General features: G+C 44.2%; 8 protein-coding genes and 1 long non-coding RNA gene across 25 annotated transcripts in view; 4 read left to right on the top strand and 5 right to left on the bottom strand.

The window, feature by feature from the left end:
- Positions 1–80,945, bottom strand: part of ATXN7 (ataxin 7) — an 84,136-nt gene extending 3,191 nt beyond the window's left edge. The window contains exons 1-13 of one of the 6 annotated variants that reach the window (XM_064519130.1): positions 80,827–80,945; positions 72,067–72,604; positions 62,362–62,661; positions 61,868–61,936; positions 39,006–39,110; positions 9,477–9,729; positions 8,494–8,756; positions 7,532–7,614; positions 5,436–5,701; positions 4,823–5,021; positions 3,609–3,730; positions 2,372–3,326; positions 1–1,116 (exon numbers count right to left, since the gene is read on the bottom strand). The exon at positions 1–1,116 is cut by the window's left edge and continues 3,191 nt beyond it. In XM_064519130.1, the coding sequence (XP_064375200.1) occupies positions 1,099–1,116; positions 2,372–3,326; positions 3,609–3,730; positions 4,823–5,021; positions 5,436–5,701; positions 7,532–7,614; positions 8,494–8,756; positions 9,477–9,729; positions 39,006–39,110; positions 61,868–61,936; positions 62,362–62,650 (2,622 nt within the window). In that variant the 5' untranslated portion in view covers positions 62,651–62,661; positions 72,067–72,604; positions 80,827–80,945 and the 3' untranslated portion in view covers positions 1–1,098. Of the gene's footprint in view, positions 1,117–2,371; positions 3,327–3,608; positions 3,731–4,822; positions 5,022–5,435; positions 5,702–7,531; positions 7,615–8,493; positions 8,757–9,476; positions 9,730–39,005; positions 39,111–41,122; positions 41,162–61,867; positions 61,937–62,361; positions 62,662–62,756; positions 63,011–72,066; positions 78,839–80,826 lie in introns of those variants that run through there. The other 5 variants (XM_064519129.1, XM_064519128.1, XM_064519131.1 and 2 more) reach the window with 5 other exon arrangements.
- A 9,952-nt stretch (positions 80,946–90,897) lies between these two features.
- THOC7 (THO complex subunit 7) lies at positions 90,898–100,389 on the top strand. Its single transcript, XM_064519127.1, has 8 exons — positions 90,898–91,211; positions 91,573–91,690; positions 92,559–92,686; positions 93,024–93,110; positions 94,894–94,951; positions 98,317–98,383; positions 98,502–98,571; positions 99,989–100,389. The coding sequence occupies exons 1-8, from the start codon at positions 91,193–91,195 to the stop codon at positions 100,054–100,056; spliced, it is 615 nt and encodes a 204-aa protein (XP_064375197.1). The 5' UTR covers positions 90,898–91,192; the 3' UTR covers positions 100,057–100,389.
- A 39,421-nt stretch (positions 100,390–139,810) lies between these two features.
- Positions 139,811–142,344, bottom strand: SNTN (sentan, cilia apical structure protein). 2 transcript variants are annotated; one of them, XM_064518525.1, is made up of 4 exons: positions 142,211–142,344; positions 141,599–141,633; positions 140,992–141,131; positions 139,811–140,107 (listed from the first exon to the last, which is right to left on the bottom strand). In XM_064518525.1, the coding sequence occupies exons 1-4, from the start codon at positions 142,318–142,320 to the stop codon at positions 139,949–139,951; spliced, it is 444 nt and encodes a 147-aa protein (XP_064374595.1). In that variant the 5' UTR covers positions 142,321–142,344; the 3' UTR covers positions 139,811–139,948. The 2 variants fall into 2 exon arrangements, with proteins under 2 accessions (XP_064374595.1, XP_025966720.2); XM_026110935.2 differs by lacking the exon at positions 142,211–142,344 and having other exon boundaries at positions 141,599–141,927.
- Positions 142,345–148,297: 5,953 nt separating this feature from the next.
- On the bottom strand, positions 148,298–257,445 carry SYNPR (synaptoporin). 2 transcript variants are annotated; one of them, XM_064519126.1, is made up of 6 exons: positions 257,364–257,445; positions 257,206–257,271; positions 177,112–177,236; positions 159,651–159,849; positions 151,357–151,548; positions 148,298–150,045 (listed from the first exon to the last, which is right to left on the bottom strand). In XM_064519126.1, exons 1-6 carry the CDS (start codon positions 257,379–257,381, stop codon positions 149,779–149,781), a joined length of 867 nt encoding a protein of 288 aa, XP_064375196.1. In that variant the 5' UTR covers positions 257,382–257,445; the 3' UTR covers positions 148,298–149,778. The 2 variants fall into 2 exon arrangements, with proteins under 2 accessions (XP_064375196.1, XP_025966897.1); XM_026111112.2 differs by lacking the exons at positions 257,206–257,271; positions 257,364–257,445 and adding an exon at positions 193,393–193,537.
- Positions 257,446–372,897: 115,452 nt separating this feature from the next.
- On the top strand, positions 372,898–617,457 carry CADPS (calcium dependent secretion activator). 7 transcript variants are annotated; one of them, XM_064519117.1, is made up of 30 exons: positions 372,898–373,361; positions 423,333–423,446; positions 428,592–428,924; positions 468,905–468,985; positions 474,196–474,432; positions 476,992–477,113; positions 498,621–498,732; positions 503,702–503,841; positions 506,848–506,914; positions 515,411–515,519; positions 516,414–516,626; positions 527,945–528,081; positions 533,409–533,596; positions 543,676–543,777; positions 544,731–544,794; positions 545,462–545,585; positions 547,953–548,021; positions 548,883–548,900; positions 557,974–558,080; positions 563,631–563,787; positions 564,810–564,951; positions 571,715–571,861; positions 575,345–575,500; positions 578,646–578,793; positions 585,641–585,715; positions 586,816–586,899; positions 591,113–591,145; positions 594,490–594,597; positions 614,195–614,299; positions 616,137–617,457. In XM_064519117.1, exons 1-30 carry the CDS (start codon positions 372,993–372,995, stop codon positions 616,314–616,316), a joined length of 4,041 nt encoding a protein of 1,346 aa, XP_064375187.1. In that variant the 5' UTR covers positions 372,898–372,992; the 3' UTR covers positions 616,317–617,457. The 7 variants fall into 7 exon arrangements, with proteins under 7 accessions (XP_064375187.1, XP_064375189.1, XP_064375188.1 ...); XM_064519119.1 differs by lacking the exon at positions 547,953–548,021; XM_064519118.1 differs by lacking the exon at positions 548,883–548,900.
- CEP15 (centrosomal protein 15) lies at positions 604,836–653,335 on the bottom strand. Of its 4 annotated transcripts, none has more exons than XM_064519125.1 (5): positions 653,220–653,335; positions 651,707–651,786; positions 650,848–650,971; positions 646,125–646,199; positions 604,836–608,289 (listed from the first exon to the last, which is right to left on the bottom strand). In XM_064519125.1, exons 1-5 carry the CDS (start codon positions 653,301–653,303, stop codon positions 608,242–608,244), a joined length of 411 nt encoding a protein of 136 aa, XP_064375195.1. In that variant the 5' UTR covers positions 653,304–653,335; the 3' UTR covers positions 604,836–608,241. The 4 variants fall into 4 exon arrangements, with proteins under 4 accessions (XP_064375195.1, XP_025965731.2, XP_025965739.1 ...); XM_026109946.2 differs by lacking the exon at positions 604,836–608,289 and adding an exon at positions 638,932–643,403; XM_026109954.2 differs by lacking the exons at positions 604,836–608,289; positions 653,220–653,335 and adding exons at positions 638,932–643,403; positions 652,730–653,094.
- FEZF2 (FEZ family zinc finger 2) lies at positions 628,386–631,602 on the top strand. The gene is made up of 5 exons (XM_064519116.1): positions 628,386–628,950; positions 629,298–630,142; positions 630,245–630,379; positions 630,485–630,617; positions 631,039–631,602. Exons 2-5 carry the CDS (start codon positions 629,354–629,356, stop codon positions 631,299–631,301), a joined length of 1,320 nt encoding a protein of 439 aa, XP_064375186.1. The 5' UTR covers positions 628,386–628,950; positions 629,298–629,353; the 3' UTR covers positions 631,302–631,602.
- A 20,928-nt stretch (positions 653,336–674,263) lies between the features above and the next one.
- PTPRG (protein tyrosine phosphatase receptor type G) lies at positions 674,264–1,084,702 on the bottom strand. Its single transcript, XM_064519114.1, has 30 exons — positions 1,084,653–1,084,702; positions 1,083,879–1,083,995; positions 993,165–993,269; positions 865,184–865,363; positions 860,386–860,534; positions 816,875–816,970; positions 790,869–790,935; positions 779,793–779,950; positions 774,716–774,908; positions 761,027–761,211; positions 758,930–759,038; positions 756,992–757,041; positions 753,911–754,706; positions 746,306–746,438; positions 719,861–719,952; positions 707,259–707,350; positions 696,576–696,672; positions 694,772–694,854; positions 694,410–694,544; positions 694,020–694,154; positions 693,440–693,612; positions 692,035–692,170; positions 691,535–691,681; positions 689,643–689,736; positions 688,263–688,339; positions 687,706–687,834; positions 685,230–685,376; positions 684,272–684,414; positions 681,076–681,211; positions 674,264–679,481 (listed from the first exon to the last, which is right to left on the bottom strand). The coding sequence occupies exons 2-30, from the start codon at positions 1,083,961–1,083,963 to the stop codon at positions 679,335–679,337; spliced, it is 4,269 nt and encodes a 1,422-aa protein (XP_064375184.1). The 5' UTR covers positions 1,083,964–1,083,995; positions 1,084,653–1,084,702; the 3' UTR covers positions 674,264–679,334.
- Positions 828,470–833,601, top strand: LOC135329706 (uncharacterized). The gene is made up of 4 exons (XR_010391287.1): positions 828,470–828,907; positions 829,272–829,379; positions 831,376–831,530; positions 832,761–833,601. It is a non-coding gene; the product is annotated as an uncharacterized LOC135329706 (long non-coding RNA).
- Positions 1,084,703–1,090,800: the final 6,098 nt, after the last annotated feature.

Here is a 1,090,800-nt window from a genome sequence, read left to right as displayed (position 1 = left end):
TACTGAGAGTGGTTGAAAGCATAACACATTAATGATTTAGTTATACAAACAAGGCATAAAATAATTGATTTTTATTTATTTTTTTTTAGAAAATATTTAAATACTTTAAATACTCAGTTTTAAAAGGGCTATTTTTACAGGCTGGAAGGCAAATCCAGCCTAATTTAACCAATACAGTTATAATTCTTTTTAAATAACAAAGGCTTGTGGTATACAGTATAGGTCAAGAAATATGTTCTTTGGGCATAGAGTTTTAGAGGTTATTTGCCTTTGTCTGTTTGATATTTTTGGATTTTTTAAAACAAAATTAACTAACTTTTACTTTCTTCTGCAATCAAATCTTATTCAAAATAATAGAAAATAATTTCTGTATCATGCAAATACAACATTATTTTTATACTTGTTTTCTGAGCAATGGCCTCAAACAAGTCTTTTTGTTTTTTGTGTATTTTTTTTTTAAGTTTTTTGAAACTCCTGATAGCTTCTTATCCCAAATTACTTGCAAAAGGCTGGGCAAAACACAGACTATTTTTTTTAATTGTGCTATTTTTATATTCCATTAAAGGAACATTGCTATAAAAACACTAAAGCCATATTCCCTTCTTGAGGGCTTCTTTCCATTGTGCCTCACACATTTCCCCCCCGCATTGAGGGGTCCTCTCTATTGACAGTGTCTCTCTGGTAGCTATCACCTACAAAAGACACCATCAGTATAAAAATAAGTCCACAGTAATGTTTTTTTTCCCCCCAAAAAAACATTCTTTTGCCCAGCCAATCTATGTCAAATAGTGGCAAGATGATGTACTCCTGTAAGTAAAATCTCACAGATTTGTAGCAAACAGTCCAGACCACTGTTAACACTGATAAGAGCAAGTATGTGGCTGAACTTCATCCAGTGTCCATTTCTAGTATATTCACTGCTACAGACATGGCTTCAGGGAAATTCCTTGTTTGAGTGACAGTCCAGTAGATTTCCACACCTGAGGACCATGGGAAGCTGGGATAACTCAAGGCATCTTGGAGTCCAGAATTCCAGATGGAGGTTTTGCTTGTAGTGAAAACTGTCCAGTTCTTTCCTCACCATGGTATATTCAGCTATCAGGGACGTGCCTTTGGCTTTCGACCAAACAGACAAAACAGAAAGATGAGTAAGCAAGGCTACTAGAACGGACTTCCTTAAGAGATGTTTTCTGGACACCGAGAGCATATTTGGGGGAGTAGCAGGCACCACGTGTCACCATTAGTATGCAGTTGGCTTGTCTGCATTCCCAGGTCTCGAGCTAGTGCTCTTTAAAGTTACAATGGTTTTAGACATGATTTCCTTCCTAAATTCATTCAAATTATTTTTTCCTTTACTTATACTGCACAGTTGAAATAAAAACTATCAAGTGCCAAATTGGGTTCAGTCATATGAATGCTTTTTTTTGTTACAGCAAGCACGTTCATCACACAAAACCAGCGAGAGTCTTGCTCTATGGCTGAAACTGAAAGTTCAGAAACCAGTCTGAAAAAGATCTTTCTGACCTCCTACCTCTCCAGTTACAAAGACTTCAAGGTTTTAGTAGCAGAGGAAACAAAACATTTCTCAGTTTTTCAGTGTGGAAAACACACCTCAAAAACAAGTCCCAAAATACTCATGGAGTTGGAGCTGGATGACCCGCGAATCTGTTACAAAGCTACTCCTTAAAATTTCCCTCGTCTGTGCTCTCTTCAAACTATATCAAATAATTTTTGTTCCTCCAAGTGATCTTCCAAATCAATTTGAATATTTTTGTTTAGAATTCTGAAATACAAGTTTCTAAATTATTTCTCATTCTAATTTCTCTAGAACTTTCTGACAACACACTAGTTCTCCAATGTTTTTTTTTGTTTTTTTTTGTTTTTTTTTGTTTTTTTTTTTTTTTTAAGAACATCCCCCCCACCCCCTCCCGAAAATTAACTAAAAACAAGATTGGACAAATTCATGAGATCTGCTTTCTCTGTAGTAAATCTGTTTGTTTTACAGACTAAAAAGTTTTCTATCTTATTTATAACATTTAATCTCATTATTACTAAGAAGTCAGTCAATGACACCTTGGGATAACAGGCTTATTTTATCACAGTTCTTTATAATCAGTATCATTATATTCCACTTTTTTTTTTTTTGAACAACCACCACACTTTATGAGAGAAAGGTGTTCATAAAAATCCTCTGAAGTGCATTCAGTACAAAAACACTCAAAATGAGTAATCGGCAAGTAGAAGAAGGGGCAACTATTTTTTACTAGAATTGCACGTGAAATTGGCTAGCTGACCGTTAACACAACACCATCAGTATAAGTGTGTGAAGAGAGACAGTCTCACCAGCTGCCTTCAAGACAAAATTTCATACCTGATGAAGAAGAGAACTGTTCATCAGTCCTTGCGTCCCTGGGATTGCACCAGTGTGTTTTGCATGAACATTATTCACCGATGGCAATTTGGCAACTTTGTTGGACTTGCTGCTGCTGCTGCTGTTTATGCCACTCGAACCGGGTGAGCACTTCCTTTTCTTTCCTATTAATTTATCTAGGGAAGTATGTGAATGTGAAAAACTGCTGTGTGAATTTACAGTCAGCTCACTGGACTGATGAACGAATGGCCCTAAGGAGAGAGTGGAGTCACTACTGTTCATCATCACACTCATTCTTTTTATCGATTCTGCAGGGCTTCCGGTAGGAGGACCCCTCCCTGATTGGTCATGCTTGAGGCTAACAGAGTTAGCTTTACTAGTCATACAGTTGAGGCCAACGCTGTGGGACGAAGACGTCACCGACGGATGATAGGAGGTCCCAGAGTTTCCAGAGTTAACCACACAGTTTTTTCTAAAGGACTCTGTGGAATGAGAAGGTGCTAGCAGTGCGGAACTGTTTTTACGCTTCTTTCCTGAGCCGCCGCTGCTACTGGCGCTGCCGGTGCTGTTACAGGTGCCACTGCCAGCAGAAGATTCCTTAGGTTTAAAAGATTTGCTGGATTTCAATTTCTGAGGTTTGCTGGGCATAGGTGAAGGTACTGAGGAAAGCACTGTAGGTGTTGAAGGGGATGAAGACACTTGTCTTGATTGCATACTGCAGACAGGATCCACTGCACCCAAAGTAGCAGGATTGGCATTTAGTGTAGTTCCATGTGATGGTACCGATTTACTATTCAGAGACACGCAGGAAGGAGATACCAACGCTGGCGATGACATAACCGTGGTGGGTAAAAGGAAACCTGTCGCACTGACACCGTACTGCGAAGTAGGCATTGAGTTTGTCCGATGTGGTGCACGAACAGATGTCGTGTTACTAGATGCTGGAGGAATTTTCCTGCAGGTAAACAGAAGAAAAATAAAAACCTAGGTAGCTACCATTCTTGGGAATAGGACCCAGCTTAATAGAACTATGTTATGGTAATGCTATTTTGAGTTTGATTAATGCCACTAAAATATTCTGCTGAATTAATTGTTAATTGTTGCGTAAAAGTGTCAAGCACAGAATACCAACCTTTGATTTAATATGAACACAAGATTACTTTTCTATAACTAAAACTACAGGCTTTATGTATTTCTACAAATACCAGCAAGATAAAGAACTTCCATTTTTACTCACTTCCACATCTGTGAATTAAGATGCTTCTCCACCATGAAGTTAAGTGCACATCGAATATGGTTCCACCGCTTATCAAAGACGTAATAACCTCTTCCAATTTGCCGACTACCAAATGTGCAAAACTGAAAAGACAGGTTTTTACTGGTGTTTTCTATTTTCAGTAACAACTCTCTGAATAATAACACACTTGCTTATAAACAAATATTGCTAAGTGAATTTGCTTTTAGATGTTTAAAACAAGGGTAAAAAAAAAAAAGGGACGTTAGAATTTTTATTTCCATGCTATAACAACTATGTTAAATTTTTGGCCCTACTGCATTGGGATCAGTTTCTTCCCATCTGATACTCCCGTATTTCTAATCAACGGCAGCAGTCAAATTTGAATCTCTCTGATTAAACAGGGAAGGACAGCAGTACAACATTTACTTCTGAGATGTTGTCAGCTTATCTGCTCATAGCCGGTTTAAAAAAAAAGAGAGAGACTGTGATATTCAGAAATTCAGAAATTCAAGGGGAAGGCTCGTCTACTGCTGAGGTTGCACCTTCTGGTTCAACTCCTTTTTTCCAATTAAATAGCCTTTTAACATTTAGTTGAAAGCAATAATAATAACCAATCTCATATGAAAGATTTAATGTTAGCACACTAAGAAACAACTCACAATCATTTAGAATACGCTAACTAGAGAAATCCAGGAGTTGTATCAAATGCAGAAAAATTCCAATGCTTTGCGTTTGAAAAAATAAGTATACCATATGTGCTAACTTTCGTCAAGATTCAAATATTAAAAAACATGTTACTGTTCCCTTTACTTGGATGGCTGGCACCTTGGAGTAAAAATGTCAAAAAAGAAAATCTAATAATGAAATCTCACTAAAAAAAGCATTGTTTGCATGTCCTTATTCCACGCCGATGATTTCCTGGAAATCCCACCTGCCCTCCTACCCCAAATCCACAGCCCTTTACAGCAATTACAATTCCTTCAGTATTTTGGCAGTTTGATTTCTTTTGTATTGCAAAAGTGAGGTCCACAACATACTTTCATGGTACCTTTACTTTGCAAGTACAATTAAACCTTCACTGTTGATTGGCAACGGAATTATTTTCTTAAAATATAAACATATACCACAGAAAACACCCTTCAAACCCCCAAGATCATTTGTACACAAATTCGGAACCAGTCAGAGACAAAAGTTAAAGGTAACTCAAAACATACAGCGGCTGGTTGAGGATGATGACCTGAATAATGACAATCCAGTTTTTCAACAGGCTCTTCTTTTTCATCACATTCTCCCTCATCACTGGATAACCGAGATGCTGGCTCAGCTGCAGGCAAGGGAGGGTGCGGGGATTCGTGGACAGAAGGAGAATCGCTAGGGGCATTTCCACTGTGCTGGGCTGGACAGCCTGGAGGCCTGGGCAAGGTAAGCAGTGCAGGTGTTAGTGAACAAAGGCTAGTTTAGCAAGCATTTAAGCTCAGAATTTTTAATACCTACAAAAGGGACTTCACATTAACAGATTTCCCATGTTTTCTCTAGTCTCAACACATCTCCTGAGAGGAAGGAGGTGTTGTACCCATGGAAGAGCAGTATTGCTTAACTGTTGCAGAACTGCTTTCACTGATGCAAGTCACCTTTTATTAATTCAAGCATCAGACCCTCTCTGCTATGAGATGTGGCTCAGCATGGAAGTGCTAAGGGCAGCCGGTCACCAGGCCCAGATCAGAAATACCACCCTCATCCAACAGATCCATCTCTCTCTTTCAAAACCCACGTCATGAAGCTATCAGTATTCATTTCGTACATACTGGATATGCAGATTTTCCTTACCTTGGAAGACTGGGGGGGTGAGGTTTGGGTTTATTAGGTAATAAAGGCTTTGATTCTGTAAGAGTAACTCCATGAGAATTTTGGTGCAGCTCCTGGGAAGTTTTAGTAGGTGAGGGATGTGGTTCCCTGAGAGGGGGCATCTGCTGATGATGATCCGAATGTCGAAGAAACTCCTTTTCCCTGGTTTTGCTTTTGTGCTCGGCTAACAACACATCAAATCGTTTTCTTCGACCCTGTACAGCCCTCCGCTGGGTTAAGGAATGTGTCTACAAATCCATGAATAAATCATTAATCCCAGGCTATTAGATTTGTGGAAATTAAACACTCAAACACATGTCTAGAATTCTAGAACAAAGAAAATCATCACATTTGTGGTTTAGTAAATAAACAGACAAATGGCTTGTAAAAGAAATTTTAAAATTGCTTAGTGGGTGATTATGTCCCTATAAGATTAAAAGAAAAAGAAAAAAAAAGGAAAGCCAGCAATTGCTTTAAAAATTTCTTTTAAAGTTCTTTCAAACTTCTTTTTAAAACAAGCTGCCAAAGCTCTTAAAAGACTAGAGTTTCAAATCTTTTTCATATCTGTATTTTAATTGCCAGTAATAAAATGGTATCTAAAACCATTTATCTTACCCTATAGTGCAAAAAATACTAAATATTTACTTTCACCCATAAAATATTTAACACAAATTTAAAAAACAGACTTCTAATGTGAAACACTAAAAATATTCAAAACACCTTTATCTGCTTTCTTCTAATATACTAAGATATTCTTTGAAAGCTAATGTAATGAAATACATATTCAACATAAAATACAGCAGAATCCAGAGTCAGACAGAACTCAAAGTCCTTTGAACATCATGAATGCTATATGGGCATCTATGTGGCACAATTTCTAGGTAATGCAAAACAGATGGAAGTTATTTTTTTGATTGTTAAAATTATATACAATATCTTATTTTCATATGGCATAGAAGGCTTGCTTGGGTTCATTTCATGCAATTTGGACATGGATGACAATTCAGAGAAATATTTTATGGGTCAGTGTAATATAAGGAGTTGCTGAGAAATGGTTTTTCTTTCTTTCTCTTCTAAACTTTTGGTTTGTCTGGTTCTCTTGTAAGAGACTTGGTATTCTTCCCTTCTCTACCAGCAAAACCATTCCCCCTGCCATTCCAGAAGGGCAGCAAGCACGTTCAAGTTCAGTTCCTTTGGGTCATTAGTACCAGCTTCCTTTCACCTTTGTTCTGCAGGTGGTTTATTTACCAGCTGCTTCCCCTGCTGACAGTTTAGCTGCTTGGCAGGAAAGTAGCTAAGTATTACACAATTGCACAGGATTTGGAGTTTTGGTTCCTCGGGGCTAAGTGATACCTCCCCCCTGACACACACACACACACACACACACACACACACACACACACACACGAGTTCTGAGCCAGAATACACTTTTCATCAAATTGAAAGTGTTTTAAAGATGGTTTAATTCAGAGTTTGACCTCTAGGCATACTCTGTGGCTTCTTCAGATTACTCATTTCCAGGTAAGCTGAAGTCCTGCATCAAGCAGCACTAGCATTTACACAAATACTCCTCAGTATGTACCACAGACCTTGGGTTTTTTTCTTGGGGGTGGGAGGGAGGAGGAAGAGCTTGTTTATCTAAAACTTGCATAAACAACTAATACTTTTAATGCTTATGATGAACTTTTAAAAATTCTCCAGGCTCTCTCCAAAAAGAACAGCAACATGCTGGTCTCATACTATCTACATGTGGAATAACATTATAATCATTCCAATGGCAACACTCTGTTTAAAGAGTTTGTAAAAAACAAAAAATAAAAAACCCTTCGGGTTACTTTAAGGAATACATATTTTTTAACAAACAAGTTGATCGAATTTCAAAAACAGTTCCTTCTTCATTTTTGGCATGTTTTTCAAACATGCCAAATTCATGTTTTCAGACATTACCAAGACATGTTACCATTAACAGTGGTAAATATTGACAATAAAAATTAGTAGTTTTCAGTTTTCTGTCACGTTACTCAGTAAATAAAATTTAAACTTTTCATCACAATCTTATTCTGATTAAGATATCCTACCTTGCACGTCAAAGACCTAGTACAGGGCTTCTTGGTTTCCACATCGATGACACCACAGTATATATCAGGATCAAATTCTCTCTCTGTTAAAGGTACATAAATATCCCATCATTGAAAACAAACGGATGTCATAAAGACACTTTGAAATACTAAGATTTATTTCCATCATAGAACTTAACCAAACCAAAAGCTATTTTTAACTGTAACACATGCAAATGTACAAATAAAATCACTGAATTAAAACCAAACGTGTTCTACTCTCACAGTGTGCCATGCTGAAACGCAGATCTCAGTTCTGCAAACAGAACGGAGAAACTTACAGCTGTAAAAGATCCCAGAGGAGAAGTAGAACCTGCATGCGAGAATGTTTTCTTTTTTTAAATGTAAACATGATCTTGCAAAACCAAGAATGGATTTAAGAGGTCACCATCAATATGAATAGTCATAACTAATGTTTGTTGCTGTTGTTGAAGAACTTTTCTACCATTCTACTAGGATTATTATTGAGTTATTGTGTTTCAAGTTTAAAGAGCAGACTTTTTTTTGTTTTCTAGGTTATGCTGTGCCAGCTGTTCAGTTTACTACATACCTGTATACCTTTCATATAGAAAGAAGGAAAATCTTTTACTATCTAATTCTACTATCTTTTAAGATAGAAGAGTGTAATTTTAAAGCTGTAGGAACTGGCAGGCCTCTGAGGCCTGGATGGTTTCTGAAAGCAACAGCAACATTTCAAGTTATCTGCCTGCCTCTAAGAACATGTCAAGATAAACGGTTAAATTCTAATATTTAAAGAGGTACCACATTAAAGTTTAATTTAAAATCTTATGAAAGTTAATATTTAGTTTACTTCTAAGGCTTATTTTTTGCAAACATTTATGTAAAAGCTTATACTTGACTATGCTTATTTCTATATAGGCTACTATGAGCAATATAGCAAATAATATTTAAAAAAAAATTACCTGACAATCTTTTATGTAAAAATTTCCTATTATTTGTATTTTCTTCAGGTTTCTTTTCCAAAAATGGAGGCACAGAGAGAAGACCTTTACCATTCAGTATCTGTCCAGGGGAAGGCAAGGGTGGCTTTGGTATTGAGGGACAATTAAGGCCAGTCTTTATTGAGGAACTCACAGTAGTAGAACAAGTTGGACCAACAGCAGCTTTCAGTTGGGCACCATCTATCTTTGGATGAATCTTTTCCACTTTGACAGATGGAGTCATGCTATTATTTATGGAAAAAATGGAAAAAGAATTGCAGGCAATTGTAATATCACAGAGTCATAAATTATCAAAACTATGTAAAATGTATTTTATTACTTAATAATACTCTGGTCTATTCACAATATCAATTTACTTAGTTGGCCTGCCTCCTCTATTCCCCATTCTCTTATTTTAAATTTTTTCATATCTATTTTCACATTTTTTGAAGATGTCCACAATCTCTTCTGTCCTCTTTTCCCCACTTCCTCATACGTATTTCAAGGAGTCACCAAGGACTTCAGAATCTGCAATTTGAATTTGCAGATACAGCATATGACAAAAGCAGCTGGAATGGTCCTGTTATATCCCAGGGAGCAAGGCCTTTTCTGCAACAGCAAATTATGTTATTCATTTTGAAATCCATGAAGTGTGCAGGTCAAAAAACACCTGAATCAGGGCTAAAACTCACTTACGATCAAAGTATACAGATTTGATCAGAGATCTGAGTCCCCCTAGTAAAATGATCTTTATACTGATTCAAGATACACCTTTGCAAGACTTCTCATCCAACAATGCCATCCGTGTACCCATAATCTTAAATTTGGCTGCTAGAAAAGATCCAGGGGAGTTTAAAAATGGCATCTGTTAAACAAAAACCCTGTGAAACCAAAAGAAATGCTACTGATGCAGCAATTTCTATGCAACTAATAAAACTTAATTCTTTGTCAAAATGCATACTCACATTTTATCATGGGGAACTTTGCTGTGCTGTACCGGATGCATTAGCCTATTGTTTCCACTGATCTGCAGCTTGTCTTTGGGTGATTTCAACAACTTGGAATTGGATGATGATGCACTAGTACCTCCACTGGATGAACGATTGCTCCCACTTCCACCGCTACCTTTGTTTTTTGAAGGGAAAGATGAAATGAGGGAAAATACTGAAGAGGAGGGAGGAGTCAAAGGCGGCTTGCTAGAGGAGCTGTGTCTTCTTTCTGAAAAGAAAAAGAGAAGGAAAAAAAAAAAAGGGGGGGTCAGATTCCCAGAGCCCATACAGAAACAATTCTTAAATACTTCATGTTGTCATTTACTCTATTAACATTTTTTTCTTTATTGGCCTGGGAGGTCCCCTACCACACACACAGCCTAGAGGATTCAAGCCCCACTGTAATCCATGAAGCTCCATTCATTGCTGGTCCCCAGCTGGTTACGGGAGCCTCTTAACTTCGTGAGTGACATTCTTCAGCCACTAAAGCTTAGCTTTTAATAAACACTCCCCACTCTCTCTCCATCTTAAAGAACAAGAAAGTGAGAATCAAACCCAGACCTCAGACACACAAAGCAGAGAGAGACCTATCCTCGGGCCAGGCAAGCCCTGAGTATCAGATTGCCTCAAAGAATAACAATTATCTCTTCCTATGCCTCCGAACGGTCAGAACAATGACGGAATAAGCATTTTAACTTTTATTTCATGACAATCTTTTGGTATGGTCTGCCAGACCTTCAGTGTGCAACGCCCCTGGGAATAGAGACTCAAGCATTGATTTACACTGTAATTTTTCCTATTACTAATTTTATTCCTCATTTCATAATATGACCAGTTTACGGAAGAATTCTCTTTTAGGAACAGTAGTACCAAAAGGAGCAATACCAACTGCAATAAAGGGTTACAGACACTTGCTGTGAAAACACATTTCTCAGCATTTGAATAAAGAGAGGTCAGATTCCATCAGTGAATCTGCTGGAAAAGAAATGCCATAATCGATAAAGCTTAGGAAAGGACAGTAGTACTATTAACACGAACATATTTCTTGCTCTTGCGTACGCTTTAAAGATAGCTCTTTGGAACAATGAATTCTCAGTCACAATATACTTGACAGCTTCATGGGGCGCCCAGCTCTGCCTACACACGGACATGGTAATTGACTGGTCAACTGATATTTGGACACCTGTGATTCCTAGATGATATATGTTATCAACAACTGCTTATAGACCTGTCTCTGGCAATCAAATACATGCAAACCATGGATCTAGGAGAGAGAACCAAGAATTAACAGGTCCGTGTATGGAGTGGAAAGGCACCTTATTCTTGCCAGTAATAATCTCAACCAGTAATCTCAACCAGTACTGTTAATAGCACCTAAATCCACCATCTGGCTATCCCAATTGCAGGAGCAACGTACAGATTTTGACGTTAATTAAGCTAACTCATCAAGGCAGCAGGCTACTCGTGAAGTTATAATAATGATAGTCAACTCTTTTGCCTGCAAGAAAGTGAAAGTCCTGTCCAGTGCAACCAGTCCAGAAATCTGTAACCCTCTAGAGAATGCAAAATAATACACTGATGTTTTGCTTATGTGATCCAGATTCCCCCCCCAATCCTAACTACAGAAATCACATGCCACTCAGGTGACAGCCAGTCAGGACTCCATTCATAGCAGGAAGCTGTCAAACAAGAAATCACCAGCCCTGAACCCATCTGGTCAGGCACACCACCGCTGCCCTACTTCTGCAAGCAAGACTAGCAGGAGGCAGTAGCAAGGGAGAAAGCAAGCAATGCAACAGGAAGACACAGGTATCTAGGACCCGGCAAACTAAATTCTTACAGATGTGGGGAGCTAGAATTTTAAGTATGTTCATTAGCTCATGAAAGATTTATATGTAAAAGCACAGAGTTCTGTCTAGGAAATTCCAGTCAAGACATGGTCTTTTGAGACTGAACCAAGTGCTCCATATTTCTCTGTTTGTCTAGCTGCAAAATGGGTATAAATTACCTAAGAACCTTCATCAAAAGAATCAGTCACTTCTTGATTAATATTTACAAAAAAAGCTCTGAGATCTCAGTGAAATGCCCAACAGAAATACAGAACAAACGCAGTGATTTATCATCCCACCTGAAGAAATAACAGCTTTAAAATCATTCGTATTTAGAATGACAGGCTAACTAATCACCTGTGACGTTCAATATTATCTACTTACTTTAGTCTTACAGAACCAGATGCCATAGAAGAGTTCAAGTGAAGTATGTTAGCATATTTATATTCTAGTAAATGGCTGTGCTTCTTATATGACATACTGCTTATTGCCAAATGTCTTTTTATAGCAATGGCAAGAATCCCTGAGCAGCTTTGATAAGTTACTATTTGAGGGCCATTAGTTCAGCGATGCTAGACCCATATATGAATGACAGCAGAATTACTCTGAAATAATGAGAAAAATTCCCCAATATTCTTCCACTTTCTGTATATTTAACAAATTCAAAGTCCAAGTAATTATCACAGTTAAAAATAATCCAGTGGATCACCAGTGCAATCTTTGGGACTTTATTCTGTGTGTGTAGTGGTTGTTTTTTTTTTTTTTTTTTTATTTTTTTTTTTTGGAAAGAAGAGAAGGGTGTTACTTCATTGGAAAGAACTTGGTGGAGGGTGGAGAGAAAGGGACTAGAATAATAACCAAGACCAAGACCATCATGCCTTCCATCATTAGCAACAAACTGTGCAAAATATTAATCTGAACTATTGATCCAAACAACACAGGCACTTCACTTCTCTTCTGGCAAATTTAACTGGCACTGTTCAATTAGCTCTAGACTGAGATGTTACCGGCTACTATTTACATGAATGTTTCATAGCACCAGTCTCAAAATAAATGAGTTTATAAAAAAGGAAGCCTTTTTAACCAGCAACAGTTAAAAAAAATAGACCTCAGAGAACTGGGACTGATGCTAATCAGTCATCCAGATTACAGTCTATCTATCAAACAGAATGGAAATAAGCACAGACAAACAATTTGGCATGAAAAAAAAGCCAAATGAGCATTTTCTATATTTCAATAACCCTTCCTTAACGTGAAGGTGAATTTAATCCTTCATTAAAAAAAAAGATAAATTTCTGGTTTTATGATTGCAGAACCCATAAAGTTGGCTGGCACGATTCTAGTAAGCCTCACTCTTACTTCCAGGACAACAGGAACAAAAGCAAGCAAGGAAATCCTTGAGATGTAACCAAACCTATTCCATGACATGACAGTATGATTCAAACAATTATCTGCTCCTTACCACTAGGGAAACTGTTCTTACTGAAGTCCCAAACTCTGCAGAGAGCAGTTTGCTACCTGTTACAGGAATCTTAACATCAGCTGGCATTGCTTATGCTTCATGGGTGGCTATAGGGAGGACAGAGCCAAACAGTTCTGGGACTAGATCATCTCCAGAGGTTTCTTCCAAGGTGGCCCTGGACCTTCGCACTGGACTCTTCCAATTTGCCCTATCTTGCCTGTCAGACCAGGGATTCAAAACTTAACCCGTTGGCTATTCCCTTGCTAGTGCCGCCCACCATGCAGCTGTACTGGTATCAGGGGAGGTGACCACAGTGCTCCTTATGAGAGGCTCTAACATTTGTTGTAATATATCAAAATAATAATAGAGATACTATTCTTTTACAGAACTGTGAAACTCGCTCCTTTTTCTGCATGCAACCATGACTCGTGTAGCTGATCAAAGTACCAAGACTTCTCAGCTGTTTCTGAGCATTCTCTAATTTTTGGTAACCTGCTTGGACCTGTCCAGTGTTGACTAAGAGGCAGGGCTGCTATTATGGCTGGCTGACTGCGAGAAGATCATGGGAATTTACAGCAGTCCTGTTCAGAGCCCGGTCCTCTACCAAAGATTTACTCATCACATTCAATGCTTCCGTGTTCTTATAAAATTCATGTTTTTAAGTGAGGCCTGTTTAAGCACTGTTTTGTGAAACTTCTGAAGTCTAGCTTTCTCTCACAAGAAGAAACGTTAGTAGTATCACTTTCCATATGACATATTTTAAGCAAGGCATACTTATTTAGTGAATGTATTTATTGTCAGGATGATACAGTCTTTTAATTGAAAAATTACTACACAAGCTGTCACTGAATAATCAAGACGACTGTGCATATTATGCTAAACATTATTATAATGATGAATTCTACTAATCATCTGCCAGTCTATTATAGTTCCCGTTTATCATTAACTCTGACTCAGCCTGAAAATATTTAAAAATATAATTATCTCCAGGTGTTCAGTTTTCAAATTCTAGAAGTTAACATCCCTGTCCCTTCCCTTCCCTTCACATAACTCTCTCAAAAGCAAAACAAATTTTTTATGACAGGATTTCTTTTACAGCACCTCAAAGTGATATTACAAATAGTACACCTGTGTAAGACGGTTCTAATCTTTAAAATCTGGTTTTTTTCTTTCTTTCTTTCCTTTTTTAAATTTTATTTATTTTATTACCAGAAAGATGTAGTCTAGGCTTTGGAGAAATAACCGAAAATTTTCCTCCATCACTTTCAGGCTCGTAATAGACATGTGACAGACCCAAAAATGTATTAAAGGAAGAAAACTGAATCACATTATTTTGTCCCCAACGTAACTGGTGATAAGCTGAGTACTCTCAATACACAGCGTTTCACAGTATCTGACCTAAAACCAAAGCTTGCATTCTACACTAAACCTTAGCAGATAAACTCCTCCCTAAAAATCCTTGCATTTATATAACGCCTTTGTTGATATAAGAAGAAGAGCTGTATAGAGAGTTAGAAAGCTGTGAAAAGAGATTGTATTCCAGCAAAGCGTCTGCACTCAGTGACTACAGCATGCACTGAACTAACAGTCTGGAAAAGTACAGTGACAGTTTGTGTGCAACTGGACTTACGATTGAGCAAGAAATACATAAGCAGACTGCCAAAGCGCACAGAATATCATCACAAAAAGGGTCCTGATAAGTTGAAATCTTTTCAAGAGTTTTAGAAACATTAAATAGACTCACTAGGCCACTAGTCTGGCTGGCAATTTCTGTGGCTTTAAAATCGTATTTTCCATTATATATTTATTTTCACTAATCAAATGCAATGTGAAAGCTCCAAACTATACTATAGGGAGACTACATAAGACAACCATGAAAAATAACCATACACCAATTTCTGACAAAATAGAAAAAAGAAGGGGGGGAGGTGTTAGAAGAAGAAAAAGGAAAAGAAAAGGCTTCTCACCACTTCTGGTTACCACTTCTTCTTGTTCCATCAGTGAGTGAACACTTGGACTTATTGTGATTTATAACCTTATTTTTATATTAAAGTAACACAAGATATCCTTTTATAGAAAAAAAAGAGATTGTTTTTCATAAAATATGCCTTTCTTTGCTATATGCTTAACAAAAAAAAAATTTAAGAGTAACAACACCCTTAATTTTCAGCGTGCTTTTCTCAGGCCTACATTTGGTTCCTAAGCTTTAGGAAACATTTAGTGCTGTTCACTGTCCCTGTGCATCAATTAATAGCTTTGGGCAGCAAATACAAGACGTACAGATCAAGTTTCAGAAACCCATTTTTTATACTGCCTCCTTATGTAAGTACTGGGCAAAAAGTCAAACTGACCTGTGTCAGTGCTAGCCGAACCATCATTAAAAATGCAGCACGCCCATTCAAACACACACACAAGCTCAGCTCAATAAAGTGTGTTGCAACTGCAGCTAACATTCAGAAAACCAGTTTTAACACAGGTTAATTTAGGTGCAAGAATTTAATCCAGACTATGGAATTAAATGTGTGCATTGATACAAAGCATAAAAGCAAGTTTACGCTTATGCTGCTATTAATATATCTGTTTTATCTAAAGTATAAGCATGATAAGAGCGCCACTTAGGACAAACTTTTCTTTTTTTTTGTCATACCTGAGCTACTACTTGGCTTGTTTTGCTGTCAGTGGTGTGGTGTGGCGTGGCGTGGCGTGCCGTGCCAACAGTATCACTACTGTGTTTAGGGAAATCACTTCCTAGGCACACCCATTCAAGGAAGACATTCCTCAGAAAGAACTAATACTCCTGCCAGCAAAATTTTAAATCGTACACACAGGCCGGAAGGACATTTATAGAAATGTATAGACAGCTATGCTGAATACGAACATCTGATTTAATATCTATTAATGGGTTTAAGTCAAAAGAGAGAACTCTTCCAGCGCCATGGGAGTGCAGAGAAGCCAGCCCAGCTCTAGCATGTCTGAAGAATAAGGGGAGGAGGGTTTCAGTGGGTCAGAAGAAATTAAAAACCCAAAGATTAAAATTCAGTAGCTGCTGAACAGTGTTAATTCCATTTGAGAAATCCCATAAACTAAGGTATTTTCCAAATTGGGAGCCCTCTTCCCCCCCATTATTTTCTTCTTCTTTCAGTGAGATGGCTAAACCTCTTTTGAAAAACTGCTCAGCATCTCCCTGTTGTCTTCTGTGGTTAAATCTAGCAGCGAGTCAAGTGTAAGATGCCAGAGTGTGCCCGACTATGTGCCAGTTCAACAGGCAAATACCCCTGTGCTTGGAGGGAGATGTAAGTTCTCTTAAAAAATATGCAGTGATAATTAAACAACAGAAGTTTAGGAAAGTCTGGTCTGGATCATGAAGGAAGTCTAGGGAAAGTTTAAGAGAAACGGAGTCAAGCATCAGCTAGCATCCGATTTAAATTAATCCAATTAATTATTTTGTCTTCTTTTAAACAATCTTAGTCTGCAGAATTAGGTAAATATTTTCAACCTCTCATATCCAATATTGTTTTGGTTTTTTTTAAACAGGCATTTAAATTCTACAGAAATCAGTGGCTAAACTCTCCCCAGCCTAGACTACATTTCCTGCTCACCAGGAAGGGAGAGCAGATACCTACTGAACGTTAAAAAAGGTGCGTTCATTATTAGCGAGCCTGGCACCCTGCTCATACGGCATCGTAGCGCTCGGATGACGTAACTGGGCTCCAGGTGCTCAGGGGACTGTTTCCATCTAAACAAACTAAACTGAGTGGCGCTGTGAAAAATATAAGATTCTTGAAATAAAAGATTCTCTCTATGTTAAGTGAATTCACAGTATTTGAGAAGTGAGTTAAATACAGCTGTACTAAAACATATACCTTTTACCTGAGGGTAAAATTTGTTTGATGCCATGATGAATATTAGTCTTCCAGAGAAACTGGGGTGAAATAATTTCCCCGAGGTTCTAATTTCTCCAGAAGGATCAGACCCATGACATGAATTAAGTACACAGCTCCAGAAGAGCATCTGGAGCAGTAAATCTGGATCTGACCAGAGGTGCCAGAAGTCCTCTGTGCTTAAAAAAAGGGGTAGTTTTTAGGACATATCCCTCCCCTGCGTTTTGGGTTGACCAGCTTAGGTCCTCAGCCAGGGTAGTCTGTCGGTGCTCCTGGAGAACACCTCATCACAGCTACAGATTTTACCGAAATCCCTTTCAGGGCTCTAACCCCACACTGGCAGCGTGCAGCTGGCTGGGAGCAATCGCCCACGAGGGATCTTGATCTACTGCTCACTCGCTTCTTGCTGCTTCATTATCCCGCTCTAATCAGGGGGCCTAGATACCAAGGACTCTGCCTTAATCTTCCACTGATGTCCCTTTAATCATCTCATCGGTTTTGTGTGCAGCCTAAGTCACGGCGAGGTCACTCCATCTTCAGCTGTGTCGCATGGAAACTTGCACTTTTAGCAGAGCAGACAGCACCTACACAAAGTTGTATTTTTCACTCCAGCAAGAAAGCTGCAGTAAAGAATATTCACAGAGCAAAAGCTATTAATATGATAGATTACCCAGGTTGGTTTGGCATGAGTACAACCTGTCATGTCACCGGAGAGAATTCATATTACTATTTCATTAAAAAAAAAAAAGACACTGCTTGCAACTAGCAGTTGCTACTATTGTTTATCATCCAGGGTTAGTCAAACCAGAGAGAATCTGCCTGCTGCTCATGTATGCTGCTGGCACCGCATTCAGGGAAAAACAACACTGCAGCGGGAAAGAAAAAAAAAAAGGTTACGGAAGTAGGCTATTTATATTGCAGCACACCAAATGCCGCTTCGGGTGGCACATACAGCTTGCGCGATGTTGTTTCATGTATTGACATCGCTTACCACAAAAGTCTTCCTTATCTTGACCAGAGTTATTTGATATTATAAATAAATAGTAATAGGCATAAACTATTTACCTAAGAAACAGGTTTGTAAAACGTGCTTTACGCATACCACGCTAGCAATACTGATGCAACCTAATGGCCTGCACTTCCTCGCTTTAAAAACATTCAGCACATTTGGAGTACAGAGGAGTTTCTATCGCCTGCGATTCATATCGTCACTTACAGAGGCAATTAAGCTACAAGGACAAAACTTCACGGAAAACATGCCTCTTCTGGGTGTTTTCTAAAAGCCATTAAAATGCAATACCTAACTAGTTTCAAAGAGTATATTTTAAAACCCTAGGCTTCACCTCCACAACTCGGTACGTTAACATGTTTGCTTTGCCTAGCGAAGATCTAAAAGGTAGGGATTTATGTTTTTACAATACACTTCCACCACATACGTGCTACAGCATTGTTCAGACAAAGACAGCCTTATATTTATTTAAGCCGAGCTGGTAATAACCAAGAAGATACATCCACCTTCCTTGGGGCAAAAGACTGACTTTCATTTAAGTTCAGGTCATACATTATAGAGCAAAAAACAACTACAGAGATGAACAATTTTTTAAATTCCCTTTAAAATGTTCTTTCAAGTTAAAGCAATTCTGGGAGGCTTCAACTCGGCGAATTTCAGTGAAATATTTACAGTCTCCCACAGTGAGAACTCGGAAAATTATTTTCCTCTCAAAAAATCTTTTGTCAAAGCCAAATAAACCAGATACATCAAGACCTTTCTAATTGCTGACTGAATATGCTCCAAAAATATCTGTCAGCTCCTAGTACATTTTTACTTCTCAAATGAGGACTATATCAACATGTAGTTTTAAATGTCATCCGTTTTCTGCATCTTTGTTTAAAATAAGTGGGTGTCACTTGCTGCTCTACTGTCCAGCGGTCCCAATCTGCACTTAGGTCTCCTTGTTCCAGACAGGAATTCCCAAAATATGCCCCTGTCAATCATCTCCAAAACACGTACCACAAATCTCCCTAAAGAGCATATAAAAGCTGCCTACACTTTAAATTAATCAGGGTACACTGAATTTATGATGAAAATTCATGATTACAGAGAACAAAGGTTTTTTACGATACGCTTTGGTTACAAAATGCACAAATGCAAACGCACAAGTTCTCATGTGTACAGGTATTTGGTTTTCAGGGTATCATTCCAATTCTGAAATCCCTCTGTATTAATTCACATTGATTTAAAACATATAAACAAAACATACATGCATATTCATAATGATGGTCCAAGCACACTTAATTATGCCTCTTCATGAAATCCAAACTTCAATGTAATCAAAAGCCATTGATTATTTTGAATGATTTATTTGTAAGAATAACTATGTGTAATTAAAAGTTTCATGTAACCCATTTCCTATGAGTACAGGACTCCTAGACTGACAAAGGTTTCAATTCAGGTTCTACTTTGGTTTGTTTTTAAAAGCTGCTTTACCAGAGCACTTAATAGAGGAAATGAGAGCAAAGCTGGGAATCCGAATACATCCTCTGAGAAGTGCTCTGGCTTTCCTCTTCCCCAGCCTCGCTGCATGGCACTGGGTGTGCTACTTCATCGTTCTGAAGGTCTCCCAAATTTTAATTTAATATTTGCAAATTATTTACTCAACTCCAAGAGGTGTTACGATGGCTAGTTAGTTAACCACATCCCTTTCAGCAGGACCTATTAGCTATAGTATTAATTTGTTCGTTTCATTAAAGCAAGTGCTGAGAAGTACTGGCTGCTTTTAAAACTATAAAAATCAATTGCTCTGTGCTTGATTTATAAATACATATGTTTATAATTTTCGGAGGGATTTACTTTCCAGAACTGAAATCCACCCACAAGTGACCACTATGCAAAATATTTTAGATAAAGGAGTACGAAATTCTGTGCAAGCATGCTTACATTTTTGTTGCTGTGGTTAAAGAAAACAGAGGGAGCAGAGGAAAAAGGGACCGTTCTCATTATTCAGATTCCGAATGCTAATTTCAGGACTTTAAAGGTGTATTTCTAATAGGAGACAATTCTGTAACCATAATTTAAGATATTTAAATGATGTATTTTAAATGATATAACTACAGCACAGCTGGAATAGTGCTATTATTCTCTAATACTGCAGTACGAACGCAGCAGGAACGGCCACCTCCGCTACGAGGACGGCGGCGACCCTCCCCGTCCCAACAGGCAGCGATGGCCACCCGAGAACGCAGAGCCCCCAGCAGACTGCAAACCGCCTTACTGAGGATGCAGCAAAAGTTAGCAGCACTGAAATCTATTTAAATGAATAGCCTTCAAGTAGATCCGCTCTTCCACTGTTTCCTTTCCACAACTCCCTACACACTACTAATGCTAGTTTTTCCAGTTTTTCCACATCCAATTTTTCCCGGGTGGGGAGCAGGGAAACTCCTGCGAGCAACATGGGAAAATTCAGAGAGGCAGGACATGAAATTGCATCCTTTGCTCAGGCAAACCCAAATGCAAAGGACATAATGTCTCAACAAGACTCGGGCGTAATATCCATGAACAACCTTCTGGTATCCCTTCCTGAGCAACTTGACAAGAAGTAGGGGGGGAAAAATAGATTTCTTGCCAAGGAATTGGCCCTAGACCTTTTGGTTGGTAGCCGCCTCGTAAATCTGTCGAGCACTGGAATATAAATATTGCAAAGTTATTATGGACAGACAGTTGAGTGTCTCAGATGGTAACCGGGCCATGGAGAGATTATAATATCCACATCAGAGTACATGAGCACTAATCTCCGTGTAGCCTATTGATGACATGACAATACCTGCACTGTCCGATTAAAAAAAAAAAGGCATTGAATAAACCATATTTTTGCTATTTAAAAAATTATTTGGCATAAATTTAGGAGTATTCACCATGATAATAAAAAAAAAGCATCAAACAAAAGTAGCCTGTGCAGATCAGCAGCGTACCAAGACACAGTAAGGGTCAAATTCCTCAAAAAATATAGTTGCAAAACTGTTGTGAAAAATCTCATTTATGTTTAATCTGAATGACATTAAAGAAACACTTCCATTCTTCAAAATAAGCAAAAAGCAAATTAAGAATACAACCATTATATCAAAGTTAGATAAAATGACTAGTTAACAGAAGTTTAATAAAAACAGTGTGTTGAAAGCATGAAAATGAAGAATTAAGGTAAGAAGAATCTGATTTTTGATTTTCCACCTCTGCTGTTTTTCTACTCAGAAATTGGGTTTACAACTACTCCACCATGTTTTTCCCCTTCAGCATCAACACTACTACTTACAACACCTTATCACATAATAATAATATAATACTGGTGTATTATATTCATATGACTTCACATGTTCAAATGCCTGTCTAACTTTCATCTTGCTAATTTTAATGTTTTCCCTGTAGCTATTTCCTTACATGTATCAAACTTTAATCCTTATATGTTGATTGTCAGACTCAGCTCTACTACAAGGAACCTGCTGAGGTTGAGAACTTTTTAAAAGCTGTTAGTGAACCAAAATACAAAGGGGCTAATGGCCTTGCTGGTAACGCTCTAGGGATGGGTATAACGAGAAGACCTTGAAATAGTAAGATCTCCATAAAAAAAGAGAACAAAAGGAATGAATCTCCTTAACAGAGGAGTAAATATTACAGGATATACAAAAATAGTAGGGTCAGGTAAGTAAATCAGATTCTTTGATATTGTCATTAAGAAACTACAAGATAAAAAGACCATGCAAATATTTTTCTTGTGCACTACAGGAATAACCAGTCAAATCCACTGCCACACTATATTAAAGCTTTGTGAGATTTAAAAAAAAAAAAAAAAGAGATAAACATGCATATGGGTACTTAGCACGAGTCACAATACCAAATATGACAGTACCTTTTGCCGCAAAGCAATTGCTTTTCATGTTGAAGATGAAGAAATACTGCCTGACAGGGCTGAGAAAGAACCTCCCCTTGCTACCTGCAATCCCTCACCACCCTCCTGCATCCTTCTCGGCACAGCTGGCCCTGGGCACGCATCCTGCACGCATCCTGCACGCAGCGGCCAAGGAGGGCCAGCGTGGCAAACGGGGCAACAGCGCTAGCAAGCCTGCACAACTGCCTGCACTATCAGCACGCAGAAGCGGCACCTGGAGAAATCAAAACGGTGCGAGGGATGCAGGATCGCTCCGGCCAACGGGCTCATTCTGCATCTCTCCGAGCTTTTCAACAAAAGACAAATTTTTAATTTAAAAACATAACTTTACAGAAAGAAACAAAAGTCAGCCTGTGGTAAGGTGAATCACAGTCCTCCTTTAAAGATGTTTCAGTGTTAAGCACCTTTTCAAAATTGAAATCTCTTGGAATATAAATACTCAAGCCGCAACATCAATGGGCAACAGAAAGTCACTACTTTGTTTTCTTGTTTTGAGTCAGCTCCTTAAATTATTTGACACTGATCTAATGTTTTTAGGCACTAATCATTTTTCAATCACAAAAAGAATCATTACAGCTTATTTCATTAACACTAGTCAAATGTAATTGGCCTCAAATAATTGTTTTAGCATTTAAAGAACACCTTAGATATTTTCTATATATTAATTAAAGCTTTACAACAGCATTAGCACAGCAAAGTCTCACAAAAATTGCTAATATAGTTAAATGAGGGCACGAACTTACTATGCTTGCACAATAATGTTTTTTTAAAAGGTCGAGTTATTTAATTTGAACTTTGCTTTAAAAGAATGTAGCAATGCTGTGATTAGGATGCGTTAACCGAAATTTTTTTTGGAAGTTTAGCATATTAAATAAACATACCAGTGCACTTGATATGTTCAGGCTGTCACCGTATTTGCGATTTCCTCCCAAACTGAAATATAACATCAAAGACCATCCTACACACAGTAAATTATCAGCGCAGATCTGCAACAGAATTTACCCTCTGATTTATAAATTGCATGGAGTGCACGCAGAAAACAAGTTAAAATAAGCAAGTTGCTAATAGTTTGTTTCTTGAATTAATACCTTGATTAAAAGCCACCAATTTATCCAGAGGACTGACAACATTGCAATCTATCATCTACAGTTTTAGTGCTGTCTTCCCCTTCAGCTTTCCCCATTAAACTGCCTCTTCAGATCACTCTTTTTTTGGTTTTTTTTTTTTTGGACTTCCAGTGTCTGTAGGGAAACAGCTTCAAAACACATTACATGGCCTTCTCAGCACTTCCTGTGCCATCAAACCACAGCTACCGCAAATAAGATACACCCCCCACGACAGTTCAAAAAAAAAAAAAAAAAAAAAAAGATGTTAGCTACGGATTTAGGCGGCAGCAAGGTGAGTGCCCGCGCTGCTCCCCGGCCCAGTTTGCAGAGCGCAGCTCCGTCCCGAGCCCGGGGTGCAAACCCCGGCGCCGTGCGCCAGCCGAGAGCAAACTCCGCTCCCAGCTGCTCTTGAACTTTGGCCAAACGGCTCCGATGACATTTCGGGACGGCGCAGGCGGGCCGCTTGCAGCACTTAATCCCTCATTTTGAGATTATCCGCTCGGGCCGGCCAGCCCTGCCGCGGCCGCTGACGCCCCTGGTAGCACCGCGGCCGCGCCGTGCCCACCGCCGGGGCTGCCCCGCGCTGCTGCAGCAGATCGGTGCTTTAAAGCTGTCGGAAGAGGCTGCTCTGCCTGGAGATCCTGCCAGCTGCCCAGCAAGCAGCGAGGTGAACGCCTGGCCTGCAGAAGAAAACAGCAAACTTGCCCACTGTCCACACAGATTACCTAAACACGCAGCGGCGCCTATTAAAAACCGATTTTTCTGCAAGTAACAGCTCACCCGGCCGTTCCTACCTCGGCGCTCCAGCCGGGCTTCCCCCTCGGCAAGTCCAGGGCGCCGCTGTCTCGGCGCTGGGATCCGATTCCCACAGAGACTGATCATCTAGAGATACTACAATCTGACTCTTACCAAGTCACTAATTTCTGGGCAATAGCCCAAGTAATCGCTTGTAAAAAAATTATAGTGTATTTGCTGACAAACGAGAACAGAAAAAAAACAGTGTGGCTTTTGCTCTTGTTTTAAATTGCCATCATCGAAGCTGAGATTTCTGGCCTTTCCTCACTTATCAAATGATGTTCAAAATCATTTTTAAAACCCAGCAATCACTTCTTCACTAAAATAAACGATTTGCCAAGAGGACAGGCATCGGGCTTGTCCAAATGCCTGTATATTGTTGGTGTGTTTTTGTTTCCTTTTCGTAAAGAAAGGTTAAACAGAAGCAGGGAGCCATTTCAATATTATTATTATTTTTTTTAAAAGGAACATATAGTAACCTAGAGACTACTATTCCAGTTCACAAGCTTAGAAACAACTACCAAATCTATTTATCACATCTTACATGTTTAGAGCACTAGACAGCAAGCAGTTCCTCTTTTGCTCTGAGTTTCAAGAAAAGCTGACAGCTCACGTCACCTATCCATTAACTGTTAAGGTCAACTCAGGAATACACAGACATTTCCTTGGATTATGCTGTTTTTAAAACACATCTCCTTCCATTTTTAAAACTACTACCAGAAGTATGAACGTTTCTGGAGGACTTGTTTCTTCTGCATACTACCCTATCTGACACCTATGATTAAAACTGGGTACGTCTCCAACAGATTTTAGTGGTCCACAAAATTCCTGACTTTAAACTACTATGTGGGAAACCAGCACTGATGTCTCTGTCTTCTTACCAACCAGAATTTGTTTTTCCTTAGTCTTTGATTTAGTCTGTTCTCATTTTGGGAGCAAGAGCGTAACTGCTATTTTGTTGCTTGTTCCACAAATAACCTGACCGAGATCAGGCACTTTAACGTGGAACAACGCAGAAAGCTGTCCTTCTCCCAAGTCAGGAGTGGGGACGGAGAGCCCAACTGCTGAGACGCCCCCGCAGCCCACGCCACAGCAGGAGCCCGGGAAGGGAAGAAGCACGACGGCACGCTGGCGCAGGGACAAGGCCGGGACCGGCCGCGGGAAGGCCACGCGACCGCCGAGGGAGAACGCAACGAGATTTTACGCTTCCTTGTATTATAGTAGCAATATATATGCCAACTATCTCAATCTCTGCTGTTGTTTCTATTTATTATTTTCTGCTGTTCCTATAAAGCTGATGACTAAAGGCTTCTGGGCAACTTTATACAGTAAACGTTCATGAGATTTCACCTTAAAACAGACAAATGTATGTGCCACAGCTCAAAGACATTCTGAAAGTATATGCTAACAAACACAGAAGTAATTTTACTTCTGTAAATGTACTTAAAAAAATTAAATAAGCCAATGAAATTAATTTCCTGATACTAAATCTCTTAAGAAGTTTTATGTCTTATTTTCTAGAAACCCAAGAACAACAACAACAACATTATATTCAATATAAACACCCACTGTCACCCGGTCCAATGTACAAGTGCACCTATTGCTACCCACTCCGCTGGCTTGCTCGGTTCTAGGGAACCGGACTGGGGAAACGCCAACACTCCTGCTCTAAGCATCAGGCCTGCCCAGAAGCGTAAAGTTGGCAAGCAGGGAGGAAGGGGAGAGAAATGGTTTGATACATATCACTGCAGAGCACCTGATCTCCAGATCCTTGCTCCTGCAAGACCATCTAGCGGAAGGACAATTCGAACTGCACTGAAACTATTGCAACGGAAGAAAGGTTGCTACCTACGAATCGGGACAACGTAAAGAACAGTACCAATCCCCTCCCTTCTTCCCTGCTTCCTTGCTGAACACACATAACAACACAAAAAGATATTTATGTTGCGTATGACGCTATCGCTATGTACACATGTACAATAGCTCCCTATTATGAGTGAGCAGAATGCTAATAAATGCCAAAAAAAAAAAAATCAGTCTACAACCTAAAATATTCTGCATATTTTGTATTGCGAAGAAAATTCTCTTTTGGATTGGCTAGAGGATTTTAAATCTTTTATTTACACTGTATTTGCTCACCTGGTTTTGTAAGGAAATGAGGCAAACGACACCCTGCTGTCTCTCTTTGCACTTACCCGCATTTTATGTTCCTTTCTGTGTTTTGAAATGATATGTTATTTTAATAAAATCTGAGAGCTGGACTGGAGGTGTCACACCTTTCCTCCCCCCTCCAACATGAGGTTCTAAAGATGGTGGTTTTTATTGCTAGCATTAAAATCAGCTCCTGGGCTGTGAAGGTAGGACCTCTCAGTGCCCTTACTGAAGGCAGATCTGCACTGGCCGGTCCCCACGGGCACACGCCAGGCCGGCTGCAGCACGCAGGGCTCTCGTTAGACTGCTAGGCTAAAAAAAATAAAAATAAAAAGGGAGGTGGGGGGCAAGAGCATGCCATGAAACCTGTGCACAGGGCAGGAGGTGTTACAAAGGGAGCAAGAGTGATGGCAAACCACACAGCACGAAGCCACAGACGACTAGGCTTCGTCATCTCCGCCACACGTGAAACAGCCCATTTGTTCTTTCTGAAAATGCAGCAGTCTCAGGCAGCAATTTCACAATCACTTGAGGCTGGCTGGCGTCAGCCAGTGCTGCCGCGGTGAGAAGCGCTGCTGCCCTCTCCCCCCGTCCTGCCGCTCGGCTCCAGCCTTCACCCTCTCTGCTCCCCCCGGAGCAAAGAGCAAACGGAGCAGCTTCAAAGACGGGACGCTATTGCGAACCGCAAGTCTTATCATGCCAAAGCTGGCGATCAACACAGCGAGGACGACCAAGTATTAAAAGGCACCTGACCACAAGGAAAGGGGTAGAGGCCTAAGCAACCTTCAAACAACTGGGGATGACGAAGAACTGGTTTGTGAGCTATGGTAATGACTATTTTGACTAAATCGTAGAAGTTTTGAGGGGCATATAAGAAATTTAGACATCCAAGGAATTTCATCCGATGGTATCAACACCGCACAAGCTAGACTTGCTTACGCTGCGGCCTGCTTAGGTTTACGTTCAGTGCTTGCTGAAATGATTTTGCTGTAAATATTTTGCTTTAAACGGATTGCTTGATTACTGGTTACTATTCTTATTCTTCCTGGAAGGAACAGAATGACAGGCCTTGAGCCAACACCAAATAACTTAAAGTTGATCAATTGGGAACTCCAGTGCGGCTACTCGGAAAACAGTCTTTGCCCCCATGGGGGATGCACTGAAAGGACCTTGCCAGGCGTCAGAGCTGGACTTCTCCTGGCATCACATTGCTGCCTGACGCCACGAAATCAACCTTAGTAAACAGGGCAGCAGGATCACACCAAAACCACTGCTAATGACTTGTCTTTAAGGTCTAGTATGTCCTTTTTCCAAAGCCAGAAAAAGTACTCCAGCACCATCGTGAATGAACTCCTAGCTTTTCCGAACCACGGGACAACGGATTTTGAAATCAGTGGATTTTTATCTTGAACAGCTGCCATTTTGAGAGCGTTTCATGCACTACAGAAAACACAAATACATCTGGCAAGATTTTGGATGTTTTCTTTTCCAGATGGGAGCACCTCAAAGCTCCTCAAGTTTTGGAAAAACAGAGAGCTCACCAAAAAGTGGATTACTGAGCACAGAGGAACACCACGACAGTCTTGTCGGTGCACACTCAAGCAACAGCGTTCTCTGCCTACATATCAGCTCCGCTTCCATAATGTGCTTGGCTATACCAAAATACAAAACATAAGTGTTACCCATACAGCACACGTGCATACACACACATGCAGGTAGAGCAATGACTGAAAATGCCTTAAATAGACACTTAGGCTATTTCCACAGGTTAAAAATATAGACAGAGTACATTAGATTTCAAGTTTGCAGCCGTAGCTATTGTGGAACGCTGCCACTTGGACAACTGGCGCAGGGCAGAGAAAATCGCAAGCGGCTCAGGAGCTAGTCAGCGCTTTCAGCACGTTCAAAGCAGCAGCCAAGCCTCCAGCTTCGCCACGTATGTTCCCGTGACTACAGAAAAAGGGCAACAGACACGGTGCAAAAGATCAGCATCTATGAACACTGACTGATCTTATGGAAAGCACGGTGGACACAGAAAGGATCTGCCCACCACCAAAATTAAGTGATACTAACTGTTATGCTCAATCTGTGACAACTGAGATGGGAGTACCAAGCCTTACCAAGCTTTGCAGTATTATGCATGCATATAAACTCATACTATTTCTATGACTATCAAAGCAGACATGGTTTTTTTTAGAAGCTGGCTCATTGATGGCTTCATGACCCACATGATGACCTTTGGTCAAAGAGTACATGGCACTATGATGAGTAGGAGAGTAAGTAGTGGTGGTTTAAAACCTTTCCCCTGATCTTAGATGCCAGGAGAGGGCCAATATGGTGTGCTTCCAGGCATAAATATGGGTAAGTGAGGTTTGTCATAGCCTGGCAGCCAAAAAGAAACGAAGGAAAGTGAGCAGCAGCCAGTCCCACATTAATGATGGGAAGGACCAGAGTGGTACTGCGAGGCTTCTCATAATGATCTAGAAATGTAAGAGAAATGAAAACAATTACATCGCCACCTCTCCCTAGTTAAGCTGACAGTTACAAGAACATCAAAACGTTTAGCCTACTAACTCAAATGAAGACTTCTGCCATGTAGTGACAACAGAGATAGAGCCAATCCTACTCTTAGCAAGGAGGAAAATCATAAATTCCAAGCAAGTAACTATAAACACTAATGAACAGCTTTTAAAACTATAAAAGCATATCATACAAAACTTCTCATCAGCTCAAAACCAGATCTACAAATGATACGCATCATTTGGAAAGTTTCAGACTTAACGGTGCAAGGCCGCGCTGAAAGGGGGCACACCTTCTGCCTAATCCAGGGAATTCGCTGCAGCACACCACAGAAACCGGGGCTGCTTCTGACAGCCAAACATGACAAAGTGGGTCCTGTGCAACCTGTGGGGTCACATGTGGAGGGCAGAGGGCAATATACCTTCTGCCTGGAGGAGGAAGAAAATCCTATACGGTAAAAACATATCAAGATGATCTGTCTAAAAGAGAAGACTTCCTTGCAACTTTAAAAACCAGTGAAAATGGTGAGAGTTTCATATCAACACAGGCAACTCATTATTTGGGGAAGAGAGAAGAGAAAAGAAAGCAAGAATTTCTTGATGATGCTTCTTTCTTTTTCTGCTCTAATACAACCTGGGAAAACAAGTTAAAATATAGGTGCAGTCTTTGTGAGCAGCAGTGCTCTCAGAGATTGCAGAACTTGTATGATGCAGCAGCAGTAGGCAAAACTTTTAAGGAGTTTATATATTAGACACATTGATGTTTTCTCCTCCCCACCTCATTTTGCTGCTGTTCAAAAGATTAACCTGTTGTCCTACTGCACAACAACTGGAGGAACATCTGTACCCACAAAATCTACATAAATTACAGGGTAAAAATCTGGATTTTCTATGTAAGAACTGCATTATAATTTTGTTTATCAAAAGCAAATAGAGTTTGGAAGTATATGGACTGTTACTGCCTCAGATAGTTAATGATGGTCTACTATTCAACAGGAATAGCACCACAGACTTGTATCAAATTCCATATTTATCTATTTCTGTTTGCTATTTTCCACATCTTGAAAAGATGTTTATAATTATTCTTAAGTTTCACAAAATGCACTGCTTTAGGTAGTTTTATTTTGCAATCTTTTATCAAGTGGCATGCTGTCTGGACTTTTACAGAACTGGATACTTAAACAGCTAATCTAACACTGCTATTAAAAACTGTTTGAATCTTTGTTACAGGCAGACACAACACAACATTACGGAATCTGAATGGACTTCAAGGCCACTTACATTGCTCAGATACAGTATTTCAGTGCTAAACAGAATTGAACCTAACGAGAAGCTTAAAAAGTTGGCATAAATTTTGCTTGTTTTGAAAGTGAATTTCAGCCTGCAATTCACACATTTTTTTAAAGTTATTATGTAAATCATGTGGTTATTGATTGCTATTTATCAATAAGCTTAGGGGCTTCATTGTATTCGAAGTGTTATACACTCCCTCTTCTGGTAATACCTTAAAAACACAGTTTCTAGACTTTATTTCCATCAAACGTTAGATTTTCTAAGTGTATCATATTTCCCCCCCAAAAAAAAGTCAGACTGTGCTATTGCCATAGGTGAGGATATAGCTCTCAAACTGTCTACTTCTCCTCAGACAGCAGGTGAAGTAAGTTCCTACAAAACACTTCTTATGTAGGTCCAGCACAGATAACTTTCTTCCATCCAGTACACTACCTGGTTTCCTCTCCACTTGTAGGACGCTGGTGGACATTCCTCTTCTTGCTCTACTGCAAAAGTTGTGCAAAAGCTACATGCACTTCCTACATACCTCTAACTCTCTAAAAAACTTACAATATAGCAAATGAGAATTTCTTAAATATACTTAAGAAATTCAGCAAAAGGCAATAAAAAGGATGCACAGGAAAACAAGTATAAGGAGACATATTAGTAAGTGCGCACACACTTGCATATATCCGTATCCGTGATAGTCACTGCCCGATAAAGCTTGGAGAGGCATCCGAAGCAGGACACCGCTGGTTTCCCCCCACCAATATGTGGAAAAATCAGAGAATGCCATTACATTGCATAAATCACAAATCCATACTGCTACTGAAACATTAAGAGAGAAAAAATTAGACTTTTGTTTGTTTTGTCTTGCTAAATCCCTCTTCCTTTCTGCTCCTATGTTCCCCCCCCCCCCCCCCCCCCCAGTACATAGTACTATAACGAGCAGCTCATTTATTTCATTCTCCCTTCCATGAGGTCATTTTCTCCTACCTTCCTTATTTAGCTTCCTTATTGTAGTCACCTCTTTCTTGTTATATATATTTTACTAAAGTTCTTTGTTTCACATTTCCCTTTGCAGCTATTCCCCTGTGTTCTTTCTTTCCCCTCCTCTCCTCCACAGACAGATACACACACACACACACACACACACACACACACACACACACACACACACACACACACACACACACACACACACACACTGCAAACCACTTAATTCCAGCTCTACTGAACAGTTCTGGCAAAGACCCGATCGTCCTGCTAGTGCCGTGAGCTGCGCACTGTGCTGTCCTTTCCCTTTCACAACCCCAGCACAGCTCCTATCCCTCTTCCCAGTAAGTGCTGTACACTGGCAGGAATGGGCTCTTGGCAAAAAATTAAGTAATTGATGGTCACTGCCGAGATTTCCTATCCCTAACCGTAGCTGTGCTCACAGAGGAAAAGACAGTATCTGCAAAGCTGCTCTCTTCCAAACGTGGCCATTGCTTGGGAGATGGCCAACGGGATGAGCAGATACAATCTGTGCAAGTTGAAACTACATACCTCCACGAAAATAACTTTTTCTTTTTGACAGTTCAATATTCAACATTGTTTTCAGATCTTCCCAGAATATTTCTCCCTGGAATTATCAAGTGCTGTGGCCACCATCTGAGATCTGCAGTTCTTGGAATAATTCACGCAGTTCATGAGAACACATACTTCCCCCCAAAAAACAAACCAGGAAGTCCTTATAAATATCTAATTGATTTGCATGTGTTTAAGTTTTGAAATTAAACTACTTGATGGCACCCCTCTAACACCACATCCACACACTGAAGGCTGTAATCTACACTTTCCCACCTCTCCTTCATGACAGCAAGAATCCCGCCTTCTTTCTTTTCTTCTTTCTTTTTTTTTTTTTTTTCGTTTGGACTCTGAATCAGGCTTCTTCCACCTCCCTAGCTCTTAAACAGGTTGCAGCTTCATTCTTCCGTACTCAGTTTTGGGTTCTTTGCCAAAGGCTTCGTGCCCATGGCCTGCCCTCTCGATGCATGCCACCTCCGCTGGCAGAGGGCCAGCTTGAAGGAGTGGTTAGGAGCTAGAAAGAGACCTTTTAGCTGGGAAGGAAACCTTTCTAGGATGGGCAGCATGTAAACTGGTGCAGAACAGCCTTTTCTTAATCTACAAAAAATCTGAAATGAGAATTCTGAGAACTGCGTCCTGCTCCATGTCCTAATTTAATTTTGAATGTTTAAACTTAAGACTGACTTTTAGATCTATTAACTATATTATTGTGGGTCATTTTAAATCATAAACCTTATGAGATTATTCCAGCTGGCTTCTTCCAAAGTGAAATTGTAGTCAAATATACTCAACAGCTAGTTTTTATTAGAACTGTTTTTTTCTTTTCAGATCTTACTCAATTCTATTGATCACCATACTAACCTTCTCTCTCTTGCTGAACAAGTATTTTTGTAAATGATAGCAAACATGGCACTGTTTCCTCTTTTCCCACAAAGATAAGCATCTTGGTTTTCTTTCTTCTCACTTATCCCCCCCCCCCCCCCCCCAATTGATATTTGTCTTGAAAAAGGACCTGTCTGCATACAGCCTCCAGTCTTTGGATGCCTGGCAAGGAGATTGTTATGTAGGAGCAGGATTTTCATACAACACTTGTATAATTTTACACATTAGTTTGTTTGGAAATACTTCAGCCTTTCAGTGAGAATGTAATAAAAAAAATTCTCTGTCCACAGACCAATAAAACACAAGGGTTTCTGCATATAGGCCTTCTGTTACAAGCAGAATAGCATGAAATTTGATTATTGCTCATCAAGGGTAAAAAGAGTCAAAAGCACACCAAAGCGTTTTAAAATTTGTAATATTTTAGCACACAAAACACTGTAGGGAGAGTAACATGAGTTACAAGGTGAGCAGCAAACTGAGCAATGAATTTCCTTACTTTTTAAAATCTGAAGCTGAACATCACCTTGTTTTGTTACCTGATACTTAAAATTGTTCTGTATCTTCAACGAGAGCGTGACAACTTCTTAACCTCCCTAAGTTTTCATGTAATACGCAAAGACCACAGTTATTATGCTTACTAAAGTAACCTTCTACATATGAACTGTTAGTGATGTTATAGTTAAACACAGTGTATAACTTCATTGTTCCTTAAAACTGTGTGGCAGGACTGTCTGTTGTTTTTAACCCCAATGTGCACATTTGCTATTCAGCTAACAGCTTTGGGGTACACATTTCAAGCCCCAAATATAGCTCTAGTTTATTTACACAGTTTCTTTCCAGGCAGTTATACTTTCTTATTTAATGATGCATTATTCAAACATAAGTAAAAAGTTAGTTGAAGCAGTTTTCTGAAATGAATCCTGTGCTGACCTCTGAGCCCATTTCCTTCTGGGAATACGCCAAGATGATTCTTGCAAAAGCTACAGAATTTCACATCTCTCTGCCAAGAAGAAATTAAACTATTTGTTGCTGGAACCCAGAGACTAAAATCCAACTGCTGGAATCCAGACTGTGCGAACTACTGCAGGAGGACTGTGTGCTTAAATAGAACCTGCTGAAGCTGCAAATAATAGTTTGTTAAATCATATATACTACCGTGGGCCATAATATGCCAAATGCCACCTGTGCACGTTTGACACTATGCTTGGCAGACTACCCTGACACACTGTGACACATCAGATAATACAGAAGTTTTATTTTGGTTATTAGACTACTATAGAAGATTACTGATACCAAATGAAATTGCTATGATTTATATAAAACATTTTCATACTGCTTAAGAAAGTCATTAGTGAACAGCAGACACTTAATTACGGAAACAAACTGCTCGCTGCCAAAAGGATGCAGGCCGTAACGATGGCTTACTCCTCCAAAACACGAATGAGCTCATGCAACCTCCTAAAAACCCCACGAAACAACCCACCAAAAAACAACCCCCCAGTCCTCAGGTCCAAGGCTTTGGAACAAGACTCACCACATTCCTTTCTTTTCCTGTCTGCTTCAAATGCTGCCTTGTACAGATGCTTTATCTTTGACTTTGTAATGCTTTCTAAACACCCTCTCTATTCTAAACAAGCAATTCTGCAGAACCTCAAACAATAAAATTCTTTAAAATATTAAATGCTAATTTCAGATTTTCAGAAAAATTAGCCGCCGCTAAATCCTATGTATTAGAAAGAGGATAAGACAAATTTATGTTCAATTCACAGTGCGTCAAAAGAAATCAAATACAATATGTTATGCTGCAGGGACTGTAATACTTAAATTATATGCAATATAATATCCAAAAAAAGAACCGTGTATCATCAGGGATAGTTAATGGATCATTTATCCTAATCACAATCACAATGAATATCAGCTCTGCAAACACTGGGTACTCTCAAAATTCAAGCACTTAACACCAACAAAAACCGAAGACTAGCCAAAGTAGTAAATCCACTAAGGAGAGGTGGGTGCCAGAACAGGTTGAGGGGGGGGGAAGAGTGAGGCTAGACTGTCACATGGAGGTGACACTGGAGAGACTGGTCTCGAGTCCATGCACGAAGTCAGCCCAAGTGACCAACATGATCATGCAGGTTTCCCTACTGGCACGTCTGCGCTCTCCATCCCTCAGGGCTGTGCCTAAGATCCCGTGACGATCTCTTCTGTTCCACCTCCAGACTCAGAACCTCCTAGGAGCCATTAGGGTGTGTAAATCCACGTGTACTACGCTTCCTTTTCTGAACCCTATACTTTAGGTTTAAAAGAACAGCGAGCGGAAACTGAAATGCTTAAGAGATTCCCCACTGGCTCGGAGAACAGCAGACACGAAGCTCAACGGAGCAGCTATTTGCCTTTGTCACCACATGCCAAACCTACGAAAGGCAATCAAAACACTGGACATATCTTTTTAATGACTCAACAGCCTGATACTGTATCATTCTCTCTTTCCAACATGTGTTCTATAAATGGTGTCCATAATCACTACATGACTTACAGACACTATTGGTGCAAGTTATACAGGTAAACTTGATAATGCTTTTATATCGATTGCTGAGAATTATAACCCCACTTTATATTTATGGAAACCATGGCACAAAGAAAAGAAGTCACTTTGGAGGGGGAAAAAAAAAAAAAAAGGCCAAGGGGGGGGGGGGGGGGGGAAAAAGCAGAGAGAAGAAAACCCACATCTCTAAACCAACAGTACTTTACTTCCACACTATTGAGCTACATCCTCCCTCCTTTGCTGCAAACCAGCCCAGGTGGTGAAGAGAAGCAGCTCTCCCCAGAGAGGAGGACGATGACCAGGGGAGACAGGATAAATCGGTGGAAGGGCTGAAGTATGGCCGACAGGTCGCGTTTCCATGAGCAAGCTGAAAGAACTGTAACCATGGCTTGCACAAAGACCAACCCTTTGCTGCGGTACAGGAACCACGTATAGCATGTTTTTCACGGGAAAAAGAGAGGGGAGGTAAGAGGAACAAGCATCAATCCTAACGCAGACACATCCTGCTAGCTGTCAAGGATGTAGTCCCAAGCAGTGTGATGGTTAGCAATTTGACAGAAAGCTAAGCAATTTTTATTACAAGAGTTAACGGAGTAAGAGGAATCTGCAGGGCCTTAAGAAATACACCCAGCTAAAATGTAGAGTATATATGGCAAGGAAGTTGGAGAGGCAGGCGCAGGATTATCAGGACTGTCAACTGGAGAAAAACACTGTTTTTTCAGAATAGATCACCACGATAAGAGATCTCAGGTGCTTCTCAGGTGAGACTGCAGGCCTGAACATCACACCTTCTTTCCATCCTTCATCTTTGATTGAACTTGAGTCATGCAAGGAAGATGCTAATGCCATGAAAACGTAACCGTTCAGAAAGAGGCAGCAAGGATGCTCCAGAGGACTTCAACCAGCTGCCCAGTCTTGCAGATGAAATGCAAGGATGATCTGCTCTGAAAAGCCAGCACCTCCTCAGCTCGCCATCCTGCTCCTGCCTCTCCAGCTCTGCTATATTAGCACTACCCTCTGCCAAGAGAGTAAAATAATTTGAATATACTGACAATTAGCTGTTAGACTAGAGGAAATCAAGCTGGACATACTTTAAAAAGAGACTGTACTAAGTTTATTCTGTAGACTACAAAATTTTGTAATGCTCTGGATAGAAGAAATATCACAAGCGGTCCCCATATATCTCTTTGTATTAGAGAGCTTTAAAAAAATGCTGATATATTTTAAAGCTTCTCACATGGTGTTATGCATACCAAATGTGTCACTGAATTTTACAAATCAGTTTCAATGGCCAAATTTGGAACAATATAGTATAGAATAAATGATTAAAATAGCAATCAATATCCCTAAATGCATGCTTAGTTTGCCTCCAAATTAGAATGTAATTTTGATTTATGATTAATATCTCTTCTAGTCACATAAAAATGTGAAATACAGAAGTATCAGTTAGAAACAAATCAAATAACAGATTTCTGTAAAAATAAAATATTTTAGCAAAAAGACTAAATATTCTGATGAATAAGATTACATTCAAATTATTCCTGACTGCACATGGCCTGAGGAAAAAAGCTAGCATGTGTTTTGCAACGCACTTGCAGCCTATCTACTTAAGCAGTTCATCACAAATATGCTCTGGAAGAAATTAATTAGCTCATTAGGTATAGTTAATAGTTTCGTCAAAGTAAAGCTAAACAAAGTGACATTTTAAAAGCACATATTCTGCTTCAGAAAACAAAATCCCACATGACCAATTTCAGAGAACACCAAGTACAAGCAACACACACACCAAAAGTTGTATAATATTTTAAGACATTACCATTTCTCTGGTAATATTTAAAAATAACTTTAAAAGGCTCTGAGAACATTACAAAAAGGCACGGCTTTATTGATGCACTGCAGTTTTTCAGAACTTGTTCAGATAATCTCTCTTTTCTAAATCCCTGAAATAAAGCCACAAATAAAGGACCTAATTCAGGGAAAACTGACTGACAAATCCAAGGAATTTTTAATTGTATTTTTATCATGAGAATGTACTTTCTGTTTTAAAAGAACTGTGTGTTTTCAGGACTTCAGCAATTTCCTTCGCTTAGAGTACACTGGGTACAAATGTATACTGCTGATTGGTAATCAATCATCTGTTTGTAATATTTATCAGCTTTCACATATAATTTGCTAAAATGAAGAAAAAACTGCATAAGGGTTTCAAGAATGCAAAGACTGATTAAGAAAAAAAAAAAAAAAAGGGGAGATAGCTAGCTTTATGCAGAATCATAAAGCCAGCCCTCTTACCTTTGTGAGGCTATTAGTTTGGCAAACTAAAACCTTTTAATAATTTACACTCCACCCAACCCTGTTTTTCTCATCAGAACGACTCCGCCTGTTTCCTCTCCCAGCTTCTAGGCACTTGTTTAGCGTCTTTATTGTTCATAAGAGGCTTAAGAAATACTAAGAATAACCTTGTCATTTCCATCCCTTCCCTCTACATTTCTCTCAAAGCATCAATCTATCGCTGATAGCTTTACGTTACAGAGAAGCATTTTTAATATTTTGAAAGGGTACTTCAGAGATCATGCTCCTATAATGTGTGTGGGATACAGAATGAGAATATTAAACCACTATTTCTTCTTTAATCTTTTCAAAATATTTCCCATACCTTCATTTTGTAATTCCTTCTTTGCTCTGTTCCTTTCAAACTGCAAGTAATGCTCATCGAAGGGTCTGAATTAACAGCCTTGGAATAAAATAAATTTCTCATAACAAGCTTAATACTGATAAAAGTAGCATCATGACAGCCAATGCTTTCAATTCCTGTGGTCAAGAAGCAACGTTGCGCCTACTCAATAGTTGAACTGTTTCTTTGGTCCGCCAACACGGCTGTCAGGCCAACAACTATGATACTGGTTCCTATAACATGGATACCTGTTTGTGGGAAATTAGCTGGAGACCACCAACTGATTTTCAGAAAGACGCCCCAAACGATCTGCAGATACTAAGAGCTCTCCACCACCACCAACCTGAGCCAGTTCCCTATTCGTGACCTTGAGACAGAAGATTCAATATGCCAACAGCTCCGAACTGGGTACCGTCCAGGCCTCCCCCATAAATTTATTTTTAACTGTCAGAATCAATTTAATATGATACTTTAGAAGGACTTATTGGACATCCCAAGCTGATATTCAGTGACAGGTGAGGAATCACACTGGCAAGGGGTGGACTCGCTCTCGGTTGATACAAAGGCTCATAGCGACCAGAGGAAGAGAAGCGTATGCCCTTCTGGCCTCCTGACAGCTCGGGAGACTTAAGAATTTTTATTATTATTATCGTCACTGCCATCCACAGAGTAACAAGGAAACTAGTGCGAATTATGTCATAAAACCTATCAGACTCTTCTGTGAGTCACTCTGTGCAACACAGTCCAAGAAATCCAGCAGCAAGGGTAGGAACACAATCCATAAGGCATAACCACATAGAAAAGCAGGAAGGGAGAGGTGGAAAAGGGTAAAAAGCGCAGCCTCTGCACAGCACGGGAAGACCCTTTCCCACCTCCAGCAAGCAGCAGAAGCGAGTATGTCTTTTCTTGCCAAGAGGCGGGAGCGTTTAAGATACAGGAAAAAATATTCCAACGCAAGAAGAGGCTCCCCACCCACATCCAGCACTTTCTACCCTTTTAAACACCGAGGCAAGCAGTAGGGGTACTGGGCTACGAGAAAGCAAAATCATACAAATACGCACGCGCAGAGGGAGAAAGTAGTAGCTCAAAAGACACTTTGCTCATCTTTTGCATTAGTGCTTGGTTAGAAACCATCTCCTGAATTTCCCAAGAAACAAAGTTGAACACCAAAAACCTCCTATCCCAACCCTGATAGGAAATTGTCCGAGATTAATTTCCAGTCATAAGAGGAGTAAGGAAAAGCAGAACCGCCTACCTCCGTCAGATACGCTTTATAGGAAGTAGCAGAGCACTTGAACTTGTATAGCACTTCACATTTTCTCAGTCCTCTATAAACACTGGCTAACGCTAACCAACACAACAAGAGCTTCCTAGCATAGTTTATATACAAAATCATCTGACCATTAAAACAAATACAAACTGATACTTCTCAAAATAAATAAGCTTACTGCTCCTTTCTAAGCGTACTATGTTTGAAGACTGTTTGCTCTTTTACAACAAAATCTGTAAGTTCAGCCTTTAGCTCAAGTTCGCAGCCCACACTGCAACAGAGCCTTCCATAAAAACAATCAGTATAAATATAAAATGAGAAAAGGCACACAAACACACTACACAAACTGTCTGTGAAATACACTACATACATGCCAGTTTGAAATGGAATTGTACTGATGCAGTATTTCTGTAAGATATTAAAAAAAATGCAAAGAAACAAGATCTTTGCATAAATGCATTACAATATATATAAAATGATTAAACACAGGTTATGTTCTTTGACATTATTTGCAATATAATGTTCTATACACCATCAATTAAAGAAAAAAAATTGCCAGGCTTAATCCTGATTTAACCTCACCCTTAATTATTAAAAATAGTTAAGCACTTACCGTAATGTGATTGAAATGCCTGTGGTTTTACGACCTGATTACAGTGGTTACACATCACCAAATAGAAATCATCATGAGCCGGGCAAAGACCAAATATTGGCATATCTAAAAACAAAAAGACAAAATGGCATATCTCTCAGCTGCTTACAGTTATTAAAAACAGTTTAATTAAAGAGCCATGATACTCATGTTGAATCATAATTTTAATACATATGTATAAAATTTGAAAATGAGAAAAAAAATGAGCATATAATGCAACAGATAATTTTTTGCTGGAATATTACAAAAGCAAAGATCTTCCTTCAAAGACAAATGTAAAATAAGTGATTATTTGTAGAAGACATCTATTAGAAATCTGATTTAGGACTCATTACCCTATGCTAGATTCAAGAATGTAATAAAAAAGTGATTAACTTCAAATTACAAACACAACATAAGAGATGCTTTATGTAGTCTGAAAGGGGTTTGTATTTTATTCCACTCTCATTAAATGAATTCTAAAATGAAGTTTATTTTCTATTTAAATTTTTTAAACCATTTTAAACGCACAGTCATTTACCAAGCAATATTATACACCTAATGGTTTTATTTGTTTAACAGTGCATTATATTCCAGCCATCTGCTGCCAAAGATCTGTGTAACAGCTATATAAGAGAGAGAGAGAGAGAGATAACAGTATGTCAGAGCATGTGTGGATTTCAGAGATAACACACATACTTGCAGACTTAGTAAAAAAAAAAAAATAAGTTTCTGCAATGTTGTTTTTTAGAAAACCAGTTTTTAAGAGTACAGTATAACAGTTAAAATGCTCGAGGAGTCAATGGATGCAGTAAATACAACATTTACTACACATCTTAAAGTTATATTGCATAATATAACTGAAAATGTTGCTCAATCACTAAAAAATAAAAAACAGGAAACTGAAAACATAGAATAGTTTATAAATTCATTATTGCCAAACCGTGAGGCTAAGGTATCTACAACACTATTTAAAGGTTTCAAACTGATATAAGAAAACTTTTTTACTTAAAAGAATGCTCAAGTAATAGATTTCTATGTTAACAATAACTTAGATATTAAGTTAAATATATTTACCTCTGTATTAGAATTGACCCAAGTTTTGTTTTATGGTTCTTAATTTGTCGATATGGTTGATATGTACGTTTTCAATAAACAACACGCTACATTTTACTTGAAACATAATTTCTGCTCGTTAATAGAGTATCAATTATGTATAAAATAATTTTTAAATAAATTGAGTAGGCTGTATCTTAGGAATGAATGTGACATAATCCAAGATTAGCGATGGCACTGCATCTCTGTCATCGCTGAGAAACAAAGTCAAGCCAGTAGGCTTCTACCAGAACAGAGAACGTACCCACGCAGAACAGCTTCCAGGACGGAGAGCTCCCTTTTATAACAAATATTTTCCTCAAAAAAAAAAAATTTACTTTTATTTTAAAAATAAGCTCTATCCCAAGTTTTCAAAAAACCTTATTATGCTACATTAATATTAAATACCATATCCATAATAATGGCTGCAACTAGATTCTCTTGTGTAGACCCAAATATGACGACCAAGGACATCAGATGGGGCTGTGACAGATTAGAGCTATTACTTAAATTGATGTGATAGATACTTATCTAAATCAGAGACACCTTTTTAAGCAATTGATTTTACAGTAAATGAATAAATTTTAAACTGATTTGCACTTTATTAAGTAGTGAGTCTCGCTTTTGTACTTACATTTTCAAAAGAGGTATTTTAAGACCTCAAACAAACGCAACTTGCTGTAAACCAGGCAAAACCAAGCAGATATACCTTAGGATAAAACAGCTAGGAAAAATAAATATTTATTTTTCAATATCCACTTTCTGTGATTTAATAAGCTGTTTCAGAGGAAAAAAAAAAAGTATAAACTGATATATCATTGGCTAAGACTGCGTTCTTTGGATATGCCTACAAAACAAAGTTTCCGTACGGCAAGCAAACGCCCCGTGGTTGCTCCCACCCGACTGCTAACGCAGCAGGGTGAAGGACAGGAGCAGGGCGCAGGGCTTCCGACCGACCGCCGACAGCGCACGCACGGGCGGCTGCTGCACAACACACGACCAACCTCATCCCGCCGCGACCACAGCCGGGAACCCCTTCGCGTGCCCATGCCTTTCGGGAGTGCGCAGAACCCAGACTTTTAACCACTTTGTACAGAATGCTGGGGAAAAAAAAAAATCTCTAACACAAGACAAGCATTGCCTGCTTCTACTTATCTCGCAAGATAAAGCACTCCTTGACATTAATTTGAGACATCACGTTCGCTCTAAGTACTCTCTTATGAATATTTGCTGGAAATAGAGCGGTGTTTTTAAACTACAAGCGAAACAAATTCACAGAAATTGATGTAAACAAAAATGTTTTCCTATTTACGTTCCTAAGAAATCTGAGTTTACCGAAGTCCTTTACACTGCGAAACAAATCTTTAGAATTTTAAAATCAAAACTGTAAGCGACAGAAAGCAATGCCAAAACACTCCAAGAAATAAACTCATGAAGAACCACTCTGACTAAAAGTAAAACCAATTGATGCAGAAAAAAAGGATTTGCTGCACACACGAATTCACAACCGTGATCTCAAAGGAAGTCACACACAAGAGCCCAGCCAGATCACGCAAATCAGCTAAAATGATCTTCTGCCCCGGGTACATCTGAACGTAACTAGGCAGTGAGCAGTGAAAGGTTAGAGTCCTAAACGTATCTCCTTTGTTTTCTTATAGGTACTACAGGAAACGCTATTTTTCTTTTATCAAAACACTTATTTAGAATAGATGCAATCAAATCCTTTCGTCACAGAGAGATGGCAGGTCCCAAAGGAGCCTGGAGCCTCCCTGCGCTGAGCACTGCAGGAGCAAGGACAGCACCGGAGGGTACTGCACTAGGTGTGAGGGGGCAAAAAGCAGTATTAATACTACTACAGAAATCTGAATCTTAACTCTTGAAATGGGTTTGAAACTTCAAAGATTGAGATCCAGTTGAGATCAGTAAAGATGACTGGAAAAGAGCTCAGACCCGAACACCCATTTCCCAAATCAGGAGTCATACTCCCAGGCAAGTAAACTCCCACGCATCTAATATGCTTCACTCTATTCAGAAGCAGGTTTTGGGGAAATCTTATTTTTATTTCCATGTTCTATTGGGGCAAATTCCTGTGTGGAACTTATGAAAATGACACAGATTATACCAGGTAAATATCAGAGAACATACTACATAATTTAACAAAATTTACATATGAAATATGTTCCAGAAGTGTAGGATAGAGATGCCTAATTTTTCTATTCCCCCCCACATACACTTGTGGAAGTTCAGAAGTCTTGCAGTTGATATTCTAAAGTCTAATACTTTATACCTATTTCATTTAATGACATGCAAATTCTCTATTTAAAAGTCTAATGAAGTTTCTAGTATTTCACCAGTGTCATTTCAAATACACTGTTCCTCCGAGTTTAAAGATTTCCTTTTGAAATACTTAACTGTAAATGTAAAGCCCATGCCTCCCAAGGAAGAGCCTAGCAACCGTGATTCATATGTTCCTCTTTTCAAAGCTGGGCTAATTTAACTCCCTCCATCTGGGAATGTTTTTCAAGGTCAAACTAAAAATTTAAACCAAGACCGCCAATTTTCTATTTATTTTTTTCATACACACAGTATTATCTGATATCAATATACAAATGCTGTTATAGGAGCTGCTAGTTATATTAATTCTATTAACATAACCATAAAGAAAAATAGACTTCATTTACCTCCATAATATTAAACGTTTGAAAACTCTGACTTCAAGAATTCACTTCTCCTTTCAGAAGTAACTTAGCTACATTGTATAAAAAAAGAAAGTCAACTTTAAGTGATATATTCCTGTACTCTTCATCAAGAAGAGAATGAGTACACATCACAGATAATTCAGAGGTATTTTAGCTGTATTGTTGATTAAATACGTAATAAGTACATTGTAAGGCAAATGCTTCATACCTGGGAAAGGCTCATACAACACATTTTCTAATGAAAAAGAAAAAAAAATAAGGGACAATCTGACACAGCGTACATCAAGTAACATGGAGTTGAGCACGTCTACTCAAAAACTTTCACGAACTGAGCTGCCATCTCCTTTTCCAAGGGATGGAGAGGTGTATAAATCTTCCAGTAATTTCTTAGTATTTTTGCATTCTCTTTCAGCACAGTTACGCCACAGAAAATCAGGCTTGTGGGCATTAAAAGCAATTGTCTGTGTACTCTTGATTCTATGACTTAACATTACAGACAAAAGAACAGATAAAACAGGCTGAAAATAGGCAGTTAGATAAAAGGTTAGCTGTTTGCACCTTACTGAGTCACTAGATTCTGTGATTACCTCAGCTGCACTACATTTTCCATTGGCAACTTTTTTGCCCCACAAATTTAATCCAATTTCCTATGAATCTAGATGTTCCTTTATAGACTGGGAACCATGGTACAGTGCATCTGTCCTAGCATCTCGTAAGGTAAACATCTCTTCTAGAATTGCTATGGATGAAGTATCAGAAGAAAAGTAACGTTAAAATCGTGTGCTAAATTACAAACTACCAGAAGACAGGAAAATGAGCCCTAATTCTGGCTGTTTTCAGAAACCAGAATGCAAGTTTCCTATTTTGCAGAAGTCTGCTTATCACAATCGAAAAAAAAAGATGAGAATGAAAAGTGAAAGAGAGGAAGAGAAAGCAAAAGCTAAAAGGGAAAGAAGCTAAAAGGCAAAGAACAAACTCTATCAGAGGCATGGAAGAACAGAAAACTCGAGGAAAAAAAATGTGAGAAGAATACATAGAAGTACTGCATAAATATTTCTCAGAGGGTATATACCTGATACTCAGTTCTTCCCTATCCATTCCCAGGGTAAACATTTGCTTATTAGGAGTATTTTTAAAAGTCTGAGTCCAATTTATCATAAATATATATGTATTAGTTGCAATTTAGTATAATTTGGCAATGGACATTTTGCATGCTAATACTCGACGTGAACAGTAAGTGTTTCGACTACCCAGGCCCCCTACAGCATAGCACAAAATGCCTCAAGCACAACACCAACCTGATCATACTTTGGTAATATTTTTAATCAAGTATAGCCAATAGTAGCTGTGTCACCATTAAAATGGGATGCACTAGACTATTAACTTTACACTCTCAACAGACATAATGCCCTATTATACTTGCAACTCCCTCAAAACAAAATTTATTTATCTTTTCACTGAGGCCTGATCTAAATCCGCCCTGAAGTAAGTGGACCAACTTTCACTGATTTACTAGGCTTTCCAGTAAGCCATCAGGGAATTGTTTTGGCGGTATTACACACAGAAATTTTAAATATGCACCATTACTTTGACATGTTGCCAAATCTGAATGGCCTGAACTATTTACTTCACAGACCAGAACTTTCAAGTTTAAATAGTGTGCACAAAAGCGATCCTGAATACATTTCCTCCATACTAGTTTTGCTTTCTCTTCTTATTAGAACAGAATTGGCCTTCACCATGCTAAGGTAAAAATTATGTTAGTACATCCTGTTTTAACTTGACTTAAATGGTAGACCTCTTCCTCTTAAAGGAAAAAAATCTAATAAAAGCATGCCTTAAGATAACATAGCTCTACTAACATCTGAAAGAATGTCAAAGAGAGGAGAAAAACCTGATAGTAAAATAACAACTTGTGGCAGCACAGCTCAGACACAGGTGCAATAACTTAAAAATATTTGACATCTTGAAGGAAAAAAGTTACGGTGCCAGCTCCTGCGCTTTGCCACAAGGCTTATGACACTTGCCCTAGCTGCTGTCAGATCCTGTTAAAGCACAGAAGTACTTCTATCGTTGTATGTTTTATGGTTGTGGAGAACACAAGCCTCAGTTTTCTAATATCTCAAAGCAAATAAGAACTCCCAAATTACTGTTTTTAAAAGCTCATGATTTGGGGGAGAGAGGCACGAGAGAGGAGAAGAAAGGAGACTAACTCAACATTTAGGAGTATAAGAAAGAGCCTACACTGAGCAAGAGCAGATTTCAAATAAAGTTGTGCTCAGTTACAGCTAGACTAACAGAGTTATAGCCAGTCCAAGAAGGCAAAAGTCTGCCAAGAAATCCGTACAACAGGAGTCCAGCCAGATCTGTTGCTGACATCAGTTCTCAAAACCCAGTCATTTTCAGATGCAGAGGTGATCCAAGATGTAAACCTTCTGGGGCAGCGAGATTTCCACACAAGCAGTAGTACAAGAGACCTAGCTCTGGATTATACTGCATGCACACAAATAAACTGTAACTGCACAGTAAGTTATCTTAATTAAAGGTCCCATCACTTTTAAATCAGATATTCCCTTTTTATAATTGATAAGACTGCTGAGTTCACTTTTTTTTTAAACATCCCAAAACTTACTTTTCATATACATGTACATAATTTTCCACAACTAAAATGTTATTTTCTAAACAATATTTTTCCAAACTATTTTCCAGAAGCAGACCCAGCTGCTTATCATTCATGAACACGCATGTGTTTTTGTGTACTTATCAAAATGAAATTAAACTACTGGAAATTTTTTTACCATGTACTATACTAGATGATAATAATAAAAAAAAAATACTTCTAAACAGATACCTCGAACAAAATAAGTAACTAAAAATTGTATAATCTTCAGAGGGCTTAATAACTAGTTCACACAAGTTTTAAACCAAAACAAAAGATTCTAGTAAAATATACACACTTGAGTTTTGCTTGCAAATATCCAAGTAAAGAACACTTACACATTAGTAGAACACAAATATTTATGATCCACATGTGCAAACACAAATTTGAGCTTGCAGAGTATGTCCATAATCAAGCTGAACATAAAACTATCAAATTTACATGCATGAACTTTTTTTAAAACTCTACCCTACAAGGTTTGTACTCATGGTGACTCAGATTTGAAAGAAATTTACTTTTGAAACAAAATAAGGGAAAACAAATGGACATTCTCAGCCTCTATATTGCCAAAGTTAAAACCCAAAGTTGTTTCATTTAGGCTCGAAGGGAAGAACTGCTATCAGAGTATTTTCTGCAAGCTTACCATCTTTGAGAGTCCTTGCTAACTTCTCTGTACATTCTCACGTAACCTATATTTTTTGCCCATACGGCTTTTAAAAGCCCAGCTAGCTGAGGAGCCATGTGAAAGGCGTAGCTCTGCCTGGGTTAAAAAATACAAGCGTACTATGTTTCACAGGGCTGTTGCTGACTGATGGTTAGATTTCGCAAGATGAAGGAAGAAACAGCTGAAGTCTTGATTAAATGTTTTACTGCATTTTCGGCTATGACAAATATAGCAATTACACATCATTTTATTAAAATCCTAAGAACGCCCAGAACTCAAAGCTCTTAGCTCACAGAAATGCCTTCCAAGTCAAGACCAAAAACCACAATCCAGTTTAACTATGCACAGTAGTTGGATTACCAGATTTGATCGGTGTCACAGATCTTTATCAATGTTACAATGCTTTATCACTAAAAGCGCAGTCCTCTCCCTTCAGCCTGCTTTTGGAAGTGGAGACAGTCTATTCTTTCCCTGGAATACAAGCTATAGCTCTGTGAGGATCAATTAATGTGAAAGTTTTTATTTTGCTTTCCCAAATTTAAGACAGAATTTTGCACAGCAAAAGTTGAAAGGGTAAAAGACCACCTACCTTACAACACCCATCTTTTCCGTGTATTCAATCACATTGCATTGCCAAAACTCCATCACCCAGACTATCCCCTCCAACATCACCTCCAGCAAAAAGGTTTGCCACATGCTGCGGGAAGTAAAACTCCTCTGTGGATACCGAATAGCAAATCCAAGCACCAGTCCTTCTCCAAGGTTATGAGCACACGATGGCTGCAATCCTCCCTGCAGGTCCCCCCCCGCCCCAAGGATGCAGAATGCAACACTGACAATTGTTACATCTCTTGTTCTCCAAAACTGAACAGTCTTGGGAAATTTCTACATCCTGCCTGCTGACAAAAACAGAGCAGCAGATACCAAAGAGAAGTGTGTCACACACACGTGCACCTGCAGCCCAGAGCGCAGCTGCGAGTTCTAATTTTAGGCTCCCAAGATTTGAATGTTCCTGTAATTATACATAAAAAACATAATATAGCAGACATCTACTAGGTATTTAGTTAAATTCTTTGCATGTGAATTCAGCTACACACAATTAATCTTGTAACAATTCTAACAGAAAACACGCGCCAAATTGTTCATTCAAAACTTCAAAACTAATAAACAGTTTTTCTAAGTGCGTTATATGGAATAATAGAAAATTTGCGTGAGCAAGTTTACAAAAGCTTGTCTTTAGAAAGGCTGATTAGTAAATGTCTTAGTAAAGCGCAACTAGCATATTTAAAGCTTTTCAGCAGATGAAAAAGTCTCCCCCCACCCACTGTATTGTTGCATTAGGTTTTTCATCAGCAATTTGAATGCAGTCGGTCAGCTGCAAAAACTATTCCCATTTACTCACTAATTAGTTTTCAGAGTTGAAGATATTTTAAATTTCTCCAGCCAATTTGTATGATTAATATTATAGAAATGCTAATTAATATTACATAAGTGCTGAATACATGATTTGTCATCACTCTTCATGTAACAAATCTTCATTCCCACTTGTATATGATTTTTAGGTAACATGCGTAAGGTACGTTTAGGTAACATACACAACTTTTAGGCATCATGTCATCGCTATATTTCAGGAAAGTTGACAAATTTCTATTTATAATTTTGTCATTAAAAAAGTTACGTACTTAAACCTAAAATAACTAAGAAGCACAACTGTAACAAAAATTAAACAGAATTCATGAAATAGAAGACTTCAGGTTTACATGGTAATACTAACATCAGGGCTAATTTTATATGAAAGGGCACAAAGAAACAGTTCGGTTATTACACAGGAAAACATCATCTATTACATGGGGAAAAAGTTCTGGTCAGGCAGTTAATCACAAACCTAGCCCCAGTTAAAGAGCATATTTTAAACTGTATCTTAAATGGCATACCTCAAAGAATGCTACTATTATTAATTGTTGTAACATCAACAGTTATTGTGCTTCTCTCCTTTCTTTATATACAGTACATGTGTACTTTGTAGCAGCTGCACTTTGGTAGTAGGAAAAAGGAAATTTGTTTTATTTAAATCTAAACTTAGAGTTTACATAAAACTGCTCACTGCCACAGAAGCATTTTGATACATTCTCACTACGAATTGTGAACGTGTTTCAAGCTCATCACCCTCTCTCCTCTCTCTTATCTGGGCACGCTTTGCAGGGAAAAGTTTTGGCATGTGTGTTTCAATACAAGTATTTGCAATCTTCCCCTGTGTAACTTTTCACATTACATCAAAGCAATGTAATTATGTGCTGGCTGTATCTTGGCACTTAGTAACCCAGAAAGTAGAGCAGTAATAATTATTCACTTCCAGCTTCATAGGTTTTCTTACTAACTGAGCACTGAAGGAATACAAAGTAACCATGATTGTATCTTTTGTGAGGGGAAAACAACAACAAGAAGTGTAGTAATATCAAAAAATGTAAACAAAAAAAGTGAAATAGCAGGGTCAATTTAATCTTTAACAATATAAACTTTTTCAAAACAGTAAAAATAAGGACTAGAGGTAGTCATGCATCTTTTGCATGACAGCATTATTGCAACCTTTGTATTAAAAAAAGATCATCAATTAACACATTCTTTCCCCTGCTACACAGTGCACGCATAAAGCCAGACTTTGTACCTAACTGTTCAAGGCTGCGCCCCTGCTGCACAGGGCCCCAACTCTCGTGTGACAGCACCAGGCCATTACTCTTTAATTGTGCAAAGACAATGCATCTTCGTACAAAGAGTACTGTGCATACATTTTACATCATGCACCTGACACCTGAGGCAGCAAATACAAAAAAAAAAAGTATTAAGGAAAATGCTATAGATGACCAGTCAACTGAATTCCATTTAAGTATTTTCTTTTATTAGGCAATCTCATTGCCTAAAACTACCCCACCTCTGCCACTCCTACTCTCCATATACTTGAACATCCACTTCAAAAATAAAACAAGACTGTTTCAATTACATCTGACATGGCTGTAAGGAAACTGACACTTGTTAATTTTCAAATATCAACTTATATGTCTGCATCCTTCTTAACCTGGCAAGCACTATTAGGTTTTCCGTTAAAATTCCTTTTGCTTTACACATTTACCGACAGTTAATTTGATACAGTAAGATATAAAAAAATGCAAGTTGCACAGCAACAGGCATGTAGATGTCCTTTAGCCAAAACTGCAACAGTACTGTGATATTTAGTAAGATTAAAAGAAACAGTGAAAAAAATAAAATAATATTTTTGCTGCCATAATAGATTAAGAGTTTACCCACTCCTTTTATATTTCAACACCCATGTAGTGACACTTAATTTTAATTTCAGCATTTAAAAAGGATTTTAAAAGTAGAAATTGCATACCTCTAGACAAATGAAGATGACTGAATATTTCAATAATCTAGTTAAGGAACTGGTAAGCCACAAATCTTTCTTCATAAAACTAATATATTTCAGCACATATAGAGCTACAGTCGTCAGAACTTCCTTTCCAAGAGGGAATCTCTCCATTTAGAAGTGTTAAGCTTTAAATTAGCACTAATTGTCCTTTGACACACAGTTGTGTTTTCCAAACATCAACTAAATAGGTAAATATTGCAGCAAATCAAGCTACCTGTTCACAGTACAAGGTCGATAATTATAGTGCAGATTGTTTGTGATCTAACACTAACGCAGTTCAGCCTACAAGCTCTTTATCCAAGTGAAAATTGTTATGGAATTTCAAATTTTCTAAGAAGGAAATTTAGCTTTCGCCTCTACATGTCTTCTACCTCTTACAACGAGCCCCTCAGTATCCTCACTTCAATATCTATTTCTTCACTGCTTAGAGTGTTCCTACTTATTTTAGGGGACCAACTTCACAAAATTTTCAGAATTGCATCTCCAAAGGCTATGCATAGAATACATGGTACCTATTACAGAAGAAAAAAAAAAAGACTTTGAAAAGACTGGGTGAGCACATCTGCACCAGGTACCATCTTTCCATTGTTGGCACTAGTTCTCTGCTACTGAAATCAGCCATTTCATTCTTAAATGGGAAAAGGCTGGAAGGATTGCAACTTCTAATATTTTTAGATTTACATGCATTCAGAAATAAAAATGACTTAGATTGTATTGTAATTGCAGAAGATCTGAAGGGAGTGACACGTTTCAAAGTAGTTTTTCTGCTCTTTCTTGGTCTGAGCCTCTACACAAAATCAGAACATTAGCCCACTTGCGATGTGCATAGATAGTAATACCTACAACAAAACAAAAGGAAAGGAAAGAAGAATTTATTCAGACTACACAAAATACTGATTTTGTTGGTTTGGTCTAACTCACGCCTTTGACAGATACTTCCAAGAATACTTCTCCCCTCTGGTCCCACTGCAGCTAACAGATGAGTAAGCTTCCTCACTAGTACTCTAGTTACACCTGGAAAGGTATATGGATACATAGGAATGTATCCAAATACATAAGGAAAAAAAAAGTTTCCCTTTTGTAGTTCAGCTTTAAGAGCAAGCAAAATGCTCTACTATTGTAAAAATGCACTGAACTGGGCACAAAAATCTACATTTTTAGATATCTCACATGAAAAAAAGACATAAGAATAAACCTGATTACACAAGCAGCAAGACTGAGCAAGACATCTTTACGCGGATATAAGCAGATTAGCCACATTGGGTACAGGACTCTGCAGTAAGATACAGGCGAGCGGAGCCCTGCACCCCGCGGAGAAGCCCACAGAGTTCAAGCAGTGGCCCAGGCACATCGTGGCCCCCACCTGTAACAGGGACGTTGCAGATGACGTGGAGTAGTTATTTAAAGAAAGAACAGGAAAAATACTTAAGAGTACTGGTTAACAGCCCCTAGATTACACGGTACAATAACAGTAAATAAGATTTAGAATATAGCGTGAAATTGAAAGGTAAACAGGATTCTTGGGTATTATAGCAAACGCGTAGAGTTTACCACCCTTCAGCGCATCGAAAACAAACAACACACGCACTGTGCGACAGAAGACACAAGATAACTACTGCAAACATATCTCGGATAACAAAACCTTGGTTTACAACCGAAGCGGGTTCTCTGCCAGCCGCAGCAGCCGCACGCACCCGAGCCTGGGGAGCGAGGCCGAGGTCTCCAGCTCGCGCCCGCCCGCAGGCTCCGCGGTGCCTCCTCTCCGGGCAGGCAGGGAGCCAACGCCAGTGCTGCCGAACCCGTTCGGCCAGTCTTCCCAACGCTGCTCGCTCTTTGGAAAGCACTCAGAAGCTTTTGCTTCCAGCAACGGCGCGGAGCACTCGGGGGAAGATGCCGAAGGAGGCCGGGAAAGCGTAGCGGCTGGACGCCCCAAAACGCTCCTCTCGAAGGCAGCGCTGCCAGCCTGAACCGCTGCGGTGACGAGCGGCACAGCGCTTCCCCCGGGTCCCGTCTCCCAACACCACCCACAGCAGCGCAAGAAAAATCTTAGGGCAATTTAAGAACACCTTTAAACGATAAATAAAACTTGCGATCGTGCATCTTACCACCGCGTCTCCACGTTTCACTGTGAGGAGCACCGTCTACCCTGACGAGGGTTTTGGCCCGCTTTCCGGCACGCGGGCCCCTGCGCAACGCCAATTACCTGCCACCCTCTCGGCGGTGTCAGGGGGTGGCAGAGGACCGCACCGCTGCGGGGAGAGCGCCTCTGCATCCCGAGCAGCTGTAAACAAGCCTCAGATGAGACACACTGACAATGTACTGCGAAGATTTTACTCTCTCCTCCTGCGCTCTACCTACTCCGTGGATAAAAATAGCACTCTTATCTCCAAGGCTATCAAGCCAACACTTCAGATCATTAGATTCAGACCGTAAGAGCAACTGAAGAGACTTGCAAAGGACACAGCGGTCTGTGCCCCTACGTTTTGGGACATCGAGTGATACTCATGTACAATCGGAAGGAAATATCCCAGCCAGAGCCCTGTGCGTTTCAGGCTTCTCTTTCTCCAAATGCCCCTTTCAAGCAGCGGCGTTGAACTAGCCAGACCAAGCAGGCTACACTCAGTTGGCTACCAAGGCCCTTTCTGCAGAAGGAACGCCAGATAAGCAGAGGCCTCTACCTAGCCTGTGTACAAGACATTATCAAAACGGTAGCAGGTAGTTTAGATATCAACATTTCCCCCACAGTCCCGTAACACAATTGGTAATAAGTTCCTCCTCAATAATTTAGCCACAAAAAAAAAAGTATTCTGGACAAAAATTTGCAGTGTATTATATAAGCATGGATTACACTAAGTTTGGTAGGCAAGACAGACATACTGAATTTGGCTCAAAACTTCTCTATAAATTATGAGCTCTCCTATGGAATAGAAGCTCCTCAACAAGGATGATATCTGGACAGGCTGCTCTGGGTAAGCACAACTTACACAAAAATGAAAAATGAAATTGCTTTCTGAAATTCACCTTGAAAGTACTTTCATGAAGTAAACACAACCTATCAGGAAATTCATTTAAGCCCTTGCTCTCAAATATTTCCATTTAGTACCAGTGAGAACAGGATGACTTCAATCTCTCTCAACAGAGCAGAACATATGCTTTCAAATACAGATTGTACATTTTAAAAAACAAATTAGCTGAAGGAAACATCTGAAAAAATGCCAAAATTATATCCCTTATACAGAATTCATTGCAATATATTATTTCTTGGATCATGATGCAACACATGAAAGCCCAGCCCAGCCTTCTAGTTGCAAGAGGCAAGCAAACTGCTTTAATGCATTTCAAGAGTCATCTTAACTGAGCAGGAATGAAACAGACAAATTTAACATTTTCCTTTTGGTATCATTTGCAACAGCCCTGCTATAAAAGATAAATACAAATGATACTATGACCCTTCCTCAACAGGGTAAGCTAGATTCAAATGGTAGTCTCTCCAATTGAGAAAGTTACTGTGAACTGCCTAGGGAATTTCAGTCAAAGAAACTTTATTTCTATTAGCTAGTTTTCTATTTTTCTATTTCTAATAGATACAGCATGAATTACTGCAAATAGAAAAATAATACTGGGCAATACTTTAAATAATGCAAACTAATGTTTCCGTGCTGTTTAGTTTGCACAATATATTTATAAATTACAACCGATCCTGATTTGTATTAGAGTTACTTACTGATATAACACCTCTCACACTCTTAAAGATAACAAAGATACAAGATCTTCTATAGTGTAAAATCACGCAGGTGGTCATGGAAAATCAGATTAGATTCACTCTGAAAAGATACGTAATCAAGTACGGCCTAGTGAATTCTAGGAGTCCCAAACAAAATTCCTGCTGGAAAATTTGAATTTTTCTTTAAACCATTATCAACCTGTTTCAGAAAACAGCTTTAAAGTTGCAGTGCAACCATTATTTCACAAACGCTTCATTCAGCAGAGATGGAGGGACTGCCATTGCTAGGGAGAAGTAAAAAAAAAAGCTCATGGAACCACACCCTAAGCGTATATTGATATAGATTTTGTTACTGTATTTTAGCCTGAAACAATAGCTCGAGGGTGTCATTTAGGCTACAAACACCTTGACAAAGCAACGGCCAGAATATCTAGGGATTGACAGTTAAGATGTTTGCATAGCCAAGTATTTCTCTGCTGGGTGTTTGATCACAGAGTTCTGCTGAACGTGGCTGTCGCACGAACCCCAACTGTCCTGCTTGTGGAGCCCAGGTACTTGCTCAAGCTACAAGCAACACTCTCGTTGACTTTGGTGGCTCACGACAAGACCTCACATCCCCAGATACCACTTCATAAACTGGCGGAACTCCAATTTTCCCACTGACAACATCTACAACGTAGATTATGCAGTCGCTAAACACACATACGCGTCAAACTGAATCTACAAAGGGCAAAATAAAATGTTAAAGAAAGACGTAGGATTTCCTGTGTATTAAGCGTATTATTTACTTTTCAAATTTAACTCATTAAAGCCTCTGACCTTCATTTTAATGAAGGCTGACACAGGGTTCCTAGTCAACCACACCAGAGTGAAGGAGTCCAACAAATTTTCTTACATACGAAACCGTGTGAGCTCTAGATTTAAGGGGAAAAAAGCACACAACATGGACTCAGAACATCAGACACACTGGATTTTTGCACTGTGCTGTTTTGTGTACATTTTTTAGAGGGCCCTTCAAGGAAATTTGCATTTCCTATTACAATACGCTAATTCAGTTACAACACAGACATAGCTGGTGAAAAGCGCAAGTAAAGTCCTGCTTATCCACAGAAAAGCAGATGAGGAGCACTGCTTAAGTTTTCTGACTCCCTTTCCACCAGAAGAGGAGGGAGGCACAATGAATTCTCCTTTTCACCTTTTATCATCCGTGGAGTTTGCCTAAGGGCCATGCTGAAGCTATCGAGAACTGAAACCAGGGCGGGGGAGAGGGAGTCTTTTAAAAGCGCTTAAATAAATGATCTTCCTCGTGAGAAAACAGGTTACCACAAAACAGCTTACTCCACAAGGGCCGACAAGCAGAATTTACACACAAATAACAGCGTTTCTAATCCACTTGAGCCAATAACCCAAAATGCTTCCATCAAAGCGACCGTTCCACAGCCACCGATCACAGCTCTAAGCGATGGTGGGGCAGGCGTGTGACCTGCTTGCCCAAAAGCCAACAAGGTCATGCCCGGTAGCACCTGGGGTCACCTGGCTTACAATGAGAAACAGTTTGAGAACCACCACACTAAACAACACTGCCAATCCTGGCTCACAATACAACATAACCTGCACCAGCACAGGTAACTTTGGACTGTACCAAGCCTTAAACAACAGGCACATGGATTACAATAACTTCCATTGCCTCCCATGCCAACTGCTTTCACATTAACGCTGCTGTTCTCCACTATACTTTGAATTCCCTTCTCCAGACTCTTCATTAAAAGGGAAGAGAAGTAATTTTTAGCATCTCAGACTATTTAGAACATGAAATTACAAATCAAATGTTGTCACAATTTGTAAAAGATGACATCTTTTCTGCCTAATGAGTCATAGGAGCTCACGTGTAACCCCAGCCGGCATTCAGCCGCTATAGCCATAGGGCAGGCATGGTCAGAAAAGGTATGAGAAAACGACTCTGGGCATCTGCCTTTCTAGATCCACCGCGAAGAAAGAAACCGCTTTTAAAATAGTTACCTTACAGAACGTAATCGACATCCTCTTAACCCAATTTAAAAGTACCCTTCACTAAGCCTTTTTTTCTTTTCCTGCTCTACTTAGGTATTATTAACCGCTGTGTGAAAACCATATTTCAATATAATACTCATTGTATCGTTCTTCTCTTGCTGTATACAACAGAAACTATAGAAAAGAAAATAAACATTTATCAAGCATCATTTAGACATCACCTCTTCTGCATAGGAATAACCTAGCTAATCATACATACCACTTTAAGAACTGTTAAACACTGAATTCTTGGCTGTTATGAATGTGTACAGACAAGTATTTTAAAGGGCTTTTTTTTTATTCTTGTTTTCTCACATATTATCAGCTAGGTTGAGGTAGCTCTGTAGCTGCAATTGCAGTGTAAGTCCTCAGTGCCTTGCAGTATCAGACTAATACTGTGGTAATATCCAAAACCTGCAAAGTATCTTTAAAACATAAAAGATGACACAGTTCTAACTTGCAGTCTAACATCACAATATTCTATTTATAACATGTGACTCATCTTGCCAGAAATAATTAAATATTGTAAACAGAACTTGGATTTAAGTGAAAAATAACATGAAGAAAAAAAAAACAAGTGCCAGTCACTGCAAATAATCTCAAAAGTAGCATTCTTTCAAATTCCATGTTTTTCAAATTATTTCATAAAATCTCTACAATTTTCTTAAGAAATTTAATGCACTTTCAAAATCTCCTTGTAACTGTTTTATGATAACCAGTCCACAAATCCTTAAAACATTTTGTGTAAATAGCCAATTAATATGCAATGAAAGGGTGAGGAGTTTTATCTAATTATATTCTGAGAACAGCTATGCAGAGTGTCAAAAAGAGAAGTGTGGCACTTCATGTTGCTACTTTAAAATATTTATTTCAATCTATTAAAAATTCTTACAGTGTATTTGCAGGCAGTCAAGGACTATAGAGCCCTCTAAGCCTCTTAGACATGATTTAACACAACAAAAATCAACTCAGTTGAGCACCTCCACAGGCTGAATAAAAACAAATTTAAATTTGAAATAAGATGCTGTCTCTTACTTGTAAGTACAACTTAATATTGCAACAAAAGTTTCACCAATGCTTTAATTATTTATTGAACCTGCTACTAGGAAAATTCTAGACCTTTGTGTCTATGTGAAGATGGTTGTTGTGAGGCTTCCTGGTCCTGGAAACCGGTGCTCAACCCTTTCTAGCATGGGCTCTAACAAGCGCAGAGTTCATTGCATGGCACAGCACTGGCAGCTTCCATTAATAAAAATATACTTTGATATAATCAAATCTCAAAGATTCTGCTGAGTGCCTTAGAGGTTCAAGGAGGGGTTTTTTTGCTTTGTTTTGTTTTTCAGGACATATTAACTGTCTAAGACCAGAAGTTTAACTGCTACTGGGTGACAAGATACTGAGGAGAATTTGTTCCTATCTGCTCATACGATAGATTCCTCAGATAAGAAAGTCTTCAAGAGTGCTTTCTGAAGCTGCCTAATACGCAGCTGAAGATAAGATCTAGCAAAAAATGGCTATTTGCTTTTGGGAAAAAAAAAAAAAAAGAAATCAACGCTTGCTTTATTAAGAACACTATAATCTAAACACTGCAACGCTGTCCCCATGCTGCAAGACCATGCAGCCAGCATCAGTTCTGACCTGTAATACCCCCAAGCATATCAAGTGCATCAGGAAACACTGCTGAACTAACCTCAACCTAAGACAAAGCAATTGTCTCCTCTGCATCTCCCTAAACAAGTGCTGAGTGGACCTTCTCAACCAAAATAGCTCAGTTGCATATGCAGAGAAATCAGAAATTTCCTTGGGTTTCTGGTAAGCACTGAGTGCAAACAGCTAAAACAAACCCACAGGCAAGGCTTCACAGATGCTATAAAGGTGGCAAAGACCTCTTCTTAGCCATGACGTCAGACTTCAACAACGCTTTAATGACACAATTCAGCTCAAGACCCGGGTTACAAATGCTCCATCCTTCCTTTATACTTAGTTGCCAGTCATCTATAAACCGAGATGACCAATAAATGAAGAAGGCGGCACCAAAGGATCCCCCTCTCAAAGGGCATAAAAAGAATAGGGTCATATATGTGTAACCGAAGGGGGAGGATGCTCAAGTGTTGGTAAAGGTATCCCAAGCTTTCAGCATGCCCTGAATATGTTATCAAAAACACAAACACGCAAACGATTTTAAATTGTCTAAACTAAATCACTCCTCTCTTCCCCAGTTTTATTTTCTATTCCAAGATGCTATAGTTTCCTTAGCTTTTTTAAAAAATCATTGCACATATTTGAGAATTATTTTACAAGTCTATATAATAATCTAACAGACTTTTCCCCCCAGCTACTTTAATAGGGTTTCACATATTAACAAGTATTACTGCAAAGGTAATGACAACATCTCTGCTAGGAGCAAATATGTTATTTCTTTCTCTCTCTTTCTCTCTCCAATACAGTTTTGTGGGGATTTGGGGACTTAAAACAATATACAGAATAGCTGGTGGCAACAAGAAATTTAGCATGGGGAACATTGGTTTGGAGTTTCTTGGGGATGCGGGACAGCTAAGTCCCCAGTGCTGGTAACTAGCCTTAGGCCTCTTATTATTTCTACTCAAAGCTTCTCTAAACCTTTGTAGATTGAAATAAGCCAGCCTGTCATCAGATTTTGCAAGACACAAGTTCATTCTGTTGAAGCCTGTCAAAGTTAGCAGGATTGAACTCTATGCTTATAAACACAGTTCTGCTTACAGATCATCTTCACAAATATAATGGGCTAGAAACAAATTTTTTAAAGCAAACTGGAATTCTAGAGAAGTTGATGAGAATCTCCTGAAAACCATCTTGTCTGCAAAAGGTAACAAAGTTTTAAAGCACCGATTATAACAAAGTTTGACCTTAAGAATAATTTACTTTGAACAAAAAAAAAAAAAATCACATACTACAGACTCATCAACCTCCTTTTGAGATCTACTGCATCTGTAAGATGAACTGAGTATACGTGAATACATGGCCTGTACTTTATGTGACATGTTCCTGACACACAGACAAGTTTGAAAGATGCACTAAAGCAAAGTTTCATTTTAAAATATTAGAAAAATGAATGAAGGGGACCACGCTACAGTTTCTTCATCATAGAAAAAAACTACATTGCAGCAGAATCAAACCTTTTGTCAATTCATAAATAGTAGGTAATTAAATGACTGGATGAACTAGAACAGACTCTATCATATGAACAACATATGAAAATAACTCAAGTACAATTGCTTCTAACATGCTCTTCCATTCACAGCACTCTTTGACACAAAAAGACACTTCAGTGTTTAAAGACAAAGTACACTTTAAATTAAAATTTTCCCACGTTGAAGGATGTCCATTTCTCATTCCCATATGCCAGGGATTTTTCACACTTTGTAACACTTTGGAAGCACGGTAAGAATCTCAGGCCCATACCATTTTCCTGAAGTTCGAACTTCTACACCAAAGCTCAGCACAGACCATTAGTGACTTAAAAAGCAACACACAGGAAAGCATCCACTGAGTTTCTCACTTTGGTGAAGGTCTTCGGGAATCTCAGCAGGAATGGATATATTGTGGATTAGTACAGTAGAAAACACAGCAGGGCAGTGAAAAACAAACAGGGAAGTACGACAGGAGACAAATGCTGGGAGTCCAAGAAGCCCAAATTCAATGTCTATTTCTTACTTCAGTGTGAGCTTGGGTACATCAGGTAGAATTAGATACAGAAAAAACATTTGCAAGTACAAACTAATTTTAGTTTCTTGATCCCTTCATGGAACTAGCATCTCTGACTTAGGCCTCATCAGGGTCCACAACAACCTGGGTGCCAAGACAGGAGCTGCCTGGTTCGCAAATAGGAAATGCCAGTTACAAAGGCGTGTCTGAAATGCTGCCTCTCCTCCAAGCTTACAAACATTCTCCTGGAATTACTTATTAGGCCCTTTTTTCCTTTAAGAAGACCACCAGGTCTTCTTTTCCTTTAAAATATAACAAAAGGAGAGGCTGGTAATGATAACCCTCTTTTTAATACAGTGCTATCAGAGGGAGAACAGTCACTCTAAATTCAGTAGATGCAGACTCTAATACCATAAAGGCTGAAATTCATCTTTCACCATCAGGCAGACTGATGCTGAAGCTATTTCCATGAGAAGACTTGGAGCACAGAAAGAATGTGTGGAAAAGGAAGCACCTATAACCTAATGGGTACATGGGCTGGTGGGAGCCTGATCTAAAAGGTATCAACAGTTAAATAAAAAGAACAATTCCTGGACTCAACCCAGTTCTCACAAGTGGACTGTAATGCTACGTTCACTACTTCTCCCCCTCTCCAGGCCATGAATATTTAATTCTTTTATGCAAACTGGAAGAGTTGAAATACAAGGTTAACTTAGCCCAAATAACCTTGAAATCCTTTCGTGAAGTTTGGGAGTTGAGTTAGAGAGGTCCAGCTGTAGAGGGAGAGCTTTCTTACACAATGAGCTGGGTAGTTCACCATATTTAAAATACTGTATGGTATTACAACAAAAATCTTGAGAGTAGAATTGATTTGGCAGAGTTTATATTTTTGTTCCCTATTCCCTGTATTAAGAACCCCTGTCTATAAGAGTGCAATTATTCATTAAATGTTTGTTCCTCAGTTTTGAATGCAAAATTCTTCCTGGACTAAAGGATCAGTTACAGTGCTCTCTAAGTCTTATTTGATAACATTATATACGCACCTACATACATGCACATACGTTTATACATATGCTGGTATGTTTTTTCTGCTCACCTAGTTTAAGTGCAAACTTTATTAGGACTACGTTTTCCTTTGCCTTTATTTTGCACTCAGTAGTTCCTTATAGACTGACTACAGATGTATGTTAAATTAGCGTCCGATTCAAATGTTGTATTGCAACCAAAATAAACAGACTTCTGGAACCCTGACAGAGCTACTAGCTTTCAGTTTTAATTCTCAAAGTGTTTAATGAATTTCTTTCAGATAGGTCCTAATCCTACAAATCATTCACATGGCTGGAGTCAGTAGAGAAAAGCAGTGTCTCAGTGGTCAGTCCGTGCAGAAACAGTTTCCTGATTTGTCTCCAGTGAAAAAAAGATTATTCTTCACCCTGCCAGCTAATCTTTAAAATCTAGAAACCTTAGAGAGTTGCAGTTTAAGAGTTAGGAATAAGACAGAACATGTTTGAAAATCCTTATTAGCAAAATCTTTACCAGGATAACTCCTGTACTTTCTGATGTCTCCATAGCACAACAGTTTTCTCACTGTTATAAATGCTGTTCTAACATTTGAATGACTTGTCTATTTAGAAAAAATAAATAAAATATCTAACACAAATATTAGATTTAGACTAGACAATAACACTAATAAAGTGATTTTTAAAATGCCTAAGAACCTGTATATACACTCAGAACACAGCAAAATGGCACAAGCCTTTCTGACCACCACAGCACAGTATCTACATCTCTCTTACAGGTCAGTGACCACTGATTCTGGTCCTAGAAACTGTTTTTTTTTAAATAGTCTAGCAATATTAGTAATCCTACAATAAATATACCTTTTGATTCAGCCTCAAAATAGATCAGTGCTTCCCAGTCTTACTAGTCCATGTCAACTTGCTTTAATTTGCATTTGCTGTTTCTAGCTCACAAGTAGAGAAGTGCTGAATCAGATCATCTCCTAAGGTCCCTGGCAAGCCCTGTTTTTTGCGATCGTAAACAAAGTTTATGAACTCTGTCTTCCGTTTCTAACAGTACCATATAAATGATTCTGATCTAACTGATCGAGTATTTAAACCTACAACGACTATTCTACGGTATACTTCTCAGTAAGTCTCATAGAGCTGAACTGATAGCAATGCTATTAAGAAAGTTTCAGAACATTTCTCTGCTATAAAATAGCCATTAAATTGGAAGGAGAGAGGGAAAAAAAAGAAAATCCAAACCAGACTCATTACTGTTTTCTCCACTCTGTATTACAAAGTTACCAATAATTGGTAGGTTTCATCTATTGTTTGGCTACAACTTCACGTAGCATTTTTGCTTTTGGAAAAGAACAGGGCTATCTTAAGGTGCTTTTGCTGGTCACAGGTGAAAGGCCGCTCTCATTTAGCGGTACCCTAAGAAATAAACGCAACACACTGACATGACAGAGAAACAGAGATCAGTGTTGAAATACTGATGCAGATCACATTAGGAACCAAACTATTCGAGTTCAAGAGAAGATATCGTCGGTGCTGGTCGCACTGACAGCTTCCTTCAGACTATTCAGGGCCAATGAGCTATCCAACTAGAAACATCGTAAAGACAGTTCAGTAAATAACCCAAGTTTAATACTGTAGTTTTGATTAGATATTAATTTAATAACAATGCTAATAACATCACTCACTGACAGGCCGTAAGTCCCAAATCCAAAATGACGGGGTCAAAGGCAAGTTTCTCTTTCCCGTAAGTGTCCTCTAGCAACTAATTACAAGCAGGAAAACTTCTCCACGCACTTTTCTCCGAGAACGAATCGCACTCACCTTCTCGGCAGAGTCGCATCGCTTCTCGGTTCTTCCCGTATTCCTTGAAACTTTCTTCTAATGCTGTTCCTACATAACAAATGGCGAAAGAAAGCAAGATCTCAGCCCGTGCAGGAGCCACACTGCCGCGCAGACCCCCACCCGGTGCCGACCCGCTCCCCGCTCAGCCCCGCGCGCCCGCAGCGGCGCACTTCGGACGGGGCGGCCGCCCGCACCTGCGGCCCCGCGGGCGGCTGTCACCGGCGGGCGGCGCCTCACCTGCGGCCGAAACTTCCCCGCCCGCCTCCGCGCCGCAGCCCCGCGGCCGCGGGGGGCTCGGCGGGGCCGCGCGCGCAGCACCGCGGGCGCCGGCGCCGCCTCGCTCCGCCCGGCCGCTGGCGGCGGTGCCCCGCGGGCGCGGAGGCGGTGCGCCCGGGCGCTTCCGGAGCGGCGCGGCCGCGCCTGGGGCGCCGCCGCGGGGCCGGGGGGCGGCGGGGGCCGCCGCGGGCGCTCACCGTCGTTCCCGTGAAGTTTAGCAGCATCGACCCAGTGGCTCCAGGGCTGCCCCAGCATCGCCTCCGGGCTGGGCAGGGACCGGCGCTCCCCGACGGCCGCCATTGCCGCTGCGGTGGCGGAGGGGCCGGCGCCGCTGCCTCCTCCCCCGCCTCCGCCCCCGCCTCCGCCTCCTCCGCCGCCGCCTCCGCCCTCGCCGTGCCGGGGCCGGGGCCGCCGCTGCCGCTGCCTGGCCGCCGCCGCCGCTCTGCGCTGCTCCCCTCTGACGTCACCCGCGGCCCGCGCCGACATTCTTTCCGCTGCTACAATGTAACGAGAAAAGTCAGCGGCCGCTTAAGGTGGCGCCGCGCTTAAGGAGGCGCCGCGCCGCCCGCCCGCCCGCCCGCCGCCGACTCACCTCCGCGGGGGCGCCGGGGGCGCGGGCCGGGCGCCCATCGTGCGCGGCAGCGCGCCCCCTCCCCCGCCCCGCCGCCTCCGCGCTCGCCGCGCTACGCCGCCGGCCGCGCGCCGCCGGGCTCCATAGGCCGAAGCTGCGCGGGCCGCAGCGCCGCGGCCGGGGACCCTACCGCCGCCGCGGCCGCAGCGCGCCCCGCCGCCTCGCAGGGGCGGGCGCGGCGGAAGGAAGTGGGCGACGGCTGCGAGGCCGCGCAGCGCCGCCGCTGCCCCCCGCCGGCCCGGCTGCGCCGCGGGGGCGGCCCCACGGCCAGCGCTGCGCCCCGCTCCGCGCCCGCGCCCCGCTCCGGGCTGGGGGCTAGAACCGCCCCCGCGGGCTGCGGCGCTGCCTCGTCCTGGAGCAGCGACCCGCGGCCGCTCGCTGCGCCCCGGCGCACCAGCACCAGCGCCGCGGGGCCGGGAACAACCCTGCGGAACAGCGAGCAGCGCTCACTCCCGCGCCCCGCTCCGCGAGCGGCTTTTGCGTCGTGCGTGACTCCCGCTGCACAGGCCGAAGAATTTGACTAAGTCCGTTTCACTTTGTTTCCACCACTTTTATTTTCGGAGAGCCCCCCCCCCCCCACACACACACACACCCCTTCTTACAGTCATACCCCGATTTTCATATCTCTCGTGGTTGTAATTCCACATTTCCTTTCAGGCAGCATCAGCGGTTGCCTACACTTAGGGATGACACTGAGCAGTATTAAAAGGCATAAATGTTGGTAAAAACACTTCTGTGCCCGAAAACTGTTAATAACAAAGTTACTAAGTTTTGCAAAATCAAGTTTTGTACCTAAACTAACTCCAAAACCAGACTTCTTAATTACGGGATTTTCTCTCCAGTGTTCAAGTAGCAATGCCAAATTAAACCCACAGGCCCTGATCTGCAAAGATTTCTGTCCATACCTAATGCCCCTGTCAGTTATATTACCCTCAATGAACAACTGAAGATGTAAATCGGTCTGGTCCCCTGTCTCCTCTGTGGGCAGTTACATGAGCACAGCCTTTGCACAAGCTTAAGAGCACAGACTCAAGCCTTCAGCAGAACTACTCAGAGCAGGTTACAGGTCACACACGCACATTTGCAAAACTAGATGGCAAAAATCAAAATAGCAGACAAGTTTGTCCAGACTGCCCCATCCAATCCTGCAAAGGTGGGCAGGCAGGCTTAGGCACCACTGTACTGCCATAGGAATAGAACCTGGAACATATGGAATCCGTCACCACATCGATATTCCTTTCCAAAATTGTGCATATAAAAGATTTTAAAATACAAGCGTGTTAGACAGTAGTCAGATGGGATAGGATAGGCTATAATTATGAAAATTGTTTCAGTCTACCACCCAGCTGATATATTTACATTATAATCAGAATGTATCTTGTACAACTACGAACCTAACACAGAATACTGAGTGGTATTTTTTCCTCACTTGATTACCGTAAGTCTAATTTAACTCCTTAAAAAAATAAAAAGGCAAACAACGTGAGCCTTAGATAAAGATAGAAATTACGACTTCTACTGTAGACATTTGTAGTAGGATTAACGAAGGCTATCAACTTCTGAGCTTGGCCCTAATCTTTCAGCTATACATGTTCTTAACTATACTGTAGTTTCCTGAAACAGTGGAATGGCTCTTCATCTCAGATCTGAGCATGAGTAGAAAGTGTTTACAGGACCAGAGTCTAAAGATAAATGATGAATGGAGGACATTATTTTATGATGCGTTGTTTAATAGCAGTACTTTATAGTATAAAAAACTACTTAAAAACATCACTGGAAAAGATGTCAGTCAGGGGACAATCAATCTTAAGCTTCCGAAGAGAATCTAAGCTATTTTGTGGTACAGATAAGTGAAAATTTTATTACTGGTTTCTTTCAACAAACAATTCAACTAGTTCCACAAATGCAGTCTAATGTAACATCTGCAGTTCAACTCGGACTCCAGCCGTAGCATAAGACCAGTTACAGATAGAATTATATTCTCTATGTCAAATACTCTGGTTTATATTACAAACTTTTCTTTGTTTGTACCGCGCTCCTCTGTTCTGGGGAACGCTGTCACCACAACAATTTGAAAAAGAATTCTCCACTGTCTATGAGACTCACAAAAAATTTCACTATTTTACATAGATCAAAAAGCAAGTGTAGTGGTGGGTGTCCATACGGCACCCTAAAACTTCAATGCTCACCTTTAAATAGCAGCAGATTTTACCATGACATACCTATTTAACATGTATATATCATGTGATTCTTTTCTTTACTCGTTACTGATGCATATACGTTAAATTACATAAAAGTAAATTTGGCAAAAGTACATTGATTAGCTAATTATTCTAACAAGCCAATATACTATCAACTTTTCAGTTTCTAAGGTTGACACTCATCAAGCTACTCAAAAGTGGTTATTGCTTTAAAAGTGCCAGCCAAATGGGTAAAGCATACACCACCTTTATCTCCATACATCTTCGATTACTACCTTCCTTGCTGTTTTTTGCTCTTTCAAGCTTGTTGGGTTTTTTTCCCTCCCTCTTTCACCTTTTCTTTTTTTCCTATAAATTCCCACTCAAAACCTTAATTCTGCAGTCTGGCCTCAGGCTGTCTTTTAGTAAACTATCCTTCCTCCAGCAAAACATTTTCTCATGGTGTCGTGAATACGTCAGTACTCCAGTAGAGGGAGGAAAGTGGCAGCAGAAAGATCAGTTCATCAGTTCAGTGCACAAAACTGACTGACGAGTCAGAGTAGGAATCAAGGCAGATGAAGCACTGATATTACAAGTACTGGAGGTGGAGAGACAGTTGTCTGTTTTATGAACTCACTATGCTGAATGTGTGTGTGCTGGTTTTCTTTAACTTAAGTACGCAAGTCCAGTTCTCTTAAACTGTTCCGAAAGTGCTATACAGGGATGCGTTGATTATTTAGGAGAAAAAAAACCTGTGAACACCTCAGAAAAGCCTGAAAATCCATCATGTTAGAAGGAGGTAAGAACTGAAAATGTGTACAAGCTGTAGCCTTTGAACAGAGGGAACAAGGATTCACCCCATCTACTACCACGAATCTGAGACAGCAGGTTAAGAGTCTGGTCATCCAAAGCTCCCTTGGCCATCACTGGAGACCCAGGGATGTCTTGGAGTTTGATTCAGCCCAGTCTGGTCCAAAGCACTCTTTGAAGACGCCCATCTCTTCCCACTGACCACAGAAAAAGTCAAGGATAATTATGTATGTAAATTGGGCACCTGTGTTAGGCACCTAGAATTTAAGACGAATGAACCTGGTCAAGGGCAGGCAGAACAGTGAGGCGTGGAAAATCCTGCCTCGAAGCCAGGACTCCTACGAGAACAAAACAGGGACCAGAAGCACTAGCAATTCAAAAGGTTTAACTGAGGAAGTAAAAAAATAGCACAAGGAGTATCATTAGGATCAAGGCTGCGTGAACGGCTCTGCTCGTGTGTCTGAAGGAGACAGAATGAGAACAGGTGTTCAGAAAACGGAGAGAGAAAACATGGAGGGATAAATTCAGCTCAAAGAAAGACAGAAAGAGAAACCAGAGAAGGAAAAATGTGAGAAGGAAAATACAGTAGAAAACAGCATATGATGTAGAGAAAACAACCAAATAACAGACTGAAGAAAAATCATTAAACCCCCCCCACAACCTGCAACAGGAAAGAAAGAATGAGTCAAGAAGAGGAAACAAAACACAAAAGAAAAGACGGAAAACTGAAGTTTTAAAGCTCGCTAAATAAATTTAACAACATATTGAATGTGGTTTGCAATAATATGATTAAATATATGCATACAGGCAGTATCCAGCTAGTTAAAACTGCAGGGGATGTTTGTGTGCATGACACTGCAGGCATTTTTTCACCGCTACTGGCAGGTTTCCTTCTTTTGCTACATGGTCCTGGAAAGATGTTCAAAGGGGAACACCTAACTCAGGTGTTCAATTAGTATCTGCATGACAATCTCCATATAAGACCTGAGATAGCATAACTCTTAACTGGAATGAAAAAGGAAGGATAAATCTGAAGCTGAATTATTTCAAGAACAGAAGTATAATGATAAGATTCACTGAAGATTTTCCACAATGAACGCTAAAGGATGCACGAATTAAAGTGGGAAGGGTGAGACAATCTACGAGGGTGTCACTACTACAGAAGAAAGAAAAATCATGAATTCACAAAAAAAATTGTCAAGGAAAAGACCCAAAGAGCATTACAGCACAACAGAAAACCAAGTAAGTTAATTCTAGCCAAAAGGTGTGAAGCGATCAAGAAAGGCTTAAAAACTAGGAACAAATATTAGCACTGAAGACTTGTTGGTAGATGAGATTCAGGATGAAATAACAACTCAAGCAGCTGATACACCGAGGTGAAATCCTGACCCTCATGTCAGCTCCTGTTGACAGCAGTGGAACTGGGAGTATTTCTTGTGCATTTTAAAATACGTCTCAAGTATGAGAAGTACAAGAATATAATTTGACAAGTTGGCAAGCAAGAGATAAAAAGTTCATATAAATCAGAGTGTCCAGATAATGAGAGAACTATCCAAACATAATAAAGCAGACCATTTCATTTAAGCCCTTACTATAGATAAACATTAATACATCAAGAAAACACATTATGGTACTCTGCAGTTCACTCTCACTTCCAGTGAAATCAAGTGATTTCTCCCTTTATTATCACACACAGGACCGAGATCTCAAGGAGTAATCATCACGAGCAACACGCAACAGATACTTAAACAATAAACCGGGCCAGTCTATTATCCTTTTTCCACAGACCCTGGAAACACGTAGATATGTTTAATTTATATATGAGGAACACTTCAATAGGGGAGCTGAAGCTGCTCAGAAGTTTTGAAATTCAGCCACTCCATAAATACAGGAATATGAAATTATCATGGATACTTACTATAAACCACCTGGACCAGAGAAAAGAACAATACCGGTAGGATGAGAAGCCTAACTTTCCTTCTTTGGGGAGAGGGAATGGAGGCTAATAACTGTAAGTAAATCTGAGAAGCCGCCTGCATTAGGATAAGAATGCAATAGATACCCCAGTATGTTTATCCAAACTTCACAATGACTAAGCTGAAGATAATGTAACATTTTTATACCCATATTATAAACATATGTCATTGCTATGTGTTATAAAATATATAGTATCTAACAAAACATTGCAACCACTTTCTTTTTCACTTAACAATCAAATATGTCTTAAATGCCGGTCATACTTCTTCAAAAACTGATGACATAGCAGAAAAAGGAGCATAAGTAATACAGAAACACAGATCCTTGCCCTGCTTAGATGTAACTAATACTGTCAGTTCTTACAGAGAATTTTACAAAGAAAACACTGAATAGTGATACAAAATTTTCAATTTTTAAAGGTAACTAGGTATGATTACACAAAGTACATTCGGTTAATGATTTGGAAATCAAACTAATCTTCATTTATTTTAGGTAAGGTGCTGAAATCACCTTCTGAATTTGCCAATGTTAAAACAATTTCAGCAACCTAACTAGGCAGATGAATCATTCTAAGGAATTAGAATAGGTATGATCTTTTGAATTCTCATTTATACACAGAGAATATAATATTACAATTTAGAGTGATTCATACATACAGCTATTCCGAACAATTCTAACAAAACATTTGTGCTGAATTTCCATTTGTTGAAATCCAAGCACTTAACGTGAACACTTTGATATCAATGATCTTCTGATGGGACCTAACTAGCACACAAGGTTTTACAATGTGCCTGGTTTCTTGTCAGTTTTTTACATGGCTCTATGGCAGTCCACTGAGGCAGGAGACTCCAGGCCTGAGCACACAATCCCTTGAGACCACAATGGTACCTACCTGTGATGTGAAACTGCTTGAGTCCTCATAGCCTCAGCAGTTTGACATGCTGATTACCATCAAATCAAGGATCCTGAAAATCTTCGCACCGCAAAATTTAAATTTATACCATTCTTTCCTTCTCTCTCTCTTTTTTTTTTTTTTTGCTGCTCATTGGTGCTATCTACACTGACTACACTCTTGCCAAGTTCGCAACAAAACAGCATACAAGTCAGAAATACAGAAGTCTATCGGACTTGACGAGATGCCTCCAAGCGTGCTAAGAGTGTTGACTGATACAAAGCCATGCCCTATCATCTTTGAAAAGTCGCATATGTGGACTGGATAGATGGACCATAAGATGGGTGGCAAACCAGCAAAACTGCTGTGCTCCAAAAGTGGTAGTTAATGGCTCAAAGTCAAACTGGCAACCAGTCACAAGCAGAGTTCCTCAGGTTCAATACGGGGTCCAATCCTATTCGGTATCTTTATAAATGATCTGGATGATGGGATTGAATACACCCTCAACACATTTTCAGATGACACAAAACTTGGAGGAGGGGTAAAAGGAAGTAACTATACAGAGAGACCTTGACAGGCTGGAAGCCTGGGCCAGCAAGAACTGCATTAGGTTTAACAAATATAAATGTAAAGTCCTGCCTGTAGTATGGAATAAGCTGAAGCACCAAGACAGGCTGGGGCCTGACTAGTTGAGGTGTAGCTCTGCTGGAAAGGACCTAGGGTCCTGGTGGACATCAAGCTGAACATAAGTCAGCAGAGCAACCTGGCAGCAATGAAGAGAAGCAAGAGCTAAGGGATCAAGGGATGCAATTATTGTACTGTACTTGGCACTTATTAGGCCACACCTGGAATACTGTGTCCAGTTTTGGTGCCCCCCCCCTCCCCCGCCAGTTCAAGAGACATTGAAAAACTAGATAGGGTCCAGCAAAGCCTACCAAGATGATTAGACGGTTGGAGAACTTAACATATGACAAAATATGCAGGAATTTGGTTTGTTCAGCCTAGAAAAGAGAAGGCTTATGTGGAATCTAATCAGTCTTCCCATACGTAGAAGGTAGTTATACAGAAGATGGAGGTACTCTCTTCACAAGAGACACACAGACAGGGCAAGAAGCAAGGGGCACAAGTTGCTTCAGAGGAAGTTCTGTCTAGGTGTAAGAAAAAAAAAATCTTCATTTTGAGAACAATTAAATTTTGGAACAGGTTGCCCAGAGAATTGGTGGAATCTCCCCTGCTAGAAATATTCAGGACTCATCTTGACAGGCCCTTGGACAACCCTCTTTCAACAGAAGATTGGACCATTTGATCTTCAGAGGTCTCTTCCAACCCAGACTTTTCTATGATTGTATGAAAGTCTCATAGATGATGAGGCCCTGTTTGGTGAGGAGAAGTAGGAAAGTAGACAAGAACAGACATTCTCAGTCTGCTGGAAAACCCAGGGGAAGCATTTTGTTTTAGAAACTTCATATACTGGAGTTTCCAATGTAGGAATTCAAGTCTACAGGGAAAAAAAAGCTTTTTTTTTTTTTTTTTTTTTATTATTATTAACCCTCACATTAGGAACATTTTCAAAGGAGAGGTAAACATTTGGTGCTACTAAACTGGAGTGACAACACTAAAACTAATTTTCTTTGATGATGCGCTTAGTATGAACTTGTATGTTTGTTCACAGATAAAGGAAAAAAAGTAAAAGATTGAATGCCTGATTCTGTATCATTATGTAGACATTCATGGGAATGTAAAGGAAGTGTGAAACATCACGATCTGAGTTAACAGCACTTGCATTAATTTTGGTCTGATGTAATAAGCACCTGGAGTATATGTCTAATGTTTCCACACTAGACTTAACTGAATTCTTCAGTTATCTGTATTTTTAAATTCTTATAATATTCAATGACAGATAAATCAAATGGGAAACAGATGAGTTCATTTTCTGTTGGTTCTATTGTAAATTTTCTATATAAAAACCTGTAATTCTGGAATACTCCAATATCCTATTGTGACTATAATGACTCAATACTTTCCAGTAAACACTAGAACATGTTTAGCTTGAAAACTAGTATTGCCAAAACCCTATACAGTCTTCACTGTGCAACACACAGGACAAGATTCAGTATGTGTAACTGCTGCATCTAAGTTTTGCCAACTAGTACACCAAGTCTCAGCTTCCACACTCTGAATCAGAAGCCTTTAGCTGCTGAGCTACAAACCTGCCCCTCCAACTCCGTATGCCAGAAATTGTAAAACTTTGCAAAGAGAACCCACAGATAACAGTTTTACAAAGTTTCTTCTCCTGAAAGAGCACCTGCCTTCATAGAAACTTTCCAAAGAAAAAGCTTCAAATGGAAAGTAGAGAGGGGAAAGAAAGAGTTTTAGCTGAGCTGTTCAAGAGAAGACAGCACTTTGAGAGTCACAACATGACAAACATTCCCTGCTCTTCTTGAGCCCAGATTAACTCTGCCACTTATTTAAGTTCTGCAGCCCAGCTCCATGCTAACTATAATGGCACCTTCTGCTACAATCTATTTTAAAAGACACTGAAAGATGATTTCACAGCAAATACTAGCCAGGCTGTAACAGACTGGATTCTTCAAGTCCGTGCATAGGAAAAAATGAAAACTTAAAGAATGGATTTTTTTCTTTCATGGTATCAAGCAAAAACATGCAAAATGCTAAAATGCATGTGATGATTTAAGAGTAGAGATAAATGTAAGGGAAACAGAGAAAGAAATAGATACTGCCTCAAGGAATTAGCAATACCTGATAAAATAACCTTCAACATGAGCTTTTTATCCAAAAATTCAATTTATTATCGTCATTCCCTCTCTTTTACCTAGTGTTCTGCCAAGGACACAAGTCATGGAGAGGAAATCCACTGTGTTACGCAACTGTACAGTTCCTGCCTGAGTTTACTTTTCTACTTTCTGAACACGTATGACAATATTGATGCAGTTATAGCAGGCCATGATATACATCAGCAGCGTAACTGCCCTCAAATGCTTTAAAGTAACAAGGAAATGTGGAAATAGGTAAAAATAATTATTCAGAAAAAGAGTTTACATCTTCTGAAATATAATAAATAAATAAAAAGTATTCCCTGTATACCAAACCTTACTCATCCAAATTACTTCACCTATATGATTGAGATATATAATCCAACCTACTTTTATCTTTTTAAGATTTGACTGCTGCATGCATTGAGCTCCCTTCAGGCTGACTGTAAGGTCATTTTACTTCCCACTAAAACATATATTAAACACCTGCATTTTTCAAAAAATTCCCCACACTGCATCTGGTAACACTTCGGACTTGCTTTGCAATTCTGTTAATATCCTATTCTCCATGCTTCCCCCATCTAAAGTATGTGAATATTACGCTTAAGGAAAATATTTTGGTAAGCATGTCACAGTACCTTGAAAGTATGGTGAATCACTGGGTTGATTTATCAATTGATCTTCATCTGTTTAGATTTCAGAAGCTTTCTCTAACTTATATCTGATTAATTCTGAAACAAAACAAGAAGAGTGCAACAATAAGACATTTGAAACTTCATCTCAGTTTCACAGCAATAATTTTCTATCTCAAAAACTAATATGAAGTATGTTATCAGTTTTACAAATACAGCTTTTGCAATGCATTTAAAATTGAAAGGTAAGCAGGGAGTTGTTATGTACTCTCATGTGCAGAGCAGGTCTTTAAATGGCAGTCTGACATTACCAGAAAGGTATGCATTGGTTGAAATCTCAATCTTCAGCCCAGTACTGCATTTATATAGACTATTACTGACCAGATTTCCAAGTAGACGGTTGTGTCGGTATCACAAGCTGGTAACGACACTGCGCTGGATTTTCTGCACAAGATTTTTCCAGAATACAGCATGACTCCAACAACAAGAGCTCTTGGTACGCAGCCATTGACATTTTCACCACCATGTCATGTAACTCAGATGGCTAAAAACGATCACGCGTGTAATAGTCAGTAATGACTATTATTGTATCGCTGATGAAGAATTTAACAAAAATTAGAAAGTTACACACATTGAGACCTTTCCCACATAAGGAACTTATATCATCTCAAGCAAGATTTTTAAAAATCCTTTCATTTAAGATTTATAAACTTTTTGTTTATATAAAATAAACTGAAGTACGGTTTATTCTGGTTTAGCCTAAATCAATGCTCAATTGGTTAAAGCTAACCCAAAGCCCTGTTAAAACTTCAAAGAGCATTTTCAACCATCCTTGTGCACGGGTTACACTAAAGATCAAATAACTTACTTTCATAAGTATTTTGCAATTAAACTAGTGGTTTTTTTCATCTAATAAGAAGTCACAAAGATAGATTTACACAAGCCAATCTTGTGCTGGGAGTGGATGACACTTCAGAGAAAACTATTTTCTTCCTCTCAAAGGATCAAAGTCCAGACATGAGGAATGCAGTCCAAGAGGGCATCCAAGCCATCCTTTTAGGCTCTTCCGCCCTAGTGGAAGGTGCAGAATGAAGCCTTTCCTGGCTTCTGTTACTTCTCTGGGAAGCTGCCTGCAAACTGAGCTCATGTTTTTAAATACTCCTTATCCAGTGAAGATAAAACCCACTTTTTTTCATTTTAAAGTGCAGCTGACACTGTCTTGACTGGGATCACCTACAAACATATTTACTATTTCTAAGCTTTACTAAGCTTTACTCCGCTCAGTGATGCACTTGATCCTAAGAAGCGCGTCAGAGCTTAATTATATTCTGATTATTCTTCAAAATCCCCAATTTTGTCATCTTCAGTGCACAGTACTTGGAAGCAAGCACTGCGTTATTTTCTCTCTCGCCTCTGCAGTCACTGTTCTGCTTTATAGCTCATAAGACTTGAGGCAACTGATCATGAACAAATTGCTGCATGAGTAAGAGCCTCTGAACGCACTTTATCTCATAGTTACACACAGAAATCTCACCGAGTACTATAAAATAAACCCTTCTCTGCAGCTCTTACTGGTGTTTCCTGGGAAAGGAAATGCAGTCTTTGTCAAAAATCCTTTTTCACCTTTGTCTGTCCGGGGCAGGAAGACTCCAAATTCATACGGACCATCCCATTCGCAGATCACTCAACGCTTCGCCCCAGTCTCAACCCCCTCATGCAGATGACCTTGCTGCCGTGAAGGTAACCCACTTTCTCCCGTCCCCAATTTCTTCAGTGGACATGGGAGCTCTAAGTGCAAAATACCCTTTATTTTACCCTTATTTGAAACATTCCTAACTTTCGAAAGTATCAAAACTGATGCCTCAAAAAACCAACCTCGTTTAACTCTGACCCATCAGATACCTTTTCTTTGCAGCTGGAATGTAAGAAATACGCAAAGAACACATCTAAAACCTGGAACAGCCTTTCTCCTTCATCAGCCAGTAAATATCCTAATTTAAGATAAAATGTAATGCCTACATTTATGTAAATAAAGATTTGGATGTAAGTAAGGAACAATCGCCCTGACACTGTGCTTCATTTTAGACCTTTTAGGATTACGGGTAAACCTAATGAGGTCTTATTCTGCTAAAAATGGAGATGCCTGTTGAATGAACAAGAGATGGCCAGCACAAGGCTATGGGCTGCTGTTGCGGCTAGCTAGTAGCTCCAGAGTAAAACAAAGCAATTGCCAGGCTAACCTAACCTGTGCTGGGGACAGATTCAGGACCTGCCACCTCCAGAACAGCAGTGGGCCAAAGATGGTATAAGAAATAAAAATTGTACCAGTTTTACAATTGGTCCTCCTATTCCCTTTAGGGGACACAATGCTTTGAATCTTTACAGATTCAAAAATAAGTACTAGTTATATATTTCAAATAGAGAAAATATACCAAACCTCTGCAAATTCCAATTACAAAGTTGCAGCCTCTCAAGATTTCACATAATTCCACTGTACACAAATGTAAAATGCTTCTCGCAAGTACTTAAATATTTACTACATATTTGCACAAACAAAAATGCAGCAAAATTCCCAGTGCATGATAAAAGAATGATAGAAGTTATTCTAAAACTATTTCAAAGATATATATGAATCTTCATTGATAATGAGAAGGGTCAGACTTAAACAACTACTATCTAAGTGTCGGTGGAGAAGCTGTGAGGCCTTTCATATACTTCTAAACAAATTGATAAAAAATTCCCAAACAACGTGCACAGTAAGGTGCACTTGAGGGGCTCTAACACTGATTACTGCCATTCTCCTTTGCCTAATTGCAACATAAATACATTTGCATTCATTATTTTGCTGAATAAATCATGTTATCACTAACTTCGGTTTTATCTTGCAACAATTTTTCATGTAACTTTGAAATCTTCCTTAGCAGAAAGATTAACAAAGTCATAAGAAGCTTTTGCATATTGCTGCTTAAATAGCTTCAGCTGTTTAAATACAACCACACAAGGCATAGAACAGACAGGCCAGAAAAATGCTTGGTTTCAGAAATAACGAATCATATTCTATACACTTGTATCTTGTCTTATACTTCAAAATACCTGCATCTTGCAACATGATTAACATGACCATTCGAAAGTTCAATCCATAAAACACATTAGCTTGCTGCAACAAACTAAAACATGTGAGGACAGTCAAAATTATATTTATACCTTTAAGAATTGTATCTGTGTACAATTGTAGAGAAGAAAAAGACATGTTCTGTATGTGATGCTATAGGAATATTTCATTCTGATTACAACTCGTATTATAACAGAAACAAAAAACAAAAGACTGGTAAGCAAGCAATAAAGATACTGAACATGAGGATTTTCCACCTTTTAAAAATAAATAAAATCCTGACTGGTCCATTTAAAAGAATGCATGAAGTGAAACAATAATTTTAAAATAATATACAAATGTATAGTATAAACACACACATACTTTTCAAGACAGAAAGCCACAGCTAATCAAGACAATGCAGAGTACATGATTAACACGATTTGCAAAATTTATTATTGAGCTTCTCTGTTAAAGGTAACATTATTCAAACTAACAGTTATGGTTACTGCAGATTATTGCAGATTAAAGATTTCAAATTAGTTCCTCACGTATATCATTATTGTGAGTGGTTGCATTTTATCTGTTTAATTTTAAACTACTGCAGGCAGATGAAAATCATCTTAAAATCTGACTCAATTTAGGTACACTAACCTTACAACCTTATAACACTAACCTTAACAGAGCTGTTGGTTCTTAAACAGGTACAACACTATTCTCAATGTAAACAAAGGACACTGGCATGCACCCCGGGCTAAGGATGTCAGCATTTTTCAAACACCTTTCTGACTGTTCCATTTTATGGTGATGCAATATGACCTACATTTTCAATGGCCAAAGAGAGACAGAGATAGAAAGGGAGGAGAGAGAGAAAAGAAAGACAGACAGACCTTTTCTGTCCTTATCCTCCATTAACTAAAGCTTTAACTACCCCTCAGGAGGATGGCAATGGGCAAGAATAAAAGCAGACGATCCTCACAGTAAATTCTGAATGAAAAGCTGAAAGATAGCCTAGCATAAGAAATAGTAAGATTTTTCTATAAGCCTGTGCACAAGTACATAGTAATATTCTCAACAGGAAAGAACACTAGAATCAATAATGCTATAATCAGTTGCCAGTACTGAGCTATCTGAAATACAGATGCTTATTTTACCACCTTGTATTTCCCATCATGTTCATACCACCTCATTTCTAAATATTCCCTTTAGATCTCAAAAAGAAACACAAAAGAACCCACATCATTATCACCATTTTTACAAACACGGAAATTGAGAAAGAATCTGATTTCCCAACAGTTACCTAACGGGCCCAAGGCAGGGTTGGGAACAGAAGGCATCACTCTTCATTATCACCGTACTGTGCCATCTATTAGGGACTGGGATGCCTGACATACTAATACATAATCTTGACATAATTCCAAAATTATCTCTATCTTGCCTTTCTTGCATATGAACTTCACACAGAAACCTGTACTAGATTATTGCTAACTCTTAGAAAGGTTTCCCTCTCAAACAAAGGGCTGTATTTCTCAAGCTGGTTCTGGAAATGCACTTGACTGTGAATTGTAAAACTTGATATAAATACCAATGGCATTTTTCACTACAAACATGTAAAAATAAAGGGTTAATTCAAGCTTTAATTGCTTTCTCATTCTTTTGCAACTAAAGCATCTTTCCTTTCAAAAATCAGTATTTTTTTGCAGCTAAACTAGTATGTAAAAATTAAAATTAAAATTAAAGGCTTGCTCCTATGATTATGTTAAACAAAAATGAAGATCTTTCTATTTTCAGTTACTGATATTTTAGCACAAGGGCTGTCTTCTTGCAGAATATTTGCAAAGCGCTTATGGCATCAAAACCCTTTTAGTAATGCTAGCAGTTAATACAACACACAATATAACAACAAATCATTTCCTTATTATTGAAACCGAAGGCCAAAATTTGATCTTAAGTATACCTTTGTAAATCCAGAAAGACTCCAGTGCTTTCCAAAGAGTTTCTTGGGATTTGCACTTACGTAAACAGCACTGTAATTTGGCACTGAGTTTGAAACCAGAGATCAATGTAATGTATAGATTAATTCCTGGTTTTCAACTGTATTTATTATAACAATAGCTTTCTTCTCAAGCAGTAGCCGTCTCCTGAAATGCAATCATCCCTGCACAGCAAGTACTGAGGAACTGTCCTTCCTGTGCCGGGATGCTGCTGCCTTTTACGACTGCAACGTTACATCAAGCTGCCTGGTGGTGACTAGTCTTGGGAGGCAAACAGCACTCAATGGGAGGAGCGGAGAGCGAAAAATTGAAGTGTATCCTGCTTTTAACTGCAGAGACAGAGCAGAAAGTCAAGATAGCGTGATAACCAGAACGAATGGAATGAATTACCTGTAAAACGATCAGAGGGAATACAGAAATTAAGAGAGTATGGACACTGTAGAAGGAGATCCTTGCATACCAGGGAGGGGGCAATGTCCGAAGAAAACAGAGAAGTACTTCTCACGCTAATTAACCACACGTGCCCAGGAGACTGTGAGGATTTCCCATTCTCTTTAAAATGGGATTAAAATCACACATTCCTCCGCTCCTATTATCCCTGCTTGCACCTTGTTCAATCCACTTTACTCTTTGAAAATGAACTCAGTGGGAGACTCTGGTATTTCCCATACTATAAACAAAAACTCATTTCTGTTAGTTCAGAAGAACAGCTCAAGACAGACTCCTTCTTAACTATTTTCACCATTATCAAAACTGTCTTTTGTGAATGTTTCACAGCAATATTTTCTGAGTTTCTCATACTTTTCTCTTTTTTTCTTTCTTGCTGCACAGTATCTCTCTTTCAGATCAGAAGGGAGAGAAGCTGAGGTGACATTTTTATTGCTGTCCAACACCATAAAAATTCCAGCTGGAGAAGCCAACCAGCGCAGGGACTTGCAGGGTCCCAGCCAAATAACCCTTCCGCTCTAACAGTGACTGCCATCTAGAGTCAGCGAACACCGGCTCGCATGAAACACACTATTGTTACGGAGAAAAACACGGGAGCAATGAGAGCAATGTTAATCCCAACCATTCAAGCACCAAGAACTCACATTCTAAAAAGTTACAACTACCTTGAACAATTTAAACTATTTGGAGTTGTCTTCTTTACAGGCCTTCTGGCTAATGAGCACTTAGCCCACATCTCCCAGCTTCTCCCTGAAAACTGAAAAGCCACTTGCATTTCGTTATAAACGCCTAAGCTGTACATGTAGGAAAAATAATTAAAATAACACTATACTGCTTTTCAAGTAAATCCTCTGCTCCAGATAGTTTGATTTTGGAATGAGTTTAAAGTCTGCTCTGGAACACTCTCGTTTTGCCTGCCTTAAGAGACCACAAAAAATAACACAAACCCCCTTTCCTGACACGTTCTGGACAGATACATACACGTCACGCTCAGAACCAAAAGCCAAGTTCCACCATCAGCTGAAGATGCGACAGCCAATGTACATACATTTAAAAGACTACCTGTGTAAAAATGCTGACGGAAGCTTTAACATTAACTCTAGTAATACTTATGAGATTAAAAAATGTCTTTCTAGCAACATGAATCTTAATTTAAAACCCTTAATATTTTCATTTTAAGAAATACATTCATACTGACCCCAATATACTAATGGCTTAAATGTCTACACAAATCCACTTAAGCCAAGAAGACTTCTTACATAATGTAAATTTGACACGTTTATATAATGTCTTGACTCAGGGCTGTTTATTATACCATATAAAAATCGTATCTTTTTTTCTTACTACTACCGTAAAACCTATGTAGCTATTAATAGGGTAGCATATAGTCAAGCATCAATCAAACAACAACTGGATACTCATTAACTGAATAAAAGGAAGGACATTTTGGTTATTATTTACTTGGAAAAATATAATAATTTGCATTTGAACATATTCCCTGCAGCATTTACCTTTTCTGCAAACCATACACATATCGAGCCATGACGGTGTAAGTATCTGTTAGCACATACTGTATTATTAAAATAATTCACTAATCATAGCTTTTAATGTCTTGTGAAGAAATCAGTTCTCCAGTTTCCTCATTCCTCTTCTGTTCATGACCAGAAACACCGCTAATGAAGCATTAAAAAAAGCACAGGATTTCTTCTTAGCTTTATCACTGTTGCAACAGATACACAAACTCCAGGTCACTCAGTGTACCTCCCACTTAGTGCCAGTCCCATTGAGAAACGGATTTGTTCTAAGTGGGCATAAATTCACAGATAAGATGAAATTAAATGTGATTACAAAACTCGCTGTCAAACATGGCTACCTGCTTATGTACCAAATGTCAAGCTGTAGTTTTCTGAAAACAGCCGTTTCTACCCCTTGCACACATGCAGCCACCACAGTAACTGTTCGCTCAGATCCATGCATAAGCCACCGTTCTTCCCCACAAAGCCCTTGCATGAATCCTCTTAAGTTTCTCAAGTAGAATAACAATTCCGCAGCTGGCCTGGCTGTAACGTTACAACAAAGAATAATACCTAAACAGGAGGACAGGTACTCACAGTACGGTACAGTCTTAGAAGATGACATGCCAAAAAAAAAAAAAAAAAAAAAGAAAAAAAAGAAAAAAACCCCAACGACGCTAGAGAAACACACCCCTTACTTGGTATATGCTTGACAGCTACCATAGCCTTCCTTACAGATGTAAACTCCAGTTGAAAAAGAACTGCTGAACAGGTCACACAAAGTGGAAAATTAGTTTCAATGTATATCAGTCTCATACTCTAACTCTGTAAAAACCTGTGCAGTGTGCAGTTAGAGATCTGTTAACCAAAACAGGGATGGAAGGAGCCTCCAAAGGTTGGACAGTCCATCCTGCAGCCCCAAGGCATGGTAACTACAGTATCTGTCAGGAACAATATAGGTAGTCCAACCTGTTCTTAGAGGCTTCAAGCAATGGAAACACCGTCCCCTCAGGTGATTTTTCCCATGTTTTAATACATCCACTAGAAAATTGTGTTCGTCCATGCTGAACCTTCTTTGCTGCAATTTAACCTGTTACCATGGTCCTATCTGCCATAAGCCCCCTCTTTGCAAAGCTCTTTAGCAGATTTGTCCTCTCGCTCTCACAGTCCCCTCTTTCTTCAGCTGAGGAATCCCATTCAGCTAAGGAATCCCATTCTTTTGGCACTTCCTTCTGCGTCACGTTTTCCAGATTTTTAAGCAACTTCACTGCTGTCTCCGCACTTCCTCTTTTCTAATTTCAGTCAATAGAGACCCTGTTGTCCTGTATGCCTGCAGTTAACCAACACCTTATTTCAAAACTAGAGGAGACGGAATAGTCTGAACAGGAAAGTATGAACAAGACATTTTAAGGTGTTCTTCCACTGTTATTTCCTTTCATGTTGCATAATTTTTCAGCTAATCGCCATTAAGAAGAAAAAAATTTGGAAGTACTTAATCTCTCAGATTTACTAGAAGCCACCGCTCTTCATAAACTCAGGATCCTTAATGATGTATATTTTTATGTCTAACAAAGTTTAGGAATCTTGACTTGAACACAACAGGCACGCCTTCCCAATGCAGTGTTTTGTATTTACACATAAACCAACCAAAAGTAAATGTGATACTCCTATCACTTTAAAAATTCGATTCATGTTCCTGAAATAATAAAATTGTCATTACCATGGTGTGAGCACAAATATAAAAAGGAGGTTGGTCCCCTTGTTCTGCAGCAGAACTATGCACATTCCTGTTGACATCCCAGATGGTGCACAAAGAAGAGCTGGCAAAGCACTGGAAACACAGAAAAACTGCTTGCCAAAATGGGAAGAAAAATAAAAAGTTAAAAATTAATCTGAAAGCTTCAAAGCAGATCCTTGCAAAATGCAATCACAAAAGAGTATTCGATTTTTTTCTTTTATAAATCTTCCAACATTATATTTATGTGCCCAAACTCTCAATAATTGCATTTTCTATTTCTTTAAAGTAAATTTTACTCTTAAGCTTTAAATTCCCTGGTAACAATAAACAACTATATCAAAGTCTCAAAATTCCTCACGATAAAAAAATTTGTCTGGAATGATCTTTGACTTGACATTGGATGATTTTTGGCAAAACTGAAGACAGAATTTCAAACAACTCTTTCCTTCATTATTAACTAAGAGGATAATGGAGCCTAGCAAAGTCTGGGCCCTGTTAACAGCTGGGCTAGGAGAACACATAGTTAAGGTAATGTTCTTTTCCTGCCTCTGTAGCTTTGTCAAAAAAACCCACACACTTTGAAATGAATTACTGTAATATTTTTCTCAACCACAACAAAGAGTCCTGTATCTCACCCATACCTACTACAAGCTCTCCTGCAATAAGGCTGCTCATGACTATTTTTTTCCAGGCAAAGACATTTATTCTAGGACAGTCTTGCAGCTGCTTACAAGATACCACCTGCACAGGAGTGCACTTGCTGAATAACTTCAAGAAATCTCCGTAGGAAGTAACGCGTTCCCATCACATCCATCTCCGCAGCAGAGCAACAACAACAGCAAGCAGGGCCAGAAAAAAGATGCAGAAAATCAGTTATACTCACAAGCAGAAAGAGAAGAAAATGCAGGTTGCAAAATGGCTGTCTTAGAGTTGTAACTCTCTGTGCCAAATTTAGTAGACCAGTCCTAGAAAGACATGATGGGGAAGAGACTCTATAAAGAGGCAATTACAAATTAAAAAGAATAAGCCAGTCATTAAGAAACTCATGACCTGTATTATCACGATATTACAAGTCTATGCCAGCATATGAGATAGTTCGTCTCAGAAGTGTGCTCGTCCAAAATACGTAACTATTATGCTTTACTTGTATCAGTTTAGAGTAAAAATCAATCAGGCTTCTGACATACTTGGAACCAGAGATTATATACAGCATATACATTTCATTGCTGAAACTTGTAAAAATAAAAATCTACTCTGAAAGGTTGTTTGATTCCCAAAACAGCACACAGCCCCACATAGACATAATATTAACCTGACTCCGTTTTAAATTCTAAAACGTAAAATAAAGCTCACAGCCTCAATAATTTGTCCAACAGAAGAACACAACCTTAGCCATTAAAATTCTCTGTGATTTTTTTAAAAATTAAACTCACTGCAGAAGTAGTGTTTGAAGTGCTCTTCATAAAACCAATCATTCATCCTCAGCAGTGTGCGAAGCCCCCCTGAAATCACTTCAATCTCTTTCACTAGCAAAGTTCAAAATATGTTCAAGTGCTTGCAAGATCAGGACAGTCGATTTCTCTAACATAAACATTTCAAAATAGCAGCTCTTGGGCTATTTCCTTCCATTTGTTTGATGACATTTTATCTACAGTTACAGTGAGTTGCTCCTGTTTGTGCATTACGAAAGACGGAAAGAAAAGTTTTATTAGGAAAACTGACTGTAAATACCCTCCTACTCCAACCCTGGCAAAGTGGCTGCAGCTCAAGTACAATCTAGGTATTTTTAATTAAATTTCAAATTCATGACATCACTTAAAATAAGTCCTACACATTTTATGTTTAATATACATGTGCACTATTTTAATTCATGTTATTTTATTGTTCAACATTATTCTAACTTTACATATGCTTTTGACACACTAGAAAACACAAGCAGATCTCAAAAACGAAAAAAAAAATAAACAAACATAAATGCCAAAGCTACACTGCAATGAAACTGAAGGGAAAATATTTACAATGAACCACAAAATCACAGGTGCGTACTTGCAGTTATTATTAGCATAGTTTGTTTTACTCTCATCTCTTACAAGCTAATCTGTTTCACTTAAGTAATAAAATCAAATTTATCTGACTTTTTCTTTTTTATTAGTTCAATTCTATCCATGTATAATCAACATTTAAATTTTGTTAAAACAAAGAAATAAGGTGGAGGGACAAAAACAACTGCCTATACAGCTGGTTGTCAATCATGCTGCACCATAATTTTGACAAACAAAAAAACAAAAAAACCAAAATGCTTGTTTATACCAAGACTCCACTAAAACATTATCATAATTCAAGGTAACTTGAACTTCTCATAAACCCTACTAAGAGGAATTACATTTTGGGCTTCATATTCTGAGACTGCTGTCATATGAATTGGCTCTAGCTTGTATATGGTTACTTTGACAGCCACACATGCAACCACTTTCATCTATCAATTGAAAATTAGTATATATATTACTTTCTATATGAGATATTTTATGTCTAATTCCTCCTTTGCTAACAAGTTTGAAAGTAATTATTTACCTTTTGCATCCCTCCCAAAGTCATTTATAAGCAAACAGAAAAAACAAGTTGTGGAATAAAATAGTTTGCTTTATACTTTTCAAATCCAAATTTTACTCCCGCTTGCACACACAAAACGCAGAGATTACCAAGCAGGAAAATATGCATTTTTGAGCAGAATCTGATCTTCGATGAGAAAGCGATCTCTGTCATGCTTGCATGTTTTTCTCTCGTACTTCTGAAAGGACTAACTTGCTTTTACGGATTATTTTCTTAAATGCGCTGCTGCATTAGTCCTCAGTCATCTAGTACCTAAGCACTGGCCTACAGCCGCGTTCATTCGCTCTTTCTGACGGCAACACCACCTTCTACTAGTCGAGAGCCTGGTGATTACAGAATTTGCTCTGATGGAAAGAATTACGGGCTTTAATCCCCTTAGGAAGAAGGAGACTCGGGTTCACGTCTCCCACACGTGTGGCGAGCGCTCTAGCGGATAACAACTCCGCTAATGAAGAAAAGCGAACCAGAACCATTACCACCTCCTGGGCTTCGAAAGCAAAGATTGACCTTTGCTCCCTTTTCGAAAGAAAGAGCTTATGATCCTAATTTCAAGAGAGCGTGAATCCAAAATGCTCCCTAGAGGAAGGTGCTTAGCCCTGGATATAGGCAGGATTTAAGGCACGTTCCTCCTTTAGCTACTGTGTAGAAAACGTGCAGATTCATCATCTCCTTCAAGCTGTTCCAGCTGGTACAATCCTTACGAAATACCAGCAAATATTAAAGCCTTGCCCCTCCCCTCCACCTTCCCAGAAACACCACCCATCTGGCCACAGCTGGGCCGAACCTTCCCGGTGACACAGCAGCTAGCGGAGAGTAAGGAAATGGCACAACTTGCGTCTCCCCCACCTGCACGTGAGACTCTGCAGAAGAAGACCACAACACACCTCTTGAAATATTTGTTTAAGCCATTTGCTTTCACGCCAACTGAAGCAATAGTGTAGAAGCCATGTTTGGCCCAAAAATAAGAAAGAAAACAAAAGAACGAGGAGAGCATGCTTTCTTTCTAAAAAGGCCATAACTTCTACGTGGGATTCACGCTGCTGCCAATCGCTGTTGTTTCTGACCATTGTTCCCTTATCAGCAATGCAGTGTTTTCATTCAACATATGACACAGTAAAACATAAAACAAGCATGCATCACCAGCGCACGTGGCCAGGCCGCAGATTACTTCTGTTTCACTGCTCAGGCTTGTACTTCACTCAGAAATTAAAGCATGAGCACACGCTCCACTCTATCACGTTTTACGGAAACTGTAAACTGTAGTTGTTTTTAAATATTACCCACTGAGATAGTCATCCCATTAAGAGAAAATAAACTATAAAAATTTCCAAAGCAAAATACAAAGCCAATTTTAAACCAGAAACATGTGTTTATCAGTACAGACTTGCTACTGTCCTCCACCTTCTGAGACCGAAGCGTGTCTCCCCGCCTCTGCCCATGCCACGGGGGCTGCCTTTGCCACGCTCAGGGGCTTGTGAAACCTCTAGGTGTGCCTTCCCAGATTTGAACTGCTTTAAAAAAGAAACAAACCACACCGAAAGAAAAAAAAAGGAACAACCCATCAACTTCCACAAAACTTTGAAAAGCTGACTCAGAGGCTGCGCAATGGTCTGATTCAGCTTTCTCAGACGCAGTCAAAGAATCTGGTCACGTGAGCCACCAAACGCCACCCCGAAGACAGGCACGAGCTGCTTGCCAGAGGAGGAAATGCCTGGTCTTCCTCGTAATCCTTCTGCAAAATCTCCGCAGTAGCACTAGCAGCTATTTATTTAAATATCAGATTATTCAATATCATATTCACAACTCTCTTGTTGTTCATCCAACGCTTAATGCCACAACTAAGCACAAACATTTCCCACTTGGCTCAATGCCAAAAAAACAAATTCTTCTTCTTAGGCAGTGTTAAAAGCTCATTCAGTGCCCACCTCTTCCTCTGAAAGCTCGGGAACACTGCTAATGATCTTCAGGACACAGTGTAAACGCTATCAAATCCATGAACTGGCAAATTAGGAAAGGAAAAATACATTCTTATATATAAAAAATAAAGTAAAAGCAAGAAGGCCACACTGAAGACATCCTGCCAACAAACTGACAGGCTACTAGATAACTGACCAGTCCTGCCCCCCAAATTCCAGAAGAATAAATGGCTGTTTCCTTACAGCATACGTGAAACGTGAAGTCTTATCCTAAAAATCAACTGCTAGTCATTTTAAATCATGGAGCGCAGGCCCAGCGTGGGATCGCCTACGTGAGATCTCGCAGCAGTCTCATGACACTGCGTTTCAGGAGACATCTGCTAAAACACCTTGACCTTCTCACCAAGTAGGAACCTACTAAGCTACGGATAATAGGTATCACAAACCAGTGCACCATTTCTAACTTTCGATCCTTCTGCTTTTTCAATTAAAGCATCTTTCGAGACGCGCGCAAGGCATGCTTTCACTAGCTGAGGGCATCCCTCAGCTGCGAGCCCAGTTCACTACACTGAATACTTCAACTTCCAGCATCATATAATTTCAACTTTAGTCTGACAAACTTTAATGAAGTAGTGACGGATCACCTTAAAATGCATAATAATTGATCTTAAAACATCATAAATATTCAGCAGGATCCAGATAGGATATGCTGAAAGCTGTTATATAATTCCTGTGAAGATATCTGAAAAAGGGCAATATCCAAATGCCATCCATATAATCTAGATTAATCAAGAGAAAGGGTCCTTACTTAAGAAAAAGTTATTTAAAAACACCATACGGCACTATTTTTTCAAAAATATACTAAGATAAGCTTTTGTTTCCCTGAATAAGCCTTCATGAGAAAAGAAGTAGTAGTAATGAAATATCTTCCTAACAAAAAGTGAAACAAAACAGAACACTTCCAGGACTTCAATTTTGCAAAGTGCTTCAGTCAAAAAAATACAGTATTTTACAGGCATCTTTCAGTAACCAATTGAAAAATAAGAAATAAAAAACACTCCTGCAGTCCACAATTTGTGGTTACATCATTATCTGATAGAAGACTGGCTTTTAAAGTACAGTATTAAGAATACATGTAATCAGTCTTGGTAACACAGGCAGTAGACAGCAAAATCGATTACTGTTTGGATAATAAAGTGTGGGCTTTTTTAAATTATTATTATTGTCTCTACAGTCACAGCCAGTATTTTCACTCTCCCTTCCCTTGTTATGTTCTAATTCTATGAAAATGTGCTAGCTCTGCAGAAACACAAGGGTCCATGTCAGGAAAGCTTTTTACAAGACTAAGAACCACACTGCTAGTATGTATTTAAAAAAATGGGGGGGGGGGGGGGGGGAAGAAAAGCAGCCCTACTACTTTTTCTTCCAATTTCAGTTATATCTGCCCAAAGTGAGCCCTCTAAAATCTGCAGAACTAGACAGCCTGTGCCTAACAATTTTAGTAGAACTAGCTGACAAGCTCTTGAAACACTGAGGCTGGTTTCTAGTAAATACTGAGGCTGAGGAGGCTACACACTCTGACGTTATTTAAAATGAGAAAACACCAACTGATTAGCCTGACATCAACCTTCGGCAAAATGAGGGAAAACAATCAACAAAGAAATACAGGACAGTGATAAAAAGTTATGCTTAACATAGGTCTACAGAAAATAGGTCCCGCTAAATATATTTGGTATGGTTTTCTGACAAGAATATAGGTTGGACTGGATAAAAATATCCTGTAGTTTGTGACCTACTATACTTACACCTCTGTAAGATTTAGTGCCACACAACAGTCTGATTTAGAAGTTACTCAACACGAAGAAAACCTGGAATCTAAAACCACCTCATAAATTATTAGGGTGGCTTAGGAAAAATATTTTAAATCCACCTCATCAATAGTTAAAGTTGTTTTCTTAGCTCTAAAAATCATAGCTTGTTATAGCTGTGAAAACTATAAAAAGCTTCTTCCCCTTTAACTTTTTCTGCCTTTGGAAAAAAATAAGGATATATGTATCTAGTTAAAGAAAAGGGGAGAAGGTATAAAGTTAAATTAACTTTAAAAATTATTTCACAGATTTTTTTCATGAAAGAAAACTTCAACATTAACACATTTCCTCATTAAAAAAAATCTGGTATACGTAAAAGCCATTTTCCAGTAAAAAAGGGCACTGATGAAAAGTCTGAACCAGTTGCACACACATGTAACATCTTGCAGTACTAAACTTACCTAGCTTATACTTCTTATACCCAGAGTCACCTGGGAACATTGCAGAGCATCATTTCACACTTCTGACAAGGACAGGTGTGTAATAAATTATTACGTATAAGCTGTTTCCGGATTTTACCATATGGCATCCACAAGGGAATTTGAGGCAAGAGGGAAAACTACTTCACATTTAACTTGGTTGAAAGCCTGTACACACAGGTACTTTTTCCAAAAGAGCTGGCACGGAGAAAGGTGCTATACCCAGTGTAAGACGTTTTATCCTATCGCATGAATCTCAGCTGACTTCTGCATACCGATTCCTTAAGGATGGCCCAGTGCTACTTAGTATCTTTGTCAGCTAACTGAAGTCTATATAAGAGTGTAGCTCACAGAATCTGTACAAAAAACAAGAACTGGTGATGGATAAATAAACAAGTCAACCCACCCTGCTCCAGTGATCTACATTATATATTAAGCTGAATTTGTGGAAGAAACACGCTTGTATACTTCCCAGTATAATACATGTTCCATACACACAGAATAAAGAGTATTTCATAGTTACACAACGAGGAACTCTACTTTGAGAAGGAGCAAATCTAAAGAAGACTCCAAAGACATAGTGAATACTCAAGTGAATACAGAAATCCTGCAAGCTAGAACTGGCTTCCTAGGCAAAACACCCCCAGGATGTTTAAAACAGCAAAATAAAGCAGGAAAGAGAACAGAATATTACAGCAATATGTAGCATTAGTGAGATTCTTGATGGTGTATTCACCGAGTTCTAGTTCCCATTCTAAAATTAAAAAAGAGTTACTGAACACTCATGACGCCTAGAAACCCTGTCTTAAAACAGAAAAACAATGAATTTGTTCTCTAAATTGCCATTACGAGCCTAGGACCCAGAACGCAGAAAGAATGTTCTTGAATTAGCAAGAATTTTGTAATCAATGACACACAAGAAGACGAGACTGGCATAAAAGTCAGTAAAAATTATTAACTAATCATATGGACTGCTGTATTCTGAATTAATCACTCAAGAAATATCTATTTGTCATTGTGGAGAGTTTCATAAGGCTATCTGACCAACATTAGAATTATGAACAACAAAGTAAAAAAGATTATGTTGGATTAAATGACAGAACATAATACAAAAAGATTAGAATGTGATGATATAAATAATTGCGGATCTTCACCTATTATAGCCTTCAATTTTCATCAGCTCACCTCTAGAGTAGAAATGGAAACAGCTCAGAGAAGGGCAACAAAAATATTACATCTAATGGCTGTGATGTTTCAAGACGCTTAAGATACCAGTTCAGAGAGACAGTCAATGTAATAATAAAGAGGGAACGACAGCAACAAACCACATTGTATAAAATACATGTAGAGAAATTGAGTTAGGCCTCCTTCTTATCCTCTGTCAGAATACCAGGGCTATATCATAGCGAACAATGTGTTAGGAAAAGCAAAAAATTTTGTCAAACCAACTATATTAAAAGGCAAGAAATTCAGAATTCACAAAAAAAGATGTTTTTATAACACATACACAGCTCATGAATTTGTGGCTTCAGAGTAATCTTGGGCCTGAACTTTGTTTAACTAAGTGGAAAGTCAGATTGTCACATAAAATTAGATCACTCACAAATCACATAACAATACATGAAAATTTCAAGAGCAGAAATTACTTATACAGATTTTCTATATTGGAAATTCCTTATTCGCTAACCTTCAGGTGGTGTTTTAATGACGACTGCAACAGCACTGTAATGCTTTCTCAATAGCACCTTGCAAAGAATCTGACAGTTGTCAGGACTGAAGACAAAGTACTGGCTTGAAACAACCTAGCAGTATGTAAATACCTGTTAAATGCCACTATCCAGAACAAAAAGAACCTTGTAATCACTCACAACCTTAAACCAGGAAACTACAGATTATAGTGCACACAGACTTTGTCCTTTTCTTACACTGATTTTCCAAACATCCCTAAAACTGTCAAAGCAAAGCACTGACCGAGGCAGGGAAATAAATGTGTGGAGCAGAACAAGTCAATACGCTATTTAGCGTCCAAGCCAAAATGAAGAGGGAGTACCACGGTGTCAGGCTCTGGACATATGTCTCACGTATCATTACTGTAGTATGACATTTATTACAGTAATGCTGCCAACTTTAGCACTGCCTAGGCGTCAAAGTCTGTGGTTCAAAAAGCTAAAACTCAACATTTGATATCAATAACACCTTAGTATCTCTTTTCTCCAGACACCCGTCCTTTTTTCCTGTGCCAGCTTGGGTTAATTTTTCAGGGTAGGAAGAAACAACCCTTGCTACTACTTGCTGTTAAAAACCTACCTCCCCAGTAAACCACTAAGGCAATTAGGATGACGATTTTTGCCAGTTTTGTCAGGAAACAAACGTCTGTCGGGGAGCAGGCAGCACCTCACGCTGGCGCGCTCCCTTCCCTCCCGGCGGGGTGTCCTGGCACACAGCGGACCAGCTCTGGCAGGGCACACGGGGCCGCGCTCGGCCGGGCCACAGCTCGTCGTGGGCATCAGCGCTGGGGCACTGCCTCCGCTCTGTGGAAGTGCCCGGCCACCGCCAGCGTGGCTGCTGTCCTGTCCCTGCTGTCCCTGTCCCCAGTGACGCCCTCAGGGTGCCGAGACCAGGCACGGCTGCTGTCCTTATCCCAAGTGACACCCTCAGGAGGCCAAGGCCGAGCATGGCTGCTGTTCCCGTCCCCAATGACACCCTTGAGAGGCCAAGGCTGAGCACGGCTGCTGTGCCCGTCCCTAACGTCATCCTCAAGGGGCCAAGGCCGATCATGGCTGCTGTCCCCGTCCCCAATGAGACCCTCAACAGGCCAAGGCCGAGCAGGGCTGTTGTCCCCATCCCCAACACCACCGTCAAGAGGCTGAGGCCAAGCGTGGCTGCTGTCCTCATCCCCAGTGACACCCTCAGGGGGCCGAGGCCAAGCACGGCTGCTGTCCCCCTCCCCACTGCCACCCTCGGGGGGCCAAGGCTGAGTATGGCCGCTGCGCCCATCCCCGGTGACACCCTCAGGGGCTGCGACCAGGCGCGGCCGCTGCCCCCGGGCCCCGTGACACCCGCGGGGGGCCGAGGCCGGACACGGCCGCCATCCCCCCGCCCGGTGCCTCTCTCCGGGGCCGGGGCCGCCGCGGCGCGAGGGCGGCGGCGAGGCCGCCTCGAGGGCGAGCATGTGCCGGGGGCATGGCGCGGCGGGCCGCGCGGGGGGCGGCGGGGCCGGGGGCGCGGAGGCGGGGAGGAGGAGCCTGGCTGCGAGCGCGGGGACCGCCGCCGCCCTCCCCCGTCGGCCCCTCACCTGGCGGGGCCGCCCCTCGCCAGGGGGCCGCTGCCGCGCGGCGCGCGGGCCTCGCCCGCCGGCCCTGCCCGTCGCCGCCGCCGCCGCCGCCGGGCCGCGCGTCCGCCGCCAGCCGGCTCAGGCCCCAGCCGCCGCCGCCGCCGCCGCCTCCCCCTCCATGGCCGCCGCTCTCGCCGGCTGCATTGTGGGAAGCTGACCTCACTCGCTGCCGCCGCCCCGCCGGCTCCGCCGCTCGCCGCCATGGGGGCCGTGACCGACGGTGAGACCTCCCTCCCGCCCCGCGCCCGGGCCCGCCGCGCCGCGCCGCTCCCCCGGCCCCGGCCCCGGCCCCCGCAGCGCGGCCCGCGCCTCCGCCGCCGCCCCTCGCCGCGGCCCCGGCCCCTCGCGCCGCCGCCCGGGCCTCCGCGCCAGGCCGCCCCGGGCTCCCCGCGCCGCGCCGTCCCCTCTCCCCCGCAGGCCCCGCTGCCCGCAGGCGCCCTGCTTTTAAATAACCCCCCGGTCCTGGTTGAGCTGCGGGAAACGCGCCCGCGGCCTAGGCCGCGCTGAAAGCCGCTGCTCGGAGCCTCCCCCGGGACCCGCAAAGCGTTTAAAAACGGTCTTATTTTTTCCTCCCCCCGCAGACGAAGTGATCCGCAAACGGCTCCTCATCGACGGCGACGGCGCGGGGGACGACAGGCGCATCAACCTGCTGGTGAAGAGCTTCATCAAGTGGTGCAACTCGGGCTCTCAGGAGGAAGGGTACTGCTGCTCTCCCTCGGGGGGAGCTGCCGTGGGCTTGCGCTTGGCTGGAAATTTAGATTAATTTGGATTTTGGGGGGGTGAAAAAAAAAAAAGAAGTCACTTATGTCATATCCACCTGCCACTTATGTTATATACGTCTGTATACATCTGCTTTCCCGTATGGCTCTCCAATACAAACACTGAGCGCTATGGTAGTGGAGAAGTAACTTCTGAAGCGTCTCCAGCCCTCAGCGCTACAGACCGTATCGTGCGGTCGAACAGCGCTGGCAGTGCCCTCAAGATTGGCATGATGCTTCGTGATCTGGGTCCAAGAGCCCCATTATTATAACAGGATCGTGACTTGGATGTTTTAGTTGGCAGTTCTGCATTTGTCCTCTTGGATAAGGGCTATAGTATTGGTCTTTCTGCTGCTGCCGTTCTTTTTTTTAAAAAAAAAGAAGCCAAAATTGTAAAACATGACCAACAATGTGATATTCTCTTGTGGGGTCTCTACTGTTGGATGTAAATTCCAGGAAGACAGTTGTATATGCAGAGAAGCGCTACAGTATTAAAATACTAATCCCAGTGAACATAGAGCCTGCCCTAGTTGGGAAGTTTATAATCCCTGGATCAATCTGCCCGTTGCTTTAATACTCACTTTGCACCTTTAAGGGCAGGATGATAGCGCAATGATGATTAGTTGGCGCAATGTTTCTAATTGCACTTTCAAAAATTATACGTTGAGTCTTTGGAATGTTTTATTTCTTTAATAATTGCTGTTATTTAGTCGTTGCTTAAATTACTAATGTAGACTTTGGTTTCTTGCCGTATAAAGGTAGGTGATTATTTTATGCTGTTTAGGAATAACTATCTTGTCTGCTTTCAGTTACAGCCAGTACCAACGAATGCTGAGTACTTTATCACAGTGTGAATTTTCAATGGGAAAAACTCTTCTCGTGTATGATATGAATCTGAGAGAAATGGAGAATTATGAAAAAATCTACAAAGATATAGGTAAAGAGGAAAAATACTACTGTTTTCTGTTGGATTATTTCTCTAATATGAGGAAGTTTGAGCCAGTGTTGGTGAATCTAATACATGCATATGATAAATGATTTTATTTTTAAATATAGCACTGATACAGAAGCTCTAAAGCATCTTGTCAGTATCTAAAACACATGCAAATAAACGGTTTTTTTAAACCTTTTGAAGTATGTGCAGTTTTGAAGCTGATGGAGCTAGGAAGCCACCATGTCATGAACAGCTCTCTATCTTTTTATAGTGCAGCAGATTGGTTTGTTGACATGTATTGTTTGATTTCGGTATAATTCTGTATATCTTTTTGTTAAAGAAAATAGTATAGCTGCAGCACACGAGAAGATTTCTGAATGCAAAAAGCAAATCCTGCAAGCAAAAAGGATTCGAAAAAATCGCCAGGGTAAGGAGCAAAATCTGTATTTTTGCTGAGCAGTTTGATGATTTTGTTACCTTTTAAAATATATTGTATTAGGAAATAGTTTCCAAATCTTTGAGTGTACAAGGGAAAATACTGGTTTTGTGAATATTATATTTGTTCTGGTGGTTTTCACATGCACTCAGTGAATTCCAATATCCAGTAATAGATCAGCGTGTATGTATATCACCATCATCATTTCGCTTTGGAAACCTATGCTTTTGAAGAATTCTTCTTCCTACATTTATTTCAGAAACTCTACTTTCAGGGCAAAAATGTGGTGGCCTTCCTTGCAGAAACCCTTACATTATAAGTCAAGTGATTTAATACCTAATTGTTATTGTAAAGGCACATAATGCTCAGGTACATTATCTTCATTTAAAACCACTGAAGTTAAACTACTGAACGTTTTTGGTGGATGAGGCAGGCAAGATTGAACCAGTAGATCTCAATGACATACAACGTCAGGAAAATCTAAGCAGTAGTTCAAGATAATATTTTCAGGCCAAGGAAAAACCCAACGAGCCTTGTATGACAATGCAGGTGACTTTAGAACCAAAGCACACTATAACAGCAAGACAGAAGAATGAAGCAGGCTTAGTCCCAGCACTGAGAATAATTCAAGTATATTCCTTCAGCTTTTAATGGAAGGTGGAGTCTTGGCATACACATATACAAAGATGGCCATGTCAGTTACACACCCACCAAATCCATGTGTATTCTTACAAAATACCTCTAAACCAGTTATGAAAGGTGTATTTAAGAGACAGGAGTCTCTTAAAAGTATGTGCTGATAATTTTAATTGAAACTGAAAGTGTTTTCCCTGTAATACGGTCTTATCAAAAGATTAGGAATGAAGGACAAACAGGAATTTGGGGTTTTTTATAAATGAAATGCAAAAAAGTTTTTTTTTTTTTTTGAAAAAAAAGAAAAGGTAAAACAGATAAAACGTTTAAATACAACTGTTTGATCAGTAAACTTTTTGTGGACGTTTTTGGGCTTAACTGGAGATGAAAAGAACCTTAGCAGGAATGGAGAATACTTAACTCTTAGTAGGTGTAGGCCTGAAGTTTTTGCTTTTGATAAGTTCTGTCCAGCCTGCTGCACAAATTTTTCCATCTGAGTGAGGTGGCTGACAGATGTACAGTCTTACTGTCAGGAAATGGCTATATTAGTTGCCCACATAAACATAACATGGTTCTCTACATGCAGTACAGTTACAAAATCGTGCTGTTTCTTCCACAATATTATTACACTTTTCTCTGCAAATCTTAAATGTTTGTGTGTAAAGCATCTTACCAGCACCATTTTCTATACATATACATTAGACTGTATCTGAAACCAGTGCATATGAATCATGCACAAAAGAAAGTGTTCAGCATTACAGAGCTATCTAAAGATCATGCTTTCTGGCTCAATACCTTACAAATAACTAGTACTAGGTAAGTTTGAGTGAGTAGGTAAGGGCTTACAGTCATATCAGAGTTTCTTTTTTAAATCTGTTTTGATGTGAACATCTACTTTAAGACTGAACATCTACTTTAAAATTGAAATATTATGGTATAAATTATATATTACATTTTTATATGTGTGTGTTTGTATATATGTTCATTTTATTTACATACAAATTTGAAAACGTTAAACAGTTTTTCAAGAAGTGATTAAGAATTGAAACTATTATATGATACGTGATTTTTGTTCCTGAGTCTATGCTTTCAGAATTATTTAGACTAACAATGCTCAAAAAAAATTTTTTTTTCCTTTCAGAATATGACGCATTGGCCAAAGTCATACAGCACCATCCAGACAGGCATGAAACACTGAAGTAAGTATGAGATAGCATTAAATTATAATAAGCCGGCAAGTCAGAAGTCACCAGATTTGACATTTCCTTGGTTTCAGTTTGATCTTTTCTCACTTTTAAATAATTTAACAAAGAAAAATTTGGATTTCATTGTAAAACTGTGTTCTTATCAACTATACTGTAATTAATGTCCATCTGTTTGGGTTCAGAAGCATTGCTAATAACTTTGCATCTTAAAATTTTCCATTGTTAAGGTGAATGTGTGAAACTCAGACTTAAATGCATGTCTTATGTCAATTTAACAGTGACAAGTTGATCAGAAAAGAAAGTGGGAAAGTGCTGTAAACTGCACTAGTGAGAGATTCAGTAGTCATGAAAAATATATAACACAAGCAAATAAGATGGAACGCGAGAAAGCAGGAGAAAGCTCTTAGGTTTGTTTTGTGTTTTTCCTTGTAGTTGTTCTTCCTGCGTGCCTGTTTATAAATTACTAGCTTGTATACCCCAATCTAGCCTGCCATGGCACGCAGGTTAGACCTACCTGTTGTCCAACTCGTCCTGCATGTACAGTATTGCTTGTGTCCTTGTTCGATTTGGATTGCTATCTATGCTTTTGGGTCTTTTTGGACAGTTCAGGGAAGATAATATTTTTGAACTTTATCAAACCACAGAAATATTCCAGGACTCATTGCATCTATGATTTTGTTCTTCTTAACCTGATTAAGATGTAGCATGGGATTGCTGTTCTCATTTAAATGCAGCTCGCGTCTGTCCTGTTGCTCACTTTCAGTGAAATTGCAGAGGGAGGTTGTATTTTCATATTCCATGGTCTTTGGTAGTCATTACCACAACTTTAATTATTACGGTCAACTCTTCAGCAACTTTGATACTTCTTACTTTACTAGTTAGTGTGTGCTATTTATCAGCTGAAAATTCATGATAAAGAATTACCAGAAGTGCCTGTTTTTTCCAGATAAGTCAGTTGATTAAGATTGGAAACAAGTAAATAATAATGCATTTTTTAGAAGATATGAGGTAGTTTATATTTCTTGGGTTTTCTTTTTTAATTTTGCATAACACTGCTAAGCATAAGTCTCCTAAGCAAAGCTAGAAATGGCAACACGAAATATCTGGTAAATTTGGCATTTTGTCCTTCCATATACTTCACTTTTCTTCTCTTTATCTTCTCTTTAGAAGAGTATATTGCAGTTAGGAATACCAGTGTGTTAGTGCACTGTAAGAATGTCTACAATGTATGCCCTTTTCTTCTTAGTCCTTCATATCCTTAGTCAGAGAGACAGATTTGAATTTTAGCAGAGCATGATTCTCCATTTTACAGATACGGAAATAGAGTATAGTAACAGAATGGAAAATTTTTAAAAGGAGTTTGATTCATAAGTATTTTAGCTTTAACTGACCTCTCCAAGTGAATATATTCTAAATATAGGCATGAGACGAAGTTTTCCTCCAAAACTTTAATTACAAGCTCTCCCTGCCCTCCAGTTTGAGAGAAGTGTACAGAAAGTTGGTTACTGTGAATCAAGAAAGACCACCCTTAAATAAGAATGGAGAAAGCCTCAGGAACAACATCACGTTGTGCATGGAACTCTTAATCACTAAAACACCAGAGAAAACTTCTAGTCAGGAGAAATGTCACAGTTTATTGCAAGAGTTACATTTATAGCTTTTGCAGGTCATATGGCACAAGAGGATAAAGTTCGGAGAAATACTTCTTTTGCGCTTCTAAGGGACTATTTCTTGGAACAACGAGTCCTAGAGCACAAAAGAAGGGAAGCTCTTATCAACTTAGTCACAAGTAATGCACAGGAGCCAATTCAGAAAGTGACAGGAGCTGAACCACTAAGCAGCAGAGCCCACAGTGTAATTGGCTGCAGTATCAGAAGAGCCATTAGAACACCATGAAATGACACTGAATCTTAGAAAAGAAGATAGGAAAATGAGAAGTCAGAGATTCTCTAGAGCTGAAAGTAAAAGTAGTAAAATTCCAGATGTAGCTTAGATGTTACTGGGAAAAATAGCAGACCGTGACAAGATACACATTTTTCTGACAGCATGGCATAAACTGCAAGATTTGAGAGACTAATCTGGGTAAATAGAAGTCTTTCAGAATCTAGAAATGAAGTGCTAGTGAAATCATTGTACGAGCCTATAAGCTGTTAGCCTATTTCCATTGTAGGAAGATTTAAATGCCACACCCAACCCTCTTTCAGGCATTCCCCTCAAGGTACCAGTGTACTGCCTCAAAAAAAAAAAAGACAACACCCTCAGGTAACACTAAAACAGAACTTTTTCACAAGCATTCACACAGGGCTGGAAGCCTTTTTGTGGTTCCCTGCCCAGACTAGCTCTCAGTGCTTCAGAAAGAGCCCTTTATTCCCTTGCTGACCCCCATGTGGCTCTGCCTGATTATTAATCCGAGATGGCCAGGCTCGATCAATCTAACCTTTAAAGGGACAGATTGTTCTCATTACAGGGAGCATAAATTATAGTAGGCATTAGAGGAAAAACTAGAAGGGCTCAATTGGAGGTGGGAGCACACTTATGTGAGAGCTGATGCTCCATCCTCCTTTGAAAGCTATATGACGGTACCTGTTATTTCTTGCCTTACCTCAAAAAGGATTGTGATGGACTGTGGTGGGTCCAAGTGAGAACAGAGAACAAATTTTTTGAGGAGATACTAAACATTGTGTGCTGAAGCATAAGCTGTCTCATGTAGTTTCATCCAAAATGTGGATTATTCCACACGTGCCTACTGTAAAGTGTATATATCATCCACTGCTATGTCTGGTCTGGCCATCATTAGCGCTAAGATAGGGCTATATATTTGGTCAAGTCTGGCAATTGTGCTTGTATGCTGGGTATGTAGGTTTATCAGATATATTCTTCCATGCTAATGCTATGTTTTTATTTAATCTACTCCTGTCAACATAAAAAAAATCTATAAAGTAGTGAACCTTATAAAAGGGTGTTTAATGTAACCTGCTTCTTTCATTTTCATTGTATGATCAAGTAAAAGACCATGTGCGTGTGGCAGGATTGAATTGTTATGGACCCAATGTCAAAGACCATGTGCATGTTGCAGGATTGAATTGTTATGGACCCAATGTCCAATATACAATTGCATTTCAGCTTGTCAGCCTTGTTTTCTATAAGTCCTGAAATGATAAGTTTATGACATAAAAGGTTAAACTATTATGTGAAGCAGCTTTACATAAATGTTATTTTCATTTATTATGCTTTGTATAGCTTTGCAGTGTTGTTACTTATGCTGTTTATTTAATGGTTCTTTTTCCTCAACTTTGTTCAAATTCGTTTTTCAAAAACTTCACAGAAGTTTTAAAAATACTATGACAATTTCTTTTCAGGCAGCTAGAAGCTTTGGGGAAAGAACTTCAACATCTTTCTCACATTAAAGAAAATGTTGAAGATAAGGTAGGTTTTTCATAGATATTGTTGTATTTAAGAGGAACATAATTAATGAAGAATTTGCTATGAGTTGTTTGGCTGTGTGTGCACTCTGTTTTCTAAAATATATATTTTGTCATTCCAGTTGGAGCTGAGAAGAAAACAGTTTCATGTTCTTCTAAGCACCATCCATGAACTTCAGCAAACCCTGGAAAGTAAGTGGTGTTATATATGGGTATTATGTATAATTGGGTGGGATTTAGGGAATGGCCTGTGCCAGCAGATCAGAAGGAATGATGCTTCCAGCAGCAGCATAGCAATGTGCAGTAGGGGGTGGTGACCTCTTGCATAGGCAGTATTTTTTCCAGTGCTTGTCCAGAGCCTGAGTCTGCTCAGACTTTGTTTTTACAAGCTAGCCACCATGTCATCTCCTGATTAGCATCAGACTGATCTATAGGCAACAGGCTTCTTTAAAATGTGGAAATTAAGAATGACATTTTGAGTATCATCTCTTTTTTACAGCCCATACAGAAAAGTATTCTTGTGCATAGTTTCCAAACTATTCCTATTTCAATAGTACTGAACATGTCATTGCCATCATGGTATCATTTGAGGTTTTACTAAAAAGTAGTTGCAATGTAGAGAAGCTAAATGACTTACCTACTCACACAGGAAGTCTGCCGTAGAGCAGGGCCTAAAACTGTCATGTGCAAGAGCTAAATTCAGGAGTTAAATCAATAAATTCATCTTTTATCATACAAATACTTAATACTTTCAAATCAGTGCCTACTTTTCATGCTCTAATATGCAAAATATTGCTTTAAATATTATGTATTGGATATTTGCCCTGTCTTCCAAAGACAGAATAATTGGTATAGTCTGTGTGCATGACCTGATTAACATACATAGACAGCTATAAGAGCAAACTTTCATTCTCTGAGGCCCTCTAGACCTTGTTAAGCAGAATGAACTGTTAATCCCTAGGTTCACTCTGGCAGAAGGTTATTGTTATTAAGTGTTACTAGTGTTACTAATACTTGCTTAAGTCTCTAAAATACCCTTCCATAAGAATATGCAATTTACCTTTTAGCTTCTAGAATTTTGTGAAGGAGTAACAGTTTTTTGGAAAGCACAACTTCAGTTTGAAAGGCTTGGTTTATATCCTCTGTGTCACCACTCTCTGATTACATGACCTTGGGAGAATCTCATTATCTTTGTGCCTTAGTTTTCTGAATAGTAAAATGGAAAGAATAATCACGTTCTTTTGTATAGTGTTTTGAGGCCTGCAAACATAGCATTATTAGTACTATTATGATATCATTTTTATAATTCATAAAAGGTCAGTCGAATAAACCACCAATAAGCAAATATTAGGTGCATAATTTAAAGCAATCTCCCATGTTTGCTTGAACTGATGAAATAGAATTCACTCCCTATTTCCTGTAATAGCTATTACAGATATCAGCCTTACTTTAAGGATTTTTTAGTCTGAACTTAGCATTTTGTATAATGAGATATTCAATTACAGATTTAAGGCAATCAATGCAAAATATTTAAGTGGGACACAGCTCAGTAATATAGCTTGTAAATGTAATCTCAACATGTTTGACTAACAGTAATGTTCAATTTTAGACGATGAAAAACTTTCAGAAGCGGAAGAATCTCAAGAAACTCAGATGGAAACAGAGACCAAACAGTAGATACACCTTACGCTCACTGAAGATTGTCCAGATGTCTTTGTGTTGAAACCAGCAGTAAAAGCAGGCACTGAGAAACAAATTTTCCACTGTTTCTGTCAATTTGACCAGTGTAGGAATTCTACTTAATATTTTTATACAAAAATGCTTGTTTTGCTTGTGCTCTAGGGGCAAAAAAGTTCCATATCTGTGCAGGTAGGTACTTTGTGTTAATCCACAAACTTTGTAATACATGACAAGAAAGATGTTCTTGGTTTACAAAGGGTGAATCTTCTGTACAGTTCTTGTAAACTAAGGTGTTTGCAAAACATTGTCAATAAAAGGTGTTTACAGACAGTTTCCTATTTTTTAGTAGATATTGAGCCTTACTAGTAACGGCTCCTTTCCTTACTTGAAGTTGCACTGATAGCAGTACTTTGCTGGAGTTCCAGCTTCCACACCCTAGTCCAGATGTTACCTGAAACTGAACAAAGTAGAGACTAAAGTTTTCAAAGTAGCTGTCCTCCTAGTCATTTTAGGACTTAGTTATGACATTTACTAGTCTAATTCTGTGCAAGCAATTTATTTTATATGAATGTTTTTCAAGGTCTCTAAACTAACAAAAATCATGCTGTACTATCTTTATCTTTTTCCTTAAGATGATGCAAAGAACTACAGAAAATGATCTGTGCTGTACTGTGTACAACCACATCTAAAGTCACCTTTTTAAACTACACATTTAAAACTGCAATTTAAAAGCTTTGTTCTTGTAGAATCAGGAATCTAATAGTGATACCATTGACGATCTGTTTCTGGATTGTGTCCGTCAATTGACTGTTATGAAATAGTCATAGTTCCTGAAACAGATGGTGAAACCCTTTCTTTTTTATGGTGACAGTGCTGACCAGTAGAGGTACAGTTGTAATGTCAACAAATCTCAGATTCTTTTATTAGTAGGGAGGTTGGAATAAGTCTACTCGAACCATTCTGCAGTCTGCTGCTGAGCACCCTGCTGGGAGGTAGGAGAGAGGGGGTTCAACCTTCCCAACAAGCAAGTGTGTGCTGTAAGCTTTTGTAAGGCGGTGGGGAAGGGGGGAAAAAGGGCAGTGGTAGGTCATGTCAGTACCTGTTAAACATGTTCTCAGAACACCTGTTAAATCAACCCTGCAGTGGTTTGGGTAAAAGAACATCACATTTTGGATCTCATTCAGGCTGAGTCATAAGCATAAGTGGTTGAAGTAGCAATATTATATAGAATGGAGCCTCACCCTCAGACTCGGTGACAGCTGAGGGGGATTCCAGGATTGCAGCGTTGGACTTCTGTGGACTAAATGCTGTATAATTCCCACTCTCAGTGACTGTGGATCTCTGTGCTCTGGGCTGAGCAGACATATCCGAGCTTATTTTGCTTGCATTCCAAGTTTGCTAAAGGCAAGCCAGCTGAACTAGAAGCCATACAACTGCAGTAGCACAGTGCAGCCCTGCACTAATAAGCTGTCAAAAATCTAGTTCACAGCTGGGCAACTCAGAGCACAGAGGAAGCTCAGGTTTGCTTGACAGAGCCTGTGTAGACATGTAGTCCTTCCCGTGCACTTACCGAATTTTGCAGCTGGGGATGGGAGCTGGGTGGGAGTGGGAATAAGTAAACAAAAAGGATTTCATATGAAAAATACACTGTCAAGAAGTATTTACTGTTCTGCTTTTTTTTCCTTCCTAACAACAGTGACCAGTAAAATACTTTGTAAAGCAGCAATGCTAAATTATTGCTAAATCAGGGAGGAGTCACTTTCATGAACGTATGAATTAGGAGGATTATAAATGGCAAAGTCTCAAGATAGATAGTCTTGAAGCCTGTTAAGGGTTTTTTTTGTGTGGCTGAAAGGCCCTCTGTGCGGCTGCCTGGATCCTTTATTGCTACAGAGGTGGGTGAGATTTACCAGCTAAAACTGGTCTCAATAACAGCATGGGAATAGACAACACGCATTTTCCATTTGTTATTTTACGTAGTTCTCGAGAAATTGCTCAGATGAGTGAAGTATCTTGCCTAGGAATTTATACTGCTCTGTATAGAACCTGACCAGAAACATGCCGATTTGTCAGTCTGTCCATCTTGCAAGGAATACGTGTATGGAATAAGAAAGTGTGCAGAAGAAGCAGTACAAATGGATGGCTAAGTAAGGAGTATATTCTAGTCTGAACTACAGTGATGCAATCCTGAAAAGATTATTGCCTTAGAAAATCAACTTGCCCTAGTGCAATGTGGCAGCAAGAGGGTGGTGTCACCATACTGCCTTGAAAAGTAACCAGAAGAATATGACATCAGTTCATTGCAAATGCAGTGTCAGTGCAACATTAGAAGTCTTTGCTCCTATTTTTTTTCAGTGTTTGTATCTCTAACCTCCTGAGCATTAGATTTGTACCAAAAGAGAAACAGTGTTCCACTATGCTTGGCTCAGATCTTTCCCAGAAGAAACTCTAATGCTGGGCAAGATTTAACCTGCTCCGTTATTAAACCACACATTCCAGGTTCTAATCTGCCCTGCATCTTCTCAAAATAGATACTTGCGTCTCCTTTATTCTTCTGTTGAAATTTTCTTTGTGTCATATTTTCAAGCACAGATGACTGTCACTGTTTCATCCCTGGCTGGAAGCCTGTCCTGCTGTGGTGTTGCTTACCTGCATGACTACATGAACACACACAAACATCTGTACACACGTAAACTGAGCATCTCAATAACCATGCTATTTAAATACAACATCTTTCCTATTGTTATGGTCTGCCTTATGTGTCCCAAGCTGAAGGATTAGCTTAATGCCATCGCCATGTGGATGTAAAATTTCAAGCAGAATGAGAGTTGCTTAAGTGGTGAGCTGACGTTTTCTATGCTGGGAGTTGTTTTTCTGTCCTCTCCAAAAAAACAGAGGTAAAAGGAGACTAGAACATTTGACAGAATTGGTAGCTTGGGCAGAATCTTTTAGATAAAGAGATTTAGTGAGCTCCACATAAGGAGGAGAGAAGGGGGAGAAAGAAGGTCACAGTGACACATTGCCAAGTGATAGGATATCTCTGAAACCATGGTAATTTGAAGATTGCTGCTGCCAGCAAAGAACATGGGAAAAAAGTAGCCCAAAGAATTGAGAGACAGAAATTACTAATTATTTTAGATATTTGTGGTATAGGTTTTCCAGCTGTCACAATTGAATGTTACCATCCCTTCCCCTCTTCTCAAGCCTCAGATGTTTGTCCTTTCCCAGGAATTAAAAAAAAAAAATAGGAAAGGAAAGAAATAAAGAGGTACAGACAAGTACTGTTAGTTTTGCTCTGGGAGCCCAAGATAAAAGTGATTGTTTTATACAATACAGGCCTCAAGGAAATACTATACTAGTACATGAACTGCTGAAAACAAATAAACAACAGCACTCAGAGAAAACAAGTGAGAAACAGAAGTGTTCCAACTTGCAGGCCTCTCCCTGATCGACAGGTCTGTGTTCTTGGGTTACCTCAGCCTTCATTTCCCAAGTTGTTTCCACAAACGTCATATTGCCTGTGCTGCAGCAGCCCCTAGAAGCTCCACGCAGCCCAGGACCCACATGCTGCTGGGCTCTGCGCAACGCCAGTACAAAAAAGGCTGTTTCTGCCCTGCTCCAGCGACAGTGCCGCACAGCCGGGAGGCAAGAACAGGCTTGATGCCGAGGATCCTGAGCGGAGAGCATGATGCCGCCTACCTGCAAAGCACTCTGATGTTTACCCTGATCCGTGTCATTCACCTGCCTGCCAACGCTGAACGGGAGCCAAACGGTAGCTAGCTCCACATTTCTAAATCAGGCTGCTCAGTTACATCCCTAAAGCACTTGGGGAACGAGACTGGCGCTGTGGCCCTACCTGCTAGAGCCAGCACATCCCAGTGGATGGGATCACCAGCGAGAGCCTCAGGCGGAAAAGGATGTGTCATTTGCGGGCAATCCTAAATTAAGGGACTCAGCCCGATGCTGGTCTTTGCCAGATTAGCAGCCGTCTGAAGAGAAGCACAAGGAGCCCTCGACCCCTGTCAGGGAGCGGAGGAGGTTGTGGAGGGCTTGTTTCGTGGCTGGAGGAGCTCTCCGTCGGATCTCACCAGCAGCAGAGAGCGAGCTGTGCAGGGCAACCTCTGCTGGTGTTCCTGGCTAAGCGGCGGGAGCAGATGCTGACTGAGGAACTCATGGCAAAGGAAAGCTGAAGCAAATCCATTTTTTTTAGATTTAGAGTTCGTGTTTCATGTAGCTTTTGGGGGGGGGGGGGGGGCAGGTGTTAAGAGTATACAAGTTACTGCAGCTCCCGGGAGCTGGGCGAGCTCAAGCTGCTTAGCGAGGTGGCACCACTGACTTGCACCACCCGAGTCAGGCCCCACGGTTTCACTGACAGCCTCTGAAACTCAGACCCGCAGTGAGTCATCGCTGCGCAGGCAAGCGTGTCCTGAAGTATGGGAGAGGAAGGACGAGTTAAAGAGTATTTGGTTTCTGCCCAATTAGTGCAAAACTAATTCCAAATTTCCTGATTTCCACCAGCACCAAACTCATTCTAAAGACTCCAGCCTGTCATTTAATATACCTTTTTCTGTCCCCTCCATGTCAAATACACCACTTTCTCGCAGCAAAGACACAGATCTCCCTCCTCCCAAACAACAAAGCAGCAAGAGGAAAGGAGAACTTGGCCCAGAAGCGAGGAAGGTCTGCGCGGAGCTGCCGCCCGCCTCGGCTCTGTCGGCACTGGCAGAATAGCAGCGCCCGAGTGTGGCTCGCGGCTCGCACCACGCAGACGGGCTGCTCCTCGGGGTGCCTGGTTTGAACTCGCCTCTCTGGGTACTGAGGCCCAAGCTCTGCCCAGCTGTCCCAGGTTGTCCCCGCTCCGGGTCCCAGCGCCGCCGGGCATCCCGGCCCAGGCAGCCGGTGCGGCGCCGGACGCGCACGGGGCCGGCGGCAGCGGCAGGTGGCAGCAGACGCCAGCCTTGACGGCGACAGCCCGCAGCCCCGCCGGCCCTCTCCCCCCGCACGAGGCGGGTCACGCCGAGCACTCGGTCCCATCTCCTAGAAGCCACATGCTCCTCCGAATTTCCCACCCCAGTCACGCTACAGTCCGAGGAGTTCCTGCAACGCCGCGTTTCTTTATCTTCCTCCAAGGAGAGCAGACAGAGCAAGCGTCTGTTTTGACTCAAAATACGAGCAAAGGAGAGGAGGAGTTAAGCTCCTTAATATTTATATTTCCATTAGTTCTCAACTTTGCAAATCCGTTTTAAACTATAGTTCCTCCTTTAGGTCTCAGTTTTCCATACGTGGATGGTCCCACCAGTGTTTGCAGCTGTAAAAACCACACAGGCTCTTTGCTGCACAGTCACAGCACTTCCCCTCTCCCCCCCCACCTAAAATACCCAAATTTTCAAATCCTCACCTAAAACACCCAAACATAAAATGCTGCAAGGGAGCAAAAAGAGCAGTGTTAAAACCTCTGCTGTTTGCTATGACCCCTAGCACGAGCCGAGCACGTTATAAACAATAAATAATTTTTCTGCTGATGTTGATGAGCAGATGGATCCCGGCTTCCCGAAGCCGCCTCCGGCGCAAGGGCAGGAGGAGCCGAGCCCGGAGCACGGCACCAGTGGCTGATGCCCAGGCACACGGACACGCGAGCATGCGGGAGCCCCTGCATCCAGCCCAGCGGGCAAACGCTGCTGCAAGCGCTAAAATGCAGGAGAATTCTTAAAACAGCAGCCGAGACTGTATAGCGAGCTGATTTTTAAATTGTTCTTATATTAAAGGGAAAAAAGGCCAGCCCCCAAAACAGCTAAACAACCTTTTGCTTTGTCAATTTGCTTGTAATGAAAAAGTCACCACTGAGAGAATTTAACATGATAGTTAATCTCCAAGGAGAAAAGGATCCTGCTCTTCTCAGCAAAAAACTGTTTCATGGTGAGGACACGGTGGAAGTACCAGAGTGTACTTTATGTAACAAACAGGCCCCGTCAGGAACTCTTTTGGAACAAATACAGTGTGTAATTTATGAGTTAGCAGGGCAAGTCGTCTGCAGCCACCCTGCCAACGACTCTGAAGTAAAACGTTACTCGACTTAAATCTCCTTCTACGAACCAAAGTGAAATTTAGCTATAAATTGACCCTGCTGCACTCAAGTCCACCTGCACTCGCTCGTATTCCACCCCAGCTGTTCTCCCTGAAGCAGCGTATTTTTGCCGGAAAAACTCCCACAGGACAGCGAGCTTTGCAGCCGAAGCAAGAAGCCTGCGTTGGCTCCGCAGGCGCAGGAGACCCGCTTAGACGCAGCACTCAGGAGCCACCAACCAACGCTGTCCAGAACAACTTCTCCTAGCAACATTCGCGAAACTTTCACAGCTTGGTGGAAAGTCAAAGGTGGAGACATTTTAACTAACTTGATGGGAAATTTGCCAAGAAAAAAAATTAACGTGTTGATTCCTTCCTGCTCTGAGGGTCGTGGCTCACCAGGGCTGCCAAAACCCACCTTGCCATCACCCGGGTCACTGGCGTCTCCAGTATCTCACAAGGCACAAAACCATGGTGGAAACATCTCCCGTGGTTGGAGCATCTGTTGTGGGACTAATGCCTGCAAATGCTCGGGTGTTGAGAGCAGCTTTTCCCTAGCGTGGCCACCTATACGTGCCAGTTACCTTTTCAAAGCCTGCAGAGCTGTGCGAGATCTCTGCCCTTTTGACATAACAGCTTGACATTTCATTGAGGTGAGCTGAAAAGCTGTTGAAGGCAAACGGATGGACAGTGAGCACAGAAACCTTGTGACCTGTACCTTGGGCAAATAAAATACGAACATCACAAATTATCTGCTGGTGCGAAACAGCCATGCAGGTAACAGCATGGTTCGCTGAAAGAACAAAATAACTTCTGCACTTCTGGACTGATCCTGTCAGGAGGCAGATACTCGCTTAGCTTGTTGTGTATAAAAGCCGGTTCTTCAGCCCCCCTTGTGCTCCTTGGCAGAGGGATGGGGAGAGCAAAACCTCTGGGACCAACGTTTCCAGCCCTGATAAAACCCAAAGAAGCCAAGGGAAGATTTCTTCCCATACGTTCAGTGGGCTCTGGCTACCTCCATCGGTCTCCTCGCTTTATGAATGCCACCCAAACCTGCTACTGGATATATACGTATATGCTTAAGATTTACATATATATATATATATATTACTACCTAATGCATCAGGTCTACCAGCTGCTTGACTAAATGCCCAGAGCAACAACAGAGGATCTCAGGCACATGAAACACCTTTGTGTAATCATGTAGTTCCCATACAGCAAATATCCAGCATATTTACTAACTATGAATGGATATAGAAAGGGGATTCATGTTCCGCTGCCACGTCTCTGAGTACCAAGGCACGGCGTTAAACCACTGCATCGCCCGCAGGGAGCGGCTATGCAAGAGGTCTGAGTTGGCAGGTTTGTTTCCTTGGAAATGCTGAAGAAAAAGCAGCAAGAAGCCAAAAAGAAAGGAAAAGCCGAGAGAATTATCTATGAGCTGATCGTCCCCCCCTTATCCCCATCCTCCAGGAAGGAAGGTTTAGCCTCCATATACATGCGCGCGCACGCACATCCCTCCGGTGGCTCAACACCAGGCACACAAGCGCTCCTGGAAACTTTGCTCCATTAAACCAACACACAGATCTCAGATTTTTTCACACCGTGGCTCAAAGCCTCATGTGCATCGTTGCAGCATCTTGTCCTCGCCAGCAAGTCGCTGGCCAGCCCCATGCACCTCCGCCCCAGACCCCGCTCCGCTCCCGTGCCTCCACCAACAGCCCAAAGCCAGAGCGGCGGCGGAGCAGTAAATACACCATCGGTATCCGTCCTGACGCCTGGGGAAGCGTTGGGAAGTTGGCCTACCTTGCTATTTGGCATTAGCCTGTTATTACCCGTTGTCGAACATCCCTCACTTAACTTGGCAATTATTCATCCGCCGGGGGAGCGGTGGGGGCCGAGACGGGGCGCTCTGCACGGAGAGTAGCAATTTCCCACAGAAATAGCAGTAACCGACCCAAATGAACTGATTACATGGACACATCAGGGAAAAGGAGACAACAGATATTTCAGCTGTGTGATCCTCAAATTGCCGCCCGCCGGTGCCGTGCCGGTGGCCGGCCGCACCAGCTGCTCCGGGGGCAGAGGGACGGGGCCGGCTTCATGGCCGCTTCTGCTCCCGTCGCTTCAGTGCGACGGCGACTCGCATCGAGCCCAGCCCGAGCAGCCCGTGTGTGTTGCTCCAGGTTGCAAACCTCAAGCTGGAAAGGCGTTAAGTTGCTCCTAAGTTTCTGTCCCTGTGACTCAACACCGTACTGGCTCCCTGGCGCACAGGTGATGGAGCTGGCACTTTTGGGGAGCGTCGCATGGCCATGGTACCTCCCTTCTCCCCGCCCCGCGTGCTAGGTGACCTGCTCCTCCTTTTCTTAGCTGGCAGGTGAAGGCAAGGAGCCGGACTTGGCCTGGCTTGCGGGACCATGGAACGATCTAGGCTGCAAAGGATCTCTGGAGGTCTCCAGGCCATCTCCAGCTCCGAGCAGGGCCACCTGCAAGTTCAGACCTGGCTGCTCGGAGCCTGCTCCCGCATATCTGCACGTCTCCGGGGCAGAGCTCCCACAGCCTCTCTGGGCGCCCGTTCTTAACCCTCCTCACTGGGAAAACTTCCATTTCTGTATATCCAACTGGAGTTTCCTTTGCTGCCTGCTGCTTCTTGTCCTTACAGCCCCCAAATTAGCCAGGCTCTGTCCGAGCAGGACACAGGCATCCGGACATGGCCTCCCTGGCAGCCCCATCCCTCAGCCCTCCCTGCATGCTCATGGGCCAGGAGCTGGCCCCTGAAGTTAGGATATAATCTGCAACTAATAATTTAGGCATTAAGTGTTGGAAAGATTAAAGAAAGTCCCTGCACCAGTGGGTCTCCAATAAAGATGAAGGGATAAGACTTTGCATAAAAACCAGGAATGGAGCACCTATACTGACGTTGTTAACTCCACTGGTGTCACTGAGGTTATCCTCACGGATAACGTTCAGCACGTCAGGTCCTACCCAGCTTCAGCTGGGGCGGCTGCAAGTCTCACCCTGAAACTTCTCCCTCTGAAAAGCAAGAAGTTACCCAAGTTACCTGCTGAGCGCTCAGGCCGTGCCCTGCATCGAGCCCCGTATATCTCCCCCGTGGGTAGATTGACAGGGAAATGAAATGACGACTGTATTCTTTCCAATAATATTTTACTTGAAGAGCCTAAATAAAAATACTCGTGCTCCCCATTAGAAAGCTAAACAATTGCACGGTGATGACTGACGCTGTAGCAGTGCCTATAATTAAGAAACTGCTAGCGTTTTAATTATAAACTAATATCTTCAGTGCCTGACACAGCAGACACATTAAAAACAAGTTTATCAATTCCACAGTTGTAGACCTGCAATTAAAGTTTTCAGGACTTTTTTGTGCTGCTTGCTTGTTAAGATGTGTTGCTTGCTTATTAAAAGCCTTGGGAAAATTTCAGTTAAGTTATTATGTCAGTGTTAACTTTCAATGATCCCTTTGAAATTCTGAATGTCCAGTTACAACAGGCTTGTACAAGTTACAAAATTGCAAAAGTGTGTTATTGTTTAAAACTACATCATTAAAAGCTCTGAAAGAGCCTGAAAATCTGCCCTGCCATTGCAGGCTGGCCTTTGCTCTGCTTTGCACCTTGGCTCACCATAACACGTCCGACTTTTCCCACCGCTGCCGCAAAGCTGTCAGCGAGGCGCAGGGTCCCGGCGCAGGGTAGGATAGTCTGCAAGACACACCGAGGCCGGGAATTGCCTCGCCAGGGCCCCCATCACGCTAAAGCAGATGCAGCACTTCTTTAACATTTCACACCTGCAAAGCACTGTGCCGGCGATTGCTTGCTACCAGCGAGCAGCTCTGCTGAGCTCTGTTTAGGGGCCCAAAGCACCAAGGGGGCCTCGCAGAGCTCAGCACAAGCAGCACCTGGGAAAAACCTGCTGCGCGAGATGCGCCGTGCCTTAATTACATGGAGCCGGCATCCCCAGGCATCACCGATGCCTGCGCTTGGCGATCAGACGCGGTGCCCCGCAGCCCTTCGTGCGGGCGCCCGGCGAGCTCGGAGCCCCGGGAGAGGAGACATCCCTGCACCAAGCAGTGCCTGCAGCAGCTCGGGGGGCACCCCACCGAAAGCGTGCCGGACAGCCCTTTACAACACCAGCTATCACTGCCTGGCCTCGTGTGACTTTTTAAATCCTGCAAATACATTTATTTGCCTCCATTATTTACATTTTGTGCATCCGCCTTCCCAAACCTTAGATTATTAGCCAGGATTTTCTGAGTGGGAAACACAAGCACCTAAACACGCTGGGGTACGTCACAGCACTAATAACCACGCAAACACCCCGGTTTAATCCTGATGCAACCGAACAACTGCTGCTGCCCTGAGCACAGGTTGCACACACACGTGTGGACGCGCCGGACGTGTGCAATCAGCTGGGGCGCGTGGACACAGCTGCCAGATGCAGCCCGTGGAAGCCCAGCTCCCTCCTGCAGAAGGCTGCGGACCCCAAATGCATTGCAGTTGCAAGCTCCTAACATGCTTGAGTGAGAACTGAGCTACGAAAAAAGTACTTTTGTTTCCTACTTAAACGTTATGAACCACAGTTTGGCACCTTTTCCATAAGCCGAGCTGGCGCTCGCGAGGAGCTGCAGTGAAGGGAGGATCGGCCGCGGGGCAGGGCACGCGCAAGGACAGGAACTGCGGCTCGCTCATCGCTCAGAGACCATCACTTCTCATTCCAGGGCGAGTTATGCGAGATGCTAATTTGAACTGGCAGCAGATTTTGCATTAAGCTGTCTCAGAACACCGGTCAGCCCCAACGTTTGTCATGGAATTCAGTTTTCGTACTATTAAACCATCATAATGAAGTTTTCCAGTGCAGACTTCACTTCCAGCTTTGCTGCAGTGACACCCAATGCTCCTAGGGAACCCACACTCTCCAAGGGCAACTGGTGGGACGTTATTATTATTAACTATCCTGTGCTTGGCCTTAACTTCTTCACAGTATAGGACACTAAACAATGTTGCGGTGATGTCCCTACCTTGGAAGATTTGGGGCATCTTCCCTTTCCATTTAAGTTGCAGGACTATCTAGAGCTTTTACCAAGGAGCAAAGTGTTTATTGTTGATGATAATACCACCATACCTGTGACGTCCCTTCGCAGTCTGGCAGGGAAGTATTTATTTTATTTTTAGCTGAAAGTGTTAAGGCTAGCTCTCTTTTTGTAAAAATAGTTCCATCAAAGTGAGTATCATTCTTGATAAAACCTTCTCTGAACAGGCTGCATTTCCCTTCTAAAACCACAGACAACTCTAAAAACAGCATCTTTCCAGTTTCTTTTTTTTTCTTTTTTTTTTTTTTTAATTAGAAAAGAGCCCTCCTGAAACCTTGAGGTTTTATCTTTAGAAGACTAATGACAAACCTGAATTCATTCACTTGTTCTGCACATATGGATCTTCAGGTGTCACATGATTCTTGTCTACTTCCACCTTTTTGTTCAAGCCTCCTATTTCGTATTTTCAAACTAAAAATAGTGGCTTTGTTTCCTAATCAAGAAACAAACCTTGTGAAAGGATTTAATTTCCCCTCTGCTTGCGTCTCTGCTGTTTGCATTTGGATGCCTTGCAAACAGCATTTTCCTCTGCCCTTTGCCACCTACCCTCTACTTATATCTCAGCCCAAGTTTTGGAGCAGAGCTCTTAAATGTCATTGCTTCGCAGCCGGGAGGGGGAGATCCTACGCTGGCTCACGTCTAGCAGGTTCCTGTGCTTGCTGGAAAGTGACCCACAACCCTGAATGTGAAAGAGGAGCAAAAAAACGGGAGAAAAAGATTGCTGGTCTTTGTTTGCATTGCTTAATTGTAATTGCTATTTTTACACACGAAAGCGAAATGCTAATGTCAGGGAAGCACATTTCTGTCCTGTATCTTCCTGTACTTATTCTCCACACTTCTTAGGACATATGAGAGAGCAACTCCTACATGCAATTTATATATATCTGTATAGGTATGTGAGAGTTTTTAATAAAAAGAGGCTGTCAGTTGCTAAAGGAAGGTACATGCATATGTGTATTCATATGGATATGTGCATGCAGACACACATTAAAAAGGCCATATTCTTTGAAACAACAGTAAGTTTTATCAATAACTCTCTTGCAGGAAATGCTTTTAGAGAAGGGCGATGCCTCTCTGGTAGTTCTTGCTCAAACCAAGCAGTCAGAGGCAGAGACCAGGGTGACCCTACCCACCAGCCCTTCTCCTGGGCTCTGATCTAAGAGGACATGTCATTTTGTGACCTAGGGCGCATGAATAAATTGTCTTCATTAAGCTGTGGCATAGCCACTCTAGTGTCTGCCTGCACACAGATGTTCACCCTACAGTTAAAGCAAGGTACCATATACAAGTGGTAACTACCTCATATGAGCATCTTTATTTTCTAGCTTCAGCATTTTCTAGAGGAAGGCAAGGTGGAGTTTCATTTCTACTCATTTCTACCAAGATCCAGTCACTGACAAAATGCATTAAGACCTTCAAGTTTTTGTTTTTCTCATAAACTGTTAGAATTGCTAAGTAAACCATCCATTTAATGTAATGCTTCAATCAGTCTGGCCCTGGGAAGACGTTAAGTAATAACAATTCTGTGCAAGCTGCAGACTAGTGTCTTTATTAAAAACCTACATCAAAGCCCACACCTAGTCCTGTCTATTCATGCTGCTGCTCTCATTTTAAACATAATCATATACTGAAGAATCCTGATGGATTGGAGCCGTAGGAGGTAAACCAGCAGACCGAAGAGGTTAAATGTATTTCTTTACTAATGGGACTGATGCTGTTCAAAGCTTCCATAAAAATTCAGCATGAAGAACTCCATAAGCTCCTGGGCTTTATAGCCTTCATGATCATTCAGCCTTTAAGCAGATACAAAGAAAATTTTTCTCTGCCTCTCTCTGAATAGATCTGTCTCCTCAGGAGGAAGTGAAAGACTTTTATAGAAAACTTGACAAAATTCCTGAGACAGCTCATTAATTCTAGTCACTTCAGCAGTGACTTCCCTATCACTTGTATCACTCAAAGAGGTTATAGATTGCCTTAATAAGAATGAATCCTATTCATTAGCCATTTCCCTGCACTTGCATATTAATATTGTCTGGCCTTGTTAAATATAGAAACCTATTCTCTTTTAATCCTTTTTTAACAGGAGTTTTTTTTCCTAGGGGTAGTGAAGAAATAATTGATAACGAGTTATCCCACCTCCTGAAAGTTTGTGCAACTTCCCAGACTGCTTCCTGTTGCTCCTGGGGAGCAAGCAGGGTAGCTTAGCGAGCTTTATGGATATCGGGCTTTCACCCCCATTACTTTGAGGGCAGATTTAGAAACTTTTGCACTGAGGTCCTTCTGCTCGCTCGACTTTGTGGAGGCAGAATTAAATCAGACAGCAGAATTTTCATCGTTGCTTCACCTGAGCTTAAAAACAAGGCCTGTGATGAGAACAAGAAATAATAAGCAGTGCAAGCAATAGATGTGTGAACTGCGATGCCAAAATATCCTCTCTCTGCTCAGCTTCCCATCAGATAGCACAACCCAGCAAGCACCACCAATGCTGCACAGTAACAGAAACCAGCAGAAAGAGCCGGCAGCAGCAAGTAACTCGCTAGCACACAAATCTCTGTTCTTCAGGGTAAAGAGAGTTCTGGTAATTCCCAGGACTAAAACGAGAGCTGGTTGAAATCTCTCAGCTATGTTTTATTGAATAAGGTTTTCCACTAAACCCAAAATTTTGAAGCACCTTGGAGAATGGTGGGAAGAGGAGGTGTATTGAAAAAAAAGTTGCTCTCTTGACAACTGAAAACTTAAAAGTTTGGAGGCTTCCATGAAAACGAGGCCTCGTGTATCATTAATTCCACAAGGAACAGTGTTATACTCTGAAATAGAAAATGCGATTTTCTGTCTTTTTGATCAGCTTCCAAGATTAATAGCTTTACAAGAATCTAATCCTTCAAAAAAACCCAGCACAAATATTTCCCTCTTCCATCTTACTATAGCAAACTATTCAAAGCGGATACATAAAAAATTAGCAACTTAGATGAGCTAATTTGGTCATTCTGATGAGGCTGCAGGGAAAGAAACCGAGACCAGGAGGAATCGCAGGGGAGCTCTCACATACTCAGCGCTGGGCAAAAACTGCCCCTGGCACTAACAACTCACCATAAATCAAGACCAGTTCAAATCCACAACTGCCCCTGGGCTCCTGGTTGCTAGCGTGGCAGCATTTTCAATATACATGATAGCGGGGAGTTTCTGGTGAGCTTTTGGTGCTGTTTATAGCACAAGACCAGGTATAGCTCATGCTCCAAGAATAACTTTGGCAAAAATTCAATGTCTGTTACAGCTTTTGGACAGCTTATGATTATGCTTGGAGCAGCAGCTGAGTAATTTCAGAGAGGTGACAAAGTAATTTCCCAGAGTTATCTACTGGGGCAGCATCCTCGCCATCTGAGCGCCCGTGGAGAAGAGAGTTCCCAGTGCTCAAGTTCCTGCAGAGCATGTGCATGAGGGGAAAATAGAGGGCTTTTTTCCTCTAAGAAAAAATAACTGCATTCTTCCATCCCTCTCAGACTCCAGCAATTCTACGTGAGGTAATAACACACGGAAAATCCCAGCTCTCAAGTATTGTTTCTGCACAGCCACTATTCCGACTATGAAACCTGGATTTCCCTGTGTGCCCACTGCTGGACACCTGCGCCCTCATGGTGAGCGCTGCTCTTTGGCATTTAATTCTGCACTACGGGTGACCTCCACCATTTTAGGCTGATTTGATACACAAGCTCGACACACAACACAACCTTGGAAAAAGCCCCTTTTCCTGCTCTTGGAGAGATCGACTTGCTTCTCAACCCCAGTAGATGTGCTGGCTGGTTGGCTCACTTCAGAGACAGTTCAAAGGCTGTCAACAGTGGCCGGTTCTCTGCTTTTTCATGAGCCTGTCCCCATCAGGGGCTTTGGGACGGAGGAGCTAGATTCAGCATCTGTTAAATCAATGCTGACTTCAGCGCAGTTAGAGCTGAGCCTACCCCCTACAAATCTCACGGCTACATTGATGCAAGTCTGACATAAATGAGATCAGAAAAGTGATTCGTCACTTTTAGGAGCCACTTTGCCGTGTTTTTAAAGAATCATGACACTCTCTCAGCTGAATTTTACCAAGAAAATCGATTATCTACCAGCTATTACATTTATCAAAACAGGTCTCCAGCTGCGTAAATCATCATCACCTTGCTGAAGTGAGTAGCACCCAGCCCATCTGCATCAGCCAAGTAACTAGCCCATCTCCTATTAGAATAGATGGCAATATATGAAACTTGTATAGCTGACAGACATTTATGGAGGATAATTATGGAGACTGCTAGAATATCCATTACTTTGACATGTTAATGGTTTCTTTTTAATTAGATACGCAGGCACAGAGATGATTGCAAATAATTCAGTTGTTGCTGAGCTGACGTGTCTTAACCAGGACAGGTCCCCAGGTGTACTTCATTACGCACCAGAGCAGTCTAGTGAGCACGAGGAAACTCTTCCAGCAAGACCAGGGCTGGGAACACCATCTGGGTGAGTTACAACCACGTCCAGGTGCCTCGCTTGTCACAAGCTGACCTGCTCATGGTGTCGTCCCAGCATGAGCCGTCTGAGCCAGGCCTGAAGCCAGCCCTCATGGGAGGCAGGGTGGACACGGCATGCAGCGGCTGGGGGCTTGCAGGATAAGGGCTGCAGTGTGGAAAGGAGGAGAGATGCTCTGGAGGTGGTGGGCTCCTGGGAGACCACCATCAGCCCATTAACCTCCACACACGGGATGCAATGGTATGGCTGCGGATGGCATGCTGCGGGTCTGGGAGCTGCCATAGTCATGTCTTTAATTATTTAAACCAGGATAAACAGAGAAACGCTTTGATTTTATGAATGCTGGGGGATACCTGTCAGCGTTCGGCAGGGCTGGATGAGCCTGTGCGTCACAGCTGACGGTGGAGAGCTGCCAGGTCCACAGAGCTGCTCCCCACGGACCAGCCTCACCTCCCGGAGGAGAGGGCTCCCGGCCCCGGGAAGCAGGGCTGCTCTGCGGCAGGAGACTCTGGAGGTCGCCTAGTCCGGCCCCCTGCCAGCTTGCATGTTAGACCCAAGCTGAGGTCATGCCGCCGGGCACTACCCGGAGCGATGGCACTTCACGCCACAGGTGGCTGCAAAGCCACGTAACGCAGCCTTGCAGCCCCTGAGACCTGCCTTGCCTTCCTCAGAGTCCAGGCTGGGTCCCATCAGACTGGATGTTGTTCAGACACGCAAGTGACAGCTGGCACAAGTGACACCGAAACCCTGTAAATAGTTTGAGAAGTCCTCTGGACTACTCAGGATGAAAGTGGCTTCGAATTGGATATTACTGCCTCTTACATACTATTTTCAGAATGCAATTAGAAAAATAAGTAGATAAATACTCTCTTACTTTTGACCTCAGATAGGAATATCATAGAATTATCTTGTCATTACCTGGAATTTATGATTTCAGCCACACATTTTTAATAACCATCTAGCGTTAGCAACAAGGCTTGCTTTGTCAAGCTTTCAAGGCCACTGAGGAGTTAGAGCACGAGGATCCAGCTTAAGTGGCAGGTGGCAATATATTTGAAATGACAGGGTCTATGTATGGCAACCCAAGGCTTTTACATACAAGACTATTTTTAATGTTAATTTCTTCATTTCAAATCCTCTCTGCAAATCCGTCTTGTTTTCATATCCTGTAAGCCATATTTCACATAAAGTTCAACTCATTTCCCGTAAAATTGGCCAGCAAAGCAGATTTCACTTATCTCTATAGACACTACAGCTGTGATACCACGACAGACCATATTTTACCATATTTCATTTATCCAGGAATTTGAACAATAGCTTAGGGAGGGATGTGGCACATTCCTTAGGGGTAAAACAGCACACAGACACATTTGGCCTCTGATCCCATTACTCGAGATGAACTGTGTTTCTCTAGGATTTAAGGAAATAAAAGTCAACTCCTCTCCCTGCCAGTCCACAGCAGTCTCCACAAGAAAGGGAGCCGCTTTCGTAGCATTAGCATTCTTGTTCAGAAAGAGAGTCTTCTTTCATAAACACATACAATTACTTCATGTGGCATCTATTAAAAACAATGTAATTTTTAGCAATTTATAGCGTTAAATATTGAAAGTAATTTTCTCTGATGGAGTTTGACAACTTTGTCCAAAAAATTAAATTTCCTTAAGCTGCAAATAGTCTTTAACGAAAGCAGATTTAAATACAAACTAAAGTTCACTCACATTGTGCTGTAAATCACAAGGGAAACATAATTCATTTGCAGTAGTTTTCAACAAGAAAACTTGGCAGTCTTTCAGCAAGTTTCATAATTGCTCTATTTTAAACTTCAGCTTGAAAATGCTCAAGATAGCTTTTAGTTTTATTGAAAGGTTAATTTCACACCTACAGAAAAAAAATCAGCTCTCCATTAGATCTAACGGAGTGTTAAATGTGAAAATTACAGTCCCTTCATATAAATGTGCAAAGTTTGTTGCATTTTTAACCTGTATTGCTTTTTCATCCTTTCACAGCAGAGCCGAGGCACAATAGGGAATCGCGCTGCCTTCGCTGGCATGCCACGCACGAAGCTGGTATTCTGCAAAGACAGTATTTTTGCGTGCTTTCGTATTATTCCTTGGTGAGAGCCGCAAGACAATGCCAGTCACAATAATTAGGGTGCTAACTACGCAGCGTGGCGGTCCTCAGCAACCTACGTGCGAGGAGCATTCGGCATGGAGCCATACTCATTTGAGGGCAAACAGGGACATATCTCTGGGCCTAGTTTTGAGCAAAAAATACTATTTCACGACAGAGTTAGGCCAAGGTGCCTCAAATCACCATAGCATCTCCGGGTTTGGTTTATCGCTACAGCAAAGTGCAGAAGGGGCAAGTGACCAAGAAGCTTGCTTGTCTACTTTCCCATCCCAGACACTGACTTTTCTACTGGGGCAAAACAGGGAGATGTGCCATATGGGATCAGCCTGCTCCTACGAATATTGAACAAACTGCTATTCAAAACCAGCTCTTCCACAGCAAACAGCAATGCTGCGCTCTTGTAGATCAACTGGTAAGCCAGGACCTATTAAATTAGAAATGAAAACTAAAGCAAACAAAACATATCTCCAAATCAGTGCTGGTAGAACATTGCTCCCTTACAGTCCTGTAACTGCCACTGATGGGGACTACCCCCCAAACTGCGTCACCTGCAGATGGGAGCCCAGAGGCTGATCCAACGCGCTGGGCGGCCTCCATGGCTCGTCCGGCACCGCCAAGACCCAGCCAGCCCGCAAAGCCCTCCGGCAGCACAAGCCAACGGCTGAGGCTCTGGACCTCACTTGCCCACACGTAGCTGACACTGGGGCAAAGAGCTCAACTTTACTATTCTGCCTTGCATGACAGAAAAACAGCAGCTTCTTCACCTATTTCAGTCAGAAGGCCATGGCTAATCTGAGTTTCAGGGAGAGGGCTGAAAACAGAAAGCTTGCTCATTTGGGGGTTCTTTGCAGGAAAATCCAACCGAAAGTGTGACAGGCCAGGTCCAGAGGGAAGGAGGGTGAGGTGTCTGTCCTGTGGCATCAGGTGGAAAAGGTTACCTTCCTTATGAAACATTACAGTGTGGTGACAGATCACGAGTCCCTTTGTGTGTTATGTTGCGTATGGTAACGGTAGGGTGTGTTTTGGACTGTCTCGTGGCTTTATGAATTGGCAAATATTCTCCCGGGTTGCCCAGACTACTCCCAGATGACTCTACTATAAAGCTTGTAAAGGTGGTGTCAACCTGCGTATGAAGTGCAGACAAGGCAGGTTCAAATTAGAAGAAATATTTTGTGGTCACAAACACAGAACACCTTTTTAAAAAGCCAAGGAGTAAGAGTTGTAGAAGCACGAACACTGCAGCATAGGAGCTGGTATTGCTGAGGGACTGCAATTGAATTGAATATGGATTGGTGAAAATCTTGGCATAATTTATTTGCCAAGTTTTTCTGGATATTCAGGAGCAACATCAGCACTTGCACTTCAAATTAACTGTCCCAGTCTAGAAATACATTGTTTTATAGTAAATCACACTTGCCTACAAGGTCCCTTCAGGAGCACAGAAAGCCAACACCAGAGAAGCGAGCGCCAAACCCAAGCTATGACGACAGCTCTCGTTCTTTCCAGAGGAAATTACTACTCTGGTTAGAACAATAATAATTTGATCCAGAATAGCTGCGGAGGCACCAAAAGAGAGCAGATGTGCTGGGGAACGGCTGCAAGGGAACCATAGGAGAGCAGATGGGCTAGCTGAGGACAATAGATCATTTAGCTCCTCTCCAACAAGGACATAAGTTGTCACCCAAGGAGGACATCTCTCCTGTCACCACACAAGAATATTCCCTTTCACACAGGAGGGGTCAAATGAGGTGCAAAACTTGGAAAAAACAATCAAATCTATTGGTGAGTTGTGCATTTGGGTACAACATCTAATCTCACTGAGATGGGCAGAGCTGGTCCCTCATTCAGGACATGCACCCTGCTTATCTTTGCCCTATTTCATCCCCTCTCCTCCTACCTCCAGCAAACACCTTGCAGTTGTTATTTATCCTCTGAGTACATAGATCAACGCTCAACCCCCGTTTCATGGACACACCATGACTTGCATGGCAATACCTGCGACACTCAGCCGCAAGGCTACCCCGAAGACCGGGCTCTCTCTCTCTCCATACCATGAGCCTGCAAGAGCGTCCCTCCGGCACAGCACTTCATCTTCTACCTGCCACGGTGCTGAGAGCCAAGACACGCTGGGTGACCCCCGCACCCTCACAGCTGGGAGACAGGAGAGATGCCGAGCATGTCCTGCCTAGAGCCACTCCTGGGTCCAACAGAGAACTGCTGGAGGAACCCCACGAGGAGAATTCTAAGGATCTAGGGTTAAATGTCTTGCTAGAATTATTTTGTGAAACAGCTGAACTTAGGCCTTCCTTTCCCTAAGCAGGATTTGAGAAAGTCTCTGCAAGCATGACTCCAGGTCTGCTTTTTGTACAGCCTTCACTTCCCCCAAACTGGCATTCCCCCCACTTCTCAGCTCAGTGCTTCCACTCAATCTTCCCGGCAATCAAATGCAGATAACATTAGTAGAGGTAGTTATCAGTTATCCCTGACTGACACAGACACTTCATGACTCCTGAAGCCATAATTCCTCCAAGCAACAAACGTGTGCGTGAGAGTGAGCGTGCACGCATACATACTGAGGGGGTGGGGGGAGATATATATAAAGGAGAGAGTTCATGTAGTCATATGTACACAGAATGCCGTTAGGAAAAACTACAGTTCTTACCTTCCAGAAAATTTTGATTCTGTCACTATTTTATGAAAAGAAAAAAAAAAGTCACACTGAATTTTATCTAGGTATTTCAGGTTCACTCTCACCAGAAACTTTTTGCCGGCGGTGAGGGGACTATTAACCCCAGTGAATCCCAGTGCTACGGCTCTGTGCAGGATGTATTTGCAAGCGCAGGGTGCTCTCTCAGGACTGAAACGTGACCCTGTAATTGCCAGGTGCTCCTGGCTCAGGAAGGAGCTGGATCCGGGCACGGGGGACCTCCGCGGCCTCCCCACCTGTTAGGAACCTGTTAGGAGGCAACAGGCGCTGCAGCACGTGGAGCAGCCCATCGCCTCTGGTCTCCCAGGGCCAGAGTAAGAGCAGGGCGGGGGGGACGAGTCACCGCCGGTGCTCGGAGACACGGCGTGCGGCTGCCGGCACGTCAGGGGTGCCGGGAGCCGATCTGCAGCTCAGCTGGGATTTCGGAACATGCGTGGGCTGTTGCATCCCAGGTTCCCGGGAACATTTTAATTGCTACTTGCAGACAAAGGATTCATGCAACAAAAGAAACAGGTTTATTGATTATGAGTTACAACCCCTGCGCGTGTGCTCGTCAGTGCCAGCGCAGGGCCACGCAGCAGGGAGGCAGAGGGGGCAGAGCCCAGATGCAAGCTTCAAAGCCACCTTCTCCTCCAAAGCACACAGTTTCCAGCTCATTTAGGAAAGGTTTTTCAGCAGTTTTGGTAATTAGTGGCAATTTCTGTTTCAAGCTGTAGACCCACAGCCCCCAAGGAGAAACCAGGGACATCTCACAGTCCTGAGTGCTGGCCCTGACATTGGTCAAATGTCCATTAGCTCTGCAGGAGCAGGACCAGGGCCCTCCTCCCTGCAATAGCAAGAGAGATCTTGTGCACAGCAGAGACCTGGGAACAGCAGAGGCCTGGGAACAGCTTGATCCGGAATCCCCACCAGCCAGGGAGATTTGGAAAATGTTTTAAAGACGCAGCCTTCAACTGGTTTGCTAGACTGGGAGAAGTCAGTGCAGAAGCAGGACTTCCTAAGCTGTGCTCCAGGCAAGGTGGCACCTTGCCTTTTTAAGGCTGGCACATCTCAGAAGCGAGGCACAGCTTTGCTAAAGGTCTGCCAGAGCAGGTATCAGTAAAATAACTGGCTTGCTTTAGCTGCTTTCCTTTTTAAATAAGTGTCTACTGTTTCTCCCCATAATTACAAAAATAAAATAACTTGGATGCCTCAGATCCTCTTGTCTAGAAACAGCAGGAAAATGCATTTTATGAAAGCAGCTGCCGTCTTTGTAAAAACAAACTTCCTTTAATCATTTCCAGGTTATCAGTGTTGCAAAGCTCCTGGCAGCGGGTGAGCCATTCTGCAGGAGATGGATGGCCGATTGCTGAACAAAGGCTTGTGCAATTTGGCGGAGTTAGTGGAAAGTAGCAAAAAAAAGAAAAAATTAGTCATCAATGTGAGCACTCCAGGCATCCCTCTAAATGCCCCAGGTGAGCACCATCACTCATCCATGAGGCAGATAACCTTTATGTTCCTATCTGGCATTCATTCCCTGGCCTTTAAAATCAGCGCTCTTCTCATATTCACAATGTAAATCATCACACTTCCCCTTTTTATGATATTCTAATTAAGAAAACTGTGATAACAGTAACTAATTATGTCCATAACACATTTTAAAGAGATCTCTCTGCCTGTCAACACCCAGTGCTGGAGTCTAAACTTTGGCAAGGGTCCCAGAGCCAAAAAGGGGTATGGAGCAAGATGCCACTAACCTCCTGTCATTAATCTTAGATAAAGAAGTTCCTATGAACGACCAGAGATTGATTTGCCACTTGGGTCACCTCCTGCCCTGTATAACTTTTCTGATAAAGCTCACTTACACTCTTCTACTAGTTCTCTCTCAAGCACGTAGTCACTGTAGCTTTACTGTCCCATTTTCCCGAATAAACGGTACCCACTTGGAAATGAGCATAAAGATTAGGTATTAGAATGCATTGCAAACAGTACTTTGCCTTTCAGGTGGTGCTGAACTACATCAGTCCATTAAAGAAAAAATACACAATATGATTATAAAGCTTCCCAAAATACACACAAAATTGAAGTTTTGCAGCTGAAACATCAAGGCAACATCTCCCTTCCAGCTAGCAGAGCCAGTCACTAGCATAGCGTATCACACCAGAGAGCATGGTTCGGGGAGCTGTTCGTGTTTCAGTCAGAGAAGAGAGCTCCCCAGAGCTCGGTACGAGTGAAGACGTGGCAATTTCCAAGTCTGAGGGAATATAGTGCTGTCAAGAACAGCAAAGTCAATAGCTGCCATCTGCACGCCACCACCCTCCACCGCCAGGTCCCCACCCTGGCACCTCGGCCAGCTGGAGCCCTGCAGGCATCTGTGAACCTCTGTGCTGGGGATTTCCATACTTAAAGATGGAAAACTGACTCCCGACTTTGCCAATTTGCAAAGCAAATGGGGGGTTCATGTGCCCATACTTCTCATACTCAGATATAGCATCTTCCCCTGCTTTAATTTCCCTTGGCTTAATTTTTTCCCCTGATTTAACTTCTGAGAAAATTATCTAACACACTGGATTTCATATTGAGAAATGGCACGTGAACTGTTTGAATGCCATGGCCCTGCGCTGTACCAGCAGTGTCAAAGGAAACCCATCATCCTGAAGAATAAAGGATGAAATCAGCAGGTATCTGCCCATCTCGATGGTAGGGAGTGCATCTCGAGGAAGTTTCAATCTTTTAGCTGTCAGGCCCATGAGTTACAGCTTTTTGCAGTGAGTAAATTGATTATGTAGATTCATGTGGTCTACAGAATGTGTGCAGTGCACGAAAGGTGGCATAAATATATATTACAGCATAAACAGCTTGTTTTATTTCAATCCCTGACAGGTTACAACTGACACCGAAGAGCAGAGCAATGAACAGCTGCTTTGCAAGCCCTCTCTGTGTAAGGCAATCATATCTGACAGTGTTACCGGTGGGACAAACTTCAACAGTTTTTGGCTAACCTGTTGTGATAGGGACTCGAGCAGCTCTGCAATGCAGTTTCAGATGGTATCTGGCGATGTGCTTTGTATTCTCCTGAGCTCGCTGCAATTAGAGATGAGTGATTGGTCATTTCTTTTGGAAGAACTCACACCATGTCTGTTTTGCATAGTAGAGTCCTTCTTGCCATTTAGAAAGCAACATGTATTAAAAGGACTAGATAATGAGCCTATTAGCAGTGCTAATTGCACTTATATTAGCAGGTTAAAAAAAGTGCGTGGCTGTTGCCAAACCCATGGCTGCAATTCCATTCCTTAGAAACAGTGAAGGTGACAACAAAACGACAGTGTTTGGGTTGCGGATCAGGACATTCCAGGCAGGTAATTCAAGACATATCTTTCACAACATGCTTTCAGAAGAAACAAAAAACCGCACTTCTGTGATGCTGAGAGGTCTTCCATGCTGACAGGCCTGAGCTGACACATCCCCAGGGACAATCCACCATGAAAACACAGACCCCAGAACAGCCTAGCTGCGTTTTTATCGATGTTGCAGCCAAGTCTACCACATCACGGCTGTAGGCAAAATCAGCTAATCCAGGCTTTGCAACTGGCCTGTCATGCCTAGTGCTGTTCTGTGCCTACGCATGGCTATCTCTGCCTGGTGGGCTGTAACACTTATAACACTGTGAACAAACCAGGCTACATCTCTCCTTAACAACCCAACTTCAAAGCAACAGTGGTGGTGCCGGCCATTCCCAGGGGGGACGTCAGATCTGAAGACTAAACCGTGTTCAGGCTCACAGGACGTGGTTTGTCTGGAGAAGTAGGCTGCAACGGTTGATCTGTTACAACATAATCTCAAGGGGGTTCACATTCTGATTTTGGGCTATAAGAACAGACATTTTGACTGCAATCTGGTTTGGAGGCCCAACACACCAAAGCCAACTGCAAGAAACCGTTTAACCTTGGTATTGCCTGATGGTGAGTGTCATTGCTAAGGGCTTGCACAACACTGGCATTTCCCAGCCCAGACCGGGACCTCGGCTACAGCACCTGAGTGCCCAGAGCCAGCCCCGGCCACCCCATGTCCCAAGGGACGTGCTGGCAGTGCCTCGCAGGGGCACGGTGAGCTCCTGGCCTCCCAACCAAGTACAAAAAAGTAGAGAGAAAGAGGAATATTTTACATTGGTAATTAGCAGAAGTTAGAAGAGAGGGAAAAATGTTGACTGGCTAAACACACTTCTTCCTCTGAATGACTGTGTGAATATCTCACAGGGCAATTAAAGCCATTTTGAATTAAAATGCATGATAACTATTGCAATAGTGTTTCCCATGTCAACGGGGACCCAAATTCTCGGATCTTGTGGGGAGGGAGTAGTTTATTTACTCTTGAATCCCAGTTCTGCCCTATTTAGCTGTACTAGAACAGAGTGGTTAGACTACACCTAACCTCAGCTTATAGCAAAGAAACAGCTTGTGAATCATACAAACAAGGAAGAAAGGAGACGGCAGATGTTGTGGCAACCGCATCCTGGAGGGTTTCAAAACTTGACCTGAGCAACCTGATCTAGCTTGGGAGCTGGCTGTGCTGAGATGACCGCCAGAAGACCCTTCCAACTGAAACCTTTCTGATTCTAATAATAAATACAGAAGTTGTGCAAAAAGTAGCTCATTTCTGCCCCTCACCCTCCCCATCATCTTCCAAAACATCTGGTTGACTTTTCTTCCATGTCTAGGCTACACTTACAGAAGACAACAACTAAAGCATTAGCTACACTGAAATTTTACAGGTTTTTGTACAGTATGTATCATGAATAATTCCCTCAGGCATATTTTATTCAGTAAAACACTTCTCCCCCACCCAAGAACACACTGTTTAAAAAGCAGCAGCTGAAATGTTCCATTGAGAAAAACACTTTACGCCAACTGCAAGGAAAAGGACTGAACATCGTATATTCCTCCACCAACACATGAGTCTTACTGATTGTATATCAGCATACCGGGGATAGTGGTATACCCCCTTCATGCTCACTTTGAGGGCAGTTTTCACAGCTAGATTATTTACTTGGGGATGACATGTGATGTAGAAATACATAGACTTCAGAGAAGCAGGCCTGAAAGTGGAGAATAAGGCACCAGAAGGCAAGAAGAGTAAGTATTTAAATTGATGTGTGTGTTAATCTACTAAGTTCTGAATAAATTGACTTATGTCAAGATATCACTACATGCACGGACATACACACACACACACACACACACACACACACAGAGTAGGGTTAGTGGTTAGAGTGGAATGGAATGAGAAAGGAAAAGTTAGAAGAAAAAAAGTGTAATTGAAATTTATTTAAAGGAAGTTAAGGGAAAAATTAATTTTTCCCTCAAAAAAACTGAAGTCTAAACATTTTCATTTCACAGCCAGGAAGTTTCAGCTGAGAACTGAATACTTTCAGCTGTCTTTGAAGAGCTTGAAATTTGTGGAATAAAACAATTCTGGAAGTATCATTTAGTGGAAAAGCCAAGCTTTTGCTGGGAAGCCGTTTCAGGAAGTTTTAACCATGCAATGGTCTACAACTCAGCATCTGCTCCTTTGGCAAACTCCTTCTAGCCTCACATTTGTTTGGGGACATCAGCAGCTTATTCATTATTAAGGATTTTTCACGTGCCAAAGACAGACTGGCATTTCTGGGAGACGCTCACAAATTTTCCATGACTTTTAGCATGTGACTCCTTATCCAAAGTTTACACCAGAAATATGGCATTCATCATTCTCTTCTCCTTAACATTTCTCTCGTTCATCAGCTGATGGTTTAGATCAAAACCGGAGGGCAGAAACAATTCCATTTAACACTGAGCAATCTGTTGTCTGAAAGACTCACATCCATAAATGATGAGCTGCTGATCACACATAGACCAAAAAAAAAAAGCTTTGTAAATGAATTGCTTGTTGAGAAAGAGAGCTAATTTACAGCTTATCTCCTGTGTCAGCTCCCATCGATTGCTGCGTACTGTTTTACCGAAGGACAGCACTTTTCCTTTCGGCCATGGCACCACATTAATGATCCCGTTCCCACCAGGGTCCAACATGTCCATACGCTGCACGAGCCCCCCAGCAGCTTTGCATAAGTTTGAGCAACACATGGGCTAAAAGACTATCAAGTCACAGATAAAAATCAAAGTGATCCTGGTCCGTGATGAACCATACACTAAGTACCAGCATTTCTGAGCACAGAAGCCCTTGGATCAATCCGTCAAACTTGAAAGAAAGGCCAGCTCCTCTGCACAACAGTTAACCTTGAATGCGATAACCTATTGTATAACACCAAACTGATTTGGGAAAGGAAAGGGGAGAGCCTCCATGAGAAAAACACGGGGCCAACCCCTTTTGGAGAGGGTCCCCCAAGGTCTCATCTGCAATAGCCCCATACCAAGAAGCCCTTTGAAGCCACAATTTCAAGGATCTTTTTAAGTTGTATATTTGAATATTATTCATGTACATAAAGGTCTGCTTTACTGTCCTTTTAGGATAAGCAGTTAAACTGGCAGGTTTTACAGGTGGAGGTTATCTCTGGAGTGCAGCAGGCATTAGGGCACAGGAGGCAGCAGCAGCAGGGCGCATCCACCCAACTTCAAGCACAAGCCAAAAGCCTATGTTTGTAATCCTAAATGCTTGTGCACATACACACCTAGCTTCATTATCAGTGGAAACAGCTTATTTGGGAACAGATGCAGTAACTGCAGGCTGCTCCCCACCCCTGTTCCCGTTGCAGAGCGGCCGCAGCTCCCGGCTCAGCAAACTGAGCTAGCTCACGTCGGCTGTGCTGTAACGTGCTCATCTGCAAGCAGCAGTGGCTCTGCAGCTGCTTTACAGCTGATTGAGATGTCTCTGCCTCTGACAGGAGGAGGAAAAAAAAAAATGACTAAGCCACCCTTCTTTGTGAGTGAGAGCCTAAGTATCATACTCCAAGTTAATTCATTTCAGCCACAGGGCAGACAAGGGCAGTCTTCACTCCTGGCACAAGTATAACCCTTTCTCCCTCTGCCTATAAGGATGCTCTGTTTGCATGCCCTCATCCCCAAGATGTGCATTTTATTTGATACCACCATTTATCGAGCACGGCATGCTTGCTTTCTCATTTGACCGGCTACGGAGGTAGTGCTTATAGGTTGTCATGGGTTTGGATACCTCAAAGATCTTTCTGTTACTATACACAGAACCGGAATAACCACATCCATTTCAAATTTGGCACACAGCCAGCTGGAGCATGGTGTTTTCATCAGTTCATCTTAAAATCTGTGTTAAACCCTGCAAACAGCACTGCCAAGAACTGAGACCCACGGCAGGAGCCAGCTGCAGCGTAAAAGAGATTTTATATTTGCCACGTACTCCCCACATTGATGACCATCTACTGACTTCACTTACCAGTTATTTAGATAAGGCAAAGGTGTGTTTATACCGGGAGGGCTCATTTACGGAGCAGTCCTATGAGACTTGCACATACGCTTTGTTCAGACAGTTACTACAGTGCTGTGATAAAGGCAAAAGCTGCATGACACATCAAGGGGTGCCAGCCCCGACTAAAGATGCCCTGCTATAAATCCCAAAGTAACTCCAATTTTGCCTGGGTGGACTGAGACCTGATGATCCAAAGCATCAGGTCTAAAGCCACAGAGTGTTCATCACAGTCCTGTGTTTTCTAGTAGATCTCTGAATAAGTGTTGCTTGGAGATACAACACAACAAAGTCCAGATTATTCATGTTTATATTAGGAATCATTTACCCTTTGGAAGTCATCATATTACAGAGAGGGAAGGAAATACACATTCATATATGGGGTGGGTGCAGTGCGTGTAGAATCTGTTGTGCGTGGGACTCAGATTTCTGCAATGATTTGCCTGGGTAAAGGTTATTTAATTTACTGAGGTAGGCTGTACTCAAGTGTTTAAATTAGAAACCTGCTCCGAGCTGAGGATCTTTGATTAGACAAAGAGGAGAACAGTAATCACTTGGAGCACTGCACCTGAGGAGCAAGCAGCCACGCAGAATCCCTAATTTGTAACTTATTTATGCACTGCAAAACCGCACACCTTAATGTTCTATATATTCTGCTTTACACCAAATGACTAAATTGTCCTTACGTGAGCAGGCAGCCATTTGCAGTCACATCATTTATCTTTCAAGATAGCAACGGAGCAATCTTGTCCTCCTAGGCTGAAGCTTCTCCAGGCAGTCATGTTTAGGTGGTTACATTTCCGTATGCATCGTCTGAGAACACTCTATGGGCAAGTTCAAGCAGACAGCAAAGTTGTCAAGAAGGCTTCTCAAACACCAGCATGACCATTACTGTACAGGTGTACCAACACCCCACCACTTGCAGTGACCACGGCAGAGCTACTTTTAGGAACACAATAGAACACAAGTTCTCACTAGCCCAGAGACAGATGTCTATGTATCCAGATTTCATGTGAAACACCTCAGCCAATAAGCTAGCCATTCAAATGTGCCAACACCAACGTACCATCCCTCCTGGACACTTCAACCTTGGCCCTTCCACTCGCCGTTATGCAGAAGCTGGTGCCCCTTGGCCATCCTAACAGGATGACTGGGCTGCCTGACTTGGTCTTCAAATACAGATCCTTGCCCGGAGTCAGTGGGATGTGGTTCTAGCCTGAACTGCAGATGTAGGACCTGGGAGCTCCCTTCCTGGAGGTCTGGCGAGTTACAGCTCCCTGCAGTGGGGCAGGGCCCTCGGCAATGTGGGCAAATGCTCTCGTAGAGTAACCAGCACAGCAGGATCACGGCAACAAGCTGCGCGGCAGGGCTTGCCCGCCACACCATTAGCAGAAACCTGCCCGGAGGGGAACAGTGTCACCGCCGAGGATTGATAATGCACTGGTAAAATCCAACCAGATCAAAACACACAGATGGAACAAAATTACTCTGTGTCCATCCCCTCTGGCCTAACACTGGCTCCAAGACGGACCCAGAGCTGTTCTCAGCCTCTTTTTGCTACACTTGATAAAATGCACTGCAACATCCCTATTGCATTCAGCTGCAGACACACACAAGCCCGCCACGACCTCTGGGGGAATGGAAGACCCTGCAACAAGCCAGAGACCCCGGCAGCCTCTCTTGCTGGACCTGCTGGTAGGACGCAGGCCTGTCCTGTGCGTTTGGGAGCAGACTCCCATCAGCCTGCTCCTGTCACATGGAGATGATTGCTCACAGTCCTCTCACAGGGGAAAGGGAAACAAAAGCCATTAGTGCTGTCCTCAGAGGCAAGCACAGGTACTGCTGTTATTTTTATGGCACTTTTTAGTGGCATCAGCATGCACCAGGCTCAACAGTGCAGTTGAAATCTGTTTTGTCTGGGACAAGCAGACAGATCTTTGCCTGCTGTCTTTGCTGGTACATTAGCATGTCTTGCATTAATTCATCAAATCAAGAGCCCTGCAGTAGAGCAGAGACAACTTGTCGAAATAAGCTGGTTAAATATTCCATGCAGCTTTATTTTGGATACTTTGACCAATAGTGTCTGCACCCCGGGGCCTAGCAGGAATGCATCCGAGTCCCAGGGCCAAAGCCAGGCTGGGGGAAGCCAGCAAGGCATCCCTAGTGCAATGGCTTCAGCAGCCAGGAATAGGGCGCTCTGGTCCTAAAGCCTATAAGAGGAGAAGCCTTAGTACAGTGGCTTCAGGAGATATGAAAATACACTTCATATAGGACACTTGTTCCAAATGGTGGGTGTCAAGGAACAGTTTTGCAGCTTTGCACTGCTAATAGGGCACACGCTTATGAGCGGTGAACTGGAAGCCAGGATTTGGCTGGGCTAACACACATTTAAGAGGGGAGGTTGGTATTGTGCTATGCATCTCAATGTATGACACCAAATACCCCAACCCACGTCCCATTCATTGCCAGTCCATCTTGCAGAGCTGCACTGGAAACACAGGTCCCAGCAGAGTGCAAATGAAGGATTGCTAACTTTGGGCTGTCACCTAGCAAACCTTGACTGCAAAACCATCTTTTTGCCTGGGAATCTGTCCCCAGCAAGGGCAGGAGAGCCACAGCCATGGAGGAGATGTCAGCTGCAAGCAGGAAAACCCTGAGCCTTCCTGCCCAGGAGTTGCAGCTATAAATGTCACCATCCCTGATGTGTGTGAGTCAGAGGCTGTCGATCATCCCTCCTTGAAACCAGCCCACACGGCACACCTCCAGCCCCCCTTACTGGAAAAAATATAAAGCCCTCATATTTTTGGTCCTGCATTTCTAGACAGGCTCCCAAGTCCCAGCCTTCATTACATCCCTGAGGAACCATTAACTAATGACTAATTGAGAGACCTGGTTTTGGAGCAGCGTCTCAGCGCTCGCTGGAGTCCACGTCACGTGGGACCGAGCATTTGGCTCACACCGTGCACACCTGCTAAAGGTGGTCTCCTGAGAGCATGCCAATGATTTTTCTGTGGTAATTACCTTCATCGAGACGCAGTTACAATGTGGCAGTTTATTACAGACAAAATGACAAAACAGCAAGCCACCGCTGTCTTCATTGCCCCCTTCCTCTGTTATCTCCCTATAAATTAATTGGCTATACTAAAGTGGAGGAGTTTGAGGATAATCAGATTCAAACAAAAAGGGAGGACTATTTTAGGAAAAAAAACCCAAACCTTCAAAAGATATTTGGCACCTTCTGGATTCTGACTAGTAGGGAAAGAGAAAGCAAAGAAAAGAGATTAAGTTATGAACACAGGCTGCTTTTGTATTCTTTAGTCTTACCACCAACGAACAAGTCCTCAGCTCACCCCCAAAAAAAAAAAAAAAAAGTATTTTTCAAAGATCTTCAGCCAGAGGTGAAGGCTAAAGACCGTAAGTGAGAAGTACCTGAAAAACTGGCTGTGGTGGATAACACCGCAGGTGAAGAAGACCTGTTAACTTCAGTACCTGGCAAACTGGGTGGAATTTGGTCAAGAACATCACGGGTAACAAGGAGAGAATGGCACTGCTGGAGGAGGAGGAGGAGGAGGAGGAGGAGGCACAACACGTCTCACCCGCACACAGGCGCCTCGGGGGAACTGGTGCCCAGAGAGACGATTGCCTACTTCATTTAGCAGCGCTTTAATTCCAAAGGGCTTTTGACAAAGCACCTCTCCAAAGCACTTAAAGCTGCCAGGATGTCGCAGGAAAAGAGGGAGGATCTTTTAATGCCTTAATGGCTAAAGGGAGAAGAAGCAGAGGGTAGGAGTAAGCACGGGCTGTCACGGCGGCAGGGATCCGCACTGCTCGCTGCAGTCGGAAGCGATCTGGCAAGCTGTTTGGCAGCAAGGCAGCAAAGTTTGTGGGTGAGACAAGTCACAACAGCCAAAGCTGGAGGATATGTGCACATATACGTGTGTGTGTACACAGGCAGCGAGCCGCGGAGCCACACAAGCAGCTTCCAGAAGGGCCCATAAGGGCAGCATATGTTTTGAATGAGTCATCACAGACACCTGAGATGTTGCAACAATTGCTACAACGGAGTTTAAAAATTAAACTATTTCAGTTTACTTACTATTTTAGCAAACCGATTGGGAATTTCAGTTCATCTTACAGTACCTCCTGGCCCCTCCGAGCTCAGGACACAGACTCGGAGTCGGGAATCTCTCTATAAAATCACGCCAACAGCAAAACGCTCCCTGCTCCCGGCAGAGCACGGACAGCTCACGGGCTGCCAGCACGGGGCAGCAAACCCAGCTTTTCTGAAAGCTCTCAGCGCTCAGGGAAAGAGGAGCAAGGCTAGACCAGCCCCTCCTAAAGCTGCCTGGGACTTGTCTGTATTCCAGACAGCTCCACAACGGCGTTAGGTCAAGGCCACCAACAAACCTTCTGCTCCGACTGATACCAGCTTTTGTTTTCATGGGTATTAGTTAATCTCTGTTGCAAGGAGAGTTGTCACATACCTGCAAGGGGGTACAAAGCGGAGCACTCCCGTCTGCTCAGCCCGAGACACCCTGCATGCCTCACCGCTCCCAAGGACCCTGCAGGAGAAAGGCATTTTGCTTTCGTCAAAATTTCTGAGCCGATCAGAAACACTTAGCAGGCAAGAGCTCCCAGTTAAAACACTAAAAGAAGAGCTACCAGGTATTTCTGGATTACAGCCATCATTCAGGAGCCTTACGAAGACAGTAATACTCCTCCACCGGGGCTGCATCCCAAGGTCTTTTCCGCAGGCTCGATGTGGCCCAGGATTTGCTGGATGAATTTGGCCACATGTGAAGGAGCTTTTCTTTTACCCAGCTCTGCTGCAGGGGTGATTTGAGCAGGGACAATTTTTGCTATGCTATAACAAGGGCAATGAAGTCCCCAGTTCTCCTGCAGTCTCAACAGCTATAATAATTGCTTGAGGAGAATTAAGTGTTGCTCTTTTATTTGATATGCTTACCTACTCCTTCCCTCACGTATCCTTGAGCACTCCCAGCATTGCTTCTCCTCAGGATCCGTTCACCAGAAAGCTTTAGGTGCTCGTTAATTAACACCTAATTTGTGTGGGCCTCTGCTTGCAATTCTTATGCAAATTGCTCTCAATTTGTGTTCTGTTTTCTGCTGTGCTGCTTCCAAGCTCTTAAAAAAAACAGAATACAAAAGACAAATTGGGGAGTCTATGTATAGGTAATAAAGCTTTTCTCTTCCTCAGAGATTTTTGCAGTAACCTTTGGTAATGTGCAGTACAAGCATAAATTTAGAGAAAAGATTAAGAGCATCGTAACGTCTGAGTATTACAGAACATGCGAGTTAAGATCTGTTGTTGGAAAGAAAGTATTGATAAACACTCACTGATGTGTTGGTTATTAATGTGATGTTTTAATATAAACTGTTCTTCCTTTAGGAATATGATAGGTTTTTACCAACGGAGAAAAGAAAAGCTTCCTCGTATCACTGTGTACATAGCACAGTGTTAATACAGCATTTGACAAAGCCACATCTAATATGATCTGGTTTTAATTTGTGCTCTTTATTACAGTTTGTTGTAGCTACCTAATTAAAGTTTGTCAGGGAAGTAATCAACCTTATTTCCATAGCAAGATCAGTTTAATAAGAAGATAATTTTGCAATTTGTTTTCTTTAGTTAATTAGGCTAAACCCTATGAAATCCACATTGCAGGGTATGAACCCAGGGAAGCTGTCACGGCAGCCAGGGCATCCAAGGAAAGGGGCTATTTTACCTGCTGATGGTCTCCCTCCAGTGTGGTGTTCATGCTTGCCAAACACGATGGCATTTCCAGTTCTGTAGATACAAACCCTGCCACATAACGCTTGCCCTGGATGTCTCCCTTTGTGCATGTTGTCTCCAAACAAAAGACCATCACGTGGAGATGGAGGCTGGATCTAATTACAGAACAACTAGATTGAGAAAAAGCCACCAGCAGATGTGGGAAATGGGTCAACATTTATACACAGGCTTCCTCAGACAGCCACAGGTGTCAGAGTAAACCCCACTGCGAAAGTATTCGGCCCATTTCCAGTTCTAGCCAACTTTGTTTCCAGCCAAAGCAGAGACCCAGCATACAACCATTTATGCAGACAAAAAGTTGTCCTAGCCTTGTCTGCCTTTCCAGAGAGCTCAGATGTTTCTTCGTAACATTGACTAATTACTTAACCAGCCATGCAGTAATCATTTGCAGTAGGGCAAGACTTTCACCAAAGATCATTTACTGTGACACTTGTTCCCTTTTGCTCCGGTGACAGTAGGGTGTCCCGAGGCTGAATCGTTGCTGCTTGTTGTTGGGGAGTTGCGAGGGTGGAAGGGTTTCACACATCCTGTACGTCATTTATTGATCAGCTCAGGACAGACGGGGGCTTGATTCAGCAGGCTGATGAACTTCTCCATCTATCTGGGCTGCCAGTTTTACTTCAGGGTTAGAGGGAAAAAAAGCCTTTTGGAGGAGAGACCTCCTTCCACCTGAGAGGTCCTGGCCTCTCACCGACTTCAGCAGCTGCTGCACAGAAATGTATACTGCAGCCCCTTGTATTTCTCTAGACACCAAGATCAAGCACATAGTGACTGAGAAAGTCAGATCATGGGTAAAGAAATAAATAAGGAGGAGGAAACAAGCTAAAATCTGTCCCTTGGCTACAAGGAGAGCACCATGGGCATTAAAAGCATGAAGGTGCCACCCCTCCTGAACAATTCCCCCCTTTCATGGGGCACTGCTGAACAGGGGTGACTCTGTGCAGGACCAGCCCCGTGAGGTTACCCTGCTGCTCCCACCCACCCTGAGGAGCTAAATCTTTCCTGGGGTGAAGGGTTGCTGCTCCAGCATTGTATGAGGAGCCCATCACCTTGGAGCAGCTCAGCAAGCCGGGGTCCCCACGTGCCCATGAATCCTCTCTACTCCCAGCCCTGTATGAGGCTCACTGGCTCTTTGACAAGCCATTACACGCTCATTCACTATAAAATCCAATTTGCTTTTTGGCCCAGTGGAAAGGAGGACCGCTTTTGGTCTGCTGTGCAGGAGAGCCTTTACAATGCAGCCTTTTTAGGTGCTTCGAACAGGAGGAACAACGAACGAGGCACTGAACTGGCTGTGCACAACCAGCCTCAGACTCCGGCTGAACTCGTGAGATTGTTGGTGCTCAGCTTGAGCAAATGGGAATGATGGTTTCGCCTCCTCTATTTGTGTTGGAGGCTGGGACTGGCTCGCTTTATGGATATGCATGGCATAAATTCACTCCTACAATAACAATGAATAAAAGATAAGTCCCATGGCTCGGAATCTATCTAAGTCTAATGGCTGATGTGTGCGGTTGGGGATTAGAGAGACAGCCTGATATATCTGGCTGCTGAACATCATTTGCTGTTTACCTTTGCTGAGGGAGGACTCAGAACTAGGGCTGTAAACACTGCAGAGCAAGGGAGCAGCAGATGAACAAAGCAAGGAGAGAAGGTGCTTATAGCTTCACTGGAAACCTTGCAAACCAATGACTGCGATAAAAGTCAATGCAGGAATTAAAAGCTGTCAGTTCGGAAAGCCATAAAATACACCATTTCTTCTTTATCTACCTTCCCTGACTGAGCTTGAAACAAACAGATTTTCTTTTTTCCAGAAGCATTTCAGAGTGCTCCTTTGCGGCTAACAAACTATAACACTTTGGAGAGAACATAATTCTGGGACAAAGCTTTTCATCCGCTCTGAAGTGAACTCCTAAGGGAACGCACCACGTAACATCTCTCTGACTCATTCCAACACTCCTGAAGAGGGTTTTTCTATGGTGTAGCTGCAATTTAACTGCTGCTGAGTGGTGGGCTAAGGTGAAGACTTGTATCCCTCTCTGCAAGGTGACCTGGTGCAACCAGTGCCTGAGTGCACGCTGCGAACAGCTGCCCAAGAAGCTCTCACAGGCCAAGACACATGGAAGTACTGAGGTGGGTGTGCGCATCACACACCTGCTTGGAAAGCGTGTGCAGCCCAGGTAATTCTTCTTTGATGTGAAAAAGTAACACAAGACTTACTTTGGAGGAGGAGGAGATAGAGCAGGCAAAATGTCTATATCCGATGCAAGGTTTCCCTAGTAACCAGGGCCCCAGCGCCCCAGACAGGAGGTTTTATTGAAGGTGCAATAACAACGAGCCAGCTGGGGAGCACATTTCTCTTGGAGAAAAAATACAGGCAAAATTGGACGCACGGTGCACATGGCCTCATGCTCCTGGCAGAAAGCTCAACATGCAAAACCCTGCCGTGACTCACCCACTGAGCATCAGCTAGCTGCGATGTGAGGACTCCTCTACCACCTGGGAGGACACCTTAGAGATTAGACTAAAGCCAGATTTTCAAAACCTTGCAAGTCCAGCAGGCCATAGAGTTAAGGCAAGATCTGAAGCAAAAAGTTGTGGGGAGAAGCTGTATCTCTAGGTGTGCCAATTAAAATATGAGGATGAACTTGCCTTCCTGAGCTGATATTTGGAAATGGAAGCTGAAGACTTGAAGCTGAAGGTTTTAGTGCAGCTCTCCCTGACCCCCACTTCTCCTCTGATAGTCATTTCAAAGCTCACATAACCGCAGGGATGACTCAGGCTTTTCAAAACAGAACTTAAAAATCAGATCCAGAGTCCGCAGAGCCTCCCAGGGTGGCTATTTGCACCTGAACACTGCAGCTGCAAAGATCTCAACCCAGCCCCAGCCCACACAGGTCAGATTTTGACTAGCTGCTCTTAATGCCATCTTCACTTCCAGGAGGAATGATACACTGATAGGATATTTGCACTTGCCGAGGCAGAAGAGCCTGTGGATTTCCTCAGTTTAGCTGCCTGCTCAACTCCTTAGCACTTGCGTGGGCTGTGCTGTGTGAAATCAATGATGAACTCCCATCGTTTCCAATAGGAGCAAGCTAGGAATGAAATAAAGCACAACAGTAGCCTTTTAAGCTAGCTTTTAGCCAGCTCCCCAGGGACGCAGCCAGACATGCTGTCTATGCCAGATCAGCTTCAAAGCCGTTAGCTGAGAGTGCCCAGGGCAGCCACAAATAGTCTGAGCTAATAAAAGAGCATCTTCCACAGCTGAGTTGCAAACTTCTGCCTACATCTAGCTATAAGAAGATGCTGCGGCTCTTCCAAGTGCATACTACTGATTTTGAGCCTCAGGCAGGATCTTGAAGGACTGCTGCAGATCACGCCTTGCATATCCCATTCACTTTGCTCAGAAACTCTTGCAGAAACCATCACTGCCCCTTTGGAAAGCCATGGTCTGCCATCCAGGCCTTTGCGAGAAGTCCAAGATAGCTCGGCTCCTACTTCCAGCTCTGCCACAGGTGTTGAGCCAGGCACTTGATTTCTCTGCACCTTTGGTTGCTTTCCTACCATGTGAGTATCTTGCCTATCGAATCGTTCAGGAATTACCTCTAACTTTGGATTTGTGCTGCACTTAGCGCAAGAGGCTTTTGATTGAAGCCCAGGGCTCTAGATGCCAGCACACAACACATACTGCATTAGAACAAGAAGAGCTTGCATATGATGAGCTGACAGAGTGAACTGAGCTGATAAAAGGCTCTTAAGTTATTAATTCAAGTCACGCAAGATGAAGAAACATTTCAGCAATAACAGAAGTTGTGTTAGGGCCTTAGCAATTTCAAAGAACTCATTTTTAACTGGATTCACAATATTGTTCCTTTCCGCTTTTTGTTGTAACGGAGATGTATTATGAAATTCATGCTTTTAAAGTTATCAGTGGCTCCCAAACAAGCTTTTCTAGGGCTATGCAGTGTTTACGTTAGTAATGGGAAAAGCCTACTAGGGACTTTCACATTCAATCCATATTTTTACCTGGAGAAGGAGCATCAGCTGATTGTTTTAAGCTTTCACAGATCTTCTGCCTAGCCCAAAAATACGGGCATGAGGGGAAGAGTGTGAGAAACATGGGGATAAATTATTGAAGTTGCATTCATCTCATAAAAACATCCATCCCATAAAAACATGATACCTGCATGGATTGTGCTGCCACATTAGGTTCTCACTTTGAACTGGGGATGCTTGGCCAAGGTCTACTTCAGAGGACGGCCAGCCCGGAGGGGTCAGTCACTAAGAGAGGATGCTCATCTGTCCCACCCCTGCACCTGCCTGATGCTGTCTCTGGGAGCACTGGCACTCGCCCCACAGAGGCAGTTGGCCGGGGGAGCTGGACCTCACAGCACGGTGCCGCAGACCCACTGGTGCCTCAGTGGGACCTGTGCAGGACGGGTATCTCCATGGGCAAGCAAATAGCCAGAAACCACTGCTTGCTGGTTTTCTCACTATTTCTTGCTGGGGCTTTGGTAGTGCCTATTCTGGAACTCCACCATCAGAGCTAAGGATATAGCTAAACCCAGTTTTTATTTGTAGGAGGAACATTTATGAATGTTCAGCCTCTAGGTCAGCTCATGACACCAGGCACCGGCCCAGGGACAAATGCCACAGAGCAGCACCTTACCTGTTGAGCTTCATTTCGAAATCCACCACATCCATTCATGTTCCTTCTTTCAACTCCATCCCACATTGCACAAACGCCTCCTGATACTGTGCAAAGACACAGATCTTCCTCTTGCAAAACAACTAATTTGCAAGCCTCCTACTGCAACATGTCTTTCCCTTGCATCGACATCCACTACAAAACATCCTCTTAGCTTCTGGAAGCAGAGACGCTTTTTAAGTCAATGAGTTAAATCTGGCTACTCAGATAGTGTTGATTTAAAGAGCAATGAATGTGCTAATTTTTGATCCCTTCTGCTTAAAAAACACATACACCAAAACTAAATCATTCTCATCTCTCTCTTTTCAGACAAGGAAGAAGAGAAAAGTAAAGAAGTTGCACTGTTTCGTTGGCTCCGTCATCTTCACTGCCTTGTTAGAGGTGGTTAAATTCTTACAGAGGACATTCTGTTACTGAGGTGTAGGACTGTTTTTTTGTACCTTAAAAGATATTACCGCAGGCTAAATATTGGTTGTGAGATGACCTTATAGGTAGGAATAGAAGCAAAGACTAGGATCAGGAACATTTACTATTGAGGATCTGGCCCTGCCCAAGCCCATGCCTGGGCAGCCAGCATCACTCAGTTCCACTACTTATGCTTTATTAGCTGTCCTTTTCCCACCATCCGTAGTCCTGACCATCTCTTAGCTTTTCTGGTTTCTCTTCACAGTTTCTCAAAGCAATGGACTTAGCCGACTGCATGATTAATTAACTCAGCCCTGTGGTCATACAACTGCTCCACTACCAAAGACACTTTGCAAGCATTGGGCTCAATTTCCTCAATAGTGATCACTTGATAAACATTACAACAGGTCAACTGGAAAAAAGAAAAGAAGACCTGTTGCTTTCAGAAGGGCTAATAGTGGGGCAGAAACCATGTGGATTAAACTCAACATTTATCAAAAGCTGCAACAGATTTCCCTTTTGCTGCCAATTTTTGTTAAGTGATGACTCTTATGGGTAAGGCCCAAGGCTCAAGTACCCCAGGGCTAAGAGAACCGTGGGGAGCTGGCTGACCACGGCGTGCCAGCAGCCCCGTCTCAGCCCGGGACAGAAGCGTGGTCCAAACGCCCCCATGGACCGCACTTGGGCTCAGAGATCATGGACTGCGGTCCTTTGGGATGAAGCAGAGGTGGAGGAGGTGCGCCAGCCACCCACGGCTGCTCAGCTCTGGGGACCAGCCCCGAGGTGGTCCAAAGTGCACCCTCACGATGCCTGAGGTCCTCGGCACCACTGTGTCACTCCACAGACCTGCTCCTGCTGGGATGTAGCCTACGATTTATTTATCTGCACAGAAGTGAATTCACCCAGGTTTCAAAAAGACTTTATTCCATTTAAAAGGAAATAGCATAAGGTATTCAGACATTTAGTGGTCTCTGTGTGCTTCACTGTACAAAGCTCTCCTCATAACGTGCATAGCTCTTTCTGCTTTTATAGCATTGATGATCACTTTGTGGTTTTCACATTTCTGATCTCCCGCAGCAGGTCAGACATTAGAGCGAGACTGACTAACAAGATCATGAAGTCTTCAAAATCAATTTTGTTCTCCGACTCCTCATCCAGGGCAGAAATTATTTCCTGGTATTTTGGTTTGCTTTCTTGGCCCTATGGAGAATTTTAATGAAAGATAGTTAGCATAAACCTCCTTTCTTCCCACTCAGGTTTTTATGTCCACATTCATATTGGTTTTCCTGAAGGTATCCCAAGAAATTCAACTAGAAATATTACTGCAATCAGACAGTTGAACAACCAGTCCCCAGTTTCTGCCCGAATCCAGGATATGTCTTTTAAGAGAGACCTATTCTTCACTGAGAGCCTGGCAGTGATGAGTGTAGCTGGGAACTGCAGTAGTGTGTCAGTGGCTCCAGAGGACACTGCTGGGAGAAGTGGAGCCCTTTCCGTGTTGATCTGACTGGGGAGAGGAAACGAACACAAACCCACCTGGCCTTCATGTTCGAGACAGGTATTTGAACACATGCCATGAAGTTTGCAGAAACTGTTGAGTTTAAAATGCATAAGTTTAGTAGCTGCTACTTCATGTCCGCCCTGGTGTTTGGTGGCAAACTAAACTCTGGCAAACTAAGAACTCCTAATTAAATGCATTGGGTTTCTTCTCCCCACAAATGCATAGTCCTTTCTCATCATGTGATATATTTCTTTTTATTTTTTTTTTTTACAGTTGTGCTATTTCTTAATGAAGATGCAGACAGGCATGTCAACAGTGGTTTATTGCTGTCCCCCTCCTCCTTCAGCCCTGTGTTGCACACAGGCTCAAAACACAGCAACTGGTTCATCAGAGACGTATTTACCTAATCACCAAAGTCTCACTTGCGATTGCCCCGCGGAGGGGTGCACGCGCGGCTGCGGGACGGTGCCCAGATGCCTTCCCCGCACCCGAAACTCCTCGCTGCTGCACGAGGAGGGCTGGCGGAGAAGCCCGTCCTGCTGAGCCCCGCGCCGCCGGCTCAGCGCCCCTGCAACCCCCTCACCTGTATGAAACTCAAAAACTGGGCTTGCAGCAGGCTTTTGGCTTCCCCCTTGCTGAGTTTGCCCTCGGGGCTGGCAGAGTTGCTGTACACCAAAGCCATGGTAGCAAAAGCTTTTTCAAGGTCTGAGCCTTTCCGAAGAGCTAGGGGCAGAGAAAGCGATACAGGCTGGCGTTTCGGATATAATTGAAAGGAATCTGTCAGAAACATCCTGAGTGGGTGGAAATCAGTGTAGTTTCATTAAAGTTAATGAGCCTGCAATTGTTTATAGCCACAGAGGGCCTGGCCTACATTTTATTTGGAGTGGGCCAGCAACACACCTTGCATCCCAGAGATGCCACGCGTCCCCGCGGGAGGCTTTCGAGCCCGGCGAGGGGGGTTACGTGCCGGGGACCTGCCGTGCCATGAGGACCAGCCACCCAGGTGCGTTTGGGCTCCCGGGGCACGTTGCACAGGGATGGCGTCCGCACGAGACCCCCTCTTCTCGCACAGGCTCGGGGTCTGCGGGGCCTCCAGCGGCTCTGCTAAGTCACCCCCGTTTACTGCTGCATCCTTGGGCTGCATCCTTTAAAATCCAGCCCCCCACGGCTCAGTGACGGGGTCGCCTTACCTTTTATCGAGGCCAGCTGCTTGGACACAGGTATGCTGGTAGCGAGAGAGGAGAGAGGCACAGTTACCACCTGATGGATCGCACGTGTATGCAGTTCCTCCATAAAGGAGCTTGCTCGTTTCTGCCCATGTTGGTTAATTCCCCAAAAGAAGAGCAGCTTTCCTTTACAACTGAAAGACCGATATCCTCTGCGAGCAGTGAGCAACATCCCACAACTCCTGACTCTGCACCAAAGCAATGACCCTGGAGTTTTTAAACAGCCCGACTGCCACAGAGGGGCAGTTCAACACGTTCATAAGTCATTTCTCCAGCACGTGAAAGAGCCCCAGGAGGTTTCCAGGTTTTCAGCCCGTCCCCGGAGAGGCGCAGTGCGATCTGCCGCTGGCCGCTCGCCAGCACTCCCGCGCTCCCGCTCCCTCCGCGAGAAGGGGCTCCCTGCTGCTGTCGAAACTTCAAGCCTGGGTACTTTTGCTAACGCGCTGGAAACTAATCACAGAGCAGCCAACACACGGTGGAAGAGATTGCTTTTGGTAGAGAGAGCTACACCCAGAGAGCAAATTTCAAGACGACTGCTAGATTACTAAAGACGCAAGGGACAAAGCGGTTGCTCACCGTCTGGGCATGTCTCCGGCTGCGGACGGGCTCTTTCCGGGCGAAGCGGGAGCGGGCTGGTTCCCGGAGCACTGCGCAGCGCCGGGCACGCTGGCCCTGCAGCCACACATGTCCCCAGGCCCCGGTGTTTGCGATCTCCAAGCAACTCGAGTAACAGCAAACAGGCGAGCGCAAGCTCTGCCCTGCGAGCACAGCCTGCCTGCGGCCATGCCCCGTCGGCAACACAGTGCCATCCTACGTACCTCCATCTCCAGCAGCCCCTGCGCGGCAGTGCTGGGCGCTGCCAAGGAGAGCGGCTGCTTATTTCATGTGAGAATATAAGAGACGCAACCCAAATTCAAATGGGGCCTGAGCCCACTTAGGTCTGCACAGATACAGCTTTGAATCAGGAAAAGTTAAGACACCGGACCCATCCAGCTGCACACATTACCCTTTTAATGGGAAACCTTCCTAGCGTGGGCTAACGTAACCTGCTCCAGGCTAGCGAGTGAGCTGCTGCTATAGGCAGAAACCAAAGCGTTACCCAGATCCCGACCCAGCGTCTGCTCTAGGTGAGCACGCGCCTGCTCCGGTACCTATTCCCCCACCACGGCACAGAGCAGAGCTGCTCTGCCTCAGACCTACCAGCGAACCAGCATCCAACGCGGCGCTTCACTTTCATTTTTTACCCAAATGGATATTGCCTGCTTCCAAAAGCAGCGCCGAGCCATATGGCAGAGCAGGCGCACGTCAGGGGAACTGGAAGGGCTCCGATGAACTTTGTTATTTATTGGCACGAATATCGCTATTAGAAAACACACAGCTTGTCGTGCGCGAGCTCTCTGTGCGTCTTCTCCTTGCTGCAGATCCTTTGCCTAGAAGTGGCCGGACAGGATAACTCCGACCTGGGAGACCGCGCGGCTGTTTTAACTCCAGGGTGGTCTGCTAAAAGTTGGTGACTTTGGGTATCTTGTCCGGCCCATCACTGCCGGGGAAGAAAACAATCCCGATGTCAAAAGTACCCAGAAAGAGACTTTATGTAACAGGACACTCAAAGGAGACTGCAACAGATGGCCTAGAGAATTAAAATGTTTTCCTCATTTAGTAGAAGCTAAATTACTGAAGGCTAATGAATAAGGATGTTCACCACCTTACTGTTCCTGGATTTTAATTATCTTAAAAAGCCTGGGAAAAGAGAACCTTTAATTTTCCATCTAAGAGTGTCATTACTCAAACAATTCGGAGCCTTTTTCTGAGAGGTTTAAGTTGTCTTAGATCTCTAGTGCGTTCTTTAGGACTGGCTCATGAATAAAACAGAGCCCGTAATTGCAGTGACGCAGCCAAAACACATATAATCAATGCTCATTATCCCATCAATTAACACACTAAAATTAAACAAGAATTCAGGCTTAGTAATCTGTCATCAGCCAAAAAAAAAAAAAAAAGAGAGAGAGCGTCTGGATACCATGTTGAAGTGATAATTCCCTTTTACATCTGCTGAACCCCACCACACGGCGTGAGCAGCCTTGTGTCCTGGTTAGTCTCCCCAGTCCCCGCTGATGCTTGGTCTGAGCATCCAAGGAAAAAAATGGGAGTGGGAAACGGACCCTGTCACCCGCTGCGGACCCAGTGCGGATCAGGTTTCAGCTCGCCTTTTATTTTTTTTATCGAACAGACTTCTTGGCTCTGGGACAGGTCATCCGCTTTGCCGGGACATTAGCAAGTTCGGGCAAGTTCATGCGACGTTATCTCCCTAGGATGTATTAATAAAGCACACGCAGGAGCGTCGGCGCACAGCAGCTAACGAGTAGCACGAGGCGATGCTCGCCTCTGCTCTGAAGACAGGGAGATTTTGGTTCTGCGTGCTGACACAGTAATCTGGCCAGCCCTCAAACGTGGCAAGGTGCACCGGGGGGAGGCCATCTGCTCTGTAGCTATTTCAATACAATCTATTTATGTTGGAAATACCCAGGTGCTCTTATCCGTCAATTTTTAGCACGCTTCACTCGTTAAGAATATTGTCTGCACAAAACAACGCAACTTCACGCTTACAACTGCAAAACCTTTCCAGGCAGTCGCTTTGCAAAAAGCCTCCGTCGCCACCCCCCTTTTCGGTATGGTCCCAGCGTCACTCCACTCCTTTGACCTCCTCCTTACGTGACCTCTGCAGCTCGAGGAGACTCACGTTCCTAAAGCACCTGGTGGGCGATGGAGCCCTGGCTCCCCTCGAGATGCCCCCACACCACCGAGGAGAGGCAGGAGCGGGCAAGCCCGCACCTTTATGCTATTTTCCTCCTGCTCCATCCCTTTGAAGTCATTCCTTAATGGGGGGAAAGCTAGCTGAAGCAGGAGGTCTAAGTGTGTGCTCAACCTACCAACACCTGTGGAGCCTTCACCACCGTCCATCCTCCTCCTCCTCCCCTTGGCAGCGAAGGAGATGCCGCTGGGTGCAGGGCCTTTTCCTCCTTTTCCGGACGTTGGCATGCACCCAGGATGCGCCAGGCGGTTCAGTTTAACGGGCGCGAGGGATGGGCATCCGCGCTGCTGGAACGAGCAGTGTGTTTTGCACAGCGTGATTTCGCTGACGGCCGTTGCACCCCGCTAGTCGCAGAACCAAAGTCCTCCCGTGGCCGCCGCTCACCGGCAGCTGGTGCATCCGGCTAGGAAACACGGGAGCAGCCGGTGGCCGGGCTCAGCCCAGCCCAGCGAACCGCGACAGCGAACCTCTCGAGGTCTTTCCCTGGGGATTTAGCTCCGGGGTCATTAATGGTTAAAATATTAATGAATCCCACCGCTGAGCTGGAGCAGGTAAAACGTCATTTAAGGAAAAGTTATTAGAACTGGGCTGTCTGTGGGGGAAACGTTGTGTGTCACCTCATGTCTAGGCGCTTTTCTGAACGCGGCGCTTCAGCCACGTCTTGCTCAGCGCAGCCTCGAGGGTGCCAGGGAGCACGACGGCTGCAGGGATCCTCAGCACCCGGCTCCCCTCGGGTGCATCAAAGATGTTACTCATAGGGGACGATCCCAACGTGTTTGGTACGTGATTCATTTTCAGATGCAACTCAGAAAACACTACAACAAAATAATTTTTCCTCTGAGAAACATTTTGCTATAGGAAAGTTAGACTTAAAAAAAAAAAAAAGCATCTGTACTCATCAAAGACTACAGTCTTATTAAAGAAAGACACAAGAGTGAAAAATGTAAGGAAGGAAACGAGTAGCTAAATGCAACAGTAGGAATACCTCTCCTGCTCAGCCACTAAAATTTCATACCAAAATGCTAAGATCGTCTTGGAAGGGTGTATGGCATTGATGAATGAGGAAAAGCAGCACACGATTTTAATACTGAAGTATAGATTATTGCTGCTGTTAGAAAATTCCAGGAGAAAAAGCTCTAGGTTTTAATAGAAGGAAAGAATAAAAAGTAATCCTGAAAAAGAGAAGTTAAGTCAGCCAGAGCGTAAGCTAAGTAGCCCATCAGTTCAGCTGTATAAAGATTTTGACTCAAATCTGGCTTAAAACTAGTAGTCAGGGAACTAAATACTTATAATATGATGTGGCACAATATGAGATGAATTTTTTTCTGGAAAGGATGAAATAACATGGCAGTTCTTATTCAGGGTGTTTTTTTTAAATCTGTCTGTAATATTAAATGTGAAACTCTGGAGAAAGATTGTCAGGAGCAGACTATAGACAGATGCAATGAATGTTGCATGCGGCTGCCTCTTTCATCAGCACATCAGAGATTCGGCCAGAAATAATTCAGGGCTGGAGCTCTATTTGCTCAAAATCAGAGCACATGCAAATTGGAAATAAATTGGAAATAATTAACCTAGTCAGGTCAGACAATCACAATACAAATTCATGCAACAAGCTCTCTGAGTCCTGGTCATCACCAAGGCTCTGTTACGGGCACCTTGATGGCCATGGAGAAGGAGATATGGTCAGTCATTGGGAAAGTATTGCACACTAAAAAAATATGCAGTCAAGCAGGAGCACAGTCCTATGGGCTGCATAAACTCATCCTCATGTCCTTGATGTGCTGGACAGGGAGAAAAGCAGTGCCACCAGGTACACCAACAACCATGCTCCTTGCCTTCTCCATGGAAAGCATTAGGCTACAGCTCAAGGGCAACGCCAAGAAGCTCCTCATGCTCCTTGACTTCAGACCCAGAGCTGGGAAACCTTAAGACAGCTTCCGACCACACATCTCCTCTTGGCTGGGGACTGAAATGTCTGCACAGTGCTCATGTGCATAGCAGAGGCACCAGCTTGCTCCGCATGCGTGGGGTTGTCAGTAGTATCACCCCTTACACATGCTGTGGATAAGTCTGAGGAGGCATCTGGGCAAATTCCTCTCCTCTCCTGGAGGAAAGGGAGGCCTGAGAGAGCAAGTCCTGTGCTCCCATCTCCCCCGCCATGCTCAGAGGTGTCTGCCTCTCCTCCACAGCTACACACTTGGCAATGCAAATGTGCTCCCATCCAGGCTAGCTGAGAAGTGGGCTATAAAGAGAAACACATGGGAAAACAGGAGGGCCAGCACAGAAGATCAAGGAACATGTTTTTTTCCCAGGCTGACCTAGTTATTTAGCTAACTGGCAGAGATACTCACTAATGATGAAGTAGGAAAGCAATCAGTCTGCCAGTAGCAGTTTCACAGAGGATGCTAGTTTATTTAGCTATTTGTCTTAAAACTGGGAAACATCAAATACGGTCTTTTTTGTATTGTTGCTTAACATTTTGCTACATAGTCACTATTCCCACTTCAAATAAGCTTCCAATTTCTCAGCGATTACAAAAGGACATGATAAGACTTGAATGTGGAGGAACACAGAGGAAATATTCAGATATATTCCCTTATGTAACCCAGGCAAGCACACATACCATTTTTGTTTTCACTTTTGTTCCTGCCATATTATATTAATCAGAGATGCTATAGATGAAGAGATTTTTCATCCCTCCTAACTCACAGTGAAGACTATTGTGCCCGAAGGATATATCAGATAGCGATCAGCTCGTCTGCACTGTGCAGCGGTGAGGAGATAGCGTACCTATTGAAGGCCTTCCTACTGAATAAAGCAAAGCGCAATTCTTCTCTGAAAAATGTGTCTTTTTCACTGCTTTTGTAAACTTTTCCAGCAGCTCTGTCCTTTACGAGAAAATGTGTGCTTCGTCTTGAAGTTACACAAATAGCACTCAAAATAAGTCATCTTCCTAATTCAGACCCCAATCTTGTATCTCTCTCCAGGGAGGTCAACTCTTGAAGCCTAAAAAGCTGCAGTTCTTGTGCTCCTGTGACTACACAAGAATTTCAGCTTGTTTGAAATATAGGAAGGAACCTAGGCAAAACTGAAGTTTTTAACCTTCATCATTGCATAGAAAAGTTTGGAAATGTGACCCTGCTGATCTAGAGGCAAAAGTTGCTTAAAAGAAAGCCAGATCACACAAAAAAACTTCTCCACGTGCTTCTAATGGAGAGGCCTAAGGGAGACAACCTGGGATATCGCTGATCAACTAACACAAAGCAAACTTCTTTCAAAGAAAAAGGATGTGTGGGGAAGTGGGACTAAGTGGGCCTGGGGGCATGAAGAGCATACTTCCCATCTCCTTTCTTGCTCCATTTACACAGATTTCATTTTCTTCTGGCTTGCCTATATTTAGCATTTTCCAAACTTAAAAACCACGGAACAAAAGAATTTAAAAACCATTTTTTCATTGACCTGGGTTTTGCTCCAGTTTGGAATACAAGGACATTTAGATATTCAGGTTTGTCCTTTCTACAGCACTAGAGATGGCTTTCCAGCAATCCCTGGCACTGGGCTAGTTAGTGCAGTGCTGGGCTAATTCTATTGACAGGTGGAGAAAGAGATGATGAAGCAGACAGACACTAAATTACAAACATTTAAATGATTTTTTTAACTTATGATACTGACCTTTAATAAGAAGCGTCTGCAGATGTGTCGTACTTCATCGTACATTAAACAATCCTCATAAAAATGTTGGAAAACAGTAAGATTATGACTGACAAGGTCAAGCACATGGATAATATTCTATCCATCTTTTTGGTTATTTTACACTGACATTTTAATACTACCATACTCTTAAAATATGAATTGTATGCAATAACTTTATTAGGGTCAAATAGATATCACAATATAGATTCATCCACCAAGTAGCCATAAATTGGTTACAACAATCATAGAAGAGACTAAGCTGTCTTAAGCTAAGATGCTTTCAACATTACAGCTCATACAATAAGATTATATACTGATACACTTTTATTTAGAAATGCAGATGATCAGTTTTCATTAGTATATTGTGCTTCAGGCTTTAAATCGTGTTAGAAAAGATGGCGCTGCAATGGTTCCCATGTGCTGCTGTAAGGGAGGGCTCAGTTCTCCTGGGAGAAACCTGAACGGGCTACAAGTCTGGCCCCGGCTGTTTTAAGGTGAATTCCTTTGAACCCGGGCTATTTGGTCAATCTGGTTACATTCTCTGGTAGTACCAAGCTAGCGCTCAGAGCAGCAATGGGACAGGGGGGTATCTGACAATTCTTAAACAGCATGGATAGAAAGACTTTTTTTTATTATTATTACAGGAGGGCATAAAGGAATATTAACAACAATACATGCATTTTTCCTGTTTTGCTGCATTAAGCAACGGGGCATTTTCACACGGTTTTGTGTACTGATATCTGCACCTCTGTTATCTTAGTTAAATAAATACCTTTGTAAACATATAACACAGTTACTTGGTCCTTAATTCTTCACAGCTCACATTAAAAGATTCACAAAACATCCATAGAAATAGTGATTTATAGAATGAATACTTAGCTTAGTTAAATGGAATAAACATTGTTCAGGTACCATATATACTACTGAATGCCATTTCAAGGAAAAACATTTTAGTTACAAAGCATTCAGAACCTGGGTAAGCCATATATTCAACTCTGCAAAATATATAAAAGATGCATACTTCTTTTAAGCATACATTTAACAAAATGTAGTGGCAGAAGTGGAGAAGTTCCATTTACACAGTCCAAACATTTGGTAGTATGAAACTGCTTATCCATGCACTAAATTACAGATGACTTGGTTAATTGAAATAATAGTAAAATCTTCAGAAACAAAAGATATAATCAAAACGAATGCTCTGAAGAGTCACAGACAGGCAGTTTTGAAAATTTAGGAGCAACGTTACATGCATGGATATACAGATAATCTGTAGAAATAATAGCAAAACACTGTTGTTTTTCACCAAAATGCAGAAGGAAATCCAATTATCCTATGCATATTAAATACTACAGACTTCAGGCTACAAAATGCTTCTACCATCGTAACACGTACAAAACTACCATAAGGTTATCGCTACGGTACATACTACAACACTGACTCCGGGTCACCACCCGTGACGAGCACGTCCGCCGCGCCGGGCTAGGCGGGGACGAAATGCCACCTCCGGCACGCCGGCCACCTCCCGCCACCAGATCTTCGGCTGACATGAAACACCGCGTTGTAGTATTGATTTAGACTCCCCCAAAACCTGGCGCCACTGAAACTGAGACCTGCGACACTCTAGGTGAGGGCTGTGCTAGATTTGGTTGGCGAAGGAGGTCGGCGCGCTCTGGCCGTAGCCCTGCTGCTGGCCGTACTCACCCACCTGGCCGTAGGTGCCGGGCTGGTTGTAGCCACCCGCGGGCCCGTAGCTGTCCTGGTTGTAGCCGCCCTGGCTGTAGCTGCTGGACTGCTTCTCCATGGTGTCTGCGGGGTGCCTCTGGCCCGACGAATGCCAGCCCGTCTCCTTAAAGACGAACCAAATGTTGCCTGCCCAGAGGATAAAGTTCAAGAATCCGAAGACCTGGATGAGACAAAAAGCAGCGCGTCACCGAAGGGCCGTGGTGCCGCAGCCCGGCCGAGCCTGCCGGGCCCCGCGGGTGCTGGGGACACTCCTGATGCCCGGGGCTGCTGGAGAAAACTCCCAAAGCCCCCTCATGTAGCTGCACCTGCCAAGTGAAACATCTGTGTGCTGCGCTAGCTGGTTGGGTTGTCACCATCAAAGCAAGGAGACTGGTGACTCCAGAGGGTGAGCAACCACCTGCAGAGCTGTGGCTCAGGGAGGTGGGTTGAGTCGGGCCCGGGAGGTAAAAATCCTCCTCAGCTGACCACAGCAAAAGCCAAGATGAGGGCTGAAGTTAGGCAGGACTTGCAATGACCATGGGCCATGAATGGTGAAGCACATCTCAGAGGAGAAAAACGCTTGATGGAGAAAAGTCACTCAAGTTTTACCACCCTGGGAGTGCAACCGCATACGCCCACCAAAAACATCTGCAAAAATCCCCTAGGCAACATTTCAAAATTTATTAGGTGACTGGATACCCAAAGGGACATCAAGCTGCACAGCAACGGAGGGGCGTAGGCTGCCGAGTGAACAAGTCTTTTTAATCTTTTTTCCTTCTTTAAGGGGAGAAATGTCACTGCTTCCCCCCCCCCCCAACACTGGGCAATTTTTGCTACTGTTTTTCCTGTTGCAAAGCACTGATTGGCAAAACTGCACTTTTCAAAATAAATGCTAATTATTGACAAACTTTCTGCTCAGGAATAAAAAAAGAAACAGCACTGAAATTAACAAAATACTTTCTTTTTTATTTGTAAAAAAGCGTCACTTTTTAGGTCACAATAACTTTTTGTCTGAAAACATAATTTAAAGAAAGATAAAATTGAAAGAAAATATGTAAAAAGAGCTGAATGGATTGCTTAGCTGGCCAGAAGTCATTATTTTGGTTTTTTTTCAAATGCTCTGAAGACCAAATTTTTGTTGTTCTTTTTGAGGATTTTTGAAGAAATGCGTGCAACACAAAATCTTTTCTCCCTTAAGGAGAACACAGAATCCTTCTCAAAGGCTCTGTGGTGTAAATTAAAAGTAAACAGGCCAATCAGTACACTTGAAAAGATACTTTGCTTTCTCCTGATTGCAACCCATCCTGCTTCTGCATCTGGCTAGACAGTTGCTGTGACCCAGGCTCTACCCTTCCCTGCAGCAATATTGCAGGTAATTCCAATTAAAACATATCAGTTGGCTGGTTTATACCAGCTGATTTAGGTCAATACACAGGTCCAAGGAGATGAAAATACATTTGCAATGTGGAAAGTAGCAATCAAATTCACTTACAACCGAAGTGTTTAGGCTCGACATAACAGGACTGCGGACAGGCAAGCATTTGTTGGACTGCTGTTTGCAGGCTGACATCAGTAATAGCACTTCATCGGGATCCGTCGCAATCTTTACATCCGACAGTCCCTTGGCCCAAGCAGATGAGCCCACTAGCCACAAGAAGGAGAAGACCACTGTCACAATGAAATCCTAAAAGACAAATTAGTTAGGAGTATTATACTGCAGTGTCCACTGGGAAGATAAACATTAAAAAATCACCAGAAAACTGACATCTTGCATCAGAGAAGAGAAAAAACAAGAGCTCGTTATTTCCTGACAGGTCGTGGTTACTGTCATAGCCTGCAATGATAGCTTGCAGAAGGGCTAAACATGCCCAAACGGGCAGAGCCTGCAGTGCCCATTTGGACCTCTGGCCCTGAGACCAGACGGGACCAAGTGCTGAGCTGCCTTGAAATCTGGCCATCCACGGTGCCTGGCTACTGCATGTGAGCAATTTTAGATGTTGTTTAGATGCCTGGGAAGGTGATGAGCCCTCCTGAAGGTCGACCCTCGCCTGGGGAGCTCCTACCCGCAGCCAGCACGGGTTTCTGCTAGAAAGCGCTTCCATCAGCGGCAGCATCTCTGGTAGAGCCCAAAACTGGCTAATCCCCAGCTACCAGATGAGAAGTTTTCTCACAAGCTGCAGGTAAGGTCAAATGTCCCCACTGCATGAACCACGCAACCACTAATTATCAGGAGCCAACAAATAAACAGAAAGACTTGCCAAGCCCAGAGACTCTTCAGCTCCTTTCTGTCCCCGGTAATTCATTTCTAGCTCCCATCCACGTGAAACCTGGGGAGAACGCGTGGCACTACCTCGAGGATCTAACAGCTCTGAGTATCTCTACTCTGAACCACTCTGCTCACTTTTCCTTTGAAAGACTGTCAGGAGCACGCACATGCAGAAACTTCTCCTTGTCTCGGCCAGAACAAGTGGCCAAATGACACCGTTGTTGTGTGGGTTTGGGGGGAAAGGAGGGAGGAAGTGTGATTTTTCAAGCTTTCTTGTGTCTTGCTAAAACAGAAGAGCCTTTCTACTGTCATATTTCATCCCATCTGTCAGCCCACAACAGATGGCAGAGGTGCCAAAGTCTAACATACCACTAACTGCATCACTGTGTCTTGATATCCCATCTCCCATGGAGGCTGCTTCCTCTCGCTCGCCCTCTCCCCTTACAAATAAAGGTGTATGTAAAAGGAAGAGAAAACGTTTGTGAAGATGATGGTGCGCTGGGGTGCCAGCCAAAGAAATAAGTGGTCCCTGGGACACCCGATTCTCATCTATAAACACACCTGATGCTCGGGGAAGGAGCCTGCGCAGCATCGCACACGCGAGGCCACGTGACTTTTCTGCCACAAAAGACGCAAGTCAACGAAACAGCCTCACTGCGAGGGGTGAACAAAGGATTTCTCCGCTCACAGAGATGGGATTAAATTAACCACGCTTGGACACTATTCCGAAAAATAGCTCCTTCCCTTTGAACGGTGCCACCATTTATTTTCTGCAGGCTTGTGTCTGCCATTGGGCTTTGATTTACCCCGACCTCACTTCACGCTACCCAAATGGGCTCTCTTGAAGGGTGTCCTACAAAGTCCAGGAACTGACAACTATCTTAACATCCAAAGAGACTCACTGCAGGCAGAGGCATATAGCCCAGGGTACATCATCTTTTCAGGGAGATTTCCAGCAAAAGAAATTATCGTATGTTAATACTTCCAGCAGTAACTGAATGAGAAATAAACTCCTAGAGGCAACAGTTTAATAGTAAATATTTTCCTAGAAATTCCAGCTGGTAGAAATGTCAGATACTCTCTAAATTGAGGATTATGATGATACTGAGGATTAGGATGATACATGCCTCTTATTTGCTAAGAGGCTTGGGACCTGAGCACCAAGCTCACATGTAGGTTTCCATTGATGCTGAGACTGGGACACACCAGAGGTTTGTGGAACATGTTTTGAAGATCATTGAGACTTTCTCAATGGAGCCAGACTGCAACACTTTGCAAGCTAAATCAAGCTGTGGAGTCAACGCCTCTGACAATAACAGCAAAATAAGTAAGTGACAGCAGGTAGAAATTTGAGGCAGACAGGCAAATTGAGCAAAACTAACACAATACAGGAGACTAAACTCACCAGAAAAGGAAAAACTTAAAAGTGAGCAAAGTTCATGAAGCAGGTGACAACAACAGAGGATTTTGAGACCTGCTATCGAGCTCACAACCCACCCAGCAGCAGGCTAAACCCTGCCTTTCCTCAAGCATCATTTGTGAGCAGTTACCAGCATCTCCAGGCAGCATGCACTGACCTCAGTGCTGCCACTAGAAGAATTTGTGTTGGAGTCCAAAAATTGCAGGCTCATGTTGTCGTCAGCCACGTTGGAGCAAACACACACCTTTCTGCTTTAAGCTGGTGAAGGCAAATCTCTTTGCTGGAGCAAATTCACTTGAAATGACTCTAGAACAGGCAGGGAGTGACCCTAGGACCTAGGTATTGGAGTGCAAATGAAGAAACCCTAGCTGATTTCAACATGCTTGGTAATGTAGTTCCTGATCCATCTTAGTGAGGAATTTGCCTAACTTCTGGCACAAATTACTGCAACCTGCATGAGTCCCTCACTCTAATTGCTGCCAGCTCACGTCCTGGGCTACAAAGTGCTACTAGAGCTATCTAGTAATACTATGCAGCTGAGGGGATGGTCCTTTAAAGGGACTACATACTTCAGACATGCTGTTTCTCAAGTCTGTCTCCTCTACCCCACCCTATCCCATATGGGACACAGCTGACTTGCTCTCCTCCCCTGCACCAGTGCGTCCATGCAAGCCCGACCACACAGCACTCCGCCTCTTTGTCACTAATTCTCCTATTTGAGAGGAGATCTGAGTCTCAAGGAAACCCACGGAAAGGTCCCACCTACTGCAGGGGGCCCTGCAGCCCTTTCATCACACAGGAGCTCCTGGAGACCCTAATTCTGGGGACAAAGTCTAGCTGGGTGCAGGAGACAGCTCACCAGCGTGGAAATATCAGACAGAGGGACTCAGAAGAGAAACCATTCACCCTTTCCAAAAGCCAGAGGACACAACCACTCCCAAAAAGAAGTTACAAGGCCGACAGCTTGTCAAAAAGATTGGACCAAAAGGCTACTGAAACATAAGGATTTTTTCAGCAGGTACCTTCATCAAGGTTACAGGCCTGAATCCAAGCTCTTCAAGGATTTTTTCTATCTCCTTCTTTCCCAAGAAGGGAATGGCGCTATGCACAGAGCAAAATGTATGACTAGAGCAAACTTGCGTCTTCCCGTTTATTTTGAATCTTTGCTAACCCTCAAGCTTTGGCTGGAACTTGAACCTTTCTTGTTTTCAAGTGGGTTTGGATTTCTGGCTGAACATTTTCACAGCTCTGGGTGGAACAGAGTTACAAGATAATGACATGCTGAAAATAAAAGTGAATTTCAAGCTAAGCTGTTCTGTGGCTTAATGTCTATCCGGGGAATTTCTCCTTGGTAATTAAAGCCAGAGTGTCTGCATACTAAAACAAATCTTGCATTTGAATGTTTAATATCCCCATAGCATGTTTTTTTTCCTCCTTTGGAACAAAGTAATTTTTGTAGTTGCTCTCTTGAAATGATGTCTACAGATCTCTTCAGTGTGTATTGTTGTATGGTTACACTGCACTCCTAATTGCAAAGTTTCTCTTTCAGATCTCAGTTGAGATACTTTGGTCTGCTTACAGGTGCCTTTGGGAAGGAGGCAAAGCAGCAACACGTAAGAGAAAGCAGAAACCAAGATTTAAAATATACTGAATATCCAAGACAAGAGTTTTGAGAGCTTGGTAAAGTATGCATAGCGAAAAAAAAAATTCTTGCTGCCTTTTTCAAGTTGAAACTTGGTGTTACTGAGTCTGCCAAAAATGTCTAATTGGAAGAATTTCACATATTACATGTTTTAGGATGGAACTGTGACTGCTCCCTTTCCTCTCATGATAACTGAAGCATTTCTCTTTGCTATCAAACCACTAGCTTTTGCTAAATTCCTGCCTTTGCTGGGGCAGTTCAGTGCGGCCCCTTCAGTCCCCCGAGAGCAGTTTTGGGTGCCCCACCACCCAACGCAATCTCAGTCAGCCAAAAGGGCCCGGAGGCAGCGCACGCTTCATCTGATCAGAGCTCATCAGTACCACGAATGTCTTCTCAGGTGCCCTGGGCTTCACCTGGGCACTGGAAAACATGCACAATTTCAGTGGGACACCACTCCGGCCTCGACAGCCCTGCCATGCTCATTGCACGCTTTCCCTCGCCTAACAGGAGCCGCTGGCCTGTTATCTCGTTTCCAGCAGCAGCTTTCAGTGCCTCTCCACAAACATTTCCAGCCATTAACGCTCACACTACAAAGCCCTTTGGTTCGCCAGACTCTCCCTCTTCGTACTTACAGCATGCAAAGGAGCAGCTCCTCAAACGCCAAATCCTACAAACCCTCCCAGCACGAGCCCCTCTAACCCGGCCGCGTTGCTAAAGGCTTGGCTCACAGCACGCAGCGGTTCAGGGATAGGGGAGCTTTCCTTTCCCAAGCAGGGGCAAAGCACGGAAAGGAATCGCTTTCACCATCGCAGCCAGCTTAGGAAGACCAGCAGCACCGCACCGACGGGGCCCGCGAGGGTCCGCAGCCCCTGGAAAGCAGCCAGCGGCAGGGCGCTGCAGGCAGCCAATGCCCTCCCGCAGTGACATTTTCACTCTTCTTCAGCAGCGAGACAGGTGTCGTCTTTCCAAATGTCACCTGTGCCTCTCGCAAGCGGGGCCACCGACCCCACAGGAGAGGGTGTCCCCCCCGGGGGCAGGGAAGCAGGCACCTCGGGCACTGCACTCGCCTCGGGTTTTGAGCAAGGTCCCAGCCCAGACTTCCTGCAGGATGAAGCTTTGGAAGAACTGCACACTTGCAGCAGCGGTTTACGGCCTTGCAAGCTTGTTTTGTTTCTGGCAGACGCGCACAGAGCCCGTTGGGAGGCACCGGCGTGAACAGCAAGGTCACCGTGGCTTCAAAAAGGAGACGACACAAGTGGCTCGAAATAGCTCTTTGAAATGCAAAGAGGTTTTCAGGTTATCCAAAGTTTGGTTTTTTTAAAACTGAAAAAGATGCAGGCTTTGCTTTATGGTCTTAGACAGCTTTTTACCCCTTTCCTCTACATTTGTGGGAATCTTGTGTTATTTTCTAGACAGTAAGACAGAGGGGAGGAAATAAGATATGTAAAACCAAAGACACCTCCAAAGAGGAAACAAGACATTTACTTTAATTCACTTGGTACACAGCATATGTAAAGTACCAAATGCCTTTCTGCTTAATGTAATTATGCACAGGACTCCAGATGCAAAGTAACGATCTCATCTTCTTACACGTAAGCATCTTTATACAGTGTAATAATCAGATTATCAAGTAATCACTATAAAAATGAAATACATCTTTGCAGGGTTATGTCAGTCACTTTTACTGGCTAAATCATTTTAGCTATCTATATTAAAGCATAAGCTTAAAGCTTATTTTTTATTAAACAATCTTTGTTAATTTGTGCTTTTCTATTAAATGATTGAAATAATATATATATTATATATAATTATATACATATAATAAAAACATGAATGTATGTGTTTTCATAGACAATCTACAGCTCTCCAAAGACAACTCACTGCCAGAGGGTGCCTTCTAATTGGAGCCCATATATAGAAATTACAAAGACAGAAGTAAGAAGTCCAAGTGACAGGTACTGGTACAGACTGAATATTGCCTTTCATATTTCCCCATTCCAGAGATAAATGGAAACACCTTTCCCAGACCCCCTCATATTTAAGCACAGAACTAACCGGGCCTGACTACTCCCTGCTTGCAAGCACCTGAGAATATATAGATCCAAAATAGGTAAGGGCAGATGAGTTTGGGGGTCTCGAGTGCTAATCCCCAAAACCTGGCATGCAACTTCAGCAAGACATTGCTCACTGAATAAAACATGCCTGTGACACCAGAAGAGCTGCAGAAGAGTTAATGGCTTCTCTTACTGGAAATATTTCCTTGCCTTTATGTCTTATTCAGCACTGAACCTTAAAATACTGTTTCACAGTAAAAATGCTGTTTAGCTAAGATCAACACAAACAAATGGGTTTCTCTATACTTGTAGAAACAATGTAAACTTGAATCATTTTTGGCTGAAATTTTCTCTGCAAGTTTCTTGTGATCAAGTGCTTATTAAATTCTTTATAATCATACATTCTTCATTCAGTCAGGTCTGCTGTAATTTGATATGCATTGGCACTCCCTTTACTGCCTGGACAACTTTTTCTTTTTCCTTTTTTTTTAAACTTGAAATGTCTTTTTTTCCCAAAAAAGACAGAGCTGGCAGGTGGGGCTGCCCTCCTGGCAGGCTTAAACCTAGCACAACCCTAAGCCACCTCCCAGCACACTGGCAGGAGCTGCTTTGCTCTAGGACAGACAGAAGCGTCTTTATATTCAAAACAAATAAGGTAATTTAGCCTTGGTTTAAAGATTGGGAAATTGCAAACAACGGCTTTAGTAACAGACACCCATTAAATTTAACCTGTAGATTCAATTACAGTCCATTACACAGAACAAATTAAATTAATGCCACATTGCTGCTGTAACGGATTGCAGCGTGCATCCTATAACAAACAGGACTGCAGCAGTATGATCAGGAGAGTCCTGGATAATTGCAAACATTCACATCATAACCTGACATATTAGTATTATTTTTCCTCTTTTTCCCCCCTCTATTATTTTGCAGGATAACATGGTCAGGAAGAGAATTATTTTAAACAAGAAAATTAAAATGGCAGATCTCTGCAACAAATCCTTTAATAAGACAGTTTGAAATGAGTTATTACTTGATGCCAACTGAATCACGCAGAAGCAAGGCATTTCATTTATTTATTGCTCCTGCAGGGACCCCTTTATCTCGCTTATTCTACCACTCCTTTTTCTGTGAAGATCTCCTCTCCCTTCCCCATCATTTTCCAGGGAGAGAAGATAGATCCCCAAAACCCCCAAATGCTGAAGCTTTATTTCCTTTAATGTGAAACAAAATTTTTTACTTCTGTATTAATTTATCAGTTTCTGAATGATGCAAATTTAAATAAAAGAACTCACATCTCCTTGCACCAGGAAAATCTTTCCTTCAAAACCTGGTACTGCTAAGATTACTTTCCTACTTTTTTTTTCTTTCACATACTGTTACTGTAGCTATTTCTTTTAACAGGTACAGACCTTCTGCACTGGTGATTTATTTTCCTTTCTAATATGTTTTTCTGCTGTTATTTATTGGTGGCTTTCAGTTATTTACAGTACAGGTCTCAGCCAGACGCCCGGTTTGTCTCTCCTAAACTTTAGATTTTCTGAAATCCAGAACTAACATTTTTCCTTAGGTCAGTCCTCACTAACCTTCCCCCCTTTGAATTGCTCTCTTCACAGCAATACTTCAAAGTAATATTTCCTTTACTCTAGTGTAACCTTATTCTCGTAGGAGCGGAGAGTTTACCATGGAAGGGAGAACGTGATGCAAACCTGAATATTTGGAGACCTAACTGAACTTAAATGTACCTGAGGTTCACCATGCTGCCCTTATCTAGGGCAAGACCAAGGGGTGTATCATGATTCATGATGCTCTAGCAGTTAGTGGAAAAATAGAACAAATAACTGACAGGTTTTACAGCCTTGATTTATAAGAAAATGCGTATAACAGGAGTTGCTTTTTATCATGAACTTTTAGAAATCAATAAAAAGAAAAGGAAAGGCACAAGCAGCCTGAGGGCTGCATATCATGACAACCAGAAGGTGAGGAAGTTCATGGACCAACGTGGAGACGCAGATGGGCTGGGAGCTCAGGACAAGTCTAGAAGAGCTGCCATGCAATTCTCCATGGCAACCTTTCCAAACCACAGGAGCAAAACTGTTCGGCTAACCCCAGCATTGATTAGCAACACACAGCCTCCCTTGGGTCAGAGGCATCATTTCACTCACCTGCAAGGCAAATGCCTCCCCCGTTCCTGCCCACTGCCATGGACTCGGGGCTCCGGCCCCAAACCTGCTGGCCCCCAGCTGCACTTGCAGGAACGTTACCCCACAGCTGGCAGCGGCAGGCAAGCAGGGAGCTCCACATTAGATGGGAGCTAAACTCTACCTTCAGGGACCATATAGGCTCCACCACTATTGATGCTGGAAGCTTAAGTCACTGTTAAGCATAGAAAAGGCACACTTACAATTAGAGGCCCTCTGTTGTTTTCACGGTACTTGTTCTGGAAGAAGATATAAACTACAGTGGCAGCCAGCGAGTAGAGGAAAGCGAAGACTGCGATGGTGACGAAGAACTCCGCCGAGGAGGAGAAGTCCCCTATTAAGGAGAGCTTTTCTCGGCGCTTGCCTTCGCAAGTGGGAGCATCGAAATTCACCTGGTGCAACCTGGAAAACGTCCCAAAGAGGAGAAGCTGAAGCATAGCAATAGGAAACCATTACCTAAATATAGAGTTACATTTGTTCTGTTGTCCCATCTCATTCCTAAAGCACATTCATCTCCTGCACAGAAAACAGGCCCTATAAGCAGTCCTGTGGGTTGCACTCTTCAGAGCTGCTCATGCACACGAGGTTACTTTTGTGTGAGTCTAGGTGAGAACTGAGAGCCTAATTACATCTTTTAATCACTCCTTTAATCAATCTCAGGGAAAAGTTGATGTGCCAGTGGTTTGGCACAATTCCTCTCCTCTCTGGGGTTTTGCCATGGCAACAGCTGAAAAAGGGTAACACAAAATATGATCTGATTCTTAAAGTCTTACAATCAAGAAGGCAGAAAACAGGTCGTATCCTTATTAAAGCCATGGGATACATGTGTTTGGAAGTTCAAAACTGACTTCTTTGTGTAAACCTGCTTAGCGCACAGCTACCTGCTGACATTAGTCCGTGGTGCTGTGAGCTGTATAGTGCTCCTACAGCAAAGGCTTTAAGACGGAGCTGTAGCAGAAATACACCAGCTGGGTCAAAGAGACAGTTTTGCACGCCTTGGTTTAAACAGTCACAAACTATTAACCTCACGCTCACACACTGCTTGCAATCAGCCACCAAGCTAATAGATTTGTGGTTCTGCCTGGCAGCTCCTGCCAGACCCTTTTTCACCCTAATAATTGTAAGTTCTGCCTGAGAAAGAGGCTCCCTGGTGGGGTCCTTTGGCTGGTCTTGCTGCATGGTCCAGGTGAACCTCCGTGGGGACAAGAGGCAGGCAGGGGCTGTTAAGGGACCACATTACTCTGCTCTGCACAGAGTGTGGAGAGGACAAAACCAGCAGAAAGTTAACAGCAGCAATTAAAAAAAAATATGATCTGGTGCTGAGAAAGGACAAGGCCTTCTGGGAGACATTCCTCTGCTCGAGGGTAATTAATGCGTGGAACAGCAAGTCAATGGAGGCAGCAGCCGTGAATATATGACTAAATAAAAAGTTGGGTCCCTAGAGGAAAACAAAGTACCCGCAGTAGAAATCACATAAGATGGATTAATGGACATTGGAAGATTGCTTGACTTTTTGCTTTTCCTGGTCCAAACTAAACGTATCTGAGTGTGTAGGCAGAACCTTTTCATCAGTGGCTGATGCATAACCTCAGCTATTGGCCTTAGGCACTTTCTTCTCTGAGCTTCTGCCGCTATAGCATTGGTGGGATTAAAACACGAAACGTGTCTGTCTGGATTGCAGCGTTTGGGAGATGAGCAGCGGCTGACTCATCTCTCCTACATGACCACAGGAAAGTCTGATGAAAACTGAACACACAAGAGAGACTCTAATGCTTCTGAACATAATCAGACAGTTTCCTGACTTGGTTTCAAAGCTTCCTGGCATCATTGCACAAACACTTATCATCAGGGCTTATTGGCCTTTCCTAAAAGAGAAGGGAAAAAAAAAAAAAAAAAAAAAAAAAAGGATTTCCTAGCACCTGTCCTTCTAGTTCTGCAGCTTGGAGAATGCATCCAGAGGGATTCAGCGAGTCCCATGCACTTGCAGACCCAGGGCCCATCCATCAGCCCAGACTTAACAACTCAATGGAAACGTGTCCAGGGTTGAACCTTTCCCCCCCCCCCCAAATCACCAAATACCTAAGCAGCATTTTCTGGATCTTAAATAATAGCCATATTTGTGTTTGACATGCCACACTCTGGTACCACAGTTACTTTCTCATGGCTTCACCGTGGGGTGCAGGATCTGCTTTTCCAGTAAAGAGGAGCAAGAATGCTCTGTCCTCTCGTGGGAAAGCCATGGTTTGCTGTGATGGGAGCTGCACAGTTTTATGTTACCCTCTCTCACACTGCAAACAGACTTTACAAAATTGTTCTGGTCCTCACATTACTTTTGCAAGCACTGTGGAACCAAGTGAGCTACATTAAAGATAATACAGTGGCTTTGGGAAAGAGCAAGGCAATTCTGCCTGTATTTTATCACATAAAACAGGTCTTTAAGCTTTTATTTTCCCCCTCCCACAGTCCTGAAATAGCCCACAGGGCAATGCATCGTGTTGCAAGCATCTCCTCAAACTCCTGCACATGCCAAAGGTGAAATAACTCAATGAATATTTAAGTTTAAGACCAGGCACTACTGCCCACCCCTCCCACCTCAGACTGGTGTCAGTCACCATAACTCCATCCAATCTAATCGCCAGCATGCGAGGTGCTGTCAGTCTTCTCAAAACACCGCAAAGTAACCAAGGCCACTTTCCTTTTCCATCCCTTATTCTCCTGACTGCATCTCAGTTCTGCATCCCAATGAGCCAGAAAAAATATCAATACATTATATTAACATCTAACTCATGCATCCTCCCAGCAGTGCTTTTCTGGCCAAGCATCTTTCAGGGATACCAGATACATTATGATCACACAAGCCTTCTTCCATCACATTATTTTTATTCACCACCTTTTCTTTTTAGGTTTCTCTAGCCTTTATGAGGACCTAGCAGTAACTGGTGCCTCTTGTGGCCACCTCACCTTTGCCCAAGCAGCTGAGATCTCAGTCACGCAAAGGGCCCTGAAATAGGCAGCAACTCAGACCCAGGAAGAGCAGAAAAGGGCAGGGAAGAGGTGAGCCAAGCCCTGGGATGGTTCGAATGTTGACTTTGTGAGAAGCATTCAAAAAGTTTCTTTAAAGTAGGGCAGGAATAGTGAAGGAAAGTCCAGCTTTACTAATCAAAACCATCCCTCTTTGATTTGTAATGGCACCTCAGAGAAAGCTCTGATTCTTCCACAAATCTGTTGCTGACTCAGCCCTTCTGGGGGCAGGATTGCTTGGGGATGACTCACAAAAATCACTTCCTCTACCTCCGCCTCCCACTTTCGATGTAATTCTACCTGGCTTTCATCTTATTTCCTCTCACCTCTTTCATCTTCTCTTATCTCCCATTCTTTACATCCCACCTTTTTCTTCAAGTCATCTTTGACCAACATCATCCTTCTGCTGCTTTCCTATCTCTAGCATCACTCCCTGGATCTCATCTCTGCCTCTCCATCTCCTAAATAAAATCAGGATCCCTGAGAATGACTCCTTGCAATCATGCCCTCTGCACTTTGTCAACATATGAGCAATACTGTTGGGCTGTATTGCCAGAAGTGATTTTAACCCATTGATTGACAATGCAAATAAGGATCACTTCAGCAATGAATTTAACCAATTAGGGGGGAAAAAAGTCATTAAAAACATCCCGTCTCTCACCAAGCATACACAACTGCTCCTCAAGAAATGAAGCGTGACAGTGCTTTTTGCCTTGTGCACTGCTAAGTGCTGTTATTAACTCAGAAATAAAATTGATTACCCCAGAATACGACCTCACACACCACCCTCCGTGCAGCAGCGTTACGGTCAGCCTCGCTGCTCATCACTAGCGACTCCATGCCCTGGGCCTGCTGGGGCACTTCATTAAGAGCAGCAGCCACTGCTGGACTTTCCAGTTCTGAATTCCCTCAAATTTGTACAAATCTGAAGCGAGTCCAAAGGCAGTCGCGTTACACTGATGAAGTCACAGCAATTAAAGGCTTGTGAGATTTCTTCTACGACTTGGCAAGCTTTCTGCTGCTGTGGGAAATACGATGACAAGACAGCTGTATTGTCTAGCTTGACAAGATCAAAAGAGGGCAGGAATGTTTCAAAGGAAAAAAGGACTCTTGCATTGTTCTGCAATTGCAAAGAACAGTTTCGTTTTCAGACACTAATTGCCCATACTCTGCAAACAATACACAAGGCCAGGCACGCTGAACAAAGGCTACAGCTGCTGCAGCTACTTGGGGAGCAGAAGTTGTGCTCTCTCCATGTACCTTGCCTTTAACTCCTGGTGTTCCTTATTACAATATTCAAAACACGATTTGCTTTTAATTATGGCCCTTCTCCTTTTGACTGGCACAGTCCCCCCAATGACCCAGACGCACAGAAACAGTCAGGGCCGAGCGCACCAAGGGCCTGTCTTGTCCCATGTCCCATCTCCGCCAGCAGACACAGAACAGAGAACCAGGAGGAGAGCACGTACACAGCAATCCTCTCCGTGTCCCACCACCCCAGGCACAGCACTCACGGATTTACAGACTCACAAACATTGTGTTAAATAGCCACCGTGAAACTGTCCCCCATTAATTCATCTAATCTCTTTTGATTCAGGAAATATTCTCCTCTAGCAATGCACACAAGCACTGTTAACCGTATGGTCCTTTGGTTTCAAGGCTAAGCACGTAAGTGTATGCACAGGTATTACTGAACAGACTCAGATTTCCCCTTCTGGGCTTTGATCAGTACCTGGATTAATAAATCAAAGACAAATTTTGCCTCAAATTTCTGAATGGGGGTTAGTATTTCTCCACTCGCTTAGTAGGACACAGTGAACAAACAGGCAAAAAACCTGTTTTGGCAGGTTGTCCTATTTTCTGAAAATAGCATCTTGTAATCTACCCCCCCCCCCCATCTATGACATCCTCGAACATAATCTGCAACACCCACACACGTGCTTGTGAGAATTCAAAGACCCATTATCCTCCCATTCGAGCTTTATTTCCCCCTCATTTATTTCTGGTACTCAAGACTGTCAATTGTATTTACCATCTGCAAAGCAATCGGAGAAAGTCAGCGCTGGAAATTTGTTACTGCAGGTAGCGCCCGTGGAAGAATTTGTTGTGAAATGTTTATCTTGGCTGGTAATCTTCAAAATGAGGGATAAATGTTATTTCACAATACAGTAGTGAAATGCTGAAATGAGCAGAAATAAGGGCCCCTTAGCTAGTCAAACGGCTCCGGTGAGACACGAGAATGTGACAGCTTTTCTGCCTTTCCTTCTCTGGGATTCAAAGTAAAGGCATTTCTTTTAGTTCCTCCTGGAAGCACTGCAGCTCCCCATGCTTTGGAGGACTGTGCTGAAGTGCCTTCGCACCAGCACCTCCAGCCAGCTGGTCTCTGGGCAAATACACCCTCCGGAGGTGCCGAGCACGGCTTTTCCATAGGCTTAGTGTGAGAACACTAACAAATAGGAGCCTTTCCGCTTGCGGAGGTCTTTATTCCTGCAAGACCTCCCTAGAGACAGGCATCCACGCTGCTCAGTGCTAAACCCCAGCTATCCGAAAGGCTGCCCACGCAGCCATGAACAGGTTTCCTTACAGCCTTCCGGAGGTCAGGCAGGTCTGATCTCTGTGGCTCTCTCTCCTCCATCCAGACCCCTGAAGGTGGAGGACCCTGCAGAAACGAAGCCACCTAGGAGCTCTCGTACATGACATGAACTCCGGGGGAAGGAGCCACCACCAGTCCATGTTTTTGCCAGTTATAACCATCATCCAGGGACTCCCTTCAGATCTGAACAGTTGCACCCAGGCATGCTGGAGCTGTTGAAGGAGAACTGTCCTTTGGAGGAAGCCAGCCTGCTGATACCTCATTTGATGTGCTTGAAGTCATTAAAGCTGAAGTTCTCTTCAGCCCTTCAAAGACAAATATCTGAAATGTTAATGTAGCTCTGGACAGCTGCGGGGGATGTGATGGGCTTAGACCAGCCGTGGGATAACAGGCGCCATGAAGCCATGATGGTCCTTTTGCACCTGGAATATTCTGGCAAAAACAGTTTCTCACCTCCTTGGTAACAACGACAAGAGGGTTTCTCCCTCCAAACCTGTTCTCCAACAGCTCTTCTTCTCTTCAGGAAAGGAAATTACCATTTGCTTGAGCCTTCCTGCCCCTCACCTTTCCCAAGCGCCTTCAGTGCCCTTCTCCCTGCTTCCCCCAAGGCAGCAGAACGGGGCCTCGGCACATCAGCCGCTACCACACATCTATCACTGCTAAATCAGCCCATTTTAATCTGGCAATAGGAAAAAAAAGATAAAGTACTCCAGCTGACCCAGCAATCCAAGTCTGGTCTTTCGTTTCTCTGCTTTTCCAGAAAAAGCAAAGATATTGTTTGCTGATGAAAGTGTATTCAGTTCGCTGATCAAAGAGCATTTTGTTTGAAATTTGTCTTAGTGAAATCTCAGTTTCTTCCCCAAAATAGCCCAGAGCTCTCTAGAACTACCTCAACATTACACACTTCAAACTTAAATACACATCTGAACTTGCAAATATTCATTCCTAACTTCTGTGCAAGACATTTGAACATCCTAAGGATCTGCCCTGTCTCAGAGCATCACCCAAAGCAACATAAGATGCTGCACAGAACTGCCCAGGAAAGCCATAGCAATCTATCTTCTCTCCCTATTTATGTCCAATAAAAATATTTTTCCCCCTCATGCTTTCAATTTCTTAACTTGTCAGGTTCCCAGCACTCACTCGCACATAGCTGTTGTGCAAACATTTGGCCAGTACTATTTTGCTACAGTAAGGTTTTTAATAGGACAAGCTGTCAGCCACAGTTGCTGTCTCAGCCCCCCACACTGCGCACGCCATGGCGATTCCCCCGCACCGGCAGCGCGGGCGAGCTGCAACACTGACCAAGAATGACACGACACACATGCCTCCCCTGCTCCATCCCGTCTTTCAGTCCCTGTTCCCCATCCTGCATCTCCTCTCCCATTAGTGTAGTGAGCTGGAGACCCCCCAAGCCAGTCTCCGGGAAGCAAAGCACCAAAACCTTTTTGAAGATTGGGTCTAAACTCTCTGGAGCAAGGGATAGCTGCAGCACAGAGCGCATTGCCCGGCAGCACAGGGGAGACCGCAGCGGTACCATGCCTGCAACCTGCAGTCCTCTCCCTATAAACACATTTGCAAAGCTCATGGAAAACAGCTTTTTCACACACTTCGGGTTGGAGAATCATCCCGGACACTTGCCAACCATTGCAATGAACCTCCCCAGACTGTGCACGTATGCCGTAATTCAAAATCTAGTACCTCATCGTAACACCAGAAAGAAAATAAAAAGGCTCATTATGGAGTAAGTGCTGCAACGAGCGCTTCAAAAGCTGAGTGGGTGATCCCAACCCAAATTTCCAAGCCTACATCCAGATCCAAATTTATCTCCCATGATATTTTGACAGCTCTCCTCACAAATGAGTGCTCTTCCTTACTGTGCAAGCAGAGGGTAGTACTCAAAGATGAGCTCCATTGCTCTTTACAAACCCGTATACCTTCCACAAAGCAAATTAGGAGGCCTGGAAATCCCAGAGGGGCATATTTGCCTTGTCAGACAGCAGTTATCAAATGCTACAGTCGCACAGGAAGAGCCCACCTGAACCTGTAGCTGCACCCCAGCCTGCTCCCCGTCCTCCTCCAGACGGACACGGGACTGGTCCCAAACTAGCAAACCTGTCAGACGAGAACGAAAGCTGCCATTTGGAGCTAAGACCTACCAAGATCAAACACTTAAAAATGTATGAGAAGCAGCACAAAGCAAAGGCATAAGTAGTGGTGACTGATTCTAACAGTGTATCTGGGGAGGGGAGGGTATCAGCCCTGGGCACCGCATTTGCTCGCGGCAGTCTGGGAACGCTGAGCCCCACCGCCCGCACCCAGCTGATGTGCTCGGTTGCTGCTTCGATTCGTGATATTTGTGCTGCTTCCAATTCGCCTTGCATTCCAGAATCACATGGGCAAAATCCATGCAAAAAAATCAATCCAGGTGCTTGAGTATCACCCAATTCTCAGAACTACCAAGAATAAATCCTTTGCCCTGCAAGAAAGCAGAGTTCACATACAGTTGAATCTAGGTCTATAAACCCTGAGAACAGACGTTTCAGTCCCAGCTGAGATAAATACAAGAACAATTACAGAAGATACAGCAAAAATCCTTCCTTTGCATTGTATTTTAACATTAACATTGTACTTTAACTATAGTTTTCCCCAAATATATTGTCCTAAGGGACTTAAAGTAATTAAATTCAGGCCTCTGCAGACATTTAAGGCGTGACTCCAATAAAAACTCCAATAAGGATATTTTCATTCTAAGCATGCTTCGGTACCTTTCCTCAGCAAGCCCGTGGGCTTGCACGTAGGCTGAGCAGCAGCCAGGCAGGAGCCACGGCAGACCCGCAGGTCTGCTGCCCAGCCTGCAGACAACTGCTGTCAGCTTCACACTAACATGCAAAGTGCCATTTCTGGAAATTCAGAAAGCATGAAAACAGGTACTTCACCGAGAGGGGCTATGGTAGCTGGGGTCAGACACCCGTCCTCTCTGGAGTCTACTGAACAAGGAGAAATATTGCATTAAGCTCTTGGCAAATAAATTCATGTAGAAGCCATGTGCAGGAGCACACCAAAGAGGTCCCTTGTGTTGAATTCCCTACAGTCCTGGAGAAACATTCAGGGCCCTCTGCACAGGGCATGCAGATTTGGGAGCAGGGGAAAGACACGTGTTTGCTTGCTGCCTAGCTGGGTCACCACATCCCTTTAGGGGTACGGAATCAAAAGCCAAACAAAGCAAAGCAGAAGGGCTTCTGTGTTGCCTGCGTTCATACTGGCAGCATGAAAATGTGCAAAAAGAAATCCGCAAGGAAAGTTGTAAGAAGTCTGCCTTTTAAAAAAAGGCCTTTGTGGCAGGCACAGATAAAACACCATTACTTGCACAACACTGCAGAGACCCTTCATGAATATATATTAAAAATTCAAATTGGGAAAAAGCTGCATATATTAATAAAAGAGTGACTTCCACTTTAAGAACCAATTCTGTCTGAAGCATTAATGAAGAATCTTGCTTACACCAAAACACTGTTAAACATAAAATACTGCACCTACAATGCAAGAATAAGTCAGTCTGGATCAATATCATTCAAATTCATCAAAAATCCAATTGCTTTGGGTGCCAAAAGAAAAGCTTCTACAATTTAATGAAGACTCAGGAAGCAGCACACTCCCTCCGCTGCAGCAAACACCATGTCCAGAAGGTTGCTACCACTTCTTTCCCCGAGTACTTCCCTGGCAGCGGGAGCTCTCCTGCCCATGCCCTGCATTCATGCAAGGCTTGTGCATGAACGCTTGTGACAGGATACGACGGCTGTCCAGTCGGAAGAGCTGCAAAGCAGAAGTCTCCAGCGGGGCCCCAGTTCAGCACTCCAGGACACCGACGCTTCCAGGGATTCAAGTCTACAAAGTAAATATTGGAAAACACGGAGGGAAGTAGCAGCTGAAGACTCCTATTTCTGGAAAAGTCACCCCATCGGCCGAGCTGCAGCCTCCCCACCACATCTGTTCATGGGAGTGAGCAGCCTGCGATTTTACAAATACCGGTATAAGTGCCAGTCAGACCTCCTTCTCTGACCGAGCCGAGCAGAGCACGTCGTCCAGCACATCAGCAGCATGAATGAGCGAAAACTCTGCACTTGCATAGCGACCCTTAGGCTGTGGCTTCTTGGCTGAGAACGAAACAGTTTGGCACAAAAGCGAAGCCATTCAAACCAACCAGCAAATTGCAGAAGCAGCAGATGATCTTCACACCACAGGGGATCAGAGGTGTGGAGGAGAGCATGCCCAGGGTCAGCGGCAAAGAGAAGGTAAAGATGCGCCTGTATCAGACGTCTGACGGTTTCATATAGCTCTTACGCACGAGCAAAGTGTCAAGTGGCTGGAAGCACCTCCCAGACCCCTTCCCATACTGCTGGGAGAAGGACACTTGCCTCTATGCATGGTTCAAACAAGTGACAAGTAGCAGTAATAACCACTCTTTGGTCACGTTGCCAATCTTGACAATTCCTAAAAAACTGCATTTGGAGACTAATTGGGGCAAGGAAAAGGCACTGATGAGTACAAAACCAGAAAAGCCACAAAGTTGCCGTTACTTTACCTGCTTTAATCAGACAAGCAGTGATTTCATGAAACTCTCAGAAGACAGGAATTGCAGTATACACTGTGCTAATGGACAGTCTGCACTTAGGCTGGATATCTAAGTGCAGTTGGTGGCTTTAGCCTTTTAACTGGACAAATAATTGCATTTGACACCCTTACAATACACTAGTTTCTTAAATTGTTTCTCCTTTTTTTAAATGTGATTATTGATATATAAGTACAGACATTTTCTTCAATTCTACCATCCTCTTGGTCCCAAAAATGAGTCCCATGGGACATGTGTGAGCACAGAGAAAAAAAAAAGCTGTTCCCAGAGCCCGCAGGGTTCCTTGGAGACCCATGGAGACTGGAGAACGCCAATTTGCACAAGCTAAGAATTTGTCCTAAAAAACCCTACAATTATTTGAGTAGCCTGTAGCCATACACAAACAAACAAACAAAATCTGACCAGGGCTCTAAATTACAGCATTCACTCTCTAATAATAACTAGAGCTGGTTACAAAAAGGTGAAATATTTTTCCATTAAAAACAATGTTCATCCAAAGCTGAAAAACATATTTGTTGAGCAGACCTGAATCACCTTTTCCCAGGCCCAGGAGACAATGTAAGAGCAAACAACTTTAACAAAGTCAATAGTTCATCGATTAGAGCACTCAGCTTGGCTACATAAGCTCCACATTCAAGTCTCTTATGGACTCATTTCAGTACAGAGACTTGACTGAGATCTCCAATGCCTTCACTGCCAGGAAATCCAGGTGCCAGGGCTGTGCTTTAAATAGTTTAGAAAGTTCTTGTTTTTATGCCACTGTGGAATAAAGTCTTTTAACTGGGTTTTCACTGGAAAAAAAAAAGATTTTTGTGGAGGAAAAAAAAGCCTCAGTTTTCTGCCCAGCCCTATAAATTACCCGAATGTATGAATCACAAATAAAAAGTTAATGTCTGCATTTCCTAGTTAGAAAATAGATCTTAAGCCTTTGGTCTGCTTTGCATCATTAGGTCACATTAAATGTGAAGAGACTTCTGTGAAAGTGTCACAATTAGAGGATTCTGTATCCTGAAGGATTCATCTCCTGAACTTTACTCAGCAGGATGCAACATTAGGCTCTTCACTCACATCATTTCCAGTTTCCACTAACAGTAGTTAAAAGCTAGAAGTCCTTGTTAGGCAAATCTATTCTCAAAAGGCCAAAATTAGGCATTAAAGGAACCACAGAAATCAGGGTTTGAAACTCTGTTGTGGAAGAAGATAATTAAAGCTGTGACCCAGCCCTTAATGCCTGCCCTAAAGGGCCAGTTTATGTAAGAGTATTGCTTAAAACCTCCAGCTTCACTGATGTATTATTGAACACGTTTCCTTGACAATTCAGATGTTAACCCCAGCTCTGCAGTGCTGGAGGAGGTGGTCAGTCTGGCAAGAAAAGGGGCTAGAGTAATACAGCTTTTGTGGGCTAACTGACTGTAAAGCCATAAGGGACCACCGTAATCATGAAAACAGGCTCTTAGCCACCAAACTTCACTTGACAATCCCTGCAACTGCCGCTTCTGCAAGAGCATGGCTTTCCAAAAGGCATCAAGGTCTAATCTAAAGACTCTAAAGATGAAGATTTCTCCCTGAAGTTGTTTTATGGTTAAAGAGACTTGTATCTAACCTGAACTTATCATCCAGATCAGACCAGGGGTATCTTCAACGATGCAATGCAAAACCCTCATGTAGGCACGTAGCATCTGGTCTGTCATTTTTTGTCATTATTTTAAAACACAGGCAGCCAGCTGAATCATGGCCCACTGCGTGGCCTCTCACTTCTCCGGCTCTTCAGCACTGCCGCAGGAAAGCCCACTGCGGGCAACTCAGGGTACCCAGAAAGGAACAGATCATATAGAGCTTAACCGACTCCTCTCACCTCCTTGAGATCTCTGCCAAATCTTCCTGATGAACAAGGGCATTTATGTTTTGGCACCTATCAGAGTACACCATAGCAGGTTACAGCATCCCCAAGCCTTACACTCATGCAGGAGGGGCACCTTTTTATGGCAAACACCTGCAAAATAAAATATGAAACCAAGGGAACTAAAACTAGATGGCTTTCTTCTTATCCTCTGCCCCGAACTGGTATTGCAATCTCTGAAAGACCAAGCACACTAATGACCACGATGCCTGAGCTGCCAGACAGGCATGAACATCTTCTCCAAACGTGTCTCAGGTGGCAAGAGTTGCCATTTATGGCTTCACTTGCCCTGCTGGCTGCACACCTCCTGCACAGATGCTTCGTGTTCAATGCAATGCCTCTGACACGGTTCTACAAGGACGCTTTAGTAATTTCTGCAGTGGTCGCCCCTCCAGAGACAGTGTCCACCAAGGTGCATGGGGAAACAGATCTGTTTTTAAAAAAATACTAAAAAAATTAAGATGCCCAACATCAAGGCAGCTGTGGAAGTATCCCATGTGTCTGCAAGTCAGCAGCACATGTGACCACCTAGTACCCAAAGAGTTAAAAGACTATGCACTAACAAGCCTATGCATCAGCAACTCCTGCTCTCCCACCATAATGGATGTTTACACTGTTTTTGCCAAAACAATGTTTTCTACTGAATTCTGAAACAAGATTTACTACAAGTTAAAAAGCAAAAAAAAAAACTAGTACATTTTAGCACAGAAATGTGCTAATATTAATATAGACTTTTTCCAAAGAAAGATTGTTGTGAAGCATAGCAAGTTAGCTACTTTCTCCTTAATTATCATCTGTAGCTTATAAGTAGGTAATTTAGGCCTGGCTGTCATATTTCAAATGAAAGAGTAGCCTATCCAGTGCATGTAGATGAGGCACACTTTAAAGGGTGCTCAACAGGAACATCTTTATTCAAACGCAATACTTAGTGAATGAAAAGCTCCCATCAAATACAATTTCCTTGCCTTTTCCTTCAGACACAAGGCTTACTCCAGGAGAGTTATACTAGCACACTGGAAAGATACTAATTGTGATGTAAAATAAAACAAAAATCAGTATTCAGCTTGCTTACTGCTGTGATGCAAAGAAGAACACAGATATATTAGTGCCACCAGGCAATTAAGTTCTCTGTCCCACTAGAAAATACTGCTCAACTCTCCCAATACATACTTACATATGCACATATCTAACCTACCTTAACCACTTAGGCGAGACTCCTGTGTTTAAAATTTAATCATACACTCCTCTGGGCCAGTATTTAAGTAGCTTGAAGGATGAAGATCACAAGAAAAGGTAACAGATACCCTACATGAGTTCTTATGCAGCATTTAACTTGAGGATACCCTGGGTATGTACAGCAGGCTAGAGCACTTCCCAAGCCAAAGGTAAAGTTTTGGATCAGCATCTACCTCAAGACTTAGCAGACAGCATGCTTATGGGATGGTGCTGAAATGCTCCCTCTCTTCTAACTGGAGAGATATAGCTCATTACCTACTTTATTATATCCCTCTCCTTCCTTGCCTTTCTGCCTGCTCACAAAACAGTGACTCCTCCTCATTAGGAGCTGTTTCGATCCCTGAAAAGCCTTGTCAGCCCCAGTTGCCCGGAGCAAGACAGAACTGCGGTCACACAAGTGGGAGCAGAGGGAGGCAGCTAAAGCCATTGGTGGGGTTTTGCTTCCCTGGCCAGGCTTTCTGCACGTTAGGCACTGGCAGAAGAGATGCTGCCATGCCTCCGTCCCTCCTGGCTTCCAGCACTCGCCCAGGCGGGCTGCGCATAGCATCAAGCTACCGCCGCGGTATTTGATCAAGTCATTTCTCCCTTGGCCAGGAGCAGGGATTTGCAGAAATGAGGCAGTGGGTTATGATATTAGATATTTCTGCTTGGCTGTGTACTCTCTCTATACAGCACCGCATTATCAGAGTGTTGCTGCTATACAAAGTTTCATTTAAGTCAGCAGCTAAAGCAGACAGAAGTTAAGAGAAAATACAGGGGAAAATTAGAAATGGTCTTAAGATCAATTAGGACATGGAATAGTCTAGCAGTATATATGGAAAAGTGTGCCAGAGCTCCAGAAGACACTGCCAGTGGGTTTTAAGGTTTGGACCACAGTGGTTCTCCCCCGCCCCCCCCATTACAGGACAGCTAGAGGAAGCTTAAGTAAATCAGTGTAGCTGCATCCAGAAAAAGCATCCATCTCATTTCCTGTTACAGGAGGGAGATGGTAGGTGTGGGTTCAATTACCCAGCAGCAACCTGAGCGCGGCTCCTCGGTGACTTGCCCAGCACAAGCCCCAAGGGCGAGCCCAGGCATGAGGTCCCTCCCCTTGGGCAGGGACAGGCTCTCCCCGCAGCCGGTGCCACGCACAGCCCTGGGGTGCTGCCAAAGGGATGGCATGTCCTAGTGGCACACACGCAGGGCGTGAACTGAGCACCGCTTCACCGCATGGCCCTCGGGTGTCCTCCTGGAAAATCTCAGTAACAGGGTGCAAAGACGTTCCTTGGTGCCCAGGCTGCTCTGGAGCTACCTGCTACACAGTGCAATGCTCTTTTTTCAGTAAGTGTGGGACAGCCTGAGGCTATTGAAATGTGGCCTTGAAACCAGCTCGGAAACTAATACACTTCAGTCACAGGCCCCTGGACTCTGTTAGTGCTGGTTCTGCCCTCCTGCATCCTCCCTCTAAGGGCATGGGCCTCAGAAGCAAAAAAGATGCCCACCTTTGGGTCTGGAAAAACTCCTTCTCAGATCTAAATTTGCTTTAACAGGAACATTTTTCAGGCTCCTAAATCACTTCAGTCTCACTGCCAAAGCACCAAAGTCCTTTTGCCCAGCTGAGCTGTCCTGTTGCACCCCACAGTTTTGCTTACTTGCTTGATATTCTTGGCACTTGCTCAGATAGCCAAGGTCTAGCTGGGCTACTTCTAGGTGGAAATAAATATCCTCATGCTTACAACAATGAGAACAAGAGCAACTGCTAGCACAGCTGGAGGTTTTCCATCATTTTAAGTCATTCTGGAAGCTGCAGCTCAAAAAGCAGCACTCACATATTCAACTGCTTCAGTGCCACCACTGCTGAGAGCCGTGACAGCAACCAGTGTCATCAGATGCTCAGCAGCCTCTCCTGCCACCCACACCTCCTCCAGTTGTCAGCCAATAATCAAAACGCTGAAAGCATTTGAAAAGAAGTTGCCATGTGACTATGGACTTATTCAGACCTGGATGCATGAGAACAACTGGGGGGAACTCATCCCACCCGTGCAAAGCCCACATGCCCACGCAGGCAGCAGGACGCAGGTCTGAAGCGAGCTGCGCCCCACAGAGCCTGCTAAAATCTGCTCTGCACAAGCCCAAGGAAAGGAAGGAAGTGCCACAGGAATAAAGAGAGCTTAGAAAGCAGATGCACCGCCACTGCTGTGCAAGTCACTTCAGCTGCCTTCTGAGTCTGTAACTATGGCTCTTCCACTGGGGAAGCACTGTCTGTATTAGACCAGGTGAAGTCTTTAAAAAATGATAAGCTTCAGGATCAGTCTTGATGAGGGAGCCTGAGCTTAAAGTTTGTCTGCTTTTCCCAGGAGTATCAACTGTTCTGAGATATCAGCTTTCCCCCCCCCCAAAACTCAGTTCTCTTCTGTTTGAGAGCATCCCCTCTCCATGCTCTAGAAGGAACACAGGAGAAAAATGGAAACAACAAACTCATGAGTAAGGCAAATGAATACTTAGGTGAAACTTAATTAAATGCAGCCAAGTTCCACAGGCAGCCCTGGACCAGATTTCCCAAGACAGATTTCCAAGGACCATTTTCCAAGCACACAGCTTCTACCTAATGCAGTCTGTACACTTCTGGACACTTTCTGCATGTCCATCCCTCAGGTTTGCTCACATAGTTCAGAACTGCACAAGTTCTGAATAGGGAGTATCTTCGTGCCTCTCCCAAGAAATCAGTTGGCTAAGTGTTATCTCCCTTCTCAGCTGCAAATTATATATTCACATCATATATGTTTTTACACATTTGCAGATATATTTACATCATGTGGCCAGCCGTGTTCATATGAGGAAGAGTCTGCACTGACTTCCCACACCACCCAGGGGCTGCTCAGCTGTAGCTGGGAGTCGCACATGAACAGTTCAAGGACCATCTATAGCTTCAGTCCCAACTGGACCCTTTCTGTGAATAAACCCTATTTTGCATCGTCTTTCCAGCCTGCTGGAATGTTGTAATTACTCAGCAATGTTTCCAGTTTCCTAATAAGCAAAACTGTAGGAAATTGCAGATCTGGTGACGTTCCCCTAAAACAAATTGTCTACATGGCTCATTAAAACACCAGGAGATACTTGCTGACTATTTTGCTCAGTTTTATTAACTTTTTACATAAAGTAATATTTTATAATCATGCAAATTAAGAGCACTTTACTGTAGGGTGTATTCTGTAATGAATGCTGGAAAAATGACCTATTTGGAAGTGAATCACATCACAAATTCATATAACTCAATTTTCAGAATTCATCTCATGCATACTAAACAGAAGCGAACGAAAGAACAAGTTCAAGAAAAAAAGAAACATTTGTAATAGCAGGAAATCTGACTCTTCAGAGTAATAAATATATGCCAAACAGCAACAATTCAAGAAACCAACTTTAGTTTCGACTGTTAGGAAGATGCTGTATTTTCGAACATGCTAAAACAGTAAATACTATTATGCCTGGTCTATGCATAAAGTAGTCATAAGCAAAACAGCATGCAATTTCCCAAAGCAGCATAATAATTTCACAGTCATGGCATACTGGGTTTGAGATTGGATTATACACTCTTTTCTTAATCATCTCAATTCCTTAAAGGAAACACTTGTACAGAAATGAAATACAGGTTTCTACTGCAGACTTGAGATATCTTCAAAAGTGTAAGACCTCTGGATGTTTTGAAGCAGGATCCTTAATAGCAGGAACATTTTTAGTGTTTCCTTACACTGTAGCTTTCAAGAACACTTAAATAACAGAAATCTGTTTTCCTAAGTCACTAGTGGTCAGACATTTAAAGTATTTAGTTACCTAAGAGATGCAGACAGGCATTAAACAGAATTTAAGAGCACTTCAAAATTATGGTTAAAACTTATTTTCTTTTGCTTCCACATCTTTGTGGAGTGGCTCTTCCAGGTCCTTCCAACTTGGATGGTTTTGGGGAAACCTCATTTCCAGCTTAACATCTACTACAATAAAGTTAAAGGCTACTTTATCCCCATTTGTTCTTGTGCCAAAAATATCTCTTTTCTTTTTCCTTGACTGCTGTTTTCCACCCTCTATGGCTTCCCCTAGGTCCTGTCCATGCCTGGTCTAACCAAATCCATCCTTCCTGCACACCCAGCTCCTAGACATTACTGCGAAGAGCTTGGGTGCCCCAGACTGGTGCTTAATCACAGGCCTGCTGCAAGTGACTGCAATCCCCACGGAAAACAGGCTTCGCATCAGCCCCCCGCCACCTGCCTCCCTGCAGATGAACCGCCACGAACCAAAACGGGTTACCTGAAAGGGTAGGCAAAGGCTATGTCAATGTTGAGGTCACTCTCTGACTTGTTCGCACAGTCCACACTGAGCCGCAGTCCTCCAGAGTACCCACCGCATGTTGCAAATGCAAAGATTGCAAAAAGCTGTCAAAAACAAACAACATTTACTTTATTGCAGCAACCCACCACAAAATGTACCCGCACAGCAGCAGCTTTCAGAGTGGCATGCAGCAGCAGCACCATCCCCCTTAGGTTAGACTATTTGTCACACTGTGCATTCAAAGCATCACCATATATTTACCTATGGCACCCTTCTTGGAAGCCAATACAAAGAGCTACAAGAGTTGAAGCTCTCTTGCTCAGGAACTATGTCTGTGCCGACTATCTCAGCCCTTCCTCCAGTCTCAAAGCCCACTTGGGACTCACAACCTGGACAGCTTATTTAAATCATCCAGCTGACAGATGAATTTGGACCAGAACAGGCCAAATATTAACTGAGCACAAGGAGTCAGTCCCAAGACATAAAACACTGGCAGAAGTATTTATAAGGAGCAGCCAAGAGTAGCAAGAGGAGACCTTTCAGCCACATGAACTGTGACCATCTTCCCACTGCAGGGCAAAACAGACTCATGCTGTCCCTCATCCATTTCCATGAAGCCATGCATGACTTTGAACAAAATTTCTAGTTTTCTTAAGTTCCTGTCTTAACCCAAACGTACACAGGGATGCAATAAACTGACACTCGGCAAAATAGAAAAAAAGAGGTTGTAAGAAGCTTGGGCAAATCAAACATGAGCAAAAAGTTAGGTTCCGATTCAATACCCCATTGCATCTTAATCTTCCAGGAGAAAAAGCTGAAAGACAAAGCATGCTGGCCATAGATGCATCACCATTTACATTTTTTGCAATGCATCAAGGGCTTGAACACAGGAAGAGGCAACAGGAATAAGTATCTTAAAGCTTCATTGATGTAGGTTGCCTTGGAAGACCCAGAAGTGGAGACAGATCATTTATGCAGTTGTAATTTACATGAGAAGCCAGATTTTGTTCTGATTTAACTGTAGACCTGAAGTAACACCATCAGCTGTAACAGAGTTCCTCTAAGATCTACAGTGGTGCAAACATGGGAAGTGACAGAAACTCCCGGATCACAGTCACAATCAAAAACTGAAAGGCAGCTGAGTAGAAGAAACAAATGCGGAGCATCTGCCTGGAAAAGAAAATCTGCATTTGGACGTATGCTTGCTGTATTTTTTCTGCAAAGGCAAAATAAAGGAGAGTGTTGTGCTAAAGACAATATGGATAGATACCATAAAACAGAGACATATCCAGCTGCTGCACAAGGCTCTGCTGAAACACGCTGTTAATCTGAGCTCTCCCAACTCCAGCATGAGCAAAGCTGGGAGCATCAGCATCCTCCTTGGACTTCAGCTTTGCACGCGTATGATTTCCCCAAAGGTTGCCAGGTTTTGGGGCAACCCCTGAGCATTTAGGGCAGGGACAGCTGCCCTGGCTGCAGGGTGATCTGCTGAGTGTGACGGAGCAGAGCAACACAGCAGGGGCTGCGCAGGAGATGAGGGGAAGATGCACAGAAGAGCAGAGCTGAACCGCAGCTCCAGGAAGGGTCAAAAAGCTCAGCCTAGCACAAGGAGCAATCACCAGGGAAAAGGCCTGAACATGAATTTCTCTAGCAGCTGGTCTCAGACCTTCGCCACGCAGCAGTGAGGGCAAAATCACTGCTCGTTATCAGCTCTGCAGAGCCTGCTGTGCTAGAAGCCCAAGCCCATCCCTCCTCTCCTCCTAGCAAGCAGGCTAAAAATAAAGACCATCGGTCTCCCAGATGGGTTTTACTGGCAGGCAAAATTTGTAACGCCGCTGTCCATGTCTGTGGCATTTCCCACATCTCACCTCAGCTGCACATGCATCCACCCTTGCAGCCATCCGAGCAGGCTCCTGCACTCCACACACACAGGGACCAAGTGGATGCACCACACAGCCTTTCCCCTGCTGCTCAGCTGTATGCTTTAAATACTGCCCATCCCACCTGCTTCACCTACCTCAGCCCTAAAACAGCTTGGCTTTGAGCAGGAAAATCTGAGAGGTGTGATGCTGACAAATAGCTTCTCAAATACACCATGAAGAAAATTGTGTGGGGCAATTTTTGCCTTGCAGAGAAGCAAGGAGCAGAAAAAAAGAAAAGAAAAGAAAAAAACCACAGCAAAACCCCTTTAGTTCCCACATTTAAGTTGGTAACAGCCACACCGCAACACACAGAGCCATGCCATTGCACAGCCAGGGAAACGAGACATCACCCATGGTACCTCCATCTCTGCAGCGCGATGGATCACCCTCCAGCGCCAAGAAGTGATTTGCTTAAAAATCGTGATACCTAACAAAGGTCAGCACAGAGCAGACCACATGTTGGGAAAGAACAAGAAAGGAGGGTGGCCGAGAACAGGGCACAGCTTCACGTGCTAGCCTGGCATTTGGGATAATAACACAAGCTCCCATCCTGCCACCCACTTCCAGTGCAACCAGGGTACATTGCTTGGGAACAGATTTGCAAAGGTGTTGAGGCACCAATGATATGGAAAGATACGAAAATATTAGTTGAATCACTTTCTTATGCCAGCCTTGCTGGCAAAATGAGCAGGTAAAAGGAAAGCTGAGGTTTGCTATAAATTAGCTTGTTAAGTATTTGCCCTGACATAAGTGTTCCTCCTGTAATTTGAACTGTGTTCCTTCATCCTAAGTGAGCCTTAATCATTTCCTCTGTAAATACAAGGAGCTGTTCTGCCCTTATATGGACAACAGCACCGAAAATTGGTATTAATCATCACAGTTTAATTTGTGAGGCAATGCCAGACAACAATATATTAAGGAGAACAAGAGAGATTGGCACTGACCTGCTTTCTGGCCTAATTAATGGAGTTGCAAATGCAAGCATTTTGCAGAGGCATAGGGAGTCACAAAGATTAATACATTGCAATAAATAAAGCAGGCGCTGAAGGGTGCAGTGCAAGAGAGAGCTGCCACAAACCAACAGCCATACCTTCTGTCACCCATCAGCCACAGCACTCAGCATGGGCACAAGCAAAGGAAAGGGACACCTCTCAAATGCAGCTTTCCTAATGAAGTAGGAAATGCGAGGATAAATATGTGCCCCTTAAGCCCAAGGGGCCACCATTGGGCAAGGACTCCAGCACCCTCATCAACACAGTTGAGACTGCTACTCCACAGGAAGGATATCCTCCAGAGCTTGCAGCTTTTCCTCTCCTCTTTCGACAGCAGACTCAGGCAGCTGAAATCGCAGCTCCTCAGGCAGCTTAGATCAAGCCTTTCCTTACCCCTGAGCCTCACACCCAGCTTGGACCCAAAGGCTTTTCAGAGGCTTCCACTTCCTCAGCAATCCCTCAGCCTCCTCCCTCTCCAGCCACAACCACCAAGGCTGGCCACCAGTTTTGAGCCTCACCACATGCTCCACCACAAGCACCCAGACAACATCCACAAGACAAGTGGGAAGAAGATAGGAGACAGCTGGAGACTTTTATACCTAACCTCAGCGGGGGCTCGGCCAGCCCAGGCTTGGCTCTCGGCTGCGGGTGGATCAGATATTGCTAACGACTGCAATTGCACAGCTGCTAATAACGCCTGGCCGGCTCCCACAGCTGCTGTGGGGAAGCCCACACAACACCTTTATGGCAGCATATTTACATTTTGCATTGCAGGAGAGAGGAGCAGGGGCTATAAACTTCTAGTATTTCCCTGGGGTTTCTTGGCAAAGCAGCAGGCATAATTCTCCTCTTGCCCAAGCAACCTTCTCCCTCCTAGCTCTGCTTTTTTTTTTTTTTAAGTTCTCTGCTTTATGTTGTCAATTGAACGCCTGGTGCATTAAGCCAAGATTTACTCGTTAGGTTTCGTGCGTGCCGTAATTCTGTGGCAGTTGCAAGAATGTTGTAAACACCACTGTATTTTATTATAGCAGGATTTGTGTAAATGGCAGTTGTAAACTCCATAATAGGAGCTTTATGGGCCAGATTCAATAAAACCTCTGTCTGCAAGATAATTTTATTGAATCTGGCCTCTCTGAAATTGAAAAGTTTATGGAAAAAGAGAAAGCGTTTCCCTATGTTCCTATTTACTTCTTGCCTATAAATCCACACTCAGCGCTAGTCCCATCTGCACTGTGCATGCGTATCTCTCTTCCCCGCCGTATTAGGTAAATCTTCCCAGCAGCTAGTTACCTCCAGCCATTATACGGTGGCTGCCGCCCTAAGGCTCAGCGCCGTGCCTGCTTTCCCTGGAGAAATCACAGCTCGGAGAAACACGGTGCCCGCAAGCCAGCACCTGCCTGCAGCCGTGGCCGTGCCGGCAGCAAGGGCAGAGCTGCTTCTGATGGGAACCTCATGTGGTCCCCATCCTCCCACGGGAGGACGGGGCACCAGGCACCCACCCGCAGGAGGTTCCCCCTCATCCCTGCCCCGCAGAAACCGCCTGCCCGCAGCCTGGGTCGATGCTCCTCCCTGCCATCGGCGTCGGATGAACAGCCCCCGCAGCATCCAGCTTGGTGAGTCCCAGCGCAGCCCTTGGCTGGAAGATGACCTGTCTTCCATAAGGTGTCCAACACATCTTTAACAAGGCTGCACATCTCTGAAGATAGCCATGCCTTCCTGTACGGTGATTAAAACCCTATCCCCTGCTTATGCCATGGTGATACTCCCTCTACGAGCTTCTAGCCTTGGCTAACACTGTTGCTATGCTTTCATAAGCAAGTCAGGCAGGTCTAACTTAACTGATAGAAGTGATATTTATTATGGTCCTGTATAATAATAAACAGTCTTCACTGTAGAATAGGACTAGCGTGTTATAAAGATCAAATATGCTACTTAGCACTTTGAGAAAAAATAATATAATTTCCCACAGAGCACATGCTTCCCATGCCACTTCAGGGGAGACAAGGATTCATCGCTCGATTTATCGGTTCACTTGGAAGCCCTGCTTCTTCTCTAATGCCAGGCTTCAACGCAGTGACAACATATTCTCCAATTTTGTATTCGGGAGCTGTTATTTACCCAGGGATGGTGTTCACACATACAGCAATCAGGCGGGGAGGTCTGATTTTTGCACTCATGCATCAAGTCGGCTCTCTGCTCCCCTTCATTTCAGCTGCCTGTTGAACCAGGCTCCCGATTCAAGGCTGGTCCCTTTATTTCACAATTTGCTCCTCAGCAAAAGGGCGCCGGTGGAGACAGAGCCCTGAAGAAGTTCAAGTCCCAGCTGTTTATTAGAGAGTTGGCAGTATCTTTGCGCATAACCCCAGACATCACTCATCCCACCACGTAAGTGAAAAATGGGACGATTTCCTATCGCTTCTCTGCGTTTGGCTTTCAGACAATTTCCCTCAGTGCCTACGGAGCAACAAGTTTGGTTTACGAACCAGTAGAAGGCAGAACGGTTTCTGACAAGTCGAGCTAAAAGGCTTATGTAGAGCATGTTACAGCTAAAACATCCTGTTAGGAAGATAACACTGTCATTTAAAATTGATGAAACTTTTATATAAGCTGCAAGTATTTCCCATGAGCACATCTCCCTCATGCAACCATCTTCCAGGTCCAATGATCCTGCGAAGATTAGGTGGGGCCGGCCTGGGAACGGACCCCAAATCCCCAGGCAGAAAGGTGAGATCCCACCTTGCCTGCTCCTCTTGATGACTCTGTGTCTATTCCTCCAAAACGGCTAGATCTTAAAAAGCAATCACGATAGCCTTGCCTAGAGCCGTGAGAGCAAACGCAGGCTGTGAAGGGCCTGCAGGTCAGTGAGCACGCTGGTCTTCGACACTTTTGCTTTGGGCTGAGAGAGGCAAATTGGAATTAATCTCCTGAACACTTTCCAAGGAAGGTTTCACCCTCTCCCACCCCCATTCCTTCTTTAATACTCAAAAGCCAACGGGAACGTCTGACATTTTTAAAGAGCAACACGAAGCATTTGAAATATTTAATCATTTTTATTAGTTGTTTTACACATTTACAATGTTTTACAGATATACATTTTTCTGGCACAATGTTTGCATAAAAGATTTCCCTTTCTTAATGAAGAGACGGCGAACATTTGCCAAATGCGATATTGCTTTACACCTTCCCCCACTCGCCGAGGCCAGCTCGAGGCACGAGCACGGGGCAGGACGCGCTGGGCTGGGGACTGCTCCGAGCACCTTGGAGACATCACCCTGCAGCCAGCATCCCTCAGCGAGCCGAGCGTCTCATTAAACTTAGATTATTTATTTTTAGAGCAGAACCAGTGACTGAACATTATTATTAAGACTGTAAAGGGAGATTCAAAGACACTAAATGACTGTACGGGAAAACATTTACTGCCGAGCCAATGGCCTCACATATGTTAGCAGTGAAAGATTAGGAAGCACTCTCTCCTCCAGTTCTCTGCCGGTTTCTTTTTTAAAACCTGGCATTTTTCCCGTGCAAATCCAAGCTGCAGACTTCCTGGAATCACTTCTCCTACATGCAGGCCTTTGTGCACAGGAGATTATCAGATTATTGACTTTGGGATTCCTAATTATATCAACTTGACTGGTTGATAAATCGGAGCTGGGCAGCACCGCAGCAGAAGCAGTGCGGAGGGGGAGCCGGGGATGGCTAGCAGGAGCCATGTCCTTCCAACAGCCACCCAGAGAGCAAGCTGAAATACCTTCTCCTCCTGCCGAGAAATAAAGCGTAGAGCAATTGCTGGGATTTATCATGTCCCCTTAGAAGTAAGCAGCAGCCTTACAAAGAGCAATCCTGCACCTGCCCAGATCTGCTCGGCACGGACAGGAAAGCGTAGGGGCGAGGGACGATGATGAACACCTCGGAGTTGGGGCTTGAAGGAGCACGTAGTCCCCATTTGGGGACTGAAGGAGCACATAGTCCCCATCAACCCAGCAGGACGAACGTTTCAGCATGGACCACTCGAGCAAGTGTCCAGCACCCAACAGAGACCATCCTGAGCAGGGACACACACGTCCTTGGCTCAGCGGTGACCCTGGCCAGCAAAAATGCAATTTCTGGCCTAGACTGGTGTCAGCTCAGTAGGGTGGATGGGAAAACAGCTCTTATGCCGGGACGCTTTCATCTCACCCCACTGCCCACAGCTTCACACCACAGGTTAGTCCAGCAGCAGCAAACCTCTATTTTGCCTGTTATGGCTCCCCAGCACGGAGAGCTGCCCTAAATGGTGCTGCCGGCCTGGAAAGACCGGACCCCGGCAAGGAAAGTGCTACTAGTTGCAGCTCCCCGTGGCGAGCAGGAGTCCTGCAAGACCATCTGTTTAAAGCACAGCATTTCATTTAATGCTTCACATTTTTTTTAAATGAAAAAAAAAATACTTAATTTGATTCTTAATGGAAAGATTTATGGAAATGAAATTGGGGTATTTTTAGTGAGTAAAGATCATGTTATAATAATTTGTTTCTACAATACTTTAATTCCAAGGAGACAATTTTCTCTCTTTTTCTTTGAAGAAAATCTTTATCTTCTTTATTCATCTTTCATTGATTATTCTAAAAACCCATTTAGCTCCACCACATAATGGTATGGTAGTCTTTTCTCATTATATTTTAATAGAATAAAACCCAACTGTATATGGGCGGATTAGATAGCCATTCTTTGAGGTAAAGAACATTGTTCCTCCAGATGGCCAGACAGAATCTGTGTAATGCTTTCCCTATTTATTAAGTTCAAAACGTAATGTAAGCTGATGAGATGTATTTCATCCAGTATTTAATGGGTCAGCCATAAAGTTGAAAGCTAATGCTAAGGTTGGCAGGATGCACAGAAGAGTTAACGTGCGGAAAATAAAGACATATTTAGGGCATCTTCTTGGAGTTAGTGAAATGAGAGGTTGTCACAGAACAAAGCCACTTACATGATATGGGCAGAGATGCTAAGCTGTTCCAGCCCTCCGCGAACCATTTGTCAAAGGTTTGAGTTACTTGAAGACATTTACAAGGACCTGAGAATTTTTTTGTGTGTGTACAAATTGCTTTCTGCACACGGACTTTGACAGCTCGGCAACGAGTCTTCCATGAAACAAAATACACTGATTCTTGCTGCGGACAGATTTATGAGTACCTGAGATAATTACTGTGTATATACTACTTCATTCGGGATGTATTGGTAGTTTCACTGTGTTTAAAGACTGCAGCTCTTTTTTCCCCCCCCCAAGCATAGAGTAGCCTGGAAGTCACCGCTCTTCCCCTGCAGTCATCGTAACTCCATATTTGCACCCTCTTCTGTTAAGGAGGTGGGAGCAAAAGTTAGACAGATTTGGTTAGATTTGTCCATACGATCCCTGAATATCTCATGTTGTGACATCTATCACTTCAGCACAGACATGCATTCCTTCTTGGGCCTGACAAATTTTCCAGTTTGAGACTACTGGCAAAAAACAAACCCGCAGCTCTCTGTGGGGGCAGATGTTAGGATGGTGCCCAAAGCCCCAAAGCTGGCCCAGGAGAGCAGCCACTGCCTGCGCCCAGGACAGCCGTTCCCACGAGCCCATGCCACCTTTGGTGTTGGTCATGCACAAACATCGGAGGCAATAAGGAATGAAGCCATATTCATGTAAAGGAGATCTTTTCTAAAAGGTGACGTTAATTCTTATATTATTAACAGGTAAGGTTAGGTGGTCTGACAGACCTCCAGGTTCATGCATAAATGCAATTCTGCTACTGCTCCCTCCCGAAAACACAGGTTTCATGAAGGCTTTAGAGACTGATTATATGGGATTTATTGTGTAATGAGTGTAAACATTTAATTATAAAATTAAAAAGGTTGGATGGTTGCTCGTTTGCTTGCTTGCTCGGTGGGTTTAAAAAACTCCTCTGGCTCCTTGTTGCAGAAGGGCAGAGGCGAAGGGTGGGAAGGGTCTGTGGAGGTCTCTTGCCCACCTCCTGCATGGAGCACACCGGCACCGGGCCACCTGTGGCTTTGCCAAGGCAGGGCCTGAAAACCCTGCCACAACCCTGGAGGGACAGAGTTTGTCCTAACGTCCAGCCCGGGCTGCCGCTTCCCTCGTGGGCAAGCAGGGCTGGGGGTGAGGACAGCCAGGCTGAGACGCTGCTTTCTAAGGGCTGGCTTGCTTCCTCTGGCTCACAATATCCCCTAAATGCAGATACCGTGTGATCCAAGTTCCTACTAAGCAGGATTTACTCCCTCTAATAAACATGGGGATCTCCATTACGGCTGAACTGAGCCCACGTGTGCGAAGCACTCTGAGAAGGGAAAGTGCCTCAGGACTTAATGCCACCCTGATCCCTCATGGTTAATACAGCTTCATGGCTGATGAAAATCAAGAATATACCATACTTTCCTGCCTCGAAGCTGGAGCACTGGATGGCAGGGGAACACAAAACAGCTTGTAAAGGCCAGCGTTGCACATATTAGAGAGGGCGTCCCCCCTGCACCAGGCTGGGGCTGGGGGCAAGGCATCTTTCCCAGCCCGGGAGCCCAGCCCTGGCAGCAAGCACTTCCAGCAGGGCCAGCAGGCACCACCAGGCAGGCAGAGTCCCCTGGCAGCAGCGTCTGGTGGCTGCTGTAATTGCTTTGTTATCTAATTTGCGCCTTTGTTCTTTCCATTAGCTCCATCTCCTCTTCCCCAGCATCACCTGGTAGACCTGGGCTCTGGCAGAGCACTTCCCTGCTCTGATTACCGCGCGCCCAGCGCACGCAGCAGCAGCGATCGGTGCGAGCGCTCCTTCGACCAGAAAATGCACTGACAACCAGCTTCCCCGCAGAGGCGGCACAGCATGGGGACTGGAACAAAAACCCTCCCTGGGCCGGTACTGCCTAAAAATTATCATTACAGGAAAGGCTCCTGTGCTTCAATCACGCTGTATTATTTATGACCTAATGATTGCCCATTGACTAGCAGGGATTACACATTTGCTAAGATGTTTCTGGGTGAATGAAAGGGCATTAACCTCATTACTATCATGTCTGTGCTCATCAGAGACCATTAGGAGCTTCCTCTCAGCTCTCGGGACCGCTGTGTAGCTACTTGGTGTGTCATCTGCTCCCTCTCCACCCACCCTCTCCCCACAAACATGCACGCGCACACTCGACTCTGCCTCATTTCTCAAGCAGACTTAAGGAAATGGGGGGAAATTATCTAGACTGTGAAGGAATCCAGAGTAAGATTAAAGCAGAGAACCCTTGGGATTAATAATTTGGTGCAGCAGGCCTGCCCGGGAGGATTTGAGGGTGCTTTCAGATTGCTAAGCAATGAGGCCTCCAACTCCTTTCTACAGATGGAGCAGTACTCTCTGGCAGGCAATGGACCAGCATCACCAAGGCTGACCATTTTTTCCTTCTTGCCATCTCACAACACCTGAATGTTTTCCTGAAAGTCCTGGAGGTCTATATGAGCAGGATCAAGGGGAATCAAGGCTCTTCCTCCGCTGCTCGTGCTCAAGACTTCTTTCTTGGCCCCAACCCAACCTCCCTGAGGCACCTTTAATGATCAGGAAGGCTTGATTCCTCCACACCTGAGCTTTGCCCAGGTGTCCTGAACTGCAGGACCCGTTGGCTCACCTCAAACCAGTTTTGATGGAAAATTCCTTTGCTGGCTCAGACTTGCGCACTCAGCCCTGTGCAGGGTGCTGAAAGAGGAATTTGCTCCTGGCTAGCTATCAGCATACACAGTAAAAATAATTTCTTTCCTAATAATTAAAATGATGGGCTATAAATGAAAGTTTGCTTTGCTGACCTCTGGGAATTCACTGGGAACATTTTGAGCAAGGAACGTTTTCAAGATTAAAACCTCTCTTTCCTCTTCTGTTCCTCAACTTCTCTCATATTCTGGCCCCAGAGATGGCATTGCTCTGCTTCCCCACAGCTAATTATAAAGATCAACATCTAAACACACTCATTTTTAAGGAAATGATAATAACAGTGTCCTTAAACTGAAGAAATATTCCTTATCTTGCTAGACACACTTCATTGGGACAATTTAAGCTGTCCCTGTTTCCTCTACATCCTCATCCTCACTGTGCTCCTCCACACATATCTTGCCTGTCTCTTATTCTTTTCACACCCTTTCACTCATGTTTCCTGAAATCTGCAGCTGTACCTGGTTCTGGAGACACAAAACAGGCAACAAAAAAACCTGGAAAAAAACCTTGCCTGAGTTCTCCCCCTTTCCTTTGTGTTTCAAAAAACTTGCAATTCTGAAATAATCAGGCTTCCTTTTCTTTCTCTCAACTGCTAGCAGCTGTCGTGTATCTTCTGTGTCACTTCCCAAAGTACTTCAAATCCTACCAGACCCAGGAAAAAGCAGGCACTTGTTCAAAACCACTAATGCATCAATATGCGCTTGGCTGTTGCAATCTTCATACCTGCACTGCTGGAGATGATTACCTAGCTTTTATATCTGCAGATTCAAACTTGGGGAATAAAACCAGGCCCAATAAAATAGGGAAGCAAATAAAGCATAAGCAGAACGAAAAAAGCAATGGAACATGCTATAAATCCAGGATCAGGTAAAAGCTAATTATGGTCATGCTCACTAAAAAGAAGAGGACACAGCAAGGAAGATAGACTTATTAATTATTTGTGTTATGGTAGCACTTAGAAGCCCCAATCCTTTATCTGGCACTAGCTGTGCTATACATGGCAAACACTCAAATATATCTTTGGGTAATTGCACACATTTTTAAGGAAAATGTGCAAGTGCTCTGTTCTTTCACCTTCAGCTGTTTCTGGTTTGTTGATGCTGCTAAAGAAGACCAAGTTACCCATCAATCTCATTTCGAGCAGCTCGCTGGATGCTCATGGGTCAAAGAACAAATAGTTCAGCATGAAGGCATCCTCCACCCACAGCCCGAGTGGGCAAACGACGGCAGAGCCCCCGACGTGGGCATGAAACGTATGTCGACACGGCATGAATGTATACGTCAACCCATCCTGGCCCAGGGGGGCAAAACTCTCCCTGTTGCCCACAGGGATATTTCATCCTCACTGACTCCATGCAAGTTTGATTGCTTTTCTAATTAAGATACATTTTATGGTAATCTACCAAGCCCCTTAGACTAAATCACTCAGTTAATCTGTTGTTAGTGCCCATATGTTTACAGTTTTTGAGGCTGCTGCGGCATATTTGCTTTGCCAGGGTGCCGGGGAAGTTCAGTGACAGATGAGCTGCTGCACAGCGATTCAGGTGGTGCACACCCCTTCCCCCCGGAAAGCCGACACCCTGCCAAAGACAGACATCTTTGACACTCAACATTTTGGGAAGAAAATGAAAGGCACAGCACTGCAGATAAAGCACCCCATACTGATCACCTGTCTCTTCCCTTGTCTGTACAGTAGGGTTCAGCACATATTTTTCATTTTCCTTTCTTTTCTTTTTTTTTTCCCCTTCCAAAATAATAGGTTGTACATGACAGGAGAGGAAAGCTAAAGAGTTTCACAGTATCCTCACGTCTCTGGCCCCGAAGCTTGCCTACCAAAGCAAAGAGGAGGTTTTTTGCAGGTTCAAGGGCGCTGAACATCCCCCTGGGCAAAGAGCAATGATCATAATTTGCAAATAAAGGACAAGCGAAGTCAGAACCTGTATCTGCACTGGATACAGAATAAGATAAAAACTAAGCAAGAGCTGTACGGTTCTGCTCCCACTGACCCGAAGCGCCTAGGCAGGAGTGTGTGGACCAAACCCAATGCTCACCTACAGTCCCGACACATCGATGGGTCTCTTCCAGCTTCTCAAGGGTTGGTGCTGTTCCACCACATGCCCTGGTGAGGAAGTAAATCAGCCCTGTGGGCCTGCCTGGGCTCTCCCGAAACTGTGCGTCTTGCATATGGACCCGCATGCGGTGGGCTGGCAGGCAGCAGCTTCATCGCTGTATATCCACGATGGCTGCATCTTGCCAAGGGTGACACAGGCAGAGGTGACTGATGCTGGGGACTGCACATACAGGGACACGCAGAGCCTCAGCTGCACACGATATTTGCTGTTACATGAGGCTGCCCGCGTTGGCTCTAGTCCGGGAGCGGGGCTCTGCTGTCCTGGTTGCCGAATGGAGACATGGCACTTGCCAGTCCCTCATTCAAGGCTCTCCTCACCCCATCTCCCAGGCCTGCCCCCCTGGCGGTACCCGCACAAGCAGAGCCCAGTAAGTGACCCTGGGGATCCTCAGATCTGCTCAAACCAGCTGGACTGAGAGCCCCAATCCGTCATATACATATATATGTGTTGAATCTTCAAGGGTGTACAACACTATTAGTTGAAGCAACTTGCACTCAGCTAGCTGAGGAAAAGAGCCCAAAGGCAAAATCAGGGAAGACCAACCTCTAGGTCAGGTTGCCATCTGCCATCCTATGTGCAGGGAAATAGTCCCTGCAAAAACTGGTCATATAACTGTACAGGAACTCCTAATCAAAAATGACATGAAAAATAAAACACCACCTGCCATCACCAGCAGTGACAGGCAGCTGCTATCCAATATCAGCACGAATACCATTTTCCCTGTAGAGTGCCTATTGATTTGAACAGGATTAACAGAGGTGAGGAAAGTATTTATTAAGTGTTCCAAGGACTTGGCTAAAAAAAGAATATCTGGCATTCAGGAGGAGCCAGATATTTAGGAAATCAATCTTTCAAGAGTGCAAGGAATTTCTCTAGGAACCGTTTGTGCTTCTTCAGGCTTTGCTAGGTGCTACACAGCCAACGAGACCAGTCTCAAAGGAAAAGAAGGTCCCCAGGCTCTAGGAACTGCTAAAACAATGTTTCAAATGCTTTTCAAATCCTAATGCAGCTGGTAGACAGAGACCACGACTCTTCCAACGCACTGGCATGAAGCTCACATTTTCAATGCTGGCGGCTCATGAAGCATCACACTGTGAATCTGCCCCACCAAGCCCTGATGTGCACAGCAGCCCGAGGTCATTTTGGAGAAGAGGATGGCACGCTCTCCAAAAGCTGGTGGAGGCTGCTCTGAAAGGTGAGCAGTGAGTGTGGGGCGATGGGATCGAGGAGAAGCTGCCCTCAGACCTGCTAACACCGAGTAGCTAGAGATGGAGGAGCATCACACATTGCAACATTAGCAGGGGCAGTGCTGGAGCAAACACACATAAGAAAGGCTGCGTGATGACCCTTCCGACCAGGCTGCTGTCCGACAGGAGGTCTGAGAGTGTCCACGCACACACAGGTGCCCGCATGTCACCCCATGCGGATGTCCTCTCCCCCGTGCCTCCTGGGCACGTGGTGAGCACACTGCTCACCTTGTGCCTGATGCTTCCTTGGGCACCAGCGACCTGCCTCCCCCGGGCAGGGCAACAACCTCCCTGGCCTTCAGTCAAACCAAGCAGTCCTGGCCACTCTTCCTGCTGAAAATCTATAAAGATGAGCTGAACTGGCTTCCTACTAAACCGCAGCACGTGCAGCTTTCTGGGAAGTCTGGCCCCCCTGCTATGATGAGCTACACGGCACAGAAACCCCTCAGCTCGGCAAGGCTCAAAGCGGGAGCCGCGTCCCTCGCTTCGTCTTGCCCAGCCCCTTCCACTTGGGTGTCACCTGGATGGGTGCCCTGAGCATCGTCCGTCTGCTCCCCCGGAGGATGCTGCGCCGAGCCACATACCACGGCTTGGCAAAGCTGGGAACGACCACTGTTGTCCTCAGGCCAGCAGGACTATGCTTAGAAAGTGTGTGAGATCTGCACTGCTCGGACACCTACGCCCTCCACGCCGGAGGGATTAAATGACTGTGCAAAAGCCAGTTCCTCTTATGTGTATCTTGTTCCCTAACACTGTGCCAAACACATGCATTCAGGGAAAGTTACACAGCAGGTTAAAAACACATACTGTATTTCTGAAACAGCAAGCACGTAAAAATCGAGAAGCCACTGAACTTGGTACACATCAGTTATGTTTTCGGAAAGGGAGCAGAGCTGACGCCCTGCGCCCCGGCCGGCTGCGCGCAGGTTGCTGCGCGCCCACTTTCAGCAACCCATACCCACACGCCAGCAGATCTGCGGAGCCGCACACCTCAAAACATTCCTCCCAGCTGCTTTTCACACAGGTGGGAAGGAGAGTGTAACTATCGCATTTTGAAAAATTTGGAACAATTAAACTGTTCCAAAAGCAGCTTAAAATGACTAAGCAGTTACTGCCAATCTGAAATTTCTCTCTAAAAAGCGTTCAGCTTAGTCTGCCAGACTCCACAGCCTTATCTTCTCTTACGGGTATAATAAACCCAGTTACATCCTTCTAACACCTTATTAAAGTACACTTCATATATCTATTAGCATGCCGTGGTATCATGAGAGTAGGTAGATTATACCTGGTCCAATATGTTGATTTTCCAAGGAGTTATATACTCTGGCATGTTCTCACAGCAGCTCCAGCTTGTACTCCAGCTGGAGTTTTTAAAGACTTCTGAAACACTGGAGATAACTCCCATGGATGTGATTCAAGTACGAAAGAATCAAAGTGCCAATAAAATGAATATAATGCTGCAAAATCAAATATTTATTATGCAACCTGAAAGCGTTACAGTTTTACATCTTATTTTGCTCAGCTGTGCTATTACAATCGCTGCCTTGCGCTGCCTGGAAAGCACCGCAGGAGCTGTGATGGTGCGCGATAAATAACCGCATCTCACTGTTATTTACAGGTAACAAAGAGGCTCCAAGTTCGCCAAGAACGCGGAGGAACGAGGCTGCCGAGCTGGGCAGAGCCCCGAAAGGCAAAGCAACAGTGTGCTGACCTGTCGTAACGATTTTACACTCTGAAAAGAAAGCTATTTTGTTAATTACCACAAAGATTTTCTTTATTTCATTTATACATTTCTGTGAGGAGCATGTTACTGCCCACCTGCCACACTTCAGATTGATCTTTCTCGGGTAATATGCAGTCAGATATTCATACTTTAGTTTGATCAATATCAAACAGCTCTTACTGAAATTTTTGCTATTAAACATTGCTGTGTTATTTCTCTGGAGCCTTTGATTAAAAATGCCAGAAGAAACATGATAAATCAGAATTCCTTTCCCCTTAATCCTCACTCTCCACATCACTGCTGTAGAAATGAAGCGCAAAACAAGTTTTCAAAGCAGGCACCCCCCTCTGCAAAGCAAAATAAAACACAAAAATATTTCGGTGTACATAAAAAACACAGAACAGCTGGGCACAGCATGAGCGTACAAAGAAACCAAACCTAAAAACAACTTGGTGGGCTTCATGGTTACTGTAAACCCCTACTTCTCCCCCAAACAATACAGTTACACAAATAAATATATATGCATATAACTTACCGGAGCAAATATCACCATACACATTTACAAAAGGATTTATAATCCAACTTGTATCTCCTGAAATAAAGCAAGGTTTGTCTCATACTAAAAATAAAGGCTCCCAAAAGCTCCTCACAGGAGAGGGAGAGAGAGAGAGAGCGAGCGCGCGAGAGAGAGCACCAGCTCCTTGTCTCTCTTTTTACGAAGCAAATAAGGAGAGCAAGAAAATCAATGCCGAGAGAAAGTGAGATGATATACCAATCAGGCAGCAGCCTCAGCCTTATTTGCAGAGGGATGGCAAAATGGTCATATTATTAGACAATGACTACACACAGCCTAAGTAGAGGAATTGAACACTTTCCCCTCGGCGAGGAGCTGATTGCTTTGTTGTGGTGCAGGTACCACCACCGCATGCTGTGAGATGCAGCCCATTCCTCACTGTTGCCAACACAGAAGCGCTTTATTTTATACAAACGCTCTGTAAGAAAAGAAACACTTCACAGTTCTGGGCTAAACTTGCATGAGGGTTAAGCATCCTCCAAATCTGTGACACTTACAAGCTGTCATGGGGGCAGAATTCCTTGGTTGTTGGTTTTGGGGGCTTCCCGGGCTATTTATTACATTTTGACAGATCTCCACTGTATGCCTTTCACTGGATCTCATAGATCTGTGCAGCAGCTACAGCAAAGAGCCCATCCAGAGAGGGGAAAAGAGCCTTCAGATCCCATTTATTTAGATGTGCCCTGAAGTTCTCACAGGGCTGGACCTCAAAAGCATCTTCCTGGGACTTGAACTTTTTCCTCTTTTTGTGTATCAAGGCAAACCTATGGGATACCCATGGGTTCCTCTGCGAGAAGGGTAAGTTCTGTTCAGCTAATTTACCAAACAAAACCTTTGCTGTGTGCCTCTGTGCTGGAAGGGGGCGGGGGGGGATGAGAACGTACAGGACGGGATGCTCATCATCACGGACGTACAGGCTTGTGAGCGTGATACACAGGTGGCAAAGACATGCCAGTTCTTTGGAAAGATCTTCTCCAGAACTGGAGAAAATTAGTCCCTCCCTATTACTTGATACTCCTTTGCCTCCCTGGAAACACCTCACACTTGCCCCTCCTGGGCAGCTGCACAAAGTCGCAAGCCCCTGTCCCTGTCACTGCACGACCTCCTCTTGAGAAGGGTTTTAGGTTGGTCCTGTGTCTCTGCTCCACGTTCAGGATTTCAGCACGTTAAGAGCACAAAATGAATGCATGGATCCTTCTCTTTTCCGCAAAGAGCCTGACTCACGGTTTAGGCTGTGGGGCTCGCCCGCTACCCACGTAGAGACGTCAGCCCGAGCCCGTCGCCCCGACGGCGCGTGACGTAACGGAGACCGTGAATCACCCCGTATCCTATTTTATCATCCCTCGGTTTATCAGCATTTCACCCTTTTTTCCACATGCTACAAGAAATATATGCAAATACTTGCGACTTAACAGATAAAACACAAGGTGAATTCAGTAGAACTTTCTCTTTGATTTGCAGACAGACGTTGCATGCTGGTGTACAGAAACACCTGCTGGATAACAACAGTTCTCTACACAGCAAAATTTGAGCACATTCACTTTTCTCTGGCTGCCTTGGGATTTGCATGGTGAGATGAGAGCTGGAATTAATAGGGAACATCCTGAAGACAAAGCAAAGGAGACTGAATTCATCTGATAATTCAATTTGTCTGTTCTGGGCTGTGGCACTTGTGGATGCAAACACAGCACAAGCACAGAGGATATTCAGAAAACCTTCTTGCGAGGGTGAGAGTTGTAGCCCTGGGCCTCTACCCCAAAAACGCAAGTCCCATTGCCATGCTGAAAGATGTCACTTGTGACAAAGTGGCCCTGCATTTCCAACAGACACAGCAAAACGCTGGCCCGTGCCATGATCAGGTGACACTGTTGGGCTGATGGAGTTGTCCAGGGACATGTTGAAGCACTGCTCTGTGGTGCCTTTAAAGATAAGTGAAAGCATCTGACTGCTGACATGCATGTTGGTTATTTGAGTACCACTCCGGGTGGTTAAACAACTAACTCTCTGCCTTTGGGCTGCAGAGCTGGGGAGCATTTCTCCCATCGCACCGTGAGCAGCCCTTTGATCCGGGACCCTCTCTTACGTATGCAATAACTGCACTTGGCAGTCGTGCTCCTGTACTACAAGCTGCAGTCGTGACTTGCTCAGCCAGACGTGGCCTGGTCAGTGCTGGTCACCAAGCTTCCTTCCCGGAGCGCAGGGCTCACACGTTGCACTCCCTCTTCCTTGCCATCTCTAGGAAAGACAGGGGAGCCCAGAGAGGAGGTTTTGGAGGAACTTCCAGTTCATTTGTAATGGCACAGCTACACTGAGGCATCTGTGGCAACACAATTAACAGGGCCACGAAACACCAGGCTTTCAATAAACACCCACCACTGAGGGTGTGCCATGCCACGCGGCCAGCAGAATAGCCGAGTACAACACAGACCCCAACAGCAACATGACCTGAAAGCTAGCCACATGCAAAGGCGACCAAGGGCCACACCAAACTTACCGCCCGCTGCGCCTGCCCAGGCGACCTAGGTGACCCAGCTTCTCCCAAGTCCCTCAGAGCTGCTCTCCTCCCTCCAGGTGCCCCATGTTATCCTCCCACGCATTTGCTGAAGGTGGCCAGCAGATGCTCAGCCTGCTGAAGCTCCCTGGCTGGGATGTCCCATTGCTCTGTGGTCCTTCTCACTGCGCTCGGAAACAGCTCAGGTTTCCAGCCGGCACCGAAGCTTGCTGCACCACACAATGACCAGCCTTTTGCTGCAAGGTGTGATGGTAAGCGAAACACAAGCACACTTCTTGCCTTCATTTTCTAGTGAGATTGTTTTATTTTTCCTTCCCATTCCATCACCAGATTACCAACAGCTCCTCAATTGCTATTACTTAAAAGCCCACTGAAGTCCTCTGAAAACTTTGAAAAACACCCATTAAAGTAATTTTGAAGACATGCCCTGGGTGCTATCACCTTTGAGCCCTCCAGAAGGTGTGCCCACTTTGGCACCTGCATGGGATGTGGTGGAAGATGTGGTTTAGCCAGAGCATGATGGGCTGCAGCAGGCAGTGACCCGTCTTGTTGCACAGCTTCTCCAAGCAATGCTGTTACACGGACTCCATGATGTAAGGAGACCAGAGTCTGATTTTTTCCAAACTGGTGACACCCTGTAAATGGATCAAGCCTAACATTGCTGAAGATGGATGTGTTGGTGTCTGGTGACAAGGCAAAATGCTTGTGCCACGCTGCAGCAGTGGATCCTGCAGCATTTCAGGCTGGTGCTTTCTTCTGCTTTATTAGATTCTTTTGCAAAAAATCATCTGAAATATTGGACATGGCACTCAACATCCCCAAGCGTCCCCATAAAAACAGCCTCTACCAATGCCAGCATTGTTTTGATATGTCTCTCTCAATACTGTATCAGAGCTTTCTACTTTTGGTTTTTAAGTTGGGCGTTTCAAAGCAGACTAGAAAGCTTCATGTGATTTGGGCTGCAAACTCCTTTAGATACTGCTGCAAAGCTCTACACATCCAGCAGATTTCTGCCAGCTTTGCTACATCACTCAAGGGCCTGAAGAGACTTAATCCCTGCCTGCAGGAGGTTCATGGCCAACATAGCTAATAGGGACGCACTTACACCAAAACCAGGTCTGCAGCCTGGTGGGAACGCTTCGACTCTCCCAGGACAGCAGCGTTCGCAGGAGGTATCTGTGCGAGGATAGCACGAGACAGGGCGCCCAGCTCCCAGCTCCCCACCGCACTTTGTCTTTGCTGCCTCGGAGGCACCCACCGATGTGCACCCACCGCCCACCTGGCAGGAGGGAAGGCCAGGGCATGGAGGAAAACCAAAAGCATTAGTTAACTTACGCTGTATTGCACGGACACCTTACTGCTGGCGTATTTGCTTACATTACCATTGCCCCCGGGAGCCCTGTTAGTGCTTGCACACGTACCTTCAGCTTTAGAGACGCCTATAAAATCATGAACAGCATGGCGCGAATGAACAGGGAACGACTGCTTTATTGGTCTCACCGCGGAGGACCTGAGCTGGACTTCTTCAGCGCGTGGCACAGCAGCCCACAGCTTCATTGCAATCACACTCAGCCCGGTGCTCTAGAGAAAATACATTTCAGGGCAGTGCCCTTTGTCTGAGCAGGCTGGAGGCTGGCAGAGGGGCCGGGGCTGCCATCCTGGCCTCGGCCAGCAGCAGCGTGGGAGCAGCTATTTAATCAACGCGGAACGGCTGCCGCAAATAACTCGGCAGCCCAGGATGTACTAAAACAGGCTGCTTGGTTGCCAGCAGAGATTTTCACGTTTCCCTCTCAATCTTTATTCAAATTTGGGAAGACACAAAATTAACGAAGACCAAGATATAACTGGAAACCATTTGTTTTTCTCATGGAAATGGAACGTTTCCTAATGAAGCTCCCCTCCCCCTGTGCCGCTCGATTCGGGATGCAAATATTGCCGAGAGTTTATCAATCTGCGGCTTGTTTCACGCACTTTGCAATGCTAATGAGTAAACCAATTTTGACATATTATGTAAGCCAGTTTCTGAAACAGAGATTCTTGGCAGGCCAAATGTAAACACAGACACCCTCTCGCATCCAATTTAAATGAGCATGTTGCTGAAAGCACTAAGGGCTTGATTCTGTTGACTTATTCCCGATTTACTCCAGTGCAAAAAAAAAAAAAAAAAAAAAAAAAAAAAAAAAAAAAACACCACCCAAAAAAACCCAACCTTCAATTCACTTGCTAGTGCAGGAGCAATTTGCAAATGGATCTAATTTTATAACACGGAAATATGTTGGAATAAGCTAATGCAGGGTAGTGACTCTGGCACTGGGGAGAGGCTGTACAAGCATTATCCCAGTTTATGATGTGGAGCACACACGCTGTCCCAGACGGAGCTAATGCGGGAGACGACAGCTTCCCTCTCCTCGCCATAAAGCCAAATTTAGGTGCAACCAGTGGCCCATGGGGTGGACCAAACCCAGAGGGTGACTCCCTCCTCTTGACTGGCCCTGCAGAAGGGCAATGCCTGCCTGGGGAGCAGGTAAAGCCCAAAAGCAGCACCGGCATTGCAAGCCACAGGCTGCCCCTGCCATAGTTACGCTGGGGCCACAGGAACGGAGGGCGCGAAGGGATATCTTTCTCGGCCATGCACAAAGCCCAGCAGCTGCAAGCTTGCACCACACTGGCGTGCGGCCGGGTGCTGAGACCCCATGAGCCGCTACCTTGCCCACCCGCCCCACCACGAGGCCCCAAAACTGGCACCTGGCCCCAGTACGGAGACAGGTGGACATCCGGCATGAGTGGATTTCCTCCAAGTTCTATAGACAACGGTCTGAGCACCAGGACGACGTGCTGGAAGGCACGTGCACTGGATGGCAGATGACTGCAATGACCGGCACTGCTCTTTCCAGCTGCACAGGGACAAACCAAAGGTTGTCAGCTCAAGGTGTGGAGTCAGGGGTAGGAGAAAAGAGGAGCGATGCATTTTAAAAGCCCCTTGGGAAAGGATTTGCTGCGGAGCTGAACGGGATTTATTAAAGTGAGGACGGGCTGGACTCAAATCTCTCATTTGCACTTTTCCTCAGTACCATCTGGAGCATTTGCATCTGCCAAAAGCATGGTGTATTTCTGTCAACAAGCGGAAGCAAATGGTGTAGCAGCGTACCTGGAGGTAGCCTTTGCCCTGCTAATGGCTCTGGGCATCTCCAGAGTGTTTTAAACCTAAAACACAAGCGTGAAGCTGAACTGTGATGCTCCTGCAGAGGAAAAGAAATAAAAAGTGTGCTCTGCTGTGAGGCTGGGCGTGCTGCCGCAGAGGAGAACATTTACTGCCTGTGTCAGAGATCCCACGAGGCATTAGCAGAGCTGCAAAATGCAACCTCGCACTCGATCCCCTGTGTCTCTTCATCATGGTATCAGGACCGAGATCTCATTTATCACACCTGGCTCTTTTGCATTGCAAAACAAAGGAGAACAAGGGGAAAAACACTTCTAGCCTCCAACCAAACATCCCATCCCAAGCTTTCAAGGATGAGAGCAAACCTGCGAGCTCTTCCCTTCATGCCGCGTAGTGCTTTCACGCTATGATCACAAGCTGCTGAAGTGCCACACATCTGCTGGCTCATCAAGTTCTGCTCTGCAAGTTTGGAAATACACACTTGCTACAGTGATTCAATTTTATGGCACAAGAGAAAACTTAAAGCTGTCTACACATGAAAAAGAAAGGATGGGGCTTGGAAGGAGGGTAGCTGACAACTAAGTATCACTTGGGATGCCAACCACAGGGAGAAGGACAGCACTAGCCTGCCTACGCACTGGGGCACACCGCAGCGTGGGGGCTGCGGGGAGCGGTGACACTTGGGTAGAGAAGCGGCCCTGCAGACCTGCAGGTACCACCCAAATTCTTGTCCAAATAAGCGCAAGTCCAGCTCTCTGCCAGCTGACAAATACCTTCCAGCATGGATGCTACCGCCCCCGCACAGCCCTTCAGGCAGGAGCGAGGCCCAAAAAGTCATCACTACACAGCAGCTCAAACCCCATCGTATGATGGAGAGACCTTCCCTTCTTCCCACGAGTTTATTCATGCATGGTGCATTATAGTAAAGGGTAGGCAAAAGAATGCTCAATTTCTAACGTCAACTCATTTTTATTGTAATCTTAAATGATTTGGAATAACTCCTGTGGCACAGTTGCTGGCCGTTAATTAGGGCGAGTCAACTTGGAAAGCCCTCGTGGACCATCCAAACATCCTCTGGACTTCTGAGGCTCGGACTAGTGTTTCTGGCACCCCTTTATTCTTGTTGCCATGCTTGTTTTCCATCTTAAGTCCTGTTTCTGCATATCTTAAATACCAGACACTAAAAATATATATATAATAATAATCTGAAGGCCAAATGGACACAGACCGGATGATGGAAACAGCATAGCATAAGAGTGAATCAGGTGAATTTCCATTGTAATTTTTGTAACTATTTAACAGAAAGAAAGAAAAAACGTAATTACTGTCAACTATAAGTTTTCAGCTACCCAGCCAGCAGAACACTGTTATTAAACTACTGTATAATTGCCTCTTTTAGTCCACTTCCCACAGAAGTTGTGTTATTTCACTCATAGTTAAATTCATAATATTGCCTTCATGACTAATCCTGTCAATCGAAATCCCCAGGCTGGTGCAAGGATAAAAATAGCCAGGAGTTGTTTCACTCCCCAGCTTCCTCTCAAAGCACATTTCTGCAAATACCAGGCTTGCAGCTCAGGGAGGCCACAGTCCATTGCACCTATCACCAGCCATCTAAAAATCACTTCTTCGGCTAAAGCAAACCACACAGGGGAGAGGCAGACATGTTCGGCAGGTGACTCTGCCCATCTGCATCGCATATCTGTCTTAGGATGGGATAAATCCCATCTGTCCCTCTCTCTTGCAGCAGCAAGGTCAGGTAAGATGTTTAATGCTGCAGAGATGAACCCCACCTCTAAGCCCAAATCTTCCTGGCTGTACAGGAACTTTACGCCAACACTTGAAGTTTAGCTGGCACTTGCTACGTCTGCTCATGCATGAAAGTTATGGGCACTTTTTGCCCCCAAATCAAAGTGCTAGAGTGCTATCTCACATACCAAACCATGGCTAGCCACCCAAGTCCATATTCAGACACCAAAGAAATTCACCGAGATGAGCAGGATTCGTCTGTGCATTTACTTGGGAGACTGCATAAAGCACCAGCCTTTTACCGTCTTCTTTTTTTTGGAAGTTGAGGGTCTGTCTGAACTCCTACTTGCTCCTCACGCTTTTGACCACTCCTCCTGCTCTGCTAGTCTGCAGACCATCATCCTCCCAGGAGACAAGGTGGGCTGGCTGCAGAAGAGCCAGGCGGACCCTCCCCTCCCTGGCCCTCCATGTCCCCCTCTGCATGCAGCGCAGCTCAGCACCAGCCAGACGTGTGCAGAGCAGCTGCGGCCCAGCCCCGTGGTCCCCAGGGTACCCTGCTGCCCGCATCGCGCCCGGGACGTGGCAGGATGAAAGCCACTACCGGCGTGGGTTTGGGCCGGGTGCTACAGCGCATTGTAGGCTGGTGTGAAATGCTCACTGCCATAGCCAAGACGATGGGGCTGGAAGGGATGAGGGGAGACAGACTTGGTCTCAGACCCAGACTGACACCAGGCGAGAAGTCCCTGTCTCGCCAGAGGCACCAACCCTGTGCTGGGGTTGCTCTCTGGTGGGCACGCACAGAAACTGCTGAGAGATGAGCAAGGAAGAGATGAAAAACCAAGGCATCTTCCAAAGCCGTGTCCCCACGTGAGGGTCCAGAGGCCCTGCGTGGGAAGGGAGCCAGGAGCGACAGAGGTGGTGCACTGCTGGCAGATGCTTTCCTGGTGCGCCCAGGGCTCTGGGCTCTCCCACTAGCACATCACCTCCCTGGGATTTCTGCATGCATCCGAGTCGGCTCTTACACGTCCCAGAGGAGGCAGAAGAGAGTGCTGCCGCTGCTGCCCTCAAGGGCGGGCAGGAGCCGAGCAGGCAGGAGCAACCACCCAGCATCTCCATACATCAGGGAGCTTGTGGGACAGGGACGAGCAGACCCTCGCCAGTCCCTGAGGGAGGTACGGAGTGCTTCAGGCAGCAGGGTTTGAGGAAAACATCCCAAATGCAGCCCAGAGGCACTACAGCTGCCCTTTTCCCGGCTCAGCCCCTGCTGAAGGGCCCCTTGCACAACCCCACAGTACAAAACGTGCTAACGACAACCCCATGCTGGCTGCACCACCAGTCCATTGGGAACCATGGGGAGATGATTTCTACCACGCTACCTCTTACAGCCGCTGGCAGGTGACATTGCAAACTCCTTCACTCACGGTCCAGATGCTCAGTCCACATGCTGGGAGCACCAGGAGCCATCCCTGTGGAGGAAGGCAGCACTTTACATCAATCCATGCGTGACAAAAGCAGGGAGGCAGTTTTAGAAGCTGTGCAAAGTGCTCTTGCCCTACACCATCCTGGAGCAAGGAGGCACCAGCATCCCAACAGCACCAGCGCAGCGGGACATTTTCACAGCTGCACAGAAGCCGTCACTTCTCAAGCAAGCCTGAGACATCCTCACTGGCACTCAAGAGGGATCTCGGGGCAAAAAAGGCTGTTCACACTGCCTTGTATGCACTGGGAGAGCAGGAGTGCGCTCAGCACAACTCTCTACAGAAACACAGCAATTCCTGAGCTACATTACTTCTTCCTCCCTCCCTCGCTTTATGGTTTTGAGACAAAAGATGACAGAAAATCATTCACACCACTGCAAGGGGCTGGCAAGCAGCCCTGGGGTGCTCTCAGGCAAAGCAGGAGAATTCCCAAGAATTGCAGCCTGGAGAGCCCTGGCAGCACAAGGCGCAAGGTGCTCTGTGGAGATTTCCCCAGGAGTCTTGGCACCGCACGTGGCTGCCTCTGAGGAGCTGGGCATCACGATTTCCAGACAGCGAGACTACGAAGAGGACACCCTGGAGCCAGCAAGGCCTGTGGGGCTGTCAGGCCTGGAAATAGCTCTCAGCATGGCCTTAGAAATGTTGCCTGAAGCAGCACTGATTTTCTCATTGATGGTGTTTCCGCAAAGGAACCTGCAGGTCTAAGTACCTCCTTGCCCAGAAAGCTGCAGAGCCCAACAGAAACTTAGTGCCTACCTTGGAAAAACTTGCACCTGCTCTCTCCCCACGCCTGCCCATCCTCAGCCTTTCTGGGGTCTGAGACACCTTCGGAGCAGGTGGCTCTGCTCCTTAAGCTGCACAGCCCTGTATGGGCTTTGAGGCAGGGAAATCAGTGCTTTATCCCTCCTTTACACAGCTAATGAAGTTAACACGACTAAAGGAGGTTAAAAGCCAGTTACCTCTGCAGGTGGATCTCTTGCTAAACTGCCAGTCCCTGACCTATTTGTCAGTACATAGAGCCCCCAGCTCAGCTCTGGAAGAGGAAAGGATGAAGGAGAGAAGTGCCGAGATTCCAGGGCTGAAGCAAACCCAACATCATGACACGATGACTTTCCCTGGATGTATCTCTAACACTGCGCCCAAGTACAGGGCGAAAAGAGAAGAGTAAAGGGCAGGATAAGAAAACTGAAGCAACCAGATACCTGGGCAGCAAAAAAAACAAACAAAAAAAACCCCAAAACACACAACATGCATGGATGACTTAGAACAGATTTGGTGGCAGAGGCCAGCCTGCCTCTGAAGGAGGGTGGCTGTGCATAACTCCTCTCTGGATCCCCAACCAAGTCCTGAAGATGAGCACAGCAAAGCAATCACTCTTGTAAACCTTGGCCTTCATATCTAAGTGTACATCCCTTGGGATGGATTCTTCAAAGTCTCAGATGCTGCCAAGGGCTTCTGATCTTCCATTTCCCACAGACTCTGGTGCACACGTCCATTTAGATTCATCCTCTCATCCTTTAAGGATGAAGAGCTGACAAGAGTCCCAGGCTATCCTGTGCTCCTCCTGACATGGCACAGTGCATTTCAGCAACTTCCCACCAATCAGCAGCAGATCCATGAGGAAGAAATCTGAAAGAGGAGAGCATGGGCTGCATGAGCACTGGGGAACTCAAGGCCAGCCCAGCTTTCAGATTCACAGTGTTTTGAGCATGCATGAAAACATGCACGGTCTGACTATTCCCAGAATTAAAGTACTGAAGATAAAAGGGTGAAAATGTATTTCAACTGACTAGTTTGGGGGGGGGGGGGCAGGAAGAAAGCTTCAATAACATCTAATCAGCTGTGGGATTTCAGACGCAGAAGCAAAGCATTCATCTTGCCACCTACTTCCCATTTAACCCTGCTCAATCAAGGAGACCATCAGCCTTCCCAGATACAAGTAATTAAGGAACGTAAGGACCGTTGTGCTTGCAGTTGAGAGAGAAGCCTTTACTCTGGCACACCTTGTGCCCAAAAATGAGTCCAAAGGCCACATCCAACTATTTTAGCCAACTGCTAGCCCAGTGCTTGTTCCCAGCTGTGGGGCTCACCACCACTCCAGCAGTTAACTCTTCCCTGCTCCAGCTGCCTAAGCTCCTGCAGTCCTTCCCTGGCCATGCAACTATGTCCATGATGGGAACAAAATGCAGCTACTTCTGATGAGTGCACATGTGACAGACACGGCCCTGGGTGCAGGAGACAGGAGCTCGGTTCATGTGCCCATCTCATGATACAGGACATTAGTACTTTGGTCCTGTGATGGATGCACTTCTAGCCACATAGATACCACACCACCCAGAAATACTCCCAAAGGAGTTAGTTGTCTTGTGTGACAAGATCAGGGTCCACTGAAGAAACTCCACATGGAGAAAGAGAAGCTGGAGAAAGGTAATGGGTTGGCCATCTGGTGACAGATTAAGCCTCTCCAAATGATGCCCAGGCAGACAGGACAGTGCAAGACCCAAGAAGGTGGATATGGCATGGTGCTGGACATCTGCTTAATTCTGTCTGAGACTTGCAACCTCTGATAAGGGTACCCTGTACAGTCCCAATGCTCAGTAAAACCATCCAGGCCCCTGACAGCAAGCAATATAGCCAATGCAAAAAAGAGGTAATATCTTGCCTGAATCAGCAACAGCAGGAGTCTTCCAAGCATCAAATTCAGGAGGGTCAAGTGTCGAAATACTGTATTTCCCTTGTGAATGAAGGGAATGGTGCATTTTTCCTGCTTCAAGTTAGGGAGTTGTACATGTTCTTTAAGTGGAACTTTCCCACAGATCACAGAGGGGTTGTCCTCATCCAACCATCAGCAAGTTTCTGTGTAAATCAGCTCATTCTCCTTGGGCTTTTGGACATTTTGTACATATAAAATTCAAGTGTTTATTATTATTTCTTGATATGCAGTACCCCCAGGAGCACTTATTCGGTTTGCATGGAAAACAACACTGGAACACAGCGCACGAAAGCTCTCCTGCGTATTAGATCTCAGCCTCTCATTTCCAGTAGGGTAAAAACATTCCACAAGATTCTGAGCATCTAGCACATGCTTGCTGGGAATTTATGCAAATTTATTCTTCAAATAATCTTGACAAATAATGCTCAGAGTGAAGATAACCTGAGATTGTTTCACTGAGGTTGAAGGTGTTGGTTAGGTTATCAGACACAGCAGTTGCCATGGCAATGAGTTTACTTCTTAACCAGTGAGCATGAGTGAGAGGTTTTATCTACAACTGAAAGGTGACTAAGAAAAAGTGAATTTAGAGCACACCAGCTCTTCTTGAAGAGATGTACACGTGGACACTTGTTTTACTGAAATGCCTATATAAATATCCATGGAGCAACTGGTGCAGAGTAGTCCTGTGTATGGAGACAAGCCTGTAGAATTAGGTTTCTGGTCTGAATTTCAAAATTGACTATTTGCAATAAATCAGGTAATAGTATCTTATAAAAATCACCAAGTCCATGATTTTTTTCTGGCATTGCCTTTATCTGTGTAATGAGAGGGGAATAAGCATCAAACAGACCTGAAAGCAAGCAAAATAAACTCAGGGTATTTTCAAGAGGAGTGCTGGTCTCATAGGTAAGAAAATGCCCCAGGACTTGGAAGAATGGGTGTAGGTCCCATCTCTACCATGGTCCATTAATGACATTTGTTAACTCAGTTCATTTTTAAGTAGGTCAGTTCACAGCCTAGAAACAAGAGATAATTACCCCCAACTTCTGCTTTGTCTGTGGCGCTGCCTGTCCTTAGACAGGGACAATCTGGACAGGAGCAGGACTGAGGCCTCAGCTCACTGCAAGATGCTGCCAGGTGCCACTGCTAGTGCCAGCTCCCAGAAGGCAAGGGAGGAGTTTGTTCCTGACATGACTGATGGCCAAGCATCGGATTGACGTTCAGATCTGACAAGGCTGGAAATCAGAAGATGCCCCTTTTCCTTGAGGCCAGATGTGGTCTGTAAGCCTGGAGAACCTACGGTTAGGGACCTGCTTTTTTTTACGGCCAATATTCAAAGTTTAAAAGACTTTGTTTCTGCCCAATGTCCGAGTTTGAGACATTTGCTGGAGTCAGCAATGCAGAGAAGCATGACGTATTGCACTAGACAAAGCATTTTCTCTTACGTCATCTGATCCTTACTTTCCTGCAATTGAGCAATTACATCAAGCCATTGTTGCAGTTCTTTGTATTCTACTGTAGCTTTCTTTTACTGTAATTTTTGTTGTAGAAGAGTATGTCCCTTCCTCCTTGAAGCAATTAGAATGTCATTCACGTCGCACTTTGGATGTGAATTGAGCTGTTCCCAACAGCTACTCAAAAAAAAATACATAATCACCATAATTACTGGTGGCATTTAATTAACATTCAACTTCCTTTCCACAGCAACTACAGCTGGACAACCCATTTATTTCATGCTAAAACTAATGCTCTCCTAATTATTTTCTGTCACACTAAGCAGCCCACCTGTGTCCATCTTAGCTGCAGTTTGCTGTTTTGATTGCTGTGCCAAAAGGAAAGAGAGGCAAGCTAACCCTCTCCATGCATTACAAGTGCTCGAGCTGCAACAGGTCCTGTAACAAATGCACTGTGTGAACATGGCTGTGAACAGTTGTACAGCTGCTTGCTTTATGAGCTTCCTTGACCAGGCTTCCCCCCCACAAAAAAAGGAAAAAAGGCAGTGGAGGTGTACTGGGTTTGAATTACTTGCTGTCTACTTCAAATGTCAGATCCAGCAGATTGTAAAATAACCCCTTCTTGGCATCACTGCTGGGCCAGAAGGCTGCAGATGGGTAAGAAGTCAGCCTGGCATGGCTGCCTACGAAGGGGAAAGCTCCCTGCTGGGCCTGGCAGGGCTGCCCGAGGGAGGAGAGCTCCCGCAGTGCAGCCGATCTCTCCATGTTTCCAATGTATTTGTGTAGCAGGGCAAGGGGCAGCAATGCCTCCAGCCACGCAGAGGCACCACTGCAGAGCTGCGCTGGAAAAGACACGGCAGTCTGGGTTTGACCTCACAAGAGAGAGCAGAGGATAAGCACTTCCATAAAATGCATGTACTACTTTTGTTCCCAAGGATGCTGGGCATGATTTGCCCGTTTCCAGGTCTGTGGTCCATCCTGACCACCTGTTTTGCTGGGGTACAGCAGGCGAACAGGAGGGCTCTGGCTACGCATGCACTGGCTTCAGTTTGGGCTCCCACCAAGGCCATTTCTCAGTCCACCACCCACCACAGCCTACTCATGTGAGCCAGGAGGTGATGGGGATCAGGGTCAGGGGAGGCACATCATTCATTTGTGTGCCAACAGCCACAAACCCTGGCAAGGCTTGGTCCTGGTCTTCAGGCTGGGGCAAACCTTCTGCCGTCGCCTGTCCCATTGCCCAAGCAGTAATTCCCCACCTCTGCAGCCCCAGGTGCACCCCCAAGCCCCTTCTCCAAGGGCAGGAGCAGAAGTTAGCCCATATGGATGGCTGTCTAGCTGTCAGGGACTTTTCTCGCTCTCCCTTCACCTTTTGTTGTCAAAGGCTTTTGACCACAGGCTTCGGCTGCAGGGCGAGGGGGAGCCCGGGGACGCTGGCATGCCTGGGCTGCAGCACGAGCAAGGACAGGAGTTGAACAGGCAGCTCATGACAACAGGCGATGCCCTCACACGGGGCTAGCTGATGCTTCCCGGCCTGGTGGGTACAACAGCAGCTGCTGAGCACCCTTCGCAATGAAAAAGTAATGCCTGCTCCTGCTACCTAGAAAAGCTCCACCTCACTAGCTCTCCATTTCATTCCAAAACTTGGCTGAAAACTTATTTTCTTTCTTTTGCCTGTGCCTCTCAATTTACCTCTTTGCTGTTATCTAATTATATTATTTCACCTTGTAATGAATGCAGTGTTTGCAGGAATGATGCTCTGTGAAACTACCTTGTATTTGCATTTACATTTGAGTTTTCTTTATTATACAGAATAGCTATTTAAAGGCGAGTGAGAAAGGAACTGACAGATACCAGAAGGAAGCGCTGGCTGAACTTTTCCCAGCTTGGGAATTACTAATGCCTCTTACTTCTTCTCCCCCGCTTCCATTTATCATCCTTGGTGTGGACCTCTGCAGCAGCCTTTCCCTCTCTAGGGGCACTAACAGGTCTCTGTGCTCAACCCAGCCACCTACGGTCACCAAGCCTGCAGAGACTCAGCATCCACCCCAGTGAGATTGGGTTAAAGCAGGCTAACAAGTTCAGAAGTAACAAGGAGGAGGAGGGAGCTCACAGGCAGCATAATAACATGCACTTCGTTTGCTCAGGAAATGAAACTAGAAAAAATATGGTAGATCAAAAGTTGCCATAAGAAGCCTGGGTTTCAGAAAAAAATAAAATGGGTGCACACAGATTGGTAAGACAGTCTGCAAAAACAGCCCCACGCCTGGGCTATTTATGCAAAAGTCAAGTAGCAATGCAAACAAGAGAACCGCAAGCCCCAATTAAGCTAGAACTTCAGTACCTTTAAACTCTGCATGAAATTCTTCCTCACTACCACCAGCTGAGCAGTAAAGTACCTCTGAATTGAATCATCCAGCCTCCCAGACAAACTTCCAGCTCCACAAAGGATCAGCTCATCTCAGGAACTGATTCGTGAAACACTTCAGTCAAGACCGTGAGCAGATGATCTAACTTGATGAAAATGCCCTAGCTCTTATCAGGTCAAATCAAGCTAAGAAAGATCAGAGAAATGAAATATCAGCATTTCATAAATCAAACAGCTGGCTGCATGCTCCCGCTGACTGTCCAGGAGCACTTGTCTTTGAAGGACTAATTGGTAAGCCTTGCTATTTTTCAGAGAAGAAATTAATAGAATTGTCACAAAGATACTACTTTCCAGCCCTCAAAAGCTACCTTTCCAACATGCACATTTCAGCTGCAGTTTGCAAACACCTAGGCTTTGGGCAACCAACACGGGAGCCCTGCTCAGCACACCTGGTCCCTGGGGCTCCTGACAGGGACCGAGCTAAAAATCTCCCTCTTCATGTGGGTTTCCTTGGGAAAGACACCTGAGAGCACTGGTGGGGAAGGAGCCCTCAGCTCCACAACCATACAGGAGTAGGGCTGAAGGTGTGCAGCACAGCACCACCGCCTCGCAGCTCAAACATGCGGCACGGGGCAAAACCAGGCTGCCACCTCTCACGTTTAGCAGCTTTTGCTCCTTTGTGCACGCTCCCACGGCCAAAGTGGAGACACGGCCTGTGACCATGGTTATCGGTTGTTGCCATTAGGCCACGTGCAATTTGTTGCTCAAAGCAGCAGGCAGGCATGTTTTCGAAGGCGGGAGCTAGCAGTGCTAAGAAATTGGGGAAACGCATCAAAACAAAGCAAGAGCACGAAGCATAAGTTGCCAGCCCCTGGCCAGCACTGGCAGCTCTGCATTTCAGCCAATTAGATGCAGGTCTGCAGGGCTCCCCCAGTGAGCTCCACCAGTGCACACCAGCTCTCACCCCTTCACACACCCATTTTTATTGCCAATGAAGACGACACCAGCTCTTCCCCTTCCTCTCGCGTCACCCCAGCCACAGCACACGCCATGACGCAGCGCGCTGCTACCAAATTCTCACTTTTCTGGATGCAGTGACCTGTTTGTGAGCACTGGGACTAACAAAGCCTTACAGATCTGCCTTTTCAGTGCTCTTCATTGGGGATTCTCTGGTGCCCAAAAACATTGTGCTTACACCCCCTCAGTAAGCTCTCTGCAGTAGGTGCAGTGTGGCAATTCTCATCCATTTTTACAAAAAACTCACAGAAATGCATGCTTCAAAAACCCACCACTCTGCCTAACTGAGTTGAAGCTGGCCAGCAGGTTCAGAATATATTTCTGCACACATCAGGTGCCCACAACCAAGGGCTCACCTGCATCTGCAGTGCAGTGAGACAGGCTCCAAGACGAGGGGAGCCAGTTACCATGCTATTCAAGTCACAGCTAACTTATTTTGGCTGACGCGTAAAGACAATATGACTTACGGACAATAAAACAAACATCCCACTAGAACAAATCACCTTTTCCAAAAGCCAAGTAGGTAGCAACCCATCACTTCAAACCTCAGCTGGCTCATGCCTGGATCCCTAAATGACTCTTGTCTCTTCTTGAGGCTGTTGACACCAAACTCACCCTCTGACACCTTCACACTCCAGAGAGCTGTTCCCGTTTTACTCGCATTGGACTCTGCATTTGCACGTCAAGCTTCTGTGCTCTTAATCACTTTCTTCTGCAAGGCTTCACGTGTGTTTGTGTCGAGGCGGGCATTTTCTCACCCCAAAGGATTCATTATTTATGGGGCTGAAAGAACGAAGCTACTGAAATAGTTGTTCATCATTTTAGCCCTTCCACATACCTTTCGAAGGCATAACAAACATATTAAGAAAGCAAACAGCAGACTTGATGAGCAAAAGCGCAAAAACTAACTTGAGGCTTGGAGGGTCTGTCAGTGTGTGCCACGCTTCCCCATCTGGCATGAAGCCGAAACCCTCCTACCTGGAAATTCCCACATTCTTATTGCACAGCTGCCAGGACAGAGTTTTCCTACCCCGACGACAAATGTATCCCAACATACCCTGCCACTGGGACCCACCGCACCAGCCAACACCGTCCAAGGTAACTCCAGCAGAGGGAAGCAGTAGGGAGCTGCTTTCACGTACCCTGGTAGGACATTCAATGAGGTGTTTGGAGAAGAACAAAGAGAAAGAGGCCAACGCAATCCTAGAGCAACTAAAGATTAAAAGCTGTTTCTTAGTAACTTGGCAGCTTCAACACACTCAAGCTACAGATGCAAAAATGTGAGACATTCACATTGCTTTTCTTTAGCACACCTGTATTCACGAGGACACAGGGCAGCTCAAACCTGGGGCATTCAGGGGCCACCGGCAGTGGCGATTTGTCTCTGCAGCAAGGAGGACAGCAGGCACTGCCCAGCAGCAGCCACCCCCTGCGCCTGGTGCAGTGACAAACACGTCCACTAATGAGCCAGCTAAGACTCTGCATTTCCTCACTTTGACCACCTTCCTTATTAAAACTGGAAGACCTCCAGGGCTGGGAGTGCCTCTTGTTAACCCAGCAGTCCTGCCAGATTACTAACTACGCTGATACTCAGCTGCCTACACTTGCTGCTAAGCATCCTACAAGATGAAAAGAGGCTTCCAAACACACAAGAAGTCCCAGGCTTTATTTAGCTTTGATTTTAAGCAGACGGCCATCAGCCTATGCGACTGTTTAAGGGCATTCCCATCCCGCCTGTGATGGCATCTACATTCAAGAGAACAACTCCACCAGCTCCTGCCGCAGCTGCCAGATCTCAGCTTGCTGAGAAGAAGTAGGAGGGACCATAATTCACAGACTGACAAACTTTCACTGTGTTACATGCAAAGGCCTGGCTTACTGACATTGCACACTCGCTAACTCTTTCACTGCACTTGGCTAAAGCGCTCCTGGTGCCAACTGCCTCTGGCCTGGCTGCTCGGGGCAGACCTGCAGCCGACATCCCTCGGCAGTGCACCAGGGAAGGAGCGTTGCCAGCTTCCTTGGACAAGGACACAGGCCCTGAGAATCCTACTCAGGATCACAAATCCTTTTTTTATTATTTCCCCAGTGCACACAGTGTGCTTTTCTCTATTATTATTATAATCAGTCATCCTGCAGGTCTGCGTACCGTCAAGAAGGAAAGCAAAGAAGTCTGACATCGCAAAGTCACTGTTTGTTCCCGAACCCGAGAAACTCATTTATAAAGTACCATATTGCATTGTGCAGGAGCACCTGGCTCCACTTCGGATAATGGTACTTGGTAAGAAAGTCTCTTCCGAGACGGGGAGGAAAATGACTGCAAAACATAGCTCAGAGCAGCACACATTAACGGCTTGGGCTATAGTGTAGAATAATGGACTTCAATGCTGACTATCTTGATAGCACGAGGAAAAAAAAAAAATCTATTACTAACACTTAAAGAGAATGAAGGAAGTGATAATTATATTGGTTTCAGGTCTCAGTCATGTTTTGCCCCTTGCCAGAGCTACTTTATTCCACATCCCCTCCTCCTGGGTGCATCCTATGTCTCCTTCCTTACAGGAGAAAGGCAATGCACAAAACCAAATCAACGTAAAATTTGCTTTTAATATCACAGCAAGAAGGCTGGAAGGTGCCTCCAAGAGGTGGCCAGGCAGCCCATCCCATCCCCCTGCCTGCAGCAGGGGCAGCCACATCCCATCTGGCAGATGTTCATCTAACTTCTGACCTCCAGTGACTGGGACTCCACAGCTTTCCAGGGCAAAACTATACCAGTGCTTCTTCATCCTCATCTTAAAGTTACATTTCCCTTAATACCATTTCTTCTTGCCCCAGCCACCGTAGACAACAGGGAACTGCCGGTTCCCCTCCTTTCTGCAGCAGCCCTGGGAGAACTAAGACACCGTGACCTCATCTCCTCCCAGTTTTCTCCTCTTGCGACTGAAGGGCCTCAGTCCTACAACTTTTTTTTTCCCCTCCTCTTTTTCATCTCCTTTCCACAGCCTCTCTTCCCAGACCATTTTTGCTGTGCCTTTCTGGACCCTGCTCCACCTGATAACCTCTTCCTTGGAGAGTGAAGCCCAACATGGGGCTTCCCCATGCTCTAACCAGCACAGAGTAAAGTAGGAAGGACCGCAAGACCTTCCTGTTAGGCAGCCCTCCCTGTTTGCTCTGTCCCCATGCCTATTTAGCTGTTTTTCTATAGCACATGTTACTTTGACTCAGTCTACAAAGCACCGTGTCACAGCCAGAGCCTTTCCTCATGACTGTGCTCTGCAGTCACACCCCACGCTGAGTTTGCAAAGCTGTGCCCACACCTCCCCAACTGACACATACAGAAAATCAGATATCCAGGTATTTTCCTTAACATCTGAGTAACTCCTTAAGTTACCTTAGGAAGCAACCTATCTCTTTCCATTGGCTACATAAAGAGCTCAAACTATATGGCACAATTTAATTATTCTAAGATCACCCAATCTCTTTACTCACCAGCCATTTTGGCATATCCTACGCACTCTTTCCATCCCACGCTGCGTATCTCTGCACAGAAGCAGCTTGCTCACATGCCACAAAGGGACCAGACGCAAGGAGCAAACACAGGGCCAACTTACACAAATGCATCTCCTCTTCAGTTTGCATCTGCATAGACCACTTGCTCACGTCAGCCCCTTCTGCTCTGTCTTCCTCCCTTAAAAGCAACAGCTGAGCAAGACTCTGGAGGTTTAGTTAACAACGGTCTCTTAAACTTTCAGTTGGCTGACCTGAGCTCACCTGCACTGACTTAGGCTTTCAGGGTTCGGTGAGTTTTTTTTCACTCTCACAAATCCCCAAACTCCCCAGCAACCTGTGCTCCCAGCCACAGGTGTGACCGGTTCCTCCCGAGCTCATCAATCACCGCTCGCCCACTCGACACTCGGTGTATCCTCGCCAAGTGGGTTTGTGCAGAGCTTGAGCAAGGTTTAGATTTGCAGCTGAACTTCCATCACCCCTTACTGTGTATTAAACAATTCGGCATGCAGTTATCTTCTTGAAGTGGAGCTGGGTAGAACATTAAGATTTATGCTGCCCCTATTCCCCAAATAATTATTATGAAATTACTGCTGGAAAGGAGTATATTAGTTACATTGCTTTTACCACCTGCGTGGTCATCACTCTAACTGTGGCAACAGTGACTGTGGTTATCATGTACGGTGGTGTTGGATCGCTGTGCTGGACTCATTTAACTCACATATTATCTCTAGGTCTGCTAGACTGTTTCAAAAAAATTTCATTTCTTCATTGAGGCTGACTCTGGAATACATATCACTCAGAAAAACAAGGTTATGACAAGCAAAATTCATAAACCATGTAGACATATGATTAATAAATTCAAATGCAATCCAAAAGGATGAGCTTCCTGCCCAAGGAGAACACATAATACCAGCACCCCTGCAAAATATGAAATTAAACCACACAAGGTTTAAGCAGCATTGCAAAGATAACATCCCTCTGATGTTCATGACCAAGACTGCGCCTGATTCAAACCACCCTACAGGTTTTAGCATATAGCAGTTCTCAACTCCAGCCCAAATATAACCTGCCAAACCTGCTTTTATGCATTTGTAGCAACACATGTGGCGGTTGTGCAATGCAATATCTGATTTGCTCATACAAATTCTCATGAAAATCATAAATGCAGAATTAGCTTAGAAAATTTTTGAGTGCATGCTCAGAAACTGTGTCTGACAAGTTAATCATCCTAAGAGTAAAGCATCCTTTTTATTAGTGCAAAACTGTGGCCAGTTACAGAGTTATAAATAAAACACACAGAAATTGCTGTCCATCTGACGGGTAGGGAGCATCCAAGCCAAAGAACACCAGGGCCTGGATGGATTTAAAAACCCGGCAATGCTAGCATGAACCAGTAGCTGTAAAATAGAGCCCTCAAACCTTGTAACACACACATCTGTGTGTGTGTACGTGTGCATTTGGTTATATATAGCATCACATTAAATATGACCTGCATAATGTATGTAATATGTAATATTTAGGTATAACCGACCATTCACAAGGAGCTGCCGAGGGAGCGTGCCAATGCCATTGCAGGCGGCCAGTTTTCGGAGCAGACAGCTCCATCCTTGCCCACGCGCCGCTTTCCCCTCCCGGAGCCCGAGGGTGCAGCCGGAGGCGGGCAGCCAGGCTGGGGTGGGCAGCCGGAGCTCCCGCGCAGCCCCCGGAGCCCACCTGCGGGCATCGGACACGCTCGCCCCATGCCCGGGACTCGCTGGCTTTGTGGTCTCTCAACCTAGCACCTGCAGCTCACAGCTTCTTCCTCAGTCTGTTGCTCCTGTCAATTTTTTTTTAAAGACTGAGCTCATCGGGTGAAAAAAAAAAATCATTAAAGAATATCAGATGTGACATTTAAGGAACAAGAATCACCTTGTAGCTGCAAATCCACATAATTAACATACCATTTTCACCTCTTCCATCCTGCAAGTATTTTAAATCTAGGAATACCAATTTTAATAAAAACATGCTCCATAAGCATGAAAAAAAGCCATTTATTTGTAATACAACTGTTTGATTCTCTTCTAAAATATTTGCATACTTTCATTTAATTTCACAGAAAACCAAAATGGAGGCTGAGATCAAAGCGAGTGACTTCATTAGAGCTGATAGGTTTCATAGAGCTCTGCAAAGTTCTACCGTTGCCTGAAGACTTTTTAATGTGGGCAGGATCTTTACATTTCCAGCCTGCCAGTTGCAGTTAAAACTAATAATTACAGTCGCAAATGGACTTCTGGTTCTTACCTGAAACATGATTTTAACACCCAGATTGGAGGCAACATCTTCCTGTTAGTACTGGGAAATTCAGGGCACAATTAGAAACGTTTGTACTAACCAGGTCACTTAGAGCAGATGACACCCAGGCCCATATTTTAGATTAGCCGAAACTGCAAATACCTCTCTGTACCTTGAGATGGACCAAGCGGGAAATAAGCAAAAAAATCTCTGAAGCCCTGTGCTTATTTCAGCAAGTCACATAGTTTAACATTATTTTCTTAAAATTTTCTTTTCATTGTTTCTAACCAGAGATTATTGACCCATCCATAACAGGACTGTAAGTAACACAGTTTGATACTGCTCTGAAGTGCCTAACTCGGACACGCACAGGCTTAAATGTGGCTCGGGAGGCAGCGTTACTAAGGGTGTTAAAATGAGTGCATTCACCTGGCTTTGGGGGAACTGATACTCTTTGCGACTAAAACTAGTTGCATCAAAATCAAATAGCAGTCAGCCTCTGCCCTTACTTTTACATCCAGTAAGTGCTGGAAGGTGATGGGGGAACAGATCATTATTTGTGTAACACACGGCATCGACCAGCCCACTGACATACCCAAGGCACTGCAAAATTAATTACGGATTATTTCTTATTTAAACCATCACCAAAAAAAAACCCCCTAAAAACTGAGTGTAACGTTTACTAAGCCCACGGGTCAAGCTCTCTGGTTACAGCAAGTTCGCCACCAGCACTGGAGAGGGAAAAACAGCTCCTGCAGCAGATGCTGCACATGGAGAAACCCCAAACCCCATCCAGCTCCGGGCAATGTACTAACACACCACAAGAAATCTCACTATTCTGCAGATTTTTCCCTTGTTTCTCTGGGGAAAGGGTGAACTTCAGCTAGCATCCACTCCGCACTGGGATGGCTGTAACGGCTGCACGGATTCTTCACGATTTTGGCTAACTAAAAAAAAAAAAAAAAAAAAAAAAGTTGCTCTCTCAAGTTTTGGACCCCCGAAAGGAAAAGCAGCTTTGAAAGCTGATTCCTTCTGAGCAAGTTTTTGCTGCCCATTGCGTTTACTGTGGTGACAGCTTGCTCCTGTGCTTGCTCATTAACCCCATTTCCAATTGGGTGTTTATGAAGATAGTATCAGACCAGATGCTATCTGGTCCCCCCAAAGGGATGTCAGGTCCTTCCAGCAACCAGAGACATCACCTAACCTGCATTTTTAAACTACCTCCATGGTACTATTATCACTTTTGTGATAAATGCAGCAGATAAGGCTTTTCTCAGTGCCTGTGCTATTTCAAGGCCGAAGTCCTGTTTACAGCAGTGTACTAAGAAATGATAACGGCATGCTGGGAGCCACTCCAAATCAAAGATGCTTTGAAGCCTAAGACACTTTTGAAAGCAAAGCTCTGAGGCTACAGAAAATGCTGTGAAAGGTTGAAAGTCAGCCATGAGTAGAGGGTTGCATGAAGTCTCTGTACTCCCTAATGCACACAGAAGCTTTGAGAATAAAGCACGAGCGATTCCTGGGCTATGAAACCACAGAAATATTTGGAGTGAAGGAAGTGCTGCAAGAAGAGCGGAGATACAATATCATAAAATGAGCTGAATGGGTAAACCACAGCCTGGAGATGAACCACCCCAGCGTGGCAGCCCAGGTAGGCAGCCACGGGGCCGGGCTCCCCTCCAGGGAGCATGGCACTGCTCCGACTGTGCTCGCTGCACACCTGGGCATCTTGGAAACGCAACGGGGAGGGTGGACGTGTCACCGCGGGCACAAGCTGCGACGCTTTGGAGGTGACGGTATGCAAGAGAAAGAGCAAGGCCTGTTTCTTCCACAGAGCTTACAGAAATTAATAACATAATTCAGGTATTTAGCGATCTCGCTGTCGCTATAATCCAGGCAGAGTCACGGCTGAGTCTGTATGGTGCTTTGATTTTCCAGCCCAAGCCTTCTAAACAAGCTGGCTGAACTAAGGGCACGGGTAAAGGCAGTGGGAGCTGCTGCTGCTGCTGCTGCAGAGGGCAAAAGACAGCTTGTCTTGTGCAAAACTCATCACAACGGCAGGCCTCCATTTAAGCTCTTCCTTTCCAAAATTCTGGAATTTGGATTTTACTTCTCCTTGCACTCGACACAAAAGCAGACGTTACGTTTGGGTTAATAAGCACCAGAAGTAAAACCAATTAAAATTTCACTGTTGCTGAAGACGTAATCAGCTGGGTGTAACTCAGCCTTCACTGAGTCGATTTTCATTGATGCCGCAACGAAACACAAATATTTATGAACCCAACGCTGCCTCCACCATCAGTCAAAGCGTCCTCTCTGTGCTGCGCCAGCCAGTCGGGATTACAGCAGAGGAGGCTCATAACAGATAAGCTCTTCACCTCGCTCCTCCCTGAAAGGCTAACAACGGGGGCTGTATTTTATCACGGCGTGTATCTCTTCTGCATCACAGCGTTAGGCAAAGGCAAATGAGGACGTGAGGTGGGATAAGGTTGCTCAATAAAGAAAGGATGAAGAACCTGGAGATAACTTGGAAGTGGTGAATCAAACTACCCCACAGAAATATGCAATTTAAAGCCTTATTTGTATCATGGCAATGAGGCTGGTGTATTCTTAAGAGAAACAGCCTGGAGCTCCAGCGAGAAGAAAAGGCAATCCCCTCGCTTACAGGCGAGGCACAAGAAGAAACTGCTTGCCCAGCATCTCGCAGAAAGCTGCACCTCCGCCAAGAAGTTAACCCACCTTCGCTCAGTGTCAGTCCAGAATCATGAAAACACCCTTCCTATCAAAGCAAAACCAGTGCAAGGCCTGAAAGACCAAGAAAAATGCCCTGCAGTGGAAATCTGTACATGAAAACTAAACTGACCTCCAGCCACTGCACCAGTTGCTCCACAGCACAGTCCATGGAGCAAACAGGAATGGCCATATCGGGTCAGCCCAAAGGCCCATCCAGCTCCACGTCCTCCCTTGACGTGTTCCCCAAGCAATGACCAATTCCAGCTAATACTTAGAAAAAGAGAAAAAGAAACAGGACACGCACAGCCTGATTCTCACTTCCCCAGCTGGTAACAATGAAAAGGTCAAAGACTTGCTGAGATGAAATCATCTTACTAAATTGCCGCTGTTTTCCCATCTTCCTTTCACCTGCCTATTAGTTTTTCCTTTTTACTTCCACATCATTATCAGGCAATGATTTCTACAACTTCACTTAAGTTCCCTCAAATAAAGAATCATTTATTTATTTAGCACTCAGCTTTCTAGAGCACTACTGTTGTCTGCTATTACATATCCAGTTATGTCCAAGTCACACATTTGTATTTAGAAACTGAAGTGGTCGTTTCCTGCATAATTTGAAAACTTCTATATTGCAGCCTATAGCAACAGGCGCAGTAATACTGTTATGTAGTGGTTGTAACTGAATAATTTTATATGTACTCTATTATGCTTTTTTAATGTGCAATATAAAATGCTATTCAGCTTAGTTTATGCGAAAGCACACTATCCAAAAACTGACAGTCTTCTGCATCAAACTTCTAACTTCTTTATAGCATGTTGTCACTATGAATTACATGGAAATAAACAGTTGGGGGGAATGAAGCACTGAAATATTTTGTTTTTAGGGAGGTTATGGATTCTCCATCATGGGACATCTTGGGAATAGCTCATATAAATCCCTGTCAGGAATAGTTTAGGCTGATCCTGTCTTGAGGCAGGAGGATGGACTAAAGGAACTCTTGAGATCTAAGAGGATGAGAAATAGCTGAATCACATGGAAAAATTATTACTCATTTGATGGAAAAAATGAAGTAAGTTCTTGATTATCTCTGTATTTCTCTAAACAAGAAGAGACCGTGTAAAACCAAGCGCTGTCACACTGCTGTGGAAAGAATTGCTCATATCAAGCACCCTATTCCCAAATTCATTGTCTGAGTAATGCATCTCTTGTGCAAGGCTCACAGGGAAAGAGCAGTTACAAATCTATTAGGAAAACGACTCATTTAGTAGCTATCATAATATGATCCGCAATGCATCCCCAGAAGGCTATGGAAGAATCTAGCAGCCAGAAAGCAGAAATGTGCCAGTTATTAAATTCAAGCGACATGTTAATTAGAAGAGAAAAAAAAAATCCCAAACCCTTCGGGAAGGGAAGGGAAGGGAAGGGAAGGGAAGGAAGGAAGGAAGGAAAAGCACTGCCCCCACGTGTCACGCAGTGTTCAAGTGTCCAACAGTGGGAAATATTCTGAAACGGGAGTGAGTGCTGCATTCCTGCTCGGGGTGGTGAGACGGAGGCAGAGCTTTTCCTTCCTGTCCAGGTCATCCCCTTCTCCATACGGAAGAAGCAGGGGAAACTGCAACCTGTAGAAAACATAAGCAAGAAATCTCATCTTAAACCAACAGAGGTAGATCCCAGCTTAACCTGAAGGAAAGAGCTGAAGATCCATCGAGATGCTGAACCAAAAATCCTCACGATCTTAGTACTGCTTTTGCCAATTTGTGTTTGCAATTTTGGCAACATTCATAAAGATAAATTTGCTATCAAACATACTATTTTACATGCTTATATGAGTGATATATGAGTACAGAGGCTAAAGCATGTCACAGAGGCACAATTCAGCTATGGGGGGCTACTCAGCTCAATACTAACCCCCAGGTCACGTCACCCCCAGACGGTAACGGCACGAGCCTCCTTGGAAGGGCCAGGGCAAGTTCAGGGGGGCAGCACTCAGGAAAGGGATGGGATTTTCCGATGATCAGCAATGAGAAGGGGAGTTTTGAGACACACAACAGGACAGCAGGGAGCCACCTGAAAGGCCAGAGATTGTCACGGTTATAGAAACAAGCACACAAGAAATAAACATTTTGCTTTAAATTATACTATAAGGAAGCAGCATTTGTGTGTCCATGGAAAAAAACAAGACGGAGACTACTGAAATGAAATGGTGCTGTATGATGTCAAAACCTAGGGGGCCCAGAAAAGATATCTTCACTTCATATTCCTCTAATCTGATACAAATAAGGCTTTAAATTGCATATTTCTGTGGGGTAGTTTGATTCACCACTTCCAAGTTATCTCCAGGTTCTTCATCCTTTCTTTATTGAGCAACCTTATCCCACCTCACGTCCTCATTTGCCTTTGCCTAACGCTGTGATGCAGAAGAGATACACGCCGTGATAAAATACAGCCCCCGTTGTTAGCCTTTCAGGGAGGAGCGAGGTGAAGAGCTTATCTGTTATGAGCCTCCTCTGCTGTAATCCCGACTGGCTGGCGCAGCACAGAGAGGACGCTTTGACTGATGGTGGAGGCAGCGTTGGGTTCATAAATATTTGTGTTTCGTTGCGGCATCAATGAAAATTGACTCAGTGAAGGCTGAGTTACACCCAGCTGATTACGTCTTCAGCGACAGTGAAATTTTAATTGGTTTTACTTCTGGTGCTTATTAACCCAAACGTAACGTCTGCTTTTGTGTCGAGTGCAAGGAGAAGTAAAATCCAAATTCCAGAATTTTGGAAAGGAAGAGCTTAAATGGAGGCCTGCCCTTGTGATGAGTTTTGCACAAGACAAGCTGTCTTCTGCCCTCTGCAGCAGCAGCAGCTCCCACCGCCTTTACCCGCACCCTTAGTTCAGCCAGCTTGTTTACAAGGCTTGAGCTGGAAAAATCAAAGCACCATAAGGACTCAGCCGTGACTCTGCCTGGATTACAGTGACAGTGAGATTGCTAAATACCTGAATTATGTTATTTGCATAAGCTCTGTGGAAGAAACAGGCCTTGCTCTTTCTCTTGCATACCGTCACCTCCTAGTAGAGGTTGTTTCAACCTGGCTTAACTCCAGGCCTGCCTTAAGTTAGCTAAAGTTAAGCCAGAGCTAAACTTAAGCCAGGCCCCAGGGAGAGGGGCTCGGGCAGGACCTGGCCCGCAAAGCCACAAAGCGCCACAGCCCCCGTCCAACATCACGCACATCCCTTTCTCAGCCTACCTTTTTAACTAAATCCTGTAACTCTTTTTTCACCTTTACCAGCTCTCCAGATGCCCTCCAAGTGAGGTGCTTGCAGCACGCAGGCGCAGAGCAAACACACTGCCGTGAGGATAGTCTGCGTGCTCTGCAAGGGATCATTTGCTACACCCAGCAGTGCCGCAGAGTACCGTCCAGAGGTGTTCGCCCCTCGAAGAGGCAGCCTTCTTTGCATCATCCCTCTAGAGCTGCCTCGTAAGAAGTGGATTTGTAGACAACTGGGTAATTCAATAACTCAGAGCACCAAGAAGCCCCGAAAGTAAATCTATTAAACCCAGAGGAAGACTCCTAAGCGAGTTATAGTGCCACTGCACCGCCAGGGAAAGCTGCAGTCACCCCAGTCCCCACGAAGGAGAGCCGGTGGAGTTCGTTAAGGAGGTCTCAGCAAACACCTCTTGCGTCGGCCCAATGCTAGTGTTATCCCCCAGTCTCCACCCACGCTGGCTCTCTCCTTGGTTTTGTTAGGGATGTTTGAGAGAACATAGCTCTCCAGACAAAGTGTCACCTCTTGATTCTGCCCAGGAGAATGGAGAGGCCCAGGATGTCCAGCACATTCAACGCTGAGACTTGTGCACACGGGAAAGCACCCAGTCAGATCTCCTCTAACCTGTTGCTGCTTCAAAGTCAGCAGCAACCAATTCAGCAAATGATCCTGGTCTGTAGGCAATTTTCTGAGAACGGAGTATTTCGGATCTGGGCAGCATCGGTGAAACGTGTTGGCTCTTTTTGCATTCTCCTTCCACGAACAGAGTCTTCTCCAGGCCAGGCTTCAGGTGTGACCACTCCAAATATACGTGCATGCTCTTGCCAGGGAACGGCAGGCCACGATCCTACCTTTTACACAGAGTCGCTTATTTGTTCTCAGTCCTGGCTGCTAGAGGAGGCCAGGCTACCTCCTTGCTCACTGTGAGCTTTCTGCATTGGGCCCCATGCAACAAGCATCCTTGTGCTTGCCCCAATGGTAGGGTGGTTGAGGTTCCTCAGAAAAGCATAGCTTCTCCTCCTACAGAATTATCCCTTACGGCACAGTTTCAGTTGTGATAGGAGCAAGAGGGTCTAAATGCAGCTAGGAGCTGTATCCATGTGATATAAAGCAGAGCCTTCAATCTGTCCTATATTTCTCCTTTTGTTTTTTGCCATATCCTTTCCTCATAGACAGCATGTGTACTGGGGATGCGGAGATACACTGTGGCAGCAGGTGAACAGGCAGCAGAGCAGGGATTGAGTGATCTCTCTCATTTGGGATGACTCAGGAGAAGAGCACAGGAAACCGTGTTTCTAAAATCCTTACAACCCTGCGACCACTGCCAAGCACAGCAGCTCGACTGCAGCATGAGGAATAGGAGCCCATCATAGAGGAGACACAGCCTGCACACAACCTCCACAATCAACATCACTGCAGTAACACACGCTCATTCCACACCAGCTAAAAAAACAGTAAAATGCCATCCTTACCACACTGTACACACAAATATCCACTAACCAGCATGCCAGAATAACTGCAGCTATCTCAGATACCAAAGGTATAACCAATGGCACAGCAAAGATGACATGTGATGGGGACCATTGCTCTTCACACCATAGACTTTTTCCTGTATTCAGGTTCATCACAAATAGGTTCTTATATGCTAAACTTATGCAAACAAATGCTATTTTGGCGACTTCCTTTGTCAGCACTTTCATGACAATAGATACATACATAATGCAGTGAATCTATCCCATTGAAGAAAAAGGCAAGCATTTCTGAGGACATTAGAAAGATTTAGAGGGGAAAAAAAATCTGGTTAGGAATGACAGTCGATATCTTCAAAAATTATTCATTGGTGCCTTCACTGGTGAAATTTATTGCAAATGAAGGAAAAGCAAACAGGACGTAAGAGGAGCAGGTAAGCCTCCTAAAGGCGAGCCTCTGCAAAACACCCCTCCAATTACGCCTCGGAGCTGGCTTCCCATTTACACCACGGCGAAACACGCAGCGCTGACAGAGCTGGTTCCAGCCTGAGCTTGTATCACACGACTGTATCAGCAGCAAAGGCTCCCTCTTTGGGAGCTCTCCCAGGCCCTGATTCACCACCACAAACATCTGCAGCACATTATGCTGTGCATTTGTCATCTATAAGCTGTGAAAATAATGTCCTCTATCTGACTAAATAAATCACATTACTGCTTCAAGAGACATCACAGTAAATACTCGATACCCAGGCAGATCGTGTTAGCGGAGCTCACTAGCCCGGCACCCTCAGAAGAGAGTAATCCATTTAGTCAAGCCTCAAAAGACCATGCTGCCAGCAAAGTGCCGAGTGCTGCCACCTGGAACCTGTCTGGGGCAGAGATTTCGGGATGCTGCAGGAGCAGAGCATCCTTCCCTGCAGCTCGAATCACAGCGGTGGTCCCTAGCGCCAGCCAGTTTCCTGAACTGCAACTGCGGGCAGACGTGCGGGCTTCAGGACGCTCCCTCTCTATTTCTGATGAGGATGCAGAGCGGTTTGTTGCACAGAAAAAGCCAGATATCTGGTATGTTCAAATACCAGATGGCCTACTGATAAGTGTAATGCAGATTACAGACTCTGTGTATGTTTTAAAAAGGCTCCTTACCTGATCCAAAGGTCAGCATCACAAGGCTGTCCCAGGGCACAGGGAAGTAGGCAAAATCTTTGCTTAAAAATTTAACAAGGTACTTAAAATTAGCGACCGTCTTCAAGCTGGTGATGCTGCACTAGGTGTTCAAGCTGAGAGATGTTACCTCCAAAATATGTGCTGTATTTGGGGTTTGAAACAGCGGCTGCTGGGGTGCTCCAACTACATGGCATAGCCCCAGTGTCACAGCATTTTGAACCTGGAAAAGGACATGGATATGTCTTTTTGTTGTGCTTTTAACAACATTTTACAAGAATCAACATAAATATACCCATAGGTGCAAAACGACGAGACTACAGTTAAAAATGAACTTGATTGCTAAGATGACCCAGCTGCAATCAAACAATAAAATACAAACCCCCAGCCAGAGAAGGGAACATCAATTTTCCCTGTACTCCACTTTCCTGGCATGTGCACCTGAAAGGACATCCTCCAGACCACAAGAGAAGATGGACAATGATCAGTTATACACGGGCTTTTGTGTAATAGTGTATATGTAAATACAATATATAATATATAAAAATCATGCTGGACTTCATAAAACAAGTTTATTTGACTGTGTGCTTCCCCCCAGCCTCTGCACCAATAAAACTCCCAAGTAAGGTGTTGTACACTTAACAAACACAGTTATACTGCTGTATAGACAACAGCAGTGTATGCAAAAATGCACATAAATCTATTTTTGGCCTACCACAATAAACAAAAAGGTCTACTGAGAATGTGGATAGACTGATTTTGATATTATTGTGCCTAGGAAATCAGGGAGATAATGAGCTGTCACAGCAAGTAACAGCTCAACACCAGCGATGGGGCTCCGAACGGTCGCAGCTACCAAACAATAATGTTTACTTCAGCGTTTCTGTCGAGATCAACTTGATGCCTCAGGCAGTATTAAAAAGAACCATTTAGTCAACATACAAAATCCAAATTCAACTGGAGAAAACTAATTACACTGAGAGTATAAAAAACTTGCAAAGCATTAAATCATGTCTGAAAAGACACCTTAGTACAACTGACTGAGTGGAATTAGGGAAAGTCTCTGTTTCTCTGGTCTTAAAACGCTTGGGCTTTTTATTGTGACCAAGAAATATATTTGATAGTTAATCTCTTGCAATAAAACCATCACTGGAGAAGTACATGTGCAGCAGTGTATTCTCAGTGATCCTTTTACGTCACTTGGACGATATAATGACGCTATACTTGCTTTTATCAACTAGAAGGTATGATTATAGGGGAGGGAAAAAAACAGTTTCAAGAAGTCTTCATAAATATTTGGATTGGTTTTCATTATACACTGTTTTAGGACTGGAACTGCTTTATTTCTTGAGACACCTCGAGGATGCAGACCGCACCCAGCATCGCCATCCCTGCTCCCCGGGACGCCTTGCGCCCTGCGACCCCGCGTGTCCCAAAGATGCATTTCCCAACTTGCCCTGGCTGCCTGCAATAGCTCAGAGAGAAATAACAGCTGAGCAGGAGCAGCTGCGAGCATCCAGGGGAACGCCTTGTCTCCTCTTTCAACTATTTAAAGAAAAAGCTTGCTGAGACTGTCCCTTTGGCTCCGCAGTTTTCCCATGGAAAACAAATATGTGCAAAGGTTTGAATAAGCCAGCAAATATTCATCAGACAAATGCTTTACCTATGCATGTACTTTACATAAGTACAAAGTGTTGAGAAAGGATTTTGCACGTTGAATACCCTTAGCCATGCAGCGCAGAGCCACCGCGCGCCCCGCGACTGCCCGAGCGCCCTCCAAACCCGCAGAGTGTCCCGGCGAGGAAGCCCCATTCTGCAGTTTAATAAGCATGTCGAACACAGTGTTACCCACGCCTTGGAAATGGCGGGACTCACAAGGGACCCCTATCTTTTGGCAGCATTGAAGAAGCTCAGCCAGCCCCATGCAATGCGTGCAGATGGTCCTGCATTCGTTCAGAGGTTGCACCAGGTCTCCTGGAAAAAATTTTAGTGGGTGAATTTTTACTGGTAAAAGCGCATTAGCTTCCAGGAATACAGATTATACAAAATATATATCGTTCCGTCTCTAAATATTTTGTGGTGCCCCGTATGGCAGTGCCTGTGAGCCACACTCGGCGCGTGACAGCGGGCAGGTTTGGGGAAGACGGTGCGTGCGGCACGGAGAGTGAAAGGACGGCGAGGAGACACCAGCCTTCCAGGAAATTGTTTGCTGCCATCTAATGTCATTTCCACATGTTGTATTGGCAAAGTTTTGCTGTCTCTGCCCCGATCGTACCTGAGGACAAGTAGCAGAGCAAAAGAGGAAAAAATCTCAGTCCTTTTACAAAACCTGCTGGCCCATTCCTCCTAGACAGCAGATAGTGCCATGCCACGTGTCCTCCTGGCTTCACCACGGGTCACGTTCCCCCAAACTCCCCCAGCCAGACAGAAGCACTCTGCCAAGCTAGACACTGTTAAGTTTAGCAGGCATGGATAAATTTAAACATGTTGTTATCTTCTATTTAACTGATTCCCTCGTGACTCTATTACAGGAGCCAGATACTCACAAGCGATGCAAGACTTATGCACCCTGATAAGTAAAAATGACTTTCAGTTACTCCCATGTGTACAGGATAAAAAGTCAGCTGAGGTTAGCCTCTGCTACAGCCTATTCCTCTCCAATTTCCTCATTTTTTTTTTCAGAAAATATACTCCATGTGATTGGAGACGAGGGGATCAGCTCAGTTCAGGCAGCTAGAAAAGGCAGGACGGTCTGAGGGACGTAATCCTTCCTGTGCGCCCAGCAACCACGGCAGGGTCAGTGTGCTCTGTGCTGCACACAATTACCTACCAGGCTTTATGTCTGCAAAATCCTGAGAAACAGTAACTCTAATTCCCAGCATTTCGCCCTTGTCAGTAAACAACAGCAAATTCTGCAGAAGCACGTTTAAAGGGCAATTGTTGAATCTGGGTCAGCTAGAAAAACGCCTGTTTTTCCGATGGTTTCCCAGGCAGAGGGAGCCTGCCACCAGGTGTCACTAACTTCTCGATTAACGCAGATCAGATCCCAAAATGCTCCTTTATCTGCTGTTTCTCAGGGCTTGATATTCGCATGTACCAATCATAACCAAGGGAAGATGGCCACTTTCTCCTCCAATATCGGCAGTCATCTGTCCCTGCTCTTTCACAAAAGCTTTCATTAAATTTGCCTCTGGATAATTATTTTGTTTGCTTCGTTGGCAGTCATTACTACAGCCTGCTGCCTTTTGGAAAAAGAAAACATAACCCCACCACTGAGTTCAATTCTTGTCCCTGCGAAGGATGCTTGGGGGGTGCTGGCTCTACGCAAGGCAGGTAGAAGCCTGCCCTAAATTATGAGGAAATGAAGTATTGCTGCTTTTGCCTTACTGTGCAAAACTAACCCAAGAGAAGTTATGTCCCGATTTCCCTGAGGGGAGCTCCTTTGGGACAATTCCACAACTCTACCTGAGGGGCAGTTAGTCCACAACTCTGTAAAGCAAGGTATAAAAACACAGAGTTAAAGAGTACCTTGGAAAAAGCTCTCTGTAAGCGATAACCGCAAAAGGCACAGTTAAGTGTCCTGAAGTCTGGAGCAAAAAACGTACTGTATCAATCAGAAATAACTCAAAAGTGGGAGGCACTAAAAGAAAGAGAAGCAGCCGCGATAAGGGAAATCACCTTTCCAAATACTTTTGTGTGTTAGTGGACATGCACGGCATTCCTAAAATCAGCTCAAAGTAAGAACTAGAGAGAAAACATGAGTTACTAATTCCTTTGTATGAGTTACGAAAGTACTTAAAAAAAAAAAAGAAGAAAAAAGAAAAAAAAAGTATCCCAGGAGATGACGTACCACAGGCCCCCGGTGCAGGGTTGCACAGGGAGAGGATGGAGGAAGGGTACCCAGAAGAGGCTCCCAGCACTAAGTCTGGCACTGCTGCCCCAGTACGCAGTGCTGACAGACACTGCCACGCTTTGAAGACCATCAGTGGGGAAATATTCCTGCAGCATCTTGGCACTGCCTTGTCACATGAAAGACAAACCCGGAGGGACTCAAAACTCTCTTTTTATTCTGATCCGAGCTGCCATGGATGCAGATTTCTTTAACTGGGAACAGACCTTCCCCACTGGTCAATAGGCCCCAGGTCCTTTGGTTGAAGCAAGCAAACTCTTGCAGAATGACAAGACTTAACAGCAGACTTGAAACCTCCAGAGTCTTCTAAAGATTAAGACTTTCTTCTCTTTTTCCTCTCTCTCTCCCTGACTATCCTTGCTAGCGCTGGAGCCTTGTCAAACACCCCAAAAACTAAGGCATTCATCTGGCTGGTCCTCGTTTCACCATATTCTTGGAGGCTGCCCCTATAATGCCCACTGAAAACATCATTCCTGGTGAGCAGATCTGTTAGGTTCAGGGATGATGCTGCCCACATTTTCATGGAAGACAGTCCCTGGACTCTGAATTTTTTGCAGATGCTTTGTTAAGCCATGCTGATGCTGAATTTGAGAGACAGATGCAAGACCAGAAAGGAGGTTTTTTCCTTTCTTTTTTAAAGGCATTACTTTATATGTCATCTACCACAGGACTATTTCCACTTTGGATGGTCAAAGCTTAAACTACATCAAGCTTAAACTATGATCGTCAAGCCAAAGCTAAAAAAAAACTGCAAGAATGTCACCTGTATTTAAAAATCTTAAAGTCTTCAATTCAGTGCAATGCTGCAAGTAAAATTCCCCCAATTTGTATTGATTTTAAACATGCCATGCAAAATTTGCAGCCCAACCTTGCCTGCTAGCATTGCAAAATCTCACGGGTATTGTATGAGACATCAAAAAGAAGCTGTAATCTTGAGTAGCAAACCGCAGACTTGGCAGTTTGAACACCAAAAGTGATAACTTTTGCAGTTTCAGGACAGGCATATTAGCTGAACTGCTCTGCTAAGATCTTCAGTAGTGATCTCAGTGAGCTCAGTAAATTCATCACAATGAATTATGTATTTTGCACCTCTTTCTGGTTCTCCACAGAGCCAGAAAGACACTGTGTTTCCACAGGGAATTGCACATTATGCCTTTGAGTCCATGGCACATTTCACACTGCATATTCTGCTGCAAAAAAAAAACAGCACTGTGGCAATGCATAGTGAGTGACACAGAAACATCCCAGGTTTGGCCTTGTCCTGCAGCTGGATCAGGGCAGCACCTTCCCCACACCCAGGATCAGGTCCGTTGCATGAACGGCGCTCACAAATAAATGGCTGAGCAATCTGCCCAGTGAAAGTCTCTTCCCTACCCACAGAACCTGGCTCAAGCGAGCCGCGAGGGCTCGTGTTCTGCTTGCATTTGGCATCTCGTTATCCCACTCTCCACAACGAGCAGATGTGAGGAGGCTTTTCACTTTTTGGAGCATTGCTGGATCCAGACTAGGTGGAAAATGCTGCACAACACCAGACAACTGCCCAAATACATCCAAGTGCTGTATCCTCTTATCCCTTAACCTCCTGGTTAATCTAGAAGTAATTCCAGACTTTCTCCTTTATTAAATTCTTAGGAATAATTACTGTTTTTATTGCTGTCTAAAGATGCCCAGTTTCACCAGCAATGTGAGCAGGGGAAGAAGATTGTCCCGTCACTAAATCGATGACTGGGACTCAGGAGCCCTGGATTCACTTCCCAGCTCAGACACGGATTCCCTGCATGAGCAAACACCAGTCTCTTCTCCCCTTGCCTCCCTGGGTATTGAAGAGCGGTGGTGACACTTTGTTTCTCCATCTTTCTTGCCTATAAAAGCAGGGAGGATGTGTTGCGGCACTTACTACAAGCAACATTTCAGTACAGCATTCAAGGCAATGCAAAGGGCGAAGTGAATGACTAAACCCTACTGAAGGGTTTTAATTGTGTTTTCATCAATGGTGAGTCATTTCAAGTCAAGAGCCGTGACAATATACCCTAAATCATACAGGATTACTACATTGTGTCAAACACACACATAATTAAGCAGCTTTAATATGTTAACAGTTTGGAATCAGATTAGTGCTGTATTAGGCTAATAGAGTTGGTCCCCATTAATCCAGATCAATTTCTCAGCTCTGTTAGTTTACTTAGATTTTTCAGAAATTTAAAAACATAAATCTAACTCTCAGCACAACGGGCACATGCTGTAGGGCAGGACGGATTCATCAAGATATTTGGGCACGTGGATAACCCAAGTGCAGCTTAGCCAGTGCAACTGCACGATGCGAAACTAAACCCTCTAATCCCCTGCGATGAGATTTTCGTGCTGCATGAACACAGAGGGTACCACGAGAAGCGACGATGCAGCTGGGCAGCAATGTCCTGAAGGACCTTTCCACGTGTGAAAACGCTACTGATCCCTCTGTGGCTTCATGCATCCCGACAGGCAGTGTTAGAGCCCAGCATCACCTCCTGTGACGGACACAGGTAACTGAGGGAGTGCTGCTTTTGGGGACAAAAACGCAGACATGCAAGGTGCAGATGCACACAAAAGCTGCTGCCTGGCTTCCCAACGCTGATCAAGCTTTAAATATGGGGCTTTATGGATCGCACACATCAAGAGGGTGGTACTGGGATGTCTGTGCTTGTCCATCTGTGAACGAACCCAGACACAGGGTTGGTACCACAGCCGTTTCTCCGCGCCAGCTGAGAAAGTCTTTGCTCTCCATCCACAGAGCACTCTTAAGGACGATCATATAGACACATCCAACTGAAAGAAACTGTGAATACTGGAGTGAGAAAGGAGACCAAAGGAAATGCCCATACATACTGTAGTGACCTGTACAGCACAGGTGAGTTTTAATACAGCCTGCACAAAGCAACTGCCAAACTACTCCTGCCACATCAGACAAAGTGCAGCAGAGCGACGCGTTTGCCCAGCAAGGTTTGGCACAGGTTTCAAACTGGAAGCTGATGCTTCAAACCCTGATTGCTACAGCCACCCATGCACTCACTCGCCACTTTCTTTCCATATATTTGCATGTGTTTGTGTATGTACACATACATATTCATACCCACATACAGACATATGTGTGTTCTCCATACATATATATTTTTCTTCTGCATTCCATACATATATACACACATTCTATATCGTGGCAGTTAAATGGCAAAGTTTTACTGCTTTAGTTAAGCTGGCTAGGACAAAATCACACATTATGGATGCACTCTCTTTTAAGTCAGTTTTGTGTTGCTTTATACTTTCAAAAAACAGAGCAAGTTTAAGCAAAACCTATGTATTTTTCTATACCAGTTGAAATAATTCATTTTAGAAGTTAACTTAAGCTTATAAACTTATAACTGCAGTTCTAAAGAGACAATGTCTGAACTTACCGTCTGCATTCAAGGTAGCATTCAACCAGCTGGAAATATATTTGATTTACATTATGTGGTACAAGTGAGTCACCCAAGCACCCATAAAGCAGGCTATACGTGTATAAGAAGGTGCCAAAGAGCTAATTCATCACACTCTTTCTGAGACAAATTTAGCAGTTCTGAAGGCAGGATGCCGCAGTCACCTGACATTTTGTCACAGAGATTTTATTCATGGTGAAATGTTATTCTCAGTACAGAGTGCTAGGCCTTGAGTCACAAACATAAATCCTGGTCCACAGTGTTTATGCTACTGGGGACAAAAAGCCTGCTTGGAAATATTGCAGGGAAAATGTCACACAACGAGCTCTCCATGATGGACTGACATGGAGATGTCATGTATCTGGCTTTTTTTTTTTTATAAGGGCAGTCAGATATTTTTGTTTGCGATCAAGCACTTACCGATGCGTAGCTTGCTACGACGAAAATACTCCAGAGCAAAGACAAGAGGAAGAGAAGCTCAAGCAGCAGCGAGCATCCTTGCATGAGAAGGACACAACACTGTGCAGAAGCAATACGCTATAAATACTTCTCTTCATTTATATTGGCATTTACAATGCTCAGCAGGAAACGATACATAAAAAAGATGGCCATGGACACTTACCTTCAAGGGTAGCTTCAGTGACATGCTGTTAACACATATTTGTTGACCATTTTGAAACCAAGTAGGGAACAGTGTTGGATCAAAGCCTCCCTGGGCTCTCCACGCGTTTCAGCAGGCTTCTGCTAACCAGGGCAGATGTGGGAGATGATTTCCTAAGAGCTCTTGTGAGTGCAGTCAGGACACCAGGAGGTCCACCCTCCTCCTCCATCGACAACAAGGGACTGGCTGACTGGCGGATTCTCAAAAAAGAATTGCCGTTATTTCCCATAATACGCTATGGGTCCCTATTAGCTGTTTTCTTTTCCATTAAAATTGAAACAATGTGTTGCATAATGCAGCCGGAATTTCCCGAAGATTTTTTCTGGTGTGTTTCCCCCTTTAAAAATGTTGACTTGTCAAAAAAAATAAAAAAAAAAAGAAAGAAATTCACAGGAAGGATGACATGTTTTGCACAGATTTTTTTTTTTTTTCTCATCATAGCAGTGCTTTTTTGCACCTTTCCTTGCTATCACAAGGTGATTTAAAAACAAACACCAGAAAGGAAACCTGTCCTCAGCCAGCTCTTCTGCAACACATAGATGTGGTCCAACTGTAAACACGCAGAACCAGGGATCTTGGGTCCCATCCCCAGGCCCACCTCTTCCCTTCAGCGCCTCCATGCATATTTTAGGGATAATGAGGTTTTATATCTTTGCTTTCAGGATTTTGACACTTATTTTGGCATATCAGATAGGGCACGGTTTGCTTTTTACATTTGGGAAGGGAGGAGGTACGGCCTAAACACACAAAAAACAAAATATGATGGAATAAAACATTTACTTTTCAGTACTGGAAGCTCAGATTATCATTTTTATCTGTGTTTATATACAGTGACTATATTCAGGTGAGACTAATGACAGTACTAAGTGTCACGAGTCAAAAAGTACCATTTTCTAGGTAACAGCGCATTTATGAAGACAAATTTGTGTCACAATTTCACTCACTCAAATCTGAAGGAATGAGCTGGCATAATTGACAACTCAATCTTTTTGACATATTTTTAATTCACTTTAAAAATAAATGAAAACACAAAGTAAAAATGTTCAGTTTAGAGGATAAAGAAACACGCAGTCAACGTCTCCCACTACCCTCAGCTGGAGGTGACACTTTCCCTCAAATACAATATTTATCTTCATCTTTCCAAATTATTCGCTGTTATTACTATTTTTTCCTCAAGACATGCCAAGATATTACTTTCCAAATTACTGGTTTCTATTCTTAGTTACCTGCAATTTTCACCTCCCACTGCATGTTAGCGAAAGTCAGGGACTTTCAGTCACTTGGAGCTAGAGGCAGGAAGCCCACGGGACTATTTGCATTAAATCGGCGCCTTGGCGTTGAGCCCACGGTTGGGGTGCCACAGCTCCAGGAATCCTCCAAAAATATCCTGTGAGAGCTGCAGCCCTCAGCAAAGGGGTCAGCGTCAGAGGGAGGAGAAGGGAAACCGAGTCACAGGGCAGTCGTTTGCCGGGGATCACCAGTCCACCGGAAAACTCAACCCACGCATCAGGCAGCCCCAGCACTAACCCGTGCCCGCTTTCCAGCGCCCCTCCATGCCGGCTACCAGCCTGACCGATGCCCGCTTGCAGATCCTTCTCCCAGTCACCTTCCAGAATAGATTATATTTTGAATAAATTAGCCCGCATATGGCTAGGGCCTCTGCAGAACATATTGCTTAAACAAGTGCCAATTGTTTGGCACTTGCAACAGATTTGGCCAAACCACACGAGAAGATCCTGTTCAGAGTCGTGTTTGCATGTCAGTCTCTTGCTACGGTATTTTTAGAGCTATCCGCGAGCTCTCGTGTTTCTTCCGAGCACCGGCCCTTTCAGGTCTGGAAAACCACCTGTGTTGGCCAAGATGGGAGCGGGTCAAGGAGAAGCAGTGGTCTAAAGTACTATGGTGTTGTGTGCACTTAAGGATCACCGGTTCCCTTTCTCCGTAAGGGGCAGAGGGAGCAGAGAGCTGGAGCATTTGGATCCAGAGCTGCTTTCTTTAGGTACTACCTTTTAATACTTTGTGACAGCTAAAAGCAGCACAAGGATTCCACATTCAGTTCTGAACTTCTCTGTAACCTTTGTGGTGGCATTAGCATAAGGCAAGGAGACATATTTTGACTCCCATCTGTGCAAATCCTCCCTGTGCTGCAGAATCAACATTCTGTCAACCAATTATTTTATGCTGTATCACAGCACGGGGGGGGGGGGGGGGGGGGGAATCATCACACCTACAATCAAAAGAGCAAGGTTTTGCAACATAGCATGTACTAAAGATGTCTGTCTTAAGTCAAACTAGCAGCCATATTTTATTCAAGAAGCATGTAAACAAATCTGGCACATTCATTATAAAAAAAAAAAATTTGTGTACCTAGCATGTTCATCACATTTCAGCTATTCCATTTCTCCCTCCCCACCGAGCTCCATGGAGACAAGTCAATCACAGTTAACCATCTGGTAATCCTTAGCCCAGGCTGTGCAGCTGCTACCTACCATTTTTAATCAGGGCTATGTCTTCCATTCATGCTAAATAGGAGGCATGAACAGCTGCTTGGCCAACACTTTCAAGCAAGCTCGTGCTCGCTCTCTCTCTCTTTAGTATTCCTGGCTTCTCTTCCTTTCAGATCTACATTTTGCCCATGTTTAACAAGCTTTCACTTAAAAAGAAGAATAGCAGCGAAACAAGAGGAAAATGCTTCTGATAATTAAAACCTTTAGAGCTCTGAACAAGTTCTTGGGGACAAGGACTGCAAGCGCAGCGTCTATCTTCAGAAAGCAAAAATCAGGGTGCCTAGGGAAATACGTTGTGTTCCTACCTACAGTGCTCTGCAGGATGCCTGCCCATTGCACATTTCAGGCAGTGAAGGTTTCAGGCATATCCGAGGTTAAAATGAATTCAAATTATTAATACGGGAATTCATTTTTAAAAATAGGCACAGTAATGCCACTCCAACATGCAATGAGACTTTCCTGCAGGCTTTGCTGCATCCCAGCATCCATGCAGAAGCCAGGAGCTCACTTCCAGCTGATGACGGTCAAGGTTTATATACCAATGGCTTGTTATCACCCCGCAACACCAAACCTGGCTGTCTGGATGCTCTGCTTGCATGGAGAGAAGCAGCTTCCCCACAAACCATGCCTTAGTTTCTCCCATCTTCTAAACAACTTTGAGCTTATTTCTGCTAGGAGGTCCAACTTCTCTAGCAGCTACCTCTCCTTCCCCAGAGATGTCCATATGGATCTTGCAGACGCCGGCACAGGCCCGCGCTGGGCACATGTGCCAAGTCCTTGCTCCCTCCCCTCCCCACACAAAGACTGCAAACACCACGTTACAGCTCACCACAGCACGAGGAAGTCCACTGCTATCCAACGTGATACAACGTGCAGTCAAGACGACAGCCATGGCAATTTACAGTAACGTCATCTAGTAGAAATTTCTCAAAAAAAGAAAAAAAAAGCTACTCGCTGCATGATTTCCACCAGGATTTTGCCAATGCACACACTGAGGTATTATTTTAGCCTACTTTTTTAGGCGAGCTCCTACATCATAGGCTTCTTGTGAAAACTTTCTTTGCAATTGTTTTTTCCCCAAAACCTCCTTCAGCCGAGAGATGTGTTACTCTCAGCAGAGTGGTATCTTGGAATAAGGAATTCACCAGATCCATCACCTCTACCTCCTATGTAGCAACGAAAGTCACAACTTACACCCAACCCCCCAAAGCAGTGTTATAACATGGCAGGACATTGTTATCTGTTCAACCTAACAACAAATAAAATCAACATGAAGAGCAGTCTGAAAATAAAGAGAGACAGGATGGTATAGCCATTATAAAACACTATCTCTTCTAATGACATGGCATAGGGAGGTAAAATCTTGTATGGGCAAATCAATGTTTCCCCTAACAGAAAATGAACAAAGGACATTTTCTGTGCAAAACAGTGACATGAAGGTTAATAATCATGCATTCCTTCTGCTCCACCAGGAATTCATCATTTAACTTCTCAGAGTTTACCACAAGTAAGACAAAATTGATGACAGGTTAGTGTTTCATCTAATACAGGAAAATTACTCCAAAACGCACAATATGTCAGATCAGATATTAAGAGAAAATAAAAATGGTCTAGAAATGCGGTAGAAAGACCCTGGGAAATAAGCAGCTCCAAGATAATCAGTGCCATCAAAACGATAGAGTTTATTTCTCTTATGTATTATGCATTCACACACATAAAACTGTAACAAACATTCTGCTTTAATAGCATTTTAGTATTTTATAGGGGCTAAAGTTTTCATTGCCATATCCAAATGTGCAGATTTACTTCAATTTTTGCATGTTAGCATGGACTGGAGAATCCTTGTTTCTCTGTTACAAATTAAAGAATAACATATGAGCTCTATATTAGCCCTTTCTGGAGGTCTTGTTTGAACCACAGAAATCTTCACCTTGAGAGACGGACAAATGCCCGTACATCTCCAGGCAATATGCAGCCTGCTAGCAGTGAAAGCAGGGCGAAAGGAAAGAGTGCAAGGAATTAAAATGGATCGTGAAAAGCACAAGTATGGACAATTCTTTGGGGAAAAATGCCTAATACAACGGAACGGTTTTCCGCCTGCAAATTAACCAAACTGGAATTACATGCTGCTCATATCAAGCTCGCCCTTTCTGGAGGCCGTCTTCTGCGTGTAGGTCACTATTACAGTCTGCAAATATTTTGTGCGAGTGTTGTTTGATGACACCCTTTCCCTTGCGTGTCCCCCTGTGTTACAGGACCAAACGGCCTCTCCTTGTACGTTCAGGATACAAAACACAGCAAAAGCCAAACAAAAGATACATATGCCAAGAACAGGCAGCACCAAAAATTATCAGTATTAGGTGCACCATGAGAACCAACAGATTTTGTGGTTGTCGCCCTGATTGTGGCAGCTACTCTACCCACTCGACAGAAAACACTGAAACCATCGATGCTTTTCCAAAGGTGATAATCTCATAGAAACTCTGGTTCAGACACAGTCTGAATGACTTGGAGTAAAACTACTACATGCCAAACAAGCGCAGAAAACATCATGTGTGACTGATGCTAAGAGCAAGAGGTTTCCTCAGTCATCGTAATGCTAAAAAGCTAAGCCTTTTAGCCAGAATACTCTTACAGCTTATCCTAAGAAGCAATGACCACGTTGTCAGTGGCTGCTGTTTCTGGCAGAAAAGCTCATTCTTTGATGACACTACTGTCACACCAAAAGGGACCGTCTCTTCAGATAACAAAATGTTTCCCCGAGCCTTCAACTGCTTTGATTGAGTTAAGTGATGTTATCCCTTCCCTCAGTTAGAAGATGCTGTTATAATCAGGAAAAACTTGTGGCACCTAAAACACTTGATAGCCAGGTGAAATCAGTGACATACCGTTAATCCACAGAGCAATTAAGGCAGTGTGGAGCTAGACCTAAAAAGACACACGTCCACCGCAGAAAAGACTCAGAAGTGGCTAGATGCTTCTGTGCTGGCATAAAATGTGCAGCTCTACCTCAGATTAAAAAAAAGATCCAGTGTGAAAATATCAGATGTGCTGGGATGCTGAGCACAGAATCTATGCAATGAAGAGTTTGAAAGAATAATTTCTTTTAATAATTTTTGTCATAAAATAACACATTCCGTTTGGGCAAAATTCCACCTTTACACAATTTGACCTCAACAAAAGAATGTATTCTTCCTTATATTTACTCCTGAATAAAAAACAACTTAGCATCTCTGTTGGCTTTGAGGCATAAACAAATCGAAACCTGCCAGATGTAAATCATAACAATGGTAGTGGGGTTTTTTTTACCCCAAATATACTAGTTACGAAATATAACAGACTGAAAGGACTGAAAAAGAATGGTAACATCTTTAATAAAGAAAACAGAATGAACTGGAAATCTTGAAAAATAACTTGTGGCTAACATGCAGATTTTATCAGCTTGTGGATCAGAAGCCACACTTTCCTGGAGGTTGTATCCTTTCTGCTAATTTTCTGAGATGGAAAAGGCACTTGTCTTCTTTCTATAACTGGATGCTTTGCCTCCACGCTTTTTACAGCATATGCTCAAGTTTGCAGTTGCTATTGATAGAATGGGAAAGAATAAAAATTCTTAAGATTTTTTTTTATTCTGTTTAAGATCAAATGTTGCGGAATTGAAATTATAACTCAGACATGCACACTAAAACATCAGTGCTAGGACCTTCCCTTGCAAAGTGACTACCACAGATGGAATTTCATGTAAATAAAGACAGCAGTCATGCAGATATGATGCAAAAAGTGCATGAGGTAATACATATGGGTGCAGCCTTGACTGTGCACACAGGTGCTGTGTTTCTGCAATAAGGGTACTTCTGATCTCAAGCCCGGACAAGGCCACTATTCTCTGCAACCACGCAATAGGAGATGAGACATACACACTGCATACGCAGGTAGGGGTATTACACTGCCCACTTTCGTGTATCCTCCCTCTGCTCTGATTTCAAAATTTTGCAAGACTGCTCAGTCAGGAACAGCTAAATAGGCCATACCTGGACCATTATCAGTGTACCAAAGTATATCACTCTAAACAGGAAAACCGACTCCCCTGGGACTAGGCATGCCATAAATTAAAGACACCAAAAATAAGCGTTCCTAAAGCCAGACCTTTCCCATATTAAACTTAACGACAATGGCTAGGAATTAGATCTGGAAACAAAATTTCCATTTCCTAAACATTTTTCAAAAAACAGGGTCATATATATGAGATACAGATACAGATATACAAGCACACACAATCTCTGAGGTGAACTGACTATAGCTAGCATGAACAGGTAAGAAACATGATACTTAGTTAACAACAGGGCACTTCTCAGAGAAAGTAACACAGAAAATGTATTCCTAAGGAGTGTGAAAATATATTAACTCCTTGATGCTCTTCACAATCCATCATCAGCTACAGAAGGCCAGCCATCAAATCCAAAACCCAGGCATCAAGGATTAAAGACATGATACATAACCATAATCAATTTTAATTACATTGTTTCATCTGCAATCACTCTGTAAACAGGTTGGGAGCTAATTGGATCAATAACTGAACTCCTGTCAAGTGGAACGAGCTGCACATTCAGCAGGATAAAAGTCATCTCTGCCTATGGCTAGAGGAAAATAATTCATTCTCAGCATTATCAGGACACGATCACTCTTAAATTGGCTGAAACTGTGGATCACAGCATCACTAGTGGCTGCTTCCCAAAGACTCGTTACAAAGGGCAAGGCTTTCAGCGTGGCTGTACACAGCTTACGTACCCACCGCAGTGGCCTTCATTATATTCCATACTTGAAGCATAAAACATTGAACAACGGGATTTTTTAACTCCTAAAACCAGCCAATTACGTTTGCTGAATTAGACTGCGCAACTGAGTTGGTAAGCGCAATGAAGGAGTAGCAGTGAAACAAAAGCCCTGTTTAAAATAGGTCGCTCCTTTAGAAAATTTTATAATTACACACAGCAAATGCATTTGCATGTTCAATGAGTAATACATGTTTCTTGCGAGGAAAAAGGCTGGAAAAGCTTAATCAAAGCCTATCTTATCACAGCAAAGGCTAATTGGCTTCCATAGTGCACCATCCAGCAGAATCTAGCATTAGTGCAAGCTTCACCAACCATTAGTTTGCAGAAAATCCCAATTTATTTTGATAACAGAGGTCTTACCTCCAGGGGGTTTCCATGACCACATAATCAGGTGGTGCATCAGTAGCCCATCCCATGCCCTCCAGTCAGCATCACCACAGTTAATCAGCTCGACAGCCAAGAGAGATGGGATCCAACCATGATTCAAAGAGTAATTTGGGAATGGAGAAAGGTGCTGGGTGATACATAATGAACGGAGATCTTTTTCTTATAAGAGAGAGTGAAAAATGCAAACTAATTAATAAACTGCCATGAGTAACGCAATCCAAAAATGAAAAATAATTGATGGAATGAAGAATGTTTCCCTACAGCGAGCTGTCATCTTGGTTTGTGAACTGTAAGGCTGATTTCCCCAATGTTATGCAAAGAAATGGCCTTTTTTTAATCCAGACTTCATATCCTAGCTACTGAGTCTCCTTTACATGGAGGTGGGTTTCTAGGCAAAGAATAAACCTAACGCTTCTCTTCCCAAATTGATCTGCATGTGCAAGAATGGGGTAATACTTCAGAGACATACATCTTAGTAGCTACAGACCTAGATTTTTTCCAGGAGGACAAACTGCAAAATCTAAAGGAAATCATACTTTTTTTTTTTTTAAAAGGTAAACACATTTTGTATAATGATATATTTATTCATTTAACTTTCAATTTGAAACCCTCTTACGTCTGTGTTACAGCTTCAAGTTATTCTAGTCAACCTAATAGAAAACATTAGGAAAGTTGTTGGCTTGGTGCAAGTCAACAACAAGGAGCTGGAGCCAAAATTTACTAAACCTGAAATGTACTTTTGTCATTTCAATTCAGTAACCAATTCAAGGATGAAGAACCAACATCCCATCAGGATCACCCATAAGCATCTCATCATGGCTATTCGCATCTAGGGCGCAGCAAAATGTATCTTCTCCGAGTCTCCTATAGCTATCACAGAAGCGTGCACTGCACAGAGCGGAGGTAAAAGGGAGAGCTCACCAGCACAGCACTTCAGCACTGAGACACTGAGCTCCGTAGCAATGCCCCAGCGACAGGGTTACTTCCCGGATCCAACCCATGCCCTCCACGTGGCACTGCCTGGTGGCCAGCAGGTCCCCCAGCTCCCCCGAAGCCGACAGAGGCATCGCTGGGTTACGTGTTGTACACGCACCACTAGCCTTCGTCACTCAGCAAATCATCCAGCTACAAAACTCCAACTAAAACGTTTAAACATAAGCAAAACAATCTAATTTTGTGCTTCAGAAGACCAGCTAAGTAAGAGTCCCCTCACTGCCTGAAAATCCGAGTGCCAGGCCTGGGCGATTAGGACCGTGTGTTTCCTAGGTGATAAGCCTTTCATTTTTCTGGAAGACATCTGAAATAGAGCATAGGAAGATTAATCCTCCCCAGAGAAGGGAGAGTTCACTGGCTAATTTCTCTTGCATTTAGATGTAATAATTAGGCGTATTGATTCTTCTGCTTTGTTTCTTACCATTATAATGAAATAATTAAGAGAACTTCAAGGAAATATTTGAAAGCTCGTTTCATATCGTCTCTTCAAACATGGGCCACCTAACACTTGCGTGCACGCTCAAAGGGAAAAGCAAAGGCAGGCTCTCGCCTTATCTCAGTAACTCATCAGGCACCAACTTCAGGCAACAAAGTGCTGCCTCTGGCTCCACTCCACTTGCTGCCTATCGCGACTCCAAACAGCAACACAAATGAGACCCATCTCGTGGGACCAGGACACTCAGTTGCAAGCCCACAGCGGCTTGCTATCAAGGGGGACTGCAGAGAGGCTGATCCCCTTCCGTAATAGCTGTGAGGAACAACAAGGCAATATCTGTAACACTGTAATATTTGTAATTCACCTTGCAGAGCCCTGCGGTGGCACTCCTGCAAAATATTATGCAAATGTTACTTCTAGTTCAAATCTTTAAATTTAAAACTCTTGGAAGATACTCCTGGAAGTGCCTATACTGATTTATCGTGGAAGAGTACTCAACATCTCCATTCTCTCAGACTGCAGCACAACCAGGTTTTTGAAGTACAAGTGTGATATTATCCATGAAGAGCTCAGTCTTTGCACTGCATCCACAGGAGGAAAACATCCCTGAGAGGAGTCCCGGTGGAGGCCCCGACATTCCCCAAAGACACGCAGCTTGGGCTGCAGGGGCGAGGGTCCACACCGCGTGCACTGTGCACACCTGGACATATACACAGAGAGAGCCAAACTGTAACAACCTGAGAAGGAGGAATAAAGATACTCAAGGTGTAAGAACTTCTCAGAAAAGCCTGTCAGTCATTTAAAGTGAAGAATCCTTGCTCATGTGATTTGAGTAATTCAACAGTTTATAAGAATTCTCTGATCTCTGCTGCATGCCTCGGATTTAAATAATTCTCAGCATTTTTGTACTGAATAGCCTTTAAAATATTAATCTCTTAAAAACACAGGAAAATGCACATGCATTTTAACGCATGCTTGCTTCGAAATACATGTAGATGTTAACCCCTGAGCCTCTCCAATACAAAAGCAGTTTCCAAGTGCTGAGGGGCAAAGGGAACAAGGACTGAAAAGAAAGCAGCACCATGCTATAAGCCCACTTCCCCGAAGGCACGCAGACATGCCACCCTCCTCAGCACCAGCAGCTGAAAGATCGAGTGTAGCACCAGGTGTGTTAGGCACAGACGAGCACTTGGGTCCAAAGCAAGGACGAAGCTCTCTGAAAGTCAAGTATTTACTGCTGACTGCAATCACTGGAGCATCTTGACCCAAGTTGCAGCCTTCTCTGCTTTTTCCCATTGTACAGAGGTCAGCCAGACCCTCATGACTGCTTTAGCTCCAGCAGGGTATTAACCATTAACATTTAATAGGCATCTCCTATATGTAGTGGTCTATCTGACAACAGGGGACCGACATTTATGATTAAACACTTCAGACATCTTAGATGCTGCTACCTCTCAGGAGGAGAAAACATCTGAAGAATGTATTTTGCCGATATTTGTATTCCCTTGGGAATGAAGGGTGTTTTCTGTATGACTCACATTCATGTTTTTCACTTGTGATATTTTTAAACTCTGAGATTCAGCACCGATCAGAGTGCAAGAAGTGCAACTTCCCTCCATCCTACCCTAAGGTGCCTTTCAACCAGGTACAGGTGACAGAGGAGGGACTGGGAATGGGCCGCCTCTGCGTTTGCTACTGGGACAGGAAAGCAGCCCAGAAGAAACAGCATCAGGATTTACGAACATCAGTCACATGTGAAAGCTAAAACTTGGCAGGTTAAGCTAAAAAAAAGTACACAGCTCCATCTCCTAAGGGAACACAACGCATGCCTGAAACACAAACAAACCAACCCCAGAACCAGGGCTCCCTTCTCTCCCCTCCACCCAGGAGGATCTTCACAATCTAGATCAGAGCTAAATAAAACAATGCAATTAATTGAATAACCCATTCAACAGTTGTATTCTCATGATGTATGACAGCAACGCAGACTGTTACCCTGCATTTCCTCCCACAGCACATCCTTTCTCCAATTCACCAAGCTCACACGAGGGCATCACAGAGAAAGCTGTGCCTGCCGTGCACTACGCTGTTATCCAGCAGGCAAGGATGTCCAGGTCTGAAAGCACAAGTCTTACTGCCTGCCCCAAAGAGCCAAAAGGCCCAGAAAAGAAATATTTCAAAGTGCTTCAGAGCTTTGAAACTGCTCCCTGGAGTCCAGCTTCTCCTTCAGCTTGGAAAGGGCTGAATGCTTCTATACCAGAGCAAGGCTCACCAGGAAATCATGTTGGCTGGGCTAAATCTCTTTAACATCAGGCAAATGTAAGCATTGCTTTTCTTTAAAGGCAATTTAGTTCCTTTACAGCGTCACTGAACAGATATAAATGCAAGCCTCAAGCTCAGACAGGCACGACAAGCTGTCCAAAGGAAAAAAAAATCCCAGACAAGATTTTGCTTCTGGGGGCAGGATTTTGCTAGTGGTTTTGTGAACACGCTTCTTTCCGCAAGAGCCAGAAAGCACAGGAAGGTTGAGGTTGGAGGCAGAATAAAGATGCAACCAGTCAAAAGAATAATAAAACCTGGAAACTTGAGGAAGGGTAGGAGAGGGCTACCTGGCCAGATGGCAAGGAGAAGCGGCCGTGAATGCTGACAGGTCCCTCGCAGGGGTCAGGAGCGCACAAGGCTCTGTACTGCCCATGTGAACAATTAATTACAAGTGCATCACCAAAACATCTGAACCAACCTCTCCACTTAAAGGAGACAACCTGCAAGGCTCTCAAAATCTGGCTTAAAATTCAGACCAGAAAGGGTACCATTATCACAGAAACCCGTTTGGTCCATACAAAAACGTCTCCAGCTCTTCAAGCGAGAGGGAAATACGCCCTGTTTTCTTTGCAGTAACGCAGAACTGCGCAAGATGCAGAATTAAAATCCATTTCCATTCAGATAACTTATCTCTATCCCTCCCCACCAGCAGCTTTCAAAGGAAGCGTCTTGAACTTACAGCACTGGAGGGTTTTTTTCCTCTCAGATTTTTAATTCACTGGCATCACCAAGACCTTTGGCAACCGACAGTGTGAAGAGCCCTTCCTCTCCACGTGGCCCTGCTTTGAGCCGGTCTGTGCACTAAGGTTACTCCATCGCATTACAGGGGGGGAAGGCAGCAGCCTCTCGGACTCACTTGGTCACTGATGGACTAACAAAGCAGCGTCTTGGCCGCAGACCCCAGGGGTTTTGATTCTCTTCACACACATTTAAAGCAAAGTGCTCCCACTGCTCCCCACCCAACTCCTGACTGTGGCTTCCACGAGTCGCCCCTTTCGCCCAGGCCTTTCCCATCCCCACGTGCTACACGCTGGTTTTACACATCGCAAACCGCACAGGCTGGCTCCACCGCAGGAGACAAAACCCAAAGAGGTCCCAAGGAACGTACCTCTCTCTTCGGGGGCACCTGCACTTTCTTGGTAACACCCGGAGCTGATAAAAGGCCAGGCGGCCGGTGCACCGCGAACACAACGGCGCTATACGTGGCACTGCGAATCCAGCTTCGCCACGTACCGCCATATGGGACGGAATCGCAGCGGCATCAAACGTTTACCTAAACGCCATTAATGTCTTCTCCTAGCCAATATTTATAGCATACACACCAGTAGCTGCTGTCAGAGTGTGTATAAATGTTAAACTGAACTGTTAAAGAAACATAATGACAGATGTAGAGATGCTGAAGAGTGCAATCTATTCTAATTTATGATAATTTATTGCCATCATCTGGAGCTCTATTCAGCAGAGAAAGCTGAATGCATCCCAAAGCACGTCACAGGGTGGAGTGTAAAAATCCCCAGAAAAACTCTTTTAAACCGAGCAAGAGCACTTTCATCCTAACACACAAGGCAGGCTTGATGGTGCTTGCGTGGCAATCTCTGTGCAGGCGTAACAGAGCAGCGGGGGTGCTCAGAGCCCTGCCTCCAGCCTGCCCAGCGACACACAGCTTTTATTGTCAGCTGGGGAGAGCTGGGAACCGCTTGTCCCATGACACGGGTTTGATCATTGCTGAGTCGCTACTTTTGGGGGCCCGAGCTGCCCAAAAAGTACTTACGAGCTCTGCTAGGGCCTTTTTGGTTGCATTAACAACCGACACTACCTCCACAGGTGGCCAGTGCTAATGAGCACGTAAACAAGAAGATGGAAAACTATTTTTAGGAATGACTGAACTATTGCCAAGAGGGGGGGGAAAAAAAAAAAAAAAAGCAAAGATAGATGCTGCAAGCAGGGGGGTGCGTGTTCAGCACATGACCAAGCACAGCCGCCTTTGAGATGGACCCAGTACCAGCAGAAGACCTTCTCTATTCCACCGTATACCAACGCAAGCTGGGCTAGGTCGGCTCGGCCACGCGAGCTGAACCTCTTCTCGCCTTCTGCTTTTCTGCCACGTGGCAAGCCGAGCTTCCCCCGCATATGTCGGCCTGCCGCGACGCCAGCGTCTGGTGCCTTCCCGGGCCGCGGCAATCTGGCCGGGCAGGGATTTTGGCCGGAACGGGCACCCTCGCTGCGGAGCCGACTGCCACGAGCGACAGGCTGCCGCGGGAGCGCAGGGAGGCCAAAGAGCCAGCGCAGCAGGACGAGCCGGGCTTATTGAAGCGTTAACCGGGCTGCGCCACCTCGGAGAAACTCCCCACTTGACCAAAAAAAGCGCGTGCCCAGACCACTGTTTCCAGCAAAAATTGTAGTTTCCAGCAAAAATATTTTTTCATTCACCATTTCACTAGAATGACAATGTTTCCGGTGGGCATTTAGATAAAAATGAGTTTTCCTCCGCGAAATAAAATTCCGTTTTCCAGTCAGCTCTACCACCAACTCCCTTAACGCAGCAGTGATGGCTGCTTCCCCGAGATCTGTGCACAGCCCAACTCACACAGCACAAATATACCACATACTCCGTTCCCTCTTTCCCAAATCAGTCACCTGCCCCAAGCTATCGAGCGTGTTTGAACACCTTTCTTTGCACGCTTCTAGCTTGCTTACCTACGCCTGTCGTCAAAGGACCAGGACCAGCAGGGCAGAGGGAAGGACATATAACCATGTCTGTATTTGAAGACTTCTCCATGCATTTACAAATCAGCTACGGTGGGACTGTTTGGCTAAGCGCCGCTCGGTCCCTGGTACACACATTTTGCATTTCTGTATAGAGAAAAAGCAGGCTGCCAAACACTCTCAAACTGTGCAGTTGGCTGGGAATAATCAATAAATGTGCCCTGTGCCCAGGCAAAGCTGGCCAGTGCCGCTTCTGCGCTCTGATTGAGGGATCAAATGTTACTAATTGTCCCACTTGAAAACGATCCCGTTCCACCATAAACCAAACTCAGCTCCAGGCCTGAAACTTTTCAATGATAATTCTACAAATGAAACTTTTCTTGCAGTACCATTCACAGAAGCGGATTAAAAGAAAGGGAGAGAATACGTGCAAAAAGCAGCTCTAGCGAGACATCGCTAAAATATTCATGAATAATCTCTCTGTCCGCATGTCTCTGGTCACCAGTTCGTGATGCACTCAGTACTTGACAGCGCACATCTTCTGCACTTTGATTCATACTCTAATACATCCCTGCATCTGTGTGCAAGATTAAAGGCAAATACTGTTACAACCCAACAAAAGACACTATGCATATCAGCTCGCTGAGATGAAAGGCATGCAGCAGCAAATAATTTAATTAAAATGTTAAAATTAAACAGAAGGCTATCCATTGTTTAATTTTTTTGGCAGGCGTGTTCTTGCAAACTGGGACCTAATTCCACTCCAGCACGCTTGCTGCCCTTGTCGATGGCAACCGGGAGAGCTCTGCTGGATTTATCAGCTGCAGCATTTGGCAGCGGGGGGAATCCCACACTTGCTTTGGTTTGAGAGGGAGAGGTTTTGAAGCACAGTCTCTAAAGGGAAAAAAAATCCCACAGTGCTTGGAAAAACTGCTCAGTTCTAATGGAAAACAACATATGCACGCTGCGATAATAAGCCAATCTCCAGGATCAAACTGAACCCCGCTGGGCTGGGCAGGCTACAAATACACAGGCGTAACTCCCCCTTGCAGTCCCAAGCAGAGAGCTGCGACCTTGCCACGTCCGAACGCTCCCAGCCACCGCTCCCCTCGGACCGGTCCCTCCATGCGATGGATGCAGCAAATGGGGAACAACTGACGCACAGCAGGGCCTCTCCGTGCAACGCGGGGAGCCCCCCACATCCAGCGAGCCCCCGGCGCTGGGCTTGTCACCTCCATGCAACCGTCACTGGGGTCGGAGCTACGGCTGCCTGCAAATCCCCCTCCCCAAGGCACCCCTGAAGGCCGTGCCATCTCCTCCAGAGGAGCTCCCCTGAAAGGGGAAAATCGTCCCCTGGGCTTTGGGGAGCTGGCTAGGAAGATTTTGCTACTTCAGTAATGGTACTTGGGGTGCCACGGAGGATTTATGCCCTGCACGTGCTGCTCCGTCAAACACAGGGCCCCGATGCGGGCATCCAAGATGCAAGCGCCGAAAGATTTTGAACTGAATCCTATCATTTCAAGTCCAAGATGCTTCAAGTTTGCATCACTTGAGAAATTTTAGAGTAGGGAAGAGCATCAAGATCAGGAGAAATGACATTTCTAAGGACAGATTGAGTAAAGTCATTTTTTTCTTCTTTTTGAAATCCAAAGAGCTACTGAAGAGCTGCAACTATAGATCACCTTCTGATGTACTTGAAGATGCTCCTGAGGATGTTAGACAGTGCTTTTCTCTTTGATAGATTTTTTGGGCAGAATTTCACCTTCAGTACTTCAGGTTTTCGTGTACTTCTAAGTGAATATTCAGTCAGGCTGTTGGCAGCAGACTCCAGTATTTCTCATGGAATGAAGATCAAATTGACAGGCTGGGATCTCTGCAAGACCATCAAATCAGATTTATTTCTAACAGTGGGCCTGGGACTATACATCTCCCATCTTCTGAAAACTCACCGAGAAGCTAGCAAAATCTTCATGCTCCACAGTTTTTCTCCTGCTTCCTAGCTTAATATAGAGAAATGCCGTGCCTGCTTGGACTTCGCTCCATCTCCTCGCAACCAAATGGTCCCTCTGAATGTGACCTACAGGAGTACTCACCTCACTGGACATTTGAGCTTAGGTCTGAGCAATTTGCAAATGCATATGGCTTGTACATGCACAAGTCTTCTGGCCTGTTCGCTCACGGACGTGCATGCATGGATGCGCACAGGCTGCTAATGAGGCAACACTTAATATTGTTTGTTTATATAAAAGGTTCTTAGACAATACTTCCTTAGTTGACTGAATCCTATTATCAAACCCTATTAATGCCATAATTTGTATCACAATTATGATCACTGGAAAAAAAATTGATCTTATGCAATTTAAGCATTTCCTTAAGTACCAGGAGCTTTAAGCTGAGACAGTGAAGTATCCTGAACATGAAAACACTGCTTCTGAAAATAAACCTGAAGTTTCCACAACGGCCAGAAGATAAAACTGTGCAAACTAAACAAGGCAAAAGCTCACAGTTTGTCTATATTCGGTATTCTTTTGCTTTTGCCAAAAAGAAAGCAAGCTGTCACCTTAGCAACTATGTCACACTTTGCAGTACATACGCCACTTTGAACAAACACCTTAAAAGCAGCACCTCCACACTGTATGTTCTTTTTTTCAGTGTTCTTTAGAGCACTTTGCAGATCCCCCCTGAGAGTAAAAGCTATTAAGACCCTCCTGGCCAGTTGCCTGGCTGGACAGACAGACAGATGGCCAAGAGCTGGTTTCTGCACCGCACCCCAGGACCATAACACTACTTAACCGCCTCTACTCCGTGCCAAAGGGGAAAGCTGCACTTGCACAGGTGTGACACAGAGCGCAGCACTACCGCTCGCTGCATCACCTTTTTCCTTGCTGGAGCAGGAGGCTCCTTTTCTTTGTAGCAGAGGGCAGATTTCAATCACTGCTCAGGACTCCTGGGCCCTTCGGGATCACACACAGTACCACGATGCCCAGCTAACTCAGGAACTGCAGGTTCCACATTATAAAAGCATTTTATCACGAGCACCTCCAAGCCAGTCCTCCCCCTAACTGCAACATCTGAATCTAGACATGTCAACACGCAGGGCTTTAACCCACGGCTCAAATTATGCAGATCCTGATTTACAGGAGTGATGACTGAAACATCTCCCTCATAAAAATTGGCAAGAAGACTTTAACTGCGTATGTCTAATGGCACAGCCCTCTATCACCGTGCGTCTTCTTGCTAGTTTGAAAGTCAGATCATTTTTGTTCTCCCTTTCATAGAAACCTGGTTTGCATATATAATCAAATTTAGCATTAATGAGTCTCTCTCCTCATCTTCCATTCCTAATGCTTAGAACAGTCACATTCTGATAACGCCAGCTGATTCTCCCATCGAGAGGGTGGCTTAGCAGATTTTACCAGTTTCATTCAGGAATTTCTACAGAAGCAGCATATAACTCAAAAAGACTGCCACTTCATGGAGCACAGTTTCTTGATCACATGTGGCAATCTTACATAATTCTTTTATACCCAGTCCCACTCATCTCCGGGCTCAACCTGCCTGAGAATCATCAAGATGTGAATTAACGGTTAGCTGACCTTTTAAAATGAACGCTTTTACAATTACAACATGAGCCTATGCAAACATAAGCACATTTCAGATGAAAGATGCTTTTATTTGTAACGTGGGCAGCCATTATTGACAGCACTATTGCAGATTATTTGACTACTTCTGTTTCTCAGTGCTCCAAAAGTTAGTTACTGAAAGCAATGCTGCTTGCTGGCTATGATACATTTAAGATGCAAAGTTCAGCATTCATAAAGGCTGATCTTCTCTGATCGTGTGGCAGAACAGCTCCAGAGGGTGCTTCTGCAGACCTTAATAGCACACACAAAAAAGCAACATGCAAGTAGTCTCCGTCCATCTTTCACCAGCCTGCTGATCCTCACTTCTTCATCAAAAGCTGATGGACTTGTTCGCTTTTCTGTTGTGATCCAAACCAAACTGGCTTCCCAAGTTTCTACAGAGCAAGAAGAACAGACAACCAGTCCACCCGCCAAACTGCTTTCAGCTCCCATTTCAAGGGAAGATGCGTGCGCGCACATCCATACGCACCCCAGTTCGACAAAGGGAACTGAACCGACGTAGATTTTCCAATTTCCTCAGGAGAATGAAATCAATCCTGATCCACAGCTTCTTTTTTTTTTCTTCACACAAAACACATACCAACATTCAAACTACAATGCAGCTAAACTTGTGCTACTCAACTGGCTGAATTTCCAACCACTGAGAAAGTATTAGAAAACAATAAACCTTTTCTCCTTCCCTCCTTGCCAGCATTTGTACCAGTTTAACAGTTCTTTTCAGATGGGCCAAGATTAGGAAAATTCTCAGTTCCCCACAAGACATGCACACAGATAAACACACACGTGAACAGCAAGAAGAACGACCAGCTCTAAGCAGTCTGCATACAAACAGGAGAGCAGAAAACAGATCTGCTGCTCTTTCATTTGTCTTTTGGGTTTTCAGTCTTTAGGGCTTCCAACTTTCTTCTGCTACCATGGTCTAAAAGCACAGGCTCATCAAAGCGAAAGGTTTCAGAATCACAAGGCTCCCAGAAGCCGAGACTTTAAGGACGCAACCCAGTATCACAAGGGTAGGAAACAACATGGGCACTGTTACTGCTTCTGCTGCCTTTATCCCATGCCACTGACAGAGTCACCTACGGCTTTCACATCCATCTTCAATGTGACCATAAAAACTTTTGGGAGCTTTCCTATATGTGTACAAAAGAGCATGCATGACAGAGCCCCTCTTCTAATGGCAACATCCACCCCCCAGTTTTTCATAAAAACTTGTCCGACACAGTTTCTCGCCTGCAGATTACCCATGCCTTGATCCTCACTCACAGTCATACGGCCAGTGACGGGGACTGATAAAGCCTGCTCTTTGGGCTCAGTTCTGCACACGATGGCACAAAATCCTGTGCGCCATTCAAACCCAGTGAGGTTCACAGGGCTCAGTGGAGCACACTGGGCTTCTGCAAAAGGACCGCCGCTTCGGTCTCGTTTCTCCAGCCACTGAGGATATCACAGAGAAAATGTCACCAGTCAAAGCAGGTCAGAACAAGCTAGTTCAGCCCCAGCTCTGCCAACAAGTCCCCGTGTGGCCTCGTGACACTGCTCCGTGGTCACATACTGTTGTTTTGCAGAGGCAATTTTGGTCTGTTCAGAACTGAGGTGTATTTTGCATGCATTATGCTAAGCTGCCTATAAGAAATCATCCAATTAATGATGGCTTATGGAGAAGGGTTACTTACATGATAATTACCTTTCTAATATTAAAATACCATAGATATGGATTTACATTTATTGATTAAACAGCACGTTTTGTTGACCTGACCCTGCACATGTACGATCTTTGAGGCAGCAACCAGCGTGAGGTTTTCAAAAACACTTAGGTACCTAGATCCCAAGGAACACACACACACAAAAAAAAATCAACCTCACATTTTAATTGTGTTTGCGTATCCTACACATCAAGATGGGCCAAACACACAACACAGCATCCGATATTGGCGTTGCATACGCAACATCAGTAGGCTGAAAAAATATTACTTTTTTTAAGGCTTTTCTCTCAATATGAGGGTGGAGAAGATCAGACAGCCAGTCTTCCAGCCCTGCATCCATGTGGGGGACTAGGCTTCAGCAAGATTATCCCGCTCCACCCCCAGAGGAGCTCCTTCAGGTCGTGCTGTGCCCATCACAGCAGGCACCTGCCTTCTGAGCAGCCAAAACCAAGCAAGCACAAACAAACGTAAGGAAGAGGTTCAAGCCCTTTGCAGCATCTCAAGCCTATGTAGAGCAAACTGCTGATCACAAATGCTTCATGCAAGAGCTACCTTTTTTTTTTTTTTTAATTGTTATCATCTCAAGATATCTAGGCTTTTCTAGGACACACTTGGAAGCACTCAGCTACTTATGTCCATTCATATGCATGCAAATATAATCCAACAAAAGCACTCCATGGCCAGATGAGCAATCAGCATTAGGACAAAAAGACGAGACTTATTATCAGTCTTTCAAGATTCAGATTCCCTTTGCCTTACAAAAATACATCTGTTTGCAAGGCAAGGGGTGCTAACCCTTCCAGAGACTATACAATCAAAGCAAGCTCGACTCTTGCCAGACCGGTAACAGCCTGCCCTTCTTCCTGGCTCACATCAAACGATCATGTGAAGGCAAGGAAGCCAGGCGAGAGGGTTAGCTTGGCTCACATGCACACACGAAGCATATCCAGACACGCACACAACTTCTGAAACTGCTTTGGCAATTCAGTTGTCTAATTTCCATCAGAGATGAATGGAGATTTGTTGTCCAAATGCCCTGGACTGCTTTGGAAATCTTTGGCACGTCCCAAAAAGATGCTCATGTGCAGTGATTATCTGCAGTCATGCAAGGCCTGGAATGTAATTTTTTGCACAAAGGCAAAGAATTAAAGCAACTCTTCAGACGCATTCGGGTTCATTAAGCATCCTAATGTCCGCATCCAAATTGTCCTATCAAGAAAAGCCCCAGCAGTGTTTCTTAGACTGCCACACTACTGGCAGATCAAAACCACAGCTATAAAACCACTCCCAGACACATACATGGCAACATGAAAGCAAATCAGCAGCAGCACAGCCCTGTAAGCAGCAAGAACAGGGGGTGCACACCACTCACTTCTGTAAACGTATCCATAAGATTTGTCATGCAACATATAAGACTTGCATCTGTCCTCATACAAGCAGCACTAACAGAGCTATTCACATGGGTTTTGTGTCCAAAGCGTGCGCACACCGGCCTAGACAGGGTCCAGGCTGGCACACGGCTGTCAGCTTCTGCCCAGGGCAGGGAGTATTTTAAAACACAACCAGTCGCACATCATCACCAGCACAGTCACACTGCCTCTGAGCTCACAAAACAGCGGAGTTCCTGCATGTCTGCTCTCTGTCGAGGGTTACCGGGAACGTGTTATGGGGGGCACTGCAGCTCCTGCTATTTTACACAGGAGCCGGACAAGTGCGAGGATGTTTTGCACTGGCAGGAAAAATGTTGCTTGTGGCGAATCACTGTGAGGAAAGACCAGAAGTCCTTAAAAACCTCAGCCTAACCACAGAAATCCTCCATATTTACAAAAAGATTTTTGCAGGTCAGTGCTTGGCTATGTATACAGTATTTCACATACATGTCACACTGTATCTATACATCCTGGTTTTCAGCTGATTTCCTTCTATAGGTCTCTAGACAGGCAAAGGCTCTGTGCAACACATGCAAGACAACCAACAAACTTGCTTTTCTTAGTTTCTTTCCACGGACCCCCACAGAAGCAGTCTGAACACATCCAGAGAGCCACAGGACTGAAATTAATCCAGGCAGACAAATGACCATATTTCTTTTCCTTCTTCCTTCCTTATCCATTACTGTCAGGCACAGGTATAGGACAGTCACTTCTCAAGTGAAGCTGCAGTAGTGTTTGTGACGCTGCAACTGGTTGCGAAGGACTGTACTGCCACAGCACCTTAGCATGAGAAATGAGCCTCAGAAGTGTATCGTCTTCTCATGCAAAGATCTCGAGAAAAACAGCCAAGGGAATTAAGGGGGAAAAGGACAAAAACGGCTTTTAAACAGCCTTCCCCACCCCTCACCACTTGCCATGAAGCAGGAGTGACTCAAAACGGGAAACACCCCAGACCTATCTTGTACACTTGTGTGCAATTTTCCAAACGCAGAACTCTGACACGTATATTGTAAGTGCACAGTATTACCACGGCAGAACTCCGAATTTCCTGGAAACATAACTCTGTTGCTTAATTGTTACAAGTTTGTCCATTTTTTTAAAACATTTCCTGTGCCTGAACCAATGTTGTCTCTTAACCATTTCTAAATCCAATTACTTCGCTGAAAATAAGATTACAAAGCACATAAGAACCATAAATAAAAGCATATTACAGTTTCATGAATATTCAGAAGAAGCAGTGCTATTTCAGCATCTTCTCTCTGCGTGTTGGGTGGTCATCAAAATAAAAGACTGAAAAAGGCCGGACAAAGTCCCTGCTCTTCAAGATGTAGGTCTGTGTCTGAAGCTGGAATTTGCACACCTACGGATTGCTTCTGCAGCAGATTTATAGTTTCACACCTGAAAATCCCACAGCTATTCCAGCTGCGTCCAGACATGCGAGTATTTGCACTTGGTTCTACAATGGTACTGCTAAAATTAGGGTATAATAGGTTTACTAATAAAGGCACATTGACCCCTAAGTTGCTTTCTCTGTGGGCCTACCCAAATCGCCTGAAAGTCGAGAGTGCAAATCCAAGGCTGGACTGCCCGGAGTAGCCGAGGACATTTTCCGTCTCCTCCTTTGACTCAGAGGATGTCCCTCAGCCTGCAGGAGCTCACCACGCTCGCTGAGCGGTTCGATCCCGTGGATCACCCATCCGGCGGGATCCCAAACCATCACCACCATCGACGGCGCAAGGCCGCACGCCCGAGGGGCCCCAGGCGCAGCCGCCGCCGAGACGACGCGCGGGAGCCGCCGAAGGCACCGAAGCGGCGCGGCACCACCGGGGCCAGCAGCTCCACTTCCCCGCAGATGCCAGCCGGGATTCAAGTGGGAGGTGTTAAGAGGTGACATGAGCAGCATATGGGCTATAGTACACACACGACGAAGGGGAGAAATGTCTGCTCTCCCCTTTTCTGGGTTATACGCAAAGGGCTTTCCCCACCCCTGTGTCCTACCTCCTTGCTCCTCACACTAGAAATCCAAAACTTGGCTTTCTGGGACTCAGGCACAAAAAAGCGTAAATTTTCCAAATGCAAAAGTTAACACCTCCCTTGTGGACCACAAATAAGCCCAAAGAAGGCAATATTAAGTTTATTTGCACTCGCTTTCCCAAATCCTAAAAATCTACATAAAAGGGCCAATTTCTGTGTTATGATTCAGCTCTCACGTCTTTAACACAACACCGGTCGCACCTTCTGATAGGTTATTACTGTAAAGCTCTGAAAAAACTCATCAGCACTAACAAGAGCGGCTTTAATAAATTCCACTGTCATCAGCACTTTTTGCATAGAAAACCCGCACTCACACATCATTTAACACCCGAAACGAAACAGCTGTAAATCCAGCAATTAGCGGCGTAATTTGACTGTTCTGATCAAGTGCACCAAAGGCTGCGAGGCTGCTGCACAATTTGAAAGCTGCCGGATCTGCTGGAGCATTTGGCCTTTTTTAAAGTTTAAAACGATCGTTAGGGCTGAACAAATGGGTCCGAGGGAGAGACGGACGCTTATTTGAGACCAGAGAGGGCAGGCAGAGAAAGACAGCGGGCAGCAGACATGGTGAGAGGAGGCAGAAGACTGGAGCAACAAGACGAAGTGAGGAGAGGTGGCATTCGGGTAATCCAAAAAGCTTTTCGAGCCTGAGAAAGTGAGTCTGAGACACTCCGACCGAGGTATGACACATTAGATAGTGTTTGATCCTGCGCACACAAGCATTTAGAAAAGGGGAAGAATAACTTCCCAAGCCATCTTAAATGGTAACGTACCATGCATCCACCTTCCTCATTCCCTTACTGCAAAGGGCCCTTGGATACACCTCAGTAGCGTCAGAAGAGCTCAGTTTACATATATACACACGTATATACATACACACACACGGTGTGCGGACAAAACAGCCAGGGCAGCTCCACATGTGGCTTGCAACCACGACAAAAGCAGCTTTCACATTTGGTGGCTGGAAAAAGTTGCAGAAGTAGAAGCTCGTGAGGAGAACAGGGCCGGGCGGCGGGTCGCAGGCCGGAGCCTTGCCGGGGGGAACGCGCTCCCCACACGCCGCGCGGCGCCGCCTCGGCGGGCAGATGTTTAGGAGCCCGTGATCCCATGGATAGTCACTGCAGAAGCAGCTTTGCTACGTGTTCTTCTGCCTCGCAGCTACCGACAGCTCATGAAGGAAGCCAAAGCGGCGTGAGCCCTGGGCAAGCAGCACCGGGGAGGCTCGGCCGCCCGGCCTGGCCCCCGCCGCGCGGCAGCCGCCTGGACCACCCAGGCCATCCCAAACCTGCTTTGGTGGGACACCGTCCCCACCATCTTCGGGGCGTTCGGGCACCCCGGGACGAGGCAGGCACAGAGCAGGAGAAACACCCCTTGCAAAACCCATCCCGGCACGGGGAAATGGTGGCACTCCCCGGGCGGGCGAGCGGGTGCCGCCGCGCTCCCCGAAACACCCGGCTTACGTAACTCCCCGGCCGCTCGGCGCTCGGGGAACGTGATTAATCCTGCCTGACGTGTGCTGAACTTTCCGTTCGGAGCGGCTCTCTCCTCCCGCGGACCTACTGGCGATGGATGTCATTTGACCTGCAGACTTCGCTACGGATGAGCATCACGGCAACCGGCGGGGACACCGCCGCGCGCCCCTCACCGCCGCCCGCCCCACGGACAACTTTGCTGAACCGGGGGGATTTTCTTGAATAAACGCGATTAGGTCCAGAACGAGGATATGGGGGGGGCACAGCGCGCTCCCCCGCGCAGCCCCCTTCCCCGCGCACTTTGGGGCAAGCCTCCGCGGAAGAGGGAGGCAGGGACCCCACCACCCCACCCCCCAAAAAACCCCAAACCCTCCGCGGTGCGAGGCGCTGCCCCCCCCCGCGCCGCGCGGAGCGGCTGCGCGGCGACTCACCCACTCGAGCACCCTGAGGAAGGCCAGCGGCTCCTTCACCACGCGGAACGCGCCCGCGGAGGCCAGCTGCGGGCAGAGAGAGAGAGAGAGACACGGGCAGACACCGGCGGACGCCCCGCGCCGCTCCGCGCCCCCGCCCCGCGCCGCCCCCCGCGTACCTGGTCCACCGCCTCCATGGCGCCCCAGCCGCGCGGAGCCGCGCGCAGCCGCCCCGCGCCCTGCCCGAGCCGCCGCCGATGCGCGGCGCTGCCCCCGCGCGCGCGACGGGCGGAGCGGGGCGGAGGGGGGGGATGGGGGGGGGGGAGGCAGCGCGGCACCGCCCGCCGCCGCCGGGGCAGCGCACCGCTCCGCGCCCCCCCCCCCGCCCCCGCCCCCGCCCCGCGCAACCCCCCTCCCGGCCCGGCGGCTGCTGCGGGGCGCGGGAATTATCCACCCGCTGTTTTTCCCACCGCTCCGCCACTTCTTTTTTTTTTTTTTTTTTACTATTTTTATTTTTTTATTTCAGGGGCAACAGGGAAAAAAAAATAGCAATACAGGAGCCCCCCTGCCTCCCCCCCCACCTGCAAAGCAGCTGTTGTCAATATTTATTTCGAAGCAACAGGGACCTCCCCCCCTCCCTGATTACCCCAATTGCTCCCTCTTCCCCCCGCTGCCTCTTGGGGACCGACTCCCCCCGTGCACCGGGGACGGGGTCTCCCAGCGGCCTCCCCAGGCCTGCGTGCGGGTCTGTAATGTCACTCTACCACTTCCACAAGCATTCGCGGGTGTTTCTGTAGCATTTCCTTGACAGCAGGGCTTTTTTTTTTTTCTTTTTTATTTCTTTTTTTGCATTGACGTTGTCCTGGCATCATTTCCCAACACATCCTCAATAGCACATCGTGGTGGCCGCAGTCTTCCATGGGGAGCGTTTCCCCTTGTCCTTCCTCACACGCATCGTCCTCGCGCTGACGGTTTCCAGTCCCTCCTGGCGCCGGACCAGCACAACAAGAACTTTGCGACGGAGCTGCGTCCTGCCCCGGCAAAGGGCTGGGGGCACAAAGCCACGGCGGCATGTAATGGCACACATTCAGCAACTGGATTTCAGCCCCAGTTCTGCAAACGTTTCTGTATTCGTTTACCTACCACGCTGACAACCAGTCGTGCCACCGAAAGGGCCCCGGTGCTCAAACTAGCTGATTCCTGCACAGGCTTCGGGCCCTAAGTAGGTCAGAGACTGCGATACCTGCCTGGAAAATACCTCAAGCTTTTAGTCCCCGTAAGGAGCCAACCATCTGCAAAAGTTTAGTAAGTCACTTAATTAGGCTTGTTCAGAAGAAAGCTATATTGAAAAAAATTCCGAATGCGTCCTTGGAGCAAATAAGAGGCATGGGGGGTGAATTTCTGGAAGATTCATTGGAGCTTGCCGTAGAGGTTTTCAACTCAACGTCATGGATCTGCAATAAGCCCAGCCACGGTCCGCAGTAGCAATGCAACTGGACCCAACTTTTTTTTCGTTTGCTTATAATCTTTTTCCTCCTCTCATCAGATAACAGCTTGGGGGTCAGAGTTGCAACTTGTTCATTTTTTCAGTGAAAAATTCAGCTGTTGCATTGCATTGCCCTCCTTTCTTTCTGCCCTAGGGGGAAAAGGAGGAAAGTTAAGAACAGGAACTTCTCTTTATAAAACATTGTTAAGGACATTTTTCTCAGTAGCAACAGCCTCTGGGAAATATAAAGCATTTCTCATCGGTTCTACTGACCGCCCGGCGGTGGCCTAGCGCCGTGGGGAGCCAGGGCCCTTCACGCAGGCAGGACCCGGCAGGGCACCTCCGAGTCTTCGAGAGCAGGCAAGGAGGTGCGAGTTGCCTCCTCCCTTTAGCCACTGTTCCCACACCAGCAGAGCTCCAGCAAGCCACCCAGCTTTGGTCTCCTACAGGCAGCCTTTGCACCCAAAGAAGAAATTGGTGGAGTGCCCCACGCAGCAGGGCAACCACACTCCTTCCTGCAGAGACTTCCAGGTTGGGTCTCTCATGTGTCACCTGCAGGTCATTTGCACCCACACAAGCAAGTGCTAAAATTGCAGAAACCTGCTGCAGAAGGTTTCATTGCTTGCTATTCACCACAACTCTCATGTGCCCTTTCCTTTAATAGCTATCTTTCATATTAGAGCAGACTTTCAGCTGTGGATGTACTGAAACAGCTCAGAAAGACTCCCAAAAGATTCAAAAAAATTCCAGAACATTTTTGTAGAGGCATAACTAAACGGTAGATTAAACACCAGGGAAAATGTGGGGAGCTTTTTTTTTTTTTTTTAATTTTATTAGTAAGTACATTTGGGAAGGAACAAATGCCCAGTCTCCCTTGACCACTATGGAGAACTGGAGACTTATTTCACTCAGCCTTTTATTAATTATCATTTAGTATAACCCTGAGATTTTTAGTAGCACCAGAATTTCAGTTTTCAGAAATTGTCAGACACAAAAACAAAAGCACATATTATTGAAAATTAATATTTTGAGTGTTATTGAAAGCCCCACATTTGCAGGTTGGGCGCTCTTGCAGACTGGCATGGTTTTCCCTGCTCGCTTCACACGCCTGAGCTCTGCACAAGTTTTCCACTGCGGTTTTCACTCCCTTCCCACCGTCCCAGGTGGGTTTTCAGTACCCAGCCATCCCCATCTCAGCTCTCTTTGGTTTGAAATCCTTGCAGAATCGTGGCATCAACCCGATTTTACAGTCAGCACTTGGTGCCTCTTCTAGCCTTTATTAAGTCTTCCAGATGGCTATTAGCATTTGTACTTCAATATAGCAGAATGTGCCTTTTTGGCTTTCACAGCTGCTCTCTTTACACACAGTCCCTGCTAGCTGAGAAGCGAGAGCATCTCCTGGCTACTTCCGAGCCTCCCTGAGGTAGCACAAACCTTGCTCTACAAATGACATGGTAGGGATCCAAGCATTTTTGATACTATGCAATAAAAAACACTCCCAAACATATGTTCAAACTAGCAGGCATGACAGATCTGCAGTTACTGGAGACAGCAAGAAGGTACACACTAAAATTAAGTTTTATACTAAATTATAGTCATTGCTTTCACACCTGGATGATGCCTGTGCTTGGCATACATCAATCAAAAAATGCCAGAGGTGCAATGCCACGATGCTGAAACGATGAATAGACTGGAGGGGACCAGGAGTGTTTTATAGGGACAGGACCTCACATCCCCAGCACACACCTCCTGGAGACGGCATTCGCAGCAGGAGACTTCTGCACCATCCTTTAACCGATGAAGCAACAACAGCGCAGTAAAAGCAGCAGCCTAAGTCTCCCACAGGACACTGTCGCATCAGAAAAATAAATTTAATGGGCACAAATCCTCATACAACAAGTTTAAAAGCTCAGAAACTTTTGGAATCGGCACCTTTTAGCTAGGCAAACCTTCCCCATTTCTGGGAATCATGCAGCCTGGTTTTGTTTGGCACACCGAAGGTGGAAAGCTCCCTCATTAATGGCTGGTATTGAATAATTGCTTCTGTTAGAAGTCATATTGGTGGAAAAAGCACCATGAGGTGCCTGCCTCTCTTCCCATGGAGAGGTTTTCTCCCAGGGCTTTACCAAGAGGTACCTGCTAGACCTCCTAACTCCCTCCTCCTGACCTGCCCAAAGGCATAGTCTGGCAAATCCCTTCCGATGGCCCCCCAAGCTCCAGGCCAGCTAAGTTAGGCATTTTGCCCCATACACGTATGGACCACAGAGTGCAGCTGGGCTGGAAAGTGTTCCTCAGGATGGACACAAGTGCATCTAGACCAGACATTAAATGTAGGCCAGATACATATACATACATACCCAAATCTATATACACACATACACCCACTGTAAAAGCATTAAATAGTTGAAAATGTGTTTCTCCTTATATCTAAGAGAACACAAAGTTTGTGACCAACGGGCCCCATCCGGGCTGCTGCAACCAAGGCCAGACGGTGGGGTAGCCGGGTTCAAAGCGCGTTTAAGGCAACTGGTGATAACACCAGTGCTATTTTTTCGTGAGCAGTTGGGTGTGGAAAGGAGGTCTCGCACACGCTCTAGGAGGACCATATGGCGCTTCGCACACCAGATTTCCCAGCTACAGCCAGGCCTCAGTCTCACACCCTACCTGTCACTCTTCGAGACGCGCGCTGCCGAGGGTCATTTCATCCTCTCAGGGGCTCCATCAAATTTGTTCACAGTACATTATCTCCCGAAAGGGAGAGCTTAGTGTCATGTCTTGGAGCTTTCTGCTGTTTTTAAAGCTACCAGTCTTTTCGATGGGGTTACAATATCTTTCTCCACAGCGGTATTCTGCACCAGGGATCTTTGAACCTTTTCCTAGCACTGGGGAGTTTGCCCTCCCATCCTAATGCCAATTGCCAGTCATTGCATGGCTTTGATTCATTTGTTTGATGTCTTCACTCAAATTTTAACAGATAAACAGTAAAATGAGGCCATGGGACAGCCAAGAATTCCCTCTCAAGTAACTAAAACCCATGCATGGGGGGGTCTGTGGGAGCTCCAGAGGCCTCAGCCGGCTCCATGCATCCCATTTTCCAGTATCCATGGGCCTCCCTCCTCATTCTGTTTCTGAATTTTAAGCCCACACCTCTTCATATAAATAATTCTTGATTAAAAGCAGCTTGTTTTGCAGTAGAGTGCTTTCTGTCCCTAGGACAGGGCCAGCTGGGAACATCCCCCTGCATGTTAAAGTCAGTGAACTCAAAGACCCCAGTATTGTAGAATATTCCACCCTCAGAAGCTGAAAGAAGTTTGAACACAGAAAACCTTGTATGTGCTCATTTCAGAGCAGAATAATTTGGAGGAGGGAAAAAAGCAGGCCTTAGTATGTTCCCGGGTACATAAGTTTTTTTTGAATTCAAAGGAGTTGAATTACAATTGTTTCAGAAGTCAGAAGGAAAATGTCTTCATCTGTATTTATAGTTCTGGAATGCCTTGCACATTTTAACATTTTATTTTCCTAGCTGCACTGAGTAGTTTTTTTCCCCTGGTCGTTTTGCAGCACCGTTAGCTTTTATCAGGTTATGTCATTAGTCTGCTTCAAGGTATAAATTCAAAGAAATGTGAATATTACAGAATATCGAGGGATGCCCAAAGCTTTTTAAGATTAGGTAGAGGCCATTGCTCACTATTAAGCTAAAAGTACAGGAGTAATTTGTTTTAAAAGGAGCTTTGTTGAATCAGTAATTGTTTTTCAAGTAACATGCAGTTTCTTTAAACAAGTAGCAGGATCATTTTCAGTGTGGTATGAAAATAATTATGGACCACTTTCTAAAAGTTCAGTGATTAAGGCAAGCAACCTTGGCTGCATGTTTGGCTGCATGGGTGATGACCAAAAGGTGTTATGCATAGAAGTCAAACTATCTTAATGAAATTTCTAGTTTTCATGCAAGACTTACCATTATTTCTCTCCTGATATTTAAGAACAGCTGTAGAAATCCTCTTTCGGGTCTCTTTTTAAAACTCAGTAATGTGCAAGTGAAATGAAATTGAAAGTCATTGTTGAAAGTCAAGTTTTTCCCGAGTCCAAAAAACTTGCCTGACTTCACGGAAATCTTTGTTCGGTGTACAAAGAGTGATACCGTTTTGATTTAAAAAATTAATCAGTCATTTTTCTTTTCCTTCTTAATCCTTCACTGACATCAAGTCTTGTTGCTTTTGATTCTAGCTTCTAGAGCTGACTTTAATCAAAAGCCTTCTGTAATTAGGTTCCAGCTAATTCAGCTTAGACTATTTAAAAGCAAAAAATAACTCTGCTTCTAGCAAAACCCAACTAAAGTTTCAAAAGAGATATACAGGGGTAGTTTCATTTCATAAATAAAATATATTGCTAGCAACAAAATCCTTTCCTTGAAAGCGTGGGAATGTATTTTGGCCCAGGCGTACTCTGGGTGGTTTCGTAGCGATGAACGCGAGAACCACCGCTGCAGTCAGATCCTGTCTCTCTCTGCAAACCTGGCACTGGCACTCTAACAGGGATGCTGTCAGGGCTGAGATCCTTCAAATACGACCTACTTTTCTATTTCATCCTTTACAAAAGCAAATGTTTAAATGCTATGTGTATATTTTTTTTCCTTAAAGGAAGAGGCAAATGTCAGTGCACAGGCTCCTAGGTACAACTCCAGAAACCGGAGCTGCTTTTGGGTCCCTATAGAGGCGACCACCTCTGCCTGGCCCCGTGCAGGGATGATGCCCTGGGCTGCCTGGCACTGTGACACATGGCCACATGTCCCTGCCAGGCACCAGCCTGGCCTGCCATCCCCAACTACAGAGCCCCAGCAGGAGCTGAGGAGCCCTGAGCCCACCTTGCAGCTTTTTAAGGTGAGAAAAGCTCTTTTCAGGGTAAGGGATTTGAGGGTGAGGGCTGGCCCAGTGGCTGAGGGGTTTCAACTTGCCATTTCCAGGACTGGTGCTCAAATAAGAAATATCACCATTGCAATCTTTGCCCCCAGGCCCCAGTAAAGGGCACACACGCCTGCTGGAGTGTTAGCAAGGGGATGAGGTACCTGTGCAGTGTGCATCTCTCCATATCCCAGGGTGTATTTCCCACATACTTCCCTTGCTAAGGCAGCATCTGTTTGCCTCCCTCAGCCTGTGATTTTAAACCCTGCAATCTGGCAGCACAGTAGGTGCAAATTTCCCAAAACAAGCAGAAAAATGAAAAAAAGAAACCAAACTCACCAAATTTCCCAGCACAAAGCCAGCTAATTCACAGCAGCACAGCCCCACCAGCTCCCCTGCGCTTCTCTGCCTGCAAAGAAGAGATCAAACAGCTCAGTGCCCAGGGGCTGTCCTGCAAGGTGAGATGCGAGACCCCAGATGAATTTTCACTCCAGCCTATAGCTGCAAAAGGGTGTCAACATTTTGGCACTGAGCTGGCGCCTGGCCCCAGAGCAGGGCCCCCGGCACTGGGGGAGGCACCTCTTCTCCCAGCCATGCCCGGGAGCATGGGCATGGCCAGAGAGGACTTTTCACAGCCAGCTAAGATAGATAATCCAAAATGCAAAGAACAGAAAACATCGAGGCCAGGAGGAGGGATGAAGCAGGGATTGCAGTGGAGCCAGCTGCTCCAAGCCACACAGCCCTGGCAAGGCCACAGCAGCAAGAGGGACACCCCCAAATAAGCCTGAAGTACCAGCAGGGTTTCACTGGTGAAAGCCTGGCCATGCTAGGCACAGACTGATACACTTGGATTTTCTAGTAAAAGGAGTCATATTAGTACTTGGTGGGTAGATAGAAGAGCTTAGCATGATGCTGCTTCCCATAACATGCAGTAGAATATCAAGAAGCTCCCGGGAAAAGAGCTCTGTACATTCAGCTCTTCGGGGTCAGACCTGGAAAAATGGAGTGGACCAGGAAGAGTGTGAATTTTGGGGACGCAAGAACCTGGAAGCAACAAGAGTGTCAGCAATATCCATTCCTCTTGTGATCCTTGCAGCCAGCAACGCACACGTTACCTTCGCCTTTCTCATACTGACTGACATTTTCCAGCAGCCTTCTCAAGCTTCAGTGTTTAGCAAGTAGCACAGTGCTGTAAACCTTTGGGTTTTAGTAAGCAGCTTAGCTGGATTTAATCTGAAATGTTGTTAACAATATCAATAATTTGTTAGCACACCCCAAGGGGGCAGATTATCAGTAGTACCTCAGAACAGAAGATTTATTGCCTGCCATAAGAGTTATTTAAAACAATAGGTAACTATTAAAAGAATACTTTGAGAGATGGTCCTTTCCCTAACAATTAACATCCATTCCTCATGCAAAACTTTACCTGAATTTCCTTCAGATCTGCAAAGGATAAAGCTGTTACAAGCACAGCACTTCCCATTCTCCCACCAGCATTTGCCAACACCTACCTGAATCCAGCCTGGCTTCAGCAGGGTTCATCACCTTTGGGCTGCAGCCCAGCTGGTATCACTGAAAGCCACACATGCTTTCCTGATTGCATCGAAGAAGTTTGTTTCTTGCTTTTGGGAAAGGAAGGAAATAACACACATGGCAAGACAGGGCAAAGGCAGCTGCCGAGCCTCAAGGATGGACACAAAGGTGGAACCAAACCTGGATTCCCATACCAAGACACAGCTCCTACCATTAGGTTCCCCTTTGCAGCAGGAGCAGGGTGAAAGGAGAAAATCCTTCCTTCGAAGTTGTTTCTGGAGCCCAAAGCTCAAGGAACCTAATTAATGCTTCCAAAATTATTACTTAGCCACTATAAACCAAAGAGCACCAACCAGCACATTACCCCCTAGCTACAAAGCAGCATCCAGTTTTCATTTACCAGATTAGCCAGGCAGTTATTGAGTAGTTAACATGAGTTCACAGAGCTGTCATACAAAGTTTTTCTAGACACTCAGTAAGTTGAGCCATCCCCCTATACAGCCCAAGCCAGCTGCTGAAATGCTATCTGCCACTGAAATGACTCATCAGATACAGTTAGCTTTCTAAACTAGTTAAATATTCTCTTAGAATTGTCTGAACACTCCCTATCCATGACATTCCAGAGAAAAGGGTCACCTTTCTTTCTGAAAAACCATGAACATCCCCACATCCCACCCCTGATGTGGGAAATACCAGGAGACATAGCAGGACAGAGACCGCTAACACAACAGCCGCAGCAAAGAGGTACACAAGAAAAAGCACAAAAGCCAAAGTAATAAAGGCAAAGGAAGAGCTAAAACAGACCTAAAAATATAGATCTGAAAGAGCAACCAGGAGGAGGAAAGACAGAGCTCAGAAAAGGCAATACCCCAGGTAGCTGCCATTAAGAAACACCTAGGGCTTTGCTGGAGGGTGGGATTATATTGAATTAGCTCCTCCCAGAGGCATCGTTAAGTTAATTAGCAATGGCTGGGGAAGGCTATGTATAGCCTTTGGGAGTAGCTCTGCTTGGTCTTTTTGAGGGAGAAGAGGAGAAAGGGGTGTGCAAGGCTTTGCACTAGGATAAAGTACAGCAAAGAGTAGTGTACTGGGCTGGATCTGCAAAGTGTCTGTTGTTTTAATTTTTTTTTATAGCTATATCTGCCCTTAGCATCTTCTTTTTCTTGCTGAAGATCATTTTCTTAGAAATGAGAGAGACTTTGAGCATTTATACCTTAAAAGAAGATAATAACACAACTAGAAGGCAATTCTGTAACATCTTTCTTTCTTCCTCCCTGAATTTTATCACCTCCCTTTCTCTGGCTTTGGCTCTTGGCTCTGCTTCCTGCCCTAGTGCTCAGAAGCTCTTGCAGCCCTGAAAGGACGTCTCTTCAGGTGCAGGAGGAGCTGGGGGCTATGGCAGCTCTCACAGAATCAGGCTGGGAGACAGAAAACAGAGGTTTGAGTCTCTGTAATAACTTACTGGGGAGAAATGATAAGAGTAGACTGTCCAAGAGCATTTGATAGGCCTGAGGAAGGATGGGAGGATGGAGAACAAAATAAGGCTTCTTTCCCCAGGCTGTTGTCAGCAGAAGGCAACAGAGTGACATTGCACTGCTTTGCTCAAAATCTGCCATGGCAGAAACAACTTCTAGAGTAGCCTGATTTTATAAAGTCCATATAGTTTATTCCAGTTACCAGCGTGCACCAAAGCTTCCCTGTGAGCATGGTGATCTATAGAGACGCCCAGTGTATATATTCATACCTTACTGGTTGATTGTCCCTGCAGTTCTAAGGGAGTAGTAACATCATTGGCAACATGTGCCCACAGAAACACAAGCTATAGGGACATGCATGCAAGCAAAGGACCAAATCCAGCCATTTTGGCCTTAAATGAGGAGCTCAGTGAGTGTAAATGAGAAGGAAGGGTTTAGGTACTCAGGGGTCAGGGATGCCTATGAGTCACAGGTATGATGCAGCCATGGAAAACGCAAACACAACTGTAGACCCTCTTGGGGGAGGTATTTCCAATGGAGATGGAGGAGTGTGTACCACTGTGCAATTTGGGATATTGTGTGGCATTTTGGTTGAGGAGAAGAAAGGTGAAATCACAGGGAAAGGTGCAAAGAGGAGAGTAAAAGAGCTTAGCTTCTTATTCTAGCAAAATGATAGCAGAAAGGGAAGGGCTTTGCTCTTTAAATGTATCACGTGAGCAAACATCACTGGAGGCTTGAGTCTCAAACTTGCTTTCCCTTGCAAGGAGAAGTTGTTTCCAAGTGCCTATTACTGGCCCCTGGGGCGAGACTCTCAGAAGTAGTCCTTGCCGCGTAGGATAGTACCAGGGATGGTAGCCTAGGGACTACGACGTGGGAACTGTTGTCCTAGGAAGCAATGGGGTTTCAGCAGGCAAATCTCGGTGCTTCCCAGCCTGGGAGTTCACGATGCCTCGCTTCACTTCTCCACCAGCTTTCTCCCAGGCTGGCCATCACGGGTGCAGGAGTGAGCCCTGCAAAACACCAGTCGAACTGTGAGAATTTGCCACCGGGGTTTCAGCACTGACTTTTTCAAACTCGAAGCTCCGTCTGGCCGTAAGCAGTTTCTGTCAGACAGGTGCCTTGGGGGCGATTTGGGGGTTTTTGTTAAAATTCTCCGTTGAAGCTTAGGCTGTTGCATGGTTTCTCTCTGTGGGCAGATCTGACAGCAGCACGCAGCACTGTTAGTGTTTAGACTGAAAACTCGATTGTGTTTTGACAGCCTCTCTTCCACGCACGGTAGAGAGAAGCGCATCCCAAAATCTGGTTTGCCCAGGCCGACGTCTCAGTGGTACTTAATAGTCTAGATTTTGATGCTATATAAATAAAGCAAAAGGCTCCACTAGGCAAAGTCTCCCCCCTCTCCTCCTGAATTTAACAGAGGTCACCTGAAAACCTGAGCTCCTAATGTGTGTGAGAAGACACAAGTGTTGCACCGGGAGCTCTGTGCTCCATGTCCCACCGCTGCCCTGCAGGAGAGCTGGGGCTCGGCCGGGGACAGCGGGGACCGACGTGGCCGGGCTCGTTCTGTATTCATCACGGGAGCGAAGTGGAAATCAGCCTAAAACCTGAACAATATTTTGTTAAATCAATGCATTTTTAATCCTAACGTATTATAGAGGTCTTAGGCAAAGAAGCGGATGTGTATGGATAAGTACGTGACCTGGCACAGGGAAAAGATTTAAAAGAGAAATCCATCCAGGGCAGGGAGCGGATCCCAGGAGCAAGGGAAGGACTCACCCAGGCGAGGTCCTGCTCTCCCACGCATTCACTATTCACCACCCAAGCCATCAGGCCTAGACCCACAGGGGCTGCTTCACCTCAGGAGTACAAAAAATCATGGCAAATGATGTGAAAATGTTGAGATTAAATACCTTCTTATTGGGATTTATTGATTTAAAAGAAAGACAATATCCAAGATCAGAAGAGAGCCTTTACAGTATCTGTATTAAACTTTCTATCAATTTAAACAATTGGATTCATTTAGAAAGATACAGTTCAGGCAATTAAAATGCTTTTGAAAAATGATTTCAAAACATGTTCCTTTCCTTTGATGTGAAAAACAACGACAGCTTGTTTTGTTTTAAAACAAAATCTCTATTGCCACGGACAACCATGTCACTAAAAGAAGAAAGCAATTGAGCCACTGAGGGAACAAAAATAGAACAATGTTCTTTGTGTTGTTAAAGGAGACATTATTTCTTTGATACAACTCCTACCAATAATGAAAATTGCGTGCATATAACAAGAAGTAAATTCCTAGGAGAATTTTCACTACTCTCGGGCAGGACATCTAGTGCAAATCCTGCCCCGTGCTGCTCAGTGCAAATATGAATGCAGCAGGGTTTGGGGTTGTTTAATTGTCTTTCCTCTACTTCTTTTAGAGCAACTGAGTTAATTATGAGGAAATCCATGTTCTTGCTTTTTTTTTTTTTTTTTTTTTTTTTTTTTTTTTAATCAAAAAAGCACATGGATCACGGAAAAAGGCGTTAATTGGGGAATACTGATAATCTATAAACATTTCAGTAATGAAGTTTAGTATTAGAGATCATAGGATTTGTATTTTCATGTGTCACTTCTCCAGTATTTGAGCTATTTTTTCTACCCTTCATAATCTGGATGAAGTATAATCCTGTTTCACCGATCAACAGTCCGTTCCCAACCCTCATCTGTACAAAAGGCTTTTTACACCTCTCTGGTAACCAAGAAGGGCCTAAAAATAGGAATAATTTGCCTGCACAGCATAGAGACTTCAGCTTGAATAAGAATCAGACCCCTTTCCTCAAACCTGGCAGAAAATAACTACTTGTATCCAATGATGACAGGAATAATTTTTGCAAATAAATGCCTGATTATATGCATATTTACATGTTAATCTGAGCTTGCAAAAAAAAAATCTGATGTTCAAAGTGAAAATCAGAGAAGCCTAAAAATTTTATAAATATTAATTTGGTGGGTTTTTTTTTTTTTTTTTTTTTTGAAATTCTACAGTTTGTCACGGTGGGTATTTTTAGTCAGACTTCCTCTACATTGACATCATACTGCCTTGACGTGCCTGGCAACACGGAGTAATTACCATGTCCGTTTCTCTGCAGCACGGTGACACCCAGCAGGGCTGGAGGACTGGATTTTTCACCTCTAGGTTCGAAATTCTTAGTGAGGTTGGGATGGCGGCACTTGCAAATAAAAGCAAATGAGAAGACCAGTGTCCAGATGCCGATGGAGGGATTGGGGCAAGGAAGACGCTTTGCAGCAGTGATGGCAGCTCCAGAAAAATGATTTTCAAACTGCTGCTCTTAAATTGAGCGCTGAGATTGAGCGATTAATTCATCACCTTTCCCACAGGCTGTTTTGGGGCTCGTCACTGCCGGAGGACTGGGACATGTGTCAAACAGTTGGAGCCAGCCAAATTTCTGCCCAGGGACGGGGGTGCCTTGTTTAACCACCAGAAAGTCCTTTCCTGGCCGCATCTGTTTAAATGCAGTGTAACGCACCAAAGGTGGCCAACTCCATCAGGTTCCCACGGTGCCTCAGAGGAACTTCGGACCAGTCTGATTTGTTGCATATTTACTAAATATGACCCTTCCCACGTGCTCCCACCATGCCAAGCACAGAGCCACCCCGGTTTCGGTTTGATACCTCTAAGGACGCAGTCTCGCTCTGATCCCGCGTGATGCTAAATCTGGAGCAAGTCCTTGGAGATCCATGGCGAAACCCTTGTACGCGAGGGCGGATTATCGCAGGCCAGATGTCGTTCTGCGTAGCCGCTGACGGCTCCCGCGCGGCGGGGATGTGACTGCCTGCGCCTTCACTCAGCGTTTTACTGGGCTCTTGCACTTAGCTTCGGAGAGAGGACCTGGGACGGTTTGCTGTCTTTTCTTGTTCTTCTCTCTCATTTTCCAGGATCTCCGTTTCATCAAATTCAAAACCATAGGTCAGGCACCTTAATGGTTTGCTAAAATGAAGTTGGCATTATTTACAGACACACAGGGATCAATGCTTTTGACAGACTTGAGGGCTGGAAACTTTTGTTTCACCCAACAAAAGCCTGAAATTGTTCCTCGAGCCACCACTGCTCTAGGAAAATCCTCAAGTATTGCAAGACTTGTGATAAAATCATGACATCTGTCAGCGCTGCAGCACACAAAGCTCGTCCCCCAGTCTTTGAGACATACACGGGTATTGCAGTTAAGAATAATTCAGCTCTCATAGCTAGCTCTGGCACTGGCCACTGTCTAGCCGCAGCAGCACACGGTGGTTTTCGCCCATTGAATGGCCCCTCCGGCTGCAGCAGCCCCCTGCGAGGTTGGGACTCTCTCCCCAAGAGCTGCTCTGGGTGAGGGAGGAGAGGCCACGCTCAGACATTCAGCCCTTCACACAGCGCAGCCCTTCCTCTTCCCCTCTTCTCTAATTCTTACTCTTTTTAACCCAGGAAATGCTAGCGAGAAATAGCAGTGGAGAGAATATCCAGACGACTCCTCTTTCCTTCCCGAATAAAGCAAAATCTTGCCTGGCTCTGCATGGGGATATGAGTTTCAAAGCTGGCTCTGTTTAACTCCGAGTGGAACAATGGTGGGATTTATTACTTGTGTTGGAGCAGTAATTCGCAGCTCTGGTCATGGACGAAGAGCTGTAGAAATGCCTTAAAGCCTTTGCCAAGAAAATCAAGTAGATACTGGACGTTTAGCAGATTTGGTATTAGATTTTCTGCAGTTATGTTTGCCATATGTAATTGTGTAGTTGCTGAGACCAACAAAAATGGTTCTGCAGGAACTTCTGGCACAAATCAGCATCCACTCCTTTGTGAACGTGTCCTTGAATTTGCACAGATAAAAGCTTCTTGCTAAACATCTGTGCAGTCAAACCCCGTCACACATTTTTGTGAAAAAAGCGAGAGAGAAGGTGATCCAAACATGGCTAGATACCATCAAGATTCAGAGATTACAAACATATTTGCATGTCATTTCCACACTCCTGGTCCCTCTCTAATCAGCAATGTAACATCTGGACCTGTATTCTTTGGAGGCTCTGAAGAGCAAAGCACTTGTTTTTCAAATGAACTTCCCCTTTTGCTTCAGTTTCAGACATAGAAAGATAGCAAAAAAACACCATGGTTAATACACGGCTAAAGTATATGTTATTTTTCATTGTATAGACTCTCTAATCCTACTATGCATATGCTTTCTCTGAAACATTTTGTAGCTATGACCCTGATATATTTTACAGCTATGACCTGAAAGCCTCTCTTTAGAGCTGTTTTATGTAGCTAGAGTTTGATTTTGAGAGGAGAGAACTGGAGCAGAGGTCTGTGCTCTGTTACATAGCTAGAGTTTAATTTTGGGGAGAAAAAACAGAGGTCTAAGCAATGGATTTTCCCTAAAAGTTCATACTCACTGGTGCCAGCTGAGAGGCAGGCAACCTTTACCCATTTTCCTTCAATCTTCAGTGCTGTATCTTGGCCATCTCTAACCTCAAGGGGAAAGGAGTAGGAGTACCTGATATTCTTCTAGGGCACATATCATATTTCACAACATGAGTTTAATGCCTAGCCATAATATTTTTCTATAACCCAGCATGTGAGTCTAAATTCCTAGTGCTTTCAATTACTGGAAACCTGAGTGGAGAAAATGCTGCTGATAGGATTAACCACCGTGCAGGGTAAGTGGCCGGCTGCGACCCGTGGAGGACCCCGGAGCAACCCCAGGAGCTAAATCCTGAAGCAGGAGGCAGGACCATGTGGTCGGTGCCGATGGTCCTGCCCATCACACCAAAACGAACGGGGCGGTTTCCCTTGCCGAATCCCGCAGCAGCGTGGGAAAGGCAAGCGCTGGTTCTGGGAACCGCAGCGCGTCCCCATATGTAAGTAAGCAGCTCCATCACAGAGCATAAGTGTCAGGCGGTGACAGTCGTAGCTTTCCTGAGGAGTGATTTGGTATGCCGCGGTATGGGTGTACAAACAACACCCAATTATCAGTCAGCCAAGATAAATGGCATGATTGCAGCGATCATGGGTAACGCACAGGAGCTATCGAAGGGCTGCACGTAACATGGCAAACACGGGTCGGGCTCACCGGCTTCACTGCTTGGGTTCTTGTTGGGGTGGGGAGTTACCTACGTGTAACCATGCACGGGGCACTGTAAAAAGATCTTTCAGGTGGGCTGATACCTTTGTACACTGGATTTAAGAAAGAGGACTCATAGTGCAAATGAATATACCCCTGAAACATTTCTGTCCCAAGGAGAACAGCTTGTCAATACTCCCCTGAGGCATAAAGGAAGACGGGATTGCTACCAGCCACCTCCATGGGGGAGATCTCTACCAGTCACCTCATGCTCTTTGAGGCTGTGGATAATCTACCAGGTATCAGACCCAAGAACAGCTTCTTGTGCCAACTTGTAGGCCAGGAATATTTGAGCATGTCTTTAATGCAGAATGTATATGATACCTGGCACAGTGGGTTCACAAGGGGGGTCCAGTGAAGGCTCCAGTGTGGGGTATGTGCGGGAGGGAGAGAAGGGGAGCTGCAAACCACCTACTTCATCTTTCCGGGTGTGTAAATGGCAGAGGTTAAACCAGCAGAGATGAGAAGCCTCCGCAACCCAGTCCTTTTTTAGTCAGAAAGACTCAAAAAGAAGTCAAAATACCATAGGAAATTTAAAAAAAGTATTAACTTGACAGGTGAAACACAATAACTGGAATCCAACTGATAACCTCACCTGTTACAGAGTTTTCAACTATCACCATCAAACAAAACCAGCAGATATCACAAGCACCTGACCAATAATTACCTTTTAGTAGCTGCTTGTGCTGAGGGCAGAGCCCAGCCATGCCAGCCCAGAGCAGGCTGTGTCCCATGCGCAGAGACAGCAAAACTGCCCAGCATCAGCATCTTCTTGCCAAAACTCCTTAGTGCATGTAAAACTACTTGCTTAACTTGTTGATCAGCCACACCTTTAGGTCTTTAAATGCTTTTAGGGGTTAAATTGTGATGACTCGTCTAAAAGCTGTGCTCAGTAAAGCTGTGCATATACTAAGTCTGTAAACCTTCCTAATTCCTTAGCCCTGCATTAGGCTGTATCAAGCAGCTTGCGTGGCATGTTACATTTACAGGCATTCCCAGGCTGCTTTTCAAGGCTTCTTTTGCACTTTTTATTTCAATTTTTCTCCTGCAAAATATAAACTTTTCATGAGTAACAGTCTGAGGCACAGTAATTCACATTTGTTTCATTGCAGGATAGTCTGTGCTTATAACTTCGTATCAGGGAGAGCTGTAGCCTGGTGTTTAATACGTGGGACATTATACGAGTCCTTGATACAAGTCGATGGGCAGAAGTATCCTTTCAGAAGCAAAATTTGTATTCCTTTGCAACAATATTCAGCAATCAAGAGTTTGACTGTAGCTCTTAATGTTTCCAAAATGGCTGGTATAATTAAGTGATTTAAAGCCTGCTCTAATCAGGAGTGCACAGTCAATGAATATTCAAGCTGTTCTCATTGTTAGGGATGATAAAGAGACGTCTTCTCTTTAGGTGGGTTATTTTTTATTGTCTGAGGAGTCATCCAGAAGATGGTGCCACAGTTCTGCCTGTAAAATGAATAACGGACCATAAGACAGTGCTTGCACAGAAAATAATACATAACAGAAATTTAAGAGTAAACTTATATTCAAGGGCAGTCCAGAGCTCAGAAAACTGACATTTAGTCTGTGTTAAGGCTCTTACTGAAAACTAGGGCAATGTATCCTTATTGCTTTTGCTCTGTGTCACTCCAGGCAAGGTCAGCCAGCATGACAAGGAAGAAAAAAATCCCACCCCGTCTTTGCATTCCCTTCTGAAAAACAGACAAATCTTTGGGTATTTGTTATGCTACTCTTTCTGGGTAGCAGAAAGCCATCAAAAACAATAAGCAAGATGAGCACAAAACAAACCTCCCTCTCGACGCTTTGCGAGGCTGCAGTGGATGTGGGAAGTGCAGTCTGGAGTGTCTAGCTGTTTCCTTTGGTTAAGGCGGGGAGGCATTTCTAAGGTTTTGTGTCACTGAAGAAAACGACAGTGTCGTGCCTGTAGATCCTTGTAATCAGATTAAATAATCTGATTTCCTTTTCACAAGTCTTTGCACTAACACAGAGAGAAAAAATGAAAATTGAGATAGCTACAAAACAAAATCTTTGCTTCTACCAAAACCATGTCTTTAATTTTTTCTTCCATTACAATTTTCTGTTGTCTGAGGTCTCTTCTCTGTAGCTCAAGCAATTTGTCATCCGATTAGTCTGATGAAGCATAGAGAAGTCATTTGAACTGTAAATTTTCTGCAGGCAAAATAAAATGCAAACAAGAAGAGCTTCCTGTGCCTGCCAAAGTGATGATACTCAGAATACAAATAAGAAAAAGCCATGCTGACAGCATAAGCTATTTTTATATTCTGTCACTGGCTCCCGGGCATGACAGTTTGAACAGGACTGCATCTGTATTCCCAAACCCAAATAAACCATGTAGTCTTAAGTGAAGTTCATGTCTTACAGAATAGCTGTTTAATCACAGTGAAAGGATACATTTCAGGAAAGATGAATCATGATGTCGATTCACACTCCAGCTATACGTTTACTGCTCGGATCAACCCGGACAGAAAAGCTCAAGAGAGGAGGGTTTCCAGCCGTTGCATGGGGAGTGCTCCCACCACGCAGGAGCAGCCAGCGGGGAGTTTCTCCGTGGCTGCCGAGCTGAGGGCACTTCGGCATCAGCCCTGGGGCTTTCCGAAACCCAAGCCCAGTCCCTCTGCATCCTGGCCGTTGGGCACTGTCACTTAGCCGTGTTTGGGATACAGCCTTCAACGTCCTAAATGCCCCAGGGCAGCTGATTTCATCGCCTAAAAGTCATTTGCAGAGAATAAGCTGGGTCTTTCACTTGGTCCTCACTGCATGACAGGCTTTACTTCGGCGGTCTAAATGTAAAGGGTGTTAAATGACTTCAGATGAATGAGGATACAAAACTAACAGATCTGCCTGGTCCTGCAGCTTTAGCATCTCTCAGCCTCCTTCTCACATGGCTCCTTAGCAAAAAGGCAGCTGTGCTTCATTCACTTCTTAAAACCTAAGGCTGTTAGAAAATGGAAACTCTTTTTCAATGCTCTTAAGCTGCTGAATTATTTTACAGATAAGTGTTGTTCCTGTACTTGTTACCTGCCAGGACGTGCCTGACAAGTTTGGCTAATCCCCATAACATCTCGCTTTTCCACGCGGTTTGCCATCGCTGGATCTCAAAGCCTGTCAGAGGTCAGCAGCATTAGCCACAGGCAAGGTTTCCTGCCGAAGCAGAGCCGACAGCAGCACTGCTAGGACTGCGCCTAGCAAACAGACCAAGCGATCACATGGAGGCCTTGATCCTGCAAGATGTTCCAAAAGAACCCTTGGAAAATGTTATTGGGGCAACATTTATTATTGGGGAAATAGGAGACTTTTGTGCTACAAAGGAGCTGCTGCACATGGATTTCTGGGAAGTAATTCTTCCCCTAGATGAGTGCAAGGAGGGGAGCTGCGGCAAGCCAGGAAGCGTTTTACTATCCAGGCGCTCTTAATTTACCACTATGTAATATTATTTAACTAATGCCATTAATTCTCACCTCCTGAATTAGAGGAAGAGGCTGATCTCTACAACAAATCCCTTTGAAAAGCCATGACCTTGCCTGCTTTTGCACATACAGTCATACTGGAAGCACTTCAAGAAATGTTTCTCTGTCGCAGCAGCTCAGCTCCCAGCTGCTGGGGGGGCTTCCAGGTTGGTCCGAATCCGGTTTAACACCTCGCCTTCAAGGAGTGGTGCTCCGATCCAAGGGGTGCAACGCTGCCCGCCGGACACGCCACAAGCCTTGTTCCCAGAGACCACTGCCGGCCCCAGGGAAACCCCCGGAAACGGGGCTGTGCATCGGTGTCACCGGTTTGGTGTGGGCCCTGGCCCTGCAGGGACCATGGGCAACCTGGGAAGCGTCTCCCAGGATGAAGCACGGCTCAACAGGGATCCAACCAGGTTGAAGCCTTCTAGTCAATTAAACTGGGGACAACAACTGAGCCTAACATCAAATTAAAATTCAGTCCTTCCCTTAATCAGTGCTATATGGAAAGGTGGCTGAAGGCTTTGGCCTTCCACCCCGCCGTCCCCGCCGTTGGCTTGGCCGACTGCTCCGCGTCTGCTTGGCCATGTGGTGCCCTGGCAGGCGCAGGACGCTCAGCCAAGCAGCGCCTGGAGTGGCACCACCAGCCACGTCGCGAAGGGATGATTGATAACCTGATCAGACGCCACCGCTTTGTTCCCACCCACACTCGCTGCCAGACCCTTTCAAGACGAGACGCTCTGCTTTGCTTTTGATGAGCAAATACAGCAAAACACGCAGCAAGAGAAGTCCTTCGGGCTGTTTACGGCTTTGGACAAGCCTGACCCCTATTTTACCCCATTTTTGCTTCTGAAGAGTGTGGATGCACTCAGCTCATCACAGAGCCACAAATTCTCCCCCGTGAGACCTGGAGCATATGTGCTGCGGGGCTGGAGCACCCCGGACACGGTTTTGCTGTGCCTCAGCTGCCCCTTTGCTCTTGCAGCCACCACTGGCCTTCCCGTCCCCTCCTCTAAGCATGGGGAAGGGAGATGCGGGCTGGATGCCCAGGTCTATCAATCTGAATGTAAAAGACTGACATTCAAATCTTGGCTCTGCCAGGATGGGAAAGGGGCAGGCTGTGTGTCCTATGCCCCAGGTGAGCACTGCAAACTGGGGACCTCTGAAATGAGTGCTCTCCCAGCCCCGAGAAACCTTGTAAACGGTAACCAAAGTGGATTATTCCCATAAAATCCTTCCATTTTGAGCAACTCGGTAGAAAAGATATTAATCCATTGATTTTATTATTATTATTATTATTATTATTTTTACCAGCCATTTCTCTGTGGGAGGAGGTGAGAAGTTGGGAGTTAGGCAGAACCTCGCTGAAGCTGGGAACTGGGAAGACCTTGAAGTTAGAAGATGCCAATGTCTTCATGATTTAGCCAGCAGCCTTAAATAACATGAGTGCAGGAGAGCTCTGAACTATAAATCCATTCTTGCTGAAATTCACCTCACTCAGGTTTGAAAGAAAGGAGGCGAAAAATAATGCCCAGATTATTAGCAGTGACTTTTGCCTTTTTCATTAGGACGTTACCCTGCAGGAGAAAAGAGAGAAGGCAGAACTAACGTCATGGATAAAATTGAAGCCCAAACCTGATTTTCATGCTCTATTTATTACAGTAGATCAGAGGTCTTGTCTGAGATCCTTGGGAATGTAAAGAATAACAGGGAGTATGTTAGAGCAAAGAAGCAGTTGCACATTTTCTCCTGCCTCAACACAAAACTCAGTGTTTTTTTCCAAACTGAAATGGTTACTTGTTCAAAAACTGACCTCAGGTGTGAAGACCCTTGATGCTGGCTGACAATCTGACCCAAAACAGCTTACAGGCGTACCGTCTGCTCCAGCTGCGCTGGGAGAGCATCTCCTTCCCCCCAGCTGGAGGATGCACCACCAGCGAGTGCTGCAAGAGGCAGCAGACTTGGGTGCTGGGTGTCGGGTGGTGTTGGTGCCAGTGCTCAGCTTCCAGGATGCTGGGGTATGGCCTAGGTCACCAGAGGACCCCCATCACAGCGATGACGCCTCTGGCTATTTGGGCTGCAGGAGGACCTCGCTGCACTGGAGAGATCGCCCACCGCAGTGCAGGACTGCGCAGAAATATCCCCTCCGGCACCCTCTGTGCCGCAGGGTGCCAGCAATGCTGGAAGTGCTGCGAAAGGTGGCTTTCACACGGATAAGTCTGTGCGTCTCACAGGATCCCCCAGGCAGCGAGGCAATTTTACAGTTCCTCGGGGCTGCAAACCCAGACACTGCACCACGGCCGTGACCTGCTAGGAGAGCGCGAAACCGAGATGGGCCTGGCGGGAGGCAGGAGGATGCAGGCAGCGTGGGCGCGAGGAAGGGATGAGTTTGGTGGCAGCATCCTCTGACCACCTTCCCCTTTCTTTCCCCAAATGTGCCCAGAAACACAGTCTCCATTTTTGCTGTTCAGACAATTGATTTCTCCAGTGATGCTCATGTTTTTTTGGCTGCTATTTCAGACAAGTGGCAACTTACTGGCCCGGCGGCAAGGCCTACGCATCCATTGGTTTTCTCTTTCCAGGATCCAGCTGGGTTGCCTTGGGGGAGTTAGAAATTGTCTATCAGGAAATTAAACCCAAAATCCCAGCTCACAGTGAGAGGGCTGCTTCTAGCCCAAGCTCTGTCTTTCAGGGAAAATGGCCTCGCTTAGCAAGTCAGCTGTGAGAGCGCGTGGGCTGCCTGCCAGTAATGCTATCATCTTGCTATCGGCTGCACGCTGAATTACTCACTCTTTTGTGACCTTTTAACAGATTATTGGAAGTATATTGAATTTCACTGGGGGGATGCTGCTCTTCCTGCCTCCGTTTCCTCTCCAAGCTAGACAGAGCCTGCTGCTGGGGTCAAGACATCCCGAAATGTGCTTATAGCTGGGCGACTTGCATCACGGTCTCATTTGGTGAATTCCCTTGTGTGTGATCCATCATTAAAGTTGTGCCCTGAATCCAAAAACTCCAGGACCCTCACTGTCGAAATTCAACACATGTGAGATTTTTACTTTTCGGTAGTCAAGCTGCATTTTTTTCCTCGGGGAATGCCTCGTGCTGAGGTGGAGGCAAATCAGCTGATCTTTTCTTTAGGTGTCCGCATTCATTTGCATAGAAGAAGTAGTTTTTAGATTGGTTTTTCCTTAAATGAACATAACAGAAGGTGAGGAGGAGAGAAAATAATTAACAGATTCAATCACAGAATTGCTTTCAAAGCTCTTCGCAGGTACTTGACAAGGAAAGCACCTAACTGGTGGGAAGATTTTGATTGTGCTGGTATTAATCGCAAATAATCTCGGGTTGGCTCAGCCTAAACACCTGTCATGATGTCATTCTTTTTCGCAATATGTTAAATTGCATCACTACCAAACAGAGTATTCCTACTCCTGGAAGGAGAAAAGTCCTTGCAAAGAGGGAAGTGCCACTAAAACCTCCAGTGGTTTTGGTCCCTGAGGGGCAGAGGTGGCAGGCTCAGCCCATGGGAAGGGAAGCTCCTCAGATGATGGTTTCCCTCATCTGAGCTGCAGCTCCGAGTGGCCTCAGAAACGGGAAGAGCTGGATGTTTCCTTCTTCTCTTCTTGCCTCAGAAAGGCCGGGACTACGGTGTCCCACCACTGCAGGGCTCATGCAGGTTCAGGCGAGGAACCCCTAGAGGAGGTCAGCGCCTGGGGGCTCACTGGCCAAGGAAGAAGCCACTTTCCCAGCTGGAGGGGAAAAAAAAATCTCTCCTTCTACCACGCCAAGGAGCCTTTTCATTGCGTGTTGACACACTGGCACATGGAGGAAGGAGAAGGGCTTGTGAGCCACAGAAAGACCTTCTGGAAAATTTTCTCCTGTGCAAGAGTCTCATAGACTCTTGAGTTTCTGGTGGATGAGGATTTCTAGGTGTACTTGAATACAGCTGAGCTGGGAGGCAAGGGCTTGCTAACCTCAGAGCCGTTCCCTGCTCTTCCCTACCTGTGTAGGCAGCATTATAAATCAGGACATCAAGGACCTCAACTGTTTGTTGATTCATTACAAGCTGTATTATTCATAACCCTGGCCGACACTTCAAAGCTAGGAACAGAACCATTTCATACTGATTTACTGCAGTGACAGTGTTAAAGTGCTGAAATATGCACGCGGGGTTTCTAGGCTTGTAGTTCGTGCTATGGGTACTGCATCTCGTAATCAGCAATTCATTCTGGACCAAGCTCCCAATAGCAGTAAACTGTGTTTGCAAGGTTAGGCTTGCACGCCCGCCTGGAGCCCTCCCCAGGTCGTGCTGGGACGGGCATCTGCAGACAGCAGCCGTGGGGCCCAGCGAATGCGGCACTTTGCACCCTGAGCTGGAGCTAAAACCAACCATTGCATGTTATGTGGCCTTTTATCAAAACTGTATCATTCATAACCCACTTAGGCTGCATGCTGCAGTGTGTGAGCCGCAGACACGTACTCTGATCTTAGCCAAATTTCTAGGCTAAATAAATTAATAAATAAAAAAACTAAATAATTGCACATATATTATACTAGAACCTTACGAGCCTGACAGCAGTGCTTACACTTTCGGTGCAGAACAGTTGTTATGAATAGTGCTACTCGGACAAGCCAATTTAGTCCTTTTTAAATTAATTGAGTTTAATGTTGCAAAGAAAATTAACATTTCTAAGCTTCACCCTTAGCAAGCCATACATTTAAAACTGTGCTGTGAAAAATGGCCATCATGCTTTTTGTTTGCAAAAGAGCGCAACACTAGTCACTCTCTGATTGTTGCAATGCCATAGGCTTGGGAAAATGAAATGCGTAAATATCTAAACTTGCTCCTAAAGTACAGTTAAATTAGTTGTGTTTTGCTGCAATTCACTGAGCGGCCACTTGATGGGGCCGAATGTCTCCTTTTGCAAGAGCCGTTTCTGCCGTTTTCCCACGCCGGGGTGCCAGGGAGGCAAAGCAGTGCAGTGCAGGGGATCTGGCTTTCCCTGGAAGACAGTATTTCAGAGGCGATATTTCATCCGCCCTCTGTTCTTTTGAATCCCTCGCTGTATTCTGGGTCTGTGATTCCTTTCTGATCCCTGATGTACTTTCTTTGTTTCTTCCCACACTAATTCATGGCTGCATACAAAATTGCTCTCTAAACCCCTTTGCTGTGCCTGAGGAAAAAGGCAGTGGTACCACTGAGGCAACTAATGATGAAGGGCTGGTTCCAAACATCTAGCTCTCTTGGATGGGTCACAGGGCTTCCCAAAATGCACGTACATGGAGCTGACTTCCCCGAAGAAGCCAGGGGAATTTGTTTTCCTAACTTTGCTTACTAAGCTGTGGCTAAGTATGTGTTTAAAAGTGTGGATGAAAGAACGGCCAGCACATCAAGAGAAGTTACCTCCTCCTTCCCCTTAGGGCACCTGGAGGACATTATTCAGTTTTAGGTCCCCCAGTTCAAGAGGGGTGTGGAAAAAGTGGAGAGGGCCCACTGGAGAGCTACAATGATGGGCAGGAGCCTGGGGCACCTGGCTAGGGAGAGAGGTGAAGGGCACTGGGCTGGTGTGCTCTGGGGAGGCGAGGGGAAGGGAGGCTCTGCTAGCTCCTAAAGCTGTTGAAGGAGGATGGCAAATGGTGAAGCCAAACGCTTCTGGGTAGTGGCAGATGGTAAAATGTACAGCAGCCACAAGCTGCAGCTTGGGATTTCAAAAAGACCATCAAGGAGAAACTTCTTCTCCAGGAGGATAGCACAGCACTGGGACAGGTCACCTGGGAGGCAGTGAAACCTCTCTCCAGGGAGGGTGTGGAGACTCAGCTGGACCAAGATGCGGCTGGCCTGGCCCAGTGCTGGCAATAGTCCTGCTGCAGGCAGGAGGTTGGATGAGAGATCTCCAGAGACAGCCCTCACCAAAGGGACTTGTGATTCTACAACATTACGAGTAAGGGTTTGGTAAACCACCAACGCAGCAACTGTATTGGAAAATCGTAACTTGTAAACACCTCCCTTGGGGCTGCCACCAAAAGGAGCCGTTGTGCTCTCCTCCCCCTCTCGTCAGATCGAAGGGCTGTGAGGCCTCAAGATATCAACCGATCTGACCAAAAGCCACCCATATTTTTATGGCCTTTCTGCCAGATCAGCAAGCTGAACTGCCTCACCATGCAGGCCGTATGCTTGCTAGACCTAACGCAAAGAAAGCTAGAGTGGAAAGCAGCAGAGCAGAGCAACCTCAGGCCTTGTACTCTGGGAGACCCAAAAAAGACACATATTTGGAGAATGCTGCTCCCACTTTGCTCTGACTGCTCCCAGAGGTGCTGCAGCTTCCTCACCTTCATTCAGCATTTGAAATTGTCCCCTTGGAGGCTGAACTCCTGCCCCTTGCCCAGCTGCAGGCTGAGACCTGGTGGCTAACCAAGTCGCGGGCTGCAGTTTCCCATCCCTGCCTGTCCGATTACTTCCCCTCGAAAGTTGTTCATTTGACTTTGAAATCTGCTTCCTGTGAGCATTTGTGCCAGTGAAAGGCAGCCGTGCAGGCGCTCGCTCATTAGCGTGTTTATAAGGCTGCCAGTCGCAGCAGGCCCTTCCATTACAACCTCTCAGTGCTGGTATCAAGGGGGCTGGGCAGAGGGATATTTTCTCAATTCAGAAGCAGCTTGAATTCTTTCAGTCCTGTGTTTTCTGCTGAAGGAGACAAACCGAATGGAGAAAAGGTGTAAAAGCGCTGGGGAATAACTCTGAGCTGGTGGCCGGGTCTCTGAGGCTCAAGCATACTCAGTAAAAAACTAGTATCTCATTACTCTACCCTATTATCTTCCTGGATGAACTGGCAAGTTATGAAAATCATATGATGCATTAATGAAGGCTAACCACATGAGGACCTCGTGGAAAAAATGGCATTAAACAAGTATCTGCGGGCAAGTGGGTGTATATAGACTTTGGGAGAGGGATTTTGCAGTCTATTCCAGCATTTCCATGGTCCTGAATTTTGAAGCTTTGCAACGTTCACGGTCTGGTTGAGGGTGAGGTCTTGAAACTTCCCGTTTATTACTTGGAGTTGCTCTTGGAACGCGCCACCCAACAGGGCCAACACTGCAATCTTAATAGTTTGCTGTCTGTAAAGAAACTCCCTTAAATTGTGCAAACATTCCTTATGCTGGCAGGCAAAGAAGTGGTGCTAAATAGCATCAACTCCGAATATGAGCTTAAACATATAGATCTTTTTATAACATCAGAACCATCTTCATATGATGAATATGGGGAGCGTAGCTCATTACCAGCCGATGGGAGGAACGAGGCAGGAAGGCAAATACACCAGAGCATGAGCACCCTTGGGCCAGGGAGTGGGACTAAACGTAAGCTTTTTCCTCCCTTATGTGATCACTACTACTTGCAGCGAACCGCTTCTAATTGCTTCCATCCAAGTCTATTACCTTGAACTGCTTAACAGTGAATTGCACTGAAATCTCCAAGGAACAGGGAAAAAGAGGTATTATTGAGGTTGTCATTTTTGTCAGTCAAACACATTAGCTGATTTGTGAACAAAGAGAATTATGGCAGGTTTAACAGGCTTGGACATCAGCAAATCACTTGCTGTGGTGTCCCGAAGGGAAATCACTAGTTATGACAGCTAAGAAAAGAATCATGTGAAAACTGGGAGGTGATTTTAAAAAATTGGATAAAGGCAAGAAATCAGCACCTTTTCAGCATAACATCAGGCCAAAGTGATATTAAAAGGGGATTTCCTTGAGGACCGGTTGAGGATTGAACTTATTTCATGTATTCGTTAACTGCCCTTGCAAATGGTGTGTGCTAATCAAGTTTACCAAGGAAACAAAGCTGGAGGTATTATCGCCACAGGGAAGAATCTGACGACTGGAGAATATATCTGAGATGTAATTTAATAGAATCGGAGCGCAAGGTAACGCATTTAACAAGCACTTCTGCAGTAAGATGAGGGCTCATTATTTGGAAACGATTGCTCTCAATGTATCAGTTGCTAACAGAGTGAGTGACGTGAAGTATGGACGGGGAAATGTGATCCAAGGATGTATTAGAAGAGAGAGCTTCTTCTGACATTAACGTTGATCTAAATGCACACTGGTGAGCCCTCATCTGAAACACTAGCTACACATATGAAAATATTAGCCCGATGGATGTTGAAAAAGAGGAGCCAAATGGGAAATATTAGGGTACTGAGGGAATATGAGAGACAGACTTGCTGGTGGCACAGTGTCTTGTGTTGTCCCGTGGTGGCTCAGTAACTCAGCTGGTGCAGGTAGGACCTGCGATCTGAAGGCTTCGCTGGCCAAGGGACTTAGTGTCCAAAAAGGAGTTTCCTGACAGCTTTCCAGCACTAGGGAGGGAAATTAGACTAATTGGCCAAAATAAGTATTTATAGAGTTAGTACAGAAGAACAAGATTAGGTTGATTAGCTTTCTGGGGCAGTGAGAGTGAGTGCCTCTGCCAGGCCTCTCGATCCATCCCAGGCTGCAGGAAGGTGCCGTCGGGCCACCCAACTGCTCCACATCGGACAGGCCGGGTCACATCGCGGGGGAAGCCCATGTCAGTCCCCCACAGCGAGGGAGGACCACCACGCAAGGTGGCCTCCCAGGGGGGTTTGTTCAAGTAGAGGTGGCGTATCCCCGGTTGCACCCTGGGCACCTCTCCCGGCCCGTGTCCCACATGCTGAGGAGGGAAATCAGCTGATCAGGAGTGAGTCTCCTGAGCCAAGATGGTCAGGAGAGGTTGAAAAGAGAATGAAAGGAGGAAAATCCAAGGAGTGCAGACAGGCTGAAGGGAGAAACCAAGGAAGCACAAGAAAATAATGGAAAAGGGGATGGAAAATGCATAATGCAGACCCGAAGGAGTGATGTCCCTCCGGTCGTGGTCTGAGGCAGAACATCCTCTCAGACAGCCTTGGTTTGCTCCAGCACTCTTAAACCTAATCTGTATCTGCAGCAGAGACATCTGCTTTGTTCTGCTGGTCCCTGTCTGCACCTCGGCGCTGCAGCCGGCTCTGGCAGCCTGGGCAGGGATGTCCCCGAGACAAGTGGCTCAGGCGGTTTGGGCTAAAACTGAGGGGACCCCCTCAGCCCCCTTCAAACCGTGGGTCTTAGAGGAAAGTCACCACTAAGCACAGTTGTGGTTATATTGTGTATTTGCATCTACCCTGTAAAAGTAGCGCATGTGGGACTCAGAAGATGAAGCCCCCCGCAATGCTGCTGCTGGGTCTGCTCCTTCCTCCTCACCCTCCTCCTCACACCACGGGGTGGCTTTCGTCTGATGGCTGCTGGCTCGGGGAACAGGAGGGGTGCAGGGAGCCAAGAGTGAGGACGGACGGCTCTGCCAGCAGCACTGGAGATGCTCTTATCAGCACAGCACAGCACAGCACCCATCCATCCATATTCATTTCAGCCCCAATCATTTCAATTTTCTCTAAGTTTGAGAGAGCTAGCAAAGGGCTCCTCCTCATAAAGAAAGCCTTAATCATTTTTTCTATTTCCTCATCTGAAATTGCTTCAGAAACAAGGGATTTTCTTAGATGTTTTGGTATCCATATAGATTTTCTTGGCACCATTTTCCAGCCTGGCATGGCAATTAAGCTATTTTGAAAGGTAAATGTTCTTAACAACATTATTCTAGGGAATGGCAGCTGGATGCCTGGTGCCTGAATGGGCCTTAGGTCTCTGAATGGTTTATAATGCTTTGCAGGCAGCATGTCCAGATTAGGGGGGCGTCTGTAGGGGAAGACTTTAATAAGAACAAATCTCAGCCTCCTCTGTAGTGCCTGCCATCAGAGGAACTCAGGGGGATTGAGAGTATTTAACAAAAGAGGTTAATATTATCACCCCTATCTTAATTATATACATGTAGAAGCCTGGAAAAAAAATTATGTAACATTTCGAAGAAGTGTCTGTGAGCCTCCCGACCACCGACTCCTGCCGTGTTGGTGGGCTCCCTTATTTGCCTGCAAACTCTTCTCCTCCAAAACATGCCTAAAAGGCCCATCAGTCACTATGTCCACAGAAAGATCAAGAAATTTCAGACCAAATCACTGTATAGCAAGATTGGAAAGCAAAAGAGAAGAGCACTAAGCTTCACTATTTCTCCCAATGTCTCAGTAGAGGTCAGCTCTCGGGATAGTCTCTGTCCTCCTTATCACTGCAGACCGATGTTCAGCTGGAGAAGACCACTCTTGCAAATGGGAAGGGCATACCATTTTGTTGGGTGCTTTGTAGGGACAGAAAATGACAGCGCAAGATGGCATAATCCCCAAGTGCCTGGCGTTGTGTGTAACTTGGCTTTGAAAGACTTGGCGCTGCGCTCAAGGAGATATTAATTATGGTCAGTGTTGCTAGAGCATGCACCACCTGCACCAAGCGATGGGCAGGGCGCCACGCCAAATGTTGCTGAGTGACACGGTATGGCTGATGACAATTTTGGGATTATCGTCAGCTTGACCTGGGGCTCTTCTTTGGGTGTGCCCATGCTAATTGTTTGAATATTAAAGCCTATGTTTTAGGGTGCATTTACCATAATGTAGCTGTTGGGTATTTGTTAAGTACCCGGCTGCATACAGTCCTACCGCATCATTTTCAACAGCAATTGAGCACAGATTAACACTTAAAATCAGTGAAATATTTTTAGAACTTTCAATATAAATATTATGCAAATATTTGATATGTCCAACTATTTGTAGTGATGTCGTGCTGCATTTTAATAAAACAGTAGGTTAATGCACTAAATGTACTAGTAGTATGCACAGACTTTCCCAGCCCAAAACTTGGAGCTGTGGACCAGGGAAGTTGCTTCAGACTCTTCTTGGCCATGCTTCATGGCTTTAAGAGTTTCATAAGGGCATGCCTTTTTTTTTTTCCTGACTGTTTTAATGAATCATCACTAAAAAGTCAAGGAAATATAAGCACATACCTAGTTTCAACACTGAGTTTGTAGGTTAAACAATATTATGCTTACAGAAATAGAAGCAGCATGCCTTTTTTCCTTACTCCTCTGTTTTGTGTTTCTTTGTGCTCCCTCATCTGCCAGGATCCATTTCTTGACAATTGTCAGCTCTTTGGAGTAGGGACTTGTTTGCTATGTATGTTTGTGAGCACAGTTCAGTGAGATCCTACTTGTGCTGAGAGAGCAAAAATGCTCTTTTTGCATAGAAAATTGTAAAAATTTCATGGAAAACACTCTTATCCAGTCCAGGTTCAAGCCTTCACTCAGGGAAGGCAGCTTAATTTCAAGACTGTTTGTTAAATTTGCACCTCTTGAGTGCAGTAACCAGCTCATGCTCTTGTGCCACAGATGCCAAGAGCAAGTTTGCTGCACAGATCAGCTGCAGCAGGCCCTTAATTTTGCAGTTATTTCAATTTACCAGCAGTCTTTTGAAATCCCTTGGTGGGCAGCAGGTCAGTAGGTGGGAAATGCCCAGTTCAGTGTAAACAGCTGCCGAGCCTGGGAACGTTGCTTAGACCTGGTGACTCCGGAGCAGCCACAGCTGTGCCAGGCTGGGGAGAAGCCCTCCAGCCCGGGAACGCTGCTGAGGATGTGGGAACAGCTCGGTGTCCCAGCACCGTGAGAGGTTTGCCTGAGCCATGCATTCAGGGAAGTCCCTTCTCCGCGCCTGAGCATTTCATGTAAGGCTGCTGCCTTTAGGAGAACCTTGTGGCCAGACAGCTTCTCTTTGCCTGAAACAGGCTGAAATCACCTTAAAAGACCTCTCAGTTACAGAGATTTGAGGAACACTGGACTTGTGGGAGGTTGTTGTGATGCCTCTCTCTCTGAAGCTGAGCAAATCATGAAACTAAAGGGTAAGTTTTTTGACTGCAAGAAAACTGCATTCATTTTAAATACACTCATCTGTTAGTAAGAAATAGAAAGAGTCTGATGCTGGGAGGTGAGGGAGTCTCTCTATCTTATGTCTGGGAACTAATTATTTTTTTTTTCCTTATCAAAAAGAGGATGCAACAGGAAGGCAACAGGAAATGTGGATTTGGTTCAGTTATGCCCTCTGCTGCTACAGGGCTGAAACAGGGTCCAGCATAATTTCGAGTAACAGCATGCGGTATGTGATTTGAAAGCTCTCCTTTGGCTCAGAAGCTTGGAGAGCTAATTAAAATCCTTTTTGCTTAGAAGATTTTTCTGGCTCTCTTCCTCTCTCCGCTCCCCATCTAAAAAGTAATGATCCTTCATTAGGCCAACATTATGCAAGAGGTATCATTTGACTACCTTGCACAGCCTGAGAGTGATTGCTGCTGCCATCAATATTGGCAGAGAGACTAATCCAAGCCATGATGTATTAGTGAAGGACCAACAGAAAAATCTTTGAGTGATTTATTTGAAAAAGTGCAGGAGGGCAGTTGGGGAGAAGAGGAAAAGAGGAGAGGAAGAGGCAAAAAAACGAAGCAGCCAAGACCTGGTCATGGAGGTGTCTTTATCTGAAAGTGGTCCTCCTTTGCCCTGCGTGGCAAGTGAAGGAATGACTCTGCTTCGAGCTGGGATTTCTGTGGCCCTTTCTTTGACTTGTCGTATCCTACAGGCTCTCCAGACTTTTGGCTCTTCATGTGCCGTCATCGCTCTCTTGTTTGCTTGAAGTTGTTTAACTTGTCTCTCTCCCTTCGTGGATCTCAATGACAGCAAATTTCCTTATGAAATTTTGCTGTGCAAAAAAGAGGTAAGTCAGCAGTAATGAAATACCACCCCTAAAAACTGCAGGGATTTAAGAGGATGGGTAGGGACTGTACACGGCCGTACAATGAACCCCAGCCGTATGAGGTGTGACATGTGAAAGAGAACTGACAGGAAAATCGGGGAGATGCATTAAAAATACACCAAAAATGAAGACTTTCAAGATAGTGAAAGTCTCTTGGGAAGGAAAAGGTGAGTATCTAAGGTAAATTTGATAATGGAAAGCAGAGGAGGATAGTCAGAAGCTGTCTGCAGCTGGCACCTCTGTGGCGTTAGACACCGAGACACGTTCTCCGAGCGTGTGCGAGGCTCGGGCGTGCTGCGCGGTTACGAGATGACGATCGAGGGTGCATATCAGGGCAGAACTTTATATAATGCAGGAGCACGCAGCCTAGATTTTCCAACCTAAGGGCAGTTTTGTAGCCTGGCTTTAGTGTCTAGGAGAAACGGTCCCCTTTGACTGGGTGACTGCATTTAACATGACGTGGATGAGACAGCTTCATGTGTGGAACAGCATAGGCTTAGCTGAATCTTTGAAAGGCTAATGCAGCGAGTGTGGTTCGGATCATAGCTGAGCAGCAAAGCAGAAAAGACTATTGTGTCATTAAGTCGTCTCAGTATTTCACACTTAGCAAACATCTCAAAAGGTTCCTGCTTTTAGAAGTTCTCAGTTCACCTGGAGGAAATGTCATGAGGGGAAGGACAGATCAAATATGACTATAGCTTTCTCTGGTGATGATTTATCACTGTGAAAAGCCTCTTGCAGACTGGATGTGTTAAGAGATGCAGAGGGAGGTACCCTTGCTCATGACGATGCCCACAAGAAGCCCTGTGTACACGGATGCACCACACAGGCATCACCCCTGGAGCGAACATAGGGGCACACGGGTCACGCAGGTGGCAGTGGCTGCTCAGCAGGGTGGTGAGAGGCAGCGAGCATCCATCACTTGGTGTTCATCATCAGCTGAGGAGCTGTGTGTTATAAAAAGTACTCAAATTTCCTTTAGTAGTTTTTTTCTTGCATTACTGTGCTTTTTTCCCTAAAGTACATCCTTTCATACTTAACACTCCTGGAAGTTCTAATGGGTGGACAGCTGCTATTTGGTGAATAGATAGTTTTGTTGAATTACTTAAAAAAATTGCTTAGGTTCATGGTATTTGAAGAATTCTGCTGTTATATCAGGCATTTTAAAATGCACAGGCCTCTCCTCAGACTCGCTCTGTTTCCCATGGTCTACAAAAGAGCAAAGTCAGTCTGCAGCATCTCTAGAAAGGTGGTGTAGCCCCTTTGAACGTCTGCAGGTGAAAGGGCGCAGATTGCATCTGAAAGCCTGCGAGTCCGGGAGCGGCCACGGCCCTGGCAGCTGGGCATTGCTAATGGATGCATTACCCTCATTCGCAAACAACGATATCCAATGTTAGCAGCGTCTCAGAAAACCAGAATACAGCAGATGCCTCATAATCTGCAGGAGAAGACGAACACTCTTCCAGACACTGATTTTCTTCCCTCCAAGTCTGCATCTTCCTGGGAATCTGCATCTCCCCGGCTGCTGCCGCTGCTGCCCAAGAGTACTCTTCCGGGATGCTTATCAGCTCTGCCTTAAACACTCTGTGACATTAGTGACATTAGTAATATCCATTAGCCCAGATGTCTCCCAGCCGCTACCCCCGCTCCCAAAGCCTGGCTATACTGGGTGTGATCTTACGGAGAGAGGGAACAAGCCGTTTTACACAGCAAACGCCCAGGCTGGAGGCTGCTGAAGCCCATGCAAACGCGGGTCTGACTGGCAGTAATCTTTGGCTGGGGCTGTAAGTGCAGTAATTACTGAAAAATGGAGATTCAGCTCCAGAACCAGCACACTGTGCGTGTAATACAGACTTTCTGAACCAGTTCATATTTAATTAACTTGTCTGAAAGAGGAAAGCTTCGAAAGGAGAGCCTGCGAGGGTGGGTAGTGGGGAGACAGCGGGGCACTAGTCTGCGTGCTGGAGATTGCCTGGAGCTGCTTCCCCGACGGCAGCAGGGACATGCCACAGCCCCTCTCCCAGGCACCGTGTCTGTCTGAGCAGCCACACGCCTTTCTGTCTATTCGGGGAAATGCAGCAAGTCTCGCAGAAGGGCAAATACGAGCAGATGGAGAATCTTGCATCATCTGAAGAGCAGGAGAAATGTAAGGTTAGAGATGCCTGACACCATGCAAACTCTTCAGTCTTTCTAATCTCACAGATAGCACTTGTGAACAAGAGATACTTTGGCAGCAAGCTGGATTCAACTGAAAAGCTCTTCGTTGTCACACTTAGCTTTGGGAAGCGCTTGGCTTTAATTTCTGTTTAGATGTACAGTTTGCAAACTATTTTATCAAAGAACTGACATGCTCTGGAGCAGTTGCATCACTAGATACATTCATTTTGCCAGTGCAGATCCCTGAGCATAGAAATTTTCCAGTCACTCGTAGAAACTGTGAAGCACAGCTCTGCCTTCTGAAGATGTGACCTGCTTGTTAGGTCTTCCCTGGTGGGTATCTCTTCTGCAGGCTGGTGAAGGCCCTTAGCTTGCAGGAGTGTCTTTACGTTTTACTTATGGGTTATAGATGTTTATAGTTGTTTCCAGTTTCTCTGATGGACTTTCATTTCTATCAACATACTTGTCAGAAGAGCGGCTTTCAGAACATCCTGTTCTGCATATTGTTTAGGCCTTTCTTTTTATTGCGTTAGTTCAGTTTGGTCGAAGTCTCTGATCTCGTATTTTAAGTTCTCTTTCTCACAAAGCTATTAAAGCTGCAGTTAACATCTGAACCGCCTTCATGTCATTCCAGTGGCCGTCTGTCTGTCTCTCTTTGCTGTGCCTCTAAAACGCTGCTGTCAGACTGCTACAAGTCTGCAGAAAACAGAACATTTTCCTAACTGACGGTTGACATCTCCCTTCCTGTGACATGCCGTCGCTTTGCTTTGGATCAGTTTCTTCATTCGTTTTATCTTTATAGCTAATTATCTTATAAGCACTCCTGATAGCTGAGGCCTTAGTTCTGACAGGATTTCTTGGCAATAAGAAGACACCTTCGCCTGACGCGCTGTTGATAAAACCCTGACTTCCCGTCGTACCTGTCACTGCTGGATCCACCGCCAGGGCTGGCGCTGGCTGTGCAGGAGCCTTGCTGCACTGCTGGATCTGCTGCTCTACCCGGGGCAGAATCAGGTGCACCACCCCTAAACCCAGCTTGCCCCGCGGTCGTGGGGTTTCGGGGAAGGGGGTGGTTTCAGAGGGAAGAGAAAGCCACATTCTATGAGGAGGGACCACCTATTTTTGGAAGGACCATCATTTACAGTCCCCAAAACATCGCACATGGGAAAAACATCGCGAAAACACTGGAAAACACACAACACATCCAAAACTCTCAGTTTTTTTTAAATGTTTGCATTTAGACATTTCTCTGAGTGGCCTGTCTTAAGATTTTTATTTTTCTATGACCTGTGCAAAAATGCATAAAAGACTGAAGAAGAAGAAAAAAAAGGACTGTAGAGACTTTAGGTAAAGGTTCTTCCAACTCTGTTTCCAGCAGCTCAGACCACTCTGACATGAAGCTGCTCATTCAGCATAAGAAATCCATCAGAGAGGAGGCTCCTGCCCCATTTAGCAGCCAGCAAATGCTTCGAGGCCGGGCACAGCCGGGCACCGCGGCGGCGGCACGGCAGGACGCGGCACCTCGCAGGCGAGGTGGTGCAGCTGGCGCTGCTGCTGCTCCTCGTCCCAGCCCACCCTCCAGACGGGCCTTCAGGAATCTTCTTGTAGTGCCGGGAAGCGTGCACCACATTTCCCGGAGTTGTCTAGCTCTGCAAACAAATAACACAATTGCAAGCATTTATTTCCCAGACTTTATTAACCAGTTTCTTACAATTTGTCTGCAGCATCCCATCATTAGATGTAATTAATGAGCGGGCTGTGGACAGGGGTAACCTCTCAGCTCAAAGCTGCAGCAATTTATTTTTTGCTGCTGATGTTGTTCTGGTGCAAACAGCAACAATAGCCAGAGCTCCCTCGAGTCGCTCCATCTTTATTAAAGAGGCAGGGCCTCTGCTGCTAAGATTCGATAAATCGAGGGCCAACGTGTGGGCCGCGGTGCAGTGTGTATCATCTCCAAACATTCAATCAAGCACCAATATCATAAAAGTAGGGGTGATAATTATGGAAATCTAGCACATTAACTGGCAGAACATTAATGGCAAAGAGCAACATTAAAGCTTGTATTCCCTCTGGCTGAGAAGGTAAATTGCATTTTCAAGTTATGACAAAGCTGACATTTATTATTACCTATTATTATATTATTTATCTCCTTTCAGGTATTGTTTAGAGACCTCAGCTGTGGTCAGAGTCTGACTGTGCTCTGAAAAGGTTATATTTTAAGTCCCTGACACGAAGGATAATATTTCCTGCTGTCTTGGTTCTTCCAGCTTTAGCAGAAGTTGTGCTAATTGGGAATATATCCGATATACCCGAGTGAAGGGAGGAGTGGGAAAGGGGAACGAGAAAGGCTCTGGGCATATGCTAGGCAGCGTCCTGCGCGCTGCGGTGTCCCCCGCCCGCCGGCACACTCACACACGGGTACGCTTGGATGAGGACGGAAAAAGCGAGGTGCCCTCACCGCACACCGTGTGCGCCCAACAGCCAGGCCCCGAGCCGCCTGGGCCTGGGGCGAGTGGGCTGCCCTTCGAGGTGGGACGAAGGGCTAAATCCTCCAAGGGTTCAGATCCAAAGTCACAGCTTTTATAAGATGACCTGTCGTCTAATGGCCTGGGCTGAGTGACGGGACCGAGGTGAGACGGGAGGTTTGGTGTAACGGGGGACCGATCCCAGGACTCCCAGGTCCTGAAGCTGTATCCTGGTAATCCCTAATGAAAAGGAGAAGAAGATATTCCTGCTTTTTGGCAGATGTTTTAGATTCATGAACTCTGTTGCTTTGGATTAGCCACTGGAGAAACAGGGTGGTTTCTTCTCTCTGTCCCACAACTCTAACAGTTGTAAAAATGGCATATTCCTGTGTTTCTCCCAGTGAGCCAGCCGTCAAAGGGAAGCTTAACCTCTCCCCGGGCTCTGCTCTGTCCTCTCCTCCGTCTCCTCAGCTCCCTGCCTGGAAGTGTCTCACCACGTGCCAGACCAGCCAGTCTCGAAATGGTTACTCCTCCGCAGCATGTACCATGATCATTAGCAAACATGACTACGAAGTGCAGATGTGCTGGCGTTGCACCTTGTCACTATGGCAGCATTTGCCTTTCTCACTTGGTGTTATGAGCTAATAATTAAAGCTTCATATTTTTAGCAACTTCATGTAATTTATGGCCAATTTGTTGTGACATTCCCTAATGCTCACTTCATCCTCATGGTATCTAACCCAGGCTGCTGCCGCACCAATCAGTAGTGATTTTTCTTAATTGCTGCATCTTGAAATGACAATTAAGTTAAAGTTATATTTGATAAAAACAAATTTATTTATATTGCACATACCTTTCAGGCTATTAGGAATGGATGAACTATAAGTCTACCTTAGTCACTCTGGGTTTTATGAGTTTCTTTGTAAGTTCTTTTTTTTCATGCCAATCATAAACCAAAGAGCCTCTGACCTGTGGCAGTGTTTTGGTTTGCAAAGAGTGCGTGCATATATGAATAAAAATGCTTTAAAAATTATTCACAGGGATGAATAATCTGAGGTCCTACTTGACTGAGTAGCTGTAAATAAGAACTCAGAATAGGAATTGCAAAGCACTTTTGTGCTCTTACTTGACATATAGATTGGAGGAGACTCTACTGAAGTAAAAGAAAATAGGAATCGGTACCAAACAGCTCCAGAAAGTTGCCTCAGCTGAGCTGGTAAAATATCATGATTATTGCACTGGCCGGGCCATGCTGGGCTGCAGAAATGGAGTATCTCATCGCTGGGAAAGGAATCAGTTGGCTCGGATGCAGTATAACGTTTCAGCCTAACTTGTTTGCATAGAGGTACACTTGTGGACAAGAGTTTTCGAAGGCCAGAGCAAAGCATGTGTGGAAGCCTTCCAGACTCCAGAAATCAGCTTTCCTCGGCTGCAGAGAAGATGCACCTACACTCGCATCTCAGCTTGGGTGTGACAGTGCACTTGAGGCCGTCCTGCCATGTTTCAAGGTAGGTCAGGGTAGGTCCGGTGCACGGCTAATGCATCTGTCCTGCTCCTCAGCCTGCGCTTGTCCCTCTCACCACTAGTTTGGGCAGAGAGATTTGATCCAGGCACTCAAGTGTCTGCTGCGACTTAGACTGAACTTAATGAGTCATCAGCAACATCTTCCTTGTCTCTCACTTCAGATGTTTAATACAGAAATGCAGTCCTTAATTAGCTGTCTTTACTGAGTCTGTGAGCATGCCGTAGCGCCCAGAGGAGCCAGCGACCTTTCCTCCATCCAGATCTCTGCTCTGGGTGGCAGACATGGGGAAAGACACAGGGCCAGGGTCAGGCTGGGCAGACAGATGCCGGTGCTGCGGTGCTCCTCATGAGGGAGCATGGCATTTTTTCTGTGGTTTCTGCCATTCCAGCTGTTGCTGTTTCTGAGGAAAAAGCCAAGCAGCCCTTATGACATGAGAGCTAGGGAGGGGTCATGCAGCCTTACGGATGGAGGATTAGGGTAACAGTTCCCTTTCCCTTCAAGTGTGTCCCATTTAAAATCCTGGATGAACTGGAACGCTCTATTCTACCCAGTTTTAAATCATGCCATCAGCATCTGGCTCATTTTATGGAGGGGCAAAGGGTGGTTGCACCATTCAGATTAGTGAAAGCCTCCATTTATTATCGTTACCTCGGTGATTTACCTTATCCTAACTCTTTGCTAATAGCTCCATTGATAATATCATGAGGAGCTACTTCCATAGGACAAAATTCATGAACCTTTGGGTCTCCTGTGCCACCAGGGGGGCCACAGCATAAGCAGTGGAGAGAGGCTTGATCAGCAAAGCTAATCGTGGCTTGTTCACATGCAAACAACTTGTGTATTGGCATGTACAATGCAATAAATTGAAATACTATATAAGCTTGTGTATTAGCATAGCTGCACCTACACTGGAAATATAGCTGATGACATGCAGGAGGGTGGTTTTGGTTTGGTTGTTCCTTTTCCCTATGTGTGTGCTTCCACTTTATTGTGTCACGAAGGAAGTTTTGGGTTGCGGTTTGTTTTTGTCATGCCCCATAGCCAGGATAATGCTGGGTTCACCTCAAGGGAGGCTGTTCCTCACATACCCTCCCTTAGCACACATAACGCTCTCCTCTCACCATGGCTCGCCAGGTCTCTCCCAGCTAAGAAACGCATGTAAACAAAACGAGAACATCCTGCGTGGATTAACTGTGTTGCTAGTGCATTTAATAAACTGGATTTTAGATGAAAGCGAGCTGGCTTTCCATTCAGCCCCATTTATCAGAACTCAATTCTTTTATGTGAAAAAGTAATAATATAAGACATAATGAAATGCATTTGCAATGCTATAGCTTCTCTGAACTAGGAGCTGCATCTCGCTCTCTCTTGGTCCCTCAATATCCTGTCTGTCTCTGATTTACATGCAATAGCTTATTCCTGAAATAATCATTCTGTGAATGTGTCACCAATGTTCCCTCTAAGCAGGAGGGACAGAAGAGAGGGGAGAAACAGATGGAGGAGGAAAAAAAGCAGTTTGTCATGTCTACATCTGAGATTCATAGACTAGTCAGCCGGAAATGCAGTCCTGATGAGAAACCACTCTTCTCCCCGGCTGACAGCCGTGAAGACAGGAGAGTAAAACGGGAGGTCAGATGAGGCCCTGGAGCCTCCTGGCTCTCCTGCTCCAGGAGCTGGGGCTTCCCAACCCACGGGGCCTGTTGGGTTTGGGACACCCACACTTCTCTCCTTAGGAAGCGGTGGCCACCAATGGCTATCTTCTAAGAGCACCTACATTAGCAGCTGTGTCTGAGCACAAGCACACATGCGGTACAAGCCATCTTCCAAACCATCTTCCAAAGGAAGGGAGCAAATCCGAGTGTTAACGGGTTCTGGTGGCACCGCTCAGCCAGTCCTGCTGAAGGAGCCATGACTAAGTACTCAGCCTGAAGTCTTTATAAATGCAGCTGAACCCTTCACCCTACTCTACAGAGCCAGAAATCAGCCAAAAAGTACATCAGCTTGGGCTTCAGGGCTTTCCTCTCCTCCCTAGAAGGGCACAGAACCAAAAGACCTGTGATGTCCATCATGGCCTTTGAAAACTGCTGGGACACAAGACTATTGGGATTCGTTGGATAGCTGGGACAAGGCAGCGCTCTGACGACAGCTGAACCAAGCTCACTCCGCAGGCTGGCTCCTGATGAACCTGCCAGGTGATCTGGGCTTGCAGTAGTGATTGCACCATACCCATTAAAAAAAGGTCTAATTCTTGGTCTTATTCTGTCACTTGAGACTGCTAGTGCTTTGTTCTCGGCTAACATTGTTTTAAGAGCTGTGTTCTTCAGGGGCTTTTTCTGGAACTCCTTCAGTGACCTACTTTGAGTTTAAAATAACCTTATTAGTAACACAGTAATGATAGTTGGCCTTCCTACATATGATTTGTCTTCAAGGCATTGCACCACCTTTAAGTAATCTTCACAGCGAATCTGAGAGGCAGGTACTTAATGCAGTATTTTGAGACAATTCTGTTAAAATTGGAGGGGATGTAGCAAAAGTGTTTGCTCCTTAGCTCTTTTTTCCACCTGATTTTTTGAAGTCTAGTACTAATTTCCCATTCTGTTGGACAAATCAGGTCATTAGGAGACATGGAGGTAATGGCTGTCCAGCTTTTACCCAGGACAAACCTCCACCTATGAGCAGATAGAGTTAGGATAAAAGCTTCTGTTCAGTCTTTACTGGCATCAAGACCATTCCTTGCATTTCAATCCATTAGTGGCTCTTCCGGATAATGTGACAAAATGAAGTAGGCAAGGAACGCAGCTGGAGGCCCAGGAGAGCATTTCCAAGTTCCTATTGGTACCAAAATATTTGCGAACCTGGGCTAAGTCTTGAACGGATGAAAAATCTGAGGGTTATAGTTTGGCTACTCATTCCTCGCAAGGTCTCTTGCTAAATCCTAAACTAAGCCAAGTCCCTTGCTTACACGGCATAATCAGATCTGTTGCACATTGATGCTCCCAGACCACCCCTGAGATGAATGCTAACCCCTATCAGCCTCCATGCTCTTTGGAAAAAGTTAGAGAGTATCCAGAGAAAAGCAACTGCTGTATTTTGCTGCTGTGCCATCACCTGCAATTAGATCTGAGTAATCCCCTGAACAGCCAAAAAGCCTTTTGCTGCTCCATTTCTGGGCCATATTAAACCATTTGATATGCTACTATATGTTCTGGCATAGTCACTGGATTGAATGTCAAGCACAATGGGATTCTATATGTAATTTAATGTTTTCTGTGAATAGACATCATATTGGTATGTTTTAAACAGCTGTAGGACCTGATCCTACATTTCAGTCCTCACTGAGGGATACTTGAGAGGAGAAAAAGCCAGAGGAGCAGCTCTCCTGAGTGCTGGTTGATTGGACACTCTAATTTTAAGCAACAGTCATCTGTTAATCAAAAATAGGTTTTTTATGCCTCTGTCGCAAGGAAAGAAATCTTGGTTTTGTATATTTTCTGAACGCCCTGCCTTAGGACATGGATTGATTTTAGGAAAGACTTAAAACTGAGGGAGTAGATCTTTCCAAATTGAAGCTAAGGTATTGACATACTCCCACAGCAATAAGCCAGCTTTCCTCCCCGCCTGTATTTCATATGAATTCCCTGGAGGTGACACTTAGGTAAGAAATAATATGCTTTGTGATTCATTGTTGCTTGTGTGTGGAGGAGAAAATACCTATGAGAAAGGCAGTGCACAGCACAGTGTGCCTGTTCTCAGGGCCAGCAGGTAAGCAGTGCACTCAGGAGTGCTGCTTCTCCCTGAATTAGCTGTGACGGGAAGGACAGGCTGATCTTATTTCATTTCCTCGGCAAAGACACTGTAATGACTTCTCACTAACAAACGAACATGCTTACTATGTCTTTAAAAGCTTCTTTGGGAGGTTGGTATATTTATCATGGGAGCAGCCGGTACCTGTAATTGCTTTTCACGGAAAAGTCAGGAAAAATTGGTAAAAACAGACACACATCAAGGGAAAGCTGGAACGTGATTCCTGCAGCTAGGGTGGGGAGAGACGGGGGCTCTGGATCCTTCTCAGGAGCTCTCAGGACACAAAAGCAGGAACATTTGGAATTTTCCTACCTTCTAGTTGATGACTTCATATCCCACTTTATTTCTCTTACTCTTTTCCTAGTCCTCTGTTGCCGGCCATGGTTGGAGACGGACCTCGGTCTGACTCACCCTGCACTTAAGAGGAAGGACGTTGATGGATGAAATCATTCCCATTTCAGAGAGAGGGGAAGCTGTTCTCCATCTGATGGCAGTGTTCAAGTTCTCATCCAAATGAAAATAATTTTAGCTTGCCAAACTGAAATCAGAAATCAGTTCAGAGCAGCTGAATTATTTCATTTTCATTAAAAAGAAATCCTTTTGGAAAGATCTCCCTATGGAGAGGACTAAGGTGAAAAATTATGTTACATTACAGAATGAAAATTGTTTCAAAATGAAAATCAAGGCTGCACTTTGAATATCCAAATATAACGTTGCAGCAACTACAAAACCTTTTCTATTGTTTTAGTTGGAAAAGCTTTTTACTGCAAGTTTCAGTTTTGGTTAGTCAGTTGAAACAATCCCGCGATGATTTAGTTGGTCTTTGTCTTGTTAAGTTTAACAGGAGGCTGAATAAATGGACAAATTGAGAGGGGAGATGTGCAGAGGAGTCTTGCCCGGGCCCCTGAGAGCTTGGCCCTCGTGCACTTCCAAAACTGACTGTTTCACTACACGGCATCTGTGATGAATTGAAAGGCAATCTTGGAAAAAGGGAACTTGGTGCTTTGCAGTTCTGCGGTTTGAAGATCTCCGCGGCTGCAGGATTCCCCCTTGTAGCTAGATAGAGATGCCCGAGCTCCGCAAAGAGCCGCGGCTGCCCTTGCGCCCCGTCTGTGAGCACCGGGAGTGCCCCAGCCCCGTCCCTCACCGACTGCTGCTTGTTTCGAGGGAGGAGGCAACCTGTGCGTCTAGCAGACAGGCAAAAACATAAGTGACCACCCTTCAGGCCTGGTTTCTTGAGGCAAGTCCTATGTTATCACCTTAGAAAAGAAGAATTAGGCTGGCTGCGTGTCACTAAACACAGAATATGGCACCTTGACTCATCACATGTGAATCTGTTTATCCTAAAGCACAAGAAAACACTTAAAAATGTTTGCCAGAAAGTTTGTGCTCTGTTCATAGAGCTGAAACAAATAGCATGGTACCATAAAACCCTTCTACTGTTCTGTGCATTCAGTTTTTTTCCCCACTTTGTGTTGCCAGTAACCTAAAATGTGAATTACCTGCAGGAGACTCTGTATTTTCAGTTGTGCCATAGAGCATCAAGTGCATTGCGATCTCAGTACAGGGGATTATTTCAGAGCTGATCTCTGTGACTTTCAGCAGTATTAATAAATTGTCCCTCTTTGGAAGCTGTATTAGCTCTAGATTCTCATCCTTGAAGAGCTGAGTGGTTTCTACATAATGAAAATTACAGCACCACATGGGGTTTTAATGAAAACACCTGGTGCCTGCATGTAACTGCTTTCAGCTATACATCTCAAAGTGCATTTACAAAGACGGGCTAGCACCAGGATTTGCTTTGATGGGAAATTGTCACAGAGTGAAGGTAAGTTGTATAAAGCCAGGCTCTACTTTCTGTTCATTAAAAGCTACAGATGTTTCTTTAATCAAGGAGAGTTAGAACACACCCATGCATCTTGAGACACTCATCCAAGCAACAACTTATTCCAAAATGATTTAGGGACCGTCTGTCACCCTGCCTTCCCTAGTGGCACTTGGGAACCTATTGAAAACGTACCCAAGGGATCTCTATAGTACAGTCTCAGTTTCCAAACAAGAAACCTGCTCGCACTGGCAGGAAGAGAACCAAGAGGAGCAGTGCTGCGTGGACGGGAGGGAGGGAGATGCCTGTCACCTTCACGCTTTCTGCTCACAGCATTGCCCAAGGAACGAGCGTCCAAGGAAGCCGAAAGGTACAGAGACGCCCGTAGCCTGCTCCCAGCAGAAATCCCAGAGAGCTTTTATGGGAGAGAGATCGCTCTGAGACAAGCACAGAGAAAACAACATTAATTTAAGCGGAGAATGAAATTAAACATAAAATTCGAAATGAGGGAGATTGTTGGCTGTCTCATCAGGAAATTACTGTCCTTTAATGAAGTTAGGCAGACTGGCCGCGAGGCAGTTGTGCAGCTCACCTAGACGCCCAGAGCACTAGCGGATTTGTGGTGGAGGGGTCCTCAAGACTAGCCCAAACACTTCCGAAGAGGCAACATAAGCAGGCACAGTTCACTAGCGAATTATCAAAATGCTCAGAAGTGACAGACACCTCCAAAGCATCAGATCGGTCTCCTTCCATTCATTGCGTTTTGTTTGTATGAGACAGACAGGAGAGGGTTAACGATCCAGCATCAGGTGGCAACAGTCCCCAAAAAGCACCAGGAGCCCCTGATGTCCCAGTCTCCTGTCTCATGGAGCAGAGGTGGCATCTTCCCCTTTGGGAAGGTTATATCTGAGTTATTTCTGAGCCTCAAGGACAGTCCTGGGACATGTTTAGAGCAGAACAAGCTCTCCTCTGCCAAGCTGTCTCAGCAGCACCCATCCTTCAGTTCATGTGCCCTGCTTCTTTCCAAAGCACGGTCTCCCCTACCTGGTTCTTGCTCACACTGGCACTCTTGGGATGATTGACCGGCAGTCAATGCATGTTCTTTCTTCTGCGCCATCTCTCCAGGGAGAGGGCTGCTGAAGGAGGCTTTCTCAACCCCAAAAGAGAAGGAGCTGGGATAAGGAAGCTGATCTAGCATGTTGCCAAGCATGTCCTGCTTCGTCTCCCCACAGCAGCAAGTGTGATCTAACCCAAACCTGGTACTGCCCTCCCCGCAAGACTGAGGGTCTCTCCAGTCCTTCAATTTTTCAGCAGTTTTGGCTTTAAAATCATGCAGTGGAAAACAACTGCTGAAACGGATGGTGCTGTCCCTCACTCTTTCCTGGGAAATCTGAGAAAGTTGTGGTACTGAAAGGCAATGGAGAGAGGGCATGAAAAGGCCCCTTGGTGGGAATAAGCATGGAGAGAAAGAAAATGGGTATAAAAAAGGAGTAGCTTTGTTCATCCAAACTTGCAGCACAGCCCAAGCTCAGAAATTCTCCAAGGACAGAGTAGACTCATGATAACCCTCTCGAACAGAGAATAGTAATTGAAAACACAGTGTCATCATCACAGTCAGAGAACAGAGCAGAGTTAACTCAGCTGGTAAAAATGTCAGCTAAAATATCTCCTCCTTTTCAACAGCAGGTCAATGTTTAATGTATATTTCATATTAGAAATAGTAGCAAAGTTGGAAAAGGTCTCTTCGCAAGTTCCAAGGCTTCCGTAATGTCTGAACAAATTTCACTGAATCAGAGCAATGTTCATATGTATGTTAATAATCTCTCTTAAATACCAATTTAAACACAAGCTCCTGAAGATGAAATCCATTAGGTGTTTCTGTAGATCAGTGCCAAAGGTCTGAGAACTCGCACAGCACATACGTGCTGTAGTACGAGAAACAGCAGCAACCTAATAATACCAACTGCTTCGTAAAAATAATGGAAATGAGCAGAGAGCCTTGAATACCTAATGCAGCTCCTTTGGAAGTGTTAAGGACCGCCTTAAAACTGTGGGTAAGGAGGTGAGGGCTTGCCAGCTTCTTTTAAATGAGGTAAAACAGAAGATGTTAAATTATGCATCTCAAGATCTGGAGAAGTCAGTGAAAACATCTTCAAAAGAAAGACTTAACTGTCAAGACTCCCCATTTGCTGCCTTCTGCCTATATGCACGCAAATATGTAATCTTCATCCCAGCCTTATGCTTGGTGGAAATGCGGATTTATCATACCTTTTGCTGAGTTCATGTTGGAAGGCAATTAGTGAAAGAGCTCAAGCACAGGCCATCAATATTGCTCTGCTTGATTAAAAAACCCATCTGGAGCTGGCAGTAAACTAGCCTGCTATTGGCAGGGGTTATTTAGTGCATCACTGTTCCTCTGCAAAACTCTGTATATCCTCCATTATCACAGGGCGAGATGCCTGTGGGCAGAAGCCTGGGAGATGGCTTACAAAGTGCCTCTGAAATGGAGTGAGACTGTGTCACTTGTCAAAGAGATCAGCCCCAGAGGCTGCCAGCTCTCTGCTTTTTGGTACAACAGATCCGGATGAGGGGCTGCGGATGGATTTTCTTCCTGTGGCTGCCTGAGTCATGTTGGCATGGAGTGAGAGAACCGTTTCTGGCGATCAGAGGACTCCTAGGTTAAATAACCTACCGCTAGCCTGCCTGCTCAGACTGCCGGCTGCGGCCCTGGACTTCACTCCAAAGCTGGCTGACGTGAATGGGAAAAGTCACTTCACTTAACTATATACCTTAACTTAAAAGGCTCTGGCACAGATTCTCTTCAGGGCTTAATCTTTGCTGGGTGCACAAAGAAAACCACCTACTGGTACGATCCAGCCCCAGGAGCCCGAGGGTAGCTCCAGCTGTTATAACCAGCTTGCTCCCAAAGCTGCTGTGCCTCAGCTGGAGGCGGAGGGAACACACCGCACAAGCAAACTCCTTCGGGGAAGTTTCAGGGAATGAGACCCACAAGAGACAAGGCAAAATGCAAGCAGCACAGAGTCATGCCAGACAAGTAGATCTGTGTCTTTGCAAATTAGGAGGGGTTGCCTGTCTGAAGTCATGTCTGTTTATTCCATCTGTGTCAACTGCTCTAATAAAGGTATTGCCTCTCCCTACAGGCTTTCTCTTGATCACAGCTTTGCTTGTATGCAGAAATCAGTCTGAAATCACTTCTCCCACTCCTCTGACTGGGAATTTCATACTCAGAGAAAGGGAAGCTGACTTATGCATGAAGAGCACGGGAACCTCTTGCTTGCAATGGCAGAATCTGAGCATCTCAAACATGGGGGTCCCAGATGTACCTCCTTGCCACCCTCCCAGACGTTCCCACAGATCTCCTTGCTTGTTCCTGTCGTAGCTGTGGGAGAAACGTCACAGTGAAACTGCCCAGGCTGCAATTTCTTTCACCAGTTTGTTTGCACGACACAAGACTGGGGCATTGCTTCAGCTCTACGTTTTCCAGCCAAAGGAGGGAGAGTGGAGGTGGAGGTGGTCAGCATGTAAAATGGTCAGTCAAGAGCCAAAGGTCTGTACTCCCTGGCAGGGTGCTATGGTGACTGGGGAGATCTGTGGTGGAGGAGAAGAAAAAGGGAAAAACATGATGAAGTAAAGAAGTTAGACATAGTGGATACAGCCTCCCCAGTACTGGTTTCAGATGCACTACCATTTTCACTCAAAACAATGGATTCGAAAGAAAACTGCTCCCAAGAGCGGAATCATTCAAAGCTGAAATGCTTTTTGTTGGGTGAATCACCGAGTCATTAACAAAGGAAACCAGCTTGATTGCTTATTTTTAAACCTGTTTTTCTCAGATTCCTCTGGAAGTGGAATTTCACAGCTCTCGTGGCCCAGCCATTCTCTACTGCCTGCAGCCAACTGACTAACAGAGTGGTGGAGCAGCATCTCAATCACCTTCCTATGCACAGACATTCAGAAAGGGCTGCATTACCTTTCACTGCAATATATGGGCTGTTTTTCATCAGTGCCAGGTGTTATTAAGTCCTTTCAGCTGGTACATTTCCTTCCGAGGTTCAGAGCCTGAAGATAAAGAATCAGGAAAAATCCCCTTTCAGTCATCCTGGGACAAAACCCTTAAAGTTGTTCAAACATTTGGAATGAAATTTAGATCTGGCATAACAGGACATGACTGCTGTTCAGGCCACTCAGTTTGAACACAGGATGTCATTCAATCCTAAGGACTTCAGACTATATTCTCTTTCTTTGGCCTGTGAGGTGGGACCATGAGGACAGATGGATCTCCTGCATATTGTTAGTTGCCATGGTGCTTGCTGTACTATTACCTGTATTTTAATGTGATTTTTAATGTGTATGTTAATGGGCAGTATTTTAATGCGAATAATTATTCACAGTAGAGTTTAGGCTGTCTTGTAAGTCTGTCTCAAGGCTGCAAGAGCTGAGAAAGTGTGCTGTGAAGAAAAGAGACTATTTGCTTCCCGGGGCATCTGTAATTTAGCATACTCTGGTTGCTGCTCACTTTCAGTGTTTGCCCTTAGCTATTTTAAGTTCAAATGCCTTGATAAAGGCTTGGGATTTCAGGGTGATTCTTGCACGGAGCAGAGATGAAAGCCCTTGAGGTGCCCCGGCACAGATGCTGCTCCCTGCACCCAGCGCCAGGACCGTCTCTCTCCCCAGCCAGCGCTTGCTTGCGAACGTGGCAGACGTGGTGTTGCACCGCTACAAGAACTTTCTTTTCAAATTCAGGATTTGGGATTTTTTTACTCTCTCAGTTTACAGAACTCGGAGTTGTAAGGGTCACGCTGCGGCATAAAGCTTCTACCCGGAGAAACAGTGTCACTGTCATTCCTCTGCTGTCCTCCTTTTCCTCGGTGTTAGTTTTCACTACACGCTGATAAAGAGAGAAGAACGCCGGTGCCACCAAGGAGCCTGCGTCACGGAGCGGTTTGGTCTTAGAGGAGCGCAGACAGAATAGCTGTGGGGCCTGGCACTCCGTGACTGTGTCTCTGTGTGGTTTTGGGTTGGGCCTTCGGCTGCGTTAGGGAGGAGTGAAGTGTTCCCACCTTGCCAGCCCGGCAGAGGTGGGGTGGCTTAGCTGGACACCCAGCGCATGAATCCGAGGGCTGGAGCTGGATCCCCTCCACCAGACCACGCACATGGTCTCGAGGGAGGGTTTCGAGCACACATTGCAAGGGGCACTTAATAACAGATCTGACAAGACTGTGCGGGATGTCATGTGGAGGGATCTTCTGCACCGGAGAATGATGGAAAGAAAACTGGCTAAGCCTTTCCTCCACCATCTGTTATTAAAGCGTCTCAGTTCTGCCAAGATCCTTCAGTTATCTGCAGAAGCCTCCCCACAACGCCACTCTTCTCTCGTTGAGGGTCCTGAGGGTCCTGCCAGGCTTTAAATCTGTCTGGGCTCTTCCTAAAGAGTGTTCGGAAATGTGTGTAACGTGGGCTTTGTACCGAGCTGGGGACTCAGTCCTGCTGCCCGAGGATGCTGGAAACACGTCGCATCTGGTGGCACAGGGAAGGGCACTCGGCGATTCGGGGATTGCAGAAAGTGATTTAAAAAAGGATTAGAGTTAACTCTTTTACAAGCAAATGCTACCTGGAAAATAAATATTTGCTATTCCCCTTTAAACAAGGGGAATCCCCCCTTAATCTCCCTTTAAATGGAATAAAAGGATTCCCGGGGGATAGTTTACATCTCATGCTGGTTTGTGAATTCAGATGTCAAATCATTTCCTTGGTAACAAATTGGTTCAGATTTCATCTTAGCTGGCAATTCTAGTAGCAGAATTTGACAGCTGAAGGAAGGACACAATTGGTAGAGCGTATTCATACGGTTTTTACTCCTAGATGGAAGTAATTCTGGTCTTCTACTTTACCTTTGTAGATCAGGCCAAGTTCCTCCCATGTAAGAGCAACAATACAAACAGACATATTACAATGATTTTCACCTGAAGATTAGCACTTTAAGTGTTTAATCGACTTGTTAAACACTGGGAGAATTCAGGGACATTCTGTTAATAGAAATTGGATTTTTCCTTCAAACTACCAGAGGAGAAGTACCTAATGCTTGGGTAATTCTCCCCCAATACTTCTTATGCTCCCATCAGCTTCCATGTTCTTTTTTCTTCCGTCTTCTCTGACTCTCTCCATGCTTTTCCCTAGCGGCAGCTGGCCCTGTTTTCACCCTTCAAAGGCTCCATCAGATTTGGTTAACAGCCTCTGAGGTACCAGCACAGAGAAATGCAGGACGTGCAGGGCGCATCGTGTAACCGCTGCAGAGCAGGCCCTCGCCGCTGGAATGAAGCCACCTCTCACCAGGCAAGAACTTCATCCTTGCAAAAGAAAATGCGTCTAAATAACACCGTATCACAGTAAAGGTCGATCGGCTGAATATGAAAAGGGGGAAATTATTGCAAGTTGTTGCCAGACAGAGCTGGCAATGGAAATTGCTTCCCTGGGTATACTTACGAGCAAAATCAACCGAAAGGCATTGGTCACACTGGATTTTAATTAGTCTAATGGCCGTGCCTAAAATGCAGTCAGGTTTATCAATTAAAAATCCCTTAAGCTGTCCATATTTTGTGAAGAATTAATGCTAGAAGACCATTCCAAAACAAAAAGCCATTATTCATACGGTGTATGATTTAAATAGCAATTACAGTATATATGATTTAAATAGAAATTACTTCAGCTCTTCAGGTACAAAGAAATTAGTGAGCTAATTTCAGAAGTGTTAGCTGACTGATTCATTTTTATTAAAAGATTTTTTTTTTTAATTAACAATCTGTTTAGGCAGGAAGCACTAAGGCCCGTAGTGCACTTCGAGCAGTGAGGGCACCTCCCAAAAGCTCCCAGGGACCATTCCCAGGCAATTTTCAGGGAGAGTAGCCCTGCTTTTTCCTTTTCGGCGTCATTGACTCTGTGTAGTTTTCTTCATTCACGTATTCTAAAAGGCACCGTACCTCCCCCTAACTCTCCTTTTCCTCACTATTTTCAAACAAATTGGGTATCCATACTATTCATACAGGTAACCAAAACTTTTATTCCTTAATATAACAAGCCTAACTGTGTGTAAAGAGTTTTTTTAATTTGACACCATTTTTCTCTACTGGTTTTTCATTTTTTTTCCTCTACCAAATTTTTTGCTTGTACTATATGCAGATCATGCAATCAAGGAGATGAGACACAGAATATCATAAATTAATGAAGAACACTGACCAGTTTCAATTTGTTCCCTGGGTAAAGGTCCCCAAAGGCCAGCTTTAGACTTAGACATCAGAGCTTGGCAAGCCATTCTATTTGGCAGCCTAAAAAAATGAGAATTTCTCCGTAAACATGGATTTTGGTTTTGTTTGGTTTGGGAAAGTGGGAGTGTTTCATTCCACTAATACTGGTTCATGTCATTCTGAGACAGCACAAACTTCTGGTTTTGATAACATGAAAATGTCTATAATCTCTAGCACTTACCTATTATTACAGCTAATATTCTAATGTATCAAAGTTCAGGTGAAACAGCTTGAAGCTATTATAAAGCCAAGTATTTTGACATTGTAGAGAAATGAGTAAGTCAACATGATTCACTTCAGATTTCAAAAAACTTCATCCACATCCACACTTCTTTACAAGTGCACTTCTAAAGCAGAAAACTGCTGCTTTGGAAATGTGTTTGCTCCTTATTTATTAGCGCAAAACCACAGCCTGCGTTTGCAAGCACAGCCTTGGGGAGGGAGCCAGCTTTTCCAAACTCGTTCCTCTCCTGCACCTGCCACGGCAAAACCCGGCCTTGAGTTGAGTAAGCCAAAAAGCGCTTGTTTGGCGATGTGGCGACCTCGGCTCGAGCACCACGACGGGGCTGCTGGCCCGCGGGACCACGCAAGCGCTGCCGGCCGTTCCCGCGGGCCCAGGCTACGCGCTGACACCGGCACGCGCCATTTCCAGGACCGCGGCGTGGGAAGGAGGTGAGACGACTTGGAAAGTAATAATGAAGTTTAAGCTAATTGAAAAGACTTTCTTTGCCTTTGGAAAGGTTCAGGTCCCAGCTCAGCTGATGACCTTCAAGATCTATTGTGGAAATTTCAACACTGCTGACATTCATTACATAAATTATCCTCCCCGAATAAAGAATAATCACCTCGGTTAATACAGTTCACTAGTTAAATTTACTTTATTGTATTTCACATAGCCCTATTTACACTTTAAGACCCAATTTGTTCCTGTCTATTGGAATACGTATTGATTTTTTTCAGCTTTAGCATGCCGCAAAGCAGTACTGAGGTGAAATTCTTCAGATTTAGCCTCTTGCAAGAGTATTTACATCTGAGAGTAAGCCCTTAAGAGGGTAAGAGTTTTTCGGAGGAGATGAGAAATATGTGTGAGGACACTTATGGCTGGGACCCGAAGGATGGAAGCATCCAATCCCCACTGAGAGCCAATTTTATGGTGGTTAATAATAGCCAAAATAACATGAAAAATGGCAAGTAAAGAGACAGCAGCCACCTGCCAGTCTGCCACATGACCTTGCTTTTTCTGAGCGTTCTTGTAAGGAATGCATTATTTTTTTTTAATATGGGAGAAGGCTAAGGGGTGCTCCCCTGGTTTTGACCCCCGAACGGCGATGTGGCAGTGTGAATGTGGATGCATTAAGACACAGTGACTTTGCTGCTGCGATTCTGGGGAGCTTTAACATGCTGTGCTCATTCACTGCCATTCGTTATTAACACTGCCCGCAAACTGGAGACAGGTGGAACCGGAACACTACCAGAAAATCAAGCTTTTTTAACTACAACATGAGTTTGACGCAGAAGGAAAGTAAATTTTTAAAAATAAGTAAACTTGGCCCCAAATCTTATCTAAACTCGTAAAGCCAAGGCTGCCTGCTCTCCAGTACGCCGCGTGCCGCTCACTTCTACCCTCCCCGTGTTCCCGACGGGGTTGATGATTAAATGCTTGGAAGTACTATTACAGTTATTAGCAAACAGCGCCCGCGTATAACCACCTGGCGTCAGCAGGGACCGGCTCCGGGTGCTGCCGCGTCTCGGCGCGGGTGCTGCGGGCGGGCGGCGAGGCTCCGCCGCGGAGCCGACTCTAGAGGGAGACGCGAGACCCGCGCCGGAGCGACGCGCTCGCCCGCAGGCGCTGCTCCAGCCTAAAGATGCTCTGCACGGTGCCTTTATCTGCACGGATTTTTTTTTTCCCCCCGACGTAATAAAGCTGAGGAAACGCAAAGCAGAGATACAGCCGTTATCTGCAGAGAATTTATCTGACTGAGGGGGAGGCAGGGAAATCACAGCCTGCCTTCCCTCTGGTTTATGTTAGCATTTTAACATTGTGCGTGCGGCAAAGATCATTTTTTCGAAAATGATCTTACTCACCGCAATAACTAACCAAACCTTTGCACCATGGGCATTTCAGAGGGATGACGCTATTCCCATACGTGAAACTTTCAGCTGAAAAGGACTGGAGGGGAACAAAATACAGCAAAATACTGCATTTTCTCAGTTTTTTAAATACGAAGCTTTGAGATACATTAAGCGTTTTGATTCAACATTTCCAAATGGGCATTGGACTCTTCATTGGAAAGAATAGCTTTTTTCTTTTAAAATGTGACCAGAATTTCTAACAAAAGAAAAAAGTTAAATTGTTTACAAGGAATCCAAGATTTTCATTCCAAGCTGAGCCAGATGTTTCAGGTGCACTCAAACAATTTTTTTCCTTAATTATTTCATCTAATGGTTTTCATTCTCATTTTGGTTCAGCCAGAACTATTTTGTTTGCCCCCGGACTGAAGATTACATTGAATCACCCAGCTCCATCTGTAGTGTTTCGGACAGGGCCCACGGCAATCTGACTTGCTCTATAATGGAAAAGAAAAAACATATGATGATGATTTAAAATTAGAGCTCTGCCTTGGAGTAGCAGAGACAACAGACTGCATTACAACAGACAGCATTTCTAGTTCCTCCCCTTATTTATATATTTGTTGTGTAATTCTGTGATGATTAGCAGTTGCACAGTGACATCCCTTTTTAAATGTTTTGATTTTAGGCAGCCAGGTTTCTTGGGGCGCGTGTGGGGCCACGGCTGTGCTGGATCCATGTCTCCTCCCTGGCAGCCCTTTAGCCCAGCGAAGTCACTTAGAAGTTGCTGAGTCCTGCGCAGAGGTAGAAATAATAGGTATCATACAGACATTGGCTTTTATGTGACCAACGGGTATATATATCAGCACGTCACCCAGTTTTTCTTTAGACTATAGTAACACAGCCTCGCTTGACTATACGAGAAGATCCATTTGCATACTTAAGGGCAGTATTCGGCAGCACATCACAGTTTCTATGGAAATACTTGTTTTTGTTTGATTGGTATAAAAAATACGAGGGCAGACGTTGCAAGATCCCCACCAGGGGCTGGGTGCTATAAATGGCGTGGTGACTGGGTAATCCCATGCCCGCCGAAGGCTTTCTTGTGTGAAATAAGGACTCGTTGGCATTCCCCATTCAGTATGACTCCAGGGAAGCACGGAGGAAGTTTGATGAGCCCACGTGGAGCTGGGTACGTACAGGTGCTATTACACAGCTATTCCTTCCCCAAAATGCAAAGCTTTACACTTTAACATAAATTCTAATCAAAACTGGTTTGTAACGTTGCTAAGAAAACATGATGCCCCAAGTTATCTACACTTTTAAACTAAGATATTGAAAATGAGCAAAAAAAGAACAAAAATGACCAGAAAGAAGATAAGAGCAGATGATGTTTTATCAGCTGAAGGAAGTTTTTGGTCAAGTAATCCGTGAACCTGATGCTTCAGATAAAACCTCCTTGTCGTGCACGGCTCAGATCTCTGCGGAGGCCGACGCTGGCAGCGACCAAGGCAAACTCCTTATTGAAATCACCAACACTAATATGGATTTAAAATAATCCCATTGAAATGCACAGAAGACGGCAATTCATTTCCAGCCTCAGCAAAGCAGCTCAGCTTTCTGGAGTATATAAAACTGCCTGCGTGAGGACAACCCACAGAAGCTACTCGGCTAAATGAAAATGGAATTGAAAAAAAAGAAATGTTATGAAGGATCCTGGCCGTAAAAATAAATCCAGTGTAGGAAGCTGCACTGACAGAAAAAAAAATTGTCACGGATGACTCTTCCGCACTATCAACACTAAAAACGAAGCATTTGAAAAAAGGAAACCTCATCTCAGCGCCCAGCCCCTCTCTGGAAATAGCGCTGACAGTAAATTTTAATCTCAGTCCTGATTGCAGGGGAGAAAGCAAAAATAAAAACCCTTCCCAAGGCTGTTACAAAGCCTGGAAAAGCAACGAGGTCCTCGGACAGCCGCCGAGAGGCCGGCGGAGGCTTTCTGCGGGCCACCTCCACGGCGGGGGGCTTCCCGTGCCGGTCCCGATCCTGCAGACTCCCGCTGTGCCCTGAGCAGGAGCTGCTCGCACGATCGGACCATGCAAAAGATGTAGAAATAAATCCCAGTGTACGTGTGCCGATAGCCCTTAAAATACATCCTCGGAGCTGCAGCTGCAGGGAGTCGGAAGAAGCCACCACGCGGTGCCGGAGAACGGCCGCCCTGTCCAAAATCCAGCCTCGTGCATTCGCCCCCGACACAACAACGTGCCGGCGAGCTTTTAACTTCAAGCAGACACTTCAGTCTTGTATTTGTTTCAGCAGGACATAGGCAGCTGCTTAGACACTTTGTGGAACAGGAGTAGGCTTTCGCAGGCACTTTTACACACTCTGCTCCACCAAGACGTAAACTAGTTCTGAAGCAAATCAATGAATTTTCCCTTTCTATAGGCACATGCATAAAACATACAGCAGAGCTGAACGCTAAATCAGACTGTGGTACCTTCTCCTTACGTCTAAGTGAATTCTTGTTTGCTCCAGACTCAGTTCCCGACAGATATTTTTCAGTTTGGCTGCGCTAAGAGGCACGACAGGCTCAGCTGCAGTATTTTTAACCGAATTCCTTGGATGGATGCAGAGAATGCATCCTGCATGCGCTGTATAGAGAAACAGGTCTGCAGGACCTGGTAGCAACACCAATGCCAGTTTGCTGTAGCAAGCCTAATAAAATAGCACAGATGGAGGAATCATAATCATTAATCTGTAAATCCAGACTCTGACCAGTCTGAGAAGGAAGCTCTCTAGGTTGCAATACTTTAAGAAATGCACCTAGCTAATAGCAATAAATTAGCTCTCACCATATCTGTTTTTCCGTCCAGCCGTCTGCTAAGTATACACAGAGGCACCTGCTCGCTTGGCTGTGGCTGAGGCTTTGTCAGCATTACCGTTATTAAATCCTGTTTTCAGAGTTTTATAACTTGGCTGTGAAAATTTACTCCAGGCTCAGAGTTGACATTTAAAGTGTCAGCTAAGAAGAGATTAATTTTTGAAGTTTATTTTTAAATGTGTATGGCTGGGGGGTGGTTTTAAAGTTGCATGAAAATAAAGTGAATTGAAAGTTAACAGGTTGGGATGCTTTTCCAAGTAATAAATATTTGCAGGCCCCTAGGGAACTTTCTAGTTTTGTTTTATTTAAGGCAGAGACCTTGTTCTCACTCCCACGGGGCTAAACCAAAACCAGCTCATTCAGCTCAGATGAGCCACTCCTGTTTCGCAGTGCTGAGAGGGCAGAAATTGGCCCCACGCACCAGGTTTCGAGAGGGAATTGCTCCACGCACAGCGTTAGCTAAATAATCTTGCACTACAGCCCCCATGCAGAAAACACTCCACGCAAGTGGCAGAGACACGGCAGCTCCCGTACGCACTGCCCATCTCCTTCCTCGGTGGGATGGCGACCCAGGCCCCACTGCCGGACTTTGCCGGGTGGTTTCAACCAAGGATTTGTGCCCTTATAGGGGCAGAGGAGCAAAGAGCACCTGCACGCAAGCTGGGCCTTTTGCACATCTGTGTAGGCAAGCTCGGCTCCAGCATGAAACCTAACCCTGCTCAGCACACGTGCGAATGCGTCCTGCCACGGCTCTCAGGACCCTGTCTACACTTTCGCCCTCACCAAAGCAGTGCAAGCATAAAATCGTTAAACCTTTGAGGAGCTGAAATACAACTGTTTATGAAGCCCCATCAGTTAACGTTTCCAGTGTGTGCAGGAAGGTCCTTTAAACATCTGACCAATCCTATAGGCTGCAACAGAAATACACCCTTTTTCTATACCTCCCTAATAAAGCCTCAGATTGCCAAGCCTACTCCTGCTCCCACAAGCAGGTTAGACCCCAGCACCCCTAAATCAAGGTGGAGGTTCCTCTGAGAGCTTCAGGAGGAGCTGGCTGGAGTTCGTGGAGATGCAGGTGTCCGCGGTGGGCTGGGGGCAGCCTGCAGCAGGGCTTCGTTGGGTTTCAGGTTCAGCCCCTGGCCTCGGGCTTTTGCCCATTTGAATGTTTTTGAGATCACTGTGAGGCTCAGACACACATTCTTTACTCTTTGGGCAACTTCACAAGAGCCCAGTGCTGATGCAGCACCTTGGGGGAGCCACCAGCTGGAAATGGTCCTACCACCCTCAGCAAACCCAAGATTTCATCCCTCCCTCGTGCACTGATACCACCCTCTGTCTCTCACTGCTCATTGTCCTTGCAATACAGCCTGGACTCTCGTGATGCCCCTGCTGCGGCTGGATATATATCTGTTTTGCTGCATTATCTTCCTGCTCATATTCTTCTTTAATGTTTTTCCCTGATGTAAATTTAAATCCATCCTCCTTATGTGGAGCGCCCTTCCATTGCTGATTACTGTACTTGTTTTGCATGTTATGGTTCCTCAGGAATGAACTAATTTAGCCAAGGCCAATATAAATGACAAACTAAGTTTTTCTCTAGTGGGCATTTAAACTTTTTAAAAAGTGGCATGATTGTAAAGGCAGTATAGAGCCAAGCGTCTGGCAGGCATTGCATTTGTCACTAGGGAGACAAGGGCCATCAATCTAACTAAATTGCTGTGTCTATATGAAATACTTGGCAATTATCAGTCAGTGGAAAAAAACAGAAAACAAGCACAAATTGTAGGCTTTGCACCCCAGCCTTGCAAGAGCAAAAATGGGATTCTTTTGTTGCTGTTGTTTTGTTTTTACCTCTGCCATTTTGGGTTGCGCACCGCAACAGGAGCCCACACCAAGGCAAGGAGCATCTCTCCTGCCCAGCCAAACACTCATGAGTGGACGAGCCCACGTCAGATGGTTTTTTTGCAAAATGCAGGCATCCTGCCCATGTGTCAGGGAACGTGCACAGGTCCTGGAGCTCAGATGTCCAGATATCCTTCAGCCACCACGGTCACACCAGAGACCGTTAGATACTCTGGCAAAGCATGTCTGGAACAAGGTTTCCATACCCACCTGTCAGTAATCCAGTGCTAGATTATTTTGCAACACCAATATACGCTCTGTTCGCATTTCCCTGTCAGCCTGCTCCCAGCAGGGCTGGGCAGTCCTGTCCCTAATGCAAAATGGCCAGCGACTCCCGTGGGAGTCTGCGATGATGAGTTGCCTTCCAAATTACGTTTTGTTGTTGCCTTGTAGAATACGGTTCCTGATTGCTTTTGCCTCCTAGATGTATTGCCTTGCCACGTTGGATATTGGACTGCAATTTCATTTCAGGCAAGCTTGCTCTGCTGCTGCACATTTGCTTTCTTTTTTCCCTGGTCCCAAGTACTCAGTGTGATTAGATTAGGCTTACTTTGAGTATTTTCCAGAGAAATCCAGCCTTTGTCCAGCCTTCCCCTTCCACTGTATGTCCCTGCCCTCTCTTCTCTTTCCAACTGCCAATCTGATTTGCAAGTGATATCAATAGTTTCCTTATACCGTTTTTGTCTTACTTTGTAAATCATTTTCCCTTTGTAGCACAGTGTCAAACGCTTCCCTGAAATCATGATGGATGATGTCTTCTATTACATATTTATCTAGCAATGCCCCGATGTACTCAGAATTCAAACACATTTGTCAGGCGCAAGCCTCCCCGCACGAACACAGCAGTCACTCAGCAAGCCCTGGTGGTATCTGCTCTAAGCTGGGAGACCATCAGTTGTGCTCCAGGTTTGCTTTGCTCTTGGTGTCCACTGTGTACAATTTCATGGGGCTCCATCTTGCAGAAGGTGAGAAAACAAACGGGGAGAGGTATCTGGAGGGCCAGAATTCTTTAAAAAAGAAATAAGGACAAATTCCCAGGCTCCAGATGCTGTTGTCTCATATTCCCAGAAAATTCTTGAGAAATGGGGGAAGGGAATCTAGGATTAATCTGTGACTTTGAATTTGTCTATGGTGAAATTTTTTATATGGAAAGAAGCTTCAGATAGAGAGACTTGAAAACCTTTCTACCTGAGAGTGTCAAAACTAAATCTTGTTGCCTCTTTTAATTTTGTGTTTCCACTTTTTAACATGAGCAATTTGGCAAAACTGAGACAATTCGCCATTTCTGCCACCTAAATCTGTCTTCTTCACCTGTAATAATTTTATCTGCACATGTTGTCTGTGCTGTTGGCAATGGGTTTCCCAGAAAGTGAGCAACACCTGCAACCTGGAAGCATTAGCAATTCAGCGTGGAAAGGCACATCTGGTCGCTTGGCAGAGGCCCACCGCAGCGCTCTGGGCTGGACCTCAGCCCGTTGGGAGATCCTGCTGCCGAGGAGCCTCCTGGAAGACCAGGAGGGAAGTGGTTAAGGCAGAACATCTCTAAGATGACAAACAGCAGAGCTGGAAAACCTCAAAAGCCCTGCAATACGTAGGCTGGCATATGTTGGCTTCTAGTGTGGTTGGGTAGGTTACGTTGTGAGTGATGATGCATTTGCATGTAAAAGTCACTGTAGAGACTAGAAGTGCCATCTGTATCCTGGCATGACAACTGTCCCTTGCTGAAGTCTCTCCCACATGTACTTTCTGAAACTAGCCATGCCACTTAGGTAACTGCTGCTCCCTAGAAATGCTTACCAAAACGGCTCTGAAAATTTGAGCAGAAATTTACTCTTGCAGCATTCTTCTGTTCCTTTTCTGTTAGAAGAAGGAGGTGTGACCACTTGCTTGGATCCAGAATATTTTACAGTGGTCAGATCCCAAAGTATACGAAACAACAACTGCCAATGTCCCACTCCCCACCTGCCAGGCCCACTGTTATTTCTTCGGCAAGCGGAGTTAGCTGATAAGGTAGCCCAGAGGTCAAAGACAAAGCAGGATATCCAGCATGGCTTTCCAGGAGATCTCAGCTGATGCTTAGCAGGAGAAAGGACTGCACGTGGGAGCGGTGATGACTTCTTACCAACTGCATTGGTGTTATAACCTGGGAGAAGGGAAGGCGCCCCGGCGTCTGGACACACGGACGGGTGCTCCCGCTCTGCTCCCAGCACCTCTCGGTCGCAGACACGCTGCCGGTTGCTGACTTCCCCACTGCATACAGCTTCCTCCATATGGTTCCCAGACATCCAAGGTGGCACACAAATTAATTTACTGAACTGGCAGTTTCACGTAGCTTCTGGGAGCAGCTGGTTTGGGAACAGAAGAGTATTTTAACGACAGACTACTAATTGAATTTTAACGGCAAACTAATGGTGAGCTTTTGTCTCTGCCTCAGTAGTTTCACAAACAGACTCTTGACGCTATAAGTAAATATGGGTTGATCCTCTACAGTGAACAGGCTAATCGCCAAGGTGCAATTCTGCGTTTTATACCCCCTCCCCACACAAAGCATTTTGGCATCCCTGTGGCTTCATTGTGCCATGTCAAAGAGGAGCACCAGCAACCCTTCGCCGTAGCTGGGGCTTTTGCTCCCTTCACCGCCCTGGGGGTTGCACCATGAATACTGAGCAACCCGCGCTGGCTGGGAGCCCTCGGCGAGCCACCACATGCCGTGGGCAGGCAGCCGCGTGAGCTGAGCTGGAGAGAGGAGGCACGGCCCCGTGGTGGGTCTGGGTGGGCTCATGCTTCTCTGACGGGCAGGTTATCCTTGGATCAGCACACCAAGGATCACTTAAGCACTCTTGAAGTGACAGAGACAATAAAAGCAATTAAACAAAGAGGTCCAACAGGAGCGTTCATCTTCTCTCTTCTAAATGATGATGGATGTCAGTGAAGGATGCATGGGAGAGAATATTTGAACAAGCTCCCTGTGCTGTGTCTATCATTACCAATATTAATGTGTTCATGGAAAGCTTCTCTGCTAAAAATAAAACTCAGTACTTGGCAGTCCTAACTAACAAGATCAAGCTTGTCTCAGACTTTTCACTAGTTGCGGTGAAAAGGTTTTACCTCATCTTTCTGTGTTGGATCGGTGTCCTTTCCTCTGGTATTTGTCTGAAGTGTTTACAATACAGGGAAAAGCAATATTAGGAAATGGTTTCATTAGCTGTGTCCAGTGCCATATTGAGAGGAGATTTTCCAATGGACTTGTTGACTTAGGTGGGTTCTTACTGAAGTCGCTTGGATGTAGGATTTTGAAATTAGAAATTGAACTTTCTATGTAGAAAGTTATTTGCCTCCTCCTTGACAGAAGACATTCACTTCCATAAACTTGTTAATGTTTACAAAACTTCTTTTCATTTGAAGTCAGTAGTTTATGGCATGCAAAGTGATATACACCCACCTCTGGATCAGAGGCCCGGGGACACATCCTGGTGACAACCTAATCACCTCATTCCTCACCTCATTCTGGCAACCTCGCAAAAATCAAATGCAAGACTCCCCCTTTCCTCTAAGAAAAATTCCAGCCCATCATTCTCTGGTGGCCCAGTAACAACGGAGGAAAGCACTGGTAAGGAAGACATTGCGGATATTGCTGTGGGAGAAAGACTAAGCTAAGCAAGACACTGCAATAAGGCTAAAGTTCAGGTCCAAAGTTAATGGCGGAGTTGATTATTTACAGAGAAAATCTATGCAGGAACCTGCAATCAATTAAAATAAATTCAGAACATGAAATGTAGACTGTCTGTTCCTAAAGTGGCCTGAAAATATTATATTAAAAGTGACAGAGTAAAGGCAACACAGTTGTAAAGGCAACACACCCAAACAGAAACCTAAATAGCAGAAATGGCTCTAGTTCAAAGAAAAGCAAAGATGAGAACAAAATAATTGACTCTATCAAAAGAAAACAATGTAAAACAATGTAAAATGACTGTCAAAGGGTTTGACAGAACTGCAATACATACCAGAAAGCTCCTTACATGAGGAATTAGCCCACTTAGAGTCAATCTGTTTGAAGAATCCTCAAATTGCTAGTTCTGGGTTTGGGAGTAGGGTAGTTTAAATGGGTTTGTGAGGCTATGTACTATGATAACAACTGTACGCCCTCCGCAGAAATCACAGAGACCTTGGCAAAGACAGATAAGACGTTGCACCAAGATGCATATAACTTAGCCACATTTGTGTCAGATCAGGACAGACTGCAGCCTGGTTTTTATTTGAATTGGTCAGAAGATCTTCACTTTTCAGTGATTTATCAAAAACCCTTTAGATAGCTACAAAATATTAAACTTTAAACAATTTTTGCTTTAACTGCAGTCATTAGTACAGAAAACTTAAAGCAAAGGTTAGCCTATCACTCAGACGTGGTACATGGTGTGGAAAAGGGATCACCATCAGCTGAGATTTCCTGAGCCAAGGTATGGCCTTCGGGACTTTTTTCTACTTCAGTAAAATCCAAAAAAGGTGACCATGCACAGGGATTGGGACAGCAAGGGAGTTTAGGTGCCAAAAATGCCTGTCACACCTGGGGTTGTGGCCTGGCATGCCGGTGTGGGTTTCAGCACACACGAGCAGGGACAAGAACGTGAAAGAGTGACTTATTCCAAGTGAAAATACTAGAGCAATAATGCTCAAAAAAAGTCCTAGAGGAATGGGGCATTCTGGAAATAGCAGGTTGCGTTCAGTAATACGAATCCCATCTTTCATTCGTATTCTCGGGAGGGATCTTGCCATCCAACACTGTGCAAAGTCATCGTCCTTACCTCCCAGCTCGCTGTTCCCAGGTGTTCACCCCAGCATACTGCCCCCCATATTTCTTTCCATGGAGCTCCAAACCCCACCAGAATCAACAACAAAGTTTCAATCCACATCAGTGGGTTTTCCATCAGTTACTTTATGGCTTATTTAACCCAAAAGCCTCCACTATCCCCTTGAAAGTTTGCCTTCAGGGGAACAGCTGCTTCTGGTATGACTCACATCAAAAACAACTTATTTGATTTCTGCCCTCCTGATTCAGCGGTGCCCCTGCAGCGCTGCCGTCGCCAGCCCTGGGCAGGCGTGATGGATGGGCTCATGCCACCTCCCCACGGTCCGGCCCGCGAGACGGCTCTCGGTCCCACGGCGTGACAGGCTCTGCCGGGAGCCTGGAGAGCTCCTCTCCATCGCACGTCGCCGGAGCAGCTTCTTCCTTAAGCACGCTCCCCTGGTGACATGCTATGACAATTGTGTGCTAAATAGTGCATACACCAAGTTTAATAACCTCAGAACAGCTCATAGAAATTTAAACAACTCGTGAGCTGGCGGTGGGATAGCTGTGGCTGGATTTAATACCTCGGCCTGAGAAAGCTCGTTTGTAATTATCTAAAACACGCATGTGGCCCAGCTTTCCACAGGGGCTGGGCATGTCACTATTTTCAGTGTCTGCTCAAAACACCCCTGCGCCCTGATTTTGTGCTGACGTCCCCATTTTGCCAAAGCTGCCTCTGGGCCCAGTCTACCAATGCCAACAAACAGCCACCTGTGACCAGGTGCCACGGGAGGGGGCCAGGGAGGGACCATGACCTGCAGCAGCTCGGATGCACTCATTCCAGCCAGGAGCCCTTTTCCCAGGCCTCAACTCCACCGCACGAGACGACAAGGTCAGAAACTCCTCCTTGTACAAAGTAAGGTGGAAAAAGTTGAGTCTGAAGAGGAATTCAGCTGAGCTTTAAGATGTTTCAGCGTGGGTGACAGAAGAAGTCCTGGGTTTGCAGAGCCCTGGCCCCAAACCTGAATCTTCTACCTGAGAGGGGAAAGGAATACAAGAGAACTGCCTTTTTTATGTGCTCCTCGTGTATATTTTTCAATTGCTCAGGAGAAATCCTCCAAGGTCATATTTAAAATCTCAAAGAACATAGCCAATGACTGGGAGGGGTTGACAAAGAAATGGGCTGGTCTTTAAGGTCTTAGTGATACTGAATGGGTTAACAGCAATATTTATAAAGGCTTTTAATCCTCCTTTATCTTGTGACATAGATCATAAGCACCTTTATGGTAGGTCCTACTGCCTTTGTGTTTGTAAAGCACCAAAGTAATTTTAATAGTGATATGACTAATCATTTGCTAATCACTACTCTTGGCAAACTCGTAGTGACACAGAAAGAGTTACACACGCCTGTGCCCCATGAACGCTGGTACTAACTAAGTCTTGTAAAGGACTTTTTTTTCATTTTTCCAGACATATTATATAAGATTTCCATAGGGGAACAAAAACATTCCTAACAGTCTGTGAAGCGAGGCAATTTACTTGCAAATGTGCCACAAAAAACAGGATGCGGGGAAGACAGGGAAGGAAGAAAGGAATTGCTCGAGGAGTATATTTGCCTATTTACTTCTTTTCAAGCCTGCAGTACAGAAATAAACTAGTAACCTCATCCAAAACTGACTCTGGCTTGATGGCAAGATATATAATGGTATTTGAATGCTTAAATGGCTCTGATTTCAGAGGGATTTGAGTAGCCAAGGGCACAGATAGCCCATGCACAGAGACCCCCTCGCACATCTGTGTGCACACGTTGGTGGTGATGATTCTCCAGGGCTCGACACAGGATCTGGTGGAGCCAGCCTTTCCTTTTTTTTTAATTTTGGAAGAGCGTTGATTCCCTCAGGAAGAGGCACAACAGGAACACAGACAAAAAAGGAGACATGTCCAATTGTTCATTCAGTAGATTTTGTGTAGGGGGGTTGTGATAAACAAAATGTGTTCTTTGGAGTCTCTTTTCTTTTTATACTGAATAATGGTGTAGCAGCACCACATTCTTCCCAGAAAAGCGCTATTGACAGTTCTATTTTAAGCATCAGAACAAAAGGACAGTAGACTACTATGAGCAGTGTATACCTTCACGGGGAAATCAAACCACTGAGATGTACACCGAGCTACCTAAACATGTCAGCTGAATGCAGAGAAGCACAAGATTTTAGAAGGATATTAGTAGATGGTCAATAAATTCTTAAGATTTCATGAAAAATGCTATTTCATTCTAACCTCACAGCCGTGGTGTTCTTCGTGTCATGGTATGGCAGGAAGAGAGTGGCAGAGGACAAACCAGAATTACTTTTGATTTATGGTGGATCATAAAGGGAGGAGTGGGGAGCTCTCAAAGTCCTTTATGCAGCTGGCAGAAACCCCTGCTCCTTGCAAGCCAGCTTTGGGTCTTGGGACAAAAGGGGGTTGCTGTCACCCACGGGAGAAGGAGCCTTGCAGATAATTTCTGAGCAATTCCACATGAATTTACAGAGATGTTGTAAATGCTTAGTTTTATTTGTAAAGGTAGGCAGGTACTATTTGCATTTCATACTCCACGTTCCTGTAAATGAGACTGCAAAAATGATGCCTGCAGTGCATAATGCCTTTGCTTCCAAAGTGAAGCAAGGGTGGGTATCAGGAGCATTATTAAACAAAATTGTTTCCAAAATTGCTAGTTTAAATTCGCGATAAATTACCAGAGCTGAAAAGATCATTTAGAAGGAAGGCACGCACCTGGCTTTTGCCAAGTCAGGTACTGAAAGGGAAATCTTAGGAAGGGCAGCATTCCCAAGGAGGGGCAGAGAACTCAGGCCTTGTGGGCAAAGCTGCCGCTGAAGCCCACTGGAATTCAATATTTTGCTTTTATGGCACCAGCATTAGGACATCGCTGAGTGTTTCCCAGATCGCCCCAGACCAGTCCTCGGAGATACCCCTTAGGACACGTTTTATGCTGGAAGCAGGAAGGGTGGGCAGTGCTCAGAGAACTAGCTATTTCTATTATTCTGCTGTTTCTATTGCTATATACTGTTGTTGCTATTTCTGCCTTTGATTTTCTACGTCTCCAGTAGCTTTCCAACCCTGTGCACCCAAATGGCAGCACTGCGCCCCTGAAAGCCCTCCTACCTCCTCTTGCCCTTCCATCCCGCACTGCTCTTCCCCGGCCCTGCCTGCAGCCGCTGCAGCCAGCCAGAAACCCAGGGCAGCAATTGCTCCAGCCCAGGACACCAACCGCTGTGGGTTCGCCACAGCCGCTGCCCAATCAGTCGCCACATCACGCGTTAACAAAATAGCACATGATGGCAATCAGTCATTCTGCCGCCTGGTATTTCTGCGTTTTGCTAGCCGAAGCGGCAGTGGGAATTACATCCCTGGGAATATTATGTTGGCTGAGTCATTCCCCAAGTTATTGAAGGAAAGGTCAGCTGCACTCCGGCTCTCCCTCGGCAGAGTCTCGGGAACTATTGATCAAGTGAAATCTACTGCACATCATACAGAGCAGCCAGTCACTTTTGGGTTATTTGCTGTAAAATGGCCCTGGTCTTGCAACTCAATTTAAAATAGGTTAAAAATGCATGTGTCCGCAGGTGCTCAATGAGATCAATAATACAGATTTGACATGTCTGTACGTTCCTGACAGGAGTCTTTTCATCATCACATAGTGCTGGGGGTGTCACCCTTCATAAACCTTTTCACGCTTGCAGAAATGCTGGCAATGGGCTCCCTATCCCCTATTCGCTTACAGTCCAAAAAGACGATGTTTAAACAATGAGGATAAATAGGAGGCAATTGCATCTTGTTTATTTTAAATACATCCAGATTTGTAGTTTATCTTACTTCTCGCTTTATCTTTTGTTAGGTGGCGGATCACAACTGAAGAGCTTGCCCAGGCCAAAATTTCTTCTCTACTGCAACAAGTGTGTTGCAGTTTAGCTGAAGACCCAGAGCATCCAGATCTTTTTGGAAAGCAGTTTTCCCCTTTCTCCCACCTAACTCGGAATGATTTTGAGTTTCTTCCATCGCTGGTTAATAGTATAAATCCAAAGGTGCCTTGTCTTGGAAAAGTAATACGAGAAGTTTGGGATGCTTAGAGAAGTGAGCAGCTGTTTAAGTAACTAAAGACAGGTTTCTCCTAAAAATTAAGTTTTACAGCTGTGTGTCAAAAGCACATTATAGTGATTCTTGGACAATCTAATTCCCACAGCTGTCAGGGAAAGTCTTTCGGCTGAGTTCAAAGGCGTCGGGTCCAGCCAGCCCACGGAGGAGCAGCACGTTCCTCCCGGCCGACTTCCAGGTTCAATTTTAGGCGACTCCTTTGGAGCTTTCTGCCCCAAGTTATCAAGAAACGCCTCTTGCCTGCAGCTGTGGCAGAGGGGACCATCGCTTGCCTCTTTCCACTGAAACCTCCTCCTGCTCGTGAAAAAAACAGGGACAGAGAAATGGAGTTTGGGAACTGCAAGCCTTGCTAAGTCATGCTGCTGTCTCTAGATCTCCCCTCCTCTTGCACACAGTATTTTTTAAAGGGGGGGATTACAGGATAATGCAATGGGATAATTCAAATAATTACTGAAGTGAGCATCAAGACAAGTCAGTGATCAAGGCGAAACAAGTGCTCTTGCATAAAGGCAATGTCTAAATGCAATATGAAAGGGGCACTTATCCCCGGCCTATTTAAATGTTTCTGGCCTTGGGCAGCAAAGATTCAGATTAGATGAAATGCATAACAATACCCAAGTGAAATTCACCTCTGCAATGCTCAATATGCTTCAGAGCTGGAATTATATTTATTTTAACTCTAATATAATCACATAATCTTAAGTGTACGGTTTATTAAAAAAAAAAAAACACGATTTTATTATACGTACCAGTAGCAGAACATGTTAGGAGAAGAATCCACGTATACATACACATATGAATCATTGCATTACTGATGTTTTTCTGAGTTGTATCTTTTTTCACCTTATTGCTGAGACACAGCAGCTTGGGAATATATTGTACTTCCTGAATAATCCTAAACATAAATGACCGATTTCAGACCAAAGGAAAAAATAAATTTGAAGATAACATGCAATTCAGCCCACCAATACAAGATGCTATTAGTCTGAAAATCTGCAAGTGGGGCTTTTGCCTCTTCCAGCAGCCACAGCACCCTCAGCATTGGTAATACAACAAGCAGCACAATGACTTTTCCATGCAAAGAGTTAGAAGAATATTTTAAAAACCAACAGCTAAATTTTGGCCCCTAAAATGACATCTAGGCATCTGGCTAAGACTCGCAATGGGAATGAAAGTGTTCGTCGCAATGCTGCCTTTTAAATCTCAGGCTCATTTTGCATCCGATTCTGCTATTCTTAGACCACCGGCGCTCGCAGCCCACAGCTGTTCCCCGTCCGGGGAGGCCCGGGCTGCGCCGGTTCAGACGGGGCAGTTTTCGCCACCAGAAGACCAGATACTGTGCGGCTCCAGCAGCACTAGCGCGCGGTGCACGGCCTCACGGACATCCCACATCTCAGAGTCTGAATAGCAAATAATAACAGGGAATGTGAGCCCCAATAAACAGAGCAGATTTTCCCTGGCAGACTGATTACAGCCCCGTAAGTCAAGGTCTTTAAACTTAAGGTGCTTAAAATACATATTTGATGTAAATGAAAGGGTGAATTTGTGTGTGTGTGTTGTACCCACTGTGCTCAGGACCTAGACTTGCTATGTGTTACACCACCGCTCCTGAGCCGCAATAACTGCCCATGCACTCTTAGCTCAGAGAAAATGCGAGATAAAAGGCATTACCTTAAGCTCTGTGAAAGAGGTCTCATACTGACTTGCCAAAGAAGGTATTTTAGACTGCACATTTTTTAAAGTCTTGTAGTGTTTCATCTCAGTGCCACAAAGCGGAGCAGGCATTGATGCAGAGTAGGATAAACAACGTTTTTGAATATTGGCGAGGATGCAGGGACGTTTTCTCACCGTGGTCTGCACCGTCCTCATTCCAGATGATGAAGAGAGAAGTCCCCGCATCAGAATAACTTCTCCTGCTCCAAATATTCAGTTTCTGATCCCAGAATTACTCAACTCTGCAGGGCACAGATGAGTCAGCCGTTGTTTCAGTATCAGAATGAATGTGCCTTTCTTTATGCACCAATGATGTTCAGAAAATTACCTATATTTATTCGCATTATCACTTCTGGGTCAGGACATCCAGTGAGAAAAACTTTTTTTAGTAGATTTCCTACTGGAAAGTGCAGGAGAAATCTTGGTTGAGACTGAATTCAGATTAGCATTAGAGCTGAGCATGAGTTTTGTGCTTTGAATAAGCATATATTCCCTGGAAATAGTATGTCTTCACAACCAAAACTGTTCATGGGAATGGACTGGTTTTGCTGGATTCCTTAGCTCAAAAATAGAGGTAAAAGTCTTTGAAATTGTCAGAATGATTTGGCACTCGTGTTTATCAAGTGGAAAGCTTCATTTTCCAAGCAGTGCTAACGTAGACGGTGAAGCTGGTTATAGAAGCAGAAATTTAAAAATGATTGATATTGAGATGGAGTGCTTTCAATAATCTGAATTAATAACCAACACAGTTTGGCTGCCTTTGCCCATAATCATTTCCAGGTTTTGACATTTAGTCCTGAAGTTTTCAAGTAGGTTTTGTATAAATATATGATATACAGATACATGCTCTAGAATCAGATGTGGTCTCCTGCAGAAAGGCCGGGATGTACATCTGGGTGCTGACACCACGCAGCCGTCCGACACGGTGCAGCTGCAGAGGCGTGGGGACGATCGCTGCTGCTGCCCCACGGAGTTACTCCTGTTCAGACTAGCTGGGACCTTGCCTCCAGGTTTGGACTAGCATACACATTTCTGGGATATTTAACTTGGAGTATATGGTCTACAAAGGCTGCATCACTAGGGTATACACAGGAAATAAAATGGTATTGAAACAATGCACTTCTGTTAAATAAAAAAGCTAGCACTAAATGAGCCTGATCTTATTCTGTGAGCTAGGATCGGAGGAACCGGAGCAGTATGTTTATCATGCTGAAGGCATTACAGGCTTTGACAGGAATGGAAATGAGAGGAAGGAAGGAAAAAGGGATGGAGGTAGGGGAACAATATTCAGAATAGGGAACAGCTTGCCAGCTTCCTCAGAGGGATAGTAGGGGAAGAGAGAGATTTTCATTAATAGATAACTGGCATTCCTCTACTTTTCAATTTTAACAAACCTTCTAATGATAATTACAGACTTTCCGTATTTATAGCGACCCAGTGTGTGTGCAGACAATAGCGTCATCTACCAAGCCCTTTCTTCTGCTGCTATACAAATTCAGTCATTATCTTTCATGCCCTTCATTAAAATATGAAAGGAGATAACCAACATATAGCTATGTCATTTCGCAGTAGGAGGGGAGGATCAGAATTAGCTCTGGCTAAGGAGAGACAGAAGAAAATGAGAAGAAAGTGTTAAAAAGAAAGGTAGGCAGAGCTGTGCTCACTCAAATTCCTGCTATCCACACTGGCTAATGCTTACAGGAATGATCAAAGGTGAAAGAAATCAAAGACTATAAAACCACAAGGTTAATGCTGCAGAGTCATGGAGACAACGACCCTGGGGATCGTGGGGAGTCTCCTCTGTGCTGGGCAGTGCCCAGCCAGGCAAAACTCCTGTGTAATCCTTTTCCTTGATTTTCTTGACTCTATTCCCTCTCCCTTCATTGTCTTGAATAACTTTTATCAAATTTTTCTGTCCTTTTTACAGAACAGTTTTCTAGAGGCCACAAATGTGCCCACTTCTGTCAATATAACGGTACGTTTTAATAGACATGAATGATAACATTTAACAGCCTTCTTCACAGGGGACTTGTGGGACCTCACAGTCTGAAAATCAAAGCACTATTGTAGGATAAAAAGCTGGAAATTTTAAACCTCCTGCTCATACTAGAATTAGTCAAGTACCTTCTGTATGGATTTATGGAGGAAGAGAGGACCTAAATTCCAGATTTCGGCCCAAAGGACTGTGGTGGGTGCCCGGCGTAGCACAGACCCCCACCACTCTTGCACAGAGGCCTGAACTGGATGGGCTTTGGTGAAGTGCACATTTCTGCTTGTATCTATGTTTTTTGGACTTTTATTAAAAGAGACAAGTGAAACACTATTTTTTTCCATTTTGTTATTGGATCCTTTCCTAATTTTCCTTGGTGCCTTGGTATTAGAGGAATTAAAGAAAAGAAGAAAAGTGATCTTAAGGAATTTCTCCCAACAACACGCATCTTCATGGTTTTCAGATGCCACAGACTCATGAAGCCATTGGGATTCATAGATAGCCTAGGTCTTATTCCTGAAGCATCGTTCAGTCTTGAATCTCTACTAGTCCCCCTGAAAATTTTCCATGGAGCCCAGGCACACAGTCCAAAGCTCTGGCTCCTGGCTGTCTCCAAGCTGTAAACCAGAGCAGTCATCATTAAAAGGCACTTTAATCTTGGCTGTAATTTTATACTGCAAAAAGCACTTGGATGATCAATTCGCATTAAAACAAATCATCCAAAATACGGCACCTGCAGCCTCTGAGTTATGTGGGAAATTCACTGCAGCAGATGAGCGCTGCGAGGTGCTCCTCAGGTTTGGGTGGTTCGCCCTATCCCCTGCTGCCGTAAGAGCCCGCTGGCATTTTTCTTAGGTTTTAATTCTTTTACTATCCCATTACAAAACCATATCGTTTCTTTGTTCCAGCCAGCTCTCAGAATTCTCCTCCAATAGCCTCTTTCTAATTACCTAAAATGGGTTTCCAACTACCTCCCTTTCTGAATGGAAGCTTTTGTGATTTAAAATCATCCTTCTGGGTAGAACACCCCCCCCCAAAATTCACCATAGTGTTTGAATCATCACATACCTCACTTGTTTTATAAAGTCTGTGAAAATAAAGGGAAATAGCTCACTATCAACTTTCTATGTCCTTCTAGACTATCTACAGTATTTTTCAGAAGCAGGTAAGGCCCAGGAGCATCTTCTCTCTCTGGAAAGTAGAAATACGAATAAATTCATACAGATGATGTACTACAACATTGAAACTGCTTTTCTGGCTCCAACATGTAAATATTTTCATGTTCCCCAAGTGATCCTAGACAAGTATGAGTGTTTCTTTTGGAGCGCTGAGTATTTATTGCTGATGCGTTGGAAGGACGACAGAGTGACAAGGAGAAGACCCCCTTCGCTGGTGGGGGAACGGGAGCAGGAGGGAAAATTGCTCTTGTTTGCTGATGAGTCTCCAGACTGATGACAACAGACACACGTCAGCAGAGACGAGGCAGAGCCTCGTGTCCTCCCCACGCACGGTGGCAGTTGCTTTGCAGTCAGCCACCGTGTCCCTTGTCCCGGTGACGTCATTTGTCACCTGCAGAATCCATCTGCAAGGTCATCTAATGATAGTGCTCCTAACGGTTGCAGAAAAGGACGTTTTGCGGCAATTCTTCAAGAATCTGTTAAAAATAGCAGCAGCTCTACCAGGCTGAGAGGGAAGGCTTTAGGAATCGTACAGGGAATTGCTAACCCATGACTGCAAACAGTTTCATTTCTTGGGCCTTGGCTGCTGAAGGGTCGTTTACTTTTCATGCCTTTATAAGCACCTCCACAGCAAAAAAGTGTGATGTTTAACTTAATGATGCCATGGCCCAAGAGGTAACCGAGACTTTGAAAATGAGCATGTATTTTCTGCATATTGCTTTCTGTGACCAATACTATAAGCATTTCCAGAATTACTTTTTTATTTAATTTTGCCTTTCTTGACAGCTTTAGATGCTTCCAAGAGAACTGGCACTTTCATTTTTATTTTGCATTTGTCCACTTCACCGTTCTTCGGTCTGCATTTTAATACCATTACCAGCAGAGGCTATTTAAAATGAAAAGTAACTCCTGTTCTTTCCTCGCCAAGATTAAAGCATTAAAGGAACCTGAGCACAGAAAGTGAATGCGGTATTAGGGGATGACATTTCTGGGCAGCGGATAATAATCATTGTGTCAGTAGCTTGCTGTAGTCGGTGGATTCAACAGGAGGAAAGCTGTGGTTGCCAGTGTAGTTGCTGTAATCTGAAATTTCATGGCCACATGGACCGCTCAGCCAACACGTACTGCTGCTGCTTGCCCTGTCTGGAGGGGGGATGCTTTGTCACGTTACACAAGCGAAAATAAATAGTGAAGGACAGACAGTCTAGACACAGTCTAGAAGGACTTAAGATGAAAACTCTGATTAGCAGGTGAAAAGAAAAACAAGCTCTAGAATAAGATGGCCAGACATACAGATCAGTCAGTAAGTGTAAAAATACATTGAAATGCACATCTCTCCCAAATGGTTTACTTAAAAATATATGGTGCAAACCAGCGTGTTTCCCGCACTGCTTTTGTGCAGCGCTGCCCTGCGGTACCCAGGATGGAGAGCAGCAGCGTGGATAACAAGGAATTGCCCTGTGTGGCCTGTCTATAAGTGCTCACATGGCATGGAAAGAGCAGAACTGGTTTCGAGGGTGAAAGAGGGTAACACAGAAATCACTGTTCCTGAGCCTGTGAGGGGCTGGGGGAGGCAGCAGGGATGATTTCCCTCCCCACACGGCCAACCTCAGCCCGGGAAACTTCAGGCAGGAGATTTCGGCCCTGGCTTTGTTTAGTTGCTAAACAGTTTGATTCTTTTTCCCATGTATTTTTCTTCCTTTGCTCCTTTGTGCCTGGCACCGGGCTGTTGAGATACGATTTTATACAGCCCGAGCCAGCCGTCTGCCTGGGGAAGGCTCACCGTAACCCAGATGTGTCACACGAGAGGAGAAGCTGCTCTTACGACAGCTGGAAATGCTTTTGCCGACTTCTTAAAAAACCTTCCCAGGCTCATCCCAGTAGTGGAGCTCAGAGTAATCCCTGGCACAGTGCTCTGAGCTGGTGAATGAAAAGAACTCCCAGTGCTGTTTTATCTTGTTTTTTTCAAATATATTTGGGTAATTAAGCAGGAAGATGAAAAATGGAGCCCTTCAAAAGGTGAACTCGTCACCTCCCGGTGGCAATCGTCAGGACTTCGGCTGTTAAATTGCCTGAAATCATTGATCTAAACTGTTTTCAGTTGGCTTCTCCCCACAAAGTCCCTATCGAAATATTCACAGGGCTCGTTCTGTCTTTTCCCATACGAGAGAGGACTCTGCTTGTGCCACTGAGAACACAACCCATCCTCGTGTCCAGAGCAAAGCAGGAATGCCACTAAGAAAATACCACGTAAAGATACCGTCATTCTGACACGTATATCTCAAGGCATTTTGCACTTTAGGCCCTAGATAGTACAATGAATGATCCAGGAAGATATGATCCTTGAAGTATGATGCAGAAGCAAAACAAATATTAGAACAAATTGCCACACGAGCCAATAAAATTAAAAGTCAGACCCAAGCTTATTTGAAATCAATGAGTCTTCTCACTGATTCACTGAATAGGCTTTGAATCAGACCATAAATGAATCTCCATAGCCATCCTGATGGATATCAGAAATAAGTCTACTAATGAGCACATTAGAAGAAAAATAAATCCAGCTTGAAAATATCTTCCCGTGATTAACTCACCCATGCCACTGTATAATGCAAACAAGTTCTTTTGCTGTTAGTAAGTCTCTGGTATAGTTAAAGGTACAAGATGACCTTTAGGAAAGTTACGTTATCACCAGCTCCAGTTCTTCACTCTCATTGTAAGCTATTTCTCATCCTAAATGATGACTTATGATACTGTTAGCCTGTGAGTTGAACAGACAGCCCATACCCTTAGGATAGATTGCCTTTAAAAATAAACAAATAAATAAAGTCTGGGTCTGTCATGTGGAAGGGAAATTCATACGTGCATAACAAAAACTTTTTGTTTAAATGGCTGGACATTGTACTACAATTCGGATCATATTCAGGTCTGTTAGCTGGTGGCGCTCTCGGTGCAGAAGAGAGCGACTGGCAATTATTGCTTTTGCATGATTGGATTACCAGCAAATATATTCTTTCAGCTTCTTGTTTTCTGATATCACAATAAATGGTGTCACTGTAAATTTGCATGCACAGAAACACTTTCAACTGTTCTGTTTCTTGAACAGAAAAAAACCCCTGAGCTTCTCAAGCTGCCTGTGAATGGGAAAGCTTTAGGCATGGCCTCCTACTTTCTACCCTATAAAAAGTAAGTCACAGCACTATTGCTGTTCCTCAAGGATCCTGGCAAGGGGACTCCCAGCTGACCGGGGAGAGGAAAGCTCTGACACCCCCAGGGACCAAAGTGATGCACGGGTTGTGCCTTTGGCCTGGCGTTTTGCAAACGTCCATCTTTCAGTCTACTATGAAATTCCTCCAATTCAGCTTTCTCTCAGGACAGGGGGACAGGGCGCACATGACAGAAATAAATGGGAGCTTGATTTCTGCCGGGGCATGGAGCTCCAGCGGCAGCCCTGCAGGCCTGCGCTTTTAAAAAATAGCTTGGACAGATGAGATAAGCATCCTTCAAGCTTTTCAGCCTCTGGCTTGTTGCTTGGCTACTCTGCAAGAGGAAGGAAAAATAACCAGTGTGTGAAAAGTGCCTCTCAACAACATTTATATTCCTAGAAGGGGATTTCAAGAAGAATTTGTGAGTAGCTTGTCTGGAATCACCTCCAAATCCACTTGAAGTGCCACGGGGACCCAGCCAACCTGCGGTAACTCATGAAGCCAAAATAACTCCATCACGCATCTGGCTGCGGAGCAAGCAGCTCTGGAAGAAAAGCAGAAAAGCTAGCCGACAGGAATGGAAAGACGTCAACACCCGTGCCTGGCGCTTGCATTTCAGGGCGAGGAGGGGAGGGCTGCAGAGCCGCGCGGGGTGGCTCCGGCAGCTGGGGGCCGACAGCGGAGGTTGCGGCTAGACCTTGGGCGCGGGAAGGTGACGCACAAGGGCGGCAAGAAGCCGTGAGCGCTGCCGCTGCCAGCAGCTCCGCAACCGCTGCACCAAGCCAAGGACCCAGCCCAGGAGCTTGGGGAACCTGCAAATCAGCCAGAGGCATTTGTGAAACGTTATCCCTGGCAATAACTCAGCTGCATCGTTTTCACTCTGCACCATCAGTTCTCAAGGCCTCTTTCTTTTTTTTCCTTCAAAAGCTAGAAAACTGTGTTTCATTCTGTCACTGGGGAGTTCAGGGAAACCTGGTGTATTAATTAGACTTCCTTGCAGTTTAATCAATCATTGCTCCAGGCTTGGGATGGAAATACAGCAATTAATCTTTTTTTCCTTGTTTTCTCATCAAAAGATAGCCATTTGAGTATCCCTCGTTAGCAGGAGAATAATCTCACATTCAAATACCAAAATTATTACCATTATTTATTGCTTTACAATGCGCCTTGCGAGTGACTGACAAGCCCTGACAACAAAACAAGGCAGTGCGATTAGGCCGACTAAGGAATGGCTGCGATGAAATATCAGCTTTAATTTTAGTCTTACAACCAAAGCTATGTGAGTGAGGTGAGAAGATAGCATTGTTTGACTTTACAAGTGAGAAAATTCATGACTTACTGCAGTCTCACTGAATCTACATTTTCTAACTAGAGTAGTGCTAAACAAAAACCTTGCTCCAGCAAAGAACACATAAAGAACCCAAGCTTTAGTGTGAGGTATTGGCTGGCACGTAGACTTAATCTCCACTCCTGCAACTTCAGCCCCATGGGGAGCCCTTCATCTCAATATTGATTTCTTGGAAAAATCATGTTTTGTGTTGTTTTTTAACATTCTTCTTCCACGTTTTCCCTGAGGAGCTGCTGGGCATAATCTTTTCCACATTGGCCTTAAGGGCTGGTGAGTCTGAAATGCGTTGGGAAGAGCTGAGGACTATGGTAAAGTTTTACACCTTTCCTTACAATATGAAAGAGGGAATCACTCTACGCTGCATCCTTGACGGATCTGCAGCCACACACAAAGTCCAGTAGGTACCTTATTCATGCCACTATGTCAATGCATTGTCTTGACACCACCACAATACGCTTTTAATTGCTTCTATGGAATTGGTAGAGTGACTGATAATTCCAGGAAGGAATCATTTTAAGTTTGACACCTTCCATCCCTGCAATTTCCAGCTGCTCAGCAGATTAATAATTTGCATTTTAACCTTCACATCCATCTTTAGATGCCATTGTATCCAAAAGAAAATGCTTTGAAAGAAATTGCAAACCTAAGCTTGCTGAAAGATCTTGAATAATGTACAGCTCTTCAAGAACAAGGAGTTCATTATGTAAGTTTAAAACTGTTCATTTATTTGTAACCTGGTCTTTAAGGAAAAATCTGTCAAACTACACCCAAATACATCGCTGCCTGAGTAGCCCTAGCAAGGAGGTTTGGTTCCATTTCAGCATCACGTCAAGAAAGCAGTCTTTTGCAACCAGCAAAGCATTTTTGCACCAAGATTCCTGAATATCCTCAACACACTGAAATTAGGAAATGAAAATCACTGATGAAAATGAGGAATAGAAGTACTGTAATCCATATTTTAAATTTTTTTGAGGACATTGTGTTTGGGATAAGCAGCATATTTCAGCTATTTAATAATGATGTAAAGATTTATGAACTGGAAGCTTGTGAACTGGGCTGATGTTATTGCTCCATCTTTAACATCAGCTTATTTCAAGTGATGTTTTGTACTAGGTACGAAGCAATGACGAGGTTCATATTCTACCAGTCTGCCTGCTCACCTACCCGTCCAGCTGCCTAATCCTAGTTTTTGCTGTAGCACCCATTTCTGCAGTGCGACAAGGCCCAACCCAACCTACAGCTCTGGAGAGCTGTGACAAAGTTTGCTGAATTACTGAAGGCAGAAGTCACTCCTCACAGAGAGGAGCTACCCGTTCCCATCTGAGCCTGGAAATGTGGCATGCTGGGGAGCTGTAATGTCAATATTTACCTGGAGGGTCCTGTGCTCTCGTCCACATACAGCTTGTTGCATTCGGGGCCACATCTCTCTCATTTGCAGTGACGGGTTTATGACACGTTTATTCAATGGAAGTTAAACACATGAACAAAACATTGGTCAGAATCTACTTATGGCCACAAACTTCTGGAAAGATAAGGTATGACCAGATTTCAGAACTTAAATTATAGCTTGATGGAGACATTGCCTCAAGCGTCCTTCAGGCTGTGCTCACTGTCACAGTGGTCAGGTCCCCCTGCCCTCCCCACTGAGGCTTTGAGGCGGCTCCGTCGCTGACTCTGAGGAACTAGGACTTCTGTTGGGTTCAGCCAGTATTTAAATCCAAAATACTACTGAAAAAAGAAGAAAACAGATCCAAGAGTAGATTGTTGGCTTCTTTAGCCTGAGAAATGTGTTTTTTTTTTTCTATAGTTCTGGTATTCCCCAGCATGAAAAGTCTTGACAGACATCAAAGCTTTGAAAGATAACAGATGCTGAGAGTTGAGTACGGTTAATAAATTCAGTGATCTTGCCACGGTGTGCACAACGGGGACATAATTGAGACTGGGATGATTCAGCTGGTGGCTTCAGTGGCCCCACGGTCCCCAGGGAGTGCAGCTCCAGAGACAGCACAGATTGGGCTCTAAAAGGTTGTAATTTTATTACTGCAAGAAGCTATTAGTTGTGCATTAGGTTACCCAATATCTTTGCAATTCCGTCATTTGGTAGGTACTCCTCTGGATTAATATTTATTGTTATTGCTGCGTTTATTAGCATTGTAGTGGCTATTGATACTGTCGTGTTTATTTTGTGGGCAAGGAACTCCAGTATATCAGCGTCTGTGGCAGGACTAGCCAAGGGCTGGCGTGGAACGGACTGCGGGTCGCAGAGGTGGCACGGCAGCTGTTTCAGGCTCCAGCCTCCCCGTGCTTTGCCTCGCGAAGCCCCCGGCGAGGTGCCGAAGGAGCACTGACGCCCGCCGCCGGGCTGGGTGCTGGCCTTACGCCGGCCCCGGGGTCAGGCTCCTGTCCAGCAGCGCTTCCCCGGCTCGGCGATGGAGCTGCAGCAAGGCGATGCCCGTTCGGGGTTTTATTGTGCAGAGCACCCTGCATTCCCGCCCGCCCGCGAACGTCCGAGCTGTAAGACATCGCCTCCAGATTGCTGGTCAATTAGCTGTCCATAATTGATTCTTGGCTCTTCTGCTTTTTGCTGTCTCAGCCAAACCCGCCGCAGAGCCCGAGCGGCTGGACTAAACGAACGCCGGATGTCGACGCGGTGGCACTTTGCGGCTGCGACACTGCAGCTGGCAACAGACCCAGCTGACAAGGAATTTTATTTTGCAATTACTTTTCAGACTCAAACTTAATCCACACTGTAATCTCATCTGAGCCCAACTTTTCAGCCCGGTTTCTGAGCATCTCAGGCTGACGGTGACTCCTGGCCTAGGAGGTCCAGGACATGTGACCGGACTGGGGTCGGATCCCCTGTGGCTGATGATCGCAGCCAGCTCGCTGTGCACGCTCCAGGCCTTGCCACTGGTGTTGCCCGGGGCAGTGGGAAGGCAAGAATGATGGAGAACATGTTAAAAAACGTGAAAATATGCAATGCATTCATTTATCTCTTTGGCTGCAAAGTCCCAAACTTACACATTGCTTTTCCTATGTTCAAAGTTCTCTAAAATTATTCATCCACTTTTGAGCTTGACACTGCCATCTGACATTTTATTGCAGGGTTTCATTAGTTTTCCCTATGAAAAGGAACACCAGCTTGTAATTCTTCATGGTGGATTCCAGATTAATTGCTATGGCTGTTGGTATGAGCGAACTCTAACAACGAAAGAAGCCCTGACCCCTCAGGCCAGTATCTTACTTAAGTGTCAGTCTTCCTTGTAGCTTGACTTATTTTTTCTTATTTGCAATATATAAGCAAGAAATAGGAAAATCTCAGAAAGGAGAGATAGGAAATCAATTTTCCTGGGTGTTAATAGCTCCATAAAAGCATCTTTCTAGTTTAAGTATTCGCTAATGTGGAAAGCTTGTTTCTTTTGATATATCCTGCTGTAAAATATCAAGGCAATACCATAAAGATAATTCCTTATTACCTGTCTGTGTTTTCTAAAAATTTAGAAGTATGTGCATTCATAATGATCCTAAAGGAAAAGTTGACAGGGAGATATTTTATAAATACTGAGTTCTTATTACAATCCATCAACACCAAGGAAAGTTCTGCTTGGAAGAGGAAAGGATGAACTAGCTCCCTAGTTTTAAATTACAAAGAAGGTGTTTGATAACTTTTGACTGTAATGATTTTCCGGTCTTCACTGCTATAAATGATCTTGACAGTGTCACTCAAACTTATTGAAAGCTAGGTCAAGCAAAACATATTAAACCTGCAAATTAAATTTCCTTATGAAGAGACTGACAGAATTAAGCTCTGCCATTTGTCCTCCTTTTCCCGTCTTTGCTATCCAATGGCAGGAGTTGGCTTTTTGTGGTCGTTGCTGGCTGCTTCACTGGGATGTCTGCGGTGCGTTGCCGGGGGGAGCAGCCACTGGACGCCTGGGTGGGTTTCACCTTTTACTTTTTTCCACGGTGGATATTGTCTAAGGTAAAAAATAGCTTGAAAAACTTCAGGTCAGAACATGAGGTCAGGGTCCTCGGATTTTCTAGCACAGTCACCGTTCAGGGAAAATGTTCTGTTTTGCTTGTTTTTATGACTAAACCAAGCAAAATCTCCAATATTCACGTAATGGCCTGTCTCGTCCCCAGTGTGGACAAACTCACTAAAGAGCATATGGACTTCCCCGAGTCTTGAGTTTCACAGGAGGTTTCTGATTCTGCTGTGCGTATTTTAAAAGCTGCAATTTAAAAACATTGATGAATAAATTCCCCAGACAGTGTAATTACAAGAGCAAGTGACCCCGGACTCCCACAGCCCCAGCTCCACGCCGCAGGGGGACCACGGGAGAAGACCATAATTAGATGACTCAGGTCTTCACAATATCAGCTTTGTATCTTTTCTGTGATCAAAATACGGAAGACTATGTAGGTCTGTCAGTTAATTTTAGCACGGAAAACATTTTTTTTTCTTCCTTAAGGCGGTTGGACTGGTGATTCTATATTATTTTTATTCAGTGCTTGAGGTTACAGGACAAATTAAAATAACTCTGTGTACCAAATGTGATAGCTATATATATATTGGGTTTCTTTCATTTGATTTCTTAGACTGGAATATTAAATTCAATTGACTGCTCACATATTTCACAGGGCAGTGAATTATTCAAAGGGAAGCTTGAACCGCGGTTGATTTAGCCTCCTGCAAATTCCAGTTAAACCGTCATTTCCCTGGCCTGTGCCTCGGGCTCTGGAGAGCTGCAGCTTTGGACCTGTCTGGTGGGACGTGGGGGAAGCTGAGCGCCCAGGGGCCGGACTCGGGCTTGTTGCAGGGACAGAGACCCGCGGCATTGCTGAGAACGGGGTATTCCCTCAGGGCGGGCCAAATCCATCCTGCTCCTCATCTGATACATCCTGGTTTGGATTTATTCTGCACTATGGGCATGGTCAGACCCTCCATTTCTGTCCTGTACATAAGCACTTAAAAAATAAAGCAGTTAATTTCTGCGGCAGTAATTTTAGCAGGATTTTCACAGCTGCTGTCGTGCCAGAACTCGGCGTGACACTAAGAATTCTAGTGGGTCAGCAGCCTGAAAATAAAGTCTAATTTTATATTTAGGCAAGTTACATAAGCATTTGCTAATTAAGAAAAGTGTTTGCCTGTATTCTCCCAGAAGGGAAAAACACAGACAGGGCTTGAAATGTCCCTTAAAGTTAAAACCAGAATTGCCCTTTCCGTAAAAGATTTGTAAGAGATGCTCGCAGGCCGCATCAATATTTAAAAATAAAATCAAGTGTCGTGTTTGAAAACACGGTGAGAAATGTGTTGGGTTTTAAGTAGCACAAGATGATAATGTTAGCACCTCTGCTAACAAAATCTCTGAAGCACATTAAAGGACCCAGTTAAATTAACAGGGACTTTTTGTTTTCTGCTTTTAATGCTGTGAAAGTAATTTGGCTGTCTTTGGCTGGTGATTTCAATGGAGCTGAACCACTAACCAATTCGCCAGCGAGAAAGAGGAAGTAAAAATTGCAAAGGTCTCCGGTTTTCAATCTACATGAATAATTAGTGGAATTGCTTTTGGAAAATAAGGCTAAATTTTGTGATGTGTCTTCAGTCAACGGGGAAAAATACGGCTTACGGCAGCAACATAAGCTGCTCCTGGCTAGGGGAGACCACCAGACTTTGTGCTTCTCTGCACGGCGGTGTTTGAAAAGCGCTAGTCAGAAATCTTTTCTTTGCAAGCGGTCACTCCCAGGCAGAGGCGCTGGGGGATGATAGCGGGATTAATGAGCAGAAGGGACTCCTTTTTTGTACACTTTGGTGTGCATGTTGTGGCAAACGGCATCTCCCAGCATACTTAACAGTAAAGGTAAATTTATAGGTTATAAAGAATCAGCAGCAACTTGGTAAATGATTAACCAATCGATTTTACAGATGGCTATAGTTATACAGCTCCAAACATTTTTTTAAGTCATTGCTAATTGTCACCTATATTGCACCCTCTTGATGAGCTCTAACAACCCTCAACGACGCACACTCGCTGCCTGGCCGGGCATCCAGCATCCAGGATTTAGCTCCAGGCATCCTGGTCCGTCCTACAGGAGTGAGTAACGTGCCGAGTGAGCCGCCTTTCGTCTGATATTAGTGTCTTCTTTGACTGGAGATCTTCATTAGCTGTCTGCTCATCGCAAAATATTGGCAGAGGTTGTTGAATGTTTTCTTTCAAAATGGATGGCCCTGTTGGATCAGCACAGGTTGTCTTTCCAGTTCAATAATTTCCCTTCCCTGTAGGCTTGGCTGAGCAAAAACATTGTTTTCTTCTTCTCTTTTCAAGACTACTGTTGTTAGGGTCTTCCAAACACTTGCACCACTACTGACAAATCTGGCCATCTTTGTACATTTTATAGTTTTTTTCTCTCCTCAAGGTTTCTGGGTTCATTTAATTAATCATCTTTGTTCCAGTTCATGCTGCTTGATAATTAACTCCATTTATTCTAACCAGCTTTATTCAAACACAGAAAATTCATATGCATGAAGGATAGCTCTCAGCAGTGAAGAAAACAAGCTGCTCAGTGCTTCAGCCACATTGCCAGCAGTGAAAAATATCGTTTTAGATTGGCTTGCAGATACCCTTCAGGAGTCATCAATTAGGTGAAAACCGTGCCATAGAAAACAGCAAACAAAATCCTTCTCAGTCCTTTCTTTTGACTCTCTCAAGTCTTTTGTTTAGAGATGATTTTGCTAGAAATAACATTATTAAACCTTTACTTTCTTCAGAAAGCAAAACTGCCTTTCCTGGAATATCTTGGATTTTCTTATCTTTATGGTCTGTTTGGCCTTCTCCTCTCTGAGACCTCCTCAGTCTCTGCCACCGCATGTCCGTGGACCTGCTTCTCGCCTCCCGAGCTCTGTGGTCCCTCACTTGTCTGAGACTACCTGTAAAAATGAAATTTGCATAGTAAGATGCTCACCATAAGCAAATCTCAGTATCTAAAAGGATGTTACTGCTAACTCTCTCCTGCTGCTCTGTTATCACTGTTATAGTCCATCAACAATTTCATGGGGAATCATTCTTTAATGCAGCTCTTTTCCATATTTTACTGGCTGGATAAGGCTTTAAAATGAGTATAAGCTACAGCTAATCTCCCCCTAAGGTTTGCAGGCCTGCTCCCGCACTCCTCATCTGAATGCGCCCGGCGTAGATCAGTTAATTTCCTAACCAGATGAAGCACGATGCTTTCTGGCCCGCCTGGCTCTGCAGCTCTCATCACAATAGCAGCCTGGGTATTAAAAAAAGACAAATACCTCCGAGATCCTTGTCAGTCTAATACATTCGTACTAGAACTAATAAAACACAAGTAGTTTAATAGATGAAGACTTACTCATTCTCTGAAAAATATCTTGGTGGGAGTGATGATAAAACTATTCACATTCTTCCATTTCATGCTTAGTTTTATTTGTATAGCTGTGAATCACTGCCTCCGACGAGCACAAGAGCAAATCCAGCCAGGCTCCTGAAGGAAAAGACTTTAGCTGCATTTGTAGAAGGTTCTCTGTGTTTTATGGCTTTCTGGGAAGCATTTGTATTGCTGTCATTTTTACCAATGCTGAGTACATGAAGAACTTGAGATATGAGAGAAGCACATCAGATTTGCAAAAAGTGAATTTCGATTAGTGCCTCTTGCAGTTGACAAAAAATATATAATTATAAAGAAAACCTCTGATTTATAGTTAGAAGTCCAGGGCAATTCTGTCCTTGGGAAAGTGAAGAAATAATATTTGAAGAAATTCTGATATACTGATATATATCACCAGAGGTGATGTATATCAGTAGACAGGACTGCGTGTTCTGTAGACACGCTGCCTGTTCCACCTGCAGTGGTGAAGAGGGGAAGACCTGAAGCAAAGAAGCAGCTCAGATAGCCATAGAGGATATCCTGCCAGTAGCCACACCCAAATCTAGCGGGGTTTGTGAATCAGAGCAGGCTTGTGACCCCAACCCTATAGGAATATCCCTAAAGACAGCTGGAATGTGGTGAGTGAATCCGTGCATTCCTGATCTCTTGCCATGGGAAGTATATTGGGTTAGCCTAAAATGAAGACTGAAGATATGACACCAGGCCTTGACGAGGAAAGCAGGCACGCTAGGAAGTAACTCAGATATGTTCTTCTGCAAGCCATATCTCTTGTTTTTCTTTTTCCTTCTTGATCTTTTCTCTTTCTTCCTTCCTTTTTCCTGCTTTAATGTTGCACTTCATTAAATAGATATAAAATCCTGCTCTTTGAAAAAAAACCTCAACACCTCTTCTTACAATCTGTGCTATTTTTTTATCCCTGAAGATGAAAAGCTCATGTTCTGTGCTTCGCAATGCTTTGTAATGACAACCTGGCTTTACGAATCTGAGTGCCACAGAGCAGAAGTAAAGTAAAAATACACTGGAATTAGGAAATTACATGTAGTGAAAATATCATTCCTTAGCAGGCTTTCAGTAAACTACTCCTCGTAGTGTGCATTTTTCCTGGGACACCTCGGTGAGCAGCATCCCCGTGCACAGAGCACGCCGGCACCATGCGGCAGACGCGGCGGGGATGCGGTTGAACCCGGTGCTGATCAGGGAGCAGGAGGCCGGCGCCGGCGGCTGCTTGGGGAGGTCGGGACAGGGGCACTGAGCAGCGGTGGCCACGGCGGGGACACACCGTCCTTCGCACCCCTGCGCTGGATGTGGCATGACACCGATGATGGGAATGGAGGGACGAGCCCTTTGCTGTGCTCCGGCCGTGCACAGTCCGGTTTGTGAGTGAGGAAGGGGGCAACATTTCCCCCCTGGTCAGCACTGCCTTCTTGGGCAGTCCCGAGCAGCAGAAAACCCAAGTGGATCATACAAGAACTCTTCTACATCTAAAGCAAAACCACCTGATGTTTGCCCTTGGAAAGCCAGAGAGCAAAGAACTTTTTATTTCAACAGGGAAGCTAAGTTTGCATTTACACATTTGAATGGTAAAAATATTTCATCATGTAATACACAGAAATTTTGATTTATGAAGCTCTCACTTCTCCATTTTTATCATTTCTTTTTCCTCTTTTCATAATTCAAGCTTTCATCTCACATTTGTCTGGGAAGTGGGTTTTTCCTTAAATAGGAAAACCTCTTTAAAAACCATTCTGCCTTCTTTGACTCTTACCTGTATATGATATAAATAGAGGTTTAATTACACATTAAAAAGTCAACACATTAAGCTTCTTAATTAATTATGATTAGCCTATTGAGTTAATGTTCTTGTAAATCATTCTGCAGTAGATGTGATTGCCTTCCCCAGAACTAATTGCATTGTTTATCCTATAGAGGTTTTCCATAGAGTTCTTTAAAGCTGAAAGCTATTGCTCATTGTAACAACCACGCCAGCACAAAGCAGCCACTTGCGTTGTCCTTTCTTGCTCAAAACTTCTGGATACCCAAGTGTTTTGCAAAATCCCACAAAGTGCCTGTCTACATCTCAAGCACGTATTTTTTCTAAAATCTAGGCATAAATATCTTAAAATCAGGTATGCAGACTTATGTGTCACAAACTGTAATTAATGCTCATTGTATCTCAGATTTTTGGGCCCAATATTTGAGGTCCAATGCTTTTATAAATCAGGCCATAAGGCTAGAAAGCTACTATACAGCCACCCATAACTCTGTAAAAGCAGCACCACTGGATTTCAAGCTCTCTCCCAAGGACTCCTAGTTATCAGGCCACATGTTGTTGGTACCTGATGCTACACAGAGCTTTTCAATGAGTGACTGATTTCAAATGCCTTGACAATCATGAGCAAATTAGGAAGGGGTGGAACCAGGAGGTAGGAGCCAATAAAAGGTTAGGTAGCCTTCCTTTTTCCCTTCTTCCTGCCTGGTGGTGTGATCTTCTATAGGTGATCTCTGTGACTGGCTGTGCCGTGCTTGCAGGGAGGTGGGAGAAGACCGCAGGCAAGGTGGCAGCAGTCTTGGAGATGCTGAGGAGTTTGGACTGTCCCTTCTAGTTTCTTGCTTTGGATGAACACTGGTGCTTTCCTCTGTGAAAGGAGTTGGTGCCCTGCAGGTGAGGACACCAAACCTCTGCTGACTGCTTGTGTGCTGACCTTGGTTAAAGGCATAATTAACAATCAGCTAACCTGGGGGCAAAGCTCAAAAGGCCACAGACTGCATTAACAGCTCCCAGGGAAAAAAAAGTAGTTAGCACTGCCTGCCCTCCAGCAGTGCAGGAATGGGGCCCTCCTGGTATTGAGCTGGGTGGCCACAAGCTGCCTCCATGTGGACCTGGTGCCCCTGTGGGGTCTTTCCATGCAGTGTCACTGGGGGTCAGATCTGGAAGGGGTTACAGCAAGTGGCTGCTCATGGATGCATGAGCTACAGCTATTGCTGTGTTCTTGCAGTTGTGGCTAAATGCAGTGTACAGTTTGGCTCTCCCCAAAACCTGTTTTTGTGGGATAACTGTGAAAGAGTGACTTGTGCATCTTTGGAGAGCAGGAGGTGGGATGACTTCTACAAGGTGAAATCACTTCAGTGTTGTTAGGCCCTTTTTCAGGTTTTGTCCTTGTTTTTATAACTTTGTCAGTTTAAAACTATTACTTTGCTATTTAAGGATGCAGCACCTGTTCCACATCCTGGCTCAAATGCTGGCTCACTATATCAGTGATGTTGCCAAAAGATTTCTTTTGTGTGCTATCAGAGTTTCCTGACAGGACAGTCACTCAGTGGGTAGGAAGTTCCCTAAACTTGCAAAACATCTTTTTTAAAAAAATGAGTGATCAACAAAAATCAAACCTTAAAGCTTTGTATAGAAGCCAATATGCAGCTGACAACCTATTTCACATGTGGATGCTTGCAAGACAGTGCATTGCAGCACTATCACTACTACTATTAAGTAAGCATCTTTAACCTCAAGAAGCTTTCAGGGAAAGGGTTAAAACTCTCCCTCATGTCCATCCAAGCACTTGGTAGTAAAGTTGACTTGAGCACTGTAAGCAGAATTGCAGACCTTAGTGGTGTCTTATTGGACCTGTGATCCAGAGTAGGTGATGACTCCAAATTATAGGAATTGCTCCAAGGAAAAGCTTGTGTCTCATGCTGGACTGCTTAGGTTAAGCAATAAAATATTTATCAAAGCAGACCAGCTGTTGATAGGCATTTAAGTGCATGTGAAACTGAGTATTTATTTTGTTAGTTATGTGAGCTTGCAGTGATTTAGATCCCTCTTTTAGCCTTCATCCTATAAAGGCAGTGGAGATACGAACTGGCTCACAAACCATCCTTGGAAAGCTCCTCCTTTTATTCCTGCATAGTCGGTGTTGCTCTGCACAATGGTTGCGCTGTTAGGAATTACAGCTGCAAGGGGATAAAAACTAGTGTCTGCATGTGGGTCATCCAGAGTATTCAGGAGAGACTTGGCTTTAATCCAGGTGTTTGGAAGTCTTTGGCAGGTCTTTGCATCCCTCCTGGGGAAGGAAGCTCCCTCCTGTGCTGGACTCTGACTCAGGTGGTGCTGTGAAACTCAGTGATTGCTTTCCTGTAAATTAGGCTCCACCTCAAAGGCAGGGTGTAAAGTTAGACCCATAACATTGATCTGGGTGAGTGCAAGGACTACAGTTTAAGGCTTATTATACTTAAATGTCCTCTTTATGCTTTTTCTTTCTCTTAAGAGCTAGCCTATGTGGTGTTCAGTGATGAGAAACTTTAGAAAACTTCTTGTCCAAATTCTCATCTCTTTTCTTCATCTGTTCTCCTCCCCATTTCCAAGATGGGTCAGAGCTGCTGAACCCTTTGCTTCTCCAGCTGATCCCTTCTCCTGCCTCCTTCTACTGCTCTCTTAGAAGAAAAATCCTCCCCCTCTCTTTGCAATGCTCAGAGACCAGTCATGGGTAGGAGGACTGTGTGTGGTGGGTGCTTTCTGTGGTCAAAGCTATTTCTGAAACTAATTAGCTTATTGGCTCTTCTTGACAAGATTTTTGCTTTTTTAAAAAAAAGGCAAAAGCTTTGAATCTTAAAGATGTCAGCCTGGGAGCTCCAGCCCTGGTAACTGCTCTTCTGTGTTTGGGGAAACCTCTGTGCAGACCAGCCCTTCCTTTGGCACAGTGTTGTCTGACTGCTGTGCAAGATGTGAAAATGTTGTTTTCCTTTCTGCTGTCAGCTCGTTTCTCCACATCATTTACTTCAAATAATGCTTTGAAAAGGGAACTCGGATGTCTGCTTTCAGATGAAGAATGACAATTCCTGGGTAACCTGTTCAAGTGCATTGACAGGAAAACTGTAATTTCAGGATGCCATCTTTCCCTTTACAGCCACGAGACTTATTGTAGATGAGTGGAACAACTGAGAAATAATTTCTTAGTCACAAGTTTCAACAGATACATGAGGAAATGCCCTGACAGTCCACAGAGGAGCTGCATTACATGTAACCTGTGGAAGTGCTTTCTTAGTGTGCCTACCTTCCTCCTAGCCTGAAAAGATGCCTTTGGAAGCATATTTTTCTGGGAAACCCCAAAGGGTTTTTTGGTTATTTCAGTTTGTAAAATTTTCATTTCAAATATTTTTCTTTTAGGTTAAACTACTGTGCTTAGAACCAGAAATCCTTTATTAGTCTGTCTATGTAGCTATATGTGTATGACTACAGACATACTTGTGCAAAGCAGAGGTTGCAATTTTTACTGCATTCCTATTGCAGGGCATTTGAGGGAAATAAAAAAAATAGAAATAAAGCATGAATGTGTCATGGGGAGGAAAAGTGGTTGATAGGCAACAGGACAACTTCTCAAGAAGCTTCTGCACCCAACCACTTGCAACCCTCAGCCCCTGCTGAGGTAACTGTGCTGTGGCACACATGCACCTTTGCTCCTGAGCAGGGGGGAGGCCTGGCCCCAGCCTTCCCAAGCTGCTGTGAGCCCATGTGCATGCCCAAGGGCTGCTTGTGTAACAAGTCCAGCTAGCAGCAAGTGCAGGGAGAGATTCTGGTTCAAACCTTGAGGATTTCCCTCATTTTGCAGCTGGGCCTGCATCCTTTCAACTGAGTGGAAACAAGTCTTTGACATAACCCAAAACTTATGTGGCTTTTTGGCCCTATATATATGCTTAAAAATATGAATTATCGCTTTTCTTGAAAGGTAGTGTTCAGCTGATTGTCAGAGTGATGTAAAATGCTGTTGTGCACACAGGACATGCAATGGAAGTGTTGTCAGCCCATGAACGTGGTGCTGATTATGCCAGAGTTACGATAAACACTCTGAAAAGCACTTCCAGTTATTTTAAATTGCTTTATTCTCTGCATCCCTGAACTCTGATCACTTGCAAATTGAAGTGCTCTTAAAAACTTTAAGTACTCCATTAATTTTAAATTGCTCTAAACTGCACAAGCCCAGAAATCCAAAGCACTCTTGAAAATCTGAAGCGCTACAATTACTTTGAATCACTCCAAAAATGTGGGTTCAAAATCTGTTTTGTCTGTTTATTTTTCTGGTTCATACTTTCCCTTGCAGCACAATAAACAAGGGGGAAATGTAACATCTTCAGCCCACTGGAAAGAAAAAGAACACATCCTAAGATCAAGTCTCTATCCAAATTCTTAAAAGAAAGGAGCAACTTTGAAAGTTATTAATAGTTCTTAGACTGCTAGAAAATGTGTGCCTTCACCCTGTACACCCCAAGTCTTAGACCAGACAGACATAGTCTGTGCTGTTTCCCTGTTATTGACAACTGTATTAACTTCTCAAAGAAGCAGTGCTGCTTCCTCCTGCCTGCCGGCACCGCGCTGGGTCTGTGGGTGCAATATCTGGTAGTAACGCTCCTCTGGGGCTGGCTGCTGCCTGAGAGTGCAGAAACGTTTCCGATTTTGGGTTGACAATGTGGTTCATCCCTAAAAAATGGCACAGATTCTGATAAATATTTTAATAAACTCTATGAGAAGAAAGGCAGGATCCATAAGGACATGAAGATACCATCAGGCTGTGTCCACAGAGTGCAGTGGCAAGGGCAGCAAAACTGTAATGTTTCTTGCTCTTGGCAGTTGTTGGCTCCTAATATGCTGCTGGCAGAGCGTCCTGCTGAGGCTGCGATACGCAATCTCCGTTCCCATCGCATCTCTGCTGAGTGAGCCCCGTTGGCCAGAGCCCCTGAACGAGATGCCCGCTGCAGAGGCACCAGAGCTGGCTGCGGCCACGTGGGCGTCCTGAGGCGTGGACCCAGTGGGGACTTTCAGCAGCGGTAAGGCTGGTGGAGGCTTTCAAATTTCATAGACTTTAACCCTGGGAAACCCCTGCTTGTGTCTCTGCCATCCTGACAATAACCTGCCAGAACATGGCTCTGACTTCCCCACTGGAGACACCTGACTATGGAGGAGAAAAGGATTCCTAAAACTGTTTTATAAAGCGGGGGCAGGCACTTTGAAATAACTTCATGTGAATATTGCCCTTTTCCTGAACTTTCTATTCCTTAAGCAGGTTACAGGGCCATTGTGTCAGAAGCAGGTTTAGTCAGCAATTCAGCTACTGAAATACAAGTGCTTAAATTGCCTCATTGACTTCATGGTGCTATTCCCATGCTGACGTGTCTGCCTAGGAGCTCTAGTGTGCTAAAGTTGTGGGCTTAACCCCACTAGATGCAGAATCCACTGCCAGCTACGACCCTTGCTGAATTGCTCTGGGTTAATATTGCCATAGTGCCAATTAAATCCTGGCACTTAGGCTGTATTTGAGATAGCCCAAGCACTGGGGCTGATCCCCATGAGCCATTCAAACTCAGCTGAGTGTATGTATTTCTGTATGCTACAAACATTTTATACTTTTCCATCAAATATGTAAATTATTCTCTCCTATAGGCATTTCCAGCTCTGCTCTTACTTAGAGTGGGAAGAAAACTGTGGATGCTGGGTGCTACCTGGCTTCTGTGCAGCTTGCGTTTTCTGAGCATCTTCCCCTGGGAACAAAGGACGCAGCAAGAGGTACTGATGTGTTTCTGAATGTCTGTCCCCAGCTGTAATGGGTAGGTTCAGGATTCAGTGAACAAAATGTCATCCCATTTAATTGCAGGGTTGCTACAGATGAGAAACAGCGGGAGTAAATGAGCTCCAAGGTATATCAGTGGCAGGTCCCTGGCATATGCTTGGAGCCCCTTCCAGCAAAAGGGAGAACATGAGAAGACATGTAGCAACTTGGCTGCATCTGAATTAGGAGGACTAAACACTGTCCTGCCTTGCTTTGTGCCCACGGTCGGACTGTGTAAACACCATGGTGGGGAACTTGTGGAGGCTGGAAGATAAAAAGGAAACCCCATGCCAAGACTTTGCATCCCAAAAAGCCCAACGCCCCCTCCAGCTCACCTGGATACTAGTTATCTGTGCATGGCTTCTCGTGTGAAGCCTCTTCCCCAGCTCCGGGGCTGGGATGCTTGTCCTGGGATGGAGGGGAGCAGAGGTATCTCCAGGCCAGCTCAGGGGCAGGGGCCATCTTTGGGGAGGGAACAAGAGCAGAAGGTTGTCTTTATTTTGCCTGTAATTGCGTGGCATAAAAGTGTGTGCACTAAGTGAAATAACAGAAGTCGAGCTGGAAAGTTGAAGTGATGCCTTGCACTCACTAGCTTCCAGTTTGTGCCATCCTTACCTACCAGCCCAAGGGAGCAGTGCCCCTGCCAGGGCACGCGGTGCTGGCGGAGGGCTCTGGGCCCCGCTCTCCTAGTAAGTCAGCGGAGTAACTCTGCTCTTCATCCTAGCAAGAGCAGAGAAAACTAAACCAAGATAAAAACCTGGGTGTAAAAATTGCATCTCTTTCAGTTGTGCATGATTTTCTGCTTGCTAGATTTTCTTCCCTTAAATAAAGGCAGGGTTGCATGGGACCTGCTCCCAGCTGATAGTTTAATTTCAGATCTCTGTATTGCTGCCAGCAAACTAGATTCATTATCATTAACGTACAAAACTGCTGCATGCAGGGAGAGAGCAGAGCAAGGTGGCACGTGCATGCGGAGATATATTGGCAGCACAAGCTTTCCCCACTTAAGCAAGGGGCAGAACTTGTTTCTGCTTGCTGGGATCTGAAGTCTGATCCCAAGTTCACCTGAGTGTTGTTCTTTTGAGTGGCTCTGGAGAGGCTTGGGGCTTCAGATGCATGTTGTCTTTACCTTGTGTTGCGTCAGCCACAGGTGCCTTTGCGCAGGTGAACTTCTCCACCCTGAGTTGCTGAAATGTTTCCATTTGGCATTGTGGATGCTGAAGTGACAGTTGTTCACATACAAATGCTTGACAGCAGAAACCTTTAAAAAGAAGAGAAGAGCAGCATCAAGAGAAGATGACCAGCACCCCAAGAGACAGCTTGGGATCTCAACAGGAGAAGATGGATGAGAACCCATCACCGAGGAACAACTGCGTTGCCAGAGGAGCTGTATGCTCCTGCAAACTCCTGCTCCATCACCCTGTGAGGACAGCGCTTGGGAGGATCACGCAGGTGAGCTGCTTTCAGCTAGTGTCTGATTGAAAAGGAAATACCCCTTTGGAAAGAGTTGGGAGGAGCAGTATGGTGCTGAATCATGCTCAGGAGAAGTCGTGCTGTGACTGTAGGCTGCTGGAGGAGAATTAGGGATGACTAGTACATAATATTGCAGCACAGGTCTGGCCCTTGGTAAAGACTTGGATATCAGTGGCAAATGATGTTTCCCATATTCAGAGACAGCTGCCTGAATACTATCATAAATAAAAATTTAAAACAGACCTTTCTCTGCAAAGAGGATGAAAAATAACTATGTGAGAAAGCTTTTGGGGAGCTCTGTCTGCTAAGTCATTTGTTTTGCATTTGTTTTCCCAGTATTTTTAAAGCAATATTTATTGCAAAATAAATAATTCAGCATCTTAAAAAACAAAATCTCTGATCTTGACTTTCAAGCAACAATATCAAATATTTAGGTTTTCCTCCTTTCTCAAGTAACTGCTTCAATCACAGGATTGTGGCCCCCTATATGGTTTGGCGATGCAACACGTTAATTTTCAGTCAAAACAACCACCAAACACTCCTGCAACCCCCTGTCATCGGGAAATCTATTTAAAGGCTCCCTATACCTTTAGGCTCTGATCTTTCTGCTACATTCAGCTATGGAATAAAAATTAAAATGAAAAACAATTTTTCATCTCTCTGGGGAGATTATCACTCTGGGAGTTGGCATCTTCATTTTCCTTTTGTATGGCACTAATCCCATGAATGCACAAAGGTCTGACTTCAGTGTCCCCATCTCTGGGCTGCACTGCACTGGCACGGGGAAGGAGATGCCCTCTGAGGCTCCTCTCCAGGTCCTTGTGGGACACCCTGCACAGGACACTGAGGTGTTTCTCAGGAGGCCTCAGCAGCAGGGCATGAGCACAGCAGCCCTGGCTTTTGATCACGACTCCCTCCTTATTAATGCCATGTAATCAGACAGTCTGCAAGTGATTAATAAAGTCTCTAATTGCCTTTCTTCATCTCCACCCTCCAGCTGGCAGATGGATCTGTGCAGGCCTACCTTTGCCAAAATCAGCACATCTGCTCCTGGTTGGTGTGTGTCACCTTTTCATGGGTCTTGTCCCCTTGCCATGTTTGTGCCTGGTGTGCCATGGGGAAGGGATGTGAGCACCTTGTTTTCTTTCAGAGCTGTAGGTCATTGCCAAGGAGTGATTTGGCCAGCTTGTCAGTGCTGGTGCAGGTTGATTTACTTTTTAATTCAATTTTAATTACCAGGCCCCCACCCTAAAAAGCTATTTGTTGCTATTAAGGCTGTGTGTATGCCCTAGGAATGTAATAACATCTGCACTTGAACATTTTTGCTCCTTAAAGATGCAACCAAGGAGGCTGGTTGATAGGTTTCCTGTGTAGCAAGAGGAGCAGAAAGCATTAGCAGTGCAGCTGGGAGTCCTGCCTTGAAGTGTAACCACAGTTACCACAGTGAAATCACCTCCCCTTGGTGCAGCAGTGTGCACAGGGCATCCACCAGGGACCATCAGCTCTGCCCTGGCTGGGACTGCAGAGACAGGAGAGGACACGCATGTAGCCACAGGAGGGCCAGCCCTGTTGCCTGGAGTCCTGTAGCTCCCTGTCTGCTGGAGCGCGGGGTTTCAAGCCAAGGCAGTCTTGGGATCACTTCTGATGAGTCCATGGGCAGGAATGAAGACAAGCCAGCTGTTCATCAGCAGCCTTGCACATGCTCTGCCAGGCTCCACCTCGCCACAAGAAAATGTTCCGGGTTTTGCAAATCTGAAAAGGTTGAAAACCACTGAACTGGAGCACGTTTTGGGAGAAACGCAGAACCTGGTTCCATAGGTAGAGTCATGACAGCAAAGGCTGCAGCTTCCAGTTATGCCATCGTTCTAATAAAAGTGTTTCACTGCAAAACCTGATGAAAACACTTCCACTGCAAGGTGATCCACCTCAGCATTTATGAGCATGCTGCTGTGGCCAGCAGCCCTCCTGGCACCGTACTTCAAAAATAATTGCATCAGAACCCCTCCTGCAGGAGCCCTTCAGCTGTTCTGTATGTAATTACCTGTCATCACACCCAAATCTCTTTCAGAGCTGGATCTCCAGGGTATACTCCACCACATCACCTCTTCTTGCAAGCAAAACTGCCACAATCTGCTTCAGCGTGTGACCTATAGCTGGAAAGCACGTACTGTTTCATTGTGTTCAGCTAAGCAATGCACCCATCCCTTCCTCTGCATCGGGAACCTCTCCTCTTCCCTGGTCAATGCTCCATCCCCAACATGGTTCAGCCACGAGCTGGATCCCATTGGATTTCATGGTTTTTTCCCAGGTAAGCAGTGAAATATTGACTGGCTTGGGTCCAAGGAGTCATTTCTGTAGAGACACCACTTGAAACATGCCCACATCATCTGGTCTTCAACAGCTAATTCTTTTAGTCAGTATTTAATCCACTTTGTGTGCTGTGTTGATTTTGTACTGATCTGGCTTCTTGAACATTACATTGTGGGATACCAAGTCAAATATTTTACAGAAGCTTAAATCAACACTATTTCCTTTATTAAGCAAAATTGTAATCTCATTATAAAAATCCAGTTAGCTTTAGAAGACCTATTCCTCATCAGCCCTTGTTGATAGGCATTAATGATATTATGCCTTACTATTTTTTAATTTCTAAAGTTGTTTCTCACTGCTCAGGATCCATTATTTCCCTAGGACCAAAGCTCAGCAGGCCTATCAATATTCAAATCATTCAACTTACCCTTAAATAGCAGTTTTTCTTCTCCTGCTGTAATTTTGCCTGTGCTCCACAATCTACTCAAAACCAGTATTAGCAGTCCATGAAAGACAGCAAGTTCTCTTAAAAATCGTTGTACGCAAATTATTTAGGCTGCTGATTTAGAGCTGTTTCGCTGTTATAACTATTGCTCACTAGCCTGAACTTCTGCTGCTATGCATAGTGTTGTATCATTATCGTCTGATATGAATGCATCATTTGCAGTTGTTTTTCTCCCCAGGTTCAGAACAGGAATATTAGTTCATTAAAAACATTTGCCTTTGCATAATTATTGTCATTTCTATAATTTCAATTTGGTAATAGTCCAAAGACATTGTTTGGCTTCTCTTCTTTCCTAATATGTTTAAAGACTTTTTCTTATTGCTCTTTTTCTCTGTAGCCATAGCCTGTCTCTTGTATTCTTTTGCTTCCTTTATCTAATTTATCCAATCTCTAGTTTCCAAGTTACATTAATTGCAGCCTTCTCCTTTTCTGTTTGTTGCCTATTTGGATGCAAACATTGCTCCTTTCACCGCTCCTCTGAAACACGTCAGATTTTTGTAACCATTTTAACCATCCTTTGCCAACAGAGGGACTGGGGCTTTCAAAGACATCAGTGCAATGCTCTATAAACATATTGTCCATATTTTCTGAGTTCCGCTTCACAGTTTGCTCTGGGATGTAATTGTTCTGTGTTGTAAAACTGGCTTTTTCAAGGCACCAAATGGATGTGTGACTAGCTGAGATTTTTCTTCTACTTTCCATGAGTTATCAAGACTTGATGACCCATTCCTGGAGGAACAGCTACATCTTTGTCCTGGAATTGGTTCCACTCTTCTCGTCAAGGTGAGGTTGAAGAGAAAACACTACCTTGCTAGATGCCACTTGTTTTTGCATAAAGTGAAAAAGCCTCTAGAGCTTCATTGGTGTGCTGATATGCATGCGGCAATGTGAAATGCTATAGCAATGATGATGGCAACATAGAAACAGTTATGCTTTATGTGACAGGCCTATGGGCCCATGGTCATCTATGCCATCCATATGCAAAGCTTACGGGTTTGCTCCAGAGAACCTCCAGGGCCATCAAGCCCAGTCCCTGCTGTCTTGCTGAAAACATTTTACAATGATATCTGGTGAATTTAATGAGGAAATACTGCATCAATGTAATATATTTCACCTAAAAGGTTTCTGACCATGTTCAGACCAATATTGTCTATCCCATGCTGGAAACACCGATACTTCAAGGCTGAGGACATTTCCTATCAGCCATTTCATGAAAACACAGGACTGGTCCATGCTGCCAGGGGTTTTGACTCATCTCTTCCTAGTCAGATCTGTCTGCACATTGCTGACGGGGCTGAGCCATCGGAGACTGCAGCTGCTGGAAGAGCTACATGATGAAATGTCTGGCAGCATCTTGAGCTTGCTGGAAATGCATCAGAAGGATGTTGAGGGCAGAAGTACCTGTTTCTCGGGATGATGAGGGTGATGCTGCAGGGGTGTGCTGAGGGCCAGCAAGGGCAGCAGCTGGCCGGCACACCGCAGCCCGCCTCTGCCCCATGTCCCAGGAGGCAGTGTGTCCCTCCATCCTGGCAGTGTGACAAATTGCAGTCATCCACAAGTGCCCTCGGAGGCCTCAGGGCAAATGCAGAGCCCCAAGGATGCCCCAAATCCCGTTCAGTTTGGTTCAGCAAAATGTGGGCCTTAGCCTATTCTCAAGATGCAGCAGCAGCAGTTTCTGCCAGCATCTCCCATTAACTTCCCAGGAAACTCCTACCAAAACAAATTAGATTAATCACTCCTGGCAATTAGCAACTGGCAATATTCCAGCTGTCCAATAATCCTAGTTTTCTCTTTGTCTTGTTTCTTCTTTACCCCCTTCCAGGCAGGCATTGCCCAGCACTGCCTGCTTTAGGCCAGCCTCCGTAGCTGCTGCTTTCTCAGGTTTCCATCTCCAGCTTTCTCCTCTGTCAGAGAAGCACCCAGAGCTGCACAGGTCTTCTTGCCTTGAGCAGCAGCTTATTTCTGAAAAAATGAAGCCCCAAAAATGCAGAGACTGTTTCTCACTGCTGGAATAATCAGGCCTGGGCTTTTTAACTTTGGCTTCTTCTGCATGGAGTTAATTTGCCACTTGATGGACTTTCTCTGCTGGACAGGCAGCATGTTTTCTCATTTCTGTCTCTGCACTCAGGTAACACCTGGCCATCAGAGGTCATCTTATGGGCATTTATCAGGATGGGATGCTGGCCCAGCTGCTGCTGTCAAAGCCATACTGCTATGTTCTTAACTGTAGCATTTTGAAAAAGAAGGAAGAGGGTTGACAGGAACCTCTTGATATAGAAGACGATTTGGTGGTGTTTCTTGGCACATCTCCCCAGTGGGACACCAGCTCTCCTGCTGCATCTCAGCCAGACGCCAGGGCTGTGCACTCCACATGCAGAACCAGCCTCACAGAAAAACCCTCTTTAACCACCTCCCCAAATATCAGCACTCCAAGTTGTCTGTGCATTTCTCAAATGAGAGATCCCAATGCAAAGTTGAGCATGCCTAGATAGCGTGCGATTTGGTTACACACCCTGCAGGTGATTTCATCAATAAACAAAGGCCAGCAAGCTCTGAAGACACCACTCCTCTCTGATGGAGACACTTCTCTTTGTACCTTGCTTAGATTGTTTAAAACAAATTGCATCAATTTCCTTCACACTGGACAATCTAAAACCTTAAAGAAAACACCTCATGGTATGAATAAAAGGAGAATAAAATGTTCCTGAGAAGCTGTAGCCATGTAGGATCTGGCTACCCTCTTTGATAACTGCATGTTCCACAAAGGAGCCAAATAAGTAGTTCTCAGCTAATTTATATCACTAGGTTGTAATTAGTTTCTAGTAATTCTCTTGTACAAGGCTCTGTATAAATACAGAAGACAAAAATAGCCCCTGTGTTAGGAACTTACAGCTCAAATGACAAAGAAAGTAGTGCTGTATGGATAAATATAGGACAATAATGGGTGTTAGCTATCCATAGTTAGCAATCAAATCAGACTGATATTAGATAAAGTTCAGTCATTCACTACTTGGTACCTTCACAATTTTCAACTCTGATGGCTCACACTAAAATTAATATAGAATGTCACATATTTACTTCAATAGAAACTCAGAGTCTGTGTTGACTTTATGTTATTGCTAAATACAAAAAAAGACCCAAACATTCTATTAAAGCAAAACCTTGCTAGCTTCTTCCTCTCCTTTTATGCCAAGCCATGTACTTCCTGACCACTGAGCTTCTCAGGAAACCTGCTCTTCTCTATCTACATCAAAAACTTTGATATGGCCAACCATAGCCTGTTTTGCAGCCAGTGGTGTTAAGTGGGCTCTTCCCAGCCACCATCTGCCACAGGAAAGGATGTTCATCATATTCGGAGAGCAGGGAAGCAGCCACATTCCCAAAGTACTGGGTGCTGTGTGCAGCATCAAGGCTCTTCCGGCTCTTCAAAGTACATTATACCCCTCAACTGAGGCCTCTTGGCACTTACTCCAAGGCTGTAATCGCTGCAGCAAAGGAGATTGTTGTCAACCTAATCCATTGGGGAATATTTTTCCTTGCTGTCTTCTAGTGCTCTGCTCTTCCCTGCTCAGGGCAGGCTCCTGCTGTCCTCTCAGAAATGCCACAGAGGACAGTTTGCCTTCTTCAGATGCTCTTGGGATCTAAAGTCTGCTCTTCTACAGAGAGAAGTAACTGTGAGTAGCATCTCCCGGAGTCCACTCACAGTGGTGACCTCTAAGTTAGGCAGTGGGATTGATTAAATGTATATTTACTTCCCTGCAGCTTCAGCAAGGCCAGCAGGTCAATCACATTAATATCAGATACTCTGTTTTATTGGAGATTTCTCACAGAAATGAATGTCAGCATGGCTGCAGTCCAGAAATGTAAAGATTCGCTGGAGAAGTTGCACAGAAATGGATCATACCTTGCTCTTCAACAAAGCAGTTTGCACTGATGTCTCTCCCTAGACACCCAGAGCAATGTGCGCAATATAGCACGCACTCTGTGACCAGGAGGAATGTTTTGTCACATAAAGTGCTTTAGCACAACAGAAGCAAGTGAGATGCAGCAGCTTTTGGGATACAATCCATTTCCCTTAATGTTAGACGCATTATGAATATCTCCATCTGTGATAGGGGCATGGGCTCCTTTTATAGCCAAGGAGAGAAGTCGGCACTCTAAGGCATGAGCTAGCAGACACATTTTAGACACCCACCATAAAACACGATGGACCATAACCTGAAAGCGCCTGTTGTGCTGAGTTCTCTGTAAAAGATGGTCCTTGTCCTTAAGGAATCAACGGTTGAGGTGATAGACGGCCCCGAGGGTGCTTGCTGCAGTGCTAACAGGACGGCTGTGGCCCCATCAGCCCTTTTTCTCTTTCTCCTGTCGCAGGCTCCTGGCTGCATCCCGCAGGCAGTGTGAGGCAGAGATGTCTGCAACTCACCCAAAATCTCAGCTGTGTATTGAAACCAGTGACACGACTGAGATATGAAGCTACCAGCACAGGGATGTTCACGTGACCAGGCAAATGCCTGCTAAATTTCATGTCTTTTTTACTTATATTCATCCTTACCCGGTTGAATTATGTATGGCTTGAAAATTCTTTTAAAAGGTTGGACAAATCCATTACATCATTAAGGGCAGATTTATTATGTGTGTAGCATTATTAAACTTATATCTTAGACATTTCTTAGCATCAGTGTTTCATAAGTTAATTAGTACAAGCTTTTCTGTACCAAGAACATTAATGAAACCTCTAATAGGCTGCAATCATGCACGAGGGAAGACTTTTGTTAACGCAGAGAAGCGCTTGGATTTATATGTTTGCAGAAAAAATGAAGGGTAGTGCCAGCTTTTGAAGAATATGCGTTGTGTTTGCATTTGCAGAGGTTGGCCCCTGCCTTGATTACTGTGTTACTTGATTACTTTTGCAGATTGGGTGAATGTACCCGTACGAAGAGAGCGGCTTGTGAAGGCCCCCTTGGCACCCGTAAATCAAGGTCAGCAACAATTGCTTTTTTCCCTCATGGCTCACAAAAATGCTTGTGGTCTCAGCTGTTCCCATGATTTGTTAAGTGCCTGTCGCCATTTCGATGTCCTGTGCCCAGTCCCATGTGGCTGAGCCAGCTGTCTCAGGCACGGCAAGGCTGCCTCCATTACAATTCATGGGCTAAAAGTGAACAAATGAAAAAACACAAGTGAAAAATGACCAAATGCAATGAATTAGCAGCTTCAGAGACTTTAGGGCTTTAAGCACTTCAGGCTACTGGAGGTGGTCTGCTTGCAGATGCTGTGACTTGAACACCAAAAGCACTTGCACAACTGGAGCAGTATTGACCTAGTCACCCACTTTCTGCTGCAGAGGAGAAAAGGACAACTAACATTAAGGCAAGTGGTTTTGCGAGAGCTGCCTTTCTCTCATTTACCTAAAATTGTAAGAGTTTTATAAGATGGGGGACACTATGTAGGCTAGAATTAAATAGGACACCTTTACTGGTTTATATATATTTTAGACAGAGAAAATGCAGGTGCAGGAAAAATTATATAAAAGGCATATTTGCAGGGTTGTAGTGCTTTGCATAAAAGAGTGCAAGGAAGCCAGGCAAGCATTCAATGAACAATCTCAAACTTAGTTTCTTTGGTACTTTGGTATAATTTATTGCCTCTTAAGACGTTGCTTGATCAGAGCCTACGAGAGTCTATGCAGGGAATAGATGATGCTGTCAACAAGCAGGAAACTGTGCGATGAAATGAGAGTCGAACCCAGGCAAAAGGCTGAAAACAAGGCACAAAATGTTCAGTAGAGAAAGTAACTTATGCAGGCACACCAGCTTTCCCTGTGCTGCAGGGCTCTGGTACAGGCCTGGTGGTCCTCAACCGAGGAAATGCTGGCGTGCAAGCAGGTCGAATCAGGAATTGCTAGGGGAGATTCAGGGTAAGGCAGCCTAGATAATCCATACCCATCACCAGGGGCCAAAAATACTCGATTACATCCTTCGGTTTCAGCTCTGGCAGTGTCAGCATGGAGTGGGGAATGTCAGAGGTCTTCCTGCCCCTGCCCGGTGAGGTGTCCTGCCTGTCTGCCCCTGCTTTTCTGCCCACTGCAAGGGAGCACGGAGCAGCCCTGTGTGGTTCGGTGCTGTCGTCTGCGGTGACTGACGCTTTAATGCACTCGTGAGACAGCGCTGAACGTCGGTGGGAAGATGCACAGCGCAGAGCCTGCTCGCAGACAGCTCGCTTGGGTAACACAAAGTGCTGGCTCCATCGATGGCTGTGTAGCCTGTTGGCATATTTTCGTAGTTACAGTAATTCCCAATGAAGTGCTATTTACCTCCCCCCCGCACTTCCAGCCGCAGGACTTTAGCTGATATTAGTCTTTTCCAGCTGCTTAAACTCCAGCAGGCGATGCCACATCTCTTCTTCCTTCTGCCAGTGCCAGCCAATTTGGGGGGCATATTTTGGCTGTTTTTCCATCTGAAGATGGTTTTGGACATTCGGATGAAGCCAGGGAGCAAATTCGCTCCTTCATTCTCACGATAAACACCTCCAGCGTTATTGGGCTTTGCATAGTTATTTCCATCTCCACATAATAGTGGTAAAACACTGCTCTGCCCTCACCGCCTCCTATGACTGTCTCATTAGGATGAGCTGTTGCTTGTGGTTTTGCCTGCGAGTCTCTCTCCTGAACTCAGTTTCAATGAAGGCAACTCCCTCACATCCAGCCCTTCCCCGCTATTGATAAATGACATTGAAAAACATACGTGTTTTGCAGTGGAGACTTGCCTACAGTCTGCAGATTATGGATTTCTTGTCTTGTCTCTTGGGGTCAGAGAGTCACCAGGGCAGGAAAGAGAAGAGAGTAGGTTTTGTCCTGAAAGATCACTGTCCTTCCCGGGAACATGAGACACTTTGCACATGTAATTAATTAAGTTGCTTTTCTCCCTGGGGAGGCAGATGTTTTTCCAGTTTTACTAATGAGGAGAAGGGAGGGAGTCAAGGCAGAGGCTGTTGACTGTGCTGGGAGCCACCCTAACTTGCAAGGCATCCCCTCTTGCCACTGGTGCCACGCTGCCAGCTCTTTGCCTCCATGATCCTAGTGCCACAAATATTTTTCTTCAAATTTCTTAAAATCCAGGCACCACTGCATCTTCACTAGCATAAAACTGAAGCGATGCAATGGAGAACAAGCTATTGGGTGAATAGCAAGAAAACCCCAAACTAGTGTTGTCAGTACAAAAATCTTAGAGGAATTTGCATGCATAATTTCCATCTTGTGTGTGCAGCACATTTCCCTCTTATTTGTCCTGGATATGTTTGGACAGTGGCTGCTGCAAGGGAGTTGAGCCATTACCGTCTGCCACATTTGATATCATTCCTTCCAGCAACCTAGAAATCATCTCATGCCAAAGTGAATATTTAAATGTTTTTCTCCAACTCTGGTTTCTTCAGCAGCACATCTTTGTAGACCTTGGCAGCAGAGAAAAAATAATTACAATTTGATAACTGCATAGAAAATATCTCTCTACACAAATCTATTCTCTTCTGCATAGCTTTAAATTGACAGCTGTTCCTTATTCTCAGGAAAACCAGCCAAAGCAGCTGAGATGTGTCTGGAGGAGACAGTTGGTACCATTGCTGTGGGGCTGGCAAAGAGCTATGGATTGCACTTGCCTTTTGTCCTCGATTCAGAGCATATTTTCTGTCTATATTGTTTTAGAACCGCAGACAGACAGCAAAATACCCAGTCCGTCTGGGGAGGCTGCGAGGACACACATACTCTGCGCCAGCTCCACAGGTCCAGGATTACAGGCTAGGTTGCAAAGTCTGTTTTGGATCAACTTGCAAAAATGAAAACTTTAGTGCTTCTCCTCAATGTAGCTTTTGCATAAATCTCAGCATGGTCCAAAATCCAGACTGCTTCTTTTTGATTACAGAGGCAGAGGCAGCTGGGGTGTGTTCAGAGGCAGAAAAACAGGAATAAATCACATTAAAAAACTCTCTGCCATTACTCAGCAAGTACAAGGATCCTCTAGATAATGTCATTTATTCATTTAGGGGAAAAAAATAAGTTCAACTGTACATACATGTTATAAAAGCAGAAATCAACAAATAGGCAGATCAGTTCACAGTGGGGTTAATTTAGAATTGGTGACAGGAGCGCAAACATTTAGCTTGACGATTTCCACGGAAATGCCACGTAAAGGGTTTGGAGCTTTTTGTTGCACTCGTGCATCCTGCGCGTGCAGCTGGCTGCCGCCTCTCGCCCCGTCCCAGAGCAGGCGCCCTGGAAGGGCATCGCTTTCCGTTCAGCCTCGCTGGGGCAGGCTGGGCTGCCAGGGCCGAGGAGCTGCTGCCGGCTGCAGAGCCGGGGCCCGGAGCAGCATTAATATCGGGCGCCGCAGGAGCCCACGCTCCTCGCAGCCGGGCAGCTGGCAGCAGGCACTGCCGGCACCGCTGCCACAGCTGGAGCAGGATGTGCCCAACGCAGCCCTGCAGAGAGGAGGGTGCTGGGCAGAAAATGAGTTGTAGAAGTGAAATAAATGAGTTAGATGAGGTAGAATACCAAAGGAAGCCAGCAAAACACATTAATGCAATTAAGAAGTACAAAGGCAGTCTGGGGCAAGAGGGTGCACTTCGGTAACTGTTTGCAGGATGGCTCTGACGGGAAGAGCCAGGGCCCGGCCACCTCCAACCGCAGCCCGGCTGGATGCTGGCTTCCCACTGCACGTGCCTGACGGGGGGGCGAGGACGAGCATCGCCCCTGCCCGCGAGGACATCCCCCCGCCCAGGGCAGTGGGTACGAATGGGGCTGCTGCACACCCATATCCAGGGCACGCACTTATGGCCTGCTTTTCCGGCAAACCCCGTGCGCAGAGGCTGCCAGGCACGCCAGCGCACAATGTAGTCTGCAAATCTTCTACCAGCGAGGATGGAGGTGCAGCGAGGATGAACCCACAGATAAGCACTTCTGCAGGCTTGAGGCCCCAGCACGTGGGGCATCTCTTCCAGCCACCCCACACTCCCCAGGCTTTTGGGAGCCCAGCCTTTTTCCAGGCAGTCTCTAGCTCCTCCGAAGCACAGGGAGGTTTCTGCCCAGCCCTCCCGCCTCCTGAGTACACACATTTTGTGCTGCTCTCCTGCCTCGACGCCCTGCAGCTATCCTGCGCCAGCGCAGAGGCTGGCTGGCCCACACGGTGCTGCCTAGGCATGGGCGGCTGCGGCACAGCGTGGCACAGCGTGGTGCCTGTACAGCACAGCGCACACGCCGCAGGGAGCGTGTACAACCGTGCGCGTACAGCGCAGTGCCTGTACAGCATGGTGCACCTAAAGCAGGGAGCATGAACAGCATGGTGCACGTACAGCACGGTGTGTTTACAGCCAGGTGCACAGCGCTGTGCCTCCTCCTTGCAGCATCGACTGGGTGCTGCAAATCACCCGCTGAAACGGGCTTTTTCCGCAGGACAAGCCATGCCCCGGCTGAGGGCAGTGGCAGCAAATCCGAAACCCGAGAAATTATGTGCCGTGATGCTGCCTACCTGTTGCAGCTTGACTTGCTGGGATCTTTTTAGGAACAGGATCTTTTCTGCTCCTGCATAATACCTCTGCAAGCGGTGCTCAATCCTGGGATTGAACTGGGAGCACCGCTGGGATGGAGGCAGTGAGGTGCTCCCATGAAGCACAGGCACTGTGGTACAGGAGTGTGGCTTTGTTAAGTGATTGAAAATTGAAATTTAAATTATTTAAAATTATTATATAAAATTATTGAAATTATTTAAAAGTAGGATGTAAGTTATTTAAAATTAGTAGTGTCCTAGGATCATTGCAAAGAACATAATCTTTTTAAGTAATAGGTTGAGACAGTTCTGCAGCAATTTTGTTGCTATTATTATCCTCTTAACCACCAGTTACATGTAGAAATATTCATTCATGTGTATATATATATGATGTACACATACAGTTCTTATCGATGTAAAATTCAGCAGTTCCACTGTTAGAAAATTACAGTGCTTGGTATCATCCCATCAAGGTGCATCAAGGGTTTTAGTGAAGGAGAAAATTTTGCGTCTAACCTGAAAGATACTGCTTGCAACAAAAATATTTGGGAGGCAATGGGAAGTGCTAACACTGCACAAAGGCTTGGAAGAGCTCCAAACCAATGCTTTTAAAACACGCATCAAAACACCCAGCTCTGTTGCTGCTGCTTGGTGATATCGTGTACAGAGATGTCAAATTATTTAGAAGGCTGAAATCTGTGCAGCTCAGCACCTTTCCTGCCAGTAAATTAGAAAATCAAAGTTGAATCAAACTATTAAAGGAGGTTTCCATGGGGTAGAGGAAAGAGGAGTATTTCCCCACATTAATATGCTTCAAAGGGACAGATTCACCCAGCTTTACAGGCTCATAAAACATGCAGAGCGAGCGCAGCCTGTGCACACAAAAGCACAGACCCATACTTCTCTCTGCACATGAAAATCGCTTTCCCTGTGCAAACATCAGCAGCTTTATCAGCACACGGTTTTACAGGGACCGTGTGCTGCTTTGGGCGTGATTTGTGAGTGAGCATTTCTCAGCTGCATCTCCTCCCGGCAGGCACATCCCCGACCCAGCACGGGTGACTGCCAAGGGGTACTCGATAGCGCCGAGCTTTCTCGTAGCCCTCGCTGAGCCAGGGGGCTGTAGCAGGAGGGGTGAAATCTCGGAAGAGAATTGGGGTGTAGGAAAAGTCCAACTGAAGGGTTGTGCCTGCAGGCACAAGCTGGGTCCCCCCACTGCAGCCCTCCTATGCTAGCTGGTGGCCTGTAACAAATGCAGAAGAAAAAGTCAAATATCGTTTGTCACCGAATCTCCAAAGTCACCCCAGGTCCCCTGAACGCAGCAGTCGGATCGTCGCCAAGGGCTTATTCAGATTTACATTTTAATTCCCTGGTGCTGTGTTTCTCCCTCATCCATAAAGATGCGCTTGTAGCTGCGACTCGCGGTGGAAACGTATCACCGGGAGGTTTGAGCAGGGACCGCGGGGCCTTTGCTTGGCCCAGGTGTGAGCAGGCACAGTGCAGGGCTGCCGGCCAGCTGCGGGCTGGGGCAAGGCTGCCGCCCGCTCACTCTGCCTGTCTGCAAACACACCGAAAACAGGACACGGGGACGGACAGCGCGATGCAAAGGGACAAAAGCCACGATGAAAGCCACAGCTGGGGTAGCACATATCAGAGCAAACAGATGCTGCACAACCATCATTGAAATATCCAGGCAATTCTCAGTGAAAGGCAGCGAGCTGAATTTCATTTTCATCAGGCTGGAGCCTTCCTTTTTTGGTGAACTTCTAAGAGGATTGGTTAAAGACAGCTTTCCGCCTCTTTGAATGTGTGGGAGCCTAAAAATTTTCCAGGGGATGTCCCCAGAAATTTCACAGAGCATGTAGAAGCCCAGGGCCTTTGCGGACACCTTGGCGAGCGCCGTGGGAGCAGCCCGCAGCCCCGGAGCCGCGCTGCCACGGTCCCGGTGTCAAGGACAACCCTCAGGGGACCCATTTTCATTTCAAGCAAGTCCTGTCTTGAAAGGAAGCATTTAAACAGAGAAGCGAGGCAGTAACTTTGCTTTGTTCACCTCACACGTTCACATAATAATAACCAAAAAATGATCGTCTGGAGTTGCCAGAGAGGAACATCTTTGAGAAGAAGACCCCCCTTGGCAATTCCCAAACCGCTCTGGAGGGGAGCCAAGCGGTCTCCTCCAAAAGGGCCTTGGGATGTCAATCTGTTCACCACCACTTCCAAAATATCCGTAGGAGAAACAGCCCCTGTCTAGGTGTGCAAGCCGTCAGTAGGAGCAAATCCACCATCCCGCACCTCTGCAGACCCTTCTGCTCTTGCCAGCCCTGGACAAGCTCCTCGATGGGGCATGCGATGAGCTGGGTCTTGTTTGGGTCCTGTCCGACAGCAACAGCGAGGTCCTTGCAAGCAGAATCAAGCCTGTTCCCCAAGGAGGGGCAAGTCCTTTGCCGAATTACTAGTGGAGGAACTTCCACGTGCCGTGAGCCCCCGGCGGGCCCCCAGCACGCATCCTCCGCAGCACCAGCGCCGTGTCTCCGGGAAGCGCGCGAGCAGCCGGCTGGTATTTGTGTCGAATTGTTGATATGTAAGCAGGGAGCATGCTGTGCATTTAAATCACTTTCACACTAAATTTGGAACAGGAATCATTAAATATTTATTCTGTGCCTAAAATACTGCTCAAGTGTCCTACTTACTGATATTACATATTAATTCACATAGATTTTGCAGTACTGGTAATGCGTTTATTTAAAATGGTGACTCCGAAGCGTTCGTTGTGACTGTGCTGTTTAATAGAGAGGTGAGATTTGCGTCCCCAGAGAAATCCCGTCTAGTCAGTCCTCTAAACCTGAGCAAGTGGCTTGTGCAAAGAGCAGTTCGAGAGTTGATAATCACCAGGAGAAAAGCCCTGGGTGGAAGTTTCTAGTGATCTGCCAAAGTTCAGTAGACTCAGATCTGCCCGGATAGAGGCAATTCAAAGCCTAGCAGGAATTGCTAGTTATTTCCCTCGCAGTGGGAATACTGTACATTCATAGAAGCAATCACTCAGCCGGAGCTTAATTGCTACAAACTGATTAGCACCTTCTCCAGGTGCTTTCTGGAAATGTGAGGAGCAGCAGAAAAACTATTGCAAGAGACCTAAAAATAAGTAAATACGTGCACCTTGACAGCAGTGACCCCCCGGATTGCAATCGGGCACTGAACTGCAGCAGCAATCCAGCCCAGGTTTTATGCGAGACCTGTGCAGGCTGGACTAGATCATCTGCAATTATTTCCAGGCTTTGGGCTGGCAGAGTAGGGTGTGTTTAATACAGCTCCGTGTTCCTCCTATCTGCAATAAACCTCGGTCATTTTTAATTATAGACGCCTTGAAAGCTGGGAGCCAGTGCTGATTGGGCAGCAAAATATTGCAGCCATCCTCTCACTAATGTTTGGAAGAGGATCTCAATGCCAAACCTGACATGGATGTGATGCTGCCCATCTGGCCAGGAAGCAGAGCCGAACAGCTCATTCGTGGGTTTTGCTGAGTAGCCACAAACATTAGGTCTGCCCTGGTTCAGGGCCTGCTGGGGTGAGGCTAATGTGGTGGTTATTTAGCTTAACACCTGGCATAACAAATCCAACGAAGGGGCTGCGAAGATCGGAGGCAGATCCATGGCTAAACGCCTGGGACCTGTGGCTGGTGTCGAAGCCGAAGGAGGGTGGGAGTGAGGCCGATGCACACAGCACCTCCCCCTGTGTGCAGCACGTCCCCACCTCCCACTCCGTCATGTCGGAGAAGGAAATTCGGCCTCTCCTGTGCCCTGATGTGACTCTCACCACGCTTCACCCTGTTTCTCCTGCCAGGGTTTGCACTCCCCCATTGCCCTGGAGCAGCATCAGGTGCCTTGGAGGAGCACGGACCACCTCGAGCATCTGCTGCAGGTCGCAGCGGGAGGCACTGAAGCCACCCAGCACTGCCTTTCACATGGGCAAGGGTGCCGGGGTGCCTTCCTCCCCTACAGAGCCCCCCGGCTGCGGCCGCACGTCTAAATCCCGTTATCCGGGGGAATAAGCACTCCTACCTTAGCGCACACAGCTATTTCTGACTGTGGATCCGGGCTGCTGCCGGAGCGCTAATCTCCTTGCAGGGGCCGGTCAGCTCTCGCTGGGGCACCCGGCACCTGCAAGGGCCGAGAGGCCTCGGAGGGGAGAGGCGGCTTGCGGACTTCTTGGAGGGACTGGCATTTTTCCCAAAGCAGCCTCAAACACGCTAACCATAAATAGGCTGGGAGGTGACCTCATTGCAAGCCCCAGTTTTCCAGTTTTTTTCGGCACCAGGCGCTCCCCTTTTCCTCGCAGGAGCACGCAGCCAGCCTCCGGCGGGCAGCTGCCGCCGCGGAGGAGGCAGATAACCTTTCCCGCTTCGTTATCTGAGGAAATAATGCTGCCAGACCGTGCTGCTGCCCGGCCTCGCGTCCCAGAGATAGGCAGCTCTGCGGCAGTGGTTTACAACGGCGCTCAAACGCTTTCGAGCCGGGGTATGTTGCAGCAGATTGAGGCCGTTCAGCCTCGAATGGACCAGAAATCAGTTGTATCACTGTACTATGGGCAAACTGCTCAGTCTGAGGCCGTCACGCTCATGGCACGCAGGCTGTCACCATCGGGTGACAGCACCTGTGGCCTTCTCCAACGCTGGCCAGCTGGTCCCACCACGGAGGAGATGGTAGTCACTCAGAGCTGCCCTTTGAGAGGGGGGTTTGCTGAAGAAAGCAAACTTTACTGCCTAGGTTGTAACTCAGGGAGCCCTTTGCTGTGAACACGCTGTAGGCAGGGCAGGCGAGAGGCTACAGCGCCGGCAGAAGCAGCACTGCTGAACTGCAGCATCGGCACCGCCGGCTCCGGCGCCCTGCACAGCAGCAGCGGCTGGGGCTCCGCTGCCTGCGCCTCCCTGGGTGCCGCGGTGCTGAGCAAGGCCGGCCGCCCTCCCGCCCCGCTGCTGCCCGCCCTCGCGCAGCCCCGCTGCTGCTGGGATCCCAGTGGAAGCGCTAGCTGAGCCGCGCGTGAACGGGTGAAAAGAGCCCTGTTTTAAGCCATTCGGTCTGGAAGGCACAGCAATCTATATAATGCTGTTACCAAGAAACCAGGATTGTTTTCCATTCTATTTTAGGAGGCCGTGATACAAACAGAGTCTAGGACACACCAGGATTTCAATTTCCCTGCTATAAATTGGTGTCATTACCAAGGGGCAATGTTTCATGGCGGCACTCTGCAGCCGCAGACAGGACTCTGCTCATGCCTAAAAGAAATGACATGTTGCCTGAGCCTGCCCACTCCCATGCTCCGGCTCATCGCTCTCCTAACTGCTGTTTTTTAATCTACCCAGATGCAGCAGCAAACTGCCCAGTCCCTCACAGTGCATGTCCAAGGACATCACAGCGAGTCCTCAGGAGCAGGTACCATTTGCTCTGTACTACTTACAGCACAGCCTGAGCAAGGCTGGCCCTCAGCAGCTCCTCCTGCTTCTTCTTCCAGTTTGCAGCCGAAATTTCCTTTTGCCTCTCATTGTTATGAACTGGAAGGGTTTTTTTAAGTAAACTGTTTGCCACTTATTTCGGCTGTTTTTTTTTCCTTTCTGTGTCGCCTGCTGTTACACGAAAGCTGGACTTTTATTGCACAACCCCATTTTGAAAACAAGCAGCACAGCTGAGCAAACACTCTATTTCGCAGCTTGAGCACACGTCGCCGAAGGGCCGGGGTGGCGGTGAGTACCGGCCTGCCGAGCAAACGATCCCAGCTGCCTGATCGCGGCAGCCAGCTGGCGAGGTGCAGGACCGGGGCTGCACCTCCACCAGCCAAAATCAGGAGCTGCTCCTCCAGTCTGTGTCCCAAAGCGAGGGTGAATCCCAGCAGCACCCACCCCTGCACACTCCTCCAGCATTTTCAAGCAAGTCCCCAACTTACTTCAAGGCATAAGGCAAATCTTCCCCAGCAGTTTCTAGCCAGAAAACAAGAGCTGGGCTAAGGACACGAGTTAGCTGGTGCATTACAGGATGGAGCTAGGACAAGCAGTGAGCACATCCAGCACAAGCAGCCTGAAGGCCCCCCTTGCTCTTCAAACCTCACTTACATTTAGCGCATGTGGCTTGACGTGACCTAGTAGGACCTCAGGTGAGGCTAAGCAGCCCAAGAGACACCCCTGCACGTCTCTTTTCCCTGCTAGACCACCTCCAATCTGTCATTGACATGTCAGATTTTTACAAAGGCGTTAATCGTTTCCAGCTTTCATAAATATTCTGTTTTAGGTCTTTAACCATGATTAATAAAAGGAATGAGGGTTTGTTTGTTTTTCATGCAAATGTGAGCCTCCCTACGGGAGCTATTCAGTCAAGCTCTCCCAAATGGCTGCTTGAAGTGGAGTTTCCTCTTTCGGAGGGTTTTTTCCAAACCTTACAGTGCTGCCGGCCTGCTCACGACGGCATCCACAGCACTGCAGCACCTAGTGCCTCGTACGCTGGCGCTTTCTTTCCCAAACAACGGGCCCAGCCCTACCTCCACTTCTCTTTACAGTCTTTGCCATATATCATTATCTACACCGATTTCCTCCATCTAATGGGAACAAACAGGGAGGGACACAAACGTTGCAGCAGTGTTTTTTTTCTAGTATCAGCAGGTTCTTCCATTTCACAGCTTGCAGGATGGAAACAAATCCGAAGCATTTCACCAAATATTTTTAATACCCTTCAACCTACTCTACTTATAAGATCTCGCTCCAGCTGAGATCTCTTTTCTGCAGCTGCAGCGGCTCCCGCCAGGAGAGGCAAGGAGCGTTACGCCCTCCTCCGGGACGGCGCGGGCTCTCCTGTACGTGTGCGTTCTCACTGCTGCTTGTTTGCCGTGTAAATACACGCAGGCACCGAGGTTGAGTGTTCCCACACAGCGTGCGTTCGCTGTTACTGTAGCAAGGCAGCGAGCTGGGAATGCAGACCCTTTGGATCTCATTAGGCAATTGTTCTAGAAAATGTTTTAAAAGAGGCAATTAATTTGCGATGCCGGGAACAAATAGTTAGGGGCGGATTTTTTGAAACCTCCTGGAGCCTGCTCCCAAGTGATATACTAGAAAGGGCTGTGGACCTTGCAGTTATGTTTTATCTTGAAAATGAACTGCCCAACATTACGCATCATTTTAACCTAAACAGCCTCCATTTCAGCATCCTGAGCAAACAGAAATATATACCAATATAATATCAAAAATGACTTGGCTAATGTTCTCATTTGTCTGCATTTACCCAGTCATAATGGGTAATTACACAATTACCCACCGTGATATATTACCACTGGAAGTTACACACGCATTATTATCATGATAGCGCCAGTCACGCTGCTTCCCTTCCTGCCTGATGCAGGACAGTTGTGCCTCTTGCTAGGCTGCTTTGCTGGCTCACCCACCCGTATTTCAGACTGCATTTCTTGGTGGAAAGAGAAAGCAAGAGACCTGCGACTTTTGCACTTTGTTTTTCTCCATGCTCATGAAAAAGCATTAATGTTGTAGCTGTGCATTTGGACATAACAACAGGATAGCAGGGCTGTGTGAACTAGGGGAAGGGAAAGCTGTCCAGGCCCCCCAGGGTGACAGGTTCCTGCTTCTCTGGACCGGCAGTGCTTCTGCATGAGCCTTGGTTAATCCGTGCCTGGATGCCTGGTCAGGGCCTTTCAAGCATATCCAATTTCAAAACTTCTCAGTGAGCAAAATCTCACGCACTGAAGGATAAATATAATTCTGAAAGGTTCTAAAGAAGAGCATGCTTTTCTGGTGATTGTATGTGTCTATTCTGCACCAATTAATTAAAGAACTCATCTCTGACAAGAAGTCAATCTGCCTCTATAGATAGATACGTGATGTCTGTCATGTTCCTACCAGCAAAAGTTGTTTCTATCATCCCCAGCTGCTTTCTTGCAGCTAATCCACGTGGGGTTATCTTTAGCATTTCCATCCACTGAACCAGTTCACAGCAATCACTACTGAAACAAAACCATTCACAAAAACCAGCCCAATTTTTCTCTGATTGTCTCAGAAAGTTTCATTGCTGTGATGTCTGGGACAGGGAAGACAGAGAGCTATGGCTTTTGAACCTCTGCCTCCTAAACCATGAGGGAGAATATGTGCAGCCATACATCATAGAAAGAAAGGAAATTTCTCTGTTCTCTAGTAAGATAAACAGCATTTCTTTCTAGTCCAGAAAACGCCAAAGACAAAGGCATCTGCTTTGCTGTGTGATTACATATATATAACATTATTATAGGCACTGTAATTAATTCCGGTTTTTTTTGTCTTCACAGTCTGCACAAGTGGTCTCAGGGCAATGAGTTTTTTTGATGGATAGTGTAAAACACACATCAGTTTTAACAACCTCAAAAGACACTTTAAAAAATAAAAGAGAACTTAGCTGGGGAAAAGATTCTTGTGATGTTCACACCATCTTTTTGATGTTCATGACCTCTTTAGTCGTGTTAGGGCCCATGTGCAGGACAAAATGGGGGTTTGGCATTACGAGGTGCTGCTCAACTCGCCCCCATCGCAAGGGGCTGGCAGCCCCTTTACATGACATGGCCCTTGGACGGGGAGGGTCAGCCACATCACAGCAACGGTACCACAGTCCCGTTGTTTGTTTGCTCAGCGAGACAATAAACAGGGAGGCACGACGCCAAATGGAGAGAGAGCTGATACTGAGGAGGCTGACTGGGGCTGAAAAGCCTGGATCCTAACCCGGATCGGCACCCCCAGCAGCAGCTCCCAAGGAACTGGGCACTAGAGGACCATCTCTGGAGGTGATCTCAGATGCAAGCACTAGACTCAGGAGACGCTTGTACCATGGCCCGCACCGCCGCAGGGCTGCAGCCGGCCACAGCAAAAGCCCCTGTGCTGTTTGGCATCGCTTGGGAGGGAAAAGGGCTCCCAGGGCCGTGGGGAGGAGGGGGATAGCCCAGCAACCGGGGGCTGTGCTGCTGCGCTCAGCTCCTTGGAGGATGCAACGCCACAGAGCTCCAGCAGATAAGGCTAATGAAAAAAACAGAAATCCGTTTTCCATCTCCACCAATTTTTCAAGCTCTTCTCCCAGTTTTCAGAAATGCAGAGCCCTAGAATGGCTACAGGAGGTTTTTTCCAGACTCATCCGTTACGTTGAGCTTTTAATTAGAAGTAGGCAAGGAGCTTAGGAAGCCCAGCTGATGTGAAAATCCCACTGCACTGTGCAAACACGTGGTCTGGAGCAGCACCCGTTCCCCCTCCCATGACCTAATCTAATATCCCCATTACCAGGACTCAATGTTTACCTAGGCTGTTAAAAAGTGAAACAAACAATTATTAACGTGTATCACAGGTGACAGGTATTTTGACATTTACAGAAGAAGCACTAGTAATTAAGTAGGGAAAAGTAAACCTTGAAAACACCCACCCACCACAAATACACAGACACTCGCAAACGAAACCTCAATCAGACCTGAAAAATCACTGAAAATTAAAACATTTAATACACACAGTGTCTTCACTGATTCATCTCTAAGGGCTGCTTCTGAAATCCTTGTCTCGCTCCGGGTAATCTTCAAAGCAAAACACCATGATATCATTACACATGTAATAATTAGTGACTAAGGTGAAATATTTATTATCAGGATAGCTTTTCAATTGAGATTCTTAGTTGCTCTCTGGAAAGAGGATGGAGCATGTTTCTTGACACGCTTTACACTTAAGCTCATGCTTAACGCCGTTGCTGATGGGGGGCTGGCAGAGGGGAGGGGAGGCTGGCACGGCCGGGAGCTCACGGAGCCGGGGCGCGACATGGACCTGCAGCCAGCGGGGTTGCCGCCGGTGGGGCCTGGGTGTCCTGAGCCCAACCTGCACATCCAAACCTCCCGGCACCGAAAAGCCCAACTGGCAGGCAGCCGATTTCGGAGAGCCACCGGAGGCCAGCTCACGGGAGAGGGGCTCTGCGGGCGTCCCCTCCTGTGGGCACGCCAGCTGCCCCACGTCGGGCCCATGGCCACCCCGTGTGGGGCCAGGGTCGCGCCGTGCAGCCCCGTGGCCGCCCCAGAGCCTGCTGCTGCCAGGAGGGTGTGGGACACGGCAACACCTGTGGGACACCACAACACGTGGGACACCGCAGCAGGGTATGGGGACACGACATGTAGGAACACTGCAGGAAGGTGTGGGGACACCACAGCAGGGTGTGGGACACCACTACACGTGTGGGGACACTGCAGCAGGGTGTGGGGACACCACAGCACTTGTAGGAACACCACAGGAAGGTGTGGGGACACCACAGCGGTGCGTGGGGACACTGCAACAGGGCGCGGGGCCACCCGCTGGGCCTGTGGCTGCAGCCTGCCTGCAGCAGTGGCTCCCGGCTGAGGGGGACACTTGGGGCGCAGCCACGTCTGTCAGCAGGACGGGGACACCCGGGGCTCAGCAGTGCCTGTGACAAGGACGGGGACACTCCCGGCGCAGCGCGTGCCCCGGCTCTGGGGGGCGCTCTGGGCGCGGCGCTGCCGGCGCCACACCGGGTCACGCAGCGCCGGCGGCGACCGTTGGCGGGGGCCCAGGCGGGGCCTTGCCCCTCCCCCGCCCGGCGGCGGGCCGCGCCTTCGCGGCTGCCAGGGCGCATGCGCGGCGGGCGCCTCCCCTCCCCTCCCTCCCTCCCCCCAGCCCCCCCGCCTCGCCGGGCGGCGCGCGCCGCCGCCGTGCAGCACCGCGGCCAGCGCCGCGCGCGCACGGCGAGGCCCAGGCGGGGCGGGGCGCGCGGGGCGGGGCGGGGCGCGGCGGGGCGGGGCGGCGGCGGCGCGCGGGGCGCGGCGGCGAGCGGAGCCGGGCAGAGCCGCGCCGCGCCGGGCAGAGCCGGGCAGGGCAGAGCCGCGCCGCAGCCGCCGCCGCGATGTTGGACCCGTCGTCCAGCGAGGAGGAGTCGGAGGAGCTGGTGGAGGAGGAGAGCGGGAAGGAGGCGCTGGCGCCCGCGGCCGCGCGGCTCTCGCCCAGCCGCCCCGGCGAGGGCCCGGGCCCCGGCCCCGGCGGCGGCCCCGGCGGCGGCGGGCTGCAGCCGGGCGGGCGCGGCGGCGGCGCGGCGCGGCCCGCCAGCCCCAGCCCCTCGGTGGCCAGCGAGAAGGAGAAGGACGAGCTGGAGCGGCTGCAGCGCGAGGAGGAGGAGAGGAAGAGGAAGCTGCAGCTCTACGTCTTCGTCATGCGCTGCATCGCCTACCCCTTCAACGCCAAGCAGCCCACCGACATGGCCCGCCGGCAGCAGAAGGTACGGCCGCCGCCCGGCCCCGCCCGGCCTCGCCCTGCCTGCCCACCTGCCCCACTGCCCCCTGCCTGCCCCCTGCCTGCTCCCCTGCCTGCCCCCCGACCCCCCTACCTGCCCCTCCTGCGTCTCCGCCTGCTCCCCTACCTGTCCCTCTGCCCCACTATCGCCTGCTTGCCCCCCCTGCCCGCCCCCTCTGCCCCCTTCCTGCTCCCCTACCTCCCCCTCCTGCACCTCTGCCTGCTCTCCTACCTGCCCCACTACCCTCTGCCTGCTCTCCTACCTGCCCCTTTTGCCCCTCACTACCCTCTGCCTGCTCTCCTACCTGCCCCTTTTGCCCCCCTCTGCCCCTGCCTGCCCCCCTGCCTGCCCCCTGACCCCCCTACCTGTGTCTCCTGCACCTTTGCCTGCTCCCCTACCTGCCCCACTACTCTCTGCCTGCCCCCTCTGTCCCTCTGCCCGCTCCCCTGCCTGCCCCTCTGATCTCTCTATTTGCCCCTCCTGCACCTCTGCCTGCTCCCCTACCTGCCCCACTATGCCCTGCCTGCTCCCCGCCTGCTCCCCTACCTGCCCCACTACCACCTGCCTGCCCCCTAACCCCCCTACCTGCCCCTCCTGCACCTCTGCCTGCTCCCCTGCCTGCCCCCTAACCCCCCTGCCTGCCCACCCCTGTCATGCCCTTCCTGCACCAGCTCGGCCCCAGGCCCGCAGCCGTGCGGGCACCCCAAGGGCGATCCCGGTGCAGGGCACCTTGGCCCCGCACGGGGAGGGTTCGTGGGCAGCCGTGCCATCCCGATGCGCGGTGAAGCGCCCTGCCGCCTTCCCGCCCCGCCGTGTGCTCCCCGTGGTGCTCCTGCCCGGGCAGCCTCCCAGGCACAGCCAGCGTGTTGGCCTATGGCGTGTCGTAGTTGTATGGTATGGGAATTCAGAAAATCTGGGATTTTGGCTGTCTAAAGGTTGTCTAGAGGAGGAAAATAGGTCACGTTGCTGGAAATCACTAGCTGTATACTCTTCGTGCTCACTGCAAAGTACACTTAATGGGGAGAGCAAGCGCCAGCTTAGGGAGTTGCAAAGTCTGGTTTGAACTTCTTGCAAATGCTTGTGTGCAGCGTGCTGCGTGACAGCAGCGTGTTGGCCAGGTGTGGCAACAGGGCTTTGCGAGGAAGTCGTGGACACAGTGCTGCCTATTCCTCCCCAAATGCGTCACCGCAGCGGTCACTGTCCAGACGGCGGCCGGGTGGGAGCACCTCACCTGGCCCCCACGGTCAGAGCCGGGGTGCGGCGGTGAGTGCGGAGAAGTGATGTTGGCTCCGCCGGTTGTCGGCTCCCTTTCCTCCAAGGTGTTACCTTCCAGGCCAGAGCAGAAATCAAGTTCCTCCGGGATGCAGACGTGGGTACACTTCAGTCCAACCCAGCCGACTTTCTTCCTGTGGCAGTCTGAGTAGGTCCGCAATGGGACGTAGCTTTCTGGAATGGCTGGCTGTTTTTTCCCATTTTTGGTTAAGTTTCTTAGCCTGCAGTTTTAATCCCGATACCATTCTGTGTTCACAAATGACCTTTATAAATCAGGAAGACTCCTGGATGTATTGATGCAAATGACATTCACTCAGTTCTGTTGCACTACAGAACTATTATTAGTCATTGCAACATAAGGAGGTAGGAAAGTGTATCAGTACTGCACATAGTTTAAAGGCAATATAGGACAATCTGTTGTTGCTGGAAGGTTGAATGATCTGCTTTTGTCTGCTGAGAGAAATGCATAGATGAAGATAAAGCTAGGTTTGGGGATGTTTTTTTTCATGTGCTGTCTTTTGAGACCCTTTTCAGCAGATTGTGGACTTTGAAAGACTTCTTGGCTTTTGCTTCCTATATAACTTCTTCAAATCAGAAAAAGAAAATGAAATTTAAGTAATTGCTAGTTTTGCAGCAGTTAAAACAAGCAAACAAACCCAGCAGCTGTTTCTCATGTAACAGTGACCTGAGAATGGAAAGGAGTTTTTCCAAAGGAGCAGGCAGAGTCTTAGTTGTCTGGAGCTGAGTGGCTGGAAAGGGCAAATCATAGTCTGTGAAATCAAAATACAGCACTGTGAAGAGATGGAAAGGGGAGGGGAGAGAAAGAGAAAAGGGGGCAATAAAGTGCAAGTGGAACAGAAATAAGGAGTAATGAGAAAAATGATAAACTAGCAGGAATATGTGAGGGAATGGGGAGGTTAAACAGGAACTTGGGAGAAAATAGTCTGTTCTATGTGAAATGAACAGTGTAGGAGAAGAAGTTTTGCTTATTTATGCAAAGAACTAAAATAGGTGTCTTTCTGGGGCTTACCGTCTCCCCTCAAACTTAGCAGTGAAATGGGATTTGGAAAGCTAAATGTAACTTGACAACACATGTCAAGTTGAATTCACTCTTTTAAAGGCGAATTCATTCTGGGTTTTCTTCTGTATATTCCTATGTTCATTTGTCATGGCGGTTTCTGGGAGTGAATCCTTGTCCTTTTCCTTAGCTAAGACTCCTATTAAGGTCAGTTAAAGCGCTGCTGGAGCAAGGGTTTGTTATTGGGCTCCATGTGAGCCCAGTACTGCTCCCCTCACAGATTACTCTGGGAAAAACCTACCCTTCCTTTTCTAGCTTGCTTAGCCATAGTATATTTTCAGTGGGAGATGAAAAAGCGAAGCGTGTTGGACTGCTTCCCTCTCGGGCACAGAATTTTTGTCACAGTTCTGCTGGATTTAATAATCTCTATGGGAACTATGTTTATTTGTAGGCCTTCTGTGGTGGCTAAAATACCAGATGCTTGAAGGGTCACCAGGGTGGAGCAAATGCGTTTTCCTCCCGAGGGGAAAAAGTGGGAGAGAAAGAGGTTTTGGCCCTGCTCTGGTGGGAGCTGTTGCCTCAGTTTCTCCATCAGCAGCGGGCTGATAAACTGCTTCCTTCTCTGCATGTGATTTGCTTCTGCCACCTCACAGCCTCCTGCTTAAAAGGGAAGGGTTTTGTCCTGGGAGAACCGTAAAGAAACGAAAAGAACTTGGGGCCGGCGCGGCTTCTCCCGGGAAGCGTGGAGGCGAGCCAGGCTTGGCGCAGGGCCGCTCTCACCCCACGGCACGCACGGGTGCTTTGGCTGAGCTGGGAAGCGGCGAGGGCTGGTGAGCCGTGCATGGTGCCCGTCCCCAGCATGGCTTGAAGGTCCTGCCCGCCTCCATGAGGAGGAGGTCTGGCCTCACCGCTGGTCCGCACCTCTTGCCCCTAGTGCAGGAGGTCCTCTGCTAGCTCGAGCACATTCCAAGCAGGGTTACCATGGCTTCGCAGGGAGGCCCTGGCCCTGCAGCGTGGCACAATCCAGCTTCTCTGGGCTACCTGATAAGAGCCGGTTGATCTCCATGGGAGGAGCCCACAGCCTGGGATGGGCTGTCTTGCACACAGTCCCCACCAAGCTCCCCGAGCTGCCGAGCCTGGGCTTCTATCGCAGTTTCTATTCCTCACAATTACCTTAGAAATGAAAAACAGAGGAATTGCTTTTGCTGCAGTCGCAGCATTCACGTTCTCGCCTGTGCTGAAGATCCCGTGGTACCTCCCCTGAGATGCATGATCCTCCTCCGTGATCCCGCAGGGTTGCACTCGCAGCTGGTTGCTACCCTGAGCGCAGAGGTGGCTGCCCGTTACGGTGGTGTAATGCCCAGGCACTGCTGTTTACGTAGCAGCACGCCTGTGTGTAGTGCTCTGGGGCTGGAAAATACAGTTTTGCATAGCTCGTGAATCGCTTTGGGTTCCCTCTCAATACAAGGAAGCATATATTTAAGGTACTGTTACAACAGAAAGATAATTACATGTGGTTTGATTAAATTATAACGTATATGAGAGCAAAGAGAACGGTAAAAATGTGTGAACGGACAGCTTAGCTGAGTATGTACTGCACGTGGGCACAATATCATTGCTTATTTATACCAGTATCAAACGCTGTTTCAAATTCCAAGCAGAATTCAAGCACATGCTGCCCAGAGCTGGTATTTTCCTGATCTTGACACCTCAGAAATTTCAGAAACATGGTAAAAAGTGTTTTCAGGTCAGCATGTTCAAACTTACACCTCTGCTTCAAATTTATCGTGATGTTTCTGTGTTAAGGCTTCGCTTAAGTAAATAACACTTGTCATTTTATACCTGTAAATTATTTTTATTTACATTTTACCGGCTTGGTTTCCTAAGGAAAAAAGGCTTATTAGATACCTGCTTCTGCTGTCTTCCTTCCTTCTTAGATGACTGTTTTAAGCCACTTATGAATTAGAGATACCTCTGACAGGGAGACAGTGGCCTGCAAGATATTAGTGCCTTAAAAGTTCTGTGGAAATAGGGAGATCGGTCAAGAAGTACCCCAGCTGAGAGGAAGGTGGCAGTGTGAGGTCAGCCCTTACTAGACACTAGAGAATCTGGGAAAAAGCCCTTACAAATATGAGGCCCAGGAGGAAAAGCTCCAGTCAGAGCTTGCACCTCACTAGACACCAAAGCCTCCAGCCTCGAGACGCAAATCGACAAGAAATGAGGCTTTGTTAGCTCTCTTGCTCTCAGAACAATGTGTTTTAATGCCACAGATGGTACTTAGCTTGCTAATTGCTTGCCCAGGATGTAGTTAGCCTTTTTTCTAGCTCATGCTGACTTGCTGGAAGTAGAGTTGAGACAACCAACAGTGGGTCTGTGCATCTTCCCACTTGAGCCCAGTTGTCTAAAGCCTTCGAGAGGAGAGCTTTGCCGGTAGCCTGGGGAACTTGGGCAATGCATATGTCTTTTTTTACTGAAGCAGTCTTCATGCCCCTCTTAGTCTCTTGTATTTTCTTTCTCCCTATGAAAGCCCTGACTCCTGGTCTGCTGCAAAGCAGACACAGGCTCCTGCTTGGATGCTGCTGGGAGGATGTGGATTACATCTCTTTCCAAATACAGTCATGGCTCCTTCAAAACACAGCAGACAAAATGTACAGTGCAGCAGAGGATTCAGTGTTTGTTCATTCCAGATAGCGTAAACAGGAAGATCATCTTCAGATGAGCAACATCCCCTTGAAAACGCATGTTCAGAAAGGGGCAACATGAAGAACTCTTTAGAAAATAATGTGGTGAACGCATTAGGCCAGGCATTAAAGCAGTCATGATTGTGTTCAATCACTTTCCAACAGCGCTTTTCTCCTTTGCAGAGCTGGGGAGCAGGCAGTTGGTGCACACGAGATTAACATCAGCTCCCAACGGGGTAACCGAGGAACGGAAAAGTTCAGCTCAGTCAGGTGCAGATTCCCAGAGCTACTCCTGCTGGAGATGGGTTGTGACTTGGATTCCTGTCTGAGCCTGTGGGATGACACAGGGTGTGTTATGAAAATTTTCATTCAGATTCAGCAAAGCACTGAAGCTTGTGCTTTGCTGAATGGTGATTAATCTAAGCACCATGCTTAATGCTGAACAGGTGTGAGGGATCAGAAACTCTGTTAAATCAGTTACAACACATCTTAAAATACCAAATTGCTGCCATTTTGGCATGCATGTGAAGCTACAACAGTTAGGAACATAGTAAAACGAGTGCAGCCTTCCAAATAATCACATATTTTTTCACTATCATTAGTTGGATAAACTGTTACTCTCATGCCATACTTGAATGAGTTGTCTCTTAAAAATACTGGCACATCGTGCTCCTGGGACAGACTGTGACTCAGGTGGTATTGGGACTTGTCTTAGCAGCTTTCTCCTGAAGCAGTCGTGATTTACAGTCAGATTCTGCCCTGCTGGACTCAAGAAACCCTTGGAAGAGTGATTTTTCTCAGTTCTACAGGCCAGGAGAGGAGAGGTACAGACTACACACTGCTTGTTTGTTTTTGTTTTGTCTTTTCCCCATCCTCAGTTGCTCTCCAGTGCTGTGCAAGAAGTAGATGCGAGGTTCAGGCAGACCTAAAGCATGAGTTAGGCCCCATGCATAGCTCTGTAGTTGCAGCAGAGCTCATCATAACCTAGTGAGCTCTGCAAGACTGCTGTTAGTGCTCGGCCCACAGAAACGCTGGAAGAATATTTGGGGGCTGTGTCTTTGCTGCTTGGCTTGCTCAGTGTGGGCATTGGCCACCACCATGGTCAGATGAGAGAGCCGTGTGTGTGGCTGGGATCTCAGGGCTGTTCTCAGGTCAGATCTGTGCTAATCCTGAAATGAAGACAGGCCTGCCACGTTTCCCTGCTGCTGGGGAAACATTTACGTAGAGAAGTAGTACAGCACGTTTGAGAAGTGACATTCTTTTGCAGTGCAGAAAACGGCATGATCGCTGTACTCAACTAATTGCCTGGAATCTACAGAAAATGGTTATTTTCAGTTAAAACACTTATCATTCATTTTGTCAGTGCCTTATCTTAATTTAATTCTAGCAGATATTAAATTTTTGTCATGCTTTGGCTATTTATATACTTGCAGCTTATTGAATTGGGAAGCAGGTAATTAAATAGGCTGTAAGCTTGGTTTTTGGCTGTTGTAAAACTTTGCAGTTGCTGATCTGTAGTCCAACGATTCAATTATTGTGGGTGGTACCTCTCAGGCCGGAGATGTGAACTAACAGTGGAGGAGACTCATCAGATAATGCAGCTCCAACCCCTGCTAAAGCCCATCATTTACAAAAAGTATTATTTATGGCCTTGCTTTGCATAGTCTAGACGCTCTCCCTGAAGCACTTTGCCTTTTGCATAACTTGTAATTCCTTTTGCTGAGTTATGAGTCACTCATTCTCAGTTCACCTAAGCGGGAAGCAGTCAGCAAGTCATTTCCCTATGTAATTTTTTGTTAGCTGAAGCAGTCTTTTATTTTTTTAGGGTCATTTAGCAGCAGGATCCCAGCCATCACACTACTGGTACTAGAAATGTATATATACAAACCCTTTATAGCTACTGCAAATACTTTAGCCCAGAGGTGTACCTGGTAAACATCATACTACTGCTTAATTATGTAAGCCCAAGTAATGTGGTACGTCCAGTGAGTACAGTATAATCAGTAAAGCTAAAGAGGAGAATTTGTCTTAGGGGGTATCAACTTTGGCAGAGCCAGGATTTTGCCCATTGAATGATATCTGGGGACCATATATATTTTAGTATGGTTTTTGAAAATTAAGACTTATTAAAACAGTACAGAATCTTTAAAAACAAAAGGAGAAGGGACCTTCCTTGGTGGTGAGCAGGGTCTTTCCGTTTGTCTCTCAGAGGGATGGCCAACCCTCAAAGGTGAGGTTTGTTTCCAGCTCTTTCTCCTAATGCATCCCTGGAAATGGAGCAGCACAAGGTGCAAGGGAAGATGGCATCTCTCTTCCCAGCTCTCAGAGGGATTGATACAGAAACAGGAGGAAAAGATGAACTTGCCAGAATTGCTTTTCTGGTTCTCCCCCCACCACCGATGTGCAGCTTGGAAGTAGCACTACCAAGTCTCGTCGGGTCAGCAGTGGGTCACCCTTCACATTGGACACACTCTGAGGAGCAGCAGCAGGGTCCAACCGTGTCTTCATGAGGATGGACTTCAGAGATGGCAAGTTGGAGGTGTTGCCTTCCCTACTTGCCTCTGAGCTTGGCTCCTGGGGAGTTTCCTTGTGTCACTGGCCTGTAGCTGCTGAAAAAATATATGGAGCAGCCTAATGTGGTACTTGTTTTGGAAGAAATTTTTTGTGGGTTTTGGATGCTCAGGGTGCTTTGACTGGGTTTTCTTTTAGATTGCATGGGCCTAATTCTTAAAACTGAGTGTATGTGCAGTCACTGAATGTTTGGTATGAGCATGTGTAATTGTTCTTTGAATATGCTCTTTTAGTGATAATATTTTGTATTGTTTGTCTGGGGTTCATGCTGATAGACTCATTTTCTAGAATTTAAACACCAGAGTCAAGATGTCATTTACGTGTTTATACAACCTAGGGGTAAGCTATATAATGTTCATTATTCTCGTAGTTCAAAACCTACATGCATGTCTCAGAGTAAGGTTGGCAGTTTGGATTTTCGGGAGTGCCAGGTAGTCTGAGATGTGTAATGACCTTTGTGAGAGGACATTAGTACAGGCCATCTCCAGTGCAGCCATCACCAGCCTTTACAGGATGCACCATGGACTGTGTATTTTAGATGAAACAAAAGGGCATGGAAAGCTGCCCCATTCACACAACTCATGACTTGAGCCACGTGCTTCGAGAGAGTCGTGTGGCCATGACTACTCAAGTGCTGAGAATCTGCCCTTGCCCAGGAGTTGTGTGTTTGAGGAAGAAAATAAGTTAGATATGGTCAAGTTTCACGATTTTCTTTTTCTATCCCAAAGAGTTCTTTTTAGTGATGGTGCTGCAGTATTTACCTTAGTGAGCTGAAGATGAGGCGTGCAGCTCTTGAAGAGACTCCACTGATTTTAGTAGGACTTTGGTCTGATGCCACAATGCACTTGTACAAATGCTCTGGCAGAGTAAGGTTGCACACTAGTGTTCCAGTCATAGACTTTCATGGTCTTGTTGGTTTAATTAGGGTGACATTCACCCAAGGACAGGGTACTCCTTTGTCTTTAGAGTAAGATGAAACAGTCTTCAGGTCTAGCTTTATCTGTAGTTGGATTCCCTGTTTCTGTCTCAGGCTCCCTTTTCTGGTGGGATTTACAGTCACATGCTTCATGATTTAGAGTGAGTACCTGTGGGCATCGGGTATGAATTGGACCCAGTTCTGCACAAGTGTGGAGCAGAATAACCTCTGTCCCTGCAAGCCTGTCACCTGCCACGTCTTCTGCCCGGGGAGGGAGCTTGGGGAAAGACTCACTTTGGGCAGCAGGAAAGAAGCACTTGTCTTGGATGTTTTCATTGCCTAACCTACTTCTGCAGGAGGAAGAAACCGTGTGTTCAGAGTAGCAGCCGCAGCACTGCAGCGTGTGCAGGCTGAACTACATCCCGCTGGGCTGGGCTGTAAGGGGACATTTTTGGGTCCCAGTCACCTGGCTGGCATAGGAGAGGAAAGTAATAGGAGGGGAAGGCCAGCTTGCAGGGTGTGGGTGAGAAAATTCAAGTTGAATGGCCCTTTTATGTTGTCTCCTGCCACTTTGTGGGAGGCTGCTTAGGTGTAGCTCATACCCTGAGGAACTGCTGGTAGAAGCAGCTACTTATTAAGAAATAATTTAGTGGGATCTACTCGTTCTTATACTTCTGGACTGCTGCCTTGTGAATTGCATCAGTTTTGCCTGCTGTAGCTTCTGAATTTGACTCTGTGCTGAGCTGGAGAGGACAGCACAGTAAATTTGCAGATACTGTAAGTTTGCAGTAATCACAGATGCTTATTAGTTGCGATGGTTGCTTGCGATTGATCGGGTGTGCAGGGCATGCTGACTGTTGCAGGAAGCAGTTCTCCCTTCCCCAGGGAATTTGCTGTGTAGAAGTGCAAGTGATGCTAGCTGGGCATTACCGAGCTAGATAAGGCGACGGGGAAGGCTGTGTGTTGGACTGCCCAATTTTACCATGCTGGGCCCCCCTGAGCATGCTGCGGGCTGGCGAAGGGAGCAGCCCCTTGCTGCCTCGGAGCTGCTCAGAGAAGGGCAGCAGTTGCCTTTTTGAGGGTGCAGGGATTACGAAGGCAGTCGGCCCTGCGGGAGGGATGCAGGAGCGGCTGCTCGCCCGCGGACGTACCCGCGCGAAGGCTGCTTCCGAGTCCGGCTCCCCGTGGCAGGCGCGGGGGGGGGCTGGACGGGGCCGTGAGTCAGCAGCGCCCCGTGGCCGGCTGTGCCTACCTGCTGGTCCCGGCTCTGACTCACGGGGATGAATGAAGGCAGAGAGTGAATGAAGGCGGAGGCTGTGGGAGTGGGTGGAAAGCAGGGCTCCATCTGGGAGCGGGAAGGACAGGCTGTGTCTGTGCTCCTTGCCTCGCTGGTGGCACAGCGCTGAGATAGAGGGAGCTGACTGTTAGGTATTCTGCCGTCTGAGAGAATATTAACCGGTGTTCATAAATACGGCACCTTGCTGACTAAAGTGATATATGGCGTTAAACATGTTAGTTCAATAACGAGGCAGATTTGGGGTCTAAAACATTTTTCTTCTTGTAAAGTGAGTGGATTTTCCTGTAAGTGTCCTCAGTGCTCCTTCCACCACCCATCTCATACCCAGCAAGACTGGTGCTTTGCTTGGAAATAAACTCTAATCCCAAGGAGAGACTCACAGAGGTGCTGTCCAGCCAGGTGGCCAAGTACAACACAGTAACGCAAAGGCACTTTGGCAGGAGGTTTCTGAGCTTGCGCTGGCTGGCCTTGGCGTTTGGCCGGTGCAGATGGCTGTGGAAGGGAGAAGTTTTACCGTGAGCAGCTGGCCAGATGTGGCCTGGTTTCCGTGGCTGAGGCTCAGTGCTCCTGCCAGATGTCATTGACTGGTGGGGGGGAGGGAGAGGAGGATTTCAGATGTTATGTTTTAGACACGAAAAAAAAAATCAGATGATTTGGGAGCAGTTAATTAAATTAAGCTGTTCAGGATTGCTACTGGGATTTCTGTTAGGAAAGGAGAGCTAGCTTTTGCAAGACAGGTTTCACCTTGGTTGCCTGGTGTGCTATGAAGAGGTGACTGGTGATGAGGGATAGATGCTCTTTCACCTCGGTAGCAGAGAGTTTAGGCAGCTGGGAAGTGGTACGGGCCTCACACAAGCAGAATATCAAGCAAAAGTGGCTGTGCTCTACAATGCTAATATCTCTTCCCGGTCCAGCAAAAGGGCACGCATGCTTTGCATAGTGCCAGTGTAAAGTTTGCTTTTATTATCTAGACTTGTAGATTTACCTCTCATCCCAGCAGACTGCTCCCACCCTTCTTGTAATCAGAGATTAAAGACTCATCACTGCCTTAGAAGGAAGCTAATGGGGTGACGCAGCAGGAGCCAGCTGCTTTGTTACCTGCATGGTGACAATGCAAGGATGAAGGAAGGACACAGCAAGCGCTTCCTCAGCCACAGGCGAGGCTGCGTGACCCGCGAGCAATACTTACTCCCTGGTGCAAAACCCAGCATTGGCGTCCCCCCCAGCACCATAGACCACCCTTTGCAAGGAAGACCTCTAGGCAGAAACCATCTGCTGCTGTTATCTGGGGACGTGCAGCTGTCTGAGCTGCATGGATTTTTTTTTGATGGGTAGCCAAGAAATAGCTGGAGTTAGGACTGCAGAGACTTTGTGTGCGCTCAGTCATTCGTGAGGGCAAAGCAGCTCCCGAGTGCGAGTCAATGCTGGCGCTCTGCGGGAAGGAGAGGGGAGCTGGGAAGGGTTCCGAGCATGACAGGGAATTTGGAGCTGAGATGTCACAGCTTTTCTCCCTGCCTTTCTCTGTCACTTTGCAAGTACTGACCTTTGGTGCTCAGGTCTGTGAATGACTTTTCGCTCTTCAGGAGGGTGACTCCTAAGAGAGGCTAAGAGAGCAGGGTGACATTGTTCCCGGTTCTTAGGTAAAGCTGCTTTTCTGCTTCCTTTGTGCTCTGCAGCTGACTTGGTCTGTGGTCCTGCAATCCCAGGGTTCTGGTGCCCCCGCAAAAGTCAAGCAGAAGAGTTGATGCCTGCCCTGAGGTGTGGGTCTACGCACCTCTTCTGCAAGGTCTGAGCCACTGAACCAGAATGTGGAGAGCAACTCAAATGTTAGTTGAGCTCATGAAAAAACCTGGGGTCTCAGTTGTCGCTGAATCCAGTGCTTAGTTCTGCCTTTGACTCCAGGATGCTATTTTTCTTTTCTAGCTTCTAGCTACCTCAAGAGAGAAAGGGAGAAGGTTAAATGCTTCTCCCATCCCCCAAACCAAACTGCTGTCCTAAAGAAACTCAGATACTTCAATGATGGCTTATATTGGCCGAGGATCTGTCTAGTACAATTTCTGGTCAGCAGCAAGTTCTCCACATCTCAGTGATGCCTTTCTGCTCTTAAAAATGTTGGTTTTGCTGCTGCAAAGAATCTGCCTGTACCATCAGCGGGTGTCTCTTGGGGTAGACCTGCTCTCAGAGGGCTCCTTGGTCCCCAGGGCCTGCCTTGGCCTGTTACCTCCGCAGCCTGAGCTGTGTGCGTGGCAACGAGCACCTCACAGCAGTCAGGGCATTTGCTCCAGCCTGGCTGGCGTAGGGAGGAGAGGCCGGGCAGTGAGCAGCATCAAAGAGGTGGTTGTTCAAACAGTGAACTGCCTGCTTGCACAAGCTACTGTGATCCCGTATGGGCTATGCTGAAATGTGGGCATCCGCCTGAGGGGTTACACCAGCCGTCTCAGGGATGGAATTGTGTGGCTGTGGAGCAAGCACACCGGAGGCACAGGTAGTCAGGGCACCAACAGGCTGACAGCAGCTTCGAAAGCATGCTTATGGATGGTGGAGAATGGGATTGGCATTTGAATTTCACTTTTAAGCCTCTCTTTTTGCTTGCTGTTAAATGCTACTGCAGATACCTGTGTGCACGTGTTCATGTGAGGACAGTGAGCTGGGTAGGGCAGGATTTCCTGGGTGCTGGAGAGCAGCATGGTTAGCAGTGTGGTTAAAGGATCTCTCCATCAATCAGAGCCACTGAACTGTCCAGACCCCAGTGAGGTACTTGCTGCTGGCTGGCGTAAAAAGGATGGCCTTTTCTAGGGTTGTTTTATATCTCTGCTGCTGAACTTTTGTTTTGCATTCCTCAAACTAAGACCTCCAAAGCCTCCATTGCAAAGCCCTTGCTTACTGCATTTTTCTTGCAGAAAGATGTATGGTGGAAATTCTTTCTGTAATCTCTCTTCTCAGCTGTATCACACCAGAATATTCCTGTCTGTGCAGAAGTAACCCCAAAAGTGAATCAGATCCTACTGAGTGGGACAGTCTTCCCACCACCTATTTATAGTGCATGCAATTATCTTCCATGCATCTTGGAACTCTAATTGCCTTTTTATTGCTGTTTAGCAGTGTGTTAAAGGTTTTTGAATACTCGTGAATACTTGTTTTCTCATTAGCTCTATTTATTCCTCCTTTGGCTCCCTTCCTCAACCTCATCAAATTTAGTATCTTTTCCTTGCCTGCAGGGCCTTTCACAACTCTGCCGCTTCTTATTTATTCTCCTGTGTCCTTTCTCATGTTGCTGCTCCAGATGCTGCGTGTTCCTGGATCTCACTAGCAAACCGTCGGGGCCCATCTCCTGCTCGTGGCTCTGTCTGGTGTGATGCCCTGCCTGCGGTCCCCTTGCTGGGCAGGCTGGCTCTGGCAAGATGCCGCGGTGGTTCCTCGGGAAGCTGCCTTGAATCAGGCAGAGCTCGTTAGCATGGCGAGGCTGCCCAAGCAATTAAGGGCAGGTACATGATGCAGGAATCGGGCGCAATGGTTGAGAGTCTGGAAACAAGCTGATAGTAGAGATTCATAACTGAGAGTTGGTAAGCAGGGTGGGAGGCAGGTGCTGCGGTTTGAGGTCACCCATGTGGATTTGGTTTGCCAAGGTAGTCCAGGAGCTGGCCCACTCCCAGAGCAGGTTGTGTCTGTACAGGCTGGAAGACAGCAGAAGCCACAGAGGTTAATCTGGATACAAATCCCTCCACACTTTGAGCCATGCAGTGAGGCTGCCTCTGCTACCCAGGCTCTGGTGGGAGATGTCATTATTTTGGACTCCTTTGCACTGGGCTCTGGGAGTTTGACAGCCCTCTTAGGACTCTGCAGAGGCTGGGCAGAGGTCACGGCTTTATGGGAAACAACTTAGGAGCCTGCCCAGAGCTGCTCTGGCTCTGCAGCAGCACTGACGTTGTCTCACGCCTTACAACTTGCTGGAGGATGTAGTTCAGACACTGGCTTGGTCCCGCTGGGGCTTATTTGCTCATGCTGCAGGCCCTGTAAAAGCAGCTGCACTGTTCTGGGAGCCCAGAGGTTTGTAACTGCATGTACCCAGTGCTGCTCCAGGACTAACAGCCCCCCTCTAAAGCCACAGTGTGGGGTCTGTTGGGTTGGGGGCATGTACAACCAAAGTCACTGGAATTACATTTTTACCACTTTGCATGGGTCCTGTACCTTTTTTCACCTAGCTGTTCTCTCTGAAGGCTGCAGCAAAGTGGCTTTTGTGTTTGTGCAGCACCTGGCGCGCTGCATGGACCTAATTAGGACTGCTCCTAACTAGCCAAACAGCCTGGATTTGTCTCATGTAGTCGTCGAGTGCAAAGTCCTTTTCAATGTTATTTGCTTTATGTTTTAGCCTTGTTATATGGCATTTCCATAGCTTGAATTAATTTAATTATCCCCTGAGGTGCCTGCTTGCTCACAGTTGTCCAGGACTTTTTTGCCCTCCTCCTGTGTGTTGAGGAGCCCACACAACTCTGAATCATCAGTAAATGTAATCATGGTGTGTGTTTGTTCTTCCAGATCCATGATATACACAAGAAATGAGAACGTTCTTAATACCAATCTATGTGCCTCCCCTTTAGGAACTTGTTTTATTCCGAAATGCTTCCTAGCTTCATACATCCCGGCCACTCAGTCCTAATAGCACTCATATTGACAAGAGGGATTCATATTTTATGTGAAATTGTATCAAAAGCTTTCTCAGCCTGTAGGTAATTTATCTCCAGAACTTGCCCCCAACAGCCTTAGCACACCTATTAGGTGTGATGCCAGCTCTGTGAAGACTTGGTGACCGGGCTTAGTTAAATAGCCTTCAGCTTTCTCAAGATGGCCAGTTCAGAGGTGGGTGAGTACGCTGTGATTCCAGCCTTCCTCCGCCCGAAGCCAGCAGCAGCCTGTGACCTGGCTGTAGTCACAACCTGGGCTGCGCCGGGTTTCTCCAGGCTAGGATCCTCCTGAATATGCTCCAGCCGAGTGCTGTGGTTAATCAGTCAAAGTACAAATTACGGAGTTGGAACAGTGACTGGAGCTCCCTTGTCTTGCAGGACGTTTGCCACTCCAGCTCTCCCCTGCCTCTCCCTTGCTGTCCAGCGCAGCGTTCTCTGCTTGCACTAGCAGAAGGCACATGCAATGTGTGTTGGCTGGTACCCAGCTGGGAGCGTTTTGCACCAGCTGAACACTAGGACAGGTGACTGCACAGCTAGGAGCCCACCTGGCTGGCTTTACACTGGACTGGCCAGTTGCTCTAATAGCTACGCTACCATTTGTCTGTGTTTGCTGGATTCGGAGGGGGGGTTGGTATTTCTGAGGTGGCAAATTGGCTTGGCATGCACAGCTGGGATGCCACGCAGTAGGTTGATGGGCCCTGTTCTGGTGCTTGCAACATACCCTGACAAGAGGTTCGTTGAGCTCGGTGAGTTATGGCTGGGTGAAAGCGGAGGCAGAGTTCAGCAGTTTGGATGATGACGGGGGACTTGGGTTTCAGCTGGATTACAGGTTCAGCTCCCTGCCAGCTCTTTCATAAGCTCGCACAATTCTCTGGATCTTTCTCAAGCTGCCATCAACGAAAAGGTGATAAAAATACTTCTTTTTCTCTGTAGAGTGCTGGAAGGTAGTGAGGGCTTACGAGATGCTCAGTTAATTGTTTTGCATAGGATGTGTAGGTCCCCAAGAGCACTGGAACTGGACCCAGAAAGAAAGGACATGTTGTAGTTCAGAGACGCGCAGACACTGAACACCCGTGGGTTGCCCCTTCTGCGCCTTGCTGGGTCCTCCGAGCAGCCTCTGCAGCTGCTCCCTCTTATAATAAGACGGTTAATAGACTTGCATAATTCATGGTTACAAGTTGTACACACTTGATGATAAAAGGAGCCAATGTTTAATTTACACATATGGGGCTTCATATAGATCTTACAACTATATAAACAATAGCCGAGATAAAAGCGAGTGAAAAGGGAAACAGCAGTGAGGTGTGAAAGCCGGGGGCCTGGGTTGCCGCCTCGCTGCTCGCACGCAGTTCCCAGCCCAAAAGCTGTTCCCTGTGGGAGGACAAATCCTGCCAGCCTCCGTGGGTGGTTTCAGTGCAGTGGGGCCTGCTCCCTCCAGCCGCCGTGCACGGACGGGTTTGTGCGGATATCCAGGGATTGTGGCCGTGTAGCTCCTGTGGACAAGCAGCAACTGTCCCCGGAGGCTCGGTGCCCGTGCTCGGAGATGATCTGTGGCACAGTTCATGGGAGGAGGAGGACAGGGAAGGAGAACCAGCCATCCCACAGCCCTCCAGCTGTTTTGGGCCCCAGTTTGTACTGGATCCCTTCCTGGCTGTCCCAGCTCTTCGGCCCCGCGGCCGCTCGCTCTGCTACTGCTCCAAGCCACTGCAGGCGCCCTCGAGAGCTGCACCTTGTACGGGGCTGCTCTCCCAAGGGGTCCGAGGACGACAGCCTAGATGGCATAAATTACCTGGCACACGCTTTCCTACGGTCCCTTTGCGTTTGGGAAGCTGGCAGCGCAGGCCAGCAGTGGGCTGCCCATCATGCCTGCTGTTTCAGTACGCAAGGTGCCTGGCTTACCCGCAACTTGCTTCTCCGTCATCGCACAGCCTCTCGAGAAGCTCTGCAGCACTGGCTGTGCGTTATCGAGAGGCAACGCTGTTTTCACCCCGCAGGCCAGGCCAAGGGAAGTGTCGTTCCCCGTGGAAACGGTTCACTCTGCTTGCTGCTGCTGGGGACTGGCATGCAGCAGCCCCGCGAAAGCTGACGGCAGTCCCTGCTTTGTTTCCGGGGTGAATGCTGGAGGCCACCAACTCAGCCACGAGAAGTTTGTCACAGGTGCTTCCAAAATGTAGGACACCTATTGGGTATGCAGCAAAGAGAATTATGCTGTAATGCAGAAACAAGCCAGGAAAATCTCCAGCCTTATTGCTCAGCTTTGCTCTTTCCTGTAATATTCTCAAAACCCAACTGCTTTATGAAAGGAATTCAGCCCAGAGCACCAAATCTGACTGCATTGCTGGGAGCCTGCACAGGAGGCTGCTGCTCCAGCAAGGCGCTTGCTATATGCATATGCATGTGCTCAATCTGTCTGTCCTTGCTTAAGGCAGCCAGAGCGAACTGCAGCCAAGTCGGAGACCTCCAGATGTTTGTCCTGTAGTGATGGTTAAGGCACGCAGGTCAGCTGGCTTTGGGACAACCAAAATGGGACCAACAACAGGAGGGCTCTTGAACCCATTTTAAACTAGCATAACAGCTCAGCTACGCTGAGTTTAAACTTGTATGGGCAGGAGAAGAGTAAGGCCCCCTGCTCTTCTCTGTCAGCCGAGAGTGCAAGATTCAGTGGCCGACGGGAAGCAGATGGCTTGCTATTTCTGTGTCCTTTGGTTTTATTACTGCAGGTCTGGGAGGGACTTGCAGCTGCTCCAGTAGTGTGGCAAATCATCGCCATTTATCTTATGCTGTTACGCCTCAGTGATGTCAGATGGTCTCTTTACATTTCATATATATTCAGACTAAGCAAATCGCAGTGTTTTTTCCATGAAAATTTAATGATGAAAGATGACACTAAGTGATTTTCTTTTTTTCCCTTAACCAATTGTTTCATTTGCTGTATAACCCTCACGCTAATGGTAATAATCTTTCCGTGCTGTGGCTCAGGAGAACAGATGTGCTTTTTGGATATTTTTTACCTAGATAGAATCTTCTTTTTTTATAGCTCTGATTAGTTGCATTGCAATGCTGTGACCTATATCCAAGGTGAAATTTCTTATAAGTACTTGCCTCAGGGAGGGAAGCACTGCCACGTTTTTGAGAAGATTAAGGCCTGTCAGACAGCAGTGCTCCTTTCAATTAGATGACAAAATGCAAATCATTCAGACTTTAGAGTATTTCAAGGTGAAAGTAAAAGGGACTTTAATCCATTCCGAGATTAAGCTGAAATCCTCGTGTGCTTTAATTATGCTTGATTTTGATTGCTACGAGTTGTATAGTGGTAAATCGGCGTTGTATAGGAGAATCCTTCAATGATGTGCATTAAAAGGCTTGCCGTGTACATGTAGCGTTTGTTCACGCAAAGGACCGTCATCCCCACATGGTGGAATAGCGACTCTGGAAAAAAATGGCAGCTGTAATGACAGTTCCCCTGATTTTAGTGGCCTCTGTTATTTATTTATTTTTACAAAGGGTATTAACAGGTAAATAGCGCTTGAGCCAGGCTGCCGTCGGGCGCTTCTGGATTAGCGTGCCTGCGTCACGACGGGGAGACGCGCACGCAGAGACGGTCTCCCCTGTGTCCGTGTCCTCACATCGCCCTGGGCAGCCCCAGAGGTTCGGTGGGCAACGCGGTGCGTTGCCAGCGTTCGCGCTCGCAGGCGGTGTGGGAGCTGCAGAGGATGTCTCGCGCTTTAAGTGTTTCTGACTGCCTGGTGATTCCCGCGGTTTAACACATTTTAACCAGAAACTAAATAAACTGAGAATGTTTTTAAGGCCAACATCATGCAGGTGAATCCTGGCCTAGGCATCCTGGCCAGCAGGGTTTGCCTCGATTGCTTTTGATCTAATCAGCTTCTTTTGTGTGGAGGGCTGCTAAAAGTGGGCACTTTCTCAGGGTGGGAGGACATCCAGCAAAGGAGGGCACAGTGCCCCTGGCATGGCACAGCCTCCCTCCGGATGAGTCCCGGGACCAGCCCTGCCCCATCAGCAGGGCCACCCGGGGACCAGCTGTGGCCCCATCCCTGCTGAGATGCCCGGTGGCAGGATGAACCAGGGGCTCGGGTGGGGCAGCACTGCTGCGCTGAGCAGCGGCACAGCCAGAGGCTGCGGGGCGTCCAGATCGCTAAATAACCATGGGTTTCCCCATGGCCCTCATGCCTCTGGGAGAGATGGAGCCAGGAGCTGAGAATACAGCTTTCTAAAGCAGCAAGGAGCATGTGAGCCCCAACGCTTTGGGGGCTGGAGGGATGAATTGCGCATGCTGCAGCTTGGCCCGGAGCAGGAATGTGCCTGGGGGGCTTTGAAAGCAGTCACTGAAAGAGCTTGGGTGGGGGAAAGGCTGTGAAATATTTTCTTACCCTCTACTTGAAGAGATAAGTTAGTCTTAGGAAACAAAAGGTAAATGAAAGATGGGGTTTCTACCCTATGGTTGATATCTACGCACTGAGTCTTTCTCCTTTTTCATGTATCTGCTTCTCTCAGCAAACTTTAATGAAGTAATTAGAGGGGGGGGGCAGACCAGCTGAAAACAACTTTTTGCTGTTGAAACCATGTGTACAAGGTCAGAGGTGTTTATGTGGCAAATCTCACAGGATTTGAAAAATGTCCTTGGTGTCATCTTGTGCAATTTGTCAGTGTTGTTTATGGACTCACAGCACTACTTTGCACCGGAGATAGCAACCACATGTTACAGTTATGCTTTGTGCCTTTTTTTTTTCCCAGCTTTGATGACTAAATTTTGTAGACACGAGGCTGATAGGCTCAATGAAAAAAATAACAAAAAAAGTGAATTATGCAACTATTTTTTATAGAAAAACTCTTAATTATGGTTACATACAGATCTCATGCTAGAATAACTGCTTTAGATAGAGCATCTCTGCAAACGCACACGATCCTTGAGGACGAGCTCTTGCCTGAAGAGGACTTTCAGGTGAGGAGCCAGCGAGTGCCCCCGGTCGTGGCAGGCCTCCCCCTGCCATAGCGGGACGGGGATGTTATTGCAGGGGGACATGGGCACCGTAGGCATTGGAGCTGTTGGAAGCAAGGGAGCAAACTGAGACGGGAAGGGCTGGAGACGGGAGGCAGAGACAAGGGAACAACCTTCTGGCATCACACGGGCTGCTGCTGAATCACTGTTTACGCTGTCTCTGTACCTGCTGACTGGATGCATGAAAATAGGATACAGCTATTTTTAGCTCTTACCTTGTGCATTTATGCACATACACACTGAAATTAGACTTTGTGTGATGGAGAAGGAACTTGCCTGCAGGGGGAAAGTGCTTCAGAGCACAGTTTATGGTAAAATAATGATTCCTGATTTCTTCACTTCCTAACATCATCCATACAAGCAGACAGTCAGGAAGAGCTGTTTGCTAGCTGTAGCAACCTGCCCTTTTCTTGCTGTCACCATCTAAGGTATCTCTTTGTTTTAAGAAAAGTAGCCTGGGCTTTGAGTGCCTTAGCAGAGCTGCTTCTCCAGTTGGCACCATCCGGCTGACCAGCAGCAGTCCTGCCCGCTGCCTTTGTGGGACCGGAGCTGCAGTTGCCAAACTTTGTTCTCTATCCTGCTGGCTGCGTTTAGCCTCTTCTTTGTTGTGTTTCAAGTCAGCTCTAATGATCCTATTAACTTCTGTTGTTGCAGGACCATTATACATGTTAGTTGTGGTTTGTGCTGGTAGTTTTTAATTGTCGGGGGGGTGGTTGTTTTTTGTTTTGTTTTGTTTTTGTCCCTCTTGTTGCTCCTTGATGCTCGTGGAACAGTATCAAGCTATATCAGCAGAGGACTTGGCCTCAAAATGAAACCAGTACATTTGTTTTGGCAGTAGTTGTGTGTTGGCTGTTGCCTACTGCTACAATTAATTGTGTTATAAAAATAGTGGTGGCTTTTGTATATGAGCTGGAACGTGAAAGGTGAGGTAAAGTGGTGACTAGCTGGTGGCAAAATAAGTCAGTGGCAAAAAAAATGGCATTGGTTTCAGTAGGCCAAGATCTGGGTTACTGCATTAGCACTGCATGGAGCTGGAAGACAGAGGTGGTTGCTGGGTTTCCTGTGAAAAAAGCAGGAAGCCTGGAATATTACCATGAAGCACAGCAAGGAATATTCTGCAGCACTCTTCTACCAGTGTGGCTTCGGTTGTTACCATTGCACTTAACCTCAGCAAAGGAAGGAACAAGCCAGGTGGGGACTTTGAAATCAGAGTGGAACATCAGGTAGAAAATAGTAGAAAATAGGAGCTGCAATTCTGTCACTGCTGCCAGGATATAACCGACTTCAAATAAACAGGTCTTGGTGCCTTTATTTGAGGTTCCTCTTTGAGCCTCTTTACATTTGCTTTGGGGTAAGCAGCTCTTGCAAACATCCCTGCGCATGAGGAAGTGAGGGGTACTGGCATGGCGATTGTGTGTAGTAAACCATAAATGTAGTATAGCACGTGGAGATTTCCCTGCTTAAGTTTCATTTAGAAAAATAAAAGGGACTGGCGGCATCATATAGAATATTCCAATGGGGGAAAAGAAAACCAGCTTTCTCATCATACTGTACTGGGATTAAAGATAGCATTTTGGGAAGAGGGGGGGGAAAAAAAGAAAAATGAGTACTGTGCTTTTAAATATTTTCATCATGGGCATGCCAGCGGGTCTGTGACACTGTGTTCAACTGCTACAGCTTCAGAACTTGACTGTGATTCCACACAGCTGATAAGATCATTTGATTTAATACATCTTTTAAATAATATTACTCTGTCTTCCCCATCTCCTCATCTGTGGCTGTAGGTGTTCCCTTCTGAGGGTGGGAGGCTGCTGCTGGGCAACTGCCCCGATGCATGGGAGAGTGCTCTTTAGCTCTTCCCTTCGGATTAAGCAGCATAGTGTAACCAGATGCAGGCTCACTGCTCCTTGGAGGCTGTTTCACCTCTCTGGGATTGTCTGTGTGCAAGTCCCGCATGGCCCAAGTCTGCAGACCAAGATTTACACCATTTGGAAGATTCCTCTGCGTAGAAAAACACAGCTGTTGATCTCCAGCTCTGCAGATATGCTTCTGGACAGCAGTTGTCCAGAAGCATTTGTCTAGAGCAAAAAGGGGGAAAATGGTTGTGGAGAAGGCTTCTCCCCTGTTCCCGCATCGCAGGGCTGGCTGGGCCTCAGGGGGATGCAGCCGTGTACACCATGCTAACAGCAGGCACCTTGCCTCCTGCGCCCTGGGTAAGAAGTCCTCAGAGAGATGAAAGCCTCCCACAGGCAGAAATTATCTTGGAGCTCACACTGTGAACACGCAGATTTGCGTCTAACAGGCATGACTGAGCCCTGAGGAAGGGGCCCTGGTGTTTACCTTGTCGTGTGCATAACGCTGGTGTTTGCCACCAGAAGCTGTGAGCGGGTGCTGCTGTTTGAATGAGTGAAATGGTGCATATGGCAAGGAAGAGGCTGACGGAGGATTGATGCAGGAGCCATGTAGTGAGTTCTGTGTCCCATGTGATGCAGTGAGCCTAATGAAAGGCTTATAATAATTCCTACCTTAAAATCCGTGGGTCTTAATGCAACATTTGCATTCCTGACATACCCCCAGATGCCCTCTCTGGGTCATCGTCAGGAGGAGGAGAAGGAAGTGGCAGGGTGAAACCTGGATGCTTTGCAATTCTGGACAAGATTTGACCTCGACCGGTGAGAATCATGATTTTGACTGTGAGGTTTCTGTAGCTTTGATTTCTAGAAAGTCTTGTTGCAAACCTGCCATCTCTCAGCAGGTCTCATGTCCTAAACTGCTTGCAATAGGTCTTGCAGCTATTCTTTCTTTCCTCACCTTGCAATTCCCATTCCCAGTAACATTTGTGGCCTTTCCCTACTCAACTAGTTTGGAGAGTCAGTTTTGGGAAACTAGCGCTGCCTCCAAGATCAGATCTGTTTCTCAAATAACCATCACACTGCTGTAAGAGTTTGGGCTGGCCAGAGAGGATGACTTAAGTCATTACAGTCTGGTACTTGTTCTGGCCCAGCGATGCCTAATATTTTTTGGCTTCCTTTACTGACCTTGCTCCTTACAGTGCATTGCAACTTGGGTCCAGGAGAGTGCTGTGTCCTTGTGAAATCTTTGCTAGATGAGTTCCTTCCTTCTCCCTTGTGACAGGGATGTCACGAAAGAAAGTCTTTTGCATCATTACAGAATACAGTTGTCTGAAACTGAAGCTGAACGCAGAGTCAGTGCTCATTCGTTTCTAGCTGTGCACGTAGCCCTGACTTGTTCTTAGTCTCATCTATGGTATAAAAAAAGCTTGCTGAATTGTTTTGAAACTTCACAGCAGGAAAGAGCTTTGTTTTTCATACTCTATGGTGTTTGCCAGCACAACTCGTGAGCTGTTTGCCAGAAATACGCACGTGGGTAGAAATGCAGTAACTTCGCGTGGATGGTGGTTTTCCCATGAGTTCATGGCTGCCTTGCAGAGGAGCACTATCACTAATCCACACTGGATATGTCTCGCAGGCTGTTGGCTGTCAGAATAAAGTGGTCAAGAAAGGGAATGGGGGAGCTGAGGAGAGATGGGAGAAAAGTGCTTGTGTTGAAGGTCGAAGGCTGTTTGCTTTTGCTTAACCGAACTGCAAACAAGTGTGGATGGCATCTGGTATCTGCCAGGGCTCTTCCCACAGCAGCTATGGAGAAGGTAAAGCAAGGGATCAGTGCGTCCCAAGGGTAGGCGGAGATAGGGTAGCACTGGGAACCTGTGGTGAGCGGTCCGGACCCTTGAGTTGCTGGGTGGTGTCTTCTACCTGGTGCCCTTGGTGCAATGGTGGTGGTGTGGAAGGATGTATGTGGGGAGGGGAGGTTGTTTTGGTCTTGTCTTTGCAGTAAGCCCATCACTCCAGATGACAAGCTGATGAACGAGCTCCTCTAGTTTGATTGGACTCACCCTGTGAGCTTCCTGCCAGGGCTGTCCAGGAGCTTGCAAGGCAGAGCAAGCCTCAGACGAGCCAGGGTGTCTATTTGGAGAGCCTTCTGTGCTGCGGTGATGTTGCGGGTTTGGGGTTTTTGCTTTTATCTCTGAGAGAAACCAATCAGGAAAGGAAGTGTTCTTCAGTCCACACTGAAAATAGCACTGTAATTGTCTTCCTCCCTTTCTTAGAGAGCACCAGTGATTTCATTAATATCTCCTTAGATGCACAGGCTTAGAAGGCTATTACCAAGTTTACATTAAAAAGCCTATTTGCTAGGTGGGTTTTTCTAAGCTTTTTAGAGATGAATTCTCAGAACCTCTCTGTTCTGGGAAGGAACACTGAAGATATGGGCACATAATGTCCCTTTTTTCTGGACCCCAAACCAAGATGGAGATCTTTTATCTCCATAGATCTTTAAAGCCAAGCGTCACGAGGCTGAAAGTGTGTGCAGGGAGCCTCCGCTATCCTTGAGGCACTGGTCTCCAGGATCGTTTGGAGATTTGCACATTAGAAGGGTGCTGAAGCAGTTGTTTTGAGCTTCAGTGGAAACGTATTTTCTTGGCTGTGCTGAGTGGGCTCCAGTGCTCGATGCTGGGAATGTGATAGTTTGTCAGACACCTGCGCAGAGGGCTCACAAGTCAATATCTAGTTAGAGCAAATCCATGTGTCTGGCCTTCCTTCTCACTCTAATTGCCGCCTCCTTGCTTCCTATCTACATGCAGTAAGCAAGCTGCAGTGACAGTTAATTACTTTTCTGGGTTGAGTGCTGTATTATATGCTATTCTGTCAATACTAATTGTTTTACAGAGATATGATGTACCATTTTCCCTTCCCTCCGAGGACTTTGAGATGCAATGTGGGCTTTAATGATATCATTTGCCCTTCTGTCCAGTGCAAGCTGGAAAATGTTATCTCCCATTTAAAATGGGTGCTCAGGGTTATCTTTTGGAGAGCTGTGAGTGCTCTGTTCTGCTTTGGGGGTCTGTTCCTGTTCCTTTCCAGTAACACTGTTTCCCTTTACTGATACTTGCCTGAGGGGGTGTATTTATAGGTAATCAATCATAGCCCAGGATCACAGTGATCGCTCTTGTTTGTGCTGGTGAATCGATCAGCAGTCCTCGTGTGCCATCCCTGCGCGGGGTCCCTTTTTCTCTTCAGTCTTTGGTTTCATAAATAAATTGCACAGAAGACTAAAGAAATGAGGAAAAGGTTGTATGTGAGTATCTCCTGAGAGTTGACACAGTATCACATAAGGATGGAGGGGCAAACTCCCCTTCTCAAGCATTGAAATTAATTCAGCCCTTGGCTTTTAAAGGGGTCTCTGCCTGATTCAGCTGGCTTCGGTGGTAGCTGTCATGGCAGGCATCCACAGATAATATTTCGGGGGGGGGATTATAATTTTGGATGTACGTTGATTGTTCTAGAGTAAGGGCCAGATAAAAACATTCATTCGCAGTTAGAGAAAGGCAAATTTAAATGTGTCACAAGTGTTTTCAACTTCAGGTTATGCGGTGTGTCTGTAGTGACTAATGTTTTGCAGCTGTGTTCTGATCCTGTTTGCCTCACTGGAGGTTTTCTTGTTAGCTTTGGTCATTAACAGCATTGCACAGAGCAGAATAAATTCCCAAGGGAGTAACTGTAGTCTGTGCCAGGTGAGCGCTGTTGCGATGCAGAGAAAAGCTGCTGAAGCAGGGAACAGGTCAGTGGGATCTGACTGTGGGAAAGGCCCTGCCCCGGGGCTGCTGGAGCCCTGATCCTTGCTGCTCTGCTCACCCACCTCTTCCCACGGCAGCCGTGGGCAGCCTCAGGAATGGCATACGGGTGCCTGAGGTGCCGGCGTGATTTTAAGGGGAGCAGGCTCTCGTCCGCTGGTGGGGCAGGCGGGGAGGATGAGAGATGTCTCGGCGCTTTGCTCTGTAGCACCCGCCTGTGTGGCACATCCCTCAGCGTCGCTTGACGTAGCTGCCGATACGCGGCTTGCCTTTCGGATCAGGGCTTCATCTGCTCTTAGCTGCTTAGGCTGGACGAAAGGAGATGAGCTGTGAGAGGCGCTGAGCAGGACCAGACCGAAGATTTTATAGTATTCCTCTGTTTTCCCAGGAGTCACAGGGCAGCACAACCATATTTAATTCAACTTGATTTCAGAAAATACCCAGTTTATGTTGATATTAAAATTTTTTGGCTCTGTGATATGTTGTGGGGGTTTTCAGAGCAGTTTGAGCTGTGCAGCACTGCGCTTGCCTTTCAGAGAGTGAAGCGCTCGGCTTCCCACGGCTGAGCCTGGGCTAGGAGTGCTGGGAGCTGGAGAGCATGGGAGGGTGAGCAGCGGTGGAGGTACTGCAGACCCAGAAGGCCAGAAATATTCAGAGACCATGATCTGGCAGGTAGTAGTGCTGATCTGTGAGCTGGATGTTACCAAACAACTGCCAGTTATTCTTAAAGGTGTGCCACAGTGTCCAGATCTCTGGAAATCTGGTGCACCCTTCTCGAGCTAAGGAGTCTTTCTGAAATGCCTGAAACTGCTGTATGCAGTGTGAAACTACATGATGATCAAACACATCATGAACTGGGAAATGGCAAAGCTTTTCTCTGTAGGAGTTTTTTTCTATATCATGTGGGATTTACAAACAAAACTTGCTCCATTGTGGATTGAACCTTTCCTTTATCCCATTTAAATACTGGGGAGAAAAAATGCCTTTCTTAAGCTAGTGTCTATCCTGTGAGTCTTTTCAAGGCTGGACATTTTTGGCAGCTTTGAAGAGACCAGAGATCTGTTTAGGCTGAGTTCTTGTATGAGGACTTTGTCAAAGCTGACCACTCTGTGACTTCTGTGCTATTTTTCTCTGCAAGCTTTCAGCAATGTTTGAAGTACTGCTGCTGTCATCTGCAGAAAATCCACTTGGTTTTTGTTCCGTGACCTCAAAATGCAACCCAAGCTCAAACCTACTTAGTCGGGGGCTTGAAAGAGCCTGTCCCGTATCCCTCCTGTTGTAACGCACAGGCTTGTTGAAGACTGCGTGTAAATTGGTCTCTGAAAACAGTTTTCTGGTCTCAGACATAAATTTGATTATGGTTATGTTAGGGAATGGAAGGATGAGAAGCCAGGTCATTGCTTTAAATTTTAGCATTAAAGGTCCAATTCAGCTGATTTTCTTTTGACAGCAGCAGCAGTCTCCTACACTGTATATTTTTGTGCTCTGTAACTTAGCATGGAGCTACCAAGAACCAAGCAAGAGATTAGAAATCAGACATCAGCAGACCCAGGGTTGCTTCTGGGATTTTTCTGGGAAAAAGAGGGAGGAATGTCTCAGCACTTATGAAGAGAGTTTATTTTAGGATGACAATCTAGATATCTCAAACCTGCGAGAGCCTGTCTTGCTTAGCGGGACCCAGTGCTGCTTGTATCCACAGTCACCGAGCTGCTCGGGAGCCCCAGCGCTGTGCACAGCTCTAACCCAAACAGGAGCGATGGTACCTCAGTGAGCCGTAGGTGCTTCCCATCTGTGACCAGCACCTGGAAATCCATGGCAAAACACCCACAAATGCCAGTGGGAATGTGGTCAGCTGCCAGGCTGTATGCACTCAGGGCCTGTAGCATATGTTTTGGGAGGGTGGGTGTGTTGTGCACTTTAAAGTAGGCAAGGCTCCCACATATGGAGACAGAGATGTGCATTAAGTTAAACTAAAAATCTGGCTAGCCCAGTGTTTGGTGTCCAGTGGTGCGGAGTAGAAAAACAGGGAAAGTAGCAATGATGCTTTTCAGTACATCATTTGTAGCTCCCACAGATATATCTCGGAGACTTTTGAACCAGAGTTGAAGGGACCCCGCAGATGTGTTTACTTTTGTTCTGGACCTTGCACCTGGTAAGGCTCACTCTTACATTGCAAAAGATGCTTCTTGCTGCTCCCCATCTCGGTGCCACTCGTGCTTGGGCAGACTTCTGTCTTTCCTCAGTCTTTCCTTCCCCTCAGCCTTTCCTTTCGCCAGGCTGCATTCGTCGCTCCGTGCAGCGGCAGCTGTCGTGGAAGGCAGTCTGGGGGGGCCGCGCTGATTTGAGCCGCGTCTCCCAGTCAGTCCAGCCTTCTCTGCAGCCCTCGGTCTGCCCCTACGAAACGTGTAGTGACCCTGACGTCGTCTGTAAACCCCTCTGTGCCGCACTGGTGAAGCGTTCTCTGAAGAGGCTTGGGATGGTGCTAAGAATACCCTTAGCTTAATATTCAGCTCTTGTTTTCATAAATCTTGGCATGAATTACAAATTCTTCTGTTAGTATTTTGGGGCTATTTCCTACAGTTCCTTATTAAAATGCATGTGTTTTTCCTCATTTAAAAAGATCATCTGTATCAAAAAGCTAATGATCACAATACCTGGCTTACTTTTCCCCAACAAAGATGACAGCAGTGATATAAATCATTATGCTGCTGATTGTAAAATTGCTACCTCCAGGCACGTCTTTATTTTAGGGCTGGGTTTTTTGGCTGCCACAATTTACAAGAGAAAGACAGTTGGGAATTTTCTTCTCTAATATGTAGTTTTCACAGCTCTTAAGTCTCTTTATTGAGTCAAGCTGCTTTGACTGCGAGGCTGGAAAGAGCAGATTAAAGTGCCTTTTTTTTAATATGCAGCTGTGCATGTAAGAGTATTGTGGCTTTCCCGAGGCAAGATAAAGTCGTAAAGATTTCCTGGTGGGCTTCTGCCATTGCTCAGCTATTGTGGTCCTTGCTGCAACAGACAGGGAATAGCCTTTCTTCGGGACTTTTTTGCTTTTCTGTTACAAGCCCACGTTCACCTGCAGTTGCTGGCACTGCGGTTGTGCAACAGTGGGCGCGTCCAGCACCGAGGTGCAGCAGGTCCAACAGGGCTAGCACACGCAGGACCCTGCTGGGAATTTGGAGCCATAGTGACTTTAGTTTCTAATTTTCAGTGTAAACTCCCAATGGGGTTATAATGTAACATGGGTATGGAAACACTGAGGATTGATTTTTCCTTTCATCTATGTGAGGAGCCTGTCTAGGAAAATCAGCAGCTGCAGAGAGTTTCAGAAATGCCACCATCTGCACACCTCCCAGACGTCCAAGGTCTGCGCTCCATGAATGATGACAGCAGACTCTATCAGGGGTATGACTTGTATTTAATTCTCTGTGCTACAGTCCCTTTAATCTAGGATTATATCCAGTTGTTTTCTTCATGCAGGATATATAATGTCAGATAAGAGCAAAAGCAGCTGGGAGAAGAAAAATGGCTTTGAACAGGGGCTGAAAACCTTGAGTATCTGTAGATGCCTTTGTCAGAGGCATGAACATATCTCACAAAAAAGTCCAGGCAGGTGCATGGGCTGACAGGACCCTCTATCTTTGATAGATGAAGACCCTGGAAAGGCAACCAGTTGCAAATGAAATGGTAATTGCTTTCCCCTCACTGAATGAAATCTTCTCTGAGGCGATTACACAGATTAAAGCTTCCCACTGAAATGTACCAGAATAAATATAGTCTGCGCCTCTTACGGGGACTGCTGCAGAGCGCTGGCTGGCGGCTGGCTGCACCAGCCGGGCTGCTGGGGAGAGGGTACTGCATCGCAAGTCGTTCCCGTTGCGGCGTGCAGCTGCGGCAGTGGACCTTGGAAGGAAGAAGTTGTATTTGCACATTAAGTTGGCCTCATGAGAGATGTTTGCTTGAGAAGGGGAAATCATCATGATATGCGTGAGGGGCTAAAGACTTGCTGAGCGTTTTGGCCCCCCTTTGTGGAATATGCCACAGATTTGGGAGTGCAAAAAATATAATATTGGACAACAATTTTCATTTGTACAGAACCTTTTAAAACCAGTTTTACCACTCTTCAGCAGAAACGCGTACAACAGAGTTCATCACAGGCACTTGCTTCTTGTCTGCCCAAGGAATATGCTTACGGGGTAGCTGCTTGCAAGCTGGTTATGTTCTCAGTTCACTTAAAGCAGAAACTGTCCTCAACCACCTGGCAAATGAAGGTGTTCTGACGCTAGGGACACAGCATGGGCTGGCCTTGGGTTGCTGATAGAGCTGGGGTCGAGAGTAGAAATCGTGTAGAAATAGTGCTAGAAAGACTGGAGGCCATCAGATCGTCCACCTGCCTCAAAGCAGGATCAACCGTACTTTGGTCCAGCCTTCGCTTGTCCAGCCCATCCTACTAGGTCTCCAGTTATGTGGTGGCACAGGCTCCTGGGCCATCTCTTTCTGGGCTTACTTAGTGTTAAAGGCTTTTTCCCAGTATCCAGACTGGCTTCCATGCCACAATATACATCTTTAATTTCTTGTCATGGGCATGGACAATAAATTATTTTGTCTTGTGCAACAGGCTTTCATATAATTTGAAGACTTCATGGATGTTCTCAGCCTTCTCTTCCCGTGGGAGTCTCTGTGCAGGATTTTGCATGTTTGTTTTTAAAAACACAGTGGGACTCTGCTCACTTGTGCTCAGCCTGCGGTCTGCTCTGCTGACAGCTGAATAACATGAAATGACTTAATGCAACCCCAGCTACGCACTTCAAGTGTTAAGTTAAACCATTGCCCAGAATAATGGATACTTTGGGCCAGCTTGATAATTGGTAGTAGATGCCATTTTAACCAAGGTATGAGGGAGACTTTGCCATGCCTACACAAAATCATTTTCCTCGCTTATCACAGCATGATTTAACTACCTGGCATTACTAGTGCTGTTGATTAGGTTATATGCTATATAATTCCAAGTACAGCGTGTGCATGGTAGGCACATAACAAATTAAAAATCTCTGAAGTACAGGAGTTGTGTATGTGAGAGTCATTAAGAACCTTTTCCACTCTAATTAGCTCATTTTCAAAAAAAAAAAAAAAAGGGGGGGGGGGAGGGGAAGAGTAAAAAAGGCCACTCAGGTAAAAGCGTAGTAAAAGATAATACGGTGTGTGGGCTTGGGCACGGCCACGTCATGGAGCGTAATACTGAGTGGCACAAAGCTGTGTCTTCTCTGTACAGCAGTCTTCTCCTGTTAAGTGTCTGGCTTTTCTAAAGCTAGTGGAGATCCTGACGTGGGCAAGTGCAGGTACGCTGGGGTGGATGCCCTCTCGCTCCCCAATGCCCGGCTTGGCCAGGCTCACGCTGACAGGGTCTGGCCTCTTGAAGTGCCGGCTCTGTGTGGTGCTTGCTGTGACTGCTGCCTCGAGAGCCTGGTGCCACCTGGACACCGTGGATGATGATGTGAAACTGTGAGTTACAAGCACCTCAGGGGAGGGACAGCTTTGTTTTTTTTGTTGCTGCCATTTTGCAGCAGTATTCCAGTTATGGACGGCAAAATCAAACGGTTTGTGGCTACCAAAGCCTGGAGCTGATCTGGCTGCGAGTGGGACAAGGCAGTTCCCTGGAAAGTGCAGCCAGCTCTAGAGTCATTTGAAACCAAAGAGATTTGAGTGCACTCTAGGGAAGCATTCAGTAGTGCTTTGGATTGTGAAAACGATTTTAACACTGTCAACTAGCACCAAATGAATCAGCAGGAAAAAAAGTTTCTCTCTGGTGCAGGGCTAGTTAGTTTAATTAAAGGTCTGCTGCTCTTGGCTGAAGTGCCAGCAGTTAAAACAGAATTTGATGTAGTCAGCTAAGTCGGTTGCTTCAGTGATGTTGTTATGCCTATTTTTCCTATTTTTATGGCTTAAGTAACAGTATGAATTTGTCTGTTGCTGTCTATGGAGAGCTGATTAGAAATGAGTGGTTGGAGGTGGCACGGAGACACTTAAAACTGGCAGGGAGGCTCTTCGGAGACCTGGCGCTTCTGCTGCAAATTGCAAGGACCAAGGATATACCAGTGATTTGCTTGGCTAGTATGACATGCTCAATAAACAACCACTACAGGCTAAACACCTGTTTATTAAACATTTTTGAAGAAAATAACCTTGACATCGAGGTTTATCCATTCTCACAGGACTGTTGTTTTGTATCTGGCTCTTTCTCTACTACATAAAAATCCATATTTATGTCTCCGAGCTGAATTTTATCTCGGCTTTTTTATATCCAAAATTATACCTTTGATATGGGCAAGCCAAAACTTTAGAAAAGTGACAAACTAACTTCCATATGGGACTAACTGCTTGAGGTTCAGAAGGATGGAGAAGCTGGCAATTTTTGTGGCAAAACCCAGTGTTGCAGGAAGAACAGTCTTTTCTATAAAGGTGCTCAAAAGAAGATGCTTCTCTTTAAAGAGCAGAAATCTGTTTTTAAGGGGTCTAGCCTTGGAGAAGGAAATGTTCTCGCTGCGGCGTCGAGAAACTGTGGTGTGCCGTGTCAGAAGGATGGAAAATTCTCCCCGATCCCAGTTGTGGTCAGCTGATACCCTGGAACATGAAATGGAGCTTATTTAGCTTCCCACACTCTTGTGCAGGGGGTTAGTTTTAAATTTCCAGCCCCCACGCTTTAGTGCAGCAAATTCTTCCTGCATTCACGTGGTGTCATCGAGGGAGAGCCTGCTAAAAGAGACCAGCCTTCCCTTGAGCACTGACTGTTTTATCTTTTAATTTGAAAGGGCAGCAGGAATGAATGTTGAAAGAAAATAAACCCAGCAAATGCCAAGGGTCCCCTGCCAAAGGCCTGAAGAGCCCAGCCTTTACTCCGTGCTCACATCCAGCTCCTGGGACATGCCAACGGCCGTAAGAGTGGTCTCACCGCTGCTCTGGTCCCTTCCCTACACAGAGAACAGCAGAAAATAGTTTAAGACCTCCTAGTTGGGGGCTAAGCCCATTTTCCTCTATGGGCAAAAAAGATGGGTTGTAGCTCTGTTAAATCACCGTTGACTATGGGTGTGAGCCCTGTTGTCGAACAAGAATTTGCAAGAGGACGAGTGCTAAATGGCTTTGAGTTATGGTTGTAATAGCAGGCTCTTCCTTCTGTCTGGTCTATTAGACCACAATGGAGAGGACGTAAATTAGTATGTTTAAAGTGGGATTTGTTCCGTAAAGGTGCAGTGATTGTGTAATTGCTGACTATTAAAATCCAATGAAAATCAGACCAGCTATATTTCCCTTGATGTAACAAATTTAAAAGGTAAAGATAACACTGAATTATCTCTCTGAAACAGAGGTAGCCCCAAGTTGAACCCCATACTCTACGTCTGGTACTGTGAGTAAGGGTTATTAGTTTTCAATCAAAATCAGTTTAGGAGATCCTAAGCCTTAAGGGGCCTGAAAATCATAGCAGTGGAGTGCAGAAACCAAATATCTGAACCCGTAAGTTATACAACAAGGACTTTACATACTACTCTCAAGAAGTTGTTCATACTCATCTACTTGGGAAGCAATAACCGTTCGTGGTTGCTTGTTACAGTGCTGGGCAAGTAAAACTGGATATAGCCAAAAAGCGCTTCTGATTCTAAGCCCTTGTTTTTCTGTCCCTATGGTTTTCTCATGGACCATCTCTCTATGTTTCTGCTGATAGAAACAGCCTCCCTGCGCCATCCAAGGGACCTCACCTAGGATAGCGCTCCGTCCAGTCTGGCAATAGTGATTCCCAGAGCAGCTGCAAGAAATCATGCAATGGCTACCTGGTTCCTTCTGACTTGTTCCCAAGACTTGTGCCCAGCGGTCGCTTTGGTCACTGGACGGGAGGAGGCATAACCCACTGCTGTAACCTCACTTGCCATCTGCACCGCTCTCTGCTCTGACTACGCATCCCACTCCTAAAAGATCCAGCTCTTATTTGAAGCCTGTTGAACTCCATGTCTTGGTGGGAGCCCTGGGTATTTTCTCATGCTTGCAACAATGCTCATTTGCGTAGTGCAGCTGCTGTGACCGACCTAATGCAGTTCTTTACTTATCAAACGCAATCATCGAGATTGGGGGGGTGGCTTCTTTACTGCCGCTTTACTGTCAGTAGCTCTACTAACGCTAGTGGAAACGGCACTCTGACAGCCGCAGCGTGACACCCCCCGCTTGGCACGGCGTGGTGCTGCCGGGTTCACGCGGACGGGATTGCGGAGGTAATTCCTTGTGCGCCACGCTGAGATTCTCCCGCAAGGGGCCTTGCTATAACTTCATGCTCACTGCGCCAGCTTAATGTTCTGTTACGTTCTTTTTTGGGAAAAGCCCATAAAATCTGAGGGCATTGTGGGGGTTAATCTTTGTTCTGCAGATGCCCTTATTTCTTTTGAATTTCAGCCTTTGAGATGGTGCTTCAAAGTACTGCTCCGTGGCCCTCAGCAGCTACATAAAGCCCTCTCTGTTCAGGAGTACAGCAGCGAGCCCTGAGCAGAAAACAGGCTGTGTAGCCCACCCGAATGTCAGCCCGTAGGCAGCAGGATTCATATACAGGCTTTTGGCAGAAGAGCGCTTGGCTACCAAACCAATTCAGAAGTCTCCTTGGTCTTGCAGGCGGGCTGGCAGGTGCCTCGCTCTTACTGACTAATTTTGGGCCAGACTGAAGGCTCCTCAAGATGAGTGCCTTTAATCTATCATGTCTCACTTTGCTGCTGGCCTGCCACGTGGCAGAGGCATCTTTGCGGGTTTTTTCTGATGCCGTCTTCAGTTTCTTTGCCTCCCAGTTGTATGCAAATGAGCTGGGATTTGTTTTGCTCACTTAAATCACGTTTCTGTGAAAATTGCCTTAGAAATTAATCACAAAGCTCAGCAAAGTGGTGTATAGTTTGAAAAGAAAGGTTCACAATGCAAAAGATTAAAGGAAATGAGAAATTCTACTTGCCTCCTAAATTTAAGGGCAGACAATAATATGGGGGAGAGAAGTAAAATTGCAAAGTTTAGAAGACGTAGATACATTTCAACCAAAAAGTGATTTGTGCCTGGTAATTCTGCATTTGGGCTTGGGGAGTTTTGCCTGGTGTGTGCGGGCAGAGGAAAGCAACTGGATGATGCTTGCTCTGTGATAAACTCTCCGACTTTTGTGCCAGTGAGGAAAGAAGTATCTTGGCTGAGACTGGAGTTGGCCGTTCGCTTTCCAATTGGCAGTGAAACGTATGTTCTCAGGTGTCTCTTATTTCCAGCTTCCCTGGCTTATTCTTTCCAAGATTTCCTTTGGGTGAAAATTTATTGCTGATTTCTATGCATACTCTGGCAGACGATCTCTGGCTTTTTGAGCATGCAGCCAGGGTTTTGTTTGGAAGCTGGCAGCTTTCTCTCTCCTGCGTACGTCAAGCCAAGCACCAAAGAGTGACAGGAACTGAATCAGAGGTGGTACAAAGCTTCACGTGGATTTGTCCTTCTCTTGTCCGTGTGGGTAGGATACTTGCCCACGCAAGTAACCATCTTGTGCAGTTCTCTGAAGTTTGCAAAGTGCAGATGAAGGGCTGAACAGCAAAATAATGCTGCCATCTCCCAAAGAAGCACATGCTTTTGTGAAGCCTGCTGCTGCTCTGAGAGGCATGGCCTTGTTCACGCTGCTGGCTGATGTTCCCCTTCGTGCACACCCCAGCCCTGCTGGGGCTTCTGAAACCAACCTGTGCTTGGTTGCCATTCTGCAGTTGATCTCCTCTCTGTTACCGTGTTTTGAGGCCCAAACACAGGACTTTCATGAACTAAAAAAGCAGATGTTCTGTTTTCTGTCAGTGCCTGGCTTTTATCTGCTTCCCAAAGGCTGCCTGCTAACACCTGGTGTGCAGCAGCTCGTAGCTCCTCCAGTACTTTGTTCTAGAGGCCTCTCTTCCCATCTAGCAGCGTGTCTCCTCCCTCTAGCAGCTGCTAGGGAAGCTTGTTGCTGTTATCCAAGGCGGGTGAGAAGGTACTTGTCTTCAAGACAACCATCAATCAATGACGCCTCCTCGAGAAGGCTGTGTGGGCCACTTCTGCAATATGTCGTACTGCCACATGCTTATGGAGAGGTGGTATCTGGCTGTGCAAATGTGCACATAGTCATTTAGCACAAGGACCAAAGCCTTGAATTCATCTCAGTCAAATGTTCTGGCGCGCTCTCAGGTAAACAACTGGATTCCCAGATCCTCAGTTCTGCAGCTTTTATTCCAGCAGTCTTTAAGTTTGGTATTTTTCCCTTTCAATTTACACAAGTTACAGTTATCTCTAATTCTTTTGTGTAGGCTGAGGCTTCTAATAGGAGCATTCAAGTAAAAAACACACTGTAGGCTGAGGTGAAGTAGAGTTGCTGGGACTGTGTGTGCATATAAAAAGTGTAGTGTGGGCATCTGTTTTGCCAGCAGTGTGATCCGAGCGCCTGCGGTCCCGCAGTCCAGCAGAACTTCCACCGACCTCGGGGTTTTAGCACCTGCACAAACCTGCTTCTAAGGCATAGCGTGCTCCTCGCGCTTGCTGAGAGAAGGCAAATGGCAGAGTAGTGATTCAACATGTTGTGTTTATTTTTAGGGTTTATTTCTCCCCTTTTCGTGGTTTTGACTTTTATGGTTTCAATGACTCCGTCCAGGGAATTCGGGAACAGAAGTGGAGCTCCGGGATGGAGAGCACTGCAGGCAAATTCCAGCACAGCTGCCTTTTACAAAGAATGACTTGATTCTGTTTTTCCCTCCTTGTGTAGGCCCATGTGTTTTCTGCTCCTACAAACACTCCTCTGAAATTATATGCTTCAAATCCACAATAGCTATCCTGCTTTTTGTGGGGGTTTGAGCTTGCACTCTCAGTATGCAAACTCATTACCAGATGTAATAGCAGACAGTTCTTCCCTCCTGCCCTTCAGGACCACGCTCTGCTTACTCTGTGCACAGCCCGCTCTCATCCCTCCTTCTGCTGGTCTTTTGGGCAGTAATACGGCATAAGAGCTCTGGTTTTGGGGCTTGGGCAACATATGCTGGTGTGTTTAAGAGGGTATTTGCTCTGTCTGTTACATTGCACTGCCTTCATAGCATCAGCTCGCAATTCTTTTTGTCCTTGTGCTAAAGTGAACCCTTTCTAATTTGGTAGATGTGGCAGCTGTGAACCGCAGCAAGTGAAGAGGAGAGAAAGCCCCTGTTTTACCAAATAGTGGTGTGTCACCCTCCAGTGGGGCAGGGAGAGCAGGGGACAGTAACCCTCCCGCCAGACGTGACCAGAGGTCACCACTTGAAGCCCTTAGAAATATCGCTGCCTCAAGCCCAAAGAAGAAAAGAGAATCTCTGCTTTTCTGAGACTGTCTTCAATATACTACGTTGCACAGGACTAATTAGAACAGCTTCCCCTGCTTCAAATGAGAAATTCCTTAATGTGTAGCTGTGTGGGTTTTTTGCAAAGAATCTCCATGTAGGGTCAGGCACACCCGTTGTGTTGAAAATTGCCAGAGTTTAGGTAGTTAATATACAAAATTATACCAAACTTGTGTTTGCTGGGTTCACTAGAACAGCTGAGTGTTTCCAACTGGTATCTCACCATTGACTAAAAAAGGCACTACCGCTATTTATGGTTTTTGACTTCCAATTTATGAGTGTTCTTCTCTGTCTCCAGGCATTGCCTGGCACAGCTGAGTTACAGGTGTGTGCTGGGGAGGTGGATTGGGCCGGACTAGATCTGGCTGCTTTTACTCATGTAGGGGGTCTTTGTCCCACAGAGCCAGCATGAGGTACCTCTGCAGTTGTGTCCTGCCACATGAGTGTGGATTGCTGGCTCTGGATCATGGCAAGCAGCTTTCCGGGTGTTACTTAGTTCTAATTAAACTTGGCAGGAGGTGAATGGCAAGAGAAAAACAGCATGCCAGCCAGAGGCCCCAAGGGAAGAGGGATATTTGTTGAGGAAACTAGGATGTCCCCCCACCAGTTGCCCCGGGCATGATTCAAGAGCGTGTTAGTTACAGCATTGCTCTTTCTCTTTCCTGGGTGTCTGTAATCCAGTAATCTAATGTAAATTTGATTTGCCGTAGCTACGTTACATTACTTACAGCACAAAACTGAGTGATGGCAGTGCTTGCTGCGGCCTCCCTTTGGGTCAGGGTGCTTTGAGCCTGGGCGCGCGCATGAGGTGGACTAGACTGGGGGGGGCATGTGCTTATGGGGCTCTCTCACCCCATCTCTTTGCCTCAGAAAATTCACAAGATGATCCACCCCTTTCATCTTCGGCCTTCTGTTATAAACTATCCAAAGACTAGGGCTTTGAGAAAAATGGCTATTTTTAACACTGCCTTTCCATTTAAAAAAAAAAAGGAAAAGAAAAGAAAAAAGAAAATCACCCTAGTGGAAAAATGTTATTGCAAATAATGTTCCCTAATGAGACATTCTCAGCTATTTCAGATACATATAAGCCACCATGCAGAGGTACATTCCCATGTCCCTGAGTCTCTGACCAAGTATGGGGATGGAAAGTTGAAATGCTCTGTTTGCTAGCAATAGTTTGGTGCCTCACAGAAAACTACCTTTTTACCAAACTCTCTCTTCTAACTCCAAACAACATACCCTTGCAAAATAGGAGATTACTCATTTTAGCAGGAAACGTGAGGAGGAGGAGGAGGAGGTGCACTACAATTTCACACCTCTTCTTTCTCTCTTTTTTTTAAATCTAGAAATGAGTTCTGTTCTGGCTTGACTGATTTGATTGAACCTTTTCAAGTGCTGTCTCAAGGAGACAGCTTATCTTTTACCGTATCGGAGATGTGTTTGGCTCTTGAACAGATTTTTTTAAAATCTGGGATGTTTTCTTTCTTTTTATTTGTTTCCTGGAAAGCATTGAACATTCAGAGAATAAGGGAACGTTTCGAACAAGTTAAGTTGTACTTAGCCAGAACACCAGAGCTTGATACGTAAGGTCTCTTGGCAGAGTGCTTTCAAAATAGGCCTTGTTTGGAAAAGTAGTATTGCTCAGACCTGTGTGTCCTTCCCCTTCCACCCCACCGGCCCAGTTTCAGGTGATTTGAGATAGCAGCCCTCTCTTTGCGGGGTTGATAATTTCCCTGCATTTCAGCAAGGGGCAGTGGGTGCGTGTTGGATGCTGTGTGAGCGAGGCTCAGCGTTAGACTTGTGTGCCTGGAAGCTTCTGTGTGTTTCTTGCTCTATTGTGCAGTCCGATCAAAGATGCTGCCTTCCCTGCTGGCTTCGCCTGGCTGAAAACAGCACTTGCACAGCAACTGGGACACACCAGGAGTCCTTTAGTCTCCATTCATTTGTGTGTCGCTTCTGCTCAGTGAGAACTGTTTTTAAAATAGCATGTGACATAGAGGAGCGAGTCAGAGTTTAATGATCAAAATGATACCAAAATAACTGTCTAGCAATAGTGGACGTATATTTTTATAAAAGACAAGATACTGTGTTTTCTGTTTGCAGATCTGAAGTGATGGTAGGAAATCTTTAGCTCCATTCGTTTAACATTTTCAAGCCTTTATGTACTGCTGTGTACGTTAACCAGGCAGGAAGATTAGCTTCTGCAGTATGTAAGGTCTACTTGGAGTGGGAATATCAGATGAAAATAGTTGAAATAGTGTTTTGAAAAAGTGTCTCTAAAAATAGCTTGCTTTTCTTCTTGCATAGCCCACCATCCTAGTCTGTGAAAGGCTCTCAGTCTTTTCATGCATATAGCCACTTCTGGAGAGAATTGAAGTGCTGTTATCCTCCTTATACAAATGGAAAATGAGGCACAAAAGAAGCAGAGGAGTGGGCTGTGGAAGAGCAAGGACTCGCAAGGGTCCCAAGATGCTGCCCTCCTCTAAATGGGACCTGCTAGCACAGACCAACTTGTGTTGCTATCCTTTCCCTCACCCACTTTTTGGACTCAGTTTATGGTATGTGGCTGGCCTTTGGGCCTAGGATCTCCTGATGCTTTTCAGTCCAAACACTGGATAGACCAAGCCTTGCTTAGCCTCTGAGGTAGTCCAAGACCCGAGATGCTCAGTTAGTGTCTGCAACAATACGGGTTACTGATCTATAGCGTGTTGTACCATCCAAATAATACTGCCCAGGATGGTGGGAAGAGGCAGGCCAGTGTGAATTACTTGTCAGAAGGGGTCAGAAGGGTGTTCCTGGATGTGGGGACTCTGGCTGCATGGGCACCATGTTGTCATTTGTGAACGTAAATCTAAAGGCTTTGTAGAGTTCCTAGGGTATTTTGCACAGAACTTTTTTTTTTATTCTGTAGTATCAACTGTCTATTGCAAACGATTTACCTGAGAGATTAAGTGCGTTTCTCAGTCAGTGGTGAAACGGCAGATTTAGGCTTTTTGTGGCCAGTGCAGCATCCCTACACCATGCTGGCATTTTTACTTTGTTTTTCAGTAGGGCTGTAAAATTTCTGAGTTCTGGAAGTTGTATTTGGAATATTCTGAAAGAAATATAAATTCTAGTGGCTTAATAGCTAAGCCTATCCCTTTTCAAAGGGATACAACATGAATGACTCGTGGGAGGTGACCTGTGACACTCTCCAGCTCCAAACCATACCCTTTTAATGTGCAGCGTACCATGGTCTTGAGGCACAAAAGGATGCAATGTAGTGTGTCAGAAGCTGTGTCATGTCAACACTTATAAGCTTCATGAGACTGTGTTTTCCATCCAAAGGAGAAAGAGAAGGAATGAAAACATTACCTTGCAAGGCTGCCTGTAAGGATCAAGAGGAGGTGGAAAATCTTCCCTTGATCCTTTTTCCTGGGCTAAGCTTTTTGGGAGGTCTCAGAGCAGTTGGAGACCATCCCTACTGTGCTACTGGAGTAAATGTGCAGGCTAAGCCATCTCTGTTGCCTTAGGAAAGAGCTTCTAACCAAGTCAAAGCAAACATGACTTGACCTGCACCTCAGACCAAGGTCCTTTCTAGCAGGATTTTCCAGAGGAGGCCGTGTGAGAGGCTGCATCAGCAGCCCACAAGACCTGTGGTTAACTAGAGTTACTGGGGATCAACTGAGACCAGCTTGATTTGGGAGGGAGAAAGGGAGGTGTTTGGGCAGGAGCAGGAGGAGAGAGGAAGAAAGTGAAAACAGTGAGAGGAGAAGAGGAGGAGCCAGCTGCAGTGCTGGAAGAGAGATCTCACAGGGGTAAAAGGGATTTGTCTTGTGCCTTTGAGGCACGCAGGGGGATCCCTGATGTGTGGGGACTTTGCATATATCTCTGCCCACTCGTAGACAGCCTCTGTTCTGTTTGCCTCCTGGTTTTATCTGCTAGCTGTATTTCTCTTGGTATTTTTATGGGTTTGTTTTTTCCGTTTTATTAACAGAACGGCTACATTTTACCACAGGCAGGATGAAGCTCGGCTTTCTGCTGAAAGTTGGCTGGCCGTGATGATGTGTTTTACTCAGCAGAGCCTCCTAGGAAAGGCTCCAGTCACAGCAGAAATCACCAGGGAGGTTTCATGGAGCAGCAATCATCCCTTTGCATATGCTCAGTCACTGGCCTAGTATTTTATCACTGCTATTTCTTGTTTGTACTTTGTGCTGGTTTCTCCGTTCTTTTGAGATCAAAGTCATATTTTTATTAATCAGGAAAAAATAGGAGCACATAGCTGTTTGATCATAGACAGAAAAATACCCAGCAGGGCTAGCTGTCTGTTGGATCTATTGCAAACTTACTCTGCTAATGGCTTACTTAAGTAAAATAAAATCAAAGCTGGGAGAAGTTCCAGGTTTTCCACGCTCTTGTTGGGTGGCTCCATCTCAGGGATATACATTTGCACATCAGGACATAGAGCAGAGACCAGCCAGGTGCACATCAGACCAGAGGAGAGAAGCAGCAGGAGGAGAAAACTTGCAGAGAGGAGCAGAAGTTCCTGAAGCTGTTGAAGTTCTCCTTTCCAATGAGTGTTTGATCCCGTTGGAGAAGGGACCACATACAAGGAGGAGATGCAGGGTTGGGACATGGGTGTTTGATGGACACCCTTGATAGAAACAGGTTGCAAGTGAAGCAGGCAGTGGTGAGGGACTGTAGATATATTTCTCTGTGTCTATAGCCAGATTTCCCCTATGGGGAAGTTGCAGGTAGAAGGTGTTGCCTGGAAGGTGTCATGGAGAAGGTCATCATGCCAGAGGCCTGGTCCAGTTCCTGGCTGTGCTTTCCTCTTCCAGCATTGTGCATCAGGCTAGTGTTCAGAAAGTGGGAGCAGCCATAGTAACATCGTGTGTAATTTGTATGTGTTACCGAAGTCTGCCTGGTCAGCATTGCGAATCATAGGAAAAAAAATGCGCTCAGGGTCTGAGAGGACAAGAAGTAGTGTGTCAATGCTTCAGAGAGAGTGTTTGGAGCCTGTGCTTTCATCTGTGCTGATATATCTTTGTGAGCTCTGTCCTGTGCAGAAGGGCTCACTGCTAGCGGATGTGGTCTGGTTTAGTTGGGACAGGAGAGATCTGCTGTACTAGAGCTAGATGCTCTGTGCCTGCAGCTGGCCTAACCAGTGGGATTGGTGCTCCACCTTCCCGTTACTTATCCAGCAATACTTGAGCCTCTTTAAAGAAGAAACATACCAGTGAGAGGAAAAATCACTTGGCTCTCATTGCTCATGCCAAAAAACTGCTGCAGTTTGCCTGTAATAATGGAGGTAGCGAGAGATCCTGGGCAAAGATCAAAGCTGATGCTGTGCTGGGGCACTGGCTGGGTGGTAACTCCATGGTGGGGCAGAGGAGGGGACTCCCTTCCTCTGCAGGCAGGTCTGATAGGTCAAGCAGTGGATTTTTTCACCCCTTCAGTCATGTTGCTGAAGTGGATCTTTACAGCTAGGCGAGGCAGTAGTATTTTTCTGTCGTCAGACTGCCTGAGTAAGAGGATGGTTCAGTCTCTGAGCTGCGAATCAGTGCTGGGCTGCTGTTTAAGGACCCAGCAGCTGTCTGCATCGCTTGTGCCTAAGCCCAGCTGTATTTCTGAGCATGGGGCAGAGAGCATTGCTCCTTGGAGGTGCCCCATCACTCTGACCTATCCCCAGCATCGCAAGTGGGCTCTGCTAGCAGGGCATGAGCTCCTGCAGGTAGAAGGGGTTGTGTGGGCCCTTCACTGCTCTGTGTGTGTGTGAACCCAGGCGCAGTAATGGCACAGTTGTCCTCTATGCAGCAAATGAACTGGGCACCTCTTCGGAGAGGGCAGAAGAAAGCAGCTGGTTTGGGGGCCAGGGGCATTGCTAGTGTATTTGTTGTTCTCCTTCACAGAGAATGGGCGTAGTTGGGGAGAGGATGGTCAGCATGGATGGATCCGGGGACTGAGGGCAGCCCTGCGTGCACAGCTGGGCCTTGCTGAGAGTCCTACGTGGTCTCCTGGAATACTCCTGGATGTGATCTCAGAGTGGCTAGAGAAGCGGCTAGAAGCAAATATGAGTGTCCATGCCCCGGCAGAAGAGCTGCTGCTGTTTGCCATGCCACAGGCAGAACTGCCTGGGGCGCTGGCGAGGGAAGCAGACCAGTGTGGTTCTCCACAGCGACCATTACAAATGGCCTCCCCTGGCATCTCTGTCCAACGGCAGGCTCCAGGCGCTCATCGGGGAGTAAGAAGAGCACCTGGAGGAGTACCTGTCACCTGGGAATAGTGCTGCAGGGAGCCTGCGAATCATTGGTGAGGGGAAGGGGACAGTCAAGCAACCAGGAGCAGGGAATTGTATAGACAGCCAGGAGACAGTGAGCATATACGGAGTGATCCACGTACAGTCAGCCTGTAAGGGGAAAGGACAGACCAGCTTGGTAGCCCTGGGCAGGTGTATTGTGGCTGTTAGAAACCAAAACACAATGAGCTCTTTCTGGTAACAAATATCAAACTTCTCTGAAATGACCAAAAACTAGGTTGTTAGCCAGCTGTGAAAAGCTCCCTGAGACTGGCAGTTAATACTGCTTGCTTATGTTGAGAGCAGAACCCCAGTGATGCTGGGCAGCTTGCAAAGCAGCTACAGATGCTTCTGCCCAGGAAAGTTTACAATAAGAAGACGAACGCTGGGGACCCGAGTCACCCCCTGTGTGGCCCTCTCCACTGTCGGAGGGAAAGCAGCACCAGCACAGGGAGAACATGCTGGGATTTCTCAGGGCAGAATAAACTGATTTGTTTTGCTTGTAGTCTCATGCCCTTTGCTGGGGTATTTGGGCATCTCTTGGGTACTTGGGTGGGATTTTTAGTAGACTAGTCTGTGCAAGGCTTTTCAGAACCTGAAGCATCTACAGCTCCAGATCATGGAGTGAAATTTCTGCTTGTCATTGTGCAAGTGAAGATCCATTAAAGAAGGCCCAACATGCTTTGGGTCCTAATAGTGAATCAATTGTAAAGGAATCAAAATTTAAAATGAACAATATAGCAGTTAGAAAAGGCCTGTTGAGAAGGAAAGGTGTGCTGTGTTTTGGTGTCAAAAAAAGAAGCCAGAATCTGCTCTCCTGGGCTGTGCTAATGTACTGGTATCATCAGTGAAGGGGCAGGTGGAGAAGCTGGAGGCAATATTATCAGTGAAGATTCAGTTGCATGTGTAAATGTGATAAAAAAGCAGTGGCAGATGTGTTCTTGGACATCTTCCTTCTGTTGCGTAAGTTAAATGGTGGAGTTAAGCCCCCTTAGGGAATACCTTGTGTGAAGAATGGGATTGTTCCCTAAATAACTTTCCACCAGGGTTTGTCCCCCAGATGCCAGCGCTTGGCTGATCTGGCATCCAGTGCATCCCTTCCTTGCACATACTTCATGTCATGGCCGGTTTTCTGACTGTGGAAGCAGTGATGATGAGGGATGCTCATTAAGTTGCTTTAGATTGTTCCTAAATTACCTGGTGCTGAGCAGTAATAAAATATTTATTAGGCATTACAAAACTAAACCTGGGAAGAAAGCACACTGAGCAGTTGTGGTGGTACTGAAACAGCAGATATCCTAAGGAGAAAGATTTTTTAGTCTGCTCTTTGTTCATGTACTGTAAACTGATCTCTCAGAGACAAAAGGCAGAGGTGCTTCCTCTGGGAATTACCTGCAATCTTCTGCTGAACTGCTTCTTGCAAGTCACAGGTAATACTGATCTGCTGAGAGGTTCTCGGTTCCTTACACAAAGCGTCTGTGGGGCAAAGGGCTGTCACTGGTGTGTAAAATCTCTCCGTGTAAATGAATGAACTGCTGATTCCATTAGAAGCTTATTCAAGTCCTGGTTGCATTTTGTGAATTAGCAAGATCTTGCCTCACTGAGGTCTTCTAGTCTGAGTAAAGTTGATGCACGTGGCTTTACTGGCTGGTTTGTGTACGTGTGCAGTTGTGCACAGGATGCTCTATAGGCCTGACACTGGCAAATGAGCAGTTAAATAATACATGCCTTGTTTTGGCAGCCCAGTCTAGAATGGCGTCTCCTTGCAAATCTGCTGTTGGGTACCATGCAGTCATAACATGGTGTAGGCTGGAAGGGGTGTCTGGAGGTCTCTAGTCCAATCCCCCACTCAAAGCAGCGCTACCTCCCAAGGTAGATCAGGTTGCTCTGGGCCTTGTCCAGTCAAGTTTTGAAAATCTGCAACGCTGCAGATGCCACAACCTCTCTGGGGCCCTGGCCCAGCGCTGAACCAGCCTTACTGCAAAATTAAACGAGAACTCTTATGAAACTCCCCTTTCCATTAGTTTTCAAGGCATGTGTTTTGTGGCTCTTTGTTACTTTTAATACTTTTGATATACATCATACAGAGCTTGGAAGGACAACTGTCCTGTGAATGCAAGTCATCTTGTTTTCTTTGCACGTACAGATTTGAAATCACTTTAAAGAATGAAAAATTTGCAGAACTTGGTCTAGTGCAGAGCCACTTCAAAGTTCAGAGGCATGTAAATGTGAGACAATGATTTGATCCATCTGTGATACAGTCAGGAGGGGAAGTTTTATATATATATATATGTACATATATATATATAGGGTTATATATATATGTACATATACATACCCACACAAACTATTATGTGATATAGACTGAGCTACTCAGACATAGCAAAGCATTTTGGAAAGGGTGTGTATTAGTGAAATATGCTGCATATAACTTTTTTTTTATCAGGGAACTTTTCAGTGGCAAACAGCTCCTCTTTTGCAAATTTTGTGCTCCCCCGCTGTAGGCGGAGGAGGCTGGAGACAACATGCGGAGATGAATGCCAGCTGTTTGCTGGCTGGAACAGCTCTGGAGAAAGTGCCATGGCTCCATGCATGAGGGTTTGCATTCAGCTCTGAGTCAGATGAAATATATGCAAAATAACATGTAGCAGGAAAGCTTCTGCTGATCGTTTGTCCTGAGGAGGCTGGTGCACCATTTGCTGCAGTCTGCTTCAGGCAAATTCAGGAAATATCCTCCAACTTTTACTAGCCACTACAGTATTCCTGTTTGGGGTCTGACTCTTCACTTCTGTGTGATTCTGTGTGAATTTATATTTGTGTGCAGCTGCAGTGAGGCTCTGCCGTCCCCACCCTACCAAACTGCCCGAAGCTGAGGTTGCAACCAAGCAGAATTTTACCTAATGTCACAGTGCAGAAGGCTGATGTGTCGCGTTAATGCGTTTCAAGGGGGAAGTAATTCTGTTTTACACTATTTGTAAGCAGACTATGGAAGGTAACCAAGTGAGAAGTGCTTTGTATTGGCCCCCTCAGAGGTCTTTCTGGGTCTGCTAAAAAAGACAAGCTTTTGGCTTTTTATTTATACACCTGGTTATCTAGCTGATCACTAGTGAGTCTAATAATGAGAGTTAAAATAGCACCCCTGACTTAAAAGCACTTAAGCTTCAAGGTGAGTGCTGAAGGCATGTGCTCTTTTAAGCCTATAGACAGGTTGGGTGCATTGCTTGTGTTTCAAGCCCCTGCTTAAATGCTTTGAAGCATGACACTGGGATTGAAGATGCATCCTGCCAGAAGCGGGGCTGCAGGCTGGGCAGTTTGGTACAGCCTCCGCTCTTCTAACCCGATCCTGCCACAGGACGGCAAAGCTGGGCTCTGGGGAGGCCGTTCCCTGCCAGCTGCCAGGAGATGCGTCTCTGAGATTGGGTTGCAATGCCTTTAGCATCTGATGGGGAAGTGGAGAGGAGGCGCTGGCCCTTCTGAGCACGGAGCTCGCAGCAGGAATTAAAAACACAGCCCTGTCCGGCTCGTTGTATTAAAGGGCTGCTGACAGAGGTCAGCCACTGTCTAAATTGCAGCTAATTGGCTCTTGCTGAAAAAAGTCGCTAGAACGGAGCAGGGACAGGAGGTCGCATCTTCCCACTGCTCACAGTAATTTGTGACCTTGTCAGAACAGCTTTCTGGAGTGCGCAGGGGCAGCGAAGCACCCCCGTCCGCCCCAGGCCTTGGGACCTGGAGTAGCCTGTGTGGAGGGCAGCTCTTCCCAGGCGCTGGGCAGACGATCCAGGTGTGCAGCTCTGCCTCTTCCTCGGGCACACCTTGAGCAAGCCGTCCAAGGCTTTCAGCTTGCGTGGCAGAGCTGGCGTCGGCCGCTTCAGGCATCGGCCGGTTCAGCCCTCGGCTTGTGCACGCTGAGCCCCAAGGGCAGCCTGAGGTGACTCTCGTACGGGGACGTCTGCCCCATCCCTCTCCTGGGCAGCCGCGTCGCTGATGGAAGGAAGTGCTGTGCTCTGGCAGCTGCCGTGTTGCGCTAAAACTTGGGGTTGAGGTGGAGGTACCAAACCAGGAGAGCGCAGCCAAGCTGAGCCTAACCTGTTCCACACAGACTAAACTATTTAAGGTGGCTTTAGGGAGAAATGAGCCCCCGGCAATCTTTTAACCAGGCTGAAATTGCACCTGTACTAGCTGCTCCGTACGGCAGCTCTAGCCTCAGCACCACTTTCGTGCACCAGCTTTGCCGGGTGCCGTCAGAGGCTCTCGGGGAAGGCGCTGCACCGCTGGGGTTTGCGTTGCCTCTAATACGTAACGGGGCTGACCTCGACAGCAGCTTCAAGGGGGTAGTGCAGCACAAACAGTAAATAGAGGCTGTCTTTTGAGCTGCTTCTGGTTAATGTTAAATACCAAAGCCCTGCACTTAGGTCACCTACAAGGAGCGTCTGGCAGCCTGAACAGAAACATTGGGAGAGTTTGGGCATGAGATGGATTGTGAAGCACCTTGGGCAAATTTCATTTACCTGCAGGTGTGACCACCATCCGCCTCCCTGATGGTGGGGACTTTCTGCACTAGTCATCTGCTTCTGTGCTGCAGAAGTTCAATTTAATATGAAAGCAATTTAATTTTGGCTAAAATTGACTGCATTCTTGAGAACATCCCTAACAGTGAAATGGACACAGATCAACAAGCTGGTGCTGTTTTACAGTCCAGAGGCAGTGGAAAACGGAGGGTCCTGTTAGCTGTGGATGGGCCGTGCCGCACATCCGATGCGATCGGAGAGGCCCTCCTTTCCCCTGGCTGTGGAAAATATTTGCACAGAGCTTGGGGGCGAGGAAGAGGCAAGTGACACTCCAGCAGAGAGAAAGCCGATGATTCATTTCCACAGCCCCCAGGAGGTCGTGTGTGAGAGGAGCACTGGGAGTTCCTAGGAATTTCAGGAAGCGGCGTTCATTTCGGAGGTAGCCCACTCAATACTGAGGAAGGAGCAGAAAATGTTGCAGCTAGGTAGGGTTATAGGAGTTGAACAAGCCAGGACTTCTGGAAGTTGTCCTTAAATAACCTGGAAAAAAATAATTAAAATGCTATACACATTGTCAAATTCCCAAATGAAAAGTCAAGGTGGAGCATGGTGGGCTTTTTTCTTTTGCTTTTAAGCTGCATTCTTCGTAGCTCAGAATATCTGTGTTTTTAGTGTATCTTTCTCTGTGCCTCAACATGCAGGTTTCAATGTTAGGTGTAGTTTTACTGTCTCTTTTCTTGGTTCCTTGTGGCCTCTGTTGTTCCATCGCTCCTGCCTGGCATTCGCAATGGCTGCTGTTATGAAATCATCAATACATTTAATTAATGTCCTGATTTTCTCCTCTTCCAGATAATTAAATGCTTAATAAAAACAGACCTAGCACCTTCACACAGCTATCTCCCACTTGATCACTATATTGTCTCTGGCTTGTCTTATTTCTGATCTAGTGTTCTTTTCAATTTTCAGGACTTCCATCAGATCAAATAGGTTTGGAGCCTTTTTTGTGTCTGATGTTGTGTGCATTGCTGAAGGGCTCATGATGTTTAAAGTTGCTATTGGCGAACTCCCCAAAGGGTTTTAGGTGCCTGACATGGCAGAGGGCCTCTTATATCCAAAAATTAGATTCGACCACCCTTGAAGCCAGGAGCTTTCAGCCATGCTTTTCCCCAGGCTTGTTGCAGACCGTGACCAAGGCTGAGGTGGGTCAGTCCAGAGGGACCGTGCTTGCTTTGGCCCCGGTGACTCATGTAAGTCGGAGCCCGGTTGCATATGTCAAACCCCATGGAGCCCGAGTGCTTTCTGGGCTGCTGTTTTGGGGTAGGAATGACCCTTTTTTTCCAGCAGCTGCAAGGGTAACAAAGGTTGCTCCACATTTTTCTTAAGCAGAACGTACTGAATTTTGCTTTATGTCAGTTTGATGGACACCTCTCCATAAGCACCAGAATAAGCTAACCCTGGATTATCACATCAAATTGCCGTTGCTCACTAACCCTCCTCAGCATGGTGTTTCAGAATTAATTACCACTATTCATGATGTTCATTACCGCGGTCCCTAGGCGCCTCATGTGGCACATCATCTAGATCTAGTGATACTTACCATCGCATTTTCCAAGTAGACCCTCTCCTGCTTTTTATCACTAGCTGTGCTTACCAGGCTTCATTATACTCCAGTTGTTTGGATCTCTGTAGTTTTTGATACTTTATTCAAAGCTATTCGGACACTTAGAGCCAATAATTCTCTTTTTCTCTTCCGTTCTAATGGGCTGGTTTCTTCTGCTGACATACTGTTGAGGTAAAAATACTCCCCTTACTCTCCTCTAGCCCTTTTGGCTATTAGTAAATTATTATCCTAATTTTTTTACTCTTTTCCCTTTCAGATTGAAGTTGTCGTATATATATCTTGTTTGGTTCCTCTCTTTTGTCTAAACTGATTCTTATTCTCAAACCTGAAGTAGCCACATACCAAAACAGACACAATTACAGTTATACCCCTGCAGCCTTTTCAGCAGGAGTGTTATCTAAGATATCATACTGGCATTGCAGGTATGTTACTTAGGTACCTGCTGTGGCTTTGTTTACATTAGAAGTTGAAGAGGCATTTTTTTTAACTACATCTATCTTTAAACTGACATATAAATTGGCAAAATAATGGTGTGTTATGCTGCAAGGCTGCAGTAAACCCCTGCAAACTTTCTATTGATGTCAGGCCGAAAATAGAACTGTCTTGTAAGTTTTATCAGCCGTATGCTGGACAGAAAAGGGTTTGGGCAGCAAAGAGAAAGCAGAGAAAGTCCTTGCATGGATAAGGAGGACAGGTTTGCTCTCAAACGTTTTGCACTGAAAAAATCTCTTCCGAGCATACGTACAACAGCTTACTTCTCATTTAGGTATACCTGAAGCAGTAAAAGTCTTGCGTGCATTTGTGGTTGTAGAGTTGTTTAGAAATGATGTTCAGGGTAATTTTGGATGCTCATGACACTTAAATGAATATGGCAGGGGGAAGAGCGCACTTGTGTGTATGTACCTATATATGGCTGATCCTCATCTACTGCTGCTGTCCCCAAAGGAGACCAGAAATGTGTATCACAAGCACCCCAAAGAAGATGCTGCAGAAGAACTTGTGTTTGGCTTTTTTTCTTATATATGAACTTCTCCTAACTAACTTTCTCCTTTTGGCATTGTTTTGCAGATAAGTAAACAGCAGCTACAGACAATCAAAGATCGATTCCAGGCCTTTCTAAACGGAGAAACCCAGATTGTGGCAGATGAAGCGTTTATAAACGCTGTCCAGAGCTACTATGAGGTAAGGAGAGATAATTTCAATATCCATATGAATCATTGTTCTTTCCCCTAGTCACAGTTCAGATTTTGAACTGATGGGTTCTTTGTCCTTTGTGGACAAAACACAAAACAAAGGCAAGCGCAAGGCCTCTCCAGAGCTTGAATGAGTGAGGCCTGATACCTTACAAGGTTCCTAAGGCTCAGGATTTGAAGATGCATCTCCCGTAACACAACTGTGGTGACCCATACAGTGGTGCATCCCATAAGTTGTTTTTGGAGATGATAATGCATAGCCCAATAGGTGACGTACTTCTTCCATAAACCCTTCAGAAAGACAGTCCTGTTGAGCAAAGCAGCACACTGTGAAAATAATGTTTTAACAGAGCCAAAATATGGGGTGTCTCTTCACGGTTTTAAAGAGTCTCACCTTGAACAAGAATTTAAATTAAGTGGAAATGTTAAGGAATAAAATTGTGTGGAAAATCACAGTAATTCAACCCTTCCTCCCTATTTGTGTGATAAAAGCTATCCCACTGATTCCAGTAATTCAATATCAATTCCAGATTTTGCGTTGCCGTAGCAATTATTAACAAGCACACACTCACTGCTGGTAAAAATAATAACCTGCGAAGGGAGAGGGATATTTCTTTACACCTAAATGTATGTTAAGAAGTTCTTCCTTATGGCTTCAAGCTGAAAAATTCCTTCCTGATACCTTTTAAGCAGTTTACTTTAAAACAGGGAAGCTGCCACAACGTAAATGAAATGTCCCATATTCCCTATGAAAAATAGCAAGAAATGGCTGGGCAGCATTTTCAGTTCTTGCTGAAGCTTCTGCCTTATGTCTAATTGACTTTGGGATTATCAGCAAGAATCTTCTCATTTTGCTCTTTGCATGCACTGACAAGCACCCTAAAGTGAAGGGGAAGGAAGGGGGAAGTACATCTACGAAACTAGATTGCACTGAAGAACATGAAGTAGCATTCATAATTGTGCAAAAGAATAATTATGCATGTCTGTTTTCTTGCACTTCTTTGTATGCAGCCTTTAATGCAGCCTTTCATGTCTTTTCTCAGAACGAAAGAGCTTCTGTTTTTGAAGGAAATCAGTGCTTGTGATTTGTATGAGGAGTGTCGCCTTTTTTTGTGTTAGCCTTTCTGCAAACCATTTCTCTTTCTCCCTAGAGCTATTCTATCATAAAAGGTGAAGATTTTGATTTGCCTACATAGAATATTTCTGTGGAAGTGGCATCTAAGAGGGAACAAAAATCAGATACTAAAACTGAAGAGAATTTTAACTCTATTAAAAAATGGCAGCAGCTGCTTCTGTGCAAGGAAAACACAAATTATCCCTGGATTAACTCTATTAAACTGGCCTAATAGTTACTGCTCGATCATTCTTCTCTGTACAGGAAGGAAGCTGAAAGTAATTTACATCTCTTATCAGAAAAGAAATTGCCAAGGGATCATCAGTTTATCACAGCTTCACTGAACAGATGCTCTTAGAGAAAGTTTTCAAGATGGCATGAGCAGCATTTTAGGATGCAAGAGCAGTATAATCTGTTTAGATGAGATTATTGGGGCAGGAGAAAAACTGCTAAAAACAGAAAAGGCATGCCTGTTCCCCTGGTAGGTCCAGCCAAAAGCTTGTCCTGAGCAGTTCCAGGAGTCTTGTGCTGTATAAATAATTAAATAATCAAATAATCAAATCATCAAATAATTAATCTTACCAAGAACAGTTATCAGAAATAAGTGTCTGCAAACCATATGCTTTCAGCTCAACTAGATACACCGCTGACTTTGTCCTACTCAAAGGGGCTACAAAAGGCCCATCTACTGCATAATGCATTGCTCTGGATCATTTAATGTAACTTTCTTTTACTGCTTTTTAGCTGTTGGTTTCCTTCAGTTTACAGCAGTGATTTCTTCTTTTCCCTTCTCCCTAGCTGTCTAGATGATGGGGCAGTGTAGAGAGGGCTTATAGGAAACATGCCTTTCAATTTCTGTGCAGTTGCAGCAAGGCTGTGTGCATCTTCCTCAGTCCCCTCTGGAGTGGCACAAAGAAACACAGGATTACCTTGCAACAGAACACCTCTGCCCTCTTTGAGCACGTGAGCAATGTTTCCTGATGGTGCTGTTCTCCTTCCTCCCCTTATGTGCAAAGAGGCCCACCCTTGATGAAAGCATGGTACCATCAGAGCAGACCCTACTTGTCTGTAACTCCTGCGAGTGTCAGAGTTCTGTGCAAATAACTCTTCCTTGAATTTACGCTATCTAGAAATTCACATTTAGGTACTGACATACAAAGCTGCAGGATGTGCTTTGGGCTTGGGACATACTAAAACTGAAACCGTCCATCTCTGTGCAGGACGTAGCTAGTGGTGTTTGTAAGGGGTTCACTTACTATCAAGACAGAATAAGATCTGTTCTCTTCCAGTGCTACTGGGGTAATGGATTTTTTTTTTTTTTTTTTTTTTTGATAAAGAAAGAGGTAAAAGTGACATGGTGAGTCAGGGATGTGTTTGTCCTTGCCCTGAACATGTTTGCATGGTAATGCTCTGCTGAGTGTGCTGTCAAGGAGGTAAACATGTGATTGTCAGTCTTAGACTAGTTCACAGCACTGCAATCAAATTAAAAGGCTGAGTGGCCTGAGCAGACTCTGCTCTTGGTTTGCAAAGCACCACTGTGCCTGTAGGAATGCTGCAGACCCATCAGATGAGGTATGCGAGACAGGCCCAGCACGCTCCAGCAGATGCTTCAGGAAAGCCTGCTTCACATCCTTTGACTTCCACTGAATAAAGCTTCATCTGACAACAACAACTATATGCAGAAATCCCCTCAATGGGTGTTTGGGAAATGCTGGTAGACCCATTTCTGCTCTGCCGCTGGCAAATAGAACCAGGGCACATGTGATCTGTGGGGTCTCATGCGTGGACGTGGTAGAAGGAGGTGTCTGACCCAGCTCACACAAGGCTGGTTCTCTTTTTTCATGTGCTGGCAGATGTATGCCTGTTAGGATTTTGCTCCAGTAATTATTGGCTCCTGGCAGTCTTATTAGGCAGTCTTACAGCTGGGCAGCTCACCTGGTATCTTCCAGAGAAAGCGGCTCACTCCGCAGGAGAGAACAATTTCCTTGAGAAAACACCTCTTTTCATCTTCCCACTTCTCGTGTGTGTTTTTTTTTTTTCTTCTCCTGCTTCGTGTCTGACTGGCGCTCCCCCGCGCCTGCCTCCTCTTTGCCAGCCGCAGCCTTCCTTTCTTCTGCTGTCTGCAGCTCTGCCCGGGGAGGATAAATCGGGCGCTGCGCGGTGCTGATGGGAGACAGGGAGCCGGTTCCCCCGCACGCGATGCTGTCACGGCTCTCGCTGGGACAAGAACCGCACACGACAGTAGACGCTTGTGCTGCCAGTGATGGGAAGTCATTAGCGCTGTCATGTGGGGTCAGGCCAAAGGCGTGTTCAGCCACCAGCAAATGATTAGAGATTGAATGCGAGAGCCAAGGGTGCATGCAGCAGGGCCCATCGCTGTGACCTCTTGCCATTTCTAGCAGTCAGTGCTTTGGGGACTTCCTCAGCTGGGGCTGCATCCACATCTTTGATTTTTGGTAGCTCTCACCTATTACTAAACCTAAACCACCCTCACATATAGGATGTTATTGCTTACATTTATGCTTCGCAAGGAAGGGAAGTACGTGCCACTGATGCTTCAGCATGGAATCCCTCCTCGAAGTGGAGGCTGCTGGTAGCATCCTGCTGCTGGCCACCTTGTCTGCTGGGAGCACTCCCCGATGCAACAGCGTCGGCAGAAAAATGGCCCAGCCCTTCCTTAGCACCACTTCTGGGCTGTTCCTGGGGCAAAACCCACTACTGTTCCTGCAGATGCACGTGCTGTCAAGCAGCTGGGAACATGGAGTGCCGAGCTGCTGAGTGGTATAAAAATCTTATCATGTCCTCAGATTTATCCTCAAGCTCTTTAATTATTGAGAGCTGACAGATAAACCCCTGTACTGGCACAGCTTCCTCCCAGCCTGCTGCATTCATCGGTTCTCAGCATCATTAATAAAACAGCAGTTCTTGCTAGGCATCGATTGCTCTTCTCCTGTGTTGAGGGCATGGGAGAGGAGAGCTGACACAGTATCTCCCTGTCTCCCTCTCACCCTTCAACTCTCCCTTGCTCCCGTGGGATCCCCAGTTCTGTAGGGAGCTGTTGTGCCTTGACCCTTCCACTGTTCTTGCAGTGGGAAGAGTATCTTCATCAAATGCCTTCTCCCTCCCTACTGTTGTCAGGGTCCTGCATCTCGCAGTCTGCCCTCTTTATGTGAAGCCTTCCTAGGCAGCCTCAAGCTGCACTGTACCATACCGTGCTGCATCTGCAGAAGGAATGGATTTGGCCCTTTCCCCTTGTGGTTGTATCATGTGCTATGTGGTACATGAGTTGTCCGAGTTGTCTTGCTGTTTACACATCAGCTTGTAAAGATCAGGCTATTTGTCCTTGTCTTTTTCCGTGGCATTTTAACCATACTCTCCCAGTGCTGATTGCCCAGGTTGGAAAGACCAGAGAATGGCGAGGACGACAATGACAGCTGTTCTTAACTGAAGGTAACATTCAATAAATTCAGGCTTGACGTGTAAATCCTGCCATTTTGTCACAGCAGGGCAATCTGCAAAGGTCTCCCGTTTAGTAGCTTAAGGTAAGCCTGGTCCTTGCATTGATCAGAGGTTTCCCAGGTCCTAGCTGCAAGGGTAAATGCAGTGCCATGCTACTGACTTGAGTAGGATGACTGGGCTCCCTCTAACAAGGCAGAATTTGGCTAGGAGAATGTAGTTATGCAATAGCTTTCTTATTAAAACGTTTGCTAGACCAAAATGTAATACTGCTTTCCTACAGGGTGTTTATGTATCTGGTGGAGTGTGACCATAACATCATATAAAAGCCTAATTACATCAAAATGTTTCCCTTTAGTGGACACAAAGCAGAAGCTTTACCTGATTTCATTACACTTCACAAAGTACAAATGAAACTGTTGTTAGTCTGACAACATGTGGTCATCACGTGGGAAGTCAGAAAGCATGCAGGCAATGAGTTAGCAGTTTTGTTTTGGTGGTACTTCAGAAGCAAGGAGGATGTTTTTTAAACTGACATCATTCGAAGTCACCTTTTCCTTGCAGGTATTTCTAAAAAGTGACCGCGTTGCTAGGATGGTGCAGAGTGGAGGGTGCTCGGCAAACGACTCCCGGGAAGTCTTCAAGAAGCACATTGAGAAGAGAGTGCGCAGCCTGCCAGAAATTGATGGCCTTAGCAAGGAGACAGTCCTGAGCTCTTGGATGGCAAAGTTTGATGCTATTTACCGTGGTGAAGAGGATCCTCGCAAGCAGCAGGCCAGGATGACAGCAAGCGCTGCCTCAGAGCTCATCCTCAGCAAGGAGCAGCTCTACGAGATGTTCCAGAACATTTTGGGGATCAAGAAATTTGAGCATCAGCTTCTGTACAATGCTTGTCAGGTAAGACCCTTTTCCCAGGCTGGGTGGAAATGGAAGGGGATTATTCAGGGAAATGGTTGTCAATGGAAACATCCCTGTTACAAAATGGAAGCTGTGGTCTGATCAGACTGTTTTTGAGAGAACTTCCATAAGGAAAGGTGTTCTTGACTCGTGCTGGGATTTCTGCACTGCCAGTTACATCTTGGCCATCCAGGTGGGCCTCTTTCTCTTGTGTGTGTTTGTTTTCTCTTGGTTGGTTGCTTAGGGGGTTTTTTGCAGGTGTTTCAGATGGTTCTTAGAAGGTTTTCTTTCCTGAAATCTCCAAGGATTGCTGAGAAGGGAAAATTTTATTCCCCCAGCTGTGTGTGTGGATGAGCTGGTCTTTGGTGGTGCCAAAGTGTCAGCTCCCACTGAGCTAGCCAGATTCTTTGCCAGAAATACTCTTACAACACAATGTTTAGGAAAGAGTAAAGCCTTATTTAATCATAACTATAACTTCATTATACTAGCATGCAAATTTAAGGTACCACTTAAGAATATTCTTTGATATGTTACTGGTCTCTCTATACCCACCATCATGACTGACACAAGGCACCTCTAACCACTGGGAAGGAATTCATGGGTTAAGGCCCACTCAGATCCATCACTCTCTTAGAACATTTTGAGGTGACTTTTGCTTTTTAAATAACCAAATATTGGACTGAGCCACACATACACCTCCCAGTTGGTCCATTAACTGCTCAGGGGTTGTACAGCTAGTACTTTCCTGGAACAATTTGTTGCGATAAAACACTTCAAGGTTGCAGATGCGCACACACAGTTAGTTCATCCAGTAGACAGGAGGGGGGCTCTCCAGCTCCGCAGTGTTACTGGAATAAACTGGTTTTGTGGCCTTGCACATAACTACTGATGTTCAAGAGAACAGCACATCTTGCTCCTTCAGTTGCCCTTGGTGTGTGAGATGTCACTGAGTGGTCACGCTAAGTGAGCAGTTTTGCTGTGATTTGCTTGCCTTTACGCTGTCGCATCACCCATCTAACTGACAGAAGTACTTTATTGCAGCCTGTGATAACCTGATTAGTATTTGAGCTCAGATGCCCTGTGGGTGAATGTCTTACGCAAACTTGCTTACTGAGGTTGTATGGAGTATCCTCAAGTGCGGAGAGCCTCTGTGACCCCCAAATGCACTTGATGACATGGAGGGTTGTTAAGCAACAGCTGGATCTCCCTTCCCACACACCTGCAGACCCCAGAGGAGACCACGTCTCTCTCCTGGTGCAGCAAGGCCCCTGTGCCGGTGAGCAGAGGCGAGTGAAAGTGGCAGCAGCGGGGAGGAGCAGAGCAGCCTGTGGGTGAGGAGGGTGGTATGCCCGCAGACCACGTCTCCACTCCCACGGCTCCTTGCTCCTCAGTGGAGAGAAGATTGGCCCAAATCGCCACAGCCCTGGGACTGCTCCAGTTCTACAAAGACTTGCCAGAGAAATCAAAACCTTTCCCGTTCCTCCCTCTTCTGCAGCCTCGCTATAAGCTTTGGCAAATCCCTCCCCTTCATAGTTCCCCAGTGCCTTCCACTAGCCCACAGTAAGAACCATTTCTCTAGGGGTACTGAACTGGGACTCTGTACCGGGTTCTTGCATTTCCAGCAGCTCCAACTGAGGGCTGTCACTGGCTGTCTAGGCTGCCAGTGACCCAAATTATGGCCTTCTGCTATTGGATATAAATATTGCAGGCAGGATAAAGGATGTCAGAGTCATAGAGAGGGGGAAGATAACCCTGTGGAAAGCTTTCTGAGGGGGAGCAGACCTTGATCTCTTCTTCTTAACTTAGGAGTTCAACTTCTCATTGCAATTAACACATTCAAGACCAATTCTGTCATTCTTCTGTCCAGACATTTCCAATGCATTTCAAGAGATGATAGAAAATCATTTTTGAGTCTGGTTTTCCCCTGTAAACAGCTTAATTATCTTGCTGCTTCTTCATCTCAGTCCTTTATGTGAGAGGCAGGAGAGGATAATAAATGTCCCTGAGTAAGAGGTCTTTGTGGCAAAGGCAGTAGCAAGGTCTGCATCAGTCCTCATAAATTCTGTTTTCAAAGCAGATTTCTTGCCTCTGTCCTCTGATGGAGAACTTCTTTAAAAACAAAACCTTAATATTTTCAGTGGTGAGTTGAGAGCTGAGTCAGTTTTGCAGGTTTTTTTTTTTTTTCCTTCTAACTTAGACCCACTCGAGTGCTCTGTCTGTCATCCTGCCTTGACCTGTGCTCTGCCAATGAACTAGAATGGTTTTGTGTGGGTGTCTGTGATCCTACCCTCTTGCCTTCTGGTCCCCGGTGCTGCAGGAAGCTGTGTCTAATCATCATTGCACTGCTTTGTAGATGATGGCCGTGTGCGAGAGCTTTTCTGGTTGGCACAGTGAACCCAGTGGCAATTTGCAGTGTCTGCTCTCTGCAAATTGCTGTGTTGCATCAAGCAACCCATTTCCTGTAGTAGATCCTAGTTTTACTCTGGAAATGAAGGATTTAGTTCAGAGTCTTCTGTAATGCTCAGAGGCAGCAAACCTGTAATTTAAGGTTTTAGAGAATGACGCGATCTCTATTGGAAGTGAGTATTAGCATGGGAGTTACTCTGTTGTTTTTAATACCTGTGTAGTGAGGATTGGATGTGTAGAAGGGAAAGCACTTTACGTAAGGCATGGCTCAGAAAACTGCAAGGCAGCACCATTAGCCTTCGCCAGAAATAGTTCTGCTGTCTGGTGTTTCCCCGAAGTACAGCAAGTGCAGTTAGATGCTGTTGTCCCCGGACTGGGCCTGAGGGTGGGGTGGGAATTTCCGTGGGGGGGTGGAGGCCAGAGCAGGTTGCTTGATGTCCCCTCCTCCTCGTCGTTCTTCTCCGTTACACTCCATGGGAAAGGATCTCAGAGCTGATGTGAGAAGGGTTCATTAGAGGATGGGAACCACCCACTAGGGCCTAAATTTTCTTGTGTGGTTGGGATCTTATTTGCACTTTACCCTGCTCTCCCCTTGGGAACACCGAACCTCTGCATGCTCCTCCATCCCCAGCTGTACTTTGCAGTGAGGAAAAGTCCTTCGAAACCTTACACTGAGTCTTTTTAAAGCTCAGACAAGCTGGCACAATTGTACAGCCTGAGAAGAACTGGGACGTTTGCCTTTGACCAGGCAGAGATGAGCGCAGGAGCAGTGAGGACTTGGGGAAACTACAGGCTTTGCCATGGGGACCCTCAGTTCAAAGCTAACTTATCGCAGTCATGTTATCGGGGCTGACTATGCCCATTAGAGCAACCCCCTTGTTTCTTAAAATGTTTTTGTTTGCTTCGCTTGTACGGGCAGCTCCCGGCGTAGGTCAAAGCTGCCAGCCGCCCGCCTGGAGTGTTTTCTGCAGCAGAGCTGCGGGCGAGAGTGGAAGGTGACAGGCAGCGAGCAGTGATTCAGCAGCCTGCCCCTGCGCCCCCGGGAAAGCGTCCTCCCAGCTTCTCACCATGAGGGGCTGGCATCAACCCTGAAGCAGGAGATCTGCCCTTTCCTTCCTAGAATTTAGTAGCAAATTATTTCCTACTAAAACTCCAAAAAGCTCTTGTTGACACCGGGCAGATTTCAAAACCACAGGGGCATTGGGGTTTGCTCCGGACCGGAGACGTGAGTCCTGGGCGCTGCCCTTTGTGGCTAGGAAGCTCCCCAGGTGTGCCGTAGCCCTTGGGCTGTGCTGAGCTCCTCTGCACTGGTGGTGTCCAAGTTGTGAGGTCTGACACCAATTAGACAGCCAAAGACACCTGACAACTTTAGAGCACTAAAAACAGAGTCATCCAGAGAGAGAAAAATAGAGTATACAGCTTTGCAGAGCGAGAGGTCCCAGGGGCAGTCGGAGCGTGGAGGAATGGGTCGATGTTTTGTGCGTACGTGCTCGATATGGTGGAGGCAGGACCAGGAAACACTTGTGTGCTGTGTCTCTTCCTGCTTCTCTCCCCCTCCCTTTAAATTTTCATCCGCCTCGTTTGACTTTCTCCATTTGCCAAGCGATCCTTGTAATCGCCTCTGCCAGTCTGTCAGCCTGCCCTGCAAGTCAGCTGTGAGCTCCCTTTCCCGGTGGGTTTCAAAACACCTCTCAGCCTGCGTTTACAGCAGTGCTTGCAGCACAAAGCACTCCCTTAGAGCTTCGTGGCACTAGCCCTATAACACCTAAAAATGGTAATTTATTTCTATCGTGCTGTTTTGTTTCAGTCCAGATTGCATTTCAGTCGGAGTCAGTCTAAAGGCGCGTTGACTCTGGCTGAATACAACTGTTAGGGTAATGAGTTAAATTACTGTAGTCTGACTCTTCGCTCGTCAGGTCAGAGTTATTTGGAAGTACAATTTAAATCCTTTTCTTAATAACTTGATTGAAGCTTCTGTTGCCTGTTTCCTAAGAAAAAATATTTTATATATTCTTTGAGTAAAGGGGAAACATTCAGCCTGGCACTTTCCTGGATATGCTGAAATTATAACGTTCGCAGAAACGCCGTGCGGGCTCAAGTTGCATGTGTGCAGGTGATTAATGCATTTGCCTGCCTCCCGGGCTGGTGTAGGGGCAGCTGCCATCGCGGACCCTGGCCTGGAGCCTGTAATGCTATCCGTTACTGACTTTGCTCTAAAACCGAGCAAACTTTTACAGACTGATCTGGAGGTAATAACGACGTCTCCAGCACTGGTTAGTGCACTGTGAGCTATGCCTATTTTTGACCTACACTTGTCTGATGCTATGGGAGGAATTGGGGAACGGTGCATTTCTGCATTGCTGTTAGTCTTTCAGGCCTGACCGTACAGCGCTGCTGGTGCAGTTTATCAGTCAGTCACCCGTGCTTGGGAAAGCAGCTCAGTCTCCCGTATCGCTTCGCTTGTCAGGGAGCTGGTGCAAAGGGCCCGCGGTCCCAACTGCTTGCTGTTGGTTTTGAGGCCTCTCAGCGAGGCCTCGGCTTTCCCTGCCCTGTTATCCCCGATGGCGCAGACTGCCCTGGTTTTAAGTTGAGGCACTCGCGGCGATGGTTTGCTTTCAGCACGCCCACGGCACAGGGGAAAGGCAGGGATGCCTTCGGCTCTTTGCGAGAGGAAGTCCGGCTGCCAGGCAGGAGCTTAACTACGGAAAGTGTCAGCCCCAATGTGTAAAAGCCACCAGCTTGGTTCTTCAGGTGTGGCTCTTCCCTGGCCAGGTCCATCTGTTAAACCTGAGCTCATGACAGGGGAGCGGGGTGAGAGTTTGCTGAAAGACTGTGTGACCCAAGATGTGGAAACCGCTTCCTCTTTGTCCTGTCATAGGTAGTCTTGGAAATTGGTTTCAGTTCTGCTCTCTGCTAACATGGAAGGTGGCAGATACCCTGCCTAATTGAAGAGGGTCTCTGAAGCTCTTCTCTGCCCTGTCGATCCGCCTTTCAGGGCAAAGCACTGCAGCTTCCAGTGGTGGTGAGGTTTCGAGGGAGGCTGCGGTCGAGCTGCCTCCTCCCGGTGTGTGCATAGGGCTCCCGCTCACAGTAGCAGTGCCCATAGCGCTTAAATGCTAAGTGATCCCTGCGCGTTTCTGCTGTGCGGAATGAAACTGTGTGCCCAGCGGCTGCGTTGGGAGGCAAGGAGCAAGAAGACTTTGCTTAGTTACTGTTCTCCCAAGGAAGTGGCAGGAACGGTGCTGAGAGCCCCAAACAGTTGCGTGAACTTCTCTAGAAGGTGGTGCTTTTCTCTTGTGCAGCCTGCTGTCATGTCATACTCAGTTACATAATAATCACACTACTGGGGTTGTATTTTCATTCACTTCTGGAAAAATATTTTAGTAGTTTAGGGGAAGGATAATTTTTTTTTTTTTTTAATACAACATCCTCAGGTTGTGTGAGATAAATGTATTCTTAATGTGACAGCAGTGATGTAGCAAGATCTGAGCTAGCAACAGAGCAAAAGGGATTGATGTGATTGGAAAGGCTTTTAAAAAACAAAGATGTGAAATGGCGTTGTAGCAGAACGACTGTGAAGATAACAGCGTTGTTAAGCATGGCCTCTGACTGGAACATTTTGAATAATATACAGAGACTTAAGTTTTTTGCATAATACACATTATGTGGCTTGGTGTTTCTGCTCTGGTAGAGTCAGCGTAGGAATTGAGTATCTCCAGTTGTAATAGTGAGCTCCTCTGTTGTGCAAGGGGTGTTTGTGCTCTACTGGGAAGGAGGGCACCTGTTGGAGTCTTGGGTGTCTGGTCCAGAACCTGTTGATGAGACTTGGGTTTAGCCCTTCTGCTTCGAAATTAACCTGCGACTGTGGAAGAGTCACCCAGGAGCAATTTCTTAGGTGCTGGGCAATGCCAAACTTGAGTCTTTGCTGCAGTCAGCTTTTCCTTGGGGGCTGGCCCTCCGTTTCCCACCGACTGTCATGATAGCTAAATAGCAACATCTCTGGAAATCAGACTGCTGTTCTGTCTTGTTTTTCTCTATTTGTAGCACAGGGATTTACTTTCTTCTCTCATACTGTGTTTGAAAGTGAATTTTAGGCGTACTGAGGAGAGAAAATTAGAGTACAATGCTTGTTCAGTTAATTCAGTTGCAGTAGCTGATGTCCAACCAAATCTATGATAAGCTGCACACTTCCATCCTCCTGCTTCACAGGAAGCGCTGGCCTCTCAGGCTGTCACTGCAGAGCTCTGACTCTGTCCGAAATCTTAGTTTTGTGTACCAACAGTCTAAATTCACAGGCTTCAGAGCCAGACTATTTCTTCTTTTCTGGGCCTTGAGTGTCTGCTATATAGTGGCATTCCCATTAAATGTGAAAAATGGCTGTGCTAAACTTTGTTCCATTCAATTCCTATAGATATTTGATTCAAAAACATAGTTAGATTTGTTTGTCATACCTGCTGAGTAATATGTAGAGGAACATGGTTGAAGGTTGTGTTCCTTGTAGTCCTGGTCATCTGGGTAACAGGTAAAAAACATGAGAGAGGAGATTACATATGTGTGCGTAGTACAACACAGACCACATCTCACCCCTTTCTAGTGGCTGGTTCACTTAAGGGGGTAAAAACCACCGCCTACCATAAGTGGAATTGTTTCTTAAATCTTGGGGAACATGTGATCTTAGCTAGGAAGTATTTCAACTTAAACCTTGCTGACCAGAGCTGGCTTAAAATTGGAATTCACTATTTTGACATTTATTTTTGCAGCTGAATTAGAGCACTGTGTCCAAAGGCTGACATTTCCTGCAAAGCAGAAAGTTCCCCTGCCAACAAAAACCAGTTTCAGAAATGTTAGCAGAAAAAATATTTAGAAGTTCTGTCCTGAATCAAATGTTTGGTTTTTTAGCTCAATTCAATATTAGAAATGATTCTCTGAGGTGGTAACTTGTCTTCTGTCCCCCTTTCATCTCTGCAAGTCAGGTGGTTTCCTGAACTTTGTTGCCTGACTCACCACGGCGTGTTTTAGTCCGGTGAGCCAAAATGCGTTGCAGAGATGCTGCAGTGGTATTTGGAAGATGGAGTCCAGTTTAGTGCAGAAACAAGTAGGGACAGAAACTCCCATGTGGCACTGTCACAGCTCAGACGGCTAGATGAAAGTTAAGCTGACCTCAAACCAAAAATTAGGTTTGTATGTATATCCTCCCAAAACAAAGTATTTAATTCTGTCTTTTTTTCTGGTGGAAAATTCCCAGCCAAGCTTTGCAATGAGAATTGCAGGGTCATTACACACCCGTGGAGTTACCTGTCTGTATGCATCTCTGTATCGCTCATTCGGAGATGCAGATATTGAGTATCAGAGCTTCTCTTCTGCTTCCTAATCACAATTCTTGAAGAACACAAAATAATTCCTTTTTATTGTAACAACTTCTTGAAGCTCAAAGCCTCTGAAGTGACCATCTGCAGTTCTGGACCTTTAAACACTAATGCTGCCTTTAATGACCCCCTCTGAAGGGAACGGGTTTGCTTCAGCCCTGGAGCCAGGGCAAGGCGACTGTTGCAGACACAGCAGCAGCAGCCGCTCGGTGCTCGCTGCAAGCACTACGCCGGCCTCCGAGGGCTCCTCTGGGATACCAGGACACCGCGGACAAACGGCAGCTTCGGCCAGCACCGCTATCCCCTCGCACCTCCCAGAGCGCTGGCCAGACCCCATTGCTTTCCCCCCGCCCCCCTTCACTCCTTCAAAATGCCTTTTGGTGACTCCTGTTTCTGCACTCAGAATGTTATCTCCCACTTAAAACAAAGCCACCACCAATTAAAAATGGGTTAAGGTGATTTTAAGATCATCAAAACCCTCCAAATCCATAAAGCATCACACTCTGTTTTCAGTAATTCAGTATTTATTTCCATGGAAACGGAAATGGCAGCCTGGAGCCTTCTGCAGGGTTGTAATTACTCTTGCAGCGTTCAGTGGCAGGCGCAGCATGCCTGTCAGTGCTCGAGGATCTTCTAAAGACTGTGGTGATTTAACGCTGGAAGTGAAATTGAAAAAGAAAAAGCTTTGTGAAGTGAATGAAATTTCCCCTTCATAATAACAACGTGTAGATACACACAGTCGTTCGGGCAGAGGGGGAATTGGCTTTCCTCCTCAGCTAGGGATGTGATATTTTGAAGAACTGCATTTGCGTGGGTGGGTGGGAGGAAGGAGAGGCTGAGAAGGGGCAAGGGCAGAGACGAGACGAGTCTCTCAGGCGTGACTTACGGCTCAGGCTGCAGCTTCTACTTTCGCTGTTTTGGAGAGCAGGTCGCACGTTTGTTTGCAGAGGTTGCCCAGGGAAGCACAGAGTAATCTTCTGATTGCTCCTGTTGGTCCTGTGTGTTGTGGAGATGGTGCCCCTGCGCGATGTGTTGTTTAGTGTCCTTATAAATAACCTCGGAGAGGAGCAGGCGAGGTGGCGGAGAGGAGACATCTGCATGTGCCGTGAAGGCAGACAGGTCCCGTGCTCTGGAAGACGAGCTTTGGTCTTCTCCAGCATCAAGCACAGATTGGCAGGGAGGCCTGGGAAGAGCGCAGCCGGTTCGAGAGGGATGAGGCTGTGGCAGGGGCGACTGAGGCGGCACTGCTGGAATAGCGGTGTGCCACACAGCCTCTGCGTTTTGGGGAGCAAAACACAGTAACTGCTCTTCCTCGGAGCTGAATCGCTCCACCAAGCTTTCAGCACTGGGTGTCTGATTTGTATGGAACATATATGGACATATGTGTGCGTCCATTAGCTGTAGGATCAGCTTATGTTCTGTGCTGTTATGGACTTACAGAGCAATCTTGGCCCCTGTAATTAAATTTAAAGCAAATTAGCTCTTCTATTAAACAAAATAAATCTGATGTAGCCTAATGCTGTATTCTCTAGCTATGGCTGATCAATCGCTCCTGCAAAGAGCAGGCAAATGCTGCTGAGCAGATGGTCTTGGCTGAGGCATGGTCAATTAAACTAATTAAAGATGCTTTCATTTAATCAGAGAGTGTTTTAACCCTGTTAGCTGCCAGTTGGGGATGTATGTTTTCGTGCACTAGGAACTTAGAGTTCTGGCCCTACTGTGGACATCTCCTGGTTTTACAGACCCTTTACAGAAACCAGACTGGAGCATGCGTCTGAAGAGCAGACATTTAGCAGGGAAATTATAATGTCATGCAGCAACAGTGAAGGCTTGCAGAGAAAAACTAAGTTGCTTTCTTCTAACACTAAACAAGTATGTTTATTAGACTGAAGAAGTCTTCTGCACTGAATCCTTCCCATGCTAACTCCTGCCAGCCTTTTCTCCAGGTTTAGGGGAGTGCGTGCCTCTCCACAGCCTAGCTAAATGTCACTTGCTCCACCAAAACATCAGCAGTCAGTAGTGACTTGTTATGGTGTATTATTTATGGGATGGGGGGGAAAGTTTCAGCATCCAGACAGGTCCTGGACTGAAGTGGCCTCTGTGCTCTCTGCTATCACGCAGAATGATTTGGCTAATGGGAACCCTCCTGCCACAGGATTCTGGAGATGGATTTAATTCCCGATTTGTAGCAGAAACCCACAGGGACTCCTGTGAGCCAAAGCTCTGTGTTTTGGATTGTTTAATAGAGCATTTGATAGTAATTGTCACAACTGAGCATCCTTGTCTTTCCCCCACTCTTCCGATCTGCTGAGCTTCTCCCACTGCCCTATCATTGTAAGGGGTAATACCATACATAATACGCCAACAAGGTGAGTGAGACCAAGAGTTTTTTAACCTAATGGAAAAAGCATGCAAAATTTTCTCAAGAAGCAGCACTTCAGCATATGTAGAACAGAGCAACAAGAAGGAGACTTGGAAGTAGCACGTCCAGGCTGTTAGTCAGCATTGCCGGGCAGCATCATGGGTTGGAGCACCCCAGGAACAGCTGCGCATTTGCAGCAGCACATACAAGTTCAATTAGACACAGCTGTGCTTTATTCAGAGGGCCATGTGGGCAACTTCATGCATCAGACTAGACCTGTCCTGCTTCAGCAATATTGATCCATGCAGGTACATTAGGGCAAAAGTCTAGATGATTTTCAAAATGTTCATCTTCTGTGAAATCATTTTTTTTCTATTTAGTGGGGGGGGGGGTTGTGTTGCAGTATCAGCTAAATACTCCTGGTTGTTTTTGTGGATTGATTAGTTTCCACCATTTAATGTTTAAATTACCATCAAGATATCGTTTCAGTTTTATTTTTGTTTCAATTGGCCTGTGAATACTTTTCATCATCTGCATTCATGCTGCAAAGGAATGCATAAAAAATAACTATGGTTACCTTATAAAGTACCAGTGACTTGACATTCTCAATCTACCTTAACCTCTCTATTTAGGGACTGTTAATTCCCTCTTTCACTGAAAAGCTAGTTGTTGGCATGACTTTCCTGCTTCCTCGCCAGATTTATTTTTTTTAATCAGAACAGGAGCTTCATGTCAAATAGATGCTTATTAATACAGTTCTGATTCCACACCACGACCTTGCATTTTGGAAAGCATAAGTTGAGCAGCGAAATCCTGGCAGTAGGTAAGAGCAGCTAGGGAGAAATAACAAGAACTGAACTGTGAGCATCCTGTAGCTGATGATATGCTTATCTGCTGACACTGCCATTTGCAGGCTAACAGAGGTCTCTGGGAAGGGAAACACTCTCAACCTGAGATCCTTAACTGGGAGAGATGTTCTAGTATCTGCGGCCTCTGCTGGTGCCTGGCTGCTTCCAGCTTAGCACAAGCCAAACACACCTCACAGCTTTGCTATAGGAATAAGCTGGAGCACAGGGGAAAATCCAAGAGTTGACCATTCCTGGTACAGCTTTGCAGAGGGGGATGCCAAAATAGTGGGGAAGGTTTTGCAGGAGCTACAGGAATAGAAGTTCTTGAGCATCATTAAATGTGACAACATTAGGGAAACATAGCTTGAAACCATGTTAGTAGAGAGGAGACTTGGCATGGCACAAGATAGAAAACCCAGAGGGGTTCCCTTTGTATTGGCAGAGAGGAGACTACTGAGTAAAAAATAGGGGAGCAAATAGAAAAGAAAAGGTGAATTCAGGGAAATATCTTTGTGTTGAAAAACCCAGCGATCCCATGAGCCACACTGACACTACACAGAGTATCACAGTGTCAAAACACCTGGATGGTCTGCCAAGGTGAAACCAAGCTGAATGTTGTCAGTCACTGGCGTGTGGTAGCCAAAGATGATCAATATAATTCAGATGTTTTATTGCTGATTTTTCCAAAAAGCAACATAAAAATTTGAGTCAAGCTGTTAACTGAAACCAGTTGTGGCTAGTAGGGCAGACTGTGTTCGCTTCAAAGTGGCCTGGTTCCTGGGGCTGGGATTCAACCCTCAAAATACCATGTTACTTCAAGCAATCTGTCTTGTTGTCCTGACTTTGAATCACAGAATGCCATCATAAATTAAAAAAAAACAGTTCCTCAACACGTCCTGTGTTTTATTAGGAAAAGAAAACGTCACTCCTCCTCTTTGTCTTTCCCTCAACCAGAGATGGCGAGCGGGAGATGTCACAAAGAAATGACCGCGTTGGCCCCTTTCTGGGAAAGTAATCTTGCTTTTTCTTTAGCAGCATTTTGTTCCCTGCAGTGCATGTTCCTGTCAATCAGCCCAGGAGGGCCCTCGGAGACAGAAGGGGTGTTATCCAGACCTCTCTCTCTTTAAGCAGCTAACTGCAAAAGAACCCATATGTGATGCTTATCTTAAGGAAGGCTGGAATACTTAATAAGACATAACTGGTGCATGACCCTGCACTGTGTGAATGCCTGCCTTTCTCTTTTTTTTTAACTGGAAATACAATGCAGCAGCTAGAATTTAATTTTGCACATAGGTCTTTTAATCTAATTCGAATTCAACATAAAATGCTGCACTTTTGCAGCACTTCAGCCCTCACCCATATATTTCATCACTGAAATCCTGTGGCTTTACTGGGGAACTTTGCATTTTACTCATGAGATTGGCATTAAAAGATACTGCAGTATTTATGTGTAGCAATGGCTGTATGTTGTCATTCTGGAGGCTCTTGCCAGAACTCCAGGCTCTTCATTTCAACCAGGAAGATCTTGTCTGAGAATCGAGACTGTTTTTCATTGAGCTGTGCTAGCCTAAAGTCACAAACTGCTCTTTCAATTATCTTTTTATAGTCTTAAATAGAGAGATCATTCTCGTGACATAGATCATCCATTAAGTGAATATTTTGAAGGTTCTGTATTAATATTTTACCAAGTTTTCTCTAATCTTTATTTCTGAAAGAGGTGGTTTCTGGGAGTTTTCTTCTTTTTTTTCCCTTTTGCAATCCGTGTTGTGTTCAGCTTTCCAAGAGATTTACTAAAAAAGGAAGTGTTGTTTACCAAAGTCTTTTCCTCTACTCTCTGCATCTCCTTCTTCAGACTACCAGTGTTACTTGACAAACACTTCATGCCACAGATTGGGATGTGATAGACGGTGTCATTTTAAATCAGAATCAACTTTGGGAGTCAGATGCATCAGGCCATAGAAAGCACTGCATGAATATGAAATACAGTTAGGTTAATCTACCAGTTCACATCTAAAAAAGGACCAAAATAAAAAGAGAGAATAGGAATATTTCTTAGGAGAAATGAGCAGTGCTAAGAACTTTCTCCAAAAGGATATCTAAATGGGCTCATATTTGTTCCCAGTGAGCTGACTATAAATTATCAACAAACTGATTTCATGCATTTCAAAGGCTCCATCTCAATATCCCTAGCTATAGGGAATGCAAGTTATGTAAGCGATTTCTTACCTCTTTTTCAGTGCTGAGTTTTCATATTCAACATATTATGCTTTTTCTAGAGCATCTGATTCGACCTAGTGTGTTTAGTGAGAAATGAGAATGTGAGCTCAGTGGAGAATTGGATGCGAGACAGATTCAGGTACAGCCTCCCATGTACTGAAAAGGCAGCTATAATAGCTTAATGTCATAAAAAGCCAACTCGGCCTTCGTTGCATTGCGCTTTGCTGTACAATGCAGGACAGCGATGTTTCCTAGCAGGTGTGATGATCTTTGCATGTGTTTTCATGTGTGCCTTTTGTCCAGTTCTTTTGTCCCAGAAATAGATGGCAATAGTAAACCGCAGAGGGCCATGTTGATGGCACAATCTTTTTCATCATTCAGTTGTGAAGTCTTTGTATAAAAATCATTGCCGTTAATCTTGGCCTCATAATAAAAGAGAGAAAATGATTGCATCCCACAATTTAACAGTGAGTATGATGGCATAACAGCCACTTCTTCCAAGGAACCTTTATTTTGAGATTAAAGGCAATAGCAAGCTGAACTTCATGTATGACCTAGACCTAGAAGGCGAGAGAGATGCGTAAGCCTCTCTGAGGGTTATGTAACCAGCTGGAAATCAGACTTTGCGGACGTGTATTTTGCCCATGCTATAGATGCCATAAACTTGGAGACTGTAGAAGTTGCACAAACATTTATAAAGTAACAGCAGGGAAATGAGTTAAGTTTCACAGCGGGGCCATATGTGAGCCCTAAGTGTTTGTGGACCAGGAAAGTGCAGCGCAAGCCAGAAGTCTTGAGTGGGAGCCTCGTGATGCTCTGATGTCACTTGGCTCCAAACCATGAGTAAGTTCCTGTGATTTGCAATCTCCTGTGCAGTGGTGAAGCCATAGTGCCCCCTCATGTGTACACCCTCAGGTTATTCCATAGTGGAAGAGCTAAGCTAAATAACCTTCTTTGGCATTTGCTGTGAGCAAAGAGCCTTTGTGCAGATACTTAGCTGGCGTTTCTTCTTGTTAAGAAACCGCTCTAGCTGTGATAACTTCATAGCGAGCCTGAACCTTAGGCCTTCCTTAGAGCATGCAGAGGAGGGGCTGGTCAGAGGATAGGCATTTCCCACAATGAAAGACAGCGAAGCACAGGTGCATAATTTTGCTGTCCCCTCCTGAGCATGCTGCCAGCTGAGCATGGTTTGAAATGAAAAGAGGTGCTGGAGAGGAAGCAAATAGGAGTGGAAAGATGGTGAGCCACAAAGAAGTGCCCACATGCTTTGTGGAACATCCTGCTGAGTTTTAGCTAAAATGCGCCTACTTGTTTTTGCGTGTGCGTTACGTTTGAGGTGCTCATTTCTGCCTCTTGCCCAGCTCCCACGCATCTTCGCTGCTGTATTGGGAGCAGCAGCAATCTGGCAGACCAGTGGGCTCCAGTTGCCACTAATCTGTGGGAAGAGAAATTGGGCAAGGTGTATAGTGAAGGTCACGGTATTTTGCTTGGAGTGTCGACATGAAAAGGAAAAACATAGGACATGGAAAGCGAAACACTGGGTCACGAACAAAGCTAGGAGATCCTGGCAGGTGACGCAGCGTGCCGGCAGGATGCTGGAGGGAGGCATTGAGTGTGAATTCATGCTCCTTGGCTATACCTAAGCGGAGGAACATCAGTGAACAGCTTCTGTGCTCTCAGGTTGAGGACTGAGAGCCCTTGGCTTTTGTGTGTGGGTTTCTGGTTTTTGTTTTTGTTTTTTTCCTTAAATAACTAGCTTCATTTGTGACCTCGCTGACTTCAGAGAAGACGGTGAGAAAATCTTGTGGGAGGTTTAAACTTTAAAATTCTAATACTAGAGTAATTAAATGGTTTCTTATTTGTTCTCATGACTAGTCATTTATCCTGCTGGTATTTCTGCCAGTTTGCTGGCGAGCTCGTGTTGTGTAACACTGGTGAAATGAACTGCAGGCGTGTGTTCGACTGTTACCGGCAGTCTCGCATGCTCATGCACAGAGCGGAGACCAGAACTGGTGAAATATCTGCAAAACAGAGGGGCAGTTTTGTGGAGAAACTATTTACACAATCATTCTGTTGAATCAGGTGAAGCCTGTTATGTTTGGTAAGAATATCATTTGCAGAACGCAGGGTTTTGTTTTTATATTTTAAAATAATTTAAAAACTCAGTGTTCTTCTTGATTTCTGATGCCCATTATAATATCTGCAAATTTCTTCACCATCTCTGCTGTCTTCCCTGCAGTCTCCTGATGGCTTGGAGTCTTATTTCGTTCACCCCTCACCTTTTTTTCCTCTTTGGGGAGGGGGACACAGATCAGCATAGATGCTAGATTATCCTTCTCTGTGTAAATACAAATTAATTTAAAAAAAAAAAAGGAGAAAAATCAAGTTGTATTTTTCTGTCACCTTCTTATTCAGTCCTTCGGTCACCTTTTTACTCTTCCTCCCCCATGTACTTTCTCTTGAATTGACCGCTTTCTGCCTAACATTGGATTTTGGCTGGGAATAGTTGTGCTCAGATGGTTAAATAGCAATTGAGTGTAAATTAGCTCGAAGAGCTGCGACTGCCACTGTCTGAGTGATTCCAGAATAACTTTGTGGATGAGAGCGACTGTCGGGTCAGACGAGAGCAGCAGGTTTTGGATCTGTTTGCGGGGAAGGGGCTTGGAGAGGATAGTATGGGTTAGATTAATAGAAGAGAAATGCAGTATACATACTGTGCTATACACTATCAAAGATGCATTATAAAAATTATGCTGATTGCTTGCAAGCAGGCAGCAACAGTATTTGGGAAAATTTCTGTTTAAAACCCCATATTTCTCATTAACCAACTGCAGTATTCTTAATGAGGGCTGTGCAATTTTTGCGCGGCTTGGTGCAAAGGGTTTCCTGTGGGAAGTCCCTGCTGCCAGCGTGGTCCTCAGCAAAGTGACAGGAGAAAAGCAGCTGCCCGATGGGTTGGCTGTAACTGGTGCGCGGTGCTTCTCCCTGGCTGAGCCGGCGGGGATCCAGCTGCTCCCCCGAGCGCCGCATGTTCGGTCGCATAACTTTGCTCCTTCCCCTTGCTTCTCTCTCACCAGCCGTGTAGCTCCTGATCTTCTTTATTACTGCTTAACATAGGCAATTGTTCAGGGTCGTCGCTTGGTCAATCTGTTCCGCCTTTATGTATGGTGATTACAAAGCAGCTGAGAATGTCTGGCAGCCAGCAGAAATTTTGTTTCTATGGATGAAAATAGCCAAAGATACATTCAAGGAGATAATTGGGCTCATTAAACTTTGCTATCGTAATGTCAGACGTAGCTGCATCCATTGTATGTCTAAAAACATCAGCAGTGTCAATGAACAAAAAATCTATTTCTATCCCAAATGCACCAGCAAAAACACTGGAATCACCACGTTAGAGTAGGGGCCTGCTCTGAGGCTGTAGCATTTTGGTTAATGATTTTGGGAAGACCAGGTCTGCTTCAAAAGAAGGATGTTTTTCTGGATGACAACAAAATATATTTTGTTCAGGCCAGATCAGCGGTTCTCGTTGCATGAAGAGATGTATACAGTGTGAGGGGTTAGCGGCCCATCGTGAGAAGCACCATGTGAACTACCATCAGTGTGGGCTGAAGGGAAGTCAAGTAACTCGCCCTGATTTGTGGTGTCTGAATACCTTAGATTTTGCCTTATTTGTAGTCAGGGTAACGACAGATGCACAGGGTGACTTGGGGAAGGGTAAAACAGGCTGCAAGGGCAGGAGAACAAGCACGTCGGTCTCGGTAAGACTTTGTGCTATATCAGCGTGCTGCAGCAGAAGGGAATCTCTCTTCACTCTTGCGTGAAATTACTGGATGCCAGACATCAATCAAAAGTGAATCACTCCTACTCAAAGACGGAGAGTTCCTAAGAAACGTTAATAACAAAACTCTCATCTGTTTGGGTAAGTCCCATGCAGACTAAAAGAGGCTTCTGAGAAGAGGAGTGTCAGACTGCTAGCAGGGAATGCCAGTGAGCAGAGGAAAAAAACTGGGTCAAATAAAATCCTGCTGGACAGCATGATAGTAAGTGCCCATTCATAACATTAAATCAGACTTAACTGGAGATCAACAGGGACAAACTCTATTTGATACCAGATGGTCCATCACCAGCATGATCAGCTCATAAGGGAGCAGCCATGCTGGTAGAGCAGCTAGCAGCACATGCAAGGCCTGGACTCAGAAAAAAATCACCAAGCACAAGGGTTCAGCATGAAATGGGAACATTGCCTTTCAGAAATGACATTGTCTGCTGTTCAACTGTCTCCAGACTGTGATGCTTCCTAGATATCTGCCTTCCCTCTGGTAAGACTGAGTAAAAAACATCCCCTCTGGCCTGATGGTAGTGATCTGCGTGGTACACTTTTTCCGTGGTCCTGTGACGTTCAAGGCCCTCCCGCCTCTGCTGGAGGGGATGCATTGCACAGCACCATTGAACAGAGACGGGGCCAGTCCTGCTTTGCTTTCCATATGGATCTGTACAGTGGTTCGCCTACTCTTTTTCAGTGTCTGAAACAACCATGCCACCTCTGCTTTTCTCAGTGACCTCCAAGACAACATCTTGTAGCAAATGTTAGAGGAAGATCAGCTCTTTTTCCCCCCACCCCACCCCTTTTTCCTGCTCCAGAAGAGGCATCAGAGTCTGGAAATAACAGCTGGTGAGCATGCATCTTCAGAGATGGGAAAGAGTGTTGAAGAAGGGATTGGGGAGGGCTGATGAGGGCATTTTGGGGTCTGGCGAGTGAGATCCCATCATGTGAGATGCTGGAAAGACTGAATAGGAATTGACTTTCAGAGCAGCCTCTGAAAAGACTGTGAAGATAATTTTGAATAAATGAGTCTGAACTTCTGGGAAATGCTGTAGCTAAGATGGCAAGTCAGTTCTTGGATAGATACGCAGAGGAATCTTAGGTAAAATTAAGGGGATATCATTCTGCCTTTATAAGGCGGTAGGAAGACCTCTGCTGTATCCAGATCTGGGATCTGTGCTATAAAAATGTTTTGGAAAGGTCTCAGAAGTCACATGGGAGGATAAAAAAGGACTAACCGTTTGGCTTACCTGCAGAGAAGATCAGTAATTTGATCTGTTTGCGAATATATTGGAGCAATCTTTAACCATGCATATACAAGCGTAGTAAAACTCTGTAAGATCAGAGTAGCTATCAGCTGCGCTCTTGATAGTGGATGCAGTTCACTGGAAGAACTGGGCAAAGGTTGTGACAGATTTTCCCTCTCCTAAAGAGTGAACTGGAAACTTTTCTAACAGATATGCTTGAGTTTGAATGGAGGGTATGGTCCTGACATGGCGGTGATAGGCAGAGTTTTCACAGGAAACTGGACTGGAAAGTGATAGTGGTCCATTTCGTGCTCAAAGCCTGTAAGCCTCACATGGTTTGGCAGGTTTTGGGCACCTGCATACAAGTATCAGCATAATTGCTGATAAACTCAGCCTATAGTAGAAGTCCTAGATGGCCCTAAAAGAGGAGGCTGAGCACAGATCCTCGTGGAGTTCCCATGCCAGAGAAGCAGGGAAATAGTTGCCCAATGCATGAAACTCCAAAGTACAGTAACAACATCCAATTCTATAAGCATTACGAAAAAAAACATTTGCGCTGACATGAAGACACTTCACAAATATGAAGCCTTCAAGCACCTCCAGGGAGGCTTGCTGCACTACCTGCGTACTGGTAGGATGGTCGCATGGATGCAAACGGGAGAGTGGGTCCCAGCAAAAAGGCAGCTCCAAAATCCCTTTTGGTGTCAGTGGCACTGGATGAGATTCTTAGCAGCTCTCTGGCTTTCCTGTCACTTAGTGACTGAGTCCACATTGCCTTTTGCTGCTCATGATTAGAATTGAAATAATACGGTTGCTTAATTGAACTTTGTCTAGGTGGATTGTCTCCTGTTGGACTGCAGCAAAGTTGTGGTGGGCTCTGAAAACTGACCCTGAGCCCTGTCAGATCTGAGCTATTCCCTGGTTACCTGTAGCCTCTGGTTTGGAAATACTCAGGCTATTAAGGATTGCAATGCATGAAATGCCCAGTATTTCCCCCCACAGCATGCTTGGAGGTGCATGGAAACATGGTGCAGCTGAGGGGACACTGGTTTGCCAGATGAAGTTTGTTACAATTTCCCATCTGCTCTCAAGCAGAAGCTATAAGGTTTGTGCTGTGCAAATAATTATTTTTGATACATTTTTAAACATGAAATCTAGTCCAAATGGCAAATATTTTTAACGTGTGCCACTGTGCAGTCAAGAAAGCTGCCAGCAGCACAAACCTGAATAATTCTGTGTGATGACTGGGGTGGGGACAGGACATGTTTACCCTCGGTGTAGTGCCAGCCTTGCAAACTAGCTACTGCCAAGTGCGTTCCCTGTGCTGCGAGCGCCTGCGAGGAATATTGTCGCAAGGAGCAGTAGCAGGTTTGTGCTGGGTTTCTGTTCGCCTGCTGATGGGGTTGGCTGGGAAGTGAGCACGGCAAGGTGTGCTAGCGCAGCCAGATGCTCCGCGAGCATGGCTGCAAATGGGCATCGCCTCTTCCACCAAAGCACCACCCAGCTGCCTCTCTTGCAGCTCTCGTGGTTGGTCTTTCCTGGTGTGTTTATCTGACAGGTGAGCAGGTTTAGCTGGAGAGGCAAAATAAATAAATGAAACAGAAAGGATTTTCTGCTTTGCCCTTTTTCCCCCTTTCCATGTTTAGTTGGTCTTCCCCTCTTCCAGTGGTTTTCAGCATGCGTGAGGCTGCGTCTCGGGGACTTTCCCAGCCTGTGCCGTTCATTTTACCTGCAACTGCAAGCACACGTCTGGCACAGCTGTGGAGTGTTTGCCTGGGTGTAAAAATGGCTCCAGAGAAGACAGGAGAGGATCATTGCCTTTCCATGGGGGGATACAGAAGAGGTAATGTCTCCTCGCTCTATTTTTAGCCATGCACCGTGTGGAGCAAGCGTGGGCACAGCTTGTAACGTAGGCAGCCTCTGTTCCCTGCGAGGCCCGGGGCCTGATGGGGCCCGAGGACATCTCAGCAGCCAGAAGGCATTGCAACCCTTTGGGATCACCAGGGACATCTCAGCAGCTGGAAGGCATTGCAACCCTTTGGGATCAAGCCATGGGTTCAGTGGAGGCTGTGCACAAGGTGCCCCTTGGGAGCATGTCCTGTGTTTACTACCCAGGTGTCTGCAGCCTTCCTCAGCATTAACCCTAGTGCCAGGCAGCACCACGCGGGTGCTTTAGCTGTCCTCCTCGCTGCTGTTGTCTGCAGGGCTCCTTCAACATCTGGCAGCTGTGAGCAAGGGGGACGGGTGCCTGCTGGTGCAGGGACAGCTTGCATAGACCTTCATCAGCACAGTAGGGAAAACAGGAGACTGAGGAAGATCAGAGACCGGTGGTACTGTGCCCTAAGGAAGCAGGTGCAGATTTATGTGGAGCTACATCAAAGCTTTTTATAAGCATAGAGTGGGGGACAAGCTTGACCCAGCCACATATCCAGAAACAGATTAAACGTAAAGGGCAGAGCTGGGAGGAATTGCCTCTGCTGACGCCATTTGTTCCTAGCAGCTTATGCGGATTTGGGACAAATGAAGCAGTATGCAGATTCTTGAGGAACTGGTTGAATTGTTTCAGCAATATTTCACCATCGCTCTAAAGCCAAAAAAAAAAAAAAAGTGAGAAAATGAGCTTGGGACAGATCTAAACATTTTGGAAACAAGTCTCTTAGACTGCAGAAAATTTAGTAAGGAAAACTGTCTGAAAATGAATGCTCTTTGAGGGGGTGGGATCTGTTTTGGGTTTTGCTCAGCCTGTAAATGAAATGATTCAGTTATTCTCTCAGCTTTCGTATAAGGTCACAGTGTGATCCTCAGTTTATTCCCCTGTGTCTGAGAAGAAGCACTGGCAGGTGATCAGAGCATTTCCCAGCTGTGCCCAGTCCCAGGACGAGTTCTCTGGGGACCTTCCCACCTTCTGCCTCCATCTTTCATAACACCTCTGCAGCATTTTGGCTGTCAGCCCTCTTGGAGGTTGCTTTTTCCCATTGTTGTTCCCTGTAACTCCAAGTGGACAGAGAGAAGGATGCAGAAGGAGCTGCTCTTCTGCGTGGGCATTCAGCAAGGAAGTAAATAAGGAGTAATCTGACCCAATGGATGACTGCACTCACATACGTTATTTTTTCCTGAGTGCTGGTTTCCTCCCCTTGGTTTCCATCGATCTGCTTTAACAACCTATTTGACTAATAATAAGAAACAGAGGGGAAGATTTTCAGCTTAGGTTTCGTATGGGTATGTTTCCATAGTGTTATAGCTAGTAACATCTGATGATCCCTTCATTTGAAGTAACAGGTTGGCTATAGCAGCGCAGTTTTGACATGGTTACAGAGCAAAATGCAAAAAGCTGAATTCTGTGAGAATGTTTTAAGCATTTCTTTTCTTTTTATTGTCTTCATTGGTGATTTTTTTTTCTGAAAAGAACTGCTGCTGCCATCTGAAATGGGCAGGTATGAACGCTGCAGATCTGTAGTCGCTGTTGCACTCCTTTACTCACATCTGGATTCCAGCTGCAATTGCTCCTGCTTTTGAAGTGCAGTGCCTTTGGAAGCTTAAAGGGAAGACTGAGGGTAGAATACAGATGAAGTGGGATCAGAGACCAGGCTGTCACCTTATTTTTGCAATATATTGCTGTTCAGAAAGCATCAAGAGACCTTAACAATAGCGGAGGATATAACGCCATGCTCTCAGAATGTCCAATATACCTTCCCTAACTCTGTAAGCAAAAGCCTCCTGCCCTGGTAACATTTTCAAAGGAAAGAGGTCATGCCTTGCTGAATGAAGTTCAAAATAAACTGCATTTCCTCAAAAAGCAGGAAATGAGAATGCTGCTTGCAGACAAAGTATCTGGAAGAGTTACAGAAAAGCTTCAGTGAAGCTTGATCCACCACCCAGCACGTATCCTATCCTTAAATAAATCATTTTTGATCTTTTGTTCACAAAACTCTCTGAGGTAAAGAGTAAATCTAGATGCCTCTTGAGCTTCAGTCTACAAAGATGCACCATTCAGGATGGTAACACAGTGTATAAAACTTGAATCACAGCTAGTAAATTACTTTCTAGATTACAATCACAGCCGAGCCCTGTGATCTGATCCATGTCAACTCTTTGTAAGTCAGTGAAGAGCGACGGCTGTAAGGTGATGAGCATGGCAGACAGCGTGAGAGAAAAGCCCAGCCTGTGGCAGCGTGTCCTTGGCTGCCATAGAGGGCAACGTGAGAAGGTGGAGCTCCGCGCTGCCGGAGGTGTTGCACCTGAGTTGGGTACCATGCTTGCAGGTGGATTTCCAAGCTAGAGGTGCGTGGTGTGGAGGACTTTGTGGTCTGCCCTGGCATCCCTAGGTGAGCGGTAGTCTTATTTCCTTACCTGCTCTCTGGGTGTAGGCTGTTCCTCCAGGGCACATTGGAGATGGGTGCTTTTCCCTGCTCCTGCAGCTACATTAGTTCCTAGCCTTTCTGATGTGTGCCAAAGCTGCGGTTGTCCAGCCTTGGTTGTGATGAAGATGTTGGGCAACTAGTGTTTTATTTGGCTTTCAACTACAAAGAATAATTAGTAAAACAGCTTGAAAAACAGGTCTCCATCCTGAGAGGATGGAAAGGCTTTGCTGGGAGGCTCAGTCTCTACTAAGCCCTAGGGAAAGGCAATTGAAAGACAGTGGGTAAAGACCGGCTGGGGAGCCGGGGAGACAATTAGCAGTTTTCATGAACGCTTTGTAGGACCCTCAGGGAGCCCCTGGACTCTTTCCTGCTTTGGTCCTCCTGTCTGTAAGACGGAGTGGTAGGTGTTTGTGCCACAAGGCTGTTTGTACTAAACAGTATCTGCAAAGAGCCTCGCAGAGGATTGTGTGAGGTTGTAGGTGGTTAGTGCTTTAAGCATTCAACTGCAAGCTGACTCAATTCGCCATCTTGTGGTGATCCCTGACTAGGGGCCTAGGTCTGCACAGAGCAGCTCCCGAGCTTTGGCTTGCGTAGCGGGGGCCGGAGCGTTAGTCCAGCGACGGCGGCTCAAGGGGGAGGTGGTGGTTGTTCCTTCTGCAGGCGTCCTTCCCAAAGCTAACGTGCTGGGAGTGCAGGTGACGGCCGTACACCTGCGGGGGGGTGGGGGGTGAAGAGAGCAGCTGACAAGCTTAACGTAATGGTATTCTATGTGGAAAAGGATGTTAATAACAGGGAACTTGATTGACTGCATTTTTCTGCTGTATTATCTCTATTTAAATTAGCTTACATTAACTGCAGTCATATTTAGCACTGTCTGTCTACATTGCTGAATTTTTAGATTGTTAATTTTCGATTGCAAATAGCTTAATTATATCTTTTTTATAAATATTTGTAACATGAGTTGTTATTTTCTGTTACCTGAGGTACAAATTCTGGAAAAACTAATTGTTCTTGCTGTTGTGCTCTTGGTCTGGTAGGAGAAGCAGAAGCCTGAGCATCCTCTTACCAAAGGCCTTTGCCTTTTACAGCCAATGCCTCAGAAATCAAGGTCAGCAGAGTGTCTCTGTGCAACCACATCCTGCAGTTGAAGCTATCTCTATCTTACAATCAGGAACGTCATTAGAATTCATTTGGCTCCCTGGCAAAAAGAAAAGCAAAAGTTTATTGTCCACAGTATGATAACACAGTAAAGACTCAACACTCACGACATCTCATGTACGTATTATCTCTGTACCAACTGCTCCGCTCCTGGAGTCCACTTTGAACATAAATATGAGATGGAGAGCAATGGCTTTTAGCCTAGGAGGAGTTTTAAGTGATCAGCTGAAACTTTCTGTGCTATTTTCAGAGACTTTGAATCCAGGACTTTGAATGCTTGTCCCTGTTCTCGGAGGGGGATCCCCAGTGCCAGCCCTCCCCTGCCTGGCAGAGCTGCATGCAGTCTGTGCCCAGCAGATAAGGACACTTGCCTTGGCGGGTCTCCTGGAGGGTTTACGTAGCAAAGGGTCTGCTTAGCTTTAAGCACTGGCTCCTGTGCTCACGTATGTGCCAAGCAAGCATCCGTGGGGCCTGGGAAGCGAAGGAGGGTTTCCCCATGACAGCCTCGGATGCTTGCTCTGAGGGCAGGTCCCCAGCCACGTACATCACGAGACTGTTCTGAAAAGCTGTCTCAGAGCGTTGTCTCAAGCATAAATTCAGCAGCGCTTAAAATAATGTTTGCTGTCAGCCTATTGCAGCAGTCTCCATCTGGCGTGGCTGCCTCACGTGACTCGCTGCGCGTAATAGAAACAAACGGCAGGAAAGAAAAGCATCGCGAAGGGCAGGTAATTGCTATTCAGTTGCACCTCCCCGTGGACCAGTGCCCTGTCCTTTAGGATGCTCCCTATGGCCTCGGGCAGTATCTGTGCTACCTCTGAAGATGTGACCACAGCGTGTGCAGATGGAGCCCAGAGAGCTTTAATGCCGCTTGCCCAGCCGATGGGAAGGATGTCAGGAGTTAGCCACGTGAGCGCCTCTGCCATGTTCAGGGTGGGCAGGTGCAATTCCCAGAGAAGTCTGTGCCCCAGCTTCACAGCTGCCATGGTTTAAGCTGATGAGATTAAAGCTAGTGCAGGCCTCGCTTGAAGCAGCCCACATGACGTGTCCATGAAATGGTAAGCAAGAGCTGCAGCAGCAGCTGGTCCCCTAGGTGTGCCACGCAGGGGGAGGCAGAGTGTGCTTCCGCTTTGCAGAAGCTACTGCTTCCAGGCTGAAGCATCTTCTACTGTTGCTATAATATCTGTGCACATAAATTATCCATATCACATTTAATATGGACATATAATAGCATGCGTCGTATTGGTAGATTGCTGGGCTAGGCTGACCTTCTTCCTCAGTAAGGTAATGAGGACGTCACACCCCGTGGGAGAAGTTGCCTCATCCACTAAGATCTTTTCCTCCCATGTGGTACCTTATGCTGAACACCTACTCCTCTCACCTTCCAGACTAGTTGCTTCGAGACGTGTCACATTTTTGTTCTTCATGTTTGTTTCTTTATAGCTGTGCCTCTTGTTGCTTTTCTGTTTCTAATTCAATTCTTTTCACATCCTTGATCTTCATGTAGATGCCAGAGCATCTTGGAACAGAGTTGTGCAGGGTTAAATTCCACATGACAGCTTGCAGCTCCGCACAGCCCTTCTCAGAGGTGGCGTACATCCATTTTGTGCCACCAGTTCTTCAGGGGGTGGAATGGGTCCAGTTGCAGCAGAGAAGGCATTAAAAAGAGACCTGTCTGATGCTCTCAATTAGTGAATCAGATCAGTCCTAGTTTTGGACTGGATGTAGAGTGGGGTTTTTTTTACAGTTATCAGTATCCCTCTTTTCTAGCAAGAGTAGTATTTCCTGCCTTCATTGAGAAGTCTTGGCTTTTTCTCCACTTTTTTTTTTTTTTAAATATTGCATGCTTTGACTTCAACATTTGCATAACAGGATGTGATATGTCCAAAAAGTTGCTCTTGTTTCAGTGGCAGTTCTTCAAGAAGTGTGTTTCTGAATGAAATGCAGTCTTATCACCCTCACAATTCTGTGTTCATGGTGTTTTTGGAGAAAAGGAAGCAGAGTGGCTCTACCACTAATTTTAGTTTTTTATGTTGTTGAATGGTAATTATTTAGAAAAGAGGTGGCTTTTTCCATATGCAATGATAAATATTGGCATGGCTATTAGTATGTCTTCTGTTTAAAAATAGGAAATTCCCCCAAATGTAAATTTCTCTAAAACCTTTGAATGTCTCGGAGCACAAGATACCAGGACAGTGTTCTGAGAAAGGCAAGGAATTGATCTTTCAATTAGCATTATAAATGTGATTGTTATATATGGACCAAAGGGACTTACAAGATGTTTCTGCTCTGGACTTTGATACCATTTAGTGGAGTGTTAGGTGCAACCTAGAGGGACTAAGAATAGCAGAATCTTCCGGGAAGTCGGCTCCCTTCTGGCACGTGGGGATTCTCCACTGCTGTGGGAAGGGGGTCTAAGGCAACCTATACATAGACTTCTGGAGAAGTATGGTCCTAGTCACAGGTCTCTGGTGGGACCAGCAGCTAGTCATTTGAAAGATATCGGCTCTGTCAGTGCTCTTGAGGCTTGGTTGGCTGGACCAAGCACCTCTAAGACTTCACTGTCATTCAGGGCATGCCGTATCTGTCTGTGTCTCAGCCATGATTATCTACTAGTCCTATTTTTGGTAAAGCTTTTGGTAATGGATGTGCAGTCCCTAGGAATCTGGCTCCACGCATACTGGGAGCAGAAAGCTCTGGCCTCTGCTTGATCTGCATTTTGGAGAAAGGGCAGCCAGGTGCGCTGGAAGGAGGACAAGGGTGGGGAGGGCTGTGGAGAGCATCTCTGGGAAGGATGGGGCTAACGTTGTTCAAACAGGGCTAACATGCTGCTTTAGAAGCTCCTTGTGATTTAATCATCAAATTGAATTTATCATTGTTCACAGTCAAAAAAAAAAAAAAAAAAAAATCCCCTGAAGTGAAAGGTCCATTCTAAGCCAGAGTGGCCCATAATGTGGTAAAATACACCCACTTTTGCAGCACACAAGGAATGATGCAAGCAGCAACAATTTAACTCCCCAGCCTGAATGATTGCTCTGCTAGTGATTTTGGTAGTTACAGCAGGAAACTTCTGTTTTTAGGAGAGGTCTGCTTTCAGGCCTGAGCTTGCTCGTGGTGTGTGCCAGTGCAGCTCTCCTTGAACGGTACACTTACGCTGGGTACCTAGCTGAAAAAGGAAGTTGCAAATCTTTTAAGTAATTCATGGTCTCCTTTCATTTCAACTCACCTAGGATGCTGTTCATGCAGAGTATGTAGCTATCTCTTTGGTTGCTGAGGCTTTGCTATCTAGAGTCTTAAGTCTCCTGAACGCTGTCTCCCTGACCCCGAAAGAATTAGAAAGCAAACCAGGAAGATTCACTGCATCAAATCGGTGTCAAGCACATTGGCCTATGTAGGAAAATGGTCTCTTTAGGTCTCTGTGATAACTTAAAATTCATGAAGCCTGAAGTGAAGGGCAGGGTTGCAATTTTTTCTGATCTCAGTCTATGGAAAAAGTAGACTCTGTATCTTTCACTTTACATTCATTACCCTTCTTTTCTGGTGATTCCCAATTGTTTGGCCATGAGAGGGAACCAAAACCTTGATCTCAGTGGACAAAGTCTGTGCTTTGCCAATTCTTTGCTCAGACCTTCTGCCGAAAAGGTAGGCATTCGGTTATTGTCAGGCAACTTCAAGAATCAAGATCGCAATTCAAATTCCAAGTTACGTACCAACACACCACAAGCGTTTATTTTGCAGGATGGCTGTCCAATATCAGGCTACACCTCTGTGCCAGGCGAGTCTCTGTTCCACACGTGTTTTCTTTCAATTCTATTTTAATTCTTTTTAAGGAATGGCAGTGATCATCGTGCATGTGGTGATATGTAGCTATTGATCTGTTGTTTCAATTATCTGTACATTCACTTGTATCATCATCCCTGGAAAACACTGTGCTGATGGCAGCAGAAGAATTTGAGTTACTGTTTTGTTGATAGAGGTCTGGTCTCACTCTCTGAAGAATACCTGGTTTCATGTCAGCACTGAGGCTAGCTAGAGAATTTTAAATTCATGGATCAAGCCTGATCATTGAACCACGGTGACAAAACTCAGAAAGCTGTCAGAGCTGGGAACAAAGCGTTTGCAGCCAAGGGGACTAGCTGTGCCACAGCCTCCTGGGGAGGAGCGAACAGCAGGGTCAGAAAACTGAAGGCCTCCACTTCGAAAAGGCTTTCCCCTGCGGGAATGCCATTCATATCAGGACACCTTTTCCTCCCTAAATGCCTGCCTCTGTCCCTCTGGTAAGCATCAGCAAATAGAGGTTTTGACTTGAAATATGTAAATACACCGTAACTCTGTAACGCACACCAGAAACTACCTGCTGCTGTTTGCGGGGGGCTTTCAGATGCTTCAGTCACAGAGGCCAGTCCAAAAATCTCTCAATAGATCATGAAAGAGCGAGAAAATGAGAGTTTTGTTTGAACTGAGAGAAATTGAGACCAGGCCCCCAGCACATTTCAGCAGCTGTGGAAGCATATATTCTTTGCAGGACCCTTGCCCTCACCTTGCAAGTTGCTTGTGCGCCTTTGGGAACATTCCCACATCTCGCTTGCATCTTTAAACCTGCTGAGTGGCAACTGTGCTGGAACAGGTCCTTCTGCAAGTTGCTTTAGCTCCAAAGACTGGGGCCTGTTTTATGTGACCGCTTGTTTAGCCTCGGTTCTTGCAATTTGTGTATTCTTTGTATTTACCATTAAGCTTTTAGTCAAAAGATCAGGATTGAGGGTATGTAGATCTTTCCTCCTTGTTGTTTGGGATGAGTTAATTGTAGCTAATTCTAGCTATGAAAATTATTTGAAACTGTGTAGTAGCTTAATATCCTGTGTATTGAAAACACAGGCGTTTCCCTTCGTACTAAAGTTCAGCTTTAAGGAAACATAAGCAAGCTAAATGTTGCAGTCTACCCTGAGCTGCATGAGCTAGTGAGACCTCCAGTTTGTCTTCTGTGGTGCTCGTGCTAGGCATGTGCTCGCCACAGGCCGAAAAGTGTCGTTATGCAATGCCATAAGAAGCGAGTATTAAGGCTTGCTCCCAGGTCAGAAGCCTCTGGGCAGCTTAGTTTTTAAGCCCTTCTGGTGTCGTATACCTCTCATGGATGATCTCTCAGAGGGATTTCTGGGGTTCAGAAGCTTTTTAAACACAGATTGACAGGATGTTCCTTTCAAATGGAAGGGGTTTTCCATCAGTTTTTTAAATAGCTCGCAAATCATTTGCAAAAGCAGACAACAGTTTTTCTTCCCCTCTCCGTTTTGCTGAATCTGTTTTTCATTTATTTTCATTTATCATTCCTCATAAATCAGTAGGTATCTTAGCAAACAGCTTTCCAGCAGGCTGTACAAAGTTTGCTTGTGTCAGCTTTCCGAGCAGAGCTGCAAAGCCGGTGTGTACCCTCGCGGGTTGATGACTGACCCAACACCAGGGGATTTCTACCCGTTTTGTGCACAGGGTTTGTGCAGGGTGCTTTGCTGCCTCTCTCCCTCAATGCCATGGGCACATGCTGATTTATGAAGCAACATGTTGCAGATTAGCAGCGGGTAGCCGTGTGCGCTGCCGCCAGCGCGAAGGAGGGCGTGCGAATCCTCTGCTCGTGGCAAAGCAAGGCAGCCAGGTTGGTCCCCACTTTTAATGGCAGCGAAAGGAAGTGAATCAAAAGGCGAAGATGCTGCCAGGAATCCTCTCCAGATGATGATCAGCCCTCAGACTGCTGATTCCCAAAGGCTCACACGTCCCCTCGGGCTATGCCAGCTCCCGCGCCAGACCGCATGGCCAGTGCACAGCCCCTGCCCGGCCACCCGCTGCCACCTTGTCTGCCCACGTTGGAGAAGGCCCTAGCCGGCTTGGTGACAGCTAGGTTGCCCAAACCCACACACAGGTGAGCCTGGCCAGGTGGGTTTAGCAGGCAGCATCCATCCCCATCACAAGTTAATTTGGAGTTAACTTGAGGGTGGAGCTCTTGACCTCGTCTGGGAAAGCACATGTGCCCTCAGCTTTTGCATGCTTGTGCGACATGCAGAGAGCCCGAGCGGCCAAGGCTGCTGGTAAAAATACAGCACTATATTGCTTTGCTACAAGATTCAGTGCTCAGGAGAGGAGGGGCCAACCGTACATCCAGGGGTAACGTTTTCGCGCAAGGATCTGCGCACAGCCCTGAAACTTGTGAACTGTGAAATAAGATTTCTCGTCTTACAGGAGGAAACATCAACCCTTACCAAATTGTCCTTTGCGCTGTTTTAAAGCACTTGCCCCCAGAACTCTTTAACTGCTTTCTTACGGCAGCGTTGGTTCATTAGGTGATACAGGAGCTCGCTGGGATAACAGGAGCGGGCAGTGATCCACAACCGCTTAGCACACAACTGGTGATGCACAGCCTTGTTGGAGAACGGCTGACTTCCTGCAGAAGGTCAGATTTTACATAAGGGAGTGGGAACTGATGCGGGGCTCTTCTGCAGCCCAGCTCCCGAGCAGCGGCTGTGGGTCGCCTTGCGGGATGCCGAAGGCCCAGGGCTGCATCGGGGTGCGGGAGCAGCTGGGTGCGTGTGCACCGGGGCAGTTTAGAGCCCCCTTGCTGAATTACCTAAGGAATTTTGTAAAATTTAAACAGAAAATTATGCTGGCTGGCTTTTGCCCAGCTTAAAACTGGTTGGGCACATAGCAATTACACTGCCAAATAGTCTGTCTGAAAATTAAAACAGTTATGTGGCACAACAGTCTCTTCTGCTCACAACCATGAGATGACTTTATGGGAATTTTCTCACTAGGTTGATGAATTTTGTGTTCACCTTTCCCAAAGTTGTGTACGATTACGTATTTTCTAGCTGGTATGCAAACGTGTACATTCTTAATTAGGCTGTTATCCTTTTTTTGAAAAGCACCACCTAAAAACTATAATATCGCAGAGCTGGAGCCCTGAAGCTTTTCTGCTTTAAATCTTATTTCTTTCTGCTACAGCTGTTGGTCAAAACTATTGTGTATCTTATAAAAAAGAAAAGTGAAGTAACAGGTGCAGTTTGTAATCCCTTGAATTAAGGGAAATTTTGCATTGCACTAGAAATGTTCTGCATGACTCTTAGCCTAAAAGACTGATTTTAGGAAGTCTGACTGGCCAAAGGAGCGGTATCCTTGAGCGTCTTTTAGTTGCACGGTGTCGCTTGGAGAGCAGTCCTCCTGGGAACGCGGCTTGGTACTTAATCACATCATCCCTGCAGCAGCTCGCAGAAGGCTGGTGCTGTCTAGAAGCCTCTCTGCCCTGGGCAGCAGGCGCAGCTGGCTTCTCTCTGCCCGCTGTAACAGTCATGTTACACGGACCAGTTCAAAGATAAATCCCTCTTCACGCATTTCTTCCAGCCAGCCTTGTTTATGCTGTACCTTGCTGTGCATTTCAGTGAAGGATGTTGCTGCACGGGGAGGCGGTTTTGGAGAGATCCCTTTCACGTGGGGAGCAAGGTGTAGAGCCAGCCGTCACGTCGGGCGCAGCCGCTATTTCTCAGCATGCAGTAGAGAGATGCCATTCCCCAGGACCAGGCAGGGCACTCGCTGCCTCGGCCGAGCGACCCGGCCAGCGCGGACGCTGTGCTGTGGCGGGGCAGCTGTTGGCTGCAGGCTCCGTGGAGGCTGGGACCTCGCTGCAAGCATCACCCCGACGCGGTGGTCTGCATCGTCTGCCTTGGCAGATCCTCCCTGAGCAAACCGGGAAAGCGGGTGTCCTCCTTCGCTGCTAGTTCTGCATGCGGTGAGGATTTGAGAGGAGCTACTACAAAAACCTCCTTTCATTTTGATCTTTCTGACTGGAGAGGATAAATGAGGCTCAGTTGCTTTCTGGGAATCCATTTTTTGGCTGCAGCCCCTGAAAGAAGGGATTGTCTGTGCACATCAAGTGACCTCCTCTGCAAAAACGGTGTACAGCGTGTCGGACAGACCGACATGGTACCATTACAGAGCCCTTCTTAGCAGGAGACAGATGTACAGAGATCTCCTCCAATCCCACCACGTGCCGAGAAGCAATGGTGCTATAAAACTAGCAAAATTCACATGGAGGAAAATGTGCCAGGAACCACGTTTGTGCAACCCATTCCCACCGCTACTGCAGCGTTGGGGCCTGAGGAAGAGGCAGGGCTTGTGCACTGGTCCTCCTCCACCTCTACCCAAGCAGAAATTGGGGGTACTGGTGCTCCCCGCTGTACCCTGTATTCCCAGCAGTGATGTGGCACCTGCCTCCTGGGAAAAGGGGCTCTCTGGAGGACTTAGAAGGATGATCCTCAACTCTGTCAGGGACTGAACCAAAAAGATGAATTTGGGTTGTGGGAGAGAGAAGGAACATTTTCTACTTGCAACAAAAATGTTAGGAAAGGAGCATCCTCAGTCCACGCAGCTCTTCGCGTGGGCTTCAGCAGAGGTCCCGAGCAGGTGCTGCCTCCGTTCCTGTGCTGGAAGCTAGTAGAGGTAGAAGAGGACAAAGTGAGCTTCCCCTGGACTTGTTCTGCAGATTGGAGTCCAAGCTCTTAACTCAGGGACTTTTCCTCTAAGACTCATTTTTGTCCCCAATTTCTGTACTTCATAGTAAATATTTCTTGGAAGTTAAAAAAAAAAAAAAAAAAAAAAAAAGGGGGGGGGGGGGAGGGTGATGGGGGTGGGAGGTCCCTCCTGTCTCCAGCACTCCCTGGAGCCCTGTTCCTAACTCTGCCAAAATCTCCTGTGTACTCCCTGCTTTCCCCAGGCATTCCTCCCCTCCCCTGCTTCATGGGCAGTGTTTTAGTGGGTGGCCAGAGAATTTGCAGGAGGAGGCCTTGCCCTGCTTGTTCCCTTCAGGCTGTTCTGAAACCCTCGCTCGAACAGTCAGCATGATGGTTATTGAATCCACATTCAGGCTGTGTGGTGGTGGTGCCCAGCCCCTTACAAGAGATGCTAATTTTGCTGACACGGGGAGGTGTATAACCCTTCAAAAGCTGTCCATGCTTCCTTTTCCTCTCTGTCCTTTCAAATCCCAAAACAGCTGGCGGTCCTTGGATTGTAATTTGCTGTACAGAGGATTAGCATGTTGCCCAGGGTATTAGTGACTTAAGCTACCAAGACAGCTTAACATCATTCACGTTTCCAATTTAAAAGAAAGTTCAGCATCCCAGCTCTGCTCAAAAAAGGGAATATTTAGCTCCTCCAGTTTCTTGTGCAGAGAAACCAGCAGAGGTCAGGGCTTTGAACGCAAAGCGGTGCTCTCCTTGTTCCCTTTGTTGCTCATATGGAAGAATATTTTCTCAATCATAGGTGTTTCTATGGGAAAAGGATGTTACAATTAATCTCTGTCTGTGGCACTGCATGTGTTTTTGGGTGCCACGTGTTGTTCACAGTGCAACTCGTCCTGCCTCGTGTCAAAGATGTCCACGTTAGTTCTTTGAGCAGTGGTTTGCTGGTAAGAAACTGAGGGCTTCCTCCATGCAGTGCATCACTTCGGGGGGCCATGTGTTTCTCTCAGCTGGAGCCCTGCGTGGTGCCGGATACCACGAGTTACTAGTGTGTCTTGACTGATAGATTAATTGTTAAGTGAAGGGGCCTTATGAATTTTTCAATATTTCCTCTCTCAGTGCGTTACAAAGTGAATCTGCCTTTTACTAGACAAAGATCTCTCCTAAAGCCCTACATCAAAGCGACAAAATTGTCACCTGTATTGTGATCTTGTTCAGCCCTCGCTTACAGCATGTTTACTTTGAACTATTTAATCAAGCATTTGCTGAGCTACATAGCTCACGGTGCGTCAAAGGATGAGAGCCTTGAAACTCTCTCTTCACAGCACATATAACCCAACGTGCATAGCATGGCACAGCTCCTTGGCTGTATTTCAGCAGACGGGCGACCAGGTTGGTGCTTCAGCACCAGGGCACTGCTCCATGTAAGCAGGTTCAGTAAGGATTTAAGCAGCTCATAGCAGGTCATTTTGTCCTTGCTCTCTGCACTGGGAAAATTCATTCATGAACTGGGATTTTTGGAATCTGTTTGGCTGAATGAGGGCATGCTGTGCACAGGGAGCTGGAAAATTAAAGCGTCGTTTTCTTGGCGAAATACAGAGCCTGCTGCAAATGCCCTTGCCCAGGAAGGTGCCCGGCTGATGGCAGACGGTTTGCACTGTGCCCTCAGCCTGATCCGCAGCTGTGCAAGCAGGGATCGCCTCGTCTGCTCGGTGCTTAAAATGCCGGCAGGGACAGCTGATCCCTGCCGCAAGCTAGAGCACAGGTCGCTCCAAAGCTCCTGGGCTGCCGCTGAGCTTGTGCGTGCCCTAATGCTGCCACGGCGGGGCTAGGCGGTTGTGGAAACTGGGCAGAGGGAGGGAGTGCATTACTTAAATTCTCTCTTGTATTTCGTGGTATCTTCCATCTTCTCTATTCCACCTCCAGTTTTTCATCCTGCAGAGCTGAAATCAGCATGAGAAGTGGCTCTTGATTTCATGGAGGCCTGGACTAAATGCTTTGACTTTTAGCGCCCTTGGTGAAGAGCTGGATTTATTTCCGTTTCTGATGCAACGAGTCTGATGTTGTAACTAAGTGCATGCACTGCCGGCACATTTAAAATGCGGTTTTCCAGAACTGCACTGCTCGTGGCTTGCTTGCTGCAGAAGTGCATGTTGTAGGAGGCAATGGCTGGATGCACAACCCCACCATAACCTGCTGCCAAGGGAGGGGAAATGCTTTTAGACAGGCCCCTGTTATGCTTCAGGAGTCAGGACTCGGTGACATTTACTCCGCTTGCTGGGAAGCAGTATTCAGCATGAAAAGTGACTGGCAGGAAGGGATTAAACTGTTAAAAGGTCCCAGTGGTTTCCGCCTCCTCTCCTGTGGTTGGTGACAATTATGCCAATAATACCTGTCACTTCCACGTCGTGTGTTGTAAATGCCAGGCTAATAATTGCAAGTTGTATCTGTCTGTTGCATCCTGTCGTTATAAATCCCTGTAGCCTGCAAAAAAAGTTATTTCCAATAGTGCTCTTCGCTATGGTGGCTTAAACATAGTGAAGCTTCGCAGCGCTATACCCCAAGTGCAGTATTTTAGTCTGTGTCCCTGATGTTTACATAAATTGTGTGTTGTGTTTAAATTGTGTGTGTTTATGGGGAGGGCACCCTATCAATATGCATTTGATGGGACAGCCAGATCAATTCTTCTCTTGCTTAACCAACTGCCGAGTGCTCTAAATCGCACATTGCTTGTGCTGCTGGCAGAGCTGAAACGTAGCTACCACTTGCTCACCCATCGTTTCCAAATTTCCTCCCGCAGAAGCAGGCGGCTTTGAGCTGCTGCATCACCACTAGCTTTGGCAGCTCAGTCCTGACGGCAGAGCCGTCACTGTGGCTCGCGGCGCGAGAGCCGTCCCTGACGCCATCCTCAAGCAGTCGCCTTGGCCAGAGGTATTAAACGCAGCAAAACGGCCGTGGGCATAACGAAGCAGAAGAGCGCAGCAGCCCGCTCTGCTCCCTGCGGTCGCTTCCAGAACCGGGGCTGCGTCCCTAATGGCTTGGTTTTCAGCTGCGATAAACTGGAGCTTTAAGTATATAACACTTTGACTCCAAATACAGTGGAATTTAAAGTCTCTGTTAACTCTGTTAATGGCCTTGAAATGCCGCAGGCTTTTTCTCGGGTGAGTGGATGTGAGCCTGGGCTTGTTATTATAAGGCCCAGCTTAGGTGGTCCATGGGAGCTGTCTTACAGGCAAACCAGGTAGTTTAGGAATGGATTTGATTTGCACTTACGTTTTACTTTTGCAGATCTTATGACTTAATTAGGTTTGTTTGTTTATTTGCCTTTTTTTCTGCCTTTGAAAGGTGTAGAGAAATTATCTTCCATCCCCTTGGGACAACATCAGGAAAAGTCTTAGAATTTGATTCAGGGTTATGGAAGGAAAGGTATTCTTCTAAATACAAGCAACTGTTGTTTAGTGGGGATTAAAACTGTCACCTGTTCAAAATCACACGATGAAAATTATCAACCTGTTTCATACTACTAGTGTACCTTAAAATTAATTACATGCAAACTGCTAATAAGGAAAAAGCTGTCTTTCAACAGATCTTTTTCTTGCAAATGAATAGTCAGCATTTGGTTAAAAAGTATGCATAAGCCTTGCTGTGCATTCAGCGACAGACTAACTGTGGTTCTGATAAATTTGGGGTTCCAGTCAGAATCTAATCTGCGTAATTTTATTTTATTTTTATTGTTTCACTTCAGCAGCTGTAATACCAACATAGATAATCTCTGCAGGGCAAGCAGAGTGAACTAATGTCGTATGCGGGTAGACCTATGAAAACATCTAATTTACCAGCAGACAGTTGTGTAATCATCAGTTGAGAATTACAAATTATGTACGTCATACATCTGTGGCATGCTGCTGAAGAAAAGCCCAGTGCATATGACAAATCATATATATACTGAAATTTGTAATACTTTTCACATTTAATTGACTGGTGCAACCTTATGATTTATATCTTTGCTTTCTTCATAGTGCACTCATAACATAGTCATAATGCAGAATGAAACTAATTCAATTTCTCCTTGACTTTGTAAATCATTTATGTATTTGGCTGTCAAGTATTTGAATATAAAGTGGGCATACATACTGCGGAAAATAAATAGCTGATTCTCTAGTTAAGAAATTGAGTTTTAAAGATATTAGGATCTGTTTTGCCTTACTCAGATATTCAGTATTGCTTAGATAGCATGCATTATGTTTGCCCCTTACCTTATTTCACAAGCAAAGTATATTTTATGGGCACCAGTGTTAATCTCTTAATGGCTTCATGTAGCATTAGGACTGTGTAAAACATAGGCAGCTTCCCTTGATGTCAGCGGGAGCCCTTCCAAGGCTGAGGAGCAGCAAGTGGCTCTGAGCTGTTGGCCCCGCTACTCTTAGTCACGAGTCTCTCAGGAACTGCCAGGACAGTACATAAGGACTGCAGACAGGGCCTGTCTCATTAGTACCATTCCTTCCATAATGAGAAGAAAATGTTCTGCGTGCCATGACAGACTGTCACTACAGCTCTTTGGGATTGGTTTCCCAAAGATCAGATTTTGCCATGGAGCTATCATGCAAAGTCATTGAAAATACAGCCTGGAAATATGTCTTTTTTTGTTTGGTTTTTTTTTTTTTTTTTTTTTAAGTACCAGGTTACCTGGCTTGGCCACATCACTAATTAGTCTTGACAAGAATAGCAGCGTATAGGTCTGAAAAGAATCCCTTACCCACTCAGCCGCCCGGGAGGAAGCTGCCAAGGGCGTTGCCTCCTAAGGGCAACAGTCCTCTGCAGGAGCATCCTTCCATGGCAGAGCTCTCACCACCTGTAGCCTTGCTGGAGAACATCTGCAGAATCCAGATAGTGCAGAAAGCGTGAGCCAGTTTGCTGGCTCATTATCATCCTGCAAAAACAGCTCTCCTCCAAAGCAGCATCCTCGATTTCTAAATTTAGCATGTGAGTTATTTTGGGTAACGTGCGATTAACCTCAATTATTGTAGCTCAGATGGAATTCAAAATAATGCCCTCTCTTTCTGAGTTGCAAAGAAATGGAAATCTGGGATTGTACATTTTCTGCTCTTCATTAGGCAGCTCTGAAAGATACTTGCAGCAGGAGTTTGTTCAGATCAGTAGAAGTCCATGGAAAAATTGTTGGGGGGCAGTTGATCCTGAAAGGTGCTGGTGGCTTTTGGCTCTTTACTGGTTTGGGGATCAGGGATACAAAGGTGAAGAAGCCAGATTATGAGATGCTTATGGCGCGGTTGGAGTGAATGAAATCTAGGTGGTCAGGCAGAGATCATGGAAGCTTCGGTGGAATTTGGATCAGGGTCAGGATGCTTTGTAGTTTTCCTGTTTTAATTAAATCTGTAATGGAGGCTTTCAGAAATTAATCAAAAATATATTTTCCCTCAATCATGTCAGTCATAATGAATGTCAGCTCTCTGGAAAATCATCTGTGGTGAAGCATATGCAGATACACTCCTGAATCCACGCAGATATGCGTGAGCGTAAGCGTGTATGAGAAGGAGAGGACATTTAGGTTATACAAGCAGACAGCCGAGGAAATGCTGTGGAACAGCTGCGGGTCTGGGGAGGAGACGGCGTATTTCAGCGCTTTCAGGGAGCCCTAACAGAAGAGCTCATAACTCGTCAGTCTGAGAATTGAAACTTTTATCATTTCTGTAGCTGTAACTTTCCAGACTGCACTGCACCAGCAGAGCATTTCTTCTCTAAAGCAGTTTGTCTCCAGAGGAGGATAAAACATAGAGAGGTAGTTACAGCAACCCCAAGCCAGCTTATAAAACTCATTTATGGGTAGCTGTCATTGCGAGAGCTAACATACGGCGGCTTGTGGCAATTTTGTTTCCTGGTAGCCAGAAGGGGTCAATAATTAGAAAAATAAGGCAGCTGCCCTCAAGCCGTCTGGCTCATTCGGGAATGGCTCAAGAGGTTACTTTCTGCAGGCAGTATTTTAGAAAAGGGACAAAGATGAGCTGGGAGCTTTCAGCAGAGTAATGCCTCGGTGCTGACCTTTGATTTGTGAGCCACCTGCCTCCTCCAGAAGCACGAGGAAATGGGATTTGGATGGAGGAGCCGGTCCCCTCTCGCATGACGTAGTGTTTGCAGGAGGAGATGAACCAAGACGGTGTGGAAGCGCTCAGCACCGCCGAGCTTGGTTTCATCCCTCGCGAGAGGGAGCAGTGCTGCGACTGCTGGCTGCCGCTGCGTGTTTCAGCCTTGTGCTGTGGCTGAAATTACCCCGAAAGAGTCTAAAGAGTCGGTAGAGTCTGGAAGGCAGCTATAAAATCGCCACCTTGCTACAGCAGCTGTCAGCCGCTTTGGGGGTCTAGTTTTGATCTTGTGCTTTTTAGTTGTTTTGTATTTTATATCCATGTATTCCCACTAAAAAAACCCAGCTACCCGAGTCCTGTGGATGTGAAGCTGCTCAGAGAACTTCATACAGCTGCTTAATATAGTCAGCCGCAACCCCGCCTGGTATGAACGACTAAAGATGTGCTGAGCAGGTAGGCCAGTAACTGCGGAAAGATGGACGCTGGACTCAAAGTGTGTTTGAAGTGCTTATGGATGAAGCACAAGGATATAGTTATGGGCCTGCAAACCATAAAGAACATCTCTTTTTTCTTTTTCCTTCTTGATCTGAGCAAATACGTTTTAGACATGCTGCCTGTACAGCATGTGATCTCTTACTCCCTTTGAAATGATGCCGCTGCCCGTTGCGGCAGCCTCACAGATCTCCCAAACAAGCCGTGGCCTTCTGTCAAAGGGAGATTTCCCTAGCGAAGTCTTTTGTTTTGCGCCACTGCTTTTTAAAAGTTCAGGGAAGGTCAGTGTGGAAAGCAGTCTCTAGGAAATAAATGTGGCAGACATTCCAGCAGGCACAAATAATTGTTAAAATTAAAGAGAAGGAAAGAAATGAAGGGAAATACCCTTTTAAAAAAAAAAGAAAGAAAGAAAGCTCTCAGCCAGGTATGTTGTGGCAGTAGTTCCTAGCTGCATGGCCAGTCTCGGTTGAGTGCTTTTACACAGCAACTGACCCCCACATCCAAGACTCTCAGCTTCACCTTCAGCCTTTATTCATTAGCTGCCACGAAATGCCTTCCTCATCACTCAACACTGCTTAATTACAGGCTCTCGCAGAGCGAAGCAGCCTGTGGCGAGGAGCTCTGCGAGGCATTCACAGCAGCCAAAGCATCGGGAGTGAAACTCCCAGGGCAGCCTGTCCCCTGCTCCCCAGACACGCAGGAGAGGCAAACACAGCATTTCTTCCCGGCACTTTCCAGGCACAGGCTCACACCGCCCTGCTGCCCCGCACGCACACCCAAACGTGAAGAACAGGAGGAGGAGGTGATGCCAAAGGAACAGGGTGCTCCGAGATTTCAACAAATGGGGCTGCTAAATCTAATCAAAGCGTGTGAGATAAAAGAAATCGCAAGGTCTTTCTTCTGGAGGACACCCTGCCTCTCCGCAGGTTCACATAGTTGTATGCATGCTTGGTGTGGTGCCTTGTCCCTGAGCAGGGCCCCTCAGCACTAGCTGTCTGCAATCATTAGTGGATAATGTAGTGCAGATGGTCAGCTGAAGAACTGAATTGCTTCTAAAGGTGCTGTGTTGTTTGACTTTTTCACCTTGATTTGCTTTCTGTTTTTATACAGCTGGACAACCCAGATGAGCAAGCAGCACAGATCAGACGCGAGTTAGATGGACGTCTTCAAATGGCAGAGCAAATTGCCAAGGTAAAAAAAGAAAATAAAATTCTTCTGTGTTAACAAGCACATAAGTAGTTTGATGCAGTCCCCAGGTCCTTTTCTTACTGGGTGGAGAAACCCGTGAAGGAATCACCAGTTAAAAATCAAGAGATTTTTCACTACAAATGAAGATGTTGTGATGTGCATTTCTTGGAATGTCCCTGATAGGCTGGGACAGAAGGTGACACCTCAGCCGCGGGGAAAATAAGCTCCTGAGCTGCTCCAGCTAGATCTGTAAGTGTGTATCTAAGCCTTCCTTGTCAAACTTGCGACACATGCTGGGCAGTAAGGTGGATGATGGCATGTAAAAGAAGCCAAGAATTGTCCTAAATGGATTTGTGCACTTCTCTGGGCTGCTGGGTGCCACAGTTCCCTGCCTCGAGGTAAATACTCCCTCAGTAAGGGCACAAGACTTGCTATCCCAACTGATTTCACATGGTGGCATTAGAACAGTCAGGCTAGTGTTGCGCCCCTTTGGGCATCATTCCCACCTAGAGCAGCAGGCCTGGGAGCTCAAAACAGTTTTATGACCAAGCAGTCAGCTGAACTCCCCAGAGACCCTTGTGTGAGGAAGCATTCTCCCTAGGAACAAATCATAGCCTCACGCAGTACAGGTTTACATCGCCTCCGGGAGACAGTAGGTGGAGAGAAATCCTGGATCCTGTTGACATCAGCATGGCCAAGATTTTATCCCTGCTCCTAATCAGATACTCTTGAGTCCCAGATAAAGCCTTAATGGGGTTGAAGTCATTGGTAGTGATCTAGCTGGCTGTTCTTGATAATCAGCAAATTATAACTGGAAGGGAAAGGAAAAGAACAACAGAAGTCTGATCAGAGAGACTTAGCTTAGGCTGAGACCTGCTTACCAGCAGCAATCCTCTCTGCACTGACAGGGAACTGTGTCCAGATGATGAGGTTTTTTTTCGGAGCTGTTTGACTGCACTGAAATCAGTGGGTGTAAAAGAGCACAAGGCATTTACAGTTAGGTATTAGTAAGGATCCCTGTAGCACCTGGTTTGCTCCTCCTACTGACACTTCCATTAAACAGCTACTGTCACTGTGTCTTTGGGGAGGCAGGTTGTGGTGTTCTTCACCTCACTAATAAAAATAGGAAGAAGACCAAGAACCATATGGCCAGATGATGGCAGAACAAAGAATCAAGTCGACTGCCACTTCTTTCCTTTGTTCAATATTTGGCCCTTTGACATTTTATTTTCAAGGAAATCTATGGTATTTTTTATTTTCAGCAAAACTTAAACGCCGGTGTAATGCACTGCCTCTCTTTGGTTCTGAGATTGGTAGCCAGGCATTGGTTGCCGAAATGAGACTGGCTGATTTCTTTGTTTCATTTTCTCTTTATGGCATGTGGGATAGCAATATCCATGGTTCACTGGCAGCCAAAGGAGGCTGCAGCTTCATGAATTATTTTTGCAAAAAAGAATTTGCCATTTCCTTTCCCCCAAAGGATGTTAAAAACAACCCATGCCACTGCTGGCCCCGTGAGAGACAGTCCTAAACATAACCTGACATTTCCTGGTGCAGAATCCAGCCTTCAAAATACAATTGTGCAGAGCTCAGAGGGAGGTTTAAAATAAAAGCGACTTACCTGTTATCCAGTTGGCAGGTATTGATATTTAATCTCATTCACATTACTGCTGCAGGGCTTCACTTTAGAATGTCAGATTCCAACAGCAGCTGCCTACAAGAAATCTTGTTCTTATAGACCTATGAATACTTCTTTTTGAAGGCATCCAAATGACCTTTTGAATCTTTCTCTGCATCCTCCTTTCTGGGCAAGGCTGCTTTCTGTGTAGCACAGGGAAGGTGCACAGGTCAGTTCTGTAAAAGGATAGCATTCTGCAGTTTTATCTCCAATTTGCTAGGTTTTTAGTGCAGAATTGCCGCACAGTGTAACTTAACTGTGCACATAAAACCAATGCTGAGGTTGCTATCTTTGAGATTCCATTGTAAAGGCAAGTTAGCTCTTCATTAATAAATGAAGAAATTCATGCTGGGACATTTGAAGTTAAGAGGAAGCAAGGCTGTGGAATCTGAAAGGATCTAGAATCACAGTGCTCCAGGATGTGCAGCTCTGCAAGTCCTTGTCTGGCCTGTTGTGCGACCTGGGACAAGTCACTCCTACCTCTGGGTACCAGGACACAGCTCTGTATCTTTTTGTCATTTCATCTGCCTGGGACGGTGCAGCTCAGCACAGCTCCAGTGCAGCAGAGTCCTCCATTAGGCCTGACTTATCGAAGTGCATAAGCCCAGCCTTGGAGGGAACTAGCTGAAGGATCACATTCGAAGGTAAGCAGATGTGTTAGAGCTGAATCTGGACAGGCTATTCAGTCTGCACGTTGTGCTTTTCCGGTAGCTAAATGGAAGCAGCATTACGGCAGAGAGCTTAGTGATGCCAAAGGCGAGGTATATTTTTCTCTGCAGCTGGAAGTGTCCCCTTTACTCTGTCCTGTGGCACCTTTCCCCCCAGCCACGTGGCATCTTGGGTAAGAATGTGTGAAAAGGGATAGTACTTGGGGCAGCTAAATGGGACCCTAAAATTGTGATGACAGCAACTGTGATGACTGTTCATTGCCTCACCCTTCTCTTACCTCTCTGTCACTCCACACTTGTCCCCATTTCTGATTCTCTCCCTGTTCCAAGTACACGTGGAGGTGACTAACATCATTTTTTGCCTATGCCTGTATGCCTTGATAATGTGATTTTCCAGGCTTCCCCTACTCTGTCTCCAGGCAGCTGGGTAACTTGGGACCGTACCTGCATCTCTTCATTTCCCCCGATCTGACTCAATCCTGATTAAATTCTTACACATCACTTCGAACTACATGGTTTTAGCTTTAGCATGAGAAGTTGCTGGTGGCAGACAGGGAAACATCTCAGTCCATGTTGCATTTGTGAAGAGGTTTGTGGGTACGGTGCCAAAGTTGAGTCCCTGGAGAGATGAATAGCAGCAGGGTGATAAAGCAATGACATTTGAATCAAAAATCTCAAAATCTAAACCCCAGGTTTTTAGACCTGTGGGTGGCTCGCACTGTGTATAATGCATATGCTGTAAACAGCCTGGTTAGATCTTATGCCAGGACGAATTTATGTGGAATTGTTTCCCAAGACTGAGACTTGAAACAGGAGAGTACGTTATAGCTTGCATGAGTGCTGCTGCGAACTGTGTTTATAAAGGGTAAGCTGTTGAGGACTCAGATACCAAAACTAGCACAGTGGAGTACTTTATCAACAGCCTTGTGAGGGTCTTCTAGAAGAAACGTGACCTTGTTTTCATTTCCAGCATGTGTTTTATGAACTGCTTTTTATGACATTATGAATTGCCACTGAGAAGATACCTTGCACATCATATCCTCTGGCCCCAAATGCTGCTTAGCTGTTGTACACCTTGTACAGTCTCTTCAGCCCACTGTGAGTTACTGAAAGCATGAGTAGATTCAGGAAATGGGCCTACTTGTCAGAAGACTTAGGGTTTATACCAGTGATCTTAATGTAGCTGGACGATGGGCAGCAGTCACAGGCTGAGAACACACCTTGGGGAGCATCACATTTTGCTGTCATTGTCAGCTTTGGTTTTAATGTTTAAGTGTCCTGTGGCCACAAGCAACATTGGAGGATCTCATGGGTAGCAAGTTCCTAGGAAACACAGGGAGAGAACTGCTAGCTGAAAGGTTGTCTTGTTGGAGGGAGACACGGTTGCTGTCAAGCGATGGAATAAATGGTAGAAACTGCACTGTCTGACTGGTCTCATCGCAGCCTGAAAGTTGCTGCCACCAGCATAAATTTAGGAATCTGAGAGAGTGGCCTTCCTTGGGGCTCCAGGCCAATAGCTTGGCTGCTGGAGCATCATGTTAATGTCATCAAAGGTCCAAGACTGTAAAGAGGATTCTGTAATTTATGTCTTGCTTTACTGTAGTCCTACAAGCAAGGCAGCCCCTCACTCCCAAAAAGAGAGGAACTGACACATCTCAGTGCTCAAGGGCTTGGGAAGAGAAGAGGGAGTCACTCACAGTCTTTCCATGCCTGGGGGCTGCTGAGCAAGCGAGCTGCTGGCCAGCCTCTCCCTTTCTGGCTGGTAACTGCCTCAGCTGTGAAGCCTGCGAGGGATCATTTCTTTAGCCCCAGGTACTGCAGGTTGCTTGGGCATCTTGCTGAGACCAGGACTGGGGCCTGAGGATCCTGAGTTACTTTTTAGATTGCTTGTGCTGTCCACTCCTGCCATGTTCACTGCCTTCTGCAAAGGGCATTTTACCCCTCCTTCTAGTCAGGACCACACATTGTTGGTTTTGCCTCTTTGGGCTCCCTTCAGACCAAAAAAAAAATGTTGGAGCATCTACTTAGGACTGTTTGAAAAAGAGTTGGTGGCTCTGGGAGACTGGCAAACAAATCCCTCAAGGTCAGTGTCCTTTGAATCCTTGGTAAATCACTAGGGCAGCCAGAAGCTACACCCAGCTAGGCAGAGGGGCCAGCTCTCCTGGAAGGCAACAGAGCTGGATGCTCTTGTGGGAGGAAAGGTTGCCTAGACCCAGGAGGTCTAGGTTTGCTTCCCAGTTTCTGTCTCCAGCTCCTTTTGTGACTGCAAGTCAGTCTCTTCTCTGTGTGTCACAACCCAACCTGCTAGTGAATGAAGGTGCCAGTTCTCATCATGATCCCTTTTGTGCGTGTTGGGGTCCATCAGATGAAAAATTTTCCGGGCATTTCAGAGTCAATGGACTGGAGAGCATAGGAAATAATTAAGGTTTGCTGAGGAAAGACAGATCCATGACAGCTGCCCAGAGAAGCAGTCCATGGCGGGTGGTGGAGGTATGTCGTTCCTGGGCCTTGGGGGACAGAAATCAGTGAACCGATCCCTTCAGCAATTCAGCTGAGATCTGCGCTGGAGTGTTTACAGTGGTGAGTTTATATATATGAAGGAAGCCATTTACAGATAGAAAGTGAATGAAAAGCAAGTGCACACAAGAAACAGTAAAGTTGGGTAAGTATCAAGCAGTAATTCTATGGGAAGCTAACAATACTGTTTCTGCCAAACAGAGGGGAAAGCTATAATTTGTCATCTGGTTTGTGGGAGTTCCCTGCATGCAAACCTCTCTGCAGATGCTCCAGGGGGATTCTCCCACTGTAACAAGTGGTTGCTGATTGTCACCACAATTTATTCTGTTGTTTATGTTTCTAAATCCAAGGAGCGTAAGTTTCCAAAATTTGTGTCCAAAGAAATGGAAAACATGTACATCGAGGAGCTGAAGTCATCTGTCAATCTCCTGATGGCAAACTTAGAGAGCATGCCTGTGTCTAAAGGAGGCTCTGAGTTCAAGCTACAGAAGCTGAAGCGTAGTCACAACACCTCAATCATCGACATGGGAGAAGAAAATGAGAACCAGCTTTCCAAATCAGATGTTGTGTTGTCATTCTCCCTGGAGGTAAGCTGCACGCTTTCTTCCAGCAGACAGTGCGCAGAGTTGGTGAGAATAAAAATTCACAGCAGTCAACTTCTGCTCAGTTCAAGCTTGAGAGTTAGGTGGGCAGAGGTCAGTAGAAATCATTCTTCTGAACTCCATGAGGAACTGCTCATCTTTCAGTTACCAGAAGCTTTGCCTGTGGTCAAATAGTGTGTCCTTTCTGGTTTTCACCATCTTGTTGGAACAAACTGTGTAAGTTACAGCAGCAGGAAATTCCAGATGGTTTATATCAAATGGCTCAGAAATTTGCATAATTAATTGGCCTCTTCATAAGGCTTGTTACCAAATGTACCCCAGTACCCCTGAGCAAAACCCATCTTCATGAAATGTCCCTGAAACTAGTACAATAATTCAGGGATTAATCTGGCCTCTAATTTCTACATGCGCCTTGAGACACTCGCAGTTGCCTGGCTACCTTCACAGTTTGTTTTTGCAGCACTCGGTGGAATGAGAACTAGAACTTCTGGCATGGCAAATCTGTGTAACGTTATAGAGGTTCATCATTGTTAGTTCCAGTTCCCAACATGCTGAAACATGCTATAAATGTCAGTGTGTTTTATTATTGCCAGTTAGAGGTGTCACTTTATTTCTCAGCAAGCCTTGTTTCTTCTTTGGAGAACTGTTAAAAATTGTTGAAGTTTTGTATGCACCCAACAGATTGGCTTACTGTTTGCGTGGAAATATTGTACTTTACTGGCTTGCTGTTTGCTTTGTATTGAACACCGACTTTCTGCTCAGCAGAAAGTTCCTCTGTACAGCCCAGTGGAAGGCAAGGTGCTGCAGGGAGCCACGGTTATGTCTGAAACAGGCTGTCTCTGTACTGGAAGCCGTGTTGCTGCAGTAGCTGTTTTCAGTAAGGTTAATTATGCTGTGCAAAAATATTTGCAGCCTAGGCAAGATGTTTACTCCAAGGAGTCATTAGTGTTTCAGACACACCAATATAGAATTGTTATTGTGTGTCAAGCGAGTGGGTTTATGTTACATCGTTAAAGCAACTACCAGAATGGGGTCAAAAATGTAGGATGCAGAAAAATCATGAATTTCTATTTTTATGTAGTTTCCTGTTCATTTCTCCTCCTAAGGAGTCTCTTGTTATATATATTGTGCCAATGAATAACTTACAACACTGATTGTCCAGTCTCAGACTTTAACTCTTTAGATGCTTGAGATCATATTGATAATATTCAGCTCAGACTTAAAAACCCCTATTTAAAATAGGGTTATGGACCCAGAGACAGTGCCTTCAAATGGCAGCATCAGATAAAGCCTAACTTCTAAATGTTCCTGTATGGAGGAGCAGGGGACTATCACAAAGCAATAGACCTCTCTGTAGGAAAAGCTTGTGCGGTTTATATAGCAGTGCATAAAAAGGACTCGTTCTTACAGTGCGATGTCTAAAACTCTTTGCTCCAGCTGAACCCTATGCAGTAGAAAGCACAAGCTCAGTGGAGCACTGACTTCAGGAGGTGGAAGATCTGTTCATTGCTCTATGCACGAAACACTTTCTGTAAGAGAGTTTTTGCTGAGCATGTTTCCCCATCAGGAGGTCTGCTGAGATCTGTGTGCAAGAGAAGGGATCTTCAGTGAAATGACAAATCAGAAGACCTCAGGAAAGGAATTTGGAATCCCAGTGTATACTGCATGATAGCAGTAATAAAGCTCAAACAGAGACTCCTATAGTGTTTCTTGTTGAAATGTGTAAGGTACATGGTTAACATGATTAATCACCTTTAAAATAAAGGAGAAGGAAATTTTCTGCAAGAAGCTTTGATGGGGCTATCTTAACCTTGAAAATACACATGCATGCTTTTTCCTGGATTTCATGTGTAAAGGGACTTTTAGGTTGGGCAGGACTGTGTCTGAGAGGTCCATCATCAGAAGCCTGGTAGAGCCCTGGGCACCAGAGGGCTTCAAGCAAGCCTGTGTGCATGTGTGAGTCAAGCCTAGGACTGGAATAAGAGGAATTTGCTGAAGTGTGGGGAGGCAGGGCGAGTGGTGCAGCATCCGCTGTTTGCCTGGGAGACATACAGCGCTACTGGATCACTTACTGCTGGTCTGGCTCGGGGAGCCAAGAATATCTGGCACTTCTTCACACTGATGCGAGGGTCCCACAAGACTTGTCTCCCTCCTGGTTCTCCCCTGCACTCAGGCCTTCTCCCTCCTGCAGCACTGTGGCTTTCCCCACCTCCGTGCCCCGGTGCCCCAGAAGCAGGTGAATAGTAGATTTTTTTTTAATTCTCCCAGCCCCAGGTACAAAGTCATGGGAAGAGGAAAGGCTGGAGCATGTACAGCAGTCAAAGGGAGACCTCCCAGTGAGGTCCTCACCACATGCAGACCTTGCTAGCTGCCCTGATGCCAGCTCAGCCTGCGCAGCTGCTCACCGTATCCCTGCTCACCCGACACCATGAACATCCATCAGCACATGGACAATCCTGGCACTGGCTGACCTTGCGGGTTCAGCAGCCAGCGCTAGGCCTGAAAGAGGCTGCTCCTCTTATGCTGCCTTTCTTTGCCCCACAGGTCGTCATCATGGAGGTGCAGGGTTTAAAATCGCTAGCCCCCAACCGGATTGTTTATTGCACCATGGAGGTGGAAGGCGGGGAGAAGCTGCAGACCGACCAGGCTGAAGCCTCGAAGCCAACGTAAGTCTTGTATTTCCTTCTGCTCTCTCCATCGTGCTCTTCTCCACCCTGTCACTGTGCTGCTTTGAATCACTGCGAATAGCTCTGCTTCCTGCATGGTAAGGCCGGAGGGGACTGTGAGAGCTTAAGCAGAGGAAGGTTCATTCTGCAGGAGAGAAACGTGGCCTTCCATGTATACAGAGCATCGCCCCACAACGAAGAATGACACATAAGCCCTGATGGAGAAAAAAGCACTAAGGACAGGCTCACATCTCCTTGTAGCTATGGAGACATAAGTTTGTGCTGTACGTAAGTGCTTTGCTAAATAGGGATGGAGTTAAGCATGTGCTTAAATAAATACTTGTGTAAGTGTCCATCTGAACTGGTGCTGTAGGTGCATAATCTTGTCCTCACTGTTAGGGTCTTGGTGTTCCTCTGAGAAAGGGCAACAGCTGGCTGAGAAACAGCCATGGCCAGAGGTGGGAGAGAGGAGAGAAGGAAAACTTCAAATCACTCAGTTAAAGCTATAGCTCAGGTCACACTGCCAATATTCAGTTCAAGGGCAGAGTCTTGTTCTGTCATCTTTGACCTAGGCCTCAGATCCCTAGCACTGGCCCCGTACTTTGCTTTCTCTTTCCCCCAGAGTGTTGTTACTAGCCTGCAGGTAATGTATAATCTTTGTTAATTTGGAAAGAGAACATGGTGAATGGTTTATTTCCTTTCTGATTGGTGGGATTAGTAACTTGAAACACTATTCATATGGATTTGAGACTGTTTTCCCATGGTTCCCTGTGGAGATTTCACACTTAAATTCTCAGTAAGCATCTTTACAGCATAGAATTTCCAAGGTCAAGTGAAACCTCTTTGGAGTTGCTAAGCAGTGCTGGAAAGGCTGCTGTTGAGACAACTCCCTCTGTTCTAGCACCCCCTTTTCTCGGAGTGAGCAGCCCTTGATGGTATTTCACCAATAGCTTCCCAAGCTCACAGAAGGAAATCTGGGAACCAAGCAAGAATTTTAAAATTTCAGGTTGTGTTATGTGTGAGTGCACAAACACTGCAGACAAGCAGTTCAAGACCAGTGTCTTTGAGGAAGTTTCAGCTAATGCTGGCTGGAGAACAACACTGCATATACCAAAATGTTATGTGTCGTATATATATAAGGTCTTTAATCATAACCAAGCATGAGGCACTATCAGTGAAAGCTATGTCGGTCTGGAATCTGCAGTACTTTGCTGTAAAGATTTTCTGTTAAAACATGCAGATGGCTAGTGGCATAGACTAGAGGACATTGGTGAAATGTCTACATTCCAACCTGAATAAATTAGTTGTCTTTTCATTTGGAAGGTTTCTAATATTGATGTGAAAACCACAGAGGTATATACAGTACTGCAAGTCTCTGAAATACATTAATATCCAAACTGCTTGCAAAGGAATGATAGAGACTGGAGTCCCCTTGTTCATACTTTCCTTGGCTCCGTCTTTCTCCTGTTCAAACGCAGGCACTCCAGTAGCTGCCCTGCCATTCAGTTCAGCCACGTTTCCAGACTCCTGAGCTGGTGTGGAAGCATTCGCAGAATTACAGTGCTGGGCACAGGCTGCCTTTCATCAGCGTTCATCTTCTTATGGAGGCGCAGAAAGTGCTGATGCCTTGCACCCTGTGCTGTACCAGAAGAATAGGAATCTGCAGTAAGCTATTTAAAAACAATGTTCCCAATCAGGGGAAGTGCTGCAGCCTGGCTTACTTTTCAAAAACGTTTTGAAATCTGCTTCAGAGAAGGAAATAAAAGAGCTGTACTTGGAAGAAAATTTCCGTAAGAACTCGCAGTTGTCACTATTTTAGGTATTTTTTGCTGCTTCAGTGAAGAAAGTTGGGCTCTATTTAGGAGAAATTACTATTACCTGTAGTGAAAAGCACACTTCGACTGTGTTACATGTGCTTGATTTGCTTCGTGTGTTCCTTCAACTTCTGCTCAAAGGAGCTGTCCTTTCTTACGCAAGCATACTTGCTGTCAGTGATAGGACCATTTATACAAGTGTTATTTGGAGAAAATAAGGGATGGAGGAGTGAGCTCTTTAATTGAATGGGTCTTTTTTATCATAATGAAATGTACAGTGTCTGGGCACGCAGCCATCAGCCCTTAGGAAAATGCAGCCAACACCGAATGCTATGGCATGATATGAGCTATACAAGTCCATCACACTTACCCTCTCTCTGCACTGGCTTCCTAGAGAGGGGCAAGCCAAGTTTAAAGTGTCCTCAGTTGCTCCAGTACTTGGGCTAATACCTATGTAAATGCCTTAAGAGGGGAGAAGCTTTGACAGTTCCACCCCTTGAGGGTCCTGGCACTTTTTATTTTGAAAACCAAAGACCAGCCAAGCCAAAACTGCAGAACAACCAGCCACAGCAACCAGAAACCACTACAGAAGACCTAGTGTCTTTTCTTTTCTGTATTAGAAATACTTTTAACCTTGCTTCCTCTCCCAGACATAACAGCCCAGACAGGGAAAACTGGAGCCCTGTGAAAATTCACTGCATTTACATTCTCCCTCTGAGAAGAGAAGGAAGGAGAGAATGAACCACATCTGACAGATGTTTGTCATGTTGTTTAATATATGACTTGAAGGCACTCTGAACTGTGACTCTTTAAACTGCCCAAAATCCATTTTTGCCATCATTCTGGAAGCTATATGGACTAAGAAAAACTTAATTTGACAAACACTTATCATCAAGGGAAAAAAAAATTACATTTGAACAGTGAGATTCACTAGAAAACTTTACTTTTTTTGTGATAGCCATGTATCCTGGGGAGGAGGATAGGAGAATGTCACAGGGCTATGCAACCATGCAAGACATCCCGTTTTTACCTAAGAATGACTCGTATAATTGTTTGCTGTGTTCTCACATGCCCTTGAAATGCCAGCCCTTGGCTGAAAACACACAGGCTACCAGTACCAACGGATGTGGCTGCCGTTTGTGTAGCTCGCTGCCATGCCTAGAGGTGCTAATCTGGGCTCCGCTGCTCCAAGTGACGCGCACACACCTAATGAAAAAAGACAGTCTCACAACAAAGTTCGTAGGGAACAACTTCCCGAAGCACTGGCCTAGCTCTTCCGCTGTCTAATGCTGTGAGAGATTTGCTGTTTGTCTTTGCTGGTATGGGAAACAGCAGCTTTTGAGAATAAGATGCTTGAAAGCATCTTAGTGACTTTGGAATTTAAATCCTGTTTGCAGATCTTGAAAGAGGCAGAATAGCAGCTGGGGTTAGTGGTTAAGTTTACCAAACAATGAGATTAGTTGTGTGCGAGGAGTTTGGCTCTAGGGATGGCAGTAAATATTCATCTTTTTTTTTTTCCCCTTAGACCCCATGTTGGATTTCTGATATTTTAAGCACAATCCCTTCATGTAAGGATTATCCGCCTCAGCACATGTATATAGGATGGCACAGTTTTAGAAAAGGCCAGACCTGAAATAGCAAGGGGATATATGAGATCAGGCTTGCAGTGTGTTACTAGTTGTGCTTTAAAAAAGTTGTGTAAGAAAAAGCCTTTGTATTATGTCCTAAGTCACAAATGCCTCTTCAGTACATCCCAAATCCCAGTCCAACCAGGATGTACTGCTCTTTGCACTGGGACTGTACCCTTGCAGGTCTTTGAGGGTTTTATATCCCTCCTCCTCCTCCTTACCAGTTGTCCTGGTGTCTGCCTTGTCTGTAGAATAGAGAGGGTGAAGTGGCTTCTGCAGATCTCTGACACTTCTCCTCCAGGGAGTTGTGTTTCTAATGCTGTTGTTACTGGGATTAAGAATAAGGTTGCTAAGGGGTCTGGGAATAGGAGATAAGGTCCAGTCACAAACCCCCTGTCCTACAGCCTCTAAAGAGGCTGCTGGATATATTTAAACATTGACCTGTACTTGTAGCAGTACAGGGCTGTGCCAGTGATTCATCTTTTAGAGTGTCTCATTTCTCTGACGTGAGCAGAACAAAAGAAAACAAAGAGACCAAAACAACAACAAGGTCCAATGCGCCTTGTAAATAAATGCCGTATATTCATCTGGACATATTTCACTACTCCCAAATCCATTGACTCATCACCTCATGAGATCTTTCATTTCAGGCCTAAGGCTAAGGCTCATTTCACGTTTGACTCCAGTTGTAACTGAATAATGACTTACTGTGCTCCAGCAAGGGGACAGGGATCTGAGTTTGTACATCCAAAAATTCTTCCCGTGTTTCTCAAATAATGAATTAAATCCCCCTATTGTGGTAGCATTCAGCTATTTTAGCAACTGTGATGGCTTGTTTATCTTGGAGGTCCAGAATACGGAGATAAGTCTCATTCTCCCCTTGCTTACAGAAGTGTAAATCAGATGTCCATGCACTGAAGTTTTCTGAACCATTCAGGTTAAAGGCAGTAAATAACTCAGTGTCTGGGGGGAGAATCTTGCCAACCTGTCTGCGTTTTGGCATCCTCAGCAAGCGACTGAGGTGTGGGCTGTTCTGCTGACTCTGGAGGTAGTTTCATTTTGAGGTGAAATCCTCCCCCTTGCAGAGGGACCTCTTCAGGACCCTTCTTAGTACAAGACCTTGCAGTAATCCAGAGTAGGAGAGGTGAGGCTGGAGCTCCACCATGGATAATGTGTGCCTCCCACGTGCACAGGCGGCCTGGCTGCAGGCCCTTGCTTGTATTTGCTGCATGAAGTGTGCAGTGTATGGCTTGGCAGCTGCTCCAGCTGGTGGTAAAGGAGCATGTACATGAGGGAGCTGCATGGAGTTGCGGGAGGGGATTTTATTCTACCACTGTCCCCACATGACTGTCAAACAAAGTCAGCTAGGAACAGGTTGGTTATTTCACTAAATAAGCAAGAATTAATCAGTCTTTTTGCAGTGGTTTCTTTTTTTATTTTTTGAAGGACAAAAAATTACTCTTTACTGCTTATTTTTTCATGCATTTTTCTTAAGCATCTACTGTGGGTCAGCACTGGGGAAAGGATCCTCAATGGGTCTCTCATCTGACTCCATATCAGCCCTATGTTGTTAATCACAGCTGAGGACTTGAACCTCATGTTCTTTCGAGAAATTCACTTTTGATCAAGTAGTATCTTTGGTAGACTTTCAGACCTCTCCATGTCTACCCCCTTCTGCTCCCTAAGCCACTGCTGTAGGAGAGAGAGGTGCCCAGTGTTATCTTTGAGCTCGTTCCTGATGCTGCACTCTGATTTCCTTTCAAGGTGCTCTGATACCTACATTGCTATGCCAGACTGCACTTGTTTTGATCCCTACAGCAAACCATCTCTCTAAGCTTATCACAGTGTTAGGGTCTTAGCTGCAAATCGGTATGCAGCAGCTGACAGAGTCTGTCTGACCGTGAACAGGGGCAGGAACTCCACAGCATCCTTTCTTAATGCCATTCTTTGCAAATCACCTTCCAGGAGATGGAAGTTGGACAGCAAAGTGAGAAATGAAGTGCCCAGTTCTCCAGGAAGGGAGTTTGGAGAGCAGGAATCCCCTCTGGCCTGGCCTCTTTGCAGCAGTGGAAAATCTGGTCTTTTCATTCAGGAATCCCCTGCCTCAGGCCCTGATTTTTGAAGTGATGCTCAGTGGCTCTGTGCGGAGTAGGAGGATGATAAGAGCATTTTGTTGCCGTCAGTGTTTTGCTGCCACGGTTAGTTGAGAGATGCTGTGAACACTTCCCTGTAGTAAAATGAGAACAGGTCCTTTTGGGATTAAATTGCATGTATAAATTATAATTATTCCATACACTGTAGAAAAAAATTAACTCCACTAAACTGAAAGGGTTTATACTAATGTGAGTGCGAGTGGAGTTTGGCCCATAATTCACGTTGTGTATCCTTCAGTACAATCTGTTGGTACCATGTCTGGTAGAAAGCTTTCAGACATGTGTCCAAGCAAACAGTCCTGCAGTCGAGTCAGCTGGCCGCAGTTCCCGGTTTTGCTATCTCTGCCACCTTGACAGCCCTGCTGGGCTCCAGCAGGCAGGCAGAAGAATCAGTGGCCATGAATCCAGGTTACAGTCAGAGCTATTGCTGTGTTGCAGAGGTTTTATTGTGTATCAAAGCCCAGGCAGGTCTTCACGGCTGCCCCGTGTTAAGCAGTCATTCACATTTAAGTTTGTGTTCTTAGCGAAGCCATATGTAAGCAGAATTCACGCTACTGGATAAAAAGAAAGCAACAGGAAATTTTAGGAGGAGGCTGCTTTTTTTTTTTTCCTTCTCCCCTCCCTCTTGTAGCTTGCTTCAATTTTAAATATGAGCTGCCTTAATTACACAGACTGATTGGCTTGCCTTTCAAGTTGCATGGTTTCATTTCACAGCTGTGCAGATGTTTGGAGCCGTGTTTCTTTGGGAAACCTCCAGGAACCTTACAAACAAGTAAGGATAGGTGGTGGAGCCCTGGCTACAACTAACATCGGACACTGTTGTCTCTTGAGTGATGATACTGCTGGGCTGACAGGTGACAGTGGCAGGGACAGAAACTTTAGGGTAGTTGCTTTCAACTGTCGCTTTAGGGCTGTAGGGTATAAAGGCTTTGCTCTTGAAGGATACTGCTCTTAGTTCTGTCTGACCTGCTCTGCAAATACCCTTTTGAGCATGTAGTAGCATTTCCATAAAGCTCCTGAGATTTATGTTACGATGTTCTCATTTTTAAAAATGGAGGCTGTGGGCAAGTCATTAAACATGGCAAAAAATGCAATTGAAGAGTTACCAAGATACAAGCATGTGATCTATTATGGGAAGTCTTTACTCAAGTGGTGCAGGGCCCGTTCTAATTAGCACATCAGAACCTCTTCTCATACTTCCTCATCACTGATCTGCACATTTCTAATATCTCACCAAAAAGAAGTGGGAGTGGTTCTCCTTCCTCATGACTTATGTAGGGTTGGGCACACTTCTGCCCCTTTGCATTTGTTGCCACTGTTCTTCATGATTTCAGTCTGAAAAAAATGATTAAACAGTTAACATCGAATGGGAAGGATTGTGGGGGGTCCCATACAGCACCCGGTTACCACTACTCCATTAAGGGCAGCACAGTTCGTAGCCAAACCACCAAATTCCCCCCTTGGTTTTATCTAGCTGTTATTCCTGGGAAGTAGAATGGTTTCTTTCAAAAACAGCTCTGTCTGTATGAGTTTCCTGCAGGAAAAAGTACCTCTTTCCATTAGCTCTAACGTAGAATAGTTCCTTTTTCTTGCAAGTCCACAACATCTGATGAGCCAGCAGTGTTTATATGGTTTGGCACGCTGTCCTTGGGCCCACAGGGGTACAAAAACTGTTTCAGATTAAGCAGTTTTGTTTTTCTCCAGAATAAATGCTGCACCTTGAGGCGGCCCTCCTGTACATCCTTCCTGACACTGACTTGCTGAGCAATCTGCTCAGGTTGGGGGCTGTTTTTCTTCCCCTCCAGTTAGCCCTGACGTGACCCTGTGTCATTAATCAGTTCTCCTTTCCATGTACTTTCTCCCTCCACAGAATTTTTTTTGAGAGGAATGAGGTGATGTTTGTCACCGCATGAACAGTCTTCAAGGTCCCATTCCTCCCCACATCTCCATCCTCTTTCACAGTGCAGCCAGGAGCCTGCTGAATCAGTGGAAGGCATACAGTTGATCTCGGTGCACTCGAGTCAGACCCAGTGTCTTGGTTTCAGTGTGGTGATTTTTTTTTTGTTTGTTTTAGGGGAGCAGCAAGGAGGTCATTCATACACCAAGCCTTCTGCCCATAAAACATGCCTCTTCCAGGGCTGTTACCTGCAAAGCAAACTCATGTGTGGTCACACCTCTCTCCTGTGCTATAAATAACTGTTACACAAGAGACTGTATTGAAGAATAGTGAAGTCTTGTTTCTATAGACTTACATCTTGTAGCTGAGTTCTCTTGAATCAGGTAAGAGCAACCTCTGGGCTGTGTTTTCCCTGCCCTTTAGAGCATACAGAGCTCTACATCTACACAGATTCTCTGGTGTCTAGTAAGGGTCGAGCTCATGCACCTTTTCTTTCATAGAAAAGTACTAGGAATGTCTCTCTCTTCTAGCCAGCTGTCTAGTTTCTTGAATGTTCCCCTGCATTTTGGAATTATTTATTCCTGTGATAACGCGTACATCCAAATTTAAGTATTCCAGAAGGTGTGATGATGCCCAAGGCAATTTTCATCTACACCCATCTGCTGCATCACTCCCATCCATGCAACCTTAAGACAGGATACTGAAGACTGAAAGGACATTGAAGTACGACTGGGATCCATGCTAAATTCAGAAGAGGACTGCAGGAAAGAGTCATGGGTTACATTCAGTCGTCTTGTTTTATAACTATGCTTGGTGTTTAAAAAAAATAGTAAGAGACCATGCCTGAGCCCACGATCTGCACGTCACTTGCCACGTGAAAGGCAGGGGCTCAGACGTGTGTGAAAAGTGCCCAGTTGTTGGTTTATTAATTAAGTGCTCTGTACAAGTAGGGCGCATTATTATTTAAAGAGGGGTACTGTAATTACTGTTGTAAAGCCGTGTAGGGAGATAAAGAGCATTTAAAAAATTGCTACTGGGCCCACTCCTACATGGATGGCACTCTGAATTAAGGAACAGTGTAATGGGACAGATGACCTTGACTGTGATTTCTTAGCATTTCAGTTCTTCTTTCTGTAAAATGAAGGTAAAGAGGCCCATTTCCTTTGTGTAAGTGCTGAGATCTCTCGATGATGGGTACTACATTTGAAAGCTGTTTGAGTGAGCTAGGGCTGTTCTTGCTGCACTGGTAAAGAGTGCAAGATGTACTTGGAGAGAGGGGAGCCCATGCTTGCAAAACCTGTCTGGAGTCCAGAAAGACACGTCAGTGTTTTCTTGAATCCAGAGCATCTCCAAGGTGTTTCGGAAGGTGAGATTGAATGAGTCCATGAGAGGCAGGACACACAACGCAGAGAAATGCCTTGGTTGACTCATTGGTCTTTCTGCCCTTTGCCAAAAGGGCTAGTAGGTAAAGCCAGCTGAGAACATCTGGAACGTCTTTGACTCTGTGGCTTAGAGGAGGTGAGAAGGGGGATCCCAGCAGAACAGCTACTGCAGCTGGGCAGCTGTAGGATCCCTCAGGACTGTGGGAACAGGGCTTGCCAGGCACTTATGATGGTTGCTGAAAGAAGCTTTGGGAGGACAAACTCCTGCAGGTCCTCCAAGTCGCTGAGCCTTGCAGTCTTTGTCAGGCCAGAGAAGCAAATTGCCTGTCTTAGAGCTGGATCTCACATAGAAGCGAAGAACATGGTGTTAGCACATTTGCTCTAGCTGTTTGTAGTGACTATGCAGCCCTGGACCAGTGGCAGGCTTGTTTCTTTGGGTTTCCTATCTGTGAAAGTAGTGCAATGCTTCTGTTTCACAGCAGAGGAAATGCTTGTATACTGGTCTGCTAAATGAGACGTCTCCAGCAGCATTTGCTGGAAATTAGCTGTTTAAGGACAGGCCAATTGTCCAAGCTTCCTCTGTAATCAGTGCAGAGAAACGAGCCAACCTCCCAAGGACGATTCATCCAATTACAGGGTGGATAACCGAAACGGATGGGTGAGCATCGTCTCCTGGATGTGCGCACTCATTCCCATTGATCCAGAAGGTGTCTGGATGGCTGACTCGGACGTAACTCGTAGCTGTCAAATGTTGGCCAAGACAAATCCAATTCCTAGTGTATGGCTAGATCTGGACTTCCTGTGCTGTGTCATGACACAGAAGAATATGGGACGGCAACCATGTAGGTGGTGACAGAAAAACAGGAAACAGCATCACAGTTATTGCTTCACTCTGTAGCTGATTTTGGAAGGGCACCTTATGCTGTTTTCTGCTTGGTTTATGTTTAGAAAGTATTTCACTGCTCTTCTCTACTGAATGTTGTAAGGGAGGAACTGGACTATGTTGGGGCGGAAACACTAACCTGGATATTCAGCAGAGGATTCTTCTCTCCTTTTCCATGCACTGTGCTTGGGAGACACCAAGTGTTGTAAAGCTGGCAGCACGTGGCCTTAGGAAGTCCAAATCATAACCATGCCTTATCTAACTGGGAACTAACAGATTCCCCTGTGCAGTTTGTTTTCTTGCAGGGTGATAAGATTTCAGAGTGTGATTACCCACTTCTAAATTAAGTAATTCTTCTTCAAAATGAGTAGATCTGTGGCTTAGCGGTGCGTCTTTGCACTGATTTGGCAAGAGGAAACATTGATAAGCATGTGTTGAGTTGCAATGGCCTCATAGAGGGAATGGTAACACCCGCAGCTGGTACATGCACACAGACCAATTTCGTGAATCAAACTTTGACTCTTGCAATATCCAAAGCAGATACACTGCTGAAGTGTTGTGAAACACATACAGTAAGCAACCCTTCCGAAAGCAGTTATTTTTGCTATTCAGACCTCGTAGTAAAAGGTTGCTGGGCTTACATTTCTGTTTCCTCCTGCTGAGCTTTTCTCCTCTAATTGTAATACCATAGTATTAAGCAAGAGCATAGGCCATTTGAGAAGTAGTCATTCTGCTTGTCTGTCCTGTAAATACACTGAAGAATGTGGTGAAAAGCATTGGCATAAGTTCTCATCCAAGCCAGATGCAACATTTTTCGCAATGAAGTACTGCCTGGCATGGAGGTAGGCTGGGCATACTGTGCAGTCCTGGGCACACGGGGTGAAGGCTGCTGGGTGTAGGCATGTCAGAGGGACATCTCTGGGGCAGGAATGCCATCTCGTGGCCATAAATAGCTATTATGTGTTTAAATCCACCTTCTGTCCATTCTTGCAACTTTCATGTAACACTGTGCACCACCTATGCCGAGGAAGCACTTTATGCTGAAATCAAGCTGTGCGTTTTCTGTGTAGCAAAGATCATCCTTCTCAGGCTCCTAAAGCAGCACCATCAGCCTCAGCAGCTCCCCTTGGCTGAGATGCCCTGGCAGTCGTGTGATGCGGTGCTGGCACAGGAATGTGGCCCACGGCATCTGCTGTGAGCCACAAGCAGATCAAGAGCAGAGGTTCACTGGCTTTGCTTTGTTGCAGTCTCTCTCAGCGTTATCCTATCCCTTCTGCACCACGTGCACTAAGAACACAGATGTGGCGCTCTCTTAGACATGCTACTATCTTATCTGGCAGCAGCGGCGTCGCTGTAGCCGGCCTACGGATGTAGGAGTTGCAAAGCTTGGAGGGAGAGATGATCGCTTTTATCAGCTGTCTGGTGCTGCAGGCTGCATGATGTTAAACAAGATGGTGTCTGTGTGTATGACACTTACATCGTGTTTGCGAGCTGTGGGAAGAAAAAAATGGACAGTCTGTAAAATGGTGGAGATTTGACAAAAACCTTAGCTGCTGCTAGGAGAAACCCAGTCCTTAGGGACTTGTTGTCTCTGCCTGCCTTTTGCATAATGCCATAGCTTTTTGCAGTGGGGATTTTGGGCAAATAACTCTTTTCATAAGCAGAGGAATTACTGGTGATGCTTTTTTTTAGCAGAGGGAGTGTTATATGCTCAGCAGGAAGGAATTAATATGTCAGGGGAAAACTATGGATTCATTCTGAGAGCCATCAAGTTATCCCATCACAGTGGATATCAGTGCTCCACACAGAGACATGGTCTATATTGATTTTACGTAGCTCCAGAGAGAAAGCAGGTATAGCCACTTCTGCCAGGCCAGAGCTTCTGTGTATATGAGGATGTTGCCGCGTCTGTCACTTGCACAGTAGTTGCGCAGGCTTTATCATCATTAGACTACATAGGAGAGTCTAGAAGGACTCAAATTTGTTTGTGCTGGGACTCCCACTTCAACTCAGCTTCTTCTGCGGAGAGGGGACTAAAAGGCTGTTCAATCAGCAAAAAGGAAAGAGAAAACGTGGAAAAAAAATAGGACATATTGTCAATCTGTGTCGGATCAGTTCAATTATTCTGTTTTGAAGGTGCATAAACACATCAAGCTTACCCATGGTGGGAGGAATCTCAGAGGAGGCTGACCACGGCCTTGCAAATCAAACTCTGTTAAGGATGCAAACCATTCTTATTAAGGATGCAAAACAGAAAGGTACCTTTCACCCAGAATCACAGAATGGTTGAGGCTGGAAGGACCTCTGGAGATGATCTAGTCCACCCCTCCTGCTCAAGCAGGATCACCTGGAGCACGTTGCACAGGATCACATCCAGGCGGGTTTTGAATATCTCCAGAGAAGGAGACCGCACAACCTCTCTGGGCAGCCTGTTCCAGTGCTCTGTCACCCTCACAGGAAAGAAGTTTTTCCTCATGTTCAGACAGAACTTCCTGTGTTTCAGTTTGTGCCTGTTGCCTCTTGTCCTTTTGCTGGGCACCACTGAAAATAGTCTGGCCCCATCCTCTTGACACCCTCCCTTTTGATATTTGTATGCATTGATAAGATCCCCTCTCAGTCTTCTCTTCTCTGAGCTAAACAGGCCCAGCGCTCTCAGCCTTCCCTCATAAGAGAGATGCTCCAGTCCCCTAATCATCTCTGTAGCCCTCCGCTGGACTCGCTCCAGTAGCTCCATGTCTCTCGTACTGGGGATCCCAGAATTGGACACAGCACTCCAGGTGTGGCCTCACCAGGGCTGCGTAGAGGGGGAGGATCACCTCCCTCGACCTGCTGGCAACACTCTTCCTAACGCAGCCCAGGATACCATTGGCCGCCTTGGCCACAAGGGCACATTGCTGGCTCACGGCTAACTAGTTGTCCCCCAGGATTCCCAGGTCCTTCTCCACAGAGCTGCTTTCCAGCAGGTCAGCCCCCAGCCTGGACTGGTGCATGGGGCTATTCCTCCCTGGGTGCAGGACCCTGCACTTGCCTTTGTTGAACTCCATGAGGTTCCTCTCTGCCCAGCTCTCCAGCCTGTCCAGATCTCTCAGGCAGCACAGCCTTCTGGTGTATCAGCCACGCCTCCCGGTTTCGTATCATCAGCAAACTTGCTGTGGGAGCACTCTGTCCCTTCTTAACACCTGAATTTTATTTCCCAGCCCAGGGCATTTTTGCTCAAGCAGAAACACAAAAGTTTCTCTGCTTCTAAATACATCCCTTGAGATTCTCATTTGAAATCTTTTTTTGTATATCTACAGCAGTCGCCTCTGGCACCCCTCTTTAGCAGAGGAAGGACGGGGCAACTTAAGGGCAGGATTCATTTGATCTCTTTTCAGTCTCTAAGTTGGGATGAGACAAACTGGGCCCTGAACTCCAACTGTCAGTTAGACCTCCACTTAAAATAATAAGAGCCCAGTGCAGATGGCATGGACATACCTGTATGGCAGACCCTGAGAGGTAGGTATCTCTCTTAAGTTATGGTTCTTTTCATGACTGATCAGTTCCCTAACTTTGTAATAGATGCTTTAACCTCGAGCATGCAAAGCTTAGAGTCTTTGTGTATTTTTAGATAGATTCCTTTGGATGCACCAGTACAGCTGCATGCTACTGTACCAAATACCATTTCAATACTGATATGCTGATTAGCTCTCAACTGGGTTGCATTTTAAATATCCAAGCTACATTTCCACGGTTGTGATCTATCTTGTGTCGTGTTATCCTCTCCTGATAGCTAAAGATCAAGTCCTTTCCTCGGAGACATAGTTCCGTTTGATACCCTCTGTGGCATGTGAAATCCAAATTTAGCTCAATCCTGCAAAAAAAACCCAAATGAATTAAGGGATTTGGCATTTTGCCAGTGGACTGATGATGATGATGGTGACATACACACCTCATATACTTGATCTGCAATGTGATACACTCCCCGAAGCCTGAGGAGCTGGTACATACACCAGTCAGCCCACACTTACTTTTTTACTCTGCTTTCTTTATTTAGCACCATATTTTGCTTCTGAGTAAATCTTTTATTTTATTTTATCTTTCAGTAATGATATCTCTTGAGATGGTGTATCATGCACTTAGAAGAATTCAGCTGACCTAAATCTAAGTCTGTAATCCTGCTACAAAAGGTCACGCACTATTGCTAACTAGATGCTTGCCTTTTTGGCAGTATCCCCAAACCAGCTGTGTTTTATGGGGGTTCTCCCCCAGAAACTGAGCTGTGCATGAAGCTGCGCTCCACTGGGGCGCACTGTCAGCATGTCTGGAGGAAGCCTGTTGAGTCATTGCAGCGTGTGACCCTGGGCCTGTGAGTTTTCTTGTGGAGCCTAAAGAAAGCCTGAATTCTTCTATTGCCTTTTCTTTTTTTAAACCCAAAGAAATAAAGCAAAAATGTATTATGTACTGCCATTACCCTTGAGAGTTGCAAAAAATACATATTATCCTAAAGGCTTTGGAATGTCCTACTTATCTTTATTACTCCTTTGTGACCCACCTGTTGAAGGTGTCAGTGCCTGCCGCTGCTGTGTGTCCAGACACGTCCATACTGTCACATCCCCTGCCAGCTTGTCACCTCACTAACACTCTTCCCCCAGAGCAAGCTGTCGGCTCTCGCAACTGCTGGTGAAAGGGTCAGCGCATGGGCAATGGGCAATGTTGTATGATTTATGTCAGTCCTAGAAATTTGCAAATACCCATTTTCAAAAATGAAATCAGCATTATCATCTGAATGTAATTAATTTTATCGTTGCTTGAAGTTTTCCTCCTCCACTGAGTTGATCTATGCTCACTGTCGTATAATGAACTACTTCTTCACAGTGTGGACAAGGGAAGTTCAGAAAGATCACCAATAACCATAGTCTTGGTCATCAACCTATATTTAATGCTTTCAAATAACTAGAATATACAAAGCATTAGAGGAGATACCAAAAAAGTTTTGGTATGCTCCTGTTACAATGCTTTTGAACTGTTAAACGGAGATACTTGTTTTCTTCCTTACTGGAAAAATGAGAAATATTGTATATATATAAAAAAAAAAACCAAACCCATAACAGAGAAACAGGTGTCGCCTACTGCATCAGCTGTGTGAAGGAAGGGTAGCTCTGTTCCTGGAGTGCTTGCTCTGTAACTTTGTTTTTCCCGGTGCTTGAGCTTCAGTCGTGAATGATTTATGGCCCGAGGTAAGGCTGCTCCCTATAAAGATAGCTTTTGAAGGTGGGGAGTGGGCTGATGGAAGAAAATCATCATCTGTCAGGCAGGATTTTTAGAAAAACTAAACGAGGACTGTAGCACTTCAGTCTCCTAACGATCAGGCATGATCAGACCTCACCATCCTCAGAATAGGGTTCCTGCGGGCACCACAGCTAGATGCTGCAGTGAGTGGAGAAACCGAGGCTGGGTTGAAATCGTCACACCCATGCAAGGTGAAGCACTGACCCAGTAAAAGCTGATCTTTCTGGCCTATATTTCCTCAAAAACCATGCAGTGTATACCACGAGCATTGCCTGTGCCACCCTCTTGCTGGACTTTCCTCCATAGCCGCCTTGTGCTTCGGACAGAGCCCAAGCCACAGATACACCAGGAGATGCGCAGGCATGCTGATAGCAGTGCCCTTAGAGAAGAGCTGGGGGATGTGCATGAAGTGTGGTGCATGAGTACCACCTTTTCCTTCCCGTACCAGCCTGCTCTGGATGGACAACATGCAAAGGAGGAGCCGGACTAGCCAGTGACTGCATTTTCAACAGATCCCATTTTGACAGCAAAGGTCTGCAAATGAGGTTAAAATGGCCTTGCAAATCTTGTACCAGCCATGATAACAAATACTAAAGGCCTTTCAGACTCGTCGCCCGGCTTCCTCCGTACACAACCATCTTCACCAGGAAAAGTGAGTGGCGTTTGGTAGCGATCTGCGTGGCCGGCGCTGTGCAGGGAGGCAGGAGGCGGTGAGGAGGCAGCCGCACGCGGCGTTTTGCCTTCCCACGGGAGCGCTGCTGGCCTGGGAGGGGACAGGCGGTGCCGTTACTCTGGTGCAGGTTCCAGATACATTTCAAAAGTGATGCTGAGCAGGTGGTTCAATACATAACGCAAATCTGGCCAATATACAGGGCTGTTTATTCTGCAAGACTTTTTACTTAAATTTTAAGCTTGCAGGGACAAGACACAAAGGCCTGTCTTTTGCTGAGCGTTACGTAGCGTCTCCTACAGTGAGGTGCCGCGTCCCAGGGTACTGCTGTGTACGTTGTGCATAATCCACACGTGGAGTTAACCCGTGGAGGGAAGAATTATCTCCTCTAATATATGTTTTTGCTTTGATTTCTGACTTTTTCACGTTTCTTCTGTGCTAGCTAGAAAGCAACTTTCTTTCAATAAATACATCAGAGAGAGAGAGAGAGAGAGAAGGTGTCCTCTGGCAGTTTTGAAGCCCGTGAGAACTGGTCATAGATCATGTTTAAATGTCAACCCCATCTAAAGCAAATCACTCTCCAGTTGCTCCCATGCTAGCCTACTGACAGGCCAAGCTGGTTAGCGGGGCTGATTCATGGCACAGCAATATAATTCAGTTGCCCTTGTTCATTATTTATAGAAATCACAGGCTTCAATGTTACAGCTAGATCAAGTTACAAGACCGATGATAGGAGAAGGCTCGCTGTTTTAAATTAGGCAAAGGCTAAGTAGACTTGCTGGAGACAACAGTGCGTGAATGAAAGGACTGAATGCCTTCCCCTGGGTATTAATATGTATGTTCGCTATTTGTGAGGTCATTGGTGCTAATGTTTCCGTTAGAGGAACTTGCACACTCGAGGTGAATAGAAATGATTAAATCAGTTTCTGTCAAGGACAGCTGAGAAAATCTTGGATTAGGCCACGTAAGTGGGCTATCATAGAGAAAAATAGCTGGACTCCTGGATCCTGCTGTCTGGCTTTATGTGATTTACACGTACCGTCAGGACAAGAACCCTTAAAGGGTTTTGCTCAAGCTTTATGGACATCCCAAATACTATTTTAATTGCACATTGTAACAGAGCAGTGCCATGGCCTCTGAATGATTTTGTGGTTTTTGGCTACGTATTAATTTGATGTTGTTATCTCTGCGTTTGCATTTTGGTAGCACTCAGAGACTGCAGTCAAAGATCAGGTTTTAAGGCCCTTAACATCCACAGCAAGAAGACATATGTTTCCACAATGAGTTTATGGTAGGAAGAAGAGCTTGATACAGCAGCAAGGTGAGGAGAGTACGTGGTCTTACTTGTTTTGTCTGTAAGTTGAGGAGGGCTGTGTAACATCAACCTGAAGGTTTGCCAGAAGACCATAAACATATTGCTTGAAACATAGCACACAATAGCTTGGTTTGAGCAGCCTGGCATCTGCATCAGTAACGGCACCTCTTTCCCTTCATGTGCCAGCAAGGACAGAGCCTGAATGCTCCTCGAAACCAGACAGGTAAGCGATCGTTGAAGCGCTCCATGTCAGTCAAGCCCGTAGAGAGAGTCGGGGACCAGGCTGACCTTCCTCCCTTGTCCTCCAGTCATGCCCGCTGGATCTGTGTTGTTTAACATTTTATTCAAGAAAAAAGCTCAGTGCTTTAGGCTGTCACCTCTAGGTGGATCCCTGTTCCTAAAGCTTATGCACCAAGTCTGCAGTGATGATCTACTTATTTTGCTTGTAAAAGGTAAAATTAGGGCCAGCATTTGTCACGTTGTGGTGTATTTCATCCTCTGATTCTTTGCGGCAAGAAGAGTTTAGCTACTCATCTTAAGTTTGATGCCTAACTAGAAACCCTGGAGACACCAGTAGATTCTAGTGATATTGCTGGAACAGCAGAGATGCCATAAATGGGGCTATAATTTTAGCAAAGTGCTTGTGTTTGGCATTATTTCTCGGCCAGCTCCAGGCTTTGAGGAACACGAGGCAGTAAGAAATGCTAGGCTGAGGGTTTCAGGTGGAATTCAGACAATTAACGTGGTCCTGACTGAGAAAGTATTGTCAGGATTTTCTGCTTGCTTACTTCTTTTCTGTGACATATGTCTATACCTGTTGGCCAGAGTGACATTATTTGTCCTGGTTTACAGATACGTTGTTGCATCAAAGCGTAAGAATGAGCTGTGCAACATGGGGATGGACAAACTTGCCTGGCTAATTCATGAGTCCAGAATGGGTCCCAAGGCACATTTTCATGCAAATAACTCCTTTAGTGATAACTTGTTTAATTATTAATTGTTAAAATGAAACCGTTACATTGTCATTCTCTCAAAAGATTCTAATGCCTGACTACTGTCCAGAGCTAATTTTATGAACAATTATTTAATACACAGCACAGATAAACTGCGTACGTAGATTGAATACTAATCATGTTTCGGTGACATGAATTATGGCCTTATGTTGAGCATCACTATGGCAACTGATGACATCATCGCAGGCTTCAGCCTGCACAAAACCCAACTTCTAATGGTCTCTTTTTGTCGGTGAAGATATTTTCGTGGCTTTTGGGGGTATGAATATGTAAGCACTGCAGTGTTGTCAAAGGATTGCTATGTATGTTTACTTTCATTTGAAACGTTTATTCCCTTTGTGGTTAATGTTGTTCCCATGAAGGAAACCTAATGAAAATTACTGTTTGTATTTGGTTAGTAACATTTGTTGAGAACATATGGTCTGGGAATGCTTCAGCAAATAAGAGCTTTTTAATAGTAAACAGAGATATGAGTTCTATAAAGCAGATGCTGTCAAAATACACAGTGAAAGGTTGGATATTTTCTTGCTTTGGGTAAGGAGAAAAAAGTAAGATTCAAATTGTCCCTACTGGTGACAATGTAATTCTTTGAGAGAAAACATAGTCTGTGATCTAATGCTGCAATTAGAAAATAAGGCTGTTTCTAGGTTCTCATATGTAAAACATTTATTAGGTAGCTGATGGATCTCACATGAAAAAGATTTAATTTGGAGACTTCTGACTGACGCTGTCGTGCTGTAGATAGTTTATGCCAAACCTAAGAGAGAAAACTTCAGAGCAAAGTCAGCACAGAAACCAAGCTAGTTAATTGGCTCTGCACTGAACACGCTCGTCTACTCAGCTCTGTTGGACTAGATTTGTCCCGGGGAGAGCAGAGCATCAAACCATACTCTTTGTGCACTGGAAAGAGCAAATTATTTTTCCCGTTAACTTTCCAAATGCAAAAAATGCTGTTTGGTGTTTGCGTTTGAGGAACATACGTGCTCTGGACCACATGTTTTTCCCAGTCATTTCAAGGAAGCTGCTGTTCTTGAGCAGAGTATCTAGATGGAGGACCATGTAAAATGAGAAAGTGGCTAGCAGGACATCATATAATCTCTCATTGGACTCTAAGGTATGTTAGGTTGTATCACATACTGTCACATCGCTCTGACGTGTTGCTCATTGCACACTGTTTGTTTCTCTTAGTTTGTAAAAAGCACCTTTTTGGTGATTATCCTTCAAGCTTGCTTGAACACTTTGCTTGAATTTTGAAGTGCGATGCATTTTCAGGGTCCCTAGGATCAACATGGAAATCTAGCTCACAATGAATTAAAAAAGAATTTTTTTAAAAAAAAAGCAGTTCTTATCTGCTAGTTTCACCCCGGTCCTCTGAACAAGCAGCCAAGTGTTCAGAGGCATTGCCCAAGCCGCGCGCTCTTCCCCGCCGTGCTGCTGCCCTTCGGCTTGCTGAGCCCTTCTCTTCTGCCGAGGGCAAGGGCCGTTTTAGGAGTGCTTTGCTTAGCTTTGTCTGGAAGTTTCTGTCTGACTTCTTTTCAAATAAGTTTCTGATTTTATAAGTTGTGGAAACAAAGCTTAAAACAAAGCTCTGAAGTCTCAGACATATAAGTGTGGGTTTTTTAACTTCTTGGTATATAAAGTTTTTTTTCTTTTCTCAGTGGCATTACCACTTCAAAAAAAAAAAAAAAGCTTGTAAATGGGCTCTTTAGTTCATATTCTACTTAATTTGTGTTCCGTGACCCTCCTCAGTCTTGTGCTTGTTTGCTAAAGGGCAGAGCTTCCTTGGACGTGAGAAACTTAGCTCAGGTGAATAATTTGCCGTATTCATGTGCGTGGCAACAGTTGTGTAGAATACTCTTCATGACCGTGTTTGAAAATCCGTGGTCTTCAGGATGTTGAACATACTTGCGTTTCACAAATTTCTTTTGCCTGTTATCTTTCCAAATGAAAGCTTACTGTTGTGTGAGTTCTGGGAAACTTTAAGAGACTATTCGTGGCTGCAACCGAATCGAGCTCGGGACGTTAAGGGGCAGAAGGACCCAAAGACCGAATGCGTATATCGATTTTGGGGGTGAAGGGGCCTTGGAAGTTCATGCACAGGCTGCTGCTGGTCAGCAGTTTGCGGGGCTTGGTGAAGTCTGCTGAGCAGATGAAAAACATCAGAAGTTACAAGAAGGATTAGCAGTCGGTCCCAAAGATTTGTGCGACTCCCTAGAGGCCAGCAGGTTGTCACTGCTGTTTAGCTGAAAAAAGGAGTAAGTGGACTAGAGGGGTCCATTAATAAATCGTAGCGGGAAAGCTGCTAATCCGGGCAGGGAGGGAAGGGTGCCATCCGTTTTGGCTGCTGTTCCTAGGCGCAGAAGGCCCTGAACAACCTCCTCGCCTCGCTGCATGGTGACGAGCGCACGCCGTGTCCCCGCTCACGCTGCAGCATGTCCTGGCATGAACGGTTCCCCGGTGCTGAGCGCTGCGGGCTGGGCAGGGGTCCCGGACTGCGAGTGTTGAGGCCCCAGCTGCTGCGGCGGGCAGAGGCAGCGCGGCCAGGCTGACGGGGCACCGCAGAGCTCCCCGGGCGGCCCCAGCTGCCGCCGCCGTCCTGGGAGGACACTCGCTGCCGGAGCTCAGAGGAGCCACTTGCCGCTATAGCCAGGCAGCGATCCCAGCCGCAGCTGGCTGCTCGCTGCAGATTTGGGACACCGGTGTGCTAACCCTCCGCAGAGGCCCATGGACAAGCGCGCTCATCCCTCTGCCACGGCCTGAAGAGCTGTGCCTTCCTGTCACAGGAGCGGGGCACGGGGGAAAGTACCTGAGACAAAATGCCGTGAGCTGTGGCCAAATTGAGACACTGTCCTCAAAGCTGCCCCCAGTGTCCAAGTACAGAGAGGAAACCTCTAAGATGACTTAACAAGGAAAATTCCTCAGACGCATCAGCAAGCCTCCCTCCCCAGGCTGCAAGCCCCGCAATTTCTATGCGGGCCTCATGGACACCAGCAGCAAAGGTGGGCTGCAGGGAGGGCTCCTCTTCGGAGACTTAAAAGGGCCAGAGAAACTTACTTTCTCTTCAGAGAGAAAGTAGGTCTTGCTTTAAATGCAGAAAGGATAGATAAATTAACCAAGGGAAGAGCAGAGGCGTGAGCAATTACAGATGTCCAAGGTGCAGATGTCCTAGATCTCAAATTCTGTTAGAACTACGAAGGCTGTCACTGCAGGAGGCACACTGTTCCTTCTAAATAAATAACTTCTCTTAAATTTGGTTTCATGCTGCTCCCAAATACTCTTTTTTTTCCCCAAAGAACTATCATGGCTTTTCTAAACATCTGTCCTGCGTTTCCCTAAGAAGATAATTAATGCCCTTGTCACTCAGACAGCCCAGCCACTTCAGCTTGTGCCAGACACGATATTTCTGTTAACCATTGCACGCCCAAGCAATAGCGCCGCTGACCTGCCAATGGAGCTGAGCATATCTCTGTCCCTGTTTCCACAGCTGGGGCACCCAAGGAGACTTCACAACGACACACGCGCTTCCAGCTGTGAAGGTGAAGCTGTTCACGGAGAGCACAGGAGTGCTGGCTCTGGAGGACAAAGAGCTCGGGAGGGTAAGGAGATTTTGGGTTTAATAATGTTTCTTTCTGGCCCTGCTTTTCTAGAGAAATCTCTCCTGTATGGAAATACCTTTGGAGCACAACGTGCTGTGCTTTTTTGCCAAGCTTCAGGAGAGAAAAAAGCAAGCTCTACACTGCTGGAAAGTAATGCATCTCGCATGCTGTCTTTGTTGTTAGTTTTTAATGGCAGCATTTCAGCTGGCTGTGCCCGCACTAAGCAAAGGCAGAGGATCTTGTGTGTGATACTGGCAGTCCGGAAAGCTTTAGAAGTAGCTTACGGAAATGGACATTGCTGAGGGAGAAAAGGGGATTATGCTGAAGCAAAAAAGGGGATTTAAGTTTGGCAAGAGAGTGTTAGACTGCTCCCATGTCTACTGAAGAGCCAGTGCACAGTTTGAGCACTTGAAAGCACTAACTGCTGTACTTATTGCAAAAGGCTGAAATCCTGGCTCCTTCAGGACTCATGGCTAAACTGGTGGCTTCAGTGGGGCCCAGAGTAGGAAGTGAAATGTGAGGAGTTCATTTCACCCACCAATACTCTCATTAGCAAAAAGCTCAGATTCCCCTGGTGCTGGCTGTGGTGCCACTGTCAGAGCCGACCTTCCTGGCCCATCTCTGCCCCCACCTGTGGTCCCTAATCTGGTCCCCACTCCATGTGGCTTGTGGCCCTCCAGCTGGTGGATGGTACCTTTCTGTAGCTTTGGGACACTTCAGTTAGTCTCCGTTATTTTTCACAGCCTATCTTGGCCTCAACCATAATCGGCAGCAAACTGGGCATATAGTGGGAAGCTGAAAGTTGTGAAGGAACCCACAGTTTGACCTCAAAGTCATGGCAGGCTGAAACATCACCGAGTCTGATTTGGGTTTCCAAGGATGGTATCACAAGGGAGGCTCCACACTCACGTTGTGGCTTCCTAACGTTAGAGAAGAGAGAGTGGGAACACGCAAAATGAAGAGCAAATACTGTTTAATCAGCAAGAGAGTTGACAGCAGGTCTGTCCTTCTGAATAGCATAGTGAAGACCAAATCAAAAACAGTTCACAGAAAGTGAGGCTGCACCTTACACACTGACTTGGCACTTCCCTATGCAGCAGCTCAGCATGGACTGTATAATTTCCAGCAACAGACTGTGTTCTATCTGGCCAGCTGTACAGCACACCTCGCTCTCTACTTCGTCTACAACCAAGGCCAAAAAAGCCTCTGATCTTGTGAGAAGTCCAAGAAATTATGATCTAACCCGTTGTTGGAATGTTTCTTGTTAACCCCTTGCAGTCGATGGCTGCACACAAGAGTCTGTATCCCATAAAACAACAGGTTATCCTAATTAACATAATTGTATATTCGTATTATTCATACAAGTGCCAGATATTCTTTCAGATCCTAGTGAGTTGCTGATCTAATTTATATCTTTTTGGTGGAAAGCTCTGCAGGTGATTTGGTCTCATGTAATTTATGTTCATTTTAAATATATGTGTTCATGAAACATCCTTTGTTCCTGCACTTGGGAGAGAGAAAAGCAAAGTTACCCTCCTTTCCTCTCTTCACCCTTCTCTTCAAAGAGAGTACCAGCCTCTTCAGACTTTCCTCATCCAGAACTTCATCCTTCCTTTCTATATGTCCTTTTTCTCTTTTCAAGACAACCAAACAGACCACAGTACTCCAGCTGAAGGCCAACAGTTGCTTTGCTGCACGGCATCATAATATTTTCAGGATTATTTTCAAAACGACACTCTTTAAACAGACCGACACCTTGTGCCTCCTCCTTTAATCGGCTGCAGCATGCTGAGCAGAGCTTTTCATCAAGTCATCCACAATGCTGTTCAGGGCTTTTTTTCCTGAGTGGTTACACTTGATGTAGAACCACTTGCTTTGTAGGTCTTGTTTCCACTGGCAGTGCTGAGCAGTGCTGACTTTGCTAGTCTCGGAAAGCAATTAGCTTTGCATGTTGTTCTAAGAAAGATGTCAGGCCCCAAAGCAACCCCTGTTGCCCTGAAATGCTGATGAGCCAGCCCCGCCGATGCGCTTTAATTCCCAGTCCAGCGGGAAGCCATCATTCCACTTTAAGCTTCTGAAATCCAAAGAATGTGGGCCAGCACCAGCGAGTGCAGAGAGCAGGACGGTGATTTCCTTTGGACCACGGCCACCAGTGCTTTGAGTCAGCCGAACTTCAAAGGGACACTCAGTGTGCCTGGAGCAGTCTCGCAATGACACGTGTCTGATCGGGCTGCATCAGGATTTCTTTTTAATGAAATAATGAAATAAGGAGCATGTTAAGCCCCTGATTTAGCTGTTCAAATGGGCGCAAACCTGTCTGAACAGAGAGAGGAGGGAAGTAAAGCCTCCGAGGAGCAGTTTTATGCACAAAAACACCCATGCTTAGCTGCCCTTTGAGAAGCAGCTTTGTGCTCTGCCAGGCATTTACAATGCTCACTTTCTATTGCCAGTGTTAAGTTGGCAACTGGCCGGCACTCCTCATTTCACCACTTTTATCAAAAGAAGAGCTGGAAAAAAGCTCCCAAGCCCTAAACTGCTGGATGGGCAGCTGAAGCCATGGGAATACATCCTGGCCCTATTGAAGCCAATGGCAAAACTCCCACGGATTTCAGCCATGCCAGGATTTCATCCACCAAGAGCAAGGAGAGGAAGAGCTGTGAATTACGGCAACACTGAACAAAGTTTATGAGCTTTTTGATGAAAGTGAGCTAGAAATCAGTGAAAGCAAAAAGTATCCCAAACACATGGAGTGGCTGCTGCCTTGCTGAGAGCTACGGCTTAGCGCAAGGCCTCTTATGGGGCTGCACAACCTGCCTTGCAGTGGGGGTCTCTAGGTGCTGCTCACAGCTCAGGCCCATCCGTCTTTCTACTACCACCCTGCGTGGAGGGCTCATACAGAAGATTTTGGAGGACAGTTCTCCCTAGGCTTTGCTCCTCTCTGCTATTAGTGCAGCACTAAGACTTGGGGAGCAATCAGGGATCGACAGGCATAGCCACCCCCACTAAGCATCAACCCTTGTGTGCTGAGAACAAGAGAGGGGCAGGGATCCATCCCCAGACCAGCAGGTATTTATACCACTACCCCCCTCTTTCCCACGTACACCTTTGGAAAAGGTTTGATTTAAACCAATGGAGAAAAAAATAAAAATTATAATAATACTAATCCCTGATAATCAGGTTTTGCTAAAATACAGTCTTTTCCAAGAATGGTAGGTTGGAGGCCACAGTTACTCAGTTACTCTGTATAACCAATAACAGCTTCAGGTTCCTGCCAGAGAAAGTCGTAATCTAATTCAATACAAAGAGTGTTAAATAATGATGATGAATGAGGGTGAAAATCCAAAATCTACTGGTATTAACCTCCGGCTTTAGAGGAGACACTGAAATAGTTTTTTACATCATTTATCAGAGGGTCAAGGACATTTTGGTAGGAAAAACCCTAGCTCGTTGACTCAGCAGTAAAGTTGAAGATGGTGGGATATAAGATCATAAGCTGTGCTGGAATTTGACAGCTGCACGGACTAAGTATGACTAAGGAATGAATGACAGAAGCAGAGCAAATAATGCGGGTGAACAGAGCCATTTGTAAAAGAATTTTCTTGCCTAAAGGTTAATGGATGTAAAGGAGAGTCATCTCACTACAGGACAGTGGAGACTTAAATGGATTTTCACCCAGCAAAGTCACCTCTAAGAGTGACATGGTCGGAAAAGGAATGGGCGTAGGAGGGAGAGAGTGTTATTTTGAGGACAGCTGTGGCTCTTCTGCGCTTTTATCCACACATACACATAAATGTCCTACAGTCACAGGGTTAAGCCACCTACAAGGATACTTGCGGATATCCCAGGAGGAAATGTCTAATGCAGTGTAGTTCTTGGAGAATATACTGACCATGCTGGTGTTTCTGTGGCTTGCTGCCTGGGGAAGCTGCTCTGCTTTGTAGGGGTAATGAGTGAGTGGAATAAGCACATGTATGGCCAGAAAGGAGTATTTGCCTCTTGGGGAAGTTTCTTTGTTTAACCAAGCACTGCTGTTGGTATTAGTCTGCACTGCTCCACTGAAATCATTGGTGTTGCACTGATATACCTGAGCTGGAGACTGTCCCATCATTTTCTCTCTGCATGAAATAAAAGTAGAGAGTCTTGCAATGACTCATATCACAATATGCGATACAGATTTTATCTATTGTGGTAGTACAATATCTGTATTTTATGTGCATTTCAAGAAGCATGTGCAGTTCAAGAAGCAAGGAGAACTTGTAGGGGAATTAGGCATGGGAGATAAACCAAGAGACATTGCACAGCGGAGGATGTTTGTGGGGACTCACAAGGGTGATGACAAATTCTTGGGACGTCCCTCACCAAGAGCACTGACCTATCTGAAATGCCATCTACTGCATCCAGTCCTATCTGTAAACAAAAAATCAAAGCAACTTCATGACAACCTGATGCGTAGCAATGGATGAATCATTTTAAGTAAAACTTTCTGAAAACTTGAAACAGTGCACCTCACATGGAAAACGTCAAAGGGTTAGAGGCTGGCAGAGCTGTATGAGTCTGAAAATGGAGGTCTGCAGTAGGCAGTGTCAGTCAGATCTTGTTCCTGGTTCGTTACTAGCCACATCAGTCCACCATCGCTTCTGGACTGGCTTACCTGGACAGCTGTAAATTCTTTTACTGTGGTCCTTCCTTAAATGATTGCGAGATGGAAAATGATAATGCAGTTCTGTTCTGCACGGCTCCATGAACAATGACACAGTGAGTAGAGCAGTCTAAGAATGTATAAACTAATCTCAAAATAATAAGTTGTATGTTAAAACACCAGAAAAAGCTAGCCTCACTGATGTGAACAGAAATTTTCAGGCTGACTTACAGGGAAGAAAGTAGTTCATCTGATGTAGTTTTGTTCCCCATTAAAAGCCATTCAGTGAATAAGTCTTCTCTTTAACATTGTTGGTTTTGATGCTTGCAGGTTGTTCTCCACCCCACTCCCAATAGCCCAAAGCAGTCAGAGTGGCACAAAATGACTGTTTCCAAAAACTGCCCGGATCAAGATCTGAAGATCAAGCTTGCAGTGCGAATGGATAAGCCTCAAAACATGAAGCACTCTGGGTAAACACTTGCCTTGATCTGAACTGAATTTATTTTGAATGTGCATTAGAAAATGTCATCTTTTTTATTAAGATTCTAGAAGAAAAACTCTGACTCTCAAGTTCACAGAAGGTCAAAAGAAGGGTAAATATAGAAATGGCATTAGTTCAGTCATTTATAATGCACTTTACATGTGCTTAATATAGTCTCTTTAATGCATATCAGCTGAACAGTTTAAATTTTAAACAGGGTTCCTCAGGAAATTGTTAGATTTTTTTTTTCTGTAAAGAAATAATGAGTGAACTGCATTATTCTTTATTGATAGGTTGGTATAATTTCCTAAGTTATTCTGATTTTTCCTGTATTGACTTCTTAGAACCCCAAAAAAACACTTCACATTTTCCTTAATTCTTAGTGTGAAGAAATGTGATCATCATTATTTGCGCAGAAATACACAGTTACCTGTAGTAGGGGAGGAGAGTGTAACTAGGACTAATGATCTGGAAGGTTAAAAGGGAAACCTCTCCCTCCAAACGTGTGTCAGAGGATTTTGGGGCAGGGAGATCTCCGACCTCCTCCCTGGATTCCATCTTCCTACCTCGCAGGGGCAGAGAAGGCTGTGACATTTTAAGGGCAGAAATGACATGTTCAAATTCAGGCTTATGTAAATCATTTGCCCTTTAATGTGTCCTGATTTGGCAAAAAGGGAATCATTCCTGTCTTTTACTGGCTCCAGGAAGCAAACACTGATATACACTTTTGGCCGGTAATGCAATTACAAATTAGATCATTCTTGGGAAGATCTAGCTAATGCCATTGGCAAGGCTTGCCTCTGTTTACTCTGTATAACTGCAGATAAGATAAAAACTTACTACAGAAACTCTCTAGGAAAGTCATTGTTTTGATTAACCCTTTTTCCAGTGTGTTTTTAGTGCTATAAAAGTAACTCTGTTTCATTTTTATTTTCATCGTGTTTTGTTTCGTCATTCTTAGATGGATTGAATCGCTCATCTTTCTTTTAATTTCTTCTCCTGTCTTCGCTGCTAATGAAAACAGAGCCAATAGCTACATATAAAGTTTAATTTTTCCACCATGGGGTCACAGGCACTCAAAGCAGAAAAGAACCGTTCACCTGCCATATTTGTTTCCTTGGCAGCATCTGACAGCAACTGGGCTGAGCAGCCCTGCCTTTTGTCATGCGTTCTTCAACTAACATTTGATTTGCAAGAGGCTGCTTAAAACCACGTGGTTTATGATGTTTGCTTGTTACACTAACTGAGGCTGTCTTTCTCTTGATTTTAGGGGCTTTGGCTGGTCCATTAATGTGCATTACAGATTATTTTGGCACTTGCTCTATAGTGCACTTTGTGAAAATCAAGTTCTGCTCCGCTGTGCTCCTGCATGTAGCCATGCACAAATATTGGAGTAACTGACCATTCTGAAATTATTCTGCATTTTCCTATACATAACTGAGAGCAGAATCTGGCCAAAGTCTTTTCCATAATACACATTCACATACAATAGCACGTATTATTGTGCAGTATATACATGTAGTCAGTCAACTCTCTGAGCATTTTACACATTTTGTGTAGGACCCCGGTTTCCTTCCTAAGCTACCTGCTCTGAAGTTCTAGCTTTAATGAAATTATTAGTAAAACTGACCTTGTCTTCTTTGGGTATAAAATATTCCCTTAGCTATTTTGTGATCAGGATCTCACTCATTCGTAACATCTTATTTAGATCTCCTGGTGAATCAGGGTTACTTCAGCAAGAAATATAAACAAATTGGCCTTTGTTTCTAGTGGACTGTGTTGAGTAACACCAAATCATAATATGATATCCGTTAGAGCTGATAGAAAATTATCTAAACGGAACCCAAAGATGAAGTTAAAAGATAACATCCAGCATCTCTAATTATATTCCAAGAGAACTTTTTTGATTCTAGACTCTGTAAATCATAATAACTTCTTATGTTATAATTGTTAATTGGCTAATATGTTGAACTCTGCAACTGCTTTCCTATGCAGGACTAGTAAAGGATCAAATCTTGGCCCCTTTGGATTCACTAGCAAAATTCTCAATCTCTGGGACAAAGACAAATATTTTCCATGTTCTTGAACTCTAAGCCAAGGACTCAGTGCCCACATTGGTGTGATACACAGAGTCGTGTGGCTTAAGCACTCACCAAGAGTACGTGCATGTGTTGGAGCTCTTCTGGCATGAAGAACCACCAGCATAACAAGAAAAGGAATTGTTTTTCTGTGTGTCATTCCCGAACCGAAGTAACTGTAACGATACATAAACATACTAACGCTGAACGCTGTCTTTGTATTTATTATTAGTATGGTATTCCCACTATTTTTACAGTATTATAGTGCCACAGCAGCTGCTTCTGCACAGAGATTAAATGCTAATTTTGATACTAATTTTAAAAGTTTCTTCTTCTTTTATACAAAGCAGTGGATTGACTCCCTCTTAGAAAGTATTCAGTTTGCCTGAATATCTGTAGCCAAGCGATTTCTAGGAATTCATCTTAAGCTGCTCAGCACAGTGACCTGGTTTAGTCAATCCAATGTATACTGGGATCCCCTGAACTGGTTTTGATGTATTAAGTAGCCCTCTGTTTGACAGCTCCCCTCAGCCAAAAGGTTTTGTGAAGCTTAAAGCAACACTTAGGGTTTCTTTTCCTTAGTTCTCCCATTGTAAATGTATTCTTCACCCATCTGACCATGTAGTAGCTATTCACTAGTATTGAAGGGCTTCTAAATTCTGAGAGAATTGTAAAAGACAAAAAAGGAAGAGAGAAATAATGCTGTAACATTAAGACTGGGAACCTATTGTGTCACTTTCTTTACAGATTACTCTGTCAGGCTAGAAATAAATACATTCAATAATGCCGCCTAGTTTAAGAGACTTCTGTAATTACTCCTGCTTGTGCATTAGCTTCATTTTCTAGCTACAAAGAAAAAAGCAACAAAACAATATATAATCACTTGTGTACTGAATTCACCTATTCTTTTCTCCTAGGTATTTATGGGCGATTGGTAAAAACGTTTGGAAGAGATGGAAGAAACGCTTCTTTGTCCTGGTCCAGGTAACCAATTTAACTAGAAGCCGATCTTAAATCATGAAGTTGGTTGATTTAAGTCTGTGTTCTAACCATTTTCAGTGCTACGTAACTGATGCAGAACTGTGGTTCCGCGTAGGGTGTGTGTTAGGTCATGGCTTTTTCTAAAATACTGTACATCTTCTCAAGGATATCCCAATTACAAACCTCTAGCCATGAGATTCCTGAGGCAACTGAATGCTTGGTGAAATGGAGAAACAATTTTAGTGAGGAATTAATGAGACAAGGGGAAAGCTCAGTCTATCTTGGCTGCAGGTACTTCAGTGCAAATGCTTCCTTTTTGCCTCTGGGTAAAATTTTAAGTCCATTGAAATCTACAGAAGTTTCATTGTTGGCTACATCAAAGTCAGTATTTGACTCGAAGTTTATCTTCCCTTCATGTTCATTACTCCCTCTCATCATTTGCAGCTCTCATTGGTCATTTTTCAGTGTCTTTCTTCTTTTTTACCTTTCTTCTGCCCTCCCAGTTTCGGTAGACCTGTGTATTTGATCATTGTTAAGAATTTCAAAGAAACAGGTAGAAAATGTTCTTTAAGATCTAAAAGAGTCTGGTCATTACTTGCACGTTAGATCTTCCCTGCCTTCCCCTTCCCAAGGGCAGCCTGAGAGTGCTGCATAAGCCACAGAAGTCAGGGGCCCCAGGCTGAGTGGCTCCGTCTTTGCACCACCCTGATAAACAAAGTTGCAAGAGTCCTCTCGAGTCCCGCTCTCCCTTGCTCCTCTCTGGGTTCCTCAGGATTTGCCATCTCTTAAGTATGAGGAAAAAAGGCCTCGTGCAGAGTCCTGTGGTGAGAATGCACTGGCCAGATCATAGATGCTCTGACAGAGAGAACAACAGGGATGTGGCTGTCATCTTGTGCCCGCACAAATTGAAAGTAATCAAGTCAGAGGGTGAAATCCTACTTGGAGTATCTGAAGCAGATGGCAGGTCTGCTCCAGAGGGGCCAGGATTTCACCCATGTACAAGAACGTAGCCAGGTGCAAACCAGATGCACCAGACTTCACATTTTTGATAACGCACCCTTGCACGCTGATTTTCCTGTGCCGGTGAGAGGGGAGGAGTCCACGCAGTCCATCTGCCATGTTACACAGCTGGTTTCTCTGGTTCTAAATCACCTTGTGAGAACTGATTGGTTTGTTTTGAGTTAATTATTAGTCTAAGTTCAGCTGTCTCAGGAGGAAGCTTGAATTGCATTCCCTGCTTCTCACTGCCAGCCTCTGTAGTGCTAATCCAAGTGGCAGGCAAGAAAATCTGTCCTGGAGTAGTAAAAAGGATTTATCATTTACATGACATGACCCATGTAAGTTGGAGCCTATTTGGAGAGACCAGCTCAGTACCTTGTCCGGTAACCAAGTACAATCAGCAGGGACAGTTTAAGTGATCATTTTGGACTCTTCCTTCTGAATGGAGTCCAAATGGCCACAGAAGAGAGGGCAGTGCATTCATGTAGACCAGCAACAGGAGATGCCTCGACCTGCCCAAGCGGTGTATTTAGATTTAGATAGAAGTGATGGGCTTAGGTTCTGTCTAATCCATTCCCAGAGTATCTGGTTTGCAAATGCACCCACCCTGCAGGAACCAACCATGTCCCAGGGTGAGGTAGGAGCGCTCTGCACTTTGCTGGGGACCCCAGAATCTTGCAGGGTGAGACCTCTGGAAATGAATCTCACACCGATGCACATTTAAGGGCCAACAGAGGCCACAGTTAAAGAAGGGCCTCTTGGGACTGTTGTATAATGCCCCTGTTCTTGGATAGAAGATATAAAACTGTACACAGAAAATGAGGGATTGCTTTTCTCCATACATTTGCTATATTCTGTGTCTACATTAAAAGTGCCGTGGCAGTGTATCATCACCCATAAAGCAATTAGTATTGCTTTTTCCTTAGTGTTGATTCATTACTATTAGACCAAGTTTTCAGTCACTTTTTTCCTTGTAGACAAGGATTCTTCAAAGCAGGGGCCTTCTCAGAGAGGTCCTGTGTGTGACAGAACAATTTTTCTTTCCTAAAATAGATTCTGCCGTAAATAACCATACTGATACTCTTGTGTGCAAGGGTTTGTAGGTTTGGACCCTAGGAGATTAATTCTCATGTCTCTCTCAAGGTTTTCTTCTGGGCCTTTTTACATAGTTGCAGTTATTTCTTCAGTTTTCAGTTGCTAAGTATTCTTGCCATGGAATTGAAGCTCTCAGAGTTAGACCATCTTCTCTCATGTTACTGGATCTGTATTCTTCAGCTTGCAGATAAGAGCAGAATGTGGCCAGAAAAGCAGTTCATTTGAATAAGATGAGCAGACTTTTGCCCCCAGAGAGACTCCATAGACCACCTCAGAAATTCCAGCTGCCACTGCAGCTCCTCTGTTACGTTACCGTTTGCTCAACATTTGGTGCAATGTAAAGTGTTCTGCTGTACATCAAATATAAACAAGAAACACTCTCTATGCAGTCCCTCAGATGTAGTTTGAGCATATTGAACATGTCAGCAGGCAATAAAGATGGAATAAAAATACTTTGCTGTCCGTATGTTTGTCATTTGCTTTTCATGCAATGCAAGGGATGGGTGCTGATATGAACAGGGATTGGAAGCGAAGGTGTTGATGTCCAGAATGCTCTGAACTCTGCTGAACTGCAGGCAGAGAATAACCCAGGCAGGAATATGAGCTGGCTCAGTTATATAAAGAGTGGACAAGGAGCAGCGCATGTTCAGGAGCTCAGTCATTCACACCAGGCTTCTGCCTGCGCCAGAGCCGAGAGAGGGCATCCAAAGCATGCTGTCCGTTTGGGATTTAGTGTTCCGCTCAGTCCGTAGCACTGCCAAAAGGCACAGTTGTAAGTTTAGATGAATAACTAAATATGTTTCCTTTCTGATCCCTTATCTCTTTCCCTTATCTGTAGCATCTTCTGTTATAATTTTGTCTGCCTTCCCTTCCAGTAACCTCCTCCCGGTCCTGTGCCCCCTCCTACCCCCGTTCCTCATTGCAGGTGGAGGCAGCCAGTCCAGCCTCAGTTCTTTCAGTGCTCTTCAATGGTGCCATTCTGCCTTCTGGTACCAGAGGTTAAGAAATTCACAGTAATAAATACTCAAACTCTTCATATCCATCTAAACAAGGCACAAAGGTGCCAAATGGCATAGGCGGCACCGTGGAGGAAGGTGTTGATGGCAGCTTGGCTCCTTTGTGTCAGTGGTGCCTCGCTGGTATGAAAAGAGGCTTTGCGCAAGTACACAGAAAGGGAGCTCTACAGGGCACATTTCCATTGCTAGTTGGCTTCTGTAAGCCCTGGAGAGAAGGGGAAAGGAGCAATAACTCACTTGTAATTTGGGCAGCATAATCCCTCGCACCTTCTGTGTCTGTGTAGCTGTGAAGGCTCTACAAGAGAAGAGATGATTTGTTTGGGTGTAGTGGGTGAGAGCGGCTCCTTTGTGCCATTTCTGTAGCTGGGCTTCATCTCTTTGGTGCATGCACTCCCATGTGGACTTTATTTGGCCCTTTAGTGAAGGTTTGCAGCCTGGCATGGCTTACAGGGCTGGTGCGTATGCTCGCTCCTCCAACGTGTGCCCGTGCGTTAAGCGGGGATAGTTTTCTCTTTTGAATGAATCACAGTCCTCTCTGCACACTGCCCACCCTTCTCGTAGACACCCTTTGAGATGAGCAGCAGAAGAGCAGAATACTGATTAGATGTAAATTACATGGCAGAGACTCGTTACTTGCCTAATTTTAAATCCTGAGATATGCAGTGTGAAAGCGATGGCAGAATATGGCCCTGAGCTTGGATGGAAATGGTCCGCAGCATCACAAGTGAGGAAAATGCTTCGTAAAGGCAACAGTAATGCCAGTGGCAGTGGTAAGCAAAAGCAGGGAAAGAATTGAGGGCAAAGTTCTCTGTGACTGGTTGAGAGAGGAACTGTGCATTCATCACAGATGTTGGAAGTGTTTCCTAAGTTGCTGTATCAGCTGGCTGAGCACAGCATACAAATTTCAGCCCATGTGCCAATTAGACCCGTGATCGTGCAAAAGCTAGAATTTTTTCATAGCTGACAGAGCTTGTATTAATTCTGTTCAAGGTCTAATGTGCTGTACTGGAAATAACACTATTGTTGGTTTTGTTGGGCTGGCTGGCTTTGCGAGAGGAAATTTCTTATAATGATTCTTAAGGGCAAGTGAATTAATTGCACTGAGATTTCAAACTGAATCTGTTTTTCTCTTGTCATAACCCCATTTCTGTGCTTTGGCAGCATATGGGAAGTAACACTGTAGTACCTGGATGACATGTCTGTTGAGTAGCTTGAAGCAATTTTTGGCTGATTGTGTCTGATGATGTTTGTAGCATGTTGCTGGAACCAGATCAACTCTCTGCAGATTAAAACCAGTTGCAGTGTCTATGCCTGGATCTATTGTTCTCGTGACAAACTCCCTGAACTCATTATAATTTAGACTAACAGTGACAGTTCCTGCTTTCAGCAAAACTCAGCTGATTCTGAACAAAATGAAATGTAGTAAGTGTTCAGTAACTCCAAATAACCAACAGAACTTGAAAATAATTCAGCAAAATTGCAGTATCCTACACCAGCAGTCCTAGGTTGTGGTCCTCAGATCAAGGTAAATGACCCGTAGCTGGTCCCCATAATCATATTAAATCATGTTTTCAATTAAACCTTTGCTGAGAACTGAGCATGGGTGGTGATTCTTGAGAAACCTTGGGTGTTGGGGATTAATACAAAATGTTTGGGAGCTGCTGGTTAAACAGTCATCAGAGCCCATTGGACTTGGTTAAGGTGGATCCTGAATACCTAGTCCTACTCACGCGGCAGCGTAACAGGCACAGCTTCCCTTCGTGCAGACCCGCCCTGGGAAAACACGTACACACCTCCTGGTTAAAGGAAGAAGTTAGAACAACTGTTACATCCAGTTGTTTAGGGATGAATGAATGTGCTGAGATGTGAAAACTGTTGTTTTCACATTTGTTTCTTTAAGCTAGATCATTTCCTCTGCTCATTTGTGTCAATAAAGGGCTGGGGAGGCAATGTACATCTGGAACCAGAGGACAAGAGTCTCCCATCAAAGTGGAAAGCTGTATTACAGCTGGCAGTATCTCAGCACAGCTTCTCTCCCTTGGGACAAAATGCATGCTGTTAATCTAGGAAAAGTCCATTTAAGAATTTAACCCAAGTGGGGCGTTGTTATGTCAACAGTGAGAAATGGGCAAGTGACTGACTGAGCCGTGTTATGCTGGAAGTGTGAGGGACAACAATTAACAGGTTTGAACAGGATTCTCGGAAAAGCAGTGCTAGCCAGAACAGAATTATTTGGTGGTAAAACAAGGATGAAGTCAGAGCTGGTTAATACTTATCCACTGTATTTATTAATCAGTAGGATTATATAGCTGGTGACAGAATATGGTCAAGTGCCAAGAAAGTCAGATCTAATTTAGCAGCCCAGGAATAGTGAACTTTGGCATTTGTCTCCTGCTGTCTCTGTTTTCCCGTTCTTGATTTTCTCTGTTTCTTTTTCTCTCTCTTCTCATTTTCTTTTCTTTCTGTTCTTCTGCCTCAAATTGTACCTCAAAATAGTGTTCATTTTTTGTAATGGACCAGGCAGGGCGGTCTGGGGTTATTTCCCTTCTTTTGGTTTCACTCAGTTCAGCTTCCTTAGATGCTCCTTTCCTGTTCCTCCTCTAGTCCCTGGATGAAAATCCCAGTTGCTTCGAGAGTTTGTCCCTCTCTGAGCAAAGATTTCCCCTCGGTCTTCTTTCAGTTTCCTCTTTGCATCCATGTTTTTTTCAATTACTCAAACCATTCATCTTGCCCATCCCATCTGCTCACTTTCTCTCATACTCAGCTAGGGGTTTGGTGTGAACTCAGCAGGCTGTAAGATGAATTTCTGCTATTAACTATTTCACTTGTCTGGCCACTTCTAAGCTTCCACAGAAAGCGAGCCTTATAAAGCACAGTATTTTCTGGAGGGCTGATGTGAGGCGAGCTGCAATCTCCCCTGATCCTACAGTGCTGTTCAGCAGAGAAGCACAATTGCTACGTACCAAGCTTTCCGGGATCTAATTTTGTAGGATTTTTTTTTTTTATTTATTTTTTACCACCACTCACAAATGGAAAGAGCCATCCTTCACCAGTAGCTGGGGCATCAGCTTGGTTCTGCCTGCAAGGGGTAAATGCCCTCGGCAGCCAGATAGGACGGACAGCCTGGTATGCCAGTCCTTAAAGTCATTAGCTCCAGCTGCTAGGTGCAGGCACTCTGCGCAGCACGGTTGGCACCTTTTCGAGAAGGCGTCAGTAGCAAACCATTATCTCCTCCTTCCAGCCTGGTCCGAGCTTGCCTTCTGCCAGGCACTTGAACAAGCTCTTGGACAATCCTGAACTTGGGCTTTGGACTTCAGCTGCATGAACAGAGAAGAAGTAGGACATGATGCCAGCTAGGCCCAGGCTCATCACATGTTGTAGACTGACCTATAGGTTTCTTCCCATGATGACATAGAACAGCTTATTCCAGGTAGAGCATGTGAACGCTAACAGGAGAGAGCAGCTCGCTCTGCATCTGCCCTAGGATGCCTCCACCAAAGTCTGCTGTCTGCATCTGTCGTGTTTTAACTTTTAAAAGGAGAGGTGTAGACTCTGAAATGCTTCTGTGTGTTTCCATGTGTTACTGTTGTGTTGATATCGTTGGCTTACTGATACAGATGAAGAATATTTTCTGGGTCCAAAGATGAGAGGAAATGTTTGTACATGAAGAAGAGCCTGAAATTTAGACCTCACTTTGCGGGTCAGAGAAGATATTCTGAAATACTGAATTAATTTTACTTTTGGCTGTGGAGCAGCAAGAGGAAAGGAAAAAGAAATGTCTAATCAAAGTTAGATTAGTGTGACTCATTTCAGGAATTATATTTATTGTGGTATCTCTAAAGCACAGGTATCTAACAGGGACAAACCAAATCCTTACCGTTGTGATGAAATCACAAGCCTCTTCCCTGTAAATAAAGCACATTCAAGAGTTTGTCCAGGAGATGGCAGCAATATACTGCAAGTATAACTGAATGAAAACTGCAGGAGTCGTCTAAGTATTGTGCTGTGGGGCATTCAGCTATTTTTAGATTTCTTTCTGTTAATCATTTTAATTTTTGTGTTGCTGGTAAGACGGTAGGCATTCAAAGTTCATAGCATATAACATGCACTAGTGTGCTCCTGCTATTGGTCTGTTACTTGTCAATCTTTCATCAGTGCTTATAGTTTTAAGGAAGATGCAAGATGCTTAAAGCATCACTTTTAGTCTTACTCCCACAAACGTGTTAATGATAGGGTTTATTCTTAGGTGGTTTTTGGAGCCGTTCCTGGAGTAAGGCACGGCGCAGGCAGAGGCTGCTGAGTGCAGGCTAGCAGCGAGCAGAGGCCCGTAGAGGGCAGCAATATACCAAGCACTGCCTGGGAGACGCTAAACCGGAGAACTGGGTCTCCTGCTTTAAATAAATGACATTTTATTAGCGGTAGATGCCACCAAAATATGCGCTGCATGTGAATTTGTAAGAGAGCGGTTTATCCTTGGTTTGGAGGCAAACTCCTCAGCTGCTCGGCTGCAGGGAGAGCGCAATCGCTTGCGTGAAGCCCTTCTTTCAGGATGTTTCCTGACTTCCCAAAAAATGACAAACACGATCCATTGCCATCCACGAGAGTTTTAAAGATCCCTCTGAAGTCAAAGTTTCCTCCAGAGGTCAAGAAAATGTCCACACTAATAAAATTATGTAAGGAGTCCAGGATGTGACACAACCTTAACAAAGTCATTTGAAATCATTTGACAGTAAATTTCCCTGTAAGTTCCTAGCCTAAAGCACGGAGAATCCTTTGCTTTCCGCACAGGCTTCTCCCAGACGATCCACATTGCAACATGCAAAGTCTGCACTGGGTCTTGATGCGGCCTGATGGCCTCCTGAAGGCGAGCCGGGAGCCTGGCAGAGCCCCCGCGGCTGCAAAGGCTTCCGTCAAGAGCTTGACATTGAATGTATCGTGTCATGCAGATGGTACCTCAGAGGAGTGAGAGCTGCCATTTACAGCACTGATGACAACAACTGCCGAGATCAGTGGGATCTTAAGATTGCTTTAATATGACTGGCACCTAGCAATTTAGCTCACATTGTTTGTGACAGGGTGTCACTCTTGCACTTGTCTGGGAATGAATGAGTTTTTCAAAGCGTGTAGCTTTCTCTCTTGGAGGAAATTAAACCACTGTACGTACTGATGCCGGGAATTAGATGCCAGCCATAGCAGGCTGTATGAAGAGAGTGCTTTGCTAATGCGTGCTAAAAGTTTGGCCTGTCTCAAGCGGGCGGTGACCATCAAAATTAAAACTGCCCCTTCCCTGGTCACCGTAAACATGCCGTAAATGTGCAGCCTTTGTGAGCACTTTGGATTGCCTTGTCGTGGTCACCTGGTGCCATCTTAGCTTTGTGGTTTTCTTCAGGTTAGTCAATATACATTTGCTATGTGCAGCTACCGGGAGAAAAAAGCTGAACCTCAAGAGCTGCTGCAGCTTGATGGATACACTGTGGACTACACTGACCCGCAGCCAGGTACGGGAACCGGCGGCTTGCGGCTGCGGCAGGAGATGCTCATGTCTGTGGCACTAAATGCAGCTCCCCAACTGGAATCCTCTTTCTCTCTGCCTGGAGCTGCACTGGGATCAGTATTATTATAAATATGTTTGTGTTTATACTGCTCATTAGCTATGCATGACTTTACTATAAATAGATTTAAGGAAATGAGCTGAGAATTGCACATTAAGAAGGAGAGATTAGTCTTTTCTGGGGCACCTAAGTGAATAAGATACTTAAATCCCAATGAAATATAAATGTGAGCAGAATGCTCAAATTGAGTAGTTATCCTAACCTGTGCCTCCAGATTATATTCCTTAAATAAAAAGTTAGCAAGTATGTTTGTCTTCATTGTAGGAGATATTTATGGGACTAGCCTTTTTTCCCTGTTGCGTTTTCTCTGGGATAAATGTGTGTGAGTAGAAGGGGCAGAAAGCATCCTGGCACCTGGGTGTGCCTACTTGTTTACACGGTGCTGAGACCCTTTTGCAAGTGGAGGAGCACTGCATTTCCTTTTTTTCAGCAGGGCAACGCGCTGAGAACGGTGGTCCTTACCTCGCCCTGCATAATAGCATCCCCCAGGGGAGACGAAGAAAGAAATAGTAGGTTTTGTTGTCAGAACCTTGACTCCAGGTTTATACCAATGTCAGGGAGACAAGAAGATGGACACTGAATCAGGGCAAAGATAGAAATAAGCATGCGCCCCCCAGGGAAGATAAAAAAAGCAGTGTCCCATCAAGCCCCTGTCAAGGCAGTGTCAGTGATGCTGCAATAACAGGGAGTTTTATCTGAGAAAAGGCTGGGCCTTCTGGGCCAAACATCTTTTGTGCATGTGGGTACCTGCTTTTACAGCTTGCCTTCCTCTCCTGCCAGGTTTGGAGGGCGGCAGAGCGTTCTTCAATGCGGTGAAGGAAGGAGACACGGTGATTTTTGCAAGTGACGATGAGCAGGACCGTATCCTGTGGGTCCAAGCCATGTACCGAGCCACCGGCCAGTCGCACAAACCTGTGCCGCCTACCCAAGTGCAAAAGCTAAATGCTAAAGGAGGAAATGTGCCCCAGCTAGACGCCCCAATCTCTCAATTTTGTAAGTAAATACATTCTCTTAGAGAGCGGAAGTCTTTGATGGAAAGATTTTCTGCACTGATGTAAATCAATATTCGCACACATGTTTCAAGAATACAAAACAAATTTATTTCATTATCATTAAGCTGCTTTTTACATCAGTGGGTCCAGAACCAGTTAACTTGTGTGTTTAACACAACCAAACCCAAAAAACAAAATTCCTTGGGGAAATCGTCAATGAGCATTTTAAAATGCAATACTTGATGGAGGAGAGCCTGGGATCTGAAAGCCAGAGACCCAGCCCTCTTTCGACAGACACACATTTTACCCCCACACAATAAACGGCAGACCCGGATCAGAGCACTTCATTAGTGCCATTAGCTGTCTGTCAAATGTATCACGTGCTCAGAACTACAGGTGCAAATCTCGCAAGTATGAAATACACACACAAAAAGAGGTCTCCTGTTGAATATTCAACTGTAGGAAAACATATGGTATTTTTAACAGGTTGCTTTGCAGGCCAGTTAGATGTGAATTTAAAGCAATCATCTTTTAAGTCGGAGCTATGCCGCATGTCCTGTGCAGTTATACCCAGTTTGCTTAATTTGAAATTTAGAGCAATTTCCTTTGTCTTGCAAATGTAATTTGATTATAAACCAGACAAATCCCTCCTCACTCATCGTTTAAGTGATTCCAGTCAGCAAAGATACTGAAAGGAAGAACCAAATGCTCATTTTTGTTTAACGTACCTCAATAGCACGTCTCGGATCCCTTTGCTATGTAACATACAGCATTTCATGTTAATTTCAATAAAATGTAGGTATTAGAATAGAACATAAGTAAAATAAGGAAAAGTTCTAATTAGATCATACTTCTACACATTTAAAATAGTCTCTGTAAAACTGTTATCATTTGGAATACTTTGTTACAAGGAACTTGGAAAATATACCCCTTGCAACATCTGCTTGCTTTTAAATATCATTTGAGCTTCTTTTATATTGGTTTAACTTTTTCATGTCAGTATCCAAAATAACGATGCAAGATGTACATCCGAGCAAGCAACGTTACAGCGGTAAACCACTACTTTTTTTTTTTATATATCCTCCACATGTTTGCATATTTTGGGCTCCCTTTGGCCTTGCATTGCTTGTGATGTGAATGAGAAGGTAGCGTGATGCAGCTTGGCAAGCACAAAGTCAGTATTTTCATTTCAGTGATCCTCATCTTGTTTGTCCTACTCAGGTCATTGACTTGAGGGGGGAGGGGTGTAAAGGATTGGGGTCCTCAACTCTCAGAAAGCCAAAATGGGAGGTAGGAATTGGCCTCCTACAAGTGGGAAGTTCTCTGTGATGAGCCTTCAGACCTGGCTGCATCGTGCTGACCTGAATGCACTCACAGGGACTGTGTTTATCTCGATCCAGAATGTTTAATCAAAAGCTTCTCAGAAATACCAGGCACAGGGCCTTCTCTCTCTCTCTCCATTTGTAGTGGGAAGTGTTCATGTTCCATGGCTGCTTTTTTAAGTGCTAAAAACTTGCAGTGTCACGAGGGAGAGAGATGCAGGTTATGGCTCCTTCCCCTAATGAGCGATGCTGAAGGATACTTTCAGCTGGTCACATCTCTTAAGGGACTGTGTGCTGTGTGGCTGCTGCAGAGAGGATGCACTCTTGCTCATCCCAGTATGACCCTACAGATCAGGACTGCATAACAACTTCAAACTGGGGAACTGCCCTTCCCTCCAACCTTCTCTCATTTCACATATGTCAGGCCTGGAGAATTTTCTGCTGGGTAAATCCCTGTTTGTTTGTGGCATTTTCACTTTGCTGGACTGTTTTGTGGAGTCACATGGAGGAGAAGCCGAGTGCCCTTCCCAGAGACGTCCCAATTGCCTGACAGGGCCCACAGCAAACATCTGCCAGGACACAGGGGAGGGACGGGGATGCCCCAGGCCTTCAGGTGTGTTGTCACCAGGCAGGGAGCTGAACTCCCTGTGCGCAGGATAACTAGGATGCAGAGGGGACAGCTGACTTGTCCCGGCCCTTGCCAGGGGGTGGCAAAGTCAGTAACTGAGCCCAGGAGTCCTCTCCTCATCTAAGCACAGCACAGCGCATCCACCAGAGACTTGCGCTGCTCATGTTCGTGCAGACCTGCATCAGGCTGGCTTTGATTAAAGGCACAGAAATGATGCAAGTTTGACCTTGCTTTTTCCATCTCACTTGCCTGTCAAGAGGCAGGGGTCTCCCCTCCTTCCTTCCAGTGACAACAGCCTGGATTTCACCCCTTGGCTCCTGTAGGGCGTCAGGGGGCATCCTGACCCTGAGGGGGGTCAGGATCTGACCACAGCTTCTCTCTTTTGTTCTCATGCTAATATAGCCCTGAATCTGGATCATTTGGCCTCTTTTATGCCACCACCCTCCTCCCATCAGCAGTATGTCTCTCCCAGAAGCTGGGCAGCTTCAGGCTCCCCTTGCTGCTGCAGGCACAGGAAACCCTTTCAGTTATGTTGTACCAAAGTGTGGAAGAGGGAAACCAGTAAGCTCCTGAACCTGATGATGCCTTGCGATGTTGGCATCCTCTGAGCTTGGCAGATAGAGAGTGTTTTGTCTTCAGTCTTCCTTCCTCCTCTTCCCTTGGATCTAGAGCCCCTTGAAAGCTCCTTGTGCACAGGACCTTCATCCTACAGGAGGAGGAGGAGGGAAGCATGCTGTAGTACACATTCATCTCAACAGCAAGGCCTATTTGGTTTTCGTATTTTAATGTTCATATGTGGCAATATTCATTGCAGAAGTCATTGGGTGCTGAAGTTAAATAGTGAAGAGCAGAAGTGAGTCATGCACACCACATATGATGGCTTATCAGGAGTCTTAATTATAAAAATACATATCTCAAGTCATTAAGTCTTTAAATTCAGACATATCAAGTATTGCATTTTTAAAAGGGTCTTGGTGTGTTATTGGGTTTTTTTGGTTTGAGTTTTTTCTTTTTTTTGCCTGCAGAAAGGTAAGGACTTTTTTGAGACATTTTATTCTTGTCCATTTATCTTTATACTTGACATATTTTTAGTGCTTATTAGAACCTATGGTAAATGCAGGTTTTGCAAAAAAGTAAATGTTCAGCAATTTGACTAGTAATTGTTGTTATAGCTTTCATGTTGTAGCAGTCAGAGATGGCACATGCGCATGCATGCACATGCAGAAAAAAATCCAGCCCTCCACTCCTGTTATGGAGCTGTCGGTTAAGCAGAAACTTGAGAACAACGTATTTTGCTGTTGGGAAAACTTGGGAGTACTAGTGAATTCATTTGGTTCCCACCTAATTTGACTTAGCAAATAGAAACTTTATGCAATATTGAAATTTTCATATCTAGTTTGTTAGCAGCACTTGACTTGGAAGTAAACAGACAGCTCTAAACAAGGGTGGTATATGTTTTATTTGCAATTTAAGTACTGAAAAATAGATCCTGCTATTCATTAATTTTTGTATGAGTCTACAATCCCTTTTATGTGGGTGAACAATACCTGTTAGTGTGAAAAGTTTTGCTTTTTTTTATTTTGCTACAATTTAAAAGAAAAAATCCATTAACGCAAAGCTATGCTTTTCTCCAATATTTGCATTATAAAAAAAAAACCCAAAACTGTTCTTGTTTACTGTTGAAATCATGCACAGTATTATAGCTAATAATGCTGCCAATACATATTACACCTTTTGGCAATATTTAAGCTTCATAAAAGTGGTCACTTGTCTGACAGTACCAATCTTTGTTCGTTTTGTGTTAGTGATACATTAAACAAAATTTCCAAACATGCTCAACATTCATTTTTTTTAAACCCTTTTCTTTTTAACATGAAAGATTGGTCGGTAATTGTTTTACATATCACTTGTGGTTATATTTCATTTTTAATGTCTGTTTATATTTAATGACTGTTGGTCACACCATATACAAAGAGTTGGTTGTTTTGAGAATTTGTAATGATTTGTTTCCCCATAATAAGTAGCTAGGTTTATTGAGCTTCTTAAGAAATTTTCAGCTGTAAGTGTTTTTTTGGTTGATTTGGTTCTTTTTAAGTTTCTTTTTCATTCTTTGCTTGAACCCAAATATTTAGCTGCTAGGTTAGGGCTCCTGTCTGCTTTCCTGAGCCTTGTTGCTAGTCTTTATGTTATTCTGGTTTGTTCCTTCTTACCCTGCTAACTTCTAGCTGGACTCAAGGGTAAGTGCTTCCCTGTAGCTAGCACAGCTCAGATAATCAGACTAGATTATCTGACATATGCAATGTGCTTTTTTTTTTTTTCCTCTCTTAAGTCTTTCTCATGTTTAGATTTTGTAGTAAAAACTTTCCATGTTATTTTCCTGAATTTAGGTTTGAAATGTAAGTTTCCATACCGAAATTAGGATGCATGTGATGTTTGCATAATTGCCTTCTCTCCCTGGCTTTCACATTGGCATCAAGTGATCCTCTTAGTAAAGCCAATCATTAACATTTCTATTTTTCATTCCAAGATGTAAATATTAATTAACATCACAATAAAACTGTAAATAATACCTCCTTTTGTTTCATGGAATTTACATCTAGTTGACTGCTTACTGCCTGAAAACAGATCATTTTGCACTCTGACAATATCGTTTCTCTCCGTTGCGATGCTGAGCTGGGCGTAGCGCTCCAGCGGCGCGGGGCTAGCCGTGGACACCTCAAAGCGTAGAAAGGTAGGGCAGTAAACCCGCGGAGGCCCAGCTGAGCAAGGCCAGGTGCAGGACTCCGAAGGAGCCCAAAGCCCCTGTCCCCGCGCGCCTTGCGAAAGCAAGCCTGAGTCGCCAAGGCTTGACAGCTTCCTCTCGCGTAAACCCAGGAGGGGGTTATTTCGGCAGCAAACAGCAGCTCTCTGGTCTACTCTGTGTTTGGACCAGACGGCAAGGCTGACCTGCTCCGAGTTAAATCCGTTAGTCATGGAGGGGCTGCTGCTCTTCCCCAAATTACCGGAAACCAGTCTGTTTAGTGTGGGTCTCAAACACCGATCAGAGCACTGCTTTCTAAAGAATAAGCTAGGGGAATTATTATTATTTTGCCCCTTAATTGTTACCTTTTCCTATTAGAATACCTACTTTAAAAAGACAAAAGCATGAACTTATGCACTAAGAGAGATTTTCCTAAGTCTTTGCTCAGTCTTAAACATACAAATCCTATATTGGTGTTAAAAGCTTGCTTCTCAAATACCTGGTGAGTGCCTGCTTTCCTTAGGAGGGAATAGCATCAGTGGGTCACGAGAGCTGGCAAATATGTATCCGGAGTATCTGAATGCAATTATGAGAAGGAACAGGCGGTGTCATCCCTCCTGGCCATCAAACAAGACTCCTTTTTCTTCTTTTTCCTTTTGTTCCCTTTTTTTTTTCCTTTTTCTGTGTGCGAGTATGTGCGCGTGTGTATAAATATACCCCTGGGTAGCAGGCAGAATTCCTTCTCAGCAGACACTTTCTTTTTTCTTTCCTTTTTTGCTTTCTAAATGTTTGGATTTCCAAAGAGGATTCTTATCAGACTTTACCACAAAAAGTTAATTTGATGGAAATACAGATTTTTGCCTCTCTGAAAGAAAGAAAGAAAGAGTGAATGAATGAATGAATTTGGGTTTGGCAACATTACATATATTTGCACTACAATGCATTGCTATCCTATTAGATTATTTTAATAGTTTTGTGCTTTAATTGCTTTATTTTTTTTAGATAGATAGAGGTATCATGAGAACGCTGCTGTGTCTTCTGTATTGTCAACTTGCAGATGCTTCATTGCAGGAATGCAGAATTAAAATGTTAATTCAGTTCTCACATAACTTGCATGAATTTAAAAATAGCCTGTAAATCACTTCTACGTGCTTTAAGAAGCATGAGGCTCTAACTTATGAAATATAAATTCACAGGTTTCCGCAGTCATCCAATTCAAAATATTTTTAAATAGTTATAAAAATGCTGTGAAACAATGTTTTGTATTATAAATAGCTGTTTTCTAAAATGTGTTTTTAAATTATCACATGGGGAAACATGTAAGTGCATACTACAAATCCTTATTTATTTAACAGCCAAACGTTAGATAACTTAGGTCTCAATTCAGTGCGTAGTGTGTAAGGTGATTTACAGGAAAATTCTTAATTGTTTATTAAACCTTTAACTCGAGCAGAAAAGAATGGATGTTTGCAGCAGGGGAAAAAAGCAATAAAACAAAGGAATAAAATGCAGGTTAAACTTAAAGCTGTCTTCTAACATGGAATAAAATGAAAGAAGAGGTCTTAGAGAGGTGGCTGAGGAGCGAGCTGAGTCTGCCGCAGAGGCCACGGCTCTGGGCAGGGTAGAGGAGTAACGCAGCGAGGGGCGCAGACCTGGACGCGCAGCTGCGCTTTGCTGCAGGACTGGCGATGCCGTGGTGCGCTCAGAGGAGGGGAGCTGGTAAGTCACCAGGCAGCGCTGCCAGCAGCTCGCTCACAAACAACAGGATGGCATTTTAAGCCCCAGCGTGGGTTTTTCCTCCCCTGCCCCAGAACCCCGGTATTTGCTAGTCGCGCCTCTCATTTGAGGCAGCCGAGCAAAATGAGGTTTCGAGGCGCTTCCCCAAGGTATGTCTTTAACGAGCCGCAGCCCGAGCGTGTCCGCTGGCTCCGCGCGATCTGCGAGAGCACGAGGAGACCTCGGCGCTCCTCCAAGCATGCAGCGGGGCGCGGGGCACGCGGCGTGCCGGGCACGCCATCGCCCGCCATTGGGCTCCCCCTCACTCCGCGCGGCCGCCGCGGAGCCGACCCGCTGCAAAACTTGCCTGGCCATGCCGGTGAAGACTTTTCTAGAAATATCTGTAAATGAATAGCTGCCATCAATCATTGTCATTCCTTTATTTCATGTCTCCTGATGAGGTTGACTAGTGTCATTGTTTGTTACTGTCCAAACCACATCTTCATTCTTGTAATGTCAAGCAGATATGACAAGCACACATTTTCCAGATGAGTAAGATACAAAGTCACCTTTTAATTTACAGTTTTTGGTTTTTTGTGGTTTTTTGGTTTTTTTGTTTTTTTGTTTTTTTAACAAACAAATGTGTTGTAAGATTTACTGACTGTTCAGTTGCCTTTGGTACGAAAGCAAAGTCACTCATTAATGAAAAGAAATTAATCTGGAGTAAAAAATTCTTACAATAAAATGGCTACCTATAGCCTTTTATAACAAGAATTCTTTTATGGAGCTTGTCCCCCATTATTAACTTCACCATTCGCAGAACAAAATCTGCCAAAATTATTGCGGTAGCAAAAGAAACGCAGAGGGCAGTGAAATAGATTTAAAAAAATCCAAGAATGGGCTGTTAGACCATTTTGTCTCTTCCTTGTTCAGTGACAGTTACATAAGCGGAAAGGCAGCCCTCGCAGGACAGGATGGTGGGACAGTCCTTTGTTTGTCATCATTATCGTTGTTGTTGTTGTTGTTGTTTAAATCTTTGCATTCCTGACACTGACAGATTTTTGAGACTCAGATTTCAAACACTTGCACAAAATGTGTGTTTGACAGAGGGCTAGTTAACGCAGTCGGTCCAGAATGCAAACTGGAGAAAAATGAACAAAATGAAAATAAAAGCGGTATTCAAGACAAGATAGCAATGAACATTTAAAAGCGTAGTATAAAAGGCCAGAGTCTCTAGTCTTCCGGAAGAAAGACCTAGGGAGCCTGCGCTGCCCAGGTTACCGTTACTTGCAGGCTCCTCTCTGAGACCACCATCGAGCACCTTCCAGCTGCATTCGAGTGCAGCTAGTCTAAACACGTAAGGTAACTTTTGTGGGCCTGCAGCATCTTTTTGTCTGGGGCCCTGAACAAAGAGGCACCCGCTAGCTTGGCACAGCAACTTGGAAAGGGATTGTAAATTACTGGAGCATCATATAACTTTCTTTCTTTGGTTTTTCCTTTCTTTTTAACTAGAGCAGTAGCGCAGGGTCAAAAAAGCAACCGCATTTGACTGAAACAGTGGATTTAAAGCGTTTACAAATTAGCTGTACAGTTTGGGTGTGAGTATTAGCCATTTTCATTTTGCAGTTTGTTTAAAATCTCATTCAAACTGTACAAGCCATTTTGAAGGAGGATGAATTATATATAAAACTGTCATTTCATATGCAGATGCAGGCATTATTTTAAATCACAGATCAGCTGTCTGGAGTGGAAGAACAATATATTTAGATCTAGCCTTTTCTTGTTGTGTTTTCTAGGAAGATTGCTGCTTTCAATATAATTTGATTTCTAAATTTAATTTTTTTAAATGATTCCTTTAGAAAAGATCAAAATGCAAAAATAAATTGCAAGTCGCAGGGTGTGTTTGTCACGTACCAGTTAATTAAGGGAAGGTAAGTTTAGTGTAGGTCTGTCCTTTTTAACGTGCTCCTAGTCGTTCTGCAGGATCCAGGTAGATCAGGGCAAGTGTTACCTTTAAGCGAAATTCATGTGCGTGTTATCATTCTCCAAAGACATCTCCGGTTCAAATCACACCTCCTTTATCCCTTAGCTGGGTGATTTGCTCATGGCCAGTCCTGTGGGTCTGCCAAGGCAGGGTGGTTTGAACAGGCGAGAGCTGCAGCGCCGGGCCGTCAGCACCGAGAGCTGCAGCCGTTCATCTTCCTTGCCATGTCAGAAAGCCGCGTTTTAGCTCCCCGGCTGAGCAGACCTCATGCAGCTCATGCCTCTTTGAAACGCATCGTGGCCACTCGAGCTCATAAACCGCCATGCGTGATTCCTCTCTCCTCGTGTGGTGGTCCTGAGATGGGGCGAGCTCTGGGCAAGCGGGCTTTCCACCGGCGCGCAGTGGGGAGCCCCGAACGGCGTCGCTTTGCAGTGACGCACCGAAGGAAAGCTGTCCCTGTGCACAGGCAGCCGCCAAGGCCTGCGTAAGCCCCTGCCAGCGCTCAGCGCTTGGCTGAAAATCGCCTGTGCGCCTGCCTTGCTCAGAGAGACCTTAAAAAGCACCAGACAGGTCCTCAGCTCCATCCAAGTCAGCGAAGCCTCAGCTGAGTCGCTGGAGATCTGCTCTGTGTCCACCTCATTAAGGGAGCCTGAAGGGGGGAAAAAGTTTGCTAGTTTGGAGTTAGAAACGTGCCTTTCAAACATGCTTCCTAGCACATCTGCTCAAAAAAGGTCACCAACGAAAGGGCTAGGGGACTCTTCAAACTTCCAGCTGATTTACTTGCTTCTCAGAGCCTCGTTTGCTGAGCAAGAGGATTGACAGCATATCAGGGCTCCTAATTGAAAAGTAATAAAATCTCTGAGTGAAGCTGGCAAATTAAGGCCTCCAGCCAATTTGTCAGCTTGCAGTCTACTCAGAGGAACCAGGGAGAGCAACAATCTATTAAAAATAGTCTGATAATATCTGTTGAAACATTTTGTGGGCACTGGCAGTGGAATTGAAAACAGCATATACGCAACCTTCGGTAGTGCGCTCAGTCAAATCGATCTTGGCCCAGAGGGACAGAGACGATGGGGCAGAAATCTGTCAAAACAGACAGAAGCCAGCCCACCGGCGTGCGAGCCCGCCACCGCGAGACCCGGGCTCGGGGTGGGCTTCGCGGCTGCTGCCTCCGGAGCTGCGGGCTACACATGCCGTGGAGGTGATACGCGCCTTGTGCGCGCCGCGGAGCTCGCCCCGGTCCCCGAGCCAGCCCTCGCGCGGCCACGAGCTGCTTTCTCTGTCCCCGAGCCGAACGCGGAGTCACCGTTGCAGGGAGACGGGGGCGGGGTGGGGGAGCTGGGACCGAGGAAGCAGGCAGACAGGAGGCAAGCAGGGCTTAGCATGCAGGAAAACCAGGGGAGCGGACCTCAAGAATTGCAGAGCCTACTGTAAAAATCGGCATTTATTCAGCAGAGTTTTAATGAGGAAAATTGCCAGCTACTGCTGAATTAAGTATTGCTAGCAGCTAATTGAAATGGTACATGTTTTAATTTGTCTGTTTTCTTTCCAGTGGGTGATGTTATTTATATGATTTGTATATAGCTAACGACAGACCATACAGAAAATGTAAAGCTTGCTTCCAATACCTAGTAATGTCTGAGAGCACAGACATGAACACGGTATTTAGGAAGACATGCCATCCCTTCACAGGTTCATATTAAATAGTGAAGTAAAACATATATAAAAGAATACTATCCTATTATTTAAAGCATCTTTTCTTCTTTTTCTAATGAAGGATTTTTGTTTCTTCTGGTAAAGAGCAATTTTGTTTTAAAACAAATACAGTTGCCATATACTGCTAGTGCGGAAAACTGCATTTTTGTGTCCTTTCAGCCACATTGTTTCAAGGCCACCCAGTTCCCCTAGGAGGTTATAAACAGGGGAAGGATTTAAATCCTATTCTATCTGTCGAGGATTTGGCAAGAACCCATATAGTAGGAAGCTGAGCACAGACAAAAACGAGTGAAAGGTGTCTTTTAATTCCTCGGTTGCTGGTAGAACAAAGCCTGCTCCCAGCAGGGTCCCGGCTGGCCGCACCCAGGCTGGATTGGCGGCTTCATTTCAACTGGGGAATTTGGTGTATTTTTAGTTAACCATGTTGAGATTGATTAATTAGTCCCTAGGACTTAGTGCCTGTAAACGTCATCCAAAGCAGAAAAGTGTGAATACGTTGAGGCTATTAATTCACAAAAAAATGGCAGCTCATAATCCAAGCAGAGGAAATTGTGTCCCTCTGTCAGGATGACTGGCAGCTCCAGCACACTATCAGGTTACTTTCTGAGTGATAACAAATTACATATCAATTTAACTTGTTAGCAATGCTTAAAAGAGCATCTTTTTATTTCTTTGAGGTAGCATTTAAAGTTGCCATAAAAAAATTGCTGTGGGGAGACAAACATTGGCATTTGGGTAAAGAACAATGTGACTGGTTTGGTACCTAGAAAACCTAGTAAATTTAGAGAAAATGCTACAGCTTCATTAGAATGGCAGAATCTATTATAATTAACCGCAACTAACTAAATAGGAGCTAATTTACTTATGTGAGCCAAAATTCTGTTAACTCATAGTGTATTGTAAGATACAGAAGAAGTTACTGGGTTTGTGTTCTGTTTTTAAGTACAGAATAAATGCACTATAATGAGCAGTTGACAAGATGTTAATTCTAAAATCTTTTGCCTAAATGCAATAAGATAGTCCATAACTGATGCAAGTTGACAATGGGAGGTGAAGAGTATACTATATAGCTCGGGAAGAAAAAAGTTAATGCAGGGAAGGGGAGATATTTAGCTTTCATGCTTCATACGGTATATTTTTCTGTTGTATATGTCAACTAAAATGTGTTACATCTCTCTAAATGGTGTCTTTCTCTATATGTATAAATGAACAGATGCAGATAGAGCTCAAAAGCATGGCATGGATGAATTTATCTCTTCCAATCCCTGTAACTTTGACCACGCTTCACTCTTTGAGATGGTTCAGCGCCTCACTTTGGACCACAGACTTAATGATTCCTATTCTTGTCTGGCAAGTATATTCTTTGGTCTCTAGTGATATAAACATCAAGCAGCAAAGTCAAAGGTAGTGCAAGTGGGGGCTAATCCCCCTGTTGCTGGAAGATTGACTTCTGTTTACACCAGGTTTGAATTTGGCCCAGAGGTGTTTTCTTTTGAGAGGCTGGCTACAGTGAACTGACTGCTGTTCTTCTCCAGTAATGCTGTCTTTATCGTTTCTGTTTACTATGCTTATAATGTTTCTTCCTATAAAGACAAACTCCTGTTTGGGGATGTACAGTGCAGAGCAGAAACAGTGTTTTGCTGCCTCCCACACTGCCTTCCAGAATCTTATGGATGAAAGAACAGGGAAAAGATTACAGTCCGATACCAATTCCCATGTCAATGGAGTCATTCCAGGAGTAACTGTGGCCCAGCTTTGTGTCTGTTTACGAGCAGGGCTCCCAAGCAGGTGACAGGAGGGACCAGGTGGATATACTGCAGTGGTAGGCCTGCGATCTGTCCATGCGCATGTAATTGCATGCCCACCCTGATTATTCTCGTGAGCAAAAGTTGCAGCCCTCAGCCCATTGCTGTATAACCGTGGCACTGAGACTCTGCAGGAGAGCTAGCAGCCTTTGTCCAGGGTGCAGTGCTTTGCAGCTCTTAGGAGCCATGAGGATATAACTGACAAATAACCTTTAACAGTATGACTTGAGCAATGAATTTCTAGCGATTTAGGTGAGGAGGAGAACTGTGCTCTGAGTTTCTAAGAAAGCAACAAGATGAAGCCTTTCCAGAGGGTGGATCAGGCCTGAAATGCAGGTTGTGTCCTGAAAGACATGGGACAGACCCTGGCCCTCCCAGTTTCCTTGTGGTGCACAGAAACCTCCACATGGGGATCTCATCACTGGCTTGTTCTGCAGAAGAAATACCCCGTGAGGTTGTCTTCATGTCTTGCCAGCTGTGCAGTCCCTGGAGCTGGGGCTATTGAGTAGCTTTTTCTCAAAAGCAACAACCTGGGAACACAACAGAGCAGTTGGCAACAAGACTTTTGGTCTTGAATCCTTTCCTCCAAGTCCCCTCCACCGTGGTGCTCCTGTCATCTACTGCGCTCCTTGCACCAAAGTCAAGCCTCGAAAAGACTAAGGTCCAGTAAGTGCCATGAGCAATAGTGAGTTATCTTCTTCCTCATAAGGGGCAGGGCTAGGAGGAGCAGTTGTGGACATCCCCTGAGGTAAGGATGGGGTGGGGGAAGACTGCAGCATGCACCTTACCCACATGTATACAAGTGATATGAGTAGGCTCAGTGGGACCGTTGTCTCACCTACAGCGGGTTTCCCACTGGTTCCATCCAAGGTCTTTGCTCCAGCAGGCAGTGAATTTGGCATGCAGCTTCTGCTCCCCACGCATGGCTGACACTAGGAAGACATTCCCATCCATGCATGTCTGACAGGTTGGCTTGCAGCTGGTTTGTCTCTGTGAGGTCTCAGGCCTGGTGAGAGAGCTGTGACCTTTGAATTAAATTCACAGCTGAAGGAGAGGTGTGAGACCATCACTGAAAAGGCTTAATAATGTTTCTCTTCAAGAAACCCACCAGCCATATTGCTGCTTACTATCAAGATGTTTAGGCTCTCGCTAGGAGCTACTGGAGTGATGGAGCTCCCATCAGCACCAAGACTTGTGCCTCTTCGGAGAGGAGTATCATCAGTTAACCATCTTCTATCAAATCACCCATTACAGGGCATTGTAAAGAAGAGAGTAATGGACTGTGTTCACCCATGCTTGGATTTCACATGCTTCTTTCCTCTATTTTAGTATGTTTTTCCTGATTATGAAGTAAAAAACAGACTGACCTCAAAATTTGCATTCAACGGCAAAGAGCCCTATTGCTCCTGATATGTCTGTGGGAAGTCTGTGATACCATTGCGTGCACTGGCTTGCCTGTAGGAGCTTGTAAGTCTGTGGTAAGCCTTCCCCGTCCATTCTGTATGCTGCTGGGCAATTGTTATCCTTTCTGTAGGATATTCACATGCAAGGTCCCATAGAGCTTTGCCTTGTCACGCCTCTCTTGTCCATGCGTTTCCAAATGTGGACGTGGAGCTGCCAGGGAAGGCCTACCCAGATTCAGCAGCTTACCCTCATACCAAGAGATTAACTCAGCTTTGTCTTCTTTCCGTGGAACCAGGTTAAACAATGTTAATGCAAGCCCACTCTCTGGCGGAGCCAGGCATCTCTATGAAAACAAACAGGCTGTGTGACTAATCTCAGCTATGGCAGAAGTGATGTTTGCTGGCAGAGAGCACCGTGCTGGAGAAAGGGGAAGAGCATTGTCTGCATTGCTTACTGAGGGTTCTCACCCATCTTCCGCAAACTGATAGCATGTTCACAGCTTTCCCTGGACTTTCAGATAGGGGAGGAGTATGCAGCTCTTCCAGCTTAATATTGACCCCACAGTGGATCTTCCTACCTTTCAGCTAGGATGCTTGCATTCTCTCTGAGACTGCCCTTGAACTCTTCCCAAGACTTCCAACCTACTGCCAGCGTTCATGGGATTCACATAGTACAACACAACATTTAATGAGGAAACACAGTCTTCCAGAGTGCCCAGCCTAATAGAGATGATGTGAAGGGGTCAGAACAAAACGCTGGTAAAGCAGGCCACCGAATTGAAGCGGTTTGTGTTGTCAGCGGTAAATGAGAAAATTCAGCTATGGAAAAGTGAAATTTTTCCCTCAAGAATCATGTTTTTTGCAGAAATCACATTTAACTTTAGAAAAATTGTCAGTGATTCAGACTTCCCAACCAAGCCAAGCTTTACCTGGCTTGAAAGCTTCTGTAGCACTCCCCACTGATGCTTGGTATTTGTGGCCACTTTTTGATGCGATTTGGCTTCATAAGCATGGTCAGTCAAGTTCCTTGTGCCCTGCAGCCTCCCTCCGATGTCCCCTCTATGTTTCATCATGCCATTGAATACCAGCTGGGAGACCAAACTGAGCTATACCTAACTGTGTTGGGGTGAGACACCCAGTGTGTCACTATCGGTTGCATTTGCCAGACTCTTGTTGTCAGTTGGTTGTGCCAGGCAAATCTTAATCAAGAGCCAGGATCTGCCTGAAGATTTGAGGGCTTTCTATGAATACAACCCTTCATCAAATCTTGAATTTGTTCTGGGGCTGTGGGGAGCAGCATTAACTGCCCCTTTGCAGCTCTGTTCAGTAGGTGCAGAGGATGGGAGCAGGTTCTTCATTTCATACCTCTGTCATTTCCAACCTGTTGCTGACCCCTAGCCTCTCTAATCCTTCCACAATCTGAGGAAAGATTCCTCCTCCTCTTCTTCTTCTGTACACTCTTTCGTGCAAAAGGAAACCTTCTGGTCTTACTGGGCTCTGGATCGCTCTACCTGTAGTCTACTTTGACATACTCTAATGAGGTATCATGATAGGAGGTTTGGTACTGAACCAGTCTGCTCAAGCTGCCTTTCAGCGAGCTGTGGAAAAGACCTTGAGTGTTCAACCGCTTTCCTTCTGTCCGATGGAGGACCAACACTTCTGCAGAACCCAAGCCAGGCAGCAATGTGGAGAGCTCCGTATCACCAGGTCCAGCCTCCTGTCTTCCTTGACCCCAAACTCTGGCCTTGATATCTGACTCCAATGTACTTAATGCCAGCCTTCCCATTGATTGTAGGGAGTTCACCCCGTAAGGATTGAGTCCATTATATATATTAAATGAATATAACAACTTAAACTGCATTTGTACCCCAGTGATCAAATTCACACACCTTTCTATTGCACAGCAGTCAAGGCATTTCCATATTTTGGCCATACCTGTTCTCCAAAGATTTGTATGAAAACAGGCAAGGTGAAGAGATTGTCCAAGACTGTAAAAAACAGGCAACACAAAGATAAAGAAATCCAGAATCAAGCACGGTACAACCAACCAACAAACAAAAGTATCAGAAAAAGCAATGAAGGCAAATATACCCCTCCCAAAAAATAACCTTCCAGAGTGCTGTCCCATCTGCATTGTTCTGTGTCTTCATTTTGAAATGTGCACTTCTAGTGATCCCAGAACTGTAGCTACTCCCTATATCTATCATTTTCCCCTCATTATTTTAATTCTTTTCTCAATCTGTTTTGGAGTTGGCCCAATAAGGATGAGCAAATCCTTCTCTATGTCTTTGAGCTCTTAATTGATATTTCTTCAACTCTTTTCAAAGCAGCTATTTTGGCATCTAGAAAAGATTTGGTGTCATCTGAGTGGTAGAAAATATATTTTAATCTTTCACAGCAGTGTTGTTTCTAAGATGTAGCATTTGGGGTAACAGATGGGGTGGCAAAGAAGTTGCCTATAGGGGCAGTGCTCTGCCTCAACTACTCTCCCGCCCGCTGCAGGAACTTTTCAATTAAACGATGAAAGATTTTGCAGCTTGATGCATTCCAGAGCTGCGTCTTAGCAATTGTTTAGCACCCAAATTTCCATGTAAATATTGATGGTTTTGCAGCATTTTGAAAAGCATTCTACAGGAACATTCTCGTCCTAGCTAGCGCCTTCGCTGAAGGCAGAGGCGCTTTCCACGTCGGCTGTCCCAGGACATTCACCGGAGCACTGCGCCAGAAGGGCATCCTCGTCGAGAGCGCTGACTTCGTACAACAAGCCATGTATCACCAGGCCCTTAGAACTGACAGACAGAAATAGTTTGAGATTTCTGGATGGTTAAAGAAACCCTGCTTGTTAACAGAGCTTACGTTTCCTTCGATGCCAAGGAATGCTGACCTGCCGGTGGTGGGTGATCTCAGAGTGCGTCACTCATGGTAGACAAATAAGGGCGATGTGAAATGTCCGTTGCTGATACTGCAGAGCTGTGTTCCTCTGTCTTCAGCACATTCATACCCTTGCTGGATGCAAAAGAAGTCTTTATTCAGTATAATCCTCCATGTTCTCCCCCAGTTCCATCTTCTTGCTCATGGCCAAATGTACAATCCCTTTCCAAAAGTAAGATCACTACTTCATGCTGTTTAAATAATCACATTTTTGACATTTCTTAAAGATGTAAGTCTTTTTTATTGCTAGGCACCGATATGAATTGGCCTAACTTTTCAGCATTTTAAATGACATTTCCCTTTAAGGTAGCATAATACGTTTGTGTTAACAATTGCACTGAGTATATGCTGTGATTGAGGGATGATATGCAGACTGTATTGTTTGAGTTAACAGTGACCTCTCTCTCTTTTTTTTCTTTAATGTAGCCTTAGGTTTGTATTTCATTTATTAGAACAGTTGACCACTGCACCTCCAGATCTGATAGCGTTTGTATTTAATAACCTATATTTAAAATCAAGTCTCTTTATTTCTAAACAGGGCTGGTTTAGTCCTGGCCAGGTCTTTGTGCTAGATGAGTATTGTGCACGTAATGGAGTGAGAGGCTGTCACAGACATCTCTGCTACCTCAGAGATTTGCTAGAGCGCGCAGAAAATGGAGCTATGATTGACCCCACCTTACTTCACTACAGCTTTGCCTTTTGTGCATCACATGTTCATGGCAACAGGTAAGGAATTATTCTTGGCTAGCAGTGCCCTGCCAGCAAGGGATGGTTTGTCAAATACAGGTTTCCTTGGATAATGCACAACAGTCCCCAGTTTGTTTTCGCAGTGGATGTTTGGCAGCAGCGCTTCTAGTGGCATGGTCGGTTTGTTTGTTTGGTCGCTTGTTTAATGTAAGCAATAAAAATGCACGTACAGGATCCAGAAATGAGGGGTTTTAACTTTCTCGCCCAGGCACCTGCTGGCTGCGGTTCTGGACCCCGTAGGGCTGAAGTACATGCCACAGTCACAAGCTGAATGAATGGAAGCGAACAATATACTCTACTGATTTAATTGCTATGTAAGGGAATCTGACAATTTGCAACAGTGAAATTTTCAGCAGCATCAAACTTTAATATTCAGAAGTGATTTAAGCCCTTAGGCACCTGTGTCTTATTAAAAGTCGGTGTGACGTAAGTTCAGAAATTGCTAAACATAATTGAAAATTTTATCTTGCTGCTGTTGCAAAGCAATTTCAATTTCAGAAGTAGCCCCATTCCTTTCCCTGAAATGTGGCCCATCTTTGGCAGTAGGAAGTGGAGCTGTGCTTTTTCCTTTTCTATATATTTTGTTGACAGCTATAGTATCTATTGCAGCTTCTCTTTCTGCTTTGTTTCTTTTAAGTTGCATTATATACTTTGAGATATTGCTTGCTGTCCTGCGTATGCTGCTGAGGAAGGGAGTGTTACGAAGTAATTATGTGTTTTTGTCAGCCCTCTGGTAACTAGCATCCTGAATTATGACACCCATTGCCCAGGTTTCACGTTGCAAGGCTGCCACTTGCTTTGCAGTTAGTTTCATACATCTTGTCATGGAAACCGAGTTTTTGCATCCTTAGTTTCCTTTTTAGTTCTTTCTTTTGCTTGTTCATTCCTTCTTTGCCAATTGTTATTTGGTTTCAGTTGTTGTTTGCTTTCAGTTCAGTTTCCTTTTGTTTTGTTTTTTTTCCATGTTTTCTTCTGTTTCTTTCACTTTTGCTGCTGGCCTTCCCCCGCGCGTTTCAATCATTCCCCCAAGCCAACACATGGCAGAATTACTTGGTGGGTCACAGCCAAGTGCAGACGGCGAAGGGGGCAAAGTGTCTCAGGCCGCTGCCACTGAAGTGGAGACAAAAAAGGATTCCAAAAAGGAGTCCAAAAAAAGGAAAGATTCCAAATCGCAGCCGAATCCAGAGCCGAAAAGGTAAGAGAAAGCGCACAGTGCACAGAAGTGTATTGTACACGGCACCGGGGCTCCTCGGTCACTGAGCACACTGGGCAGTTTGCGTCCCCAGCGCCAGCGGGGCTCTGTGGCTGTGTCAGGCCGCGTGGGCAGTGCAGGTCCTAAACCAGAAATCAGGTATTTGACTCTCTTGGGAAGCGAATGGCATTGGGTACCCAAGTCCCGCAGAGAATCAGCGCCTTGAGTTTTCCCAGGCGTGTGTTCACTGAACCTGAGGAAGCAAACCAGAAACTGGCTGCCCCATACGGCAACTCTGCATTGGCAGGGCTTTTAAAGTAATGTGCTTAAAATATTCCAAGAAAGGAATTAAATGTTGTGCTATAACTCAACTTTCTTCAGCTGATGATTGACTTCAAACCAAAAGGCTGAAGGTTTATGTTCCTTGTAGGTCACTGTTGTCTCTCTGTCGCCTGGCGATGACCAGAAGCTCCGTGCTGGAGCTGCAAGGTTACGGCATTGCAGGTTTTAACCAAGATTGGTGTCTGTGTAACATTGTGCGCTGGCTCATGCCATTAGGAGTTTGACACAGAAACTACTAGGTGAGGTTTCTTGGCCTCTGCTGTCAGCAGGTCACAGGAATGGGCCACAGGTGGCCTGAGGAAAAAAAAATGTGACTCTGTAGCTTTAGTTTCTGCTAATAGAAATCTGAGTTTCTGAGTGGAAGAGTCACGATTTCTTTTCAGAAGTCTGTTTAAGCCACATGCATCATGCATTTGAGAACTGGCTGGCGGAGAGCTAAGGAAAGCCAATGCTTATCCGTGCAGTGCTCACTGGCAATTGCGATGTGTGTAAAACTGGGTGCTCTAGCTGTGTCCCTTCCTCCCCTCTGCCGCTTTCATACGTTGCTCGTTGGCTGGGTCCTTGCTCTTCCCAGTAAACCTTTAGCTCATTGCAGAGTTGAAGACTGTCCTTGCAGATTCTCTTACCCCGGGGCCATGCCCGTCCCTGGGGCTGTACAGCACCGAGCACAGCTCCACCTGAGCACCTGGAGCAGCATTGCAGTGTGTGTACCCAAAGGGCAGCTCGTACCGAATGGCATTGCTATTTGTAAGCACAGCGGTCTGGGAAGTTGTGAAGTTGCAAGATATTTTTCTGTTTAACAATACTGAGAAAGCGTTGATTTGATTTTCTTCAAAAGAGGAAGTTACTTCACTTTTCGACTGTAAAAAAGAAAAAAAAAGAAAAAGGACGTGTAGTTTAGCTTTCTCGGGAACGAGGTTGGCTGTCAGTCAGGATCTGCCACGCCGGTAATGAAGGTCGAGCAGAGAGATAATTTCGCGTGGCTATCAATCCCCTCTGTTAGCGATGGACAGTGATGGAGCTGAGGTGGGCTGTCTGTTTGGATCGCGTTCGTGTAAGGTCAGGCAGGGAGACAACAGTAGCTCGCAGTCAGCGAGGCCGCGCGGGGAGGCTGCGCTTCGGCTGCCGCCGACAGCCCGGAGGTCGGGGCTGACAGCATGACAGGCGTCAGCGCGGGGACGCGGGCTCGACGCTGCCCGGCGCCCGCGTCGGGACCGTCACTGCGTCGGGAGCGCGTCGGGCAGGACGGGAGCAAAATGGCCGCTGTTAAAAATACACGGCTGGCTCGGAGCTGAGCCTGCTGCCGGAGCATGCGGGATGGTCAAAGCCCCGTACTGGTGGCATTTTGCAGCCCTATTGGTCTGGTTTTGCTTTACATGTAAGCTTATTTTTTTTTCCTTTGGGCTCAGGTAGCTTTTTTAGACCTCTGAAAGCCTGACATGATCTCTCCATGAGAAGGATGTAAATCGCTGCTATTTGCATGACAGTCCCCTTAATTTTTCAGTTGATTTCATGCTTTTTGAAGTAAAAATGTTGTTAAATGTAAATTGCTTGTTCTAAGTTTCCCCTCCGGCAGATGCCTGGGTGTGTGATGTGCAGGCTCTCAGAAACAGATACCGGCAATGCCAGGCAGCCTGCTAGATGCTTGGATGATTTTCTGTTACCCCAATGACTTGCTGCTCACCAAAGTTAGAGAAATTGAGGCTCATCATTGTGGTCCTGTTAGTGACCTCGTAGCAGGTATTTATCCACCGGTATCATTGGGTGCCTTTTAAAAAGTTCTGCCATCATGACAGATTCTCTGGTTTCTGGTGTGTTCTCCCACGTGAAAGATAAGAAACACGCAGAATCATTCAAACATTTTTGGTTTTGGTACCATTACCATAGTATAGAGGCTGTCGCTTTCCTTTATCGACAGTCTTCCAATAAAAATAGTAAAGAAAAGAAACAGAAATGGTTTTAAGAAGGCATAATTTTTATTGAAATTATGGAAGGGTTTATTTACTTGATCACCCAGGTCTTCTCCAGGCTTCTGTTTCCATTTTTGTCTGTATCTTGACTTTTGAGGACGATGCCTGTACTCTCTGTTTGACACAGAGAGAGACGATGCATAGGGGACCCTAGTGACTTCCCATGCTCTGTACAGGAGAGGCGTTGTGGAGCAGAAAATGCCGCCCAGCTTTCCCAGGGCCAAAGTTAGCATCTAACCCCCAGAACTGTGATTTTTCTCCCTTTTGAAGGAATCTCTTTGGGGAGTGACCTTGGTTTCACATAGGCTTTTCAGATTAAGCCATGTAGTAACTTCTTCAAAAATGTTGTTAAAGCTGGCACCAAAAAAAATCTTTCTATGCTTGGTTAGTCCTGAACTTTTACAAATAAGACCAAAATGTTGAATGTGTACATATTAAGTATTAACAGACACTGAGCTTATCAGAATCAGGGTGCCAGACTGAATCCCCTCCGTCTGGTAGTGACTGAACAGCATCGTTCCCTGACAGCTGTTTAGTGACTGCGAGATGAGCTGAGGCTCTCAGTCTATTAACCCAAGGTCCAAACAACTACAAGTCCCCTCTATTAATTATCTTGGTATGGCAGGGACCTGCTCTTCTCTATGTAAGGTGTATTTTACCGCATAAAATTTCCAAGAAGTAACCTTTCCGTTAGCTAGCATTAGCATTAGGTTTCAGTAATTTTTGATGAGTTTAAGCCACCAGAAATATTATTTTTGTAGATCTTGAAGAATTAAAAAGTCTTCATAACATAGTTATAATTTTTTCCATTATATTCTATTTGCATATCTGGCTGTTTCGCGTAACAGCAAGATTTCCATACAGCTACTTAAAAAAAAAAAAAAAAAGAGAGGGCTTTTTTGGTCCAACAAAGTAAGTACTAAATGTATGAACACTTTCATCCAACTTCTGATGGTCACAGTAACTTCCTATGCTTTCCATAGTACTTTAGTATCCATGTTCTCCATTCAGAAGAATAGCCCTGAATGCAGTAATGTGCGTTAATAAAATCTCCCGCAGCGCGAACGCCGTAACCTTTTGCCAGGTGCTGGCCCCGTGTCCCAGCCAGAGAGGCTGGTGGTGGCACGGAGCGCGTGGCGCAAGCCTGTCGTGTGCGATCCAGCGCCTGTGCTGTAGGTTCGGGCTTTGCTGGGGACCGGCAGAGATCCAGCTTTGCGTTAGCGGCTGATGTGATTTGTCGCGGTGGGTGTAGGATGGCAGTGCTCAGACTCCGCTCGGTTCAGCTGGGCCGCGTCAAGGGTGGAGATGGCACGGGAGGAGCGATGAGCCGTGACTTGGCTCAGCGCGGCGCCGTGGAGGAGAGCGGGAGCCCCATGGAGGCCAAGGTTGGGAGGGTCTAGTGTGTTTAACTCAGGCGAGGGGAAACGCCAGGGAAAAAGGCAGAAGGCCGGGCGAAACAAAGGGCTCCCAGGCAGCAGGTCGTGCACGCTGTGAATTCCCAGAAGAACGAGAAGTCGGCCAAAATTGACGGTTGCTGAGGAAGCTTTCTTGAGGGGTGTAACCAGGTGGACTCCTTCAGGTCAGATTTACCGGGGAGCTGCAGCGGGGAGCAGAGAGGCAGCTGTGGCCCGATGGAGGTCCCCGCTTGGCCGGCCCGGGGCACGGTCCCCGGGACGGCGCCCCAGCAGGGCTCCCTGCGAGGGATGCTCTGAAAGCCTGTCCTGACACATGCCGTCCAAGGCGCTAATCATCCGTGTTTACTGCCTAGCTCATATGTGCTGCACCTGGCAACCAGCAAGTGAGCTGAAGGCAGCACGTGTTTTATATTTGAGTTGTTACTTAAAAAATCAAATTATTTGCATCGGTTTTTGACATTGTTTTTTTTGTTGGCTCTGTGTGCCAGGGCTCACAGTGCATGCAAAGATCTGTTTGCTACGTGTAAGCAATATTTTCCCAAGTAAGAAAGTGTAGACAAGTTAAACATAAAAGGTGTAAAAGATGATATGTCTTTTCATTTATAAGCCACTTTGGTATTTCATACAGGCTTATGTCAAAGAGATTAACCCACTGGAGCTATACTGTATGTTTATAATTGCATACAAATGCAGGCTATTGCTTCATATATTAGTCTTTGTTAAAAATCATTTTGATATATTTGTTTTAGCAGCATAACTAGCCCTGGGGGCACTGGGTATAATTAGAAAAGGGCATGGGGGGAGGCGGGACTTGTAGAATAAAGCAGTGGCCTTAGGATCACAGGTCCTAATTATAATTTATAATTAAGCCTGGAATTTGCACAAACCATCTAAGCTAAACAAGTACTATCATTTTTGCTTTTTAAATTGAAACCTTTTTTTAATTTCACCACCTGCTTTGTTGATGTTGTTGTTTTCATGGCTTAAAACCTAAAAATCAAGGAGTGATGAGGAAGGCAACATTTAAAACTTTTCATATGGAATATTTACACTAGGAATTTACAAGTTGAGAGGAAGCACAGTGAATCTGCAGCCGAAGGAGTGGGCTGAATTTTGTTTTCTTAAGAACAAAAATTTCCTTTTTCTTTTCTTGCCTTTTTCACCTTTCTGCTTCCCTTTCTGCCCATAGCTTATACCATACACCTCAAGTGACCGTGGCAGGAGCTATAGAGTATCAGATGAAAATGTGTCTCCACTCGGATGGAGATGTTGATGTTGTTTGTTGACCTAAATCCATAGCCGCAAACCCATTTTGTCTTTTGTGCTTCTGTATGTATGATATGCATACAGGACTTTTTCACCATTTTGCTCTTTTCTCATTCGCCCTCGCTGCGTACCCCAGTGTTACAAAGTTGTGGTTCTGCGTCGTATGTAAGAACGTTCATTTTCTACAGTTGCATTTTAGCTAATCTTGGTGCAGAAATGCTCCTTCTGAGGAGCCTGTGATTCTGTCCATAAGATAAAACATCAAACATTAAAGTTGAGTTGGATATCTTTGGTGAAAAAAAAATGCCAAAAAGCATCAGAAAGAGCTGGTGAGGCTTGAAGTTTTCTTGCAGATTTTTACAGAACCGTCAGCCATGTACTGGAATTGTCTAGAGCACAGAAGTGAATCTTAAATTATAGCAGTGCTAAGCTATATACCCTTTGTGTTCTTGCAAAAGGGAAAATAAATATGTTCCCTCAAAAAGATTACATTTTCAAAGTCTATTTGACTTGAATGTTTAATTAGGTTTCAAAATTATCAAGCTAATAAATTAAGTGCAAGGCTTTCAGTGGTGTTTTTCTAGTTCTATGTATATCCTGCATTTGTCACTAATTAATGAGTTCCTAATGCTTCAGCTTCTGGGAGGATGAGCAACAAAGATTAACATAACTAGTAAATGTGAAGATGTGCAACTGGGTTATAGTATTTGAAATTTGACAAAAACATTGGAAGTATTATTATTTGTGACATGGCTCAAGATGGGGGATTGTGAGGAAAGTAAAGATGACAGAACTGGTGCTAACCACTGTGACAACAACTTGAAAAGCAGCCGACATGACATCTTTCCTATCATGCTGCCGAAAATGTCAACTTTGTGAAGGACAGTGAGAAAATGGTTTGCCGAAAATTTGAAAGGTAGATTCAAGAGATGCTCATCATGTCAGATGTAATATAGTCCACAGCTGTTTGAGAAAGGAAGTCCTTGCCGCGGTGATGGCTCTCGGTTGGCAGGCCCTTCCAGACATCCGCGCTGCTCCAAAAATGGCTACAGCTGACCTGTAGATTGTCTCAAGTTTGTAGGAGCATGATACGCAAAAGCGGCTTGTCGTTTACACCGCATGCCGCCACGGGAGCACGAACCGTGTGCGAGGGCGGTGCCGGCTGGAGCAACCAGCTCGGGCATCTTCCATCTCCCAAAAGAGCCAGGAAGACGCAAAGAGCGGGAGACGACCACGGGTGACGTGCTGGGTGAATGTATTACTCTGCATGTGCCTCGGTGGTTGGGTTGGCGTCACAGTGCAAAGCGTTGGCGTGTTGTAGCTTAAAGGAGAGCCGTTTTGGACAGAGGTTCATTGAGGACCTCCAAAGCCCCAAACTTCCTTGTTTTCGTCTGGGTCGGTATTGTAGTATTTCTGCTTTCAGAGCTGTACATTTTTAATTTGCTAAACCCAAAAGTGAAAGATGCTCTTGTGTCAGGGCATTTCAGGTGTCTAACATCGGTCGTTACGTGGCTAAATAACAACTTCCAACAAAACTGGAGCCCTTCGAATATAGTGGAAAATTATAGTCAGGGTGAAAGAGTCGTGACCCAACCATGGTTATCAGATACGGGCCCAAAACATTTTCACCAACATCAGTGGTGAATTGTACAGACTCGTGAATCTGGAGCTGGCAGGGGTTTCACTCAGTGCTGCACTGCACTTTCAATTAAATCACTTGAATATTTTTTAAAAGCTGACAATTATTTTAAAAGCAGCACTTCTTTGGACACTTACTGTCCTTCGGAAAAGACAAACTCATTTAGGCCCATGTACGTCCTTCAAGTTTTCTCCGCCCTGTCGGTAAATCTTACCGTTGGAGGTTATTGACCCAGCAAAGGGCAACATAACTTTCAGACCATTTCCAGTCCATCAGCAAATCACTGCCAGCACAGGCAGCTTTTACTCCATCATTTGTCAGCACAGATACAATTAACCTAATGACACTCTGTGAGTTGTTCTGGGTACGGAGGGGGGACTCAATGCCAAAAGTCAAAGGAGGACTTCAACCCTGCCCCTTAATATACAGCATTTATTACAGTCTGTCTCGAATTATCTGCTCTTCTGCCTGGGAACAAGCCAGGCACTGTGAGGTGCACAGCGTAACAAAAGGCAGGAAGAAATCCTCTCTCTGAACATTAAGTATTTTATGGAATTTTGCAGTAGAGATATATTAAGTATGTTCAGACATTAGTTTTTGCTCAATATCTTTTTTTTTTTTTTTGGTGGCTTGCTCATTTCTTCAAAATAACTAGTCCTAATTAGGTACTAATGAGACCAGATCCATACTTCCAAAAGTGTTTATAAAATGCGTTCCCCAGCTGAGACATTTTATCCAAGTTTCAGCCTAAATCTTTTCCTTTTTTTTCTTTAATGCACAACTGAATTTGGCAAATAATCAAGCAGAAATTTCTGATGAAGCGCTGATTAAATTTAAATATATCCTCTGGTATTCAAGTGTTTTTCTCTGTCCATGTTAGAAGTTTTGTTTAATGTATATTTAGCTTTAAAAATATACAGTGAATATCCTGTAAGGTTTGCTAGTTGCTCTGCCGAAATGTTTTAATGGTTTATTCACCTGTACTGGAACATAAGAGATCATATTTGTGATATTAAGAGCTTACTAAATACAGGGTCAAGGAGAAGCGATTGTGCAGAATTTATAGTTTTTAATTTTTTATGTTGTTTTTTTTTTAAGTTTAGGACCTTTGATTCTTTAAGAGGAAAATAAAGCCAACCAATTAACCCCTGACAGGAGGTTCATTAGGAGCTTTGTAAGCCCTTGCCAAGTCTTTTGTATAGCCAAACCAGGCTAGTACGGAGGATTTACGCAGCTTAAGCTGCACGCTGGAGGAGGCCTTTAAGTAAGAACATTTGTTCAATTTTAAGACGTCTTACATTACCTAAAGAGAGGCCGTGCCAGCAGAGTTACCCGGTAATACCCGCATCCGTATCCTTTGCTGGTCAGCAGTAGGAGCTGGCGTCTGGCTTAGTGGCGCCCTCGTGGTGCGGCATTTTGGGGGCGAAGGAGGGGATTGCGGGTTGCTCGGAGGAGGCCGCGGCGGCAGAGGGCTGGGATGGGGCAGGCGAGCGCTGGGACGGCCGGGTGGCCCGGCTCCGTTAGCGGTTCGGACGCGTCCGCCTGCGCACTGTGCTCTGTGAGGGGTGGAAGCTGTGCCCAGGTAGCAATCCCTGCGTGTCTTACAATGCAGTCCTGTGCACTCAGGAGATACCGGATACCGATACTTCTTGAAAGTCTGCCATAAATGTATTCGTGTGCTGATTTCTACAAATTGAAATTAAAAGACGTTGCATTTCCCAGTACAAGATATGTATTGCTCTCTAAGTACGTTTCAGCAGAATGCATTGAAGAGGGTTCGCATCGAGATTGTTGCACGAAGGTGGTTCGGTGGCTACGAAGGAGTGCAGAATTTTGTATTCTGTTTCTGTATGAGCTTATCGTTGATGTTCTTCTATACTGTGAATTAAGGGGTAAATTAGCAGCTGATTTTTTTCTGCAGAAATTAAGTACAAATTTAGCCAGCAGTGGGCCTGATCCTGCAGTGAAAGCTGACATTATATTCCCTGTCATTACCTATTTAAAGGGGGAGGCCAGATGATCATTCGGAGAGAGGCTCGCTCTCTCTCTCATGGTTTTTGATACCGTAGCCCTCCCACTGCCGCGACCGCTAGCGTCTCGGCGTGCCACATGCTCTCTCCTGGGTCTAACAGTTGCTGACGTGTTCCCCAAACTGCAGTATCTTGTTTGCTGTGCAGATGATTTACTGGGGTCGGGAGGTGAAGTCTGAGTCATTCACGGCATTTCTCCTCCAGGCCCGACGGAATAGGCACTGTAACTGTAGACGAGAAAGAGCGCTTTGAAGAGATCAAGGAGCGGCTTCGTTTGCTTCTGGAGAATCAGATCACGCATTTTAGGTAAAGCCTGAATGAGGGAGGACTGATTTCCTCCCAACTCCCTCCCGTAAACTGCGAAGTCAAACGGCAGATTTTGAATGCATATGGGAATTCTGCATAAGTGACACAGACAGACCTAAGCAGGGCAGTAAAGCTTGCACTGTAGCATGTTTGTAGCTGGAGAGTGATTCTAAATATATAACCTTTAAAGGGTATTTCAAACCATCTTGCTTCCCTAGGCATGGCAATGCTGTGAATTTTTTTCAGTTTAACCAAAAAAAAAAAAAATCCCTTGTCCTCTTATTTCTCTTTTCTTAGTTATCACCCATTTTCACTTTTCCCTAATATAAAAACAGGCAGGGCTTTCTTCAGGGATGTCATAATTATAGGAGTGATGAATACTGCCCCTCAAATGAGTGATGGATTGCCCCCAGCACACCAGCCTGGTCCTGCGCTGGTTGTGCATGTTTGCACACAGACCGGTGACGTGCATTTGCATGCAGACCAGTGATGGGCATTTGCGCACCGGTGACGTGCGTTTGCATGCACACTCCATGCCAGAGCCCCTTATAGCTGTCCCTGCCTGGAGACAGTGGCTGGTTCAGCCAGTTACTTACCTGCTGCTGGATCGCTGGTTCCCTGGCTGGAAGTGACTGGTACTGTCCTTTCCAGGGCATAGTGTTTCATTCTCTCCTAGGAGACCTAAAAACTCTCCAGGTGACACTCAAATTTAATAAGCTGCTACAACTAGCTGACTTTCCCAGCTACCCGTTATTCTGTTTTACTCTCTTAGTGTTCATCTCATCAAAACCCTTTCTGAAAATTACCCTTTAGAAAAAATGCTAATTCAGAGCAGCAATACCAAAGAATTGCTTGGGCATATTTAGGAAAGCTTCTTTATACCGCTGCGAAGGCTATAGATAGGCTTATCCACATGCACCTGGTGTGGTCTTAACATGATGTGGTTTTTCTAGGTACTGCTTTCCATTCGGCCGTCCAGAAGGTGCACTAAAAGCTACTCTATCGCTGCTGGAAAGGGTAAGCATAAGAATAACAAAGGCTAGTTAAAAATCTCTGTATTTGTGTTCCTTTCCATCCAGAAGAGCTTAATTGACTGTTATTGTTGTGTAGGACACCTGTAATTCATGATAGTTAATATTGAAATGTCTGGCATTAGGTATGACCGTTGATTTCTCCTGCTTCAACTTGGAAGCCTGTGTAGCCAGTAGTAGCTGTAGTCCCCAGCGCCCCGGGTACCCTGTTCTGCAGCGTTTGGGATTTCCCAGGCCCGATGCACCCCAAGCATCTGCAGGAGTCCCCCCATGCCTGCGTCCATCTGCCTGCTCATCTCCAGTAACCAGTAAACGCAAGCCCAGATGAGATGCAAAGCAATGAGCAGAGCCTGGGAAGGCCACAACGTTGCCTGGCACAGGGGGACTTGGGGTAGACCTTAATGACATGCCTTGAGAAACTGGAAATGGTGTGGGCACTTTAGGGGCATGCGTTCAGGAAGAGTACAGCTACAGAAGGGGTTGCTCCCCAGGTTCAGGCTGGCCGAGATGACCTTGTAGTGGATCCTGTGTGTTGCACACACATCCCGCGAGCCATGCAGCGTTAGTGCTGGAGTGCATGTATTCGCTGGGCACGGAGAAAAAGGAGTTGTGTGTGCCTGATGCCACAACAAATCAGATTTTCTTATGTCAAGGTCCTGATGAAAGACATAGTTACTCCAGTCCCTCAAGAGGAAGTAAAAACAGTCATCCGTAAATGCTTGGAGCAAGCAGCTCTAGTCAATTATACTCGACTATCAGAGTATGCCAAAATTGAAGGTAAGGCTCTTTCTTTGTGAAATTACAATGTTTGTTATATTCCTAGGTGGCAACTGTGGCTTGGAGCTATTTAAAAGAAACTCATTTGCTATTTATTCGCTTGTCAATAAAACTGAGGTGATTGTGAATCATTTTTGCGGTGTTGGCTTTTGCAGCAGTTAAGAATGGAAGCTATGCAAAATGTTTCCTTCTCTGGAAAAGAGAGGAAACAGTTAAAGGGAACTGTAGCTTTTTTTTGATTGTTAGCGCATTTGGCCAGTGGTGTAGTATTTAGACTCATGTTGTGGTTTTAAAAAACAAATTGAAAAATACTTGGGATGTCATCTTTGCAGCTGAAAGTATAGTGCAGCTAATTGCTTGTGACAGTGGAGTTCAGGAAACAAACGAATAATAAGAAGCTGAAAAAATGTTTAATCTCTGCTTAATCATTTGTAGCCAATTTAAAATGTCTTTTTTTTCTGGGAGTATTTCATTGCCTTTGCACTTTGCATAGCAGTCATTGGTCAGTCGGTCCCATACTTGCCTCAGATTTCTCTCTTGTCACTCTGAATCCAGCAGAGCTGATATTATTGACCTTTTAAGTTATGGGAGAATAATAACCAGTGACCAGAGACACATGTAGCCATCAAAAAGACATTTTAAAGCTTGCTGGAGGATATGTGTTAGCTGGAGCTCTGTGATCCAGTAGTTCTTTCCATGGTGATCAGTTTACATTGCTACCTTGTTGGCTGCTGTTCCCCGTTTGAAACTCCGGCCCAACTCTGTCCATGTTTGCAATTGCTTAAAACTGTATGTTCCTAATGAATGGTATGTTCTGCTCTAGACTCTGGGTTTCTGTCCTGTGTGATACGAAGCTTTCCCACAGCTCAGCTTATCGTTGTGTGCCTCTAGGACAATGTGGAAAGGAGAAAAAAAAATCCCCTCTGATTTGTTCCTAGTTCTTGTTTACATGAAAAATTGGGTTGTTATATGACAAATTGTCCAGGTTCTGTACATGACATGTCCTCTCTTTTTCCATTTTTTTTTCTGTCTAACGATGCAAATTGTGTACCAGTGGTAATGAATTCATTGTTATGCATCCAGTGAGAAACACTTAAGAATTGGGCACTAAAAGGATGTTTATCAACTCTTGACTTGGTAATGAGTGACAAAAATAGAGATGGAACGAAGGTTTCATAAGCACTGTATTATCAGGCAATTTATCGAAGTACTCAACTTCACAGGATATTTTAATTGGTGTATTCTGTAAAATGCAATGTTTAAATATACTTGACAAGGATGGAGAAGGACTGAGAATCAAAAGCAGCTTTTCTGTTGATGGATGCTTCTACCCAGTGCTGGCTCCCTTAGGTTCTCTGTGTAAATATCACTAACTCGTTGGTAAGATTTGCTCTCTTCTTTCAGATAAATCTTTGCAAAAACAAACTTTATGATCTGTAAGTAAAAATGCATTCATTTCCAAAGTAGAACAGTTAGTGTGTACTTTTCCTTTTGTGCCTCAATTCTTCTTGGTTGTGTTAATTATCTGCCCTCTTTTTTGCACTGTGACTTTTAGGTCTGGGAATACTTTGAAGCAACAAACTTTTTTTTTTCCAGCTACTTTTTCAGAGAAATAGTTCATTCCACACTACCTGCTCTCTTCTGCTTTTCTCCTCCTTTATCCGTGATTGGCCACAGCCACTTTTTTATACTATCTCTATAAAAGTGGTTGTAACACCAATTTCAAAGCATGCTGGGATTGTTAATTCCAACAACCCAACATCCACCAGCTGCATGCATCAGGTTTTCTCTCATGAGCATAGTCCACAATGTCTTAAAAGAGTTTCTTAGAAGAGCAAGTAACAAATTTACCTCAGTGAGATGCATTTCCGTGTGCAGTATATGATTTTGAAATTTTACTTTTAAAAGCTGACATTTAAATATCCACGTGTTTTAAGAGAGTTTTGTCAGAGATGTAAAAAAAATAAGCGGCAGCAGTGCTTGAGGCTATGTTTATGAAGAAATACCTGTGAAAGCCTTAGATACTGAAGGCTGAAATCCTTAGTATCTCGGAGCCTTAAACCAATAGAAATCTATTTCCTTCTATTCATGACGTTTTGATCATTATATTCTTGCAAACAGAATAAGACCTTTAGAATCATGGTCACAACCTCTCTTGTGGCTCATGGGCATGCTGAATGGTTAATCCAGTAGATCTCCAGTTTTAAACCTCCTTTTTTTTTTTTCTTCCTTTTATCCTGTGTGTATCCCAAAATACTCTGCGGCTATTTTCCTCTTAACCTAATATAAAGTTTTCCTCTGACCTATAACCTATAACCTCTTTGCCTTTGACCTAAGCCTCTTGCATGCCCAAATCCTCTTTTATAGGGAAAAAGAGAGAAATGTATGAGCATCCTGTCTTCTGCTTGGCCTCTCAAGTGATGGATTTAACCATTCGTGAGTACCTACCACCCTCCTCTCCATGCTGTCCTCACTCTTTCTGTTTTCATTACCTCGAGAAACTCCAGATCCAAACCAACTCACTCTCCTTGCTTCAAGTCTTTTAGCATTGGCTTGTCTGTTGCTTCTGTCTGTGAAACCCAGTGTGAGAAGTCCAGTCACTTTTTATCAGCCTAAACCAGGTTAGACAATTAAGCCATTTGTTTGTGATAAACTCAGATTGTCTGTGAGTTTTTTCAGTTCTTCTTTATGTCCGTGACCTGAATGCATTTTTACTTTGCTTCTGTGTAACCCCAATTTGTGAAGTGCTTGTCACTGGTACACAATCCAAGGGCAGCAGCTACATCGGGGAGAGATGAGCTAGAGGTCAGATAAAGGACATTGGGAAAAAGCCGTCCCTTTTCCTGCGTATAAGATCTTTAACCAATCCTGTGTATAAGATCCTATAAGGCTGTCCTTTCTCTGTACATCCGATCTTGCGTGTCTCCTGTCCGTTATCTCTCAAGCGGAAGTGCTTTACCTGTTCTCTTCCTAGATTTTTTTTTATTTACTCTCTTGACCGAGCTCTGGGTGGACATACGAGCGCAGTTGTCGTTCGGAGCATCCTTGTATGTTCTCAGAGCTCACGGACTCTAATTTCCTATTTGTGCAGCACTTGCTTTCACCTCTGTGAGAGGAGCTTCCTTTGGTAATACCATGCTTCTGGGTGGGGGGGCGAGACCGGGCGACTTTTCTTCTTTTCAAATGTCATATATCACGCATAACTGGGGGGCTGTGCGGTCCACTTGCTCATTAATCCTGCATATCTGTTCTTGTTTCTCTCTTTTCTCTCCTTGTTGCTTTCTCTCTTTCATATAGAGAATCAAAAGGACGCAGGTGAACAATTGTATATGCATTATAAATTGCTAGGACTGTTGAGTTATATTTATTTTGTTTCTTTTTCATAGCTCCTTAAGATATGTACTCCTTCAGACTGAAAATGGAGATGCATTGATACTTAAGGAGTTAATTTGTGCTGTCTCAACACACATAATCTCTTTCTCCTCCTTCCTTAGACTAGACTGTAGATTAGAAATACCTTGCAGTAACCATATTACCTTCTTAGGAGACAGTTCGGATGGAGAATCTAGCCTTTATAAAGGGCAAGTTTATCGTTTTCCAAAAGAACTGCAGCTCACTTTTGGTGCAAAAATGTTGATGATTTGGCCATTAGTTGAACACACCTAACAAGCACATTTTATAACTAAACTAACGTTCATTTTTGTTTTTCATATCTTCTGTTTTATGCCCTAATGGGAGGAATGGTTTTTTTACTTTTTTTATTTTCAATTTCTTTTGTTAATGTGTAACAAATGATACGGTCAGACAGAAGTCGTGTTTGTCTCTTGTTTATAACCTGTGGTGACATGTAATGAGGCAAGGACACCGTTCAGACCAAAGCACCTGCAGTGCCTGTCTCTTCAGAGGTGGTTCTGTAGTTCTGTAGGCCCCTGTTCTCGTTTCTGTTGTGCACCAGAGTCCTTAGTTTAAAAGTCTTTGAAACCTGAACTGTTCATTTCTTTTTGTGAGTAGAGTGTTATGTTTTGTGGAAAAAGGATCGGTTTGATTTCAGCTCTGTTTGCAAAGGGAAATTGCTTTCAAAAAGCAGGCCAGGAGGTTGGGCCAAGTTCTGCCGTGGCTTCTGCTGGCCTCCACAGCTGGTGGCATTGGGCATCGCCCTCATGAGGTGCCAGAGCGAAATTTGGCCCAGGATCTAGAGGTATTATATGACACTAAAAACAAGTTAGAATAGCAATAAATATTCAGAAAATGACGATTACTTTTTCCCTGTAGCTCTGGGAGGTGCAAATAAACAAATTGCAAAGATAACAAGGGCAAGTGCAGGCATTACCAGCAATGATGATGAACTTCACGTGAGCACAGGCTCTTGTACATTAGCAGGGTAAATGCGCTGAGCATCAACCTGCTGGCAAAGGCTTGTCACATGTTTAAGAAATTCAGAAGGACATTTCTATGGCCCTACTCACTTTAAAACTGCTTCTTCTCAGTGCTCAAAGCCAGGGAAAGGACACAGTGAGTCATAACTTACCTACTTGGTGCCCACAAATCTCCTGTTCTCTTTAATGGCAAAGCTTTCAGGCAAGGTCAGCAGGACTGAACTTGAAATCAGTTCCTCAGCTTAAGTGGAATCAAGAGTTAATGAATTTTGCCCTGACTTTTTATTTATTTAACCAAAAACAAGAGTAAAAATAAGATACTGAAAGCAACTTCATTTTAAACCACAGTATCACCCTTCAATTTCCCCTCTCCTGAGCAGTGTGTATTCTCTTGCCTCGCTTTAAAAATATTGATTAAAAATAGAAAGTTAAACAGAATATTAGGCTAAAACAATTAAAGATTAATAACCTATTTTAATTATTAATCAGACAAAACTACTAACACTCAGATTAACAAGTGCAACCTTTTAATAAGTGTCTGTCTGCTTATCTATGTAAGTTGGGAATCCATTGTTTCTTCAGAAAAGAGTAACTTCTCCACCCCATAAGTAAAGGATTTGTGAAATACGCGGCACTGGGCTCAAGTGCCGCAGAATTAAGGGATCTTGTTCTCATTTACGCTAATGCCGCTTTACACTGCTGGCGTTACGCAGAGGCAGCTTTAGAGTAGATGCGAGCCAAGCCTGTAGCTGTTGCTTTGGCAATTAGTGGTGTTTAGGATAAGGCAGTTTCTGATTTTTAGACAGAATATTCCTCGTATTATGGTTTGATTTTGGCTTCTGTCAAAGAGAGGCTTCCTGTGGTGTTTCTGAGCTGATTCGTGGAGGTTAGAAATTCAGGAGAGCCGGGGTGGAGGCAGCGATCGACTGCGGTGCTTGGTGCTGGCGCAGCAGAGTTGCAGGACGGGGCAGAGATCATACAGGTGGTTTGGTAAGCGGAGAATAACTTGAGAGGTCGTTGACCCACAAAAGTCTTTTTATTCAGTCATCAAGCGAAACCAGCTACTCTTGAGCCATCAAAAGACATCCTTTCTGCTTGTCCCAAAAATCCCGACTCCCCCATCCATGGAAGCAGCAGTGGGATAGGGATGTGGGCTTCAGCGGTGTCGGGCTCGGCCCCCATGCTCACTTTGCCTCACTTGCTTTCCCTGTTTCTGGATCGCAGCCTGGGAAGCTGTATGCACATATCGGTGATTTTCAGGGAGTGCATTGAAGTATTAGTGACTATAACTGCCTGTTAATCTAGGCAGAGGCAAGAAGAGGTTCGCTGTGATTTATCAGCCCAGCCACCGCTGGGTTATCACTTCCAGTATTCCTGATAAACCACAAAGCTTAGAAGAAAATCAAACGACATTTCCCAAACAAATACGGATGCAAAATGTATGAAAGCATCAGTCCTTGTAGGCAGGAATGGAGACTGAAGTCATTAATAAATTACGCACTTTAGCCCAGATGTAAATACAACCTGTATCTGCGTGCTTGCCGAACCGCTGCTTTATTTGTTTCCTTCCTCAAAGTAGCATTCAGCTGTTTGACAAAGCAATCAGTATGCAGCTTTCGAGATTTCCTCCTGCCCTTTAAAAGGCACTATTTGAAACAGTATCAAAGTTATTACAAGAGTTTCAGAAATCCTGATGGTGTGCGTTGCAGCATTATCTTCCTGCAGGTCTCTCACCAACTTCAGAGCAACTCGCTGCCTGAAGCGTGAGATACAACTCAGATATGTAAAAATTTTTCACCAGGCTGAATAATCATCAGAAGGAGCACAGTTTGCTTTTGAGTTTCAAGAGCTCAATTAGAGTCTCTGTGTGAACTGAAAAAACACTTCTATGAATTTTTCTTACTTTTAAGATAGAGCATCTTATTTTGAAAGAAAAATGTTATCATCACTCAAATCCCTTTCAGATACGCTCAAATTCGTTTCATCAATATAATAAAAGGCTGCTATGCTTTGTCCCCAGGCTAACTCCATTATTCTTTATCGTTATCTGGAGAATAGCAGCTCTTTCAACGTTTGCACGATTGGCTTGCAAATGGCTGCACGCAGGACACTCACATACCCTTTGGCAGGGCTTGTATAGTTTTAATTATTACAAAGAAATCACTGAGTTGATGGCAGTGCTTCTGAAAAATATGAAAAGTCCACAATATTCTTTTTCTGTTCCAGGTTTAATTCTCGCTGTTGCTGATGTGTTAGTAGTCTGTCTAGCATAAATCATGATGCAGAGTGACAGATACCTCCTTTGAAAAGGTTTCAAACCTGTAAGGAGTTGCCCACAGTGAATTTTAGGCAATATATGTTCCCAGAGTAGCACAGATTTTGTAATATACCTGCTACAGTCATTGCAGTCTGAAGCATATTGCAAACACAACCCCCAAAATTTTATTTGCCCAGTGGTTCAGGTTTCTACAAGTGCTTCATCTGCCAGTATCAGTCACAGAGTAACAAGCTTTGGTGCAAGTTTGTCCGTTTGAGAGAAACGCTTTGTCAGCTTGTTAGTAAGAAAGAAGCTGTTTCTGCCTTTGATTTTAATGACTGAGGTATTTAAATCTGATTTGACACGTGTGAGCAAAGAGTATAAGAATATTTCTGATGTCAAACTGAACTGGAGAGGGATGAAAGAGGAAAAGGACAGGGAGGGAAAAAAAGCCAGAGCGAAGCAGAATCTGCGGCACACGCTGCAGCAGCACCGCGGACGGCTGCCGCTGCCGCGTCGAGCACCCTGCGTCACGCGTCTCCCTCGCACCAGGCAGGCACCGAAGCCCCCGCGAAGGGGGCCTTACGCGTCGCCCACCCCGCTGAGGCTCAGACCCAGAGGAGCGCTGAAGTGCAAACACCTCATGGGGCATTGGAGTCAGGTCACCATTTCAAGCTAGGGGAGAAATTAATCCGTTTCCTTAGCCAGAACTTAATCTTTTCTATTTTCTTACAATACCACTACAGGGCTCACAAATAAAGAGGCAGACCAAAAAAAAATGAAAACGCCGTCGGTGCGGGCTGCCAAGGCGTTTTGTGCTCCCAGAGGAGTGAGGGAGCTCCTCCTCGCTGCCCAAGGAGCTTTCCCATCCTTCGGCTCCAGGTGCTTTTGCAGCCATCGTGCAAGAACCCTGGATTTGGGGCTGGAAAAAGTAAAATGAGCAAAAGAGCAGAATATTTGACTAAGTGAGCAGATGGGGCCAGATCAGAAATACATCGAGACTTTACTGCTCAACCTGCTATAGTCCTTGATGGAAGTTTGTTTTGGAGAAAGGGTGGCGGCAGGGAGATGCTGGGAGCACTGAAGGGCCTTTGGTAGAGCCGAAGGCAGGGACCTCTCGGAGGCCTCGGAGGTAAATGCAAACCCCGCTGGGGCACGGTGCTGACAGCCGCCCGGCAGCAGGCTCCTCCGGGCTGCTTCGCACGCACTGCGCGAGCCGTTTGGAGAGTCCCAGTGCGGCCGTATCACTTGCTTCTTCCTCCTCCTCTTTTTCTGCTAATGACTTTTCCCTGGGACAGGACACACTAGCGTGAGTCAGGCCAATTCCAAACTGCAGGATCCGGGCGCCAGTAAAGTCCGAAATGTGTTTTTCCCTGGGGTCCCTGCGGGCACCTCCGTCTCTCAGAGTCCACGGCTGTTCCTGTGGTTGGCGATGCAGAGGCTGGAGGCCCGTTTGAGGGGAACCAGGGTCACAGCGCGGGGACGCCTGCCTTTCCGGGAGGCACTTTCCCTCCGGCTTCGATGCTCCCGGGAGGAGCCGTGCCTCTTTGGTGCTCCCAGCTTTGGAGCCGAAGGGACTCACCTGGATGGCAAGGCGTCCCCTGACTTGGCAGGCAAGTGCCGGTGGGAAGAGACGTGCGGTCACCTCCTACCAGAAGCACTTCCCCTGCCGGGACCTTCGCACAAACTACTTTCTGGAGCGGTGAGCGGTAAAACATTCCTCCTAGATGTCCGCATTGAGCTCAGGAGCCATCAGTCAGTAGCCAAATTGAGTTCTTGCTTGTGTTTTAAATTAGACTGAAATTCATTAGGCCTATGCCCAAAAAAGCAGTTATTTTTATCCCTTGAGGCTGAGAGGTTTGTTTCGAGGGGAAAAGCCACCCTTGATGAACAACGAACAAGGATGAGGGTGACTCCAGAGACGAACAAGTAGCTTTGCTTTTCCTGTTATCAGAAAAAAAGCCAAAAGCCAGTCTAAAGATCTGCATTCAGTGATTACACAGCCTAAAAGACTAAAAATGTGTGTGTGTGTGCGTGTGTGTGCACGTGCACATGTGCACTGTATGTGTGTTTATGTATGTATATCTACCCATATGTATGGAGAGAGGGAACAAGCCGAACTCATATCCTTTAACTAATGGTTTACTCAAATATTCTTTATTACACTCTGATATTTGTTATAATTTTGTGAGAATTAAAAGCAATCAGAAATCTACTTTGTGCAAGCAAGCCAACCAATTTTTTTTCCCACTGGAAAATGCAAGCAAAATGGCAAGGACTTTTGGCAATAGACTGTCCAGATAAATATGCCAGCTTCTTCGCAAATGGAATTATTAAAAATAGTTACAATGCTAACAAAAACTGTTATTAAATGTAATAGAAACTATTGTGTTAATATATTCACAGTATATAATTTATCTCTGAGTGTATGTAAAACGAAAGGCTATTTTCTTTGAATTTTTCTTATGCTGATATTGTAAACTATATGACAGATGGGTCAAGTCCTGATTGCAGTATTCTAACATTTGGAATAGCAAGTAACATATTTGATAGAGCTGGCAAGTTTTTATATATGATTCAACCCAGAATATAAAAGCCACTAGAATTCCAAGTTGAAAATAATTAAATGAGCTGGAAACGATCAGGAACCACACATTTTTAAGTGACAGATTTTTTTACATGTTTAAATTGCACAAGAATATTTTATAGCTCCCTTTAACCAACAGTGACGTTTAATTCTAAAATGTGTAATTGATATTTGCAAAGCAATTAATTCCTGCGGCTCGTTATTCTATTGCTAAATGTACCTATGCACTGAGGTACTGACTGTAGGTGATCTTTCGTAGTGCACCTCTTCTGAATTCCAGAGTTTTAACTAAATTACCCTAATTCAGCTTTCTGACTTGGCTGCATGAAATGCGGTGTCATACTTATGCTGAATTTTTAGCTTTCTGATTGCACAGTAACGTAGGATGTTAGAATCTGCTGACTTCTGTAATATTCGTTGTCAGATTGTGTCATTATTGTGTAATACTTAAAGTACCGAGAAGCAAAAACCAGCAGCTTATTCCATTTGTATTTGATCATTTCTGCTTATGTTTCTTTCAAAGTTTTCATCTTTTTGTCACTGTTTATGAAGTCATATGTCTCTTTACTTTTGGCGTCTCTCTCCATCATGCACAAGCAGCCCGTCCGTCCAAGCCCAAGCCACCGGCTGGGCCACCATCATCTCCTCAAACGCAGACTAACATGATAAATCATATGCTCAAAGGCATGGCCAAACAGACGCCAAGTACTGTAATAGTCTTCCTTCCTTTTATTCAGTGGTTTTCTAGTCTAGCAGTTGCTTGTTTAGTTTAGTATTAGAAAGCTAGTTCTCATGTGCAGCTTTATACAAAATACTCAGCATGATGTGGTAGGCTTTTAGAGATTTAGAGGTAGCATTTATTTCAAAATGTCCATTTTTTTGTCTAGCAATGTCTGACATATGCAACATTTTCAAATATCAACGTCAGCACAAAATAACATTGTTGTTGCATAACATTTTGCATGGAAACTATAAATATGTATGAGCTTTACATGATGTTGGATGAAATGTTTGATAAGTATATCGTATACGTTTCATGTAACTGTCAGTGCTCCAGCTATCTTAGCAGAATATTCTGATGTATAGTAACTTAACCAGGGAAATATTTAAAATAAGAAGAAAAAAAATTAAGATTGACATCTGCTGGCTGCCAAAGTTGTATAAGCATCAATATTTTCTTTAAAGACAGCATCTCTGAGCAGTTGTTCTTATTAACACTTTTGTCTTTTAGTTGTATTTGAGAGCAGATCAGTGTTGCAAATGAGAATGGGCTTGATGCTGCTCTGATAATGGCAGAGCTTCCCCGTGACTCCGGAGGTGCAGGAGCAGCCAGAGTGTACGGAGGGACATTTCTTTGGATTCTTTTTGCACAAAAGGAAGAAGTTTCTACTTCTTGTGGTCAGGGAGGTGCTGACTTGAATGGGAGAAAGAATGACAAGTTAGCCAGCAGTTCTCCAATTTCAGTGTTTGCCCAATAAAATGTTAGGGAGAACCTGAACGTTTTCTGTTTCCAGTGGTGTAAGATATGAAAAGGAAACTGGGAAACCCCAAGGCCCCTGCCTGTAGTGTAAATCAGCAAAAATACACAGTTCACTTGCACAGTGCTTTACTACGTTGCATCTCTCCGGGGAGCAGAGCACCTGCAAGGCCTGATTTCAGCTGACAGGGTTGCTGAGCTCCTCCGAAGAACAGCCCAGATGCCCTCACAGAGCAGCCCGAATGGGGTGGTTCTGAAAAATTTGGCTTTTTTCTTTTCCGTGGGAAATCTGTTACCTATAAGCATATATTCAAGGAGAAGCAGGAGCAGGTGGAGACTCAAGTTCTCGAAGGTCCCAGAGCCCTCAGCGAGGCAGGGTTTCGCCTGGGACACTTGGCATGGGACCCAGTGCAGCAGAGCGGTTGCATCTGTGGGTTACCATACATTTCTGTCCCATCAATAAGGAAGACCCAAGCACTAGCAAAAAGCTCGTGCATGTGAAGGTCTGCAGTTTGCAGGAGGAGTGAGTTGCCCAGCCACCTTGCATTTCAGCAGGACCCAAGCTCCTGGCTTCCCTGGGCTCTGCTGGAAATCCCGGGTTAAATGTCTTTCTAGTGAAGGTACTTAAATACAGGCACTTCTGGCATTTTGCTGTGTTGGGCCCATACAGTCAACTGTATACTGCTAATTGCAGCAGATGGATTTGGCTATTTGGTTTTGGGTTTTTGGTATCTTGCCTATTTATGAAGTTTCCAGCCTTAATATCATGGAGAGGTCAGAATGTACTAAGCGCAGAGAGAGGAATTGGCCATGGGGTTGTCTGACGTAGCTCCCAAAGTGCAATCCTGTTCCTCGCTCCAGCTGCGCAAGAGGGCCAGGCTTGGCCCCACTCAGCACTTCCAGTGATACAGCTGTAGTTAAATGCAGTGATGTTTAATACGTTATCTATAATATGATACCTCTAAGAATATGATTTAATTATTTTTTTAAAAAATGCTGCAAAATAGCTCACTATAGCTAAACACCAAGCTCCAGGATTTAAACTCTTGGGTTTGTTTGCGGGGTTTTTGCTGTAAAGTTGCATCTGTTTTCCCATAAAAATCTTACCTATGAACACCTAGTGGGATTTCCCACTTTCCACTCCCTCCAGCATGCGTAACTCCTTGACCTCTGCGAAGTTAAATCCTGGAGCAAATCAGACCGGCAATTTTCATTTTCAGTAGTGGGTCACATTTGAATTTCTCAAGTTTGACAATTTATTAAATGTACAGACAGATTTGTTTAAATTGATCTTTTAAAAAGCATTTTAAAATAGTACAGAAATGATAGCTGTAATAGCACCATCTACATTGAAGGATACATATTGTTCATATATTACTGGCCAGATGCTGTCTTTAGAGAATGCAATGTTCTTATTGGAACTAATCAAGTGCCACCGTCTCGGCATAGAAAACAAAACAGTTCTGACAGTATTTTGAAATTCGGAGCTGGAGCACTGCATTTTCATAGTATAATAACGAATGTGGCTTTCTGGTTTGCTCAGTACTAATTATATAAGCATTTAACATATGCATGAAAAGATCTTTAAAGCTGTAGAATATTATGGGATTTTTCTGAAACCCCTAAAATGACTTACTGTGCATCTAGCTTTTCCCTCTGCCTCCCTTTTAACTCAAGTTCTTGTACTACAGAAAATGTAGGCCGGTTAGTCACACCAGCTAAAAAGTTAGAAGATACAATACGCCTGGCAGAATTGGTAATTGAAGTGCTGCAGCAAAACGAAGAACACCATGCAGAGGTGAGCAGCGGCGCCCGGCGAGTTAACATCCCGCAGGCCTCGAGCAGGGGCTTGGTGGTTGCTAATAGCTTTGCGTATTTATCTGACCTCTTCTGAACGGGTGCTGGTTTTTTAAAGCCGAAAGGTATTCTTAAATAATGGTGATAAAGTGTAATGGAGGTGAAGTGCAGTTTAGGAAGACTGCTTTTTCAGAGGGGATGGAGGGCTGGAGGGAAAAAATAATTGAATTCTGCTTGCCTCGACGTCAGTCTGCAGCCTTTCATACCGTGCCAGCAAGAGCTGAATCTGGCCAAATAGCTTCACCACCAAGTACATACAAGAGAGAGGCTGTGCATTGTTGAGAAAGGTCGTATTTCCAAAAAACGTCCTGTGTTCGTACCTCCAGACGTCATTAACATGGGTCACTGTCAGCAGCAACCCACTCCTGCTGCTGAGAGTCGTAGCAAGTAAAACCGCCACAAGAACTGATGAATTTTTGTCCCTTTCTGAACAGGCAGATTTTTTGCAGGGCTTCGACTTGGGCCCTGCTGTCCATGATAAAGTGCTGTTTTATCTCCCCTGCTTTTCCGCTGGCCTCTTCTCCCTTGCCTCTCTGGGGACACCTCAATTGCTAGTCGCCGAGGCTGGAGGGAATCATCCCCTGTCGCTCGCTGTTTGGGTTATCCAATGCCTGACGAAATTGCTCGACTCCTCCATGCACTCAAGATTCGTGTCTTAAAAACACTTTTAAGCCAAGACAATCTATGTCTTACTAAGTCAAACATATATAAGAAAATCGGTAGCGTGTGGTTTGATCCTGGAAACGCTGGAGCCCACAGGCAGCTAGCAGTGCCGGGCAGAGTCCCGCTGCCGACGCGTCCGGCGTTTCCACCTCGTAGGGACTGCCCAAGAGAGCGAAGTCGCCCCCGTGTAAGTATGTGCAGGATTGAGCCCTGTGGTCTGCGTAAAGCTGGTGCTCTCTGATCGGTGTTGAAAGCTAATCGTTTTAAAGTTCAGGATGAGCAGTTATTGTTTGTGACTGTAGGTTTGGTAACACTCATTCACTATTTTCTCTTTTCCTTCCCATTGATATATATAATCACTATACTTTGCATTAAGAGCATTTGCTAAATAATTTCACAGTCACCTAAAAATCATGCCAATGTCTATTTAAAATTTGCAGTATAAGTTAACTGATTTATAATACACGACAATCCACAACACCCAACTAATGCCTGCTTGCATATTTAAATTTCCTCCCTGTTTTTCTACTGTTCATTCAATCTTGGATGATCCTGGCAGGGGAAAGAGGTATGTGACTAAAGTGAATGAACGGAGTCACCTCCTGTCATATTTCGTGCATGCCCTCTCAGTGCCATGTTTCCTGACGGGATTTTACCCGGGTTACCCTTGCTTCCGTAGCTCTGACCTAGGAATGTAACGGCAACTTGGAGCGGGCTGCTTGTGGAGCTGGTAGCCTCGCACAGGAGGGTAAATGTGGCATAGTTATCCAGTCCATGCATGTAGCAATGGGTATATTTTACAAGCGCTGCAGTTACATCCCGACACAACCCTACCTGCCTGGAAACTTTCCTCAGCCTGTTGTTACCTATGTTGTTTTGCATTCACCTGATCTATAGTACACTGTGGTGGAAATGGAGTAAGTAACACCCGAGTGACTAGAATGGCAGTGTTCTTCCTATGGTTTTGTCTGTATGTGCCTTGTACTGGATATACAGTATTTATATGTAGAGAGAGAATATCCGTGGTGACGAGTGAAATAAACTTCATTTCTGCAGAGGCGGGAGAACGCCCAAGAGCACTGCACTTACACGCGAGCTGTGATAAATTGTCCAGGGATAACAGATATTTTATTCCACTCATCACCAGTGTAGACTATGAACAACCAGTCTGGGAGGAGCTGTTTTTCAAATGCAAGTTTTTTTCAAAACAGTAGACTTCTGGAGCAAGTGGTTAGAGGGCCAGTCATGTTCCCTGCTACACCGATAGGATCCTTGCAAGGAGGAAGATTCAAAGCTGTTCTTCGGTGTGTTTTGTGTCACAAGGTTTTGATTAGAGACAGAAGGTTAATGCCAACACGAATAGGAGAAATACTGTTCCCTTCTTCTGCATGGTGACCTGAAAGGGTGAAATCCATCTCTGTCCAGAAGCCCCCGCGCTGTCGGTATGTTACTGAATTCCTGTCCTCAGGGTTTGCGTGGCATTTCAGTAGCGTACAGGCAGTTGGCCAGCGCTCTGCACATTCTGAATTTTCCCCAAAGGAAGGGAAACAAGGGACTGAATGTTTTATCGCACTATTTTTATTATACATAAGAGCCACGTGATTCTCTTTCCGTGCAACGAGAAGTGTTGAGGCATTGCGCCTTTTTTCAGCATGTCTTATTTTGTAATCAAAGCAAACTCCTGTGCTATGCTGCTTCCATCAGTGTAACTACAGCTACTTTATGAAGTTAATTATTCCAGGTGAGTTTTTTAATGTGTTTTCCCTTCACCTGGAGCTGAGAAAGCTCAAGCTGCAAGTTAGCACTCTTAGGTCTACTGTGGAAAGTCAGCAGGAAATTAAGTTGCATCACTTACTGCAGGTATGACTGACTTACTGAAAATCAACAGTGTTGCAATTAAAACACCCCCCCCCATTTTCTCCCCAGCATGCACATCCAGGTAGACATGCCAATGAGAACCCAGAAAACCAAACTCAGAGCACAAAACCAATCACAACAGCATGGAAAATGTTCGGAAAGCTTTGGAACAGAAATACTGTGTTTAGTAGGTAGGATTTGGCTTACCTGTAACAGAGAAGGAAAACAGCCCAGGTAAAAATGTGGAAGAAACAGTGTGCCTACATATGTAATACATAAGAGCGAGAAGTCTCTGTCATTATGTCATCTCGCTCATCAAACGTCTCCAAGCTCTGTTTTCCTTCTTGTGGACGAATGATGACAAATGCCACAGACCCTGGCCTTCATGTATTTTTAAGCTTGCGTTCTCTCTCTATGTATATGTATGTGTATATGTATATATGTATTTTAACTCTTTGAAGTCATACATATATACATGTGTACCCATGTGTAACATATACAGTAGTAGGTGTGTTTGGCTAGAAAGCACACTTCTTTTTTCCCTAAAATAGTGTTTTAAACAGAGCAGGTAAGTAGATGGTAAAGAAATGAGCTGTTACCATCCTGAAAGAGATTTTTGCACTACAACGCTGCGGCTCCTGTTGCAGGAAGGTCCTGCTCACTGAGAATAGGGAGGAGGAGGCTGGGGATCCTGACACGAGTTAGAGCTTTATGGAACTGAAATTTGACTATTCCAGCAAAAGGAAAAGTATGACTGGTTTGGGCATATTCTTTTCTGCAAATGATCACATGCTTTTCTTCCTAATTTCTTTTAACATAGCATTTTTTTTTCTTTTTCATGGAAGCAGGCTTTTATTACAGGGCTCTGACGTGATTATGTTGGGGTTTGTTGCAGAAGATACTCTTTGGCTTCCCCTCTTCCCTTTTCCCCAAAACGCTGACTGCAGTTGACCCTTCGTAGCGCTCGTTCTGCGCCTGCTTGTCTGTGCGGCACAGACGGGCAGGGAGGCAGTGTGGGAGGCTCTTGGCAAAGAAGGAGCACCCAGAGAAACCCCATCAGTGCAAGGACAGCTCTGTCGTCCTCCTTGAAAAGAAAACCCCTGAAGACCACTGCTAATTTTAAGAGGACGCTCGCCTGCAGCACTTCTTAGTGTTTGCTCATTTCTCACCTGCATTTTGGGCAAAAGTTTGAGTCAGAAGCGGCCCTGAGTCTTGATGCTTTCAGTGCACGTGAGCTTGCTGTTAATGCACGATTTCACACAGGTGTACCCCGCGAGGGACACCCGTCCCAGCAGCAATCTCAGGCGTCTGGCCATGCACACAGTTGGACGCGCACATGCAAGTGCTGGAGAGCGTTGCTGTGCCAGCTCTCTTGGGCTTCCTCATGTTGGTTTGGGCTTTTTTAGAACAACTGCCCACAAACGTTCAGGGCCGTCAGCACTGCTGACTCTGAACTTATTAAACATCCAAGGGGACAGAGTTTTCTGCAGTGACACGTGCACCTTCACCCTGAGGGCAGGACAGGCCCAATAGTGCGATGAGTTTGGGGGTTGGTTATTTCACATGTATGTGCTCTGGGTGCATAACGCACATGTGTCGAGGCACATCTTACACTGGTTTTATTTTAATGCAGTGGACTAATAGCAAGGTAGTATCAGTCTGTTTTGCAATTGGGAGAGTAAAGGAGTGGAAATAGTCCCAAAGGCTTGGAGTTGTTCCCTGCAGCTCCCTAGGACAGGAGCAGTCAAAGGGATCCTTGGCATCCTGCTGTTCTCATCAGTGTCAGTGGGAAAACATCCATGAATCAAAACCAAACCCCGAGAAAGTTGAAGTCCACTCTGCCTATTCGTGTCTGCCAAAATCTTCCTTCCAGGAGGCAAAAAATACCCCTTCCTGACTGACAGTCCCTCTTTAAACTGATTTATTTGTTCCCATCTATAAGGTCTGGTGCCTATGCTACTAGTTTCTTTTTTTTTGCAAAGTGCTGGAGAGCTGTTTCTTAGATCCTTTAAGTCACTGAGTAATTTCCTATCACTTAAAAAATTACAGCACATGGTCCTAACGACAGCACTTCTCATATTGCATGTTCCCAGCCAGAAGTGATTACTAAACACGCATGCATGCGTTTGAAACATTCACATCTGAGCCATGTATGATGTGAATGTCACGTCAGAGAGCCCGTACAGTGAACTTGAAGGACCCATGTGCATGAGAATGAGTTACTTCACTGATATTTTTTGGTTTTCAAGTTTAGATATATTTTTTCCTGCCTCTTTAAAAATACAGGCTTGATTGAGATTTTTTTTTTCTATCTTTGGCATGTTGATAATAGAGCTTTGTAATTGGTTTCCTAACAAGTAGCAGTATGAAGGTGCTAGTGTGTTTATATGGATGTGTATAGCTAACCCTGTAAAATGAACAGTGCTATTGTAACTTTTACTGGTGATGCTTGAAATACTTCTAAATAAGTGTGTGAGAGATTTAGGACAGATTTTAATGTCTTAGGCTTCTAGTTTTTCAAGACAAATAGAAGTAGTGAATCCAAATAAAATTTAAACTGTTGGAAAACACAGCAGAAAACCCACAAACACAGTGAAGAAACTCCCAAATTTCTATACTTCAGAATAATAATTAGTTGATTTCTCTGATATTTAGCATGATGAAAGATGAATGAAGTGATTTATTGTAAATTGAACAGATAAAACCTTCTCTTGTCATGTTACAACTGTGTGGCTTTGCAGTGGAGCTCCGAATAGATCCTCTACAAGAAAACTTTGTGTAAAAATAGCAGTGCCTAATTCACGTGATTAGCACTGCATGTGCAGGCTAACACTTTAAAGCACTGTTCTCTTTACAATAAAGGTAGTTTCTGTGGGATGCCCATTTTTTGAGATATGTGGCCTAGCATCATTTACTGTGCTTTATTAGGACTAATATCTTTCTTTATTATTTTTCCCTACCAACTCCAAAGGCCTTTGCTTGGTGGTCAGACTTAATGGTTGAACACGCGGAGACCTTCCTGTCACTGTTTGCAGTGGATATGGATGCTGCCTTAGAGGTGCAACCCCCAGACACGTGGGACAGCTTCCCGCTCTTTCAGCTTCTAAACGATTTCCTCCGTAGCGACTGTATGTATTGTATTTTGATCATTTCTTTTCATTGAGCAGTTCAGGTTATTGATGATACTTTTAGCTTCTCCGTGCTGCACAGAGAACTGAGATGGCTAGAGCTTTACAGTAAATAGTCTTTTAGTAGCGACTTGATTTTGATTTCCGTTAAAAAAAATGATGCTCTGATGCACAGACAGACATCCCTTAAATTAAATGCCTCGGTCAAAGGTGAGAAGCTGAACTTTTATTTTACTTCATCTTCTCAAGTCTCTTGGTAATGGCTGCCTGATAACAGGGAATTAGGTACATTAGATCTCACTGTCGTTAAGTGCATGTATTGTTTTATATGTGTGTGCTGCAGTTACTTAACATGGAACAAAACACAGTCCCTGCTTTAAAAGACTTTAAGGAAGGGGGGAAAATACTTAAAGTAAAGTAAATGAAAGCAAGAGTAATTCAGAAGAACAGTGCTTTGCGAAATTTGGAGGTTTTGGAGCCTTCTCCAAAGCACATGGGCACATGCAGGCAAAACCCTTGGGGATGTGGCAGGCCCCGTGCTGGTCCGACTGCTCCCCAGGAGGCCGGTGGCTCAGTTCTCGTTGCCCTCAATCAGGTGCTAGACCAGGGTCCCCGGGAGCTTTGCAAGGCTGCACGATGGAGCCAGGGATCCATCCTCAGCATCGTGGTAGTGAGTAACAGAAGAAGAAATGATTCTCCTCCCTGCAAAAGCCATAATGTTTGCCCTGCTGTATTTCTTACATCCATTTTATTCACAGGAGGTGGTAACGTATTTGTAACTTCTAAGTTTGACGCTAATGGGAAAAAAAAGATTCATTGTTTGTTTGCTAGTTTCAATTAAGGAGCCGCTCCTGCTAACTTTGTCATTAACATTGGTGACTGATGCCAGCTCCTGTTATATTCTTGAAGTTTCTTCCTACTAGCTGACAAATTCATTGTTTAATGAAGTTCCACATTGTGGTTTGTTGCAGAGGTGTTTAGTGACGGTAGTTTCTTACTATACTTTTATTTATCTATTCTAGATAATTTGTGCAATGGAAAATTCCACAAACACCTTCAAGACCTGTTTGCTCCACTTGTTGTTAGATATGTCGATCTGATGGAGTCCTCAATTGCACAATCAATTCACAGGGGCTTTGAGCGGGAATCATGGGAGCCAGTAAAGTAAGGAAACCTCCTTTGATACAATCGGAATTTGGGTGCAAATGGATGGAGATTCGTACAGAGATGAATTAGCAAACTTTACATTGGACATGCAGAAAGTGCTTTATACTTTCTAGTTTAATGCTAACAATAGAAGGCCTGATTTCCTCAGGGTTTTCAATTTAATGAAGGAAATGATATTTGCTTTTTTAAATGCATTGCTACCTCAGTTCAAACCTTGTGCCTTTGGACATGGAAGCATGAAAATGTGAAGTCCTTCTTAGCTGGCATGGCTTTTTGGATCCCATTCCAAAAGGCCTTTTCCAATGCTGCTTTCGAACTCAAATAGCTTGTTTTCAGAACAAAAACCTTGCTTTACTGCGTTCAGTCCAGCCCTATAACCTGTGTGAGTCATCACTGTGTTTATTCTTCCCGATACTCACTTTTTCCACCGACCCTGTGAAGGAATAGTGCAGCGCTGTGCTTCTCGAGTCAGCCCCGCTGCTGCTGGCTGCGACACGTGTTTCAGGGCGGCAGAGCCGGGTCCCGGCCGGAGCCGCTGCTCCCGAGCGCCCCGCGTTCAGGAGTAGGTGTTTCGAGACTGTGTCGAGGAGACGCAGAAGGGGCCAGCCCAGGAGGGAGCCTGGTGAGCTCAGAAGCCACTGGCACACAGAAACCCCCAGGAAACATAGGCGAGGTGGTTTGAGCAGGACCAATTATTAAATTCTGAAAAATAGGAGTTTGCAAGCAAGGACTGAGCAGACTGAGAGAAACCCCAACTGAACTCAAGAACTGGCGATGATAAAAATGTGGCGTGCACTTTAGATTGCTGTTGTTATTTCACAGGTTTTGAAGCATTGCTGAACCCTGTCATGCTTGCTCTTAAGAGCCAAGTCAGATCCTAGAAAGGAAAAGCACTGACTTTTCCTGCTAATAAAGATATTAAAAGAGAAAGACTGACCCTATGCCAGCAATGGGAGTTGAATGGCACCTCAGAGTGGGGATTCGGACTGGATGACCTCTGGAGAGTCTATTTTCCCTGCTTTTTTGTGATTCTGTAGGAGAAGTTAAGTGGCATTGTGCTCTCAAAGGTTGCTGTATAAAAGAACGTGTGGTCTTTCAGGGCTTTTCACACCAAATATGTTCAGTTTACAAGGAAAAGAGATTTTGTTCAGCAGCCAGCCTCCCATATGCAACCTGGAATCTGATCGCCCAAGTTTTTTCCTTTTTTCCTCTCTTGTGCATCCTCGGCATCCGTAAGGGTTCTGCCTGCCAAATCTCAGGCCTTTTCTTGACACCTGACCATCCCCTCTGTTTTGAGTGGGGTTAAGTGGCTGGCGTTCAGGAGTCTCTCTCGCTTTCCATTTGCTGTCTTTGATCTGCAGGCTAACAGGATTAAAAATCCTAAAAAATCATGTTTCAAATAAGCAGATGTGACCCAGAAAACATACAAGAAATAGATCTTTCGAGTAGGAGAATGCCATTTTTACAGCCACTCCTTCAAGCAGAATTGCACTTCAAAGTTAGCATTAACTTTAGTTTTAGAGCCCTGCTTTAGTAACAAATATGTTTGTATTTCCTTGTCTGTTACGAAATAGAGGCGGTTAACTTTGTCTAACTGTCCACCTCAGTCAAGCATTCAATAAGCAATTGATTCTACTCTTTTGCTTTTATCAGAAGCTGATACTATTCTGGCTTTTAATTACCTTTGTGGCTAAACTATAGATCTACGTAAGTACCTGCCTATGGTACTTGCCTGTCAAAATGCTTTATCCTCATATATGCCAAGATCTATCATTTTCAAGTTAACTTTGATAGTTTTTAAAAGATCTTTTCTTGGTCATGGTGGTTTTGCACTTTCAGGACTTACTGAATGCTTTGTGCATTGCAGTGACAAGTGAAAGCCTAGGATGAAGTATCTATCCATCGTATAGCTTGGGGTATTTAGAAGATCTGTTCCAGCAGGAAAGCGGGTGCTTTTCACAAGAAGCTTGTGTCCATCTGGTGAAAAGAGGCACGCCCTTTTTCTTCACTAGTTGGTATTTTGTTCTTGTGTTTCACATGCAGAAGTGCGAGTTGCAAATGCCAGCTTAGCGGGATCTGACCTGACAAAGGCATTTACCAGCGAATGCACAGAGGGTGGCATATACTGCAGAAAGGAAAACAGGGGTGTCATTCCTAACGTCTTGTGACAGTTTTCATGCACCGTTCAAAACTAAATATTAAGGTATCTTCATCTTTTGCCTCCTGGGCAGGCCACCGGTTCTTGTTTATCTGATCTGCTGTGAACTTGCAGAAAAACTCCAGACATATGGACATGTTTTCTTTGGTTTGCCCTGCTGTATCTACTTCTTTCTTCACTCTCATGTCCATACTGCAGCACCACTGAATTTTAGACCACTGATTTCCAAATATTTTGGACCAGCCAAGTCATGGCCTTCCATTGCAGCCTTTGCAGCCCAGTTTTTTGGGCGTTGGAAACACCACGCGGTATATGGTTCCCCAGCTTTCCTCCGCGCTGAAGAAATGCTTTCAGCTTGGCCTGGAAAGGTAAATCGACATAGATGTCTGTTCCACCGAGCCTGCTTTGGATCTCTGCAGTGAGCTGTGAGAACGAAATCTCATTATCTTGTGTCAGCCAGGAAATTATTCCGTAACCTAGAGTCTTTTGAAAGGGTTTCTCTATGCTTATGCTTGCAGTCAAGGCTGAAATATGTAGCCCTCCATAACCTGACCAGATGGCAGTTTGCAAGCATGTAATTCTTCTATTTTCATTGCTGAATACTCTGCACCTTATGCTACCAAAGTTAGGTATAGAAATCACAAACAGTGAGAAAGATATTGTTAAGTATTGAAAACATGGGGGAAGAAGCATCGATGTAATGTGCTCATGAGGGCTATATAGTCTTCCTCTGCAGAGCTGTTGAATTTGCAGGGGGTCCTTGCCCTATAGCTAGAGCAGCTGGTGTGCTTGTGTGAATCCACGCAGAGAAATGTGGAGCGCTTGTCCTTACGCACAGTGATCCAAATACGGAGGATACTGAGTAGCTCTGTTCTCTGGTGAGTTGAGAGGTCTTCGAAAAGTAGAGTTGCGCAATGATTTTTTCGTATTAGCTTCTCGGAGAATGCCAGTTTATCTTGCAGCCACCAGGCACGTACGTGTGTGTGTGTGTTTCTCTGTGCGTGTGTCTGTGTTGAGAGATCTTTCTGAGCAAATGCTGAGGTCAGTGCAATGACAACCAGTTTCTATTACTTAATTAGGAAGTTACTCATTGACCTATGGCTGTCTCTAGCACACACTGGTCCTGGCTTTATTACCTATTAATTGCTCACTAACCCTTTGCAAACTATTTATAAATCTATCATTAATATAAAAAGTAATTAAACAAAAAGGTGTGATTATACTAATCATTTGATGAGATTCTTCTACAAAATGCTAGTGAAAAATGTTTCCCCTTAACAGAAGCACTGTGGTAGTGAGAGTGAATATGTTTGTTACTCTTCTGGGCATCAGACAGAGGAAGAGCACGCATCTGACTGCCTACTTCACTGTCAAGCTCTTTGCTTCATACCAAGGCTTTTGTGGAGAGACTTGCTCTTGGAGTGCTCCTTCAGCCTAGGTAGTAAGCATCATTTGTAGTGATGGAAGAGACAGGCTGCCTCCTCAATCAGTAAATCATCTCAGGGGTCACACAGGGACTGAGCATCTGAGCATGGGCAAGGCTCTCATTTAGCTCTATCCTGAAACCAGGGGACAACTCAGTAAAAATACTGTGATTTTCTGCCCACGTTTCAGTATTGAGGCAACTCTACAGCATTAGCCCCCGTGTGATGGTACTTGTTTTGTGTGTTCAGTACTACAGTTACAGTGTGAGCCTTGGGATGCCATTGCAGAGGATGCTGCCAGTCTGATTGCGCTGAGAATTTAATAGGCAACACAGGTGTGCGCCATTTACATAGCTAATAGGCAAAAATGGGAGCGAATCAGAAGAAAACTAGAATACAAGCAGTACTGCTCCATCGTGTACTTCTTCAATCAAATGTGCCAAGATCCAGTCCTGAAACTGAGTCTTCCTAAATCAGGCAGCCCTCATCTTTGGTGATCCAAATGCCCACATTCCCTGCCTGCTGGCTGAGGTTATATTTAGCCACCTATCTTAAATAGGAATGGCAAGCTTTTAGAAACAGTTTCTCATCTTGGACCTGTAGTTTTCTGGTCTGAGCAACTGCAGGCTTGAACATTTGTTGGTAATATTAATCATTTTTTACAGGTCTCACTGCAACTGTTAGTCAGATAATTAGATCAGTTGAACCTGCAAAACTGTGCATGTCAATTCAGGAGAATATTTTTAAAATTAGTTACTGTATGTTAACATAATACACTGCATTATTTTGCTGTTTTGTTTTGTTTTAAGAGTATTAACTTATTCTTGCAACATATCCTTGCATCAGCAAAATAATGTGTTGTATAAAAGAAATATGTTTCCATGTGAATATAGTATACTGTTTACTCTAGAAGTCATATTTTATTAATACAGTGTTTTTATTAATATAACACTGTCACTTCTTGAATTTTAATATTAAAGCCAAAGGTCCTCTGATTTATGTATTTACCATCTGGCTAAGTTATTTAAGTTGCTTTTCCTTATACATTTATATGTTGTCCACCTCTTGGTATTTCTTTATTTATTCCATATCAGTATTTTACCACATGCACTGCCATTTTTGAAGATTTAACACTCTCTCAATCACTCTGGAATCTGTGTATCATTCAATAATCATGTCATCTTAATAGGCATATACAGTATGAATGGAAACAATGCATGGTGGTGGTACGTTAGTGAATTCCCATGTCTGCTCACTGCTTAATAAAGAGAACAAGCAGATCACATAAAGTCAAAACCACTAAGAGGTACGGAAACAAAGGAAAACAAGAACATAGGTTTTTTCACTGGAAAAAAGACTTTGGATTGTGTTTCTCCCCAGACATGGGATTTTATTCACAGAGGGAGAATGGGGATCCAAGTCACTATCAGTTCCCTAGGATTTGTCACCAGTGACAAACTGAATTCTTGTAGTGACATAGTTCAGATCTTTGCTTGCATTAGCAAATATTTATGCTGTATAGCCAGCAAAACCCCATTACTTTGGGGTTTGATTTACAAAATTTTTAGTAAGAAATGCTGTTCAAAATACATTTGTGACTGAAGAAAACTGCTAAGCTTGTAATATTCCTTGGAAGACAGAGTACCAAATTTGATAGCTTTCCAAGACTCCATGTAATGCTGCCTGTGTAACAACTTCTAATTTCATCCGGGGGAATGGGAGAGACCTTCTAAGGTGGCATGTTCTGGTACAGTCACTAAGACAAGGGAAATTTAGATGCTGAAGCTGTGTCCGTGCACATCAGGAGAAAAGCTGCCAGTGACTTTAGCTGAAATCCTGAAGTCCTGGTTCCGTTTTTACTGAGCCCAAATAAGGATCCAGTAAAAATGCTATAAAAGCATATGGATTTGTTCCTGAAATGAGATTGTAAAGACCATCCACGGACTGTGTCACAATGTGCCGCCCAGTATTATTACATTAAGGCAGAAACAAGATACACTTCTGAAACTGGCTTCTTTTCTGTTAGCCAGGAAATATGGGAATTAGGTAATCAAGTTTTGTCTCTTGCTCTCCCAAACCACCTGACATTTTTATTCTGCATGTAAAATATAACTGTGATGGGGTAGTCAGTGAAATAGAGCCAGTCCAATTATAACATCTAGGGACCTGACATACAGAAATACATCACGGCGTTTTGCAAACTCTAGGCATGCAGTGTTATTATACTGCACATTGTTTCAGGAGAGTATGTTGCATTAAATTAATACACTAATGTGTTTTTAAAAGATCTGGTTTTGCATAACAGTTGCACATCTGAAAATGTTTATTACAGTCATGATGCCCAAGTACACGTTTCATAAATTAACCTTTGAATGTCTTAATCACCTCATGGCCCATTTCCAGCCAACATTCATGTACCAATCCTGGATTTATTAAATGCGGTTCATTCACAGTTCACATACATAGATTTGGGCAAACCTGCAGGACCCGTTTTCTCTGCACACAAGGATCCCAGGCAGGATCGGGGCACTGCTCTTTGGCTAGGAGGAACCTTGTGGTTCCCCACTTCGTTGCTCCAGATGAGCCCATCTTTTTTTATCTGGAGAGTACAAGAAAAACAGCAAATTCTTGAAGAGAAATCCTGACTCCACTGAATTCAGTGGCAAGAGAAACTCCTATGGACTTAGCAGGGCCAGAATTTCCAACTCTGTATTTATTATTTTGAATCCTTATCAAGAAAAACACTCCAATTTTTTCTAGTACATCTCTTAGTGTAGCTATTTCACGTATCCATCCTACCTACCCGAGTATGTAAGAACTGAGATTTGCTTGCTTATGAGATAGATATTTTCAAGTAAAGGCTGCTCTCTGCACTTTTGAAATGGTATCAGGACTTCAAAGTTTTTGTGTGGGTGTTTGAGTACTCTGTTAATTTGCTACTTTGTGATTCCCCTTCTTTCATTCTGTTTTTTTAAGTAACTTGCTTTTTACTGCAGACTGCAAAAACAGTGCACTTAAGCTTCCATACTCATGCTTCTTTCTGAAATGTTTTGCTTCAGTTTTTTAACTGTCGTCGTGCTGTGAACTTTGCAGATTTGTTTACGAGTGTCACGTGCTTCTGCTACATCTGCATTGTCACTGTTATGGTATTTTTTCTTTCTGTCTGTTTCTTCCACAGGAGTTTAACAAGTAATCTGCCCAATGTGAATCTACCAAATGTGAATCTCCCTAAAGTACCAAATCTACCAGTTAACATCCCGCTAGGCATCCCACAAATGCCTAGCTTTTCTGCACCGTCATGGATGGCTGCTATTTATGATTCTGAGTGTGTATTCAGTTCAAATTAGATCTCATTTAAATTTAAAGTAATCTTGGCATGGATATGTATTGTTTGTTTCTGTGCATTATATAAAACTTTAAAGAGTGATACAGTTAATTAGACATTTCCTGAATGAGACACTTGTGAATTTTTGGCATGTGTATTTTGAGGGGTTTTTGTTTAAATCTTGAAAATTTGTCTGACTCCCACTGAGAGTTTGAGCAAGTATCTTGCTTTACAAAATAGCTGTCGACAGCGGGGCATGGTCTGAATGACATATGAACCGCAAAGCATATAATGTGAGCTAATGTGTCTCAGCAAAGAGTTGTGTCCAAAAGATGAGATGAACCAATTTCTGTGGACCAGATGTAGATCTAAATGTGAATTTTATTTAATGCAAGCTCCACATTCCCCAGATGATAACTTTTATCTGAATTTTGCTGAAACAGTTTACCAAAGAGGAACACATACTGCGACTATTCTTAATCAGTTAGTGGGAGGCTCCAGAATGCAGCTGAATTTTATAGCCTGAATAATCCAATGACCAACTAAAGAAAAATAACTTTAATATCAGCTTTAGATTGTGGCTTAGGAGCACAGAAGCCTTGCAGGAGCCTTGTGCTCTTCCCATTGCCTTTCAGAGAGTCCCTAGATGTGCACATAGCACTCAGAAGGGAGGTACTGCAAATCCCTGGCTCAGCATAAATTCAGCAACTTCTGTTTTTACAGCAGATTTCCATTAAAAGTCCCGGCCACCGAGCAGCACAGAGGGCGGCACACAGAGGACTAAGCCAGTCTCTCTGCAGTCAAGATAGGTGTTCTCCTGAGAGGTCCAAGCACAAGAGCTGACATCTCACCAGTTCTCCTTGCAAATTCCCACAGGGTCATTCAGGATCATGCTGACACAGGATGGTCTCGGCCAGCGTGCCCCCAGCCCCAGAGCCAGCGGCACCCACGGAGTGCAGAGCCGTGTCGTGCCCACGTGCAGGCTCGCGGTGATGAGCCTCCCCGTGTTCTGCCGCGCTGTCCCGTGCCCAAGTGCTCCAGCTCCTTGGGCTCCACGTTGCCCCGCAGCGAGTCCAGACTCCCCAGCAGCAGCTTGAGGAACCAAGCTGTGACCAGCACGCAGCCAGAAAAATGCATTTTCTGGTTCCTTTGTCCCTACTCTCTCTCCTCTCTTAAAAGTGAAGACAGAAGGAGGCCTCCAAAGCTCCCCCACAAAGCAGGAGGGCATCAGCTCATGGTAGCATCCCAGCTCAGGTGAGCGCGTGTTGCTCTTTCCCTGGGCAGAGGTGCTCCTGGGCACGTGCTCGTCCTCCATCAGAGCCGATGGGTGCTGAGAGCGGTGGCAGGGTCGAGGGAGCCAGGAGCAGGAAAACACCCTCGATTACATCTACAGCTGGAGTCCACCACACTGCCTCTGCCATGCGCCAGTTTGGTTGGAAAGCAGTGGTAGTGCACGAGAAGTAAAGCAAACGCTGATGTTTTCTCTTTCAACAGCTTTAAAATAACTTTTAAAATATCAACACAGTCATTTATGTGTCGAAGCTATACAACTCATATTCATGCTAAGATAGCTGTGTTAAAGGCTAGACTAGGCAGTTGTCTGTAAATAATTACTTGGAAGTTTTAATCTTTTTCTCTGTGCATGCTTTGTGGTATTGCTCTTGAAAAGATAAGAATCATGTCATGGCAGAAAACTGGGTAAGCCCTCTGAAAACGTAAAGCTTGAGGATAAAGGGCATATTGCAAGCTGCTGTGGGTGACTGTGGTTCTCACAAGCAGAATATTAACAGTGCACCTTGGAAATAAATATAGGATATTGTTTACTTGCATGGAGCCCTAATAATGAGCTGATTCAAAAGGAAGAAAAAGACCAAGAATAATGCTTTTAACATTTTAAAATCAAGTGGGTGTCAAGATATGGCTGTAGTAAATGCTAATTATTGCATTTGTGCATATTTAATTATTTAAAATATAAATTCTTGCAGTTCCAAAACTGAGTTTAGACTACCAAAAGGTTACTTATACCCAAGCGCAGGTTTGCACCAGGAGAAACTAAAAAATGGTGGCTAGGTGAACACTTGAGACTGTTCCACAAACTTGTCCTTCGATAAAAGACACCGTTACAGGAAATGCCTGATTCTTTATCTTTTCATTCTTCTGGTTTCCTTTTACTCACCCTTCCCTTCCATCAAGGACATGTTACCTGTCGCTTAGTGTCAGATACATTTATCTTACGGTCGAGACGATTCATTCTTTATATTGTTACCTCTGTGAGCCCAGGACCCCACAGGACCCCTCTAGCATGTTGGGAATTTGGTTTCCACCTTGCAGTAGCCCTGTCTGCATTAGCTCTGATTTCCTCTAGCATTAACTCAATGCAGCTGGCATCTGTCACAATAGAAACACCCTCCCTCATCTGTTTCTATAGATGATGTCAGCACGAGTGGTAATGCATGGTGTGTTAAATATCTTATAAATTACTGTGTTAGCATTAGTGGTATGCGAGGAGGGGGTTGAAACTCTTGAAGCTCCCTCGGCAATTGTTCTGCAAAAAAGTGAGGGAGAGGGAGAGAGGGAGAGAAAAGGGTTACAGATGCATAAATTTCTCCGCACAAACAGAGCACAATCAAGGCCTGTATTTTTATTCTGTAAGTGGAGGTTTGGGATATAATTGTACTGTGAAAAGCACCACGGTAGCTATGCACTGCAGGGCCAAAGAGCTCCATCTGAACAGAGGTGTGGATAAGAGACTCTACGCTTTGGGGAGAAATTCAGAGTTTTGTGACAGACCAAAGATGTTGCAAAATAAATCCAAAAGCCCAGGAATCTGTTGTCCTGTAGATGCCTTTGCAAGAGGCAGATCTGCGAAAAGGTGCAGCAGTCAATCCAGCCAAAACTCCTGGATATGAGATGTCTAGTGTCCTTAGGTCAATTGACTTACCCCGATTTTTTTTCAGCTGTTCAAGAGATAAAGCGTGTCCTCGCTCACCACTTGTTAGCACTGTCCCTTACCTGGAGATGGGGATCCCCTTGGGGAGGACAAGGCAAACTGGAAATATAAATTGGAGGGGGGTGAATTGCATGAAACCCTAAATTTTAATAACTGCATACATTCTGGTATGGTAGTTATTATCGATCAAGGATTTTCTGCCACAGTTTCTAGCCTTAATTCTTAATAATCACGTACATTAATGTGGTTATTAACTAAGGCTGATTTTTACCATACACACATTCTTCCTGTTAATATGTGTAATTCATAATGTTGTCTTATTCATCTGGTCTGGAAAGCTTTGTGGGTTATGACAGCAAGGTAGATTAGGCAACTGTATGGTAAAACTCAAAATCCTGATGGTGGAGATTGCCAGCGTTGTCCTGTGTATGAAACTACTGTCTGCTCCACGCCTGTTACAGGAATGGTCTCCACATCAGGGTACGCCAAGCCTGATACCACTTGTGACTGTTGTTTCTGTTTTACCCTGCCAGCAACGGATCGGGCACCTCGGAAGATCTGTTCTGGAAGCTCGATGCCCTGCAGACCTTCATTCGGGATTTGCACTGGCCCGAGGAGGAGTTTGGAAAACATTTAGAGCAACGCTTGAAGCTTATGGCAAGTGACATGATCGAGTCCTGCGTGAAGAGGTACGTGTGCTCAAAGCCACGGGGCAGCTTCCTCATGGGAGCTCACAGGGGGCATCGTTTTTTTCTGTCTTCTTGGCAATGCTGTGCTTTACCTTTCAGCTTCACTTCAACCATCATTTATTAGTGACTGTGGGTCATTGCTGCCCAGCACAGGCTTGGTGGAAAGCCACCCTGTGACTGTCAGTTCTGGGCTCTCCCAAGCAAACCTTTGTCTGCTCAGGCTCTGGAGAGCACATATTCACAACACAGCAATAAATCACCTATTATTTCAATCTTTATAGGGGTTCCCTGTTGTTGGGTGCTTCACATGAGGACAAGTCCTTATAATGCAGTTTGGTGTTGGTGGGGTTAAGTGCTGAAGGCATAGCTGTAACATCCCAGCACCCACCTGAAAACCACAGATGCATGAAAAAAAACAAGCAAAATGTAATCCCAAACAGGGGGTCTTGTGTAGCGAGGCACACAGGCCTCACATCTGCCTTTGACGGAGAAAAGCCATGGTATCAGCTGCCACGTTGTATGATAGTTACCTGCAGAACTTCCAGAACAGAGAGGTTTCGTTAAAAAAACTTTTAAACATACGGGCAGCTGTCGTTTTGAAAACAAAATGTTAAGTTTCAATTGTCAAACTTTCCATGGTAATTTATGTTCATTTGGCTTCAGTATTGATTAGGCAGGAGGAAGAAGTTAACTTTGCATTCTCTGTTGTGCAAAAAATTAATAGCCAAAGAGAAGCACCGAAGGAAAAACGCGTGCCTATTACAGCTAGCGTGTGCTAATAATAGCCCCGGGTTGTGTGATGTGGCTGTTCTGCAGCACAGTTATCTGGCCACTCTGCAAATGCAAGCGTGGGATTCATTGTTCGCAAGTTCCTCGCAGTCTGGATGTACAACGTCAGCATCCGAGAAGGCACGTTTGGTCCCTGCGATCGCAGCAGTAGAGTCACACGTTGGAACGCAGACAGTTCGAGGCTTGCTCTTGCCATCCTGGAATAAAACCCAGTAAATTTTAAGTGCAACGTGGCGGTTGCAATGTCTTTGGCATTGAGCAGGTTACCATTTATTGCTGCAGCTGGCCTTCAGTCCTTTCGTTGGCATGAGAGCTGAGTTTCGGTTGCGTTTCAGTTGTCTGACCGTTCTTTAAGAGCAAACTGAACGCTGTTTATTCGGTGCTCTGTAAACAGTAAATGCTCTATTTGAGACAAAGTGGGGTTATTCCTGCAGCAGCGTGGATGCTGATTTGCAATCTGAAGTGATAAACGTAGTTCTTCGGCACTTGGGCTCAGCTCTGTGCTTCTCCGTGCTTTGCTTCCACCTGGCTCCCTGAAGGCCGTCTGTGCGCACAGCCTGGAGCTCTGCTATCTGCTATGCCACCCAATTCCATGAGCATAATACTTATTTTCTCTTTTTTTTTTTAACACCTGGTACTGGACATCTTTGCTTCATTTTTAAATAAGTGTATTGTAAATACGTTTGCCTGTAGTGCAGTTATAACTGATGATCTACAGAACGAAGAAAGGCTAGCTGAGATAACTCAGAAAAATAAGCAAGTCTCTAGGTACATCTGAAGAAAGGCTTGTGTGCCTGAAAGCTGGGGGTTTTTTCCCAACTGCTTCAACCTTTTAAAAATATATTACCCCTCTAAAAACCTGGCCCAGCTTGAAATGGTGTGACTAAATATAATGATTCTGAACATAAGTAAGTAAGAACATGCTCATCTCTGCGAGGAGATGGAAAATCCCAGTCACTTGTGGTCCCTTCAGTAATTATCAAGATTTTAGTCCCTGAGTCCAGGCTAAATCTGGCACTGGTAATTAAATCAGTTCAAATGCCACTGCTGATGTAAACCAATATGCTGCTTTCCCTATTTATATCACCTGCAAACAGGGCCTGGCTAAGGTTTCTTTAGCAATTTCAGTTTGACACAACATTTTCTTCGCGTCTGTCTCTAAACCGTTGAATACCATTGAACAGGCGCCCCACCTTCCACGCTTGGTTGTATTTCGGTGCTGTCAGGAAAGCAGTCCGTGCAAGAGAGGCCCGTTCTGCTAACGAACCCAGCCAGGAGGACCTAGGTACCAGCTCAGATCTGATCACAAGGAGGAGAGTTTCTCATTTGTAAATTAGTTTTCATTTGCATAACCTTTGGGGGATCTTTCAAGATTAAAGTTATTCCTAAGATGCAGCTGATATTATTTGTTATTTCTAAATTGAAGCTCCTATGCTAATTTGTTGGCAGATTCTGTCTGATGTGATAATTGTTCTGTGTTAAATCAGATTAGCAAAGTACCTCAGGAATCTGCAGAGGGGCTCAAAAGAAAGACAAGGTAATGTCCACTAGGCTGGTAGTATTCCTGACATGATATGTTCGAATCACAAATGTCTTGATATCCTAAAATATGCCGGATGAGCAAATTCTCTAGTCTTTGGTCAGGCAAAGCTGTTACTATAGCACGATTTGTAACTGCCAGCCAATGAGGTCGAATTTTAACTGAATGAAACTTCACAAGAGCAGTGATTTTGTGTGTGGACTTGCACTTCTGTGTGTGTTCATATGTGCATAACTGTGCATGCCCATTTCACAGATGTATTCTGGTAAGTACGTATTCTTCAGATAAATCACTTCTTTAAACTTCTGAGAGAATTAGGAGGTTTTGGCAACCAAATAAATCATGTAGATGTAAAAGCAGAGTGATCTGGCAGTGTCCTTCAAGTCAAGGAGTGAACAGATTTGTCCTTTGTGGTTTGTGTTATGCAGCAATAGGAACTTCCTTTAATGCATCAGGCTTGCTAGTTGTCTGTATTTCCACTGTGGTTATAAATTAGCTAATGCAACCAAATTATAGGTGTACGTTGACACTGCTGTTCGTAACATCATCACACTGTTTATCAAGCATGAGAAAGTCATAGTTTCTCTGAAACCGTTCCACACTTTATAAATAGTACGTATTCTGTAAAGCGTGTTTCTTTTTAAACTGGAAAATCATTTCTAGTAAAAACACATTTGTAACAATTGTACTATAACAATCCCAGAAGCATTTGGCTTTCCGTTTTGTTGAACTCTTCTAAGCATTGTGTTTCACTTAGGTACTAGCTTCAGTTTTTGAAAAAGCAACTAAAACATCTTCTCCTACTTTCTTTAATAGAACCAGGATTGCATTTGAAGTAAAGCTGCAGAAAACCAGCCGATCAACAGATTTCCGGGTCCCTCAATCAATATGCACCATGTTTAACGTCATGGTGGATGCGAAAGCTCAGTCAACAAAGCTTTGCAGTATGGAAATGGGCCAAGAGGTAAACATTCAGGTTCTTCTTTTTGCAGAATTTAAAGGCAATGTCATGACATTTCCTATCTCCTGTTCTGCTAGTTTCAGAGATGTTGTATCAGTTGTGGATTTAGCCTTCCGTATAGAGTGTGCTGGTGAACATGCAGGGGGGCACTCTCAAAGAAATCTAGTGAATATAAACGGTCAGAATTCCTGTCACACAGAAGTGATTTTTTGCAAGGACTATGGTATGCGTAAGGTGTCTCTAAAGCCTGCTGCTGCATGATAACCGTATTTATTGAGTCATTAATTCCACCTTGGAGCCAGCTGTAGGCAACAGACTTCTTGTCTGTGACTATTTTCTATAGCCAGACCTCAGGAAAACAGAAGTGCCACATTGTTGCTGTGATTCTTGTAAGAAAAAAACAAGATAATTTGCAAAAAGTAGATTGAAAATTCCAAGTGAGGTGACTTCCTTGAATACTGGCTGTAATCAACAAGTTGGATGAGCCTAGATTTCCAGGTTCTTAATGACTCAAGTTTTCCAACAACAAACCTGTTTTAATTACTTGCTGTTACATTTTTTCTTCTGAAGTCATTGTTGCAGCTTGAAGTTTCCATGAATTGATCTATGAATTAGAAAGACATGCTAAATTGGTCTAGATTGAATGCATCACAATGATCGTTTTGCTACAGTGGCTTGAAGCCAAATTAAATATTCATATACCAGTCCAGAATAAATTCACAAATACTGTTTGGCTCTCCTATCTCACTGCTTGTCAGCATTTCCTGGATAAGCTCTTTCACTACAACTTTGCATGGTCAGATTTTACAGTAAATCATTGCAAGTCGTTGGTTCTTTTTTCTTCTTTACATCATCCTGATCTCTGCTCCTCTGAAAGGGCCAGCTCCAAAGGCCACTGCGTGCAGCAGGGATCCCTGCTCTGACGCCAGTGGAGTTTGGATCACGCCCAACTTTTCTTTTTAATTTTTTTATGTGTTTCAATTGTAACATTTTATTTGTGACAGTCGCTTTGCAAGAGGGGTTTCAGACTGCGCATCATCAGGTTCTCCCCCATCCTCCGGGTCAGCTGAGGGCAGATTCTCCCCGGGCTTTTGTTGTCCGAGCCCGGATGTGAAGTTTTCCACCATTTTCTGTTCCTTTATTCATGCCCTTTGTATCTCCCCCAGTTCCTCAGCCCACAGCCGCCTCCAGCATCTGCCCCTTCTTCGGCCGGGAGAGCCATGGCTGCAGGCTCCCCGCTGCGAACCAGGACCAAGCCCTTCAAATTGCACTGCCACCGTCCCCAGGACGGTGAGGTTTTGGAGATCAGCCAGACTCCAATACCATGACAGGGCAAGCTTGTGTTACTAATAGAATCAGTGGGTTTCCTATTCAGATAGTGCCAGACCGATAACCTTAGCTGCATCTGGATCTAGCCTGACCAGACCCTCGCTGTATCTTCCCGCGCTGACTTAGGATGCTCTGTAGTTACCAGAGTCTCCTCTGAGTTTTGAGCATCGGTTGCATTGCACGTTTGGCCCTCGCCAAATTGCAATTCGAAGGAGATCAAGGAGCAGCCCAGCCGCTCCTCCACTGCTCCCGGCAGCCCCAGTGTTTGCGCTCGTCTCGGGAAATCTGCCTGTGCCGCTTGGAGAGGGTGTTCGGTGTGGCAGCCCCGAGACAGCAGCCCTACTGCGGCAAGTCGCAGTCGCTGTGCCATGAGGTTTTTAACAAATAGCTGAACTAATAGACCTGTAAAGCAGATGTAAATTATCAGTGCATAAGTTACCATTTAGGGCAGCAGTGTTTTATGCCCCCTCCCTTTTTCTTTTCTTCCTTTTAATGAGTTTTCCTTCCTCCCCCTCCGTTCGCTCATGTCGCTCCATATTTCGGCTGCCTCCACCTCCCCTTCTCAAAGCTTTGCAAACCTGCGCGTTGAGATGTCCGGGCTGGGCGGCTAAAGGGTAAAGGCTGAAGCATGGCTCCGCAGTTAAAGTCCACGGGAGGTGGACAAAATGCCGCCCCGGCTCTTCCAGTCCCGAGCAGAAACAGTGAGACAGTCAGACAACGGGGAGGTGAGAAACCGGCTTTTGAGCCCGTGTCCCCCCCAGCAATTCGGCCCAGTGGGTGTTGGGTGCGTGGCACCGGGTCCCTCTGCCCTCCCCGCGATGGCGGCCGCCGGCAGCCCCGGGCACTGCCGCAGCGTCTCCTCACCCCGCGGCGAGCGGCGGTGGCAGCGTGCCCAGAGACTGTGATCCCCCTTGCAGACGGTTCAAAAACAGCAAAAAGGGCTAAAATTGTCAAAGAGATTGTTCACACATCCGAGTTTGCTCAGACCTAGCCAAGGAAGACATTTTGATTGGAAACAAACCATTGATTTTTATCACTGTCAGAGCTGTACGTGGGTAGAGAGACAGACTTTCTCGACGCATTATTTGACCTCACTTCTATCATTTCCCTCCCACCCTAATGGCCCTTTCTTTTGAGACTACCTTCGGTTATAGTCACTTTAACAGATATGTGAATGCATTTTCCGAGTATTACCCTGTGAAACAAACACCCATCATTTCATTTCCATTTCCTTGTCTCTAAAGGCAGCTGTTAAAACATTTGGTAAACATACTTTACCATCTTAAATATTTATTTTTCCTCTGAATTTTTAATACATCTAAGGGGATAAATGTATGTATTAAATGTTTCTCAGTTGGTCTAGTATGTTTCTATTTAATATCCAAGGTCAGATGGTCCTTAGAGAAATACAACATACACACAATCTGTTACATGACAAGGCAAGATACTCATCACATAAAGTCAAGTTGAATCATTGTAGTGCACTGATTATGGATTGTAATAATTGAGCTAATAGAAAACTATGATGAACTCAATCAAAAGTCGCGATTGCACTGAGTAAAGCAAACCAGTTATGTGATCTTTAACCCCAGGCATTTTCATAAGAAATGTGAAAAGAGCTGTTAGAAACTCTAGCTTATAAGCCAGACTTCTAGGAGAGAAGCACTAGACAGTCGTTCTGCATAACACAGCCTTGTCTTACCCCGTCCTAGCCGGGAGCTTTTCCTAAGGTGGAGATGGGCGTGCAGCTCCGGTGTGCACCGTGTGCATCTTCTCAGAGCTGAGGATCATAAGGGAAGGAAGCAGAACTAGTGCAGGACCCTGGGTCGCACTGTGCCCCGCTGTTTGCCCCAGCCCTGGGGGACTTCCAGGTCTGAATTTGCCCCGGGGTCTCCAGCCGCTGATGGGACCGAGCGATCCAAGTGCTGACGACACCGCCGTGGTGCATGCTCGGCTACAGAGGGCCCTTTCCTGCTGTCGTTCCCTTTTCTCAATGCTGCATTTTAATTGCTGTCAGCGCTCTTCTTATTTGCTTTTTAAACAAGCTTTTAGTTGAAAATACATTGGTCCACACATTTCACACTGTGTTATTTTTGCGCATGCCTAGCCATTCTTTGAGTTAAAACTCATAATTTATCCAATGAAAACAAACAGCAATAAATGTCATCCCTTACATCCAGCAGACAAAATCCCTCGATTCAAATAGTACGATAATGAGGTGAATTAAGCATGTCTTTTGAACTAATATACGAAACTTAGTACCGAGTTAGGGGAGCTTTGATTTGAATTCCATAAATCACCATTTACAAGGGGCAAGGATTTTCAAAAGCACGTGCGCTTTTGAGCGCCCTTGGCGGGACGCTTATGATCTCCGGTGCGCACACCCAGCACCAGCCCTGCTTGCGTTTTCCTGGGCAGACACCAGTTTTTGAGTGTGCTGGAGCCAGCGTGGTCATGCCCACGGCCACACGCGCGCGTCCAGTTGAATGTGCGTGCTTTTCAAAACCAGGCCCTGGCTTCATAGCTCCGTACGTGTGCATGACCTCTGTTGCAGGCTTCATTTTTCTGTGCTCAGTTGGTAGCACATTTGTACTCCCATCCTCCGGAGCAGTCCTGCTGACGTGTGCAGGAAACGCTCCCTGCGGCACTGCCACCGTCCACCCGCATGGCATCTTCCAGCAGCACCACCTGCATCCCACCGCCCAGAGCAGATTGCGACAACATGACAGAGGGCTAGAGAGATCTAGAGCGGGAGCTTTGCACAGAGGGTGCCCTGGAAAGGTAGAAATAGGGAGGAAAGGACTCCCAGAAGTGAGCGGCTGCACATCCCCGTCCCACTGCAGTGCAGCTGAGCAGCTCAAGTTCTTCTGGAGGCCAAATTGGCACCATCTTGTCCAGCACGCAAGAGCGTTTCTATAGGCAGCAGGACCTGTAGCCCGGGCTGGCAGGTTCAGTGATAGTTCTGTGAAGACCTCAGGTTGTTCTCCAAAGGGCCTCCCTGTGACAGTCAACCACCTGGGACAACTTGCTGAGGCCCAGGTCACCCACTCTGCTGCAGCCCATTGCTCTGGTCACCTGGCACAAGCAGATGCTACCACCGTCAGTTCAGCTGAGCTCCCCTCTTCCTCCCTGCCAGCCCAGCCCTCTCCTGGCAGCCCTTCGGCCATCTCCCATGCCTCCTGCATTTCTCTCTTCCCTCGAGGCACCCCAGAGCCTAGCAGACTCTTAGCTGCCCTTGCTCTTTCCCTCATCTCCTTGTTGCCTGCCCACTCTCTCCTGCCCAGGGAAGGGAATTACCCAACTCCTTGGTTGCACTGTCTTCTGGGCACACAGAAAATGCACTTGCAGAAGGAAAACACCATGGGGAAGATACTCCCCATATGTGCAGACCCCCTTCCCCTACATTGTCTTCCCAAAGAGGTCCTGGCCTTGTACCTGAGGACTTCGGTAGCTCCTACCAGTATGCAGCTGTTACAGGTCCCTTAGCCCTGGGGCTACGTCTCCAGGTGCGTGGGGGACCTGCCAGCTCAGTCCTGGGCACCGAAAAGCGTAAGTCCACATTAAGCAGATGAGTCATGAGTAACTGCTTGCTATAAGGGACTCTTATACGTCTTGACCTGCAAAGCGGGATACTGAGGAGGAACTGCAGATGCAAATACTGCTTGTTTGAGTAAGTTTTTTCCTCTGAGCTGGCCTGGCAGATCGGAGTGGCAGCCCATCGTGTGGCTGTACCCAGTGTGTCCTCCCGATTCGGTCACGCTGTCACGGTGTAGCTGCTGAGTTGGTCCAGTCGAGATTTTGGCAGTGGTGTGCAGCCCTGCGCAGCACCTTGAGCTCTGCTTGTCGACAGGGTTGCCTTCCTCTGCCAAGTAAAATAAAGCCATAAGAGACTGTCAGGAGGTAGTTAGCATAAAATCCTGTCCCTTCCCCCGTTTTACTTCCTGAAAACGTTACAGGTAGCAATCTCTGCTATTTCCCTGAAAGGAGGTTTTGATTGCGTTTCATTTTCCATTGCTTATTGTTTCTGTGCATGATGCTGCTTTTCTCATAGCCCCATTTAAAAGGTCCCTTTCTTTTAAAGATTTTGTTTTATTTATTGTTTATCTTCATATGTTCTTTTTCCTGTCTTTTGCACTTTCCTCTTTATTTCTGTCCCCAATCATCTGAAAAGTTTGCTAAAGAGTGGGTAAGTGTGTCCTACTTTTTTTTTCTTTTTTCCGAATTCCTGTGTTAATGTGTTGTTGTCGTAGAAAAAAAGAAACCGTTCATACTACCCATCAGACACTGAGACCAACGTCTAGCATTTGTAAAGCCCTCGCAGTCTTCATTCCCCAAAGTCTGATTAGTATTTAAAGCAGATTTGTCTCTTTCAATGTGATTTGATGTTAACATTTTAAAACAATATTAATGCCAAGTGGTAATGAATATAGTGACTAGCACCAGTGCTTGAAATGTTTGACTGAAAAATCAAATGTTTTGTGTTGGAAAGCAGTCATAATCAGTATTTTCTCAGTCCATTGAAAATAAGAATATACTGTATGTTTTCACTAATTAAATCTTGTATTGGAAACAGGTCTTTTCTAAATTAGTAGAAGACTGTATTTTTGTACCTATTCTAGCCATATTGCAGCTGATTGCATCAGAGCTCCAAAGCGAAGCGAGGTTTGGCGCGTGCAGAAACTGGGTTGAAGATTCAGAGTGGCTGATGCCGCCGGCGCTGGCCTTGGTCGGCCCGTGCTGAGCGGCTGCCGCGGTGTCTGCTGACACGCAGCGCTCGGAGCTGCATTGCCTGCTGGCTTTCGCATGAGACCAAAAGACCAATCGTGGTCCACTGCCGTTTTTTTTAAGTATTTGATAGTCACTAAGCAAAGCGTTTAAACAAGTGCTTCGTTTTAACCATGTGCCTGCTGAACCTGACGCGTAACACGTGTTCAGGTGCTTTGCTGGAGCAGACTGGAAGTGCACAACGTTATCCCCAGTGGTTCAGCCCGTTGCACGTCCCTCCGGCACAGAAGCTGCTCTCCACTGCCTTTCCTAAGAGCCGTGTGCTTTCCGGTGCCCCGGGAAAGGGTTGCCCGTTTGCCTCCGGCGGGAGGCGTATTTGATTGCCAGGTGTGATTCAGGTGCAAGCTGAATTGGACAACGCTTGCCAAACTGGAGCAAAAAGACTTGAGGATCTTTGCGAGCACTGAGGATCGCTGGCGTGCTTACGCATGGCAAAGCCTCCCCTCCGGCACGGGCTTGCGGCTCCTGCCAGAGCCAAGGGAGCTGCAGGCCCACAAAGAGGGCAGGGTTTGCCCGTGCTTCACAAACTGCTCTAAGATCCTCCTGAATTTAAGGTCTTGTATAAATGCAACTAATCTGGCCACTGTAGTGGAGCACAAAGTAATAGGCTGCATAATTTTTCAGTTAATGCTACAGCATATTGTAGTTTAGCAAGGGAAGTGGCTGACAGTCGTAGAGCTCTTGGCTGTGATCAATGCTAATATTTTCCTCCGCCTCTCCTTTTATTTTTCTTTAGCACCAGTACCATTCAAAAATAGATGAACTAATTGAGGAAACCGTCAAAGAAATGATAACACTCCTGGTGGCAAAGGTAACCTTCAGCTTCAGGTGAAGTGATTCACTGTTAACATTCCTTTTTTAATATGTGCGTTTCCATTAAAATGTGACACATTAAGATGTTGAATTGGCTTCTTGTTTCTCACAGGAAAGATCATACATCTCCCAGTCCTTTCATGATGTCTCTTTGATGATTAGGAACTGCATGAGATGTAATGTTCTGTTAAGTAGGATTGACATACTGGGCCAGAAGAGGTTTTAAGGAATAGGTTTTGTGCTTATGGGGTAACACCCCATGGTCAGCATCACCCCACAGCACTGAGGGTAGCTGCAGTCAAGAGGTGGCACCACTAAACGCCTCTGCGCTAGACCTTGGGGGTGGCTCAGAGGTGGTCACCACTCTTACGCTTAAGGACGTGTGGCAAAATAACTTGTCTCGTTCGAGATCACCACACCCTCTGCTGACAGATTAATTTAGAGTTGACAATACTTGGAAATACATTCCAAAATATCAGGTTTAATTGTTTGGAAACTGTTTTTTATCAGAGAGGGCTCCTCTAGTTCAGCTGCCAGCATTTTCCGAGGGTTGTGTCTACGTCTGGTGCACTATGCAAACACAGAGAGGAATTGGTAAGTAGAGGAAAAGAAAGTGGGGTGTTTTTTCCTCTACTTTCCAACTTTCTGAGAACAAGTCATCCCTATTATACAGCAGAGACCTTTAAACATAATCTGCCAACATATGCCGGTTTGATTCTTCTGCAAGAATAACCAGCTAACTGCATGCTTGCCACGTCTTCCTGGGAACAAGAGCCACCCAGCTTCTCGACGGGAGAGGGTGCATTGGCGTCCATGCGGGGTGGTGCCCACGCTGCACCCACTGTCCCCACCATCACCCTTGGTACCGCAGGGTGATTTCCACCCAGCGAGAGGTGAACCACGTTGCATCTGAAAGGTGGTCCTCCTTCCTCCCTGCTCCCCAGCCTGCGGTGCTCGGGGGCATGTCATCAGCTGGGAACAGTCTGGGTTCATTCCTTTGGAAATGCTTTGGCTTCACCAGGTTCTTTGAAGCTAATCCTCATTTTTACACCCTTATTAAATTATTAAAAATAATTGCAGTGTTTTTTGTGTTCGTAGTTTGTCACCATTTTGGAAGGAGTCTTGGCCAAACTGTCTAGATACGATGAAGGGACTTTGTTTTCTTCTTTCCTGTCATTTACTGTAAGTACGGACAAAGTCTTCTCTCTCTTTTTTTTTTTTTTTCCTAGTTTGTATTCTCTGCTCTCCCAGGACTAGATTGGCTGTGAAATAATTCTGTCCTTCTGTGATGTTTGAGCACTGTGACCCTACACTAATAGACAAACAAACCGTATGGAGATGTACAGCACTTAAGTACACAAGGGGCACTGGGCATCATATGGTAGCACAGTGTAAAGCTGTCTCTGGTCACCATTCTGGTTGCTGGATTTTACTCCACTGAGCAGTGTTATGAAGCAGAAAAAAACATTGCACTGTACATCCACTCTTTGTAGCTAAATAAGTTGCTTTGTTGACACCTTGCATTACAGGGCTGTTCTTGTCATTCTTCTGGCCATAATGGCGACCATTTTAAGAAGCTGAAAAACAAAATAAGGGAGAGCTAGGGGAGTACCATCTTATTTCTGAAAGAGAACAAGATAGGGAAAGATGCCCTGAGGTTATACAGCACAAGGTGCCTCTGGTGCCAGGCTCCATTTCTCCCTGACGTTGCAGAACCAGTCCATAGCTTGTCACATTGCATATTCCTAGAGGGGTGCTGGACAGGAACAATATCCATGCAAAGTTTGTCTCTGTATCAACAAGGTTTTAGGAATCCGTATTCCAGAGAATAGATGTGACAGCTCCTTAGGACAAATACATAGCAGCTGAGTTTCGAAGGTCGTGTGAAAATGCATGCCGCAACAGCTACTAGCTCTGCAAGCCTAGCTTCTCTTACCTGGGTGCCCAAAGAGGTGTGCAGCCAAACACATGTGTCTCTGCTTGTCGGGAAGTGGCATAAAAATCCTGGTCCCCCGGGGCAGTTGCACACATTCAGACGGCCCATCTTGCGCTCACTCGTTCGTGGAGACTGGGCTGGAGGGACATGGCGTCTCCCTGCAAGTTAGAGAGGCTTCCAAGACCTCTTTCAGGAGTTCCCTTAGCTACTTGCAGTTGTCTCTTGTTTGCTACTGTTCAGCTCTTTTTGCTGAATTTGAGTCAGATCCTTGTGGTTTTGTAGGCTCCATTCGGAAGTCGGGGTGGTGGGAAGGCGGGTAGGAAGCTCACCTGCCGAGCTCGGAGGCAGCGTTCGGAGGCAGTGGTGTGCACACAGGCTGGCAGCTTGGCTGAACCGCCAGGGACACTGCCTTTAAGCTAAGTGTCCTGACTCCTCAGGCTTGATGGAGGCGCTTTGGAGGGCGAGGGAAGGGAGGGCGTCCCGCCAGCCGGCCGCGGAGATGCCGCAGGCTCTGCTGCGCGAGCAGCAGTGGGCATCTCCCACCCGCCACCCCGCACGCTGCTGCTCTCCCAGAGCAACCTCCGGCACCGCCACGCGGTTGCAGCCCCGGGGTGCCCGTGTCGCTGGCCGCAGAGGTGCGGGGAGAGGGCTGGGGGGGATAGCTCCCCTCGTTTCAGTGCCGCCGGGGGTTACGAGATGCTCGCGTGCCAGCAGCAGAGGATGTGGAGGCGGCAGCTTTTCAGGCATCGGAAGTACCGGCATCAGCCCGGGTAGACGGCGTAATGTGCAGCTCTTCCTTCTCCGCGAAGCCAAGCTGTTCCTCGGTTGGTGCTGCGCCGCTCCCACCACATCCGACTGTTTACGCTGCCGGGCGCTGCTCCCTTCGAGCCCCGGCCACGCTCCGGCTCCGCTTTGGGGCAGCGTTTCGCGTCCCTGCCTGCCGGCGTGCTGCCCGGCGGGAGGGCACAGCAGTGCTGCGGTCTGGGGCTCGGAGCACCCCGGCATCTCTGGCGGGGTGCTGAGCCCGCGTCCCCCGAAACTCAGCACCCCGCAGGAGAGCCACTTGCTCCTTTCCGGGCAAGGGATGTCTCTTGCTTGGGCCTCCTTGTTTGCCGGGAGGGCACCACGTGCAGCTTGCACTCTGAGGTTGAAGAGCAACCCTGACTTCTTTGGCGCTGGGCTTGCAAAGGCTCTGCTGAGGCCCCTTCCCTGCACCCCTGTTTCCTGCGGTAGTAATGTGCTTTGCTGTGTTTAGTATTTGCAATGATAAATAGAGAAGCTCTCTCTTGTTACAGCATGCTTGCACCACCTCCCACGTTTTCCCTGTCTGAACAAATACAACAAAGTGTTATGGTCCAAGCCTGCGACTTCTAGAAAGCATTAGTCTCCCACCCCCTGCTACCGACTTCTTTCATCGCGTGTTTTCCAGGCTTGCGGCAAGTGACATGTAATCGGGGGTCTTGTGACAGACAGTTTTATCACCTAGTAGGATATCCTCATTTCCAATTCTTGCCTCGAAATTCTGGATAAAATTAATGCATCTGTTGTCCTAATAAATTCTCACTAGCCACTTCTCGTTGCAGAGCACTTTGAAAGGAAAATTCCCTTCTAAATTTGGCCAGACTTTTTTTTTTCCTGTTTGTTGTTACATTTAAATGCATCCCAGCGGCAGTGGTCCGGACCCTGGATGGGTGTCTGCATGTGAAGTTGCACTGAGTCACAGGCATGACAGCTGCTAAAATTGCCTTTAGTCTGGATGGCCTCTGTAGGAGAGGATTACACCTACAGTAATTAAAAGTAAAGACTGTATATTACCCGAGGGAGACAGAATTAAAAGATCTTATTTTTGTTCTGCACAAAATTTGTATGGTAAACTGAGATGCTTCATGGCAAAGTCACATAATTTGTGAAAAACGGCAGCCTAGCAAAAATCACACAACATCCGGCAGTTTGGAAATTGCACTTAATGTAGCCAAATCTGAGTTTAAAGAAAAACAAGTAATTATTCCGATTAAAGGGGGGGTGGGCAAGAGAAGCAGCTCAGGTTTTGTAGGTGGCGGGGGGCAGGCTGCAGGAAGCTGTGTTACTCGTGTTGCTTCTGCTTTGGGAAAAGGGCGACCGGAGGTGGTGGCAAGAACCTGGAGCCCAGAAGGTTAAAGCCAGGCTCAGGGTGCAGGTTTCTTGCAGACCCTCCTGCCTGACCTTGCGAAGTTAGGCCAGCGCGGCACGGTGCGATGCACTGTGCAGGGTTCGAGGTAGCTGTTTCGATCCCCGCGGGCTGGCGCGGTGCTGCCTCGTGAGTGAGGCGCGAGGATAACCACGGGATAACCGCGGTCGGAGCACGAGGCGTCCGGACAGTGCGGCGCGGCAGGGATGCTTGCAGCAGGCGCGAGCGGCCGCTGCTCCCGGGCAGTATCCCGGCTCCGCTTCCGACGCCTCCCGCGCGTGCTGGGAGCTGCCCGCGGCGCAGCACCGCTGCAGGGACACGCGGCCTCTCCTGCTGCCCCCACCACCGCCGCGGCAGCCCCGGCCGCTTGCAGCGCTCACCTCGGCAATTACCACCAGTCTGGTCTTTTGTATCGCCTCATTGTGCTTAATTATGCGCCCCCCCCGCACGCCATATGAGTGCTTCCACCCACTCGCACAGTCTGTCTCACACATACATTCATTCTCTCGTTCGGGACACATAATTTATTCATCCCAAGATGCAACTGTGTGCGTGTTATATTTAGGCTGTTTTAATGGTAGCTTTAGAAATATTTAAAAGCAGGTGAGCTTTTACACCCAAACAAAGATGGCCGGCAACGCTTCTCCTAATTAAAAGCAGAAGCGCTGCGGAAAATCCCGGCTCTACACTTTGTAGACGCGGTGCCTTATGCTGCGGTGGTGAAAAGGTCTCTGTGTCCAGCTGGGAGCTGCGCGGCTGGAAGAGTTGGCCCTGCCACGGGGCAGCCTGCCTCCCGCTCGGCGCGGCGCCCGGGCTGCTGCCTGCCGGCCCGGAGACTGAGTGAGTCCGGGGGCCTCGAAATGGCCGCGGGCTTGAAAGGATGCCGCCGCGCGGCACCCAGCCTCCCCGGAGCGGGAGCTGTGGGAAGCGGAGGCACAAGGGGAGGAAGGGGGCTGTGGGCCCGGGGCCGCCGGAGGAGATCGCGCTGTCTGCTTGCGAGCCCCTCGCTTCGCCCGCGCGCGCGGAGACGCAGGAGGAGCACAACTCCCACGCTCTCATCTGCTGCTATTAGAGCCTCAGCAGCAGCAAAGTTACCTCTCCAAAACAACAACAGAAATACCGCCCCTGTCTGTGCTTTTGAACAGGAAACCTGCTTTTTAGCACCACTTTTCCCCCAGTCAGCCCTGCGCTGTCCTGAGTCTCGGCTGTAGACACTGTTATAGGTGTTTTAGAAAAAAGCAGAACCTGAAAACATGCTGATAGTATAAACTCTGTTCTTGTTCCCTTTACAGGTGAAGGCTGCTTCCAAATACGTGGACGTACCCGTAAGCACGCTTTAAACAACTTCTGTCGTAGTAATTTGCGTTGCGCTGTGTTTTATGGCACGTGTGGCAGCCCACAGTACGCGTTACCAGCCGGGACTGAACCACGGGCCTCCAGACTCCCAACGCTTGAACTGGAGAGAAGCTCTCCATTACGTTACTAATGAGCAGTTACCCTCCTAGGGAGACCTGCAAGGCTATTTAGGCAATAATTTGCAGATGGTGTCAAATAGGTACCATATTTATGCAATTGGCTTGAATCACATGAAAAAAAATAGGAGCAGTGCATTCTGTTAATTCTTCATTTGGACTTGTACAAACACAGTGTAATTTCCAAACAAAAAGGTCCAGACATGTTAGAACTGAGCCAACACACATCTAACACATTAGCTAATCTATTTTATTTTTGTTCTTCTAATTGTTGGTTTATTTTACTCTTTCAGAAAATGACTTTTCCATTACTTTGGGGAAATGGTGATGAGCTAGCAACATGTGTTTGGGAAATTGTTAATGAAAATAATTTTTTCCTTTTTTTCTGTAATTGGTATAGGAAAATTGTATATCGTCTCCTCTAATTAGACCTTGATTCATAAGGAAAAGAGCCCTTAATGTTCTTAGACAGAGCACTTAACTTGCCAGAAATTTACATTTAAATTGAGCTGAAGTGTAATATATGAATGTTGGCTGGAATAAGGGATTACTGTTGCATTTACAGGCAAACAGATCCTGAGCAATTCCAGATAAAACAGGGTAGATCTTAATATACCACCCCAAGTTCTGCGCTCAGTTAGTCCAGGTGGTGTAAATCAAGCCTAGCCCTGTTAAGTTTGAGGGCCTGCATGGATAACATGTATATGTACGTTTAATCTTACTGCAGATGCAATCGAGCTGCAGATTCTCATGTGACAATGTGACGTATTTATCACGCATGTTGGGCAGCATCACCCACATTCACTGTTTCCATCCCCTTAGCTCAAGGTAGAGTTTTCTTAAAAAATTACACCTGTCTTTAGCCCAACATGGGCAGGACAAACACCCGAACAGTCAGAGCTCTTCTCTGCTCCCAGATATCACAGCGTGGCCATCAGCGTCCTGTTGTCTTTGGGTGAGGGAAACAGGATACTGAGAACATAAGAAAGAGGCGCTTCTTGCCCGTAGTCGTGAGGTCTGGTCTGGCCGTTTGGCCACATCCCCAGGAATAACCTGGGGCGGTTGCGTGAGCCGCGTCCCCCCTTGGCAGCAGCAGAGCTTGGCGGACACACGCGCGGTGCCAGCGCTCGAGGGAGTGCCGAGTCACCTCCAGCATCTCTCACCTGGGGAGCCAGACCCCTCGGTTAGGCACGTAGACTAGGTGGGGCTGGTCTGAGACATGGTGTCCTCCTCCATCCGAGCCCCTGCTGAAGCCCTTTCTCCATCGCCCTGCGCCCTCCCGTGAGCTCCCACGGCGCTCGGGTGCGCTGGCTCCTTCAGGTGCTCTCAGCGAGAGCGCGGGTCGGTGCCGTTGGCGGGAGACAGTCGGATGCTCCAGGTCTCTGCATGAGCCAGAACAGAAATAACGCACCCGGGCTGCTCTTTGGCTCTTTCCCCACCTCCCCCCAGAAATGGCTTCCCTGGCAGAAGTCTCCAATTTCTCCTCTTTTTTCAATTTTCTCCTCTTCGATTCAAATCAGATGGAAAACAAAGTAATTTTCCTTGGAGCAGGAATGCCACATTTGGCCTCACACTTGCTGTGGAAAAGGCAGTACGGGAGCTAACAGGTTTGTTCAGAGAGAACCATTTCGGCTCCAGGGCTTGCTTCGGCTGCAGCCTGCACCACTGTGTTTCCTGCAGCCGCAAATGCACGGTGTAGGACGCTGGCCCAGCCTATAGTGACACCAGTTTAATGCCACTCAGGTACCCGAAAATTTACACTAGTTTTGACAAAATCAGCGACCAGCTCCACACAACTCCCGCACCTCTGCCGGAGGCCAGTTTTACAGCACCGTAAGTCGGCAAATCACTGTCTTCTAGGTGAAAGGAAAAGCCTATTTGGCTATGGAGTCCCATTTTAGAGGAAAGAGGGGAAATCCTGTCGGTGAACAGAAAACCATCAGTTAAATCCAATTCCGCAAACGCCGCTGCAGTCGCCTGCTGCAAAGCAATCCGTTTAATGCCACCTTGCAACGGGCACGATCAGTGTGCTGAAAATTGCTTGAAAGTGTAACACTTGACTACTGCCACGCTTGTGTTGTCCTCATTGTTTTTCAAATTAATACCTTGTCATTGTTTCGGTAGGTGTTAAGAAACGTTACGAGCTTCCCAAGGGCCAAGCACTGGCCCTTTGCTTGATAATTGTTTGCTTTGTATTAAAAAATCCCCTTCCTACTGCTTTCCAAACTGTCCTCATTTTCACCCTGGAAATTACACAGATGTGTTAACTAACTTCAATTTACAGTGGCTGACAATCGTATCTTGCAGAGAAATGATACTCTGTGATCTGAGGTAAATCACAGTAATGGAAACTAATGACACTAGTTATTAACAAACTTACAACGTGCCAGGGAAATTTAAGATTTTGTGGCAGCTCTTGTAATGACTCCTGTTACAGTATTTTAATGGGTTTCCTTTGAGGTAAGTTTGATTTTGATATGTGAAGCAATGTGAACTCAAACAGGATTTTTTTTTCCGAGTATTTTCCCCTCCACCTGCTTCACTTCCCACTTGCTTTAAAGAAAATAGCATTATCCCCAAAATCTAGCATCCTCTTAAGTTACCGTTTAAAATCAGTTAATTTACGTGGGGAGATACAGAGAGATGTAGCAATACAGAGAGGCTTCCTGGCATTTAGCAGTGATTTAAACATTCATTTAGACATTGATTCCCTGACTTACCATGTACCCAGCGTATTTCTAAGAGCAGCAGCAAAGGTAACCAAAATCTGGGGTCTAAACGAGAAAAAGAGCCGCGATTTCGGCATGACTAATGCAACGTGAGCTGCTTGCTACACACACGCTCACACCTTAGAGGAAGAAACTAGACGCTGGCTCTGTGGGTTTGCTTTCTAAGTTCGTAAAGCAGAGGGCTTGCCCGTAGGAGATGACACGAGAAAACGACAAATCGCCGGCCCCGGTTGCCGTTTCACTCATTAGGCCGACGGCACCAGCCGTAGCGGGAGAGAGGACTCTGCCGGCAGCAGGGCACGGAGCAGCCGGGTTGGGTGTCAGTGCCCGAAACGGGCAGTGAGGAGAGGGAGGGGGGCATCGCTGCAGGACGGCGGGCGAGACGGAGGCGAGGGACGGAGGAGCTGCCCCCTGCGACGGTATTCATGTGTCTCTCTCTCTCTCTCTCTTCTTCTCTCCCCCCTACAGAAGCCGGGCATGGATGTCGCTGATGCCTATGTGACATTTGTCCGCCACTCTCAGGATGTCCTGCGTGATAAGGTCAATGAGGAGATGTATATAGAAAGGTTATTTGATGTAAGTAAATGCCTTCTCCTCCTTGGACACCAAGCAGGAGAGACCCAAAATGTGACAAAATAAGACAGGAGGATAAGTCACATTTTGAGAAAATTTATTGGTTATAGCTTTAAAAAATAAAGAAACCTTTCCTTTCTTTCTGACTAAGGCTCGTATCTGCTCTCTGCCTGCTTTAAATCTCTACTCTAGTGTACTGTCTTGGTCTGTCTGTGCGTGGATTTTAAGGGAACAGCATCTTCTAAGAGAGCCCTTACTACATTAAGCTTGTGAAAAATCTCTCTGTAACAGAACATCTTGGTCATTGTTCTCACTGTTCAGATTTGAGCCAGCTTTTTGGCAGATGCGTTTGCTTAGGACCATCTCTTGTGCACATTTCGCAGTGTTTTTCACTGACAAGCACTCCAAACCTGACAGTGGAGTAGATGTGCTAAATTTTGATTCTAAAAACCAACCAAAACAGAGCTGATGGACTTCCGTAATTCGGGAGAACCGTGTTGTGGTGTCTGACACCAAAGGTGAAGTTCAGATGTGGTCTCCTTGGAGAAAACGGCATGGCAGAAAACCGACCCAGATTTTCAGAGCTAAATTTCTATTGCACAAGAGAAATTCGTGGGACTGTGAGAGAACAGTGACCTGTGATGCCCGTTTGTTGTGAATTTCAATGCATGTTAACTGACGTATCCGTTTCTGTCGCTCTTGCTGTGTTATAGCCTTTCTGTCCTTGTAGCTGTCCTATAGCGAAGGTTTTCTGTTAATGGCCAGCCTGTAACATTAGTGTTGCAGTCCCTTTTAGGGTATTTGTCCATATATTAATTTCTGTTTGAAGCAGCTTCTGTTCCTACTTTCCTTCCTTTCATCTCGCAGCAGCACCATTTCTCAATCTCCCAGCTCTGGACCTGTAACGATCTTTTACTCGCTTTTTTCACTTGCTCATTTGCTTCCTCAGTGTATAGGGAAAGCTGCTTTTTTTTCCCAATCAACCTCCTCCTTTACTCAATATCTCTCTTTCTTCGCATACCTTTCCCTTGGAAACCTCTTCCTCCTTTATAATTCCCACTCTTTCTTTCACCAATATCCTATCAAATTAAAATGGAACTTATCTCTCATGTCAAATGTTTTATCACATTATATCAAGTGGCATGAATTAGAGTCAAATAATCTTACTGTGTACATCTACTAGCATGACCCATATCCACTGAGGATGCCTCATTCATGCATAGAGCACACCAGTGGCTCCTTAAGGCTCTCCGCGTGCTCACTCTTGGGAGAGCTTTAAGCACAAAATGCCAGATACCAAATCACCCATCAAGCCGGCATTGGGAAAAAAAGGAAAAGGAAAAAACAAAACATAAAACAAAAGACTGTCGGTTCCATCTGCAGCGGGCCTGCAAGTGCATTGCTCGTTTATGTTGAAATTTATTCCATGAGCAGTTAAATTTCCAGGGCTCATCTGGACTGTTCTTTTCAATGCCCACACTGCCTTTTCTCCCATCATTTTCCTATGATTCACAGTTGGTGTATTTCTACCCTTTGGGCCATTCTTTCAAATTTTTCAGAAGCTGTAATTAGCACAAATATTGATTTCAGTTTGATCCATTTGTACTTAGTTTTACCAAGCCATATTTTAATCAAGTTAACAGCTTACAGAAAAAAAAGAAAACAGCTACCTCGGTGGAAAGCAAAAAGTGCGAAATCCTTCTTTCCCTCTCTGCTCTCCACAAATTTCTCTAGTCTACGTGGAATAAAATAGTCAAACCTCTCAGCCGGGGGCTCGGGGCTGGGTTAGTAGCAGCAGCCCTCGCTACGGCGGCGCAGGCTCTGTGGTATGTTCACATACATTTTGGTAGAAACGGGAACAAATGCTTTATGTTGTTGATGTTGTTGTCCAATGACCCACCAGCCTTCTGGCAAAACCCAGCTTTTGCCGGCAAGCTCCTGTGGAGCGACGGCGGTGGGTAGAGCCCGGGATGCTCAGCCCCCGCCTAGCACAGCTGCAGCGCGTCTTTGAGCTGCGTTGGTCTCCGCGCCAAACGCCAGGGTTTCTGAGGAGGTTTTAGGCTTTTTGTTACCTTTTTAGTAAAAAAGAGAGAACAGGAATAATCGAAAATTACATTTATGGTGCTGAATGATACTTGGGCTCGATTTTGTTCTCACTTCTGGCAGAGTATTTGAGGAGCAGTCCTCTTATCTGTAGCGTTTCGCCAGGCACCTAGATGATTAACACTTTAGAGTCCAGCTCCTCCACTGACTCAGTGCAGCAGGATACGGCCTTACCCCCGGGCAAAAGGTTAGTCAGGTTTTAGGCTGGTTCGTTAACGTGTGTGCCAAAGGCAGGAAGACAGCTCAAATCGTCCTGCCGCCTGTGTGCGCTTCCTCTGATCTCAGTGGGATCGCGTTGCAGACCCTGGCGATGTAGGGCTGAATCCCCTTTCCGTGCGGTCCGGAAAAGGCTTTTTTTTTGGTCTGAGCAGTGCCAGACCAGACCTGCAGCGTTTGCGGGTCTGTGGCGTCTGCAGCTCCCGGGAGATTCCCGAGCCCCCGCGTTTCTCCCAGCCCTGCCTGGCATTTCCATTCGTTCGCCCTCTTCGTTACCTTCTGGTAGAAGAAGCTGCAGACTGCTTGTTAGCCCATCTCCCAAAAGCAGAGGGGATAATGTGTATTTTTTTTACATTTGCATGATTTCTTAGCAGAAACCATGTCTCTCTCCCCTACGTTGTGTGCCCTGCTGGCACCTGGGGAACAGGACTGTGCTCTCCGGGAGAGACCGGTGTTTGCAGAAGATTATTGTAATATTTCTGTGTGGTCTCTGTGTTAATCCTCTTAATTCTGCAAATTAGACTGGGGGTATTCCCCCCCCCCCCCCGAAACAGAGTCATCGTCTTAATTTTAAAAATCTGTATTCTTGGGATCAGTGAACGAACAGATTGATCATGGAGTTCTGCTGGTAATCAAAACCTAACTAGCTTTTTGGCAGTGCTGTTTACTGCAGAGTAACATGACTTATTTACTTGGCCTGGCTCACTAATTTGATAACATTTAAAGCTAAAACACTGTAATAAGGCCCGTTGGTATGGTGCACTGGTGACAGAAGAATTTAAGAATAGCGTCGTAGTGTATATGCATTCCCCGTGCTGCTGTGCATGTCTGTGTGCTTTGTGATTTACCCCCTTGTGATGCTTTGCATGCAACACAGAAGGATTGCAGGCTCGGTTTAGTGCCTGGTAGAAAGTAAAATTTTATCACTCTTTCCCCGGAAAGATGGGGGGGGGGTTGACATGCAGAATATACTGTTTAAAGTAGACAGATGCAGGCAGGTGTAGCTTAAATATGGAAAAATGCCTTCGGAGGGATCTGGAGTCTTCAGGCAATGCTGCAAGATTCAGATCCCCTTTGGCTCAGGACACTCAGAATTTTGTAGGATCAGTGTTTGTGCAGCCATAATTTTCTCTGAAGGCAGCAGAGAGTTTCACTTGTAAAGGCTGTGCCCTTTAGTGGCTGTTATTTATACATGGGTGTATGTATGCGTATCTTTACACACACCCCGAGATACGTGCAGTATAGGTTTCAACCCGTCAGAACATATGTAATCAAGGAAGCGTATGATTAACTAGTAGATAGCGTGAATGTCAGCCTTTCTTGCTCATAAATTGGTAAACACTAATGTAAAACATACCAAGAATATTTCCTCCCCAGTGACAGGCAAGGAGCACGTATACAAAAGGCTACTGAGCGTAGAGTGAGCTACCCGAGTCCCTGCGAGTTCCAGCATCCTGATGCAGTCCCTAAATAGCGCAGATGGCATTTTTCTCTCTGATGATTAATTCAATATCTTACCGAAAAAAACAAAAACATGCTTTTGATATGAGAGATCAAAACACCAAGAGAAGATCCTAAGATTGCAAGGACCTAAAAAAAAAAAATTAATTTATTTTTTTCCTCCTTGTACTTCTTGAAGACACCAGCCTGAGTAGAAGATCAGGATTAAAACAGATGTGCTTAGTGCTAGTTCATCTGCTTAAACCTAGCGGTCTCTGAGATCGGTGATTAAAAAGCCATTTCTAACTTTGATGAAATCCACTGCAAGGGTAATACTGTGTCTCTGATAGCTTTCTTATGGGCCTCATGTCTGCCTAAACCGGACATAGAAAACATTTCACTGGAGATGATACATGGATTATATGGGTCAATTATACACTTAATCTGCCTTCTGGGGATTAAATGGGCTTGGATTGACCCTGCGTATTTGGCTTGTCCTTGGCAGTTATCAGATCAGGGAGGTTGCCTTTACCAAAAAGTCTGGTAAGAACTTAATCATGCAGTGATACAGCCTGATGAGGTGGCAGTAGTTACAGTGCTAAGTGCTCTCTGCTTTCTGCAGAAGGCAGTTTTACCACTTCACTGTCACTGTGTATGTTCTGCTTCCTCGAAGGTCTGTGTCACAGCCGGGATACCAGACGGAGTATTTCTCATGAAATAAGAAAGCAAGCCCGTTCGTGCCTGCAAGACGAAGGCGTTTTTTGCTTGACGTCGGGTTGGAACCGGCAGGGTCTGGGCGAGCGTCGCGGGGAGGGCGGCGGGGGCTGCCGGAGGTTTTCCCTGCCCGGGGCTGTCCGCAGGGCGGAAAGGATGGTCACTCCCAGCCCTCTCCCGCCGGCCGAGGCGATGCCGGGACTGAATCCTCCCGGGAGACCGCATCTCCTTCTCGCATGCTGGTCCTGAGGACACAGGTCAGGACCGTCCTCGTATTTCAGGCAGCCTCCCCTGTCAGTAGTTGACTTCTGAATATCAGATTTGTTGAGTAATAAGGCTGCAGGGAACTGCCTGAGTCCCAAACTTCAGCAAGATCTTTTACCAATTTCCAGGAATCTAATGCAGCACTTCTTGCTGATTTATTGGAGGACTTGCAGGCAGTTTAGCATATGTTTCAGTACCCACTGATTTGGAGCCTGATATCAGACCTGAGTGTAAGAAAAAATTACAAAGCACAGACTGACAGCTCTACCAGTTAGTTCAGCAAGTCCTCTGCAGACGGTTAGACGTTAGCTTAGCCTTACAATCGAGCCTTTTGACTTCGGTGGGGTTACCCACTTGAATATTGGCAGCTCCTTCAAGTAATGCTTGCAGGATCATGGCATTTATTTCACGAGCGTAAGCCTTGCGCTGCACAAGCGAATGCCAAAACAGAGCCCTTCTCACCCTCCCTTCTCCTTCCCATCCTCAAACCAAAAAGCCTCATCGTGAGTCAGTGGAGCTACTCACTGTGAGTTGGAATTACTCATAGGAGGACGGGTTGCAGGATCGGGGAAGAGCGGATATCACAACGTACGCTGGGCTCTAATCTAATAATTGCTTGCAGCCACACTCATTGCTTTCTCTTAGACAGACAACAACCCGCTTCCCTCCTACGCAGCTAGACTGCTCATTAGGGCACTAACTCTCTCCCACTCCCATCCTGATATGGCCTCCACTGAGCTATTTCTTCTGAGTTGTTTTTTGCTTTTTTTTTTCCCCCTCCCCTAGTGAATTGTGAAATGAAGACAATTAGGCAGATTGGCCTTGGGGAAATGCAGCCTTCTTCTCCCTTTTCTCCCCGGGGGTGGATGCAGCGCGGTTCCCGCTGGGCACTTGGCTGGCTGTGCGGCGGTCGGGCTCCGAGACCCGGAGGGCGAGTCGGTCCCTCTGCAGGTATCTTTGCCAGCTGGAGCCCGACTGAAAAACAGGAGTAAGTTATAATGGTGGTTGTCCATATAGCTTCTAGGAGTGGATAAATTCTCCTTGTCTCGATGAGGCACAGCACACTCCTTCCTCTAGCAGCCTCTTTTTCCTCCTCCTCCGCCAGCGGAAAGGTGGACGTCGGGCTCCCAGGCAGATCGTGCCGCTTTGCGGCTGCCTCCTTCCTCCCGGCGCTGCCCGAGCATTGCCCGGGAGAGGGGAGAGGACCTGAGCGTAGACCTGGCTCATCGTAGCCAACCATCTCCCCTTTTTATTCCCATGCGTGAGCTTCACGCGGCAGCAAGCATGCATTCAGGAGCGGCCTCCTCCCTCGCATACAGTCTTTCAGCAAGGTTTCTTTCATAAAGTGTTCATTTAAGTAGGTTCCGTTTAATTTATTTTAGGGAGAGCCTTAATAAAATAAGTCCTAGATCTGTCACTGGATTTTACATGCTCGTAAGGGTTTTTTCCTCCTAAATGTCTTTATCAGAACAGCTTTTCATGTTCCAGTAGACATTTGGTTGAAGACAGTTAATTTGTTTTCTTTTCCAGAGGAGATTTTCCATTAATCATTCTAAGAAGGCAGACTGATTGCTCTGTTACTTTAAGGTCAGCATAGGCTTGCTAACATGATCTGCACAGTACTTTTGAGTGTTGGAGATTTTTTTTCGTTTTAGGGCAGGCATTAAGTGAAAGATTCTTTATTTTCCCATAGAAACGAATGGTCAAGGTACATTTTGCGGAAGAGGTGCTGCCGCACTGTATTGCAGGAGACAAAGCATCCTCCGTTCAGGGAAGAGGGATCCTTCTTCCGAGCAGTCTTTCCTCTTCAGCCAACACAGCTCGCTGAATTAGAGCTGTCTGTGCACATTTATAACTGTGTACAATTTACATAGTACGTTCTGAGATCTGCCTCCCAGCTTTATTTAAGAGGCCTTTCAGCTAATTTGAGCTCCACTCTTGTGGGTAGTCAAGGATGAGGAGCCGAAGGTGTTGGCGTTTCTTGCGAACCCCAACCTACGCCGGTGTCAGCTGAAATTGCGGGTGTGCAAGGGAAGCAGCTCGGGCCCAGGGAGGGGGCGAGCGGAGACGGGGCTCGGCGGGGCACGGTCTGGGTCCCCGCAACGGCGAGGGGTCTCCGCAGGGCAGAGCCGTGCGTGGGGCCGGGAGGCGGCGTGGGAAGGCTCAGCGCGGCGCAGCCCTCCTTGCACAGATGTGCCGGGCTGAGCCCGCAGCTGCCCCCGGCTCGGCTCCCTCCCGCCCGTCTCCCTGCACAGCCTTTGCCCAAAGAAACTCGCGGTGCGCGCTGGGGCGAGCAAACGGCCCTGCGCGCGGACAATAAGGAGTTGTCTGGTTTCCAGCAGCGCCTTCAATCCCTCTTTTCCTTTTCTCGCTGAAATCCAGCCCCACACAATTGCTGCCTTTGCCGGCGCGAGCCAGTGGTGCGTGCGAGATTAGCCGTCATAGGTCACTTCGTTTCTCTTGATCTGCACTGCTTTCCTTTCCCAATACGCCTTTAAACCTCACCCTGGATTTATGATATCAGCATTCAAAAATGCTTACCAAGACTTGGGAAGGGAATATGTTTTCTCTGATATGAAACCCCAGAAATGATACCGGGAGAGCTGTTCCCTCCCACGCTCACTAAATAGGTCCAGGACACAGAGATACCCAGGCAGCTTGTAGCTAATTTTTTGGAATTTGCAGGCTGTAAAAGAGAAGTCAATTAAAGGTTACCGAGTCCCACTTTGAATCTTTCAATTCAGTCTAGTAACAAGTATAATTAAAGTATTCCATAACATATATTACTGTATTACATCTTATTAATCAACTTTACATCCAATTATACTGTCATTGTATTGCACTGACTATCAAGGCCCTGGACCCTGTATGCAAAAAAAAGCAAGCGCACCATGTGGATATTATATTTTAAAGAGTTCTTTATATAGCAATCCAAATTTTAGTATGTCAACTCCATTTCTTTTTTGAAAAATGGAGAGAATATTTTATAGGTTAAAAAAAAAGTATTTGAGAACAAGCATCCATACAGAATTAGGTGTGTGAGTGTGTACCTTTATATATTTTTAAGCAGAAGCTCTTTTATTCAGGAAAATTGGGGGCTGCAAAATTCTTCAAAGCATTTGCAGGATTTTTCGTTTTTATTTGGCAGTTCCCAAGCAGGTGCTGTGCACTTTGCTGAGCTGTATCTACTGAGAAGGAAGAGAGGGCCCCAGCACCCAGAGCCAAAACCTGTGTGTATACAGGGCCCCGTTAAGACTTTGGTCCTCCAAATGCTGAGATGTGTCTGCACCATTATTTGTGCCAACAGCCTTGTTGGTGATGGCTGGCAAGGCGAGGTGCCCACGAGTGATCTACAACTGAAGGAGACACCGTGTCTGGGCAGTGCCCTCATCCCAAGCCAGAGCCCTGCACCATGGCACCGCTGCTCTTCTGCGGTGCAATGGGTTGGCCTTCCTCACCATGTCCCCAAGGGATGCCCAGGTGGCTTCACAAGTCACCACCCTCGAGCCAAAGTTTTTAAATAGGTTTAAGTAAGTCCACTTGCAGCCCTGCACTTGCAGCGAGATGGCTGTCTGTCCATGCAGCAGTGTGTGGACACAGTGCTGCATCCACGTGCCCAATCTCTGCAACACCAAAGAAGCTCCCTTGCTGAGAAATATGCAGAAGCTGAAGCCCACTCTTTTAAAAATTGGGTCTTCCATCTCAGGGACACTGCGTAGCCGAGACAAGCTTTACCTGCTGCCCGAAAGGCCGTATCATCTGTAGAGCTGCAAGGTCAGGCCCTAGGGTTGGTGCCGTCCTGCCTCCAAGGCAGTGGTGGCCCCTGCCAAGTCTCCAAGCCTGCAAATGTCCTGCCCATGCCCACCTTTGCATAGAGATGGTGTCCTCTAGTTTGAGGATGCCGTGACTGACAGTGAAGTTAGAAATGCCATCAGGACCAGTGTCAGCAGATTTCCTCTGCAGATCGCTGAGAGCTCACAGTGACGACCGTATTTCCCCAAGCTCCCTGCAGTAAGTAGCAGTCTCCTCCACCCCAGCGTGGAAGCCTCGGGGAGTCATTGGCATGTCCTGCCTGGGCCTCGTTCCTGAAGCTACCCTGCCCTCACCCCTGCAAGGCCTGTGAGTACGTGGCTCTTGGCAGCGTGCAGGTTTTGGTGTCTGGCTCTTGGGGTCGGCCGCATGGGCGTACGGCTTAGGAACGCCGAGGCCTGTTGTATCCCCAAGTGTCAATTGATTTCATGCAGCGCTAAAAGCAGAGAGTTTCTAGAGCTGATGTTCTGGGGCATGTTTATTTGCAGTAGACCTTGGCCACACCAGCACGAGGTGCCTATCCTGGCTCTTCCTGCTCAAAAAGGAGCAAAACGATCCTGGGCTCAAGCAATGCTAGGCAGAAGTGTGCGGCAAGGCATGTGCTGGATGAGTCGCATCTCCCCTGCTGGCACCCGGACACCCGGGAGCCCCACAGCTTCCTCGCGTTAATGCCCGTGGCAGCGCCGTGCCGGAGCCCTTCAGATCCAGCGTAAAGCCAATTAAGGGTGAAACGGCAGCCTCAGCTCACCCCGTTGCTGAGCTCCCCGAGCAGCGGGTGAGCTCAGGTACCATATGTACTGCAGAAAGCGTGCTGCACTCACATGTGGCAGGGTCTGAGTTTCAGCTTTCATTCTGAATTCTCCTCCCTGTTTTGTCCAAGGCAGAGCTCTTAAGCGATTCAAAGTTTTTTTGTGGTTTATTTTTGGGAAGAGAGAGGAAAAAAAAAAGATAATGTAATTCAGTGATGCCATTTGCATCCTAGACAGATGATGAATCGCTCTGGCTAGCAGCTTAACCCTATTATGTAGTGCTGGGACTGTGATGTTATTTAATAATAATACAGATTATTTTAATATCAAGCCCCTTTGGCTTTGTAACTTCCCCATATAGCCACATTTTTAATGTGAATGAAATTTCATAGTTAAGGAATAAAATATAGAGAAAAAGGCAACCAGAAACCACAGACCTGGGGTGGACATTGAGGAATACATGACATATACCTGCCGTGAAATCCTTATTGTGGTATGAAAAATCCTTGGCCAAAGTGGAAGTCTGCTGATGTGGAAAAAGCTGTGCAGCCATTTATTTCAATAATATCTCAGTGTGATTGTGACCTGTGAGGCTCCAAACACATTCATGAGGCTTTAATAGAGTAAAGCAATTAAAAAAAAGACCCTGGGATTTCAAGGCATTTTTATTAATTGTTAGCACTTTATTAGATCTCTGTAATTTAATGTGGAGTTCAATGTAGGGTTTTAATTTAAAAAATGCCTCTCATGAAGAACGTTTGCCCCAACATAGATAGAGCCCTGCCGAACCACTAGTGATTTACTCGTATAGCGAGGTGCGAGGGTAGACTCTGTAGTTTGGTAAAGAGTTCGTGTATCCAAAATACTTCTGATTTGCGCATTCTGTTTCTGAACATACCAGGCTGGAGATCCTGCGGAGAAGTTAAATTAGCACAATGCAATCTGTTACCAAAAGTTAGGTTTATTTTCTGAAAGAAAAGATACTTCTAAAAGTCTATGAATTTTAGGAGAAAATATCTTTCTAATAACAAAAAAAGGCTGCCTATAGACCTCTTAGTGCTTTGCTATTATGTGTTCAATAGAGCTATACTGAAAAATGTACTTTTAGATGCAGACTTTTGTATCCCTAAGAATTCAGCAGAACAGAAAAGCTGCCTACCGATCCGTTCCTGTTATTATCTGGTGTGCAGCAGCGTAGCAGGAAGATAACTGTTTATTTACTCTTTGCAGATAATGTTCTGTTATTTTATAGTCTTTGGCAATAGCAAGAGAGCATCTGATATATACAATATTGGTGTGTATCCAATTGTTTGTGAACATCCGAAGTTTTGAAACATGCTTGTGAGAGAGGAATATAAGCTTAAGCTTGAAAGGCTAAAAAGCAGAAAGCCCCACACGTAAATGCTATTATGCACTTAATGAGGCAGGGTTTAAAAAAAAATCAGCCACACAAGTTGGTTTTATCAAAGAAAATGTATAAATAACAACCAGTGATTCAAACTCCTTCACAAAGGGAAAAGCAGGGAAGGGAAGCTAGCACTTCACTTGTGGCATTCAGATAATAGTATTTACTACACTAATCTTTTTGGCTTAGCAATTGACAATCAATATATTATTATCAACAAGCGTTAACACAAACAAAAAGCTTCCATTTCTTTTTTAACCGTGTCCCTTAAGTCCCTTAAATTTAATTAAAACCGGACAGCTCTCCATATAGTACAAATTAGAGTTAAAATCATATTAAATATTTGTTCTCGGGGAAAACAAAAGTGTCAGCTTGTGCTACCAGGTTTGGCTGCTTTTTTTTTTTTTTTTTTTTTTTTTTTTACACACAGAGGAAAAAAAAACATACCAGCTACTCAAAGTTAAAATAAAGTCTCTCTCCCTCCCTCCCCGTCTCCCAAGACTACTGTCTATAACATGTTGTTCCTTATAGAAAGTGGGATATGGTGGCATTTGCTTGATTAACTTGCTCGACAAAAGTGACAGCTGCTGTGGGTGCATGTAGCTAAGCTGCACAGCGCAGTTCCGCCTTTGTACATCTGTCAGCAAAAAAGGAGGAATAAAGAGTGAAAAGAGACAAATTGGTCCCAAAAGGCAATCCATTCAACTCAGGAGGTTTGCTCTATTCAAGCACTCGCTGGGAATCTCAAGTGCTAGGTAGCTTATTCAATTTCATTCATTCTTTAGAATGAGCCCACAAGTGTTTAATTTCTTATTCTGTTGAATAAAAAGGGGGAGCTTTTTTTTATTGGAAGCATTAATTGTAAGACTAGCTGATCAATGCCTGTGATATTAACTCATTGCTTATTTTCTGTTTAGCTGTGTGCTCTTAGATCCACAGCCGCTAAACTTCATTTCTGTAACATGGCAATGGCTCACCAATTTCTTTGCCGCTGGAAAATCCAGGCGCTCTCAGATGCTTAATCCGTAGTCCCCGAGCCTTGGCCCCTGCACGACTTAGAAGAGTGGGTCAAATCCTTGGCAGGTGTAAATCAAGGTGGTCGCTGGGTTATTATTTGTGCTGCCCATGCCGGGGATGGGACATCACCAAGCCAGATGCTCTTTGCCCCATGGAACTGAACAGGGGACACCCGCTGCAGATTTGGCCCTCTGTGCTGAAGCAGGGCTCGTAGCTCAAAACACTGATGTGCCATTTGGTGACTCTTCTCTAGAACAGCCTCGGAGGTCCCCTCTGACAGCAGGGGTGAAAAGAAGGCCCATAAGCAGGGCACTATCAAGTACTGTGCAGAGCAGAATACGGTTTTCGTTGAGAAGTGGGAAGAAAAGTTTATGAACAAGTGGGATGGGGATTGCTGTGTGGGCAGGTCTCAGCTTTTGATCCAGAAAACATATGTTTGCAGGGGAGAAATGTTCTTCTTTCTTCTTCGTCTTGTGGCAGAAGGTCCTCTATTCCCATCTCATAACTGAAAATGGGCGACTAGAGCTGCACGCACACGTCCAGGGGACCGCAGCTCTCTTCACCCACCTCGTCCTCCTCCATCCGGGGCCACGGCCATGTATCTTAGCTCAAGAGTTTCTGATGTGCTTGTCCCCCCTTTCCCCGCCCCTGCATTGCTGACTGCAGTTCAGCCTTTGGTGACCCTAGGCAGACGCATGCTTCACCTTCTGCAGAAACCAAAACTGATGTGTCCAAAACATTGCCTAATAAATAGCAGGGACTTAGCGATCACAACCCAGCTAAAACCTAGTTAGCGTAGGACTGGAAACAGGGCAGCAGAAGGTGCATTTCTTCCATCCGCCACCCTCATCCACTTAGAGCATCCGGGATAGGGCCAGCCTTTGGAGGACGCTCTCAGACTCCCATCCTCTACACTGCTGTGTGCATTATCTCAACCCTGCTGTTCAGGCATGCCGGGAACCTCTTCTTTGTTTAAAGAAAAGAGTAGAAAACTGTTTTTGCCATGAGTCTCAACGCTTACTGTCTTTACCAAGTTTATATAATTGCAAATGACTGCATGGGATCCCCAGCAAAACGTCACTGGGGGAAGGTGGAGAGGAGATCTGTGGTGCCCACAGAAGTCCAGAGGCACAACAGTGGTCCAGTCTTTACTGACACCAAGCAGTCTGGCCTTTGGGGTTCAGGCCTGGAGAAGGCTTTGTCTGTGCAGACACCGTGTGCCTTGAGCTACTCCGCTGCGCTCGTCGGTCCGTTGGGAGGGCAGCCTTCGCCAGAGCAGGTCCTGCTCTTACACGCTCAGGGAGTGTGCAGGCAAAGCGAGCTACAAGTGTGTGTGCAGAGCTGACCCCTGGAAAGCACAGGCTGAAGCCGCATCCATGCCTTCCCTTCAGAGGAGAAACCGGCCAAGGGAGGTGGTCGCTGTGAATGCGTATGACAGCACCAAATACAGACTCTGAGCTCAGAGCCTCCTGTGATCAGGAGGGACATGACTCTGGCGGCTGTCGTTTACTGTTGGCAGTTGCAGACCAGCACATCTCCACTGTGCTTCCCACCAGATGAGCTTCTGGCCCATCGGAAGGGCCGCAAACCCCGAAGAGTCAGTAATTTATTTTCCCCACGTCTGATCAAGTCACTTTGAGGGAGAGCTGATGCCTGAGAGCAGATTCCGTTTTCCCTTCAGAAATAAGCCTCGGAGTTGGCACGTTCCCCTCTCTCCTCGCTCGCTCGTGGTCCCCCGGCTTTGTGCGGCCGGGCCGGGGTGCCGCAGAGGCAGCCGCCCAGCGTGGCGGCTGCTACCTCTGGAACACCTTGAATTCAAGGGTTCATTTCAAAGCCGCCTTTCAGCGTTTCAAAACAAGGCTCTGTCCCAGACAAAGAGAAGCAGGCAGCCGGTGTTTGGAGTTTTCTTGTGCGGTGTGTGTCCCAGTTTTAAATAGATTTGCACTGCTTGGATTGGTTCTGGTTGGAAAGCAAGTACTGAAATGAGAGGTCATAGGGGAGAGTTACTATGGTAATTGAGTAGTATCACCAATAGTTTTGCTCTTATGAGCATTAAAGCACGTAATAATAGACAAACAACAGTGGTTAAAGCAAGCAGGTAGGATTACTATGTTCTTTTGTCAGAAGTATATAATGTCTTGTAGTCAGTTTTAAAGACTTCTCAACCCCCAAATCCACCCAGCAGTCACCTGCTGAGTAATTTTGTATGCCTAATCTCTAGCCCTTAACTACAAGCTTTCTGCTAATTTGAGGCAAATGGGTATTTTTGACACTAAATAGGGCAGTAAAGAATCCCTGACCTAGAAAAACTCCATTCCAAGGCACTGAGAGCAGAAAAATATTCTTTCAGCATCCTTGTGAGACCTTTGGAATGACATAAAATAGCTTTGACTAAACTGTGTTGCAGCCTTCGATTAATGGTTTGCAAAAACTTGCTGACCATCCCTACTACAACTTCCCCCATAAAACTTGTCACTTCAGATTGCCATCAGCCACCACAACAATAATCATTTCATGCCTATTGCTAATTGCAAGCACAGCTGAGGCTCAGCGGGGTGCTCTTGCACAGTCCCAGGCCTTTATACCAGCCTCAATCTGTTGTATGGCACTTGTTCACACACAAAAAAACTACCAGTAAAGGCAGAAAGAGGCAGAGTCACAGGTTTCTTGTAATCCCTCTGCTACCCTGCTGACAACCCAGCCCTATAAGCATTCCTGGTTTTGTCCCACTCTTTACAAAAGCTGAAGTGACCTTAAGCTACTAGTATGTAAGCTTTTGAATGAAGAATACAGCTCCTTCAGGTGCCTTAAGAAGCAGTGTTGCATCTGGCTTATGAGATTCTGTTTGCAGCACCCCTGGGGTGAGCTGTGGCTTCCTGTAACATGTAAAATATGAGTGTGAACTCAAGGTTCATAGCAAGGAACAGGAGGTCATGCTTCCATTCAGCTCACACTAAAGAAGACGGGGGTTTGCAGATGTTCCTGTGTATGTGTAATGACACCACCTCCCGGAAAGCGCAGGAACCCAGCACAGTTTTTTGATAAAATGTGCCACACTCAGTGTGTTACTTGCAGATTTATTCATATCAATTTTTGCAATTTATATATTCAGAGATAAACTTGCTATTTCAGCAACTTATTGATCATGCATTTAAACTCAAAAAAGGGGGAAAAAAACAAGCAAGCAAGCTTATTGCTCAAGCTGGTTGGGGTGTTACATAGGCAGCCGTCAAAGCCTGCCCCTTGGCACGCTGCAGCTCCTCTAATGCCTGCTCAGGAGGGTCCCAGCTGGCCTACCTCATTTGGCCAGGCTAGCACCTAGCAGTGAGGACCGCCGTAAAAGAGAGCAGGGGAACAGGAAAACTAACCTGAAAGAGGAATTAAATTCCTGGCCTCGCAGATATGATGTTTAATTGTTGTTACTGGGTTCCTTCCTGATACCATTGTAAGAAGAGCGTTTGTTTGCATGTACTCTGCCCTTCTTGCACAGGAATTGGCAGGGGCTGTGGTGCGCCTCTGCAGGAGCCTTGTTCACGTCCCCTCAGACATCCCGTTCAGCGTGCCGTATCCCCCAGGCCGACTGGCCAAGGAAGGGCTGCACCCTTCATGTCCCTCACCTGGCACCCCTAAGGGGATGCCAAGTATCATCAGTAATGTTTGTGAGCGGCAGTGAGTTACATGCTGAATTGCGGGCCATGGGCTCTGGGAGCACCAGTGAGGCCCTAATTATTCTTCACAAGCGAGCTCTGAGAAAAACTTATACTTGTATTCGTTACCTCGGCTGTGCTCGTGGCACAGCTTAGCTAGTGCTCAGACCCCATAAATGTGCCTGAAGCATGTTGCACCCACATGGTAAGGCCACGAGCGTGCGCAAAGGTCAGTGCTTAGGCTCTGCCTTCTGCACTTGGTGCTTTGGGACAAGCCCCGGCTGGAGTCGGGGCCCCAGCGAGGAGCATTTCCCCGACACACAGCCGCTGCCCTCCAGTGAGGTGGCTGATGTCCCGGAAGGACCACATTGCGCTCTTTTGTCTGAAGTGATCACATTTCTGTTTAGGAGCATTTGGCTTTGTTGTTGTTGTTTTTTTAATAATATAATCATATGCAAATGTTATCATCCGTGGTGGGTTAGTCATGAAATCAGAGGGCTTGTGCGTCTTATAGCACATCAACACTAGTGATAGCTACAGGGAACATTTAATTTATGGGCTAACTTATCTTTTATGAATATGCAGGGCTTAAATTCAGCAGTTGGTGTGTGCTCTATGAAATGATATGACGGTTTTGTGTATCAAGATCAATGAATTATACTTTGTCTTTTTTCTCATAAACAGAAAGTCTTTGGAGTTACTTAGCTTTGAGGAAGAGAGCTCCCTTCCTGCAGTCCAGAAGTACTTCTGGCCGAGCCCTTGTTAGCCAGTGCTCAAGGGGAAAAGGGTGAGATTCAGTCCAGAAAAGTTCTCCCCAAAATTCTGCATGTTTGAATGTCTACCAGAAACATAACAGGCTTCATTAGAAAAGAATGCTTAATTTGAAGGATTTGCAAGCAGCAAAATCATGTGCCCTTCTTAAAAGGCAACTGAAAGTTGGTAGGTCTGATGTTAACTGCAGGACATGCTGCTGTGATGGTGTTGGTCCTGTTGGTGCTTTCTGCTGGCCCTGTCGAGGTGTGAGCAGGCCATGGCATGACGGTGCAGCTCTGAGTGGCTCCTGGGACACCAGCAGATGCTGTCACCTTGCTGAGTTTGTGCAGTTATCTCACAGAGGGTCTCATTTCTAGTTTGTATTTCTAAAGCAGCGTAGGTGTGCGTGGCACAGGCCAAAGTGAAATGGCAGAAGGGACTTCTCATCTCATTTACAGGTGACATAAGCAGCTGACAGATCATGTTATGGAAGATGAGACGCAGCAGTGGGAAGGGAGAGCATGTGCCTATGTAACATATGTATGGCTTGCTTTGTTCCTCCTTCTCTCTTTAAGGGACGTGGTGGAAGGAGGGGATGTTTCAGTGGCCTGGGCATCCATATGCCCAGCGTAGAAGCTGACATGCAGCCCTGGGTCACAGCTAATGTCACCTGAGAGTGTGAGTCATTTGAGCATGCTGATTGCAAAGATGTAGCATTGTAAATGTTAACCATTTTTTTCCCCTCATGGGTACCCAGCGTTACGAGGGAAGCTGGGCAGACCCTCCACTGACAGCAAGCGCTTTGTGAGACCCTCCAGCCATGCTGGCGGTGCAGCCTGAGAGGTTGTCCCAGTGCCCACAGACACCCAGGGCTCTCCGGGCGATGATATCCAGGGATGCTCTCACCTCCCAGGCTAGTCTAAGGGATCAGGAGGCATAAAAAGCTGGCTTCAGAGCAGCTCCTGGATTTCAGTGCTGCCAGAGGCCCTGATCGGGAGCGGGGGGCACCATGCCCTCACTCCTACTTTTGTGGTCTAATTAGGGCACTTCATTTCACAAGGTAACCCCAATCTGATGTCAGGACTTTGAGTAACAGATAACAGTATCAGTGTATAATTTCCCTTAAAGGGAACACTCCTTCCTTCCCATCCAAATTAGTTTCATTTCAGCTGTCAGCTCTTAACTTCTGCCAGGTCTTTGCACTGAAGATGAAGGGTCAGCAGAAATCTGCCATAAGTTGCATGAGATGTAAGCAGCAAGCAAGAGATTATCACGTGCCTTTTCTTTGGTGATTCTTCCATCCCTTTATTTCCTCCATTTTCCTAGGAGGTGGAGTAGGTATGTAAGTACAGGAATGTCTTGGGCGGGTCTTTTCTTGACACGGGAATTAGCCAGCAGAGACTGCCCTGGTGTTCTCTCATCCTCCAGCGACTGGTGGGGGAGAGGAGCTGCCTTTCTCACCCTTCCCAGGCTGTGCTTTGCTGGACCTGAGCACTGAAATCAATGAACAAAAGCAAAAGCACTCCCCATCTGGTCCCAAGGAAAGCTCTACAGATCTCTTTCCAAGGGCAGGTGTTGTTGCAAGGGCATGGTACATCGAGCTTCATGTAGCAGATGTAACACACCAATTACTGGACGAGTGCAGTACACATCTCTGGGCCTAGTGCGCTGGATAGGCTTTCAGGGCACAGTATGTTAAACCATAAGGAACCACGAAAGCGAAGCTGCATGCTTCTCCATGCAGCATCATTGTCTGGTCCTCATGGTGGGGTGCACCTACTTGGTGCATTACATTATGGTTTGATTATGTGTGTTGAGGGCACATTTTTGTTGTGCTGTGCTCGTTTCATAGTTTGGGCTCATCTGTTTGTTTTGGTCAGCCTTTTGCCAGCTCATGTACTTGGCTTGTGGGTGCTTCAGGCTGCCGTTGCCTGCAGTCCCTGATGCTCAGTTAAGCCCCTACCCAGTGACAGCTAGTAGTGTTGGAGCCACACTTCCAGCAGTGACATCTGCAACCTGCTCACAGGCAGAAACGAGCATCTCTGCCAGTGTTGCAGAGCGTGTGTTTGTGGGGGGTTGGTTACAAGCCACAGTCTTGGATTTTGGAAATACAGAGTATTTGGTTATTGTCATTCTTCACCGGCAGCACCGGCAGCTACAGCAACTGGAGGAAAGAGGGATGTTTCTGAATCTGTGAAGACCCAGAAGAAAAGGGGGTGGGAGAAAATAATGCTTGAGCCAGACTGGTGCAAGGTTTTAGTTTAGTTGGGAAGGAGCTGCATTTCAGACTAATCTAGATGGGGCTCAGTCAGAGATAGGATTGTCTTGGAGGAAGTTTATAAATTGGTCTTTTTTTTTTCTTTTCTTTTTTAATTGGCCCTAGTTTAATTTCAGCTGGTCTGTGGTACAGGTTTTGTGGGGTGTGTGTGCATGTCTGTGAGCATGCATGCAAGGGACGACTGTGCATAGGGAAGTGTGATGGTTTTGCATAGACAGACCATAATTAACAACTGTGCTGAGAGCAGTGGGGACATTTTGTGATTCCCCTCGCCATAGTCCCTGCTTTTCCGTCTCTTTAGGGATTGCTACCCACACACGTGGCATCAGATGTGCAATGCCAGCCCTGTGCGAGCAGGGCACTGAACCCCAGCCCACCAGTGGCTTCCTGCACTGCAGGGCTGGCAGTCTGCTGCCACACAGCTGCAAGCCTTTTTCACAGACAAGCAGCAAAATTTCAGCCCCTGGAGGGGCCCTGTGAGTTCAGCAGCTTGAAACAAGCTCATTTGTTCGATGCTTTTCCATCTTTCATAATTGTGAGGTTGAACCCGAAGCATCTCCTGCGCAGTGCAGGCAGGCGTCTGTAGGTGCTTACGCCAGCGCAACCTCACCTGCAGCTAAGCCTTGCACTGCGCTAGCCTCCCCTCCGCTCGCCCTCAGGGAGCCAGCATTGCCCCGTGGCTGCTTATGTCTGATTTCAAGATGGTAAGTAGCCTGAGTGAGGGGCTGACGCACTTAATGGCAAGACTGTGCTCTTGCTCAGGGAATGGGCTGGAAAAAAAAAAAAAAAAAAGTACTGGGCCAAACTCGCGCCACTGCTGGCAAGTCAAGTCAATGGTAAAACAGGATTACAAAAACCTCGTGCCGTTGCTGGTGGCCGCTAGCATGGGAAGCAAGCCCTCTTCCTGGAGAGGCAGAGGCTAGGACTACGTTAAATGGCTCTAGAGTCCTTGGTATTTAATCAGCTCCCCTCCTCTACCCCTCAAAATAAGATCATTGTTATAATTATTACAATTTAAAGGCTCCTGCATGGAAATTCTGCATAAAAGAGGGTGCTTGCCTCCCCCCGTAAGTCTGTCATATCCCATTAACAGGCTGGCTAGTGGAAAAGGTTGGTCCTGCCTGTATGCCTGTGTGCAGCCTGTGTTCCTGGCACAGCGCGCTCCTGTAACGTGGTTGCTGGAGAAGTCTTGTCTCTCTTGCAGCAATGGTACACCAGCTCCATGAATGTCGTCTGCACCTGGCTGACCGACCGCATGGACCTGCAGCTTCACATTTACCAACTGAAAACTCTCATTAGGATAGTAAAGGTAACCGTCTCCTGTGATTTTGCTAACGTCTTGCTGTCGAAAGGAGCGTGTGTGTGCGCGTGTGCATGTGTGCAGCATGTTCTCTTAGACAAACTGTAGCCTGCAAATAAATTAAATTGTTCATTAAAACAGTTTACAATGAAGATATTTGTGTGCATGGTATGTACAGAAGAATGGAAAGGAACTTGAAATGTGCAAAGATACAAAATACATGTGTGCAAATAAGAATAAAGTAACTGTTTACATGACAAAAGGAAAAAAAAAAACCTCTATTGCTATTCAAACCTACCTGCATAATAAGCATGCCAAAATTAGCCTTTTTATGGAAAAAGCATGTTGATCACACCAATAAACTCCAGCATTAAAATGGGTTAAATCAAATAAAAAGTTTTTAACACTGTTTTCCTAGAAACATTTAAGCCCAGCTATGGCTTGTGATTATCGTCAGCATGCAAATGAGGATTGTTCTCATAGTTAATTGAAGTTGTTTCTTTTACAATGGGTGTATATAATCAACTCTAAGAGATCACAAAGGTGAGATAACATACCCTGAAAGTAACATTTTTTTTCCTTGAGTGCACGTGTATGTGTATATGTGTGTGTGTGTACGCGCCTTGGACTAATGATAATTATTTCAGTGTGAAATCACAGTGGTTTACATGAAATAATAAGATCACAGAAGGGGGTAAATACATTTTTGATCATTTTAGGTTCTATCTAATGCTTTTTGGTGTAGTATTTTAAAATGTTTATGGTCTCGTTCACTGAACACATTGAAGGCATGAATAAATTAAAACTGAAATGTATTAAATGTGCTTTTGATAACTGAAAACAACAGGCACAGACAAATTATTTCTACTTATGAGCTAGCTGAAGAAAGCTTTTTCTCCTTGCACTTTATTTATACCAATATTACTTTCAGAAGCAGCTACAACAACAAATCCAAGGACTTCCTGCAATCATAGTTTTCATACAGAACACAGTTCATAATTAAATGAACTACAACGAGGCCAGAGTTTTATCTCACAGAGGCGAGAAGTTTTTAAATGTAAATTCAAATACAAATAACTTATCATTCAGTCAGTCATAATAATAAGGGAAATATAGCCAACCCCAAAAATATAACTCCAGTGTCACAATTAGGTGAAAAAAGATTTAAAAAAACACATGCCATGTGCTTATGTTTATACATGAACAATTTTCTCTGGTGTCCTGGACTTAGCTTCTCTAATCTGGACATTGTAGGTAGGATTAGTTAATACACAGCATTCCCGGAATATGTAATCACATCTGCAGCTATAGGAGACGGAGTGCTGCTGCATGGAGAAAAATAGCTGTTACTTTACAGGCAAATGAATGCATCTAGAAGCAAGGCGAGTTAGTGCGAGTGGAGCTCTGCTCTGTCGCTTCGATGTGTTTTTAGGCCCCAGTCTAGCTTATTTCAAGCTCCCTTGAGTAGACCTGCAGTCCGTCACTGACCGCTGTGCAGCCCCTACACGAGCCGCAGAGCCGCAGAGGCAGGGCTGGGGCAGAGAGCCCCAGCTTGGGCGCAAGGCAGCTTTGCATTTGCCCTAAGGGGACTTCTGCCACCTCAACGCAACGCCGTAGCTAGCAGGGACGCCCGTTGTGAGGCCTCGGCGCTGCCCAGGGCAAGGCAAAAGGCCTTCGGGGCAGTTTGGCACGGGCTTGGATTTTTGTGACAGCCCAGCGTCTTCTCGTAGTGGCCCCAACCCTCCAGGCCCGGGTGTCCGGGTTGAGTCCTGCGGTGAGGCAGGGGAGCCGGTGTCCGCGCTGACTTCTGTGCTGTCTCCTTGCTCCGTGCCTCTCCCCGCTTTAGAAAACGTACCGGGATTTCCGATTGCAAGGAGTGCTGGACTCCACCCTAAACAGCAAAACCTACGAGACCATCCGGAACCGGCTGACGGTAGAGGAGGCCACGGCGTCGGTCAGCGAAGGCGGCGGGCTCCAGGGCATCACCATGAAGGACAGCGATGAGGAAGACGAAGAAGACGACTAGGAGAAGCTGGCCTGGCGGCCCGGCATCCGTGCATGTACCTCGTCTGTTACTCAGTTAGCCACATTAGGAATTTTTATGTCAGCTCTAAATGCCCATGAGAAGTTTACCAATACAAATGCCATTTTAGCTGTGTGGTAATAAGATTAGCACCTCTCTTTGATTCATTGGTTTCCTAATTTCATATCTATATGTTCATAAGCAATATGGAGCACCATTGTTTAATACTGTTAATGGAAAACTACATAGAAAACATGCTAGGTGTGTCCCTGTTATAATTAAAGTTTAAACAATGCTTCATTAATGTACCGTATATACATTGATGGTAAATTGTTGTGAAGATGAGTGAACCAAGTCCTTTCATTTCTTTGTTTCTCTTCTGTGGATGCCAACTGCTTAAAATTAATAAAAAACAGCTTTGTTTTTAAAAGAAGAACCAGGCAATTACAAATGATTTTTTTGTTCTCTCTGTTCATTTAAAAACAGAAAACAAACAAACCCAGACAGCCGTTTGAATCATTCTGCATCCTTGTTAATAAACCAGGCTCTTCCCTTCAATATGCAGTTAACTCCATAGAGGCTACATCCCAGAGGATTAGTCATTCTAATTGCCACACCAGATTAATCCTATCATTATGGATATATCACGCCACATTACAAGTCCAAAGCAGTTGTTTTATGTTGACGTTTGCTCCTCTAAATGTTACACTTTTGTTTAAATTTCAAATAACCGTATATGTACAAAGACAACTTTAATTACAATCTTAGACTATACAAATGTGTTTATAATAATATATTGAATATTTATTTCAGTAGATTGTAACCATAATTTACAATTCCTCTGTTTCACAATGGTTTTTATATATGTCATGTACATTGCATTTTGACCAGTAACTGCATGTCCATCAGTCCCCTCTCCAGAGCTTTTACTTTCTGTGTAAAATAGTGATCCATCTTGCTTTTTTTTGCCTTATACAAGCCGACAGTTGTAAAAGTGTGAGAACTGTGGCTTCTCAATAAATAACTATTCAGATGTCCTAAGAATAAATTATGGAGTCTTTTTATGTCTGTCTTAGAAAAAGAAATTAAAAGCTGAGATGTAAGAGCCCCCACCTCTCAGAATAAAGAGCATTTTCTTTTCTCATGGGTGTTTTTACAGTTTATTAATTAAGAAGATGGTTTTCTGATTTACTCCCAAAGGTCAGGGTGGGACCAGACTGTACAGTCCCCAGGGACGGGAGCATTCCTGGTGTCACCTTAGCAGTTGTTTCCACCATTGTCTGCACACTACACCCAACGATCTATCTTCAGATGTCTAACTGATGACCTGCTCTTGGTGCAGTTGCAGACTGGCCCCGTTGTTACATGGTAATTAGCCTTGCCCAACACTTGCTTTCCACCAAAAGGCCTCAATTTGTATTTTAACTTCTCCCAGCAAGGGCAGTGGCAGCAACCTGCTGGGCATTTACAAATGCATGGCACGTGAGCAGCCTCCTGGCTGAAGTTAAAAACCAGGCTGGCTCAATGGAAAGTACATTAGGCTGGACATTTTCTGAGATCATTTAGGAGAGGTTTTGGAGGCAATTTGCAATCACTCCATCCCAGCAGCCAATTCAGACTGAAAATGACTCCTGCTAGCCAGGATTTCAGACTCATTGAGAGAGAAAAACAGACCATCTGATGCCCCTCACCCCCAAGCACGTCAATCTGCCGCCACCCCAGGGAACGAGGACACACATTCAGCGCCTACGAATACAGGATGGGCAAATGCTTTAAACTGTCCTGCCTGGATTAACCCCCCTGTCATATATAAACCGTTAGACCAAACCATCCTCCGGTGCCTGAGAGCCATAAGACATGCTCCTGGGCATCTGGGAGGAGGGGGAGGACCCTCTGGGAAGAGTGTGTGGGGGGGTGCGTATTAGGTCCCATGGGTCCATGAGACTGGGATAGCTATGGAGCCTGCAGCAGACCCACCTGCAATGCTGAATTTTGGGTCATATCCTTCTGTCGTGGAGGAGTCAGTTGACTCTGGCTATGGAGGTGCTCTGCAGCCACCCTTAGGCTGCTGTAACCTACATATTCAATACCAGCCCCTTGGTGACCTATGTGTACTATACCCTTGGGCTAAGGACATCAGTTGGTCCTTTGCTTTAGGTAGGCAGATACATTTAGCACCCTTAATGTTTTGTTAAGCCTGTTGATGCACTAGCATAGACAAGGTCTTTAAGCCATGAACCTTTACTCAACTCAGCAGGCCACGGTATGCAGGACTTCCTGGGTTTTGTCTTGCTCCATGATGCTGGTAGAGGGAAGCATTGCCAGGAAAAGCCACCTATGGGGACTTTGGCAGGAACGTGGCCTTGTGACTACTGACACAGGAAGCTTCCCGCCACTATCAAAAAAAAAACCCCACTCAACTGCTACCTTAGTTCCTTTGTGGACCGAGTACCTGCATAGCTGGATGGTGGATTTAAGTCAAACTGAGTCCTCCAAAGACTAGCTCAGGAGCCTCTGCAAGTCTGTCACCGGGACACTTATGAAAACCATCTGTATCCCACTGTCCATTATGCTTGGAGCTTTTAATCGCTCTCCAAAGCCCATCTGAAGCCCTCACAGGACTCGCCTGACAAAATAAGCCTCACAAAACATAAAGCAATGAACAAACAGCAAGTGCCGCTTGCTCCCATCTTTCTTGGTGGCTGGGTATCCACTTGAGACCCTGAATGTGACATTTTCTGCTCCTAACCACCATCCAGCATGTCAGGCTCCTGAACTGCTGCATACATGTGCTCACACCCTCTCTCTCTTCTCCTTCCCCTGCCCCAAATATTTATATGAAGGGCAACAGCTCCAAGAGGAGGCACTAGGGAAGTCTTACCTAGAGTGGTCACCAAGCTGGTGGTGAAGAGCACCTCGGGGAGACCCCGGTTTGCAGCTCTGCTCCCCGTCAGGCAGAGTGGAGCTAGAGAAACAGCTTGATTCTGCTCTGCAACAGGCTCCAGTCTTTTTTTTTTTTTTTTTTTTTAACATGAAACATTTATTGGGTAAAAACACAGCCCACTTCCACCTGCCACCTTTCAGAATAGTGAGCCCTGCTCAGTTTTTTGAATGAAAGAGTGTGGGCGCAGCCTTCAGGAGATGATCCCTGGCTGTGCATCACTAACGCACCCAAGTGCCTCCCCGAGACGGCGGGTGACGGATGCCCTTGTCTGAGTTTCTCTGTCATCAGCAATAACCCTATAGCCTGTGACAGCTTTTCACATGTCCTCAAACCCCAACAAAGCACCTCAGCGACTCCATAGCAATCCTGAGGATATGTCAGGTTTGGCCACATGTTCAAAACAAGTAGCATAAAGCATTAGCCAGCTTATCTCTTTGAAGGACTTTAGACCCAAGTGATGAGCTTGGCATTGCACACTTGAGCGCGAGTGGGGAGAAAAGCTGTCTACAGGCAGTGCTACAAAGCAGCATTTAACCTCCCAGTCCAGAGCCTGCAGCCTGTGGTCAAGCAAAGGAGGGCGCAGTGGCTCGATCTCCACTGCCATTAACCCTGGGTGCCGGCAGTCCGACCTCAACCTACACGGCAACCACACCACAGTACCAAGAGCAGGACGCGGAAAGTGCTGGCTTGGGTTAGTCCCTCTGAAAGGTCACATCCAGAATGGTTTGGTTTGTATGAACAACATAAGTCCAGGTTTAAAACCCTCCTGGTCACGAACTATACTTTGGATAGGACTCAAGCTTCCGCAGACCGACGCTGTATCCCAGGCAGTACCTACCGCTGGGAGGGTCTGCCCACTGACGGGAGCATGCTGGCAAACCCGGCCGAGGGGGGATGCACAGGTCTTCTGCTGGTCTAGCGAAAACCAGTTGCTCAAATGGAACAAGCTCCAACAGTCAAAGCACCTTCTGCCAGCACAACGGCACCTAGATTAAGAAGTCTGCCAGTACAGTTATGTCAGTCAGTTTTGGAGAAACAGGAAAATTTCATTCTTCTGCCAGCAAAATTTTAAATGATAGATCAGGCCAAAACTTCTCTCATATTTACAGGGAAGTCCAGTGAAAATATCCTTTTTTGACAGACTTACTTAAAGCATGTGGCATGGAGACTGAAAATGCTATCAACTATTTGACTGACAAGTGTCAGCAGCTGTTCATCCAATTTGTTTTATATTTCAGCAACTAACAGATTCTTTCCCCTCTGCTGTAATGCATGTCTCCTGGCCCATAGGCATCTTAGAAATTGCTTTTCTGCCTCTCTAGTGACCAAAACGTCAAAAATATTAGAAGACAATTGGTGTTCAGAAGCATAAATAGGCATGTAGCAAAGCAAAGATGATTTTGTCAATGTTCAGGCTGCATTCTTTGAAAAAAAGTCACAGCAAACCTAAGGCAAAAATTACTTCATGAAGCTTTAAAAGAAAAAGCTAAAGCAAACAAAGCCCCGAATAAATCAGTGCAGTTTAAACAATGAGCTACGAAGGGAAAAAGCACTCGGGTAATGGCCAACCCAAATGCAGCCGTGGGAACCATATTTCTAATTCGCCTCCCACGCTTGGTCCGCCAAGCCCAAGACTCTGCGCTACCACCACCGTCACCAATTTTTGTCCAAACAACTGCTTGGTGGCGTCACACCTCACCAGAGCCGCCGCTGCATCAAGCTGAGTCCTGCTAGACGAGTTCCCTCAAACCATTCACAAAAATCACCCTTCTTTGTCTTAAGTCTGGCAATGCTTTCAGAAACTAGTTGGTATCTGGCCACATACAAAATAAGTTACAATCTTTGTAGTTGCCAACAACTCTGAACTTGTTTGACCAAAAAGCCTGCGTGACACCTCTTATCCGGTGAGCTGTAGTCAACGGTATTTCCTTTATAAAAGCGTGTTTAGGCTCTTGAGCTACACATGAAGTGATATTTTCCCCAGCCTTTCTAAAAGATGCATATTCCATTTCAAGTTGTAAATCTGCATTTCTTGTAACTATGCAAAATATGGGAGAAAAAAAGTGCAGAGATTATATGCAATCTGCCAGCAGAGTTGTGTGCCATGAGGAAAATGCCTCACAGGTCAAAACAAAGAAAAACACTGAGCAACAAATTAGTTGCAGGCAGTAGCTAATATGGAGATCAAAAGATTAAAATCAACATGCAACGATGAAATCACTGGAATAATAGGAGCACTTAAGAAGATTAAGTCAATAACAGAGTCAAGTAGTACAAAAATAAGATTTTGATTATACTGTAAAATTTGATATTGGAAGAGCAAAAGCAATTACAACCACGACATGCTTTGCTCTCCCCGCCTTAGACCATCTTGGCTCATTTCCTATGCAACGAATACAGTTGTTGAAATAAACAGAAATGTTATGACTCAAGTGCTCGACTCAAAAACAAACCAGGTGGTCAGATCAGATTGGGGACTGACAAGACAGGGGCTGTAAAGCGAAGACTTGTTGCAGAGCCGGGAGGACACGACAGCTGCGGGGAACAAAGGCCACACCGTTTAGGACTGCTTTCAGCAGATAGAGAGCTCCAAAAGCAGCTGATCTCGGAGGCCTGTCCCAGGCTGTCAGCTGCAGAGGAGACTCGCAGCACTGGGAGGAAGGAGGAGAGAAGTAGCTCAAAGGCTCAAAATGAATTGGGCTGCGAACTCTGATGACGGGGAAGGTTTTTTCTATCCAGCTGACACAGCGAAGATTGTGGGTTTGGTTTTGCAACGTACATCAGAGGCAGAGCACGCCAGAAGCCTCCAGCCCCCTCTGGACCCTCCCATGAGGGACAAGAGCACGTCCCACAGCCACGTTCTCCAGTACTGGAGGCAACCCAGTAACGCAAACCAACGGGGAGGAGGAGGACGACCAGCCAGTGTGCAGCTAACACTCGCTGCAAGAGATCTACCCTTGGTCAATCCAGAGTTGTGAGCAAGCAGGAGCGAACAGCCAGCCTCTCAAACGCACACCTTCTTCCACCCTGCTCCCCACGCTGCGCAACCGATGGAGAGCTGCCCAGCAATTAACACCTCACCTGAGCGGGCCCAGAGTGCCTGTCCCTACGCAATCCTCTCCCAGGCAAGGAAAACCCTACCTTTGCCTTTCAAAGCCGACACATTTTGTTCAGGACCGTTCACGGGCTCTACAGTCGGTCTGGAAAGTCCACCAGCCATCCTCGGAGCAGGCGCAGGCACCAGGCCTCCACGCACGCCGGCCCCACGCTGCTCAGCTGGAGAAGGCCTGCCTGGCCACCACCTCCTAGCCACGGGCCAGGGCCGGCCACGCAGCACCACACCTCATCCCAGCCTCAACCGGGGCACGGCGGAGCCGAAGGCTCCCCCAGTAAGAAAGGGAAGAGGCCTCAGTGCCCCCAGCACAGCCCTCCCTGCCCGGAAGGTTTCAGAGCAGCCGGTGGGCGCTCTGCAACGCTCTTCGCTTTCCGCAGATGAGCCGAAGCAGCTGCCCCGCTCCACAGATCTGATGACTTGCTGGGGTTTTTCCGCTAAATTAGTTCTTCAGCATCACTAACTCCAGCCCCACCCCCACCCCAAAATCACAAGCTAGGCTCATAATTGAATCAAATAAATAAATTATCAGCTATTTTTACAGAATTTGTGGGTGTTCTTGAATGTTCAGGGAATACTTGGGTCAGGCATTGAAGTTTTTTTCCTGCCATAACAAGGTCTGGATTTTTAGTTTGTGTTCTGGTTGTGCAGGGGCTTTTTTTAGTGGCTCTTTCAGATTGCATCTTCCGGGGCTGAAAGCACCGAAAAGAGAGGACTTTCCTGACACGGGCAGTTCTGACCTGCTCCAGCGTGGACCATAGCAGGGCTCTGCGTTTTTCGTCTCGGTGATGGCGAGGTGGTTGTGCCCAGCTTACCAAGCAGCAGTTTCACAAGTCAACCTCACGTTGACTCAGCTGCTCCGACCACCGGCGAGGCTCCTGCAGCCCAGGAGGTCACGCACACCAGAAGGACGGATGCAACGTGTTGCCCTCCACGGCCACCTCTGCACCCTGCAGAACGTGGCATCCTGCTCCGCCATGGACAAGGACCTCCGGGACAGCCGTCCAGGCTATGGCAAATGCAAATCTCACAGTATCACACGGGGCACAGACAGAAAAACCGGCCAACAGTGGATGGGGAGTGAGTTGCAAAATGCCTGAGGGAATGGCAACTCATATTGGCTTTGGGAACATCCTGACTATTCAATTTTTTTCATCAAAAAAGCAAGTAATTTTGAAAATGAAACATTTTTCTATTTCATTAAGGAGAGAATAATTCAAAACATGTGGGGTTTGGCCCACTTATTTTTTCTGGCCGTCCTTTCAAGCGAAAAAGGGGAGGAACAGGAACACAAAACTGAAGTGGGCTTCTACCCATTTTCACTGCTTTTTGCTCCTTTTTCTGAAATGTTTTCAGTAGGAAAGTGAGAACAAGGCCATCCCCCCATTATATTCGCCCTCTCTACTTCCTCCCACCTTTTCTCCTAAATAGAAAATAAGGGGAAAAAAAACAAAAACAGAAAAAAAATTAAATGCTCCCACTCTTTCAAAATGAAAAATTACAACATTGCAAAACATGAGGAGTGGATATCTCTTGGTTTCAGTTTCCCGAAATGAAATGCAGCATGGCTCCATTGTTTTGAGGTAAAAAAACGACTGTTTTCAGCAATAAGGAAGGAGAACAGCAGCCCACCCCTTCTGCACCTTTCTGCTGGCCTTGCCAGCTTGGCTTTTGACACTACGCGGGCTCCTGGGCCAGAGGAGAGCGGAGGGAGCTGCGCGGTGCCGGCTGCCCTCGCTTGCACCAGGGACGAGGCTCGCAGCGGCACAGGATGTCTCCACTCCTGCCAGGCAGGCAGTGCTTGCGGGGCAGAAAGCCCTGTCGGGCTCTAGCTGTTAGTTACCGTTTCTGTTGACAGGCAAACCAGAATAGGCTCTGGCTCACTTTCTCCGAGCTGCGGAAGGAGGAATGAGCAGAGAAAAGAGTTCATTCAATTGCGTCTGCTTGGCAGCTCTGCAGGACTCTCAGCACACACAGAAAGAGAAGTGGCAAGCAAGAAGTTGCCATTTTTAGAATTACATAAGCCAGTTTGCCTGCCATCGAGGTACTCCTCGTGCAGCTCTAGCCATGGCGACCTACTAGTTGCGCTGCAGCGGGGCCAGGTTTCAAGCAGCTTTAGGAGCAGGTTGGCTACCAGCTCTTAAAATGAGCCTTAGGTTAAAAATGTCAAAGCTACCGCTGCCATCGTTGAGGAAGGACCAGTCACCAACCAGCAGAGCCACGCTGGGCCAGCGCGCTCACAGCTCCCACCAGCCGCGTTTGTGCTGGGAGCCAGTCAGCTCTCCGAAAGCTGGCTCAACAGCACATTATACCAAAATGTTCATTACACCAAATTTTGTTTTCTTAAAAAAAAGTAAAAAATAAAAATAATCTGCCTACACGTACGCAGTAATACGTGCATGACTCAGTAAACAGGCTGAAACAATAGTCTGGAGGGACTCAGCGCCTCTGCTCCCGCCGAGGGGCCTCGCCAGGCACCAGCTCTGCCCCGCGCGGGTCCCCGCGGCAGCAGCACCGGGTCGCGCAGCAGCGGGGCCACCCACGGGCCGGGGGCTGCGGGCACCGCGGGGGCCAGGCCCCGCCACCGCCTCCTCGGGGGTCCTGCGGGGGGACCATGCAGACCCTACAGGACACCCTGCAAAACGTTGGTGAAGACCCTGCAGGGAGCCCATGAAGACCCTCCGGGGTGCCCGCAGAGCCCCTGGTGATGAGGGGGCTGCCGGGCGGGGGAATGCAGCGCTACTCCCCCGTCACACCAGGCAGGGCGGTTTCGAAGGGGCAAAAGGAAGCTGCTAAATGGGAAGCATCCCCCTCTGTACCCCAGCCCCAAACTTTGTTCCCCTGATGACTCCATTCGTTGCCTGCAAATTCGCCCCCAAAATAAATCTCTGCCTCTGACTGCTGCAAATTGAACTCTGGCCATGGGACCATCCTGAGGCATTTCTGCCTCGCGGGGAGGCAGCCCGAGCGCTGGCCCCCGGCCCCGGCCCCCTCCGCTCCGCCTTGCACCGGCCGCAAAGCCGGCAAAGCGCTTCGCTAGCCGCCCCCCGAGCGCCTGGGCTGGTGGCTCACCCAGTCGCCCCTCGCCTTCCGCTATCCAAAAAAAAAAAAAAACCCCCGCATTTAAAAAACACATATAAAAAAGCAAAGCGACGTGGAAATCAAAGCCACCATTTCAGAGGGAGATCGAAGCATAATGCTAATAACTTTCGGCAGCTTCCACTGTGGAGTTTAAGCAGCTGCCAAGTTAAATAACTAGGAGGATCCTAAGTTATCTTCCAGTGGACCATAAATGCTCAGCGCCGACTGCAGAGGCGAGGGCGACCCGAGGGGCGCGGGGGGGCTGCGGGGCTCGCGGAGGGCCGGCCCGCGCCCACAGCGGGGATTTCGTCCCGGGGCCTAGAGGGAGCGAGGAGCCGGGCCGTGTCCGGCCGCTCTCCCGGCGTTTCCCCCGCGCCGGGGGGCTGCGGAGCCGCCGCCGTCCGCCCCGTCGGGGGCTCCGGGCCGAGCCCCCCTGCGGGCCGCGGCGCTGCCCCGGCTGCGGCCGCACGCAGCGGGCCGGGCTGGCGGCGGGGGCAGAGGCAGCCGAGCCGGTTTTCGATGGCAAACGCGGGATGCGCTTGGGGAGGGGGCTGCCGGGCGCGGAGGCGACTAAAAAATTAAAATAGCCGTTCAGTTAAAAAGGGAGATAAACCAAGCGCGTTTGGCGCCCGGGGCCCCGCCGCCGCGGCGGGACGGGCCCCGCAGTCGTTCGCGCGGGGAGGCAGCGGTGCAAAAAAACAGCACAGTGAAGCGGCCACGACTGAGTTGCGAGTGGCTTTTCGGCAAGCGACTTGCAAGGGGAAAAATCCTCCAGCCATTTCTCTCGTCCGAATATCGGGGGCAGGATCGCAGCTCCGGGCGACCCCGGCCCCCCAGGCAGAGACAGAGGAGGGCGCCGAGCCCGGCCGCAGCCCGCCGGGCCACCTCGGACCCGCCGAAACCCGCCAGGGCGACGCAGGCGCTGGCTTAGCAGGGGGCGAAGGCATCGCGGTGGGCAGGGCGCCGTGACTGGGGCAGCTGTATCAAAGTCAGTCATTTTTAATACGCTTCCCGGACCAGCAGAAGTCGAATCGATAGAGACAGCCTCCAGCTGTGCTTAAACCTGCGATTTCAATTAAAATACTGAGCTCCGATGCGCGGGTCTGAGCCGTGATCCCGAAGCACTGATGCACAAGTCCTGCGGCACCCGAGCACGTCGCCGGCCGGCAGCGGCCCGGCCCGGCCCGGGGCAGGGACCCGGCCCCCGGCCTCGGCTGCCCTCCGGGCCCGGGGAGGGAGCCGGGCCCCGGGCGGCTGCAGCAAGCCCCGCCGCCCCGAGCCGGGCGCCGAGCGGCGGGAGCCGGGCCCGGCCCTTGGGCCGCGCCGGGGAGGATCCGGCCCGGGAAACACCCCGCGAAGGGCGAGGGCGGCGCGGGGAAGCTGGCAGCGAGCTCCCGGCCTCGGCTCCGCAGCCCTCTTTTATCCTGCCCGAAATCATCTCGTTTACAGAAAATATTTGTTTGCACTATTAGTTGGTACTGGAGTTAATTACTCAACGTGTGAGCGGGGAGTAATATGGATAAAAGCAGCCCCAGTGTTTATTGTGTGGGTGAGCTGTTGAGCGGTGCTTGAATAAACTGCAATTAGGGTTAGATAGAGATTAATTAACATGTGAGTGGCAAGGTGTAAAATAGTTCCCAACCCTCCACTCAGTATAATCTGCAGGCGAGGAAAAGAAGTTTGTGGAGGCTAATTAAATACTTTGCGAAAGCCGGCGAGCCCCGGGAGCGAGCGGAGCCCCGCGGCCGCCCGCTGCTCGCTGCCCGGTGTCTCCTCCGGCCCAGCCCCGGGCGGCTCTCCGCGGCCCCGTGCTGCCTCTCCCGCTCCCCCAAAGCGGGACGGTTTCCTCCCGGAGCCGGGAGCCGGGAGGATGGCGCAGGCAGGGCTTTGGGCACGGCGACACCTGATGCTCCAGGCGGAGAGACCCCCCCCCCCCAGGTGGGTCCCCCCTCGCCGGGGCACCGAGCGCAGCCCCGGGGGCCGAGCGCTCCCCGCCGCCGCTCTCAAAGTTTGTCTCGGCGGCGAGTCGTGGTTCGCGGGGGGAAAAGCCTGTCTGCAAACACCGCCAGCGAGCTGCCCGGCGCGGGCAGGAGGCGCTGCTTTGTCAGCGCCGCACAAAAACCGCCGCATTCCTCCAAACTTTCTTAGGCGTGCTAGAAAAGCGGAAAAAAATATATATAGGGGCCTTTTCATCGCTTGCTTTACCTCTGGCCAGGCTCAGCCTAAACCCTTCGCTCCCCCCCCCCTCCCCTCCCCCGGATAATCCCCCTCTTTATTTCAGAAACGCACAAAACCAGGTTCCACGCAGCGCTATAGTGGCTCCGAGTGAAAGCCCGGGCGCTCTGAATCGCCGCGGAGAATCGGCCGCGCTGAATAGCGGCGCGGAGGGACGGGCTGCCCCAGCCGGGGGAGGTGCTGCCGCCGCGGCCGGGCCCCTCCGCGCAGGTGGACACGGGGCCGCGGAGCTCGGCGGCCGCGTCCTCGCCTCCCGCAAACCCTCCCCGCCCGCAGCGAGTCGTTTTAATCAGAGAAAGGAAGGGAAGAAACCCCGGCGCCCGCTCGCAATCATGTAGCGTCGCGTATTTGGGAAGGGAGAAAGAAAAGGCGAGGGGGGGCGAAAAGGAGGGAAAGGGAAGGGATATTCACCCGTCTGCACGCCCGGGAAATCGGGCACCTTTGGGGGTGACAATCTGCAAAACTCGCGCTCGCAGCGCACCACCGCATTTTTTTTTTTTCAGCAGCGAAAACCCAGCCCTGGACTCGACTCTCCGCGTTTATTTAAGGCTAATCACCAGCTACCCTGAGAGGGGAGGGGGGTGGAATTAAACTTAGTTTAATTAACATTAATACACTGTCCTAATTAATGGGTTGGCTATTAATTTATACATGCTGGGGAGGTTCGCAGATAAGTGACAATTTATTAATTATCTTCCAGCTCGGTTGCAACGGAGCTGATTGCAGATGGGTTGCCAAAATAACTCGAGCATGGTTGCGTGGTAGTTGCTTTAGGGAAAAAAAAATTCATTCTCCCCCTTCTTAAAAAAAAAATCCTCACGCTCACTCCGAGTGGCTCCTCTAACCCCAGCAAGAACTGGAGCACTCTTTTCCACCCAACTTGTGAATCGCACTTGCCTTCTAATTTGCCACATGCAAAACGATTCCTCTGCTTTGCAAGTTGCTTTTTAAGAAGGGAGAGAGAGAGGAAAAAACCCAGCTCGCACACGAGCGATTTGTATGTCTTAAACTGGAAGGAAATCGTGCGTGGAGAGGGGGGGCTCCTCTTCCTCTCCCTGCCCCAACCCACCGCGCTCCAGCCCGGCGCCGCGGCTCGGGAAGATCCATGGTGGCATTCCCATGTCATTCTGCTCCAAGTGACTTCATGTGATGTCAGCTTTAAATGTACGAGACAGTGATCTGACGCTCAGGAAGATGTTTGCTATCAAAATGTGACTGTGGCCACGCCGCGCTGCTTGGATGCGTCTCCTCGGCGCCGGGCAAAGGTAACTGGTCCCGCCGCGAGCCCCGCCGCCCCTCGCCCTGCCCCGGCCCCTGCCCTGCCGCAGCCGCCTCTCCCGCACCGCGGCGGCCGGCGGGGCTGCGCAGGGGGCCGCGGGGCTGGGGGAGGCTTTTCCTTTCCTTTCTTTTTTTTTTTTTTTTTAAATACTAACAAGGTCTAGCTTGCATGTTACTTTGGCGTGTTCCGCTTAATGAGCAGTAATCTGGTACCCTACGTGCCATTGTTCTTGGATATGTTCATTTGAATGTAAATAGGGAGGGGGTGATGGTGGGGGGGGGAGAACAAGGTGCTTATTAAATTGATTTGTCTCCTGGCTTTTCTGGAATGCAGAGCCGAGAGCAGGAGCGAGTCGCTGCTCACACCAAGTTCCCGCACGGCGCAGAGACATGGCGAGCTCGGGGTCGCTGGAGACGGTCATGCCTTCCCCCTGCCCCCGGCACGACGGCCGCGGCGGCGCCGCTAACCCCTCCAAGACCCTGGCCTTCTCCATCGAGCGCATCATGGCCAAGACGTCGGAGCCCAAGCCAGCCTTCGAGCAGCGGCAGGGCGGGCTGGGGCTGGAGCCGGAGCCCGGCAAGAAAACGCTCAGCCTGTGCTCGCCGCTGCCCTGCGTGATCCCCATCCCGCCGCTGGGCTACGAGGTGCCCTCCAAGACTCTGCTCAACTACTCGGAGCTGTGGAAAAGCAGCCTGCGGGGCGGCGCGGGGCTCTGCAAAGCCAACTGCGGCGTGTGCTGCAAGGCAGAGCTCGCCCTGGGCCAGCCCAGCGGCCGGCTCATCAAGCCGCAGGTCATCAACCAGGCGGGGGCCATGCCGGCCGCCCCCCGCTCCCTCTACTACTTCAACTACCTGGACGCCGCGTACCACCCGGCCGACCTGCTGCACGGACAGCTCTTCCCCTCGGGCCTCCTGGGCGCCCCGGCGCCGGGGGGGCTCTCGGCGCACCAGAAGCTCTTCCTGCTGGAGAACGCCAAGCTGGCGGGGCTGGCGGCCGAGAAGCTGCCGCCGCCGCCGCCCTTCGCGCACAAGGAGCGGCTGCCGGGCCACCTGGACCAGGTGATGAAGGAGGCGGCGGCGGCGGAGCGCGGCGGCCCCAAGGGCCACGCCAAGCTGGGCGGCGGCGGCGGCGCGGCGGAGGGCAAGCCCAAAAACTTCACCTGCGAGGTGTGCGGCAAGGTAAGGGGCCCGGCGGCGGCGGCGGCGGCGGGGGGGGGGCCGGGGGGCGGCGGCGGGGCCCTGCCGGCGCGCCTAACCTCGCCTTGCCGGCGCTTCCCGCAGGTGTTCAACGCGCACTACAACCTCACCCGCCACATGCCGGTGCACACGGGGGCCAGGCCGTTCGTGTGCAAGGTCTGCGGCAAGGGCTTCCGCCAGGCCAGCACCCTGTGCCGGCACAAAATCATCCACACGCAGGTAGGTGGGGGCGAGCCGGGCTGCGGGAGGCGGCTCCCCCCTTCCCCCCCCCCCCCCCCGCCCTGCCCGCAGCCCCCTAACGGGCCTCTCGCCCTCCCGGTGCAGGAGAAACCCCACAAGTGCAACCAGTGCGGGAAGGCGTTCAACAGGAGCTCCACGCTCAACACCCACATCCGCATCCACGCCGGCTACAAGCCCTTCGTCTGCGAGTTCTGCGGCAAGGGCTTCCACCAGAAAGGTGAGCCGGGCCGAGCCGAGCCGAGCCGGGCCGAGCCAAGCCGAGCCCCGCGGCCCCGGCGGCAGCAGCGGGATGCAGCGCGGCACGTCCCGCCCGGCCGCGGGCAGCGTCGGCCGCCTCTCTCCCCATTACCGTCCCTCCAAGCCGGGCCGCATCGCCGGGGACCGCTGCTGACGGGTCTCCCTGAATGCTTTTTAAACGAGAGGTGCCGGGCCTTGGGCCTCATCCAGGGCCCCGCGTTTGCTGCGGGTCACCGGGCTGACCCTGCCTTCATTTGGGCCGCGCCGCTTGCGCGCTGCTCCGCGGTGACGCGCACCGAGGTTGACAAGCCGGGGGGGCGCTTCCCCCCGCCCCACCTGAGCGCGGCGCGGCCCCAGCACCCCCGGGTAACCCCGCTTTCCGCCCTCTTCCTCTCTCGCAGGCAACTACAAGAACCACAAGCTGACCCACAGCGGAGAGAAGCAGTACAAGTGCACGATTTGCAACAAAGCCTTCCACCAGATCTATAACTTGACTTTCCACATGCACACCCACAACGACAAGAAGCCCTTCACGTGCGTCACTTGCGGGAAAGGATTTTGCAGAAACTTTGATTTAAAGAAGCACGTCCGAAAGTTGCACGACAGCGTCTCCAGCGCGCCGCCGCCGCCGCCGCGGGACCCTGCGCGCAGCGGGCAGAGCTAAGGCCCCGCGCACCGCCCCACTCGGACCTGCTCCACCAGGCCAGCACTATTTATCCGCACCAGCCTTTGCTTTTCTGTCTTTTCCCCAGCGAGCTCAGCCGCCGGTGCAAGCGATCCCGAGCCGCACTTGTACATAAGAGGAATCTTATTTAACGGCGCGCTGCGCTCCCGGAGCGGGCGAGGAGGGGAGCGGGCTGGCTGCGCCCCCGGGCCAGGACAGCGGTCTTTATACGTGTCTGTAAATCTCCACTTTAAATGTACGCTCGAATAAGTGAGGAATATATATATATATATCTATATATCATGGGACAATAAACCGGCCCTTCGTAGGTGTCTCATTTCCCAGCTCGGCCCCGGCCCGAGTCGGGACCGGGCGGAATCGGCGCTGTCCCTTGGGTGAACGCGGCTTGCGGGACCGGCCGGGGCCGGGCCGCCGGCGGGGAGCCGGGCTCCTGCCTCTGCCGAGCAGCCGTGAGCCCCGCCGGACACCGAGCGCGGGCGGGGGCAGGGGCAGCCGGCTGCCCCGCGGGGAAGGGGCGGGCGGGCCCCGCCGGCGGCTCGGCGCCCGGCTCGGAGGGAGCTTCCCCGCGCCGCTTGCCGGGGTCCCCTCGCTAAGGCGCGCTGAGGCCGCCCCTCCGTGCCCGTCTTCCCCTGCATGCAGATGAAATGATCTCATGCTTGCTTTCCGAGTAATGACCCAAATTAAGAGAGAAAACACAGGCCCTTCAAACCGCATTACATTAATCTAATCACTCCCAGCAGGCCTCAGAAACTCTTTTTGATCAGAATATGGATAATCAAGCACTTGGATTACACTAAATATTCCCTTCTCATCTCCCCCTCTCCCCTCCTTTTAATAGGCGAGTGCCTATTCCGGCCACGTCGTTAGGGACAATATTATTCCCGCGGACAGACGCGCTGCGGAGGGCCGCGCGTGTGCGTGCTGCGCGGGCCGCGCTCGCCAATGAAGAGGGGACCGAGCGCGACACCGCAGTGTCTGGGGACGGCGTAACGGGAAGTTCACCTCTTCCCCGCTTAATTGAGTGGTTAAGTGGTGGGAGGCGAGGACAAGCACAGCCCGCGGCGGAACGGCAGCCGCCCCGCGCTCCGGACTCGTTACGCGGCTGAGAGGCTCCGCGCTGCGGCGAGGAGCGGGCGCCGGGGCCGGCGGCAGGGAGCGGAAAGGCGGACTTGTCCCTTGCTCCCGCTGGAGGGACGGATGCAATTTCATCCTTGCTCGGGTTTCGTGTTTTTTTAAGTGCCAAAAGTATCGTTTTGATGGTTTGGGCCGGGTGAGGTGCAGCGAACGACGCCCACTGATCCTGGCAGCGGGGAAGATCCTGCGGGAATTCGCTGAAAGATTTTGGTGGAGAGTTGCAGGTTAAAAGGAATTAAAAAAAAAAAAAAGGCAGCTGCTATTGCCACAAGTCACTGCTCTGGGAAACCTTGCGGGGGGCGGGGGGAGAAGTGCTCCTCAAGCGAAGGGGCTGTTGCTCAACCCCTTGCGAACAGGGTCTCTGGCTGCAAACCGCCCGCCGAGCCGGGCTCCCGGCCGCGCCGCAGCCGCGACGGACGGGGCGGGACGTCCCGGGCACCGGGTTGCCTCGGCCGGGCACAGCGGGAAGGGACGGGACCCCCTCCCCGGTCGGACGGGGCGGGCTGCGGCGGGGCGAGCTGCCCGCAAAGGGGCGCGGAGGCGAGGGCCGGGGCGTGCGCGCCCCGCGGAGCGGGTGCGGAGCGGGTGCCGCTGCCGGGCCGGGGGGAACGGCGCTGCCTCCGCCCCTCGGGCGCCGGGAGGAGGTCTGGGCTGCCCGTCGGGTGCCCAGCTTCCGCAGCCCGCCCGAGGGGCGAGGGGGCCGCACCGCCTGCCCCCGGGGGGGGGGGGGGATGGAGGAAGCACGCTCTTCTTTCCGAGAGGGCCGTTGTTTTCAGCGCTGTCTCGCAGACGGGGGCCGGGCCCCCCTGCCGCAGCTCGGGGCGCCCTGCAGGGCCGCGCTGGCCGCCTGCGGCTCGCGTTGCGGGCGCCCTCCGCGGTACCCGCCGGCCCCGGGAAGGGGCGCTGGCTCGGCCCGGCCCGGCCGCCCCCAGCGCGGCCGCCGGCTCCCGGCGCCCCCGGGCGGCTCGTCGCGGGGGATGGGCGGCGCTGTCAGACACACGCACGCCAGAGACTCCAATTATCTTCTCCCTCACAAGATGTTTCTGCTGTCCGCGACTGCTCACACTTCAGCGCTCTTGCCAGCAAGCCTCAACAACAACACCAAACCCGCGCAAAGCCCCTCCGCCGGCGCCGCAGCCGGGCGCACGACAGCTTGAACAGCGCCGGTGCCTCGGGGGGGGGGGGGGGGGGGGGGAGAGGTGCCTCCGCGCAGAGGGTGACACCGCGGAGCTGCCAGCACCGCGGGGCTTCCCCCCGCGGCCCCCAGGCGCGGAGCGGCGCGGAGCGGGGCGGGGAGGCGCGGCCGGAGCCAGGTGCGCCGCGCCGGGGGCGGCGGGGCCGGAGCCGGCGGCGGCGGGGCCGGAGCCGGCGGCAGGCGCTGGGAAGCGAACAACCCAAAGGCAGCTGCGTTGCCCTTTTCCCTGCACTCCGCTCTCCAAACGTCTGAGCAACCAGTTTGCTGCTAGAAACATGTTAATTGCCAACGGAGCTCATTAAGGCATGCACATGCAAAACACAGCGAGGGAGATTAAATGGACAAAAGCGCAATAATGAACTGTCAACAATCGAACCCATCTACACGACCAGGAGCACTCAAGAATGAGGCATTTAGAGGCAACAAAGGATTGTCTGGGACAGGAAGAAAGGACGACCTAGACTTTTGTTTAGTCAACACAATTGATTACAAATGAGAGATTAACAGGATAGCTTCAGAGTTTTTTTGAAGGAGGCAGAAGAGAAAAGTCCAATTAAGTGCACCGAATGTTAACTACATTGATTTCCACGGCCAGCCCTAGAGAAATTCTCATTAAACCATCCCTGGCGATCCCTTTTGGAAAGTAATTTGTCTCCCTGATGGAGCAGAGAAAGGGAGCCGTGTAAAGAGAAAGAAGCGCTAGTTCTTGGCACAATGAGCTTAGGAGACACACTGGAAAGAGCCAAAGGGGGAGTTAATGAGCATCTGACAAGCCGCTTGGACCCGGGCCTGGAGAGCAGCGATGAAAAGATGGAATTGGCCAACAACTATTCTTTATATCAAACATAAAAAGGCCAATCTGAAACAGGGCTGCTCAAAGCTGGTGGGGAAGAAAAGAAAGGCCCCCACTGGGGGGTGGAGTGGAGGGCTCAACCGCCCCATCGGGACGGAAAAAATGCATTGGCATGTCCCCTCTCCCAGGCGAGCGGAGCGGCCGGGCCTCGGCAGGGACCCCCGGGCCGGGCACAGCCGGGACGGCCCCGCCGGCAGCCCGAAAAGGCCGCTGCCCCGCAGCCAGCCCGGCCCCACGGCGCCCGCACCCCGGCACAGCGTGCCCAGGCTATGCCGCAGGGGTAAAACCTCGCACACGCCGGCCAGCCCAGCAAGTAGCTGCCGGGGCTGCCCAGGAGGCAGCACAGCCCCCAGACCCACCTTCCTCCGCCCGGGTTGCGCTCGCTAGCCCGCGCCGACCCCCTCGCCGCCCCCCGGGCCGAGCTGCCCTCGGAGGGGCGCCGGGCCCCGCGGCGCAAGGCAGCGCGCTGCAAGCGCGCCTCTCCCCTGGTGCGGACAAGGCTCGCACGGAGGCTCTTAAATCAGATTAGAGCTCGTTAATAACAATTTTGGCTTAAGTCTGTATTGACTTAGGTTTAGGAATGGCTTAACACTTTCGCTTAAGTCAACACCACGGCTAAATTGACACATGCCTCCTCCAGCGCGGCAATCCCCGCCGGCGCCCAGGTGCCTGCGTCGCCCTCGCTCCTCCCGGTTCCAGCTGTTTCACGGGAGCGTTTGCGCCGTTTCCCAGCGAGCCCCTGGGGCTTGGAGGGCGCCGGCCGCGGCAACAACCCTGCACCGCCCTGCGAGCCACAGCCGTCCCGGGAGCCGGCTTCGGCATGGGGGGGAAATCATCGCTTCTCCGTGGTCCTTTCCCTGCGGGGACTCGCTCCCTAACGCCTTTTTCCTCCCCATCTCTCTCCCCAGGAGCCCGGGGCCCCTTCACGCTTGGTGTGTCCCACGGGCCGAGGGAGGGCAGCGGCAGAGGCTGCCGGCCAGCCGCTCCGGGCATCTCCCCCGGGCCGCGCCGCCATGCCACCGCGGCTCCCCGCGTCCTCCCCGCGGCAGCAGCCGCGCCGCCGCCCCGGCTCCGCGGTCACGTCTGGCCCCAGGAGCGGCGGCAAGGGCGCAGGTAGGCCCCTCGTTTTATCTGACAACAGGGGCGAGTTAGTATTTCTTCTTACAAAATACCCAAACACTGACCGCTCCCAGGTTTACCCGCTTTCCACGCCTTCCTGCGCGCCCGCTCCCCTCCCCGGGGCTCCGCCTCGCACTTCACACCTCGCCCCCGCCCCACGCCGCTCGCCTGCTCGCCCCCCGCTCGCTGCAGCCCTCCCCGTCCGCCCCACCTCCTCCCGGGGCGCAACCCGCCCCGTCCCGAGCAGCCGCGGTGCCCCGGGCCGGTCCTCCCGCCGCGCAGCCCCGGGGAAAGGGGCGCTAGGGGAGTGGGGAGCGCCTCGCTCGGCAGCTCGTGGCCCTCCCTGACCCCTCGGGGCGGGGGGGAACCCCCTTCTGCTTCCCCCGCCTTTTCACCTCGCTCCCCTCGCCGTCAGGCTCTCCCCAGGTCAACTCGCCGGCTCGCCCGAGGCTCTCCTGAGTCCCGTTTGCTGCTTGTAATTGCGTGATTGATTCCAGCACGGAAGGAGAGCCCAACAGGTGCCTCCAACCGAAAATAAAGGGGGGCTCTTGGACTGCGGTGTTCTCCTTCCTGGAGGCAGGTCGCGGGAGAGGCAGCTACCTCTCCCCGGCAGGACGGCGCCCAGGAGCCGCTGCTTCCCCGCTGCTCCTGCCCCCCCGGCTGGGGTAAAACGCAAAACCTCTGAACGCAGGTGCTGGAGCCACCGGTGCTCTTAAGATCTACAAGGCGTTAAAACGACACTGGGAATCGCGTATTTTGTTACGAAAAAGCCTTGCCGTCCCGAACAGGGGTCACGTTCCCGCAGCTCAAAATAACGGTGAAGCACGGAGCACAGAAAAAGGAAGGTCCGGTCCTACAGTCCAGGATCGAGTTTATAAGCGCGGAACAACGCGAAACCGAGTTTTCTTGCAAAGACTGTACCCTTGTTGTCTTCTGAGTCCGCAGAAGACACAGGCTTTTTAGGAACTTTAAAAGCGCTCTGGTCTAAAGGAAAAAAATACCGATAGCTCACGCGGCAGCAGCTTGCGCCTCGCCAGCCTCTCCCCCTCTCCGCGGGCGCGCAGACCCCCGCGCCACGTGCCGGCCGCCGCAGTGGCTTCGCCGCTCCGCGCTCCCCGCCGGCCCGTTCAAGCACCCCCGGCGCCGCTCCCCCCGCCCCGGCCGCCGCCGGCGGCAGAAATGAAGCCGCGGTAGCTGCTGCGGGGGCTCCGGGCAGCGCTGCCCTCCGGCCGCCCCGGGCTCCAGCGCTCCGTCCCCGCGCAGCGCAGCCGGGCGCCAACCTCGCGCCCAAACCACCGCGTTTTGCGCTTAAACCACTCGCAGCACCGAGGACACAGCAGCCGAATAGTATTTCCCCCAGTCAGTGCAGCGGTCTCGCTGTAACGGACACGTTTGTCCTTCACAGCGTTCAGACGTCTTAAACCGCACCCGGGACCTTGGGCAACCACGTTCCCGAAGTCCCACTAACTGTCTGATATCCTTTCTACTATCTTCCTCACTACTGCCAGTTGCCAAGATATTTCACATAAATAGAAGCTTTCTAATATATAATCAGCCTTTTCCTTCTGATTCATTATGTTAATGAAGTGAGATATCACCAACATTGGATTGTCGCATCGCTGAATGAATCCAGCAAAAGGAAGCTGATTATAGAGGAAAAAGCCAAGTATATCCGCAAAGTTAACGAAAAGAAACGCCCGAGAAATACTAGAAAGCAGCTGAAGTTGTTTAAACTTATTCTAAATACATTCATTCAGATACAAACGTTTTTCGCATGGATGTACGGATATGTTTTCCATAGTCACGGTTATTACTACGAATGTGCTCAAAGCAGCAAACCAGCCAGCGAATCTATAGCTTCATTGGAAATATCGGTGCCGTTAAGTGATGAAGAATATATAAACGGTTTCCAGTTTACATGCTAGCCCATCATTTCTCGACGACGCATAGCGCACATGCCTTGAAACGATCAGCTGTCACCTTTCCGTGCTCCAGTTTAGATTCTCCCTGCGTTCAGCGCTATCTTATTGCAAACCGGAAAATGGCAGAGAAATGCTCTTTTTTCTCCTGTCTCCTTTTTTAAACAAGAGCTTGCTTTGGGCTTCCCTAAGCCCCGAGTACCCAACTTTGAACAAGTCTATCTTCTCAGATAACCAGTTTCCCCTATTCTATGAAAAGTCTTTGAGAAGAGGCGAAAACACATGTATATTCGTGGCCAACTCGAGGGGAAGCGTGCGGTTTAGCCGCTCAAACAAAGCTGCGGGCATGTGGCTCACTTAAGCAAATTATCCTCCAGAAGCTTTTATTGAGCAACAGTTAGAGCACTTTGAATGAAGCTATAGCGAACACATACAAACTAAATAGGTAAAGAAATATAAGTCTGGAAACCAAAATTACATTTTCCAACGCCACTGGGTTACGCATAGTAATTTATTGCGACTTTATACTACGTACTGGCCAAGGAGACTAACTTACTTAAACGACAGCAAATTTTTTTTATTAATTTGCAATATATTTGTAAAATGATCTTAAGGCAGCTGTCTCTGCTTGAATCTGTTTCAAAAGTGTGATGTAAATACTGTCTCACACTGTTCTGTAGCCTATTGGGGCTTTCTGGTAGGTGATACGACTGAGAGTCAGGAGAAAGAACACCACATTTATTTTTAAGATCATCATCACTACTGATAAAATTTATGGGAAGGAGCGATCATAGTTACTATTTGCATGTATCAATGACAAAGGACAGAAAATAACTAAAATGAAAAAGATAAAGCTGGAAGACTATACACAGCTGGTACAATTTACGGCATTTTCAAGACCTGTTTCAGCTAAGTTTAAAGGGAGTAGCAAATTCCCAAATTAAATCACCCTATTTACTGCAAAGACAAAGAGCTTCACACAGCAGGAGGACTCACTAAAGAACTGTTTTTTCCACCTGGTCCTTCTGCAAGGGCGAAGAATCTCTATCCATATCTTACAGTAAGGGAACACCTCTCCCACCATCACATATCAGAAGTAATTTAGTGTGGATTTATTGTGAAACAACGGGAAGCATGTAAGTAATCCATCTGGGACTCATTAAGGTTGGATTTTTCAGCAGTAAACTTCTGAATTTCTGATCTGCATTCAGCGTATTACTATTTTAGATAAGTGCCAGGTAAGCACTAACAAAAAGAAACATACCAAGCAAAGTTCTAGTATTTATCACTGCTGGACTCACTGCCCACACACTCACTCGGCAATAGCAGACACCAATTTACATGTAATTTGTATATGCAATATAACACTGAAATCCACGAGTCAATGAATACAGGATCAAAGCTTTATTCAACTGCAACATAGTATATGCATGGATTACAGTTCTTGAGCAAACAGAATATTACAGTAATAGAGTTCTTACCTCGACAAATATCGTAAAAAAGCTTACATTTGGGATGATATTTAAGGTCCAGTTTACCTGAACAGAACTATTAAAATATCATGAAAATTACCATTATGGAGCAAACAGTGCTTTCTTTCAGAAGTAACCTCTGAAACTACCTTCTATTTCAAATATTGTTTTCTTATTTTTCAGTACCCGCCAGCTCAAACTGAGCTTTAGTCTGACATCCACATCCCTGAGCTGCATTGTGTGAATAAAAAAAAGACAGAGACAAAAAACTATAAGCTCAGTTTAAAATCTAGCTCCCAACTTTTATGAAAAGATGACCCTGAATAAATACAATCAAGAGGATACTACAGTAAGTGTCAAATGTCATGAGTGTTCTAAATCCTTTCGTTATTTCATACATATTCTCAAATGACATTAATAGGCTTGAGAAAGATTATTTGGAGTAAGAATTCCTTATCCTACGTAAAACTAGCATGCCTCCTACCCCCACAGCCAGAACAACGGAAAAAGTAAAAAGCTCAGGTGGAGGTGACAAGATGGGCGAGCAGGCTGTGCCTCTAGGCTAGTACTGTGGTTACTCATCTGCGCATAAACTTACAAGAGGACCATTTAGTATTTCTTCTTATAAAATACTCAAATATTTGACTTACAAACAGGCAAAAACATTTGTTTCCGCTACTGGTCTTCTCAATCGCTTTCCCCCACCCACCAGAAAAGAAAAAGAGGCAACAGGCTCTTAGGGCAATTGCAGCTTATTTGTACATATACAGTAGCACAAAAGGGCACGCAGTTAGTCAAGTGTGTAAAGCAACAGGTTATGTTCTGAGTGAAAACACACTTATCAAAAAAATTTGTAGGAATCTAAATAAGCTTAAAAAACCCCCACCCTTGAATGACTGGGGGGAAAACTACCTAGAATCAATACACTTGAAATACCAGCCTTGATTGAGTGAAGCACTGCTATCCAGGGTCTCCTTTAAACCCACAATTCAATTCCACTGGTATCATCATTTTTTTTCTTTCTTTCTTCTATTTTGTAAACAATGCAAATGAGCTGTACCTGTATCTATGGACAAGTAAGATGTAAGCTAAGTCAGGCTTAGTAAAAACTGTGCACTTGATCTAAGTGATGGAAGATACCATACGATTGCATTTTCTGCCACTGCTTGACCCTGAGGTCTGTGACAAATCATGAAACACGTATTTCTTCACCTTAACGGCCTGCTCTGTGCCTCCCTGTCCCTACTGCTTTGCAGTTTCACAGTCATATGCAATTGCATTTATTTATATTAGACCACACGCCAATCTGAAGGCCCTTGTCTTTCTATGAATGATCACCTATACACACTCCTGCTTTAAGTGTTTTTCTCTTTTTCCCCCCTTTTTCTGGACATGTTCCTGTATATTTTTTCACGCACTAGCTGCCCTGTTGTTTCTAAAGTTATGTCCCAGAAACCACATAATTTCCTTCTTTGAAAGGAGCATAATTTAATCCTCATCCCTTTGTCCAATTTAACAGAAAACTGTTGGAAACATAATAATGGAGTACCTAATAATATTTAATATAGTTATGCTCAACGCATAATTGCGAACAAGGGAAGGCTTCTTATCTTTCTGCAGTGAAAACTACAACACTGCTTGCGGGTGCATTCTGCAAAATGCTCGAATCATCCAGCTGCCATCCCGTCAGAGTCCACACACCCAGCTTTCCCTCCACAGGAAATCAAAACGAAGGAGATGGGAGCATCTGTATTGTGTCCCAGTGTATAGGCGGAGTCCAAAGAGATAAAGACCCAGATTATTCACACGCATAAAGTACTTAAGGGCCCAGATTTCCCTTAGGATGCAAAGACCAGGATGAATCCTAGTCTTTGTAAGCAACTAACTGCTCACCCATCCCTCCTTTTTGGGCATTTAATTTCTTCAGTGCCTTCATGTGTAATAGCTTTTCCCTTATTGTCTTTTCAACTGGTTCCAATTATATGCTTTTTAATTTTGAGCTCTGTAATTCTAAAATCCACACACACTCCTACTAAATCAGACTGAGAAACACATTGTGATCTTACAGAAGAAAATATTACCAACTTGTCTTTGTGACAGAACAGTGAGTAGGTATAAAATTGCAATGGTCTCTATGCCAGGTTTTTTTTAAGCTCTCTGCTTGTAAGATGAAAGCCTAATTTGATATTTTTGTAGTTATATAACAGTTCTAATATTTTGTGACATTTTGTATTGTGACACTATAGATGAAATTGTCATCGGACTGACACCCTTTACTGTTTATTCCTTAATTACAACTGTTAACAACACTGCAGAGAAGCGTGCTAATCTGCCATCACATATTATGAAAACAACGTTATTGTTACAAACACCAACACCCACTCAACAGGATATTTCTAAGATGGCAGTTTCTGTTAAAACTTATCAGTTTAATGGACACTTCAATAGAAAAAAGTTTCAAATGAACTCTTAACATTCCCCTTGAAAACATAAAACAATTTGTAATTGCAGCTGAAGTTTATTTTTTTCATGTCAGTGAATCTTCAGCTAATTTTAATTCAGACAAACCAAGTGCCTGATTTCAGAAAGAACAGTCTCTGCAGATGTTGGTTCTTCAAGAATACCTAGACCTCCTGTAATTTCCAGCTAGAAGTTGGTTCCCTAGTTCTTACTGGACCATGAACTCCCCAGTACAGTTAATCAATAAATAATTAAACTATGTTTAATTAATTAAATACACACTTTGCAATGCTCAATTCTCAAGTTGATCTTTTAAACAGAACAGTGTCGGAGGGGTTAGAGCCAAAGCAATCAGGACATTTATGAGAAATGTTGCTAAAAAGCACTACAGTTTCAATAAAAGTAGTTAAAACATCCCTAATACAAAAATAATTCATAGGACTATGTAGCACAAAGGTGCACACACTAATTCACTAACAGCCTGGCAAAATCAGTAATAATTAAGTTTTCACATCCTCAGGTGCTGGTGGGAGTAAACTTTTTTTCCTCTTCCTTCCAGGTTGGGGGGGGAGGGGGAGAATGATGTCACACGTGCCATTAAACTATAACAATCTTTCATTAACCAAATTATAACACTCAAATCCAGGTTCTCAATAATTAAAAAAAAAAAAGTTTTCTAGGCTTTGCTTGCTTTAGAAGGGTGAAATTTCTTAGGGCTAAGTCATACACCTGGAAAGATTTTCCACTGAACTGGTACTTTCAAAAGCATGTAAGTACCAGAGTAGCATAAGGTAGCTCCCCTGCACAAAGAGTTAAGTCCACTGTCCAACCAAAACTCACTGATACTACAGCTCCGCAGGAGGACGCTGAGAAGCTTTTCAGTGCCTGAGAAAGTATTATCGCCTCACCTTCTATATGCTTGTTCTTTGGACAGTCACTGTGGGCTAGCTTTCTGCTTGGCTCTCTCAAAGCTTTCATGTCTAAGCAAAAGATCTCACTTATCAGTTATGTCAACATAAAGAAAATAGCACTAAGAGCAGCCTAAAAGTAGCAAAAAAACCCCAGAGACCTGTTTACTTTTTCTTGTCTTTTCCAGCCCATTAGATGGGAAATACAAAGCAGGCAGCATGGTGGGGAAGCAGAGGTGGGGAAAAGCAGCAGTAGTTACTGGAGCAAAGGGTAGAAGCAAAGCAAGTGGCAATGACAAAAATCAGGGAAAGCAAGATGTGTAAATTCAAGGTGTTTCTTCCACAGCTGCTATCATTAAGGTTTGTACACAGGTTTGCAGTTCTAAAACAAAGCTACTCTGTCTGATGTAAACTGCTTGCCTTGCCTGTTAACGATAAATTCTTCCCTGCTCCCTCATCCACAGAGACATTCACAGCACAGATGACAATGAAGAAAGAGAACACATGAATCTGTCTTTATATATCGCACTAACATGTAAAAGCAGACGATTACAAAAAAAACTAAAACTCTTCTCATACTGAAGAGGTAATTGCCCTGGTGGGTTTCCATACACCAGAATTTCTCACTTCTGGTCCGAAAAGCCCTTTTGAGTAGGATTGCTCCTCTCAACATGAGGAATGATGGTCTAGGTTCTCCTCAAGCAAAAATATCGTTTAAACTAAATAATTTTACATGAGACAGTGAAAGCAAACTATCTAATACAGTTAATTTTCATTTAAATTATTTACATTACAATTTAATGACATGATATTCCATTGCCTGATCAGCATGCTACTGTTTGCTTCAGTCAGAAGTTAGGAAACAAACCCAGGGCATTTATTTTTGCGACTCTTCTTCTGGGGAGCTTTTATTCTGTTTTGTAGATTTCATTTTCTTAAAACCAATAGGAGCTTCTGCTCTTCCTAAAAGAAACTGTTCCCACTTGGGAAGACATTCTTCTACTGACGCCCAGTAGAGAGTCTGAGAAAGATATCACACACACACACACAAAATCAATTTAAATTTAATTTGAAAATCCTCATCAGCCTGTCATAAAAACAATACAGTTATACAGTGTGTTATTAATCTTGACTTATGAGTGAAGCAACTCCAAAAAGAGCAAAGTACTTGCATGTGAAATTTCAAATCTCTCGTACCTCACAAAATAGCAGTCTGGAAGGATTTCATTCTGTACTGTGAACTGCAAAGTGACTGAATGTGCCCTCTTGTGGTAAGCAACAGACTAGTTTAGACAGTGCCTTTAACAAAATAGCTTCTGTGATGATAAAGTTTTCCAAAAACAGCTTTTATATTGAAAAAAACCTTTTTAGTGGAATTGACTTTTGAAACAAAAAACAAACTTTGCCTAATGTTTACAAAAATGTTCTGTAAATTTTTTGTCCTAGAAAAGTTTGCAGTAATGCAGTTCAAAATATTCACGTGATATATAACAAGTCTTTTTTTTTTAAACAGTCACTGACAAAATAATTTTTCCTTTCATGACCCAAATATTAAAGACAAAAACTATCTATATACTTACCTCATGGTCTAAGAAACACATTCTGGACTATCTAATCCTTTCTCTCGATTGCTCTGTATCTTCGAGTAATAAATTTAACTTCTGCCTTATCAGTAGAACAGACATACCATTCATCATTTTTATGTTACTATCATGAGGATAACTTTGTTGTTTGTAGGATTATGAAAATGAAATACTAAAGGTCATGTATTGGTTTTTTTGCACAAAATACTGTGATCAAGAGCTGGATTAAGCCAGCAGTTAAATCCATCCAGCAATCTAAGTATTTTTAGATATTGAAAAAAAGTATTCATTCAGAAAAAAAGTATTTTTGTAGCAGGAAACTTCCATAGTACATATGTATTAAGCTTTTTTTTGTATACTTGTTTAAGTATAACGCAGAAGCAGCATATCACAAACTGAACATCTCCCCAGAGAGTATTAGAATCCTGGCTAACCATTTTGATCCTCACATGTAACTCAGATATATCTATGGCTCTTACAGTTTTACAAAAATATTTTCTTCAACAGATTTACTCAAAGAATCTTTTTTGACAAGCATATGTGCTGTCATACAAAACTACTCTGACTTAGCAAGCTGGGGATCCATTATAGGCTTAACTTTGAAACTATATTAATACAGATACATATATGGTTGAGTGAAATATGCTCAGAAGTGTTTTGGAACAAAGTATGCACAAGAATTTTGTACCATGAAAGAACATTTTCTTTTTCCACTATTTACAGTACTCTCCTTTAAAAGCATAAAAAAAGGCTGAAGTAGGATCTTCAAATAGTAACTCCATTCTCTCTAAAACTCCACCACTGCTGCAGGGTGTAACAACTCACTACCCACGAGCAATTGCTCCGAATTCTCCAGTTTGTACAGACTTCAGTCTACCTCCAATAAGCAGCTTAGGCACCTAACACAGGACAGAGATAAAATCAAAAACCGATCCAAAAAACTCTCAAGGTGTCTTCAAAGTCCTCCAGGAGTCTAAAATTCTACTTCTTAACACAGTGAAAATAGATTCAGTCTTAGTAGCTTGGCATCTTTCTCAGCATCATCCAAGATGTATGGGTATCTAGAAAAAATGTACCCTTTTGCCTAAAAAACCTCTAAAAACCCACTGAATTGGCATTCTCCGCATGCATTCTGTCACACTGATAGGAGTAGGCCACTTAGAAAATGTAATCGTGGCCAAAACCTTTTAACAGTAACTAGAACAAGAAGTGATGCCTCTCATTTAAGTAACAGCCTAAGGATTAGCACACCTGCTCAGCAGGTACGAAAGTAACGTGCAATACACCTCTTCCACAGCCTGACAAGGCTAAATCACATTCCCTTCTCCTCCTTTGATAGTGTCCTAACACCCAGACTAGGGTGGGACACTGCTATGCCTGGGGAAACTAGGCCACTATACAAAGAGCCAACAGTCCACTGGTCCAAGAAATGCAGGCAGGAACATGACTCTGTGGCCTTGTGGTTCAGATGCTCACTTTGCACGAGGAAGAGCTGTGGCCTGATTCCTGTTGCCAGGACTGTTTCTGTATTCATCATTCATTTGTCTCCAAATATCTTTGGGAAACAGTCTGGAGATTAGGGAACTGAACTTGGTATGTTGCATCAGGACAATACTTACTTCTCAGCCTAACTTGTTTTTCAAAATTTGTATCTTTAAATAACGTTTTTGGGACCACAGGTTGAGAAGTAAATCAAGCTTTACTGCTATAGCAGCACTTTTCCCAAGTTCCCATACAACCTGATAAAGAACTCTGAGAAGTGAGAACTTCTCCATTCCTATTGATAAACTGTTGACTTTGAAATGTAAAGATGACAACCTACAGCAAACTCGAAACAGGATGGCTGTTTAAAATAAATAGCTCTGAAATAACATTCACAGTAATCTTTATGATATTTACAATATTTGTTTTTATATCTGATTCTATTTTGAAATAGAAGTTTGTATAGATTTGAAAGCTGCTAAATATTTCCACCTGAGTGCTCCAGAGTCTAGGGACCTTGCCCCAGAATTTAGGTTCAGCTTGCAGTACACAAGCCTTTGGCTATACCAGTCACTGGATTTTAAAATCAATTATTTTCACTTTAAGAACATGCTTCGAGGGAAAAAAGCAAAATATTTGGTAAACAGCAAATGAAAAGATAGAGTTCTGGGACTTACTTCTAACTTAACAGTATCAGGATGTGGAAGTAAATACACTCTTTCTTGCAGCTTTTTTTCGGCTGCTTCTATATCCTAAAACACACAACATGAAAACAAACACAGGCAATATGAAAAAGAAAATATACACTCACATAAAGGCATTTAAATGAACTCATCAAACCTAAAAAGCATTCAAACAGTAACGCTGGAAGTCTGTATCTTTCTGTCCAGTCATCTTGAAATCCAACTTGTACCAGTAAGAATAATACCCTACCACTTCTAGAGATGTTTTTGGTACATTTTTGATGTAAGAATAAGTTTCATTACCACGTAATACTGTTGCTGTAACACACCACTATTCTCTCTGGACTCTAAGGTAAATTACAGTCAGATTCTGTTCTCTATAATTTATGAAAATACAAAGGGGGAAAAAGCAGAATGGTCTTCTCTGTGCTGCATGCAAACTGAAGTATGTATTCTAGCTACTGTAACTGTAAAGTAGGCAAATTATGTGCAAGATCTTTACTCCTCAAGACAAAGATGACTTGCTAATATGCATGCATAACATGTGCACAAAAATGTAGAGCTGCAGCAAGCTGTTCACCAGACAAACTTGGATGACAATGCACCTCACATAGCTTTCTTATAAAAATCAGTATTTGGGTTTCTGCTTGTCCAGTGGATGTGTGCTGGAGTCACAGAGGCCCAAATACATTTTTTTCAAACAAACAAACAAAAAAAAGCCAAACCAAAACATCCCCCCAGATCAGCCGCCCTCCCCCTTTAAAGTTCTGACCCATTCTTGTGGGCTTAGTTCCATACCCAAACATTGAAGAGATTGAGTGGTGGGCAGATGAAGAGAGACAGAAAGGGACGTGGGAGTGGGGTGTGAAGAAGCCAAAGCTGAACAGAGTGGAGGGGGAAAGAAAGTATAGCAGATGGCAGAGTTGGGAGCAGAGAGCGGGTGTGAAGAGTACAACAGAAAAACTAAATGAGAGAGGAAATTCCCCAAAGGGACTTCCCAAATATTCACCACCACTGCTGCTGAAAAGAAGAGTGAGATTCTGTAGGAGCATATCCACAAGAGAGACCAAACATGATTACTCGTGTTGAATAATAGCCAATCTGAATACATCAATAAGTAAACAGTGCTCAACTCAAGTTCAGGTCAAAAAATATGTCTCAAAATCAGTAGAGTATGATTAATACAAGCAGAACCCAGCCTTACTGCTAGCTTGAGATTCAGCTTGGTAATAGAGATACAGTTGGTTCACACAAACTACCCTGTTCATTTTAACTATTTCATTAATAACTATTTCATTATTTCATTTCTTTTACAGCATGACTATTCTCTTGTACAAACTTCATCTAAGCAAAAACATTTCTCCCTTTTCTACAGTAAAGTCCATATTCTTGTAGGAAGCTAAGGGATGTCTGAGGAAGAGCTGACTAAGTCTCAGATTTATCCAAATCTCAGGAAGCAGAAATGGAAGCCATTTGAAGTCACAATGTCAAAGTAACAGAGGACACAATGCAGACTTAACTATCCTAAGCAACAAAGTTTTCTGCATATGTCCTTAGAACAGATACACCATAAATAGCACCATCATCAGTATGGTTCAGACCAAATTTGGAGAAGTTATCACCATACCAAAAAGGAAGGATCAATCATTAATGTTCATTTCATATGCTTTCATAGGATATTCCTCCTTCCCGACTCCTCCTTCCTAATTCCCGTAGGAATTTTCACAGTATATACTCACTTAAGTCATGATGTTTATGAATTTTGTGATGACAGGAAATGAATGTCTTTTGGGCAAGAAGAGACAACAGTTGTGCATATATGTTTAGCAGAGAAGGTCACTTTGGCATAGCCTAGATATTGGATGTGTCTTTTTGTTGCTCACTCTAGTTTTTATGTTGTGCAGTCTATTGTCATTCAGAATACTGATTTAATGACAGACAGTGAAAGAAATTTTAGCTGGAAGGTGCAGTATGCTTTAGAAAATAACTGAAACTACTGAAAGATTAGATGGCACCTCTTGCATGTCTATACAACTGCTTAACTTTAGGAAAAAGAAATTCCTGTCATCCATATAAAAATAAATGTCAGCAGTGTAAATTTCTTCAGAAAAAACAGTAAAGCTAAGATGTCACAGTATTGAAAAATGAGAGTATCTTATAGCACTTTCACTAAAACTGCAAGGACTGGAAGAAAAACAATTCAAGATCGTTCCCCAGAGGTAAAATGGAATACATGACACATGCATCGCTTTTAGGGGACCAAATTCAATTGTCACTTATATTGATATCAGTCTGGCAGAATCCCTCTTAAGTAATTTTAGAATTACATTTCTATACAGGAGGCAAATTTGGTCTAAATTACCTAGCAAGTACTATTGCATAGCACATTCTTTATATTCTATGTCTGTTACAAGCTGTTGGACAATAACATACAAGAAACATTATTAACAAACTCACTTAAATAGACTGTAAATACTAAGCTAATTTCTGGTTTTATGGTTAGAACACTATATAACTATCAAATAATATATTCTTATTAAAACAGTTTTCTCTAGTCTGCAAATCCCTCGAAAAACATCGAGGAAAATACTCTGATAATTTTATGAAAATGCTGAGTAAGTGCTTATAATGCTATAATTTCAATTAAAAAAAAGTGCTTGTTTCCTGGCTTCCTACTGGTTTGAAAATAAAATAATTTTGAAATGCTTTGCATAAATACCAACTAGAACAGAGAAAGAGAAATGTCTTTTTCTATGATCACATACTAAAACCAACTGATTTTGCTTAAATGCTGGAAAACAGAAATGCAAATAAAAAAATAACACTTCATCATGTCCATGTATTTTTGAGTAGGCCAAATCAACAACTCTCCACATGGTAACTGTGAAATGTACAGTGCCTGGTATCAGTAACAATATTCTGAAGCTGGCACATTAATCAGTCTTGTTTTCAAGCTTCTCATATATTATTCTGCATAGATCTTTTTCCTGCTTTATTCTGTTATCAGAAAGCATCTGCAGGAGTGCATGCCTGTTAAAACTAGTATAAAATTAATAGATTTAAACTGATTTATGCTGCTTTATCCTGCAACAGAATTTGTTTTGATACATATGTTTTTGGTTTTTTTCCTACAAACACCAACATTTTTGACACTTGAAAGGAACAATTTTGAGGATGTGACAGTAGATGGCAAATATCTGTGTAACTGCAAAAATATTTACACTCTCTGTATATGTCTCAGCTATTGTTAACGTTTCCAATACAAGAAGCTTTCAGCATGCAGAACTGTATCCTGCATTTATTATGTTCGCCTGTGTTAGCTTAGAATGCATCTATAAACTATAAATTATTTATAAAATACATATTTATGAAATATAAATTTAATATAATTATGAAAAAGGAAAATGGAAATGTGGGAGTCATGATACATGCAATTACTAAATGAGTGCAGCACAAACTAGGGAAAAAATAAGTAAATAAATCCCCCACTCCTCCCCCATCTCCCAGTAAAGCAGCTACACTTGTATACATCCTTTGCAGAGGGTTTTGATTGCCCCTGGTCCACACCAGTTCATAAGAGTTCAAGTTAGAAAATCTTCTTTGTCACATAATGATTAAGAAGGCATCTCTGATTAACTGTTCTGTCTTGTCTGCTGTTCCCTGAACACAGCTTCCATATAAACACAGAGATGGCATGCATCAGATTTATGTCCACCCAAAATGTGAATGCTTTTAATCTTGACCAAGCTCAACGTGCAGAGACAAAAATTCTTCACAATACACATTAAATTTTTTAATTTTCTAGAGTAAAAATTATGGACTCAAGAGATGCATTGCATGCAATACAGGACTTTAATAAGTAAGAGTTTAAGAAAGTGCTTACAAAAGGTGCTGTTTTCTGCTGTTTCCTGAACAGACCACCACCACCATTTTTCAGACACATGTTCACTTTAGGGGTCAAGTGCAATCACTTCAAATTCAGATACCTAAGCTAGGGGTTCCAAAAGAGGTTTTAGTGTTCCAGTCCCTGCAATCAAACCTAGATCTTTTCCACAGCCAGTTCTCAAATTTCTACTGAATTTACCCAGGAAACGCAAATCTTATCTGAATATGACAACAGATATCTAGAACAGCTATTATCATTACTGTTTCACTGTTAGGAAGAGCTAGAAATACCAAGCACTGCTTTTACAGACTTGCAAGAAAGATTCTTGAAGTCATTCTACACCTCTTTAAAGAAAAATATCAAACTGAAAAGTTCCTCCACAACTTCACATGACTACAGCCAGAGAAAAATTCCTACCACTGATTAAAAGCATTTTAGGTTGATCAGCCCCTATTCCCAAACATATCCTCCTATCTTCAAAGAAAGTGTAAAGGTGCTTTGAGTCTTGTCAGACTCTGAAGTTCTCTTAAGCAGACATGCAATAGCATGTGTTACAGCTCTACATGTACTTCAAGAAAAGAAAAAAAAAAAAGAAAAAAGATAGTAGCAGCTGCCACCACGAGGCTCATACAAGAAGGGCATGTAAAAAAGGTAGTGATGCCATCAGATAATAAAGACTTGTCATCTAATACTTTTGGTCAAGTTCCAGAAGAAGGAATTTGATATAGCAGAATTCAAATAGTAACTAGAGAGCAAACACTTTTAAAAAAAATCTCTAAGCTACATAACCATGACATTTCAGTGAGGTTCCTGTTAGTTGCAGAAACTTACATTTAGAAGTGCTGCATTCCTTTTATGAGCTGCATCAGCTGCTTGAGTTTGCCATGTCTTTTTAGTCTTTTTGTCTCCTAGATAAGTCTCCATCTGCTGTAGCAGCACTGATCTCTGAGACAGTCTACAAAGGAAAACATTTTGCTAAGTGGGTAGAACATTTTGCTCAGGAGCTAGAAAATAACCTTTTTACCTTACCCAGTTCTCCTCAAAACTATGGGGCTAATTAAGCCGGCTGTAGGGTGGGTGTGCTGGGGGAGGGAAAAGGTGCAGGCAGACACCACCTGCTGTGCTCCTATGAAGCTAAAATGTTGCAGCCAGCAGTCCTCATATGCTAAGGTGCTCAGAAGCACTGAATCTCCCAGAACAGGAAAGGCAGGGTGGGTTGGGGTGACTCGATCAGTGCTACTCTTGCTCATTGGCAAGTACTAGCTGTTACCAGAAAAGCAGATTTTTCTGAATCATTATTGTATTTGCTTCACAATCTGAGTTTACAGGGCAACACAGAAGCAATTCTATAATTGAGGCTTAGGGTGGCAGAATCCAACTATCTTCCCCAAATAGGAATTTAGCAGCAATATGAGGTTAACAGTAAAAGACCTTAAACAGGTACCACCATTGGAAGTCAAAAACCCCATCAACCTAAATGCCCCTAAAGGCAACTTAGGATGCTAATTCCAATAGTTCACGAAGAAAGAGTGCCACCTCCTGGAACACCAACCCCTTGCTGAAGTACCACTGTGTTCTATAAAGGTCTCTGATTTCACTGTTCTCAGGACCGTCAGGCACATCTCCTGAGATCTCGCAAGACCGCAACGCAGACTGCTGTGAGGCAGGCCGCAGCAGAACTACTACTTACATCTCTTCATGTCTCCTAGCCAGGCGAACCTCTTGAGCCAAATAGGACGTCATTTTCAGTTGTTTGCCCGTTTTGCCACTCTGTAAAAGGAAAACCAAGTGAAATTAAAATCCTCCAAACACATTCACGAACATCTAGTTTTTGGTATTAAAGAACTCCGTATGTTAAAAAGCTGCATGCATGATATTTATATAATTTATTAGCTATCTCTTTAAAAATCTGCTTATGAATTTTAATACTCACTAAAAAACATTATTGCATTATGCTTTGAACACATACACACTACTTAACTTGCAGTAAGTTTTAGGAAAACCTTGCTAAATTTTAAGAATTTGAGGGAACTAGAATCTGATTTTCAAGTATCAGATTTAATGTAATATCATGCCTCAGTTGCTTATGACTTGCACAGGCAAATGATGCACTTCCATAATCGTGTAGTACTGTTTACATTAGTGTTTTCTGGCTTTTGCCACGCTACTCAGAACACCAACTTACACTTCTTGTAATTATCACTTGTAGTTACTTTGCACAGACAGAGTGCCCCATTCACAGGAATCTATGTTTAAATACACATTTGGTTAAGTTAAATAGCTTAAGTTATCGAGCCAGTGTCATTTTTCTGAGTGCTTGAAAAACTAAGTGAAAACTTGAGCTCAGCTGTTCAGTATTGTAACAATGCAGGAACAGACCGTTAATATTATTTATATTTTGCTGTTTTTTTTTTTAAATAGGAAGCAAATCAGCTGCCCGCTCTGCATGCCTCAAGATCCCACAGCACTTTCCAAACAGCTTGAAAACACTTTACAGTCAATTAACTTTCTTCACCTCAGAGGTGACTGCATTATTGTCACTTAAGTGGAATTGAGCTAAAATTAAATAAGAACCTATCACATCTTCATGATGTCAAAGTGTAGGAGAAACAAAACCTTTCATCAGCCTAAAATATCAGTAAAGGCCTCCCGTGAGAGCTTCACAGGTAGCTCTGAAGCAAGTTATTTGCACGTGCAGCGAGGCCAAGCCTACCTGGTTACCTACGGGTGTGCTTTTCACCACACTCTGAAAAAGATTTCTCTCCAAGCAGACTACGCTAACGCCTCCGCCCTGCCCAAGAAGGAGGCCTCCCCTCTATGCTCTTCCCTTCAGAGGGGCAACCGCCACGCTCGCACCCGGGCACAGACCTCACGCTGCTGGCGAGGCCTCCCGCGGTTACGGGCAACGGGAGGCCCCGAGCGCCCGCCCCTGGGGGAGCCTCGCCCGAAAGCGGCGGCAAAGAGCCACCGCTCGGAAAGGCGGGAAAAGCGCTGCCACGTGTCGTGGGGGAGGCACGCACCCGCCGCCTGGGGCGCGCGCGGAGCCGGCGGCGCGTGAGGAGCCGCCCTTAGCCCTACCATTGCGAGGAGAGGGGGGAGGATCTAGGAATGTGCCATCTAGACCGGGGGGAGGTACCATTCCATACCACAGAGAAAGGAGAGGAGAGGAAACAAGAGGGAGGGGAAAAAAAAAACTACTTTACCTTCATCCTCGCTGCCTTAGAAAAGCAAGGCAAGCACCCGCCATAGCCTCCACGCCACCCTCTCCCCCCCCCCCCCGCTACCATGGAGACGGCCGGAAAGGTAGCGCTCAGCCGTAGCCTCTGATTGGCCCCGTCTCGCCTCAGGAGGCGGAACCAGGCAAGGTCGGGATGCTCCTTCGCCATCGGGATTGGAGGAGCGAGAGGTCGCGGGGCCCAATCAGTGTGGGAGGGCGGGCGGGCTCGGGCAGTGACCGTTGGCCCTGGGGGCGGAGAAGAGGCAACGGCGTGAGGCAGCGGCTGCTGTCTGAGCTGTGGCCGCGCAGCCGGGCTGAGGGTGGCCGGGTCGCGGCAGTGTTTCGGGCACCAGCACCGAGGTGTCACTGTCCCCCTTCCCCAACACACAAAGTTGGCAGTAGTGCTGGAGACACTTGGTGGACTCGGCAGCCAAACGCACCCAGGAAGGACGAGCCCTCCCGCCCCCCCCAAGTGACGTTGTGTCGTTGCATTTTCGTGCTTCTTCCCGAGTCCGCCTATCCCCATTGCCCTGATGTTCTTTAGTGAGAGCTGTATTTGAAACAAATTGCTGCTCACCTGCACGAGGCACACGCTCAGGTTCTTTGGCCCAGCAAACGCTGCTGCAAGTCATGGCCTAACTCTCCGCATGCGTTCTTTAAAGTGTGTGGTGTGATCTTGCCCTCTGTATTTGAAAGCAGAATTTCTTCCAGGCTTTTAAAATGGAAGAATTACTGAGGCTGACTCAAGTCATCTGTGTGCGAAGTTTTATTAAAAGGAACTTTGTAAAAGGAACGATTTAATCGTTGTCTGAATGTTTTGTCTTCACGGAAAACATAAAGCAAAAAACTAAGCCAAATGCAATTGAAAAGCTTGTTCATTTGTCTTTGTGGCTGCCTGTTAGATTTATGCGCATTTGCAGCTGCAGGTGATTTCCAAAAGGTGCTTTGAAAAAGCTCATCTTCCCCGTTTTCTTTTTAAACATTCTCTTATCCTGGTGTTTAAGATGTCTCATCACAAGCCTATCTTACCACAGATCAGAAGATTCTCTTTCTTGTGATTCTTCAGGTCTTTATCTCTTTTCTGTTTCTATCATTCTCTGATTTTATGTTTCTGCAATAAACTTGCATTGATTCACTCTATGACATATAATTAAGTAGGAATTCTTTAATGTACTTGTCAACTTGCTCCTGCTTATTGCAGCATTCAGGCTAAATAGTACTTAAAATCTTGCCTCTGTGATTTGAAGACAAGACTTTTCAGTAAGTGATAGGGGGAAATAAGAGTCTGTCCTCATTTCTAATGGTGTGGAAAGCTAATGGTTACAGTCTCACTGACTTTAATGGAAACCCTAAGTGTTTTACATGCTCTACTTTCAGCTATACCAGTTCTCTTTAATGGTAGTGATCTTTCTTTTTTGTAGCATTTAAGAATTTCAGAAAGAATACAGACAATTTGAAACTGCTATATATGCTATTTGTAGTGAGAATGCAAAGACAATTTTACTTAAGCTACAGATACTATCAATTGCTCCGTGTTTCAGCAGCAGAGACAGGATGGAAACCATAATTTCCTAATGAATACTTTATGTGACAGTGGGATAAAACACTCTTAAGTTTATAGCTAATGAGCATTCGCTTTTGAATTTAGTATTTTTTCATCTGTATTTAATTTTTCAGCATTCATGTTCTTTTCCATTAGAAGTGCAATCTAACCTAGTTCAGTTCTCAACTTGTCGAGAATATTAGCTTTAAAGTTATTATAAAAAGAAAACTGATGGTAACAATCAGAAATCTCCAATAGCAGACTGTTTTGAATAGATAGTTTGTGGCATCTGCAAAGCACCCATAATGAAGTCAGTGTAGGAACGGGCATTTATTGGTAGAGCTTACTTAAATGAGGAAAGGCATTCTCTGACATATCTTAAGGTACTGGCACCTCATCGTAGCACACTCTATAGATTAATACACTGTCTTTTTTTTCCTCATTTTCTGGTTATACTGCATGTCTTACAGAACCAAATATTTATCTATTTTTTCTGCAGAAAGTGTGTCCTCTTTTCATTAAATGTATTTGTCTTTAAGTGAGTTTACTGTTGCATCATTGATTAAATAACAAAAAGTTTAAAAAAAAAATCTTAAAAATTAGATACATATGAGCGAGGCACTGAAATCTGTGTTTGCTGCCCAATTGTGCAGGCATTATTGAGTGTACAGTTTAACACTGGAATAGTTTCTTTGTTGCTTGGTAGTAGTCTTCAGAAGAAGTGCCAGCCATGAGATCTTGTCCCTGTGTAGTCAGTGCCTAAACATGGATTAAGGATTTACTGTTAGCAGTGAAATGAGGTCGCTATGGCCCTAGATTTTTCTTATCCCCACGATTTGATCTTTGAAAACTTAGCATAAAAGGGTGTTACAAGAGAAATTGGTGAATTGCAACGCTAGGTGGCACTTAAACACAGCTAACGAGGACCTTAATGTTGCAACATGCAAAAACAGTCAAACACATTCTGTTCTAACATGCAGTTAATTATATCCTCAAAATGATGTCTTGGATTGATATTACTAAACAAACATGTATAAAATGTAATTACAGACAAGTGAAATAAATACTGTAGACTTCTAATTACAAGATATGTTTTTTGCTTGTAATATGCTACACACCTGTGCGCAGTTTATATAGCTAGTATTTTATTTTGTCATTTTTACTAACATTTAGCATGGCTCAGTTTAGCTTTATGTGCTTTTATTTACTGATACCAATTTGTGCCATATGTCAGTTTTTAAAAATAGAATGTTTTTATGTATTTGGATTTTAAAGCAGGAGCATTTCAAAGGGAAAACAATAAGATAGGAGTTTTTTAATACAAAATCACTTCAAAAACTTTTTAACGTGCCTATATTTTAGATTTTTTTCAGATCGCTTTGTTTTTCTCTTCTTTCTTTGTTTCCCTTTTGGGGGTGCATCTCTATTGCTATAGTATCTTAACATCTACTTGGAAGGCGAAAGTGTATCTGTTTTTAAGCATTTCTTAAGTGCTACCATTGTTAAAATACACCAGGCCTGCAGGGCATTCTAAGAGCCATGCAATCCCGTTGCACCAGCTTCTGGCCATCATCTTGGGCTCTGTCCATTTTCCTCCTATCAACTGCAGAAGTAGTTGGCAGCTTTTCAGTCAATTGCCCAGGGCCCATGTGAAGTTACAAGTTAAAAAGGCAAAAGCATGCAAGGAAATGTCCTGTCAGTGCAGGAGTGAGTCAGTGAAGCACCAAATACAGACAGTGCAAAAATTGCCTTCTAGTTCCTCTTTTTCCCCTCACCTTCCAATGTTCAAAGAGTTCATCTCAACCTTATTGTTGGCAGGTCCCATAGCATATTCTGTTCAGAGTTACAAGTACATGGCTTCATTGTGGTGGTAAGATTAGAGCCTAGATGAAGCTTATAAATTCTAAATGGCAGGCCAGCCCGACAACACTGCAAGTTCCTCTATTGGCATTTTGTGTTTGGCAGCTGAATATGTTTGTAGCTTCCTCATTGTGCAGCTACCTAAAAACCATCAGCAGCTACACAACTGGAAATGTGAGATCCACAGTTCCATACTTTTGGTGAGGGGTTGGAAATGAACGCTGGTGTTGCTGAGCACCGTCGTTCTGTGCAAAACCAGTTGGCTAAACCAGGGACACTTGTATCAAGTCCTGAGCAAGAGCTGGAAAACCTGTGGAAATAGAAAGAATTATACATAGCTGTGAATGTGAAGAAGCAGAGACGGTGGGACTCCAACCAGTCTGTGTGCTCCTGGAAGGGCAGTGTTAAGCTATGGATCAGGCCAGGGCTAACCACATCTAACTTACAAAAAAAGGGGGGGGGGGGGAAAGTGTTGTGGTAGAAGGACCTAAGGAAGAGGAAAATATTTTCCTTTACTTTTTAAGTAGAGATTTAAAAAACCTGATAAATAGGATGAAGCTAAGAAAATCAGCATTCAGCTGCAAGTTGGTCAATTTGTTTGCTTTAGAGAAAGATACTTCTAGGTTCTGGAACAATCTTTCCAGGCAGTAGTAGATAGGGCTGTGAAATGCAAACCAGCCTAGACAATACTCCAGGTAGTTTACTGGTACACCCGTTCAGTACCGTCAGGGGGGTACAATACATGCCCTAACAGGTGTCTTCCATCAGTAGTGTCTATGGCATAGCTAGTTCTTTTTGAAGATTTCAAGCAAACAGTTTGGCCCTTGAGTAATAACATTATGCCTTCTCTTTAAAAAAAAAAAAGAAAATCTACAGGCCTCAACTGACTTTAACAGATGTACAGGTAGTAGAACGTTTTACAAGTAATTATAAAAACTATTTGCAGTAATTAGCTTGAATTTAATTGCCTCTCAGCATGTTAGGCTAGTAAATTACAGCTTTATTTCAAACAACTCCTGTTGTCTGTTTCCCCTAAGCTGAGCACAGGAAACCCAGTAAAAACAAACACTTGGAGACCCACCATTCTTAGTTCCTGTTTTGAAGTATGTAGGATGGGGATGCTTAGCTTTCATCTTACAAACAGCACTTCACTCACCAGCATAGACTACATCTTGCTTGCCTTATGCACCGAGAGTGTGCTCCTACTGCAAGGAACAAGAGGACGTATGGGAACAAAGGGGACAGGAATAAGCTTTTCGGCTCTAATGAGAGAGAGGCATCAGATAAAATATGGGAGGGCTGATTTTTCTAGGCTCCCTCCCTAGTCAGTGGAGAGGAATAGGATGTCCTTTGACTGGTTCAGAGCACGAGACTGAACATTTGGCATTGCTCTAATGGCTTTTCAGAGGTGCCTTTCTCTCTCTATGGGCTATATAGGGAGCTTTGAGAAACTGGCTTCCTCACATCAGTGTGTAAAATTATGTTCTTGAAGTTAGATAGTCAGAGCATCTGCCTCAGAAAAAACACAGAGTACGTCTATCGTGCCCCTATGGAGGTCCATATGACTTCCTTCAGACTGACCTTGCCCGCCACGCAGACAGAAAGCCTGTCAGCGTTCGCCTGTGGTGTGCCTTAGGTTTCCTATTTGAAACCATAGCAAGTTCATTGTGGAGCAAGTCACTGCCTGCTAATTTTCATGTGAATCCGATCACATGCAAGTATGGCCAGTTATTTCAATCCTCCACCTGCTTTCCAGTACTGCTTTGAACTGACTGGTCTATTTATCTTTGTGTCCAGAAACCACCTTCAGTTTCAGTCCATTTACACTGGCTATACAGTTCAGCCTATAGCTTTTATCCAGCATAAGTAAGCAATGCTATGACCTGCTAAAATTGTCTTATCCTGTAATGATGATACATCTACAGAGGCCAAAATTACTTTATATGTTAATATATGCTTTTATATGACTGCCAAGATGCCTGATACTGTTAGCTTGACTTTTACTGTAAGCAGAGGTAGAAGAAATAACACCTTCATCATTCTAGCACAATTTCCTTAGGGGCAGAGTTCTCAGTCAGTACAGTTTCTGTCTCTGTGTTTTGCCATACAAAACTGACCAGGAATGTTCTATTTTTTATTTCAGTTCAGATTTTTGAATGCTTCTATTATGAGTTTCTTCAGTCCCTGAGAGAAATTAGAGAGGCAACAGTACTTTTCTTATTGCATAACACCTACATTTACTGACAATAAAAATAACTGAACTTGCACAAAAAGCCAGTTTCTAATAAACCCTTTTACTCGGTTGTTTTTATGAAAGTTGAGTTCTTCATTTTTACAAAAAAACCCCTCTTTTTAAAGAAAGGTCAGTCAATCTTTTTAGAAAGATTAATAAATGACTTTTCCTCCTTACCAAATTTAGTCTTTTGTTGAATTGTTTCAGTTCCTATTAAAGCTTCACAAAAATGTGCCTTCTATTATATTTCTTCTAATAGGTTTCTCAGCCTTATAACTATAATAAATTTGTCAGTCTAGCTTCACTGAACACTGGACTCCTAAATCCTACCACAACAGATTATAAATGTAACCATTTCTAAACCCTTTCAAGAAGTTTTACTCTTTCTTTCAACACATTTTATGTACTCAGCAATTCAGTGGAAATAACCTTTCAGAGTTATTCTTTAAAACCTCTTTCTTGGTGATAGCACAGTCTTGTCATTTTATCAGTCAGTCAGTCAGAAAACCTTAGTTTTGTTCCCATCTCTGCCACTGTGGATTCGTAGTTTGAACCAACTCACTTAAAGCCAGTGTCTTCTTAAGTGGTCATTCAGAGGAAATGACCAACTAGACCCATATAGGGCCTGATTTTTCAGACTAGCTGAGTGCTCAGAACTGCAATTTAAATCATTTTGAGTGGTACCTTAGCACTGCTGGAAAAAAAATATGTTCTGAAGTTATGTTGTTAGGTAACCAGAAATAAAGACCCTCAAAAGTAGCTTTTGTAACAGACATTAAAAATATGTAAATATCATTTTTTGACTCATCTTTTTCCTCCACTTTGCTTCTCTGGTTTCTTTTTTTAGGAGAGAAGAAGTTATACTTTATTGGAAACTCAAAATACTGTTGCCATAAACAGTTTTCATTAGGATGTGTTTCAAAGTTTACATTAATGGATATAAACAAAATGTAACAAAAACCTTTAGAACATTAATAACAGTGCTGAAAGCAGAGAAGCAAGCAGCATGGTCACATAAAACTAAGAAAAGCAAACATAATCTAAATAGCTCAGGCCCTGTGTTCTAAAATGAATCAACTGTACTTTATAACACTATGTGAGGAATAAATAGCAATGCATCATATTTGCTTTTATGAATGAATGGGGAGCAGAGAGATTCAAGTGTTGACTAAATACTCTAAACGCTCAACTAACGATAACTTCCAAGGCACATAGATATTCTGCACTAATCCCAAAATGAAGCACACATTCTGCCCTTCAGTTTAAAACCCCCTGTTGTCGGGCAAATGGAGGAAAAAATGGAGTGCCTCAACCATCTTTCCTTTTCAGAGAATTATTTATCTGAGCTCCTTACAAGTCTGTTATGGTTCCTTCTACTTATTTACAACAGATGTGACTTACTCCACTCTCCACCATCAAGATTCTAGACTTGGCTTAGTGTTCGTTCTCCTTGACTGTTACTCGTCCCTTTCCTTTTTATTCTCAATTTTGGTCATAACTTTTCTCTCTTTTTTTTTTTTTTTTTTGGCTTGGCTTTTGACTCTTGGCATAAAACTTATGGTGCTAATTAAGTTTGGTTATGAAATAATGGGAAAGGCAGCCTCAATATGGGGAAAGAACAGAATATTGTACAACAATGGAGTTATATTGTAAATGTGTAATATTAAGGAGTAACTGAAATAGATGTCATCTATTATTACTTTTCCAATTGTATGTCATACATTTAGAACTAATACAAAGATTTCTTCTGTAAACAGGGTGTACTGATCTGGAGCCATGGAGGAGAAGGGCATCCTAAATGCATTTGTCAATCACAGGGTTACAATTAGTCAATTGAAATCCTAGGATATATTATGAAAAATGTTTTCAAAAGAAAATGGTAGTGAAGTATTACTGCTGCTTCAGTCTTAGCTAGAATACTATCTATGTTTCCCATCACCTGAGTTCAAGAAAAATGAATTCAAACTGAAGAGGTGTAGAGAAAGCTTTTAGTATGATCATGGTAGTGGATAGCCTGTTTTGTGAGAAAAGATTAAATGAGTTTGGCTTATTTATCAAAATAAAAGCAGGAAGAAAAATCTGATTGTTTTCTACTAATATGTAAGCAGTGTTGACATTAGAGAAAAAGAGCTGTCTAAGCTAAATTATGGAGCTGGCAGAAGGACAAATGAATATAAATAATAAACTTTCTCCTGAATACAGGTGTTTGAGGAAGACAGTTAAGCATCAGGCAAGTGATGTTCCATGACAGCTTCCTAGAAAGAGTTGTAGGGGAGAAAGAGCAAGAAAACTGATTAGTTTTAACATGAACCTTGATCAGTTTGTGGAAGTCTATGACCTGGCTTTCTGCAATAGAACAGGACATTATTTAGTAGCACAAACACTGCCCTCCAATGCTATGCCCTGTTTCCCTTTTCTGTCTGAATTGTGTCTAAATTTCTAGCCATGTGCATACTGTCTGCAAAATTTCCAAATTTTCCTTTTCTGCAGCTTGGGCCCCTTTCTGAGTTCATGCAGATTGCTGTGGGGATAGGTTTATGACTGATTGTTGGGATTAGCCACACAGCTCAGTATCTTCAAAGGCATGTATACCTTGCAGTGCAACTCCTCCACAGCAGCCACGTTCTGCTGAGTGGTGCTGGTGAAACTCCAGAATAACACCACTAAAGTCAATATTGTACTAAGCTGATAGTTGTCTTTGAAAGAAAAATTTGGAAACTAAAATTCCAAGTCACCTGCTGTTCTGTTCTTCCAGTTATGGGTACAATTGCAGAGGAAAAATCAGCAACAAACCATGTAATGCAGAACTTCTGCAGTCTGCTTTGATTTGCCTGCCAAGCCAGTCTGCTTGTAGTTGACACCAATGCCATGTAGGTGTAGAGAGTATTCTTACATTGTTCAAACATTGGAAGGAGGATGTTCTTTAAAATAATCTCTGTGTTGTGAAGATCATTCTGTCTGCATAGACTTCCTAATGTAAACTTCTTTTTGCTCTGATCTCAATATAAGCTTTATATTACAAAGTCCTACATGACATTATTTGTAGTTGGCTGTTTGTCTGAACCTCTTTCATAGTCCAAGGCACAGAAGGGCAGGTGAATTTAAATTTTAGCTTTCAAGTTGGTTTTCAAATGCTGTCAGTTTAAGATATTAAAATAACAGCAAGTTCTAACAACAATCTCCGATCCTCTTGCCCAGCTGAATATCTTTGACTTTACTGAACAGGAGTTATGGACAGCACTATGGAGTCCAGGCTTTAAAAAAGTGGATAAAAATGTCAATGCTACCATTTGACATGAAAAGGGTCAATGCTTGGTTTTCTGTCATTTATGTTTCAGTGCAGCAATAATGTAGTAAAGGAGACTTTTCTTTGGAAAGATGAAGTAATAAGTTTAGTAAGAAATATGATAAGAAAAGAATTTTTTTCTAACATGAGAAAATGACTTTCCTTAGGGAGTATCATTTATTTTCTTCATTAAGCCGTATCACAGAAGGATATCGGTTGATGGCTTGGCTTCAGTTTCTGAAAGTGGATATGACTGCAGCAAAAACTGTTTTGTCAGCTTTTTTTTTAAGAGCATGTTTTTCTAATGAAATTATGCATGTGCAGACATATCTCTCAGGTTTCTTTTCTTCAGTAATTTTTGAAGCTGGCCACGTGCACCCAAATTTGACACCAAGGTTACTAGTCTCAAAGACATCACATTTCTAAAACTTTTGTTAAAATAGATGGCTGTGCAGAGAAGAAAGGCTCTAAAGAGAGCTTACTTATTAAATGCCAAAAGCTCCAAATAAGATTTTTTTCCTGCCAACACAAAGCCATAGGAAGCCAGGCTCCTTGGTTCTGTTATTCATAGAACTACTTATTTACCTACAGTTTTACTGTATTTTAATCAACTGAAATGAAGCCAGTTCATATAAACAATCAAGATATCTGTTACTAAAATATGGACTGTTGTATATATAAAGTAGTTAGTGAGATGCCCTAAATTTCTTCTGGAAATGGTTCTCTGTAATTGGCTAATCTCGCAAAATAATTTATGATTCCTTTTTACACATTGTGCCAGCTGGAGTAATCAAACAGGGCTGATTAAAATTATGCTTTCCCAGTTCTACTTAAAATATGTAGTTCATAACTTTTATATACTTTGAATTGGCTTAGAGTGTTACAGACTCTTAGACTCTGTTGTCTCTACACCAGACGAAGCACAGCCAAGTGAAAAACGTGGCTATTAGTTTGTGGTCATGTACAAGAGACTGTGGGTGTTGTTAGTAGGAAATATCACAGGAGCATGTTTGGGATCTGTGGCCAAAATCGCATGCAGCATGCTGGAGGTAACAAGATACATCACAGGGTGCTCAAGGTATATCACAAAATTTAGTCCTGAATGTGAACTACTTACTCATTTTATTATATATATATATTTTTTTTTTTCATAAAGAGATTAGATTAAAATGCAATTTGAAATTAATCCTGGCAGTATAGGGTCATTTTCAATGTAATCTGATTATTATTTATCAAGTCCTGGACTATAGTGGGGTCATGGTAGGGACACATCTCCCCCCATACATATAGCGTTGAATTAGGAGCAACATTCATTTAATATCAGAGACTAGAGGAATAGTATTTTAATAAATAAAGAGCCAACTAATTTAATTTGGGATAGTAAACTTAGAGTTATAAAAGTCAGGAATATTCAGTCACTGAGTCTTTCTAGAGACCCACTGTGAGAGAGAACCAAAGTGAATCAGTAAAGACAAATTTTAAAGGACTTCGGCTCTTCTCTGTTGCTTTTGGCTAGTCAGTTTTCCATGTGCCTTCAGTCTTAGCCAGTGGGGTGGTAGGAGTGGAGTAGGGCCTGTGCACTAAACTAGATATCCATGCCTTCTTCCTTGCTGGCCAAAAGCTCCCCCTGGGAACCCACTTTGTCCTTCCAGATGATCTTGCTTACACTGGTATCTACATGTGTGTGATAAAAGCAACAGTATGCACTAGCTCATCGTCCTTTCTTGTGCTCTGCATAGCACCAAAAGCAAGGGAAACCTTAAAGGCTAACAGCCACCGGCACATGGGAAGTTTTCGGGACCCACAGCTCGAGCTGCCTCCAGCCAGGCAAGCCCCATTCCTCCATGGGATCTTGCAGAGCTGAATGTGGCAGTCACAGGCTGTATGGTGGTGTCAGGAGCAGCTCTCACAGCCCAGTGGAACTGGCAACTACTGCTGAATTTGCTCCCTTCAGATAAGAGTGTGGTAATTTTTAGTGTTTGCAGTAGAACAGAAAGGAAAAATCCAGCTAATGATGTCCTGTGTGCCTTGTCTGATCCCCCTGTTCTTCCATGTTGAGGTGCTTTTACCTCAGAAACTCCTAAGTGTAGTCTCCAGCCTAGTTAAGTAACCCTGTAAAGGGAAATATCTTCTAAGGAACAAGTGTTTTCAAAGCCCACACAAGTTCTGAGAAAAAAGGAAGATTCCTTTTCTCCTATAGTTTACTGAGTGGTTTTTGTTTGTTCTGATTACTTATGTCTGTGAAATTATGAAGAAATACAATCCTGGGAAGTTATGATTACATATGCCTTCCTTCTCATTATCTTTCTGGTGTATTCTGTTTAGATTTCTTGGTGATATCATTCATTTGCTTACAAAAAAGCAACCGGCTTAGTTTTAGAAAATGTTCCTGCATGATATGGGGGTGAGGAGGAAGAAAGACAATAAAAGATCTCACAAAACTGAGATTTACAACGAATGCTGTGGCTTCAGAAAATCATTTGTTTACTTTGAGTAAAACTTCTAAAAGGCAGTGGGATTACTAGCTGCTTTTTGGCCAGAATAAATGTCTAAAAAAACAGATTAATCTCAATGGAAACACTAAGTTAGATAAGATATCATTCGTGTTAAGCTGTGAAAATGTTCTACAAAGTCCCATTTGTAGATGTGAAAAAATAAAGCACACATAATGTAAGTGCTTTAGAAAGAACTAGTCATTTGCAATCAGGATGTAGGATTCAGGTCTGTTTCCCATGACACTACTAGAAGTTCTAGACAGATCTCCCCAACATAACACCAACAGTACAAACTATATTGCTGAGAACATAACAATATTCATACTGGGTCAAACTAATGGGCCATCCAGCCCAGTATCTTGTTTGTAAGAGTAGACAATAGAGGATACCAAGGAGAGTGATAGAAAGCAGCACAAGTTGATTCTTACCTGCTGCTGGCAATCTGTAGACTAGGGGCATCTGGAACCAGAGATCATATCCACATCTTCATGTTATTTCCTCAGTTTAAACTCCTGGGTGTAGATGTCTCAGGATAAGGTAAATACCACCGTATATAAATAAAGAGCAAACTTGTCTCGTTATTATGCATCCGCACACCACCTCTGATGGTGCACATGGGTCCACAGCCGAGGTCCCAGGATGCTACTGCAACAGAATAATTACTGTTCATCATAAATATCCTTGTCAGGAGACTGAAATGGATATGCTTAAAAATTGCTCAGGAAAAAAATGCAGTAATGTCAAAAGCCAAGAGATTTAGTCATGAGGTGACAGTAAAATTTTGGCTCCACTAAAGTCAAAATGAACTTTGCCAGTGGCTGCAGTAAAGTCCAGATTTTTGCCTTGAGCATTTGCCCAGACCAGCTGTTTTACTTGGATGTCCTGAGGTAGTCTCCTGCCTGAAGGGGCTCCAGGGAAAGGTGCTTTTATGAACTCTCACCACCGCAGTCAGATACACAAACTTACACAGAGCTTTGCTGACTTCAAAGATTGTTAGCAAAGCCTCACTCTTGTTACTGAATCCACCTATACTGCTGCAATAGCAAGAGCTGAGTTAGTTCTTCTGTAAGCATCAGTTGCCATGTAGGCTAATGCAGCACATAGATTATTGATAACCACATCCTAGGAAAAAGTGGAGCCCTCCAGAGTATCAACAGCATATGATAAAATCTAAATGAGAGAAGCATAATGAAGCTGGGATTAGCTACACAGAGAAACTTCTCAACGCTTGAGTACTGCCTGCTTGTGTTGTAATATGTTGCACTTCATACTATAACCTTATAATGAGGTTAGTTTATAAATTATTAATAGATACTCTAAGTACCTTACAGATAAGAATAGCATTGGTTACAAGCTCATCAGCAGATAATGTTATATTGCAGTAATAATCAACCTGCTGAACTCTGTAATCACCTATAACAATTGAGACCTATTTGCGAAAATATCTATCAATTCATCATTAAATATTTATAAAAGGAAACTTAATACAAAACTTGACAGTAATGGGCATATAATATAAGATCACTTTTTTAATATTATTTTGTCTTCAGCACTTATGCCTTTGATAGGATAATTTCTGCAAATAGGAAATGTATCAACTAGAACTCAGGTGGGAGGAGAAATTCATTTTTCTTCTGTTGTGCATTGTTTTGAAACAGGAAGCTCAGTTTTTGTGCTGGGCAGAGGAAAGAATGCTTTCATGAAAAAATGGTTTGCTACAGCATAGAACAACCATGCAAGTAAATTGGGTTAGGTAGAAATTATATCCTCTGGAATTCACACCCCCTGCAACAACTATTCCACCGGAATCAAATCACATCCCCTAGTCACAGCTGGAGAGCTGGGTATGTGAGTGGGACAGTGGGCTCCAGTGACAAAGTGACCACTAAGAACTTCAGACCCACCTTGGATCACAGTTTTGCTTGGATAGCTGAGAGGGACTTCAGGTTTTGTGTGCCTAGCGCAGAGATAATAATTGCAGGAAGGTTAAAATTCCACAGTCTTGAAATTTGTGGCCTTCTAAGTTCTCTCAAGTCTGGAACTCAAAAATAATACTTTTGAGAAAGCAGGACATAAGCTATAATAATTACAATGCCACAATGGGAAACTGATTGTCGTCATTTCACACATGTTGAAAATGATTTTTTAAAATCCAGCAAAAAAAAAAAAAAAGAGAATAAAGAAAATCTGGAATTCTTTCATTTGAAAGTTGGTTGCCATTCAGTTCAGGAAAACTACAGATGTCCCCATGCTGTGGAGGTGCCACTCTGAAGAGGTTATAGATTTAATGCCACTACTTTCCAAAGCCAATGAGGAGGGGCAGATTATATAGCTTTACAGTTGATCTGTGAGAAGCTGAACTGCATGGGTGCTAGCTACACTGCACTGTGGCTGTATGGCTGTAGCCTACCATTAGCAGAATAACTGTAGGACTTTCTTCATACTGCTTTGCAAAAGTACCTTGCATCCTTTACCATCAACTGAGGTCAACAAAACAATGTACAGGAAACATTTAAGTTAATAAATTAGCTTATCTTTTGATATTATAACAGTAGATAAAATACACACACACACACTCACAAAACACCCCCCCCACACACACACACCAAGAGCTAGCATTTTTCATTCATTGTACTGGGAATAACGTGCAACAATAGGATTATGATGACTGAAAATGTACCATATTGAAATAAAATCTGTTTAAAAGGCAGGAACAATGTCATCATCAGGTAGTTTTCTTGCAAGGTGGAAAATGGCTTTAATAACTTTATTGTTGGAACTGGTCTAAAAAATGTAAAGGCTTCCTCCCTCCCCATGCCTCCAGTACAAGGTTGATTGTGTTAAAAGCAAGCTCTCTTGGTCTAGAGGGCTCTTTCGGTATTATCAGCCTATGAAAAACAAGGGCTATGGCATGCAGTTGAAAATCAGCAATGCAAAAGGTTGAAATCCCATTCAGACATGGATGTATTTCAGAGTAAGGAACCAAACAGTAATATTCATTTATGAAAAGTTAATGCATCATGCTGCCCAGGAAGGCTGCTGAGAGGTGGCACAGGAAAATCAATAAATACTGAAGTCTAAAAGTGCAGGCAGAATGTGGAATAAGAGCTCTAAAGGCAAGGAATCCAATTGCCAGAGTTAATATTACCTTTTTGGAACATGCTTTTTGGTCTTACTGAGTAGGAAATAACATAGGGACTTTGGTCTCTATTTTGGAAAGGCACCACTGTATAGTCTAAGGAAAAAAAGAGGGTGAGAGATGATTCATGTAGAAAATTTGGGCAGGGATGGCTATGCGCTCAGGAAGAACTCAGACTGCTCAGAGCTGTTCATTGCTGAGGCTGTGATTAAGTGTTCATTAACATCAGCTATCTGGGTGCTAGGTTATCACACAGTAGCTCTGGCCTGGGCTTGAGCAAATGATTGCTCTGCAGTCAAAACAGTCAAAGCACCTGAAATGGTGTTTGTGCTGAATTTACACCAGTTGTGAGAGAATAGATTTACCTGGTCTGGTATAATGTCTGTGGGGATACAGTTTCCCCAGTTTTCCAACAAACTGGAAACCAGCAGGGAGCCTTTGAACTGAGTCAGCATTCTGTGGCATGTATCTGTGATATCTGAGATCATTCGCAGAATTAACTTTACCATATCGTGGAATATGGTCTTCATCCCAGTTACATGCAGAGGCATGAGCATAAAAATGGGGATCACCTGAAAGAAATAAGGAGCATAGAAAGGGGGTGGAAGGGGAAGGGGGCTAACATCCCTTATTTGTGAACCTCAGTGTAATTTGAACAAATTTATGCCATTTTTATTAAATGACCATGATCTTTTAAATGGCTTGTCCTTTTGGAGATCCCTTTTTGTCATCCCTTTTACACGACAAACTCCAGCTTAGTATATTCCTGTGGATACCAACACAACAATGTGCTTCAGAAGCCATTAAAGCTGATGAATCAGTGAACAGTTGCTGATGATACTTGCTGGGGACTGGAAGGTGCAGAGCCCTTGGTGATCAGGCACCCATAACTCAAACTGGTGAACTGGAGGATATTTCTGGCAGGTAGAGAACACTGTTGCGGCAGGGCTCTGCTCATCTGACCAGGTTAGCTTGAATCAGCTATTCTTCCTAATACACTCGTAAATGTTCTCCCAGCGTACTGGGAGAATGTTAGGAAGATATAATGGTATGACATAAGAGCTGACTGTGGCAATCTGCTATTGTGGATTTGTTATGATACAAGACAGATGCAAGACATTTTTTAATACGTGTATAAATTGTGAACACAGCAAGATAAACAAATGCTGTAAAACTATACCACTATCCTACATGAAACCAATTAGGTATGTTACTGGTGTTTCTCACACTCTCCAAATGCAGTACATTATACAGCAGACTGCTTCAAGACATGCAGCCTTGTCACATGTACACCAGATGAATAAAATCCTGCCTATGGCAAACTCGTTTGTGATGACTATATAAACCAGCAAACTCCATAAAAAGAAAAACTGAGAAGAATTCAAGCTTTTGTCACATAGTGCCGTTATCAATGAACACACTCATCCTGGCTTCATAGTACAAGAGCCTACTGCTACAGATTTCAGACACTACATCATTGGTAGGACATCAGTAGCATTTTCAAAGTACTTACAAAATCTATAGCCTGATAGTATACAATCCACTTCCATCCTTTTTTATTCCCCCTCCCCCCCCCCAAAAAAAAAAGGAGAACGAAGATTTACTTATAGCCAATTTCACAGGACCCAATCACTTTACAGGTCACAAGGAGACTTTCAGGCAAAGGCACAACGTATGTCTACCAGGCTCAAAATAAAAGCTTATCTAGAAAATCGGATTTAAGTAGTCAGGAAGCTTATTTAAAGCACTAAAATTCAGAAAGCAGAGACTTCCATAACCTAAGCTACCGAAATTTTATGTTTTTTCAGATTTTTTGTTCCCCCCACTAATGGTATTTTTCAGTTTGAAGGCTAATATTAAGCAAAAGCAAGGACATTTCTTCTGTGAGTTACAAATTGTGCTAGCCTTTTCCATCACTAGCTAAGTGAAGTGTTAGATGGAGTAAAAATAGCTTAACCCTTTTCTTCCATGTCACCCATTTTCATACAGCTTGCTATATTACAGCTACAATAGCCAGCAGCTTGTTTTGGTCACAGCTGTACCCCTGGCATCTTCACACACACGATGTTCTGTGGCAAGCTGAGGGTCTCTACAGCCAGCACAAATGGCCATTCACAACGTCCTGTGTTAAAACATCTGCATAGAGTCAGGGTGTTGTTCCGAGGATTAGTCTCAGAGGTCATCCAACAGTTCTGAGCCCAAACTCACAAAGCTAATGGTTTATTGTTTTTCTATAGTTTTCTATTCTTGGTCACCTGCTGATGAAACCTGATAAGCACCTTGTTACAGAAAATTGCTCATTTCTCTAACACATGCAGGACTCTCTCGTTCCCTCCCTCTTGTGCACTGACTAGGAACCTCTCTGCAGAGAGAAAATAGCCAGGCTTTCTTCAAGAGATCATTATTTTTGTCCTGCACTAAAGATCTCATTTTATCTTGCAGTCAAGCTTGTCAACTCTCCCCTTGCTTTTCCTTCTCAGCAAGGAACTGAAGAGGATTACTGTCCTTCCCTCTTGCAGAGGAAAACTGCATGCTGCATCTCAGAACTCTGGTGACGAACTACAGAACTTGCTATGCCATATGCCAAATGCATATTATTTGAAATAGGGTTTGGGGTTTTTTTCCTCCTTAAATGTCATTCTACCAAATTTGTGGTGATTGTCACCAGTATTTCCTGTCTATGAGTCTGTTTTAAGGAAGCTCTTCAACGAAAGGATGCCAGCACACTGTAGCATCATAAGTGACTGTGTGGTCCAACAGGAGGGATGAAATGGGGCTCATTTTGCCAGTATTACCTCTTTATAGTACCATAACGCCTGTGAAGAGGAGGAACCCTGCAAGGGGAGGCCAGGGAAGCCCAAATGCACCACAGAGAAGCAGAACAAAAGAATTTAACCAGAATATGATAAAGAAACCAGTCATTCTGCAGAGAGAGGCAACATATACCCAGGTTCATTCTAAGTGCTATTGGCATGCTGATTTCCTACTCAATCAGACTATCAATTCTTCATCTGTGTCCCATGGCCTGCCAATTGCCCACTGAGGCATTAGTGTAAGTCAGTAGAAAATGGACTGGTCAGATGTGGCTGGCTCTTCTTGGATTTTACTGACACCGCTATTTAAAAAACAGCTAATGTATATGAAATACATCCCTTCTATTATTTCCACCTAAGCAGTTGCTGAAGCTGTCACAAGCATGCTCCATAACAGCACATGGAGATGGGGCAGGAAGGGATGGTGGGTCTGTGTGATCCACAGGTGAGAAGCCACAGTTTCTCTATTATGACAGGAAAATATTTTTCAAGAGCGTATACTAGATTTCTTACAGTGTTTGGATTTTATTGGGGTGGGGTTCTCTCTGTTGCCTTAGTGACTCGCTTCCCCAGGTTTGGCTTGTGATGGCCAGTGTGACACCAGCTAGCATGACTGCACATTGCCTTCCATATGTGCATGGTACCTACAACCAGAGTGGCAGTGCATTTGCTGTAACAGTACCAAAAGTAGCCATCACATGCCTTAAATCCATCCTAGGCCAGATTTACACACAGGAAAAACTTTAAGTTCTTCTACTTACTCCTGGATGCTGATGTCATCCCCTGATGGACCCAGAGAAAGCTGGGACCCACAGAGCCTAAACTGTGCAGAAAACATCTGTACTACATAGGAGCCTGTGCAATCACAGCCTGATGGCCCATATCCATCAGCTGGGGCATCATTTTAGATCATAAAAACAGCAGAAAAGAGCAGCTGGAGGGTTATGCCATTTTCCCTTCCATCAAGCCTTGGGCTTCCAGCCAATAATGATGTCCTTCTAAGACAAAACACACATACCTTCCAGTTTTTTTCTGATGTTGACTCAAAAACCCTCTCTTTCAACAGCTCCTTTGATATATGAACAAAGTGTTTATGACTAGATATTATGCAAGGATGTCCAGAGTATGGGACATGAGACCAACAGGATTAGAATCAGATGTGACAGAAGTACAAGCCATAGAGGAGGCTCAGAGAGATAGCTCATAGACGGAGAGACAGTGAAATACTGGAAACCACTCCCCTAAGAGACCTAGCACTGAAATGCAGAAGCTTTTCAAAATGCAAAAACATAAAACACCTGCAAAGCAGGCATCAAGTCCTAAGAAGGATTCCAAGACATAAGATAACTTTAGAGAAGAAAAGCAAGCCCAGCGACTGTCAGATTAATTGAACTCAGTGTCAGGAAAGATTGCTTTATGAAATGCTGCTTCTTAAAGCATCACAAAGTCAGAAAGACATCAAAAACATCATTGATTGGCAGCACAGGGGAAACAGAAACCACAAGTCATCAATAAGGCAACTGCCAGCAGGTGGTGGTGACACATCAGCGCATGAAGCCCTGCATGGAGCTTGGAGTGGCTAAGTAATGGGACGGGGACCACACCATGGATCAGAATTATTTTTGTGTTGCAAAAGGTCTCGGAAGTACACCTTCTGGCATTTGAATCCATTTAATAAAAATGCCTCTATTATTTGTGCCTGCTTAACATTACTGCTAGCAGCCTCTGGAAGCTTTAAAAGCTGAACTCATTAGCTATTTATTACAGAAGAAGCTGGGATCTCCTGATACCAACAATTAATTCAGGTATATTGTTAGTAGTGGGAAGTGCTGGTAAATCATATCTGTGTTGCCAAAGTATTAATGAACTACTTACTGTGTGTTTCCAATGGATGTGAGTCTCATCAGCCAGGCATCACAGCACAAGTGCAGAATTCATGAGCTTTCCCAAAGCTTTGCCTTTTCTTCTGTCCTCTACGCTTTTCAGGCACTTTCTGGACAACCCTTATTTAAGCAGCTCTTTTCCCATGCTGTATTCATGCTGTTGTTGCGAAGACTCACGTACCCACCTACCTGTGTGTGCGGGAGCTGCCAGCTTCTCCGTGGAGGCCAGGCACCCACGATGGGAGCGAGGAGCCTTCCCGCATGCCCATGGCCCCTGGCCTGGGCTGCAGTGCGGCTGCCAGCCCCGTGTGAGCAGGAGTCAGCAGCCGTTTCTCTTCATGTAGTCCTTGTCCTGCCCTGTTGGGTGGCCCAGGCAGCCTGAGCCTGGACTGAAAGCTGCGCAGAGGGAGCTGAGCTTTTGCTGCTGCAGCATCCTCCACCGCAGGCCCCATGGCGGGGAGGCAGCTCCCTGCCCTCCCCACACCCTTCCCACTCGGCTGGGCCGGTGGAGCCTGCCTGGGGGGTGCGTTTGGGCAGCTATTTGGATATACTGTCACACCACAACACGAGGCAGCACCTTCAGTATACGTCAGGGGATTTGCAGGCGTCAGCCGGCCACGCTGCTTAGCGCTGCGGCATCGCACAAATCACGTTCCCTGCCTACGCTTGATGTCGTAGGCTCCCGCTATCCCCCAGTCAAGCAAAACGTGGACCTCAGAGGTGAGAATGCAGCAACACACACAAAAAAGCAGAGTTATTTGTACTGACCTGATTTTAACCAACTATTTTATATCGACAAGCAATTTCAGTCACCGGTGTGATTTCTTCGTGTGCAGGGTGGTGACCTGAACACTGCTGGGGTACTGCACTGGCAGCTGCCTGCTAGGCTGGTTTTGAAGGCACCGTGAGCCTAGACGGGCTGCAATGCCCACGCTGGAGGCAGATGCACCTCAATGCATTAGTGCTGGTGGCGGATCTAAGTAAGAATATATCCGCAAACCCAAGTGGTTTTCCCACAAGAACAACAACAAGAAGGGAACACATGCAATCACCACAGGATCAACACAGAAGGCAATATGTGGAGCCATTAAGTTTCTGTTGCAAAACACCGAGCATCGATTGCATAATGCGCGCACACGCTTCGATGACAGCTCTTGGCTAGGATGCAGCTAGGTACGACTTCGAAATGTGCTCCCTGGGGGAGACTGGCTGCCGTGTCTCGAGATTCGGAACATCTGTCCCTGCCTGCCTGGCTGAGACGGAGATGAGCGCTTCTGCCTTCTCTACCACAGCCCCAGGGTTAGTTGAACAGTGAGTAGATGCAGGTTATGGCAAATAACCAGGTGACAGGGGCTTGGTGAAAGGCCCTGCTCCTCCAGACAGACATCCTGGTGATAAACCAGGATTTGATCTCAGGAACATCACTCCTAACGGAGCAGGGAACAGAGCTCAGGCTCTGAGGTCCCATTCTGTACGGAGACAACCGTCCTTCCCACAGGGATTTTGACAGGGTCACAAGGACGTGGGGGGACCAGTTGTGGTGAGGAAACGGGGTTAACTGGAAGCTTCCCAATAGCTCGAGACAAGGAGAAAGGAATGGTGCTCTGCACTGTCAAGTGACTGACAGTCCCCAGATGAGGTTTGCTTGGAAATTTGAGATCTAATTAAAGCAGGACTTGGATCTCATCCTTCTTCCTGCACGCCTGGGACAATGAAATACCGACGTGTGCATCTGTTCTGTATGTGTATTTGAGGCAAATAAGAAGGAGGTCTGTAAATACATCAAAAACCATACTTTATTTTATGTATAGCAATACAATTTACATATTAAATAACACTATAATAGAATGATTTGATATAGTTTTAAACATAACAAAAAGAAGATTCAAGTTACAAAAAAACCCCAAACAAAAAAGAAAAACAGAACAAAACAAACAAACAAAAATCTCCCTCAAAATACTCCCTCCCACCCGGTCCCAAAACCAAACACCACATTTTTTTTTTTTCCAAATGGATCGATGAGACAAACGTATCCAGTGACTGGCTAAGTCTAATTCCTATTGCACACACTGACAATGGAATCCAAAGAAAATCCAACTTTCACAATCACTGCCCCAAAGAAATGACATGTGTGGGAATCTTTCTGGAGTGTGATGATGGTGTCTCACTACCTTGATGCACAGAAGGTATGTAGTCACGTAGCCACCACAGAACTAGGAAGGAGGTGAAACTAGAAAAAAATTAGCTTTATATGAAAATATAAAATTCTATGATTATATACCATAGATACAAAGTTCCCAGAAGATGCTTATCCAAGCAACAAAATATTTACAGTTTTAATGATTTTGCTATTTAAAAATGAGGGAAAAGAAAATATGAGTACACATGAACGCTTAGGTATTTAGAAACAATGGCTGCTTGCTAGTTTCAAATGCTCTAACAAAACAAAAAAAGTCACTACCCCAAATGTTGGAGAGTTGTGACATTGTATAAAATTGACTATCTCCTCTTTTGGAGACGTTTATTCTTAAAACTCAAGACATTTTTCTTGAAATTAATTATCCTCTGTAGAAAATGCTTCCCTTTGCAAATAGTTAACAAAAACACTAAAAACAGTTTAACAGCTAGGACAAAGTAGAGGCCAAATCTCTTCATTACAGTTCCTTCTCCTCCTCTATTTTTGCATGCCTTCTCCTTTGATAAGCCAAGCCAATGTAGCTCACATTGTTAGACTGGCAACAAAGAGAAGAAGAGCAAAGGGGTAACAGTAACAGTTGAATTACAGCTCTTAAAAAAAAAAAAAACAGAAAAAAAAGCAGAAAAGCAATGCAGTGGCTTAACAAATAGGCATTTTCCCTTCATATAAAAATTCACTGGCACCATTTGACATAGACTTCAGAACACAGGATTTGATGTCAAAAGGCATGAATTGGAGAAAGACTGCTAAATCTTTAAGACAACTACATTTTAATTTTTTTTAAGTTGTTTCTGTTTTGCTGAGAATTAGTAATATGTATCTTTGGTAGAATTGGTATCTATATTTTAGCTTTTAAATAAAATATATCAGCTTAAAAAAAAGACTAATAAGAAGGCAGTTGTGCTGTGTCATAAAGATTATTCGCCTAATGTTTGGGTATGTGGCTCTGGGTTCAAACAATTCAAGCAGTCAGAAATCGGAAAAACAAGTGAAAAGCTGCAGCTCCTGTAAATGACTCCACTAACCTAGAACAGACCACGGCACAGAAACAGTCACACACAGCAAGTAGTTTAAGGATTTGGGGTTTTTTTTCTGTTCATAAATTCATATTTGGAAGCAGACACTGTGAAATACTAAGGACAAACGCTGCTTTAAATGAAAGTTATTCAGACCTTGGCCCAGCAAAGGGACCAGCCCGCCTAGCCTGCACGTCCGAGCAGTCCTGCTGGCTCCCCCAGACCCTCCTGCCTACCTCAGGTTACTCTCATACAGGAGTGGTTGTAGGACTAGGGCATTTGGCTGCCAACGTCACCAATTTAGACATTAAGACACTTCAACTTCTCCAACATTCCCGCTTGGAAAGCTTGGTTATAATTTTTGGCTCAACTCCGAGAAGTCTCGTGTGTCTTTCACACGGTCTGCTGGTGGAGTACACAAGCAGGGCATGGCCAAACACTACTTTCTAAATGTAGACACACGCACGCACACTTAAATCCATCATTTCCTTATTCCTCAGGGCTGGGGCTGAGCCTCACAGTTTACAGCAGTGGACCATACTTAGGGTCTCCTAATTTGCAGGCCTGCACGTTGCTTGAGAACTTCTGATGCTTGAAAGCCATCCCGACCGCGTGGTGAGCAGTGGCTGCAATGTGTGAGGTTAGCGTGGCAAAAGCAGGGAAGTGCCAGTTTGCCGTGATGAACGCGTGTGGGACTTGACTTTGGCTCGACAGCCACGCGAGAGCATCCCAGCAGAGCTCTGCGAGCGCCGATCTCAACACCCGTTCAGTCCTTCTGACAGGCTCATTCAGCCCTGGGGAAGAGGTGCAAAGCCATGTAAAGGAAGCAGAACGCCAGCTGCTTACATCAGGATAGATCTGGCTCTTACGCACTCTTAATCCTGACTTTCACAAGCGATCTCTAGCTTCATCCCCTTCAACCGTAATGCGTCACTACCATCTATCGGCTATCTGACTTCACACTCGGCTTGATCCCCTTTAAGAAAAAATCCATGGAGAAGTCATAGAACATCAGTGTAAGTTATTTCCCCATGAATCAAGCCCCGAGCAAGCGTTTCAGGTGTGGGAAAACGCCAATGCAAATGCATGGATTTCCAAAGCATCTACCAAAGGTCAGCCCCATGGCATGCTGTCATTGATTTTTAAAACCTGTGAGAAGACAAGGAATTAAACCAAGGCTAGTCAGGCAGTGTGTCATGAGGCACAGGTATCTTCCATCAAGCCACTGAAATGAAAAACTATGACTTCTTTCCTTCTCCCTGCATCTCCCCAGGAACTTCACTTCTCCAGACCGAACTGATCAAATCCAGCAGAATCCCTCTGTGCTACGCGCTGGCACTGCCCAGGCTGGGATCGCTCTAGCCATGGGGCACCGGCGCCTGGGCACCGGTGCACAGCGGCCAGCAGACCCACTGCCAAACCTTCGGGCCCTCGCAGACCGTGGTTCTTGGAAACTTAACTGCTTCTGGGGTGTCATGACTGGGCAGCTGGTCTGACCTCCTACCTCGCACTACGCTGGCTCGCTCCTCGGTGCTGGGGCGTCCCAAGGCAAAGGGGCTGCAAGCTACAAAGCATTCTTTCGAAGCATTTTGCACATTTTTTATTCAGACTAGCTGGCGCTGGGCATGGGATTTCCTTACAGAAACCACGGCTGTATTACACTGTTCAGCATTAGCAGTTATTTGGATCACTTGTATCAAGGGATTAAACGAACTGGTAAGTAAAAGGTAACCACGAACTCTTAAATACTTTAGGAAGCCTTTCCCTCGTTAAAAATAAAAGACCAGATATCAGCACATACCAGTTTGCATAGCTCCACCGCTCTCGACGAGGCCGTTTCAGCTCGTACCTCGTGAGGCTCTGGCCCCAAACACCTGCTCCGGGGAATGTCAAACCGCTCCCTTGCAGCTTTCCTCCGTGCGCAAACGCACACGATTCCCTCCGCTCGGCTAAGCTTCCTCCCTGCCCTCCCCTCCCAAAAAAGAAGTGGGTTTTGCCTTGCCAAATGTCTCCATTTCAGAAAGACTGGACAGGCAGCAGAAATTAACAGTTTTACATTTAAATGAAAAATATGCTGTAGCATTTGGACAAGTTTTGAAAAATTACAATGCATGTTTTGTGCAGCTGCAATCGAAAAGAAAAGAAAATAATGCCATATATAAAGGATAGTGCCTTTAACTGTATACCGAACATCAGAATGGTTGAAATAACACATTTCCTTTTCAAGGCAGATTCAATAACCTCTCCCTATTCAGCAGAGCTATGAAGGACACAGTTAGCTTTAACTCGCAGGAGAGTTAAGTATGTGCTTACTTCTTCTGTTAAATAGGGATGGACCTTCGTTGAATTGCGACCAAATACAAAGGAAAAAGGGAGCCAATGAGGATGTATACTTAAATGCTCCAAACAATAACTGAATTATTTAGATAATCTGGGGAAAACCATATCATTGGTGTGGGAGGGAAAACAGAATAAATAGGCTTGTGCTAAACGATTAGTTTGGCAAAAAAAAGAGGGAGAATGTAACTTTATAGGTAGTTTTTTTATTAGTTTGCTTCACCAGTAAATATGGATCAGTACTTTATGTTTTAGCACTAAAGTATGAAAATTACACACCTGTAAAAATGGCATCTAACAGTTATGAAATTAAGAAACGCCTGTCATCATGTAACATACCATTAGGTGTGAGGTCATGTTCAAGAAATAGTAAGGAAATTAATGTGTTTAAAATATTGAATAGCTTAGTAATGTAAAATATTGCTACCTTCAATATATCTGAAAACAGGTCTGATTTTGGATTGTAGTAGATTTCTCACTGTATTGGCTCTGACGAAAATAAAAACAAAGCACTTTCTTCTGCTTACAGACTAAAATTGACATTTTTCCTGAATAACTGGGGAAACTTTGGAGCTGTAAATTCGAAACCTGTAAATGTGTCCCACATACGAATTGCATCTAATTTATATTTATATTGTATGTTATTTATATATTCTATGTGAAGCAAGTCTTAGGCCTGTGAGTGTACAAAACAGTAATTTGAAACAATACAGAAACAATTGTTTCAGCTCCACAAGGCTGTTACATCTTCATTGTAGCTAAAAATCACCTGCCACATTTTGTCAAGAAAGGATGAACTTTGCTCATCCACTCCACTGGAATACAGAATACAGTTACCAAAACTGTGACGTGATCATTAAAATAATAAATATGGTATGAAGGGGTACAGTATCTGTCATGGAAAGAATCCACCTGGCCTAGCATTTGAGATCTAAGATTTGAGGGTCACTGTAGTTAGCAAAACTTCACTGCATTTAAACGAAACAAAAAAGCGGATGTTTGTTGTCATGGAATGTCACATCAGGGCTTGTTTTGTATTAGAATATTATAGGCAGTAACACTGATCATATAGTGCAAACTAGATAAAATTGCGTTTCACTGTGTGAAATAAACAGAGGTGCAAATGCTCAGTAGGATACCATTAAGACATAAAATGGCAAAAAATAAATATCAAAACTTTTATCAGTGTAAAAAAGTAATTGGGTTATTGTATAACCTAGAGTCTGGCAAAAAAGGCCTCAAAAAAGTTCGCTCAGTCTTCAGAAGTTCTACAAATTAAGTGCCTTTCCAGGTTTCCAATTAGACAAGAGACTCCATGCTTTCCGCGGGATCCGACTCATCACTGGCCATCACAGCACCGTTTTTGTCCAGTGTCATGGGACCATTTCCATTTTCCTTAGTGCTGACCAAGCTTAGCATTGCCTTATAAAGAAACTGGTACTGTTCCTGCAAAAGAAAGGACAGATCATTGCAAACCTTTCAGGATATGTGAGTGAGCAGCACTTAAATTTGGCATTCCCAGGCTAGGTCACGGATACTTGTAGAAAGAAAAAAAACATTTCATACAAAATGTTCCAGGATGTTAGTATCAACAGCACCAAAGCAGCCATCTGACATGGTAGAGAAATACAGTAATGGAGAATACTCAGAAACACATGCTTCACAGTCAAGATGCCAAGTCTTCATATTGCTCACAGAATATTTACTTTCCTCCTGTTGCTTTCCCCATGCGGACACCACTGATGTCAGTAAATTACAGCATCTAGATAAATTACACTCTCCCCGTTTCCTGAGGGCATAGCAAATAGAAGTTGCTTCTCCATGGAGGCACGAAGATGTAACAGAATACGAAGCATCGTTCTTTTTCATTTTGTAGAGAATAAAATGCGTCATTACTACAAGCATACATAGAGCGAGGAAGAATATTTAGAGAGTAATTACCTACATTAATCTAGTTTAACATTGTCACCCCAAACCTCCAGTTTTCGGTAGATTATTTTATTCCTGATCCACTGCCCACTGAAGAGAAAAGAAGTCTTTCCACTGACATTATAAGGATACTGCAGAAGGGCCCAAAGTGCACCTTGTATGCAACACAAGAAACCAAACGGCATGTTGCAATAAACCTAAAAAGTCACTATGCTAGCCTTCCAGCAAGAATAGCATACTTCCAGTGCCACTATGTCCCTCTCTATTCCATTATCGAGTTGATTTTAAATAGTAATGTATGCTATATGTACAATCATTTTATATAATGAAATCAGTGTGCCAGTACCTTTATCGCTTTTGCACATATAGGTTCTGAATACGTAAATATGCTAAATCAGGTGCTAGCTTAAATCCTAAGAGGAGGGATGAGGACAGCACAAGGAGCCATTTACAGCTTCTTAAATCCAAGGCTTTGTCTAGAGATGATTATAAATAGCATCGGCAGGTCGAGAAAGAGGGAAGGGGCAGGTCCCCTTTCTGCCCCTGGCCCATACTGTGCCCTCAGCCTGCTTGGACATTTTCTAGGAGAATGGAAGTGGGGTCAAAACTGTACTAGAGACGGGACTAATGCTGAAACAACACAGATGAGTGCAGGATGGTATCCGAGCCCTGGCTTGTCCCCTAGTGCAGGCAGTGCAACGCACACAGGGGAAAAGGTGCTGCTCTCTGCACACAGAGGCTCCTGTTGAAGCATTACTTCCCCCTTCAGCTCTACCTGCACTGCTTGAGACCAAAATAAGCCAGGTTCAAATAGCAGATCTTAACTTACATGACTGGCAGGGAGATGGTGACAAGCTGAAAGGCCCAGGCTGTCCACACAAAGGCCTAACTGTATGAGAAATAAGCTTAACTGCACATCAGAGACTGTGGGGGTTTGAGGTGTATAAATATGACAACAATACAAAAAAAAGCCCAAATGCAACTTCTGCTTCATAACAGAAGCAATAAGGCTTCATAACGTACACAAAGCTGTATGTGTTTTTAGTTCATGCTTTTTGTCTCAGACAAAAACATTGCAAACTACCAATTTATATTCCATTTAAAGACTTACAATGTCTGTAAATACTCCAGGCCGCATAAGATTTATCATCTTTGCCACCTGGAAAACATCAACAGCATTTTCATTCTCCAGCTGCTGGGACAGAGTGGTAAGGGCACACAGCGTTCCTGCCGACACAGCTCCATACCTGCAAAACCAGACCACAGTGATAAGGTACTCACAAACAAACCAGGGTACCTTGACACACAGCCATGAAAACGTCAATATAGTCTTATTTGATTACTGCAGCTCATCTTTATATCTATTAAAAGCTCTGTTTTATGCTAGCTAAGTTTTAGTCATTTTAATTTAAAAAAGAAATTTGGTGGTATACGAGTCACCTCAGGATATCTGCAGTTTTCAATAGAAAGAACTGGAGCAGCAAAATAACGCGAGCCATTTAAAAATACCCAGCTTGGAGAGTACGCTCCTGGAGTCAGGTTTCACATGTACTGAAAGCATCTGCGTTATAGCTGAGCGTATTTTACAATTCATTAGTGGGAGCTCAAGCAAAGCACAAACTATTACAAAGAAATGAGACTTTGCCTCTTCCTCCACGTCTGACAATTATATAAAACTGACACAGACATGAGCTGCTCATGAGTAAATGGGACGCATCTCAAAGTCTTCCTTAGGTCTGATTCATGGGCAAAATGCAACGTTCCTGAGTCGGGTACCCAAGAGACATTACAGATTCTGATAAGTTGAGCCATGCTGTCATTTAATAAGAACCTGAGCAATGGTTATTTGTCACGAGAATGACGCACATGTCCTTGAGATAGTGGTCAGACAAAAATCTTGCTGCAGCTAAATCCAGAACCCTGTGGGTATGCTTGAATCACAAGTGCAGCTGTGGGGCACCTGATAAAAGATCCCAAGCAACAGGGGCTCATAACTGCTTCTGAGAAGCCACGGTTATACTGTTCTCCTGGTCCTCAGGACACTGAACTCTTGTCCTGGCTTTGCTATGGCTCTGCTCTGTGACCTGGAGCAGGACTGCATCTAAATGTCCCCATCCATGGAAGGGGCATTGGTGCCGACTTGCTTTCTAAACTGGAGAACTGGGCATGAAAACTTAAATGATCAGCGAGTACTGCAATGCCATCTGGTATAATAAGGTTACCACTAGTATTTTTACAAGATTTCTGTGGAAATCAAGACATAGGCTGCCTTGATTTCATACGATTTTTGCAAACTCAGTTTGCCTAGAAATGGGAAACAGAAATCCGATCACAATGGATCACTGTTCTTCTACCTGATGGAAAGTCCAAGAAGAAGAGGCAGAGCTCTTGCAGAGCTACACACACATCATCTGATATGGACAACGCGGGCTCTGCCTGATGCGTGTGGCCTGATGGGGGACATCTAAATGCCACTGAGGGCCTAATGCCCTGTTTTTTACTGAGGCTGCTTGCCTCCACCTCCCAACCATCTGAATGCTTTTCTCTCTGCAAATCATGCAACAAATCTTTGTCTAGTTGCCTACATATGGGCAATTATATTTAAAATACTTGACTTTAAGTTGGCAGTATTCAGTACAATTGTTTCTAGCTGGAATTTCTGAACGTACTTCTTTGAAGTGTTTTGTTATCAAGTCATCCCACCATGCACTTCCTAAATACCACATGCATTTAGTATTTGCAAATCCATATATCTGGAATTAATCTGCAGTTGTAATTATTAGTGGATTATGTGATATAGTTGTTGCATATAGTAAAGGGAAATTTTCATTTTCAGCTACATTTGCTTAGACTCCAATGAAAAGCAGAACCCACATTATGTGACTATAAAAATAAAACCCATTGAATATGACAAATAAACCAAAAAAGCAATTTACAGAAAGAATGACTCAGCACTGTTAGAAATGCAATTCTGATTTTTTTTTTTTTGGTCTAGCATGAAATGCCCAAATCAATAATGGTTCTAATTTTGTAAAACATAATCTTAAATACTGCAAGAGTAGCAAATCCTCACTTCAAACTACCCAAAGCATGAATATTAAAACTCGGCGGGAATTAATAAGTGCTGGCAAAGCCAGCAGAGCTTACACTGTGCATTAGCAAGGCAGGAAACAGTGGGAGAAAAACTACTTGCTGTGGCCCAAGGCACCACTTGCACAAGTCTGTTGGGAAAAACCTGTTGCTGCAGCAATACACTGATGTGAAGTGAAAGCTCTTTCAGCAAAGGCAGATACCAGCATGCAATCTCTCATCAGCAACAAGGCTGATCTGACCACTGAAATACCAGAGTATGGTAATAACATTTTTGCACAAAAGGTGAAGATTTCTAAGACTTTCCCATTAACTGTCCGTTTTGTAGCAATGGCAAAGGTCTAACGGACTGGAGAGTGGGGGTTTAGAGTGGGTAGCAGTCGTTTACAGAGGCTCAGTGTTCACTCCAAGGGCAACTCAACCAGTGACATAAGGCAGGCTTCCTCGCGATTTTAATGACAGAACAACTCCAGGGAGCTCTCTGCCTGCCAGGGCAAGATATCGTATGCAATGTAATATTTAGCACTCTTTATAATTGGGCATTCAAGCATAGCTGGCAAGACAATGAACACCACAGATCTACAAAAGAGAGAAGTGTTGGCGCATGCTGGCCCCGTGTTGGTGGGCTCCCTCCCTCGTGCCTGGCACCACATGGTCCCTGTGGAGTGGTTTTTGGGGGGAGCAGAAGGAAGAAAAACAGATTCGCTCTAAGAAAACCCGGCCTCTTCGTCACAAGACACACTTCCTAATCATCCTGAGACACAGCTGAGCTGAGCTTGTTCCTTATCTTATGTGGCACATCAAACCTGAGTTGTTAGACAGGAGCTCAGGTTTCCATAAAACCATACTGGGCTGCTCAAAGTATTTATTATCTAAACCATGGCTCTGATGGTTTTTTTAAGTTGGTTGTAGAATTTGTTTGGGAAGCTTCCAAACAGAGAAGAACCAGAACGCTTACAAAGCAGACACAGCCTGACTTTCTGAGTCCATCTGAAAGACTAGAACCAACAGCATAAACTAGACTAAACAAAACGTATTTGGCCTCAAATGCCAATTGATAATTCATCTCAGGAAGCTCAAATACTCTGATCCTGTTGTTCTGGCCACCAAACCCCATCCACTCCATGCAAGAAAGGACATTAATCCTGATCACTATCCCATAGCAGAATAACTCTTTTTACAGCCTACACATAAATGGGAGAAAAGAGATGACGTACTCATCATGAACTATGGTGGGGCCATCCCTTGTTAAGGCCTCTTCCTTGATTACATTAATAAGTTCAAAGGTACTGCTTATAGGAGCATCTGGGTTTGGCCATTTAGGACATTGAAAGTGGCGGACTTCCAGAACGTAGTCATCCTGAAATGAAAAAACAGCCTGGGTATTAGCTACTACAGTTTCACAGTCATCCACCCCAGGCAGAAAGCACAATGGGGAAAAGCCTCACTACAAATTGAAGAGATACGTTCTTCTTCCAAGGGAGTTTGCATACAAAGAAGAAGAAAGATGCTCAGCTCTAGTATCTCTGTAACAGTGAACACCCTAAAATAAAACAGGCATAACAAAAAATTGAAAATGATTTTGTATTTGAGTTCAAGGCTTACATCCATATATATATGTTCTCTCAGAGATCCTACAGCTCTAAGGTCAAACAAGAGAAGACCAACCAAAGGACTTGGATTAAAAAGGGCCTGCAAACTACTATTTTGCAGCAAAATCCAGCTACAGTCCTGATATCAAACAAAAAGCAGACTTGTAGTTGAAAAGAAATGTGCTTTACTAAGTAAACCCTCTTAATCTCTGAGAAACAATTAATCTATAAATGCTGAATTTTGTAAGCAGAAATAGGACAATAAACCTTGGTGTGTACTTTATACTGAGTAATTCAATCTACTTCTGTGACTTTCGAATGAGAAACAAATGTCCTCACTTTCAAATAAGGTAAACAGATTCAACACTACAGTCTCACTAGCGGGAGGAATCTACCTCCAGCAGAAGCAGAAGACAGGAGTCAGTGAAGAATACCCTTCCCCCAGTGAGCAACATGCACAGATATGCATTTACAAATAAATCCTTTTCAAGACTGTTTCTGAATCTCTCTCTCTCTCATGTTTAAATAACATCAATAACATTTTGGAGAAAAGCCAAGGCCCACATTTGGGGGTTTATTTTACCTGGGTAGCTTCAAGGATAAAGTCATGGATGATAATTTGCTCTTCGTTAGAGAGGCACAGTCTGTCTTTGCTGATAAGGGTCACAGTAAAGGCCTCACAGTTCATGGACTCCTCGCGACTTGGCCAGTACACAAACTCATCTTCTGCCTGGAGAAAAGAAACAACACACATCCTGCAGCCTTGCAGATATCTTAAGTGCGACTGAAAAATCCAGTGGATCAAAAAATCGGTTTGATAAACAGAGATGATCAGAAGCTGACCTTTAAAAAACATCTGACGCTAAAACAGACTTACTGTAACAGTAGTCAGTAAACCTACCAGATCCTTCCTCTGTGTGCCCAAACAGGTAACGCCTGCTTTTTAATTGGTTTCATAGGGAAATGGTTATTTTAGCTTGCTCACACTTAACCTTTGTATTATATCCCAGGCTTTATTATCTCCTGCCTACACAGTTTTGCATGAAAGTCAGATATTTGTTTAGAAAAAACGCACTGACCTTTAAAAATTAATTGCTTTTTATTTTTAATTTGTATTTATTGTGGCCTAATCCTAAACTCAAGCTCTGTGGATCAGACCTAGGCAGAAGACTGATGGATGCTCTATGAAGGGGTTGAATTTTTAGAAGTGAGGAGAGGAGTGAGGAGCAAGAAAGAAACAGAAGTGTTCTTAACCTTGAGAAAAACACTGGTTTAACTTCATGCAAGTTCTCCAACAAAACTCTAATGAAAACACTATGACACTATAAATTCTCAATGAGACTGTGAATGGGAATAAAGGCTCAGTGCTGAAGTAGCCTTACTAACTGATGGGGTATTGATAACATACTGTCAACGCTATGCTTTAAAAAGCAACCGTGCATTCTGATTTCACTGTAGAGAAAGAAAATTAGGCTCTGTAACCACATACAGGCAAAGCCTGCTTCTCCTCCTGGCGTCAGAGGTCTCCTGTCATGCAGCATAAGAAGAGACACTAACCCGACAGCCTGCGTGGCTGTGTCTCCGAAGACTGTTTTACTGTGTTGAAAACACATGAGCTACCTGCTTTGTCCCTCTGTGACCATGAGCACGTCCCTGCAAACAGGCTTATCTCTGTGGGCCTGGAGACTTGATGAAGATGATGTGCAAGATACTGCTGAGATTCAGACCTCAAACATTTAAGTTTGTTCTGAAAACAGGACTTGGGGTCCTAAGTCCCCTGAGAGCGTTGAAAATTCTGCCCTCAGCCTGCAGAGGTGACATCGAACAGGGCAGTATCGGTGATCGCCGTGGAGGTGCTCTCTCCCTCAGCGTGACAGATCCCCAAGTAGCAGGCAGTCGGCATGATCGTCTTGTCCTTTCACATTACACATTCAGCACCTTGATGGTCTCAGTCCTGTGCCACCCCTCCTTGCCAACCAACACAACCCACACCAGACACCGAGCCAACGCCTGGACGCCACTGCCTGGCTAGCCAACCTCCACCCTGAGCACAGCCAAGGCCAAACCAGGCGCAAGGCATCCCTGCAAAGGATCTGGCCGAGTCTGGCACTCCTCCACTACACTTCAATCACTGCTGTTCTCTAGAGCTATTCCACACACTTGTAAAGACAAGATCAGCCTCTTCATTTCCCCCCAATGTGCTTTCATTTCACTAGTGCTTTCTGGTTCAATCGTATTTCTCTGAAAGCTCTTTGCCTTGCGATGCCTGCAGTCCCCTTCATCTCACCGCACACAAGGAAGTGTATCAGCTGCTGCCTCCTTAGTAGCCCCTCATGACTGCTATTTTCCTGCTGTAATAAAGGTGGTTTCTCTACCACTCTCAGCTAGAATCGTCTATTCACCTCAATGATGCATGCGTGGAAAAACAAACTGTTTACTTCTTAATCCTCTTCAACGCACACTCTTGAGACATGCTAGTAAATCTGGAAGTAGTGATTAGCACTTCACCTTTGTCACCTTCTCTCTCTATCTCATTATTTCCACCTAAATCAACATACACATTTGCTTTTTTGCTTACATTAGAAATAACACTTGAAACCTTGCATGGCCTTAGCCCTGTATGGGCTTAGCCTTAAGCCCCGCAAGCAAATAAGCAACTACTATATTGTCTCTGCTTTGCGTTTCCCTTCCTTTCAAGGTCCTTACCTATGGCCCTGGCCACCCAGTAACCTCAGTGCTTTACATCCTGCCAGCCGGGGAACCCACAGGAGCTTTGCAGAGGTTGTCCTCGCTGGCCTGCTGCTGTGGTCCACTCCTGCTCACTGCAGTTCAGGATGTCCTTCCCAAGGGGGAGGACAGAAGAGGAGGGCAAAAAACAGGCCCTGCACCTAGGAACTTGTCTTACTAAGCTTATGGCAAAGTTTGAGAAGGTCACTCAAAAATTAGTTACGTTTTTCAACTAGAAAATAGCCATAGTGTGTAACTAAGCAACCCTATGCTGGTGCCCTGCTGGGCTAAGTAACAACCCTATGGCAGAGGGAGGGAAGCATTTAACTCACCAGGCTCTGGTTGTCTGGCAGCATGACGATGATTTGTGCATTGTGATCCCAGATCATTCGCCAGAAATCTTTAGTTGTATGTGGCAGCGGATGTTGGGTTATGATGAACTCGTTACTTCTGTAGTAGCCCTTTTGCAGCAAAACAAACCACACAGTTACTTACTGCCTTAAGTACTCTTAAAGCATTAATTTCATCTTTGGGGACAGATAATGACCCTATTTCATTTTATTCTGCAATATTTTCACACAGACTATAATTTTATAACTCCATTTCCATTCTGCAGAGTCCCTGTTGTTTTCATTCACTCTACATCCCAGTATTTATTTTACTGTGTCTCATGGAAATACGAATCCCACATAAATGCATCTTGTATTTAATTTTTTTAGGCAACAATCTTTAATAAAACACTGTTAATAGCTTTACATTACGGGAAAGGTGTTAAAATCTCATCTGTTAATACACAGCCATTACATACAGAATTAAGACAATTATAGGCATCTGGTATTTAGCACCTTAGAATTGATTTTACTTTGTAATTAGCTGTTGGCTTCCTCACCATGATATAAGAGGCATTAATGTAATCAGTTCCCTTCATTCCAGGCAGCGGTGCCAAGCCCACTCTAGCACGCTCAGCTATAAGATTAAAAAAAAAAAAAAAAATCAAAGTCTGATCATGGCACAATGCAGAAAGCAAGAATTTCTCAGATGTTAACAAACCAAACACTGAGCAGCTCCCATCTCCCCCAGGAGCAGGCCAGCACTTTAACCGTGTTAAAGCATTGCCTACTAACACAGGATATAAAAAGAGAACGTTGCACAATATTCCCACAAGGACAAAGTAATTTCAGGAATCAAATTTTACTATAGCAAAGATTTTCACAGCAGGCTGAATTACCAAATGACAGTATATGCAGTGATAACAGGGGATTTCAGGTAATACTTGACTGCAGTGTCTCCATTTGTCTCCAGCAGCAAACAAACCCAGCTGATTTATTTTGTTTTCCCTACCACTCGGCAGCACTACCATCACTCACTTCTCCTAGCTAGAGGGTGAGATAACCTCTACAGAGAAAACGCTTCCCGAACAGGTAACCACCCGGCAGTGTGAGCTTGTCCTCCAGCAGGTCTACACTACTCCGTGTTTGAGGATCGGGTTCAACAACATCCTGGAACCAACCGACGGGCTCCTAGCGCCGAACCAAAACCACTGCAGCTACCGGACACAAAGTCATATAGACTCACTCTGCCCATTCGCATTTGTTTATAAGCTATATTCTGATGGCTTCTCTTTCTCTTAGCAAACTTTACGATGGACCAGATGCCGTTACAATTTTGTGCCAGTTTGGCTGTGATCTGTCGGGTGCTCTGGGTAATCTGATGGAAATGACACTGTGCCCATGCTTGGTCTGGAGCAAATTCATACTGCTGGGTGACCAGGGCACGCACAGATGCCGTATTAATGATTGTGAAACTATGGCCTCAGGCACTACATACCCTCACCTGGGGAAGGCTGAGATACAGTGGCCTACCACGCTCCACCAGGACACACACCCACATGGCCACAAACACCCAGAGAAATTGAGAGTAGCAGCTGAATTACCAACAACTTCTGTCAGTCACGTTGGGAGACCCGACCTGAGCAGGGAGCTGTATCAGTAATTCTCTTACTATTCCACAGATTTACCCCCTACGTAATTATTCAAATTCTTTAGCACTTCAAATTAACATTTCACTTGGACAGTATATCTGGCTGACACCTTAACTGTTTTCTTTTGTTCAGTTTCATCAGAGTAATGCTGAAAGACAAGACAGCTTGGTTGGAACAAAAGATTACATTTCTCCTTCCTAGTGGCTATGCCTTTCCATGCATAATGCAAGGAGAATTCAGTACAAAAAGTTATGCCAGGCAGTAATCAAACCGAAGATGTGATCTTACACGGCACGACTGATGAGTTCCTGTTCTTCTCTTTGTTGCAGTCTTTCTGCGCACTGAAGCATTCTACGTATTTTGCATTACACTGTGTAACCAGCTGGAAGAGAATAAAGTAGTAAGTCAGTCCTCATGGTGCTCTCAGTGAAGAGAGGAGGTTTCTTTGCCAACTCCTGGGAAGATGCATCAGTAGAAGAATAAACTGCATTGTTAAATTTGTTTAAAGTACTCAAGATGCCAATGGAAATCATCCTTTTCATACAGTATGTTTAATGGATAAAAAGATCTCTGCAGCTCTCAGCTTTGAAACACCCTGAGAATGAACTTTCATCAAAATGTACTTTCAGAGAACACTACATTTAGTTATCTTTGAGAATATATTTCAAAGACTTGCAGATACGTTCACTCAGAAGCAGGTTTCAAGGAGGAAAAGCCAGCAAAATAAAACAACAGCAAAAGCCCTTCTCTGTTTTCTTTTAAAATAAAAGCAATATGCTTCCTGCAAAACATCTTTTCCTGCCAGGCCTTGTGGGAAGTCGGCCTGCGAGTATCAGAGAGCTGAGCTGGTGGGTTACGTTCTCTGGTCTCCCAAGCTCATCTCGGGCTGGGGATGAGGTGCAGAGAAAAGTCCGGGAGGCAGATCTGTATTGGAATATTCCTCCCCTGGTGCATGGGGAAACTCTACCAGAGCGAGGAGGGTGAAGGTGGCTTCCTGCAGCAGAAACTCATACTCAGCGTAATTTTACACTAAGACGGTTAAATGTAAACTGCTGCACGAGCACATGAGCAAAAGTTACTTTCTGCCAACTTTGTGGTAGCAGCAGAAACTAGGGAACAATTTAATAATTGCTGCTGGCCACATCCTTACTTAGTCCCAGTTTCAAATGCACTCTAAACAAGAAAGCACTCATCTAAGTACTGGCATAAGCCCCATTAGAACCTGTGGGGTTTCTAAATACCTGTGCAACTCTGGCAAAGTAATTTCAGAAAATGGCACCTAGGTTTTTGAAATTTTGCCCCAAGTTGTCAGAAAACATCTTTAACTTATAACTTAGTATTTTTCTTAAAAGAAATGAAACAATTTTTTTTATACCAAATCTTTTTCTCCTGCTGCACATTGTGTATGTTTGTTTCTTTAATTTAGTAATTAAGCATCTGGAATGTCTTGACTAATGCGGAAGTACTGAGATTTTTACAAGCGAACTGAGAAAATAGCCTATTCATTTTTTGAATATTTTGGCACCTGGCATAATTTGTTTTAACAGTTTCAGTTCCTTAGCCAGTTATTGACCGAGTTGAACTGTGAAAACAGACTTCATGTATAATCTTCTTATGATACACAGTAGCACAAAATAGTTTTAAATGCATTTAAATAAAACACAATCAGAAAATCTTACGTTTTAAACAGGAGAAACGAGCAAAAAGTTTTACTTTGGTCAGGATGAAAGCCAGCTATAACATAGTAGGGAAAAGCAGCAAGTATAGCTATTAGCGGTGAAAGACATCTTGTGTTTCTCTGGTCTTAGAACATTTTAAAATGTGTATCTACAGTGCTGAAATAGTAAGCGGTGCTAAGAACCTCATTTTATTTGTTTCTGCACAAATGGGCGTGAGAGAAGCAGCCTGGAGGGCGACCTCCAGCCAAGCAAACTGCACACGGAAACGTCCAAGCCCCTTCGGAAAGGGGAAAGCAGCAGTACACTCGGATGAGTGTCCATTTCCATTTCTCACCTTTGACTTCAGGAGTATTAGTGCTGATTTCAAGCAGTGTAATTAAGATTGCTGAGCTACTCAGGGGTTCTGGTTGGTTCCTTATCTACGGCAATAGACGGTGAAGGCATGCCATGCAGCATGGAGTGGGGCAACTGAGTGCCCCGGAAGGCTGTGATAAGCTTTACCTTGAACTGTTTTTCTAGTCGTGTCTTCCCTCCTATGCCAGGTATGAGGATGCTGTTAACGTAACTATGCAGCTGGTTTGCAGATACTTCAGTCTCCTTCCCAAGGATGGCTTCCAACAAGGCATCATGAATAAAAATGTACTGCTCCTAGAAAAACAACAGCATGTCACGTAGGCACTTGGAGTAAACTAAACAGCTGGTTTTAACTGAGCGGTAGAGCACCCTAAAAGAAAGGGTTACATCTTCTTTGCAAAACAAGCCACCCATGCAAATGCTGCCAAATCTGGAATAAACATTTAGAAGTGTAACACACACAACTCTGAAGAAGTCAAAAGTAGAATCTAAAGTTTCTGGTCTAGGAGAAGAGAGACATTCCAGCGCAATAAACACCTGCTGATATATTCTCTGTTTGGGGGGATGTAACTGAAAAATCTATTTTCTCTTTGATTACCACATAAAAATGAACATAGCCTTAAATCCAACCCCACTGCATTCTTTACCTCTGTCTGGACGAGGTAGTTGCGCTGTGTCCTGATGTGTTTCAGGAAACCCAGGACATTAACTGTGCTTTTGTCTTTTATCTGTTGCAGCATACTGTCTATCACAATGTAGGTACCAGTTCTGCCAACACCAGCACTACAGAAGACATAAAAGAAACTCATGTAACAGAGCCAGGCCAAAGAAAATGTTTATAATAGCAAAGGGGAACTAATCAAGATCAAATATTCCTGTCCACAGACTTTACTTTCCATGCTAGTACCAACCATGAAAGTTCCTAAACAAAAATTTTTTGTTTTCTGGGAATTTTATCCAGCAAATTAAGTCCTTAGACACCCTGTGAAATCAGCATTCTCTCAAATGTTTTATTTCCTCCCCTCTACAGGTATCTCTGTGCTACAAGACGAGGATGTGAGTGTAGCACAAGCCATTACACTTGTGCGACGGAAGCTGGCTGGCGCCGCTGGCCAGAGCAGTGAGGATGGAGCTGCTGTGGAGCCTGGATTTTCACACTCTGGCTGTTCGTGTGTTGTCCTGTCTCCACTGCTGCTGTTACTGGTGCTGGGTAGAGGAAGCCATGTGGAGATCCACCCTGTACCAAACTGCTTCTATCCCAGACCCACCAAGGTTGCTCCAGGCTATGGGGCTGCTCTGGTTGGCTTCAGCCTTGAGGGAAGGCTTGGGCTTGACAGCCAGAGTGTAGCTGTAACGCTGCTCTGCAAATGTAAGTGATCCCAGCCCTACAGCAAGGCAGTAGAGGGGGTTAACTCTGTGAATACAGGATTTCTGGAAGGGCAGAAGGGTGCTCCTGGGCTCAGCCTAGGAGGGGAGAGAGGGGAACTGTTTAGAGCTTTCCAATTCTTGCTCAAGAGCTCTAACCCCCAGCATCCCCTCCTCTTCGCTATGGCGCTGTACAGCCCCCTCACACACAGTATTTCATGATGGAGACCACTTCCCTTAACGCATTTAAGGGAAGTCCACTGTTGACTGCAAGTGCTGGTGAATATGAGTTCAGCTCAGTGGTAGAGCTGCATGCTATGCACAAGGAGAGCTCCAGGACTTCAGGGTTTTTTCAGGTCTGATTGCTAGCAGATGTGATCCTGCTCTGCCCATGCACTGAACGGGCAGGCTGCAAACAAGCTTTGAGCCAGGAACTGCACAACCACATCAGTGCAACGCTGAACATCTCAGCAGCATGAAGCAGGGCTTTGCTAGTGCAACTGGGAAGCACCTGCACTGGAGCTGGCTTGAAACGTAGGCAAAGCACTCTCACACCTACCTGCACTCCACGGGGCAGGCATACTCTTCCTGCATTAATAACTCACGTGTTTGTCTTAACTGGCATTTAAGACGCACGCTGCACACTAGGCATGCTTGCCGTGAAGTAGCTAATGCCACTCGTCATACCTGCAGTGCACAACCACCGGTCCCATGTCCGTGGTTCTGGCTGCCGAGGATCTCTGCACAAAGGTTAGCACAGGCAGGGCATACTCCGGCACTCCCATGTCAGGCCACTGAGTGTAGTGATACTGAATAACCGTTCTCTCATTCTGCCGCCCTTTGGGATTTCCTTTCTGACCCTGCATGCAAAGTGTGCACAGCGAGAAGAGAAAGATTAGGAAAGGGAAGCATGGAAAAACATTCAATCTTACTGGCTTGCTCAGCTGAGAAAGTGCCCAACTCCGACAGAAGAAATCTTCTGCAGCTCTGCCTCCTGCTAGGTGGAGACAGAGTTCAAGGAAAAATACATGTGGGAACAGAAAATAACAGCAGTAACTATGAGACCAAACCAGCAGTGAACTTGAAAGAAAGAAATACAGGCTAAACCTTTCACCAGGTTCCTTGTAACCCTGGCTTTGCTTACTAATTTCCCATCCACCTGCTACTTCAAGCTGTCTGTGCAACAGTTGAGGTTTTGCTCCTGTGCAGCTTGCATCCTGCACAAGCCAGAAGGCATCTGGATGACAAGAGCAAAGGCTTCACCCACCTTTTTCATCTTTGTGTTCCTGACTGTGAAGCGGCGCACAGTGTAGCAGGCATGAATGTTTGTGCTCTTCAGCGTGACTATAATGTTGCCATACTCCTCGCTGTTCTCTGATGGCCAGTACTGATCGCATTTCCTCTGAACAAAGAGATAGTTTGATGGGTTGGCTGAAGGTTTGAGCTGGTTCTTTATCTATGCATTTAGAGGCTTTTAGAAGGGTAGAATCACGGCTAGCTATGTATCCCTCTGTTATTTATATATTGTATATTGATATATATACATATATATATATGTATATATACACACCATCCCCAAACATTTTAAACAAATTCTGCCCATGTGATTCAGGGAGGTGGTAATGAGCAGCTGCTAACGAATTAGAAATTCTCTTACTCTTCCTTTTTCAACAAGGTTTGTGATCATGACAATGATTCCAGTATTTTGTTCCCAAATCATCCTCCAAAAATCTTCAAATGTAGACTTTAAAGGTCCCTGGGTAGCAATGTAGGCTTTTGCTTTGTTGTAGCCCTTCAAAGAAAACCATAATGCCAAGTAAGATGAAAGCAGTATCAAAGCAGACATATTTATAATTTAAAGGTACCAAAAAAAGGTGCCTTTCTTATTCAGGACACTGAGAAATTCATAGCGAAACTATCAGAGGAAGCTGGAAAATACAAACACTTCACAAGTAGCAATACTTCCTCTTTGTGGAAGGATTCAGAGTTAACGAAGAAAAAGCAACTCAAACAACTTACATCAACATAATTAGCATTAATGTAGTCACTGTGCTTCGAATCTTTTCCTGGTAAAGGCCTTAGCTTCACCCTACTGTGATCATCTGCAAGATAAGAAACAGAGCAGAGAAGCGTTAAGGAAACATTTTGCAGAAATGTAGGTAAACATCCTATTTCCTACATATTGGAGTATCCCTTAATAACAACCAGCAGAAGCCAGCTTTGGATTGGAGTTAAGGGGACAATGCAAGTGTCTGCCCTCGGTCATCTGATCATGGTAGCAAGCCTCAGGCTTCACATCCCTTGAAATACCTGGTTCATCTTGGGGCAGCTTGTCTTTAGGGGTCATTGGAGCTTAAGGAGGAGAACGATCTCTAGGATCATCTATACCACACAGTGTAGTGTGGTTCAAAGAGCCATGCCACCACACAGGGTGCCATATATAACATCATGCAGAGACACCAGCTCAGCTCTTGTAGGCAGTAAAGCTGCCTTGGCTTGGCTCGGTGTGTGAGCTCATCATCCTCCCCTTGGTGCTGTGTTGAGGCAGGTCTCTGGCCCTGGCGGCACAGTGAGTGCCCTCACTCCTTCACCACCCTTATTACCCTGAGAGGACGGACTCTAGGTCTTTAGCTCCTGTTTTCCTTGCACCCAAAAGCCTGACTTCCTGCTTGAATACAAAAAATGCAGGTCTTCCCCCGCTCCAGGGCAGCAGCATTGGGCCGTTAGGTGCTTCCAACATAAGCAGACACAAAGCACACAGCTAGCTAACTATAAGCACGAGAAGCTGGTTTCATTTGCCTTCCTCGACCACCAATGGAGAGAGAGAGGTTCCTCCACGGGCAATCTGGAGCACTTAAGTTCCTGCTTCAATTTTCCTCTAATGGTACTTCTCACTCTGCACTGCAGAAGAAGCCTAGAGGGACCAGACATCTTTGCCTAAAATCTGAGTTGGAACAACCGCAACAAGCCCCTTGCCCAAAGCCACACAGCAGGTCTATTACAGATCTGGGAATTGGTCCTCAGCCTGCACCTTGTTCACTTCTGAGAATCCATCAGAGATATGCATTTCCCTCCTATGCCATCCAAAACACTCCAGATTTATTGCAATGGTACCGTGAATGAAGATAAACCTTGTGAGCTTTGTATCAGTGGCTCTCCAGCTTTGTTGCTAAACCACAGTGACTGCTGCATCTGCCATTCATTCCACATCAGAGAACAATATGGAAAAAGTTATCGCATTTCCATTTCAGACCTGCAATAATTTGCATTCTAGAGCAGAGTCCAGATTTGCAGTTCTCAGAGGGATACAGGCAAGGCCTGCACTATGCTACAAAGATCATTGTTTGCCCAAGTCATACACACAGCTGAAGCACTTTGAAATACAGCAGATATACTGCGGGAAGATTTAGCACCTTTGGGATTATAAGGGAATCCCAAGGATCATAAATAAAACTCTTTGCTCCACTATGCACTTCCCTTAGGCCAGTTTGCAGAGATTAGCAGGCAGACAGGTCTTATCATCAATTGATCCCAGTTGTTCCACCGTAAAGTTTCACACTGAACTGGTACTTTTAAAACAACACTTGTACCATCAAACTGTACAAACATCTTAAAGAAAAAGCTGGAGTAAAATTCTGGCCCCACAGAAGTCAAAACTTCCACTGCTTTCTGTAGGAAAAGGTTCTCTCAGCCACACTTTCACATGTTTATTAATTACTGTGCAGTCATGTAACTTTGAGTCACCTGTCACAAACAGACACACTGGGAGAGGAGAGTGCCTTTCCCCTCTGATTCCCTGCACTTCTTGCCCGGGTTTACTTACAGGCGAGGATGTTGATGTATCTGTTCTTGTGCTTGTTGTCGGGGTGGTTGGAGTGCTCCGCAGTGATGTTCATGTCGGCTGTACAGCGCTGCACTTCCTAGGCACCAAAATTATTCAAAGAGAAAATCTGTCAGTCCAAAAATGAAGCTTTATCTCCTTTTGCAACAGCTCATGGAAAACAGGTTTAAAATATCAATACCTTAATGGCTGGATTAAATAAATAGTCTTTCAGCATTGCCTTGTAGGACTCATTCTGCTTAAACCAAGGGGGTATTAGCTGCTCTCTGGTGTCTGGTTACGCTCCTCTACATGTCCTTGGTGACAGATGCATTTTGGGCACCCTGAGGGCCTACTGTCCCCTCTGCCCAGTCTCCTGGGCTCCATCCCCTGCCACACACCACTTTCTACCCCCCAGGAAGGGAAGAGAGAGTCCGTCAAAGGCAAGAGCAGCCACAATGTGGCAGACAAAATTAAGCACAAAAGCACTTCTACAGAAGACTTCTGAGCACTGGACAACTTATTTGCTTATAACCCCTCAGAACAGGGTTTCTGACATTTAAGTTTTGCATTGACCTTTTGTTAGTTCTCTGCAGAGGGATGACTTTTATAAAATATAAATAGAATAGATCTGTGAAGATAACAGATAGTGTTTTAGATACCACTGCTAGTACACCTAATAACAGCAAAGGATTTAGTGAAAGAGGTAAAAGGTTGTGTCCAAGTATACATATTGGAGATATGTACATTCAGACATCTACCCAGCTGACTGAGGCCGGCTGTTCAAGAAGCTAGAGATGCAGATGTATGTCTAGTTGAGGAAGCAGGTGAGATACCTAATTTCCATTGATATTTTAGTTCTTAACCTACTTGCATCATCAAACAACTGAATACGGGGCCATACGCAGCAACAGAGTGTCTCTTCTTTGCCCCTGAGGGTAGCAGCTATTCCCCTTGGTCAAGTTCTCCTAGACAGTTACATACTTCAGAGACTGTCTTGCAAGTAAATCACTAAATCTTACATACTATACCACTTCCAAGAAATATTTTCTTGTATCTATTTAAATACAATCTTTCTGAAAAAGCAAAAAGCTTTTTATCATTAGCATTAGCATAAATATTCTTAGTTTTAAAACAAAAACTTGAAAAATATATTGCTATTTGCAGTTTACAAAGTTGTGCAAGAAGCTACGTTTATTCAAACCTTTTGTGGGTCCCAGAAATCACACCAAATAGAACTAATTTCCCCCAAGGTTATACGGGGAGGTGCCAAATTACTTTGTACTTCGAGCTTTAAAAATAACAGTATAGAACCTGCCTAAGAGGGAAAGTCATTAGAAGCTCACAGCTGCTACAAAGATCACGAGCTAAGTGACAGAGAAAAATTATCAAGAGAAATGCTATACAAACAGCAGATGTAACAGAGTTCAGCATTATGCAGACATTTCACAAAGGAGTTGAAAGCAATTTTGATATCTTCCCCAGCATTTACATTTTAAAAGTGCAAAGTATACTAAAACCTTGAACATTTTATAGCTTTTATATCCACATGGCACTCCCAAATGAACAATTGCTTCCCTCGCTCTCCCCTCCATTGGGAGAAGCGTACTACAGTCAAGGGGATGAGCTGAGCAAAGACAACGAGGAATCAGGCACAACTCTCAGCTGGCCCTAATAGAATTTTCACAGTTCCATTTCTATCACAGAAAAAAAAATCACATTAAAGTGTGCGCTTCCCCTAATTCTGCCTGTCAGCTCCAGTAAACAAGGGACTTTTGATTATACGATAGGCAGGTTCATTTCAGCCTAAATCGCAAATGCAGAAGCAGCATTAGTTACATTTTTGTATGATTTAATGCAACTCAGTTTTACTTTTTTGCATTTAGAAACCACGCCACATCATTCCTGTACTGCTGCAGGTCCTGCTGCACTCCGAAAAAATATCCCCCTTTTCTGAAAAGCCCCATATCAAACACTAGGTCCCTGTAGCACCACAAAATTATTTTTGGAACAGTTATTAGCATTGAAACATTTATGCCAAATGCTGTAGAATTTAATACAGATGACCCCAGTAAGGTTTTGGGGAGAATACTCCCCAAAGTTATAGAATCTCACAGGGAATTACATCCCTGCTAAGGAATTCTCTCCAACAGTTTAAATACTACATAGTAAACGTATCATTTCCTATTAACTTCTATAGGATTTTTCCATAAGGGAATTGTTAGGGGGGTTAATCATTTTAATTAACCTTTTTATGTTGATGCCGACTGCTTTTTCAACTGTACAGTGTTCCCAGCTGGCCAATATAAAGTTAATAGAAGAGGAAGATTAGGCTAAGATGGTGAAAAACATGGCAATGGAAAAGAAGCTCTTACACTGTGAGAGGTGATCATCTGAAAATGGCTTTTATTAAAAACTTAACATTATAAATGAATTTTAATACTCTTAAAAACTGCTAAAATGGTGGAGCCCTATACCCGCACACAACACAGCAAAAGGAGACTCTTCAAGGAAAGCTCCCCCCCTTGCCAATGTACCTCAACTCTTTCCATCTTTTTTAAAATCAACATAAGCCAATAAAAGCCCATTTCAACTTCAGGGCCACCAAGTCCAAGACACAACCAGTGCTCTGGATTGCTGAGCTTGTCTGGTGAGAAGGGGACCAAGGACATCTCACTTTGTGCTGGCGACTGGCAATGCTTGGCCATGCTGAATGGACAGATTGGCGGCGAACTGAGGTTGGCTATCCACCCTCTCTTACCTCCCGGGTTCATCTCCCCAGATGCTAACTGCAAATTACTAAACCACAGGTTCGCTACCCCAGACAGTAAGGCAGAAGTTTACGTTCCTTTGTTATTAAAGCCAAAGTGGTTGTCTCCCATCAATGCACAAAATGCTGCAAGAAGACAGGACTAGTTGCAGTCTGTTACCTATGCCTGCTTTTAGAGAGTAATTTACCCTTTGGCAGAACACAATGGCCTGGTGTTAATAAATATCACCCTGGAGAAAGCTCCAAAAAGTCACCTTCCTAATTATACCTTTTTACCATATTATATATTATTACCTATTTACTTTCCCAACATTTTCTAATGCTAATGCAATTAACACCCTAGGATTTCTAAATCTTACTACTTACCAAGTCATTCATTTGCATTTAAAACATCATCATGATTATACTATTATTACAACCTTGCAGGCAGGCCACCAGGTCAGCTCTGGTGCCTGGGCTACTCATTGCAACCTAAACAAAGTCTTCTCCAATTAACACAAAACCGCTACTGGCACCTTGGAGTAAAAGGACAGCTACTCCCCTTATCACCATATCTGTAATTTATCCAGTCGTATCAGGCAAACTTTTCCGCTCCACAGTCTTCTCTTCTGCTTTCTTTAATCCCTTTAGTCTCTTCCACCGATTTTAATGGTGGCTGGCTAGTGTGCTGCTGCTCTTTATGTTTAACTTTGCAGAACACATTACTGTCCAAAGATGAATGGATACAGGCCCTTGTCCTGTCCTTTCAACTTATCATCGACAACCCAAGAAACCAAAGTACATGCTTTCAATTGACCATTAGTTACTGTAAAAAGTGTTCTAGTTCTTACTATTATGGCTAATTTACCTTTTAATTATATTGCCCATGCTAATGCTAATTGGAATTTGATACACCCACGTTTAATGACCCATTTTCATTGCCTTCCTGAAACAAGTTACAGATTAGTTTTTTCTAAACTTCAAAGAATTTCCATTAAAGTGTAAAATCAAACTGCTCCAGCGTCTTGCTGGCAATATAAGGTTGCGAGCAAGAAATTTTGCTACAGTGACTGAGCAGGAACTCGGTCTCTTGATTTGGCCTTACGCAGTGCTGCTGTTGTTCCCCATTACTTCCGTCAGCAGATGTCCTAGCAGGGGCTGAACTGTAAAAGCCTATGAATAGCAATGAGGAGGAACCATGAACAAAGAAAGGATCCTAATTTGAAGGACTAAATTGGAGAAGATCCATAGCTATGTTTTGATCTTACTGTGGAATTTTTCAGCATGAAAGCAGCTAGTGCCTCCACCCCTAAGATCACTCCTGATCTATTAGTTTAATCCCAAATTAGAGAATTCTGTGGTTGTGCTCCTGCTGTTTGCTCTGCAAACATGAAGATAGCATACCAACAGAGACAGCAAACAGCATCTGAAGATCTCCCACAGGAATAGTCTAGATTTTTGTAATAATTTAGCACTAGTATAAACTCTCTGATGGCACTCAGGAGAAAGGTAGCTGGGGAGAGCCCAGACAGAAGGGGAAAATAAACAAACCAGAAGGACTGAACACAGCAACAGTAGTGGAGGAATCATAATAGGTGGTTAAAAATTCATGCAAGTGTGAGCGACTCAGAACCAGTGAGCTGTGCACACAGCTAACCTGTATACCCAAGTGATGTCCACACACGCCAGAGAGCAGAGGACGGTGGAGTAACATTTTCTTGCTGTATCCTGCCCTTCGTTGGGCAGGGAGGTGCCAGTGTCTGAACGAAATCTCACATTCCCTGTGCAGGGACATGGCTCTTTCGAGTGGGGCTTCCAGGCAGAAAATCTGGGAGCTGCTGTTGAGCTATAATTAATAACAGACAGCCCAGATACCTGAGTCTCTTTTACTGCTTTTCCTCAACTTCATCTGTTAATTCACAATATCAATTTCTCAGGCTAGGTCAAGCAGCAAGATAAAAATACAGAACGCCAGGAAGACCCTCTTCTGGACTAAGTCCTTCATCTTCCACCTTCACAGTGCTGCTTCCCTTTAGTTTCAGTACAGCAACACAGAGGCTGAGAATACCCCTAATTATGGCAATTTGGGGCCAGAGTTATAAGACTTTTCCCAGTGCAGTGAAGTCTCCAAGCTGCATGCTTCTGAAATGGCATCTTCCTACTGCTGAATTTCTTGGGGTAGATGCAGTTATAGCACATTTCTGATGTAAGCTGTGTCCAATCTAAAAGGGATGCCAGTATAACCACACAGTGCTTTTAGTTTTAAGAAATGCGCAAAGCACAGTGCCATCTCCGTCTCCAGTGCTGCCCTTCACGAGAGAAGAAGATTCTGAGGTCACCGGTTAAAAAGAGCCAGCGACTCCTGCCCCAAGCAGCGACGACCACGCGAATAACGTTAGCGAATCCCTGCCACATCGCTGAAGATATGGATTTATGTTATTTTCTTACATTTCAGGACATTTAGAAGAAGGTGCCAGGGGAGCATAAAGATATTTTCAATTTATGTGATGAGGGAGCGAGACAGCCTGCCTCCGAGTTCAGCGAGCCTGTGCAGACTCCAAATTGGCAATGAATCATTGCACTCGCGTGGCTGCAGGCAGCAGAGAGGTCTGCGGAGATTGTGTTCCCCTACTCTAATCTCTCCTGCAGCAGCACTGACCAACCCACTCCGGAATTAGGGAGCAGGTAAATAAAATTGTCTGGTCTCTGAAGCCCAAATACAGCATTACAGTATAAATATTCACAGCTAGCTTTGGGGGCACGGGGCAATTTTTCGGCTTATTCTTCCTTTTTCAGAGGGAAAGAACTGCACTCACAAAACTTACTGTTTTATTTCTGTATGAGGCCAGACCAAGGAGGGGGTGAAAAAATCGCCATGGGAGGACACACTTCGCACTCCTGTTGGTACAAGAATTTGGAGGGCACGTGCCCTGTGTAATCAGGCTGAGCACTAGGAGAACAGAGAATGGCAAATGTGACATCAGTTTTTTAAAAAAGAGATCCAGAAGGGATTTCAGGCACCACAGCCCACTAAATCTGACTTCTCTGTGGGGCAAACTCCCAGAAACTGTAATAAAGAGCAGAGTTAGTGCACACCTCTAACACCGTGTGGAGAGGTCCCTGAAGAAGTCCATAGGCAGGACAGTCTAGAATGGAACAACATATTTGGATTTCCAAAATGTGTTTGAAAAGGTCTCTCACAAAATGTTTCCTGAAAATCCGATCTGTTGTGGAGCAAAAGGAGAAGTCCACTTATGTAGTAAGAGGCTGAAGATGGGACTCACAGCCCAGGAATTGCCAGTGTTAGATTTTGCCAGCGAAACTTTACAGGGAACCTGCTCTATTCATAAACGGATGGCAAAGGAGACAAAGTATGTTTATAATACAAAATTATTCAGGATAATTAGAACAAAAGCTGTTTGTGAAGGGAAGCAGAACGTTCTCACAATACTGAGTGGCTGAGTGATAAAATGGCAAATGAAATTCAATGTTGATAAATGCAAAGTGATGTACTTGGGAAAAACAACCCTAACTATACATACACACTGACAGGTTCTCAATTTGCTATTGCCATTCAGCGAAGAGACCTTGGGGTCACAGCTGATAGTTTTCTGGAGGTGTTTGCTGAGCACTCAGTGGTTGTTAAAAAACAAATAGTATGTTAGGAAGGAGGAAAGTAATGGAAAACCAAACAGAAAAACATCACCATGCCCCTGCATAACTCTGCAGTAAACCCAGTCATTAAATACTGTGCACAGTTCTGGCCTTCTCACCTCAAAAAGGATATGGTAAAGTTAGGAAAAAAGGTACAGAGGGAAAAAGTGACCTGAAGCCTGGAACAGCTCCTCAAACAAACAGATTAAATAGTGCAGACTTCTTCAGTTTTGAAAAGAGATGATTAAAGGGAGATACGAGGGATGCACACAGAATCATACGTGGCATTTAGGAGGTGATACAGGGATGTACTTTGTAATGTAAAAACCAGGAGGCGCTGAAAGACATTATTAGGCATGAATTAAAACCAAAAGGAAGTCTGTTCTTGTGGAACAAATCATAGCACTCAGTGCCACGGGATGTTTTGGACACCAGAAGCCTACAAAGGTTCAAAAAACGATTAGAAATTTGCCGAAGAAAGGTCTATCAAAGACTACTACACATAATGATGTCGATATGTTCTTCGGCTAGTCAACGACCAGATACAATCTCTGGCTCAGGGAGCCTCCCAACCTCTGCACAGCCTTGCCACCGCGCACACAGGACAGACGGGCCACCGAACCCCAGCCCAGGGACGCACTGCAAAAACGTGGCACCTCGCCTTGCCTGCCAGAGAACAAGGTTGCTGGAGCTGTCGGCAAGGGCAGTCCAGAAAGCTCCTTGAACGTTTATTGTTACTAGGTTGACTGAATTCCAAGCTGGAGTTCAAAGAGTTAGATCAGAAACCAGCACTGACAACCCGTGAACACAGACTTTATTTTAAAAACCTGTTTGTTGTTCAGTATTAAATTGGGCCTTACATTTCTGGTTTATATCAAATATTGAAAATTCATTGGACTCAAAGGAAACCTTTACAATTCTGTAAGCACAAGAAAGCCTAGCTAGCACCAGACAATAAAGCTGGTTACTTGCATTATGATTCCCCAAAGGGAGTAAGGATTCATTTTGGATGTACTTTCCAAGGAAAGATTTGTGAGTTCAAAGTCCTTTTTTTCTCTGTACATAAAACGCTTCCTAAGCACATTCACAAAATATTTAGCTGTAGTTACAGCTCATTTTCAGGGGAGGGAGGAGGGAGTCGTCATACAATTTACTTCCAAAGGAATCTTCTCCATGCAAAAAACAACTCAATGCAACCTGCAACATGCTGCCAAAAACACAGGAAGAAACATACCCCCAAACCAGCAACAAACCAACGGGCAATTTTTACCTTCTACATAGGGCAGATAATGTTGGTTCCTAGCTTACTCTTTCCTTTCAGAGATTCCATCATAAAACTTCCTGCTACAGCAACTTTTGAAGATATTTTGGATCTTTTTTTCTTAAAAAAAAAAAAAAAGCCATGTGCTTGCTATCTTTGGGAAGATTTATTTATTCTATAGTATCATTCAATTTTTTTCAGCATCTCCTTGCCATCCTCTTCTCTTCTCCTTTTAGATGTAAAAAGTAGATTTTTTTAAAAAAAGCCTGCATGACCAGAATTTCAGACCATTTTACAGAAGTTCCTTGGTAGGAAGGGTTTGGGGGGACCACGGACACCGCGCGGGCACGCGTGCTGCCCAATCCCTCAGCAGTGTGCACGCGATCCGGATCGGCTCGCAGCACACAATCCCAGCCCTGCTAAACCAGCGAGACTCCACGACGAGGAGTCCGCGCTGCTTTTACGCTATTATGTGCAAGAAGGGGAACAGCTGTCCTGGCAGAAAGTCAGAGCGGTGTGGGCAGACAAAACCTGATCTAGGATAAAGTCTGCCGGTACCGCAGTAACCTGCTAACGTGTCTTTAAACAAATGTGAATGTGCGGTATGAAGTTGCACCCACTCTGCACTTCCAGCGAGGTGCCTGCGGTATTTTCCGTCTCAGGCTAGCAGCCCTGTAACACAGTTTCTGTTTCAGCTGGAATCCCACTGTTTTTCCCTAAAACATTAGCCAAGTTTCACTCTATCTGGCAGACATGATTCCAGCACGTATACCCCAGCTGGGTCTGATCAGACACGGGTCCACCGCTAGCTGCTTCTAATAGCTGCTGTATAAATGTAACCTCAGGCTCCCATATCCCTCAGCCACTTTCAAAATCGGGATCCTGATTTCTGAGTCAGTTTAGGCACCTGAGAAAAAATTTACCTTCGGGGTGTGTGGAGAATCCCGGGTTCACCCTCCAGCCCCACCACTGTGACCCATGAGGGAGAAGAAAATCGAGCCCGCGAGGTGTCGGCAACAAGTGGGAGCTAGACCGTTCATCCCCGACAGCCACCGTTTTGTTCCCACTCCTTCTCCTTACGCTCAGAAAAGGAGATTTCATTTAGCCTTTAGAAAGCTGAGAATCCAGCTATAGCGAAATACATATGGAGTGGCTATACTGTCTTCCTTCAAAGGAGACACTCCAAATTTTAAGCCAGCAGGAGAATCGAATTTGGCGTGCGAGTGCAGTTGGAGGAGGTTAACTTCCCTTCCGAGGGGACCCCGGACTCTCCAGAAGAGGACTAATTGGCTAAACCAACCTCTCCCGACTAGCTGCCGCGACGTGGCAGTCACAGCAGGGAGCTCCAGAAAGAAGGGAAAAATAGGGCTATTAAAGCAGCGTTTTTCTTTGCTGAAACATGGGCAGAAGGTGTCCAACATTTGTTAATAGCAGTGATTTTGCGACAGCTGAAGCAAAGCCTGCTTAAAGCCAGACCAAGTTTACAGATGTGTTGCTGATTATTTTGAATAATTAAATGGTGTAAAACCCAGCTGTGATGAATAGCACCAGGGTCGCAATTCATAAATAATTGAGAAGAGTGAGTCGCATTTGATCATCCTGATCAAATTCTGCTCCCTGGAGAATAAATGTTTGTCCTGAATACCAGCAACATTGTTAAATGCCTCAATATTCCTGCTCAGCCATCCAGCCAGCAGTCAATTGAACTAAATCACTTTAACACCTTACACATTTGCCTTCTTCATGAATACAAAATGTTTCTAACTTACACAATGGTTTTTAGGCATCAGACAAAGCAGCTACTCTTTATAGACAGTAACCAAACAGCAACAATAAATGTTTTAAATGACCCCATTAAAAACAATTCCTGCATACAGTCTTGTCTTTACTGCAGTAAGCAAAGAAGCTGTAGATATTCGGCCACCTATTTTCTTTCACTGCCTTGTTTGTAAGCATAGCTGCCCCTGTGATTCACATGCATAATGCAAACACATCTCCTTGGGCTGCTGGGGCAGCCAGCACTGCAGCTCCATGCGGTTCGCTGGGGTTCCTCGTGCTTGTCAGTACTCCCAAAAGTTCAGCTGTGACTCTGATTAGGCTGCCTGAAAGAAACGCCGAAAAGCTAGCCAAGGAATACTGGCTTGTGTTTTTTAGGGTCTGACTTTACAGTCTTTCCTCATACTGCGTAATGTTATTTACCATGCATAGACAACATGGGTTTGGTAACCCAGAGGTGGAAAAATGCTTCACTTCGTTGGAATTGCCTCAACTTTGTAGCAGCAGAGGTCAGAGTCTGTCCTAAATGGTAACAAGTCACAAACTTTAAAATAGTCGTATTAAGTAAATACTACCAGCCAAGCCCTGAAGCCTTTCTCTTCCGTTTTACTGGAACAAAAATAGCAATGACTAGCAATGACAAAAGAGCAATCTTCTCTGATTGAACAGAGGATGAACAAGGACTTCAGGAACTGACTCATCAGGAACAGGAGGCGCAGCCATAGCTTGGGAGGTTCATAAACGGCCAAATTCTACTACTCTTGCTCATAGGGAGTGCTATTTTGCTCCTTTTGGGTTATTCAAATGGTAAAGGACTACTCCATGTGACTAAAGAAAGCAAATTCTGGGCCAAAAGGAGTAAAATAAGCTTCAGGTTACATATAACAGAAGCATGGAGTTAAAAACAGCTCCTTGCATCATCATATCTTTCCTTGGGATGGCAGGCAGTTTTTTGAATTTAATAGAAACCTGGTAAGTACCTCTTGGAGGCACTAACTACTTCTTATAGAAGGCTACCTTACTTAGACTCTTGCTCTGTGATAGTTAGAAACCACCTATGAGCATCCAGTCTCAGATTACTTATATCTGGTAGCAAATTGGTATTTCCCTTGTTCTTCTTCTACATTTGAGCATCACATTTACCTCTGTCATGACAGCATCACACGGATGTCACACAGCCCCTTACTATCAATATGCAATTAACTTCAGGCAAACACCATTTTACCAGTGGATCATTAAATCATACCTCAAAGTCTTCCGAGAACCCATGCTGGTTATTAGAATACAGCTCACTGATGTGTTTAACAAACTGCTTGACTGGAATTGCTTCCATATCATCTGTAGAAAGAGAGAGAGATTTAGAGTTGTTATTTGTCTCAGAAGTAAAATTTCAAGATCTATGCTATCATCTGCACACACTGGAGAGAAAGCATTCGCTCAGTATCGCCTGGATCTGAGTTCCTAGGGGCAGAGCTAGTTCAATATGCACTAATAACAAATCTTGATGAATCTGGCTAATATTGAGGTAAGCTCTTCACATTATATTTCTAATTCTAAACACTGCAAATACAGATACTGGGCATCTGTTCCCTGTGATGCTTATTTACAAGTCCATTAGAAGTTCAAGGATCATCTAGTCCATATACAGTTTGAAGACAGCTGTGGATGGGATGAAGGGGCCTTCTCCCCTTACCCATCATGTCAGAAAAACAGAAAAGACACAGAATATGAAGGTACAGTTGACAATTGCCCCCATTAAGTTTTTACCAGACTGAGCAGAGACACAGGCTTCTCTCCTGGAACAGACAAATTACTGACTTTTTCCTTTTTATATAATAATATAGTATCCAAATGAACTTTTCATGAAACCATCTCTGTGCAAAAGAACAGGCAACACAACACCCACACTAATTTGAGTTTTCTCCCGTGCCAGACACCATTCATAACATTGAATATGCATTCCACGGGACCATTTGTTCTTGCTCAGCATAGTGCAAATTCTACGCAATATACCAATAAATCATCCACAAATATTTTCTTGAAAGAAAGAAATCAAAAGCTTGAACTGAATTAAAGACAAGCAAGACTGTTTCAAGCACCTGGAAACCTGGGTAGTTTCTAATAAAAGTGGGGTGTAGGAATATTTGTCTTATTTCTCTCTGTCTCAGAAAAAGAAGTCTAGACGTTGTTACAACCACCACTGCAGTTGGCGAAAACACTGTGCTTGCCAAGATTCATTAGTTAATATTTTCAGTCTGGCATTTAGAAAATGTAAATTGCTATACAACTGTGATTACTTTCAGCATGTGAAATAATCTATTGCCTGATGGCTACTATTGTCTGATAGCATGATTTTATGGCAATATTTTGGTATTTATGTATCCCATTTAATATTCTTCTGAAGAAGGCATGCAGTTTATGTTTACTCCCAGTAATTCAGTGGTATATTTTTGCTCCCATTTAGCAGCCATATGGTTTGGTGCTACAGCTGCATTATAATCTGGATTCTTTTCCTTTTAAACATCTACATTATGATAGAAAAAATCCAAATATTTCTACAGATACTTAGCAAAATTTAACGATAAATAAATAGATGTGACATTTACTGTATTCAGAGTGAAAGATCTTTGGCAGCTAAAACCTCTAAGCTGTCACATATGCTTTTCTTAGCAAAGGGTATGAAGATCTGTATGTGTAAATGAGGTTCTACTTTGGCAAGAATTTTATAGATCCAGCCCTGACAATCTGATTTCTCTCCAGCTGATGGCTGTTAATATTGACCATGTCATTATTTCTCTACTCTTATTTTATCAGGTAACGCTCCAGGGTGGCTTTTTGCATCTATTGACATTTTCAGATTTCAATCAGCTTCTTTCTATTTTATTTACAAGAGGCAATTGTTGAAGATACGCTTGCAATCTGATCACCTCCCAATACAGTAATGCTACTTTAATTAGCCACATGCTCGTTTACTGAATAATAAAGAATTCCAAACATTTGACAAGTGTATGCTCATTTTAGTAAAAAGCTGCAGCATGCAGAAATGCTGGCATTCTACAATATTTAAGTGCTAACATTTATTCTATGTAATATTGAGAATATCATCATCTCATAACAACATAGATGTTAATATTTTTGCAGCCAAGACACTCGAATGGAATGATCTATAGGAACAACAGTCCATAGCAAGAGCCGGTAAAACAATCTTTCCTCTCCTGAAAAGTAACCCACATATCCTTAATTTCCTTGAAAATAACTTGTGCTATGATAGCAATTTCACATACTGTCACAAGAAAAGTTTCATAGCTGTTATTTGGGTTTTTTTTCTTGACTAGAGTCTAGCTCAGCTGAGACCAACTGAGACTGGGGACTCACTGCAGCAGACCAGAGTGTCCAATTTAATTTTGCAGAAGGCAGAATTTAATTTTAATTGTGATCTGTGAGCCAAGAAATACATTAAAGATAACGTACTCTCCAGTCCATTGAGTTCCCACCAATTTCAAGGATGGGTCTGCACCAGAGATCCACGGCAAAAGATGGTTAGTTTTCTTTCATCATCATCACTGCATGGTGGCAGTATCTCTCTGCCTTTATAGCCACTGCTAATTCTCTTCTCCATTGTTCACCATCCTTTATTTTTTCTCCTCCCTTTTTCCTCCTCTGCCTTTTCTCTTCTACAGCCGCTTTCAATTCCCTCCAGAAGCCTTACCCTATGCAGTTTCTTACCCTATTTGATAACACGGCAACAATTAAATAGCAAATAAATTAAATAGTAAATAATGTTGACACACGAGCTCACTGGGAGAAAGGTGCTTATACTGATGAAGCTGCCTATAAACTCAAGAAAACCATGCTGGAGCAAATATAATTACCTGGTCTTTGGAAGATTAACAGCAGAACCACAAAAATTAGAAACTGAATCAATGCTTATGTTTTTCGGCTTTTAAATTGCTGAGATAATGTGGTCCTACTGACCATGCGAGATTGGGCAGGCGCCGCGCAGAAGCTGGAGAGGCACCCCTTGAGGGACCCACGCGGCTGAGGATGGGCAACCTGCAGCCGGTGGGATGCTGCTGCTTCCCCGGCTGATCCCTCTGCCCCTCTCCTGACAGTCAGGGGGGAGAAGTAGTATGTAATGTATAGTGTATTACACTAACCAAGGGAGCAGAAATGCATTAAGGTAATTTGGGCCCGTATTTTTCTAGCTGTGACCCCCAACCCGAACTCCCAGCCAGGAACACAAATTACTCTAGTTGGGGTGTATGTGTGTTTGGCTATGGGTAGCTTGTCGGATCTCAGCTAAAACATCTACTAACATACTCAGCACTCTTGGATGATATCGGCTCTGATGGTATCTGAAGGTAACCTTAACCTGCCCTAAGAAAACCAACAGATGTAGCTAGATGCACAGAATATGCTTCTCCTCGCAGAATCTGCAGTCCGAAGGCTTTGGCTAAGCCCCTCTTCCATCTGAAGACAAACGGACTTCAATGACGATAATTCTTTTAGTCGATTGAAGAGATTAATGGAATCCTATAATGGCTAATTAGGAGCTCTAACAGTTGTTCAGTGCATATTCCCTTTTGCACCATACACTTTTTCCTATCCAGAAGCCAGAGTGACATCTGATATTGTCAGGATGATGCTTACATTTTGTGAGACCTACTCATTATTCAAAGGGAACAGGGAAATGTTTTAATAACATACCTTCACCTCTAACACCGCAGAAATAATTACAGTTCTGTCTAACTTGGGTTTAGCCATCTGTTATACAAGTGTAGATAAAGTGATTCTGGATTTACGTCACTATAAAATATCAGCTGAATTTAGCACCACACTTACATACTAACCCTTTGCGTTATGTAGAGAAAGAGGTAATCTTGGGTGGACAGGGCAAAAGTCTTCAGGACACCAGTGTTTTATAATCAGAGGCTACTGGAGCTGACAAGTGGGAATACATTTCATTACTATGCCAGATATTTAAAATTTAGGTGCAGTTCACATCTTCACTTGCTAGTCCAAGAGGAGTGGCTGAGAGGAGTAAGTACTACTGAGCACAGTACTGAAGGAGAGCATGATGCAAGCCACTTCCTGCCACAAAGGCAAAATATCAACAACATAGTGATGTTTTTAAAAAAAGAAGAGAAAAACCTTCACTTGCACCTCACCATGAAATGGCACTAGATGAAGGGTGCAGAACGCGTAATGCATTCTTTCAAAAGACAGCTAACATTCAAAACAAGCCCAAAGTACATAGAAGCAATAAAGTTAGTACAGGGTTACACTTAAAGTTTGGATAATCAGCAATCCTACCAGGAAGGATTTCCCCCTATTTCCTACTTACTAAGTTGCCTCTGTAATGTTAAAGCAGTCAGGGTCAATTTCAAGAGAAAAATGGGATATCCTATCAGAGATGGCACTTCCACATAAGAAGATCTCAGATTCATTTTGATTCATTTACAGCCTGAGAGCTCACTGGAAAGTTTAGTGGTATTGGATTGGAATAGAAGGATTTGGGTCAGGAATTAATCCAGAAGGTCAAAAAACGAAGTGCTCCTTCATATTACCTTTGTCCAGTTGGGAGTTTTGGCGTTTCTGAAGACCAGATGTTCGACACGCATAAAGAAGTATTGATAAAAAGATTCACCCATGCTTTTCATTGTTTATAAATGCTTCCCATTTTCAGCTATTATCTCACTAATTTACTGAAGTCCAATGTCTTCCCTTTATCTTATGCCCTACTTTTAATGTGAAAGCTTATTCTGTTTGTGACTGCACTTCAGTCCCGCATCTGGAAGACCGCCTGGATTCACGTGCCATCACTGTCATGTGGCCTGGCCCAGCTGCTTGAACAGCAGCCACGTACTCACTGCACCAGGCAGCAACCTGGTGCCACTCCTTGCATTTCCAAAGTGCCTCCATCCATTTTCAGCGTGCTTTTCACAAGTGACTTAAGTCAAAGGACAAGGGGCTTCCACCCACTCCCTCTTCCCCACCTGCATGGCTGAGCAGTGAACTGAATCAGCTTGCTGATCTGGCTAATGAATCTAGAAAATGATTAGTTGATTTCCAAGAAGGAGAAAGAAGGATTAGCTGTCAGTCGGACAGATGGGTTGATCCTACTCATTGCCATGAGAAATGGTGAAGCGACGGGGGAGACTGCCCTTTCTGACGGCAAGACAAACCTAAATTGGCTTACGTCAATCATGAAACCACCATTAGCAACATTAATCCTGGAGCATCCACTCTCGACAGTATGTCCTCACGGTTCTCATCTTCAGCAGAAAAGTCTTCCTGAGACTGGAAAGAAATATCCTCCGGCAGGCTCCTAGTGGGACTGGATTTAACCTTTAAGCTCACAGAAAAATAACCCATCTGACTTCACAGCCCCACCCTGGGAACTGTTGTCCCACGTCCACAGCGTTCAAGTGCCTTCTGCTCCTAGCAGCATGCTTTTTTGTTTGGTTGGTTTTTTACTACCCCTGGGTTTTATTTACCCCATTCAGTGTGGCTCATGGATTTTTCCTTTTAAAAAGGGGGATGCAGAACAGGAACTCTTGCAAGCAGCTGGAACAGCCAGCACCAACATTTAGGATGCATGTTACTTGAAACTGCGTCTAACAGCCATTCCATAACCTACAGCATGTATCAGATTGAATGAAGGTTGCAGAGCAAGAGCAAAAGCATGCTGTAAAGGCAGCACTGCAGCAGAAATAACCACATGGATTGCAGCTCCAGCAGATTCACATTTCCACAGCCAGCAATGGGGTACTTGTAGTCCAGATTTAAACAGGATCTATGCAGCTGCACCATGCAGTGTTGGAGTACATGCAACACACAGTACTAAACAGGGATGCTAAAGCGCCAAGAAGTCTCTGTCTGGGCTGTATCTAGAAAAGCTGCTGATCATAAAGAATATTGCAAGGATAGTGCTGTAATAACAGCACACCCTTGGGTGAAATTTGGCCCCATTAGAGGCTACTGAAAAAATCCCACCAGCTTCAATGAGGTCAGGTGTCCACCACGTACAGAGAAGCTTAAACTAAAAGCTCTAAACATACAAATTGGGAGTACACTGTGAAGCACACACACAAGGGGCAGAAGCTTCACGGGCTCCAATTTTGGCACTCATTGAATGTGGCATGTTTGAGCTGCCCTGACTCAAGCGAATACTTGACTAATACACAAATAACTCCAGGCATATAAATGGGCGGCCCCCAGCTTTCTTCTAACAGTTTTAGGGTTAGTACATTTGTATCATACACGTTTATATAGCCAGGGCCTTCAACTCTGTGATAAACTGGCTTTCCTTATTAAACTATGCAAAAGAAGAGTTTGCGTGTGAAACAATTAATTTTTTCTGACAGATCACACTTTCTTGCCAGAAAGATAAGAACAGTTTTATTTGTATAACACAAGTATTAATTAATTTGATAAAATAAAGTCAAAAAATAATCTTAATATTGATAATGTGTCTGCTTTCTGCAGAGATTGTATCTGCATAAATAATAAAATGTCAACACAGTAGGTTTGTCTCTAGGAGCTCAAACTACTTGCTGAAAGTCCTTCATCCTCTGAAGTCAGTGACCTCAATAGTTAAGACAAATTATAAATTAAAATAAATTAAGATAAATTATGAATTGCTGAGAGTTAATTATTGGGTACACTATGCATCATTAACGCTCACGTTTTTGCTATTATGTGTTTATTAAGCACTGTTTTTAATAAAAACACCTTTCAAAGGGAAAAAGCAAGAAAAATGCTATGAATATATTTGAGAGTGTCCTGGATAGGTGGGGCATGCTGAAAGAAAAACACAAAACCCACAAAATTCTTTCAGCAAGATAATTATTATCTATTTGTTATAATCAAGTCAAATGAACAGAAGGGCAGGTTTCTGATAAAGCACACAGGAAAACGCAGAATATGAAAAATCACCTGTGTAATATTGTAGCTACATTCATCTCTCTTGCTTCAAGATTTAATCTACCACAATGCTATTAGCCATGTGTCAGTCAGAAATATAAAGATGTTAATGATAAAATTTTATATGTGTCAAAATAAGAGCTCAGTTTAAATTTGCTTGTACAAATCTTAGATTAGTTATCATTAATTATAAATGCAATAGCAATGCAGTTCTTCCCTTTAAGCAAAAAGAAATGGACCTCAAAAAACAATTTAAGCCCAAGAGAATGAAATAATGTGAATTTTCCTCTAGCACAGACGTTAAATATGATTTTATTTGGTATTGCCTGCTAAGTAACTCAACTTTAAACTCGCATGTTTCCAACCTCAGGTCCCAGTTGTGCCCTCGATTACCCACAGGCCTTCCATTTAAGCACACAGAGGTGCAACTTCACAGGACGGGCAAGAGCTCTCTGCGGTCATCTGATGGCTTTCAGAAAAGACCTGTCCCAAAATCTCTACATTTCACATGGCCACCAGGAGAGCACGTGTTTTGGGATGATTCAGCCAGCTCCTGAAGCCCCACTACAAGTACCATAATTAGGAGGGGATACCATACCACAAATTCCCAGGTGTGATGCAGGAGCGGGGTTGGTAGCAGAGGAAAAGGGAGGTGAATGTTCCCTAAAACACCTTGATATTTTCTTGGCTTCAGAGGATGGCTGTGCTTGCAATATTGCATTCATGACTTTAATTGAAGCTGAAGATAGGTACAATTCACAATATGGTGCTGGAATATAAATCCACAGGGAGCAGAAAGCAGCTATAAAGTCTTAAACAGCTGAAGAACACTACCTCTGTGCTCAATGAAGAGCTTCGTGTCCTTGAGAAGTAAGTCCTCAGTTGTAGCTAGTACTTTTCCTGGTGCCTAGCCAGGCTCTAGCACAGAGGATCACTGTTCAGCACGTTGTCACTAGTGGCCACAGGCCTCGCCATAGAGGCGACCTGGTCCTCATCTTTAGGTCTTGGGATGCAACTTGAGACAGCCACATCCTAGCAGAAAACAATAAGCATACTGCACCTCCAGTAAGGACCTGCAGCTTCCTTGTCACCTGCTTGTACGGTCTTTTAAAGGAACCAGTCCATCACAGGGCGGACACTGCCTGAAGACATCAGAAGCGAAGGAACTGTGCTTGTAGAAAACACACCAAGTCTAACCACTGATACGTTCATCAGGAAAGGTTCAAGGGAACTAGGGTTATTGTATGTAACCATGGAACCATTGTATATAACCATGGAATAAGGAAGAAACAGTTTCAAAAGTCTGCAGAAAATTTAATAGAAACTAACAGTTAATAAGCTGGAGGCTTTATGGGATAGCTACTTCAGCATTTTCTGCTTATGTACCCACATTGAATCATTCCTGAAGAAGCAGGACAGTGCCACTAGTTACTTTAAAATACACTATTCAGAAACTCCAGCACTAGTTAAGAAATGAATCTACTGCCATTTAAATCTGAAACTACATGCACCTGAATCCAAGAACTGGGAAGTGTTTCTGAGTTTTGAAATCTAGACACAGCTGAAATGACTGGCATCACATCTGAGACATTTTCCTTATACTAAAAATGGTGAAAGACACCTGGAATAATATGCTAAAAGAATCAGCTGCATCAGCCAGCCAGCAGTTCTGCTCTTTATGAGCCATGTTTCTCTGGACTGTGGTCAAGACTAAGCACAAAGACTTCTGAGTTTTGCCATAGGGTCAAGCCTCAAGTATCTCTGTACTGATCTCACAAACAGCCAGTCCTGCCAACATCAGTGCCAAATGCCTGTTGTGCACATGGGCCTGGGCAAGGAACCATTAAAGCCACAGCAAGCTCCAGAACAATCCACCACCCAAGAGCAGGAAAGCTCTGAAACAAAGACTAGGAGGAGGATGGTAGTAAAAGTGGAATTTCTGCTAACCCTCGTATTTGATATCATCTAATTACATGGTAGTGCACTTCTGCATTGCTTTAGTGGAGTGGGTCTTGTGATGAGTAGCACAAAGGAAGACTGATGGGGCTGTATTTTGTTTTGCAGTGGTTGCAAAACATAGAGGTCTGCATCCATGACTGTGCTGTTATTCTTACTTGCCTGAGTCTACCCCAAAGGTTAAAGCCCAGAAAATCTTTAACCAGATACTGACCCGACTAGTAAAAAAAAAAAAAAAAAAAAAAAAAAAGGGAACAGGAGTTGGTTTAGTGCGAGTGAGATGTTGCCAAGCCTGAATGTTTATAGTGAAGAGATCCATGTAAAGTGATGTGGATATGGCCAAAATTAACTGAGTGTAGAGGCAATGACAGAGAATATGGAGAGATAATTTCGTTGAGCTGAACGGCCGGGGAGTTTCAGAAGTCTGCCATTGATTACAGATGCATTACTGTCAGGCATAAGGCTTATGTGAGTTAAGATTTATACCTCAGTTGTAATATCCAGTGGGTGACTCAGTTAATGACATCTCCTTTGTCCTGTGTTTCTCTAGATCAAGCAGAGCAGATAATTATGAATAATGATAATGATTTGGGTCTCAGTGCAAATTTGCGTAGATAAGCACATGCCTATGGGTGATGTGGCTTCAAGCACAATAACTAAGCACATAGGCCATGGGAAGTGAAATAGAAAATGGGTAAAATCATTCCTTTACAAGCTGTTTTGTTAGATTGCGGACCTGCTAAATTGTAATATATACCTACCGCAGGTAGTGGGGAGATCAATTTTAGAGTTCCTAGAGCCGAGGAAATGGAGGGTACATCAAAACAGAAGTGCAGAACGTGGTGTAGAAAGAAATACGAAAGCTACCTCAGAGCATGCTGGCAGGGCAGAGCGGCTGCATGCAGCAGTACCAGCACAACTTCGGCAACCTCTCAAGCTGCATCAGGACGTCACTGCACCTGGCTCCCCCGGACCTGGCACAGCTACCCCACAGCTGGGCCAGGACCAGTCATCCCAAACCTAGTTCAGCTTTCTCCAACCAACAGCTTACTGCGTGCTGTAGATGGGCCCTGGCAAATCTTTTAAACATTTTTAGACACACTGCTCTAAATTGCCATCAGTGTGGCTGCTTGCACATAATTGAGAGTGGAAGTCAGTCCACTGAATTCTAGGAGATAGATGCATGGTTCCACAGGGACCCATTTAAATATAATTTTTAAGAAGGTATTACCTAGGGATCACAATAAGGTAACTTTAAAGAACTTGCTTTTGTTAAAATGTCACTTATATTTTACTTCTAGGATCAATATGGCAAGTGAGATTTTCTCACATTCTCTGGCAGCTTCCAGTGGAAAAGTTCAAAAGCTTATCATTTCATCAGTTGGGATCAATTCAAGGGAGAATTTTGCCATTTAATGTTTTTAAGGAATTTCAGGGGGCTGCCTACATGGGAGCAGCAGCTGATGTTGCTGAATAGTGTCATTTAGCAGCAGGTTGATTGGGGGAAACAGGCCTCTTCCGTAACTGCAGATGCGGAAAATGTTTAGGAGAGCTTCAAGATCTTTTGGTGCAGTGTATTACATCTTTGGAAAAAGGCTACATAGCTTGAATTTATCTCTACTAAATTTGAGCCTATATACTGACCAAACAGACTCCCTGTATAGTAAATGCACATAGAGGCACTTCCAGAGAGTGATTTGCCTTTTGAAGCTTTCAATAGCTTTGCTGTTGGTGCAAAGATCTTGGAGTTCATCAACTCAGTCATTCTCTCTTCACACCCTCTGGGCACGATTCAGCTTCAGATTAAAACACCTCCATCTAGATGTGTGTATGCAGGCACCAAAACATCTGTTATGTCCACAGAAATCTAGTCCTTAGAGCAGGAATCGGATGGCTTTGCATCTGACTAAACCTCTTTCCAAGGCCCAGCTCTTCACATGCCTTTCAGCTGATCAGCAGTCATCGCAGATTTTCAGCTACAAAGACAACTTCTCAAGGAGTCCTGCAGCACTTGCTCAGCAGGTCCCTTAATCTGCAGTGCCCACTACCAGATGTGAGTAGCTCTTTCCTGAGAGGATGGAGGCTGAACAGACCATAGACTGTACTAGAGTGATGGTGACACTGTGTCAATCCTGAAGCTGCTGTGGTCCAACAGTCTGGCTTGCTCCAGTTGTGGGAAGATGTCCCCAAATGGCAATTTCCTTTAGTTCTCGCCAGCTTGATCTTACGTGCAAGAATGGCTTCTGGAAAAACACTAGTAGATGTGCAAGACTTACGGTACCTGCCACCTGCACTGTTTTAATGGAACTTCTGCAGCCTATATTACCACTTATATGAGTGCCTTCCAGTCTTTAATGGACTGATCCTCAAAATTTACCTGTGAGGTAGGGAAGAACCACTCTCTAAACTAAACCGATTGCAGAACTTAGAAGACGGACCTTTCTGTGTGTTTCTTTGTCTAAGAAAATTTCTTCTCAATTACAATAAATATTTTACATTGGCCAAAGAGACTTCTCTCTGATGCGAGCACTTCTCTTCCCCCACTGCCTTGTGCTCATAATTCCCCCAGTTTAGACACTGCTCTGTACAGAGTCCAGTTTAGTTTACCCTCCCCTTCCTGGCAAGCTCCAAGAAGGTATCATTGTGAAGATGAGAGCAGGCACAATGGGACCATTGCACTGATTGCCAAAAGCAATAGGGAATCATTTCTTCTGGATTTAGAGTAGGAAGAAAAGAGTTCTCCAGCTATTTAGGTTCTTTTGTGAAAACTCGTCACAGGCGGTCTAAAACTGAATCATCCCATCTCATATTAGTCAAAGGAGAATGAGAGGAAGAGTGACTCCTTGCTAATGAAAGTGAAGAGGCCAGGACATGCACCTCAGTGTGCAGAAAGGACAGGTGATAACGGTATGTTTTCTTCTATTTTCAGAGGTGCAGAATCAGACTGCAAGGCAAACTGCCTAACATTTCCTGTACGAATGTAACAGCTAATCTTTTGTATTAATTCTCATGGGTACTTTGAAAGACTCTTTCTAGAAGGAAAGCCTTGTATTTCTACTGAATAAAGTCAGGGAAAATGTAACTGGATTCTTCCATTTTTCTACAATGCATGTTTTTCAGAATCTCTTCTCCTACACTGTCAGAGATGCCTTTGAATGTTTTATTAAAATTAGCTACAAATTGAATCCCAGACCATCAGCACAAGTTACAGAATATGAGAAGGAAACTGAAAACATCACCTTGAAGCAACAAGTACAATCATTTGACAGACTGAGGTCAACACAACATTTTGGGTATCTTAATTCCATCAGTGAAACTGAGTAACATTGAAGAAGACAGCGACTGCACAGGCCACTGTAACACCAAGCTGTTTTCTGTCATCACTGCTTAAAGAGAACTGAATCCCACACTTGATAACTCCCGGGGGAAATGCCTCATGAAGAGAAGACAGTGCCAAACTCTGGCTCCTGCCTTGCTCTCGACATAGCTGAGGGAAGAATTTGGCCTTTGGTAACTTGATTAATGCCAAATTAACAAACCACTTTGGATGTTGCATCTTTTGCTTTTCCCACCTCTGCACATGCTGAAAGTGGGGGGCAAGTCCACTGGTCTCAAGAGAGCAGTGGAGCTGGTTATCCTTCATCCACAACCCACCCTGACATTGCAATCTGTTTCACCTTGGATGCAATGCGTCAGCATTTCTAAGGAATGTCGCTCTTGTTCTTGACATTTCACAAAGGTTATTCTGAACTTTTTAATTAAAATAATGTGGAAGAAGTGCCTATGAAAAAACACAGCATTGGTACTCAGAGCCCCACTGCAAAGCACACGAATTTAAATGAAGCAGCACTGATACAACAAAGGTCTATGAAAAAATCATGTTAACCACAAATACAACGTTCTCTCCCTTAGGTAATTAAAACAGCCTCCAAATAGCACAAATATAGGAGAGGAAGCCAGTCTTACCTGGAATAGGTATAATGGGAATGCTTTCATTGGGGACCACACGGGGTGAGCTGCTGTCTTCCACATAGAAATGAGCGGTCTGAAAACACTTTCTGTTAGAGGAGGAAAAAAAAAAGAGGGGGAAGGGTGTAAAACACTGGCCTCTGAGAAACAACCCAAAACTTTTGCACATGTTCTGCTTCTCCATTTCTGTTCCATTTCTGCTCCATACCTCCACATGTTACTGTTTTAAAACATGTTAGTGAAAACACATGAATTTTCTACAATTACAATCCTAATTCCAGATTCCAGCGTACTCTAATTCATTGACATCTGACATCCGCTCACCCTAAATGCCTCCCTGCTCCCATTCAGTGTATTTTTGCTAAGTATTATTGAATATAAAACTGTTCTTAGAAAAGTTAGCTGTTGCAAAACAGGTTTCAAATACACCATTCAGAAAGAAACTGTGAACACAAGAAACATATTCGGCACACAATTCAAACCAAACCCACCAAAGACACTATGTTTCCAGGGAACATACACTCACTGTAAAACTTTCAACTGCGTAACAGTGGACAGATAGCAATACAGCATCTGTAACTGCTCCATGTCCTGATGCTCTTCTGATATTAAAGTTATCCTTCAAAGATTACAAATTTTACGCTTTTTAACACTGAAGCTATATAAACCTCTTCCCATCCTCCTCCTGCAAACTTGAATTACATACACTGCTATAGAAAATGCCACAGACACTTGGGCCCCAGGACTCATTTCTGCAAAGGCCTGTAAAGAATAGGAGAACTTAAATCCACCTGTTTTTTTTTTACCTGTATTTAATGCAAAGCAGAGAGCACAAGCTGGTCATCACAGAAAAGGTACTGAGCAGAATAACATCAAGAGATCCAGGGAGACTCTGCATGGTGATGTTAACTGAGGCAGGGTTTTCCAACACCAGCGTCACTGCTCATTGCCGACTTAATGAGCTGCTCGAGGCTGGAACTGAATATTTAATGAGTCCTGCTCGGCGTGAGCGGCTATTGTGGCAAGCGAAGGGTCTGCGCTCATCCGTCGGGGCGCTTAACAATAGCGTCCCCGTTGCACAAAGATCCCCCCGCCCGCATCCCTCAGTGATCTGCCCCTCGGCACCTGGGCAAAGTTTGCAGGCAGCCTTGCGCGCGGCCCCTTCTCTGAAGTTGCTGCTTCCCTGGCGGAAACGTATTTGCACAGAGCGGCTCCTAAGTTTGTGCCTTGCCGCCTGCTTTTCAGGCATTCGGGGCATTGTGCTCCGCACCGAGAGCCCGCTCTGCCGAGCCGCCTTGGCTGGCGTGGTCCAAGTAATTTGCACTCCCATTGTTTCCTACGCCCGTACGTGCCAGAGTGCGAAAAAGTCACCGAAAATCAAACCACTCTCTCAGGCTAAGCAAGAACCTAAAATAATCACGGGCGTTTGCTCTCTATGCATTTATTTGTATTTTCTGCAGCACAAGCACAGTGCTTTGCAAGGCGAGCACATGCTACAGCAGCGCAAGTACAACTTGAGACAATACAGAAGCAGAAGGATCGCACCGCACAGCGTGGAGCAACTGTCTCATAGCAGCTTGCTATTTTCAGAGACGGTGTCTCGCATTGTGCTAAAGTTATTTATTTAGTGTGTATGCTTTTGTTAAGAGACAGCATAAAGCTAATTCACACGCAAAGATGCAAGATGCGCAATACATCTCAGCATTTAAAAACATCAGTTAAACTCCCCCCGCCCTACATGCTCCCTGTTCCCGTTTTTTTTTTCCTGGCAGCCTTTATTTTGGACAATGCACACCCTGGGGGCTCACAGCAGAATAAATCAGTCACACATAAGGAAGAAACTATGAATATGAAACAGGCAAAATGTTCCTGATTTTGATGTATTTGGGGCTTTTTCCCTTGCCTCAATCCTTGAAGGGCTTCTCCTGGTAACGAAGGCCTTAAGAAGGTGTTCAATAAAGACAGACCTTTACGAAGGCATTTACAGGATTTTTGTTAAGCTCATGATACTTAAGAAAGGCAATTATTTTTTGTAATTTGTTATTTTATACTCTGAGAGGCTCTCATAGGCTGGCACTATGATTTTTTTTATGCAGCCATAAGATAGCTTTCTCACGATAGCCTCAAAACATGTAATGGTATTACATAATCACATTGCACGATATTGTAAGGCCCATGATGGTGATAGCTGAACACACAGCGCAGCATCTCTCTGCTGAGCACAGTGTTGGAATAACAACATATTAAATGAATATTTCACACAGTGAAGTTTGCTGCAATCATTAATGTCATTAACAATTCTATATTTTTCTCCAGGAAGACTTGCTGTAGCTGTTTTTGAAAAGGCAGTCACCACACAGACTTGACTACACGTTTTCCCAGTCACAAACATCACATGGAAATACACCCTTGTCTTATGTACACACATACATAATACAGCATGCTCATTACTTTATAATGTTAGCTACTGGCAAGTTTGCTGAAGGCATACCTCTCAAACTCATTTTTTTTAACTGCTGATAATTGCCTAAAATGCTTTTGAGCGTTAAGTTTTCCAAATCTAGTCCCAGGCACAGCTGAGCTCTCTGCGCACTGCCATCTCGTCCATGTCCCGGTGGCTCCGGTGACAGCCTACGTCAGAACTGATGGGACTGGGCAGGCTCAGACCTGGGAGCAGGATAAAGCGGACTGAACCTTTAACAGACCTTTTATGATGGGTTTTACAAACTCACTGCGTGAACTTCCATCAAGCTTTGGTTCCTGGGCCTGTTTCTTACTCGGGTACCTCTCCACGAGGCAGCATACATCTCGGGGTGCTGTGGCATCAGCCTCCCCTTGCGGATAATGCCCGTTTTTTAAGTCTGCGATTGGGAGGGTGAGGAAAAGCCTGGGCCCAAGAAAAGCCTTTTGCAAACTCTGGCCTATTTTATAGTAATAAATACTGCTAGCTGGGATCGAGGCTGTTAAAAGCCATTTCAGACAGTTTAGTATCTGCCTTTTCCCTCACTTTCAGGTACTCCTTTCCATCCCCCGGCATACTCCCCTACTCACTACCTTTCTCTTAGCGTAAAACCTTAAGTGGCAGCAGTTGCTAAGGCTACGAGAGGCTGGAGTAAATGTGTGTGTGCATACAGGGAAGGCTGGATAAAGGAAAAGGATGAGAGCAGAAAATTGCTTGTTTCAAGTCAGTGGAGAAGCTCCCATGGAGAGAGGTGGGAAGGGATGCAGGGTGCCTAGGTCTAGGTCTAGGTCTAGACCAGGCATGATCAGGAGGAGCACTTCAGCCGGTAACTCTTCACCTCAGTGTGTGTACATGTGCTGGTATACATGCCTGTGTGCACACTCACTAAGGAAACCAACATCACCAGCAGAAAAAAGTAAAAGTTTTTTCTCCTAATAGTTAGAACTAGTCCTTAGAGAGAATGAGCAATCTGCATTTGTCAATGGCATAAATGATTATTAAGATCTTACCAACTGAAACACAAATTTCAGAATAATTTCCATACTGCTGCAGCACTGGTTAAGGAAAAGAAAATCACAGCCTTGACTTCTCTTCCAGAAAATTTCAGGGAGTGCACATCTTTTCTGCAAAATACCAAAGAGTCTGTTGTCTCTGAATTATGCCTGTGTGCAGTGAAGCACACCCTTTTCTCTAGCCCCATATGTTTTTTTGGCTGCCTTTCCCTGGGGCACCGTAACTGTGTGAGATTGTGGTGATCAGACACACAATTGCCACATATGGACAAAAAAGCAGAAAGTAAAACATTGCGAGATTAGCATCTCCCCGGAGAAGGAGCAGAGGCAGGGTCGGGAATGCTAAGATCACATTAGGGAAAGCATCCCCCTGCCCAGAGTCTTTCTGCAGCGACGCCAGCAGCGGGTTATTAAAGCAAACTAACAGAAAGCCAAGTCCAGAGCAGCAGCACCTTATTACCAAACTGCAAATGTAAAAATATGCCATGAGATGGTCCTGATTAGCTGTGTTAAATGCTTGTTCCATCTCTGCTGAGCAAAATACCTGATTAGCTTCTGTAAAAGAAGAGATGCCTCATGAGATTTTGACACTCAAAACAGGTTTCCTTGGTTATTAGTTAATAAACCTCAAGCCGCTTCTCCTTTATACTTATCTAAAAGTATGAGCGAGAACCGGATCACCGTAACGGCCTGGAAGCACGGACACATTTAGTTTCCTTGTAGCAGACAGATCCTTGGTGCTTCGTTAATTCTGCCTCCAAAACAAACACAGAGCGCGCAACAGCCCTGGGAGTGCGGGGAATAGTTTGGAGGGCAGCGCTCGGCCTTTCCCCCTTGGTGCTGCATCTAGCGCGGGCAGCATCTCCTGGTCCATGCTGACAGGGGAGGGATCCGCATTGCTGCAGACCAGCTGAGGCAGGGAGAAGAGGGGCAGGGATTATCGTGGCGGGGCAATCGATTGCCTCCGCAGTGGCCGGCTGAAACGGCCGGAAGAGCGGCTGAGCACGGGAAAACTCAGCAGGGAACGCTCCACCTTCTGGGGACACCCAAGAGGCGGGTCCTGCCTCTTGCACTGGAGTGACTGGCACGTTCATTGCTTGCTAGGGACCTACTCTTTCTTTCCAGAGTAGCTTCTGCTATTGGGAGCCAGTGTGTATCTCTCCCCAGCGCTAGTCGGATTTATATTTCATCTTTATTTCTACTCTGTAACAGTATCTAGGAGCTCTAGGCTCCTGGATTCTTTGCAGCTACTCCCTTCTTGGGTCATTACCTCTTAAAGCATGACCAATTCAGGGGCAGATGGCTTGAAAGGGTCCTGGAGGCCTATTCACTAAAGCAGTACAGGGCAAACCTTGTCCTCTGGGTACACTTCCTCCAGAAATAGCCTCCCACACACTGCAGCTCTGTGGAACATATGTTGATTAATGAAGAGGCCGATAGCCGCTGAAGCCACCCTACTTTGACGCAGAGCGATGAAGAGCATTCTGGCAGCAGTAGCAACCTATATTAAGGTTTAGCCGGTAGGCAGAACAGGCAAGGAGACTGTAGAGGAGTTGGACCAGTTACACTCCAGGATCTGTAATGGACCTTCAAACCAGGCTGCACAGGACGCAGCAGATTTGACTCTGACACGGCTTATTCCTTATCAAATGCAACCTGGATACAGACATTCGCAACGCTCCTTGATCGGGGTGGGGAGTGTGTGTGTGTCTGCAAATAACTACCCAGTAGGCATACGAAGACAGGAAATTATGCCTTTCACTACCTTGGCGCATTCATTCTCACTTTCAATAGAAGAAAAGATGTTTCAGATTCTCGCTGAACTGTTTTGCATGTTTTCCAGGAGACACAATTAAGATTGGTTTCTGCTGGCACCAAAACCACAGTGTGCATGCAGTCAAGTGTACTTGTAACACATGGCTCTGCACTTTAAACTAGCTTCACTACTCCTTGGCAAGCATTTGTCACTGTCAGAATTGGCAACGACTCCTCAGCAAAGGGCCGCAGACGACGAAACAAGAGAAGCGCTGCAAATCACGACCATGTCGCCAGCAGAGCAGTGGATGGGAGCCTGGACAACAGCTGTCTGCAGCCTGCACTGTTCTAGCTGGGGTCATCAGTCACTGATTTTTATAAGCAATAAAACTGACTCAAGCGTTAAGAAGAAAAAGAGAAGAGAAAACCACACAGAAAAAGCAGATCTTATGAACGGAGCAGTGATATTACATCCACTGCAGCAGACAGCATCTGCATTGATTCTCTCTTATTGGGTAGAAAAGGGCTTATATTGCCCCAATTTTCTACAGTTATTTCCCTTCCCAGGTCTTAATGCTTAATGATCAAAATGCAATAGCTGAGTTATAAAAGAACCTGCGCTATGCTGGAGCGGTAACGCACTGCAGCCTGCCCAAACATGAGCTACAGCAGGATATACAAAGCAGGAATGCGTAAAAAACACGAGTCAAGGAAAGCTGAAAAAGGAGGAAAATTTCCCTACAATACGGCTGATTCTCTTGCATATTCCTCCTGAAGGTGATTCTCCTTCACCCCACAAAGCAATTTCTGCCTCTGCTCTTCTCAAGCAGTGTTAAGCCTTGCACAGATATGATTACTGGAGGGGTCTAGACAGTACATGGATGGCAGAAGTTCACAGCATGCCAAGCCCTTGATGTCCTTTTCTAGACAGGATGGTGAAAGGTGGACAGTCCCTTTCAGGGGACTTCCTCTGGGCAAGGAGAAACGTTCTTCCACAGTAGTGATCTCTTGTGCATCCACAAAGACCCACAGCAGCTAAAAGGACCCCGGTGTTGATCACTAGTCCAGCCCTACATTTTTAAAACTGCAAATACTGCTAAATAGTAAAGACAGGGAAAAGGCTGGGAAAAGGTAGATGTAAAAAAAGAAAGTGGGCAAAATTTTGAGACAGTGCCTGTGACGAAGAACACATCACTTAAAATTCCCCACCTGAAAAACAAATCAGCAAACAAGACTGGGGGGGGTGTTGACATAGAAAGACAGCTAATTTAATATTTATGGCCTAAATTTGCCAGCTGACTACACAGCTCTCCACGAAATTAAAAATCCTCTGCTCCTGCTCCTCTGAGATTACAGATTTAGATGGTGGCCTCCTGCACCACAGACTGCACACCCATTTATGTCAGGCATAGCACTGAACTTGGACTTCACGCAAGAAATAATCATTTTTAGAAACGTATTTAAGTGTTAAAGAAATGTTAACAGTTAAAGAATGTTAACAGTTAAACAGTTAAAGAAATGACAACATACATGGAGATGACCTGCTTTCAAAAGCCCTCCCCCCTTCATCAGCTGTGCGACCAGAAAGTGCCCAGGTGGCCAACGTAGAAATGCACTTAGAAAGCTCTTTAACGGCAAACTGTAAGTGGATAAATCTTAGCTTAACTCAGCATAAACACTTTCCACGCTTCCTTGTCCCATCTTCCTGATGTCCCTGGAGAACAGCAAAGGCATTCGTGAAACCTTATTTCTGATGACACTTGGCCCTGTAACACTGGGTAACTAATTACTCTCCTGGTGACCTCTGACGGGCCGGCAGCATCCGACTTTCCCCTCCTGCTTTAATCAGTACTCACAACATCTGTGTTGGATACACTCAGCAATTTTACACATGACTGAATGGGTTTACTCATCAGTATTTTCTACTGTGAGAAAACAAGTTTCCTGGTGCATGTAGTACCACTCACATTTTTAATGTCTACAGGCAAAAACAGGCTACAGAAATCTATAGGTGGAATCTTAAAATGGTTTAAAAATTAGACATGGTTTTAAAAACCAAAGGGAAGCCTGATGTATTCATTTTCCTCTCCACAAGCCAACAATTTATTTAATGCAACACTCATACCACAAAGACTAGAAAATCACAGAGGAAAACAGACATGCTTCTCCCAATCAAATAATACCTTAGGCAGTTCCTATAAAATGTGTAGTTCCAATAACCTAAACACCATGTAATATTAAAAAGGAGCCTAAAACTTTCTCACAGAAGGAAGCTAAATTTAACCGAGTGAAGAGTTGTTCAGTAATCACAAGAACAGCAGCAATCACTGAAGATTGCCTCTTATCGGAGAGAAGCTTTTAGTGGCACCTCGAAGAACTCACCATTTGGTATACCTGATATTATCATTTCAGTGCCTGAACCCCCTTTGGGATGAATAACCTCCTCAGGGGAGGAAGGAATAAAGAGGGAGGTGTGGCACACCGCAGGGTTAACATGCAGGTATTTTTAAACACCACCTGTAATTCATCTGGATCAAAATTATGTTATAAGAAGAGCAATACAGAAATGATCCCACCTAAGGGAGGACAGCAGAGACTGGCTTTCTGTTTGGAACAGCCACCTAAATCTCTCTAATTACTCCCACCTAATTACCTCTCAAATGAAAGAGCCCTGCTCTTTCCTCTGCAGAAATATTCTTTTCTTCCTCCAAATGAGGCATCAGGACAGTCACTTAACATTTATTTTAGGTATCCCAAGCCAAAGACTGGGATCCAAACATAACACAAATAGGTACTAAAAATTGAGGCAGAGTTTTTCTCCATTTTCTGGCCATCTTCAGGCAGAAATGCCAACAGTTTCTTAAATAAAATGAAATGCTTAACGGGAAATTCCTTCTTTCTTTCTCATCAGACTTGTGCATTTGCAGTTGGACTAAAACTGTATGGGAGAAGTGGGAAGATCTCCCAACACTGTTGGGCATATTTCGGGTTCAGATTACTTGGGCCCAACGTAAAGTTTTAAATCTGTGTTTAGCTCCTTTGTCTTTTCGTCACTGCGTATTTGGAAAGTGAGCCTTTTTTGATGGCCATTCTAAAAAGAAATAGGTACTCAAAAATTTTTATGGTCTCTCTATTAACTCCATTTAGAACATAATTACAAATGGAACAAAAAGATATCTTTGAAGTGTAACACAAAGGAAAAGAAAAGAGCAGCTGGTACCAAAAGCAGAGGAGCAAATTACTTAGTACCTGGAAGATAATGTTAATGAGAACCCTGCAAATATATTCCTTAATGCTACTACTTACGTCCCCTCATCACACTAACAGAGGCAGAACGGATGGCAGCCAGCTGGTCCTCCCTCCCCACCCATCTCCCTGAGAGCAAGGATCTGTAAGCGACCAAATAACAAACCTGGACAGAAGTCTTGAGAATCATTAATTTTCCTATCAATCAACCCATCTGGAGATTTGCTTCTTACTGTCATTGGTACTAATGCGTTAGTGACTCGAGAGCTCTGGGGAAGCCTCGAGTATGTGCATCTAAAGAATTGCTTTAATGAGTCTTTTGTATTCAAAGGTTAACACATGTGACAAGGAAACACAAATATCGAAGACAATAAGCTATCATCCAGTGAACCAAACCACAAAGAAATCCTATGCTGCATCTTCCATTGTAGTATACTGAATATATCTCTAATAAGCTATGTAAAAACACCCAAGTCAGACCCCAGTGACCTATCTCAGATACCAGAAGAGATGCAGGCATGTTCACATGCGCTCTGCCTGCTCCAATACGCCTTATCCGTTGGGCTCAGTAATAGAGCTATACTGCAGAAGAGCAAGCTGTATAAGCTTCAAGTGCAGTTTTGGTTAAATCGGACTATCAGTGTGGTGTAAATATATCCACTGGGCTCCCTTCACTAAAGATAACAGACCTACATCAATTAATACATCAACATAAAAAGTCCTTGCATCAGTAAGATCTGTCCAGTAGCATTTGCAATAAATAGTGCAATACTGCCTGCAATAACTCTTCTAAAAAACCCAATGGCAATAACAAACAAGTCCCAAGATACTTAAATACTCCTAGAAAGATCTAATTAATACCAGAAAAGTAGTAAACAGCAGTAAGTATACTTAGACATAATAAAGTAGCACATAAAAATAAAAACAATGTGTATTTCAAATTACTATCTCTGCAGACCAAATAAGTGATGAGTCGGTCTTAAAAAAAATTCTAGAAATGTTATCAGCACGCAATGGAGGTGGAATATATGTATCACGAAGCAGAGGGGACTATGAGGATGATTTTGAAAATGCTTGAAATGAAAGTTAGAAAGAATTCCCTTTCCAAAATATTTATTAAGGAAAAAGACACTTTAAATGATTCAAGCCTATTCCCCATTCAAAGCACCTTGAACTTTAGCATCAAGGAAATATATATTCCCCCAAAAGACTCCAAGATTGAGGCATATCAGAAAAGTTATCATGAAGTATATTAATAGGTGCACAATTATACTAGAGAGCCAAGAATTCCAAAATCATAAGGTAAGAGAAGTACAAAAGAGTTCGCCTTTAAGAAACTAGTGAAAATTATTCCGTAAATTAGAAACCGCTTTCATCCCCAGGACAAACTCTTTTCCAGGAGGTAAACACTTCGGCAAATAAAGTATTACTTTTCAGTTGTCTTAATCAGTGTGTAGAAACATCTAATAACAAAACTAATCACAGTGAAAAGAACATTTTGATTCAAGATAAAAATTTGCTGCATATAAGCAAAGCAGAAGAAATTCAATCGACCTATGTTAATTACTAGATCCCTTAAGACCAGATATTGTTTAATGCATTTTCTATTTATAGACTGTACTCTTTATTTGCACAGTCTCCAAAACCTTAATCTACCTTTTATTAAGCTCTTTATAACCTTTCAGTGTTGATAAATGTGGGACTGGGGAAAGGGAGGAAAAAAAGCCGCAAGAATTGGAGCTTGCGTTTTAGCGAACAACACGCGAATGGTTCGTGATGTTCTAACAAACGTCCCTTGATCTGCTCGGCACTTGCTCAAAACTAGGCATGCAAATTAAATGCAAGTTCTTAGCTTCATGTTTTCTTTCCCTTTACAGCACATCAAGTGACACGGCTCCAAAGGCAAATGATTGTCAAGGAATTTAGGAGATGCCTGCTGCCAGGTAAACTGCACGATGCTGACATCTCTAACAAGTCAAACTCGTTTCCCTCCTACTCCATGCATGCATTTCATTTCAGGGCTCTTATGTAATCTTTGGCGGTGATTTCGCCACCATTACTGCAGCGATTAGACAGAGGCTCGGGAGTGGGAAAGGCAGAAGCAATCCCCACGGCCGGTAAGACGCATTCGGCTACGCAGGCAAAGGCAGACGCCAGCTGCCCAGCCAGGGTCCCACCGCCAGACCCACTCCATCGTTTTCCCTCTTTGAGGGTAAAGGGGACATGCAGTAAACAACTCTTCCCATTTTATTAAAGTATTTCAATTCAAGGAGCTTTGTAGGCCTAAAAAGGTTTAAAACACAGACTAAACAGCAGAATATTTTGCTGCTATTCCTGGTAGTTTTGTCCCAGGCAGTTGGTTTCAGATCTGTGGTTTCCTGTTGAAAACAGACAAGTGTGAAGCATTTGTTGATCCGTTTATTTATTTACCTCCTGGCTGATCATAACCATTTTGACAGAATATATAAATTGACTTGCTCCATGTCGGTGTTTTTGCACATTTCTCCACCAGTCTCAAAGCACCGCTCCAGCTTCCCAGATGCTGTGCTCAGGTCTTTACCATTCCTGCACCCTCACTTTGGATGCTGCACCCTCATTTTGGAGATTTGCTGAGCCGCTTTCACATAATACCCAGGACGTCTGAAACGCCACCAATAAACTCTCACTACAGCAGCTTCAGCAGCTCTGTCAGCCAGATGGGAATGATACATACTGCCTATTTAGAAAAACTCTTCTTGAATAATTTATATCCAATGAACAATTTACATCACTCTTTAGGACGCCGGATATGTCTGCCACAGATGCTCATATCTGGCATGGATGCTCAGATATATCTATGACTATTGCACTCGGTTACTCCAGGCAGCATTTAACCATTTATCTACAACACAGCTCAGCAAATCATCTATTTTTCTAAATCATGAATAAACACTGCAATTTGGAAGGCAAACAATTCCTGATCATTCTCACTGAGGAAGCGGCAAATGTAGCAGCTTCCAGCAATCAGGCAAACCCTGTAACATCAGCACAAGATGCTCAGTGCAAAGCAATTTCAGCCGGCTAACAAATGAGTCACTTTTCCCAGACAGACGTGTAGCAGAATACAGTGCATTTAATCGATGTGCCCTTTTATTTCAAAACATACCGTCTCCCTCCGGTTTGACCAGACCAATGGGATGCAGCATTTCCAGGCAAGAGCTGACGAACGCACACTTGGCATGACACAGTAACTAAATGTTGATTCATGGAAATGGCGAGACATTCAAGGGGACAGGTCCCAGGCGCCAAATGATGTTCCACTCCTGTATTGCCCCCGTGTGATTACAGCAAGTTTGCTTGCGATTTGCTGCTCACACTTCTAATTGGATTCTGCAAAGGGCAGTTTGCCATGCTGGGAACTTGTCACTTTACATCCTGCTTTAACTCCAAACCACTCAATTAATATTAAATTCCATTTATTATAAAAGCATTTTTTTCAACAAGCATTTTTTTCTACCAACATGATGCTATCAGCAGCTTTCTCATTAATATTTATTTTCACAAAGCAACCAGCTTGATGTTAAGATCTCAGACATAACTAGTAACTTCAAAAGGGGAAAATACATGAAGCCGAAAAGGTCAAAAGAGAACACAAGCTGTAACAGAAAACATCCAACTCATACGAATTTAACCCCTTCTTCATGGACAGCAGAATAAATACGATATGGTTGGCAGAGAGCAAAGACAATGTTAAAGTTAATTCAGTCACTGAAAAATGAGTGAGGTTGTGGGCACAACCCTGCCCAGAGCCGGCAGCTGCTGGCTGGAGCACTAAGGACAAAAGACATTGGAAATAGGCATGGATGGAGAACACTTCATCCACTGCTCTGCCTATTCCCCGCAAGCAGTGCTGGCTACTTACTGGCCTCCGAAGATGGAGACCTGCCATTAACAGTAAACCCTGGGCTCGGGGAACACAGGAAACATGCAGTTGTTTTAAAGCCCTTTTCCCTTTCCCATGCTCAGCGCACAGGGAACTGGGACACCCGGTTCCGGCTCGCAAGCGTGGAGGTCAACAGGAACCAGCAAACACCATCCATGGGGTGGAGGAGGAGAGGGCCACAGATGGTTTATATGCTTAGAAAGGCTGGTATAAAGCTCAGTGCCTCTCTTGCATTCCTTCAGTGCAAGGCAGCATCATCAGGGGGAAGAGAAGGCACCCAAGCAAAAGCTCAGATCCTGCAGACACCAACAGCCATGGAAAACTCACAGCCCCAATAAAACACGGGCTTTTCATTTCCCAATAGGCCTGACTGTGGCTTGCATTACAAACGCTGGCGAAATGGGAGCATTTCTTCTAGGTTCAGAGGCGCCCAGCTGCTCCTCGTGCAGAGCACCACTGCGAAGGAGATGACGCACGCAGACACAGCGAGACGAAGCAGCTGCGAGAACGTATATCAAACGCTGCCATCTCTTGTCTTCTGTTAGCATATTCTGTGCATCTCAAACAAAACTATGCTGCAGGGAGAACAGGTCTCTTTCTCGTAGTCCCACCCACTCCTTTAAACCATACCGGGGGGAAACTTGCTCCATGTTGCTTTTGTGGATAACAAAACCAGTGATGTTGAACTCTAACCTTCCGCTCCCAGAAAGAGCCAAATTAATTCCCGACTGCACACATCAGCACTGTTTTTCGAAAGGGCCCAAACTCTGCAAAAAACAGATGGAAACTAAACTTACAGGCCTTTAAAGATGTCAAGCATTTCCTCACAGTGATGGTGTAAGAACCTTTCTGCTTCCCATCAATTTTTTTTTAATCAGAGCACACATGGCAACTCCCCGTGTGGCACCACTCGGGGCTCACCCCATCAACATAAAACCTTGGGAAATTACCACCTCAGGTTTACCACTGCCATAACAATGCTTTTATACCTAGAATTAAGAAGATGAACTGTCACTGCCTGGCAAATCAATATGCAATTGCAGACATGTAAATCCAACGCCATTTTGTTGTCCCTTTCCTTCCCAGATGGTTATAAACAGATTGTTGCCACATTCACTACAAGATCTGGCTCAGGCACCCAGAGGAAGGACTCCTATTGCATTGTTGTCACCTTCATGCTTTTGCTTTGAGGGCTACCTGAATTTGCAGATTTTCGAAGCACTGCCACGAAGCAGGTACTCCCCTGCGGGATCCCGCACTGGCAGCCAAATACGCTCGAGGGAACTGCAGACTGGCCAAATGGATCCTTATCAGCTCCCAAATTCTCATCTCTGCCATCAGATTATGTGGAACAGAAAATTCTTCATCTTCCATTTTCTTGAAGCCATCTGTGTGAGGATCTGAGTCAAGCTACTCTTTCTGCCCGAAGAGCTGAACTGGCATTTCTAACATCAAGAAGGCAGCATGGGTGTGAAGTGCCCAATCACCTCCGAGGAGACTTCAGGGATCTGGTGCCAGGTCCTTACTCAGAGATCACAGTCATTACCCAAAGCCTAAGCAAGGGGGTTCTGCCCTACTGACTGCAGCCAAGTACTACACATAAGCCAGCTTAGCAGTGATAAATGTCACGTTTACAATGGGTTGTGCAACATGAAAGTCCATAATTTGCTTTCCAGGGACCTGTGCTTGATTATCAGGAGAGTCAGAAGCATTCGCTGAAGTCTAATGAATAGAATTAACACATCATTTAAACAGGGACTAATATGTATGCAAATGAGAAAAAGTTAAAAATAAGAGTTGAACCCGTAATTTCAGAAAATGTAGCCTGCATCCTTATGAAATATGAATGTTTCAATTCACCTCATATCTTCACATCTATGTTAGCTGCTTTGCATGTGAACAATAGCATGTATCAAGCCCATTTTGATTTTTATATTTGAACTTGGACTTACAAAAAGGATTATATTGAATCTTGAATAATATATATGCTAATAAAATACTGCATTTAATGACATAAATAAAGAGAAAGACCAACACAGGCTAATTTCCATTTGCAAATTTTCTAATTATTGTATTTTCTTTGGAAAGCAGAAACTTTATTTTCACGGTCTCAGAAAAGAATAATTTCTTTGTTGACATTATTTTAAAAATCTTTTAAACTTTTTATTCTTCGCGACTGATCTCAAAAGGGACACGATTGCTTTTCCTAGATACGTTCAGAATTAAATATCACCAAAGGCAAACTATGGTGATTTGTGCATGCAAATAAATTACTTAATTATTAATTAATTGAGTTGCTCTGAAAAAGGAATTGCTGTTAATAAATTTAAGATATATGTGGCCCCCTCAATATCACAAAGCATGTTCAGAGTAACTCTGACAGATGTAAACCAAATGTCCTTGATGCCTGAAAGGCCATTAATCCTCTGCCCTGTGCCTCCTCTCCAAAAAGACAGTACAAGGGTACGAGACAAGTGTATAGTTGTAGGGAGATCAGACATTAGCAGAAAACATGACTATCACTTTTGTCTTGCGAAGTCTACAGAAAAGCTTGCTGAAGAATAAACAAACTGCCGGAAAAGCCTTTTTAGGCTGAAAGGCTTGTTTGTACCTACAACAGTGAAGAAAGTGGTAAAAAAAATAACTCATTGAAATGTTGGTCCTGTGGATAAAGCAGCCTAGATTCAGCCTTAACCTGTAAAACCAACTTCTGCAGGCTCTGGAAAGCAAACTGCTGGGGCACCCATTCACCCTCTGAAATAAGCACCCTGAATGCTTCAGGAGCAAGGAGCTGTATGAGCGGGAAGAGACAAACCATTCTGGTAGATTGATGTCCTCGGCTTTTAATCACAACTCCCACATAACTACCAAAAATCAAAAAAATGACAGGTTTGAGGACTGTGTCTCCAGGGCTTTCACTTCATGTCTGTAATACCAGTGTGTAATACCCTATTACCAATGAACACTGGAATTTAGGAATCATAGAAGACTCTGAAGACTAAATCATCACCACTTTGAGTTATGGTGTGGTGGGAAGTCTTCCTCACCCTCACCACCGCGGCCGTGAGAGAAGAGGCTCTCCCCGGCTTTGCCTCCCCATCATCCTGAAATATATTCATTTTACTGGTAGTTTGATCAGAAGGAAAATTAAAAACAAGTTTAAGCCTTCAGGGAATAGAGCATTTGTCATTACTGAGGACTGACTGACTGTTTTTTTTTCCTCATTACAAATACTTTTAGAATTCAAAATTGGAGTAAAATTTTTCAATCAACCCAAAATTAGATTTATTTCTATTGTTTTCTAAATGTCACTGTGTAGGATATTTCAAGATGCTTTTGTTCCGTTTTGGAAAGGACAATATTTCCAAACCAAGAAACAACCCATGAAATAGGAACCAGGCAGGCTAACTGCTCCTGCTTTGGCTTAAAAGTTAGAACTCAATGGATGTTAATCTGTAAGTCAGTGGAGTGAAATACACATCATTTGCAGCCAGATAAGAAGTATTTTCTTTTTATCAAATAAAGCGTATAACTTAGTGTTCTGCAACAAACTGAAGGAATTCACAGATTTATAATATCTCAGATAAAATCACATGTGCAGTGAATTCCAAGTCTTTATTTTTTTCTGAGTCGCATAGCTTGGTACTTTATTTTAAGAAAAGAAAAATTAAGTCCACCCTTGCTTGTTCTTGTTTTACTAGGCTGCCGATTCCTACTATTTATCCAACCAGTTAAGATTGCTGAATAGATTTAATATTTTTACCCTGTAATTTTACACTCAGACCACAACCTGCTGTGAAATAGCTGGTGCTAATGTTAGTCCAAATGCTGCTGTGGGACTGAGAACAGCGCAGGGCCCTTCAATAGCTATATTTTATGATTACAAGAAGAGAGAAAAAACATAATTTATCTGGTTGCTGTGGTTAATTCATAGTTTCACAGTAGAAGTAGACTGTTCCCTCAGGGTACATCTACTTGTATTATAGGATATTTCATTCACAGTTCATCCAAGACATTCCTCCAGCTCCGAAACCTAACAATTTATGAAGCACAATCTACTACAGAGATACCTGTGCACACTCTAACATATACTCTTATATACTAGGAATACTATATAGAATATATAAACTAACAACAGATCAATACAAAACATGTAAACTAGCCGTAGATCAAACGACAATGGGTTAATTCTTTCTTGGAGCTAAGGAAAGGGAATAGAAAAAGAATGTATCCTGTTTTCTTTTAAAATATTCTTACTCTTGATTTTTTTTTCCAAGGTGATTTAATTCCACAAAAAGCATGATTATAAAGGTTTGTTTCTCTTTTTAAACAGCCCATCGTAGTTTTAAAAGCCACAGTTAAAAAGTTCTAAAGTTGTAAAAAAAAGTTTTGTCTAAAGTAGCTTACAAAACAACTAACGTGACTAGGAGAAGCCAATGGTAGCATCTTCTACTGGTGTGAAGATCAGAAACGTGTACTCCTCACCACATACTGTTTCTCAGCACTTACAAACACGTTCTTAATGGAGCCTAACTATAGCATGTGAATATTTTAAAAATATTGGTTCAAAATAATGCCTTGTAAAATACTGCCTTTAATCCAGTTACTGCCCAGATAAAACCTGGCTCTTTTTTTCCAGACCTCACCATTACAGCAGCACCGGGGAAAGCATTTCCAGAATAAGCACCTGGAATGAATCCATTTAGTCAGTTAAACAGAACTCAAACAGAAATTTCAGTCTGTCACGGACACCTCCTTGCCCGACCTGAATTGTCCCCATCTTCTGCCCCTCTCTGCTGTCTCCCCGAAAGGTGGTATTTCAGGAATTCTTGGGAAAATGTTGCACACTGCTCATACACAAGGAGCATAACAATAGTATTTTCCAACTTGCTTCCAAGAATTTCAACTAAACTTGATCCCCTTTAATGAATGGGATGGCCTGTGTGTGCCTGTAGGCAAAGTACATCCTAAATGTCTCAGCTGTTATGGGACACATTTTAAAACAAAGTAGAAAAAAAAAAACCACAAAACTTTCTTTCATTGGAGTCTTCAAGGACAGCTACATGTTATGAGGGATTTTAGTGTTCTACAACCAAAGCATATATTCTCCTGCTATTTGACACACGATTACATGCTTGACTTCTTTTAAAAAAAGGTGACGCAGATCTAGGCTCCCACTGAGTTCAATGGCCATGTCCGTAAAAGTGCCTGCAGAAAAGACGTTTGCACAAATGATGCACATGGTGCAAACTTCCCAGCAGCTGAGGACGAAGCATGTAAGTAAGTAAGTAAGTAAGACTTCTTGTTTAAAGGTACTGTTAAAAATGAACCCAATCCAGCAGGCAGTAGGATTGCTTTCACTGTGATGGTGCTTTGTCTGAGGGAGGCTTCACAGAAGAGAGTTCCTCCGGCACTCACCATTCCTCATCTCCTTTGCAAGGAAACAGCGTCAGCACCTCCAGGGATTGCTAGACGCTGTCACCCTGGTTTCTTGCTCAGAGAGTCCTTTCCCTTGTCACCAAAGCTGTCCTTGGGCTGGCACTCACTGCAGATGATGGCAGTACTGACATGGGCAATACTGATGGTGCCTTAGATAACACCCGATGGGGGTTAAAAACAGCAACTGCGTCAACCCCTGCTCATTTTTTCTTTATTTTAAATTTCAAAACCTTGTCATACTCTTGACTCTTCCCTGCTTTCAGGCTTCCTGCTGCAGGAGAACAGATGGAATGAAACTCGACAGACTTTCTTCCATCAGCCCATGGGTCTCCTGGCACAGCTGTCCTCTGTAAGCCATCTTTGCAGTTATCTTTCTTGCCCATTTGTATCTTCCTTTTCACTCTCTCTGCAATGCCAGAGCCCTCCCTCTCTCCTTTCCCTCTCTTCTTAGATGTGCTCTTTTATCACCTGTATGTTACTTACATTAAATGTGATGCACTTTAGTTGTGTCTTTTCCAGCCTTCTAATTTGTGATTCACAGGACAATTTATCACACTACTCTGTTTCTCCTCTTTTCTCACACTTGTATGTGTGCTTTAAAGCGTGTGCCGCAGCACCGGGGAGCAGGGTCCTCCCTGCTCCCACACGGGATCAATGACCTTGACAGAGCTGCTGACAAAGGGCCGGGTAACCTGCTTTTAGAAACTAGAAACGGTGGAAATTCTGTAGTCCACTATTTTACTATCTTTCCTACCAAAAAGCTTTTCCTAATGTCAAACCTACATCTCTCTCGCTGCCATTTAAGCCCAAGATTCCTCATCCTAACCATGGTGGATGTGGAAAATCATTTATTCCTTGCAGATCCCTTTCACGTATTAGAGCATTTGCTTCTCCTCTCAGGTAACAACCCTGTCCGCCCACCCAGTCTGCCCACCTTCCTCACAGAAAAGGTGTATCGCACAAGAACCATCACAGTCCTATCTTACTTTCACCAGGAGAGACATCAGCCTGCTATAACTCTGGATTCACTTTTCATTTACAGAAGGACAGCTCAGAGGGGAACATGCTTCATGAAATTCAGATGGAGATTGGACATGCATGGACCTAAGAAACTGGCTTTGAGCACCTGGCAAAAAGCAACTTGTTATTGCAATTGCACACTCTTGAGAACCCACTTGGGATGATACAGGTTTCTTCAGCCATGTGGACTCAAATTTAGAAGGCAAAGGTCTGGTTAAACTGATGCCAGTTATTCAGGAGTCACGCTATTAACATCAATGGGACTGCTCAGATTTAAACCCGAAGCAAAATGCAACCTGTGCTGTGTCCTTGGAATGGGACAGTGCTGGGTCAAAAGGTGCTTACTGAGCTTTGATCTTGCTCCTGATGCTGTATAATTACGACTGAAATTTGCTGAGTTTTGTGGATTTCCTGCCAGCTCTGGAAATTACCACTGATTTGGATTCAAGCTTTGCAAAACCCTCTCCTACTTCTTTCCCTTCTTCTTGCTTATGACAAAATTTGTTTGCTTTTAAAGCAGCAGCTCACTACCAGCCTCGCCAAAGAGCAAACTGAAATCGCACAGAGTTCTGATTTGCAAGGAGAAGTAAAACGAGTGTTAATTAAATAAAAGTAAAAGTAACAGGCATATAATGAGACAACATGCCCCCCTCCACAATCTAGCTCTGAACAGACCATCCAGCATGCTTAAAAAGCAACTTTCCATCTGCAAATCTGTCTCTCTCTCTTTTTTGTCTAATGAGCATGAGTTAGTCTGTTCAAAAGCCCAAATGGGCATCTCAGGGCCAATTCAGCAGCAGGGGGCCCGTTACTATAACAACTGACAACTCCTGCGATTTCTGAAAGGCCCTGAAAATAGCCAGCGGGGAGACGGTTATTGAGCCAGAAGCTGCAAAGGAATGGCTGCGCGAGGTGCGGGGTCCCGGCCTCCGCGGCGCACAGCTGCGCTTGCCCGCGGCAACTCATGCGTGTCGCCGAACAGCTGGGCCGCCGGGACGGGTCCTCTTCCATCCCCCCCAAGACGAGGGGACAAACCAGCGCAGAGCACCGGCGGTGCTGCATCTCCCGCGGGCACTCTCCCCCTCTGCACATCGCCCCACGGGAAAGCAGAGATGCGGGCAGAGAAGTTTTTATGTTGATTTGCGCCCTAACAGCAGAGCGAGGAGGGCTCGAAGCACGATGCCAGCAGCGAGAATGAGCAGCCGCCAGCTGCCCTGTGCTCCAGGCGTGGGAGCGAGCTGCCCGCCGCCAGCACAACGGCCGGGTTCGAGCCTCTGCGCGGAGCAGGAGGGACTCAACCACAGCCCTGCTCCCCTTCAACAGCAAGCGAGAAGCGCGGGGAGATACGGTGCACAAAAGGGCCCGGACCTTTACCTCCAGCACCAGCAAAATCAAATACAACTGGAGTCTTTTGCAGTAAACGCTCTCCCCACATTGCCGAGGTTGAGGCAGGGAGATCAGAGCGCTGCAAACCGGGCGGCCCAAGCTACCGTGCGCCGGCTGGCCCCGCTCGTCAGCAGCAGCCAGCCCCGGCACCGTCCCGCCGAGGCCACTTCTCATCCTACACAGCCAGAGGCGGCTGCTCCAGGAGGAAAAGGAAGGCATGTGCTGTTCTGCACAACCACATCTGGTTGCTAAACCCTCAGAAAGGAACTGGAAGGGGTTTCCGGCACACCGTCTCCTCCACATTTCCCCTCGGATGCCTGCGGCATTGCTAATCCTGTTTAAATCAGGCCCCTCTCTCTCTCTTTTTCCTTTTTTCTTCTTTTAACCTGGATTATTTCCCAATCCGGTTCATCGCACAGCTGTACAACTTCTGTATTGGCATCACAGAGAGCGGCACAAGGGCAGGAATGGGGGCTGCCACTCCTGCCGCAAGAAAAACTCATGCAACTGCACCCAAGGCCTTCTTACAAGCGACACGCAGGCTCTCAGAAAGTATTACCTAGCATCCTCCAAGAGCAAGAAAATGAACCAAATCACAAATATTTTACAACAAGCTGAAAGCAGCTTTTATCATTGTAAGCAGGCAATTTTACAGTGTTCTCTAAATTAGCATTGTTCCTTTTTCAATCAGTACAGTAGATGAACACCACATTGTATACTCATGCAATAAAACCTAGAGATAGGTTCAAATAACAATTCTGGAGCTTTTTACAACCTGCTACAGGCAGAAGTTCTCCTCTTTTTTTTTTTCAGTGAAGTTTTAACACTGTCTTAGCAATGGAGCAGTGAAAGTTCAGTAGAAATTAACACCAAATGGCAGTTTTCCATGGTACGGTTATTCGAAACGACAACTGCAATAGTCTTAAGTTGCAGCTTTCAATTCTAAATTACAAACTGATTTACAAATATGATTGATCTGCCTTGTTCGGTGCTATTTTACCAGTGACTGAATGCAGATGCTGAAATATTGAACACCTGAGCTTGCTCCCGGTGAGGTCCCTCACCCCAATGCCACCACCAGTGAACTGCAAGTGACTTGGCTCAGGGTCACCCAGAAAATCAATGACCGAGTCAGAAAAAGACCCGGCATCTCCTGGTACTCAGTGTCATTCCTTCTGCACAGAAAGGCACTGCCTGAGAAGTACAAGGCTCTGTCACTGGACCCATCCCAAGGAATTCAGCTTAATAGGATACTTGACAAAAGCCTAAGAAAACTCTTATCCTCTATTAAATTCTGCAGGGCTTTGCCTAGGGAAGTTTAAAGGCGTCTTTTCCCCAAGCTGTCTCAAATACACACATGACTATAAACGAGCAGTGCAAGCTTGCTTGCTCTTTGAAAGGCAGCAGCTGTGTTGTTCCAAAAATCCCTCCTGAATGTAAACATATTAGCACTGTATAAACAGCTTGATTTAATAAGAAATGCAATACAATATTCCCGCTTTGTCTTTGGGATCACAATGGTGATGGCGGCAATAATTCAGAGGTGAATTATGGTATCCACTGAAAAGAAAGAGAGAGAAAACTCACCAGCTATAGTTGTGAATTAATTTCTTCCTCTTAGCTGAAAATGAGAAATGGCTATAATTTAGTTCCCATTTAAAAGTTGCTGTTGGCTAAACTCTAAAATCTTAATTGCTTCTTAATATTCTCTGCTTATTTTCCCCTTTGAAACCACAGTCTATAGCATTGTGCTGTTTAGACTAAAAACTAGAATGGAAAATAGAGTGGAAGGTCACCAGTCACTCTTAAAATACTTTTTCGTGTAAAATGGCAGAACTTAGGGCATGTCTAAGTATTTTAGTTGATTTCCAAACTCTACTCACCTTCCTGCACCTCTGTGAAAAAAAAAGTGCTGGTGACCCTGCTTTTTCTTTGCAGTCCCAATACTCAGGACTTGTTTAATCTGCAGCAGAGTACAGTGAAAGTGCTAGAAAAGACATGTTTCAAGCCGCAGTATGGCACAGCATGCTATAGGAACTCGCCCTGCTGCAAAAACCTGAAGTCGCGCTCAACCGCTAAACAGCTTGGAGGTCACTACCAAATACATTCTGCAATCCTCAAAGCTCGTAGAAAAGGCTGCGAGCATAATAGCGGCAAAGTCTGCAGACAATACAAGTCAAATCTTCAACTGACCTTGAAGAACCACAGAAGGATCTCATGATACTGAGAGTCTGGGTGATAAAATCATAGATGCAAAACAAATGCCTAGAAATGCAAAAATAATGTGCTTGGGAAATTGCAACTTACAATATACACACTCTAAGGGACTCTTAGATGAGCTATAGTGCTCCTGAAAAGGATCCTAAAATCACAGTGAACGGTTCTCTGAAATACTCTGTGGTTGCCCCAAACCCACACACATTCAGTAACTACTGTGAAAGGAATGAAAGCAGAAAAAGAAAAAATGCACTGCAAAAATCCATGGTGGATCTACATGTTGAGCAATCAATAAGGATCTAGTTCTTCACATTTTCTGTCTGCTAGGGCTCAAATTCTCTGCTTGGACTCAACGCTAAAAGAGAAATCGGATCCAGGCACCGGGACTCCTGGGAGCATCAGCCCCTTCATCATGCCCATGACCGCTCCAGGACCAGCCAGGCCTGTTTTTTCTCAAGTGATATCAAAGACAGTCAGCAGCAGACTGTTAAACTACAGACATCGCTGTCCTTGCTGGAGGGCCAGCGTTCGTAACCAGCACCAGTGCGCTTCACGGCTCCTGGTCATCCCGTGCGTGTTTGATGGTGCTCTCTCCTCGGCATCCTGGCATAACAGGCAGTGCAATTTTTGTAGCCTCATTATGCTAACCTAGTTTCTTCTCCACCCTACCAACTTAACATCACACAGCCCTCTTTGCACAGCACTGTCATTAAAGTCACACCAAATTCAGGAAATGTAGGAGGAAGGTAATTCAGAGATGCTGCTTGCCTACAAGTTCCCATCCCTTTTCATTACTGAGATGGCCACAGTGGCAAAGAGGAGGAAGTGACCCTTTCACTTCAAGATCAGTCATATTCCTTTGCCATTTGTTCAGGACCCAAACGGAAAAGGAAATGAGAATACCAGATTACCTCTACAAATCAGGGAGTCTCATTCAGAAGTGGGACAAACCATCCCCATGTATCTTCAAGGAGTCTCTAAGGAACACAGCATGGAAGCTCAACAGCTAAAGACAAGAAAAGCTCCATCAAACAGCCATTGCTTCCTGTAACTCTCCTTTTCAAATAAAAGCAACTAAAAATGAAGCTTCTTTACAACAAGACATCATCACTTATATTCATTATGGTGACACAGAGTGGCAGTCCCTGAGGATCAGAACAGAGACAAACATTTTGCCAAACCTGCACAAGCAGCCCCCCTAACTCCTGATTTCGGTCCCTGGGTAGCAGCGCATCGATGCAAAGCAAGCAAGCAGAAGGCTTCGCTCTGCTTCATTGTTCTATTTATGTCACCTCTGTTCTCAAATCATCTAATCCCCCAACCGCTCAAAAACACAAAAGTGAACATATCATTTGTTTTACCCTCAAAACGTATTGCCAAAGGGTAACCCATGTCTCCTCTGCGATTCCTAGTTCTCTGGGTTATGTTTTTTAATGCTTTTTTCTCACACCAGAACAAAGAACTGCTGCGCAAGAAAAGACCACTTGGTCCAGCACGCCTGTCCCCTTGGGGGTTATCTTTTCATAACAAGTGTTTCTCTGCTGTGCACTTCAATACCATGTTTCCCTCACTGAAAAATCTGTCTCAAACTTGTTTTCATGCTATTTACTTTGATGGTGTTATTTAGCAAATTATTCCATATGTTGCCCATTACATTTTAAGCTAAGTATTTCTTTCCGAAAATCTAGATCACTGTTCCTTTCAAACTTGTAAATTAGACTCTGGGGTGTTTGAGGATTTTTTTTTTTTTTTCTTTCTTTAAAACACTCACAGAGGTGAACATTTTATTTTTCCTAAGGAAAGGTAACCAAACTGAAAAGGGCACAGGAAATACTGTGTTATCACTTCAGTGACATGGTCTGTATGACATGAAATGTTACTGTGGATGATTTCTGTTCTAGTTCCTTGTTGATTTATCCTAAATGATAGTTTGACTTTGTTCTTGTAGTCTTTCTGTTCCTCAGATCCTCAGAACTATGAAGCTAGAAAGGGTAAATTACTTCGAAGCCAGTACACATGTACCCTCAAGTTTGTTGTTCCTTAATTTGTTGGTTTGCCTTTATCAAAAAACCTTTTGACTGTTACATGACATACCTTTTTGTCTATATGCATTTTTAATCTCCCTATTTTTTTAGTATCAATTGCACATAGAAAGTTGACACACTGGGTATTAAAGTTGACACAACGGGTATTAATGCCAATGTTCCTAACTTTACCAAAGCTATTGAGGAATGTTAACTATTCATGCAAATCAGGGAGAGCAGATAAAACCCAACTGCTGTCTTTTTGCAATATACCAAAGATTACTGGAAAACTAATTTGGTTTCAGTTAAGGTCTTTGTTGATGCATTCTCCTTCATTTATGTACTTGTTGTTACTAAACAAATAAGAGTTTTATGAGGTGGATACTTAGGAATTTTAAAGATAAAAAGTATTTACCTTTAATTAACAAATCTTAATTTTATACTCTGGTACTATTATGATCTATAATAAAAATCAATATTTACCAGCAGCTATAGCCTCTAAGTATTGGTCACTAGGCAAGTACTTTCCAACTTTTAACATCCTTTCCTTTTAACCACAGTATTGTTACTCAAGTGAATCAAACACCAGTTTTGCAATTATTTCTCAAGCCATTAGTGAAATTGCAGGAAATGTAAATGCTTTCCAAATAATGAGTTGTATCAACATTCTTCTTGATAATTGCCATTAGCATTTTGTTTATCTCAAACCTTTCCTCCTCAGAAGAGCCTTTTGTATCAATGCAAGATAAACCTTACCAACCCTGAGTTACAGTGCTTCTGGATACCCCACATACTTCAACAGGTTGCCTGGTCTGAATGTGAACAAGTTTAGTTCTTCACATGAATTAAAAACGGGAGAACTTCTGGAAGAAAGGTATATTGATGGAGAAGGTACTACAATGGGATCTTCAGAATCTTTTTAATTTCATCTTTTATGTAAGTATCACTGCAATTCTATCCATTGTATTACCATAATGATGTTAATTACTTGCAAACGCTAACAGAAATGATTTTCACAAAAGTATTGTCATCTATTTATTAATATTCTTTTGAACGCTCCCAGACTCAACAATTTGGCCAATTGTCAGCAAAAAGGGTGTCTTTAAAAATAGATTGCTAGGTTTTTAATTGCTTCTATGAAGATGATGATCAATGGACTGCTATTTCTAATCAAAGCTACTTTTCTGTATCCCGTCTAATCAGATTTTGAAATAATTCCTAAATGCTCACCCTTCTATGAGGCCAATTCTTAGTGAATTTTCACTATCAGACAAACAAGGTGGCTTTGGGTTTTTGATATGGCATATGAAGGTGTTTCAGGTTTTAATTTATCCTAAGTCAAAGTGAGATGGATTTATTGATGCTAACCCTAGTCTCTGCACTGAACCAAAACCAGGTTTGGTATGAATGATGGTATCTCTTCAGAAGTGGCAATATTTATTTTCATGCCATTGCAGGTTGTACTACTGAACACTTCACCAATGTTAGAGAGCTCCTGCTTAGAGTACTGTGATATAATGTGAGGCAAGCTTATCTCCCTTTTGTAGAAGTACAGTCAAAGCAAGAAAATGAACTGGTTAAGGTGACACAGGGAGCCTATGGCAAAGCCACACATGGAACAAAGTACAATTTTACTGGGCTTTTCTCCCATGACCACCTTTCCTGAAGGTCAATAAATATTTTTACAGCAATTTAAAAAGGGCTAGTTGGAGAAACATTTGTCTGCATTACAGCTGGCTCTACCAGTACTACTATTAACCCCATTTTCATGACACAAAAATCAGTATCTGAGACAGCTGCATAGTTAACCAAAACTACTGTCTAGCACCCAGAGAGATAGCTAATGCATCTATCACCATAACATTTAATAAAATAAAAAATACAGGACCACATTAAAAAAAAAATCCCAAGTGTGTTTTAAATCAGGATCAGGTCCCCATCTACAGAAAACAGGCTCACCTCCAGTAAACAAGCACAGCAATGAGAAGAATGAGGCACACGAAGGTCAGTGCTGAGACCACGATAAGTGGGATGATCCATTCCATTTTACCAGGAGAAGGTCTCGTGGCCATGCTGGAGCTGTTCTTGTCAGCTGTGTATTAAACACACAATAAAAATAATCACTAAATGGAAAAAAAGAATTACTGTATGGAAGATGTGTAAGCAAAACAAAATAATTTGTCCATTTTACATGATATGAGTAAACACTCGGAGCAAAGACCTTCTAATTGCAGGGTGGGACTCCATTTTTCTTCAGTCTGAGACATTAGAGCATAAAAGTACAGTGTGTATTACCACATACGGTTTGGATTTCACTACTGCCCATAATTACAGTCTCACACACAATTTCAGGACTCTGTCATCCAAGCACCTATTATCAGATGTGGAGTACCCCCGAGTCACTCCACTACGACAACAAAGTAAAAGCTTTTCTCGGTCAGCAGTGCTTGCAGGTAAACGCACCCTGTTTCTCAACACTACAGGACAGCTTTGTTTGCAAAGCTCAGTGTCATACTTTGCTTCAAAAATAAATTTCTTGGTATCTCTTAAAATAAAAAAAAAAACCCTCAACATGTTGGGTGTCATGTCACATCTTCTGCTAAATTGTTACAATCTGGTGAGTTACTGCATGTGAAAGCACTTTTTGGCATACGGATTGTCAAGATGGATGGACGGATGGATAGTATGTGCTCTGACAGAAGAAATCATTACTCTGCAGGTTTTAAACAAAATTAAAGTACGGTCAATATCCTGAGGAGTAACTCCATTTCACTACTTGCATGACTAACGCCATGTTAAAATTACTGTGTCATACATAAGATTACTGTCTAGAGGATCTTCAGTATTGGAGACCATCAAAGTAGACACTGTATCTACATTTTATTTCAAAAGACATCTCATTTGTGCAAATTCACGTAGACTTGAAGAGTGAAAGCTTTTAGACAGGAATGTAAAAGAGAAATATAGAAGTAAATTCTGTATTTCATTCATGTCACCTAACAAACAGGTGGTAGTTGATCAATTCCTGTCACAGGACGTAATGGGAAAGGATTAGTGTAAACGGCTTCAGATCTGAACAAAGATTGCAATGTACACACTTGATTTCTACTTATTAGCCCACGTGAGTCTTGCCTTACCAACGTGCTTCCTTGCCCTCGTTCTATATTGTATTACCACATCTTCTGAAACTGCTGCAAATCCAACCAGAAGAACATAATTGCCTTTTCACTGTAGGCAGGCAAAACACAGATAATTGGAAGTCACCAGATGTCACATAATATGAAGTCATAGTCTATTTTAATAGCATTTAGATTATACTCCTCCATAGGCAGGAGTAAAATTCAACTAACATGGAAGTAAAGGTTAATTGTAAATGCTTTTGCCTGACTGCTGAAAACAGAGCAAGGCTGCAGGCTGCTGCAAGCCCAGCAAGAAATCTTTCTAGTTTTAAGAACTAGGCTGATGGAGGTAATGCCCTTTAGCAGGCAGCCTAAATGAGGTGCTAATCAGAGGGATGTTTGGGGGGAAGGGAACGTGCACTGAGTATAGAACTGATCAAAAGAGAGATGAGTAGCCAGTTGTCTCCAACTTCAGTAAAAAAGGCTACTGAGGTTAGCAGCAGTGCAAACTTTGCAGAATAGGCACATGATGCTTTACTTGGAGCACACAGTGAGCCTTCACAGCATACTAATAACATCCAACATACCATTTTTAAGACAGGTCTTTGATTTCTTTGACTTCCTTTTCCTTGAAGGAAAAGAATAGCCCCCAAATTAGAACAAAGGCTTATTGTCTGTATTTGCAAAACTTGCAGAAATCATAAGCCCTGAGGCATCAGTTTTTATCAGTGCATTTCAAATCATTTAATAGGATGAAAAAATTAAGCTGGTGAGGTAAGTGTTATTAATCAGAGTGGTAAAAGGGACAAAGTAAAACCATACAATGCAATAAAACTTACTAGGGGAGCCAAATAGTCCCACCGTACAGAACAGATGTGCCCCTGTACATCTATTACAGGATTGCTTCACATCTCTCCAAGGACAGTATTCTATTCAGTTTCACCTCTACAGATTTCAACACAAAAACATATGTTTGTGGTTGCATAGAAAGAAAATTAAATTCCACTGTAAGCACAGCATGGGCTACAGTCTCTATACACACTACTGTATTCTGCAACACTCACGATGCTCTCCTTACGTAGTCTGCTGTGGAGAACACGCTTATCCGAGCCTGCCAACTCCGTATACCACAGATGTGAGGATAAGACAGTGCTCAATATGTTGAGTGCCAGAACAGCAAATGCCATCAGGAGGTCCCACACAACACAAGTCCCAGCATTGCTAAATCCACCCTTGCGTGTGGAAAAATCCATAACTACCATTTTTCCTATGAATCACTCATTCAGCAGTCCCATCTGGTTCAATCCCTGGCGCCATGAATATTAGAGACCATTGGGACAGCAAGAGGTGCTTTGGTAGTGAAACTCATGAAGAAAGGTCAGGGCACAAAAGAGGCACTCAGCAACCACAGAAACCTACTGTCTTTGTGTGTGTTCTTGGTAATTGCTTCCTGAGAACAGAAACCTGTTTATTTCCCATAAGTAACACTGCTTGCTGTAATAAGCAATGGTAGCTGTAATATATAACCTACCTTTGCTTTGAAACTTCCCTTTATCATCCCTTGACATTGCATAAGCCGCCTGTACAAAGTTCTGTTTCTTGTACCGTTATAGATACAGACAACCACGGCAATACAAATGTCATGAATGCCAGAAGAAACCCCTCTGCAGAACCGTCTCGGGTAGCCGGCCATTTGAAAGAACAGCACCTGCTCATCTTTCCTTGAGTAAATGAAATTACAGACTGATACAAAGCTATCAATTAATTCTGAAAAATAATGCCAGTCATATTATTTAACTATGAAAAGGCAAAAAAAAAATTCTTTTTTATAAAATGGAATCACCTTTGATACAATTTGACATCAGTGTGCAGCCATTTTTTCCCCTATTTCTTTAAAGGCATTTCTGCAGCACTCGTACTTAGTGGCTGCACACAACTAAGGCACGGTTTTTCACTGTTTCATAAACAGACGCCAACAATGTTTAATCCTGGTGTCAGATAACCGAGATCCACACTGTTTACACAACCCAAATCTTCTCAGTAATCCAGTTTTTGTATTTACAAGCCACTCTGCTGTTTGTTCCTACGTTGCCACGTGAAGCGGCTCAAGTGCCACATGAAAATGCAGCTTAATAATCCTTGCCACATATGCAGAAAGAAAGAATTACACAGATGTTTAATTATCTTAATGAGGTTATCCCCAAAAGGCTTTTGTAACCTCAGACCTGGCAAAGACTGTTTAAAAATCAAAATTCACTCTGGGCTAAAGGCATATACCAAGTCTGGAATTCAACACGCACATCATGACCTCTCTACAAAGCCCTCTCGTGGGAGAAAGGCAGCGCAAGGGGGTAAGTGGTGAGGGAGGGGAGGACCCGGCTGAAGCCTGGATCAAACCCACGTCTCTGCTGTTCTCCACCCTGGCTCAAGACTCGGGTGAAAGCCCCAACCAGAAACACGTTACTTTGCTCACAACAGCATGCAGGAGGCACATTCATCATCCCCTACCAAACACAAAGCGGCTGCTTAACCGTCCAGCACAGCAAACCAAAATTCTGCGGGGTAATATCCGCTCTAGCCTGTTAAAACTGAATCGTGCTGTTTTTCTTTCTTCTTCTTCTTCATTTTTTTTGGTAGAGCATCATTCTGATTGCTGTTTCTCTAATTTTTAGGTTTCAGAGTTCTGGACAATGCTGAGCAGCTGCATGTGTAACAGTGGCAGATCAGAGATACAATTAGTCTAATGTGGGCAACAAAACAGAGAAAGGGATGAGCAGGAAAATGAAAGGGGGGAATGCAAGCAAGCGCTCAGTGACAGAAGAAAATCATTAGTGCTGGCCGATACCACCAGACAAGAAGAGGCCAATGCCATTTGGAAAATAATGACATGGCCCCAGGAGAGGTGTGTGTATGTGCGTGTGAAATAAGCACTAAAAGAAAATGAGCCTTGCTGTACTAATTGGCCTCGCACTTTCCCCCATAATTTCTCATGTGTTCCCTGTTCTCCTCTAATCATCCACGCTCATGAGTACTTCCCCGTTCAGTTATCTCCTTACAACTGCTAATTTGATGCTCTATAATTAATTTTACAAGTGTACATTGTTATGAAACAATTTTCTACTCTTTAAAATGACTGAACTTTCTCCTCGCGAAAACATTTTTGAAACCCTGACAGCTTTTTAAAAAATGCTTTCCTGGAGAAACAACGCATCCAAAAAAATTTCTGCCCTCTATGGGACATAATAAGCTGCAGCAGTTTCTTTCTGCTCATTTTGGAAGTAATCTTCACCTTCTTTTATCTGTCCTGATGCTCAGGAATGATTTTGGATACTTCTGGCAATGGCCTCTTAGCTTGGCGAGTTGTTGCCCCGATTTCAGGCTCACCTTGTTGTGAAAAACGCTGAAGGCCCTTGCTCACAGGAGGAGGTCTTGCTTATACCTCGAGTTTCACTGAAGTCAGCTACTTGCATGAGCTATGTCTGGTCTGTTTGCATGAATAACGAATTTCCACATTACTCTGGAAAAGTTAAGCTGAAGGAATTAGTCTTAAGCTTTACACTGGTGTTTGGCTGACAACCAGTGCTACAGGCAACGGTTTTGCTGGCAAGTGTCTTCAGCAGCCTAGGCCCGGCCCTGGGGATAGCTCCTTCTCCTGCATTCACAGGCTCTTCTCATGGGGGCAGCACTCCCAACAGGCCTGCCAGGCCTTACTCAGGCCAATTTAATATAGCATTTAGGCAAATTCCTGGTAAGGCAGATCCCGGCAATCTACTGCAGGTGCCTGAGTGGTAAAGATGCCAAGAGGAGGATGATTTCCCTGGACAGACTTGGAAGGACAAGATCCTCACACCTGGTACAAAGCAATCCAGACTGGAAGCCTCTTTCCCTGAAGCCCATAAGAAGAAAACTCCAAGTGTTCCCAGACAGAGCTGAAAAAAATGCGCCCTTTCCAATGACTGGACAAGGAGTCACCACGTTTGTGAACAACCTAACTTTTCCCACCTGGAAATCAAAGAGAGGGAATGAAACTCTACCCTGGGGGAAATGGCACAAACAGGCCTTTCTCAGTCTCTGAATACCCTCTCCCAGCCCCTTTGCCTCCAAACTCCATATTCTGACAAACCTGGGAGAGCTTGTCTGCAAAGCTGAAAATACGCTGCAGTTCCTTCCCCACACACTGGGTGCGCCACCGGAGATTTAGCCAAGATGCAACTAAGACCAGCTTGGGTGAAACTGGCAGCCCTTCCGCTTATGTTTTCCTACAGCCAACATGTGCAGGTCACTTCAGATTTCATTTCCAACACATGGAAGCCTGATTTGTTTAGCACAGTGATCTGATGTAGTTGTCCTTCCTCCCTCCATGCAAGTATGGAAAAACCGCAGTGCAGAGTCCTTCCAAGACTGATTGTCTTTGGATGCAGTCTTCAAGCCTTCAAGCTGGAGGGCAGCTTGCTGGTGAGCAGAGCTCATCAAAGAGCCTCTCTAGTAGGAGGCAAAGCTGTATTGAACCACTTCCAGTGATAGCTATGTGCTAAAAGAAAACTGAAACTCCTACAGACAAAGGGGTACAATTCACAATAACCAGCAACTACTTCTGAACAGTACTAACAATATTTCCCCAACTCCTCATTGATTTTCATCGTCTTCATCTTAGCTTCACCACAGAATATAAACCAAGCTAATAACAAACCCTTTGTCATTGGCCAAGAAGCTAGAGCTACCCATCTTTCCTTTGATTTACATTAAACAGAGAATAAGCCATCAGGGCCGTTTGCTAGGGCTTATACAAGGGACATGGAATTTGGGTCATCTGAGAAACTGGGGCATGAGAAACAGCGAAGCAGAAGGCAAGAAGAACCGAAGAAAACTATTCAAGAGGCAGGTTTGCCCAGACAGATCAAACTGTCGGGGTTTGAACTTACATGGTGTTGAATGCTTTCCCTCAGCATTGCAATGCACAGCTAGGACAAGTTCCCTCCTTCCTGATATGATGCTGACTAGGGTGAGAGGCATGTTGAAAGCTGCTTGTCAGGCATTTCAGACCAAATACAGTGGGAACACGAGACTTTGAAGAAAATTCCCAGGTGAAGAGTGACAAAAACAGCAGTGTATTAAAAAAAGAAAAAATCAGGAAAACTTGGTGCGGGCTGCTTGGCTTCATCAATGTTAATCTGTTCTCTTATCGAACAGTTACAATTCACAGCATTAGTCAGGTCAGCATGTCTATAATAAATGTCATTAAAGTTTGGATTTAGCTTTGTTTTTTAAATTGATTCTGAACTATACCTGAGAGCACAATGTCTGCATTTGTGTGCTAATAAATGTAAGGAGAAATAAATACTGGAGGTTTTCCACAGTATCTTAACTCTAGAAGAGCTTGGATGGAAAAACAAAATGACAAAACAGCCTATAGATTAGCAAAATAAACAGTAACAGTCAAACAAACAAACAAAAATGTATATTATCTTATAGATGCTGCGGTAATACACATAACCACTCAAACTTGCCATTGTTTCTAAATCTTGGTCCTGCCTCCGCAAACAAATCCATATGAATGTGGTCCATTTGTTCCTGTGCAGTTCAAAGATTTGTTTTCCTCGCAGGTGCCTGGTGGGCAGAAATATGTGCATATGGCCTGGACCTTCTGCACAGCAAGTTGGAAGCACCACCAGACATCTGTTTGCATAGGTCTGCGCAGCAAATCCCAAACCTGCTGGACTTACTGCACATGCAGAGCACCTGTGCGTGCTTCCAAAAGGTCATATTCACCGTGCACATGCCGAGGAGCTGGCACATACATGCAGGGTTGACACATACAGGAGAAACAGTAATCCAGGACAAATGTAGAATACCCACAAATTCTGCCCAACTACAGTTTTATTCACAGGAAAAAAAGAAGTAAGGCAATCCTAGTGCAAAAGGTGCCTTGTCTTGCAAGATCAGAGCATGTAGGTTTTGTGGTGAGAAATTAGCCAGCAACGATCTCATATTTGGGAGAATATCTCAAAGCGAAATCAGGGAGAATCCTGCAGATAAACTAAATTAGCTTCTAACACACATAGCAACCTTCCCATTAAACACCAGCTAGGCACAGCAACTGCTGTTCCAAATTAATTTCACAGCTGCAGCCTACCACACTCCCCCTTCTATTTTTTAAGCAAAATTCTTCATGCAGCATGTTAGGGGTTAATGTTTCTCCAGACTTCCTTTTCTGCTAACAAGCACAGGTAGCACGCATCTTCCCCCCCGACATTAAAAGACGATCCTCTCCCCTATTCTCCCCCCAGTAACAATTTGTGGACTGGGCCCCGCAATGACCTGCCCACCGGGGGAAGGCAGGCACCGCAACAGTGTTGTATCTCCTGGAAGTCGGTAAGGAATTTGGACTGTGTAATTATCCGACAGTCTGACGCTGGGAAAAGGCAGTTCCCCGGAGGTCACTCACCTGGGTTGATGGTGATGAATTTGTTATCCGAGGGGTATTCCTCTGGAAAGCGGTCCTCCTTTGGAAAAGGTTTCCTTGTCGTCTCTGGTTTTCGTGGGCTCTTGCCCAGGTAACGTTCGTCGGTGAACGCTGGCGGCACTTGGGTGGAGGGGAGAGGCGGGGGCTGAGGCTCTGCTGCTGCAGAAGTCTCCTCCGTGGGACGTCCATCGGTTGGGGCAACGTTTTGGTTTTGCTCTTGACCCGATATGGTTTTATTTCCTTCCTCCCCGGCAGTCCTATTGGGGGCACCAGTGGCCCGCGGCGGCTCTGTGCTATTTCGCACGTCCGCGGCAGCCTCGGTCGCTCTGCTCTTCTCCTTCTTCTCCGCGTCCTTTTCTTCCTCTTCCTCGTGCTCCCTCTCCCCATCCTCGCTTTCACTCTTTTCATCCTTTTCTCCCTCCTCCGCTCCCTCGCCGTCCTTGGTCAGCGCCGCGTCCCGCTCCGGCCCCGGCGAGGACGCGGCCTCGGTGGTGGCCACCACCGGCCGGCCCGGCTGCTTGGTGGGGGCCGCCGCCGCGGGGAGGCGGGTGGGCCACACGCTGCTGGGGAAGGAGGAGATGCCGCCGCCGCTGAAGCCCAGCCCCGCCAGCAAGGTGCTGGTCACCACGGAGGCCACGGTGGCCTGGCTGCCGCTGGAGGAGGGCCCCATCCCCGTCGCCATGGACACGAAGGAGAAGGGGAGGCCCGCGGAGGTCCAGGTGGAGGAGCCCGAGCTGATGGGCGCCATGTCGGCTGAGGAGGCCGGCGAGGCGGTGGGCTTGAGGAGAGGGCAGGGGAAGAAACACAGGGGAGAGCATCAGTGGGGGCCCCTGACAAGCCGCCTGGGCTTTCACACCCGCGCCGTGCTGCTCGTTAGTCTCCCTAAACGAGAGAAGTGGACTTACACCAGCTGGACGCAGGACCCAGCCAGAAAAAGCACAAGCCACCGAGTCACAAGGCAAGTGATGATGGGAGGAAACGTCCCCGCGTTTGCCATTTCAAAACAATCATTATAATCAAAGTCTCTTTATTCATATCTTCATTTTACAGCGGGGCTTTCTCCACCCACATCACCGGCTACTTGTGAGCAACGTTTCCTCTCGGGGTGGGGGAAGATGTGAAGAAGTTTAATGAGTTTAGCGGCATTACTCACAGTGCTCTAAGCCTCAGAAGTTAAAAAATGTGGCGTTACATAAGCGTTGTCCAAAAATACGAGCTGTGCCGCTACTGTGCAGGCAGGGTGGGTGGGCCGCTCTCCGAGGGAGCTCTGGGTATTCCCACGCACATTGTTAGGGCCTTGAACGGTACTATTTTTATTTTCCAAATTTACCTTCCGAGATCAGCATTATTCTCCTAAGAAGTGGTGCTGCAGCAAGCAGCGAAGTGTTGCTCTCGTTAGAGAAGACCTGCTGCAGGTCCAGCTGGGAAGTCGAGAAGGGCTTGGAGGGCACCAGGAGCCTTCACACTAGCCAAAGTTGCCAGGGCAGCTACCGGCATGGCCGGACCGCGGCGGCCACGCGTGGGCTTGGCGTGCCCCATCCCGCAGCGCTCTCCCTGCTGGTTAGCTTTGTGCAACTAAGCTACTCAACTAAGCGCATGCATGCTCCCTGTATGTAAACATATGCCTTCTCTGAAATAAAAAACCCTGGTATATACCTTAACAAAGATTGAGACAAGTAATTCACCTTCCTAAATTACATGTGCAAAAAGGCGCTCAAGTTAAGTGAGGTGGCTAAAGACATGGAGTAATTCTGCAGAGGAGCTGGGGTCAACAGCTCTGTCTGGACCACGTTCCCTCTCTGACTTGTTCAAACATATCTCATGCCACTGACTGCATCACCAAGGGGACCATGAGCTGCAAATGCACACGCCAGACATGGACAAACAAGGGTTACACAGGTGCTACTCAACCTTGAACAAAACCATAAAATGTCTCTCTATTTCTGGAATGGCTTTGTAATTTAACAGTATTTCTGCATCTTTCTGCCATTCCCGGTTTCAATCAGGCCATGTAGTTGAAATGCTGCAGCAAAACAAGAAAGGCTGCTTTCTCATGTTATTTTTGACCAGCTGCAATCACAGAGAACCTGAGATCTCAAAAGAAAACCTGTGCTTTAGAGATTTCCAGCCAAAACTTTAAATAAGCATCTAAACTTTTGGATATGTATCAGTGTGAACCCCTAAGGCACTGAGAAATTTGCTTTTCTTTGGCATGTATGGTCTCAAAGCTAGACCGAGTATTAAAATTTGACAGCAGATTTTGTACATCTAGAATACCTCTATATATCATTAAAAAAACATTAATCATTCAAATTCAAGCTCTGAATGTGTTACTGGTTTACTAGGGAGCATATCAAACTGCAATGGAATAAAACCAAAAATAATATATGTAGAGAAAATTCAGTAGTATGAATTGAGCCCATAAATTTGACTGAACAATTTAGTGTAGTGAATGCCAAAAATTTAAGGTTATGGATGATTAATGTTAAATAACCAGATGCTTGCAAAACTGAAACGGTACATCCAGTTTTACTGTAAAAGTATCAACATTTCTGATTCTGGAATACAACAGTCAGCTTTAGTGACTTGTTACAGTCTCACCTGAATTAAAATTAAAACAAACAGCTTGTTAAGGCTTCATTCACACAACAGCAGATATCCTTACAGCACTGGAAGAGCAAAGATGCTGTATGCGAGGCCTGATTCCTGTTGCATATGTACTTCTGGTCATACAGTTAATAAAAGAAATTAAATTTATTTCCATCGTCATCATTAAGATTACTTACGCCATCTAAATGCACTTAATATATATATTTTGGAAGTTTTTCTAACACACGATTCTCCAGTGGTTAAAGCTTCTTGGAATCTGAGGCTACAAAGCCAAAATCTCACCGATATTTTATGCAGGTATGAAGCCCTTTGCGCAGGGTTTAAACCACCACCACCCTAGGAAATTGCGGTCCCGCCGCAGATTTACAACATCATGCTGCCACCTGGTGGGAACGCCACCACAAATTGCAAATGCCCGTCAATCCACTGCAGTGATTTACGTCCACAACTTACCACTCCTGTTTTCACAATTCTGGTCCCCTCGAAAATTCGAGTAGTGTTAGCTGAGAAACAAAGAATAACAACATTTAAGCGGACCAGGAAGGGAGACGGGAGACGACAGCGACATTGCAATACAATTCTTGCTAAACAATTGCTGAACATTGCTATGACTAAACATGCCAAGACAGAAAAGAAACGGAGGCCTGCGAATGAACTGGTAACCACAGACTTGGCAGGGAAACATCAGAGAAGGCCTGTTGCATGCAGCAAAGTCCAACATACGATCAGTTATGGTGGTCTCAGTCTGGAGAAAAGTCAAGCTTCTCTAAACAAGTTGCTTGATACTACTAACCTAACTACTCATGTCTAAAGATGAGTCGTTTGTCTTTAACTACTTGGGACTGGAAATGCTGGTCTAAGTCCACTGTCAGAAAACATATGTTCTCCTTCAAATCCAAGCTGGATCAACTGTACTGACTCACACGAGAAGCGGGAGTAGCTGAGGATAACAACTTCTCTCTGCCCTTACGATACAGTATCTTTATTTATTGCTATTTATCTTGAGTACAATAATGAGACTCTGAAGAATGTTTTGAGAGCTCAGATTGATTTTTTTTTAAGTTAGATCTTCAAAACAGCCAATGATTAGAAGAACACCTACTTTTGGGGGAGACATGGAAGGAAATGCAACATCTACTCCTACTGCAGATGTGTCTGTCACTTCCAATGTTTTGAATGAAAGGCTAAAGAGCACAAGCAGTATTTGACAAAACTGTCAATAACATTTGGTTTTTAACTGTAACTAAATGGTTATCATGGTCAAATTTCAGAGAATCTTTTCCTTTTACTATCTTCTGAAAGAGGCCAGAATCAGTAATACACAGGTTTCTGACTCCTGCCTGGCACTTAAACTGCACTCCAAAACTCTCTGCTGAGATACTAAAAAACTGAGAGCTGTTTAAGAGATATTGCTTGGACAGGACAGTTCTTGTCTGATCCCTGTGATGCTGCGAACACTGTGGCATGCACCAGGGATGCTGGAACAGAACTGAATTGTGTCCACAGCTTGACATCCTTCAGATGCTAATGACTGACAAGTTAGCATTAAAACCTGCATATTTTCAAAAAATCTCTCAAAAATGCTTATTATTTTGTTCTATATACAGCATAACACCCAAGTGATTTAACTCTGCTTCACCTTAAGAATTTGAATTTTTAACTCTACGCTTGTTTCATTTTTCCAATACCCATTCATAGGTTTACATTTCTTGGGAATGCCATGGGATGAGTGCTCTCAGCAGAGAGGAATTTTGCCCTACCTAACAAAACAATTAGAAGTAAATTCCTGGGGAGAAGCAAAACTTTGACACTTATGGAAACCAAAAGCATCAAGTTCTACAAATCTCAACTTTACCAGACTTGTCAAACATACTTCAATGGAAATCCATGGCAACTGACAGTTTAGCAGCCAGTTCTTGAGCTCTCATTTAAATATGTGGGTTTTGAAAATCACAGCGGTTTTGAAAATCACTGTGGTTGTGTGCATGGTAAAAACCTGAGAACCCCTACATGTGGTCGTCAAGATGGGACTGATCTCCTTTCCCCTTTTTGTAACACAGACACCATCAGACTCTCGTTCTGCTGTAGCTGAGCCTCTGATGCATAAGCAGTCGCTGAAGAATTTGCTTTGTAAAACTAGTGAAAAAAAGCTATGTATTCTCATAAGAACCGACACACCACTTCCAACAGAGTGGGGCAGGCAAACCTCCATCACTAGAAAGAGGACTCAGCTAAAGTCACTGGCCACGGTTTGAAATTGGCACTATCTACATGCATTCAAATATCTTCTGAGATCATTCCACAACATACTGCACTTTGCAAAGAAAATGTTAAACACACACAGAGTCATTTAATTTAAAAATACAGTTGTTTGTTTGTTTGTTTGTTTACCTTGAAAGAGCATTGTCTGGCTAAAGTCACTACGCATTTCATTTCGGCAAACTGCTTGAACTCTGAACAGATAAAGGATGTCAGGTGAGACATGGCTAATGATGGCCTTCTGTTTAAAAAAAATAGATATTATTCAGTTTTTTACCCCCACAGGACTGTCCACGATCAGTTTGCAATATATAAAGCATTGTGCTAACACAGGACATTTGCGCCATGTAAGACAAACTTATTTCTAAAGAGGAATAATCACTGCTCCCCTGGGAGAGGTCCAGGTGAAGGTCAAATGACTCCCCCCTGGTATCAAAGTATTGCACCTAGACTCTGCTGGCTCTGCCCATGGAAAAAAATGAGGATGCCCCATGCCTGCTCTCATGCCTCATGCTTGAAAGTCTGCTCTCCTCAGAAAACCCTAACCCTCAATCTCACAGGAATTAGAATGAAGATTTTATGGGTGAAGGTGCAAATTCCAATCCTGAGATAAGCCCTGAAAGGCCGTTTTATGTTCAAACCCACTGTTTATTTTGTAACAAACTGGCTATGGCAACTAGCAGCTGGTGGCCCATAAGGCACGATGGCTCAGCACCCTGGGCTGGGATGCCCCTGCACACTCTTAAACCCAAGACACTACCTTGCTACCTTTGTGCTGCTCCTCTGGGTGGTATTTAGTCCACAATCACACCATTTCTTGTCTTGCAGTAGACAGCACCTGTAGCTACATGGGTCATTTGAAACACCAGTGAGCCCTTTAGGAAAACACTGTCCAGCTCTCTTTCAAGATGGGACAGCCCAGCTGTTTCTGCCAGAGCACTGAAAGTGGATTGCACTTTCCTCTGCAAAAGTGTTTCCTTCTTCTCTTGCCCCGAAAATAGACTAAGCTATCGTTGCTTCCTTAACCTCCAAGCTTTACTGCACAGCACAGGGTCTCCCTGCAATTTATTTCCAAGCTATCACTCCATCACATCCCCTGCACATTTAATTATTTCTTTTACATAAAACAGGATGCTGTCGCTGTGCCCACATCATTTTTGCTGATTAACACTCTCCTCCTTATTACTGATTAAAAAAAAATGTCCCTTAAGAGTGTGGAGTTGCGACAAGAGAGAGGTTACAATACATCATAACCTTGGGTGCCTTTCAATGGATTCCTTTCTGATTTCTGAGGCACATCATTCCCTAATGTGACCCAGATAACAATGTCTAGTGGGGAAATTGAAAATATAAATGGAAATGAAGTAAAAGAATCTTCATCTAAGGGAATAAGAGAAGTGTTATTGTCTAAATGATTGAATGGGCCCAGAGGACTGTGTATTTGAAAAAAAATACGATAACAGTCATTAGGAATAACACTCTACGCTGCTGCATTTTTCATGTGCATATACAATAACTGATTTCATTATTCTAGAGGCTTTCTTTGATTAACAATAAACGGAGGCCTTTCAAACCTGAGTATGTCACTTTGATTTTATATGCAGAGAATGTTAAAGACCGGTACAATACTTGCTTCCACTTAGACAACAATGACAAGCGGATCAAATCCTAAATGGAGGGGATGGATTGGTGTTTCCATCTATGTTGGAACCGTCTTGCTCTTCCCTCTCCTTCCCTCACAGCCAGACTGAGGCAACACTCGTACAGGCCACTCTACAATAATCTTCCAGCTCTGACCATGCAACTATTACTCCTGGCAGCATTGACTGATCAGAAACTGTTCCAAAGCCTACAAGGGGCTACGCACAGTGACAAACTTGATTTGGGGGGATTAGGCCTCTACTGTGAAAATCTGTGAGCTGAACAAGAGCCAAAAGGTATTCAGAGTCTAACTATTTCCTGAGCCAGCTACTTCTCAGCAAGAGTATATGAAAAGGTGTCTGCAGATTTAGTCCTTTATACACTCACATAAACTATAAATTCACACTCCAGTGTTTTGGGTGGTCTATTAGGCAATCGCTGAACATTTTAAAAGCAATTCCTTGCAAGTCAAACACTAGCCTGTCTGTAACGTAACGAAAGCTTTCCTACTCTTCTTCCTTCTACTGAGAAAATAACAATGCAAGGACAGCTCAAGACATAAGCCAATGGTTGATGCTGTGGTTTTACCAGGTCCTTGTCACTGTCCTTGGTGAAAGTCTTCTCCTTTTCATCTTCATTTTTAGTCCAACTGTAGGAGATCATGTAGTTCATGATAGGAGGGTGGTAGACTGTTTCGGGCTGGTTCCAGGTTACAAGCAATGCTGTTCTGTTCACAGGCTGCACTTTCATGTTGACAGGAGGAGTGCTGCAAGCTAAAAAAGAAGGAACAAACATGAAGCTCTCTGAAATAACCGAGAGTAAACAGGGAGAACTGTACTTCACTCTAACATCCAGGGTTTTTTTTAATGCTTTGCCTAAAGTAGTAGCTTAGGCTGCAATCCACTGAGACCAATGGGATTTAATACCACCTGCAGCTGCTTTCTGCTCTCCAGAGTAAAGGGAATCCATTCTCTGGAGGCAGGTTGCTTCGTTCTTGATTTATTTTCAATTCTGACATTTGCACATATACTTTATCTTGGTCACTTAATAACTCTGCATTTGAACCTTTAGAAGACCGCCTAAAACCGAGCCACAGCTTCTCTGGACTACAGCCCCCTGTAACGTGAAGGGGATAAAAATTCTGGCCTGCTTTTCAGGGCCTGCAAATACTTAGAACCTCTGAAAATGTGACATCACTGCATCAGCAAGTCTATTCCTTTCAACCCAGTACGTTTTTGCACATGAGCAGAAAGTTACTTTTTACTCCTCCTTCTACGTATCTCCCCTCACAGCCTCTAAACTGTTTGTCAGGAAAATGGTACAAATCCAGGAAAGAGCAGCACTCTTAAGAAGGCCCTTGGCCATCTTGTTCTCCTGACAGACGCGGGAGCCTCCAGCTGGCCTCCCGAAGGCTGTGGCTTTCCAACCCCGTCCATGGACGGAGGAGGCAGAGGCTGCTCCTTGGCCAGGGTGAAGGCGGTGGGCAGGTCAGCACGGGAATGGCTTAACCAAAGGGAGAAACACTTCTTCTGGGCTTCTGTTTATTTCAGATGCCCAAATCCAAATTTCTCCAGGAAAGACTAAGCCGGGGCACCAAGCCGGCACATACGCTTTGCAATGGAGTGTGGTGCCGAGCGCAGTGCTAAGGAAATACTTCTGAAGCAATTGAAATGCAAGGGTCGATGCATGAATGAAGAACACTAGATGGCACTCATATGCTACCTATAAGGCACATAATGCATTTTCCAACTGTAAGAGTGTAGATTTTTCCAAGCTGTAAAAATCATGTTTAAAATATACAATTCAGGACAGATTCTCACATTTCCTTTCCAAATATAAACTCTGAACCAAGAAAAATCACTTGAAATGATACCCAAATGCATGTGCTGTGGCAAAGGAGCTGGCCTCTTCTGCCAGGAAAAGTGAGGGTGTCACCCAGCCCATCACACTGCTGCTGTTTTCAGAATTATTTTTCCCAATACTACTCTTCCATTTAAAGCCAACACAGTCATCTTATTTGCACTCTGCAGGTAAATGACAGGGTGCGTATTTGGACATATTTCACTTCTAAAGGGTCTTGGCTACACTGAAGGGGAAAAACGTGTATTCCTAGGCCTGAGTTTCAGGTTGTTCATGTAACTAACTCTGCTGTTAGATCACTGAAATAGCTATGGTTCCAAAATAAAAATGATTAAACTCTGTAAACACCAATATTACCAGTACAAGGGAAAAACACCTGTCAAATGCATTTGCGCAGTTATAACTCATATTTTGTAACTAGCCTGTACAAAATAAGGAAACATATATTACAGAAATACACATGGGTCGGAAAGATCGTTTGTGTTTGCTCCCGTCAGGAGTGACAGTTTTACAGTTTTGCAGCAGATCCTTCTGCTCAGCACAGAAGGATCCGGCAAAGCAAACCCTGCAGTATCTCTAATCAGTTGTTTATTGACAAAACAAGTAAAATTTTCCATTTATGCTGAGCAGAAGGGACCAAACCTGCATTCTGCAGACAACGCCACAAAGCCCAAAGTGACACCTTAGCCTGCTGCCTGCAAAGCGCTTCCCTCTGTGTCGCCCCTGCTCTCGGCACTGAGCCTGCAGGCCTGGAGCGCGCGGCAGAGACAGCAGCGGCAGCCTGGACCGAGCTGAGAGCGTGCAGGCATGCCCCGGCGGCGTGCAACGGCCTCTCTCCCAGGTTCGGACAGTGGCGCAGGCAAGAGGGGCCAAGGAGGTTGTCTGATCTGCTCCTGAAAACCTCCAGTGAAGGTGAGTGACTCCACACCCGTCCACACCACGCAGGCTTCCCCGTGCTCCGTGGTCCCTGCTGCTAGGGAAGCTCGTCACACTCTCGCCTGCCCACCAACATGAAGGACAACCGCTCTGCCTCCTCTTCACAGAAGTAGTTTGACTCTACCCAGTGGTACAGTACAGTTTCCAACCAGAAAAGAGAGCAACCCAAACTAGCCCCTCATGCGTGGTCCAGAGCTGCTGCTGCTGCTGCTGCCAGGACTTACAGAGCTCTGTGATCCTTCGTGTGCCTCTCCGTGCTCACTTCTTTCTGCTGAGATAATCAAATCAATTCTTACTTACGTCACCACTTATTGATAATTGCGCCAGTAAGTCATAACCTACTCCCTTTGAAGCCCCTTGTCATTACAGAATTACTCTTCAAAAATACCAGGCCAGCCTTCACCGTTCCACCTAATCAAAGCCTACCAAAGCTTATCAGAGATGGGAGCTCCAGGTGAAGGACTAGCCAGACCTGGAAAAAGTCCTATCCAGCCTTCCTTCTCCAGAAGGATATCCAGAGATTGACATTCTTAAGGTAATCAAGCATCAAACTTTTATATATAATAAATAGTTCAACCAGGTAACCTTCACAGGAGATGTAATGAAGAGGTCTAACTTAATCGCAGTGTGCCCTGGCACGTGTTGACCCTTCCTCTAGTAAGCCATTTCCCAAACAACAACCCTATGCCCTGCAAGGGAGAAGGGACTGTTCCCATCCTCTGCTCCATGCGACTCCTCGCCACCAGCTTTGATGCAATTCAGAATAGTTCATGACAGTCACAGCAGCAGGTATTTCCCAAAGGTAAATAGGAGACCTATTTTAGAGGCTCAAAGTTAGGAGACCCTCCCTCCATGACCATGCACCCTGATCCAAGGTCATGAACACCTTTAAGCAGCTGAGTAACTCCAATGACTTCACTGAGACGCATGGTAACATGTTTTGACTGGGGCCATGGCATGACTAGGACAAACTATGTTCACAGACAGCTAAAAAAGGAGACTGAATTTCCAATTTCACTGTAAATATTACAAACTTTTTATCATTTAGTAGGACTTTGTTCCCATTATTCTGAGACACATGGGAAGAATCTGCTGTAATTAAGTAATAACCAACATTTTCTGTTCAGCTGCTATTTTTTACAGCTTTTGAGTTGATGAATGGGCAAAAAAGAAATCTCCTTTTTTATAAAATGAAGCATATGGTTTATTAATTTAAACAAACCTGCTCAGGACACAATGGAATAAAAAAAATTTGATCCAGTAATTCAATTTGATGATTTAATTAAAGTGATACATAATAATGTAGCAAATGTCTGAAAGGCAAAAAAAAAAAAAAAAAAAAAAAGAAAAGAAAGAAAGTAATGAGTTGACCATCTATAAAACAACTGGCATTTTCTGGAGATCTAATTTTCCTTTTGAAATTCTGTGCGCCTTGGATTTTGGGAAGAAGATTAAAAGAATCACTGACTCCTCTCTCTCTGTCTCTTTTTTTTTTTTTTTAATGCTAAGAAGCCTCTACTGATTTTGCAAAGCGTGCAGCTGAAGGACAAACAGAGATGCAGAAAGAGGCTGGGGCGGAGAGGAAGAAGTTTGCATGTTCCTCCGGATTGAATCAGAATACACTGAAGAGAAACAAAAGCTTTTTTTTTCTTCTTTTTTCCCCCTCAAACTAAATAAGCAAATGAGCCTGTGAATTCATGATTGCTGGAGGAAAAAAAAAAAAGAAGAACAAAAACCAACAGCCAGCAACATTTGACATTGAAATAGCAGATCTCAGTTATTTTTAGAGAAAATGTTACTAATGCTCTCTTTTAAATTCCGATCCGATGGAATAATGAAAACACGGAGGGGGATCTCAGGATGTCTTTGTGAGGCATAATGCAATACTGAGCGGAGATACCTGCACTGTGGTACCAAAGTCAATACGGAACCATCAGCGGATGGGTCAGCCCGGTGCCAGGGCTAACTGGTGCTCCGGGAGGCAGGAGAGCCCGGCTGGGCACAGGGGCGAAACCTCGGCAGCGCTCCGCGAGTGAGCATGTTCACGGCATCGGGGCATGTTCTCGCGGCGCAAGAGATGCCCTCAGCCTGTCACGTCTTGGACCTCTTGGAATAAAAATAAAAAGCTCAGAGGCTGACAGACAGGGATAATCTGTGCTGGGCACTTGGCAACGTGCTCGCTCCTGCCTTTTGGGAACGTCCTGCAGCGGAGGGAGGATTGCATGGGTGCATCCGGAGGGAGGCACAGGGACCTGACACAGGCGGCCTCAGCCGGCATTTCCAGCTGTTGGCCATGTGTGCGGCTGTCAGGGAGCTCGACACAGGCGCTTCGCTGCAGATCGTCCCGCTGGGGAAGGCGGGGGGGCAAGCCAGCCTCTTGGCTAGCCTCGTCTTCCAGGGCTCACCCAAGCCTGGAGAAAACCTGCTTGCCGCCTGAAGGCAAACGTAGCATGCTAATACAGCCCTAAGTGCTGGCCAGGCCAGGCACACTGCAAAGAATTGTTTTCTTCAAGTTAAAAACATTCCAATGAGCTGGAACAAACAAAATTAATTTAACAACTCCACATTCATCTCTCCCATAATTTGATTTCTATGTTGTATTTGGCTACGTACCCTCCACGAGGCTTCCCTAACTCAAGCCTGATAAAGCCTAATCCAAAAGCTCCTGGCAGCTCCATTTCAGAGGCTGAAAGGAAAAAAAGGGGGCCTATTGTTCAGCAAAAATTAACCACTGGTATTAAGACACACCTATCACTCCAGCAAGGGCATATAAGAGGATATGAAAGCTTTTTTTAGCAGCCTAAAGAGAAATGCAAAACCACCCAAACTTTCTGGTATTTATCATGCTTTTTGCATATGCTACCTGCGGTTATAAAAAGAGCTATTTAGGGAAGGTTTGAAAGAGCTCAAGAACTGAATATTGGGTTATTTCTTGTATATCTTCCTCCTGTAGCACAGGTGCCTCATATGATGAATCTAGTGGTACTGGGCTCAGAGGGATCTATAAAATCCTCTAAAAATGTTTTAAGTTAGCTCTTCCGTGCATAAAAATGTCACCACTTTAAAGGCAGTTATTTCTAGCTGTGCTATGCCCTCTTTTGGAAAATCCCACTCTCTCCCTCCTGCTGCCTGCCTCAGCACTACAAAGCTGCTGTGCCTATACGTGCGGTACCGTGGCATATATATCGTGTGATGAAGCTCTGACATCTCCCCGCACAGGAAAGCAAGGCATAAGTGAAGTCCTGAATCCCTCGGGCCGAGACGGACAGGGATCTGCTGAGGCAACGTGTACGTGGGGGAAGAAAACACATCTGAATCAAGATGTGGTTTTCTTGCTGTTTTAAATAGCAACTTGTGAAGCTGCTCGAAGATCTGTGTTGAAGTAGCTCATGGGAATAGAGATTAACGGGTAAATAGCAAGGAAAGGGGCTGCTGGGGAGGGGTGGGAGCCAGGCGGGGACCCGCGGGGCTTTCTGCAGGACGCGGCTAGCGGGAAGGAGCAGCTCAGGGCTCTCCCACCAGCCGGACCGAAGCAGAGCCCTGCCCCGGGGGATCTCCCCATAAAACCAGATGTTTGTGCAAGCCCAACTGAGCCACAAGTCTCCCGGCTGGTTTCAGAAAAGCCTGATAACAGCAGCGTCGATGCCTGCGCTGTCGGCAAAATCCTGCACCGAACTCGCTCAGCTCTACGGCCCAGGGAAGCCTGCCTGCCAGCAGGGCAACAGCAATGCCATTTAATCAATAGCCCAGAAATGAAGAAACAGACTTTCAAATACATGTACCTAAATATACACATGTATTTATTCTTTTTCATTATGAGACCCTCAAAACAAAAGAAGTCTTTGCATGGGTGATACTGCGAGGAGAAAACTCACGCTTGCTCCAAGCGCCATGCCACCAGTGTCACAGTAAGGAAAGCAATAAAAGTGCCAGATTCAGCTTCCTTACATAGGCATGACTCAATGGAAATGCCCAGAACCAGAAGGAGTGCCATAAAAAACAGTACCACTCTTTTGGCTGTCTGATTCAATCTCCGAGTTCAGCGAGGGCTGTGCTCCCAAAGGATAACAAATAGGCTGCGAGGATCATACACGGAGACGACACAGGGTTTAATACACAGCAGAGCGCTAAAAGGCACACTTACAACACTCGCCCCCTCTCCTCTTCCCAAACGCCTGCAGTTCCCCGTGCTGCTTTCGCTTACATTGTTAACTTCTTGCAGCGCTTATAAATGACATTATTAATATATAAGGATAATTGCTTTAAAGAGAAGCACACATTTTCTCCTTTACCTTTGCCTGCACTTTGCTAGCAGGCATTTGCAGGCTTCATGCCATACACGCAAATATTTGTGTTGATCTGCTTCAATCCACAGGCAGAATGTAGCTAGGAGACAGCCTATTTATCTTCCCGGCTCTCACCTTTCGCTACGCTGCAAACACAGGGGCTTGTTTCTTAAGGTGCGAGGGACGTGGACAGACCCCGCATGTGTTTTATGAGCCCCGTGAAATGACCTCCCAAGGCAACCTGCCCTTGGAGCACGTCTGGCGGAAGGGTTTTGGGAAGCGGAGGTTTTGCCCCTTCTGCTGCTGCCCGTTCCCTGGGGGGAATATACAACTAGCACTCGGAGGGCGTTTGCTTCGCTCCTGCATGGGTTTCGTTGTAACATTGGAGTTTCCATGGCATCGCAGCAACAGACCCTGCTTTACTGGAAGGCAGGAACTGTGTGTTTTACTTTGTTGTATTTGAGCCCAAATATTTAATATGTTCCACAAGAAGTGTTTCTGCAGCGCTGGCCCAAATCCCCGACGGGGGCAATCAGCCTGGTCCCGTCAAACACCATGCCAGGCCAGCTGATGCCCACCAAGAATTTGCCCTGCAATTTTTGGTTTATATTATACACACAGAGGAGGCGATTTGTTTAAAAATGTACACGCCTGCCCTTATTTACACGGTACGCCTGACGCTATAGGAGTGACTGAACCTGGAGCCAGGCGCTGCGTCAACGGCAGGAGAAAGCAGGACTTCCTGCGGAAGGAAGTGCTTTTGCAGCAGATGGCCCTTTCCAACGTCCCGACGAGCGGCGCTTGCGCAAGGCGCTCCTGGGACACACGGGCACGAGAGCAAGGGGCCGGGCAGCCACAGCATCCACCGCCTGCCTGCAGGATGCCCGGCCCAAAAGGGAAAGCGGCTTCCCTGCCCGGCTGCCAGAGGCTTTCTCCAACGAGACGGAGGTGCTGCAGGTAGTCACCGTCCAATGCACAGCCCAACTGCAATTAGTCCCAGCACCTGCGTGGGATAAATCACCCAGTCCCTGCTGCGAGCACCCAGTTCTTCTAGCATTAGCAGCAGCTGTGAACCCAACCCATGTCAAAACTTTTACACTGAATTCCCCTTCTCTTGATTTGGGCCATATATAATCTCTGAACAAGCGCAAGCAGTTACTTACTGCTTATTAATGAACCTACCTACCCATGTGGAAGCTATCCACGATATTCAGGCAGAGATACACACACTGATCACAGCATAACCAGGCAAAAGCGTCTGCAGGTAAATCCAGATCACAATCACTACAAGCAAAAACGTGAGGCTTAGGTCAGGTATGCACCACACCGTTCTGTAGCCAATTCCCTTTCAAAATGGGTCAGTCTTTTTCCCTTTGACCTTGACACTTTGTCTTCCACCCGGCTGCTTTTCTGTCCCCCCCTGTTTTAGCATCCCATGCTCTGAGAGAACCACGTGCACAAGGACCAAGGACTGCAGAGCAAGACCCTGAGCCGGTACCGTACGCTGTCAACGGAAGGGGAACGGATATGGAGTGTCTTCGTAACAAAATGAAATCAGAGAGGAAAGTAAGAAAGTCCAGTCACCCAGGGAAGCTGAAAAGACGCTTTTAATCTATGAAGAAATTAATCTGCAAAACAGATTCTTCCAACGGACAGGAACAATCAACTGTAATGGAAAACATATGGTAAATTAGCTAAAAAAGGTTCTTCCGTATTTGCTTTTTCCCCTAACTAAAGATACTTAAAGGAAATAAGTAGCATCATTTTGTTTTAGCAATTCCACGTTAAGATGCCAATAACTTACAATTTTAACTTTGCATTTACAATTTTGTTGCTTTGGTTAAGAGATTACGCTTACTGCCATACAATATTTTGTAGTCGTTTAGGTTAGATGAAAATATATAAATGACTTTCTTTAAGAGGAGAACTTGGCTGCCTAACGCTCTTTTTGGACCCCCAGAGAGACCCGGAGGGCACGAAGAGACTCCGAGGCTGTTTGGAGAGAGTTCTCATAAAACACGGGCATTCAGAAAGCAAAAACAAATTACTGGGAGTAATAACAGAGGCTATAAATGAGACAAATAACTTGTTTTCATTCAGAAATATTACTGTCGATGCACTAAACTATCTGCCCCAAAATGATGGTGTCACCACATTGTGTTTACTCTCCGGAAGAATTCAGATGATTTGGATATGGATAACTGGAGATGCACGCCAACTCAAGGACATGATGCCACGCAGGAGAGGCAGCACCTTCACAGGAGGCCTTAGTTTCATTTTTGATGTCAGGAGCTGTGAAATAGAGAATTTGAACTAAACAGCTTCGCTTGAGCAGTGCTACACCTTTGACGCCAGCTCCATAGTTGGAGCCACGCCTCCAGCGCAAAGCACGTGGGTGGTAAAACCCAAATAGCTTCTGGATAGTTTTAACGGCATTAAGCTACAATGACTTTCAAACTGCGCACGGCTACAGCTCAACAAGGAGCGCTAAGGAAAATGTTTACCTGCAGACTACTAGAGAAATGTCCCAACTGTTGATTTAGAGTCCAAAGCTAAGTAAGTTCGACCAGAGTGAATTTATGACTGCTCATTATTTAACTTAGTCTAGGATCATAATTAAAGATGGTACTCTAAGGCGAGTTCCCACTGATGGCAAACAGCAGCATTTGAGACTCCAGCAAAGAGTAATCAGACACCTTTGGGGAAGTAATCAGGCATCTGTGAAAGAAAACTCCGATGTCAAGAGCCCCTCAGACGGGATGCTTGCTGAAGTGTCGTGAGGCTTGCAGCACATTTAATGAGACAGAAAGGTTACAGCTCTTTTTATTTTTTCCTCCCTCAGAGTTAAAAATCGTAAAAACAAACAGTGTTTGATGGTCCTAACCAGCAGCAAAATCAGATGGGCACATATTCTGTTGCACACAGGGTACATCTTGAAACACAGAAATGAAACACCCTTCCGTCCTCAGCTCCCTGCCTGTGCTTTTACTGAAACAGGTAATGTTCTGTAACCATATCTCAGCTTGATGGGACAACACGTGAAAGCCGCAAAGAACATACAGAGTTGCAGAGTCAGGTCCTTGGACTGTGTGGTCTTCTATGTTTGGAGTCTCTTGTCCCCTAAGAGCAAAGTGCACAATTAAGCTAATAAATAATTAGCAATCACTTTGGCATAGCTGCTTGGAAGCAGCCTACAAAAAGCCAAGAGTACAATATGTGATGTGACAGAGCAACACGATCATGAGCCAGAGAGGACAGGCCACATAAAAGAGGAGACAGTTTTAATAATAACATATTCTCTGTTTAATAAGTCTGCACAGAGAACCTCCAACTTTGAAAAACTCCATGTAAATCAGTACTGTAACAATGGTGAGTCTTATTGTTAAGTTTAACAGGCCTGATCACCTGCATGACTTAATGGCATGATCCATCGCATATCTTGAATCTTTAGCAAGTTTCCTCTCAAAAAGTATTGTTGTCTGATGGGTTATAACCAACCTACCAGTTGCTACTATTATATATCTGAATATTGTGCATCCTGAATGGTATATTTTAGAAATAAGATATTTAAGGATGATCTGTATGGTTTCTTGAAACAGCTCCAGGGTCAACTTAAGAACTAAGCTCAGCTCTTGGGCTCTGATTCAGCAAAGGTCTTATGCGTATGCTTTCATTTCAGGCGTACAAGCAGTCCTCAAGAGAACTGTTTTAAATCAGCTTTTGCCAACAGAAGGAAGGAATGAGATAATGGAACCAAAGAAAACCTTCTTGCTAAATACTAACACAAAAGAAACACTGGCGTTTTTACTCTCCATCTGAAGTGAAAAATTAGCCCTCAACACTATTTCAAATTAACTAAAATATTTTCACCATCTTGTAGTCTGATTATTGTCAACTTTAAATCTTTAAAAATAGTTTCCCTTTAAAAAAAAAAAAAAAAAAAAAAAAAAAAGAGGAGGGTATCTACAAAACAAAAGACTGGTAACACTCATATTGGCTAACAAACCGGATCCAAATTCACTGACGGTTTTGGTTGACCTAAAATAGCCTTTCCCAGAAGACATTTTATTTACCAAATGCTACCAGTTATGGGGCTTTGCTAAGGAAATAATCAGAGGTCTTGCATAAAGTGAGAAATAGCTTTCCTGCGACGTATCTGCTGTTTACGCTAGTGGGTCTCAGTTCTGTGACCCCAGATAGCTTTGATATCGAGGAGAAAAGGCATTCCTGTTCAGCGCCAAACCGTTCAGGATACCAAGTCTGTCAATGAACAACTGCATTGCTTTGTACAGATCTGAAATTCACTGTTCACCAGGGAATTCTTAAAATTATTCTGAACATTATGCAAATTGTTCTGGGCACATTTTCCTCCAAAACAAGAAAGGCTTGCATAACGAATGCTACACTGTTTTCTAGATTAGCAATACTACCCACAGACTTAATAGAGTGTGACAGAAGAAACAAATTGCAAAAATTCACACCGACAAACAAATCTGAACTTCCCCTCCAGAGCTGAAGACCATCACAAACCATACCACCTTGCAGCAAGCAAAAGACACATTTTCTTGACCTTGCCTTTTGCTACAACATACACATCTAAGCACAGGGAGGGCATGCAGGAGCCAACATGTGACAGACATTGGTCACACTGCCTAATGCAATGTGGAAAGCATCGAGATGCAACTATGAGGTGTGCAGAGGAATATGCATAGAATAAATTTGTTATGCTAACACTACATTCTTACATTTGTATGCTAGACTGCCTGGCTGAGGAGTGCTCTGTGCACTCAGCTTCTCAGTACTTTTGCATGAATGACACTATATAAAGAGGTACTGTATTTACTAGCTGAATAAACAATAGGTTTTGCTTTCACTCAAGTATTATGACTTCAACTCGCTTTATTTATATGTCAGTAGTTCAGAATGTGCAGTGGACCAGGCACATCATCACTGTTCACCTTTGTCAAAGAAGAGGCCAGAAACATCCGCGTTGCTACATCTCTGGAATAGCTATAACTCATCCCTGTAACCTTTGGAAAATACGCGACAATCCATTTTGTTAGTAACACTGCAGCAACCTATTTATTTTTAAGTTCATAAAAAAAAATGCACCTATTTTCATTGTCCCTCAGTGTGTGCACAACCCAAAAAGTGACAAGCTGACAGAGCCGGTACAAAAAGACCGGCTGCCCCACCAGCTTTTGCCTCCTACAGCAAAAGATCAAGGGGGAAAAAGCCACTGCTGAGCATCATCCCGAGTTATGTCAGATCATGGCGGGATGCATGTTCCCCAACTGAAGGGCCTCTGCTGAGCATATTGGAAGCCCAAATTCCCAGGTAGGAACAGGTACAGAGAGTTACAGGACCTGGACTAACCACGTGTGTTGGGAAAGGACCCAGGAGAAGTTTCTCAGCAAACCAGTCCCCAACTGCATAAGCACCCAGGTAGCACAATATCTAAGCACAGACTGATGTGTATGCACCTCCCTTGCTCCAGTGCACTTGGTTTAAGCAGGCCCATGTGCACTCAGTTGAATCTGGGCTTAAGGAGTCCTTAAAGCTCAACAAATGGGAACCTTTCCAGTTACTTCAAGTGCCCCATCAGTATCAACACTCCAAGATTAGCCCCTTAACTTCAGACCTCAGTGTTTGTAATGCTCAGTCATAATTGTAGGTTTCAGCTATTCACTACAGGTGTGAAAATCACCGGAAGAATTTTAAAATCTTAAAAACCATCCAGTGATGCAAGGGATATTCAGGCATGTGGCCAAAGCGGTAAAACCTTCTTGCCTATTATACCACATGTACCAGAGGTACCTCAGCTGCACTCAAAATAAAAACTAGTCAGTTTTGTCACTTTTAACATAACGTAACCTATTAACTTTCATCACTGCTCTGGGTAAGCAACACATACACAGGATATATCTGAAAAAATAAATATTGACACATGTTGCTGTTAAAACACTGATTGAAAATTGCAGACCGGAGCATCAGAGCGTGGTGGGGTCTCTTCATTCCTGCGATCTCCCTCTCACTTCTGATACAAATTCTCTCTCCCAAGGCTGCCTTTAATGAACATGAGGTTTATGTGCATGTATATTATATATATAAAATAAGCACACTCACAGAATAATGAGCCCTGAGAAATACACTCTTCCAGCACTCTCTCGGGAGGGTGAGACTGCTGAACACAGCTGCTTTCATGAATCGCGTCCTCTAGAAACTACATTTGCTGTGCCCGGCCAGGTGAAAATGCCAGGTACGCAAGGGCAGCTTGTAAATCCACTCAGTTGTTTCCTCCTGGCAAAGTGCCCCCTCTCCTAGACCTCTACCCAGGACTGGTTAAGCACCAAGCATTTCTTGAGCCTCAAGACTGGGAAGCATACGTCATTCCTCCTCTAGCTATAAATAAAATTCAATAAAATCAAGGAAATAAAGGCAGTAAATGATATTTATTTCTAGTCTTATTTTATCCAGCACACATTTCTCTCAGAATTTTGATGTGTTCCTGTAGCCGGGGCTGTTTGTGCCAGTGCAGCTACGACCACCTCCTTCCCCAGCCCCCTCCACCTAGCTCATTATCCAGCTTCTGACAGAAGCAACCACCAGCTGCTCCACAAAAAGACACACGAAACACTTCAGCAAGACATTATGAAATAACCTGTCTATATATGGAAGAGATTTTTCCCCAGTTGCCATTGCCAAAAGGTTGATACATATGCTGAATGAAAAGGTCAATGGCTCTTCAAAAGCCTTGTTATGGTAAAAATGAAAACCATAACCACACCTGGATACCCCACGCCCATTCAAACACCCCGTAAGTCAGTGCTAAACCCTTAAACCAAGATTCACACGGGGCCTAAATTTTACCTCTGCCCCTTTCCCTTAATGTTTCCTGGGTTTTAGGCCTCTCCAAGGGCCTAAGGCCAGTCAGGATAAACAGGGACATAGTTTGAATTGAGACTAACTCATTCTGGGTCTTCATCTCCACAGTACCTTGTGACAGCCAGTTTCACAGGTAACTGTATGCACACCTAAGATTAGTTAATTTACTGAGATACGCAAACAAAGAATACCTGCATAAACTGTGTTATTTCTTTGGTAACTCACAGCTATACTCAACATGATACAATGACAAAGTAGACCAAAAAGTTTCTCTTATTATTCAAGTGCAAAATTCATAATCCCGAGCTACCTTTGGAAGCTTCTGTACCGAGTGGGTTTTCCAAGATGTCTGTCATATCTTGGCTCCAAGCATCCTTCACAGCAGACTTCGACACCTTCCTGTTGTTCAGGCTTTGCTGCGGTCGGAAGTTATTCCTCAAATATTCCACGGACTTGACATGGTCTTGCTGTTCGGTGGTGAATATTGAATAGAACGCCTCCAGCTGATCATGGCGGGGAAGAGAAAGAACGTTAATTAGAAAAACAATGTGGCGAAATCCGGGTGGCTGATAAGAACGTAAAATGGCAGGAAGTATTGATGCCAAGGCTGATAAATCAAGCAGGAAGTCGGGCTGCCCACTGAAATCACTGCCAACCCTCTTATCTCGGCACAGCGTTTATCCTGCCGAACAGCAGAGAAGGCCTTCGAGCAACCCGTGCAAGCCGGTCCTGGGCAAGGATACGCTTGCCCTTAGACCCCTTGTCTGGAAGGATTTTGCGTGTGACACAGCCCCACCAAAGCCCCTCTGCTGGCACCGTTTTGTTCTGCAGTATCGTGCCAAAAAGTGCTCCCAAGCCCTTCCACTCCATGAGCATTCTCCAGGACCAGACAACGCTGCATCTCTGAATACCTTACGGATGCTTAGTGGCCAGGCTAAGCTTCGTGGACAGACCTTGCAGCGTTTGCACAGGAAGGTCGCTGTAGTTGTCCCAGCTTTACAGGATGGGCACCCAAACCCACACCCTGACTTGCCCATGTGCAGGTCACTAACAGAGTGGAGCAACCTTGGGACTCCCCTCTCCAAGTGCCCTGACCCCCCTTCCCAGCCACCACTCCCTTGGATACCTAAATACAGGGGGAGGAAAAAATAACACAAAATAAATGTATTTAGGCACAGTGAGCATAAAGTCTTCTGGGAAAGGAAGCTGATGTTTCCTCTGTTGGATGCAGGTCTGAGCTATTTTAATAAAACGTATTAACCTGTACGAAAGAACTGCAATTGGAAAACTATCCTGTTACTTCATGTCTTAATATTTCTTAGTATTTCTGAGAAAGACATTTCTACCAAACTAAGGTGAAAATATTTTCAGCTAATGTTGTTCTCACAACTGTCAAGGTCAGCATAACAGTCACTAATAGCTTGTTATCATTTGGGTCAAGAACCAGAATTAGTTGTGTCGCTGTTAGAAAGGCCGAGCAAGACAGAGTAGAGGAGGATTCAGCCCTGGTCTTGTTTACATCAACAGTAATTACATACATCCATGGTATGGATTTCAGGGAGTACAGGATCTGGCCTAAGACTTTAGACAGGGAGTGGAGTTGCACTCACAGCTTAATGACAGGTCATAGTTTGAAGGCTACATGCTTTCTGTTAAGTGCATCTGCTCTGAAAGCTATGGAGGAGAAAGCGAGAGTCCTGAAACTGGGAAAAATTACACTGGCAGGCACATTGTAGCCTCAACTGATAGCGCTGATAAGAATAATCAACGGAAAGTGTAACAGAACAGCTAAGTGTCCACTGAACCAAGAGGCACTCGCTAACATTATTTAATTTCCCTCCAGATCAGTAAATTGAAACACCCCTTCTGCTGCTACTGCCCAGCTTGCCCGTTTTGCTGGGCTTGACAATGCTAGGTATTCAGCTGAAATCTGTCAAACTTCTCTGACCTGCAGGACAGGAGATAGTCAATTTTTGCATGTTTCATTTCAAAATTAAGGCCCTCTGGGGTGAGGTGGTGTGCTGGGCCGGCTAGCGGAGATACATTATGGGAATGATATCCCTGGGAGCAGCGCGCAGCTAAGGGGAGAGTGCAAAGGGATGGATTACACAGCTCAGATCCTGTTTGGCAGTTCTGTCCTAAAACACAAAACCAAGGGAACTACGAGTCCTGCAAGAGGCTTCCTCTGCCCCTAAAATCATCACCGGGATAGCAGAGAACAACCCAGGCTGGAGCATTTTTAGCAGCAGCTTCCTCTAATCGCCACAACTGCACTTGCAGTAGAGCAGGGAAACTGAGGCAAAGGGAGGGCAAGTGGCCGACAGAGAGGGGTAACAGCCACCGGCCAGCCCCCGCTGCCTGAAAACCGTTTCCTAAATGTTAGCAGGAAGCATGCAGAAGCATTGACAGATGGGTTTAAAAAAAAAGGGGGGGTGGGGGGAAGAGACTGTTTTCTTATACTTCTGTCTTAAGAAAGAAACCAGATGATCCAGCTAACCCCTATGCTCTTCTGTGCCCTCCCATGAAGGATCAGATCCAAACTCTGCACATTCACCTGTTTCACTTCATGCATTGGGAGTAGTTTTAATGAAGCCAACAGACAAGGCTTAAAGTTACTCCATATAAGCTCAAGAACTTGGGTAGCAACTGCTCCTCCGCAGTCAAGTCTCTAGGCTTGTATTTCGATGATGATAATTGAATTTTTAAATGTTCAGAGAGAACTTTTAAAATATTTTCTTCTGCCATGCTACCTTGGGGAGGTGTAATTGTATTTTAACTACTGCCACTTCAAATATGATTTTTAACCTTCCCCCTTTTATGTGTTGAAGTGTGTATAAATCATTTCAACTTCATTTTTATTATAAAAATATTATCTACCACAAATGAGAAATTAATTGATCTAGAGCTGCCAGGAAAAAAAAAAAAAAATCCAAGAGCTACATTCAAGGAGCTACATTCATGCTCTTTAAGGAGTACAAGAGCTCCCGTTCAGAAGTAGTAGTGAAGAGCTGTTAAAACACTATTGTAGATACAGGGAAACCTGATCTAAAACTCCAAGTCATGTAATTACAAACTATTAAAGCCTGATGCACACAGTTTTCTCAGGGTTGAATACATAAATGGCAATTAAAAATACTGAAACTGTTACAAGCACAATGAGATACTCCGAGGTATGCATTACACCAGATAATGCCACGCTTCGGGTCATTGAACGCACTTAGTTTTACAATGCATCTGCAGGGTGACATGGCTTGTCCTGTTTTGTTGTCTAATTATCGGGACAGATGACGACGATAGAGCACTGAGAATCAAACAGAGAAGCCTCCACAAATGGACCACTTCAGCACTGTCCCTTTTACAGCAAGGTATTTTGCACAAAAGCAAGGATTTAATTGGAACAGCAACAAAGCTCAAATAATATCGTTTTCCTCCTCTGGGATTACAGACTGCTTCACAGGGTTTGTGATAAAGAAGGTTAAACTATGGCAATGGATTATACTGCACTGTTTCTGTTACAAGAACAAATAATAATCATAGCAGCGGCAGGGTGGCAGTCTCTTAAAATACACTCATCTCGAGCTGCCAAGGGGAAGAATACTATTATTTATTCCACATTTGTTGCAGTATCAATGAATGGCTGTCTACACACAGAATTCCCAGCCCTTCAGCCACACATGCCTGCACAAAGCAGCACAACTCCAAATTTCCAAGGCTTAACTTGGCACGGTGACTACTGTGCAGCACAGGAAAGAAGCTACACTGGGATAAAGTACCTTTATACAAGTATAAGGATGTCCATACCTGCTATTTACCAGTTTATTGGCATTTATTAAAAAAGTTTAAAAAGGATGTCACAACCCACCTGACACGTATACAGGGTATAAAACCGAATGTGGGTCAGGCCTCAGAGCAACCCAGTGATAATAAACTACTTAACAGTACACTTATTGATTTGTGGACAGTGAAAAGCCTGAAGGGACTGCAATATACTGTAGGCAAGGGCAGAATTCAAAATGATCTTGACAGTCGGAGAAACAGCCTGAAAAACACAAAGGATCCAATTCAACCGGGCCATGTGCAAAGTCCCCTGCTTCGGCCAGAACTGCCGCCTGCATGGAGACACGGCGTGAAACGGCCGTGCTAGACACCGTGCTGCGGAAATGCATCTAGGGAACGGGCTCTGGCTGACCACAAGCCGACCGGGGGTAACCACGTCACGGTTTCGTGAAAAAGGCAAAACAATACAAACACCTGCAAAGCATGAAAACAGGGATGGAGCAGGAGCAGGGTAGTCTCCTTCCACCCTTTTGAAGCCTTTGAGGAGCAGCAGCATCTGCGGGTAGTCCCACCATGGCGGGCGGGTGGGTGGCCGTGGTGGACACCTCTTGAGAGCCCTTCCCAGCCTCCGGGGGCTCAGCAACAGCGCAGGAGCACCAGAGCCATTCACTATTTTGCAATATTTCCTACGCAGAACATTATCTCACCAACTCAGTGCCTCATGCCATAGCAGATCTGAGCAGGAACTGACTTTCTATTTATACAGGAATTCATTCTTCATGGTGCTGATCCTCAGCTGTGGTACTCAGGCTGCTTTAATAAAGTTAACAGCTAAGAAATGATCACTGGTTATTTGATGCCTTTCCTCTGCCTCCAGAACCATCTAGTGAACTCTTTCGCTTAGGTTTTACAGAATTAGTTCATTTCAAAAGTTTGTTTTGGATGGCTCAAGTCAAACAAATAAAAGGAAAGACTAACATCAGTGGGATGACTTTCTAAAGATGACAATCCTAAAATGTCAAAAATGCACTTAACTGGTAAACATCTGACTACATCTATCCATTACTTTATTGGGAGCATTCTTCTCCAGACAAATCCCAAATATTGTCTCTATTTGCATTAAAAGCTGTTACGCGCTAATTTTAAAGATTTGTGTACCAGCTCTCTAAGCACATAATGGCAGCTTTGCTGTGTTACAAAAACAGTTAAGCATGGAGAATTAATGGAAACACGTCTTTTCTAATGTAATTAGTTCAAATTACTAAATCTGAGCAGAACTGAAATCACTTACTTTACTTTCAAAAGAAAGTTTCAATTAAAAAGAATAAAAAGGAACTCCATGCAAATATTTACACTACAGCTTAATTTAATCTTAAGACAAACAATACCAAATAAATCATTGAAAGGAAATGGGGTTTCATGTTGTACTGTCTTCTTAAGACTGATGGCTCATGCTCAGAAACAATACTACTTAAGAAAAAAAAATCACCAACACTTCCTTTTTTGTCAACAGAAACTTTCTTGTCCTCAACATTACGACGTCAGTTTTTGACGACGCTGCCTTAAGAGGGCAAATCAAGAGACGAACTTCGCTAACAACAGAAACACACCTGATGGTAAGAAATAGGAACGGGCTTCCGAAAAACTATCCACTCGACGATCTCGCTGCAGGGGGGAGTTGTGAGGGAGCCTGCGTAGCGGTAGTAACTCCCCAGCGACGTCGGCAGAAGGTCTCGCAGCACAAAGGGATCCAGAAAGGTCTCCTTCTCTGCAGGGAAGATTGACAAGCAAAATTACACTTTTTTTTTTTTTTAAAAAAAACGTGTCTTTAAAACAGACATCGCATTGATAGGCAGCCTAACAACATGTAATGGCAACAACATATTTTATCATATACATATATATATATATGAATATGAAGCCACCCTCTCAGGAAGGCTCCGTACAAGGTGCTATGTTGATTATTAAAAGAGCAGCCAGAATGCTAGTCTATCCTATACGTGTAGGTTCCTGCTGCGAAGGCATGCAGGTGCGAAATGCCCTCGTTACCCCACCGGTTTGCACTAGCGTGGAAATCACACCGCTTCGAGCGGTTTCAGCGCTTAGGAGATGGTTCTTCAGCTTGACGGCAGTGGGCGTCCACCAAGCTCCTGGGGGATGGAGCCGGGCCCCGCTCACTGCGGCCGACCGAGAGCACCGGGAATTGCACCCGTCCCCTCGGAAAAACCCGCTGCCTCTTCTCTCCGGTCCAAGAGGTGCCAACAAGAAGGTCCTTGCTGGGGTTTTGGGGAGGAACCCTGTGGTCTTGGCCAACCTGAAACGCAAAGCTGAGCCCTGGCAGCATTGAGCTTCGAGTAACAGTGACAAACTGGTAATATTTAACTCTGTGAAGATAAATAAACAAAGAAAAGGAGGGAAGAGCTGCAGGCAAGACAGTTTCCCTGCCATCCCCAAGCATTTATCCTCTGCGATTTATGTCGGCTCCCAGGCGGCAGCTCCCTCTCGCCAAGGCGCTCCCTGCCCGAGGGCGCGCTGACCAGCAAGGCTGTCCCGCACGTCTCCACTCCTCACGGCCTCTATCCTTCGTGCCTCACACAACATTTAGGCAGCAGGAGCGCTTCTCCCTCCGTCTCATCCGAGCTGCTAAGCGAGCCGGCTCCCCTGCAGCCGGACAGGGAAGCCGGCGGCTGGCGATGGACGCGTGCCCCGGGAAAGGCGGGAGGGAGAGGAAGAGGGTGACGTCTGCAGAATTCACCTTCCCGGCATCCCCCGGTTTTCTGGAAGTCTTGACCACACCAGGAGGTTTGCTCACACCTCTGAGCAGTACTCTCTAATCACGGGCATTTTTTTCCCCACTGCTTCAAGGTGCAAATGTAGGATGAGCTTCAGACGTCTTCTATCCCTCTGCATAACGCCAGCAGCGGGCAATGCTTCTGCAGCCTTCGTTTTTTCCCAAAACATGAATAATTCTATTAAAGTTGAAGTATATATTGTAACAGACACTGCAATCTCTTCATTAACAATTTCTTTCTGCTCATGCAAGCAGGTATCAACCACTTTTCCACCCCCAATAAGGAAGGAAACCAAAAATAAACCATATTTTTTCCTTTTCATAACACAGCTTTGGTTAAAAAAAAAAAAAAAACACAAAAAACCTGTGATTATGCATTAAATGGTAAAATACACATGATTGGCCAAAGTTCAAAGAAATTCTAATCAAGAAGTCATAATCACAGCAAAAGGTCGTATTTAATTTGACTTCCTGTTTAAAACCAATTGCCTTATTTTTACACAGGAAAAATTGGTTAGAAAAACTGCAAACTCAGTTACGGGGCTTGATTTGGAAATTCAGCACATATACTTCTTCACAACAAAATGACATAACTTTTCTATTTAAGAAACTGTCCCTTTATATATGGAAATGGTGCACACAATATATTGTTATGAGTCTGAATGGGTATTTGAACATGCAAACATGCCTCTTTTCATTAACAGCCAATGACTATAAATGCAACTGATGGGAGACATATGCACATTTTTAAAAGAGCTTTCCCCTTATATCCATGGTAATTGGGAAATTTGAAAAATAATGCTTTGGTTATAATTAACAATTAAACTATTTTTAACTACTATAACCTTTTACTTACAACTATGGAAACATTTAAGATGCTGGACAAACCCATTCCATGAAAAACCGGGAGTATGGAGTATCCCTTTATCAAAGGATGACAGGAGAGCAAAGCTCATTTTATACTTTCAAGGATTTTTGTGCCATATGCTGACAATATTATATTTTAATAATTAATTGTTCATCAAAGGAAAAGATGAAGAACAGGGATGCTAAATTCAAAGTTATTCAAATTGCAAAAATGAATAATGCATGACTTTTATATTAAATACACACTGTATTAAGTAGTCTACATTTCATCCAACTCTGTCTTTCATTTTTAAACATTTTGAACTACAATATGAATAATCAACCACGGGAAGCTTATTTAGACAGAGAAATACCTTATCTGAATGCGAACTGGAAGTATCCGACTATGATTAAATTTTGGTTATCAATTAGGGAGGGTTTTTTCCTAAGCATTTGGAAAGTCATAGCCAGCTTTGAAAGAGAATATTTCTTGAGGGAAAAGTAGCTTTGCTAATACACAGTTTAAGTAGGGCAGGGTGTACCCTATCTAATTTTTCATGGCTACAAGCAACGCTGTAAGTTTTCATTAATGAATTTCAAAGATTAAAATAAAAAATACATATAATTGGATTAAAATGACTATTAAAATATATGATAATCAATTGATTATGCTTTAATAAGCTAACACTTCTGAAAACAGTTCATTCATTTGTATCGTTTCCATCTAGATGTGTGGTGCAGAGTTTTAGAAACTAAAGTGTCAAACAGTTCTTTATGTGAAGCTTAAAGACAAAGTGTCTGAGATATTCAGGAGTCTACCTCCCATATCCTTCAAGATCATAAAGAAACGGTAAATGCAATGAGGTTGTGCTCCTAAAAGCCTGAGCTGCTTCTGAAAAAGGGACTTTAAAGTCATATGGTTACTTTTAAAGTTTTGATCTCAAGTCAAAATAGCTTATTAGTCTTGGTAAATCCGTAAGAACCACATGCAAGCTAGGCGACAGCATTCACTGAATATGCTAGACATATACGTCTATATACACGTATGTATGCAAATACAGACACGTAATTCCTATTATATGGGAAAGGACAAGGTTGGCAAAAAACATCCAACCTTTCCTCCCTGTCTCCTCGGCCAGCTCCCATTTCTCGTTCTCATGCTTGGCACTGGCCTGGGCTGCGTCCAGGAGACCAGGAACAGACTGAGCAGGGTGAAGGGGTGGGGGGGGGGGAGAAACAGCGCCTGGCCAACGTGGGGAACGACGCGATCCACCATGTTGGGAGAATTAAAACAAATAACAAGACCCTACTTTGCTGACAGGTCCTGCAAAGACAACCGGCAGATACAAAAAGCAGTAAAATGAACCAGCGAAAACACGTGTGCACCTGCCTCAGTGAATACTCCAAGCTGCCCGTGAGCCACCTATTAGCTCCTGGGCTGCCTACCAGCGCCATGCACCTACGTGGTCCCTCCTGCGGCTCCTCGTCCGGCTCCCTTTCCCGTACCACAGTACGGACGTGTGCCCGAGCAGAAAAGTAAGCAGTCAGGAGATCGGAGCCACAGAGATCGGGGCTAACGACAGATCCTTGAAGTGGAAAGCGCTCTTTGGAGAAAGCGACAATAAACCTGTTTCTGTGGCCACCGCATCCAGGCAAAGCAGGAAAGAGGCACCTGCAGTGTCCACTGAAATGCCCCAATCAATGCAGCACGGCCAGTTTTATCGACTAAATGTCATTCTTTGTTTAAGGCACCAAGGCCCGTAAAAAATGTTCACTCTAATATTTCCAAAGGCAAAATTAACAAGGAGCACTGATTCATTGTTGACAATTAAGACAACGAATGTGACATTTAAACTACTGAGTAAAAGGACAATATGGTATTTTTGACTCTTACATTCACAAAAAAGAGAATTAACATAGCCGGCTGGTAACATATTTGACCTTCTGATGCAACACTCATGTCCATCACTTGATCCTTCTTCTATAACAGCAATGTGAAAGGTTATTGGGGAAATTGGAAGGAAAACACATGAGAAAAAAGCATGTTCTAGTTCCATGTTTATCTGCAAGCCAGTATGAAAACTTGCATTTCATTCTCTATTTTTAGACTAATACTGTAGAAAACACATATTTCTACGGCATACGCAAACTCCCTTTTGCAAACTGAGGTGTAGAAACAGAACATAAAAATGTAGGACTAAACAACTAAAGCTAGTACTGGATGAACAAGTAGCTGTTTCAACAGCTTCCAAAATTCTACTTGCCTCCCAAAGATGTAATCTATATTTTTTCAATTCCTTATCATCAGCTACCTTATAATAATGGTCAGTATATTCTTTCTTTGGGCCAGTAATTCTCTCTGCTATTTTGCAAGGGTGCATGGGACCAAGGGCCATTTTTTGTACCACTAACCTAAAGTCAAATCAATCATAGGCATGTTTTAAAGAGCCAACCTATTCACACACAGTTTGTCAAGGCATCACCACAAGATGTGAGCTAATACTGAATTATGCACATTAGCTTTCCCAGCAGAGGAGAAACCAGATCTTAAAACAGGTATTTACAGCTGATCTCCACCAACCACTGCACTTTTTGCAACCTGCTATCAAGAAGTATTGTATTGCAAGAGTCATCAGTTGCACGTTCGACTTCAAGGACTGATTTGCTAAACATAAATTATGGTAACATGTTGGATAAAGATAGTGCTTGCTGTATTTTATCCCAACCACCGTGGGGTAAGAGAGTTCTTGAGATATGTAGGTAAACAGCATCACAACTATCTGTGATCAAAACCCTTCTCAAATCTACCAGAAACTTGGATCAGAGATCAGAAGAAAATAACTGTATGCCAGGTCCATTTATATCTCATGAAATTCTTTGGGACTTTCATCATGCTTTTCTGTAAGAAAACAGGAACTTGGCTGGATTGAAAACAGTATCTTAAAATGAGCTTATTTCCAAAATTAACGTATGTGCAATGCCTGATAGGTGGAAACGCTACCCAGCTACACTTTGAATAACTGAAATCTGCAATACCAATATGAAGAGCTTTGAAAGTCTCCCAAATTTGTTAAACAATGTTACTGCCAATTCCGTTTTCACAACGAGCCAAGTCATTCTAAAGCTTCTGCATTCAAACATTTAAAAACAAACACACAAAAATAATCAAAAGGACACCATGCCGCACACCCACTGAGCCAGAACTTCCCAGATGAAGCAGGCTGCACACCAGAGAGGAACCAGATTCACTGCGGTGATTTTAAAGATGCAATTATAAATATTATATGTTATTTTAACTAAAAAGATGTTCAAATGAGTACTTGCTGTGTAAATCCAGCATGAAGAGCAGTTTTTGACAGCCCTCTGTATGCAGTGTAATTCAGGTCATTTATTGTGTAATTAATATTCTCACTTTATTTATTTATTTTTAAAGACCAGAGCCTCTGCTGAGCAATGTAAGGAGCTGTAAGGACACAGAAAGCACTGCATGGTGGGGAAGAAGGGAATGAGACGATAACACAGTTCTTTCGCGGGGAGCCTGCAGTCTAATTTAATCTGAGACAAGCAGCGAGCGGTACAAAGAACAGGAGGAAAGAGAAGAAAGGCAAGTCTCCCAAGCGAGAAAAATCGGAATTGAAAATTTGCATGCCAGGTGTCTCTCTCAAGCTTAATTTTTCTCCCTCCCTCTCTTGAAACAGTTTAAGAAGAAAAAGGTTCAGCTTGGGTAGGGGAGGAAGGGGGGCTTAACCCTTTATAAAGGAGTAAAAAAGATAATTCTGAGCCTTTAATGCTTAAATGGTGCTGAGGCAGGGCTTGGCATAGCAGGCTGCTGCCGTTCTGGACGGCAATGAGACCTTGCTGGGTTTTGTACCACCTCCCCTGAGGCAGAGGTACATGCAGAGATGAGGCTGGAGGGACGAGGAAACCGGGGGGAGCTGCCGAAGAAGTAAAGAAGACATCGCCGCCAGCACACAGCTCCGGGTTCGCAGCCCCACCACCCCTCTCTTCTCAGCGCTCCGCCACCAAACCCACCAGCCCAGCACCCCACTCCTTCCCCCAAGGTGCTTTGCTGGCATTCACAAGCAACCTAAAGTCAGTCATTTCTTAACTTTGGAGTCATCACCTTTGCAATCGTTTTTTTGTTAGTTTAACTTAAGTTTTTCTGTGCAGTATGTTAATTATACGCCAGCTTGCTGGTCTTAGCCATGACCAGCGCCGCTTTCTGCGGAACAGACAGGTGAAGGACCAGAGATTTCTAACACATCCATCACTTGTACTTTTAAACATCGCAGACCCCCTGCAGCTATGCACAGAGCTGCCCTATATAAAGGTGTGAACTTATCACCCCTGCTTGCATCCTCCCTTCCCACCTCCCGCCTCCTCCCCTTTGCTCCGCAGCGATCGTGTCCTGGCCCCTTTCGCACTGCTACTCTGCCTGTGAACACGAGAACAGAGCGGAAAACAAAATACATCCAGATCATCCCTGAGGAAAAAAAAGAAAATGCTCTTCCACATTTCATTCTCGGCTTAACGCATCGTGCTGCTCCTCCTTCGATGCTCTTTCTTGATCCAAAACGGGCTTTTGCTTTCTTCAAAGTTACTTTAAAAGACAAGGTCCCACGATGGAACATCTCACCCTCACCCCTTCTCCACCACCTTTCTTCTCTACAACCCCTCCATATGTGGTGCAGAAAGCAAACAGCTTGTCAGGTGGTGTTATGGTTCAAGTTAAAAACAAAAGAAAAAACCTGTCATGCTGCTAATGGTGTTTTCTTGTTATTATGCCTTTTGGTGTGATAGATCCACAGGGTAACTAACACTGTCTGGATTGCTTCCTTTTTAGTGCTGATGTATTTTTACAGGTTATTCACTGCCTTTTTGCCTAGGACAACTGTAGGGATGTGCAACATATTTATTCTCTATCCTTTTGCTGCAAGAGCAATTCTTTCCCCACTGTATTTCAGCACCGTCTGCTCAGCAGCCCCTGACACCACCAATTTGCTGATACACCTCTCCCATCTCTAGGGAGACCCAACATCATTCTCTGCTCCATGCTGAGCTTAAGTTATGGCCCTTTAATAATACAAAGGCAGAGAAAAAAGGCAAGAAATTTTCCAAACTCCCTTTTTAGACAAGCAAAGGTTCCTTTGCTCCCCTCACTCCACCCCACGTTAGCAAACAAGCAACAGATGCAAGTAATTCACTTTGTACCTAAGCTTTTGATCTGGCTGCACTTTGATTTTCAGTACTCGGTTTTGACAAGGAAGGGAATGAGAGCCCCATTTTTTGTGACATTAATAGCGGTTTCTCTGCAGTGGTAATTTATTTGTGCTTTACTGATAACTTTCTGCTGATCAGTGGAAATTCCTGGTGACAGAGGCAGAGAACGGGACAGCGCAGTAAACCAGGGCTTGCCATCGCTGCAGAACATCTTACATGGGCCTGGGCTGGTGCGGGCTGCTGTTCCTTTCAATAGTTTTTTGCCAGCATGGCAAACCAGGACTGCAAGGAGCACCCATGCACCCACATTTGGGAGAGGGAAAGTGCTGCAGAGTCACCAACACCGCGTGTCCCCTTCGGGGGAGAGAAGATCATTTCAGAGGACTGGCATCAGTTGTAAGACCAAGGGAAAACCATCTCTAGGAGGCTTATGCACAAAACAGGGCTAAAAAGGGCAAGTCAGAGACAGCGGAGGTGGGAATAAGCAATGTCTCTCTGCAATAGCTCCCTCTCCCTAGGTGTTCCTCTGAGATCCTGCTGAAGAATACAGCGGACAAAAACTTTCGTAGCCATTTGAATGCAAATCAGCTGTAAAAGGCATAACCCGGTATTTAGGCTCCCACAAGGGCACACACTATTTCTGAGGTCCTGGGAGCCTCCTCCACGGCTGCAGGACCGAACCGGCACCTTTGGGTACCGAGCTCCTCACCACGCTTGCGGTGGCACCAATGTGGAGGCAGAAGAGGCCAACCTGCAGCACCATGACAAGGAGCCTCTACGATGCGCTGCAGAGGTGGACACTGGGATTTGGGACCATCGGCGTGTGATGTGAACGTACCGCTCAGCACGAAGACACGGGGAAAACCTGAAAGCGTCACCGTTGCTCCACAATGTTGTTAGGATGTTTGGCACACCGCTGGTTTTCCTTCCAGCTAAGAAACTTTAGACAGTTGTTCTTGTAAAATTAAGCTTAATGTGACATTAAGATTCTAGAAAATTAGTCCTGGAGATGAGGAAATAGAGTGAATTCTGAGTAGCGACTAAGTCTGTATTGATTTTTATGCGCATGTTTCTCTATGTTTGTTACTAAGTAGGTGACACTGTGAAGGGCACAATTATTTATGTTCCATCAAATTAGTAAGTAATTCAAATCCCTGACGAAATCTTGAGCAAAAATTGCTTTCCCTGCCACAGAAAGTCTGACATTTAAATTGTTCACTTACCCCTGGAAGGGTTTTTAAAAAATAGGAAAACTTCACAGAAAAAATAAAAAGCTATACAAGAAAAAGGGAAAACCGCATCACCACTCATCAGTACCATCCCTATATGTAACTGAGAATTAACTAAGCAAGGAAACTCTGCGGGTTGGAGGGAGAGAGAGACAGAAAAAACAAGGAAATCTTACTTAAATGGGCCCATTGAGATGAGGAGCACGGGAGGAGTGGAGCCCAAGGGCTGGTGGTCTCTCCAGCCAGCAGAGGACGTACAAACATGGTCTAATGTTAAAAGCGAGGAGGCCATTTCAGCATTACGTATTCTTGATTTTTACATTACAGGTGTGAACCTCTGTACTGTGATGAGTATCTACAAGTAAGGTGGGCATGGAAATATCAAAAAATGCAAAGAGACTTAAGGTTTCCATTTTGCCCTTCTCCATCTTCTTTTCTTGGACCCCTGCTTGACCCTGGTGCAACAGGCTACTCTCCCTTCCTTCCCTCCCGACCACACTGTCCAAAAGCCACAAGACTTTTCCACTGTATTTCAGCCAAAAGTCCGTGCTGCCTTGGCATCCCACTCAAACACAGCCGAACGGATGGCAGGAAGGGCCTTTTCAGACAAATTCATAAAACTGTGCTCTTACAAGATGCAAGCAAATTGCATCGAGAAAAGAAAGGAGGGTGTCTGGAATAAAAGCTCACATCTTTACTATTATTCTACATAATAACATTAAAAGAGGTATAATATTAGAATTTTTCACTGAAGTGCTCCATCAATATTTAGCTTAAAGGGAACAATTTCTTTGAACAACTGCTTTGTAGGAGGAAATTCCCTTATTTAACTCACCAAAAAAAGCCGTAGAAAGGGCCTTTAATCAGGCCCTTTGAAACAGGAAGGAAAGCAAGATTTTCCTCTTTTTCTTCCTTAATGTTTTTAAAAGGAAACAAGCTATTGAAATATATCAAGCCATTTCCTTTACTTGAAACACTAGTAGCCTCCTGTGCATTATGAGCAAAACAAAAATAAATGCCTTTTATCCACCCAGATTTCACTGTGAGTAGGCAGCTCCAAGACGGACTAGTCATTATATGGTCAGGGAATCACAGCCTCAGGACCGTGTCGCATCCTCCCCAAACAATTATTTTGGGGAGTGGAATAATCTTACTAGGCACCGGGGTGATTACATGCTAGCGGCTATTTCAGCTGCTGCAGTGAGGAGCAAGAAAGGGAGCAGAAAAAAAAAGATGAGCTGGATAAGACACCATAGACCTTGCAGGGGGTAGAGTGTCTTGAAATAGAAGGCAGGTAGAAAACAAACCTAAAAAAATATTTTGATCCAGTTAAACGGCAGCTTGACTTCAGTGTCAAATTACTCAACCACCGAAAAATCCTTGCAGCCCGGCTCGTCCTCACTTTATTTTTGCTAGCCTGTTCTGTTACCCAGTGGGAGCCAGATAATAACATCTATTTTTGTGGAAAACAACACAGCTTTTCAGCTCAGTGTGTTGTTTTTATTTCACAGCAGAACACTGCAATTTATAAACAGCAAAACCTATAGAAAATTCTCTAAATGAAGGACTTTATGGCATGTTATCATTTAACCCCTATTTTTCACTTTCATTGGATTTATTGGTGTTCCCAGCTGCAATGTTAAATGGCTCTGAAAGTACAGTAATTAATCCAAAATCCTATTTGTTTTAATCTAACACTGCCAACTAGTTTTAGGTTTGCAGTCAAGAGAAAAAAAATGTTTGTTAAGCTCTACAGCACTAGCTAATGTCTAAAGACAATCCTCTGAAAAGGTGCAAAGATGTTTTATCATAGCACTATAGATGGGACGGAGATTTATTATAGTACCTAACACCATTCCAGCAGATGCCTTTTGAATTATAATGAGATTATTAAAACTTTACAAATCATTATATTAAAACCTGACAAGAGTACTTTTGGAACTGGAGCATCTTGATGTCATTGCTAATGATGCATTACCCATGATAAGGCTTCAGGAAAATTCCTAACTAAAAACTGGTTATAAAAATATAAAATATATTAATATTTATTTCAGTACCTGCTATAAGTTCAAGGATAATAGGTTTATATGCATCAGAACAGCTGAAAGATCATATTTATGTCAGCATTAGAAAGATGTTCATCTGCTGCACAGTTTAATTAATTTTCACAGACAGTTAATTTTCTGTTTCATTATCAGCTCCCTAAATTTGAAAGACAAATAATTTATAAACAAATAGAAACTTCAGAGAGGAGTATTTTTAGAGCAAACAGAAGACAGATAGCAGGAGCGAAGCATCCGCGCTGCCTTCAAAGTACTAATATGAGTGATATATCGTACTAGGTTTTGATGGATAACTTACGCATTCGGGAGCACTGACTGAAAAGAAACAAATTGTTTACTGTTAACCCCAGCCCATTTTCAGGTAACAAATGACTCTGATCTTTACCTATCAAATAACGCCTTCAGCGCCCTTTAACATCAGCGCGTGAGGAATGTGTGGGCTCACCGCGTCCTTCCAGGGGTGACCCCATCCCTTAAGGACAATATTCCAGCCCTTCTCCCCTTCCCAGCAAGGAGAAAGTTCAAGCAGCTACTTACCGTGATGGACGACGCCCTTCAACCCATGGATAATGGGATCCAGCGCAGGATTGTCCCTCTGACTGACCTACATGCAAAGGATACAGGATTGGTTACATCCATCCCGGCATCAGACAGAACAGTCTCAGCTTAATCTTCTAAAGAAGGAGGGGGAAAAAAAAAGATGTTATCTAACAAGCTGCCTAGTTCTCACATTTACAATGGCTCTTCACCAAATGCCGAAGATACGTGGCGTAATAAAACGACGCGGGGACGGTTAAAACAGAAGAAAGCGTCCTCAGAATTCATTAAAACATCTGCAATATTACCCTGGCAAAGCCTAGAAACAAGGAGCTGATTTTTCCCCAGCTACTTCTGCTTCCACCAAGGAGAAGTGCCACAGTAGACAGAAGGTATCATGGACCTTACTGGTGCCGGTATAGACCTGGGACTGCCATGGAAATCAGTAAAGCTGGAGCCCCGTCATCCATTGGTAAAGCTGGACCCCCATCAAGTTAGGCCTTGGCATCTCTTTGCTATTCGCATTTTTAAATTTATTTAATTTAGTGTCATTTGGACATGAGAAGGGAGAAGAGCTTTGGGAGAGGATCTAGAAGAAGCCTCTGATTTTTGACGGTGCAATTGTCGGCTCTGCCAGGCCAAAAGCCGGCTCCCCCGAGCGCGTCTCCCGTCAGCCAGCAGCCACCTGCGTCCTCCGCCAAGAGGAGCCCGGCCGCGGAGAGGAGGGAAAGGCGGCGGGAAGCATTAACCCTCTTCTTCCCCACAGGCTGCTCGCACAACTTGCAAATTAAACTCATCGCTTCCGTCGCTCACCTGCAACACAGCCAAGTAATCCACAACCCGTAACGCGCTGGGAGCACGTCCAGCGGGAGAGGCAGGCGCCGGGCTCCAGCAGCGACGCCTCCGAGATCTCGGAGGCGGCACGAGACGGCCGAGGGGTGGGCAGGCACGGCAGGGCTGGAGGGTGAAACCAGTGATTCAGCCTCCCCTTCTCGCAAGGGCTAATAAACCAGCCCTAAGGACAGGCCAGGTAACATACCCCCACCAAAAAAAAGCAGCGCCGCAGCAGAGACCTTTGCGGCGCTCATCACAGCCGCGCGTTACCCGCCCGGGAGCTGGGGCATCCCTGCCGCCTCCGGTCATTAACCAGCGGTTTAGACCATCCCTGCCACGTTGGTGATCCCTTGCTGCTATTTCTGCAAGCTCAATGATTTAAAACCCCATTTCCACAGTGAAGCGATGCTACTGTTTGCAGGCAGGCTTCTCCGGCTAACCGTTTATTTGCCGGGTTTGCCTGGTGGCTTTGCTTAATCTCTAAAGTGGCAGAATTCCAAAAAAAAAAAAAACCCAAAAACAAAAATTAAGGGTAACCTCAGCCACGCTTCTGGGTGACGTTAGCTGCTTTCTGTGTTGTTTACCAGCTGCAACACCTTCCCTCAGAAGCCTTTTCAGCAGTTTCCTTTGCTGAGGAACTTTTACAGAAAGGGGAAAAAAAAAAGGAAAAAAAGGAGGAGTAACAGTGTATTATCATAAAAGTCACAAATATGAGCAACGTATCAGAGGAGAAAACTGGAACGCACTGGCCCAAGGCCCACAGGCACCAGCATGCCTCTGCCCTTGCTTCTTCCCCATCATTCATACAGGAATCTCACCACTTCTTAAGTCAACTGCATTTGAAATACTATTTTTTTTTTTATGTTTACCTGTCTTTTGACCTTTGAACTCCTGTGCTGTGCTCAGGACGAAAAAAAAAAGGGGCCTGTTTTGTTTTGGTGTTTTAAGCAGAAATAAAAGATCCTTTTCTCATCACAGTACTCCAGGACTTGCGACGCTCAGGTAGGGCAATATCTGCAATAAAACTCTGAAAGTGGCAACAGCAGCTTTGAAATATATACAGCTTAGATGTTTCTGGCAATAATATTATTAGGCCTGGAGGCTGTAAGCTCTTTGAAGCGTGAACTTTCATATGCCCAAAGGGGTGCTCTGTACTCTTTGGGCTCTGTATAAATAATAATCACAGTACACTGAACCCAATGACCCACTTTGTAGGTTCTGTCTGGCTTCTGGCAAATCAACAGTAAACACATTAAAAAATGCAGAGCTGTTGGAAGACATGTTCCTGCATCTTTTCCATTTATTTAGGTTTCTCCAAGCCATTGATACCACTAAAAAAAAATCATTAAACAGCTACTAGCAATCTAGTACATGACTGTAAGAAAAACTTGCACTGGACCTGAACAGTGCTTTATTTGTTGTTATTTAACCATAAGTTGTAGAAGGTTTTATTTTGTTTGCTTTGTCTTTATTTCTGATGACAGCTGCAATCAGTTTTAAGAAAGTATATAGACGGAAAAAATCCTAAAGGTTAAAAACGTTCCTTTTGGGATTTTCTGTCAAGGTAGATCAATTCTTAACCTACCAGCCTTGGCAGTGCCCCTTCAATGCACCGAGGTGCTGTATCTATTATAGAGCCGGCTGGGCAAGCATTTTGATAACGCGTTCTGCAAATGTGTCGTGTTCTCCAATAGCATGAAATCAAGAGACATGTTCTGTCTTTGGAGGCAGCGAAAGAAATGCACTGTGCATCTGTAGTCGCATATCCTCCAAGGGTAGCGAGAGTGGGATCTCATGTTTCTCTAAAAAGCACATGCAAACAAGTAGCACTTGGGGACATTTCAGTTCAGGCCTGATTGGGATACAGTCTTATTTTCCCTCCAGATGTTTTTCTTCTTTCTCCTTATACTCACACACTGCTCTCCCACATCTCAGTATACCTATTTCAGGATCTTGGCAAGACCATGAGAAAAGCGCCCAAAAGTTTTCTCATTTTGTGTAATGGTTCCGGCTTCAGAGAAAAACTTTTATCTTCCTTCTTCCTTTAAGTTCTTTAAAAAAAAAAAAATCCATCCGCGAATTTCCTCTCTATTTTTCTCTACTTGTCTGTATGCTTTTTCTCTCTGTGTTCATAGACAAGAGAAGGTTACTGAAACCCAAAATGTCAAGTCCTATCTCTATTGCTGCATGCCTCTGGTTTAACTGGCCTAGAGCCCCGTGCTGGCGCAGATCTGAGATTCACCTGTACAAGAATCCTGTCTCTGACAACAGCTGATACTTAAAAGAAGCAGGGGGAAGAGGAAAGAAAAAAAGGACAACATCTCTAGAATAAGAAGTGGCCTTCTGACCTCCTTTATGATTTTATGTCATAAAGCTTGAGGTTATATCCCTCTACAAACTGTTTTTCTCTGTTTTGTTATATAATCTGTATTGCAGTAGCGTATTTTTTATCTTACAAATGTATCCTAAAGGGCAACAGCGATGAATTCTTCAGACTGACGCCTTGGCTGCAGAGCTGGAGGAAGCCCATACATCTGCAACCAGCTTGTGACATTCGGCTTCACCCAGCAAAAGGGCTGCGAGAGCTGAGCAAGGCTTTTCTTCTCCTGTAAGAGGAGAGCAATGAGTTTCCCCTCCTGTTTCGAGAGGCTAACATGGAAGAAACATCACGAATGAAGACTTCTCTAGCACAGGTAGCTCACCCACAAACACATACTTGCCATGCTGCCAGTTGCGAGGCTCTGTGCTGCAAGGATTAATGAAAGAGAGGCAAATCACCATCCAGAAATTGCCCCCAAAATACCCACAGAACCACCATCACCAGGGTTGCTCCCTGAAGAAGCAGCATTCACTCAAGTCTGACTAACGCCGTATAGGTCTGCAGCAAAATGGACAAATAATGCTTGTGAGCATCATTTGTAATTGAACGATGCCTGTAATCCTCTTTGGCAGAAATAAATAGGTAACGATCATGCTAAGTGCAAGGGAAAAATAAACACAGGAACATCATTATGCAGCTTCCTATGCTAACAGAGCTCTCACCATAGGGTAAGTACGGGATGAAGGTGACATGAGGAAGCAAAATCTCTCTGCTTGTCATACCCTTTGAGTGCCTTCGGTACCGGGTGCACATGCCCATCTGGGCTTGACTTCAATGTGACGAATAAAAGCAGCATCTCGCGATGTAGGAAAAGGTCATGCCCAAGCGACCTCGCTCTGCGGTCACAAATGGAGACGTTCTTCAAGCGAAGTCACGGTAGAAATCATTACTCTGGACAGGTTGCACTTAGTTACAGCTCCTGCTTTAAATGCAGAGACCGAGAGCTGATTCATTCCTCAGTTAGCAGCGAGGTTGATCAGTCACGAACTTATCGACAACGGCGTTAACACCGTTCAGCCGCACAACCTGCTGTCGCCCTGGTCGGAAGGGCTGTTCCTACAGCCCTGCCCTCGGAGCCGCCAGGGCAGGAGGCAGGCTGGGGAGTCAGGCACCTCATCAGGAAAATGTTATTAATGCATTGATATATACATGTTATTATTGCTTTTAATTCCCAAAGAGGAAAGTTCCAGTGATACGCGGAGCAGGAGTGCGACAGGAGGATGGACACCACCAGAGCCGCGCTGGTCACGCTAGTGCAAGCATCACGGCGCAGCACGTAAAGATAGACTTTACAGGGCAAGGTGTTATTTACTCTATAGGGAGCCCCTGTGTTATGGCACTACTACGCTCAGCGCGGCCTAATGAGTTAAAAGATCGGTTCTCATTCTCTGTCGTTCATTATACGTCAAGTAGAGGAAGCTCTCCGCTCATCTGATTATTTTACAGAACAAACCCAGAGCTTCTCGAAGCCTCTGATTTTACAAAAACCAGCAGAATTGCAAAGTGCTATAATTTATATCGCCTGCTATAATTTAAACCATACGCTAAGATCATATAAGCAAATCGTGACTGGTCTTTCTGCCGGAAACTGTTCTATAAGGCACAACAAAAAAATCCCAGGCAAAACCTTTTGACCCACCTAATGGACAAACGGTATTCAAATTCGAGTTTAGAATGACTTTTGTAAGAAAAACAATAAACAACAACGAAAAAGCTGGGGAAGCCCCAAATAAACACCGGGGCAGCAAGAAGGGCCACACAGCTACACCAGATCTTATGCCTGAGAGCCCTGCCCAGAGGGCAAGACTCCCCGTTCTCCCATCCCCTCTCCCATTGCTCTGGGCAGCCTCCCCAAAAACCAGGCTTTCCTCCCACCAGCCAACACGACAACGGCTGGGGGCAGCACCACTAAGCTCTCTAATGATCACCAGTAACAGTCACCTTGCTAGAAGTAGGTGAATAATAATAGCTTGAACAGCTCAGAAATAAGGACTGTGCTTTCCTTTTAAAAAATATGCTTAAATAGGTGTCTGCTGTATTGAAGAAAAGGGTGTGGGGGGAAAAAAAAAGAATAGAAGAGAAACCTTCCATCCTGAGTGATATGAAATACAAATTTCTCTCTCATTTCTACCTAAAAAAATTCTGGCATTTAGACTTATTAAACTGACATAAATTTGCAGCAACTGCTTTCAAGCTCATTAAATAGGCTCACAGACAGTACTGCAAAGCATCTCAAAACCAAGGAGAATGCCATAGTTGGCTATATTGAAAGGCAAAATGACATGCATTTTGTGCAAGTGAGAGGAAAATGAATGGCAACAATTTTGTGATACACTACCTGGGCCTTTCCTCTCAGAATAGCGATATAATTTACTTTTCTCTCCCATTGCAACATTTGGCCCTTGACTTGGAAACTAAATCTTCAATCTATCAAACCTTACCCATCTGCTAAGTAAAATGGCCAAGACAATCTGCATGCCTTGAATTCGATATAGCCAGCTGCTCCCGGAGAGCTGTGGCATTAACATCCAGAGACCATCCTCTTGTGCTGTAAAGGCCGGTGCCTGCCAAGGATGAATGACTACATACTTAACCGTGGCAGCTGAAGCCAGTGACAATGGCTGACACGGAGAGATGCCAATGTGTCAAACTCTACTTTCAATTACAATGGTGAAAGTCAGGGGTAATATTCCCCCAAGTGCCTGACTTCAGCTCCGTTCAGTTTGCGGCGAGATCTACAGCTCGCCAGCCAAATACTCGTCTCCAAACGCTCTGTACAAACAAATAACAGTGACCCCCCCCCCCCATTGTATATTAACTAGGTTACAGGGATTAAATTGTCCTGCAGGATTTCAGGATAATCAACGTGGTTAAACAACTTATTCTCTTATCAGTCCAGTACTGCTGGACAGATGCCAGTCCTGTACCTCCATGGGAAAGGACCTAATTTTCACTGTTTTAGAACAGAAATGAGAGGAATCCCAGTAATGCAAACATTATGCCATACATTAATATATATTTTAACATCACAGCAACAGGATTTCAAAAAATTCAAGAGAATCACAGTCAAAGGAAACATACTTTCCCAGCAAAGGGAAAGTATTTGGCACACTGCTGGTGAAACTGTTCAAATTTGTGTCTTTAGGGCCAAATTATATTAGAGCTAGCTAACAGCTCGAGTAGGTCCTACCTCTAGCACTTCTGGAAGCTCGTACTTTAACCCTGCACGGTCTGCAGCAGTGGGAAAGGACACATGTCTCGGCTTTGCAGCAGGTGCTCCGTGACTCTGCACAAAGTCCACTGCCTCACCTCTGTCCTCTCCCTGTTAAAGTCTACATGGTTAAACCTGGCTGTGGATAAATATTTCATATCTGAACCATTTCTGAATATAAAAGGAAGTGAAAGATTAGAGCAGGATCCGGAACGTGGATGAAGAGATATGGAACATTTACCTGTGCTTTCCTTTGAAATATAGTAGGAAATATTTGGAGTTTTTCAGGAGAGCTGAAGGGTGTGAATGGATTTGAAATACAGTAGGAAATATTTATTTGGGCCTTTTCAGGAGAGCTAAAGGGTGTGAATGGCTACTGGTCAGTATTGCAGCACACTGACTGATCCGTGTAGCCAAGAAAACACCTGCAGAGCTCGCAACACAATGATAAGCTAGATCTGGTGCCCTAAGTTTTTCACCTCTGCAAGCACCAAATGATCCAAGAATGATATATTCCTCTTCCTCCACAGATGATATTTTCTTCCATCCTCCCCATATACGCTATAATTGCACATCTCCCATAAGAGTTGATGCAAAAGGACAAATCTGGCCAAGAGCCTGCAGCTTCACAGAGGTGAGCCGGGAAACAGAAAGCATTTGCTGTGTAATAAATGCACTGCCCCAAGTAAGTATCTTGCAGAATACATTTGTAAGGGAAAACAAGCAATGGCAACAGCCCCCTTAATACTTCAAGTTGCTGCTCATGCGTAAAATCAGAGAGAAAAACAGGTACCCAGGCAAAATGTGACACTGAACCTTATGCTGGCACATGCACTATTTCACACAGATACTGCTATGACCTTTGATTTTTAAAAACCGTGCATTAATGCTGAGCTCGCCTTTGCCTGTGGCAACTGGTTTCAGGTTCAGTGATTTGAAGGCAAATTCTGTTGAGTTAAATCTGGGTTTTGTCTTTCAGGTGCTAATAATCTTGCTACGAATGAAAAAACACTGAAGTCACAGAGGTGCATACGCTGGCAGAGGGGGATGTTCCTGGATGTCCCATTCACTATGTTGTTTGAAAAGAGGGGGAAAAAAAAGTTAATGAGTCTTCCAATGATTATTTTAAATAGAATAATGGGTGTGCATTGATCCTTCCAGCTAATTCCACTTTGAATAATACATCATCCTGACTGAAAGCTTGCTAGTGATGTATTAACTTCATATTTCATCACAGCTTTTGGAAGGTACCTCACTGAGATATTAACTAGCGGTGCCAAAGAGGAAGCTGCATTTTTTTTCTTTTCTTTTAAAGTCCGAAATGGTTTTAGAAGGTATTGAACCGAGTTTAAGGCCACGTGTCCTGGCTGCCCTTCACGTCTGTGCGAGTGCGATGCAGCCGCGGATCCTCTCCTCCTTGGCTCCTACCTGCCCTCGCTTGGTACCCGCTGCCTCTGGGCCGGGAATTAGTCACAGACACCCTGGGACGAACAACATTATAGATCAGCAACTTGCAGTTTCATTAGGTGCAGCAGGGATGTTTGAAAACACTGGAAACACAAATAGTCAATTCTACGCCGCAGGTCGGCTGAAATGTTAATCTCGTAAAAAAGAGCAAAGGGGACAGCAAAGGCTTCCTCCGAAAACCCTACAACACAGTGAAACTCAGCACCTGAATTTTGCACGGCAACATGCTAACGGAAGATGCTGCCTCAAAAAAGCCAGAGCCTTAAACTCAAAGATAAAGAGTTAAGCACTGCTTAATAACTCGGCTCAGAGTATTTTTGGTACGTGCACATTGAGTTTCTTTGTTAGCTGATAGAAACATTGATCACGTATGGTATACGTGATGGGTGCAGCAGGCCGAGTAACACTTCACAACGTCCCCCCAGGGCATTACCTCCATTCAGCACGGCAATATCTGCAATCACCGGCACAGAAAGAAACAGCCAACAACGCATTTTCCTTCCTTTTTGTCAGCCACTCATTTGCCTAAACTTTGACTCACTCTATTGATAAGGCAGCCTGGTAGGGCATTAATTTCATCAAAGTATTCTTACACTTCGAATGCACAACACAGATAATTCACTGCAAGTGAATAGCACATTAAATTAACCAATTATTGAAAGATCTTAATAAGCACACATCCGAGGAAAAACAAAAGATACCTGCAGCCCCAAAGCACAATCTGATTAAGAGGAATAAAATATTTAAGACACAAAGCTCAGCAGAAGACAAAAACGTAACTGCGACACAGAGGAGAGGCAGCTACAGCCACAGACTCTCCAAGCCAGGAAAGCTTGATTGATAGACTGTACCCGTCGCAGCTGTGCCAAAAAACAAAACTAAACTAAACAAACAAAAAGGCAAGAGTAGCTGCAAGTTTATTTAAAGCAATTTTGGTGCACTGAGCCTACTTGTTCTCCTTGGAGAAAATAATATGATTTCTTCGTAGAGCATGTAGTCTACTTATTTAAGCAGCAGTGTGCAAGATCTCTCAATCCTACCAGCAGTTCAGCTGGAAAAATGACACACCAGGGGGTAACATTTTATCAGGATGGAGCCTATTTTATAAAACCTGCCATCACTTATAAACTGTTCTCACATCTGGGGGGGGGGGGCAGAAAAAAAGGAGTTGGGCCTGTTTCTAGAGTTTCCACAATCTGCCCAATTTAAGGGAGTTTTTAGGTTAAAAAAAAAAAAGAATAACTGTTTTGACCTAAGCAGGGAGGAAAACGGTGTAATGAAAAAAATGTCAAGAGCACTATACCTAGATCATCACACGGCACCTGCTCTTTGATATATAGCTTCACACGCTTGCAGAGGCTAAACTCAAAATTGTGAAATAAGAACGGAAGTTAGCTTTCATTATCTCTTGCTCCTAGCATGAATTTGGCAGAAAACATGTTCAGCAACTGAGGAGAAAAAAATGTGAAGGCTTTTTTTTTTTTGGGGGGGGGGGGATTAGATAATGGAGTCTGCTGGCTAAAAAAGAAAATAAAATGTGCTGGACAAAATGTGGAGGGTGGAAGGGAACAGCTCAGACGGGCACCTGGGACCCCAGCGTTTTGCAGGAATTTGTAATGGAATTGCTCCGGCTACGCTTGCCTAGGACACAGCAGAGATTCCCAGCCTTTTTCCTCTCTTCCAGCCAACACTACGGGTTTTGTCAGGAGAGGCCACAACAACCACCCCTTTAAAACGGAGGAAAGGAGTCAGCTCAGCTCCCCAACGTCGTTGGTTCATTCTACACCAAAAGTTCTCATTTCCCCTCTCCCGGCACTGCCCCCGGCCCCTTTCCCCGCGACGGCAGCGGCCCTCTCCGGCCCGCCAAGGCAGGATGATTCAAGCCCGCATCCATGAGTCACAAACCCAGAGGAAGCAGAAATGTCAATTAAGTTACACAGTCACTTCCCCGATGACAACCACACCTCGGTTCACAATTAAATTAGAAAGCCAGCACAAACACACTGTTGTAGGGCAGAATTTTTATCTCCTCCTTTGATGCATCCAAATGCAATGTAGTCTGCTTGACATTCCTTTTACCTCCTTTTTTAGGTCTGGTGGGAACGGATCTGGCTGCACTGAAACCCCTGCAGGAGCTACTGCAAACCTCCCATGTCCAAGGTAGCAGTGCACTGGGGGGGCTCCTGGCTTTAGATGGCTTTGCACTACAAGAGCCCGATTTTAGATCGGCGGTGTTCAGTAGTAGCTTTCTGGCACAAGGACAAGCAAGTCTGCCACTCACAATATATTTTGTTATTTACCATTCTCTTTCAAGCAGGTTCTTCCCTTTTGACTTATCTTTTGTAGATGTTCAGTGCTACTTAAGTTCTTGCAGGTGTAGGCAGAAAGCCCCCACTAATCCTCGCGGCTTCCCCCCTTCTGCCTCCACTCTCATTCCTCACATCGCCTCCCTCTCTGTCACCCACCTGCCACCTCCGCCTCGCTGCTTCTTCCCACCACCGAGCTGCTTCTGTCTCCTCCAACGCGACAACACCCTGCTCCCACACGTCCCCATCACCCCTCGCACATGCACAGCTCTGCTACCTCCTCTCCTCCTGCTTCTTGCTCCACCAAGGAGGTCCCTGTGCCCTTCCACCCCCACCGGGACCCCTGTACAGGGACAGGGCAGAAGGTTGGGGTCTCCCTGGCGAGCGGGCGTGACGTGGAGGGGCGCCAGGGGTAGCGTAGCCCCAGCCTGTCTCCTCCACATCCCTCACGACCTCCTGTCTGCGCGGGATGGTGCTGAAAGCCATGAAGGTAAAACCTCTCCATTCCACCATGGACAATACCCAGGGCCTATGAACAGGACAGGTTTTGAAGAGGTAATTTTATTAGACCAAACACATTCACTTCTCTCAAAAGCTGTCTTGCTTATGTCATCGTGGCCACACAGCTTCCCCAAGGGGCCATGCAGACTTTGCCTTGCCTCCATTCATATTATGGCCTTGCTCAGCCTAATGTGCATCTTTAGCACTCAGTCCTGGAGTCCTCATCTAAACCTCATTTAAGCCACTGAACTATGAATGGCAGGATGTGGCCTGCACCCTTCTGCTTCTACGCTAATAAAGTTCCTGCTGCAACAAAAGTACAGCTCAAAAAATCCCCCCGTCTCGCCTGACATAACACTACACACAACAGCGAGGAACAGATGTCAAGCTGTTTGCTTTTCTCGTCACTAGAATGACCCAACAGCTCACTCAGTTCCTCACAAAGCCATTTCAACAGGTATCATGGTTTGTGTTTGGAGAAAATGGGGAAACAATTGCACTGAAAAAAGAAAAAAAAAAGCACTTAGAATACAAGTGCATTAAAAGCCTGGAAAACATTCAGTTTGTGGCAGCAGTCTCTTCCTCTTCAAATACAAAGAAATAAAAAACCTAACATGACATGTATGCTTGTTTCAAGATGTTCTACATTTCAGCAACAGCAAAGCGGGTGCTATTCAATCACCGCGTGTCGGTGATGGTCTTAAAGCCGCAGAGCTCCTCAGGATGCTCTCCCCTCCATGCCTCCGCTCCCTGGGCTTCTTGCAGCTTGCCAGGGGTCCTGCCGAGCGTGACCCAGCATGGCAGGGGTTGTCGTGCCCTGTCTCTGGTCCGGGAGCCCTCCTCCCACGCAGGATGCAGCTTCAAAATTGCCAGAATCTCAAAATCTCAGGAAAAGGTATGAGAGAAGAAATAAAATACAGACAAACACACTTCAAAGCAAAACTTAAACTACAGTTGAAACAAAAGGTGCTCTTTGTGCAGAGTGATGGAGAAATTTTCTGCAGGTGGGAGCAGGACTGCTCTCAGGAGGGAAGTCTTGCATCTCTCCTCTCTTTTCACACACACTCTGAATCTGCTTGCCAGAGAACCTGCCTATTATTTTCAGGTGTTTACTTCCTTCTTTTAAACCCTTTCTGTTCACACCCTGGTGCTTTAACTCCTGGGTATCCGCAGATTTAACCAGCATGCCTGAGCTGTGGGCATGGTTTCTATAACCCACGTGGTGTCCAATCAAGCTGGACCACCTGGGCTCATTAACATGCTGTGGCCAGGACCCCTCTTTCATCATTCACTTCTGGACAAATTCTTCCATCTCTCTTCTCAAAACCTGGCAGGATGCATGGTCGAACACCATGGATGATGGCACCACAATCGCTACCACCCTTCGACTGTACACTGGGATTGATATGGGCAGCACACATTTTAATACATGGATGGTACAGTAAGGGAGGCATAGGAAAATCTTCCAGCGTTCAGGATAAACCCCTAGTTACATGCTTCAGCTGCAATCCAAGCAGTAACGCAGGAAGAAAGGGAATATTTCCTGAAAGGGAAGCATAGGCTGGGCTCTTATGACATAACTGCAGCATTAAAAAAAAAATTGCTCCTGACACAGGAACAGCCGACAGAGATAATCTCCGTAGCTCAGCATGAATTTATATAGCCTTTCAGCAACTCTATTAGACAGGTGTGGTAGCAGCCAGCTGTAATGCACGCGCAGACAAAGTTTCTCTAAAACCTGAGTGCCCATATGGCCCCGCGGCACACCGACGCCGTGCCACCTGGCTGGGCATCACCACCCTCTCCCACCGCCATCTGTCCGCAGAGAGCGATCGATACCTTCTTGAGGAGCGGCGTGGAGTACGCCTCGATAATGAGCGAGTTTGGACTCAAAGATGATGGATGTCTTCATCCACAACACAGGGACCACCAAACAGATCTGCCTCGGAAGGTTTAAAAGCTGGCTTTCATTTTGGTCTTTAGTTCTCTGCCCAACTTATGAGAAAAGACAAGTCTAGCCATAAGGCTGGGTGGGCCTTGTGTTATTAGGGAAGGTAAGCCGATTAGCTGAAAGATGATAAATCTCTGTAGATATGCAGAGTAGCAGAAGGCAACTGTTTGCTTAACCATATCGCTGGTAATGAGTTGGCAAGGGCAGGGAGCTCCAAATCAGGAACCGAAAGTTTAATTTGAGTGGTACGCGCTTGGGAGAGTACGTAACACAGAGGTTCACCCAAGACGGGGAGCTACGCATTCGCTCATGTCTTCCACAAAATAAAACAGGGTATAAAAGCATGCGTCTTAGTAGCTTGGAATACAAAATGCAGAAAAGATCTTTGAAAGGTGATTGACGTAGTCTAATCATGTTTCGCACAAGAGTATTTCAAATTATGTTAGATGTTTTTATAGGATCTAGGTTTGATAAAGAAGGTTTGCCAGGTGGCTAGGTAGGCAGGGGGGAGGATGGCACGAGAAAATAATTTTATGTTGGCTGCTTCTAATACACAGGAATGTAGATAATGCCACAGAAATCACACACACAATACACAAAAAAATACTAGCTTAGCTGTTAGGGTTACAAAGCTTTGCTTACCCACATAGCCTAGAGCTGCTTTTAAATATCGATCTGTTGGCATGATCCTGAGGGAAAATATATATCAAAAAGCGTGATTTAATTCAATCATCCTGATTCCTGCATAACCTGATCCTATTTCTTCTAAAACCCAGAAAGCAGTAACTAAAGTGAAGCTTACAGATCAGCTAATATATTTACAGCCTTAAAATAACATGCGATACACTATAAAATACACAGAGATCCAAAGTTAATCTGTTTTAGCAATATTCTTGCAGCAAGTAAAGATGAATTTTAAGCCGAAAAAATCCATTTTTATCAGGAGCAAGACTGAGCTCTGTAATAACCCAGCCACTTTCTAATATGGTACATCATTTTACTTTGCTCATAAAGAGCAGTTTGCCAAATCTACAGCTAGGCTTCATTTGATACAGTACGCACGTTGCAAAACCAATACCTTCTTTCTGAGAGTCTCTTTACTCTTGATAATGACTGCATTACAATGCATTTTTGATACGCAGAAATGGTCTGGTTACGATCAGCAGCTAAATACTTTTTTGACGATATCAACCAGGCAGCTTCTCTTGGGGCTTCACAGCCCTCCCAGAGCCGTGAAACAGTTGCAAACACCATAGGCTCATAGCAAAAAACCCGCTCCATCTAGCAACCCGCTGAAAACTCTCTGTTCAGAGGTGCTGTGAACAGATTCAAGGAATCTCTATTTAACATAGGTTTTAATTTTCAGCATAGAGTAGGATCTTGATTGGCAGTCTTGACTCTCACCTATCTCCAGTGCAGCTTAATGCATAGAGACGCACATCCCAGCTTCTGTGCTGCCTTTTCTTTTTTTAAAGAAAACTAATATAACCACACCTGCACTTAAAAAACCAGGGGGGAGGGGGTGGATTTAATATTTCTCAAGCTGGGACCATTCAGTTCATTTCAGACTCACAACTTGAGCCAGATTAGTGCGCTTTTCAGTGAACCTCAGATGCAGAAGATCCATCTAAAAGCCACTAAAATTATACTGTAAAGGGATTCCCAGGTTTACATCCTCATCTCTGCCCTATGAACGTGAAGGCTGCTGATTTAGTTTCGCAGGAGGGAAACCGTCGGGTACAGGGAAGGCTCTGGGCAAGCTGCCACGTCGGCTGTAGAATTATTTTGGGGGGTGACATGCCACCAGCGCTATCGGTAAAGCCATCAGCCAAACACACTAATGTCTACCTCCGTAAAAAGACAGCAAGGAAAGGACCAGACCAGACTCTGATCTACTTTTGTTGCCTTTCTTTGACCCCCATAAAGAGAACTACTGGTCCAGGTATCATTTCTCCCACAGCTGTCCTGCAGCACAGAAGCTACAGATGACAAAAGCCAGCAACAATCTGACCCTCCGGCAGTAACCTGCAACACCGGATTTAGAATAAATTAGGATGTATTATAATTAAATTACTGAAGCATATTTTCCTGAATGTTCACCTTGCATTATGTGTAATATATAGGAATTATGCAAGAAACCATGCATACCACCGGTAATACCTGGGGTGCTGCTTGCGTGGACACGTTGGCCACCAGGCCATGCCGGCACTGAAAAGGCTGGGCAGCATCCGCTGCTCCCAACCTCTCCCTCGCCCTCCCTTGCACATTTTCACGTGTTTGCACAATCTGGCAAAAATGCACTGTTTTTTCAGTGGGATCTGTTCTGCGACTTGGCTAGGGGCGGAGAGGGGAGGGCCACTGCTTTCCCTGGCAGCGCAGGCTACAGCAGAATTAAGACGACACCGTAACCACCTCCCTGATGGTACAAAAATGACATGTTGCAATTATTTGCACTCTGTGAACCCAAAGTGATTCTCACATCCTGCAGCAGCCTATTAGCAAAAAGAGACTCCATGAATGGAGTCTCTCGGTAAACACTTCAAACAAATATATAAATTATGCATAATTGGTATACTCTTTCTACCTTAGGGATCAAACTGAGACAAGACTAAAGAATTATGTTTTATTTGTATTAAAAATGTATTAGCTGCTGTCCGAGAAGGGTTTCTGCAACATTTGGTACGCTCCTCAGGCAATTCTATCCAAATCTTGCATTGTTTATTATTGCCAATACTAGCAGGAACTTGACATTGTTCTGTCTGAGAACTAAATAATAATTCTTCCAGCAGAACAGCTTAAGAATAACTTTTCTATCTAAGCCAGAAGATGTAAAGGCAAAGGAAGTCCCAGTTTTACCCATCTATTTTATATATTCAGACTTTACAACCAATCTCTCTTTTATGGTGCAAAGTGAAATGAGGCAATCATTTACAAATAGATTCTGAGCTCACCTTTACTTAAAACTGCCATAACACTAATTGGTAACCAGAAGCATATGAAGGCTACGATTTTATAGAAGGTACAAAAGAGGCAAATGAATGCACTTTTGCGAGGGCTCTACAAATCCGGGGCAGCATCCCGCAGGACAGGGCCACACGCGGACTGGAAAGCTGCAGTTTCCTCCTGGAAAAAGTTGGGTTTCACCACCTCTGCCCCATGAATGTAAACCATATACACTGGCTTAGTCCTCTGAGACACAAAGGGGGTACGAGTCTTGGATGGCTACACAGGACGATCTTCGAAGAAAAATAAATCAAATTAAATTTTGAAAAGGGCTAGACAGACAGACAGACACAAAACAATGATCGTCCTGGACCCCAGGCAGAAGGTTGTACCAGGGGAGAAAACAGGGAGCTCTTCAGAGTGTAACGTGGCCGTGTTTGAGAGTGAGGAGAACAGAAAGGAGATGAACATAGAGCTTTACCCTCCCTTTGATTCTGTGACTACAATTAATTCTCGTAAAACTTGCCAAAGACTCTGATAGCAAAAATAGCTGTATTATTTTATTATTATATTATATATTTATATTCCTATTACTAGATTATATAACCATACATATTATATATTTATATTATATTACATTATGTATTTATTCTATTTATATATTACTTCTATTTTTATTTTATTATGTTCTCTCTCTCTTAATTAAAACCAAAAAGGTCAAGCGGAAAGGCACCGCGCTGGGAACCTGCAAGGAGGACGGGCACGAAGCAACCGCTGCAACCACAGAGACGAAGAAAAGGCCCTTGCAGCAAAGAAAACCAGCCGAGTTCAGTGACTGCTCAGTGCTCAGCGGGTCTGGGGTCCCCCCAAAGCAGGCACCGGGCGAGCGCCGGAGGCCGGGCTGGTGGATGCCATCCAGCCCACGGCCACCAGCGCCGGGCCGGCTCGCGCAGCTCGACCCAACGGCAGCGACGCACCGACAGGACGCCCCAGCGAGCAAAATGCAACAAGTGCTACTGCAGTTAGGGAACTAATTTGCTTTTTCGCCTACTGGTTATAATCAGCAGACTTCCCGAGTATCAATCTTCCTGAACTACGGAGGGGGTGAGATTATAGATTGACGACTGTAATTTTTACATATTAGACATCTAAGTGTCATTTTCAGGAGATGGTAATGAAAACTCCACAAGATACTTTTCTATCAATTTAAAGATTCTTACTGCATGGCTACAGAAGTGATTTACTTATTTTTTTCTTAAGGCAGCGTATTTTTAAACCACAGAGAAGCAAATTACTGTGTTTAAGACATTAAGCACTATAAATATTCCTAAACTCACTCCACTTTTGAGCATCGAGGGCGAGGAGAGGCAAAGGGAGGCAAAAGAACACACAAATCCATGCCATGATCAAGCTTTTAGGGGAAAGCACTCAAACCAAAACACTAAAATATAAGGGACAGTTACAAGAACTAAGGCTAACAAACTGGTATGTAATTTAATAAGGCAAGTTAATAGCGGCAACCCACTCGGGATTAATCATACTACATAATTAATAAGCATTAGGAAAGCAAAAAACCCTGCAAGTCAAAAAAAACCCTTACAATGCTATAAACTAAGTCAGTGATCTGACATTCAAATGAACATTAAACTAGGAGAGCGCAGCAATCTTTTCCCCATGCAACGCACACGACCAGCTCTCATTAATGGTAGCACCACATAACTCAAGACAGTGAGGAGATACCCCAGCAAAGACAGAGATGGCGTTTTTCAAATGTAAAACATTGCACAACTCTGGAGTCCTCTCAGTAACGAAAGCTTTACAGTTCCTTCCTATCATCAGTAACTCTGATGCTTCCATTAAGGAAAACCCTAGCAATGGAATGCCATTTATCACAAAAAGCAAAAGTCGCTTGATAACCCACCACCGTTGTTAGCTACGTTCCTCGCTGCTGCATCAAAATCAGGGAAGTGACAGTGCGAGTCGGGAGTTATGATCCCAGACTTTGCAATTAAGAAAGCATTTACAGTGCATTTGAAGAAAAAAAAAAAGGCATCTCATTTTTATCTTTGATTTTTTTCAGACACTCTGGGAGTTGCATTGCTCTAGACATACCTGAGATTGAAAACAAAACAAAAAAATGAAGAACTCTTGTACATGCTGGTACCTTGCTACGCACTACAAAAAACTGCATGACGCTGCTTTCCATACAGACCGTCTCCTTTAAAAATCAACCTTACAAAAAGGCTTGAATTGAAAGTATGACGTCTTGGAGGTCATCTGATAGAGAATGTGGCTTCACGCTCTTCTGCCTCACTGGAAAGTACCACGAAAGTGTTTAAAGCTGGAGAGAAGAAGGGAAAGGAAGATGATTGCTCAGGCACTGAAGAAGATAAGTGCACATAAGGTAGATTATCTTTCCACACTGCACAGTCAGCCTGTGGATAGAAAAGTTTCAACACAGCAGGCTGCAGCCATCATGATCTAGAGGCTGCAAATGCCTCTTGGCAGCGCGTGGGCGAGCGCCAGCAGCGCCGCGGCTTTGCTTCCAAGAACGATGTGCTGCAGCCGCCCCGCCAGCCGGTGCCTCCGGCTCTCCCTGCCGCACCCGCGTGTCTCCTCCCTTCATCCAAAGGCCCTCGCTCGGGATGCTCAAGCACCGCCGCGGTCCCAGGCTCAGTGCCGTGGGCTCCTTCATCCGGCTAAGCGCCATCAACCTCAACCCTAGAGAAACTCCGCTTGCGTTCGGCGCACGGGATCGACTCCCGGGGGATTGCCCGGACTCGGCACACCAGAAGGGCTCATCCACACGGCTGCCAAAGGACAGAGAATTTGGGATGTCACACGTGGCCCTGGGATGGAAGGAAAGTGGGCTACTACAAGAAAGGCTGAAGGACCTGATTATAGAAACCTTTCCTGATTTTTTTTTCCCTTACAAACTGCCCTAAACAGCCATTTTACTACTAAATGGCATCTATAATATAACCAACCTCTGCAAAGGTATGAATCAGAATAAGGTTAAAGCCTCGTTGTTAAGCACTTGAAGGTCGATAAATACTAAAATTGAAACTACATGTGTTGTTTTTTTTTTTTAAACTCTCAGAGCTATTCCCCATCTGTTCTCCCCCTTCTTTCTTCCTTTACATAAAATATTCAAAACCACTCAAATTTCCCAAAGAAATTTTCAACAGAAGTTGAAATGAAGTTCTGAACATGAAAAATTCAGGGTTCAAGTTAAAAAAACTCTTTTTGTTTTCCTTAATTGAAAGGTAGAACATATGGTTGTAGTAACTGACACTTTGCATGTATTTTTTATCTCCTACTCTTACCCAAGCTCCTTCAATGCAAGTTTTTTGGATCGACATGAACGCCTATCTTTAGGCACCTAGACTTGCCTCTTCTGGCCACAGAGACCACCTTTGGAAGCTGCCCAGTGCCATCTGCCTCCTGAAACCAACCCAAATTTAATGTACTTCAAGAAGTTCTCACAACTTTATATTTAAATTCTCCACGGGGCAAAATCAGTCTCTCTTTTCTTTTCTCTGTCTTTTAATAGTTTTACCTCCATTTATTTACTGGAAGTTAGGTGAATCTTTTTCTGCTGCAAAAACACTTCACGTTACGATAAATCACATGTGTTGTACAAGCTGTTTCTCAGGAAAATGTACTGGCAGGGATGTTTTAACCAAGCCTACCTTCCCTAACTTGCAGGTCCGTCATATGTTAGAGTAGCTACTTCATATTTTTACATTATTCCTCAGCTATTTAAAGGCCCTAGTTTGGCTTTTATTAGTAACAGTTAATAGTTTTAAATGACTGCAATGATTTAAAAAATACTAGGAAACTACTTCAGTGAGTAAGAACACATTTCAAATTGCTTTGGTTGTATTCTGTTGCTTGGAGAATTAATACATACTCATATGCGTTGACAAATATATTTTCCACAGACATTGTGTAAGTAGTTTAAGCAGGCACTTTTTTGTTATAAAGATAAAAATAAATACCTTTGCTAATTGCTAAATAATACTGCCAATCAATAATAATTTTATTATTCATAAGCTACTATTAATAAAACACCATGGATTCTAACGTAACCATTAAAAGAATTAATACTGTAATTTAATTTTAAGGTCTTTACATGTATCTGAAGTCTATTAAAATAAATGAAAAGCCTCTCAATGACTCTGGATGATGCCCTGCATGTTAATGATGCTACATGGTATTTGAGCTACTGTAAATCACCTTTAAGATACTGCCTAAACACTGAAGCACTGATTATGCTTTATGTAGGTGGCCATAAGAACGTTTTAAGAAAAAGGCACATCTCCCTCTTTGCTCTCCTTTTCAAAATGAAACCAGTTTTGGTCAGACTTTCAAAAAAACACTGTTGTAAGGGAGTGATGGAAGTAAGGAATTGCCAGGAACTGAGGAGGGGACACAGGAACCTTATCTCCTACCAGATATGACTCCCTCAGGAGCTACTATATTTAAAACAGTTATTCACTGAATTTATTTGTTTTTGACTGAAAACACACGAAACAGTTTATGACAGGGAAGAAGAAGGAAAAAAGGCTTCTAGGGAAGTTAAAAGTTGAATTCTATTATTTGAGAACCACACATAAAAACACATATTTGGTCCAAACGCTCAAAGATTTTGATAGAGTTCCCCTGATGTATTCTATGCTTAGCTCATTTAAGTGCATGTGAAAAGAGAGTTATTGATTGGCCTCATGAAGCACACCAAGATCTACTACCAAAAATTCTTATAAAAGCAAAGCCACAATTACCATTTGTTTCGCTGAACAGCAAATCTCTGCATACATTAGTTAGTAGTAAATATAAAGACATTTTGACAGAAATACCACACACACATAAAAACGTTTCGCAGTATTTTTTCAACAGTCTTAAAAAAACAGTAATATTGGAAAAGAGGGATAAGAATGGCACCCCAGTAAAAGACCTGGAAAAAAACTGGATTTCAGTGAAAGACCTGGAAAAAACTGGATTTTTATCCTATGTACTTCTGAAAATCTCATTAGCAGCCCATTTGTTTCCAAGTGCCCAGTTACCTTTAAAAACCTAGCCCTGCACTGCTGACACTGATGAGTGATCGAGGTATCAACTCATTATTTTGAAGATAATTTTAATGATGAAAGCATTGCTAAAAGTTATTTTAAAATTCATTTTTACTTTAACTTCTTTAGAGGTGATTTGTTTGAGTACCTGAGATACAGTAACTAATCACTGATGGTTTTCTTTGCAAATAATAAAATAGATTTATATGCCCTCCCTGTAGGAACACGGATTCCATCGCCTCCTCCTGAATTTCTGAACTATCGAATATTTGATGAGAGCTTAGGGAATCAGTATTGTATCTTTTCACAGCAGTAATCAAGGAATGAAGCATTCTCTGCTGTAATGAATCTACTGCAGGCTTGAAAGATGAATATTTCAAATGCAAAAGCAATATGTTTGTTTTGAACACATTTAACTTTGGCTTTAATAAAGCAAGTAGTGAAGTGTGCGATGAATTATATTGTTAGATGGTTAAAACAGAGCTGTGCAATATGTCTGAATGCATTTAATCCAAGTAACTATTCATTTTAAATGTGACTTGTAAATACGTGTTACATGAATATATATGAATGGATGATTCTGAAACCTGCAAGAGATCAGGGCCTTCCATTCCCGGCTTGCTTCAAACCCAGCTCAACCTGACAATTAACCACGGCCTGGAGCCAGAATATCATTAAGGACCAGCTAAACCTTATGCAGGCTGAAATTAAGCACATGTACAGAGCTATTCAAATGAGGGCTGTTTAAATCAAGACTTCAGGCCCTGCGGGATTAGGACCTAAAAGTTGTTTTGGCAGGTCGGTGGGTCTCAACCTGCAGCCACAGATGCCTTCTGAGGTCCACCAGACCGTAAAGCCCTGTGGACGGGTCCCATCGCTGGGAGGGTTGGCACTTCTGCAGATCCAGAAGCCTTTACTACAGATCACGGGGATATTTCTCACTGGAATTAATGGATATATGAAGTTAAACATCTTCTACTAGCACTAGGTTCACTTTGAAATACAGCAGGTAGCCCCTATACTGACATAAATGGCCATACTGTTTTCTCCTGAAAAATTTCTCAGGAAGGAAAGAGAAATCATTGGCATTATTTTATTTTTCTCCAGAAGAGTTGGATTTTTGCTGAAAAACAGTGAGCTTTCTTTAACAATAAAACAAGAGTTTCTTGGCCCATGCTGTTTTAATGCTTTCATTCCCTCTCCCTCCTGAAATACACTGAATATTTCCTACACAGACCTCAACTTTGAGAAAACACCATTTTTTCCCCTGATTCCCTCAACAACGCAGCGCATTTACCAGGTTTAACGGCCACAGCCTGCGAGCGCAGAGGGCTGCAGCCCCCACCCGCCCGTCGCTGCTTGGTCAGAGGTCTCCTGCACACCGCGGCACCTCCTTTTGCCCCGAGTACACAGCTACCAAACAAAAACCTGCAGGTCTTTTCAGCCAAGCCAACCCAGCTGTTGCTTTGCTGCCCGTTGCATTGCCTTCTACTCACAATCTTCTCCAGCACGCTGCTTACGGTGATGCTACGGCTAGAAAAAGGATGAGGTATCGTGGGACCTTTTTACCTCAACCTGTTTGTTAAACTTGCACTCAAATACAAAAATCAGCTTTCAGAGCCCAGTTTGAGGTTTCAGGCCAGCCCATGCTATTTGCAAATCGAGCATACCTGCTACTGAGCGCCCACCGTGTTATTTTATGAGACGCCCTCCCAGTGACTACCCACAGGGACAAGGAGACGAGCAGGTACGACAGCTGGCATATGCAGGAGCTATTCATTCAATCTTAACTAGAAATTTTCTTTGTTTTCAGGTCAACTAACCTGCAACATGCATGCATATGTCGATGTCTGCGTGCATATGGTGACAAAGTTTATCACATATGTTGACAAAATTTATCAACAGAGCTTACAAGGCAAGCAATGAGAAAGGCACAGATTTCGCTGGCACGAACGACGACAAAGTTCCAAGTGCTTCAGCTACCCGAGTTCAGCACCAATGTACTTTACCTGGAAATTGCCCTTGAAACAGTGAATTCAATAAGGAAAATTCTTATATAGTCAAAGTTAAATTATTTAAAATGGAGGAAAGAGGGTTCTTAATTATTTAATGTTTCACTAATAATTACAGAGTTCAGTATAATGTTCACTCACTGCAGAATCTGATTTTCGAAGGAACATTTGTGAACATCAGTCAAACAAAAAACACCTGCCAGACTATAAACTCAAGTCGGGGGGTACCAACGCATTCATTCCAACACCGCATTGGTGCATAAGGAAAAATACAAGTCTTGAATTAAAGGCAAACCCTATCCATTAACTTCTGTGTTAAAATATTTCTGTAGAAAAACATGCGCAACTCAGTTTCCTGATATATTTTTAAAACACAGTATATTCCATATTCCTACTATTTTTTATAGCTGCATTCCAGATAAGTGAGTTAAAGATGGGACTACAGCTCTGGAAGACTGCAAACCATCAAATTAATGCTTGAATAGTCAAAGCTACCAAACAAAACGTGAACAGGGACATGCTGCGGTTTCGTTCAAAAGTTACTCGGAATGAATCTTAAAAGACAGTTTATAAATTAGCTGCATGAAATATTAGCATGGGTAAGCTTAGCCGCCTGGCGCCCTGGGGAGCAAGGCTAAAAGGGCACCGAGCATTTCTGAACAAAACTTTCCCGAAAGGTTTTTTCCAAGTTGTGGTTCAGCAGCTCCGTCATGCAATACACAGCACAGGGAACTAAAATGGTACCGCAGTTGCATACAGACACAGCAGGGATCTACAAAAGTTTATCACCATCAATTAATAACCCTAAGTAAAAAAAACCCCTTATTTTTAAATGCCTGCTTTAAGTCTGGAAGCAATAACATCAGAAGTTTCTCTTTCAATTCAGGCCCCCCAAAATATAGGACCTTCATATTTAACTATTTCACTGTCATCTCATTTCTTCACCTCCAAACCTGCAAAGTCTCCATGTGTTTGTGTCATTCCCATGGGCTGAGGACACTCTTGCAATGTCTCTTACCTCTACAGAGGATTAAGTTTGCTTCAGCCCACAGCTACTCACTGCAAGGCTGTTCTGCTTAACAGCTATGGGACAAGCTCTGGAAAACCCTGATGACGGCCAAAGTCACAGTTGCCACACTAAAGCCCTTAAGTTTATTTACACAGGCCAGAATTCATCGCATGCCCTTCCAGGATGGGGACCAAGGTCTCCACAGATCTTCCCCGATAGCTTCCCATCTTGGAGGAGAGCTACCCAGAAGGAAGCCTTGATACAGCCCCAGGATGCGAGAAGTTTAATGGAACATCACTGATCTATAATTTCAACTCAGAGGCAAGGAAAAACAAAACAGAAAAGAAAACCATCTCCTTGCAGCCACGAAACAGTTGTCACTGGGTCACTTTGCCAAAGCATTACCTTACCCCCAATTCTCTGGACGAGATCAGGGACTGTTTATCAGTAATGGCTTCAGATTTCATGGCTCCTGAAGCAGAGGAGCCCACCTGCACCATCATCTGGACTTTACAGCCTAACGTCTTGTGGCCTGCAGAGCCAGAAATGATGGAAAGTATAGATTTCAACGTCCCTGAGGGGAGCGCAACACTCATTTGTGGTCTTAAAGAGTCTGAGGTCTCTTACAATCCAAGATGCTGTTTTTTACACCGTTACAGAGTATTTTAGGTTATTTTTAGTGAGTTTAATGCCTCCCTCAGAATTGTGCAAAGTGGGACTCGTGGTAACTGCAGCACCTGGCTTTGCAGGTGGGGAATACAAAAAAAAGTCCCACTGAGACTTTAAGATCCTCTAAAAACAGTTTCCTTGAAATAAATGCCATATACGGACTAGGAAATGGTACAACACAGGGTAGTGCTTCACATGACCTGTGTGCAGCACAGTTGGGTAATTTAGCAGTTCCAGATGCAGAATGACCTTACACATATTCCACGCCATGACGTAACACGTGTTCCCTCTGATGCTGCATGCGTATGCAGACATAATACGCTCTTCAACATTGTGTAAATCACATATGATTGCAACTAAGCGACTTTGGTTGTTTTATTTTTAAACTTCTGTCGTGCAAGGCCAAATTCAATTTGCCCAATCCTTCCCGCAGCACATCAAAATTAAGAAGTCCGGGGAATCATCCTGGTATGCCACTGCAAATTATCACAGCTCCACGAATCTCATCCTAACATGAGACGCCACAGAAGTGCTCAGAATTCAACAATGATGAATTTAACATGCCCATTTCCCCTAGCCTGATGTCAGCAGCGTTACAGCAATTTATGCGATACAAGGATCTGTCCTTTTTTCCTTATCAAGGCATTTGATCAAAACCAGTGACACGGAAAAAGACAACCTTACTTAATTTGAGCAAGAGAGTCAGGCTTGTCGCTCTAACATCATAAGAAAAAGGAAGGTATTTACATAAGGGTACTTCCATATTCTTTTTTATCTGGGTTCACATTCTCTTCCACGGTAAAAACTAGGGTGAAACCTAACAGAGAAGCCGAATTTTCCTTTGCTCTTCTGTCCCCCCCCTTCCCCTCTTCTGCAAAAGCAACACCTTGAGTTATTTCCAGTTCCTCATTAGCTGCTTCTCCATTTGCCACAGCCCGGCAGCATGGAGTTGCTCCAACTCACTCTGCTCAATTCGCCCCCGAGTCAGAAAGGGAAAACGCCGTTTCTGATGCAGCGTGACAAAAAGCCCTCATTGCCGAGCAGCGCGTCGGCGCGCCTTGCCCTGGCAGCCACCGCCAGCTGCGGCCGCGGCCCCGTGCCGCCGCTCCCGAGCGTGCCGAACCAGCAAATGAGCTGAGCGAACGGTCACGCTGCTGAGGACACATTTTTAAAAAGGGGATGCGTAAATTCGCTCATTTGGAAACCTGGTCTGCTCCAGAGCTCGCTCCTATGCCAATTTAAGAAGCAGCTACCACAGATAAGATTGATGCAACTTATTGATTAGTCTTCTCTCAGGCTAGGTTTGAATTTTAAGTTTTCTCTAAACAGAATCAGTTTACACCAGTTTGTTAATATTCCCGGGACCTGAGCAACATACTTCAGCACTGAAAGAACTTCCATGATAAATGTGTTTGCCAATCTGCATCAGCAAAGTGGCTATAACGTCGGCACGATTCATGCAAAATTTTTCATAGTTGCTAAATACACTTATTTACATTTTAAATCATGCATGGAGGATATGAAATAGATTTCATTTAGACAGGTGTGAACAAGAAAACAGATGCATCCATTAAGCCTGAAACCATTCAAGGAATTAAGATACTTTTTGGTGAATGCTTTGCTTTATGTATATAGCCATTGTTTAACTTACTTGAAAAAACACAGCCATGGCTCCGACTACCCTGTTTTCTAGAACTGCTGTTCCAAAACTGTCAAAGTCATCAGGATTGTAGAAGTAAATCTGCATCTGTAAAAATTAACAACAACAACAACAAATCACATAAATTGTTGATTCATACAGCTTTCAAATGAGATACTGTACACAGGGCCACAAGCAGGGCCGGCGTTATGAACCCGAGATAAAGGAATTCTGCTGAACAATATTGTTTAACTAGCATCTTGATTAATAGCATGACTGCCCTACTGGGCCAGTAACCAGGGAACAGAGTCGATGCAGCGCATTTTGATAAACCAACGGATAAACAGTATAGCCAGTCTGTTTAGATGGTAAACTTTGTGCTTTCTGCCGGGATCTCTTCATTTCTTTGTTCGCTGCAGACTCATCTCCCGCTCTGTTAAATGTGGTAAACATATTTATCTGAAAAACCATAGAGAGTTTTTAAAAAGGATTTTGATGTTTAGAGTTATTCCTTTATTCCTACAGCAATTTGTAAGATAAAAGTGTTTCTCTGTAGCAATGCATTTTCATGAGCCTCTGATATTCAGGACTACCAGTTAGGGTCAGACTTCTCTCTGACTTCAGTTAAATTTCATGACTTTTATTTCCAAAGCTTTAGTACTTGGCAAAAAGCACAACAGAAACAAAACTGGACATTTTGATGTCATTTTAGGACAAATAATAAATACTAACAGTTAAGCAAATGCTAAGTGAAAGCAGGTGAGCACAGCGATTACGCCAAAACAGCAAATGTCCAGGTTATATAAATCCAGGATGACCGAGGAACACCTTCCTTCATGCAGCCTGACGGAGAGCCCCTCCACTTTATTACACAAACAGACCGTGAGCAAGGGCAGCTCAAGGGGCTATGGCCACTACGGCTCCGATTTTCCTGCATGGTCCTTGTTGCATTCGCTGCGCTGGCTGAACCCTGCCTGCTCGCGGCAAGCCCAGCACGCAGCTTGCTCTCCAACTTGTCCATCCCCAAATAAGCCCCTGGTGTCAGTCCCTCTGCAGCAGCCAGGATTTGCGCCAAATCTGATGCAACTCTCCTTCTCGACATTTCGCCATGCCAGTACCACTTCCATAAAATACTCTCAGTGCTTGCCATATTTTATCGTACACATGCTCTACAGCTGCTAGAAATCAGACACACGCGGCAGTAACAGCCAAACACAAGACCCAGCCCTTCCAGCGGTTGCTGTCGGCACTGCTCGGGGCATCTCCCCCGACGGATTTTGCAACCCAGACCCGGGCTGGCGCGCTCGCAGGGACAATGCTACCACAGCACAGTTGGCCAACATGTACGTTTGCACGTTGACTTTGGCCAAAAACCCGCTCCTGGTCACAAACTGGGAAGGGGCACGTCGGGCTCCTCTGCCACCAGCCTCTTGCTCCAGCCTGGGCACTTGCTCCTGCTCCTCCACCGCCCGTCACCCGTTACCGGTCCTGTTCAGGCTTTTCACACCACTACCGGGTTGTAATAACCAGCCACAGAGCGCGTAGTTAAATGCAGCCCCAGGCTTTGCTGGCGCCAGGAAGCTGTTTGGGGCTGTTAGTGTTTTTCCAAGATCGTGCTGCGTGACAAATCCTACCCTCTGACAAATGCAAGTGTTTTTCCCCTATTCTGACATTTTGTACATGACCAGATGACATGATACCCTCTTTTATCTTCTTCGGATATGCTCCTAATCATATTTACTGATTCCCAGGCTTCTGGCTGTATATATGAGTTGCAATGTGTAATGCTGGCAAAATACCTACACATCTAATACAGCAGCAGCATCTAGAGAAAAGGCTAAGACAAAGATCAGCCTCTTTGGAGGTGTAGGCACTTTTTCAGCAAGACGATAAAATAAGACTATGCTCCAAATGGCTAACAAAAAAAATGGAAAAATTATCTGGCACTCACTCGAGCTTCATAAAATTGGAAAGCAATTTTCTCCCCCTATTCTGGCTTCCCTATTCCCAGTGTATTCCCAGCACACACCGAGACGCTGGCAGTGTCTCACGAAGTTGGTGGTGCCTCCAGGTTCTGACAGCTCGTGCTTTGAAAAAATGTGCGCTGAGAAACTGCCATCCATCGCTGCAGAAATTAGAAACAGTTTGTTGCAGGTGGAATTACTTAAACTTCAATTTAACCAACGCAGACAAAAGCTCACAAAATATTTGCAAATTGCATTTTACTCCCTTTTAAAGTAAAGTCTAAAATGAGCTATACCTTATAAAATACTTCAGCGTACAGTCCTCACAGGAGCGTATGAAGGAAAGCATCACTGAGTGAATTCAGTGCATGCCAAAATCATTTTGGATCATTTTTGTTCACGGCATTTTAAGGAAATTAATTTTTACAATACACTTTTGGATAGCAGTGCAAAGGGCTATGGTAAAAAGGTGCTTAATTCAGATCCCACATCTCAGCAGTGCAATTTCAGAGACTAATCAAGAACCACACTCTGCCTTGATTACCATACACACTGAAACGTTTTCCCACTGCTCCCTGGTGTTTTTCCAAAGAGTGTGGTCCCTCTCTCCACATCCATCAAGTCAAGGGGAACTGTCTTATATGAAAAATTATTGTCATCTGTCACACAGTAGCTTCTGTATATGTTCATATAGCTAGAAGGAACATTTTAGGAGTAGAATCTCCCAGGAACTGCTGTTATATAGTTTATACACATATACATTGCAAAAGCAATGTTAAGAGGATGGTAAAGTTGCATCCTCCAAGCTCGATGGTTCAGGCTGCTCATGAAACCACACCTGTACACCGCCGAGCATTAGTATTAGGACAATTTTCTAATTATGTGATCACACGTTGTTCCCTCCCAAAATATAATATCATCTGTTTTCCCACAATTTACAATAAAATGTAAGTGTATCTAAAGCATTTTTCTTCCTTTAATACCTAATATACATAATCTCGTATGCATTTATCAGTAGATACTTCATTTACTATTTTCTATGGATGGCATAATGTTCTTTATGTACAAATCAGGAATAAGACAGTTAACCATAAAATTAATTTCACTGTATACTTAAGTGGTCTAAACATGCCAGAAAATTTTCATTATTACTCCTTATTATATAATTAGTATATACAATATGTGGTGCACTTTGCATATAAATGACTTCTACTGTCTGCCTGGCACATACAAAGCAGCAGTGCGGAATGCAACAAAGGGACATTTAAGGCTGAAGAAAATTTGGATCTTATTATATGTCATTTGTGAAATGCTCAATGGAGTAGCATCCAAGCCTGCACATCCAATCTGAACGGCGGCACGGCTTGGCTTCAGGGCCGTAAAGCATTGTTTTGTTGTACATTTTTGCATGCAATTTCACAGTAGCTTCTGTTTTCCAAAATAAAAAAATATATATTTTTTTTAAAGGCTCTGAATCCCCCAGGATTTGGAAAAGCCTGAAATACCCGTTGCTATAGCATGACACTAGCTGTCCGCAGCCAGAACGCTCCGTTCCAGCATCTGAGCTGACAGTGCTCCAAAGAGCCTTCCCGGGGGCAGAGCTCCCAGGGGGCACGACAGCACTGTTTGCTGTTGCACAATATACTAGATTTGTAAGTCTTTCACATCTAGCTCTGTTACAACTAACAAGGCCAGGAAAGGCTTACATGGACTTTCTTAACCCTCAGATATGCAACACAGCGGTATGCTTGTAGGCACCTTGTACAGAACTACTATATAAAACATGCAGTGTCCAAGCAGCTTGAAATTTTCAGTATTGTGATATGGCTAAATTGAGACAAAACTTCACTAACCACACAAAGGCCCTCTTCTTACAGGAGGACTCTCTCCATGCTAAAATTATACCAACAGCTATTGCAGCTACAAAGCTTTACCAAGGCAGGGAGATGGCAAGAGTTTTCTTTTAATGGAAAAACTTTATGCTTTCACACTCTTCACACTCTGGAAGAGTAGAATTGTTTTCACTCAAACTTGAAAGAGATTTGCTGTACGGGAGAGATTAAGCCTGAAAAAATCTCACCGAAGGGGAAAACCTTCAGAATGTTACAAGTGCCTTAAAACAGAGGATTAGAGAGAAAACCCTCACACAGCCCAGGAGATAATTGCTAGTCACCCTAAAAAAACGACATCATGTTTTCTGTTCTCTTCTGTCCAGAAAAATCCAACGCCCAACCAGCCCAATTTCCAGTCACTTCAGGCCTTTTTCCAGGTGACAACGATTAAACTCTCGCACGAATGAACACACTACATACATCCAAGAACAGAATAATCCCCTGGCCCAGAGCGTCTTCTCCTCCATGCTCCCATCAGCTTACGTCTACCCCTCCACCAAGCCATGGGGCAGGCAACTCCCTCCTCGTTGGGGTCACTCTACCCTCTGCAGAAGCACCCTTCAACAGCGCTCTTCCAACCTCTACAGAAACCTGGTGCTCCTCAGGCAAAATTAGGATTTTGAATCAAACATGGACTGCCACCCCTCAATGTTGTAAGAACAGACTGACCAAAATGTGCATGCGAATTACTCAGGATTAATGCTCACCAGGGTTCAATTCTGACTTTAAGCAGAATTGCCTCAGAATGCTAAACTCTCTTCAGAAAAAGCCATTGGTTTGCCAAAGCTGAGCCTGCTTCAAATGGGTGACTTCTCCTCTCCACCTCTGCACACTGCACAGCAAACATGTGGCTCTGTGCTCTTCGTTTGGATGCTCCTCCTTTGCTCGGCCGCATGGGCGTCCAGAAAGAAATCACCATTCCCACGCAAGACAACTTTGCTCTCATTACCCTACTACAAAGACAGAAAGTTTGTATCTAATACAGACTATCACAGCTAACCTCATTCAGCGCTTATGAGAGAAAAGCCACAATGAGCATTTGATGGATCCCAGAAGAGGCAAGCGAGTTCAAAGCAATTCTAAGAGACTGGAAACCAAGCAAGGACATTTTCCATTGTCAGATGCCAAGTATTTTAAAAATAAATAATTAAGACTTTTAAATTGGGCTGCTATCACCCTGTGCAACCTCCTACAACAGATTTCTCTTCAGATTAAAAAATGAACAAAGGCTCATTGTGCTGTCACAGATGTGGAGTACAGAATATTCAATAGCATCAGGAATGCTGGTGGAAGGGAAAAGATCATCAGAATTAGCTTTCCGCTCATTTCCTTCCCAGCAATCCAAGGACTACCATGCAATTTAAAGCTTAAAAAGAAAAAAGTTTTACAGGCCAGCCAATTTTTTGATGAATCAGGCAGCAAGACGCAGAGGCAACAGTTATGTGGTTTATTATGTACTGCTTCAGAGACTCGGAGTATTTTCAGAAGAGCAAAACACACAGGCATAGCAGGTAGACTGCAAATCTGTGCCGAGTGGGTGAAACAAAATTTTTGAAATGTTTGCTTTAAATGATGGAGTTCATCACTGAACATACTAATTCTTTATTAGTACCTCTTGCTGCTTATATTGTAAGAATAAATTATTCTCAACCACTTTTACAGCTGGTTTTAAAACCTCTTGCACAAAAACAAATTGTGCTAAGATTATGAATCATACATGATGTTCTTTTTTAATTGAAAGCCTGCACGTAACTTACTTCTGCTTTAAATATGTGCATAGATTTCTAGTGAACTGGATGATGTGATCCATTTCAGTGGAATAAAAATTATTCACAGAAATAATATAATCCTCACTGCAGCACTGAAAATCCAGAGCAACTGTCCTGCAGTCAGTGGGTTTAGCAGAGTATGAGATCTACGTTGGGGTAATGGAGTCTGATGTTCAGCTTCTCATTATACTCTCTTAAAAAAAAAAAACACTTATCATTTATAACATATTCTCTATCTGCTTAGAAAAGGAGGTGGGGGGAAGACAGCAAATCGTGATGTTTTCCAGTTCTCCTACTAGAGTTTGATGTAATAAAACAGAGTATACTGCATTTTTTTAAAAGATAAAGTTGAACATGAGCAGATAATGGCATGTTTTTCCTGCCTAGTCTATTATTCATCAGTGAATTTTTAACTATAGTTAGGCAGGTAAAGAGATGTATTTTGAATGTCATCACTTAGTATTTTACAGTGCCTAAAAGTGTGCTGGGCAAATTGCAAAACACGGAGTTAGACAAGGTCTTTGCTCTAAAGTAATTGCAACTTGATAACGAATGCAATGCCAAGCTGGAAAAACGAAGGGAGCTCAAACCACAGGAAGAACAAAGTTCATGCAAGTGAAAGAACAGCATTTAACTCAGTTTAGACATTTGTATGCCTTAGAAGTATGATAAACACCCCTTTAATCTTTTTAAATAGTAAGCATGAATTATTGATTCATTATCTACAAACAGAGTAGGTATGTCTGGATTACGAAGAAAGTCAAGACTAAATGATTTAAGAGTCTTTCCACTCGGAAAGGGTTGGGTAGGTGCTGCACGTCCAACCATAACCCTGCCCAGTGTTCAACCCTGTGACCGGTCCCGTCACAGCGCAGTAGGCACAGCGAGGCAACACCAAGCTCGTACGACTGTCGGGTGCTTCAACGCGCTGCTGGACCAAGGCCACATCACTCAGTATCTTGAGTGTTAAGTCCCGAACGATAAAAGAGGAGTATCTCAGCAAGGCAGAGCCGACCCCGATTTCTACTCCCAGAAATAAATATCCCTTAGGCTTGCTTCTGTCCCAACCAAGAAAACCCACTCTCGTGTATATACACCGAGTCATTACACAAGGAAGGCACATTTGATGCTAAAAAGCTGTATGTCGCATTCATTTGTATTTCCATAACACAAAAATAACGGTTTCAGTGTTTATGCTTTCCATAACATGAAACTTTTTTGCAATTGCTTTGTACACTGAGTAACAGCCAAATGATTCACCATGAAATGAAGTCTGGAAAATCGTTTTGGATAAATGGAACTATAAATTCAATAGAATTTCCATGACAACATAGATTGCAACACTCTGCCACAAGTAAAACGTTATAAATCATTCAAAACCAACAAGAAATCAGCAGTAACTCTTCTCTTTCACAAACACAAGACCCCTGAATTATAGAGCTGTGGTTATTACCTCAACGTGCAGTGCCTCGCGTTTCTGCTCCTCTTCCTCATTACAAACGTTTCGTACCTGACCTCCTCCCAGCCAGGGGGAATACTAATACCAACATGCACCAACGGAAGCACAATAAGCAGTAGGCTTTTTTGAACCTTTCCTTCTTTTCTCATCTTCTAAATATGTTCAAATATCTTGATCCTGTGGCAATTACACCCGCGTGTCCAGGTTCACCACAGTATCTTGTTAGACTCGCAAATTTAGGGCGCTCTCTTCCGAGAAATGTGTGCAGTAACTGCACAACGGGGTGCTCAGCCAGGCTGTAAAAAGGATGTGAACCACATGTCCCAGAGATGGAAGACAACCAACATGGGAAGGAGGGAAAAAATAAAAAAGGACAAAAGATTACACCGCTCAGTATTGCTAATTCTTACACTTCCATCACACGGCTCCTGACATTTGGTATTTTGCTTAAAGTTCAAGGTTCTGGACCCAAGCGGTTCCAGGAGGACCCGCACTGTGATTTAAAATCACGGCGGCTGTCACTTCGAAGGCTGTGAAAAAAAGCCTTGAAAATGCAAAGCTTCCCCCTTCCTGAAAAAATGAAGTCCATAAAACCAAATTAGAGACAAATAACACATTAAGTTGATTTACGGGTGGAAATATCAGTATTTCTTAGAAATCAGGTCTTTTGATAACCTGAGAGGAAGAAGCAGCATTCTAGGCCTTGGAACACAAATGCTTATTTTCCTAAACTACTACAGACTTCGGGCTATCTTGGATAAATTCCTTCCCATTTCTGGGCCTCATTGCCTCATGTGTAAACTATGACCACTGCCTGTCCCTCCTTCAACTGGATGCTTTATGGATAAGAACATGGAAGATGAACAAATGGGAAGAACAGCAAGCAAGTGAAAAAAGCCTGTCATAAGCGACCATTTTGGAGTGGTATCAGAGAAAGAAGAGCTTCGGGTTCTTGTTCATTCGTTCAGCACTGCAGTAAAGGAGGGCCACATGAATAACTCAAGCAGATACCACACGGCATCTTAACATCAATACCAACTTCTAAATAATTTGTATTTGATGTACAGCTGATGCCATGGGAGCTCAGTGCAGACACTTAGCTACAAGAAGCTGCATCCACATACCCTAAAGGCTTTTTCCCAGGCTCCTGGAGATCAGCTGGGGTCTTCAATTGGTCTTTAGCTCCAGCACTCAGACTCTGCCGGAGACTTTTTTGGCTTATTTACCGAGGACTTTGAGTCTCGGTCACAGTGGCTTTATCTAACTGCAATATGAATGCAATATATTTCAAAAGAGACAGCAAGCACATGCATACAGGAACATGCAACGTCGAGACTCCCATTGCGGTGAGAGACAAGCTTTGCTTTCTAAAACTGTCCAAATGGAAAAATTAGAACCAGTACTTAGCTGCCGGCAGGGTGAAAAACTGAAACAGGCAATTTAGGAAGTGGCTAAGCACCAAATGCCACAGCAACTAAAAACTAGCTAGATGGACTGACAACAGCTCTGAACTCAACCCAGAAGCGACTGTTACTCATTCTTCTTCATCTGTTTCTCATAGTCTTCCTACAAGGAGGACTAAACTACCAAAGGAAGAGTTTTCAGCTCTGAAATACCCAAACTGTACATACTTCAGCTTGTCTTTAAAGAATCCATTTGCATCTTAAACATCAAGAAGTACTGCCAGACTGGGGAGGAAAGCTGGGAATCCCAGCAGAAACGCTACCGTGCTCTTCAGGGCAAAGAAAGGAGCTGCACTTTAAAAACAAACCCCATGAAAGCACACTCTTCCTAGCCTGTGTGATTAATACAATTTCATATACCATTCACTTCAAAGACGTGCTAGCATAAGTATTCATTCCTCTGGGAGCTCACATCTTAGCACAGATTATTCTTTTTGTACTGTGGAACTCAGAACATCCTGTGTGGTTTATTTATTGTTTTTTCTTTTTTCTTTTTTTTTTTTTCCTTTTTTTTCTTTTTTCTTTTTTTTTTTTTTTTTTAAGGGGGAGAAGGCAAGCTCTTCCATGAGGTTTAACAATCTTAAAAATGCCTCAGAACAAATTTTAAGATATTTATAATTTTGTTGCATCTCTGAATTCAAAGTCATGCAGCAGATGGGGCACATTTTCAGAAGCATTTTGCTGGGCGAAAGGCCATTCGTACCTCAGAGGGGATGTGAAGTCCGGGCAGTGCACTTGCAGAGCTATTTTTGTTTATGAGCTGTGAACTGTATGGGCAATTACAGCAGAACCAGCCCATGAGAAGAGCTTGCTCAGAGGGTTTCATAACTCAGGGTAAAAACAAGACGGGCTTTCCCATATTTTGCAGGACACACATCCAGCCAAGGCAGCATGGTAATCCCAAAGACAGATTTCCTCTGATAAAGCATGGAGTGGGTTCAACATGAGAGGTGTCTACAAACGCGCAGATTAAAAAAGCCGAGCTTCTCATGGAGACAGCACTCAGACACATTGTGCTCTTTGACAGTGATTTCACTTGAAATTAAACCCAGCTTTGCAGTTACTTAGCTCCAGGTTAGACAGCTAGTAAACACCACCCTCTTGCAGTGCAAACTTCACTCTTGCCTGAACTGCGACGGTTGGCGCACGTGGTCGGACTTCACCCTGCGTTACCCTGCGGAACAACTCCACGGGCTTCACAGGAGCTCCTCGGCCCAGCCGCGAGAGGGACCTGCCCGCTGCCTTTCTCCCAACATTTCTGCTTCCTGATCTGACACGACCCCTCCACAAAACACCGGGCTTGGTGAGCAGACACGCTCACGGCAGCTGAATACGACATCCTAATGGCCCAACCTCTGTAAGGACACGGTTCTGTATCAACATCAGCAAATTGAAAGAACTGGACTTCAGCACAGCACAAAGCCAGAGAGTCATGTAAACAGCAAAACCAAGGGAAAGGTTAAAGCTCGAGAAATTGCGTAATTTTAACTTAAACTCTTGTCTGCTGTCACATCTGCAAAGCCATGTGCAAACAGATTCTGTACCAGTCCTTTGCAAAATGTCAGAGTTATTCTTCCGTATCTTTGAAACCGAAACACAAATCTCTCCCTGCCTCCCACACTCTCACGCAGGTACCTGCCTGCAGAAGCCACGGCGGGAGCCCGCTGCATCCGCCTGTGCTGCTCCGTCGTGGCATCACCTTGCAGAACTTGAACAAAACCACCACCTTGCTTTGACACTTTCAATTTTTTAAGGGGTCCACCAATCTTGTAAGGAAAGCATCTTGAACTTCTGCAGACTCCTGATCAACACAATAATGCTACCAGAGTGGCATGGGTGCCCAAATTTGAATCTACAGGCTCTTGTGTGGTTTTCAGCGTACACTCCTTGCAGGAGGTATGCACAGTCGTATCCCTGCTCAGCCAGGCTCACTGCAGGCTTCCTCCCTTCCTTCTGCTGTTCACTGCAATAACGAAACACGAGTCTCAAGCCAAGAGGCCACGCTTCCTCCCCGCCTCGCACCCCTATGCTTCAAGAAAGCATCTCTTCTGCCCTGGCTCCACTGAGCAATTCACCTGCATAATGGACAACAAACAAGGTCTGATTTTCAGCATTACAGCTGATGGCTTTTCTCCAGACCATGGGTTTTTTTGCTCTAGAAATGCCTAACCAAAACAACTCTTGCCCATGCAACTGCTGTCTCCACCAACCCAGATGGTTGGGATGCACCGGTGTTATAAAAACATGCCATTTTAAGTGTTGTGCTTATGTTCACCTCTCCTGGCGTTGTTCTGGCACAGCACAAAATGCCTCAGTACAACCTTTGAAAAACGAGAGTTGCACAAGTAAAGTCTTTATCATAAATCTGATAATTAACCTGCATAACTAATTTCCCTTATGGCAGCAGGCATAGGTTGGAATAAATACTCCATCCAATACCTACTGAGAGAAGGCTCCTATATTTCATGTTTACTTTAAGTAAGTATAAAAAGCTACGGACAAAGGGCCTCAAAGAGTCAAATTCTTTCCAGTTACAAGAAAGTGCCCTGAATAATACATAAAGCAGCTACGCTCTTATCCCTAAAACCACAGGTGTGAACCAGATGTCATGCTTATCTTCTCCTGAGATTACAGCAAACAATTGCACGCCTTCAGAATATAAAGTAAGCTTTGGATCAAAAAGCCTGAAATATATTAAAAGTGTGGCACTGAAGTTAAAGATTCAAATATTAACTTACAAATCACTGATTCACTTAAGGGTCTGTTTATAGCAAATGTTCTGTAGAAGTTTTATTTCTTTAACTTTTTTTCATAACAAGAACTATTACAAATCACAAATCCGAGGTAACACTACTTGCATAAATCTCTGTCTTGGTCAGCAAGGTACTGCCAAACAAATTGTTCAAATATAACATGACCTGTTTAAAATACACCATGGCTCAAAAAACAGAATTAAAGATAAAGCCTCGATTTAAATTTTAAACTTCCCTACTATTGTAGCAAAGGTTTAAAAGAAGGTGAGCGTTTGCTGCATTCGTGCACCGAAAGGAGACTAAACCCAGAAAGGGATTTGACAGAGAATTTTAAAGTTAACTTGCTACATAGTAGCATTTAAATAAAAATACAGGGCAAACAGTGCTCTCACTGTTCACCCTTGATCACAGCCCGACCGCCTGACAGTGCATAGCCAGAGGATATTCCAGACTGCCCAGTTTTAAGTAGATAATTTCCTCACTGCAGCAGGGATCATCACTAATACACTGTTGTTTGATACTGGGAGTATTTCAAGGAACGAACAAGAGGATCCTCCTCTCTCGACGTACAAGGGCAGAGCTGCATGGGGCACACGCTGAAGGTTACAGTCCTAGCCCACTATTTTCTCCCTTAAATTAGGCCAAGATCTCACCTCCCGATTCCTACGTTGACACCTCAGGAAGCAGCAGTGCTCCTTGCGCAGGGTCAGGGTCTGCTCTCGCTAGTAGATGGCTCATGTCCTTGGTAAGCTTTTTCTTAGCTTTCTGCTTTCACCTTGGCTCGCTTCATGCTTTAATCTAGCATGCCTCCTTTCCTTCCCCAGCATCCCTCGTCTCACACACTCCTAAGGCTCTCAGCATCTCATGTTAATGCTCTAATAAGAGAAGTCTTCCAGGTCAGTCTATGGCATAAATATTGCAGGCTCGTAATTACGGCCCTAGATACAAAAGTCCTGTGTTTACTCAATAATCCCCATTTTCACTTAATAAAAGCATGCATCTCGTTCTCATTGCTGTAGAGAAAAGGTGGCAAATGCGACCTGAATCCTACAGCTGTAATGTCATCTGCTTGATCTTGAGGGAGTTGAACTACCTTGTTCATATTACAGTATTCACCAGTGACCCAGAGACTCGTTTCGCCCTCCGGCAGCAAAGAGCCTGCGAGTCAAGGGGGAAAAGCATCCAAGATCTTGGCTCACTCATGCTAATAAAACAGAGTAAGTAGAGTCATAGGCTAAGGTGTTAACATGACCCTGTCTTTATGAAATACCGAACAGTCAAACTTGGGTTGAGTTGAGTGCAGAGACCCAGCCTGCTCAGCTCTGCGACAGCACTAATGATTCAAATAGCCTTATAACCTTTTATTAAAGATACAGAATAAAGCTGAGAACAGTACAGAAAAACAGCAAAAGTATTTCAAATATAAACAAGTAAGTCTTTCAGTGTCACCATATGCCTTATTCCCCATCTCTGTTAAGGAATAGTTTTTTGGTTTTTTTAAGGAAAGTCATTAAATGTGGTGACAACTATTCTTTGGAAAAACAGGTGAGGTAGTCTAGATCTAATTCTGGAGCCTAATCCTAATTTCTGCAGATAAAACATAAATGCAGAAAGAAAAGAAGAGCACACAGATAATGTAGCTTCTATGATAGGTACTTGCAACTTCCTTACTGCGGAAAACAGGCAAAGAAGTGGCTGTTATCAGCCACTCCAGTGCCAGGTAAGCTTATATCAGGTGGCATAGGGCACAGCTTTTCCCTGCCTCACTGGTCACGGTATCACAACCGTGCTGGGGGAGAGAGTGCATCTGGGCTCACTGCACCAGATGTGTATTAAACAGAAGGAAGAAAGAGATAGGAAGGAAAAGTGAGATGGGCAGAAAAAAGGGCAAGTAAAGAAAAGAGAGCAAGCATCTGTATCTCTCACCCCAAAATGTTGCTCAGGATGTGGCTGAAATCAGTGGAGGGTCTCGTAGTTTCCATCTGCTCTGAGTAGGTCAAACACATTCAGGAGCACAACTGTCCTCCCAGAATACCCAGTTGTTTTGTGGCTAGCCTGCTGGTATCATGGGGTCCTGAGATCGTGAAATAGCAACTACAGTATTTTATCACCTTCCTTTCATCAATTACTCCCAAGAGCTTCCTTTCTAACGACTGCCAGCCAAGGACGATGGATGGCACAACTGTATCCGTTAATTACATCTGCTGATGATTTACAAAACACCAGTTTTGGTCTGTTAGTTTCCAGCTCCATTCCCTTCTCATTTAAGCCCATTCCTTGGAAGGTACCTACAGCGTTTTTAGACTACTTCAGCCTTACCTAGAACAGTGCTGCCTTGGATGCTGTCTGATACTCACGGCTGTTTAACATAGCTTTGGAGGGCCCTCATAAACACAGCTGGTTCGGTCCACAGATGCATCTCAGGTCTGTATCCTGTCTCATGTACCAAACACTAGTAGAAAGTAAATACTTGACAGAGCGTGTGTACACGGACAAACAGCAGCTGCCCCCTTAGCCATACCCTTGCAGCTTATGGCAAGCTTTGGATGCCCTTCTGAGCTGAAAGCTGCACAAGGACCAACCTCTGATTGACTTGTCCGTTCCCTGTGACTCTGCCGAATCCTCTTTCCAACCTGTACTTATCGCTGGCTGCTACATCATGCAGCAAGGCGTTCCACGCTTCAGCTGGGCATCGCATGGAAGCGTTCCCTCCTGTTTGACGTGCCCCTCTTGTCTGTTTTGGCTCAGACCCTTAGTTCATATATCATGAAGCATAATGAATATCATCATCTATTTAACTTTGTCATTTCACAGACCTTTGTCATATCTGCCCTAAGTCACCTTTGTGAAGCTAAGATAACACATACAACTACATCGTTTCTTATCTCGTGGAAGGTGTTTCACACTGCTGAAGGTCCTTGGAAACCTTCTCTTTATGGTTTTGGGACGTACAAAACATTTTTCAGGTTGGGCAATCAGAACTGCAGTCATATGAACCATGGAGCAAATATTTTTCCTGCTGTTCTTACTCATTTCCTAATAATTTCTAATCTCCCTATTTAGCTTTTTGCTACTGATGAGCACTGAGCTCGTATTTTCAGAAAGCTTTCCATAAGGACTCCCAGAACTCTTCCTTGAGTGGCAAAAGCTAATTTAATGTTTATTACTACATGTGCATACTTGGGAGTCATTTTTTTTTTTTCCCCAATTAAGCAGCCAAGTAATGGAGAGAGACCCTATTAATTTCACTAGGATGGATCAGACACTGAAGATGCTCCCTGTCCTCCACAAAGCACTTCAGCATCACATCCAGCACGAGGAGCCGCCGTCTCAGCAGCTGGGGCAGCCCCTCTGGACGCAGCAGTGTGGTACGCAGATAAGCTTGGGCTTTTCCGACTTGAGAGTTGTGCTGCATTCATTTCTGCACCTCGGGATGTACTGGCATACACGATGTACCTACCTATTTTCCTTTCCTCAGCAGAGCTGACATCAGTAGGTGCTGAACAGCATATTCCCATGAGTCACTTAGAAAATACCAGCCTTAGATCTAGGCACACACATATTAATGGAAATCCACCATTCTGTTAAATATTGTAATATGGTAACTTTAATCAGAAAGCCTCTCAGTATTTAAATACTTCAGGCACTGTAGACATTTATACAACTAGCAGTAGACGAATTTTCAAATAGATACTTCTGAGTAATTATCCTCTTGAGACAGCACCAATTGCTAAATAATGCCTCAGTTTAATAGCACATAGCTCTTAAGAAATGAACAATTCTGGGGACTATTAAATCTCTCAGAAACATAACAAAGATGGTGATAAATACCTTATACTCCATTTTAGTCCCCGTGTGGATGAGGAATAGGCCAATTTTTTCTCACCTGTAACCTGGACTTCAAAGACAACTCCTAAGAAAATTAGGGGGGTAGCTCCTCCTACTTGCTCTAATAGGCAAGGTATGCAAATTTATTCTTCCAGACATTAGCACAGGTTCCTTAGGAGCAAAATTAGTACTGAGACTCACAGGGAAACCAGTCTTGGCAAAACATATCACCAGAAGAATAACTGGGAAGAACACAGCAGGGGAACTTCTGCAAATGCCATAAATCCAATGGATTAACAGGCAAGGAATAAATGGTCTCTCCCTCCAGAGTGGTCTCTGTCATGCCAGGGAAGAATTGCTGAGCAAAAAATAGAGGGAACAGAAAAAGTCTTCAATCCAGACTCACACCAGTGAACCAAGGCATGACTAGAAGGGAGTTTTCAGACAAATCTGCTTTTATGAGACACGTGAAGCTCTGGAATATCGCAAAAATGAAGGCCTCTTGTTCATAGAAAATGTTGGCCTTTATTCATGCTCCCTGAAGATAGTTTTTCCTAAAACCCTGCCTGCTTGCATATTATTTACTGCTAATAAAACAACCTGGGGAAAGAAATTTGCATTCTCTGCTCTCCAGAGATCTGTGAATAGAAAAATTCAGCACACTGCTCCATAGAGGAGAAGATTGCCTTTTCACAGTCAAGAGCAAAAGGATGGAAGCAAAGGGCAGGAAAATGCTTGTTTACTAATGCTGACATCATTTTACCTTTCAGGGGCATTCAGAACCCTTTAGAGATGACAAACTCTCCAAAGCAAGACAAGTCAAGCTGTCTTTTCTCCATGCTACTTCCCTCAGTGTCCCACCTTCATTTCAACAGTAGCAGCCAATAATACATGAAAGAGGCCATCTCCATATATCGAGAAAGCAGAAATTAAAAATCACTGCAATAACACCAATTTGTAGCATCTGACTACCTGACCCTTAATATCAAGTAGTTTCATCATCACTAGACAGTGCATTATGAAATGTTCCTATACTTAATACTGCTTTGAATGATGAATGAAAATAAGATGAATGATTTGATAACTTGGTGATCAAAAATTTCCATTGTACTTTCTTCCTCGTTAGAAAAAGTTACATTAAAAAAAGAGAAAGATTAATATAGAAGTGCCAGATTTTAAGCAATGATCGAGGACTTTACATAAAAAAGCTCAGAAAGTAAGGACAGTGAAGTATTTTTAGGTGTGCAATAAAACACAGCATTTTAACATATATATATGTCACTTTAGGTTCAGTGTGCGATAAATTCCCATTAGTATCTCACTGACAATTGAATCCTGCCTGAATACTAAATAAAGCTGTGTGGCTGTGCTTCTGCTAAGCCCTGTTATGTGAAAAAAGTGAGTTTGAAAAAACATTGGAAAAAGAGTCTCTGCATGTGAGGTTTAATCACAAATGCTTCTTCGATGGCCACTACACGAACAGAGCTGGAGGGATATGGCCACCCATGAGCACGCTTCTACAGCACGATGTAATCACGTGTCCTGGGCTTCAATCTGGCCTTCAACCTTGACCTGTGAAGGATTTCCTTCAACACACCAATATTATATGTAGTTTCCATGAGTCAGTTAAGTCATCAGGAGAAACAGAAGCAACAGCTCCCGGCATCCTCCCACCCTGAAATTAATTCAGATTCAATAAATTGGTAAAACACCTTTTAGAGCCTTATGGAGTCTCTGGAGCTGTTGTGTCTGGACACAAGGCTGAGACCAGCTACGCTTGGCAAGCTGCTGGAATGAAGCTCAAGTGTATTGAAATGGGAATTGTTACAGGTAAAGTCTGCTTTGAACACTGTCTTCCTGAACCCTCATTAATTGCAATCATAAGCAGAAGGAAGGATATGTCCTCTACGAATTCTTGAAATACAGCGATTTTATTATTTCTATGTCTGGACCCACCCTGTGAGGTCTTAGAGCTGGGATTTCTGTCCTTACAGGGCATTTCTCAGGAAGCCACACTTCAACCTGTAGATGTTCAAAAGCCGGCAACACTAACAGGCTCCCCACACAAAATTACACTAGTTTTACTATGCGATATCCAATTTAATCTGCTAGACACATGCAAGAGTGTTCACGGACACTTATTCTTGCCCCTATTAAATTACCTTCTCAGAATGTAAAACATTTGACCAGTGCAATCTGACAAGTGCCAGATGAACGCAATAAATTACACGCAGAGTAACAGAGCACAATCCATAGGTTTAACTACACTGTCTTAATTGTAACACTTATATATCCCTTTCTCCCCCCACACACATAAAACTTGTGCTTAAAACAGTGCTATGCTATGCCAGGCAATGGGTCAAACCTTCAAAGCTGGATGCTGTGACTAAACGGTCAGCGGGAGCGAGGGTTCGTTACAGAAGGCTCAGCTTGAACCTACCTATTTGCAAAATGCTCAGACCAGGGACAGCCGCTTCCTTTGGTATTTGAACAGGATCCAGCACTACAGATAGGGAGCCTGGTTCAAAAGACGCTACAACAGCAGAAGTCAGGAAACCACTGGACTTCAGTACAATATTTTCAACTCAGATTAAAAAAAACAAAAATTAAATTAAAAAAATAAATTAGAATTAAAAAAAAAAAAGGCAAGAATTACTGCCTACATTGGATTTTCTTCGGCCTACCTGGGCACGCAAACATTTCTAGGGGAAGATGGTTTAAAGAAGACCTAATGCATAATGTAACAAACCATCAGAGCTGACTTCCACATCACATCCCAACTGCAGTCACATACAAATCTCAGTTCGTAATCACTATCATCTTGCTCTTTTCCATGTCAACAGCAGCGAGGTATAAATAAGGATGAACTTTCTTCCACAGTAATAATGTCAGGCATTTTACTAAATCCGTGGTATAAAGAAATTTCACCCACTGTTAGATCCTCTTTATCGCATGCAGAATTTTGTTGCAGCTCACCAAGAAATAGTAGTTATGTACATGTGGTTTTAAAAGATTCAGAGCTTCCACATAAACAAACACATACGTACGCCCACAAGCTTAGGAAAACACTAAATTCTTTTTTCAGCAGGATGCTGTGGAAAACAATGTTTATTTCCCCTTAAATGCATGAAACTACAATAACTTGATTGTCAGACTGCTAGAGCCTCCTTGTAAAACTCCGAGAAATTTTAGCTGTGTGCAAACTAGTTTTGAATGACTTCTGAAGGCCTTTGTTAATGCCTGTCCCCAGAGAGCACGGGGATAATACGGGAATCCTGCCTGCCACGAGAACCAATCAATATTTTAACATCCTGCCTGCAATACTGTTGATCCAGACTCCACAAAGAGCCACCACTAAAGCTAGCTACTGCATATTGTATAATTTTGAACTAATCACACACCAAGATAAAGCTGTATACCTGTTATGCTAGGAAAATACAGGCAAAAACACCCCAAATATTTCACAGGCTGGTGTCCTTGTGCCTCGAGGCTTTTAAAAAAGCCACAACAGGCAGGGATTTGTTTGTTTGACCAGACTTTAATTTCTGAGATTCCCAAATCTGGATTTTCTAGGTGTTACACTTAGCGGGGCCAAGAATTGAAATGAAGTCGTCAAGCGACAGTAACAGGCTCTCTGTCCCTTGCCCTCTTCCCCCGAGACTCACGCTATTCATTAGAGCAGGTCTCCACAAGAGTACCTAATCTAATCTGCTCAAACCTCAGGGAGACCTGGCACTAGCTCAGCTAGAAAACAGTTCCAAAATTAATCATACGACGACCTTTTGGTTTAACGCCTTGCCTGTCACAGGGACGTAACGGTGCACTCTGCACAAGTCATACTCAGGTATGGGCAGAAGATGAACAAGAACAGGATCTGCCAAGCAAACACAGCAGCTTTAACTGCAGTGTTACGTACCCAGCAGCCAGCTTTATTTACAATACTGTCTGGTTTTGTCGGCCCCGATCTCAGTCTTTGCTCATGCAAAAAAGCCTTAGACAATTCAGTGGGAGCAAAGGCTCATTTCCTGCTCTACTCAAACAGATACAAGTGAGTGGGGACTTGTCCAGGGACCGCAAGACTCAGGTCATAGGGCACGATTTCTGATCCCCACCATTTCCTACTAATCACGAAGAACGAAAATATTAATTTGTTAAATTTCAATTAATTACGATGCAATTTGGCAAGCCCTAATACAGGAAAACTTTGTTCCTTTACCATCTTGTAAGTTGTTAGAAAAATGTGAAAATATATGATTGATGGAAGTTTCCAAGCTTTTTAGTGGATAGTTTTACATTTTCCTTAGATAAATGATTTCCCCAATGTGAAAATGTTAGTTTTAATGAAATGAAATAGCCTTAATTGGTTGTGATGGGAAGTAAACCCTGAGATAAACACTGCATAAATAATTCACATCTTTCCATCTGGGGGACTTCTTCCTGAATTGCAAAGTCTCCAAACTGAAATGTAATACACGTTATTTTAGCAGCAACCACAAAAGCATAGACTTCTTCCAATACACTACATCTGGAGTGGAGAGCATCCACCATTCTGGAGTTGACTGCATATTTTAGGACATTGTTCTACAAAGTTTTTCTGATTCAGGATTGAACCACCTTCCCCTAACACAGTGTCTTCCACAGAACAAGTCTCTGCTGAAACTGGATCCAACTTTAACACCTTGATCTATCTGTAGAAACTCACATTTCCCCTGCTGTCCCGTAAGGGCTCCCCATCTGGAACATGTAAAGCCTTTCCAAATTTTCTCATTTACAATGTGCTGTAGCCACGGCATCATCTAAAAGACATTTGGAGATCACGGCTGTAGCCTTTTTCATAGTGGACTATGGTATATGACCTTAACACTCTAATATTTGCACTGACTGCTCATTCATTTTAAGAGCCGGTCTCCCATCCAGGAGCACCTCAGGGACCACTTCTTTCCCAAGGACTTGCTGCTGGATCTGCGGCTGGAAAAGGCACTCAGGGTCGGTCCCCGCTGTTACGACACAGACATGTCTGATGGCAAGTTCTCCACTGAATGTGAGGTATTTACTGTGCCTGGCACAAAAACAGATGCAAACTGCTAAACTCATTTCCACTGTCTCTTCTGTTTGCTCCTATAAAATACACCACAGGGAACATGAGCTACCATAGGTGATCTTCCGGGTGCTCTGCAAATGGCACCTAGCAACACGTCACCTCAACGCAGGAGGGATGAACAGAAGCTTTGTAGCTAAGTGGCCGTATTCCTGCTGAGACTTCCAGCTGACAAGTTATCATAGCGATGTTCTGCTATGCCATGCAAACAACCTTCCACAGCTAACCTGCCCCGTTATCGCTGGCAGATACAACATGTAACATCTCTGCATTGTAAAGCACTCCCAACTTTGTGATCCCAACTCTGGATACTCCAGCTGACTTCTCACTTACCAGACGCATGCTGGTTGCTCCAGGTATTTACATAAGGTCACTCCGAAACGATTCAACGTCAAAGAAAACCTGCCACAGATTTAGTGCTACCAAATCGAGTTCTTATTAATGTACAAGAATGACTCGAACTCTATTAAACAAATTCATTGGAAACCTGGACTCTTTTTCAGTCTTTATCTCACATGCTAGCAACTAGACAAATGAGTTTGTTCCAATCACATCCCTTTTTCAGGACAACTACTGACTTTTCTTACATGCCCAAAGGAAACCTAGATGCTTTGCGCAAGGCACTAAAAATAAAGTTTTCTTTAAAGGTATTATTCAGGAAAGATCAGGACCCTTTGATGGAAATAGTGTTTATTTTAAGCATCAATGTGTGAAACAAAACCCTCTGAAGTGAGAATGTACTACCTATATATAGTTCTACATATATATGTGTGTGTATATATATGTATATTTAAATCAACAATAACATGGTTAAAAGAAACTGCTAGAGACGTATCTATTTTTTCTGCCTATTATACAAAATAAATATGGAAGCATAATGAAGGAATATATTATACTTTCCTATGTTCGCCATCACAGTTTTTATAGGATCAAATCAAACAGACAATGGAAATGAGCTCTGCAGTCTCACTATGCCTTCTGGTTATCAAGTGATAAGTTCCTAGCTGATGACCATTTTTTCTCCTCTTTTAATGCAGACTCCAGAATAAACAATTCCCACACTCCGAGTAAAACTTTTAAAAATAGATTTTCTTCTCTCTCTGAAAAAGGTGAAAAATGATCGCACTTGCGGCACAGGGTAGCACATAATTCATTTCTCAGAGGATTCAGTCAGATCTTTTGCTTTTATACAGCAATACACAAAGCACCCTGCGACTAGACTGAAATGGCAGAGTTTACCAAGGCTGCCCCTAACCACTCTGAAGTTTGCTGCACTTAAAAGGCTTCTCCAGTCCTGGGTAACTCTTAAACCTCGAACGTGAAGAAGTGCTGCTAAAGGGGTCACGAACCATTTAATGGGATTGCACTCCACTCCCAGCGCGTCACGAGGCGACGCTCACAGCTTTTTATGCCTATCCAAGTGCATCGGAAAGGTGCCAAGACCCTCAGCTGGGGGAACGAACAGGAACGGTAACAGGGATTCAACATGCCTGGGTTTTCGGTCACTCGGCACCTAAAATACCTGCGGGACTGCATCTTTGCCTCTCCTCAGCTGGCCACGAGCAACCTTCCACACTTTGCTCCCTGTAATTAGCACAAGGCAGCCTGAATCATTTTGCTTTCCCTATTATTCTCATGCCTTCTTCATATAACACGGGAAAGGGGGAAGGATGGGGAAATGTGAGTTTAAAACTGCAGCGGTGCGTCAGGGAGACTCAGAACAGTTACCAATTATAAACAGCAAGCTCATGTTTTGAAACTGCCTTGATTCCACTTGGCTGCCTCTTTATTAAAACTGCTTGCTGAGAGGGGATACGCTCAGAGTTTCTTAAATTTTGAGAATGAGCAAACTTCATTCTTCAACACTCAGAGATGCTCAGCAGTTTGGGGAAAAAAAAAATCCACGATGCTCAGAGTCATTTTGCAAAAATCCCCAAACCATAGAAAAACAATAGCTTTGAACTTATATTTAATGTTAAGGGCTATTTGGGAAATGGAAAATGTTTTTTTAAAATGTTTAACCATATAAACAACATCTAAGAAAGCATTTCTTATTAAACATTTTTATGGTTACAGCTACTCCGCTGCTGCAAAAGCAACAACTTATAAAAATAAAGCTCATATTTATCGGCACTGTAGCTCAGGAAGGGACCTCTTTATAAGACACACTTAATGTAGCAGCCATTGCATCTGAATCATGTTATTGCACAAAAATGAGGTTTTTTTTTTGTTTTTTTTTTTTTTTAAAGTCTGGGCTAACATTTAACAACTTTAGGTAAGTGATAACATGTGAAATTAATTTCCTGCAGAACCTAACAACAGAACGGCAAGGACCAAATCCGAGAGACACTGACCATCCTCCCACACAGAAAGCATCTGCAAGGGGGTCAAGAAGTGGAGACATTGCAACCACCGCAAATAGGTGGGATTTGCAAAGCTGTGTGGGTGATCAACCAGTTACCAAGCCCAGTACAGCTCTGAGCTCAAACCCATCCCCAGTATTGAGCACTGGATACGATGCATCTTGTTTTAAAATCATCATGAAGTCTAGAGGGAAAAAAAACACCCCAGTCTCCAAGAGTTGTGTCCTGATGTCCTTCTCCTCTCCCTGGTAACCGCCATCAACCTCAATTGTGAAAACTTCTGTTCTGCACCATTCATTGAGGAAAGACTTAACTACAAAAGTAAGGAATGTTACCTTTCCAGAACTGGATGGGATGACCTTTAAAGTAGGAGTTCAAGGTCATACTTAATTCACCCAAAGTCCCCAAGATGATTATTCTACAACGCATGCACTAATCAAAGCCATGTTTTAGGATTTGGCAGACAAGCTGTTCTGTCTATCAGAATAACTCACAGATGGTATGTATGTGACACAACATATTCATCATGTTATATTCTTAGTATATGCAATTTTCCCCATTGCTGAATTTCCCTGCATTCAGCAAGGGCTCTAAGCAACTGCTGGTGCCTTGGAAAGACACACTCCCAGCCTTGCTGTCCTTAAATTAACAGAATAGAGAAAGAACCTAAAGGTTGAAGAAACTCATTCTCCTGTGTAATTGTAAAGCATATTGAATTTGATTTTTTTTACCTTAGGTACTATTCTTTAACTTCTGTTTTGTAGCTTGTGTTTGTTTCCTATTCTTCGGTTCACATATTGTAGTTTCTTTTTACTTGATGTGTGCCATATTGTTTTAGCTTTTACTCTTACTCTTTGCTTAGTTATGATCCCTTTCGGACCAAAATCTCAATCAGGTTTGCTTTAGGGGCATTTTTTTTTTAATCTTTTTTTCCAGGTAGTTGCATGCATAAACGAACCATTAAAATTGAATCAGTTCACTGAATCAAACTGAATGACAACAAACTAAAATGAGCAGAAACATGCCTAAAGCAACAAGCAGATTACTTATTTATTTTACTTATTTGTAATGTTGCTTTCTTTTTTCCTCTCCTCTAGTTCTTGTGAAGAAATACAGGGCCACTTTTTTTTTTTTTTTTTTTTGAATACTAAGATGAGTTTTCAGTTCTGAATACCATACAGATTTTATAAAGAGAAATGCCCAAAAGGAAAACACATCCACATAAGATAGGTCCCTTAAGTTATAGATGCTGGCCCAGCAACCTATTTTAAAGCTCATCATCTGGAGGAGTTACCCAGCAAGCATGGGCAAGAGTTCACAAAAATAAACTTCCTGCTCCCAGTTTCTCTGACTCCTATTCTGTCTATCATTTACTCCCACTTTGCTTGTGTTGTAGAGCCTCATAAACGCGAGTCGCCTCAACCGCTGATCTTCATTTTGTACAGCGCGCCTCCTTGGATTAGCCCTTGTTAGGTGAGGACAAGAGTTAAGAGAAAAATAACTGAAAATTAGCTTCTCTTAGCTTCTCTCTCTTGCAAAGAGCAAGCCAACAGCCAGGAAAGAAGCTACCAAGCTTCCTATTACAGAATGATAAATGTCACCACCATAGTCAAAATTTTTCAGTGGTTTGCAATGTTTTAGCTTTTATGTTGAAAGCCAAAACATTAATAAAGCAATTGAAGTAGTAGGCATATAAGTCCATGAATGTCAGTAGCAAGGTGTCACATATGTCACTTTGCAGTAATAAAAGACTTCATATATAGTGCTAGGCCTGAATGTTACTATTTTTATTTTTTATATGAGGAGCTAAGGACAGGAATGCAAGCAAATGGAGGAGAAAAATGAAGGCAATTCCAATTAATCATTTCCCCTAGTGACATTTTAATGCATTATTGTTACAATTATTCTCAAATGCCCTCAAAGGATCATCACACCAGCTTTTTCAGACTCCATTTTTCACCGAGTGAAATTTTAACAAGCAACCTTTCTGATCGGTTCTGATCTCTGAAGGGGCAACACCCATTCATCCCTCTCCCTTTGTGGGAAACAGGGCTACTATTTACTCCGAAATATCAGGTTTATGATGTTACAAGGGCCTCTTTTCATTTCCTCGTATTTTCACTGGCTTGAAGTTTTCTCTGCTTGGGTTTGTTTCTTATTCACGTCTCAATGACCTTCTCAAATTCTGCATTTTCAGAAACCTACTTAAAATATGGCAAGAGAAAATACATCAGCCAGGCTGGGGAGGAGGAAGGGGGAAGAGGAGGAGAGTGGGTTTGGGTTTCTTTTTTTAAAGCTATAAAGTTACTTTAATATTTTCCCACTTTACAACCTATGAGTAAAATAACCTCTTATGTCTCGGCATAATTAGTTCCCCAGCCTTGGCGTGCCTAAGAGCCTTGTGTTGTTTGGGGTGCTGTTTGCCAGGGAACACTTCATATTCTCATCTATCACATGAATCAATAAAACGCAACCCTGTTTTTCACAAGGTGGCAGTGTATTAGGAAGAGTCATATGGGCTGAGTTAATTTAAAAGTAATAGACTGAAATTGTCTGCATTACTTTTATAGAACTGACAGAGCAGGTCCAGTACTGCTAAGAAATTAATTCCATTTCATGGAATCACAGAGCAAGGCCATAAAAGTTACTGGATTTATCTTAAAAAAATAATAAAAAAAAATTAAACTCAAGCTCTCATTTTTACTTCCAGAATATGAGGATTTTTAAAGACACTACTCAGGAAATGAATGGGAGAACATGACCTATCCCAAATGGGCCATATATCCAGGGGGCTAAATTCACGTCCATTAAAAACAAAGAAAAAAAAAAAAAAAACCAAAATGCCCCCCTGCTGAAAACTGAAAAAAGTCAAAGCCTGAAAATTAACTTTAGGCACCTTCAAGAGGTGTGAAAGTTAGGAATGAAGTTCCCATAAATGCCCTTAATCCTCGATGGAGGGAGGAGGCCCCTGCCAAGGGCAAATTATCACAAGTCCCCATCACCCTTGGGAAGGTGCCCGTCCTCGCCGACCGGAGAGCAAACGCTGGGAGCACCAGCACCCGCGGCTGGGGGCCTCGCTTGGCTCCAGCTAGCCAAGCTCATTCCAAAGGGACCAAAAACCAGTGACAAAATCGCCCCAAAACTGACAGTGGGGAGGATTTTCGGTGCTCTTCTGTGCCGCAGGGCTCCTGCCTGCCCCCGTTATAACCCCCCCAGCTTAGCTTCAGGTCATTAACACATTTCCATCCTTAATATGTTTTAATGTTGTGTCTTGAATGCATTTTTATGGCAGGAGAGACGGAAGGCACGGTGCCAGAGGAGTCCAGGGAGCGCTCTGCGGGACACAAGCTTTATTGGGATTGGTGTCAGCAAAGCAGATCTCCCCTTCGATAATACCCGTTTTATTGGGACTGCCACCCGGACAAGGGGGCCACCCGGCTGTAAATCTTCACCACAGCATGTGGCGATGCACCCATTACAGCTGCATCCCCCAAGCTTCACCCCTTGCTATCCCCTAAAACTCAGGTCCTCAAATCGATAAATTCTCCTCAGACGTGAAATTAAAATCTTCAGCACCAAAAATATATTTGCATCCAAGGATACATGTCATTCCTCAGATCTTGCTATTTAAATCATTTGACTTTGAGTGAGATATGGGAGAAATTTAAGTTTCAGTACATTTTAGTCTCCATCATGTCAAATTTACAACCCTGGAGTAAATCACGCTGCCAAGACAAATGTCTTCACTTAAATCAGATTTGTTGCTTCCTTCCATACTTCAGAACATTAATAAAAGTGGAGTTCTAGTTCATAATAATAGTTTCATCCTTACTCTGCCAGGAAAACCACAAGAAGTTCATAGGAACCTTAATTCACTGTCCCCATGTGCACTTTTGTAGGTTAAGAGATTACAGGTCCTCATCTGTATTAGCTATATGAACACGCGTGCATTCAAACTCGAATCCTCACCAGTGCATCAGCATGCACACAGCTGGGTTAGATACACTAAGATTTGCTTTAAATGGCTTCTCTAAATGCCCTTCTCCTCTGCAGACTTCCAGAAGATTGGTGGCATTAAAAACAACCAAACAGCTCTCTGGGAAAGGGGCAAAGGCACATGAATGCAAGGGGATGCTTACAGCTCTCTGAAATTACTTGAAATTTCTCCCCCAAATATAGGAAATTTCTATCAATTGTTTTTTCCTGTTGTCTTTCCAGCACCTTTGACATCTGCTCTCTCAAGAGAGCCAAGTCCTTCTTCCATTCCTGGATCTGACGCACAATTTTATGAGGTGCTACCAGCGAGGATTTTGGATCCCACTCCCCGCCAGTGACACAAGGGAAACCGTTTCCCGTTTCCCCACTGCAGCACCACCCAAAGACCCCAAGCAGAGGCCAGAGCACATTGCGTTAGGCTTTAAGCAACATTAAGAGGCAGACTCCTCCTGCCCCAAGCAACCAGAGGGTGGGAAGGGGCTGTAAACCACACTCACACAACAGCAGGTCACGGAGCAGAAATCTCAGAGCACATGCAGAAGAGGCCACCCCACGAAGCCGTTTTTAACCCACCGCTTGTCTAATCGTTATTGCTAAGCCTAAAGATTAATGTAGATGGGGTGCGCGACACATGCCTAGATTTCGAGCGCAGGATAAGGCACGTGAATGCATCTTTCTCCTGGCCACCCACCGAAAGCCCCCGTGACACATGTGGCTCCGGTGCTACGCCTGGCTTGGGGAGAGCGCTCCGTAATGGGAGGCACATGTCGGAGGGACGTCGCTGGGAGCCCTGCGCGACTCAAAATGCTTACTGCAGCATTATTACGGTAATCTTTCAGCAGGCTTTTACTCCCCAACCTCTCCCCGTTTTAACAAAACAACCCTAAGCCTGTATTAACAACAGGGTTTAATGAAAACCATACATTTCGTGACGAGTGTTTGGTCATGCATGGGAAATTTGTTTCCTATCAGGATCACTTCTCTGTAGGAATATGACAAGAGATTAAATCATTAAAAATGTATAGTCTGTAATTAGTTTATCATTGCCAGAATTGCAGGAATATTTTCCAACATAAAACTGATGCCACCAGCAAGAGATCATTTGGAAAGATCAATGTTGCTGAGATATCAGAAAACAGAGTAATTAGGAGGCAGCAAGCACACTGTTCTCCTCCACACTTTTTTTTTTTTCTTTTTCCCCCCCCCAAATATACAGAACAAAAACCTTGCAAATCCAACCAGTGACAGACCGGATCCTGTGAGCCACGGACACAGTGTTAGGGACCGGCCGCACTCCTCAATGACGAGGTGATGCGAGATTATTTTGAAGCACCACCATCTTCTGAGCCTTGAGGATTTTCACTAGCTGTGTTATTTCTGAAGAAAGCAGCACAAAGCACCACAAACAGGATCTCTGTATTAGTTAATTATGGCACTGCAATATTTTCACCGGAGGCATTTTAGAAATAAACTGCAGTACAGTGATGCTGTTTGTATTGCAATAGTTAAGGTGGTTTCAGACCATAAATTATAAACCCCATTTTTCAGAGTTTATGACAGGGCTATAAAGAAAGGAACCAGCCTTAGCCAGTTTGCTTTTTATGACATAAAAAAATTAGCTATTTGAAAGCTATACATTTATGCATGAGTTCAATGGTTTCAAATGATTCTCCCCTCCCACACTCTCCCGTTCTCTGCATGCACAAAGACACGGTCACATTTGGTGGTCATTCACCTCTGCCTCCGTACGCTGCCCCAGCCCCTCACATATTACCACTCAGAATCAGATTCTTTTGTTTTTCAGTGGGAATTCGCAATCTCAGGCGGGTCGGCATTCCCAGACAACTCTCTGCAAGTATTTAGTAAGGAAACATTAAAGCTGTCATTTTCCATGGGAGGTTCACAGATCCCTGGGGGACTAATTTAAAGGGGTCTGGAGAAGATAATTAAGAAAAGTCAGTCTGCTGTCAGGAGGCTTAAACTCACTGAACAGGGGCCAGCACTTCAGCAGGGAAACGCTGAGGAAAAACAACAAACCCAAAGAAGTCGAACATGGCACTGAAACAGTAGATTTCCCCCCCCAAGGAGAATAGGAATTTAAAGCAGAGTAGAGGGTTGATGCCAGCTTCCAGTAAGAAGAGTTTTCTTCAAAAGCAGATGTCAAATGTACTGGCTCAGAGCTACAACACCAGCAGCCCCCGAATACCACCACCGAAAGACTAGCACTGTCCCACTCTCCTCACTTCATCCATCCCTTCGGCCTGTGGTGGGACAGGCTCCCTGGAGAGACTTTTCTTTCGAGTTACTTCTTTTGAGTTACTTCTTCATGCAGGAGCACCAGGATATGAACACCAACGCATACCACAAGGTACCAGATGTGGAAATAAAGGCTCTTTCTGTCCCCAAAGTTGTGTTGGCGCTTGGGTATTGCCTCTCAGGTGCCAACCAAGCCACCGTGCACCGACCTGAAAGCATTCAGCTCTGCGACAAGTCACTCTGCAAACAGGATGCAGGATCCTAAGTCACTTGCACACTTCTGACTGCTCTTCCCGCTGCTCATTAATATTGCTGAAGTGCTTTGTGGTATTCAGTTGGAAAGCACTATAAATGCAAAATGTTCTGCGATAATCAAGCAAGTCTTTTAGCATACAATTTGATTTTATACGTGCTTTTCATACTCACAGTGTGTAACAGCTCTAGGCAGCAATTAGTTTGTTAAAGATAAAACAGTAGGTAACAGTGAAAGTATAATTTTTCCTGACCCAAAAGCTGTTCACTAAAGAAAACCAATTCAACTGACAGCTAGACAACGCTTTTCTGCTGAACTGGGATAAAATGCAACACTTCTCCTTCCTCAGAATTACACTCCCACAGCTAGGTACTCTTTCAATCAGAGCATAATCAAAGCTTCCTTTAAATACTCACACCTAGGGCTGTCACAGCCAAGTTGGCTAGTCTTTCACCCCAACATGCCCAGTGCAGTTTCCTAGTAGCAAATAACCACCAAAACAGCATTAGCATAGTTAGACATTGCACCGTCACCTTGCAACAGTAAGCAGCGATGCTCAGTCACCTTATTTGCCTCTCAGCTGACTGTGAACCTGAAGGCCCCAACAAGGTTTTATATTTAAACCACACGTTTCCAAATTCAGCATATGCAGAGGTGCTGTCCGGGCAAAGCCCCCGACCTGCCTGTTCCTGTGCATTCAACAGAGCCAGCAAGAAAAGGCAGCCCTCAGATACTGGGGGAATCAGCTTGCGTGTAGAAGCTGCATCGCTGGTCCCACTCACTCAGCTCGTTACCTGGGACAATGACGCCCATGATTATGTGGGTATCTCTAAAGGGAATAAGTGAATCCATTAGTCAACTTAAAAAAAAAAAGTTGCATGTGCTTTGAGAAGGGTGAATCCCTGAGTGTTTAACTATAGCAATATCCTATTGCTGTGCAGAAATACAGAATTATAGAAACAGTAAAACTCATCCCCCCAAAGCTGACACTGAACATGTCACCACGACTTTTCTAGGTGCAAAACAAGCAATTTATATTATACACACACACACACACACATATATAAAAATAAATGAGAGGGAATGTACAGCAAAATCACTTATCAGATATTAGTCACAACTTCTTGAAAGGGATGTGATACTTTTGTTTGAACCACACTAAGTTCTTTAAATTGAGATACCGAAACCTCTTCAACATCATTAACCTGGACTGAAAATAATCAATAAATAATCATTTTATGTGTAAGTATGAAAGGCAAATGCCTAACACATTAATTGTGAAACCCGTTTCTGTACTAATGGTTGCCATAACCTGAGGGATCAATTCCATTATGGATATTTACACAGTGACCTATTAGGAATACACGGAAGTATCATTTTTTACATTGATTACCCATCCTTAAAACAGATAGTAATGTATACTTAAATGCATGGATTGCAAAAATCATTTTTAACCTTTATTACATACTCTTTGTTGAAAAGGAAATCATTTGAGCATCATGGTATGAAGGACACAATTTCAATTTATGTCTTAAGAACAGAGGACAAACCATACAATTATGAGTGCATATAAGCCACGAAAAACAAAAAAAATCCACCCCCCGTTGTATTTTTAATACTCAGGCAAGTAAGAGCTACCTAAAATACAAACATCTAACCTGAACCTGAGCAAACAATATTGACATTGCTGGGGATCCAGCAAATACACACATATTAAACTTTTACAAGTTGCATCTCCTTTTGCAAATGCTGGAAGCAAAATCCCCCTTCCAGAGAGCTGCCGCAGAAAGTGGCATAACCTCCAACGAGCAGCCCCAGCGCCGGAGGGGCCGCTTGCTCATTTGACAGACCTGCCCAGCGTCAACTTCCCGCTGGTACAGTAAATAGCAGGGCAACCGGGGAGACAACTGCAAATCCAACCAGGAGCTGCACGAAGAGCCTACGGGCTACCGGGAAATGCCCGGCATGGAAATTGCCTCCAGCAAGAGCCTCGGGCAGCGCGACGGCCTCTACGTATAGAGGTCAATGGTGAAATATTATATCCCTGCTGCGGGGAAACGAACATTATGGGCCTGACGAGTAAAACCACTGTTATTTGTGTGTTTCTGGAGAAAACAGCGCAAATTTAACCAGGGACAGTGGTACCTCTGTGCAAAGCACCGTATGGGGAAAAGGAGGCTTCTTCTCACTGCGCAGTCGCTCTACGCAGAGCTTTCGCGGGCAAAAGAGGCAGAAATAAACTGACATCTCCTCGTGCCTTTAACACGAGCTGTCACCAGGTTAACCGCGTGTCCAAGAAGGTGCGTCATACCTGCTCCTAGCAAATCCACTTAGCGATGATCAAATCAACGCCCCGATGCGCAGACGTGCCCGGCATCCCTCCGCAGCTGCCACCAAAAAGCAGGGGTGCGACTCCCCTCGCATGAACCTGGCGCCTGCCAGGTAAATTGAAGGTCCTGTTCAAATCACAGCTTCCTGCCAGGTCTGATCTCCTCCTCCATCTTTCATGCCATAAGCTGCTTACAACGAACAAAAGCTACCGGCCTGGAGAGCGCCGGACCTCCTCAGCGCCTCCGGCGAGCCCGGACACTTGGGCAACGCCGCCGAAGCTCCCGTCAATACTGAGAGACGGAGCTAGGAATGATCCCTTCGACGTCTCCATGGAGCGGCCACTGCACATCTTCCCAGCCCTTCATTAGAAACTGGATTTTTTTTTTTTTTGGTAAGACAAATAGGCTTTTTTCCCAACAGGAGTGTCTCCCTGGCGAGAGGCTGCACGCACATGCAGCGCAATCACGGAAACGATACCGTCCCACTGCCTTCCTCCTGCTCTTCACAGCAGCGCTCGGGGAAAAGGAAGTTTCCAGTCCAATTTAAATTCTTTCAAAACGCACGCTTTGGGGGGAATCTGCTGTATTTACATACATTCGCACACACTGCTTATTTGCACGGCCATTATTTCAAGTGTGCCCACACTATTCTTGTGTCCCGGCGTGTGCATCACACGTCCAGAAATAACTCCCCAGCATCTCAACAGAGGTGTGGACGAAGATTAGGTTAACGGAAAGAAACAGCATTAAGCTTTTTTGGCGAATTTTTGGTGAATCTCAACCTACAGAAGCAAAGAGATCTCTCCGGCGCCCGGCTCCCCCTCCGCTCCTTGCAGCGAGGCCTGCAGAGCTAGCGCCCTGGGAGCTTCACGTTTGAAGTCTCTCCCGCACAAAACACCCTGCCATCCTAAGTACTGCAAACTCTCAAGCCTGCTCTGCACGAGGCACCTGCTTAATCTTCTGAGCATCCTTTCTTTTTAAGGCATAAGCAGATTGAACTTCCCGAGCCTCCGCCTTCAGCATTGATGGTAGCTGCATTAAAATACCGTAAACGAAAAAGGACCGATAACACCGCAATGAATGCATTATCTCAAACCCCAGATTGCTATAACTTTACAGAAGTAAAGAAATGAACCTAAGAACAGACTTTAAATACCGCTTCAAGGATAAGGTATCGATGTATTGATCTCCTGAGTGCTATTATCAGATGGCTATCTCTGGGTGTCAGGTGAATTCATTCATTGCTGGAAAGACAAACCAGGTTGTCAAGGCCTGAAAATCATCCTTGCTAATGATTTCTCTCCTACTGTCCTTTCCAGCTCCAACTTCTGGCTGCTGCCAAATTATTCCTCACAGTGGTTACCAAAACCAACAATGTTTTCTTTTATCTTATTTAATTAAGGCAGGAAAACATCTGAACTAACTCTGCTAATAATTTCAGCAGTATCACGTCAGACTCGAGCACATTTAGGTGTTTTACTACCTTGAGTTTTTAAGCAGGCCAAAATGGTTTGCTAGGAAACTTTCTCTGAAATGAGAGTTTGCCTTTCTTCTGCAGAAAACATTGATTTCCTTTTACATCTTCTCGTTCCTAAACTCCTCAGAGCTGAGTCCCGCATTTTAGCTCTCACGTTTCATATATATTTCATATTTCTCTTCTTTCGAACAGAACAACACAACAGCAGTTTGAGCTGAAAGCATCCAGAAATTGCTGTTTTTGGTTTCTTGAAAGATTAACGTCCAAGTGCTCAATCCTGCACCCCGGACGAGCAGGGCACAGGCGGCAATGGGGCAGGCAGTGCAGCACGCGCAGCCCCGGCGCTGCAGCGGGAACCGGAGCGTCTTACCAGAGGCGACGGGAGGAATATCTGGTTTTAGTTTTGACCAGCTTGAATCTTGGTCTTGCTACTACTAAACCGACTGCTAAATCACCATATGGTTCAGTGGGAGAACTAAGAGGCCTTTCATAAATGGTATGCCAGCAACAGCAGCATGTAGCTTTCAACATGACTTAAACAGCATGTGGTTTTACCATCAGCCACCGGTATGACTGAAGGTATCTACTTTGGGTGTTGTCTGGGGGCAAAGGCCCCTAAAAATCTTCCTAGTTAAATGGCGAAGAAGGGCAATATTAGATGACATTGACAGGAGAAAGACACGGCCAGGGATTTTTGGATGGGCAACTCCATTTACGTTCAGGAAATAATGAGTTTTATTTTTACTCTCGAAATTTCATCTTTTGAATGCAGCTCATTACGTGAGGGCTCACGTTTCTGCCTCCCAAACAGAACGAGACCTCTCAAGCAAAGAATTTCAAATGAATCTTTTTTAAAACCCTCCCGTTATCTCCAATCTCCTATTCTGAACTGGATGTAATGACATTTCTTTTTCTTAAGGGATATTATGGTCCTGCCTGGTATGTGCCACCACAAGATTAAATGTGTCACTCAACTCTCAGCAAGCCACCTTCTCCTCAAGAGCACCAGGCTGCCCTGAGAGGCTCTGGACCTCAGAGAAATGAGAACAGAATTTCCTCCTTAACCAAGGGTGATAAGAAACTAAAGAAAAGAGGTTTCCTCTTCTTTATGGATGATTTCTGTCATTTTGGCGACTCATCTGTGGGTCGTTCTGCATTTTAAGAAGGTAAATCTGCTGCTCTTTGGGAACCCTCGAGCACTGCATGCAGGCATCGAGCACCGAATTTGTTATCTTCACGGGAGGAACTGCCACCCTGAAGGAATGGAAGGGCTTGACGTCAGGAAAAAAAATCACCTGAAATCAACTGAAATCATCCTTATGGCACCCCAGTTAAGGGAGAAAGCAAATGCAAACAGTATTCTAGGCACACACTTCAAAATAGAGAGGACAATTAAAAGCTCTATAAAGGCAAAAGTGACAAAATTCAAGAAAACTTATTTAGTCCATCCCTGCCAGGATCAAGTCCCAAAGGTCCCTTCTCCCTCCGTACCCAGGAGATGTGTGATAGATCTCATGCTAAGGCCTATTTTTAACTCTTGAGTTGCACTCACCACCCTGGGTGAGCAAGCAAGCTGGCTCTTAGGTCTCCACCCTTCTTTGGTGTCTGTTCAAAATCTCGTTTTCCCACAATCCCCAAGAAGAATGATTCATCTTTAACTTATTCAGGAAACTATTTCAATCTTCTTTTCCTGGACAATTAGCAGCCCCCTCCGGAGACACTAACGCTCTTTTGGCAGACCATGTGCTGTTTTCTGTGCTTGACTAAACTATTAACAAACTGTTAGTCCACCACAGGGGGGAAAAACTCTTTCCCACCTGGTAACGCTATTTCAAATTCTGGTGCGAAGCCAAAATTTATATTTTATACCAACACGTAAATCAGGAGCTACGTTTTACAAAAACTTCTCCACGGTCCATGGACGACAATCCCCGAGCCCTCGTTGCGGGATACGGTAACAAAGATTTTCCTGTCGAGGGAGCGAGCGACCTGGAGGCACTCAGGAAACGAAATGAGCTGCAGATTTCCTGGAAATACGAGCCAGTTTTGCCTCCCTCCTGAAGCGACAGGATAAAGCAAAGCCTCTTTTGAGGACAGCCAGCCTAGATGCGATGGTGACAGAAAAGGACATCGCTGGCTTCTCAAAGCATGTGCTGAAAAGCCCAACTAAGTAGGGATTCACAATTTTTGCTTATTAGGCTGGGTAAAAAATGTAGGGAGCAAGAGGACACGTATTCTGGGATATGACTAATTTTCCCCAAATTTGAAGAAAGATGAGTGCTGTATGTCTTGAAGCGTGAGCAAACACATATCTTTTTCTCTTTTCCGACCGCTTGATTGTTTTTTCACTCCTAGCAGACAGTAAACACTTGCAGTGTTTTACATCCTTTTTCAACTCCAGTTAACCTTCCCATCCTGTCTGGAAATACAATGCCTGTGAACTGGGGAAATCACAGGGACTATATTCATGCCGCTGCCTGATCCCTTACATCATGTGAAGCTTTATCAGGGAAAAAACAAAGCAATTCATTGCAGCAAAATCTGCGGTTGTACCGGCAGCAGCGGCACCGCTGTAGCACAGAGCGGGAACTCCGCTGGGGCAGGCGCTGCACAAACCCAGGAAAAAGACACACTCTGCCCCAAAAAGCTGTTAAACCAAATATAAGCGACAACGGAGGGATTCAGCTGGGAGGGCATGAAAGAAACTCAGCATGATAACACCGATAGGCACAGTCTGCAGTGCATGCATTTTGCAGCCTACCTCCTGAAAGAATTAAAAAGCCTTTTGGTGACCCTCCATGTAAAATCAGCTTTAATCAAAACTTGCTTGGACCCATGAATAACCAGACAGCAAGATGCATCTTCCTTCTTGGTCGATGCAAGCTTTTGATCACCATCTCTCAGAGAACACTTCTTTAACACTTCTTTAACATGACTTAAGTCAAACCTGAATAAATGTACTGAGTTTTCTGACTGCAAATGTGTCTGACACAATTTATTCTCTTGGCACGAAATTATGGCAACTGTTGAGAATTCTTTAGGAAAAAAAACACAAAAATACAATCAGTAACACAACAGTATAATAGACATTTCAAATCATTTCCTGCTTGCTGACTTAAATCATGATTAACATTGGTGAACTCTATTCCCACTGTTTGAGACCCAGTGAGACAGCTTCCATGGGAAATACTGGCAGACAAGCTACCAACAAGCCCATTAACCGCATTAAGGTTTTGTTTTGTTTTTTATGTGCCAGGGAAACATTATCACTTCTTAACACATTTGTGCAATGTTTCTCTTTTTTGCCAAATGTTATCTGTCTTTGTTTTTTCTAGAGGGCCTACTGGAATAACTGCTAAGGGTCACACAACTCAAGAGGAAGATGTCCCGAAGTCCTAGGACTATCACACTTGCCTTAAGGAAAGCAGCAGGGCTGAGCACTTAGCAAACATCTCCTGTTTTTAATCACTGAACTAGGACCCTTTGGTACAACTGACCCACAGAGCTCCGCATGCAAACACATCCAATGGGTGTGCTCAGAGCACCCGTAAACGTGCCCACATCAGGGGTGCTTTACTGACCTGTAAGCCTCACAGACTTCATGCATGCAGATTTCTTTTCCCCGAAAAAACTTCTGTCTGTGGCTAAGTTCCAAAACGTAAAAAGTTGTGAACTGCCAATTTTGGAAAATTTGGCTCCCTTCAAGACTGAAGTGGCCAAACACTTTCATTTGGGAGCAATAAACCAGGTTCTCCAAATCCGTGTCCTCCAATAGCTGCAGGAACAAGTTCTCTCCTCTGCAGTGCTAGTGAAGCCCTGGTACCCAGCCATACTGAAGTGGGTGCTTCTGTCTAGGACACATTTGCACAGAAGGATGCTGAGGTTCATTCAGCTGACTTCTCACCTCACCTCCAACTTGGGTCAGAAAGCCTTGGCACACCAGTGGAACAGCCTTCCAATCCGGGTGACCCCTCCCCACCACCACCAGGGACAGGGGGTGTGCCAGGCGGCTTCTCGCTGCATTGAGCGCCCAGAGTGAATGCCTGTAAACCCTCGGGCCTAAGTCCCCAGTAAGCTCTGCAGTACGAAAGCTCGCCGTTACAGCAGGAGGGAAGAGTCGCCCATTTTTCTAACTCAGACAATCCCACATTTCAAGCAACAATCCTATTGAATCTGCTACCTTTCATTAAAGTAGTTCTTATAACTCTGTCAAATTCTCCAACCTTTGTATTGATTTTTCTCCTATTCAAAATAACTCTCCTTTACAACAAGAGCTGGCTGTCAGCCTCTTATCTCTTATTTTCACCCAATCTGACCCTCCTTCTCCTTGCCAGTCTTTCCAGATTCCAATTAATCATGTAGAAAATCAGGGATTTATGTTAAGAGGAATGTACAACTCTGAGCTCATCATTAACATACTGTAATTGCAGTGTAGTGCTACTGGCTCAGACCTTTTCAACAAGACAGTGGAAATCCTTTGGGGAAAGCAGGACATTCCCATCAAACACAAAAAGAGTTGTATCTGGTTCATGTTCCTGAATAGTTATTGCAAAAATACAACTCTGGATGCCTTCTACCACTTGCACCTAACTGGAAATTACTGGGGTCTGGCAGGCAGTGGGAAGATGCTACCATAAAAACAAACTGCTGTTACTTCCCTAAATTTTGTCTAGGTCTCTGCACAAACAGTCCCAAGACATGCAAAGCCCTTCACTAACCATATCTTAGTTTCAGACCATCCTCTCATGTTTCTTCTTAATTATCACGGGGCATTCACAGAAAAGATCAGCCAGATGGAGATTAAATATTTCACTACTACGAGATGAAGCATCCTGCACTAAAATGGAACCTTGATTGCAAAAAAGTCATTAATTAAAGTCTCAACTGATTCTCCTGTCACTATATGGGAGGCACTAAAGACAACTGCGAGGAGACAGTGCATCAGCCACACCAAAGAAAATAAAACAGCAAAACAGACATTTATAAGATGCTCGACTTAGATCAATTTATTGGGCACGTGATTGTTTGCGTTTCCGTCATGTTGCATTGCAAAGACCGTGAGCAGTCTATTTTATGTCTTATGAGAGCACAATTATTTTCTGACAATGAGAAAGCTAAACAAGTTTTAAAAGTGGTGAAAAGCAAAGAGGAATAGTAGTGGAAAAGTCTGCTGGAAGATAAGGCAGAGAAGCATTTTTAGCTTTTCACCACCTTGTATTTTTAAAGTGTTTTATGGCTATCTAGACGCCAGAAGATTGTGGGGAAACTGGAGACAGAAGACTAAGAAAACAGTCTGGAAAAGAAACTGCAAATCATCAGTTTGAAACAAAAAGAAAAAAATAATTAAATTTGAAAATCCCCAAGCAATCTCCTTGCCTGAATGAATAAGTCAGGTGTGCTGCAAGAGATGCAGACTGAATAAGCAGTGTGCGCGAAATTCTCTGGAAGTCCAACACACAGACATCATGAGCATGAAGTCAAGTCCTCACTCAGAGTTTCACCAGCAGATCTCCCATCAAAATCACTGGGAGCACTAAGTATCCCCATATAACTGCAGATTTGGTCCTTGGAGAGAATATTACAGTCAGATTACTTCAGACAGTCCACATGCCTCACCGTGATAAATTCCCAATGGCCCTGTTTACGTCCCTCCATCATTTATTGACTTCTACTTTGCTACATCCTGCCAGATGGAGGCAAGGAAATTTGAAGAGCAACTAGTAAATGAAATATATGGAACAAAACCCAGCTCTGGCGCTCTCTTTTGCAATTAGTCTTTACTTGTGCTTGAAGCCAACACCAGAGATCTTTGTACAATTACAATTACCAAATATGCTGGATGCCAGAAATAATGAACCCAGCTGCAACACAGCAACGTAGTGTGTTAGTCCTCTTCTGGAAATCAAGAGAACATACTGTGGTATGTTCTTCTTATAATATGTCAAAAAAAGCACAGAAACCTAAACAGACTTGCAAATGCAGCAAGTGTAAAATTAAAGGAGGAAAAAGCTTCCAGTTTTAACATTAAAAATATATATTCCCTGCCATCCACAGACAGATAAAAGGGTGGACATTTACCATAGATGACTCCAGGTGTGATGGAAGGAGTTAATATTCAGGATAACCCCCCCAAAACACTAACTAGTCTCCATTTATTCCCTGTAATAAAGATTTTCATGCATTGAGTATCACACAAATGTGATACTTCTACATTAATGACACAGGTTGTCCTCTGTCTGCGATAATACAAAACATGAAGATTTAAGTGATATAAGAGGTATAATAGCACAAGGTGATAAACTTTGGCAAGGAGATCTGAGCATTCAACTTAGAGAAACTAGCTCTAGATAACACTGAAGTTACTCTTAGTGTGCCCAGTCAAAGGGGAAAGGAAGAAAATCAAAGTACCACCAAGAACAAAGATACCATCAGAACCTGGAAAGTCTTCTAAGACACATGCTTAAGGGAGGGCATGAATTGTTGATGCAAATGATTGTTCATAATAGTAATTTAGTGAAATGAATCAATCAACATAAAAACTGGTCAATCAGCATGAAAGGGTACTGGCTGTTCATTTTTTACTGGGACAGTTTGTGGGCTTTTTGTTTTTGCTTCTTAACAGAGAAGAACGAGAGCTCTCCAACAACATGCATGCTAGAGCTTGTGCATACAAAAATCACACCATGATTTCAGAAGCCAAGCTGATGTCCCTGTTACCAATTTGGCCTAGACAGCACAAGTTTGTTCATGTAGGATTAAAGGAACGAGGTCTCTATGGCGTACTGCAGTATGGTCCTTGGAATAAGATTCTCATTTACTAAATAAATTACTGTATATTACTGTATAATGGTGTTCACATTATAACTGACAATTAGCGCCATTAAAGAGAAAGCTCATAAACAGCCAAAGCTCACATCAAATTAACACAGTCATGATTAAAATCACTCTTCTGATTTCTGCTCTTCACAGAAATAATCAACATTTTGCATAAAAATGAGTACAAGGCAGCTAAAAAGCACAGTTATGCTAGGACGGTGGGACTGAAAGCAGCTAACACAGCACTGCCACATCAGCTGCAGCCGCCTATGAAATATTAAGTGCACAGGTTTGCCTCCCACTGCAGGTAGCCAGGACAGGGCCCTCCGTGCCTGAACCTCTGAGCAGGCAGGGCTGCTCACCCGTGTGTCAACGCTGGGGATTAAAGCGCTGCGATTACTACTTCTGACTCTAATGAGGGAAACCTGGGTTGTCTCCTGGCCTGAGGGAAGCTCTTACGCTTTATTGGAATTTTGTCACTTCGACATTTAAATGGTTTCCAGAGTTTGCATGTTCATTTATACCACTTTGACTTCAGAAACAAAAAGAAAAACCTGAGCAAATATAACAGAGAAGAAGAGTAGCAAAATACAAATGAATCAGCAATTTGTTAAAATGTACAGAATGCAACATTAAAAACCTTTGTTTAGTGAAAGAATAAAGGAGAGAGACTTTTTCTAAACCGGCCCACAGAGCCCACATCCTCCTTATCAGAATTGCGCTCCAATCTCACAGCAATACACTAACAGTGCTGTTTTAATCTTCATCAAAGCACTAGCCCTGCCCAAATGATGGTACTAAAAAGAGAAGGAGGAGGGAAAAAGATGGAGACTTCAGGTCAATGCTGACCAGGCCTGGCATCACGAGCTGGCACATGGACATCTCTGTTCACAGAGGCAACTTCAGATACAGCCAAGCTCATCATGGTTTCATAAGGCTTCAACATCAGCAAGGAGAATCTAATCAATAAATAAGCAATCAAGACCACATACTGATAGAAACCATTTAAAATACAGTTACACATGCTAGGGATTGAAAAGGAATCACAATATGCTACATATGAGTAAAAGCACTGAAGATAATATGCCTTTGATCCAACATGCCTTTAAAGTAGGAAACAAAAGGACGTTCTCATATATCTTACCCACTAATTTAACATATAAATCACAAAAAAATATGATTCAGATGGGCTTCAATGAAGGAAACCAATTAACGTAGACAGCCTTACCATCTGACACATTAGTTGTAATAATAAAAACCAAACAACATGGTCAAACACTAATGCTCTGTATTATATCTGACATTTCTAATTAGTTTCTGCATCCTCTTCAAGAAAAAAGACTAGCAGCAAGCATTTTGTTTCCCAGAGGAAAAAACATCTAAACTTCACATGGATACAGAGAGAAGCCTACAGATGAAGCTGATCTATCTGCATTCCCTTGGGATGTGCTTTGGAACTAATGGGTTTTGCATAGTCCACATCTGGTTTCACAATTAGGTTCAGAAAATGTTTGCTTTCAACTGCATTGCTGCTCTAACTGCTGCAGACCAGCAATGCCAATACCTGCACACAAACACCTTACCTGCGTCCACAGACTCGGAGCAATCTGATTGATTTAGCCTTTGCTTTCTGTAGGATGGCATTTTGTTTTTTCCTTTCTACAGCCTTCCTAGAAATGCCACTTCTCAAACAAAGTACAGTATTCTGGCACAGACCTCCCAGCATCAGGCAATTAGGGTTGCATCAGATAGTTGCAGCCTGAACTACAATTAGCATTACAAATTAAAAGCTCCACCATGCACACACATACAGTGACTTTTGTGGAGGTCTAATCCCAACTGCAAGGACTATTTTTGTACGTATCGGCAAGAACAACACTGTTCCATCAACTTAGACCGACTGAACATTTTGAGCACCCTTTAAAACCGACCCATGAAAATCATTTTCAGCAGATGGTTTAATAAAGTAGATTGAAATTTGGAATTCTTGGGCAGAAGGTATGTAGCATCACAATGGGGAATGCCTTGGTTTAGAAATCACTCTTCCTTTAAAAAAATAAAGGAAAAGCCATGGAAATTTTGCTAATGCCATTGTGCCCAGAAAGGTTCAGAGTTCAGAGATCCATGTTCTTGCAATGAATGCAACTCACTGAAAATTACATTTTCGTTATTAGAATTAAACCCATCTGATGTAGCAAATTGTTGTGCACAGCATGCATAAAACACAACAGTGACCTAAATTCAGAAAGGCAGGCTCCTCTTCCCCCCCCCCTTTTAAATTTTAAAGCAGAATAAATTAGTATTCCAACCAATTGAAAGGGAAATAAAGAATATTTAGAACAAAGCAAACTTATTCCTTAAGAATTTGCTTTTTCTCTAAAGCAAAATAACTTTAACTCTTCAAGCTGGCACCAAATAGCCTTGGCATCACAAGAAAGAGTCTGTGAAGTGGAAATACTATTTCTGACACAAACAAGCAGTAGCCCAGGGTCGTTTACTACCTCCACTCCCTCAAATTTCCAATGAGGAGTTGACCAGCTCCGTAGACTTCGTGGGTGCTGCTCCTGAGACCCAGAAAGAGCGGTTACAAACACCAGTACTATCACCCGAGAGAGACAGGGCGGCATGAGAACATTTGGGCTTTTGCTCTGTGCGTGCAGGGGTGGCCCATCATGGGAAGTCACGGCCCCATCAAGCTGGAAGCTGTGCAAATGGCTCGTCAGAAAAATCCCTGCCTCACAGACCATCCAACCTCAAGGAGTCAGACAGAAGCTGGGAAGAAAAAGATGGTTTCTCATTCATGTGACAGGGGAGCTGGAGCAGGAAGATGAGAACGGTGGTTTTCAGTGAAGCACAAGGGCCGGCCACAACCTCCCTTTGTGCTTTGGAAGTCCGTCCCACCCACCCAGTCTACTCTGAAGGTGCTCATCTGCTCTCTGGTGGGCAAAGGTAATTCCAGATAACATCAGCTTTATTTCACCGTGCAAAACCTTGAGTATAAAGTAAAAATCATCAGCAAACTCTACTAACACAACAAACAAATCACACTGCAGACAGACGGACCCAGAGCTAGTGGGCACCATCCAAGACCCCACCACACTAGGCACCACAGCAGCCACGACGCAGAGGCCGTCCCCGCCGTCCAAGGGATGCCTTGGGGCTCAGCTGTGGACAGCCGCACGGACCCTGTGCCCTGACCATGGCCACGCTGGCAGGGTGCAGTGGCCCAGCCGAGCCCTCGTTCCCGCAGCGGCACAGCCCTCGGCACCAACAGCTCACAGCACGGGGATGGGAGCTGTTTGTGCAGATCTATCCTGACATACTGGTGGTACAAGACAAGCGACAGCAGCTGAATGCAGGCAGGGAGAGGGCCGTATGCGCGCAAGGAAGCAGTACCGACAAAAGACAGCGGTCTCGGCACAACGGCTCCCAGACTGCAGCTAGTTACTTGTTTGCAAGCACCATGGGAAAGAAAAGATTTGGAGGAGGATGAGGTCACTTTGCGGATATTTGCAAGGAGATCCTCCCACACATGAAAAGCTTATGGGAGAAACCAGAAAAGTGGCTGTTTGAAACTTAACCCATGGGACGTAAAAGCTGGCAAGGCGAGCAAAGCAGAGCTCAAAGCTGACATTGCAAAAGCACATAAGAGATGATAGATAGAGTGCTGCGAGGGCCGGAAGGGCCTTGAAAGTGATATGTTCACTGAAGGAAACATTGCCCTATTTCACAGCCATCTCAAACTACAGCAATACATTCTGGTTTTATTTTTTTTTGCGAACATAAGCGCACGTCTTTCCACTCACCTCAACAGGGAACCTCTTGCCATTGATGCTGTGCTCAGAGCCAGCCGATCCGTTGCTTTGACCCCAGTGAAACTCCACTTTCTCTGCCTTGAATCTGCCTGGCAGCCCAGCGCCACTCACAAAATACTCGTCCTTCAGAAGGATGGCAACTGTACACCCAAGACAAGGAGAAAGACAAGCTTAGCACAGTTTTTCTGAAGCATTTATAGTTGTTGCCCATTATACTAAAGCAGTTTTTTTCTAATGTAAGTAAAAGGTGAGGGGATCATTTCATTTTCCTCCTTACAAAGGTTCCTTAAAAAAAAAAGAAAAAGGCTACAAGTAATGCTGGCTAATTAGGGAAGTGATTATGAAGCTACACAGACTACAGAACATTGCAAAAAACCCCAAATTTCTCAAGGACTTTTTGCCCTTTTCATCGGACTTTGATTAAAATTTAAATGGCAAACTATCAAAGGACTGTTTAATGTGGTTCCAGGGACTAATGGCTAACCATGTGCCTTGGACCTGCAAATAACTGAAGGTCTGCAGAGCACAAACCAGGAAGAAAACAGATCCTCTGTTTGCTGGACTCCCTCTATTTTGGTGGGGGGAAAAAAAAAGAGGCCTGTGCCCCAGCTCCACCTCTACCGCTGGATGCTGGACGTAATGGGTACTTTCCTTCACCTCCCTGTTCCTCCTTCCTGTAAAATGGGGAGAGTGCCAGTGACTTTTTGGAGACTCACTCATGAAAAGCCCTTCATAAGAACTGGGTTTTATTACAGTAACTCTGACGTTATTTGGCTCATTAAAGGTCAAAAGGATCTTCTTTTTATTTTCTTTTTCATTTCCAAATGCCTTTGCATTTTGCATGACAATAAAAGCCATAGGTCCTAACAGGGGGCAAAGTGGTCTGGTGGTGGTCATCTGGAAGATGTTATATGTTACAGGAGAGGTCTACAGTCAAACTAAGAACTGAATCCAGCTTTCCAAAATTCTTATGTGCTACTCTCACTACAAAATCACCTACCTTTCTAACATCTCCCACTTTTAATATGCACAATTCCTAGGAATGGCTCCTTACAAAACCCTTTCTTCTTGTCCCTTACAAAAAGGTTGCTTAAAAACAGAACTAAAATTAGAATTTTCTTCTAAAAGCCATTGCAGACCACCACTTACTGTGCCCAGAATCCTGCAATTTAAGATTTTTTTAATGGGAAAAGCATAACCCACAAGGATTCTCCTGTGTTCTCAATCCAACTGTGTCATCACAAAAGGAACATTAATATAAATCCATTTTTATTAAGTAAAAGGGAGGATTTTATTCACTGCTGAAAAAACAAAGAGGCTAGTTGTGAAATACAAGTTATTCCTCCACTGGTGAATCACTGCTCTTGCTGCAGGCCAGACTTTCTGCCACACCAGGGCTGCTCTCGCCGTAAGTACAGACAGTTGTCTAAGGAAGCCTCATCTCAGGTGCAGTTGTGCAATTCAGAAACATCTAAGCACTAAATTGTTTATGTTAAAAATGTCTAAATGTCAGATTGCGTTAGATGCTTCTAAATTGCACCAGTGACATCACAGGGCTCTTTTCTTCCATGATTTCTGGTTCATTTGACACTCCCTTTGCTTCAAAGCATGTGTGTAGGAAGAACGGTGATGAAAGCACTAGCTGTAGGCTACTGTCCCTATCAGCCAAGGGATTACTGGTGGCCACTGTCTCCTTGCACCAAATCTGTAAAACTTGAGTGACTAAAAGCATCACTGCTTTCTGCTTCCCTTAAAAACTTCTCAATGGGCTCAGCAGTATTTTAAATACTGAAAATCTCATTCGATTGGTTATAAGTTCCATACATAAAATTGTAAGGGATGAGGAATACAGGAAAGCAGATTCATGTGCATCTGTTGAAAATCTCCATGGGGATTCAGTTGCATCTAATAAATATTTGATAGTTCCTAAATCATTTATGGCTCTGTCAGGGGTCATTTTACTTGTTTTAGATGAATAATTAAAAGGATAATTAGGAGGATGTACAATCTGAAATGTTCATCTAATTGTTCATTTTACAGTATTTCTTACACTGCTGAGCTGTACAACACATGTTCCCATCACCTTCCCATCTTAGCAGCATCCCCTTATCGCCAGGAATTTGGGGGCTTCCTTCGCCTCCATGGGATTTCTAGTGTCTCGCAGAACCGGAGGACCCAAACATCCCATTACTGGGCTTCTGGAGTCACTGCTTTTATCCAGTGATCTCTGCAGAGCATGCAGCAAGGAATCAACTCAGAAAAAGAAAATATATACATAAAGTGAGCTGAAAAAAGGGTTAAAGTGGTGAGGTCTGCGTAACGCATGTGAGGGTGCTGCTCCCTGGGGCAGGTCGGGCTCCGGCAGCCTCAGGCCCGCTGACACCGGCTGACGCTTAATTACAGGGTAGCACACGGGCAAAAATAGCTAACGCAAACGCAGCTACGAAAGGTGCTTGCGATATCTAGGTGATCTTTACCACTTCTACGGGGGGAAACCTCAGCCCACATCAGTGCCCGTGTAACCACGCACAAGAGCGCTTCTAGCCAAGACGGGGCTTAACGAAGCCGCTTTCATTTTGGGAATGAAGCTCTGCTTTCTGCACGTTTTCTGCCCTTTACCTGAGATGGGCAGCCGGAGGTGGGAAGAGTACAAGAAATCTAAAGAGCAACAACCTCTTCACCTTTTAACATTTCAGAGTGTAAAAATAACTAATTTTTCTTTGAAAAAAAAAATCTAGTCCAATGGCAGTAACAACCACCCAAGGAAGACAATTCTTACCGGTTAATGAGCGTCTAGGTTAAGGGCATTTGGCTTTCCCTCATACCCTTGTTTCTTTTATCCAGTCATTAATGTGAAGAAATGCCCTCTACGCCCGTCACCGTTGCTCAAACAGATGTCTAGTTCACCGTCCCAGTCAAGTGGCTGTAGGAAGGCCTCACGCGGCCTCCTGCCCCAGGACTCTGCTGCCAAAATGCGTTGCCGTTTGGGGCAGAGCCTGCCTCTACCTCCTACCCAAACCCCCTGCTCCATCGCCTGCTCTGCCACTTACCACCTGAGAAACTAATCCCAGGCGAGTTGCTTCAGCTGATCTGAAAACCACCACCGGACTTGAGAAAATAAGGGAGGAGTTAAGAGCTCAGCAGAAGAAACCAGAGATGACAAAAAGGCAAAAAGAGTCTTCACGTTACCAGGGAAAGGCCATAAGTCACCACAGAAAAGTGACAGCTACTGTTGCCCTGAGAAGCAGTAACTTGTCAGCAAAAATCCACAGCCCAATGGGTGAGGAAATCAAATGCAGCAGTAGTGCTAAAATCACCCAGCAGAGGAAACTCAAGGTACGGCTTTCATTACCAGCTGCAGGAATATCAGAAAAATTGCTCGCACGTTGCAGTTCAACACGGTTTCCTATTATACGTGCGGCAATATGTTCCTGTTACACATGCAGTATATCATTAGCATCTTTCCAAGAAGAATAGCAACATTGCTTTTTCTTGGTATTTCTAATTACGCTTATTGCTGGTTACTACAAACACCCCTCTGTGACCAAAAGGGCAGGGTGCATAACATGAATGGATTAATTAAGCACCAAATTTCCATAGCATTAAGCCTTCCCAGAACCTCCTTTTGCTACAAAGGGCAACAAACTCAGGATTTCAAAGCAAACACAGGCATTTCTTCCCGAAGCTGAAAAACCCTCAGCAATGCATTAGAAACACAAACTCTGTTTGGTGGTGGCGTACGTGAACTAGATTTGCTCTGCAGTGAAGCAAAGCAGGATCGCAGCCTGTCACTCCGTCTCATCTTAGGGGCAAAAACTCTCAACTCTGGCTACGTTCGTGAAACGCTGGAATCGGATCTAAAGTGCCTGCCTGTCTCCCGCTGTGACTCGGATCCAAAGCCCCCTGGAAGCAGCGGGCGCAGCTACCTTGCAGGCTCCCGGCGCAGGTGCATGCCCCAGGTTTCGCTAGCAGACCTCTGACTAGAGACATGTTACATAAAGCACTGCAGAGATTCATGTCGCATGTTAATAAAGATTAAAATATAGTTCCAATAAATAAAATTGAATTAATTAGCGGTTTAATCCAATTCCCTTAAAATATTTGACCTTGTCAAATGAAGAGGGTGGCCTTATAATTTCTGCTTTTTACATTTTTATATTTAAAGAGTAATCAAATGCATGCAGCTTTGCATATAAATCAACCTTGACCTTTCGGTGAACTGTTTTGGTAAAAATAAGCAGTACTCTCCGACTGTGCTTTTCTCTAAAAGCCAGAACACAGCAGAAGAGGATTCAGCTCAGAGAAGAACACAGCACCATAATCATATCAGAAACACATTAATAAGCCCTCACTTCTTTGAGCAGTTATTGCTTTCTTCTCTAAAACCTTCTGACTCCTAGACTTCCCCTCTCCTGCAGAAGGGCCTGAGCCTTGCATCCCTGTATTCTTTTGGATTAGCTGTTACGGCCTCCCAAAGCTGGTAATTCAAGGTTACACCTTGCAACTCCTGCACAGCCTTTTATTCTGAGAAACAACTGGCTACCAAGAGAATTATTTCATACTGAGAAGGAGCCTAAAAATAAAAACCTTTAAAATTAATCTGCAGAACTGGCTTTGCTAAGAATGCAAAGGTAGAGATAGGTGGCTGTTACTGGGAAATTAAAGGGGGGGGAAAAAAGCAAACCCCAAACAACAGAACAATAAAAGAGGAGGAGGAGGAGGGTAGAACATGGCTTGAAGTTTTAACTGACCGCATGCAGGCTATGGAGACAAACAGAAAAGAACATACCCGTTTTTCCTGTATTTTTCATCCAAGTCTTGTTAGAAGATTCATTGTCAAAACCATCAAGCTGCAGTTCTTGATACTCCTCTCCAACATGTGCCTGATGGTCTACAATGTCGATTGGAGACTGGTGATACCCTCCGCACTTCTCACTGGAAGTGACCCAGTGCTCGGGACCATAGGTACCTGTTAAAAAATACCAACCCAATTAATATTCCTGTAACTCGACAGTCCTGGATTACTCTAAGAGGATCAAGCATATAAGCTCTCCAGGTAACTCCACTGCTGTTCTGCTTCCAACATTTGAAAGAGGTTAAGACTTGCAAACTTATGAAGAGATCGAAATCCATTAGCTTTATGCAGTACTCAAACTTTGCCTCTAGCAGTAACGAACAATGGCCTTTTTTTAATTGCTGTACTGTAAAACTATCTGCAATTCCCAATTTCCCCTGGATGTGTATGTTATGAATTATCACGGTGTTACAGGAGCTTTCCTCAAGCTTCAGCCACAATACATTAGTATATAGTTTACCTTTTTACATGAGATAAATAATGTACCAACAACCCATTAACTCATGTTTGTGTAATACTCTGCTTAGATAATACAATCTTAATTAATGATTTCATTTCTTTTAGAGGTTTTGAAGCTAGAAAAGATGAGCAGAAAGAATTTAAGCTGAATGAGATATTGGTAAATTTGAACAAAGCAACTATAGAAAAAAAAGGAACGCTAGAAGGAAGAAATAAAGACAACAATGACCTGTCAGGAAAATAACTGTAGCTTTCTTCTGCTATTCTTCTCTCACTTTGTTTTTCTGATTAACAAAGTCTGGTTTCACCTGATGTAAATTACCCTTTTGAAACAAGTCAAGTCAAATATCAGCAGTAAATGCAAAGCTCCACAGACCCATCAGCAGTGTCTTGCAGAGACATCTGCACCTAGGCACGTCAGAGCCACCTGCATTATATGACAAGAGCCAAAAGGAGATACAGAGCCAAAGTGGCACTCCTCCTCCCCTCCACACCCATCTACTCTCATTTTTGTTTAAGAAAAAAATTCTCAGGGAGGCATTTAAATTAGGAAAAGCAATATAAGCATGGGTAACTTCCCAGTCCATTGCCAGCCACCATCCAAGAATGGCAAGAAGGTGCCATGACTCCAAAGGGGAAACTGGAGACCTTGGAAGGGGATGGAGAGGCTGGACCACTCCCCGCCCTCCCCGGTGACGCTCATCAAATTAGGAGCTGCCTTGCATTGGCCAATGTGCAACTTCTGGCGGCGGAGCAGAGAGAGAGGCAATACCGCAGACCCCACCTGCCAGAGGTCCTCCACCCCGGCCCTAGCTCAGCCTGCCCTTCCGCGAGACTCTCCAGCACAAACAGTCAACACAAATAATCCATAAAATTTAAAAATTTAAGGTAAAGACCTTGTCCTCCCTTCCACATATCAACTCTAGATGTAATGCAACACCAGAGATCTCAGCAGCATTACTGGATTTACAGCATGCAGAGTAGGATCTCCAGTGAAATTCCCATTTTTCTTATGATCTCCCTCTCTAACTCTTAAATTGTATTAACAGAGACTAAGAGATTACCTTCCTATCAGTGCAAACAGTGGTTTAAGCTCCTGAAATAACAGTGCAGAGTTTTTACAAAGCACTTTCCGTTCGCAATTCCTGAAGTGCTTTACAGAAGGGATCAGCACCGTTATTCTCACATAAAGACAGGGCAATCAAAGGGCTGAGAACGGGCAACTTGCCCAAGCTCCCCTGGCAAGACCAAGTTAGAGCCCAGAGCTGAACTCTCGTCTCTGGAGCACCATCCAGCAGACAACATCTGATGTCATACCTGCATTGCTTCTCCAAAACATGCAGGCAGCATGTCCATTCAACAGGCATAAAGAAGTGCATGATGTGCTAATATGCATTTATTACCCTTGCATCTGACAAGCATATGTAAATTCAATTAGTGCCATCCAAACCCAGCAGTTGAAGGCCAACTGCTGTGGTCCTTGGATTTTCATGGCTCTAGTTGCAAAATGCACTGCGTCTGTCTTCCTATGGGCTCACATTGGGCACTTAACCAACAGCAAGATTTTGTGCACTATATTCATCACACTCAAAGACTATATGTTTACCAAAAAAACAAGAAAGTGTTTTATTTTCAACTACAATTAGGCAAAATTGCAATATCCTTTAAAAATCATTTACATCATCTGCCCAGTTAAAAAATCAGTTTCCTTTATCTCACGATTCAACCTGTGTAGCTAGCAAAAGCCACTGGCAGTTAATTTCCCAGTGTACCAGCACTGAGGAGAACAGAATTATTAAAAGCCCTGCTTAGGGAAAAATGAGCGTGTTCCACTCATACACAGAGCTGTCTTGAATCAGGATGCTCTCAGTAATTGTTTTGCAGTGAATTAGATGGCTGCTCAGATTTACTTTCCATATAACGCTGCATTTACTCTATGAAATTTGGGAATTTGTTCTAAAATGTTTAGTAATACACATAATCATCAAACCTGCCAGCTTCTATTTTTTGGCTTCGCTATAAACGTAGGGTGGGTTTTTCAAAAGTGCTCTGCTCACAGAGGCTATCACAGTGGTTTCAGCTGTGCACTCAAATTTTTTAAATACCATGGTGACTCTTTAGTCAATGGGGAGATTTTTTAAGTAAGCTGATTTATTTTAACAGGAATTGTTGGGTTATTTCCATGTATCTTGTCACAAAGACTTAAAAAAAAAAAAACAAAAAAAAAACCAAACTAGGGCCAGGTCTTGACCAATTTGCAGTGAAAACTGTCTTGTCAAGACAAATAAAATAAGCCATAAGGGTAAACAAACAAACAAAATACCCAACTGAATTAAGACCTCAAGTGACTTAGGTACCTTGGACTGACTCTTACTGAAATTCAATTTTTAATGCGCAAACCCTGAAGGCATTTATGACTTTGTATCATTTTTAAAAGAATTATCTAAGTCTTTTTTTTTTTTTAAATTTTAACTTGTCTGTATTAGTTTAATAGTGATGTATCTCTTTCTATAAATGCAGTAGCTTCATTTGATTCTAAATCTGTGACTTAGGAAAAAAAAAAAAAGCATAGCAGTATCCTCTATCCTTATGCAATAGTATTAGTTTTCTGTGCGTAAAATGTTTCCATACTGGTGCTGAATTATTAAAGAAAAATCTAACGCAATGAAACACACTCAGCAGTTCAAACCCCCAACTTAGTGCCGGTGCTGTGATTCCAAGTCCTGACATCCCAAATCACAGTCATAAGGCTAAGCTCTGATTTAAAGGTTCAAGACCTGCTAGTTAAAATCAGCACAGGATTTTATAAACGACTGGGTTTCTGATTAATTTCTTCCAGAACTTTTTGATATGCAAATGACTACATGCAATATGACCTACACCATTATGGCAGCAATTCTGGACTGAAATGGAGGCCACGACCTCAACATCTTCATTCCCAGCCACGCAGGATTGGGGCCGTCCTGGCTTTAGCAATTAGTTTGAAAAGGGGGGGAGGCAAGGACACGACAAAAGCCAAATTTTTATTTTTGAATTTGAGACCCAGGTAAATAAATTATATCTCATCATACCCAGAAAAAATGAACTCCAAGGCCTACAAAACATAATCAAGAATAGTGCAGCGGGATTCATTTATTCACTGGTAGCCATCAGAAGGTTTAAGCCGAACTGCCTGCTTTTTTCCATATACATTCAAGTGCAGTTTTAATTGAAACTGATCTTCCACTACAGATTTCAAATTAATTCTTCTTCTAAGTGTCTCATGCTGCAGACATCCTTGCCTTGCAAAAAACCCTATATCATTAGAGGAGGAAATAGAACGCTTTTTCTAAGCTTGCAGGTATTGATTACCTATTCCTTCCATCAAAGCACAATTGCCATTCTGCACTGTATAAATCTCTTCAGTGTTAGACACTTTATAAAGTACCGAGAATTATATCATTAATCATTTGCAGTTGCACCTGTCTTGCTATATTGAATTCTCTCTCTCTTTTTTTTTTAGAACTTTAAATAAATGCTTTTAAATAAAAACATGACACTAAATAAAGACTCTGTTTTGCTTAAACCTAGTAAAAAAACCCTTTATTCTTCCGGTGACATTTATCCATCTGAAACAGGGTAACATAGAGCTATTGGTATTTCATTTTACCAGCAGTAAACATCGCGGCTTTAATCAAATAAGATTTGAGATGAATCTGAATTGGCCTTTTAAGGGTTGACAAATAATTTGGTTGTCAAAACCCAAACGAGTGAAGAGCCCTCACCTGTGTTAATAAATAATACACAATTCCACTAAAGCGGTGGAAATACGTGTAAACGGAGTGTCAGGCAACTCCAGCCACAAGGGTAGGATCCGAGGGGCAAGCGGCAGAGGGAGAAGCCGGGCTGCCAACCCTTGGCCTCCTCCGGCATTAACAGTAGTGCCCTGCTATCCAGGTGGCCCGGGAGCCAGTGGGAGCTGAGATGGGGACAAGGGACCGGTCTCTGGTGACATGACCTTGCTTCTGCTGAAGTCTGCAGCAAAAGGGCCGCTGGCTCCAAGGCATGAAAGCAGAGCTGGGAGGAGTGACCTCACTAAGACCGGCACACGGTCACCAAGACCGTGTTTTCTTAACGCTCAACATTTTAAACAGCACCTAACAGCAGAGATACCATCATCTGTCCTCATCCGAAATTACTCGACACTTCCTAGAAGGATTCTACAGCCTTTTCTTATGCAAAATCTTTCTGTCAATTACTGCAGGATCTTTAAGAGTTTAAAACACAGGCTGCTCTTTAAATAGCATTGGAGATTGCTTTTTTCTTCTTGCTACTGTACAACCTAAATAATGAGCAGGCTTCATTAATGAAAAACCATTAAAATAATGTATTCCGCCAAAATCTAATTAAAGCTTGTATAAAAATGTCCGCTTCTTTTTAATCAAATATATTTATTCCTCTTCCACAAATCTTTTGTTTAAAATATCTTTTATTAAAACTTCTGGAATTTCCTTGATTTCAAATAATTTTCCAATTAACGGGTCATTTACTCCGGTACAAATGGTCTATTACATGCATATGTGCTTACACAACATCCAGATACAGTTTGGCAGACTAACAATTCACAAGTAATATAATGTTGACCATTAGTTTACCAGTTGGGAAAGAGAGAGAAATATCATCACTTATTTTTCTTAATTCTGCTCTATTTTCACATTCTCACAAAAATCTGACTTTAAACCCAAGTCTGGCATGCAGAGAGCTAGTTTAAGCTGGGGGGTTGTTTTGTGTTTTTTTAAACACACTGATCTTAGACAAATCTAACTGTATTTGGTTCCTCTTGACTTTCATTTTTGAATGAAAATGGTAGTAATGGTTGCAAAGCAACCTAAGCCTCTCACTTCTGTCCTTAAAACAAATTAGCTTCGGCACTTTGCGGGGACATCCCATCCCATCATCTTCACACCTGAGATGACTCTTACGTGATCATGTGCGAGGCAGATATTCATAGAACCATAAGAAAAACAGAAATGCTAAAAGTTTTACATCCCTCACCACTTTCTAACCCTGCTTTGGCTTCACTGCCCCACACTCAGAGAGCTCTTGCTGCTCACTTGCATATTTGGTTTTCTAACACAGATAGAGACCACCCTGATACGAAGACATGATCTACCACAGGCAGCATGCCCGATGCCACGTAAAGTCGCAAAGGCTCTTTTCTCTCTGCATTGGAAGGATGTGGGACCAAATCATTCAAAACACACACAAGACCTGCTAAGCAGTGGCTCGGTATCTTCTTGGATGGCAGCGGTATTTGGTTAAATAAGTTAGTGCTGCCAATGAAGCCGGTTGCTTCTAGCATCTGCCACAGGTTGTTTTCCTGCTTAAAGCACAAGGAACAAAATCAGAAAGGATTCAGGTGCTTAAAAGCGAAGTCTCATTTGAAAGTCAATGGGGACAGTCTTTGACATCGCTAGATACTTTTGGAAATTCTGTTTCGGATGTGTGACAGCACCGTGTCATTCAGCGCGAGCGAGTATAAAAGGGACAATTCCAGGCCTCTCTTATGGCAAAATCAAACCAGGTATTATTAAGGACGCACAGAATGAAATGATATCTCCTCTTCACACAGAAATCCCCCACCGCTCGCCTACGCCGCTGTGGCTGGGTGGCTTAAAGACTTGGGGGACCGCAGCAGGTAAGAACCTCTGCAGGTTTGGCAGGCTCTGGGGAAACGGGGAAGCTTTCCTTTGGGCAGATTAGCAGTTCTGATCTGCCCAACCATCTTGGCCTTCAGCTGAGCAAAGCTGAAGACATGAATCTCAAAATCTCCGCACCTGAGCCCTTGTCATAAATGAACTCCTCTGCCATGAGCCAAATCTCACTGAAAAGAAATGTCACCACCAGTAAACGAAAACTGTTTCGCTCTTAACCCCGAGGAAGAGTGAGGAAGTTGCACCTTTGTTCAACTGCAAGGCAACAAACTTCACTCGCAGGCTGAATTTTCAAACAGGAAAACAATGGCTTAAAACACTCATATATCACTGAAGCTCACTGCAGAACTGAACGTATTTTAAGATCCTTTCAAATATCTCAGTCTGGGACTTCTCTCTATTGTCTGGGACAAAGACTGAAACTGTAACTTGGTGCCATAAACCAAGACTTCATTGTTTTTGCCATTTAAAGGCAAGCGCATCAGTAAGTCCCAAAAGGTATCCAAGGAAGGTGCTTCAGACCAGCCGAAAAGCACCTCCCTTCAGCCTCTCCTCTCACCTCCGGGTGCCTCCTAGGAAGAAAAATAAAGTGAACGCCGCAGGGTGAAGCCTAAAGACTGCGTTTCGGTGTAAGGCAGGGAAGAATGATTTGAATGACTGACTTATCTCTCGCTCAGTAATTTACCGTGAGGCTGCAGGGGTAAAGGAATAAAAATCCCTGAAAGCCTTGATAAAAATCAGTGCTATCTTTCAGAGGCCTTTCCACTGCAGAAAAAGCAGTCAAGTTGTTGAATCATTATATTAGGGGGAAAACTTACTGAAATTATACTGTCTTGCTCTAAAAATGATGACATATCAAACCAAGAGATGGAGAAACAGAGCCTGTAGTTAGAGTTCACAGTGCTGTTTTGAACAAAGATTTCAGGATTTCCTACCCTGAGGGAAAAGGGCTTTTCATTTTATTATTCTCTGTCATCACTCTGTTTAACATGAGACACTCATGCTCGCAGAAAATTCCAATTACTGCCTGAAAAATGAGACTGAATACCAAAAGCCAGATCCTGAAGAGCATGCCGAGACCCAAGCAGGTAAAAGCACCATCCAGTCTGCAAGCTCAGTACAGAAAAGCATGCGCAAGGCAAGTAGGAGCAGTAAACAGCTAAGGACACATTTTTGGAGAAGCACTGAAAGAAGCTGAAAGAAAATTTCCCTGAGAACAATCTCTGATAAGGGCTATCTTAACCGGCAGTTGTTGGAATAAATGCAAACACAGGAAGAGGGAAGAAAAAGGGGTTGGATTTAGATAACCTTTGAGCAAGTGCTAGCAGCAACATCAGAAACACCAACCCAAAGACTCTCTTCCGTGCTGATGCTACCACGCCTACAGCAATCTCCAGCCATTTGGCTTCAAAAGCAAAGCCTATCTACAAAACGATTGCATCAGTGATGCTGTCTCGCTGCCAAAATGTGGTGGAGACAAAGGATGAAGGAAAGGCTTTAAGCCACATTCCCAAATGTAAACTCTCCTAGAATGTCTGCAGCTTTTAAATCTGAAGGTAGAGCGAGGCACACGTTCTTCTTAAATTTACATATACATAGATGCTACAGTTATTACTGGACTCTCTAATTAAACCTTCTAAGCTTTAATTATCTTTGGCAAAAAGTTTAGCGCGCATGTTTTCAAAAGCTTCGTATTCTTTAGTGTGCGCCAGTGTATATGTATTACATAGTCACAAACACTTTTTTTGATTTTATATATACATATATAGATACATAGATACCTTCACATATGTACACATACTTCCTGCATCCCAATATTGCTCCTCAAAAGAAGTATGAAGCTGCCATGAATCTTGTAGGAAGCTCCCACTGCACCCATCAACCTGCCAGCGGCACAAATGTATGATAAATATCCAACATCAGGAAAACACCGGGACCTTAAGACAAATGTTGCAGGAAGCTCACAATAAAGTGGAGTAAGTGTAATTACTAAAACAAGCTTTTTCCATAAACATTTCAAGGTTCAGCATTTGTGATCTAAATAATTTACCACCACACCAAAGTGAAAATGGTTCTAAGTTTAGCTGTGCTAGCTAAATAGTTTGGGGGCTCTTGAGGGGTGTCTCGCATAATAAAATCCTGATAGACAAGACTAATGAGCTGGTGAGCTTTGTAACTCTAATATTTCAAAAATGTTTACATTATATTTAACACTGCACAACAATATCAATGAAACTAATATGCAGAACTTATTGAGTAGGAGGATAAATTGTGGCACAGAATGTGCCTGCTGGTGGCAAGTGACTGAGACTATATACATCTACATCCTCTATTTTTCATAATTTTCTACATTTTTAATACATGTATCTGACATCTCACACAATTCATTTCATAACTGTCTGCGGCCTTTTTAAGACTGCTCACCCCTGAGCTGCATATAATAAACGAGGTCATAACTTACAATATAAGGAGAAAACACAAGATTAATTTATATGAAGACATTGTAAATTAACTTTCTTCTACTTCTGTACTAGTTGAGTAAAACTCCATGAAGGCTAGGGACAGACATAAAAATAGATTTCTTCCTAAATATAATTTTAAAAAGTATAAATCCTAATGGAAATTACTGAATGAAGATGCATTATGAATCAATGCAGGGGCTCAATGACAGCACTCTGCATTGCTGGAAGGAAGACATATATTTCGGTAATGGGGTTGGTCCTGGGTGCCTCGGACAGGCCGTGTCTGCGAGCACTGCAGGGCGCCGCTCTCTCTGCAGGAGAGCCTCTCGCTATCTTTCTTTTTTCCTTTACAGGATAATAGCTATAATGATGGACCTTGACAGCAAAAATATTTATACTGTGGTAATGCCCAAAAACTACAGAAGGAATCAGGGCTCCATTCTTGCAGGGGGGCATCCACAGAGCAGCAAACAGCTCCTGCCTCAAAAAGCTTTTCAAAACCAAACAAAATAAGGCAGATATGCAAATGACCTAACACAAAGCACCTCAATTCTGTAAACCCGCAGGCCTCCTAAGCCAACTTTCCTTACTCCCTGACTACCTTGTTTCATTCTCTCCTCTCCAAAGTCATCTCCCCGAGCCGGATAACCTGCTAGCACACCCTCTACATCAGAAATCCAATCAACTTTCCCACAGGACAGAAATGAAAAGAAATGCCAATTCTTCCAAATAGTAAAGATAAAAGATGATATGCTGCTCTTTCATGGAATTAAATAGATGAAGAATGGGAGCACAAGCACTCAGGACACTGATGTAAATCATGATCCCATCTTGGCTTCTCCAAGGAGAAAGCACAGTGTGAAACCAGCTCTGAAGGTGAAAAAAAAGACAGGGGAAACATGAGGCAGGAACTGCGTGGGCAGCCTTCCTGCCCCAGAGCTGTTAGACGCAGACGGAGGCCTGGGGACTTTCAGGAGGACTTTGCTGAAAGAGGAGGAAGGGAAAGGGTCCAAGTTCTGCTTGGGGCTGACGACAGCCCCTCGCCAACGCCCGGAGTGTGGAAAACCCAGCAAGCAGTGAGAGGTCGGGGGCCAAGCAGACAGCTCGTTGTCCCGTGCCTGTAGCACTGCGGCATGACCAGGGGCAAGCAGCCCTCATGACCCGGCCCTGGCCGCTTGGGCACAGAGGTGGCCACAGAGCCAAAGCCAAGACCACAGCTGGGACACTGCAGACTCCAGGAGACAAGAGGAAAACCTGCAAGAAAGGCAGCTGTGGTGGGCTACAGCAGTGCTTTGTGGTGGCATTTTATCTCCAAGCTAGAAATCTTGCTGCCTTTGAGGGCTTGACCGAGACCCTCCTAAAGCATTGAAGCTCTCCCTGTGCCACTGAAACAGCCCAGCGGCCCGCAAAGATGAACACTGAACAGCAGCGACAGTAATAAGCCATGACATTTAAGTTGGGAAATCTCCAATTCCCATCTTGCTTCTGTGTCTCCTTCCTACCAGCAGGAAAAACACGCTCCATTTCACTCCCTTCCTCTATAAGAGGGGAAGATCACCAGGCTCATCCGAGCATCTGCAAGGATTGGTCAAAACTTGTGAAGAGCAGTAGAGATTTTTTTAAAAAAGCACACAACTGTGCAAGACGACTGTCTCACTGCGGACCTCAGCCCCAGGGTGCTTGTAAATGCATTTAGGGAAAACACAATTCCAATTATTTCTCCGAACGCTGCAGACTTGAAATCCTGCCTCTAACATGCACCCTTAATAGCCTTGATCTCACTAAAGAAGCTGCTAACGTAAATGATGCCTCGCTGTAAATTAATTACCTCCAGCCTAGGTGGGTATGGGAACAGAAAGTAACTTTGCCTGATTCCCATCTGTTCTTCGTAACTAAGCACAGGAGCCTTCCCCAGAGTTCTGAGAGCCAGTGTGAAAAAAAGAAAAGAAGATGGAAAAAAAGGAAAAAATTGTGTATTTTTATTGAATTCTTGCAGGATACAGGTTAATAAAACACCCACAGAGAGCACAGAGCAATATAGAAAGGGAATAAAGGGAGGGAGGGCTGATATCAATAAAGCCTATCCGGAGGCACTGGTGGAGTGAAAGTACTCATGATTGCAAAAGAAACCTGCTACAAAAATGATTTTTCACTTGTTGCTTTGGCTCAAGTATAAAATTTACCAAAAAAAGTGTCCTCAGCAGAGGACAGCTTAAAAAAGAAAATGAAAAAAAGTTATCTGCTGCCGAAGCATTTGTGTCACCTTCAGTTTTCCCAGCATCCCTTGTTGATCCTAACCTGACCAGAAGCCTGCCACTGCACCAGGACCTTATTGTTAAATATATCACAAACAACACCGGAGTCCCTGAATCATTCATTAAACGTTGACAAACGCTGACTTTGCTCCGATTTTTTTTTTTTTTTTTAAGGTGAAAATCAACTTCTGCCCACCTAAGGTCTCAATGACATCCCTGTTAGAGCAGCTTTCTCAACCCAGCTGTCCCCCTCGCTAACACGCACCACTACAACAGCTCCCCGGAGGCCGGCTGGGAGATTGCCAGCTTTTACTTAACAACACATCATGAACCCTGGCCTCAACTACCATTAACATTCAGTCTATGTTTCTACCCTTAATTTAAGAGCATCAGGAGTAAGCATAAATAGGAAGACAATAAGTAGCCATAATGTCCACCTCGAGGTGCTTTAGCAGATACGACTGCTTCTGGAGCTAAGAAAGGAGAGTTAAAACTGTTCTGATTTTTGTCTCAAAACTGCTGTTTTCCTCACGGACGGCATCAGGACAGCATTGCAAGAGATGCACTCACCACCAGTGGGGCAGATGCAAAAACTAAAAGTAAATTTAATAAATGCGCTTCTTTCAGCATTGCACGAATATGTGGTTTAGGGACAGCCACCTGGGCAACGTTGAGCCGTGAACACATCCGTCACTGGGATAATTCCCACCAGGGCACGGCGAGAGCATCACCCACCCGTGTGCCAGGACCGGCCACCACGAGCGAGCACAGCCGTGTGCTTTCGCACAGCGCTCCCGGCCCAGCGCGCGGAGGGCAGCAGCGGGCTTCGAGCACGTGCCGCCCATGCTATTTACTCACAGCAGCAATTGGGCAACCCACGGTGACACAGAGCACCAAATGGAAGCTGCAGCATCTCAGCTAACTGTGAAATCTGTAAGATATTGGATTTATATGGTGTTTGCAGAGCACATTAGAAGATCATCATCATCATGTCTTTTCAAGACAGCCATAATTATTCAGGCTGTTATTTCATCTCACCAGTCCTTTTGAAAAACTATTTAGTATTAGCAAGCCCTCTCTAAAAACAATGTTTTGGTTGAGGGACTAATCTTCATATCAGTACACAGCCATACCTGGTCTTATCTACATTACCAATTCCCCGCTGATTGAGCGGATTCATTAACAACACAATCTCTGGCGACTGAAATGAAGTCTCATTCTTCGTATCACTGGTGCCTTGCTGTTTGCTTTTCCTTCACAGTGTGCACACAAGTAATTAACTTACTATGCTCCGCTAGCTCCTGACACATTACTTGGCAGAGAAAAAAATCACCAGCAGGTAGTTAAGCATGCAAAATATTTTCAGTCAAACGAACTTCATAACAAAGTACCGCTCAGGAGAAGCGTGGCTCTTTCCAATACAACACTTAGACGCTCCACGCCGATCACACCAACAGGAGAAGACTGAAGGGATGAGCACAGAGACCAACTTGAGGGTCCCTTGTGACAGCGTGACATAACAAGGACGGATGCAAGACACATGGGATCAGAAAAAAAGGGCAAAAACCCAAGCAGAGATTTGCATCAGTGCAACATTACTGAGATTACTGGTGTCTGGAAGTAGAAAGGGCAGTACATTTCAACTTTTATTTCAAAGACGAGGCTATTTGCTATTTTAAGCCTAGAGGGCTGTGCTTTACGTCTTTTCATTGAGAGTGGAACCTCCTTATATGACAACATGCAATCTACTTATAAACTCCACCTAAAATACTCCACCCAGGAAGATGACTTGAGACATTCAAGTAATCCCAGGAACAGCAAGATATAAAATTGGAGTAAGTTACCCTGCATTTATCTGCCGTTACAGTCCAAACTGCAAACGGATGGTGACTTATTTCAGTGATGGAGTAGTGCGGGACTGTCCCCGCTGCAGGCTGGCAAGATGACCGGCAGCAAAAGGCAGTCTTGGCCTGAAGTGACAGGACTGCCACTGACTTTGGTAACACCAGGATTTTGCCTTGAGAATGCAAAGATACCAGAGACTTTGTGCAGTGCTACTCTGATCAAAACACGCACTAAACTGTCACTTTAGCTACCTTAATATTTGCTCAGTGCTAGACCAAATAGCATGTGATCTTATATCACACTGTTGTAGTCTGGAAACTGCTGTACAAAAGAATCACTCATTCTCTCTATGCTGTGCCAGTCCTTCCTTTAAAGCAAAAGCAGCCAAAATTCCAAAATACATGTAAAAATACTGGAAAAAAAGGCAATAACTTGACTAAGATAAAGACCCATCCACCATGTTACCAATGGCAACTTCAACCTTTAATTACAAATTCTTGTTCAGAAGCTCTATGATTGCAGTGACCTAAAAGAGTGGAATTTGTCATCTTCAAGCTTCCTTCTGCCCAAAGAAGGATCCTTCTAAACTCATGGAAAATGAAACTTGTCTTTTCCCAGTTGCTCAGTGTTGTCCAGAAGACATTTATTCCTTTCCCTTTCATATGCCCCAGGGCTAATTTTGCCACTCTTAAAGCTGTTGCTTCCACCCATTCAGTTACAGAAGTGAGTTCTTCATGTCCTATTGCACCAAATTTTTGCTTGTGACAAAAGAATTAAATCTGCAGAGGATAGAATTCACTGCGATTTTTGTATATCATTTTCCTCTGTTCTTATGCTGCTTTCAACCCAGCTCATTTACATTCAGCTCCTCTCACACCCATCATTTTCAGTTCACCTGTTATGCAGAACCACTTTCTACCTCCAACAGAGCTAGTCTTCACCTTAGCTTCACAGTTTATACCAATTCTCTAACTTGTACTCTTGGCTTTAAATTCTTATCATCTAAATGCTACTTAAACAGTATTTCCATTTGCTTGACCAGAATACTAACACATGGAATAGAAACCATTGTTTTTGTTTTTTCTGATTTTCATCAAACAAAAATGAATTACCTCACTTAAAAGCTACCTGGTCATTGACAGTTACTCAGGTCTGCAAACAGAACTTCTGTATTGAGGAAAACCCATACTACATCTCTGAAAGTCTGTTGAAGCCTGCTTTGTCCCAGAGGATGAAATCTCGGGTTCTGTTCAGTTTTCCACACTTACAGTGGCAGCAAAAAGTAACAGATTTTAATGCCAGAAGAACATATACTGACATAATAAGCATGAGTCATTACATTTCATAAAGTTATCTCTTCACAGAGCCTCAAAAAACAGACTTCAGCTCTTTCAGTAATTCAATGCTGAAGAAATTCATACTTGAGAAGCCACTGCTTGGGTTTAAAGAAAAAAATCATCCCAATGTCTAATTGCTCTCCATATTTCAATCTTGTGGCTTACTTCTAATGCAGGTTTGTTGGGTTTCCAGTCCAGTCTTTGTTTTGCCTTCTAATGGTAGATTACAAGAGGTGTTTAGGAGACAGACTCTTCTCTTTATGATGGCACCGCCACGCACTTCTCAGGTATACAGGTATATACACTTGGGAGTACTGCAGAGAGTCTTGATTAATGAATAAAATCAGGGTTGGATAGCTTTCATCTTGGGGGAAGGCCACACAGTGCCCAAAACTATCTTCCAGTCAGAACACCAGCTGGGCTGGAAATTACCCTTCATGTCACCCAAAACATTGCATAGACCCAAGCAGTTCCCTCCACTGTCTTCATTAAAGAATGTTCCTTGTGACAAAGATGAGCAAGGAATTATCTGCCTCTCCTAAATCACAGATATTCTCCAAAAGTCTGGATTTCTTCCTTCGGCCCAGGCAGAACTGATAATGGACTTGTAGTAGCCAAAAGGCAATGGGGAAAAAAGACAGATAATCAGATCCAGACAAGGTTAACAGACCAAAACAGGTAGACATATTTTTGTGTCCGTAACTTGGTCTCACAGAAGGATGTTCCCTCTAGCATGAGATCTTCCTACTGATGACAAACGCCCCCAGTCAAGTTCTCATCCTCTTGAGGATTGATTCTTGCATCAACTTTTCTCCGGCCTTGAAGAATAGCCTCACTGCATGCATATAGCCAAAATGCCGCTGTGGCCAAGTCTTTCTACTTCTGCAGCTCTTTCTGGTCCTGTCTTTTCTGTCCTGTCCTGAATGTTTTCTCTATTCAGCTACATTAAACAGGTATGATCCCTTTCATGGCCCAATATCATTTTCTGATCTTTTTCAGCTTTGATTTGGCTTACGGCGTCAGCCTTCCTTTTACCCATTCACAGGGTACTGAAGCACAGTTTATTTTCTTCCATGTTGTCATTCTCCCCGTTTTTCCTTTAGGCCAATCCTTCATGCTTTCACCTACAAAAATCTGATAAAAATTAAGCTTGCTGTTGTGTTGAGATCACTTCTTATTATGCTAAGCAATACTGTCCCACCGCACTGTATTCAGCATACTTCTCTGTATCCCTGCATTATCTATTATCTTACACTGAAGTCCTGAGCTTCTTGAGGAACAGACCGTCTTTCTGTTCTTGCTTTGTTTAGAGTAAAACAAAAAATAGGATTTGATTCATGACTAGAACCTCTTGCCAATGCACAGTACAAACCTGTGATAGAAAGTTAAAGTATTCTGAGCATTATAAGGTAATTGCGGAGGCCGTCTTTGGGACCATGTACCAAAATAGTAATTAAACACAACCCTCTTGATTATAGAGCATGTCTTAGGTAATTTAACGCTTTTATTAAAGCCATAGCTGGTGGACTTGAGAGATTTCAGTCTTGGTCTCATGAGAATGAATTATGTCCAGCTTTTTAAAGTAGAAAGTTTCTGGGCTTCTGGGCTTCAGAGAAAGTCTGAAAACACAACAGAAGAAAGGTCCAAGAGCCAGAAGGCAAACAAGAACCTTAAAACTACTATCTTTTTTCAATTTCTCCTGATTTGTTTTGGTCTGTCTCATTACTTTTGAGCAACCGATCCTGGCAGTACTCCAGCGTACCCAGGTTTACTGACAAATACCAAACAGAAGCTAATGCCAGGGGAAATAACAGAAAGAAACCAACACCATCAGTAGTGCCCTCAGTACTAAAAACTTGGGCTAATACAAGGGACTCACACAGGTGCTTCAATGCCAGCCACCATTCAGGGCTCAGGTGGGACCCACTTCCACCATCCTTGCAGGCTAAAAGGTGAAAAAGCATATTGCTTTGTGCTCAAGATGTCTTGATTCTAGATGACACCTACAGACTTTGTACTATCTAAACAAGAGAGATGTTTTTTGGTAAAATCTCAGGTATTGCTATTTTTTCCAGAGCTTTTATTACACAGATTTTTAGAATCATATATAGCACTCCTGTTTCTTCCCTGGTTGTCATGAATTCTGCCCAAGTGCCTACTGTCAGGAATAAAATTTGCTACACGGCTTTAGCTGGAGAAGATTATTTTCTGCAGGACACAAGCTCACACAAATAGTAAGATTTTGTGAGCGTCTGTTCTGTTTTGTTGGTGTGAACTGTCACTGACTGATGCTAGCTGACTTATGCCCATACCATACCTTTTAGTCTCTCTGGTCTTGTCAGGTTTTCACAGTTGTGAAAACAGAAAAATCAAGTAGGGCTTATTCTGAAGTAAATTCTGGATGTAACTGCTTATAACTCTGCTAACACTAAGAAGCTAGTAAATCAGCAACAGAAGTTTATTAATTTAGTAGTTACTGAGACAGATCTTATTGATCTTCTCTACTCGCCCTCAGCCTCTAGAGTTTACCTCCCAGCTCCAGTTTCTGCCGCAATTAAGTGGCTCGGCGAAGCCTCGCGTTTGATGGTATGCACATCATGCAGCATAATGCTCATGGTACAGTGACTTGCAAACTAAGCAGTGGATTTATCATCCTGGAGCAGCCTCCAGTTCTGCTCACTCAGCGGAGCCAGCGCAAACATTCGAGAGCAAAGCTAATACGCTAGAGCTTCATGCCGAGCAGTACGGCGCGTCCTCATCAGGCAACCGTCTCCCATCCGGCTCTGGCCCCGTAATATTTGCGACACAATATCAGTTAGCTGGAGATTAGTTTCCATTTTCAGCGTTCGCATGTTTTCGTGAACATTTCTTTTTATAGGCTCTGATTCAGCAAAGCACTTAAGCACATGCTTTGCTTTAAATAGCTGAATAATCCAACGTCTTTTAGCAAACGTTGAGCTTTAATTGTGTGAATAGTTCCAGTTCAAGGACTCCTCATGTCTTGGAAAACTGAGCACTCACTTATGTGCTCTATTCATTGCACAGATATAATGTTATTCATGAGCTTCATGTTACGCATTTACTTAAGTACTTTGCTAAACAAGGGCCAAAAAGCAAATATGCCAGTCAAGTTGGTTTAATAACGGTTCTACAATTCAGTTCTAAACTGTCCAGGAATTTTAACTAGGAAAACTACATAATCACAGGATTTACTATAATTTCTTTCATATCTGTACCTTGATTTAGCACTCAGTACCACTGCAGCAATACGATTCAATAAAGCATTGGGATTTCTCCCTCCGTCCTTTTCAGGAGGTTTATGCGATCCTTAAACTAAAAAAAAAAAATCCTGAGTGAAAACCACCCCTGGCCTCGGGTTCTCCGCTTGTCGCCCACGGGAGTCACCACATCTCGGACACTGAGGGGCCTCTCTGGAGAACCTGCCCCTCCATTCAGAGCATCCCCAGGCCCACTGTGCATTTTGGCCTCCCACTCATAATATCTGATTAAAAAACATGACCAGAGAGTTTTGGGGGTCTTTTCACATGACTTCTGTTTTTTCCACTCTTCAGAAAATGCTTTGGGCAGATTTTCAAGTTCCTCTTCTATAACCATTGCTGCCTTCTTAACAAGAAAGTTGACGAATTTTCATCTAATTATAAATCTCCAGCCACTATGGCTGCAAAAAAAACACCAAATACTTTAAAATTAATAAATATAGTTTAATAAACTATCAGACCTGACAATGCCGCCTTACCCTTTTGAGCCATCTCCACACGGACTGGCTCCCCACTGAAGCACACAATGCAAAGCCCCCTCACCAGTTTACATTAGCCACTGCTTCAGATGTTTCAAAATACAGTGGTTTAATTTATTAGAAGAAGGCATGCCAAAGAAAGGCTGCCAAGCATGCAACCTCCTGAAAAGCCAGCTCTCTAAATTTGTTAGATAAAAAGGCAAAGAACGAAATTCGCACTTCATGCGCCTGCTCGCGGAGCAGAGCGCCATCACCGCACAGCACTAAGTCTCGTTGTTTCAGACGAAAGCACCCAGGACGGGCCTGCAGGTAAAGCAATCTCATATGCTCAAGCTGGCTGGAGAAGCTAAATTAAAAAGGGTAAAGAAAAAAAATAAACAGAACCACAGATGCACCTGAAAAAAAAAATTGCCTTAAAGATAAAAGAATTAAGCTCTTCTGACCAGTAGCTGTAAAATGTCTAATGAATTTAGACATTCATTTTGAAAGGAAGAAAGCTATTTAATGAGATAAGTATTATTAAGATAGAGCAAAATAAACTATCATGTAGAAAACGGCTCATTAGTTGACGCTTAATTGCTCTTATAGTTGGTGAAGAAGCAATAATTACTATACCAAAAAACATTTATATTTATATTTATATATTTAGAGATTATTTGTTTTTAATGCGTGGAATAAGAAAACCAATTTTGGTTTTGATACTAAACCAAAATTCAGCCAGAAAATATCCAATGTCATCCCCTTTGGAACTAAACACTGACAACTGTACAGCTTTCTGGGAATGGAAAAAAGAAATATTGATTATAGCAAGAAATGTAATTGCAGTTTGTTCTGAAACAAGACTTCGATACATTTATAGTTATTTACTCACCATGGTCTCACTGTTTGCTTGTTTTCTTTATAAATATTTACCATGCACTATCTTCATAAAATAATTATTATTCAATGTTCACAGCAAAGAAAAGACATTAGAGATCCGGCTGTGTGCTTTGCCGTTCTAATCTGTATGACAATATTTTAATTTAGTTTTAATACATAAGTCCTTTCAGCTGAATGTCCCGAATTCTCTTTGCCAGGTTTTGCATGCAAACATTTACAGAGAAGCGGTATCTCTGTGTACGCGGCTGTCTATTTGACACGGCTCAGAGGGTGATGCAGGGATCCTTGCTGCGGTTCACCAATTCCCGTATGAGAGCTGACGTTCTAGGACGTTTCGGTGACATTAGAGCAGATACCAGTGACTGCAGCACAGTTACGAACCCCTGCAAGCACTCCGTTATTCTCTACAATGGTATTTAAAGAGTCATTAAAAAGGTTGCTTTTTAATTGATTCACAAATTAATTCTACAGGCAAGTATTGAGCCAGGAAAGGTTCAATCCTGCACGCCTGCGTCGGTGAGTGCTTCCGCCGAAGTCAAGAGGAGGAGAGGAGCCCACCGTTCCTGCGCTTAGAGGCCCTTACACCCGACTCCCGTGGTGCCGAGTGTCCCAGCAGCCAGCTATGACTCAAACATGAGGAAGACCATTGACTGCATTACCATCTTCACCAGAGAAAGGTTGTATCAGCAGGCCCAGGGAAGTAGTACTCTGAGTACGAAGCAGGTTTTTACCTAAAAGATTTTCAAGTGACTGGTAGCTCGGTGCCTTGGAGCAGGCAAGGGTCTGGCAATGGCAAAGCAGGTCTTGCCTTCTCATGCTGGCACATCACCAGGAAGGCGCTAGTCCGCCTTTCCTCACGGACCCACATCTATGCACAGCTGGTCCAGCAAATGTGGCGATCAGCCTCCTGGCCAAAGCACTGCTTGGTTCAAGCCCAAGGGACCGGGGCAGGGTTTTCTAAACATGGGAGCACCAAGCCCAGATCTACAGCTCGCTCCCTCTTCAGCAAGTTTAACCAAAATAGCTTACAGACATGGCTTAAGGCTTAGGCCAACATGGAAAGACGTTAAGTATGTTTTATTTGAAATCTGGAAAGAGAACTCATGTGAACACTGTCTCTTGGAGCATCTTCTGCTAACTGACATCATGCAGGTGCCTGGGTTTTTTTTAAACCTTGCATGTATTTTTAATCAATTGAAAACAATATTTAAGAAAAATGAAAGCCAGGAGATTTCCTCTGTGCTGATATATCAAAATACATAAATATTATACAACTTAAACACCATTAAAGTATTTTATAGCATAGATTTTGCAATCCCTCCAATTAAAAAAAGAAATCAAAGCTCTGATGTGCAGAACTATGAATTTTAATTCCCTGGAAGATCAGTCTATGATAATTATTAATGCCCATCTATTGGTCAAGTAAACTTAAGGGAAGGATATTCCAAAGGAATGGGTAACTGTAGGGCAATTTGCTATTCTACATTTACAAAGCAGGAAGCATTTCTAGCTATGTTCAGCATTCAAACTTGCATACAAATAAATTCCAGTCAAAACAGATTCTTTATACTGCTTTCAATTCCATATTGTTTGCATAAATCATATTTATTCCTTTATAGAGATTTTTTTTAAGAGAATCACCATTAATAGCATAGTATATCAAATATTATTCCAAATTTAAATAAAATCTGTTCCTCATTATGATCATTAGCTAATGGTTTTATCTTCCTTTGGGACCATGGTAAACATTAAAATTCAATTTATTTAACATTTACTTCTCATAAAACAAAAAAAGAACATCATTTCCTTGCTACAATAACAAACTCTTGGGGTCACAAAACTCATGAGAACCAGGTCTAAAAAAGCCTCTTTTGAAGACTAATGAGGTACTGAAGGAGGATGTAAATATACACAGAAGCTCATATATGAGCTGTGCGCCTAATCCTGCAGCTACATATCTTCCTACCATTGCAAGTGCTGCAAGGCCCAGGGTTTCCAACCTTTTTGACCTGCACACAGCAAAACGTTCTCCCACGGAAGCACAGACCCCAGTAACTGTAGATTTAAGCCCCCAATAGTCAGTTTTCTTTTCACAGATACCATTTGTGGGCCCTGGGCAGAGCGCCCACGGAGCCTCAGGGGCCCAAAGCAAAGCCAAGGACATACTAGCAAGCGTACGTCTCAGGGCGGCCATAGCAGGCACCACCACGCACAACTTTTCTTACAATGACCTTAACTTATCACAGATTGAAGTACTCAGTTGTTTGGGAAAGAAAAACACAAAACAAACAAAAACCCACTTAGTTTTCCCTGTGATACAGTTGCATTGTTTAATCAAACTCTGACAAATGCATTCTTTTCACTCAAATTGATTTTCTTTTCAAAGCTCCCTTTGTCATCTGATTTGTTAAGTACTAGAGGACTCCACATCACATCTCCCTGACTAGTGTTCCCCTATGTATTCATGCTCTTTACAGTTTCCCCTGCAAGGCTACCATGATTTCACCACAGATTATTTTTCAGTAGATGCTTTGTTAGAGTGCTTATCAACATACTGACCTAATTGCTTTTAATCATTCCAGTGGAGTCTGCTTTTACAGTGGCGATTTAGCTCCACACAAGTGAAGAAATACGATTGCGAAAAGCACTGAAAAATCCATATCCCAGGTTTCTCTCTGAAACCCGAATCAATCAGAATTTTAATGCACATTGTAAATGTTTATGTGCATGTGTATCTATTGTGCATGTATGCATGCTTTATGTAGGCCTGTTTTACATCTATACCCATCTGTATATCATGTAAGCCAAAAAGGACTGGGAAGATAACAAACCCATTTAATTCTCACCTTCAGAGACATAGTGTTTTCTTAACAGCTCTGAAAAGGATCCAAGCAAATTTGGTGCTTTCACTTTATTTCCTAGCATGTGTTTAGAAAATTGTTTGAACCTTAGATATCTGTCTTGCCCCTTAGCATTCACATGCATACTTCTTCCGTGCTAGCTGTATTAACAATGTTTCTTGAAATACACAGTAAAGTAGAGCCACTGGGAAGCCAGGTGCTCGACATCCATCCTTTTACTAGATAACACATCTTCAAGTGCCATAAAATTTACAAAGCATCTCCAGCGAATATTGGGATAGGTTAGACTGTTAGTCTAAGGCAATAGCGCTACGAAAAATAGTTTAACGTGAAGGTGAAGACTATCATCTTTCAAGAAGAAAATACGTAAAGGACAAAAGCAGGAAGTGGAAGAGGTGATGCGTGGAAGTCTCTCTGACACTTAACTTCAGAATAAGCAGCAGCAAGAAGTACTAGCCTGTTGTAATACATTTGAAACTATCACTTGTCCATTAAGAACTTATTTTCATATTTGAATTTTGAGTTTAAGACTTTGACCAAGAAAAAACACATAGAACAGGGAACACAGAGGATGGCAAAACTCCAAATAATTTTCTGATAACTCATTTTACTATACAGATGAAGCCAGAAGATCTAAAGAGAAAACACCTATTCTGATAACAATTTGCTGACCGAAAGACAGCCGTATGCTGAAACTAAGCCAAATTCCTCAAAGTTCTATATTTGAATATTACAGGAAAATTGTTATTGCTCATGAATAGATGCAAACTTACTTTTGAGAACGCTTTTTTCAGCCAGAGACTTTTGTGAAACAAGCCACTAGTGTGTTATCATTTAGTTTAATAATCTTCAGCAAGAAAAAGAGGCAGAATGTGGCACTTCAATTAAAACAAATGAACAAATCAAAACAACATGGAAAAGATTTTTGTGAAACTGCCCCTCTTAGTACAGAATAAGATAAGGCAGAAACATCCTGCTAGCTGAAGGTCTTCCAATTTTTTTTTGTTTTGTTTTTTTGTTTTGCAAAAGAGTGCTTGAAACAAAGCAAATTCTTATCTTGACAATTATTAAAACATTTCCATAGCATTGTAACTTTAAAATGATATTGCTGTGGTAAGAGACTTTTATCAAAGTTGCAAATAAAGATTTCAGGAACTTGCACAAGACGCTATTGACACCTTGACTATTACTTTAGCTAGAGTGCCTCTCCCAGCCACTGGCTTATTCCCATCAGTGTTGTGTTTAATCCTGTTCGAAACACTTCACTTGGTGCCCAGGAGATGTTTCTTGAAATTCAACCAAGAGAATCCCACATACCCACAGTTCAGAATAAGTGCAAGTCCCGTTGAAAGGGTGTTTCACTACTTGTACACACTGAAAGCTTGGATCTAGCCACCCGGATAGCTCTGCTAAATGATCACGGATCAAGGTTCACGTCTTCAAGTAGCTACAACAAGGGCAGGGGATTTCTTGGAAAGACTTATCTTTGGAGAGCTTTGCCAAATACAGGGGACTGAGCGTGGCGTGACCTCAATCCACTCGCCTGACTCAATCCCACGGCACTCGAAACATCCTGAAGACCAGTTTTTCAGAAGTCCTTCACTTAAAGTCTTAGCCTCACGCTGCTGTTTCAGTGTCTGACATAAGATCAACTGAATAGAAAGGAGACCCCCTTCACCAGCACACGAACTTCGGCTACAGCAGCGTAATTCACGTTTAACATGCAAAATGTGCCTTCTCGTTAGGGCATCTTTTGGGTCTTACACCTTTCATAAGGGGTGTTATTGTACTATTGATCACTGCAGAGCACTACAATATATAGTGATCCTTCAGTTTTGAAGAAAGGTATGTGCCAGTCAGGTTTATGAAGCCTATAAAACTTTTATTGTGCTTGTAGCATAACCAAAAGAAAAAATAAAAAAAGTCATCCATAAATTTAATTATTCCTGGCTTCTGTTCCTGGAGACATCTCTCCAGGGTACTGTCTAAGATTGTTGAATAGCACTCGGTTTCCTGGATCAAGGTGATATAAGTTTTTTAAGACCTCAGTGGCAATTAATAGAACAATTTCCTCCTATACACGAGCTGCTCCTAAACAGAGTGCTGTTATTCCCTGACCACAGTGTGACCAGGCATATTCACTGGTGGAAGAAATGCCAACACATTTTGAGGAGCTTCTCCTCCACGGCTGGCTCTCATCACCATCCACTGCCTCTCTGAAGCCGCTGGCAGACACTAACTGATGCCTTATTTCAGGAGTTTGCTGCAACCCTGCCTCTAACCGGGGAACAGATGGTTCCCTTTAACAATAATATTTCCAAGCCTGCTACAAAACCCATCTCAATCTGATCTGCTATGAGAAATATGGGATTGCCGTATCCCTCTATCCCACACCGGGACGTTCACATGGAACCACTTTCTTCCACTTTAAATGCCCCTTGGTTTAATTCTCAGCAGAAGGCAAAGGTAGCAGGACCGCCGCCAGACATCACGCAAGCTCCTCCAGCAGAAGCGGGCTCCAGCTGCGCTGCCCATGGGACGCGCACAAATCAGCCTGGGGGCTTTGTTCACATACGTTACTTTATTTGCTTAAAAAGCCTGTTTTGCAAACAGACTCCAGCAAATCTCATTCAAATTAGTCTAACCTTGTGAATACTTTCAGCTAAAAAGTCTAAAATTTGAAAAGCCAATATGTTTGGTTTCAACAGTCTTAAGTTAAATGTTTTACTTTTTGTTTTGAAAAAAAGTGTTTATTTTTGAGGTGGAGCTGCATTTTAGAAAAGGATTAAAACACCCTTTAAAGGAATATTTTGTTCAACTGAAATGTTTTGGCTTGTTTTACATTTCAGCATGAATAAACTGCATTCTTCTTTTTGGGTCAATACAAGATACTCTCCATCTCCCACTTCCTCTCCCCTGTTTTTCCACTTGGCCACTGACTCAAGAAACGAACTACTGACACAGCTACCCAGGAAAGAGATAATCCCAGCGTTAACATTTAGTCTAAATACACAGCCAGATAAAAGATTAGGGATCTTCATTCAAAAACCGACCCAGTGGGCATTATGAGGAACTCACACAGCTTTGCTACATGGATTACAACAGATTCATTTTAAGCTGTCTTAACGTTTTAAAAAAAGCATAGGGTAAACATTCACCAGGGATTATGGGACAAGAAAGCAGAGCAGGAGGCCACTCGGTTGTTGCACTCCAAGCACACACACGGAGGGAGGCCGTCCCGTATCCCTGTCCTCATGGACAGGACCACAGCCACCACCCTCCTGCTTGCTCCAGAGCCAGGGCCTTCTCCCTCATCCCTGATGAGTTCCAGCATCAAAAACGTACAGGTTTCTACTGTGACAACTCAGTAGTATATCAGGTATCAAGCAACAAACAGATGTATCAGGAGATCTACTTTCATCGACCACAAAAATGCTGCTAGCTGCTAAGTTCCCTGTATATTGGTTTTCTGAGGAAACTCAAGTCAGAGTTTCTAATCTAAAAAAAGCCCACCCCAATAAGAAGTTCTTCTGGCTCAGACGGAGCTGTTCTTTCTGCTCCTCAGCAACATTACCAATAGTTTAATCTCATTTCCTTAGAAATAATCACCAGGCTATTTAAATATTAACTAGAGGAAAATATTAACAGACTGTTGGGGAAACGAGATGAATCTGATCCCACACCCAGTAAAATTTCCTGTCCTTAGACAATTCTAAACTATATTACACCCAAAGCAGGGCTCTGAGTTCTCAGAGAAATACTCAAGGGCAGTTAAACGATTCAGCAGAGCTCATCCGACATCCGAATGCTGTCAAAAGAGGCCATCCCTGTCCTCCCTCCTCCCAGTCCCTGGATGTTTTCTCCTGCAATGAGAGAAACCCTGTATGCATCTTCTGCCCTTCCAACTACACGGACACACCTATGTTCCCAAATAACAGGGAAGATTTCTGAGATTTTGTTGCATCAAGAATCTCATCACGTGAAATCCTTCTACAACATCAGATTCTGGTTTTCACCCAAGCTCCTAACACACTTTCAAAGAAGAGCCGAACTTGAATCAATTTCCTTGACATCTTAATCCTGGGTACTTCAGGTGGCAGTTTGCCATCAAAGCCAACCCAGCAGAGCATGACCAAGTACCTACCAGTGGTGGGCAAATGTCCCCAGCCCGGCTGAAACCCCCTATTTATAATTCCCTGCACAGTGAGAGGCTACAAGTGCAGTGCTGCCCTTAGGAGAGGGACGAAAAAAGTCCAGGGTGCAGGACAAGAGATTGCACAGCTGGGAGACAGCTAGGAAGAGAGCCAGAAGACTTTGGCAGAGAAGGGAGACTTTTACAGCTGGGAAGCAGCACCCTGACATTTGACACTAGCGTGCAGAAGACAGTGGATAATATCAATACAGGGGTCTGATGGGATGAGGTCTGCTTTGGTGGGGGAAGAGGCATCGTCAAGCATGGGGGAGGATGCTGAAACTCAGTAGAAATGAGTCCAGGGCCCTAAGAGGGTTCTTCTATATTCTTCCAGTTACATGGGGTGAATCACACACAGCAACATTCACACACATGCAGCTCAGCTTCTACCTGCCTACTCTTCCCCCAACTCATTTCCCTCCAGGAAAGGGGCCAAGGAGCCAACGTTCAGTGTTTCCTGCTCCTTTGGGAGCTGCATTATCATCTGAGCTTTTCAACCTTTTTTTGTCCCTGCTTATCCTCCAAGAACGATCATCTCACTCATATTAGCACTTACATTTTTTGTTCTTACATAGCTGGCATAATACTGTCAAATTTGGCTTCAAAGACGTGAGGAAAAAGTCCTTTTTCATGATGCAGATGCCATAAGGAATTCTCCCTGAGAAGTTTGAGATGAATCCTCTTTCTCCACAATGCAAAAAAAAAAAAAAAAGTTACCTGACAACTGTGCAGCTTGTTTGCAGGTGTTAGTAGGAAGAGAAAAGGGAAAGAAATCCCCACGCAGACACAAGTGGTACCTACTTCTGGCTTCCAATTTTCCAAGTAATAACTGCTCATGCCAACAATACCAATATACCCTGGTACAAACTCCTCCAACCTCCACCAGAGGCAGGTTCACAACAGAAGAAAAGCCGAAAGACCAATATATTGGAATAGCATTTCATATTTCAGAGGTTCAAAGGCTCACATAAAAGAGCCACACCAATTCACACTAGCAGTTCCTTTGAGAGTATTTTTCTCACTGAAGGTCCTGTCTCATTTCAAGGTCTTGAGACTGAAGGGCTCACACACAACATCATGTAGTATTAAGGCTCATACCTCCAAAAATTCCCGTGGCCTTAATATTGCAAAACATACCCCAAGCTTGTACATGTATGTACACTTTCGTAGCAGGTACTAAAACAACTACGCATCTTCCAAAAAACACTAGAGATTCAGAAGAGGGAGGGAGAAATGGGGACAGGAATGCTATGTTTTGTGTTTTTGACTCCACCTTGTTCATCAGACACACTCTAGCCAACGCAGCCTTCTCTCCAGAGTGAAATCTGTTTCTACAATTTTGCCAGAACTTTTATATATGGCAGTGGCCAGCTGGCTGCTGGAAGAGCCATGTGTCAGTGGTCCTGGCGAATGCTTAATGTGTGATATGGATCTGTGCAAACTGCAAGCACTTGGTTTGCAAACATTCCCAGTTTATGCATTTACAAAGCAGCGAGTAAAAGGAGAGGCTTCTGAAGCAAAGTCATGCACCATGGCAGACAGCTCATATATAGGTATCTCTCTATATATTTTACATATATATGACACACACACACTATGGTAACTCTTCTCTTTTCCTGGGCACACTCTGCCCTCCTGGACTGCATTCACCTATTCTGTCTCTAAGAATACTGTCACCTCCTCCACTGCTGCCACCATTGCTCCTGTGGAGGCAAAAATTCAAAACCATAAAGCCTCCAAGATGAGTGATTCTCCCACCAGACAAGATGTGGGAAACCTCTGCAGCTTCTCTCCAGCTCTGCTGTATGTGTGGATCCCAGAAAGGGGATCACACCTGCAAGCAGATGTGAACGCAGGAAAGTCTCCTGTGACGCCCTGACTGCTGACACTCCTGCTCCTGGGCTGTGGCTGGGGATCCGTGTATGGGATGGCTGATCTCCACGCATGGAGAAGTCAGCAAGTCAGTCCACACAAGTGTGGGAATCACGGGGGGAGCAGTAAGACAGGGACAGAGGCATGGTTTGAATCAGTGTATTTTTTGGCTAAGTATTTTCTACTGTACCATCCCAGAGGACGTGTAAAAAATGCATCAGCTGATGTCGGCCTTGCAGAAAGGAGCGGAAGTTGCACAAACTGGAAGAGGTCTGTGGCTACATTCCCAATGTGTATAAAGAGTACTCCCTAATTTTAAGGCAACCATCTATTTGGAGATTTATTAATGTATCGCTCCATGTGGTCTCTACACTTTGTTCAACAATATATAGTGGCTAATGTCAGGCAAATCAGAATTCCCACCCCAGGCGAAGTTTATCACAATCTCCGCAATCAACCCAGTGAGCAAAAGCGTAGGTGATAGATGAGTCTGCCACAGTCTCCTGAATGCCAGCAGATACAGACTGACAAGCCAAGGGGGAAGGTAATTCCCAGCTAAGGTTCCTTGAGTGAACGGACCCTCCTCCTGACACCGAACAAAAGGGTCTCCCATCCACCTCCTCCATCCTGACAGCTCTCAGATAGAGAAGCAGTCTCCGCCAGCCAGGACCCAAACTACAAAGAGCACCACGGATCAGTATCAATCCCTCAGCTTGTTCCTAGGGATGAAGGGAAGCCAGGCGGGTCTCTGCAGCGCGGCCAGGGCTGGCTCTACAGCTGCAGACAGCTGCCTTTGCACTCTTCTCCCACGGACGTGGTTCTGCAGCCATCCCATCTGCTGGCTAAGTGCTTTCAATTAGAGATGAATTTGGCAGGTATCTGTACTGGGAAGTGGGGTGGTGGTGGAGTGGAATATAGGCCTCCTCCTCCTCCCCCTCCCCCCCCCCCCCCCCAGGAACCAGCTCATTTTAACATCTTCAAATTAAGATACTTCCATTTTTCAAATTAAAGTTGCATTTCCCACTTCAATTACAAAAGCCTAAGAAAAATCATAATCCAAAATTGAAGTCAGTGGTTTTAAGTTTTTTTCCAAAGACTGTGGCTCAAATCAAAAGTTTCCCCAACCTGTCCACCAAACTAAGTTCAGTTATACACCTGGAGCAATGCTAACGTCTTCCTTTCAATATTTGCAAAATAAGAATTCTGGCAACACTTTCAGCGAAACTCATAGTTGTTTCCAAATCTACTATAAAATCGAATCAAATCTACAATATAAGAACCTAAGAGTTAATGTATGGACACAGATAAGCAGTTCACGTAAACTTAACTGTTTAGTAAAGGAAACAGAACACTGTGATAAACATTGTGTCAAATGAATCCTGATTTAAACAGAGGAAACCAGTTTGTTATAATAAGTAGGAAGAAATGGTGTTGTCCTTTAAGTTATCATGAAGTACTTGCTGCAAGGAATCTGTTCTTCCTCAAAATTAAGATCAAAGATGCTTTTTTTTCTCTTATTACATCACCTAAAAGCTTCTTAGTAGCACCAGCAGTTTGCAAAGATGAAAAAAAGTGTTTAATAAGCAATTGCAATAGTTTTAGGGACTGCTCAAAATACATAAGCAAGTTTGGAAGTGGAACACTCATTTAAAGCCTGCATAACCAGCCAGCCACAAAAGTCAATTCAATACATAGTTGGCAGCAATCATTTGTAGCAGACGTATGACCAAACTGACTCATCACAAATCACTTATTACACAGAAAATACTATCTGCTGAAATTTTTCAAAAAAATCCAACTACAAACAGAGGCTTGCAAGGCGAGAGTATCTAGCAGGATAGATGATGGGATTTTAGTAGCAAATGTAAACGTTTCATTGTTCCCTATATTATAGTTGCACTAAATTTTGGCTAATACTACTGCAAAAGTCAACCTGATAAACACATTCAGCACGAAATCCAGCTGTAGTCTCACGAGAAGCTGTAATCCACAACGTTTATGAGTCGTATCTATTACGTGACACTCGCGCCAAAGCTGAAAGTGAGAATACACGCAGACAGTCTAAAGCGAGCTTCTTGCGGATTAAAAATGGCATGCAGCAACATCAAAGATGGGTCATTACAACTGTGGAAAGTACAAGGACAAGGCACACAGTAAAACAGATCAACACGGGTGACACAGCCAGCGGGGATTACAGCTGTCTGCTCAGCCTGCGTTACTACATCTGGTTACTGTTAGTCACCCTATGGAGGAGACGGAAAAAAAGAAAAGCCTACAGCTGATAAGACTGCTTTCCCTGTTAAAGATTCAAAAACTCCAAAAAAGCTTCCTCAAAGCTGACGAGAGCATGATTTATACAAAGAGCTACAAGCCTTTTACACTCTCATTTGAACAGAGCGGACATCAATGCTACCTTTTTTTTGAGACTCGTTTCCAATTTTATTTACATTTGCTCTTCTTTATGCTTTTAGAGCAACTTACCTACCCAGTCAATCAATTCAAACTATTCTGCAAGCATTTCATGTCATTTTTAAACATCACCCTGCAGGCACTTGCTTCTATGTAATTATAAACATTTTTCTGCAGAGATTTTCTTCAAGCGACTTTGCCAAGCAACAAGAAAAGACAACCATGTATGAACACAGGTAGAAAAAAAATGTAGGAAACCCACAACTATATTGCATAGGGTCATCAGGAAGAGAGCGGGGATAAATACATTTCCCCATCTCTTGCACGGCTTTGCCAGAGGCCCATATATAGTGCTATTCCATGTTTGATGGCTATGGCTCAATATTGTAGCTAAAACAGATCTCCTGAAAAATCTACATTAAAATTCATCATTTTCAGCTTCTCTGAAATACCAGAAATAATCTAGCTACTTGGAGCTCTTTACGATCCTCCTTTGTAGGAGCAAATTCATACACCCAACACAATTCACTTGTTTCTTTAAGAATAAAAGAGCAAAACCATGCCATTATGAAATAAAGTGCCACGTGCATATAAATATCAAGATTTTGCCCTACTCAGGTATAAGAAAAGTGATCTCTCTCTTTTGTTTTAGGAGATAAGGCAGCACGGGACTTAAATTAACTTCTGTCTGTTGAGAAGGGCAGTGGTCTAGAACAGTCAGTCACCTGCTGCTCTCAGAGCTGGCCAAGACGCCGAAATAAGGAGATAGTGATTTTAGCAACATAATCCCAGAAAAAAAAAATGGAGTCAGAAGAAAACTGTAAGCAGAGAGTCTTGAATTGCAATGATCTTCCAACAGAAACAGATACTTATTTTGAGTCCAACAAATGTGAGTTCCCAGCTGGCCCATGGTAACTCCAAGTCCAATGCCTCTTAAAAGAAAGAGGTACTATTTCCTTGCTGGCAGCTTCCCTCATTTGCTACTTTCACAAAGTTATTTGAGATTGACCTTGTCAAAAGCTCATAAACTATCAACGGCACCCAAGTATCACACAGCCCCAGCCTTGTCACTAGTTGTAGGTCTGCCTTAAATAAAAGTAATCAGAGCACTTCTTAAAACTGAATAACCTCCCCCCAGCCTACATGTTGACGCGGTCACTAAATCCCACTGGGTAATCTCCCGAATCCATCTGTTCCTTTTCATTCACATCCTGAGAACCCTCCCAGAGCCCCTGATTATTTCTCAACTTGTCTGAAGAAACATCCTGGCTTCTGGCTTCCCAGACGCTTGCTTCGCCCCCCTCTCCCCTGAGGTTGGAAAAGGCAGCTGCAAAGATTATCCACTCCGATGTCATGACCAGACGCTCTTCAAATCCCTTGGAGGTGGAGGCATTTTCTCTAAAGGGGGAAACAGCAGAGGAGAACAAGCATCCTTCAAAAATGGACTGCTTCCCAGTTTTGTCTTGGGAAGTATGATCCAGCGACGGATATTTTCACACAAGCAGCCTTTAAAGTATGTTTAGCAGAAGCAGAAATTAGGGTCCCACACTGGCCATGTCTAGACTCTCCACGAAGGACAGCAAACTGAACTGTGCCTAGGCAACATGGTAGCAAAGCCCTGTTAATGTTAACTGGCTTCAGAGGTTATTGGGAGCATTCAAAGGTCATCATCAAACAACAGATGTAAGCATAAAAACAAGGACATTTGTCTAATGACCACAAAGCAGCTAAAATTACAAGAATGCGTATCTTCTCCTTTTTCGGGTCAATACAGCCAACATGTCTGTGCATTTAATGTATCAAACACGCAGCTGCATGAAACACTCTAGATGCTTCTCCTTTAACTTGAAGGCTGTCAAAGGCGGTGGAAGAAAAACACCGTTGTCCATACTGGTGTCCATGCACAGTCAGAGCACAAGAACCAAAGCCACTCCAGATTTAATTGTTCACTTGTATTTTGCTACTGCTTTATTTGCAGCTCGAAGCCCCCAAAGGATGAGCGCTACAGCACCTTTTTATAAATTCCCACCAGCCCCTACGTGTTCCTGAACCAAAGGCGCCAAAAATCTAAGCAGCAAACAATAGTCCACAAAAGGTCTTTTGTTTCCTTACAATTTCAACATTGCTGCTGCTCAAGCTTTATGCTAAGATTTACTGAGATGCCAAAGGGTTAACTTTGCTTGAAATTTTCCTATTTATTGTCAGTTGCTTCAAATAAGGCAAGTATTGAAGGAATTTATGATGCCCAAAACTGACAGTCACTGACTGTCAAACAAATCTTTCCCTTTTGTTTTCAAAATAGTTTTGTGTTAATCTCTCAGGTCACTATCAAAGACAGTTTAGCATCTAATTTATCACCTTTTGGGCAGGGATCCATGCTGAAAAATTCACATCCAAACTATAATTTGGTTCAGTTAATGGTCTTTTCTCAGAGGAATTGGACAATTAAAAACATATGGAAATGGAATGAGCCACTCACTTTTCAACTAAATGTTTGCTCTATATCTTGGGAAATAAATTTAGGATGAACGAGCTGAATTCAGTCAATGGATTAAAAAGAGGATTGAACTACTGCTATAAATCAATCCTCCTGCTTTCACAAGCCACACGGCAGTATTTTTCCCCCCCCACCCCCTCAAAGAGAAGATCATGTCCAACAGTGGTAAAAAGCCTGCAAGAAACAGCAGGTTCAAACTAGATTTGTGCTATTTTCAAAAAAATGAGAGTTCTTTATGCACTATAAACATTTGACATATTAAGGTACCTAGATATGGTAATCAGAAATGTCAGGTCAAACAAGAAAAAGCATAAAGGCAAAAATAGTTTAAACCGTGTGCACTGGCTTTCATTATAGTGGCCATCAATCACAGGTTTTTGGTAGAACTGTGACATTTTATTACGTCTGGAAAATACCATGGTACAGTAGATACATTTACAGAAACACGAAGCTTGGAAATATATACGGCATTTTACCAGTCTTTCTTTTCCTTTTTTTCTTTCTGAGAAGTGCCAATGCCCTTGTAACAATTCAGAACCACAGCAACACAAGCCTTCCTGATACGTGCCCCGCTGAACTTCTCCTATGGACTTTACCAGTTACTGGATGAGGAGAGAAGAGTGCCAAGCCAGTAACACTGATGTTCCTTCTCTGACCATCTATTTTTCCTTGTTTCTTGCCCTGAAAAGCTGAAACCCTGCATGGGCTGGTGCCTGCCTAGCTGTTGCCCCAGTACGGAGTCAGGACAAAGCCGGTTGTGTGCACCCAGCTCTGGTACCTAGGAGCATACCAGGATCGAGCAGTAATGACAGCTCTCAAGTACCACAGATGTGGTGGCTTGCATTCCCCCTTGCAGCTGGAGTCTGCCCCAGATCAGCAGGGTTATAACCAACCCTTCCTTGGGGCTTGGCGATATTCATTTGAACTCAAAGCGAGGCACAGAACCAAACCCTGGTCTCCATCCCAGCCTTTGGAGCTTCTCAAAGCGGTAAACCTTCTACTACATTACAGAGGTGTTTGGGGTCTTACATCCTCTCCCCTCTCAGTAATACTCCTGCTCTTAGTCACCATGCCCTGTACTTTGCCAGCTTCATTAGCAATTAAAGCTATTGAGCACAGCTCTAACCACTGGCTGTGGAAGGAGGCTGACCCAAGGACCTCCAAAGTATACACCGAGGGTGAAGGACCTGGCATTACACCCTACCATAATAGCACACAATTACGCTTGCAAAATAAAGAGAAACTGGAAAAAATAAACACCACTATCATGTCTCTGTTCTACTTCTGCTGCCATTTTGGCCAAAATCAGGGACTGAACTGGTGACTTCCAAAACTAAAACAACTATAAGTTTGTATCTTGAGGTGAAGATCTAACTCTTATGGAGCACAGCTAGGCAGGCCACGTTCTCTATGGCAAGATAACGAGGAACACACCAACGCATGGTTTACACTGAATTTTTCAATTAAAAAACAGCAAACATATCCCCTAGCAACAACAGACACAGGATGGAGGGAAAAAAAAAACCCCAAGAAGAAAGTGGAAGCTACACCCTTGAAATGCCTTTGATGTTAATACACTGCAATGAGTCTTAGTGTAATCTGCTTCATGAAATACTGAAAGTAAATAAAAATCAAGACCACATAAGCTTATCTCCCCCCACCTTTCAAGAATATCTAATGCCTTCCATCTTCCTTGCCACTGCATTTTTTTTTTCTAGCTAGCTGGGGAAGGCCCTCCAAACACCTTTTTTGATTCTCTTCAATGAAGAATTGCTGATAAGATCAATTAAGCAAGACATGAGAAACAAAACCCAGGCTGTTGGTTCAGTAAGTCATCTGCTTACTGTATATTTCACAAAGCCCAAACGTTTGATGCTAATTTTCTGTGATGCATTTTCCAATAATCCATGAGTGTGAGCTCGAGCACTGACAGAAAGAAGTGTTGTATTTCACAGCCACACAGGAGCAGACAGTTTTAGGATCATTTATTTAATTATGCAAATGCTACTCTTGTGACAACAAGAGACAGACTCAAGCTGAAACCATACATTCAATAATAAAGTTCATACCCAACTGAAGATTCATTACCTGCTGCGTCAACGCCAGCTATTACCACATTATTATAGCTTATGCTACTGTGTAGTTAAAGTTGAGATAACACTTCCAATCTAAAACTCTATTTTTAGGACATTTAAAAGTAAATGTTCTTTATGTATGTTTTCTTTAATTGGCTATTCTATGAGAGTCTCTGAACGTACAAATTAGAAACAAAAGCCAACCACTGCTCTAAAGCTAATCACCACTGAATAAGCAAAGAGCCTCTTTTTTTTTTTTAAACTCTACATAAACTTTACTTCCTTTCTGCATTTTACAGCAATGTATACCCAGAAGGTACGTAGTGTTTTCCCCATTTCTTACCAATAGGTGTATTAAAAGCAACTGGAAAATACCACCTCGATAGCAGACTTGTGCATCTCCCGGTGCACAAATGATGCAGCCATGATCCCAGCAGACAGGACCCGTGCTGGGCCGCACACTGATGAGCCGGGAAGCCAGAAGCGGGTGCCGAGTTCATTTCCAACCTGGCGTTCATTAAATTGGACAATCAATTTGCTACGTTCCCTAGAGCCGCAGCACAGTCAATAGTGGGGAAAGAAAGGCCACGCTACGGAGGTGCCAGCTACTCCTCAGTCCTACCCACTCCTCTCACAGCATTCTTCCGACCCAAACGCAGGGCAGAAATGTGGAATTAGTTACTTTTTTCACTAAAGAGGCTACGAGGGGGTCGGGGAGCCCAGTAGCACGTGGCTGGGGCAGAGGACAGCACTGCGCCTTCCCAGGGCTGCACGCGCTTCGCTTGGTTCAGCTGCACCATAAAACCGTGAATCTAAGATAATTATATTTTTTTAAATCTTCCCGCTGAACGAAAAAGCATGTAATGGAATGTCCCTTTGTAACTGATGGGCCCACAGCAAATAAGAGGTATGTTTGGGCTACAGCTGCGTGTTTAAAGCTTAGAAGCTGCAACATTTAATCTCGGGTACCACTTATACCATGACACAGGGCATGCAAACTTGTCCAACTTCTGCAGCAAAATTAGTCTGTCCAGTCTAAACAGCTACCTCTATCCACAAATCCTGAGCTGCTTAAACTATGAGATTCATGTTTACTCTAACATGTAATGTATACATCTTTTTATTAGTATATTAAAATACTGCTTTTAAATAAACCACAGTGTATAAGTGCCATGTAAATCACTAAATACTTAAACTTGGCTTCCCCCCTTCACCTCTTTTTTAAGAAAGGGATTTTATTATCAAAGTGTTCTTGGTAACACACAGTTATTGCATGCCAAACACTGTGCATGGGACACCTAGATTTCAGAGAGGAAGATTCATGTTTTCAGTGATATTCTGGGGACAATTTCTTTGATGTCACAGAGGAATACTGTAAATACTTAAATACTAACCACTGCAAAAACCCATCAGAACCTACATTTTTTCAGGGCTAAGGAAACATTATTATACACATGCATATATAGATACATAGGCAGATCAAAAGTATGTACAGAGAAACCTTTCAGTAAGATGAAAGATGAATAGAATACACATCCGATCTTCCTGCTTGAAAGATGCTCTCAGCACTGAACTCCCTTCTCCAGTTATTATGAGAACCTCACGTCCTTGCCTCCTGCTCTCGGGAGCAGTATTTAACCCATTGCAACGGCTGCTCAGACTGGAAGGGCCTCACTTCCACGAACCCGAAAGTAAGCAGATCCAAATCTTGCTGAAACTAATGCATTTGGTCCTTATCTTCTATTGCTAAAGCATCGCGAGTGCCAAGAGACTTACTTAAGCATTTGGAATAAATATTAATATAACATTATTATTCTTCTACTTCATCAATGTTTTAGTTCATATACAACATTTCAACAGACACTGGCTCATATTACAACTTTTCTCAACCATCTTACTACTCTTTTTCTACCGAATACAAGCAAAAATATCTTAATGCATTAGCTACTTCATCTGCAGACAGTTTGGTGCAGAAAAGGGTTATTTTAAACCTGGGACAGTTCCCAAAACAGTTCACTGCATAGCTCTAAAACTGGCACAAGAGGGATGCACATGACTAGGAACAAGCTGGGGGAAGAGAGGTAAAACACACTTGTATACCCAGTTTGTCATCAATAAACACAACCAAAACCCATGTGCTGAAGCAGAGAGAAGGGAAAGGCCCAGAATAAACACCGAATGATGCAGACACGCATCTAGCTGGCATCTCAAATGCACCACTGTAGCTCAGGAGCTTTGTTTTTCTGACAAATCCACGGAATTGAAATGCCTAACTCATTCCAGCAGTCTGCAGATTCCCCTACGCACCTAAATGCATCTCTTTTAAACCTGGCCCTTGCTGACTTTCGAGCCTGAGCGAAAGGTCGACAGCAGAAACCAGAGCAGAATGCCCGGCTGCCAGAGGCCAGGCCATCAAATAGCCCAGCACAGCCAAAATCAGCAGGGTCACGCCAAATTTTACCAGCAGTGGATCTGGTCCCAGCACTTACATCACAAGTCCAGCTATTTTAACGTGTCTTGGAAAAAAATAAATTAAAAAAAAAAAAAAAAGAAGCTTAGGAAGTTTTATGTATGAACAGACAAAAAGATGAAGCAGCCCAGTTCTCTCTCAAGACTGCAGATTTACCATATACCTTCGGATGAAAAAGCTCCTAACCGAGGGCTAAGCACAGGCTTCCCTCTCTAAGCATCCGACACCATTTCGGTGCAACACAAGAGACTTGCAAGGCAAAGGGGAAGCTACAGGAGAGGCACCCGGCTGTACGGCACGCTCATCACTTAAACACACTGTTTCATTCCAAGGTTCCAAAACGATAATAGACTTTATTCTAATTGGATTGTCTGCAATGAGCCAATTTAAGTGCTAAATGCTGCGAATTATTCAGCATGACATAGCAACGCAATGATGTGAGCCACTGCAGGGCAGGAGGCTTGTTGAGAGCTACAGCTCCTGAAGCATAATAAGGAGATGCAAGTCTGTCTTGGCCTGACTCCACCAGCCCCGTTCATATTGCTCCACCAGCTGCAGTGGCCCCGCTAAGCATTAACTAATGCTTCCACCCCGAATGCAACCACCGGCAGTCAACGCGCCTGATGAGAAGATGACTTTCTGAGCACACCTTTAAAGTCCATATCACTGTAACTGCCAGCTTTCAAAGACACTGACTACCTTCAACGTGCACTACACTGAGCTGTGAAGCATTTATCTAACCGCAAGCTTTAAAATATTTCTCTCGTACCTGAGTTGTCAGGGTAAGAATGCCACATTCATTTGCAAGGATTTAAGGGACAGGAGGAGACCGACATTTAAAGCTTCAGATTTTATTCCGGTGCAATTACAGGAACATGAATTACAAATGCAAATGAAGGACTCCTGTGTTACTGCTCAGTCCTGCACATAGCACAGTTCAAAAGACAATTATTTTTAGCCATCATGTACAAAGTGGTTTTTGACATATAATTTCACTGTAACATTCACTAAAATTCTGTTGATCTGTAAAAAAGGGAGCAGAAAGTGAATGATAGGATTTCTCTTCCATTTTAGAAATTTAGATTACAGCAATGATCTTGCAGGACAACCCCAGGAGGCCGTCAGAACACCTCGGGACTCAGCCTTTTACGGGACTTACAGGTGTGATTAAGGTCCGGACTCAAACAACAACATAGGCACCAGTAGGGTAGGGAGTTTTATACCTGACTTCTGCTCACCTGAATCCAGAACCTGAAATACTATTTTTCTAACCCTGCAGAGCTGGAGAGATAAGACCCTCAGAATAGGAGAGATTAGACTTAAGCCTTGCCGCTCAGCTGTGTATGCAGCTTCAGAAGAATTCAGCAGCATTCATCCTCACTGGAAACCACCTCCTCCACTCTGCAAGAGCTCTTGGATACAAGTTATCTGTCCCCACTGAATTAAAAATGACTGATTTTAATACCTTCTCTTTAATATGATGCCCAGTTGTCAGTGCAATGGAAGTAGCTAATCATCAACATCTAATATGAATACATCATCTGATTTACTGAAAAACTCTGCCCTAACTTGACTTTGCTTCTTGGGTCCTGTATTTATTAGAATTAAGTCCACCAGATGAGCAGTTTACTGTATTTTATTTTCCCACATATTTTCTAATCCACAGAGGCACAGGAACATTAATTCAGGAATTGGCTGCAATTATTTTTTGCTATTCAGCTAGGGGCAGTAAATGCAAACAGAACTGGCTGCAGTTCAATGTCATTGCATAAGATTTGCTCTGTTGTTCCCTCCCTGAGATGCAAATGTTAGGGTATATAATGCTAAATCAAAATAGTGGCAGTGTCATCCTGTGTACTTTCCAACAGGTTCCCAGGAGGCTTAGTTTTCTCGCTGGAAAATTATTATTTTTACCTAAAGTTCCCATAAAAACAACCAAAGAATTATAGAATTAAGACCACTTTTTCCATAACCAAAATCTTAAAAGGAAAGTGCCTCAGCTGTTCTTTCTTTATTTTTAAAATATAAATGTTCACAGTACACTGCTAAACTGAGATTGAAAGCTTTACGCATTCACCTGAATCATGAAGGCAGTGAAAAATGATAAGATAAATAAGATATTTCACACCGCTATTTAAACAGTGATTCTTTCTCTTGCAAATGCCAACTCCTTTCACACTGAAAGCACTGGAGAGGCTTGAACAACTTGTGTGTTAATCAGGGTTTCAGCGCAATTCTCCAGGTCCTCAAACCAATCAAGAAATTCTGCTGCTCTCCCGAAACGCTGAGGGCAACAAAAAGCGAGCAGAGGCAGCCTCTCCTTTTCTGCACGCGTTTGTTAGAAATCATTGTTTCGTCTTTTAAAAGAAATGCAGATCACACTGCTACTGCTGCTTTTTGGGGGCAGATTATCTGCAGATCGGCGTTATTGCTGTTTATCACATAAAAGCCTCTTCTCCAAGGAGCAAGCTGCGTGGGAGAAGCACGGGGGTCAAACAGGTATTATAGGTCCTCCCTTTGCTGTAGATGTAACCACAACTGAAAATACCAATTACTTTCCCAAACAAAGCGTTCTCTGTAGCGGTAGTAGCCCAAAGAGGGACATTAGTACGATCCCCCGGAGGACAGCCAGCCATCTTTTACTCATTTCTGTTTGCTCATTTTAAAAGCTGGGGAAAAATTAAAGGAGGAAACAATGCAATTAGGTTGCCCCTCCCCACAGAAATAAAGCTATAAACCAGCAAAACCCATCCATCTTCCTTCCACCGGCACGCTCAGGCTCCCATTGGGAGCTCACTCATCACCACCTCCTAAAGACCGTCCCAGGCACCGGCTCCCATCAGATTAGCAGCAGGAGGAAGGGACCGTGCCAAGGTTTTGTGCAGGACACCGCGCTACGCACAACCCTTGGCGCGCTGGCCGAGCGCCGCGAGGCGCCTGCCAACAGCCCAAGCTACAGCCCTAATGTCAAAAAGAAACCCGTGTAAAGACGAGTGCACTCAAGAGGTAATGAGCTCCCCAGGGAGGAATTGAACATACTAGCTTGAAAGAGGTCCTCCAAGAATAAGTTTTTATTTACACTCGCTTTAAACGTCCACAGTTTTACTGCAGGAGACTACACCTTGACGTTCCCAGGTGTCGGCTCCCACCCTTCCCAGCCTTCTATACTACCAACCTTCAGTGGCTCTTTAATTGCAAACAGCGCTCTTGATAAAATTAAAATATACATTTTAATGGTCCAATCTAGCTTTTTAAATTGCAGATGAAAAGCCGTGCATTGCAATTGAGAATCATGGCCTGGCTGCCTGGTCTTATCTTCTTGGTAGTTATTTTCCACTGCAGTAATGCAGGGAAACCTAATGCTTTCAATAAAATTTCATTGCTATCCAGGCTGCTTTTTACTTAAAAGAAAAAGAGAGAGAAAGAAAGAAAGAAGAAAAAAGAAGTCAAAGTTGTGGTTGCAGCCTGAGCAGAAGGGAAGGTACCAAGCCTCCCAACGTGCTCTCCCTGCCCCGTGCAAGGTGGTGCTCCTTCCTCTGCAGGAGCACAGGGATTGCTCTCAGGGCAAAGGATCATAGCACAACAGTGAGGCACAGCCACAAATTCAGCCAGCATACCAAGCCAAGGGCTGGACGCTTCCAAGCCACGTCAACATAATTACTCACCTTCCAGGGCATTAAAAACTGACTGGGCATAACCCAACCCAGTACTAGAGTCTTGAACCTCTACAGCTCTTAACTGCGCAGCAAGGAGCTGCATCTGTTTAGTGTCCTCTAGCTCTAGCCTGGACACAGAGAACATTACTTCAGCCCACACCAAACAGGGGAAAGAAGAGCATCCAAGAGAAAATTACCAAATTCAATAATTACGAAGCTAGTTGGGACTCATGCTAACAAGATTTACTGATTAAACTATATGAACACGCTGCCTCATAAGAGTCTGCTTATCATCAGACTAGGAGGAGAGTCATGTTTTGGAATAAAATCACCATCCATGCTATCAGGTCATTGCTCCATGCAGCCACGTTCGATTCCAGCAATATATCCAAAGCCACCCTATGCATTTCCACACGGACATCATTTCTGTAGGTCACAAGGGGATTTGCTTGAGTCTCCAAAGGGAAGCGTGTTCACCCAAAAGGCATCTGGCAAAGCAGGAGCAGTGCTTTAAGTGGGCAATTACTCTGCAATACGTGTCTGAATTACCTATGGCAGGACCGAGGTCTTGCTTTAGGGAAGGAGACATAAAAGGAAACACAATGCAGTCAGCAAAGGGTCAGGCAGGAGTCCACCCAGAGTAAATCTCAGGCAGGGACACACAAAAAGTCAACAAAAGGTAAGAGGATGTGAACTTGGAAAACATCAGCTGCCAGCCTTTGAGATCTTTACAGAGGCCAAGCAGGAAGCAAACAGGTCCTCTTCTTCGCTGCCTCCTAAACTCACCTCATGCTTACAGCAGAGCAGCTGACTTGCAGCCCCTTGCTACCTAGGAGTTTCCTCACACATTCATGCCTGGAGTTTCCAAAAAGCCCTTTTATTACATACTGGTGGGGACCAAATTGGCTGAGGAAACCTTTTGTCTGGATGTCGATACTAAGAAAAATCTCACCAAGATCAAGGAGAAACTGTAACAGTATAAAAATATGGAATAATTGAAAAACCAATGCTAATAAATGGTATGTATTGAATACACGATAAAGTGAGTGAGAGCTTAGGTAAACACGATTCCAGGAAGAATCGGATCAATGTGGGACTCCCATGTCTTTATGTGTTCTGTTCAAGAATCTCCATTATATCCTGTATTTGTAGAAGCAATTTTGAATCCTCTGCCAACTTCTGTAACAATTCAGACCTAAGATTCAGACCTAATTTACAGACCTAAGATGATCTGTTAACTAGAAAAAAAAAAGAGTAATATTATAAATGTTTGTGTTTAAAGCATCTAGGCTTGATTTAATGTTAAGTATATGAATAGAAGAATGAAAATTGTCTCTATTGTTTTATGCACCATTCAAAGAGAAAACAGAAACAAACTGTTTTCAAATCTCACTAGTTTTTAAGTATATACAAGTCAATCATAATGACAAAAATCTGTAATCTGAAATTAAAGGGTAATTGTTTTGTGCTTATGTGAAATTTACGGTTACAGTTTAATACAGAAAAACTAATGCAAAAAGATGCCATAAACTATGGAATGTGAATCTGTAATTAAATTTTAATTGAAAAGTGGAAGCAAGAAAAGCAATCTATAAAGTATCAATTTGCTCTTCAAATTTTTTTTAAAAAAAAACAGAATTAAATATTTATTTTCTCTGCAGTGCAAGAGCAACGCCACTTAAATATAATCACTATCTAGTAGTTAGCTAGAAGCAGCACAGAATTTTGCAGTAAACGTTTCTCCTCACTTTAGACGAAAACATCCCCAAATTCCTCCGCTTACCATGTTGCTCTCCAATACCAAAGGAAACCTCTTGAAGAACGTTAATACATAAATATATAAGATTTATCTGCCCCTAGGGCACAGGGTTAGTGTAATACAGTATTACTGTTATACTTTGCATTATTATCATTATAGCTATGCTTGGTTTGCATTTCTACAGCACATGAAATCAAATTAGCCTGCTCTTCTGCTAAGTGCACAGTTCCTGGTGGCCATTAGTGTGACTTATGGGTCAGGAGGAACCTGGAACTTGGCAAACACATGTCCTAATTTCCAGGGGCCCCTATCACCTCTAAATCTTATTGAAATGACTGAAAGGGAGAAAAGCTCAACATTTTTTAAAATTGTTACTGGTACTTGGGAAACTTGGAACCATAAGCTACTTTCAGTTCTTGGATGAAGAACTGAACAGATCCAAAGCGTAAAAACCACAACGAATCAAGCACCTCATACCTACCGGAGCAATGAAACTATTTGGCACATCTCTTGATGAGCTTTGCTTTCATTTTCTTTTGTGGATAAAAATGTTTTGGACAGTTTCTCCTGAGATCTCTAATGAACAACCACATAAATAGATCAGATCTTGTGAATACACTATACAACTCTTATGTCCGACCTCTCTCCCCAAGATGAACAGATACAATGCTGTGACCTCAAATGGGAACTTAGCATTCAGGTCTCGCCAACATTGCTAATATTATTTTTATAACAGTATCATTCATTTTTAGGTAGATTAATTATAATATATATGTGCTATATCAACAGACTTTTCATTATGGTCCATTTAACCTCGTAAAACATAATTGATTCCTATTTGCTCTATCTGATCGATGCTTAGGGCTCATTGCTGAACTGTGTGAGGGAAAAAGACTAGGTAGAAAAGAGGCTCTCTCTAAGATAAATAATAAGGTTCACATCCTGTGTTGCTCTGATTGCATAAATATATGTCTATGTGCTTACGGAGGATAGAGAGGTTAATACCAAGGCTTTATTAACTCAAAAATCACATCCAAGAAACCTGTAATTTACAGATCTTTAATATTTACTCGTTTGCATCTTCAAGGCAAGCATGAGGCCCTGGACTTCCCATGCTAGATAGATAAAAGGAATATTGGTACAATATTCTGCCTAAAGAGCCCCCTCCTTTGGGGCACATTTCCCCCAACACTTTGGGAAGATGAGTCTAAAATGAGTTGTGATCTTCCGGTCTTCAGAATACGTTACAAATCGGAAGATGGGAAGGGGAGCAGAAAGCATCTGTTCAAGTTCCTGTGCCCTGTCCCCTGCCTACAGGGTCTATGTTCTCAGTAACTGGGAAGCTCCAAGTTTCATTTACGAATAAAAGGCTAGTAACCATTGCCTTATGGATGGGATTGCTGAAACCTTCCGCATCGAGGTTTTTCTGATAGATTCTCGGAGGTCAACTCGGTGATGCAAAACGAGCAACATAAGACCTATTATCTCAAAAAGTACTCTGATTTAGGAAAAGCTGAAGGATATTATTTGCATTATTGGGACCACAGCATGACTTTCATCTGTGATAAAAAGACTTACAGAAACACATATGAATTTCACATGCTCCTCTGAAAGAATACAACAATGGCACATGCCCTTGATTCTTTAATTTTTCCAGTCTATGTATAGAATTCAGCACTTCTATTAGTAAATAAGATAATTGTACTGTATATTAATGCAATCTGTTGAAAGAACCACATTCCAAAAATATTTCACTACTAACAAACAAGACATTAACTTCATATCATTGAAGCTAATTGGCTATTCAGCTCATCTCTTAAAAAGGAAAAAAGCAAATTTAAAAGTTCAAAATGAAAAAAAAAATTTTGAACAATGATGTTAGTATAACGCTCTTAGAAGCGGGTAAATATTTCATAGCCAAGCTTTTAACACTCATATTAACTTCATAATAAGCCTACTCAATATTATTATGAAGAAATAATATTTAACAGGGCTGGCTAATTTACTACTAGTTGCACAGAGGTTTAGTGTGACATCCTGGAACAAAATGAACAAATACATGTATAAAAGGGAAATTTCAGAGTGGTATTTTGAACTGTTGCCATCCTGGGGAGAGATTACAGGAGGTTGCTTGTTTCTTGTACCAACCTTTGGAAAGGAGGTTTGCTCTTGGTGCCAATTAAACTTAGTTCGAATCCGAAATCTTCTTTAAACTTAAACTTTTATCTCAAGATATATTACTAGCAAAGATTTCCAGTTAAACAGGTATGTCAACCAAGCCATTCTCAATCAGTTTTACCACGTGAAAAGCCTCCAGTACATATAAAATATATTTAATGTTTCTGAGAAACCACCATTTGGAAGCTCACCTGCCCTGCATTTCTCTTAATAGGTTTATCAATTTTTAAAACACCCAGGGTATAATAATATTTAATACTACGTACTAAATGTTAACCAACATTTAAAAGCAATAAAAAAAATGCCAAGAGACAGTTTAAGATTTCAAGATGCCAAGCTGTCCAGTCAGCTAATCATCTCATAGCACAAGAAAAACAAGGGGAAAACGGCTACGGCACCGGGACATGGTGATTAATCTAACTCTTCCCAGCAAGCCTCTCAGGAGGAAAGTCTGAAGGCACAATTAGGGATGCTGAAGGAGGATTTCCAAAGAATCCCTGCTGTGACATGATGCTGGAACAAATCCACCTTTTCCTGCGTGGCTAAATGGCAAAAAAGCGACATGGAAAACAGCTGGAATGAGCCGGCATTGCTGGCCCAGGCAGGGAGACCCAGAAGCTTTTACTTTCTTCTCCACTTTGGCAGAAGCAATTTCCTTTGATTAGGGACTCTGACAGCCCCGTAGGTCAAGATGAAAAATCTGTTTTTTCTGGGTGCCTCTGACATGCCAATCATGTAGTCAGCCTCACCGGGGTAAGATTTGGCAGGCGGCACACAAATAGGTACACACGGCTGGCCAAAAATGCTCCAGCAGCGGGGAACGGCCAGAGCCTGGAGACCGTCCGTCTGCTCTGATCGTGACAGCTCCTGTACGTTCCCTCTCCCGAGCAAGATGCTAAACAACATCAAACCGCAGCCAGATGCCACAAGGGCCACTTGCAGGAGGGAAAAAATTAAAAATCCTCCTATTGTCAAAAGCCTGGTCAGGATTCACTCTCCTTAACCGTAAAGTTAAAAGTTACTGGAGCAAGACATGAAGGTCACACCGACGTCTCTAAACATCAGAAGAAGAAGGATATGAATTTAACGTTTCCCTTTATGGAACCACGGCCCCTTTCCAAAGGGCCTCTTCCATTAAGCACTAGCTGCTGTGGGGCAACAGGGTGCTTGTCTCAGCTCGGGCGCTGTATTACTCTCATGTATACGTGAAGGCAAAAGGTACCCACGTTTATGGGCTATAGTCTCCAACAGCTGTATGCACTCTGCGGGAAGGTCCTTCACATCTGTCTGCACATCCTGCTCTTAACAACCAACGCATGAATTTATACCATTTTACCTGAAAATCTGCAGTCTTATTAGAGCAGTGCTTCTTCAACGTGAATTCTCCAGGGGTCACGAAAGGCAACCTCAAAGGTTTTAAGAGGTTATAAATTCTGGGTGTTAGAAAAGCTAGTGAAAAAAGGAGCGTTTGCTGTCCTCACTTCTCATCTGCTCTTGCCCTTCACGACAAGTATTCCCTGACAGCTTCTCGCCTCACACCCACAAATAAGCTGTTCATGCTTAACAACGTTTTTCTTTTTTTTTTTTAAGGCAGATAAGCATCAAAAGAAAACAGGGAAAAGAAATAGTAACGCAGGTTAAAAAAAAAAAAAAAATCACATCCCTGGCAGGAAGGCATGTGCATCCCTCTGGGCCCAACGCTGTTCAGAACGGGACTTTCCCGAGAAAGTCCCCTTGCAGCCAGAGACACATAGCACTTGAGGGCAAAGACCGAGTCTCACTGCACCTCGCACACACACACGCAGAGCTCAGCACAATCATCCCCTTGCCCAGCGTTTTGCAGGCTATATTCCAAATTTCCCACGTGCAATATCCAGTGGGTGCAAGAACTACTGCCAAAGCGGCAGCAAACCCACACAGCCAAAACTCATCTTCTAACATCACTTTCCATCTGCATGAGGTCAGGAAGTTGTATACCAGCATGCAGGGTCATAAAACTGGATTTTATCTGAATCTGCACAGATTCACAGTAATGTCTGCACAGTCTATTTGCCCTAATTGCAGCTCTGACTTAGAGATGTTCCAGCATTTGTCAGTTTAAACAAAACCTTTAACATTGAACTTATCTAGAGGCATTCAGGAATGTAATGAAGCCCTGCTTTCCCCAAAACTCTGTGTCTATTGCCCCTAAATAGTTCAGCAGAGGATTTATTTGAATTTATAGGCAGCAGCCAAGTCATATATTACTTTCTTAAGTGCCTTATATAAGCAAAAACGCATAACCAAGACATGAGGAGTTCAGCATAATAGCAAACCAATGCTTCATAAAAAGCATTAATTTTATATGGCAGCTTTTTAAAAAGAAGCTGTTAAAATAAAATACGCCTTCCCCCCCCCCCCCCCCCCGCCGCCAATAACTGAAGATGATCAAACCCAACCTAATGAATTCCCTGAGCTACAGTATTTCCCACAAAGCAGTGTTTGGCCATCGCCTTCACTTCTGTTGTATATCCTGATACCCCTTATCGACCCGCCATTAGGAGCAACTGAACTTGCCAAGGAATCTAAAACTTGTAACAAATTAGAATTGTAGCAAATTTACTGCTGTGATTTCCTGCCAAGGAGGCAACATGCTAGCGCTCCTCCAAAGTGAAGTCAGCTCTTAAAATACATCCTACCTTTTCTAGAATCAGGGCTTTCTTTCAGAAAACACAAGATCACGCCCCGTGGGGTTCAGTTTACAAAATTAGCTACTGATCATTGCTCATTTGCACCGAGCAGAACCAAGAGAATACTTGACTCGCACTGACGTATCTGAAACCAAGAGGAAGCCATAGAAAATGCTTTCATTGCTACAAAAGGAACACAATACACAGTAAACTTTCGCTAAATTTCCAAGTTCAGGCTTGCTTGCAAACATAAACCTGGAGAAGGTGTGGAAAATTAAACAGGACATCTCATTTTGCCAAACTTGCCAGCTGCCTTCATGTAACATTTTTCCAGTGCTGAGATTTCATGCAACTGGATGCATATGCTTTTTCCCCAAAACATAGTAGTCCTAATAACTCGGATAACAGCTTTTAAGCTTTTAACACACACAGATGTAAGCGTGTTCCAATAAGGGCTTCTTCACCTCTACAACATCATGTCCCCAGGACATTAAGAGGCACTTAATCAACAGTTGTTGGTAATGATGTGTCACCTATCAAGATAAAAGTCTGAATGCAGTAACATCTGCTACAGTCCTGCGTTAGGAAACGGGTTACATGTTTTTTGAACACATCCAATTTGACTTTTAATTACTCTCTTACACCTTCTGTTCAGTTATTAACCAGCATTAACCCATAAGGTCATTTAAAATACTAAGAATTATAAAACTGAGTCCTATAAAGATAATGTTTCCACATGAACAAAACACAGAAAGAATGGTCATATAAAACTAAGGTGATCTATCTTGTAGTATTTGAATCAAGTTGTATGTTCCGCTCTGGAAGCTTTTATGTTGGATAAAAATAAATTGTGCTACCTTAGGTCAGAGAGTTAAAAAATAATTGGGCAAAAATATTGTACTAAATTTTAATTGATATGGTTTCAATACCAGCACATCCCAGTAGCTTAAATAGCACAGCATAACTCTTTATAGTTCTCTTTCATATAATCAAGACCCCTTTTAGAAACCTATTAAGCAAGCAGAAAACTAAACAGCTAAGTATGCACATCAAGAAGTGACATATGTCATATAATTATGACCCACATTATTCCCTTGCTGTTTACCAGGGCTGAGTTCTCCCTCCATCACCATAGTAAACTCTAATTTTAAAGACTCCACTGATAACTCCACTAAATATTTACCCTCTCTTTCCAACATCAACTCACAAAGTAACTGTGCACAAGCAGTCAGGAAAATGCAACGCCTTTCTTCAGCTTGTGCTTCAACAATACGATGGTCTACGCCAGCGTGAGGAGAAAAGATGTACTGTGCCATTTGCTTGGTGCCCCTGCCAAGCTGGAACCATGCCCTCGGGCTCGTCTTCTACGACATCTCTTGACCTTATTCTCATGTGTCCCAAACAACGTGACTCTTACCGTCAGAGACTAATCGCCTCGGGCTCGCTGTTCCTGGGAGCGCATATGGTAGTCTCTCTGAAGCCGTCAGAGCACAACTTTTTTCCACTACTTCACCATGTGCATTAGTCCTTCTGAAGCAAACACATATAGAGACACAAAATTGCCATTTTGGCCCACAGAGGCATACCAACGTTTAGATTTATGGGATAAAAATGTTCTAGGAAAGAGACTTGCAATAATAAATACTTCACACAAATACAGCTTTTTCCAGTCTGAAGTGGCAGCCACGCACTGTCCCCTTAACGCTGGAGTAATTAGGCAGGAGTTATGCTAGTCCATTAAGTGGGAAACTGCTCGCAGAGACACCAAACCTGCACATCTCTATAGCCTGAGCAGTAAAGGTGCTCCACAGCCAAACACACTCACTGTGGCAACATCAGCCTCGTTTCACAGAGAGCAAACAGGGGTCTGGCTTCACCTCAGCTCACCGAAGCTACCTAAGGGAGGTGTCCACCTCAGTCATCTAGGCTTCATCTGAAACCACAGAGAGAAACGGGCACCTACAGAAACTTCTACCTATGTTACCTCAGGGGAAAAATTTATTTCCAGCTTTTTCTGCTGATAAGGCAACATGGTAACACTCAACCAAAAAGCAGCCAGTCCTAGTTTTGGTAGCTGCCTACTTCTCATCCCCTGGTACGTCCAAGACCTTGCATTGGGCAAACTTAACTTCTGTGAGTCTTAAGTCTGTTGATGCATATGAAAAACTGAAATAAAAATTAAAGTCATCTTCAAAAGCAAACGCGGTGACAACACTGCTACTAACCTCTTCCCCACGCACCACTACTCTATGATGGTTGCTTACTGCTTGACAAAAAGCACATCACACCACAACTTCTAAAATTGAATGCAAGCTCCTAATTGCCAATAATTTCACTAGAAAAAAATAAATATATTCCACAGTTACCACATGCCAACCAGGGAATGTGCAGAGGAAACATCTGCAACAAAAGCTGCTGAAAAAATTGCTACACTGCAGGGAATACAGAGCCCATAACAACACACTGCGTCTGCCATGAGCTGAGCAGCAAGAAAAGCCCTAACAGGACAAGTATGAAATACTTTGAATACAACCAGATCAGCTTTTATTAATAATGCACAAAAAAATAAAAAAGCCTATGAAAGCCATAATGTTAATCTTCACTTCCTTCCTCCAAAAACTCAATAGCAGAAACAAACATTTTTCAACGTTAGAGCATTACTGCCAAATTTCCACCAACTACAGCAATAGTTTAACTAATACCCCTAGAATTATACAGAAAAACTTTTCATCAAAGCTAAAAGAAGGGATACTACTGTGAGATTATCAAAAGACGTAATTTAAAAATGTGCATGCATTTGCAAACAAATACTGTCTGAAAGCGCACAGAACTATTTCCAGTTTGCCAGCTCAAACCCTTTAAAAACTGTCATGCCAACTCCAAAATATATTTTTTTTCCCTTTTCTTCCCCCCTCCCCACCCCCACCACAAGCTTTGGGATTGTTTTTATCTGCCAGTTTTTAAAGTGCACTGTGGTCACATTTCCAACGGCCAGGAAACTACTCCTTTTGCATTATAAATGAAAGCAAAGATTCTTCTGCATTCACTTGACTACATAAAAAAAGGGACTATATAAAAAAATATATTTATCAAAAACTTCATGAAAGTGAAGTTCCTCCACTAAAAAATAAACATGTTTATCCACTGCTTCTAGACAGGAGAGGAGGTCATTTGTTGGACTTCCAGATATGGAACAAAAATAAAAATATATATTTACTGTGTGGGAGTAACTGAGCAGAGCACAAAATTAATGGAATCTGTAAATGGTGGTGGTGGGGTTCTACTTTAATACCATCTAAGATAATCAGTAAGAAGATAAAAAGGCTTTGCATTTAATACCATAGTATACGACACATCTACAGCCGAGCAGTCCGTGACTGCATTTCACCATCCTCCAAGAACCCAACCGTCGGCATTCACCATCTCTTTGCTGGAAACAAAATGACTCAGGAGTGTCAGAACAGCTCGGTGAGGAGGTCTCTAGCTTCTGCCGGAGCCTCTCTGTCCTCCTCCCCGCAGATGCCCATCGCGGTATAGCTCTCCGATGCGCGCAAGCCCTTTCGGCGTGCGGTGGCTCGGGGCCAGGGCGGTCCCCGGCACCCGGGGAACGTGACAACAGCTACATTCTTCAGCCGCACAATACGCTTCAACTTGGGCTCCCAGTAATTTGGCCAAAGGCAGCCTTGCATTCATCCAGCTTCTCAAGCAACTCCTTGTCATTTTGGCACAAGCGCTTTACAACTCAATTTACAAGAAAAGCGGCGGTTTAGCTCCAGCTGCAAAGCTCTGCAAAGAGTGATATTCGGAAAATAGGAACCATATTTCACCTTTTATTGGCAGGGTACACGTAGCACTTCATTAGTTTGCTTATCACCCAAGAACTGCACGTGCGTATTGACTGATGCTTTGATCAAGCTTTCACATATTTAAAAAAGGCCTGTCCCTCCAAAGATCAATTTTCCAGCACAGACCAAAAGCAAGCAAATAAAAGCCCAGGAAACTCAAAAACAACCCACCCCCAAAACAGACAATCACTTATTTACACTTAATTAAGCATAAAGTAATTCCCCTCCTCCTTTGGGAAGGACACAGATAAAATATGAATGGAAATAAAAGAGTGGCTGAATAATCACTGCAGTTCAAACAATATTTCACAAGCAAAACAAGTGCGATAAGATGCAGTAGCCTGTGGCAGACGTCTGTTTGAGCTAACAACAAGATCGTATTTTCATACTTTTGGCCATCTCTGCAGTCAGCGGCAAACAGCCAAACTCTACTGTCAACCCCCAGACCTAATGGAGATGAAAGGCAAAATATAGCTTAGCTCCAACTACATTATTGATTCCAGCAGGGCCAGATTCGGGCCGACAGGGCTGAGGTCGTAATTTAGCCATTAGCACTCGAATGGCAGGATTCGGATACCCAGAACTGCAGGACTACGGGCCATGCTCTCCCTTTTATGTCTAATCAATATTATATTTTGCAGATGTCTCACAGGGCTAATGGAAGAAGAGCCTCGGCACTGGTTTTAAGAACATTTCTAGCAAAAGGCAAAAGACCAGATCCCGCTTCTAGACTATCGGTTGTCACAAACCTTTGCCAACTCCTATTTTTCTGCTAGATTCCCTTTGTCACATTAAACTCTGCTTTTTCTCCATAAAAATCCAAAAAGAGCACATAATACATTAAAAAAAAAAAAAAGAATTGTGCTGGTAAGAACAGCTCAATCTACACCTTGGGATTTTCATACCCCTGCAATGTTGAGATTTGGCTGCAGGCAGCTTCTCATATCTAAACATAAAAAAAACCCCAAACATAAAATAGTATAACCCAAAATAAGCCCTACCGCTATATAATATAATGACATTTGTGGCCCAAGTACAATTTATCACATGATCCTGTAATTTTTTACTTGCCCACAGGCAGCCAGACCTACATTCTGCCCGCGATGAGCTGTTTCAGCAGCTGTTCCCAGGCTCGGCGTGCGGAGTACACGGCGTGCAAACCGACCTCCAACCATTTCCTCCGGAAACTACTTTTACCTTTCCACATTTTTCAGCAACTTTCAGATAGCTGTTAAAAATGTTTAAATGCCAGCTCCCACAAAAACATTTCCTTGCCCACCTGAAAAATGGAAATTCCCTACCAGGACCTCCACCGGAGATGGAAAGTCTCTGGAGACAACAGTGTCTTTCATGCACACACTTGTTGCCTCCTCAGCCATGGACTTCACTTCTCCAAGGATTGCTAGGTGGACTTCAGTCACATCAAGATGGACAAACTCAGTTTTTCACTTCTGCAAACTATGAGGTGATACCTGGGTTTTAAATACCTGCTTAGGTTGAAAGCCCTATCTTCTTTACAGACTCACACAGACTTCTGACTTAACTTTCCCACTTTTTTCCTGTGATTTCTCTGAGGACCTTTCATTTCCCTTCCCAACCTTTCCAGATCCAACATGCTTCACTGGCTACATAAGAGGCCATGAGCAAGCAAAGCTGAAGATTTTAAGCATCTGGGATTTTGAAGGGTTTGTGGGTCATTTTTTTTCCATAACAATTCAGAATGATCAGCATTACCCTGACTTTAAAAGTGGCTTCTGTAGTTCATTGCTCTTAATTATTTGATGAAGAGAGGGAGATCTCTAAATGGTGGTTTTTCAGATCCTTAAAAAATAATATATAGCATGGTTTTATTAAAACCTGAAATATTTAGTTGAATTCAGTGACTCAGACAAATCCAGAGAATATAAATTCAGAGTAGTAACTTTATATATTAAACAGATGCCTTAGGGGCCCAATTTATTTAAAAATAAATTTTATTGATTTTTTTTTTTTTTTTGCACATTTTGGAATGAAATGTTACTGTCAGAACCACACATGCTCATCTCTGTAAAGGCTTCTCATGGACTACAGTATCAACTTAGATTAATTTCTAATCCATTTGCATTAAACTGGTAAAAAAAATCCTAGTGGGGAAAGCCTTACAGCGAATGAACTTAAACTTGTTCCCACTTAAGTGGCAACAGTACGAGCCCTTTTCACCTAAAACAAGCATGCCTCAGGGATTGCTAGGGGGCAACCTAAGTGTTTTTTCCTATTTATCGAAATAAATAGATGCTCACACGGCACGTTAAGCTGATGTAACATTGGTTAAAAATAGGAAATACATAGCAATAATACACAGTCAGTTTTTCCATGGAAGGGAGTTGACACTGAAGGGATTCCCACCCAAGACAGATGCTCAACTCTTAACTTAATCGGGAAAAGGGGTAAAGAGAGGTGGCAAAATCTGCTATCGCTTAAAATCATCTGGGGGTAATTAACACCAAAAATTACTGCAAAGTGTTGTACAAGGATCTCAACACTGAGCAATAAATAGCACATGCAATTCAATGACAATCAGTGCAGAATCAACCCTCATTATATATACAACGATGGACTCTAAATTAGCTGGTAACACTCAGGAAAGACTTCAGAGTCATCACTAAGGCAGGTAGCTCTCTGTGTTACAACTCAGTGCTCCACAGCAGTCTAAAGGCAACCAAAATGTGAGAAATTGCTAGGAAAAAACTAAAGGCTGGACCGCCCTTGCAACCACCTTACAAGCTGCAACCTGAAGTCCCCAAAAGGACATGGAAGCAGTAGCAGGAAAAGGAGTGAGGGAGACCAGAGGTATGCAGTGTTTTCTGCTTGAAAGAGGAAAAAATAGTCAAGGCTTGGAAAAGAGATGACTCAGGTTAAGGAGAGAGAAATTTAATAGTGATCTTTAAAACTGAGGAATTGCAGGAGGAACACTGAACTGCTGCTCCTGCCTTCTCCCACCACAAGAACCTCAGAGCATCCAGTGCACAATTACAGAAGTGGTGTGAAAATCAATTAGCCAAGGTGCGGGAGAAAATTCAGTCAAGGGCTATTAAAAACAAGCGTGCAGATGCCACCTCTCGCTCCAGAAGCCCCTTAAGCACAGGTGGCCCCTGTGCAGCAAGGCACGCTGGAGAAGCAGCGCAGTGCGCCCAGCTTCCTCCAGTACTCTCGCCCCATCCCGTTGGGCTACCAAAAAACAGAAAATGCTGAGCTCAAAAGACCTTCGGTTTGACCCACATGGCCACTCTTGTATGTTCATAGAGACGAAGCTGAGAGACATCTAGTCTTGATGCAACAGGATCACATGCCAAATATGTATGTCCACAGCTTCATCACCTGCACTGGAATAGGCAGAAAACGCAAAGAGCCCCTTTCAGGTGATTCATGCAAATTTTGCCATCTGAGCTATTTAGGCTTTTCTTAAATAAACAAATAATTCATCCTCTGCATCCTTCAGCAGTGTGAACCTAGTACTAATTATGTTGATATAATGTTATGAGGCCCAGCTGAGCCCGGGGTCCCAGCATGTCCTGCGCAAACACAGAGAAAGAGGCAATTCCTGCCTCACAGAGCCTGTGAGTAACACATAAAAATACCGGGAGGATCACAGGGTGAACGGAAATGGAGATGGTGCAGTTCCTCCTCCTCCAAACCCACCATGTCAGGAACAGGCTTCTTTGACATCAATGCCTGTACCTTTCTGCTAGGCTGTCTCAAAAACAGACAAAACAGGAGCTAAGCATTTTTCTATACATATGAACTAACTACTGTGGAGATGCATTTGAAAATATCATGCAGATAACGTGCGACATCTGAAGAAATTTGATCCATAGAAACATTTTTAGTTTTTTCACGTATGCATAAACCATGACCGAACCCAATGGTAACCCCCCTGCACGTTTCAAGGGATGTAGGAGGGAACCGTGCCCATCAGTGCTGGGCTGGCACTGCAACATCTCCAGAGACAGGAAGCACAAGTGAGGATGTAGAAGAACAAGAAGGATATGTAAAGACACCTGGTATAACTTTCAGAAATTTCAGACTTCAGCAATGTCAGCAGCAAACACAATGAGTACAAGTTTTCTGCACTCAAAGGGTCTGACTCTTCACTTTTTTTTTAACCATATTATTTCTATTGTCCTGAGACCATCACACAACATGTGATAAAGGTAGACACTGCCTTCTCTACAAACCTACACGGATCCAACCTGGGAAGGGAACAAAATATCCAAGCATAGAGAAAAATGACAGGGTCCACAGACATGTCAGTCTGATGATTTTTAGAGGGTTTTCTTCTTCCTATCACCTTGCTATTTACATAACCATTTTACACCATACGCAAAGGGCAACGCACATAAGGTCCCAACGGTGTTGGACCACGCAATTCTGCAAGAATCAGCCTCAAATTCAGCAAACAAGGTGGTTGGTTTTTGATGTGTTTCAAACATTTTTGATACAGCCCTTCAACAGCTAGTTTCAAACAGTCTAGAAGCGACATGAAGCAGCAGTGTTATTTTTCCAATCTGAAAGGCAGAAATACGAGATCCACCAAGATGATGCAGCCTGGTACTGCTTTAATTTAGGTGACAGGATGAATGAGTCACAGGCAATTGCAAGGTAACACTAGGAATACAATTACCTTCCGTCAGCAACGTGGTCCACTGCCAGCTACGTACATCGGAAATAGTTTCACCAGTAGGAGAAGGACTCAGAGAAGCAGAACAGCAATAATCAGAGTGAAGAATTCATATTAAAACTGATATTCTGAGTAAAAAGCTTTGATGAAAGGATTTCATTACTTTCAATAAATCACGATAATACTCATTTTAAGAAGGATTCCTATTCCCCTGAGGGGTAATTATTTTGCAACTATCACCAACAAAAAAGAGTGTGCATGTATATACATATGCATACATATGTATGTTTACATACAAACCCATTCGTACACATATACACACCTTAAAAATATATTCTTACCATGCTTAAGGCAGTACTAATTGCATGCTGCTTTTGTCCCAGTTTGCTCTGAAATTCTGTTAGATTGCAGCTACATTTCTGAGCAAGGTGTGAAGTCCAGCTTCTAGTATCTGGCAGAAAGCTGTACCAGTATCTCTCTAAATATTTAGTTTGCTGCTTAAAATTAATACTGGAATATCAAAGAGAACTCTGTGACACCTCCAGTGAAAATCCTCTCATAGAAGAGTCCCAGTTTTAACAACAGAGATCTCAGGAACTACTTCTCTAACTTAATGAGCCTTGGCAGCCATTCAAATTAAACACTCTATTGTGCAAGGAGCTAATTATGCTGAGATTAAACCCGGAGAATGATAGGGACATTTACTGTACTTCTAGCAATTATAAGAGCCCTCAGTATTGGAGAATACAGCTTGTATTTCATAATTTTGAAAGATGTCGCTGCTAATCCAATAAAAAAATTGCATGTGCATGCACACACACAGAAGATTAATTTAATTTTTAAAACATTTTTCAACTACTTCCGTCACATATGCATTCACAAATTATTATTATTAATACTATTTGTTTTGCCCTATTTCTCCTGTATCTGAATGTTCATCCTGTATTCCACATATTCATTTGTCATAATCCTCCACCATTTCTCTGATAGGCAATTAATGTTAAGTTATCTCTTTGCCTAGGAAAGCTTAAGTAATGACAGTAAAATATTTGCTCATTTAGTATTCTAATTAACTCTTCCAGTATCTTCCCTGATAATGCCCCCTTCTTTCCTGGAAAAGTAAGTGGTCAGTTATCTTTTTCATTGCTACCCATCGACTGCAAAGACCATGCCAGCAAATGCACGGAGGCTTCCTTAGGTGGCACACACAGGGAGATGCACCTCTGAAATCTCCCGACTAAAACACGTCCAAGGACGATTGCCCACTTCCCCTTTACTACTGCCTATTCTGAGAAGGCCTGATTATGCACCATACAACTCTTGAAATCCTCCCAAGAGCCAGGAAGGGTTGAAGGCGAGCGAACAGCAATGAGCAGACGCTGCTGGAGCTGATGGTGTTCAGCACCTCCCGGGAACCGACCCTGGCAGGCACGCAGGAAAGCTGGGCAGCAAAACTAACAGAAGCTGGATTTCCTATGGATTTTGTGTCTTGTGGTTAGGCTCACTAGTGCCTAATAATGTGAGAAATCTGATTTGAGTTGTTTTCTTCTCCTCCCTGGAGCCAAGGCACTCTCAGCAGCGCTTTCCCCGGGGGATTCTCTGATGTCTAATGAAAGCACAGTCCCTGCAGCACCGCTCCTCCTAGGGAGAGGCACCAACAGAATTGCTTTTCTCTACCTGGGCCTCGGTTTTCACGAAACTTGTCAAATGGCGATGTGCTCAACTCTCCTACCCCCACTTCTCCTGCCCCATCACACTCAGCCAGCAGATGCAAAGAGTGCGGGACGGACAGACAGCCCCACGCACAGTGCTCACAGACACCTCATTTCCTCAGAGCACCGGGCTGAGGAATTAAGAAGTCTGATCCACACCTTGAGTCGAAACGAAATTGGTCAAAAGCAATTATTCAAGTTATCAGCAAGACCCGAAGGATGCCAGTCTCGGTTCCCTTGAACCGGTGGCGATACTTTGAGCAAACCTCTCAAGAAGTCGTGCGGCAAAGCCCGCGCTCCCGGGGGGCCGCTCACGCAGAAACTCAGCAGTAATCCTTCTTCGTATTTCTGTTCCCCATCAACATATTGTTTTGCTTAAAGACAGAAAACAAATGTGAAAGGCCTGACCTCACTGGGACCACAGGGGTGTGAGGCAGGGCACAAATGAGCTGCATCTGCAAGTAATTATTACTTAAGCAAGTCTCTAGAGGGTTGGAGGCAAAGCAAGGTTGCCATGATTAAATGTAGCTTACTGTAAAACAAGATAAATCAGACAGACAGTTGCAGGTAATTATTAGCATCTTGCCATTGGTCAATCAACAAACAGCATTTAAGACATTGTAATAAAACAATTTTGTAATTAACTGCCTACCAACAACACTTTTAGAGAGAATCGTGGGGGTGAGCTAATTGTTTTAGTAAAAACAGAAGCTAAACAAGCGACAAGTGTCAAGAAATAGGAGGTGCAGCAATACACTGAATGGATGCATTTGGAAGCTCGTATTTTGCTCTGTTCTTTATATCGATTTGCTTCCGCTGCAAAGCGGCCACACACAACCCAGCCGCCAAATCTCATCCCATTTACGAGAAACGTTCTCGCTTAGAAGCGGCCAGGCAGTGGTCTCCGTCTTCTCTCTCTGAGGGTATTTTAACCCAAAGGACATTGCACAGCTACTTTCGCCTTGCCTCACTTCAGCTCCTGCCAGCCCCCCAGCCCCTGTGTTTCAGACAGCACAACAAGTTGCTGGGAACACGACCGAGACCAGCAGAATGGGGCAGCGGGGACCCCAGGGCGACGCTGCTTCCAGCCCACCCACCGGCAAGGTCTAGACCAGAAAAGCAACATTAAGCCTACTGCCCTAATGGGCAACCTCGTATTTTAATCTGACACTTTTTTTTTTTTTTCTTCATTCTTCACAGAGCCACATCCAAGGGGTGCAAAGACCCAGCTAATGCCCCTGCTGCTCTGCCCAGAGCCTCCGCACAGGCTGCCTGCCCATCTGCGATAATCACTGCATTACTGATACCACCTGAGAAACCGTCCCCCAAGCTCAGCTGAAGGTACAGGCTTTGCTAGTTTTTCCCCCTCAAGCTCTTAAATAACGATGAAAAATACATAAACCTGGTCAAAATAAGTATCCTGCAGCTCAGCTTCACAGAATCTCTGTTACATTTAAAAAAGGCAAAAATTGCTGGTGAACAGAAGGTTTTGCAAAACTTCCCTCTCAATTACATAGTCAAAAGCTTTGAAAAAAAGAATGATTTTGGTTAATTTTTTATTTTATAAGAATACTTGCATATCACCATTCCCAGCAGTTGCTTCCCTGCCTGGACACTATAACCGTGTTTAAAAATCTTCACATAACTTCTGAAATCTTCCATCTAGCTCCAGCAAACTAACATAACTTAACTACATACTCTTCTATGTCCCAGTGCACATAGTTGTGGTTAAGTATGAATCCTGCATGGGAATAGTTTTAAATATTTATTCTACTTTATATTTTATTATAACTTTTGTTGATGATCTTCTATTCCCCCGATCCAAGGTGTTTTCACATGGAATTTTTTCCTTTTTAACTGCCAGAAAAAATAATTTGCTAGTTTATTTTCTCTGCAGCTAATATATTCTTTCTTAAACATATTTCAGCAATTTTCCTCTTCCCTACCCCTCAGCGACTGGCCATCTTCCTGCATGGTAGTATTTAAATAATATTCTCATGTTTATTTTTCTCCTCCTTAGATAGATGGATGTGTTGTAACATTCTTTTCTTCATATGAATACTCTATGTTACTTGATAATTACCAAGTAAGATATAGGTAATTCTCCCCTATCAGCATTTGCATTTTCAAGTAATTTAATCTGATAATTTTTCCTAATGTATTTGCCTTTGAAAAAAAATAAAGTCAAACGTCTATACGCCATCAAAGCCAGAAGCCAATAAAACTCATCTCTTCATCCATTCTCCAGTCTGCTGTAATTGGAGCACAGCTTCCCAGATTAATAGATACAATATCACCATTTAATCCTCTCCTCAGTGACGGGGTATAATGATCTAATGAACATGCTACTTAATGGACTACCAGAAAATATTCAAATACTGTGGTGATGAACACAAGCTGGGAAACTATAGAAAATATACTAGAATGAGAATTAAGTAGTAAATCAGCATATAAGGCACAAGATTTACTTGGAGTATATGGGTTTTTTTCCTTTCCCATAAGCATTCCTAGCTTTAAGTCCTTTATTAGTATTTTTATTGTTCCCTTAAGCTTCATGTGAATGCATTGGAGCCATGTGAAGAATAATCTAAATTATCTTGCAGAGCAAGGTTGATGTCTCCCACAAATTAATATTGGCTCAGTAGCATGGCAGATTGTGCGTATAAATCACCAAAGATACATGGTGCCTCCCTGTTTGAGTATAAATACAATTTACCACAAATTTATTACTTATATTAAGATGCACTATCACGCTGTAACAATTATTTATTTGTTTTTAATTTCAATAGGGCAGAAATTAATTTGCCAGCCATCCCAGCTCCTTGCGCAGCAGCTGACCTGGGGGCTGTAGGAGCTCCTCCCAGGTATCTTCCTTCAGCCCTGGCTCCAGGGCCTCCCCGTGGGGAAACGATTTTCCAAAGGCAACGACTTCTCCAGTCACACACAACCTTCTAAAAAAGCCCTGAGAAGCAACAGAGCATCAGACTCACTTGTTGTTTGGGGGAAAATCCTCATTTTATGGTCCGCAACCTTTGAAGACCACATCTAGGGGCTTATGACATGAACCGAGATCCATTAACACCAGCACAGACCTGCACTTCTGCTGGAGTCTACCAGCACAGAGCAGTATTTAAGGAGAGATACCTTTCCTATGTGATTCACGATGCCACCCTTTTCTATTTGTTTCTTCAGTTTTACACTGTTCCCAAAACAAGTATTTTCTCGTTATAGTTAGCACCTATGTATCCCTGACCATACATGAACTGCAGCATTTTCTTCAGAGTGATAACTAATGAGCACCCTGCACTGCCAGCACCTAGACAGATTTTATTTCCCTGAAAGTCCAAAAATCTCAACCGAAGAGCAGGAAAAGCACTCACCATCAATTTTTCTGAGCACGTTTTCAGCCAGACCCTTGAACTTTGCTCAACCCCAAAATAAGGGAAAGGGAATGGTGGCGGGGGGGGGGGGGGGGCATGAGGAGGCCCCCCAAATTTTGGCAAGGGCTCTGATACAGTGCTTTCACTGCCTCGTGCATCAGGGGTGAGCCACGTGCTCCCAGCTGGGTCCCATCTCTCTCAGGCCAGGGACAACATGGGGTGATTAAAGTGGACAAGTGAGGCATAAAGCACTTTACGGTTAGGGTTCAGACAGGTACCACGACTGATTCAGTCAAAGGCAAATAACTGGTATCCAGACTGAAGTAACCTGCAATTTGTTGAAATATCTTTCCCTAGCTTTCTGCTTCCCTCGATCTTGTGAAGCTCTGATCACAATAATCACACACCTGATGATCAGGGCTAAGGTTTCTATTTTGAGGACCCTTAATTCCCAGAAGAAAAGCTGAATTGCCGATTTCTTGAAAGGAAAGGAATACGATAAAAAGTATTTCAAGCAAGATGTTATTTTTGTACACAGTCAAATTACCAAATCTGCAAGTATTAAAAATTAGAAAGCGTATCTGAAGAAGCAAATTTAATAAACAGAACACTGCTGGAAATGGCTATTTTGCACATGAAGCCAATATTTACAGAAACTAAGAGAGTTCTATAAAGACCAAATGTTCTGTAAGGTAAAAAGGTATTCTTATTAAATGGTTCTTTCTTGAACCAGTTCAATACATTTTGGAACATCATATATATACACACACAGGTCAAGCATGCAAAATGAGAAACTATTTTGAAAAGCCGTGGGTTTGAAAGAGACTGAGGGTCATATGATTTCCCTTCACAATGCTGTAGCTAGGAGCTGACAAATACTTTGGAGGCATGAGCAGAGGACTATCAAGTAGGGCAAAAATGGTATTTTTGCTGTTCAACATATATCTGAGATTATTGCTAGATTATTGTTGCTATTCCAGTATGCAAATTTTTAAAACAATGTTGAAAAACATTTTTTTTTTTTAAAAAAAAAGCATTGCATTAATGAATCAGGGTGAAGAAAATCACAGGTTTCTCATAAAACAGGTGGGATTTTGCCCCTTTTCTCTTCCAGGATCCTAATCACCTTTTAGTATCTGTCTTAGACTTCTTCAGTCAGTTCTTAGTTTAACCAAGAACTTGATTTGTCCGTGACCAGTGGTAGGAACACAGGGAGAAGACAGCTGCAGCCCAGCAAAAAGATGATAAATCCAGGGGATGGAACATGAACTTCTATCAGTTGAGGCCAGAAGTCGGTATGAACCTAGCAGCAAGGGAATTGACCACTGCAACGATGTTCTTGAGGAGCTAGTGTAAAGTCAGTCTGTAGATAAAAACTGTGTTTATGCAATAGACAAACATTAGCAAGGACTTCTTGGCTTGGAAATTACTGGACAAGACTCTGTGCTTACACTACAGACCAGTCTGCACCAGCCACATGCATCCTTCTATTTCAGGATGAATTGAACTGTCCCCCTCAAAAAAACTATTGGAAAAAAAAAAAAAAAGTTACACAGCTCACGGCAAGATACACAGTAAACATGCTCATACCTAGGTGGATCTTGCCATCCGTATGTCAAGTCCAAATCAGTTTATCAAGAGAAAAGAAAAAAAACATAGATGAGATTCAACCTTTTGGAACCACTGTGAAATGTTGACATAAACCAACCCTCCAAAACTTTACTGTTCTAGAAAATGAAATACTGAATTACAACATCCTTACATCTCAATCAAGTACCAAGTTAACTTTGTTTTTAATTACCGACAAGATTAGATAAGACCATCACAGACTGATTTAATATACAAAGTGTAGAATCCCTTCAGGTTTTGATCATTCTTGTATAATTTTATATAAAAACACATATAATAAAGTCTTCACACCCAGACACTAATCAAAAGAGGAAGAGAGTTTATATAATGAAAATCTGATTATTAGAAGCATTTTGTGAAAAACTCCTCTGGGAAAAAAAAAAAAACAAAACCAACAACAATTGTTTAGCATTCACAATTAGCCCCTCAGCAAATACCCACAGGCGTGCTGCACAGTGCGGGACTCCTGCCCAAGGACTGCCATGGGTTTTAAGTGTCTGATTCCACCCCTATTTAACTAAAAGGAAAGATGTCCATTGATTGCAGCAGACACCATATCACTTCCCACGCGCCTTATCCTTACTCACTTTGCTCATAAAATACCCACCACTTTCCACCTGACAGTCTCAGAAGACTTCATAGAGGTAAGTGAGAATCCAGTTTACCAACATGAGAACCAAAACCGTGAAGAGACTCAAGGTCAAGGTCTCCCCTCTCTGCAGGAAAAAAACTCCTTATGCACTGGCCAAATATGCCTCAACTGTAACTTCAGACACAAATAGGGTAATAAAACATAACCCATGCAAACTGATGCACTTGACCCACCTTAAACATTCATATTACACTTTTAAAAATAAACAACCCTGAGCAAAGACATCAATTTAAAGAGATGGGCAAATATTTTCCAATCACAGCTCCTAACGTTGCAAGTCTAATACAGTATGTAGGTGATCTGTACTTTGCACTACAATGAATTTAAGGAATAACCTGTAATTCAAGACGTTCAAGTCAGAAACGTTTGCTCAGTTCAAAACAGGACTATACTTATATGGCTACATCTACATAGCACATTCTAGAGATAATACTCACTTTTGTATTCCAAGAATTAAAGAAAAAAAGAAAAAAGATGAAAGGAAATCCTGTCACATCAAAAAAGGTAAAAATGAGACTTTCAGAATACAGAGGTGCTGAAAGACTGCTATCTTATTGTTAACTTCATCCTTTCCTACGTACATGTATTTCTTCTGCGTAGTCAGAAGATATTTGAAGAATCAGCACTTTGGCCAAGTTTATTAATAGAATAAAAACATGCTTTGCGATTTGTTTTCTGTTTTTGAACTAAAACACATAATTATACTAATTTAGTTGCAAAAATGGAAACCACAATGGTTTCCAAATCCTTTGCCTATTAAAAATACCTTAATCACTTCATAGCTTTATTTAGAGTCATTCTGTTATAAATAACTGTGATTAATATATTTGTTAGATATGCAGCCAACGCTAGCCCACTTAAAACACAGCCATGGGTACGAGGTTTTAAGAAGTTATTGTCAATAAGGTATGTGGAATATGATTCAACAGGCATGGTCCTGTTATCTGCATGCACACAGAGAGCAGAGATGAAACCATACAGCTGGTCTGGCAAATATTTATCAATGATAAAAAATGCTCAACGTGGAGAAGGGCTGTGCTCACGTGCAGCTATTCCACGTGTTCAGCATCTGCATTAGGAGGTGAAGTTACAGCAACAGTGTTGTATTCTAACGCAGAAACATTAATTATATTACCATGAAAAGGCTTAGAGACACAAGAATTGCATCTTGCCTGTTCATACCTTTTTGATAAGTTAAAATAACCATCAACCCAAGTGCGGTTATTTCCAGTGACACACACAGCTGGAGGGCAGCAGTACAAGCTGTATCTCCAGTCTTGCTATCCCGTTTACCAGTCCCCACGCTGATCTCCATTTGCTTGGCCCTTCCATTAGGGCTGTCTTCAGATTTTAATTTGTGCCTTTTAGTTAAGCTTTTCATCAGTTGGCAAATAGACCCAGAAAACCCCAGGCACTACTGCAGGTTTAGGACCTCCAGGGTCCCACCAGGCAGCCAGCCCATGGGTGTCTGTATTAGACAACCCAGAGCTACTGGCTAATGAGGAGGCTGACCAGCTCATGCACTCTGCAAACAGACGGTCCTAAACAGGAACTCATTTCCTAGGACTGCAAAGAGCTGGGAAGAGAGACCCAGCTCTGCTCTGCACTGAATTAGCTCAGATCACTTTGCATTCCCTGGCCCTCCCATGTGAACCGTACCTTAAAAGAGTCATCCTTTAGCACATCCGTTAGTGAAAAGCACATCCAGAACCCAGGTAACTGCTAAGGAGAGAAGACATAAGTACTCGGGACCATCAGAAAAGCCCCACACAATGAGAGCAATGGTCCACAGCTGTGCATCTTCTTTGCCTTTGTGAGACTTCAGCTTCTGACCACTACTTTTCATTCCTTCTGATTAAAACACCTGCAGCATTTCCCCTCTGAAGAGCTGCATTCATGGGAAGTTAGTGTCTGCTGCTTAGCAAACAGGGCTAAAACATCACCCCATTTCACACAAGCCGCTGAAAAATGTCAGAAGGGCACAGGCAATACTAACCCTAACATTAAACCAGTGACCAAAGAATAAATATGTAATCTCCAAACAAAGATTTATACCATCACCAAAACCGTCCGTTATCATATGTTTCACTGTGAGAAGTTTGAAAACATCTCAAAGTTAATACATAATAAATCTTGTTAAGGTAGTGCATTTCACACAACTCATTTTCCCATCTCATAAAAAAAGACAACTGTCTTCATCGCAAACCTCTGATCAGAGAACAACGGTTTGAACAGAAACATACCTTCCTGGGCTGTTTGTCCACAAAACCAGAAGCCTTAACTCAATTTTCAGTCAGCTGCGCTAAATGACATAAGTTGTGTCCCTGTTCAGCTAGTTAGTGATTCAGACTCTTTGCAAAAATATTCTGAACATTGATTATAAGTTAACCCACTCTGCAAGATTTTAATTGGTAACCCCAATGGTTTTGGATATGGCATGCTACCATCCTCTGAAATCAGATATCAAGACCTAGAGATAATTGGGATACACTACAGTACTCAAACTAAGAACAAAGACAGACAAGTCATGGTCAAAGAAAAAAAATAGAGATTTTTTCTGACTAGACCTTGAAGGAACACAGAAGCAGGGAAAAAACACTCCGGATTGGGAAGGAAAGATCACATTTTTGTCGCAGAAACATTTGCTGCTGTACAATGGTGCGACTACCTCTAAAGCACAGTAGTATCGTTTTGTACCTGTAACAAGGATAATATTTATTACATTTTAGTGACATGGATTTTATTTATTTTTACTGACACAGACTTTTCTAAGCACAGCCAAGTCAGTGTACTGAGAAGAAAATACAAGTCTGTTCAGGTGATTCCCCAGGCTGTAGAGCAGGTAATATTTTGTCAGATCAGCCGGACACAATGGTCAAAGGATGATATGAAATTCCAAATAATATTAAAAAAAGTAGACCAAGACAAAACATCTGTAATCGCTCGATAATTTTGGTAACGTTTTTAGGATAACAGTCTACCCTAGGAAGTCAACTGGAGGACTTGTTCTGCTGTGCAAGGATTAATCTACATACGCAGGCTCAAATCTCCCAAGAGTGGGTTAAGTTCAGTTTGACCTATGCTTGATTAGGTGAAGAGGGTATCTTGTATGACTGGTACATACGTCAAGAATAATTATTTCTAAGAAACTCCGCCCTATTCAGATTCCTAAAGACCCACGCTTTTGTTTAACGTTCCCTATAGATTTCCTGATCCCCTCTCAACTTCTCGCAGAGTTTCAATTGGAAAACACACGCCCAAAGACCACAAATAAGCAAAGCAAAGAATAAATCCATCTCCAGACAGCTTCACTAGTCGCTCTGCAAGCAAACCTCTGCAGAGCCACGGAGCAAGACGCTGCCTCTCAGTGGGAACACGCCGGTCCTCCACACAGCTACAGTCTTCCTTTTACCAAACCTCTCAAGTCGTAACACTTGAGCTAAACAGCAAAAAGGAAGTGATATTCTGAATTCAAAGCGATTTACTGTAGGTCAACTGTAGCAGCATGGTTAAGACAAGCAGATCTGTACGCATGTCCTTAAATTTGCTAGCCAGTTCCTTCTGCGTTAACCAAGCAAGACGAGCAACACGCACCAAGAATGACCACCGCAGCCTGTGGACCAGGACAGCAGCGGGTTCCCAGGTTCCTTCAGCAAACCCAGGGGCATCAGAAATGTGCATTTTCAAGGACTGTTTCAGCAGAAAGGAAGCAGAAATTTGAATGAGGCTTGAGGATTTCAGCTTGAGGATGTCTTCAGTGAAATACCTCTATCAGAAGCTAACATCCCTCTCCCCTCCTTGCCTGGCTGCTGAACTGAGCATTTTTCTTTTGGAGGATCAAACGCCAGTGACCTACTTCTGACTTCAGATATCAGAGATACTGGACACATTTCATTCATGCTATACTGCATAGAACATGGGTGAAAAGACAGAGACTAACACAGGTGAAAAGACAGACTGGGAGAGGAAAAGCAACTTAGCTTTCTAATGCTGGAATCAGACCAACGAACTTGCTCCAGATTTATAGCAGCATAACTACAAATGAAATTGGACCGTTATCTCTGGTTTTATAGCCATTGGAGTGGTGTAGCAGGTATTGGGCCGGCTGCCACAGACCATATTTGTTAGCAAGGGCTTATTTCCCTCATAAACCATATGAGCCAATTTCACTAGTCAGAAAATAATTATATGGGTTTGCATACTTCAAAGGCCTGTGGAAAAAATGATATGTTTGCTGTCAATTTAGAATTTGAGCTTATTGTTTTACTTTATTTTGCTCAGAGTATAAAGCCGTTACGCGACTAAAATTAAATAAAATGGTTTTCTTGAGAGCTGTTTAAAAATATTCAAACGTATTTGTCTTGCAGCTTCATTAATCCATTTCTAATTCATTCTGCAGGTTTACTCAACAGCTGTGCCTGATGTAAACTACAAATCTGGATAAAATGAAAGCTGCTACACTACTAAATCACTTCATTTGCAAAGACTTAACAAAAATCTTCTGCCACTTCATATCACAACGCCTTATAGGTGATTCTGCCTATAGGCAAAAAAGAGTATAGTTGCTATATCAGAAGAACAAACAAGCATCAATAGTAGAGTTAAAGTGAAGTTAATGCAGATATCAAGCACAAATGGGCCATCTCCCATCTACTCTTTTTTAGTTTTCATTTTTAAGCTTCCATGTGCAGTGTTACTGCAAAGCTGGAACTACCATTTTATTATTTATAGTGTCATAGCATCTACAGCAGCATGCAGTTTCTCTTATAATATACTGATTTCAAAGAACAGTGAAAAGCAGCTATAAGTGAGTATTCTTTATGTCAATAATGATTTACTGCAGCAAATACCCATTCCTCTTTCTGCCTAAGTTAAAAAAAAATTAGAGATCCTTAGTTGTGTGAGATAATCTAAAAAAAGGGAAATGCTGCCTTTCAAGCATTTTTGGTGATCCCTGGCACTGCAATACACAGAAGAGGCAATCTCCCCGGGCTCACCATTCGATTGCGTCTTGGGGTGTAAGTGTCCAAGTAATGAGTTAAGGTAGTTCATTATGAATTTTATCTCGGCACCCTTCAGGCTCTGCTATAAGTATCACTGTATGGCAGAGCTCCTTTCCAATTTAGGAAATGTTACACTAATTGAGTATGCAGGCACACGCTCTCCCCATCTCTGATTAATTAGCACCACTCTAGCTCTTCACATCAATCTTGTGAAAACCACTGTGACTGATCTTGTCTCACTTGGAGCTGAAAATTACTTTGCCAATAGCATAACATAATACTTTGGTATAAACAACAACAAAGACGGGACTCTTTGGTGGCCCCACGATCGTTCCCTTTATGCTGCACGTCTCTCCAGTGCTTTTGAAGACAAAGGACAAGACTTCACTAACAGCAGCCAAGCACAAGTCAGAACAATTAAGACGGCATACTGGATGCCCTTTATTTTTACAACGGTGTCTCTGATCGACGGCGATGGTGGTTTTCGCAATCCCAGGTTTGACAAGAGCATTTCAAAGGTCGCTTTTGCCTCCCTCCCTCTCCCTGCGACTAGAGAAAGGCCCATCGCGGAAACCATTTGGGAGCGTCAGGCGTCCAGGAGTAACTCCCACAGGATTAGCGCTAACGCTCCACACAGCCAGACTACACAGCACGAGCCACTCTCTTGTGCTGTCTTTTTTTTTTTTTTTTTTTTTTTAAACTTTGGAAAAAAGATTTTCTTCCCCTGCCCTTCCCCTCTGCCCGGCAGCCATTTTGAAGGAGCGCAAAGGAGCAACACAAATTACAATTATTTCCCCCCACACACACATTGTCTTTTGCTACTGACATGTCAAACAGTTCAGCCAAAAACGTCATCGAGACAGAGATGAAGGATGATGATTGCAGGGCACGAGCAGTTTTGGGCAGCATTTCCCTACCGGACCAGCCCGCTGCTGTCACGCGTGCTTTAGCTCCCAGCCTGCCCCCGGGCTGAGCGTCTCGGCCGCGCGGCGACCAGCGTGCTCCCAGCCCCACCGTTTTATGCATTTAGCTCTCTGACAGTCATCAGCCTGGATTTCACAGGCCATATTGTCTTGCTCTGAATTCACTTGCTACTTTTAACCCAGAATTTGCTAAGCTCCTTAAGCTGTGTGTTTCCGAACAAACCCGCCAGAAAGGTTTTGCGGCTAATGCCAGCCTTTCTCTAATCTCTTTGGAGCGCGGCAGCCTTGCAGCTCAGCATCCTCCCACCGCAGATTGACCCGCCGAGACACAAGACAGAACAAGTCAACGGGGGAGAGGGCTACCCTGGCCCTCCCACCACCACCATTCAACGCTAATGAGAAGCTCTGCACGGGGGGACGTGGAGGGTACGGCAGACCCGGGGGTCAGCGGTGGCCCTGGCTGGTCCAAGTGACCACCAGGCTACTTCTGCAAGCCCCAACGGCAGGACCTGTCCCCTCAGGCCCGGTGGGAAGCAGCTCGCACGGAGGAGCCAAAGCTCCCTCCAGAAGAGGTGGTGGGACTGCAGCGGTGACATTGCCACCACGATCCAGGTCACGCTTGTTTTTGACTTCCTCTCTGGCCCAGATCTCCAAGGAAAGGCCCCCGTTCCTATTCATAGCTGTAGAAACTGAGTAAGAAACAGATTTCCTGCTAAGATGAAACTGAAAAGATTTTAAAACCAGCCACTGCCAAAAGGTTCACAAAAGCTGAGATTTTGAAAGCATCCTCAGGGAAGCGCAGAGCCTCTCAGAAATTAATGGGAATTAAATGCCCAAAACCCATGGGCAGTTCTGAAAATCCTATCAAAGTATCTAATACTTCTGTCTGCCAAAGACACTAACATCTAAAACAAAAGTGATTTTATCACTGGCTAAGATTAAGTTTTCAAGTGAAAGAATAGTGAAATATTAAACCAATTAGCCTGTTTGACAACTTGACATGTTTCTTCCCAGCTGATGGGAAAGCTGCAGCATGGCAGAAAATAGTAAGATCATGATATAAAATAAGAATTAACTTCTAAGAAGTCTCAGAAATCTATAGGCCAGAGCTCAGACTTACAGGTGATGAAATAAGCATTCCTTTACATTTAGTAAGTGGGTATTTACTACAAAGGTGTAAGATTTATGATCCCCTTAACTGCTCATTAACTTGCTTTTAAGTGCTCAGGTTCTGTATATGACGTCATAGCTAATCACCTTTTTGTGCTTCTGTCTTCTCTCTTGGTGCTTGAAACAAAGGTCTCGTATTTGTAATATGCATATTTTAAAATAGCACGTATTAACCCTTCCTGAGAGTCTCTTCTCATAGAGCTAGCACCGATAGATTACTCACACGAGCAAGGGATACTTGTTCAGCTTGTGTCAGACCAAGCCATGTCAGTTCCCGCGGCACAGAAAATTTAAATTTAAGTTTCATTTCACGTGGAGAAAGAGACCTGCAACATTTGAGAGCTCTGCAAAAGGTCACATCTGTAAACAGGCGCTCAGACACAACTGTAAGTGCTCCCTAAGCAATATAATACATAGTTTCTAAAACAAAATGAAAAAGTATGACATTAAAAAAAACACATTCCCTGCTACTTCAAACATCACGGTTAAAATCAAGTCTCGCTTCCCTATTTGACCTATGAAATTAAGCTATGTGCATCCCAACCCACACATCCACATTTCCATACAGTCAAGGTTAGTATGAAAACGCTTCGTCTGCTGTTAAAAATGACTTGCCTACAATTGGTTTCATCGGGACCCAAAGCAGTATCACAACCAGTCCAGCCCACCAATAAGAAGATGCCAAAACAGCATTTTGCCACAATTCCCTAGACCTCTATTTTTCGACTACTGTGACATCCTAAGTAAGAAGATTCAATTAAACAGATTCTTTAGGCTTACTCATCCAGCATTTTATGAACCATCTCACCTCTTATCAGGCTAAACCAGATATTTATTATAACAATAAGGAGATTTCATACTAATGTTTCATATTCACTGAAGCCTTGAGATATTAAACAAGATCATTTACTGCTGTCTGCTGCCATTTAAAGAACCGCATTGAGAAAACGTGAGGTGTTCAAAGGTTAATTTGGATTAATGTCAATGGATTTTGCTTATTTCTCCCAAACCTTGACTCCTGTACTTCCCCGAGGCTACACAGGCCTTTTAAGGCCATATGAAACACAGCCTGGATGCACAGGGATGGAAATGCTTCTGCCCCATTATATGCTGCAGTTCTTTCATCCAGCCCACCTAGTCAGTCCTGCCAAGGCAACTCTACATAGTATCTTGAGAATTAAGACATTCAGGTGGAAAAAAGCAAAGGAAACTTTTGTATTTCTGTGTTTCTTTACAAACCCTTGTGATCTGGATCCCTCCCATGATGCCCCATACCACTACTCCCTGTCCATCCCGAAGGACCCAGGTCCAGGAGCGATCCTGCCTGCTCCTGAGCACTTCCACACACCACCCTCCCCTCCGAAGGGTTTGCATCACGGCTGTTGCTCTCCCTTCCCCTGCCCTACCGGGCACCAAAGGAGGTTAATACAGCCTTCGGCGCTGGCAACTGTCATTGCTTTTTTCCCTGCACACGGGAGTCTGGAGGAGACTGCTGGGGGTTTGGGGGACCACCGCTCCTCAAAGCGAACAGCCTGCTCAGCACAAAGATCTACAGCAATGCTGGCCAACCTACAGGCTGGAGCTCTCAAACAACCATTCAATCCATAGAAGAGGCATGTGTCTCCCTACTCCACAGAGTTAAAAACAAAAAACAAACCAAAAAACCCCCAACCTTTAGCCAACAAGCAAAAAATATGCAGCACGCACGTTTCCTCTGCACTGAGCTAGCAACTGTCAGCAGAGACTAACACAGAGCACAACCTGGCAAGATCAGGAAGCATATAAAGAAAAGCAAATTAGACTAAAATCCGACTCCAAATAGGGAACGAGTAACCAATTACACAGAATTAAATACCAAATTTCTGTTTCCCCTTCTTTAGAGAAAGGTGAACTAACAATATACAATGGGCCACATAACGAGAAAACCAGATGGCTGGATCTTGTGGAATTTGGGAAAGAGAAATGAGAGAAGTGTACAGACAGAAAGGCAATAGTATTTAAAAACCATTCTGCAGCTGAAGACAAATTTTAAAATATTATTAAAACCATATGGCTTTTCTTTCTAAAACAGCACGAGTCACTAGGCCCTTGAATATAAAATCACACAATACCAGCTTTGAGTACCAACTTGTCATTTATTGTTATAAAATATTAAGTATCTAAGCTGCAAGAGGACAGTATTCCCATATAAACCAGTCACTGTCTTTACATTTATTTTCCTTTTGCTAAATCTTTTAATGTCACTATAATTTTCTTTGTATCAAACACACCAGAGTCAGTGCACCAGCACCTACTCCATCATCTGCCCCACTGCATTACCTCCTTAGCACTCCTTCTGCTGGCACAGCAGTTCTTTAGGGACAGCGGTGGGAAGGGCAAAAGGGAGACAGATCCCTGGTACAGGTCAGCTCTGCCAAGGGCTCCGGCTTGAAAGCCGGTTTCACAAATGACAGCTGGGGCTGGGAGCCGGGGCAACGCGCAGGATCGCAGTTTTACAGGGAGAGCCGCGGCACAGCGGGGTACAGCAGCGAAGGCCTCCAGCTGCCCAGCGTGCAATTGGCTTTGGCGGCTCCTAAAGGGCTTAAACCACAGACGCTTCCTCAGCTGGCAACGCAAACGACACTGGTGTGCACGCACTGTCCCGCTGCGGCAACTGCAAAAGAAATTCATGTGCATGCCCTAATCCCGTGCTGCCAGGGAAACAAGCTTCACTTTTCCAGGGAACGGAAAGAGGAAACAGGCACTTAAGTCGTTTATCTGGCTAAGAGGGTAATTCCTTAATATAGAAAACATAACACAGATGTGGTAACAAAACTGTATTGCATTAATATTAATATACTGTGGCCTACACGTCCTCTCTGTCAGGATTGGCATCCACGTGCTAGATGTGAATATAGAAGAGGAAAGCTCTGGGACAGCAATAAATACTGCAGAAGGAAGCACAAGCGTGGTGTTAACCTGCCAGGTAGCACCCCCTTGGTCAGTGATGCCGCCTTCTAGAAAGCAAGAAATCCGTGACAACTTCAGAAGGCATCTAAAAACCAAAGCAAAACCAGATCCTGTGTTGCAAAGCCCTTCCCTGCCCCATTTAGAAAGGGTCTGTTTTCTTCCTCCTCCTCCAGAAATGCCATAGTATAAATCTATGGCAGCAGGACACGTCTGGCCGTCATGGAAGATGCTCAGCCAGCACAGCAGCTCAACCGCTGCATACTCCAAGCCCATATTTTTCATTCTTAACTTAACCATCTAATACTTTCCAATGCCAGAGAGCATTTACTGCCAGAGAGCTATTTTTTGCTTTGTACTTATTGTTCAAGTAAACAAAGAGGAAGAAATGAAAAGAAAAAAAAGAGGGTAGCATCTGGAACTCAAAAACACTGAAGAAAAATGACATTCTGGTTTTTATAACCTGCTTATCTAAAAATCATATAGTACATTTTAGTGGTTTGGGGTGTTTTTTGTTTGTTGTACTTTCCTTTTTTATTTTTTATTTTTTTTTAAACTAAAAGAAAGCAGAGACTTTCCTTGATCAGCCATCCATGGGATACAATGAACTGAGAACATTCTGGAGGCAAAGTTAGAAATATTACATTCTCATTCCCCCAGAACTGGTTCTTAGCTGTACCTTACTGGAGCACAAGGCAGCCAGAAGCTTAACAGCCTCTGCTTAATAAAACAGTGTAGTTTCTGCCAACACTGAAGATTTTCAATAGCAGCACTGTTATCTTCAAATCATTCACTGCATCTCCTGCAATCTTGACCTCACACTTCATCAGGGACATCCACTTTGACTGAAATAGCTAGTCCAAACTTGGCAGATGGTAGGAATTTGCCTCCACTTTGTGAATCATGTTATTCTACTATATGGGCTGAGAATAAAAGGCATCATAAAACTATTTCTCATCTTATTGAGCAAAGAGGGAAGTTGTCTTGTTCCCTGTCTAGTCATCTACAGTCCTCAATGTCCAAACTGTAAGAAGAGGTCCTCTGAGCATACACAATACTGCTTGGATATCAGCGTGCACCGTGTATTCTTAGCACTCATTAAGATTCCTCAGATACAAACTGAAGTTTTTAGAAATTAGACAAACATTTATATCCTTTGTCAGACCATACCACATGATTATGTATGTAAAGACCATCAAAATGCTTTGTTACTTTTTTAATTTGTGGCTATATTTAGTTTGCATTCCTGAAATATTTTTATGACCTACACTCATCAGCAGATACAAAATGAAAAAGTCAGGAGGAAACTAATGTTTCTACACAATACAAATGTGAATATTTCTCCCTTTAATTCCATCGCTTCTCTTTTCCTAAAGGCCCATATTACCACCTCTAACTGAAGATTTAACCTTCTTTCTAAACTATGCTTAAGCCCATCACTGTCAACACAGACTAAACACTAGGTCTGCTTCCAATCCTGTTTCTCAGGAATGCTGTTTTTAAATATGGAGTTGGTTGTCTTAGCCATTCTTTGTAAGAAAAAACAAATTCGAATACCATATGTTCAAAAATAAACTTCAAGTTGGCCAGTGGACTAAACTCATTCATGTGAGAAAAGGAAAAAGGGTAAAAACGTATAAATTACTATTATAACCTCAAATTATTAATTGTGGCTAGTAATTTAAAACAGGAATGTTATCTAATTTCATCCTGAATAAATGTAGGAGAAGCCATGGTTTCCTGTTATAGGGTGTTGTCCAAAAACTGCTCAACAGAAGTCTGCAAAAATAATCTTTCTAGTTCTGTTTGAAGAGAAATGCTTGGAGCTTTTCCCATTAAAAAAGGAAATGGGCTTGTCTGAAGTGCAAAACCTTTAGATTCTTCAAAGAATACAAACAACTTAACTTAAACCTTTTTTTGGGGGGGGGGTTGGAAGGAAGAGAAGACAAGTGCTCATAAGATGAGATGACTGTACTTTTATCTGGATGCCACAAGTTAGACTTAAATATGCAGTCTGAATAATACTTGTTTAACTTAGAGCTTCACTAAAGTAATTAGTTTAATATACAGCACAGTTAGGAATGTTCTGTTTTAAATACAACAATGAAATGAAACTTTCCTGAATATCTCCTAATCTTTAAGGACAAAGCTGCTATTTAGGTTTACACTAGCAGAATACAAAATGGTTTCCTGAGATATTCTGGACAGTAACTATGTGCTGTAAAGGAGCTGTTAGACAAGAGTCATTTTTTATTGTAAATTATTCTGAGGTTTCTTTTGTTGCTGTTCATTTGCTTGTTTTAAATGCTGCAGGTGGTTTCCATCATTCTCAAGCTCTTCTTTAGAAAGATCTCATGCTCTTTAGAAAGACATGATGCTGCAACCACAAATAGAAGATGGCCCTAAGTCCGAGAAGTGACCACCACCCCCATGGTCCTAGAAAAACCCGATGCTCAAGCACAAGACCACCAAATGTCTGTGACAGAGGGGACGAAACACCTCAAAGAGCTGTCCCCAGTGAGGAAGGGACAGAGTTGTAGGATTTCACCTCTAATTTACATACAAGTTCTGCCTTTTGTAGAACCATGCACACATGAGGGCGACATGGTGCAAGAGGAGACTCTAGACCCACTTCACATTTCTCACGACCTGCCCTCCCCAGTTCACATTTTTCTCAGTTAAGAAAAAATGCACACCATTTCTCCCAGGCACCCTTTCATCCAAGAGACAAAGGAAAACCCAACACATTCACACCGCTGCATAGTAGAGATTAGGTCTTTTGCCATCAAAAATTTTTAAAAGAAAATCTCGGCAGAAGGAGGCTACCTCTGCAGGGTGTAAAATGACTAAAAGGAAAACTAATGAAAGCCCAGGAAGAAGGCCAGCCATAGCTGAGAAGTAGAGTCTGGAACTTGGAATCGGGGGTACTTTTGCTGCCAAACATATGTCACGAGCTGTTCCAATGACTGTCTGTCTGCTCTTCTATAGGAGCCAGCTGAAAAAAGGCAGTCAGGTCCCTGCAAACATTCTTCCAGTTTCGACCTAGAGACTGCAAAGCAAAGGGGTTACTCCAGCTGCATCAAGACTGTGCTTGAAGCAGCTGAACTACAGCAATGAAATTCTAATCTGCGGAGGTATTTGTAGCTGAACTGTAGTTTGTAGTTGAAACACAAGAATTCCAAAACATTTAAGAAGATTCTTGCAAACAAGGACAATTTCATGCATTTCATATGATTCCATAAAGACATAGCACCATAAAAACGAATCGTAAAACCAGTGACAAAGATGACTGATTAGTTCATCATCTCCATTTCCTGCCACGGCAAAATTTTTCTCCAGAGTATATTCAAAAGCACATTCTAGATCTTAACAAAATTAGTTAACCCTACAACTATGTGTGAATAGGAAGAATAAATGGTTTCTGCAAAGCAACAGTCTAAACACATTAAAAAACTACACATAAGAATCTCGCCATGGATCTCTGTTTGCTACGAAATCCAAAAATGCATAATTCTGGCCTATCTACAGCTGCCAAAAAGTCTGTTCAGGTGGCAAAGCCAGCCCATTTCACAACATTGTGAAAAGCACGACAAAGGACAATGAAACAACAAAGGACTTCAGAGGACTCCAAGGAACAGGGCTCCTAAAACTATCGAAGAGCAATATACTGAAAATGACTGTTTTTTTTCAACTGGTTAGACTTCTGCACCTAACTTCCAGCCATTACTCCTAGTACACATTCTACTCAATATTAAAAAAACTATTTAGATAACCTACAAAAGGTCCATATTGTGTTATGGCCCTTTCTGACCTCCCTGGCCCACAGAGGTGTTACAGTTCCACTTCTAGAACCCAGCTTGTCTGTTATTCCACGCTTTTTATGTCCTTTGGGGGAATAACAGAAGGATGTAATATTACATGCATTTAATCACTTCACCTCTATGTTACTCATCCTCTTCTCTGTATGGTTCCAGCCTCCTCTGCACTGCCGTGTAAGACAACACCTAACAAGTGGGTCTGACAAGGTCTCTGTTCACCAGTACAATACACACCAGCTGTCCCACCACACTGCACCAGGCTCACTAGCCTTCATGTTACTTTTCTGAGGTGCCCCTGCCCTTTCTGCAATACCCTGAAATCATAAAACATGGTTTGTATTCAACAGCTCCATCCTTAGGCAAAAGGTGCAAAGGAAAGCGCTCAGTCCTGCCCAAATTTAGGTCAACAGGAATGCTACTGCTTCATTGAAAGGGAATAAGTTAATGCTAGAAATCCGCTCTTCGGTGAATTTTTGGCAGTGCTCTTATACATCTTTACTGGGTTTCTACCATGCACAGAAATGGGTCAGAGTATTTTGACAGTCCTGTATATGAAACAGTTCTAACATTTTCGTTTTTACTCTGATAAAGCTAAACCAAAAAAACAGGCAGCTAAAAGAAGTTAAAGGTATTTTCAAAAGCGGTATGTCTGGGATATTTCTGTTGTCAGCTTTCATTAAAATCCCTAGATACTGTTAAATAGCAGGCATTCCAGCATGTGAAAAACACATACAGGATATGAATGTTTTTCCTAAGCGTGTAAAGGGTTCAAACTCTTTCTCTTAAAAATGAACATTCTTGCTGTCTTTGATGTTGTAAATCTTATTATGTAAAACAGCCTGTTGTGTAAAATAAATGATGGTGCATGATACTGCAAGAAGCTTAGCACCCATTAGTCTTTGGGAAGCCAACAGGAGTAAAGGGTGCTCAACATCAGGCAAATATCCACAGTGAACTTGTGCTAGCCAGTCGCTGAATGGAAAAACCTTTTGAGAAGAATAAAAGTTAACATACACACAACTTGACCAAATCACAAACTTGTATGCTTGATAAAAAGCCTGGCTGTTCAGAAAAAATTGCACAGGTCTTTCACTTGCTAGGGAAACATCTGAGCTACCAGCTAAGAACGCTACCTTCAAAAATGACACAGTAAGTAACTAGCACACCATTATTCTGCACTGTAACCCTTAGGGATCCCAAAAAAGGGGCACGTGTCAGGTGAACATATGCATTTTATAAAGTCACTGCCAAAACAAGCTCAAACCCTGAGCACCGTTCTGATCCATCAGTACCCATCTGACAACTAAGATGACAGAACTGGAATTCCAGCAAAATTCCCATCAGTTTGAAGAGGACCAGGACAGCTCAGTGGACTCTGAGAAACTGCTATACTGTCTGCAGAAAGTGATGGATTACTTTGCTGTCAACCAAAGCTGAGCTTGAACTACAAGCTGTTGCATGGCAGCCTTTCCACCAACATGCCTGTGCTCTCCTCAGCATCAGTCACTTCCAGTGGCAGGAGAACAGTTAATCCTCTATGTCCTGCCAGACATTTCTTCTCTATACAGTCTACAAAAAGGCACAATTAGAGCAAGTTGCTCTTTTAGGAGCTGGAGTAAAGCCATTAATTCATTTTTACTGTCCCTATAGAGCCAGCGCTGACAACGGCTGTCCCCCTTCTGCTGCAGGTAAACCAGTGACCTAACGTGGAAAGATTATTTGAACTGTCTACCAAATTGTCCATTGTCTTCCCTTTCCTGCGACAGGACCCCGGACGCTTGCTGAGAGGATAACTACTGTGGATCTTCACCTTTCAATTTGGGCCACAGCAGGAGCCCGCGACCCTGCTACAAGCAGCAAGCTTGTATTTACCCTGCTCCATGGAAACGGCATATACCAAGCAGATACTTATTTTTAGCTGGTCACTTGGCATAGAAGTGATCACACCATGTTTATTTGCGTTTTTAGCTTAATTACCTCTCGCTTCCTGTTATCCTTGAGCGAGTTCTAATAAGATGTTAAGGAAGAAGCGCTTTGCCGCATACATCGCCTCAGGTTAGTTCACTGCCCCATTAGCCCACCTAATGGCTCCTCATCCGCAAGCTTTTGTGCGGCTGTGCTGAAACCACCCTAAAGAAAACCGGGGAGGCTGAGGAAAGAGCCCCCCCATCTTCCCAGATCCAACCCATTCCGTCACACGTGCTTTAGCTATCAATAACATCGCTGGTCCGAGTTAAAACTTACCCTGATGCAGATATTAACAGACCACCTCCTACCCAGAAAACTGAAGAGTTTTAAGAAAATTGCAATTGCTTTTGTAAGAAAAACAAAAAAGAAAAAAGATCGCATTAGGAAAGAATCTTTTTCCAAGGTGGTTTTACCAGGTGGTAGAAACTATCATATTTTCTTACTCAAATTCTTACACAGCATTTTGATTGCATTTCTCTCAGATACAAGAGAGCTACTAGTTTCTTCCATCGCTTTTGGTATGGGAATCCTTTCCGGTTCCACTGTGGTAACAAATCCCACGCTGTGGTGCTCGTGACCCAGACTACAGCGCTCATAACTAGTGTTCCCCATGGAGAACCACAGCAGGAATTTGCTTTGTTCCTCATCTATTACGATAGCTTTGTGAAATAACTTCCAGTCCCTACCACCTTCTCACCTCTCACTGTACAGACCAAGTGGGAATATCACAAAACATGACAGATTTAATGACCGCTGTCCTCTGTTCAGCAGCGAGTAACTTGTGAACTTGTGAGCTCGGGTCAGGAATGAGCAAGGAGAGGCCCCTTTCCTCGGGAGCAGATGGGGGCCTACAGCATCCTCAGCATAAATCACTGCAGCACCAAAACCCAGGGCTGCGCTCTGACAGTTGTCCTTTTGCAAGGTTTATGATGTTATGGCATCGCTCCTCAGTGGATGCAGGAAGAAATGGGAAGATGGGACAGGAGCCTAGGCCTCAGCACTGGCGTTTGTGACTCTGCTTGCAAACGCACTATTGCCAGCAGCCGAAGCCATGGAGCAACCACAGACCAGTCCTGCTCCCCTTTGGCCAGCCCTCGGACAGCACTGATGACCTCCAGGAGAGAATTGGGGACACCGTGCCTTCAGCTGCCCACCTCCACCCTTGGGGAGCTGCTGGAACAAGGGAGAAGAGTGAGGGCCCCGCTTCCACCATCCGTAACCCAGCTGCGAGAGGGGAGGCAGAGGGATGCACAGCCTATACCATGCTTGGCAGGGACCAGCCTTCTGGAGACAGGATCCAGCACTGCACGTCTTCTCCATATGGCGACACCACCCTGCCTCCCAAATCACAATCTCAAGTACCAATATGTCCTACCTGGCCTACACAGACAGCCCTGTCTCCTCTCTCTTTCCACCTACATTCCCTTATTTACAAACTTGCCTGATTTTAAACAATTTTTAAATAACCATGATCAAGAATATGGAAGTGCAGTGCTGAACCTAGTTAGGAGCTTGCCCCTCTTTCAACACATTCCCCCCTTCCCCTCTCCAGAGGATTCAACTCTTATGGAGACACCGCAAGGAATTAAAACGAGTGGGGACACAGCAGCTCTGCTTGCTTTCACCCATTCGAAACAAAACAACTTCTACAGCTAAATATTTAAGCATCACTTCTAAGACAACCCAGTTTACCCACATTAAGCACTTATTAACTGCTGTTAAGTCAACTGATTAATAGATTATCAGTTCATTATTTATTCCAGTAGGACAAAAATAACAATCAAGATGCATTTAACAATCAAGACACATTTATTCGAAGCATAAATACACACACAGGGCATGACCTTCACAGTAAGAGGCACCTCTAACTCCAAGTTGTTTGGATGTGAGCAGGGAACAGATCAAATAAAACCGAAATATCCCAAAAAACCCAACCACCAGCAGCATCGCTCCCTGCTACCTAAAGAGAAATTTCCCTATTACGATCACTTATGATAAATAAGAACATTCACTTGAATCATACCGATGTTTGAATTTTTCTGTTTAACCTATACCACTCTAAATCACCTCTCTATCCCCTCATGAACCCAGGTATATTGATATTACACTTAGTGTTCTTCCACAGATCCTGCATGTTACCTTCTCTTGAATAATTTATGATGAAACCTAAAAGACAGTATTTTGCTTCATGCAAACTACATAACATACTTTTCCTGAGTAATGTTTTAGTAAACTGTGATGTGCAACCCTCTTGCGACAAACCATAATAATAGAAAAATATCCTGGTTCCTTTTTAATTCCTCATTACTTCTGACCCCAAAGTGGAGAGAAAGGAGTGGGGAGCGCCACACACTTTCTAGAAATCAACTCACGATGTTGTTTACTTCCACAAGTTCCAATAAGCTTGAAGGGGTTCAAAAGACCAATTCCATAAACTAATTCCAAATAGCAGCTATTCAAGCAAAAAGCAAGTGAAAAGAGGTACTTACGGTACCAAAAACTTTAAGTTTCCCTTTCTTGGACCAGCTCTGCTGGATTTTTTTTGGACTAGTAGTAACAACACAATTTAACTTTAACCATGACAAAAAGCTTTTATGTTTTGTCAAATATAGGAAAGAGGGCTTCGTAGCAAAAGCTCTGGTCTGGGATTCAAGAGATCTACTCAGTTTTTAGTTCTGCCACAGGTAACCTCAGACGACCACTTAAGCTCTTTCTTCCTAGAGTTCCTCATCCGCATACGTCTCTCCCCACGCCCCATCTCTCTTGCCCATTCACATTACGCAAACTGACATGAAGACAGTATAATGCTATGGTTTTCCAGCACAGCGAGGCTGTAACTACAATACAAAATTCACCATTTTTAAACTGATGAATATAAAGCTGCAGATTTGTTGAGGATGGCAAACACACGCATACCTGTAGTAAGAGCCAAACTGCCTGCTGAGTTCCTGGGGGCCGGTCAGATATTTATGCTCCTACAGAACAACCTTGGCTATCTGAATGTCACGGAGACTCGGGATGTGCATGGAGAGTTGAGGTTTTGGATAACCACGGTAATTTTCAGAGTAATTAACTAACATCTGGGGACACGACCGTGTTCCAAATAACAGGGAAGGTCAGATAATCGAATGTTGCTGTCTTCCCACTTATCTTACTGAATACTGTAAAGGTTTTTATTGAAAAGCTTTTACTGAAAAGAAGTTCAAGATCAAACGAGCACAGAGACCATTAATTTCACACGTGAGAAGCACCGCTACACAGTGTTTTGTGCCAAACCACATACTGCTTGTCTGCCAGACAACAGAAAAGGGGTTGCTATCTTTAAAAAGTGAACTCCTCCCTCTAAAGACTTCATGGGGCAGCTCACCAGGCCAGTGCCAGCAGCAGCACCCGCCAGGCTCCTCGAGCCCCGGCGCGAGGGCTGAGGGCAAAGCCTCCCACCTCACCTTTCCGTCTCGTGAAGCCAAGCCTCGCTGCCTCACCCCATCCGCACGTGCTGAGTTTGCAGGTCTCAGACTCCCCCCGTCCTTCAGCGACGCCCCCTCAGAACCTGGAACGTGCTGCTCCAAGGCTGTAGGTGTTACTTAGAATAACAAAAGCTTTCCAGCAGCAAGCTGGGTAAAGTTCCCCAAGTACCTGCTCGACCTCTGCACAGGTCCATGAAGGTGGCTGCAACTAGGAGTACGGCCTCGGCGCCAAAATTTTCCAAGTGATCTTCCCGATCCAATAGTCTGTGTTGAAAAACGTGCACATGCCTCCTGGGTCATGTTCTTACAGTGGAGAAGATATTCCCATCCATGTCTTCATACATCCGAAACGTTTTCTGTGGTTTTTGGTTCACCTGCATGACACCCAGACTGAAGGCTGCTCTGTTGCAGCTCTCCTTGGTCTCTCTTCCATCCTTTTCTTCTGTTCAGCTACTTCTCTCGCTTAGTATTTCTGAAACGTTTGTAACAATAGCAGCCTAACAGCACCAACACCACTGTGCCTCTTTTATAAGGCAATAAGCCACTTCCCTCCTTGACATATACTACTAGGGGGAACAAGAGCTGGGTTATTGGCTTGTAAAACAGTGTGGTGATGGTATTATTGTCTAAATTAATATCATTTAATGCTTTATACCACAGTTCCAGGGGTCCCACCTCAAGCATTAATAATGCATTTTGCTTTTTAATGTGCCGCATGGGAAAAGACCGACTTCTGACACCCAGGGACTGCATCAGTAAAACATGACTAATTGATGCAATCTCCAAGAACAAAATAGGAGGCCTTGATTGTTGCCAAGAACGGCTCAGTTTCGGCACCCTCCCACCCCCTCGCCCTGCCCTCCCAAGCACAATCCTCCTGCTTCTTTATGTTAGTCATTTCTGCACAGCATGGAGGGCTAAAAATGCAACTTCTTCATATACCTTTTCTCTGCTGAAAAGCACACGCGTTGCCTCTTCCGCGCTACCTCGTTCTCATTCATATATTCTATCCCATTTATCAATGTAAGAAATTGAAGCTTTACAAAGGAATCACCAAAAAAAAGAAAAACAACAACAAAACAGGCCCTGCATTACTAAGACATAGTAAACAAGCCCTTGGCTGATAAATTTGCTTATGACAATATTGGCAGTAATTTGATTCAAATTCAAGCAAAGTCAACTTTGAATTATAGCAGCCGGGGATAGAAAATAGCTGCTTTTCTTAGCTGTTAACCCCATAAAGCTCCTTTTTTGAACCATAACAGAAGTCCAAGATATTTCCCTGGTGGTGCAGCTTAAACCAGTGATCAGTATAAGTGAAGCATGATAAATAGCTCCTGCACTACACCCCCATCAGCTGAAGTCTGCACAGGTCTAGCTGTGGAAACAGAAAGGTCATTCATTACTCAGTGTGAACAAACAGACGGCACATTTGTGATAAATAATAGCTATTACAGAGCTACAAAACACAATGAGGCTTTCTGCTCCATAGCTGTGCATGACTTCCTCAGTATTCTCCCTAAATATTAATTACCTAAAATTGGCTTCCTTGATATAGGCCCCCTTACCTCTATGGGTAGAATTCATACAGCTAGATATGATACGTGTGTGCGTGTGTTTTAAAAAATATATATATAGTTTAAACTATTACTTTATACCCTGATTGCCATAAGCAAACACCTTTGTCTCATCCACCACAAAATAAACAGGATACATGTGGCATATTTGCCTGTATTTTCACTTCCTTCATCAATCACGATGTGGATCTCAGCATCGTTACAGGAACGGTAATTACTACGCTATCTCTGGTCAGGAAACTCCTAAAACATTAGTTCTCAGTGGTTGCTTGAAAAACCCTATCGAGCAAGCAAACAACCGCCATGAGGTTTTCTCTCTGCCACCACAACCGGAACGGCAGGTTGTGCCAGTACAGTTTTCATGTGCTTGTCAATCTTTCAAATACAGCATCTTTGCTTAGAAATATGAAAGGGTTTAAGGTTCATCCGAACCTGGTAGGCACTGCAAGCGCAAAGGCTCATCCTGACGCCGACAGCGTCTACAGCACTGTAATTCTCCCACCGTGAGCAACCGTAAAGGCCATATTCTAAGATGTTTAATCACGTTGAGAAACGCTGTACTTCATGAGCAAAATAAAAGGATCATTTGGGATCTCTTTGTGAAGCAAATCACAGCCACAGTAAGTAAACATATTAAAATACATTTTCTATGTGCCTTTCTCCAGCACAGAAGCAACCAGAAGTGTCTGCAGTGCCTGCTGCCTGCTCTCACCCCTTGGGGGACTAAGCTGGAAACTCCCCCATAATTATATCAATTTAATTTACATGCCAGCTAGCTGTACCAGCCCAGTCAACACCCAGCCTCGCCTGGCTTTGGTACCCGGGCCACAATTGGAGTCCTTCATGCCACAGGAGCATAGCGTCACTTGACAACTAACTTTCTTCAAAGCATATTAAGATTTTGGAATCATTTCTAGAAGTATTTAAGATTAAATTATCTGGTCTTGCCAATATACCCAGTTGTATGTGTTTATTCTCAGAATATTACTAGTATTTAAACCAACGCGAATTACAATCCTGCAGCCTCTTCTGTTTCTGGCTCTTCTGGTTGAGGGCAACGTGACCAGCTCTTGTGGCACCACTGCGCGCGTACGGGGGACATTAACTGGTCACCGCACGAACGCAAGGACACGAGCGCCTGGGCACATGGATCCAATCCCAGGCAGGCAGTGCGAACCACTGCATGCCACGGTATTCGGCAGGGAATCAACTCTCCTGCACTGCCATCGCAAGCCCCTGCTAAATATGCAGCAGCAGCAATTAGCTTTTACAGCGGTGGGGAGGGCGGAGGGAGGAGAAAAGGGCAAAAGTTCTGAACTTTCACCAAACCTGCACCGTTAATCACAAGCTGTCAGGTCCTACGAAGAGACCAAAGCAGCAAACAATTGCCTGTAAACATCAATTCTTCATTTACATGGCAAACGGAAAACGCAAGCCGTAACTCACAGCAACTGGAGTGCAAACCATCAAATTAGCCCAACAGGGAAGGGCACCGCGCAGCTTCAGGAGCAGACAACGGCCAGCAGTGAAGCCTCCCCAAAGCTGCAGATGCTCAGCTGAGCAGACTGCACAGCGCGCGAGGCTGAGCGTGGTGATTACTGCGAGTAATGACATGAATAGCAGAAGTGATACCGAGCATTTAACTCAACCATGGAAATTGAGGAAGCCCACAGCAATTTAAGTGTTAGGCTTTACAGCTAAAGGCAAAGTGAATTCTTTAAAAATTTCCCAAATGCACAAAAAACTAGAGTGGCTTACTCTGTTAGGTACTTTTTCTGGCTTTCTATGAAAATGGTACAAAAACTTGAATAACAGTGTTCAATTACAAAACTTTCTGATAGCTACATATCAGATTTTCTATCCATGTGCAGCATATGCACATTAGATATAACACATGCATACAGATCACTGCATATGTGCATGTATACATAAAACAAGTGTACACAACTGGCTTAATTTCATACTTCTTTTTTTAGAAAACAATGCAGAAGTTTTTGACATGCAGCTGATGGAAAGATTTTTGAAAATCATTCCTCCTGGGGTCCTTCCTGCACCTCTCTCTAAATGGTGCTGTAGAGGTTCAAAGGAACAGGAAAATTTGCCCAAAATGTGAAAACCTGGCTAGACTTTCACATCCACACGCAGCCCCTAAAGCCCAGCCTTGTTGCCCAAAAGCCCGCTATTACACCTAGCTAAAGCACCACAACTAGGAGCCTGGCTGCCCGTTTCCAAAGCCCTACGTGAAGCTCCTGCCAGATCCTCCCAGCGGGGTCCCGCCTGGCCAGCGCGTGGAGAAAGAGGCGTCCAGCTCAGCATCTCCACCGTGCAGACGCCTGGAGCTGAGGCTGCTGATGGGTTTTAGACCCTGCTTTCCTTCGAGTGCAATGTCGGACTGCCGGACCGAACAGCAGCAGAGCAGGGGCATGACGGGACCCCTGCAGATTCAAGGGTCTGATCTCCACTTAAAACTCATTTTCTAGCCCCCTTTTTTCTGGATGTCACACGCCTACGTCAGATTGAAATGTTTGCGCTGTAGTTAATAATACTACAGCCTAAAAGGCCCAAGGCCTAGCAATCTTTTTCTGGGACCAGATGCGACCTGCGTAATATTCAACAGAAGTGTTTTTACCCCGTAGTGGCTGCTTGCCACATATAAACAACAGAAATCCTGTTCCCGTAGCTCCTTAGTAATCCATTTTAAGGACAGAACTCAAGTGTTCACCAGAAATTGGGAAGTCTGAGCAACTTCCCTGTCTCAAACTTGGGGTCTTTGTACACCTGCCCCGAAGGCAGGAGCCGGACTGCAGAGCCCGTCCCTCCGGCGCGGGGCGTTTCGCACCATTCGCGCCCCCCCGTTGGCAGCATCCCGCGCTACCCGGGCTCGCCAACAGCTCGGCTGTTATGAACGTTTCCACGGCTCGCCCTCTGCAATGCCTACGGCAGTCAAAAAAAACGCAAAAAACATCTCGTTATCACTCCAATAGACTGTTACCTCTCGCCTGCCGCCTTGGCCCCGGCTCGCTTCTTCCTGACAAGCAAATAAACACGTAGCGCTTTTCTGAGAGCATCAAGTCAAATAAACTGGAAGTCAGGAGGAACAGGCTAGATCCAGCTAGAGCAGAAGCTGCTGCCAATGCAGACATCCCTTTTTGCAGGACAAATCATATTAGCAAAAGAGAAGCTGGGAATGGCTCCGCTGACCTGAAATGCAATGGGAGGGGGGCTAGTGAGAGTCTCATTAGCTTCTACCATGAGCGCCCCTCCCCAGCCCGGACTAAAAAATACATATATAAATATATTTAATTGGTACAACAAAATTCCCCCATTAGAACTCAAATTCCTTCAGTGAGAAACATTTCCTGCAGCTTTGTTTTTCCAGGCGACGAGACCTGGCTGTCTCACTAGATAGGCAATTGTACTAAGTCCCTTTTTCACTGCAATTCAGATCCTCAGTTGAGAAGCCCTGCTCTGCATGCACTGATAAGTCAAACCAAACATACCATTTTGTAGGACTAATGCATTATCACAGTAAAAGCACAATTTATTGTTCTAGAAAGGCCTCTTCCCTCCTTCCCCCCCCCCGCCTTTTTAAACCAAGCTTTAAGATGATCAAGGGAAAAGCAACAAGCACAGGGGCTAAATTATTTCTCAGGTGGAAGGTCAGCCAGAAAGTGTTTTACCTGCCAGCAGATTTGAGGGCTACAGAAAAAAGGCCGTCAAATCTTTGTCATCTAAAAGCTATGGGCAAGTTAAACAAAACAAAACTCAAAAAAGTCCCAAAGTCTGGAAAATACTCCTCCATGTAATTTAAGAGTAACGAATCTCTGATCCATTAGCCCTAATGGCAGGCGTACAAGGTGGAATACCTTTAAGGATGTTTCTCCTCAACTGCCCCCTTTCCTTTAAAGGCCCGATTTATATTTTTTTCTGGTCGGTCCACAGAAAGATTCAAGAGATTCTCCTTTCATTTGCTTAAGAAAAGAAAAAAACTAAATCACACCAATAATGAGCTGCAGTTCTGAGTTTCCTTCTGGAAACCTCTCCGAGGCACAGTTTTGGGGGTCAGAGCTGCAGCCCTGTTTACACTTTGCAGTCGCACTGACTGCGAGACGCCTCTGGCAGCAAGATGCAGGGAGTATGCTGGCTAAATGTGGACCTTAGGGTACGGCTCTCATTTACATTAAGATCATTTTAAACCACTCCCAAAGGGCAAAGAGCACTGTAAATGGCTTCTACGTGGGTGTAAGTTATATGTGTACAAAGGATAAAAACAATGCCAACGCTGTGCATACAAACTAACACAGCTTTTATTCAGGATTTGAAATGACTTCAATCTGTGCCTTGCTTAAAATTCTCCGTAATACGTAATTTCAAAGGAACTGCGGACGTAGCTCTGAGCAACTAACCCTTTCTTAATGAGTATATTCCCTTCATTTTTGAATCTCTTAAAAGATGAGAGCGAAAACACCCACAGGAAGTTTCTCATGGTTTCTCTCTGGACCAAGGCTACTCTGGAAATCTTCAATTCAACCCCCGTTCAAGATATTTCTGAGCAACAGAGTCCGGGGCACATTTTTAGATTCCAAAGTATTTAAGTGATTTCATACCCAACTTCTACACCCTCTAAATCTTGCAAAGTCTCCCCAGCTTTCACACTTGTTTTGCAAATCCCTATTTTTAAGAGCTTAAAAGTCTCAACCACGCTTTACTTCAAAATAAACTGTTAAACATGAATCCTAATTTAATGGATTTATTCAATTCTTCAGCTTTTAGTTCACAACACGAGCAAAAGCTGAGAGGCCCGATGCCTTTGGCCCCCAATTCAGAAAAACACAGCACTTCAACTTGAAGCATACGAGCAGTCTGCTCAAGTTCAACAGCATTTAAGATCAGCCCAGAATAAGTACCTACTCACACAGCTGAAGGTGAGTCAACCCACCTCCTTCCAAAGTCAGAGCTAGGATGCCAAAGGTGGGGTGGAGGTAACACGCCGGAATTAGGTTCTGGATTAGTCTGATCTTAGTGCCATGGACATGCCAACACAAACGTACAATGGAGAAAGCTAACAGAAAAAGTCCTGCGCCATCCAAAAACGGGAAACGCTTCTCTCCAAAGAAGGTACCTGATGTGAAATTTAAGTGGGTTAAGGTTTTGCGTGTTCCTGCACACTCTCGTCCAACAATCAAAATCTGGAAGGAAGCAGCTTTCTTGTTTGCCATTAGTGGGGGTGGTTTGTTCAAGGAGTAAAATAAATTACGCTGTGAAGAACACTGCCTGACCACGAACTGGCACGCCACCAGTTTTTAATGGTAGTCTGAATGGCTCACACGCTTTCCTTTCATCCCCGTCTCCCGGTGCTCCTTTCGGAGTCTGCTCACAGATTTCTTTAAAAATAAATAAATAAATAGAACAAAATGCCTGAGGAGTTTAAGAGTTTGCTATCTGAAGCATCTCTACACGGTTTGGGTGAGCGAGTCTTTCATTTCCAGGCCTTTTCAGAAATAAAAGCTCCCTGATGGAAGGCGGTGACATCCGCAGCGGAATTTGCTGTTTGATCAGCCAGAGCCACCGAACGGGGAGGCGCCGCAGTGGCAAGTCGCCTTTCTGCCCGGGGTAACGCAGAGTTCAAATTAGCACTGAGAAAAGCTGAAGTAAGGCGCAGGAGTACGGTCTACTGGCTAAAGCACTGGTTAAGGTGCAGGGCTGGTAGAGAGGCCTCCAGAGCCCAATTCCCAGTCTCACCAGTGACTCGCCAGGATCCTGATTCAACAGAGCGCTTGCAACTTGCAGGATGTGGATAAAATCATTGCACTCACTAAAGACTGTAGCAGGTCCAAGCCCAGATGACTTGCATTTGATTTAACCTCTCTGTACCTCAGCCCGTGGTGTACGCAGTAATTTAATCTGTAATAGGATTTGAGATCCCTGAATAAATATGCAATTCTCATAAATATTAATACTTTATTAAGTAAGTACTTCTTGCTTGTAACTGACCCAGCAAGTTTAGAGATATCCATTGCTGACATCAGTGGGCAAATCTTAAGGTTTACATTAAAATCTGGTAGCAAGTTCAAAAGGTATGAAGTGCACTGCTTTGCTCTTTTTACAGCAACTTTTCACTAAACCAACCCAAAACCAGATGCCTCTGCTACCCTTTTTCTCAACACCCTCAAAACTACTCCCCAAAAGCCAAAATTCAACTGGTCCTCCAAGCCACTCATTTCTTTACCGAGCAGCCAAATCTGCCAGCACCCCTTGCTCCGTCCAACGCGCTATGATGTCCCAGCGATAAAACAAGAGCTGAACCACGCTGACGGAGCCGTTCGCTCCCGTCACTTCAGGTAGATTTCTGTAACAACACACCACGTTCGAGCAGCAGCTGGAGGGTTGCCGGACCCCGACCTGCACTTTGTAAAATAGCAGCTGACCTCCCGCCCTCTTACCGCTAGAATACTCCTAATTAACTGCAGCATGGGAATGGCTGGAGATTCCTAAAATAGTCGGTTAATGAAGACTGATGGGCACCAAACTGTAACGGCCCAGAGAGCCGTGAACAAGGCAGCTAGCTTGGGATTACTGCATTGCACATGTCCAGAACTGCTCTCAAAGCTCAAACACTTTTCAGGAGCTATATGACCTCCATAAAACTAAGAAAGAAAAAAAAACCAGTATATTTCCTACGTTACTTTTGTGATATGAACAGTTTATGTTGTAATGACTCACTGAGTACAATGAAATCACTTACAGCATCTATCAGTGGCTCTGGAAAGCGTGCGTATTGCCGGAGGTAACCAAGAACCACCGTCTCAGCATCTCTTACAGAAGAGGCAGCAGATTTAAACAACACCAGGGCAATCTACAGTCAGAATGGCAGAAGCACCAAAAAAGAAGAAAAACCCCACAAGGGTCACCACTGATCTGTACTGCTCAAAACTTCCCACTGAGATGAGAAAAATTCAAGACATGACAGTGCATAAAAGGATATGTAATTTTAAAGTATTACAAATGCAAAGTGTGCTAGTAACAGACACAGCAGATAGAGAAAGAGGTTTCTGTTATTAATCAGAATCCGTATTTAAGAAACAGTTGCCGTTAAGTAACTCCTCTGAATCCTAATCACAGCCAGGAAGGTACCAATTATTCTGACTCTCTGTTACTACTCATTAATATCATGCTGAAATCTTACTTGGTTTTGCAGGCTTGGCAGGAGGGGGAGAAAAAAAAAAGAAAAAAGAAAAAGTCAACTTTGGGGGGGAAGTGGGGGTTTCCAATGCATCCGCACCTGAGCCAGCCGTACCCACCGAGCTCAGGGCATCAGGACGCAAACCGAACACACACCCGACTAATTGCAAAGTTGGGTAAACAAAGCAGCATTATCATAATGAGGTCCGTACTTCCTCGCAGAGTTGCCAGGATTTTTATGTCTTTGTCACCCTGACAACAAATAAAATCTCTGCTGAACTGAAGGAAATATTATAATATGGTTCCCTACATATTACTTTATGAATTACTTTCCCCCTCCAAGATTGACCTGATGCTTAATTAAAGCTACAGAGAGCAGCAGCAAAGAGATCTGAAGCTCGAAGCCAGTGATGACTAGAAACTGTTAGATCTGATTTGCAGTATAATGATATCCTCTTATTGGCACAAGAAAAGAAAACAAACATGAGCTGTAATAATGGTCAAGGTGTGTTAACACACTTTAGGGAAAGCTTTTTGTTTTTGATTTTAAGCCTCTGTAATTTTGGAATGTAGCCAAAGTATAATTCTGCCTCACTTGATTGACAAAGCTTGCTATACCTTTAATTAAATCTATGACTGTATGCTTTCTTAGTAAAAATAAGGAATTAAAAATTAATTTTCTAGAGGAAGAACTCCTCCTTACAAACAGTATAATTTTTTTTAAATATATATAGCATGATTAGCTGAGATTATATGTATGGCATTTCCAGAATAAAACTAATCAGTGTTACCATGCACTCCATCACACTGCTCTATTTGCATTTTTTCCTGGAAGGCTTCCAAAGAGAGGAAAATCTGCTTTGGAAGAGGCAGAATGCCCTGAACATACTGTGAGGGGGGACAACCAGCAGGGAACCAAAGTCTCCTAAACCTAACTCTTCTTCAATACTACAAATTTGGCCTCTCCAACTATGAGAGCAACAGTGGGGAAACACAGGTAGATTACTTTGACCTGTGGAGCACATGCGATGCCTCTGCTTCTTGTCATGTCCCTGCAGCAAGGGGAGTCCAGCCCCTGGAGCCGTGTCACCTGAAGCACCACCTTGCATTGCAGCTCTGCAGACCTCCACAGCCTAAACCTTGCAGATGGCAGATGCACCCAGGCCCATCCCATCCACGGAGGGAGAAGCAGAGCAGACTGCCTGCTCACCTGGGCTCACAGAACATTGACCAACCTTCCTGAGGATTCATCCGAGGAGGAGTCCAACCACACCGTCACACAGTGGAGCCTCCCGGGGCAGATGTGGTCTGCAGGCCACCACGTGCCCAAATGCATGGTAGCAGTCATGACCATGAACTGACCAAGAGAGAAGGGCCCTGGTAACCCTTCAAGCTTACGACAGTCAAATGAAATCAACAGAAAACATTTCATACTACATTTTGGGAGTGGAGGTATGAAAGAGAAGTGCCCCAGCTCTTCTGATTGAAATGCAAGGAAATCCTTCTGTACACTGTGATTTATCACCATGCTCAAACTTTTTTTCCCCTCCTCCTTGGGGGGGGAAGGAGGGAGGAGGTTCCTTATATGTGCCAACTTCTGCAATCTTGTAATTATGGAAGGATCTTACCAACCTCCAGCCAGAAAAGGAGGGAAGAGCAATGAGAGTCAAGCCTTTCAGGTTTCAAAAGAGAGTTAAGAAAATACATAACCAAAAAACTGCAAAAAAAATCAAGAGAAAAAAAACACAGAAAAAAAATCCCCCCCCTCCTCTTAATAATGTAATTTTTAATACCAGTCTCCTGATAGATTGGGCTTTTCAATTATTAGGGCACAGAGAACTGCCAGAGTCTGAATACTTTCAGCCTCACTGGAGAGATGGGCAAGACACCAAAAGGAGGAGGGAATGTTTTCAGCATTTCACTTTTATTATGGGTTTATTAGGTCTGCAAAGATCCCTCTATCCCAACAAGTACCTAAGGGAATAAACTAAGGACAGGCAGGAGAGCTTGTGCTATCTAAATTGTCACAGAAAAGAAGGCAAGAAATTTAGTCCTAAAGCAGCAGTGAGGGACACTGAGGAAGTGGAGTGAGGGTTTCTACCTGTGCCCCCCTCCTACTACCTGTCCTCTAGAAGAGGGAGTACCAATTGCACCTCACTAACACCTGCAGCCTCAAAGTGAGCATTTTCTGAAGCCAGAATCGCAGAGTTTAGGGGAAAATACTCATCTGCAGATCCACCACAGAAGGGAATGGCACAAAGCCTGGTGCTTCAGCTGTGTCCTGGCAGAGTACATTTGCTCCTACAAGCAAAGACAAGCACTCACCAAGAGACAAATACACTCGTGAGGATCAAATCTGAGATTGAAAGGGTGTGAAGAAAACATGACGACATCAGCTTTAACTAGTAAGTTCCCTAAGGCATGTTCTGAGGGCTTTTTTGAGGCTTTGCAGAATTATTTGCTGAATTTTCAATCAAAGTACTGCTCTGGGGAGCCTCACAGGGTGCATCGAATGCAAACTTCTGCCCTCAGAATTGTTCTCACTGAACAGCAACTACATTTCTGCTTATTGTAGATGGCAAGGTTCAAAAAAATCAAGCTCATACCAAGTAAACTTTTGTAATTAAAATTTAAGTGCCAACCTGCTTCGTTAAACACAGCAGAACAAAGCACCATCTATTTACCTACCCCTGTCACAGGATTTGGTCCTGCAGCACGTTAGCGTAGGGGCTCAGAGCTTTTCCACAAAACAGAACTGCTGCAGACAAGCGCACAGGAGACTTCAAGGGCATTTCTCCCTTTTCAAGTTTCAGCTCTCCCTGGAGCAGAGCCGCTTCTTGGCTAGGGAAGAAGGAAAGGTCTGACGCAACTGCATCCTTGGTAGGGGTGGAAATATTTGAAGAGAGGGCTTTACAGAAGATCCTGAGCATGGCTGGGCTTCAGATTTCTCTAATTCCATAAAAGCTTTAAAATACAGAGTTCCATATTCAGCTGCCATAACCAAGCCACATGCCTGATAACTGCAGGGAACTGAACTCATCAAGGTCTAGACTACTTAAATAAATTTGCAGTTTATCTGAGAAACTTAGTATTTGGCAGCTGAACACAGAAAGCAACCTCACCCTTCTGTGAGGTGGATGGGAAGGCGAATGGGTCAGAGGGAGGAGGACCACACACTGTCTTAAAATACATGGCCTGTGACTCAAAACTACACAGGTATAGGAGTTGAGTTCTTCCTCGTTTTAGGATCTTGATGAACTTAAGACAAGTTTGTTTTGCCAACCACATTTTCCCCCAAAACTCACACTGTTATAACCCTTTATTAGTTCTCAAGTATTATTATTTTTTAATAGACTGTCAAATTCTTTGATTTCCAGATGTTACGCTGTACTAGCTATTATTTTAATTCTCTGAGGAATAAGAGAGAATTTGATTTTTCATGTATAGCAAAGACAGTGTTTGTACTAATTTCTGCATGATACAAACACATGGAATTGCAGAAGCTAAAACCAGGTATTCAAGAATTAAAAATTCTTGAAATTTCCACACAAAGAGCAAAGGTCCCCAGTTCTGCTCTCTAAGGCGCACACATTAAAATCCACCCAGCTACTCCCACTCATCAAGGTTCTGTGCTAATCCCACCAAATCTCATAGCAACATAACACTTTCCTGGAGTTCACCAGTGAGCCCTAACCGTGGCTTGTTTTCATCCTGTCAAGGCTGATCGCTTCACTCCCTACAAGCACTTTCGACAGGAAAGATGTTACCAGCACAGTGCTGGAGATCTGGCCACCATCCACATGTGTTACACAGAGCTAAGAGATCTCACCAGTTGGCACAAGCACCCGAAATCCAGACTGACAGACTCCTTTGGCATTCAGAATGGATTTGACGCAGTAGGCATTTGCATTCACCTAATTCTCAAGTCAGTGTGTCAGACGTTGCCCAAAATCTAAATCTTGACTTGCACACCTTGCTTCCTCAAGGAAGGAAGCATCACATCTTCCGAATGATCTGACAATCCATCTTAATACTCAATCAAATATGCATAATATAATTGATTTCCCGCTCTCTACTCTCAGGAGTCACCGAGCTGATACGCCAACTCATCTGTCAAAGCCTGCAAGGGTTTACATACTACAGCACACACCTACTGTGGAGGCTGCTGACAGGTCAGTTCTGGCAAACTGAGAATTTTGAAGATTTCCAAATCTGAAAGATTTGAAGATAAGGAATTTGAGATGCCAGTGTCTCTCCTTTCTCTTAGCCAGCAGCAGGCATCCACCAGCCTTGCTTCCAAAAGAAGCGGTCTTCTGTCCAGAGAGGTAACGCATCATTCCAGCGAGCAGCAATGACAAACACGAATGTAAGTATTTCACAACCAAATTAACACGCACAGCTGTGAACCCCAATGCACACCCTATCACCATGCTCAAGCTATTTCTGGCAAGTTCAGCATAGTGAGTGCATAGGATCCACTGGTCAAGAGGACCTGCAGGAGACACTCAGACTCCTCTATTGCCACTGAAGCTATTCTCAGGGCAATAAGGAAATGGATTCAGGTTTCAAATGTCTTCTCTTTCAAACACATATGCACATGCATCTTGCAACTCACACTAGTAAAGCTACACAAACACCTAAGCAATTCCAAGATCGAGCGTTTAGTTAGCAGCCTGCCAAGTTAAGATTTTATCTATTAGTTTTCGCCATTTCCCTCCCCCATTCCACTTCCTTTCTACAATCCACACATTTTTACAATACAGAAAAAGTAAAAAACAAAACAAAAAAAAGTATCTCTTCTTTCACTCAACAACACACCACCACAATAATTTCTTATAGGCAAAGGGATTCTTCAAACAGCTACAACTACCTTTTCCAAAAGGCTGGGAGGTTTTGATTTTTGAAATCAAACAATTAGGTATCTGCCAAAAGTTTTTTTGCACACAGGAAGGCAGCCAGCAGGTCATTTAATTATTTATCTGCCAGAGGTCTTTTAAGGCGACTCTTGGAATATCTGAGTGTCTCCATCTGAAAAAGTATTGATTAAGGCAAAGTCATTAAGAAGTGACTGCACAACTGCAGGAAGAACCTGGGCAGGTCTGTAATACAACACTTAAGCACCAGAAAGAGGTCTAAAGAGTATTTTAAAATATTTTTTTAAATCTATTCCTCCAAGTAGAGGACTTTTTCAAAAGTAATGAAGTTTTGATTTATTCATTTTTTTGCCTAGAAATTGTGACTTAGAATTCCTTAAAGTCATGCCCCTAGTCTACCGCAATCGCCAAGTATGTTACATTTTATTGTTAAGTACCCTGTACCCTCTGAAATTACCTATGTCCTGCGTATACAACTGGGTAATCACTTTTTTTGGTATTTCCTGAGTGCCTATTCTTCTGTCTATTTCCTTAAAGGTATTGATGAATTAAATCAAGGGCATATTCAAAGACAGGTCTGAGATGTAACCAAGACCTCAAATATAGTTTTTCAGATTGAAAGACGAGGTTTCTCCGAAGCTGAAGAGTACGTTTGTCTTTAATGTATGGCACCATGTAAAACAAAAGCTAAGGGCTGAAGACAAGGAAAAGAAAAATGTTCCAAAATGGTGAAAATAAGCCTTACATGCCTTATGGTACTTAAGCACCTAATTTTTATTTACACATTAGTTACCAAAAGACACAAAAGATTTAGATTTCAGTGAAGAGCTGAGAAAGGGCTACGAGCTGACTTTGCAACACTAGAAGCAGAAGCAACCTCCAATGAATACAATATCGATATAAGCATTCAGGGAAGTGTTGCACTGAGTTTCGTATAACTATGCACTAGAGTGGACTGCTTTTTATAAATTCTAACTCACAACAAATCCTCACTTCTTAAGTTACTGAGCAATGGTGTAACTGTCTGCCTTCCCTGAAGCATGGTGACCATGTAGCCTTGACTACTGTCCATGAAAAGCTAAAAGACAGTGCAGGATTTCTACAAAAAATATTGTGGAAACTTGACAACAGGCCAGTCTGAGACAGAAGGGGAGGTCACATAGAGGAGATGTAATTGTCCTGCCCAGATTTCCATCTGCATGTGAGAAGTATATCGAGAGGCACTCTAACAAGACTACAGTATTTTGAGAAAAAAATGGCCTTGCTTCTTGTCAAGGACTTAGGAAGATGCTGCAAGGGAGAAAACCCAGAGTTTGTTGATGCAGAACGTAAATATTAAATGTGATGCTGTCTCTGTCTTTCAGATCCCCCAAACTTAGGGTTTTGTTTTCTTGTTTCGTGCCAGCTTCACCCCATCTGGCATGACATAGGGCCCCTGTCAGAAGCAACCTGCTAAACTCCCCTCCGTACTATTCCAGCAGCACCGGCAGACGAGGGACCCAGTTCCACGCTATGACCCTTAACTCGGCAGTTTGGGTCAGAAAGAGAGGCCTGTTTGTAACATAACTCTCTTCTGCTGTGCCTTCATTGTGCGTTGCAATTTCCTGCTAATCAGTGCTCTTCCCTTCTTTGTTTTAAGCCTTTCCTACCAGAGAAAGGAACAGGCAGTGGGTGTGCTATGCATAGGAACCACGCGAGGTATCCACCCAGGAGCGAAGAGGCTTTCATCAGAAAGAAATTATAATTACTGTCATGCTTTGAAAGATGCTCCCTTGCCACCCTAACACCTTCCTTTGCAGACAATGTATACTCAAAAAAAGAAGCTCTCTCTCAAACTCGCTGAAGATTGCCAGGTTCGTAACCACCCATGCAGCTGCTCCGGGCTAGGGTACAGGGTGCTGCTTGTTACCACATATCTCTTGAAAATTTTGCTCATGTTACCAGTCAACCAATTTACCAGCATGTCCGGCAACCATCTATTTTAGGAAGATGTATTACTGTCTCTTGACACACAGAGGCAGCATATATAAAGGTTAGAGAAGGAGACTGAAAGTCACCATTGCTGAGCTCCATCAGTAGCTTTACCGCTGCCTCTTCAGCAGCAGCTGGGTCAGGTATTTAAGCCAGTGATTTTAAATCATGGTCCCTGGAACACCAATTGCAGAAGGGACATTTGCTGGTTGATGTTCTGAGAAATTGGCTGGCCAAGTACTGCTGGCTCTTCTTGCTCCCACATATGTAATGTAGGATTCATTGCCAAGGCAAGGGGGAAAAAGGCATCAGATATTTTCCCAATTACACTCCACATAAACAGCTACTATTGTTGTTCGAAAGAATGTCATGAAATGGCAAATGGCTAACGCCTGGAACATGGCACTTGTGAGCTAATATATCCAGTCATTGGGCAAAAAAAATTAAAATCCTTCCTCTAAAATATTCCAAGCGTTAATTTATTTCTACAGAAAAAAGGGTACGTTTTTGACACGCCTAATGGGAAGCTATCATTCTTAATTGAGTTCTGTTTGCCCTATCCTTTGAAAACCACAAGGTTTGCACAAAGAAAACAAGTGTTTTGTGACCATAAATGCTTTCCAAAAGCTGAACTGGGAAATAAAGCAAAGATTCAAGTCGGATTCTGCTGAGCTGATGTTACACAAGGGCTCATCTGCACTGATGTGTATCAGCAGAGCTGTATTGATTGCATTGATTTTACCCAGCTGAAGGTTTGACCCACAGTCTCTAAAGAAGGGCTAGAGCTGAAGAACCCCTAACTAAAACCAAACAATAACTACTGAAGCAATAACCATCTTCAAGAAAATAAGGAGGGATCAAAACCAATGACTATGGAATAACAGCAGCACAGGAGTAGACAACATGCATACCTAACCTAGACAGACAAGGACCCAAACCAGAAAAGCTCAAAGTGGCATGAAAAATACAAAAAGCAAAGAAAACATCAGTGAACTCTGAGGAACTACATTAAGTGAGAAGAGAAGCGAACAGCTGTCTAACGCTGATCCTGAACCAACACACTTTCATCAAATATTGAAGTACAACATACATTCTCATTAGCTTTCTCATTGAAAACAGGAAATCTAGACTAAGGATCATGCGTTTCAAAATTCCTTTTAGATGCATATTTTAAACCCCCAAATTACTTTCCATCTATCAAAAGCTTTTGCCACTGTATTAGGTCTCACAGTTAACAGACACATCTGTGTCCTTCTGGGGCTTTAGCTTAAGTACAGTGTCATCACCAGTGTCTACTGTTCTGTCAGATGCAGCTTATTCCTTCCGAGGCTCACCCAATCCATGCTGATGCTCGGGATTTGTCCAAGCCACGTTTAAGACTCCAAATATTCACCTTGCAACAGTTCTTATATGTACACAGGACAGTTTATATGCATGAACACCAGCAGCACAGGGGGAAAAAAAAAAAAAAAAAAATCAATCATGCACAGACACCAGAGGAAGGCAGCTTTCCCTGCGCATGTAAATGACGGTGCTTGCTCCTGCTGACACACGAATGCTACAATGCATGCTGTCATCCTGCACGTAACACTGTCTACACTACATTCATATTTAATCTCTCCATAATACAGAGTTCTTTAAAACACATCTGTACACAAAAACATTTTCTATTAAGACAGTGCTATATATCATTGTTTTGAGCTGGATAACTCGTTGTACCCAAGTTCTACCTTATCTACTCACAGAAAAAGGCCTATCAGTAAAATCAGCCTATATTCTATGCTCTGTCAGCATGAAATGACGTTTACAGACACATTTGCTGACCATGCAACTATACCCTCAAAAATACAGAGATGAAACAGATGATCAAAGCAGCTGAACGTTCAAACATAAGTTACTCCCTGCTGTGTCTCTTCATTTAGCTTTAGCCAAATTTTACTGTGACTGGATGGCAGCAAGACACTGTGCACTTCAACAGGCTGTACAGACAGAGGAGATGCCCTGCCAGGTCAGGACGATGGCCCAGCTAACCCACTGCTGTCTCTCCAGCAAAAGCAACGGAAAGGACTGCCTGGGAAGCGCACAAAAGCCTGTTGGATCAGGGATGCCAAAAGGGGCATCTCTGACTATTCCTATGAATATTTGTTTACAGACATGTTATTTTAGTTACCCTTTTTTGCATCTTTCTTAATTCCACTGTATCTACCTTGAGATGCAGAGACCAGAAGGGCACAGAGCATTCAAGATAGGGGCACACCAAGGACTGACATAACAGCAATATAAGGTCAACATAGAGATAAACATTTCAGGGACTTCCTACGCTGGCCATGCTTCACTGTCAGGAAGTTATAATTATGTATATAGCATTACTATGCTACAATAAGATCTCTCAACCCACGGCTCTGCTTCTGCCTTATGAAGATTACTGGCACAAAGAATAGCAACCACTTTATGCCCCACTGTATCAATAATCTTCACCTTAAGGGGTCTCCAAGAACAGTCTTTAACAGCCCCACAGGGCACCAGCGCTGTGTATTCTGCCCATGAGCCGGATATCGAGGCATTACCATTAAGGATCACAGGAGCTCGAGAGGCGCTGTTACGGTCCATGGTCTCAGTGATCTGACATTAGAGAGTTCCCAGACAGGCCTTAATATGAGCCTGTAATGAGCAAGTCACAGGTTGTTGTGTCATATCCTACTTGGGGACACTTTAGTTCACGGATCACTTAAATGAAAGGCAGTAAAGGCAACTCTTCAGAACATCTATCAACCAGCCATCCGTGCACGAACACCAACTCCTCAAGCCCTTACAGAAAACCATTAAGTCCTCCCCGTTCTTGCCATCCTTGTGTCTTGTGGTAGAAAGGAACGTATATCACAAATGAAGCACCCTTTTCCCCCTCTCTCCCTTAGCCACCAATAGATAACAAAAATGTAAAAATACCATTAATAACTGGTTTGCTCACTGTAATTAACACCTTCACAGTCTTCTTACCAGGAAGAAATTGGCACGCTTAAATACAGCTCAGAAAGGTGTTATTTACTTAAGGAAAAAGAAAACATTAAAGCTTTACACAAAAGAAAATTATCTGTTCTCTCTCATTGCTCTCAAATAGACTTACAGCAGTGACTTTTCAGCCTGCATTAAAAAAGAAAAAAAAAACTTAAAAAATCTGTTAGGAACTTGAAGTATTATCTACCACTTTGCCGTGCTCTCCCTATTGAAATAGCCAACAAGAAATTCTCCAAAAAAAATTTAACTGTGCTGATGATAGAGACAAAGAAAACAACCAAAAAAACCCAACACACATCAACCACAGCTGATATTTCTAGTGTCTCATACACAACTTGGTGCCGGAGCGCATGGCTGCCCCACCACCTACAGACTGCCGAATTACAGGGGTGGCACAGCTGGCCTCTGCTACGGGGCATGAGAATGGTGTTTGAGGTGCAGAGACTGTCTTGCTGTGAGGGATCGGACATGATCCTCCATGGCTAAGACATGAACTCACCATTGCATTGGGGATCCTTGCTGGACCGCCAGAGCGACTTTGGGAGACAATACCTCCAGGCTGGTCCTGCCACAGGCCTGGATCCCGACCGCAGAGCTGTCCTCTCCCTGGGCTGCGCTTACCGATTTCTTTTGTTTACAGATGAAGCAAGAGCAGAGAAGGCAGAGACAGGTCACAACTCATCTCCACTATGGGCTACATCAAGTGGATCCCACTGGTGGCTGGAGCTTGAACTCTCATCCCTCACATGAAGTGTGAGAACGGTCTTATTGTAGGGGTTCCTACTCCAAGTGAATATTTTCCTGTTTTTCTGGAATTAGCATCTGCTGCTGTCACAAGGCTTGCACCTGCCACCCAATGAGACCCATCTTTCCTCTCAAACATGGCTATGGTGAACCCCACGTATTTAGTTATTTAACTTACTGCTGGGCATTACTAGCTACATGGCCACTAACCATCCCAAATCATTCTCGCCTGGAACCATACGACTTGCCAAAGCCCAGGATGAGCATCAGTTAACCAAAGACCAAATCAATAAATGGTAAGATGATGACCCCTTAAATCTGAGCCTCTATCAAGCCAGCCAGAATAGCACATATAGCTTGCCCACAGCTTAGGGCAAAAGGATGCATCTCATGGACAGAGCTTTTGCTCAGCTGTCAAATCAGGGAGCCTGGGGCAAACCTTCTTGCCTCTTTCGTCTCTACAGGTTACCCAGACCAATGTCCAAAAAGGACATTTTAATGTTTTCATTCTTATTTGAATTCAGTCTTTACTGTGTAAGAAAACAGCTTTATAAAAGGAGAGATGTGTTTACATAAATCCAGAAGATAAACCTCCAGAGATTCTTATAATTTTAAATATTGTTTCTAAAGTAATTGACTGCATCCATTTTGTAAAGGAAAGAAATTCTTCCTCTAATTGTACACAAAAATATAAGACATCCAAATAATTTTTCAATATATTCATACAAATAATGTAATTCCATACTAATCTCTGTAATGGCATGAAAGCACAAACCCTCCCCCCCCTTACTGCTACACATTTACAAGTGACAGGCATTTGATGATTATTCCAACTACCTGTCAAACACCACAATGAGTTTTCCCCCATTTCATGAGTTAAAAGGGCTTGTAAGCTACAAAACTTTGCAAAATACAAAATGCCTGGAAAAAAAAAATCAATATCTATTTAGATATTCTCTTAAGGAAGCCTACTTTTGATTCATTTTCTTGACTGTTGAAAGATGTGGTAACAAGAACAGAGAAAGAACACTTGTATTTATAAATTGGTTTGTCTAACAAGTTTGAAGATTTTCTCTTTTTTTCAGCTCTCATTTTGTATACAAGTGCTTCCCCTCCTTTGTAAAACATTCTCTGCCATATGCTTCATAAAACATTCTCTGTTTTTGAAAGCTAGTTAAAATAAATCCTCTTCTATTCAGGCAATAGATTAGCTCTTAAAGACTATCATTTTTTGTCACGATAGAGCGCACACTGTCATACTGTTAGCATGGCAATGACCACATTCACACAGTTTGGAACATATCTGGGGAGCTGGTACAGGCAGATGGAGATTTTAAAGAAGTCTCAAGACCTCCTAAGTCTGCTACCAAATTCTCAAAGGGGGCAGGAAAGAAAAAAAGTAACACTCAACATGAGCACACCTTTTGCCCTGAATATTTCAGAAGCATACCAAGAAGGGGATACCAAGCCCTGGTGCCACCACACCAGGACTCAGCTACCCACAAAGGTTGCTGTCTCAGGAGGTCTTAGCTGTGCAGATCAGCCCCTCGTTTGTGACAGAGCAGGGAAAAAAGTGCTCTTTTCAGAGCAGGACGGTATAAACACGGACAGAAGCATCATCTAGCCTGCAGGCTGGGCTTTTATCATTACTCAGCAGCAAGGTCTACTCAGCAATTCATAAGCATGTGTAGATAAATAAGAATTTGGGTGATTTTTTCCCCCAAGCAAATACTGGAAAATACTCTTTCAGTTCCTCTTCCCATTCTTCATCTGGTAAACGCAGGGTCGTAACTGAACCTCTCTCCGCGCTCACAGTACACGGCCTCCTTACGGCAGGGCATGCGCCTTTCTTAAAACTAGGTGAACAGATCATCATCATCCAACTGGCTAGTAGTCCTCAGATACTATAGACATCCTGGACATCCTAGTAGATGGCTAGTAGTCCTCAGAACTTGTCACATCTTTACTATTAGGCTGACAAAGGATAATAAATGGCTTTCAATAGTATGCGTTGGAAATTTTCATAGCCAGGCAACATAGCTCAGGGAAGATAGAGACAGCAGCCAATGAAGCCTGAGCCATCCTTGCTGGCACAGACCAGGACTTTGCCTTGTAAGACACCCACGCAGGAATTTTGGCTTTTCATACCCGGAACAGATTGAATGCTGATCTGTATTTGGCCAGATGACTAGAATTTCGTGTTAATGCTAGTGTACCTATACTTCAGGTGTTACATTTGAACTTGCCTCTCCAGTATGGATAGACTATCGTGTTCATACCTTGAGATACATCCTGACCTGAGAACTAAGCCCACTAGAAACAAATGAGGTATTTTCCCCCTCCTAGTTCAATGCTTTATAAAAAATGAGACATTAATCTGGCATACAGAACCAGCTGAAGGATGGTTCAGACAATTCTACTGAGGCAAGTATTGACAGAGGTTAATGCTTAAACAATATAGTTTACTTTAGTCAGAACAGATTAATGGTTCACAGCCTATTGGTTCTTTCAAGCGCCTCGCTCCTGAATTTTCCTATACATTGTCTGTATGTAATATCCTGTCTCTTTCTCTTTTGGCTATTTGTCAGCGCCCAAATGCACTTCTACCCTATATAATGATGGGAGACAGTGACAACGTTGATATATAGCACTACTTTGGAACAAGGTATGAATATTACATTAGCTGAGTTATCACTATAGGGTTCTGACCTTCAACTATCCAATTTTAAATTCATTCATTTTCAGACTATTAAACTGCTCTCTATCACATCACAGGAATTGACAGGACGAAGGTAAGTTTTCCTGACAATGTTTAAATCAAAACAAACTCTAAGATATATTAGAAGAATTCAAAAAAAAAAAAGTTTGCTACATTAAAAATCAGGAAGGATTCTGCTAAACTGCACTTCTTCCACAACGTGCTACTGGCAGAGGGAAGACCACGGGCTGAGAGATGTGCTCTTTCTCTGCTTGCTGCCTTCAGATTTCCTAGCAAGTTCCCAACCTGGTAACACGTCTCAACTTATTTGTTCCCCCCTACTCCCCAGCCATATTTAAAAGAAAAAGAAAAAAAAGAGCACGAGAGTGAGAGAACACTTATTTCTTAAAGAAACTAATACATTCCTCTGGCATTTAGCTAGAACCAGCCATTTTATCTTTGTGAACTACAATGCATGTACTTAAAATGAAAAAGCCAAAACAATATAATATGTCCCTCAAAACAAGACGAGCCACCTTCGGACAAGCGGCCGGGAAGCACGCAACTCAATCCTCAGTAAGGTAAGAGGTAGGGAGGAAGAAAGCAGTACCACTTAAGAGAGGGGGATCTGCCAATGTAGCACTTAAACGCAGCTACACATCCCTTTGGCTTCTCGAGCCCTCCTACCTGCGTCTGCCACCAAAGCTAATTGTTTAATAACAGCCGGCTCCCACCGCGGTATGCTGACATCCTTAAAAGGCTCTGCAGGAGATTGGCAAGATTATTTAGGTGCCAGTTACAGAAGTGTTTTGCCAGGTTTTTTACATGCCTAAGAGAGCCAGCACTTACATCCACCAGGAGTTTAGTGAAAGCCTGGAAAAAAATTTGTATGAAAAATGCAAGAGATTGGCTAGGAAGGTGTAGCACGAACTGCTTTGGCAAGGATCGGAAAAAGTACTGACAGACTAAAACAAAAATCTCTCCTTCTGCTTCACTTCCAGAGTATCTTGAATCCAAAGGATTGAAAGATGCCAGTTATACGGGGAGCAAGACACCACTGCTTTCAGCAGTCTTGTACCACGGGAAAAGATTCGATGGCTGTTTCTCACCATTTAGCAAATACTGCTTGAAAGCAATGCGCAGCACTCCTTCCAGAAAGAGAAAAAATACATCCACGTGGATGCAGAAGCCATTATTTTTATCAAATCGATTATTGCTGAAACCTCTGAGCTCTAAACAAGTCTTTACTAAAGTCCTATTGGCATCTTGGTTAACAATTATCTTTTCACAAGTTCTGAAGACAAACCGAAAGTAATAGCACCTGCTGGTTAACACAGAGCTAATTGATGCAAAAAACATAGGCAATGGGTCCTAGAATATTACTATTAAAAAGTAATCAGTGACTCACTAACATTCTCATTAACAGCATGAGAAGAGAGAGATTTTCATGACGACCTTGTAAGGAAGGTACCGAATACCGCAGCACTGGGAAACCTTATGAAAGCCTAGACAGCCCAGTGAAAAAGGGGAAACAAAAACAACAGAAGTGTCAGAGAGCATTTTAATTATAAAAAGAGAACAGAAACTCTGGGAGGGATTTCCCCTTAAATATGCAGGCTCTAGGTACAACTGAGAGCTTTAGTTGTCAGGTATAGGTGGGTGGCTGTTTTAATCAATCTGTTTAGCATATACTTTGCATGTCTATATTAGAAATACGAATTCTTCCCAACTGCGCTCTGAAATGGCCTAGCACTTTTAATGCAGCCACTGCCTCCTCCGCAATTTCTTCTCTGGAGAGTCAGAGGCTAACGCCCCAGAATTACAGGAATCTAGGCTAAAAATGACAGACGCTTCTACTTAAGGTCTTTCCATAAGTACAGGAACTTCACCTCTACTCAGAGAAAAAGAAAAAAACCTCCCACAATTCTTGAACTTCTTTGTATAGCACCATAAATTTCTTGCTCGGCTGAAGATTTATCAGGTCCTAAAAACCACAAAATTGCCTTCCTCAATCCGCTCCTCTCTTTCTCAGCATCTTCCTCAGACAACACAGCTCCTTCCGATTTTTACAACCTTTTTCTTAGGGGTCTTAATTTATGCCAAGAAAAACATTGCCTGTTAAATGGCATCATTAGACTCACATGATTTCTTATGGTGCATGTGAAGTTTTCGGTCTCCTGCATACTAAATGATCCTTACAGTTGGAGAGAAACTGGTAGAAACAGCTGCTTTATTTTGTGCTCTGATAACTGAGGAAAAACAGCCCTCAGTGAAGAAGTCATCCTTCGCTTGGGGGAAAGTAAATGGGCAACTAAGAAGCACATGAATAAAATTAGCAGATCAGGCACTGATTTCTTCCCCAGCGTGCACGTGGTCTGAAGGCGGATATCCCAGCAGATGTTTTTGCAAGCAGAGCTCTGTCTTTTCTCACAGATAAGGATAAGATAAGGCTCTTCACCTGCTTTATTTCATTACCCACAACGACTATTCCATAGATCAAGAGCCAACAGAATGAGAGGAAACACACATTTGTATTTTCTTTAGTTTCTGTATTCAGACATAGGACATGAACAACAAGCCCAAAGCTTCTCTCCAGCCACAAAGCCACGGAAAATGGACACCGGTCACCTATCGGCTATCTAGCAAACGGACGGGCTTGTGACAATGTCCACTTAAAGCCTGACAACATGAGTTCACAAAGATCTGCAAGATGTTTTCAGGTTTTAAATGGAAATAACTAGGGAAGCACTTGTACGTGTCACTGCGGTATACATTCAGCGCCAGCAGATCAAACCAGGAAAGGAACAAAGCGAAAAGCAGAAGCGCAGAGGAAGGAACAAGGTGAAGTCGAATCATTACTTTCTTAGGAGACCGCAGGTGACAGAGACAGTGAGGAGAAAATAGCATTTTCCTTCCTCTTTTCTGAGCACAGGGGCACAAAAAAAAAAATTAGGGAAACAGACTCAAGCTTATCTGCAAAATTTGGGCTGTCAAGAAAGGATGTTTCTTATAAACATCTAAACCAGTTTATTACAGTCTTTGGGCCTGATCCAAAAGCCTGACATAGCGACTAGAGATGGTTATTGGATTAAATTCTTAGACAGCACAGAAAATAGCAGGCTGAAGAATCTGAGCAGACTTTCCAAGAGTATTTCATTCATCTCTGGCTTGGGAAAAACATGTGAAATGTCAGACTGAAAGACAATTTTGCCAGGAAACTTCAAAACTGTGTTTGAACCACAAGAACAGCTGGCTCTAACAAGTGTTGCCCAGAGAGGTAATCAAACAGGTGCTAAAACCAAAAAAAAGAATAGACAAGTAAACAAAACAATAAACCAAAGTGACTTACTGTCAACATAAGCAAGCTTCTCCATCATGTGTAACAAAGCAGCCGCTCAAGAGGAGCTTCTGAAAGTCATAAATGTCAACTCAGCACCTGCTCTCACTGACCTTTGCAAAAGTGTTTTTCATTTTCACAACTATTTTCCACAGGAATAGCAACTTTTAAAGTCTCCTCCTAAAACAACTGCTGGGTAAGTGCAATCCATGGCTAACGAGTAAGATGGCCTAGTAACTCCAGTAGCCACAGATTTCTGAGTCAGTCCAGTCACTTGCACCCTCCACGAGAGATCTGGACAAGCAAAAGCAAAGCCCTTCCCACCACCGCATCCAGCTGTGCAGCTTTCGCAGGCTCCACATCTGCCGGGCGCTGCGGCACACCCGAGCACAGTCACACCAGGGAGGGATCTGCTCCAGTGAGTCACGGTTCCCCGCAAGTGCGAGCAAAGAGTGAAACCGCGACAGCTTTCAAAATTCCCATGGCAACAGTTTGCTCTCTGCAAACTCCGACTCCACCGGCGGCCTTCACACTGCACAACGCAGCGGCCTGCAGCAGAGGTTCAACACCTGTACCCAGCTTTACTTAATAAAAAAAATCCACAAGCACTAACCACTGACCAAGTGGAGGTGTAACCTTGAACTAAGGCATCTAATCATCGGCTCCAGCAAGGACCCTTCTGTGTTCCCATCTCTGCAATAACGGGCTTATCTGAAGTGTCAAAATTGGGTGTTTAAGGTCAGCAGGAGACCTTTAAAAGCTCTCCAAATAGAACTGAGGTCATGACTACTTGTGGTCATTGACATTACAGCAATTTTTATAAGTACAGGGATATTAATCCCAATAGTCTGACAATTTCAATTTTAGTAATGACACCCTGTCCATCTAAAACTTTTCTAGAAAAGTTTAACATCACTCACTTCACAGGCTGATGTGTCTCGTGCTGTTTCTAGGTGTTCAGTCCGCTGAGGAGGCGGCTGACTGCATTTCCATCGCACAGGGAGTGAACGCCTGCCTGTATGGGAGCGTCGTTACTCTTACAGGAACAGAGATAGTTTGAAGATTTTTTTGTTTTTGCTTTTTGTTTTGATACAAGAAAATGAACTTTGTAAAAATATTTTTATTTCTCTCCCTGGAAGGAATACAATAAAAAAGAATTATGCCATGCAGTATTTGATTGAACTTTAAACAGGAGAAGGTCTGCTCTAAAAGCCTCTCCTGAATCAGTAATGACATTGACGGAATCACAGAACGGCTGGGGCTGGCAGGGACCTCTGGAGACCACCTGGTCCAGCCCTGCTGCAGAAGCAGGGTCACCAGAACAGTGTCCAAGCGGGTTTTGAGTATCTCAGGGATGGAGACTGCACAACCTCTTTGGGCAACTTGGTTCAACCATCCTCACAGTAAAGAAGTGTTTTCTTACGCTCCAGTGGGATTTCCTGAGTTTCAGTTCGTGCCATTGTCACCGAGCACCACAGTCTGGCCCCGTCCTCTTTACACCTCCCGTCAGATGTGTTACTGGGCTTGAAGAGGATTATAACAGCACTCTGTTTACTTCGGCTGCAGCTGGATGCCAGTGCCCTGACATTAACAGCAGCATTTATGTAAGGTAATTCACATGAATAGGTCTACAGAATTACTGATGTGAATTAAATTTCATGACTGTTTAAAAGGGACTGCAAAGTTTGAGCTTGCAGAATTTGTTCTGTATAAGTAGGATTTGAACCAAAAGTCAGTAGACATTCTTCCAAATCAAAATGCTTCTGTTTTGTAGCATTCTGTAGCACGAAACACACGCCTCCCCCAAGCAACGTAGCTGGCTGTGAAAAAGGTGTCCGCAGCACAGTTAACAGCATCAGCACAGGCATCTAATCTCTCCTGCTAAATATTTTCATCTCTGAAGTGATAAAAATCCAACCGTCAAGCGCTGCTTGATCTGACGTAACGCCTGGGGAAAGCTAATCAAAAAGAAGTCTTATAGGTTCCCCTTACTTAAATCCACCCACCCGAATAAGCACAAGTTAGAATTTTTATGAGGTAAAAAAGCTCTGCTGTCACAGCCCAACGTTAATTGGCACAAAGGTTTGAGAACACCTTAGCTTTACTGAACTGCTTTGATTTCAAGACTTCTGAGCTGCGTTTTCTTGCTTCTTTATAATCCTGTCTTAACTATCACTGAATTTGAAGTGAGAAAGGAGCTTAGACAGATCTGTATCAGTGCTCATTCTTGCCAGACTGTTGCATTTTCATCTCAAACAAGGTTTGGAGAAAAAAAAAATTCAGATTGAGGGCAGAAGTAGCAGGGGAGCACAGGGAATGTGAAAACAACTCAGTACTTGTGGGAGCAACAGGTGATGATTAGTCACTGGCCACCAAGTCAATGACCTTATTTTCTTCTCCAACTCTTCCAGATAGGAAAAACAAAACCGAAAAAACCAAAAACAAATGAAAAACCCCCACAACCTGATCCCTTTCCTCTCCTCTCTGGGTTTGTATAACAGACCTCATGGTACAAGCAGCATGTGTTAGAGGCCTTTGCAGGACCATCTCCCAGGACACCCCTCTCCTAGCTGCTACGTGAAGCAGAAATATTAACAATTCAGTGACAAAATAAGCCAAATTCAATAAAAGATACAGCTATGGTTTACTTCCATCCACCAGTTCTGTTCCAGTGGGCCTTCATTTCATGCCTCTAGCCTTGCAGCCTTCCATTTACTAGCGTTCAAATGTCCCTTTGCTGCCGCAGATCCCAGCCACGTGGCAGGTAATCCAAAGCCTGGGGGTCCTGCATATTCGTCAGGTGAGGCTATCACCATTGCTGAGCTTACACCATCACTAATCTCCATCTGCTGTTGAAAAATGAAATCCAAGATGCAAAAGCAGGGGACAGGCTACACATAGGTATATTCTTCTATTTGATATTAACCAGCTCCAAAAGAGATGGAAAGCCCTGATCAACCTTGCACTACAATACAAACAGGAAGAAATGTCACTGCTTGAGAGTTGCCAGATGTTTTGCTACCGTCATGAAAGAGGCTTTTGTAGATCACCTGGAAAACTGTCGTCCATGGATGAACAACCTCTATATTAGCATATTTCAGCCATAGCATCCAGTTTCAAAAGGTAACCTAGCTTAAAATGTAAAAGAAAAAGGCATGTATAGAGATTTTAAACATAAAATTTCCTTTGTGGTTACAAATGAGCTAATGGCACTCTGCCTGATCCTCAAACTTATGACTAATCATGCAAGATTCAAGCCATCTCTAGTACTAAGAATAGAACTTGGAATTTTCATAAAATTACTTCCTATAAGATTTTTTTTTTAACTTGAAATATCTGATTAAAGGAGTTTAGAGGCCACACCTCACACCTTCCAGCTTTCAGTCTGTTTCAATTTATTTTTATTTTAGCACTAAAAGGCATAGATTTTCTTCATTATTACTTTCATGCAGCAATCTTTATTAATAAAAGTACATGATGCCAATCCTGCAGACATTCCTTATCAAACTGAAGCCAAGTGTAATAAGCTATGGTTGCTGAACAAAGATTTTAACAAGGTACCCAAACACTGTCATTTTTATAATTCACAGTACAGTGTAAAAGTTTTATCTTATTTCACCCTTTTCTTGGCAAGTACTCATGCAACTTCCAGTGTCTAGTAAATACTATGTCTTGTCACACACAACCAGCCATTCAACTAATTGGAGATTTCTATTAAGATTTCTCCTAAATTCTCTCCTCCAGTAGCATTTATTCATCCAAAATTGTCTCCCTGCAAATGAAGTCCTACACTTTTTCTGTATTATCACTTTCTGTAAGAGATACTGGTATCATTTTTGGATTAAACAAGCAAAAAAGCTTCAAGTCTGCAGAATTTATCTATACTATAAGGCCTCAAAAACACCTTCTCAAGCTACTGAAGACAAAACTCAATCTATTTTAGCATTGTGGAATATGTATGCCTCTTTCCCATCAGTTGGTTTTGCTTTAATACCCAGATTCAGGAAAAAACAACAGAGATCACTGAATAATAGGAGAGAAACTGACTATCAGAGCAGGAACTTCATTTAAATTCATTTATAGCGCATTTCCTATATTAAAAAAATCTAAAAAATTAATTCTTCAGAGCATTAACATAAAACACCCAACCTCATTTCACATTCAAAATGTTTGTTCATGAGTCACCTGTACAACAAGAAATGAAATTAGGTGCACACAAAAGTAAACACACACACCTTCACCAGCTTTGTGGTGACTTCCATCCACCACAGCAATGTTGCATTATGTCTGTGTCTACTCTATCAACACTAATTAATCCAACTTTCTCTGAATTCTCACTTCCATATTTTAAAGGTAAATGTTATATCATAAATCAAAATTTTTGATTGTCCTGGAGTTCTGCATATAATAAAGTCTCGCTTACAGCAGTTGACTGCAGGAGATGCTTCTTCCTTTATCTGTCCCTTCTCCAAAGGGAGACAGACCCACTTTGACAGGTCAATCTGTGTGGCGTTTAAGTCTGCACTTGATCTATCTAGATCTTCACACGATCCATGCAGGGTTTCTATGCAGGTTTTGGGTTTTTGCCCATCTGCGCAGAGCGGAAGGAGTGAAATACTCTCAGAGTGCATCTTGACACAGCCCCACAGCCCAGCCTACTGTAAAACAATCTGTATCAGCGTACCCTGGCAGACTGCACAGGCTTAAATCACAACAGGAAGCAGCCAGGACAGGTGGCTGCAAAAAAAATACAGTCTACCAGAGAGAGAAAAAATAACTTTTTTGAACTGATTTCATTTAAAGAGTAAGCTTTCCCTGTCAGCCTCCAGAAGCCTTCCTCACTCGAGAAACACCTCTCAGAGGCACTGGCTGGCAGGACACTGTCAGACACCTCCAGCATTTTGGTTTAAAACCACCCAGGAATGACATGTAGAATTTCATTGATTAAAAATAATTTGCCCTTCATTTAGGGAGACAATGTCTTTGCATCAAGACAATGGGATCTAATGTCTAAAAAGTCAGCAATATATCCCGTGGTGAAATTGAGTCTTGGGGAGAAAGGGCACAATTATTGAAGAAAGTGTTTGCAGGAGAGACTGAACACCACAACCAGCTGGAGATCTCTGCCTTACTATGGCTATTCAAGGAAGCAAGATGTATGGAGACAAGGAAACTGGGGATTGAAAAGAACAGACAATAAGACCCAAGTCCATCACCTGTAGCTGAGGCTCACCTAAGCTAAAAGAGAAGTAGAAAACAGAACTGCCACGTGGTGGGAAACTGAGGTCACCTCAGCTGGTTCTGCTAAGAGCTGCCATCCCAAAACACCCTGATAAGCCCCAGGAGGCCTATATAAAGACTAACCTTTCTCTTTACTGATTTGAAACTGCTGGTTAGGGCAAAGGCCTTCTGATTGGGCTGCACAGATGACACTTGGCCTGTATGCATTGCACAGAGAGGGGATTCCAGCCCCCTTTTTTTCTTCTTCTTGACTTGGCAAACTTGTTTCATCTTAGGAGGGCATTTGCCTGAATGGATGCTGCCTGCTTCACACCACTGCTGCTCTCCCACTATGGGGAGAGCATAAGTTCAGCCAAAAAGCGTATTATCAGATTATTTATCCATGCAAATAATCCACTGCAAGAGGTCACAGAAGTCCCGATCACATAAGAACACCGTGAGACTGTCTCTGCAAATGGGCATTAGCACAAGGGGATGTATTTGCTTTTCCTGGAAAAGTCAGAGGACATTGATAAGGCCACAAGGCTTTTCCAGGGACAATAGGAACTTTTTGTTTTGTTTTTAGAAGGACCTGAACTATACAAAACCTCAAGAGCTATTTAACAAGCAGAGGGATTCTAAAAGCCAAGTAGAGCCCTGAAACTGGTTTTTAGATAAAGATATTAAAATTCAGTGATTTTTCAAAAAAAAAACCAGCTAGATTATTTTAACCTTTGCTTCAGCTATTAGGGAACCATAACGAAGTATTTTGGAGCTTAAAATAAAATAAGCTATTTCAATATCTAATTTTAAAAAAAGCCAATTTGTGAATGCAAAAGCAGTCTTGCTCTGCCTGCAGAAGAGCCCCAACTCTTCCCACTTGCACTGATCCAACACTGACAGGCAGGTACCATCCTCCTGCCGGCTCTGCAGGTTCAATAAATATTACACTGCAAAAATGAGCAGTTCCTGCTCCAGCTAGCTGAAGCCACAGCTGATGAGAAAATACACAAAGCACCTGCCACCCCGACAGCCCAGATGGTTGAGAAGAATGTGCTAACGTTTACAGAAGTCTTCAAGGAGATGAGCACAGCTACAAACCCCAACTTCAGGGCCGTCCCTACTTTCTCACTATCTTCTGGACAGGCGTAAGGCAGATGACCACTCTCTTCGTAGCTTCACCCCTTTTACCCTCTTACAATGAGGAGGAAAAAAAAAAATTGCCTCACAGGAGTGTGACAAGATACCAGCTACTGCAAGAATATGAATTTTAGACATTCAATAAAGTCAAAATTAATCATAATGAATGCACAAGGCAGAGTGAGCTCAACATGATTTTTATAGTCCAAACCAAGTCTGAAGATCTGACAGTGAGAAACAAATTTTTTCTTTGTCAAGAAGCACACTGGAAATTGAAGTCCTAGATGTGCTAAAGACGTTTAAAACGGCATTACTGTGTTCCAGGCTAATCAGACCCACACAATTTGGTACAAAATTAATCATCTAGGACCGCAGTAATAGTCTCTCACTTGGAGGCTGTATTGCTGCTTGGCATAGGCCCAGACATACACGCTATGTCACATTACTGAAAAAAACACGGGGAAGACACAGAAATAGTCATATTCCCTATCCAAGTGCCTCTGGCATTCTTTTCATCACACCAAACAAGGACACTGAACATCTCCCTCCACAACTTTGCTGGATTTAGTGCAGGCACAAGAAATTTTTCGGTGCTCTTTCAGTCATACGGTAACTAAGAGTTTCATTACTATAATGTATCAAATCTCTATCACAATTAGCTTTATTTGCTCTTAGTTCTTATTCCCAAAAGGCACACTAGATACTAAAATAGATAAGACTGGTTTAAAATAAAACATTAACTCTTACTGACTGAGTAATTTTCTCATCAACAGTGAAACGCATGCAAACTGTCTAAAGTTAAACAGTAATGACTTTTCTGCAAAACTTCTGGTAAATGAATATATTGGTGCTGTTAATTGCTATTAATTCTAGCTGAGTTACAATCTGTGATAAATGCAATTGTAGTGCTTTTCACCAAAAATGCATCAAACTCAGACATGCTCTAATTCCTATTAATGTCATCTCTCATCAAGCTGGGGACACACACAGACTGGAGGCATCTGCTGCACACTGAACAGGGCACTGCAGGCTTCTCCGGTTCAGCCAGCCGGGATGCAGGGGTAGGCTGCTGAAGAAAAAGCATTTCACCCTCCACTGAGGATGCCAAAATGTCCTTGTCTTTGCATGCCGGGAACATCAGGAGGAAGAGCCCGTTTTCTCCGTTATCACACAGGGTAACAAAGCATTTGGGAGAGGAGGAGAGAGGAATATTCATGACTTCTTCCTTTCTTCCTCTCATCTCGAGCAGGACTAGACATAGGCTAGTCCCAGCTCTACACAGTAATTTAAAATCAATATAATCACAGTGAACTTTGTCACCTCTGCTTCAGCTGAGTAGGTTTTTCATTCGGGTCCCTCACCATTTTTCTCCCTGAGAATAAGTTCCTCGGTTCCCTGTCTGTCTTGAAATGAAATAAAGCCATCCTTGGCTCCAGCACGGGAGGAAGGAGTCTCTCCAGGAATGCAAGACACGGAGCACACTTCCATCATCCACCCGTCCCTACATTCAAACACGGTAATTTCCATTAAATATTTAGGACTCAAATATTTTTTTCCAGCCAATTAAACTGAATTTTACTTATCCTCCAGGGAATTCTTACTCTCCCTCAATACAGAAAAGAGGAGCAAAGTGCATTTCTAGTACTTTATTAATAACACAGTAACACCTAAGGATATAAAGAAATCCTTCTGACTAGATACAAAAAACCTTGAAAGCAAATAGACAAATCTAGTATAAGGAAAGAAATAAAGACCCTTTTGCTAGCCAGCACAAACAAGTGACCTCCTCTGCCCCAAGGAGCTTAAAGCCTAAGCTCAAGAGACAGCAAGATGAAGCGTGGGGAGGGGGGAAGTGAACAACATAGGAGACTTCCACAGACATAACTGCACTCAAATACACAGAGGCAATTCATGAATATGACACTGGCTACACAACAGCACCTCAGAAACAAACAGTTACTCCAGAAGATCACACAACCCATGGTCTTTGCAAGTTCTACTAGAAGGATTTACAACTAGCATTTTGTACAGAAGAAATCACCAGCTAGTCTTTTTTAATCGTGTTATCATGCGCCCTAATTCATACATCTCATCTACAGCAAAACCTTATTATAAAATTTCAAAAACCAATACGTGAATTTTAAAGTTTAATATGAACTTACATTTTAAAACATTAAGTTATCCAGCGAAGCGGACATGAATGTGAAAAAAGGCCATTTCCTCCATCATTTCATTAAATTTGAAAGTACTTATTTATTTTAATAAGTTGAGATGTCCATATGCCAGGAAATTAACATCAAAGAATGTTAAATATGCCCAGTATCACTTAAAAGCCTGTCGAGTATTATGCATTTTCAAAAACAGTGTAACTCAGCAAAACTACTTTCCCCAGCAGTTACTTTTTATTGCACTCTCCAATATTACTTAGTCAAAAAAACTGAGAATGTTTACAGTACTCTGCACTACACAGTTTATACAGAAATCATAAAATGCAATGATGAGTCATGTGACAAGGCAACACCACTACCATCTTCCTTAATTCAAGGTCTTCACTTGATGCCAAAGAGTTGGTTTTCTACCACACACTCTTCCAAGGGCCTCTCTATAGCCCTCATTCATTGACCCACGTGATGCGGACCATAGCCTCAAATGGAAAGGTTGCAGGGGCTTGGACTCTTTCCTCTGAACATTTATACTTCACTTCGGACAACGGGACAGAGCTATCACTAACATTTTGATCACTTGAGCGACCCAGAAATTCTCCAATCTAAAATAATCTGTTAAAATTGCGAAAAAGCTTATTAGACAGAGACTTTTCACAAGAATATATCAAGATGAAGCATTTAACTACTTAGAGTAGCAACTACACAGTTGATTTTGAACAGCACAGAGAAAGGAAAGGTTCTTAGTGCCTGCTCCAGCTCATAGTCCTCACCTCTCTACACCTGACTTCAGCCATTTATGCATTTAAGACCAAGCTGTGTCTCAACTTGCATATTGTCTGTATGAACTTTAGGGCAGGGGCCACTTTTATGGGTGTTTTGTATTGACAGCAACCTTGTCTTGAGGGCATCTGCGGAGACCTACTGCAATAGAAACAGTATCTGGATGACATACACTGATGTCTCCTTTCCAAAAGCCACATAAGATTTTCCCTCCGCAAACCTATCTGCAACACAGTAAGACCCCTTACTCAGAGATCAGACTTGTGTCTATATGCTAACACAGTATCATGCAGACAAGTGTCTCAATTTCAAGTCTCCAACAATGGAAATACAAATTAAAAACATGATCTGAAGCACCATGGAAGCCTCCAAGTTAGAATCTATCTGAAAAATTAACGTCAGCTCTGGTCAGGAGCAGATTAGCATCCAGAATGTAATGTGGCTTTTTATACTCCAAGGGGGCAGGCGGCTTCAGCAAGCAACCTGAGCCCAGCAGCCTCAGGCACAACAACACACTTTTGGAGCAGAGACGACATGTAAAACTGAACACGAAGTGATCTAAACTCTCCATGACTTCAGCGTAGTAGTTACCTCAGGGTAAATCTTATTTCTGTACTTGAGAAATATACTCACAAACACAAAGCAGATCACATAACAGTCATTTCTGCATTTTGAGCACCTCCACTTACCATTTGGTTCATATGGGAGGACAGCACATGGGACTGGCTCCACAGACCAGATGTGAAATGCAAATGAAAATGCAAAAATAGTCATCTGAGGTCCTGATCCAGCAAGGTGCAAAGCATGGGATGAACAGCAGTTAAGGAACACTCATCACCTCAGCTGTAGCTCTAAGTGTTTTACAGGTGAGTTGGGAAGGAGACAAGAGACTTTTTTTCAATACTCCATGTAGGAAAGAAGCAAAGAAAGCCACAGTCCACATCACCTGAGCCGATCACCTTCAGGCTCCCAACCGTAGGGACAGTCCTTTGCTAGTTTCTGAGGAAATTTATATGCCGAGGCAGTTCAGAAAAATCTCAAAACTGAATCAGAAGCAGAAGCAGAAGAGCCCCAAGCAAAACAGATCCTCCTGATCTCTTTGGTAGCTATGCAACTTAGATGTTGGCCAGAATGTTCTAATTACAGCAAGGTAAAAGCAGTACCGGCCAACTTTGGGGACCCTGGTTCAGCCCTCTGCTCAGCCAGGCTTGGGTAATCTGAGACGCAGCACCAGCTTCTCTGTGCCCTCACTGTCTCCAAGACTGGGATCACAACATGACCCTACCTCATAGCGGCTATGCTAGGGTATATGTGCATCTGTGAACACACCTACAAGACAGTAATCCTACAGCAGCGTGGAGCAAACATACATAAGTATTATGACTGCAATCAAAAAGAAATCACGAGGGATCCTCAGTCGTCCTCATCACGCAACTGGGCTCTACTCAGAGATGGGAGTGGGTGGAAACACATACCTGGGAGATATTCATTCAGGCTCAATTGAATTAAACCCACTTGCCTTCCCAGCTCTAAAAAACAAAAGCTTGATACTCAGGTTCACAGCAAGGCTTGACATTACTTTTACGCCACAGAGCAACACACCTCTTCAGTAAATCATTCCAGTGCCAACAATCTCTCTCAGTTTGGAAGACTACACAGATGACCCTTAAGGGTTCAGAGGAGAGTTAAAAACATTTCCAGAAAATTATTCAAGTGCTGTTTAAAGATGTAATTTATATGCACAGCTCTGTACTCCATTGCAGGATTTCATATTTATTTAATTCGACAGTTAAAAGTGTCCCCATTCAACTCTCTGGACACATCCAGCCTTTAATAAAAAGTTTGTAAATTAGAGCCAACTGTTCGGTGCACTGAATAGGAAAAACTTCTCTTCTTCCTCAAGCTGTCCCAACCGGAAGCCGCTCCTTCCCTCTCCCCACGGGAAAGCCCGAGAGCACCAAGGGGACCGAGAGCTTTAACGCAGCAGCCAGCACAGCAGGCAGTTCCCCCGGTTGCTGCTGCAGGACAAATTATGCTCCACGGCTGCACCACCTCAGGGAAGGCCTCCTGTTTGCTCATGAGCTTCACAGCATCTGGGCTGACATCATATCCCACCAGAAAAGGCAGTCTCCAAGGCAACCAAGATCTCAATTACCATTTGATAAGGTTGGATGTGTGGTCTATCAAACAGCGCACAGCACTGGGACTTGGACTACACTTCGAGCTTTGCTGTAAGCTGTGTGGGGTATACACCACGCAGGTTAACATGCTCTGTTCTTCAGGTCTCCTCATGTGAACACATCAGCCTCAGATGTTTCCAGAATTAAAACTCCTTCAACTGCTCTAAGCACTCATACTACAGTACCAGGGGACACACAAAAACCCATACCTGAGACAGGACACTCATTAATTCTACCTTTTTCTAGATAACAGCCACATGATATTCAACCTAAAAGAAATGACACCTCTACCCACCTCTGTCAGGCATTACACCACCAGCAGCTGACAGGGAGCCGGATGGGAATGCCCCACCAGCACTGGTTCTGCTCACTCTTCCCATTGCAAGCAAATTCAACAGAGCAGATATCGTCCCTTTTCAGACAAGGGCTGCTTTTTCAAGGATCATAACAATAAAAACCTCAAGTCTTAAATGTCACATTCTGCAAGATGGAGACGCTTTCTGGAGGGAGGGGAAGACGGGGGCAATTCCTGGGGCAGAGATACTGAGAAGACCATCTTCTGAACAGTCACTGGCATGGCTCAAAGCAGCCATCTGACATCTTAGAAATAATCCTACATCTGCCACCTCAACTGCAACGCTGGCCCTGCTCAGTCCTTTCACACAAAGATTCCACTTAGACCCTGCAACTAAAACTCTCATTCATTCCTTGATTATTTCATGCTTGCACTATGGCAATAACGTTTATGCCAAACCACTTCTATCCAAACGCTACAGGCTATTCAGAGCTTTCCTGCTTGCTTTGTTTCTCACTGCAGTATCCTTGCTGCTTGCATACCTGCTTTCTTTCTTTATTCTCCTGTATGTATTCAGCTACATATTAAACCAAGATTGGAAGTTCAATATATTGTTGCAATCATTCAAGAACCTCCAGGCAACGGCCACCTCCAACCTTCTGTGTATTCTCCAGTCCGTTTGTCAAGCTTGTATCACAGCTGCTACCCAAACATCCCATCTTGCTTTTCTACATTTAAAATATGGAAGTTTCACATGTTTATGTCTAAAATAAAGAGCCAGAAATATTTTACATTGTTTCCTATTCAATGACTAGAAATCAGTTAAACTGACATTCAACTTTTTGCTCATTTTTAGATTTGTGAGACAGTGCACTAGTTGTCGTTGATCCAGATGTTTCCTATAAGTGTCCTACAGTGTTCACACTGAAGGAAAACGCAACAAAAAGTATATGCTTAAAGAAGTGGGGGTCCATCCTTCCTCTCCCCTCCTCCAAATCATTAGCAGAACTTTGTACTTCTTCATTTTAATGTAGGTAACCAGAGCTGTGATTACAGCAGTGGAAAGTAAAAGAACTCTGATGTACTATTGGAGCAACTGTATCTGAAACTGAAGATTTCATCTAGCATCTGTTGTAATTATTTAATATAATTGTGCTGTGGTACAGAAAACCATCATGAAAGAATTAAAGTTAAGGTAAAGTCTAATTCTTTGCACCTCTTATATTTAAGCTTCTCAAAGCCGTTCAGCTGCCAATGGCCTATCTACACAAAAACAGTGAAGAGTGTTCAAAAAAATCAGGGATTTGCTTTAATGTGTTTACATCATTAAAAAAAAGTTCCAGAAAGAATCTTGCCAAAAAAAGAAAAGGCAATGTCACCATAATCGTGTCCAATATTTAAAAATCAGTCAACCATTTCATTGTAGATTGGATACCACAACTGACTGTGACAGCACTTGGAATAAGCCATAAGTATTGCATATAAGAAAAGGTGGCAAGAAGAGACAGTAAACAGCATTACTGGTATTCAATAAAGAAATCATGTCTGTGTCTAAGTAGAAACTAAATTACTATCTGAGCTTTTCTTAGCAGATCACACAGAAATTTGCCAATAGACAAACAAAGTAAATGACAATACTCTCAATCAGGGCAGGGTTCCCCAGCAATATGGATTAGTAAAAATGCCACCACAGCCTACCTAGACTGCTTCTGGCCAAGTTCTCCTCACCAAACTGCTAATGTTAAATATTCACCACAAGTAATTGTGGATTCCTTACTCACACAGGGCTAGATTTAGGAAGATGTATCCTATTCTCAGGGATATGGACTTGAAAACCTTAATTCCTCGTTTTCATAACAAAACCAAAGATACTATTTTCTGTGTTACTTCAAAACTCTGAATAGCTAAAGAAAGATAAAAAGCACTTCTTCCTGACATATTCCTACGTGCAGACTTTGATATAGATACCGCAGACAAGTATGAGTCTATTGTACATTTGTACAGTGCCCAGCACACAAGTGAAAACTCATGTGCAATTACCATCAGAATACAAATATTCAATAGATATAGTCAGTATCTCTTGTTTATTTGAGAAAACTTGGCAGTATACCACTTGCTTTAGCTGCACACATTAAAAAAATATCAAGGTTCATGCTCAGACAGTAACAGCAGAGCCTCCAGCTATAGGCTTCCATGTTTCTCTTATGAAAGAGTGTAGCAGTGATTTCTGGAACAACTGTTACACTAATAAGATCGCACATGGAAACGAATGCAGCGCAGCTGGTTTCAGCAAGGTTCAGTGAAGACAACCATTCGTCTCTGATGAATGCAGATAAAATATTCACAGCTCAGTTTACCGATCAGATGAGGTACTAGTGGAAAGACTTCTCCTGGTTCTCTTGCTGTTTTGTTTCCCTTTACAATATCGGCTTAAAAACAGCGAAGTAGAGAGATAGCCAAAACCTGCTTGTTTTGATCATCCAGCATTTAAGGGAGATGAGCACACTCACAATGAGATAACCACATACTGTATGCCAGAGTTTTGGTCAATATCAAGATTTATTATTCTGAGGGACAGAAAAAGAGTGAAATACTGACCGAGGCAAATAGGCCATTAGTTACCTCTCGGTTCAATAAGCCTTGATGCTTCCCTTACTGTGTGCTGATTACTTCCTGCCCAATTCACATTAGCAGCTTCGCTAATGAGAGCAATCCAAGCAGAGGCATAGAGATTTACACATTTACAAAGGACTCACCAAGTTACATTTCATCACAGTTAACACCATTTGCTATTCTCTCAGGAAATAACCTTTACTGATCTTTCCTGTTTTAATGCCAGCAATTGCTTTTGAGAAGAAAGCTCAGTTCTTATATTCATGGCTGGTTATATTTTAAATAATAGCATCTTAGAGGACAGCGATAACTACCTAAGTGTTGTAGGACAAAGCACTCACAGGCTGATAGCAGCCACTAGTATGACAGTGTGATCACGCTTCCTGTTCTTAATGGACTTTTCTTCCACTCACAGGGTCATCCCTACTCTTGTGGAGCCTATTTTTCTTCTATTAACTTCTACTCATGTTCCTGACAGTTGCACAGTATCGCGCAGAGAAGGGATCTAACATTTTAGAGAAAAAGAACATCAGTCAGAACAAGCACACAAAAAAAACCCAGAAGCATCCTAAGTAGTGCTAATAATCTTACACAGTAAATGAAAGATATCAAAGGTACAAAGAGGAGAAAAGATGCCTTGAATACACTATGAGATTAAAGATGGGAGGGAGGAGGAGAAAGAAACTATATGCATTTCCTGCACAGGGTTCTCTTTACGAAGAGATAGTTAAATAAACAAGTAAAAAGAACATGTACACATCCTTGGCCAACGCCTGCTTTCTTTTGTTCCCGAGAAGTCCAAATGGTTTCAATTACTTAAAAGGGAGTATTCCTTGAATGAGGCCACCGTGAGTCAGCTGGCGGCGTGGAGGCTGAGCAGCCTCGGGAAGAGCGGAGCGCTCCAGCCCCGCGCCACCACCAGCGCCGCGACTCAACCTGGAAACTCCAACGCCAAGCATCGACACAAGCATCTCAGTCAAGAGATATACCAGAATCTCATCCAGAAGTCCTGACCCTCTCACTTCCCATTTTTAGGACTATTGCAAGGCAAAATAGGGTCTGATCAGGTCACTGGCAAAGTGCTTTCAGCACTCACAGATGCAACATGCTAAAGTTGAGAGGTTTGTTTAATGCCAAGAATATTATGCTTTCTGAAATACCATGCATTGCTCAAGGGAGGGCCAGTCAGAAAGTCCTCAATCTGGTAGGCGCTCTGACTGCGTAGTGCTGCACTATTTCTTTTTATATTAAAAAATATTTTTTTACATTTACAAAAATGTTTCCAAACTGGCGAGAAGGCATCTGAATTGCTCTCTGTCACTATTATGGATATTAGCAACATGCAGCATTCTGCGAGAATTATAAAGACGTGCAAAATAAATTTAACTTGCTCTTCATTCAGCATGATTAGTCTAACAGAAAAGATTATATTGAAAAGAAATCCAAGAGGACTACCCTGAATGACATCCAGGATCCACACCTACTTCTTACTTCCCCTGTGCTGCGCCTATTCTGCGCTCTCGTTAGCTGCAAATAACACGGCCAGGCTCTACTTGGCACGTCTCAGGCAAACCATAAAACACAGCTCTGGAATGAATACTTTGCCAAAACATACACAAAGATGCATGCGCACAGAGAAATCCCCCTGGAAGTGTAGTTAGAACTTCCCGTCAAAAACCCTAAAAAAAGAGCATCTAGGAGACTTCAGTCTCGCAGCTCCTATTTAAGGACAAGTTGCTGTCTTTTGTTTTCCCTGTTCTTTGCTCATTTCTAAATGTGGTTTAAAAAGCTACTAGCGCAGACTTAACAAAGTTTCTTTGGAAAGGCTGATTGTGTTTCCTTCTGTCTTTTTGACAGAACCCATTTAAAACAGGGCTTGATTTCTTTCCTCATTTAATTATCTAGTCTTTATTTTCTGCTCAAATCCCAAGTTTTATTTCTCAGCTAGAGTAAATGTTATAGTCAGAGTCACGTCTGGAGACAACAGGCTTATTTTATAAGGCTTAAAAACACCGTCCTTTACAATTGCCCAGTGAAGGGCGAGCTCCACGGTGCAGACGTCACTGCCTCGTGCAGGGCATGCCCAAGGCACAGAAGCTCAGAGGATCCTGTCTCCAGGGACACAGAGCATTTAGGTGCCTTCATACAAACACCACAGACCTGAGGGCGCTCTGACTTCTGATCGGTAATTGAAGTTTATCCTTTCTGAACTTGTGCCTGAGAGGAGTAACATTGCTTTTTCAAATGGGAAGGCAAAACATAGTTGCACCACGAATCTCTTGTGAAGCCAGGAAAACTCATCTCCACAGCTTCAAACCAGTTCCTGGACCATTCTCCTTCCACAGCAACATGGGCAGCAATCATGTTCTCTAGAGGCCACAGTGGAATTACTGCACAAGCACGGTATAGGACAGAATATCCTGGGGAAGGCAAAGACTTGAGGACTCTTTGCTATATGGTGGTGCCCTCTTTCCCCCCGCTGGCTGGGAAATCGCCTCCGGCTGGCTGCTTTCAGGCCTCTGCACTCCCACCTCAGGATTTATTACAGAACTTTTAAGCCTGAAAATACAGAAGCTCTGCAAGCAGGCAGGCACAGCTGTAAATGTAAAGAGGCCTCAGCTGCTATAAATCAGGAAAGCTCAACTGAAATCAATATAGAGCCATAGTTCAGGCTAATGGAGGCCCAGCAGGGACATAGGCATATTGGTCAATACTCAGAAGATGGCTGTCCTCTGATGGCTGGCAGAAACTGTCCTGGTCTTATTTACTCTAGTTGGAAAATTACCTTAGAAGCAGCTTAAAATTCACCAGCATACACTCTAGCACAACTTTCTTCCCTGTCCGTAATTGCTGGGGCTGGGTGAGCAGCTGTTGTACAACTAACTGGAGGAGAGCTGGCCTGAACACCCGAGGACGGGAAAGGGAAGTAGCCAACCAGATAATGTCTGCAGAAGAGCCTGGGAGCCACTGACACAGACTAATTGCTTACTGCAGAGCAAGCTTTCCACTCTCTGTAGGCTTGTTTGTAGGCTTCCTAGTCACGTCTGAAACCCTTCCCACAGGACAGACGTTGTTAGTGTATAAACTGCTTAGCCAAGCCCTGCTCAGGGTTTCTAGGATATTCTGGGGAATGAGGAAGTGAGGAGAAAGAAAGAGCTAACAGGAGCACGAGACTCCTTTCCTCACCTAATTCCTCACCATCATGCCCTCCCTTTCTGAGGGCGATGTCGGCAGCACTGGGACTCCCTCAGAGCACCACATCACCCGTGCAAGTTCCCTTTAGGAAGGGCCACCGCTTTCCCAAGTCTCTGCTTGCCTCACCCTTCTCTGGCACAGCCCAAACCCTTACCCTCAGCTGGGAAGAGCTGCTGCTCCTCGCGGGCGGGGGCCACGCGTGCACTGCTCCAGCAGCGCACAGGTCTCTGGTACTTCCAGGACGGGCTAGCTCGGATGTGGGACGCACATCCCATACAGCCAGGGCATGCAGTGTCTGCACTGCTTCCTCTCACCCGTATTTTGCGTCATGAAAGCTTTGGCCAAGACCCGCGTTCTGCAGCGACTCGACGCCAAACCGCTCTTCTCCGGGAATGCATTTCAAGCTATTCTGTGCAAACAGTAGCCTGACAAAGTATCATGAGAACATATTATGTCCTCTTCTGCCTTCTTGACAAGTACTGGTAAATACATCATTTCTGCCTTTTCCATCTCCTAATTTACTCCTTTTATCAGCAACAGTGACAAAAAGGTTCTAATTAGACAATGCTAATCAGGTAGAATGGCATGTGATGGACTACTGAGAAGTCACTATCTGTTCTCTGGGAGGAGGGGACGCACACAGCCAACACACACGGATTGGTTATCTTCCTTGTAGAAGCAGGAGATTTATCGAAAGACAAAAGGATGCAAAAAACCAATAGGTAAGGTATGATTACATATCAGGGCTATACATTTTATTTTGACATAAATCTAAAAGGATTAGTGGGTGGTAAAAGCTTTTTTTGGAGGGGTGAACAAGCAATATTACTCACAAAGGGAGAACTAAGCCATCATAAAAATAGAATTAGGAAAACTGTCATATGCAGAGACGAGTTAAAAAAAGTATTGGATTAGTTAAAAAAATAAGTGCAATAACTCAAGCAAAGAGTTTTGACATATATGACAACAGACTAATTTCAGTAGTGTTCTTTTTCAGACATTTTCCTTTAACAACCTGCAATGAATATTCCAAATACATTTTTCAGTAACAAAAAACAAAATAAACCTGCCAAGTGCCACTTAACTTCTAATATTTTATACAGGACAGCAGATAGGAACAGACCATTCATTCCAACATACAGATTTTTCCTCGATTCGTTTCTTTCCACTCAGAGTTTGGGGGCTTAAAATTACTCTGCAATATGGAAATAAAACTTGTGACCATTCTTGCCCACCTACTAATAATCTCAAAGTTTAACTAAAAAAAGGTCATCTGACCTACACTGCTAAAGAGTATTTTGCTTGCATGACCTCATTTGCAAATAAGACATCTTGTATTTTGAGATCTAATACAGAACATATGACATCTGCTATTTTTGTATATTAATGAAAAATTCTAAGCTCACCTATAATCATTCATTCCCAATGAAATTTAAGGTCTGCATAACAGACAGGAGTTGGCAGTCAAAAATTGACATTTGCCTGTTTATCTGATAACAGTATTCAGACTTCTTAGAAAGTAATATTTTTCCTTCAGATAAGACTAGGCCTGCACAACATTCCTCTTGGACAAACACCAAATATTTGAAATTTATCACAGTTCTTCCAAAAAGCATGCATAAGGTCCTTATGACACATGTAATCTTCGCAAATGCTCGCTAGACCTTAGGTACTTTTGTATAGAGTCTCAGCATCATGGTGTGATACTACACTGATGTGTCTCATTGTCATCATTACACCACACTGGAAAAATAGGTATACACAAAGCATTAAATTGGAAAGTTCCTAGTATCTTGTGGTCTGGATTTAGAGTTTTCCTACAAGGCTCAGAGACAAATGGCAAGCATGGGAAGCTACTGATCGGAGAAGGAGGGTAAAGAACAGGTTTGTGGGATTATGTGGTTTGTTTTTTTTTTTTTGTTTTTTTTGTTTTTTTTGTTTTTTGGAAGTGTCAAAGAACTAAAAAAAGATGGAAAGAAGCAGGAGAGTAATAAGAGAAACCTGCAGGTAAATGGCAGGAATGCAGAAAGGATGGGATGTGTGTGCCAATAGCAAAAGGTGGAAAATGAGAGTTACCACCAGAAACTGCTGCCTGAATGGGAAAAAGGATGGGATTTATTGTTGGACTCAAGGAGAAGGGGGAAAGAGCACAAGTTTAAGTGCAAGCCAAAGGAAAACCAAACATGGAAACTCACATACTTAAACAATATTTTTCAAAGCTACTGTCTAAAGGGGGGTTAGCGCACAGTTGCTTCTGGGTAAGAGCTTGAGTGTGAAACATCCTGATGTCTGCAGAGAGTTTGCAAGGAGGCTGGCAGAAGAAAACAAGCTGTAAAACTAATTCAAATTCCTATTTCTGAGGAACAAAGCCTAACAGTTTTGTCTTTGGAGGTATTTCACATTTCACTCCAGTCCTCTGAAGCTGTCGGCTCACCTGAGTACGCCCAGTAAGGATCCCCCGAAGCCTTTCGCCTCCGTATCTGCACAGAACTACCATGTCTGCTTTCGTGCAGGGAGCCGACATAATCTTCAGTCATAGCTGCAAAGAGAAGAAGGAATCATTACAAAAAATGATACTTAATTCCTGGATTTTAAGCTGCAAACTCTGAATCTTTGCTAAGCAGAGACTATTCATTTGGCACTGCTTAAAAGTAAATATACCAGGTGTATTGTATACTAACTGTATTTATTTTAGCCATGAAAACCCACCATACAAAGATGATTCATAGAAAACAAGACTCATTGGTGCCCATATTCTGATTTGGCACACACCTGCCTCACTCCAGAGACTTCCATAAGGATATTCTGATGTACACGAGCAAATAAATATGAACCACGACATATTATTGCTTTTTCTCAGTCTAGACCCTAAAGATGGTGTCAGTTTATTTTAATAACTACTACCAAACTAATAATTGTGATACTACACAAAAATTATCAAGATCTTTAAGAGAACACAGATGTAAGATTGTGGCATGTGGCCATACAATGTTATATCCTGGTTGCCACAACCACATCCATCTTAAAACCTCCACTTGGAAGAGTTTCACGCCGGACAGAGCAAATCCTCCCTGCGCCCCGCAGACCTGAGCCCGTGGCACAGCGGCTAACAGTGTGAACACCAGCAAGGCGCAAGCAACATCACTCCATGTGACTCATTCAAGCAAAGCAGACATGCAGCACTGCCTTCCAGCTGGAGGAAGGTTGCGTAAGGCAGGCAAATATCCAGTGGGCAATACCGATGCCTTATGACACGAGAGTAAGGGGTCAGGAAAAAATAAATCCTTGTTAAACTTCACAAAAGAAAACGAATTACATCCATCAACCGGAATAGAAGAGAACGCACCCTACGTTGCATCCCAGGATTCGTTTTCCTTTATATAGCTAATGATTTTTTTGCCTTTTAAAGGAATGCACAGCTTTCATGGAGAAGTGTTTTTTTACATGCAAATTTGTTTATTGTTTCTATACATCTGACTGAACCAAACTGGAGGTGCAAATTCACAGATGTCAGGAAAAAATAGCTAATGAATTCAACTACCTTTCTCAGAGCACTGCAGCTGAAGAGCTTTGTGTTACAATACATGCACACACAAAAAAGCCTTAGATTGGTACATGCAGAATGTGAAGAACAAGTATGCAGCACCTGGCTCTGTGGCAATTTAAGCCCAACTGATCTCAAACCACTTATTAGATCAGTAAGAGACTAGCTGAATAATTCTAATTAAAACTTCGGAAAACCACCTAAAGCTTCGCTACCTGTATCCATTCACTGAGCGTTATATTCCCATCTATTCTCAAGCCAATTACAGCAGGGCTGTAACAAAGCATGTCATAGACCTTCACAGAACATCAAGTACCAAAACCTCAGAATTTGGCTTTCCTCCCATTTGGAGCAGCTTCTGGGTGACACCCCTTTGGTGCCACAGCCATGGAGAACATGCTGTGTCCAAGGCATACCTATGCTCAACAGCTTTATAGACAACGTTCATTCTGCAACGCAGATCATTGATTTCCACAGTTTTTTGGAATCCTGAATAGGTGGAGAAAGTCTAGAAATCTTAGGAAAGACATTACAGGTTTGCCACTGTCAGATCTCTTCTTGTGCAAGCAAAGGTACATTGTGCAATTATGAGCCTCTGATTTGAACAAGTTTTCCAGATTTCTTGGCAGCTTTCTAAACTCTAATTCACTCCAGGCTGTGAGCTGGAAACATTAGAACAGATCATGCTACAAGGATTTTTAGGCAACGCTATCACATACCTTAGTCGCTCGTCCGATTTATCCTAGCATCTCTACCTGGACAGGAGGCAACTGCCACTCACATCAACAAGAAAGGAAACGGATGAGGGTGTGGGCACCCAAACCCTCCGGGAAAAAAAACCCTCAAATACCAGAGACAGCAAAAGTCCCAAGGAACTGAACAGAGAAATAACTCAGGCAGATGGAAAGGCTTTCAGAAAAAACTGGCCCAATTACTCACTTAAAAATCACGTGTCCTGGGAAATACACCAGTTCTAAAGTCCCTCCTTATTACAAAAACAGGAGACAACAGTAACTTCTTTCTGGTCATACTCTATAAAGAAGAGGCAAATAGCTGTAGATTTCCCTCCTCCCCCCCCCCCCCCCAAATAAATTGGGATTCCTACAGCCAGAAGGATTCCGCCCAACCACCTCCAAGATGTAAGGCAGTCACACAAGTATCTGCTCACTGAACCCTTCCGTGTGCCTTACAATCAGAAAAAAGAAACTATGTCTTTAAAAAAAAAAAAAAAGAAAAATCTGTATTTGTTGAAGAGAAAAGACTGGGTCAATGCATAACATCTAAAATAAATTGTAAAACTCTTTGTACTCTTAGCTTGAGCCAAAGAATATCCACATGGCAGCTATGGTATGGCTATGAATGTTACTATTGATTCTCAGTATCCTTTGTGCAGAAAATGAAATTATGCAAATCCCAGCCTTCACCAATCCCTCACTTTAATATGAAATGGAACATTTCCTTAAGTCAGCATCTTATTTATGCAATTAAAAGCCTGACATTCTTGTGAAAACATGCAGTTTTAGTTTCCTGCATAGACACTTAATATATTTATAAGTTTATCTACACTTATGAAAGATGAAGAGCCATCTTGTACACAAATTCTACCAAAAATGATATTACAAACCAAGAGGGGAGCTCAAGTATTTATCAGGAGAAGTGTGGAAAGACACTTGTTTGTTGCATTGCTAAGTATCTTCTGTAGGACTGGAAAGAAAACCAATTGGAACATACTGTTCTAAATAAAATCCTGCAATCACCTGTTTGGCAGATCAATGTTAATGTCAACAGTCCCCTTACAGAAGAGTGATAGTCTGCCAACCACTGGCAATTTATAGAAAATGTGCGCTTACTGAAGAACTGCAGGAGCTCTCCAGAAAGGATGGTAAGTCAAGGTCTCTGGCCATGCTGAGAACTGGAAAGGTAACTGGTCTGCCTCTACCAAAAACCATGACACCACCTTCTTTCCTGGGCTGGCTCCATCCCCGGTCTGTTCACAGGATGGCCACACACCCCTGCAACGGGGCTGCAAGACCACACTGGAGGAAAACATTGTGGGAACAAATAGCTGCTGGTGGGAATATCTTAAACTAGTGAGGTCAAAAATGTCAGATAAGGAAACAACAGGCTCAATCTCATGGTGCTTCTGCTCTGAGGCATCAGCTGGGGGCAACAGTCTCTTGTCCTATGGAAGAGGTGCAAGGTACAGGGCAGAACATACAATAGCTTCTCAGATTCACCTGTAATTCAGAAAATCTGAAAATATTTTGCCCAATCAGAAACTCACCTTTTATTTTTACCTGAAACAGATGAAGTTTGGAAGAGCCAAAGCACTGAAGTCAAGTTATTTCAAAGAAGAAAGTGCTTTATATGTCAAAATCATGGGTCATTTCAGACAGGTTTTGCACTTTTCTGAATGGGGGTAGGGGGATGCCTTCCTACCAACCCATTTGACAACACCAAGGAAAATTCACCAGGCATCTCAGTGCTGTTGAAACTGCTTCTTTCACTGAAGGAAATACACACCAGATGATCTAGTCCAGCTCCAGCCATTAGGGTACAGTTACTTATTTTTGTGAAACATTTATTCCATGGTTCCCGAAGCCATGTAGGCGACTCGGACAAACTCAACCAAGATGATCTGGTGTTCAAGATCAGAACACTTTTTAGAAGAAGCGTTTAAGAGAGTTAAGACACCAATCACTACAAGTTTCCACTGTTCCTTCTCAGTGGGGAGATGGTTAACGGTTCAGGAGCAGAGAGCAGCGAAGTGATTTCCTGTTCCACTCCTGCAGAACTGGATACTGGAGAGCGGCCAGCGATTAGACGGGTTGGTGCAGCACAGAGCAAATACGGGGAGGCTGCGCTCTTCTGGGAGCCCTGGACAAGTGGGGAAGTCAGGACAACAGGAGGGGTAAGAACACGCTCCAACAAGGTTCAAAACAGAGCAGACAAAATAGAGGAAAAAGGGGGGATTGGTACACACACACACACACACACACACACACAGAGCAGAAGACAGAGAGGAAGAAAAGGGACAGCAGAAGACCTCTCCCTGCAAGGCTCGATGTGACACATCATGCCAACACTGATGGCAGAGAAGCAATGAATACCAGAATACATGGTCTGAGACTTGCAAATACATGATTAAAAGAGAAGGGGACCAATTTGACACTCAGATACACAAGCGTGAAATTAAATCCTGAGCAACTCCTCTGGCTGCTGCTGCAGTATTGACATCTATCAGGTGTAACACCTGCAGTCACTGGAGTTGTGTTGGTGCCTATCCGAACTACTTCTGCAATGAGCATAAAATCCTTCAAAGCTAACATGGAGAAATCTCTTACACCTAATTTCATATAATTTTAATCGGTACTGAACGCTACATGATTTCAGATGATGTGCTAAATGAATCAACCCATGCTGCATATCTACAGACAGCAACAGCAATGCAACGCTGTGATGTTCCCTGCATTCTCATCAGCTTTCCATTCACTCTGTCTCAATATATTAAGTTTCCAATAAAAATTATTTGGTAAGTACCCTCAAAGGTAAAATAAGGTAGCTCCTGCCTGAATACATTACTGGCATTCATAGTTCACATGAAAACACAAAATTTTATCCCCAATCTACCTTAAATATAAAGCTATTATACTATTCAGAGAGATTATACCCTGGGCATTAGTGTTTAAAAGGAATCAAGCCATCAGCTATGTAAGAAAAACCCTTTAAGGTCGATGCTTTATGTCTGAATGGCGAAATCATTAGTTATGATGGTAGATTAACTCAAAGTAGATTGTGCACCAAACTGATTCTTTTAAGCCTCCTCCGAAGAGCCGCGCACAAATCCATTTTCAACTGTTCTGATTAAAATGGTACAAAGTCCCTCAGGTACACACAGAGCCCAACTCATAAATTTAGCAGCCTGCCACTGCAGGCTAAACTCACAGTTGAATCCGTTTCAGTCCAAGTCCCTAATGTGGACACACCTAACTAATGCAGTTCAGCCAGGTGCTGCCACTGGAACACCAGCCGGCTGCTGGTGCCAGACTTGGGCTAGTAGAATTTGGTACAAAGACTCTTAAAATAGGGGAGTAAAAGTGAAATCCTGGGAGCATTTAGTCAAAGTGCTGAACTGTTAGGAAGATCAGCAATTAGTTCTGTATCAAACTGAGGCCTGTAGATAGGAGGCTTTTTTAAAAAAAGAAAAATGCTATTTTCTTGAAGATTACACAGCAAGGCATTTTAAAAGGAGGGGCAGGGGAAGCATATAAACATAACCTGAAGGGTTCTTCTATCATCTCAAACAGAGCTTAAGAGATCAGTGAGCAGAGACTCTCAGCCATCTGCAAGTCTAAAGCATCAAGCAAGTCTCGCTGGAAAAAAGCTTATCTTCATCTAGGTGCATTTACTATATTTTTAATTGGACTGTACGGAAGAGGACTAGGCAAGCCACAGACACTATTCACTACGGCCAATCACTACGCTACACGTTCAGCTGACAGTTCAGGCTTCCAGGCAGTTTGTTAGAATAAATATAGTGCAATGGGCCAGGAAGGGAAAAGAGAGTGAAAAGAAAGTAACTGATAGGAAACTGATTTATAATACATAACAATTACAAATATATTTGTACAATTAAAATAAAAAATGGTTAAATCCATCTCTCTAGGCTCTTCCAAAGGCAACTTCCTAAACAAAACTAGGCTATTTGCCTCAAATATTTTACCACCTTTGACAGAAAGTAAATCTAGTAATATTTCAGGCACAGCCAATCCATTTTAATAGTGCATTACTTTTAAATAGACTCCTCAGCCACAGATTCCCATATTTTGCAGAGATTTTGTATCTTGCCAAAAAAGGATGAAAGTTAAAACAACATATGGCGGTCAGACAGCATCAACAAATTGTATTCTGAATGAGCCTTCCTCCTTTGATTATGCTGCAGTGATTTCTTCTGATTATCAGATAAAAGACAAATTCTGTTCTCCCATGCATGCACAGGCAATCTTCACAAACAGCCTTCCATTAATGTAATATGGGAGGTACAACCAGAAGTTTCTCGGGACTGAGGGGACTAAACGAAATCCAAACTCTACAACTGCCAAGAGATGCTCTTTCCCCAGATGACCGTCACCCAAGCCAGCCCCTTAATTCCCATGCAAACATAATCTGCAGGTCTATTCCTAAAAGTGACGTGGGACTTCTCACACCGTTCACTCTGTTCTTGTGTCTGATGGACGATGTGGCAGCATTGCAGAGCCTAAGAACGAGAGCATAAATGCAGAGCGCAGCAGGCCCTTACAGGAACTAACCTGCAACTTGAAGATGAAAAATCGACCAGGCTACGCACTGTCAAACCATGGGGATTAATTTAACTAGTGGAATTAAAAGTCCTTGTCCCAAACACGAGTAACACACCAGTCACTAGATGCATTAACCCTTGGTAGCCTGTTCCACTCAAAGCCAGTGAGTTATGTGTAATGCATTTTCCTTTACTCCAATGTATCAACACAATCCAAGCCTATGAGCATTAGAGCTGATGCAAATAAGTAACAGAAAACAGATTCAGTACAATCTTTTCCTTACATTTCAAGGGTTTAAAGGCGATAGGGAAGTTTACTTCAGAGCAAGCCTGAGGCAAAACCAGAACAAGGACGGCACCGTACTGCGGTGCCAAGTGCTGCCAGCCACTCTCAGGCAGAGCAGATGCCTTCCTGAGGAAGAGCAAACCAAACTCTCCCCCACCGTGGCCAGTTTCCATGGATCTTTCTCTCAGCCTGTCTGGCTTTACAGCAAGACAAGTGAAGCTCATTAGCAAGACAGCCAGGCAACTTCACTTCATACTAACTGTGCCCCATGAAGGGGACTCATAAAAGGAAGCTTGGGAGGCCAGGAAGAGACAGATGCTGCTGGATGATCAGAAAGGGCTTAGTTTTGCATTTCATGACTTACACTGTTGGCATCAGCTGCGCAAGGTAAGACATGAATAGTGAATTTGGATCACTGATGTCAACTGGCATCACCAGCAGCACTTCTGCTAGGAGTAAGCGGAGTTGGCCAGATAACCAACAGTGCCAACAATTCCCATCTCAAGATAAATACATACAAATTAAACTGACTGCAGCATCATCCTTCCCACGAGGACTGTGCACTGCAGCAAGGTTTCCGCCAGAGGACTTGTGGAACATTCTTAGACCGAGGGATCTCAGACCACGGTATGTGAACTCACATCTACCAGTATTGCAGGCAAACTGTCAGGAAAAAATCCCGATTGTCATCTCTTCCCCAGAGAAGATGCAGAGATGCTGAGCAGAAGACATGCCCAGACAGCTGAACTCCTCCAGGATGGCAGTGCTGCTTGCCCCATTGCAAACCGTGTGATACTCGCGGAAACTCGGCTGGAGGACCTGGCTTTAGGACCACTCATCCCATATCACTGGTAACTCCAAACAGACTAAAGCCAGCCATATTTGATCCAAACCCAGAATAAAACTTTTATCTCCCCGAACTGTTCCCTGACACTTTGCTGCATGTATAAATATAGTTCATTTACCTTAAAGACAAAGTTTTTCAGACTGGTATTCTAGCTATTTCATTTGAAATACCTTAAAGACTAATGCACAATACATCCTGAAAAATCAGACTCCTTTTAGACACCTCCAATTTAAGTAGTCAGACAAAAGAAATTATTGGAAGCAACTGAATATTCTGTAACCTTGAAGACACTGGGCCTGTGCATCCTGCACAGTCCCTCAGACTTCCGTTAACCATCATTATCTGCATTTCTCAAAGGGAGGAATCCTCGTCCTTGTCCATAGCCTCTGCATGCTGTACTTCAGAGCGGTCACATCACCTCAGAATTTTATTCATAACTATGCTTAATGCAAACACAGAAATAAAACTTCAGAACAGAGGGTCACAAGCAAGGCTGACCACCCCAGGAAAGCAGATGCTCTCTCAGCCAGTGCCAACCAAATCACAGCAGACCCCAGGGAGAAAATTGGTAAACTCAACTCTCCATTACCTAGAGTAGCCAGGTCAGAGCTAACAAAGACCCAGGTATCAGGGCAAAGCAACTGCTCCCAAAGCCAGCTCTGGCACCTTTTGTGCTGCTTCCCCAAGTGCAAGCTTGAAGTCAAGCATGGAGCAAAAGCTGGAAGCAGCACAGCTGCTGATCACACACCGCGGCACGTGAATCTGTGCGCACAGGCACACTGAGACAGGGCCACCTTAGTCTCTTTATTCACAGCACAGTTTACCTGGGAAAATGTATAAGCCGCACGCGTATAGCAGAGACTTGACTGTACAACTAAGCAAGCAGCAGTAAAAGTGGGTCTTTATCTCACTTGTTCCCTTACTGCAGAAGTATCTAACCTTAAGGGTGTTACCACATAAGGTAACACTATGGCTGGAAACACCCGTCTCACGAACGCATAAAGAGGTGCTGCAGCATGCATGGTATCATAAGGGCAATGCCTGAACAAACAGATGTGACCTTAATGGAGCATTTTGTAGCTTTAGCTTCCTTAATGCAGAATCACACTGGTTTTCATTTCACTAAAGCTAGCAATACTCACAAAAAACACACAAACTCAAGCAAAATCATCAATTTCACCACTCTCCTCAGAAAAGGATTTGCACATACCCACTGCCAGCATTTGCTTTATTATACTAGGGCCTTATGGGACTATGTTTTGAAAATGTAATAAGTCACATACCAAGAAGCATCTTTAAAAAAAAAAAGAGAGAGAGAGAGAGAGAGAGAGAGAGAGAGAGAGAGAGAGAGAGAGACAGAGACACACACACACACACATACACAAGATCAGTCAAAATAAACATAGCAAAGGACCTTGTGATGCAGCATCTGCTCTGTGCATGACCTCTACCTGGGCTGCAGTCCTGCCAAACACATTCATACTTCCCTATAGGTAGCCAGCAATTTGATTTACTCATGTCACTATCCCATTAAATCCACCTTTGTTCCCAACATAAGCAGAGACAAGCACGTACATAACGATCACAGCCTTCACAGCTAATATACCTTACATCGAGTCCCAGTCACTGAGAAGCAGACTTCAACACCATAGCAAGCTACTCTCCTGGTCACTGGTACAAGATTACTGCTATAACTGTAGAAACACTTTGAGTAGTGTCCTATGCTCCTTTCCTTCCCAATATAACATTTAAATATGGCCAGTGCTACTGAGAACATGAGATATCAAAAGCCTGCTAGATTGGAAACCGTTCCTGCCTGAGAGCACGCCAGACCTCTCCTGGTGAAGGGCTCAGCACTGGTGCTGCAAGGAGTCCCCACTACCCAAACTCACGTGCCCCTAATGCCGAAGGAGCAGAAAGCCCAGCATTCGCCCAGCAGAAACTGCAGAAGGCTGATGTCATTCACACCAAGAACGGCTTCGCAAAGCCACCCAAGCTGTTCCCACTGCACGGTACGGGATCAAATCTGCCCCTTTATAAAGTCTTGAGAGACAGGGGCCCTGTCAGCTAATAAAAATCCCTCATTTTTTATACAAAGTGTTTTTTAACCTGTGTCCTTTGGCCCATTTAACAATTTGTCGACTGTGTGAAATAAAGTGAGGCCACATCAATCTATTCCTGGTTATTTGGTTCAGGCTCTCAAATTAATGCAGAAGGTGGAAAGCTTGGTAAAGAACCATTTAAGAAAAGAAAGCTAAATGCTGTAGACATGTTGTGGGACATCTTCCTCTCCGTTTGCAGTCAGGTCTCAACACCTATGGCTGTACAGTCTCCCAGAGGAAAGACAGAAAAATCACAACCCGGCATGCTCCCCCGGTGCTAGGAGAAGTGACTTGGGATTTGTTGCCCTCTGCACTGAAGCAGATCAACAGCCCTCATGTGGCCAGATTTACTGTCTCCAGCATGTGACAGCAGCCATAAAACCATTCCAGACAGATCTACAAAAATTATTTTAAGACCAAACTTAAAAAACACAGTCAAGCAAACGAGCATGCATTTTTATTTGTATAAAAGTGTATTTAATTTGTCTTGTGATCTACAAAATGGGATATTTGTCTTTTATGCCGACAGCTTGTATTACAGGTTTTTTTGTTTGTTTGTTTGTTTTTAAAGCAAAAGGCTTCATCCACATCTATTTCCCAAAATATAAACCTCAAATGGAAACAGAGATAGAGATTTCTGCGCTGACTGAACAAATTGTTAGTCATGGATATATACCCCAAAAACATGATCTACCTTTTGGAGAGCTCTCTCCCTTCCTTCCAAGCAAGTTGTCTTGCTCAAAGAGAAAAGACACACTAAATGTTACAGAGCTGATCTGTAAAATCAACCCAACTTTCCTTTTTGCTTTCTAGTTCACTACTAGTATTTCACCGAGGAAAGAAACTTTCTGGAAATTTTCCAGCAGGAATGTCTGGTGCTATTTAGGGTCCAGAACGAATACTTGGTTCCTTGGCCATATGTCCCAAAGAATGCAATAAAAATCTCTGCACAAAACCCCACATTGCTATGAACAAGAGTATTAAGGCCTTTGGCAACAAGAACAGAAAAGCAGTAATAGAGTTCAGATGAAGCAAATAGATAAAAATTGCTAGTGATGATACACACTTTATAATCACGTAGAGATGGTATGTAGCACAGGCTGAAAAGGCGAGGGGTCACTGTTCTTGCCTATACATCTGATTTAACCATCTGGAGGATACTGCTAACTCCACATTCAGTAAACAGAAATGATGCTAAACAGAGGAAAAGCAAGCAAGCAAGAACACCTCAAAAATATTCAACTACCTGGCAAGCTCTAAGAAATGGGCTGATGTAAGTGAGACATCCCACTGAAGACAGATGTAAGGCAATGCAGCTGGGGAGAAATAATCAGTGCAGGAATAAAGTGAAAAACTGCTGTTTAGAAAGCAGTAATGCAGAAAGACTTGAGCATTAGGGTGGATAATGAATTAGATGAAAGCTCATGTGCTGCAATACCACCGCAGAAAATGGCAATTACTATCCTGGGGCACATGCACAGAGATACTGGAAGTGATAACCGAGTTTCAGATGGTCTTTGGCAAGACCATCACTGTGGTATCACTTGCTGTTTAAAGCCCATTACTCAAAAAAATAAATAAATAAATAAAAAGGGGGCTTAACCAAAATTGGGGGCGGGGGGGAAGGGAGGGAGAAGCAGAGGAGAGCACTATACTTCTGTACCACACTGTGCCTTCCAGTAGCCCGGAAGGTACTCAGAGTAACCTAGGCTCCTTAGAGTAAGTTAATCGCTCCCACGTTTTGTATATGGTCAAAGGGGAACGGCAGGCAAGTCAAACATTTTTGAACTGCTTCAACTACCAGTTAGGTGCTTAAGCTAGGCAACCTGAATGTTCTCCATTGGTGGCTCTTGCCACATATATGGGGAAAGAGACAGCTATGAGGACCTATCAACACTTTCAGATGGCCAGGATTCCCAACATACATACCAAACAGTATCAGGTCTGAGGAATGTGAAGGGTCAAGACTGCTGGAAAAACAAACTATCTTCAAAACTAGTCTTGTGCCCTACTCTGTACTGGCCTGAACCATCCTGCTGCATGCTGCTCCGTGCTGCCTGACCTTGCTTTGGCCTGCTCATTGCTCGCATCCTCTCAAGTCTTGAATGCTCCACTCCACTCTACACCTCCTTGTTTCATACATCAATTTTCGTAACAAGCCTCATGAAGAGTTAGATTTTAGAGCACTCAAAAGCATTGATCTTCAGACAAGAAGTGCTCTCACAGCACAAGAGAGGAGGAGAAGGAGATGGAGAGCTCCACGGGGAAACAGAGGGAGGCTTTCATCCCGTGGCGGCACAGCAGGAGCTCCAGCACAGGCCGTCTCGTGAGCAAGGGCCAGGTCTGCAGAGAAGGCACTTGGCGCACGCAAGGGTCAGGAACACCATATGCTTTGCCTCAGTGCCAGTGCTGATTGGAGCACAGGGACCATAGCTTAAGTAAGGGTCAGCAGACAGGCATACAGCCTCCCTGACCACTTTGAACAGGTCCCACCCTGCCAACCCTACCAGAAGAAGCTCAACTCCAGCAGGGGTAGGAGAAAGCTGGAAAGCTGCACCCACAGCACCCAAGCTTTTTCTTCCCATAGAGCATCTCCTCCCGGGAAGGCTCAGGCACAGAAGGAAGCTTGCTGCCCTGCTATTCAAGTCTCAGCTATCCTGCAACGTTCCTCAGTTTCCAGTTATTACAAACATTAAAGTTATTGAAAAAACCACAAGTACTGTGCTCACGCAACACCAAACTATCATACCGTTCACATCAGCCTGAAAAACTTAGTTTCTAAAGGATAACCCCACAAAATCAGCCAACTTGCAAAAAGCATTTGTTGACTGCTGCAGGTTTCTCCCTTCACAAGCCAATAGGGCTGGTTACAATACAACTATGTATTAAGTCTCCACTTGACTCAGAAAGCCCCAGAACGGTCCAATACCCACAAAAGAAAGCTTAATCCCGCAGGAAAACAGCTTTCCCTGGAATATGTACCTCCCTATAACTAGCTGGCATGGCACATCTAACTGTTTGGGATTGCATTTTTTTCTATTACCTGGTAAAATTTTTGTTAAATACTTACTCCCAGCATGGTGAGCTAATTCCGAAGGGGCAGGCAGGAGAGGCAGGGGTGCAGACACGTGGGTGTTTCACAGTTCCTATCTCCGTATTTTATGCTTCTGTTCATTGTAAACTGTAACAATATTTCTTTCCCTTCTACAGCTGGTGTCAGTGTTAAAAACAGATTTATCCTTTTATATAATGCCTGAAAGATTTCTTTATGGCAACATCCTATGCTCTAGTTTGTCCACAAAAGAGAAACTATTAATCTCACAACAGATATTCAGTCTTACTCTAAGGAATTTAAAATACATTATAATAAGGAAATTATTTTTTTTAAATAAGCAATGCATTAAGAATTGACAGCATGTCAGTGCTTATTCTGCGAGAGCATTAGTCCTATTCATTGTAAGCATCTGCAAAGCTGCGTCTTACAACTACAAAGAACTTCTATCAATGCTGCACAGACGACCAAAAGCAAATTTTCCCTGAAAAAGTTGTTCACTATTAAATATGCCTTTACTGTTATTCTTCTTGACATTCTTCCTGTACACCAATCTTTACTAGAGAAATCAAATGTATAACTATTCATAAGAAAACCTCAATATGAAAGTTGTTGTCTTTCTTTTTTAACCCTCAATTCTTATTTGGTAAACAAGAAGCTCAAAGCAATCAATTCCAGTCAGGCTTTTCAGCTTTGGATTTAAATCCTTTCATGACTTCTTCAAACACATGCATCAAAATTTCAGAAGGGAGGAAAAAAAAGACTCTTGACATTGTAATTTTCTCTGATGAACAAACTGATGCATTATAAAGAGGCGTCTATACACTCAAGCTATTTGCCAACTGACAACCAAGTCCAATTTAAACACAGGGCTTTAAATAACTGTAAAAGAGTTAACAATGATTAGTAAAATATCATTTACTCTATGTGATTAGCTTTAAAGCTGTAGGAAAATAAAGACTGGTAAAGACGCATGAAATGGAGCATGTTTGGCAACTAGTATTACCCATGTTAACATAGCATAAAGACTACCCTTGCCCATACGGAGTATTCCTCTTATTACTGCATTGCTCTGAAAGGAACTTAAAATATATAAACATTAGATAAGACATTAATTTACCCAGATCTCCCAAGATACCAAGAAACTGCAAGAAGCTTATAGCTGGCTCCATCCATTATCCTGTTAAGACGGACCCTTGGGCTTGCTAGAATTTTGCAGAGTCCAAGAAACAACCACCCACTGATACCCAGTTTTCACTCCAAAGACCCCGTTTTCACTCCAAACGCTCAAAAAGCACAGTGAAGCGCACAGAGGCTGACTGGTGGGAACCAAACAGCAGTGACGGGCCAGAGTCCAGTTTCTGGGTTCAGAAACCGAGGGAATCAGGACACGTGGAGCAAGGATGAGCCGTACTAGATGAGAATGTGAAGATCCTTGGCACAACGGAGAAAGAGGTGTCCTCCTCAAAGAGACAGGCTTGAGAAAGCAGTCTGGCCGACAACTTTCTACATAGACCCAAGAGCAGAGAAAATCTTTCAATGATCAGATTGCTCAGGAACAAAATGCTGGAGAGGGATCTGGCTGGGTGGATGGACAGAGAAGACTACATCTTACAGACATCATGCAGAAATGAACCCAAAATACTCAGATGCAGAACAGCCATGCTGAGAAAAGTTCATCTTGAAGAATACACTCAGGTGGCAGGTCTGAGCGGGAGCAGGACAGTGGTACTGTCCACAGCAGTCAAGAGAAGAGCATCTTTCAGGACAGGACCAGAGCAGCACTTTTTGGGCCTTAGTTAGCTGAAGCAGAGGGACAGACAACACAAATGGGAGGCTGCAGAGAACCACCCCACAGCAATGGGAGATGAGGCCAGGAGAGCATCCCATGCCCTGGGAAGCTGAAAATTGACTGAAAGCTGAGGAAACGCCAGTGACAGGTGGGAGATGTTTTCTGGTCTATAATCTTCAGAAATGCTACCAGCTCACCTCTTGCCAATCAAAATGGGAACTGTAGAGGTTTACCCCTTCCTAAAAGCCCAGGGAGCAGAGCTGCGCCCATCAGATAGGAGATTAATATTTCAGTTAGGGCCAGGGACTGGAGGAGACAGTGGGTGTTGCATCTTCCAGGAAAAAAAAAAAAAAAAAAGAAGAAGAAGAAACCCAACACGGCAGCTATTGATGAAAACCCTTCGTGAATTTTTGATGGCATTGATTACATTCTTACTAGTAATCAACCTATGCAGGTTTAAAGAGAAGGAATGGGGGGGGGGGGAGGCACCAAAGCAGCTTTTGAAATTTACAGCTGCTCCATTGCAGCAAAGCTGCATTAACTGCAAACGAACCAAGCCTCGCGTTAATTTGGAAACACTTCATTTGAAAATTGTATTGCAAGTGTAAAAGTATTTTAGCCCATTAAGGAACATGTAATCAATAACCATTCATTCTTATCTGTCTGGGTAGGGAAACTAAATGAGGAAATAGGATAAAGTTTGCCTCTACTCAGATCACAATATGGAATAGGTCAAGTTGCAAGGAGAGAAATTCTTCAAGAAGCTGGAAGCTGTTCATTGCTAGTCAGGTCTTCTAATGCAGTTGAGATTCAGTTCTCTCGGCATTCATGCCCTTAAAATTAGAGAAATGAGGTGTTATGCACGCACCATGTCATTTACATTATTCCCAAGGTCTCAAGGTTAGTGCAATTTTTTTGTATTACCTAAAATTTAAGTGACAAGTTGAGACTTTTAATAATTTTGTTCCCACTCTATATTTACAAACAACACCAATTACAATTACAGGGAGTGGAAAAGCCATCTCTTTTCTTTATAAACATACTTGACTAGATTTTAATTTAAAGAGTTTCCAAAAAATAAAGGCGTTCTTAAAAATATATAGCAGTGCCAAGATATGCTAGTAAAAGCTTGGCACCATCAGAAATTGGACTTCTTCAAAATATATCTACTTTAATTTTCTTTTTTTAAAATGACTATGCCCTAGTAAAAATCTGCAATTTTCAGTCAGCTACATTAATATTTCAACTCAGTAAATTTTTTTTAAGAAGTTTCTAATAAAGTAGAACTTGCATGTCTTTTAATAAGATTACATTTCTGTTTATGATGTTATAATACTTTGTATTAAAAACAAAAGAAAGATTACCATGGGAGTAATAGAGAGATGTCTTCCTTCATTTTAAATTTAATTTAAAGTGGAAGAAAAGGATTTTTCTTTTAAATTAATATTTCCTTTGCCGTGTTATGAATCCCAGCTATGGCTACTGAATGAGAAGCAGGAAAAGTAACTTCACTGCTTTTTCACAAACTAAGGAAAGAAAAACCACACATCCTCATCGACTATGAAAAGATGTAAATTTTGGCCTTTTGGCATCTAAGGGCAAAATTTCTAACCCAGGATACATGTTCCTCCTGCTGAAATACAGGGTAATAGAGAAGCAAACCACAGGGGACAACCCAGGGCAAGAGTGACTGCTCCTCCAGCCATCTGTACACCAGGTGAAGCGCAGAGCAAGGGAACAAAAGTCATCCTCAAATGAGTCAAGCCAGTCAAAGCAGCAGCAAAATACCTGTAGTGCCTGTCCTTCCCGCTCACTTTTCCACTTTGGTTCAGCGCAGTGGGACATCACTGCCTCCCACTAAAGCTCACACCTTACACACAACAGAAAGTGTCTCCTTCCCCTGTTCCCACCAGGTCATGCAGGTTTTTGATCACAGCTACATAAATCTGTTCTTATGTAGTCCTGCACCATGTTAGGTCCCACAGCACTTTATGAAGGTGGTCAGCATCAGGAGAATGAAGCTGCAGAGAAAAGAAGTCATTACTCAGTATCATCCGAGGGCCATCGGCCAAATCAGGATTAAAATGCAGGATCAGACCTGAATGCCACCAGAATATTCCAACCAGCTACACTGATTTGTCCTTCAAAAGCTGAACAGTGTGATACCAGAACCACCCCCTCCCCAAAAGCCTACTGAAAACTGAGAAAAACTCTCAGAATAGATGAGCAAGTATGCCCAGGAATTTAGTCACAGCAATATAGCCTCCATAAATAAATAAATATATATATATATACACACACACACACATATATATATGTAAAATAATGAAAAAGATGTCTCTGATATGTGTCATACCATGTAAAAGAACTTTAAAGAACCATCTCTTGGACAGTAGATCCTGCCCATGTTTAAGGGTTCAGGAAAGAAAAGCCTGATACAAGAGAGGATGTTTTTTAGAGAGGTTTTTACTGGGCCTTGACAGTCAACAAATTCCTAACAGATGCGCCTCATTCCGAGTTGGAGAAATGAGTGCTGGTAACTGTTATTGTCAGGACAAATCAATTGGAGCCATATGTCTGCAGCGGCTGACGGCATCATGGAAATCTCAAGCAACACACAGACATTAGGATGTTGCTGAAAACACGGGGTAAAGGGCTTTTGGGAGATGCCTCCCTCTCTTTCTCTCCCAGGTATGTTTGTGTGAATTAGCTTATATATTTTGATTCTTTCAAAAGCTTGATTGTGTCCGAGTCTTTACCCTCTCTTGCCGATTCCTGAGACAGTGGGTTATAATTAACAGGAGGCAAAATGCTACAAATTAATCATAGGACACATCTCATTAGGATTCTTTCTTTATCTAGATTAAAGAGGAAACTGTCATGACAAAAAAGGGAGAAGTTTCCTAACCTTCTCCGCTACCCCCACGCTCCCCGAGCAAATGTCAGCTGTTATTCCCAGGATGGAACCCACAGGGAATGCAGAACTCGCAGCAAAATGATAAACGATCATAAAAAAGGAATAAAACGCTAAGATCCCATTCTAATAAACTGAAGTTATGCTTCTAAAGCATTTCCTCCCACATTTCCTAGATTTTTTTTCAGGACACTAAATAGTTAGTGGTTACAAAATAGCTCTACTGTAAAACAGGAAAAGACACAGTGGAACAGATCCATGGCCCATTTTTTTGGCCAGTATTCTAGACCAAAGCAATGTAACATGCATTACAAGAAAAGGAAATAACTAACAGTGTCAAGTCAGCAGTCTCATGTAGGTTAAAACATAATGCAAGATCAGTGCCATAATTATCCACACCAAGCAATTTTTTAGTTTATTGACTATGCTGCAGTTCCTGAATTTATGTCTTGAGGCTTAAATTGCAAAATATCTTTGCAACGCGGCAGATATTATAATCCAGATATTGGTAGCTATGCAGGAATGCTTGGAATTTCTCTGAACAAACAGATTTCTTTTTCTTCAAAACCGCTGCTTTTCTTTTACCAATACGAATAAGCAAAACTGCCAGAACACAAGCATGTACAGTATGTATTACTCAGTAAAACATATATAAAGCAAAAAGACCAATATTTTCAAGGAAGAGCTAATTTTCTAAAGAACCATAGGAGTGCTGGGATGTCTGTGAGCTAGCTGATTTTCACCACAATCAGGAGCAGCTTCCAAGTTGTATCACCTGCATGCCCCAGCCTTCTGAAGAACAGCCTTCCCTACTCTCCCTCCCCTCTCTCCACCACGAGTCTTCAAGGCTTTTGCCATTTAAGGTCACCATTCCAGACCCAGCTCAGGTCCGCGCAGCTGACAGCCTTTACCATAAGTCAGCTGCTCAGTGACCTGCACAACATTTGATAATGAACAGCATCGATTCCCACTTGCTGGGTGTCTCAGCAGGGAAGCCAAGCACGCCGGTCACCCCTCTGCACCGATGGGACCTTCACCGCTGCCTTTGCCAAGCATAGGGTCAGGCGGCACAAGCAGAAATCCTTCCCCCCAGCCCCCATGGGTGTATTCCAGAATAAACAAGTAACAGACAGATTTGAGGAGAAAAGCCTAAGTCAAGTGCATAGCTAACTGTTCTTCCTGCAAGGACCAGGCTTGGACATTAGCGAAGATCCAAAGTGTGTGCTTGATGACTAAAGTTGCAAAAGCAGGGTGAGAAGACAGGTAGTCTTCTGATCTGTTTCTGAAACTAAATGCAAGTCAGAGGCAAGGAGAAAATGAAGCTTAGAGGACTTGAACTGAAAAATACACATTCACAGAGAGCTAGCTAATCTTTGTCTTCCCTCATTAGTAACCAGCCCCTCATTTTCTTCATGAGTAACAGCACAGGTGAGGGTGAGCAGATGAGGTTTGCCCTACCTGAAACCCTGAAAATGTAATGACTACCCAAAACCCAGTAGTGGACAAAAGTACCAGAGCATAAAAGGCCATAAAATTCATTTGACCATCTTGAAAGCAGCTATGAAGATTTAGAACAAAATCAACATTTTTTTGTCAACTGTTCTCTGCAGATAGGAGCGCGATCACACGTCCCCCCAGAAAGCCTGCTAGGAAGAGGCTTAGTTACAATGCTGAAGGGATTCCCAGCCTCCCAGACCTCCATCAGGGCAATTGCAACGAAACACACTGCAGTTTTTTACCTATCATTAAGGAGCGATGGGGTCTGAACACTGACTGCTGCATGCTATAAAAGCAGCTCTGAAACTCAAGGCAGCTACAGCACATATCTGACTTCAAATGTCAGCCTGATAATACTGGAATAACTGCACAAAGTTCTCCGGTCTGTGCTTTGCAGGAGGTCAGATCACGATTTAAGTAATCCTCCAGCTTTAACTTTTAGCTATTTTGTACTCACGTGGGTGTGTGGGGGATATATCACGCCTCAATCTTACCAACAAAAAAAAGAGGGAGGAATTATCAGTACAGAGTGAAGACATTCTGTAAAGAATGTATCCACACAAACATTTGCCATAGCGAAAAGACCACATTCTTATTAAGAAAAACTCAACTATATGTCTGCTAAAACCATCCTCCTTCCCTTGGAGGTGGACGTTCCCACCATTCGCGCTGGCGCTTGGGCTACTGACAAAGTCGCTCTTCCTCTGTGTTCTTCTGTTGACATAAGGCTTCAATGCTTTACTGCTGTATTAATCCTATTTTGTCTTTCAGATAATAAGGATATTGTTGTTATTAAGTACTATGCTAATTGTTTTTGTCTAGTATTAAAAAATATGCTGCACTGCCTTATTCTAATTAACTTGAGATTATTATTGAAATAATGGTTTTATTATTTTACCACCGGCATTTTACTGCCTTGGAGTCTTAGTTGTACTCAAGCTATTATGACTTTGTAGCAATTGACTAACTACAATTATTCCATTATCCAGCTTCTAACATTTAATTGGGTGAGTGCAGCAAATACTTTCCCATTACAAGATCTTTGCTTTCTGATTTATTAGAATTAACCTTCGATATACAGCATCTAGATTCAGTTCATTTTTCCTCTTCTCAAGAAAATCCCACGAGGATCACCATAAGCTTAGTTTGGTTTAATTAGGAAGGAAAAAATTTAAAATATATTACGAGATTTATATTGATGCCCTCCAGCACTCATTCTTCATTTCACACTTTATGTAAGATTTCGATAGCCAATACACTTCCCTCCTCCCCGAATGGGAATGCACCGCAGGGCAGGACTGTTAAATGTCATTAGCATGAACTATTTTTTTCTATTGATTTTTGTTGCTCTATTTCTCCTCTGTCCATTTGATGCGTTGCAGAGTTCAGATTTAAGTTTTAATTGAAAATAGTTGCAAACCTTTATACCTTACCAGGCTAAGTTTTTCTGAGTTCCAGTGACAGAAAACCATTGAGTTTTACAGTACTGTGCAGGTATCTGCACCAGCAGGATTTGGCTCAGCAGCAATTTTTAAAAAAAAAGTTTGCTGCTGTTTTTACTGATGGCAAATGCAGATAGTCTCAGAAACAGTCTCCAAATAAGACCATTCAACTCTGTGCTCTTATTCCCAGTGGAAAACTTGCTAAGCTACCAGCTGCCTTTTAAATAAAGGCCTAAGTGACTGGCATGCTCTGAGACAACTCAATCACTGATTGCCAATAAGGGCAGGGCAGGTGCTGCCTGTTGGCTGAAGCAGCGGTGCAACAAGCAGCATGCACAGAAGGTGCCCGAAGAACAGCACAAATTGGCAAAGGAGATCAGAATATCAAAACATTTGTGCACTGGCCCATCTGAGGACATTTCTCATCCTCTGATCTGTGAAGAGCTAGTTTAAAATCTGGGCACAACGTGCGCTTTTGTGTACAGCCTGGTGCAATGCGTTGGGGGGGGGGGGAAGGAAAAAAAACCTAGCAAGCAAACAAATCAGCCAACCAGCAAGACCCAAGGCCGGAGTGCTACACTTTGAACTCCCACACCCTCATTTCCTGGTTTTATTGGCATTAAGTTAGGTCATTAACATTTTATCAATATATTACGTGTATATAACATTACCGAGATTAATGGACACAGGCAATGCCTCGCTAAAGGCAACCAGAGGTCTGTAGTAAGTTACACGCTTGCTCTTCCAACAAGCTGCTCAGAGGTAGAGATGCATGGATTTTTAAATGCCTCAAAGTTTAATATGCTAGAATCAAGTACGACTACACTGCAGAAGTAACTTTAAAAGAAGAGATAACTTAACCCAGATTTGTATGCTGCTCCTGACAACTGAAGTTTTGAAACCCAAGTAGTTCAGACTTCAGCATATGCTCCAAGTCGATATGTATTGAATTGCAAGCCTCTGCTGCAGCTGATTAAGGGCAAAGAAAGGACACGATACCGAATCCAAACACTTTTTTTTTGGTGTTCTCAAAGAAAGAACATTGCTCATTTTTATTAAGTCTTAAACTTTCTGTTATCTGGCTACCTAATATCAGGTATGTTTACTGCCCTCATTCCTGGTTTTAAACTCGCAGTGCAGAGCCTTAACTGTCGTTCTGCTGATCCACTCTCATTAGAGGTTGCTCTCATTTTGCACACATTCAGCTACCCGAGTTATATTAGAAGCCCAGCAAGGCAAAGAGCGCTTCTGCTCCTCCTCTCCACTCTCCATCCTGCTAGCGTAGGCATACTCCTACAAAATATTTTAAAATTTTATCGCTAGGATAATTGACAACACTTACAGGACGCCCTGCAGCTCGGTGTGTTGACATTGCCGCAGTTAACTATTAAAAACCCCACAGCAGCACCTGCGATTTACAGCGAGGCGAGACACGAGCTCGTATCTCCGGGTTAGCCTCCAGCCACCGCCGCAGACAGGGGAACGCCTCCGGCCCCGCCGTGCAGCAGGAAAGCCATCGCGTGCCCTATCAGCATGATGCATCAGCTTTATTAAAAAGAAGTTAAGGACTTTTCTCCTCTGACCACAGTACACATTCAGGAAGAAACTTTAATTCAAAACCCGAGGGGAGGCGGCTCACCATGCTGGCTGAAATAGTTGCTCTGTATGTGCTTCCATGGCTGCAGTAACAATGAGTATAGTCTCCTTGTTCCCAAAATATTTGGGGACCAAAATGCTGAACAGGCCCCAAAACCTCACTCAGAGCTATTAAAACTTTAAATTAGGGCAGAGAAAGGAGAGGGACATCTCCGTTTTCTCCTCTCGGCCTGCAGCTTATTGCTCTTGGGCCACGTTAACTCCCTGAGCAAAAAGGGGACCTGGACAACGGCCCGCCGCACACACGGATTTTGTCCGGTACATCACAGATCAGGTCTTGAAGTTATATAAAATACACTGGAAGAGTAACAACTAAGAGGTAGAACATACAAGATCCAGTCTTTAGTACTCACCAAAACCCCCACCGAAACTCGAGCCAACGGTCCTATCCTAACAGGAAGGGGCCTTTTTGCCCACCCTCACAGCGCTGGCTAGGTACAACGGTCTGGGGATGGAGCAAGAGGGTTCAGTAGCCCCCAGCCTGGCACCCTTGACTGCTGCCAGCAGTTAAATTAAGACACTTCTGCCTCCTCCGCAGCCCCCGGCCCCGCTGAGATCCGCAGGCCGCGTTCCTGCGCTCCCTCGGTGAGTCACGCCGGGGAGCAAGGTACCAGGCTGACTCAGACCCTCTCAGGCAGCAGTCTTCCCCCTCCGCCTTTTTAAAGACAGTTTTAAAATAGCAGTTCTGTTTTTTTTAAACTTGTGATTACCCACAGGTTCGAGAGCAGCTTCATCACTGAATCGCCTGATGATATCAAGCACAGCACCTCAATTCCCTCATCGGCGCCCACACGATCCCACAAAGTTTTTACGTGGAATCAGCGGGGAGGAAAAAAGAAAATCAGCCTAAGTTTTCCATAGCTTCCAGAACGTGTTTTCTACATTGTCAGAAATGACCTCAAAACACTCTCCAATATAAAACTGATTTGAGAAGATCTGCACAGGGCTCTGAGGCAGCCAGTACTTAATCAAAACCTCAGTAATTTTACTGTCACAGTAACTCCCTGATAATGTGTATATACACTTTTTTTTATTTTCTCTCCGGTTTCTCAAAGAATGAGACTACATGTCTCTCACTATTCAGTAGTTCACCTGCTATCTGTGCTGTGGTGGGAAGGCCACTGGCACCTGAAACCATAGCAAAAATAGCTAATTATTTTGGCCTGTCCATCACAATCTCGAAATTTCCTACTATGAAAGAACATGGAATAAACAGAAGTAATCAGTCTATGGCAGTGTAAAGGTCTCTCCCCCGTGATCATAACAACATAGTATCTAAATCTGTTCATCGCAGCATAGGTGCATTAAAAATATGCACAGATGTGTCTTTCAGACCACCATCACCAAGATACTCCCCCTGTATTTTCTACATTATGAGATGATACCAATTTGCATTTATATTTTGATTACATCTGACTGAATTCTGTAATGTTCTGCAATTTGCTATGGATGAAATCTGACACCATCAAAATAAGTGAGAGCTTTGCCACCGACTTCAACATGGATATGATTTCATCCTAAGTGTTCTGATAAACAGAGCTCTAAAGAAATAGAGGACCATAGCTTAACCAAATTGCACAATTTTGAATCAGAATAACCCTGCTGAAATCTACAGATTTATACCAATAAGAGTGGAATTCCCCAAACCATGCTTATACCTCAGTTAAAGCTTATTGCATTACAGCTGAATGGTATTTCACTGCTATGTCTTATTATGTAAAATGTCAGATTCCAAGTGGAGCTGGGGGCTCTTTTTCATACCTATGGCCCTTCTGCCTTTGTATCCACAAACAGATTTCTTGCAGTCTTCTTTTCAAACATCTTTGAGGATTTTGCATTCAATGCCAGTTGAGGAAATGGGGGAGGGCAAGAACATGAGAGTTTTTCATTAACAAAGTCCTGACTCCCTGAGGCCACCAATATATTACAGCCAGTGGCAATGCTGCGCTCATACCTGCTTGCAACGTTCCAGGTTAACCATAACTCATTTTAAGAACGTGTTCAAAATATACTACCCTGATATAGTATCAGCCACTTACCACAGTGCAGATCTAACATGGTTTTGAGTAGCTACACAGATCCTTTGGGAACCTGGTCCCAAGGTCAAAGAGACTAAAAACACTCTTGGAATACTTCTGTTTTGCTAAGATTAAGATGAATAGCCAGTGTCTCATGTATCTTACACTGCAGTGCAAGAGAAGGTTGACAGGCTTTTTCAGGATTATGTTCTTTAGTGATCTGCTGGGATCTAGCCTGGTACCTTTTTATCTGTCCAAGAGATGGGATCTTAGTGTCTGTTACCAGCTTTCAAGAGTACCAGCTTTTTCAAATTTCCCTCTGGCACACCCGTGTGTGTATACATATATATGTGTGTGTGTATATATATATATATATATGGGAGTGTACATATACATACACACACATATTCACACGTGTATATATATTCATATATATATATACACACACACAAATGTATATTTATATACATAGTGCCTTTTCAAGCTCAGAAGTCTTTTCCCTGCTCAGACAAACAGACCCTCTAGAAGAGCACCATCCTAATTGCCCCAGGCAGTTAGATCCATTCAAGCTTAATGGCTTGCAATTGCTGGTCTTATGACTGAATCTGCTTGTCAGGGATAGCGCTGAAACTGCCTGCTCCTCTCTGACAGCCCAACACATCACCTCTGAAATCCAATACATACACCGCGTTCAGAGACCCAGATCAATAACTGCCATCACGCATTCACCACCATGTCACACGGAGCAGTTCACCTTAATGCCCAAGTCTTCTGCCCCCAAGCGACTACCATTAATTCAGAAGTCTGCCAGGTTCACCAGAAGGTCTGATCATTTCTCCCATGCCGCGGGCCCTGCGCTTCACCCGCTGCCTTCTCCCAGCCCAGCAAGGTCTCCCCGACGCCCCTTCTACTGCTCTTCAAACTTGACTAACCCCAACAATTCTGCCCCATATCCTGCCCCGCTTTTCAGTTCACATGTAACAACTGAATACACTATCATAAGGAGCACAGGGATACCCAGTATTAACCTCTCCCCAGATTTAAACCCAATCTGTCTCTTGGCCAGGTTTCAGGCCTGAGGTAAGTGATGTAAAAATACTATGAAGCTTCAAATCTCCCAGAATATTTAACAAGTTGCTGTAGAAGAGTTTAAAAGGCAATTAGGGAGGCAGAAACTGGACATCTGCTGGCACAGCAGTGACTAAGTAAAGGTGAAAAAACTTCTTCAACATTGTTTGGCAAAAGCACAGGGAAAATTATTTTCATTAATAAAGTCAGAGACTTTATCCAGGCAGCTTTCAGCAATGTTAATGTTGAAATCACCAAGTGTGGGCAGCACTTTACTGTAAGGCACAGTATCAATCCCATTCCTACAAGGCTTTACATAGAAGATGACTAGGCAGGGGGTCAGGATCCTCCCAGGAAGCTGTACTGCATTCATTTACCTCGGAACAGCTCCTTGAGTACTTACTAACATTGCTATTACCTCCCAGGTGAATTCTTTTTCTGAAATAAAACCATTTAAACAGGATACTGGTACAGCAACAGCAATGTAAATAAACCCAGTATGATTTTATTGTTTCATTTCTTTGAGAGGCCTCTAAAAATGATAAAAGCCTTCTTGTCCTCCAGAAGACAAGAAGCTAGTGTCATTTTTTAATATATTATGTACACAGAATATTTGTGTTTGGACACTTAGACACATAGAGAATGTCTACTTGAAAAAACTTCACCAGCTCAATCTCAGTACACACAACAGCTGTATTCTTTTAAGTATGGAATATAAATATGCTTTTCCAGTTAGAAAAATACTGTGTCAAACATACTCCCCTTGCAGGTAACACACACATGGAAACCAAGGTATCTAACAGGGCTGGGACATCTGGGAAAAGCCTATCTGGAGAATCAGCTTGTTTATGAGAATAAAAACTTTACTGAGTATTTCAACCAAGTTGGAGGGAAAACTAGGGCAGCAGCGAAGGAAAAAAAAGCAAAATGTGATTTTTTTTTCCCCCTAAACAAATGGCTTCATATTTCAAACAGGCACAGGAGATGCCGGGGGGTTGGTGACAATCACCACTGATGCGAATGATGGGATGTGTCAAGGAGAGAGAAATGTCATGTGGGAAATGTAATTAAACACCATAGAAGGGGGGCCAGCACCTCCTCACCCACTCACGTGCCAAGTAGCAAAGCCCCAAATATACTAGTACAGCTCCTATTTGCTTACTTGCTGTTTGATATTCCTGTACCAGTCACATTTATCAATACATCAACCCTTCATGGAGCACTGCAGCATTCCAGTTACTTCCAGTCTAGGTACAGCTCTTGTCTCTTTACCTACAGAAACTTAATGGGGAAGAGACAAAAGCTGGTCAATGGCTGCAAATTTGTTTGGTTTACCCTGCAGTAAATCAGTTCTTCCTCATCAGTGTAGCCAAAAAGATAAAATGTGTCTGTGGAGCTTATGTTTAAAAAGAAGGAAGAATCCCTTAGACTTAGCCAATGTAACCCACTCATCATCATCACTGTCAGATCATATAAGCATCTTTAACAGCAACAACAGAGTGGTATTTTCTCTTTAAACACATCTGGCCAGACTTTTTGTGGTAAATTCAACAGGTGTGTAGACGGAAATGAACCTGGCATGCTTTGTATCTGCCCCAAACTATCTGCTGTTCACAGGGCACAGCTGAGAGTGACAAACTCATATTTCCACTCTAGGGTAAAACAGGAGGAAAAAAAAATAGTGACCTTTCAAAAAATTCCCTAGAGGACTGGGGAGAAGTTTTCCCCGAGCTGCTAAAGAAGCACTGCCATAATGCAGACACCTGCGGATCTGCTGACGTGACCTTAGGGAAGCTGGCGACGACCAGCGCTGGTCCTTTATAACTGGGCATGTGATCGTTGCCACCAGCCCTGTAATCACTTGCCCCAAGCCACAGAAGTTTAACAGATTTGGTACAATCATCAGTTCCAGCACCACAAGAGGATTAACTGCCATCATCCCTTCTCTGCCTCCCCTTTCTGGTACACTGATGGAAAATAGGGTTTGAATGACCTCCTGAATTCCCAAGTAGGTAAGCAAGCCCTCAAGTCATCATAGTATTTGTGTGTTAAAATATCCACCAACTTCAATAGTGTCAGCTCCCTTAACCCCTTATGCCCCTCAGCGCTGTTAAGATTTTGGTGCAGACGATGCAATGTCTCCCCCCTGCCCCACCATTTTTTTTTTTTTTTTTAAGCAGGACTAAACTCTGCCAGAAGAATATCTCACAATCATTGCATCAGGATCACCTTAGTGATATACAGAAAAGTGTCCTCTTTTACTAGATGCTGTACAACATACAGAAGGGGACAAGCCCCACCTTCCACCAGTTCACAACCAAAACAGTTCAATAAAGCAAAGGAGACTTGCTCAGAGTTGCCCAAAACCACCAGGATTTTTCTGTTTCCAATGACACCCTTGAGCCATATTTTCACCCTTGAAGTTCCTCCCGCCTCAGGAGCGCCTCACGCTCCCCAGGGACAAAAATATGCCATTTCTTACTGAGCCAAGGGCGGATTCACTTGTCAGTCCCCTCCTGGCCATCTCCACCAACAGTGAAAGCCCAGTAAAACACACGTTACCGTGGCCCAGGCATCGCAGAGATAATGCTCCAACACAGAACAGTGTCCAAACTCCTGCACTCGGGTCTCTCTCAGAAATGCCTGGGCGTATAATGAGGTACATGGAAGGGGAAATCGGGCATAGCCACTCAAATGTCACGCGAGTAGCTCCAGCATAGCACTGGGGCAAGGTAATTCAGACAGAATTCGTTCTAAAAAGGTGCCTATAGTTTTCACCTCCGCAGAAAAACCTCAGTGAAAATTACCTAAAATACTCGTCAAATGCTTCAGTGCTTATGTAAATGGGGTAAAGGTGCACTGCCTAGCAACATCAATACACTGGTATTTAATCACGTCTCTCCTTTCTTTGTTTAAAAAAAAAGAGAGAGAGACCTTGACTACTGTGTCTGCAGTCTCCCTTCTCCTCCTCCCTTACCACTTCTCTATCAGTGTCAGCTGACTTCAAGTTTACTTATTTGGAATTATGGGTTTTTTTTTTAATAACTCTTAAAATACGTTAACCTTTAATGCAGGGAAGTAATGACTATAAATAATGTGCTTGTAAATATAGTTGCCAAGAGAGTGATTACATGCATCCATGAAACATGCATCCAGCCATAAAAAATAGTTCTAGAAAATGACCCAAGCAGCTTGGGGGAAAACAAGCCCTCCATTTTAAAATTTAAAAAACTGCATAAACCAATTTGCTCTAAGTCCTGCACAATTATGTTATTACGCTGTCTTTCGAGCAAATTGTTATTCAGCGGACATAAATGTGAGAAATCGCATGCTGAAGTGGTACATGTTCTGACAAGACCACAAGCAAATATATAGTCCCCAAAGATTCAGGGGCCTTAGCATACAATCCTATTAATCGCTAGAGGAAGGCAACCATATGGCATGACAGTAGAGTGCTGTGTGAGCGCACAGTGGGAAATATGTAGCTGACTGGGAACTTTATAAAGGACAAGGGGAAGAAGACAGAAGCTACTAAATCTATAGATTATTCATTAGAAATTCAGTTATAGACTAGTGCATTTCTAATTACTGAGGTTCATTAAAGGACAGGGCTTTTTCTAGATAAACTGGAAAACTTTCATCCTTATCATTACAAGAATAATTGAAATCTTGTTTCCATTAAAGTTTAGATAGTTTTAAATATCTTCCTTCAAGACTATAACAGCATGTAATTTAATGCTTACACAGGCAACAGAATACAAATTACATGTGTGGTACTCGACAACGTACCTGCATGCTACGTACAGCCTCTGCAGCACACCTGAAGCCGCCAGCTTAGCAGGCAGCTGTCCTTGAGCCATTTGCTCCGAGTAAGGGAGCAGTCAGGCTGTAGTTAGGCGTGCTTTCCCCCCCCCGCCCCCTTTGTTTTCCTGGCACAAGTGAAGCTTAGGCATCCTCTAACCCCTCTCATTCCAGTCATTCCCACCCCTGTTCAGAAACCCCAGTTGGGTTGGTACAGCTGTCTGCGGGTTCAAGCAGGGAACCAGATCTAAGCCAAAAAACCCTCAGCAAATAATAATTTTCTTTAATGGTTACTTCTAATTTAGATCACTTCATTGACTCAGGTTATTATGTGGGCCTATAAAGAGCAGTGCCAACACTACCAAAGAGGAGTCAGCAGTGAATGCATACTGCCACTACACGAATGAGATTGCAAACCATGCCCTTGGAGCGGGTAGCTAGCCGATTCCTGCCCTTCCTCTTGGCACACTTCCTTGGAGCAGACCCAGTTCCCTTCCCTCACCTTTGCAGCACCATTCCCAGCCGTGCCAGGCTCCCCAGACAAGTGCTGGCCCTTGCGGACACTGCTCAGCATGCCAGCCCCTGGGTGCACAGTTTCACCACTGCATCCTCAGAGATGCTCAAGAGTGGGAGCAAACAGATTCAGAGATTTTGCCACGGCTTTTGGTGCCACTGTTTGTGCTTACAGTGGGCCCAAGAAGCACAGATCTAGGCAAATACAGCATGCAGCCCCATCTCAGTTAGTCCAACATTCAGCATCACTCCCCAAGCTCCCAAGGCTTAGTGATCCTCGGTCTATGAGGCAAATGACACACCAAGCGCAGCTAACAGGCAGCTTTCAATTACAGAAAGGCAATGATTCAGCAATGCTGTAGCCATTATCAACCACAACACTGGGCTCAACAGGACACATGGCAGCAAGCTTACCGTAACTCCTGACAAGTTTGCTGTCCTGTTGTTGAAGGTTGCCAAACAGATCCCACAGGCTCTCAGACTATCTATTCCAAAGGCTTCCAAGCCTTACCATTTGGCTTTTCCTCTTATATAACACAATGAAATTTAAGCTTCTTGCACCAAGAATATAGAGAACAGATTACTCCCTTGAAGCCCACTGTTGTACCTCCTGCCAACCTTCTTTAGGGTAAGCAGCCTGAGGTCAGTCTCTTCAGTCAATCCCACCTTTTCCCTTGAAGCACAGTGCCCAAAAAACAACTCAGGCCTCACCAACAGCGAGATGTGGAAGGATGATGTCAGGTGTCCTACAGGCAGCACAGCCAGCATGAGGGTTGTTTCTCACAACAGTGAATTCTGATTTCTGTGAAAACACTGTTCAATAGCACTGCTGATTCATGTTCAACTTGTGACACACCAGATCCAGATCCTCTCTCATGAGCTTCCTGCATAAATCTCAGTGACTGTTCCCGCATTTGTCTCTAATGAATCACATTCATTTTTTCTTTTAAGATTATTTTTTTGATGTGACCTCTGATGCGTATACAGTCCTCCCCAGCTTCACGGCATATACAAGCTTAGTAACTACACTTCCTATTGCATCATCTTATTCATTAACAAAACCACCCAACAGAACTGGAGCCAGCATAGACCTTTTCCAAGCTGCACTCAATACATTATCCCATACATTTCCTGAAATAAAACCCTGATAACTAATCTCAGATCACAGTAAATCCAGCCAGCTTCACATCCAACACCAGCAGTTCCACTGTGAGACACTGAAGTCAAGATTTGCAACAATAGTTTCTTCTGTATCTACAAAGGATGCTATGTGGCCCGAGTAAGGTGGCTCAGCCCAAACAAGCTCAGTACTCTGAAGTCTACCTAGGGCAGCAGAGATGCTCCAGCTCACCACGCTGCCTTGCTGCACAGAGATGCTGCCCGATGGATCTTCTTATCTCTAGCCTTTCCGCAGCGAGCGGAGGAGGGCTGCATCAGCAGGCTTACCATCACTGCTTTGGAACAAACACTGGGGGGGGCTTTTTCAAGTCAAGAGATGAATTAATTATAAACTAGTCGAAACCTGAGTTCAACCATTCAACCCCTCCACCTGCAGAATCAGCACCAACTCCAACAGGAGCTACAGGCAGAGAAGCCGCCAGGTGTTACCTGCCTACAAGGCTTGTATTTGCAATTCTGCTCATATTTTCTAAGTAATTTATGAATTAAAAAAGAACAACTTTTAATGAGGAAGAGTAGTGTTGTCAAGCTACTTTTAAGGCTTTATACACTCTTTCCCATTTTCATAGGAAAAGCAAAACTCACAGCAAGTTCCCTGGAATACTGCAGTGAGGTCCTCACAAAACTCTTCCCCTTTTTAGCATAATACAGGAACACACAGCTTTTCACATCCTATGTTCATCCTATTTACCGTATCCCAGGCATACAAATAAGCATTTCAGGAAGCATAAATATCTATGTGCATGCAGGATTAGCACTGAGTTTTTGGAAACGGAAATAGTTTGCTAAGTCCTGATAAACAGAATGTCTTACAGTACTAAGGACTACTCATCAGGATGCTGACATTCATTATTTCATATAAAATAGGGTAATCCAATAATGAATATTTATAAACAACTTTACAAAATGAAAGCCAAATATAAAGTCTTAGAGACTGCAAGGGTAGACACAGACTAAATGCGACATCTGAAGATCAATAGTGAGCGCTGACTCCCGGACAGCGCTAGTGCCTCATAACTGCTTATCTCACATGCAGACATCTCCTCCCTACTCAGAAGAAAAATAGTGTCTAATACCATAGCCTTCCTGAGTTACCTCCTCTCCCGCCTTGACTTTTCGCCTAAGCCATGCCTTCTGCACTAACTGAAAACAGGGGCAGCACAGGATTAGCTAAGAACTCCAGTCCCCATCAGAGGGACAGAGATGGCAACAAGAGACTCCATACAAATGAAACTGGTTTGGGTCACATGTGCATCACAGCGTTATTTCTCTTAGGAATCCGGTTTTCCTCCTCTGCCCAACACAATTTTGGGACGAGCATGCAGCCCCCCTACTCCTTCAGAGCCCCTCGTTAGGGGCAGGAGGGCAGCTTGGCTCTGGAGCCCCCGAAACTAGCCTGCCCTGGGGGCGATCAGGGCATCTGAGCCTTATCGCAGGAAGGGAAACACCTCTGAATCTGTTCAGCATGTTAGCCTTATTTTAGGAGCCCCTTTCAGGTTGTTACTTGTATGGAAATCATTGTGCTCCCTTGTCATCGGCGAGACTCTGCTGTTCTGATGTTTTTCCCCCTTTGTTCTCTTTTTGTTTCAGCGAGTTAAGCTTATCTTTTGCTTTTGTTTCCCTACAGTAGTAAAACTCTATTATGATGCTTGGCAGACAATTTAAGCTACTGTGACAATCATCTTTGAAAAGGGAAGCTGCTTTCATAAACCCTTTCTACATGACTAAATATTCATTTCTGAGCTAGAGGCAGGCAGAGCTTCCACCCTCCTCATGATCTAGCTCAAGATTTTAAAGCTACTTAGAATCAAAAAAAGGAGCAGCAGCTGTTTGCAGAGGAATGGTTTCTCCAAGGCGTGCACAGCACCCCCTCGGCAATGCCTCAGCTCAAAGATTTCTCTGCACTCCCTCGCTTCCCCCCCACACTCCTCAAAAACAGACACAGCAATACAAGAAGATACCCATCTGCAAAGTCCACTCCATGCTTAGCTCCCAATGCACAGCACAGCTTCAGTCCCTCTCGCAAGCACAGCTTACAACAGGCACAAGGAGGATTTTCTGTCGTTGCATTTTTTTATATACATAAAGAAATAGTGTTTATTTTTCTTCTGTTTTTCCTTCACGTTTTGAACCTTACTGAGTCACATTTTTTAAGCTTTTCTTTACAATTATGAGGACCAAGGGATCAATTTCTACTAAAAAACAACGCACACACAAAGAAAAAAACCAAACAAGCTTCTCGCATAATCCCGTGTCTCCAGGAACCCGGGCTTTCAAGGAAGCACTGCTGTAGGATTCTGATTAAATATCACAACAATTGGCACAACCAAAAAAGAGTCAAATCACAGTAGGTTATTAAACCCTGCAACAGCTTCCTGCACATTCCTCTGTCCTGCTGGTCTCCAGTGACTTGTTCTGTACTAGCGCATGGAAAAAGCGCTGTGTAGCATCATAAGCACCACGCCAGGGACCTCCCCGGAGAATATGCTGCATTTCTGGCATCAAGGGCGGCCCAAACTTGTCTCCAGGACTTCGAAAGAAGGAGCAGCAGCAGTATGTGATAAATAAAAACAAATACAGAACCCGCATAGGACTGGTTGGATGCACAGGGATGCAGGGAGGACTGAAGTGTGCTGAGTCCCGACTGATTGCTTCTGCTGGGAAGGATGGAAAACTTCTTTGTCTGCTGCACACAACTGGCTGTTTGCACACTAGGCCTCTCTCAATCAGAGAGGCAATTTGGGCAATACTGATCAGATGGACAAAAGGAGAGAAACAACTATTTTAAAAAAAACAAAAAAAAACAAATCAGGTCACCAAAGTGACCAAACACATGCCAGAGTCCACAGTGGGGAGAGAAAGGTACCTTAGAGTCCCACATCATCTAATTTAGGAGACATACTAATTTAAGGAAATAAAAAGTTTAGGCTAACCCTACATCAGAAACAAAAAAAAGAAAAAAAAAAGCACCGTTAACAATAAATACTTTATTATACAGCTCCCAAGAATTCTTCATCTGTGGAAGGGGACAGTCCACCTTGAAATATTAAGTTACCAGTTAAAAAACACAAAGGAGAATTGTTTTTTTTCCCCCTTAGCAGTATTATTATAATACTTTTCCGCTAATTTTTGTTTTACGAGTTTTTTGCTAGTTATTTCCTGAATAAAGCAAACACATACTAAAAATCGAAAGCTCAAGCCCGCTGCCCAGACCAGAAATCGACCAGGAGAAGTTGCATGTGGCCACAGAGACACCCTTCCTGAGGAGCTATTAGTTTACTTTAAAAGGAAAGGCAAGAGGTGAGGGTGCTGGTGGGAAGCAGGAGGAGGAGGACCACAGTCATGCAGTCACGTTCATGAGGTAGGTACCTACGTGCTCAGCGAGGCAGATATGGGGTCTCCCCTCTCAGAGATATAAAGGAAGGCTGATAGGTATCAGCAATCCTATAGCACTTGTATTGACTCACTGTGAGCCAACAGGCCCCCAGGGGAGCAGGGACACAAACAGGTCCTGTTTCCTCCTCCTTCTTCTTTGGAGGAGGGAGGGTTGGAGGAAGAGAACTAAGGACTTGTTGAAGCACTTGGCAATGTTGGCTGGAGGTTAAAATTCGACAGCTGATGAATTAGAAAGGGCAGAGCTGCGGTCACTAAAAAACCCCAACCTCCAAAAGCTTTGGTACAACACCGTCACAGGCAACTGCTTCTGCAAAAAAAACCCAGCTCCATAATTATAGTGGAGGATAAAATCCACTCTGCCCAGCTTTACCGAGCTGTTTAATGAAACTTCAGCAGAAGTCACTGGACGGTGCACACTGATTACCCAAAACCCCAGCACCTTTAAGTTTCCACATGTTTATTCTGCCATTTTTTCTCCCTGGAATGAATATTATCCTGACTTAAAGGTTTGATGTGAAATCAAACAGCATGTTGTTTGGCTCTGCTTTCGTCTTCTTGAGACTATTCCTCAAAAAGCCATTTCAAAACACAAATATACCAAGGCCTCTAAATATAACTGACCCTACTTGGACATAAGTTCTCCTCACATCTGTCATCTCTCCCTCAGATCTTTTTAAATTGCACCTACTGGGTAATAAACTATGCTCTCCCGCTGTACAAAGGCGCTTCTGCTTTCTTCCCCCAGTTTGGCAAAGGGATGAGCCATAAGCTGCACACAGACTGTCTGCTGAGCGTACGCTATGCAGTCACTCGGGCAAACTGCTGGTTTAGTCAGACTCAAAATTATGTTAATAAATTCTCTTCGAAAAGCCCCCTCAGTGTTGTGATTTTCTAGGGTAACTCTAAACACCACAGCAAAGCGTTCGCAACCAGAAACACAAGCCCTCTAAAGCTCCCGGCCGAGGGAGAAATTAGCACCCGGAGACACCCTCGGGTTCAGCGCAGACAGTGTCACGGGACGCGCAAAGCCTTCAGTGAGAAGTGCCAGACCTGTGCACCAGGCAAGGACCCGAGCAAAGCCAAGTCTGCGTTTTCCAGACAACCCAAGCTTCTCAGCAACTAGCTTTCCCCATGGTTTTAACACGCTAACATCCAAAGCATCAAAACAATGCACAAAACATGTGCTTTCTGCTGTCCACCAGAGAGACCTTGCAGCAGTAAGGCATCAACTTAAACGACGATGCAAACCTGGGAGCATCAGAACTCACCGCTGCCTGCGGAAAGCTGCTTCTGATGCACTGGGCTATCAAACATTAATACAAAACTGGGACAAAACTGAACCGCAGCACTGAATTCCCCATTCTTGCTCTATCACTAGACATTTCATAGACCAGTTCCCCACTGATGTGGAATTGAGCCAACAGCTCCAAGGCTTTTATCAGATACAAGAAAGTTAGGCTTTCTTATTCGCAGAGCCACTTTATCAATTGATTTGTGAGATGGTGCCATATACTGCTGAATATTAATATAACACCTCAAAAATGTTTCTGTAATACTCTCAATTTGTCATATAATAGAGCGTTAAGTGCATGCAAATGCAGTCTCAGTGAAGTATTCTTATTGCTTACTAGTGCTGTGTGCCAAACAAGTTTTCCTACAAGCACTGACATAATCATGCTTCATGCTTTTGTTAAAATAATCTAATAATTTTTTTAACCAAACAGTTTTTCCACTGTTTTTTCTTCAAATGAAGAAAATCTTACCGCTTGAATGCAAGCTGCTCAGCACTTACAGATGCTCAAGTTCTTGATTAAGCTCCCTTAATAAATTTATTAAGGTCAAGCAACTCTGTCAGGCATCGAGAAAGAGGGCTGAGAACAGAAATCCAATGCTTCCAGCTTCCATTGCGGTGCCCTACCGATTACGCTGTGAAGAACTCAAGGTTTTTCAAGAAATTGCATCCCAGACTGGCTACTTATAGGTTAGTCTTGGTTACTAAGAGGTGATCTAAGGTGGTAAGAGACATTCAGTGTTCCAGGTTACTTTTTTGGAGGATGATCAGAACAGAAAATATAGAAAGAAAGAAGGAAAAAAACCCACCTCTTTCCTTTACCAAGGCAGCTGCTTAGGCTCTATGCAAGAGTGTTATTAGGATTCCAGTTTTGGCTGAAGACAAGGTTTAATTTGGGATTAGGGAACAGCTAGTAAAAAAAAAAAAAAAAAAAGAACAAAGTAAAACCAAACCCCCATCACACACTCCATCTTACCCAAACCAACTGAATTATAGGTTGGGGGGGGGGGGGGGGGGGAAGGAAGGTGGGAAGCATGGGAGGGGGCTAAACTGTTCAAGACTTTCTATTAGTTTCAGCCAAGAAAAACAGATTGCCTTTAGCAGAAAAAAAGTTTCCTCCAAATTTTTTTGATCAAACAGAAATATGCATTGTATCAGCATTTTGTTTCAGTGATTGATGCATCTGAACCACTGATTTTGATTCAAAGGCATGCAGACAGAATAATAAGCTTGCTGGTACATTTTATTGCTTCCTGCGGCACTTGCTGGCGAGATGACTGCCAAACTTCCTTGTTCATGGAGATGCATACTTACTGGCTGCTAACTATCAATACGGTCTATACGCACCTCCATTAACAGCAATAACTAAGAGGCAGTAAGATAACAGGCTTCAATTCAGGAAGTCTAAGAGTAAGTAGAGTGAAAAACATCAGAAGCCTCTACCCTACTGTCCAACGGAGGACAATTATGATTGGCAAAGACAGGCAATTTTCTTATATAACTGAGATATTCTTCCAAGACAAAAAGCCCTGTGACCTAATCACTGCACTCCTGCCATGCGCTCTCTTTCATCAGGTATCTCTGGCCTTTATAACAGAGCCAAGTTAAAGGAAAAAATAAATAAATAATAGAAAGCCTTTGTTCTGATGCTTCTTCTCTGAAGTCTTTTGTTCATTCCGTAAATTAACGGCCCCATACTAGCCAGAAGCGGTTGCTTGACAAGTGACAGACATTAAAACATAGCTACACTAGAACAACATAAAGCAATAATATTAATTAATTATACTTTCACATGAGCTAAGAATACAAAACAATATAAAAAGATTCGCCACTCCCTTTAGACCTAGTTCCTTTTATTTCCCTCTCATTTCTTGTACTTTAGAAAGAAACAAGATACAGCAAAGAAATTCATGGGTACAATGTCATTTGACCCTGCACAGGCTCTTCCACAATATCAGAGACTCCAAATCATCAGTTAAGCAACATGACTCAAATTATCATACATGATGCACTATATTTCTGATGGTGTTAGAGAAGAGTGCTTGGAAGGTATTGGAGCTTCCCAGTCTTAGGGGGTTTTGCTCTAGAACTTCCCTGTTTTCTAGGCCTCTATGTAGAAGAGGGTAAGGCCTTAGAAGGCCAGATAATTCTTGCTGCGTAAGCTGATGAGGTCCAAAATGGTCCTTTATGGAATTCAACTCATGCTTCCTCCCCCAAGAATCACACTGACAAAACTGCAGTTTTAAAGCAACAGAAATTGTGTATGAGCTTAACGCAAGTCTAAGTAAGCAATCAAAATTTTCCCCTGGAGACCACCAGGTTTAAACCTCCTTCCTGGCAGGTTTGGAGAACAGGATCTCCTGTTCACCAAGCGAGTGCCCATACACTCTTGAACTACGGGATATTCCAAGGGCAGGCTGCCACAAAGCTATTCCACTTTGCCTAACAAGTACTTGCGAGAGCATGTGCTGGAGTGCTAGTACCATCCTGTTTCCCTGCTGCTGGTTAACTACCCTGAGCATCAGCATATGGAGTTATTCTTGTTTGCTCACTTAATGTTTGCTCACTTGTTCTCAATTAATACTTAGCAAATATTTGTATAAAATACTCCAATATTCATTGATTTGGGCCAGGGGGGAACCCCTCAATTGCCTGATGTTTAGAGAGTTTTCCAGGGGCATAAAAGGGGAAGGAGGAGGAATCGGAGCTCCAGGTTCTACTAAAATGAGTATTTAAGCAGAGTAGAACAGCTTCAGCAGAAAACAACTAACAAAAGAACTAATTTGGAAGAGCAGAGGACATTTGATATGCTTGAAAGTAGATCATGTTACTAGAACATTATTGTGTCAGCCTGAGTTTCCTGTGGATGTACTACCTTACATCAGCTTGATTCAGGAAAGTTGAAGACTTCGTTCCAATAAATAATAATAATAAAAGGCACCTGTCAAAAACCAAAACATTTCTTGTCCCTTTGACATTTTAGGAGACCTGGAAGTCACGCAAAACCCAGATGGAAATTGTACTAAACCATCACAGCTAGTGAAATCTGCTGAAGCTAAAAGGCTATCCCATACCGCCTTTCCACCAGACCATATAACTGGTCCTGCAATAACACAAATGAAACAAGAGCTGAGCCAGAGGACAAGTTTAATGCCCAAGCTGCTTTGCTGGGCCATCTTTCATAAGCAATGAGACACCTTTCAAAGCTCCTGATTTTGCCCGGAGGTAAAAAGAAGGCAGGGACAAGCCACATACACTCACCCTCCTCCCCACCAGCAAGTGCCACCTTGGCTAGAAAAACAGATCATCTGAAAAAGAAAATTGTGTACTTCAGTGATAGTGTGATGAGGCTACTGCTTGTTATATTTAAAAAAATGTAACATGTCCATATGGCAACGGGTGATACTGAAATGAAACTGGATAGGCTATCTCAAACACTGTTTGGGAGTTTTATAAACTAAGTAACCACAGTTAATAGTAATAACCATTAGGAAGATGGAATAGAGTCTTGACAGCTCCTCTCAAATTTTCTTAGTTACCTATGGCACCACATAGAGGACCAAACACAAACTACTCCTCCACCAACAGAATAAAGAGAACTAAAGGAATAGTCAAATATTTTGAAGAACGGAGCTAAATGATTTGGCTTGCCAATGAACGTAGGAGAAGGGGCAACTTCCTTATGTACTTCTACTTCCAAATTAAGGCCAAGTTGCACTTGGCATTCACTTTTCCTTTCTAACACTGCTTGTGGCGTGGCTGTTCACCCCCCCATGAGCTCTCCAGGCAGCTGAATCTTCTGCACAGGGAGGCACAGCTGCTCAGACAGACAGAGCTGAGGCAGCCATAAGATCCCCTGGCTCACTTTGGGCAGACGAAGCAGAACAGTGCTTACAAGGGTCTAAAGACACTTCTTCAGGCAAGGTCCTCCCTTCTCCCACCCCTACATATGCACAACTCAAGTTACTCAGCAGTTTGGGCACTGGATTCTGCTCTCACCAGCAGAAACAAACTTAAGCATCTTAAATATTAAGGACATTCAAGATGAGCTGAAGAAACCTTACACAAAGCAGACATTAACCTGCAGTCAAAAAGTGAAATGGAAGATTCTCCCCTCTGCAGGTAGGAGGAATTGCATTAGCATACGTGCACTTCATTTTCCTTTTACACCCTGATCGCCACAGGTACGTCGCCAGAGCCGCGTGCAGAAAGCGCTCCCCGTGCCCACCGCCCGCCAGCTGCTGGAGCTCTCGGCTCCTGCATTCGAATCGCTGGGAGCAGCTGCGCTCGGTGCCTTCCTCACTCGCAGCCTCGCCTGCTCACACAGCACACGCGAGGGTGGGTTTTCACTCGCTGCGAGCAGACGGCGAGCCCTCAATCCAGGTACGCAGAGGAAAAACAATGATATGCAAAAATCTAGCGGAGACAAGTTTAGTATCTGTCATTTGCAGCCTCCAAACCCTTGTTATTCTATTAGGTGAACGCATCCATTAATGTTTCATTGAACAGTCATCGGTGCCCCAAGGAAGTCTTTGAAAAAACATTCTATTTAGAGACAAGCCTGTTAATGTGTCATCCGCAATATGTCTCTCCCACTTCTGGGGAAATTTGCATCGAAACCGGGTTGTTATTGCACCAAAGTGGCAGCACTCCCGTTGTTCACGCCTCGCGGGAAGCGGCAGGTACCCGCGCGTGACCAACCCCGCGCCGTCCCTCCCCAGGCGCCCAGAACACCGACGGGAGTTTAGGTGCATTCCCACGGCAGTTGCAGCTTGCGCTCCTCAAAGCCCAGCTTGAGTAGCAGGGAAGCTGCCATGCCAAAGGAAACAGATGCTATAAAAGCCAACAAAAAACAAATAAACATAAATAAATAACATTTTGTCACCACTATTGAAAGGTTTGCGACTACAGCTATTCAATAGGAGCAGATAAATTTCTAACAAGAGAGAAGAAAAAAATAGCACAAACACAAAACAGATCCAATGAAACAGGAAAGGCAGACAAAATGCCAGCCCAGACAAGGAGGTAACAAACTGCCATTTAAAGCTATTATTTCCCATGTACGTGATTTCTCTGCTACCGTGTGCCGCCACACGTAATTAGAGCTCTAGCTTCCCGGGGGAAGAGCCGGAAGGGGATTTAAGGGGAGTTCAGTTCCTTGGACAGTGATAATTTACCTAAGCACAGTGGGTCAGCGTTACGGGAACTTTCCGTGCTTATTTCATTATGTTGCTATCTCATTTTCACTGTTATATGTTCATTTCCCAGCCTTTCGAAAGGCATACTTTTAAAACAGAAAGACACACAGAAGGGTTTATTGTTTAGGACTTCATCGGGAGCAGACTGATCGGCAGCGTCCGTGCAGCTGCCTCGCATGCTGCATCGCATCCTAAAAATCCTTATGACATTTCTCTTTAGACATGAATCAGCAGACTAACAGATGTCTCATTCACACCATGTTTGAGTTTCAGTTTTACTAATGAAATTAATTTAGGGCCAAATTGCATCTCGAGTCGCACACAGAACTCTTGTTGACTTGCGTGTCAGCCAAATTCGTGTACGGGAGAATGGAAATTTGACCTTAATTTTAATTTGATCTCTGTAACAGACTGCTAATTTGGAGAGACAGATTGCGGTGTCCCTTACTTGTGTTACATAGCACCTCACATCACAAATAATCCCACTGAACTCAGCAAGAAGATTTCCTCAGGATGATACAGCTCCAGGTGGGGGAAGATTTCCTAGTCCGGGCAGTGGCAGTGCAGGCTGCTCCTGCCTCCCGAGCAGCACAGGGCCTGGGAAGACGCTGTGCTGCTGCTCCGTCGCGCAGCGCTCGGTGCAATCGGTCCTTCCTACAACGGGAGATGACCAGGCAGCAGGGAAGCTTGCTGTTTGCTTAGGCCAATAATACACTGTTAACAGCACGTTCATGGCTACCCGTCACAGCTCAGAGCATGGCCACATCTGCTTGAAGCATAGCACAAGTTCACATCTGCCTGCAAACAAACTCTCAGGCCCTGACTGAAGTCATTTATGGAAGCAGAGCTGCTCCATGAGAACCAAGTGTACTCAGTTAAAACACACACAACCAAACACACTTGAATTTTCTCAAAGGGATGACTGAATCGTGCCCTGATCACGTCTACTAGCAAGTAAATAAAAAAGGTAGCATAGAATAATCACGTGTTATAACATCGGTTTAACATCCAGTATAACATTCCCTTCTCCTCAAATATCTCCTGCAGCTTGCTAGAAAGGAAGCTTCTGTGCAAGTGACACTGTGTTAAAAAACTGTAGACAGAATATGTGACAGTTCCCACACGACTTACTCCAGAACCCAAATTACATTAGTTCACACAGCGTTCCAGGAACACATCCACACTTGGAAGTCCCATACCGTCTCCAGCAGTGATAGACATTTATTTGGAATCAGAAAGAGATGCGTTTTCACTTTTTTTAAAAACAAACAAACAAAAAAAAAAATTTACTTTGTAGTTAACTCTAAGGACCTAATCATACAAAAAGCTGGTCACATTCCAGCACAAAAAAAAAGAAAAAAAAAAGATTCTCTAGGCAGGATGCAACAAGAGCTGAAGACAGTTTCTGAGAAAAAAACAACAAAGACCATAATAACTGATATGGCTGAAGATAATAAGTAGTTGAAGTACAAGGTCAGTGAACTCCATGCATTCAGCATCGTAAGCCTCTAACTTTCTCAGGAATATCAACAGTTCTTTCTGCTTGAGGCTGGCAACCAGATGTTATTTCTATACTTTCCTCATAAGCCTACTCTTCCTGCATTTCCTTCCAATCTAGCTAAAGGCCAATGTTTACTTGGAGAAGAGATATCCATCTCCTGTTTTGGCAAACTGTATAAAAACCTGTACGAAGAATCTAATACTGACATTAGCAACATTCAGAGGGGGACTCCTGACTCACATATTCATCAGCTTAGGCTGATTCACTAGCACTAACCCAGCTACAGGCAGTTATTCTCCCCTACAAAGATCACTGAGCTATGTTACTGCTCCTTTTCCACCAAAATGGAGAGTATATAATATTCAGAGGTTGAATTCAAGGATGACATCATGATAGACAGCCAAAAGCACCTTGAATTTGTGGTGGGTTATCCATTTCATGAGCAGATCCATTTCTGCTATGATTGTATAGTTAAAGATGCAGAACATATTGTGTGGCATTTGCCTTCCAGTTACTTTGTCAGACTATTTCTCTAAGCATATGCTTTTCACCATTTTAGAAAATTATTCTTCATGCCACTTCACAAGATGGGAACCTGTGCTTTGGTAGCCTATAGCCTGCACTACTACAATGTATGATTTAAGAATATCGAGCCAGAGGAAGAAAAACACAAAATAAATCCCAAGAACAAGTGTCTGAACAGGCAGTCTGGCACACTAAAAAACAGCCACAGATTCTCTTACGTGCCCAGTTTTTCTGGCATTTTTTCCCTCATTTGCACTCCTCCTTGCCCAATCTCTTTCCTATACTATAACCTTCACTTTGGTTTCCTGTCCTGTTTCCCATTACATTTTGAATTGTTGCATTTATATTTAAAAACTGTCTCAAATGCTTCCAACATATTGTAATGACCACTTAATAATTTAGGAGCCAGTCAGAGCATAAGGTGTGCCTCCACCAGATCCTCAGCAACTCCTCGACAGAAGGTCAAGACTTCGGAGGATTTGAGCAGCTAGCGTCTCAAAGTTTTCTTTTCCTTAGTCTGTGTTGTTAGTTCAGAAGTGGGGCGAGATTTGTCTTTGCAAGTGTACTTTAAATTATATGAAAAAGTTTTGTTCAACTGAAACGTTTACGCAAAGGGAGAGTTGAGAGCAGTGTTATTTTCTCAGCTGCACCTGCGCACACTCAAAGGCGCAACATTTCGAGGTGTTAACCGACACTGCCTGCCCGCAGCTCGCTTGGACTTTACACAGCACTTCAGGCATCAAGCACCCATCACATTAACGCAAAGCACAAACATACTCTGTTTGAACAAATACACACAGTTACACATGTAACTGCAAATGCCTATATAAAGTACATAATACATGTTCCAGTATTTGCAGGGGAGTAAGTGTTTGCATTGAAGCCTGAGCTCTGTCTAAACCAGCGAAAGGTGTTTCTCGTTGGGAATTCCAAGGGAAGCAAAACAAATTTTAGAGGTTAGGCAGTCTTAGAAATGTTAGAGGGGGAGGGAGGGACATTAGGAGAAATCTTAACAAATGACATATCTGAAACATAACTCCTTGCACGAGCTGCACAGAACCTTCAGCCATGTCCATCCCACCATGCATGTCTAACATCTTGAGCAGACTCTTTGGGATTCAGTGAGCTTCAAACTAAAAGCCTTTAGTTGGGTGGAGGGGTGCTTTAACTACAGAGCAAATAGCTCACTATCTCCTGAATTTAATTTGCTCACTCAAGCTTAAATAGCTCAGGACAACCGAGCAATATGGATGCATGAAACATGTATGACAGAAAAGTTTTTGCCACATTATGCAACAATTACCTCTCACTTACTTAAAAACAGGTACTTAATGTATGTAGTAATTACTACAACCGCAGTGCCTCACAGTAACAATTGCTGTTGTTGTCACCAACAAGAGCAGCTGCATGCAAGCTTGACCTTTATCATCAGAAAGAGCAGAGTGGATTCTCCTCAAAATATACAGATACTACTGTTTCAGAGGTATTCATGGGAAGAGAGAAATGGTTGTGGTTGCAAGTAAACTGCTAGTCCCCACTGGAAAGCGCTGCATATTATGCTGCAGAATCTACCCAAAATAGCAAGCACAGCTATATGGCTCTAGCAAGTGTTATTAGGTTTGGTTATATGTAATAAGCATTTGAGACTCGGCCATGCCAGTTTGGGTCTTCATATTGTTTTGTATGTATAAAGAACAACAGTTTCTATAAAAACATCAGGACCATTAGCCACACTGCTTCCCCAGACCGATAGCATGAAACACCTCCCTGCTCTACACGGCTTTCGTAATGCATGACCAGGCTATAAAAGCCAGAATAGACATTGCTACGTTATAAGCTCTAAACTATAATACACCAGACTTGTCTGTCAAGCCCTATGCATACCCTGCGAACAGTTTCAAAACTCCTCCAATAAAAAAGGGGGAAAAAATTAATTTATAGCTTAATTTTATTAACAAATTGTGATTTACTGTATCTACCTGTCAAACAGCCTACACTACTTCCTTTCAAATGTTATAGGAACCAAAATACAAGTTTCTAATTAACTTTGTCATAGGAATAAGAGCTGTTTTAAAACTTCTCTCTTCAAAGTACTGAGATTTAAAATAATAAATATTCCTTCAGAAGTAGGCCAGTCTGAATTTAATATGCACCAAATAAATATTCCCTCAATTAGACATGTGCAAGTAGAAAGCTTTATGTTATAGCTTATAGCAATTTCAGATAAAGAGCTTGTGTGGTGGAGTGAATCCAGCTAAGAAATGATTGCAGTAATACAACATATTTTTAGCACAGGATAGCACTCATCTCAAAAATAATTCTGAGAATTTTTGGCGATTTTTAGATCACACTAATTTTTGAGCAAGACTACTATGCTTAATTGCCTTCACAAATCTCTTTTCAGAAATTAGTAGGGCAAATTAAGGATCCTTGTAATGACTTGTGCAACTCCTCGTCTGGCAAAAATGCGCTTTTTCCTTTTGTGTGGAAGCCACCGTTTAAGTGGTACTGTTAGCCACAGGACTAACGAAATAAAAATAACCTGCTGCAGTGATAACACTGCTGCCTTATCACTACTTTGGTATTTCCAACAAAATTTCTACTCAGCTTGACTGAAATCTAAGCCTATCTTTATGACTAATGAGGAGTCCTGTTACTTACTACTGCAGAACAGCCTTACTAGAAACGTTGATTAAAAGGTGGCAATTAAGAAAAGAAAAAAGTTCAAGGAATATTTCCAAAAAAAAAAAAAGAAAAGAAAGAAAGAAAAACTAAGAGGCATATGTATAATCCGCAACCAAATGAGACCTTGCACAGATCGGTCCCCCCAAATTCCCCTTGGCAGTACATATCAGACCGACCCCAATTGTCCACAGTAATATACTAGCATAATGTCAGATACCACTTGGGGCAAGTTTGCTCCTGGCAAGGATTACAAACAGTATTTTTGTCCGAAGTGTTGGCAGCTCTATGAATATGAAAGCACTTGTTCAAGGGGTTACACAGCCCCTACTGTGCATATATCCAAAGACGAGCAAGACTGCCATTATTCAGGGCAAGTACAGGTATTGATACAGTGACAGCACGGCTAGTCTGGGCGGGCCGTGCTACAGACCACGATTTAAACAACGGTTCCTCCGAGTCTTTTCAATGCAACCACAAGCATTGCCTATCCTGAGTTGGAGAAAGTATGCGTGTTGGGAAAAGCAGTGCCAGAATCCTCCAAAGACCCATAATGGTCTCTTCTGGAGCAGGGAATTATTCAAAAGAGCAGCAACTATTCCTTCAAGTTGTAACCGTCAGCATAAGGCTTGCTAACTTCAAAGAGATGCTGACTTTCACACGAAGGGAGACTGGGCAGACCTCAGCCAGCACAGCCCTTGCCAGGGAGGGGCTGGGCAGCTATTCCCAGCCAATGCCTTAACTGCTGTGGGAGATGGAAAACATCTGGACAGACTTCACTGATCAAAAGCACAGGGGAAAACTTACTGTACCTCTGTTTTCCATTCTTGTTCTCAAAGATCCATTATGCCAGCCCAGATGACTTTCTCCATGCAAGAGCTAGCACCAGTCTTGTGTGTTGAAAACGCAGCAGAGATGAAACAACCTGCAACTGGTTATCTGCAAATCTGTGTTGTTGACTGTCAAAGCATCTCTTCGTTTTTGTCTTGATTCTGCTCTCAAAGCAATCACACAAAGCCTTAAAAATAATTAGTGTTGTATGTGCTGGAGTATGACATCAAAAGAGTCCTAATATTCTGTGTTTCCCCTAAGACAGTTTGGAAAGAGTTATGGTTCTGTAAACTAGCAATAGAAAGAGGAAAAAATATACTGGTCTACAGAGTTAACTGTAAAAAAATTGAGGAGTAAAGTCAGCTAGTACTCTTGGGTCCTGCATTACAACCGGGAACAAGTCTGTAACCTACTCTGGGATTGCAGGGCCTGTAATTCTCAGCTGAACTCTAGCAGATGCACTATTTATCTCTGATAGTGGCGACGGCTATCAAAGTCACCCCAAATTTACAGATATAGCACTGTTAGTGAAACATCTGTAAAGGATACCAGCTATCAATATTGACTCTTACCTCCAAAATATCAAATTTGTTCTTTCTGTAACATCTTCCTGAATTCACAGTTAATGCTGTTCCTTCAAACATCAAGAAACTCTGACACAGTGTCAAATGCTGGGCTCCAGCATGTCACCGGAAGAACTGAAGTAAAAGTGACAAGTGGCTTTGACATTACGTTGGACCAAAAGTTCTGGGTAGAGGCAGGAGATGAATTTCTGGCAATGCTTTTCAGTCTCTTCACAGTCCTTTGTTCTGGAGGATCATTGCCTGTTATTAGCCTAATTCAAGAAATTCAGCTTTGTCTCATTTACTCTTAAATGATTTAAGATTCATCTTATAAATGGAGTATAGTCTGCTGTGATTCAGAGCAGCAAGTCTACTTCTATGACAGTAAGAAAGATATGACACGAAGTTCAATCTTAGGCCTGCTCATAGCTTCACTTTCCGTAAATTATTTACCATCTGTTCACAGTACTGTCTATTTAGATGAAGATGATTCAGCCAGCCATGCCAGGAGTTACAAGTGGAGAAGTTGTACCAAGAAGTCAGACTGATTTCCACTTCAAGTATTATTGCTTTGCGGGTGCTGCCAGCAAATACACATGCTAGGCATTTTCCAAACACTTTTCTGAACCTTGATTCAGGGAAGAGTTGGCAATTTGTATACCTGTCAGCTCGGCTCACTGAATAGCACAGCGCAAGGAGGTCTTCAGGAGGGACTTACAAAGCAGACAGGGTAGAGACCTGTGCAAGTGAGTGCAGCGAGGTCACAGATTAACATACAGGGAGCCACAAAGAAGATGGTACAAAGATGGATCGTGAAACACCTGACAGGCAAGCGGCAGTGCAGAAGTGACAAGAGACCTTGGAAAGCCTGGGATGCAAAGCTAAATGGAGAGGGTCAGAATTGCGTACAGCTTTCAAGAGTGACAAAAAATATCCATCAGATAAAATAGCTAGAAGAGAAGTTTACAGGGGATTTCTAAGAAAGGAATTTCATGGACAAGTAGGTTAGTGGAAGTGTTTTGGCTGGACCAATAAAAATAATGGGTATGACTGAGAAGATGGATTTACTTCATATATATTAACCTGAACAAGCTGGCATAGAAAAGCCTGAACAAAATAATAGGCAGCTCTTCAACTGGAGAGATGGAGGAAATTCAGAATAACTCGCCTGGTTCGGAAACAAAGGAGAAATGGAGGCTTCTGCAATACTCCATTTGCACGGAGAAGGCATTTGTAAGGCATTTTACAGAGACAAGCTGATATGCGAGATTGAATAGCAGAAGCTTAGCTGTGGACAGAGACACTTTCGCAAATCATCTGCAGAGATATGACAGCTGAAGCCACAGGCATTGATGAATTTACCTGAAGACCAAGGTGAAGAGCAAAGGTGCCAAATCAGAGCCCTGAGGAACAGCCTATTTCCGTCCAAAAATCACTGAAGAAAGTACCTATCGAAAATGACAGCATCTCATAGCAAAAAGAGTGTTAAGGACCAAACACTTGACCATTCAAAACAAGCCTAGTACGATTTTTATCCCAAGGCATTCAGCTGAGCAAAATTAGATGCCTAGTACTGAACACAGGACTACAGATGTCCTTTCTGCCCCCACCCCTACAAGCACAGAAATAGGTGACCTTTAAACAGTCAAAATACCCTTTCTCCTGGAGGCACTATCCAGCTTTATAAGGTGGCATCTCCCTTCCCTTTGCATAGTTGTTAGTATGTTACTACTAATCTCACTATCACTAATCCCATGTGGGGAGCACAACAACAACAGCTCAGAGGCTGATAGGAGCAGATAGCACATATCCCCTCAAACACAGCATGATTTTCTCAGGGATATAAGCTTATTTGTTAGTGTCCTTACAATATTTGGGTCATGGCTACCTACATCTGCTGTATACTGTAGATTTGACTTGTGCTGAAGTGTTTCAATTGTTTTTACATTTAAAGAAACACCTCAGAAATGTTCCTTCATCTACCAATTATTGAGCCCAACAACAGAGAACATTTCTAAGCCACTGCACTTTAAGGACAGAAGTCCATATATTATGAATGACAGTCATCACCACTGCCCCAGGTTTTCTGGGGGCAAAGGATTGTCCTAATGCGAGGAATCATTCCCACTCCAGATATAAGGAGACAGAAGCCTCCACAAGCTAGACAAGCTCTTAAAGAACTCTAAATTCCTGTTCTCTAACACACACACACCCTCTCTTAAAAATACCAACACAAGAATGCACCAGGAGTCTATACACACACAAAAAATTGACAAGCTGCAATTGCATAGAAAAATGGGACATGACAAACTGCTGCATATTTTAAATTCCTTGGGGACACTGAACAAACGACAAGATATAAGAAAGAACACAGAATTGTATCTTGGCAGAGAGCTATAAAAGTCACCACCAGCAAGAAATTAAGCTCAAAGCCCCATTTTAATCATCACTGCCAGAAAAATGTAAAGAATAATCTTCCCCCACAGTTAAAAAAGAGTCTTGAAAGAAACACTCAAAATACAGATACTTCAGAAAGTTCTTGAAGGAATGTGCCATGGGCAAGAAGCAAGTATCCATGTAAACAGAGAAGGTCAGTAAAAACCTGTGTATGCTGACAGTACTTCCTGAATCGGGGAGAATAAAGCTGGGGTATTAACTAAAATCGTGCCTTGAGTTAGTGGCCCGTTGCCACCCAGATCCTATCAACTGAGCAGCAGAGAAGAAAGCTGGCTTGACATGAGATGCTGTTCTCATTTATAAAATGCTGATATCAGTACCAAAGTTAATAAAAATGAGCTATGGATGACGAGATCCAATTTTGCTTATGCCGTAGCCAAGCTGTGCCAGGTTCATTCTCAAATCCAGATGAAGATACTTCCTGTCTTTATCTGCATGCAATCCAGAAACTGCACGTCTGATGTGGGCAGAAACACACATGAAACCACCTGATGGAGCTGCTCAATAGCCAGGCCAGCTGGGATGCTCTAGGACAACACACCCGGGGCTCCAGCGGCTGTTCCAGAAGGAGCCAGGTCTCCCACCAGCCTGGCATCAGGCCTGCTGGGGCTGTGCAGTTGTCTTGGATGCCCAACAGCATCTCAAAAGGCACATATATAGGTATCTAGATATAGGTATGTTCAGTGCAGCAGAATTGTGCCCAGAACACTAATTAAACAGTGTACTCGCAGCTTAAGACTAGCTTTCTAGAACAGATTAAAAGAAGAGGGGCTAGTCTCAAATTTCTTCTACCTCTAGGCAAAAATCCAGCAAAAAGGTGGGAGCCAAGTCCCCTCTCTGGTAAGGGCACCTCCGTGTCGGATGCAGAAGCCAGCGCTACCTGCAGCTTCCCTCTTCAGCACGTCAGTGCTAACGCTTTGGTGTCTCAACTAAATTGTCCCGACCAGCCTCGCGTTGAGCTATTTCCTAGTTTCAGTGCGTAAAGCTGTTTTCTGGGTTGCTGGCGTTTGTTTGGTTTTTCTTTTAAGCTAGAAGCATTTTTAGCGGCTAGGAAATGCTGGGGGCCTGGTCACAGCCCCCACGGCAGACAGAACAAGCTGGGGACTACACATGCAGATGAGGAAGGGAGTCCTGGGAGGAGGAGGAGGAGACAATAAGGTGAACAGCATCTAGCCAAATAAAATAAACACCAAGAAGAAAAACTCACAGTAATGAGAACTCAAATCTTTTTCTCATCTTATTCAAAGGATGACAAATATTCTCAAGGGAAATAACAGTTCCTGACACCACACCCACACATCATTATGCTAAAGCTTTAGCATTTTCTGGCTGCTCAAAGCCATTCCAGTTTTAAAGAAACGCAACCTGGAAAATTCAAAAGACAAGTTGGAAGATTCTAGCATCATTTTTGCTCCTGCAGCCCCAGCCAGTTCTCATGTTTCATAGTTATGTTGTCCCAATTTCACATGTCTTTCTCCATTGCTGTGCAACACAAATACTGCTCTAAATGGACCAGCCGCATAGAGCATTAAATGAAACAGAGTGCCTAAACAATAAATAGATGTCACTCTTCCATCTTCAAGTACTGCTTTAAACAATAATAGTGACAATAGTAAAACATTTTCTGGCTAAAGAGCCATCTAATGTCAATGGCACCCACTAGGTAGCAAGCCGGGCAGGTTTCGAAGCTCAGTCCACAGTCTTCTGAGCTTTACTTTGCTCACAATAACCAGGCAGCAATCACTTGTACTATGAATTGACCCAGCAGCCCAGCCTATTTCACAGATCATAGGATACTGGAGCTTTTCAATATTGTATTTCACATCAGTCTGCCAATGCATAGTATTTCCAAAAGCAGCAATTGCAAACAAGACCCAAGTCTGCCGACAGCATCTAAACTCCCAATGCGTCAAAATCAAGACCTTCCGCCCTTTACCTGCGCCTCCCTTAAAGCCTCCACAGCTTTAAAGTGTGCTGCCTTCTTTACATGTAGATGGGAAAGGAGGAGAAAAAAGACAGAAAGTAGAAGGACAGGAAAGCCCTGGCAAGAGTCCTTCCTTGGCCTTCCAAGAAGAAACCCGTTGCTCCCCAGTCTGAGGCCAACGAGTCCCACTGCCAAGTGGGGCTTCCCCAGTTCAGCTCCACCAAGCACTCTGCTAAACACAGGAGCAGCTTTTATCTAGTCTACAGAAAAAAGCTGCACAGCATTTTCTATTGCATTTTCATTAAAAAGTTTTAAAGTAAGTAAAAGAACAATCTGTGGAAGATTCAGAGTCAGTATGCTGGAATCCATTGCTCAAAAAAAAAAAATCAAAACCATTGAGAGATGGGTGATAACACTAGTTCTAGCATTGTTCTGTATGCACAGATGATGCAGGCTGTAAATGCTTGTCTCCAATTCCATCTATTCTCTACCATCTGAAAGACAAAAGTAAAGTTCAGCATGCTGTGCTTAGACTTAAAATCCAGTCTACAGCAACAACAAAAAACCTCGCATCCTAACGAGGAAGGAGAGAAATTAATGTAGTGAAACAGCATGAATTAACTTAGATTTTATACTCTGTAACTTGCATGTAAATAAAGCCAACTTTATTATGGCTCTTGTGTTAGCATACAGTCCCTGAATACTTCATCATGCATGAAAATGAAAACTGCAACTTAGAAATCCTAGGCACATAAGTCTCTGCAACCTACTCAAATAATACATATTCACAGATTTAAGTTCTTTGTTGAATAATTGGATACAAAATTGGAATAACTTTAGAATTAGGAATAAAGTTTTAAGGAGGAGAGAAAACAGTTTTGTCAAAAACACTATTTTCCTCTGTCTTTGGTTTGGACTTTTTTTTAAAAGGTAAAACTATACTAAAGAAACCAAATTGCATATTAATAGAACTGCCTACTAATCTAAATTGCTTGCCAGTCTCTTCCCCCCCAGAAGTCATGCTGAGACGCAAAGATAGTTTTCTGAGTTCTATAAGCAAAAGCAGTAACTATACTTTGGATGGAAGTGAATTTCTTTGCGTTTCCTCTATGGGCAGAGCCCCTTTTCAGATCAGTCAGTTTTACTCCACTGAGTCAGAAAAAACTCCCCATTTTATTCTGCCTTAAAAATGAGAATAAGATCTGCAAAAAAAATTTCAGAACTAGATTCTGGAGTGTTTCCCACTCTTGCCTGAACGTCCAGTTTTTCAGCAATTAACTATAACAAACAGTATTTGGTTTTTTAATCTATAAACAGATAGATGTATCAAGCCATGCATTTTTTTAATCTGTGCAGGCAAAGGTGAGGTAATCACATAATATCCACTCTAAAGGCAAGGTTTGGAGGGGGGGTTTTTTGTTTGGTTGGTTTTTTTTTTTTGATGTTGACCACACTCTTACTTTCCACAGACATACTGCTTATTACAGCAACCTAAAAATTTGTGCATGTGCTATCAATAATTTGGGAAGCAGAACAACAGATTTCCAGCTCAACCTGGAGCAACTCCCATTTCGATAGCTAAACAGAAAGGTCAGATTCCAGAAGCACTCCATCTCACTTTAAAATAATGGGAAAGGTACCCAAAGCTGTACCCACATTCCCTGCGGGGCTAATATACTCCAAGTGGAAGACCACACAACCAACAGTCACACCGACTGGTACCTGGGCGAGCTACGATACCTATGCCTGCATACGCTGCAGTCCCATTTTCAAGTGCAGCATAAACAGCCTAAGAGCAGCCGCAGCTACAAGAATCTCAGCACATTTGAAGAACAGGCCCAAAATATTTCAGAAAATATCTGTATTAACACTGGAATGTGTTTGGATTTCTGGAACTAATACACTTTTCGATTTAGCCCTTAACTTTTATCACAAGAACTGAAAGAAAATTACATACTTCCAGAAAGTGAAAAATGCGTTGCTGCTGGCACATCCCCGGAATCTCTGCTCGATGCCGCAGTTAGCCAACGCCAACCGAGATTCCAGATGGGCTGCTGAGTGTTTTTGGTTTTTAAAAAATATGGCAGCCAATGCATCCATCTGGCTGCATATAGCAGTGATGGAGGAAAAGAGATCAAGCTATACCCATGTAATTGAAGTTGATAAATCGGGCGCTAAAATTGTGCACAGCAGGGAAGAAATATAAATGTATATACAGAGAGAAGAGCAAGTACAATTTATCTGCATCATTAGAGTAAGCATTACCATTGAGTGATTGCCACCATATTCAACACAAAAAAGCCGCTTTAGACTGCTGAATCACTGTTCTTGTGTGCAACATTTTAAAAACAGTTGTACTGGTATTTTAATACAGTTTACAGCAAAGATTAGAAGCTTAAATGTACCAAGTTTCTACATAAGCACAAGCAGCAAAGTAGCAGACAGTACAAGCTCCAGAATTTATGCTCCAATAAAGATCAGAGGTCAAATTATCTTTGCACTTTGTGTTATTTTCAGCAATGCTAAGTGAATATAAGATTATTTTTTGTCATTTGCAGCCAGTTTACACTCACTCTGTGCAGCTATAAGTAACTCCAAAAAGAGCACAACAGTAGAAAGCCCAGCAGGTCCAGCCAAGAGTACATTAACTCAATGGCACAACAGATGAAACCAAAGACCTCAAACTATTTAGCTTTGTATCCACAGCAGTAATTCTCAACTGTGGCCAGGTACTTCACATGTGGCCACCACAAAAAAAAGTGTTGAGCATATTTTGTCATTAATGCAGCCTCTATGAACTCTCTATTGCCGTATATTTGAAACACTTCCTAGGTTCTCTGAAGGTAAGGGAGGTGAGCTCTAAAGGAGACAGCAGGCCAACATCCACCCCAAGTATATTTAATACATACAGGCTACCAGTGGAGTAAGGATGTTCACTAAGTTCCCTAAAAGGTCTCCTCTTGGAGTTGACCTTGTCCCCACCAAACCCAGTGATTTTGTGTTTACCACCATCAGTTTTACCAGGAAGTGCAGAGCAACATAAATCATGCCAGTAAAATGTCACTGGCCTTCAACCTTCACTTTTGACAATATTTGACAGCATAAGTAGCTGAAGTTAAGCCTGTCACTCAGTTTAAGAGGAAAATGTCTATTCTCAGTTGCAAGTGAATTACCAGACTTGTTCCTATTCAAGGAACAATGTAAAAAAATTCTAAGAGTTTATGCGGCATTTTTAAAAACCAAGAGGTACAAGCCCAATTCTCTTCCCACTTAATGCTAATTTAGTTACTCTGACTTCAGTGGAGTAGCTTCTAATTTACAGTGGCGTAAGCAAGAGGCAATTGAGAACCACAAAACTCTCGGGAGGAGCACTGATTAAGCATATTCTTGGAGAGGTCTCTATGGGTCTGAGTTCACCGTCAAGGCATATGACTACTACAGTATGACATACCTCCAGCTGCTGTGCTGAACGACAGCTTAAATTATGCGAGGTTTGCTCTTCTCTTTTCCTTGAACAGTTCATTATAACATCGATAGAAAAAAAAAAAGTGGTAGGAACGAAGACACAGAAGGAAAAAGCCTACCCATATTGAAATCAGTGGGAGTTCTGCCATGCAGTTTGATGGAGCCAGGATTTCATGCATTATCTCATTCTATTATTATTAAAGAAATAATGAGTACAGATTTACCCAAAAGGACATCCCATTTAAACTCTTAGATTACTGGCATCTTCTAAACAGCCAGCCAGATGTTCCCAGAAGCACATGTCCTCAGCATCCCAAAGAACAGAGCCATTTTATGCAGCACCCATTTAAACACTGACATAGACACACTCTGGCCATACTTTCACTGAGAACCAAATGGTTTTTCCTTACTAAAATGGCAGCTTGCTTTTTTTGCATTGCTGCACATGCAGCCTCAAAGGAAAGTCACATCTATCAATAAAGACTATTCTCTTTTCTTTATGGTATTTGACAAAGTAAAGTGCCAAGATGCAAACGAAATCCTGGATTCACTGAAGGTAAAAACAAAAACTCCTACTTATTTTATATTTTCCATCTAATAAACACTTTTTGACTAAAAATAACCCATACCTTCGCTAGAGAAATGCTTGAATGGTAAGTAAAAATAACAGTACAGTCAATCTTGATTTGAAATTCTGCTTTACAATTCAGAGCTCTTCTGTCTACTACCTCTCAGCCTGCAACAGTACATCCATTACAGGTCTGTACCCTGCTCCAGCTGTCCTTGCCTTGTCCCAAAGGCCAGAGAGGGAACACGGGACTATAACCTACTATATTTGACTTAAACTTAGAGTTTTGGTTTGTTTGTTTGGTTTTCTTAAAGTGTTTCTTATTAACTAAAATTCAAGATTACCAAATATAGACTGTTTCTGTATAAACAGACAATGAAATGTTGAGTCTACTGTCATTCTGACAACTGAAAACATCCTGCTTAGCTCTGTCAGCCCCAGAACTGTATCACTGTACACAGCCAAAGCTTAGCAGTAGTATTTAAGGTCATGTTAGCAGTCTTCCCAGAGCTCCTCTGGACAAAGAAATGACATTGGAACACACTGTACTCAGCCAGTCAGATTTTTTTTTTCCTATGTTAATAATATTTTAATATACTTTATCTTCAGCTAGGTCAGGGCACTAAATACCTTGCAAGGTAGACGATATTGCCAGGAATTTCAACAAATCTTTGTAAAACATATTTCAGTATCAATATTTATCCAAGACAAAAAAAATGGAATCAGTCTGGCATCTGTGCACCTTCCCTACTTTGAGGTCACAAATGGTTATTATAGAGATGTAGCTTTTTTTTTCTTTTTTAATCGATTTTTAAGTTTCAATAAGCCTCAGCCATTGCTTTGTAAAGCCAGCAGACAATGAACAGCAGTTCAGAGGTGCCCTAGTAACTTTAAATGAAGCTGCTCCAGAAATAATGGATTTCTGCCCCAAATCATGCCTTTTACCAAGAGGGTAACGTATTATATGACATAACTAAGGCTTTCTGCTTGACAGAGACCAAGCAAGAAATCTCCACCGGCACTGGAAAAAAAATCACTGCAACTGCTGCAAACAGTTTAGCTGGTTCTGCATAAAATAAAACCAGTTAAAAAATAATAATCTGCTGAGGTGCAATAGTTCAGCTATTACACCTGTGGCCCTGCTCATCTCCCTGACTTGCACAGAAGGGTGAAGTCAGGGAACTCAAAGGAAAAGACAGGCTGCTCACGACTTCTGTCATTGCTTCCCACCACCGAGACCACCACATTCGTTTGTGCAGTACTGGGAGGATCTCACACTACATGGGGGAGAGGAGGGAGTGCAGTTATCACCAGAGACAAATCCTGGTCTAAGGATTTAAAAAGCTCAAAATCCTCAAGGCAAACAAGCCTACTTAAGTTCATATATTATGGACAGACTGGGGAAAGTCTGACTCAATTTTGAAAATGTACATTTAGAAATTCTAGGCTTTCCTTGGAAGCAAAGCCCAATTTTCATCTGATCGGAATGTGTGAATTTTTATACACACATGCATATGTACATGAAGTCTGGTTTTGAAGTATATTAATATGGCTTATTTCTAGGGCTCAGACAGAGGCAATGATTTCATTTTCATTACACAGCACTGCCACTAAAACTACTTCTGAAGTTAAACATTATAACAGAGAAAAGAAAAATGTATTTTTCCACAATATCCTGCAGAGTTTAGACATGTTTATGTACATGGAAGATAATTAAATTTATTAGCAGTTGGTGGACTACTCTCAGACTGTCTAACATCTATGAATTATGGTTCAAAGGAAAGTAAATCAGCCCCTCAAACACATTCCTCAACTGTAAATTGTCTAGCAGAAACGTGAAGTACTGCTGGGAGCAAGCTGAGGAGCGTCTAGGCTCTTGGGCTGTTCTTTCCTCTTCCACAATACATCTCCAAAATCCACACTTCCAACAGCTAAGTCGTGGTTTAGCATTTGGAGGGTGAGAAAACCCAGGCTTCTCCACGGCAGCACTACCACAAAGCTCCCCCTCCACTGCCTTCCTCCCAGGGCTGGCACGATACGGATGGTTAAGGGAGCCGGCGAGGGAAAACTCAAGTAAGAGGGGATTTTGCTCAGCTTCTAGTCAGTTCTTGCTGCTTTGGAAATGAAGCTACTGGTTTCGTTCACCACAGTAACGCTGCTATTCTCTAATAAAAATGACAATGAAGGATATTAATTAATAAGTAGCCAATAGAAATTGTTCTGAAAAAGGCTCATGGTTTATTCATCCCTCCCACGCAGAGCGCTAGCACCGGTGAAGCATCTTCTCCAAAAGCACGGGTGTTAACGGTGTATCCCTCTGCTCCTGCCGGAGCAGCTGCCCCTCAGCTCCCATGGAGCAAGCCGTCGCGGGAAACACGGCTTTGGCGCTCCCAGGTCTCCATCCTGGCGCGCTGATGGAGAGCGGCTCCTCTGCCCGGCCCCGCGCCGCCACCCCAGCCCCAGCCAGCCCCCGTGGAAGACACCCGGCCTCCCCCGGGCAGAGCTGAGCAAGGGCCTCGCGCCAGGGCGGCGAGCGTGGAGCCGATGCTGCCCCGTGGGAGAGGCAAACGAGCAGCCCGAGCTCCCTTTAACAACACTTTTACAAATCGAAGGCTGAAGAGCCGGAGGCAAAAAGGGCACATGTTAGACGACTGGGTCAAGGCTAGTCTGATAGCAGGCAATTTCACTGTAAAAAGGAAAAAGAAGGAAAACTGCTTTGGAGGTAAGATTTGGTAACTTAAGAGTTTGAATCCTGCACTTAAAAAGAACAAAACCCATCTGAAATGTGTAAGGACACAAAAGCTGTCTAACAGATACAAAGAAAAAGACCCATCACATGTCACATCCTTTACATGATTTATCTTTAATTGCGGCTACCCAAGTCATGCATCAAATCATGCAGTCGCAATTACCAGGAGCTCCTATTTGAAGGAGACTTACTGACACCTTAAATATGGTTACAAAACCAGACACGAACCGTCAGTTCCGCAGCACAGCTCATGCTCACTGAAAAAAGTTTATATATGCACACTCACATACAGAAAAAGAATCTGAACAATTAAGGCTACCGACATCACTTATAAATTCTGCTATTCATCATCCCAAATGTTACATTTGGGAGCTGGGGGAGGAAGGAGCCTACAACCAGTCAGATTTAATCATAACATCTGCTAAGAACTCCCAACTTTGGATTTCGTTCCAACAAGAGGTAACCTTTAAAAAGAACACACACACACAAAGCTACACTGTGTTCAACAAAACCCACTTGAAATATTTAATGTCAAGGCACTGATAAATTTAGGGAAAAAGGTTGGGATGTTTCAGTATCTGCATTAGACAGTTGGAGCAAGTTGCAGATTTACAGTGCCTTGACAGGGCTGGAGGATGTGGCATTAGCAGTAAAGAGGCTCATTACAACGTGCTGCTTTAATCCAAGGAAGCTTTGATTTTTATTACTAATTCCCTCTGACACTAAAGGTGCTGTGCCCATCTAATGCCTGTACAGCACGCCGCCATTAAGGCTAACTCACCTGGGAAGCAATACAAGCTGCAAGGATGCCGTGGTGGGGCCAGACAGCCTCAGCCTACATAAAGCTTGGGAAACCATTTCCTTGAGGGAATCAGAGTTAGTTACCTGTCAATAACCCAGCCCAAATACGGGTTGGACGCTATCAAGTAAAGCAATGAAGGGGCAGAAAGAAGTGAGGACAATGGAAGTACAGAACAATGATTACCCAGGTGGTTATGGCCCTTGGCTGCACCAGGCTTGCACTGATGCTTATCATGAGCCTTTTTTTCAAAGCAGAAGAAAGTTCTGTGCATTGGATTGTCCTTGGAGAAAGGAGAGGAAATGGGTTTAAAATTACAGAGGAAGGAAAAGTCTGCAGACTGAGATTTAAAAAAAAATCCCACAAAGCTTAAAGTATACAGTTCAAAAGTTTCCAAACAGCTTGAACTCCACAAGCTTCCTCTCACCCCGCTGGAAAGGGACATTCCATTAACTCAAGCCTTTGACAACAAAGCACCTCCATAAATTAGTCAAATTTCCCCTAGAAATATCCCAGAACACATTGCAAATATCGATCAACTTGAAAATCCAATACAGTAACGTAGATGGCAGCACTGAAAGCTCCCCTCAGTCTCATCTTTAGCTAGCTCAGAGCCAGTGAGGTCTCCTGCAGTCATCATCAGGTTCAAGAGCAAACACCTCCGACCCAGGCACAAAACACAATACCATCAGCGCTTGGAGACCAGCGTAGAACAGCTAATCCAGCACAGTGAAAAGCTTCATCTGCAGGAGTTGTCACAGAGTTTATTTCCACCACCACCACGTTATATTTCCAGTTTAATTCTGTTCAACAATATGCTTCACGGACTGAAATATTACACTTAACATTTGACACCAGTGTGTCCTAGCAAAGTTGATACGTTAAAAGGATTATATATTTACAGATTACTGAGCAGGTTTTCTCTGGATGTCTGCCCGAAAAATCCTGCAAATATTGTCGCTCCAGGCACTCTCAGTTACACCCAGCATTCATCTTGATAGGGTAGCGTAATCAGTTTGCATGCCACAGAGTGATCTGAAGCAAGCTATGGGACTGCTTTTACCAGAGCCAAGCAGAGTTACAAAAACTGAATAAATTTTAAAAGGAAGTTAAACATCAGCTAATTCTCCTCACAACACACTGCTGTTTATTCTGGTGCTTTGTCAATTTAGTAATCTGGCAAAACCATATACGTGACTTATCTTGTATGTGCAAGCAAGAGATTATTAGGAGGGAAAGGAATTTAAATTGTCTGCAATAACAAACCTTGAACGTTCAGAGAAAAGAGAGAAAGGAAGAAAGGTACCAGAAAAATTTGGGCTGCAAAACTGAAATGGGTTTCATGTTTGCTTAACTTGTTTTTAAGCAATATAAATTCACATGTTCTGAAGCTAATTTGCTTTAGCAGTTTTAAGTATTGAAAATGCTGTGAGAGAAGAGAAGTCTCATGCAGCAGCACCGACTGCATATGCGCCTCTGGAGCTGCCGAGTGAAACGTCTCGCAGGGGTAAGGACAGGACTGAGATGCTGAACTAGATTAACGTATACAACATGTTCCCCCCCTCCATGCAGAAAATAGGGCTTTTCTGCATTTCTATACTTGCTATTTCAAACTTTTAATGTTAACTTGAACTTTTTCTTCCTTGGGGGGAAAAACATGAATTTTAAAATAAGTCTTCAATCACATCAGGATACCACCACATGCTCCACCAAGAAGTAAGTGTTTCTTTCAAACCTGGTTGTTGGGGGGGGGGGGGGGGGGGGGTTGGGGGTATTGTTTTGCATCATCTAAGAAAGAATTATGAAACAGTTAAACTCATACACACCCTTCCTGCCTCTCTGGGAAAGGAAGAGTGCATTTATTTATATATTCCATTCAGAAAGCTATATTTGAAAGCTATTTTAAGACTGCCGATTGAAATGTTGAAGTGGCAACATTAAAGCAATTTGGATAACAGGGACTTTTTCAGCCTGCTACATTTGCAGGATGCTGCAAGTCCTTAATACATGATCAAATGTCTTTTTTTCCCCAAAAGATTTCTGCCACAACCAATACAATTTGAATATCGGCATTACAGAAAATACCACCACACCCAAGATTATGTACAAATTGCATAGCTGTAGGATGAAATAGCCTAGTGGAGTGCTCTAATGCTTCTTCACTTTGTGCTGCATTTTAGAAGGCTGGTCCTTGACAGAGCTCAAGTTTCTGCTTTTCAATTAGTTTTATGACCTTATCAGTTGAATTTTGACATACTTACATATTGCTGGAAAGGAGGAAATCTCTTCTAAAGGAGCTATCAGGAGGCATGAAACAGGAATTCAAATCCTCAGTATTTGATGATAATGTCATCACTGGGAAAGCGATCCCTTCGTACGATCAGATGCAGTGAACCGCTCTCTTCAAACACTAAACATTTCATTCACTGCCACATCAAGTGATTGTGGCACGTCCAACAGTCTTGAGGAACCAAGCTGTTTTCTTTCGGTTCTGAAACAGCCAACATGTTCTGATCTGACAAATTATGAGTCCCGAGCCTCACCTTCGGTTCACAAAAACACCCGAAATTCTGCTTTCATTTCCCTGTTCACTCCATCACCAGCCTCCTGCCACATCCTTAGCTCTCAGCATACTGCACGCACTAAATTAAGAGAAGTGTTCAGAACTCTAAATGCTAATCACCTGCTTGTACTATTGATCAGTAGCTCTTACAACTTACTACAGTTGAATGAGAAACAACCACAGGAATTAAACACCAAGCTCCGTTTAGCCTTTTGGAAGCTGACGGCCTCCCCCTGCTCTTCCAGGCATTAATTCCCCACTACTCCAGCACTGCAATCTGAACAGCTGTGCAACACACCAGCTAGAAAAAAAACATCTATCTGAAAGGGGATGAATTCATGGTGGTTTTGGTTTCTTCCCCATATCTGATCACTGCCCGGACCTTGCAAATACTTGCATCAATACTGCACGGACAACTTGCAGAGGTAGGAGCGAAGAGCCAACAGTAGCCCGAGCAGCAATGGCACCAGCGAAAACTGCACAGCAGTACAGACCAACACACAATAAACACAGATCATCCATTCCCTTCCTTCAACACACCAAACAATGAATTTGCAGTCGTTACCCTCTCTGATCAACACAGACTCCAAGAGTTATCAGCTTCAAGGCTTCTGGACACTCAACACTTGTGTTTGTTTAAACCATATTTTTGTTACCCAATAGTGTTTTTTAAGAAAAAAAAAAAAAAAAGCAGCAGAGGGCTACATTATTTTCCTCTCATAGACTGCTGTTACCTGCTGCTGGCTAAAGGACAGAAAGCTTTCAAGTGTGCAGTGTTCATTCACTGCCTCCAGAATGACAACAGTTAAACGACCCCCCACAAAACAGAAACTGTGGGTGTGAAAAGGAGGACAAAAACCCTTACTTGAATACTTTCCCACGAGGTACAAAAGGGTTCTTCCTATCACTTCCTCTTCCCTCCAAACTATGCAGAGGTTTGTTTTTAACAAAAAAAGAACACAGTGAGAAGCTTATGTATGCATGAGAAAGGGTTGCAGAAGTTTTCGTTTTCCTAAAATGCATACTCTCATTCAGTCTATAGTCTCAGAAAACAGCCAATATATTTTTATTCAAATTCTCAGCAATATTATTCTGGATTAGGCACAGATTTGTCAAACTGCTACCCAAAGAACACGTAAGGAGCCGCTCAGAATGAAACCAGTTAGAGTAGCTGCATTTGTACGTGAGTTATCAGGTGTTCGAAAGCAGTTTATCAATGAGGCACAGACCACAGCATTCATTTCCTTGGACTCATTATCCTACCAAAACCTGTGCAAGGATGTTGTCCCTTACAGATGACAAAACATTCAAATCACAACAAAGTTCACCTAACCATCTACTGCCAAAGATTATTTCACAGATCCCATCACTCCCTCCTCCAATGACTATAAACATTATACTTTGCATATATACAGCAGGCAGGGCACCACCATTTAGTGGTGCGCAGTAGCGATGTGCAAACAGCAGACAGCCAGCGATTGCACATACCATTAAATAATTCAAGCTAACTGTCCAAAGGATACGTGCAATCATGCAGTTTGACAGGTTTCAGGAAGCCGAACTCGGATCCCACTGCATATGCAGAAGAGTCCATGTGTGCTTTACAAGGTCTCTGCACTCCTATGAACCTTGTCCACTATAAATACAGGCTTTAGATATATTCTCACTTGGAGATAACTTACACAGTTGACTATTTGCAGGGCAAACGAATGCAATCAAACACTAAAGCTTCAAGGAGATTAGAGAGCTGCCAAGGTCTGAACTGTATCAACAGCTTGAAGTCAGCTCATTCAATAAAGCTTTGACAGTATTACATTGGCAAAACAAACAAACCGATGGTGCTCGCGTCGGACGTAGCTTCCCATGCCACTAGCTCTGTCTACTCACGTAAGGGGAAGAGGAGCATCTGTTCAATGGCCATTTCTAGAGGGAGAATTTGATCCTCTCATCGCAGGAGTACCATAGTGGAGACCTGTTGGGCCAGTACCCAGACTCAAGTTACAACCCAGCGGGGAGACACCGGTTAAGCACTTTTGCTTTATTTCCTGACTGAATCTGCCCAATTTTAGCTACTCCTCCTCTCCCAGCCCATTTATCTAACAAGAAGCTGCCACGCAGGACTAAGTCAAGTATCTTATAGAAATCAAAGTATATCATATCACTGTTTCAAACAATCTTGAAGCTCCATCACAAGAAGTCTCACTGGTTTCTATGAAACACTGATGATCAGAGTGTCTGTGTGGCTGTCCTTTACTCACGCTGTTCACTGCTTCCCACATTGGCCTTTCCTTATTTTGCCTGGGACGGGTCTCAGGCCACCACATTATCCCTGGTTCATCTTTCTTTTTTTTTTTTAAACCTGAATATACTGGAACAACTTCAGTTGGTCTCCAATTCCCTCACACTTTTCAGCATCCTAAAACATGCTACAAGTCTTCTATTATTTTTGGGGTGTAAACCGCTATCTCAAAAATGTTTAACACTACTTACTAGAGAAAAACTATTATTATTGTACTGTGGGAAACAGAATCCTACTCCTCTCTAATTACAAAGGCAAGCACTCATTTTGCACGACATAAGAGAGTGGAAATGGGACAAACCAAATATTGGTAATGGTATAGACTGGGATGGTAAACTTGCCTACTTCATTCAAAATACACTCTCATTAAACAAGGCATTGGATCAGTAATTCCTCACTGACATCATCTCCTTTATCAGCTGACTGCTTTTACTGCTACTGCCTTTTTGTCATAAGTTTCCCTTTATTATTTATACTTTCTAGTCCATCTAAACAGGATTTCTGTTTTGAAAATATACCTTATTTCTTCTCTGAAAAGAACAGATTTGGAAAGTGCATAACAAAGCGCTTCAAATGGCTTCCAACTATTTGTTTACATTTTTTCTACCCAACCAATCAGTTCTTTGTTAAATATGGAAATACTGATTCTTCTAATCCTTTTACATATTACAAGCACGTGTGTGTGCACACGCGCGCATGTCACACACATTCGCTTGTAATTTGGTTTAAAATTTTGTTTGCACAAACTCATTGGCTTCAAGTTCATAAGATCTGTAATTCATAAACAGGACGAGAAAGACTCTTATCCAGCCTTCTTGCAAAAGATCCTATACATCTCCACAAGATTTTCAAATGGCAAAAAAGCCTGTGTTCTACCTCCTTCTGTGAGTTTCATCTTCAGGGTTCCCATCTCCCTTGCTTTTAGGCTCAAGCATTAAAAAACTAGACATTAGAGTATATCAAGAATTGTAGCATTGCCATATATACCTAAATTGCCTTTAAGTTCAGTTCTGATTCAGTATCTTTGGAGTTATTAATTTTATATGCAAGAATTTCTTTACTGCCATAGATTTATGAATTGATAACAACAAACCTTTATTTTCAGAATTATCAAAAAACTGCAGGCATCAATAGCCCAGCTGGGAACAGATGAAGCTTTGGTCCAATAGAAAGTAGAAGTAGTATGCTGAACAGTCATACTTCTCCATGACCTTTAACAAGTCATTTTACTTACTGCGTATAGAACGCTTACACTTGACAGAAGGTAGAATCTCCATTTCTATAGTTCATTAATAAGCAATTTCTATAGTTCATTAGTGAGTAAAAGGAATATAAACCAACACCTTGAAAAAGTTGCTCTGTGCTTAGTAATAAACTCCTCCTATTTCTCTCCAGCATTAAGGCAAATATGCACAGTACAAGTATTTTAGATTTGCATTTCATGAATGTGCCCATACTAGTGCAGCAGAACAAAAATTGGTTATTTTCCTCCATGAAAGAATTAAGCTCTTCCAAGTTCTAACTTCACTACAAAACCAATCACTTCTCTATCAGATTTTGGACAATACTTTGAGCACCTGGGAACTCACAAGTGCACAAAATTGTGATATTCTTTCCTTTGGAAGCCACAGAGCCTAGCTAAACCCATAACCTACATAATACATCATTCTTTATTTCATAAAGACTTTCATTCGGGGCTCTGAACAATTGCCAGGACAACAGGATTAAACCTTAGAGCATTCCTGGGAAGGACAGAAGCGTTGGATACAGATCTCCAGGCAGTAACAGCACCAGGCATGACTATTAGACCATCTCTGGTTGTCCATACATGCCCATAAGAAATTAAAAATTAAAAAAATCTTGTTTATAAAAATCCTCCATGTTTCTTTTGTAAAAATCTCCCAATTACACTGTGTATTGATTCACTCAAGCCCACAGTGCAATGAAGTTCAGCAGTGGAGATACCAAAAACTTCCACCCACACTATCCACAGGGAGCCAGATGTTTAGTGGAAGAGGATCATCAGAAGAAAACCACCCACCAATTTCTTAAGTGGTGAGAACAGGTACAACTCCACTGACCTCAGCAGCAATATGCCTGTTTTGGCTGATGGTAAACTTGACCAGAGCTCTGCATGCAGGCTCTATATCCAAATAGAGGCTTATTTGTTTTAGAAGGCCTATCATCAAATGCATCTAGCAGCTGCAAAGTCAAATCTCCCTTCACTGTAAATGAATGCACGTAGATACATTTCTCCTTTTCTTCCCCTTAAATGCAGCAAGCCAACAGAATCATACCAGATAACAAGTAACACACTAAGCAATCTAGTTGCTTTGAGGAAGTGATTTATGGCATATTGTGGCTATAAAATTGCCCATCTATACCAGCTGACCCAGTCAATTTTTATTCTACCATTTCCTAGCAATATTAATTATTATTTTAACATATTCTAATAATAAATTCTCATCTCCCCATCTCTTAGAAATAATATTTCTGCTTTTAATGCTCCTCTGAATCCTTAATCTCATCTTCAGGAACATTATCTCTTCCATTAAAATGATGTGTGTGTATATACACACAAATAGTCACTCAATCATTCATTATAACTTTAAATTTATTATTCTAGAGACACCCCGGAAAGGCTCTTTATGTAGCTGAAATTTTCAGGTAAAGCAGTTTCTTGACAGTACAATACAACATGACCCATTTGATGAAGCATCTAAAAAGCTGAAGTCATTTACTTTCATAACACTGGTTAACATTGGAAGTCTCACTGAGATCAATTTTAATCTGCCATTTATCACTACTTCAAGAACTCTACATGCCTTCAAGAGAATCTACAGTAAACCCTTGCTCTTTTCATCTCCTTCATACCTGAGATCACAAAACTAATGTAAGTCACAAGCTTTAAGACGATACTGCTTTCCTGTTGACTCGGATTGCTTCCAAGCAGCTTTGCACACAAAGGTATCACTACGTTGCATCACACAGGCCTTTTCAACTTTCAGTAAAAGGCAGCGATAATGCACACAAAACAGCTGGAGATTTCAGCAAGACATTTTGGCGATCCCCTTTAGAGGGAAACCTTTGTCTTCCTGTTAATGGATTGCTACCATAAATGTTTCATGAGCAAAATGTTTTATGTGGGTGCTAAGTAAGGAAAAGACAAAAAATACCTGCTACTTCCAGTAAAATAACTGAACCCTGAGCCACTGAATAAAGACACTCAGAACAGATGTCTGCACATCCATCCATACACTATAAGAAGTAGTTTCACTGATCAAGCAGAACATTACGGGGCCACACTTGAGAATCCCATCTCATTAATGCAGCATTATCAAAATATTTTACAATTGAGCTGTAGCAGTGCAGTCCTCCACTGAGTTATAGGAGACTAAAGACAAAAGAAAAACCGTATCAAAACGTAAGAAACCTCACAGGAGTTCTACATGAGCAAATGTGGTTTAAATGACACTTCTTACCCTTTGCAGTGTGTTAAAGAGCATTTGTGATTACACGTTATGAATTATCAGAGCAACAGATGCATATTTGGCCAAAACAGAAGGCAGATGCCAAGTAGCACATTCATCTCCATTGCTTCAGGAGAAAAAAAATTTTTTTTGAGAACAATACTTCTACTTGTTTAGTGAGAAACCAACATTTTCACCACTTTGGCTCCAATTCAAGAACATACTTAAAGAATGCACAAAGTTAAGTTCATGTTTAAGTGTGTTCCTGAATTAAAGCCAAAGTGGTGAAAATAGCCTGTTGAGCCAATATACAAGCTTAGAACAGAGCATTACAGCAAGTGTATTGAGTGGCACAACATAACATGCCCAGCTGGACAAGCACAGAGTACGAACGTGAGGCTTGAAAACATGAAGTATGAGTCTCTACTACATTAGCTAAGAGCTCCTGCTCCATCAGTCACCAATACAATGGTTTTATCCACCTTTATATGGCTGTTCCTTGAGCACAAAGTCAAAGCGTCACATGGACTAGCCATAGGTTTGTGTTATCTGACAGCTCTCATTGTTGTCATCAAATGCACCACTCCTAGAGATACACCCGCAAAGCATGTGCCAAATAGGTCAGCTGCCAGCAGCTGTAAAGCCTTCGGCAACACTCACTACACTGGGGTGAAACTTGGGAAAAATTTTGGGGGGGTCCATTCCTCCATCTCCAAAGAGTAGCTTCATCAACAGTGTCGATTAGATCACCGTCCAGATAACCCCGGATCACTGCTTTGCTAACGCAAATTGCTGTATGACGAAGAACGGACTGCTTAGCAGCCAACCCTAAGTAGCCCCGCAACTTGGGACTCCCACTAAAGTTTCTGCAGAATTAAGTCAGCTGTAGTTGCTCTGTACAAGGCAAAGGAGGCTACCTTAGCCCGACATCACGTACGTGCAGAGAGAAACACAAAGGTGTCCGAGGTGGAAGAGAGCCCTGCACAGAGGCTGGACGCACTCGCACTGAGTTACACCTTAGGAAGCACACCCATTTGACAGTAATTCTTAAGTAAGATGAAACGGTCTTCAGGCTTCATAGGGCATGGCGCTGAAACAAATCTTATTTTATAGTCTGGATTAGGTTTAATCTATTGTGTTCCTCATGGATGACTCTAAGCATGGAAACAACTGCTGTGATACCTAGACTAAGAAATCAACAGCAGCAGCTTTCACCCTCAAAAGGTATTCATGAATTATGGAGACCATCATGCAAATCTAAAATAATTCTTAAACTGAATCACTTAAAAAAAGGTCAAAAATAAAGCATAAAATAAGTTATATGCATGAATACATCAGACAAAAGAAAGTCCCTTACAGAAATACACTCCATTGGAATTGATACATAAGATTAAAATGATGTAATAATATTTTTAAAGTAACCAATGGCAAATCCAGTTTTACTTTAAAATTTGAAAATTGGAGGGGGGGATTTTTTGATTTCATAGTCAAAGCAAAGTACATTGATCCTTTCAGCACTTATCCTTTAAGCATTCTTATAGGGATAGGCCCAGCACAGATTTGCTAGGACCAAACATGCCTTTTGCTAACAATAAAGTGACAGGCATATACTGTTATTTTCAGCTTTTTCTTCATCATTGTGCAAAACAGACCAAAAATGGAACAGGAGAGGAAACTGCAATCCTTCCCAAAGGAAGGAGACAGAGCAAAGTACCGTCCCTTAAAGCTATTTATACTGAAGCACCACTTGCAATCTCCAGAGAGGCCTGCGGTATGTGGAGAGAAACAGTCTCTGCCCCAAACAGTTCACACAAACAGGATGTCAGGCAAAGTCGGCCTACGTTAGTCCCAGTCGCTTATGCAACAACTGTGCCGCTTCCAAACGCCGATATTTAAACAAAAGGAACCCAAACCATGACCTCGGCGCAGCCCGGCTCTTGCTGCCTGTAACTTATCAGGAGAGCAAAGCCAATTAAAATAAACAGACTTATGATGCTTGCAGCCTTTCTGCACAAGGACCATTCATGGAATGCTAAAAAAAGTGCCGTAAGGCCAGTGGCCAGCGGAGCTGAAGTTACGCTGCAGGAAAGGCTGAAGCCGCGCTGCTCACAGCGGGCGGTTTGCTGCAGAGCGCCCGCGCCGCGCTAGGTGCCTGCGCTCCCCCCGGAAGGCCCCAAAGACTGCATCACAACTTGGCTTCGGAGCATTAAATCAAGTTCTTTTTCGGAAAGCTCACGCTTTTATCAGCAGCCACAGGAAAACAGGGGCAATATTAGCTACAGGTATATCAGCGCTGTTTCCCTCGCCCTTCTTTTAATACAGCTTGAGAGCAGATTCCTTTATATAGGCATTTGTTTCAGGCTCTGCATTTGTACCCCTGGCTGTATCGATTTAAAAATGGAAAAATTCATAATAATGAATATATTTATAAAACCAGAAGCACCTTTCCTGTACTCTGCAATTACTTCTATTCATACTTTTCAATTATGTGATGTTTAAAATGGGTTACACAACAGTTAAATGGAAATGCACTTTACAAGTGTGACATTCACTGGTTTAAAGAAAAAAGCGCCCAAGCCACTAAGACCTTTTGCTGTCACCAGTTTGTTTTGACCACATGAGCACTGGCACATCATCCTCCCCTCGCTTTCACAGGGAGGAAGAGCGAGCTCCACTGACATCAGCAACATCAAAGTTACCGTAAGGCACAAAGCTCAATTCAGGATATACAGCGCAATTCTGCAGTCCTCCAGCAGCCCAAATTACAAATTCAGTCTGGCTTGTGGGGGTGTTTTCTTCCTTGGATGAAGGGGGCAGACAAGTTACAGCTTACAGGAATACCTGTATCTAACACAGCATCCCCATGGACTGCGCACCGCTCCGATCTGACTTGCACTGCAAAGTCTTTGGAGCAAATCCTTGTTTACGTGAAGCACCACGTATGTCTGCTGTACTGCATAAAGAATTCAGGATTGACACAAGTGCACATTTTAAAAACTTATGTCACAGTGTATTTTCTTTTTATTATTTGTTAAATCTCACAAAGAAGCACTACCTCGAACATTTTTCCCCTCTTAGGAAAATAAATCACAGCATCCCTTCCTTCACCCAGCTAAATCTGCGGGCACAGGCTCAAGCTCAGACTTTGCATACCTATTGTTTGCCATTAGCTATTAACTCCTACTCACAGAGTGAACCTATGCTGCTTTCCCAGTCACCTGCATAAATACGTTTTGTCAAACCACAAAGTTGCAGAAAAAAACGAATGAATGACCATTACAAATCCATTTAGGCTACATCATTATCATTTCAGACTACAACCAAATCCCATTTTCCCTTTGCAAATTCAATTCCCATCAATAGCCCCATACATCAGTGGCTGCTCATGTTTGTGGCCTCATTTTTTACATTAAAAAAATTGAAAGATTACTGCCAGTGTATAATAGGCAAACTACATTTTCAATGCCCAACACATGTGCTTCAGGGAAAAAAAGAAATACAAGGTAAGGGGAAGAAATGCAAATGAAGGCACTGCTATCAGCTGTATATTACCCTAGTGACATTACCATACTTCATATCTCTGGTTGCGTACTTCAGAGGAAAAAACCCTCACTGTGTTGTCATTCAAGTAAATTCTTTTATCATTTTACTGAATTTTAGTTTACTTCTTAGTTTTCTATGCCATTTACCCATGGGGCAACAAAATTAAGCTATTTCTTTCTGCATATACAGTTTTTATTTTCTTTGGCAAAATTTTTCCAAGGCCAAAATAGGTAACACAAATTAGGTTTCTGGCAAGAGAGAAAGGGGGTGGGGGAAAGCAAAGGGAAAAAAAAGCCTTTACAAGGTTACACAGCTCTTTAGTATGCCAAAGCTGCTTTTCTTCCTGCTCTGCAGAGCATCACAAAGCAGAGGAATTTTCAGGAACCCAAACTTTAGACTCCTCCGAAGAAAATTCTAGTGCATCTTTATTACAGCCCATGCCACGGGCTACCCAGCACGCGCAGTAACTCGCATTCAGCTCCAGCACCTGCGCTGCATGGAGGAGTCGGGCACGCTGGCCTGCATCTGCTCTGTGCTGCAACGCAACACGGGCCGCGAGCAGGCGGGTAGCTCCTGCCAATCACTCGGAGGGTCCCTTCTCACGCCGCCAGACAGACAAGTCCAATTAGCACTAATTGTAGTTCTCTCAAAGCCCCTCTGCAGCCAGAGATGACAAAGGCTTCATACGCAGCTCTTCATGTAAGTGGACAAGCTAATTTTGTTCACTTCAAAATCCTTTCTGGACACAAAGCTCTGAGCTTGGTAAATAAGCTGACCAATCCTTCAAAGGGCAGAAGGAGGCTCTCTAAAGAAGGTTTCTCTAAAAACACTTGCCTTTACCTCAGGCAGCACACCTGTCTAAAAAGTAAGCATCTGGGGGGACAAGGGGTTTCATGCTGCATTTCCATAAACAGAAGACAAAAAATCTTAAGAGACCTTGGTAAGTTTTTAAACAAGAAAAGCCACAGAACACGTATGGAGAAGTCAGGTGCCACCCACAGCTCCGTGCTCCCGAGCCCCAGGCGCAGCCCCCTGTACTGTTGTTTTTCTCCAATGAAGGATTTCCACCATCTGTGAAACCCACAATGAAAGACAGGAACACGATAAAAGACATTTCGGGAACAGTGTTTTTACACTGCAATTTCACACCAATTCTGCAAACACAGAAGTCTATCTACCAAAGATGCTCAACTCCATCTACGCAAACAGACCCCTTCGCATAACTGATACAACTCAGACTAAAACTACGTATGTGCGTGTTTGCTGGCAACATTTCCTGCATTAATCACTCTATGCTTAAATATGCACATCTACAAAACAGTGTCTACAGTGCTACAAACTTACAAACAAAAAAACCCCCAAAGTTAAGTTTTAACAATTAATTAAAACAGTTCCCATCACCTCAATTTCCATCTGCAATTATAATCATTTCCCATTTAAAGAATCTACCACATTTTATTCTTAATTAAAAATGACATCCTTGCAGTGAAGTGCAATATGAATTAACAATTCAAATTTTATCTATGCAAATTTGTTAGTCCTTTGATTTTTTTTCCCCCTCCTTTATGCAGAGTCATGTGTGGGTTTATTTTTATTAAGCTTGTATAAATTCACTTGGTGTCTTCTGCTCTGAACTCTGTACACAATATTTCAATCCAAGGACTTAGAAATAAGTCATAAATGGTGCAATTTCTTTTTAAGTCTCATACCATTCAAGAATCAATATATCCATGCAGAAGTATTTTTCCTAAATAGTTTTAAAAAGTCTGTGAAACTGTAAGACTTAAAGACACTTAACCTTTCCAATGGATTTAATGACAGCCATTTCATCAGGCCCTGCTGTGTAAAGCTGAGGAAGAAATTACCAGTGCAATACAATAAAAATCCAATTTCAAATCTGCTTTGGCTACACCTAGAATTCTAGTGACTGGGCTTCGACATGACTCTGTGCCCTGGAGCTTCCCAGGGCAACACTTGCCCAATTTAGTTTTACCTCCCTCTGCACTGTTTCAAGCTTTCATCCCAGATTTGGCATTGCTCTTGCCCCACGAAGGAGGGAGAAGTCTCATCTCAGATTCCCTAGTGAACAGGCACATGGTATCAACCCCTTAGAAACACACATTACGGCCTACATTTTGTGTTGATCTGAAAGGCGTTCGGCAACAAACTCAAGTTTAAAACCAATTAATAAGCAAATGTTGTTAGACTAACATATTCATAATTACATGCACGCCTTACCAAAACTGATCACTTCCTTGCCAAAGCTATTTGTCTATCCCATTCCAGCAGGACACAGACCACAGCTGAAACAGTATTGTACATGTATGATCCCAGAAGATTTTCTCATTAAGTTTTAGCTAGCTCCTGACAAAAGGATGCTGGAGACTGCTGCGATCTGATCTCCTTGCCAAAGAAGGGCATCCTGCCGCTGGGAATGCTAAGGCATCCAGTAAGTCGTCTTCTGCCAAAGGATACCAAAATGAGGTTTCTCAGAACGGTGATTAGCTGGGTGTAGTTAGTAAGGAAGCAAGCAAAGGTGGCCAGCTGCTTCACAGTTATGATCTATACAGAGATCATCATTATAGACCTGAAGGTGAATTTTTCTAGGTCTAGAAGGCAGCACAATGACTCTAAACCGAGCATATACTTATGAGGCAATTAGATGTATCAATATGAAGTACATGAAAAATGCAATGTATCAGAAGATCTGCAGTTTACCAAATTACAAGGACATACCTTGAAGTCAAATTACACAAACACAATTACACAAATTACACTATAACCTTCAAAGCAAAAAGTCTTCACTGTATTCCAAAAACCTCATTGTGTTTTATTAACAAATCCTGGCAAGACAAAGTTTGAAGTCATGCATTTATTCTACTGGCTAGTTTATAAACTCTTTATTCAATGATCTTCCTCTGTCATAATCTCCTTATCTAATTTAAACAGAGTGCATTCTCTTGCTACACAAGTTTAATCTTCATTTAAGTTGCAATAGCCTGTGCACAAAGGAACATGCCGATTCAACTCCCCAGCTAATGCACTCTTCTGTGCTATATAAGAGCAAGAAATAGACTATTTATACATCCCAATATTGTGGTAGCTTTTTTCCTTCTCTTACAAGAAGGCCAGATGGCAGCAAGCCCCACATTGCATACCTGGGAGAAGTCGCAAAAAGCTTTTACACAAATACTCTTTTCCCTCTTTCTTTCCCAACCTGCAAAGACTGCCTGGGATTAAGGCAACCAAGAAAAAGCACTAAGATGTTCAAAAATAGTTTCCTGGCACTGCATTCTCTGTATACCTCTCATTCTTCTAGAGCAGTCTGGAAAAGTCTGCACACAAGGCACTAATTTAAAGGATGCAGCAGCAAGCACGTTTGAAGTCTCTCTCTCCCCCTCCAATTATGTCATTTGTCCTCTGCTAACTCTCATCCACGTAAAAAAAAAAACTAAAGGAAAAAACCCCTTCCAACCAGCATTGTAACTGGAGGAGCTTTAAATAGATAATTTAACCTTGGGAGGATGTTCATTTTCACGGAGCATCTTTCTTCAACCTATTCAAGAGAAAACCCCTTTCACTTGGGCATGCCTTTCTTTAATTGCGACAGCACTGAGAGACAATTCGCTTCAAATAGTTGATCAACCCAGGGGCAGCATGAATACTCAAATATTTAACAAACAATGATGCTGTTTTAAATGAAAACTCAGGCTTGCAAAGATGGTTGCTGCATGATTAACAGCATAGCAATGCCATCACACTTGGATACTTTGTTTCACACACCAAAGAAACAGTTTTCAGAAACTATTTGGTCAATGTATTATTTCTGAGCTCCTGTCTGCCATTCCACAAGAGTAGTTTACATGCTCCTGTCCTGTCTCAGAAGAGCACCATCTGATTAAAGATAAGTAGACAGACTACTGCCTGTTTGTCCTCTTTGAAGGCTACAAAAATTCCACCAGCTCAGTGTCAACACTGCCATCATGATTATGAAGTTCAAGAGCAAGTCAGATTTATCCTAAAGCCAGTCCTATGAAATCTCAGAGGAAGAAGGGATGGCTGTAATGACTTAGGTCAGAGAGACATGAAAATTCAGATAATCCTTAGGAAAGACTTGTTCTTCTTCCTGAAGTCTAGAGTAGACAGGCACCTCCCAGAGGAATTCAAGACACTAAGAGAAAACAAACAACCAAAAAATAAACAGAAAAACAATTCCTCTGGGGATTACACACAGTCTCTTCCTCAGTATCAATGTACACAACTGAATCAGCACCAAGCCAGACTAATGTAAGGACCCTTTAGGATGTCTGCTAGACCAATGAACAGTGCCTGCAGAGAGAATGAGTCCTCAGAAGCAACTAGGACCCACCTAAACAGATCAGTCTTTTGCTGCGCAGCATATACTTGTCCTTGTCTTCATGCCCAAGGAAAGAAGCCAGCTGTGCTGCTACCCGCGTGTATAATACCCAGGCCAAGAACACTGTTTGACAGCCTAACTTCACCGATGGCACAGCAATGCACCACAGTCTCCAACTCCCAACCACAAAAGTGCTCCTCTCTCCCAAGATGCAAAGAGCTCCAGATAGCCTGGCTACTCTACCACTCTTTGCCTCTCCTTTGTCTATACAGGGACTAGTTAAAGCAGGAGCAAGTCTTGCCATTGCATGCCCAAATTCAGCTGAACCCAGCTAAAGGCAGCCCAAGAGTTTACCTTCTGCTTTGCCACAACAGTGAAAGGCCACCCTGCCTTCACCAGGCTGGTGAAGTCAGCCTTGATCACCTACACCTGGGCATGCAACTGTTCATCCTCGCACAGTGGGTCTTGAAAGTATCATTAGCAGCTTCACCAGCACCCTGCTGAGTCAGCGGGAGGAAGTACAACCACCTCCTCAAGAGCTTCTTGTCCAACTGCACATCTTCAGTTAGCCAAGCTCCCAGATTAACCAAACCAAAATCCTCAAGCATTCAAACAGGTATAAGGGACTTCATAAGTCCACTTCTGACCAAAGCAATCAATATCTCTGAACACAACAAAAGCAACCTGACACACCTTCCTTACAGTGTCTCCTCTCTCCCACCGCAGTGTTTTAAGCATCACACAAAACCCAGAAACATAAGGGGCCAGGACCAACTGAGTGCTTTGGTACCTTATGGTGAGTTTAGTCCAAAATATTCAAACCTAATTAAACACCTCTGAGTCAGGAATGATTTGGGTCTAAGGAGAACAAAGAGGGAGTTCATTTTGCCACTCACAGGTGCAATGTGTTCACACTGGCCTTCATCACAAGGAAAACAGGAGATCATATTCAGCCTTTCTGTAGCTGTCGGATCCAACGCTGGTTAGAAAAATTAGAGCAGTTCAACCTGGTTCAACATCCTGGAAGTGATGCAAATGCAGACTGTCACCCAAGAGGTGCTGCTTACACACAAGCCAAGGTAAGAAGGCATTTTTAGCACACTTGTCTAGCTTTGCCGTTTCAAAAATAACTATGGCCCAGTCCATCGCTGCCCTTCTCAGGATTGCTGGAAAATCACAGAACATCAGGGTCTTCAGGTACAACACAAACCATAGCCCTCAAAATTTTAAAATTTCTCAGAGTAAGGTTCAAACCAGGACACCAGAAAGTAGTGAGTCTGGGATCCTACAAAACACACACATATACACATATGCCCCTCCAGGTTTTTCTCCGAACTATCATCAGATTTCCTCAATTGTTTTATAAATGGGGTAAATCACCTATCATCTGGTATATTAGAGCACGCAGCTACTCTATTTTCTGGGCTTTAAACCCCTCTGCGTTGTGTGGGATGAAAAGCAGCAGAAATGGAGAGATGTAGTACAGAGAAAAATAGCTAAAGTTACATTAAAATACATTCCAAAATTAAACTGATTTTTAGTAAACCAATATGTATTTTACAGACTGAAAAAGTAATAGAAACTGTGGTGACAGTCTTCTTAAAACACTAAAGAAAATATATAGTAGGTAATGTGGCACATAGACAGGAAGAGGGAGCAATCTCTGACTGCAAACATGATTGTACAAATAGCCTGGTTCTTCACTGGGTTTACTTATTGAGCAAAAATGTGTCTGTAGGCATTAGTGTTTGAAAACAAGCAATCTCCACAGATTTCCCCTCAATGACACAAACTGCCCAAACTGATGAAACAACATGTATACAATAAAACCATCAACAGCATTGTAGCTTTTCAGGGAAGAAACTGCAATGAAGTATCATTGCTCTTTATCAACATATCCTGTAGCTGATAGTTTTTTCCTGTCAACATTGCAATAAATCACTCACTAATCAGATTTCATTTGATGTTGTGCCATCAGACTTAAGGCAGAAGTAACCACTGAATTCAGCAGGGAGGCTTTTTTCCCCCAGACCAAAACCAACAGTCCTGTATAAATTACCTGTTACTATAAGATAGTCTTTCTCCACAACATTTTAACTTTGGTGCAAAATTAATTAGGTGCTAATGATTTTTATGCATACAACATTGTCTCCAAAGTTTGCCAAAAAGCATTAGCTCAACATAGTTCAGCTAGAGGAATCACAAGGCCTAACTTCAGCATCACTTCACAAGATTTTTCCTACCTTGGAAACCAGTCTCATCTGTTCTTTGCACAAGACTCCTCAAAATATATATCTCATTTTGCCATTTTGTCTGTAAGTATAGATTCAAACATTATGAATCCCCAACGTGAAGTCAGTTCTACTCTACTACTACTACATCTGCTGAATATTTCTTCTAATCCACCTATTAACTGCTTTCTAATGTAAGAAACTATTCAGGTATATAATTCCTAAACTAAATCATTACGTGAGGTCTTAAATTGGATAGTATTCACAAATACATACATATGTATATATACGCACACACATATGTGTATGTGTGTGTGTGTATACATATATATACATATATATATATATGTAAAAACATAGCAAGTTGAATGCAAAACAGTGCCTTGGAAGTGCTTGATAGCCAGACAGAGCAGAAGACTGATCCCAGAACATCAGAGCATCCCCTGCTGCGAGGGCAAAACACAGACACCTATTCAGGTAATGACCTCAAATTAGATCCCGGTGCTAAGATCAGTGCTCCAACTGCTCAGCAGTGGTGGTTATGTGGGGGAACATCACCACAAGGAAGCAAGACTTTTCTCCCTCATCACACCGAAGGACATGGAGAGCACAGAAGACCATTTGTATTCCCACGTTAGCCCCCCATAAGCCCAAACAGCCTCCTAATTCGCACTGTCAACCTGTGCTTTCTCCATCAACCGGAGCAAGGCCCTTGCATGCCAGCTGGAAAATTTGGGTGGAGGGAAACAGAAGAGGAGCCAGGAACCTTGTGCACACAGGCACTGTGGACTCCTGTTTGAACACCACCTAAGGCCTGGATGACAAACACTGCCTAAACATAAGGGCCCAGTTACGCCAGAGAAGGATGGGACAAGTAGAGGGGACCCCAGCCTGAAGGGAGCGTTCACACAGACAAGAGGCAAACCCCTCTGGCATGGGCAGCACGGGGCTCAGGAAGGCAGCACCTCATCTCCCCAGCCTTCTCCACTTTACTTGCAAGCCTGAGAACTACCACAAGGGTCCAGTTTTTGTTGACAGTACTTGTAATGGTCATAACAGAAGTCCAAGGAACCAAGGGAAGCACTCAACTCATCAACCCCCCCAGGGCAGAGAAGACAGTGCTACTGGCTTTGATCCTTTATTTCACTCAATATTATATGGTCCAGATAGCAAATGGGAACAGAATTGGCATTAGCCAGATTAATGCATTTTATTTCCAGCTCATCAAGAAAGACTACTCTCAGTAAGAGCCCGTGAGCTTCAACATTATTTACAATGGATAACAATTACATGTAGCAACCTCCAGGATGGCCTCTATTTCAGAAAAACAAGCAAAAAGGCAAAGCAAAATGTAAACCGTGTCTCTCTCACTCAGAGTATGCAGTTTTAAAACTGCCGCCTTTGCAAAGAACATGAGCAGTGCTTTATTACAGCGGGTGCTCGTGGTCTCATCTGTTCAGCCGAAAGCACAACTGTCAGGTAAATTAAAAACTGAAAATCAGAACAGAATTATTTAGCAAGTGAACTTGTTACTAATAAAGCATAAATCAGACAAGCTAGAGCTGCTACCCGTTGACAGCGTACATCTTAGGAGCCTTACCTGGCTCTACAGACATGGAACGTGCACCAAATCTGAGCCTGATGTTGGCTCCCAAATGCAGAAGCAATTTGAAGCCACAGAAATGAAGTGTCATTGATCAAGACAGCAATCAAAACTGTAGTAAGCGAAGGTGTAATCAGGACTACTGTGAACTGAGACTCCTTGAGGTCCAGCGAAAAAAAGTTGATTTTCTTCCCGTGTTGGTTTCCACCTTGAAAGCTAATTGTTGAAAGAGAAAAGGTCATTCTGTTTCATATTACAAAACAGACAGCAGAGCACCCAGATCGTGTTTGACATGAGGTATTAATTACCTTTTTGACAGGGAATCTGTTTGTGCTGTAATGTATTACTCCTTGTAATAAACTACGGCTTTGGATTCACTTAGGACAGGTGTCACTAAAGCATGTACAAGTCACATTTACCTTATATTCTTGGGTATACTCTGTACCAGGCCTGCTCATATATATATTTTTATATAAAATTAAAACACACAGCTGGCTACTTGCCACATAAGCATAAATTCCTGTGTGGTTTTAAGTGATTAGCTAGAAAGAAATGGCTTGCTGTTTTGATATCCAATTCAAACAGCTCATGTACAACTTTTAAGTTACCTTCGAGGATGAAGGAAACATGCTCTTCATCAGTGTCATCTAGCTATTAATTGTGTTTTGTTCCCACTAAACACTGCTTTAGCAGTTTATTTAAGGGAACAGACTCCTGCTTTGATTACCGGGGTACCAGGTCTGCCTCTTTTTGCCCTTTGTTTGCCCTCTTCCTTGATTTATTAACATACCTGAATCAGAGCAAGCAAAAGTACAGGAGAAGGTGAGAAGAAACTGAGTGCAAGATTATTAAAGTAACTGGTAGCTCATCTTAAAATATTCAAGAGCTTCAAAGAAGGAAACTAAAAAGGAATTGGGATTTAGACCATCTGAAAGGGTCCTAAATTCAGAATTCAGAATTCCAAGATGAAACCTTGCCAGTGAAAACTGTACTTCAGCAAACTGACAGGGAGGACAACCATCGCACAGCAACAACTTCCTCTCTGCCCATTCGGGCAGTCTATGCTGCAAACCTGCACAGAGCACAACTTCTGTACGTTGTGACTCACCGCCCAGAGCAGCAAAACTGTTGTTTCAGACACTTCATTGGAGCGTTACTTTCAGATGTCTAATCTAATAGTACGTCCTGCTTCACCATTGCCTTATCTAGGAAATACCAACATTGCTTCAGTCTGAATACCATGTTGAATTTGACCCAGGCTAATTGTTATTGCTGGCAATCTGCCGGCTGTGTGGTAAAACAGCCAGTTGACAATGTGACAACAGCTTCTTACATGAATTGGTGTGATGCAGATATATCCAAGCCAAGGACCAGAGGCACAGAGACCCAGACTCCTCTTTTTGCACTGGAAATCGTCCCTGCAGGACGTTGCCCAAGTGCATCAGGGGAAGCCGGCACTGCTCTGCCAGTGCAGCGCTCCAGGGCCAACAGCTACCCATTCACCACCGCTCCCCAAGCATATGCTGCCCTTCAAAGTGTTTTTAAACTACTTCTAACTGCCAAGTATTCTTTACTGCATTTACTTCTCAGTGACAATTTAAAATAAATGTTTATTTTAAAATCATATTTGACATTTTATTAGGTGCACTGGAAAATAAATCTATTCCTACATATGCAAAAATCAGGAATTAATGAGGTCTGGCAATTATCTTGATGGAATGAACCCAGTGACTTAGCTGGATGTACAGAGTTTTACTGGGGGAAAAAAAAACTGTTCTAGTAGTTAAAAACAAATGAAATTGCTTCTTATTGATTTTAATTTAGGTTGAAACACTAGCTGTCTCTCCAATAAAGCCAGAAATGGAAACAACTATAAATGAGTACAAGATGTGATAAGATAGACAGATTCTTAAGCAAGCCAGCATAGAGATGACCTCCAGTTTAAAGTGTTGTTAAAATATGATATTATATGTATGGATCAATAAATAAGTTTGCATTAGTCTCAGCTCCAAATGCTTGAAAGCTATGGTGGTTTTTTTTTTTTTTTTCCCAGTTACTCTAAAATGTTGTCCAATTAAGCTCTACTGGCTTTTCTTACAGAGCCTCTAGATTCTAATTTACAAATAAAATCAAGAGAAGCAATTAAATGTTAAGTACTATCAGCATGTTTCCCCAAGTGATGCACATGTGCAACAGAACAGAAGTAGTCCAATCTTGATACAGAAGGCCAGGTTACAAATTGAAATACATTTGTATTACCATTACTCGCAGGCTTCACGCTCTAGCAGCTAATAATACTGGGCATCACGCTCCCCATCCATGCATGGAGGAGACACCCTGACCACAAGCCTCGGCTGTGCAGCAGCGGTTGCAGATCCGCTTTACTCCTCCAGTCTCCAGGGCAAGCGCGGACACAGAGCCGGGGCAGCTGGATGCCTGGGGTGTGCAGTAACAACATGCGTGGCACAGAACAGCAGCACTGGAGGGGACTTTGACGATGACCATCTAGTCCATCGCCGCAAAGGCTAGTTAAAGCCTTCCTGGCCGGCTGCCTACCTGCTCCGTCCCAGCTCCCCGGGCAGCACGCGCTGCCAGCACCTGCCTGGCTCACGCCACACTCTGCCCCTGCTCAAGCGCACCACAAGTATCAGCACTGACCAAGCACCATTAACTTCATGGCCCTTTGCACATGCCAGAATCTAGCCCAGAGTGATGGATCAGGTCCTCTCAGCAGTTTTTGGTGAAGGCCCTACCACCTGCAGGATTGAACTCCCTCTCATTTAGCCATCTGGATCTCCTCACCTTCTCATTCACCCCCCACTAACACCAGCCTCTTCCCAGACGGGATAATATTGCTTAGCACAGAATGGTCCATTTCTCCTCATCTGGTGCATAGCACAGGTCTGCCCAAGACAAACACAACAGAGACTGAAAGCTAAAAGTTTCCAAGTGAGACCACCCTCATGGAAAAAGGGCCACAGCAGCAGAGCAGATCTCAGCTCTGGCAACCACCTCAACATCCACTCCTCCCAGCTGCATCCAGCAGGGGAAAAAGGACGATGCAAGAAATGCGCTTCCTAACATAACATAAGTAAGAGGAAGGGGGTGGGGGAAATAGATGGGAAAACCTGTTCTTAAGAAATCTGTTGCCTCCTTGGGGTTACATCCAAATTATAACCCACACTGAGTATCAGATGATGTTCAACTGTTAGTCAAATCAGCGATAAACACAAGTGTTTAGCACCAACCAGGAGGTCGCAATCATGTTCTGGAGTGGCATGAGGCTTTTACAGCGTAAAAAGCATCACAGAAGTCAAGCCCTGAGATAAGTATTTCTTAGCTAACTCCACAATAGCACACAACAGTTTCCTGGCCCATTATGGGGCACGCTGGCTGCTGTTCCCTTACAAACTGCTAAGTGGTACAATACAATTGCTGGGCTTTAAAAAAAAAAATCTGAAGACAGTAAGATTGCAGGGGACTTGGCCTACAGGCAGGCAGGCCATGCCACTATAGCTTTACTGAAGTCATTAAAAAAATCCACTCAAAAAGTTTATTCGTATAAAGTTAAATACACCAGGAATTAGTGATCTAGGCCGCATCCACTGAACAGCAGACTTTTCTTCAGCACCGACTCTGATAATGCCCTGGGAGTCCTACTAGGCAAACAAACAACATGAGCTTTCCTGCTGCAGCAGAAAAAAAAAAGGTACTGAAAACCTTTGGACAAACAGAAAGGGCAACAGCACTGAGTGTACGCAGTATGAGCAAGACCAGTACTGAAATGTTCAGTTCTGGTATCTACCTTTCTAAAAATAAGCTGCATAAAAATTGGAAGGCAACAGAGAAAATAACTACAAAAGTTACTCAAGGACTGGATAAAACCTGATAGCAAGAGGCTTGTGGAGTTCAGGTCACGGAGTTAATCACAAGGACACTGAAGTGGCTTGATTGCAACTTGTAAGTACTTTCATGGGAAGAAAATATCAGGTACAAGAGAGCCCTCTAAACTAGTAGAGAAAAAGTGAAACAGAGACAGCCACATTAACAACTGATTTCCAGTTTGTGCGCAGCAGCTACAGTGAGTAATTGCAATTACCACTTTTTTGGTGGTTTATCTATTTTGCTGTCTTCATCTAGAACTACTTTACTCAAGGAAAAGTTGAGCATTGCTTTAAAAGAGGCATTAGCCTGATTAATTCATTAAAAAAATAAAATACCACCTGACAGCTGTTGACAGGAAACCTCACGCCTGCCTTTGAAGCAGCCACAGCTTTGGACAACAAACCAGGTACAACCCACGAGGACAATTCCCATGACTGATGTACATGACAAGCGCCGCTCCAGGAAGCCAAAATTTTAAGAGAACGACTGGGCACCTCTGCTTTCCAGTGAGCAGAATCAAAGGGGTTGTGCTGCATTTCATCACACAGCAGAAAACCCTTCCAAGAAGCATAAAAGCAAGATCAAAACTGTGCACCTCTGACACCTACCTCGTCTGTGGAAATATGGAAAAGAACATGCACAATTGTTTTTTTAACATTACCTCATGATGAGGGTTATGGTGCAAATCCTCGCCCGATAAAGCTGCTACAGACACAGTAGACTCAGCAGTGCTATGACAATTTACAGCAGCTGAAGACCTGCCATTATGCTAAGGTAAAACATTCAATACTTACACATTTTGCGCCCCAGGTTTTACAAAGATAACAATGAATTTATTCACAGTAAACAAAAGAGAAGCACTTTACAATGCATAAACAATGTAGTAAGAAACAATTTAAAAAGTCACAGTTTCTGAACCTGCTGTCACTGAGCCCATACATTTAACACTTAAATAGCTAAAACTGCAGAAAGGTGTTGCTCTGGAACACAAACAGTTATACAGAAACCATATAATCTGATGCAAAACCCTTGGGCAAAGAAGAAAGGAAAAATAAACAACTAATTTTAGAACCTGAACACTCCATTAGCAATTCTCACCAATTAAAATATGATGCAACTGCTGTCAACAGGCAAATTTTAGTTGCATTTTAAACACAGATTTAAATACAAAAAAACCATGAGCTACTTGACTGTAAGAAGTAGCAGTAAATTAGTTACTAGTAACATGAAGTTCAACAAGTAGAAACATTCCACTGACTCTCACTCCACTTACTAGAGGGAAGCAACCTTCAAAAGACAATCGTGCCTCACGAGCCCCCAGTTCTACTTGGACTACAGTAGACCTATGCTATAACCTTCAGAAGTCCAAAAGCATCTTAGCAAGGTACATCCCACGAAAAGCCAACCAAAAGTTTAATTCCTAAACTCACTTGTAATAGCAATGCAGGTCTGTGCTTAATTGGTTGGAATCTACTAGGCAGGTATCTTTATCATCTCAAGTTCCCCGTCTGGGGGGGTGAGGGGGGGAGTAACAAAGGCATATATAAACATACATTCATCTTCAAATCCTTAGCAAAGATGATTTTTTTTTTTTTTTTTTTGAGATGTGTATCACTAACTTCACTACCTCTTAGGATATGAAGTGAGCTTCTTTTCCCCCCTCCTGGAGAGCATTTCTAAGAGGGTAACAGGAGAGCATTTCTAAGCACGCAGAACTGGCACACGAGAAGTAGGGCAATGACCCTTGCTGGTACTGGGGTTACTTCATGGACATCCCTGTTTCAGAGAAACTGAATGGGTGCAAAGTTAGTAATTTCTTACCGTTTAGGACCAGCGAGGGTCAAGAGAGAAGTGTTTCTGTTTATTTCTGTAGTGGCAAAATGGCACACCCAGCACATAGGACAAGCGATTTTGACTCCATATCCTGCTTGTTCACCGCTCACCACTGCATACATTGAAGTGCTCTCCTGCTTTCTCCTGGGACAACCAACACTGCTTTCAAACCGGTGCAACACAAACAGACCAAAGCACTCGAGGTCTAAGACTCCACGATGCTACAAATAATAATCCAAACCACAGGTGCTTCTACGGGAGTACAGGGCAAAGCCCTGCTTCTACTGAAGCAGGTAAGAGAGCATTTTCAATGTCTTCTACAACTCCCCTGCGCAGTGAAAGGACGGGAAAAGTGAAGTGTGACAAACTGAGCAACCATCCACTCTGCCTGCAAGGAGTTACCAGATAGCTTTCCTCTCTGTCAGTAGGATAAACCGACTCCCAACAGAAGAGCTTTAACATCACACTCTGTCAGGGAGACGGGCACATTTTATTTCGAAAGAGAACGGAACAGCTGCCACAGGACCATACAACATCCAACATTTTGCTCCTAAATACCAATGCGGCTCTTCATGGCTCAAGGTCTCATTCATTACGTATTTGAAAGCAGAGAAAAGGATTTTTCAAAGCAGCTTTGCTAAGCTAAGCATCCAAGTCTCCAAACACCTAGATTTTCTTTAGAAAGGCTTCCATGCTATGAATGCAAAGTCCCTCAAAGCAAGCACTGGCACAGGATAAACATATTCAGGCATTACTGCAGCATTTACGCATAGAAAAATGGCAAAACTCACGTCAGTTGAGACTGTATGTGTCAGTACTGCTGGCAGGAGTATGATGCGGTCAAGTTTTAAGTTCTTGAATAATGATGGACCATTTTTTAATGACTTGATAATTAAGAACGCTAGTACTTCAACTCCCAAGCAAACTTAGAGATGCATAATAAAACCACATTAAAAAAACAAGGCCATGTACTAACTGATCTTACCTTAACCATAGTTCACTTCAAGACTAATTCAAGTTGCTGTAAAGTGAGCCCATTCAGTATAATAAAAAAATTTCTCACAGTGATTGCATGAAGTTCATTTCCTTACTGCCCTGTGTCGTCTCTTCTGCAATCCATTGCAGAGTTTATTTGCCACCACTTAGCTTCCCATTAATAGTGCTAACAGACAAAGGAAAAGGCAAACAAAACAAGAACAGCAATACCAGGAGAGCATCTCAATACCTTCACTGTTTTGCTTGTGTTCTGCACCCTCATTTATCTATTCATTTTTGGGCTGGGAAGAGCCTCTGCTTAGGCTACCAATATGCAACAGCTCAAGGCATAAAGCAGGAACATACTGTGCCCTGGCAGCTATGCACGGACAAGGCGGCTGTACATGGTCAGGCATTTGAAGGCATGACCCATGTAGCCCTGATTCACCAGCCCTCACTGGAGGTCATTTTGGGGAGCTCTATCATGTGTTAGCAGTTTTAAAAGAAGCCAGTCTGACTTGCTGCAGGTCAAGAAATGCAGATGCCTGTTGCCTGCAAGGATAACTCAGCTATCAGCACTACCACAAGATACTGGAAAAAGAAAAAGTTCACAGCATCCAAGGATCATTTTTGTTATTTTTCTTCTAAGGTCTACCGATGCACAAATGTAAAAACTAGCTGCTTTCATCAAAAGTTCGCCTCCATTTGGATATCTCTGGTTGGATATCCCAGGTTTCTCTGCTTAGCATGGAAGTGTACATTAATTTACATCTTCCTCAGCTGCTTTGCTTCCAAACCCTGCATGTCTCTACAAAGCTGACACAGGCAAATTCTTCCTGGGAGTAACTCTGGGAATCAACGGCGTCACATTCCTGTCAACCTGTTGCAAGGAGATGCAGGTCTACAGCTTTCACTAGAAAGAAACATTGACAGGAGTTTACCTCAGTTAAAACTGAAGAGAAACATTTGTAAAAACATTTAGGCGCCTAAATAAGCAAGCAGGCCCTGGAAGGGCCAGTCAAAAACATGAATTAACCCATTTGGGGAATATCTGCATGATGGTGACTCAATACCCTTCAAGAACACTGGTCTACTGATGACAGATTCCACTTCCTGAAATAGTTAAAAATCGTTGTCTAGACTTAAGCTTTAAATAGCATGACACACAAGTATGAAGAATCACTATTTGGTCAACAGGCAGGAGCAATTCTGGTTTTTGAAATGGAAGCATAGTAACTTCAGCAAGCAGAAATTAGTCTCATTTTTTCATAATTTCTCAGATTAAAGTTACATATTAGCTAAAGTACAGTGCTATTACCATACCCCTAGGCTTCAGAGGACATCATGCCACATGTTCATTTGGCTGCTAAAAAGCAGCAACTAAATGATTAGCATTTTTTCCAAGGATAGTTGAGATTAATAGTTTGAAGTCATTTCTTTAATTTAACCATGAAACTCAAACATTGAAATTAGAGCCAACTTTAATAACATTTTATTTCAGAAAAAGCTAAGTATGTTAGTCCTTAAGCACTGATCAAAAGATGGATAGGGTCCTCACTGTTATCTCTACTTTCTGTAATTGGATATAAATCCCAACTATTAAACTTGCAAAACTTGATAACAGCATGGATTTAACTAAGTGCAAGTACATAACCAGAAACAACAATTCCCTCTGCAAAAACCCAGAACCTGAGTGGAATTTTCAACCTACTGAAGTCAACGGGTATTTTTCAGCGACTTTTATGGGACTAAGATCTTACCACATCTACTGTCAAAAATCTGGAGGGCTAGGAAATACCTTCATATTGGCCTCTTATTCATTAAGCTGCACTAAAACGTATAGCTCCCAACTGTTAGGGGGCTCAGATGGGCGAGCAGAGGTGAAGCAGGCAACAAGACCAGGCTGCCCAGCAGGACCTGTTGTTCTGCAGAGGTTCCCAGCAGGGACGCAGGAGGGACGGGTGAGCGACACAACGTCTCCGTGCCAGACTTGCACGAGCTTCTCGCCCCTCTGACCAAGACGTCCATTTTCTGAAGAGGATTGAAACCCTTCTGTCCCCATTTCCTAGTGCTTTCCGACTTGAAAAAGGAAAGGTGGCAGGGGATGAGAGAGCAGTAATGGAAATCCTTTCTCACAAACACAGGCACGAACAGCCTCCAACCCCAAGCAGCATCCCCAGGCTGAACACATGGTTTGTAGACAGTAAGTCCTGACCTCTCCAACACCCTAATATGACTGAGGGAATTCTAGTTATCCTCAAATTGTGTTGGTTTCTGTTTCAATGCACCAAAACCCCTTTCCTCCCAAACACCTCTTCCTCCCTCCCCTGACTTAGCGAGACTCTTATTCCGGCTGCTCATGCAGACAGCTCCTGCGACCGCCTGAAGACTTTTGAAAGCGGCGTCCTGGCTCTGTTAACCATGAATCAGCTGCTATAAACCTGCTGGCAGATAGCAAAGCTATCCCTGACTTTTCTCCCCTGGAGCATACCAGCAAGCTCAGCTCTTACAGCCCAGGAAGGCTCATTCAACATCCTTTATCTGCAAGGACTCCATTAGTGACTTCCCGGAATGTAAAGCATATTTTAAAAAGGCACTGAAAATAAGGGATAATTAAAATGTAAGAAGTGTCATCTTCATAAAAGCCACAGGACTAAATAAAGTCTTGGAGGGCCCTCTCCTGTACGTTCCGTATTTCTCTATGTGCACAACACACCTTCATCTGCAAAATCTTGGATAAACAAAGCCAGTCTTCTTGGTACCTTTAAAACATCTAAAGTAGCATTCGATTAGTTCATAGGGAAAGCTCCCAGGATAGTTTTCCCTCCAAGCAGAAAACAGTTCTATACAAATTCAATTCAGAACTATGAAGACTCGGAAAACAAAATCCATTTACAGAAAGTAACCAGGTCAGCAACAGTCAGATTCGTTAAGGAGCTAATTTGGATTAAAAAATAATAATAATAATACTTTCATTTATGCACCTACCCTAAGAAAATGCTAACAAAAAATCACTCCTTAGGTGATAGGATTATCACAGCAATAGGTAAGAACTGCACTAAGGTGCACTTTTTCCTTCCATAAAAAAAAATACTATCGTCTCTTGGCAAAACCCTGAAAAACTATTTAGTAAGGATATCACAGGACTGTTAATATTTCTGTCTTGCTGAATTTTGGTAATGTGAATTTAGATTAATGAGCACACCGACCCCATGGAAACAACCTCTTTTACCTTTGTCTTAGTTTGATTTATTAAGCAATGCAATTACCAGTGACAAGTACATAGTGAAATGCACTAAACTAACACTTCAGAAAGAGCAAAACCTTACCCACATAATTTCTGTGCAAGAATGACTCCTTCCTCTTACTGCAACCAAAGCAACAGAAAGCAAAATACCTACTCAAACAGTGCAAATCCATTACAGTTCTCCTAACAAAGAAATACTGCAAAGGCTTGTTTTCTGTGTGGTTCATTCACTGTTGCAGAACAAAGAAAAATTAGCCTTTATGTTTCCTCACAAGGTAAAGTGATTTGCAGAGGAAAAAATAAATAGTGACCTCCGTCTTTCATTTAAAGTGGAGTGGAAACGAAGTGTGGAGGGGGAAGAAAGGTGCTTTTAACTTGTTTTAACACAGAGTAATGAACCCCTTAGCCCTCTGCCTAGAAAGCACTATTAAAGCTCCCAAAACACTCGGGGTGGGTATTAAACAGTTAATAAGCAGCCGGGATTCCCCGCCAACACAAATGCCGAGGATTTGCCATTGGACGCTGCCGGCACCGATGTCCTGCTACCGTCCGCCGAGACCCTCCCCGCAGCGTCCCCGCTTCGGGCATCTCCGCAGCAGCGGCGGCCCTGCGCATCCCTCGCCGGCCCCCGGCTATCCCCACTTTCCAGAGGGAAGCGGAGAAGAGCAACGAAGTCGCCGAGGTCTAACGCAGTCGCTCCGCGTGAAAACCAGAAGCGTAGCAGCCCTTCCTGGGAATTAAGTTTGCTTTGCCGAGCAAACCTTTGGTGACCGAGCGCCCCGAAGTGTCCCCGGGCATCGGTGTGCGGCTCCTCGGGTCGGAGTCGGCCCATATGGGGCCAAACTCCCAGGGCCCGCGGTGCTGCGCCCAGACCGCCGTGCCAACGCCACCCGCCACCGCTGGCCCGAACCGGCCTCGTGGCCGGCTGCACCAGGGCCGGCGTCCGCGGTGCCACCGCAGCCCCACTCCCGGGCCTGGAGCCGGGCAGAGACCACCCCACGGGCGACGAGCGCGTCCCGGGGCGGCAGAGGGACCAGGCCCTCGCCAGCCGGCTTAGGGTCGGCCTCCGACCGCCGGACGGGCCGAGAAGTTGCTGGAAGGCGCGGGATGCGACGGGGCGGCAGGCTCAGCTCTGCTCGGGGTTAGGAACGACAGGAGAAGGGGGAAGAAACAGAAGTGTATCTTTAAGGACGGAACTGGAAGTTCCGACAAAGCTTCCAGAATTTGCTCCTTCGCTCGCTCCCCGCGTCGCCGCCGGGAAGTGGCCGCGAGGTCGGGACGGGCGCTGCTCCGGCCAGGGCGGCTCTCCCGCCCGCGCCCCCCACCCGAGGGGGGGCCCCAAAACCCGGAGGAGTGGGGGGGGGGAAACGGGGGTCGGGCCGGCCAAACACCGGGGCGAAGCGGGCGCGGAGGCTGCGCGCGGGCGGAGGGGCGGCGGGGGGCGCAGCGCAGCGCGGCAGCGCCCCTGGCGGGTGGGCGGCGGCACCGCGCGGGGGCAGCCCGCAGCCCCGCACCTTCCCCCGCGCCGCTCCGCGGGGAGGGAGACACGGTCACGCCGCGTGGGGGGGGGGGGAAGGGGGCGCTCCCGCCCGGCTCCGCCGCGCGATGCGCCGGCAGCAGCCGCGGGAGGGAGCGCGGGGGGTGCGGGGGCATTTCGCGGGTGGGGCGGCGCCCACGGCCCGCATCGCGCCCTCCCCGCGCGTGGGGAGGGGGGGGAAACAGCACCGCGAGTGCGGAGCAGGCGCGCAGTCCCCCGCCAAGGTCAGCGCGCCGGCACGGCGAGGCGCCCGCCGCGGACACGCGTGTGGGGGGGGAACCCGCGCAGAACTAAGTTGCCCTTTACGCGGGGGTTTTGCAGAAGGGGGCGCGGAGCCGCGCTCCCCTCGCGGCGGCCCCGCGGCACAACGGCAGCGCCCCCCCCCCCCCAAACCTCCCGGGGCAGCGGAGCGGGACCCGCCGCTCCGCGCCGGCGGCTGCAGCGCGCCGGGCGGCACCGCGCGCGGCCCCACTCGCCGCGGCGGCGCAGCCCGGAGGCTGGACTGGGGCGAGGGGCATCGGCACCGCGGCCCCCGGGCGAAGGACGAGCGGCGCAGTCCCGCGCCCACGGCGGCCGCGGACGCGCGTGGCGGCGCCGCCGGGACCCACCCCCCCTCCCGCGGCGCGGGCTGCCGGCGCGCACTCACCGGGGAAGCAGACCACATCATGGAGCACGGAGCTGGTGATTTTCAAGAAAAAGATCCACCAACACGGTTGCAGTAGCCTCCGCATGTCCAAAGCCGCACATCGAAAGGGGAGAGGGGCTAAAATAATTAATTAAAAAAAAAAAAACTTGTTGAAAATAAGTTTCTCCCCCAAAACACCCCCTCTTCCAGCGGGAGGCAGCGGGGGGCTCCTGCTCTCCTCAGTTTGGGGAAAAAAAAATTAAAAACACAGCCCCGCGCGGGGGCGGGGGGGGCGCGGCGCGGGCTCCGCGGGCGCGGCGGCGGCGGGCGCGGGGCTCAGGCGGGCGGCGGGGCGCGCGGCATGCCGCGGACAGGGCGCTCAGAGCCGCCTCCGCGCGCGGGCGGGCGGGCGGTGGCGGTCAGCCGGGGCCCCGGCGCGCTCCATCCTGCCGTACAGGAAGTGGCGGGCGAGCCCGGATCCTGGCGGAGACTTTAAAGCGGGGCGAGGGAGCGGGAGAGGCAGCGCGGCGCGGCGGCGAGGCGAGGCGGCGGCAGCGGCGGCGGCGGCGCGCCGGGCGCCCCGGCCGCGCGCCCCCGACGCCCTTAAAGCGGCCGCGGCGGCGCGCGCGGTGGGCTGGGGGGGGGGGGAGGCGGCGCTCGTGCACGCGCGCGCGCGCTCCCGCCCCGCTGCCCTGCGCTCGGGGCCCCAGCGCCCGCCCCTCGGCTGCGCGGGGTGCGGAGCGTCTGGCGCCGGCAGCGTGTTGCCGTTTGCGGTCTCGCGTTTTGCGCTCGTACCTCGGTGGCGCCCGGTCGGAGTTGCTCGTGTCCTTGCGGCGCGCTGCGGGAGGGGGTGCGGTTGGCCCCCCCCCCCCCCCGCCTCCGCCCCGCGGCACCGTGCGCCGGGCTGCCGGTTGCCAGAGGTTCCCCCACAAAATCCTGTTTTTTTCCTCCCCCAGCGCTGCGCATTGTGCTGGGGATTGCCAGGGATCGCCCACAAAATCATAGTGCCCCCCCCCCCCGCCCCGGCGCTGCGCGCCGTGCTAGGCATTCCCGGCGCTCCCCCACATCAGACAGCCGCCTGGTTTTTTGGCAGGGTCGGGTGAAGCCTGGCCCAAGGCACTTTGCAACCAGATCTGGGTCCGCACCCCCCCCCGCCCCCCCGCCCGCAGCAGTTTGCCAGTGACTGATAACTTTGCACAGGAAACAAGCAGAAAATGGTGTGAATTCAGGATGGAGGGATGGCTGCTCGTGCTTGGCGTTTCCTGGCGGTGCTGAGGTCTGCTGAAGCTTAAATTTCATTCCGCAGCAGTTTTTGCCTGTTTCTTTGGTAATTATTTTCATCACGGGGATTCTGCTTCAGAAGGGAAAGGGTTTACAGGGGTTAGCAGAGCGTGCTGTGCTCGGCTCCGTGCTTCGCTGTGAGCGTCTCCCTGCTGTTTACCTGCAGGCTCCCCACATCCGTGGGTTGTTCCCAAATGGGAGAGGGGAGATGGGGGGCAGGGGGAGGAACAGCGCCCGGGAATTGGGAAGCCGTAGGCATCTCCCCGGGAGCTGGGAGCAGCAGTGGTTCCCCCGGCCCCGGCCCCTCCTAGGGGTCCGTAGAGCGGAGCCCTCCCGGGCTCGAAGATTGGTCCCTGCTGCGCCCCAGCTCCTCTGGAGGAGGAGGAGGAGGATGGGAAAGCGAAGGTTGTGTGTCCGTCCAGGTTTGCCCCATGCAGCGCAGGGTGCCAAATCGCTGGATTACCCCACAGCACTGCATTTTCGTAGGCTCCCCTTCACCTTTCCCTCCGCACCCCAGGTTTTGGCTGACAAAAATCACAGGTGGAAGGTAAGAGTGCGGCCTTCGCTGCGCAAAACTCTTGTGTATCGTGATAGGATTTTACCAGTGTGAGGATTAAAGGGCCTGGTTAGATGCTCTGCCCTCGAGGGCAGCACACTTTGGGGTGTGCAAAGAGTGGAGCAGGCCCTTGCGTAAGGTTTTATCTAAAACTAAGCGAAAGATTTATAGGCCCTGAAGAAAGTCCTTATCCAAATATCTTATTGTTCATTAAATCATTTCCCAAAACAGGTGGGGTTTGGAGGTTGGTTTCAATGCTCGTAAAAACACAGATAAAATTTTAAGAGCTAAGTTTCCCTGATTTTTTTTTTTTTGTTCCCATGAAAAACAAAAAACAAATCCCCACCTGCCCTGACCTTTTGAGTTCTGCAGTGACATGGTTGTTCTGAACCAGCAAACTCTTCCCCTGTCAGCTCCCTAATCCTGGCTTCACCGACACAACGGATACGCAGGCAGGCTCTCCTCCGGTAGCGAGACCTACCTCTCCGAATGACGGCTCCCTGACGTGCAAGAGGCAATCTTAAAGTGAGGTTCAACAGGTGTCATTGTGTGAGAAAGTTATTGAACACTACTGCAAGCTCACAAAAGAACAGAAGTAATAGATTTTTAAAGAGCAATTTGCATCAGTAATTTTCTCAGTGATTCAAAATCATTCATGAAAGTTACTGATTATACTGTCTTTTTTTTTCAATTGTTTTAAATATTTTCTTACATTAGTTTACAGTTTCCTAGCCCAGAAAGTTCGTCTATGAAACTGCCCCCCTATCCTGGAACTGGAAGAATTCCACATTTTCCATCCTCAGAGCAAACATGCAGATAAGATATAAACACATAATCATTTGACCCTGGGTCCTGAGGAGTACAGGTGACTTCATACCCCTGTAAGTTGGTAAGGAAGATTTTAGAAATGCAATGTTCCCATCTGAGACCAGGAGCGTTCAGGATGGATATTCACAGTAGTCCCTTCAGGTCTGAACTTTTAAAAACAAATCTGTAAAACCCAGATGTCGGCACGGACGGCTCGGTTCAGCATGCGGCAGTACAACGTGACCCACTTTTCCTGGAGTGGCAAATCAATCATTGTATCGTCACACATCGGTTTAGGAGCAGTAGTGACGGAAGTAGCTTTGTTTCACATTAGCAATTTGGGAGGGTAGAGAAACAGAGAGACGTATGATGGAGGTCCAGAGAACAAAATTAAACACGGTTAAATGAGAATCCATTTCCTGCGGTATCTCTTTGCCCGTGGCACACTGTCTATCAATAATACACAGGTACAAATTGGTCTGGAGATGTATCTTTAACTATCCAAATAGAGAAAACTGCATTAGCAGCATGCTGCTCTGCCGGGCTGGTGCCATGTGACTGGGGAGAGTGTACATTAGATAGACAGCCGATTCTTTTCCAATGACTAAAGTACTGCTGTGTGATTAAAATAACTGCTACTGTATGAAGAGATTGTAAAGGGACATTATAACACAGTGCAGTTAAAACCAGATTGATGGGTGTTCTGCAAATCTTGCAATATTTACCGTCAAACATGGTGGGCGCTGTCAAGGTGAAAGGAATACGATCAGCATCTCTGCCTGGTTTGCATGGAACGGTGAATCATGTAAGATAACTTTTATCTTTTATTTTCTCCTGTTTGAACAGGTAATATTTTTATGCTGCTTTCGTCGACATATAGGCATCACTCCTGGGAAAGGAATGAAAGTCTGTTAATTTATTTGATCAGACAAGAGAAATAATAGAAAACTGAAACCGGGACTTGCATTTGTCATATGTTTGAATTAGTGGAAAGCTGAAGAAAGCAGAAAAATATTGCAAGGAGTTCAAAGATGAGAGGGTTTATTGAATTAGAAAAATATTAACAGCATTAATCATTTCCGAAACAGGCTTCTTAACAAGTATAATGACTATATAAAGGATTGGGGAAATAAAAATCAAAGAAAAGAATCATGTATAGGAAGTTACACTTTTTAATGCTTACAAAGCAACAGATAAGTTTTCACTGATTTACAGCTATCCAGCCTCACTAGAATGGTTAATCAGTTGGGAAAACACTAGGTAAGGATCTGGCCAGAGAGGTTAAATCATTTTGAAGTACCTGGGAAGCAGGTACAGTTCAGATTACAAGTCACATGAGGTATAAACTTCCAGGTTAATTCAGCAGCCCTTGTTCCTGTCTAGCCCTGCATAAGAAGGAAAAAAAGGATGCTGAATTTGGAGTTTCATAAATTATATTTTTGCAGAGTTACTTTCTCGTAGCCTCAGGATAGTTACATACTTCTCTGAATGTGTTGTGAGGCTTTAAAAGTCTTACGCGGCATCTGCTGAGAAACAGAGGTGGAGGGCAAGCAAAGTAGCTGCGAGAAAAAAAAGGGACTTTATTTCAATATGATCATAGCAACGTGCTGTGTTGTTCGATTTATGAAGACATAAAAATAGATTAACCCAGAGAGGCAGGTAAAGCAAAGTGTATGAAAAATGTTGATTGTGATGCAAACTCTAGGTAAAGACACACCACGCTGAAGGTCGGAGATCACTGCAAGTATTATTAGGCTGCACATCTGTAGCACTACCAGCATTGTATGAATGATGGTACCTGAATGCTGACTTGAGCGATACTCCAAAATGTCCTGGCTGGGCAGCGTTCCATATTGCTTTGCATGAGGTTCCTCTGGAAGACCGATGCATTTATTTTCTCGTGGTCTATAAAAGAAACCTCCACCTCAGGGTGCCCTTAGGCTAAATCCTTCAGAACAGACACTTGGTCGTGTGCTGAGATACCTACTCAAAAACATCATCCTAGTCTTGAAGTCATACAGCTCTTTTGTCTCCTGAAACAGCCTCAAAATGATGGTGTTCTATAAAAGTCTGTGTTTGTAACCGGGCGCAGTGGAGGGTCAGGCTGATCAGCTGTGAGTTTCTCACTTTCGAAAGCAACCGTAGTTCAGAGTCCTGTGGTATGACCTTGCTAGGGCTGTAAGTGTGTGTTTAATTCACAAATCCTCTCTTGTTAAAAGAAAAGAAGAAAAAAATCTGCTACCAGTGTAGCAGCAAGCTGAGCAAGCATGTTAATGAGTGGAGCTGAGGGATGAGCATGGAAGACCCAGCTTACTGTCCTCCTTGTCTGTTACCATGTAACTAGCACACCAGGAATATAGTGCCTTTGCAGAATTTAAGATGGAATCTAATGAGAAAACAGACTTAGTAACTTTCCTTATTGGTAAAAAAAAATTGTTTATAGTTTTCAATAGTATTTGAGCTCAGTGTAAGTCTTGGGAACATGAATTCTAGCGAAGCAAAAATCCTTTTGACTGGGAAGCTCTAGCCAGACTGGTTGTTTTTAACACTATCATGCAGCTTACCAGTGAGGTAACTGAAACCCTCAGGTTTTTTTCTACGTTGTAGCTTTGACATGGGATACATCAAAATTCTGCCAAGGCAATCAATAAGCAGCTGAGTTTGGCGTGTGCAGTAATTTGGATGCGGTCTCATCCTGTGGAGCCTACTGTGCACACACAAATGTGTCCTGAGGGCTCTGGAGCAACAGCAGATGTGCTTTGGAAACATCCATGCAAAATGAGCATTTCCAAAGATGGGCAGTTTTTACTGTTTTAGAGGTAACAACTCTAGCATCTAAGGGCATGGTGAATTTTGTAAGGGGATTGTTAGGAAAGCCTAATTAGTAGATGCTCTCAGGAACATTTGAGAAGAAGCTAGGAAACAATGCAAGGACATGACTTAATTCAAGCTTGGAAGACATGTCAATCTTTTAGGATCAAAAAACTCTTTCCAAAGTGTTTGGTTGTGTTTGTATTTCCTAAAAAGGCCTAAATATATTTACACAGTGAAGGAAAGATTACCATGGTAAATAATAATGCATGGATGAGTCCAGCACTCTCTGAGGCCTCTGGTTTTCCCTGCTTGGCCACTGACATTATCCAGTATTGATGAGGACCCAAACATCTTCCTTGAAAGTGCTTGGAGACTCTTCACAGGAAAGCTGAGGGGCGGGCAGGGTTTGCAGGCAGCATGAACTCAGGCTGAGTATAAGCTGCTGTAAGGGACAGCATGGGCATATAATAGCTACAGTCAATGTAAGCAATCTTTTCCAAACTTCCTGTCTTCCAGAGCAAAACAAGACCCCAGAAAACCAGCAGCACAATGGAATATCTATTGTTTTAAAGGCCTCATGCATTACAACCAAAATGTCAGACTCAATCCTTTCCCTGATACGTAAATCAGTGAAAATTAATAAATTTACTGAAGGCAGAATTTCTGCTGTTCCTTTCCTCTCTTCTATCCCACTGCTGCTTTCTATCATACTCCTGCCTTCCCACATGGATGTCTAAAAGATGTGTTAGAGTCTACCTGCGAAGGGTAAAGTCACAGGCCTGCGACAGTCCCAAGGGGGAGAATCAATAATGACTCAGTAACAAGATGTGACCTTCTAATATAAATCCATTGCAAATGGTGTCCAAAGCCAGGCCCCTAAAATTGCTCCACAATGAAGACCAATCAAGCAGGCTACAGAAAATACTTTGCTAGCCCATCCCAGGAGAGCACTTCAGGGAAAAAAATCTGTTCTATAAATGGCAAAGTCAGACTCCAAATCTGTATGAGAGAAGAAGGAAAAGTGAAAGAGTAACACTTGTCAAACCCGTATTTTTTTAGAGGTACACTCTTCTGAGTGCAGATAAAAGATAATGTGCAAACTTGCATGTTTTGGCCACCTTTCTCAGCTGGTAATATCTTACAACACCTTTGACAGATGTGAATAATTACACTGCAGGAAAGATTTCAGCCCCTAGTGGGTGTTGGGGTTGGGGAGCCTTGACTGAAGCAAGAAAAGAAATAGCATTTGTGTGTTACAGGGACAAGTAGCTCTTACTTTATGTTTGGCCCTGTGTGTTGCAATAGAGAACTGCAAGCTGCCTACTGCAGCTCGGTTATATCTTTGCCATTCCTCTCTGGTTTCACAAATCTAGGTTTTCTCTTAGAATATTATCACTTACTCAAATACAGGCTTGTGAGAAGCATTTTGGGTTTGAGTGTGGACAGAGAGTACATTAGCTAATATGATTCCATTAAAAAGGGATT

This window comes from Dromaius novaehollandiae, chromosome 12 (assembly GCF_036370855.1).
Source record: "Dromaius novaehollandiae isolate bDroNov1 chromosome 12, bDroNov1.hap1, whole genome shotgun sequence".
NCBI classification, from domain to species: Eukaryota; Metazoa; Chordata; class Aves; order Casuariiformes; family Dromaiidae; genus Dromaius; species Dromaius novaehollandiae.
The sequence above is the reverse complement of the archived record's forward strand: the minus strand, read 5'-3'. Positions and strand labels throughout refer to the sequence as shown.

What these genes read in the sequence shown, in the direction of transcription:
- CEP15 (XM_026109946.2), bottom strand. Translation starts at nt 653,303, where the DNA reads ATGGTAGCGGGGGGGGGGGGGAGAGGGTGGCGTGGAGGCTATGGCGGG. An exon ending in CTAAGGCAGCGAGGATGAAG is followed by an intron (nt 651,787 to 653,219) that starts GTAAAGTAGTTT and finishes TTCCTTTTACAG; the next exon opens with AGTGGCAAAACGGGCAAACA. An exon ending in GCTAGGAGACATGAAGAGAT is followed by an intron (nt 650,972 to 651,706) that starts GTAAGTAGTAGT and finishes TTTCCTTTGTAG; the next exon opens with ACTGTCTCAGAGATCAGTGC.
- SNTN (XM_026110935.2), bottom strand. Translation starts at nt 141,806, where the DNA reads ATGTTGCTCACTGCTCGCAGAGGATATCGGTCTTTCAGTTGTAAAGGA. An exon ending in GCAGCTGGCCTCGATAAAAG is followed by an intron (nt 141,132 to 141,598) that starts GTAAGGCGACCC and finishes CTCTGCCCCTAG; the next exon opens with CTCTTCGGAAAGGCTCAGAC. An exon ending in AGTTTTTGAGTTTCATACAG is followed by an intron (nt 140,108 to 140,991) that starts GTGAGGGGGTTG and finishes AATTCTCCATAG; the next exon opens with GGCCAAGAAAGCAAACCAAA.
- FEZF2 (XM_064519116.1), top strand. Translation starts at nt 629,354, where the DNA reads ATGGCGAGCTCGGGGTCGCTGGAGACGGTCATGCCTTCCCCCTGCCCC. An exon ending in CCTGCGAGGTGTGCGGCAAG is followed by an intron (nt 630,143 to 630,244) that starts GTAAGGGGCCCG and finishes CGCTTCCCGCAG; the next exon opens with GTGTTCAACGCGCACTACAA. An exon ending in CAAGGGCTTCCACCAGAAAG is followed by an intron (nt 630,618 to 631,038) that starts GTGAGCCGGGCC and finishes CCTCTCTCGCAG; the next exon opens with GCAACTACAAGAACCACAAG.
- CADPS (XM_064519117.1), top strand. Translation starts at nt 372,993, where the DNA reads ATGTTGGACCCGTCGTCCAGCGAGGAGGAGTCGGAGGAGCTGGTGGAG. An exon ending in CTGTCCAGAGCTACTATGAG is followed by an intron (nt 423,447 to 428,591) that starts GTAAGGAGAGAT and finishes TTTTCCTTGCAG; the next exon opens with GTATTTCTAAAAAGTGACCG. An exon ending in CAAAACATGAAGCACTCTGG is followed by an intron (nt 503,842 to 506,847) that starts GTAAACACTTGC and finishes CTTTTCTCCTAG; the next exon opens with GTATTTATGGGCGATTGGTA.
- SYNPR (XM_064519126.1), bottom strand. An exon ending in TCCTCAGGGTGCTCGAGTGG is followed by an intron (nt 177,237 to 257,205) that starts GTGAGTCGCCGC and finishes TGTTTTTGACAG; the next exon opens with CTTTTTGCAATCTTTGCATT. An exon ending in CGAGCCTAAACACTTCGGTT is followed by an intron (nt 150,046 to 151,356) that starts GTAAGTGAATTT and finishes TGTCTCATCCAG; the next exon opens with GTCTTCGGATTCTTGAACTT.
- THOC7 (XM_064519127.1), top strand. An exon ending in GACAGGCATGAAACACTGAA is followed by an intron (nt 94,952 to 98,316) that starts GTAAGTATGAGA and finishes ATTTCTTTTCAG; the next exon opens with GCAGCTAGAAGCTTTGGGGA. An exon ending in AAGAAAATGTTGAAGATAAG is followed by an intron (nt 98,384 to 98,501) that starts GTAGGTTTTTCA and finishes TTGTCATTCCAG; the next exon opens with TTGGAGCTGAGAAGAAAACA.
- PTPRG (XM_064519114.1), bottom strand. Translation starts at nt 1,083,963, where the DNA reads ATGCGGAGGCTACTGCAACCGTGTTGGTGGATCTTTTTCTTGAAAATC. An exon ending in ATACATCAACATCCTCGCCT is followed by an intron (nt 694,855 to 696,575) that starts GTAAGTAAACCC and finishes CTTATCTTGCAG; the next exon opens with ATGATCACAGTAGGGTGAAG. An exon ending in TTATCCTTGAAGCTACCCAG is followed by an intron (nt 684,415 to 685,229) that starts GTAAAATAAACC and finishes TTTTCATTTCAG; the next exon opens with GATGACTACGTTCTGGAAGT.